Source organism: Sarcophilus harrisii, chromosome 5, assembly GCF_902635505.1.
Source record: "Sarcophilus harrisii chromosome 5, mSarHar1.11, whole genome shotgun sequence".
Taxonomy (NCBI): Eukaryota; Metazoa; Chordata; class Mammalia; order Dasyuromorphia; family Dasyuridae; genus Sarcophilus; species Sarcophilus harrisii.
This window is the reverse complement of record NC_045430.1, coordinates 97,991,014-99,141,340: the sequence shown is the minus strand read 5'-3', so window position 1 is coordinate 99,141,340 and position 1,150,327 is coordinate 97,991,014. Positions and strand designations below refer to the sequence as shown.

At 34.3% G+C, this 1,150,327-nt stretch overlaps 7 protein-coding genes, 2 long non-coding RNA genes and 1 other non-coding gene across 33 annotated transcripts; 7 read left to right on the top strand and 3 right to left on the bottom strand.

Annotated features, from left to right (window-relative positions):
* The first annotated feature begins 27,753 nt into the window (after nucleotides 1-27,753).
* Nucleotides 27,754-27,956, top strand: LOC111721219. The gene has a single exon (XR_002770530.1). It is a non-coding gene; the product is annotated as a small nucleolar RNA SNORA73 family (small nucleolar RNA).
* Nucleotides 27,957-55,506: 27,550 nt separating this feature from the next.
* DENND5B (DENN domain containing 5B) lies at nucleotides 55,507-273,006 on the top strand. Of its 3 annotated transcripts, none has more exons than XM_031938131.1 (21): nucleotides 55,507-56,056; nucleotides 104,044-104,153; nucleotides 131,074-131,740; nucleotides 136,123-136,310; nucleotides 166,251-166,781; nucleotides 171,463-171,694; nucleotides 182,608-182,749; nucleotides 206,457-206,550; nucleotides 209,064-209,195; nucleotides 210,275-210,427; nucleotides 211,251-211,329; nucleotides 218,490-218,571; nucleotides 245,472-245,600; nucleotides 247,221-247,342; nucleotides 252,060-252,205; nucleotides 253,523-253,641; nucleotides 255,160-255,350; nucleotides 258,232-258,314; nucleotides 259,291-259,417; nucleotides 265,603-265,777; nucleotides 271,137-273,006. In XM_031938131.1, exons 1-21 carry the CDS (start codon nucleotides 55,942-55,944, stop codon nucleotides 271,318-271,320), a joined length of 3,801 nt encoding a protein of 1,266 aa, XP_031793991.1. In that variant the 5' UTR covers nucleotides 55,507-55,941; the 3' UTR covers nucleotides 271,321-273,006. The 3 variants fall into 3 exon arrangements, with proteins under 3 accessions (XP_031793991.1, XP_031793993.1, XP_031793992.1); XM_031938132.1 differs by lacking the exon at nucleotides 55,507-56,056 and adding an exon at nucleotides 113,524-113,663 and having other exon boundaries at nucleotides 104,079-104,153; XM_031938133.1 differs by lacking the exon at nucleotides 104,044-104,153 and having other exon boundaries at nucleotides 56,035-56,056.
* Nucleotides 273,007-298,939: 25,933 nt separating this feature from the next.
* On the bottom strand, nucleotides 298,940-323,141 carry LOC105750781. Its single transcript, XR_001121236.2, has 3 exons — nucleotides 322,836-323,141; nucleotides 322,149-322,242; nucleotides 298,940-299,833 (listed from the first exon to the last, which is right to left on the bottom strand). It is a non-coding gene; the product is annotated as an uncharacterized LOC105750781 (long non-coding RNA).
* Nucleotides 323,142-323,205: 64 nt separating this feature from the next.
* Nucleotides 323,206-354,029, top strand: SINHCAF (SIN3-HDAC complex associated factor). Of its 4 annotated transcripts, none has more exons than XM_031938127.1 (6): nucleotides 323,206-323,532; nucleotides 344,926-345,073; nucleotides 348,403-348,502; nucleotides 349,311-349,437; nucleotides 351,325-351,475; nucleotides 351,844-354,029. In XM_031938127.1, exons 2-6 carry the CDS (start codon nucleotides 344,946-344,948, stop codon nucleotides 352,004-352,006), a joined length of 669 nt encoding a protein of 222 aa, XP_031793987.1. In that variant the 5' UTR covers nucleotides 323,206-323,532; nucleotides 344,926-344,945; the 3' UTR covers nucleotides 352,007-354,029. The 4 variants fall into 4 exon arrangements, with proteins under 4 accessions (XP_031793987.1, XP_031793990.1, XP_031793988.1 ...); XM_031938130.1 differs by having other exon boundaries at nucleotides 351,848-351,935; XM_031938128.1 differs by lacking the exon at nucleotides 323,206-323,532 and adding an exon at nucleotides 324,678-325,554.
* A 39,166-nt stretch (nucleotides 354,030-393,195) lies between these two features.
* On the top strand, nucleotides 393,196-502,391 carry CAPRIN2 (caprin family member 2). 7 transcript variants are annotated; one of them, XM_031938119.1, is made up of 19 exons: nucleotides 393,196-393,405; nucleotides 394,478-394,743; nucleotides 399,726-399,788; nucleotides 403,900-403,986; nucleotides 407,238-407,476; nucleotides 408,983-409,065; nucleotides 414,562-414,726; nucleotides 424,048-424,091; nucleotides 431,566-432,207; nucleotides 434,201-434,323; nucleotides 435,350-435,431; nucleotides 439,044-439,099; nucleotides 439,571-439,663; nucleotides 452,664-452,774; nucleotides 453,918-454,089; nucleotides 455,309-455,491; nucleotides 457,044-457,144; nucleotides 463,718-463,784; nucleotides 464,813-465,755. In XM_031938119.1, the coding sequence occupies exons 2-19, from the start codon at nucleotides 394,492-394,494 to the stop codon at nucleotides 465,379-465,381; spliced, it is 3,132 nt and encodes a 1,043-aa protein (XP_031793979.1). In that variant the 5' UTR covers nucleotides 393,196-393,405; nucleotides 394,478-394,491; the 3' UTR covers nucleotides 465,382-465,755. The 7 variants fall into 7 exon arrangements, with proteins under 7 accessions (XP_031793979.1, XP_031793980.1, XP_031793982.1 ...); XM_031938120.1 differs by having other exon boundaries at nucleotides 393,212-393,405; nucleotides 394,524-394,743; XM_031938122.1 differs by lacking the exon at nucleotides 464,813-465,755 and adding an exon at nucleotides 502,305-502,391 and having other exon boundaries at nucleotides 393,326-393,405.
* Nucleotides 502,392-503,877: 1,486 nt separating this feature from the next.
* On the bottom strand, nucleotides 503,878-505,310 carry LOC116419577. Its single transcript, XR_004229826.1, has 3 exons — nucleotides 504,861-505,310; nucleotides 504,413-504,528; nucleotides 503,878-503,957 (listed from the first exon to the last, which is right to left on the bottom strand). It is a non-coding gene; the product is annotated as an uncharacterized LOC116419577 (long non-coding RNA).
* Nucleotides 505,311-505,905: 595 nt separating this feature from the next.
* Nucleotides 505,906-640,335, top strand: IPO8 (importin 8). 5 transcript variants are annotated; one of them, XM_031938112.1, is made up of 25 exons: nucleotides 505,911-506,445; nucleotides 526,983-527,064; nucleotides 539,728-539,884; nucleotides 543,224-543,382; nucleotides 545,686-545,842; nucleotides 556,971-557,060; nucleotides 567,897-567,991; nucleotides 571,073-571,157; nucleotides 583,035-583,169; nucleotides 584,577-584,676; nucleotides 588,345-588,421; nucleotides 588,772-588,888; nucleotides 590,280-590,369; nucleotides 593,761-593,926; nucleotides 596,154-596,314; nucleotides 597,279-597,404; nucleotides 599,414-599,480; nucleotides 604,827-604,952; nucleotides 605,435-605,532; nucleotides 609,293-609,388; nucleotides 614,322-614,542; nucleotides 632,166-632,371; nucleotides 636,219-636,422; nucleotides 638,083-638,199; nucleotides 639,271-640,335. In XM_031938112.1, the coding sequence occupies exons 1-25, from the start codon at nucleotides 506,362-506,364 to the stop codon at nucleotides 639,360-639,362; spliced, it is 3,108 nt and encodes a 1,035-aa protein (XP_031793972.1). In that variant the 5' UTR covers nucleotides 505,911-506,361; the 3' UTR covers nucleotides 639,363-640,335. The 5 variants fall into 5 exon arrangements, 4 of the variants coding, with proteins under 4 accessions (XP_031793975.1, XP_031793972.1, XP_031793974.1 ...); XR_004229479.1 differs by lacking the exons at nucleotides 638,083-638,199; nucleotides 639,271-640,335 and adding an exon at nucleotides 635,456-635,557 and having other exon boundaries at nucleotides 505,906-506,445; nucleotides 636,219-636,306; XM_031938113.1 differs by lacking the exon at nucleotides 505,911-506,445 and having other exon boundaries at nucleotides 539,709-539,884.
* Nucleotides 640,336-663,457: 23,122 nt separating this feature from the next.
* TMTC1 (transmembrane O-mannosyltransferase targeting cadherins 1) lies at nucleotides 663,458-891,945 on the top strand. Of its 2 annotated transcripts, none has more exons than XM_031938103.1 (20): nucleotides 663,458-663,952; nucleotides 704,189-704,366; nucleotides 711,650-711,723; nucleotides 714,489-714,665; nucleotides 732,436-732,630; nucleotides 741,455-741,536; nucleotides 744,718-744,821; nucleotides 763,926-764,079; nucleotides 791,451-791,572; nucleotides 800,466-800,633; nucleotides 806,942-807,055; nucleotides 828,018-828,161; nucleotides 841,388-841,496; nucleotides 861,055-861,157; nucleotides 872,252-872,387; nucleotides 873,923-874,067; nucleotides 875,575-875,712; nucleotides 876,706-876,828; nucleotides 886,589-886,666; nucleotides 890,140-891,945. In XM_031938103.1, the coding sequence occupies exons 1-20, from the start codon at nucleotides 663,630-663,632 to the stop codon at nucleotides 890,290-890,292; spliced, it is 2,820 nt and encodes a 939-aa protein (XP_031793963.1). In that variant the 5' UTR covers nucleotides 663,458-663,629; the 3' UTR covers nucleotides 890,293-891,945. The 2 variants fall into 2 exon arrangements, with proteins under 2 accessions (XP_031793963.1, XP_031793962.1); XM_031938102.1 differs by having other exon boundaries at nucleotides 663,459-663,952; nucleotides 763,890-764,079.
* A 17,806-nt stretch (nucleotides 891,946-909,751) lies between these two features.
* Nucleotides 909,752-963,975, top strand: ERGIC2 (ERGIC and golgi 2). Of its 6 annotated transcripts, none has more exons than XM_031938110.1 (18): nucleotides 909,790-909,837; nucleotides 913,162-913,249; nucleotides 918,630-918,680; nucleotides 920,161-920,306; nucleotides 923,152-923,260; nucleotides 938,004-938,050; nucleotides 939,510-939,580; nucleotides 941,424-941,463; nucleotides 942,081-942,322; nucleotides 947,340-947,380; nucleotides 949,987-950,088; nucleotides 952,085-952,180; nucleotides 954,816-954,871; nucleotides 956,040-956,138; nucleotides 956,991-957,088; nucleotides 960,709-960,871; nucleotides 962,145-962,227; nucleotides 962,629-962,917. In XM_031938110.1, the coding sequence occupies exons 4-18, from the start codon at nucleotides 920,201-920,203 to the stop codon at nucleotides 962,692-962,694; spliced, it is 1,419 nt and encodes a 472-aa protein (XP_031793970.1). In that variant the 5' UTR covers nucleotides 909,790-909,837; nucleotides 913,162-913,249; nucleotides 918,630-918,680; nucleotides 920,161-920,200; the 3' UTR covers nucleotides 962,695-962,917. The 6 variants fall into 6 exon arrangements, with proteins under 6 accessions (XP_031793967.1, XP_012405874.1, XP_031793968.1 ...); XM_031938109.1 differs by lacking the exon at nucleotides 909,790-909,837 and adding an exon at nucleotides 910,169-910,543; XM_031938108.1 differs by lacking the exon at nucleotides 913,162-913,249 and having other exon boundaries at nucleotides 909,771-909,837.
* Nucleotides 963,976-965,103: 1,128 nt separating this feature from the next.
* FAR2 (fatty acyl-CoA reductase 2) lies at nucleotides 965,104-1,139,912 on the bottom strand. Of its 3 annotated transcripts, none has more exons than XM_031938106.1 (12): nucleotides 1,139,626-1,139,912; nucleotides 1,032,518-1,032,750; nucleotides 1,025,315-1,025,490; nucleotides 1,023,674-1,023,853; nucleotides 1,009,121-1,009,298; nucleotides 1,006,819-1,006,863; nucleotides 1,003,338-1,003,456; nucleotides 1,001,677-1,001,744; nucleotides 988,499-988,670; nucleotides 984,655-984,784; nucleotides 982,288-982,415; nucleotides 965,104-965,161 (listed from the first exon to the last, which is right to left on the bottom strand). In XM_031938106.1, exons 2-12 carry the CDS (start codon nucleotides 1,032,704-1,032,706, stop codon nucleotides 965,131-965,133), a joined length of 1,416 nt encoding a protein of 471 aa, XP_031793966.1. In that variant the 5' UTR covers nucleotides 1,032,707-1,032,750; nucleotides 1,139,626-1,139,912; the 3' UTR covers nucleotides 965,104-965,130. The 3 variants fall into 3 exon arrangements, with proteins under 3 accessions (XP_031793966.1, XP_031793964.1, XP_031793965.1); XM_031938104.1 differs by lacking the exon at nucleotides 965,104-965,161 and adding an exon at nucleotides 979,759-980,016 and having other exon boundaries at nucleotides 1,139,626-1,139,909; XM_031938105.1 differs by lacking the exons at nucleotides 965,104-965,161; nucleotides 1,139,626-1,139,912 and adding exons at nucleotides 979,759-980,016; nucleotides 1,080,969-1,081,179.
* Between the last annotated feature and the right edge of the window lie 10,415 nt (nucleotides 1,139,913-1,150,327).

Sequence of the window (1,150,327 nt, the reverse complement as noted above, 5' to 3'; positions counted from 1 at the left end):
TATAATGAGAGATTCAGCTGAAGGGGACTGTGGGTGGAGTCCCAAGTTGGCTCACATCTAGGTGGCGCTGGGACAGTCCCTGGTCTAATATTGGAATTTAAAGGGAATAGGATTTGTGAGTCAAAGGTCCTAGCTTCCTGGATTCAGCTTCCATCAGCTAGGAGGGATTGGGAATCAAAAAGAAAGGAATAAATCACTTCTTAAAGAGACCACGCCTGTTGGAATCTTTACAAAGTGTTAAATCAGAGTTGATAGAGACAATAATTATCTAATTTAGCATGGCTTAGTATGATTGATCTGATCTTAGAAGAAGAGGTTATGGGCCAGAAGAAATAAGGTACTAAGTGGAACTAATAGAAACAATGCTTGTGTTCACATCTTTAGAGAACTCATATAAGCAAGAAGTATTTAAGTACTCTGGAGTTCACATGTTTGAGAGATTTCAGGGTTTAGTATGAGATTTCAAGGTTTAGTATGAGATATCCGAATTCACACCTCCCTTAATCCCTGCCTCCAGAAGGAGGAGTCAACCTTTGGGAGATCATATATAAAGAGGCTCTTAGCTTCGGGCTAGTTAGTTACTTCGGAACATTGTCAGGGGTCGAAAAGGAGCACTCTGGGAGATTGAGAACCAGGAGCGCTCTGGGAGATACAGAAGCCCACAAGCCCTCTCTCCGAGGCAAGAGAGATTCATTCCATTTTCTACCTGGCTGGCTGGAGGCTGAAGAAAATAGAGGCAAAAGCTGCAAGAGCTCTTAGAACCAAGCAGAGAGATAGGACTCTGAGCTAACTGGACTCAAGGAAAGAGATAAGAAATAAAGATCTGAACGTTTATCACCTGTCTGCGTTTGAGGTGATTATTACTTTTAACTGAAACTAAGGCTGCCTCCAGAAAACCTCCCCAAGAAACTTGCTCCCAGAGAGAACCTTCATATTATATTTTAAAGAAGAAAAACACCACACACATCATTATAACCGGATTATCTTTAATGGAGACCCATGTGCAAAGTTTGAAGCTGTGGCCAATATATTTTTCCATTCTGGCATGGTTTCATAACACCCATCAATTTGTGCATTGGTACAAAAGGTGTATATTTTGTCAGGTCTTATCCCAGATAATTGTACTACTCTCTTAATGGTCTTTAATGAAATTCTAGCCACAAGCACTGGGTAAGGAGTAAGGCTTTGTTCTGGTTGTGCCGGGAGGTTCACCTACTCATCACACTATCTCTTTGATGAAGGATTGCTGTGGGTGCCTCTTTTGTAGCAAAAACTAATATTTCCAAGGCTTTTTGAGTGACTCTCAACAACATTGGATAAAGTCAGTTCAACTTCTTTCAAAGCCTCTCGAGCTTCTTTTGTAAGCTGGCGTGGTGAGTCTAAAGCACTGTCTCCCCTTAAAATGTCATATAATGGATGTCATATAATGGTTGTAACAACATAATTTTTGGAAATGCTTTTCTTATAGGACTAAGAGCAGCAGCCACATATATTTGACACATAGTAGGATTATTCTTCATTCCCTGTGGCAAAACTGTCCTTTCAAATCCAAAGGCAAATCTTTTCATATCCTCCTTATCTAGGGAGATTGAATAGAAATAATCCTTAATCTTAAAAGGCCATTCCCTTAGCAATTGAGTAGGAGATGGAAGCCTAAATTGAAGCGCTCCCACTGTCTCCATCTGTTCTTTTACTTTTCTCAAATCAGTCAACATCCTCCATTTTCCAAATTTCTTTTTTATAGTAAATACAGAAGGATCCCAAGGACTTAGAAAAGCTTATAAATGTCCTTGGTCAAGTTGCTCCTGTACTATATCTAATAAGGCCTGAATTTTTTCCTTTGTAAGATGTTTCTTCCCCACAGATTGATGGGGAATTTTTCAACTACAAAAGAAATAAAAACTCCTGTCTTATCTTAAAATGTCCATCTCAAAAGAGTAACACTAATTCCAGCTGCTATTGTTTAGGACAAAAAGACCTACCCAAATTGACTATTACAGAGATCACTCATAGAAAGCAGAATTATTTATTAGAATCTTGAGAAGCAGATCCCATTTTGATCTGTGAGCCGAATTCACAGCAGAGCCACTCCTTTGAAAATGTTCACAACATTTATACATTTTAGACAAAGAACCTCCAAAATGTCACCCTCTATATGGTGCGATTGGTCATACAAGTCTATTCCCCTATTTGATCAGTGTAATGCAGTAGATGTATAGCTTTCTCACCAGTGTCCTTCTTTGAACAATAGAATATAGTCCAGACCTTATCTAAAATGGCATGCTTCCTCACCACGGATGCTCTTTTGGACAGTGGAATGTAGTGCAGGCCTTATCTAAAATCACATGCTTCCTAAACTGAGGCCTTTAAAGCCTTACATAGCAGTCCCTGATCAATATGTGCTTAATCTGTAAGTTCTTCACCTTTTCCCCACACTCTATTGACCCTTTTATGCCAGATATATAGGTTTTTGGTATAATCTTTGGCCACTGACTAGCCAACTGGCATCTCTAATAGCTGTACGATCTACACCTGTGTCTACCATCCTTTTCAATGGCATGCCATTCACATATATAATAAGCATAGGATGTTCAGTTGTAACAGCTGCAGTTCATATTATTCCTGGACTCTGTTGCCAGGAGTCGGAATCTGAATAAATATCACCAAATTGCATTTCAGGAGTGTGAATCAATAAACCTGATGCTACTCTTCCTCCTGCATCATAAATTACACATTGTCTACCTATATTAGTGACTGGAACAATAGCTATACATTCCTCAGTTTCCCAAATCATACTGTCTTGTAAGCACTCTCAGGGAGGGGTGAAGCTAAACTGAACAAAGACAAGTTTCAGCTCTCCAGGGGACCTCTTAGTAGTCCCAGCGGCATACAGCTTTACTCTCCCTAACAGCAATCCCCTTCCCCCACAGGTTTGCTTAAAGACTGAGCAGGTTGTTTTTCAGCACACTGTTGTTGGAGTAATGAGCTCTTAAAGACACTCTGCACAATAACAATTGCTGCCATCAAGCCACCATAAGTGTTTCTCACCTAAGGCTCTAAAACCCAACCCTGCCTCTTGTAAAGAAGATATAGGGGGTTGGCAGAACTGTTTTGTGGGCGGTGCTAATGATATCAACATCCTTCCCTCTCCTCTGCCTCTTCCTGCCCATGAAGGTGGAGTTGAGAGAGGAAGGTGAGAAAATAGTAAATACCCTAAAGGCACATGCTCTGTGGTAAGCAGAATTGGAAGGGAAACCAAGTGTTGCATGTGAAAAGAACCAAACCCCTTTTCTTCAGTGAAGTACTTAACCCTTTTGTCACCCAAATGGCTAAGCTCCGTAGATCCCCTAGAAGCTGTAGCACAGGAGGAGATAAATTAATAAATTAGTAAAAACCCTAAAAAGGATTTCTTTAGCTATGTCCCAGGTGCTATGCTCTCTGGGGTTATGGTAACCAACTCCCTGCTTGCTTTTTTCCTGATTATTTCCTTGTTTGGCTGTTCAAGTTCAAGTTAAATTCAAGTTAAAATCTTCCCTAGTTTTAAAACTTGTGGGATTCTTTAACCCATTGTATTCACTTGGTGCTTCCATTTTTAACTGCTGTATAGTAGCTTTTTTTTTCCTTCTCTGCCTCAGCTAGTAGGCTGAGCTCCTGTTCTTTCTGTTCTAGCTGCTGTAACTTAACTTTTCGTCTTTTCTCTAATTCAACCTGTAATTTTTGCATTTCTTGTTCTAGTTTCTGTAATGTGATTTTTTTGTTTTTTCTCAAACTCAACCTGTAATTCTAGTATTTTTTGCTCTATTCGCTCAATCACCTTGATCATCTCTTGATTTTTTTTGTTGCTAAACTGTACTTAATGGGAGTGGGAGTAGATGCCTCGGAACTTGGAAATAAGCTCCCTGTCCCCTACTCTTTCTTCTCTGCTAGAGATCATCCATCTAGGTCTTTAACTTTTTACTTGAGCAGCGTGCACAACTGTGTCCTCAGGCATGATCATGGATGGGTAAACCAAGATCCATAACACCTTTGGCTTTTCATCTCTTAGACTAGGCTGCTGGACCTTCCCATTTATCGGGTGTAATAACCTTAAAAGTGCTGCCCCACATTGAGCTGCCACTTGTAACCTCCCACCCAGAGATTACTAGTTATTAGTCTTGCCTAGTTCCTAGGCTTTCAAAGAATCTCTGGCCACTGTCTCGTACAGTGGTTCTTTACCAATCTTACCCCAATCAGAGGTCTTTAGAGATGTCTGGTCACCACTTTCTCTGAGTGGTCGTTCTCATATCCAACAGAGCACCCAAAGACAGCGGCTCACAAGCCCAAGATCTTTAATCCACATGTTCACATCCTGCCCTTCCTGCACTCTTACTGACCTCCCACTGACTCCTGTTGAACTCCCATTGAACTCCACCTATTTCCTAATCCCCACTGCTTATATGGGGTCTATGAAATCACACGCACAACCCATAAGAGGAGACGTCTCCCGTTGATGATGGGATCTCAATGCAGCCAGAGCTTCTCACGAGGTGGTCCACATTGTTCACCGAAACCACATAGGAGTGTCTCAGACATTAAGTTCTCTTTACGTCCTGATTGTGCTGTGCGAGTTTCTTCTCCGGATCCTTACAGGAATGGTTAAATAAATTATGGTATATGAATGCAATGGAATATTATTGTTCTATAAGAAATGATGAGCAGACTGATTTCAGTCTGCAAACATTTACATGAACTAGTGCTGAATGAAGTGAATAGAACCAGAACAAAAGGGAAAAACATTATTTTCAACTTTTATTGTTTGCTCTTTCTCATGGTTTTCCCCTTTTGTTCTGATTTTTCCTTCACAATATGAATAAAAGGAAATATGTTTAAAATGATTATATATGTATAATCTCTTATCAGATTGCTTGCTAAATGAGGAAAAGGGAGGTAAGGAAAAAAGAGAGAAAAAGTTTGGAACTCAAAATCTTATAAAAATGAATATTGAAAACTATCTCTACAAGTAATTAAAAAAATAAAATACAATTGAATAATAATTTTTTAAAAAGAAATCTGTTGAAAGTGGGACTTTAACTGAGACTTGAACAAAGCCAGGAACCAAAGATGAGGAGGGAGAGCATGAAAGGCATGAAAGACAGACAGAGAAAATGACCATAATTAAAAGATGGAGTGTTAAGAATGGGAAGAGTATAGTATAATAATAAGAGCTTCAAAAACTAAACAGAGGATTTTATATTTTATCCTAGAAGGGATAGGGTGCCAGTGGAGTTTGGAGGGAAGGAAAATTGATTATAATCAAATTTGCCCTTCAGGAAGATCAGTTTTATAACTAAGTGGAGAATGAACTGGAGTGAAGACAGACTTAAGAAAGAAGGACTGATGAAAAGGTTACGTATTAAATTATGAGGGTCTCACACTTAACACCATACATCAAGATAAGATCAAAATGGGTTCATGATTTAGGCATAAAGAATGAGATTATAAATAAATTAGAAGAACATAGGATAGGTTACCTCTCAGACGAATGTTGGAGAGGATATGGGAAAAACTGGGACACTAAAACAAAAACTCTATTGTTGGCATAGTTGTGAATAAATCCAATCATTCTGGAGAGTAATTTGGAACTATGCTCAAAAAATTATCAAAATGTGCATACCCTTTGATCCAGCAGTGTTACTACTATCCCCAAAGAGATACTAAAGAAGGGAAAGGGACCTGTATGTACAAGAATGTTTGTGGCAGCCCTTTTTGCAATGCCTAGAAACTAGAAATTGAATGGATGCCCATCAATTGAAGATTAGCTGAGTAAATTGTGGTATATGAATGTTATGGAATATTATTATTCTGTAAGAAATGACCAGCACAATGAATATAGAGAGGCCTGGAGAGACTTACATGAACTGATGCTGAGTGAAATGAGCAGATCCAGAAGATCCAGAAGATACACTTCAACAACAATACTATAAGAAGATCAGTTCTGATGGGAGTGGCTATCTTTGGCAATGAGAGGATCCAATTCAATTCCAATTGATCAGTGATGAAGTAGCTATTAAAAAATGGATGAGTATCTGGGGGAGGGGAGAGGGGAAAGAGGGGAAAAATTGGAACAAGAGATTTGGCAATTGTCAATGCTGTAAAATTACCCATACATATAACCTGTAAATAAAAGGCTATAAAATAAAATAAAAATAAAAAATAAAAAAAACAAAAACAAAAAACAAAAGAGAGGAAAGAATCAAAAAAAAAAAAAAAGAAAGAGAAAATAATAATAAAAAGAAGAAATAATAAGAAATAAGGCAAGGTAAAAAAAAAAAATTGGATGAGTAGCTATTAAAAGAGCTTGGCAAGCCCTCACACCAAAGTTACTAGTCCTCTCATGTTGCAGTGAGAGAGGTGAAATGACTTGCCTAAGGTGAAGTGGTGGTTAAAAAAAAAGTGAAGTTAAGTTTATTGAGAATCCCTCCTGTATAACAAAAACCATATGATCATCTCAATAGATGCAGAAAAAGCATTTGATAAAATCCAACATCCATTCCTAGTAAAAACACTTGAGATTATAGGAATAAATGGACTTTTCCTTAAAATAATCAGCAGCATCTATTTAAAACCATCATAAGCATCATATTAATGGAACAAACCTAACATTCCCAATAAGATCTGGAAGTGAAACAAGGTGCCCACTATCACCATTACTATTTAATATTTTAAAACCTAGCTATAGCAATAAACTGAGAAAGAGATTAAAGGAATAAGAATAAAATAGGAAGCAAATTATCACTCTTTGCCGATGACATGATGGTATATTAGAGAACCCCAGAATTCTCTAAAAAGTTATTAAAATAATCCACAACTTTAGCAAAGTTGCTTTATAAAATAAACCCCAAAGTCATCAACATTCTTATATATCACTCAAAATCAAATCAGATTACAAGAGAAATTCCATTTAAAGTAACTACGATAATATAAAATATTTAGGAATCTATCTGCCAAAAAAAATCAGAAACTTTATGAGCAAAATTACAGACCACTTTTCACACAAATTAAGTCTGATCTTACCAATTGGAAAAATACTAAATGCTCTTGATAGGGCACAAATATAATAAAGATGACAATATTACCTAAACTAATCTATTTATTTAGCGCTATACCAATCAGACTCCCAAAAAACTATTTTAATGACCTAGAAAAATAAAACAAAGTTCATATGGAAAACAAAAGGTCCAAGAATTTCAAGGAATAATGAAAAAAATCAAATGATGGTGCTTAAGCTGTACCAGATCTAAAATTATATTATAGAGCAGCAATTACCAAAACTATTTGGTATTGGCTAGAAAGATTAAGTTGATCAGTGGAATAGATTAAGGTTCAAGGATAAAACAGTCACAAATATAGCAACCTAGTCTTTATAACCCAAAATCCACTTTTGGATAAGAACTTACTTTTGATAAAATATGGGAAAATTGGAAAACTAATATGGCAGAAACTAGGCATTGATCCATACTTAACGCCATACACCAAGATAAGGTCAAAATGGTTCATGACCTAGGCATAAAGAATGAAATATTAATAAATTAGAAGGAACATAGGATAGTTTACCTCTCAGACCTGAGAAGGAAGGTCTTTATGACCAAAAGCAGAACTAGAATCATTACTGATCACAAAATAGAAAAATTTCATTATACCAAACTGAAAGTTTTGTACAAAACAAAACTAATCAGACAAGATTAGAAGGAAAAGAAACTGGGAAAATATTTTTACAGTCAAAGGTTTCTGATAGGCCTCATTTCCAAAATATATGAGAAATTAACTCTAATTTATAAAAATCAAGCCATTCTCAATTGAAAAAATGGTCAAAGGATATGAACAGACAATTCTCAGATGAAGAAATGAAACTATTTCTAGTCATATGAAAAGATGCTCCAAGTCATTATTAATCAGAAAATGCAAATTAAGACAACTCTAGATACCACTACACACCTTCAGATTGGCTAAGATGACAGGAAAAAATAATATGATTGTTGAGGGATGGAAAACCGACATTGATGCATTGTTGGTGGAGTTGTGAACAATCCAACCATTTTGGAGATTATTTGGAACTATTCTCAAAAAGTTATCAAACTGTGCATACCCTTTATCCAGCAGTATACAGGATTATATCAAAGAGATTATAAAGAAGGAAAGGGACCTGTATGTGCACGAATGTTTGTGGCAGCCCTTTTTGTAGTGGCTAGAAACTGGAAACTGAATGGATGTCCATCAGTTGGAGAATGGCTGAATAAATTGTGGTATATGAAAATTATGGAATATTACTGTTCTGTGAAATGACCAACAGGATAATTTCAGAAAGGCCTGGAGACTTAACGAACTGATGCTGAGGAAATGAGCAGGACCAGGAGATCATTATATACTTCAACAACAATACTAGATGATGACCAGTTCTGATGGATCAGGCCATCCTCAGCAACGAGATCAACCAAATCATTTCTAATGGAGCAGTAATGAACTGAACTAGTTATCCAGAAAAAGAACTCTGAGATGACTAAAAACCATTACATTGAATTTCCAATCCCTATATTTATGCACACATGCATTTTGATTTCCTTCACAAGCTAATTGTACAATAATTCAGAGTCTGATTTTTTGTACAGCAAAATAATATTTGGTCATTATACTTATTTGTATCTAAATTATATTTTAATATATCTAACATCTACTGGTCATCCTGCCATTTAGGGAGGGGTGGGGGTAAGAGGTGAAAAATTGGAACAAGAGGTTTGGCAATTGTTAATGCTGTAAAGTTACCCATGTATATATCCTGTAAATAAAAGGCTATTAAATTAAAAAAAATAATAATGTTTTGGTCATGTATACTTATTGTGTATCTAAGTCATATTTTAATTTATTTAACATCTACTGGTCATCCTGCCATTTTAGGGAGGTTGGGGTAAGAGGTGAAAAAACTGGAACAAGAGGTTTGGCAATTGTTAATGCTGTAAAGTTACCCATGTATATATCCTGTAAATAAAAGGCTATTAAATAAAAAAAAAAAAAAAAAAAAAAGAATCCCTTCTGTAGCAGATTTATAGGATTTGTTGTGACCTTGTTTTATGTAGTTCTATAAAGTTAAGTACCTAGTTAGAGCCTGACCTCCTGGCCAGTATATTGCCTAGTAAAGATCACTGTAGGGCCATGAGTCAGCTCTTTCCCACCAGAATCTGCATTGAGTTATCAAAAGTCAAAGTTGGATTTCAGGGTTGAGATTTCTACTGTTAGTCACTTCAGTACCCTCCTTCAAGAAGACCTGTACTTCTGGGCCCAAGATGTTTCTGGAAGTTCTGTAGAGAAAGTGTCTCCAAGGAAAAGAGGCATAATTGCTACTTTTCAAAGCCTTCATAAAAATGCCAGGAAAGCTGCAGAAAGACAATGGAAACAATGCCCATTCTCTACACAATGACATCAATTCTTTCTCCTAAAAGATATTTCAAATGTTAATTAAAGTGTTACTGATTTATAACACAGCATGATAGCATAACAATATTTGCCCCCATGTTTAATCCATAACTTACAACAATTATCTCTAAAAATAGAATTTACAAAGTAGTAATTTCAAGGAGTATGAGGTAATATTATTTAAAGTACATGTTATTACTTATCTATGAAAAGTGAATTCGCAAGCCCTCTGTCCATTTTTATATGTGTTTTATTATGAAAGTACTCCAGGTTTCCCCACACTCCCTCAAAAAGCCAATTTAAATAAAGTGCATAGGTGTTCCTTAACTTAAGGAAGTTAAATATTCTAAAAAATAAATTTTTTAATGAATTATGAAAGATTAAAGAAGAAAAATGATATATTGAAAAGAGCACTGAATTTAATCCCAAAAGATAGTTTTGAATTCCAGCCCTGCCATTTCCTAGCAAATGAACCTTATCCAAAGGTTTTTTGACCTTGGACAAGCCACTTAATGTCCTGAGCCTCAGTGTCTCCAAATATAATATTAGAAAAATAATCTAGAAAAATAATTAGAAAAAAAATCTACAAGGGCCCTTGTAAGGATTAAGTAACATAAAATATATAAAGAGAAGTAAGGTGACAAGCAAGCTAAGTAAAGAGAGATTGTGTCTAAACTCAACTCCCTGTGAACGAATCCAACCATTTTGGAGAGTAGTTTGGAACTATGCTCAAAAAGTTATCAAACTGTGCATACCCTTTGATCCAGCAGTGTTACTACTGGGATTATATCCCAAAGAGATTATAAAGAAGGAAAGGGACCTGTATGCTATCGAATGTTTGTGGCAGCCCTTTTGTAGTGGCTAGAAACTGGAAACTGAATGGATGTCCATCAGTTGGAGAATGGCTGAATAAATTGTGGTATATGAAAATTATGGAATATTACTGTTCTGTAAGAAATGACCAACAGGATGATTTCAGAAAGGCCTGGAGAGACTTACACGAACTGATGCTGAGTGAAATGAGCAGGACCAGGAGATCATTATATACTTCAACAACAATACTAGATAATGACCAGTTCTGATGGATCAGGCCATCCTCAGCAACGAGATCAACCAAATCATTTCTAATGGAGCAGTAATGAACTGAACTAGCTATACCCAGAAAAAGAACTCTGGGAGATGACTAAAAACCATTACATTGAATTCCAATCCCTATATTTATGCACACATGCATTTTTGATTTCCTTCACAAGCTAATTGTACAATAATTCAGAGTCTGATTCTTTTTGTACAGCAAAATAATGTTTTGGTCATGTATACTTATTGTGTATCTAAGTTATATTTTAATATATTTAACATCTACTGGTCATCCTGCCATTTAGGGGAGGGGGTGGGGGGGGTAAGAGGTGAAAAATTGGAACAAGAGGTTTGGCAATTGTTAATGCTGTAAAGTTACCCATGTATATATCTTGTAAATAAAAGGCTATTAAATTAAAAACAAAAAATAAAAAAAAAATAAACTCAACTCCCCACCCCTATGTTTTCTTTCACAACATGATTATTATGGAAATGTTTTACATGACTACACATGTATAACCTATATCAAATTATTTGTCTTTTCAACAAAGGGGATTGGAGAGGAAGGAAGGAAGATAACTTGGAACTCAAAAGTTTTAAGAGCAGCTAGGTTGCACAGTGGATAGAGCACCAGCCCTGAAGTCAGGAGGACCTGAGTTCAAATATGACCTCAGACACTTAACACTTCCTAGCTATGTGACCCTGGGCAAGTTACTTAATCCCAATTGCCTTAAGGAAAAAAAAATTAATGTTAAATATGTTGGACTACTTTATTTAGGGGAGAGGGTGGGGGAAGGGGGGTAATTGGAACACAAGGTTTTGCAAAGGTTAATGTTGAAGAATTAATTATCCATGCATATGTTTTGAAAAATAAGTTTTAATAAAGAAAAAAAGAATATTTTTACATGTAACTAGAAAAAAATACTAAATAAAAATAGAACAGAATAAATCTAGTGAAAAACTATAGTAAATGATTTTACCTACCTCAGAATTTCCCCAAAATTAGCCAAAAGCCCATGGCAACAGAAAAGGTAAACATCAGCAAAGCCTTCATCTGCAATTAGGTAGCAGGAGAAAGGCATCACAGCTGATCAACTATGATAAAGCTTAGCTATTCTCAGCAACGTGGTGATCCAAGACAATTCCAATAGACTTGGGATATGTATCCAGAGTATCTACTATCTAAAGAAAGAATTGATGGAGTCTGAATGCAGATCAAAACACATTATTTTTAAGGTTTTGCGGGGTTTGTTTGCTTTTCCTTTCTCTTTTGTTTTGTTTGCTTTTCCCTTTTGATTTTTCTTTCACAAAATGATAAATATGGAAATATTTAAAATCATTGTACAGATATATCCTATATGAAATTGCTTGTTTTGTTCACCTCTTAAGGAGAGGCAAAATAAGGGAGGGAGAAAGAAAAAATTTGGAACTCAAAATTTTATAAAAATGAACCCTTAAAACCCTAACCCTTAAAGCCATCTTTATATGTAACTGGAAAAATAAAATACTATTGGAAAAAATAAAGAAAAGAAAGGAATCACAGCACAGAGACCTCTGAGACAAGGATCCTTATCAGAGTTATTAGTAAGAGCAGAGGGCTCCCTTAAGAATTTCCTAGAGTGGTCGGAAACCTATATTAAAGACTTTGGAAGCCACTGGGAATGGCAGTTCTCAGAATAAGGCAGACCAGACTCACATCTTTAGCATTCTATTCTTTTTTTCCCCAATTACATGTAAAATCAAATTTTAACAATCGTGCTTTTTAAATTTTGAAATCCAAATTCTTTATCTTTCCCCCAACTGAGAAGGCAAGCAACCTGTTATAGATTATATATGCAATCATGCAAAACATTAAAGTTACAGAAGAAAATACAGACTACCTCCCAAAAAAACCTGAGGGAAAAAAAAAGAAAATAGGAAAAAGTATGCTTCAATCTTCATTCAGACTCCACCAGTTCTTTCTCTAGAAGTGGATAGCATTTTTTTTTTTTCCATCATAAGCCCTTTAGAACTGTCTTGCATCATTGCTTTACTAACAATAGCTAAGTTATCCACAATTGGTCATCATACAATATTACTGTTCTTCTGATTTGGCTCATTTTATTTTGCAAGTTCACACAAGTTTTTCCAGATTTTTCTGAAAGCATTCCACTATAGTAGTCCATTTCCATTAGACACTACAATCTGTTTAGCTATTCCCCAACTGATACGTATACCTTCAATTTCCAATTTTCTGCTACCACAAAAAAAGGACTACTATAAATATATTTATACAAATATAATCTTTCCCATTTATAGAAAAAAACATGTTCTGGTATATAGGAGCGATATAATCTTTTGGACCTAGTTCCAAATTGTTCTTCAGAATAGTTAGATCACTTCACAACTCCACACCAGTTTAGCAGTCTTTTCTCAAATGCCATAGAGGGCCCCAGAGATTCACTGCTGTAAATCTCAAAGACAAAGGAATCATGATGAAGAACATCCTAGCCGAAATTCAAAATTTCAAAGAAAAAAAGGTATAAATAGTAGAACTGCAGGGAATAATATCATTCTGTGCAGTTCTGTTGCATTTATATTATACAGTTTGTTCAGTCATTCCCTAATCATTGAGCACATTGATTTTGTTCCCTGCACCCCAAAAATGCAGTTATGAATATTTGTGCTTGTATGGGTCTTCTTGCTTTTTTTGTTAGAAGCAATCCTAAATTATAGTCTCAATTCAATTCACCTTAGTGAATATCTATGGAGTAATTATTGGGTTACAGGTGCTAATGCATGGAATGATGCATATAAAGAATTCAGAGAAATATAGGTAGATTTTTTCTTTGTTCTTTTTTTTGGTGATATGTATATATATTAATTATAGTTTTTTATTTACAAGTTATATGCATGGATAATTTTACAGCATTGACAATTGCCAAACCTTTTGTTCCAATTTTTCCCCTCCTTTTCCTCACCCCCTCCCCCAGATGGCAGGTTGACCAATACATGTTAAATATGTTAAAGTATAAATTAAATACAATATAAGTATACATGTCCAAATAGTTATTTTTCTGTACAAAAAGAATCGGACTTTGAAATAGTGTACTATTAGCCTGTGAAGGAAATAAAAAATGCAGGCAGACAAAAATATAGGGATTGGGAATTCTATATAATGGTTCATAGTCATCTCCTAGAGTTATTTTGCTGGGTGTAGCTGGTTCAATTCATTACTGCTTTATTGGAACTGATTTGGCTCATCTTATTGCTGGAGATGGCCAGGTCCATCAGAATTGATCATCATATAGTATTGTTGTTGAAGTATATAATGATCTCCTGGTCCTGCTCATTTCATTCAGCATCAGTTCATGTAAGTCTCTCCAGGCCTTTCTGAAATCATCCTGCTGGTCATTTCTTACGAAACAATAAGAAATATAGGTAGAAATTTATATTTTAATATATTTAACATCTACTGGTCATCCTGCCATCTGGGGGAGGGGGTAGGGGGTAAGAGATGAAAAATTGGAACAAGAGGTTTGGCAATTGTTAATGCTGTAAAGGTACCCATGCATACAACCTGTAAATAAAAGGCTATTAAATTAAAAAAAAAAAAAAAAGAAATATAGGTAGATTTTTAGGAACTTATTTGTGATAAAGAAAGATGCAAAAGAATAAAAATAATAACGTATTTCTTATTTTTTAAAATCATTCACAATGTGCAATATACATCAGTGTAAATGAAATCACCAAAGTCAAAAAAGGATTTCCGGCCAAGATGGCAGAGAGGACACTCTCGTCTATCTATGCTCTTTCTTGCCCTCAGAATACTTTTTTTCATGATACAGCCTTGGAATTAGTGCTTGACTGAAAAAACCCACAAATACATTACCAACAGAAGATATCATTGAAATTCACCAGAACAGGTTTGTTTTTGCTTGCATGTGGGGACAGTTAGACCAGTTGCAGACTGAAGGCAGGCAGCAAGAGCATGGAAGGCAGCTCACACTAAGAAGATTAGAGGGAGTGGGGTGTAGTCACAGCTGCTGAAAAATTTGCTGGAAGAACTTTACCAAGTGTGAACTACTTTGCCCTGGCAGCAAGCCATTAGATCAACAGGGAAGCTATAAACACAGGGGGTAAAGATCTCAATTCAAGAACACTGGGTTCTCTTGGGATCTGACCACACCCACCCAACACACAGAGTGACTCAGAGTGCTCTCAGAGTCTCAGAGAGTGGCTGCTGTGCAGGCAGCCCAGCCATTGTTGTTCTGCTGCTGCTTTATTGCTACCTCCAGTAGTCTGTAGAGGAAGCTTGGTAATACCATACTGCCCAAAAATTCGCCCACATTTGCTTTCGTTTGTTTGTTTGATTATTTTCTTTGATTCTTTTTTGTTAAAATGAGTGAAAAATTAAAATGAATTCTAATATAAATAGCTTCTATATGAATAGAGAGAAGACTTCAAACTCTGAAGAGACTAAAAACAGTGTCTCCAGATGAATCCCCAAAGGGGGATATGACCTGGTCCCCACCACACAAGACTCTCATAGAAGAAATTTAAAAGGGTCTTACAAGAGAGCTAGAAGAAAAATCGGGAAAGGAAAGGGAAGCTTGGCAAGAGGGTCTGGATAAATCATCCTTCTCATTTAAAGATAGAGTGGATAACGAAATCAAATCCCTGAAAAACATAATTAGTGAATTGGAAAAAGAAAATAGCTCTCTTAAAAATAAAATTGGCTAAATGGGAAAAAATTGCATAGAATAAACAACTCACTTAAAAACTCTATTGGACAATTACAAAAAGAAATTTAAAAAGTAAATAAAGAAAATAACTCATTAAAAATCAGAATTGAACAAATGGAAATGAATGACTTGAGGAGACACCAAGAATCAGTCAAGCAAAACCAAAAAAAAAAAAAAAAAAGAAAGAAAGAAACAATGAAAAAAAAGTTAAATACGTACTTGGGAAAACAACAGACCTGGAAAATAGATCTAGGAGAGATAATCTGAGAATTATTGGACTTCTGAAAATGATGATGAAAAAAAGAGCCTAGACACTGTTTTTCAGGAAATCATCGAGAACTGCCCAGATGTTATAGAAACAAAGGGTAAAATGGACATTGAAAGAATTCATTGATCACCTACTGAAAGAGACCCCAAAATCAAAGCTCCAAGAAATATTGTGGTCACGAAAAAACTACTACAAGCAGGTAGAAAAAAAAGCAATTCAAATATAAAGGAGTCACAATAAAGATCACTCAGGATCTAGCAGAGTCCACATTAAAGACTCAAAGGGACTGGAATTTGATATACCAAAAGGCTAAGGAACTTGGTATGCAGCCAAGAATAACTTACCCAGCCAAAATGAGCATTTTTTTTTTGAGAGAAGAAGATGGACATTCAATGAAATAGGTGAGTTTTATCTATTTCTGATGAAAAACACAGAACAAACAAAAAGGTCGATCTCCAAATATAGGACTCAAGAGAAACATAAAAAGGCAAAAAAAAAATCTTGGGAACTATATTTCTATTATGAGTATAAATAAAGAATACACGTATAATTTGTTTTACTGTTATAATATAAAAAAGAAGCTAGAGGTGGAAAGGAAACTGTACCAAAAAAAGGGTAAAGTGGGAGTACTATATCTCATGAAGAGGCAAAGGAAACCTATTATATCTAAGGGAAAGAAGGGAGGGAGATAAAAATAGTGTGTATTTTACTCTCATCAGAATTGCCTTAAAGAGAAAAATATTAGACATATTCGATTTACAGAGAAACTTCTCCCACCTCACTGAAAAGTGGGAGGGGAAAAATGAAAAGGGAAGGAGTAAGCTAACTGGAAGGGAAAACAAAAATTGTGATGAAAAGGGATAAGAAAAGGGGAAGAACTCTAAGCTGGGAGAGGTATCCTAAAAAGGGAGGGCTGTGAGAGGCAAGTGGTGCTTACAAGTTTAATCCTGGAGAGGGGGAAAGGGGGAAGAAAAGGAGAAAAGCATAAGCATAATTTAATAAGATGGCAAGAAATACAGAATTAGTAATTTTAACCACAAATGTAAGTGGGGTAAATTCCCCCATAAAGCGAAGGTGATTAGTAGATTGGATTAAAAACCAGAATCCTACAATATGTTGTTTACAGGAAAACACATTTGAGGCAAGGCCATACATACAAAGTAAAGGTAAAAGGCTGGAACAGAATCTACTATGCTTCAGGTGAAATAAAAAAAGCAGGGGTAGCCATCCTGATCTCAGATCAAGCAAAAGCAAAAATTGATCTAATTAAAGGAGATAAGGAAGGACATTATATCTTGCTAAAGGATAGTATAGATAATGAAGCAATATTAATATTAAACATATATGCACCAAGTGGTGTAGCATCTAAATTCTTAAAAGAGAAATTAAGAGAGCTGCAAGAAGAAATAGATAGCAAAACTATAATAGTGGGAGATCTCAACCTTGCACTCTCAGAATTAGATAAATCAAACCACAAAATAAATAAGAAAGAAGTCAAAGAGGTAAATAGAATGCTAGAAAAGTTAGGTCTGATAGGTCTTTGGAAAAAACTAAATGAAGACAGAAAGGAGTACACTTTCTGCTCAAAAGTTCATGGAACCTCTAGAAAAACTGACCATATATTAGGACATAAAAACCTCAAATTCAAATGCAGAAAGGCAGAAATAGAAAATGCATCCTTTTCAAACCACGATGCAATGAAAATTTCATTTAATAAAAAGCCAGGGGAAAATAGACCAAAAAATAATTGGAAACTAAGTAATCTCATCCTGAATAATGATTGGGTGAAACAGCAAATCATAGACACAATTAATAATTTCACCCAAGAGAATGACAATAATGAGACGTCATACCAAAATGTGTGGGATGCAGCCAAAGTGGTAATAAGGGGAAATTTTATATCTCTAGAGGCGTACTTGAATAAAATAGAGAAAGAGAAGGTCAATGAATTGGGCTTGCAACTAAAAAAGCCAGAAAAGGAGCAAATTAAAACCCCCCAATCAAACACTAAACTTGAAATTCTCGAAATAAAAGGAGAGATTAATAAAATTGAAAGTAAAAAAACTATTGAATTAATAAAAACTGAGTTGGTTTTATGAAAAAACCAACAAAATAGATAAACCCTTTAAATCTGATTTAAAAAAAGGAAAGGAAAAACAAATTATTAGTTTTAAAAATGAAAAAGGAGAACTTCCATAGTGAAGAGGAAATTATAAATAATTAGGAGTTACCCCCAAATTTATGCCAATAAATTTGATAACAATTGAAATGGAAAATACTTTCAAAAATATAGCTTCCCAGATTAACAGAGGAAAAGTAAATTGAACAGTCCCATTTTAGAAAAAGAAATAGAACAAAGCTATTAATCAACTCCCTAAGAAAAAATCCCCAGGACCAGATGGATTTACATGTGAATTCTACCAAACATTTAAAGAACAATTAATTCCAATGCTATATAAATTATTTGAAAAAATAGGGATTGAAGAAGTCCTACCAAATTCCTTTTATGCACAGACATGGTACTGATACCTAAACCAGGTAGGTAGAAAACAGAGAAAGAAAATTATAGACCAATCTCCCTAAGGAATATTGATGCAGAAATCTTAAATAAAATATTAGCAAAAAGATTACAGAAAATCATCCCCAGGATAATACACCATGACCAGGTAGGATTTATACCAGGAATGCAGGGCTGGTTCAATATAAGGAAAACGATTAGCATAATTGACTATCTCAGTAGCCAAGTAACAAAAACCATATGATCATCTCAATAGATGCAGAAAAAACATTTGATAAAATCCACCATCTATTCCTATTAAAAACACTTGAGAGTGTAGAAATAAATTGACTTTTCCTTAAAATAGTCAGGAGCATCTATTTAAAACCATCAGTAAACATCATATGTAAATGGAGTATGTGCCAAAATGTTTGTGGCAGCCTTCCTTGTAGTGGCTAGAAATTAGAAACTGAGTGGATGCCCATCAACTGGAGAATGGCTGAATAAATTGTGGTATATGAATGTTATGGAATATTATTGTTCTGTAAGAAATGACAAGCAGGATGATTTCAGAGAGGCCTGGACAGACTTACATGAACTGATGCTGAGTGAAATGAGCAGAACAAAGAGATCATTATATTCTTCAACAACAATACTATATGACAATCAATTCTGATGGACGTGACTCTCTTCAAACAATGAGATGAACCAAATCAGTTCCATTTGTTCAGCTATACCCAGCAAAAGAACTTGTGAATTGAGTGTGAACCACTGGATAGCATTTCCAATCCCTCTATTTATGTCCTCTTGAATTTTTGATTTCCTTCACAGGTTAATTGTACATTATTTCAAAGTCCAATTCTTCATGTGCAGCAAAATAACTGTATGGATATGTATCATATATTGTATTTAACATATACATTAACATATTTAACATGTATTGGTCTACCTGCCATCTGGGGGACAGGGTGGGGAGAAGGAGGAGAAAAATTGGAACAAGAGGTTTTGCAATTAGTAATGCATTACCCATGCATATATCTTGTAAATAAAAATCTACAATAAAAAATAAAAATTAAAAAATAAAATAAATTCAAATAAATTCTCAGCATTTTTATACATCACTAACAAAATCTAACAGCAAGAGATACAAAGAGAAATCCCATTTAAAATAACTGCTGATAACATAAAATATTTGGGAATCTATCTGCCAAAGGAAAGTCAGGCACTATATGAGCAAAACTACAAAACACTTTCCACACAAATAAAATCAGATTTAAACAATTGGAAAAATATTAAGTGCTCTTGGATAGGCCGAGCGAATATAATAAAGATGACAATCCTATGTAAACTAATCGATTTATTTTGTGCTATACCAATCAGACTCCCAAGAAACTATTTTAATGACCTAGAAAAAAATAACAAGGAAATTCAAATAAAAGAACAGAAGGTCAAGAATTTCAAGAGAACTAATGAAAAAAAAAAATCAAATGACGGCCGACTTGTTGTACCTGATCTAAAATTATATTATAAAGCTGTAGTCACCAAAACCATTTGGTATTGGCTAAGAAATAGACTAGTTGATCAGTGGAATAGGTTAGGTTCACAGAACAAAATAGGCAATAACTATAGCAATCTAGTGATTGACAAACCAGAGATCCCAACTTTTGGAATAAGAATTCATTATTTGACAAGAACTGCTGGGAAAACTGGAAATTAGTATGGCAGAAACTAGACATGGACTTATACTTTTTTTTTTTTTAACTTTTTATTGACAGAACCCATGCCAGGGTAATTTTTTACATTATCCCTTGCACTCACTTCTGTTCTGATTTTTCCCCTCTCTCTCTCCACCCCTTCCCCCAGTTGGCAAGCAGTCCTATACATGTTAAATAGGTTGCAATATAGCCTAGATATAGTATATGTGTGCAGAACCGAACAGTTCTCTTGTTGCACAGGGAGAATTGGATTCAGAAGGTAGAAATAACCCAGGAAGAAAAACAAAAATGCAAACAGTTTACATTCATTTCCCAGTGTTCTTTCTTTGGGTGTAGCTGCTTCTGTCCATCATTGATCAATTGAAACTGAGTTAGATCTTCTCTTTGTCAAAGAAATCCACTCATGGACTTATACTTAATACCACACACCAAGATAAAATCAAAATGCGTTCATGATTTAGGCATAAAGAATGAGATTATAGATAAATTAAAGGAACATAGGATAGTTTACCTCTTAGACTTGTGGAGGAGGAAGGAATTTGTGACCAAAGAAAAACTAGAGATCATTATTAATCACAAAATAGAACATTTTCATTGTATCAAGTTAAAAAGCTTTTGTACAAACAAAACTAACGCAAACAAGATTAGAAAAGAAGCAATAAACCGGAAAAACATTTTTACATTTAAAGATTCTGATAAAGGCCTCATTTCTAAAACATATAAAGAATTGACTCTAATTTATAAGAAATCAAGCCATTCTCCAATTAATAAATGGTGAAAGGATATGAACAGACAATTTGCAGATGATGAAATTGAAACTATTTCTACTCACGTGAAAGGGTCCTCCAAATCACTATTGATCAGAGAAATGCAAATTAAGACAACTCTGAGATACTACTACTTACTTGTCAAGATTGGCTAAAATGATAGGAAAAGATAATGACAAATGTTGGAGGGGATGCGGGAAAACTGAGACACTGATGCATTGTTGGTGGAGTTGTGAATGGATCTAACCATTCTGGAGAGCAATCTGGAATTATGCCCCAAAAGTTATCAAACTGTGCATACCCTTTGATCCAGCAGTGTTATTACTGGGCTTATACCCCAAAGAGATACTAAAGAAGGGAAAGGGACCTGTATGTGCCAAAATGTTTGTGGCAGCCCTGTTTGTAGTGACTAGAAACTGGAAAATGAGTGGATGCCCTTCAAACTGGAGAATGATTGGGTAAATGTGGTATATGAATGTTATGGAATATTATTCTTCTGTAAGAAATGACCAGCAGGATGAATACAAAGAGGCTTACATGAACTGTTGCTAAGTGAAATGAGCAGAACCAGGAGATCATTATACACTTCAACAACAATACTATATGAGGATCCATTCTGATGGAACTGGCTATCTTCCAATTCAGTTCCAAATGATCAATGATGGACAGAATCAACTACACCCAGAGAAAGAACACTGGGAAATGAGTGTGACCTTTTTTGTTTTTCTTCCCAAGTTATTTTTACCTTTCTGAATCCAATTTTTCTTGTGCAACAAGAGAACTATAGGGATCTGTGCACATATATTGTATTTAAGATATACTTTAACATGTTTAACATATATGAGACTGCCTGCCATCTAGGGGAAGGAATGGAGGGAGGGAAGGGAATAGTTGGGACAGAAGTGAGTGCAAGGGACAATGTTGAAAAATTACCCATGCATATATTCTGTCAATAAAAATTATAATTAAAAAAAAACCAGATTAGCCAATACTTCAGTAATCAGCCCCTTTCCTGTACTGTTTATCATCCCCCTTTCTTCTCATATTTTTCCAAACACACGTGCCACTCCCCAAGCATATTTCGAGTCTGTGTATATAGACTCTTTTTATCAGCTAGTAGCTTTAGTACCTAGTTGAGAACATATAGTTCACAAGTTTGAGCAAACTATCCTCTGGGTAGGGAACTGGCTTGAACCAGAGAATTGTTGTAACCATCTATTATAGCTTTCCCATTCAGCCTCTTTCTTTCCATTACTCTGGAGGAGCCATCTATAAACCAATTTACTCCTTCTGGTAAAGGGATTTCCTACAAATCCTCCCTCGTCTTGGTCTGATAATCTATAATGTCTAAACAACAATGTTCTAGATTCTCAGTCTCCTCCAGGGAGGTAGACAGGAAATTGGCTGGGTTAAGATTATGATCTTGAGTTAAGACCAAATCATCTTTATCCAACAGTATGGCCTCATATTTTAAGATCCTCAAATCAGTTAGCCATCTCCCTGCTTTCTGGTTCAAGATTGCACAGATCTGATGGGGCACACTCACAAATAAGCAGCCGCTGAAGGTGATTTTTCTGCTTTCCTCTACCAGGAGGGTGGTAGCTGCCATAGCCTGTATACAAATCGGCCCCACCTTGACCACCAGATCCAAGATTTTTGAAAGGAAGGCCATTGGGTGTCTCTGCCCCCCTCTCATTTGTGCCAGAACCCCAGTGCTATTCCCTTTTCTGTATTTACAAATAAATGGAAAGGTTTTTCCAGTGAGGGCAACATGAGCATAAGAGATGAAATCAAAACCTTTTTAACTATTCAAAACTTTGTTCACTCTCTGAGTTCCACTGAACTCTTTCTGGCTTGTCCTCCAGTAAATGATTATATAATAGTTTGGTCAGGACAGTGTATGTCTCAATCCAATTTTTATAGTATCCTTCCAGACCTAAGAATTTCCAGACTTCCCTCTTCATCTCAGGCCTGGCCATTTGAGTTATCCCCTCTACTTGTGAGGATCCAACCTCTTTTTCTCTTCACTTATCAGATGTCCCAAGTATTTCACTTCTCTTTCTGCAAATTGTAATTTATGCTATGAAACTCTCAGCCCCTCTCTTCCAAAGTAATTCAGGATTGATATTGATAGTCACTTGACTTTCTCCCATTTTTAATGTGTGATGGGTGGGGAATTCCTGACCACCCGCCTTTAAGAAAGCTAACCTGGGCCCAAGGAAAGAGACAAGACTTGTCTCTTCCAAGTCTCTTCCGAAACTTGGAAGGAGAAAATAAACATTTGGATTTTATCAGCTGGCTGCATTTGAAGTGATTATTACTCTGAACCTAAACTAAGGCTGCCTCCAGAGAACCTCCCCAAGAAACCTGCTCACAGAGAAACGATCATATATTATAAAAAAGAAGAGAACACCATAGCTGGGGGCATGTTGCCTCCAGGGCTGATGTCTCAAAGCATCCAGCAGCCAATGGGAGGTTTCTATGAAATATTTATACACTGATTCTTAAGCTATTAGGGTAGAGTCCAAGGCAGTGGTTCCACCAAGGGGCGGAATCCAAACTCTGGTGAGTGGGAATCTCCAAGAAGGGACCATCAATCTGATTCTGACAGGTTGGGAGGTAGGACCATAAATTCTTGATAATTTAGGATTAAGAAAAATAATGGCAGAATGGGGGAAGGCACCAGACATTCTGATAAGTTGGGAAGGTCTGGAGTAATGATGTCTAAGAAAAAGGTCTTTCTCCTTATCTGGATTAAATTTTTATAATTTATAATCTTAGAGTAGCCAGCCCTAAATTATATCAGTCCTAATGATCAGGAGAGGGTGTGATGACCGTGTATTTTAAAATCAGCCTGAGTCAGGAATTTAGATAAGGGAAAATCTTCAATCTTTATTCTCAGTAGAGGTGAAGAAGGGTCGGAAGTAACGAGAGATTAGCAATGTCAGCAGCTGCGTCAAGAAGCCAGCCAGACCAGAATCCAGCCAGCAGTCTTTCTCCGCCTCTCTTCCTGCCCCTCTGCCTCCACCCACCAAAATCGTCATTTCCTATACAACACATCAGGACTTGCACAGAGAGTGGGCGGGGCCATTCTTTCTCCAAGCATGTATATTAATAGAGTATGGTCCAATTACCATTTAGCCTCACTGTACTTGGGACCTCAGTGCATCAACTCAATACTCAGCCCATTACAAGAGGGTGGGTTGCAACCAAGGAGATTGAGGCAGAACAGTTCAGGGAAACAGAGACAGGACAATTAGAGAAACAGGAAGGGCAATTAGGGAAACTGAGGCAGGACAATAAAAGGGAACTGTGGTACAACATTCTATCTTGCTGTTAAAAAAATAATCATTAGAAACCTCTTCTAAGTAACAAGATTATAGATTCTCAGGAAGCCCATTCCCTATTTGGGAATTATATAACCCAAAATAAGGTCTTTTCCCAAGACTGATAGGCTTACTAAACAAAAAGAATTCAAGAAACCTGGCAAGTTCATAAATTAAGATGAATCAACAGAGACGGCTGAGTCTGATTTAAAGTATCTGGGACTATTTGGAGTCCCCTCTGTCCCTCAGAGGGACTGAGGTATTGTTTTAAACACACTATTTCCCTGTTTTTCCCAAGTGTTGCATTGGAAGGGGGTGGAGTGAATTTCAATTCACCCCTATTGTCTACAACCCTGATCATTGGATCTATTTGCTTCTCACTTTCTTCCTCAAAGATAGCTATAATGATTGTAATTTGTTGGTAACTGCAAAATTAAAATTCTTGAGAGACCAAGAGATTGTCTTGCTTTTTTAACCACCTTGTGAGCACTTGATCTAAGTTCTTCATAAATTAGTCTTTTTGGCAAGCATATATGACATTAGAACAATGTGATTAGTTGAATGGAGTCGTACTCTCTCTGAAGTAGAGTTGGAATGCTTGGCAGTTTAGTTTGAGAAAGTATCTTATCTTTCCACATGACCTTCAGAATCTTCCTAAAACAATTCAAATGGAAGCAATTCAGTTTCCTGGCATGGTGCTTATAGATCTCTATTTGTAAAGGAATTGAGAACCCACAGCACTTCCAGAATCTAGTGGTGACAGTGATATTACAAAAGAGAGAAAAAAGCTCAGGTTGCAAAGTAGATTATTTGAGGTATTTGAGGAATCTTGTCAGCACATCAAAGTCAAAATGAAAAATTTTAGTCACTGCCCACCTACAGCAGTTACCACAACTTGGATGAGATACGGACCTTTGAAGACTCTGTTGATCTTTTTAAGATGGCAAGGAAATAGATTAGTTCCATCTATAATTCTATTTATAGGAAGAACTAATTCTGTCTCTAAAACTCTACCTAACATCAAGAAAAATGATTAAGACCAACAGCAGCAAGGCTGGTCACTTTTCTCCTCAGAGGCTTATAACATTTTTTCCTCAGGTACCCCTAGGGAGGAGAGAGTGACTGAGTTCCTCCACTGAGCCTTAATTCTGACTCAGCAGTCAATTAAAATGCTTTTCTTTACCACATAGTAAAGAAGCACAATACCTGCAGATACTTTGAATCATGGATAGGACCCTTCCATTACAAATCATCATAAGTTTCCCGAAACAGGTTCCTTAAACATCCATGTGGTAAAGAAGACAGCATAAAATCATAAGACTAGGCCCTCTTGGCCAATTGCCCTTTACCCTTACCTTACAGGGCTATTTGGTAGTAAATGTAAACTCCTTGGGAGAAGGGACTGTTTAATTTTATAGTTTTATGTTTCCCCCCTTCCCCCCCCCCCCCCCGAGGCAATTGGGGTTAAGTGACTTACCCAGGATCACACAGCTAGGAAGTGTTAAGTGTCTGAGGTCAGACTTGAACTCTGGTCCTCCTGACTTCAGGGCTGGTGTATTGCACCATCTAGTTGTCTTGTTTTTATGTTTTTAATATGTACAGCAATGACCACAGTGTTTGGGACATGGTAGATGGTTTTAAAATTATAACTATTTGATTGTAAGGATCAAATAAACTAATAAATTTTCTATTTTGTGTCCTCAATTTTAATTCAAATCTAATCATTCTTGTCTCCATATTATTAGCTTATTAAAGAGTCAATCTCAGAGTCAGAAAGACCTGGGTTAGTGTCCAAGTTTCTTTTCAGGATCCTAGTTAATTAAGACTGTAGATGAAAGAATAATTATTGGTATGAATTGATGAAGGGAATTACCTCACATGGAGCTCCCTATACAGATGAGTGATATATTAATAATGCTAGCTATTAGAATTATTCTGAATTTTCTCCTTTCCACTTTTTGCAACTGTAGTGGCCATATCTAGCAAAGGGTGAACTTTAGAATACAGAGATCATTGCCTTAATCACTCCCAACATGTTCTAGGCCTGCATAAAAAAACTTGCCTATTAAAAAAGGCAGCATTGTTAAGGTTCTCTATCCTACAAATGCTAAAATCTCATTTCACTGAGGCTATGCTGCCACCTGGTGTTAGGTTAGATAATTTCTCATATCAAATGCATGTATGAGAGAAATTGCTGGAATTTAAGACATTTATTTATAGAAAATTTAAAGGTTTACAAAGCAGAGCACTCACAATAAACTTGTGTGGAACTTATGGAATGTATTTGCTTATGTGTAAGTTGCATGTAGTTTTAATTCAACTCAGTTGAATTCAATTCAATTGAAACCAATTCAATTAGGTTTGAGTTTGTTGTAGTTTTGAAAGCCTGTAGTGATAAACTAATAGAAACAAAAACAAACAAAAATAAATGTCTCAGAAATATATATAAATATTGAGCTGCACAGATCACAAGAGAGATGGTCCCTAGATCCAAAAGACAGTTTATCAGCATCTTGGAGACAATCATGGAGCTGTAAAATCAAAGAAAGATGAATAATGAGGAAGTATATAGATATGTGGAGTCAGGGACCAAGATCATGACCTCTCTGGCCATTAGGGACCAGAAAATTAAGAATGATTTGTATTGATTTGGACCTTGGGCTACCCTAAAGTTGTGACATATAAAAAGTTTGGGAGACATAGTTTCTGGGTAATCATTTTATTAATTATACTAGAGGATAACTAATAAAAGGAGGCTCATTTGGCTATCTCTCCTACAGCAAAGATCCCTCATGGAACTCACATGATGCTTATAAACCCTTGGAAGAATGGGTAGTCCTGAAGGAAAAAATCAACTTTAATTGAGTAACAAGTAATGAAAGATAAATATTTTAATGAGAGGTGGGCTTATTCTAATGAGGGTCTAGGGAATGTGACTAATCACTCAGTCTGGGATAAAGAGACTTATTTCTTCTCAGACCACCCCAGTGATGGGCAATCTAGACAAAAGGGAGAATCCACTTCAACTAAAACCTGACTTACCCAAAGCTTATAAGAAATCAATGGAGTCATTGAACTTTAACATTGAAGGAAGAATGAATGTCACAATGAAGAATAAAAAATGTAGACTCTTGTGGCATCCCAAATTCATAGAATAGGTCCCAAGAAGGGCAACTTCAAATTCAAGATTATCTCATAAACCATAGCTCATAAGTCCCTCTCATTATCTTATGTTTCTTTAATAGTCAATACAGAACACAATCTAAAGGAAAGCTTATATAAAATGTTTTAGTTTAAAAAAAAATAACAAATCATGTCTCCCACAAAACAGGTGTCCCTTTTAAATCAGAGGGAAGAATAGATACTCATGGGGAGGGACACATATAAAGGGAATACTTGATTCTATAGAGAAGATACTTATTTTATAGTCAGTCAGTAAAAGTTTATTAGACATTGTGCTAAGGGCTGAAAATTTAAAAAAAATTTTTTTTTAAAAAGACAGTCCCTATTTTCAAAGAACTCACAGTCTAAGAGGATAGATGGCATGTAAACAACACATAAACAGCAGAAAAACATTACAATTAAGAGGGATTAGAGAAAGGCTCCCTGTAGAAGATGGAATTTTAGCTGGGACTAATTGAAGGAAGCAAAGGAAGTCAAGAGGAAGAGGATTTCATGCATTAGGCAGAGCCAGTGAAAATGCCCAGAATCAGAAGATAGAAATAGTGCTCATGACACAGCAAAAAGGCCAGTATCACTGGATCAAACATTATATGGTGGTGAAGAATGAGAGGTTTAAAAAGTCTGGAAGGTGGGGATAGATTAGAAAATGTTTTGAACAACAGAAGGTTTTATATTTGCTCCTATAGGTAATAGTAAGCCAGCACAGTTTAATGAGTAGGGAGGCGAAATGATCATAAGTGAATGGAAATCCAGCATAGATGCTCTGTAGAGATGAATCTCTTTAGGCTGTATCTTTGTGGCGGAAGGGAGTGTAGGGCTCTGCCCTGTGACATAGAGTCCCATTCCACAACGTTGGAGATCAAGCTGGGCCTTGTGTCTGCACCTGCATATTCCTAAACCTTCTCAGAGTCCTGCACTGTGACTGAGGAGACAAACCATGCAGGAAATAGTACTATTTTGCCCAGAATAGTGTTTTACATGCACTTTTTTAGTGTTTTGCATGTTTTACGTAAGGCGGGAATAAATTATTGCTTCTTGTTTTTAGGACCTTCTTCATCTGCAGTTTCTTTTCCTAGAATAGAGGTAAGATTTTAAAGCACTCGGCTAGTGAAGTTACTTAGTCATGCATGTGATTTTGTTGCCCCACAGTTGACATCTTTTTTAATAATGGTTTTTAAATTGTTGGGTATTGTAGCTCTTAATATGGGTAAGTCAAGGATCATTCAAGTGCGCAAGGGGATCAGTCTATCTCTCCAAAGCACAAAGGTAAATTGTAGAAAAAGGAAAACAAGTCTTGGCAGCTGGAGGAGCTGTAGTTGCTTCCTCCATAGTGAGCGATAGGCTAGAAATTGGCAGTATGTCCAGACCAGTAAGAAGGCAGAAGCTGATCACAACTGAAGAGAAATGGCTAATTATGAGCAAGACAATACAAGCCTGAATGCTGAAGATTACAAAAATAATTTTTACTGATAGAATCAAACCAAAGGTCACATGGAAATGTTTTGGGGGGTTTTACACTTCTGTGAGCTTGGAAGTCTTGTCTCCATTGAAGAAAGGTTAAATTATGAGAAAGTTATGAGAGTGCTAGACTGAAAGGGACAATTCCAGAATTGCAGAAAATCCTGATTGGAGAGTAAGTGTTGCAATATTGTATTGCATCATTCTCTTCCTAAAAAAATTTATCCAAGAAATGGAGATATACGTGCTTAAGTGGTTTGGGAACTCTCCTGATTTAAATCCTATGCAGATCTGTGGGATGGGAATTTGGTCCAGAAATGGACTGCTCTTCACCTTGGCTGTATGCCTTTGAAGATGGTTTCATTATTATAAAACTTTGCTATGCTGAATCGTGTAAAGCAGGCAATTGAAGCAAAAAAAAAAAAAATGTTGCATGTTAAAGATGTAAAAAATTGTAATCTTTATTTTGTATACATTCAATAAATTTTACTTGTCCCTGTTGAAAAAAAAAAAAAATAAGTGAATGGAAGATGGATTGTAGTGGAGTGCAATTTGAGACAGACAGATCACCCAGAAAGTTATTGCAATAGTTCAGGTATGAAGAGTTCAGGTATGAGACTATTGAGAGGTCCTGGGTGTAGAATGAATCTTTGCAGAATAAGGGAATAGGAGAGTGAGCTGTTAAGGATTAGACCTTGCTTAGGAGCCTGGGGAACAGAGATCATGGAGTAGTAGAAAACAATAATAAGAAAGTTTAGAAGGGGGAGGAAGTTTGTTTTAGAAAAAAAGATAAGTAAATTTTAGATATGTTGAATTTATTTTTTTGTGTCTATGCAAAATCTTTTTTCTTTCATTTTATTTTTTCTCAATTACACATAAAAAACTTTTTAAAAAACATTCTTTTTCTAAATTTTGGGTTTCAAATTCTTCTTCCCTCCTTCTTTCTCCTCTTTTTGAGAAGATAAGCAATTTGATATAGATTATATATACACCACCATGTAAAATATTATTTCCATATTAGCCGTGTTACAAAAGATGTGAGAGAGAAGAAGGAGGAGGACGAGGACGAGGACGAGGACGAGGAGAAGGAGAAAGGGAGGGAAGGAAGGAAGGAAAGAAGGAAGAAAAGAAGGAAGGAAAGAAGGAAAGAAGGGAGGAAGGAAAAGAGGAAGGAAAGGAGGAAGCAAGGGAAGGAGGAAGAAAGAAAGAAAAAAGGGGGAAAATGTGCTTCAATTTGCATTCAGATTCCATCAGTTCTTTTTTTTGGATAACATTTTTCATCATAAGTCCTTCAGAATTGTCTTGGTCATGGTTTTGCTGAAAATAGTTGATCATTCTTACACTATTGCTGTTACTTTGTAAATAAATAAAAATATTATTTGTTATATTCATGGCTTTCTGAAAGAGAGAGGAGGATACTAAGGAAAATGATGATGGTGTAAAAGACAAAAGATCCCTAAAATTTTATTTTAAAAAATGAACTCATAATAGTAAATGAAGATAATAAACTAGTGTTTGATAAATCCAAAGATCCAAGTTTTGAGAACAAGAACTCACTATTTGACAAAGGTTGCTGGGAAAATTAGAAAGCAATTTGGCAGAAACTTGATATAAACCAAAATCTCACAATGTATATACTAAGTTAAGGTCAAACTGGGTACATAATTTAGACATAAAGAATGATATCATAAAGAAATTAGAGAGCATGGAAACTTTACCTGCCTCATTTATAAAGAAGGAAAGAATTAATGACCAAAGAAAAGACAGAAAGCATTATGGGATATAAAATGGATAATGTTGAGTACACTAAATGCAAAAGGATTTGCAAGAACCAAATCAGTGCTGCCAAGAATAGAAGAAAAGCAGAAAACTGAAGGAACACATTTTTACAGCACATTTCTCTGATGAAAGTCTTATTTCTCAAATGCATAGAGAACTGTATCAAATGTATAAGAATATATGAGGCATTCCTCAGTTGATAAATAATCAAAAAATATAAACAGGCAGTTTTCAAAGAAATCAAAGCTATCTATAGTCAGATTAAAATGCTCTAAATCACTTTTGATTAGAAAAATGTTCATCAAAACAATTCTGAGGTACCACTTCACACCTATCAGATTGACCAATATCAGAGGAAAAGAAAATGACACATGGTGGAGGAGATTAGAATTAGAATATTAATGCATTGTTAGTGAAGTTATGTATGAACTGATCCAATCATTCGGGAGAGCAATTTGGGACTATACCTAATAATACTACTACTAGATCTACACCCCCAAAGACATCAAAGAAAAAAGAAAAGAGCACATATGTACAAAAATATTTATAGCAACTCTTTTTATGGTAATAAAATTTGGAAATTGAAGGGGATATCCATCCACTAGAGAATGGCTAAATAAGTTGTGGTATGTTGGAATCCTTACAAAGTGTTAACTCATTAGAGTTGATAGAGACAATAATTATCTAATTTAGCATGGTTCAGTATGATTGATCTGATCCTACAAGGAGATCCTATGAGGAGGCCAGAACTTGAAACAAGGTACTAAAAGGAATTGAGGAAACAATGTTTAAATCTAGTTTAGCATTGATTTAATCCTACAACAAATAATGGTTTCCCAGTGATATAATGATTGGTGTGTACTCAGTGAACATCATATAAGCAAGAAACTCTCAGGGCCAAAGGGCACCCTGCGAGATACAGAAGCCCACAAGCCTACTCTCGGAGGTGGAGTCAGATTCATTCCATCTTCACCTTTGTGCTGGCTGGAGGCTGAAGAAAGCAGAGGCAGAAGCAAAGGACAAGCTGCAAGAGCTCTTGGAATCAAGGAAGGAGAAAATAAATGTTTGGATTTTATCAGCTGGCTATATTTGTAGTGATTATTACTCTGAACCGAAACTAACGCTGCCTCCAGAAAACCTCCCCAAGAAACCTGCTCATTTTAAAGAAGAGAACACCACAGTGGTATATGATTGTGATGGAATACTATTGTGTTCTAATAAATGATGAGCAGAATGCTTTCAGTAAAATCTGGAAGACTTGCATAAAACTTGCATAAAAGACTTGCAAACTGAAGTGAGCAGAACCTGGAGAAGATTGTACACAGTAATAGCATTAGTATAAGAATATGTATGTATAAATAGATCTGTGTTAAACTGAACCCTGTCTAAGGGGAAGGGGTGGAATGAAAGGGAACAAAAGAATAACCTACAAGGAAGCAAAGAAAAGATGAAATTTCTATTTCAAGAAAGCATATATAATAATAGAATATAATAATAGAATAAATCCCTTTGAAGATATTCTTAATAACTGATCATATTTTCTGCTTGAAGAGCTATATTGACAGGAGACTCATTACCTTATGGGGGAGTTTATTTCACTCTTGGATAGTATTAATTGTTAATTAGTTAGTTTCTTGAGATGAAATCTTTAAAATCTGCAAGTTTGTTGAATGTCCTTTTTTTTCCCCATTTAATATCATGGATAATGTTGCTGGATATATTTTTGGCCACAAGCCAAAAATTAGTTCTTTTGATTGCTGGTACATATGATTTCAGAACTTGCAGTCTTATTGTAGCTGCTGATAAGTCTGGCACAATTCTAATTGTAGCTCCAGCATTGATTTTTCCTTTTTTTGTTTCTTGAAAATTTTTTTCCTTTGATCTGGGGATTTCAAAATTTGTCAATAAAAAATTTCTCTTTGAGGTGGTGATCAGTAGATTTTTTTTTCTATTTCTATTTTCCCCTTGTGTTTTATCACTCCAGGACAATTTTCTTGAATTATTTCTTGCATTGTTGTGTCAAGGTTCTTTTGTTGATCACAGCTTTTAGGTAGTCCAATTATTCTCATATATTCTCTTCTTGATTGTTCTCCAGATCTGTTTCACAGTCTGTTCAATTTTTTCATTTTTTATATTTTGTTTTATTTCTTGTTGTTGTTGTTTTTTTTTTTTTAACTCTACTGGCTTCCTTTTATCCAATTCTAATTTTCAAAGAATTATTTTCTTCTTTAAGACTGTATCTCCTTTTCTAGTTAATTAACTTCTTTTCATAATCTTGTTTTTATTGGATGGTTTTTATTTTTTTAGTTTTTCCTCAATCTCTCTTACTTGATTTTTAAATTCTATAAATATATATATAATTCTATAAATTCTAGGTAGATAGCCATTTAATATTACTCTTTGGTAGAAGGAACTTTTTTTTTTTACGTCAGTGTCCTCTGAAGACAAACCCTAGTCTTTCCTATTCCCATTGTAAATTTCTATGGTTGGGTTTGTTCTTCTTTGCTGGTTCATTTTTTTTTATAAGAAGTATTAGTGTTAGCACCACTAAGTGTGGGGTGAGGGCATGGTGCCTCTAGCTTCATTTCAGCTCTGACCTGGAACCCCAAACCAAAAATTCCACCCTCGTGCTAGGACTTGCATCTAGCAGCATCTCTGCCTCACTGCTTCTACACTCACAGAGTGTTCTGGTTTCTTCTAACCCAGTGTCTTAGCAGCACAACTAGGTAGTATACCTAATAAGGAGAGGTTACTTTAGTCTTCCTGTACTTAGATCCTTGGGTGTTTCTCCCAGGTCTGGGTCATCAGAGAAGGTGTTGTACCCTTTGAGCAAAACAAAATGAATTAGCTCCGAAGAAACTCCAGATGAACAGTTAGAAAAGCCACCACAAATGTTCATAGGGACTATTTGTATGTGACCTGGGGCAGAGCATTCTGGACTTGTATTGGCCTGATCAGCCACAGTTGAACACACTGTGACTTAACTCTAACGTAGTGATGAAATTTTAGTCTTCTTCGAAAATGACCAACCATGTAACCAACCAACCATGTAAGTACATGTATATGTATTTCTACAGACACATACATGCATGCCCAAATAAATTTATACTGTGTACTTATATATGTTTATATAGTTGGGTATACAGTATTAATGCACAAAAGATATCCTATTTTAGAAATATTAAGAAAAAACTATCATTTCTCTAGTCTGAAGAAATTTTCTAGATATAAAGTAAGAAAATCTTGTCACTACTTTATCAAACTTGTAGGAAAAATTTCCTACACTAAATGCCCTTTTTCCCCATCAAAAGACCAGACCTCTTTTTCTGAGCAAATTAAGTAGAAGTCAGGAGGAATAGATAGAATTAGTGACTGAGCAAGGGCAAGAGGTCCTTAATGAATCCGCTTAAAAGAAGCGCCCTTTTCTCCATTTTTAACTGGGTTAGAGTAATGATCAGAATAAGTAAAAGTTTTTATTTCTTTTGTTAATGGTAACTAGATCAACCAAGCCTGCCTAATTAGGCTCTTTTTTTTTTTATTTATTTAATAGCCTTCAATTTACAGGATATATATACATGGGTAACTTTACAGCATTAACAATTGCCAAACCTCTTGTTCCAATTTTTCACCTCTTACCCCACCCCCCCCCACCCCCTCCCCTAAATGGCAGGATGACCAGTAGATGTTAAATATATTAAAATATAACTTAGATACACAATAAGTATACATGACCACAACATTATTTTGCTGTACAAAAAGAATCAGACTCTGAATTATTGTACAATTAGCTTGTGAAGGAAATCAAAGATGCAGGTGTGCATAAATATAGGGACTGGGAATTCAATGTAGTGGTTTTTAGTCATCTCCCAGAGTTCTTTTTCTGGGTATAGCTAGTTCAGTTCATTACTGCTCCATTAGAAATGATTTGGTTGATCTCGTTGCTGAGGATGGCCTGATCCATCAGGACTGGTCATCATCTAGTATTGTTGTTGAAGTATATAATGATCTCCTGGTCCTGCTCATTTCACTTAGCATCAGTTCGTGTAAGTCTCTCCAGGCCTTTCTGAAATCATCCTGTTGGTCATTTCTTACAGAACAGTAATATTCCATAATTTTCATATACCACAATTTATTCAGCCATTCTCCAACTGATGGACATCCATTCAGTTTCCAGTTTCTAGCCACTACAAAAAGGGCTGATTAGGCTCTTTTTTTGTCCTTAATATTTATAACTATATATGTCTAGGACCAGTGTCATTGAGACTGAAAAACCATCAAACATCAGACCCAAACATAACAAGCATTACATATCAATATGGCTTTATTATATAATTGAGGAAATAATTCTTTTTTATATTCTTTGAAAATCTTATTATTATAGTTTAAATATAACTAGAGACTGCTTGTACTCAGACTATATTATCCTGACCACCGTAACTTTATAGGAATGCTGAACATAGCTATAAGGAATTTTGTGTTCCCCCAGGTCCTGGATTCACCCAAAGTCTTGTTTTGGATCCACCTAAGTTTGTGTTTTGGGTTCCCTTTAGTTGACTCATGTGTGATATTTTTATCATGTGATTCACATGTGACTCATATACAGAATCTTTATCAAAATCCTATGTAATATAAACCTTCTAGAACCTGGAGGAGGGAGTTTATACCTCTTTTCTGGCTCTCTCTCTCTCTCTCTCTTTCTCTCTCTCTCTCTCTCTCTCTCTCTCTCTCCTCCTCCTCCTCCTCCTCCTCCTCCTCCTCCTCCTCTTTTTCTCCTCTCCCCTTCCCCTCTCTCTGTCACTGTATGTGTGTCTCTCTCTCAAATTTCTTCCTAAAGCCATTTCAGATTTCAGGGTTTGTTCTTGTGAGCAACAATTTTAAAATCCAGGATCAATTTTATACTAAAAGCTGACATTCTTTATTGTCTCATTATTTTTAAAAATGTTTTCATCTTGTTAATAACAACATATATTGTATTTTAGCCAAGATTAATGGCTAATTCCCTCATACTCATTCTGTCAAAACCCTGAAATTTGCACCAACCCAAATAATGGTCAAGAAATCCAATAATAAATTATAGAAAGTAGCTTAATCTCGAAAATGTAAAAGGTCATGCAGAAGCCCCTGGCTAATAAGAGAGGGGTCATAAGGAAAGCCAACTCTGAAGCAAGAAAACAAGCTCCTCAATGTGAACAGAGACAGATCAAAAACAATTATAGCTCACAAAATTCTTTGTCTGATAACAGTAAAAGTAGAGGCTTCTTTTACCTTAAAGTTATCAGAAAGCTCAAGGGTAGTCAAAAACATGTAAGGAAGGACCTAGGAAGGCCTGGAAGGGAATTTAGGAGAAAAGTAACCTATCCTACCCAAAAAGTAACCTATCCTACCCAAAGATGCAACAGAGGATAAAGTCTGACTAATTTTTTAAAAGAAGTCTGGATTCTATTACAACTAGAGAGAAAGTCAATAGCCATTATCTTGAATTACACAAAGATACAATTCAGAAACTAGAATAGGAGGATTAGTATGTAGCAAAGATGGTGGAGTCAAAACAGCAGCTCAGCCAATCTCTTCTAAGACCCTCCTCCAAATAACTTTAAAATAGCACCTCAAATCAAATTCTGGAATGGCAGAGGCAAACAAATAGAGTGAGACATTTTTTCAGATTAAAACAATTCAAGAGGTCAGCAAGAGAGATTTGTGACATTAGAGTAGGACATCTAGTAGTCAGCTCCAGAAGTGAGTTTTGGAGGCAGATATAGTAGCATTGATAGTAGAAAGGACAGTAGTGGTGATTACAACTTCATCCAAAGGCCTAAGTCCAAAGATAATAATGGGACTAGAGAACTGGTCAGATAGGGATTACAGTGGACCCTCTGGGGCTTAAAAGTAGTTTGGGGTCACAGTTCCAGGGAGGAGAGGAGTGTTTGTGATCAGTCATGTGGAAGCAGGGGTCTCAATTGCAGTACCATGGCAAAGAAACCATAATAGAATTATCCATGATATAGCAAAAAATATTAAAAGAAAATCAAAAGTTTGAAAAAAAGAAGAAAAAGTGTAATATCTGATATAAAAATCAACTGACCTAGAAAACAGGCCAAAAAGAAATCATTTTAGAAAGAAAGAAAGAAAGAAAGAAAGAAAGAAAGAAAGAAAGAAAGAGGGAGCAAGAAAGGGAAGAAGATGAAATCATAGACTAAAATGCACATTTTCTATTAGAATCAAAGAGAACATCAGAATATAAAGAATCCAGAGATCACCTCCTAAAAGAAACCCCAAAGGATATGTCCCAAAATTGTCAGTCAAAAAAAAATCCAGAGCTCCCAGCTCAAAGAAAAAACCAAAAACCCTGTTAAATATACACAAAGAAGCAATTTAAATAACAAGAAACCAGAATCAGGATTATACAAGACCTGGGAACATCTATATCAATAGAGATCTTGGAAACCATATTCCAAAAGGTAAAAAAATATACAATTACAATCAAGAATAAGTGATAAAACTGAAAATCATCTGACAGTCAAAAATTGATCTTTAATAGAAAAGAGATCTTTCAGAGATATTTCTGATCAAAAGACCAGATCAAAATTCATTTGGAAGAATAAAATATCCAGAATATTAAAGAAAATAATGAAAAAAAGTAGAAAGAAAGGAGACATCATATATTATTATAGTATTATTTTAGTCTTATATTATTATATTTTAAAGCAAAAATAATGAAAACCAGTTGGTGCTAAAAAAAAAAATAGAAAAATAAATCAATGAAATGGTCTGTATGAGGAAGAGTAGTAAGTACATAATTAAACTTTATAACCTAGTGTTCAATAAATTTAAAAATATGTTACCCAGGAAAGAATTCCTTATTTGGTAAGAATCACTGGGAAAATTTGAAAACAGCCCAGCAGAAACTAAGCGGAGACTAACATTTTACATCATATTCCACAATAAATTCAAAATGTATATGACCTGAGTATTAGAGATCATACCATTAAAAAAATCCAGAATCAATTAATCAAATATTTATTTACCACATGCTCAGACATTAAGCAAGGCACTAAAGAACCAAATATAAATAATGAAGTAATCCCTTCTTACAAAAAGTTTACCTTCTAATGAGGGAGATCAGAAGTATGTATAAAAGTATATATAGCATAATTATAAAATTGATAATTACAAATATGTTATATTATATTCAAAATATAAAATATTTCCATATTAGATTTTGATGTACAAATAGATTTTGAAATACAAGAGAAGTTTAACAAAACATAGGGAACAATATGAACTGGACTGTTTCAAAAAAATTTTTAAATTTTTTTAATTAAGCAAAATCTGCTTTCTCTCCCACCTCTATTCTACCAGTCCAAAAAGAAAGCAAAACAAAGTTCTTGTATCAAATATGTGTAGTCAGACAAAACAAATTTCCAAAATAGCCATGTTAAAAAAAAGTTTCAGTTGTTTATAAACAGCCAGTCATTGTTCTAAGCATCAGAATACAAAGAGAGATACATGGCTATTCCTGCTTTCAAGAAGCTCAAAATCTGATGGGGAAAGACAATAAACAAATCAATATATACAAATAAGTCATATAAAGGATAAATTGGAAATAAATGAGAGAGGAAAGTCATTAGGATAATAATTAGAAGAGGCATTGGGAAAGACTTCTTGTAGAAAATAGAATTTTAGTTGGAACTAAAATGAAGCCAGCGAAGGTGGTAAATGGAGATGAGGAAGGAGAGTATTTCAGGCATGAGAGACAGTCAAAGAAAATTCCAGGAGTCAATCTTTGGAGTATTTTATCCATGGAAATGTGAGAAATTATGTGGTTTCTTATTAAGTCATTAACTAAGATAGATTGAACCTACTGTTTAGATTTTAATGTATGAAATAAATTGATGGGTTTGGGAAAATGAAATGCTTTGTATAAATATCATGGTAAAGAACTTAAAATAGTTTAAGTATTGTGATCAGCTAAGCAAACATTTGTAATAAATCAATCATATCGGTTTGAGTAAAGCATTGTAACAGACTAGAATGTAGCAAACATTGTAACACTGGGTGAACTGGGAAAACAGAGGATTCTCAGAATAATAAGACTCAGTACATAAGATCTGGGAAGAAGAACAAAGACTTGCTCTTCCAGCAGAAAACATTTAAGAGATAACTGATTATTTAATGGCCTGGAGATATTCGAAAACTGGCTAATCTCTATTTGTTGACTGAGAAAGGTCCAAGGTAAACCAAGTCTCCTTAGTTATTTTAGAAACCATTAACTCCTCTGGCTTAATTGATTATTAACCTTTGAAGCAGAACAGATTCCTTCTAAAACAGTTATTACCTTAGTACCACAAAAGACCACCTGTACAAAAGTATAAAGGTCGAGTTTGCCAAGTATTTTAGGAGGATAAACAGGAGAGGGGTGGACAAATAGTTTCTGTAATCTTTTTTTTCTCTTGACCATTTAAACAGCCTCATAGGCTCTGTAAAATTGGCTTCCTCTCTCTGAAGAACTCAGTGAGTGGACTGCCCACTTCTCGTGGGATTCTAATAAAGCTCCTAATCTTCACTTTGAAAAATCTCTGAGTAGTCATTTTGAGTTAGGGGTTGTGTTGCTGTCACACACAGAAATGCCAGGAGTTTAGTATCAGTGGATCAAAAAGTGCATGGTATAAGGTTTAAGAACAGTAGAAAGGTAGAAGGGCACTAAGTTAGGAAGGATTTTGTATTTGATTCTGGAGGCAATAAAGAGTCACTGGTGTTTTATAACCAGGAAGAGAGATGGCATGACCAGACTTGTTCTTTAGGAAAATCACTTTGGTGGCTGAATTCAGGATGGACTGGAGTGAGGAAAGACTTGAGGTAATTCCACAAGCAGAGTATTTCAATAGTCCAGGTATGAGATGATAGGGTTTTGCACCAGAGTGGTGGCAGTATTAGAGAAGAGAAGGGGAAGACTGGTTAAAAAAATCAACAGGTTTTGGCAATAGATGAGAAAAGAGAGTTAGACATAATGAGGAGTTGAGGATAACATTCAGGTTGTGTGCCTGAGAGGCTAGGAGAATGGTATTGCCCTCCACAGTAATGGGAAAGTATGGAAGGAGAAAAAGTTATTGCAGGAAAAAAAAAGTCTGGTTTTGGACCTATTGAGTTTAAGATGTTTCAGATATCTGAAAGACAGCTCCAACTGTGACATTGGAGGCCCGTAGAGAGGCTGAGGTAGGAGAGATAGATTTGAAAATCATCAGCATAAAGATCATAATTAAATTTATGAGAGTTGATGAGATCACCAAGTAATGTAATATAGAGGTAGAAGAGAGGAGGGTCCAGGACAGAATCCTTGTGAGATGCTTATGATTATAGGCTTGATCTGGATAAAGATCCAGACAAAGAGACTAAAAAGAAGCAGCTGAATAGGAGGAAAAATAGAAAGGAGTAGTATCTTGAGAATCTAGAGGAAAGTAAATATCAAGGAGAAAAGGGTGATCAGCAGCTTCTAAGACTGCAAATGGTTCAAAGAGAATGAAGACTAAGAAAAGGCCCCATGATCAGACAATTAAGACATCACTGGTTACTTGAAAAAGTAATGCTGGTGGAATAATACAATCAGAAGCAGGACTGTAAGAAAGTAGTTGTAGATGACCTTTTCAAAGAGTTTAGCTACAAAAAACTGAAAAGATATAGGAAGATAGCAATTGAGAACAGAAGGATCAGGTGAGAATTTTTTCAGGAGATAAGAGAATATTTGTAGAAAGAATGAGCCCTAATACTTCTTCCCAAGAATGAGCCAGTACACAGGGAAAGATTAAAAATAAATGATAAGAGAGGGTGATCTGCACCCATTCTTAGTAGCTCCCTTTCAGAAGGAGTTAGCATGTTTCATCTTGAGTCCTCTGAAATTTCAGTTGTTATTATGTTGATCAGAATTCTTAAATTCTAAATAAACTTATTAAAAGAAGAATTACAACTACTAAAAACCATAAGAAAGAATGTTCCAAATAATTAGTAAGAGAAATGCACATCAAAACCTGATGTTTTAATTCGCAATAAGCAAATCATTCTGATCAAAATAATCATTGTTGGAGTGGTCATAGAAAAACAGGGATACTAAAGCATTGATTGTGTATCCCTATTATTTATTATACTATTATTATATTAATTATTATATTATATAATATAACTATTACTAGTTATAACCATATATAGCTAATAACAATAAAATTATGTAATAACGTGCTTTTATTATACTATTATACTAGCTTTCTAATACTGAAATTGGGTTTCTACAGTTAGTTTTCCCATAGTCTAGTGATTTGCGTTAGGACAACTTTTTTTTTTTTTTTTTTTTTTTTTTAGTGCTTTGGAACATATTTCCTTTTTTTTTTTAATTTTTTTTAATTTTTATTTTATTTAATAGCCTTTTATTTACAGGATATATACATGGGTAACTTTACAGCATTAACAATTGCCAAACCTCTTGTTCCAATTTTTCACCTCTTACCCCCCCCCCCCTCCCCTAGATGGCAGGATGACCAGTAGATGTTAAATATATTAAAATATAAATTAGATACACAATAAGTATACATGACCAAACTGTTATTTTGCTGTACAAAAAGAATCAGACTCTGAAATATTGTACAATTAGCTTGTGAAGGAAATCAAAAATGCAGGTGTGCATAAATATAGGGATTGGGAATTCAATGTAATGGTTTTTAGTCATCTCCCAGAGTTCTTTTTCTGGGTATAGCTAGTTCAGTTCATTACTGCTCCATTAGAAATGATTTGGTTGATCTCGTTGCTGAGGATGGCCTGGTCCATCAGAACTGGTCATCATATAGTATTGTTGTTGAAGTATATAATGATCTCCTGGTCCTGCTCATTTCACTCAGCATCAGTTCGTGTAAGTCTCTCCAGGCCTTTCTGAAATCATCCTGTTGGTCATTTCTTACAGAACAGTAATATTCCATAATTTTCATATACCACAATTTATTCAGCCATTCTCCAACTGATGGACATCCATTCAGTTTCCAGTTTCTAGCCACTACAAAAAGGGCTGCCACAAACATTCGTGCACATACAGGTCCCTTTCCCTTCTTTATAATCTCTTTGGGATATAATCCCAGTAGTAACACTGCTGGATCAAAGGGTATGCACAGTTTGATAACTTTTTGAGCATAGTTCCAAACTACTCTCCAAAATGGTTGGATTCGTTCACAACTCCACCAACAATGCATCAATGTCCCAGTTTTCCCACATCCCCTCCAACAATCATCATTATTTTTTCCTGTCATCTTAGCCAATCTGACAGGTGTGTAGTGGTATCTTAGAGTTGTCTTAATTTGCATTTCTCTGATTAATAATGACTTGGAGCATCTTTTCATATGACTAGAAATAGTTTCAATTTCTTCATCTGAGAATTGTCTGCTCATATGCGTTAGGACAACTTCTGTTGGAACTCCCTAGTAGTATTTGTTTATGATAATTAGGAATATATTGTTTCCATGTAGTAATGCTTTACTCTATTACTTTCAAACAGAACCATCTAGCTATTTACATCAGCATAAAAAATTAGAGCAATTTAATTGAACTCTTGACAATGTATTCTATGTAAATTTTGTACATGACTTATGGGAAAGTATCTAGCCTTGTAATAGTCAGGTAATTGGTTCCCATTTTTCTAGCTTTATGATTTCCATCATAAACAGAAATTCTCTATCGAAAAGAGATACAGAACAATATACTGATATTAATTTTATTCTACAAAATTATTTTATTGTTATAGTATGACTTCCCATCATGTGCTAATAAATCCATTTTAGTCATTTAGAGCAACACAAAAAATTTGAATCAATCTCATTGGATTTCGACAATGAGTTTCATTTTTCATTATGTACATGGTTTCTAGTTAGCTATATAATTTTTCAAGAATAATAGTGATTTTCTCTAGCTTGTTTTCTAGTAGTCTAAGTTACTCAGTCCAGTGGAGCAACTAATAGGGAGTCTCTGATGGGATCTAATATAAAGTATTGTTTTGCTGTAATTTACTAAATCAGTGGTTCCCATATTTACTTATTTGGTGAAACCCTTTCAATAACAGCAAAAAGAAATGTTTTGTGAACTCCGAGCGTAATTTAACATAATACTTACAATGCTTTTTTAGATTAAGTGCTTATAATGCAACAATGACTTTTACCCTAAAAGTTCCAAATTAAAATTACTTTATAAAGTTATAATTATAAAATATAATATTTATTCTATTCATAATTATGAAAACTAATTATAAAATCATAAAATGCTAATTTTAATATAATTGCAAATATTTTATATATGATATTCTAGAAGAATTTAAAAAATAAACAAGACCTGCTTGCTATTATCTGCAAGACTTTATATATAAATTTATCTTTTTAAGGAAAAGAATCTTCAAATGTTACTTTCTTCTGTTCTCTCTAGGACTATGGTTACAATCTCACAGAAACTACTGAATGACTGACTAATGTGGTCAACCAGTTCATTTGAAAATCTGCCAGAGAAAAGAAAAGCAAGAGAAGAAAAGAATAGGTTTAAATGGGAAAATAGCCTTAACACTTCAATGAGAGACAATATACAGTTTGTTTCTACAGAAATTTGTGATGGACTGTGATGGTTTCAAGATAACTTTTTTCCCTCCTGAGGCCCATGTATGGTTTCTTGAAAATCAGTTCATATTTGAATATTAATGACTTTTTGTAGGAAATGCAAAAAGTTTTGCTTAACCAAAATTTGATGTAATTGCTGCATGAACACCAAAATCACGTGTATATAATTATGATGGTATCAAATCACTACAGAAACAAATTATAAGTATATATGCAAATGTGTATATGCATGTTGTCACAGAGAAAAAAAATATTTGTAATATAATTGGGCTACTCTAAAAGTACCATTAAAAAACTTGTAATGTGAACCCATTTGATCATCACCATGAACTTTCAGAGTCCATAATGATTTCACTAAGTCATCCTGAATCTAGTTTGTATAATCTAGTTTGTATTATTTGACTTGTTCACACATACACATAAAATGCATTCATCTACCTTTTAGAACAATAGGAAACAAAATGGAACAATGCATTTATTCTTTTGATGCTGTTTTCCATAAGTTATGTACTTGATTTATACTTAGTTAAGCAGTTTCCTAAGAATAAAATTATGTTTTTCCAGCTAGATTTGACTTATTCTAGCTATAAACAATATTCCAACCATAGTGTAAAAACATTAATGTCAAGTGGTGCAATGTCAGTTTATATGCATGTATGTGTATAAATAGTTAGCTATCTAGATACATAGATAGATGGATAGATAGATAGACTGATTAATTCTTTAATAATGTCAAGAGGTAGATTGATTGATTTTTTTAATATTTATTTCATTGCCTGGAAAATGGATCTATTAAAACACACAACCAGTCAACAAACATTAATTAAATAGTTACTCTGTTCCAGACAATGTTTCAACTGGGGTTACACATCAAAGCAAGCAAGCAAACAAACCAGTTCCTGTTCTAAAGGATCTTACATTCTAACAGAGAAGATAACATATTTATCATTGGTATATAAAATATATATATACAGAGTGTTGACCTTAAAGGGAAAAACACTGGTCCCTTAAATGGCAGGGAGACTTAAAGGCAGCCAGGGATTCTGCCCACTAGAGTTTAGGAGGGAGATCATGCCAGGCATGGAAAAGAGTTACAGCAAGGGCAAAAATATTAAATATGGAGTTCTATGAGTGAGGAATCTCAAGTTGGCCAATATGGCTAGATCATAGAGTACAAGGAGGAGAGTAAAATAGGAAAATTGGTAAAGTTGTGAATAGCTAGCTTCAAATGCCAAGCAGAAGAGTTTTTATTTGATATGAGGTAATAAGGGGTCACTGGAATTAATTAAGGAATGGGATGACCCTTTGGAACTCTATAATTGGGAATGGGGAGAACACTATTACAATAACCAGGGGAAAGGTGATAAGGGCTTGAACTAAGCTGATGTGACTTGTGTGAGTAGAGGGAAGGGGGAACATTCAAAAGTCGTGGATAAAGAAAACAAGATTTGGCAATATGGGTGTTGAGGAAGAGTAAGCAATTAAAGATGACAATGAGGTTATAAATCTGGATGACTGGAAGGATTGTGTTGCCCTTGATAATAATAGATAACTTTGGAAGAGGAGTGAATTTGGGTGAGGAAAAGGGCAGGTTATTGAACTATGTTTTGAACCTGTTGAGCTTAATCCCTGAAGCAGGTCTGAATTCCCTCTTTTATGCAAGAGGACTGCTGCTGGCCTATGTTGTTACTGTTCTTTTGCACTAGATAGGAGAACTGTGCTGTTTCTGAGAAGTGACTCTGCCCTTCTTTGGTAGGATTGAGTACTACAGCCCCTGCTTGTCTTACTACAGATGAGGTCAGTAATTCACAAATGAGATCAATAATTACCACATGGGATGGATCAAATAGTTTCAGAGGATTCTGGATGATCATGCCAGAGCCTCTCCTTCTGGTTAGTGGTGATTTTCAAATACAGGAAATTCCTCCGGTTGCCAGCTGGCCCCATTGAGAGGGACCTAGAAGCTCTTGACAACCCAAACTCACAATTCTGCTACCAAGATGAGGAATGGCTAGCTCAGGATCATTCACCTATGCTCAGGGAAAAACACAAAACAAAACAAATAGCAATAAAGACTCAGTTAAATCAGGACATATCTTCCATTTGTCATGTGCAAGCAATAATCATTTCTGCTGGAGTAGGGGAAATATTCCTGGGGCCTGAGCTTTTTACTATGCAAGAGTCCATTCTTGAAATTTCCAGAGATCCAGTTATATGTTATAGTTCATAGTTTGGGATAAGAGTGGAAATTTTTTAAACAGAAGTTGTACTCCTGCCTATCCTTAGCCAATGAAATGGGTGACAACAAGCACGTTTGTCCACATCTCCAATTCCAGAAATATCTTAGGGTTCTGAGGTGAATTTAGCATTGTCCTTTCAAATTTTTTCCCCAAAAGCTTGTACACAACCACAACAAATCTCTGTGACAAAATTGTGGTTGGTATCCCAAATTCCAAATTAAAAAACAAACAAACCTCAAGCAGTTTCTTCAACATAATTGTTAAAATGTCCTAAAATTCCAGGAATCTACTTTATTTTGCCTTATTTCACTTTTAGGTTCCCTTTATGAAACTAATCACGTCCATATTTATAGTCCATAGTTATAGAATTGAGGCTTGTTGGAAATTGTTTGGGAAATTTCATTTACAAAAAACCAGACAGTTTTCACAAATATGATTCCCTTAAAACTGGGAGGTTTCTTTTTCTAAGGGTGTCCTGCCTCAGGCAATTGGGTGATACTATGAGTGTCCATTAAGGGCTGAATGCAACTAGTACTTCTGAATTTGTCCTTTTCTAATAAGGGGAAATCTTTTTCTCCATCTTAAAAAAATCATTTTCTCCAGGATGCTTTGAAGGCAAATGAGCTTTGAAGAGATGCCTTAGTAGAATATAGAAGCTTAAATCAGTAGGCTAGGACAGCCCAACATAGCTGAAGGGCCTAAAACAGCTTACCACTAATCTTCAATATACACTTCTTCAGAACACACAAACCTTCTCATACTGTTCTCTCCTTGCTAATGGTCATAGGCAGTTTATTCTATCATCTACCAGGAGTGGGAGTAAACTTCACAGTAAGCAATTTTCTAGAGGTACCACCACTGCAAGAAACATCTAGGCCAAATGGGGTTCACTTTCCTCTGTCTTCCACCCCCTAAGTAGGGGTGACTCCATTATGTTCTAACTCTGCACCACCATGTCAACTGATCTGGGCTGGGTTTGATACAAAGGGATGTGCTGGAGCTAGCTCCATTCATCTCAAGACAGCTGATTGTTAAATTTTCTATGTGAACCTTATATCTCAGAAATTAGCAAATGTTACAAATTAGGGCTTGATTTATTGTTTCACTGATTTTCTAGACTTAAGACTAAAGAAAATGTATCTAGTTAAATGTGTATTGACATTATTATTGCCAATCGTTAAACTTTTACATGCATACTTTTATTTGTAGGTCATTCATCAGTTAACAAAGGAAATTTACTTGGCCCTAGAAAGAGGATGATATTCAATAAGAATAAACATTGAACACTTGTGAATTGATTCAATTTAGCAAAGCTCCCTTCACAATCCACTTGCCAAGAATCTGAGAGTCTCTTTAGCTCCCTGTGCCCATTTTATATTCAGAGGATGAAAAAGTGATGTCAGCAGTCTGAGCATTTAGTCCCCTGAGTCAAACAAGTCTCAGAGAACGTCTCCATATATTTTACGAAAAAACTAGCCTAATCTCGAGCTTTACGTTTACAATTTGGGATAACAAAAGAGGAAGCTAGGACCATAGTAAAAAGCCGTACAGCTTGCCTTCCTTTCCATCGTCCTACACTTCCTCCAGGGAAGAACCCTCGTGGTTTGAGACCCAGTGAATCTGGCAAATGGATGTGACCCATTATAAATCTTGTGGTCGTCTATCTTTTATCCACATTATGGTAGACACCTTTTCAGGATTCACTTACGCAATATCAGCAGCAAAAGAGACAGCCCGAGTGGTCACTGAATTTCTCATACAAGCATTCGCAATTATGGGTGTGCCACAAGCAATAAAAACAGATAATGGTCCTGCATATACTTCCAAACATTTTGAACACTTTTGTGCACAGTATAAGATTTTACACACCACTGGCATACCCTTTAATCCTCAAGGTCAGGCAATCGTAGAAAGAAGAAACAGAGACATTAAGACACTCCTCCAAAAACAAAAGAAGGGGGGAGCCACGGGTAACCCCAGAGAACTTCTAAATTTAGTTCTCTATACCATTAATTTTTAAATTTTTGATAAAGATGCACTGGCTCCAGCAGACAGGTTTTATAACCCACCAGAAGAGCAATGTCCAGTGAGAGCAGCTCCACTATCTTTAGATAATCGCCAGGTGATGTGGAGAGATCCAGAAAGTGGTAAATGGAAGGGACCAGATAGATTAACTGCTTGGGGAAGAGGGTTTGCTTGTATCTCCACAGGTGGAGAAGGAATCAGATGGGTGCCAACGAGCCTTATTCGCCTTGTCTATCAGAGAGAAACAGAAAAAGAGAAAAATCTGGAAACAAAGGAGAAGATTTAAGAAACATCTGACACTGAAAGAGCATGGCTGACAATGAGACTGTTAAAATAACTTTAAAATCTTCAGGAATCATTGGATTTCTAACATAAGATGAGACTGTTCAAGTTCTTCAAAACAAAGGAAAAGATTTAAGAAACACCTGACACTGAAAGAGCATGGCTGACAATGAGACTGTTAAAAGAACTTTTAAAATCTTCAGGAATCATTGGATTCCCTAACACAAGATGAGACTGTTTCAGCAGGAATCATTGAATTCTCTGAGATGAAAAACTGTTGATGAGACTATTGCAGTCTTTCAGAGTTTACAGGAATTATTGGATTCTTGGCACATGAACTAATGGACAATGGATTTCTTTTGGACTATTTTTAGGACTTATGGATATGTATAATTCTGTATGTTGATTCATGTTATGAAAAATTGTTTACTTCAAAGCTTACAGGAATTATTGAATTCCTGGCACATGAACTAATGGACAATGGGTTCCTTTTGGACTATTTCTAGGACTTATGGACATGTATAAATTCTCATGTTGATTCATGTTATTTGTTACATTACTAATAGCCTGTTTTATATTGCTATGTGCTTATGTAATTATGTGTAATGCCTCCCATATTGATGGATTTATGTACACCTTGTTTCATACTTGAGCCCCTTTAGAAACCCGCTAATCTGATTTGATTTTCGATTTCTTTTGGTGTTTTCATCTCCCTTCCTGAGATGTCAGGGAGGGCATGACCACCTTCTTTTTATGGTGTTTTCACTCCTTTTTTGAGCAATCAGGGAAGGTGTGATCACCTTTTTGGGGTTCTCACCTCCTTGAGAAGTCAGGGAAGTCATGACCACCTATGTTCTAAATCAAAAGAAAAAGGGAGATGTTGGAATCTTTACAAACTGTTAAGTCATTAGAGTTGATAGAGACAATAATTATCTAATTTAGCATGCTTCAGTATGATTAATCTGATCCTACTAGATGTTATGGGCCAGAACTTGAAACAAGGTACTAAGTACAACTGATAGACAATAATGCTTGTGTTCACACCTTTAGAGAGCTCATAAGTATTTAAGTACTCAATGGAGTTCACCTGTTTGGGAGATTTCAGGATTAGTATGAGATATCCGAATTCACACCTCCCTTGAAGCTCTTACGGCCAGCTGGGAGATATCCCACAATCCCACTCTCGGAGAAGCAGCATAAATACAGCTTCAGTGAGCCACTCGAGTTAGTTTTTACTTGGGACCATTCCCAGGGGTCGGAGATTCAGCACTCTGGGAGAATGAGAGCCAGAAGCCCACTGTCGGAGACAAGAGAGATTCATTCCATCTAGAGGCTGAAGAAAGCAGACACAAAGGACAAAGCTGCAAGAGCTCTTAGAACCAAGGAGAGAAAGCAGAGGTAGAAGCAGAGAAGAAGAGAGGACAATCTGCAGAGAGATAGGCCTCTGAGCTAACCAGGCCCAAGGAAAGAGACAAGACTTGGAAGGAGAAAATTAACGTTTGCATTTTATCAGCTGGCTGCATTTTGGGTGATTATTAACTTGTAACTGAAACTAAGGCTGCCTCTAGAAAACCTCTCTCCCAGAGAGAACCATTATTATTTTATTTTAAAGAAGGAAAACACCACAAATATCATGCTGCACAAAAAAAAATCAGATCAAAAAAGAAAAAAATGAGAAAGGAAATAAAATGCAAGCAAACAACAACAAAAAGAGTGAAAATACTATGTCGTGATTCACAGTACTCTCTCTGGGTACAAATGGCTCTCTTCAACACAAGACCACTGGAACTGGCCTGAATCCCTGGATATGCTTCTTAAAGTAAATTAACAAAGTAGTTTGATAGTTGAAGGCTATCTAGCCTTCCCATTTTCAGATAAAATTAAATAGGGTATTAAATTAAGAAACAATGGAATTCATTTCTGAATAAATTAAAAATTCTTAGTGATTGACAGCTATCATATCATATAACAATAACAACCTGCTTCTGCACCCATGAGGTTGGGGTGCTGGGCCCTTTCCTCCTCCAATAAGGTGCCCCCGCTCTAGATCAACATATGTAATAACCTAGTTCAGTTGTGAGGAAAACTTATCACCTAAAAGAACAGTCAAAATCTTTTTCTTTCTCTGCCTTTTTGTACCCCCTACCCTTAGAAAAATTACTTAAAACTTAGGTTTTTGTCTATGTCTAGGGTATCCTAAAAAGGGTGAATAGAATGGTACTAAGGGTACAATGTAGTTCAGGCATAGGAAAGCTATTTATTCTTCCACACAAATAAATGTTTTAAATATGCAAGTTCTACAAGCTCAAATGAACATGAATAGAAGCAATGAATAGAATGAACAGAAGCAATGATATAATTACTGTCCTGTTCTTTTGGTGTAGGGGATGGAGTTGATACTTAAGACATTAAGTTATGATAGCTAAGAATACAGTTTACAAGCCTGCTAATATGACATTTTATATTTCACTATGAAATATAAACAATTCTTCAAACAATTATCTGGCAAGCCTGTCAGGAGTTGAGCCCCCTTTCCAGTCAGTGGTCATCTGCTCTAATGTAGAACTTCGCTTCTCTGCCAGTCAACTCCAATCAACAGTTATAGGATTTTTGTTCTTTTAAACCTATAGAGTTGTCTCTTCAAGACTTGAAATGTTTACCTCTGGATCACTACTTGCACACCTATGCTTAAGAAAGAAATAAAATAGGAGAGGCAGGCAGGAGCTCCAAACCCAATTTCAGGCTCACAATATATTTTAGACGCCATTTCTTCTAGGTGGAGGGAAGAGCATTTGTCTCTCCATCAGTCCTACTAGGAAATAGACTCAAATGGTTCTTATACTATCTACAGATATTAAGAGAAAAAAGAGATCAAGGGCAAGCACTTTCTTTTATTGTAAATTTCAACTTTTTTAAATTTTATGAGTTTAACAAACATTTCCTTATATAAAAGAACCACAAAAAATTAATTTTATATAACATAATAAAACATATTATGGATATCTTGGATTTTTTAAAGCACACAATTAAATTCAATGTGGCAATTCCAACTCTACTGTCCTGCTTATCTACAAATCCTTCAGAACTTTCTTATGGTCTCTTATGTGCATTTTCTCAAAAAAAAATGTTTTATTGATGGTCTTTTATTTTATCACTATCACTTCTGCACCCAATCCTCCTGACAAATCTATCCCCACCAAAATAAATAAATAGTCAAACAAAACAAATCCACACATTGGCTAAGTTTGAGAATGTATTTATTCTGCACCTCTATCATTGATCATGCTAAGATTTAAGATTCATCATCAGTCTTCTGGAATTATGGCTAGTCATTGTTAGAGTTCTTAAGTCTTTCACAGTTGCAGAATTCTTTTCTTTTACAATGGAGTAGTCATTGCATAAATTTTCCTATTTCACTCTGTGTTAATTTATAGAAGTACTCTCAAGTTTCTCTGATGCTTCCCTTTCAGTAATTTCTTATTGGGGAACAATACTGATTATTCATTATAATTTGCTCAGCCATTTCCCAATTGATGGAAAATCATTTTTGCCTCATTTGTTATTTATATTATAACAAGACTTACTATAATACTTTTATATACATGGATCATTCCTTGTTTAATGCATCTTTTTGGAGTATATCTAATAATGGAACTGTTTATTTAAAGTTACAAATTCAAAGTTCACAGATATTTTGGAGTGTAGTCTCAAACTGATATACAGAATGATTCAAAGAATTCATAGTTCTATAAGTTAGTAAGCTCTCCAACAATTTTCCTTTTTTTTTTTTTTGTTTTTTGGTCATGTTTGCCAATCTGATGAGTGTGAGTTGTTTTAATGTGTTTTTCTTATTATTAATAATTTTAAACATTTCAGAACTTCTTATTCAAATCTTTTGACCATATTCATTGAATAATGGATCTCATTTTTATATATTTGTATTAATTCTTTATAAAATGTGGATACTGCATTTTTATCTAAGAAATTTGTTAAAAAGATTTCTTCCCAATTAATCATTTCTGTTCTGATTCTAATTTCACTTTTTGTTTGTTTGTTTTTCCCTTGAGGCAGTTGGGGTTAAGTGATTTGCCATTGATCAAACATCTAGGAAATGTTAAATGTCTGAGATAAGATTTGAACTCAGGTCCTCCTGACTTCAGAACTGGTGCTCTATCCACTGCACCACCTCGCTGCCTTCATTGATTTTCTTTGGACAAAACTTTGTCAATTCTATATAATCAAAACTATGCATTTGGATCTCCTATAGTTTTCTCTAACCCTTTTTTGGTAAAGAATTCTTTTCCTATCCATAGCTGTGAAAGATATCTTCTGTTTTCATATAAATTTCTATATAACTTTTGAATCTATGTCACATATCTATTTGCAGTCTTATTGCAGTCTTATTGCAGTCTGCTGCTACAGTGTAAAATACTGGCTATTCTAAATTTCTTCCTACTTTCTAAATTTCTTAGTTGTTCTGTTGAAGAGTCTTTATCCCAATACTTAAGTAGGGCTTGAAATTATTAAATACTGTGATGCTATGTTTGAATGATTCTGGGTCTTATATAGCTAGTTTCTTCCACTGATTAACTTTTGTAATTTTTAATCAGTACCAGATATTTTTTAGGATTATTGCTTTGTTTTATAATATGAGATAGTATTGCTAGGACCCCTTTCCCAATATTGTTCAGGATTTTCCTTGCAATTTTTGACCTTTTTCTTCTTGTTCCTTTAGATGAATTATGTTTGTTTTTCAATTCTGTAAAGTGACTCCTTGCTAATTTTATTGGTATAACACTGGATCTGTAAAATGAATTAAGGTAGAATTGTTATTTTTATCATATTGACATGATCCAAAAAGTAATCAATATTTTCTCTCCAATTATTTGACAGTCTATATTTCAATAAGGACCATTTTGTAGGAGGACTAATTAATGAAAAAGCATTTTATTAAGCTCTTACTATAAGCAAAGCAGAGTGCTAAAAGCCAGAGACAGGAACAGAAAATTATGATAGTTCATACATTTCAGTAGCTAGAGCTACTATTTATCAATCAATAAATTAATCTAATTAATTTTAATGGTGGAGACCATATATATAAAAGGCTTCACCTATGTCACCCAGATGGAACTGGCCTCTAACCTATGAGTGGCTGGAGCCAAACAAACTGGGCTAGAGACAGGAAAGTCAGAAATCAAATAGAAGTTTTTGCAAGTGGAAGTCTTGAGAAGGAGGATTTAAGGCTTAAGACAGGGGAAGGGATTTTAAGCATGAAAACCACCAAAAGGTGGGATCTAACAGTTACTCTTAGTTCTTGAATAAATTGTTCCCATGATATGCAGGCATTTGGGGGACAATACAGAAGATTGTGAGTCCTGTGGAATAGGCTCCAAGTTATTAGAATCATCAAGGCTTGTGATTGTCTCAAGCCTTAAGGATTGTTTAACTTTGTGATTATTCATTCAGATATAGAACCATTGTCAGCATGGTGGGAACAGGAATGCTGTACCTGGTTCAGTTCAGTTAGCAGTTACAAGTATAGGAATTGTTAGAATGTCAGGAAATGATTAGTCACTTTTTGCTACAGTATGTTGGCTGTAACTGCACCTCTTAGATTATGATCCCCTGGGAAATAGGGAAATCATAAATCCTAATTCTGGAGTTTTTCTGTGGCTGAGAATCATCCAGAGGCTGAGCACAAAGTATTGTTGTTATCCCAAGCTCAGGGCACAGCATACTTGTTAGGCGTTAGCTCTGGAAAACAGAGTATCTCCTAATATCTTGATACCTGAAAGTTCCTAAGTAATTTAGTCTTTAGGATACTGTAATAAAGCAGATGGTCATGTTATCATAATTTAATGTCATTTCCACTGAAAAAGTCATTATCAGTTTCTAAAGTTGAACCATTTGACAATGCCAAGGAATTTGGTGGCAAAATCTTGTTCAGTCTTCTGTATATGTGGAAATGATATCTAAAGAAGCAGGTGCCAGAGCACATTTTCATAGGGATTATTTCCCAGGATGATTATTTTGATGGCTTGGCTAAAAGCAGGGATGTTGGTAAGGGGGCCCCTTTCACTTCCAGGACTTTAGGGCTTATCTTCCTGTTAGTGCCAGTTGGTCAGTAGTTAATATTAGTGGTAGCAAGAAAAATCGACTCCTTTTCCATACTGATTTTTTATGTCAATGATGGCTGTGAGACCCAGGCTGGAAACTGGAACAGTGGTCTTGGAGCTATTTTTCCCCAGGCTTATTCTGGACTATCTCCTCCAGGGTTCTGAAGAGACTGGGTTGGTTTGTCTAGTCTGGCACATGTTGTTTTGTTCTTTCAGCTAGGCTGGCTTGCCTGCTTTAGAAGAGGATTATAGTTGTAATCAGTTTTTGTTGCTAGCTAGAGTCACAATCCCTTAAAACATTCTATAGCTGTTGTGAGTTAAATTTCTTTTTCTATCTCTTTCTGCTGGATTTTGTCAGTAATATATAGAAGAGCTGATGATTTTTGTGGACTTTTTTATAATCTATTATCTCACTAAAGCAATTTCAGTTAATTATAGTTCAATCTTTAGGATTTCCTAACTAAACCATCATAACATTTTCAAATAACTTTCTTTTCTCATTGCACATGCTTATTCTCTTAGTTCTTGATACAGTGTCTTCCATGTCTGACCAAGCTCTAAGCCCTTATGCACCTTTTTCAACCCCATTTTTTGCCATTAAAACAAATTGTTCTCATCTGTCCATTCTGCAAAGACAAGTCTTTAGGCTTAGGGTAGACACCCCCCTAACCCACTAAAATTTGCCTGCCCAGTGGTTACCCTCAATCTGGATTAGGCTATCTGTCCAGAAATTCTACATACTACACTTTCTTGGAACCATAAATGAGAGTTGTGTGACAGGGGGACACCAAAGCTGAATGAACAGAGATGCTACACCAGAGAGGCTAGTCCTAACACTCCATTCACCCCCAGTTTGTAGTATATGGTTCTTTTCAACAATAATCTTTGTGTAAATCTCTGCTCTTCCATGTAATAGGAATGTTATCTTTGGCAGATTACTACCTCTTTGAGCCTCAATTTTCTCATCTAAAAAGTATGGGAGTTCAAAGAAATCATAAAGAAAGGAAAGGGATCCACATATGCAAAAATGTTTGTGGCAATCCTTTTTGTAGTGGCAAGAAATTGGGAAGTGAGTGGATGCCCATTAATTGGAGAATGACTGAAGAAGTTATGGTATATGAATGTTATGGAATATTATTACTCTGTAAGAAATGATCAGCAGAATAGTATCAGAGAGGCCTGAAGAGACTTACATGAACTGATGCTAAGTGAAATGAGCAGAACCAGAAGAGCAATTATACAAGGCAACAGTAAAAATCAAACACTGATCCATTCTGATGGATCTTCAACAATGAGATGATTCAGGCCAGTTCCAATGGTCTTGTGATGAAGAGAGCCATCTGCAACCAGACAGAGAACTGTGGGAACTGAGTGTGGATCACAACATAGTATATTCACTCTTTTTGTTATTGCTTGCTCGCATTTTGTTTTCTTTCTCATTTTTCCCCTTTTTAATCTTATTTTTCTTGTGCAAGCATGATATTTGTGGAAATATGTGTAGAAGAATTGCACATGTTTAACATCCATTGTATTACTTGCTATCTAGGGAAGGGGTGGGGGAAAGGAGGGGAAAAAATTGGAATACAAGGTTTTGCAAAGGTGAATGTTGAAAATTATCTTTGCATGTATTTGGAAAAATAAAATACTATTTAAAAAAAAAACACTTGCATGGATAATTTTCAACATCCATCCTTGCAAAACCTTGTGTTTCCAAAATTTTCTCCTTCTTTCCCTCCATCCCTCTTCCCCAAGGCAGCAATCTGATATAAGTTAAACATGCATGCATATGTTTGAAAATAAAAAAAAAATTAATTAAAAAAAAAGATGGGAATTGTACTAATGGTCCCCCCCAAGCAAAGTCCCTTCTAGGTTTAAGATCCATGAGTCCGTATTTTTCCAGTCCGGAATCAGAGCACCTTCCTCTAGGGGGTGCTATAAGCTCCTCCTCGAATGCCGCCCCAACTAACACCGAAGTGGCTCGGTAAATAAGAGTGGAGCCCTCTCACCACCGCAACCTCACTGGTGGGGATTCACCGTATTAACCGCAGCGTCACACACGCACTCCGACCCAGTGACACAAGTGCGCGCGCGTGCACGCTCCCCGCCCCCTCCGACGAGCAGAGCGGCCCGGAGGCCTGCACTCATTGAGCTGCCCGCGGCGCCAGACGCTCAGGCTCGGCCGATGCATCCTTTCTCTCCCAGCGGGTCTGCGCCTGCCCTGACCTGCTTCTCCATCTCCATCGGGCGGAAAGGGGTCTCTAGTGCCGCCGCATCCTCGGCTTCTGCGGCCGCCTCTAGCAAGGGCGTCTATGGAAGCCCCGCGCTTGCCCTAGGACCGAGCGGGGCGCCCGGCCTGGAGAGCTGCGGGGCTGGCAGAGCTGCAGCGGCAAGCCCCGGGGGCCACTATGAGCGGGACCAGTGCGGCCCCCGGCTCGGCTTCCGCCCCCAGCCGCTTCGCCCATTACTTCGTGCTGTGTGGCATTGACGCGGACAGCGGGCTAGAGCCCGACGAGCTAGCGGGTGAGTGAGAGGGTTCGGCCCGGGCTTGTGGGAAGGAGGGGGGTGGGGAAGGCCCGGTGTGGGCAGGGACCAGGAGACGCTGGGGAATCCCTTCTGCCCGGGCGGATCGCCGCCTCTGGCGAACCGGAGCAAGAGCGCCCGCTGCCTTGGCTCCCGCTAAGATGACGTTATTTCTGCTACTTAAAGGGCGCACTGCGCTGCCTTCCTGGCCCCTCCAGGGCCCGACCGCTTTAGTAGCTCCTGACTATTCATAGAGGGAAAGGAGGGCGGTTGAAAAACAGATGCGGGGGATCCCTACAAGCCTTTGGGTGGGCTTCCGCAGGCCCCTTGCATAGCCTGCCTTGTTTCCACAGGCCTATGCGGCGGCTTGCTGTGGATAAGACTCAAATAACGACTCCTGGGAGCCCCTCGCCTCCGGAGCTTCGCTTTGTTTCCTGGCCGTCACATTTTACTGACAGCCCCCACCCGCCACCATGATGGGAACCTCCTCACTCTTCCCTTTCGAAGTTACTCTCCTTGAATGCAGGGCCGCGGGCAGAGGACAGAAAAGAGGTCCCCTTAGAGTCGGGGAGGATGACATCTTGGCTGTTTACTTAGGGCTTTCCTGCTCGGGTTTTCTTCCTGGGAGGTGACAGAAATGGCCGAGGGGATTGATTATATCACAAAGGGATGTGCGGCTCTTTTCAAGTTGGAGTGTTCTGGGGGGGGGAAGGGGGAGGTTGTGTGTTTTGTGATGACGAAAGGATGAACTTTGGGAATTTTGTGGATTTGGCAAAGATTTGGGGTCAGAAAGCTACGAAAGCCACCTTTGGATCCTGCGTATCATGCGGTATCAGATCCCGGCTGCATTTCTTGAAGCGTATGCTAATTAAGTGGTCGAATATTTCCTAATGAGAAGCGCTCTTGTTCATTTTATGGTGCAGTGCAGGGCTGAGCAGGGCAGCCCAGTGCTGGGGGATGGAGAAAGGTACACATGAGTTGGTCGGGATGGGAGGTTGGCAGAGTGGAGAAGAAGGTGAAGTCTATTCGTAGAAATAAAAGAGATTCCAATTAAAACTAACGTAACAAATTTCTTTCAGCATACTTCTATGGTGTTTAAACCCAGCCTTCTCCCTACCCCCTCACCCACATGAAGCAATTATGCAAGTGCCATTTACCCCTTGAACTTTATTTGTGTATCTATTAAACACTGTTAGGTCATAACTGTCTAGATGAGCTTCCAGATGTACCTTTGGACATAATAGCCCAGAGTTATGTAGGCGGTTCCAGTTTACACTTTCTCCCAGCTTGATCTTGGTAACACATGATTTGTTTTTTCTTTTACAGGGAACTTTGGAACAATTTTAGAAATTTTGAACGCAATTATTTACACTTACATTTTATTCAGAATACATTTTCAAGTAAAACATTTTTTAGAAAAAATGCACTATGTGCTCAGGCACTCTGCTAAACTCTAGGAATATAAAGACAAAGGACAGACAGTTCCTATTCTCAAGGAGTTCACAGTCTAATGAAGGGAATAATATACAAACAACTATGTGAAAACAAGATTTAGACAAGTTAAATTGGAGATAAAACACAGAGGAGAGCATTAAGTAGGATTGGGAAAGACTTCTTGTAGAGTGAAGAATTTTGGCTAGTCTTGAAAGTTAAGGAAACCAGAAGGTAGTGATGAGGAAGAAGAGAATTCTAGTAGAGATCATCTACTTGATTTATTGATTTAGGTGTAGTGTTTTGTGTAAGGAATATCAAGAAGGCCAAATGTCACTGTTTCAGAGAATACCGGAAGACAAAGGTAATAAAACAGCCTGGAAAGTTAAGAAGAGACTGGGTTATGAAAGACTTCAATATCCAAATAGTAATTTATGTCAGATCTTGGGGATAACAGAGCCATTGGAGTTCATTGTATAGGAAGTTAACATGATCAGATCAGTATTTCAGGAAGATCAATTTGACATCATTGTAGAGGATGGACTGGAATGAAGAGAGCTTTAAGGAGAAAGACCAACTAAGATTATTGAAACAATTCAGGTGTAAAGCAAAGGCAATGTCAGAGGGACATATAGGAAAAATGTCCAAAAGTTGGAATTGACAGCACAAAACTTGGCAAAAGATTGGATTTGAGAGATTAAAGACAGTAAAGAAGGATAATACCTAGGTTAGGCATCTTCGTGACTGGGAGGATAGTGGTGCTCTTGATAGTAAGAAAATTTAGATAAGGAAGGTTTAGAGGGTAATTGATTATTATGAGTTCAGTTTGGGCCATGTTGAATTAAATATCTGCAAGCCAGGTCCATTAGGCAGTTGGAGATGTGAGACTGCATGGCAGGAAAGAAGTTAGGGCTAGATAGATTTGGTAATCAATGGCATAGAGCTGATCATTGAATCCTTTTAATGGATGATATCATCATAAAAAAAGATATGAGGATCCAGGAAGCAAATATACTGGAGATTGATAGATATTAGTTAATAAATATGAATTTGCCTTTCTGAAAATTTTTCTTTTACTATAATGTTCCTTACCAAATTGTCTTCTTGCCTGCAGAAAAACTTAGTTGGCCATGAAAAACATAAAAATCTTCATTTTATTTGTAATATATGTATGTTCATGAAGTTATACTCTTTAGTTTTGAAACATAAATATGTTAAACATACAAGATTAAATTAACTAAGATCTATTTTTGTGACTTCAAACCTCAAGATTTTATTCTTTTTTTAAAATCTAAAATGTTTATACTTTATTGTTTTGTTTTCACATTGCAAGCATTTGCAAATTACTTCATGTCTTTTGTGTTAAAAATAAAAGGTATAATTAGTAACACCATAAGCTCATCTGAAAGTGCATGCAACATTTCATTGTTGAAGCACCCATCTTTTTAATTAAAATGTATTCTTTTCCTCCTAATCCCACTTTGTTGAAAACAAAAAAAAAGGAAAGAAAGTAATAAATATGCAGTCAAGCAAAACATTACCTCAGTGGTTGTGTAAAGGTCTCTTTCTCTATAAATAGATATAAATGCATATTAATTTACAGAGAAATGATTGATGTAGTTGAGACATGAAACATTGAAACATGTATGTGTATTTATCTATATGTCTACTATGTAGATCAGTCTCATTTTGCTGCTCATAATAATATGAATCATCAGTCTTCTGGTACATTGTATTGATCATAGTTCTTATAGCTTTAAACATTTGTTTTTTTGCAATGTTGTGTTTGTATAAATTGTTCTTGATGGTTCATTTCATTCTTCATCCGTTTCCAAAAGTCCTTTAGATAATTCATTTTAATAATATTCATGTTAGTCTAAATTAATCTTCTTAATATATATCATACACATAGTATAAATTATACTTCACTTTTTAATCAGTTCATGTAAATTTCCATGTTTTTGAAATTATTTATTTCCTTATTTGGTACTTAATATTCCATTACTAAAATTCCATTACTACTGCTAATTTCCAATTTTGCCACCATAAAAAAAGAATTGTTATGAATATTTTTATACATAAAGGAGTTTTTTTCTTTCTTTGATTTCTTTTGGGTGTAAGAATAACAATAACTGCACCGAAGTTACTGTATGTATAATTTCAGATTGCTTTCCAGAATAGTTGTACCTCTTTATAGGTTCATCAGTATTGTGTGATTGTACCCCTTTTCACACAGTCACACAATAAATAAAAAATTATTTTCTACTTTTGATATTTTTGTTATTTCATACAGGAATGAGATGGAATCTCAGAATTGATTTAATTTGCATTTCTCTAATTAGTACTGATTTGGAGCATTTAAAAAATATCTGGCTATGAATAACCTGGATTTCTTCCTTGGAGAACTGACTTCTGAATCTTTAAACGATTCATTCTTTGAGGAAAGACTCCTCTTCTTTTCAATTTGAATCACGTATAGATTATTGGAAATTAGATCTTTATCTAACTTTATTCATAGAAACTGTAAAGATTTTTTCTCTCAGTTGTTTCCTTTGGTTCTTTGCTTCATTGGGTTTGTGCAAATACTTTAAAATTAATCTATTTTATCTTCTGTGACTTTTCCCTTATTCATAAATCTGATATTTTTTCATGTTTCTCTATTTTGTTATGGATAATTTCCTTGTGCTTCATCTCCTAGACCTGTGAGATAAGATTGATCATTTTCTTATTTATCCTATTGCAAGTCATTGTAATTGCTTTTGTCCTGTAATTGCTTAGGTCATAGTTCCTTGTCTCTGAACTTAGTTCAGAGTTCAGGGACCTGACAAGTTAAGTTAAAAAAATATAGCTCTCTTGCTTCAAAGAATTTAACTGAACTTGGCAAATGTGTGAGAATGCAAGGGAGTTTAGGCCTGATATTTTTATTCCACCAAACTATCTTTATGGAATGTTTGATTTGTTAATGCAAATCAGGATGGCTATCTTCCACCTGCTCTCAATGAGCACTTGGTCTCTTGAGAGAAGTAGAGTTTTAGCTAGGTTTCCTTACCAAACTTTCAACTAACCATGTTGTTCCCTAACTTCAGCTATGTAGCCAGTCAGGTTATCCTTAATTCCATTATGTCCATTTATCCTATTCTATTCTTTGTACACTTCTCAAAATATATATAAAGGGAACTGTCCTTTGTTTTGAGGTCTTTGGTTTGGATAGATAGCAAGCCATAGACATATTTATTGACAAGTAACATGATCCTGCCAATAAATGTTATCTTGTATGAAGATCTACCTCAGTTTACCCCATTATTAAAATTCAGTTGAATTTTAGACAGCACTGTAGGTAAATGAAGACAGAAAATTTATAGAACTAGACTTTTTTTTTTTTTCACCAGGATGCTAAGACTATTACTTTCTCAATTGTCCTCAGGGAAGTTAGATGACTTAATAGATAGAGCATTGGGCTTGGAGTCAGGAAGACTCTTGAGCTCTTTATGAGCTCAAATTTGGCCTCAGATACTAGCCATGTAACCCTGGACAAATAATTTAATGTCTCTTTGTTTCAATTCCCTTTACTCTAAAGTGAGGATCATAATAACACCTACTACACAGAGTTGTTGTAGAAATAAAATGAGAAAATATCTGTAAAGTCTTTAGCACAAATCTCTATCTGTATATGTAATATTAATCCTCTTACTACTTTTGAGTCTTGTATATCTTGTTGTAGAAATATATTTGCATCTAAATATATAATTTAGATATATGTATAATATATATATATATATATAATTTGTGGTATAATAAAGGCACTTTGATATAGCATACAATAGAGAAAATTTGGTTTCAAATCCTCTCTCACATAATACTTGGAAATTATATGTTCTGGAGCTAGTAATTTAAGTATACTGTTTCAAGGACTTGTTTAGCAAAACTGCTAAATCATAAAATAGTAAACTTTAAACTCAGATACTGATGGAGGAAGTTTTCATGCCAGAAGTTCCCTGTGGTAATGAAATCACAAGTCCTATGTATATTCCTGTAAACATATACATATGTGTATATATGCATATGTTTATGTATATGAGTATGTATATATATATATATATACACACACACACATTATATATATATACATGCACATTTACATACACACACACACAGATACATACACATATATCTCCTTATAGGTGTGGAAGAGACCAACTTGGGTAAATAAATATCAAATGAGTATCTGTAAATATGTTTAATTGGGTTCTTCTCTCAAGATTCTAGTGTCAATATTTGGCGATATGAAGTGATTTAAAGAACATCTGTTAGATTTATCATGGCTAAGTGACTTTCCTATAATGGTAAAAATTAGAACTAGGATTGAGAGTTGTTCTGGATCTTCAAATCTCGCATTGTTTTTGCTATACTATTGTAATAAAAAACACTACATGTAGTTCACTATATACAGCTAGATAGCCAAGTAGTTCAGTGAATGGAGTGCTAGGCCTGAAGTCAGGAAGCTCTAAGTTCAAATCCGGTCTCAGATCCCGGATCCTGGGCAAATTCATTAGTTCTATTTGCCTTAGAAATCACCCAGTATTTTTGCCAAGAATCATAAAGAATCAGACATGGCTGAAAACAACAGAACTGCCCCTCAGTTTTTTTGTCTTTGAATTTGGGTAATTGATCTAGATTTTTAAGGTCCTTATTAGATTGGGAGACATAGGTTCAAGTGATTCCTTTGATATCTTTATTGTGTGATTGGGCAAATCAGTTAATCCTTGAGAAATCCAGGCAGTTCTCGGAGACTGTAAGTTATAGGAGACTTGTCAGAACTGCCATACAGATATCAATAAAATCACAGATTTAAATGGAGGAAGGAAATGCCAAATGGACTTCATTTGATCTAAAGGTGGTTCGGTTATCAAATTATAATCTTAAATTCCTTGATCCAAAGGAGGCCTGAGAGTGTAGTTACTACCACAAATTCTGCTCTGAGCTCTTTTGAGGTTCATGTGGGTTTTTTTTTTATTAAAACTTTTTGCTTACAAAGCTTTTTTATTACAAAACTTTTTTATTAAAACTTTTTACTTACTGCATGGGTAATTTTTTAACATTGACTCTTACAAAACTTTCTGTTCCAAACAATTTTCAGATGAAGAAATGTAGAGGGCCGGAACTCTGAAAAGGTGTACTTGAATGTAGGTCAGGATGGTGCTTATAGTTAAGCACCTAATTAATGTGAGATAATAGTTCTCTATGATGATGTAATGGCTACGCATGCTCAGTGTGGTGTAGTGATGTGATGTAATATAATCGTGCTGAAGTACTTAAGGGTATCTCAGAGACTCTCTCAGCCAGACACAAGAGAAGATGCCAGACTCCAGATTCCAGACTCTGGATTCCATCTTTGACCAGCCACGTAGTAGCTCTCTTGCTTCCTTCACTTTTCCACCTAAAGACCAAGGACTCAGGCTGATCCTGAGGTCCTCCAGAGAGCTAGCCTGGACATTACAAAGAAATTGAAACTATTTCTAGTCATATGAAAAGATGCTCTAAATCATTATTGATCAGAGAAATGCAAATTAAGACAACTCTGAGATACCACTACACACCTGTTATATTGGCTAAGATGACAGGAAAAGATAATGATGAATGTTGTAGGGGATGTGGGAAAACTGGGACACTGATATATTGTTGGTGATACTGTGAACAGATCTAACCATTCTGGAGAGCAATTTGGAACTATGCTCAAAAAGTTATCAAACTGTACATACTCTTTGATCCAGCAGTATTTCTACTGATTTTATATCTTAGGAAGTTGATTAATAGCTATTTCTTTTTCTAAAATGGGATTGTTTAACCAATTTACTTCTTCCTCTGTTAATCTGGGCAACTTATATATTTTCAATTAACTAGAAATGGTTTTAATTTCTTCATCAGAAATTCATATCCTTTGACTATCAATTGGAGAATGGCTTGATTTCTTATAAATTAGAGTCAATTCTCTATATATTTTGGAAATGAGGCCTTTATCAGAACCTTTGAATATAAAAATGTTTTCCCAGTTTATTGCTTTCCTTCTAATCTTGTTTGCATTAGTTTTATTTGTACAAAAACTTTTTAACTTAATATAATCAAAATTATCTATTTTGTGTTCAGTAATGATCTCTAGGTCTTCTTTGGTCACACATTCCTTCCTCTTCCACAGATTTGAGAGGTAAACTATCCTGAGTTTTTCTGATTTGTTTAAAATATCATTCTTTATGTCTAGATCATGAACCTATTTCAACCTTATCTTGGTTTGTGGTGTTAGGTGTGGGTCAATGCTTAGTTTCTACCATACTAGTTTCCAATTTTCCCAGCAGTTTTTGTCAAATAATGAATTCTTATCCCAAAAGCTAGGGGGTCATTGGATTTGTCAAACTCTAGATCAGACCTAGACCAAGATTAGACTAGACTATAGTCATTGACTATTTTGTCCTGTCAACCTAACCTATTCCACTGATTAGCTATATTTCTTAGCTATTAACAAATGGTTTTGATGACCGCCGCTTTATAATATAGTTTTAGATCTATTACAGCGAGGCCACCTTCATTAGCTTTTTTTTTTTCATTAGTTCTCTTAAAATTCTTGACCTTTTGTTCTTCCAGATGAATGTTGTTATTTTTTCTAGGTCATTACAATAGTTTCTTGGGAGTCTGATTGGTATAGCACTAAATAAATAGATTACTTTAGAGAGTATTGTCATCTTTATCATATTCGCTCAACTATCCAAGAGCACTTAATGTTTTTCAAATTGTTTAGATTTGACTTTATTTGTGTGGAAAGCGTTTTGTAATTTTGCTCATATGGTTCCTGACTTTTCTTTGGCAGATAGATTCCCAAATATTTTATACTATTGACAGTTATTTTAAATGGAATTTCTCTTTGTATCTCTTGCTGTTGGATTTTGTTGGCGATGTATAAAAATGCTGAGGATTTATTTGCATTTATTTTGTATCCTGCAACTTTGCTAAAGCTGTGGATTATTTCTAATAGCTTTTTAGTAGAATCTCTGGAGTACTCTAAGTATACAATCATATCATCTGCAAAGATGATAATCTGGGTTCCTCATTACCTACAATAATTCCTTTAATCTCCTTTTCATCTCTTATTGCCAAAGCTAGTATTTTTTTTTTATTAATAGCTTTTTATTTACAAGTTATAAGCATGGGTAATTTTACAGCATTGACAGTTGTCAAGCCTTTTGTTCCAATTTTTCCCCTCCAAGCCCCCACCCCCTCCCCTAGATGGCAGGATGACCAATACATGTTAAATATGTTAAGTATAAATTAAATACAAAATAAGTATACATGTCCAAACTGTTATTTTACTGTACAAGAATAATCGAACTCTGAAATAGCATACAATTAGCCTGTGAAGGAAATCAGAAATGCAGGCAGACAAAAATAGAGGGATTGGGAATTCTATGTAATGGTTCATAGTCATCTCCCAGAGTTCTTTCGCTGCATGTCGCTGGTTCAGGTCATTACTGCTCCATTGGAACTGATTTGGTTCCTCTCATTGCTAAAGATAGCTAGGTCCATCAGAATTGATCATCATATAGTATTGTTGTTGAAGTATATAATGATCTCCTGGTCCTGTGAAGCTAGCATTTCTAAAATAATATTGAATATTAATGGTAATAGTGGGCAACCTTGTTTCACCCCGATCTTATTGGAAATGATTCCAGTGTATCACCATTACATATGATGCTTGCTGATGGCTTTAAATAGATGCTACTGACTATTTTAAGGAAAAATCCATTTATTCCTATATTCTCTAATATTTTTAATAGGAATGCATGTTGGATTCTATCAGATGCTTTTTCTGCATTTGTTGAGATAATCATATGATTTTTGTTAATTTGGTTATTGTCAATTATGCTAATAGTTTTCCTAATATTGAACCAGCCCTGCATTCCTGGTATAAATCCTACTTGGTTATAATATATTATCCTGGGGATTTTCTGTAATATCTCTGCTAATATTTTATTTGAGATTTTTGCATCAATATTCATTAGGAAGATTGGTCTATATTTTCTTTTTCTGTTTTTGTCCTATCTAGTTTAGGTATCAGTATCATGTCTGTGTCATAAAAGGAATTTGGCAGAAGTCCTTTATTCCCTATTTTTTCAAATAGTTTATGTAGTATTGGACTTAATTTTTTTTTTTTTTTTTTTCCATGTTTGGTAGAATTTACACGTAAATCCATCTGGTCCTGGGGATTTTTTCTTAAGGAGTTGATTGATAGCTTGTTCTACTTCTTTTTCTGAAATGGGACTATTTGTCTATATTTTCTTTTTCTGTTTTTGTCCTATCTAGTTTAGGTATCGGTATCATGTCTGTGTCATAAAAGGAATTTGGTAGAAGTCCTTTATTCCCTATTTTTTCAAATAGTTTATGTAGTATTGGACTTAATTTTTTTTTTCCATGTTTGGTAGAATTTACATGTAAATCCATCTGGTCCTGGGGATTTTTTCTTAAGGAGTTGATTGATAGCTTGTTCTACTTCTTTTTCTGAAATGGGACTATTTGAGTAATTTATTTATTTATTTCCTCTCCTGTTAATATATATTTTTGTAGGTATTCCTCCATTTCACTTAGGTTATCAAATTTATTGTCATAAATTTAGGCAAAATAATTCCTAATTATTGCTCTAATTTCCTCTTCATTGGTAGGAAGTTCTCCCTTTTCATTTTTGAGACTTAATTTGATTTTCCTCTTTCCTTTTTCTAATCAAATTAAAGGTTTATCTTTTTTGTTGGTTTTTCATAAAACCAACTTTTAGTTTTATTCATTAATTCAATCTTTTTTTACTTTCAGTTTTATTAATCTTTCCTTTTATTTGTAGAATTTCAAGTTTGGTATTTGGGGTTTTTTTAATTTGTTCTTTTCTATCTTTTTTATTTGCAAGACCAATTCATTGATTTTTCTCTTCCTCTATTGTATGCAAGTGAGCATCTAGAGATATAAAATTTCCCCTTATTACCGCTTTGGCTGCATCCCACAAATTTTGGTATGTCGTCTCATTATTGTCATTCTCTTGAGTGAAATTATTAATTGTATCTGTGATTTGCTGTTTCACTCATTCATTCTTTAGGATGAGATTATTTAATTTCCAATTACTTTTTGGTCTATTTTCTCCGGGTCTTATATTGCATGTGATCTTTATTGCATCATGAGCTGAAAAAAATGCATTTACTATTTCTGCCTTTCTGCATTTGATTTTGAAGTTTTTATGCCCTAACACATGGTCAATTTTTTTATAAGTTCCATGAATTGCTGAGAAAAAAATAAACTCCTTTCTGTCTCCATTCAATTTTCTTCAAAGATCTGTTATACCTAACTTTTCTATTATTTTGTTTACCTCCTTAACTTCTTTCTTATTTATGTTGTCATTGAATTTATCTAGTTCTGAGAAAGCAAGGTTGAGATTCCTCACGACTATAGTTTTACTATCTACTTCTTGCATCTCTCTTAATTTCTTCTTTAGGAATTTCCATGCTCTACCACTTTTTCCATATATGTTTAGTATTGATATTGCTTCATTATCTATGGTACCTTTTAGTAAAATACAGTTTCTTTTAATTAGATCTATCTTTGCTTTTTTCCTGATCTCAGATTAGGATGGCTACCCCTGCTTTTTTTTCTTCATCTGAAGCATAATATATTCTGCTCCAACCCTTTACCTTCACTCTGCATGTATTACTATGCTTTAAATGTTTCTTGTAAACAACATATTGTAGGATTCTGGCTTTTAATTCAGTCTGCTATCCACTTCCATTTTATGGGAAAGTTCATCCTATTCACATTCACAGTTAAAATAACTAATTCTGTATTTCCTGCCATCATATTTACCTTAAGTTATGCTTTTTTCTTTCCTTTTCCTCTCTCTTCCCTCCTCCCCAGTATTTTGCTTTTGACTACCACCTCCCTCAAACAGTCCTCCCCTTTTAGAGCCCCTCCCCCCTAATTTGTATGTTTTCCTTTCTATTAGTGTTTCCCTTTCTTTTCCCCCTTTCCCTCCTATTTCCCTATAAGATGAAACAAGTTTCTCTGTGAAACCAAATATGTCTCATATTATATTCTCTCTTTAAGCCAAATCTGATGAGAGTAAAATTCACACAATGCTCATCCCCCCTTATTTCTTTCAATTATAATAGATTTTATTTGCCTCTTCATGAAATGTAATTTCCCTTATTTTACCTCTTTTTTCATCCTTTTACAGTATGATCCCCTTTCTACTATTAGTTTCTTTTTCATATTATCATGATAAAATCAAATTATACCTTCATTCTCTAAGTATACGCATAACAGAAATGTAGTTCTCTAGAGTTCTTTTCTTTTTACCTTTTTATGCTTCTCTTGAGTCATGTAGTTATTTTTATCTTTGGTGTCTTGGGTATAATGAGTTCAGTAAAAACTTTTGAAGAAGTAAGAGGCAAAAAAAGAGTCCAAATTCAAACAAAATAGATTGTAGTTTCCTGACAGAATTAAAGAATTTTAGGAATAGGGAGTGACCTTCAGTGGAATAGATTTAAGTATATATTACATAAATAATAAATAAATGTAAAAAGTAAATGACCAATTACTATAATTTTTTATAAACCCTCAAACCCTAGTTTGGGGAATAAGAATTTACTCAGACAAAAACTGCTGGGAAAACTGGAAAACAACATGGCAAAACTTAGAGCTTGACCAACTTACACCATATACCAAGATAAGATCAAAATGAGTACATTATTTAGGCATAAAGAGTGATATCATAAGCAAATAAATTTATAAGGAGAGTAAGAATTAGTTTATCTATAGAGAAGAAATGAATTTATGACCAATCAAGAGATAGACAACATTATGAAATGTAAAGTGGATAGTCCTGATTATATTAGAATTTTATCTTATTATATTAAATTCAAAAGGATTTTCACAAACAAAACCAGTGTGGCCAAGATAAGGAAGAAAGCAGAAAGCTAGGAACAATTTTCATAGCAAATACCTTTAATAAAAGTCATTTTTCAAATATTTAGAACTGAATCAAATTTATAAGAATACAGGTGATTCCCCAATCGATTATTGTGCAAAGGTTAGGAACACGCAATTTTCAGAGTTAAAAAACCAAAGCTCTCTATAATTATCTGAAAAACTACTCTAAATCATGTTTGATTAGAGAAATCCTAATTAAAACAAATCTGAACCACCACTTCACACCTATCAGGTTGGCTAACATGACAGAAAAGGAAAATGATAAATCTTAGAGAGAATGGGAAAATTGTGGCCTTGATGCATTGTTGGCAGAGTTATGAACCAGGTCCAAGAGATCCATGGAGATCCATATGAACAGATACATGGAGAAGAATTTGGAATTATGCCCAAAGGGCAATCAAACTATACATATCCTCTGATCCAATGATACAACTACTAGGTCTATATGCCAGAGGGATCATAAAAAAGGGAAAAGACCCTACATATATAACAATATTTATAGCAACTCTTTTTGTTGTGGCAGAGAATTGGAAATTAAGGGGATAGTCACCATTTTTTTTTTTTTTTGTTTGTTTCTTTTTTCCTTTTGGTCTGTTTCTTTTATAACCTGACTAATATAGAAATATCTTTTATATGTATGTATATCTATAACATCAAATTGCTCACAATTTTAGAGGAAGGGGAGGGAAGTGAAGAAGGTGAAAAAAAATTAGAACTCAATTTTTAAAAGAATGTTAGAAATTGCTTTTACATTGTTATCAGAAAAAAATAAATTTCTGCCTGCTCATCATTTTTTTAAAGCACAGTAATATTCCATTACAATAATATACTACAACTTGTTCAGCCATTTCCCAAATGATGGACATCTCCTCAGTTTACCACCAAAAAAAGATATGCTCTGGATATGGATAGCATTTTTTTCCCACCATGAATCCTTTGGAATTGTCTTGGATCATTGTATTGCTGAGAATAGTCAAGTAATTCACAGTTGTTCATTGTATAGTATTGCAATGTGTACAAAATTCTCCTGATTCTGCTCACTTCACTTAGCATCAATTCATATTTTTTTTCCTGAAATCTGCCTGTTCATCATTTCTTATAGCACAGTAATATTCCATTACAATAATATGCTACAACTTATTTAGTCATTTCCCAAATGATGGACATCCCCTCAAATTCCAATTTTTTGCCATCACAAAAAGAGCTTCATAAATATATTTGTAGAGGTAAGTGTTTTTTCTCTTTTTTATGATCTCTATGGGATACAGATGTAGTTATGGGTCAATGGATATGCACAGTTTGATTGTACCCTTTGAGTATAATTTCAAATTGCTTTCCACAATGGTTAGTTCAGTTAATAGTTCCACCAACAATGCATTAATGTCCCATTTTTTCCACTTCCTCTCCAACATTTATCCTTTTTTCTTTTTTTGTCATTTTAGTCAGTTTGATAGGTGTTCAGAGTTGTTCTAATTAGCATTTTTCTTATTAAACATGATTAGACCAGTTTTTCATATAACTATAGGGAGCTTTGATTTCTTGGAAGGAAAACTGCCTGTTCATATACTTTGCCATTTAGCAGTTGGAAAATATCTTGTATTTATATAAATTTGGCTCAGTTTTCTATATATTTGAGGAATGCGACCTTTATTAAAAACACTGTGAAAATTATTTCTTAGTTTTCTGCTTTCCTCCTTATATCTTGGCGGCATTAGTTTTATTTATACAACCTCTTTTAAATTTAATATAATCAAAATTTTCTGTTTTATATCATAATCTTCTCGATCTCATTTGGGCATAAATTCTTCCTTAGTATTTTATATTATCTACAGTTATTTTAAATGGGATTTTTCTTTCTGTTTCTTGCTCCTGAGTTTTGTTGGTAGCATGGCTTATTTCATATCTTGCAACATTCTAAAAGTTATCATTTCAACTAGTTTTTAGTTGATTCTTTAAGATTTTCTAAGTATAGCATCCTATCATATGCAAAAAGTGATAGTTTTGTTTTACTAGATGTTCTAATTCCTTTGATTTTTTTTTCTTCTCTCATTGCTAATGCTAACATTTCTAGTATCATATTGAATAATGATTATGAGCTTCCTTGCTTTAACTCTTATCTTATTGGGAAGACTTCTTGCTTATCCCTATTTTTTTAATTGAAGTTTTTTTTTATTTTCAAAATATGTGAAAGGATAATTTTTCAGCATTGACCCCTGAAAAACTTTGTTTTGTTTTGTTTTGTTTATTTTTTATTTAATAGCCTTTTATTTACAGGATATATACATGGGTAACTTTACAGCATTAACAATTGCCAAACCTCTTGTTCCAATTTTTCACCTCTTACCCCCCCACCCCCTCCCCTAAATGGCAGGATGACCAGTAGATGTTAAATATATTAAAATATAACTTAGATACACAATAAGTATACATGACCAAAACATTATTTTGCTGTACAAAAAGAATCAGACTCTGAATTATTGTACAATTAGCTTGTGAAGGAAATCAAAAATGCAGGTGTGCATAAATATAGGGATTGGGAATTCAATGTAATGGTTTTTAGTCATCTCCCAGAGTTCTTTTTCTGGGTATAGCTAGTTCAGTTCATTACTGCTCCATTAGAAATGATTTGGTTGATCTTCGTTGCTGAGGATGGCCTAATCTATCAGCACTGGTCATCATCTAGTATTGTTGTTGAAGTATATAATGATCTCCTGGTCCTGCTCATTTCACTCAGCATCAGTTCGTGTAAGTCTCTCCAGGCCTTTCTGAAATCATCCTGTTGGTCATTTCTTACAGAACAGTAATATTCCATAATTTTCATATACCACAATTTATTCAGCCATTCTCCAACTGATGGACATCCATTCAGTTTCCAGTTTCTAGCCACTACAAAAAGGGCTGCCACAAACATTCGTGCACATACAGGTCCCTTTCCCTTCTTTATAATCTCTTTGGGATATAATCCCAGTAGTAACACTGCTGGATCAAAGGGTATGCACAGTTTGATAACTTTTTGAGCATAGTTCCAAACTACTCTCCAAAATGGTTGGATTCGTTCACAACTCCACCAACAATGCATCAATGTCCCAGTTTTCCCGCATCCCCTCCAACAATCATCATTATTTTTTCCTGTCATCTTAGCCAATCTGACAGGTGTGTAGTGGTATCTTAGAGTTGTCTTAATTTGCATTTCTCTGATTAATAATGACTTGGAGCATCTTTTCATATGACTAGAAATAGTTTCAATTTCTTTATCTGAGAATTGTCTGTTCATATCCTTTGACCATTTTTCAATTGGAGAATGGCTTGATTTTTTATAAATTAGAGTTAATTCTCTATATATTTTGGAAATGAGGCCTTTATCAGAACCTTTGACTGTAAAAATATTTTCCCAGTTTATTGCTTCCCTTCTAATCTTGTCTGCATTAGTTTTGTTTGTACAAAAACTTTCCCTGAAAAACTTTGTATTCCAATTTTTCCTCCCCATCTCTCTCCCTTCCCCTAGATGAACAAGTAATCCAATATATGTTAAACATGATAAAAAATATGTTAAATCCAGTGTAGACATATGTATTTATACAATTATCTTACTTCACAAGAAAAATCAGATCAAAAAGAAGAAAATGAGACAAAATTAAAATTCAAGCAAACCACAACAAGAAGAGTGAAAATACTATGTTGTGATCCATCCTCAGTTCTCACAGTCTTCTCTCTGGCTATAGATGGCTCTTGTGATGTCTGGGCTAGCTCTCTGGAGGACCTTGGGATCAGTCAAAGTCCTTGGTCTTAGGGTGGAAAAGTGAAACAGGCAGGAAAGCTGCCGTGTGGCTGGCCAAAGATGGAGTCTGGACTCTGGAGTCTGGAGCCTGAAGTCTTCTCTGGCTGAGAGCTGTGAGTGAGAGCACTGCATCCAGTAGAGCTCTGTGTCCCTCCCTCAGCCCTTTAATCCTTCAGTACAATTACCTCACTACACCACATTAAGCATGCACAGCCATAAACTCCATGCTGTGATGCAAGTGTACCTTTTCAGAGTTCCAGCCGGCTACAACTCTCATCCTTACGAAATCATTAGAACTGGCCTGAATCCATTTCATTGTTGAATAGAGCCACGACCATTAAAATTGATGTTGTATAATCTTACTGTTGCCATATACAATGATCTCCTGGTTGTTGGAATCTTTACAAACTGTTAAGCCATTAGAGTTGATAGAGACAATAATTATCTAATTTGGCATGGTTCAATGACTGATTTGATCTTGGAAGGAAATGTTTTGGGCCGGAACTTGAAACAAGGTACTAAGTACAACTGATAGACAATAATGCTTGTGTCCACACCTCCCTTGAAGTTCTTAGGGCCAGAGAGCACTCTGGGAGATAACCCAGAATCCCATTACCTCCAAAAGGAGGAGTTAACCTTTGGGAGATCATATATATACAGGAAGCTCTTAGAGCTTAAAAGAATTTCTCCAGAACATTGACTGGGGTCGGAGAGGAGCACTCTGGGAAGAAGCCCACAAGCCCTATCTTCGAGGCAAGAGAGATTCGTTGCATCTTCCAACTTGGTGCTGGCTGGAGGCTGAAGAAAGCTGAGGCAAAAGCCAAGGACAAAGCTGCAAGAGCTCTTGGAACCAAGCAGAGAGAGAGGCCTCTGAGCTAACCAGGCTATATTGAAGGACACAATAAAAGATCTGAACTTTTATGCTGGCTGCAGTTTTGGAGTAACTATTTTACTTGTAACTGAAACTAAGGCTGCCTCCAGAAAACCTCCCCGAGAAACCTGCTTTCTCCCAGAGAGAACTATTATTATTATTTTAAAGAAGAGAAACGAGAAACCCTCTTTCCCAGAGAGAACTCTTATATTATAAAGAAAAAGAACACCTAGCACCTGGTTCTGCTCATTTTACTCTGAAATCATCCTGCTGATCGTTTCTTATATAACAATAATATTCCATAACATTTATATGCCATGACTTATTCAGACATTCTCCAACTGATGGGCATCCACTTAATTTCTAGTTTCTTGCCACTACAAAAAAGGCTACCACAAACATTTTTGCACATGTGGATCCCTTTCCCTCCTTTAAGATCTCTTTCGGATATAAGCCCAAAGTTGAGTCAAATGTTATGCACAGTTTGATAGTCCTTTGGACATAGTTTTAAATTGCTTTCCAGAATGGTTGGATCCATTCACAATTCCACCAATAATATCTTAGAGTGCCAGTTTTCCACATCCCCTTCAACATTTGTCATTAACTTTTCCTGTCATCTTAGCCAATCTGACAAGTGTGTAGTGTGTACCTCAGAGTTGTCTTAATTTGCATTTATCTGATCAGTAATGATTTAGAGCACCTTTTCATATGACTAGAAATGGTTTTAATTTCTTTATCTGAAAATTGTTCATATTCTTTGACCATCTATCAATTGGAGAATGGCTTGAATTCTTATAAATTTGAGTCAATTCTGTATATATTTTAGGAATGAGGCTTTTATCAGAACCCTTGAACGTAAACATTTTTCCCAATTTATTGCTTCCCTTTTAATCTTGAGTGTATTAGTTTTGTTTGTATAAAAACTTTTTAATTTATTATATATATGTTGTTCAATTATGAACATAGTGTGCTTTCTAGAGCCCCACATTGGAGTGTCAAAATGTATTATGTTTTCTAGAGCCTCAACAAACAACCTTTGTTGAGGTACCAAAATGTACTGTCTGTCCGGCCTAGCTCTCTTGAGGATCTCAGGACCAACCTGAATCCTTGGTCTTAGAGAAGGAGTGAGGAGGAAGGGATCTATGTGGTTGGTCAAATGTGGAGTCCCTTTATTTCAAGTTCTCTCAGCCTTAAATACCTTAGTACAATCACATCACCACAGCACACTGAACATGTGCTAACCATAAGCACCATGCTATTATTATGTAAATGCCTTTTTACTGCAAGTATATCTATTTCAAAAAGAACACAGGTTGTCACGCCACCCTGACTCCTCAGGAAGGCTGAGATGCCCCCAAAGGGAGATGAGAGTTGAATGAGAGGCATAGTTAGCAGGTTCCCTCTGGGTTGAAAGGTCTTATACCTCATCAACAGTTCCCTCACTGTTTGTGGCCCTCTACATCTCTTGCTTTTGTTTTAATTGAAAAAGGTATACATAAATTCATCAGCATGAGAAGTGTCACACAAGCAAATAGTAATATAACACAGGCTAGTAGTAATGTAACAAACAATATGGATTAGCATGGGATTATAAAAGATTTCCATGAGTCCTAGAAAGAGGGTTTGTAAATAACAATCGCACATACGCCTATTTCAGCAGCCAAAAGATAATTCAAAACCAATCTATTTTTCATGTGTCAGGGAATCCAATGATTTCTGCAGGTTTTGAAGTCCTGCATCACTTTCATCATGTGTCGGGGAATCCAGTGATTCTTGCAGGTTTTGATGTCCTGCATCAGTCTCATTAACAATTATTTTTCATGTTCATGAGTCAATTGCTATACATGTAGGGCTAACTGCCTTGCTTTTTCAGTGGCAGATGTAATCAAAGATGTAACTATCCAGTGTTTCTTGGGTCTTCTCCTTCATTTTGAGGGTCTTTTCTTATCCCATCTCTCTCCGATAGACAAGGAGGAACAGGGCTTGTTGACACCTATCTAATTGCTTCTCCATCTGTAGAGATACAAGCAAATCCTCTGCCCCACGTGGTTAGTCTGTCTGGTCACATTCATTCACCACTTTTGGGATCTCTTCACATCACCTGGCAATTATCTAAAGATATTGGAGCTACTTGCACTGAACACTGCCCTTCTGCCAGAGCCAGTGCATATTCATCAAAAATCAAAAAATTAATAGTATATAGAGTTAAGTTTAAAAGTTTTCTAGCTCCCCTTTTCTTTTGTTTTTGGAGGAGCATTTTGATGTCTGTGTTTCTCCTCTCTACTATTGCCTGGCCTTGAGGATTAAAGGGTATGTCAGTAGTGTGTGAAATCTGATATTGTGCACAAAAGTGTGCAAAATGTTTGGAAGTACATGCAGGTCCATTATCTGTTTTTATTGCTTGTGGCACTCCAATAATTGCAGAAGCCTGTATAAGGAATTCAGTGACATTTGGGCTGTCTTTTGCTGCTGGTAAAAAAAAAAAATGGTAAAAGCAAATGCTGAAAAGGTGTCCACTATGACATGGATCAACTTTTTTGTTCTCAAAGTTTTTGTGCTATAAGTACCTTAGGATATACTTCATGTCCTAAATATTGAAAAGGACCTTGCTTTGAATTTTTTCTGGGGCTATATACAATTTGTAGTTCTTTAGTGTTTCTATGGTCTTTTGTAGACATGCTTCTAAGATTTGTTCCAATAGATACGCACCCCAAGATATCATCCATATAATGTAATAACAACTTTAGGAAATGTTTTTCTTACTGGAGTCAGAGCAGCAGCCACGTACATTTGACACATGGTGGGACTATTTTTCATTCCCTGTGGCAAAATTGTCCATTCAAATCTTTTATATGGCTCAGCTAAATTAATGCTGGGCATTTTAAAGGCAAATCTTTTCATATCCTCTTTAACCAGAGGGATAGCATAGAAACAATCCTTAATGTCTATAACCGGAAGAGGCCATTCTCTAGGCAATTGAGTAGGAGATGGAAACTCAGGCTGAAGAGCTCCCATAGTTTCCATCTGTTTATTCACTTTTCTCAAATGAGGGAACATCCTCCATTTTCCAGATTTCTTTTTTTACAGCAAATACAGGGGAATTCCAAGGACTTAGTGAAGTTTGTAAGTGTCTTTGGTCAAGTTGCTCCTGTTTCTAATAAGGTCTGAATTTTTTCACTGGTTAAGGGCCACTGTTCCACCCACACTGGTGTATTAGTTTTCCATTGAATGGGAACAGGTGAGAGTGCTAGAAAGCCTTTGACAGCAGCCCTGCTTGAAAAGCCAAAGTACTCAATTGTAATCCTAACTATTGTAAGATGTCTCTTCCCCACAGATTGATGGGGATTTTTTTTTTACTTCAAAAGGAGTAAAAACTCCTGTTTTATCTTCAAATTTCCATCTCAGAAGGGTAGCACTAAGTTCAGCTACTATTGATTCTCCCATGCCAGACATATGGGTGTCTGCTTTAATCTTTGGCCAATGACTGAGTCAGCTGACACCTCTAATGACTGTGTGATCGATCTGGACAGGTGTCTACCAAACCTTCCAATGGTATGCCATTTAATTTACATAGATCTATTGAGATAATCATAAGATTTTTGTTAGTTTAGTTATTGATATAGTCAATTATACTAATAGTTTTCCGAACCAGCCCTGAATTCCTGGTATAAATCCTACTTGATCATGATATATTATCCTGGGGGTGACTTTCTGCAATCTTTTTGTTAATATTTTATTTAAGATTTTTAGCTTATCTCAATTATAGTTAATGCTTCCATTTTAGATAAGAGACTATTTATCATCTTAAGGAAAATTCCAATTCATTCCTGTGTTCTTTAATGTAGGTTTTTTTTTTTTTTTTTTTTTTTTTTTTTTTTTTTTGAGGGAGTTAGGGTTAAGTGACTTTCCCAGGGCCATATAGCCATTAAGTATCTGAGTCTGGATTTGAACTTAGATCTTCCAGGACTAATACTTTATTGACTGAGGCCACCTAGCTGCTTCCTCTGGTGTTTTTAATAAAGAATGGGTGTTATATTTTGTCAAAAGCTTGTTCTGTACCTATTGAGATAATCATTATTTTTTTTTGTTTTGTTATTGATATGATCGATATTAGTATAAATCTCATCTGATCATGATTCTGGTATGATTCTGGTGTTGTATTGCTGTAATCTCCTTGCTAGTATTTTATTTTAAATATTTTAGGTCAATATTGTTCATTAGGGAATTTGATCTATAGTTTCCTCTCTCCATTTTGGTTCTTCCTGATTAGTATTAGCACTATGTTTGTATCATAAAAAAAATTGGCAGGATTCCTTCATATCTTTTTCTAAATAGTTTATGTGGTGTTGGAGTTAATTGTTCTTTAAATTTTAGTTCACTTGTGAATCTGTTGGTCCTGGAGAATTTTTCTTAAGGAGTTCATTGGTGACCTGTTCATTTTTTCTTTTCTAAAATGGGATTATATAAATGTTCTTTTTCTTTTAATCTGGGCAATTTATATTTTTGTACATATTCTTCCATTTCACTTAGATTATTAGATTTATTGGCATGTAAATAAGCAAAATAGCTCCTAATTATTGCTTCAATTTCTGATTTGTTGGTGGGCACACTTCATTTGTCATTTTTAAAGCTGGTATTATGATTATCTTTTTTTTTTCTTAATCAAATTAACCAATGGTTTATCTTTTATATTAAGTTTTTTCATAAAGCCAAATCTTAGTTTTATTATTAGTTCAATAGTTTTCTTTTCTTTATTTTTATTACTATCTCCTTTGATTTTTAATTTGTTATCTTTAAATTTTTTTTTTCTAACTTTTTTTACTGGCTCTTCTAGTTCAGAGATTGGCTCTTTTTTCTATTTTATTGATGTAGTCATTTACTGATATAAAATTCCCCTAAGTACTGCTTTGAATGCATCTCATAAATTTTGGTATATTGTTTCATTATTGCATTCTCTTTGATGAAAATATTGATTTGTGGTTTGAACCATTCATTCTTTAGGATTAGATTATTTAATTTCCAATTAATTTTTGATCTGTGTTTCCATGGCCCTTTATTAAATATAATTTTTGTTACATCATGATCTGAAAAGGTTGCATTTAATGTTTTTGTATTTGTAAGAGTTTTATGCCTTAATAAATGGTTAATTGTTGTATAGCTGTAATGTATCACTAAAAAAGAAGTATATTTTTTTCTGTTCTATTCAGTTTCCTGCAGAGGTCAATTAAATCTAACTTTTCTAAAATTCTATTCCCCTCAACTTTTTTCTTGTTTATTTTCAAATTTATTTTGTTCTGAGAAGGGAAAGTTGAGGTCCTCCACTAGTATAGTTTTACTTTTATCTCCTGTAATTCATTTAATTTCTCCTTTAGAAATTTAACTTACATTTTTTTTTCCTTTCCTGTTTACCTTTTTATGCTTCTCTTGAGTCTTCTGAAAATCTTTTAACTCTCTTTTGAAGCTTTGAAAAACAAATGCCATCTGTATCTAGAGAAAGAACTAAGTAGACCAGATATAGATTGAAGGATAGTATTTTCACCTTTTTTTTTGGTCTGTTTTTTTTTCCTTTCTTGTGGTCTTTCCCCCCTTTTGATCTGATTTTTTCTCGTACAATATGACAAATGTAGGAAAATATTTAAAAGGATTGTATGTCTAACCTTTATCAGATTGCTTGCTCACTCTTGGGGAAGAGTGAGAGGAGGGAAAGAGTGAGATACAAAGTCTTCACACAAAATCTTATAAAAATGAATGTTGAAAATTATCTTTACATATATTTGCAAAAAATAATTTTGAGAAAAAAGTAAAAAGTAAAAAAAAAAAAAGAATTTTCTGTTTAGTTTTGGTCTTTTCATCAGGAATATTTAAGAGTCCCCAATTTTATTTAATACCTACTTCCTCCCCCTAAAAAAATTATACCCATTTTTCTTAAAGTGGTTGATTCTTCTGGAATATTGTATTCTAAGCCTGTTATTCTTTAATATTATAAGTTCCTAAATCCTGTGTAATCATGACTGTTATTTCCTGGTGTATTTTCTCCTTGATCTGAGAGTTTGGGAATTTATATTTAATATTCCTTAGAATTTTCATTTTGGGATATCTTTCAGAAGGTGATCTGTAGATTCTTTTAGTTACTATTTTACCTTCTGCTTATACACTACCAAGGCACTTTTCTTTGATAATTTCTTTTTTTTTTTTTTTTTTTTTTTTTTTTTTTTTGATCATGCCTTTCTGTTAGGCCAATATTTCTTAAATTATTTAGCCAGGATCTATTTTCCAGGTTAGTTGTTTTTCCAATGAAGTATTTCACATTGTCTTCAATTTTTCATTCTTTTGATTTTTGATTTGTTTGTTTCTTGATGTCTCATAAAGTCATAAGCTTCCATTTGCCCAGTTTTGATTTAAGGTATTATTTTTTTTTTCAGTGAACTTTTCAACCTCTTTTTCTATTTGGCTAATTCTAGTTTTTAACGAATTGTTTTCTTTTTTCAAACTCTTTTTTTCATAATTCTCTTAAATAGCTCTTATTTCTTTTCCTCACACATATGGATGATGCTGGCTGATGGAGGACCTGTGTTTTCTTGGTATTAATTGTTAGGCCAAAATTAACAAAAGCAGCAGAAAACTGATCCATACTTCATTCCCTCTCAGCTTCAGAGGCTCCAGTGAATGCATATTCATCTGTAGACAAAAATCATACATCAACACTCCCTCCATTTTAGTTTTGTTTTGTAGTCTTTTCAAGTTAAAGAATTTGCCATCAGTGGTGGTAGCTGACTTTGATATGGCTGAAAACACCGTGTAAAAAACGAGAGCAAACACACAGCCTTGTTTCACTCTATTGATGACTAGGAAAGCCTGAGAGCATTGCTCAATGTCCAGAACCTGGGCAAGAACTCCATCATGAAATTGACTGGTCAATTTCTCTGGGCAACCAAATTTTGACATAATTTTTCATAAGCCCTTATGACTGACAGTATTAAAGACTTACAGATCCACAAATGTTGCATACTCTGTTCTACTCCTGGAATACTTCCTGGAGTTGTTGGGCAGTAAATACCATATTCAATATTCCTCAGCCCCTCCTGAAGCTACACTGGCTGTCAGGTAGATGATCTTTTTCTAGGTATAGAGTCATCCTATTAAGGAGGACTCTGGCAAGTATCTTGCTAGCAATGACTGAGAGAATCCTATGATTGTCACAGGACAATCTATTTCCTTTACCTTTATAAAGATGGACAATGGAGGCATCCTTAAACTCCTGGGACATAACTTTTTCTTTTCACAGAATCTAGAAGATTTCACTCAGCTTTTGTATGAGCAGTGGACATCCCCCTACCCTTTCCCCTTTTCCTCCTTTTCCCCCCGCTACTTTGTAAATCTCAGCTGGAATAGAATCAGCACTAGATGTTTTCTCCCACAAAAGTAGCCTCATGGCATTCAAAACCTCTTCTTCAATTGGAATTTTATCTAGGGAATGATTGATTTCAACTTGAGGTAAATGGTTAATAGCTTCAGCATTGATTGATGCTGGTCTGTTGAGAACACTATTCAAGTGTTTAGCCCATCTCTCCATATGTGGAACCATCAGTTACAGTAAATGTGAAGTTTTGAATGCTGTGAATAAGTTCTCTTATCTTGGCAGTGTACTTTCCAGGGATGTCCACATTGATAATGAGATTGATACACATTATTGCCAGCTTAGTGTTTGGGAGGCTCTGAAGGAAAGTGTGGGAGAGGAGAAGTTTTAGACTGACTACCAAATGAAGTCAGACTAGAGAGCCGTTGTGCTGACCTCATTGTTGTATAACATTGAAACTAATATACCAGTGCCATGTCAAGAAACTGAATCACTTCCATTTGAACTGTCTTAGGAAGATTCTGAAGATCACCCCAGCAGGACACTGAAGTCCTTTCTTGAACTGAAATACCAAACATTTCAGCTCTACTGCATAACTTCATTGGACTGGCCACATTCAAATGCCAAATGTATGCTTGCTAAAAAATTATTTTATGATTTTTGATTTGATTGATTTATGTTATGAGAACTCATATAGGGTAAGCACTCACAAGATGGTCAGAAAAAGCAATACAAGGACAGTCTCAAGTATCTCTTAAGAACTTGAGAATCCATTATGACATGGGTGACTCTGGTACAGATACCCTTATCAGAGAAGGTGCTGTGTTCTATGAGCAAAGCAGAATTTAATTAGCCCAGAAGAAATATGAGATGAACAAAATTAGAGAAGATAGCCCAAATGTTCATAGGGACTATTTGTGTCCAACCTGTGGCAGAGCATTCCAAACTCGTATTGGTCTTGGATCACTGAATTGCTGAATTGCTAAATCTGTCACAATTTATCATCACACAAACTTGCCATTGCTATGTACAGTGCTTTCCTAGTTCTGCTCATTTCACTCAACATTAGTTTATGTAAGTCTTTCCAAGCTTTTCTAAAATTAGTCTGTTCATTTCTTATAGAACAATATAGCATTACATTACATTCACATACCACAACTTATTTAGTTATTCCCCAGTTAATGGGGAATCTTCCAAATTTTTTGCCACCACAGAGAGCTACTACATTTTTGCACATGTTGATCTTTTTTTTCCCAGCTAATAGTGGCACTGCTGGGTCAAAGGATACGCAGTTTTATGGCTCTTTGAGCATAATTCCAAATTGCTCTCCAGAATGGTTAGATCATTTCACCACTCCACCAACAATGCATTAGTGTCCCAGTTTTGCCACAGCCCCTCCAACATTTATCATTGTCTTTTCCTGTCATCTTAGCCAATTTAATAAGTATGTTTTAATTTGCAGAGTTGTTTTAATTTGCATTTCTCTAATCAATAATGATTGAGCATTTTTTCCTATAGATGGCTTTAATTTTTTCATTTGAAAGTTGTCTGCTCATATCCCTTGACCATTTATCAATTGGGAAGCATCACATTTGTTTTCAATAATTTCCTCAATATTCTTCCAAATTAATTTTGTCATGAGTTTTTTTCTACCTCCATAAAATCATTTTTTGGCAATTTGATTGGTATGGCACTGAATAAGTAAATTAATTTATGTAGAATTGTCATTTTAATTATATTGGCCTCAGTCTGCTCATGAGCAATTAATATTTTTCCATTTATTGAGATTTGAAAAATGTGTTTGAAAAATATTTTGCAATTTTGATTTCATGTAGTTCCTTGGTTTATCTCATCAGGTAAACTTCTAAGTATTTTATATTGTCTGGAATTATTTTAATTGGAATTTCTCTTTTAGTCTCCTGCTGCTTGACTTTGTTGGTAATATATAATTCTAATTGGTAATATAGAATGCTTGGTGGTTGGTAATATAGAAATGCTGATGATTTATGTGGGTTTATTTTGTATTCTGGAGCTTTGCTAAATTTGTTAATTCTTTCAGCGAATTTGCCTGCTCCTTTTTTGCTCCATTTTTACCAACCATGAAAGAGTCTCAGTTTAACCTCTAATTTAGCAGCATATTCCTCACATGTGAAGAAGCACTTTTATCTGTTGACATTAAGTCTTCATGTTATTATCTTGCCTCGAGGTCTCTCTTTTATTTGAATGCAAATGTTTAGCTTGAATCAGTCCAACTCTGAATCATACATCACTTTCATTTCTCATACTTCACAAGATCCTTCCCATGGTACTCTTTAATAGCTCATTTTTCCTCTGAAAGCTGGTCATCTACCTTAGAATCAGTGTGTTTTCAGAAAGGCTAAAGAGTAGTTGATAATGGTGTTTACTGCTTCTTGCCCAGCAACTCCAGGAGAAATGCCAGAAACAGAATAGAGGTTTGTACACAACATTCATCCTTCTGACCAGGGCCTTTAATAGTCAGTTATGAAGGCTTATTAAAAATCATGTCAAACATGTCAAAATTTAGTTGCCCAAAGAAGTTCATCAGTATTATATGCCAATTTACAATGGCATGCTTGCACAGATTCTGGATAATAGAGGATATTTTCATGTTTTTCTAGTTACCTATGGAGTGAAACTGGATGATTAACTTGTTCTTGTATTTTTTAGCATGATGTTTACAGTGATGTCACCAGATGCCTTCAAAGCAAACTATTGTATTGGTAGTAAAATATTTAATTTGAAAAGGCTATAAGCCAAGATCATATATTTAGTACAGCCTCTAAGATGCAGTGGAGTATGGATCAGTTCTCTGTCGTTGTTAATAATTTGGCCTGACAGTTAATCCCAAGAAAATAGAGGTTCTCCACTAACCAGGGTCACATTATTCATACATGGAATTATTTACATCAAAGGGAAAAAAAATTTTGAATGCTATGTATAGGTCCACTTACCATGGCAGTATACTTTCCAGGGATATATACATAAATGAGGTTGACACACACATTGCCAAAGTTAGCTCAGTGTTTGATATGCTCCAAAGGAAAATGGGACAAAGAAGAGATTTTAGGCTGTGTATCAAACTGAAGATCTACAGAGCTGTTGGGCTGACCTCATTGTTGTATGCCTGTGAAACTTGGACTGTGTACCAGCACCATACTAGGAAACAGAATCACTTCTATTTGATTGAGAAAGATTCTGAAGATCAACTAGCAAGCTGAACTTCCAGTATTCAAACTCTACTTCAGACAGCACAACTCCAGTGGTCTGACCACATTTTTTGAATGCCAAAATGGTGCTTAAAAGACTATTTTATAGAGAACTCACAGAAGGCAAGCACTCATAAGGAGGCCAGAAGAAACAATATAAGGACATAAGCTCTTAAGAATCTGTTATGAGACATGAGAAACAGTAGCACTGGACTGCCCAGCATCGTGTGTCACATCAAAGAAAATGCTGTGCTCTATGAGCAAAGTAGAATTGCAGTAACTCAAAAGAAATGTGAGATGCCCTGATTTAGAGACATCTCCACTGTAAATGTTCATGTGGATTATTTGTGCTCGAGCTGTGGTAGTGCCGTCTGAGCTCATGTTGATCTGATAAACCAGTCATATACACTGGATTTTGACATCAACATTGAAATTTTGGTCTTTTTTGAACATGAAGGACAACAATTAGTATTTTTTCTCCTCTTTATATTACCATGCATATACTTTTCTGTTGTATTCTCCACTAGACCATAAGCTTTTTGAAAGCCAGGGCTGTATTTTTCTTTTAGGGTTGTTGTTTGTATCCTCAATGCTTATATGCTTCTTGGATTGGAATAGGAAAAAGATATCCCAGATTAATGATCAGTGTGGGAAATGTTGAGTGGCCTTGGTGCCTCTATAGCATAGAGTGTTTTGGAACTTAGAAAAAAAATATTTTATTATATTATTTGTTGGTTTAGGATCTAACTTCCTCTCAAAAGAATACAAACTTACATTACTAGCCTAGTAATTACTACCCTAGAACAGGGGTTCCCTGACCTCTCCTCTTTCCAAATCTGCTGATTTGAAATGTGATTTTTTAAAAAAATTGTATGCATGTTATCTTGTGGAGTAAGGTTTCCCACCTACCTGTGGAAAAGTAGAAAAGAACAGAAGGTGTCCTGAAGGAGAAGATCTTGTGTCCTGGTTCTTTTTCTTTTTATTTCTTTTCTTCCATACCTTTATCAGTATTTAACTTAATTTTTTTTTTCCCCTGGGTTTCTTTGTTTTCATATTCCTTTCTTGTTTTTCTTTTTCTTTTTTTATTATAGCTTTTTATTTACAAGTTATATGCATGGATAATTTTACAGCATTGACAATTGCCAAACCTTTTGTTCCAATTTTTCCCCTCCTTTCTTCCACTCCCTCCTCCAGATGGCAGGTTGACCAATGCATTTAACTTAATTTCTAAAAGGAATTTTAAGGTTGAGTTAAAAAAATAAAAGAATAATGTCTTTTTTCTTCTTTTCAAACAAAATATCATATTTGAAGGGGCAAAGAAAAGAAACTGGATGGTGAAAATATTTGAAAAATTTATGTCACTAAGATAACATTTTAAAAGGTAGACTATTGGCAGAAAAGTGTGATTTGGTACTTCAGAGGGTAGTGGAGTAATGTACCTTCAGATTTAATAAGAATTAAAAAGGAAAACAAAATAAGGATTTCATTTGTTTGCTAGAGAAGCCAAATTTTCCTAGACTTTATTCTGTAGAGATCTAGTATTCTTCTAGCAAAAATAAAGGTTCTGCTCTCCAGATGTTTCAAAGCTTTGTGACCTTAGTGTGAGTACCAAAACTTAATAACAATTCCTTCTATACTTTAGGTTTTTGTGTGTTCCTGTAATTGAAGGTAATAATTGATCTTCTCGTGACCAGCCTTCTGGTGATGAATTTCTCTTAAACTAGCAAGGATGGGCAGCCAGTCAATTATTGTTTTATAAAAATAAGCTTAAAATTGCACCACTTTTCCTTTGGTATTTAGAGGTATTCAGCATTAAGAAATTCTTCAGATTAGGTATCTATGAATTCTGTTAATATATTTTAGAACCAATGTTTAACCAAAATTGTTGGGAAATGAATCTGCTGAATTTCATTCAGTGGTTAAGTTAGAAGTCATCACCTGCAGCCTCAATTAATTAATTAGTTGATAAATTAAAATATGAACTTCTCTACCTGAAAGAACATTTAGGAATTGAAAAAGACAAATTCAAGTCTATTTTATTTCTTGTAAAACAACTGGTAATTGAGTTAGTTCTCCATCTTCACTTAATTTTTCAAAACTTTTGTAATGGTAAATTCATTAGTTGTTATTCTAGTGTCTCTTATTCTAGTGTCTCTTACTGAATACTTTACTAGAAAGGAGGACAATTAAGGGATATAAAGAATCTGAAATATAATGATTGATCATAGAGTGAATAATAGAATTTGAAATAGAAACTGGAGTTTATAATTGTTGCAGAAATGTAAGCTTTAATAAGCTTCTCATAGCACAATGCCTTCTTCTTGTCCTTTATTCTCTTGTTTGACTATCTCATTAGCTTATCTTCTCTACTTAGAGTTATCTATGCTGCCTAATTTCTTCTGAGTTCTCCTTTCACATTTCCAGTTGATTTTTGGATATCTTAAATTGGATGTTCCCAAGACATCTCAAACTCAACATTTCCAAAACAAAATTTATCACCCCCCCCCACCCTCTCCACTTCTTCCACCTCCCCCCCCTCCACCTCAAGACTCTTTTCCCAATGTTCCTATTACTGCTGTTATGTACCACCATCTTCCCAGTCACACAGCAGTGTTGGCTTTTATTTCTTAATGGAACTCACTTCACATATTGTCTTATAACAATGTCTTGTAAAATGTTGTTTCTCCTCAAAATCTCTCATATATTTCCCTTCCCTCTACTAGCTATTCTCTAGTATAGATTCTCATTGACTCTCACAGATAAAACAATTAATAGTTTGGGGTTTTGGGTTTTTGTTTTTTTTTTTTAAGCATTTACTTTTACCTGTAATGGACTTCTAATAGGTTTCCCTGCTTTTGTGTCTCTTGCCATTTCTTCTCTGTTCAGCTGCCAAAGTGATTTTTTTTTTTGATGAAATTAACCAGAGCTTTATCTGTGTTACTGATTTTTTTTCATAAAACTAAATCTTGAGTTTTACTTATTAGTTCAATAGTTTAAGTATGTTGTCTTATTACTGTCATTTTCTTGGATTAAGTAATTGATTTCTGTTCTATGATTTGTTCTTTAGGATTAGATTGTTTAATTTCCAATTAGTTTTAGTCTATCTGTCCATAGCTTTTTATTGCATATTATTTTTATTGCATATTATTTTTATTGCATCATGATCTGAAAAGGTTGCATTTATTATTTCTGCCTTTCTGCATTTGATTATGAGGTTTTTATGCCCTAATACATGGTCAGTTTTTATGTAGGTGCCATGCATATTCCTTTTTATCCTCATTCAGTTTTCTCCAGAAATATCTTATGTTTTCTAAGAATTGAATAAAATCTAAAGTGAATAACTTTAACTTTTATCCTTGTTTATTTTGTGGTAAGACTTATTAAATTCTGCGACATGGAGGTTGAGATCCTCCACTAGTATGGTTTGACTGTTTCTTCCTGTAATTGACTTCTCTTAGAATTTGGATTTTGTACCACTTAATCCTATTCTTTACCTCTCATCCCGTTTATATTTTTCTTTCTTCTCGCACTGTCCCTCCTCACTAGTGTTTTGCTTTTGATCACCCCCTCCATCAATCTCCCCTTTAACACCCCTTTCCCTTCTTTTCCCCTTTTCCCCATTGCTTCTGCCCTCCTTTCTATCCAGCTCCTCCTTTTTCTTCCCCCTTTCTCCTCCTGCTTCCTAAAACAGTAAGATAAATTTCTATACTCAACTGAATGCCTATATTGTTCCCTTTTTGGGCCAAATGTGATGAGATTAAGCTTCAGACAGTACTCATCTTCCCCACTTCTTTCCCTCTACTGTAAAAAGTCTTTTGTGCTTCTTCATGTGATGTAATTTACGCCATATTACCTCCCTTGTCTCTTCTTCTCCCAGTATAATACTCTTTTTTTCCACTCCTTAATGTCTTTTTTTTTTTTTTTAATATCATCAGATCAAAGACCAACTTATGGCCATATCCTGTCTATATATACAGTCCTTCTAACTGCCTTAATAAAAATACAGTTTTCAAGAATCATCTTCCCATATAGGGATGTAAACAATTTAATTTTCAAATAACAGTTTTTTTCTTTCCTGTTTATCTTTTTATGCTTCTCTTGAGTCTTGTATTTGAAGATTGAATTTTCTGTTTAGTTCTGGTCTTTTTATCAGAAATTATTGAAGTTGTCTTATTTCACTGAGGGTCCATCTCTTTTCCTGAAAAATTATACTCAGTTTTGCAGGATAGTTGATTCTTGATTGCAATACAAGTTCCTTTGCCTTTTGGAATACTGTATTCCAGGCCCCCAATTCTTTAATATAGAACCTGCTAAATCCTGCTTGTTTTTTGTTTGGCCTTTGGGTTTTTTAAATGCATACTTAATTCATTTATACTCTGTTAAGGACCAGGCCTAAGTGAAGGGGCAGGTCAATTCTCTGAGAGTCTCCACTGCTATGAATCATAAACACTTGAAGGAGTTGCAAAGCAGCCTTGGACTCAGATGTTCCTTGTGAATTGGGAACGAAATAAATTGGAAGTGAGAGGGAAAAGGAGAGAGGTCAGAGAATGCAACTGCCTCTCAGTCTCCTTGTATCATCATCATCATCCTCTCACATGAAGAGATCCATTCTACAGGTCTGAGTTAGACCTGCAGCAGCCACTGGCAGATGACTCCCATATTACTACAAACCTCTTTTCCTCTGTTTTGTTAATACATGTTTATGGGGATATGATTTTTTTCCACAAGGACTGTTTTAGCTGCATCCGACAAATTTTGGCATACTTTATCTTTATCATTTTCTTTTACATAATTATTTTTTCTGTTTTCTTTTTTTATTGTTAAGTCATTTCCATTGTGTCTGACTCATTGTGATCCCATTTGGCGTTTTCTTGGCAATGATATTGGAGTGGATTGGAGTGGTTTACTGTATCTTCTCTAGCTCATTACAGATTACAAAACTGAGACAAATAGGGGTAAGTGACCTGCCCAACTTCACACAGCTAGTAAGAGTCTTGAGGCTAGATATGAACTCTGGAAAGAAAAGCCTTCATGACTTACAGGCCCAACATTTTATCCACTGAGCCACTTTGCGGCCTTGAATTTTTTTCTTTGACTCGATCTTATTTCATATTTCATTGTTAAGTCTCCATTTGGGTCTGCCTTTAGTTAATGGTCTGTGAACTGAGCACTGTTTTCATTGTTTTACAGTCTAGAAAAGAGTGTGTTAAATATTCCTGCTTTTTTACATTTGTTTTTCAGCATATCTGAATCCCAATACTTGGTCAGTTATCATTACAGATCCCCATGTAGTACCAAAAAATATATGTATTCTTTCCATTTAGAAGATGTCATGATTCTTTTTAACTCTGGTTTTTTCCAATTTGTTTAGAAACCCCATTTTTCCTTTTATTCATTTTTTCTGTCAGTTTTTTCTAAAACTGAAAGAGGGATGTTGAAGTCTCCTGTCACTATTGTATTACTGTGTATGTCTTCTTGTAACTCATATTTTGTCCTTTATGAATTTGGATGTTAGAGCATTTGGAGAATATAAGCTTATGCTGTTACTGGTTTTTTGTCTATTGTTCCTTGAATAATGTTTATTGTTTATTCCTTTTATTATTATTATTATTTTGTATTCTAAATTGGCTTATTTTTTGGCTTTTTGTTGGTTTTTTGCTTTAGTAGATAACATGACTACAACCTTTGCTTTTTTGGATTCACTTGATTCATAGCATTTTTTCTTCAGTTTTGGTATACAGAATTTTAAAATCTATTTCTTATGAGCAACAAGTTTTATTATGTCGTGTTCTAGCCCTCTTAGGATTTTCATGTAAAGAAACTCTGCCTTTCCCCTTGGCAAGATAAAACTCTCTCCCTCAAGAGGTTTCCACTTTCAGTATCATTTTTTTCACTCTGAAATTAATTAAACTTCTAATTGTCTTAACTCTCCTGTCTTTAGCCTGCTTTGTGCAGCTTTGTTCATCCACAGGTTAAAGGTCTGTTTTAATCCAGTTGACATTAATTGGTATCAGAAGTGAGATTTCTTAGAAATTATGAGTGTGCAAATTCAAATGCATGTGGAATTTCTGGTATGGGGGAGTCTTTGGGAATTTCTCCAGACTCTGACTTCCCCTCTCGGGTGATGGACTCACCGGAGTCCATCTGCTCTAATCCTTTGGGCTTACCCTGTGATTGAGCTTGCCTTTCTTTGTGAGGAAAACTCTAGGACCCCCTCCTTTGAACCAATTCTGGTAAGGATCCTATGAAGGCTTCAGTTCTTGGCATGTTTATAAATTTTATGCTTTTGTGACTGATTTTTTTTTCCCTGCATAGTTCATCATCTTGTATCCCATTGTCTTGTACCTCCTCAACCAATTGTTTTGCTCTGGTGTCCTACATGAGGAAGTTCTTAACTGCTTCTATTCTGACTTTGTACATCCCTTCTCCTCCCTCCCAGTTAAGAAAATGTTCAGTTAGTGAAACTCCTGCCTCTGTAATTTGGAATAATAGAAATCAAAGACAAAAACCCAATATCAGCATAAACTTATAATTCTCCAAATGCCTTAATATTCGAATTCATAAAGGACAAAGAATTTGAGGTACAAGACCTTTCTCTGTAATTTGGACTCTCTGCTTTGCCTCTGTGTGTCTGTGTTTTGTTTTGTTTTGTTTTGTTTTGTTTTTTGTTTTTTGTTTTGTTTTATTTTGTTTTGTTTTGTGCATATCTCAGAATCTGTGTGCTGCAGGTCAACCAAATAAAAACAGATTTTCATGCTTGGCTGTCATTTTGTCTTTGTAAGATGCAGAATGTCTGTGTTGTTTTGTTTTGTGTTGTGAGCTACATTGTTACCTTGAATGATTTAAAACGCAGTCACAGCCAGAAAAACTTAGAGCTGCAGCCATTGTGAAAGATTGATAAACTTTATTAGCTGAAACAGTGTCCCATTAAACTCTACTTTAGGCTTTTGGCAGGAGACTAGATTATAAGAAAAGAATAAAACTTTTTAAGACATTCTTTTTCTAGTGTATCAACACTGGCCTTCTTAGTAGTAATTTCAGAATGGAGAGATGAAAGAAAAAATTAGGTAAATATTAGGCAAATAGGCAAAAAAAAAAAAAAAGAGTTTTAAAATCCTCTCCTTCCCCTTCCACTCCCCCTGGTGCCATGAGTATATCACATGGTCTTGCTAACATTATAGCTCATGTCTCTCTGTTAACCCTTTATCTCAGCATATTAAAAAAAAGAGAGTGCTAAAGAAGTGGGGTGAAACTTGAAACTTGAATTATGTTCTGCCCGACCTGGTTGAGAAAGGTCAGTATCCACAATGGGGCCCTACACTGGCAGTGGTCGCAGTGGTCATGTGCCTTTTGGCATCCGAAAAACACCTCTCTGGGCAGCTTTGGTGGCATCACCCAGGTGCAGTACATTCTGCCCACCCTGCTCCAGCAGCTAACAGGTGGCCCCAACCCCACGAGCTCCTACAGCTGTCAAGGGTGGGAGGGTCAGATCTGGTACTATTCAATTTTCCTTGCCACCAAAAACTACCACCAATGGAAAGGTCCTGGCACTAGCCACCTTAGTTCCTAGGCAGTGCTCTCTGAACACCCTCCCCCCAAAGTTTAGTCAGTATCTCTTAAGTAGGACCAGCCTTTGCCAGGTCTTACCCAGCTGCTATGTCCAGGTGCCCCTGGCAGCACCTAGCATGGCACAATAAGGTGGTTGGAGCCAGCCAGTCTCTGCCCTTGGTGAGCCTACCCTTCTTTGTTCCAGTTGCAGAAATATATTAATTGTGCGATCTTAGGCAAGTTTGCCCAGTTTTCTGATTTACATAAAGAAAAGTAACAATAACATCTACTTCCCAGGGCAATGAGATCAAAATAATATAATGATTGTAAAGTGCTTAACAGTAACTAGTGATGCTAAGCACTACATTATTATTTTAATTGAATGTAATTGTTCCTTACCTTACTTTAAAGTGGCTTTAAAATGCCAAGGATAAAAAAATCAATGATTTTATGATATATAATATGTAAAAGTTTCATAAGTACAAAACCAAATCTGTTAAATAATAAATTGACACTGGAACATCTTTGAGTTATCATAATAGGATACAAGTATAAACCTCTTGCAGTTTTACCTACATTTGTCATCAAATTATGGGAATTATATCCTCCTAAAGGGAAAATGATTAGACAAAAATGTGAAAATTTTCTAATTAAATGGAATAGAAAGTTTTGAGAAAAGCAACAGGATTAGACTGTTTTCTCTAAGATCTATATATAGATACATATGATTGACTTCCAAAATTTATCTATCATGGAAATTCAGGCTTTAAGTATGTTTTGGTAATAATATCTACGGTTATATTAATTAAGGATTAATTGGATCTTATTCATAAATTGTATTAATAATGGTACAGAAAATGAAATTATTTTCCCATTTTTAAAATCAGAGTTCATTTTGTATAGATGAAATCTGAAACATTTTTATTTAGTTAGTTCTTGAAATTTTATTTAAAAAACAGTAAGAAAAAAGAAAAACATAAAAGGAATACAAAACAAAAGAAAACATTGTCATGTGCCTGGCAGAACATCAGGGAGGATTCAAAATATATTATCAGATCAAGAAAGTATATTTATTAGTAGGAGAAATTATATTTATGAATGTACATCTTTTCTTTATTTCCTTATAAATTGTTCTTTTGTTCTTTGCTGCTCACCTCTCTTTCTTCCCCCCATTTCATCCACCCCAAGCAGACTATATAATTAAAAAAGGATATATTTATATATACATATGTAGATACACACATACACACACACACACTCACACACACACACCTTTCCTATCCCTGCTGACTCTTTGCTTTAATAATGCTCCTAACTTGCCTTTCTATTATTTAACCTCCCCCACCCATGTCTTCTTCCCACAGCCTTTGCTTTCTGGTCCACCCATCCTCCCCTTTAATTTCTTTATAGATTTTGGAGATATATATGTATGTATGTATGTAGTGTTGTCTATTTAATCCATTTCCAATGTGAGTAGGTTTTCAGAACTACTAGCACTCCTATCACCTCTAATGCCTCTATATGTAGTCTTTCTCTGCACTTCATTTGTGTAACATTTTTGTACAACTATTTTTATCTTAACTCTGACCCAATCTTTCTTTTGAGCTGTCCTGTTGTGGATGTCAATCTTAAACAAATGATATTAATTTCCCATTGAAAAAACATAAACAATTTGTCCATGTTGAATTCCTTGAAAATGATCTTTGATTGTAGAGGGCTGAAACTATTGAGTCAATGCATTGAGGTCAGGACTGCCGAACACTTGAGGCTAACTACTGATTGAACAATACTCTATAGGCATATGCTCAGAAAATGGACCTTCCCACTATCCTCAATGATTGGTGTATACAGAGATTTGTAGGAGGGATTAGGGGGTGGAATAAAATAAGCCAGGGTCACTCTTTTGCAATAGAAGAGGAAGAAGGCAGTTGCAGAGATTCTGCTTCCATCCTGTTCTATCCTGCGTCTAAAGACCAAGAATAAAGATTAAGGACTTTTGCTTATCTTGACTCTGGCTGATTCTGGGGTGTCCTGGATGCTAGCGTGGTTGTCACATTTGATATTGACTCTTACATGTTAAATTTTCTATTAAATTCTGGTTTGATTCATAGAAAAGTCCTGAAAATCTGCAAGTACACTGAATGTCTGTATTTTTCTCATTCAATTTATAAATGACTTTGCTGGATATATTTTTGGCCAGATGCCTAGTTCTTTTGATTGCCAGTAGACATGATTGCAGAACCTGCAGTCTTTTATTGTGGCTGCTAATAAGTCCTGTACAATTCTAATTGTAGTTCTAATGTATTTGATTTTTTTTCCTTATTTTTTGCAAAATTTTCTTTTTTATCTGGGGGTTATGAAACTTGGCAATATTCAGAGTCTCATGAAATGTGACATCATTTCCAGTAACAGCTCTATTGACAAATGACAATTAAAAATAAAGACTAATCTAATGGTCACCAGTCTTTTCAATGCCTTATAGTATTTCAACAATCTAAGTTTTCTTCTTAATAAGAATAAATCAGAGCATAGAAGAGCAACATAAGAAGCAGCTAGTTGGTGCAGTGGAGAGAGCACCAGCCCTGAAGTCAGGAGGACCTGCGTTCAAATTTGGCCTTAGACACTTACCACTTAATAGCTGTGTGACCCTGGGCAAGTTACTTAACCCCAATTGCCTCAGCAAAAGAAAGGAAGGAAAGAAGGGAGGGAGAAAAGGAAAGGAAAGGAAAGGAAAGGGGAAGGGGAAGGGGAAGGGGAAGGAGAAGGGGAAAGAAAAAAGGAAAGAAAGAAATTTGTCAATAAAAATGTTTCTATGCCGTTTCCCTAAAGGATCTCATTGAGATGGTGATCTGGGTTTTTTTTGGGGGGGGAGTTTTGTTTTTGTTTTTTTTTCTATTTCCCTTCACGTTCTATTACTCCAGGGCAATTTTCTTGGATTATTTCTTGCATTATTGTGTCAAGTCTTTTTATTGGTCATGTGTGGGATAGCAAGATCCTCACTCAAATTGACTACTCAGAGGCTTCTCCTGGTACAGACAGAGAGTTCCTTTATTTAGAATCTCATGAGAAGCAGCGGTCTCAGCATCACAGAAAAACCTCAGTGCAGGAGGCCGCTTGATACTGTCAGCAAGCTTTTATCATCAAAAACCACAAAAACCACAGTACTTCCCTAACTCACCCTGTTACTATTGGCTTTTAATTTCATTGGCTAGGTCCTTGCCCGGAGGGAATAAGGAAGCTTGTGGTCTTCCTGCAAGCTATTTTTGCAAGGACTTTACAAAACAATGTGGTTGTCACATAAGCATTATTATAAATGGGTTAGTAATTTTTGTTTCTGAAAAATGGAAACTGGGGCTCTCAGACTTCAATAATTTTAATAAACTGTCTCTGGGAGGCTTTCAGTATGTCTCACTCAATCCCTCCTCATTTATCTGTTAATGGAAGTCTCCCAAAATTGTTCAAGTTCCTTAGTAATTCTTCACACTTTCTATATACCCTTCTCCCATCCAGATTCAGGAGCAACATCAGCTTAATGCCACCCTTTTTTTGTATTAACTTAGATAATGAACTCTGAACAATATTAATGATTAGCTTAATCATACAAGGTAGACAAATTGGAAGCAGTGTCACTCTGCTAAGGCTGATGAGTCCAAACTATAAGAGTTATTTCTACCAGCTGCCCTTATACCATGACCATAAAAAGGTATCCAATGGGGACTTCCAAGTTGTACTGGCATATGAGCCAGTTTCATGGTACTTTCAGTTATTTCTTCCACTACTTAGCCATTGTCATTAATCTTCATACAACAATTAGATAAAGTTTTCCACAAACACCTCCTTCTTTTGCTAACAGATAATCTAAAACCATTCTGTGTTGTAGAACAGCTTCCCTGGTTTGGGTGGCCTGATCAGCCAAGAAATCTAGGACCCTGGCAGTTTAATTGGTTATAATTTCTACCACAGCTTGAAGCCAAATTAACCTATTCAAAATATACACTGGGGTTCTGTAGCCCCAACTCCCATCCTGAACTCAGGTAGTGGGATCATACTCTTGGATTATCCTCCCAGGGGCCAAGTGTCCCCCCCCTCCATTGGCATTGCAGGCAGAAGTGAGAGAGGTGTCTATACTTCTCTTTTCCCTTTTCAAATTATCAAACAATGAGACCCCTAATTGTCCTCCTTCCTGTCCTGGTAGGAAAAAGAATTTAGGCCTGACTAGTCCAATGTAACAGCTAACAAAATAGTCCAACACTTTTCAACAAGAAAAATCCCTAACAATGCTCCCCAGATAAAAGAATTCCCAAAAGTAGTCTAAACACAAGAAGTCCGATTTTTGTCATTAATTTCAATTTCATCTGATCACCAGAATCTTCTTCGACAATAGTCCATTCCCTTGGGGCCTCCACAGGGCCTTTTACTCTGGTATGATGAGTTCATCCTCTTTTTTGGTACGGACTGCAGTATCAGATGTCAGGAGGATGTGGAAAGGGCCTTCCTAGCTTGTCTTCCTTCCAGGACTGAATCAGGATCCAGTCTCCTGGTTTATATTGGCATACTGCAAACCTTAGAGGAGGGGGTCCAAACAATAAGGCCTGTTAATTGTAATTCCTTCAAATGAGTCACCAGCACTAAAATATGTTTCCTTGAGAATAAATCTTTGGTTTCAAAAATTGGATCTACTTGTTCTTTGACAAGCATCCCAGGGTGTGGATGACCGAACAACAATTCATAAGGTGACAGCCCTATGTCCCTATGAGGCTTAGTTCTTATTCTTAAGAGAGCAAGGGGAAGGCACTTTGTCCAAGGTAGCTGAGTCTCCAGAGTCAATTTGGTTAGCTGCCTCTTGATTTCTTGATTCATCCTTAGGTTTCAAGGCCTTTGTACTTATTGCACTGTATGAACTTCCTCTCCAGACCCTTACAATTCCCTTCACTTGTATAGCTGGGACCGCTCATCACATCAAGCTAACTTTAACATCAATAATAGCTCACTTGATCAATGAGATTACAGAGTATATATAACAGAACAAAGGCAAACAAAAGTAAAACAGTAAGAACTAGGCCCAAAACCAAGCAAGGATAATGTAGTGTTCAACCCACCACTCAGTCGTGTTCAAGGAGATAGAATGTCACAAGTCTGTGGTTTCAATTGTATACACATTTTGGTAAAGAAAGGCACAGAGGAAAGTATATACAAGAAAAGTCATGTCCTGTAGTACTGCCTCACTAATTCTGGCAGGTGGGCGTGTTGGTTTTTCACCCACTAATTTAGAGGCTGCCTCTAAGTGGAAAACAGGGCAAACCTTCTCTCCAGGCCACCATATGAATAACATGTAGCCATGGGAGAAGCTCACAAGCCCATTTTCCAGTTTTGTCAGTCTCTCTAGGTGTTGCATATCAACCAGGACAGTGTAATTCAGCTGCTACACTGGTGCTCTCTGCCATCTTTGGTGTCATGGTCAGGAGGGACATGGCTGTCATCAGCATCTGAAGGGCTGCTGCCATCTGGCTGATCATTCTGGGCCGTTGTTGTCAGCAATACCTTTGTTGTCTGGTCCTTTTCTTTTTGATTCTCCAGGTCATGGATGTTTCTGGTTGGGATCCACCCCTCTCCTGTTGGGTCTGCATCTGGAATGACAAGAGCATGTTTAGGACCCCAAACCTTGACCCAAACTGGGCCCTTCCAGATGCTGTCTAAGCCCTTCCACATCACTGTGAAAAGAGGGCTCTTGTCCTTGTTGCCCAGTCTGTTAGTTAGCCACACTTTCTGCATGTGCCAGAAGCGCATTGCTGGGATAAAATTCAAAGAATATGAAAATTGCAGGTAATTACATGTATATATTGCCACATCTCGTGTAAATCCCAAAATTCCCTTCTCTTGCATAGACAGAGGTATAAATAGTCTGTCCAATAACGGCTTGGCCAGTAGGATTATATGGGATACCAATGGAATGGGCAATGCCAAATTCAATGCAAAAGGACCTAAAGGCAGAAGATGTATAAGCCAGGCCATTATCTGTCTTAAGTGCACGTGGGACTCCCACAATGGAAAAACAATGAAAAAGATGGCTGATCACATACCTAACTGCTTCTCTAGGTTGGAGTGAAGCCGTAAGGAATTGAGAATGTATATCCATGGTTACATAGATGCTCTGCTTCTTAGCATAGGTGATATCCATTTGCCATACAACATTAGATCTCAAACCACAAGGTTTTTTTCCTGGAGGGAGCATAAGAGTGTGGAAAGGAAGGCAAGCTGTACAGCCTTTTACTATGCTCCTAGCTTCCTCTTTTATTATCTCAAATTGCAAATCTAAAGCTCTAGTAGCCTGATGATAAAAGGTAGGATTTGAAAGTCCACTATGAAAATGGACATGCAAAATATAATACTTACCTGAATGCCTTCTCACTTGCTCTCGAAGTTCTTTAAAGAGCTGATAGATAGATAGATAGATAGATAGATAGATAGATAGACAGACAGATAGATTAGAAACTACAATTTTTATTTGGGTTGTGGCAATTCTTTGTACCACACCTACTGAATGAGCCGAATCAAATATTATATTTACATACCCATGTGCAAGGTTTGGAGCTGTGGCCAATAAATTTTTCCAATCTGGGATGGTTTCACAACACACATCAATTTGTGCATTGGTACAAAAGGTGTATATCTTGTCAGGTCTTATCCCAAATAATTGTACTATTATCTTACTGACCTTTAATGAAATTTTAACCACCAGCACGGGGTAAGGAATAAGACTTTGATCTGGTTGTGCTGGGAGTTCACCCACTCCATCATACTGTCTTCTTGCTGAAGGACTGCTGTGGGTGCCTCTTTTGTAGCAAAAACTGTTATTTCCAATACTTTTTGAGTGACTCAACCATATTGGATAAAGCCAATTCAATCTCTCTTGGAACCTCTTGAGCATCTTTTGTAAGCTGGTATGGTGAGTCTAAAGCACGATCTTCCCTTAAAATGTCATATAATGGTGGTAACAATATAATTTTTGGAAATGCTTTTCTAACAGGAGTAAGATTAGCACCCTGTGGCAAAACTGTCCATTCAAATCTTTTATAAGGCTCATCTAAATTAATGATTTAAGAAAAGACAAATCCTTTCATATCCTCCTTTTCCAAAGGGACAGAATAGAAATAATCCTTAATCCAAAAAGATCATTCCCTAGGCAATTGAGAAGATGGAAGCCCAAGCTGAAGAGCTCCCATCTATCCATTTACTTTTTTCAAATCAATCAACATTCTCCATTCTCCAAATTTATTTTTTATAGCAAATACAGGGGAATTCCAAGAACTTAGAGAAGTCCTTGGTTAAGTTGCTCCTGCCGTGTATCTAATAAGGCCTGAATTTTTTCACTTTGTAAGATGTTCTTTCCCCACAGATTGATAAGGATCCTTTCAATTATAAAAGAAATAAAAACTCCTGTCTTATCTTAAAATTCCCATCTCAAAGGGGTAGCACCAATTCCAGCTACTATTGCTCCTTTTATGCCAGACATATTATAGGTGTTGCTGTAATCTTTAGCCAATGACTAGGTCAAATGGCACTTCTAATAATCTGCACCTGTGTCTATCAACCTTTTCAATGGTTTACGATTCACACAGATAATGAGCAAAGGATGTTCAGTTGTAGTAGCTGCAGTCCATAATATTCCTGAATTCTGTTGCCGGGAGTCAAAGTTGGAATAAATCACCAAATTGCATTTCAGGAGTGTGAATCAATAAACCTGATGTTACTCCTCCTGGGTCATAGATTGTCTACCAATATTAGTGATTGGAACAATAGCTACACATTCCTCAGTTCCCTAAATTAGTATATGGATAGACATTGTCTTATAAGCACTCTCAGGGGGTGAAATGGTAAAGCTAATTGTGTGTGGAGGCAAAAGATCTGTGAAGATTGATGTACAATAGAAAAGGAGAGCCTCATTAGTAGATGTAGTACCAGCACATATTTAGTCTGCACACCTCTGTGTTTTGAAATGGAAAAAGCAGAGAAATACTTTTAGAAATATTTGAATTGGGGTTGAATGATTGAAACCTCCAGAGGAAGATCTTTGATAGCTTTAAGTAATAAGAATGGAAGTAAGCAGTTACAGCAGTAACTAGCATTGTATTGAAGTACTTAAACAAAGACATTCTCTTCTGAAACACCAGCGAAAACTATGAATATCTAACATTCTAAATCTCAAGGATCCAGGAGGTCTCTAAATCCAGGAGATGAATATCAGCTCAGGAACCCAAGGAAACTAGGGTAAAAACAAGTAGAGTTGACTTCCTCATGTAAAAGCATAGGAGGGGATAAAGCCCCAATTCAAGAACTAATGCTAGATTGATGAATAAATCAAAGAAAAGTATCAATCCTTTGTATATTTAGATTCCATGAAAAAAATAATTCCATAATTATGCTCAAAAAGGTATCAAGCTGTGCATACCCTTTGATCTAGCAGTGTTTCTACTGGGATTATATCCCAAGGGACCTGTATGTGCAAGAATATTTGTGGCAGCCCTCTTTGTAGTGACCAGAAACTGGAAACTGAGTGAATACCCATCAATTGGAGTATGGCTGAAGAAATTATGGTATATGGATGCTATGGAATACTATTGTTCTGTAAGAAACGACCAGAAGGATGATTTCAGAGAGAATTGGAGACACCTACATGAACTGATGCTGAGTGAAATGAGCAGAACCAGAAGATCATTATACATGACAACAACAAGACTGTATGATGATCAATTCTGATGGACATGGCACTCTTCAACATTGACCATCCATACCCAGAAAGAGAACCATGGGAACAGAGTATGGAACACAACATAGCATTCTCACTGTCTCTCTTGTTATTTGCTTGCATTGTGTTTTCTTTCTCAGTTTTTCTTTTTCTTCCTTCTTGATCTGATTTTTCTTGTGCAACAAGATAACTGTATAAATATGTGTACACATATTGGATCTAACATGTATTTCAATATATTTAACATGTATTGGACTACCTGCCAGCTAAAGGAGGGGGTGGGAGGAAGGAGGGGAAATTTTGGAACAAAAGGTTATTCAAGGGTCAATATTGGAAAAATTATTCATGCATATGCTTTGTAAATAAAAAGCTTTAATAATAAAAAAATTTAAGAAATTAAAAAAGAAAGAAAAAATTTCATACATCTGCAATGTGAGACTTAAAGTAAAAACCTTTCTCCTTAAGGATTATATTTCATTATGAAATGGTCCAACCTTTCTGGAGAGGAATTTACAACTATGTCCAAAGCGCTATAAAACTGTGCCTACCTTTTGATTCAGTAATATGTCTATTGGGTCTGTATCCCAAAAAGATCATAAAAGAAGGAAAAGGACCCACATGTGCAAAAATGTATGTACAGTCCTAGAAATTGAATGAATCAGGACAAAATAGTCAATGACTATAGTAATCTAGTGTTTGACAAACCCAAAGACTTCATTTGGGATAAGAATTCACTATTTGACGAAACTGCTGAGAAAATTGGAAACTAGTATGGTAGAAACTAGGCATTGACTTATCCCTAATACCATATGCCAAGATAAAGTCTTATATATATAATATATTAATATATATAATACATGTTAGATCCAATATGTGTATACATATTTATAGTTATCTTGCTGAACAAGAAAAATCAGATCAAGAAGGAAGAAAAAGAAAAACTAAGAAAATAAAATGCAAACAAATAACAAGAGAGAGAGTGACAATGCTATGTTGTGTTCCATACTCTGTTCCATGGTTCTCTTTCTGGGTGTGGATAGCTCTCTTTATCCACTACACAAATGAAACTGATTTAAATCATCTCAATGGGTTCATGGTCTAGACATGAAGAATTATATTATAAACAAAGTAGAAGAACATAGGATAGTTTACCTCTCACATCTGTGGTGGAGGAAGGAATTTGTGACCAAAGAAGAACTGGAGATAATTATTGATCACAAAATAGATAATTTTGATTATATAAATTAAAACGGTTTTGTACAAACAAAACTAAAGCAGACAAGATTAGAAGGGAAGCAATAAACTGGGAAAACATTTTTACATTCAAGGGTTGTGATAAAGGCCTAATTCCTAATATATAGAGAATTGACTCTAATTTATAAGAAATCAAGCCATTCTCCAACTGATAAATGGTCAAAGGATATGAACAGACAATTTTCAGATGAAGAAATTGAAACTATTTCTAGTCATATGAAAAGGTGCTCCAAATCACTATTGATCAGAGAAATGCAAATTAAGATAACTCTGAGATACCACTACACACCTCTCATATTGGCTAAGATGACAGGAAAAGATAATAACGAATGTTGGAGGGGATGTGGGAAGGCTAAGACACTAATACATTGTTAGTGTGAACTGTGAACAGATCAACCATTCTGGAGAGTAATTTGGAACTATGCTCAAAAAGGTCTCCTCCCTCATCCCCATTGAGAAGGCAAATAATTTTATATAGGTCATACTTATCTAGTCAAGCAATGTATTTTCATAATTCAGGATTATTTTGAAGCTCAAATGATAGAATATTTGTAAAGTACTTAGCACAGGGACTGGCACATAAATTGGTATTTAAAAATCCTTCCCACTTTCTTTCTCTGTGACATTTTTTGCTACTTTATATATTTTTATATGTTTGTGTATTTGTGTTTATCCCATTTGTACATAGGTGTTTATTTGTTGTCTTCCCCATTAAACTGTGATCTCTTTGGAAGCAGAGCTTAATTTTTGCCTTTTTTTTTTGTATCTCCAACATGTGCTTGGTACATAGTAGGTGCTTAATTTGATTTGATAGAACTAGGTTTGGTCTGGAATTCCTGTTCTTTGCAAGCCATCATGCTTCAGCTTCCTTCCCTCTCTGTTCCCAAATCCTCCTTCTCCCATTAGTGTGTTATTCCTAGAGCTTTTGTTTTCAGGAAGGATCCAAGAATGGAAGATTCTTGCCAGCAAGTCCTAGTGCTTTACCCTTTTCCTTCCCTTTTCAGCTCCCTTTTATTTATTGTCATACCTCATTAGAAGGAGTCTTGAGAATAGTGAGTTTGGCTTGTATTTTGTATTCCCAGTGCTCAGCAAAGTGCCTGGCACATAGATACTTGTGACTTGACTTTTCAACTGTCTTTTTTCTGCTGCTGGGTTCAGACGATATTCAGACAATACTGGAGGTTGAAACTGAGGACTACTCCACCTCACCTCATCTATCCTCCTCCTCCTCTATCCATCCCAACCTCCTGATGCATGTTGTTCCCAGAGACAGAGCCACACAGTTGCACTTGCTTCTATATTCTTAGTACATAGCGTGAGGCCCATGACTGTTCTTAATCCAGGAATACCATCCTTAGATACAAGATGCCTCCTCAATCTATCCAGATATGGGACTCAACAATAGATAGGGAATGACAGAGCTACTGGTTGACACTTGTTCCTGCTTTTTGCACCAGGTCAACTTCTCCTAGTGGTCTCCATCCCACTCTTAGGCCTGGGACTGGGACCTTTTCTTGTCCTGTTCCATAGATGTAGGCAGGTCCTGCTTTGTTTTGTCTTTATATTGGAAGATTCCATACGCCCACACTTCTGTTCATACTTATACCCAATGTCAGTAGATCTGTCTCTGATCTTCACTTGAAAAAAAAATGACACATTATTTTCCTTGATTTCCCAAATAGGACTCATTATGGTGCATTTTTTAGAAGGAGCTTTATGGAGTAATTGTGGAGGTAAATTCATCTTGATTGGTCTTTTTGTTACTCTGTTCTTCTGGACTTGCCCCTTGGATGTTTCCAGAGTCATAATATTTATTCATAGTACTTTGTAGCTCATTCTGTTTACTTTTATCGCTAGCTTCAGTTTCTGATCTGGGACATTTTGCCCAGTCCAAGTGCTTTCTCTTTCTGTATTTTAGGTTCGTGTCCTTTTAGTTCTGATCTTAATTTTCTGGAATCTCCTTCTGTTTTATCTGTGCTCACTATATCAATGGTTTTCAGGTGCCTCTTCCTCCTTCTGCAGGTCTAAGTGCTTTGAAAGCATGGGCTGTTCTGGTCTGAGTGCTCCTGACTTCTAGACTGGATGTTATTGGTGAAAATGATCAGAGTGCTTCAGGTTTCAAATTACCAATTTTTCTATCTCTAGGTAAAGCATACTACAGGTTTTGGTGCCTTTGATATGTTATTGGTCCATTATGGCAGGTTTTTAAAGTTTATTTACCTGCACCTTTGCTGATTTTTATGATTCGTCCACTTTTCTGATGCCCACAGGCTTCTGAATTTATTTTTGTTTAGTCTTGGGCTTGAATGGAGTACATGTATGACTCCTCCCTCAATATTCACATAGCCTCCTTTGCATGATTTTTTTAACAGCAGTATTTTTCAAGAATGATAATAATAAGTAACTCAAAGAAAACTCCTTTTATTGTGTATAATGTTACAGGTCTGTAATCTAGTTGTAGTACTATTAGTCTATAACCTAATAAGAGTTAAGAACAATGAGAAAATATACCAAGTTTATAATTAATTCAGAGCATCTGTTTAATTATTTATAAAATTCAATACAAATTTGTCTTGAAAAAAGAACTTTGAACAGTCTTAGTGTATTTGAATTTTTCAAGGTTTTATTTAAAGTTGTTATTTTTTCACTTAAATATAGACCTCTAATGTCAGTATACCTATTACAACTCTGTCTAAATAGAGCTAATGTCAAAAGTTTTTTTAAACCCTCTAGTTGTTTACAAAAACTTAATTGTTTCTTCCTAGGAGAAAACTTTGATCAAAGTCCCCTGAGAAGAACTTTCAAGTCCAAAGTTTTGGCTCACTATCCTCAGAATATAGAATGGAACCCCTTTGATCAAGATGCAGTCAATATGGTATGTATGTTTCTTCTGTCAGTAAGTTAACCCGTCAATAAACAGTAAGTGATTACTGTGTGTCAAACACTATGCTAAGTGTTTGGAATAGAAAAGAAGTAAAAGATAGTCTCTATCTTCAAGGAGCAAGCAGCAAGTAAACAAATATATACAAACAAGCTATAGACAAAATAAGTAGGAAATATTTAACAGAAGGAAAGGCACTAGATTTAAGAGGAATTGGGTGGGAAAAGGGTTTCCTGTAAAAGATGAAGTTTTAGTTGGAATATAAAGAAAACCAGGGAAGTAAGTAATAAGTGAAGATGAAGAAGAAGAGTATTCTAGGCATGAAAGACAGAGAAAATGCCTCTTGCCAAGAGATGAAATATCTTATTCATGGTACAGCTCAGAAGAGGCCAGTATCACTGGATCAAAAAGTTTATGTAGGGAGTAAGGTGTTAGAAGACTGGGAAAGTAGAAGGAGGTCAAGTTATGAAGAATATTGAATGCCAAGCAAAAGATTTTGTATTGATCCTGTAGACGAAAAGGAACTATTAGAGCTTATTGAGTAGAGAGATTGAATCTGTGCTTTAAGAAAATCACTTTGGATGGAGAATGAATTAGAATGGGGAGAGACTTGTGACAGAAAGACCAAACAGTAAGCTATTGCTATAATCCAGGTGTGAGATGATGAGGGCTTGTACTAGAATAGTGGCAGAGTGTCAGAAAAGGAGTTTTATTTGAGAGAGATTGAAGCAAATTAGATATGATGGGAGTGAGGGAGTGGGAAGAGTGGTAAGAGATAGAGAGGAGTTAAGAATGACACCTAGGTTGTGAACAAAGATTTGGGAGTATGGTGTTGCCCTTTACAATAATGAAGATAGAAGATGTGTGGAGGATGTAGAGAAAGGATCATGAATTTAACATGGGACCTTGAGTCCTAGTAAACATGATACTAAGAAGCTTGGGTTCTGCTACATATTTCTATTCCTTGTTTTTCTCAAAATGTGGCCAATGGTTAAGAAGTAAACATCTCCTTTGAGAGGGTCTAACTAGTAAATAAAGAATAATAAACATCTTCCCCCTTAGCCTTATGTAACCTCCCACCAAGATTACTGATTGCCAGTTTTACCTAATCCCAGGCCTTTAGATGCCTCTGGCTGCTGCCTCATCAAGCAGCAGTTCTTTGTTCAACAGAGCACGCAGACACAGTGGCTTGCCAACACAAGTCTTTATGCTATGTAATCACATCCTGCACTCCCCTACTTCCTGGTCCCCACTATTTATATTGGGTCTATGAGGTCACTCGCATAGCCAGTAAGAGAAGGAGACATCTCCCATTGATGATGTGTTCTCAATGTCATTAGAGTTCTCGCTCATGAGGTAGTCCCAGCTAGCTGTGGAGGTGACATCCGGGTGCCTCAGGCATCAAAGTCCTTTTTTACTTCTTTCTTTTATTGTGCGAGGTTCCTCTTCAGACCCTTACAACTCCCTTTTCTTGTTTAGCAGGGACTGTTCATTGCATCAAACTAACTTTGACATCAACAATAGCTCACTTAATTAATGAGATTACAAGGTATATAAAAATAGGACAAAGGCAAACAAAAAGGAAAATAGAGCTAGGCCCAACAGGGACCAAAACCAAGAAATGGTAACATGGTGTTCAACCCACTAATTTAAAGGCATTACCTACAAGTGGAAAATGGGGCAAAGCCTCTCCCCACCCCACCATATGAATAGCGGGAGGCCATGAGAGAAGCGCCCAAGTGCATTGTCCAGTTTTGTCAGTGTTTTGGCATTGCGCATCAACCAGGGAAGTCCAATTCAGCTGTGGCCCTGGTGCTGCAATCTTTGCTGTCTTTGGTGTCAGGGTCAGGAGGGACATGGTTATCATCAGCATCTGAAGGGCTGCTGACATCTGACCGATCCTTCTGGGTCATCATCAGGGACAAAGTCGTCGTCTGGTCCTTCTCTTCTCAGTTCTCCAGGTCACGGATGTTCCTGGTTGGGATCCATTCCTCTGCTGTTGGGTCTGCATCTAGAATGACAAGAGCATAGCTGGGTTCCCAAACCCTGACCCAACCCAGGCCCTTCCAGATGCTGTCTACACCCTTTCACATCACTGTGGACAGAGGGCTCTTGTTGTTGGCCAGTTTATTGTTCCACTGTGTCTTTTGCATGTGCCAAAAACACCTTGCTGGGGGGTAAGATTCCCAGAATATGAAAATTGCAGGTAATTGTATGTATATATTGCTGCATCTAAGCGAGCTTTTGTGAGTTGAGTGAAGGGTTGTATGAATTGGTTGTATGAAATGGTTGTACTCCCTTTTCTTGTCTAGACAGGACCATCTTGAGGGTACAAATAGCCCATTCAGCAATAGTTTGGCCAGTAGCGTTATATGGAATGCCAGGAGAATGGGCAATGTCCAATTCAATGCAGAAGGACTGAAAGTCAGAAGATATATAAGCTGGTCCATTATTTGTCTTAAGTACACATGGGAATGGAATGGAAAAACAATGATAAAGATGGCTGATCACATGCCTAACTGCTTCCCCAGATTGGAGTGAAGCCATAAGGAATTTAGAATGTATATCCATGGTCTTAACATGGGTCACGTCCATTTGCCAAGTTTCATTGGGTTTCAAACCATGAGGTTCTTTCCTGGAGGGAGCATAGGAGCGGAGAAAGGAAGGCAAGATGTATAGGCTTTTACTATGCTCTTAGCTTCCTCTTTTGTTATCCCAAACTGCAAACGTAAAACTCGAGCAGCCTGATGATATTCAGAATGAGATTCTTGGGCTGCCTGAAATAAAGGAGTATTGGCTAACATGGGTAAAAGGCAATCTGCCTTAATCTGCCTTTGAATTTCCATGGACATGCAAGATATAATACTTACCTGGACACTTTCTCACTTACTCTTAAAGTTTCTTAAAGAGCTGATATATACTAAAAGCTACAAATTTTGTTTTGGCTGTGGCAGTTCTTTGTACCACACTTACTGAATGGGTCGAATTCGATATTATACTTACATCTTCTGGATAATAATTAAGAGCTAGCATTCTTGCATACAATTCATTCTGCTGAGTGGACTGAAAGGAAGTTCTGACTGCTCTCTTTATAGTTAAGTCATGAGAGTACAAATGTTATGTTTGGATGCATCTGTAAAGATAGTTGATTCTTTAAAAAGAACCTTAGAAACCTTTTCTTCAAAAATCCATTGCCAATTATGTAATAGCCAGGATATCTTTAATGGAGACCCATGTATAAAGTTTGGAGCTGTGGCCAATAAAATTTGTCACTCTAGGATGGTTTCACAGCATACATTAATTTGTGCATTGGTATAAAAGTTGTATATTTTGTGAGGTCTTATCCCAGATAATTGTAATGCTCGCTTAATGGCCTTTAATAAAATTCTAACCCCAACCACTGGGTAAGGAATAAGGCTTTGTTGTGGTTGTGCTGTTCACTCACTCTATCACACTGTCTCCTTGATGAAGGACTGCTCTGGGTGCCTCTTTTGTAGCAAAAACTGATATTTCCAAGGGTTTTTGAGTTACTGTTTCAACCACATTGGATAAAGCCAGTTCAATCTCTCTCAAAGCCTCTTGAGCTTCTTTTGCAAGCTGGCATGGTGAGTCTAAAGCAGTGTCTCCCCTTAAAATGTCATATAATGGTTGTAATTGATAGGTAGTTAAGCCTAACACTGTTCGCATACATTGGATATCTCCTATCAATTTCTGAAAGTCATTTAACATGTTCAGCTTCTCTGTTCTTAAAGAAAATATACTGTAAGTACTTTATGATATACTTCATATTCTAATTATTGAAAAGGATCATGCCTTTGAATTATTTTCTGGAGCTATATACAATTGCTAATTCCTTAATGTTTCTATGGTCTTTTGTAGACATGGTTCTAACATTTGCTCCTCAGGTGCACACCCCAAGATATCATCCATGTAATGTAACAACAAAACTTTTGGAAATGCTTTTCTTACAGGAGTAAAAACAGTAGCCACATATATTTGACACATAACAGGATTATTTTTCATTCCCTGTGGCAAAACTGTCCATTCAAAGCTTTTCATATCTTCTTTATCCAGAGGGATAGAATAGAAACAATTTCTTCCCCACAGATTGATGGGGATTTTTTTTAGCTACAAAAGCAGTAAAAACTCCTGTCTTATCTTCAAATTTTCATCTCAAAGGGGTAGCACTAATTTCAGCTACTATTGATCCTTCTATACCAGACATATGGGTGTTTGATGTAATCTTTGGCCAGTGACTGGAGCAACTGACACATTTAATGACCGTACGATCTGCACCTGTCTACCAACCCTTTCAGTGTTATGGCATTCACATAGATATTGAGCATAGAATGGTCAGCTGTAATAGCTGCAGTCTAGAATGTTCCTGGATTCTGTTGCTGGGAATCAAAATTTGGATAAATCAGATGCTACTACTTCTTCTGGGTGATAGATCAGATATTGTCTACCCATATTAGTGACTGGGATATTAGCTACACATAACCCTAGTTTCCTAAATCAGTGTATGGATGGACACTGTTTTGTAAGCACTCTCAGGGTGAAATGGTCAAGCCGACTGTGTGTGGAGGAAAGGGATCTATAGGCCGAATAGGAACAGGTTTCAGCTCTCTAGGGAATATCTCATTTGTCCCAGCGGCATACAGTTCTATTCTCCCTAATTGCAATGTCCTTCCCCCATCAGCTTGCTTAAAAATTCTCTGGTTATAATAGTTACCATCAAGTCCCAAGTGTTTTTTGCCTGGGGCCTAGAGCCAAGCCCCATCTCTTGTAATGAGGATCTATCTGGTGGACAAAACTGCTTCATGGATGATGTTAATGGTGTCATTGCCCCTCTCACTCCTCCTCCCACCCATGAAGGCGGAGTTGAGGGAGGAGGGTCAGGAGATGGGAACTACCCTAAGAGTGCATGCTCTGCAATAGGCATAATTGAAACAGAAAACCCCAGCTTTGAATGTGAAAAGCACCCCTTCTCCTCAGCAAGGTACTTAATATACTTAATTTCTTTTCTGTCTAACTCACCATGGCACTTAAGATACTTAATTCTTTTCTCACCCAGCTGCCCTGCAGATCTCCTAGAGCAGTAGCAAGCTATACAAATCAGTAAAATCCTAAAAAGGACTTTTTTAGCTCTGCCCCAGGTGCTACACTCTCCAGGGCTTTAGGCACCAACTCTCTGCTTGCTTTTCTCCTTATATTTCCTTGTCTGACTGCCCAAATTAAAATCTTTCCTAGTTTTAAAATTTGTGCGATTCCTTAAAACCAATTTTATCCCATTGTATTCAGGTAGTTCTGCCCCTAACTTGCATTTTTCTGGCTCTAATCTCGCTTTCTTTTGTTCTAACTGCTGTAAAGTAACTTTTTGCTTCTTCTCTGACTCAACCTGTAGGTAGAACTTTTGTAATTTTTGTTCTAACTGCTTTAAAGTAACTTTTCATTTCTTCTCTGAGTTCTTGTACTTTTTGTTCTAACTGTTTAAGCAACTTACATCTTCCTGATTTTTTCCTTGCTGAGCTGTACTCAATGGGTGTGGGAGTAAGATGCCTGGAAGCCCAGGAGCAAGCCCTTTACTCCTTATCAGACATATTTTCTGCTAAAGAATCACTCGGCTCTCTAATTTACATACTTGAACCACATGCACAGCTGTGTCATTGGGCATGATCATGGGTAAATTTATACCCAGATTTGTTACACTTCCCTGCCTTCCGTTTTTTCCAGGAGGCTGTTGAACCTTCCCATGTGGGGCCTGGCAATCCTGAAAATGCTGTGCCATGTTGGGCACTACTTGTAACCTTCCACCAAGATTACTGATTGCCAGTTTTACCTTATCCCAGACCTTCAGATGGTTCCAGCTGCTGCCTCATTGAGCAGCAATTCTTTCTTCAACAGAGCACCCAGACACAGCGGCTTGCCAGTACAAGTCTTTATTCTACACAATCACATCCTGTACTCTTCCACTTCCTGGTCCCCATTATTTATATTGGTTTTATGAGGTCACATGCACAGCCAATAAGAGAAGGAGACTTCTGTTGATGTTGTATTCTCAATACGACTAGAGTTCCACTCACTAGGCAGTCCCTGCTGGTTGTAGAGATCATATTCAGGTGCCTTAGGTACCAAAGCCTTCCTCATTGTACTGTGCGAGGTTCTCCTTTGGACCCTTACAGCCTTACCTTTCCCTATAAAATACTCATCCTGAAGTATTCTCTTAGATTAACCAGTCCCCTAATGATGCTTGATATCCCTCCTTTATACAACAATAAAGCCTTCTCCTTTGAGAAAGATGTTGAGGTTATTTTTGCCTACTGAACCTGCTTTCCCACTGTACTCTGAGGTAAAGAGGATGATAAGGTCAAACTTAAATTTTTAAAAATCACTTTGGTAGTTGAATAGAAGACAGACTAAGGGGGGGAGGAACTTGAAAAATAAAGATTCATACAGAAAAAAACCTAAAAAGTTAGAATAGTAACAATGATTTCAGACAAGACAGCATTAAAAATAAAAGCAGTAAAAAGATAAGCGAAGGAACCATATTATGCTTAAGAGCATCAAAGATAATAAATTTCAAATCTATTAGATTAGTAGGTTATTATTCAAATAATATTTATTATTTAAATAGCTCAGTATTAGTTAAATGAAATAGAACAGATCATTATTGGCCTATTTAAATTTAAAACTATCCAAGGACCAGATGAATTTACAAGAAAATTCTATCACAGCATTGAAAAAAGAATGAATTCCAATGAATAGGACAAAAAGGAATTCTTCCTAACTCCTTATATGATACAAATATGTTTCTGATATTTAAATAAAGTTAAATAATGAAAATATGCATCAGTATCTTTAATCATTATTGATGCAGAAATATAAAAGAAAATAATAGTATAGGGGCTATAATTCTTATATGACCAAATGCATTTATATCAACAATGTTGGGCTGATTCAATATAAGGAAAATTATAACTACTCTTCTCTGCCCTAGATTGGTAACCTGGAATTGAATGGTGAGTGATAAACTTCCAGTTGGCACCTTCTCTATAATATGTGCTAATTTAAGAATCTTCTAGATTGCTTTCTGCCCTAATCCTTCCTGTCTTGGTGCTTAGTTGTGGCTCTACTTTAGTTCATGAGCACTGGGGTGCTTTAGGCTATTTGTCAGACCCCTTTTTCCTTGGTCATTTTGGGTAGAAAAATGACTTGGTTTGATTTTTCCTCCCCTGGGATTTCCCTATGAAATTTCAACAAGGAGGAGGTTTGTTGGGCAAATTTTGTAGGTGTAATAATACATCTTCTTACTCCACTGTCTTGACTATTTCCGTTTTCTTATTTTAATATTATTATTATTATTATTTTTGTCTCTTCTATATTGTACTTAATTTATATGTATTTGCATTCCTGATTATTGGTTGTGTTTTTTGTTTGTTTTTTTGGTGAGACTTCATACCATAGATTCAAGTTTTTCTATATTGCCAATTATTTTTGTTATATAGGCCACAAATTCTTATACAAATCTTTTTTTCTCTTTTCTTCCTCCAAAGGTCTTGATTCGATTTCCTTCATTTTACACTATTTATTTACATATATCTGGATTTTTTTAGCTGATCTGGAGGCCATATTCCCTGTTCTTAATCTCTTCTTCTTAAATTTATCTCTTTATGTAGCAGGTTTTTAATTAATTTTTTTCCTTCTTGGGATCTTTGGTAATTTGTTTGTTTGTTTGTTTGTTTTTCCCTTTGTTAAAAATAACACTCGACAGTGAAAATTCAGATATTAAGGAAAACTTATTAAAGATGAATCTTAAAGAATCATTTCTGGCCAGAAGCAGGCACCTTACCTCTTCGGGAAGAGGGGGCGCTGAGTATAGAAATGGGGGAACCTTTAATACTTGCTCAAGTGATGCAGCTCCTCCCTTCAGAAAATGGATTGGTCCATTTTACCTGGGTTATAGTCTTTCTAATACACCTACTATATGTTTCCCCTTAATATGTATAAAACAAGTGCCCTTCCCCCCCCCCCCCAATCATACATCCCATATTCAAAAATGGTGGAAAACCCCTTTTCTTAGGTTTGTTGTTTAATGTTCAGTTAGCTTATTAAGCAGGCAGAGTAGTAATTTAGTTAAGTCAGGTCATTGACCCCAACTAGTTTGGGCTGAATAAGCTATTATCTTCAGATTGTGGTTTTTGAAAATCACCAGACTCTGTTTGATTGGCTGAATCCACCTGTGCCTTCCTAGCCCCCAATTTGTTTGCTCAAGGCTTCTATTGATCACTTAATTGTAGAGGGCTGAAATTCTGAATCAGACAAGAGAGCACTTAAGGCTACCTATTCAATTTGAGACAATGACTCTATTAGCATATATTTGATTATGGCTCTCCTCACCATTGGTGCTTGCTGAATGTTTGGTAGTAAGATAATTGTAGGCAAGGATTGGAGGGTGGAGGGAGAAAAGTGAGAGAGGCTTGGTGGTAGGATGAGAAGGAGAAAGGCTGGAGACTCCGAACTTCAGAATCCAGGATACATCTTTGACAAGCCGAGTGGCAGCTTGCCTGCCTCCTTCACTTCTTCCCCCTAAAGACCAAGTACTTTGATTTATCCTGACTCTGGCTGACCTTGAGGCCCTCCAGACAGCTAGCCGGTACTATACACTTAATTATTCTGTGATCCTAATCTTCCTTAACCTCTCACATTCTGAAAACCTCTTGGTCAGTGGTACCCATTATCCCAATCCCACACTACCTCAAAGCGTGGAAACCCAACTTTGCAGCATTTCTCACACCTCTCTTCCTATAGCTCAATTTCTGTGACCTTCTCTTTCTCAGCCTCCTCCCACATTGAACAATTCATAGTTAACTGTAATGGGCCAGAACTTTGTACTTGAAACAAGGATTCTTACAAGGTGTTAACTCAGTGAAAGTGATAAGACAAGGGTTATCTAGATTAGCATGATGATTAATAGTTCTCTAGTTCAGTATGATTAAATTAAACTTACAACAAATAATGGTTCCCTAGTGATATAATGATTGGCTTATGTACTAGGGATACTGGAATGATTTAATTGTAATAGAGTATTTAATAGGCCAGAGTCAGACCTAAGGGTTTGGAGCCAGAGCCAGAGAAGACAGAGGACTGGAAGCTGGAGCACAAGCTTTCCGACTGAGACAGTCTTCAAGACAGAGACCATCATGGTGGTCCTCCTACCTCCCCTACAGAAACCAAGACACATTCTGGAGGACCTCCAGAAAGTTAGCCAAGCCCCAGGCAAGGAGATAGACTGTGAAGGAAACAATAAAGATTTATGGACTTTATCTCTGTTTATTCTTGTGGTGATTACTCTGCTGAAACGAAGGCTGATCCCAAGACCTCCAGAAAACCAACCAGAACATTACATTTTGGTGTCTGAACCTGGGACTAAGGATTTACATTCAGAAGTCCAGACTGACATGATCCTATGTTCAGTGAAAAAGTCTCCATTACCCAGAAATTAGGGTGAGTACAAAAATAGACAAGAATGAAACTTTGTTAAGGGCTAAACTAGTGTTTCAGCTGAAATGGGACAAATGTTTAGAAAGAAGCCTTCTCCACAAGTAAAATGTGTAGAGTGCATAGTTAGATTGATAAAAAAGAAAAACAAGGTTTGATTGTAACTTGGAAACAGATCATTGAACTCTTCGAAATATTTAAATACCTATCTTCTTGGTTCTCTAAGGAAGAAAAATTAAAGCCAGATAAGTGGAAATTAGTAGGAGAGCAATTAATTGAATATTACAATGATAATGGTCCTGATTCAATTCCTAAAGAAACATTCTATACATATAATTTAATACAATTGGCTTTAAGGAATTACATAAGTTATAGGATAAGGAAAAAGAAGAAAGTGCAGGAGGGAGAGGTACTAATATAACAGTTAAAAAGCATGAAGAATTAGATAAGAAAGAAGTTAAGTACAAGGTTGATGAAATTAAAGAATGTGATGCTTCACAGCAGAAGCCATTAGGGCATTCCCCATCCCCTGACCTACCCCCCTCAATTAACCCTTAATGGATGGAGGGAGAACGAGGAGGGGAAGGAGCAGTAACAATCACCTATGAAGCAGCTTTGTCCACTCACTATGACAAGATTATAAAAGGCACTAGTTAAAGCTAAAAAAGGACAGGATATGTCTGATTTAAAAATAAAAGCATACATTATTATTCAAGAGTTTGACTCTTATGTTAAGATGGTATTAGAGAATTTGTCTTATGAACCCCTATTGATTGGAAATCTATAGCAAGGACATGTTTAGAACTTAGATAAAACTTGTTGTGGCTTTCTGTTAGGGGTCTCGGCCCTAACCCCTGAGTGAAACAGGCCTTATGTGACCAGCACTGCCTGTCCACCTGAAATGGCGAAAACTGTGAGCAATGAGGGGCGAGATCCAGGGTGGTGTAAGACTCTTTATTACAAAGACTGCAGGTCTTTTTATCATCTTGGTGCTTGTTTCTAGTTACTATTTCATATGTAATCACATCCTACTCTATAGTAGATACATGATTCTCTACAGGAAGCTACACATAGATATGTTGTGTGCATTCCTTTCCTAATAAGGATATTCAAGGTATTCTCCTTTAAGGTCTGGCACACCTCTCCTGGTAATTGCCACGTTACTCCTTAGGGTGGGACCCCCTTCCTCCCAGCGCCATCTTGTTCACTCTTACAAGGCTACCCTTAGATTACCTGAGTTCTGTCCCCTGTGCAATATCCAAGGCCGATAGGGAGTTGGCAGGCCCTCTTATAATTCCCCCTTTTTGTTTTTATGTGACAGTTCTGCTAGCTGGGATTTTTGAACATTGATAGCATACTGGATGGAGGTTAATACAGATCTAAAGATCATAGATAATAAGCATAGGATTACTAAAATTACTAATATAATTGCTCCTGCAGTGATTCCAAGTTGTTTCAAGTGACCCCATGGGTTAGCTTACTGAAAGAATGAGATGATTTTGTTGGCGTGTACTAATGAACAAGGTACTTGCTTTTGCTCTTATAGATGTGTCCCCTTGATACATGACCCCGTCCCTTAGTGGAGTGCACCAATCCACCGAGTCTGTATTAATTCCATAGTACTCCCACTTATCCCCTGTCCAAACTCCCCCTATTACTTTTGGGATGCATAATGGTAGCCCCTTAGTAAGTCCTGTGAAATTAAATGTCTTGTTGAACATCATTGTGTGTGTGTCATCAGAATCCCTTTCAAAACCTCCCTCTTTATACATGTGTGACAGGTTACCATACAGAATAAAATCCAGCATAGTCTCTGTCTATGTGAGTGCTTTCAACCAGGGTGGGGATGGGATGAGCCCATCTGTGTGTCTGTCAAGATCAGTTCCGACAGGTGCTTTTTTCTCTTCTTCACACACTGTCTCCTTGCCTATGATGTTTTGCAGCACACGAATTCTCCTCACTGGAACCCACTTTTCTCCAGACCCATTCTAAAATTCCTTCCTCTTGGTGAATAATCCCTGTGGGTAAATTCCTGGTAGCAAGAATTATTCCTAGAACTGGCTTTCCCTTCACTATCCTAGTAGTATATTGTCCTATCAGTTCCTTTTCTATAATGGAGATACATTCCACTGCTTCAAGGGTCCACATCCTCTTTGAATTCAATTCACTGGGCCCTTTCAATAAGTCATATAGGGGTTGTAACTGATCAGTAGGAATCCCTATTTTATTCTTTATCCACTGTATCTCACCTATGAATTTTTGGAATTCATTTAATGTGTTAATTTTGCTCATGCCTATTTTAGGAGATTTCAGTTGTATGGTTTTTATAAGAAATAATATGGCCTAAATACTCTATAGGTAATTATCATTGTATTTTTTCAGAAGCTATTTTTAAACCATGGCATTCAAGTTCTTTCTGTACTTCACTTAATACTCTTTCTAGAGTATTTATGTGATCATAACCAGCAAGGATATCTTCCATGTAATGGATGATCTGCACTTTGGGGTATTTTTTCCTAATGGGTTTTAAAATTTCGTCTACATACTATTGACAAATGGTTAGCCTATTTTTCATACCATGTGGTGACACTTTCCAGTGATATCTTTTGGTGGGTTCCTGCAGATTAATGCTAGGAACCGAGAATGCAAACCTATGCCTACCCTTTTTATGAAGGAGGATGCTTAAAAAACAATCTTTAATGTCTATCACCCACAAATGGCAATTTTGGGATGGATATCATGTTTGGAGAAGGTAAATCTGGTTGTAAAGTTCCCATAGTAACTAGACTTGCATTAACCTTTCTAAGATCTGTCAACATTCTCCATTTTCCTGATTGCTTTTTTTTATCACAAAAACTGGAGAATCCATGCACTGAAAGATTTTTCTATGTGTCCCTGATCAAATTGTTCTTGCACTAAGACTTTTAAAGCTGACAGTTTTTCATTGTTTAGGACCCCCTGGTCCACCCAAATGGGTTCATCTGATATCCATGTTAATTTTGGTGGTGAAATGTCGGCCCGTCCAGAGGGCTCCACGTAAGATCCATGGTTAGCATAAGCTCTCTTTGTTGCAAAATATCTCTTCCCCATAAATTTATAGGAAGTCCAGGCAATAAATAAAGCCAAATTGTTCCCCTTTTTTCCTTCAAATTCCCACTTTAGGGGATGCTGTGATTGATTCAAGTGCTTGCTGAACTCCTCCAACTCCATAAATGTTTTTGGATCCCCCTGCTGGCCATTAAGGGTCCCAGTCCTTTTCAGTAATAGCTGTAGTATTAGTGCCTGAATCAACTAGTCCTTCTAACCATCTGTTTTCTATCCTCACTCATATCATTGGTTTTTCCCTTCTTATTGCTGAGTCCAGTATGATATTTCTCTGGGATCTTCCTGATTTAGGTATAATATCGTAGCTATTGGTTGTCCCTGTCTTATGTTACTTTCCTCATTAGTGGTATTAATCATTGGGATTCTAGTAATGAGTTCATGGGGGTGATAAAGATTTCTAATTGGGTTCATTCCTGTATATTGATTGTAAGGGGCAGATAAAAGTGTCCCTATTCTTCCCTCTGGTATTGTAATAAGTTCCAATATTGGTACCATAATTGTGGCTAATGGACCAGCGTAGTAATATCCTGCACATTTCAATAATTGGGTTTGTTGTTCCTCTGATCCACTAGTCTCTGATAATGCTCTCTCATAGTCCTGGTCTCTGCATTAGGATTGTCCTTCCACTCTCTCTAAGTTAGTTTGAATCCCCCATTCCTTTGAGCTGGGGCTGGAGTGTCACCCATAGTCATAATAACCTTCTCTCTTCTGATTTCTGCATTCGGAAATCCAATGACCCATTCTATTACACTTTGGGCAGGGGGTATGTGGTTTCACCACCACCACCTCCACCCACCTCCTGAAACCGTCCTCTCCACTCTTTCTAAACCTGCACTTCTTATTGAAATGTCCTGATTTTCTACAGTTATAGCAGTTTCCCTTTGGCTTGGTTTTCTGATTATGGTTTTTGATTTGAGAATAAGCTTCTACCTTCACATTAGCCACAAATACTGTACTTCCTAAATCTTCACACCTTTGCATCATTTCGTCTATGCTTGCATCTTTTCTAAGCCCTAGCATTGCTCTCTTACAATCCCCATTGCAGCTATTTCTGAGTGTCTCTCATGACTATATGTGTTCCTTCTACATCCCCCATGATACGGGATATAGCTTCCTGCACTCTAACACAGAAGTCCACAAATGGTTCATCATCTCTCTGTTTTAATGTGGTTAAAAGAAGCCTTTCCAGTTACCTTTACCGGGATTTTTCCATAAACTGCTTCTACGCAGATGGTTAATCTTTCATAAGTTTCTATAGGACAATGTATTTGCTGTCCCACCTGTGGCATAATCCCCCAATCCAAATAATTGGTCATAATATTGGGTTGCATTCTGGGCATTGTTAGGGTTTTTCTTGATTGCCATCTTTCTACATTCCTCAGATAACAGGCTTAGGAATGTAATGTATTCTCCAGATGTCAGGATAGCTTGAAAAACTAACTTCCAATTGTTTGAGTATAAAAGTCGCCAGATCTTTTAGGCGTAGTTTAACAGGGTGAACAGGTTTAACAGGACATATTCTGCAATTGCCTTTTTCAATTCTTTAATAGCATTAGATGAACCTGAAGTATGACTGCGCTGTGGAGGTCCCCCATTAACAGCAGTCTCCAGAACTGGGAAATAATTTCATCCAGTTTCTGCTAGTGTATCATGATCCTTATTGAGTTGTAGATCCTTTATCATTCTTTGTAGTGTAGAAAACATTTCACCACTAAGTGTCACCCTCTCCCTACTTTTAGATTCTTGGTCTGTTCTGCCCTTCTGTGCAGTCCTTTGTTCATCTTCCGAGCTTATATTACCACTAGGTGGCGCTTGCTTCTCACTTTGAAGTCCTCTGTTCCTGACTTGGTAGGCAATCTGGGTTTTGTCTCCTATCAACCTTAGCAGCTTCCTTAGCTTCTCTGTGCTTGTCTGTTGGAATTCCTTCTCTCCCTTTATTTTTGTAATTGTCCTTGAGTTCCTGCACAGCTGCTTTTCTCTCCTTAAACTCCTCACATCTTTTGTCTGCAGACTCACCAGCCAATAGTGAGAATTTTCTTTTGATTTTAACTCTCTCTGATTCAACCTTCATTTGTTTTTTTTTTGGCTCTCTGTTTCTCTAATTCCTTTTTTAAGTTTGAGCAAAGCATGTCTGTCTCTAACTCCACTATATTTTCCTGAAGTTCCTTTGTAATTTGAGCATTTTCTGACCACCCTCTAGGCTGATTAATTGCCTTCCCTTCTTCAGCATGGAGTACACTCATAACGATACTGCACAGAAAGTGCTATCTTCTTGTTGATATTCAGTTAATTGCTTTCCCACTAAAATCCAGGATCGTAGTGAGACTGGAGGTCTCTCTTTGGTCCATGGGCATACTTTCTGAATTATGTCTATAAATTCCTTGATATTCTTAGCATGCATTATTACTCCTAGATCCTTTCCTTTTGTATAGATCATTCTGGTGTAATCTTTTTATTCTGACTTACCTGATGAGATTTTTTTTGCCCCATGATAGAAAGATACCTATCTCACCTGCTATAATTAATTTATGCAGGGTCATTCACTGGCACATTGACCTCTTTATCTCTCAGGAGTTGAGCCCACTATCTTCCTTGACATCAATCATTCAAGGGCACTTCCTGAGGAGACCACAGCCAAGCCTCTTGCATCTGTAGTAAGCTTCGGGTGTGCCCGCTGGGGCTGCTGTTCACACGGTTGGATTGTGGCTGTCTGCTTGGGGGGTCCCAGCCATATTTGGGCATCAGACTGTTAGGGATCTCGGTCCTCAATCCCAAGTGGAACAGGCCTTATGTGACCAGCACTGCCTGTCCTCCTGAAATGTTGAAGACTGTGAGCAAGGCGGGGTAAGAGCCAGGATGGTGTAAGACTCTGTTTATTACAAAGACTGCAGGTCCTTTTATCATCTTGGCGCTTGTTTCTAGTTACTACTTCATACATAATCACATCCTAACCTATAGTAGATACATGATTCTCTACAGGAAGCTACACGTAGATATGTTGTGTGTATTCCTTTCCTATAAGGATATTCAAGGTATTCCCTCTAAAGTCCAGCATGCCTCTCCTGGTAACTGCCATGTTACTCCTTAGGGTGGGACTCCCTTCCTCCCAGCACCATCTTGTTCACTCTTATAAGACTACCCTCAGATTACCTGAGTCATCCCTTATACAATGTCCAAGGCTGGCGGGGGGGTTAGCAGGCCTTCTTACAGCTTTTGGAGTATAGTGAACTACAAGCCCAATGTAGAATACAAGCCCAATGAAATAGGCAAACTGGAGTTAATATACAAATCATATTTGACCAACTAGCAGGTAAAGGCCAGTATGCAGTTGCTTTAGCACAGACAATTACCCTTTCATAGCATATGAGCAAATTGCTGACCCTGCTATCAAAACATGGGGCACCCTCCCAGGAAAACAGTATAGAGGGGAAGCCTCTGCTTTAAAGCAGACCCACTGTTTTAAACTCCCCACACCTGCTTACAAAATTAAGCTCAAGAGGCTATGAGAGAAGTTGAACTGGCTTTTTCCAATGTAGTTGAAAGAGTCACTCAAAAACCCTTGGAAATAATCAGTTTTTGCTACACAAGAGGCACCCACAGCAGTGCTTCATCAAGGAGACTGTGTGATGGAGTGGGTGAACCTCCGGCACAACCAGACCAAAGTCTTACTCCTTACCCAGTGCTTGTGGCTAGAATTTTCGTTAAAAGCCATTAAGTGAGCAGTACAATTATCTAGGATAACACCTGACGAGATATACAACTTTTATACCAATGCACTAATTAATGTATGCTGTGAAACCATCTCAGAGTGGCAAATTTTGTTGCTACAGCTCCAAATTTTACACACAGGCCTCCATTAAAGATAACCTGGCTATTATATAATTAATTGGCAATGGATTTTTGAAGAAAAGGATGCATATAAACATAACCTTTGTGTTATATACTCTCATGATTTAAATATAAAGAGAGTAGTCAGAACTCCTTTTCATTCCACTCAGCAGAATGAATTGTATGCAATCATGCTAGCTCTTATTTGTTATCCAGGAGATATAAATATAGTATCTGATTCAGCCTATTCAGTAGGTATGGTACAAAGAATTTCCACAATCCAAATAAAATTTGTAGCTTCTAATATATATCAGCTCTTTAAGGAACTTCAAGAGCAAGTGAGAAATCATCCAGGTAAGATTTATATCTTGTATGTCCACTCTCATAGTGGATTTCCAAGTCCTATTTTTGATGCAAATTCAAAGGCAGATAACCTTCTAATTATGTTAGCCAATACTCCTTTATTTCAGGCAGCCCAAAGATCTCATTCTAAATATCATCAGGCTGCTCGAGCTTTATGTTTGCAATTTGGGTTAACAAAAGAGGAAGCTAGGGGCATAGTAAAAAGCCTTCCTTTCTACGCTCCTACACTCCTTCCAGGGAAGAACTCTCATGGTTTGAAACCCAATGAAGTTTTACAAATGGATGTGATCCATTATAAATCTTGTGGTCGTCTCTCTTTTATCCACGTTGTGCTAGACACCTTTTCAGGATTTACTTTTGCAATACGAGCAGCAAAAGAGACAGCCCGAGAGGTCATTGAATTCCTTATCCAAGCATTTGCAATTATGGGTGTGCCACAAGCAATAAAAACAGATAATGGGACCTGCATATACTTCTAAACATTTTGCACACTTTTATGCACAGTATCAGATTTTATACACCACTGGCATTCCTTTTAATCCTCAAGGTCAAGCAATAGTAGAGAGGACTAACAGAGACATTAAGACACTCCTCCAGAAACAAAAGCATGGGGGAGCCACAGGTAACCCTAGCAAACTTGTAAATTTAATTCTCTATCCATTAATTTTTAAATTTTCGACAAAGATGCATTAGCTCCAGCAGACAGGTTTTATAACCCACTGGATGGGCAGTGTCCACTTTGAGCAGCTCCACTTTCTTTAGATAATCACCAGATGTGGAGAGATCCAGAAAGTGGTGAATGGAAGAGACCAGATAGGTTAACTGCTTTGGGGAGAGGGTTTGCTTGTATCTCTAAAAATGGAGGAGGAATCAGATGGGTTCCAATTAGCTGTATTTGCCTTGTCCATTGGAGAGAGACAGAAAAAGAAAAAATTTCAAAACAAAGAAGAAGACTTAAGAAACATCTGACACTGAAAGAGCATGGCTGATAATGAGACTGTTACAGAATTTCAAAACCTGCAGGAATCATTGGATTCCCTGAAATAAAAAATTGTTGATAAGAATGTTGCAGGACTTGAAAACCAACAGGAATTATTGGATTCCCTAACACATAATAAGACTATTGCAGGACTTCAAAACTTGCAGGAATCATTGGATTCATGACACATGAAGTAATGGACAATAGATTGGTTTTGAACTATTTCTAGGATGGACATGTAAATTCCTTATGCTGATTCATGTTGTTTGTTATATCACTACTAGCCTGTGCTACATTGCTATGTGCTTATGTAATACCTCCCATATTGATGGATTTATATATACCTGACTCAAGTGAGACTATTCAAAAACCCGCTAATCTGGTTTGATTCTCCATTTCCCTTTAGTGTTTTCATCTCCCTTTCTGAGACATCAGGGAGGCATGATCACCTCTCTTTTGGGGGTTCTCACCTCTCTGAGAAGTCAGGGACCTGACTATGTTCTAAACATAGTCTAAACATAGACCACCTATGTTCTAAAACAAAAGAAAGTGAGCGATGTAATGGGCCAGAACTCTGTACTTGAAACAAGGATTCTTACAAGGTGTTAACTCGGTGAAATTTGTAAGACAAAGGTTATCTAGATTAGTGTGGTAATTTAATAGTTCTCTAGTTCAGTATGATTAAATTAACCTTATAACAAATAATGGTTCCCTAGTGATTGGCTTATAACTCAGTATACTGAAATAATTTAATTGTCATAGAGTATTTAAGAGGCCAGAGTCAGACCTAAGGGTTCGGAACCAGAGCCAGAGGACTGGAGGCTGGAGCATAAGCTTTTGGTCTGAGACAGACTTCAAGACAGAGACCATTGTGGTAGTCCTCCTGTCTCCCCCACAGAAACCAAGACACATTCTTGGAGGACCTCCAGAAAACTAGCTGAGCCCCAGGCAAGGAGATAGACTGTGAAGGAGACAATAAAGACTTATGTACTTTATCTGTGGCTGTTCTCGGGGTGATTACTCTGCAGAAACAAAGACTGGTCCCAAGACCTCCAGAAAACCAACCAGAACATTACAGTTAACTAACCTTGTTCTCTGCCCTAAAGGACTTTTGGAGGGTACAGAAGTAGCCCTAGCTGAATGCTAGAGCTCGCTCTTTTCAGGTTTAGTAAAATGATAAATATTCCACTATATAGACACGTGTCCTGCCCCAGTTTCTCAGTTCTTTGGCTGAGCTCTGCTGTAGCAAAGGGCTTGACCACTACTGTCTGTAGCCTAAGCTGGATGTGACTTTTGGATTTTTGAGGCATTAGGAGGAAGCAATATAGCATTGAGTCCTATTGTGAATCTATAGGTTGTGAATAGGTTTTTTGTGAAGCCTTTTGTGTGAAATGTAGAAGACCCTTACCCAAAATGATTACTCAGAGATCACCCAAACAGAAAAGTTGTTTATTAAAACCTCCAGAGGATCTGCCATTCTATCATGAGATAAGGGAAAGAGAAAACTCGTGATAGGAGGGCTAAAGAAGTAGTAGAAATACACAGCTTTTATACAAGAGATTACATCACAAGTAAAAGAGCATTGAGAAGGGAAGGGGGTACATCTAATTGGTTGTTGCTATCTGGAAAGATTGGAATGGAAGGCGCTTCTGTTTCCCCAAAATCACCTGATTTCTAGGAAACAGAAAATTAGGCTTCCAGGCTTCAGATATAGCTGGCCAAGGCTCAAGTAAATATGGACCTGCACATATTATACAGGTCATAGAGGAAATACAGAAATAATGAAAATAAAATACAAGAAAAGAATTCATACATTCCTGTAAGTTCTTCACCTTATCTCTCTATTCCACACAATTCCCCCCTTTTTATATATAACTTATTTTTTATCATATTTCTATGAAGAACTTACACACTGTTCAAAATCAGTTAACATATCTGTACATTGTTTTTCAAGTTCACCAATCAAGATCATCCCTCTCTAGTATATTCCAGCCTTTTCTTTGAAGAATCATCATTTTAATAGCATCTGTGTGCAATATTTCAATAGGGATCATTGAACTATTCTGGTTACTAATGTAATTCTACAGACACTAGACATAGTGGTAACAGGATAATACCACTGATTGCAATAAGTTTATACCATAAAAATTACTTCCACCAACTATCTTAGTAACAGTTATCACAGAACAGATTAGCATTTGGCAGACATAAAAATACAAAGATAAATAAACAAAGATGACAATCTAGGGAAACTGAGGCCCAACATTACCCACTCTGCTTCTGAATATTTGAATTATTGAATCCCCTAGATACCTGGGAGGTCTCCGCACCATAATTTTGACCAACCCAATGTAAGAACTTATGGCAAAGGCAAGTCTCTTCCTGACAATCCCAGAGTTATCATCAGTACAAAGGCCCTCATCTCAGCCAGAGAATCCAGTTTGAGATGGACAGTTCACTGTAGTTAAGTGGAATTCAGTCATTTGTGCACTTAACTCAGCTTCTGCTTATATAAGGAGTAGCAGTACTCGAAACAGTCATGCTGCCCATGCTAGGAGGGACAACTCATTCCAGGGGAGAAGGGTGAGACTTAAATTTTTGAGCAGAGCTATCAGAGTTTGCACAGTTAAACCATCAAATCAGGCAAACCCCGAACGTTAGAGGCTTGATCTCAAAACTGCAGTGTCCTTTGAAAATGCTGAGATACCAATTAAGAAACTGAGGTTACAGGGCTGGAGACTGCCAATCCCAAGACAGTGTCTCTATCTTGGAGATTTCCTAAAAACAGACATCAGAGAATACTCTGCCAGAGCAATTCCAACAGAATAAGGGATTTCAAAGCTAAAGCATCAAATAACCATTTCACATACAAAGTTCCTATACATCCATAATAGCAATAGTTACAATTTAACAGTTTCCATTCCAAATTTTAAATACACAGTAATACAGTTGTAATTTTAACAATAATTCGTCAACCACTTTCCCACTTCCCCCATATCAGTCCAAATTACAAGAGGAGCAGGGGCGATGGTCTCGATCTAAGCTGCTTCAGGCTGAGAAATGAGTGAAGTCTCTCAATTCATGCAGGGGTGTAGGTGTGGCATCAATCTAAGCTTGAAATGGGCTGATCCATGTCTCAGAAGAAGTTCAATAATCTGTAATTTGACTAAAATCTAGAACAACAACAAAAACAAATCTAACAATATTAGAACAGTCTGAGATAGAAAGACTTGATTCACCAGACTGCTGCCAAATGTGAAGAGCCAGCAGTTGAGTTTGCTTCACAAGGCAAGCAAACAGCTGTCAGCTATATTCCCAATAAATAAAACAGTAGTTAGATTTCACAGACCATTGCTAATTGTCCTCTTATCATTTAGAAACCTTTTAAAAACAAAACACAAATATCCAGTAACAGACAGATGACCAAGCTAAATACTTATTTGCCTAAGCATTTAGGATATAATGATTACATATAATCAGATTGGAAACAACAAGGTATGATATAATTGAATTGCATTAACAGTTTCTATTGACTATTGCTCTGATTATAGAAATCAGTCACAGGAAGAAAAAAATACAAGAACATAACTATAACATAACATAAGCAGTTAAAACTCAACCTTCAGCACATCAGAGTGGAGCTTTAAAACTCCCAAATAGTATTAACTTAAGCCCAAGAGATTTTATCTCCAAAGTTTCAGATAAATCCCAATTATTTACCATGACCTTATATTGATAACAGTAAGAAATTTATCCCAGAAAATTCACACAATTCTTACATATCCAAGTAGATGTTGAGTCTTGAATAAGTTGAATATTATACCAATCATTTTGCTTTTAAAATATCCAATACACAGAAAAATCCCAAACTACATATTGAAAAAACATTTTCAAAAAGACGAAGGCAAAAACTACTATTCTTGGAGTCCTTTTCAGATAATTGGCATCAGTACAGTTGATTAAAACTTCCTACTTTCACATAAAAGAATCTGAAAAGTTCTTGAAAACATCAATTAAACCTTTTTGAAATAACCCTTTCAAACTATATATCACATTTCTGATAATATTCTTTAAATGAGGAAACCATTATGTATCTAAAGAAACAAATGTTCAATCAGTTAACATCTTATAAGAGCAGCCTTTCCCTTTAAATCACAGTTTGCTTTCTTCAGTCAAAAGTGGCTGCAGCTTTCCACTCACAGCCGTCTTTCGGCCATCTAGCTCTGTGACTACCCTTTCCAACCAGTTCCTTCTTTTTCCCACTGATTTCTTCTTGAAATCATTTGCTCCTACTAATTAATGCTTCTTAAATCACCTTCATTCTCCTGTCCCATCTCTCTCTTTCTCCTTCCAATGCCCACTTGCTCAAACCTTCTCCAACATATTTTAAACACTCCTAAACCAATAACTCTTCTGACTAGATGCTCCAATTAAACTATTAATTGCTTTTGTAAATTAATCTCTCTTTTCCCTTGTCTTTAAATCACCTTTTTTTTTTAAACTTTAAATTTCAAGATTCACAATTAAATAGCTTTAAACCAAATCTCATAAAACTTATAATATAGTTTACCAGTTACCCATACTTTTAAAAAGCAATATGCCATTTAAGTAGGGAGATACAAACATGACCCCCTCTAAGGTAAGCTACTGGCATTTTGTTTAATAACCTATATTTTTAATTTGAAGTCCAACCAAATAATAAAAAAAAAGTTTTTGATCTTCAATTGTAAAGGCTATAATATTCAAACAATTCTTAAGATTTTATACTCAGAATAAATCTAACATGTGTAAGGCAACAGTAAAATTATTTCCCCTGATTTCAAAATTATAGTACCTCTTTAAAATATAGTAACTCGTTGTAGGAGAGCTAAAGAAGTAGTAAAGATACACAGCTTTTGTACAAGAGATTACATCACAAGTAAGAGAGCATTGAGAAGGGGAGGCATCTAATTGGTTGTTGCTATCCGGAGAGATTGGAATGGAAGGTTTCTTTTTCCCCAAAATCACCTGATTTCTAGGAAACAGAAAATCAGGCTTTCAGGCTTCAGATATAGCTGGCCACAAGGCTCAAGTAAATATGGGCCTGCACATATTATAGAGGTCATAGGGGAAATACAGAAATAATGAAAATAAAATACAGAAAAAGAATTCACACATTCCTCTAAGTTCTTCACCTTATCTCTCTATTCCACACACTCATCCAGAATGTGGTATGTAATGGGTACTTAATAAGGAATATAATAAGGAATTATATTTCTCTGCTCTGTTTATTGAATTGTTACCTCATTCATGTTCTTGGTTTTCTAGACTTTAGAGGTAGTTGCAATTGTATCTTTTTCACTTAATTCCAAATTTGGAGAGGTTTGATAGGACTAGAGGATCAGAAAAAATGTTTACTCCTCCATCTTGCTGATGACTATGCTGTGACCCAAATTTTAACTTGTTTTTTAAAAACTATAATAGTGATAACTATAGCAATTGTGGGCATTCTTGGAACTACTGTTATGTAGGCAAATATGTAGAAATTGTTGAAATCATATTTTTCCTAGGCAACTGTCAAGATTTCTTGAAGAAACCTCATTTAGTGGGTGTTATGAAAGAGAGTAAGCTAATAAATACAACTGATTTTCTGAAAATGCAGGACTTATTTTTAAATTTAATAATTTTTTCAAACGCTTTCTTAAGTCTAATCAACAAAAATAATTCCTAGTTTGTAGCATTTGCATTAAATTTTTACATTTGTTTTTTGACAGTGGTAAAACTACTAAGTAGTTGCAAAGTGTTGCAAAATTTCTGATACAAAGGCTGTCCTGATCAACAGAAATATGCTATCGACTTTTATTGTCTCCCTTGATAATTTGGGATGACTTGAGCCTTTTTTCCTAACTTCCTCTCTTCCTCTAATTTGTAGCTAATTTATTTATTTACAAAATCCCTTAATTTTTACCTACTAGTAATTCAAATGGGTTTTGTTTTTGTTTTTTTTCTTCTCCAGTGGTGTAGGGATTTGAAAAAGGATGAATGAGTTATTTATCTTTTCTCTGTGATAGAGAACTGCTGTTAAAGAAATCAGAGCAAATGAAGTAGATTTGGGGTCTAGTACCATTAGATTCAAGTTTATGATTCAAAGCATGAAAATTTGGAGCAAAGGCTTAAAGCAGTCTACGTTGTGAATAGTTTGTTCTGAACAGTCTTTCAGGAAAGAATTTCAAGGTTGAGTTGATTTTTCTTCCCAGATAGCAAGTCAAACCTGATTTCAGCAAGTAGTCAATAGAGCATTGAGCTAGCTCAGTCTCATTCAGAACAGAAATTATTTTCTACCAGTCTTTTATAGAGTTAAATACTTTATTAAATATAAAGACAACGATAGTAATATAGATATTCAGGGAAAGCAATGTCCTCAAACACAAGGGAAATGCTTATGTTTTACGTATAGCAAATAAATGCATTCAGCTTTTAAAGAAAGAATAATATAATAAGCATCAGTTTATATCTTATTGTTTCCTACCTGTTTGGAAGGGGAAAACCATGTTGCTGTTTTCCTCTTCCCAACATTCCTTCCCCCCAGTTCCTTTCAGAACATATCTTGGAAAAGGGGCCCTCAATGAGCCATTGGTTTTTAAAATATTGTACCTTTTATCACTTAAAAACTTATTTGCTCCTTATAATCATCAAATGTAGACCTGATCTTGAAATAAAGGTGCAAATCTGTCTTTAACTGTCATGAAGAGCAGAAAAACAGGCTGTAGATATTAGCAAGAAAAATAAACTAGACCAGAAATAATAGAAGAATATTGGGAAGAAACACAAGAAACTTCTTGGTTCTCTCCCTATCTAAAATTCTTATCTTCTCTTTAATCTTTTTCTACAGCTGTTGGAGTAACCAAATTTTCATTCTTTTTTTCTCTTACTACTTTTTTATACTAATGTTTCAGAAAATTCCTTTAGGGATGATTCTTCAATATGAAATATAGGATGATTACCATTCTTGGAGGGATGGCATCTTTATTTGTTAATACAGACATTTACATTTAAACATGCACTAGTCCTGAGGGCTGTAGTGATTTCTTTTACTGAAAAATCCCAGCCTTGGGCCCAAAGCTTAATAATCTTCATGTTCTAAGTCATAAAGGCATTAATTAGGCCCTTTCTAAAAAGATATTCATTGTTCCTCCTTACTTGATAACAGATCTTTCTTGTAGGATAAGAGATTTCTATGCTCAACTGAGGGTGTATGTTAATCCCTCTTTGAGCCAGTTCCAATAAGAGTAAAGGTTCAAACATTCCTCCCTACATTCTCAATTTCCTTCCCCTAAGGTTCTGAATAGTGAGTGTGGTTGGCAGGTACCAGAGCATTAATGGAATTGTTCCCTGGCCCAGACGGGGAGAAGGCTCTGATGAAGATCAGTTTAGTTCCATGGTCCTACCCTTTGTGAAGGTCAGTCCACATCAACCCCCTGAGGCTCACCCTCTGTGGGGTCATGAGTACCCTCGGACCTTGCTGTGCCCCTTCAGAAATTCCAGTCATGTCCCTGAGGTTAAATTTTCCCTATAAATCTACTTATGGCACATGCCATCTTTGTTGTACTCCTTTGGATTAGCCTGTCACAACTTATGGTATCTCTTGTAACTCCACTATGCTTTATGGTATCTCTCCTCTTGGACCTACTTTTCCTCCTGATAACTAACTCTTTTTTGGGTGCTAAATTCCTTTTAGGATTTAGTCTGCCAGCTAAGGATATATCCCAACCTTATAAGGTGTTCCCTTTCTCCTAGGTAATTGTGAATTCCACTAAGGAACTTGTTTTTCCAGCATTAATTATTAAAATCCCTTTCCTTGCTATGTGCCTTCCCACTCTATTTCATATTTGCCTTTCCTGATGTCTATTTTATCTCTTCATTTTGTCTGTAACCTCTTCTTTTAAATAAACCTACCTTTTGCCAAAGAGAATGGCCATTGTGAATTTTTCACATGATAGAACCCCGACATTTAGTAGTGCTTCTAAAGCACATCACCTGGTGCCACATCATTTGCTACACCAGTCACATCACCCTCCACTGTAAAAATTCCTTTGTATGATATAATTTATCTTATTATAATTCTCCTTTCCCCTTTCTCTTTCTTACTATTTAATTTTGTATTGCTTTGTGGTTTTCTGGATATCGTCTTGTTATAGTCAATTCACACCCATTGCCTTTGTCTAGGTAATTATCCCTTCCATATCAAGAGGTTTAGGTGTATAGTGCTCCCTGCAATCTGGAAAATCCACATAAAATTTTTTGCCTTCAAATGTAGAAGAGATTGCCTTCTGGTACACCAGAAAATTCTGAATTTTTATTTTTTTCTTTTTTGGGGTACTTTATTGTAAAGTTTGGGTTAAAAGTTTGGTCACAAACTTCCTTTGTATGTCATCTGTCGTTTCCTCAAAACTCCCCCCAAATTCTCATTTAGTTTCTTATGTTGACCCAAAATATATCAAAACTGCAGTGGAGAAAATCACAGCATGGAAAAGATAACTATACTCTTTCTAAATGCCTAAAAATAATAAGATTCTGTAACTCTTAGGAGTTACACATACCATATTCTCTTATAGGAATATAAACAGTTTAACCTTATTGAATCCTTTATGATTTCTCTTACCTATTTACCTTTTTATGTTTCTTGAGTCTTATATTTGAAAATAAGATTTGCTCTGGTCTTTTGATCAGGAATGCTTGAGAAGAAATCCTTTCATTAAATATTCATCATGTTACTGTTTACAAATGGAAATTATTATATGTTCTTAAGTGTAATCTTCACAATCATCAACCTTTATTAGGTCCATGGTTAGATAATTGAGACTTAGAAATATTATTATTATAGATAACATGACTAGTAAATGATGAGTTAAGAGCAGAACCTTGATCTTTTAATCCCTAGTTTAGTGTTTTTTCTGCTTTCTCATTCCATGATTTTTCATGTTGCCTACATTCCTTTAAAAATAATTCAATTTATGAATAAAATGAAGATTGCTTTTAACTGCATTAGGGTTGTAGATAAAATGTTTTTCACTCTTAGCTCTTTAAGAACAACTGATCCACAGAACTTGTTTTGGAATGACAATATTTGTAAATTCTTATTATGTCTTCTTTTTTCCACAGCTTTGTATGCCTAAGGGACTATCCTTCAGAACGCAAATGGATAACAAAGAGCCTCAATTCCACTCATTTATAATTACCAGGGAAGATGGTTCCCGCACCTATGGTTTTGTTCTTACTTTTTATGAAGAAGTTACCAGTAAGCAGATCTGCACAGCAATGCACACACTGTACCAAATGCATAATGCAGAACATTACAGTAGTATCTATGCCTCATCCTCTTGCAGCATGGATTCCCTCATAAGCAATATTGATGAGGGAGATGCAACTTCACTTGCTAAGCTCCAGCGATACAATTCTTATGACATCAGCAGAGATACACTGTTTGTTTCAAAAAGTATATGTCTGATCACTCCACTACCATTCATGCAAGCTTGCAAGAAATTTCTCCTTCAGCTTTATAAGGCAGTTAGCTCCCAGCAGCCCCCACCCTTACCTCTTGAGAGCTATATTCATAACATTCTTTATGAAGTTCCCCTTCCACCTCCAGGGAGATCATTAAAATTTTATGGTGTTTATGAGCCTGTCATTTGCCAGAGACCTGGACCCAATGAGCTTCCACTTTCAGATTATCCTCTTTGGGAAATCTTTGAACTTCTAGGATTGGAGAATCTTGTTCAAGTTTTTACATGCGTTCTTCTAGAAATGCAGATTCTCTTATATTCACAAGGTGAGTCCTTATTTATTTTTACTTATTTTACATCAAAATAATATACATCAAAAAAAAATGACTTCAATATTAGCCTCTCTCACAAAGAAAAATTATTAAAAAAAACTGACTACCACAGTGATTGGATCTCAAAATATTTTACAACATTCTGCATACAAAGATTTACCCCCTCTCTGCCAAGAAAAAAATATGGTCCATCATATCCCCTGGAATTGAAATTAATGATTACAATTAGTCTCAGATCAGCTACTTTTTAGAGTTGTCTTCATCAGTATTAGTGTAATGATTTGTGTATATACAGTCCTAATCTACTGTCACCCTGTATCAGTTCATATAAAACTTCTCATATTTCTTTTTTTTCATATTTGAATATTTTAGCATGATTATATTCCTTTACATCCATATACCATATTTTGTCCATTTTTCTAAAGATGAGCTTATTTTTGTTTGTTTGCAGTTTCCAGATCTTTATTTTATTTTATTTTGGTCTTCCTTGGGATACAAGCCCATTAAAAGTTAAAGTTTGGTAACTTTTTCTATGTAATCCTAAATTGTTTTCCAAAGCAACGGAATCATTTTCATCTCCTATTAAGATACATTAGTATACAAGACAACTGAATTAAGCACAAAAATGTATACTTGTTCCAGAGAACAAATAATGAAACAAATCTCTTCCCGATGAAGAGAAGAAAGGGGAATACTACATTGCCTCGTGTCATACTAAGTCTTTGAGTCTAACAAGGGAAGATTTGGTGGTTTGGGGCAGAGAGCAGAATGCTGAGTAAATGTAATTAGCAGGAGGTATTTTGGAAAATGGATGGTGTAAAAAATAAAAAGCATCAATTTTTGTTTTTTAAACTCATTCTTTTCTTCTACTATAATCTCTTAATTTGAGGAATAGAAGACAACCCACTGAAAACCTATAGAGGCTGAAGAAAGAGAAGATCTATGCAAACAGTAACAAAGCAGCCAGAATACTTAGCTCACAGAATATATAGAGAATGATAAAGTGCCACTGGACTAGAAAAATAGGAAAAAGCCAAATTAATTTCTTTTGCTAATAATTCTATGATAATTGATAACTTCAAATTTATTGGCTTTTTGTATTATACTTTTATAATCTACAAATGTTTGCTTTTATATTTAAATGAAACAAAATACTGTGAAACTTGATAAAAAGTTTTAAAATATCCAAATGCCTCTAGCATTTTATAAAATATTTGTCTATTTTCATATGAATGGTATATGGTAGAGGCAGTTTTATGTTATTAAAAAAATGAAAGCCAAGTTTTGGCAGTTTGCTTTATTTCTCTTTATAAGGTAACTTTGGAGAGATAAGTATTCCGAGGAAAAAAATTTCCTAGCCATTCATGGTAACTGAGTGAACAGGTAACCATTTCTTTCATAATATAAGTTTTACTGCTTCATAATACATATTTCAAAATGCTTTTGGCATGAGGTTTGTATTGCAGAGAGTTGAATGAAATTGTTGGCTATATAGCTTCCTAAGCAAAAGACTTTGCATATCTTTCTAATAGACTTAAGATATTAAAGATTTAAAATACATTTATATATATGTGTATATAAATTTATTTTCAATATTCTTTTTTTTTTTTTTAATTTTGCATCCTATATTCTCTGCCTCTCTCCAATTTCTCCTCAAACCATTGAGAAGACAAAACAATATAGTATCATTTATAAATGTGAAATCATGAAAAATATGTTGGTCATCTTGCCAAAAAAAAAAAAAAGGCAAGAAAAACAAAGTGACAAAATTACAATTCAATTGCACTCAGATTTCATCAGTTCTCTCCGGAGGTGGATAGAATTTTTTATCATGAGGCAGGCCTTTAGAACTGTCTTAGATCATTGTATTGATCAGAGTAGCTAAGACTTTCATAATTGTGATCTTCTGGTTCTGTCCACTTCATTTTGTAACAGTTCATAGCAATTTCCCCAGGTATTTCTGAAACTAACCTGCTCATCTTATGGCACAGTAATCCACAATAGTAGTATACCCCAACTTGAACAGCCATTCCACAAGTTATGATCTTAATTCTTTGCTTATTATAAAAAGTTGTTATAAATATTTTTGTATAATTAGAATCTTTTCCTTTTGCGGGGGGGATTGTTTTTGGAAGATTTAATTAGAGGAGGGAAAGAAGAATACAAGTGAAATAGTTGTTAAAGTCTTACATCTCAAACATTTGATTACTGAGGGGATTAGTTTTGTAGTGGTTTTCATTTAAAACCCTGCATGTACTTACATCAAGAAACTATGCAAGTAATAATTATGGTCTCCCAAAACTTAGCATCCCAAGTAAAGAGTTGGTTTTTCTAATAAGATTATCAAAGAACATAGATATTTGATGTTGTCCCAGAAGTAGCATTTCTAAATATTGGGCATTTATGTAAAGAGAATTATGAGTATTGGCTTCCTTACCTTGCTGGACTCAAGAAAAAATTAAAAACTCAAAGTCTTGTAAAAATGTTAATATTAATATCCATAATGGCAGATTTTTTGAACAATGTTTCATGCTTTATGCATATTTTGTTATTTACAATGATGATTCATAAGGTTTGTGGGTATTGGTATGAAGCCTATTTTTTACCATTTTGTTTTTCTCCTTTTTTAAAAAAACTATAAGTCAGTAGAATGAGTCAAGTAGAATATGTTTATAATGACCCAACTTTTTTGTATTGATAATGTTTTTGCTTATGAACAGACTTGCTATGTAAGATAATAGTACTTTCTTAAGTTGACTATTTTTTAAAAATTTCTAAAGGAAAATTATGACATTCCCTGATGATAAATTATAATGCATAAATTTCTTATGGGAAGAAAGTTGTTACTAATGACTAAATTTTTCATTTTTCCCTTTTCATATATATAGAAATACATGCTATTATCCACAGCATTTCAATTCCTGTCTTATGGTATATTTCTTCACACATTCTTTTTTTTTTCTGAGATAGTCACAATTCCTTTAACTGTTGTGAAAAACATTTCTCAAGTGATTAATTATTTTTGGTATTTTCCTCTAGGCTTTTTCTAAGTGATACATATTTTTCTTAATTTATAAAGGGAAAAGCTTGAGATTACATGTTTTTAGATAGGTTCTTGTCTATTGCAAAGTCTAGTTTTTACTGCCAAAAGTATGGCAAAGATACTACCATTGTGATACTGAAATTGGTGGGATAGTTTTTCACAAAAGGCAGCTAACTACTATTCTCCCCTAAATTCTAAGCGGTAAAAGTTTCTAGTGCTTTTGGACGTGAGCTCCTTTCTGTCATTTTTAATCAACCAGTAGAACTTAGATAATTTTTAAAAAATAAATTTACTGAAAAGGTACCTGAAAAAAGGTAATTTGCTGAAAAGATAATTATTCCCATCATTTGCTTCCTTTATATTCTTATTCACATGCTGCTGAACAAAGCTGTAGGAAATTGTAATATTGTACTTAACTGGCTAAAGTATAAATTTGTTATGCAATTTCAAATGTGTCTTCACTTCAGCAGCTCAACCTTTTTGTACCTCATAAGAAATTTACTATCCCACTCATCACGGGGCTGTTTGAAATATTCTTGTTTCTTCTTCAACTTTCTCCTCAGCACTTGCCCCATTTGAACCCATCTTTCACTTAGCTGCCCAAGTGATTTTTTTTTTTTAAATGTAGGAATGATTGTCATCTTATTACTAAATAAACTTTAATGGCTCCCTTTTATACACAGGATCAAATATGAAATTATATACTTAGCATTTAAATAGCTCTTCACAATTTGGCTTTTTCCTATTTTTCTACTCCAGTGGCACTTTATCATTCTCTATATATTCTGTGAGCTAAGTATTCTGGCTGCTTTGTTACTGTTTGCATAGATCTTCTCTTTCTTCAGCCTCTATAGGTTTTCAGTGTGTTGTCTTCCATTCCTCGAGCGATGAGTATAGACACTTTCTGTTGAAAGAAAAAACAAAACAAAACAAAAAAAACAAAACTGCCAGCCCTAATACAAAAACTAAAACAAAAAATCCCTACCAGAAAAATTCACAAAGGAAATTTCTGTGAACATTGTATATTTTAGATAATAATAGCATTACAAAGAATGATTTTAATAATACTTAATATCATATTTTAAAAAGAGAGGTTCATATATAAAAGGCATTGTTTGTTTTAAACTAGTTAGTGGTATTTTGAATGTGTGAATAATGATCTCTCTATGCTTTTTGAAATCAAGGAGAATTAAACTGAAATTGTTTAGCTCATTATGTAATTATAAAGAATCATTTTATAAGTACAAACATTCTCCCTTAATATGTATTATCAAGTCATACAATGAAGATTACTTGTTTTTGCTCCATGTATATTTTTTCTCTCTTTTTGAAGATTATCAGCGTCTAATGATGGTAGCAGAAGGGATCACCACACTTTTATTCCCATTTCAATGGCAGCATGTGTATGTACCCATTCTTCCTGCCTCCCTCCTTCATTTTCTTGATGCTCCTGTACCTTATCTGATGGGACTTCAGTCAAAAGAAGGAACTGATCGCTCTAAATTAGAACTTCCACAGGAGGTAAATTTTATTGTGATTTATTATACTTTTACTTTTGCTTGATAGTTTATGTAAGGTTTTTTAAAAATGCTTTTGCATGGGTATTTTTTCCCTTTATATTCTTACTTAAAAAAACAACTTCTGATATTAATTTGAAGAACTTCCTTTGAAGAATACATCTGTGAATATAAAGGAGTACCTTCTCTGCAACTTAGAGTTGCCTAGACCAATAATTTGCCTTAGTTATATGACTAATATGTTTCAGAGATGAGACTTGAGCCCACATGGAGATGAATTTGCTCTCCATTTTGCCAAGCTGTCTCCCTTTCCCTCTCTCTTTTGTTGAGTGATTCAACCAAATTCAGCTTTTAGTTTTAGTATTAAAGACTAGACATTGTCCACTGATGGATGCTCCATGTGTGTGCTCAGTCACTTTTTAGTCATGTCCGATTCTTTTTTTTTACTCCATTTGGAGTTTTCTTTGCTAAAATACCGGAATGCTTTGCCATTTCCTTTTCCAGCTCGTTTTAAAGATGAGGAAACTGAGGCAAAGTGACTTGGTCTCAGGGTCACACAGCTAGTCTGAGGCTAAATTTGAACTCAGTGAGATTAGTCTTCCTGACTCCAATACTGCCATTCTATCACTGTTCCAACTTGCTGCCCTACTAATGGATGCTACCACGTTGTAATCATTTCCATAAGCACTTTATTACATATGAGACAGAACGGATGCAAGTCAATGATAAATAACTTTAAGAAGTAGTGAAAATGGAGCTCAGATAAGATATATATGCTCTTTATGTTGTCTGGTTTAAAGTAGTTTTAATCTCTTCTCTACCCAAGCTTCCCACCTCCATTTTAAAAGTGATTTTCAAGTTTTATAACAATTTTTAAAACAATAAAATTGATTAATTTTTTACCTCTGGAACATGAAATACATTATCACTTTGTAGCTGATGAAATAACAAACATTTTAACATTTTTTATTTTAAGGCCTAGAGACAATATTTCTATCACTTGGTCTATAAATATAAGTGAGATAAAATTCCAATGGTTGGCTGTAGTGTGATCTTAGGGTTATTAATGGAAACTCCTTGAGAGTTTTAATTAAATTAAATAAGAGACTTGAGAGCAGAGACTTCCATTTTTGTCTTTGTAGTCTCAGCCTAGAATAGTATTTGGCATATAGTCTAGACTTCATAAATAAATTATTTTTAGTTTATTGGTTCTTGATTTGGCCCCTCAAAAGGTTTTAAAAGAGGGAAGGAAAAGAGATATTTGCTTTTCTTAATAATATGTAAAATTAAAATGAGAAGCATAAAATAATTAAACTTTATATTATTACTAAACTTATTTATTACCATTTTCAAGGAAATTCTTCACATATAGCCCAAGTGAGTTTTAATATACAAAGCTATTGTCCACTTGCAAATACAGCCATCCATTGCTTATTTTTGGCTCAGTGAATATTTCCCTATTAACAGGACACACTTTGGTCGTAGAAAATAGCTTGGTATAAGCCACATTTAAGCTTTCCCACTTTTCTCTGAAGTTTTTTCTCATTTCTTTTTTTCTCTCTTCCTATAAATTAATCTAATTTGTTATTTTTTTAGTTGAGAGAATATACCCATTCTTAAATCTGACTTACCAAATTTTTTTAGTCGAGAGAATCTACCCATTCTTTTATCCTGGATAAAAAATGGATTAGCCAAATCCACTGAAATTCCTTATTGATTTTCTTTACTTTTTGTATCCAATTTTTATTTTAGAACATGATTTTCTTAGAAGATATAATTTACTTCACTTCTTATTTGCTTAGCACAGTCAATGAATTTGTAGATATTGATTTTCCATGATGGTTTAGAGATTGATTTTTGAGATTTTGAGACATATATGTATATGTGGAATTGGAAGGGCCAGATAGAGAAAGAGAGACAGAAGAAAAGAGAACATATTGGAATTTCATGTGTGAAGTCTTTCAGTATTTGCCTTTTCAGATCCTATGTATTTTCTGACTCTAGCATACACTTGACAAACACACATGTATTCACAAACCCTATTTAAATATTCCTTCTATATTTTTAGGCTTTTCTAATTCTTTACTCAAGAAATCAACATCAGCTTTATCATTTTTTTCAGATTTAAAAAGCTCACTGAATACAAGAATACCATGCCTTGGGATAAATTGCATGAGTTTCTTTTATCAACTATATTAGCTGCTTCAATGAGTAAACTGCAGCTCAATAACATTGTTTTGGAAGCAGAACCTGATACTTTGTCACTCTTCTAGGGTATGAAAAATAAGCCTCTTGGACTTAGGAATGGTGAAGTGAAAAGCTCAATTTATTATGCAGTTGCAAAAACAGATGTCTTTGAATAGGTACATACTTAACAAAAGCAAGCATTAAGTCCCTATTCCCCACCACAAAGTCCCTTCCCTATTTTACCATTTGCTGGAACTACAGAGTATACATCTTCCAGTATGCTTACTACACATTTACTCTTACATATGTTCCCCCTCCTACCACATACACTGCATGACCATTAAAATGAGACTTTGCCCCTCCAGAGGAGAAATTAATACTTATGAACTTAGTGGGCAAGAACTCTCCAAGAAAAACTTAACCTTTACCCAGCTAACTATCTTCTAACCTTGAGCAGAACAGAACCAGTTACATCCCATTTTATCTGGTCCTTCTGCTAACTATTAATCTGAATTTATGAAGATAAACTCTTCCATTATATCTCACATGGGCAAAACCTGTGATATGATAAATTAGGATTTTCTAGTATCCATGTTCATATATATATTTTCTATACATTTCTATTATTTTCTATAAATTTTCTATTTTGACTGAAACCTCAGAAGTGAAATATCTGCTTTCTAGGTAAATGATGATGAGAACTGTTTAAATTAATAGTAAAAGTAATGGCTTTATATAGAAGTGATTTTAATTGAGCTGGACTTCACTAAGATCTATGTAACAATTTAATTCCAAATCAAAATATACTCTTATAATTGATTTTATATTCATTTAACTTAAAATGATAATTTGGTATTTTTAAAGATTAAATATCTTTTTAGGTGGCATCTCTCTCTTTTCCCATTTCTTATTCATTTGCCATTTTTTTCCCATGCCTCCTGTCTTTAAAATCAAGAGGTATTTTGATTTTTTTTTCTGGCCAACATAATTTCACAGTATGAACTTTTTTCTTATCTTTTATTAAAGTTTTTATTTTCAAAGCATATGCACAGATAATTTTTCAACATTGTGCCTTGCATAGCCTTGTGTTCCAAATTTTCCCCTCTTCCTCACCCCCTCCCCTAGATGGCAAGCAATCCAATATATATTTACATGTTAAAATATATGTTAAATCCAATATATGTAAATATATTTATGCAATTATCTTGCTGCACAAGAAAAATCAAATAAAAAAGGAAAGAAAATTAATAAGAAAACAAGATGCAAGTGAACAACAACAAAAAGAGTAAGAATTTATGTTGTGATCCACACTCAGGTAATCATATAATATTGTTGTTGCTGTGTACAATGATTTCCTGGTTCTGTTCATTTCACTTAGCATCAGTTCATGTAAGTCTCCCCAGGCTTCTCTAAAATCATTCTGCTGATCCCTTCATCACTTCTTCCTCATTTCCATATTCCCCTTGTGTGTCCCACTTATTTTTTTTTTTTTTACATTTTATTTAGTTTTCCTTGATAATTTTTTGAAAGATGATATCTAGGTACATTTTTTGATCGTATCTTTCAGGTAGTCCAATAATTTTAAAATTATTTCTCCTGATTCTGTTTTCTAGATCATTTGTTTTTCCATTGAGATATTTCACCTTGTCTTCCATTTTTTCATTTTTTTAGTTATATGACTAATATGTTTCAGAGATGAGACTTGAGCCCACATGGAGATGAATTTGCTCTCCATTTTGCCAAGCTGTCTCCCTTTCCCTCTCTCTTTTGTTGAGTGATTCAACCAAATTCAGCTTTTAGTTTTAGTAATTGTTTGTTGAAGTAAGACTCTGCTTCCTGGGTGGAAGATTCATTGTCCCAAGCTTTAGGGATTTTGTGTAGCTGTTTTCAGACATATTTCTAGGGTTTTCATTTCTCCTAGGGTGGTATGCTCTAAGGACGAAGATGTTTACTACTCTCCTGGTCTATGTTGTAGAATGCGAGGAACCATTCTTTTCTTCCTTGGAACTGTGTGGAGGGTCCTTGCTCCACTATGGTTACAAGTTTTGGTGTACTAGTGCTCCTTTTCACTATGGTACTGTCACCCAGAACTGTGACTGGGAACTATCTATGCATGATCAAAGCAACAGGGTCCTGGCTCAGGGCTGGGAAAGATCCCTTCTCCTGACTTAAGTTTTCCATTCCTCACCATCTATGGGCTGAAAGGTCCAGAAACAACTACTGATTCATTGGCTCCAAAGGTTTGTTGGGACTGGAGCTGTGTTGCCACAGCCTGCACTGGAGTGTGCTCAACTCTTATCCAGGTGTGACAGATCTTTCTTGGTGACCTTCTGGATTGTCTTTGGCATCTATGGGCTGAAAAGTCTGGAAACTGCCACTGCTGCCACTGATTCATTTTCCCTGAGGCCTGGTCTGTACTGGGGTATATTCCACTCTTATCTTGATTCAACAGACCTTTCCTGACAACCTTTTAGAAGCCAGTTGTCTGTTAGGTGGAAAATTGTTTCACTCTGTCTTTTTGTGGGTGCTGTTGTTCTAGAATTTATTCAAAGGCATTTGGAGAGATCTTGGAATGAGTATAGGGTAATCCCTGCCTTTACTCTGCCATCTTGGATCTGCCACTTGTGTATAGCCCACTTGTGAGAAATAGCCAATTTTATATCTTCCTTTCTGTACTAATGTACTATTTCTTTTACTTTCCCATGTCTTTTCCCTCTTCAGCCTTTCAGAATAAGTCCAATTTGCTCCCTAAGAACTTTTTATTTAACTCTCAATACCATTGAATACATTGAACTTCTGAAAGGACTTGTTTCTCTCCCCTGTTAGAATATTAGCACTACTTCATCATTCAGCCCTTTCTATTTGCTCCATACAAATTTATCTTTCTTTGAACGTTTATTTTTGTACTTCAAGTTAATAATCACTTAAAGTCTTTTTTTATGAAATATTTTTAAATCTGTTTCATTAAAAGATTTCTATTTTTCCCTCTATATAAAGCTTTGTGTATCGTAAGTAATTCTTGGTTTTAGATCCTTATTTTTTTCTGTCCGGAATATCATTTTCTGAACTCTCTACCCTTTGTCTGCTAAATCTCATGTGATTATTTGGTACTTTATTGAACTTGATTGGTATTTGGTTAATACTTGGTTCTTGATTGACACTTAATTGAGCTACAGCTAGATGGTGCAATAGAATATAAGGTCTGGAAGTCAGTAAAACTTGAATTCAAAAGTGGCCTCAGACACTTCCTAGTTGTGTGAACCTGGGCAAGTCATTTGACTTTTGTTAAGCACAGCTCTTCATCTGTAAAATGGGGATAATTGTTATGAGGATCTAATAAAATAATAATTGTTAAGCAATTAATGTATAATGTAGCTACACTATATAAACATCAGCTATTTATTGTTATTTTTCTGGCTACTTACAATATTTTTACTTTGTGAGAATTCTGGGTTTTAATTGTGACATTTCTGTGGCTTTTTACTTTGGTTAATTTTTTTCAGATGGTACTTAGTGCCTTTGCATTATGATTCTAATAGAACTGGGCAGTTTTACGTGTATGATTTCTTGAATTGTAGTGTCCAGGCTTTTTTATTTATTATGGTTTTTAAAAAACCCACAGATTCTTAATTTTCTTTTCTCAACCTGTTTTTCAGTTCTTTTCGTTGCGATATCAGTTTATTTAGCTGTTTTTTCAGTCTTTTGATATAGTTCTAATATATTTGCTGTCTAATAAACTCATTGAATTTTTAGTCTACTTCCCTGTCTTTTATATTTTTAAAAAAATTATTTAATTTAAAAAACAATAAAAAAAAGAAAAACAGAAAATGAATACAAAACAAAATTAAAAAAACAAAAGAGAACATTTTCATGTGCTATTAGGTGAGGTTTATGATTTGCTCCCATAGAATGGCTCATTCTTACAAGACCTAAGATACCAAGTTGTATGAAAATGTTGAATAACAATGAATAATAATGAGTTACAAAAAAGGAAAACAAGAATTGACAATGCAATTCTTACAGCAAAAGTACTTAATGAATCCTGTGATTAATATAACTAATACAATATAAAGAGATACATAGACCAAGGGAGGAGAAAGGAAAAAATGCATCTCTAAATCTGGGAAGCACCAACTTTGCATACCTTTGGCTGGGCAAGTCCCAACTGGGAAAGTCCCAGGCAGAGCTTCCTCTCCATGGGTGAGATTCCAATTTGGATACTGATTTATCGTGACTTAAGTAGCCCAGGGAACAAAGCCAGCAATACTGGCTTCACTTTCTTGAGCGAACCTAGAAGAGGGCCCATCCTGCCAGATACTGTCAAGAGTGAAGTAATTCCTGGAGTGGCTAGTTCCAGTACATAGATAACACATCCTTAGTAGATTTGGCCAGAAATCACCCAGGATGTTGTCCTTTATGTTATATTTGTTTCCAAGACCATCTGGTAACAGTCACATAGAGAAGTGAATAATTAGTCATTACACTATAGGGGTGAACGATAGTTCATTGAACTATAATTACCTTATAGATGCAAAGAAAACATAGTTTCCTTACAGGCTGAGGCCTACAGAATTTTACTATATGCCTGTACCTTTCATGTGCCCAGCAGAACATCAGGGAGGATTCAAAATATATAACAAATAACCAGTTCAAGATAGTATATATTTTAGTAGAAGAAATTATATTGATTAGGGTCCATCTTTTCTTTAATTCCTTCTAAATTGTTCTTTTATTCTCTGCCGTACATTTTTTTATTTTATTCTTTTATTCCTTTTTCATCACCCCCCCCCATATCTCCCCCAAGCAGGTTATATTTAAGAAAGGATATATTTTTGTAGCCATATGTAGATATATACACACCCCCCACCCCCTCATATACACTGCCTACCTACTCCATACATACACATATATCTTTCCTATTCCTGCTGACTCTTTGCTTTAATTCTGCTTCTTAACTTGCCTTGCTATTACTTAACTTCTCCCCAACCATGGATCCCTCCCTTGTCTTCTTCCCATACTCTTTGGTTCTCTGCCCTCCCATCTCTTCCCCCCTTATTTCTTTATATAGATTTCAGAGGGTGCTATACCCTTCATAGTATATAAGTAGTGTTGCCTATTTACTCCATTCCCAATTGTGAGTAGGTTTCAGAACTACTAGCCCTGTCCAATGCCTTTGTATCTATTCTTCTTCTGTACTTCATTTGTATAGCATTATTACTATTTTTATGTAAAACACTGCCCTAATCTTTCTTTTGAACTATCTTATTGCTGTTGTTAATCTTAAAATATATGGTATACATTTCCCTTGTAAAAAAAACAAACATAAACAACTTGTACATGTTAAGTCTTAAATGTTAAATTTCCTATTGGGTTCATATTTGGTTGATAGGAAGTCCTGAAAATCTTCAAGTTCATTGAATGTCTTTTTTTTTTTTTTTTTTTTCATTCAATCTTATGGATAATTTTGCTGAATATGATATTTTGGGTCTTTATGCCTAGTTCTTTTGATTGTCAGTGGATATAATTCCAGGATCTGCAATCTTTTATTGTGGCTGTTGATAAGTCCTGTCTAATTCTAATTGGAGGTTCAGCGTATTTGAATTGTTTTTTTCTTGTTTCTTGCAAATTTTTCTCTTTTATGTGGGGGTTTTGAAATTTAGCAATATTCCTACATGTTTTTCACAAAGGATCTTGTTGGTGTGGTGATCAGTGAATTTTTTTTTATTTTTCTATTTCTATTTTTCTATTTTCTATTTCTACTTTCCTCTCATGTTCTATCATTCCAGGACAGTTTTCCTGGATTATTTCTTGCTTTATTGTATCAAAGTTCTTTTCTTGGTCACAACTTTCAGATAGTCCAATTATTCTTATATTTTCTCTTTTTGATTTGTTCTTCAGATCTTCAGGTTTTTCTTAAAAGATGTTTCACATTCTGTTCTATTTTTTCATTCTTTGTAATATATTTTGTTATTTCTTGGTCTCTCATAGTTTTATTTGCTTCCCCTTGCCAAATTCTAATTTTCAAAGAATTATTTTTGTCTTTAAAACTCTATATCTCTTTTTCTACTTGGTTAACTTTTTTCAGTAATCTTGTTTTTCTTGGATGGTTTTTATTCTCAATTTTTAGTTTTTCCTCAGTGTTTCTCATTTGACTTTTAAATTCTTTTTTAATTTCTTCTATAAATTCTCTCTTGAGGTAGAAGTCTTCTTCTGAAGATGATCCCTGCTCTTCCCTTTTCCTATAGTAAGTTTCTATGATTGGTCTTTCTTCTTTGTAGATTCGTTTTTTTTTGGTTTTTTTTGTTTTGTTTTTTTTTTTAAATAAAAGGTATTAATGTAAATTTCTCTAAACCTGGGGTGGGGCAATTCCAGCTTTACTTCAGCTTTCCCCTCTGACCTGGAACCTCAAACCAAGAACTCTTCCCTCCTTCAAGTGCCTACAGCCAGCAGCACCCTTGCCCCACTGCCTCTGCACTCACTGAGTGTACTAGTTACCTCTTGGCCAAGGCCACATCTCTTAACATATCTGGGTTTGACATTTTAATCAGTTGAGGTTCACTCAGTCTTCCCAGACTCAGACCCCTAACTCTTCACACTGTCCAGGAGATGAAAGTTTCTGTGGCTCCTGCTGAAGCTACAACCAAACCCAGCAAGCTCCAGAGCTCCCCATTTAGTGTTTGTATAGAGCTAGCCCAGAGGTATCTGCACTTCACACTGGTTAACCCCTAGCCTCCATTCTTTCTTCTGATCTTGGGCTGTATTTGGAGGATCCCTGTTCTGCCCCAAATCTTCGTTTTTCAGGAGTCTATATTCACACTGAAGTACAAATTTGTCTTCTTAGTGGGGGAAATCTGGAGAGCTTGAAATTTACCAACCTACTCTGCCATCCTCCCAGAATCCTCTCAGATGCAGAGTTTATTGCATGGATAGTCCATTTCCAATTTTGGGGTTTAATCTTGACTAGATCTTTAAAGAAATGAAAGAAGTAATCAGAAAAAGAAGTGGTGATTACCAAGAACCAATATGACTTCATCAAAAAGAGGACCCACCACACTAACCTTATTTCCTTTTTTAACAACATTGTTAAAAGAATGAATCATAAGAAAGCTATAAGCAGGGTTAACTGGATTTCTACTAAAACTTTTGATAGCATATCATACCATTCTTTTGGAGAAGACAGAGTAGTATGGCTTTGACAATAATATAATTAGATGCAATTAGGTGGTAAGTGTCATAATGGTTAATCATTTATGTCACAATAACAGAAGGTCTTCAGTGGAGCATCCAGGGATTGTGCTTATTTAACATTTTTTTCAACTACTTGAATAAAGGCATAGATGGTATACTTATCAAATTTGTAAATGGCTCAAAATTGGAAGGAACAGCTACCATATTGGATGACAGAGCCAAGATCCAACCACATCTTGATGGCATAGTGCTTTGGATTTAACCTAATAAAATAAAATTCATTAAAGGTAAATGGGAAACCCTTTTACTTAAGTGCAAAAAATCAACTTTACAAGTACAGGATGAGGGAAGCATGGTTAGGTAGAAATTCTGAAAAAGCTAGTATATAAGGGATGGGGCTAAAAGTTAGTAAACTGCAAATTCAATGTGAATCACCAGTATGATGTGGCAGCATTAAAAAAAAAAAAAGCTATTGTTTCATGGTCACATCTTTAGAGGCTAAATCCAGAGATAACATATAAGTGCCCACAATCTAGAAGTGAAATATAGTGTTGATTACCAAAGCACAAAGATATCTGTACATGATAATGTCAGAACAAAATAATTCTCCTGGGTCAGCTTGCTCCTCACTAAGGCTCACTCAAACACTGCTTAGTATTTTGCCTGGGTTTATTCACCCACCAATAACTTCTCCCCTCAAACAAATGGGGCCTAAAATTTTGGGGGTATGAGGGGGATGATCTTATCTTCTAAAGTGCTTCTTGCTGGGAGTGGGCATAGTGCTGAGCCTACTGTACAGGGTCCCATTTGAAGGGTGGTGAGCTTGAAGAACCAGGAGCTGGTCAAAGCAACATCTAGTAGGTTCTGAAGCTCATCTAATGTGATTATCATTTGAAGGTGAATTGATCAAAGCCCAGAAGAAACTCTATGGAACAGTATCAACCACAAAAACAATCAGAGATTCTCAGAGTAAGAAAAAGTTAAAGGGGCTTACTGCGATCTTACGAGAATGGGCATCTTCCATCTCACAAGGTATTTGTCAGCAAAGAAGTGCAAAGCATAAACTGCAAAATACTAGTTTAAATAGTTTTAACTGCAGAAGCACCTGAAGTCCCCAACTTCCCAGTTGACTGGTTGGGAGGAGTGTCTCCACTCCACCTCCATTGGAGGAAATGCAATATTTATGTGTGTGTGTGTGTGTGTGTGTGTGTGTATCTGCATGGAGATATATGTCCCTGTAAACTAGAGAATCATTATCTTAATTTCACTGAGTTAACATCTCAATCATACTGAACTAGAGAACTCATATGATAAACTAGATAACCGTATTATCAATTCCACTGAGTTAACACCTTATAAGAATCCTTGTTTCAAGATTTCAGAATTCTGGCCCATTACATCCCTATTTTAATGTATTCTGAATTTGATAAACAACACTTCCACTTATAAAAAACAGAAGATTATCTATGAAATCACAAATCAGATCATATTCTTAAATATACTTAACTTAGTTTGGAAGTTATCTTGTTTACATTTCTCTCTGAACTTTTCTGTTTGATGCATTAAAAAATGCTTCAGTGACATTTTTTGGGGGGAAGGGCAGGAGCATTACTGGCACTAACTTCCTCTCTGTAGTCATGGTTGGGAATTGAATTGATTAAAGAGTCCTTAAACCTTTCAAAGTTTTTTTATTTTCTTTACAATATTTTAATAGATGGGTGGTAAATAATTGTTGATTATGTTGAGTACATGTTGAGGCAGCTATGTGGCTAGAGTGCTGAGCCTGGAATCAGAGAAATCTAAGTTCAAATATGGCCTCAGACAATTACTAGACTCTGAACAAATCTCTTAAATTCCCTTTGCCTTAATCCACTGGAGAAGAAAATGGTAGACTACTACAATATGTTTGGCAAGAAAATGCCATGGACTGTATGATCCACAGGGTCAAGAAGAAATGAACACAACTGAACAGCTGGACAACTACTATATGCTAAGCATTGTACTAAACACTTGAGATATAAACTCGAGCAAAAGAAAGATAATTCCTGCCATCAGGGAGTTTAAATTCTAATAGAGGAAGACAACACATAAAAAACCCTAAAAATCTGGGGGTAAGGTTGGCCGGGAGAGATATGATGAAAGATGGACAGCTTGAATTCCTTCCCAAAATGGAGGCCCTAAAAGGAGATAATAGGAGAAGGGAGCAGGATGAAAAAGGAGGAATATTTGAGGGATGGTGGGGGGAGGATGGGAGTCCCAGGCACTGAGAGAAGTTCCAGGGTGAGAAGGCAGAAGCATGATGTCAAGGTCTAGAGACTCAGAAACTATCTTGGAAGAAGGTGAATGTTGTAATTATTTTATAATTTGTGCTTCTAATTCTACAGACTTTACTTTTCAGGTCTTATTAAATGTTTCTCAGAATTGATCTCTTTTGTTACTTCTCATTGTGTAATAGTAATCTATTAATTCTATTCTATAAATTTGTCCAGTCATAATTTGCTTAGTTCTTTGGTACCTTTTTTTATCTCTTTGGGGGACATCACAATTGAGTTTAGGAATGCCAGGCTAGTAACAACCTCTCCTTCCAACATAATATCATATTGTCCTCTTTTATGCAACAGTGATTAGCAGGAAAATTGAACTTCTAAACCTGACTCAGAAACAAATGAAACATGACTTAGGAGATTATTATAAAATGGTGTTGATACAAAATGAAAACAATTACAGAAAAGAATCAGTTTGATTTTCTCAATTTTTAGGTATATTCCTCATGGCAGTATTACTGGGTCAAAGGATATATGCATAGTTAGTGTTATATATATAGTGTACTTACAAATTGCTTTTCAGAATACCTGGACCATTTCATAGTTCTGCGAATCCTAGTGCTTAGTGTGCCTTTTCCCCCTTATCCTCTCCAATAATTGTCATTTTTTTTTATTATTATATTGAAGCTTAGAGTTCTTTTAATTTGCATTTTTGTTCTTCCATCTAAATCTTAATCATTTGGAACATTTTTTTTATTATAGCTTTTTATTTAGAAGTTATATGCATGGGTAATTTTATAGCATTGACAGTTGCCAAACCTTTTGTTCCAATTTTTCCCCTCCTTCCCCCTACCCCCTCCTCCAGATGGCAGGTTGACCAATACATGTTAAATATGTTAAAGTATAAATTAAATACAAAATAAGTATACATGTCCAAACAGTTATTTTGCTGTAAAAAAAAGAATCGAACTCTAAAATAGTATACAATTAGCCTGTGAAGGAAATCAAAAATTTAGGTGGACAAAAATAGAGGGATGGGGAATTCTATGTAATGGTTCTTGGTCATTCCCAGAGTTCTTTCGCTGGGTGTAGCTGGTTCAATTCATTCTTGCTCCATTGGAACTGATTTAGTTCATCTCATTGCTGAAGATGGCCAGGTCCATCAGAATTAATCAACATGTAGTATTGTTGTTGAAGTATATAATGATCCTCCTGGTCCTGCTCATTTCACTCAGCATCAGTGGAACATTTTTTCACATAGTTGTGGATACTTTATATTTCTTCCCTTCAGAAGTGCTTGTTTATTTATGTGATTTTTTAGCTGTCTCAACAGAGGCAAAACTTCCTGGAAGAACGGGAGATGGAATTGAAGGGGAAGGTACTTTTTCTACATCAGATTAATGTGAATTATTTTGTTCAGTTCTAGATGCCACAATTTTAAAATGACAAATAATTCTGAGGAGTGAACTAGGAAATGCCTTCATAACCTACTTCTGGAGAAATAATAGCAGTTTTCAAGTTCTAAAAGTTCAGTCATGTTAAAGAAGGCATTAATTTTTTTTTTCTCCTTTGTCTCCCAAGGACAAACTGAGAGCTATGGAAAGAGGTTGCAGAGACAAATTTAGGCTTTGATGTTAAGAAAAACTCAATAGTTACAGCTGACCAGAACAGAATAAGTGCTTTGAGAATGGTGGGTGGGTATGCTTCCTTAATTTTAAGCAAAAACAGGTGACTAATCTTTGGATATATTATCATGGTGATTTTTTCCTGGCATAGGTGGATTAGATGCTTCCTAAGGTCTCAAATTTTATGAATCTCTTATTCTTTTCCAAAGTAAATTATCTAGTTTGAATATGTTCTGATTCCTCTTCCTTTATTTTGTTATTTACCTTTTCAGCATTTCACTGCTTAGTCATCTCTTCTTGACAAAGTCTTTCTTAATGAAAGAAGAACTTGTAGAATGAAAGTAAAACATAAAATTACCACTTTTTAGTAATTTATGAAATAGCTTGATGGTACATAAAGTTTAAACTGTTTTATGGACTACCTGCAGATTTCACTTATTGTTGTTGCTTCTCTCTCATGGACAGTGGGCTAAGGCTTATCTGTTAAGTCACATAAAGAAATGCATATGTGGTAATAATAATTAAGAATATCACAAATAAATCTCTATATACCCCAAAAATCAATTTAGGCTCCCTTTTATAGAGTCAACCATTTTATTGCAAATTTTAGGAAATGATAAAATTACTAATTAGAGTTTTTTTTTTTATTTAAAGCTTTTTATTTTCAAAACATATGCTGAGATAGTTTTAAAGATTCACCCTTGCAAAACCTTGGGTTTCATTTTTTTCTCTCTCCTTTCCCCTCACTGCCTCCCCAAATGTCAAATGTTAAACATGTGCAGTTCTTCTATACATATTTCCACAATTATTATGCTGAAAATCATAGATTAAGAAAATCAGATTAAAAAGAAAAAAAAAATGAGAAAGAAAACAATGCAAACAAGTAACAAAAAAAAAAAAAATGAAAATACTATGTCATGGTCCACACTCAGTCCCCACAGCCCTCTCTGTGGATGCAAATTATTGGAGTTTTTTCTAATAATTTTATTCCATTTATTCATTATCTTATGGGCAGTCACTCTCATCATATGAAGGGGTGAAAGTGAGGGCCCTGAGCACAAACCGAAGGGGCAATAAATAGGTTCCCTGATACAATGTTAACCAGAATGTTCAAAAACTACAGCAAATGAGGAAATAACACATAGTTTCAAATTTAAACAAAGACATTTTGTTGAGGTGTGAGAAATGAGGGTTAACAAGATCCCCTGACAGCAATGGGATCCCCTGACCAGTCCACAGACTTTGCGAAAGAATTCTCAAATCCCAGTGAATATAGGCTCAAGGTTTGTGGCAAAAATGGGTTTATTATACTAAGAAAACAGCTTTCTTAGCAGGCAAACTACTATTAGGACTTTTGCAAAAGTCTGGGCACAGAACATTTGATTTTATTGAGTTTCTCTGCTATCTCGAGCTAGGGACCTTTCAATAGAGGGTGGTGATTATGCCCCTGGCCAAGATCTCCAATTGAATTGAATGAGATTACTTATCTGGGAGTTTCCCCTATGAACAGGAGGGTGGGGCCCCTCCCAGAGGCTGGGAGGGTTTGAGATCCATAACCACCCTTCCCCCAAAGATTAAAGGGGACACAGTTTACATCATTCTTCCCTCAAGCAGTCATCCCAACATTTGGGGCAAAGGGAGAGAAGGTCTCATCTTCTGTAGCTGCTTCAAGCTGACAAGTTGACAAGTCGTAGAGCTATTGCTATGTTTAATGGGGGTTCAGGCCAGGAGGGGACGTGTGAGATCTGAAGATAGCAGCAACATCTAGGAGATGTTGGGTGTCTAAATCAGTTGTCCCATGATCTTCAGACTGAACAAGCAGCTGGAAGTTCATAGCTTGAAGCCTGGAGGAAACAAATCTCACAAGCAGGTTAAAAGTGGGGTGGCATCCAGGATGGAGATGGTGACATTTAAGAATGGGGCCTTTGCAAATAAAGCATCAGATCCCATCTGTGGACAGCCTTGAGGATGCTGATGGCTGACAACAATCCTGAATGCCCCCACGGCCCAAGGAGCTCCCTAGCTGAAAAGCTAAGAGGGCGTTAACTACTGGCAGAGGCCATAGAAGGACATCAAGAAAAATAGGAGAGAAAATGCTAGGAGCAAAATGTTCTCATCCTTGGAGTGAGAAAAAATTAGGAAAAGTGAGAGTGAGAGAAAGAAGTACAAAGACAATTTCATCCTTCTTTCTCCAGTGTTCTGAGGAGTAAAAGCTGGACTATTGTTGCTCTGCAAGGAGCTAGGCAGGTTTAGGCAAGGTTTGATCTCTTTTAGCAAGCACCATGATACCTCCTGAACCTTCTCAGTCATGCAGGGAAAAGCTTAGTAAAGGTGTCAACAAAAAACAAAAACAACTTGAGACCAATCTCTCGTGGGTATGTGTCCCTTCTCTGAACGGACTTCAGGAGAGGGGGAGGTTTAACAGCTTCTAAAGGATTTACTTGGGCACAAACTGGCTGACCTATCTGATTGTTTCTCCCTGCTTGTGATCAGTAAAAATGCGTTTCACAAGGGATTGAAGAGCATTTATTCCCAAGTGTGTAGCCTGATGAAGACCAAAAATAAATTTCCACTGACTTCCCTCTGGGATTAAAAATTGGCTTGAGGGTTTTTGAAACCAGCCAGAAGGAGAAGGGGTATATCCCCTTTCTTTCCATATAACCCAATAAACATCCAAAATATGAAAAGCATATTTGGAGTCAGTGTAGATGTTCACTCTCATTCCCTTCCCCAGTTCCAAAGCTCTGGCTTACCCTCCAGGATACTATTGAGAGTCATTGCAGAATAACTTGCCTTTCTTTTCCCCACTTTCAAGAAAACTCAACCCCTCTGTAAACCATTCACCATCTGGGTTGTCAAGGGAAATGTCCTTTAAGTCAGGTCGGCTGGAGTAGACAGAATTTAAAGCTTCCTCACAATTATGAATAATTTCTCCTGACTGCGTGTTGTCAGGGAGCAAAGTGGCAGGATTGAGAGTATGGCACACCCAGAGAGTTAGGTCAGGGTTATCTAGCAGGAGAGCCTGATATCTAGTAAGCCTCCCACCCGTAAGCCACTCATGCCCTTTGGCTTCTAAAATGCTCTGATGCCCTAGGGTAAGTTTTGAGGCGTGTTCAGTTAAAAGGGCTGTAATATCCACTGTTCTAAAGCATGAGAACCATTCTAGGGAAACTGAGTCCAGTTCCTTTGAGAAGCAGGCAACTGTGCTAGGATCACATCCCAGAGTTAAGACCCCCAGGGCCTGACCCTGTCTTTCATCTACATACAGAGTGAAAGGCTTTTCTAAATCAGATAGAGCCAAGTCAGGGGCAGAAGTCAGTTTGGCTTTTAGAGTGGCTGCACCCTAAAAAAGAAAAGCCTCTCAGGTGATCAAGATAAGATTGCAATTAAGCAGCTCCAAATCTCTTAACTCTTTAGCTAAAAATTTGTGCTTAAGAAATTTCTCAGTCCTGACAGAGGAATCTATTTTCTCCCAGATTTCAGAGGGACTATGGGACACAAAAAGACCATCTGGAGATCTGAAAAGAACAAAACTGGGTTCCCAATTTCACCATTAAATCATGCTCCAATAAGGGAGCAGGATAGGAGGGAATAATAAGAAATAACCTGTTTAAATAACAGGTTACCAATCTGGCAAGTCAGAAGAAAAGTCTCAAAACAATTCTATGGGGCAAGTGAGACCAGAGTACCAGAGCAAGAGGGAAGGAGAAGTTCCCAAAGCAAAAGGAAATTCAGTGGTCTTAACGGCCACATCTGGGTATTGGTTTGTTGTGGTAGAGTGAGGGGGAGCTTGACCAAGCCCCAAACTCCTGCCAGAGGGCAGAGCATTGTGGGGGCAGCTTATCCCCTGTAGACAGTCTCTCCTCCAGTGCTCCTCCTGGTTGCAAGAACTAGAGTTTCCTCAGTGGACAGTTTCAGATAGATGGCCCTGTCCATAACACCTGAAGCATGAACCCCTATGTTTCCCAAAAATGTCAGTAGCCAAAATTTTGGACTGTTCTCCATTTCTTGCTTTAACTCTGCAGTCATTTTCCTCTGCTGAAGTTTGATCCAACAGCTGTTTCTAAGAGCTGAGTGGGAGAAGTTTGAGGGCCCAAAGCTGGCTTCTGCAGCTTCCTCCGGATATCTGGGGCAATATTAACATCTCCCCAGGAAAGATCAAATTGGGGGGGGGGGGCATTGGCCTTGGATGCCTCAAAAAACTGGATGGGGTCTTCAGAGTAATGGCCAGTTTTTCCTTTTGTCTTGGAGAGATTTGGCATTGAAAGAGGCATCTCTACCCTGAGAATCTGCTGCTTCTCTCAGGGGACAGAGGTTAGGATCAATATCTGAGGAGGAGAAAAGTGTATTTCACTCCTTTTATCAGAGGGATTGAGGAATGGGGGCTGGGAAGTCTCAGGATCTAGTTCAGGAGGTGAGGGGGATAGAGTTAAAGAAATATTGTTGGATATAAGGTCCTGTATTTGGTAAGGAAGTGGTTCTGGAAGGGATTCAGAAGCCTTCTGATAAGGGCTTCATAGGGGTGCAGAGGAGGGATCCTGTGTCCCTAGAGGAGCAGGAAGGAAGGAGTTATTTATAAGGTTAGTATCTAATTTTGATTTCCCTCCAGCAAATTTACAGCTTCCTGCAGTGCTGTTTTAATTTAAGCTTTTTAGTTTTGAGATTTTTTAAACTGAATTTCTTTGTTTAAGAAACAGCCTAAGATTGTCCCATTTTGCCACATGTCTTAGATTTCCCTCATTCTATAGCGCCTTCTCCTAGGCATCCCTAAAGAGGGACAGAGAGATGACAAAAGTCTCCTGATTAAGGGGGCTGTTGTCAAATATGCAGGAATTCCCAGTCTGGGCATTCCCAAGCCAAAAAATTCTGCTGGAGTGTGGAGCTCCCGACACCCCAAATCTTCCCAGGTATTTGGGTATTCCAGCTATAGAATAGACAACAGCAAGAGAAGGCTTCCTTCAGCCAGAATTTTGGGGATCCCTGTTACAGGCTACCAAATATTGAGGTGTGAGAAATGAAGGTTGAGAGATCCCTTGACAGCAATGTGATCTCCTGGCCAGTCTACAAGTTGTGCAAAAGAATTTGCAAACCCCAATGAATACAGGCTTGAGGTTTGTGGCAAGAATGGGTTTATTATGCTAGGAAAACAGCTTTCTTTCTTTCTTTTTTTTTTTTAATTATAGCTTTTTATTGACGGAACATGTGCATGGGTAATTTTTACAACTTGCACTCACTTCTCTTCCAATTTTTCCCTTCCCTCCCTCCACCCTCTCCCTTAGATAACAGGCAGTCTTATACATGTTAAACATGTTAAAGTATATCCTAGATACAATATATGTATGCAGATCTGTACAGTTCTCTTATTGCACAAGAAAAATTTGAATCAGAAGGTAAAAATAACCTGGGAAGAAAAACAAAAATGCAAGTAGTCCATATTCATTTCCCAGTGTTCCTTCTCTGGGTGTATCTGATTCTGTCCATCATTGATCAATTGGAACTGAATTAGATCTCCTCTTTGTTGAAGATATCCACTTCCATCAGAATACATTCTCATACAGTATTGTTGTTGAAGTGTATAATAATCTGGTTCTGCTCGTTTCATTCAGCATCAGTTCATGTAAGTCTCTCCAAACCTCTCTCTATTTACCCTGCTGGTCATTTCTTACAGAACAATAATATTCCATAACATTCGTATACCACAATTTACCCAACCATTCTCCAATTGATGGGCATCCATTCAATTTCCAGTTTCTAGCCACTACAAAAAGGGCTGCCACAAACATTTTGGTACATACAGGTCCCCTTTCCCTTCTTTAATATTTCTTTGGGGTAAAAGGCCAATAGTGACACTGCTGGATCAAAGGGTATGCACAGTTTGATAACTTTTTGAGCATAATTTCAAATTGTTCTCCAGAATGGCTGGATCCACCAACTCCACCAACAGTGCATCAGTGTCCCAGTTTACCCACATCCCCTCCAACATTTGTCACTATCTTTTCCTGTCATCTTAGCCAATCTGACAGGTGTGTAGTGGTATCTCAGAGTTGTCTTAATTTACATTTCTCTGATCAGTAGTGATTTGGAACACTCATATGAGTAGAAATAGTTTCAATTTCATCATCTGAAAATTGTCTGTTCATATCCTTGTCCATTTATCAATTGGAGAATGGCTTGATTTCTTATAAATTAGAGTCAATTCTCTATGTATTTTGGAAATGAGGCCTTTATCAGAACCTTTGACTGTAAAAATGTTTTCTCAGTTTATTGCTTCCCTTCTAATCTTGTCTACATTAGTTTTGTTTGTACAAAAGCTTTTTAATTTGAAATAGTCAACATTTTATATTTTGTGATCAATAGTGATCTCTAGTTCTTTGGTCACAAATTCCATCCTTCTCCACAAGTCTGAGAGGTAAACTATGTTCCTCTAATTTACTTATAATCTCATTCTTTGTGCCTAAATCATGAACCCATTTTGATCTTATCTTGGTGTATGGTGTTACGTGTGGATCCATGCCTAGTTTTTGCCAAACTAATTTCCAGTTTTCCCAGCAGTTTTTGTCAAATAGTGAATTCTTATCCCAAAAGTTGGGATCTTTGGGTTTATCATAACACTAGATTGTTATAGTTATTGACTAGTTTATCCTGTGAACCTAACCTATTCCACTTATCAACTAGTCTATTTCTTAGCTAATACCAAATGGTTTTGGTGACCATTGCTTTATAATATAGTTTTAGATGAGGTACAGCTAGGCCACCTTCATTTGATTTTTTTCATTAGTTCCCTTGAAATTCTTGACCTTTTGTTCTTCCATATGAATTTTGTTGTTATTTTTTCTAGGTCATTAAAATAGTTTCTTGGGAGTCTGACTGGTATAGCACTAAATAAATAGATTAGGTAGTATTGTCATCTTTATTATATTCACTCAGCCTATCCAAGAACACTTAATATTTTTTCAGTTATTTAAATGACTTTGTGTGGAAAGTGTTTTGTAGTTTTGCTCATATGGTTCCTGACTTTTCTTTGGCAGATAGATTCCCAAATATTTTATACTATTGACAGTTATTTTAAATGGAATTTCTCTTTGCATCTCTTGCTATTGGATTTTGTTGGTGATGTATAAAAATGCTGAGGATTTATGTGGGTTTATTTTGTATCCTGCAACTTTGCTAAAGTTGTGGATTATTTCTAATAGCTTTTTTGTAGAATCTCTGGAGTTCTCTAAGTATACAATCATATCATCTGCAAAGAGTGATAATCTGTTTTCCTCATTACCTACTCTAATTCCCTTAATCTTCTTTTCATCTCTTATTGCCAAAGCTAGTATTTCTAATACAATATTGAATAGTAATGGTGATAGTGGACAACCTTGTTTCACTCCTGATCTTATTGGGAATGGTTCTAGTTTTATTACCATTACATATGATGCTTACTCATGGTTTCAGATAGATGCTACTATTTTAAGGAAACGTCCATTTATTCCTGTACTCTCTAGTGTTTTTAATAGGAATAGATGTTGGATTTTATCAAATGCTTTTTCTGTATCTATTGAGATGATCATATGGTTTTTGTTAATTTGGTGATTGATATAGTCATTTATGTTAATAGTTTTCCTAATATTGAACCAGCCCTGCATTCCTGGTTTAAATCCTACTTGGTCATGGTATATTATCCTGGAGATGATTTTCTGCAATCTTTTTGCTAGTATTTTATTTAAGATTTTTGCCTCAATGTTCATTAGGTAGATTGGTCTATAATTTTCTTTCTGTTTTCAACCTACCTGGTTTAGGTATCAGTACCATGTCTGTGTCATAAAAGGAATTTGGTAGGACTCCTTCAATCCCTATTTTTTCAAATAGTATACATAGCATTGGAGCTAATTGTTCTTTAAATGTTTGGTAGAATTCACATGTAAATCCATCTGGTCCTGGGGATTTTTTTTTTTTAGGGAGTTGATTAATAGCTTGTTCTATTTCTTTTTCTGAAATGGGACTATTTAAGCAATTTACTTCTTCCTCTGTTAATCTAGGCAAGCTATGTTTTTGAAGGCATTCTTCTATTTGATTTATGTTATCGAATTTATTGGCATAAAGTTGGGCGAAGTAACTCCTCTGATCTGGTTTCCTCTTCATTAGTGGCGAGTTCTCCCTTTTCATTTTTAAGACTAACAATTTGATTTTCCTCTTTCCTTTTTTAAATCAGATTTACTAAGGGTTTATCTATTTTGTTGCTTTTTTTCATACAACCAACTCTTAGTTTCATTAATTCAATAGTTTTTTTTTTTTTTTACTTTCAATTTTATAAATCTCTCCTTTTATTTTTAGAATTCAAGTTTAGTGTTTGACTAGGGTTTTTAAATTTGTTACATTTCTAGCTTTTTTAGTTGCAAGTCCAATTCATTGACCTTTTCTTTCTCTATTTTATGCAAGTAGGCCTCTAGAGATATAAAATTTCCCCTTATTACCGCTTTGGCTGCATCCCACACATTCTGGTATGATGTGTCATAATTGTCATTTTCTTGGGTGAAGTTATTAATTATGTCTATGATTTGCTGTTTCACCCAATCATTCTTTAGGATGAGATTATTTAGTTTCCAAATATTTGTTGGTCTATTTTCCCCTGGTTTTTTTTTTTTTATCAAATGTAATTTTCATTGCATTGTAATCTGAAAAGGATGCATTTACTATTTCTGCCTTTCTGCATTTGAATTTGAGGTTTTTATGTCCTAATATATGGTCACTTTTTTGTATAGGTTCCATGAAATGCTGAGAAGAAAGCGTACTCCTTTCTGTCTCTATTTAGTTTTCTCCAAAGATCTATCATACCTAACTTTTCTAGTATTCTATTTACCTCTTTAACTTCTTTCTTATTTGTTTTGTGCTTTGATTTATCTAATTCTGAGAGTGCAAGATTGAGATCTCTCACTATTATAGTTTTGCTGTCTATTTCTTCTTCCAGCTCTCTTAATAAGAAAACATCTTTCTTAGTGGGCAAATTCCTTTTAGGACTTTTGCAAAAGTCTGGGCACAGAACATTCAATTTTATTGAATTTCTCTGCTGCCCCGAACTAGGGACCTTTCAATGGAGGATGGTGATTACGCCCCTGGCCAAGATCTCCAATTGAATTGAATGAGATTATTTCTCTGGGAGTTTTCCCTATGGACAGGAGAGTGAGGCCCCTCCCAGAGGCTGGGAGGATTTGAGATCCATAACCACCCTTCCCCCAAAGATTAAAAGGGGACACAGTTTACATCAGGGCCTTTCCAATCCTTCCCTCCCAACCCCCCCAGATCAGGATGACAGTTTACATCAATTCCTTTTACTGACCCTGAGAGGGGCTTTCAGGGTATGAAAGATAAGGGCTGCTCTACACTCTTCTGACTTGCTCCCCCTCCCCATATTCTGGGAATGATTTGCCAATGAGGAAAGGCAAGGGAAAATAGGAACTTGATCCCATAGCTTAGTAAATTTATAATTTGAAGAAGTATCATTTTTTGAAGAAATATCAAATTTCTCATTCATTTTGAAGAACCTTTCTAAGATGGGAGAATAGTTCTCTAATCTTCCACCCCAAATCTAGTAATTTAGAAACTCTCAAAAACTTTGAGTATCCAGACATCCTTATTAATAAAGTCTAAAAATATGTAGCACTGAAAAGCATGTATAATTTAGTTCCTAAATTAGAGTCTTAATTCTGTAAATCAGTGCTCTTGGGTAACCAAGGATTTTTTGATTGCCAAATCCATTAGCTTTCTCCCCCCACACCCACTCCTTTGTATCTTTTCATACTCTTAGCTAACTGCCTTACATATGTTCTCTTAGCTTCAGAGCATAATAATTCTCTTGGTGTTCCTCCTATCCTTTTAACTGTACCTACTCAGTCTTTATAACTAGCTCCTTATTTATTTCTTTGGGTCTAACCTTGACTTTTTTCTCTTTTGTCTCCCTTAGCCACCAATTGTATAACTCCCAACTCTAACTGTAGTCTGAATTTCTAGGTAATAACAATAGTTTGCATTTATATAATGCTTTAAAGTTTGCAAAATATTTTATGAATCACTATCTCATTTTATCTTCACAACTTATTTTATATGTGAGGAAACTAAGGAAAATAGAAGTTAATTGAATTGTCCAGGGTTGCATTTAGAAAATAATCTGAGAAAGATCCCTAGATATTATAGTAGAGCCATAGCTCCATCTAACTATGTTATATGTCCACCTAGATGTTTCCTAGCATCTACATCCTGTCCTTTGTATGACCTGGGCCTTTATAGGCACATGCTTCCTTCCACTAACCTCCTTCTAACTCTTCCACCTTTCACTTTTTCCCTTTCTCTAATCCACACTATTCACAGAATATCTTTTCTTAAAGATGGTTCTGCTTAAATTAGTCCTGTTGGAGTCTAGCTTCAGTGAAAACCGAGAGTGTGGGTACCCAAGATGAGGTGGAAGATGTGCTTTGTAGTCTTCATTTTATTAATCTGAGTGCCAGCTTAAAATATCTTTTAGGCTAGTGTAACATTACTAGCTAGCTCCAGTTGACATCATTATCCCTCCAGGGTTAATGTACATTCCAAACTTTGACTTTTCAGTATTCTTCCCAACCATCAATACTAAGATGCTTATCTACAGAATTGTAGATAGCCTAATTGTGATGCTCTTCCACATCAGCAGAATTGTATAAATACCTGATGTTTTATCAACACTTGTCAAACAGACTAAATAGCAGAAATTATCATACTATTTACCTCAAGTATGTCCTCAGTTCATTTTTAAGGGGTAAATAATATACTTAAAATACCTTGTTTCTATTGCATGAATTTTCCATCAAGATTATCCTGATTTTTACCCAGTATGTCTTTACAATTATTAGAGAGATAGTAAGCCAACATGGGCATGGACCCACTGGCCTACACAATCCTTTGTTCAACAATCTTTAGTGGTTTTCTGTTTTTACCATTTCTTATATTATTTTCCTCTAAATGCTTTATGCTTCAAGCAAGCTGGATTGCTCTCTGCTCCTTTCTCTTTTCTCCAATAAAACATGGGCAATGTTGTGGCAAGTACCCTGGATTTTAAACCAGAGACTGGAGTTCAAATTCTAGCTCTTTCCACATTCTACGTGGACAAGTTGTTAAATTGCTAGAATCCTCAGTTTTCTCATCTATAAAATGAGGGTGTTTGGCCTCTAAACCCAGCTCTAAATCTATGATTCTGGAATTAAACTGTCTAGTTGTTCCCTGTTTGGAATAGACTGCTTTATCGTTTTTTGTCTTTTAAACTAATCTCCTTTTTTTTTTTTAAAAAAAGTCCAATTTAAAGGCTACCTATTTCAGAAAATCTCTGACCACCCTCAAATGTAATATTTTATATCTTAGCTATTAGTATCAGTGCCTTATCTTTTTATCAGATTGATAATTCCATTGATAAGTGAGTAAACGTTTAATAATTGTCTCCAAAAATATGCATATATATATGATTACATAGATATGTGTGTTTGTATATATTCACAATATATTTTTTAAGTTTAATCTATTATTAACATTTTTTCTTTTCAAGTCTAGATATGTGGGACAGGTGCTAGGCCTCCTTTACAGAAATATCTTCAGGAACAAAAGAAAGCATGTATTTAGTCCCTGCAGGGAGAGACCCAAAACACCCTTGGGAGCCATCCCAACTCCTGCCATGTGCTCCTGGAACCTGACAGCTGGAAGTAGAACACCAGGTTAAATAGGAAAAGACCCAAGATTTTTCACTGCATAGTCTAAAAGGACATAACATTTTGTTGTCTGCTTCCCACAGGTCACGTCACTTCCTGTTGTAATGCCGGAGAAACTGAGGCAAGATAGAGATTAGAGAGTTTTTAATATTTTATTAATTGGAGAGTATAATTGACTGGATAGGACTCTCATCTCAATGTATCCAGTGGTTAATATGAGTTCTCAATGACATATATAGTCACATGGCTCAGCTATAGGGGTAGACCAAGGCAGGGGCAGAGTCAGAACATTGAGAGTGGGAAGTTTCAGGACCATAAATTTGATTCTAGCAGGATGGGGGAAACTGGAAGCCAGAGTCAGGATGTTTGAATAAACAGAAGTAAAGATGTCAGTGTGGTATCCGGGATAGTCTTATCTTTTGGAATATTTTAGAGGAGGTAGCGTAATAAATTTTTGAGGGCAGAAGGAGTTAGGAGCCAAGAAGTCTGATCTCCCCCTCATTTTGAATCTCACATTGACAATTTATAACCTTAGAGCAAATGGTCCTCAATCTTAATGGATTGGGGTGGGGCTGGGGGGTGGGGTAGAGTGTTACAACTAAGAGGATTGAGGCAGAACAGTTAAGGAAACTGCGGTAGAACAATTTAGGGAAATGGAGCCCAAACCAATTAGGGAAACTGAGTCAGGACAATTAAAGAGAACTGTGGCACAACAATGTAACTTCACTAATTTCATGTGACTTCCTTCATCCCAGGGTTCAAGGCTTGCGAATAGGTTTCATGTGACTTAGTTTCAAACTGAGAAAACTTCATCCAATCAGTCTCATTCATAGACAATTGACAAAACAATAAAAATCAAACCCTGGTTTGTAGTATTTGCCTATTTCTTATGAAAATTTAACAATCAATTTGGTTCTCATAAGCCTATTTGTGATTACCCCATTGCCTACGACAGTGCTCTTCACAAAGTAAAGTCTGAATAGATTTTAAATTATTAATATATAAGTTCCTTGATCCCTCTAGCTCCAATTTCTTCATTGATCAAATGAATTAACATATGTGAAACATTTCACAATTTTCGCAATTGGAAAAGATATATAAATGTGAACTATTTTTTTTACAATTATCTTTGCCAATTCTGGTAATACATTTGCATTTCTGTTATAGTCTAGCACAAAAGTTCTTAAACTGGGCTCGATAGACAAATTTCAGGATTTCTATCAATTTGGATAAGAAAATAAAATTTTTATCTTTGTCATTCACTAATCTTTAATGGAAACATAGCATTTCCTTCAATTTTGAATATAGGCAACAAATTACAGTAGTATTACTAGTATTTGTTACTTTATCACCAATCAAAATCATAGACATTTTCATATCACATTGCAGTTAGTTGTATATTTCTTGAAATAGCTTTTACACTCTTTACTTAGAAATTACTGTAGTTATTAGACTTACCACTAGATATGATGAGGTCTAGCTTGGGGTACCTAAATGAAATTAGGGTTTAATTGAGGTCTAGTGGCAGGTTTGGGGTACAGGGAGTCAAACAGAGCTCCCCTGCAACCTCCCTCCTCCTCCCCTCCCCCCCCCCCATTCAGGGCAAGGATATGGCGGTAAATGAGGTCTAGTAGCAGCATGAGTCCCCAATAAAAGCATCTATTAGCCCAAAAAGCTAGATTGATAAAAGAGGTTTATTATTAGGTTTGGAAGCAAGGTTAAAGCATAGTTCAGGAAATAGGCAAAGGTAGAGATAAGGAGGGCACTGGACAGAGGGTCCAGTAGACCGAAAGTCCTGACATGGCTAGCAGGTTTGGGACCTCTGCAAAGAGGGGGGTCCCAGTGTGGCCCTTTTATAATGGGAGATTTAGCTAGAGGGGCTTGTGGGTGTAGTCCCAAACTGGCTCAGATCTGGATGGGGGCTGGGACAGGCTTGGATCTTCTATTGGAATACAAAGGGACCAGGATTTGTGAGTTAAAGGGTAATTACATTAACTAGGGGGGGTTGGGAATCACAAAGAAAGGAATCTTTCCCATCAGATACTTCTTCAAATCAGTTTATTTCCTTTATGACCCATGCATTTCACTTTTGTATTTAAAAATATTACTCTATTATTATTCTGTAAGAAACAATCAGCAATATGATTTCAGAGAGGCCTGGAGAGACTTACATGATTGATTGTATTGTAAATCAATTACATAATTGATGCTAAATGAAATTGATGAGATTTTAATCCCCTCAATTCCCAGTGGTGATGAGGTTAGTGGCAATAAGAGAGTTGTTAAAAAATCTCTTTTTAATTGGCTGCAGGTTTAAAAGTGAAAGAACTAACTTATTTCTGAATTATTAATTGCAAAATGAAAGTTTATTGTTGAATAGAAATCAGTTTGCTAAGAGATTGACTTCTATACTGGCAGAGTCCTTTGGGAAATGGAATTTTGGCGCTGAAAGAATGTTCAGCGGGCAGGGTCCTAGCAAATTGCTTGGGCCATCTGCAAGGAGCTTAGCTGAGGGAAGCTGTTATATGTGCATCTTGGTGGAGGCTGGGACAGCCTGAGCTGCTCAAACCAGGATTTCTCAATTGAATAAGAATTTAGATTTTTCTATGGGAGTTGATTTGCCTCTGAATAGTGTTACTTCTCTCATCCGGGAAGGAGGAGCCCTGTCTCTAGACTCCTAGGAGTGGGAGAAGCTTGAGGCCTCAAGCTTGGCTTCTCTAGGTTTCTCCATTTATCTTCCCAGGACATATCAAAGAGGGTGCTGGCCTTGGACTCCCGAGAAAGTTGGGTGGGGTCCCCAGAGTAATGGCCAGGTTTCTCCTTGGTGTGGGGGATTTTTGGCTTTGTGTGTATCTCGGCCATTTCTGCCCGAGGGCAGAGCTTAAAATCAGAATCCTGGAAAAGCTGGAAGATCCAGGATTCAGGTTAGGTGAGAGAAAAAGAAATTTAGGGAGTGCCTTGAGATGCACTTAACTGCCAGGAAGGCTGGATGGAGGGAATCTGATTCCCTTCCAGCAAAATCTAAGCATCTTAATCTTTCCAATTAGGGGATTTTTCTCAAGCCAAATTGGTCTCTGCTTCATTTTGGACAGGAAAAAGCTTTAATTTTCCCCAAATTCTATAGCATCTCATCTCTAGACATAGTATCTCATCCCTAGACACCTCTGAAGACAAGAGTGTGACAAAAGGAGGCCTTTTGTCAGAGAACACAGGTATTTTCCCTGGGAGATTACTGCTTGAGCCAGGGGCTCCAACAACCCAAACCCACGTGTCTAGATATCCACTACAGAATAAGGAAAGAAAAAAAAAAAGCCTTTTTACCTTGTGCAGATGTCGGGGATTTCCCGGTCAGAAAACCAAAAATGATGAGGTTTTAATCCCCTCAATTCCCGTGGCAATAAGAGAGTTGTTAAAAATCCCCTTTTAATTGGCCGCAGGTTTAAAAGTGAAAGAATTCACTTATTCCTGAATTATTAATTGCAAAATGAAAGTTTGTTGTTGGATAAAAATCAGTTTGCTAAGAGACTTATTTCTATAGTGGCAGAGTCCTATTGGGAAATCGAGTTTTGGCACTGAGACTGTAATGTCAAAAGAAACTGAGCAAGACAGAGATTAGAGACCAATTCAATAATTTATTAAATGGAGAGAAATACTGGGACCAATGGATCCCAGGGCTAGAAGAGACTATCATCTCAAAGAGTCTAGTATGGGGACAGCAAGCCTTTTATGGAATTACAAGAACATTGACATAATGCAGAGACCTAGGTGGGGATAGCCTTGTAGATGCAGGTTACTGATATTCTAATGACATTAAGGAATGTCTATAACACCTTTATCTCAACCATTAAGAGGAGAGGGTCATAACCTTAAGGCAGAATAGGAAATAGGACAAATGGAGGAACTGGTCCACCCCATTAAAAGCGACCTTTGGCATTACAAGACAATGCTTAGCGGACAGGGTCCTAGCAAATTGCTTGGGCCATCTGCAAGGAGCTTAGCTGAGGGAAGCAGCCTGAGTTGATCAGACCAGGATTTCTCAATTGAAGGATGGGCCCTGTCTCTAGATTCCTTGGAGTTTAGGAAATCCTGATCTCTTAGATCAGAAAAGGGGACACAATCAGACTGATAATATTAAAGGGAACACAGCTTCAGAGTGATAATCTTAAAGGGAACAATAGCTTCAGTAAAGGGAACAGTTTCCTTCCTGCTTCATCATGAGCAGAACCAAGAGATCATTGTACATGGCAACAAGATTATACAATGATCAGTTCTGATGAACGTGACTCACTGCAACAATGAGATGATTCAGAGAAGTTCCAGTGATCTTGTGATGAAGAGGAGCCATCTCCACTCAGAGAGAGGACTGTAGGAACTGAGTGTGGATCACAACATAGTATTTTCACTCTTTTTGTTGTTGTTGCTTGCTTGCTTTCTCATTTTTCCTGTTTGATTTGATTTTTTTCTTGTGAAGTAAGATAATTGTATAAATATATATGCATATATTGGATTTAACATATTTCTACATGTTTAACATTAATTGGACTATTTGCCATCTTGCAAAGGGGATGGGAAAAGGGGGGAGAATTGGAACACAAAGTTTTGCCCAAGAGTTAATGTTGAAAAATTATTCATGCATATGTTTAGAAAATAAAAAGCTTTTAAAAAAAAACATTATTCTGATAAGAGGTTGGTAGAATTCACCAGTGTATCCAAAGGGTATATAACCATAAAAATGGTTAAGAATCATTGATTTAGTGCTAGAATTATACAAATGGCATATAGAAAAGGCAATAGAGACTCAGGACACTGACATCTGGAGTGTTGAAATGAAAGACATGGGGTTTTTCCTTTTGTTTCATGTTATTATTAGATAAGACTTGATCACATAATCTTTCACAGTTTTCACAGTTCTTACATTTAAAAAGAAGTGAATTTTGATGTTGACATTTTTTTCCCCTTTTAGGCAAACTTGTGCTTTGTGGACATTGATAATCACTTTATTGAGCTTCCAGAAGAATTTCCACAGTTCCCAAATAAACTAGATTTTATCCAGGAAATCTCTGAAGTTCTCCTTCAGTTTGGAATTCCTCCTGAGAGTAGCCTACACTGCAATGAGAGCAACATTAAATTTAAGAATATGGTTCTGAAGGACCTGGTCAGTGATAAAAAGAATGGAAATGTCTCTACAAATACAATCCATATGTATGAATTACTGAAAGGCAATGAAACTATAGCCCGTCTTCAAGCTCTAACCAAGAGGACAGGTGTAACTGTAGAAAAAGTGGCCCTTTCTGCCTCTCTGGCTGAAAAGAACTTAAAACTACAATGTGAAGAAGAAGAAATGAGAGACTATAAACTCAATGTACAGCTTCGGGAAGTCTTTGCCAATCGCTTCACACAGATGTTTGCTGATTACGAGGCTTTTGTGATTCAGACGGCACAGGACATGGAATCATGGCTGACCAATAGGGAGCAGATGCAGAACTTTGACAAAGTAAAAATATTAGCCTTTTAATGTTGTCCTCAAGAGATGAAATTAATAGCTTAGTATAGGGGGAGGGAATCAGACTTTTCTCTTGCCCTGTCCATTTAGAAAATTCATTTGAATATAGACTCTAGATTGCAGTATCGATACAATGTAGAATTTTTTCAAGAAATAAAATTGATTGTCCTTTTAGACGATTAAGAGTTGCTTGTGTAGGCCATCCCCACCTTTCCAACTGGTCATATTCCACAATTTTCAAGTCTGCTGAATATAGTTTATTTTCCTGTAGGTCCTCAAACCAAACCATGAAAGCCTGCCTATTCAACCCCATAATGTGTGTATAGTTGATGAATATCATACTACTATACTACCTAATCACCATATCTAACAGTATTTCTATACAAAAAAATGCAGTCAGAGATTCAGTTTAGGATGACACAAGTAGATCCTGCTGTATGGCAGTATTAATAGTTTCCATGGACACTGAGACAAGACAGTTTAATCAGGGAATGTGTTAAATGTATAGGTCAATGATGATAATTCTACAGTATGAAAATAGGAATGAAGTACTTAGATAGCCAAAGCCTTTCCTATCTTTTATTTCTTAGAGAAAAAAATAAGATATAAGTATCTTATTGACTCAAAAATGTAAAAAAAAAAACCAAACAAACAAACAAAAAACCACAGTAAAGTTATCTTAGTACTCACAGAAGCTCAGGGAAGATATAATAGGCTGATTAATATGTAATAAACAATATTTATTTACTAACTGATGAAAGGAGATGGTACTATGGTCACTGCCAGAGATTAATGCTTGAACCAAAATAGTATTTTTCTTCACCACTGAACTAGCCCAGTATAAAGGTAAACAGTAGGAAACAACATAATGTTTGAAGTATAGGTGAGTTGCCATCAAAAATAGTAGCATCAGGAAAGTCAATCGGGAGAATCAATATGGTTGCCAAATTTTTACCTAGTAGCTATAGCTATATATATATATATGTATGTATATTATATATATATATATATATATATAATATACAAGTATTAGAATTGCATTTGTAAAAATTTTACTTTTTTACTTTTGAATTTAACATATTTTCCTCCAAGAACAATTCTGTGCATTGTAAATTCTGAATTTTTCTTAATTGTGTGACTTTTCTATCATCTGTACTTACTGTGAGAGTTAAATTTTCTTAAATGAACTCTTGTTTTTTTTCCAGTTTGATAGTAAAGAAAGTTTCTCTTTGTGAGAAATGAGTGGAACATTCAGCTAATATGTTTCTAATGATAATTTATATAAAGAAAGATGATAGAAAAACTAAGTTGATTTGTTTATTAGGCTCCTACTGTATGCCAGGCACTGTGCATTAACTGTTTCTCTCCATTAAAGAGTAATTGAAGACCTTTGGATAGGGTACCCAACCAACTTGCTGTTTCACTTTCTAATATATAACAGTCACTTTCATTAACTGTTGATTAAGAAGTTATTATTGGTTGCCAGATTTCACCTGTCCATAAATCCCAGAAAAAGTTGCCAACTTCAGAATTTCTTAATCTTGTATTTTTATCATTGAACTTAATTATTTTGAGGCATCTTGTCAATTCTATAAAAAGAGTTAGGTAATGCAGTGAATAGAGCATTGGGCCTGAAGTCAGGAAGACCTGAGTTCTAATATGGCCCAGTTTCCTTATCTGTAAAAGAATGATAATAATAGCACCTACCTCACATTATTATAAGGACCAAATTAGATAATGTAAGTCCATTAACCCAATCACAAGTGAGATAAAATTTATGAAGTGTTTAGCACAGAGCCTGGTACATAGTAGACTCTTAATATTTATTTCCTTTATTCTGATAAAAAGAAGAGAGAAAGAATTTATATGACCTTAGAGATTTATCCCTAGGAAAAATTTACAAATTCCTATCAAATTGAGTGTTGATTCTTTTTAATCTTTATAAAATCTTAAGCTGAAAATTCTTTTTGCTGGAATTCTTTTTGTATAATCTCTGTAGATACAAATATTTAATATTATCTATCAGTCATTAAACACTTAGGATTTATTCTGTACCAGACACTTTCCAAGTTCTGGAAATACAATCAATCAATCAATAGAAACAATCCTTACTTTCAAGGAAGTTACAGGATGCATAATAATAATAAAAATAGCTAACATTTTTGTAGCACTTTTAGGTTTGAATTTTACATATTACATTATCTTATTAGAATAGATACTTGCCTTATTCAAGGTAATCTCAAAGGGAGAAGCCCCTGCAGAAGATGGCATTTCAGCTGACTCTTTAAGGAAGGCAGGAATTCTAACAGACTAGAAATATAGAGGGAGAGCTTTCCAGGAATGGAGATAGATAGCCAGTGCAAAGATAGGTAGAGAGATGATGAAGAGTCTTTTGTGCCAAACAGCAAGTACTCTGGTATGATTACACTCCAGATGCATCAATGGGAGTAATGTGTAAAATGATAAAGAAATAAGAAGAGGATAGATGTTAAAGAGTTTTATAAGTTAAAAGAATTTATATTTGATCTTAAAAATATACAGGAGCCATTGGAGTTTATTGAGTAGAGGATAAAACAATCAAATCTGAATTTTATGAAATTTTCTTTGGGAGTGTGGGAGATTGATTAGAGTGTGTAGAACGACATTTGAGGCAGAGAGACCAAACCAAAGGCTATTGTTGTTGTATTAGTCTAATCAAGAAGCAATGATGACCGAAACTAAGGTAGCAGCCATGTGAATGGAGAAAAGGTGATGCATGTGAGAAATGTTAGGAAGGTGGAAACAAGATTTAGTATTTGATTGAATTCAGTTAAGAGTAGAGAGTCAAAAATGATTGAAGTAGTAACGATAACTGAGAGGATGGTGATGTTCTCAATCAGAAATTAAGTAGCCTGAAAAGGATATTTCAAAATGCCTTACTCCCAGGAAGGGGTAGCATATAAGACATATGGCAGAAAAAAATTTGTAGGTTTCTGATAATTTAGAAAAATGACAGTTGATAAACACTTTGTGATAGTAGCTAATGAAATCAAAGAGACAAAGAATATTGGATAGAGAAGGCCCTAATATGGATAAAAAAAGAACAGTAACAAAAGGCAGGATAAAAACTAAAAGAGAAGGATCATAGAAACCCAGAGAAAAGTATCCAGGAAGAGATGGTATGGTAGTCATTAGTTTCAAATGTTACAGAAGAAGGTTGAAGACTTAGAAAAAGATTTTAATGGCAATTGTATTGCCAGTAGCATAAATAGAGCAGATTGAGATGAATTATGAAGTCAGAAGCTCGATTGTAGAGTGAAGAAGAGAAAAATTGTAGCTACCAAATATATGACTTTTTCAAGGAATTTAACCAAAAAAGGGAAGAAAACTATAGGACTATAATAACTAGTGTGGATGGTAGTTAAAAAAAAGTTTTAGGGGAAGCTAGGTGGCGCAGTAGATAGAACACCAGCTCTGAAGTCAGGAAGACTTGAGTTCAAATGTGATCTCAAAATACTTAACACTTCCTAGCTGTGTGACCCTGGGCGAGTCACTTAACCCCAACTGCCTCAGCAAAAAAATAATAATAATAATCCTAGGAAGAATTTGGAGTGTTTGTATAAATTTTAGGGAAAGAATTAATAATTAGAGGTCAGAGATTAGAGAAGGAATGATAGTAGGGACTGGAAAACAAAAATCTGTAGGAATGAGAAGGCTCAAGGATACATTTAAAATACTTGTTCTTGGCAAGAATAAGGGCCACTTCATCAAAACTGGAGTGATGGAGGAAAAGTGGGGGATGGTGTCAGATGAATGTGAGATGAGAAGAGGAAACTGTTGAAAAATATTTTAAAATTTTTTTTCAGTGATATGTGAGTAAGATCCTCAGCTGGGAGAATAGAGAGAGGTATGCTATGAGAGGCTTATGAGGAGAAAAGATTTCAAATATCTAAGAGTGAGATAGAGAATCAATTCAAGAACAATTAGAATTGACTTGTTAACCACTTGAGATTTAATAACATAAATTTATAGTGAGCCCGTTTGACTTGATCAAACTTTTCAGCAGACATAAGTGAAAACAAAGAGATGATGGGAATAGTTGAGTTGTAGTTTAGCCAGGTATGACTGGCTTTAGGGAAAAGGAACAAGGAATTTGAGTGAAGATAGTTGGGAATTGAATTGGTTCAATAAGCAAGGGGGGATGCTCTGGGAAAATACTGAGATAAAGAAAGTAGACATAGAGAAACTGAAGAAGAGGTTTAGTAGTACTAGGCAGAAAGAAAAGATGAAGATTATGGCCATATAAAGGAATTTTTGAGTTGCTGAAATGGAAGTGAAATATTTATGGGTGATGACAAAATCAGTGCTTGACCATCCCTGTCATACCTTAGATGGGATGGAAGCCAAGTATGGTAACTGAATTGATGGAACACCTGAGAATTTAGTTTTTGAAGTTCCTCCCATGAGATGAGGTATTGAAATGTGGTATTAGTGGACAAAGTTGTAAATGATTATAAATTGAAAACAAAGGATAGAAAGATATGCTGAGAGTGCTTTTGAAATTTCAGAGGGAATTTTTGTGTTAAGAGATTAGAAGGTGTAATTGAAAAAGGACCTCAATAATAGGGGTATTTTTAGGATGCAAAAGATAATAAATGCCATTTTCACTGATTGCCTAATTATCTCATTACAGGCTTCTTTTCTGTCTGATCAGCCTGAGCCTTATCTGCCATTTCTTTCACACTTCATTGAAACACAGATGTTTGCCACCTTTGTTGATAATAAAATTATGTCCCAGTGGGAAGAAAAAGATCCTCTACTTCGGGTCTTTGACTCAAGGATTGAGAAGATAAGACTATATAATGTAAGAGCACCTGTTTTGCGGACCTCTATATATCAGAAATGCAACACCTTAAAAGAAGCAGGTATATACAGTTTGTAATTTAAAATAAAATTGTTCTTTCCCCTTTTTATATGGTATTCCCATTGTGTTTTGCGGACCCCTATGTATCAGAAATACATCACTTTAAAAAAAGCAAGTACATCTAGTTTGTAAGTTAAAATAAAATTGCTTATTCATTCTCCTTTTTACATGTTATTCCCACTGTGTGTAATTTTTTTCTTCTATTACTATATACCAGTTTTCTTCTAGTGGCCTATGTTTAATGAAATTTGGGGGAGTAAGGGAGGAGGAGATGAAAGAAATTATGCCTACCTTTCATTCTTACTTTCTTTTGTATTTTCCAGGGAAAGGTTTTATGCCTCCTTTTGCTTTTTTAGTTTCTCAGTTTCTGGAAGAAAAACAATAAGTATAATGAAGCAATGTTAGAATGAATTAAATGCTTAAGTCACATGATTGATATATGATCATTGTTATCCACTTTTGTATATTAATAGCAAAAATGTTGCCTTCTAGCCTTTTATGCCACACAAGAAAGTATTTCTCAACCAGTTTTCCCTGTCTCATTCAGAAAAATCTTAATTTTTAAATAATAAATCTGAAATGTCTTCTGATTATGTAACTACAAAAGGATTTGATTAAAATAAATATTATTTGTTTATTGTGGTACACATAAATAATAAATTTATAACATTTTCATTAATAAGAGATACATTTAAGTTATTGAAATGAATATTTTTTGCAATCAATAAATGCATAAAAATTTTTAGTATTAATTTTTCTTTTTGAGTATGATACAACCCTTTAGATAATTTTAAATGGATATGTAGAATCTTGGATATTTTATTCATTAATGAGATATTTTATGTTGGCAAATGACTTGAATTTAAATTCTTGGCCATGAGAAGGAACAAAAAGTATACCTAGCTCCTCCTAATCCTTAGTCAATTGTGAAATGAATTGTTCTATAGAAAAGAATAAATGAAAAAGCATTTTTAATAGTGATTTATTTTTCTAGATACATGTAAAGATAGTTTTCAACATTCATTTTTTTAAATCTTTATGTTTCAAATTTTTCTCCTCCTCCCTTACTGCCCACCTTCCCAAGAAAGCAAGCAGTCTGATATAGTTTAAATGATCTGCCATTCTTTTAAACATATGAAAAAGGATTTTTAAGCTTTTGTACTTTCCTAAGTGCTAAGATTATAAATAGGAAACCAAGACAGTCTATATTTAAAGTTTTGGGAGCTAATCAGATGAAAAGGCTTCATGGTACTTAAAATGCAGCAAAATAATTTACTTGATAATTTACTTGTTTTCTTTAATTTTTTTTCTTAATTCTATTGATAAAACCATATCCATTTCTGCTATGCAATCAATTTGTAGGACCTTGGTGGTTAAAAACAAAACAAAGCAAAAAAAAAAAAACAAAAACCTTTTCCAAATTTTCACTAGCTATGTGGTCCCAGGAAGATGGCTTTCAGGTCTGGACTGGAAACAGAGCTAATATTCTTGAGTGTGGGCAGAGATGTAGGGGGTCCAGGTAGTAAAGGAGCTCTTTGGCTCAGTGTCTTGAGCATTGTAGTCTAAGGAGTGATAGTGGCAGTTGTTTGTTTCACCAAGTGGAAGCTGGCCCCTGTCTCTCAGATTGCCTTTGTGATCCAGCTAGACTGGCTAGCTTGCCTGCCTTCACAGCTCATAGAAGTTGCTGTTCTGGATGGTGGCTGTGGGAGTTGGACTGAAAGCAAGGTGAGTGATTTGAGAGGCATTGCTTTTTTGAGGTTCTTAACTGGTGGTCTGTGGCAGTTTGGCCAGAGCTTGGTGGTGGTAAGATGGCAGATCCTTTCTCCTCTCAATTGTTATTGGAGAATATGGGATGCTGGGCTAGGAGGATACAGATATTCCCAGAGATTTGGAGCTTAAGGTCCTGGACTAATACCGTTTTGGTCTGAAAGGAGGTGGTGGCCAAGGTAATAATGGTCTGACTTGCCCAAAACATGCCACCTCTTGTCTCAGATTTAGGGTACTGTGCTGCTTCACTTCAGTTCCATCCAGTGCCTTGTGGGTAGTTCTTTCTTTTGGAGTTATTTATCCTCACAGTCTGTTTTCTCACCTGTAAAAAAGGGATTAATAAGATTTAAAATAATTGTGTCACAGCAGTCAGGGCCTCAGCTGGCAGTTCTTTGTACCAGTCAAATTATATGTCTAGTCCCACCTAATCCCTCTCCTTATCTGTAATAATTATACGGGCAGAGACAACTTGAATAAATTGATTCTTTTTTTTTTTTTTTTTTTTTTTACTTTTTTTTATTATAATTTTTTATTTCCAAGACATATGCATGGGTAACCCTTCAGCACCAACCTCCTGCAAACCCCCTGTTGCAACTTTTCCCCTCCTTCCTCCCAAAGCAGACCAATAAATGTTAAATATGCCAAAGTATATGTTAAATACAATAAATGTATACATATGCATACAGTTATTTTGCTGCACAAGAAAAATCAGACTTAGAAATAAGGTAAAAATAACCTGAGAGGGAAATCAAAAATGCAAGCAGACAAAAATGGAGGGATTGGGAATGCTATGTAATAGTTCATACGCATTTCCCATAGTTCTTTAGCTGGGTATAGCTGGTTCTATTCATTGAACAAATGGCACTGATTTGGTTCATCTCCATCAGAATTGGTCATCATATAATATTGTTGTTGAAATATATAATGATCTCCTGGTCCTGCTCATTTCACTCAGCATCAGTTCATATAAGTCTCTCCAGGCCTTTCTGAAATCATCCTGTTGGTCATTTCTTACAGAACAGTAATATTCCATAACATTCATATACCACAACTTATTCAGCCATTCTCCAATTGATGGGCATCTACTCAGTTTCCAGTTTCTGGCCATTACAAAGAGGGCTGGCACAAACATTCTTGCACATACAGGTCCCTTTCCCTTCTTCAAGATCTCTTTGGGATATAAGCCCAGTAGTAACACTGCTGGATCAAAGGGTATGCACAGTTTGATAACTTTTTGAGTTAGTTCCAAATTGCTCTCCAGAATGGTTGGATGCATTCACAATTCCACCAATAATGCATCAGTGTCCCAGTTTTCCCACATCCTCTCGAACATTCAGCATTATCTTTTCCTGTCATCCTAGTCAATCTGACAGGTGTGTTAGTAGTATCTCACAGTTGTCTTAATTTGCATTTGTCTGATTAATAATGATTTGGAACATCTTTGCATGTGGCTAGAAATAGTTTCTATTTGTTCATCCAAAAATTGTCTATTCATGCCCTTTGACCATTTATCAATTGGAGAATGGCTTGATTTCTTATAAATTAGAATCAATTCCCTATATATTTTGTAAATGAGGCCTTTATCAGAACCTTTGACTGTAAAAATATTTTCCCAGTTTATTGCTTCCCTTCTAGTCTTGTCTGCATTAGTTTTGTGTGTACATAAGCTTTTTAATTTGAAATAATCAACATTTTCTATTTTGTGATCAATAATGATCTCTAGTTCTTCTTTGGTCACAAATTCCTTCCTTCTCCACAGGTCTGAGAGGTAAACTATCCTATATTCTTCTAATTTATTTATGATCTCATTCTTTATGCCTAGATCATGAACCCATTTTGACCTTAATCTTGGTGTACGGTGTTAAGTGTGGGTCCATGCCTAGTTTCTGCCATCCTAATTTCCAATTTCCCCAGCAGTTTTTGTCAAACAGTGAATTCTTATTCCCAAAGCTGGAGTCTTTGGGTTTGTCAAACATTAGATTATTAAAGTTATTGACTATTTTTTCCTGTGAACCTAACCTATTCCACTGATCGACTAGTCTGTTTCTTAGCTAATATCAAATGGTTTTGATAACTGCTGCTTTATAATATAGTTTTAGATCTGGTACAACTAGGCCACCTTCATTTGATTTTTTTTTTTTCATCAGTTGTCTTGAAAGTCTTGACTTTTTGTTCTTCCAGGTGAATTTAGTTGTTATTTTTTTCCAAGTCATTAAAATATTTTGGGGGGAGTCTGATTGGTATGGCACTAAATAAATAGATTAGTTTAGGTAGTATTGTCATCTTTATTATATTCCCTCGACCTATCCAAGAGCACTTAATATTTTTCAAATTGATTAGATCTGAATATTTGTGTGGAAAGTGCTTTGTAGTTTTGCTCATATAGTTCCTGACTTTCCCTTGGCAGATAGATTCCCAAATATTTTATACTGTCAGCAGTTACTTTAAATAGAATTTCTCTTTGTATCTCTGTTGGATTTTGTTAGTGATATATAAGAATGCTGATGATTTATGTGGGTTTATTTTGAATCCTGTAACTTTGCTAAAATTGTAGATTATTTCTAATAGCTTTTTAGTAGAATCTCTTTTTAGTAGAATTTTCTAAGTATACTATCATAGCATCTGCAAAAAGTGATAATTTGGTTTCCTCATTACCTGTTCTAATTCCTTTCATCTCTTTCTCAACTCTTGTTGCCGAAACTAGCATTTCTAATACAATATTAAATAATAATGGTGATAGTGGGAAACCTTGTTTCACTCCTGATCTTATTGGGAATGGTTCCAGTTTTATTGCCATTACATAGGATGCTTACTGATGATTTCAGATAGATGATACTGACTATTTTAAGGAAAAGTCCATTTATTCCTATACTTTCAAGTGTTTTTAATAAGAATGGATGTTGGATTTTATCAGATGCTTTTTCTGCATCTATTGAGATGATCTTATGATTTTTGTTAATTTGGTTATTGATATAGTCAATTGTGCTAATAGTTTTCCTAATATTGAATCAGCCCTGCATTCCTGGTATAAATCCTACTTGGTTGTGGTGTATTATCCTGGGATGATTTTTTGTAATCTCTTTGCTAATATTTTATTTGAGATTTTTGCATCAATATTCATTAGGAAGATTGGTCTATAATTTTCTTTCTCTGTTTTCAACCTACCTGGTTTAGATACCAATACAATGTCTGTGTCATAAAAGGAATTTGGTTGGACTCCTTTATTCCCTATTTTTTCAAATAGTTTACATAACATTGGAGTTAATTGTTCTTTAAATGTTTGGTAGACTCCACATATAAATCCATCTGGTCCTGGGGATTTTTTCTTAGGGGGTTGATTAATAGCTTGTTCTATTTCTTTTTCTGAAATGAGACTATTTGAGTAATTTTCTCCTCTGTTAATCTGGGCAGCCTGTGTTTTTGAAGGTTGTCATCCATTTCACTTAGGTTATTAAATTCATTGGCATAAAGTTGGCCAAAGTAACTCCTAATTATTGCTCTAATTTCCTCTTCATTGGTGGAAAGTTCTCCCTTTTCATTTTTAAGACTAACAATTTGATTTTCCTCTTTCCTTTTTCTAATAAAATTTACCAAAGGTTTATATATTTTGTTGGTTTTTTCATAAAACCAACTCTTAGTTTTATTTATTAATTCGATAGTTTTTTTTAACTTTCAATTTTATTAATTTCTCCTTTTAATTTTAGAATTTCAAGTTTAATATTTGATTGGGGAGGGGTTAATTTGCTCTTTTTCTAGCTTTTTAAGTTGCAAGCCCAATTATTGATCTTCTCTTTCCCTATTTTATTCGAGTAAGCCTCTAGAAATATAAAATTTCCCCTTATTACTGTTTTGGCTGTATCCCACAAATTTTGGTATGTTGTCTCATTGTTGTCATTCTCTTGGGGAAATTATTAATTGTGTCTATGATTTCCTCTTTCATTCTTTCACCCTTTTCATTCTTTAGGATGAGATTATTTAGTTTCCAATTACTGTTTGGTCTATTTATCCCTAGCTTTTTGTTGAATGTAGTTTTTATTGAATTGTGATCTGAAAAGAGTACATTTACTATTTCTGCCATTCTGCATTTAATTTTGAGGTTTTTATGTACTAATATATGGTCAATTTTTATATAGGTTCCATGAATTGCTGAGAATAAAGTATACTCCTTTCTGTCTCCAGTTTTCTCCAAAGATCTATCATACCTAACGTTTCTGATATTCTATTTACCTCTTTAACTTCTTTTTTTATTTGTTTTATGGTTTGATTTATCTAATTCTGAGAGTGCAAGGTTGAGATCTCCCACTATTATAGTTTTGCTGTCTATTTCTTCTTGCAACTCTCTTAACTTCTCCTTTAGGAATTTAGATGCTATACCACTTGGTGCATATATGTTTATTATTGATATTGCTTCATTGTCTATGCTACCCTTTAGCAAGATATAGTTTCCTTCCTTATCTCTTTTAATTAGATCAATTTTTGTTTTTACTTGATCTGAGATCAGGATAGCTACCCTTGCTTTTTTACTTCACCTGAAGCATAATAGATTCTGCTCCAGCCTTATACCTTTACTCTGTTTGTATCACCCTGCTTTAAATGTGTTTCCTGCAGACAACATATTGTGGGATTCTGGCTTTTGATCCAGTCTGCTATCTGCCTCCACTTTATGGGAGAGTTCATCCCATTCACATTTACTGTTAAAACTACTAATTCTGTATTTCCTGCCATCTTATTTTCCCCAGATTATACTTTTCTTTTCCTTTCCTCCCTTAGAATCAGAATTTCTATTTGTTCATCCAAAAATTGTCTATTCATGTCCTTTGACCATTTATCAATTGGAGTATTAAACTTGTGGGTACCACTTATGGGTGATCTCACGCCATTCTCCCTCTTTAGAATCCTTCCCACTCCCATTGAGTCCCTCCCCCTTTCTTATACCTTTCCCTTATTTTTTCTGTATTCTTTTCTATTTAGACTACTCTTTTCCTTTTCCTTTTTCCTCTTCCACTTTTTAATGAGGTGAGAAAGGTTTCTCTGGAAACCAAATATGTCTATTATTTTCTCTTTGAGACAAATCTGATGAGAGTAAGATTTGCACAATGTTCCTCCCCCTCCCTTAATTCCCTCAGATATGATAGGTTTCCTTTGCCTCTTTGTAGGATGTAATTTCCCTCTTTTTATCTCCTCTTTTCCCTTTTTCTGATGCAATCCCCTTACCACTTTTACTTCCCTTTTTTTTTATGTTATAACAGTAAAATCAAATTATACATGCGCTCTTTATATATGCCCATAACATAAATATAGTTCTCAAGAGTTCTTTTTATCTTTTATGCTTCTCTTGAGTCCTGTATTTGGAGGTCAAATTTTTTGCTCAGTTGTTTTTTTATTAGGAATAAATGGAATTTGTAATGGGCTTAGGTTTGAGTTGATGCACTGAGGTCCCAAGTACATGAGGCTAAATAGTAATTGGGCTATACTCTATTAAAATACATGATTGGATAAAGAAAGGTCCCTGCCCACTCTCTGTGCAAGTCCTGATGTGTTGTATAGGAAATGACGATTTTGGTGGGTGGAGACAGGGAGACAGGAAGAGAAGCTGAGAGAGATTGACCTTGGTTCCATACTCCCAGCTGCTGGTCATGTGGCTTCTGGTCTAACTAGCTTCTTGACTCAGCTACACACATTGCTATTGCCCATTCTCTTCCACCTCCAATCTTTCTTCACTGAGAATAAAGGCTGACGATTTTCCCCTAACCTGAATTCCTGACTCCGACTGATTTTAAAATACGTGGTCTTCACAGAATTCACCTGTTTCATTGAATGTCTATTTTCTTCCCTGGAAGAAAATGCTCAGCTTAGCTGGATAGTTTATTCTTGGCTGTATTCCAAGTTCTTTTGCCTTATGGAATATCATATCCCAGGCCCTTCTATCCTTTAATGTGGAAGCTGCTAGATTCTGAGTGATCCTTATTGTGACTCCTCAGTATTTGAAAGTTTGTTTTCTGGCTATTTGTAATATTTTTTCCTTAGTCTGATAGTTATGAAATTTAGCCAAAATATTCCTTGGAGTTTTTATTTTGGCGTCTCTTTCAGAAGGTGTTTGATGAATTCTTTCAATGCCTATTTTACCTTCTGATTGATTCTATTACATTTGGGCAATTCTCTTTGATGATTTCCTATATAATTCTCAGATTATCTCTCCTAGATCTATTTTCCAGGTTTGTTGTTTTTACAAGTAGATATTTAACTTTTTTTTCTATTTTTTCACTTTTTTGGTTTTGCTTGACTGATTCTTGATGTCTTAACGAATCATTCATTTCTCTTTGTTCAGTTCTGATTCTTAATGAGTTATTTTCTTCATTAACTTTTTTTTTTACTTCTTTTTGTATATGTCCAATTAAATTTTTAAATGGGGTGTTTTGGTCTATGGAATTTTTTTCCATTTCACTAATTTTTTTTTAATTATTTTTTTTTTCCCAATTCACAAATCCTACTTTCCTGGGAGTTCTTTATCTTTTCCAGTTCACAAATTCTGTTTCCCTGGAAGTTCTTTACCTTTTCCATTTCACCTTTCACGATATTGTTTTCTTTGTCCACTTTATCAAATATTTCTTTTAATGAGTTATATGCCTTTTATATATGTCTCTTGCAGAGCTTCTCTTTCCTTTCCCCATTTTTCTTCTAGCTCTCTTTTAATATCTTTTCTAATTTCTTCTAGGAGAGCCTTGTGTGATGAGGTTTTCTCTGGAGATTGTCTGCTATTAGTCTTCACAGAGTTAGGCCACTTTCCTTTGCATTTTTTTTTTTTTTTCATTTATTCCCTTGGTATTGACTTTTTGTTTTTCCAAATAAATTTTGTTATTATTTTTTCTAACTCCATAAAATAACTTTTTGGTACTTTTGTATAGACCGAATAAGTAAATTAATTTAGGTAGAATTCTTATTGTTATTTTTCTTTTATTAAATCATTGTACCCATGAGCAATTGATATTTTTTGAATTGTTTAGATCTGTCTTTATTCATGTGAAAAGTGTTTGGTAATTGTGTTCTTATTCTTTCTGCGTTTGTTTTGGCAGGTAGACTCCTAAATATTTTATTTTGTCTATAATTATTTTAAATGGAATTTCTTTTCATATCTCACTGATGGAGTTTATTTTGTATACTGCAATTTTGCTGAAGTTGTTGTTTCAAATAATTTTTTGGCTGATTCTAAAAGTATGCCATCATATTATCTTCAAAGAGTGATAATTTTGTTTCTTTATGATATATTCTAATAGTTTCTTTTTTTTCTTACGTGAAGAATAAAGCTACCTTTTCTAGTATAATATTAAATAATAGTGGTTACATTGACTATGCTTATTTCACCCCTGATCTAATTGGGAAAGTTTCTATCTTATCCCCATTGTATGTAATGGTTGCTGGTGGTTTTAGATAGATACTGCTTATTATTAGAAAAAAAAAGTCCGTTTATTCCTACTCTCTGTAGTATTTTTAATTAAGAATAGGTACTGTATAAGACTTTTTCTGTATCTATTGAGATAATTGTATGGTTTTTATTGGTTTTGTTATTGATACGGTTCACTATACTGGTAGTTCTCCTAATATTGAACCAACCCCTCTGCATTACTGGCATAAATCCTACCTTGTCATAGTATTTTATTTTTATGATAAAATTGTTGTAATCTTTTTGCTAATAATATTTTATTCAAAAGTTGTACATTAATGTTCATTAGGGAAATTGTTCTGTAATTTTCTTTCTCTGTTTTGGCTCTTGCTCATTTAGGTATCAGCAACATATTTGTCATAAAAAGAATTTACTAGAACTGCTTTTTCACCTATTCAAATAATTTGTATGGTACTGTAATTAATTGTTCCTTAAATGTTTGGTACAGTTCACTTGTAGATAAATCCATCTGGTCCTAGATTTTTTTTTTTTAGGGAATTCGGGAATTCAATTTCTTTTTCTAAAATAGGATTAAGTTTTTTATTTCTTCTCTGTTAATATGGGCAATTTATATTTTTGTCAATATTCATCCATTTCACTTAGACTGTCAGATTTATTGGCATATGTAGTTTTATATATATATATATATATATATATATATATATATATCCTTTTTGTTGCTTGAGCTTTATCTTCATTTGATGGTGAATTTACCCTTTTCATAATAGTAATTTGATAGTAGTAGGTTTTCTTTTTTTTAAAACCAAATTAACTAAAGGCTTATCTCTTTTATTGTTTTTTTAATATAAAAACTGGTCTTAATTTTATTTATTAGTTTTCTTACTTTTAATTTTATTAATTTCTCCTTAGATTTTCAGAGCTTCTAATTTGGTATTTAATTGAGTTTCTAAAAATTTGTTCTTTTTCTAACTTTTTTAGTTGCATGTCCAGTTCATTGATTTCTTCTTTCGTTGCTTTATTTATGTAAGCATTTAGATATAAAATTTCTCCTAAGTACTGCTTTGGCCATAATTAGATGTATTTTTGCTTTTCCTTTGTCTGAGATAGGATTGTTACCTCTGCTTTTTTTTTTTTTTTTTTTTTTTTTTTTTTAACTTCTATTGAAGCATAATATATTCTGCTCCAGCCTTTACTTTGGTACAATCCTTTTTTTTTTTTGCTTCTAAATTTTTTTATATCATCACTTCAAAGCTATCTCATCCCACATCCACTGTCTACATATCTCCTCCCCTCCCCCTACTCCGCTTCTAACTTCCCCAATAAATATATAGTTCTTTAGACTTATAAATATCATTTTCCTCTTTAGGGATATAACAGTTTAATCTTATGGAATAACATGATTTTTCTTTTCTGTTTACCTTTTTATGCAGCTTGTATTTGTATTTATCTTGTGCAGCTTGTATTTATATTTGTCTTGTGCTTGAAGATCAAATTTTCTACTTAGCTCCAGTCTTTTCATCAGGAAAGTTTTAAAGTACCTTATTTCACTTAGTGTCCATCTTTTCCACCTGAAAGATTATACTCAGTTTTGCTGGTAGTTGATTCTTGATTGTAATTCAAGCTCTTTTGCCTTCCAAAATATCTTTGAATCCAAACAGAGGATTTTATATCTGATCTTGAGTGGTATGTGACTTGATTGGACCTGCAATAGTGCAATAAAAATAGCTTACATATTTCATTTGCAGCCCAATCCATTGAGCAGCGACTAATGAAGATAGATCATTCTGCCATCCACCCCCATTTACTCGACATGAAGATTGGGCAAGGCAAATATGAACAAGGGTTCTTTCCAAAATTGCAAGCTGATGTCCTGACAACCAACAATAAGTAAGTACTTACTGGACTGAAAAGTTGCATTAAGTAATAAGTGAAGAGTTTGAGGCTATGAATTTCAGGCAAGGCACTTAACCTATGTTGGTTACACCTGTGAAAGTGATATCTTTTTACATTATCTTTTACATTAAGATAATATAAAATTAGGTTAATAATTTTAAGATTATTAAATATTTTAATTTAAGACATTAAATTAAATCTTTATCTTTTACATTAAATGTAAATTTGGAAGATAATTATTGGATTTAATCTGTGCATCACTTCATTTCTTTTTCTGTTGTAGAAAAAAAATCATCATTACAATGTTCCTCTTCTTAAAAATTACATTATTGGGGCAGCTAGATGGCTCAGTGCCAGCCTTGAAGTCAGGAGGACCTGAGTTCAAATCTCAGTCTCAAAATACTCAAGATAATTCAAGTCTCAGATACTTAATACTTGTTAGCTGTGTGACCCTGGGCAATCACTTTATCCCAATTGCCTCAGCAGCAGCAACAGCAACAACAAAAATTTACATTATTTGGAATAATGGTCATTCATTGCTTTGATTGACTGTTAAGTATTGCTTTTTAGTTAAATACATCAGTAAATTTATCAGTTTACAGAATCAAAGATAGAATATGATAAAGGAACTCTTGAAGCATCCTTATTTTTTATGATAAGATGATAACATTCAGACAAACATAGAAGTGGTTAGAATTCAAGGATATTGTCTTTTCATATATAGATTTGTTTGTTTTTTAGATAACTACAAATGTGTGAACGATTGGTGTTTTTAATAAGCTGGTTACCATGAAAAAACCAAAGGACACTATTAGTCCCAAAAAGGACATTTTCAGAGTGTGGTAAACCGAATGTACAGAGTGTGGTGGACTGAGAGTCAAGAATAACTGAGTTGTATTTTTGCTCCACTAGTAATTTATGCAAGTCAGTGTCACCTCCATGACCTGATTCCCCCATCTGCACAATAATTTAGCATTTTATTAAAACTAAGTTAAGTGACTTAAGACAGACATGAGTGAGATTCATGAGAGAACTTAGACCTGTTCTCTGACTGAGAGGCTGTTGTATTGTCTGACCTCTCTTCTCTTCTCTTTGCCTCCAATTTATCTCATTCCCAGTCCGCAATACCTGTAACAACAAAGGCTGCCTTGCAGCTCCTTCAGATGCTATGATCCACTGTTGGAATCCTTACAAACTGTTAAGTCATTAGAGTTGATAGAGACAGTAATTATCTAATTTAGCAGGGTTCAGTATGATTGATCTGATCCTACAAGGAGATGTTATGGGCCAGAACTTGAAATAAAGTACTTAAGTGGAACTGATAGAAACAGTGCTTGTGTTCACACCTTTAGAGAGCTCATATAAGCAAGAAGCTCTTAGGGCCAGAGAGCACTCTGGGAAGAAACCCATAATCCCATTCTCAGAGGAGTCAACCTTTGAGATAGCATAAAAACAGCTGAGCTCAGTCAGCAGAGTTCAGTTGAAAAGATTGAGAGGGGACCATAGGTCAGTTCAGCAGAAGCCCTCTCTCTGAGGTAAGACAGATTCATTCCAACTTTAACCTTGGTGCTGGCTGGAGACATTTGGAGTTGAGCTAGAGGAGTCAGATCCATTCCATTTTCCACCTTTGTGCTGGCTGGAGGCTGAAGAAAGCAGAGGCAGAAGCAAGGGACAATCTGCAAGAGCTCTTGGAACCAAGCAGAGAGATAGGCCTCTAAGCTAACCGGGCCCAAGGAAAGAGATAAGAAATAAACGTTTGAACTTTTATCAGCTGGCTGCATTTAGAGTGATTATTATTTTTAACTGAAACTAAGGCTGCCTCCAGAAAACCTCCCCAAGAAACCTGCCCCCAGAGAGAACCATTTTATTATATTAAAGAAGAAGAACACCACAATCCACAGCTGTGGAGGCTCTCAGAGAAATGACCTGTCCCTTAACATCTTACTTCTCACAATACTTAGGAAGAACACTAGTAGTTGAGGATATTGAGAAAGGCTTCATATAATGGGGTGGTATCTGAACTGCCCTTGAAAGAGGGGAGATTCTGTGAAGGGGAATTGAGAGGGAGTATATTCAAGGGTGGGGGACTGACCACCAACACAAAAAAAGATTGAATACCTTCTTGGTAATACAGTAGAGATCAAGGAGAGTATTGAGTAATGAGGCTGGAAATATACATTGGGCCCAGGTTGTGAGAAGAGTTTTAAAAGTTTGGAGAGAAGGAGTTCTGTGAAGATAGGACTTGGGGTTTTAGAGGGGTGCCTGGGGTTTAAAGTCTGTTTTCCTCCCTTCCTGCCCCAGTGACCCCATCTATTCATGGGCTCACACTGTAGGAGACTGGTTGCAGGTTCCCAGAAGTGGCTCAGGCTGCAGAGATCTCATCCTCCCTTTCCTTCCTTATTCCACAACTCCATAGTGGTATGTGGGATGGGATGGCTAGACCCCCTCACCCAAAATGACTACTCAGAGGTATCTTCAGATACACACAGGAACCATTTATTCAGTCCTTTCAAGATGTCCAAAAATACCAGCTGAGCAGCTTCTCAGCTCCAATCTTCCAGCATGATGTGTGCTCCCAAGCCAGAAATGGTGAATTGATTAAATCGTAGAAGACTTGTGTTCATTGGATGGACTGAAAAGGAAGTAACCATTGACCAGTGGTCAGAAATGCTGCCTACTTCCTGTGGGTCACATAATTTCCTGAAACTTAGGCCTAGGGTCTAATCCACTCCATCTCATAGGCTTCTTGAGAAATCTTTACTTGGTCCCATTCAGTCCCTCCTCTTTATTTCATACTTTGAAGATTTCTCACACCAATGCTGATATTTTGCTTCCACTAGGACATCCTTGTTTTTTGGGCCTTCAGACTCTTCCCACTCTTCGGTATTAACTGTGACACATTCTCCTCCATTTAGAACCAACACCTGTTCATCAGTGGAAGCTTTCAGGAACCATTTTAGCTTAGAAATCATGAACTACTTTAGTGATTAAGTGCATTAGCAAGTGGATGATAGGATAATGTTGTTTAAAGCAATGAGCAGGAATCTGACGCTCCACTTCTACCACCTCCCACTATCTGTCTTGGAACAACCCTGTCATCACAGACCAATAGATTGGCATCTGTCATCCAGTTATCCACAGAACTATAACACTGTTGAGGCCTGATGGCTTCAGGGCCATTATCCCATCCTTCTACCTCAAGCAATACAGACCCAGATTTATTTGGGACAAAGTGACAAGAGAACTCATCTTCTAGAGTTGCTTCAGTCTGATAAGTGACATAGAGCTGGCCTTGCCTAGTGGGGTCCAGACTAAGGAGTAGAGACAAGTACTTTGTAGGTGGCAGTCAGCAGCATCTGGCAAGGAGATATCAGGTATCAGGATTTTAGGTTGACCAAGTAGTTAGAATTTCATGGCTCGGAGTCTGGAAGAAATAACTCTCACAAGTAGATTAAAAATGCAAGGACTAAATATGAGCAAAAGAAAAGGAATAAACAAAAGTGGAGTTAGTATGGAGGCTACTAGAGACAGTAACCAGGAACCCCATCCAAAGGAAGATCTGGGAGTGGGGGGTGGAGAAGATGAAACTATCATGAATTTCTCTCATTCAGACAACTTTTCCTAGAATAAATATCAAAGAGCATATTCCCCCAAATTCCTGCTTTTGTTTCCTCAAAGGAGATGGAGCAATGAATAGAACATTTGGACTTAAATGAGTATGATCTCCTTTAGCAAAAACTCTAATGCCTTTTCAGTTTACAAGGAAAGGCTTTTACCCAATTAGTACAGGTGTTAACAAAAACCAAAAGCAGTTTCAAGGCCCTACCAGAGAGTATATGTGTAAAATCCTCCAGATAGGCCTTTTTTAACGGTCCTTTCAGAATTTACTTGCCTGGGAGGTATGAAGGAATGCAGGAGTCAGGAGTTCGGGAATTAAAGATGCTGTGGTCAGGGGCAAATAGACAGCATGGGCAGCTGAATCTACAAGGCTGTTTTCCCTTGGCCTGAATTAAATCCCCTTTCCTTTACAAAACATAGCAGAAACCTCTCTAGGTCCACAGATAGCTTGCAGTAATTGTTTCCCTGCATACTTAATGGGGTTTTGTTGTCAAAAATCCCTTTTCTTTCCATATAGCCCCCATCAGCATGCAAAACATGAAAGGCATATTTAAAGTTAGTATAGATATTCACTCTCATTTCTTTCTCCAATTCTAAAGCTCTGATGAAGACAAAAATGCTTCGAACCTAGTGGGGAGTTAGAATTTCCAATGATTGTCCCGGGATGAGCTTAGGAGCTTCCTCAATTAGAAGGACTGTGGAAGCCATTGCTCGCCAAGTTTCTTTGAAAAGTAAGCAAGGAATCCAGGATCAAGGACCTGACCTCCCCTTTCATCCTCATACAGAGTAAAAAGCTTTAGGTAGGGCTAGGGTCGGGGAGAAGTCACTTTAGTTTTCAAGTCTTGCTGTGGCCTGATCAGGTAATGATAAGATTGCCTACTTCCTCTCCATAGTGAGCAAAAGGGAGATGGAGGTCTGGCCCAAATACTTAACAGACTGATAGCAAAGTGAGCCTTTTCCAGGGGTCCTCAAACTTTTTAAATAGGGGGCCAGTTCACTGTCCCTCAGACTATTGGGGAGCCAGACTATAGTAAAAACAAAAACTTTGTTTTGTGGGCCTTTAAATAAAGAAACTTCATAGCCCTGGGTGAGGGGGATAATCATCCTTAGTTGCTGCATCTGGCCCCGCCAGTTTGAGAGGACCCCTGCAGAGTTTAGACAAAGAAACTCTTGCCCAGGAAGCAAGAAAGTTAAGGGTTTTTATAGCAGTAGCCAGAGAAGCCTCCAGGGCTGGACTGCAGATTAAGATGTCATTTACATACTTGTATTGTGTCTCCTGTCTTCTACTGACCACTTACTCTGATTACAGAAATTTGCCATAAGAGGAAAAAGCAGGGACATGATTATAATAGCGTCAAAACTGATCCTTCAAAGGTCTCAGCCTGAGAGCACATCCATGACAGGATAAAGTATACTTAGTAGCTCTTTTGACAAACCCTCTGACAAGACACTTCATAGCCAGACTCAGTAATAATCAGGTGGGAAACAAAGAAACAGAACTGGGAAACTGAATCAGAAGGATCCCATCTTAAGCAAAGGCCAAGGATTTCCTCCCAGCTCTTGCCTAGATAAGACAATCACCTGTTAATAGCTCAGGAAAGTATCTCTCCGAGTAACTTATGACATGCCTCCCAAATGGTGGATTATTATTTAATGATCTATTTGACAATCATATCCAAATTCAAAACAATATTAGTTACAGTCCCAAGAGATTTCATCTCAGTAGCAAGTTTCACCAATCAGATGCTTCAGAAGGTCTACATAAAAATAATAAAAAATATCTTACAAACCAATTTTTTAAATGTGGCCAAAGTATTTATTTTTTATTATTATCATTATAGCTTTTTGTTTACAAGATATATGCACAGGTAATTTTTTAACATTGACAATTGCAAAACCTTTTGTTCCAATTTTTCCCCTCTTTCCTCCCACCCCTCCCCCAAATGACAGGTAGACCAATACATGTTAAATATGTTAAAGTATATATTAAATACAACATATGGGTACATATCCATACAGTTATTTTGCTGCACAAGAAGAAGCGGACTTTGAAGTAATGTACAATTAACCTTTGAAGGAAATCAATAAGGCAGGTGGACAAAAATAGAGGGATTGGGAATGCTAAGTAGTGGTTCACACTCATTTCCCAGAGTTCTTTTGCGGGGTATAGCTGGTTCTATTCATTATTGAACAAATGGAACTGATTGGTTCATCTCATTGTTGAAGAGAGCCGTGCCTATCAAAATTGATCATCATATAGTATTGTTCTTGAAATATATAATGATCTCCTGGTCCTGCTCATTTTACTCAGCATCTGTTCAAGTAAGTCTCTCCAGGTCTTTCTGTATTCATCCTGCTGGTCATTTCTTACAGAACAATCATATTCCATAACATTCATATATCACAATTTACCCAACCATTCTCCAGTTGATGGACATCCACTCAGTTTCCAGTTTCTGGCCACTACAAACAGGGCTGCCACAAACATTTCGGCACATACAGGTCCCTTTCCCTTCTTTAGTATCTCTTTGGGATATAAGCCCAGTAGAAACACTGCTGGGTCAAAGGATATGCACAGTTTGATGACTTTTGGGCATAATTCCAAATTGCTCTCCAGAATGGCTGGATATATTCACAATTCCACTCTTACAATTTACTTGCATAATCTATCAAATGTGCCTATAAGACAGTCAAAACTAGTGTAGGAATATAAGGGTAAAATTATTCTTGGGTACTTCAAGAAAGCTGTAGATCATATTTGTTTTCATATTCATGAACGAGATGAGGTGAGATCTCTCAAGACAGTTGTGAAAATCGAATAAGGCTTTACTTACTTCAGAGTTTGAGTAGGCCTGAAGGCCTGTGAACATTGACTCAAGGGGATACCTAAGTACTCTTCTTATTATACTCCCATGACATCATTTTCACCCTACTTCAATCAAATATGGGCAACTATGTACTTATTGGCCAAGTTCAATTTCTTGGCCCCCTCTTTTAGAACATAAGACCCTCAGCCAATGAGAATGATGGTCAGTGGTGGGAGGGGTGTTTAGGGACTATTTAAAGTGTAAAAACCTTTCCCAAAAGGTGCTTCCTCCCTTTGATTGCATGCTTGATGGGAAAGGACACCCGATTCTCCAAAGAACATACAATAAAGTTTTGCTTTGCTCCTTGAGATCTCTCCACCTTTTTATTAAATGGTGACCCCTCACTATTTTGAGCCACAAAGTTTTGGGGGCAAGTCCGGATCATTTGACTTGGTGAGTAGGCCAACTCTTAGGTGCTAGTGGGATGGGGCCCTGCCCTAGGCAGCCCACCAGCATCCAGGGACTTCTCTTGCTCTCCAAGATAAAGTGGCTCCGAATTTGGAGAAACTCAGAGCAAAGCAAAAAGGAGAAACTCAGTGGTAAAAATTCCGACCCTCACATAGGTAAAGCCACCTGTGAGCCCCTTCAGTCAAGTTACAGACTCTAGAGGGCTGCTCTGCACAGGATAGGATAGGCCTTCTTGGGTGACTGAGGTCAATTGTCGACAATTAACATTTGGCATTTTGGAATTTAGATTCCATTCAAATTCATTGAGTGTGGCCCAATCCCAGCCATCCCTCAAGGAGAGAAATGAGAAGAAAAAAATGATTAGAAAATACCAGTAGACCTTGGGAAATAAATTAAATAATTGGAACAAACTGCCAAAATATAAAGGAAAAAGCAAGAAAAAGATGATAAGGTATTGTTGTTTTGTCTGGGATAACAATGATAATTGGTGGAAGTACCATTTGGCCTAAATATGACGCCCTTGAAGACTGGGTGTGCCAAAAACTAAATATGTATGTTAATAGTAAAGAATCTGTTAATCCAGAGGAGGCAGTATATGCTGGATTATAGTTTTCCAGGGTCCCAATAATGTTGGGTAAGAAAATGAAAAGGGCATAAAGGAGGAGACTTTAAAGACACCGCAATAGGCCCCATTGTTATCTCTCCCTCCTCCATATTTAGCCCCACCTCAGGACTTAATTTAATCAGCCCCTCCAGGGGCCCTGAGGGCACAGGAGGACTTAATTCAATTAACCCCCTCCAACTTCCCCCTCCCCCCCAAGGGCCATTTGCTTCACTAAGGAAGGAATTAGAGCAAATTCAAAGGGATATCCAAAATTACCCTCTTCCAGAGCCCCAAACTCCAAGCCCTAAATTGTATTCCTTAAGAGAAGTTCCCTTGGTTTAGGGAGGTATAGTATATGTGAATGCTCCCCTGAGTGCCACAGAAGTCAGGACCTTTTCTTTTCTTTTCTTTTCTTTTCTTTTCTTTTCTTTTCTTTTCTTTTCTTTTCTTTTCTTTTCTTTTCTTTTCTTTTCTTTTCCTTTCTTTTCCTTTCTTTTCCTTTCTTTTCCTTTCTTTTCTTTTCTTTTCTTTCGTTTTTAATAGCTTTTTATTTACTAGTTAAATGAATGGGTAATTTTACAGCATTGACAATTGCCAAACCTTTTGTTCCAATTTTTCCCCTCCTTTCCCCACCCCCTCCCCTAGATGGCAGGATGACCAGTAGATGTTAAATATATTAAAGTATAAATTAAATAAACAATAAGTATACATGACCAAACCGTTATTTTGCTGTACAAAAAGAATCGGACTCTGAAATAGTGTACAATTAGCCTGTGAAGAAAATCAAAAATGCAGGCATCACATTGCTGAAGGTGGCCAGGTCCATCAGAATTGATGATCATATAGTATTGTTATTAAAGTATATAATGAAAATAGGCGTTTTTTTCTTTGAATTCCTAATGCTTAACATACAATTACTGATTAACTATTTTCGTTCATTCAGCACCATGCAAACTATACTGGATGAATATCTGGAGCTTACTAGAAAAATGTGTAATAAGAATTATCCTATGTATTACTCTTGAGGACTCCATTTAAGAATCTTTGTAGATTTCATGAGATCATTTCACTCAGCATCAGTTCATGTAAGTCTCTCCAGGCCTTTCCGAAATCATCCTGTTGGTCATTTCTTACCGAACAATAATATTCCATAATATTCATATAACACAATTTATTCAGTTGTTCTCCAATTGATGGGCATCCACTCAGTTTTCAGTTTCTGGCCACTACAAACAGGGCTGCCACAAACAATCTTGCACATTCAGGTCTCTTTCCCTTCTTTAAGATCTATTTGGGATATAAGCCCAGTAGTAGTAGTTTGATAACTTTTTCAGCATAGTTCCAAATCACTCTCCAGAATGGCTGTATTCACAGTTCCACCAACAATGTATTAATGTCCCTGTTTTCCCACATCCCCTCCAACATTCCACATTATCTTTCTCTGTCATTCTAGCCAGTCTGACAGGTGTGTAGTGGTATCTCAGAGTTGTCTTAATTTGCATTTCTCTGATTAATAATGACTTGGAGCATCTTTTCATATGGCTAGAAATAGTTTCAATTTCTTTGTCTGAGAATTGTCTGTTCATATCCTTTGATCATTTATCAATTGGAGAATGGCTTCATTTCTTATAAATTAGAGTCAATTCTCTAATTGGAAATGAGTCGTTTATCAGAACCTTTGACTGTAAAAATATTTTCCCAGTTTATTGCTTCCCTTCTAATCTTGTCTGCATTAGTTTTGTTTGTACAAAAACTTTTCTCACAAGAGGAGAGGGGACTAATTAGAGGAGCAGCTATGAAGGAGTGGGACAGCTCCCCCTCCCTCCAGCACCAGGAATAGTCCCAGACCAGAAATAGCCTTTAGTAGCTCCGAATTGGGATCACAATAACCCCATACATTGGGGAAGTATGAGGGATCTTGGAGAACTAATAATTATGGGAATTTGCAATGCAGTTTGAAAGGCACAGAATATGAAAAAGCCATGTCCTGAATCTTTATACTATCAATAGTTATTTTAAATGGGATTCCTCTTTGTATCTCTTGCTGTTGAATTTTGTTAGTGATGTATAAAAGTGCTGAGGATTTATGTGGATTTAACTTTGCTAAACTTGTGGATTATTTCTAATAGTCTTTTAGTACAATCTCTGGGGTTCTGCAAGTATACCATCATATTGTTGAGGTCTAAATGAAATTAGGGTTTAGTTGAGGTCTAGTGGCAGGTTCGGGAGGGAGTCAAATGGAGCTCCCCTGCAACCCCCCTTGGATTTGGCACAAGGATAGCGGCATGAGTCCCCAATAAAGGCATTTATTGGCCCGAAAGCTAGATTGATAAAAGAGGTTTATTATGGGGTTTGGAAGCAAGGTTAAAGCATAGTTAAGGAAATAGGCGAAGGTAGAGATAAGGAGGGCACCAGACAGGGGGTCCAGTGGACAGAGGGTCCTGACATGGCTAGCATGTTTGGGACCTCTGCAAAGAGGGGGTCCCAGGTGTCCCTTTATAGTGGGAGATTTAGCTCAAGGGGCTTTTGGGTGTAGCCCTAGAGTTGGCTCAGATCTGTTGGGGCTGGGACAGGCCTGGAACTTCTATTGGAATACAAAGGGACCAGGATTTGTGAGTTTAAAGGGTAATTACATTAACTAGGGGGGGTTGGGAATCACAAAGAAAAGAATCTTTCCCACATCAATATCATCTGCAAAGAGTGATAATTTGATTTCCTCATTATCTATTCTAATTCCTTTAATCTCTTTTTCATCTCTTATTGCTGAAGCTAGCATTTCTAACACAATAAAAAATTTTTTTTTAAAGAAAAATACTTCAAAAAAAGAAAAAGAAAATGAGGGTGAAGATGAAGCTATGTTGTATAATCTAGAAAGGAAGTAAAATTATTGTTAAATCGGCTTGCTCAAGTCTCTTCAGAGTTGTTGCTGGCTTTTTTTTTTTTTTTTTTTTTTTTTTAGCACTATACTACAGAATTGGCAAGCTACTAGGTTTGAGGAAATTAAAGTGTAATAAGGTTGCTGTATATGTTGGCAGAAGTTCTTTCAGTGTCTCATAGTGCCCCTATCTCAGGTGGAGTTTCCAAAGCAACTGCTTTACAGGATTTGATAGGAAGTTTGATAAAATATAGTATAAGTGCCTATCAGCATACATCAGTGACATTAAAGCTCTTTGAAACTAGAGTTCAATATGAAAAGTTTGTTGCCATCGAATCTACATACATTCCTTGTGTTCTAAAAGCATTTGTAGATGAAAGAGGCCTATTACCATTTAGTCCAAAAGTATGGAGCACAACAACTTATCTGTTACCCAAATTTATCAAGTCCTTCAAAACATAAATGAATATTTTCATTGAGGACATTTAAAAAATTTTATTAGTTTTTAACAATTGCTTTTGTAAGATTTTGATTTCCATTTCTCCCCTCCTTTCCTCTTTCCTTTCCCCCCTTCCCCCTTCCCCAAGATGGCAAGTAAATTGATATAGATTTTACATGTACAATTATATTAAACATTTCCACATTAGTTATGTTGTGAAAGAAGAATCAGAACAAAAGGGGAAAACCACAAGAAAGAAAAAACAAAAAAATGAAAATAGTATGTTTCAATCTGCATTCAGACTCTCTAGTTCTTTTTCTGGGTATGAATAGCATTTTCCATCATGAATCTTTTAGAATTGTCTTAGATCATTATATTGTCAAGAATACTAAAGTCTTATCAAAATTGATCATCCATGCAATATTGCTGTTTCTGTGTACAATGTTTTCTTGTTTCTGCTCACTTCACTCAGCATCAGTTCATGTAAGTCTTTCTGAAATCAACTTGCTCATCATTCCCCATGGAATAATAGCATTCTGTTACATTCATATACCACAACTTGGCCATTTTTCTAATTGATTAGCATCCCCTAGATTTTCAATTCTTTGCCACCACAAAAAGAGCAAACCATTTGTACATGTGGCTCTTTTTCCATTTTTAAACTTCTCCTTGGACTACAGACCCCAGAATGGCACTGCTGGATCAAAGGATATTCACAGTTTTATAGCCCTTTGGGCATAGTTCCAAATTGCTACGGTGAGGACATTTTGAACAGAATACAAAATCAACTGAACAGTGGTTACCAGTCTTTCTTGTTCAGTGATGATCAGCTTTTTGTTTATGAGAACTAAGATTACTAATTGTTATCAGTTTCTATTTAGCAGAAAGGAAATAGGTTTTAATGAGTAATTTGTTGACTGTGTTCATGGAAATATGTTTTTAAAAATTGATGAAGAAAGTCAGGCAATCCTAACAGACTGTCTCAATCATGTGGTTGGGTTGTCTGGCCAAAAACAGTTGGCTGTTTTGAGGTTTATGTGGGACTGTTTACAGACATTTCTGCCAGCCTCAGCTGTCCTTTACAGAAGAAGATTCTTAGAAGCAGTATCCATACTTTCCTTCATCAAAATCAAATAATCATTTGTTTTGTCCGACTTCTGTTCACTCCTTCTGCCCCAGAACTTGTGCTCAAAGACTGTTGTACCTTCAATAATTCATTCCTCTCTTCAATCACCTCATAGTCAAGTTTAAGACTCAAGTTTTACCATTTTTACAGTAAATGTTCATGATTTACTTTATGCCATTTTTGAAGTGTTATTTTGCCCTACAGAAGAAAATGATCATTCTGCCACTTTGGAAAACGAGCTACTTCACTTTTCTGCAAACAATCACAGGAAGTGAAATGAGTGAAATCATAGCCAACCAGAGTGTAGAGAATGTTGAAGGAGTATGGATAGCTATTATTGAGCAGATCTTGTCCCAAAAATATGCTTTATCATCCTTTCAAAGCTTGAGAGCAAAGATGGGCCAATAAGATTTGCTGATGTTTGTCTACAAATACATTCTGCATGTTTCTTAGTACTTTTAAAACAAACTCTTAACCTGGCAGGTGCACAGTTTTACCTTTATCTGAGTATGTAGTAACTTTCATCTCAAAAGGGGTCCAGAATGTATAGATATAGCAAGAATATTTCCCCTTTCTATAGGTAACTTCTGAAATTATATGGGAATTCTATCAAGCTCTTCAGCAGCCTGTTGTTGAAATGTTTAAAAATTACTTTTTAAGATATTTTGAGGAACTTACTAGAAATCCTTGTGCTGATTTCTATGATCAGAAACCCCAGATAATTATACAGTTGATATTTTTTGTTCCATTCATACTAGTGGTCTTTTTAAAGTTTTAAAGTTGATTTATTAGCAATACAGATTTTAACATTTTTCTATAAAAATGAAGTATGACTGAGTTGGCTTAAGTATAGAATAACATGAAAAGTCAACCTGAATACAGAGATTGTTGTATTGAAAATTTTTTTTTGTTGTTGTTAAAAAAATACAATAAAACTGTCATGGTATCCTTAATTTTTTTTCTCTGAAACTTAATTGAAGTCTTTAAATACCATAATAGTAATTAAGTCAATGTACGTGCTAAATGAAAATTATCATCTACTAAACATTTGAGACGAATTAGTTTTCCCTTATCTATGCCAATATTAAAATATGGAGTAGAAAAAAAGAATCTAAAGGGATTTTTTTGTCCATAGCAATGGCATTTCTTAAGCTGTTTTTAATGCTTTCCTACAAAACAATGATTTAATAAACTAAATGATTTTTTAAAGTAGGTGCTGGATTACACATCTTTATAAAAAATAAATATTATATAGTGGGGAAAAATCATTTTAGTAGTTGTGGGGAAAACTGATTGGAATGGGGACAGGACAGTCTGGAGACAGGAGATCAATTAGGCTTTGCAAATGTTCCAAAGAGAGAGATGAAGAAGGCCTGAAATAGGATGGTGCCTGCAAAACTTTAAGAAGGGATTAGATTTCCAATATAATCTCTTAATTTTTCCTCCCCTTCCACACCAAACCATCCCTTGTTTAAAAAAAAAAATACCAAAAAAAACTAAAAGAAATCAATTTGTCATCATTATGTGACAAAATATCCAACATTTCACACTCATATTTCTTCACCTCTGTAATGGAGGATGGAAAAATATATTTTCTCAACTCTTTTCAAGGTTCAAGGTTTTTGCTTAGAATTAAACAGCATCTTTTTTCATTTTGGGTTTTTTTTTTTTTTTTGGTATTTATATTATTCTTTATTGTTATCTTGGTTATATCTTGTTACTTGTATCTGAATCAAGTTATATAAGTCTCCCCATGTTTCAGATTGATAGTATACATTGTTTTCTATGGTCCAGTAAATATTACATAAATATTAGGGAGAGTCAATCAAATTTCCTTTTTTAAAAATAGTATTTTATTTTTCTGAATACAGTGTAGAGGACTGCAGATATTGGGGAACTATGAGAAAGATATACTTGAAGATACAACAAGGTGTTTACTCAGTGTGATTGATGGATGGAGAAATGCACTTTGAACCATAATTGTCCCTTTTTTCTCCCTTTTGAAACAAAATTAAGGAAAAGATTTTAACCCAATAAGTCCAAATACTTTTAAATATAAGATCCTGCTATTAGTGGAAAATATAAGTGAAGTTGGAGGATGTGATTTAGGCCACCATATTTAGCTCTTACCCTAGAAATAAAAGTCAAGTTTTACACTTTATATCCTTGACATTTGAAAGTTAATTGTATTTAATAATTTGTGAGGCCTACCATAAAGGATCTTGGATATTTGTCTTAAAGACAGAAGCATTCTTAAGGTATTGAGATTTAAGAAACTGAAGGTAGCTCATGGTACTCCTGCCAAAATTTAATAGATTATGTTGTACCATAGTCTATAGTCACTGGAAATTGAGTGAATGTCCCTCAGTGGAGGAATGGCTAAATAAGTATGGCTAAATAAGTTATGGTATACAAATGTAATGGAATGTTATTGTTCTATAAGAAATGATGAACAGTCTGACTTTTAAAAAGCCTGGAAAGATTTACATGAACTGATGCAAACTAAAGTGAACAGAACCAAGTGAACATCATACACAGTAACAACAAGATTATATAATGATTAACTGTGATGGACTTAGCTTTTTTCAACAATGAGGTGATTCCAAGTAATCCCAGGAGACGTGTGATGGAAAGTGCCATCCATATCTAGAGAGAGAACATGAAGACTGAATGTGGATCAAACATAGTATTTCCACCTTGTTGTTGTTGTCATTTACTTGTTTTTCTTTCTTTTTTTTAAATGTGTTTTTTCACCTTTTTGATTGGATTTTTTTTTTTTTTGCTCAGCATGACAAATAAATATGTTTAGAAAAATTGCATATTTAACCTGTATCAGATTGCTTGCTGTCTTGGGGATGAGGGAAGAGGGAGAAAAATTTGGAACACAAGGTTTGATAAAGGTGAATGTTGAAAACTGCCTTAGCCAGATATTTGGAAAAATAAAATACTATCAAAATAATAAAAATAAAATTTAATAGACCTTAGATGACTTTCTGTCTTGTGCTACGCTATTTTAATAATAATTTAATACATATTATTTTTCTACTGAGAAAATGGTGTACTCAAGAACCTTAGGAATTATCAGTTAATTAAGAGCTATAGAAATCTTATATGTAAGGTTAGTGATAGTCTCAAAAAAAAGAAAAAGTACTTGTTATAGTGAAGCCACAATCAGGGTAATATATAATTTAACAGCTTCCAAATTAAAGGATCAGTAAGCTTGGAATAGGATGTTCTGGAAAGCCAAAGGGGCTAGGATTACAATCAAGAATCACCTACTCAGCAAAACTGAGTAGAATCTTTTAGGGGCAAAAATGAACATTTCATGAAATAGGAGATTTTAAAGCATTTGTGATTAAAAAAAAAATCTAAAAACAAAATTTGACTTTCAGATATAGGACTCAGGAACAGCATAAGGGAATAAGATTAAACTGTTTACATTCCTATATGGGTAGATGATACTTGTAACTCATAAGAACTTTCACTTTATTAGGACAGTTAGAAGGAATATATATAGACAGAGGTCATAGGTTTTAGTTGAATGTGAATGGATAATCTCTAAAAAAATAAAATTAGGGGTGAGGGAGAAATGTATTAGGATAAAGGGAGAGGTAGAATGTGGTAAACTACCTCATATAAAAGAGATAAGATAAAGCTTTTACAATGGAAGGGAAAAGAATGATTCTTATCACTATTGACTCAAAAGAGGGAATAACATATACACATCAATTGGTTATAGAAATCTGCCTTACCCTATAGAATAGTAGGAGGGGAAGGGAATGGATGGAGAGTGATAGAAAGAAGTCAGACTAGGGAGCAGATAGTCAGAAGCCAAACTCTTGAGGGAGGGACAGGGTGAAAGGAGAGAAATAATGAAATAAATGAGAGAAATATAGTCATCAAGAGTAATTGTAAAAAAAAAAAAAAAAAAAAAAAAAAAAAAAAAAAAACTGAAGCAAGTTTCTCTGATCAAAGTCTCATTTTTCAAACAGAGAACTGAGTCACCACACTATCCATATATGGAATCATTATTTGCTTGCTTGCAAAGCTTGCACAGGCACTTAATAAATATTCATTGACAAATGACTCCTATAGATACTGATTTAACAAGAAGAATGAGAAAGAATGATCAGATAGGCAAGAAGAACACCAAGAAGTTCAAAAAAGAGAAGAAATTGAGGAGAGGGTTGAGTGTAACAGGGAAACTGAGGACCTCTCACTTGATAATTCCAGACCCAATTTCAAGGCTCTGTTAATCAATTTGGCTCTGGGAAGGAGAACAAAAGACTTGCTCTTCTAGCAGAAATATCTGATCTCCTAGACCTTAACTTCTTAGAGAATAATCTAACAATTTAATAACCTGGTGATATTCTAAGAGATCTGTTTGTTGAGGAAGCCTGAGGTAAACTAAATCTCCTTGGTTTTTCTAGTTTAATGAACTACTTATCTCTAAACAAACCTTCTCTTTGTGGGGGATTATATGGTTTCCTATAAAATCATTAACTTATTACTTAGATTTAGTTTATCTGGGGAAATGAAATAGGATAAACAGTTGTAAGCAGTTGTAAAACTTACCATCATAAAATTCAGGTCAAAATTTAACAAGTTCATGTTACTTCCAAGCATTATTCTTGTGGTCATGACTATATATAACTCATTTCAATCTCTGTGAAAATTAACCTCTCTGGACTGGTTCGGAGTCCAGTTTGGAGAAGTTCACTTCTTGCAAGATTCTAAGAATAAATACTTTCATTTTTCACTTGAGATATCTCTGAGTATTTGTAAATTGGATTTGCCCAAACACAGTTTGGGGGCTCGTTTTCTGGGATAAATGTCTAGTAAGGGAATGATCATTGCTTGACTTTGGAGAACAAGGCGGGGACCTTTTGTCCCCAAGTCTCCAGGGTTTGGCAGTGTTCTCCTCTCTGCTAGGCAGAAACCCGAGGCAGAGACACTCAATGAAGAAAGAAGAAGCAGAGTAGAACCTGTTATTTTGTATGAGATGTATATGAGCTCGTAGTCTGGAAGGAATTGTACGTACAAGTTTAGGAAGGTCTTCTGGAGTCTAGGGATCAATTGGCTGGGTCAGGGGAGACCCGAGAGATTAGATCTCACTAAATTAAGGTATGTATGTTGTCAGGCTGCAGGGATATCAAGGGAAGGACTCACCAAAGCATCTCTTGGTTGACCACTGGCAAAGAGTGATTTTTGCCAAGAGATTGGAGCAAGAGTGTGATCCTCTCCAATCATGGGGAAAGTGCAGTCGAAGTCTCCAAGTCAGGAATCAAGTAAGGAAGTACCAGCCAATAGTCCATTAGGGAATTGGTTGCAGAATTGGAATAAATTGCCAAGGTATGGAAAGAAAAGAAAATGATAAAGTATTGTTTTATTTGGGATGGACAAGATTTGGGTGGAGGAATAATTTGGCCAAAATATGGTTCCTCCGATAATTGGACATGTCAACAACTAAATTTATATTTAATGAGAAAAATCCCTTCAATTCAGAGGAATCAATGTATGCAAGCCTCTGGCTTTCAGGGATAAAAAAAAAAACTGGCTGTTTCTAAGTAAGCCAGGCAAAAAAGGTGGAAGAAGGGCCAGAGACAGAGAAGATCCCATCTCACTCCTGGGATCCTTTAGTTGCAGTCTCTCCACCGAATATGCCCCCTCCTCAGTCAGTGGTCCGCCTTCACAAGCAACCCCAGCTGCGGAGGCAGAACCAGAAAGGCAGCCTTCCTTGATTAAACTGGAGAACCAAGGGGCAGCAGGAGCCTACAGGGAACTAGTATATAGATTTTTGGAAAGAGAATTAGAACAGCTGAGGAGAGGATTGTATATCTTAGCCTTCACTCCAGAAGAAAAATCATCTATTAGAAAGGCAGCTATGGAAGAATGGGAGGTACATCATCCCCTTTCAGAAGAGTGATGGCTGCAGAACAAAAATATCCATTAGTAAATCCAGAACAGGATGATAATAATAATCAAGCATACAAACAGAATATGCAAGATTTAAGGGACCCAATTATTACTGGGACCAGGAATTCCTTTCCTGAAAGACAAAATCTTAACAAGGCCTTAGAGGTTAGGCAGGAAAAGGATGAACCACCGTAGAACATCTCAAAGAGGAGATTCAAAAATATTCGCGATAAAAGTTAGATCAGCAATAGAAAGTGTGTTGAAGCTATATTGTATCTTCAATTCATGGCCAGACATAAATAAGAAATTGCAGAAATTGGAAGGATGGAATAATAAGTCAATTGAGGAATTACTGAAAAAAACAATGAAGGTATTTGTGAGGAGAGATCGGGAAAGAGAAAAGTCAAGGAATCATATTGCTAATTCAGACTTTACCAGCTGCCCAAGTACAGGGAAAAGGGTGGAGTAAAAACAGAGCAAGAGGGGTAAATAGCCAAATACAGGGAGCTCTGATCTGTTGGACCTGTGGGAAAACTAGGCATGTTTTTAAAAATTGTCCCAGGAGAAGAAAGAAAAATTATTAGCAAATTTGCTGTCATGGAATTAGAGAACAGAAAGTTTAAAAGGGCTAAACTTGGGTGGGAGAATTGATCATTGTTTGTCTGCAACAAGATTAAGAATTTGGGGAACTTAATTTCTTTTAAGGAGGTACTATAATTTTGAAAGTGGGGGAAATAATTTTACTGTTGCCTCACATATGCTAGACTTATTCTAAGTATAAAATCTTAAAATTATTTGAATATTGAGGCCTTTTACAACTGAAGAGAAAAACTTTTTTTATTTGATTGGACTTGAAATTAAAATATAGATTATTAAACAAAATGCTGATAATTTACCTTAGGGTAATTTGTGTATTTTAGATGGTATGTTACTTTCTAGAATTATTGGGTAATTTGTAAAAATTCTGTCAGCTCTGCTGACAGAGCATGTATATGGGTTTTATGGAGTTATTTAGCTATTCATTGTGCTGTGAATCTTAAAAGTTTTGAAGGAAAAAAAAAAAGAATAAAGGTGATTTAAGAAGGATTGATTAGTAGGAGTAAATTGAAAGCTTGAATGATTTCAAGAAGGAATCGGTTGGAAAAAGAAAGAACAAACTGGTTGGGAAAAGCAGTCACAGAGAGACTGCTGTAAGATGGGATGTGTTTTGGGGGAAGAGAAACAGAAGGAAAAGTATGTAGCAAGAGAGAAAGAGAAAGTTGGGAAGCGTGGTGGACTTGGGAAGAAACTTGATATTGGGAGAAAGTAAATAAATTGATTGACTAAATCCTGAGAAGGATTCCTGTGTAGGAAAACTGAGTAGGAAACAGGAAAAAAATTTTTTTTTTTCCTCAAGGATAAAGATTTAGCTCACTTCCCCCTTCACTCCTTGAGCCCGCTCCTTTGGAAGTGAGATGAGGAGGAAGGGCGGCTGCTGCAGCATGCTGGGTTCCTTCTGCTGAAGAAAGCAATCTAGTCTTTTAAAGGACAGGTTGAGATTACAAGGTATTAATTGATTGAATATTTGTTTCTTTTGATACATAATGGTTTCCTTGTTTAAGGAATATGATCATAAATGCAATCTATAGTTTGAAAGGTTTAATTGATGTTTTTAAGAATTTTTCAGATTCTTTTATGTGAAAATAGGAAGTTTTAATTAACTGTATTGATGTCAATTATTTAAAGGGACTCCAAGAATAATAGTTTTTGCCTTTGTCCTTTTGAAAATGTTTTTGTTATGGACAATATGTAGTTTGGGATTTTTCTGTGTATTGGGTATTCTAAAAGCAAAATGATTTGTATGTCAGCTTATATCTTTTTGGGTATGAAAAATGTGAACTTTCTGAGATAAATTTCTTACTGTTATTAATATAAGGTCATGGTAAATAACTGTTTGGGATTTATCTGAAACTTTGGTTAATGGGGTTTGTTATTGGAGGTAAATTTCTTGGGCTTAGAATTAATACTATTTGGGAGTTTTAAAGCTCCACCCTCTGATGTGCTGAAGGTTGAGTTTTAACTGCTTATGTTATAGTTATGTCCTTGCATTTTTTTTTCCTATCACTGATTTCTATAATCAGAGCAATAGTCAATAGAAACTGTTAGTACAATTCAATTATACCATACCTTGCTGTTTCCAATCTGGTTATATGTAATCATTATATCCTAAATACTTGGGCAAATAAGTATTTGGCCTGATCATCTATCTATTACTGGATATTGTGTCTATGATATTCAAGTGTTGTTTTTGTTTGTTTGTTTGTTTTTAAGTTTCTATAATGAGAGGACAAAGCTGCTAACCAATCTATTTTGGCCTCCCCACATCTTGTGGACCAGTCTTTCAATCTCAGACTGTTCTAACCTTTATTTGTTAGATTTGGGGTTTTTTGGTTTTGTTTTGTTTTGTTTTTTGTTCTAGACTTTGGTCAAATTGTAGATTATTGAATCACTTCTGGGACATGGATAAATCCATCTGAAGCTTTGGTAGCTGTCAGCACGCCACACCCACCCCCTGCATGGACTGAGAGCCTCTGCCTGAAGCAACCTAGATTGAGATCATCTCCCCTGCTCTTGTACTTTGGACTGACATGGGGGGAGTGGGAAAGGGGTTGATGGTTGATGAATTATTGCTAATATTTTAACTGTATTTAAGATTTGGGATGGAATTGTTAGAATTGTGTAACTATTGCTGTTATGCTTGAGGGATTTTTAGGAAATTTCAGGAAAAAAAAAGACAAACCTAAGACTTATGTGAACTGATGCAAAATAAAGTGAGAAGAATCAGGAGTTCATTGTGCAAAATAACAGCAATGTTGTAATAATGATCAACTGAAAGACTTGGGTACTCTGATCAAAACCATTATGATCCAAGACAATTCCAAAGGACTCAGGATGAAAAAATGCTGTCCATCTCCAGAGAGAAGAGAACCAATGAACTCTGAATATTAAAGTATAATTTTCTTGCTTCATTTTTCTTGCCTTTTAAAAATATCATTGATGTGGAAATGTTTTGCATGATTTTTATATCATTTATATTAGTTGGTATATTACTTACCTCCTTGGGGAGAAGGGTATAGGAGGAAGGGAAAAAATTTGGAAATAAAAATCTAAAAATAAAAGAAAAAGAAATCATTTGAATAGTCAAAGTAAAAAAATTCCTAACCCTTTTCCTTCACCATAATAAAGCTGTTATTGAAAAAACAAACAAACAAAAAAAACCCAAATAACTAGCATTGTCTATAATGAAGGAATACTAGAGGTTTTTCTAATAAGTAGTCTGAGAATTTATCTACCTAAGAGCTTCTTACCTCGTGATCTACAAACCTACAAGGAGTCTGTGAATAGATTTCAGGGTCTCCCAAATCTTAATTTCCACCAAAATTTTTATGATCTTTTTGTTATAGCAAAGAACTGGAAACTTAAAGGGATATACATCATTTGGGAAAAAGAGCAAATTTTGTAATATAAATTTAATACAATATTATTGTGTTGTAAAAAAGAAGAAAGACATTTTCAGAAAAACCCAGAAAGATTTTAAAGAACTGATACAGAGTGAAATGAGCAGAACCAAAAGAACAATTCATACTATAGTTTAATAACAAAATTGTAAAAATGAATTCAGTGAGTATTCAACCATAATTTCAGAGTACTGATAATCAGGAATGTTATCCACCTTCTGACAAAGCTTGATCTTGCTTTTTTTGTTATAAAGGTTTTGTTTTCCCTTTTTCCAGTTTTGGGGGTAGGAGATGAGGGAAAAATAATGCTTGATAATTGGGGGGCTTGAATTTGAATGAGAAAAAAATATTAATTCTGATTTCACAAAATTGAAAGGTTTCTGCACAAGTTAAATAAATGCAGTCAAAATCATAAGGGAAACAGTCTGGAAAAGATTTTCCTAGCATATTTCTCTGAAAAATGTCTTAATATTAAAGATACATATGTGATGTGTGTGTATATATAAATAGAAGCACAAAGGAAGATGTCATACTTCAGTAGATAAGTATTTAAAGGATGTAAATAGGCAGTTCTCAAATGAAAATATATTAGGTATCAATAACTCTTTAACATATTCTTAATCTATAAAAGGGATATAGACAATTACAAAAGATAAAATAGATTATTTTGGTTACATGAAATTGAAAGACTTACACAAAATTAATTCATTCATCATAAGGAGAAAAATAGTTGCCTGGGGAAAAAATGAAAATCATATACAAAATCTTTATTTAAGGTTTGATATCTTAAATAATAAAGATAAAGGTTTGATATCTTAAATAATAAATAATGTGACATACAAAACCAGCAATCATTTTTCAAAAGATAAGTAGTCAAAGGATATGAATTAATAGTTCTTTAAAAAAGAATTTATAAACTTCTAACATGTAAAATGATGTTCTCAAGTCACTACTACCAAAAAAAATGCAAATCAAAATACACTTAGGTTTTTCCTTTTTAACATCAAAAAATCATCAATTTAGCAAAGATGATAAAAGAAAATAACAGCAAATATTGAGGGATTGTGGGAGGGCAGGCATACTGGGACATTATTGTTGAAGCTAAAAATTGATTCAACCATTCTCTAAAAGAATATGAAACTCTCCAAGTCACTAAAGATACCATATGTACAAAAATATAACAATACTTGTTATCTAAGCCAAGAAATGGAAACAAAATAAGGGTTCATTGGTGGATATCTAAAAAGATGTGACATATGAATGTAATAGAATTTGTGTTATAAGAAATAGGGAATAGGGTGGTTTTAGAGATATAGAAAAACTTATATGAAGTGATGCACAGTGAAGTTAACAAAATCAAGGGAACATTTCAGGTGATAACCATAGCAACAACATGAAAGGAAACAATTCTGAAAAACCTTTTTGGAACTCTTACCAAAGCAGTGCCAAATGATATATTTTTTTTGCAAGGCAATTAGAGTTGTGACTTGCCCAGAGTCACACAAATAGTAGTAAGTGTTTAAATGTCCGAGGCTGGATTTGAACTCAGATCTTCCTGACTTCTATCCACTATGCTATTTAGCTGCCCCTTCTTTCAATAATAATTTCAAAAAACTGAGAATTAATTGTATCCAGTATTTCTTGGCCAAGATGTTTTGGGCTAGAGGTACGGAATGAGGTGTGCATTTTTAGGTATGGTGAATGTTTTTTTTTTTTTTGTTTTGTTTTGTTTTGTTTTTGCTTTACCCGATTATGCATATTTCCTCTAAGGGAGGTGTTCACTAGGTTGTAAATTGTCTTGGACAGAAAAGAAAAAGAAAAATATTATTCATTTAAATTTACTGCAAATTGTTACTAAAATTTAGATGGCTGTGTTGATGTTTCATCTTATTTTAATAAAATAATACCTTTTTAAAAAAAAAAAAGAGTTGAAAAAGGAATAATGAAACAGGGTCACAACAAACATCAGAAGGAACTAATATTTTGTTCAAAATGAACCTGAGTGGATTGGTGGGAAACAATTTTGATATAAAGATAAAAAGCTTCAAACAGAACACAATTCCTTCTTTGTGTTGTTTTTATACCAAATACCACAACAAATGCCAAATGGATTCCTCACCTAAATATAAAAGATCATGTCATTAAAGGTTACAAATATGTATATATTGTGTATACATAAAATATTGTAGAGCATTATAATAATGTGTAACTAACTACATAGGCACTTAAATTAGTGAATGCATCCAACAGTCATGGAATATTGTATTTTCAATGTTAGATTTCTTTTTCTTACTGAAAATGCCAACACTGTTTTGTTTTAATTTGAAAATTCTTGGATGTGATTATTTCAGTCGCTGGGTTAGCCGGAGTGCCACAGCACAGCGTAGGAAAGATCCGCTACGACAGCATTCAGAACATGTTGGATTAGATAATGACTTAAAGGAGGTATGTAATTTACTTCCATATTTTGCCTCAATCTCAGAGTTAAAAGTATTCAGCCATTCAGCTTCTCTTGTTTTTCTGTATATACGTGTAACATAGTTTTTAAAAATTTATGACTGATATAGTTTATTCAAGTATTTATTACATAATCATGCATATCTTAACCCAAATATATATATATCTTCTTTTTTGTTGGAAGAAAAGCAATTAAAATTTTTTAAAAATATTTTATACCCATGTTTGACATGGAGAAAAAAAAAACTTTTCTTTCTTATATTTAATTTTTCATTTTAAGTGAAAAAAATCTAGAGACAGAGATACTTGCCAAATTTGGCAGAACTTAGGCATTATTGGTATACTCAGCATTTAGCATTAGTAGATACTAAGTGGCATTAGATATAAAGAAATAGGCCTTAATAAGGAAGACTCATATACCTGAGATCAAAACTAGTCTCAGACACCTACTAACTGTATGATCTTGGGCAAATCACTGAATCCTGTTTGCCTCAAGGAAATGGCAAACCACTCCTGTGTGCTAAGAAAATCTCAAATGAGTTCACAAAGGGTCAAACATAGCTAAAAATTACTAAATTCAGTAAATTCATGTTGATTAATTAATTTATAGGAATGGTGTCTATGTATCCATCTCTTATGCTTTATGCTACTTGAAAATAAAACTGTCATTTACCATAAATGATTGATATCTAAATAATTGCATTTTAAGTATGATTTGTGGTTAAAATTTTTAAAAAATATTTTCAATAGATTTTATTGCTAAATTCAGATACGTGGAAATAAAGCAAAATACTATCATTGCTAAATATGACTACTTTTATTCATGTGACCATGCAGATATTATTTTCAAACCCTGCTTGTCAATTTCAACATAGTCTCTTTAGTTGTTCTTTGTCCATGACCCTATATGCAATCTCCCTTTCCCATTTCTTTATGCTGTAAATAGATCATGTGCATGGTTCTTTTGCTTGTGTGTTTTCTTTTTTTCTTTCTTGCTTTTTTGGTCTTTTGGCATATCTATCTCCTGTAAGCCTTGCCAGGAACTTTGAACTCAGAATTGTAATTCATTTTGGAAGTGGGATAAGAGGCCACCTCCTCCTGCACAACTTCCTAAAAATATCCTCCTTTGAATGCTGCCTGCATGTTTTTTGGCTAAAAGCTTTTTTTCCAGATGTTTGACTCTTGCATTTACCTGAGTACATATTATCCTAGTATCTTTAGACCCTTTGCCCGTTTGTTTCATTTAAAATTTGCCATCCTTCCTTTTGCTGCCAACTTTTTTTTTTTTTTTGCTGAGTTGTTTTTGTTTGTATTTAGTACTTTCTCATTCTGTTTTCTTTTATCAAGGATGAAAGCACATGACTTTTTGTATCAGAGATTCTTTTAAGAGACACTTGTTTTTATTATGCTGTCTTCTCTCCAAAGCCTTAAGATTTTAAGTTACCTTCTCTAATTTTTGTATTTTCTCTTTCTTAAAAAGTAAATTCCCTGGTAGCAATTTCTTCATCCTTAAGACCAGTTTCATTCCTTTTGTAGAATCATAAAACATTATTCAACTGAGTGAGTATTATTTTCTATGTATGAAAACTTTTTTCATTTTAATTTCTTAGCCTCAAATAAGTATGCGGGGTGGTGAGTGATTCAAAGATGGAAAAGCAAATCAATCCTTACTTTTTCCTCCATAAATACTAAAAGAAATCATACCTTTGTTTTCACTTTATTACTTTTTAGGCTCCTGATCCTCTCTTTTGTATGTTCACCACAACATAATTTAATGCAATAATAAAACTATTAACCATTGGATTAAGAAACACCTGCCATGTGGGGACTACAAGGGAAGAATGTTTTAGTGTCTAGATGAAATTTACTAGCTAACATAGGAGAAAAAAAAACTCAGCCTAGCTTAATCATATTGATTGATCTTCTTTTTAGAAACTCATAGGACTTAAAGGCATTGGTCCTATGAGTTTCTAAAAAGAAAATCAGTCCGTAAAAGTATTGGGTAGAATTATTGTGCCACTACTGTAGCTTTCCCATTGTACCTTGGCTCTGGACTAAGATTCTAGGAATTAATATACCCATTTTATCAATTATAAGAAAAAGGTGAAAAATTATTAGGTCACAATTTGTAAGTAAATAAGTTCTCCCAATTTCTAATCCATAGTACTTATATTATTTTTTCCTAAAATAACTCTAGTGTGATATGGAAGATATAATGAAACAGATGTAAAATGACTTAATGCTACTTATTTCACAGGATTATTGTGAGATTGCGTTCTAATCTATAAAACACTATAGAAATGTGAATTATTGTTATTATTAATCATGTCAATGAAGAAATAATGAAATGTCATTGTTTTTGTGCTCTAAATCTTAGCTAATTTACTGCTGCATGTACACATACAACCATATTTGAACTTTCTTTGTCCCCACACTTATTTATCTGTAAGTAAGATCAACAGACTAATGCTCATGTATTCATAATGCTGTTTAATTTTTAGAAATATATGCAAGAGGCAAGGAATTTAGGGAAAAATTTGAGACAGCCCAAATTGTCAGATCTTTCTCCAGCAGTGATAGCTCAGACCAACTGGAAATTTGTAGAAGGCCTGCTAAAAGAATGTCGAATGAAGGTATGTATTATGCACACTCTCACTCTGATTTGTTTTTTATTGTTAATATGAAGTCAAAGTTGCAATCCTCTTATGAGCCATTTAATTTCATTTAAAAATATTTATGTGGCCAGCTATTTTTCTAACTCTTGCTAATGTTCTGAAATATCTCTGGACTCCCTATGGCCTGTAACATGTATGATCAAGTTGAAATTAGTCTGGCTTTCAAGAATTTCCATAGTTTGACCTGTCATCCAGGAGTAAAGCTTTTCTCCACTACTCTCTAAAATGAATCCTTTACTCCAAACAAGCTCATTAGTGGTGGGTGTTGCCTTTGTTTGTGAAAACCAATTATTTTGTAGTTGCATATATCTATCTTTACCTTTTAGTACACATCAGCTATCAATTATCCATCCCTATTGAAGAGCATAGATAACTTCAAAGAAATTAAATATATACATAATCCCCTAACTTTATTCATCTAATAATTTTAATGTCACCTTTCACCATGTATTTTCTAAGAGCTACTAAAGGAGATCTAAGTTGTCTTCTTTTTACTTTCTGTTTTGTTGTTGAGGTTTGTTTTTTTTTAAGCTGTTCCTAGGAACAAAAATACGATGAAATGGGTAACAAAAATAGGGGAAGAAAATCAAAAGACCTGGCTAATTTGAAAGCTAATCTACTCATGAAAAACAGGTTTTATATGATAATTTTTTGTTTAAATTTAACCAAAGCTAACCCCAAATATCATCATTTCACTGAGGTCCTTGACATGCTAATAATTACATGTATGTATTCCAAAATTCTGGTGACTGAGATTTTTTTTTCTCTTTGATGTCATATCCCAATGTTAGGAAAAGAACAGTGCCATTCATATCATTAGAATTGTATATGAAACCCTTCAGCAAAAAGCTGCTTAATAGAGGTTATCTAATATCCAATCACATCATCTTTCTTACTTCTAATATGATAGTACTCTAATTGTCAGATACACAAAGATTAACATGCCCAAAGTTGATATCATTTGTGGAAAAATAAAGAAAAAAGTTTCAGCTTTCTCAGTCTCTTTTTGATTGATTTTGGTTTTGTGGTGTCTGCAGACAAAACGCATGTTGGTGGAAAAGATGGGACATGAAGCAGTGGAACTTGGCCATGGTGAAGCAAACATAACAGGCTTGGAGGAAAATACTTTAATTGCCAGCCTATGTGACTTGCTGGAAAGAATATGGAGCCATGGTCTTCAGATCAAGCAGGTAGGGAATATTAAGAAGAGCCATTTAAAATTGTAGGATATAAAAACCTATTGAAAAGTATGTAATGGCAACAAGGAATTAAAGCATTATTGCTGAAGTGGGGCTTTTTAGTTTTAAAAAGTTAACTGGATGTACATTTTATTGTTTGCTATTTATATTTCATTTATTGAATAACAAGTGTACCTTTTAACCAAAGGAAGTTTCAGAAATCTTGCTTCCTGGGAAGCTTACCTACAATTATTAGGGTTTTTGTGAACCCTGGTTTCTTCTCTGCCATAGTAAGGTGTCAGGGTTGAATGTTAATAGAGAAAGATAAATATAATTACAAATTAAAATATGACAAGTGCATAAAGATATCAATTAATGGTATAAGATGAGATGAAGATGGGAATAATTTCCAATGTGAGAATTTGAGATGGCTTCTTGGAGGAAGCAGAATTTGAATTGGACCTTGTCAATAGGAAGAGATATAGAAAAAAGGCAAGAAAAACAAAAGATAAGTCTCTGTATTATACTGAAAATTCATGATTGACTCAAGATCAGAAGTGACCACTTCCTAATTTTCTGATAAATTGCTTGGCATCCAATATTTTTCCTTTCTTTTTCCTAGGTTGTAGCCTTTTTTTCCCCTGTAAAAATCTGTCATTTCAAATGGAATATTAGTAATTTTTTTTCAATCTCGACTTTTCCATGAGTAAATTTAAAAAACAGTGTACCACATATTAGTCCTTACCTCTCTTAGGATCTCTAGTCTCCATCATTCAAAATGCTATGGAAATATGAATTATTTTGATGAATTAATTTCATAAACTCTTAATTTTAGGGAAAGTCTGCTTTGTGGTCACATTTAGTTCAATATCAAGACAGAGAAGAGTGTCAAGAGCACCTTCCAGAATCCCCAGGTGAGTGCTAATTTGTCTTATCTCTTCTATAGAAAAGCTAGCAGTAAACCCTGTTGGAAAAAAATAAAACTTGTCTCTTGCAAGGGAAATTAACTTTCCCCTTTATTTTATACCAACTAATATAAGATTTAGTAAATTAAAATCAGATGATAGTAGGTATTTGGATAGACTATTTACCAATTATTCAGTCCTATGTTCCTGCTTATTATTTTCAACATAAAATATATGTCTCTGTTGTTATCCAGTGAATAATAAAAAAGCATTCAAGCATTTACTGTGTATCAAGCCAGCCCTTAAGATACTTATTCTGTAAAGGGAAAACACCACCTATTTGTGACTAGTGATCGGGGAGATATGTTTTAGCAGGGAAAATTATAAAGATGTAAAAGGAATGTAAAAGGAGAGAGTAGATTGAAACACACTATCTAAGAACAATGGCAGATTTAATTTGGTCATGGTGTCAGAATTTAAAGGTAGGGAGGAAGGAATACATAAAGTGAGGCAATTTCAGAAAGGAAGGAGTGAAGTCAGGCCTGGACAGTTTTCCCTGAAATAGTGAAATTCTGCCTAATATCTAGGAATTCTCCAGAGTCTGGATAGGTTTTTTACAATTTTTCTGTTGTTAGAATAAATAAAAAAGATAGAAGCCAAGTTTAGAGAGTTGTGAATTAGGATGACTTTTTTTTTTTTAACCTTGAATCATTGTCACTTAAGAATTATTTTTCTTTTATATGTCCTTAAAATATATCAAAGTCTATGCATGAGGGATTTCTGCTTAGCTTTCTGAATCTACTTTAATCAGTCCTTAAAAGCTTTTAAAGTCAACATAAGTTTATAGCTTAGAGGAAATAGTCTTTATGTTCCTTTGTGTCAATGTGTTATGGAAGTGACATTGGCTTCTCAAAAGTTGTGACAGTAAAATTTAAATTCTGCCAAGTTCTCCCATATTATAAAGGTTATAAATATAATCCTAGTAATAGAATGAGTCATTTTCCAAGCAACAAAGTATCTAACTACAAACAGGCATGTTCCCCAATTGGCTGGCCACATGGTAATAGTTTTATTTTTCTCTGACAATCTATTACAGAAAAATAGAAAATAGTACTCAGTCTTGTGTGGCCCCATCTGACTTCAGCAGCACCAATGGCAGAGTAATGGGGAAAAGGGAAGAGTGTTCTTAGAATCATGTACTTTTGAAGCCATCAATAAACTTTAAATTTGCTATTTGTACCCTTAATGTGAGATCATTATCCAGGGCCATAACAGGGTCATAACTGCTGGAAGAGTTGAATCATATCACTGTTAACATTCTTGCTGTAAATGAAACCTGAAGAATAAAAGGAATTGGCTTAAAATTTTTTTTTAAAGCATTAAAAAAGAATAGCTTGCACAAAGTTCTTGAATATGCATAAAGAGGAAGCTAATGGAGTAGGTTTTATAACATGGCCAAAGGCAACAAGAAATGTATCTTATAAAATATTTGGTCATCATATATTTCAGTACTAGGGATAAATATTTACAAAAAGTCAACCAAGGAAATTGTTATGTAGTGACATCATTTGTATGAATGAAATGCTACAGATGCTATAGAAATTCTACAAATGACATGATAAAAACCTCCAGATTAAATTAATATACACTGACACTTGGTGACTTCACTACAAAAGTAGAAAAAGATGAGAATAGGAAAAATATGTAGGGAAAGTGTGGTTTATGAAGAAAGAATGCAAATGATCCAAGATTTCTAGATTATATGGAAGCTCCATGCCTCTATATCACAAGCATTTTGAGAAAAAGAATTGGCAACTGGGTCCAGAGTCGAATGTGAGTACAAAAGCAGGTTGACCACGCATGTCAAACTTATGGGAAGACATGGACAAGTCAATGAGATCACAAATTCATTTTCATATTGAATTAGATTAAATAACCTCTAAGATCCTTTCAAAAAATTTGGTTCTTATTCATAATTTCTCAAGGATGGTACACCAGGACCTATAACTAGTGTTCATAGGCAAACAGATAGCTTGTTTTCAAATTAAAGAATCACTTCAGTTGAATTTGTTTCACCATTCCTGAAGCACATTAATGTTCTATGCATTGTACATTAGTATGGTTCAAATTTATCTACCCCATTAGAAGGAAAATGATTCAAGCAAGAAAGTAAAATAATTTATATAGCTCTTTTAAAATAACTGTTTGAAACAATGATCCAAGACAATTCCAAAAGAACAGTGAAGGAAAATGCTGTCCACATCCAGAGAAAGAACTATGGAGCCTGAATATAGATCAAAGCATACTATTTTCATTTTTTTTCTTTTTCCCTTTTTTTCTGATTTTTCTTTTGCAGCATGACTAATGTGGAATTGTTAATATAATTAACATGATTGTGCATGTATAATATGTATTTTAAGAGAATTGTTAAGGTAGTGCATTGACCAGACTGAATATTTGTAAGAAAATGATTCTGCAATTCTCTTTACATTTTATCTCAATACATTTAACAATTTATGTTCTATTTATAATATTTAGATATCTTGATGGGGTTGGTTGAATCAGAGGAAGGTTTTTAAAGTTGCCTTTTAGTCTTTAATGAAACACCTTAAACTTTACCTTAAACTTTAAAATTTTAAATTATTGATCAGGAGAAGGAAATTGATAAATGAAGAAAGAATGGAAAATTTCTCCTTCTGATTTGGCAACATGATCACTTAGTTTCAAATAAGCCCGTAGCACTAAGTTTCTCCCTTTTTCTCTTTAAATGGGGATAAATGCATACTGCTTATTTTACAAGGTTGTTATATAAGAAAAATGATTAGTCCATCTTAAAGTGTTGCCTGTGAATTACTGACTTGCAATCAATTTTTTTTTGTAATATAAATGATGAATTATAAGAGGTAGCTTTTTTTAAATTGCATTAGTTAAGTAAGAAAAATAATCAAAAGACAGCTTCTTTCTCTTTAATGAAATTTTGATATAGGCCATTTCCTGTAAAAATTCATAGTCTTCAAGTATCAAAGGCAAAATTTAACCAAAAAAGTAAAACCAAAGCACAAAATTTAGTTTAGCATTCATGACTGAGTTGAACAGACGAATAATAAATTAAAATATTGGAGTACCTGAAGAATTATTTTCTTAAAAACATTCAATTTGGTCAAAAATATCCAGAAATGCAAGGTTGATTCAACATTAAGAAAACTACAACTTTAATAAATGATATTAATTTCAAAAACAATATAGTAGCAATAAACCTTAGGACACCAACAATTGGACTAAGAAATCTCTATGATCAAAACTAAAAAGCCTTCTGGCTAAAATTAGATTTAAACTAGTATCCTAGTACATACTACAATAAAGATCCAAATATAAACAAGAACTAGAAATAAAAGGTCAGACCCATTAAAAAAAAGTTAGACAATTAGAGAAAGAAATACTTTCCATAGCTATGGTTAGAGGGGATAATTCTTAACTAAGGCATGTAGTCATAGAGAAAATGAATCATTTTTACATAAAATTTTGAAACCATTTTCCTAAGAAAAATCAGCGTGCTTAAAATTACAAGAGAATCAGTTAACTATGAAAAACCTTTGCAGCAAAAAATCCTTGTTGTCTGATATCCAAGATAATGTAGGGAAATCAATTTAAATACATAAAAACCAAAGCTCAGAGAATATAATGGGTAGTTTTAAAATAATGAAATACAGACTGTCAGCAACTGTATGAAAGAATGCTCCAAAACATTTAAAGGAGAAATGCAAATTAAAACTAATCTGAAGTTCTACCTCATATCAAATTGGCAAAAATGGCAATTATTGGAGGACAGACACTAATGAATTATTAGGGGGGCGATGGCCCCAAAAGTATATATCCTTTAACTCATAAATACAATTAATAATAATAATGATATACAGAATTTTAGGGTTTGTAAAACAATTCACATTTTATCTCACTTGATCATCAGAGCAACCGTGTCAATTTTGCAGATAAAACTAAGGCTGAAAAAAATTAGCTGACTTGCTGAAGGTTGCACATATAGTTGTAAAACTAAGGCAGGATTTGAATTCAGATCTTCCTGATTCCAAATTCAGCATATTAATCAATATACCACCTATGTATTTCATATTGCTATACTGCTAGATATATCAGAAAGCTTAAAAGTTAGAGGGAAAAAATCTATTATGTCCAAAAAGGTTTATATTCACTATTTTTGTTGTAACTAAAAACTGGAAACAAGGTGGGAGCTTATTAGGGAATGGTTGAATTGTGGTACATGAAGAAAACAGATGTTTTGACAACATAATATTGAATATGAAGGATTCAGAGAAACTTCAAAAATTTTTATGACTTGATGCAGGGTGAAATGAACAATTTATACAATAAATACAATAATAAAAAAGAAAACAATTGAAAAGACTTAAAACTCTGTTCAGCATAATAACTAGTCATGTATCCAAAAAAGATGATCAATGGATTGCTAAGTTTTGTTTGATTATTCTTATTTGTTTAAGAAGGAAGGCCTTCTATTTTGTAGCAGGATCTAATAATAGAGATATAAAAAAGATCAATAAAATATTTCAGAACACACAAAAGAAAACAAATTTAGCAGGGGACAACAAACAGGAAATTTTGTTAAATTTTCAAATTTAGTATCAACTTAAAAAAAAAGTTTACAACTTTAGATACTTCCTTTCTGTTCTTTTTTTAAAAATAATTTGTGTTTTAAGTTCATAATGAGGAAGAAAAATAAAGTTTAGTAATTAAATCTCCAGAATTATGAGCTTTAGTAAGCCTGTCAATGTAATTTTTTTTTTTTTTGCTGAGGCAATTGGGGTTAAATGACTTGCCCAGGGTCATACAGCTAGAAAGTATAAAGTATCGGAGGCCAGATTTAAACTCAAGTCCTCTTGACTTCAGGGCTGATACTCTATCCACTGCACCAACTAGCTGCCTTCTGTCAGTGTATTTTGCATGTTCTTTTCTTGACAAAGGAATAAGGCAATTTGTGATCATCCATTCTCTTTTTGTAGATGTTCATTAAGCATCACTTTAAGAATGTTCCAAAATTTTTCAAGGAATGGAATTCACTAGATTCTATATTTGGTAGAAACTAATTCTCTTCCCTTTTTTTTGAAACTTGGGACATTTGCCCTTCTCTAGCCCTACTGTACTTTTCTTTTACTTCTGCCAGCCATTTGACTGTTTAATTAATAAGTTATTTCAAAGTTCAGTTTTGATTTTATGGATGTAGAAACTGAAACACAGAAAGTACAAATAATTTACTTGGAGTCACATAACAATTTATGCCAGAATTGGAATTTATAATTGTTAAGATTCCTGACTGTTAAGCTTAGCCTATGTGTAAAGTTAGATAGAGAAGGTTCTCTTTGTCTTATAAAAATATTAAACAATTCATTCACTGTATAAGGTGAATTCAAAGTAGCAACCTACTTTGGGTTATTTCTTTTCATCAGAAAAGTATTGTTTTTAAGTTGCCCATTTTGTATGCTGTTTATAGTGTGCTTGCTGATGTTAATCAAATAATATTAGTTAGAGTTTCAACAGTTTGGATGGTTTTTTCCTATTTAAAAAAAATCTTAAAGTGTGGTGTGATAGAATATGATTACATTACATAAGAATAGAAATTATGTATATTTTCAGTGGTTTACTTGGTGCAAGATATTCAGAACTTATGGCAAAGTTTTACTACTATTTGCTAAGGTATTTTATTACTTATTTTTAGATTCTAGTTGTAGGCCCACAATAACCAGAAAGGAAAATTCTAGCTAACTGTAATCAATCAATAAAGATTTACTAAGGACATTTTATGGGCCCGGCACCATTAGATATTAGAGATACAAAAACAGAAATGGAGCAATTTCCTATCCTGAAGGAGGTTAAATTTTATCAAGGGAGAAATTTTATCCCCTTGGATAAAGTGACCCCTTAGTCACTTTACCTCTCTGAGCTGCAATTTCCTCATATCTATACCCTTCCAGCATTAAATATATGACTTCTTCAATAAATACCTGAAGAAGCATTCCAAATCAGCAATAATCAGAAAAGTTAAAACATAAGAAATATCATCATTAAAGGAGCTAGTTGTAAAACAGACATACTGATTTGTTGGAGGTGAGATTATAAAACAATTTTGAGAAACAGAATTTTTTTCACATTATTCCCCCTCACACAGTCTACTTTCCACCCAAGCTGCACTACTAGCTCTTTCTTGGAGCTTTTCCTCTCTCCATGATTTCACAGAGGCCATCTTCCATGCCAACCATGCATCCTCCATATCTTTTCCTCTCAGAATATTTATTTAATTCAACACTTAACTCAGAGGCCACTTTCTCCATGAAATCTTCCCTGAATTGCTAGTTGCCACTTCATATTACCTGCTATTACCCATGCATATATTATATTCCCTAATACAAACTCTTTGAATTCACAGACTATTTTTTGTTTTGTTGTCATATTTTTTTTGATTTTTGTTTTGTTTTATTATCCCCAGTGCCTAACACAATATAATGCATCATATTGATATTGGAATGGTTTGTCATTTCCTTCTTCAGTGGATTAAGGCAAACAGGTTAAATGACTTGCCCAGAGTCACATAATTAGTATCTGAGGTCCGATTTAAACTCAGGTCTTCCTGACTCCAGTCCAGCCTTCTTATCCTATCTAATCTATCTTTTCTTCCTTTATCTTCCTCCTGCAAAGACCAGATCTCTGTTCAAAAAATCTTTAGTAACTCCCCAATGACAGCTGAAGAAGAAAGCTTATGTTCCTCTGCTTTGCATTCAGGTGACACCAACCTAGTTTTCTTCCCTTATCCCATATAACTTTTCCATATGTTCTCCTTTCTCCTATACCCCAGACTACTCGCTTTTCCCAAAATTTAGCTTTTACTTCCAATCCCTTTGTTCAAATTGTTCCCTGTTTTTGGAACATTTCTTTTCTACCCTCTCTCTTTTGCCTATTGAATAAAGAGTGAACACTACTGTCCTTTAGAGCCAACTCTAATACTATGGTATATGTATTAAAGTGGTCTCATCTCTTATCTAAGCTGTGTTTTTTTAAGAACTTAGTATATAGCAGATGCTTAACAATTGTCTATGTTAATTTGAGTCTAATTTTTTTCTAAGTGGTGATATTTTTCTAAACAGTTTCCCTCGGACCAGAAAGAAGAAAGTCTGACTCAGGAGCCACATTACCAACACTTAGAGTCTCTCTTATTCAAGACATGAGGTATTTAATTATTTTAACCTGTGACGATGACTTCATAATTTCATGGATTTCACACTTAAATTACCTAAATGACTGAAGAATATATGCATCTTCTGTGCTGATGAAGAATGTATTTATTCTTTTTTCTTTTAAAAAAAATTTTTTAATTTACAAAACATATGCATTGGTAATTTTTCCAGCATTGACCCTTGCAAATCCTTTTGTTCCAAATTTTCCCCACCATCTCCCCATCCCCTCCCCTAGCAGGCAGGTAGTCCAATATATGTTAAATCTAATATATATGTATAGATATTTATACAGTTACCTTGCTGAACAAGAAAAATAAGATCAAGAAGGAAAGAAAAGAAAAACTAAGAAAGAAAACAAAATGCAAGCAAATAACAACAGAGAGAGTGAGAATGCTATGTTGTGTTCTACACTTAGTTCCCACAGTCCTCTCTCTGGGTGTAGATGGCTCTCTTCATCATTGAACAAGTGGAACTGGTTTGAATCCTCTCATTGTTGAAGAAAGCCACATCCATCAGAATTGATTGTCATATAATCTTGTTGCCATGTATAACTATCCCCTGGTTCTGCTCATTTCACTTAGCATCAGTTCATGTGGGCCTCTCTAAGCCTCTCTGAAATCATCCTGCTGGTCATTTCTTACAGAACAATAATATTCCATAGCATTCATATACCATAATTTATTAAACCATTCTCTAATTGATGGGCATCCACTCATTTTCCAGTTTCTTGCCACTACAAAAAGGACTGCCACAAGCATTTTTGCACATGTGGGTCTCTTTCCCTCCTTTAAGATCTCCTTGAGATATAATCCCAGTAGAAACACTGCTGTGATAACTTTTTGAGCATAATTCCAAACTGTTCTCTAGAATGGTTGGATTTGTTCACAGTTCCACTAACAATGTATCAATGTCCCAGTTTTCTCACATCCCCTCCAACATTTGTTGTTATCTTTTCCTGTCATTTTAGCCAATCTGACGGTTATGTAGTGGTATCTCAAGAGTTGTCTTAATTTGCATTTCTCTGATAAATAGTGATTTGGAGCACCTTTTCATGTGATTACAAATAGATTCAATTTCTTCATCTGAAAATTATCTGTTCATATCCTTTGACCGTTTATCAATTGGAGAATGGCTTGAACTATTATAAATTTGAGTCAAGAATATATTTATTCTTTAATGAATAAACTTGTTGCAACTTGTTTTTTTACTTAGCACAAAATCCAACCAAAAAAACTGTTACTGTGCAGTTTGTATATAAATTTCATCTGTATATAAATTCATCTGTACATAAATTTATTTTATTCTCAAGAATTTGGGGACCAAAGAGTTGCTAAGGGAAAAGGATGATATTCTTCAAGTAATTATAGTTATTTGCAAGTAAAAGAAATTATCAAATTTGTTTTCAGATGAATTTACTTTGAATAAAGTACAAGTCTTAGAATTCTTGCTATTAGAAATTCGTTTGACTCTATGAGATGTACTGCATTTCCCCTCATTAAAGGTCTTCATGTAGAGGCTAGATCATTATGTGCTGACTATGTTATGGTGCAAATGCCTTTTGAGCATAGCGTCTTTTCTAACTGTCAAATTCTATAATTCTATGGTCTTATTTTAAATAGATTTACAGAATATGAGTTTTTCTCCAGATATTATTATATACATCTTGGTGAAGTGAACTCTTATAAAGTGAAAATCTTAAAGTTTAAGATATACAGCCACTGTGTTCTCATGGTGTACTTTATTAACATTAGTTATACATGTTTAACATGGCTTGTCAAATATCTGAAACTATTTGTGATAGTATGTTTTATTAAAGGATTTGTTATTTCATATTTTGTTTTGACCATCAATTCAGATTTTAACCATTCTCAATCTTAGTATGTGGTTTTTATTAGTTGCTTTTATTTAAATTAAATTAATGTCTTATAGCTATCATTCTGGCAATGGGGTTCTTCAAACTTAAGCAGTCTTTGGAGAACCACTTGAGTATAACAAACCTATACTTGAAATCTCTCCTGCTTGGTAGGACCTGCCATTATTTTCATTCTGCCTTTAACAAAAATTTGATTGGCCTATAATGCATGCAGTGTGAGAAATTGAAAGGACTTAAGTGAAAGTTCCATTTGTATCCTTTAGTTTTTCCCTGATTTTAAGTGTATCATTTCAAGATGGATGCAGTATAAGTTATAATATGATATATTAATAGTAACTAATAATAGCAATAATCTAATACCTTATTTATGTTATTCATTAGATCTTGTCAAATAGATGGAGAAATATACAGTTAATTATTAGAATTCTTACAAGATGCTAAGTCACGGAATTGATTGAGACAATAATTATCTAATTTAGCATGGTATTTAACAGTTCTCTAGTTCAGAGTTCATACCTTTCACACCTTTAGAGTTCAAACCTTTAAGAGAGCATATAATTTCAGAGTCTGATTTTTTTTTGTACAGCAAAATAACGGTTTGGTCATGTATACTTATTGTGTATCTAATTTATATTTTAATATATTTAACATCTACTGGTCATCCTGCCATCTGGAGGAGGGGGTGGGGGGTAAGAGGTGAAAAATTGGAACAAGAGGTTTGGCAATTGTTAATGCTGTAAAGTTACCCATGCATATAACCTGTAAATAAAAGGCTATTAAATAAAATAAATAAATAAATAAAAAAGAGAGCATATATATAAGGAGAAGCCCACTAAAGGACAAGTCCACTAGAGACTTTGGGAGATTCACAAGTCAGAAACCCACAAGCCCACTCTCTGGGAGGCAGAGTCAGTTCATTCCATTTTTGTGCTGGAGGCTTTGGATTCAGAGAGAGTAGAGGCTGAAGCTGGAAGAGACAAAGGACTAGTGGCAAGAGCTCTTGAAACCAAGGGGATAGAGAGGTCTCTAAAAAAGCTAATTGGGCTATTTTGGAAGAGACAATAAAGGACTGGACTTTAACTCCTGGCTGCATTTGAGATGATTATTACTCTGAACTGAAACTAAGACTACCTCCAGAAGCCCCACAAGAAATCTGCTCCCAGAGAACAATTATATTTTAGAGAAGAGAACATTACAGTTAATAGTCATAATTGTGTACATGAATGTGGTGAACTTTGTCTTTAAATTTAAGAAGATGCTGGATGGATTAGGAAATCGAATTTAGTAAAAAAAAAAAAAATTTAAGAAACGTGCTTGAAAAACAAAATTCACATAGAATTAAAAAAGGACTGGGGCAAAATCCATTATGCTTCAGCTGAGATTGGAAAAAGAGGTAACAGTCATGATTTCAGTGAACCCTATAATACAGACAAAAAAAAATAAACAAGAAAGTTATATTATGTCACATAGTACCATACCATATCAATATTAATATTTGTACCTAATTATAATTAAAGTTATTTTAATTAGAAGGAGAAAAATAGTAAAACTATAAAAGTGGGGCCCTCAATATATCATTTTAAAACTAAGACAAATCTAAACAAAAAGTAACATTAAAGAAATTAAGAACCTGAAGGGAGCTTTAAAAAATTTTTAAATAATAGATTTCTTGGAATTATTGAATATTAGAAAGGAATTTGCATAAACTTAAACTATACAAGTAACCTTTATAAAAATTGACTTAATTGGTGCATTAAAAACCTCGTTAAAAATATACAATGTAAACAAAAATATATTCAATAAGATGAAATTCAAAATTATATTCAACAAAATGAAAATTCAGTAAAAAAAAAAAAGATTAAAAAATAACTAAGTGTTTGTGTTTTTCTGTTCTTTCAAATAATAAAGGTTCTTTCTGGGAGAGAGGTTTCTCGGGGAGGTTTTCTGGAGGCAGCTTTAGTTTCAGTTATAATCACCCAAAATTGCAGCCAGCTGATAAAAGTTCAGATCTTTTATTGTGTCCTTCAATATAACCTGGTTAGCTCAGGACTATCTCTCTGCTTGGTTCCAAGAGCTCTCTCCAAATGTCTCCAAATCCAAAGGTTTATCCTTCAGACTCCAGCCAGCACCAACATGGAAGATGCAATGAATCTCTCTTGCCTTCAAGAGAGGGCTTGTAGGCTTCCTCCCAGAGTGCTCCTCTCCAACCCCTGGGAATATTCCCAAGTAACTCTCTTGAAGCTCTAAGAGCTTCCTTTATATATATGATCTCCCAGAGGTTAACTCCTCTGAGAGAATGGGATTCTGGGTTATCTCCCAGAGTGCTCTCTGGCCCTAAGAACTTTAAGGGAGGTGTGAACACAAGCATTATTTCTATCAGTTGTACTTAGTACCTTGTTTCAGGTTCAGGCCCAAAATATCTCCTTCTAAGATGAAATCAATCATATTGAACCATGCTAAACTAAATAATTATTGTCTCTATCAACTCTAATGCTTAACACTTTGTAAAGATTCCAACAACTAAGGAATTAAATAGAATAATTCTAAATTAGATTAGTGGATCAAAGAACTTTTTTTTTTTTTTTTTTTTTTTTTTTTTGCTGAGGCAATTAGGGTTAAGTGACTTTCTCAAGGTCACACAGCTCGAAAGTGTTAAGTTGTCTGAAGCTAGATTTGAACTTGGCTCCTCCTGACTTCAAGGCTGGTGTTCTATCCATTGTGCCATAGAATAGAATATTTCATCAAAGAAAATGACAATAATGTATTGGGCAATAAATCAAAACTAATGGATATATCTAAAATAGTTCCTAAGAGAAATTTTTACATACATAAAATATATGAAGATTAAAGAAATTAATAAAATTGAAAGTAAAAGGACAATTAATAAGTTATGAGCTAGTTTTTAAAAAATATATATATTTATTTCATGAAAAGCTTCCCATTACATGTAAAAAAATTTAACATTCATCTTTTTAAATTTTTAGTTCTAAATTCTCTCCCTACTGCCTCTCACCATTGTAAAAGGGAAGCAATAAATCAGTTTTACATAAAAAGTAATACAAAATATATTTCCATGTTAGCCATGTTACAAAAGAAAAAAAAAAAACAACAACAATAAAGTTTTAAAGATATGGTTCAGTGTGTACTTAGAGTTCATTAGTTCTTTCTGGAGGTAGATAATATTTTTAATCACAGGTCCTTTAGAATTAACTTGGATCATTATCTTAATCAGAGTGGCTAAGTCTTTCATGGGGCATTTTCCTTCACATATTGCTATTGTTATACAATATTCTGGTTCTGTTCACTTAACTTTGTATCAATTCACATAAATTTTCACAAGTTGTTCTCACACCATCCCCCTCGTTATCTGTTATAGCACAATAGTATACCATCAAAATCGTATATCATAACTTATTCAGCTGTTCCTCAGTTGATGGATATCTCTTCGATTTCTAACTCTTTGCCCAAAAAGAGCTGCTATAAATATTCTTGTACAAATAGATCTTTTCTCCTTTTCTTTGACTTTTTTGGGATAAAAAACCTAGCAGTGGTATTTGGTCAAGTGCATGCACAGTTTTAATCCTTTAGAGGTAGTTCCACATTGTTTTTCACAATGGTCAGACTAGTTCACTATGTCACCAGTAGTTCATTCGTGACCTAATTTTTCAACATAGCCTCATCATTTGTCACTTTCCTTTTTTTTTAATGTTAACTAATCTAATGGGTATGAGAGATATTTCAGAATTGTGTTAATTTGTTTTATTGAATATTTATATTCAATATATATTTATTGAATACTAGAAAGTAATTTGCATAAACTTAAACTATACAAGTTCCAATCAGTAATGATTTAGAGAATTTTTTCAGATGACTATTGATAACTTGGTATGGCTCATATTTTTTATAAATTTGACTCAGAGAAACTTGCTGTAAAACTTACCCCCCCCCCTTTCTTATTTGCCTTCCAATGTTGGCTACATAAGTTATGTTTGTGTGAAAATTTTCTTAATTTCATGTAATCAAAATTATTCATTTTACATCCTGTGATCTCCTTTATCTCATATTTGATCATATTTTTCTTTTCTGCATCTCTGAACAGGTACATTTTTCCATGCTTTCTTAACTTACATAGGATATCACCCTTTATGACTAAATTGTTTAGCCACTTTGACCTAATCTTGGTATGGGGTATGAGGTGTTGATATATGCCTTGGTTCTTCCAAACTACTTAATGATTTTCCCAGAAATTTTTGCCAAATGATGAATTCTTACCCCTAAAGCTTGAATTTTTAGGTTTAATGAAACACTAGATCTTTATGGGCATTTGCTACTATATTGTGTATGTAATCTATTCCACTGAATCACCACTCTGTTTCTTAGCCAATACAAGATTGTTTTTGATGATTAACATTTTTTAAATATAATTTTAAATCTAACACTCATGGGCTACTTTTCTTCATTTTTTTCATCTATTCCCTATTTTTGTTGTGCTTCCAGATGAATTTTTGTTATTTTTTATAATTCTGTAAAATAATTCTTTGGTAGTTTGATGGATATGACGCTGAATAAGCACATTAACTTTAGGAAGAATTGTCATTTTGGCTTAGCCTACCCAAGAATAATCAATATTTTCCCAGTGTTTAGATCTGTAATGATTTTTGTAAAGAGAGTTTTGCAATTATGTTCATATAGTCTTGTATGTCTTGGCAAATAGACTTCCAAGTATTTTATATTGTCTAAAGTTATTTTTAAGTGGGATTTCTCTATCTCTTGTTGCTAGATTTTGTTGGTAATATATAGAGATTCTAATTATGTGTCTTTATTTTATATCCCACAACTTTGCTAAAGTTGTTAATTGTTTCAATTCTTTAAATATATCTCTAGAGTTTTTTAAATATATCATCCTTTCATCTCATTGCCTATATTTATTCCTTTACTTTCTTTTTTTATCTTATTGCTACATATATAGCTAGCATTTTTAATATAATAACAGATTATGGTGGAATTAATGGAAATCCTTATTTCACCCTGATTTTATTGGGAAAACTTTTTTTCCCTGTGATCATTAAAGTTTGTTCTTAGTTTTAGATAAATATTATTTATGATTTTAAGAAAGCGTCCATTGATGCTATCTGGTGTTTTAATAGGAATGAGTTGTATTTTTGTAAAAAGCTTTTTCTGCATCTATTAATATAATTATATGATAATCATTGTTGTTGATATGTTCAGTTATGCTGATACTTTTCCTAATATTGAACTGCCCTGCATTCTTTCTCATGGTTTTTTTTTCCCCTTTTGATCTGATTTTTCTTGCACAGCATGCCAATATAGAAATATGTTTAGAAGAACTGTATGTTTAACCTATATTGAATTGCAGCAGTCTTGAGAAAGGTTGGGGGAGGGAGAAAAGGAGAAAATTTTAAAGAGCACAAAGTTTTGCAAAAGTGAATGTTGAAAACTATCTGCATATATTTGGATAAATAAAATACTATTAACGAAAAAAGCTATAAGCACAAGGAAAAAAAAACAAAATTATAATTTTTAAAAATAATTTGATGAACTAGAGAATCCTAAATCATTAACTAATTATTAATTTAGTAAAGTTACAGAATATAAAAGAAATCCATACAAGTCATTAGCATTCTTGTGTGTTGTCAACAAAAGCCAAGAAGAACAAAAAAAAAAGACATTACATTCAGAATAACTAGAAAAGATATAAAATATTTGAGAGTATCTCTACCAAGGTAAACCTAGGAACTATATAAATATTGCTTGTGGGTAGGTTGAGTCAATATAATAATGATTCATAACTATGTAAATTAGTTTGCTTATTCTGCTGTATGAAGAGACATTTTATAGAACTAAAAAATTAATAGTAATTGAATTTATATGACTAATAATAAAAAATAAAAAAGAAAAGGCCTATATCTATAAAAATATTTATAGCAGCTATTTTCATACTAGCCAAAAATTGGGAACTAAGGAGCTGTCCTCCTATTGGGGCATTACTAAACACATTCTAGCATATAAATGTAATAGATATGTTATTATATCTTAAGACGCATGGAGAACCACTTTAAACAAAGTTCAGTGAACAGAACTGGAAGAACAATTTATGCAATAACAATGACATAAAAAATGTTTTTTGAAAGACTTTAAAAATCTGTTCAATCCAGTGGTAAACCACAAGTCCAGCAAATTTTAAATGAAACATTTTACTCCCATCAGAGAGGTGATGAATTTAAAATGCAGAGAACAATATTTTAGGCATGGCCAGTGTAGAAATTTGTCTTACTAAACTGTGCAGATTTATTACTGTGAGCATTATTTGGCAGAGCCAGGGGGTGGGAAGAGTAGCCAGAATTACTGTTCAATTTAGATAGGGGTGAGGGTACACTGGGAAGGACAAATGTGAAAATGTGTATATGTATACATATGCATGCACACACAAACACATATATACACAAGTATGTACATGTGCATTTATGTATGTTTGTATATATTTCTAGAGAGATTTGTATATATATGTATATATAAATACACACATACATTTATATTTTTTTATTTTTAAAGAAATCCTAAGTCTAGCCCCTATCCCTATCCTATGTACATATAAATAACATTGTTTATGTGAATTATGTATTTATATAGAGAGAAGCAAGGGGACAGAATGTGTGTTTATATTTAGGTAAGATAAATGACATAGTTTAGGAAATTCAATTGTTACCATTGTTACAATTAGGAAATTAAATTGTTACCAATGCAATTTAATACCTTTTCTACTACTTATGGTCTTAGAAAGTTGTCTAGAGTATAGATAGGTTAAGTTCCAGGTCACATGGCCAGTAGATGTTAGAGACAAGACTTATACCCAGATCTTCTTGCCTTGGAAACTGGCTTTTTAGCTGCCACATTGTGTGTGTGTGTGTGTGTGTGTGTCCCTAAAAACTATACCCACTTTTGTTCTAGGATTGAGATTTATGCACTGTGTTAGAAGTCTTAAAAACTAAGAGTGTGGATACCCTATGTATACACTACGCGTACAGAACATTTATACCTCAAGAGATCATGTAGTGTATACACACATATATGTGTGTTTTATGTGGGCATAAATGTGTCTATATGGAGCTATGTCTGTATATATCATGTTGGTGTTCACTGTATCTTATTTTGAAAATTAAGGGGGAAATTGTGGCCAAATTGATGACTTTTTGTGAGCCTAGGTTAAACTGAGAGGTTGTTAGCCTAGGTGATTGAGAGAGTGATGATGGTACTCTCAACAATAATAGGAAAGTTGGGAAGAAGGGTTTTGAGGGGAAAGAATGAGTTCTGTTTTGGATATATTGGGTTTAAGATACCTATGAGACATCTAGTTTGAGATGTCTAAAAGGCAGTTGCAGTTAGTAATACATGACTGGGATGCAGAAGAGTTTAAAACTGAATGTATAGATTTATCAATCATGTGCACATAAAAATGGTCATTTAGCTCATAGGAGTGGAATATCATCAAGTGAGATAGTGAAGTTCAGAGGAAAAAGAAAAGAGGACCCAGGACAGAGCCTAGATACTTGGTTATTAGCAAGTGGGTTGGTTGGTAAGAGTGACATGAATGAAGAGCTATTCAAAGGAGACCAAAAAAGAATAATCATCCAAATAGAATAAAAACTAGAAGAGTGTCACAAAAATCTAGAGAGAAGAGAGTTTCTAGAAGGAGAAAGTGATCAACAGTGCTAAAGACTTCAGAGAGACTGAAAGGGAAAGCTAAATGAAAAGACCATTTAAGCAACAATTGATCATTTTGGATAGGGCACTTTTAGTTGAATGTTGGGCTGCAAAATAGATGGAAGAGGATTTAGTAGTGAGTGAGAGAAAGTATAGAGGCAACTAAAGTACATGGCTTTTGCAAATTTGATTGAGAAGTGATAGAAAGATTATAAAACAATAGCTAATGTAACAGTTAGATCATGGGAAGGTTTTTTTAGGATTGGGAGGAGGGCTAGGAGAGAGATATGGACGTGTTTCCCTAGACAATCTTGAAAAGAAAAAAGAAATACCTTTTCATTTTGTAGAGAAGCATGAATTTTTACTAAATCTTGAAGTGACAGAAGGCAAAATTACGTAGCTCAAAATGGATGTTTTCTCTATCACTATTTTGTAAACCAGTAGTGCAAGTAGATTAGACAGTGGGTATAACATGGGATTGGAAATTGGAGTTATCTTTCCACCTTTTTGTGGTTAAACTACTTAAGAAGGCTGTCTACAATAAATGTCTCCCATTTCCTTTCCTTTCTCTACTTACTATAAGCTAAATTCCAACATCAACTAAAACTACTCTCTACAGTGATCTCTTAATTTTCAAATCCAATATTCTTTTCTCTATAATCATCTTTCTTAATCTCCCTAAAGCCTGAGACATTGGATTACATTCTTTTCTTTAACATTGTCTCCTCTCTAGATTGCTGCGATACTACTCTCTCCTGGTATTCTTCCTACATATCACATATCTGAAAGCTCCTGCTAAAACCCTAGTTGAGTCTCACAGGGCTTTATCCAACATCCTCTCCCTTTTATATCATCATTTGGTAATCTCATCATTTACCATGAATTCAATTTTTATCAAATTGGATATATCATAGACATCTTAAATTTACTATGTCTAAGATTGAAATCATTATCTTTCTTCCCATCCCTAAATACTCTTCTCCCCCAACTTTTCTATTACAGTAGAGGATACCATCATCCACTCATCCATTTATTCGGTCAGGTTCTCAGCCTGGTCATCTTTGATGATTCACTCTGACCCTCCATATCCAGTTTTTTACCAAGCTCTATCATTTCGCATGCTGTCTCTTCTCTCTTTTGCTATCACACTAGTGCAGACCCTCATCACCTCATGCTGGATTGTTGCAGTCCAGCTTCCTAGATGACTTCCCTGTCCTAAATCTCTATTTCAGACCATTCTCCACTCAGCTGCCAAAGTAATCCTCCTAAAGTATAGACATCTGACCATGTCACTCTATACTTAAATTTCAGTAGCTCCTTATTACCTTAAGAATCAAATTTTTAAAAATCTTCTGTTTAATATAAAAAGCATTTCATAGCCTGCCTCACACACATTTCCATTCTTTTTATATCTTCTTCCAGCATTATAGACTTAGTGATCTAGTCATACTGTCCTTCTTGCATAAGACACAGTCATCTCCAGACTCCAAACCATCTTCTATACCTGGAATTCTTTCCTTCCCCTTCTCTGCCAGATATTGTGTATATAGTTTTCAACATTCTCTGTTTACTTTATTTTACATCACTTGATAGGTCTTTTCATTCTTCCACAAACTAATGTTGTTTGTCACTTCTTGCATTATGTTCATGTACCATAATTTGTTTATTCCTTTTTTGCTACCACAAAATATTTTGTTACAAACATTGTTGTGCATGTGGAACCTCTCTTTCTCTCTCTTTCTTTCTCATTAAACCTTCTTGGAATACATATCTAGAAATGGTATCTCTGGGTAAAAGAGTCTGAACATTTTAGCCCCTTTATTTACATAATTCCAAAATAGTTGTACTAATTCACAACAATATATTCGTCTGCTTATCTCTCCATATTCTTTCCAACATTAATAATTCTCATGTTTTGTCATGTTTAATACTTTGCTAGATACAAGGTAAAGAAGCCATAAGTTATTTAGATTAGCATTTCCCTTATTTTTGATAATTTCAAGTGTTGTTTCATGTGGTGATTAATTGTTTTAAAAAAGAAAGAAATTAACCATTTCTGAGATAATACCTCACATGTATTAATTTGGCTAATAGGACGGAAAAGGAAAATAACCAGTGTTGGAGGGGATATGAAAAAAATGACATTGATGTACTGTTGATAGAGTTGTAAATTAATTCAGTTGTTCTATAGAGGAATTTGGAGCTATGCCAAAGGACTATAAAACCATTCATATCCCTTGGCCTAGCAATTCCACTACTAGATCTGTATCCCAAAAGAGATTAAAAAAACAAAAACAAAAAGGAAAAAGGTCTATATTTACAAAAATATTTATAGCAGCTCTTTTCTGGTGGTAAAGAATTGGAAATTGTGGTTCTGCTCATCAACTAAGGAATGGCTATGTTGTTGTTTGCTTATATTTTGTTTTCTTTCGCAGTTTTTCTTTTTCTTCCTTCTTGATCTGATTTTTCTTGTGCAGCAAGATAACTGTATAAATATGTATACATATATTGTATTTAACTTAAATTTTGGACTACCTGCCATCTAGGGGAGAGGGTGGGGGGAAGAAGGGGAAAATTTGGACAAGGTTTTACAAGGGTCAATGTTGAAAAATTACCCATGCATATGTTTTGTAAATAAAAAGCTTTAATTAAAAAAAAAAAAAAAAAAAAAAAGATGATCAGCTGTAAATGATTTAGCTATTCTCAGCAATATAGTGATCTAAAACAACTCTGAAGGGCATATAATGAAAAATGCTATTCATCCCCAGAGAAAGAACTGATGGTGTCTGAATACAAACCAAAGCATACTTTTTTTTTTTTTTTTTACTTTATTTTTCTTGAACATTTTTTTGGGGGAAGTTTCTATATTTTCTTTTAACAACATGACTAATATGGAAATATGTTTTGTATGACTATTCATGTATAACTTATATAGAATTGCTTGCCTTCTCAACAAGGGGGTGGAAAGGGAAAGAAGGAAGAAGATGGTTTGGAGTCTGGAGATGACTGTGTCTTATGCAAGAAGGACAGTATGACTAGATCACTAAGTCTATAATGCTGGAAGAAGATATAAAAAGAATGGAAATGTGTGTGAGGCAGGCTATGAAATGCTTTTTATATTAAACAGAAGATTTTTAAAAATTTGATTCTTAAGGTAATAAGGAGCTACTGAAATTTAAGTATAGAGTGACATGGTCAGATGTCCATACTTTAGGAGGATTACTTTGGCAGCTGAGTGGAGAATGGTCTGAAATAGAGATTTAGGACAGGGAAGTCATCTAGGAAGCTGGATTGTAACAATCTAGCATGAGGTGATGAGGGTCTGCACTAGTGTGATAGCAAAAGAGAGAAGAGACAGCATGCGAAATGATAGAGCTTGGTAAAAAACTGGATATGGAGGGTCAGAGTGAATCATCAAAGATGACCAGGCTGAGAACCTGACCGAATAAGTGGATGAGTGGATGATGGTATCCTCTACTGTAAGGAAGAAAATGTGGAACACAAGGTTTTAAAAATGAATGTTAAAAATTTATTTTTACATGTAATTGGGGAAAAATAAAACACTAATTTTTTTAGAAATTAAAATGATAAAGTAGGAAAAAATTGTTTATAGGACTTTAAAAAATATTCTATTTGGTCATATCTTTTGACCACATTTCCACTGGGGGGGGGTAGATTTTGGCTTTACCTATTTCTTGCTATCTATCCTGTATACCAAACCTTTACCAGAGATATTCAGTAAAAAAGATTTTTGTCCTGGTACACTAATTTTGTTTTTATATGGTGTGACTTATTCTTAATTAACCCTCTCTATCTCTTAGTGATTACTTTTTTTTGAATAAAATTTTTATCATCTGTTTTAAAATTATACTAGGAATTGACATTAAACTTATTGTCTTATAAATTTGATGTAACTGCTTTCTTTTCCTTTAGGGAGATTTTGACAATTCCCTATCTCTAGTTTTTGGACAACTCTTCTGTTCAAAAACTACAAATAGGACTACAATGGTAAATGGTTGAAGTGGGATGGTAATGAAATCCTTGGTGTAAAAAATCTCCATGTCAGCATTAGAATTTAGAGTAAAAATATTGTACTTGTACAGTAAAATCTTACTATGTTGCAAGGCTATTTTCAGTGCATATTTATTCCTCATGTGAACAGAGCCTAATTTCTTAATACTCGTGTAATTGTTGTTCAGTTGTTTCAGTCATGTCTGACTCTTTGAAATCACATTTGGGCTTTTCATGGCAAAAATACTGGAGTGGTTTGCCATTTTCTTCTCTGGCTCATTTCACAGATTAGGAACAAGATTAAGTGACTTGCCTATGGTCAAACAGCTAATAAATGTTTGAGGCCAGATTTAAACTCGGGAAGATGTCTTCCTGATTTCAGACCCAGCAGTCTATCCATTGCATTATCTAGCAGTCCTGGTACCCATATAATATGTGATTTCAGTTCTTAAGAAAATATTCCACAATCATGTGTCAAACTCTTAAAGAATTGTTTTAATCATTTAGCCTGAGTTTTCCTTCATTTATCCTTTTTCCACTATGCAATATATAAATAGCTCCTTCTTTTTCCAGAGTATTGTTCAGTGCTTTCAAATATTTGTGAACTATTATTCTTTCTTAATTTTTAATTTAGTAATCTTTATACTTATCACTTAATTTGTCATACATTACTAATTTCTTCTCATTATTTAGTTACTGTTTTCTCTACTCATTTCTGTTTTTTTCTCCATTGAATTTTCCACGATAAAGGTACTCAGAACTAAATATAGTGTATCTGGTTCTTTCTTACTAGAGAAAGATTGGGATTTTTGAAGGGTTGGATCATTTGATCATGTTGTTGCTGTTAGCTTTCTAGTCTTAGGTCCTCTCTGATTGTCCTCCTTTCTAGATGGCAATCACATTTATTCCCTTGTCTGAAACAAAATGCTGTGAATTTCTTACCTGCTTTTAGGTAAAAATATCCTTTTAGAAAAGACAAAATCAAGAGACAGAGTAAAGGTAAGGTTTTGCCCAAATTTCTTTAAATACTGACTCTAAACAAATTCTAGGATAGCAAAATCCACCAAAAGATGCCGTAAAACAATTTTCCAGGCCAGGAAAACTTGGAAGGTCAGCAGGAAAGATTTGTTGCACCAGGGTGAAAGTAGAGCACAGGGGGATTAGAAGGGAAGGCAAATTAGAGGAGAGTGAAATAAGAATCAGAAGTCTTTTGGAGAAGGAAAGGAGAGAGAGAATAGAATAAATGAGGAGGGGAAAAATAAAATGGAGAGAAAAACAGCAAAGTATCTGTGAAAAAAAATTCTGAGACATGTCTTTGATAAAGGCGTCATTTCTTTTTTGTTTTTTTTGTTTTTTTTTTAATAGCTTTTTATTTACAAGTTATATGCATGGGTAATTTTAAAGCACTGACAATTGCCAAACCTTTTGTTCCAATTTTTCCCCTTCTTCCCTCCACCCCCTCCCCCAGATGGCAGGTTGACCAATACAAGTTAAATATGTTAAAGTATAAATTAAATACAATATAAGTATACATGTCCAAACAGTTATTTGCTGTACAAAAAGAATCGGACTTTGAAATAGTGTACAATTAGCCTGTGAAGGAAGTCAAAAATGTAGGTGGACAAAAATAGAGGGATTGGGAATTCTATATAGTGGTTCATAGTCATCTCCTAGAGTTCTTTTGCTTGGTGTAGCTGGTTCAATTCATTACTGCTCTATTGGAACTGATTTGGTTCCTCTCATTGCTGAAGGGGGCCACGTTCATCAGAATTGATTATCATAAAGTATTGTTGTTGAAGTATATATGATCTCCTGGTCCTGATCATTTCCCTCAGTATAAGTTCATGTAAGTCTCTCCAGGCCTTTCTGAAATCATTCTGTTGGTCATTTCTTACAGAACAATAATATTCCATAATATTCACATACCACAATTGTGAAGACCTTGTTAGCATCCTGGATACTTTAGAATCAGCCAGAGTCAGGATAAGCAATCTTTATTCTTTTTCAAAGCCAGAGGGGAGAGAGTGGACACAGGAATCTCCTTTCTTCTCCCACCTGGAGCCACCTCGCTTGTCCTACTCCACCCTCTAATTCCTCCACCCAGTCTCTCTATACACCAACAGATCAAGCCTGCACAGAGTAGTGGGCAAGGCCATTCTTTCTCCAAGGATATGCTAATAGAGTATTGTCCAATTAGTAATTAGCCTTAAGTGCTTGGACCTCAGTGCATCAACTTAGTTTCAGCCCATTACAATCTCCCGCTTTCTTTTGTTTTAGAACACAGGTGGTCATGCCATCCCTGACCTCTCAGAGAGGTAAGAACCCCAAGGGGAGGTGATCACGCCCTCCCTGACTTCTCAGGAAGAGAGGTGAAAGCACTAAAAAGGAGATGATCACGCCCTCCCTGACATCTCAGAAAGGAAGATGAAAAACACTAAAGGGAAGTGGGGATTGCTAGCGGGTTTCTGGACTGAAAGGTCTTATTAGAAACAGGTATGCACAAACCCATCAGCATGGGAGATATTAAACAAGCACATAGCAATAACGCACAGGCTATTAGTGATGACTCTCCACAGTGAGTGCAGGCTCAATATGCTGTAACAAACATGAATTGTACATGCAAGTAGTGCTATAACAAACAATATAAATCAACATGGTATTGTAAAAGATTTCCAGAAGTCCTAGAAGGAAGAGTATGTAAACAACAGTCACACATACGCCTTCTTCAGCAGCCAAGAGATACTCCAAAACCAATCTATTGTCCATTGCTTCATGTGTGAGGGAATACAATGATCCCTGCAAGTTTTTAAAGTCCTGCAACAGTCTTATCATTTCTCAGAAAATCCAGTGATTCCTGAGGGTTTTGAAATCCAACAATTTTTGATGTCCATGATTCAAATGCCATAACTGCCATGGTCTTTCAGTGGTGGGCACAGTCAGCTATGGAACCACCCGGTGTTTCTTGGGTCTTCTCCTTTGTTTCAGGGGTCTGCTCAGTCTCTCTCCGATGGACAAGGTGAACACAGCTCGTTGGCACCCATCTGATTCCTTCTCCACCTGTAGAGATACAAGCAAATCCTCTCCCCCAAGCAGTTACCTATCTGGTTCCTTCCAATCACTGCTTTCTGGGTCTCTCCACATCACCTGGTGATTATCTAAAGATAGTGGAGCTGCTTGCACTGGACATTGCCCTTCCGGTGGGTTATAAAACCTATCTGCCAGAGCCAGTGCATCTTTGTCAAAAATCAAGAAATTAATAGTACAAAGAGCTAGATTTAAAAGTTCTCTAGGGTTACTTGTGGCCCCCCCTTTCTTTTGGTTTTTTTTTGGAGGAGCATCTTAATGTCTCTGTTTCTTCTCTCTTTTTGCCTGTCCTTGAGGATTAAAGGGTATGCCAGTAATGTGTAAAATCTTATACTATACACAAAAGTGTGCAAAATGTTTAGAAGTATATGCATGTCCATTGTCTGTTTTTATTGCTTGTGGCACACCCATAATTGCAAATGTTTGTATAAGGAATTCAGTGACCACTCGGGCTGTCTCTTTTGTTGCTGGTATTGCAAAAGTGAATCCTGAAAAAAATATCTACCACAACATGGATAAAAGACAGGCGACCAAAAGATTTATAATGAGTCACATCCATTTGCCAAATTTCATTGGGTCTCAAACCATGAAGGTTCTTTCCTGGAGGGTAGTATAGGAGTGTGGAAAGGAATGCAAGCTGTACAGGCTTTTACAATGCTGCTAGCTTCCTCTCTTGTTATGCCAAATTGTAAACATAAAGCTCGAGCAGCCTGATGATATTTAAAATGAGATTCTTGGGCTTCCTCAAATAAAGGAGTATTGGCCAACATGGTTAGAAGGCTATCTGCCTTTGAATTACCATAAAAAATAGGACCTGGAAGTCCACTATGAGAGTGAACATGCAAGATATAAATCTTACCTGGATGCTTTCTCACTTGCTCTTGAAGTTCCTTAAAGAGCTGATATATATTAGAGGCTACAAATTTTATTTGGGCTATGGCAATTCGTTGTACCACACCTACTGAATAGGCCAAATCAGATATTATATTTATGTCTCCTGGATAATAAGTAAGAGCTAGAATGATTGCATTCTGCTGAGTGGACTGAAAAGGAGTTCTGACTACTCTCTTTATAGTTAATTCACGAGAGTATACAGGGCAAATATTATGTTTGGATGCATCTGTAAAGATAGTCAGTCCTTTAAGAGGAACTTAGAGACCCTTTCTTCAAGAATCCATCGCCAATTATGTAATAGTCTAGTTATCTTTAATGGAGACCCGTGTGTAAAATTTGGAGCCATGGCTAATAAAATTTGCCACTCTGGGACGGTCTCACAGCACACTTTAATTTGTGTATTAGTATAGAAGGTGTATATTTTGTCAGGTCTTGTCCCAGATAATTGTCTCTTTTGCTGCTGGTATTGCAAAAGTGAATCCTGAAAAGGTGTCTACCACAACATGGATAAAAGACAGGCGACCAAAAGATTCATAATGGGTCACATCCATTTGCCAAATTTCATTGATTCTCAAACGAAGAGAGTTCTTCCCTGGAGGCAGTGTAGGAGCGTGGAAAGGAAGGCAAGATGTACAGGCTTTTACAATGCTGCTAGCTTCCTCTCTTGTTATGCCAAATTGTAAACATAAAGCTCGAGCAGCCTGATGATATTTAAAATGAGATTCTTGGGCTTCCTCAAATAAAGGAGTATTGGCCAACATGGTTAGAAGGCTATCTGCCTTTGAATTACCATAAAAAATAGGACCTGGAAGTCCACTATGAGAGTGAACATGCAAGATATAAATCTTACCTGGATGCTTTCTCACTTGCTCTTGAAGTTCCTTAAAGAGCTGATATATATTAGAGGCTACAAATTTTATTTGGGCTATGGCAATTCGTTGTACCACACCTACTGAATAGGCCAAATCAGACATTATATTTATATTTCCTGGATAATAAGTAAGAGCTAGAATGATTGCATACAATTCATTCTGGTGAGTGGACTGAAAAGGAGTTCTGACTATTATTCTCTTTATAGTTAAGTCACAAGAGTATACACCACAAATATTATATTTGGATGCATCTGTAAAGATGGTTGATCCTTTAAGGGGAACTTTAGAAACCTTTTCTTCAAGAATCCATTGCCAATTATGTAATCTGGTTATCTTTAATGGAGACCTGTATGTAAAATTTGGAGCCATGGCTAATAAAATTTGCCATTTTGGCATGGTTTCACAGCACACATTAATTTGTGTATTAGTATAAAAGGTGTATATCTTGTCAGGTATTATCCCAAATAATTGTACTGCTTGCTTAATAGCCTTTAATAAAATTCTAGCCACAAGCACTGGGTAAGGAGTAAGGCTTTGTTCTGGTTGTGGTGGGAGGTTCACCCACTCTACCACACTGTCTCCTTGATGAAGGACTGCTGTGGGTGCTTCTTGTGTAGCAAAAACTGATATTTTCAAGGGTTTTTGAGTGACTCTTTCAACCACATTGCATAAGCCAGTTCAACTTCTCTCATAGCCTCTTGAGCTTCTTTGGTAAGCTGGTGTGGTGAGTTTAAAGCACTATCTCCCCTTAAAATGTCATATAACGGTTGCAATTGATAGGCAGTCAAGCCTAACACTGGACACATCCATTGGATATCTCCTATTAATTTCTGAAAGTCATGTAAGGTGTTCAACTTCTCTGTTCTTAAAGAAAGCTTTTGTACTGTAAGCACCTTAGGATATACTTCATATCCTAAATATTGAAAAGGAGCATGTCTTTGAATTTTTTTTTGGAGCTATGTGCAATTTGTAGTTCCTCCGTGTTTTTATAGTCTTTTGTAGACATGCTTGTAGCATTTCTTCCTCAGGTGCACATCCCAATATGTCATCCATGTAATGTAATAACATTACTTTTGGAAATGCTTTTCTTACTGGAGTAAGAGCAGCAGCAACATACATTTGACACATAGTAGGGCTGTTTTTCATTCCCTGTGGCAAAACTGTCCTTTCATATCTTTTATAAGGCTCAGCTAAGTTAATGCTGGGTACTGAAAAGGCAAATCTTTTCGTATCCTCCTTATCTAGAGGGATAGAATAGAAAGAATCTTTAATGTCTATAACCCAAAGAGGCCATTGTCTAGGCAATTGAATAGGAGGTGGAAGTCCAGGCTGAAGGGTTCCCATAGTTTCCATCTGTTCATTTACCTTTCTTAAATCAGTCAACATCCTCCATTTTCCAGATTTCTTTCTTACAACAAATATTGGAGAATTCCAAGGACTTAGAGAAGGTTGTAAGTGTCCTTGGTCAAGTTGCTCCTGTACTATATCTAATAAGGCCTGAATTTTATCGTTACCTAAGGGCCACTGTTCTATCCACATTGGTGTATCAGTTTTCCATTGGATAAGAACAGGTGAAAGTGTTGGCAGGCCTTCAACAGCAGCCCTTTCTAAAAAACCGAAGTACTCATTTTTAATCCTAATTGTTGTAAAATGTCTCTCCTCATTGATGGGGATTTTTTCAACTATAAAAGGAGCAAAAACTCCTGTTTCGCCTTCAAAAGTCCATCTCAAAGGGACAGCACTAACTTCAGCTGCTATTAATCCTCCTATGCCAGACATATAGGTGTCTGCCTTAATCTTTGGCCAGTGACTAGGCCAGTTGGCACCTCTAATGATTGTATGATCTGCACCAGTGTCTACCAATCCTTCTAATGGAAGGCCATTTATATAGATCATGAGCATAGGTCGGTCAGTTGTTACAGCTGCTGTCCGTTTATTCCTGGATTTTGTTGGTTGGAGTCAGAATCTGGGCGACTATCACCATATTGCTTATTAGGAGTCTGTATCAGTAACCCTGATGCTACTATTTCTCCTGATTGATGTCACACATTGTCTACCTGTATTAGTGACTGGGATATTATCTACACATTCCCCAGTTTCCCACATCAGTGTGCGGATGGACACTGTTTTGTACGTATTCTCAGGAAGTGAAATGGTCACATCTACTGTGCCTGGAGGAAAGGGATCCATAACCTGGAAAGGAACAGATTTCACTTCTCCAGGGGGTATCTCAATTGTCCCAGGTTCATACAACTCTCTTCTCCCCAATTGTAATCCTTTTCTTCCATCAGATTGCTTCCTGGCTGATTGATTGTGTAATCCCTTTCTCATATCAGATGGCTTCCTGGCTGATTGGTCATGTCTGGATACTGGACTTCTAGGCACTCCCTGGGTGCACCATCGACTGCCATCATGCCCTAAGTGTTTTTTGCCTGGGGCCCTGGGACTGGGCCCCTCATCCCGTTTCCCTGAATCAGTCTACATTCTGAGGCCCAATGGCCTCTGTTGCATTTTGGACATGGGATATTGGGTCTTGTTCTCCCATCTTTTTTTTTCATTCTGTCTCTATGCCAACATTGAGCTTTCAGATGCTCTACTTTACCACACTGAAAGCATTGACGAGTCTCTCTGGAAGTCCCTTGCCAAAAGGGACCCCGGCTTCCCATGTTGGGATCTTGGGAAGTCTGCATCATAGCCTGGCTATAAAAGGCATTTGTGCCCACTGTGGCACAGCTCTAAAGGAGCATCCTTGCGTGGTCCTAGTATAATTCTTCTACAAACCTCATTAGCATTTTCTTTAGCAAGTTGCCTTATCAAAATGTCTGTTACTGTATTTTCACCATTAGTTCATATGACAGCTATCTGCAGACATCCCACAAAATCAGCAAGAGTTCATTTGGCCCTTGTGTTATTTTTGTGAAGGCTTCACCCTTGTTGTTTTAATTGTGGAGAGAAGCCCATGCTTTGATAGCAACAGCAGCAATTTGCTCATATACTTCTATGGAATAATTAATCTGTACAGAGATGTCTGTATAAAAACCTACACCTGTTAGTTGGTCACAATACTTGAATTGAAGTATTAACTCCACTTTGACTATTTTGTTGGGCTTGTTTCCTACAGAGCTCATTATATTCAGAAAGCCACAACAAGTTTTGTCCAAGTTCTAAGCATGTCCTTGCTAGAGATTTCCAGTCCCTAGGGGTTAAGACTACATAAGCCAAATTCTGTAATAACATCTTAACATAAGCTGATGTAGCCCCATAAAGAGTGCAAGCCTTTTTCAGGTCTTTGAGGATTTCTATATCAAAAGGAGCATATCTTCTACTTTCTTGACCTGAAGAGTTAAACTGTTGAATCACAGGATAAATTTGTAGTTGTAACTCACCTATATTCTTCCCTTCCTCTGTAGCTTTAAGTACTGCCTTTTTCAATCTACTCATAGGAGGGGGTGGTTGCTGGGGGGGATGTGCTGGTGGTGTCACTGCCCTTCCTGCTACTCCTCCTCTCTCCATCCTGGAAAGTGGAGTTGATGGGGGAGGGACAATTATCTGCTTCATAGGCAGGGTTGAAGCTGCCTGGTGAGATGGAAAGACACCACACCCTTGAATCTCACTTAAATCTCCATGCCCTGTGGGGATATGGTCATTAATCTTTTCATTGTCTTCCTCTTTTTCCTTACACTTCCTCATCTGGCTGTTCCTAAAACTTTTCTTTTTTCTTTAACTTGCAGGATTCTTTAAGGCCAACTGTATTATGTTGTTTACATAGAATGCTTCCAATGAAATTGAACGAGGACCTTTATCATTGTAGTATTCACATAGTTGTTGTCCCACCAGTTTCCAATTATCTGGCCTAATTTGTTCTTCCTCTAAGAACCAAGAGGCAGTAAATTCTAATGTACCCAAGAGTCTAGCGATCTTTTTGAGTTATAAATAAGCCTTGCTCCTTGATAAACTTAATTATGCTTTCTGTAGTGCCCCTTCGGGGCGGGGCTGGAGGTAGGGCTGGGGATGGACGAGAATCTTTTCTTAACATCTGCCCCATTTCAGCCAGAAAAGGTTAGCCCTTTAAAAGCCCTTTAAAGTTTAGCCCTTAACAAAGTAAGTTCCCTGTTTGTTTATTATCTATTTTACATTGCACGGTGCTCTTTATCTCTTATTTATTTATAATCTTCTCTAATTACAAGTCCGATAATGTGTTCCCATGTTTTTAAAATTTTCCTATAATATATCCTTTTATTTCTAGGCCATGTATCCACCCTAACCCCATCTTGGTAAATGTTGTAAGATATTGATCTATATCCACTCTCTACCACATTGTCCTTGAGCCCTCCCAACAATCTCCATCAAATAGTGTATTCCAATCCCCAAAACCTAAATCCTATACTTGTATGTTGTATGTCTACAGTGCTCCACCATTCCACTCCTCCATCTCCTAACGGTCCAGGGGTCCTCAAACTTTTTAAATAGGGGGCCAGTTCACTGGCCCTCGGACTGTTGGAGGGCAGGACTATAGTAAAAACAAAAACTTTGTTTTGTGGGCCTTTAAATAAAGAAACTTCATAACCTTGGGTGAGGGGATAATGGTCCTCAGTTGCTGCAATTGGCCCGTGGGCCGTAGTTTGAAGACCCCTGTAACCAGTACCAAGTAGTGTCAATCATCACTTTCTTCCAAGACAGTGCAAGCTCTGCCTCAGCAAAGCCTTTTTCCTTCCAGTCTTTTTTACCATGCCTCTTGATATATTCCCAACCCTTCATTTTTTCAAATGAATTCCATTATTATTCTCTTTAGCTCAATAAAATAATCTCTTGGTAGTTTAATTGGTATAGCATTGAATAAATAGATTAGTTTAAGTAAAATTATCTTTTTTATAATACTGAATCTGCCTGCCCATGAGCAATTAATATTTTTCCAGTGATTTAAATCTGACTTTATTTGCACAAAAAGTGTTTTATAATTAAATTCATGTAGTTCCTGAATTTGTTTTGGCAAGTATTTTAATCTGTCTATGATATATTTTAATTGGGATATGTTACTGTCTCTTATTGCAGGATTTTGTTGGTGGCATAGAAATGCTGATGACTTGTGTGGGTTTATTTTATATTCTGCTATTTTGCTAAAATTATTAATTGTTTCAACTAAGTTTTAGTCTTTAAGATTTTTCAAATGTATCATTTTATAATCTGCCTCATTGCCTATTCTAATTCCTTAAATTTCTCATTCTTCTCTTGTTGCTACTGTTAGCATTTTTAATACAGTATTAAATAATATTGATAATTTTATTTCACTCCTACTCTTATTGAGAAAGCTTTTAGCCTATCCCTGTTATAAGTAATACTTTCTGATTGTTTTAGGTAGATGCTTCTTATTTTTTTAAGGAAAAGTCCACTCGTACTTATGATTTCAAATGTTTTAATAGGAATGAGTTGTATTTTGTCAAAATAATCTGTCAAAAGATTGTTCTGAATCTATTAATAGAATCATATGACTTATCACTTTTGATAATCAATTATGTTAATAGTTTTCCTAATGTTAAACCACCCCTGCATTCTTGGTATAAAGACCATATTGTCACCATGTATAATCTTTGTGATATATGTTGTAGTCTCCTGGCTACTATTTTATTTAGAGGTCCAATTTAAATTATCTTTCCTCTTTCTTTTTTTTGTAGTTCATTTGTTTTGTTTTTGTTTTTGATGAGATATTTACATTTTCCTCTACTTTTTTCATTCTTTTGATTTTTATTGTTTTTTATTTTTGAGGACTTTGAAGTCCTTAGTTTCCCACTGCCCCATTCTAATTTTTAAGGAGTTTTTCTTCACTGAACTTTTCTCATTGAGCTGTTTTGGGGTTTTAAGGAGTTGTTCAGTGAATTTTTGGGCCCCTTTTATAATTTTGCCAAATCTGTTTTTTGGGGGTTTTGTTTTTGTTTTTGTTTTTTGCTGAGGCAATTGGGATTAAGTGACTTGCCCAGGGTCATACAGCTAGGAAGTGTCAAGTGGCTGAGACTAGATTTGAACTCAGATTCTCCTGCCTGTAGGGCTGGGTACTCTGTCCACTGCACCACCTAGCTGCCTCCCAAATGTGTTTTTTAAGTTGTTTTCTTCAGTATTCTTATGCCTTTTTTGTCTAGGTGTTAATTCTCTCTTTTATTATTTTCTTTTATTATCCTCTTTTCCAATTTTTTTCCTTACTATTATCGTGGTCTTTCACTCTTCTAAGAATTCTTGTCCAATTGACATTTTTCTCTGAGCCTTTGTTTGTAGTTGATTTCTTCTTGCTATCTTCTGCATTTATTTATTGGTCTTCCTTGCCACTATTATAGCTCTTTATGGTCAAAGTTCTTTTTTGTTGTTTTTTGTTCATTTTCCCAGCCTGTTTCTTGACTTAGAACTTTATATAAAGTTGGCCTCTGCTTACCTGTCCCAAGCTTCAGGCTTTTTCATGTTGCTGTTTTCAGAGATAGTACTGGGGGTTTACAGATTTTCAGTGTTTTATTCAGGGAAAGATGTCATCACTGTTTTCCTAGTCTATGCTCTTGTCTCACAATAAGAACCATCTCTGTTACCTTGCAACCACAACAAGTAATACTCCTCTTGATCTTAAAACTATAACTACATTCTCTTCTCCCTTATAGTCATGAGCACTAGTCCTACTCTCTACCTTGGGACCTCAACCATCACAAGTTTTCCTCTCCATTCAGGAACTACAACCCAGAATTGAGAGTTGCCAGATAATATAAAACCCTGCACCCAGTGTCTGAAAATGTTCCCTATACTTGTTTCTGACCAGTTAATTGTCTGACATTTTTATTATATCTGACTTAGGAGGTTCCAATACTGTGGAATAATATTTTAAAATGTATAAAATGTGTAAGATTATGAAGGAAACCAATTATATTAAAATGCATTTATGAAAAAATATTTTTTAATGTTCATTGACCCTCTCCCAGTTAAGAACCTATTCTATAAAGTAATTAGGGGGTTTGAGTACATTTGGATATGGATTAAATACTTTGGTGTTACATGAATACCTATGCCTTTTGCCTTGATTGGTTACAGTCAACAGCATTGATATTTCTATATGGAGCTAGAAAAATGCCTCTGCTATTTCAAAGGTTTACCAGAGCTTTGGCTGCTTGAGTTTTCTACTGCCCTTCATGAGGATGTGTTTCTCAAATGTCTTGATACTATTTTGTTTTATTTCATATGCAGTTATCTGTAATAGTTTTTACTTCAAAAAAGATATAGCCTCACAAAAATGATATTAGACTTTGTATACTATTCCTAGGAGTTTGTAGTAGGGACTGAGATACAAAGCTTAATTCTCATTTCTTCAGATTATTTGATTATAGCAGCTTTGGAGGTTAACAGTAGTCTTGCACAACCTCTACAAAAGTCTCAAGACTATAAATTAGGGAATACTGTATAGGAATGTCTAGGATGTGTAGGGTTATGAGTATTGGGAGTATAAATCTAAAGACTGCATACTCCATATTCTTGCTAATTTCACAGCTAGCAGGAGTCATTCTGAAATGTAAAGAAAAGTAAAGAGGTAGGTAGGTAAGGAAAAACCAAGTTAGCAAGGTAATTCCCCCTTTTTATTAGGGTTACAGTTTCCTCAATATCCTTTCAGCCTCTAATTTTTTTTCTTGTAGGGGAAAATATTATCTGGAAAGTCATTTCAAGCTTAGTGGATACAGCAATAGACCTGTGTTTAACAGTCAGGTTGGGTGGGTGATAATTTAAATGACAATATAATTTTCTTAATTAAAAGCCTTTCAAAATTTTACAGAACTTTTAATTGCTATCTTTAGTACTATTCCATGTTATGTGGTTTATAATTTTAGGCATTCTCAAAGACAGTATGGAAAATTATCTCTAAGAAATTTTTTAATGAATTGAATTTACAAATAATATTTAGTCAAGATGGTAAAGCTGTGAATGTATAGATTAGCTTGTCTTTTTGGGGGGAGGGTTGAGTGGGAAAAATAACTAAATAGCAATAGTAATATCATTTCCAATCTACTATTTGGAAATCTAATTTCCAAAATTGATAGGTGTTTTGTTCAGGTTCATAGCATAAGCTTGCACAGGCTAAACCTAAAACAAGGAAGTATGCTATTTCAAAAAATAAAATTGGGGCAGTTAATTAGTGCAGTGGATAGAGCACCACCCCTGAAGTCAGGAGGACCTGAGTTCAAAACTGGTCTCAGATACTTAACACTTCCTAGCTGGGTGACCCTCGATAAGTCACTTAACCCCAATTTCCTCAGAAAAAAAAAATCAACTTAAATGTTAAATTTTCTGGTGTTACAGAGTACTTCCCTTGTGAAACATGACTGTACTATCAAGTGTCATATCACTTTGTTTCTTTATCTGTCTAAAGTGATACTTATAAATTTACATCATTTTGTTTTTGCCATTCTTCTTCAGACACATTCAGAATATGAGTGAAATCAAGACTGATGTGGGTCGAGCTCGGGCATGGATAAGATTATCTCTTGAAAAGAAGCTCTTATCTCAACATCTCAAGCAGCTGGTTTCTAATCAACTACTAACTAAGTAAGAACAGCTTATTATTCTCAAGATTTTTTTTAGTGACTAGTATGCTTAAAAAAACAAATTAGTGAGATTACAAAAGTTAGCTCTTTCAGTGTACCATTTCCACAAATGTGTATGCACACATGAACACATGTGAATGCACACACACATGCACGCACACACATTTGGGCAATTAGCTCTCTTGTATATATTGGAACAAGTAACAGTTGTTAAGGTCATACCTATTCTGCGTACAACAAACCTCCTCACCATTAACCCAGAAGGTATAGTATGCAAATCAGGAGCAAGTAAATTCTATAGTAAAAGTCATCTTGTTGGAAAATGGTCCTGGGAAAGGCTATCACATTCATTCTATTTATTAACCTTTGATGTTCGGACTTTTACTTTGTCAAAAAACTAAACTGAATTTATCCTCCGGAAATGATGTTCAGTGGTTAGGAGTAGGTGTGAGGATACAGACTTGTAGTTCCCTAGAATAAGATCTGCACATACTTGGCCTTTGGAATCATATTGTATCCACACACTCCTTTGTTTAACATGATATTTCAGCAAACAGCTATGGGATTATTTAACTGATATTAATTATTTAACTGAATTTAATGATATATCATAGTACCAACAAAGTTGATCCCATTTGGAAGACTAAAAATATGAACTAGCCCATGTTGCACATTCCTGTGGTTCCAGGTTGAAAATGAATCTGCTCATGTTACTACTGGGCCTATATCCCAAAGAGATTTTAAAGAAGGGAAAAAGACTTGTGTGTGCAAGAATGTTTGTGGCAGCCCTCTTTGTAGTGGCCAGAAACTGGAAACCGAGTGGATGCCCATCAATTGGAGAATGGATGAATAAATTGTGGTATATGAATATCATGGAATATTCCATATTCCATATAATGGAATGACTACGAGGATGATTTCAGAAAGGCCTGGAGAGACTTACATGAACTGATGCTGAGTGAAATGAGCAGGACCAGGAGATCATTATATACTTCAACAACAATACTATATGATGATCAATTCTGATGGACCTGGCCATCCTCAGCAACGAGATCAACCAAATCAGTTCCAATAGAACAGTAATGAACTGAACCAGCAACACCCAGTGAAAGAACTCTGGGAGATGACTATGAACCACTACATAGAATTCCCAATCCCTCTATTTTTGTCCGCCTGCATTTCCTGCATTTCCTGCACAGGCTAATTGTACACTATTTCGAAGTCCAATTCTTTTTGTACAGCAAAATAACCGTTTGGACATGTATACTTATATTGTATTTAATTTATAGTTTAACATATTTAACATGTCAACCTGACATCTCGGGGAGGGGATGCGGGGAAGAAGGGGGAAAATTGGAACAAAAGGTTTGGCAATTGTCAATCCTGTAAAATTACCCATGTATATAACTTGTAAATAAAAAAGTATAATAAATAATAATAATAATAGTTTAATCTAAAAAAAAAAAAAGAAAATTAATCTGCTCTCTCACCATCAGTCCTTATGTTTATTTTGTATATTGCTATCTAAAATCTGAAGCAAGGGTGTATTTAACATAAGAAATTTTTTGTAGGTTTAAAATTATGGTAGTCAGTCTTCTGAAGTAGTATTCTTGTCTTACAGGAAACTTTATAAACGGTATGCTTTTCTGCGCTGTGAAGAGGAAAGAGAACAATTCCTATACCACCTCCTTTCCCTCAATGCTGTGGATTACTTCTGTTTTACTAGTGTATTCACCACAATCAGTGAGTTTAGAAAACTGAATGAATATATCAATGACTCCAAAAATTGATTACATTTGTTATAAAAACTGGGACTAAGATTTAGTGTGGTAAACATGAGTTAGAGTGTAGTAGAAATGGAATTCAGGCTCATCACTTATTTTGTTACAATATGTACATTGTATATATTTTGGATTGACAGCTTTCAGAAAATAAGAATTATTTCACTCAATAGTAAGTGCCTCAGGATTTTATATCAAGATTCTTTTTGTGCCATTAATACTAAAGGGCCTATTTAAAGAGAATTATAATTATTGGAATATCTGATCAGAGTTTACTGTACTACATAATGAGTGTCACCAATAATATCTTCATTTTTAGATTGTATTTGTTTGTTAATAAATGATTATTGAAAGAAAGAAGGAAGAAAGGAAAGAAGGAAGGAAGGAAGGAAGGAAGGAAGGAAGGAAGGAAGGAAGGAAGGAAGGAAGGAAGAAAAGTGGCTAATTATTAGCTTTCAGAAGTATCAAAAAGTACTTATTGTGAAATACTAAACCTTACTCTTGGTCCCACTATCCAGCATCCCAAATTAGTGTCACTAGAGAAAGTCACATAACTACCTAATAGTTATCATATGTTTCTATGATGTGTCTTTGTACAAATAGATTGAAAGGAGGCCATTAGGATTTTTAAAGGCATCCTTTTGGAATATAAATTTAAATAACTAAAGCTGATAATGAAGGCTCTTTCTATAAAGTGAAAAAATATTAGTAAGTTGAATTAAATGAACTCTCAATCTATTGTATGAAAACATCCTATAGTTACCTGTGGATTGCTGACAGTCTTTAGAGAGTCTTATTACTTTTCACAACTCATCATTGGCTTTGATCTCCTTTGGAGGAAGAGGGAGTAAGATATAAAATGTCTCCTGTATCTGGAATGCAATTCTTCCTCATAAAATCCCTTGTTTTCTTCAGAATTTTGCTCAGATAACACCTTCTCTTGAACTTATGCCATTAATGTCCTCCCTGTGCTATAAAAATTTACTTGTATTTCCTTTGTATACATCTACTATTTATGCATCTTCCCTCGTGGAATATAAACTTGAAGGTAGGGACTCTTTTCTTTTCTTTTCTTTTCTCTCTTTCTCTCTCTCTCCCCTCTCTCTCTCCTTTCTCTTCTTTCTCCTCTCCTCTCTCTTTCTGTGTGTGTGTGTGTGTGTGTGTGTGTGTGTGTGTGTCCGTTCGGCATAATACAGTGCTTGGCACATAGAAAGGACTTAATAAATGATTGATTGCAGCCTTATGGAACTTTTTTCCAGTTAATTCAGGGAATGAAAAAAGAAACAAGCACTCAATTCAGCCATCTTCAGTTTTCAGGGAAATTTCTATCTCATCATCACTTGAGCTGTCAAAACCTGACCTATCTACTAGTACCTTCTTTTTCCCCCCAAGTCTTTTTTTTTTTTTAATTTCAGAGAACATCAGTAATTCAGTGTAGAAATAATTGTTTACATAAAATAAAGAGTAAAGATTAAAAGTTTTTATATGAGTACTTTCAGAAAAAGCCTAACAAGACTTGAACTAATGTTGAGTGAAGTGAGCAGGACCAGGAAAACATTGAACACAGTAACAAGATTATGTAATGATCAATTGTAATGGACTTCGCTTTTCTCAACAATGCAACGATTCAAGGCAATTCCAGTAGACTTGGGATGGAAAATGCCAATCACTTCCAGAGAGAGAACTATGGATTGAAACATAGTATTTTCATCTTTTGGTTTGTTTGTATGTTTGTTTTTCTTTCTCATTTATTTCTCTTTTTGGACTGATTTTTCTTATATAACATGAAAAATATAGAAATATATTTAAAAGGATTGCATAGTTTTAGATTGCTTGCTCTCTTGAGTAGGAAGGAGGTAAGGAAGAGATGGAGAAAAATTTAGAACACAAAGTTTTACAAAAATGAATGATGAAAACTATCTTTACATATATTTAGAAAAATAAAATAGTATTGGAAAATAAAATAGCCATACAAATATAAAATATTTGGGAGTCTATGTGTCAGGACAAACCCAGGAACTATGTGAACAAACTTACAAAACAATTTTCATACAGATAAAATCAAATCTAAACAACTGAAAAAAGTATCATTTGTTCATAGGCAGGACAAGCTAATATAATAAAAACGACAATTCTACTTAAATTAATCTACTTATTCAGTTCCATAATAATCAAACTGCCAAAAAGTTATTTTATAGAGCCAGAAAAATAACAGAATTCACCTGGAAGAACAAAGGGTCAAGAATATCAAGGGAATTAATTTTTTTTAAAAAGTGAAAAAGCAAGGTAGTAGCTAGTCATATGATACCTGTATTATAAAAAGGCAAAACCATTTAGTACTGACTAAGAAATAGAGTGGTAGATCAGTGGAATAGATTAGGTACTTAAGACACAATAGTCAATGAATAATATTTGATAAACTATTTACTTAGTGCAAAGACACTAGCTTCTGGTATAAGAACTCACTATTCAACAAAAATTTATGGGAAAACTTGAAAATAGTATGGTAGGAATTAGGCATATACTCATATATCTAACCCTCTTCCAAAATAAGGTCAGAATGGATTCAAAATTCAGACATAAAGGTGATAATATCATAAATTAGGGGAACAGGTTTGCCTGTCAGATCTTTGGAGAAGGGAGGAATTTATGAATAAACAAGAAATAGAGAGCATTATGAAATGCAAAATGGATAGTTTGATTACATTAAATTTTAAAAAATTTGCATGAATAAAACCAATGAAGCCAAGACTAGAAGAGAAGCAGAAAGCTGGGAAATTATTTTTACAGTTAGTGTTTCTGCTAAAAGCCTCATTTTTAAAATATATAAAGAACTGAGTTAAATTAATAAGAATGCAAGTCATTCCCCAATTGATAGTCAAAGGAAATGAACAGTTTTCAGATAAAGAAATTAAAGCCATTTAATAGTCAAATGATAAATGCTCTAAATCACTATTATTAATTAGAGAAGTGCAAATTTAAAAAATCTATCAGATTGGCCAAGATTATAAGAAAAGATAGTGATAATGTTGAAGAGGATGTAGGAAAACTGGGACATGAATGCATTTTTGGTGGAGTTGTTAATCTATCTAACCATACTGGAGAGAAATTTGGAACTATACCCAAAGGGTATAATCCAGCAGTATCACTTCTGATGTAATAAAAGAGGGAAAAGGGACCCACATGTGCAAAAATGTATGTAGCAGCCCTTTTTGTGGTGGTAAGTAATTGGAAACTGAGTGGATGCCCATCAATTGGGGAATGGCTGAATAAGTTATGATATATGAATGTAATGGAATATTGTTCTATAAGAAATGATAAGCAGGCTAATTTCAGAAAAGCTGGAAAGATTTGCATGAATTGATGCTGAGTTTCTGAGTGAAATGAACAGAATTAGGAGAACATTGTATATAGTAACAGCAAAATTGTGTGATGATCAACTATAACAGACTTAGTTCTTGTCAGCAATACAATGATCCAAGACAACTCCAATAGATTTGGGGTGGAAAATGACATCCACATCCAAAGAAAGAACTATAGAGACTGAATGCGGATCACAGCATACTATTTTCACCTTTTTTTCTTCTGTTTTTTCTTTTTTTTGTTCTGATTTTTCTTTCACAACATGATTAATATGAAAATAGGTTTAGAATTATTGTATATGTGTAACCTATATTAGATTGTTTGCTCTCTTGAGAAGGAAGAGGAAGTAAAGGAAGGAGAGAAAAAAATTTGGAACTCAAAATCTTACAAAAATGAATATTGAAAACTATCTCTACATTGTAATGGAAAAAATAAATTATAAAATGGAAAAAAAAAGTATATCACTGAGTGGTCCTGAGTTTTGATGTTTGTGAATGTTCCCATTAATTATAACTACCTTTTCCATGCACGTTTAAATAAGGAATCACCTCTAAATTGATGGGTTTTGTGTTGCCCTAGGGCTTATAAATTTAATTTAAAGGGTTTTTTTTTTTTTTTCAAATATTCTGTTATGGGAGGAAGTTGATTCCTTGTGCCATATTCTTTGAATAGATCTCAAATATGTTTGAAGGTAGGCATTTTCAGTATAACTAGTTTAATTAACTCTTAGATTTAGAATCAAATGGAATCTTATAGTTTTAACCTATTCCTTCTTTTACATATGTCATCTTAGATAACATTCAAATCTAGAAGCAAGATGTCACTGTTTTGTTGATCACTGTAACATGAAACTGAGTTGTATAAGTAATCCAAGCCCTATTACTTTAAGTTATTACCAGAGAAAATCAGGGAGAAAGGATCAATATTCAAGAAGCATTCTACCATTCTTTACATAAGGTTTTGTCTATTTACAAGGAAATCTATAACAGCTTTTTGAACAAAGTTAATTAATAAAGTGATATAAATGTGGTTATCAGTATTACCATCTAAAGGAACTCCTGGTGCCTAAGATTGGTTTAAGTTAGATATGTTTTGTGGAACATTAGATTTTTTTGTATCCATGGGGTGGGGGAGGGGGTTGTCCTTGAAGTATTTACCCTTTCACCTTTTCATATAGGCAGTCTTGACCATGACCATTAAAAAGGAAATCCTGTGTTCAAGACATCTGATATTTTTCATATGTGAAAATCTCATAGATATTGTAGCGTGAAATTTCATGTCTATAATATCTATTAACTTTATTGTTTTCTCTTCAGTGATTCCTTATAGATCAGTGATCATCCCAATTAAGAAGTTAAGCAATGCAATCATCACTTCAAACCCGTGGATTTGTGTGTCAGGTGAACTAGGAGATACAGGAGTGATGCAGATTCCTAAAAACCTCCTTGAAATGACCTTTGAGGTGAGTTCAACTAATCCCACTGTTTGGAAACAAACTAATGCTTAGGATTTACTTATTTTCCTGAAAGAAAGATAAAGGAACACTCAAGAATTCAGGATCCTTTTTTGAAATTGAATCTAAATTCAGGTCCATTATTATAGACAACCATTATAACAATGTCTTTGCCAAGAAAAACAATTAAAATTCTCCTTTTCAGAAACTTTTGATTTGATTCTATGAAGTTTTTGCTTCTAGCAGGTGGGCAGGGTAGAAGAAACCTACACATCATCTTCTAGGAAGATTTTGTAGAAAACATGTATAGATTTGTACTACACATATTTTGGTAGGAATTTTAGTATTATACAAATTTGTAGGAATATGTATAATACTATTTATGGACTTCTAGCTTAAATTATTTTGTTATTTATGGAACTCTTTTTGTTCTCTTTTATAAAATACTTTCCAGCCAATTACAATTAATCCTTAGATCATTCCTTGTGAAGTTGATCAATGCCGTTGAATCCAATGTTTTGACTCATGGATTTTTGCATAAATACAACAGAGCTTATGGAAAGTAGTCTTCCATCTTTTTAATGGATGGAAAGATAGCTCTATCTTTTCCTATGAGTGTAATGATCTTGAGCTTGGCCATTCTATCTCAGTAATCCAGTAGATCTTGAGAAAATAAATTTCTACTCCAGGAAAACAGTTATTCTTAAGAATTTCAATATTTTATTTCTAGTAACTGAGATAAGCATAGTAATCCATATTCAGAGGCTGACACAGGAAATTATAAGATATACTAAAAAAGAATGCAGAGGTAGTATAAAAGAGCTCAGGTAATAGGTCTTTAATATAAGGGGAAAATTTAGAAAATTATTGTCACTTTACAGATGACAGTTCTCAGATGTAGAAATATTAGACTGTCTTCTGCCTTGAAAACTCAGCTCTGAATACCTTAATCAGTAGTAGTCCATGACCTTCTAAATGAAGAATTTTAAAGGTCTTAATCTTATTGGCACTGGTTTTTATTATTTTATTACCATTCCTTTTCTTTTATGCTATTTCTTAAAATATTGATAAGATATGATATTTCTTAAAACATTGATAACTATGAAATCTATTTTTTAAAATGATGATACAATAGGATTAAAGTCAATCTTGTTCTTTTTTCATCTGTTTAAGCAAAAAAAAATTTTTTTTAGTATCCTGTGGGATTTTTTTGTCTACTGTTGTTTGATCCAACATCTTTGTATTTAAAATGAATATAAATTGATAAATCGTAGTACCAACAAAGACCATCCATTTTTGAATAACCTCTTATATTTTCCTCCACAGTGCCAAAATCTGGGAAAACTGACTACTGTTCAAATTGGTCACGATAACTCAGGGCTTTTGGCCAAGTGGCTTGTGGATTGTGTCATGGTCAGGAATGAAATCACAGGACATACATACAAGTAAGTGACTAATCTGAGAAATGAGAACCCGTGAGATGCTTCAAACAAGATGGATTTGAGATTTTTTGTCTTTATGAACTTTACCAAGTTATGTTAATTAGTTTGTTTCTTTTCTATATATGTTTCTTTTACTCACATACTGTAAAAATGCTAAACCAGTGATCATAAAAGCATATTGAATTTTGGATCATAGAAAACATAAATTTTTAGAATTTAGTGACCTTGATAATGTAGTCTAATTCTTTTATTTGACATTTGAGGCAGCTGAAACCCAGATAAATTCAGTAGCTTATAACAACAAGGTGGTGACAAAGCTGAGATTAGAACTAAGATTTTGTAAACTTGTGTATAATTAGCAGTTATCACCATCGAGCAAAGCTGGGCAGAAACTTATCATTTTACCTCTTCCCTTCCCACTAGGTCAGCTCAAGAGCAAAACCTCTCTTTCTTAGATTACTGTCTCTCTCCCATCCTTTTTTTTCTCACTGAAGGTGACACTTTCATGATCTGAACAGCCATGGATCTGACCACAACAATATATTCATTTTAGTCCAAGACCAAAATGACCCCAAATCCATCTGGAAATTTTTTTAACTAGGTTAAGATGTTCATATAAGGCAAAAAGTTGTTAATAAAATCATAAAATCTCAGTGTCCCCAATTTGGAGAATCCTAATATTTAATTTTTGTATATTCTTTTTCCTGCTAGCCAATGACTTCTACTATTACCCCTTTCCCATTATGGAATAAAAATAACAGATGACCATGTATTTTTTTTAATGTAAGGGGAAATGCTTTTTAAAATACATATTAAATCAAAAGATGTACAGCAGAGAGAGACTAATGCATATTACTTACTAGTCCCAGCTTCCTGGTGCAAAAACAATTTCACCATGTTCTCCATAAGCTCATTTAGTCCAGTAGATAGAGCAGTAAACAAGGGAATTTCTAGCTATATCAACATTTGTTTTTTATATTCAATCCAAATATCCCCTAGCTCCTCTTTCATAGCTCCAGTGCAGACTGCCTTTCCCAGACGTTCTCCAACTCATTGAATATCATCTTTTGCTCTTGTACAGTGATTCAAAAGGCTCTTGCCTTTGCAAGAATACTTGGCACTGGCTCAAGAATCTCAATAGCCTAGTTTAGGGATTCAGTATTTATGTACTGCTCAGAGGGAAGATTGAATACCTGGTTACACTAATCCTGTTGTTCTATTCTACTGCCACAGATCTCCTTTTGAATGTTTAATATAGAAATGAATTAAATATTTTAGTCTAATTTTGTTCTATATGTTTAACTTTTTGGTAAGAATTAATGAAAAGCAGAAATATCTCATGAAATAAAACAGTTCTAGTAAATTCTAGTTGTTACTTTTTATTCTAATTGAAAACTCACTTACTTTTTCTTCATAGTTTTAATCCCATTCATTTTCATTTGGAAATATCCTCATGTAGGATGATGCTTTTTTATGTGAAATGTCACTTGGTATTTAGGATATTTTCTTAATTCTTAATAGGTTCCCATGTAGGAGGTGGCTAGGAAAGGGAATAGATGATGGAAGCTTGGAGAGAATTCTTATTGGAGAATTGATCCCATCAACATCAGAGGAAGATCTGGGAAAACAGTGTCGGACCCCACCCCAGCAGAAATCACCTACCATACCCCGAAGGTTGAGCATTACTTCCCTCACTGGAAAAATTAATAGTAGTAAGTTCATTGATCTCGATATTTTATGCTGATAATTAGATGCTTCACAGGAACAAACAAAAAAAAAAGGAAGAAGGCATCAAAGAGAGAGAGAGAGAGAGAGCACGCACAAAAATACTGATAACTTCCAGCTACTTAGTGAATTTTTTTAAGGGATTTGCAACATTTCTATCACTCTTTATTGCTACTTTCACCTCAGGCAAAACAGAATCCTCTTTTATCATGCTGACTGAAAAAAGATAAGTTGATAATTGTCATAATCAGAAAACTTAATGTGTAGAATATCATGTTTAAATATAATCTGTTGTAGTACAGTAATTCTCACTCACTGAAATTAATACAATTTTAATTTACTGTATTTAGACAAAGATAATATTTACAACTAAGGAAGTCCTTAGAAAAACTTTTGTTTTTCATTCCACAGCTAATTAATAACCATTTTTGTTATTTATCAGTTAATTATTGTTAAAAATTATTCAAAAAAATGTGAAGACAGTTTTATTCTCCCAGTTTTGTTTCAAATGCTTATATAATACAAACTCTTATACCAAAGATAAAAAAATATCCAAATTATCAAAAATTCTTAATTTTAACAGTATCAAAATTTTTGAAGTTTTACTGCATTGTGAAGCACATTATTCTACCTTAATTTTTTTCCTTCAGGTGGGTCAGTATTTTGTTACTACATTTGTTAAATGTCTATTAGAGACACTGAGGCTCATCCATAGGCACTTTGATGATTCTCCCACAAGGGAAGCCAAAGTTCTGAGTTATCATCACTCTGTTTATTTGGAGTTAATGGAGGAATAAATTTCTTTTAATGGACCTCATATGTTTCACCTGAAAAGGAAAGGTCTTTATTCCAAAGAACAGTATTCTGTGATCTTTAAAGAAGATATAAAGTTGTTGGAAACTAAAACATCATATAAAACATGGTAGAAGAATCACAAAATTCATTTCAGCCAAGGGAGAAAAGTAAAAAGAATATTGTGTTTAAAGTCACAGTTCTGCTATTTGCTAGGTAGACAAATCATTTAACCACTTTGAACGAATGTCTGCATTTAAAAAATGGGGATAGTACTATCACCTTTTCCTCTCTCCAGAATAAAGACTTTTGCTTTGATCCATTTGTGTTCTCTGACTGAGGTAATTCTGCACCTGGTAAAATTTTTCTCACTTTAGTTTTAGTATTTCAAATTTACAAAGTGCTCTGAAACTTGAGTAGTCACATTCTAGGGAACCTCACCTGTACATACAAGTTGGAAAGTTGGACTGTTTCTCTCTCTCTCTCTTTTTTTTTTGTCAGACAATTGAGGTTAAGTATCTTTCCCAAGGTCACACAGATACTGTGTTAAGTATCTGAGGCTGGATTTGAACTCAACTCCTCCTGACTTCAGTGCTCTATCCACTGCACCATCTAGCTGGTCCTGTAATGTTTCTCAAAAGGAGACTCTACAGCTTATTTTAAATAAAATACCATTTTGTTTTTGTTTTCTTTTGGCTTGGGTAATTGGAGTTAAGTGACTTGCCCAGGGTTATATAGCTAGGAAGTGTTAAATGTCTGAGGTCAAATTTGAACTGAGGTCTTCCTGACTTCAGGGCTATTCCACTGCACCATATAGCTGCCCCCAAAAATGTAATATGTGTCAGAAATTCATAATGTAAAGGGACAAGGTATATATTTTAAGGTTTTCTGACTTTAGTCTTATAACTTCTACCCAGAAAACCTTGCCATATCTAGATTATATAAGCTATATTTTCTGCTTGTAGGCATACAGTCCACATACTATTGCATAACCCCAAAGATCCATTCAAAATTCTAATTTTGGCAAAGACTTTGCTCTCTAAAACTTCTGTGCAGAGGGAATGGTAGCAATGATATCTGTCTGTTGTCTCTTCCATACATTTTTTCCCCTACTCCTTCTCTTCTCCCTCTCTGCATAGGACACAGTTTATTAGGTATTTTCTCAGTCTTTTAATCTTGTTATGCTATTTTCCTGGGATAAAAATGAGAGAGAGCAAGATTATTCTGCTCTTTTTATGCTTTCCTGGTTTTCTACTTTAATCCCACACCCAACGGTAGGTGGGAAGAAGCTGCAGATGCAGTTTTCCAGGTATATCTCTCCTTGCTGGATGGGTTTGGTGGGAAGGAACAGTTTCCATACCAATTATAATAAAAGCATCAGAAACATATTTATATTTTTGCATAATTTAAAATATTACTCCTTAATTTCATATTTTAATTACATCTAATATATTCTTACCACAAATAAATGCCAAAATATGTAATGTTTCCCATGTCATCAATTTCTGATAAAACTGAAACTCATCTTATTGAACTAATTGTTGGCCAACTTCAAGGTTTGCAGAATTTTGGGGTAGATTCATTGCATTTAATTTGTATTCCATTAAAATTACCCAGAATGATTCCTAGAATACAAAAAAAGAATAGAAGCTAATATCTTAGGAGAATAATAGGTGATAGAAAAAAGATTAGACTAGTAGGAGAAGCCCCAAGGTTCGGTAAATGTTTCCCATGAAATATCTCTTATCCTCAACTCTTTAATTGCTGGGGTTATTGCCATTTTAACTGAAAAATAATTCATACAGCAATTTAAATATATGCAAAGCCTCAGGAGGAATAGTTTTGTCTCTGACAATTCATACCATGCTTATGGGCAAAGGATTGATTAGAGGTATCTGTTCTATCTATCTACTTCCTCTCATTTCTTAGAATTAGACTGGCCAAGGCAACTTAAGATAAAGGTAAATTGTGCTCCACATCCATGAGACATTTGGAGCCCGTTACTGTAAAGTATTTTGCGTCCCAGAAGTTCTTAGACTATATGTTATTCTGCATGAGAATTTCATTCTTTTCCAGAACCCAGTGCTGGGCAGATTCAAGAAGGAATTGGGGAAGCTGTGAACAACATTGTGAAACACTTTCACAAACCTGAAAAAGAGGTATTATAAGCTGTTAGATAATTTTTTTTTCTTATTAAAGCTTCTTTTATCCTGATCTTACTTAAAAATCTTATCTATTTCACTTATCACATCTAGAGTAGATCTATATATCTATCCTCAGTTTCTCCCTGAGTTTTAGTCCCATATTCCAACTGCCTATTTAATTTATCCATCTGAATTTTCCACCAACACTTAAAACCCCGACTGCACTCATCAGTCCCCTGACCTCCCCTCTCCATTTGATAAATTTGTCTCAACCCAGCTTCCCTTTTTTTTATTGATGATTCCTTCAGCTTTCAGAAAACTAACTTTTATTCATCTTTTCCCCTGCTCCCACTTTTTCCATTTGCCTCCAGTCATTTGCCAAGTCATTTCTGCCTCTACAATATTTTTTATAGCTCTCTCTCTTCTTCTCCACTCATACTGCCACAAGTATATCATTGTCCTGTTATACAAGATATAATGATTATAATCTCATCCTCAAAAAATTCATCTGTTGCTTGGAGGATGCAATATTAATTTCTTTGCTTGACATTTAAAGTTCTCTACAATCTGGCTCCCTCCTATCTTCACAATTTTATTTCACACATTTTACATTCTAAGCAAACTGGACTACTAACTGTTCCCTGATCTTATCCTGCCCCATCTCACCTTCATGCTTTCAGGCAAGCCATTCCCCATACCTGGAACACAATCCTTCTCTAACCCTTCCTGTTGAAATCTTTGTTTTCCTTCAAGGCTCAATTTAGGTGCTACCTCCTTTAAGAAACATCCGATTCCCTCCAACAGCTTAGGGTTCTACACATAGTATCCAGTTAGTAAATGTTTTAATTAGTTTGAATAAGTAAAAATGCAACCCTAATTTTTACATGTAGACTTTTTACTAACTAAGCAACTATTCTTAGCACTTGGCTCCTTTGGTATCTTAAAACATAAATGATTATCTTTATTATTAATAATATTGTTTGTTCCACAGAGGGGAAGCCTTACCATATTGCTCTGTGGAGAAAATGGTCTGGTTGCAGCATTAGAACAAGTTTTCCATCATGGATTCAAATCTGCTCGAATCTTTCACAAGAATGTCTTCATCTGGGATTTCATAGGTAGATGAACTACTGTGTATATGTATGTAAGCTCATAAGAGTCCTTAATAGAAAAACCCTAAGGTTAAGGAAGTAAGGGCTAAGGAACAATGAAATTTGGTGATAGGATAAAGTTGTTTTAATTTGTGGAGGGGTTTTTTGTTGTTGTTGTTGTTGCTGTTTTTTCTTTAAAAAAAAAAAAAAAGAAATACAAAAAGAAAATATTTTTCCACAGCTAGACTGTCACTGCCACTTATATCCCTTTATCCATCTCCTGTTGACTATAACATTGTCAGCAATAAATGTTCCAAATCTCTTCTACTTTTCTCAAACCCTAACCCAACCCCTTCATCCATTATACTCAGCAAATGATCTCACTTTTTACTAAAAATATTAAGTCTGTCCATTGTCTCACTTCCCCTTCTCTACTTCAAAATTCCTATGTTTCCTAATGGAAGAGATCATTCTCTTTGTCAAGGATAACCATTATACCAATTCCATCCCTTACACCATCTCTGAGATCTTTCTCCATTAATCATCCTTGGCATTATATCTTGAAAGGCAGAATGGTATAGTAGGAAAAGCTTTAGACTTGGAATCAGGAAACCTGAATTGGATTCCTACTTCAAATATTAGCTATTTGGCCAAGGCCAAATAACTTAACCTTTCAGAACCTTAGTTTCCTCATCTGAAAAATAAGAAAAAAAATCTTACTTTCATAGGATTGGAGTGATACTTTGCAGGTTCTTTACAAACCTTCAGGTGCTATAGAAATTTGAGTTGTCATTACCTTCTGCCCACAAACATGCTCAGTCTTTCTATCCTAAAAAAAAAAAGGGAAGTATTTTACCAAACTTATAAACTTGGGAGTCTGTAAGCATAGTGATATTTTAGTCAGAAATAGAGAGATATAAAAGAGGGATAAGTTTTGGAGAAAAGATAAATGAATTTCTGTTTTGGACATACTCAGTTTGAATTGGCTCTGGGACATCCAGCTGAAAATGTCCACTATGTAATTTGTTATGTGAGATCTGTGAGTCAGTGCATAGAAATACTTCTTAAAATTGTGAAAGTTGATGAACTCACCAAAAAAATGAAGAATAATAGAGATTTTAGGACAGAACCTTGGGGAACACAGAGCGCATAATCTAGATGTTAACTAAAGAAGACTGGGAAGGAGCAATTATGTAGGAAGAAAACCAAAAGAGAATACTGTCATGAAAGCCTTGAGAGAGGAAAACATCCACGTGCAATAAAGGTGCAGTACATAGTTTGAGAGGGATGAGAACTAAGGGGAGAAAAATATCATCAGATCCATCAACTAAGAGATCATTGGTAACTTTAGAGAAAAGCATTTCTTTTAAGTGATAAAGTCAGAAGCTAGATTCCAAAAGCTAAAGAGTTAGAGGAGGGGATGTGGAAGCAGTGAATGGAAACTACTTATTCTAGGAGGACATAAAGGGAGGAGAAACATAAGATGATGAGTTGAGTGGGAGGGGAAATGACTAGGGATAGAGTGAATATCATTATGCATATATCATGCAGTAGTCATAATTTTTATTTGGATTGGTTGGAAAATTTGAAACTGTGAATTTCAAAGGAAGAATTATTACTTAGTAGTGGTGGTAAAGGAAAAATGTTCATTCTTTATTCTCAAAAGAGAACCAATGACATCAGGATCATGATATCTTACATGTGAATTGGATTTGAGTACAGAGCTGTACAGTCATCAATCTCCCTCTCTCCTCCAGAATGATTAGAGTCCCATAGCAAGACAAAAGTCAAGATGACTGGCAATGGCCCAGGGTGCAATGGGTGATGCAGTGGGAGACTTTCTAAATTTCTTTTAAGAGCGCCTTTCTAAATTCAATATTATTCAATGACTATGGGCTAGGTAGGAATTGAGGCCCAATTTACCATCTCAAAGACATCAGAGGCTGGGAGAGAAAGACCCTCAGAGTTTCTGGCCAGAATGGAAAATATTGCTCACTACATTCATTCTAATCCATCATAACCTAAACAATGAGCCAAAAAAACTTGGACTGGGCCTATTGTTGCCATTCAATGAAAGCCAATATGATTTGGGTTTAAATCATAGTCAGGTAGCCCTATTTGAATTTTTTAAAAAGCCTATGTAGCAGAGCTATATTACAAGAAATCAAAAATGAAAATTTCACAGTTCAAAAGTAAATTGTTGCAGCTTTTTGGAAAAATAAATGGAGAAGGAAGTAAGGAAGAAAGAGAGAGTGAAAAAGAGAAAGGAAAGAAGGAAGAGAGAAAAAGAGAAAGAAAAGAAAGAGAAAAAAGAGAAAAGAAAGAAAAGAAGGAAGGAAAAAAGAAAGAAATAGTGAGGAACACATGTAAAAAATGTTGGCCCGAGGTTTAATTCATTTATCTGGAAGTACTTTACTCTGTGAGAAAGTGGTAATGAAGATGAAAAAGTATTCCAATTCTCCCACCAAGACTTCTTGACTATTACTGGGTTTCAGTCATTCCTTTCACTGCCATATTACATAGAAGAGTAGTTTTTATCTGATTTCACTTCTTTCTCCTTAGCCTCTTGTACTCTGACTTTAATTCTCACTACTCAACTGAAATTCCTCAAAGATTATTAATGACTTAATTGTAAAATTTAATAGCCTTTCAGCCTTCATTCTCATGGACCTATCTCTTAAATATTTTATTCTGTTGACCCACAATAGTAGACTCATTCCCTTGGTTTTTAGAACATTGTCCTCTCTTGATTCTCTTCTTTCCCCTGTGCATAGATATTTCTTATCTGTTCTTTGTTTTCTTCTCTTTTCCTTGATAATCTTTTGTTTTTCTTTTTATTTCTATTTTGGTTGAGAAATATAGGCTTTAAACCACTGTATTCTGAATTCTCTACGAACATCTCAAACGCAAAATGTTCAAAACAGTCATGCTCTTATTCCAAATACCTTGCTTTTTCTTTCCCACTTCCCAATTTCTTTTAATATTCCTAACATTCTCCCAGTCACATTATGTCACATGTTTAAAAACCTTACTAAAATGTTTTACTTTTCCCTTTCCAACTTAGGCTTTTAGTCAATCACCAAGTCCTATATATTTTATCTCCATATCTCTTGTGTCCACCTCCTTAAACTATTTTAACTGATCCCTATGTTACAATATGTTACTATATGTAACTGGTCCCTATGTCACCACCATCTTCTATAATCTACATTCTATACTATATGTTCCTTTCCAATTTAATTTTAATTGCATACATCTAATCCCATCATTTTATATTATTGGCTCCTCACTGCTACTCAAATAAAGTTCAAACTCTTGACAGTCTGCCATTTCTCCTGCTGATCTGTCTCTAGCCTTATTTCCCCTTAATTCTCTTACCATTTATTTTCCCCCTACTATTTAGATTCCAAACACATTCAATGTTTTCACATCTTTTTGCCTAAACCACATCTATTCACATGCCTTCTCCTATATTTCTGTTGAAATACTTTGACTTCATTATTTAAGACCCATCTCAGATGCTGTCTCTTCAAGAAAACTTTCCTTCTACCAGAAATGATCTCTTAATCCCCCAAATTTATACTTTTTGCTTATAAATAGTATATTTTCTTGTTTTTCAGTAAAATTCACATATCTCATCTCTACTACTAGATTATATTTTTAAAAATTCTCAGAGATAAGATTTATTTAAGTAAAATAATAAAATTGTTTATCTCCCATTCCCAACAGGGTATACTTATTAGTAAGCATATCATATATATTTGTTGAATTAATTAAAAAATTTCAAATAGTAATAATATTTGACATTATAATCTCTATTTGGATTTCCACTGCCTAAAGCAGGTATTAAATTGAGTTCTATTAGAAAAGGAACAAGGTGAAAACATCTTTGGATCTAACTTGTTAGGTTAAAAAAAAAATAGAAAAAAAATTTAGGTGAAACCATCTCACCAGTCCACTCCACTCTGAAACCAGTTCCCACTGCCATATTTTTAAGTCATCATTCTCTTTTTATACAAGCCAATTCCTCCTTCAAGTTTTGCTGATTTGGCTTCACTTATCTTTTGACAGGATATGAAGGGTTGTAGAACTGCAGGTGGAATTTTTTTATTTAGATTTTCCTCTTTGCATTGCCAGTGTTTAGCACCATGCTTGGCACATAGTAGGTGCTTAATAAATGTTTATTAACTTGACTTAATCAAGTTTATAGCCCTGGAAAGAACTTTCCTAGTAGCCACACTTTCTGATTTACTATACTCATTCCTTTATCTTATTGATCATTGAGTAAATTTTCAAGGCTCACCAAAGAAAAAAGCTGTATATTTGAGAGAGGAGGGGGGTGGGTAGGGAGGGAGGATGAGAGAGGGGAGAGAGAAAAAAAGGAAAGGAGAGGAGAGAGAGAGAAAAAAAAAAGGGTTGCTAGTAAGAGTTGGGATCCTAATCTGTGAGAGTCAGTTGTTTTGGTTAAGGCATGGTCCTTAAGAAAGAAATCTAGCCAGCAAACCCTAAGATATCTTGGGGGAAGGTTCAACCATCCAAAAAGAAAAAAAAAAGTTTTGAGTCTATAGGTAAGGGTATGATACCCTATGTGAATAGAAGGAGGAAGTGGAGAGAGAAAAGGACTGAAGAAAGGGAAGATAGAAAGAAGGAAGGAAGAAGAGAGGGAGGCAGGGAAGGATGGAAGGCAAGAATGAAGGAAGTAAGAAATAGAGGGAGAAAGGAAAGGAGGGTAGTTTACTGACCAGCTCCAGTTGGGATCCCAGTGGAACAACTCTACTCACAGAAGTTGCTGTTTCTTTTGTTCTCGAGGAGGACCATGACATCAGGGAGGTAAGGATTTAAGTAAGGGAGTAATGTGCAAGGTCACCTCCCTCCTTTTCCCCTCCAGAACCATCTGGGTCTAGATAAAGAGACAGCCTTGGATGGAAGATCAAGTATCCTTACACCCCACCAAAGAACTCTTTGATTCAATAATTTTCTTGCATTTCTTTATACAAAAATTCATCTCTCAACTTCTGTATTTTCACTAGCTACCCCACATGCCTCACTCTTCATCTCTTCCTCTTGATTTCCCACTCTTCCTTCAAGTCCTAGCTAAAATCTTACCTTATATAGGAAGCCTTTCCCTATTCTTCTTAATTCTAGTGATATCCCTTCTACTGATGATTTCCAGCTATAGTTCATTTGCACTTTGTCTCTCCTATTTAGACTGTGAGCTCCTTGAGATCATGAACTATCTTTTTATCATTCTTTGTATCACCAACATTTGACTCAGTGTCTGGAACATAGTAGATGGCTAATAAATGATATGATATATCATACCTCCCCCTCTACTTACCCTCTCAGCTAGGATCTTTTCTCACTCTTTACCAGTAGTAATACTTTTTATTCAATACTCAATATTTTTTACTTCCACTGCTTCACTCTTTAACCAATAGACATAATTAGCCCTAAACCTTGTAAAAATAGTTGTATCACATGCTCCCAAACCTGGGGCACACTCTACCAATAAATATACGGAGGTTAGGACAAACTTACAATGCACTGGTATGAGACCTGTCTATATGTAGGAAACATATGAACAATGCGAGTGATATTTCTGCTACTACAGGCCCTAATGCCCTTTCTATTCTTGTGTTGACTTTGTTGCCATCCACCCCATTCCTAGGCATAATATCTCAACTCCTCTTTTCAATTTGAGTTTTGGCTTTCCAGGACTAAACTCTCTTGAATTCACAGATAGCTCTTTTCTTTTGTCAAAGTCTACACTCCTTGAAACTAGAGAATATAACCTTTTTTTTTTAAGTCCATCAAAGGAAGTACCCAATCTTTTGCCAACCAATAGTCAGCTATTCTCAAGTTCTGTCATAGAATTCATAAAGGAATAACAGAAAAAGATGGTTTTTTAACAATTTGTTTAATAAATTTATACTTCCTTTCCTCTCATATGCCTATTACTTTCAGGCAAGATAGAGTAGGGAAATCCAAGTGTCCCTTCCCCACCGTATTTTGTATTATTTTATACTTATTTATTTATTTTCATACAAGGTGATATTTTCCCAATAAAATGTAAGCTTCATAAACTCAAGGAAATTTTGGTTTTTGTCTGTGCCCCTAGAGTCAGGCATACTGGCTGATATATAGTAAAAGCTTAAATCTTTATTGAAATGAATTGATATTCCTGATATGGTGACTGTGACCTCTTTTTCCAGAGAAAGCTGTTGCTTGTTTTGAAACAACTGATCAAATTGAGGACACTGAAGATGAAGTCCTTATTCAGAAATCATCCTGCAAAACCTTCTGCCACTATGTTAATGCTATCAATACTGCACCCAGGCACATTGGAAAGGATGGTAAATTCCAGATACTGGTTTGTCTTGGAACAAGGTATATATCCAGGTTTTTTGTTTGTTTGTTTGTTTTTAAGCTGATCTATTTTTCATTTCAACACTAAACCCCTGGAGCTGTATTGAATATACATTCTGTCTTGACAAAATTTTCTATTTATCTCTTTCCATTTCCATTTTTGAGATAGTTTGTTATTTTTAAGAAAATATTTAGGGGAAGGGATGATTATAAGATTAAGATACTAGTTTTACAATATCTATAAGATATTCTTAATAAAGGACTGTGCAGTATATTGTGTTATTATTTTAAACTTGCTAACATGAAGGGATTTTCCTGTGCTAAGAATGTTCTCTTCTTTTTGAAAATATAGCTCTTTCTAATTTCTTTTATCCAAAATTGATATATAGGAACTACTCTATCCATTAGCTAATATCTCTAGAATACTAGGAAATGAGACATATTTTTTAAGTTTTTAATTTTGTTCTGTTTTTAGGTTACCTAAGTAGTTTTGATTTTTAAAGTTATGTTAGAGGTACATGGTTAAATTAACCTAAAGCATTTCATAGAAGGTTAGTTACATCTGCCTTGGACATAAATGTCATTTACCGGTTTCTCATTTTGAATTTATTATTTATTAATAAGTAGCTTTGGTGTCAGGAATTAATTTAGGAACCATTGAAAATTAGGAGGATTTTTTTCTCCTAAAGTAGTAAGACTGAAGTTTTGAGATCTGCATATCTCTCATATGCAATAAATGCCCTCATTCATTTAGTGTTTTTCAAAGCTCCTTGCCATAATTTTTCTATGTCTTGCTATTTCCGTAGATCTCTTCATCAATCTGATTATTAGACAATATTTCAGCTCAGAACTTGGAACATTTTACTTTGCCTAATTTCCTTCTTCTGAATACCATCTCCCTAAAAAATGAAGAATACCATCCCTATAAGAGCACTTTTTTGTCCTTATTTGAAACAGTTGTTTCACAGTATCTACTTTTCAGCCCCATTTAAGAAATTTCATAGTAATGAAAAGTAATGAAAGCTTAGCTATACAGGCACCATAAACCTATATATAATTGAGGGAAGAAAAGCAAGAAAGGGAAGAAGACATGCAACTGGGAACTTAGCTCTCATATGATACCATTCCCTAAATTCCACTATTGGTTGTTGTCCTACTATTCTTCCTTAGTAATGTCTTGTTGGCTAGCTTTAGTTCCCTTTCCCACTTTCTTCAAAGCTCCTTTAAATTTTATAAAAGTCAGCCCTATATCCTGCATTATTCTGAGTTAGAGGCAATTGTAAACTACCCAGCAATAAACTTAACCATTTTTTGTTGTGTTACATTTCAAGTTTATGTACCGTCTCCCTGCCTTCCTTCCCAACTCACACTAGAGAAGGATACCATTTGACATAGATAGATAGATCATATGAATGGATGGATAGAAAGGTGTAGATGTAAATATGTAAAAACATATTACATGCATATTTTTTATCAGTTCTTTCTTTGGAGATGTATAGCATCTTTGTAGCTATTTTGTAATTGATTTGAGTATTTATAATGGCCAAAATAACTTATTCATTCACTAGTCATTCTTCGAATAATATTATTCTTATTGTATACAATGTTCTGCTCATGATATTATTCATTATTTTATGCAAGTCTTTCCAGGTTTTTCTAAAATTATCTTTTCTTGCAGTAACATATTATTCCATTACAATTATATGCCACATAGATGAATTAATGAGTTACTGTTGTTTTGTAAGAAATGATGAGCAAGCTGATTTCAGGAAAAACTGGAAAAGACTTACATGAACTGATACTGAGCAAAGGGAGCAGAACTAAGAGATTATTGTACACAGTAACAGCTACACTGTGCGAATGTTTAACTTTGATAGACAGTAACAGCAACACTGTACAAATGATCAACTTTGATACACTTTGGTCATCTCAGCAGTATATGTAAGGCAGTTCTAAAAGACTCATGATGGAAAATGCTGTCCACATCCAGAAAAAGAACTATGGAATTTGATTGCAGATTGCAGAAAATAACATACTATTTTCACTTCTTTTGTTGTTTCCCCTTTTGTTCTGATTCTTCTTTCACAACATGACTAATAGTGAAATATATTTAATTAATATGATCATACATTATAATCTATATCAGATTGGTGTCTTGGGGGGGGAGGTGAGAAAGGAGAAAAATGGAAATCAAACTCATAAAAGTAAATGTCAAAAATTCATAAATGAAATTTTAAAAATTATATGCCATAATTTGTTTAGTTGTTTCTCATTTGATGAACATTTTGCCTCCATAAAGAGAGCTGCTATAACTTATTTTAAAGCATTTAGGTTCATTTCCTTTTTCCCTGATCACCTTAGAAAACAAACTTAATTGTACTATTATTGGGTCAAAGGCTATATACCATTTTATAACTCTTTGGGATTAATTATGTATTGCTCTCTAACATGGTTGTGTCAGTTCATAGTTTCACCAATCACCAAAAATAACCGGATTTTTCCACATTTCCAACATTTGTCATTTATTATATTAACCAATCTGATATCTCAAATTTGTTTTAATTTACATTTTGCTAATCAATAGTGATTTAGAGCATTTTTCATCTCATTACAGATAGCTTTAATTTCTTTCTCTAAGTACTGCCTGTACTTCCTTCAACCATTTATCAATTGAAGAATGATTTAAGATCTTATAAATTTGAGAGTTCCTTATATGTTTGACGTACATATTAATATCAATACATATATATGTATCTATATGTGTATGTCTATTTATACATGTATATTAATATCAATAGTATGCATACATTATATATTGATATAAAGATATGCCTCTCTCAAATTTATAAGACCTTGACATATATACATATATAATATGTATGTATATATGTTTCCCAAGAAACTGTCTATAAATTTCCTCCTCAGTTTTCTGTTTTCCTTCTAATCTTGGCTACATTGGTTTTATTTGTACAAAACCTTTTTAAGTTAATATAATCAAAATTATTCATTTTATTCCAAACAGTGCTATCTCTTGTTTCATATATTCTCCTATCTTTAAATGTTTCATGTTGAGATATCATCTTTTATATTTAGACCAAATATCTGTTTTGACTTATTTTGGTAAGTGGTCTATACCAATATTTGCCTTTCCAGTTTTCCCAACAATTTTTTAGCAAAGGATAAATTCATAATTCAAAAGCTTAAATCTTTATATTTGTCAAACATAAAGTAACTATAATAATTTACCACTGTGTATGCCTGCACTGTTTCACTGATATATCTTTGTATTTCTTAACCAGTACCAGATGGTTTTGATAATTACTGCCTTATAGCAACATTTAAGGCAGCTAGAGAGAGTGCTAGAGCTAGAGTAAGGAAGACCTATGTTCAGATTCAGCTCTGGGACCCTGGCCAAGTCACTTAACCCTGTTTGCCTCAGTTTCATCATCTAAAAATGAGCTAAAGAAGGAAATGGCAAACCACTCCAGTATCTTTACCAAGAAAACCTCAAAAGAAGACAGCCGGACACAACTGAAAAATGACCAAACAACAGTAATATAGGTTAAGATATGTCTCTAAGCCTCTCTCTTTACAATTTTTTCATTAATTCCTTTGATATTCTTGACCAATTGTTTTTCCAAATGAAATAAATTATCATTTTTCTGGATCAATAAAATAATTATTTTGTAATTGAGATGACATTGAATAAATATATTAGCTTAGGTAAAATTATTGTTTTTATTATATTGGATCTGCCTGTCCATGAATAGTTAATATTTCTCCAATTATTTAAATCTGACTTTATTTTGCATAAAAAATGTTTTATAATAATGTTCGTGTGATTTTTGGATTTGTCTTGGAAAGTATTTTAGACTGTCTATGGTTATTTTAAATGAGATATCTACTACTATTTTTTATTGCAGGGATTTGTTGGTGATATATAGAAATACTGATTATGTGCATTTATTTTCTGTCTTGATACTTTGCCAAAATTATTTAATTTTTTCAACTAACTTTTTACTTAAATGTCTAGAATTTTCAAGTATATCATTATATTGTCTAAAAAAAGAGTTTTATTACCTCATTACCCATTCTGATCCTTTCAATATTTTTTCTTCTCATTGCTTTTGCTAGCATTTCTAATATAATAGTCAATAATATTGGTGACAATGATTGTCCTTATTTTACTCTTGATCTTATTGGGGAAGATTTCTAGCATATCCCCATTACAAATAATAGTTGCTAGTGGTTTTAGGTAGTTACTACTTATCGTTTTAAGGAAAAATCCACTTATATCTTTGCTTTCAAATATTTTTAATAAGAGTAAGTGTGATATTTTATCAAGAGCTTTTTCTGTATCTGTTGATATAAATCATATGATTTTTGTTACTTTTGATATTGACATAATGAATTCCATTAACAGTTTTTGTAATGGGCTGAGGTTTGAGTTGATGCACTGAGGTCCCAAGTACATGAGGCTAAATAGTAATTGGGCTATACTCTATTAATATACATGATTGGATAAAGAATGGTCCCTGCCCACTCTCCTTGCAAGTCCTGATGTGTTGTAGAGGAAATGATGATTTTGGTGGGTGGAGGCAGAGAGAGAGACAGGAAGAGAAGCTGGGAGAGATTGGGCTGGGTTCCAGATACTCCTAGCTGCTGGTCATGTGGCTGCTGGTCTAGTTAGCTTCTTGACTCAGCTGCACACATTGCTATCGCCGATTCTCTTCCACCTCTGATCCTTCTTCACTGAGAATAAAGACTGACGATTTTCCCCTAACCTGAACTCCGGACTCCTGCTGATTTAAAAATACATGGTCTTCACAAGTTTTCCATATATTAAACCGTCCTTCCATTCCTGGTATAAATCCTACTTGGTTACAATGTATGATTTTTATGATATATTGTTGTGGTCTCCTGGCTAGCATTTTATTTAGGATTTTTGCATCTATATTCATTAGTAAAATTAGTCTATAATTTTCTTTCTCTGTTTTTGCTATTCCTGGTTTGGGTGTCAGCACCATATTGGGTGTCAGCACTCCTTTGCCTAGTATTACAGAAAATTTATTGGAATGAGTTAATCCTTAAATATTTGGTAGAATTCACTTGTAAATCTATCTAGTCTTGATGTTTTGTTTTGTTTTATTAGGAAACTCATTTATGGTGTCTTTTTCTAGAATAGGCTTATTTAGTTATTCTATTTCCTTTTCTGTTAATCTGGACAGTTTATATTTTTATAAGTATTCTTACATTTCATTTAAATTGTTGAATTTATTGGCATATGATTGGGCAAAATAACTTAATTGCTTTGATTTCCTCTTCATTAATGGTATAGTTGCCCTTTTTATTTTAACCTATTCTTATTTTGGCCTTTTAGGGATCACCTGCTCCCCCAGTGGATTCCGTTATTGGCTGAATGTCCTACCATCACTAGAATGTATGAGGAAAATGCTCTCCTTCGAGACCACATGACTGTCAACTCTCTCATTCGCATCCTGCAGACAATACAGGACTTCAGTATTGTCTTAGAAGGATCACTTGTTAAAGGAGTGGATGTTTAATTTGGCTTTGCTGAAAGCTATGGATTCAATCATTCTTTACCTTTCCCAGTTTCTGTGCCATGTTGTTGGCCCTTCCCAAGCAAAAGAAGTATTGTGAAGGGAAAGAAGAAATGTGTGTATATACTTATACATATATGTTCATAAACACAGGAACAATTCTTTTGTCAGGGAGAATCAATAACAAAAGAAAGCTATACATATGTATATATGGACTTGATAGGCCCTTTATGCTGTGGTAGTAAGTAGTAACTGAAAGGACAAAGCATCCACTGAACTAGGAGGTAGATATTATTCCTTTTCTGAACTGTTGTAAAGCTGTAATCAAGGTTAAATATTGTATTATAGTTCATTTGAACCTGAAATTTAATATAAAATAGAATATTTTCATGTGTTAGGTTGTATAAATAAGTTACCTTCAAGAAATTATTAGTCAGAACTTTCTTAGAATATGTCTGAAAATAAGTAGCTTAACAAAATCAGGAGGAAGGGAGAAGCAAATGAAAGTGGGAATGTCGAGAAAGCCATCAATATGTAAATATAGTGCAAGCCCAGTAGAACTTTTTAAAGATATTGGAAAGGAACACAGCAAGTATCAACATGTAGCCATTACCATTCTTGTGGCTTATTCTTGTTAATGTGGATGTAAACTGCTTTACCTAATGATGTAAGTGCTTTTTCTCATGTATATCTTTTAAGTTACAAACTTTTATGCATTTCAGCAGTGAATTCACATATCAAATCTTTGGAGGTAATTTTCAGGTCAGCACAAAAATGGAGATGTATTTAAAATATTTTAAACACTGGTCCCTAGAAGCTCTGCTGAACTGGAGAAATTTCTTTTACAGTATAGAAAGATAATCTTGCTATACTTTGGAAAGCTTAGCCAGGAAACTGGCTAACTTCATTCTTGGCATTTTTCTTGTCATTTGGGGCACTTTGAAAAGATAGAAGTTTCACAGTGTCCCTTATATATTCATTCTTTGCAAGGAGCAAGTACATTGTACCTAAACAGGGCTATCTAAACTCAGCAGTGGTACTTTTAACTTTCCTGAGATAACCACAGGCACTAGCTTGTTGAAATTAAGAATTTTGTCACTTCTTCCCCATTTCCAGCCACTTTTCCTGCTCCCCAAGAAAATGAAGGGAAAGCTTATTAAAACACAAACCAGTTACTATCTTAGAATACTGTGAGGGCATTTTTGATGATGGCATAGAAGGAAATGAAAGGGTACAATTAAGTATGTTTCTTTTTTTTTTCTCAATTAAGAATGTTTCAAGAAAGGCATTACATCAGAAGATATAGATGAAGGCAAACTATAAAAAATTAAGTGGTAAACTGTGCATTGTTTAGATAGAGCACTGAACATTGAGTCAAAAAAATTGGAATACAAATCTTGCCTCAGTCATTTAGTAGCTGTGTGACTTAGTTGCTTAACTTCTCTCAACCTCAATTTCCTCATCTGTAAAATAGGCATAATAATAGCACCTACCTCTTAGGGTTATGAGAATAAAATGAGGTATTTGCAAAGTGCTTTACAAATATTAAAGCATTGTATAAATGCTAGTTATTATTAAAAGTAAGATATGGTGGATGAGAATGACTATAGTCTAGCAATTGTTTTCTAGTTTGATGTTTTTGTTTATAGTAATGGTTATTAAATGCTTTCACTAGTTAACTTGGATTAACAACTGCTTTGGTTATTTTCATCTCAGTAAGCCTTAGTGTATCTGAATGATCTCTTTTCTCATATCACATCTAATTTGGGATCCTAATTTTTTGCCATTTGGGGGGAGCAGCATTGTCCAATACGCTTAAGTATGTTATAATAGAAAAAGAATACTGAATTTATAGTTCAAAGACCTATATTAAGGTGATGGCTCATCCACGTGCCACCTGTGTGAGTGACTTTGGACAAGTCACTTTATTTCTCTGGGCTTCAGTTTCCACATCTGCAAAATGAAGAAAGTGAACAAATGACTTCTAGGGCTTTCCCTTCCAACTCTAAAATCCTTCGAATGAGGCTCAGACCATATGAGTTATCCTAAGATGTAAATGAGAAACAAAGATATAGTTAGTCCTTCTAGTTCTCTTATCTATCTTAGACTTCAGCAAATAAGCATATTGCTTCTCACCTAGAACCTTTGTTGCATACTACATTAATTTAGGGTGGTCCATTTCGGAAATATCCCATCTAAAAGCAGAGAACAATTCAGCACTTCAAAGTTGCAAAAGGTCTCATTTGATGCTCTCAAAAACTTAGTGACACAGGTCTTATTATCTCCATTTTACAAATGAGAAACCTGAGGATGAGAAGAGATTAAATGATTTGCTCAGGTCACATATTTATTTCTGAATGTCTGAGGTAGAATTTAAACTTAGGTCCTCCTGACTTCCAGGTCTGACCCTCTGTTCTATATTTCCTAAAGGCTTTATCAAAAATACTATAAATAAGTTTAAAAGCACATTACAAAGTTAAATACAGGAAAATAGTGAATCAGCATTGTGGTTCTAACATAAAATTGATTATCCATGGTTTTCATAGTATTATCTACATTTCTACTGCTGATGTATAAAATCACGTCATAGTTGTCCTTGTTCACTGAAATCTGTTACAACAGTAATATTCTGTGCCTGACCATTAACTTGCAAGTGTCAGATAAGTCAGTCTTGTAACTTATTGGTGATTCTATAGGATCTAGAGCTAGAAGTCATCTACTATTACCCTCTCATTTTATAGCTTAATTAGGGACCTGTTAAATGACTTGCCAAGGTCACTGGCAGAAGGGGAATTGAAACCCAGAGTTTCAATTTTGAATTTAAAATCTGTATTTTTTCCATTATACTCTTTTATTTCAGTGTTCATATGACCATCTTCTTAAATATCTCTTGTGTAGCTTGAGGGATAGAATGTTAAAGAACATTCTGGAACTGAAAAGAACCCAAGGCTTCTTTATTTTTAAAGAGAAAGCGAACTGAGGCCTAGAGAGATGAAGGTCACGTGGATATTTAGTAATAGAACATGGTCTCTGATTTTAAGTCTCCTGATCCCCACAGTAGGACACAAGCCCTTTAATGTGATAGTAGTAGTCATTGTTGTCATTGTCTTTTTTCCCCAAAAAAAATCCCCTTTCTCATTCCTCTACCTCCTCAGAATCTATGCAGTTATATTCACCCTGAAAATTGCACTCATAGAATCAGTTACAATTACACCAGAAGCAAGAACTAGATGATCTTGATCTTGAGTTTGTAGATAAAATCTAGGATTCCTGGGTTATATCCTCCTGAGATTTTACCTCTGCATTGAAAAGCAATACCTAGAAATTTCATGGTAGTAAAGTTCCAGCTAAATGATTTGCTAATCCTCATGCATGTGGGACTAGGAAGTAATGCAATCTTTAAAACATAATCAAGAATATAGGAATCCAGCAGAGTAAAATATAAAAGAATTTTTTAATGATTTTTGGGTATCATTGAAATTGGCAAACAACTCTTACTTGGATATCTAGATATTGGTATATTTGTTAAAGTGAATCTGTTGCATTACTTTATTTTATTCTTTTATTTGAAAATTCATCCTCATTTATATATCTTAGATTGAATAAAAGTGGCTGAGACCATCCTTTAATATTTTCACATAATGGCAACTCAAGAAGAAAATGTTTTAAAATTATTCTTTAAGAAATGTTCATTCTTTTTTTAATTAGAAAAAATTCACATTGTTATTCTTTAAAAGTATAAACAAAATCTTTAGTCCCAGCATTTAGATGCTGCATTTTTAATGCAAAATCTGGTTATTACCCAATTACCATTAGCTTACAGATGATTTCTCTCTAATTTTAATCTATACCTTCGTGGATATGCTTATAGTTTCTTTAAAATACAAAACAAAAAAATAGAAGGTGTAAGCCTCAACATCTGCCTAGTAAGCAAGGTATATAGAAAGGTGGGATGTAAAAAAAGGCAGACTTCCCTTCTCTTTCTCACACTGGGAAGGGAGATAGGTTAAAAAAAAAAAAAAGCCCATTAGTAAAAGTAATAGTTGGTTGTCTCTCCACTTCTAAATCTAAAGACCCACATGTTTACTGACTCAATGCTAACTCTTATACACAATTTTTAACCTATGGCTTATAGTATTAACATTTTATTATTTCTTGAAGCAATTTTTTAAAAGTGACTTCTTTTTCATACCATGTAAATAATATGGGGAAAGTATTATATATCTAATATTCCCTGTTAGGTAATAAAGCATTGAGAGAGAGAGAGAGAGAGAGAGAGAGAGAGAGAGAGAGAAAGAAAGAAAGGAGGAGGAGGTGGGGAGGGAGGGAGAGAGAGATCATGATATGCCTTTAGATATATTGAAGCACACTTCCTGGTAGAATATTTATTTAACAGCACTGGAAATACTTCATTTTGTGATGAAATCTCTCCTTTTTGGAACAAATTATAGATCTTTTTACAGGTTGTTTTAATTTTGAGGTTTACAGAATTCCTTTCGCATGCTGAAAACCTGGATTTCTAAGCTGTTTATATTACAATATTAGTACACTTTCAGTGATTAAGAATGGAGTATCAGGGAAGGCCATAGTCCTTCTCTGGTATAGATTCCTTATCTAAGTAATTTGTGTGATTTCAAGATCTGTCATACATAGTATTATATTATTCTTTATTGTTGAAGAAAAATGAGAAAATTATTTCATGTTCTTCATCTTTATCAATTATGTATTTGCAATTCCCTTAAATCCAGCCAAGTTTTGTAGTATTTAGTGACTAATATATTGGGGCCACCCAGCCTAAAGTGTCAAATAGAGTAAGTAGTTGCCTATTCAGTATGATTTGAAAAGTCTAGAACATAAATACCTTTCCCAAAATATCTGACCTTGATGCCCCACTACCTGAAATTCTACCATTAAAATGTGGCATATTCCTAGTAAAGGTAATACACAAAGCCATTAATAACATTATTTATGTTGATTTATCATATTAAATTCCTTTCTGACACAAGTAACTTGCAGAGCAATATGTGAATTTTTGGTATCTGGGTTAGTGACGGGAATTGTTGTTTGTGGAGGTTGATGTTTTGACATGTGAGTGAATTGGATTTAAGTAGGGGGTGGGCTGTGTAAAGTCACCAGCCTCACTGTCTCCTCCAGAACTATTTGGGTTAAGTGGCAAGACATGAGATAGAAAGAAGAGATTGGAATGGGCAGAATCAAATGTCTTGGCTGGATCTGGATTCACTCTAATTTCTCGTAAATAAGGTCTTGTTTTCTTTTTTTCATTTATTTTTTCTTTTCCTAACGTTATTGGGGTTAAGAGACTTGCTGAGGGTCATATAACTAAGAAGTGTTAAGTGCCTAAGGCCAAATTTGAACTCAGGTCCTCCTGACTTGAGGGCTGGTGCTCTATCCACCACATCATCTAGCTGCCCCTTTTTTTATTTTTTTAAATTTATTTATTTATTTTTGCTGAGGCTTTTGGGGGTAAATGATTTGCCCAGGGTCACACAGCTAAGAAGTGTTAAGTGTCTGAGGCCAGATTTGAACTTAGGTCCTCCTGACTTCATGGCTGGTGCTCTAATCATTGCACCACCTACCCTCCCCTAAGGTATTGTTTTCTATCACATGAGATTATGAAAATTATAAAAAAAAAAAAAAAGTCCTGTTACCAACTTGAAATGTATATAACTGTTCCCCATATAACTAAAGCAAAACCCTGAACTGAGTATCTCTACATTTAACTCATTCTATTTACATACCATTAACAAAATAGAATATAAACTAGGTTTTTTAAAATGAGAAAGCTTGTTAATTTTTTAAAAAATTGTTATTACAAGCACTTTAACATACACATCACAAAAACAGTCTTGGGTTTTTCAGATTTTAAGTACATTTAAATATGGCTTTTCATGCTACTTTCTTTACAAATAAAACTGTGAGATTAAAACTCTGTCTCATTTTATTACTCTAGATTCCTGATTAACCCTGAACATCGATAAGCTATGAAAAGGCAATGAAATTAAAACAACATGTATAGTAGCCATTGTATTTCAGAAATTTGTATTATACCCCTATGATCACCACAGGTCTTTTGTAACCAAGTAATATAATCAAAACTATTGGCCACAGTCCAGAATAAGCATGCATACATACATATTACATCCATGTATTTGTGTGCTTACATAAGAACATATGTAGCATATACCCATGTTGTGCATTGTGTATCTGTATCAGCATAATTATACAGAGCAATGATGTGAAGTTTGTCTTTTAAAACGGGAGGCTACCCCAAATCCTCAAGTTACTCCACTATGTTGATATAAGAGGTGTCTGTCACATGATCTAATTTAGAAGAGCTCAGTTTCATGCCATAGCTGTAAAAACAGTTACTGTCCTAATTCACAGATAAAGATCATATAAAGTGAGCCCATGAACTACTTGAAACTGAGTTCTTTCAAGAATTTTGAGTGGGAAATATTTTTTAAGTTCACTATATTTTTAAATTTTACTTTTCCAACTTTTCTCATTCAGATATGTAAACAAATAATAGATGTGGCAATATGGAAAGAGCAGCGGAAAAGAGTGATTTGGTTCAATATTATGTTTTCATGGTTTTGTTGGATTTCTTAGAATGATTTGATTCAATTTACATTATTCAATTATATTCAGTAACCAGGTAAGTTCATAATATATGCATGACACTATTAAATGCTATAAGTACAAAGACAAAGGCAGCAGCAATCCTTTCAGGAGTTTAATGAGGGGGGAATGTGGAAATCAAAAAACACTTAAATATAGATTGAAGCATACTTTTTAGACTTTATTTTTCTTGGTTTTGGGGAAGGGATCTGTTTTTTTTTTTTTCACAACATGACTTATGTAAAATGTTTTGAATGTAAATAGTTCACATGTACCTTCTCAATGAGGGATAATAGGAGAAAAGGGAGAGAATTTGGAACTCAAAATAATGAAAAAAAAAAAGTTTAATCAAAGGCAAAAAAGAAAAAAAACTTCAAATAGGAGGCACCTGAGTTTTCACAAAGTAAGAGGCAAAGAGGAGGAGGGAGTGCATTTTAGAAATGAGAGACCTTTGGCATGGAATTAGAAGATAAAGTATAAAATTTGGGCAGCAGCTAGTTTGAAAGATACAATACTTGAAGAAAATTTAGTGTTTTCCTTTGTGCTCAAAATGAATCAAAGTGACATTAATATGTCAGGGGTAAGGGACAGTGTGTCTGAATATGGCTTATATAAGCTCAGAAGAGTCTCATTCAAGTCAAGCACACATTATCTGTATGAACATTTGGAATGGAGATGTCTCTAAATTGTGCACATCTCGCTTTTCTTCCAAGCTACTCCAATTTGCCTTGCTTATAGAGAATAGTGTCTTCTCTGATGCAGGCACACCATGCTGGGCAGTGCTTTGCTGGTGTTGCCTATGTCTCTCAGTTCCAAAGTTCTTAAGAGACTTTGAAAGTATCCTTGTATCCTTTCCTCTGATTTTCATGTAAGTGCTTTGCCTTCATAAAATCATGGTCAGCCTATCAGAGTTATGCTTTGTGCAGTAAAGTTTGAATGCTTAGCAGTTCATTTTGAGAAAGTACCTCAGTGTTTAGTATCTTTTCTTGCCATTTGAGATCTTCAGAAACTTCCTAGGATGACTCAAATGGAAATGACTCCATTTTCTGGAATGACACTAGAATACTGTTCAGGTTTCACAGATCAGCACTATGGCTCTTTAGACCTTTAGTTTGGTACACAATCTTTTTTTCTCCCACACTTGTATTTGGAACCTTCCAAATACTGGGCTAGCACTGGCAATGCATGCATCAAACTTATCATTTTTGTGTACTTTTCTGGAAAGTATATTGCCAAGGTAAGTGAACTTGCCCACAGCATTCAGAATTACTCCATTTGTCATAAGTGATGGTTCCAAGTATAAATGTTGTGGTGCTGGCCAGTAGAGAATCTTTCTTTTCTTGATGTTAATTGTCAGGTGAAAATTAGCACAAGCTGTGGTGTAGTTTAGCTTCAAAGGCTGCATTGAAGGCACAATCTTCTGCAAAGAAAACATCACACACCAATTCTTCACATCAATAACATGAGCCAATCGAGTTTCATGGAGTTGAAGAAAATAAACTAATCTGTGTGGATTAGGGATTTAGGTATAACTAATCTGACCTAAGTAGCAGAGCCTTAGTAAATAATTGTTCTTATTTTTATCTTCATACCTGTTTGGCCAAGATGACGAAAGAGGAAATGGCAGATGGTGATAGAGTACTGGGAAAAATAGGCAAACTAATATACTATCAGAGCTATAAATTCATCCTACTGTTCTGGAAATTTGAAATTTTGAAATTATATCTCAATAATCACCAAACTACATATATCTTTTAAGCCAGCAACACCCATTTCTAGAGAGGTATTCAGAGCAAGGGGGAGATTTATATATGTGTGCATACCTGCATATGAATATATATATAGTTGTTCAATTGTAACTGAATCTTTGTGACCCCATTTTGAGTTTTCTTGGCAAAGATGCTCAAGAGATTTGCCATTTCCTTCTGCTCTTCTATAGATGAGGAAACTAAGGCAAACAGGGTTCAATGACTTGTTCAGAATCACACAACTAGTGTGTGAGGCCAGATTTGAACTCGGGAAGATGAGTCTTCCTGACCTCCAGGCCCAGCACATTATCCACTGCATCACATTGTTGCCTCTATGCATTTATATAGTATGTATATGTGTCTGTGTGTATATAGAGCATCTGTGGTTATATAATACAGATATACATACCTATGTCTATATGTGTGTATAGTGAATACATTCACAAGTGTAATATAAAATATACAAATACATATATGTATCTATGTAACTGATTATTTTTGTATGTGGGGAGAAAGAGAAAGTGTGTGTGTGTGTGTGTGTATGTGTGTGTGTGTTCATCAGTTAGAAATAAAATGAACACATAATTGGGGAATATTATTCAATTGTTTTTCAGTTTTGTCTGACTCTTCATGACCCCATTCAGAGTTTTCCTGGCAAAAATAATGAAGTGGTTTGCCATTCCCTTTTCAGTTTATTTTACAAATAAAGAAACTGAAGCACACAGACTTAAGTGACTTGCTCTCAGGGTCACACACTGTCTAATTGTAGTTTTGAATTCAGGTCTTCCTGACTCTAGGACAAATTATGACATATGAATGTAATGGAATTTTGCATTTCAGAAAATTATATTATGGACTTCTGCTTAATATAATCATGTGAAAAATTTCAGATAGACTGAATTCTTATATTTATATCCTACCTAAAAATATCAGACAATAAAATGACGAAAATATTCAAAAATAAAATTCAATAAAGTATTTCATTCACCTGAACAAAAAAAGTAACTTCAACCTGATGATACTGGAAGAGGTCTTACCAAAGAAGCCAACATGAATATAAATAAACTGGCTGAAAGACACTAGCAAAGCACAGGAAACTAACCAAGAAGAACCCAGGGGTAAAAAGAAATTGCCCTGATAGAGAACATTCTAAAAGGGAATTAGAATCAAAAGTTCATGGCAATTCCTTTGTGCTTTAACTGTGGAACGCTAATGGTGATACTGAAGTTTGCCATGACTGAGCCCAGACACATCAGCAGAAATGAAAGCAACAGAATCCAGGAAAAAGAAACTGACCACATCATTCAAAAATATGATAGTGTGGGAATTGCCCTGATACAAATCCCAAATCAATAATTGATATTAGAAATATGAATAATTAGAAGACCCCAAACACTGAGGAGCTATTATGAGTTCAAAGTTGTCCAGGATGAAGTTCTCAAAGAAGATTAACTCCATAACAAGTCCAAAAAAAAAAAAAAAAAAAAGCCTAAAAATAAAAAGACTTGGCCCCAAAGATTTTATAATAGTATCTAAAAGAAATTTAAATTAAATAAAAACATGGAAAGAAAAAATAGATAATAAATAGTCTAGAACAAGAAGTGGGGGAAAACATCATCCAAGTAATGGGCTTCCTGAAAATGAGGATGAGCCATGAAACAATGAGAAAAATTAGAAGAAAATCAAAATTTTAAAGAGGAAAATAAGTACCTACTATTAAAAACAAGTGACTTTACAAACAGATTGAGAACAGCCAATTTAATAATCATCACATCCTGAAAATCATTTCCAAATAAAAAAACTTGGTCATAATTTCAAAAAGCACAAATGAAAACTAAGCAGATTTATCAGAAGAATAATGCAAAATGGTAAAAGGATCTCTAATCAACTCCAGAATAAAACATTACAACAAAAAAATCCGAGAAATAGCCACAAGACAGCTTCCAAGTCAAAAATGTTCAAGTATGAAAAAATAGTAGAATCACATAAAACCTTGGATATTACTAAAAATAGAGAAAATATAGGAGATTCTTGGTTAAAGAGAATCACTTAGGGATGAACTTTAAGCAAGTTAATAGGCTCACTGGAAATATACCAAATAGAATATGCCAAATAGAAATCAAATAGAGAAGGAGAGGCTTCATACATACATTTTAGAAAAGACTTTTATTAAAGAAACTTGCTGGCAGAGCTGAAAGAAAAAGCTCAGTTCTAGCTCACCACTTCGCAATCTGATTATTAAATAATTCACCCCTTCCACAAGCAAATATTATTATATACTTGTGATGAAAGTGAAGATCTTCAAACTTCATATAAGAAATTTCCTAGGAACGTTAAAGTGAACTAATAAGATCTCAATTGACAAGTTGAACTGATGTGAAATTGAATTCAAAGCTATGGTTTAAAAAAAAAAATTTACACAACAGAGAAAAGGCAATACTGTGAAGAAACCTCCATTCAAGTTTACATAATTTTTTTTTATCCTCACTAAGGAAAAGTCATCAATTAAATCTTTAATATCAGAAAACATTCTTGGATTTAAATTGAAGATTAAAGAAATGGCTTCTTCCACTTTTCTCCTCATCTAAAAAAGAAGGTTCAACCAGTGTTGATCACAGAATTTTAGTGACTGACTAGAGAAAGTAAAGTAAAGGAGACCTAGGAATGTGCTCCTTGGGACTTAGCAAAAAATTAACAAATCTGAATAAATGAAGGAAGAAAGGACTTCCGTAATGCCAGAGATAACTCGGGCACAAATCCAGAAGAAAGAATAACTCAAAACATCTATAATCAAAACCTCAAAGAAAAAACAGCTTTTTCACAAAAAATTAGAATTCTTTAAAGAAATTATGCAAAGTGTTTTAAGTTATTATAAAGGAATTAAAAGAAAAAGATTGAATAAAAGATCAAAATCTTAACCAAAAAGGTACAAAATTTTACCCTAGTAATACATACCCTAAAAATCAGAATGGACCAAGTAAAAATTAATGACTCCAGGTGACAAGAATTTTTCAAAAAACAAAAATTTTCAAAGGATGAGAAAATGGAAGAAAATGTAAAATATCTCATATCAAATCGTATCTCATTTCATATCATATCAAAAATAAATGAGCTGGAAAACAGATCAAATAGAGGTAACATAAGAATTGTGTGATTAGCTAAATTCATGATAGAACATGGATATCCTATTTCTACAAATCATACATTAAAATTGCCTAGGCACATTAGAACAAGAGGCAATGTGAAAATAGAAAGAATCCACCAACTACTTCCTGAAAGAAAACCTAGAATGAAAACTTTCAGGAATATTGTCAAAATTCAGAATTCTAGAAAAAAAAATCCTCTAAGGAAAGAATTTAAATACAAAATATCCACTATCAGGATCATATGAGATTTAGCAGCTATCACTTTAGAAAAATAGAGAAAATGAAATGAGATATTCCAAAAGGGAAAAGACAATTATCTACAACCAATATAACAAATTTGAGTACTACAAAATTGAGTACTTATAGGATACCACAAGAAAAAAAAAAATGGATCTTCCAAGAAACAGAGGATTTTCAAATATTCTTGTTGAAAAAAACAAAACTGAAATAGAAATTTTAAAAGACATCCAGAAGTTGAGAAAATTCAAAGGATAACTACAAGTAAACAAACAGAAGAGACTTTATAGGGGTAATTATGTTCTATTAGAAAGAGGGAACAATAAAAGGGATAAAAAATTCTTTTAGAATCTTATTGTTGAAAGGTGTTGTAATGGTAATCATCTGAGACAAAAGACGTATAATCTACATATGATTTTAAAATGTTATAAGGAGGGAAATGAGACAGAGGAAATATTAAGTGGAAATTGGATAAAAGGTGGGGGAACATGCTAAGATACATAATTGGATTGTATAAGGAGAACCATATACAAACATGAAATGAGAGAAGTATTACTTGAACTTGAATGACAGGAAGCAAATGATGATCTATCATAACTGTGAATGTGAATGGAATAAACTCATCCAAAAAACAAAAAGTCTTAGCCCAGTGGATTACAAAGTAAAATCTAAAAATAGGTTATTTACAAAAAAAGGTACTTAAAATAGGAAGACTTAGACAGGATTAAAATAATTACTTGAAGCAAAATCTAACAAGCTTGAGCTAAATATAAAAAAGCAGAAATAGCAATGATAATTTTAGATAACAGCAAAAATATATTAAAAGTGATAAAAAGGAAACTTTTGCTAAAAAGTAATAATGAATTTAATGCAATACTTACAATATTCTAATGGTACATATATGGTATATATAAAGGGAAAGTTAAAAGAATTAAAAGGAGAAATAGATTTCCTAGAAATAAATAAATCTAATAAAACAGAAAACAAAAAACAAATATCCAATAGAATTTTAGTAAAATTACATGTGGTAAACTAACAGTTACTAAATGGAAGTAAAAAGGAGTGTACATATTTCAACTGTGTATGGCACCTTACAAAAGTTAATAGTATTTTAGGATATTAAAACTTCATACATAAATACAGAAAAGTAGAACTATTAACATCCCTTGCTGTAAAAGGACTATTGGAAAGCAGTATTAAAAATCAACTAAAAGCTAAATAACTTAATCCAAAAGAATTGTTAGATTGATGGCAACAATGAGACAATATTCTGAAATTTGGGAGATATAGCCAAATCAGATCTCAAGGGAAAATGTCTTAACACTTAAAAAAAAAAAAAAAAAGGAGAAAAAAGGAAGGAAGGAAAAGCTCACCCTCCCCCCCAAAAAAAAACTCAGAAAAGCAAAACTATTAAATGCACCCTTTTCAGACCCATAATATAATAAAAGTAACATTGAACAAGGGGCCAGGAAAGCAGAGATTAAAAATTCTTTGGAAATTAATGATATAATTCTAAAAGAAAGAGTTTTAAATCATGGAAACAACCAACAATTTCATTAAAGATAATGACAATTAACACAACACCAAATTTGTGGTATTCAATCAAAGAAAAATTTATGTTTCTAAATATGTTATCTCAATAAAAAAGAGAAAAAGTATACTGATGAATTTTGCATGCTACTAAAAATGCTAGAAAAAGAAAAATTAAAAATTCCCAATTCAAAACCAAAATGAAAATCCTGAAAATAAAAGGTGAGTTTAATAAAACTGAAAGTTTAAAAAAAAAAACTTGAAAGTTAAAAAATTGAAAAAATAAATTAGGGATTGATTTTATTTTTTAAAAAGTAAACAAACAGGCATCTAGGTGTTGCAGTGGATAGAACAACAGCCCTGAAGTCAAGAGGAACTGAGTTCAAATCTGGCCTCAGACACTTAATGCTTCCTAACTGTGTGACCTTGAGCAAGTCACTTAACCCCAATGGCCTCAGAAGAAAAAAAGAAAGAAAAACAACAAAATATATAATCATTAATTAAAAGAAACATAGTTTTTTTTTCCCTTTTTGGTCTGATTTTCCTTGCACAACATGACAAAATTTCCCTAATGAATACTGATGCAAAAGTTCTAAAAAAATACTAGCAACTTGGATAGATCGAACAAATATAATAAAGATGACAATACTACCTAAACTAATCTATTTATTTAGCGCTATATCAATCAGACTCCCCCCCAAAATATTTTAATGACCTAAAAAAAAATAACAAAATTCATCTAGAAGAATAAAAGATCAAGACTTTCAAGGGAACTAATGAAAAAAAAAATCAAATGAAGGTGGCCTAGCTATATCAGATCTAAAACTATATTATAAAGCAACAGTCACCAAAACCATTTGGTATTGACTAAGAAATAGACTAGTCAAGCAGTGGAATAGGTTAGGTTCACAGGACAAAATAGTCAATATTGTCAAACATTTGTTTGACAAATCCAAAGACACCAGCTTTTGGGATAAGAATTCACTGTTTAATAAAAACTGCTAGGAAAATTGAAAATTAGTATGACAGAAACTAAGCACTGACCCACACTTAACACCATACATCAAGATAAAGTCAAAATGGGTTCATGATCTAGGCATAAAGAATGAGATTATAAATAAATTAGAAGAACATAGGATAGTTTACCTCTCAGACCTGTGGAGGAAGAAGGAATTTGTGACTAAAAAAGAACTAGAGATCATTATTGACACAAAATAGAAAATTTTGATTATATCAAATTGAAAAGCTTTTGTACAAACAAAACTAATGCAGAAAAGATTAGAAGGGAAATGATAAACTGGGAAAACATTTTCACAGTCAAAGGTTCTGATAAAGGCCTCATTTCCAAAATATATAGAGAACTGACTGTAATTTATAAGAAATCAAGCTATTCTCCAATTTATAAATGGTCAAAGGATATGAACAGACAATTTTCAGATGAAGAAATTGAAACTTTCTAGCCATATGAAAAGATGCTCCAAATCATTATTAATCAAAGAAATGCAAATTAAGACAACTCTGAGATACCATTACACACCTGTCAGATTGGGTAGGATGACAGGAAAAGATAATGCTGAATACTGAGGGGATGTGGGAAACTGGGACACTGATACATTGTTAATGGAATTGTGAATACATCCAACCATTCTGGAGAGCAATTTGGAACTATGCTCAAAAAGTTATCAAACTGTGCATATCCTTTGATCCAGCAGTGTTACTACTGGGCTTATATCCCAAGAGATCTTAAAGAAGGGAAAGGGACCTGTATGGGCAAAAATGTTTGTGGCAGCCCTTTTTGTAGTGACTAGAAACTGGAAACTGAGTGGATGCCCATCAATTGGAGAATGGCTGAATAAATTGTGGTATATGAATATTATGGAATATTATTGTTCTTTAAGAAATGACCATCAGGATGATTTCAGAAAGGCCTGGAGAGACTTACATGAACTGATGCTGAATGAAATGAACAGGACCAGGAGATCATTATATACTTCAACAACAATACCATATGATATTCAATTCTTATGGACATAGCACTCTTCAACAATGAGATGAACCAAATTAGTTCCATTTGTTCAATAATGAATAGAACCAGCTACATCCTGTGAAAGAACTCTGGGAAATGAGTGTGAGCCACTATATAGCATTTTCAATCCCCCTATTTTTGTCCGCTTGCATTTTTTATTTCCTTCACAGGTTAATTGTACATTATTTCAAAGTCCGATTCTTCTTGTGCAGCAAAATAAATGTATGGGCATGTATGTGTAAATATATATCTAGATATAGATATAGATATAGATTTACACATACATGTTAAAGCAAATGTTAAATTATATATATATGTATATATATATATATAGTATTTAACATTTGCTTTAACATGTATTTAACATTTTACCATGTACTTTAACATAATTTAACATGTATTAGTCTACCTGCCATTTGGGGAAATAGGTAGGGGGAAGGAGGGGAAAAATTGAAACAAAAGGTTTTGCAAAGGTCAATGCTGAAAAATTACCCATGCATATATCTTGTAAATAAAAAGCTATAATAATAAAAAAAGAAAATACTGGCAAAGAGATTTCAGCAATATATCACAATGATTATATATTATGAACAAGTGGGATTTATTGATCATATCAACAACACAACCAACAAAAACCAAATTATTTCTTTGATAGATGCAGAAAAAAGTTTTGACAAAATGCAGCACATTTATATTAAAAATATTAGAAAGAATGAATGGAGCCTCTCTGAAAATGATATCTGAAAATAAGAACTAACATTATTTATAATTGGATAAACAAGCCTTCCCATTAATATCAAGAATGAAATAATATGCCCATTATCATCACTATTATTCAATACTGTCCTAGAAATGCTAGCTATAGCAGTAAGATAAAAAAAAAAATAAATTAAAGGAAAAAAATAGGCAACCAAGCCATCACTTTTGAGAGATGATATAATGGTATATTTACATCATCCCTAGAGAATAACTTAAAATCAATTGAAACAATTAACTTTAGCATAGTTGCAGGATATAAATTGAACCAACCCAATCATTAACATATATATGTGTATATATTTATATATATATATATATTTGCTAAATCAATTGGGGTTAAGTGACTTGCCCAGGTTCACACAGCTAGGAAAAGTGTAAGGGGTCAGAATTCTGGAGAAAGGTGTTAACTCAGTAAAATTGATAAGACAATGGTTATCTAGTTTAGCATGGTGATTAATAGTTCTCTAGTTCAGTACATGTACTTAATACTTAATATAGTTCTACAAGATTGACATCTATTCCACAAGATTCACACCTATGATGATGTAATTATAATAGAGTCTATAAGCTGGGACAAACTCAGTCAGAGACATTCAATGAATTGACCTCTCCCACCTTTGTGGTGACTGGAGGCTAGAGCCAAGCCCTCAGACTCAGACATTCATTCCATCTCCCACCACTGTGGGGAACTAGAACAGACTCAGGGAAGACAGAGGACTCGAGGCTGGAGCATAAGCTCCGGGACTCAGGGAGACTTAAGTATTAAAAGTCTGAGACCAGATTTGAACTCAGGTCCTCCAAACTTCAGGGCTGGTATTTTATCCACTGTGTCATCTAGCTGCTCCAATATTTCTATATATTAAGAAACAAAGCACAGCAGGAAGAAAAAGAAAGAGAAAATTCATTTAAAATAACTGCAGCGGTTGATGGAATTGTGAATTAATTCAATCACGCTGAAGAACAATTTTGAACTAGACTCAGATGGTTATAAAACTCTGCATAGCCTTTGACTCCACAATATCACTATTAAGTCTATAGCCCAAAGAGATTTTTAAAAAAGGAAAAAAAATCTATATGTACAAAGATATTTGTAATAGCTCTTTTTGTGTTGATAAAGAATTGTAATTGAGGGGAATGCCCATCAACTGGAGAATGGCTGAACAAGTATATGATTGTTATAGAATACTATTGTGCTATAAGAAATGATGAGGGAATGATTCTGAGAAGATAGAAAAGTAAATCAGAAAATTCCAAGAACTCCAGATTTCTCCCACATCCAAACTAATTGCACCTCAGGAAGAAAGTAGACCAAAAACTTGGGGCAGAACAGGTTTAACCTATGTGAAATATAAACACAGATTAGCTTCCCTGAAACAACAATCAGGGAACCCTGGGGCTAGATGGGTTCAGAGGTAGTACAGCCCCAGTCACAGGAACCTTCTCCTCCTGGACGACAAGAGAAGTCAGAGATCTGAGTCCAGGAAGATTGAGGGACCCTATGCTTATAAGGATCATCAGGCCCAGCTATGGGCTGAGACATGCCCTGAGTAAGAAGGAATCTGCATACACTGGTGAGTGCAGAAGCAGTAGGCTAGGGAAGTTGCTGGCTGCAGGTACTTACAAGAGGGTAGAGTTCTTCGTTTCAGGCTCCAGGCCAGAGTGGAAAATTAAAGTGAAGCCAGAAGTACTATCCCACTTCCCCAAAACTAAAGGTGATTTATACTAATAAGTTCTTATTTAAAAAAAAAAAAAAAAATGAGTAGGCAAAGGAGAAAAAACAACCACAAAAAAGTTACTATGGGAATAGGAATGACCAAGGCTCATCTTCAGAGATTATAAAAGTAAAAAAAAAATCAAAAAAAAAAAAACCCCAAACCTTTTCTATCCCAAAGAGTAACATTAAACCTGCTCAAAAAAGAATTTATAGAACTCAAAAAAAGATTTTAAGTCAAATGAAAGAAATTAAGGAAAAAAAACTAAAAAGGAAAAGGAAAAACAAGAAAATCATTTTTTCTCAATAGTATTTTATTTTTTCCAAATACATGTAAAGATAGTTTTAAACATGCATTTTTAAATATTCCTTAATTCTATTTTATTTTTTTTTATTTTCAAAATATATGCATGGATAATTTTTCAACATTGACCTTTGCATAGCCTTGTGTTCCAAATTTTCCCCTCCTTCTCCCCCAACCCCTCCCTCAAATGGCAAGTAATCTCATATATGTTACACATGTTAAAATATGTTATATCCAATATATATAAACATTTATAGAATTATCTTGCTGCATAAGAAAAATCAGTTCAAAAAGGAAAAAAATGAATAAGAAAACAAGATGCAAGCGAACAATAACAAAAAGAATAAAAATGCTATGTTGGCTCTCTTCATCACAAGATTGTTGGAACTCGCCTCAATCATCTCATTGTTGGGAAAGAGTCAATGTCCATCAGAATTGATCATCGTATAATATTGCTGTTATCATATATATAATGATCTTCTGGTTCTGCTCATTTCACTTAGCATTGGTTCATGTAAGCCTCTTCAGGCCTCTGTGAAATCATCCTGCTGATCATTTCTTTTTTTTTTTTTTTTTTTTTTAAATTTAATAGCCTTTTATTTACAGGATATATACATGGGTAACTTTACAGCATTAACAATTGCCAAACCTCTTGTTCCAATTTTTCACCTCTTACCCCCCCACCCCCTCCCCTAAATGGCAGGATGACCAGTAGATGTTAAATATATTAAAATATAACTTAGATACATAATAAGTATACATGACCAAAACATTATTTTGCTGTACAAAAAGAATCAGACTCTGAATTATTGTACAATTAGCTAGTGAAGGAAATAAAAAATGCAGGTGTGCATAAATATAGGGATTGGGAATTCAATGTAATGGTTTTTAGTCATCCCCCAGAGTTCTTTTTCTGGGTATAGCTGGTTCAGTTCATTACTGCTCCATTAGAAATGATTTGGTTGATCTTGTTGCTGAGGATGGCCTGATCCATCAGAACTGGTCATCATCTAGTATTGTTGTTGAAGTATATAATGATCTCCTGGTCCTGCTCATTTCACTCAGCATCAGTTCGTGTAAGTCTCTCCAGGCCTTTCTGAAATCATCCTGTTGGTCATTTCTTACAGAACAGTAATATTCCATAATTTTCATATACCACAATTTATTCAGCCATTCTCCAACTGATGGACATCCATTCAGTTTCCAGTTTCTAGCCACTACAAAAAGGGCTGCCACAAACATTCGTGCACATACCTGCTGATCATTTCTTATAGAACAATAATATTCCATAACATTTACAAACTATAACTTATTCAGCCATTCTCCAATTGATGGGCATCCACTCAGTTTCCAGTTTCTTGATGCTACAAAAAGGCTTCCACAAACAGTTTTGCACATGTGGATCCTTTTCCCTTTTTTTTAATATCTCTTTGGGATCTAAGCAAAGGATATACACAGTTTGATAGACCTTGGATATAGTTCCAAATTGCTCTTCAGAATGGCTGGATCCATTCACAATTCCACCAACAATGTATCAGTAATCCTTTTTTCCTGTTATCTTAGCCAATCTGAGAAGTGCGTAATGATATCTCAGAGCTGTCTTAATTTGAATTTCTCTGATTAGAAATAGTTTTAATTTCTTCATCTGAAAATTGTTTCTTCATATCTTTTGACCATTTATCAATTGAAAAAGGGCTTGAATTCTTAAAATTTGAATCAATTCTCTATCAAAACTCTCTCTTATTTTAAAAATGAGGCCTTTATCAGAACCTTTAAATGTAAAAATGTTTTCTCAATTTATTGCTTCCCTTCTAATCTTGTCTGCATTAGTTTTATTCGTGCAAAAATTTTTTAACTTAATATAATCAAAATTATCTATTTGGTGTTCAATAATGAGTTCTAATTCTTCTTTGGTCACAAATTCCTTCCTTTTTCACAGATATGAGAGGAGAATTATTCTATATTCTTCTAATTTGTTTATAATATCACTCTATATCTAAATCATGAACCCATTTCGACCTTATCTTGGCATATGGTGTTAGATATGGGTCAATGCCTAGTTTTTGCCCAACTAGTTTTCAATTTTCCCAGCACTTTTTGTCAAATAGTGAGTTCTTATCCCAAAAGCTGGGGTCTTTGGGTTTGTCAAACACTAAGTTGCTAATAGTTATCGACTATTTTCTCCTATGAACTTAACCTATTCCACTGATCTACTACTCTGTTTCTTAGCCAGTACCAAATGGTTTTAATAATCACTGCTTTATAATATAGTTTTAGGTCTGGTACAGCTAGGCCACCTTCATTGGCATTTTTCATTAATTCCCTTGAAATTCTTGACCTTTTTCAGCATGCATTTTTCTAAAATTTTGTGATCCAAAATTTTTGTCCCTCCCTCTCTTACCTCCTCTATCTGTTACCTAGGCCCTCCCCAAGACAGCAAGCAATCTGATATAGGTTTTATATGCACAATCCTTTTAAATATATTTCCATATTTTTCTTGTGCAAGAAAAATCACTCCAAAAAGGGAAAAAACATGAAAAAGAAAAGACAAAATAACATAAAAGTGAAAATATTATGATTCAATCCACATTCAGTCTCCATAGTTCTCTCTCTGGATGTGGATAGCATTTTCCATCCCACGTTTACTGAAATTGTCTAAAACAAGATGTTCATTAAAAGACAACCATCTAGAAAAAGAAATCAGAGTCTTAAAGCAGAAAATGACTCCTTGAAAATTAGAATTGGGCAAAGGAAGCCAGTAAAGCTATAAAAGACCAAGAAATAATACAACAAAATATAAAAAATGAAAAAGTAGAAAAGAACTTGATATATTTTATAAGAAAAACAACAGCTTTAGAGAACAAATCAAGACGAGACAACACAAGAATTGGATTATCTGAAAGCTATGACCAAAAAAAAAAAAAAGAATCTTGACACAATAATATAAGAAATAATGAAAGAAAATTGTCCTGAAGTAATAGAACTATATAAAAATCCCCTATCACTCACTCAAAGAGATAACACAAAGAAATATATAGAAGTATCACTGCTAAATTTAGAAACTCCCAGATCAAAGAGAAAAATTTTTAAAGCAATAACAAGAAAAAAATTGAATATACTGGAGCTGCAATTAGACTTGTATAGGATTTATCAACAACTAAAATAAAAGACCTAGAAGCAGGTCCTAGAATACTATATATCAACAATCTAAAGAACTAGGATTGTGATCAAAAATATTATATTCAGCAAAATTAAGTATAATATTGAATGAAAAAAGAATATACAACAAATTGTCAGAATTTCATGATTTTGTAAACCTGAACTCAATAGAAAATTTAACATACTCTTGTATATACTCTTGTTAACATCAAAGACTAATTTCTAGGGATTCAATAAGTATAAACTGTTTATATTCTATATGTGGAAATATAAACCACATGTCTAAAACTGACATTAGTAATTGGGTAGTCCAAAAGAAAGACTGGGGACAAGCTGAATATGATATGATTCTAAAAAGCAAAACTAGGAAGAAATTTTTTAAAAAGTGATTATTCTATACAAGTGAGGTGCAAGGGCAAGAATTGATACAAAGGAATTAGACGGGAGTGGAGGACTAGGAGAAGGACTAGTAGTTCTGAAAACCTACTTTCAGATTAAAGAGGAAACAATACACACATACATATAACAAATAGAGATAAGGAATAGGACATGATGGGATTATAGAAGAGTGTGTAGATTAATAGGAGTAGAATAATGGGAATAGGATAAAGAGAGAGTGAAAGGTTGTAGAAAGAAGAAAAAGGAGGGATTTGTGTCAAGGGCAATGGGGAGTTAATTAATAGCAAGGCAAGAAGTAAAACAAAAGAGTTAGCAGGGACAGGAAATAAGAGATATACAAACACAATCACAATGATTAGGAGTAGAATTTATTTTTAAAAAGGGGGGCAGTAATCATTGATCTCAAATTCAAACTTGAAAAAATTCAATCAAGAGGAATCTACATTGTATTACAGCCATATTAACATTGATATATGTATGTATATATGTGTGTATGTATGTGTATGTATATTATATTAAATATATGCATATGTGTATATGTGTTTAAGCAGGTGTGAATATATACATATATACATAAATATATTCAAATGTTTAACTAAAACCTGCTGGGGGTGGGGGGGAGAGGAAAAGGGGAAAAAGAAAAAAAGTAAAGGCTAGGAAATAAGAGATGTACACAAACATAATAACAATGATTAGAAATAGCATTTAGTAGAAAAAAATTAGGGATAGTAATCATTGATCTCAAAGTCAAACTTTAAAAAGATTCAATCAAGAGAGAAATCTACATTGTAGCTCAGCCATGTATATGTGCATATGCATATATGTAAGTGTGTATATGTATATGCACACACATGTATGTGCAAGGGTGTGTGTGTGTGTGTTCACACATACTAACTACAGCCTGCTTGGGGGATGTGGGGAGAAAAGGGGGGAAAAGAATAAAGTAAAAAGTGCACAATAGAGAAAAAAGAAAGCATACAAGGAAGCAAAGAAAAGATGAACAGTTATGAATACAATGTTTTCTACTATTATGCACCCTTTCTTGAAATGAAAATTTATTGTTAACATATTCTGAATACTCGCCAGTGTTCTGCTGGGCACATGACACTGTTTTTTGTTTTTGTTTTTCTATGTTGTTTTTTCCCCCTTATTTTGCATTTAAGTTTTAAAGAAATAAATACATTTTTGTTTTTTTGTTCTCAGGGTCACACAGCTAGGATGTATCAAGTGTCTGAGGCCATATTTGAACTCAGGTCATCCTGACTTCAGGGTTGGTGCTCTATCCACTGTACCACCTAACTGCCCCAAAAAACACATGTGAAAAAATGATGAGTAGGATGTAAGAAGACTTACATGAACAAAGTGAAATGAGCAGAACCAGGATAATATTATACACAGTAACAGCAATAGTGTACAATGATCAACTATTAATGACTTACCTATTTTGATCAATACAATGATCCAAGACAAATCTGAAGGACTTATGATGAAAAATGCTACTTCCAGAGAAAGAACTGATAAAGTCTGAATGCAGATTGAAGCATACTTTTAAAACTTTACTTATTATTCTTGTTTTTTTAAATTTTTTGGTCTACATTTTCTTTGCTATAGCTAATATAGAAATGTTCTGCATGGCTGCACATGTATAATCTATATAAAATTGCTTGCCTTTTCAAGGAGGACGAAGGGGAAAGAGGAAGGAAAACTTTAAAATTAAAATATCTTTAAATGAATGTTTAAAAAAATTTACATGTAATTAAGAAGAAATAAAATAAAAGTAAAAAATAAAATAATTAGCCAGGAAAAAATTCATCCAGAAGAAAAAAAAAGTCAAGAATATCAAGGGAATCAATGAAAAAAAGTTGTGAAGACAGTCTTTCAGTACCAGATTTTGAAACATATTACAAAGTGGAAACAATCAAAACAACATGGTACTTGCTAAGAAATAGATTTGTGGATTTGTGGAATAATGAGGTATACAATATCTAGTAGCAAATTACCATAATAATCTAGTATTTGAAAAGAGCAAAAATCTAAGCTTTTAAGGGGAAGAAAACTTTATTTGACAAAAATTGCTGAGAAAATTAGAAAGTAATTTGGCAGTAACTAGATACAGACCAACATCTCATATGCTATACCAAGATAAGTACATATTTAAATATAACGGGTAATATCAGAAGCAAATTATGCAAGCATGAACAAGATCTATGGTTAAGGGAAGAGATTGTGACCAAATAAGAGATAGAAATTGTTATGTGCTTTCTAAAGCCTCCCCTCCTACCCCCCACTGGGATGCCAAAATGTACTATCTGGACTAGCTCTCTGGAGGATCTTAGGACCAGCCCAAGTCCTTGGTCTTAGAGGAGGAGTGATGAAGCAGGGACACATAAGGATGGTCAAACATGGAATCTGTTTATTCCAAATTCTCTCAGTCTTATATACTCTAATACCCTTATATAATCAAACTATGCATGCGCTAACTATATACTGTGCATGGGAGACCAACATAAACAATTTGCTATTGTATGTAGATGATTCTTTGATACTTCATATCACTTTGGTTCAACTACAACATACTTTGTCACAGTTTCCTGACTTCTCAGGAAAGCCGGGAGCCCTTAAGGAAGATGAGGAGCTGAACCAGACATTGTTACCAGGTTTCCTCTGGGTTGAAGGGTCTTATATCTCACTCAGAATTCTCCGACAATCTGTGGCCCCCTACAAGAAATCATCAGGGGAAATCAAATGGATCATTTTGATAACATAACATTTTAAAAGTTTTGCACAAAAAATTAATCCAGTCAAAGTTAGCAGGAAAGCAAGAAATTGGAGGGAAAATTTTACAGAAAGTTTCTCTAACAGATTCATTTCTCAAACTTATAGAGAATTGAGACAAATTTATAAAAAAAAAAAAAAAAAAAAAAAAAAAAGCTATTCCCCAATTGATAAATGGTCAATGGATATGAAAAGACAATTTTCAGAAGAAGAAATCAAAGCTATCTACAAAGCATGAAAAAATGCTCTAAATCACTATTAATTGGAGAAATGCAGATTAATACAACTCTGAAGTACCATATCATGTCTATTGTATTGTTGATGACCCTCTTCTTGATATTTCTTCTCTCTAAGTTTTCATGAAATTGCTCTCTCCTGATCTTCTTTCTATCTGTCAGACTATCCCTTCTAAGCTTAGCTTAGCCAGGTAGATATACCCGCAGGTTTAGTCCTGTGTCTTCTTCTCATCTCACATTATTTTGCTTGATAATCCCATAAGCTTCCATGGATTCAATTTCCACCTCCATGCCAGCCCTAACCTCCAGACAGCTATCTCCAACTACTCATTTGACATTTTGAATATCTTAACATCTTGAATATCTTAAACTCAACATGTCCAATACTGAAGTCATTATCTTCTTCCCAATCCCTTCCCTTTCCTATCTTTCCTGATACTATGAATCTCACCATCTTCCTTGTAACTCAGGCTCATATTCTAGTTGTCATTGTAGGCTCTTCACTCACTCCCATGCCCAATTTCTTGCCAATCCTGTTTTACCTTAATAATATCTCTAATATAGTCCCCTTTCTTCTGAATACCCTGCCACCACCTTGATTAAGGTCCTCATTACCTCACACCTAGACTTGCATTAGCCTAATGGTTGATCTCCTTGCCAGAAAACTCTCCCCATTCCAATCTATTCTCACTCAACTATCAAAGTTATTTTCCTAAAGTATAGGTAAGTCCATGTCATCTTCCTATTCAATAAATCCATTATCTTTCTATCACCTCCAGGATCAAAACCAAAATCTTCCTTTTGACATTCAAAGTCATATTTAACTAAACTTCCACACAAACATATCATCTTATTCCTCACACAATAGAGCTCATTTTCTGGCTCTGTAGATTTTAATTGGCTGTCCATCATGTCTAGAATTCTTTCCTATCTCATCTCAACCTTCTTCCTTCTCAGATAAAAATCCATTCTTCTACAAGAAAACTTTCCCAATCTTCCTAAATACTAAGGCCTTCCCTCTGTTGGTTATCTCTATTTCATCCTTTATAATTCTTTCTACAGAATTGTTTACATATTGTTTCATCCATTAGACTGTGAACTCCTTGAGAGCAAAGATTGTCTTTTGCAATGAAATACACATAGACCATAAAATTTAATAAAATTAATTAATTGTGATGTAAGGCTAAAAGGATTCAATTATTAATTAAATGTTAAAACATATTAGAATAAAATTACTAATAAAATAAATGTTGTTTCCCTTTGCATACCTACTCACCATGGCAGCAAAGCTAGGTCATCAGAACAGAAGGAATTCCACTAAACCTCCAGAACACCAGCTTTCTTTAGCTGCAAGGCTTTTCGTGCCTCATCAAATGTAGTCATTGGTATAGTTAAATGGATCCATACGTATATAGCATAGCTGCTACTTTAGCCAATCTACAACTACAAGGTCAATCCTAGATAGGCCTTTAGAAGATAATTTTTGTCCCTGATCCTTCTTTGTTATTTTGCTTCTCTTGTTATGGGATTCTATGTCTGCTCCAATCTCCAAATCATCTTTCCCATTCTTCTTTTTCCCATCGAAGTTCATTCTCCTCAGGCCCTGAAATTGTTTCCAGAAATGATAGCTAGTTAGCGTAATAAGCCAAACTATGTTAATGTTAGTTTTATCAGTTAATGAATAGGTTTTTATTAAGCACTTAGTATCAAGAACTGTTCTAGGTCCTGGAGATACAAATACAAAGAATAAAACAATTTCTTCTTGCTAGAGATTAAAGTTAAACAAGAGAGACAAGTATCTATCTATGTATAGAATAACATTAAGAGAATAAATATAAATAAGTACAAAGTAATTAAATATAAAGTAATTCAGAGTAGCAGCAGTTGGTAGGATCATCAAAGGCTTCTTTAGAAGGTGGAATTTGAGTTGCATCTTTGAAGCAAGAGACAGTTTTATACCACCATTCACCTCTAGTCAATAGTGGGATAGGTAGAGGACAAAAGTGTCCTATTGGCCTTATTTGATTAGCTTTAGCTTCTCTGATATAGCATCCTGTTGATTAAAGATTCTAGCCAAGCTGAATGTAAGTAACTTATACTTATGAATGTCTGAAGTCCAAAGGAGTATGGTAGCATTATCTTATATTTCCATATGAAAATTGAGGAGAAAGTTAAGTGCCAGTGTATATTTATTGTATATCCCTGTTTGGATTTCGGAGTATTCAATGACTTTTAAGCACTTATTTCATCCAAATATCAGAACTTGAACTCAGAGAGTGCTGACTAATGCCAATACTCCTTTGCTAGAGGGAAGGAGAGTGAAAAGTTAAGGATAACTCCAAGTTACAATCCTGGGAGATTGGAAGAGGTAGAAAAAAAAAAAGACTAACACGACTAACAAGAAAATATACGATCTGTCTTCTGATCGGAATAGAAGACTCAATGCAAGACAAATTTTGTTTTCTGGACATGGTTAATGTGAACAATTTGTTTGATTAACTATATATTTCTAATAGTTTTTGTTTCCAGTGTTCTCAAGGGTAGGAATGGGTGAGATGAAAGAGTGAGAGGACAATACTGACTAAAACAATTTTTTTTAAAACAAAGGAAGTAGTTTGTCAAAGAACAAATCATAGACACAATACATAATATTAAAGTAAATGAGGAAAATGAGGAACATACAAAAACTTTTAGTATATAGCCAAAGGGATCCTGGAGGCAAAATTTATAACACTAAATACTTTAATTATCAAAAGAGAAGAAAAAAGATCAATGAATTTGGAAGGTAACTTTAAAAAAACTACATAATAACACATTTTTAAAAAACTAAGTAAACATAAAAATAGAATTATGAAACTCAAAAAAGGGATTAACAAAATTGAAAGCAGAAAATTAGGAACTTTTTTTTTTTAAAGAAAATAATGTAACATGGTAGAGCTCTTACAAAAGGAATATTTACTTCCAGAGATATAAATATATACAAACATAGTTGCCCCAACACATAGAAGGCATAATTCTCAATTCCTTTTCTATCTCCTCAGTCAATGGGGAAGGTAAGAGAATTTGATTCATAGCTTAAGTTCAGTTCCTAAAAATCACAGTCCAAAATCCAAGTGCAAAACCCTCCTTGGACTTAAGTCTCAGTCTAACTTCTTAGGGTTTGATAATGACATGGCTGGCTGCTGCACCTCCACCTGCAATACTAGCTCCAAGGTCTCTCAGGTTCAAACTCTTCTTCACTTCCAGCACCTGAAACTGAGGACAAATAACCCTTAACAGAAACAAATATCTCCAGGCCCATTACTAGGAGCCAGGGTAAAAGAGGGAGAACAGGAAAAGGGAATTCTTTCCGTCTCCCTAGTTCAGTTCATGGTATATACTCTTGTGTGGGACGGGTCAGGTGTAAGACCCCCCCTTCCCAATCCAATTAACTAATAGGAGACATCAACAGGTACAAAGAGAAAACATTTATTTAATCCCTGCAGGGAGAGGCACAGACACACACCTGGGACCCATCCCACCCCCCACCATGTGCCCCTGGAACCTGACCTGCTTCCAGCATGTCCAGGGTTTAAAAGCAAAACACTCGAGTCTTCTCATTGAATAAGAGTAACAGGATGTAACCATCCTTGATCAATGATCACTAATGCTGGCCGCCGCCTACAAGTCATGTCACTTCCTGCAACTTCCTATATCTCAGGTTCAAAGTCCATTCCTCCAGAGAGTAAATGACCTCCCCAAGGTCTCAGTTCTGGAAACAGGGAACATGTGGCTCAATACTGAGAAATACTTCATCCAATCAGGTCCATTCAGTCTGGATTCAGGAAAAAGGAGTCGTTGAAAAGAACTGTCAAAGAGATGGTGAAAAGAGAATGACCAGCTCAATCTTCCCTGTTTTAAAGATGCAAGTACCAACCAACCAAAGGAGGTTATTACTATTATATAGCGAAAGAGAATGCTGTGGACTTCACATTAGGCAAACTGAGTATGGTTTAAGCCAAATTTCATTAAATGGAAAAATCTTTAGCTAATTTGATTTAAATAAAGAAAAGGAACAAATTACCAACATGAAAAATAAAAATAATTTTTAAAAAAAGGAAGAGGAAATAATTATTATAAAGTACTTTGCCCAAATACATGCCAACAAAAGTTATAGCTTAAAGTATATGGGTGAATATTATACCAAGATTAAAAGGACAAGAAATAGAGAAATTAAAAAATCCAATTTCAGGGAAATAAGTTGAGAGAAGTTTAAAGGAACTCCAAAAAGAACCAAAGATAAGATAGATTTACAAGTGCATTCTAATAAACATTTAAAGAATAATTAATTACAATATTACATAAATTCTTAGCAAAAATGGTAAAAGAAGTAATCATACCATATCCCTTTAATGAGAAAAATATATTTTAATACCCAAAGCAGAGAAAGACTAAGCATGGAAGGAAAACTATAAAACAATATCCCTATGATTATTGATGCAATAATATTGAACAAAATATAGACAAAAAAGGTTACAGCAACATGTTAAACCATTTTATGTCAAGAGCAGGTTGGATTTATATAAAGGATATTGAATTAGTTTAACATTAGAAAAACTATAATACTAGATCAGGCTAATAATTAAAACATATATGATATCACTAGACGCAGAAATAGATTTTGGAAATACAAAAATCATTGCCATAAAATGTTAACAGGTATAGAAAATATATGAATAAATAGACCTTTTCCTAATATAAGAAATAGTATCCATCTGAAATAGATCAGGGCAAATAGAGATTGAGGCAAAGCAGCAATGTTTGTTTTCTTGACCATTATTTTATATTTTTCTAGAAATGTTGCTTATAAGTAATTAAGAGAGCAACTATGAGCAAAAGGAAAGCAAAATGATTATATTTTTCAGAGAGCACAATTGTCTGTTTAGAGAATTCTAAAAACTAAGAATTAATTGAAACAATTTCAGCAAAATAACAAGAAATAAACTAAGCTCCCATAAATCATTAGCCTTTCAACTAAAATAAAACAAACAAAAAACAATCCAGAAGTAAAAGATATAAAATAGAGTTCCATTCAAAATACCTAAAGAATGTATATTAATTCATTTGTATATGAACTCAGTTCTGGCTCCCTGCAAATTCCTCATCATCACACAGCAATTCCTTATCATCACACAGCACTAGACTGCCAGTCTTTCTGGACTGAAAATAAACTCACTAAGCTTTTGTGTATGGAATTGTGTATGAGATGTTATACATTCTCTATATAATCCAGCAGGAAGAGAAAATGTAAACCCTCATTAAGCCTGTTCTAATGTTACAATAGGAAAGATGTAATACACTATTGGTTATTGCTTATAACATCTTATGAATAGAGGTTCTCATCAGATTTGCCTTTAATTCTTGCATAGATAACTCAAAAATTTCATATTGGTAGGAAAATAAGCTTGAGGATCACTAATTATTAGCTAGTTTTGTTTGGCCATGGAACCTCATGAAACAAACAAAAATTAAAATATCCCTCAGTCCTGTGTATCCCCCTTCCAATTTTGCAGTAATGGTGACAGAGAGACAGGAAAGAGAACAGAGAATGCTAAAAATTAAATAGTTTTGGTTGAGAGCTTTGTCAAATGGCTAAGTGGGCACATTGCCGAAGGAACCAAATTATCTCTATCTTGACATTTTTGCCAAGACCAGAAGAAAGAAGGAAATTAGAGATAAATGGTAGAATCATTCACAAATACTTCTCTGAGAAGCAAAGAAAGAAGATGAATCTTTTTAATTGCATGTCATTTTTCTCTTTTAAAAATAAATTCTGGCAATAAACTGGGAAAACATTTTACAGTCAAAGGTTCTGATAAAGGCCTCATTTCCAAAATATATAGAGAATTGACTCTAATTTATAACAAATCAAGCCATTCTCCAATTGACAAATGGTCAAAGGATATGAACAGACAATTTTCAGATGAAGAAACTGAAACTATTTCGAGACATATGAAAAGATGCTCCAAGTCATTATTAATCAGAGAAATGAAAATTAAGACAACTCTGAGATACTACTATATACCTCTTAAACTGGCTCAGATGATAGGAAAAGATAATGCTAAATGATGGCAGAGATGTGGGAAACTGAGACACTGATGCATTGTTGGTGGAATTGTGAATGCATCCAACCATTCTGAAGAGTAATTTTGTGTTATGGGCCAGAACTTGAAACAAGGTGCTAAGTTACTGGAATTGATAGAAACAATGCTTATGTACTTGGTTCACACCTTTGGAGTTCACACCTTTGGAAGAATTCACACCTCTCACACCTTTAAGAGATCATATATAAGAAGCTCCCACAAGCCAACTAGGGACTTCAGGGGACTCACAAGTCAGGATTCAGTGGAGAAGATTCACAAGTCTAAGAGAAGGCCACAACCCCACTCTCTTGGAGGAGGAGTCAGATCCATTCCATATTCAACCTTTGTGCTAGCTGGAGACATTTGGAAGAAGAGAGGCTAAAGCTGGAAGAGACAAAGGACTTGCAACAAGAGCTCTCAGAACCAAGGAGAGAGATAGGCCTCTAAGAAAGTTAACCGGGCTATTTTGGAAGAGACAATAAAGGCCTGGACTTTAACAGCTGGCTGCATTTGAGGTGATTATTACATAGAACTGAAACTAAGGCCGCCTCCAGAAGCCCCCCAAGAAACCTGCTCCCAGAGAACATTATATTTAGAGAAGAACATTACAATTTGGAACTATGCTCAAAAAGTTATCAAACTGTGCATACCTTTTGATCCAGCAGTGTTACTACTGGGCTTTATATCCCAAAGAGATCTTAAAAAAGGGAAAGGGACCTGCATGAGCAAAAATGTTTGTGGCAGCCCTCTATAGTGGCTAGAAACTGGAAACTGAATGGATGCCCATCAATTGAAGAATGGCTGAATAAATTGTGGTATATGAATGAAATATTATGGGATATTATTGTCCTGTAAGAAATGACCAACAGGATGATTTCAGAAAGACCTGGAGAGACTTACATGAATTGATGCTAAGTGAAATGAACAGGATTAGGAGGTTATTATATACTTCAACAACAATACTATATGAAGATCAATTCTGATGGACATGGCTCTCTTCAACAATGAGATGAACCAAATCAGTTCCATTTGCTCAATAATGAAGAGAACCAGCTACACCCAGCGAAAGAACTCTGGGAAATGAATGTGAACCACAACATAGCATTCTACTCCTTCTATTTTTGTCCATTTGCTTTTTGATTTCCTTCTCAGGTCAATTTTACCTTATTTTTAAGTCCGATTTTTCTTGTGCAGCAAAATAACTGTATGGATATGTATACATATATTGTATTTAACATATACTTTAACATATTTAACATATATTGGTCTACTTGCCATCTAAGGGAGGGGGTGAGGGAAAGGAGGGGAAAAATTGGAACAGAAGGTTTTGCAAGGGTCAATGCTGAAAAATTACCCATGCATATATCTTGTAAATAAAAAGCTATAATAAAAAAATAAAAATATAATTTGTATTCTTATAAATTTGCACAGAAAAAAATAAATTCTTATTTTAGTGTTGTTGAATGTTATGATTACATACAGATAGCCAACTTGGGAATAATTTTCATCCCACATCTATTAAAACATAGATAGTTGCATTTTTTCAATATTACTTGATATTTACCATGTCCAACCCCATTAACTCTTTTTTGTTTTTTGTTTTGTTTTGTTTTTATTTAATAGCCTTTTATTTACAGGATATATGCATGGGTAACTTTACAGCATTAACAATTGCCAAACCTCTTGTTCCAATTTTTCACCTCTTACCCCCCCACCCCCTCCCCTAGATGGCAGGATGACCAGTAGATCATTAACTCTTTTTTGAATGAATGAAGAATTTTTCATAATATGGAGACATTTGTATAATCTACAAATCTTTGTTCTCACTTATTTCTTTCTCTTGAAACATATTTTCTCAATATATTTTTCCCTATCCTCACATTATCAGACCTTGACATCAAAGAATGTATATTAATTGATGTGGAGGGACATATAAAGTGATTCATAAAATTTTTTTATCTCTTTTTCTTAGCAATTAATGATACATCCAAAGGCTACAAGAAATATTATTTCATGGCATATTTAAACATTACTGCAATTATTTCCAAGATTAGTACTGGAAAAGTACAGAGGTTGAACTTAGAACAAAGCTTAAAAAAATAAGAGTCAGAAGGACCTGAGGCCAGAGGCACCATCCCCACACCAGGACTAGAGATAATTATAATAACAAACTGCTTTATTTTTTTTTTAATTATAACTTTTTATTGACAGAACCCATGCCTGGGTAATTTTTTACAACATTATCCCTTGCACTCACTTCTGTTCCGACTTTTCCCCTCCCTCCTTCACCCCCTCCCCCAGATGGCAAGCAGTCCTATACAAGTTAAATATGTCACAGTGTACCTAGATATAAAGTATGTGTGCAGAACCGAACAGTTCTCTTGTTGCACAGAAAGTACTGGATTCAGCTATGCTCAAAAAGTTATCAAACTGTGCATACCCTTTGATCCAGCAGTGTTAATACTGGGCATATATCCCAAAGAGATCTTAAAGAAGGGAAAGGGACCTGTATGTGCAAGAATGTTTGTGGCAGCCCTCTTTGTAGTGGCCAGAAACTGGAAACTGAGTAGATGCCCATCAATTGGAGAATGGCTGAATAAATTATGGTATATGAATATGATGGAATATTATTCTTTGGTAAGAAACGACCAACAGGATGATTTCAGAAAGGCCTGGAGAAACTTACACGAACTGATGCCGAGTGAAATAAGCAGGACCAGGAGATCACCAGGAGATCATTATATACTTCAACAACAATACTATATGATGACCAATTCAGATGGACCTGGCCATCTTCAGCAATGAGATGAACCAAATCAGTTCCAATGGAGCAGTAGTGAACTGAACCAGCTACACCCAGTGAAAGAACTCTGGGAGATGACTAAGAACCATTACATTGAATTCCCAATCCCTATATTTTTTCCCACCTGTATTTTTTGATTTCCTTCACGGGCTAATTGTACAATATTTCAGAGTCCGATTCTTTTTGTACAGCAAAATAATGGTTTGGACATGTATACTTATTTTGTATTTAATTTATACTTTAATATATTTAACATGTATTGGCCATCCTACCATCTAGGGGATGGGGTGGGGGGAAAGAGGGGAAAAATTGGAACAAAAGGTTGGCAGTTGTCAATGCTGTAAAATTACCCATGCATATAACTTGTAAATAAAAAGCTATTAAAAATTAAAAAAAAAAAAAAGAATTGGATTCAGAAGGTAAAAAATAACCCAGGAAGAAAAACAAAAATGCCAACAGTTTACATTCATTTCCCAGTGTTATTTCTTTGGGTGTAGCTGTTTCTGTCCATCATTGATCAATTGAAACTGAGTTAGATCTTCTCTTTGTCAAAGAAATCCACTTCCATCAGAATACATCCTCATACAGTATCGTATATAATGATCACCTGGTTCTGCTCATTTTACTTAGCATCAGTTCATGTAAGTCTCTCCAAGCCTCTCTGTATTCATCCTGCTGGTCATTTCTTATGGAACAATAATATTCCATAACATTCATATACCAAAATTTACCCAACCATTCTCCAATTGATGGGCATCCATTCATTTTCCAGTTTCTAGCCACTACAAACAGGGCTTCCACAAACATTTGGCACATACAGGTCCCTTTCCCTTCTTTATGATCTCTTTGGGGTATAAGCCCAATAGTAGCACTGCTGGATCAAAGGGTATGCACAGTTTGATAACTTTTTGGGCATAATTCCATATTGCTCTCCAGAATGGTTGGATGCATTCACAACTCTATCAACAATGCATCAATGTCCCAGTTTTTCCACATCCCCTCCAACATTCATTATTATTTTTTCCTGTCATCTTAGCCAATCTGACAGGTGTGTAGTGGTATCTCAGAGTTGTCTTAATTTGCATTTCTCTGATCAATAGTGATTTGGAACACTTCCATATGAGTGGAAATAGTTTCAATTTCATTATCTGAAAATTGTCTGTTCATATCCTTTGACCATTTATCAATTGGAGAATGGCTTGATTTCTTACAAATTAGAGTCAATTCTCTATATATTTTGGAAATGAGGCCTTTATCAGAACCTTTAACTGTGAAAATGCTTTCCCAGAACAAACTGCTTTAAATAAAACAAAACAAAAATGAGTAGGCAAAGAGGAAAGATTCCAACCATAGAAAGTTACTATGGAAATAGAGAAGAATGGGATTCATTTTCAGAGAAGAAAAACACTAAAACAGAAATCCTAAAAATCAAAGGAGAGCTCAATAAATTTGAAAGTTAAAAAAATCCTTGTTAAACCTAACACTTGGTTTTATGGGGGAAAAAAAAAAACAAAAAAACAGGCAGATAAATAAATAAATAAAAGGTAGAAAAATGTTTTTGTACTGAATTCTTTTGATTAAAAAAGGAAGAAGAAAACAAATTACTAAAAAATTAAAGCCATTATTAAGAGCTGTTTTGCTCAGTTATATGCCAATAAAACTGACAATCTAAGTAAAATAAATGAATGCTTATAATAATACAAATTGTCCATATTAAATAAATAAATAAAAATAAAACATTTAAATGACTCTCCTTAGAAAAAGAAATCAATGGCTACAATGACAGGAGAAGATAATGCTGACTGTTAGAGGGAATGTGGGAAAATTGGGACACTAACACATTGTTGCTGGAATTGTGAACTGATCCAACCATTCTGGAGCACCATATGCCTAAAGGGCTATCAAATTGTGCATACCAGCACAATTCTAGCAATTTCCCCATAAAATGGGGAATGGATTCACATGTGAAAAAATGTTTATAGCAGCCCTTTTTATAATGACAAGGAACTGAAAATTAAATGGGTGCCCATCAGTTGGAGAATGGCTGAATAAATTATATATGAATGTTATGGCATATTATTGTTCTATAAGAAACAATCAGCAGGATGATTTCAGAAAAGCCTGGAGAGACTTATATGAACTGATGCTAAGTGAAGTGAGTAGAACCAAGAGAACAATATTCACAGCAACAATAAGATTATACAATAATCAGTTCTGAGGGATGTGGCTCTTTTCAACAATGAGGTAATTCAGGCCAATTCCAATAGACTTGTGATGGAAAAAGCCATCTGCATTCAGAAAGAGAACTATAGGGATTGAATGTTTTTATCACAGCATAGTATTTTCATTTTTGTTGTTGTTTGCTTGCTTTTTGTTTTCTTTCTCAATTTTTTATTCCTTTTTGATCTGATTTTTTTCTTGTGCAGCGAGATAATTGTGGAAATATGTATAGAAGAACTGCACATGTTTAACATATTGGATTGCTTGCCATCTAAGGAAAGGGGTAGGGGGAAGAGAGGGAAAAAAAAATTGGAACACAAGGTTTTGCAAGGGTGAATGTTGAAAACTATTCATGAATATATTTTGAAAATAAAAAGGTTTAAAAAAAAAAAAAAAAAAGGAAAGAAAAAGAAATCGAACAAGCCATAAATGAACTTGCTAAGAAAAAATCTGTGGGACCAGAGAGATTTACAAGTGAATTTTACCAGACCTTTAAAGAACTATTAATTCTAATATTATATAAACTACTTGAAAAATAGGTAAAGAAGATCAACCAAATGACACAAATATGGTTATATATACCACGAAGAGCCAGAATAGAGAAAGCAAACAATAGACCAATTTCCCTAATCAACACTGATGCCAACATTACCAAAAGAGGGAGGAAGGGAAAGAATTGGGAATATTTTTTTAAAAAAAGAATGTTATAAATAAATAAATGATGACAATGAAGTGTTCCTGGAACAGCTGATATCACTGTCTTCCTGAGAAAGTAAGGACAAATTAAATACAGAGTCAAGGCCCTATAGAGGCTAGTTGAGGAGGAAAATAACTACAGCATACCTAGAGGAAATATCTTAAGGACTTTGACAAAGGGACTTCCAGGACTTGTGAGTTATCCCTCTGCCACATATGCTCTTTAAGCATTAGCCCATATTTCCCTGTACTCTGTATTCAGTTTGGGGAAACTGTGTCACAAACTCTGGAGGAGGGAGGAAGAGGTGTTTTGTACCAATTGCTATTACAATAATAGCTTTGTAAATACTTTTTTTTTTCTAAAAGCAGGAAGAAAGGAAAGAAGAAATAATATTAAATTATAAATTGAGAAACCTGGGAAGGATTATTTTATAACTGTTGTAGAGTGATTTCAGCAGAATTAGAAGATACAATGATTAGATATACAATGATTATAATATAGTTAAAAAAACAAACAAACAACAATTTTGACGACTGAAAATAAAACATGCTTCTTACTTCTTGACATAAAGGTTAACTAACTATATTTGCAAAATTAGATGCAGGTTTTCAGCATGCCCAATAACTAGATTTATTGTATTTGACTGTTTATTGATAACAAGGAAGGGTTTTTGTTTTGTTTTGATTTTTACTTTCAGTGAGGAAGGAATGGAGAGAGGGTAGATAATGACAATGATGAAAAAACCACTTCAACTGAAAATTTAAAAAATTTGCAGAAGAGAACTTAAGTAATTAGAAGGAAGTAGACAACTGAGACTTTAGAACTAACAAACTGAATTTATTGCATATTTTAAAGAAAACTAGGAGCAACATGTATATTTGTTATTTGGATATCTGTTGTTTAATGTGCAATCTACTTTTTCTGTTCTTTATATTTTCCAATATTTGTCAAGTTCAGAATGTCAAAAATGAAGAAATGCAGTACCAATGAGAGATGTTCCTAGGATGATTGCAAATCAACTCCAATGACTCCTCATCACTTCTAGGATCAAATATAAAATCTTCTGTTCAGATTTTAAAGTCCTTCATAACCTGGCTTTCTCCTGCCTTTTTAATACTTTTTTACCTTTCTTCCCATCTCCTATGTATTCTATGATCCAGTGACAATGGCTTCCTTGCTGCTCTTCAAATAAGAAACCCTATTTTCCATCTTTGTGCATTTTCTTCACTGACTGTCTATCATGTCTTCTTCTCTTGCATTCTCTTGCTCTTTATTTTTTATGCTTCCTCTTCTTGATTTTCTTCAAGTCTCAGATAAAATCTAACTTCTACAAGGCTTTCTTAATCCCCTTTTGATGCTAGTATCTTCTCTCAGTTGATTATTTCAAATTTATTCTGTATATAGTTTGATTATACATAGTTGTTTATATGTTGTCTTTTTGATTAGACTAAGATGTGGGATTGTCTCTTACCCATCTTCATATTGTTGAGGTCTAGATTTGGGGTACCTAAATGAGATAAGGGTTTAGTTGAGGTCTAGTGGCAGGTTTGGGGTACAGGGAGTCAAACAGCTCTCCTGCAACCCCCTTGGATTCGGCGCAAGGATATGGCAGTAAATGAGGTCTAGTAGCGGTGCAAGTTCCCAATAAAGGAATTTATTGGCCCAGAGAGCTAGATTGATAAAAGAGATTTATTATTGGGTTTAGAAGTAAGGAGATAGGTAAAGGTAGAGATAAGGAGGGCACTGGACAGAGGGTCCAGTGGACAGAGTGTCCCCACATGGCTGGCATGTTTGGAATCTCTGCAAAGATGGGGTCCCAGTGTCTCCATTTTACAATGGGAGATTTAGCTCGAGGGGCTTTTCGGTATAGCCCCAAAGTTGGCTCAGATCCGGATGGGGCTGGGACAGGTCCAGATCTTCTACTGGAATTCAAAGGGACCAGGATTTGTGAGTCAAAGGGTAATTACATTAACTAGAGGGGTTTGGGAATCAAAAATAGGAATCTTTCCCACATCAATAGCACTAGGTTTTAGCATAGTGCTTGGCACATAGTAGGCACTTAATAAATCCTAGTTAACCAATTTACTTCTCTCAGACTCAGTTTCCTCATCTGAAAAAAATGGGAATACTAACACCTGCCTCCCAGGATTGTTGAGATGATTAAATAAGATAATATTTGTTTAAATGTTTCGCAATCTTTAAAGCGCTATATAAAAGTTAGCTATCGTTATATCTTTTTACACAGCTAGATATGGCTTAGGGGACAGAGCCCCTTATTGGAATTCAAATCCAGACTCAGATACTTACAAATCATTTAAATTCTGTTTGCCTTAATCCTCTGGAAAAGGAAATGGCAGCCCATTCCACAATCTTTGCCAAGAAAACCCAAGAGATAGTTCATGAAGAGCCAGACGCAACAATAGCTAGAAGGTTAAGATGTTAAGGGAGTGTCAAAATGTGTACTGAATTCCTCTAGTTTGAGGGTAGAGTTGGGGAAGAAAAAAGCCACTGATGTCAATAAGGAAAGGATGCCTGGAGGTTAGTAGATAAGAGCTACCAAAATGTCAGCAGGGTGGTAGATATACATTACATGAATCATTAGAGGTGGCGTGTGGAATAAGTAGTATTCCAGTTCTTCTACCTCAGCCAGATAATATTTGAAAATGTAACCAGAGTTAGAAAGAATGGCCAGAGAGGCTGTTTTTGCTAGGTCTCAGTAAGAATCAGAAGCTGGAAAGTGTGGGAAAAGAAAAGTCTTAAGAAGAAATAAAGTTTATTACTTATGGAGCTGGAGGGAGGGCAGAGTTTGTATTGAGGGGATGAAAATAAGGCAGGGGGCCTTAGGGTTTGAAGATCATGTTTGAAGACTAATAGCCTAGGGTTCACAATCTTTTAATAAGGGAGGGGATGGCAGAGTTTATTGATCACTAAGGAATGAGTTCAGGTAAATTTATCCACCAGGGCTTAGCCTTATAGTCCAGTCCTCACTGGACTCCCACAGAGTTTTCTCTCACAGAACCCCACACAGTTCAGATAAGGGGACTGGTGGTAGGAAGTCAACGAAGTGGCATTTTTTTTCATCTTTCCCCAGAAGCAGATAAACCCAAAAGACTGGCTGAGCTTGTAATGCCAAAGAAACTGAGCAAGACAGAGATTAGAGACCAATTCAATAGTTTATTAAATGGAGAGAAATACTGGGACCAATGCATCCATGTTGATCCCAGGGCTAGACGAGACTATCATCTCAAAGAGTCTAGCCCCGAGTCTCTGGGCAGGGAGCCTTTTATGGAATAACAACAATGGAAGGACCTAGGTGGGGATAACCTAATAGAAGGAGGTTACTGATATTCTAATGACATTAAGGAATGTCTATGACAGCTTTATCTCAACCATTAAGTGGGGACGGTCATAACCTTAAGGCAGAATTATGAAATAGGACAATTGGAGGAAGTGGTCAACCCATTAAAAGTGAACTTTGGCAGTACAGTCCCTCCTTTTTCTCTTGGAACTATTCTAATCTTTGAATTACCTTCCTCTAAGGTCTTAGCACTATCAAAATAAAGCTAGACCAATGCAAGGACTTATGGCAAGGTCAAGTCTCTCCCTGATAACCCCAGAATTAATCAGCAATACACAAAGTTCCTTATTTCAATTATTTCTGACAATCAATTGTCAGATCCTCTGCAGTTGGGGAGCATATGGACAGCTGTGGTCATTTGTGCATGACTCGGCCTCTGCTTATGGAGAGCAGCAGGCTCAAGGCAGTTGTGTTGCCCATTCAGAGGGGCAGCCGGCTCCAGGAGAGAAGGGTGAGGCTTGGAGTAGCCCCACCTGTCCCACCCAGAGGAACAAACAGGGCTGCCACTAGAATGCAGATTATGCACAGTTAGACCAAGGCAGGCAAACCCCAAGCTTTTAGAGGCCTCAATATCAACAAAGTCCTTTTAAGTACGCTGAAATACTAATTAAGGATCTGAGGTAACAGGAGTGGACAGCTCAGAGAGACTGCCAGTTCCAAGACAGGTATCCAATTTCTGGTTGTTTCTAAAAAATAATCCCCTAAAACTGAGTCTGCCAGGGCAATTCCAACAGAATAAGGGATTTCCAAGTTAAAGCACAACCAGCAAATCGTAGTCTAGTAAATTTAAGCAAGGAGTAAAGGACTTCCAATTAAATCTGAACTAGCAAGATACCAGTTTTCCCAATTTCCTATTTCTTCTCCTCCCTTTTTTTTCTTTTGGAAAGGAATTATCAAATGACCATCCCACATATAAATCATACACATATGCATATACATAACAGACTAAAAGTCCCTCAAACATAACAGCAATAGTTACACAAGTTTAACAATTTCCATTCCAAGTCTTAAACACAGCACAGTAATACAGTGAAAATTTTAACAAGTCAACCACTTTCCCACTCCCCCCATCAGTCCGAATTACATCAGGAAAAGTGGGCGATGGCTGTCATTTGCTTCTTTAAGCTGAACAGGGACGATGCTCAGTCTGTGAGGGGGATGGGTCTGTAGTGTAGCGAGCTGACAAACAAAGGTTTGATCTAGGTCCCAGAAGCAAATCAATATATCTGCAATTTGACCAAATCTAGAAATAAAAACAAATCTAACAAAGAAAAGTTAGAACAGTCTGAGATAGGACTGCTATAAGATGTGGCCTCTCATTAATTAAAAACCTTAAAAAAATACTTGGATATCCAGGCACAATATCTAGTAACCAATAGATGACAAGACCGAATACTTATTTGCTCAAGTATTTAGGATATAGTGATTACCGATGACCAGATTGGAAGGGTGGGGAGCAAAGTCGAATTTAACTTCACTCCAGGCTAACTAAATGGCTCCTATAGCAGGGCGGGGAGGAGGCGAGTTTAAATCTTTACAAAAGATCCCTACCCCACCCAACATTTAAAGTAGCAGAAATCAGTGGGTGGGTGGTGGAATCCCATAAAACCTACATGTCCAGCACAGCTGGATTTAAAGCGTATAATCCATTTCTAAATCATTTCAAATAATAAAACAACATAGTTTCTTTCTCTCCTTCTGGCCCCATGTGGCCATTATTCCCAATGGACTTCTCCTAAGCCCAGCTTGGCCAGGGATGAAGTTTTCAGAAAAGTCCTTGTTACATACTTTAGGTAAAATTAGAGGCACATGACCTCTTTCTGGCAAGTTAACAGAACTTCTTTAACAAGCTATTGTTCCTTTAAGATCTTATACTTAAGGATAACCAATTCATTTCCCAAATTTAGAATCATCTTTAAATTCCTAATCAAATGTTTTCACCAGCTGGAGTTCAGTATTGAAATAACCAATTCCCAAATTTGATCATTGTTCTTAAATTTAACAGAGCTCTTAAGTTACCGAAACAGACAAATTACAAACAATTTCACAAAAATCACTTACAACACAGAGCACAACTAGACTGTCTAATAACATACAAGACATACAGAACACTGGTCACATTTAGACTGCACAATTACAACATTCAGTAGGACATTAACATTAAAGCCAAACCAAATGGCATTTTTTAAAACCCCCAGTCTTTGTAGATAGCCCCCTGACCATGCAAACGTGGGAGGGGCTAGCATTACTCTAACACAGGATGACCCAAGCAGTGAAACTGAGTCCCATTTTCAAATGTATATACTTCCCACTTGATGGAAGAAGTGGGAGGACCTCTCTTAGAAATGCAAAGGACCGGCCTTTGTCTCTGGAAAAGAGTTGGACAGAGTTTCCTCAAGCAAAGCATCTGCTCCAGAAAAAGTCTTGAGGCGGCAGAGTGCCTAGATCACACTTCAGTAGCGACCCCTGCGTCCAGTAGGCCACTCATTAACCAAGCAAATGGCACCCCTAAAAAGGGCACCCCAAGTGACAACCTTGTCCGGTTATTCACCAATCAATCAAACCAAACAAACAAAACAAGTCTTAAGACATAACCAGATGGTACCCCAAAAGGTACCCAGACAAACTTACTCTCCTGTGGCCGAAATGGGGTTGTCTACCATCAGGCTATTGTGGCTGGAAATTGCTCTCTTTCCTGGAGGCTCTGGAAAAAATCCAGTGGGGCCCGACCTCTCCAGGCCAAGAATTCAGATTCGCAGCCACCCTGCCCACGGAAGAGACCCGAGAGTCTCATCTCTAATCCTGCTCATTTTCTAATTATCTCACTGGGGCCTCCAAATGTAATGCCAAAGAAACTGAGCAAGACAGAGATTAGAGACCAGTTCAATAGTTTATTAAATGGAGAGAAATACTGGGACCAATGCATCCATGTTGATCCCAGGGCTAGACTGGACTATCATTTCAAAGAGTCTAGCCCCGAGTCTCTGGGTAGGGAGCCTTTTATGGAATAACAACAATGGAGGGACCTAGGGGGGGATAACCTAATAGAAGGAGGTTACTGATATTCTAATGACATTAAGGAATGTCTATAATACCTTTATCTCAACCATTAAGTGGGGATGGTCATAACCTTAAGGCAGAATACGAAATAGGACAATTGGAGGAGCTGGTCACCCCATTAAAAGTGAATTTTGGCATTACAAGATCAAATAGCATTTTTCTCTGTCCCTTGGAGTCAGAAAGAGACCAGGTAAGGAGACCAGCAAGATAGAAGAATCTTTCTGTTCCCTACAAACAGGAAGAGCTCTGGGAAGATATACTAGTGACAGGGGGGCAGAAGAGTATATTAAAGTCATGTATACAAGCTGTACAAAAGCACAGAGAAAGGAGATAGAATGTTATGAAAGAACCACAGGGAGAGTAGTTTGAGATCTACAGGACAAGCTCCTAGAAGAAATAGGCTTGTGTGCTGGCAAAGAGAAGGGTCTTATAATAAAGCTGCTTTAAGATCAAATGCTTTCTGAAAAAACTTACATGAACTAATTTTGAGTGAAGTGATCAGAACCAGGAGAACACTGTACCCAGTAACAGCAAGATTATGTGATGATCAACTGTGATGGACGTGGCTCTTCTCAACAATACAATTCAAGGCAATGCCAGTACACTTGGGATGGAAAATACCATGAGCATCCAGAGAGAGAACTATGGAAACTGAAAGTGGATGGAAGCACGTTTTTTGGTTTGTTAAATGTAATATTCTCCTCTAAAATTTAATCTTCTCTGGGAGCAGATTTCTTAGGGGGCTTCTGGGAGCAGACTTTGTTCAGTTCAGTGTAATCACCCTGAATGCAGCCAGGTATTAAAGTCCAAATCTTTTATTGTCTCCGTCAAGGTTTTGTCTCCTTCCTTGAGCCTGGTTAGCTTTCTTAGAGGCCTATCTCTCTTCTTGGTTCTGAGAGCTCCTGACGCTAGTCCTTGGCCTCTCTCAGCTTCAGCCTCCAGCCAACACAATCTGTCTCCTCCTCCAGGAGCTTCTAGTGTGCTTCTGTTTCTGACCCTGAGAGCTTCTTGCTTATATGCTGTTCACTGAGTACATACCAATCATTATGTCACTAGGAAACCATTATTTGTTGTAGGATTAAATCAATGCTAAATTAGATTTAACCCCTGTCTCCTCAATTCCACTTACTTAGCATCTTGTAAGAATCCTAACATCTCCCACTTTCTTTTGTTTTTTGAACATAGATGGTCATGACTTCCCTGATCTCAAGAAGGTGAGAACCCCCAAAAAGAAGGTGATCACACCTTCCCTGACTGCTCAAAAAAGGGATGAAAACACCACAAAAAGAAGTGATCATGCCCTCCCTGATATCTCAGGAAGGGAGATGAAAACACCAAAGGAAATGGAAATCAAATCAGATTAGCAGGTCTCTGAAAGGGCTCACTCTTAAAACAGGTATACATAAATCCATCAATATGGGAGATATTACACATAATTACATAAGTTACATAAACACATAGTAATATAACACAGGCTAGTAGTGATATAACAAATAACATGAATCAACATGAGGAATTATACACGTCCATAAATCCTAGAAATAGTCCAAAAGAAATCTATTGTGCATTAGTTCATGTGCCAGGAATCCAATAATTCCTGCAAGTTTTGAAGTCCTGCAATAGTCTCATCAACAATTTTTCATTTCAAGGAATCCAATGATTCCTACTGGTTTTCAAGCCCTGCAACAGTCTCATCTCGTGTTAGGGAATCCAATGATTCCTGCAGATTTTGTTCTTAGGTCTTCTCCTTTGTTTCAAGGTTTTTCTCTTTTTCTGTCTCTCTCCAGGTACTTGTTGCCACCCATCTGTTTCCTTCTCCATCTGTTTCTTTCTCCATTTGTAGGAATACAAGCAAACCTTTTCTCCCAAGCAGTTAACCTCTCTAATTCCCTTCTATTTACTACTTTCTAAATCTCTCATCATCATCTGGCAATTACATTGGAGCTGTGTGCACTGGACACTGCCCTGTAGGTTTAAAAAGCCTGTATTCTCCCCAATTGTAATCCCTTTCTGCTATCTGATTGCTTTTCAGCGAATTAATCACATCAGAGTCCTGATCTTCTAAAAACTCTCTGGGAGGATTGGCGAGACTCACTGATGCTGAGTGAAATGAGCAGAACCAGGAGATCATTATATACCTCAACAACGATATTGTATGAAGGTTTATTTTGATGGAAGTGGATTTCTTTGACAAAGAGAAGATCTAACTTAGTTTCAATTGATCAAGGATGGACAGAAGCAGCTACACCCAAAGAAAGAACACTAGGAAATGAATGTAAACGGCTTCCATTTTTGTTCTTCTTCATGGGTTATTTATACCTTCTAAATCCAATTCTCCGTGAGCAACAAGAGAACTGTTCGGTTCTGCACACATATATTGTATCTAAGATCTACTGTAACCTATTTAACATGTAAAGAACTGCTTGCCATCTGGGGGAGGAGGTGGAGAGAGGGAGGGGAAAAAATCAGAAGTGAGTGCAAGGGATAATGCTGTAAAAAATTGCCCTGGCATGGGTTCTGTCAATAAAAAGTTATTTAAAAATAAATAAAGACTCCCTGGGTATAAACTCAGCTGTCATCATGTCCCACCTGTCTTTTGTATGATATCTTGAAGTTGGGCCCTGCCTCTCATTTCCCTGGGTCAATCTACATTCTGAGACCCAGTGGAAGCCCTTGTGGCATTTTGGACATGGGGTTTTGGGTTTTATTCTCTCCCTTTCCTCTCACTCTATCTCTTTACCTACACTGAGCTCTTAGATGTCCTATTTTTCCACACTGAAAACATCAGCAAATTTCTCTAGAAGTCCCTTGCCAAGAGGGACCCTGTCTTCCCATGTTCATCATAGTCTGAGTATAATAAGCATTTGTGCCCACTGTGGCACAGCGTCTTATGATGGCCTCTAAAGGAGCATCTTTGTGTAGTCCCCATATAATTCTTTTGCAAACCTCACTGGCATTTTCCTTAGCCAGTTGTCTTATCATAATTTCTGTAGCTACATTTTCTCCAATGGTTCTTGTAACAGCTGTTTGCAAATGTCCCACAAAATCCGCAAAGGGTTCACTTTGCTCTATTTTTGTGAAGGCTTCCTCCCCCCCCAACCCCCCCCCCCCCCCCCCCCCCATCTTTCTGGGAGGAAACCTCAAGCATTTGTTGCAGCAGTAGCAATTTGTTCATAAGCTGTTATAGGGTAATTAATCTGTTCTGAATTCTCTGCATACTGACCATCATCTGCTAGTTGGTCAAAGGTGATTTGTATATTGACTCCAGTTTGCTTAGACTTGAATCCTACATGTTTCATGATACTCTGAAAGCCACAACAAGTTTTGTCCAGGTTCTAAACATGTCCTTGCTATGGATTTCCAGTCATTAGGGGTTAGGATTTCATAAGCCAAACATCTTAACATAAGGCAATGTAGCCCCATAAAGAGTGCAACCTTTTTTCAAATCCTTAATTTTTTCCAAATCAAAAGAAGTTTATCTTCTCCTTTTTTGACCTGAAGAATCAAGCTCTTCAATCACAGGGTATGCATTTATTAAATCAGATATATCCTTTCCTTCATTTTTTGCCTTAACCAGTGCTTTTTGTAATCTTTTCATAGGCTGCTTCATAGGTAGCACTGATTGTGTCACTGCCTCTCCCCCTCCTCCTTCTCCCTCCATCCATGAAGGGTTAATTGAGGGAAGTAGGTCAGGGGATGGGAAATGACCTAATTTCTCCTGCTGTGAAGCACCACACTTAAAATTATACTTAACTCCATTCTTATTTGATTCTTCATCCTTTTCACTTAGTTTATTTAGATCCTTCCCCCTCCTGCTCTTTCTTCTTTTTCCTTATTCTAACACTTATATAATTTATTAAAGCCAGTTGTATTAAATTATATGTATTAAGTGTGTCTTTGGAAATTGAGTCAGGTCCATTTTCATTGTAGAATTGGTATAATTACTCTCCTACTAATTTCTACTCATTTGGATTCAATTCTTTTTCCTTAGAGAACCAAAGAGTGTACAGTTTTTAAAAGATCAATGATCTGCTACCAAGTTTTTAAAAGATCAATGAAAATAAACCTTGATTTTTTAATCAGTTTGACCAAGCTTTCGACACATTTTCCTTGAAGAGGAAAAGAAGGCTGTTTTCTAAACATCTGTCCCATTTTAGCTGAAATACTATTTTAGCCCTTTTACAAAGTTTCCTTGATGTACTCACCCTAATTTCTGAGTTACAGATGAAGGTTCTTGGCCTCACATTAGGCGCCAAAATGTAATATTCTCCTCTAAAATTTAATCTTCTCTGGGAGCAGATTTCTTAGGGGGCTTCTGGGAGCAGACTTTATTCAGTTCAGTGTAATCACCCTGAATGAAGCCAGGTATTAAAGTCCAAATCCTTTATTTTCTCCTTCAAAGTTTTGTCTCCTTCCTTGGGCCCCGTTAGCTTTCTTAGAGGCCTATCTCTCTTCTTGGTTCTGAGAGCTCCTGCCACTAGTCCTTTGCCTCTCCCAGCTTCAGCCTCCAGCCAGCACAAAGGTAGAAGATGGAATGAATCTGTCTCCTCCTCCAAGAGCTTCTAGTGGGCTTCTGTTTCTGACCCTGAGAGCTTCTTGCTTATATGCTGTACACTGAATACACATCAATCATTATATCACTAGGAAACCATTATTTGTTTGTAGGATTAAATCAATGCTAAACTAGATTTAACCACTGTCTCCTCAATTCTACTTACTTAGCACTTTGTAAGAATTCTAACATGTGTTTGTTTGCTTTTTCTTTCTCCTGGTTGTTTTCCCTTTTGGTCTGATTTTTCTTGCACATATTTAACCAATATCAATTTGCTTGGTGACTTGGGGAGGGAGGAGGTATGATAAGGAGAGAGAAAAATTTGAGGTAAAAAGTCTTACAAAAATGAATGTTAAAAACTATCTTTATGTGTATTTGGAAAAATGAAATAAAATACTATTAAGAAAAAAATATGCTTTGTCAGCTTCATTTTTCACAAGATAAAAATGAAAAATTTCTAAGGAAAAGCTAAAATGGATCAAAACCATATGTTCTAGGGAAAATCTTGTTTGGGACCATAAACCACAGAGTGTGATTACTGAGAATCTTCCATGTTATAAAATCAGATTATTTAAATTCAGAGTTGGTTTGAGTGATGCACAGGTTGCAAGAAAGCTCACTCTGGATAGGAAAAACCCTTTCCAACAACATGACAAATTAGCATAATTTGGAAGTATGATATAGATGCCTTGTTCCTGTATTTCTGTCAGTTACAGTGGCTACTCAAAAGTCCAACAACTATGAGCACATTTCTAGAGTAAAAAAAATTTCTTTAATGCACTGATACCGGCCATCAATAAAATAAAAAATGATTGCTTAGAGACAGAAGTATTTACAAAAACCTATTGATTTACTCACTCTTTTGCTAAAAAAAAAAAAAAAAAAAAAAAAAAAAAAATCATACTCTCAATTCTTTATATTCAAGCTCCTACAAATCAAAATTAACAGTCAGAAATCATAGATATTAGTTAAAATTTCTGATAAGAAGTCAGTAAATTCAAGAGAATGGGAATGTACCAATAGAATAGAATTATGTTAGATACACATTTTAAAGATTTCATTAGTGTGAGGTTCAAACTTCAGGAATTATGTTTAGGAAATATATATTACAGTATAAGCCAGTGATCCTCAAAGTGTAGTTTAAAGAATTATTGGGATCTCTGAAACCCTTTCAGAGGGTGTACAAATTCAAAATTATTTTTTATTTCTAATATAGTAAATAGCTATAAATATAACCCATGCGAACAAAAACTCTTTGAACAAATCCTTGATAGTTTTTTAACAACATGAAGATACTGAGAACAAAAGTTTGAGAACCACTGTAAGCCATATGACAATGGTGAGACAGGTGATCATTTTCCCCAAGTTTCTTATATTTTAACTTTCAATTACAGGGGGACTAATCTTTAAGAATTCTTCCAGTTTTAAATTCTATGATATGGCAAAGGATAATTTAATTTTCGTATCGATCAATTTACATACATAAACAATGTATGTAAACTTAACTAATAGCAATAATTTAATTTTCACAAAAAATCAGCAGAGCTGATTTATCACAGGAAGGAGTAGGAAAGAGTGTTAAAATAAAACTTTTTTAAAGTGCCTAACTAAAAGAACAAAAAGTAGGAATATAACATTGTTCTCCTCATTTAAAAAAATTTCCAATAAATCTGGAGCATACTTTCCCAGAAATACCCATACCAACAGGGGGAAAAGTGAATAAATTAAGGGACACAAATGTAGGGAGTATGTGTGGCCAGAGCACATACATGAATGACACATAGGTAAGAAATATAGAATCACAAAACTTTAGAGCTAGAAAGAATCGCAGGGGATGTTTAGCACAACCTATACTTGAACAAGAATATTAAGGGTATGATTCAAATATCTTTTCAATTTTTTATTGCCTTTATCTGCAGATGAAAAAAACTAGGAATGTTACTGAGCTGGTAGAGGAAAGTAATTATAAACTTGTCCTCTAGGCTTGGCATTATCTGTATGTACCTTTTTAGGGGTTGGGGAATCTATATGGAAGAATGAAAGAGGTTTGTTCTTTGAATTCAAGAACTAGAGGTATTTGTGGGAAAGTATTGGATTTTTTTTTTTTTTTTTTTTTTTTTTTTTGCTATGTTCCTTTAGTATTTTATTTTATTAGCTGACTGCTTAAAATTGTATCCTTGGATTACTCAAAAAGAAAATAAATTGTCAGGTTTGAGAGTTATGGTTTTGAGTGTAACATTATCATTCTCATTTTACAAATTAGAAAATGAAGTTTAGCAAAGTTCAGTGATTTTTTCCAATGTCACATAATTAGTAAATGTGGAGTCAGGATTGGATTCAGGGTTATCTTGATTCAGGACTTCTTTTTCTGCATCTCTAACTTTTTTTTTTTTTTTTTTTTAAGTAACACTGTTGAATAAGACAGTGGCTTTATTTTCTAATAATATTGATTCTTCTTTTTTTTAATAATAGCTTTTTATTTTTCAAAATACTTGCAGAGTTTTCAACATTGACCCTTGCAAAATCTTGGTTCCAAATTTTTCTCCCTCCCCCTTCTGCCTTCCCCTATACAACAAGTAATCCGATATAGGTTACAAATGTGCAATTATTCTAAACACATTCCCACATATGCTTTGTAAGAAAAATCAGCTCAAAAGAGTGAGAAAGAGAGAAAGAAAAAAACAAAAACAAGCAAACAAAAACAACAACAACAAAGGTGAAAATACTATATTGTGATCCGCATTCAGTCCCCATAGTCCTCTCTCTAGACACAGAAGGCTTTTTCCATCATAAGTCTATTAGAATTGCCTTTAATTATCTCAATCTTGAAATAAGCCAAGTCCATCACAGTCAAACATCATTTTAAGTTGCATTTTCAAACTAAGAGGATATTCTATTATTTTTAGATGCAGCCTGGGCTAGATTTGAAGCTAGATTTGATGTCAAAAGACATGGTTTCAAATGCTTCCTCTGCTACTTAGCACTTTAGGCTCCATTTTTAACCTCTATAGGCCTCTCATTCTTCATCTGTAAAATAAGAGGGTTTGGCTAGATCAAAGTATCATGAACCCCTTTGGGGATCTGTTAAAGACTATGGATCCATTATCAGAATGTTTTAAAATGCATAAAATAAAAAATACAGGATTAAAAATGAAATAAATTATATTGAAACTGCTACTAAAAGATTAAAAAAAAAAAGGTATCAGTCACAGAACCCCTCTGTTGAATGACATATCCTCCTATGGAATAATAACTAATTATATTCCATTATTTTCCCTTTTAAAAAAATACATATGTCCATTTATCCAAACCAATTGCATCCTTCCTCCTTTTTAAAAAAAGTTTTATACCTTTAGCAAGAATTATACTCCAGATAGTTTTCCATGATGATGATGATGATGCTGACACCTCAGGTGGGAATTTCCACTTTAGCTTGTGTTCACACTGCAGTGGTAAACAATGAAATTTGTCAATAAGTGATTCAATTATAATGTTGACATTCACACTGATTCTTTTAGGAACTAACATACACTTTATCTCCTTTTCCATCCTTATTTATCAAACTGAAATAAGATTGTTGGAATGTCTCCAGAATGAGATATATATATATATATTCGTTATTTTTTTTTCATTTTGAAGTCGTCAAATGGAAATGAAATAAATTGCTTCGATTTTTGCTAATAATTAGGATAATTAGTTTATTACCTATACTGAAAATTAATACTACTAGCCTCTTCCTGTTGTATTCCCTGTCTTCCATCAAAACAAACACTTTTCAATACCCGAGACTGGTATTATTTTTAAATACATAAAACATGGGTCAACATTCAGTTGAAGGACATATCTGCAGGTTTCCAGATTGCTGGCTTTCAAGTCCTGCGGGAATTTGCCTTCTCGCCACAGAAATTGAAAGCTCCTTCTCCTAAGTAGGAGAAATCGGCATGAAAATGAAACGAACAGAACAAAACAGTGGGAGTGTGGGGAGGTGAATATTATTATTATAAAGGTTCTAAAGTTTTTTCCCATTAAATACGAACCAGAAGAGCAAAAATCTATGCCCCGAAGCGATCAAGTCTTGCGAGAACAGCAGAGGGGGAAAAGAGCACATTGAAGCGAGAGCCTCCTGCGCGGCACCTCGGACCTCAAGTTTACAGCAGGTGTGGGAGCCCGGCAACATGCAGCTGTGGGAAGCGTAAAGGAGCCGTTCAGTTGCACGTTAAAAAAAATCTTTTTAACCCTCAATAAATTTCACGATGAAGAACTTGACGAACGCGCCTGGGCTCCGCGTACGGCGCTAGCACAGTCCCTGCCTGCTCCTCCTCTTCCCCCGCGGGGGCGTTTGTTTACGTGACGTCTCTGCTGTAGTAAGCAGCCCCCGCCCTCTTCTCGGTTTAGTCCTGCCCGCCATGTTTCCCGCGCGGCGCGTCTCCCCTTAAAAGGACAATAGAGACTACGGGGGCGCGCGGGATCGCTCGGGCTTCCACCCTCGATCACTCTGGTGTGCGCAAGAGCTCGCATGCAAATGAGTTCGATTCAAGAGAATTTTGTCCCGGGAACAGCGCGTGCGCAAAGGGAAATCGAAATCTACACCTTCCCGGCTCGAGGTAACAACTGCTGAATTGCAGGAGACAATTTTCCAGACCAGGAGGAGCGAGCGAAGGAAGACGTGGGCCCGGTTGGCTTAAAGGGCACACCTTGCACTCGTTGCTGAGCGTGAAGAGTTGCTGTAGGGAGGTGAGTGACTCTTACCCTTATGAAAAAACGGTTTGTTTCTCTAGGAACTTGAAATTGTTCTTTTCCACTTAAACCGCCAGCTCCAGGCACTCTCTCCCATGCGGGAAGTTTTGTCTTAGAGTTGGGTCTGCCGGGAGCGCTGCGTTAATTTAATAATAAATCTTCCAGTGCTTTGACATACACGTGTCTTATGGGTCTGGATTTCTTGCTTTTGTTGTAAGGCGAACTAAAAAGACTGGAGGAGAAAAGTAAAGCGTGCACGTAAGTAAGTAGTAATTGGAGTTAACAGACTCACTTGGAGGGTGACAATGACTTTTTCCAGCCGCAGTGTTTGGTTGGATAAAACAAGCCAGTCGACTAAAAGGCCTGTTTTCTTCAATTTAATTAACGCGTGATCTGAGAAAGGTCTAAATATCCCAGGGTTTTGACTTGTTACTGGAGTTGTTGATTCGCCTTGGGGTCGTTTAGCTTAAAGATTTAGGCTCCCCCCACCCTGATTTTGAGCACGTGTCTTAGTTTGTATGCATGGAAATTATATGCATTTCAGGCAGAAAACCTAGTTAGCTTTTGAGAATTGGTGTTCGGTGGTTTTAAAATTAGTCTTTTTTTTTTTTCTTAATTGCTTAGATTAGTAGTTAGCACGCGGCGTGGCGTTATTTGCTAAACTCTGAAGAGCTGCGGATTCGACAATGAGACAGAACACGCGGCGGTTTAAAAATAGCTCCAAATCCAAAACCGAATTCTCCTTGGAATATCCCCCAACGTTCCATGTTCCAGTATTTACTTTCAGTATTTGTTTGGTTACAAATTGTTCACTTGTAGCTTTGACCTGGACTCTTTAGGCTCCATTACTTGAGGTTTTTCTAGGATGTTATTTTTCTGCAGTTTAAAATGGCAACTTAAACCCAAGTTGACTTTGACACGAAGGGAGTTTAGTTGTCCTAAAGATTCAAGTGAACCCAAAAAAGGACTCATTTTCCACCAAAAACCTAGCATGACATGTGCCCCAAGCGACACTTGTATTTTTTAGTTTTTAATGTTAGTTGCAGTAGCCAAAAACCTTTTAGTAATTAAGTGTTTGGTACATGATTCCTTCTTCGCGGGACATTGTGATTTTTTTTTTTTTAATTTCAATTTTTCTTGGGGATGGCTTCTTGCCAGTTTACAAAAAGCAGAGTGAAAGTCTTAACTATCAGCTTCTTTGCCCGAGAATTTCTATCAATTTGCCTGCTATTTCAATCAAGGACGTTACAAAACTTTGATTAAATTTCTTCCTTTCTGAGGGAGGGTGAGGAACAACTAGGAACGAGGTGCATGTATCCTTTCTTAGGCGTCCCCGTTCTTCCTCCCACCCCCCACACTCCCCATCGAAAACAATCCGACATCTCTGATGCTGCACGTAGGCAGAGCCTGGCTGGACAGAAAACAAAGAGGGCTGCATGTGCTCATGCTCCTGGGTGCAAGATCCAGATCTGGGAGGTCGAAGGGACCGGGTTCTGGTTCTGGCTCTGGCTGTTCTGCAAGAGTTGAAGAATAGTTTCTGGAAGGTTTTTTGTTCCCCCACCCTCTCGTGGGGAAACTTTGGCTGTTCAAACTACTTACTCTAAGGTGCCATACTGGGTGCATGGAGGAGTAGGCGTGTGGCTTTACTTTCAGGCAGAGAGGAAGGAAGCTTCCCAGTCCTCCGTTTAAATATAACTCCAGGAGCTCTAGCAGTGACTAAGATTATGTTTGAGTTTCCGTACTTGCCTTTTAAAAAGGTTCTTTTAGATGGCTACCATTGCTTCCTTGGATCTATGTGTATGGGAGGTCTGTTGATTTGCTTTTGAAGTCGAACTGTTGCCATGTTTGAATTACGTCAGGGTAAAGCCATGAGGAGGAACAAGTCTTAGCAGCGCGGCACAGCACAGCCAGTACAGTATGGAAGATGAAGGAACGGCCTGTTGGACTCCATGAGCACAGATGCTGGAGTGGCTTTTGGAATGACTGGGGCACCAGACTAGAATCGACTTTTGGGAAAAGGTGACCATGAAGTTAACTCGCGAGGAGAGGAGAGACCTAGAGAGAGGACTTTTACTTTGTCCTCTTTTTTGATTCTTAGAGAAAGGGCTGAAGAGTAACTTTAAAGTTCCTAGGATTATTTTTTAAACTCCAATACAGGGACATTATACATTATCACTTTTATATAATATGGGCTATTTTTCCTACTAAACTGAACCCCTTTCCACCAAATACAATCGAAATTTATTATCTAATTAACAAGTTAGATTGAAAGGAGAATTCAGCGTATAATGAAGGAAATGGAGAAATATATTTAGTTACTGTTACTGACTTTTCCAGACCTAGGTGTCTTTATATACTTATATCCCTCTGTTTGCCACTACTACCTCATCAGATAACCATGAGGAAGTTTAATGGTCCCCACTGTTGCTTTTCTAGGGAAGTAAGTACTGGAACTGAATTCTACGGGTGTGTACACATAATTGGAAGGTTAACATTTTTATTTTGGTTGGATTTGAGGAGAACTAAAAGTTTAATTTCTTCCTCTACCTTCTAGCCACTTACAGTTTCTTGAGTACACGGGAAATTAGAAAAGTGTTAAATATTATGTGCCCATACAAAGACAACGCTGCACAACAAGTGATTTCCCCCACAACTTCCCAAAAGTACTTTCCTTGTGAGGTTAGTGATTTATTTTTTTTTTGTTCCCCTTATCTTATTTGCTCCAGCCCCAAGAGAGAATGAAAAATACCTGTTTTTATTGATTACTAGAAATTATCAGAAATTGGTTGTAATTAGATTGGTTTATCTAACAAGATAGAAGGTACTTAGAACTGGCTGCTTCTTTATCTAACTTTAAGCCTAGGTGTTTTCTACAGTGTTTTTATGTAGCGCTTCAGCATAGGGACGTATAGAGGGCTTTCTTTGGTTTTTGTGGGTAAAGGAGTCTAGACATCTTAGGGCAGCAACAAGTCAGCTTGCTTTTTTCTAAACGTTCCTTGATTTTTTCATTTCTCAATACAAGTTTGACCAATATGGTTTCATAAGTAGTTCTGAATGTTGCTTGGTTAATAGGACTATAAATTGGCTTAAAATACATTGTATGCTCTTAATAGGTTATTTTCATTTGTCTTTATATGTTACTTGGTCAACTAAAACAGAGATTTTAAACAATTAGCATTTTAAAAGCATTCCTCAGTACAGTCCAAACTAAAATGTAAAATTTAAAATGTAATTGGGAAATATTTAACAAAATAAAAATGCAATAAAATATAAATAAGGTTAACATGTATTGTTCACAACATGTATGGTTTAATGGCTCCTATTTTTGTGTTGACATCTCCAAGATCAAAATTGACTTATTTAATAATAGATTTCTGCAGTGCGGTGCAATAGAAGCAGGAAATGAGTTCAAATTTTGACTTTGCCTTCAACTTAGTTGACTTTGAAAAGGTCAGCTTTACATTTCCAGGCCTTATTGTCCTTATGCAAAATGAGAGGGTAGTACTACTCTTACTGCAGTAAAAGTCTAAAATTTACTTGGAAAATCATTTAATAAAATTTTATGGAACACTTTTTATCTTTAATAAGATAACTTCTTTCATATTTATTTGGACACAGGAGCAGAAGCCTCTTTTTAGCACACTTTACCATTTTATTAATTGGGGAGATTTCTGAATTTTGTTTTAATGAGATATTTGGTAAGTTATGTAAACTAGAACTAAATTTTAGAACTTGGCAATTGGTTTTTGGGGAAAAATAAGGGGCAGCTAAGATAAAGCAGTGAATAAGTCACAGGCTCTGAAGTTAGGAGGACCTGAGTTCAAATCCATCCTTGGGGACACTTAATGTTTACTAGCTTTATGATCCTGGACAGGTCACTTAACCCTATTTGCATTCACACACACACACACTCTCACTCTCTCTCTCTCTCTCTCTCTCTCTCTCTCTCTCTCTCTCTCTCTCTCAAAGAAGAAAAATAATTAGACTTTTATATTGAACTAGTTTCTTCTCCTGTTCAGATTGAATGGAGAGTTTGACTTTATGCTCTTCAAGGATATTCTAGGTTTTTAAGGTATATGATTTTTAGTTTATCCTTGGAGTGGTTAAAAAAAAATGAACTAAAAGAAACTTTTACAAGACAGATTTGTACCAAAAAGCCATTTAGTAACTCATAATGGGCAATATGGAGTTAAGGTAGAAAAGCCTACTTGATAAGCACATTAGAATTGAAAGACTGGTTAGTGAATTATATTTAATCACAGCTTTGGAAATGACTTTAATATGACAATTAGTTGCCACTCTTAGCACTTTCATTCTATCATGACATACTTTTAAAAATTCCTAATGTGCTATGAACTGTTCTAGGTAAATTCTATGAATACAAAGACAAAAAAAAATTAGTTTCTGTCCCCCATAGAGCTTACATTCTATCTATCTTTATAACATGTATCTATATAATGTCACACATATGAATGTATCATAAAATACATGATATTGGACATAAAATTTAATTTATGGATTCATTTGATGGGTTTCCTATTAAAAGTTTTGATTTGGCTTACAGCTCTTAATGAACTTTATTTACTTAGAAAAATAAGTACAAACTTAGAAAAGGGGGGAAATTATTTTTTTCACTAGTTGACACGAAAACATTTAGCTGGATTCCTATAATAGGGTAATATTTTGGTTCAGTTTAATATATTGATGGAACCATTGATAGAACTTTCCTTGGAGAAATAAGAACAGATTCAAATGAAGTAGAAAAAAACATATATTTCAAAATAAGAGGAAAAAAACTTTACTCCACATCCTAGTTAGGAACACTTTTTTTTCTCCATTCAAATTTCTTCAAGTAATTAACAAGTTCCACAATGAGGATAACATTTTTCTGAAAATGTTCTTACCAGACATTCACCAACTACAAAGCAGTATTCATTAATGGGAATGAGACATTTGTGTAGTCTACAAACCTTTGGACTCTAATATCTTTCTTTTTTTTAAATCATTTTTCAATTTATTCTTTATCCTTGTACCTTTTTACAAATATGTGCCTTGCTTTTTTTTTTTTTTTTTTCACTTTCCCCCTATCTTTGCAATGAAGTCACCAAGAATCAGAGAATATGTCAATGAATTTGAAGGGTTTTATTGATTTCATAGAATTTTTCTACCTCATTTTCAGCAACTGATATTAGAGTATTGGCAACATTTATTTTCATGCTAGTGTCCTTGACAATACTTCTCATCAATACCACAGTATAAAATGACCCCAGGAAATCTGTTTCTTGCTCAGCCTTTGTATGTGTTTAAAAAATCAATTTGCAAAGTCCTTACCAATAGCTTCCTACAAAAGCCCAATACTGAAAGTAATACTATTGATAAGATCTAACTAGGATAGAATAATAAGATTGTCAACTCCTAGGTGCCTATTATGCCTCTCTTAATGTAGTCTAATTTTGTATAAGCTTTTTCTGGGGATGTTGATTTGTATTCAGTTAATAGTTTTAAAACCTCCAGATCTTTTTTCAGATAAACTGGTATGTGGTCTTGTGGAAATAATTGGCTTAGTTGTTGGGTTTTTAAGCTAAATGTATTTTGGGTTTGTTTTTTCCCCATTTATTCCATTTTAGCTTTTTTTTAGATTTAAAAGCATCATCACAATATTCTGTCCTGTCGTGGCCTTTTTGGTTGCTTATTCTGCCATACAGATTTAACTTTTCTTCCCTAACTTTGTGTTATCTGCATATATGGTAAGTGTGCTTTTTTTTTTTTTTTCCAAGTCATTGATAAAAATGTTAAGTGACCATTGGTGGGGCCTTAAGCTCCCAGGGACACTCCAGGGGGTATCCTCCAAAATGATATCAAACCATCAATTGCCACTCTTTGGGTCCAGTAATTGCACCTATTATAATTCTTATTGATCTTTACTGTTGTCTCACATCTCTCCACCTCTCCAACTGATTCTTTGCTAAAATCTAGGTAATTTTGCTAATCTCTACCAGATTTGGAGATAGGAAGATGAGGTAACTGGTATAAAGCTATGCAGGCTTGTTGTAGTCCCTTTATCTATTTCTAGATATTTGTGGCTTGGCCATTCCTTACCTTAAGAAAAAAATTCTAAAATTTTGTAAGGAATTAATTGGCTTTTGTTTTGCAGACTCCCTTCTCTTTCAGCTTTTGAAAGTGGGAAATTTCATTTTTCTTCCATTCTTCACAGTCATTTAAAAAAATATATATTGGTCTTGGTGTGGTACCTACCTGTCTTTGTTGTTTGTTTTTTTAATAGATTTTTATTATTATCTTTTATTTCTGGGTGAGAACCTAAATTTTTTTTTTTCCTTATATCTTCATTCTTACAGAAAAAGAACAACAAAAAACCTCCATAGATGGAATTCCTCCCCTATTTACTTCTGTAAAATGGAGGGGAGTGTCTTTTTATCCCTCTGGGGCCTTCTCCTTATACCAACATTCAGTTTTGATGGGGTTTTTTGATGTTGTTTTTACCATTAACATTGTTGCTGTCCTTTTTCTGTTCCTTTGCATCAGTTCAGGTCTATTCATGCTTCTTTCTCTGTATTCATTAATTTATTGTTTCTGACAGCATATTAATATTCCATTACACTCGTGTGTACTACAAGTTTTGTTAACCATTTCTCAGTTGATTAGAATCTACCTTGTTGCCAATCTTCATTCACAAAAAAGCTACTTATAAATATGATTATTATGGAACCTTTTGATCATTAACCTCTTTGAGATATATTTCTAGCAGTAGAACCTCAGGGTCAAAGAATGTGAACATTTTAGTCACTTTATTTGTGCTATTCTAATTGCTTCCCTAATAGGTAGAACCACTTAGGTTCTACCTATCCACAACTCCACCAACCTTAATGCATTAGTGGGCTTGTCTTCTCAAACTCCCTCCAGTTTGACTATTATTTGTCTTCCTTACCAATTAGCTGAGTAAAGTGTAAAACTTCTTCTGCATGGTTTTGATTTTCAGTTCTCTTCATGATTAAGAATATTTAAAAATTTTTAAATAGTATACAATTCTTGGAAGAATTGTTTCCATAGTCTTTAAAGATCAGTAACTGGGGCTCATTCATCTACTACTGCTTTGTGGGTCATATTATAGTTCCTTGGACCTTACATTTATCAAAAGCTGCTAGGTACTTCGTTATCTCCTTACTGATCTTAGGTTTCAAGCTTCCTATTAGCCTTTTTGTTTCAGTCATTCCAATCCAAAGATGATTTTCCTTGAAGGAGTAAAAAGCAAAATAAGATTACTGATCTTGCCATTTTTTCCCCCTGTTATCATTATTCCCTCTACTTATGCCTTTCTTTAATTTCTTCCTTTCAACACTCTGACTAAAATAAAACAAACCACTTTCTCTGCAGTATGAGGCTTAGCTCTTGATACTTTTCTTGCTTTTTTATATTTAATCTTCATTATGGATTCTTTTTATTTTCTGTTTGTTTTAAACTAGGTCTGTTATTTCATAACATAGCACCTGCCCTGCAAACTAGAGACAACTTTAGAAGAAGTTAAGTCATTTGTCATTATATATAAAACTATTTGTCTGTAGGACTTAGCAAATTAAGTAGAATTTATTATTTATTTATTCCAATTACTTGCTAAGTGATGAGGATACAAAGAAAGGCCCATGCTCTCAAGATCACAGTCTAATCAGAGGGATAATATATGTATAATAGTGTACAAATCATCTTTAACATATATTAGGGTTGCTTGCTGTCTAGAGGAAGAGGTAAGGGAAGGAGAAAAGTGTGGAACACAAGGTTTTGCAAGGATGAATGTTGAAAACTATCTTTGCATATCTTTTGATAATAGTATTTTAAAAATAAAAACATGAATTAAAAAATAATAATAGTGTCCAAACAAAATATATCCAGATTAAATTAGATAGGATCTAAGAAGAAAGGTACTACTTTTAAGAGGGACCAGGAAACACTTCTTGCAGAAGGTGGGACTTTAGCTGACACTTGCAAGAGGCCAGGAATTCAGATGGCAGAGATGAGGAAGAGAATTCCTGGCAATTGGGGTCAGTGAAAATACTTGTAATTTATGGGGGAACTGTCTTTTGTGAGGAACAGTAAGAATATTGGTATCATTGGATCACAAGAAAATGGAAGAAAATAAAGTGAGAAGATTGGAAGGGGAGAAAGCAGCTAGGTTTTTATAAATGGCTTTAGTAACCAAACAGGATATTATATTTGGTTCTGAAGAAGGCCACTGCAGTTGGTTAAATAGATTAAATTGATGTAGTCAACTTTTATTGATGTAATCAAATTTTAGGAAGATCAGTTTGATGGCTGAATGGAGGGTGGACTGGAAGAGACTTTGAGAAAAAAATCAGTAGGACCTCTATCAGAGTGGTGTAATATCAGAGGATAGAAGCTGCCTCTGGAACTACTGTTTTTTTGTTTTTGTTTTTTTTTTTAAACTTGTTTGTATCCACAAAACTCTAGAAAATGGGTTGGGTTTTTTTTTTTTTCCCATTATAATTGAAATGTATTTCTTTGTGTTTTAAGCATTTCATTTTTGAGTGCTTACTCTGTGTCCCGATGCTGAAGTCATAGGAACCTATCTATCATTAAAATCTTCACTCAAAATTAAAATCACATAGACAATACATATATAGCCTTCCCCTTTCCTATCATAAATTCAGACATGGAAGGGTCATTCACCTCTAGTTCCTCCATGTGGATGAAAATCAGATGCAGAGTAGAGATTTTTCATTTCATTTCAGGAGATTGAAATAGCAAGTCAATTTAGGGATACATAGAGAGATTTAATAGATGCTATAGATAATTTCATGCATACAGATAATATCTAGGTATTTTGAAATATTCTGATGACCCATTATTTCTGATTGTACTTACTTCCCCTAAAACCTTTTCTTTCAGCAAGCACCACCTAGTTTTTCATCTAAGGATAATCTTTTTTTCTTCCTTCATATCCAGCTAGTTACTGGTCCTGAGAACCATAACATTTCTATTCTCTCCTTTTAATTTCCTCTATGACCTCCTTAACAAAACTCTTATTATCACCAAATTGCACTTCTTATACTGCATCCTATACTCCCTTTTCCTTCCCTTTCCACCTGTTACCCTTCCTTAGGGAGAGGTGGGGGAGGAAATATCTTACAGAGATCTGATTGTTACTCATTAAAAATCTCAAGTAGTTATTTTTTTTCTGAAGAGCAAAGTTTACAATTATTTTAAAATACACGTTTTAGTCTATTTTTTTTATTTTGTTCAAAATTCCCCTGAATTTTGTAATCCTTCTTACAGAACAATCCTGTTTAACTTTTTTTTTAAAAAAAGAGAAAGGGATGTGGAAGAAATCTAGCAAAACCAATTGATATAACAAGAAAAAAGTCCAAAAATATGTGCAATGTTCCATACATCTGGACATCTCAACATTATGTACCTACAGGGTGGGGGGTGGGGAGGGATTCTTCTCGTGTCTTGGGAGCCTGCTATGCTTTGTAATTTTGCAACTAATTTTACTTGTTCATATAAGTCTTTGCAGGCTGCTTTGTATTCATCACATTAATTATTTTCTTTATAGCACAATAACAGTTCATCACATTTGTTTACAATAGTTTGTTTAGTCATTTCTATATCTGTGGAAAATCTACTTTGTTTTCAATTCTTTCCCCCAAAACAAATTCCTTTATTTCCATTCAAGGATCTCTGCAGCCTAGTGTCACTCTCCCCTTTTAGTTTTATATCAAGTTTCAGTCCCTCCACATTGTACCCACTCTAAAATGGTTTGCTAGCATTAGAGACATCTACATTCACTATGTGCTTGCCATTCACCATGCCTGGAATACTATAACTGTTCCCTTTGTCTAGAATTCTTCCCCTCTTTTGCCTGTTGATCTATCCTTTAAATTCATTAAATTCAATTCAGTAAACATTTAACCAGCACTTACTGTGTGCTATATTGCCTGGGTATATATGATTACAAATGGAAAGCATTATAATGAAATATGATTATCAAAATATTTTCAAAAATTTGCAGACCCTATGTTAAAAATCTCTGCTCTTTCACGGTATCCACTGAAATAATTGTTAGGATTTTCATCATGAAACACTTTTCTTAAATTAATGTTACCTTTCCCCCCCAGGAAACTGAATGCTTTTCTTGTATTTAAGTTATTTTTTTAATTGAGTTAAAAATTTTTATAACAAAAATGTATTTTCTTTTCCTTCAAACTTAAACCTTGATTTAGTAATCCTTTTAAACAAATATACATAATCCAGCAAAAATGTATTTCATTTGGCACCTTGAGTCTGATTGGACTTTTGGAATATTGCTTATTTGTGTTTTCAGTATTGTTATAAAATTGTTTTCCTGCTTACTTGACTCTTCATTGCATCATCATTTCATACAAATCTTCCTAGGTTTCTCTGAAACCACCTCTTATATCATTTCATTGTCACCTTTACTACTGGGAAAAGAGCTGCTAAAATGGTTCTTCTTTGATCTCTTTGAGTTATAGACCTATTGCTGTATCATAGTGTATGACTGTTGAGTAACTTTTAGGACATACTGTGGTTCAAAATTGTTTTCTAGAAATAATGGCTAGACCAATTCATAGATCCACCATCAATACAATTGATGATGATGACTTTTTTCATTAGTACTTTATTTTTCCAAATACATGTAAAGATAGTTTTCAGCATTCATTTTTTTAAGAATTTGTATTCCAAATTCCCCCCCACACACACACACACACACACACCTTTCCTTACATTCCTTCTTACTATCCCTCCCCAAACAGTAAGCAATCTGATATAGGTTAAACATCTGCAATCCTTTTAAATGGATTTAAACACTGATTGTAGTGCTGCAATTGGAAACAGAAGAATAGAATTTAAGTCCCTTCTTGCCTGATATATACATATATGTATATACACATATATAGTTATATACATATGTAGATATATTTTTTAAACTTAATTAGGAAAAACAAAACAAACAAAAAACAACTCATGCAAACAGGTGAACAAATAAGTGAAATCTAGCCTAGCAGAAAGAATGTAATAGCAGGCAAAAGCCTTTTCCAGACTATTAACTTTCCACAAAGAAAGTTCACAGGATATGAAGAGAATAGAGTAGGAAATATGATTTATTTTGTTTAGAAGTCTCCAAGCAAACATTTCTTAAACTATTTAATGGACACCCTTCACTTTTCTGCACTGTTGTTCAAGGGGTTCTTAATAAGACACATGCAACATTAAACTTTCTGGTTTTGCTAGCTCCCAGTCTCCATTTGCCAAGTATTGATGCAGTTCAAGGGGGCTTGTTGTAATATCTGATGTAAAATAGATAAGCTGTTTAAGATCAGGGCTTTTAGCACCTAGGAATGAGCCAATGTTGCTGGCTCCTCCATGTCTCAACTTCCTCTTCTTGCCAATTTGCCGCCCAGCTTATAGGAAACTGGATTATTTAATGGATCTGTTTGCAGAGCATAACTGGACACTATGGTTGTTATACAAGGTTCTTTTTTTTTTTTTTTTTTTTTTTTGAGCTCCTGCTTAATGTAAGAGGTACATTGAGTATCACATTGAAGCATCTATAACTGTCACACAGGGTATGTGGACAAACATCTACTCTTACTCTCTGGGCTGGCTTGCTTATCCCATACTTTTCTAAGGTCCAGGTTCTAGAGCAGAATCATAATCATGCTGTTACACTCAGTCTTAGTCCTAGAGGTAACCCTGATATTGGAGAAACATTCCCCTTTTCATCACTTTAGCTCTAGAGCCCAGACTAATATTCTTCCATTTTTACAAAATCAGCTACTCATAATTTTGATGCTTTAAGGTCTTAAATAAAACTATTTACTTAATCATTAGTCAAAAGAAATAATATAGATATTTATATGTTAAACAAATGCAGTAATAATAGATACATCATACTCTACAACCTGGGTCACACTTTCTTACTAGTGTATTTCAAAATTTTTGTAAAGAGAGTTGTATTTAGGTTCAGGCTCTGAGGACTCTACAAATATCCTCATCTTAGTTTATATTGAGTAACCAAATTTGGCAAAAAAGTACTTCCTGTGGAAGGTATAAAAGCTTAAATAAGCACTCAACTCTGTAAGAACTCCTGTTAGTTCACCTGTGTTTCTGCTGCCGCCTTTTTTTTTTTTTTTTTTTTTTTCCTTTTTGGCTGTTCCCCTCCCATTTTAAATCAACCAGCTGTCATCTAATACCTTTATGGTATGCTAAGCACTGCTCTCTGCTTTCCTTCACCCACTTCTGTTTACTTCTCTTCTCTTCTCCCTACCTGTTTCTTCTTGTTGAATATACTATGGTTATTATAATTTGGATACTTGGATAGAACATTTCTCTTTCTTTTTTTTATTATAGCTTTTTATTTACAAATTATACACATGGGTAATTTTACAGCATTGATAGTTGCCAAACCTTTTGTTCCAATTTTTCCTCTCCTTCCCCCCATCCCTTCTCCCAGATGGCAGGTTGACCGATACAGAACATTTCTCACAGAACATTTCTCTTTACCAGTGCTTCCTATACTTGCCTATCCTGTCCTGTCCTTGTCCATAGAAGATCTGTGGCAACATATTGGAGGCCTTCTGCTGGTTCATTTAATATCTCTAGATTACTACTACATAGTAATAGTAATCTCTAGATTACTATTACACAGTGCTATCACTGTGATCTCTCATTTTCACCACTTCCTGGTCATGTGTCTTTATATTTTATTCCAGTTCTTTCACTCAAATCTTTTTTGGTAAATAGATGCTATATATCCTAGGTTTTCTGAAGAAGATCAATTTCAAATATTGTATGTTCCTTTGTCAATTTAGAGACAATCTTTTATTAGATAATCTGATTACCCTAGGAGAGAGAATTTAGAGTGAATCTTGTATTCAGACTTGAAGACTTGTAGATGATGTGAGATTCTGCCAGTTCCTAGAAGAAATGAGTTTTCATTGTATAAAGTTTGAATAAATAACAGGGGTTGTGGGAGCAGAATATGTAAGTAAAATCTGGAGTTCAAAATCTGTCCTTTTCAAATACTTTTTCTCCTTAGTCTCTACCTACTTGTCTTTATACTCCCCCTTCCTAGATCCTCAACCTAATCACATTTAGGTATCCCAGAGGTCCACCTCTGTCCCAGGCCTTTAGCACAGTGCCTGGTTGATTGCCTAGATATCTGCAGTTAATCAAGAATTTAGTTTTCAATGAAGACAAATGCAGCCACCTTTTCTTCTTTGAAGAAGTAGAGGACTGAATATATAATTTTATGTATTATTAAATGTGGTCTATTGGTTGTCCTTGTTAAATTGCTTTTTTCTCCTCGCTTTTAAATCTTTGTTACAAAGGCAGTCTTGCTAGAAGTGATTTTGTAAAGTGATTTTATAAATAAAAGTAATATTAAAACAAAAAGTTAAAATTTTAAACTTAAACTAAAATAAATGAAGGACTAGAGCTCGGGGGGGAGGGGGGGAGGAATACTTTCAAAAAGATGCCTAGAAAAGGGATTCAGTCAGTCACCAGTAAGGAAGAAATTCATCCATCTTCAGGTTCATGGTCTCTTGGTCTTCTCATTCCCTTGAACATTAAAGATTATTCTGTATTTTCTGAGTTTGTGATATCCAAGACCTTTGGCATCTAGAGCTGGAAAGGATTTTCTAATCCAATTTTACAAAAGAGGATACTTGAGAGCCAGAGAAGTAGAGGCAGGTTTTGATTTCTTGACCCCAAATAGCCATGCTGGGGCATGTGTTGGACAGAGATTGAAAAGTCAAGAGGAACAGACATTTATCTTCTCTTTTCTGCCACTATTGTTACTCTCTTAACATTACCCTTCATTACCCTTAACTGAGCTTTTTTGTTCCTTTTCCATATATTTCACCACTTAGATAGTAATTAAATTCTTATTCCTTGGCTTTCAAAGACTTGATCATCTGACCTCTGATTGCTTTTCTAACCTTATTTCAGTACCCTTTGCACATATTCTATTCTTCAGACACACTGGACTTCTAGACATTCCCTAGTTTAAGAACTCTGCTTTGCATATGCCAGGAAGAGACTCCTCCTTCCTCTTCCCTAGCTTTGCCTTTTGATAGAACTAGTTTGGATGCTACATTCTCTGGGATATAATTCCTAATTTTTTCAATTTTCCAATTTTCCTAATTTTTCAATTCATTTCCATGCCAGTACTAACTGACTAACCTTGTCTCCCTCCTCTATTTGTAAGTTCCATAAGGACTAAGATTTACTGCTTTTTTCCTTTTTTTCTCCTCCTCCCCCATCCATGTCCTGGGGTATTATTTGTTATCTTTAGTTTATAGATAGGAAACTTGAAGTTCTCAAAGATTCTAGGGATTTAACTTTTCAAGTTGTTAAGTGGATACTGCTGGGTTTGAAGTCAGCAAGACCGAAGTTCAAACTCTGCCTCAGATATTTATTTATTGGCTGTATGACTTTGAGCAAGTTTCAGTTTTCTCCTTGGTAAAAATCATAATGAATTGAGAGAATCAATAAGATGACATGAAAGACACTTTGCAAAACCTTAAAAATGCCATAAAATGCTAGTTATTATATCGAATGTAATGAATGATTGTTGATTGATTATATATTACTAGCAAGTACTACTGCTCAGTATTGTAAAAGCAGGATTCAAATCTAATCTTGGCTCTGAATCCATTTGTTCAATTATCTATGCCATGCTGCCTCTGATGAGAGAGGAAATAACTCAGATGCTTCAAAATTTATTTGGGTACTGTGAAAGTACTGCCCACTAAGTTATTCACAATTATACCCATTATCTTTTTGGTGCTTTAAAATTTTCCGACTTTGGGGGTTGGAATAGACATGCCTTGTAACACTAGGAGACTAGAATACAATTCATCTGTTTCTGAAGTGCTGTTAAGGAGGCCTTATTAGTTTGTGATGTTTTAATATTGTATAACTAAAAGTAATGTATCTCTGACTAAAACCATCAAAGGTTCATAACCAGTTTGAAGAAAGTAAAAGATTTTGAATTTTATAAAAGCTTTTATCCCAATAAAATAAAGTTAGAATTAGAATAAAACAATAAAGGAAAAATATTTGCCTCTTAACTTTTGTAAAAGTGGGTATACAAAGGACCTCATGTGCTGAAAGGAAAATTGAACTACTTTCTGTAGAATAGATGGATTGTTGGTTGGTTGGTTGGTGTGCTTCATTCTTAAAAATGACCAAAATGACATCAATTTGTTAGAGTCAAGGTTCAGTTATTTCCCAACTGTGCCTGATCAGACCACTAAGAGCTCAGCAGATCTCAGGTCAAATATGGACGTTTGGAATGGCGATGGTTTCTAAATTTTGCACATCTCATATTGTTTGAGCTACTGCAATTTTACTTTAATTTTAGAGCACAGTGCCTTCTTTGTTGCTGCAGACCATGCAGAGTGGTGGATCCTTTGTCAGTATCTCCCATGTCACACTATTGATTCCAAAGTTATATAGAAAGACCTTGAAAGTGTCCTTGTATAATTTCTTCTGACCACCATGTGAACACTTGCCTTGAGTAAGTCATCTGTAAAATATAAGTCTTTTGGGCCAACATATATTTATGTTCGATTTTTGAACAGTGTGGCCAACCCATCAAAGTTGCTCTTTGAATTTGAATGTTTGGCAGTTCAGTCTGAGAAAAAACCTCGGTGTTCAATTTCCTGTCATGGTGCCAGTGTCTACCTCTTGCAGCCATACAACAACGCAGCACAACAACTCTAAACCTTCATTTTGGTAGGAAGTCCACTATTCTCTCTCACACGTTGCTTTGGTGTCTACCAAACACTGAGCTAGGTTTCAGTGCATCAACCTCATTATCATCATGTTCATCCCTGGAAAGTATACTACATTTGCTATAATTGATGGTTCCACATATGGACAGAATGGTGCTGGCTGGTGGAGAATCTATGTTCTCTTGCTGGTAATTATTAGGCCATAATTGGCACAAGCAGCTTAGAATGGATTCATACTTTGTGGAATCTCAGCTTCAGAGGCTTCACTGAGTGCATAATCATCTATAAATCACAGATCACATATTAACTCTCTCTACTTTTAACTTTAGTCTCCAAGTTAAATCATTTACTGTCAGTGTGATAGCTGACCTTGATGCCCATTTTCATCCTTATTGAAGGTATCTGTCACCACTGAAAACATCATGCTAAAAGGCATGGGAACAAGCACTCAGTCCACTTTCACTCTTGGAGGAAACCTGGAGTCTGAGGTGATGGTGGACCTTCCTGTTCAGAACATTTTGTATGTATGTTAGCATTGTATCATTTATGAACTTTTTCTCCAACAGAGGAATTCATTCTGGAGTGGTGGGTGCTTCCAAGAAAACTTCTGAGTGTGTGTTTCCCAAAAAAAAAAAAAAAAAAGCATCTGTATAGATATACATACATACATGTACGTATGTATGTATATAGATGCTTTTAAAATATATATATATATAGTAACTCTCCATCTTGATCATTTTAAATCTCACTTGAGAATAGTTAATCACACTGTTACTTCCTCATAGGCTTTAGGCACTATTTAGTAAGCCCTCATGGAGGAAATGCCATTTTAGTTGATCTTTGAAGGAAAGTAGAAATTCCCAAGAGGTAAAATGTAGAATCTTACCAGTGATGGTATACAGTCTTAAGAAGTGACATATTTGTGTGAGAAAAACTATGTAACAATGAGAACTTAAAGAAACTCTTTTGAAACTTTTTTAAAATCTTTGCTTTCAGAAATGGTTCATACTTTAAGGCATGGGTAACAAATGGAAATCTGGGAATTTGGATTTTCTGGTGTCTTATAGGATTCTACCTTAGAGATTCAGAGGATTTTAATAATGAAAGTTTTTTGGTTTTGTTTTTGGTTTTTTTTGTTGCAAATTTAATACAACATAAAAATATTATTTCCAACTTCTGCATCCAAGACCACCATGACTGAGTGGATTTCAATGAAATTGCAAGAATAACAGTTTCTGATGCCTTAGCTTTATCTCCTTTTCAGTTCTTAATCCTCTTTCTTCCTCCCCACTATCTATCTCTTGAGATTTGATACCAATTTCGGAAGTATTTGCTTTTTAATGAAAACTCTGCAATGCCTAAATACCTTGTGTAACTGAAGGAATAGATTTAATAGTGAAATTTCAGGCCTGGGAAAAGTTGGGTTGGAGGGAAAGGAGAATTTAGAGATAATTTGAAAGAGTAGTTTTCTCTGCTTTCCTCCTCCAATTGCCACAGGCTATAGAAACTGTTTTCCTTAATGTTAAACTGAAGTGGGAAAAGTATTCCAATATAGGTGAAGGAATAATGAAGTCTTTCAAGCCTCTTAATAAAGTAATATTTAAGTTTTGGGAGGAGAATGAAGGGAAAAGGAAGAAGCATTTATTAAGCACTTAATATGTGCCAGGTGCTAAGATAAGTACTTTACAAATATTATCTCATTTAATCAGCACAACAGTTCCAGGTGCTATTATTGTTCTCATTTTATAGTTAAAGAAACTGAGGCAGGTATTGATTTAACTGACATATCTAGGGTTACATAGCTAGTATTTGTCTGAGGCTACTGGTCAATCCACTGTACAAACTAGCCACTACATCTCTGCATTTCATTATTGATGATGCTATGTTTTAATTTACAGAAAACATTTTTTAAAAATTTCTTTGGACCTATATGTAGCAGCTTTTTTTGTAATGTCAAGGAACTAGAAACTGAGTGGATGCCCATCAATAAAGGAATGGCTGAATAAGTTATGGTGTATGAATGTTATTATTCTATAAGAAATGATTGGCAGTATGACTTCAGAGAGACTTACATGGACTTGATGCTAAATGAAATGAGTAGAACCAAGAGAATATATCACATAGCAACAACAAGATTATGTGATAATCAATTCTGATAGACTTGGCTCTTTTCAACAATGAGGTGATTCAGGCTAGTTCCAAAAGACTTGTGTTGGAGAGAGCCATCTACACCCAGAGAGGACCATGGGGACTGAGTGTAAATCACAATTATAGTATATAGCCTTTTTTGTTCTTTGCTTGCTTTTTTTCCCTCATTTTTTCCCTTTTTGATCCGATTTTTCTTGTGCATCTTTATAATTATGGAACTATATATAGAAAAAAATGCATGTTTAACATTAGATTGCATGCATAAGGATGGGGGTGGGAAGAGAGGGAGAAAAAATATGGAGCATAAGGTTTTGTATGTATTTTGAAAATAAAAAGCTTTTTTTTTTTTTTTTTTTAAAGGAAAAAAAATCCTTTGTAATGTCCTATACTAAGTTTGCTGCTTAAGGAAAATGCATACTTTAAACTACTGGTCTTAAGTGGATTAAAAAAATCCAAAGGTTGCACAAAATTAGACCCCTGCTTTTTGGTTTACTCTTCCTGAATTCAGATTTTGCTTAACTATTAAAAGTATTTCATAACTTTTCTAGTCTTATATCGTATTGACCTTTTCTGTGATCCAGGCTGTCTGTCCTCTATGCCTGTAATTCTCCACCTTCTGGCATTCCTGGCTTTTCTGTCAAGTCTTAGCTAAAGTCCCATCTATTACAAGAAAAAATTTCCAATCCCTTTTAGGCTTATGCTTTCTCTCTGAGACTACTCCCACTTTATCCCATTTGTTCAATAATTGCATACATGTTGTTTATCCCCTTTGACTGTGCTCTTTTAGAAAACGAAAACTGTTTTTGCATTATCTCCAGCACTTACGTAGAGAAGGCACGACTTTTTATGATGGGGGGGTTAACTTTTCTGTTGTTTCTCTCACACACTGATGGGATTGTATAAGAGCATCATCTGTTACTATTCATCATTTAGAAAGCAGATGGCACTAGCATCTTTCTTTTCTAACTTCCAACTAGACGGGAAGGTAATACCCATGAGAACTGAATCAAAAACTACAAGAAAAGATATTTAAAATGATAGTCTCCAGGTTCACTGATGATCAGATAAATAAAAAGACCTGATTTCATTAACCATTTTTGTGTCCTGGACTTTTATACAGAAATCATGTGATATAGATATATATAAATGGTAGTAGTAGTTTATCTGTGGTGGATAGAATTTTTGAGGTGGGAAAGAGATTAAAGTAATCTCTATTAAAAGTATCCTATTTATGCCTGAAAGCTATTGCCTTAGTTTAGGAAAGAAAAACAACCTCAGTTAAGGGATGCCCTAAAATAAGATAATTGTATACAAATTCTTTTGCATACCCAAATTTCTCCTGCTTCCTTTTGGAATTTTTGGGCTTGCAAAACATTTTTGTCCCTCTCTAGAGTGCCTCAAACAGTGATGCTCATTGAAATAAATTAGCTGTCATAACCATATTTGAACCATACTTTATATGAATGAGACAAAATTTCCTCCTTATTTTTTCTTTTCTCCTGCTTTAAATTCATTTGAAGCATAATAAATTTTACCCTAATCCTTCATTTTAGGAGTATTTCCTGTATGTGTGTGTATATATATATATACTTGTGTTTCCATGTCTTCTCCAATGACTATTCCTTTCTTTTGTCATCTTTTTCAGTTTGCTGGTGAAATAAAAATCTCAGGGTTTCAATCTGTATATTTCTCTTAGTAATTCAGAGCATTATTTTATACCTTATACTTTATATGAATGAGACAAAATTTCCTCCTTATTTTTTCTTTTCTCCTGCTTTAAATTCATTTGAAGCATAATAAATTTTACCCTAGTCCTTCATTTTAGGAGTATTTCCTGTATATATATATATATATATATATATATGCTTGTGTTTCCATGTCTTCTCCAATGACTATTCCTTTCTTTTGTCATCTTTTTCAGTTTGCTGGTGAAATAAAAATCTCAGGGTTTCAATCTGTATATTTCTCTTAGTAATTCGGAGCATTATTTTATACCTTATTTCTTGATATCCATGGGTTGTCTGTAGATTCAGCTCGAATGTTAATGTTGTCACAGGCTGCCTTCATCCCTCTAGCCCCTTACTCTCATTAGGTTACTTCTCTTTTTTGGATGGATACTTTTTAGTATGTATGCTCCTTCACGGACCAGCATCTAACATCCTATACCAAGATAAAATCAAAATGAGTTCATGATTTAGACATTGATACAATAAGCCAATTAAGAGAACAAGGAATAGTCTACCTTTCAGATCTGTGGAGAAGGGAGGAATTTATGGCCAGAGAAGAACTAGAGAATATCATGAAATGCAAAACGGATAACTTTAATTACATTAACTATAAAAGGTTTTGCACAGACAAAACCAATGCATCCAAGATTAGAAGGAAACAGAGTTTGGGGGAGGGATTTTACAGTCAGTGTTTCTGATAAAGACTTTATTTCTAAAATATATAATTGATTCAAATTTATAAGAATATAAGCCGTTCCCCAATTAATAAATGGTCAAATGATATGAATAAATAATTTTCAGATGAAGAAATTAAAGCTATTTCCAGTTATATAAATGCTTTGAAATACTATTGATTAGAGAAATGCACATTAAGCCATTCTGAAATACCATTTTACATTTCTCAGATTGGCTAAGATGACAGGAGTAGATAATGGTTAATGTTGGAGGGCATGGGGAAAAACTGGGATACTAATACAGTGTTGGTAGAATTACAATTACAAGAACTGATGCTAAGTGAAGTGAACAGAACTAAGAGAACATTGTACACAGCTGATGATTATCTGATGATATGGACTTGGCTCTTTTCAATAATGAGATGATTCAAGGCAGTTCTAACAGACTTGTGGTGGAAAGTGCCATTTATCCTGAGAACTTTGGAAACTTGAATATAAATCAAAGCATAGTATTTTGATCGTTTTGTTGTTTTCCCTTTTGATCTGAAGAGAATTTTTTTTTTTTTTTTTTTTTCCTGAGGCAAATTGGGGTTAAGTAACTTGCCCGGGGTCACACAGCTAGGACACTTTAGTGTCTGAATCCAGATTTGAACTCAGGCCCTCAAACTGCCCCATGAAGGGAATTTTTTTTGTGCGACATAACGAATGTGGAAATGTGTTTAGAAAATTATACATTGGATTCTTGCTATGTAAAGGAGGAAGAAAAATTTGGAACACAAGGTTTTGCAAAAATGAATGTTGAAAGCTCTCTTTGCATGTATTTGGAAAAATAAAATACTATTTAAAAAATAAAAACAAAACAAAAATATGTATGTCCCTTAAGGGCAGGAATTATTTTTGCAAGTTTTCCTTTTTATCCACATCCCTCAGCACATAATAAGCACTCGAAATGCCTTTTTGATATTTGAGAATGTCAATTCATCTATCTGAGCAACTGATGCCTTTTTACATACTTTGATAAAGCTTTATCAATTCCTGTTTGCTTTACAGGCTACTGCCAAGAAGACAAAATGTTTGGTTTCCACAAACCAAAGATGTACAGAAGTATAGAGGGTTGCTGTATTTGCAGAGCCAAGTCCTCCAGTTCTCGTTTCACTGATAGTAAACGCTACGAGAAGGATTTCCAGAGTTGCTTTGGGTAAGATCATCTGAAAGTGAATGAATTTGTTTGTAAATGTCTTTATTAATGAAAGTTCCCCTATTATGAAATGAATATAGCAATAAAACCCTAGCAGTAAGCGTTTGAGTGATGAGCTACTAATTTAGGTACTGCATAATTGTTTTTGTAGTGTTACTAGAAATTCATATGAAAGGTTATATAAGTATTTAGATATGTTAAATAATCAATCTTTTGAAAAGGTGTAAGAAGGGTTTTTTAAGCGCTTAACTCTGAAGAGTCAGGAGTCTTTACTTTTTCAAATGTTCTATTTATTCTATGTTCTCCCCTTTCATTGTCACTATCAGTGTTTGAAGGAGATATTCAAGAAAAAGGAAGATCAATGTGGTTACGTAATTTGCCCTTCTTTGTTCATGTAACTAATGTGAAAGTCAGAATATGAAGTTCAAATCCCTATCACTTCTGAATGTATTCAACCACATTTTTCCTTTTTTGTATTATTTGGTCCTCTGATGTTTGTCCTCTTATTGTTTGGGGGCATGTTTGTTTTTTTTAATGTAACAGGTTGGTTTTAAGAATAGCCTGACCTAGGATGACAGGAAAAGATAATGATGAATGTTGAGGGGATGTGGAAAAACTGGGACACTGATACATTGTTGGTGGAACTGTGAATGCATTCAACCATTCTGGAGAGCGATTTGAAACTATGCTCAAAAGGTTATCAAACTGTGCATACCCTGTGATCCAGCAGTGTTTCTACTGGGCATATACCCCCAAGAGATCTTAAAGAAGGGAAAGGGACTTGTATGTGCTAAAATACTTGTGGTAGGTTTCTTTATAGTGGCTAGAAACTGGAAATTGAATGGATGCCCGTCAATTGGAGAATGGTTGGGTAAATTGTGATATATGAGTATTATGGAATATTATTGTTCTGTAAGAAATGACCAGAAGGATGATTTCAGAAAGGCTGGGAGAGATCTACATGAACTGATGCTGAGTGGAATGAGCAGAACGTTATACACTTCAGCAACAATACCATATGATGATCAATTCTGATGGACATGGCTCTCTTCAACAATGAGATAAACCAAATCAGTTCCAATTGTTTAATAATGAAGAGAACCAGCTACACCCAGTGAAAGAACTCTGGGAAATGAGGGTGGATCACAACATAGCATTTCCAGTCCCTCTGTTTTTGTCCACTTGCATTTTTGTTTTCCTTCTCAGGTTATTTTTACCTTATTTCTAAATCCAATTTTTCTTGTGCAGCAAGGTGTGTGTGTGTGTGTATGTGTGTGTACACATATATATACATACATATATTGCATTTTAACATATACTTTAATATTTTTTTTAAATAAAAGAATAGCCTCTTCCCCTCCCCCCCTTTTTTTCCTATGTATTTAAGTCATGTTCAACCTCTTCATGATCCCAATTGGCATTTTTTGGCAAAAATATCAGAGGGTCTCACCATTTCCTTCTCCAGCTCATTTTACAGATGTGGAAAATTAAGGCAAATAGGATTAAGTGATTTGCTCAAGGTCATAGAACTAGTGAGTATCTGAGGCCAGACTTGAACTCACAAGAGTCTTCCTGACTCTAGGCCTAGAATTCTATCCATTTCCCATATAATTCTGTATGAGGTTACTCATTATTTCACCATCATGTCACAAGTGAATTTTAACTAAAACAAACAAAAACAAATTCACTGAGATGTTACTGGGTTCCTGGAGGTGTAAATGCTCTGATTGGTGAGTGTAAGATGGTGGTTGGTAGGAAACCTAAGGTCATAAATTACTAACCCTCTCACTATACTATTGGGATCACTAGCAAAGGGCATAAATGTGGTGATGGAGAGACATTTCTTCACATACTGGTGAGCAACTTCTAGATAAGTTTTTGGGAGTAGGAATAAAAGGGTAGGGGATGTCATTTATTATTGTTTCAGAAAGATCTGAATCAAATAAGGCTATCGCAAAGTGCCTGGCACATATATATCACTAATACATAATTTTAGCTATTATTATTAAGTTTCAGTGAACTATTTAATAATGTCTCTTAGGTTGTACTGTCATAGGGGAAAAGGTGGTGGTGGAATAATCTGGCTACAGAGTGTGAAACCTCTGACATGGAGTACAAGCCCAGGGAATAGTCATTTAGCCCTAAGGTTAATATTTTTGGCTATCATAGCTCATGAAAATTATGGTTTTGATTAGCATCAGTGAACGAAATACTGAAATCAAAAATCTTCAAAGTTTTAAGTGTTTAACAATATGGTTGTAGATCTCGTGTCAATCATCTTAATTACATGTGTTTGTTCCTTAACATAAGATTTGACATTTAGTGTTAAGCTGTAATTGGAAATTAGACTTGGGAATTGCTGAAACAGCATTTCTTAAATTGATATAGAGCCCTGGTATTCTATATTCCATGCATTCTGAAAGAGTTCCACGAATAGATTTTTATTTTGGTAATTATTGTCCTTTTCATATTAAATTTGAAGTCAGATTAGGTATAGTAATTCTTCTCTATTTTAAAAAAAGAAACTCTTTCTTTGTCCTGTTTATCTCTCTCTCATACCCAATTGCTCTCTTCATCCCAGAAGTATTCTATACTTCCTAGACTAGCACTTATGGATTGTGTCTCCAACTCCTAAAGTGTTCAGAGGCCAAATGAGTTTAGGAAACACTGAGCTTGTGGATTTTTTGTTTATCCTGACCAGAGCCAGGATTTAGTGGCTTTTCTCTCTCTTTTGTTTCATTGTGTAAGCTTTTCCCTGCCTTTTCATTGCTCTCTCAACCAACATATATTAAAAAAGAGACAGAATTAAGTTTCTCAAAAAGGTTGAGATAAATTAATTACTGTTATGTTTCTGTGTTTTCTATTCATAGCCCCTCTCTATATTTTTATATTGTTTTAATTGGCTTGTTTATGTGAAATTGTAACATTTATTCTTATTCTGAATTATTCCCTTCATAATTCCTAAATTCCTTAATATATTATAGACTAGTGGTGTCAAACTGAAATAGAAATGTATCCCTGCAGGCCACATTACATTAGAAAGCCACAAGTTAGTATTATTTATGTTGTTTTTATTTATTATGTTAAACATTTCCCAATCACATTGAATCTGTTTTGGCTTCACTTGGTGGTTGGCCACAGGTTGACATCTGTTATAGGTTTTCCAAACTGTTTATTAAATGTGAATTCTAGAAATATAAAGTTTACAGGCAAAGAAAGTGGAAATTTTTTTTGGAAAGGGGATATATTTAAACTAGCCATTTTAATAAATGTGTTTTTGCATTCTTAAAGAAGTAAGATCATTGTATTATTTATTTCCCTATTGTCAGGTTGCATGAAACTCGTTCAGGAGACATCTGTAATGCCTGTGTGCTTCTGGTGAAAAGATGGAAAAAGCTACCAGCAGGATCAAAAAAAAACTGGAATCATGTTAGTTCCTTTACTTCTTCTGGTTGTTCTTTTTTGTTATCTTTCAAAGTGATGCTATTGGGATTTGTTTTATTATATAGTTTTTTCGAGTTGTAGAGCATTTTTAAAATGTTTAAAAACTTTTAAAGTAAGGAGAAGCTTTTTTTACTGCCTCTATTATTCACCCAACACTCAATTTGTCTGGAGAGACAATTATTGAATTCACAGATTTTTTTTAATAAGCTTTGGATTTTAAATATTTGGAAGCAATACTTATTTTTCCATAAGTCATTGTTTAGGGAATACTAAATAAAAGAAATGAATAATCTGGCTCAGAACAATATCAGTTCCCATATTTGTACCAAACATTTTTGGAAGAACATAACAATTGACTCTCAACATACATTCATTCCAAAGGTTAATGGGATGGTAAGATCAAAGATGAAATCATTTACCCCATGCATCTCTGACTTACTTCAATAGCATATTATTAATCATCCATATTTGTCCAAATTAGATTTTAGATGTTCAGAAACCTTTATTAACCACTATATGAAGAAATAAAGTCCTTTGTAGAAATACCATGTGACTGCTAACATTTTGTTTGCCATTTATTGTTAAGCCATAGTTGGGAATTGCTGAAACAGCATTTCCTAATTTAGTGTAGAGCCCTGGTACCTCAAAAACAAAAGACTTACTTTGTACTCAGAATTGGGAGTCATGTTTTATATTCTTCAACACACTTTTCTGAGTACATAGGACAGAACTCTAGGAAAACAAGGAGCTTCCTTTTAAAGATGGTAGTAAAAATAACACCATTTTCTTTCAGGTGGTAGATGCAAGGGCTGGACCCAGTCTAAAGACTACATTAAAGCCAAAGAAAGTAAAAACTCTTTCTGGAAATAGAATAAAGAGCAACCAGATCAACAAATTGCAAAAGGAATTCAAACGACACAGTAAGTTTGAAATGAAGAAGTTTTTAACATAATCCATTAAAGTCATTGGTATCCAATGATAGTAAAGAAAATATTATACATATATGAAGTTTGACGTCTGTTGCATATATTCTTGATTTATATATGATGTGTCTTATTGCCTTTGTAGTAATTCTTTTCATTCACCAGTAGCAGTCCTCACTGTGTGGTGAATGTGGTAAGAGATGAATAAAACATTTACATAAATAACTAATATAAGGGAGAAGATGCTCTAAAAAGAGAAAGGAAAGATGACTATTCTTCAGATTTTGAAATATGGGTAGGAATTTTGCATGTGATTAAGAATCCTCTTAGCAGAAGTAACAGGTAGGTGGGACAGTGCAAGATGCCTATGACTGGAATGGATACACAAATAACACACACACACACACACGATACATGATACATGAAGTAATGTGGAGTTGAGGAAGGTAGGGTCATTGGATTTAGAGTTAGAAAGTTACTTGGAAAGTCCAATTCCTGCACATCCCTGATCTCTACTCTCTTCCCTCACCTCACACTTAATTTTGCTGGTGAAGAATCTTGAGACCTAGAGCATTTATGTGATTTGTTCAAGGTAATTTACAAACTAAGATTTCAGTCCAGGTCATCTGATTGAAAATCCACCATATTACACTATAGGTGGAGATTATGTCATGGAGGGCTTTGAACACCAAGCCAAGGGTTTAGACTTTACTTCTTATAGGCAATGGAACCCATCTTAAGTTTTTTGAGCAGTTGTTTTAGAAATTATTCTGGCCACATTGTAAAGGCAAGCTGAGACAGATGTCTTTATTTCCATTTGAAATTCCAGCTCAGATCTTGCTTTTTGACATTTCTATTTGGAAATAAGTTCTTCTCTTACATTAAGTTAGCATTCATCATTTACTGTTTTTTATTAATAATTAATATAATAATAACATCTCATTTGTATTAATATATTTTATCTCAGATGATCTTCATAATAACCCTATCAGAAGTAGCAAAGTCAGGTATTAATTTTATAATATAGGTAAGAGAGAATAGATTTAATGTAGCTGTATGGCAGGCTGGGACTTAGTGAGCTAGGTACTCTGGTAGTGGCAGTAGACCCTAAAGTCCTGTATAGGATAGATGAACCAGGGAAAATGGCTTTACCTGTACTGTACCTCTTTGCCTTACACAAGCAACTTGCACAAGTTCCCTTATTAGTAAGGAAATGGTGTACTCTAAGCTAATCTTGGTCATTAAGGATTTATTTTTAAAGGGGGGGGGGAGATTTCAGGGTTTAGTATGAGATATTATAAATACATATAATTTAATTTATTAATACATATAATATTATTTAATAATATATTTGATATATTTAGATATAGATATCATATTACTCTAAGCTAATCCTGGTCACTAAGGATTTATTTCAGGGTTTAGTATGAGATATTTGAATTCACACCTCCCTTGATGAATTCTCCCTGGAGAATCACAAATGTGAAAAATCATAGGACAATGTGACCCAAGCCATTCCTAGTAGAGGTAGAGGACTGAGTTGCACAAATGAATGCACAAATGCTCCATGGATAAAAGGTATAAGGAAAGACTGCAACATCCTGAATTGCTGAGAAAAAATGTAATGGGAAATCCTTGACTTTTTTTGGAAAATTAAATGTTTATTACTGTCAGTGGTTTCTTTATTGTATTAGCAATGAATGAGGGTGTGTGGGGCCTTAGTTAGGATAATTTCTTGGTTACGAGCAGCTTGTGAAATTTTTTTTTCTGCTTGTTTTTTAAAATTTAATTGTTACTTTGCCAACTTTTTTATAGAGTTTATACCATTGTTCTTTGAGAAGGTTAGCACTGTTCTTTATTGTAACTTTTTATTCTCCTTTATAGATTCTGATGCTCATAGCACCACTTCAAGTGCCTCCCCAGCTCAATCCCCATGTTACAGTAATCAGTCTGATGATGGCTCAGATATGGAGATCAGCTCTGGGTCTAGCAGAACACCAGTCTTTTCCTTTTTAGATCTCACCTACTGGAAAAGGTAAAGAACCATTTGAAACATCTATCTCAATTTGCACACTATCTAAATCATAAGCCAGTTTCCTGCTTTCCTAGCAACAAAGTGGGTTTTGGCTAACTAGGTGGGATTTACTTAGAAATCATGAATAAAATAAAAATTTGGAATTTTGTGTGATATTCCACTTGAAAAAAGTTAAGACAAAAATTTATGACCTGTTTTAACCCTATACTTAGCTAATTGATATTGCTAAAGGATTTTCATGAATTGTGATGGGATTGAAGAAGCAGGACTTTGTGGGCTTATAGTTGCTGGTTGTTGACATTGGCTTGTGTGCATATGTTCCCAGATTAATTATGTTTTTGGGGTGTTTTTTTTTTTTTTTTCCTCAGACAGAAAGTATGCTGTGGGATTATCTACAAAGGGCGTTTTGGGGAAGTTCTAATAGACACACATCTATTCAAGCCCTGTTGTGGAAATAAAAAGGCAGCTGCAGAACAACCAGAGGAGCAGAGACCAGAATCTCTGCCTGTCTCTAATCAGGAGGAATGGTGACTTTAATGTTTCTCAAGAAGGGGGACTGAGAATTAGTATAGGAAAGGCAACAAAATGACCCTCTTTATTTCACTTGGACACTTACTATCCTGCCAAAAGACAATTTCTAGAATGGTTTTAAAGTGGGTTTTTTTTTTAATTTGTTTTCATTTTTTTCTCCACTTAAACTCTGAAGCCAGTGTCTATCTTACTAAAAAAAAGATTGTACATAATATTTAAGATGCTACGTATTTGATAGGAAAGCTGAATGCTGCTGTAAAATGCTCTTTGGGTTGTTAACTGTTTTTTAATCCCTTCTTAATAAATGAACATTGAGGGGGATATAGAGAGCAGAAATGGGATTTTTGTATAAACAATATGTAGTTTAGTCTTTCTCTATTGAAAAACAGTGATTAGGCATTTTAAGTGAGTGATAAACTTTGTTTTCCTTTGTGAAAACAAATCTGACAGATTAGTAAAAAGACTTAAATACCAGAGAGGCATTTGAAAACAATTCTGAAACACGAAAGTCTTGCAAAGGTTGTGATGATTTAAACCTATACTACTGAGTAATTAAGCAGGACAAACTGTACCTTCTAGTGCAGATAACTTGGAGGAGTTAGCATTCCTTAAATTTAAGACAAAGAGAAACCTGTTTATTTGTATTGCTTCCTCCCTCTTGTAGTAGTATAAGAAAATAGTAATTTATAGGAATTGGGGAACAAAAAACCACAGGTCCTCCTGGAGATGTATCAAGTCTTGGGAAGAATGACTAGGGCTTAATCTTCCTGTATCTAAGTATGGAAGCATCACTGCATGGGTAGAGAATACACTGTATATACTGATTGTTAAAAGTAATAGTCCATCTTAATGAAACAATTATGCATATCTGCAGGATTGTGCAAAACATAAGGGTTAATGCTTCTGGGCACATTTCCTAGGGAATTTCACATCTGTAAATAATTGACCTTTTTCTTCTATATTATATATAACTCTTGTCTATAGGTTGCTTAGTGACTACATCAAAGACCTGCATGATTCAGTTTTAGCTCTGGATTATTTCAGTTGACCTTTGTGAAGGTTTCACCTCCATAGGTGGGCATTTAACTTGTTTTAACCTCTTGGGATATATTGCAGTGCACTGCTACAAATTTTGTCTTTTTTTTTTTTTTTAATGTTTAATATTGACTTCCACTAGGAAGGAAAAGGTGTTGGGAAATAGAATGGGTTTGTATTTTATTTCTAATTCAAGCTTTCCAAACATTGCAATGTTAAGGATAAAATAAATGCTGCAACATGATATTCTTCAGTTCTAAAATGGTTTCAAGAAAAACATTTCCTGTTTGAATCCACTGCATGTTCATCACACTGACAAAAACCTCTTTATGAGAATGTTCTAAATTTTGAGAGTAAATTCAACATGTTCTACCAAATCTGTGCAGAAAGTGAAAATAAGAGGAGTGTTTTGTTTATCTTGTACCATGATGTGGTGCTTCCTTAAAGACTGGATTTTGTACGTTTGATAGTATAAACAATATAAGAATGAGGAGTGAGCCATTTTTATGGGCCCCCTATAGTTTTTTAGATTTCCACCATTAGTTAATACACTCCTCCTTTTGGAGAAAAGTATACCTATTTCATACTCTCCATGCACATTACTGTATGATAAAATGGCTAGATTATCTGTATGGAGCTACAGTATTTGAAGTGCATGCATGAGTCCTAGCCATTGACATTTTCTTCCTGAGTTCTTTTGAAATGGTTTTTTTTTGTACATTTTTAATGACTGCAGTATGGTAGAATATACTATAATATAGATCATCTCTACTTCTGTATTTATTTATTTATTGCTGAACCTCATCCACAGTCATCTTCACCCTCCTCCATCTGTTCCTTTGCCTGTAGGATATAATGTATGTAGTCATGCACTTTGTATTAATGTATTAGAAACCTTCCAATCTGTTTTGTACTTTTTATACTGTTCATATACTTATAATCAAAACTTTTCCTAGGATGTTGAATAAATTTAGTCTTATTTAGAAAACACAACAACCAATGTTCTTGGTCTTTATGTATATATATCAAACCGTGGGAGAAATACAAGCTTTGAAATAGACTTTATGAAGAATAATTCTTTTGTTTCCTGTAGTCCCTCTCAACTGTTACATGCAATTGATGGAGTGATGGCTCTGTTTTAAATCACCTTATCTGGCATTTTTTGTAGCATTATGCTACTTTTGTCCTTTCCATCTATCTGCAGGAAGCTGGTATATGTCATTGTTTTTTTTTAAGTGTTGTCATGTTTTACAGATAAGGGAAGTGAAGGACAGAAAAAGTAAATGATTTGATCAGTTCACATATCTACTATGTGATAATAAGCCAGGATCCAGACTCATTCCTGAGTCAAAGACTCAGTTCATTGAAAGTTCCTTCTGCTATACAGAGTTGGAAAAGAACTTAGCAGTTCAGCTATTCCAGGGCATACTGGTGGACCAACTGATCCAGCCTCTCTATAGCACAATTGACAAATGTCCATCTTGCTTGAAGAACTTCAGTGAGAAGGGCTCTATTACTTAGCCTACAATATTGTAAACAAATCACTTAAATGCTCTCAGGCAGCTTTCTCATCTGTAAAATGAAAGTAGTAGATGGATTAATTTATTTCTAAGGCAGGCTTTCCAGACTGAGATTCTATTGGTAATTTTGTAAAGTACTGCTTTTGATTTAGAAGATATTCAAGTGTTGTGAAACAGACTTCTGGCAGAAGCAAGGATTTGCTGCTAAGTCTTCAGTGAAACCAACCTCTTTTATGCCCTTCAAACAGTTTCCTAATATTCCAGAACTGTATAAGTATCCTGACCATCATCAGTGTATATTTAGTGGAAAGAATGGAAAAGAGCTTTTTTGAGATTAAAGTTAGATATATCATTAAGGATTATTTTTTGCCTTTTCTCCAAGAAGATAATAGATTTTTTTTTCTAGAACACTCTATTTTCATATATAAAGCTGTATTACTTTTTGCAAGCAGAAAATACTTTACGTATCAAATATCTCACATTCTTGAGTAGCAACCCTATTATATTTCACACAAGACTTTGCATTAGCCATACCTCTGGGTCACTAGTAAAGAGTTTTAATTTCTGCTTAATAGGATGGAGAGCGTTTATTTTTAAAGTTTCTATTTGTCTCTATTCTCAGAAGAAGGAATATTTATTTAGTTCACAACTGCCTTTCATTTTCTTCACTTAAACTATTTTAAAGTTCTCTTTGTTCAAAAGCAGGAAACCTTTTAAGAAAGAATAATTAGCATATTTTAAATGTAGTAAATAGTACTACATTTAATCCTCCCCTGTAAAGTGGGCGCTGTTATTGTCACCATTTTAGAGTTGCATTCACTGAGGCAAATACTGAAATAACATCACACTACTAAGTGTCAAAAGCCAGTTTTAAACTCAGGTTTTCTGATTCTTAAGCCCCAATGCTCTTATCCTGTCTACTTCAACACTATGACTAGTGTGAGTAAGCAGTGACTTAAATACATTTCAAGCCCTTTGAAAAGTCATTGAGAGATTGAAGACTGGAAACTTGAGGGGTTTAAGTTATTATATATAAAAAAATTATGGAAGACAAGTCTGGGTGATGAAGTAGTATAATTCAGGGGGAAAAGCCCAATTTGGGCTTTATGAGGTTGGACAGGTCATTTAACCTCCTCTGGTTTCTGTAGCTAGGATTTCTGAATATGTAAAATAATGGAGTTGGATTATGACTCTCTTCCTGTGCTACAGCAGTTTGTAAAGAAAGTTGAACTAGAAATTTTTAGTCTTATAAAATTTTCAAGATTCAGTGTGACTATGATTGTCCACAAGATGGTACTGTTTTCACACATTACTGAACTTTGCTTTGGAAGATATTTTTTTTCCTTCTTGATTTAGATAAAATTTCAATCTTCCTTATTTTTCACATACATGTTAGAAATATATATACACTTGAATTTTTTAACAATGTGCTACTCATCCCTTTTCTCCCATAGTCACTTCCATTTCAGACTTAATAAAAATGGAATTAACCATTGAATTCATGAAGTTATGTATATTGATAGATAGGATAATGATAGGTAAATGCAACATTTTTCATTGTTTGGACCACTTTGTTAAGAAATCATTCTCTTGTTATGTGGTCTTAAATTTTATCCCTTTACATGACACTTTAAATATTTGAAGATTTCTCTCAATAAACTTTGTAGTGCTTTAGTTTTCTCATCTGTCAAACAGGAATTGATTATCCTAAGTGATCTCTAAGGTTCCTTCTGGCTGCAGAAAAAAATGCAAGTTACTTCAACCATTTCTCATTTAAATTTCAAGATATTTTACACCTTCCTCTGGACTCACTTGAATTTGTTGGTGTGTCCTTCTTAAAGTGTGGCACCCAGACCAAAAATGATGTTCTATATGTGGTGTGACCAAAGTACACTAGGGCTGTGTTATATCTTTATTGACACATCTTACATATTAAAAAATTATTTATTAATGCAGCCTAGGGTTGTTTTAGCTTATTGGCAGTCTCATTCTATTAATTTGAATTTGCAGGGGTTTTTTTTAATCTTGTCTTTGATTTTTTTTTTTTTGAGAACTATCATCATGATAATTTTCCTTTATATATATTTTTGCTGTTGACTTGTCAAAAATTTGAGCTCAAAATTTTGTTTTCATATCATTAATTTTAGTATAATTTTTGGATTTTGGATTCTGATTCTGTTATACAATACATTAATTATCCTTTCCTGTCCTGCTACCCACAGAAAACCGTCTTCAACTAAGTCATTTAGTTATTTCTTGGGTTTATGAAATTGTATAAAGGGAAAGGGATTAGGATAGAACCATTTATTTTATCTTGCTTTGTTTTAAAGAAAACAATTACTTACCCAATAACCACCGCTACAAAATAGTATGCTAGGAACTGTATGGTCTGTGACTACAGGAATATATACATACATACATATATACATACATACATATATATATATATATATATATATATATATATATATATATATATATATATATATAAAATCTAATTGGGGGAATAATACATATCCACACTAAAAAGATAACAATATAAAGTAGTTCAGTTGGGGATGACTGAACAAATTATGCTGTTCAGATGCTATGGAATACTATTGTGTTGTAAGAAATTATAAAAAGAATAAGTTTCAGGGAAACAGAAAAATTTGCATGAATTCTGGAGTTCCACATTTTCTTGCTTATTCTCTCTCCTCTTCTTTACTTAAAATGGAAATCAATTTGATAAAGGTTATTTATGTGTTACTTTTTCTTCTTTTACGACATGACTCACATGGAAATGTTTTTCATTTCATTTCATTCACATTTCCATGTGAGTCATGTCGTAAAAGAAGAAAAAGAAGCAAAAGGAGAAAAAAAGACTAAAAAATGAAGAAAGTGAAAATAGTATGCCTCGTTCTGCATTCAGAATCCATCAGCATTTTTCAATATTAGTCCTTTGCAGTTGTATTGCTGAAAAGGTAAGTCAATCATAGTTGTTCATCTTACAATTTGCTGTTACTATGCACAATGTTCTCCTGCAGTACCATTTCTTTGGTTTTGTCCCCTGCCTGACAATTCATTAAACCAGTATTTGAGAGAGCTCACTTGTCTAATTAAGAAGTCACCTAATATAAATTTATATTTGGGGTATAGGTGAGTGGTGTTTCTGTATACAAACTCCTAAATAGGGGAGATATGGATACCCTAAATAGGGTATCCATATCTCCATAAATAGTCTTGTCTTCCATGAAGGATGTCCCTCATGAAAATAAATGTGGTAGAGAAATGTCATTAATGCAGTATCATATTCTGTATGAATGGAAAGATTTAGAGGGGTATGTTATGGAAGATCATATATTCTGCTCCCTTACACCCCCACTGCTCCTGATGCCTCCATCATAATGGTATGCATGATTCCAGTCCTCTTGAAATGGTTCTAGGACCTAGATACAATTTCCTCATCAGTCTTTCTGGGTCCCTTTCCTACTGTTTCCATTGCCAATTGTTGCCCACAAAGAAATTCAGAGTGGTAGAGATTTCCGTTGAGGTGTTAAAGATCACAAAATTTCTTTCTGTTTTTAATCTTGGAATCTTCTCTGAAGTGAAAGAGGTTGCTGTACCAAGGACTTGTACCAGCAAAGTTGTGCTCTAGGCTTAATTATTACCTGAGATGAAGACGACAAAACAAGAAGCTTAAGAGAAAAAAGTTGGTTCATTAGTTGGGGTTGAGATGTTAGTTAAGATTTTTAATATAGAAAAAATTTTGATGCTTTTCTTAATGTGTTCTTTAACAATTTTGATGAAATGATTCAACTTATTACAGTTCCTTTCTCATTTACACATCTTAAGAAGGTTATTTTCTTCTACACCTTTCAAACTCTCAGGGCTTTGTTCCTGAAACTGATATAAACAGCTTAAATCCATTATCATAAGTAGAAAAACAAGCCTGAATTTTGTTACTTCAGACTTATGCAAAGTATTGCTTGGATCACTTAGTAGGCAGGGCCCACTGAAATAGTGGTAAAAACTAGCCGAGGCTTAACGTTATCTAACTCATCCATTTCAATCATAAGGATATAATGAAAATTTTTTTAAAGTATCTTACTCAGAAATGTTTCCTATTTAGTTTAGTCATGTTATGAAAAAAAAGTAATTTCTTTAGTTGGTCTTTTTTAAAACTGTTATCTCAAAGTACCACCATTTCCATTTCCAAGCCCCAAGAAACCATATGGTTAACATTCTAGAAATTTTTTTCTATTTTTTTTTTAATTAAAGCTTTTTATTTTAACATTCTGGAATTTCAACAGAGATATGAACATCAAGGTTATTGAATCCGTTCCTCTGCATTTTTTGAAAATCAGGATATCTTGTAATACCCAGTTTATATTTTTTCTATTTTTAAATTCTTTTTCAATATTCACCTTTGCAAAATCTTGTGTTCCAAATTTTTCTTTCCCCCACCCTGTCTATTGAAATTACCTTGAATCATCTCATTGTTGAAAAGGCCCAAGTCCCACAGTTGATTATCATATAATCTTGTTGCTGTGTACAGCATTCTCTTTAGTTTTACTCATTTCACTTAGCAATTAGTTCACTTAAGTCTTTTCTCAAATAAGTCTACTGATTTCTTTGGAGTACTGACTTAGTAGAGAAACTGCTAGATCAAAGGACATACACAGTTGATAGCCCTTTGGACATAATTCCAAATTGCTCTTAAAAGTCGTTGGATCAGTTCATAATTCCACCAACAATGCATTAGTGTTCCAGTTTTCCCACATCCCCTCCAGCAGTTTTCATTATCATTTCCTTTCATCTTAACCAATTAATTAGAATTGATTTTCATTAATCAGTGGTGATTTAGAGCACTTTTTTTTTTCATATGGCTTTAATTTCTCATGAAAATTGTCTTCATATTCTTTGACTATCATTTGGGGTCTTGGGCTTGCAACACCCTTCTATTGTCCATTATTTCCTAAAGAATAGTAAAAGTATTTGAACAGTATCATCTATAAACTCATCCTGGAATATAATTTATTAATTCAGATTTTTAAAAGTCATTGTGAACTTAATTATTAAGTACTTTTAGAGAAAAATTATAAGTTATATATTTTAAGAATATTTAATACATGTTAAAATTAAAATATTTAATAAATATTAAGTTTATGAATTAGTAACAATACAATTTTTCCCTATTTACAATTTTTTTCTTCTATGCTATCTGCTACAAATCTACTTTATTTAGTAGAAACCCTTATTTTTTTTTCTTAATTCTTTTTAGCATTTTACAAGTTAATGTGTTTCTTTCACCTCCTCCCACCCCCCACTAAACAAATTTTAAAAGTCCTCTGTACATAGGTGCATATTCTAACAAAACAAATTTCCACATTAGCAATGTCTAATTTAATTCTATCAGGTGTTTTTTATTTCTCATTTCTTTGGACTCTTGTTGCATTCATCAGAGTTTTAAAGAACTTTAAAAGTTGTTGTCCTCTATAACATTGATAATTTAAGATAGTTGGACTACCTGAAAATCATGAACCAAAAAAAAAACCTCAATATCATATTTCAAAAATTGAAAGAAAACTATCCAAACATTGGAACAAGAGATCTAACAAAAATAGATTCAGTGGTCACCTTCTGGGGGTAAAAAATATTTGAGACAGTTAGAAAAAAGTTCAAAGTCCCAAGATCACACAAAATATAGCAGATAACATGGAAAGTAGGGAATGTAATCTTCCAAAGAGTAGAAGATACAATGCCTAAAACCTAGAATAATTTACCCCCAAAAAACTGGATATAATAGGAGAAAAGTGGATTGTCAGTGAAATAATGGAATCTCAAGCATTTATAATGACAATATTACTACATTACAGCTATAAATGGAGTCAGACAATATTAAAAGGTAAATACAGATTAATCACTCAGAACCCTTACTAGGATGAACTGTTTACATTTAATGAAATTGGGTGGAGATCCTAACTGTCAATAGAGGTGATATTAAAAGATGGAAAAAATAGGGGAATTTAACATACTGTGATGTCCGGGTAGAAGTCTAGAAAAGCGATAAGGAGAGAAAGGGTCACTTGAGTTTTGCTGTCATTTGAATTAATTTTTTTTTTTTAAATCGGGATACAAACATATAGTTGTAGAAATACATTCAACAACTAAGAAATGTGGAATAGGAAGATGGGAAGGAAGGAAGGAATCTAGATTCAGAGGAATTAACAACATTCTAAATTCAGGGATAGTGAAAGGGGATTGTTAAGAGGGGCTTAAAAGGAAAAGGGGGTGAGGCTTGGGAGAAAGAGAAAGTTGGGAGAAGATGGAGAAATAGAGAGTGATGCTAACTATGAGATGAACTCAGCCATAAAGTGAAACAAGATGGCAGAATTAGAGAACAGTATCCAAAACTTGTTTACAAGAAACAAACTTGAAATATTAAGAAATTGGAGATAAAAATTATTTTGCCACAATTGAAAGGATGGGAGAAAGTAGCAATCAGGATCTCAGAGAAGGCAACATGGAAAGCAGATATAAAAGATAAAACGGTGAAATTAAATTTGGCTGAAAGGTATATTGCAAAACAAATGAATTCAACATATACATGTAAATGCACTGAAATGGAACATTAGGCTGAAATATTTTGCATTACTCAACTGTGTACCAGATACTGCAAAGTATTAATTTAATACAAATCTTTTTTAAAATCCTTTACCTCAAGGAATTCTTTCCTTTATAAAGCTATATGAAAGTGGGGGCATAATGATGCAGTTGAAACCAAGCCACACTGTTGGTGGAAAATAAGATGACTAGGAATTTGTCAGTGAAGTAGTTTTTGCCCCTTGCTGTAGTTGGGAGCAGAAGCAAATGAAGGTACTGATGATTTGTGCGTACTAAAGCTACAGCAATTTATGGGGGTTTTCTGGTGATCTTGTTGGGGTAAAGGGGGAAGGATTGATTTAGCTGGAGGAGAGCTAATCTGATTATATAGAGGAATCAGTAAAGCTATAAACTGGGGTATTCTTTGGAACTAGACAAATCTAAGCAAAAATAAATTGAGTCTCTGAATAGGATTTTCGAAGCATTAGATAGGGGAAATAGCTAGTAATGAATGAGTGGAAATGGAAAAGAATATATGCATATGGACACACATATGTTCACATGTATATTGTATATAATTTTTATTTTCCCAGTTGCATATAAAACTTTTTTACATTTGTTTTAGAACTTTGACGTCCAGATTCTTTTCATTTTAAGTCCTTCATCAATTTAAGTCCTTGAATCAATATATTACTGAGAATAACAAAGTCATTCATACATGTGTAGATGCATATAAACATTTTTCATTTTCCTTCAATAAGCTATATATATGTGTGTGCTGTGTGTGTACACATAACATAATACTTTAGGGAATAAAAACTTCACAAGCAAATTCAGAAGAGCTGTAACATTAAACCCATCTTAGGAAAAAAGGACACCAAAGGAAGGACTTTTATCCTAAAGAATTGGTTGCCCGAAGAATAAATCATAGAACCAAAAGTTCAATGTTTGTAGAGAGCCACTGACAGTGGGGGAACTCTGGGTGAGCCTTCAGCCTAGAGCACTGGTTGGTTCCCCATCTCCCCTAAGGGCTCTCAGCCTTCCTGAGAAGTTAGGGGAGGGTGACAACTTGTATTGTGATTGAAGCAGAGTGATAGCAGGTGGCAATCTACATACAATATTAAGTTGTTTATGTGGTTCCACTTGTGCAGTATATACTTAGCCCATGCCCAGTGTTGTTTGTTTACATAAGGGTAATAGGGTATAAAAAGGGGAAAGAACTGGGAATAAATGGACTCCCCTTTTTCTGTCATCCACAGGAGTCTTGTCTCTTCACTTCTCCACTAAGCCAGTATATTTTAATCATCCCAGTATGGGGGCTCTAGAAAGCATGGTGTGTTTTGTCACCCCAACTTGGGGGCTCTAGAAAACAGGACACAAAAATGTAAAAACATACAATTTTGAAAGACTTATGACCTATGAATAGCGCAAATGACAAATTATGAAAATTGATACCTTCCTGCTGACAAAGATATGATTGACTAATATGCAAAATAAGACATTTTTGGACCTGGTCAGTATGGAATGTGTTTTGCTTGATTCCGCTTTAGTTTGACTTTTTAAATTTTTTTTTTTTTAAGATTGTGATGAGTTGTGACAGGGAGAAAAAAAGAGCTTTAAAAATCCAAATTAGGTAATGTTTTTTGTATCCATCCACAGTATTTTGGGGGGCAATTTTACCTTTTTTTCTCCCCTACCTTCTCCTTTGACTTGTTCCAAATGTCAATTGCCATGGGTCATAGTGTCTTTTATCATAATATATGCTTCATTCAGTACCCACATTTCACAAGTTTTTCCTAAAAATTGAAAAAGAAAGCATCCTATAAGAATCCTTCTCTCAGACAACCATAAATCTAATACCAAGGAAAGATAAAAATGAAAAAAAAAAAGTTGTTAATATCATTAATGAATATTGACTCAAAAAATTTAGGGAATCCTGTCCATCCTGACTGTACCAATTTGTTCAAGAAATCACTCATTACAACCAAGTGGGATTCATACCAGAAATGCAAGTATGACTCAGTATTAGGAAAACAGAACATTCTGGGAGAATAACAAAGTATGTTTGAAAATTCCAAGCTTTCTTCCACAAACAAAATAAAATTAAGCCCCAGAGTGAATATAAAATAGTTAAAAATAAAAATAATAGTTGGAACAAAACAATGATTCTCTTGGGATAATCCTAGAAAATCAGAAGAAAGATACCAGATAGGAGGTTTAGCTGGTGTAAAATGTAAACACCTCCAGGCTAGTTCAGCTGAACCAGTTAGTAGTGAGTCCAAGTTGGAAGGTAAACCTCCATTTCAGCCACAGGAGTTTTCACATCCCAGTCAGTGCCAGAGTCTGGCGTCTCAGTTGGGGAAGACTTGGGAAACCTCTGCCGTTAAGGAATGTGAGGCCCAACTGTGCTGCCCAGAGGCAGTTCTGGTAGAAGAAGGAACCAGCACTTTCTCAAATGAGTGCGGAAATAGTGGGTAAGGAATGCTGCTGGCTGCAGGCACTTAGCAGGAGAATGGAGTTCCAGACTAGAGGAGAGAACCAAAGGAAGCACCCCAGATGTCCAGGATTAGAGGTGATTATCCCAACAATATCCTATAAAATGATTAAGCAAAAGAACACAACCACAGAAAGTTACTATGGGAATAGGGAAGATAAAGGGCTCATTTTCAGACAAGGATACTAAAGTTAAAAAAGCCTCCCTCACCCCAGAGAGTAAGTATCAAATAATCATCTATTAAAAAAAGAATTCATATGAAAAGATTAAAAAGACTTTTAAAATCAAATGGGACCAGCTAAAGAGTGCTGAAAGTCAGCAGAAAAGGTCAGGGTGGGAATTCAGTGAGCAGTCCTGGTACAGGCAGCACAGCCCCAGCCCCTGCCTGAACTCTGGTCCCCTGATCCTGGTGTCGGCAATACAAGACATCTGAATCAGCAGTAGTAGTGGTGGCTTCCAGATCTCAGCCCAGAGACAACAAGGTAAACTTGGAAGATCATCAGAAGCGGTCTGTGGAACAAGAGTGGAAATGCAGGATGTGCCAGTGCAGCCCTAGCCCCAGTGCTAGCAAAGTGGGACTCTGTTGCTTTAGCACACTATTATAGCTATAATGGATTTGGGACACTTCTAACAGTTCCAGGGCAGAAAAAAAAGTGCTTATGGTCAGGTCCCTAGAAGGATCTCTGAAAACAACTGCACAAAACTAAAGTTTTGTGACAATGCACACTCCACCCTGAAAACAGAGCCCTGTTTTATTTTATTTTTTTAATAATAGCTCTTTATTTTCAAAATATGTAAAGTTATTTTTAACATTCACCCTTGTAAAAGCAAATTTTTCCAAAAATTTTCCAAATTTTTCTCCCTCCCTTCTCTGACACTCTCTCCTACACAGCAAGCTACAGGATATAAGATAAGCCAATATATGTTAAATATGTGCAATTCTATATATATTTCCACATTTATCATGCTGCACAAGAAAAATCTGATCAAAAAGGAAAGAAAGCAAGAAAACAATAATAAAAAAAGGTGAAAATACAATGTTGTGATCCACATTCATTCCCCATTGCCCTATTTTAATAAGGAGTTAAAGGCCAAGTAATAGGTTAGAAAAATGATCAGATAACAGAAAAAGTTTCTGACCATAGAAAGGCACTATGGGGAGATTGAAAGATCAAAACACACACTCAGAAGAAAATAACAAAGTCAAACCACCTACATCCAAAGCCTCCAGGAAAATTAAAAATTGGTCTCAGGCTATGGAAGAGCTCAAATAGGATTTTGAAAATCAAGAGGATTAAGAGAGAAAAGAATTGAAGAAATATAAAAAGCTAATGAGAATACTTTAAAGAGCAAAATTGGCCAAATAGGAAAGGAGGTACAAAAGCTCACTGAGGAAAATAATTCCTTAAAAATTAGAAATGAAAAGGCCATTCTCTGGTTGATAAATGGCTAAAGGTTATGAACAGATAATTATCAGATGAAGAAATTAAAACCATTTCTAGTCATATGAAAAATGCTCTAAATCACTATTGATCAAAAAAATGAAAATGTTGGAGGGGATGTGGGAACATTGGGACATTAATACATTGTTGGTAGAGTTGTGAACTGATCCAACCATTCTGGAGAGCAATTTGGAACTAAGCCCAAAGGGCTATCAAACTGCATACCCTTTGATCTAGCAGTGTTTCTATAGGTTCTATAGTTCTATAGGTTCTATAGTTCTTCTCTCTTTGATTTGATTTTTCTTGTGCAGCATAATAATTGTGGAAATATAAAAGAATTATACATGGTTAACCTGTATTGGATTACTTGCTGTCCTAGAGGAGAAAGTAAAAGGAAGAGAAGGAGAAAAAATTTGAAATATAGGATTTTGAAAGCTTGAATGTTGAAAACTTTGTATACATTTTGAAAATAAAAGGCTATTGCTTAAAAAAAAAAAAAGGAATTAAGCACGTGGAAACTAATGACTTCATGAGAAATCAAGATACAATAAAGCAAAACTAAAATAGAAAAAATGTGAAACATCTCTTTGGAAAAATAACTGATCTGGAAAATAGATCCAAGAGGGATAAGTTAAAAATTATTGGTCTACCTGAAAGTCATGATCAAAATAAAAGAGCTGAATATCATCTTTCAGGAAATTATCAAGAAAAACGGTCCTGATATTTTAGAACCAGAAAGTAAAATAGAAATTGAAGGAATCATCAATCACATCCTGGAAGAGACCCCAAAATGTCAACTCCCAGGAATATTATAGCCAAATTCCAGAACTCCCAGGTCAAGGAGAAAATATTGCTACAATCCAGAAAGAAACAATTCAAATATAGTGGAATCACAATAAGGATAGCATAAGATTTAGCAACTTCTATATTAAAGTACCAGAGAACTTGAAATATGGTGTTCCTGAGAGTAATGGAATTAGGCTCACAATCAAGAACCACCTACCCAGCAAACTGAGTATAATCTTCAGGCATTCATGATGAAAAAGATCAAAACTGAATGAAAAATTTGATTTTCAAATACAGAACTCTGGAGAAACATAAGGAAACAATTGGGAAAAGTGATATCATAAGGTACTTAATAAGGTTTATCTGTTTACATTCCTACATGAGGGGGATGTAACTTGTACTTCTTTAGAACTTTCTCATTATTATGGCAGTTAGGAATACATGTAGACAGAGGGCACAAATGTCATTTGAATAGGAAGGGATAATCTTAAAAATGTTGAAATTAAGGAGTAAGAGAGGAATGTACTGGTAGAAAGAGAAAGGGAGAAATGGAGTGGTTCAAATTATTTGACATAAAAAATGAAGCAAGAAAAAACTTTTATAGTGGCAGAGGAGAAAGGGGAAATGAGTGAATTTTACGCTCATCAGATTTGACTAAAAGGAAATAACATACATATTCAATATAAGTATAGAAATCTATCTTAACTCTGCAGAAAAATAGGAGGATAATGGAATATGGAAAGGGAAAGAGGGCATATTGGGGAAGGGAGTAGTCAGTATCCAAACTTTTGAGGAAGGACAGGGTGAAAGGAGAAAAAAAAGATGGAGGGAAAATACAATTAGCAATAGTAATTGTAAAAAGAATTTTGAAGCAAGCTTCTCTGATAAGGCTTCATTTTTCAAACATAGAGGGAACTAAAACAAATTTATATAAAATAAGAGCCCTGCCCTAAATGAAGAATGATCAAAAAATATGGTCTGTGCCCAAAGGGCTATAAATTCATGCATATCCTAACAACATTACTACTAGGCATGAATACCAAAAGAAAAAAAAAAAAGGAAAATGATCTATACAAAAAATATTCATAGCAGCTCTCTTCTCAGGGCAAAAAAAAATGGAAATTGAGGGGATGCACATGAATTGGGGAATGACACAATAAACTGTGGTATGTATTTGTGATGGAATATTATTCTATGGAAAATGATGAGCTGAATTCTCTCAGAAAAAAAAAAAACAACACCTAGAAAATCCTTAAGCAAAGTGAAATGTACTGTATACAAACCAATAGCAATGTTCTGGACGACCAACTATAAAATGACTTTTCTATCCTGAGAAGTACAAATCATCCATGACTACCCTGAAGGACTTAAGAAAAAATCCTCTCCATACCATTTCATGAGTGTTTTTATTTTCATTAGGGTGGGAGATCTATGTTTTCTTTTACAACTTGATTTTTATGAAAATGTTTTGCATAACTTCACATGTGGTTGCTTAATTGTGGGTGGGGATAAGGAGAGAACCTAGAACTCAAAAATTTTGAAAACAAATGTAAAAAAAATTTGTTTTGAATGTAATGGGGAAAAATATTAAACAAAATAAAAGGTATTTGGTTATATTTTTTAAATAAACAAATAAATAATGGGTAAATCCAATGAGAGAGTTTAAGAAAAAAATACAAGAAAAAAATGATTATATAAAGAAAGTCCACTAAAAACAGAGATCCAGAATCTTATGGAAGAAAATAATTCTTTGAAGACTAGAATTGGGAAAGGGGAGGCCAGCAAAGTTGTGAGGTCAAGAAATAATAAAATATAAAGAATGAAAAAAATATAAAAGATTGTGAGACATCTCATAAGGAAAACAACACATTTGGAGAACAGATCAAGCAGAGAAAACTATAGCTACCCTAATAGCTACCCCCCAAAAAATTGATATGATAATACAAGAAATAATTAAAGAAAATTGTCCTGAAGAATTATAAGTGAAGTATTACAAAAAGGGAAGGTAGAAAGGAAAATTACACTGATCACTGCCTACAAGAGATCCTATGAGGAAATCCTACAGGAGCATCATACCTAAATTCTGAAACCCCCAAATCAAGGGAAAAAATATGAGCAACAAGAAAAAATTTTAAATACAATGTAACAACAATTAGAATCATACAACACCTAACAGCAGCTTTATTAAAAGACTGCAGGTCTTGGAACACTATCATAGAGCAAAAGAACTGGAATTTGCAACTAAAGATGTCATTTTTACCAAAATTAAGCTTAATGCCGAGTGAAAAAAAATTTTCAATGAATTGTCAGACTTTCAGCATTTTGTTGCAAAAAGACCTGACCTTAAATAGAAACTTTGACATAAGATCAAAGAGAAATATCAGGGAAACATAAAGATTAATTTCAAGGATCTTTATAAGGATAAACTGCTTCATATGTGGATGTGGAAATGTAAGCCAGTATCTAAAATTATCCTTAGTAACTAAGTAGTGTGAAACAAAGACTGATGTAGAAATGAGTATAATGTGATCCTATTTTTGTTTATTTTGTTAAATATTTCTCAATTACATTTTAATCTGGTTTCTGAGGCACTCAGAAGTGTTGCCTCATGTTTGATACTTCTGTTTCACATCACACACAAAAATTAGATTCATCAGTATTTTTAGAGGAGAGTCACTGAGTTTAAACTTGATGGTACTCCAAGTTAAACATATATAGAACAATGCTAAACTAAGAGGCAAACTCGTTTCCTCCCAAATTAATGAGTTTTAATGAATCAATAAACATTTATCATTTATCTACTATTTGCCAAGTACTAACCATACAAAGGGTCATAAAACAATTCTTGTACTCCAAGAGTCCACAATGCAATAGGAAAGATAACATGAAAACATACCCACAAGGCAAGCCACACACACAGGATAAACAGGAAAACCCCAGAAAAAAGGCCCTGGGATTAATAGGGGATACAGATAAATATCCTCCCTTTGAAAGAGAAATGTCAGTTGTGACTTCATTAAAAAATAATATAATTATATGATATGATTCTAGAGAGCAAAATCTGTTAGGAAAAGGTAAAAAGCAATGTTATATTAATGAAATGCAAAAGAACTAACAGAGGAATTAGATGAGGAAGGAGGGCTGATAAAATCTTAGCCCACAATAGGGATGGGTTAAAGAAGGAACAATACACACACACACACACACACACACACACATCTATATGTATATAGTACCAATATGAAAGTCCTCTAAATTTATTAAGAAAGAGAAGGGAATAGGATGGGGAGGGGGGTATTATAGAAGAGTATGTAGGTTAATGGAAGTGGGAAAAGGTGTATAGATTAATATATGTAACAAGAATAAAATAAAAAGTGCATAGCAGAGAATGAAAGACAACCTACAAGAAAACAAAAAATGGATAGTTCTAAATACAATCTGTAATATTATGTATGCTTTCTTTAAATGAAAACTTATGGTTTCATTTTTTTAATCTTCTCATGTTATGCTGTGCATATGACAATTTTTATTCTTTTTTTCTATTTTGTGCTTGTTTTAAATAAATATATACATTAAAAATAAAATTTTAAAAATTGGAAAAACAACACAATTATGTGAAAAACCAAAATATCTCAAACTACATATCTTAACTGTTGCAGAAAAAGCCTTTCATAAAGTATGATACTCATTTATGCTAAAGCCAAAAACAAAAGCTTTACAAACATAAACATAGAGTCACCTTTTAAAATAGATACATACATATATATATACATGGGACATAAAAGATTCCTACCCAAAATGATTACTTAGAGATCACTCAAAGTAGAAAGCAGAAAGATTATTTATTAAATTCTCATGAGAATGGGCAGTCCCACCACAAGATAAGAGAAAGTGAAAGTTCTTGCAGTAGGAGGGCTGAAGAATTAGTGAATATACATAGCTTTTATAGATTTTGTTACAAGAGATTACATCACAAATTGGGGAGCATTAAGAAACATGGTGCCTCCTAGTTGAATATTAGACAATAGTGCCAAAATAGATTAGAATGGAATGTTTCAGTTTCCCATTCTGAGGGAACCATCAATCAGACCTTCAGCCTTCAGATTGACAGCAGACAGTGTTTAAACTAATAGACTAAATATCGATAAATGTCACCAACTTAGGTTAAGTAAATATAGGCCTGTACATATTGTATTTATGCAGGTCATAGGGAGACACAGAAATAATGAAAATTTCTGTAACTTCTTAATTTCTCTGTTCCATACATATATAAAATCATCCTCTCTGAAGCCAAAAGCTAAGAACATATTAGAACCCTCCCCAGTAAATGTAGTAGTGATATAAGATCTCTCCATTATTATTGTATATAGTTCTATCTGTTAACAGCAATAAAATAAGAGAAAGAAATTTAAAGCATCTAGGTAAAGAAAAGATAAAACTCCCTATTTGCTGATAATATGATGGTTTACTTGGAAAATCCTGCAGAATCGGCAAAGGCACTAGTTGAAACATCTTTAGCAAAATTGCAAGCAACAAAATAAATCCCCCCAAAATCAACATTCCCATATAAGAATGACAAAATACAAGAATTAACACTAGAAAGGGAAATCCCATTACAAAAATTAGAAACTATAAAAATATTTTTAATATATTTTTATATATGTTTTATATTATTATATAGGTAATCCTACTCATTTTTGGTAGATATTCAATGACAGAGTGCTCCTTAAGAAAATAAAGAACAACTTAAATAGCTAGACCATGCCAATATAATTAAAATGTCACTATTACCAAAACTCTTCCTTACTTACCCTTTTAATGCTATGCCAATCAGATTATCAAGGGAAGAATAGAACTTAATAAAATTGAAGCAATTCATTTGGAAAAACCAAAAGATCTGGAATATCAAAGGAAATGATGAAAAGAAATAGGAATGAAGGAAGAATAGCACTTCCAGACCTAAAACTATTATAAAGCAATAATAATCAAAACCATCTGTTGTTGGTTAAAAATTAAAGATAGGTCAATGAAACAGACTAGATAAAGAAAAATCAAAAACAATAGAATTCATTGAATTCAATGTTGTTAAAAATGAAAGCACAATTTGCCTACAAGGAAAAAAAACTTTTTTGATTTTTTTAAAATTGCTGCAAAAATAAAAATATTTTGGTAGAAATTAGGCATGGATCAATAGGTTACATCATATCACATAATATATTTTAAATAGATACACAATCTTATCATTATAGATCATGCTATTAAAAAAGAATTTAAAGAGAAGCAGATCATATATCTCTTATGGATAGGAGCTTAACATGTGAAATCCTTTTAAACATAACTTCCATATTTGCCATGTTATGCAAGAAAAATAAAACCAAAAGGGGGAAAAAATGAGAAAGAAAAAGGCAAACAAAAAGGGCGAAAATACTATGCTTCAATCAACATTCACTTTCCATTGTTGTCTCTGAGTGTAGATGGCATTTTCCATTCCAAGCCTATATATTCATTCTTGGATCATTGAATTGTTGAGAACAACCAAGTTCATCATAGTTGATTATCACATAATCTTGCTGTTACTGTGTACAATGTTCTCTTGGTTCTGTTCACTTCACTCAGCATCAGTTTATGTAAGTCTTTCCAGGCTTTTCTGAAATCATTTCTTATCAAACAACAGTATTCCATTACATTCATATACCATAACTTATTCAGCCATTCCCCAGTTGTTGGACATCCACTCAATTTTCCAATTTCTTGCCACTACAAAAAGGGCAGCTACAAATATTTTTGTACATGTGGGTCCTTTTCCCTCCTTTATGATCTCTTTGGGATACAGACCCAGTAGTGGTACTGCTAGATCAAAGAGTTTTATAGCTCTTCGGGAATAATTCCAAATTGCTCTCCAGAATGGTTGGATTAGTTCATGATTCCACCAACAATGCATTAATGTCTCTGTTTTCCCACATCCCCTCCAACATTTATCATTATCTTTTCCTATTATTTTAGCCAATCTGAGAGATGTGAAACGATACCTCAGAATTGTCTTAATTTGCATTTCTCTAATCAAAAGTGATTTAGAGAATTTTTTCATATGACTATAGATAGGTTAAGTTTCTTCATCTGAAAATTGTTCACATCCTTTGACCATTTATCAATTAGGGAATGACTTATATTCTCTTATAAATTTCACTCAGTTCTCCATATATTTTAGAAATTAGGCCTTTATTAGATATACTGGCTATAAAATTTGTTTCCCAATTTTCTGCTTCTGTAGAGGGCTGCAGATAGTGGGGTAAGGTATAAGTCCCTTCAGCCCAGAGGGAACCTGCTGACAATGTCTGGTTTGGCTCCCTATCTCCCTTTGGTGCCTCCTAGCAGGTCCCTAGTCCCAAGGAGCTCATATTCTAGAAAGGGAAGCTAACAGAGGAGGGCTAAGGGCAAAAAACAAAGAATTATTTTCAAATATCAGATCACCACTCCTGATTACAAAAATCAGTCCCTGCCCCCAAGAAGCTTACATTCTTTTGGGAGAAGATATTTGATTATTCCTTATATCCTTGTGGGTTTCAGTTTTCTAATTTGTTTCATTCTCCAATTTGATTTTTATAACTATGGAAACCAAAATGCTCATCCATTTTTCACATGTAAGATCTTAATTATTAAATTTATCTTAAATATTACTGTTAAAATTGAAGTTATTTAATTTACTCCCTCTGTGAAAGCTCTCAAATGTTTTCTGCTTAGAAAAACTGACCATATCTAGACAGTAAAATCCCTTGAGAAAAGAAATCATTCATCTAGAAACTTAAGAGTAAGAAATTCTAAAAGCAATAATTTGTAATCCTTAGTTCACCATACTTTAAGTTAACTTAATGATAACAGATATGAATTAAACTGTGTAAAACTTTGTCTTTTTAAGAATATATCTATATTGGCTGAATACTTAGACCAGTTTTTATCTAAAAAGTCCTAAAGGTAGGTAAAGGAGGCAGGGGATTGAGAACTGATCCAAATCTAAGAAAGTAGAGGAAAAGATTATATGGAGTTGGGAATTATCACTATATGTCTTTTTAAAAAATAGAAATATAGATAATTGGTGTTTTTGTTTGAAGTATGAAGGGTACAGAAATCCAAGTTATGCCAAGTCCCTGAGGCCTACACTCTGTGGGGGCCTTGGTTGGCCTGACCTTGCTGTGTTCTATCAGAAATTCCAGTTCCTAAGGTTACATTTCCCCTATAAATTTACTTATGGCACATGCCATCTTTGCTGTACTCCTCTGGGTCAGTCCAACATGGCATTCTGCCACCTGATGTCTTTTCCCTCCCCCCTTCCCCATGTCATGTGGTGTCTCTCCTAAATCCATATACTTTCCAACTCCACTTCTCTTCTTTATAACTAACTCTTTTAAGGTGCTAAATCCCTTTCAGGATTTAGCCTGCCAGCTAAGAGCATGATCCAACTTTCTACCGAGTAATTGTGAGTTCCACTGGGGAACTTGTCTTTTATATGCTCTCCCAACCCTATTTCATATTTTCCATTCCTGGTGTTTAATGTACCTCTTCATTTTGTTTGTAACCTCTTCTAAATAAATCTACCTTTTGCCAAAGAGAATGGCCATTGTGGATTCTTCACATGACCGTACCCCAACATTTGGTGCCTACTATCATCTGGTGTGTACATCAGTCACATCAACCTGAAACAAGTTATTTTATGGCTGTTAGTTTACTATTCTGAAAGGGGATAATGGTAGCACCTGTGAAAAATAATGTCATTGGACTTTGGAGAAATGAAGTTTAACATCTTTAATTACACAACTGCAAAAGTAGGTATCCTATAGAATAGGAATACTTGGAATCAATAGTTGTCTTTTTTTAATATCCAAAATGTAAGTCCCTCCCTTGATGCCCCACAGAGATCACAACCTTTCAGGAGTAAGTAATCCACCTATATGGCTGTCAATCCCCACCTATATGGCTGTGAATCTCCATCCCTGATTACATCATTACCTCTGCTTGGAAGTCATCTTATTTGGAAGTAGTTCAGTCCTTCCCCTGATTCCCTATTGACTGAGTACTATACTATCTGAAGAGTCTGATCCCTCCACTTGAGTCTGTCTTCTCCTCTGATCACAACATTACATCTTCCTTCATATCCCCATCTCTAATTATATTTTATAATGTGTTTTTTTTATTATTCCAAATCCCTACTTCTAATTACATTTTACAATCTTTGCAAGTCTGAGTCTTGCACCCCTGATTACATTTTCCTTTTATTATTTTTGCTTCTTTACTCCATATCCTAGCTAGATTTCAATTTTATTTTTTTATTTTAAGTTTCATTTCTCTGTATTTCTCTACTTTAATTGCATAACTCTGTAGAAACTAAACCCCATCCAATCTCACTCACTTTCCAGAGACCACATAATTGGTATTTAACAAAGTACCTGATATTGAGCAAATAATTGTTTTTATTATTTCTGTAATTAGACATAATTGCTTTGTACTTGATAACTTTATATGGAATTTTAGAAACAATCAGTCTACAATACCAATGATGATGAGATGAATGATATTCCTAAGATAGGAAATGCATTTAGTTGAATTGAGGTCTTCTGATTGGAAGTAGGATTGCTTCAAGTTTCAAATGCATAATTATTATAGTAATGTTTCTAAATGTTTTTATATTGTGAAATTTTGGGGGGAATTTGTTTATGATACTTAAAGATATCAACTTAGTTTTGATAAATTCCAATTTTAAAGACTTATTTTTTGCTTTTATTTTTGCTTGATTAAGAGAAAGCTATCTGTCAGATTAGAGATTTCCAACCAAATTATTTTATAAAAGTTTAGTGATTATCTTTTTAACATTAGGATAAATTTTAAGCTGTTTTTAAGAAAGGAAAATACTTTTAGGAAAAAATGGAAAAAATGCTTAAGTAAAAAAATCTTTTGTATACCAAAAATAAAAGTATTTTCATATACAATGAAAGCTCCTTGTTCTCTCTTCAAACTCATCACTAAAACAAGAAATAAAAACTATCTAATAAGTATAGTAAAACAACAAATCCATATGTTTTCCATGTCCAAAAATGTATGTCTTATATGTACCTTGACTCTATGACCTCTCAGTCAGGAGATAGGTAACATGTTTCAGTATTAAACTTTTATAGTTGTTTGATCATTGAATGTGTGGTGTTTAAAAAGGTATTGTTTTTATTTTTGGTATATAATAAATTTAGAATTTTTAAAATCAACTAAAAAAAATACAATATCACTTTCCAAAGATAATGTATAGTACTCTTTCCCCAAATTATTGAATTCTGGACCCCTCTTATTGTACATATACAGTGTCTATCCAAGTTATATGTACTGATGGACCAACTGTATGGATTATTCATCAAATTCCAAAAAGATTGTGTGTGTATGTGTGTGTGTGAGAGAGAGAGAGAGAGAGGGAGAGAGAGAAAAAGAAAGAGAGAGAGAGAGAAAGAGAGATTGAGAATACCTTTTGGTTTTTTATTTTTATTTTATGATGATGTATTCTCTACACTCTTTAGTCAATTATATGATTCCCTATCATAAAATATAACTTATAAAAAGCCTGTCTGTTGGCTTCTCATATCATTATCAATGATCCCCTTGATTTATATGTAAGTTAGCTCATGCATATTTTATTGAGATTGAAAGCAGGCATAGGGATCAACACTTACTAACATTTTCTGGTTCACTTTTTTTTTTTTCCATTTATAATAAGGTCCATTCTTTCCCTCAAGAGTTTGGTATGCTCACCTCTTTCAGATATCTCAAAAATCAATCCCTTAACACTCTCAAAAAATTGTGTTTTTTCTTTTATGGAACCTCTTCTGTATAGTTGTTTTCATTTTGGTCTGCATTCCTTATGAATAATGTTAGGTCTGAAAGCAACGGTTTGACTATCGTTGATAGAAAAGTTATAGAAGTCTTTACAAATTATTTTTTTCTTTTTTTTGGAGGGGTGGGTCCTATTCATTGACCTCCTTCTAAGTTTCAACTTTAAATGTCTTTGGGGAGAAATTAGATCTCTCATCAAGATTTCTGTAAATATGTTTTGTTTTTTTTCTCTCTATCTGTTCTTGCTATTTTATGAGGTAATACTTTTCATAATTTCTATCATCTTTGCTTTAGATCTTGAAAATGAGTTCTGCCTTTTACTTCTATCTACTTGTTTAAGATATGAAGTGTTAGCTAGCTTAAGATGGTTTCTATGTGGTTTTATCTTCCTTGTGGTATTAATCAGATTTATATTGGTTATATTTTCTTAGGAAATGGTAATAATCTGTATCCAAGTCTGTCTTTTTATTTATTTTCCAATACAATAGAATATGCTCACCATAAATCTAAGTATGGAAATTAATTTCTCTGTCCCTAAATCATCAATCTATCAGGATTTGTAATAGTTGACAATCTAGGGTACCTTCTGCTTTCTTCTTTTTTCTATTCCTTACTCTGCTGAGCATGTGTAAATTTGAACTCATTATTAAGTCTAAATTCTCCATTCTCCTAAATTTTCCTATTTCTGTCAAAGACATCACCATCTTTCCAGGGCCTCAGGTTCATAAGACAGCATTATTTTGTACTTTTCACTCTCCTTTACTCTATGTGCCCAATCAGTCACTGTTTCTATCCACAATATTTCTCATATACTACCCCTTCTCTCTTGCTTACTTGACTTATTTTCATTCAACTAAAGACCAGTAAAAAATTGTCTTCCAAATAAAAACAGTTAAATTAGTTAATGCTTATAAAAACAGACAATCTAAATAAAAGTGTATAGCTAAATTTTTCTTTTAGATAGCTAAATGTTTTTTTTGTTGCTCTAGAGGCATCTTGCCTCTAGATGGTCAAGTAGGTTGGTTTAAAATGAGCAAGGAAAGGATAATAGTTTTCTATTGCCTTGTATGCAAAGAAAAAAAAAAGGTGTGAAGATTTTAATATGATTTTAAATATCTTCATTATTTGTCCAGGAATCTATAGACTATGCTGACTTGAAGCAGTTACATTAAAAGAATCATGGATAAGCAGCATGTCTTTATTATCAAGTTAGTAATTTGCAAAGCAAATGCTTTAATTTCATGAATGAGGTTGAAAATCAGTTTCTAATGTTGAGTCAAATTCATAAGTTTTGCATTTCTTTTAGGGTTTTTATCATAATATGCAAAATAACTCTTACTTTTAAAATAATGAATATGGAATGTATTTTTCCTTTAGCATCACAAATAACTTATTCTTTGCCAATTCCCAAAATAATGAGTTCAAGACATCTTCTCCACCCCTCATATGTAATCTAGTAGCTCTACATCCAAGATTGTACCATTGACTAGAGTATAGCTCACAAAATAGTCATATTATTTAAGAATGACATGTTAAAGTCACAATAGCTCCAAAGCCATAATTATAAGGTAACTACTTTCACTTATATAGTAACAGATCACTACATTTTATATATTGCTTCTTTACAACAGCTTTTTAAAAGAGGTAGTGATATTATTAACTTTATTTTTATTGAAGAGAAAGCAGAGATTCCAAGAAATTAAGTGGTCACAGACTCAAAATGAGAAGTATCATTGGAGAGGCATATATGACATAATGAAAAGAATGCTAGTTTTGAAGTCAGGAAGAAAGACCTGGATTTAAATCTTGTCTCAGATACTTATTAGTTGGGTGACACATGTATCAGAATAGGAGTACTCCAAATGTGCTTTCTGGTCTTATTGAAAACATAAAAGTAAAGTCAAGATGGCTATTTTTCAGGAATTTTATAAGGAGTATTAATATTTTATGTAGAAGTTAGATTAAATGCCTTGGAGGTTCTTCCCAATTTGAGATGATATTATTTTATAATTGGAATATTTCAAAATTGATCTTTATCTTGAACTAAAATAGAAAGACGCTAAAGCAAGAATGTAAGAAAAACTAAATACCCTAGATCTTTACAATTTGATCCTTGAATATAATTTAGGGAATATCACTAAGGATACTTTGAAGACATATCCCTGATTTATTTATTATAACTTTTAATTTTTTGTCATCTTGGCTTACAGCATAAAGCATACCAAATAAAAGTCATCCCACTGAGGATATTAAGAACATTAATAGAAAAAAAAAAGCATAGTACCATTGAATCATATGATCATAGAATTTTAAAGCTGGAAGAGACAAAACTTATCTAGTTCAACCCTAATTTTATATTTGAGAAAAATTTTATATTTGAGAAATTTTATATTTTGAGAAGTTATGTAACTTTTTTGTTTGTGTGTTCTTCATTTCACTTGCATGAATATTGATATTGAGATAATAGACAAGCAATTCCCTGGCATAAATCAGCTAGAATTTTACGTTTAATGTCCTGTTGATGTTCTAGTAATAGATTTTCAATTAACAAGACTAACAACCTGCCCATTTGATTTTATCCATTAAAATTTTTGATCATTGTCCTTCCAAATGAGTCCATTTATCTCGAGAATTTTGAGATACAATTAAGTACCATGAACAACAAATCTCCTAAAGAGATTTCATTATTTGAATTAGCATTATAGATTGAAGATTGAAGCCAATTATCATATTTTACATGATTATAATTTTGAATAGTTCAAATTTGAATTCATGAGACTACCTCAAGGGATTAACACTAATTGAGACCTGGCTGTAAGTAAAATTTTTTATATTATCTCTACACCTTCCCTTCACTGTAACAACGCAATCTTTCTATGCTTCCCCTATTGATTGACTGTACCCTCACCTAGATATCTATTCCAAGCTTTTCTTCCCTCTTAAAGTTCCCATGGATGGTATCCTCTTGCCCCATCCAAAGAACTTTGTCTCACACTTCTCTGAAAAACTGAGGCCAAAAATGTTTGTGGCAGCCCTTCTTGTAGTGGCTAGAAACGGGAAAATGAATGGATGCCCATCAACTGGAGAATGGGTTGGGTAAACTGTGGTATATGAATATTATGGAATAAGAAATGACCAGCAGAATGAATACAGAGAGGCTTGGAGAGACTTACATGAATTGATGCTAAGTGAAATGAGCAGAACCAGGAGATCATTATACACTTCAACAACAATACTATATGAGGATGTATTCTGATGGAAGTGGATATCTTCGACAAAGATAAGATCTAATTCAGTTCCAATTGATCAATGATGAACAGAATCAGCTACACACAGAGAAGGAACACTGGGAAATGAATGTGGACTACTTGCATTTTTGTTTTTCTTCTCAGGTTATTTTTACCTTCTGAATCCAATTCTTCTTGTGCAACAAGAGAACTGTATGGATCTACACACATATATTGTATCTAGGATATACTTTAACATGTTTAACATGTATAAGACTGCCTGCCATCTAGGGGAGGGGATGGAGGGAGGGAAGGAAAAAGTTGGAACAAAGTGAGTGCAAGGGACAATGTTGTAAAAATTACCCATGCATATGTTCTGTCAATAAAAAGCTATAATTAAAAAAAAACAAACTGAGGCCAGATGCCAGCCCTCAAGTCTTCTGTGTTATGTTCATGCTATAGTAATGTCTGCTAGACATTTTTGGGGGGTATACCCCAGTGCTCTATCCTTTGTATCACCTAGCACACAGTTCACAAAGCTGTTTCTCAGGAAAGCTGCTTAATTTGAATGAGCACAGGTGCTTCAGTCTTCTCTTAGGCTAAAACTTTTTTTTGTCATTTTATTTTTTTAATAATAGCTTTTTATTTTTAAAATACATGCAGATAGTTTCCAACATTCACCAGTGCAAAACCTTGTATTCCAAATTTTTCTACCTCCCTTCTCTCTAGCTCTTCCCCAGATAGCAAGTAATCCAATATATGTTAAACATATGCAATTCTTCTGTACATATTTCCACAATTATCATGTTGCACAAGAAAAATCAGATCAAAAAAGAAAAAAAGTGAGAAAAAATAAAAAGCAAGCAAACATAAAAAGATGAAAATACTATGTTGTGATCCACACTCAATCCTGACAATCTTCTTTCTGAATGTAGATAGCTCTCTCCATCACAAAGCTTTGGAATTTTAGACAAAACATTTTGCAATCTTTTGGGGGGGGAAAAACAACAAGCTGGAATAATCTTAAAATCTGTAACTCTATAGCCCAAACACAGATATCTGTACTTTAAAACAAGTGCAGTTTTGCTAGCATCCTAGATAAGCAATCTACAATACCAGGAAAAACAAGGGAAATAAATGCAAAATAAAAGTCCATGAAATAGACATGGCACTATACAAAGCAAAAATTAATAATTATTTACCAGCTATATGATTTTGGGGCAAGTCTCTTAACTCTGTTTGCCTCAATTCCTCATCTGAGCCAGAGAAGAAAATGGCTAACCACTACAGTGTCTTTGCCAAGAAAACCTGAAAATGGGATCACAAAGAATTGGACATCACTCAAACAACTCAACAATAACAACAAAATGCTTTGTACAGTACCATGTTGATTTCATATACTTTTATTGTACATTTGTTTTCCTTATCTTCATTGATATTGTAGGTTGCTTACCTAGGATGCTAGGGCAATTGTCCTTGTTTTAAAAGTGTAGATATTTGTGTTTATGCTGTTGAGTTATGGTTTTAAACTTATTTCAGCTAACTCTATTTTGTTTTGTTTTTGCAAGAAACTGCAAAAAGTTTTGACCTAGGAAAAAAATGAAATTCGTATGCCCATTCAGATTAGGAATATTCCTGAGTAACAGCCCTGTGACCTATGTACCAGGTACGTGGAGGGAGACATGCCTAGATGACAGAATGCTGAACTGTAATACTTTGTACCTGCATAAATGGAAAAGAGACTCCTTGAGGTGTAGAAGGATCTTGACAGTGGTAAATGCAAATTAAAAAACTCTTACTGGCATGTTTTGAAGCCACAAGAATGTAAAAGAAGCCAACCTCCTAAAATGATTTTAAATATCTAGCGCTTACAATCCTAGAGACTGCTAAAAGCAAAGCCATTCTTCCTTCTTTTCCATTGTTCTTTTCTTGGTAGAGCTGAAATCACATCTTATTCCTATAGTGAGAGCTCCATTGCTCTTGTGTATTATTTGTTTTGTGCTAATCTGTATATCTTTTCTTATTTCTATTTACTTTTTATTCTTATGAAGAAGTTTAACAGTTATTTGTAATGATCATTTGCATAAACTCAGAAAAGTGAGCTAAGTATTATCCTCTTTTTGAGAGCAATCAATTTTGCCACCTTGGGCAAGGCACTTAACCTACATCTGCCTCAGTTTCTTCAACCATAAAACGGGGATAACAATAACAGCATCTACCTCCCAGAGTTGTTGTGAGATTCAAATGAGACAAAATAAAGTGCTTAGCACAATGCCTGCCATATAGTAGGCATGTAATAAATGCTTATTTCTTTTCTTCTTCTTTTCCCCTTGAGAACAATTGGGGAAAGTGGTATTTATTCTGGAATCAATACCTGTAGACTATTAATATTTGAGTTGTATTATCAAGATATTAAGTAACAAACACCCTGTTTTCCAGAGTTAAAGCCCAGCAAAAAGGCTGTGTCCTGAGTTTGGCATAATAACACTCCTTTGAGCTCATCCTCTAAATAAACTCAGTGAGGGCAAAATTTAAGAATTGTTTCATACCAGCAGCAGGTGGTTTCTGAGCTTGGAAAGTACTCATGTTCTGGTTATTAAGCCTTGCTATAAATCAAACTGGTTTTATGATTGCTATTATTCCATATTGTCAGGGCCACAGCTCAGTAAGTTGTCATGGATATAAATATTAAAATCTCCCCACATTGCCTCAGGCCTCCAGGGCTCCAGCATATATTTCTTTGCTTGCAAGCCATTTTCCTTATTCTGAAATTAATTAAACTGCTGTTTGATCCCCAACTCTTGTGTCTCTAGCCTGCCCTGTTTGGCTCCACTATTCACTGATTCTGTGACCACTTCTGGTCTGGTTGATAATAATTGGTGTCAGAAGTGGGATTGTATAAAGCACCAGATCATTGGATTCTCTGGTACCAATGGAAGTGGGCTACCCACCACAGGAGATTTATTTATCAAGAATCCGTCCAGGCTTCTAGGCTCCCACTACAGTTAACATTGTCATTCTTTATGAGAAAAACTCCAAAGCCTGTGATCCATTTGTCCCAAGTTTCTCTGGTAAGGATATTCTTTCGGCATGCCTCTGTTAATTGGCCTCTCTACATACCTCTGTAAATTTGGAGCCTCTCTCCATACCCCAGTAAAATTGCAATCGCATGTCTATATACCTCAGTAACTTGTGTGCCTCTGCCAGAAAGGTACTGTTTGTATCTATCTTGTCATTTTGTTTGTATCTGTGTCTGTTTGTAAAATGTCTGTCATGTTTGTGCTTTGAATTAGATTTTGTAACCCTGAAAGATTTAAAATGAAGCTAGCTAGAAAAACTTCTAAGGACTGTAGCCACAGAACACTGGGAAAGATTAATGAACATTTATAGCTGAGCAATAAGAACTATCTCTCACTTTAGGTTTTCTGCAAGACATTAGGAAGAAATTTTAAAAAGAAAAAAACTTGTGAGATAGTTCTCCCCACCCATGTCATTTCAATTTTGGTCAAGTTGGAATTAATTATCAAAGAAGTTTGTAGAACTGCTAAAAACATCTTATCACACTCTGGAGGTTTGGAGATTAATCATTAAAGGAGTATGGAAATTAATCAATTTTAGATTGCAAGAAAGAACTCCTGAAACTTAGAGTAATTCCAGGAATTCACTCTCTTCTGAAATATCTTGATAAATTTTGGGGTACTACTCTGTAGAATTTGTTTTAAGGAAAAATAAGGATTAAATCTTATGAGAGTTTTTAAAAGTAATTGGAAAGATTAATAGCTTTATTGCTCTAGGGCAATGAAGGAAAGCTAGTTTAGCAGTTATCGAGAGTGAAGAGAATGAAAAGAAAAAAAAGGTAAATGATTTGTACTTTATACCAATCTCTTATTAACCCTTCCTTGACTTTTCAGTTTTTCTCCTATTTTGTTAATAATCTTCACCTGCCTGGGTCTAAACAAATTAAGCTAAGTTTCTGAGTAACAACATTCTGACATTGGGTTCTTTCTTGAGGAGCTTGAGGAGCTATGGAAGAGGATGAAAACTAGTCCCCAAGTCCCTTTTGCATCATTTGGAAAGAAAAGTATGGTCCCTTTCATCAACAAGAGATGCAAGTAAGAAGTATGTTTTTACTGTAAGAAACTTGGTCACTGGAACCAGAATGTAAAATGAAAGCTAGGGTAGATTCTGAAAAAGGGAAAGCACCCCAGGACATTTTGAGGGATCTTTCCCAACCTCAATCATTCAGCATCATGTAATTCATATAGGAACTACAAGAGGAGGCATGAGTATATCTCAGTTGTGGGTATTGCTAACAAGACTATTATAGTCCATGTCTTTCTGTAAACCCCTCTCATTTCAGATCAAATTAAGAAAAGAGAATTCTGGAGAACTGTAGGCAAACTTGAATTATATTTTGCTCCAGTGAATGGGGGCAAGAGTCACAGTGGACCCCCCCTCCCCGCAATGGTACAAACAACCCTGTGCCCTTGGACATCCACTTCTTTAGGCAAACCTTGGGGGTATCACTCAGGTACCCATCTTGTCCACTTTGCCCCAGTAACTGCAAGTGACAGCACCTATATTGTTGGGGAGGGGGACGTCAGGCCTATGGCCAGCATCTTCCTTGTCCTGCCTCCAAGAACTACCACCAATGGAAGATCCTGGCATGAACCACTCCAGTCCCTAGGCAGTGCCCTCTGATGCCCCTCCAAAGCCCAATCAGTCAGTGGCCAAGGCAGGCCTAGACCTGGGCAGGTCCTGCCCAACTACTGCCTAGGAAGATCTAGGTGTCCTTGGCAGGGCCTCGCATGTTAGTGTGAGGCAGGGGAGCCAGCCAATCTCTGCCCTTGGTGAGTGCATTCTTCTCTTCTGATTGAAGAAATTTATTAGTTGTATAATCTTAGTCAAGTTATCTTATTTTTGTTTATAACTCTAGAGTGGTTTTAAAATGCCAAAGGTAATAAAATCAATGATTTTTATATGTGATAATTTAGAAATGCAATTGATGTCATCTGAAGCTTTTTGTTTGTTATTATTGTATTTCTAAATTGTGTTATATTTCTAAATCCATTTTGTAAAATTTGAGGGACTATTGTAAACCAGAAATGCAATTAGACAAAAATTGCCCATTTGATTTGGTTGCTATTATATATGAATAAGTTTTTTTAAAGTATATGATAAAAATGGATATTTGGCTAATAAATTTACTATAATAGCAAATTTTCATTTGAAAATCTTGGCTATTCTGGAAAGATTTACATAAACTGATGCTAAGTGAAGTGAGCAGAAATAAGAGAACATTGTATACAGTAACAAGATTATATGATGATCAACTGTGGTGGACTCGGCTTTTTTCAACAATTAGGTGATTCAAGGCAATTCTAAGACTTATGACATAAAGTGCCATCTGCATCCAGTGAGAGAACTATGAAGACTGAATGTGGATCAAAGTATAGTATTTTTACCTTTTATTGTTGTTGTTTGTTTGCTTTTTTTTTCCTTTCTCACTTTTTTTTTTTTACCTTTGAATTGATTTTTCTTGCACAGCATGATGAAAATGCAAATATGTTTAGAATAATTGCATATATTTATCCTATATCAGATTGCTTGCCATCTTGGGGTGGGGAAAGGAAGGATAAAAAGAGAAAAATTTGGAACATGAGGTCTTGCAAAGGTGAAAGATGAAAATCGTTTTTGCATATATTTGGGGAAATACTAATTAAATTAAAAAAAAAAAAGAAAATCTTGGCTATTATTAAAGTGTATAATGTGGTTTAAAGATGTAGCTCCAACATGATAATGAGTCAATCATGAGGTATTTGTTATATGTATAAAGCACCAGAATATAGTTAGTTTTAATTTATAAATAAAAAATTAATGAAATGTTAACTGTTAGGTAAACATCAGGAAAGATCTTCAAGCCTTATGTTGTGAACTAATTGCAACATTTTTTAGTAAACATTTTAGTAGAATCACAATTTTACTAAAAGCTATTTCAGGTAAAAATTCCTGGGACTGTAATCTGCTATTATTTTCAGCTTTTATTGCAGGGATATTTTTCTGAAATGTCATGGGGCTAATGGTCCCATGCCTGGAAAATTTCAGGTTTAGGGATGACATCAAACATGATATAGGTAGGATCCTTAAGACTTTATTTCCTCATTTTGTTATTTCTTTTCTGAAGAAGAAAATTCCCCACCTGGGTAATCCTAAGCCTTGCCTTGAATACCCTGTGATCCACTAGGCATGAGGCTCCAGCATATGTGTCTTTGTAAATTGTTTTCTGTATTCTGAAATGAATTAAACTTTTGTTTGATTCCCTGACTCTCCTATCTCTAGTTTTGTCTGTTCGGCTCAGATCATTCAAAGGTTAAAGTCTGGTTCTGGTCTAGTAGACAGGTGGATAGATATTGCCAGGATCCTCATGCCAGGGTCACTTCTCTCTTTTTGCTCCTTTTTTTTTTTTTTTTTTTACACTATTAGGAGACACTCAGTTTTCCAGAGCTAAGGCCCAGAAAGCAAGCTATGTTCTGAGATTGACATAACAATTCTTTACCCTCTGAATGAACTAGGCTGCAGCAAAATGCCAGAATTGTTTCATACCAACACCAGGTAGTCCCTGAGTTCTAACAAGCACCTTACAGGACCCATGTTATAGTCATGAAGCCTTGCTATGAATCAACCTTGTCTCATTGTTCCTATTACCCCTCAGTGTTATAACTTACTGTATTACCAATATGTATTAAAATCTGACCACATTAAAGTGTGTGTAGTCTCACTCCCCCCAACAGAATAAAAAAAGGTTTTTGCTTATGACCACTGTTAAGAGACCACAAAGTCTTTGGCATTATTTATTTATTTGTTTGTTTGTGTGTTTAATTGTTTATTTATTTATTTTGCAGAGTTAACTGTGGTTGTGATAATCTGTGTGAGATCTTTGATAGTTTTAAAGTTAACAGCAATTGCAAAACTTCTGTGACTTGTCAATCATGTATTTTCAAATTTGACAATATTTGAGTCTAATACCCTTTTTAGAGACAGGCCGCAGTAAGTAACAAAATTATCAACTTCTCCCTACAAAAGTTAGTTATGCCTTATAAATACAGAAATCATAGCTTCCTTTGGAAGACTTTAGGTCCTATCCTAGAAATGATTTCTGTTCATAATTCATATAAGCCAAACTGTTTTTATAGTTAAGAGCAATCACATATATATCCTATGCTTGCATTTATTGCTCTTTGACTTGTCTTGTGTTTAATTAATGAAGAGAACATATGAAATTTGGGAAAATTTATAGGTGATGGTTCAGTCTGTAGAGACATGATCATTATTAAGTATACCTCAATATTTTCTTGTTCCATTATATCATTATTAGCATGTGTTTACTTATAGCTTACACAGACACATTAAAATCTTTATCCTAATATGATCTACTCACCCAATAGAAAGTATTAAACAAATTCTACCTACTTTAGTTCAGCTTTCACATCATTATGATTCAAAAGTTATGGTAGATATCTCTTGTTCCATTTTCTACCTTGATTGTTCTAATGGCTCCATTGAAGTGATTGTGAAAATAGATAGTGAAACTTGCAAGATCTGGTGAATTGTCAATAGTTACTGAATGGAACTGATTGGATGAAGTTTTCTCAAATTTATGAGACTAGGCCTAAGTCACATGATCCCCATATCCAGTTGATCCTTGGGTTTCAGGAAGTCACATTTTCCCTATTCTCAGACCTTGAACCCTAAAATGGTTCAAATGAATCTGAAGAACTTTGGATGCAGGAAGTTAGTGAAGTTACAGGAATTGACTGACCCATAGGAAGCAGACAAGATTGATGACTATTGGTCAAGGATGGTTACATCCTTTTAGTCTATCTAATGAAAAGGTTCAGATCTTTTGCTTTTTAAACCTTGGACAAACTGGAAGCTGGCCAGGTTCGGGAGCATATGGCAGGAGTTGGGATGGCTCCCAGGTGTGTCTGGGGCTCTCCCTACAGGGCTTAAATTTGTACCTGATGATGTCTCTGATTAGTTAATTTGGGAAAAGTGGTCTAGCACCCATCCCACACAGTTACTCTTTCCTTAATGGCTACTGGAAAAATTATTTCTGGGACATATGAATAAATTTAGACTCTTAACGGACTCACTCCCAAAATCAACATCCAGAAGAAGGCTGCATGGACAATATAAAATATAATGGCTAACCATTAGAACCAACTTTGGTTGTTTACTATAGATAATTTCCTTATCTAGTTGGAATTTGATCAAAGTCAATTTCAAAATCACAGAAAGGAGCTTTATGGGTGGTTACAAAATATTCAAGTGGGAAACCATTGAATATATTTTGTCTTTTGTCCAAAATGATATCCTGAAACCTATAATCAATCTTTTAACTTCAAAAGACAAAAAAAAAATTGTTCTAATTATTTTGGATACAATTTCAAACATTTCTGGCTGCTGAAAAACTTAATGAATCTGAAAAACTATGTATCCTAATTGAATAATAAAGAAAACTTGACAGAATTAAAGATTGTTCCATGAGAATGAATTATTATGTGAGGCTGCCTCAAATTTATTTGAAAACTATTTCTTTGCAGAGAAAGATCAAATTTTTGTATTGGAATTTCCTTCTGTGATAAGTTCACTATCAGAATTCCCTCCTCTGTGTAAATCAGGCTGTTGGGTTTTGGGGTTTTTTTTTTTCCCCACCTAAAAGGCAGTTGCCAAGATTTCCCCAGATTTAGTTGGCTCAGAGAGCTAAGGCTCAATCCACATTTTTTTAAAATAGCCTTTTATTTACAGGTTATATGTATGGGTAACTTTACAGCATTGACAATTGCCAAACCTCTTGTTCCAATTTTTTCCCTCCTTCCTCCTCACCCTCTCCCCCAGATGGCAGGATGACCAGAAGATGTTAAATAAAATTAAATATAAATTAGATACACAATAAGTATACATGACCAAACCGTTATTTTGCTGTACAAAAAGAATTGGACTCTGAAATATTGTACAATTAGCCTGTGAAGGAAATAAAAAATGCAGGTGTGCATAAATATAGGGATTGGGAATTCAATGTAATGGTTTTTAGTCATCTCCCAGAGTTCTTTTTCTGGGTATAGCTGGTTCAGTTCATTACTGCTCCATTGGAACTGATTTGGTTCATCTCATTGCTGAGGATGGCCAGGTCCATCAGAATTGGTCATCATATATATAGTATTGTTGTTGAAGTATATATATCTCTTTGTCCTGCTCGTTTTACTAAGCATCAGTTCGTGTAAGTCTCTCCAGGCCTTTCTGAAATCATCCTGTTGGTCATTTCTTACAGAACAATAATATTCCATAATATTCATATACCACAATTTATTTAGCCATTCTCCAATTGATGGTCATCCACTCAGTTTCCAGTTTCTGGCCACTACAAAGAGGGCTGCCACAAACATTCTTGCACATATAGGTCCCTTTCCCTCCTTTAGTATCTCTTTGGGATATAAGCTCAGTAGTAGCACTGCTGAATCAAAGGGTATGCACAGTTTGATAACTTTTTGAGCATAGTTCCAAATCGCTCTCAAGAATGGCTGGATATGTTCACAATTCCACCAACAATGTATCAGTGTCCCAGTTTTCCCACATCCCCTCCAACAATCATCATTATTTTTTCCTGTCATTTTAGCCAATCTGACAGGGGTGTAGTGGTATCTTAGAGTTGTCTTAATTTGCATTTCTCTGATTAATAATGACTTGGAGCATCTTTTCATATGACTAGAAATAGTTTCAATTTCTTCATCTGAGAATTGTCTGTTTATATCCTTTGACCATTTATCAATTAGAGAATGGCTTGATTTCTTATAAATTAGAGTCAATTCTCTATATATTTTGGAAATGAGGCCTTTATCAGAACCTTTGACTGTAAAAATATTTTCCCAGTTTATTGCTTACCTTTTAATCTTATCTGCATTAGTTTTGTTTGTACAAAAACTTTTCAGTTTGTTATAATCAAAATTTTCTATTTTGTGATCAGTAATGATCTCTAGTTCTTCTTTGGTCATAAATTCCTTCCTCTTCCACAGGTCTGAGAGGTAAACTATCCCGTGTTCCCTAAATTTATTTATAATCTCATTCTTTATGCCTAGGTCATGAACCCATTTTGACCTTATCTTGGTATATGCTGTTAAGTGTGGATCAATGCCTAGTTTCTGCCATATTAGTTTCCAATTTTCCCAGCAATTTTTGTCAAACAGTAAGTTCTTATCCCAAAAGCTGGGGTCTTTGGGTTTATCAAACACTAGGTTGCTATAGTTGTTGACTGTTTTGTCCTTTGAACCTAACCTATTCCACTGATCAACTAATCTATTCCTTAGCCAATATCAAATGGTTTTGGTAACTGCTGCTCTATAATATAATTTTAGATCTGGTACAGCTAAGCCACCTTCATTTGTCAATCCACATTTTTAATGATACTACTTTCCTGGTGGCCTGTGGCTACATTGCCATGGCTTTCTTGTCACCTAAAGGCATAAAAAGTCAAGAATCAGGGATCTTCAGACTTGGAAGATGTTCCAAAATGCTTCATGTCACCAATGAACAACAAGTTCCCTTTTATGCATTGACAATATTTATCCTACTTCAAATTCTTGTCATTTGGTGTCTTCCTGATTATTTTTCATGCTTCTAGTCTCCTTTCATTTATCCTCCAAACCAAAGGTGTCAAACACAGAAAACTTTGGAACCAGATTAAAATTTAAGTGAAAAATATTTAACAAAATAAATAAAAGCACAGTTACATACAAATACTTGTTAATTGTGAGGTTTTCTAAGTCAATATGTGGCCAGTGAGAGCCATTCCTATTGTTTGACATCACAGTTCCATACAAAAGCTAAGATAATCTTTCAAGACCCAGGTCTGACTATCTCATTACACTATTTAAAATCCTTTGGTGACAGTTTGTTATTTAAGATTCTTCACAATTTTGGACCTATCTACTTTTTCATGCTTATTTCCTGTTAACCTCCTTTACATATTCCATACTGACATCAAATAGGCTACTGTCTATTCTGCCTGAACAGTCAGAACATGCTGAGTTCCTGCCTTTGCCAAGCCTTGGCACACTCCTCAAATCAAATATTAACCCCTTAGGGCAGGAACTCATATATACACATTTGCTATCATACAAATCATATTTCCATTTTAGTTATGTTGCAAAAGAAAACACAGAATACAGACCAAAAACCCAAGAACACGAAAAATAAAGAAAAAAAGCATGCTTTATTTTTCATTCACACTCATAGAGTTTTCTCTGGAGGTGGATAATATTTTCCACTATATATCTTTCAGAATTGTCTTGCATCATTGTGATGCTATTTGAATGCTCTCAATTCCTGGTGGTCAAGAGGTTAGTGGCAATAAGAGAGTTGTTAAATATCCCTTTTAGATCGGCCGCAGGTTTAGAGTGAAAGAATCCACTCATTCCCGAATTATTAGTTACAAAATGAAAGTTTATTGTTGGATAGAAGGGACTGACTTCTATAGTGGCAGAATTCTATTTGGAAATGGAGTTTTGGCACTGAGAATGCTCAGCGAGCAGGGTTCTAACAAAGTGCATGGGCCATCTGCAAAGACCTTAGTTGAGGGAAGCTGTTATATTGGGTATCTTGGTGGGGCCTGGGACAGCCCAGCTGATCAGACCAGAATTGCTCAATTGAATGAGAATTTAGAATTTCTATGGGAGTTGATTTGCCCCGGAATAGTATTGCTTCTCCTGTCTGGGGAGGGTGGGGCTTTGTCTCAACTCCTTAGAGCCTGGGAGATCCTGATCTCTGAGATCAGAAAAGGGGACACAATCTCAGAGTGATAATCTTAAAGGGAACAGTTCCCCTCCCCCTTCAATTGCATTGCTGAGATTAGTTAAGTCATTCGTGATTGTTCTCAAACAGCATTGGGTTACTGTTTTCCTGGTGCTGCTCACTTCCCTTTTGTATAAGTTCATGTCTTCTCAGGTTTTTCTGGAAGCATCCTGCTCATCATTCTTATAGAAAATACTAGTCCATCACAATCATGTAACACTGTTCAACTATTTTATATGCCATAATGCTAGCTCTTATTTTTCATAAATGATCCCTTATTCATAAATCTATCAGTTAAAATATTCCGTACCTTTTAAGTTTGCTTATATTATCTTTTATATCTAAATCATGCATCAGTTTTGACCATATTTTGGTAGATAGTGTGAGATGTTGGCCTATTCCTAGTTTCTGCCAAAATGCTTTCCAATTTTCTCAGCAATTTTTGTCAAATAATGAGTTCTGATTGCAAAAACTTGAATTTGAAGGGGGAGCTCATTTTTTTTTTGTCCCCAATGACTGAGACTGTTGAATTAAATTGTTGGGTTAAAATATTGTATTTATACAAGTAGAATATGATACTTGAGAATTGGGCTGCTCTCATTTTTGTGTTTGTTATCAGCAGCATTTCACAGTGCCTTGTACATGCTAGACACTTAATGAATGTTTGTTGAATTGAACTGAATATAGTTCAAGAAAAAACTATGGGCCTCTATTTATAGAAATCCGAGCAAATCCAGGCCAGCCTACTGAACAAAAGGAGTCATGTTCATTGTTTCTCTTTTTATGGCCCCTATTTATTGTGCAGTCATGGAAAACAGCACAATGTTCTTTTCTCACATTCTGCAGCATCTGTTTATCTTGCTCTGACTGTAAGTGATGATGAAAATGAATAATCCAGGGTTTGACCCTCCATTAAGTCACATATGTACTCAGGAACTTGCTACTAAAATTAAACATAAGTGTAACTTATTAAGGCTTCAAAACACACACACACATATAAACCTTACAAAAAGGAAGTTTATCAATGACAAAATATGATATAAAGAATGTTGAATTAAATAACATTCTCTATATTTTTTGGAAAAGATTTGAAAACTGATCATTATTCCACTGATTATAGTCTTGAATTTTCCTTTTTTGTCTTTTATCTAAAATATTTCTGCTTAGTTCAGAACTCATAATTAAACTTATTTGTAAAACATCCAGAAGTTTTGAGAGTAACTGCCGACCACAATAACTAAAATTTGGCAACTGGAATTATTAAATGTAGTTAACATTTTACTTATAATCCGTTAGAAAAGTTTAACGCATCAGATTTGAGATTTCTTAAAAATGGTACATACTAAATGAAGAACCTAATTTCGCTTTTTATTTTGTTTTAGCAGGCTGATACTGCTTCCACCCTCCTCCAGACTCTTGCATATTTGTTTGATTACAGTAACTATCTGTAAATTAATTCACAATAGTCTGAATAAGGACTTTAATGTGGTGGGCCATTAAGTTTTAATTATCATTTTCTTTTGGGAAGTTCATGGATCTGAGGACCCATGACTATGTTAATTTCCAAACTTTAAAGTATATACACTCATGGAAATATATAGTGTTCAAGTGGTTCATACATGGCAGTACAGAGGAAGGAAAAGAGGAATAATGATCATGCAGGTTCTAGCACCCACAAAACGGAGTAGGGGAACGTCAGGGATCTCTGACGAAGTGTAAGGGAGAGTGTCTGTAAGCAAATTCCCTTCTCTCTCCAGTGCAGATGAACCGCTATGCTGCGGGCCTAGATAACTACGTCATAAGCCCTGGGTAACTTGAAGGTCCAAGTTTTGCTTAATCCAGCGTGGCTTGTTTAGCACTGGATACAGCACTTGGCAAACGTTGGCTGATGGATGCCAGGGATGGATGTTAAAGCCTGGAGCAGTAGAAGAGTTCCTCACGTTATCCAGACCACACCAAATCCCTGCCCTGAAGGACAGAGTTTGAAGGCCCAGGCTGTCGGTGTAAATGTCTTTACTGTGATGCATCACTCCTGGGACGAGCCCTTTCCCGCAGGATTAACTCCAGATTTTTTTCTCTGCCCTTTCCCTCTCTTTGCCAGTTTTATTTCTGGGAATAGACAATTTTGTCTCTGGGTATAACCCGTTGCCAGTGGAAGGTCTTCTACAGGAGACAGGTTCGACCCCCCCGAGCCTCCGCAGAGAAACCTGGCCAGGGAAAGGTGGCAAAGCGCGCAGGGGTGGCTATCGGGCCGCAGGAGAAAGGCGGGGCTTCGGCGATTGGCTCGGGGGGAGGAGCGGCCCGCTGGGGGGGGGGGGGAGATGAAGGGGGGAGGGGACGCTATAAAAGCTGCACAGCTGGGGAGGGCGGGCCTGAGCCTTCGCTGGGGCTGGAGCTGACCGGGAGGCGCAGCGGCCCTGCCGTCGCTGCCGCGCCCCCGCCCCCCGCCGCCCGGAGAAGAGAGGGCCGAGAAGGGCAGCGCTAGCGCGTGTGGCGTCTGCCGAGCGGCCCGAGCGCGTCGCTGTCCATCGCGGGGAAGCCTGGGGCCAGCGCTTGGGCCTCTGGGGCTGCCGCCGGCTCGGGCACGGGCGTGGAGGTGAGCGCATCCCTCGGTTGCGGCGGAACGGACGCCGCGGGGCGGCGGCTGCGGCTTTCCCTCCTTCTCACCCCTGGGGCGGGGAGGGGGTCTGGAGAGCAGCGCCGCCGGAGCGCGGGGGGCCTCGTGGCGAGCGCGGGGGGCCTGGTTCTTTATTTGCCCCTCTCTCCTTTAATGGAAAACCCCGCGCCGCCGGGCGAGGGCCCGCTGGGGAGGAACATCGGAAGGTGGGAGGTGCTGGGCGTTGCCGCCTCATCCCCCATCCGCGTACCCAAAGCCCGTAGATTCGGGGACCGAGTTGCCTGCTGAGGTCCCCGCCCGGCACTTGCGGAGTCGGGGAGAAGGAGGAAAGACCCCTCCTCTTCGGCACGGCCGTAGCAACGGGAGGAAGGGAGGGCGGCTGTTATCCAAAGCGGGGTGGTCTCTGTTAGCCCGGAGAGTTAGGAAACCCTAACCGGCGCCGCTCCCGGGAGCCCGGTCCCGAGCCCGCCCCGGCAGGCGAGGGCGTAGCATCCCCAGAGCCGCCCGCATTCTGCCTGGAAGGGTGCTTTTGCCTCCGTTAATCACGGGGAAATTGAGCCCAGCGTGCAAAGCGGTGGTCTAGCCTTGGTCCTTTTCATTTTTAAGCTCGGTTCTTAACTTCTTGAAAGTCGCGTGGAAGCTTTCTCTTTAGAGAATTAAAATGGGCCGACCCCAAGGTTCTGAAAGGGACGAGTCCTGCGCATCTTGGCATGCGAGATGTTTGTCTGAGACATATCTCGAGTTTGGCCATTTCAATGGCTGTATTTGCAGTTCTGCCCGCCTCATTAAAGGGAAAAGCTCAATTTTCTGAAATAATCGCCAGAGTGGATATTTGGCACCAAATACTATGATAGACTGACGGGAGGAGACTCAGCAGGGGGCAATTCACTTAATTTGAATTTAGGAGAGGGGACCTAGGCGATAATAGAGAATTTTGAGAGGGTGGAATTAAATATTTATTTTGTGGTATGATTTTTTTTTTTTTAATTCTAATTTGTGCTTATCTGTTTATGCTAATGCTTGTCTCTCTTCCCTCACTCCCTTATTTTAGCTACATCTGTTTCAATGGTGCTGCTTTCTTCGTTCTCTTTATGTAGCCACTTACCTTCAGGCCATTCAGAGGAGAGCAAAGTGGGGAATATGAAATCAGCCAAGCAGCAAATAAATCACAGCCAATGTGGGGAGAGCCTGACTCCCCTAAGTCCCCTGCGGTCTGCTCTGAATTCAGTGGTAACTTCTTCCCAGGCCTATGAGACCTACATTGATAATGGACTCATATGTCTCAAACACAAGATTAGGAATATTGAAAAAAAGAAGGTAACTTTTTCAAGTTTGCTAAGTGGGATGTTTCACAACAAAAAAATTCATGTTTAACTTGGGTATCTTCCCTTCTAAGAATAGAAACAAGATCTAGTGTGCATGCAAAACAAAGTTGAGATTTATTTATTACCAGTTTAGCTAAAATGTTTATGCTTTATGCTATTAATTACTTTTCATGCTGTTGTCTAAATGCTTAAATATTAGAGCATTCATCTTTTTTATTTTTTAATGAGAAGGGCATTGCTTAGGAGAGAGTACTAATGACTTGAAAACCCCATCCATCCTTTTTTTGCTTGTCTTCTTTCTGCAGTAGTTATTGCAGTATAGCTGCAGCAATGATGGGAAGAATGATACTCTGGAACATTGTTCTAAGCAGTACTAGTCTGTACTCAGATATGACACAGATAATGAATCTTTTTTTAGAGATGCTTATTCAAAGTGAAAAAATTAATAATGTCCTGGTATGACTGACTGCAAAGGCTGATGCAAAAATTTCAAATTCATGCCATGACTAATTTCTTTGAATCATAGGGCTACTATTCAAGTATTATTTCATATATTAAATTTTATTTCTTTAATATAATTTTATTTATTAAATAATTGCTAAATTAAATTATAGAATACCCTTTTGGTATTCCAAAAGGGGGTACTTACTATGTGGATTTTATGACCTTGAGTTTCAAATATTGAAATATAAAGGTGAAATCAAGTCCTACTGAAAACTTTAGAAGTTGTTTTATGGTAGAAGTGTGTGTATGTACATGTATGTGTGTTCGTGTTATTTGAATGGTACTTCTTTGTTGGGTTACTATGGAACTAGTTTCTGTGGTCATAGATTTTAGTACTTAGAAAGGTCGGTTACATGTAGCTTCCTTTTTGCCATAGACTAAACCTGATCTGACTAGTAGTCTTTCTAGAGTATGAATGTAAATGGGTCAGCACAGATTCATCAGTTTTACTGATAAAGTTTATAGGTCATTATGGTGGCAGGTGAGTAGTATGGTTTATGCAAATAATGGACAATGTCTGCTGTGTTTTGGAAATTGAGGATTGAAGGCCTTTGATCATGTACTACATAATTTCAACTGTATTTAACTAGATTTGTATTTAATACCATGTTATAGGAATACAATCAAGTGCTTGATAGTGAGTACATAAGCTTATCAATGAATACAGTAACACTAAAGATTTACCATTTCTTTTTGATTCAGTCTGAGTGTTTTCATGTGTTGCTTTTCTTGAATTTATCATCAAAGTAAATATTACTCTTGGACTTGGCACATTAGGAAAAGGTACAATTGAAGCAAACAACAAAACTCAATAAAGAACTGAGCTATGTCCTCCATGCTGAAAAGTGGGTTCTTCCAAATCTTGCTTCTAAGTACCTGACTATAAATTACTCTCAAAAAAAGATTTTTCACTTTTGAGGTAATGTGTGTGTATGTGTGTGTGTGTGTGTGTGTGTGTGTGTGTAAAACACAAGTGTCCTCATTTCCCATATTTCTAGGTAACACTTTTCTCACTGTCATCCATTTCTTTTTTTCTTCCTTTTGATATTAGAGCATGAAATGAACCTTCTTGCCAAGGTCTCTATACTTATATTCCTAACATCCTTTTTTCTTTATGACCTTGTTTCATCAATTATCCATTTTTTTTCTTTTAAAGATTTTTATTTAAGAAAAAAGATTTTTATTTTTAAAACATATGCATAGTTTTCAACATTCACCCTTGCAAAATCTTGTGTTCCAAATTTTTTACTCCCTTCCTTCCCTGTACCTCTCTCCCTTAGAGAGCAAGTAATCCAATATAAATCATTCATTTTCTCTAATGGTTATTCAATCTCTCCATTTTCTTTGGTCCACAAACATGCTCAGACATGGCCGGTACCCCTCCCCTGCTTCCCCCTTGCCCTTCATTATCACAAAAGATAACTCACCAAAAAAACCTTCTATGGTAAATAGATTATAATTATTTCTTCATCTTTAATCCCATTTCAATTTTGTACATGCCTGTCATTTTATTGAAACTATTTTCTTTAAGTTTCTTGCCTCACCTTTATTCATCCTCTTTGACCTCAACAGAACATCAGGTGGTGTGGATTCCCCTTCTTTCATAACCATTCTTTCTTTTTCTTCTATGGTGGTTTCATTTTCTTTTCTGCCCCATATATGGGTATCCCCCACACTTTTGCTGTAGGATCTTTTTTCCGGCTTATTTCTTATTGTAGCTTCAGTTCTATCTCTAGATTCTTAAATGCCCAAATTTTTTATCTCCAGCTATGATTTCTCTCCAAGATTATAGTTTCATATTTCTAAAAATCTGCTAGATTTCTGTAACTGGATGTCCTGCTGACATTGCAAATTCAGTATTTCCAAAAATGAAATCCTTATTTCTGCCTTCTGCCCCCAAAACCAGATATCTTTAACTCCTCTTTCTATGTTATCTCTCATTCAGTCATTTGCTAGGTCTTGCTGATTTGATTCTGCCTCCCAAAATATAGAATTTTTTCTTTATTTCCATTTTGATGGCAGTTATCCTACTTTAGGACCTCATCACTTTTTGCTTGAATGATTATAATAGTCTCTTAACTGGTCTTGCTTCATCCAGTTGCTTTTCCTCCCTAATTCAGCCTTCACTTAGCTGCCAAAGTAATCTTACTAATGCAGTGTTTTGATCACATCACTTCCCTCTAATTAAAAAAGATAAATAAAATTTTAGTGACTTCCCCTTACCTTGCAAGTGTATAACAAGCTCCCTATGTTGCTTAAAGCACTTTGGCGTTTCAATATTTTTGCCAAGTAATGAGAGAGCATAATGGATTGACCACTGTATTCAGGATCAGGAAGTTTGAATACTGCCCCAGATTCTTAATTAGCTGTGTGACTCTGGACAAGTGCGAGTTAACTTCTCTTGAAATAATTCCACCTGCCTCTGAGGGTTAATATGGGAACCAAATTAGATCACATATGGAAAGGGCTTTGCAAGCCTTAAAACATAATTAGCCATTATTTGGTTCAAACCAAGCTGACTACTGTTCTGCATAACCTCTTTCTGTTGTTCTCTATGCTTGGCATGAACTCTAACTCTCCTCTTTTCACCCAACCCAAACTTTGACCTTTTTTAGATACTTTTTTTTTTCTGTCAAGTGCCCACCCTCCTTCTATGAAACTTTCCCTGATATTTCTCTGCTGACTCTACCTAATTGAAGATGATCTCCATTTTCTGATTGCCAATATGCTTATAATTGGACCTCTTTCTACTTCAGCTTCACATTGTTGGTCAGAATATAACATTATATTTCCTCTTCCTTGTCTTTACCTCCAGCTCCAACACATAAATCCTTTGTAATCAGTTTTTTTTCAGCATATATTTACTTTCCTCCCTTCTTTCAAAAATCTTATTTTAGTAATATAGTCTTAAATGTGTGCCAATAATGGAAACAGTTTATACCACTAAATCATAAAGTCTTTAAGAGTAGATGTTCTATAAGGTTTGGTAGGGGTGAGTATTAAAAGCTATCTTTGCATGTCTTTTGAAAATAAAAAGCTACTAAAAATTTTTAAGAAGAGATGTTCTTTTTCACTTTATAATAGGTATCTAATTTACCTAATTTCATTAAACAATTGTGTGTTTTCTTCTCCCCTTCCCTACTTCTTGCTGTAATTGTAAAGGCTTTGAAGAAGCATTTAAAATAGTAGCAATAAGTTGTTGGTTTTTTAAAAGAAATTCTTCAGGGGCAGCTAGGCGGTTCCGTGAATAGAGCACCAGCCCTGAAGTCAGGAGGACCCAAGTTCAAATGTGGTCTCAGACACTTAACATTTCCTGGCTGTGTGACTCTAGGCAAGTCACTTAATCCCAATTGCCTCAGTAAATATAAAATAATAATAATAAAATAAATTCAACTAGCAAACTTCTTAGTTTGCTTACCTTAATCAAATGTTAATTTTATAGATAGGCAAATTAATTTTAACTTGTTTCATGGGGAATTTTCAGAAATATTTCCATGGCTAGATGTGTCTAGTTGATGTTCAAATCTATATAAACAACTAAAATCTTTTCCTCCTAAGATCAGTTCTGTTATTTTGAACTACTTTTAGACATTGCTGGGTGTTCTGTCAAGTCTGTCAAGTCATCAAAAGCAACATACCCAAAAACTGTACCTGGCTTTGACCACCACTCAATCTTAATGATCTTTGACTTTTCCCTCTCCTCTATTGCCCATATTTATTTCCTTTCCAAGTCCCCTCAATTCTGCCTCCACAGTATTTCTCACTTTTATCCCTTCCTTTCAACTGCTTTTGTTTAGATCTTTATTTCCTCTTGCTCAGGCTATTGTGATAATCTATCAATATGTTTTCTCTTATTCCCTTCTACAATTCATCTAAACAACTGCTAAAATGCTTCTAATGCTGGGTTGGGTCAAGTCACTTCCATACCAAAAACCTTACTTAGATCTTTGTTGCTTCCAGATAAGATAGCAATTCTTCATTCTGTTATTTAAGACCAGTCATAATCTGACTCCAGCATATCTTTCCAGCCTTATTTCACACTTTTCTGTGTTTTAACAAACTAGAATACTAGCCACTCAACCAACCTCATTCTCTTTTCATTTTTCTCCCTTCCCAAACCTAGTATATACTACGGTTTATATTTGTTTTTTACTCTTTCCTTTAAGGAATGTATTGGGTATTATTGCTTCTATGATGCTTTACTTGATTTGATCCTCTTCCTCACAGCTGAAAATGATCTTTCCCTCAAATCTTTCTTCCACTCCTATTACATTTTTACCCTATACTCTAGTTATCATATTGCTTGGCTCTCATTTCAGTCAGATGTTTGAGCACAGGGTTGTTGTCTTTCACTTGTTTTCTGAACATTTATCAAAATGTCTTATACACAGTAGTCAGGTCAACTTTATTTAGAAAAACTTAATCTTTAGACTTTACTTTTTGTCAAACTAAAAGTTTTTCTATTTGTAGCTCAAATTAGAAGATTATAAGGATCGCTTGAAAAATGGAGAGCCACTCAATTCAGATCAGTTGGTAAGTAAATAGTCATTTTCCAGAAAAATTGCTGCTTTAGTTTTTAGGGGGTAAAACGCTTTCTGGATTTGATAGAACTCAAGATTTTGTAGAAAGAGGAAGAGAAATGAAGATATACTGAGTAGAGTAAAAGTCTCATTGAATCTTCCTATCTCTAAGATTTCTTAAGTATACTTGCTATTGGTTTCTGTCGGTAACTGTCTGTTTGGGGTGTTGAATATGAGAGGTAAGTGCTTCAAGGTAATTCTTTTTCTTCCTCTCAGTTTTGGAGAATAGCCAAGTTTCCCCTGCATGTTCTTAATGTGTTGAATGAATTTTGTCTTTTAATTTGAAGCTCTACCACACAGTATCAGTTGAAATAAAGTTTGTTCTTTTCTTCAACTCTTATCAAAAAGGTAAGATCATGAGAAAACAAATTCAGCAAGCCCCAAAGAGGATTTCTTGGCAGTTTTTGCTGAGTCATTTTTTTCTTTTCTCTTGACATCATCACCAGAGCAAGTGAGGGAGGAACAATGACTTAGCTCAAATGACTTTAGTTACCCTTGCAGTGTTCTTATAGTGTTATTACCTAATGACATTGTTTTATGCATGCTCTGCCATAGGAAGAATTTTGGAATATGTATGATATTTTGTCTTTTAACTTTGTCTTGATAAATTCACAAAGATGCATTAGGTAAAGATAAGGCATTGCTCTCTTTATTAGGTCACTAGCATATCTAAGTAGGTTTTTATTTGCTCTTCTTTCTGCCAAAGTAATTTCTCTCTGCTTTTTTTGTTTAAACTCCAGGGTATTTCCAAACCGTTTATATTCTGAATTTAAACTCTAGTTTTACTATTAGAAAACACTCATTATTAAGATTTTTTTCCTTTATATTGAGCCCAAAATTGCTACCTTATAACATTGTTGGATTTGTGCTTTTTAGGGATGGGGGGGGGGGGTCACACTTGGATTTTGAGGAAACTATATCACATTCATTCATGCTGAGATTTGTAGTCGATTCTTTTAGGGTATCTTGCAAGGTCCCCAACTGTGGGGAGCCAGCACTAATTTACAGGTGATAAGGCCACATTCCTAAGACTGCTTTAACCTTGAGTAGGTAGACATCTAGGCACATTCTAATCACATCCTGGAGCTTCCTATGTGAGCAAAGATACCTGGTCAACTCATCCTTTGGCAGGAAACCAATCCATTGTCTAGGACCCCCACCCTGTACTGAGTTTTCGTGACCCTGCTTCCTTTCCTATTGCTATAAATACCTGTACTATTGCACTCATTAAAACGAGGTTTGATCAGGTGTCTTGTCTTGCCTCCATTCTTTGCCGTCCCCTGTCTCTTACCCTTATCTCTTTTCTTCCAGGGTCCACTCACTCTGCCTCAAAGGCCAAGGCACCCAACCTTTCTATAATTAGAACTTTTGTAGAATTAGAGTTAAGAAATAAACTCTTGGCTGTGCTTTTGCTTTTCTTTTTCTTTCTTTTTTTTTTCTGGGCCTTAGTTTTTCTAACTGCAGAATTGGTGAGTTGGTTCAACTTTAAAGCTTTTAAAACTCTAACCCTTTTGTCTCTAGTTTATGTGACCTAAAATTTTAAATTTGAACCAAATGGCCCCTCTGTAATATGAAATATATTCCTTGGGGGGGGGGGAAAGGTTGATAATAATAACTAATTTTTATAGTACCTACTTTGTGTCAGGCACTGCTCAATGCTTTCCAATGTTTCTTGTTGGATTTATCTTGTTGGCTTTAACTTAATGTGAATTCATTGTATTTAAAATTTTTTTCATTTTAATTTTCCCCAGTTACATGTAAAACAACATTTTTTTAGTTATCCATGCAACAAACTAAAAAATATATATATATAAATATATATATATATAAAACTAAATTTTTACATATTTTCATATGAATCATGTTGAGAGAGAAAAATCAGAACAAAAGATAAAAACCATGAGGAAAAAAAAAAGAAGAAAAAAGGCAAGGAAAAAAATGAACATAGCATGTGTTGATTTACATTCAGTCTCCATAGTTCTCTATCTGGATGCAGATTGTATTATCCATCCAAAGTTTGTGTGTGCCGTGGATTACTGAACTGCTAAGAAGAATTAAGTCTATCATAGTTGATCTTTGCACAATCGATGTTATTGTGTACAATGTTTTTCTTGTTCTACTTGTTTTACTCGGCATATATAGTCATGTAAATCTTTCCAGGCTTTTCTGAAATCAGCTTATTCATCATTTTTTATAGAACAGTAGTATTCCATTACATTCATATACCATAACATATTCAGCCATTCCCTAATTGATGGGCAACTACTCTATTTCCAATTCTTTGCCACCACAAAAAGGGCTGTTACAAACATTTTTGCAGATGTGGGTCCTTTTTCCTTTTTTATGATTTCTTTGGGATGCAGATCCAGTAGTAGCACTGCTGGGTCAAAGGGTATGCACAGTTTAATAGCCCTTTGGGAAGAGTTCCAAATTGCTTTTCAGAATGGTTGGATCATTTCACAATTTTACCAACAATGTATTAGTATGTCAGTTTTCCCATATTTTAGAAAATCAGATATTCAAATCTTTTTGAATGGAATATTCTAACTAGTAAATATCACCGAAGTATCTTGTACTTGGTCATTTTCTTTCCTTTGCAGAAATACTTTGAATAATTTAAAATATTTAAAGGAGTTACTATGATCATGTACCATGTTGAAACAGCATTAAAGTCAGAAAACTTGGATTTTTTCTAGTGTTGACAATTGTAACATTAAACTATGGACCTTGGAGAAATTATTTAACATCCAAATTTGCCCCAAGTTCTGCTGCATGACTGGTCTAATGGAAATTTTTTTGTTGTGGGAAAGATACTTTATGACTTAACAGAATTGATCTCTTAAAATGAAAATAATGGCTAAATTAGATCTCACTTGCATTTTGAACCTATTTAAGTAATGTAAATTGCCTATCACTTCAGACTCCTTTTGTCCACCAATAATCTCGATTATTTCAACAACCTTGTGATGGATCTCCATGCTTCAGGTTTCTTCCCACTCTGTTCCATCCTGCAGACTGTTGCCAAAGTAATTTTTCTAAAGCGCATGACTCTTCCATTCAACTAGTAACCATGACTTCCTATTGCTTCTTAATATCAAATATCAAGTTGTCTGTTTAGCTTTTAAAAACCTATTGCCAAATTATTATTTCCTTCCCCCACTCTTTGATTTCTGCCAAACTGACCTCTTTGTTCTTCATACAGGATACCATTTCCTTTCTCTTTGCCTTTTCACTAGACATCCCCTATCATTAGAATATAGTTCCTTTTCATTTCTACCTCTTACTTTTAAGATACAGTTCCCCATCTTATGCATGAAGTATATAATTAGCCTATTCAGATTCCCTTCCCCTGTCAACTACTAATGTCCTCTCTACCTGCCTTCTCTTTAACTACTTTGTAAATAATCACTTTATGTTTACACTGTATTTGTATATGTACTTGTCATCTCCTTCATTAGAATCTCTTTCCAGTAGGAATTGTTGCATCTTTGTACTTGTATCCTCTCTGCCCTAATACAGTGGCTTAATAAATACTTGTTGGCATTTAAATTCATTAATGAACCTCATGTTTTCTCTTTGGGATTTTTTTTTACATATTTTGTTTACAAAATAGTTGGAATATTGAATATATATTGTCCTGGTTCAGATCTAGATTATTAAGAAGAGAATATTCTGTGTTTTAAGTATTAGGTATTAGAACAGTAGATAAATGGTTCCTAATGAACTTTTTTAAAAATGCTACTGTATTTTGGAATGAGACAGTTATTGAATTAATGTCATAATTTTAAAAATGTACATGTAGAAGAGAGTATGTTATGAGTCAGTTTGATCTCACACTTAGTAGGAGTGTCAAAAACTCAGATTTCAAGATATTAGCCCATGTAGAATAATAATGAATAGCTCTTTGAATTTTGAATTGCTGCCCTTTGTTACAAGTACGCGCGCACGCCCCACCCTCCACCCCCCACGCAATTTTTCCCTCTTTCCCTTCTCTAATTGTAGAGCACTCTTACCTTAACATAGATGCGTGCATGTTAAGTGTTTGCTTTTAAATTGTTTTACAGGAAGCAGTAGAAAAGTATGAAGAAGTATTACATAACTTGGAATTTGCCAAGGAGCTTCAAAAAACTTTTTCTGGACTCAGCCATGATGTAAGTAGTTTGAAGAAAAGCAATATAATTTGAGCAGGATAACTTAAGATCAGTAGTATATGCAATATTCCATAGACTTTAATCCTTACATCTACAAAGATGGTGCTTTTTCTGAACTCTTCTCTGAGAGAAAGCCTGATATAATTGAATAGTGTTGGGTTTAACTCTTGATTTTCTATTTTTTTTATTATTATAATAATTGCATAAAATTTTCTGATTCTTTTTACTTTACTCAACCTCATTTCATATAAATCTTCTCTAAATTCTTCATATTCATCTTATGAAATCATTTTCTATTACCTCCATGGAATGCAGCCATCATTTGTTGAGATATTCCTCAGTTAGTAGCATCTATTTAGTTTTCAATTCTTACAGTAAAATTTTAATTTGTTTCCTGTTAAAAGTTTTGTTTCTGTTTTGACTAATGGTGAATGGTATAACTTACTTGTAAGTTAATTTCACAATAATTTTCACTTGTTATATCATACACATTTGATTAGGTGCAAACTAGAAATCGTTATACTTGTTTCTTTCTGCAAGATGTTTGAGTTTTTCACCCTGAACAAGTAACATCACTTGTTTCATTGTCAGATTATTCTGAACATTTTTTATTTGTTTCTTTAAACTTGATTTTTTTTTTCTCTCCGGTCCTGTAATGATATGTTGGCCTGATTATTGTAAATAAAGTGCATAATGGATAGTATGGTGAATAGAAAGTTGGCCTCAAAGTCAGAAAGACTTGGATTCTAATTTCTGACTTATACAGCAGCATGAGCCCCCCAGCAAGACATTTAACTTCTCAGAGCTCTAGGCAATATTTTAAGGTTAAATTGGATTGGTAGAGGGTGTTGATATGCTTGGAAGTTTCCTAGATGAATGAAATCACCAGTGTAGTTTTCTATCCTTGTATATTGAGGCATATTGACTATGTCTGTTATTATCATGCACATCCAGTGACCAAAAAGTTAGTTGATTTAAATATATCTGGCCAATATGCCTTTTGGTCTTCTCTATTAGATGATCATGTATCGTGAAATAACCAATCGAAAAGTAAAGTAAAACTACTATTTAGTGTGATTTGCTTATATAATATGACAGTTTGAGGTGTATGTGCAGAATTCTAGGGAATGCTGCCTTGGGGTACAAGTTCATGTAGGTCTTGGTGCAAAATAAGTCATCTGGTTATTTGGAATTAACTATTTTTGTGGCCCACCTTGATCCTTTTTCTCCTTGTACTTGTCTGTTATTCTTTTTATTCCATGGGCTGTAGAAAGCAAAATATATATTGAGAATTATAATGTATACATACATTCACACACATATAAAATTTTTCTTTTAAATTATTCTGATAAAAATTGGTCACCTTTTTGATTCTTCTTTTTCTTTTTTTTTTTTGCTGAGGCAGTTGGGGTTAAGTGACTTGTTCAGTGTCACACAACTAGGAAATGTTAAGAATATTGGTCATCTTTTTAAGGTTAAACTTTATATTTCATTGATTTTCCTCATGGTAGATGATAGACTAGTGTGTCTAGGAAAGAGGAAACTCAGTTCCGATTCTAAAACTAACTAGGTAACCTTGTGTAATTTGACTTAGTTTTGTCTCAATTTTTTTCTGCATTTTAATATTTACATTTCCTATTTCCTTTCTCATTCATCTCCTAGAGTCTTTGGCTTCCTTTAGGATTTGGCTCAATTACTACTTCCTTCAGACCACCCTCCCCTAACCCACTAATACCTTCCTTCCTTCCATTTATTCTATATTTATCTTATATTTTCCAATTTTATCTTCTCCTCTATTAGAATATGAGCCTTTTAAAGACAAGGACTGTTTCTCCTTTTTACTTTTATCTCTTCAAAAAAAAAGAGCACTTTACAAAGTACCTGGTTTATAATAATTTAGTTCTTTGTCAAACTTAAAAGCACTTAGTTATAATTGATCAGAGAAATACAAATTAAGACAACTCTGAGGTCCACTACTCATTTCTCAGATTGACTAACATAACTGGGACATTTAATACATTGTTGGTGGAATTGTGAACTGAATTAACCATTCTGAGAGCAATATGGAACTATACCCAGAGAGCTATTAAACTGCGCATACCATTAGATCCAGCAGTGTCTCTACTGGGCCTGTATTCCAAAGAGATCATAAAAAAGAAAAAAGGACCTACACGTGCAAAAATGTTTGTGGCAGCCCTTTTTGTAGTGGCAGGGAACTGGAAATTGAGTGGATGTCCATCCATGGGAAATAGCTGAATAAGTCATAGTATATGAATGTTATAGAATATTATTGTTCTATAAGAAAAATCAGCAGAATGATTTCGGAAAAGCCTGGAGAGACTTACATGAACTGATGCTGAATAAATTGAATAGAACCAAAAGAGAACATTGTACACAGCAACAAGACTGTGATGATCAACTCTGATGGATGGGGTCTTTTCAACAGTGAGGTTCTTCAGGCCAATTTCAATGGACTTGTGATGTGGAAAGCCATCTGCATCCAAAGAGAGGACTGTGGGGACTGAATGTAGATCACACATTCAGTGTATGTCACTTTTGGTTGTTGTTTGCTTGCTTTTTTCCTTTCCTTTTGTGATCTGATTTTTCTTATGCAGCATGATAAATGTGGAAATATGTATACAAAAAGTGCAAATGTTTAACATATATTGGATTACTGCTCTCTAAGGGACAGGGGTGGGGAAAAGGGAGGTAAAAAAATTGGAACCCTAGTTTTTGCAAGGGGAAATGTTGAAAACTATGCATATGTTTTGAAAATAAAAGGCTAAAAATAAGCATTTAGTTATATATTGGTATAATTAGAATTGCCTAAATATTCTATCTTATTAACTTTCTTAGTTGTCCTATGATATTTGAGATCTTTAGGTGTTCTGAGTTAGATGTTTTGATCGTACAATTTCAGTAGCTTATAGGATAAAGGTAGCAATATGTAGGGAAAGCACTGGATTTGGAGTCAAGATATGATATGAAATCCTCTCAGCTATTACATTTTATTTCCTGTAAAATGAAGGGAGTGGACTAGCTCTCTGAAGTCTTATTTTCCTTTTTCTTTATTAATAATATTTTGTTTTTTCCAAATACACGCAAAGATAGTTTTCAACGTTTCCAAAACTGTGTAATTTTTCTGATGTCCTTCTTAGCTCTAAACCTTACAAGCCTAGTTGTCTGTGTCTAAAATTGCTGGTGGGAAGTAGTAATGGCAGATTATTTTAATAAGAATTTGTTTTTAATAGCTCCTGAAAGCCCAGAAGAAGGCTCAGAGAAGAGAGCACATGATAAAACTTGAGGCTGAGAAAAAGAAGCTCCGGACTATATTTCAAGTTCAGTATGTCTTGCAGAACTTTACACAAGAACATGTACTAGAGGACTTCAAAGGTGGCTTGAATGGTGCAATGTATTTGCCTTCAAGAGAACTAGACTACCTCATTAAGTTTTCAAAGCTCACATGCCCTGAGAGAAACGAGAGTCTGAGGTACAATAATGGAAAGGTTCTTCTGACACCCATTTCGTTTTAATTTGTTGATATTTGGGAATTAATTAGGAACAGCTTTGAAGAACAGCAGATCCTGTAATTAAGAGCCATATTATTTGGAAGAAGTAAATTTGGATTGAGAACTAGTTCTTTTCTCACCTTCTAGTATTGTAGCCCTGATTCTTTAAAAAATTGTCCGAGGATCTAACATTAATGTGAATCTTAATGTAAGTCTAACCTTAATGTGAGACTGCTATATCCTCAAACATGCATTATAAAAACTTTTTGTTAAGGTAAAAATGAGGTCTTTTTATTATTCAGGAGTTTTTATGTCCTTATTTCTCAGTTCTTGAATAAAAGTAAGCAAAATTAAGCTTGTTCCAATATAATGGAAACTTCAGAAAGGAGAAATATTTGGTATTCAGGCATCATCCCATAGGTAAAAACTGAATAAGTTTATCTAGTAGCAAAGCTCAAAAAAATAACATTTCTGTAAATTCGAGTTTTTGGTGAATTTTTTTGTTCCTTTTCCCCCCATTATACCATTCCTTCCAATTTTCTATATTTGCCATCTTGTTTTGAACAAATAATCTTTATTTACTTTTTTTTTAAAGTAAACTTTGGTAATATTTTTGTTTCATTCTTTTAAAATGTGTATAAAATTCATTGTGTTGGAGCTGATTTCTAAGAAATCCAAATTTCTTTATGAAAGCTATAAATTTCTTTTTTTCCCTAGTAAATTTATTTTTAATACGCATTGCTTTTTGAATCATGTTGGGAGAGAAAAATTAGAACAAAGGGGGAAAACCATGAGAAGGATAAAGAAAACAGAAAAAAGAAGTGAACATAGTATGTGTTGATTTACATTCAGTTTCCTTAGTTCCTTTTCTGGATGCAGATGGCATTTTCTGTCCAAAGTCTATTGGGATTGCTTTGGATCACTGAACCACTGATAAAAATAAATTTCAATTAATTCTTAACTTCTTGCAATTGGACATATTGGCTCCTCATGCCATTACCAGTATAAGTTTATTCACTTTTCTTCCTACTAAGTATGGGTTCAGGCAATGTGTAAATGTATTATCTTAGGCTAAACAAAGCTTTTTGTCTGCCAAAATATCAACTGTTATCTAATCAATGATGGAATTCATTTAATTCCCCTTATTTGAATCAGTAGTCTTGAGTTAGCTATACTAAATCAGTAAATTGTCATTTTAAGCTTGTCTGTTCCCTAATAGTTCCTTTTTGTAAGTATATGTAATGAATATTGGCAACCAAAAGTCCCTAGCCTAAAGAGTGCTACTGCTGCTGCTTCTTTATTTTTAAATTAGGTTCTTCCAGAGATTAGGAATCTAAGTGGCTAATCTACTTTAGCAGTTCAAATTTAATTTTCCCTTTCAGTCGGAAACAAAATTACCTTGACTATATATGGACAGAAATTCATCATGTGTTGATGCCACAACATACTTCTAACATTGCTTTATTTTTGCTGCTTTTCATTGTCAGTGTTGAAGACCAAATGGAACAGTCATCACTCTACTTCTGGGACCTCTTAGAAGGTAGTGAGAAAGCAGTAGTAGGAACAACATGTGAGTCTTTTCTACTTAATGGATATCTACAGATTTTATCCTGTATAGTTTAGTATTGAGCTTAAATGTTAAAAATGTGGGGAGGATCAGAACTTCCATCACAGTACAGTATGTATATGCCTTGTCTAGTACAAATATACTTACTTGTAATCAGTTGGGATAGCATTTTATAAAGCTTTGAAATCGTAAAACAGTATAATCTGAAAATTTTTCTAGTCTAGTTGCAGTTCTGAGACCTTAGGTTTGACTTGTGCATTTCAGTTTACTGTCCTGTGAACTGGAGATGTTTGCCTTAATGAGTTAAAGTGTTTTGACCAAAAATGACCAATGGAAGAAAAGTCCTTTGATATCTCAAAAGTCTTTTTGCTCCAAAAATCAAATAGCTGCTCTGTGCTAGGTACTAGTGAGGGAGGTGGATATCTTTTTTCATTATATGTCCTTCCAAATTGTTTTCACAATTGATCATTGTATAATATTGCCTTTACTATGGACAATATTTTGGTTCTTCTTATTTTGTATCAGTTCGTCAATTTTTCCAGGTTTTTCTGAAGCCTTCCTGCTCATCATTTCTTATAACATAATAGTATTCCATCACAATCATACACACACATACACACACACACACACACACACACACACACACACACACACATTCTTCAATTGATGGGCATCTCCTCAATTTCCAATTCTTTGCCATCACAAAAAGAGCTGCTATAACTGTTTTTGTATATGGATATCCTTTTCCTTTTGTCTGTGATTTCTTTCAGTTCCACATAGAAGTATTGCTAAGTTGATTGATATGTACTAATTTGTAGCCTTTTAGGCATAGTTCCAAATTGTTATCTAAAATCAGTTGATAATTCTACCAACAGTGTATTAGTGTCCAAGTTTGTCCACATCTTCTCCAACATTTGTCATTTCCAGATCTGATAGGTATGTGGTGATACCTCACAATTGTTTTAATTTGCATTTTTTTTTATTTAATAGCCTTTTATTTACAGGTTATATGCATGGGTAACTTTACAGCATTAACAATTGCCAAACCTCTTGTTCCAATTTTTCACCTCTTACCCCCCCCATCCCCTCCCCCAGATGGCAGGATGACCAGTAGATTTTAAATATATTAAAATATAAATTAGATACACAATAAGTATACATGACCAAACCGTTATTTTGCTGTACAAAAAGAATCAGACTCTGAAATATTGTGCAATTAGCTTGTGAAGGAAATTAAAAATGCAGGTGGGCATAAATATAGGGATTGGGAATTCAATGTAATGGTTTTTAGTCATCACCCAGAGTTCTTTCTCTGGGCGTAGCTGGTTCAGTTCATTACTGCTCCATTGGAAATGATTTGGTTGATCTTATTGCTGAGGGTGGCCAGGTCCATCAGAACTGGTCATCATATAGTATTGTTGTTGAAGTATATAATGATCTCCTGGTTCTGCTCATTTCACTCAGCATCAGTTCGTGTAAGTCTCTCCAGGCCTTTCTGAAATCATCCTGTTGGTCATTTCTTACAGAACAACAATATTCCATAATATTCATATACCACAATTTATTCAGCCATTCTCCCAACTGATGGGCATCCACTCAAGTTTCCAGTTTCTAGCCACTACAAAGAGGGCTGCCACAAACATTCGTGCACATACAGGTCCCTTTCCCTTCTTTATGATCTCTTTGGGATATAAGCCCAGTAGTAGCACAATTTGCATTTTTCTAATCAAAAGTGATAGATTTTTCATCTGACTAAATCTATATGACTAGTTTATTATTTTAAAATAATAATAACTTTTTATTTTTTAAAATACATGCAAAAAAAGTTTTGAACATTCACCCTTGCAAAACCTTGTGTTCCAGATTTTTTCTCAATCCTCCCCCAATAGCAAGTAATCAAATATATGTTAAATATGTGCAATATGACTAATTTCTTGAATGATTTGTGTTCTTATAGATTTGACTCCGTTTTCTGTTTATTCGAAAAATGAGATCTTTATCAGAGAAACTTGTAAAAAAAAAAATTTTCCAATTTTCTACTTTCTTTCTAACATTAGTTGCATTGGTTTTATCTCTGTAAATCTTTTTAATTTGGAGTTATCAAAATTCTCCATTTTACATTTCATAATATTCTCTTTTGTTTTGTCCTAAGTTTTTATCCATAGATTTTACAGGAAAGATATCCCATGTTTTCTTAATTTAATTATATCTCCCTTTATGTATCTGTTTTAAGTTTATCTTGGTATGTGTTATGAGATGTTGCACTATATATAGTTTCTACCAAACTGCTTTCTAGTTTTCCCAGAGATTTTTCTCAGTAATTTCTTGTTTTAAATGTTAAGATCTTTGTATTTATCAAAGACTAGATTACTGTGGTTGCTTATTAATGTATTTATTATGTGCCTAATCTATTCTACTAGTCCACAACGCTATTTCTTAGTACCAAATTGTTTTGATGATTTTTAAAAATGTATTTTATTTTCAATATTTTTTCCCCAAATACTTGTAAAGATAGTTTTCAACATTCATTTTTGTAAGACTTTGTATTCCAGATTTTTCTCCCTCCTTCCTAACCTAACCTTTGATAACATATCAATAGGTTAAATAATTCTTTAAGCATATTTTCATATTTGTCATATTGTGCAAGAAAAATCAGACAAAAAGGGGGGAAAAAATCACAAAAAGCAAGCAAACCAATAAATAAAAAGGTGAAAATACTATTCTTTGGGTGATTATTGCTTTGTAATATAGTTTGAAAACTTGTGCTGCTAGGCCCTTTTCCTTCATTTTTTTAAAAAAATTGATTCCCATGGCATTCTTGACTTTTTATTCTATCAGATGGATTTTGTTATTGTTTTCTTATATAAAAAATTTTTGATAATTTCATTGGTAAGGCATTAAATAAGTAAATTAATATAGATAGAATTATCATTTTTATCATATTGGTTCTGCCTATCATATGAGCAATCAATATTTCTCCAATTGTTTAGGTCTGATTTTATTTGTGTAAGAATTGTTTTGTACTTGTGTTTATATAGTTTCTGAGTTTATCTTAGATACTTAGTTACAGTATCTCTTTAAGAATGATAGAAACAGCTGTGATATGTGGTTAGAACACTGGAATTGGATTCAGATAAAAATTTTAGGGTCAAGTCCTGCTTTGGGACACATTAACTTTGTGAAGGTAAATCATTTAGCTTTTTTTTTTTGCTTCAGGTGACTCCTTAGGACTTGACATTTTTAGAATTGTAGTTTCATAAACAGATAACATTTTTTGCATATTGAGAGAGGACTTCTGGAAGGGGTCAGGAGCAATAGTCAGGAAATATAACAAAATGAGATATTGCTTATTAGCTATAAATCACTATTTTAAAATGCATTTTGTTTATTTAAAAGATAGTCTTTCTCAGGTAGCAAAATTATAGATTTAGCTATACTTCAGGGTTTTGGTCCTTAAGTAACATAATAAGAAGTTGTTGCTTGATTTTGCTATCGGTCAACAGTATTGTTTACTGTGTGTAAGGCACTATGCTGAACATTAGGAACACAAAGAAAGGGGAAAAAAAGTTCACCAAAAAAATACTACTTGACCTGAAGCTTACGTTCCAATGGAGAGAAAATATGCAGATGCATGTACAAAGAGATATATAGGATAAATTATAGATAATCTCAGTGAGAGGATGCTAACATTAAGAGGAGTTGATTTATAGTATAGAAGGGGAATTCTTATAGGGGATGTGGTTTTAGCTGGGGCTTGAAGGAAACCAAGAGGTAAAGTTGAGGAAGAAGATAATTGTAGGCTTAATGTACAGTCAGTACTGATTAAGGTGATGACTCAAGGGTTCTCTGTGAGGAACAGCAAAGAAGCTAATATCACTAAATTACACCTTTAGGAATGGAAAGATATGGAAAAACCACTGTGTTGAGTGGGATTATGAGTGGTTTGGGGAGGCATGAAAGGATTGTCTTGCATAGTGAGGGCCCAGTTGAATTTATGTATCATATATTTGTAATGGTGCAAGTATGCTTTGGGAGTTTTTCTCTAGCTTTGTTGAGTAGCATGTGAACAGGAGTGAAGGCAACAGGTGACATGACATTCGACTTAGTTCAGGGGCCCTGTCTTCTTCCAGAACTTTTTTCTCCTAAATTTTCTTAGAGAACTAGATCTATATTTCCATTGCCACTATTGGTATATCTGGCATTTGGCCTCATTATTCAATTGAAAAATGCTTTCTTTCTTCAGAATTAGCAATGATGTTTTAATTGCCATCTTTACTAATGTTTTCTGAATCCTTGTGCTTTGACATCTTTTTAGCATTCATCATTGACCACTCTGTTCTCTCTTCATTCTCCTTCCTTAGTCTCTTTTGCCAAATCATCATTTTATCATGCCTACAAACTAAACATTCTCCCAATTGTCTGTCTTGGATCCTTTTCTTTTTTCTCTATATGCTGTTTAACATAATGACTTTCTTTTTTCTCACGGGTTCATTTATTGTGAATAAATGACTCCCACATCGACATATCTATCTACTCCCTGATCTGTCACTTGACCTTCAGTCCACCATCATCAATTACCTATTGGATGTTTCCAATTGAAATCCTGTAGTTATTTCAAACTCAAAGTATTCTGAAACAAAGACAAGTTCAGAAGCTGCTAGAATTAAGGGAGAACTTCCTTTCCACCCACAAGGTCATCCTCATTCTCCGTCATCTAATCATTTGCTAAAACTTGTAGTTTTTTGGTCTCCAGCATCATTTGAACGTCTTCTTCCACTCACATGGCTATCACTCTAGTTTAGATGCTATTCGTCATTTTACTAAATTACTGCAGTAGCTTTCTAATTGATTCCTATTTCTTCAAATTTTTTCCTACTCCATCCCAATCTTTTACTAGCTACTATCATCTTCTGCATGAGGCCTTTCTGGATTTTCTATTTCCCTCCCCTATTAGTTTACCCATATGTGAAAGCATATACATGTATATATTTGTATTTAGAGACAACATGCCAATATATAGTTAAATACAAATATAAGTTCTTTGAGAGTAGAGCCTGTTGTGTTTTTGTTTTCGTATTTTGATTGCCTGGCCCATTATAGATGGTTGATTGATGACTTTGGGTAAGAGTTTAGAGGGAAAAAATTGTCATGGCTTTGCTTAGATTCCAGTTTAATAATGAACTCAGTAGAAACCCTTAAGTTGGTCCATGCTTTTATAGGATTTGCCAGACCAGTTTGCATGGCATAAAAATATTTGTGCATAAAACTTTGCATGACATAAAAACTAATTCTTAGGTAAGCTAGTTGTTTTCTAATGTCTATCTTATTCTTATAGAAGAAAAAAGGGTTTCTGTGGTGCCTGGGGTTAATGTAAAATTTTTTTTGTTTTTTAAATTTTGTTGTGCATGCATATATTACGTGTGTGGGTGTGTGTGAGTGGGTGTTTGCAAACTATTAAAGGTTTTAAGGGTCCTAATTCTTAATGTCTCTTTTTCTTAGACAAACATATGAAGGATCTGTTGTCTAAACTGCTGACCTCTGGCTATTTTGAAAGTATTCCAGTTCCCCGAAATATTATAAAACAAAAAAAAGAATTGAATGAAGAAATCCGAGGAAAATCAGAGAAGAAACAGTTATCACAGACAGAATCTGCTAAAGAATCAGGTTTGATATGAATAGTAGAATTTTTGATTCTCTGTTAGTCGTCATCTTCTTAAACCACTTGTATGTATTTGTTAAAATGGGATAATTCTATCTCCTGCAAAGTAGGAGTACATCTAAAAAGTTTACACCTCCCTCCTCCCCTCTCTTTAAATAGCTTTTTATTTACAAGATATATGCATGGGTAATTTTTTCTGCATTTACAGTTGCAAAATCTTTTGTTACAGTTTTTCCCCTCCTTCCCCCCACCCCCTCCCTGAGATGGCAGGTTGACCAATACATGTTATATATATATTAAAATATATGTTAAATACAATATATGTATACATGTCCATACAGTTTATTTTGCTGAACAAAAAGAATCGGATTTTGAAATAGTATACAATTAATGTGTGAAGGAAATCAAAAATGCAAGTGGACAAAAATGGGGATTGGGAATTCTATATAGTGGTTCATACTCATTTCCCAGAGTTCCTTCTCTGATGTAGCTGGTTCAATTCATTACTGCTGTATTGGAACTGATTTGGTTCATCTCATTGTTGAAGAGGACCACGTCCATCAGAATTGATCATCATATAGTATTGTTGTTGAAGTATAGGTATACATCTCTTAATTAAAAAAATAAACCACCAAGCAAATCTTTATTAAAAATATAACAAAATTTGCACACTTAAATTTAGTGTGATGTGTTTTGTTTATTATAAATTTTTTTATTTATAAATTTATAAAAAATGTATTATAAAAATTTTTATTTGGAAGGTCTCAATTTGTATTCAGATTTATTTTTTCATAAATACATTCTTAATTTTCAGATTATATGTATGTAAATGACTACTCTGTTTAAAACAATCTGGCAAAATTATACAGTATAATTTCTGTTAATCATTATCCACTTCATTCCTACTCATGAGTTACAATTCATCCTATGACTTCTTTTTGACTATTCATATTTCTCATAGGAGTAGTGTAATATTCTTGAGTTCTGGATAACAAAAAGCATTTTAAATAATACTCTAAATGCTTAAAATGTAGCATTTCATTACTTTACTACTAAGAAAATAGATTTGGAAAACATAAATTTAGTAATCTTTAAATTATCACTATTTAAATAATTTTTCTTATTATATTTTTGCTTTGTTCACTTTTTGCTTTTTATTTCTTTGGAACTATATAGTTTGGACCTATATAAATTATTTTGGTACTTTAAAAAAATTTCATTGTTATTTCTGTCTTTATGTCAGTTATTTCCCAACACCTGTTTCAAGTTGAACCTTCTCTTGTGACAAAGAAAAATAAGCAAAAACATCCAATATAGAAATCTTGTCTACCCCTCTCTCTCTCTCTCTCTCTCTCTCTCTCTCTCTCTCTCTCTCTCTCTATATATATATATATATATATATATATATATATATATATATATATATATATTATTCCCACAAGGAAGCTATTTAAAGAATGTTTTCCAGGCTTTTTTTTTTTTGGAGGGGGGGAAGGTTTCCATTACTGAGTTCAACTTGTTTTCATTTTTAAATCTTTATGTCTTTCCTCTTGGATTTGCCTATTTCCCTCTGTATCAACTAATAAAAATCTTTTCTTATATATTTTTTTCCTTTCTTTTTTTTCTGTGGTGCAATTGAGGTTAAGTGACTTGCCCAGGACACACAGTAAATGTGATGTGTCTGAAACTGGATTTGAACTCTGACTCCAGGGCTGTTGCTCTATCTATTATGCAATGATGTTACCCCTTTCTTTTTGTATATTGATCACTTATTGTCAGACAAGAATATTCTATACATTTACATAGTTTTTTTCATCCTTTCTCCTGGGGTTCATAGACACTTATTTGTTTCCAGTATTTGGCTACCACAAAAATATGTTGCTGTGAATATTTTGTTGTACATGTATATATTCTATTACTTCTGTCCTATCTGACTTTTCATGACCACATTTGGAGTTTTCTTGGTAAAGATAGTTTCCTTCTCCAGCTCATTTTAAAGATAAGGAACTGAAGCAAACAGAGTTAAATTATTTTCTCAGGGTCACACGACCAGTTTGGTATCTGAGCTGTATTTGAACTCAGATGAGTTTTCCTTGATTCTAATCCAGTTCTCTCTTACTGTGCCATTTAGCTGCTATATACATATGTGTGTTCTATTTTAATTCTTTGGACTATATGGGATTACTGAGACAAAGAGGATAGATAATTTAGTCACATTTATTGTGTAGTTTCTAACTGAAATCCAAGAAGAGCTGTATTATTTCACTGCACTACTGATACATCTCCATCTGTATATCTGCTTCCACATATCTATTTCAGTAAAAGCTTTAAGTTCTTACTCGACTATGTAAGAATAAAGAAATTCAGTGAAAGATTGTAGCAAATGCCTTATTCTACCCAAGAACTTCTAAAAAGCCAGTCAGAAGATCCTAGGCAATAGGAAAAGGGGGACCCTTCCAGCAAAGTGAGTGCAAAAATGACCAGACACAGAATACTTTTGTAGCCTTTAAGATTCTTGTGTTCAGTGGCAAAGTATAAAATGTAGTCCGAAAAGCAGCTCCTGGGTGAAAATGTAGCAGAAAAGCATGTAGAAATGCTTTGTTGTTTTAATATTTAAGTTCAGAATTAATTAATTTTAAAAATATGTTCCATGTTAATTACTACTGAATCTGTATTATAGTTAGTATCGGCAATTATTGTGTTGATATAGCTTAACCATGAGCAGTGAAATCTCTCCAGTTGTTTATCTCCTTTATTTCTGTGAAGCATGTTATAATTATTTTCATATAGATGTTATATATCTTAATTTTGTTAACTCCCAGATATCCATGGTATTTTGTAGTTGTTTCTGTGGAAGTTTTCTTAATTTCTCCCTGATTTTTATTAGTACTATATAGAAGTGCTAATGATTCTTGTAGATTTATACTGTATCTTAAAATCTTACACTCTTAATCATCTCAGTTTTCTTGATGATTCCCTGATCCAACCTTCTTTCCTTTTTTTCTCTCCTTTATTTCTTCCTTCCTCATTCCTTTTTCTTTCTTTTAAATTTTAAGTTCTAAATTCTCTCTTTCCCATTCAATACTCATTACACATATGAAGTCATGCAAAACATATTTCCATTTTATTCAATGTTTCCAAAAAAAAATTAGAAAAAAAAGTGCTTCATTTTGTATTCTGAGCCTATCAGTTTTCTATTTGGAGGTAGATAAATTTTTTTGTAATTAATTATTGTATTGCAGTTACTCTTTCACAGATTATTTACAATATTGCTGTTACTGTATAAATTATTCTGCTTCTGTTCACTTTGTATAAGTTCATATGAGTCTTCCAGGTTTTTCTAAAAACCATCCCCTTTATAATTTTTAATAGCATAAATAATATTCCATCAATTTATGTAGTCTTAAGTTGTTCAGCCATTCCCCAGCTGATGTTATTCCCTTCAGTTTTCAGTGTTTTGTCATCACAAAATATTTTTCTGGTCCATTTCTTTTTTCCTTCATCTTTTTGGAAGTGCAGACCTAAGTATTGATATTGCTGGGTCAGAGGGTCTGCATAGTTTTATAGTCCTAATTCCAAATTTCTCTCTACAATAATTAACTTGTTCACAGCTCTACCAACCATGCACTAGTATATCAATTTTTTTTTGCATATCCCTTTCAGCATTTATCATTTTTCTTTTCTGTTATCTTAGCCAATCTGAGGATTTGTAAGGTGGTACCTCAGAGTTTTTTAAAATTTCATTTATTTAATCAATAGTGATTTTTTTCATGAGTATTGTTAACTTTGCTTTCTTCCTCAGAAAACTGTTCTTTCCCAATGGAGAATGGCTTTTATTAGAAATTTGGCTCCATTCCCTGTACATTTATGGAATGAGATCTTTATCTGAGAAATTGGGTTTTTGTAAGGGCTCACTCTGTGACAATTGCTTGCAACGTATCTCTGTCCTTCACTATTTTCCAAACTCTACCCAAATTCATGGTTGTTGCTTCCATGATACTATTTGTCCATCTCATCCTCTGCTGTCTTCATCTTCTTTTGCTTCAATCTTTCCCAACATCAGGGTCTTTGAGTTGATTCTCTGACACTCAGCTTTCCTTATAATCCCATTCTCACAAACATATATATATTACTACTGGAAAACTATGACTTATATAGATCTTTGTTAGTTCTTCTGCTTTTTAGTATGTCCATATTTGTCATGATTTTTTTAAGGAGCAAGGATCTTTTAATTTTATGACTGTAGTAACCATTTATGGTAATCTTTAAGCCTAAGAATATAAAATCTGACACTTCTTCCATTTCTTCTTCCTCTGTTTCACAGGAATTAATGGCCAGTTGCCATGATATTATTTTTTTTCTTTAATATTAAGCTTCAAGACAATTTTTATACTTTACTCTTTCACCCTCATCCTTTCTGTTATCAGAATGGTATTATCTTCATATCTGAAATTATTGATATGTTTCCCAGCAACCTTAATTTCAGCTTTTGTTTCATCCAGTTTGGGATTTCCCCTGATGTATTCTGCATACGGGCTAAATAAAGTAACAATTCACAGCGTTGTCACACTCCTTCTGCAATCTCCTTCACCAGTTACTTGGTCCATGTTCAGTTCTAACTGTTGCTTCTTGACCTGTGCACAGATTTCTCAGGAGACAAGGAGACAACCTAACACCTTTTGTGAATATGGTTCTGTATCAATAAAACAGTTCTTCCATCATTCATTCATATTCTCAGTCATAGAGCAAATTAAACATCTGAATAGGGGATTTTGAGGGATTGAGTAAGAAGGGAGGAACAACTTTTATTAGCTTTTATTTAGGGATGATTTTGAGAAGATGGGGTATAATTTTTGTTTTGTTTCAAATAGTATGTGGTCTTACTATTACTTAATCTCCCCCCATTCAGGGATTCCCTCCCTTGTCTTCTTCCTTCACCCTTTGCTTCCCCATCCACCTATCTTCCTCCCCTTATTTCTTTATAGATTTTGAAGGATGCTATACCCTTCATGTTATATATGTAGTAATTTGCTTATTGAACTCATTGCCAATATGAGTAGGTTTTCAGAATTATCAGCCCTCCTCTCCCCTCTAATGCCTCTGTGTCTATTCTTCCTTCTTCACCCCTCATTTGTATAACATGATTACTATTTTTTACCTTTACTCTGCTAATCTTTCTTTTGAGCTTTTCCTATTGTTGATGTAAATCTTAAACATAAAGTATACATTTCCCATGTAGAAAAAAAAAAACCATAAACAACTTGTTCAAGTTTGAACAGTTGGTCCTTATTGAGTTCCTTAAAATTGCTCTTTGATATTGGCTCTTATATGTTAAATTTTCTTTCACATTCTGTTCTCTTTTCTCATTCTTTACAAACTCTTGGTCTCTCATACCTTCACTGGCTTTTCTTTGCTTGATTCTAATTTTCAAAAAGTTATTTTCATCTTTGAGACAATGTACCTCTTTTTCTAATTGATTAACTTTTTTTTTATAAGCTTATTTTTCTTGGATGGTTTTAATTTTTTTTCTTTAGTTTTTCTTCAATGCCTTTCATTTGATTTTTGAATTCTTTTTTGAGTTCTATAAATTCTCTCTGGGCAGGGAACCATTTTACATTACTGTTTAGAGTAAAAACTTTTTTTAAAAAAAATACTAAAATATCCTCCTCTGAAGATGAATCCTACTCTTCCCTGTTCCCAAAGTACATTTTAAGGGTGGGGTGTTTTCTTCTTTGCCAGTTCATGTTTTTTTTACATAGTATTAAAGTAATAGTAATCTCAGTTGTGGAGCAGAATTTAATGAGACGCAGGGATAGGAAGACGTATGTATGTGGTGTATGTGAGTCTGGGTATGTATGTGTGTATGTATATCTACATATGTATATATTAATATATCCTTACTTAACTGTAGTCTAATTGGGAGTGGAGAGAATAAAAAGGAGGAAAAGAATAAAGTAAATAAGTTGCGCATCAGAAAACAAAAGAACAATTTACAAGGAAGTAAAGAAAAGATGGATACTTGTGAATATAATTTCTTCTACTAAATATATATACTTCTTAAATTGGTATTAGTTGTTATGTATTTTGATTCTTCCTTGATGTTCTGCTGGGCACATGATAATGTTCTCTTTTATTTCATTTTGTTTTGTGCTTTTCTGTTTTCATTTTGCTTATTCTGTTTCTTCAAATAAAATAAAATTGGGGAAAAAAAACATAGTAGCTAGTCCACAGTTTTATGTAAAATTATCACCAGTACTTGTAGATTTATTCTTCAGTCTGCATAGTTTGTATTGCAATGTTGGTATTCCAAATCCATTTCCCGTAACAGACACTCTCTTCATTCATATATTTCATTTTTTCTTGAGTCTAGGCACCACATTTGGGTGCCTTATTCAGGCCGATGGAATTTGTACCATCATAGCCAATAGGAATTATATCTGTTTTAAAAAATGGAGCCTTCAAAAAGTCCCATCTCTTTGAGGACTTGCCACATTTTGTTGTCATCCACACAATCAAAGGCTTTAGTGTAGCCAATGAAGCAAAGGTAGATTTTTATTTTTTTACTTCTGCCACTCTTATTACTTTCTCCATAATCCAGTGAATATTGACAGTTTAGCCTCTTCAAAAACCAAAATCTCTAGTAATTCTTTGTTCATGTGTTGCTGAATCCTTAATTGTAGAATCTTTTGCTGATATGTGAAGTGAGCACAATTGTTCAGTAATTTGAAAATTCTTTGGCCTTGCCCTTCTTTTTTATTATTGTTATTTTTAAATTAAATTAAAAACATTTATCTTTAATACATATTATTCTATGAATCATGTTGGGAGAAAAAAAATAGACCAAAAGGGAAAAAACCATGGGAGAGAAAAAAAAAAACCCAACACAGAAAAAAGAGGTGAACATACCATTTTGATTTATATTCAATCTCTAATGTGGCTACTATTGGCAGAATCTTTGTCAAATAATTTCAAGTGGAGGGGTGCCAAATGCTTTATCTCACATTAAGAAAATTTCTAATGTTTCTCTGCTATGAATAGCACTAGCTCTTGGTTTTAAATATATGCTTTTTGATCATATTGATATGGAGTCCTTGCATGCCTGTGCTTTTTCAGATTTTTAATACAAATGAATATTATATTTTATGAAAGTTTTTTAATGCATCTGTGGAAATCATTTTCCTCTAACTTAATGTATTGATCAAATTAAAAGTACAATTCTTATTTGACGTAGATAATGAGCTTTTTTATTGAAAAGGTGAATTCTCTGTTAATTCAGGCAGTGTTGTGTTCTTTTCCTTTTTTATCATTAACATCCAAACTCAGTGCCATACTTTTTTATTTAATTTTCCCCCAGTTACATGTAAAGACAACTTTTTTTGTTTTATACATGTACATTCGTGTTTTTTTTTCCCACATATTTCCTTATGAATTATGTTGGGAGAGAAAAAAGAACAAAAGGGAAAAAAATCAGAAAGAAAAGGAAAAAAAAAAGTGAGCATAGCATATGTTGATTTACATACATTCAGTCTCCATAGAGAACTCTCTGGATGCGGATGGGTTTTTTATCCATCCAAAGTTTATTGGGATTCCCTTGGATCACTGAACTGTTGAGTCTGTCAGATTCAGAGTTTGTCAGAGTTGATCATCACAGAATCTTGTTTTTACTGTGTATAGTGTATTCCTGGTTCTGCTTCTTTCACTCAATATCTGTTCATGTAAATCTTTCCAGATTTTTCTAAAATCAGATTGTTCATTATTTTTTACAGAACAATATTTCTTTACATTCATATACTAAAACCTTTTCAGCTATTCTCCAACTGATGGGCGTTCACTCAATTTCTAGTTTCTTTCCACTACAAAAAAAGACTGCTGTAAACATTTTTGCATATGTGGGTCCTTTTCCATCTTTTATGATCTCTTTGGGATAAAGACCCAGTAGAGACACTGTTAGATCAGAGTATGCACAATTTGATAGACATTTGGGCATACTTCCAAATTGCTCTCCAGAGTGATTGGCTCAGTTCACAACTCTATCAACAATGCATTAGTTTCTTAGTTTTCCTACGTCTCCTCCAATATTTATCATTATCTTTTTCCTGTCATTTTAGCCAATCTGATAGCTGTAAGGTGGTATTTCAGAGTTGTTTTAATTACATTTCTCTAATCAATAGTGATTTAGAGTATTTTTTTCCTCTGACTATAGATGGCTTTTACTTTCTTCATCTGAAAATTGTCTGTTCATGTCCTTTGATCAATTGGGTAATGATTTGTATTCTTACAAATTTGACACAGTTCTTTTTTTAAAAATTATTATAGCTTTTTATTTACAAAACATATACATGGGTAATTTTTCAACATTGACCCTTGCAAGACCATCTGTTCCAAATTTTCCCCTCATTTCCCCTTATCCCTCCCTTCCCTTAGATGGCAGGTAGTCCAATACATGTTATATATGTTAAATCCAGTATATTTATACAGTTATTTTGCTGCACAAGAAAAATGGGCTCTAGAAAGAAAGAAAAAAAAAACCTGAGAAGGAAAGCAAAAAATGCAAGCAAACAATAACAGAGTGAAAATGCTATGTTGGTCCACACTCATTTTCCATAGTTCTCTCTCTGGGTGTAGATGACTCACTTCATTACTGAACAATTGGAACTGGCTTGAATCATCTCATTGTTGAAGAGAGCCATGACACAGTTCTTCATATAGTTTAGAAATCAAACCTTTATCAGAGATACTGGCTTAAAATATTTTTTCCCAGCTTTGCACTTTCCTTCTAATCTTGAGTGCCATACTTTTTTTAGGCTCCAGTTGGGTTTGGAAGATGCTACTGGTACTTATATCTATGCTTAAATCTTAAGTTTTATTAATTTGGATTAACCCAGGAATATGCTGGTAAATGTTTAATAACTGACTTCCTACAGCACAATTTTAAGTTTAATCTGCATTACTAATATTTTCTTTACCACTTTATTAAGTGTAGAGTAGCCACTAAATGAAGTCCTGACTTGCAGTGTTTGCTCATTTCCAAGGTAAAAAGGATTGTGCTGAAAATTTAACACTTAGTTCTTGCAAACCAATATGAGCTGATTCCAGAATACCCTTGCAAGTAACCTTTCTTGTGGGATCTGTTCTGTGATTGTCCATAGTAGGTATTTGAAGGTATGAGGGTTTAATGAGAAGACTTAACTTTTAATTAGAGAATATAACTCAACTCATGTTTTAAACTTTGTTATATTTAGGTATACTTTTGATGCAAGAAATGTTTGTTAGTAATCCATTTTAGAAAGAAAAATCTCACCTAATTTAGTCTCCTTTCTCCCTAGAACCTCTTATGGAACATACACAGCCCGAGATACAGCCACAAGAGGTAAGAGATACTGAAAAGAACTTTGGCGATTTGGTAGTTAATAGATAATCTTTCTCACTACAATGTTAATGATTAGCATTTAAAGGTTGGGAGAGAGTTCTAAAAAATTAGATCTTTATTTTTATTTTTTTAATTCATGTGTTTTCAGATTCTAGTTGCCTTTCTGTAAAAGCTTTTTAGTTAATGTCTTTCCAGAGAACCAAATGATAAAGCATGCTACCCATCTCTTGACAGAGTGATAGATTCATATTCTAGAATGAGACCTATATTTTTTTGGACATGACTAGTGTATCAATTTGTTTGCTTAAATTGTACATTTTTGTACAATAGGTTTCCCCCCCACTCTCACTCCCACTCCCCCCCCCCTTATTTTGGGTGGGAGGGAAAGGATATTATATATTTTTATTATTTGGGAAAAAATAAAATTTTTAATATTTATATAGTTGAGATTGTCTTGTGTAATCCCTTCTTAACCATGTCTGATTATAATATTTCCTATCATTTAGCTCTTTGAGAAGATAGTTTAGTGGCACAGTAGATAAAGCTCCTGGCCTGAAGTCAGACTCATTTTCCTGAGTTCAATTTCAGACTCATACACATACTACTATGTGGACCTGGGCAAGTTACTTAACCTGGTTTGCCTCATTTTCTTCATACATAAAATGAACTGGAAAGAAAATGGTAAATCACTCCAGTATCTCTACCAAGGAAATGTCAATAGGATCACAGAAAGTAAGACACAAGTGAAAAATGATAGAATAACTAAAAGCACTTCAAGGTTTGCAAAGTGTTTTTTCCATATATTATCTCAGTTGAGCCTCACTACAGTCTTGTGAACTTACGTAAGTGCTGTTATCATCCTCATTTTATGGATGAGTAAGTTTGTTGATAACAACAGCCCAGCGCAGAATATGAATCTTTAGGTCTTTTTGACACTAACATTTTATCCACTATGCTTTATAATTTTCTTTTATTTTCTTACTGTTTAAAAATTGTGGGACAGCTAGGTGGCACCTACCTCTGAAGTCAGGAGGACCTGAGTTCAAATGTGATCTCAGACACTTAATATTCCTAGCTATGTGACTCCAGGCAAGTCATTTAACATCCCAGTTGCCTCAGCAATAAATAAATAAAAATAAAAAGTGTGTGCTTTTTCTTGTGTAGATTGTTTATTCCCAATCATTTAGGATTTGTTGTCACATATGTTATAAAATGCTTGCTTAAAATTTTCAATCAGACTGCTTTCCATCTTTTCTAACAGCTCTTATCCAATAAAAACTTTTTCCGGAATAATTTGTGTTCTTAAGTTTGTTAAAAAAAAAACAACAAAACAAACAAACAAAAAAAAAAACTAAACTCTGAGTGTACTTTTCTTTTTAGGTCTTCCTTTTTTATTTTATTTAGTACTAGTTTTTTTTTTTATAGTTTGTGATATAGTAGCATTAAACTTGGTATGGCACTAAATCTTTTTTTCCCTCTTGTATTCTTTAATTTTTATAAAAAATAATAACTTTTTATTTTTCAAAATACATGTAAAGATAGTTTTAAACATTTACCCTTGCAAAACCTTGTGTTTCAAAATTTTTTCCTTTGCTGCTTCCCCTCTCCCTTATATAGCAAGTAATCCAATATAGGTTAAATATGTGCAGTTCTTCTAAACATATTTCCACATTTATGCTGTGCAAGAAAAATCAGATCAAAGGGATAAAAGATAAGGAGAAAAAACAAGCAAGCAAGCAACAACCACAAAAAGGTGAAAATACTATCCTTCGATCCACTTCTAGTCTCCCTAGTCCTCTCTCTGGATATGGATAGCGCTGTCATCACAAGTCTATTGGAATTGTATGACACTAAGTTTTGAATAATTTCGTATAATCATTTTTATTGTATTTGTGAATAAAAATAGAATTTCCATCTTAAGTCCATCATATTTTTGTAAGTTGTTCTGCAGTTGTATTTTTGTACATTTTGGTTAATTGCTAGGTATTTTCATCCATTTTTTTTCTTTAATGGAAACTTCCCCGCACAGTTTTTGTTGGTTCTCTAAGTAAATATTCTATCTCCAAATCAAGATAATTTTGCTTCCTTTTAGCTCTGTGCTTATTACCTCATGTCTCATCTTCTTGTTACTGTTAACTTTTTTCCATATAACCATAAGTCATTTAGCATTCCTGGATCAAATTCACTGTTCATAGTAAATGGTTTTTAGGACAAATTTCTTTAGTTTCTTTGTTTTACATCAGTCAATATTCATTACTCAATTAGTTTTCTTTCTCTGATTTTTTTCTCCCAGTTTAGCTTTCAGAACCATGTTTGTTTTAGAGAAGTTTGGTAAGGTTTCATTAATATCCCTTTTTCCTCCCATTTCAACCAGTTTACATAGTAGTTGAAATTTTTGCCTTTTAAGTGTTTTCTAAAATCTACTTTTTCTATTGTCCTATCCTCTAGAGTCGATTTTTGGCCATCTTATTTTCTTTTCTTTTACCTAGTGACTTCTTTTATTAACTTTTTCAAAACCAATTTTATTTTTATCCATAGTCTTTTGTTTTTAATTATTATTTTTTTTTACTTTCTTCAAATTTCAACTTGTGTTCTGGTTCTAGGATTTTTTTGTTATTGTAGTCTCAAATCAGTAATTTTTTGTCAGTTTTTTCCTTAGTTCTCTTTTCTTTTTTTTTTTTTTTCTTAAGTGGAAAATAATGACATCTATAACTTCATCCCACAGATTTTCATGTGTTTCATCATTATTTTCTTTAATTTTTATGACTTCTTGTTGGATGTAGTATTTAGGATTCCATTAGTAGTTTTAGTATCTCTGCCATGTTTTATTTATGAAATATTTGTTCTAGCCCACAGACTATTATTATTCTTACCTTTTAAAAAATGGATGGCTTTTTATTTTTAAATTGTATTTTATTTCTGAATTATACATGTAACAAAAAGGCCAAAATGGGGGAGAGAGGGGAGAGAATCAGCACATCACAATCTACAGCTAATCCTCTTCCTACCTCCTCAGTGAAGCACATAAATTGTTTCAATTCTTCTGTTTAGGGCTGAATTCTGTCATATGAAATTTCATTAATTTCTTTGCATTTATGTTGTAAATCTATATATATTTTCTAAGTTCTGCTTGCTGTATCAGTTTTCATGAATCTTTGCATGTCTCCCTAAATTTTTCGTTTATTTTTTTCTTGTGGCAGAACTCAAAAGGACTTAACGGCTATTTAGTTCAAATCCCTCATTTTATTTTTAATAGTATTTTATTTTTCTAAATATATGCAAAGATAGTTTTCAACATTCATCCCTGCAAAACCCTGTGCTCCAACATAACTTTTTTTGAAAATGTTTTGTATAATTTCATATGTGGTTTCTTACTAGGAGCTGAGGGTGGAGATAAGAGAGAGAATCTGGAACTCAGAAATTTTAAAAACAAATGTAAAAAAAATTGTGTTAAATATAACTGGGGGAAATAATAAATTTATTAATTTAAAAAACAACCCCTCACAAAACCACAATTAATTTTTTAAAATTCTGTGTTCCAAATTTTCTCTCTCTTCCTCTTTTCCTCTTTCCCAAGATTGTAAGCAGTCTGATATAGGTTTAAACATGTACACTTATTCTAAACAAATTTCCAGATGCTACATAAGAAATATAATCAGAAGGGAAAAAATAAACATGAGAAGACCAAAAACGAGCAGCAAACAAACAACATTCAACAAAAAGGTGAAAATACTATGCTTTGATTCACATTGTCTCCAAAGCTCTCTCTCTGGAATTGCCTTGAATCATCTTCTTGTTACTGTGTACACTGTTCTTTTGGTTCTGCTCACTCAGCATCAGTTTATATGATATTTTCCAGGCTTGGGGCAGCTAGGTGGTGCAGTGCTCTATCTAGCCCTGAGTTCAAATTTATTCTCAGACACTTAACACTTCCTAGGTGTGTGACCCTGAGCAAGTCACTTAATCCCAATTGCCTCAGCAAAAAATAAAAAAATATATATGTCTAGGTGAACCTGTTTTACATGAAATGGCTCCTTCTCCAAATCTACCTTAAGATTAAAATTTCTATGACCTAACCTAGTCTCAAAATGAGTCACTTTTTGGTAATTTTGCTACTAACTTTTGCTAACAACCTTTAGTTGTTTGCTGATTTAAGAACTATTTTAGTATTCTTCTATAGTACTGTTTTATGATCAGCCACGTCTATAGGTGACTCTGATATGTTCCCTTAATGATTTTATTGACTAAACAGGACTTCCTTCTCCTAGACCTTGGAGCCAATCAATAAAAAAGATATTTCAGCACGTTTGCTTTGTTTTCTTTGCATATTCTGAATTTCAGAGATTCTTTTATAGTCATTGTTAATAAAAGGAATACTTAGACATGCCTAACTGCTTTTCTTTAAAAATCCCATTTTTCCACAGAAGGAATATTCTTTACAAGCATTTCCCTTTGCTTTTTCTTTTGGTGTCATGTGCTATTCTTTTCTTTATTTTTCATTGAGTGCTTTTGGGAGAGTAAGGATAGACATGACATTGTGCATGAGTTGTCTCTTTCTGGCCACTTGTAATTTCCAAGTGCCAAAGGCACTTGAAAATCTTACAACTGCATGATTCAAACTCAGGTTTTCCCTGTCATGTTCTGTATACTACCATCTGTACTTTGCCCTCTCTTAACAATAACTAGCCAAGTTTTTGTAAGACTTGTATTCAGAGTTTTACTTAAATGTCTTTTTTTGAAAGATCAATGATTGGCTTTCTAAGTTCTGCTTTTCAGGTTACTTGTCCTTGGCTTGTAAAGATTTCTTGTTATGTCAGTTTTATGGTCACTGCTGTGTTATTTTCTATTTTTGGTTGCAAGTCTTTGTATTACTGTAACAACCTTTTATATATATATATATATATATTTAAATAAAGGCCTTTGCTTTATTTTTTGACATTCCCTTCCCCCGGATCATTTTTTCTTTTTTGAATTTTCCTTTTAAGAGCCTAATTCTTAGTTCCTTTTTTCCTTTTGGGGTTTTTAAAATAAAACTGTTGCCTTCTAATTCTTCTCTTTACCTTATATTATTTCTTCAGTTGTTATTATTTTACTTGTCAATTCACTTGTTTCCCCTGTAGATTTTTTTATTTAATGATTTTTGTCCTCTTATTTTATTTGTTGCATTTCTTGCCTTTTTAAGGTAATAAAAGGAAAAAAGGATCTACAAGATCTAATTTGCTATTCAAATGAACTGCTATAATAAAAAAAAACTAAAAATTTATCTTTATACTTTATAGAAAATGTAATAAATGAATCCAGTAAAAACATGTAGGTATCATACAATTTTTTTGTAGTATAGATAGATGTCTTAAGATTGATTTATTTTAATTTTCCTCCACTATGTGTATAAAGAATATTAGGAAAGAATCGGATCCCTCTTCCAAAGTGAAAAAAGAAAGGTTGTTTATTTATGGTATGAATTCTGATACTTAAACTTATTTTGAAGGAAAACGATGTCAAGATTTCTTTGTTCACTACCTTTGTGGTTGGCTGTCTTGTAAGGCTTGAGGGGAGCTTGACCAAGGCTTATCATAAAAATGCAGCTCTTTAAGAATGTTACACACCCCCCCCCCCCCCCCCCCCCCCCCCCCCCCCCCCCCCCCCCCCCCCCCCCCCCCCCCCACACACACACACGTACCCTGGATACCACTGATTTAGTACTGGTAAATGCTCTGGTAACGAATAGAGTACTAATTTTGAAAGGCCAGGATCTAAGGGTGATAGATTTTTTCATATGGACATTTATGGATAAAAAATGAGAGAACTGCAGAATATTTAGACCCATTTTGAGTTTTACTGCATCATTTCCATTTGTAAAAGTAAACACTTTATTGTCATAGTATATATTTTGTCACCTTATATAAGTTTTGTTGCTATTTAAACGCTACTTAAATGTTGTGTATGTCTTTGTTTGCTTTGGTTCATGAATGCATTGGTTACCATCAATTCATTTAAGTCTTCCTTATATTTTGAATTCTTCATATTTGCTTCTTAAGAAATAAAGTATTACATAACTCAACTTATTCATAGCCTTAGACTATAGACTATGGGAGATTGACTCATGTTAAACTTGTGTTGATTCCCTGTATATGGTATATGTCATATTTTTCAGATGCTTTGTGCAAAGATATGGGTTGGAGAAGATATTTTTCCTAGATATATTTTACTTTAAAAGTTGTATAATTTTTATACAGTCAAAGTAATTTTTTTCCATGGATGGTTACAAATCCATTTTTTTGAGTAAATAGGTTGGTGCCTTATATTTAGTTTGTTTACTCATTTGGAATTTTTTGTGGAATATGGTATTTAAAATTCTGGTCTAGACCTATTTTTTAACCATAAATATCTAGTTTTCCCGTACTTAGTCCTGAGCAAAGAATTCTTGCTTACATTTTGGGGGGCTTGTCAAAGATTAGACTGATATAGTCAGTCTTTTTTTTTTAATCTAGGAAATAATTCCAGTAATTACTGCTATATGATACAACTTAAGAACTAATAATAACAAATTCCTTTCATTCCTATATTTCCCCCTGCTATTTGCAGAGATTGTGATTGCTTTTTTAAAAATCTGCTTAATTATTTTTAACTCTTTTCCCTACACTGACTCTCTGAATTTATTTCTTTTGATCACATTTTTAGTTTTTTATAAAAAAGTATTGGTGACAGTGGACAGCATTAATTAACTTCCTGCTAGAAAAGCTTTCACTATTTTTCCAATATAAATCATGTTGGTACTCGGTTTTTAGATAAACTCTTTGGATAATATTAATTTGGTATATATCATATAATATCAATATAATTTGATAATATTAAAGAAAAGATTCTTAATAATTAAAGATCCTTTTGTTTGTATGCTTTTTTAAAAAACTCAAATAATTGTTTTTCAAAAGCCTTTTCTGCATCTTTTTTTGGTATTTTTTGGTTTTTGTTCTTGTTGATAAGCATTTTTTAAATGCCAGGCCATTGTTTAATTTTGGGCATCAGATTTGGTCATAATATACAAAATTCTAATCTAGTAAGTCATAAATTACAATGTTCTCCCATTGTAATATATTGAGTCTCCTATGTTCTAATCTAGGAAGCTCATAGAGTTCATCAAAGAGGTATAGAATTTGTTTTGGTCTTTTGCTTTTTCCTTAAGCAATTAAAAGTAACAAGATACTAAATAAGACCCATGATCCTCGAATAGATAATAGTTTTGTCGTTGTGGATGATAGAATTCTCTGAAGCCTTACTTCACTTTCTCTATCAGTATCTTCTACCTCAAATGTTCTATTATGTTTCTTTTTATTTGTCTAATCTGCTTTGTTTTTGTTTCTGGCATAGTGGAAGATCTTGGCAAAAACAAGCACATTTTTTCAGCCAAATAAATAACTTTCCCCATTTTATAACTTCAGCATAAATAAGTTATAAATCAACTTCTCTGGTTTAGTTTCTCAACAGACACTATCTGTCTGAAGTTGAGTATTCAAGCAAGAAACCAGAAGGTCAGCTGTCTTGGGAAGAAGATTATACTAGGAAACCAAATCTTACAAAATGTTGGGAAGGCCAGAAGAAGCTAGAGTCTCTGGTGTCTTGGGATTCTGTTAAGCAACAGGAGACTGTAAAACCTATTTTAACTCCAGAAGAAGATAATCAAGAGAGCCCAAAATCCACTACTGTTGATCTTGAACAGAAGAAGCAAGAAATTTCTAAATCCAACATAGTTCGTGGGACATGGGAGCAAGACATACCCAAATCTAATTTAGTCTGTGGTCAGGAGGAACAGAAGAAACAAGAGTCCCTAAAGCCTTGGGTTGCTCCTCCGCAAAAAGAATTGGAGCCAAAGAAACAGACTACCAAATCTTGGACTCCTCCTGCCCAGGAGATTGGGTCTTGGCCAACTTCGATTAATGAAGAACAAGATAAAAAGTCATCTGAAATTCCAGAGCCCTGGGAAGACAATGTTGAGAGTCAGAAACAGACTTTGCTGCAAAAGTTACAATCTCCTTCTAAGTCCTGGGGACCTCCAGCAACAAATACTGCAGCAAATGGGCAGTTGATGACCAGGAAGTATGATTCAGAATCCAAAGATGTGAGTTGGGCATTATTCTGCTATTAGCAATATAAAGAACTTGTTAACTAATTAGATTGAGATCACTTTTTATGTAGCCCTTTGCAAAATAGTTTAAAAGAGATTTAATTTTGTTCTTTATTTACTAGATCTAGTTATCTTTGAGATACTCATATCATTTGTCTTTAGCTATTTAAGTTTGAGGTAAAATTTGCTCATCTGAAAACTAGCTAGTTAACTTGGTGCTGAGATCATAGGCCCTGAAAGTAGGTACTGAAAGGCTGACTCTTATTTTTTAGAACTGAGAGCACAGATAGCAACCCAATCATGAAGTGAAAAAAGTAAGTAATATACAAAAACATCATGGAATAAAAAGAAAAAAAAACTTTTTATAATAGAAATAGTATCCTATGACAATATCAAAAAATATTGGTCTTTTGGTGGGGTTGATTTTCCTGCTTCACTTTCATGATAAGTTTGCTTTTGTGGCTTCCTACCACCAATTTGTACCTAGTTGTTAAGATAAGACATTTTGGTAGCCAAATCCAAAGTTGGATTTTTCCCTAGGATATTGTGGGATTAGAAATGTTTCCTTTAAGGTAAAACAATGAATATAAAGATAATTCATTGAATAACTAGCTTTGTTGAATAAGAAAACATTGTATAGACTGGGGGGAAAAAGAGAAGCTATCACCAAGGAAACATTTGTGAGCCAACAGTTTCGATTATTTGTTGTTATATATTGAGAATCTTCACCTTTCTTCAAGTTTGGCTTTAGAGTAATTTTTAAAAGGTTTTAGTGAATCTTTTGTAATCTCCATGAGTTCCTGTGTCTGTAATCCTTTTGTTTTAAATTATTTGAGTTGCCCCCAATGCAAAATTTATTTATCTTAAGGAATATAAAATTGTTTTGTATTGGCCAGTGTTTCGCACCTCCAGAGAGATTTGCTGGGAGTTGAACACAAACCAAGATTTTTCTCTACAACCTTGAATATTATGATTCTTGGGTACATTCAAGCACAGAACAAAATGAACGAATGATCCCTATGTCAACATCTGTTGGATGGAGGGAGTATCTTAATGGCATAATTATTGTCACAGCTCTAATTTATTTGTCTTACATTTCCTTTTAAAAAATGTTCTTGTCATTAACCTTAGTTTTTCTAAGCCTGCCTCTGCAGAAGATTGCTATTTTGTGGATGAAATCTGGCTGATGAGTAAAATTACAATATGATTTTATTACAGTTTTTATAAAACTAGAACTTAATGACAGTCCTCAAATATATCTTTTGTCCAAACTTTCCCCCACTCCCCTTTTTTCTTTATAAAATCAGAATCTTTATATGGCTCTTTTCTACCACTGTTTATTCTTGAATGGAATTAAATAGAAGAATGACTTTTTGTATTGGGACCTATTTCTGTTTGGTAAGCTTATTTCACAGACAGCCTGCGATCCAAAACACTTGAAAGTAACAGCTCAAACTATAATTAATGATAGAACTTGAAGATGAAGTGAAGCAAGGTTTTGATGAACTGGAGAGGTTACTTTATACAGCAGCCTTAACTTCCTAGAACATGAAAGGAACCAAAAAGACTATTAAGAAAATAATAAATCTATATACTTCCTTAAAGTAAGGAAGTACTATTGTACATGATAGCTACATGAAGTCATATCTTATTATAGTTAATTGATTAGTCACTTCTACATGATGGATGGCATATAAGTGACCTTGAGTTACATTGCAATATGGCAATGATGACACTGAATCATTATGAATAAGATTAAATTATGGTGCTTATGTTTAAGATTATAGAAAATAGTATAATTTGAGTTCATCCAAAGGGACTGAAAAAATTTAAAGTAGGGGAAAACTTGCTTGTGAAGCCCCTTTTCCCTAGTGATTCGAATATGAAATGCTCCTATAAATGATTTCTTAGTAACTAAAGAGGAAAGATTTTCTTTAGTAGAAAATTTTAATTTCATTTTCTTGTGTGATATGGACTTCTCTCTTAGGTGCCTAAGCTTTTGAATCCCTCCAAAGATACCCCTTTTGCCCCTCCAAATGATTCAATTCTAAGGAAAGAAAAGCTTCAGGATCTGATGACTCAGATTCAGGGAACTTATAATTTTATGCAGGTAAGAGTCTGAGTGGCTTTTCAGGAGGCTCTTTAATATATAGGGCCATTAAAACAATTGTTTGTCAGCATTTTATTTCAAATGAACAAATGCCGGGTATTCATATGTTCAGTAATATTTAGGATTTTAAAATATAAGACTGTTTCTATTCTCAAATATCTTGCAGCTCACATGAGGAAATAATAATAGTAATATCTAGCATTTATGTAGTGCTTTAAGGTTGCAGAGTACTTTACAAATAATATTTATTTTTATTCTTCCAATAACCTTGAAATCTGAATGCTATTTTTTATGGGGCAGGCAGAAGTTAGATGACCCATCCAGGGTTAGTCAGTGAGTAAGTATCTGAGGAAGTATTTGCACTCATGTTCTCCTAACTGTAGATCCAGCACTCTATTCACTGTACCACCTATCTGCCTTGCCCAAGACAAATTTTGTTTTGGATCAACAATATAAAAGTCCAGAAAAGCTAATTTAGCTAGTGCACTAAGTTCAAAGGTTAAGGTCACTGAATATAAAACTAGAAAGAAGGCTTCATGGCATCACTGGAAATGACTGATATAGGAAGGAAAAAGAGAATTCAAATTTAAGGGTTATCATTAACTCAACATGAATCATTATGTGTCTACAACAAAATAAACTTGGTTTTCTCTTAGTTTATTTGAATGAAGGCTTACCACTCAAAAATGAAGGCTAAGTTATTTTCATGTAAAGATAATGCTTTGGAAATTGGTTCTCCATGTAAGAATTATTCCATATACTTGTAAAAAGTGGTTCATTTATTTTGGCAGCTGCTTTAGGCTAGAATTTTTTTAAAACCTGCTTAAGGTATTTTACAGAAAGTGGGAAAATCTAAGTTAATATGCTATTTATTACAGCTTCCAAATAAAAATACTATAGATTTTATGAGCAAGTTTGAGCTTATACTTTGCTTTATTGGTAACAGAACTTTTAAATGAATTAATGATATTTGCTTCTACTACATAATCTTTAATTTTGTTGGTTTTTTTAAATGGTAAACTTAAGGAATCAGTTTTGGATTTTGACAAGCCTTCAAGTGCACTTCCTTCACCACAACTGCCTTCAGTTATTCCAGATAGTCCTGAAGGTATGTGATCATTCTCAAATCTTTAGTTACAATCACCTTTTTTCTCTAAAGAATGGTTCTGTTAGAAAATACTGCTACCAAGTTGGAAGGAGCTCCAAAACTAAGTGGTCATCTATGCCTGCCTAGTGTTTAAGGGTTTATGTGATTGTTGAAATCTGATAGGAACAGACATTTAGATAATAGATTAAAATAACTTTTTACTTGAAATATAGTAACCTGTTATATAATTTGAAGGTACAGCAAAGGTACTCACAAAAAGATATTTGAAGCTTTGCTTTATTGCTTCTCTTGGAATACTTAATTCCATATTCTGTCAAATTGGCTTTCTATTAGCAGTAATTTTAATCTTAAGATATCTGTGAAACTTTTCTTATTAGAATGTAGGCTTCTTGAAAGCAGAAATTGTTTCATTTTGTGTTTGCATCCCTACAATCTTAAGAAATGATTGTGGATGAATTGAAACTAAACTTAGTAGGGAGATCAAATTGCTTAGCCCAAAATTGGATGTATTGAATATTATAGTTTGTAAAATTGAATCCATTGAATTTTGGTTTTCAATGTGAGTCACTCTACTTTTTATGACAATGAAACAAATACATTACTGTCTGTTATGTATAAGGAACTGTGTTAAGTTCACTGGTATTACAAAGATGGTTATAACCAAGAGTGTGCTGGTTGTTCATTCTTTGTTCTTGAAGAGGACCAGTGACATCATGAAGGTGATGGCTTCACTTGTGAATGAATTGGATTATGAGCGGGGCTGAACTGTGCAGTGTTGTCAGTCTCATTCTCCAGAATCATCTGAGTCTTGTGGCATTGCTGGTAAAAAACTTGCTAAAGGTAGCAGGGCAGAATACACGCAACACACTTTTAAGTCAGTCAGTAAATATTATTAAGCAACTACTTTGTATCAGGCACTGCGCTAAATGCTGGGAATACAAAGAAAGGTAAAAGACAGTCCCTGTCCTTGAGGAACTCAAAATCTAATGGAAGAGATAACAAACAAACAAATATACCCAAATAAGCTATGTCCAGATTAAATAGGCAGTAATGAATGTGTATGGAAGGCACTCCATAATGAATGGAAGGAGATTGAGAAAGGCTTCCTGTAGAAGGGGGATTTTAGCTGGGACCTGAAGAAAGCCAGGGAAGTCAGGAAAGAGATGAGAAAGGAGAATATTCCAAGTATAGGAGAAAGCCAGAGAAAATGGCCAGAGATGAGAGATGAAGTGTCTTGCCAATCAGCACAGAGCCCAGTGTTATTGGATCAAGTACATGGGAGACATAAGGTGTTAAATTGTAATGGACTGAAGCTCGAGGTGATGCACTGAGGTCCCAAGCACGTGAGACTAAATAGTAATTGGACCATACTCTGTTAATATATGCTTGGAGAAAGAATGGACCCCCCCACTCTTTGTGCAAGTTCTGATGTATAGGAAATGATGAAGGGACGATTTTGGTGGGTGGAGAGAGAGGCAGAGAGACTGCTGGTCAAGTTAATGTCGCCATCTCCCTTCACCTCCACAAAGAATAAAGATCGAAGATTTTCCCTTAATCTGAATTCCTGATTCCGGCTGATTTTAAAATATGCGGTCATCACATTAAATGATTTGAAAGGTAGATTTTACCTAGGTTATAAAAGGTCTGAATGTCCAACAGAATTTTGTGTTTGATCATGGAGGTATATGGGGATGACACAGCCAGAATGGTTCTTTAAGTCATTTTGTTTGATTGAATGAAGGAGTGCACTGGATAGAGGAGGGACTTATGGCAGGCAAACTAAATGAACAGAGTATTGTAATAATCCAGCAGTGAGGAGATGAAGTCCTGCATTAGAAGAGAGAAGGGGATATATTTGAGAGATGTTAACAAAAGAAATAGGTCTTGACAAGTGAAACCTAAGACTTAGGGATTTCACTAAGGTTGTGGGGACTGGGAGGGTGGTAGTATCTTTGGCAATAAAGAGTAAATTTGCAGAGGTGGGTTTCAGTGGAAAAGATAAGGAGCTCAGTTTTTGACTTGTTTATTTTAAAATCAACTGAACTATTCAACAACTGTACTGGACATCCAATTGGAAATGTATGAAAGGCTGATGAAAATTGAGATTGGAAATCTGAAGAGAGGTTAAGTAGGGCTGGTTAGGTAGATTTGTATGTAAAACTGCATTATTAACATTTTCTCCATCACTTTTAGGTCTGGACTATCAATGAAACAGTAAATTAAGGCCTGATTTATAGTGTGCTGTTGACTCCCACAAGCTGGTTTGAGTTGGCTTCTGCATGCTCCTGGGTATAACATTTGCTTTTGAAGGAATTAAAATATAATGAGAATGGTGAAAGGGAAAGACAAATTCTCTGTAACAAGAGAAAGGGTCAGGCAAAGTGATCTGAGAAATTGAAACAGCACTTTCCTCTGGGAATAGAGGAAAAAGAGGTCAGAGAACAGTCAAGGAAGGTTTCATGGAGGAGGTGACATTTGAGTGAATGTGATTTCCATCCTAAGAGTGTGAAGAGATGAGACCACCAAAGGAGAGACTATGTAGGAAAATGGGAAAAGGATGTAGGACATAATTTTGGAGTATGTCTACCTTTAAAGGTCAAGAAGATATGTCATCAACACAAAAGCAGAAGGGATGGTCAAAGGTAAATTATGAAAAGTGTAATATCTTTGAAGCTAGAGACAGTACCAAGAAGTTCATGGAAGAAATGGAGGAAGGGGATGAGATTTGAAAATGGCTAGAGAAGGAAATCCATTTTTTTTTTTAAATGATAGAGGTCAAGGAACCATGGAGTAGTATTTCAGAGTAGTAGATTATTAAGGGTCTGAAGAATGAATGAATAAAAAAAATTAGGTATTTGCTATGAATAAAGAACTATGCTACATTGAGTCACATACAAATATTAAGACAGTTTCTTGCCCTCAAGGAATAGTTTACATTCTTTATTTTTCCATTTTTTTGTTATTATGAGCCTCAGAAGCATAAACCTTGCTGTATTTAGAGGAACTAGAAAAAGGATTATATTTGAGACAGCTTTTAAATGCTTTTAAATTAAAAGAAATGGAGCTTTTAATGTGCAGATTGGAATTTTTGCTTTGTTTTTTGAGGCTAGAATAAACATAATTTTATTGATATAACCTTTCCACTAGCAGTGATAATATTGATTTGATTATAGTTTCAGAATTGTTTTCCCCCTCTTTTTCCCTATGCACATTTGGTAGTAGAAAGAAAATAAGACAATAGTTTGAGAGGGTTAATAACAGGCTTAAGGAAAAGTTTTTGGAATAGGGGATTTGGGGTTTATATACTACTTAGCTCTTTTTATGAAAGTTCAAAATACTACTTCCAGTTTTTTTTTTTAACTCCTTGTAATATCAATGTATAACATAGTGGAAGCAGGTATCTTCCCCCCCCCCTTTTGTTAAAGCTTTCTCCAACCTCCTTGTTTTAAAGATAAATTATCAGACCCTTAATGAGCTGAACATTAGATGCTATATCTCACCTGCAGCTAGGACTTTCTGCAATATCCCCTCTTGACTTGCTACTTAATTTATAGAGATAGAAGAAATTAGACTTTATTTCTTCCAACAGTAGCTTGCTTACATGTTTTGCAGCTTCTATAGAACAGAAACTATCCAATCAAAATGACTTTCTTCAAGAGCCATTACAAGTAAGTCTCTAGAGTTATTTATCCTCTTAACCTTGACCTCCTAAAAACAGAATTTAATTCTTAAACTTAAATACCACCTAATTGAGTGATGTCCTACACAGCACTCAAAAGTATGGCAATGTAAAATTTGATTACTACTGGAACTGATAATAAATAATCTTGGAATAAGTGATTCTGGGATACAGTAGAATAAATATTAAGAGTGAAAGGAATAAGTATGAGCTGCGCTCTAAACAATTGGCTCTTGAACTCTTTAGTATTCCATGCATAACTTGCCTGGTACTATAACATTTTAGAACTGGGAGATATTTTAAAATATAGTTGGTGAATTATTTGTGCTTTACAGATTTTCTTGGGTACCATAATTTTACTGCTTTATTTTACATGACAAAAAAAATTCTATTATGTGATAAAAATGTGTCTTTTGGTAAATTGCATTTAAATTTGACCATTTTATGCTTCTCTATCTAGGCTGCTACTTCTTTTGTTAAGAATAATACCAATTCTTTAGTGATTGCTGATCAAGCTTCTTCTGGATCTGAAATGGAGCTAGAGACTCATCAGGTAAAAGATATGTTGACTCTGATCATAAAGGAAAATTATCTTTACTTTTGTTACTATATGAGGAGGTATAATTAGTTGTATGGTGGCATGTCCTTTGAGTGAATACTAAGATATCAAAGAAAGAGGAGCTTATATCTCCTTGGTTATTAATAAATTTTATTAGGTTAACTGAGGAAGTATACTCACAAGAAGTTAGTTGTCCTGGGTGGACAAAGTAATGTAGATCCTTGTACTAACCCCAGAGCAGGCCAAATATTACCTAGAAACAGAACCAAGAAGGAATGAAGGCAGGGATGGGCCGGGGTCATGTGCAAGTTTCCCAATTGCATGGATCTTCTTGGGCTATTTAGATTTACTTAAAATTGTTTTTATTCTCTAGGAGACTTGAGGCTCTGGCTACCATTGTAAGTCCAGGAACTACAGATTTACAAGGTTATTAGCTAATTTTAACCTCGCTTTACAGATATGCTAAATCTAGTCAAGGACAGTAAGGACTGTAGTACTGTTGAGATGTGGGAATAGGGGGAGCGATCCTCTCTGCTCAGAGATGCAGGTCTAAAGCAAAAGAATTTGCGAACCTCGAAATCTGTGGCAAAAAAAGGATTTTTATTGTTCACTAAGAAAGGAGGCTTTCTTAGTGGGCAAAATTCCCCGTTAGAAGTTTGTCAAAGATGTGTTTAGCAGATCTCTGGTTATATGGGCAAGTGTTGACCTGGGGCTGGGAGCTGTCTTTATTGTCTTTGTTGATTGCCAATCTTTGCTAATCAATAAAGGATCATCAGACAGAGATCTCCAATTGAATCGAAGGCTTTTCCCAGAGAATGGGAACTCACTGAAGGGGATCTGGGCCACCCCTAAAAGATCAATAGAGGGTGATTTGACCAAAATCTCCAATTGAATGAAGCCACTTCACTTGTTTGGGAAAGTATGCTTTCCCGGGGGAAAGCCTGAGACCCCAAATCTCCCTTTTTTTACAGATTAAAGGGGACATAGTTTCAGGGTTCACCCCTATCATTTTCCTCTCTCAAGCAGTCCCCTCAAATTCATTTGGGTACTTGGATGGAGGTCTCATCTTCGGTAACTGCTTCAAGCTGACAAGGACTTAGAAATGTCCCTAAGTTCACTGGGGGCCAAGCTAGGAGGGGAAGTGTGAGATCTGAAAACAGTGGCACCCCAGCATCTAAGGGGAGTTGTGTGTCCCAGTCAGTCATCCCATGATCTCCAGGCTGAAGGAACAGTTGAAAATTCGTAGCTTGAAGCCTAGGGGAAATAAATCTCACGAGTAGTTTGAAAATGCAGGAGTCAAATATGAGTAAAAAAATAATTAGAAGTGGAGTTAGTATAAGGCTTAGTAGAGACCATAGACAGGAAGCCCACCCAGAAGAAGACTGGTGGGGGGTGGGGGTGGGGAGTAAGGAGTTTCTCATGAACGTCTTGCATCCAGCCACCTTTCTCTAAGATTCTCTCAGTATAAAGCTCAACCTCCCTTGAGTTATTAGTATACATATAGCAAGAGGTATTGACCAGGGCACAGATACCTCTGCTCCAGGCAAGGAGATAATCCAAAGCCATTCAGTTATCTAAAACAATGTTAGCAAGAGAGTCCAAAGATTCTTGGATCTCCCAGAGAGAGTGTGAAGTTTTGTGGGCCAGCTGGTTGATTGTGGTAGTAAGGTTGGAAAGATGTTCTCATGTTCTAAGTATCCCACCCAGGGGACTAGGATTGCAGTGCCTTTCTTTAAGTGCCAAAGAACATTTTCCCCAAATGCCCGCTTTTGTCTCCTTGAAGAGGTGGGGGCTGTGTCTGAGGTGCTAACATTGTATACAGTGAAAAGAGCACTTAAGTAGTCTAGAGTGCAAGACCCCATAATGCTTGAAAGGAGTTAAGCATCAGTTGGAGAGAATTACGGGTGGGGGAAGGTCCCAATCAGAGGCATCCTTAGAAATGGAATGGAGTAGAATGGAGAACTTTATAGAGAAAAGCATATCCCTTATGCACACAGATTCTGTAGCAGTCTCCTGGTTGCTTGTCTCCAAGGATGATTGTAGTTACATAACATTCTATCAGTCAGAACATGAGTTTGCAGGAGGTTATGAAGAAGCTTCAAAGAAGGTGCTGTAGAAGCACTGTGAGTGAGTTTGCCAGGATAATCTTGGAATAGATACCCTACAGTTATTCTTTGGGGAGGTCCATAATCATAGGTTCATTTAGCTTGTGGCCCACCTCTTCAGCTAGTGCAAGTTGCCGAGGTGAAATTGTGGCAGGCTTGAGAGAGGTCACATTTACCTGCACAACAGTATTGGTGGTACAGGTCCCAACGTCAGGGATGTAAACATGGCCATTATGGGCCACAGTGACAACCACTGTCTCCGTGGTAAGGTGATGTGTAAATATGAGATCTTTCCCAGCTAGAAAACAGGGGATAGTTGGGTCAGAGTAGTTCCCTTGTGGTTGGCTAGTACAAATGGGGCAGCATCCAGGGAGGAGATGGTGATATATGGGAATGGGACCTTTGTTTTTTTTTTTTTTTTTTAAATAGCCTTTTATTTACAGGATATATACATGGGTAACTTTACAGCATTAACAATTGCCAAACCTCTTGTTCCAATTTTTCACCTCTTACCCCCCCACCCCCTCCCCTAGATGGCAGGATGACCAGTAGATGTTAAATATATTAAAATATAAATTAGATACACAATAAGTATACATGACCAAAACATTATTTTGCTGTACAAAAAGAATCAGACTCTGAATTATTGTACAATTAGCTTGTGAAGGAAATCAAAAATGCAGGTGTGCATAAATATAGGGATTGGGAATTCAATGTAATGGTTTTTAGTCATCTCCCAGAGTTCTTTTTCTGGGTATAGCTAGTTCAGTTCATTACTGCTCCATTAGAAATGATTTGGTTGATCTCGTTGCTGAGGATGGCCTGATCCATCAGAACTGGTCATCATCTAGTATTGTTGTTGAAGTATATAATGATCTCCTGGTCCTGCTCATTTCACTCAGCATCAGTTCGTGTAAGTCTCTCCAGGCCTTTCTGAAATCATCCTGTTGGTCATTTCTTACAGAACAGTAATATTCCATAATTTTCATATACCACAATTTATTCAGCCATTCTCCAACTGATGGACATCCGGAATGGGACCTTTGTAAAAAGTGCATTAGGCCTCATCTGTGGGCCACCTTGGGGGTGATGATGGCACATCCAACAATCCTGGACACCCCCATTATCCGCAGAGTTTCTTAGTATGACCAGAAAGTTGTCTCCCCACTGGCAAGGGCTCAGAATAAGACCAGGAAAGCTGGAGAGAGAGAGTATCAGGAGTAGAGTCCTCATGATGAGGAAGGAAGGAGATTAGAGTGAGGGCCTTCTTTCTCCAGAGTTTTTTCAGGTTTCTTGTGGAAGAGAAACTTCAGGCCCTCTATGAGCTCACAGGAAAATTCTGATGTATCTGAAGGAGAGGTAAGAGAAGCAGCATTTTTAATCCTAGAAATATGAGTCCAGCTGGGGGACCCTTCCAGTTTGACTGATGTTAGAGTTGTCAGAATGACCTTGTATGGGCCTTTCCACTTTCCATCTAGAGGGTCAGACCCTTGAGGCTTCCAGGATTATAAGTATACCATGTCCCTGGGTTTTACAGGAGAGGCAACCTGAGCATGAGCGTCTATCTGTAGGTTTAGGGAGATGCCATTCCAGGAATTTGAGTCTAGTTTCTTTGAAAAATAAGCAATAGGTCTCGGGTCAGGTCCCAGAGTCTGAGTTAAGACCTCCAAAGCCTGAGTGAAAGGCTTTTCTAAGTTAAGCAGGGGTAGAGCAAGGGCAGAGGTCAATTTTGGACTTCAGGTCGGTTAAAAGCTTTGACCTGATCAGGTCCCCATTCAAAAGGAAGATTATCAAGGTCTTGAATAGAATCATAGAGAGGCCTTGGCAATAATCCCAAAATTGGGAATCCAGATCCTGCCCAAACCAGCCATGCTCAGGGAAGTGTACAGCTGCTTCTTTGAGGCAGTGTCTGGAAGGCCTAAAATGGTCTGTTTCCTCTCCTCAGAAAGAGCGAGAAGTGGGGGTAAGATTGTGGCCCAAATATTTGACAGACTGGCAGGCAATGTGGGCTTTGGGTAAGGAGACCTTGTAGCCCCTTGAGGCTAGAAAATTTAGGGTTTTCATGGCTGCATTTAGGGACTCCTTTCTGATGGGACCGCAAAGTAAAATGTCATCAATATACTGGATAACACTGCTGCCAAGCAACTCCAATTCCTTAAATTTTTAGCCAGTGCCTGTCCAAATATGTGGGGGCTATCTCGGAAGCACTGGGGCAGAACCATTCAAATTAGTCGGTAGGGAGGTTCCCCTGGCCCATTCAAAAGCAAAGAGAAACTGTGAGTCTTTATGCAAAGGTATACAAAAAAGAAAGCATCTTTAAGATCTAGGGTAGTGAAGCACTTTGACTCTCCTGAGATCTGAGTAAAGCTTGTATAAGGGTTAGGTAAGATGGGATGGATCGGAATGAGGCTTCATTAATTGCCCTGAGATCCTGCACCATGCAAAACTCTCCATTAGCTTTTCTAACAAAAAGAATTGGAGTATTGCAAGGAGACTCACAGGGAACTAAAAGCTTAAAATTAAGAAATTTCTCAATCAGAAGTTGCAGCCCTTCCCTAGCCTCAGGCTTTACTGGGTATTAATGTCTATGAAGAAATATAGTAGGGTCTTACAGCTTGATTAAGGCTGGGGTGATTTGCTTCAGCCTCCCAGGAATCCCCTGATCCCAGATAGAAGAATACATTTCTTCCCAGATTTCATAGGGAATATGTGAAGGATTTGAAAGGAGTACAAAAAGATCACTTGGAGGTCTGAGAAGAGAGAATTGGGTCCCCAATCTCGCCATTAAATCATGCCCCAATAAGGGAGCAGAACAGGAGGGAATTATAAGAAAGGAGTGTGTAAACAATAGCTCACCAAGCTAGCAAGGCAGAGGGAAAGTCTCAAAGCAGTTCTTAAGTTTCCCTTCAATTCCCATTACCTTTGGGGGGGAGGGGGAGGTCGAGTGGGACCAGAGTGCCAGAACAAAACTAAAAGAGAAGCCCCCGTATCAAAAGGAAATTCAGTGGCCTTATGTGTCACATCCAAAGTAATCCTGGGTTCAGCAGTGATAATGGAGTAAGGGGGGGGGGGTGGTCTGGCCGAACCCTGGGCCCCATCATTCCTGGTCCTGAGGAGAACGGAAGGGCAAGGCTTGAGGCAGCAGCTCTACACTTCTCCGGGGAGTCCTTCATCCAGTGCTCTTCCTTGTTGCATTCAGGGCAAGGGCCGGGATGGGGGGCGGGGCCGGGGGGGGGTCCAAGAGCCTACCCAGTGTCCCTGCCCATTATACCTATAACACACACTCCTGTCTTTCTGGAAATAATGGCAATCAAGAGATGGGTCTACTCTTTGTTTCTTGCAATGGCCCTGCGGTCTTCCTCCTCTGCTGCAGCTCAGCCCTTGTTAAAAACTCCAAAAACTGCTTCTAATAACTGGGTCATGAGAGTTTAGGACCCCAAGACTAACTTCTACAGTTTCCTCTGTGTATCTGGGGCAGATTGATTAATAAAATGCATCCCGAGGACTGTGGTCTCCTCTGGAGAAGTGGGGTCAGATTAGTGTATTTCTTTTGATCCTCTACAAGGCGGCCCTGAAAGAGGGTAGGATTTTCCTCAGCTGCTTGGGTGATCTCCCTAAGTTTGTCATAATTAACCTGCTTCTTAATTCCCCTCTTCATGCCCATGTCATCCCAAACTTTTGGGCCAGATCCCAGATTCTCTTTTTTTCCTCTATGGTACAACAGGAGGAGATAATGATATTAACATCTCCCCAGGAAAGATCAAATTGGAGGGCAATGGCTTTAAGCCCTTCAATATACTTGGTGGGGTCCTTGGAGTACGGGCCCAGTTTCTCCTTAATTTGGGAAAGATTTGATATTGAAAAAAGCACCTGTATTCTAAGTGTCCCTCCCCAAGAGTCTGCTACTCCCTCAGGAGACAGAGTTTAGAAGGGGTAACTAAATCGGGGTCCTGAGTAGAAGATGTGGCTGAATCGGCTCTTAGGGAAGAGAAAGAGAAGTTCCACTCCCAGTATGAGGACTGTGGCGTGGGGGCTGGGTGGCCTTAGAATCTAGTTCAGAAGGTGGGGGGTTTTGGATATTGTGGGGCCCAAGGGTCCTGTTTTTGATAAGGGAGTAGTTTTAGAAGGGATTTGCAAGCCTCCTGATAAGCACTGCAATGGGGAGCAGGAGCATCTTGTGCACCTAAAGGAATGAAAAGGAGGGGGTCATTTAAAATGTCAGTTTCTACCTCAAGTTCCCTTGCAATAAATTTTACCAGCAGCATTCTGCAGTGTTGTCTTCATTTAGGATATTGAGATAAAGTCATAAAAGCTTGGACATAAGGAACTTCAATCCATCTGCCTTGCCTCTGGCAAAACAAATCAAGCTGCTGGATGTTTCCGTAATTAATTGAGTCATTAATAGGCCATTTTTCCTGGTTCTCCAAAATATATTGAGGCCAGGCAGCATTGCAAAAGTAGAGATTTTTGGTCTTGAGATCTTTCAAGCCAAATTTGTCCATGTTTTTTTTTTTGTTTTTTTTTTTAAGAGACAGCCTAAAGGAGAATCTTTAGGAATAGAGGAAGTGAGCTGTCCCATTTTGCCACAAGCTCCAGATTTTTCAGTTCTATAGCTCTTTATTCTCTTTAGGTGTCCCTAGAGAGAAAGAAAGATATGACAAAAACTTTACCTGATTAAGGGAACTTTTTGTCAAGTCAAGTCAAGTCATGCCACAGTCTGGGCATCCCTGGACAGAGTGTTCTGCTGGGTTTGGAGCTCCCAGACAACTCAAAATTTTCCTGGGAGTTTGGGCTATCCTTGCTATAGAATGGAGCATCAGAAAAGAGGGGCTTACCTCAGCCAGGCTCTTGGGAATCCCCATATGGGCCACCAAATGTTAATAGGGAATAGGGAGAGAGATCCCCTCTGCTTGGAGGTGTAGGTACAATGCAAAAGAATTTGCAAACCCCAGATCTGTGGCAAAAAGGATTTTTATTGTTCACTAAGAAAGAAGCTTAGAAGTTTGGCAAAGATGTGTTTAACAGACCCCTGGTTATATGGGCAAATATTGACCTGGGGCTGGGAGCAGTCTGGACTAATCAATAAAGGACCATCAGACTGAGATCTCCACTTGAATCAAAGGCTTTTCCCAGAGTCTGGGGACCCCCTGAAGGGGATCTGAGCCACCCTCAAAAGATCAATGGAGGGTGATTTGACCAAGATCTCCAGTTGAATGAAGCCACTTAACTTGTCTGGGAAGATATGCTTTCCCAAGGAAAGCCTGAGAGACCCCAAATCTCCTTTCTTTTACAGATTAAAGGGGAACACAGTTTCAGGGTTCACCTCTATCAGTACTGTAGCCCTTTTTATATCTGTTTATAAGAACTAATACTTTATAGTGTTAATAAGTTCATTTTTTTATTTTATTTTATTTTTTTTATTTAATAGCCCTTTATTTATAGGTTATATGCATGGGCAACTTTACAGCATTAACAATTGCCAAACCTCTTGTTCCAATTTTTCACCTCTTACCCCCCACCCCCTGCCCTAGATGGCAGGATGACCAGTAGATGTTAAATACATTAAAATATAAATTAGATACACAATAAGTATACATGACCAAACCGTTATTTTGCTGTACAAAAAGAATCAGACTCTGAAATATTGTACAATTAGCTTGTGAAGGAAATAAAAAATGCAGGTGAGCATAAATATAGGGATTGGGAATTCAATGTAATGGTTTTTAGTCATCTCCCAGAGTTCTTTTGCTGGATGTAGCTGGTTCAGTTCATTACTGCTCCATTGGAACTGATTTGGTTCATCTCATTGCTGAAGATGGCCAGGTCCATCAGAATTGATCATCATATAATATTGTTGTTAAAGTATAGAATGATCTCCTGGTCCTGCTCATGTTAATAAGTTCATAATGGAAAAACTTATGCCATACTCCTTAGGTATCACCTAACTGGTGTATTAGAATAGAGTTCTGTCAGTTACCTTAACTTGATGGGGCTACCCAAAGTAATAGTTAATAATTTATTAAGTATCTACTATGTACTGGGATCTATTTTAACTGCTGGCAATAAAAGAAAGGCAAAATATAGTTCCTGCTCTCAAGGAGTTCACAGTCTGAGGGAAACAACATGTAAATAATTATGCACAAACAAAATATATACAAGATAGATTAGTTATGGTCAATAGAGGAAAGACATAACGTCAGCACATAGGTTTTTTTTTTTTTTTTTTTTTTTTTTTGGTCAGAAATGAGTTGTGTGTAGGATAGTGCTAGACCCCCTTTCCCAAGTTAACTAATCAGAGACATCTTCAGGTACAAAAAGAAAGCATTTATTTAATCCCTGCAGGGAAAAGCCCAGATGCACCTGGGAGCCATCATAACTCCTGCCATATGCTCCTGAAACTGACCAATAGGAAGTAGAACACCTGGTTAAATAGGAAAAGACTCAAGCCTTTTCCATGGATAGACTAAAAGGAAGTAACCATCCTTGACCAATGTTGTCTGTTTCCTGTGAGTCACGTAGCTTCCTGCGGGTGTGACTTCTTGAGGGTTTGACCTTTAGAGACCATGTGATTCCCTGCAACCCAGGGTTCAAGACTGGGAATAGGAGTCGTGTGATTTCCTGAAACCTGAGCCCCAAGACCTCATCTTCCTGCTCTGGGGTATAAGAATCATGTGACTTAGGTCTTGTCTCAGTACTGAGAAAACTGCATCCAATCAGTCCCATTCAGTTGTTTCAATAGAAATTTGTGTCCAATGCATTTTGTAGGAGGAGGATCTGAATTAGAGAGAAAATTGATTGGAACATTTAGGGGTCTACAGTTTTATGCTTAGTATCACTTTAGAATTGTACTTCAACATTTTAAGGATAGAAAGACCTGGAAGGGGATACAAGTAAAAGCCCGAGCCTGAGGCCCTTGATGAGATTGATTACTTAAAATCCCTAGGACTTTAGAACTTGTTTTGCTTAATCTCACATAAGATTTCTAAAAATTCCACCAGAGTTGTGATGAATGAGTATACTTCATCTACTTTTTATCCTTTATAATTCTTGAGTACTGGGATAGACTTAAGTGATTTCTAAGAGATGGAATCTTTCTTTGATTGGACAGAACGGAGCTATTTAAGTATTCTTAGCCTAATCCTTTTGTTCTTAGCACTTATATTGGTGAATGTCTGAAAATTTAATTGGTAAACATGTATGAAGCACTTATTGTATGCCAGGCATTGTACTAAACTGAGGATAGAAAAATAGACAAAAGACTATTCTTGCCCTCAAATAGCTTACAGTCTAATGGGAAGACAACAAATATATACAAAACAAGCTAAGTACAGGATAAATAAGTAATTAATGGGAGACATTGGAATTAGGAGAGTTTTGGAAAGGCTTCCTGTAGGAGGTGGAATTTTAGTTAGAACCTAAAAGAAGTCAAGGAGATCAGTAGTCAGCAAAGGAGGGAGAACTTTCTAGGTCAGAGAAAAAGTCAAGAGCTGAGAGACAGAATGTCTTGTTCCGGACACAACCAGTTGGCCATTGTCAATGGATTAGAGAATATTTGTTGAGACTAAAATATAAGAAGACTAGTGGGGGTGAAATTGGGGTCAGGGAGGTATGGTAGGGGATGAGCAGGCATGGCTAGGTTATGAAGTGTTTTGAATACCAAACAGAGAACTTAGTGTTTGCTCCTAGAGGTAAATAGGAAGGCACTGAAATTTATTGATTAAGGAAACTTGTGTTTTAGAAAAATCAGTTTAAACAGAGGATTTGCAAAAGAGGTGTCTTGGAAACAAATTGTATGTGGAGGTTTGGAGAGAGTGAGAAATCCAAGATGATTCCTAGATTGAGAGAGTAAAGGACTGGGTGGCAAAGCCCTGAATATATTGAATAATATATATTAGGGATCTGGAACTATTGCTTCTTCCCTCAAAGATTTTCTTCTGTATTACTTGAATATTATCTTTAGGCATTTAGGTGGAATGAGTAAAAGCAGTGACTTAAATGCTTATTTTAAAAAATAAATTGTGAAGAGTAGCATTTAAAAACTTACATGCTTTTTGCATTGCTCTTCAATTAATTTTAATTTGTATATAAGAGTGAAAGACTTTTTGTCTTTACTAGGTTTAAGCTTCTAAATAGTACCCAAAAGAATCAAAAGATCATAAGAAATTGACATTTCCTTAATACATGAATTACTTAGAGAAAATATTTATTTTGTTACTTTGAATTAAAATGGAGGGTTTATTGTAGCTGTTTTTCTCTTTGTGACTGAATTATTAATACTGTAATAATACTGTAATGCTGGAGAAACTGAGCAAGATAGAGATTAGAGAACAATTTAATAATTTATTAAATGGAGAGATATACTAGGACCAAATGGATCCATGGTTTGGTCCCAGGGCTGAATGAGACTATCGTCTCAAAGAATCCAGCAGTGAATGTCAGATACAAGATTCTTTTATAAGGTAACAAGAACAATGACATAATGGGAGGTATTGGAGAGGCTCCTGATACTCTAATGATGTCTAAAATGGATAAAGACCTTTATCCCACCAAACATTAAGAGGGAATGATTATAGCCTAAGTTCTAAGATATAAGACTTTTATCCTAACATTAAGAGGGAATGGTTAATTCTCCAATTGGTAAATGGTCAAAGGATATGAACAGATAATTCTCAGACGAAAAAATTGAAACTATTTATAGCCATATGAAAAGATGCTCCAAGTCATTATTAATCAGAGAAATGCAAATTAAGACAACTCTGAGATACCACTACACACCTGTCAGACTGACTAGTATGACAGAGAAAGATAATGCGGAATGTTGGAGGGGATGTGGGAAAACAGGTACACTAATACATTGTTGGTGGAATTGTGAATACATCCAGCCATTCTGGAGAGCAATTTGGAACTATGCTCAAAAAGCTATCAAACTGTGCATACCCTTTGATCCAGAAATGTCACTACTGGGCTTATATCCCAAAAAGATTTTAAAGAAGGGAAAGGGACCTGTATGTGCACAAATGTTTGTGGCAGCCCTTTTTGTAGTGGCCAGAAACTGGAAACTGAGTGGATGCCCATCAATTGGAGAATAGCCGAATAAAATTGTGGTATATGAATGTTATGGAATATTATTGTTCCGTAAGAAATGACCAGCAGGAAGATTTCAGAAAGGCCTGGAGAGACTTACATGAACTTATGCCGAGTGAAATGAGCAGAACCAGGAGATCATTATATACTTCAACAACAATACTATATGATGATCAATTCTGATGGATGTGGCTCTCTTCAACAATGAGATGAACCAAATCAGTTCCAATAGAGCAGTAATGAACCACCTACACCCAGGGAAAGAACTCTGGGAGATGACTATGAACCATTACATAGAATTCCCAATCCCTCTATTTTTGTCCACCTGCATTTGTGATTTCTTTCACAGGCTAATTGTACACTATTTCAAAGTCTGACTCTTTTTATACAGCAAAATAATTGTTTGGACATATATATATATATATATATATATATATATAGTATTTAACTTATACTTTAACATATTCAACATGTATTGGTCAACCTGCCATCTGAGGGAAGGAGTAGGGGAAAGGAGAGAAAAAGTTTGAACAAAAGGATTTGCAACTGTCAATGCTGAAAAATTACCTGTGCATATATCTTGTAAATAAAAAGCTATAATTTAAAAAAAAAAAAAAAGGAGGGAATGGTTATAACCTGAGGCAGAGTAAGTGAATAGGACGATTAGGGAAACTGGGTCAGGACATTAAGAGAACTGTGGCACAACAATACAGTAATAAACATTGATACTAAATGATTTGCAAAACCCTTTATATAAAATTCACTTTAATTTTCCCTGAAGCACTCTAAATACCTATAGCTATTATATTTTTTTAACAGATGAGGAAATTGATAAAAAGAGAAGTTAAGTATCAGAGACAGGATTTAAATCCAGATCTTTACCATGTTAGCTGCTACCTTGTTTATCTTTGTCAGAGTGCTAACAAAATTTTAGATAAAAGTTTTTTTTTAACAAAATTGTAGAAATGGTTTTAGTTTGACTGCTTTTTTGCATAGTACAAGTACCTATTGATTACAGTTTGTGTTAGAACGAGTCTATGGAAAACACACAAAGTGATATTCAAAACAAATTTAGAATAATATTTGTTTTTGATGACAAATTGAAACTTGTCCTTCATTCAAGGTTCTCAGCCACCTCTTAGTATGATGTCCTAGTAGGCAGCGGATGGTCTGTTAAATATGGCTGTGAAGCTTGTTACCATATTTAGTTAAGAGATAATTAAACTTACTTGCAGCTGACTGTGATTTCCTTTTAGCCTTTTCTTCACTTAAATAGACTGATAAATGTTTTGGCTTATTAAGAATTGATGATTAAAATATACTTACTTGACTTTATTTAACTTTCTGTTCTTCTGGTGTTGACTAGCAATGCATCCCTTCCTACAATGCTCCTCCCCCCAGTTTTGTAACATAAATTGTTGAATACAAACATTTGAAGGTTACATTTTGACCCAAATCTTTAGTATTTTCTAAAACTACAGTTTTATCAAAGTTTTACAGATTTTGAATTAGTTTTAATTGGAAAATTGTAAACTTTAAACTGCTAATCTTTTAAATTAATGGAAGGCTTGCACTCAGTAAGACACTTTCACTTTGTCAGCATGCTGCTGCGAGTCAAACACTGGTGTGCATGCTCAGCATTCAAGATTTGAATTGTAAGCACAAGCTATTCTTTTGTTTGGCTATGTCCAAATATCATCCTGTCCAATCTGCTGACTTGTGACAATCCAGGGTTTAGTAAAAGCTAACTACTTGTGATATATAATGAATCACAGGCTGAAATCTATAACATTTTTCTTCCTTAGGCAGCAATTCCTCTAAGTAAACCGCAAACTTCAATAACTTCTACAGATCCTCCTGTGTCACAAGCTTCCCAGGATCAGGTCTTCCAGTCACCTCCAGCAAGCAGCAGTACGGTAACCATGAATATAGCACCCTTTCAAGTCATACAGACAAGAAAGAGGATGGAATTTGTTCATACTTCAGGGTTCATGTTACTATGATGTTTATTTTCTTCATACTTAAAGCAATATGTTATACCTAGCAGGATGAAAAAAACATCTCTTTTTTCTGGAGTTGTAGTATTTATGAAAACAGTTAAAAATCTTCATGTTAAATATATATTAAAAGAGTATACATCAGAGTTCAAATCTCGTATCAGTAGAGCACTATTGTTTTTCTTGCTGATTTTTTAAAAATCAAGGCGCACAGGCAGCAAATATGAGAAGTTTACCACGAGATTTCTTGTTCAGTAGTTTTAATTGAGTCCAACTCTTTGTGACCCCGTTTGGAGTTTTTTTGCTCCTGCAATGCCATTTCCTTCTCTAGCACATTCCATTCTCTAGCTCTAGCTCATAGCATTTTTCATTCTAGATGAGGAAACTGAGGCAAAGGAGGATTAAGTGACCTCCCACACAACTAATACATGTCTGAGGCTGGATTTGAATTCAGAAAGATAAGTCTACCTGAATTCAGGCCTAGCATTCTATCTAGGGTGCTATGTAACTGTCCACCACCAGCTCCAACCTTTTGTCATATCACTAGCAGAACTCTTCACAATTTTTTACCTTTTTTTATTACTTAAAAATCAAAAGCCCCTAATCCATATGAGTATAGATTGTCTGTTTTCTATTTCTTGCCATGTCTTAAGCATAGTAGACATCTAAAAGATCTTAATTATTTCTATATATATATTAATTACTTGAAGAAAAAGAATAAGAAAATAAATGCAGATAAATACAGATTATTTAGAATATAAACATTGATGGGAATGAGAATGAGTAAATCGGTAAAGGATTGCTCAGTGCGAGAAATATATGTGCCATTCTCCATACATGGAATAAATCACTAAAGTAAGTGGAAATCTTATTTTGTTTACATTTCTTTTGTGTTCATTACTTGGGTTATTTTATCTTTGCTATAGGTTTTATAGATCCTGTAAGGTATCTTAAACTAACCTCAAGCTTTGAACATTATGGAATTTTGTTAGATAGCTCTCAGTGAAATGCTCTCTCAAGAAAAATTGGAAACTACTCAAAATATGTGATTGCCTCCCTAAGGTATTCGATGTGAATGCACCTTTGCCTCCACGGAAAGAACAAGAGATAAAAGACTCTCCTTATTCAAGTAGATATAATCAGAGTTATACTACAGCAAGTACACAGACAGCACCCCAGTGCCAATTGCCATCTACACATGTGGAACAAACTACTCTCTCTCAAGATCAGACTGGTAAGAAAGACTTGGAATGTGAATGGATGATAATAGCAATTGTTAAGGACCTTTATATATTCCAGGTACTTTACTAAGCTCTGGAAACACAAATAACAAGTAAGATAGTGTCTTCCTTGAAGGATGTTATAGTACGTTGAAAATGCCACTATTTTTTCTCATTTAGTTAGGCACAGTGCTGTTTTAGATTTTTTTATTTTATTTTGTTTTATCCACACCAAAACAGACCTGAATTTTTATCAGGATGGGGAATTTCTGGCATGGAAACTCCTTTCTATTGATAGAGTTTGGCAATGTATTTATAACTTAAAATTTAAGAATTGCTTTAAGCAGGAAAGAGGTTAAGGAATTTGCCTGTAGTCACATTCTATGAAAAGGTTAATCCAGGTTTTCCTGATTAAGACTGGCTCTCTATTTACTGTTATGTAGTCTGTTGTTTATGACATATAACATTGCTCTTGCTAATCTCATTGGAGCAGTTGGAGATTGCAAATTTTTGCTTGTGCATAGGAACTAGTCATTTTGCTTACAATGGGCAATTTGATTTCAAGTATGGCTGAAAGTTTTATCCTGGATGAAGTCATTTAGCTTCTGTCTGTGTTAATTTCCTCATCTGTGAAAAGAGGTTATAATAAAAATAGTTCCTACTTCCTAGGGTGATTGTAGGAATCAAACATTTGTTAAGTTCTTTATGAATGAATGAAAGCAGTCATTGAAAATCTACTATCATGTAACTAGCCTGTTTTCATATGATGCTTCATGATTTTCTTAAATCGGATACCCACAGACACAAGAGGGAGGAAAGCTATTTTGAAATGTTGTCCTGTCTTGTTCTATTAGAAAAGTTAAGAAAAATTTAAACTTAAAATATATTTATAAAAGGCATCACATTTATTAGCATTGGCCTTTTGCTACTTTAGAAAGCTTTTTTTTTTTTTTTTTTAAATAAATCTAAAATAGCTATAGTGAATAGAGTATTGGACTTGAAGGCAGATCCAAAGTCCATTGGATTGTGATGGTGTTACGGCATGTTATATACCATAATTTTGTCAGATACATACCCACACACATACAGAGTTAACAGTTTTTGTTTTGTTTTTTTCCCTCTTGGTAATTTTAGTAACAATAGTTCCTGAACAATAGTTGAGCAATTCACAACAATATTCATATTTTTGGATTCTTAACTCTTGGTATTCTCATGATCCCTCTCCTTATATAGCAAACAATCAACCTGATGGATCAATTCAAGTAAGCAGTGGTAGCCTTGCCTTTTATCCTGCACAGACTAATGTGTTCCCCAGATCCACCCAACCATATCTTAGTAACCGAAGTTCCATTAGAGGATGTGCTCGTAGTGGGAGATCACTGACAAATTCCTTTCGCTCCCCTGGTGGGTATAAAGGTATGGTTTTTAAATAATGTTTCTGTTATGCTTCATTTTTTTTGTCTTTGGGTTTTTTATGTTTTAAAAAATTGTTGTCATTGCTTTTCTTTAAATCTTATAGATATATATAATAATATAGATACATATGAATATATACATATAAATAATATACATATATTATAATTTTTAAATTATATATAAATATAAAATACTTTTGAACAGAATAAACTCAGACTTTTACTGGCTCCTTCATCTGTTGAGAGGCAAAATATTTGTTTCTTCATCAATCCTCTGGAATCAAGAAGAATGCATTGATCTGAGTCCTGATGTTCCATATTGTTTTCTTTTGCATTATTTTAATGATTGTATGTTCTCATGATTCTGTTTCCTTCACTCATAAAACTTGTCCCAAAAGTTTCTCTGAATTCTTTATGATTAAGTATTATGGTGTTAATTAAAGCATTCATATACTCTTGATTTTTTTTTTAGTCATTCCTAATGATCATGTACTTGGTTGCCTAGCTTTTCTTTTGCTTTCCTGCCTTAAAGAGTCCCGCATAGATTTTATCAGATTCATATTGTCTTGAATTTTTTTATTTGCCTTTATCATATATGATAAATTATAAATTATTTAAATATCTTAATTTTTTAAAAATTTATAATGTTTCTAAAGATATGTGACAAGTCTTAAATTTTTTTTAGAATAAAAAAAAGTTGATTATATTATTTGATACAGGAAAGATTGCCCATATTTTTCCAGGACAGGTATTTGTCTCTCTTCTATGAGAATTTAAATACTTTGCTGATTCTTGCTTCTTGAAAACCCTTTGTTTTATATAATAAATAAATTTAGTGACTTTAGTGATGAAAATATTAACAATGTAAAGCAATCTGAGGATTTTCTAGACATTTTTGGTGACTTTTTCAGGAGTGGGCAAACTGGTAGCTATATGGGTCAAATAATAATTGACCAGGAGCTAAGAATGATTTTTGTGTTTTTAAATAAAGTTATATTGTATTTTAAACTGTAAAAGCCATTCTCAGCTCACAGAGTGTAGCAAAGTAGCCTGGTTTTGATCCTCAGGCCATAGTTCAATGACCCATAATTTAGATTAGTGAACCTATTCCTTAATAAACCCATTCATTCACCTATTAATCAACCGATTTTATTTTATTCCTAGATAATAATAGTAAAACATAAAACTTGTTTTCTTTTGTCGATTTATGAAGATGGATCCAAATTTTTTTTTAATAATAATAGCTTTTTTTTGTTCCAGATATATGCAAAGATAGTTTTCAACATTCACCCTTGCAAAATCTTGTGTTCCAAATTTTTCTCTAATACTTTCTTTATTACCTCTCTCTCCCCTATATAGTTAGCAATACAAAATAGATTAAACATGTGCAGTTCTTCTAAACATATTTTCATATTTATCATGCTGCATGAGAAAAACAGCAGATCCAAATTTGTAATAACAACAAAAAAATATTTAAAAGCTAAGGTAAATCTTTTCAGCAAAGGAAAGAATAATTTAAAAATTGTTAACAATGCTAATTTTTAACTTTTTAGGTTTTGATACTTACAGAGGATCCCCTATCATTGCCAATGGCAGTTATAGTCAGCTGCAGTTCCAAGCTAGAGAATATCCTGGAACACCATATTCCCAAAAGGTAAGGCAAGATACATAGTGGCTCACAGTGCCACACTAGAATATTTTTTATCTTATTTCTTTTTTTCCTTTTTCTTTCTTTCTTTCTTTTTTTTTGGGGGGGGCAATAAATTTGGGGTTAATTGATTTGACCAAGGTCAAATGGTTTCATAGTCAATATCTACTCTATCCACTGTGGCATCTAGCTGTCCTCCACACTAGAATATTTTTTTAAAAGCCATTTCTCAAGAATGGAATGCTTCTAAAACATTGTGTGATATTTGGGTGACTGCTTGACAAAAAGTTCTTCAGATATGTCAGACTATAAATCCTAAGCAACAAAATATTATTTTTAGCTTATGCCAAAGTACATTTATCAAGAGTCTGCTATATGCTATATCAAACTACATGCTGAAGAAGACAAAATACTTATGTAATATTTTATTAAAACTTAGTATTTTCTTACAACATTTCTAGAATCATTTCTGCACAAATATAAATCGTATTTTTTATGTAAAGAGTTTGCAACCAGAAGTTAATTTTCTAAGCCTTATTGTCATGGAGTTTAGTAAACATTTTAAACAGCTAAATATAGCAGTGTTGTAAAATGTTGGAATAACATTTAGGAAATCTTGGGTTCAAATTCTGCTTTTGACTCTTTACATGACTAGCAAGTCAATTGCATGTACTTTAGGAAACTCCCTAGAATCTCTCATGAGTCATAGGTTATGATGTGCATTAGTGTGAAGGAGAAAAAGGGAAGCATTTTCTGCTCTGATCATATTTCCTTCTGTGTTATATAGCTAAGTTCGTAAGAATAGTATACAAGACATTTATAGAGATAGAGATGTATTATCTCTCTACACTCTCCCTTCCCCCTACCCCCCCCCCCACCCCATACCTGCCATATATATACATATAGGAGGTGAAACTACTGAGTTTTGTGGTGGTAAGGTCATTAATGGACTTTGGGAGTCAGGCCAAAGGGGTTAACATTAGAATTGGGTTTTGAAGGATAGGTAAGAATTCAACAGGCCTTCTAGATTTTGTGAATGTAGTAAACAAAGGCACTGAAGCAGACGGAGTATGTATGGGAGATGGCAAGTGATCCAATTTGATAAAGAGTGTGGGGAAATGAGAGATAAAGGTGTTTGGAAAGGCAAAATGGTGCCTGATTATGGAGGACTTTTTTTTTTTTTTTTAACAATAGCTTTTTATTTTCAAAATACATTTAGAGAGAATTTTCAACTTTCACCCTTGCAAAACCTTGTGTTCCAAATTTTTCTCCCTCTGTTCCCCCCATTCCCTTCCCCTAGATGGCAAGCAATCAAATATAGGTCAAATATATGCAATTCTTCTAAACATTTCCACATTAATCATGCTGCACAAGAAAAATAAGATCAAAAAGGAAAAAAATGAGAAAGAAAAAAAGAAGCAAACAACAACAAAAAAGGTGAAAATACTGTTATGATCCATATTTGTTCCCTTATAGAGGATTTTGAATGCCATATAAGGAGTTTGAACTTGGTAGTGAACAATTTAAGTAAGAACCATTGAAAAGTTTTGTGCAGATTAATATCAAGTTACTTGTATAAAGGAAGTGAGATTGCAGTATTAAGAAATTTAAAAATGATTTTATGTGGGAAGCCATATCAGTAATCCTGGTAGATGGTCACAAGAGCTTTGTATAGTCAGCAGAATTGTTTCTTTCCTCTCATTCTTCCTTCTTTCACCTTCCACATCCAAAGATAACACTCTGGTTTTTTAATATGGAAGATTATATGATTAGTGATGCCAGGAAATAGAAATGATGTAGGCAGACATGAACTGGATTTAGGGAATAATATAAGTTTAGCTTTAGGAATATTGATTTTGAGGTACTGGTGGGATATAAGTTGTTACTCATTTTTTTCTGTCATGTCCAAGTCTCCATGACCTTATTTTGGGAATTTTCTTGGCAGAGATAGAGAAGCGATTTGTTTTTTCCTTCTCCAGCTCATTTTACAGATGAGGAAATTGAGACAGACGTTGTTAAGTGACCTTTTTGTGGATCACACAGCTAGTAAATGTCTGAGACTGGATTTCAACTCAGAACAATAAGTCTTTCTGACTCCAGACTTGGCACTCTCTACCTGTCCTCTGAGACTTAGGTAGAACTGGTCTAGAGACATTTGGAGATCTGTGGGTCTGAAGTTTGAAAGAGATATATTAAAACTGGTGACAAATTTAGAATCATCTGGGCAGTGATGATCATTTGAGGCCATAGTAGTTAATGAGTTCAGAGTTCACAGTTGTTATTTTACCCTAATTCTTAAACCCCCCCCTCTCCTTTTAGAAAAGACAGAGCTTTGTGAAACAATTAATTGGAATGAAAATAATTTGCAGTGAATTTTTCTCTCTCTCTTTTTTTCCTGAGGCAATTGGGGTTATATAGCTAGGAAGTGTTAAGTGCTTGAGAGCAGATTTGAACTCAGGTCCTTCTGACTCCAGGCCAGTGCTCTATCTACTGTGCCACCTAGCTACCCCATAGGTTTTGTATCCAAGTTTTATAAGGAACTAATACAGATTTACTAACATAAGAACCTTTTTCAAATTGACATACTCAAAGGATATGAACAGGCAATTTTCATAGGAAAAAATGCAAGCTTTCAGCTGCCATATTAAAGAAAATGTTCCAAATCACAAATTGCATTGATAATTTTAAATTAAATTAAAATTGCATTTTAATTTGCATTGATAAAATGCAAAATAAAACAACTCTGAAGTTCTATTTCATACCCATCATATTAGCGAACATGAGAAAAATGAAAAATGATGTATTGGACTAGAAAGGAAATGGATAAATTATTTACTGCTGGTAGAATTGTGAAGCAGATCAGCCATTTTGGAAAACAATTTAAAATTATATCCAAGTGATTCTTAAGTTTGTATACTTTCCAACCAAGAAATACTATTACTAGATCTATATCCCAAAGAGATTACAGAAGAGAAGTGATGAGGTTTGATGCAGTGCAGATAGTTGTGGGAGCCCCTTCTGGTTGGTGCAAGTCCAACGTGAAAGAATTCACAAACCCGAAAAATTAGTCTGGCAAAAAGAAGTTTATTGGCACTGAGAAGTCAGCCTTTGCTAGGAAGACTAACTTCCAAGGGACAAAGACCTGGCAGAGAGATAAATAGGGGTGTAGAGAAATCCTGGCAGAGAGATAAAGAGAGATGTTAACATTATGTGGTTCAGAAATGGTGAGGGGGTCACCATTTAATAAAAAAAGCTGGAGAGATCTCTAGAAGCAAAGCAAAAGTATACATTCTCGAGAGAAGGGCGTGCCACCCATCGAGCAGACAATCCAAGGGAGGAAGCACCTTTGGGGACAGGGTCAACACTTTTAAAGTCTAACGCAAATACCCCCTCCCACCACTGACTCTCATCCTCATTGGCTGAGGATCTTACATTCTAAACAGGGCAAGAAATTGAACTTGACCAATAAGTATATAGTTGCCCACGTTTGACTGAAATAGGGAGAAAATGATGTCATGGGAGGATAGCAGGAAGGGGAACTTAAGTATGCCCTTGACTCAGTCTTCAAAATAGTTCAGGCCTACTCAAACTCTGAAGTAGATGAAGCCTTACTCGATTTTCACAACTGTCTTGAAAGATCTCACCTCATCTTGTTCAACACTGAGAAGAAGGAGTCTCTTCACAGCAGACAGGGTCCTTGCAGGCAGCTATGCCAAGGGGAGAGAAGTTCCTTGACAAGGCATGGTCCTGCTTTTGGACCTCTGCAAAGAAATGAGCCCCAGATTGCATGTTTTTATAAGGAAATCTGAGACTGAAGTTTCAACCAAATAAGATTTCCTCAATGCCATCACTGCCCCCAGGCCTAGATTTCCGTTTGAATGGGACCACTTACTGGCAGTGGTCCTGAGCCAGTTTTCAGCTTAATGGAGGTCAATAGAAATATCAAATCTAGATCTCCAACTAAATGAGTTTGGGCTAAGTAGGAGTGGTCCTGGACTCAAATCAATAGAGGGTATAACTAGTCGCACCAAGATAGCAGAATGAAACCACTTTTTCCTGTTTCCCTGAAGTAGGGCCTGTCCCAGAGGAAAGTTTCTCAGAGTTCAATGAGAGTTTCTCAAAAGTTTCTCCCAAAGTCAGAGGACAGCTTTAGGCTTCCCTCATCACAGCTACTAAGCATGATTTGAGATACCTGATGATAAAACATGTTACCCATTGCCTGTCAGGTTGTAATGCCGGAGAAACTGAGCAAGACACAGAGATTAAGAGACCAATTCAATAATTTATTAAATGGAGAGATATACTGGGACCAATGAATCCATGTTTGGTCCCAGGGCTGGACGAGACTATCATCTCAAAGAGTCCAGCACTTAAGTTTCAGAGGGCAAGCTTTTTTATAGGATAACAAGAACAATGACATAATGGGGGAGGTACCTAAATGGGGATAACCTAATGGGGGGAGGCCCCTAGGATGACACAATGGAGGGAGGTTACTGATATTCTAATGACATCTAAAATGGATAAACCTTTACCCTGTCAGACATTAAGAAGGAATGTTTAACCTAAAGACATAAAACCTTTATCTCATCAACCATTATAGTGAAAATGAGAAAAATGAAAAATGAAACCATAATTATAATCTGGGGTTTTGGGGCAGAGCAACTGAGGGAGACCTTTATGCCATCAAATATTAAGAGGGAAAGGTTATAACCTGAGGCAGAATAACTAAATAGGACAATGGGGAAACTAGGTCAGGACATTAAAAGGGAACTGTGGCACAACAAGGTGTTGGACTCCATGTCAAATGAAACAAAGTTTTGAATAAAGCTCCCTGTGGAATTTTTCAACTCATGTTTGTCTCGGTGATTTTGCTTTTTTTTTTTTTTTTTCTCCTTTTTTCTATTTTCTAATGATGGGGGTGAGAAGGAAGAGAGAAAATAAATGCTTCTTAATTGAAAGATAAAAATTTTCTAGTGTTCTGGTTTTGTTTTAAGTAACTTAAGTTCTTAAGGGATTAGAACAAAAGCCTGAGAAGAAGAACAGTAAAGAGGAGAAATGAGATTTGCATTTCTGAAATCAAGGAGATAAGAGCTTTCAGAAGGACCAGGTAGCCTGTAATTAGCCAAGGAAAGGGAAAGGAGGCAATTGAATGATGTCTTTTATTTACTTATAAGGTCAGTAGTGAGCTCTTCAGTGTATAACCTTAGTGAAAGAAAAAGAAGCTCTATTGTAAGAAGTCAGAGGAATAATGAAAAAGTGGAGCATACAGTTTTAATAGTGAAGGATGAAAGTTGGGTTTTGTAATTAAATGGTGTTGGAGGTTGAAGGGACAGATTTTTAAGGTAGAATAACAAAGCATATTTTTGGATGAAGATAGGAGTTAGCTGCCCGTTAAAGTTATCTTAATTCCCTCAACTAGGTGGCACAGTGGATAGAGCACCAACCCTGAAGTCAGGAGTACCTGAGTTCAAATCTGGCCTTAGACACTTAACACTTAGTAGCTGTGTGACCTTGGGCAAGTCACTTAACTACAATTGTCTCAGGAGAAAAGATAACTTTAGCATCTTCCTCTCATTCATGTAAAAACCTAGAGAATCAGTTCATAGAACTAGTTAGCTGCAGAAATGGGATCCCATTTCTCTCATTCTAAAATCTAGCAATCTACCAACATTATTTCTCTTGACCATTGATCATTTTACTGTAGCATGACCCTTAGTTTTCATCTATATATATCACTAGATTACTCTCTTCCTGATTTGTCTGGGGCCTGTTACCTGTGTGATTTTGAACAAACCTTTAAATCTATTTAGGCCTCCAATCCCTCATTTATAAAATTAAATGATCTGTAAGGTTGCTGCAACTTAGATCCTAGTTCTAGATCTATTACTTTTAATAGATAACATTTTGTATATTAAAAAAAATACCTCTCATAAATAGAAGACATAATTATGTCTTTGGATTCTTTTAAAACTTCCTTAAAGGATCCACATTTTCATCACTTTGGCTTTTATTTGAAATGCCATCTTATCACTAGGTTTGTGAATAAGCTGAGGCTTATTCAGTTTTTGCTTTGCCTTCAAGAACTTTTAACCCTTCTTCTGCCCTCACATGGTGAATGTGACATGTAATTAAATTGTTAAGAGTATTATGTTGTTTTTATTTTTAATAGAATAAGAGTACCTAACTACTCAGTGTATAACTACAAATACCTAACTACTCAGTTGAAAGAGATAGTAGACTGCTTCTGAAATACCTGCTTTAAATATGTACATATTCTTTGTATATTGGTTTAGATATCCATATGTTGGGGCATGTGTAAGTGTATGTATGTGATATATACAGATAGAAAATCTTGACTTCTTGAGAGACTAGTTTTCCCCAAGCTATAGATAGAAAAGTAAAAATTATGATTTAGGGTAATCTATAAGGGACTGTTGTAACCATTTCGATGGATATGGTAGGATGACAAAAACTTGAGCTAGTTACTAGACTTGTGAAACAAATTTCTTTATTATATCATGTTTAGGGGGACAGCTAATACAAGCATTGAAATAATATTGTGATGTGTTCCTTTTTTAGGATACTAATTTTCAGTCATGTTATAAACGAGGAGGACTCTCTGGTGGTTCTTGTACAAGTTCGAGAGGTGAGTTGTCATGGCATTAAGATATTAAAAAGTCTGAGAGTTTCTGGGTAATTAATAATCATTTTATTAATTAGGCTAGCAAATAATAAATTTAAGTCAATAGTTTCTCCCAGTAAACAAAAACCCCATGTGAAGGTTGCCAAATGTTTAAATACTTTTGGAAAATGGGGTGTCACATGAGTGAAAAGTCAACTCTTGATTAAGAATTTATGAGAATGAATATTATGATGAAAGTGGGCTTTTTCTAATGATGGACTGGGGGATATGACTTATCTTGTCACCTTTATAGAGTATTCTGCCCCTGGCAATCTGTACAAAAGAATTTGTTCTCCACCTCTTCCTATTGAAGTTGAACTATGATGGGGTGAATTTTGGGGCTAGGTCAGAAAAATCCTTGAAAGACTGGGCTTTGAATGAGAAAGCAAAAAGTAGTTACACTGGGTCTCATATATCAAACTGGTTATTAATATAATAAGAAAATAGTCATTTTGCTCAGCACTAGGTACTGAATAGTTATTTCCAAATTTGTAGGTCTTGTTTTTCTTTCAATTAACAATTTTAGGATCATGAAGTTAGAAGGGGAAGGGAACATAGTCACTGTTAGCTAGCTATATGACTATGATTAAAGAACTCTCTTTAATCTTCATTTTTTTTTTAATCAGTAAATTGAAAAGTTAAAGCTTTCTTCTAGCTCTTGTTCTAAAATTGCATATTGGTAGATAAAATCTTCATATCAAAGAATGCTTAAATAATGAGTTAAATAATTGTGGCACACTAGAATATATATAAATGTAACAGTATAAAAATATTGCCAACTAGAATAATGTTTGGTATAAGGAAATAATTGTCCTTCAAAGTCTAGCCATATATACCATAAGTGCATTTGCATGTTTCATTTATAGAACTGCACAATTCAGCTTAAAATGTATATGCAACGGTAGCCAACTGAGATATAAACAAACAAATAAATAAAAGGTTAAAGCTAATTGCCACATTACAAAACATTAAATATTCCTAATACTATATAGCAGGGTGGAGTGATTCTTCTCAGGTGAACAGTCCAGAACGAGAAAATGAAACCTTCAACAGTGTTGACTCTGGACAAGGAGACTCTCGGAGTATGACCCCTGTGGATGTGCCAGTGACAAGTCCAGCAGCCACCATATTGCCAGTACACGTATATCCTCTCCCCCAGCAGATGAGAGTTGCCTTTTCAGCAGCCAGAACCTCTAATTTGGCTCCTGGAACTTTGGACCAGCCTATTGTGTTTGATCTTCTTCTGAACAACTTGGGAGAAACTTTTGACCTTCAGCTTGGTAGATTTAATTGTCCAGTGAATGGTACTTACGTTTTTATCTTTCACATGTTAAAGCTGGCAGTGAATGTTCCACTATATGTCAATCTGATGAAGAATGAAGAAGTTTTAGTATCAGCTTATGCTAACGATGGTGCTCCAGATCACGAAACTGCTAGTAATCATGCAATTCTTCAACTATTTCAGGGAGACCAGATATGGTTACGTTTGCATAGGGGAGCAATTTATGGAAGCAGTTGGAAGTATTCTACTTTTTCAGGATATCTCCTTTATCAGGACTGAAAACCTACTATAAATTTTTATTATATAAAGCTTCTTATGGTTGGGGATCAAAGGAGAAACTGATCATTCACTTATGATTGATTTAATAGGAAAAATATTATTTCTGGAGGAATTAGGTATACTATTTCTTTTTTCTTTTCATCTTCCACTTCTTCCCTGCCTTCCCAGAAAAATCCTAAAGTTGAATTACTAACTCAGCATTGTTCTAGCACTTCATAAATTTGATGCAGCCTTGCTAGTAAAACTGTAAATGTATGTTATTTGCCTTGAATCTTTAAAACTGTATCAATGTCCGAGCTTACTACATTAATTGCCTCAATTTCAGTAGTTACAATGCCTTGTTGTGCCTCAATAAAACAGTAATCTGCACTGTAGTTTTGCTGCTTAATTGAAAATAGATTCTTAGTTTTGATTTGATAAGCTATTTGCAACTATTAAATAACCACAGGGAACATGTATTGGAGTAAAATGTGATATTGTGATTGACTTCTCATTTTCTAAGTGAGTCTGTATTGAGCTAATATCACTTCCAACTTTTATATTAACCACATGGATGGATCCACTAACCTAGGCTTAAGACAATACTAGCTGTGTGACCAAGGCTAAGTCACTTAACCTCTCAGAACTTGTTTTCTCATTTTGTAGTATTCGTACTACCTACCTCATAATATTGTTGATTTTGCAAACCTTAAAGATATATATATATATATATATATATATATATATATATATATATATATATTAGTGGTCAAATATTACTAATTCTCCCAGCAGTGATTCTATGGTTGGTTATAGTCTTTGTGTAAAAAAATTTCTTAAAGCACAGGTCTGACAAAATCACCCCCTTATTCACTAAAGTGATTCCCTACTTATGTTGGGCTTTTAAAATCCTTTATAACTTGGCTTCCCACCTACCTTCGGTTTTTTTTCTTTTTTTTTTTTTAAATATACCTTAATCCCTTCCACATGCTCTGCTATTCAGTAACATTTATTTCTTTGTTGTTTCTCAGATAAGGTAGTCCAACTCTAGACTGCATTTTTATAGGCTGTTTTCCATGCCTTGAAATCTCTCTTCTTCCTCATTTCTCTATAATAGAGAATATGATCACATGCTAAAGCACTGGCTCATTTTTATAGGAAATACTTTTACAATTTTCTATAAGCCCCAAATCAGTACCTCTGATAACTCTATTTGGGAATGGACCAAAAATGTATAAATGCAACTTGTACCTATCAATTCCAATATAGTCTTACTTTTTTTTAAAGCACTCTTAAGGTTGATTTGTATTGTAGAGCCCCTCTAACTTTTAAAGATTTTGAGTGAGCTGTATAATTAATTGGAATAATTAAAGGAATGGGAATTGGGTAACTTTTTCCAGTTGATAGCTACCTTGGCACATAGCTAACTTTCCAGGAGTTTAGGTGACTAAATTTATGATACTCAATTTTTTTGTTTGTTTGTTTCTTGTATTTGAAAATGAGATTTTCTTTTCAATTATGATATTCTCATCAGGAACACTTTGAAAGTCCTCTCTTTCATCGAGTATCTGGTTTTCCCCTTGAAGTATTTTTTGTTTTGTTTTGCTGGGCAGATGATTCTTGTTTGTAATTTTAGCTCTTTATGCCTCCAGAGTATCATATTTCAAGCCCTCTGATTCTTTATATAGAAGCTACTAAACCTTGTGTTATTTTGAATGGGATTCCATAATATTTAAATTGTTTTTGGATGCTTGAAGTATTTTTTTTTTTTTTTGACCTGTGTGTCTGAAATTTGGCTGTGGTGTTCTTTTATATAATATAAGATGGTTCTCTGGGGGGAGCAGGTTTCTTGGGGAGGTTTTCTGGAAGCAGCCTTGGTTTCGGTTCCGAGTAATAATCACTCCAAATGCAGCCAGCTGATAAAATCCAAACGTTTATTTTCTCCTTCCAAGTCCTCCGAATCCTTTGTTCTGCCCAACTACAGTCTTTAGCTTGTTAATCTTCCAAACTAACTGAATTCACTGACTCAGCTCCTTTTTATGCTCTCTCAAAGGTTGACTCCTCCTCCGAGAGTGAGATTGTGGGTTTCTGACTTGTGAATCTCATACTGAATACTGACTTGTGAATCTCCCAAAAGTGTGAACTCCAATGAGTCCTTAAATACATCAGTGAGCTAGAGGATTTGCTAAGTACCATGCTAAATTAGGCAACTGACTTAACACTTTGTAAGGATTCTAACATTTGGCTATAATATTCTTGTAAGTTTTCATCTGGGGAGCTCTTTCATGAGGAGATTTTACTCTCTAGTTCTAGGATACCAGGGAAGTTTTCCTTGATAATTTCTTGAAAAGTGAGGTCTAGGCTCTTTTTTTTTGTTTTTTGATAATGCCTTTCAGCTTTTTTCAATAATTTAAAATTTTCCCCTCCTCAGCCTGTTTTCCAGGTTAGTTGTTTTTTTCGGTGAGATATTTCCCATTTTCTTCTATTTTTCCTTCTTTTGATTTTCTTGTATTATTTCTTAATGTCTCATGGGATCAATACCTTCCACTTGCCCAATTCTAATTTTTTCTAATTATAACTTTTTATTTGCAGAAAAAATGCATAGGTAATTTTCCCCTTGCACTCACTTCTGTTCTGACTTTTCCCTTCCCTACCCTCCACCCCCTCCCCTAAATGACAGGCAGTCTAAAAATGTTAAATATGTTATAGTATATCCTAGATACAATATATGTGTGGAGAAGTGTACAGTTCTCTTGTTGCACAAGAAGAATTGGATTCAGAAGGTAAAAAATAACCTGGGAAGAAAAACAAAAATGCAAATAATCCACATTCATTTCCTTCTCTGGGTGTAGCTGAGTCTGTTCATCATTGATCAACGATTCTAATTTTTAAGGAAATATTTTCTTCCATGAACTTTTCTACTTGCTTTTCCATTTGACCAATTCTATGTCTTAAGCATTTTTTTTTTTTTTTTTTTTTAGTTCTTTTCTTCAGTGAATATTTAAATATATAGTTTTTTCTATTTGGTCACTTCTGCTTTTAGTTCTCTTCAGTAGATTTTTGTGTCCTTTAAAAAATATTATATTTGGCCTATTTTGTTTTTTAAGGTGTTATTTTCTTCATTATTTTTTGTGCCTTTTCCCAGTTGTTGACTGTTTTTTCCTCATGATTTCTTGCATCACTAATTTTTTCACCCAATTTTTTTTCTACCCCTCTTGTTTAATTTTTTAAATCCTTTTTGAGTTCTTCCAGGAATTCTTTTTTGGACCTGAAAACAATTCCCATATTTCTTTGAGACTTTGAAGGTAGTAGTTTTGATTGTCTTCTTCGGAGTTTGTATTTTGATCTTTCCTGTCACAAAGAAACTTTCTATGTTCGTGTCATTTTTTTGTTGCTTGCTCACTTCTTAGCCTTTTTTTTTTTTTTTTTTTTTTTTTTTACTTTGAACTTTATGTTAAAGTGAGGCTCTGCTTCCCAGAGTAGAGGAGGCACTGCCCCAAGCTTCTGGCCTTTCCTATTGTTGTTCTTAGAGTTAGTTCTGAGGTATCTGTAAATTTTTAATTCTTCCAAAGTAAGGTAGTCTAAAGCAAATATAACTAAAAAGTGGGGGTTGTGAAAAATTTGGCAATAGTAAAAGATTTCTGAATGCAACAACTAAAAATTCAAAATCAAACACAATGAATTTGCATTGTTTCTGCCGGTGCTTGTCTGTGTCATAGCTCTTCTGGCCTTTGCTGTAACCAGGGTTCTTGCTCCCCTGCTGCAGCAAGCTCTGCTGTATTCTTTTTTGCCTTGGAATTGTGATTTACCGAATACTGCAATTCAGATTCAAATATGGGCAACATAACCAAATTCTGCACCCAGTACCTTGTAATTTTCTAACTAATTGTCTGACTCCCTTTATGAACTGTGGCCTGAGAGTTCTGGAAGCAATCACTGCCACCACCATTTCTGTTGTTCTCAGGGTCTGCTGATAGTTTGCTGAGACAAGGCTTTTCTGGCACAGACTGTACTCTACTCTCACTCTGGTCCAACAGACCTTCCTTAGACATCTGTTTTGGGCTACAAAGTTGTTTTTATGCTGTCATTTTGTTGGTTCTGCCATTCGAGAATTCATCTTGAGGTATCATTTAGAGTTGTTTGGAAAGGAGTTTTGGAGAGCTCAGCCTAGTCCTTGACTTTTCTGTAATTTTGGTTCTGCTTATTTCTGCCTCTTTCTTATTCAGATGGAGAAAATGGCATGACTAAGTAATTCATATCATGTGCCCATGCTGAATGACAGATTATGTCTTTGTAGATTTGAAATATGCTGATTCATTTAACGATGCATAACCAAACTATAAAGTATGTGCTAACTCCGTGGAGGGCCTCAGGGTCAGCCAGAATCAGGATAATTTAAAATCCTTGGTCTTTAGGGGGAGGAGTGAAGGAGGCAGGCAAGCAAAATCCTGGATTCTGGAGTCCAGAGTCATCAGCCTCTCTTCTCCTCATCCTACTGCCAAGTGCCTCTGGCCTCTCTCCTGCCCTCCAATCCTTGCCTATGATTATCTTAACATTCAGCAAGCACCAGTGGTGAGAAGAGCCATTTTTCCAAACATATACTAATAGTCATTGTCTCATATCAAATAAGTAATTAGCCTTAAGAGCTTGGTTGTCTGATTCAAGCATGTTTTTGGAGTTTCAGCCTTTTACATCTCCTGCTTTATTTTGTTTTAGAACACAAATGTCACACCCTCCCTGACTTCCCAGGGAGGTGAGAACCCCAAAAAAAGGTGCTCACACCCTCCCTGACTTCTCAGGAAGGGAGGTGAAAGCACTAAAAAGGAGATGATCATACACTCCTGACTTCTCAGGGAGAGAGAAGAAAAACACCAAAGGGAAGTGGGGAGTTAAGCCAGATATTGTTAGGGGGTTTCTGGACTGGAGGATCTTACTAGAAACAGGTATACACAAATCCATCAGCTCAGGAGGTATTACATAAGCACATAGCAATAAAGCACAGGTTAGCAGTGATTACTCTCCCCACAGCCAATACAGGCTCAAAGTGGTGTAACAAACATGAATTGCACATGCAAGTAGTGATATAACAAACAATATGAATCAACATGCTATTGTAAAAGATTTCCAGAAGTCCTAGAAGGAGGGTATGTAAATAACAATCATACATATGCCTCCTCTTGCAACGAAGAGATAGTCCAAAATCAATCTATTGTCCATTGCTTCACATGTCAGGGAATCCAATGATCCCTGCAAGTTTTTGAAATCCTGCAACAATCTTATCATGTCTCAGGGAATCCAATGATTCCAGAGGGTTTTCAAGTTCTACAACAATCTTATCATGTCTCAGGGAATCCAATGATTCCTTAGGGTTTTCAAGTCCTACAAAAAACTTAGGTTTCAGGGATTCCAATGATTCCTGAGAATTTTCAAGTCCTGCATCAGTCTCATTAACAATTTTTGATGTCCATGAGGTAATTACCATAACTGCCATGCTCTTTCAGTGGTGGGTACAGTCAGTGATAGAACCCGATGTTTCTTGGGTCTTATTCATTTCAAGAGTCTACTCTGTCCCTCTCCGATGGACAAGGCGAATATGGCTAGTTGGCACCCATTTGATTCCTTCTCCATCTGTAGAAATACAAGCAAACCTTCTTCCCCAAGCAGCTAATCTATCTGGTTCCTTAAATTCACCACTTTCTGGATCTCTCCACGTCACCTGGCAATTATCTAAAGATAGTGGAGCTGCTTGCACTGGATACTGCCCTTCTGGTGGGTTATAAAACCTGTCTGCTGGAGCCAGTGCATCTTTGTCAAAAATCAAGAAGTTAATTGTATAAAGAGTTAAATTTAGAAGTTCTCTAGGGTTACCTGTAGCTCCCCCTTTCTTTTGTTTTTGAAGAAGCGTCTTGATGTCTCTGTTTCTCCTCTCTACTATTGTCTGTCCTTGAGGATTAAAGGGTATGCCAGTAGTGTGTAAATTCTTATACTGTGCACAAAAGTATACAAAATGGTTAGAAGTATATTCAGGACCATTATCTGTTTTTATTGCTCATGGAACACCCATAATTGCAAATGCTTATATAAGAAATTCAGTGACCACTCAGGCTGCTCTTTTGCTGCTAGTATTGTAAAAGTGAATCCTGAAAACGTGTCTACTACAACGTGGATGGCCAAAAGATTTATAATAGGTCACATCCATTTGCCAAATTTCATTGGGTCTCAGACCATGAGGGTTCTTCCCTGGAGGGAGCATAGGAGTGTGGAAAGGAAGGCAAACTGTACAGGCTTTTATTATGCTCCTTGCTTCCTCTCTTGTTATCTCAAATTGCAAACGTAAAGCTTGAGCAGCCTGATGATATTTAGAATGAGATGCCTGGGCTTCTCTGTCCTGGACTCTTCACATTTCTTGTATGTCTGATAATTACCTCAAAACCACTATGTCTCCAGATAGACCTTATTTTTCTTTTACAAACTCTCTCCTCCTCCCAACTTACCTTCTATCTCTGAGAATAAAATTTCCAAGGCTTAGTATTTAGGTGTCATTCTAAGACTCCTCACTCTCACCCTAAAATCTCATCACCAAATCTTACTAATTTTGCCTCCTATTTCTTCACTCACCTTTTCTTTACTTACCCTTTCCTCTTGTTTAGGCTCTCATCACCTTTCATTTGGAATATTGCTGGAGACTTCTGGTTGGTGTCTCTGTCCCAGGTCTTTTCCCACTGTAATTCATCCTCCACTCAGCTGCAGTTTGATTTTCCTTAAGTGCAAGTCTGATCTTATCAAACTCTCCTCAGCAAACTTCAGTGATTCCTTATACCTTCATGATATTTTTTGATATTTAAGTCCACTATTTGATATTTAAAATACTTCATAGCCTTGCCTCTTTCTGTATTTAAAGTCTTAAGACTACTCACCTCTGTATACTTTATAATCAAGCAACATCTGCCTTATAGTAGTGTCTTGAACACAACACTGCTGTTTCACTGGCTGTCTTCCCATGCCCAAATGTTTTCCTCTTCTCACCTGATTTCCTTCAAAACTCCATTTATTTTTATTTTATTTATTTATCTATTTTTTTTATTATGATAACTTTTTGTTGACATAACCCATGCCAGGGTAATTTTTTTACAACATTATCCCTTGCACTCACTTCTGTTCCGATTTTTCCCTCCCACCCTCCACCCCCTCCCCTAGATGGCAAGTAGTCCTATACATGTTGAATATGTCATAGTATATCCTAGGTACAATATATGTGTGCAGAACCGAACAGTTCTCTTGTTGCACAGGAAGAATTGGATTTAGAAGGTAGAAATAACCCAGAAAGAAAAACAAAAATGCAAACAGTTTACATTCACTTTGGGTGTAGCTGCTTCTGAAACTGAATTGATCAATTGAAACTGAATTAGGTCTCTTTATCGAAGAAATTCACTTCCATCAGAATACATCTTCATACAGTATCGTTGTTGATGTGTATAATGATCTCTTGGTTCTGCTCATTTCACTTAGCATCAGTTCATGAAAGTCTCTCTAAGCCTCTCTGTGTTCATCCTGCTGGTCATTTCTTACAGAACAATAATATTCCATAACATTCATATACCACATCTTATTCAGCCATTCTCCAATTCATGGGCATCCATTCATTTTCCAGTTTCTAGCCACTACAAACAGGGCTGCTACAAACATTTTGGCACATACAGCTCCCTTTCCCTTCTTTAGTATCTTGTTGGGGTATAAGCCCAGTAGTAGCACTGCTGTGTCACAGTTTGATAACTTTTTGAGCATAATTCCAGATTGCTCTCCAGAATGGTTGGATTCGTTCACAGCTCCACCAACAATGCATCAATGTCCCAGTTTTCCCGCATCCCCTCCAACAATCATCATTATTTTTTCCTGTCATCTTAGCCAATCTGACAGGTGTGTAGTGGTATCTCAGAATTGTCTTAATTTGCATTTCTCTGATCAATAGTGATTTGGAAAACTCTTTCATATGAGTGGTAATAGTTTCAATTTCATCATCTGAAAATTGTCTTTTCATTTCCTTTGACCATTTGTCAATTGGAGACTGGCTTGGTCAAAACTCCATTTAAATGACAACTTTTGTAGGAGGCTTTTCTAGGTCCACACACCCATTCCCCAGCTATTAGTACCTCCCCTGTGAGATTACCTGTTATCTATCTACTATGCATGTATCTTTTTTCCCATTAAAATGTGAAGTCCCTGAGGGCAGAGACTCCTTTAACCTTCATATGCTAGCTCTGGAACACAATATCTTGACCAGAGAGATTTTTGATCAGCATATTTGAATGGTGCTCAAAATTATCTAATAATTTTGACTATTTTTATGGAGGCCTAGGCCTCTTGTTTAGAAATTTCTTCCAATTTAGAGGAAACTTTATGTTCGCTGGGGATGAAGTAGCAGAGCGGTAATGAAGGATGCAAAGTAATTTACTGAAAAGGTACCAGAGTTGTTGGCCCTCATGGTGGCAATGCATGCATTGGCAAAATCCACCTTTATCACATTGCTATTTAAGGTTGTATGTCATTGAAAAATCATGAAGAAATTAAGATACTCACTGTACAGTGTTGAGTATTTAAAAATACAGTTAAGAAGAAGGCAAAACAAAAATGATTGGAACTGCCTAAGAGGTTAGAATTATTTCACCTGGGGAAAATGAAGTTGAGAGGGTGAAGATCATGTATACTTTGATTCCCTTTGTGGCCTTTAGATATTACCAAATTATTGATATTTTAAATCTTCTTATCATACTGTATCTCTTCAAAATTTGAGATGTTTTAGATACTTTTTTGTGGTGTGAAATAGGGGCTTTATGACTAAGTTTCATGAAATGAATTATCAACATCACTTTTCTCTGAAAGAAGCAAATTATCATGGATAAGAAAATATTACTTAAAGGCAGTTATCTGATTTGGCCTTTATCATTATACCCACTCCTCAAACTTGTATCATGGGAATGTATAGAATTGGTTTTATGAAGTTCTTATAAATCTTGGAATCTAATTTACAGTGCAAGTCCATGTGTAAAAATTATTGTGCTTGTAATTTTTATTTAGTTGTAATGAAACATTTTGATGACATTGAATTATTAAGTGCTTCCAGATTGACTATAATTTATCTCCTTGAAGTACCTACTTTATATATAAGGCTTCAGTGAATAAACAAAGCTGGTAAAATTTCTGACATTGGCTCAGAATGGTGAGGGGTCACCATTTAATAAAAAGCTGGAAAGACCCGAGGAGCAGGCAATCAAAGGGACATGTTTTACACTTTAAAGAGTTCCTAATACAAACACCCCTCCCACCACTGACCATTATCCTCATTGGCTGAGGGTCTTACATTCTAAACTCAGGAACTACCCAAGAAATTGAATTTGGCCAATAAGTCCATAGTTGCCCATATTTGATTGGAGTAGGGAGAAAATGATGTCATGGGAGGATAACAGGAAGGGGACTTAAGTGTGCCCTTGAGTCATTGCTCAAGGGCCTTCAGGCCTACTCCAACTCTGAAGTAGATGAAACCTTACTCAGTTTTCACAACTGTCCTGAGAGATCTCACCTCATCTCATTCAATCTTTTATTTATACAATTGATTTATTTATTTATACAATCTCTTATTTATACACTGAGAGCTCTTCAAATTTTTGTAACATAATTTTATATTCCCTAATTCCTCATCCTCTTCTGGCTACTGTTGGTCTTCTTGGGGCACTGGCTCCCGCCCTTTTACCACCATCAATTTAACAGACCTCAAGCTTTCCCTTCCAACCTAATCATTCTGGATAATGAGTTTTGGACTATTCTAGTTATCAATTTGATCTAGTGCTTTGGCTGTCTGGTGATAATCTCCACAACTGCTTGAAGTCAAATTATCCTATTCAACATATATATTGGGATTCTATATCCGCAACTTCCATCTTGAGCCCAGGTGCTTGGCCCATACTCTTTATTCTTTCTGGGGGCCAGGCGTGTCACCCCAACCATTTGCATCTCCAGTCTGGGTAATGGAGATATCTAAACTCTGTATCCCTCTTCCCAAATCATCATACAATGAATCCCTAAAGATTTGTCTGTCTGTTCAGGAAGAAAGAAAAAAAATTGGCCTTATTAATCCAATATAATAGATTCCTGTCCAATTAAGAGGTAGGTGAGTACATTGTGAGGTCCAGGTGAAATTCATAGGGGAAAATATGTCAGCTTCTAAACAGGTGAAGAGGTCCAAAGAAGAGTGATACACAGATAATTACAATGCACTGGGTTCAGAGATTGTGTTACTATTCAGTGGAAGCCTCCTCTTCAAATGTAATTTGAGGTCTCCCTTATCTTCAATTGTCCACTCCGATAAAGGTGGTGCCACAGGTCCTTTTGTTCTGGTATGGTATGTCCAACCTTGTTCCTGGGTCCAAATTGCAGTATCTGAGATCAGTATCACAGTAGGGTCCATCTCAGCATGGTCATTTTGAAGTGTTGAATTCGTGGGTCATTGAAGGGAATATACTGAACTGAACTGTTACAAACTTCCACGTGCTGGGGGTGTCCAGAAAGCCCATGACAGGGACACCCACTTGTACCATATTGATTCCCAGACCTGTAGGAGCTGGATGAAGAGTAATGGCCAGCAATGGGCTTCTCCATCATCAGCCGCTGTTGCTGCTGCTATATGTGACCACCATACTGGAAATGAGGCACTTCGTTTAGGAAATGCTGGGGTGGTGACCTGTAAGATGATGGTGGGACATACATGGGAGGCTCCAAATTTGGATCTGGGTTACAAGGGTCCTGCCTGGGATCATTAGTTGGGGCAGAAAAGAAACACAGAAAACTTCTCATCCTTCCAGGATCGGATCAAAACCCAATCTCCAGCCTGAATTCTATGAACAGGAAAACCTAGAAGAGGAGTTTGAGCTATTAATTCTTTTGTTGTAGTTCTTGTAAATGTTGTACCTATGATTTAACATATCTCTTAAGAAATACATCCTTTGTCCCTAAAATAGGGTCCCAGTTTCCTATATAAGCCTGGAAAAAATGACTGTACAATAATTCACAAGGTGAAAGCCCAATATCTCTACATGGCTTGGTTTTGAAGGTAATTGGTTCTCCAAAGATAATTTAATCAGTTGCCATTTTTATTTCTTGATTCATCCTTTTTTACTTTCCCAGAAGAGGGAGGATCCCAAGAGGTGTGGAGATCCCAAGTGATTTCTAAGGCCCTAATCAGATCTGCAGTACTTGGGCAGAAAATTGTGTTCCCTGATCTGAGTCTATTCCATATCTGGGAATAATTTGTTCTAATAAGACCTTACTTACTGTTGAGGCAGTTGCTCGGGCTGAGGGGAATGCCTCCACCCATGAGGTCCCAAGGTCCACTATAAACAGCAAATATTTGAGGCAACCCCCTGGTGGCAGCTCAGTGAAGTCCACCTGGATGCTTTGGAATGGTCTGATTCCTGGAAGTTGTCCCCCTTTTGGGACCTGGCGTTGAACAGCCTTGTTAATCCTTAAACAAACGAGGCAGCCATCCACTAATTGTTGGGCCATAATATATAGGCTGGAGAAAACATACCTTGTCAGTACAGCATCACACAGGTTTTGGACATCCCAATAACTGCTCTGGTGCAGTTGCTGAAGGACCTGCCTCATACTTGCTTTGGTCAGTATCTCTCTGCCATCGGGTAAGAGCAATTATCCTTACAACTTCTCAACTGCTCCAATAGTTGAGGCCTTCTTTTGCCTTATGTGTAAAACTGGGAGAGGGCAGACTAGGGGGAAGTACAGATATCAAGGCCATTATATGAGAAATCTCCTGATCTCTAGCTCCCTTGGCCTCCTCATCTGCTAATCTACTTCCCTTTGTCTCAAAAGAATTTCCCATCTGATGTCCCTTTACATGTATTACTGCTACATTCCTAGGAGCCAGAATGTTTTCCAGTACCTCTCTGACTAGTGTATGGTGGACCAGTTCTTTACCCTTACTATTTACAAACCCTCCTTCTTCCTAAATTTTCCAAGTATATGCACCACACCTTGTAATGTTCTTCTCTAAAATATAATGTTCTCTGGGAGCAGATTTCTTGGGAGGCTTCTGGGAGCAGCCTTAGTTTCAGCTCAGTAATAATCACCTCAAATGCAGCCAGGAGTTAAAGTCCAAATCCTTTATTTTCTCCATGAAAATCTTAACTCCTTTACTTGGGACTCAGCTAGTTTTCTGGAGGCCTTCCGGATCGTGCCGCTAGTCCTTTGCCTCTGCCAGCTTCTGCCTCTGGTGGCTCCCTCTGAATGTCTCCAGCCAGCACAAAGGTGGAAGAAGAAATGACTTCTGAATGTCCTGGACTGAATCTGGTTGAGGCTCTTAGCTTATATATGCTCTCTTAAAAGTATGAATCTTGTAGAACTCTAATAAGTACTAAATACATTAGTGAACTAGAGCACTGTTAAGTACCATGCTAAATCAGATAACTGACTTAGCACCTTGTAAGAATCCTAACATCTCCCGCTTTCTTTTGATTTTACAATATAAGTGGTCATGACCTCCCTGACTTGTCAAGGAAGTGAAAACCCCCAAAAAGGAGGTGATCACACCTTCCCTGGCTGCTCAAAAAAGGAGTGAAAACACCATAAAAAGAGGGGATCATGCCCTCCCTGACATCTCAGGAAGGGAGATGAAAACACCAAAAGAAATGGAAAGTCAAATCAGATTAGCGGGTTTCTAAAGGGGCTCACTTTTAAAACCGGTATATATAAATCCATCAATAAGGGAGGTATTACCCATAATTACATAAATTATATAATCACATAGTAACATAACATGGGCTAGTAGTGATATAACAAATAAAATGAATCAACATGAGAAATTATACATGTCCATAAGTCCTAGAAATAGTCCCAAAAGAATCTATTGTCCATTAGTTCATGTGTCAGGAATCCAATAATTCCTGCAAATTTTGAAGTCCTGTAATAGTCTCATTAACAATTTTTCATCTCAAGGAATGCAATGATTCCTGCTGGTTTTCAAGTCCTGAAACAGTCTCATCTTGTGTTAGGGAATCCAATGATTCCTGCAGATTTTGTTCTTGGGTCTTCTCCTTTGTTTCCATATTTTTCTCTTTTTCTGGACCTGGACAAGGTGAATACGGTTCGTTGGCACCCATCTGATTCCTTCTCCATCTGTAGAGATACAAGCAAACCCCCTCCTCCAAGTAGTTAACCTATCTGATCCCTTCCATTCACCACTTTCTGGATCTCTCCACATCACCTGACCATTATCTAAAGATAGTGTGGAGCTGCTCGCACTGGACCTTCTGTTGGGTTATAAAACCTGTCTACTGGAGCCAGTGCATCTTTATCAAAAATGTAATAAATTAATGGTATAGAAAACTAAATTTAGAAGTTCTCTAGGGTTACCCATGGCTCCCCCTTTCTTTTGTTTTTGGAGGAACATCTTAATGTCTCTGTTTCTTCTCTCTATTATTGCCTGACCTTGAGGATTAAAAGGTATGCCAGTAGTGTGTTAAATCTTATACTGTGAACAAAAGTGTGCAAAATGTTTGGAAGTATATGCAGGGTCCATTATCTGTTTTTATTGCTTGTGGCACACCCATAACTGCAAATGCTTGGATGAGAAATTCAGTGACCACTCGGGCTGTCTCTTTTGCTGTTGGTATTGCAAAAATGAATCCTGAAAAAGTGTCTACTACAATGTGGATAAAGGACAGATGACCAAAAAACGACCAAATGCTTATTATATCCAGATTATGATGAACATGGGAAGGGTCCCTCTTGGCAAGGGACTTCTAGAGAGAGTTGTCGAGTTTTCAGTGTGGAAAAGTAGGGCATGTGAGAGCCCATTGTAGATATGAAAATAGAGTGAGAGGACAGGCCGAGAGAAGACTTAAAACCTTATGTCCAAAATGCCACAAGGGCTTCCAACTGGGCCTTAGAATGTAGATTGACCCAGGGAAATGAGAGGCAGGGCCCAGCTCCAAGATAGCATACAAAAGACAGGTAGGATATAATGGCAGCTGAGTTTACACCGAGAGAATCTTTAGAAGGTCAGGACTCTGATGTGATCTGTCAGCCAAAAAGCAATCACGTGGCAGAAAGGGATTACATGATCAGCCATCCAAAAAACAATCAGATAGCAGAAAGGGATTACAATTGAGGAGAACACAGGCTTTTTAAACCAACAGAGCAGTGTCCAGTGCAAACAGCTCCATTGTAATTGCCAGATGATGAGGAGAGATTTAGAAAGTGGAAAATAGAAGAGACTAAATAAGTTAACTGCCTGGGAGAGAGGGTTTGCTTATATTCCTACAGATGGAGAAGGAAATAGATGGGTGGCAATGAGCATTTGTGCCCACTGTACAGCGTCTTATGATCTCCTCTAAAGGAGCATCTTTGTATAGTCCCTATATAATTCTTCTGCAAACCTCTAGCATTTTCCTTAGCCAGTTGTCTTATCATAATTTCTGTAGCTACATTTTCTCCAATGGTTCTTATGACAGCTGTCTGCAAACGTCCCACAAAATCCACAAAGGGTTCATTGGGACCTTGCTCTATTTTTGTGAAGTCTTTACCTTCATCTTTCCCTGGGAGGGAATCCCAAGCTTTTATAGCAACAGCAGCAATCTGTTCATAAGCTGTTGTGGGGGTAATTAATCTGTGCTGAATTCTCTCCATACTGACCTTCACTGGCTACTTGATCAAAAGTGATTTGAACATTCACTCCAGTTTGCTTATTGCATTGAGCTTGAATCCCACACAATTCATGATATTCCAAATGCCACAATAAGTTTTGTCCAGGTTCTAAACATGTTCTTGCTATGAATTTCCAATCACTGGGAGTTAAGATTTCATAAGCCAAATTATATAATAACATATTAACATAAGACGATGTAGCTCCATAAAGAGTACAATCCCTTTTTTCAAATCCTTGATTTTTTCCAGATTAAAAGGAGTGTATCTTCTCTTTTTTTGACCTGAAGAGTCAAGCTCTTCAATCACAGGGTATGCATTTATAAAATCAGATACATCCTGTCTGTCTTTCTTAGCCTTAACCAATGCCTTTTGTAATCTTGTCATAGGCTGCTTCATAGGAGATGCTGATTGTGTTTCTGCCTCCCCCCCCCCTCTTTTTCCCTCCAATAATTGAGGGAGGTAGGTCAGGGGATGGGGAATGACCTAATTTCTCCTGCTGTGAAGTATCACATTCAAAATTGTACTTAACTCCATTCTTATCTGATTCTTCATCCTTTTCACCTAGTTTATTTAGATCCTTCTCCCTCCTGCTCTTTTGTCTTTTTCCTTATTCTATAACTTATATAATTTCCTAAAGCCAGTTGTATTAAATTATATGTATTAAGCGTGTCTTTGGAAATTGAGTCAGGTCTATAGTTGCTCTCCTACTAATTTCCATTCCTCTAGATCCAATTCTTTTCCCTTAGAAAACCAAGGAGATGTGTACTGTACAGTTTCTAAAAATTCGGTGATCTGCTTCCAAATATAATCAAATCTTGGCAAATAAGTCTGACAGTGCTCTCTACACATTTTCCTTGAACTGGAAAAGAAGGCTGTTTTCTAAACATCTGTCCCATTTTAGCTGAAGCACTAGTTTAGCCCTTTAACAAAGTTTCTTTGTCTGTTTTTGTACTCACCCTAATTTCTGGGTTCAGGAGACTTTTCCACTGAAATCAGAATTGGAGGCTTTTCAACTGAAATCAGGATCATGTCTGTTCCTGTTCAGGTGCCAAAATGTAATATTCTTTTCTAAAATATAATGTTCTCTAGAAGCAGGTTTCTTGGGGGGCTTCTGGAGGCAGCCTTTGTTTTCAGTTAAGTTCAATAATCACCTCAAATGCAGACAGGAGCTAAAGTCCAAATCCTTTATTTTCTCTTTCAAGTATTGTCTCCTTCCTTGGGCCCAGTTAACTTTCTTAAAGGCCAACTCTCACCTTGGTTCCGAGAGCTCTTGCTGCTAGTCCTTTGCCTCTGCCAGCTTCAACCTCTAGCTCCCTCCGAATGTCTCCACCCAGCACAAAGGGAGGAAGAAGGAATGACTTCTGAATGTCCCGGACTGAATCCTGGTTGAGGCTCCTAGCTTATATATGCTCTCTTAAAGGTGTGAATCTTGTAGAATTATAGTAAGTACTAAGTACATTAGTAAACTAGAGAACTATAAAGTACCATGCTAAATTAGATAACTGACTTAGCACTTTGTAAGAATCCTAACAACACTGCAGGCATATTTCAAATCAATATATATGTTCCCATCTTGTTCCCTCAATAAATTCAATGCTTGATTTAAGACATACAATTCACAAGTTTGAGCAGACCAATGGGCAGGTAGACTGCCCTTGGTAACAGTGGAAGTTATCCATAACAGCAAATCCATTTTTCCTTTTCCCATCTACCATCCTAGAAGAGCCATCTATAAACCAATTTACTCCCCCAAGTATTGGCGATTCTCTTAAATCCTCTCTTATTTTTATTTGAAAATCAATTCTAAGCAACAATGTTCCTCTCCAGGGAATGGTTCTGTTCCAGGGGACAAAAAGGAGACAGGATTAAGATTAAAGGAAAGCCATGGGTCTTCTTTGCCCCACTCTTATTTGAGCAAGAACTCCCAGAGCCAACCTTCCACCCCTCCCTCAACATTGACAAACAGGTGAAAAGGTTTTTCCAAGGTGAGGAGAGCCAATATAGGTGGTGAAATGAACAAACTTCTTAAGTCCTCAAACTTCTGATCACTCTCTTGATCCCACATGATAGAATCTGGACTTTCCTTTGGCAGGTACTTATACAAGGCTTTAGTGATAGCAGCATAAGAATCTATCCATGCCTGACAATATTCTACTAACCCCAGAAATTTGCATGGCTCTTTCTTTGTCTTAGGCTTGGGTATGTGTAATATTCCCTCAATTCTGGCAGGGTCCAATCTCTTGCTGCCTTCACTAATCAATGCCCTAAATATTTCACCTCCCTCTCCACAAACTGCAATTTCTCTTTTGATACTCTTAAATCCCAATTCTCCCAGGAAATTTAATAGATCAATGGTACAACTATTGTTGTGTTTCCTTGTATCCCCCACTACTAGTAGATGATCTACATAATGTAAAACCCAAGTTCCCATAACTGGTTGGAAATTTCTCATGCAATTTTCAAGGATTCGACCAAACAAATTTGGGGACTCAGTATAGCCTTGGGGCAAGAGACACCACTTCATTTGCTGCTTCCTACCAGTCTCTGGATCTTCCCATTGGAAAGCAAAGAGGTTTCTACTACTCTCCTCTAAAGGGCAGCTCCACAATGCATCCTTCAGATCCAGTACATTGAACCACTCTGCAGAACTAGGAATCTGGCCCAGAATGGTATATGGGTCTGGAACCACAGGGTAGGAACCTAATATGATTTTGTTTATCTCCTTTAAATCCTGAACTAACCTGTATCTCCCAATTTCCCCATCCTTCTTGAATGGAAGTATAGGTGTTTTGAAGGATGAAATGCAGGGTTCTATTAGTCCATTTTTCAATAAGCCTTGTATCACAGACTGCAAACCTCTCCTTCCTTCTAGTGAAACTGGGTATTGTTTGACTCTTACCACCTTCCTAGAGTCTTTCAATGTGATTTTTATCTGGACTATGTCTACTCTGTCTGGATTGTCAGGTCCTACTCAAACCTCAGAGTTTATCCTGGTCTGCTCTTCTTCATTCATTAGTGCCATTCTACTGGGGCATATGCTGGGTCTATGGAATCCACACAATTTTTAGTTTAGTTATTAAATCTCTCCCCAGAAAGTTTAGTCCTGCTTCTGAGATGAGCAGAAACCTGCCCAATGTTTCCCTTTTCCCCATATATAAGAAAAGTTTCTCCTTTAACCCCAGAAATCACCAGGGTATCCTTAGATAATTTAACCCCCTCATTCTGAGCTGCTTAAAACTACATAGAAGTTAAAGACCTTGCTCCTGGTCACACAATGAGTATCCAGATCCTGCAAATATAAGCTCAAAACAAATTTTAAGTGAAGCATATACTGAAATTATAACACGGCTGGAATGGTAGGTAGTAAATATCTTTTTTTTTAAATTAAAGCTTTTTATTTACAAAACATATGCACAGATAATTTTTCAACATTGACCCTTGCAAAGCCTTCTGTTTCAAATTCCTCCCATCCTCTCACCTAGATGGCAAGTAGTCCAATATATGTTAAATATATTAAAAATAAATGTTAAATCCAATATATGAATACATATCTATACAGTTATTTTGCTGCACAAGAAAAATCAGATCAAGAAGGGAAAAAAAAGTGAGAAAGAAAACAAAATGCAAACAACAACAGAAAGAGTGAGAATGCTATGTTGTAGTCCACACTCAATTCCCACAGTCCTCTCTTTGGTTGTAGATGGCTCTCTTTATCACTGAACAATTGGAATTGGTTTGAATCATCTCCTTGTTGAAGAGAGCCACATCTACCAGAATTGATCATCGTATAGTCTTTTTATTGCCGTGTATAATGATCTGGTTCTGCTCATTTAACTTAGCATCATCAGATCATTTAAGTCTCTGCAAGCCTCTCTGAAATCATCCTGCTGGTTGTTTCTGATAGTAAATATCTTTCAAAGCATGCTTTGTTGACATTTTAAAATCTAGTTTTCCTGAACCAATGAAACCATGAATCTTATAAATTCCTGCCCCACCAAAGCAGATATGAACTTCTCTGAATTGGGCATGTTTTCTGATGAATACATGTATTATTACTAGGCTGTACCTGAAGACATTCCAGCCAGGTATAGTCTTGCCAAAGTTTGTACTTTCTCATATGCCTCAAGAATTGAAGGTTATTACCTTGTTGTCAAACTAAGGCATCTTTATAAGGACATGCTAATCTTAATAAGAGCAAAATTTTTATATCCAAAATAAAGAATAGTTTTAGTAAAAGTCAAGCCACAGAAGTCTAGGTTCCCAGAAGGAACCCAAGGGCAGGACACTATATAATAGATCCTGTCAAGCTAAAGAAGCTGCTAATGATATTACCATATTCCACCATTCCTCCCCATCTATTGTTTTTCAGTTGTATTAATCAGTTGATTCTTTGTGATTACATTTGGAGTTTTCTTGGCAAAGATAACTTATTTTACTTATTTTACAGAAGAAAAAAAAAAACTAAGGCAAATAGGGCTAAGTGACAAGTCGAGAGTCAACAACCAGATTTAATGCAAGTCTTCCTGATTTTAGGGCTGGCACTCTATATGTTACTCTACTCAGTTGCCACTAGCTGTTTCCCACCATGTTTCAAACGAATTTACAATGAGTAAAAGGCTACAACTAACTCCACTTCAATCTTTTCCTCTCAACAAATTTACCCAGCATCTACAGATCAGGTTTTATAACAGGTTTCCGAAGATAGCTGTCAGACCCTTGGGAGTGGGGAGGACTCTTCAGAGTTAAAGTGAAAGAATAGTGTCAGTTGAGTAGTAGGCTTTCTTCAGGGTAACAGACATTTCCCAATGCTACCTCAGGTACATCCCCAGTCAGCTCATACATACTAGGTACAGCTTTTCCATGTGTCCCTTTCTACTATCAATATAGACTAGACCCTCTTAACATATATATGTACTAAAATGGTGTCTCAATTTGTCCTCCCACCTCGAATCTTTTCCTTTTCCAATCTATCTTCTAATTATCTCTTTTAGAATCATCCTCTGCTAAGAAAATAAAAAAGTCATGATGATTGGGTTCACTACAAATTCATATTACAAAATCTCACTGGGTCCGCAAGACGACCCTTTTTATATCTTCCTAAACAACTCACCATTTCTACTCACAAGAGTGAATATTCCACATCTTTCCATTCCTCTTCAGGCCTCTTGTTCGATCTTCACCCCAGTCCATCTTAGCTGAAGACCTTGCTTCATGGTTTACTGAAAAAGCTTGAGGCCATTTACCAATAGTTCCTTCTTCTTTCCTCCTCATCTCACATCACTCATACCTCTTACCCATTATATTGTCCTTTAGTCCTAACAAATGGCTCTTTCCCTTACCAAATCAAAACCCTTTATGTGTATAGTTAATCCTGTTCCAGTCTGTCTTCTCCATCAGATTGCTCTCACATTCTCTCACCTATCTCATATTTCTCCCTATCTGTCAACACTTTTCCTGTACTTATAAATTCTCATGTCTGTCTTTAAAAATTGTTATTTGATCCTACAGTCTGCTAGTTATATCTCTTCCTTTTCTGTCCAATTATGAAATAACCAACTTCTTAGGAACCTAAGCAGTGACACTTCACTCAGAAAGTTCCTATTTCATCACCTATTGGATAGATCTCAGATTTCTTCTTTGCTACCAGTGGTAAAAGTGAAGTACTTCCATAAACATCTTTCCTCTACATTTCTCATTCACTATCTTTGTAGAAAGTAAGCCTTTCTTTTTACCTTCTTGGTTAGGGCTATTTCACAATCACAGCTTAGCTGAGTTTTAGCTGTCCTTTTGTTTCCCCAGGCCTACATAAATATGGGATAGTTGGGGGAAAAGAAGAGAAAATATTTTCCAAAAACATTGCTTGAGAATTTTCATCGTTGGTTCTGGTTTTAGGCCTACTCTTATGACCTCTAGTGGTATATTTGAATTTCATACTTCAGGTGATTCCTGATTGTAATACATACTTGACCTAAGGAGACAGTGTCTTAATTTCAGATATAAACTCCTTGAAGGAAGATACATAATAAATGTATGTTAAGCTAAAGATTCCATATTAGAGTCCTAGTGATAACTCAATGGAATTGGCAGAAACAATGTTTATTGGTTCACACATTAGAGCAAATCCTTACAAGGTGTTAAGTCACTAGTATTGATAGAAACAATGCTTAAGTTAACACCTTTGAGAATTCACACATTAGCTCACACATTAGTTCACACGTTTGGGAGATTTCAGGGTTCAGTATGAGATATCCAAATTCACATCAATCCCACTCTCAGAGGAGGAGTAAATCTTTGAGTTTACACCTATAAAAGAGCATAAAAAGAGCTTCAGTCAGTCAGTCAGTCAGTTCAGAAGATTGCCAGGAGTTGGAGTTGAGGTAGAGGCAGAAGCTGGAAGAGCTAAAAGACAAGCTGCAAGAGCTCTTGGAACCAAGGAGGGAGAGAAGCCTCTAAGAAAGCTAACCAGGCCCAAGGAAAGAGATAAGACTTGGAAGGAGAAAATAAACATTTGAATTTTATCAGCTGGCTGCATTTGAGGTGATTATTATGTTGAACTGAAATTAAGGCTGCCTCCAGAAACCTCCCCAAGAAACTTGCTCACAGAGAATGATCATACATTATACAAAAGAAGAGAACACCACAATTCCAGTGATAAAATGAGAAGAGAGTGTTCCAGCTGAAAAAACACATTGAGGAACTGCTTTCTTCCTTCTCCATCTCTCCAAAATAATTGGCCAGAGGAAAATCTCATGAACTTAAGATGTGTTGCTGCTGTCATTTCAGTCATATTTGTCTCTTTGTGATCTCATTTGGGGTTTCTTGACAAAAATACTGGAGTGATTTGTCATGTCCTTCTCCAGCCCATTTTCCAGATAAGGAAACTGAGGCAGGGCTGGACCTGGGTCACACAGCTAATATCTGAGGTTAGATTTGAACTCAGGAAGATGTCTTTTTGATTCCAGGCTTATTACTCTATCCACTGCACCACCTACTTGCCCCTAAAACTCCCTATCTTCCTACTGAGGTCTTAGATTGTCCCCAAAATATCTAATAGCCACTATGTCTGTAAGTCACATGTTTCCAAAGAACCCTGCAATTACAACATATGTAAGGCCAATTTCCTTGAGTACTTCATGAAAAGTCTAAAAGTACTTCTAATAAATAGGAGCTGTGAGATGCTCCTTTTCCACACTAACTTTCTAAGTTTGAACTTATTTTCACCTGAACTCTGTATGTACTTGTGGAAGAGTATGTCAGACTTTGGGAACTTTAGCAACTGCTTTTACTGTATCATTTCAGTAAATGCTTCTTTTATAAAAGCTACAAACAAATAAATGAACAAATAAATATACACATGTTAAATTGAGTCACATCAAGTCAACTCACCGTCTTAAACCAGTCCATTTTAGTTTTAGTCAATTTCAGTTGTTAGATTTTTCCAGTAAATAGAAATCTGCCTTTTACCATTGATTCTAACTTTATCCTATCCAGCAAAATAGACCAAATATGTTTTCCACATGAAATTTCATCTTTGTACTACGAATTTTCCCTGCAAAACTCATCAGGCAGGTTATATTTACACATCATAGATCAAACAATCCACCTATTCACTCACAGGGATGTAGTGCTGCAACAGAGTTTAGATTCCCTCACACACAAGCCTAAGCAGCTCATCATTCAACAGAACTTTTTGTCTGTTGACAAATTAAATTTCACCATTTTTTTCTATAAAATAGTAGTTGAAAAACCTCTTTCTTTTTTTCTTTTCCTACTGAAATCTGAGCAAGGCAGTAAATAGCAACAGGTACTTTTGAGAAGTTTCACCTCTCTGAAACGTTTTGTTACTATTTTCAGTCACATTTAACCTTTGTGACTCCATTTGGGGTTTTCTTGGCAAAAATGCTGGAGTGGTTTGCCATTTCCTTCTCCAGCTCATTTTACAGATGAGGAACTCTGAGGCAAACTAAGATAAATGACTTGACAGCTAGGTAAATGTCTGAGACCTGTTTTAAACTCAGCAAGATGAGTCTTCCTGATTCTTAGTCCAGTGCTTTACCTTGTGTCATTTAGTTGCCCTGTACTTCTCTTAAACCCTAAGGGGTGCTGAAGTGCAGTATTATATATGAAAACCTAAGGCAATCAAAAATTAACAGCTGAAATCTTGTCCAACAGCTCTCACAAAATTGATTTTTGAGTCTAACCCCCACCACCCTTTCTGTTTTCCCTGTTCTTGACCACTCCTTTAACAGCCATAGTCTTGCCTTCCTAGCCTGTTTCTGTTACTTAAATCAGGTGACTCTCCTTGCATTTATGAGACAAGTCACTGAATTTCCTGCATGCAATATTTCTCAACCTCAACATTTTTATAGTATTTTTCATTTTGTGAGTTTTATCCTCTTAAGTCTTAAAAGTTATATGCCGGTAAACTGAGGGACCATACCCTTTATAATCATCAGTTCTCAAAGTGGCTTCCTCTCTGTCATTGCAACTGGTTTTTACATATATACATATAGTACCAATTTTTAAATAAAAGTTAATTCTCTTCCCCTTTAAACAAGAAATCTATTCTCTTGTAAATGAGGCTTCACCTTAAAATTTTTACAAAGTAATTAAATTTATATATTTATAACTAAATTTATTTTTTATCTCAAACTGTACACCTCTCATCTGAAAATTATTTCTTTACACTCATATTTTAGTAGTAAAAGACAAAAAAACTTTACCCAAAGAATGGATTTCCTGAAAATTAGCTTAAGCTGAAGAGAAATCAATGAACCCATGAGACAACAAAAAATATTAGAACCAAATTTAAAGATTAAAAAAAATAGAAAAAAACACAAGATATCTGATACCAAAAATAATTGACCTGGAAAACAGGCCAAGGAAGGATAATTTAAGAATCATGGAACTCTCTTAAAACTATAATTTTAAAAAAAGACAATACTATAATTCAACAAATTATAAATAGAAAGTGCTCAGATCTGTTGGAAAGAAAAGACAAAATGAAAATTAAAAAATACACAAAATACTTCTGACAAAATACCAAAAAAAAAAAATTAGTAATTTTAGGAATTAGGAAATTAGGAAACCCAAATCTAGAGCTCCCATATCAAAGCAAAAATCCACATGTCTAAAAAGAAGCAATTCAAGTACCAAGGAATCATGGATCATGTAAGAACTAGAAGCTTCTCCTATAAATAAGAACTCTTGTAATATTTCTTATTTATTTGTTTGTTTTTGTTATAGCTTTTTTATTTACAAGACATATGTATGAGTGATTTTTCAGCATTGACCCTTACAAAATCTTCTGTTCCAACTTTTCCCCTTCTTCCTCCCCACCCCCTCCCCTAGATGGCAGGTAGAGCAATATATGTTAAATATGTTAAAGTATATTAAATACAATATATGTATACATATTTATACAGTTTTCTTGCTGCACAAGAAAAATTGGATTTAGAAAGAAGGTAAAAATAACCTGGGAAGAAAAATAAAAATGTAAGCGGACAAAAACAAAACGAGTGGAAATGCTATGTTGTGGTCTACACTAATTTACCATAGTTCTTTCAGTGGGTGTAGCTGGTTCTCTTCATTATTGAATAATTGGAACTGGTTTAGATCATCCCATTGTTGAAGAGAGCAACATCCGTCAGAATTAACTATCATATAGTATAGTTGTTGAAATGTATAATGATCTCCTGGTTCTGCTTATTTCACCCAGTGTCAGTTTATGTAAGTATTTACTTACAGGCTTTTCTGAAATCATCCTGCTGGTCATTTCTGACAGAACAATAATATTCCATAACATTCATATACCACAACTTTTTCAGTCATTCTCCAGTTGATGGGCATCCATTCAATTTCCAGTTTCTAGCCACTACGAAAAGTGCTGCTCCAAACATTTTTGCACATATGGGTCCCTTTCTCTTCTTTAAGATCTTTTTGGGATATAAGCCCAGTAGAAACACTGCTGGATTAAAGGATATGCACAGTTTGATAACTTTTGGGGCATAGTTCCAAATTGCTCTCCAGAATGACTGGATCCGTTCACAATTCCACCAATAATGTATCAGTGTTCCAGTTTTCCTGCATCCCCTCCAACATTCATCATTATCTTTTCCTGCCATCTCAGCCAATCTGAGAGGTGTGTAGTGGTATCTCAGAGTTGTCTTAATTTGCATTTCTCTGATCAATAATGATTTGGAACATCTTTTCATATGCCTAGAAATGGAAGAACCCTTGTAATATTTCGAAAGGCACATAGGCTTATATCAATACTAACTTTTTTTTTATTCTTATAATTTTTTTAATTTAATAGCCTTTTATTTACAGGTTATATGTATGGGTAACTTTACAGCATTAACAATTGCCAAACTTCTTGTTCCAATTTTTCACCTCTTACCTCCCACCCCCTTCCCCAGATGGCAGGATGACCAGTAGATGTTAAATATATTAAAATATAAATTAGATGCACAATAAGTATACATGACCAAACCGTTATTTTGCTGTACAAAAAGAATCAGACTCTGAAATATTGTACAATTAGCTTGTGAAGGAAATCAAAAATGCAGGTGGACAAAAATATAGGGATTGGGAATTCAATGTAATGGTTTTTGGTCATCTCCCAGAGTTCTTTCTCTGGGCGTAGCTGGTTCAGTTCATTACTTCTCCATTGGAAATGATTTGGTTGATCTCATATCAATGATAACTTAACCTGCAAAAATGAATATAATCCTACAGGGGGAAATGGATCTTTAATGTAATAGAGGATTTTCATATTATTTTTGATAAAAAGATCTGAGCTGAGTAGGAACTTCAAAATGCAAATTTAAGAGTTGAGAGTAACCTCAAAAGGTAAATTATATATCTGAGCAATTGAAAGGGGCTTTGCAATACTATACAGTGCAAACATTTTAATAAGGGATAAGAAAAAATATTCCTTCAGTGATTGAGTGGATTGGTTCTGTTCTGAGGGTTTCAAGTGGGGAAAAAAGAAGAGAGTGTAAAAGAATACTCTCATGTTGTAAAGAAGGGGAAAGATTTGTTATTTCTCCTTATTGTAGTACATGAGAAAAAGAGTATATAAGTATGGAGCATAAGTCATTATTAGATGAACCTCACTGTTATCTGAAAAGAAAAAAAGGAAGTTCAACACATTCACAACATTTTTTTTAATATAAAGCTTTTTATTTTCAAATATATGCTCAGATACTTTGACAGCATTGACCCTTGCATAACCTTGTGTTTCAGATTTTCTCCTTCTTCCCACCCCCTCTCCTAGATGGTAAGCAATTCAATATATGTTAAATATGTTAAAATATATGTTAAATCCAATATGTATAAATATATTTATACAGTTCTCTTACTGCACCAGAGAAATCAAATCAAAAAAAGAAAGTAAATGAGTAAGAAAACAAAATACATGCACAACTTTTGATATAGAAATATACCACACTCAATATAGAAACAAATGGGGATGAGGTAAGGAGTATCATATGGGAGAAGGAATAGTCACAAGCAAAACAAACTGATCTTAAATGGGGGATTAAAAAGGAAAAAGAAAAGGATTTAGCATATGATGAGGTAACATTAGCAACTCCTAGTTAGAAATACATGTGGCTAATTCACAATGCTTATTCTCTTTGCCAAAAGAGACATTTATTTGGGAGAAGAGGTTATAGGCAAAATGAAAAAGTAAAACAGACAGTAGGAACCGTAAATATGAAATAGATTTGGAAGAGCAATAGGGTTACCAAAGAAAGGACTTTGGAAGAATTCATTAAAGGAATATGTCATGAGGTCTGAGTATGCCATTGGCTGGCAGGTTAAATCCATAGAGGAGTTTCGCAGACTAAGTAACTATAGTAAGGAGAAAGATGCCATTAAAGGGAAAGACACTGGAGAGGGAGAGAGACTTACTTCATAGCAGGCTTACTCCTGAAAAGGTCATAGCAAAATTCTTCATCATACTCACATCTTTTAAAGGGGAAATATGACATTAGGGTTTTCTCAAAGGCAGAGGGGAAATAAAGCTGGGAACAAAGATGTATGTTGAGATGTTGGGACCATTAACAAGATATTAAAAAAGGCAGTCTATTAACTTTGAAAAACGTGAGAACTCAGATTAATGCTGACATTAACTGTGTCTCCTCATGAACTATGATAAAGAAATGTATTCAAAGTGCAGAAAGAAGCATATAATATGGATATTTAGCTTGACTATGCATATAATGCTTTTTAAAAATTTTTTCTCTTGTTTTGTTAATTGGAAGGTGAATTTGAATGAAAGAGTAGCAAAAGTGAGGCCAGATAATAGAGCCATTAAAACACTGTAATGCCAGAGAAACTGAGGCAAGATAGAGCTTAGAGAGCTTTTAATATTTTATTTGAATTTATGAGAGGAAGAGATTTTCTGGGGTGCAGATCAGAATCAATTTCTCTCCCAGTGCTGAATTGGATTTTCATCTCAAAGAATTCAGCATCGAATGTGAGATTCCAAGAATTTTTATAGGGCACAAAGGCAGAAGGGGCGGGAGTAGAGTGAGCACCAGCAAGTGGGGATTTCCAGGAACATCAATCTGGTTCTGACAGGGTAGGGGGGTGAGAACCATAAAGTCTTTTTTTTAAATGCATATTTTTTATTATAGCTTTTTATTTACAAGATATATGCATGAATAATTTTTTAGCATTGACCCTTGCAAAGCCTTCTGTTTCAAATTATCCCCTTTTTCCCCCCACCCCCTCCCCTAGATGGCAGATAGACCAATACATGTTAAATATGTTAAAGTATATGTAAAACACAATATATGTATACATATTAATATTTTGCTGCAGAGGAAAAATCAGACTTAGAAGTAAGGTAAAAATAACCTGAGAAGGAAAACAAAAATGCAAGTGGACAAAAACAGAAGGAATGGAAATGCTATGTTGTGGTCCATGTGGTCCACACTCATTTCCCATAGTTCTTTCACTGGGTGTAGCTGGTTCTCTTCACTATTGAACAATTGGAACTGATTTCGCTCATCTCACTGTTGAAGAGAGCCACAAGGACCATAAATTCTTGACAACTTAGGAGGACTTAGGATGTCTGAAATAGATCTCTCCCTTATCTGAGATTAAACATTTACATTTTATGACTGTAAATAGCCAGTCTAAATTATATCAGTCCTAATAGTCAGGGAGGTTGCAACTAGGGGGATTGAGGCAGAACAATTCAAGGAACTGAGACAAAACAATTTAGGGAAACTGAGGCAGGACAATAAAAGGAAACTAAGACAGTACAATACTTTTTAAAAATGCATAGAAGAGAACAGAAGAAGGACATTGTACAGGTAAGCATGACCAAGGGTTTAATATCAGAATTCAATCTTCCATATGAATTTGGTCCTTCAAAATGGTAAATTTGGACAATTTCACTTAGTTTAACAATGTTGCCAGGTTCCAATAAAAAAAAAACCACAACAACTTTTGATGTGGAATTGTCTCCAAAAGAATTTTATGAGTTGTAGAAGTTATTCATTTCTCTTTAGTATAGTTAATATTTTACTAAAAATAGTGTTTTTCAACTATTGTCTCAGTATTAATTTCAAATATATTTTGACTATTTCCCTAAATCAAATCTATTCTCATGACCACTAAGGTTGTAAAAAATATGTGCTAAAGTGTTGTTGTTATTATTATTATTTTGGGGTAGGGGAGAAGAAGAATATAGAAGTATATATGTAATTTCATCCAGATCACTGTATCTTTTAATCTTAGAGTTGCCTGGGAGTAATAGATGACTTGTTTGTGGTTAGTCACACAGTAAGACAGGCAAAACTTGAAACTAGGTCTTTCTCACTCACTGTACATTAGGAGATATATTATCTCCTAATGTTAAGGCTAGACATATCAAATTCACTATATTACAGAGAAAGGAATTGAATTTGATAATTCAGGGAGCCGTGATGTCTCATTTCAGAAGTCTTTTGTGTTTCTTAAATTTCTATTCCATGATGATTATCTATCTGTTTGAGAAGTGGAAGCAGGAGAACACCTTGTCCAACTTTATTCAGTACTTGCAAGAGGTGGCCTTGCCTAGTTATGAACCTTCCCTTTTTACACATAACTCCCATTGCCTAACTCTTACCAAGCTTCCCTTCTTATTAACTCAGTGTTTGATAGATTGCTTAATGAATGCTTTTCTAATTAATAAATAATATCAATCACACATGCTATTCCATGCCATCTTTAGAGCTATTTTTTTTAGGAAGTATTATGAAAGCATTTGATTTTTTAAGCATCTGGTTTCACCCTTGGAAATTTTCATTAACCAATGAGTTTCAAAATATGTTGACTAAGTGACAGTAGCAGAATTAATCAGTGCCAAGTTAATTGGGCTCTAAATCTTAAATTTCTCCTTTCAGCAATTCATTGAATTCAAGTGAACCTGGTCTTTTCTTATCTAGTAAAACAGGGTCTCAAGGGGCATAACTTACCAGTGTTTATATTTAGGATTTTTTTTTGAGGGATCTTATAGGATTAATCTTTATTAATTGTAGAAGTAGAAAAGCAGAAAAAGTAGAAAAGCCACTCCAGCTTTTAAGAAGCATACTGGAGCATTGTTGAGGTATTTATGAATACTATGGCCCTTCAGTTTTCATATTACATAAATGAATCATTTGAAAGACCCTTTTTACTATTTTTGGGGGGGGCTTACTTAGTTCATAAGATGAGTACAAGGGATGAGAATGGTCATAGAAATGCTTAGAACTTCAGAAAATGTCCTAATAACTCAATTCAATAAACATTTATTAAGTGATCGCTATGTCTTAGGTGGGGTAGCTAGGTGGTTCAGTGGCTACAGCACTGGTCTGATGCCAGGAAGACCTGAATGCAAATGTGACTTCAGCCACTTAACCTCTTTTTGCCTTAATCTACTAGAGAAAACAATGACAAATCACTCTAATATCTTTGCCAAGAAAAGCCCTTGAACACTATGGGGGTCACAAAGAATCATATTTGACTGAACTACAACAGCTTCTTAGGTATTATTCTGGGTGGAATAAGGTTGGCACATGATTCCTTGTCCTTGATATATTACATATACATCAGTCCTTTCAAAAACCCTTTACCCTCAGAAAACAGAAAATAATAATAAAAAAAAAACAAAAAACCTCAAACTAATAATAAACTCCCTTTTCTGATTTAGGAGTTCTGTTTTAGGACCCACTTGCTGCCATAACATGAAATAAAGCACTGTGCAGCTTTAAAAGTGCTACTGATTTTAATGATTAAATAAGAAATTTAATTGATATAAATTAATTGGCATAACAAGGAGACTTAAGATAAACCTACTTGCCTCAAATCCTGTCCATTTTCTACTGTTATCAAATTAATCTTCCTAAAGAACAAGTCTAACAATGTCACACCTCTTGTTCTTCCAATAAACTCCAGAAGCTCACTTTCACCTCCTGGATCAAATACAAAATCTTGTTTGGCTTTTAAAATCATTCATAACCTGTTCTCCACAACCCCACCCCTTCCAGTCTTTTTACATACTTTGTGTTTTGTGTGTCTAGCCTCCAGGCTGTTCCTTGAATCTGGGCATTCTTACTGGCTGGCTCTCTCCTCTACACAATATGTTCTCCCTCCTCACTGTATCTCCTAGCTTCCTTCAAGTCTCTAGCAAAAACTCACTTGTTAGAAGAAACCTTTTCTAGTCCATTTTGTTGTTCATCCTTTGTTTTTGAAGAGGACCATGACATCAGGGAAGTGATGTCATCACACACAAGTGAATTGGATTTAAGTGAGGGAAGACTGTGCAAGGTCACTTTCCCCTCCAGGGCTTCTGAGTCCAATAGCCAGATATAGATCAGAATTTCTGGAAATGTCCCTGGATACAATGGCAGACCTTGGTCTTTTAAAGCTAAATCTCCAACAGGTTTCAGTTTAATGAGGCAGCACTCATTCAATAATTAAGGCTAGGTAGCAATTGAGGCAAAGATTCTCCTCTTTCATTTAGTCCAAAAATAAATAAATAAATAAATAAATAAATCTGTAAGGGGAAGACTTCATCTTGGAAGAAACAGCACCTTCTCAACCACTTTTCTCTCCTAAGAAAATCCAATTTTTTCAAGAAACATTTATTTACCATCTGTTATATGCTAGAGATACCTCCTGCCCCCACAAAAGACATATTCTTCACCTAAAGAAGTTCACCATATACAGACTCAATTTTTGTCCCATGCCTTAAACCAAAATCAATCTGATTCTCATTGCTTGGCCACCAATAAGTCCCAGGCCAAACTCCATGTGGTCATTGTTTGACTCAGATTGATGGAAAGAGCACACATTTCTACTTTCTGCTTTGGTCCATTTTAATGTACCACTGACTACCCTGGCCTCTTTTTCCTGGTAGGTTATATCTCACCCCTCCTGTAGGGTTGGATGTACAACCCTCTCTACAAATGCTGCAAACCTATGCATCCCAGTAGTCCTATGCATCCCAATTCTAGTTCTATTTAACCACCAACAGAGGATTTAGTTTTTCAAAGGAAGATTTTCTTCAAAATCACAACTGTATACCTCTGCAGTCTCTGGAAAAGGGGAAAGGATTAGCCCCATAGCTTAGCTTTATTAGCCTTTAGAGCAGAAGTATCAAACATGGGCCACAACACTCCCAGAGGAAATCCGCTAATATCTGGTTTGACTCCCCATTTTCTTTTGATGTTTTCATCTCCCTTTCCTTTTGGTGGTTTCCCCTCCCTTCCTGAGAAGTCAGGGAGAATGTGATCCCCTCCTTTTTAGGGTTCTCATCTCCCTTCCTGAGAAGTCAGGGAGGGTATGATCACCAATGTACCAAAACAAAAAAAAAAAGCAGGAGATACAGCAGTCCTGAATTCTGAAAGAATGTACTTGAATCTAGGACAACGGGGTCCTTGTAGTTAAGTATCTACTTGTTGTGAGATACATACTTGATGTAAGATAATGATGTCAATCTAGTTGACCTATACTTAAGGTAATATGGTGATGTGATGTTCTAAAGCTGCACATGCCCAGTGTGTTGTGGTGATGTAGTCGTGCTGGGATATTTAAGGGAGTCCCAGACATAGAGGGCTCTCTCAGCCACAGCTCTTAGCAGTAGCTCTCAGCTACAGAAGATTTCAGACTCCAGACTCCATCTTGGACCAGCTGTGTGGCGACTCTCCTGCTTCCTTCACTTCTCCATCTAAAGACCAAGGACTTGGGCTGGTCCCAAGGCCCTCCAGAAAGTTAGCGAGGACTTTATATTTTGGCACCCAATGTGGGGTTGGGAATTATTTAACAAAATAAAGTAAAACAATAGAATTTAAATCATGTTAATATGTAGTTTTCACATTAAATAAGTAAATAATGAGGAGGGATCCTTATATAAGGTTTAATGGTACCATTTCTATTTGATAACACTACTATAGAACATACAATCCCATTTCCGGGATTAACTCATCCTGGGTTAAAGTCTCAAGTATCATGGCTTTTCTGGGCTTCCTCTTAGATTTGGCTAGCTTGATGTAGGTTTCTCCTGCAATCCTGGCTCCAGAGTTGCCATGACTAAAACTTCTAGGTACAGTGAAAATCATAACTGGCACCTAAAACTGAGGACAAACAAAACAGAACAGGAAATTGTAGAGGGCTGAAACTCCAAAAAGGTATGCTTGAATCAGACAACCCAGCACTTAAGGCTAATTACCTATTTGATTGAGATAATGACTCTATTAGCATATATTTGGATAATGGCTCTCCTCACCATTGGTGCTTACTGAATGTTTGGTGTTAAGATAAACATAGGCAAGGATTGGAGGGTAGTGGGGAGAGAGGCCAGAGTCACTTGGTGGCAGGACGAGGAGGAGAGAGCCTGGAGACTCCAGACTCCAGAATCCAGGATACATCTTTGGCAAAGCCATGTGGCAGTTTGCCTGCCTCCTTCACTTCTCCCCCTAAAGACCATGGACTTTTATTTATTCCAACTCAGGCTGACCCCGAGGCCTTCCAGAGAGACAGCCCATACTTTATATTTGGCACCTAGCATGTGGACCAAAGCCCCTAATTTCACTGGAGAAGTCCCTGTGACCAGGAAATAGGGTGAATATTAAAATAAATAAACAGGGAACTTACTTTGTTGAGGGCTAAACTAGCAACTTTCCTTTTCTAGTTGAAATGGGACAGATATTGGGAAAAGATTCTCCTCCACCCCTACTCCCAGCCCTACCCCCACCCCGAGGTAGTTCTGTAGAAAGCATACTTAGACTAATAAAGAGGCAAGGTTTGCTTGTAACTTGGGAACACATTAGTGGACTCTTGGATACATTAGAATGCACATCCCCTTGGTTCTTCAAGGAAGAAGAAATAGAGGCAGATAATTGGAAACTAGTAGGAGATCAACTATGTGAATACTACAATGATAAAGATCCTGATTCAATTTCTAAGGAAACACTTTATATAAACAACATAATACAATTGGCCTTAAAGAATCCCGCAAGTTCTAGAAAAAAGAAAAGTTTTAAGAACAGACAGATAAGGAAGTATGAGGAGAAAGAGGAAGAGAAGGGAGAAGTTCATGAAAATATTGCCTAAAGGCATGGGGAGTTAAGTGAACTTAAAGGGCCTGGTGATTCTCACTCTCACAGCCCAGCTTCAACTCTGCCTACACCCCAGCAGGCTGTTGACCCTCTCCCCTGAACTTACCCCTTCCTAGGTGGAGGGAGAAGGAAGAGTGGGAGGGGCAGTGATATCACCAGCACCTCTCCCTCAGCAATCACTCCCCCATCCCCCTATGACTCTATTGTAAAAGCATTACTTAAAGCCAAAGAAGAAAGGCAGAATACAGCTGACTTGAGAACAGAAATGTATCTTGTGACTGAACAGCTTAACTCTTCAGGTCAAGAAAGGAGAAGATACACTCCTTTTTAATCTAGAAATGGTCAAAGACCTGAAAAAAGCTTGCACTCTTTATGGGGCTACATCATGTTATGTTAAGATGTTATTACCGAATTTGGCTTATGAAATTTTAACCCCTAAGTGACTGGAAATCTATATAGCAAGGACATGCTTAAAACCTGGACAAAACTTGTTGTGGCTTTCTGAATATAGTGAACTCTGTAGGATACAAGCCCAATGAAATGGGCAAATGAGAGTTAATATACCAATCACCTGTGACCAACTAACAGATGTAGGTCCTTATGCAGACACTTCAGCACAGATTACTTACCCCATAGCAGCATATGAGCAAATTGCTTCTGCTGCTATCAAAGCCTGACACTTTATTCCAGGTAAACAGGACAGAGGAGAATCCTTCACAAAAATAGCACAAGGTCCAAATGAACCCTTTGCTGATTTTGTAAGACCTCTGGAGACAGCTGTCATAGAAACTATTGTGAAAATGCAGCAACAGAAATTATGATAAGGCAACTTGCTAAAGAAAATGCTAATGATGTTTGTAAAAGAATTATACTAGGGCTTCACAAGGATGCTCCTTTAAAGGATATCATAAGATGCTGTGTCACGGTAGGCACAAATACCTTTTCTACCCAGGCTATGATGCAGGCTTTCCAAGATCCGAACATGGGAAGAAAGGGTCCCTTTTGGCAAGGGACTTCCAGAGAGACTCATCAATGCTTTCAGTATGGTAAAATAGGGTTTTGAAAGCTCAATATTGGCATATAGACAGAGTGAGAAAACAGGGTGGGAGAACAAGACCCAAAACCCCGTGTTTAAAATGCAACAGAGGCTTCCACTGGGCATCAGAATGTAGATTGATTCAGGGGAAGGGGATGGGAGGGAGGTGGCCAGGCCCAAGGCCTAAAGCAAAAAATACTTGGGGCATGATGGCAGCCAATGCTACACCCAGAGAGTCTTTACAAGTTCAATACTCAGACATGACCAATCAGCCAAGAAGCAATCTGATGGGAGAAAGGGATTATAATTGGGGAGAACAGAGTTGTATGCAGCTGGAACTCCTGAGATACCCCCAGGAGAGGCTAATCTGTTCCTCTCCAGCCTATGTATCTCTTGTCTCCAGGGACAGTACTCTTGACCATTTCATCTCCTGAGAGTGCTTACAAAACAATGTCCATCTATACACTTTTGTGGGAAACTGGGGAATGTGTAGATAATATCCCAGTCACTAATACAGGTAGACAACGTATGATTTATCAACGAGGAGACATAATAACATCAGGTTTACTGATACAGACTCCTAATAGGCAATCTGGTGATAGTTGCACATATTCTGACTCCAAGCAGCAGAATCCAGGAATACACAGCTGACCTACCTATGCTCACTATTTATATAAATGGTACACCATTAGAAGAATTGGTAGACACTGGTGCAGATCGTACAGTCATTAGAGGTGCCAACTGGCCCAGTCACTGGCCAAAGAGTAAGGTAGACACCTACATGTCTGGTGTAGGAGGATCAATAGCAACTAAAGTTAGTGCTATCCCTTTGAAATGGACATTTGAGGGTAAAACAGGAGTTTTTACTCCTTTTATAGTTGAAAAAATCCCCATCAATCTGTGGGCAAGAGAAATCTTACAACAGTTAGGATTACAAATGAGTACTTCGGGTTTTTTAGGCAGGGCTGCTGTTGAAGGCCTGCTAACACTCTCAACTATTCCTATTCAATGGAAAACTGATACACCAGTGTGGGTAGAACAGTGGCCTTTAGCTAGCGATAAAATTCAAGCCTTATTAGAAATATCTAATACATGAGCAACTTGACCAAGGACACTTACAACAAAAACAGGGGAATTCCAAGGATTTAAAGAAGGTTGTAAGAAAGAGATCTGAAAAATGAAGGATCGTAACTTATTTAAGAAAAATAACAGATGGAAACTATGGGAACTCTTCAGCCTGGACTTCCATCTCCTACTCAATTGCCTAAAGAATGGCCTCTCTGGGTTATAGACACTAAGGATTGTTTCTATTCTATCCCTCTAGATAAGGAGTATATGAAAAGATTTGCCTTTTCAGTACCCAGCATTAACTTAGTTGAGTCTTATGAGATATGGATGGACAGTTTTGCCACAGGGAATGAAAAACAGCCTACTATGTGTCAAATGTATGTTGCTGCTGCTCTTACTTCAGTAAGAAAAGCATTCTCCCCCTAAAAACCAAGGACTTTGATTTATCCTGACTCTGGCTGATCCTGAAGACCTCCAGGGAACTAGCCTGTACTTTACAGGAAACAAACACTCCTAGGCCCATTTCTTGAAGTTGGGTAAAAGAGCAGAAAAGAAAAAAAATTCTTCTCCTTTTGTTGGTTCAATTATGGAACCCACATTATGGATGAAGTATAATCTTCGCCCTATGGAGTCAGGAGGAAGGAATTCAAAGGAAAGGAACTGTTCCAGTCTAGCCACTTTTAAAGATGTAGCCTTTTTGGTTATGTAACGAATTAAAGGATGCTACATCAACACACATGGTAAGGGACATAGATAGGAGATCTGGTCATGGATAGGTAGACCTGTTTACATTAGTTAGATTTCCCTTTGAGTTTATTTCCTATTTGTCTTGGAAATATCTTGTTTGTACTTGTTAATTTGTATGTGGTATTCCCATTAGATTTTTAACTATTTGAGGACTGAGATTTTTTTTTTTTTTTTTTTTTTTTTTGCCTTTCTCTGAATTCCCAGCACTCAGCACAGTTTCTGGTACATAGAAGGCACTTAATAAATGTTAGTTTGGCAAGAGGTCCAAATAAGAAAAGTCATTCCAAGGGCATTTAAATATGAAAATGAAATAATAAAAAGAAGAGAAATGGAAAAGATCTGAAAAAATTTTATAATGAACTTTTCACAGTGAAGGACAGGGGAGTCAGCAACTTGAAGCCTTACATAGTAATCCTTAATTCTAGTTCCTTCTCTCTGTTGATTATTTCCAATTTATTCTGTATATATTACTTGTGTGTACATATTTATATGTGTGCTGTCTCCTCAATTCAATTGAGTTTCTTGAGAGCAAGGACTATATTTTAATCTTTGTATCCCTAGGGCTTAGTATAGCAGCCTGATACATAGTACTTGGCACTTAGTAAATATTTATTGACAGGATGTCATGAATAAAATTCCAAGAGACAAAGCTCTGGGTATTAAAAATCAAGTTATTAATTAGGTCAGCCAATAATTAAAAAAATTGTCAGTGATCTCTCTTGGTGACCAAAGACAAATAGGCAACCTTGTGTCACATTAAATCTCTACATTTCCCCTTCTGACAGGAACTTTCCTTGGCAAGTGACAATCTTGACTGGTGGATATTCAAGGAGGAGGAACCTGCCATCCTGGAGAGCAACTTGAAACTATGCCTAAGAAGCTATCAAGTGTGTAGATCTTTTGATTCAGCAATGCAACAGCTGGATCTGTACCCCAAACAGATCATGAGAAAGATTTATATGTACAAAAATATTTGTAGCAAAGGGGTTGTAAAGCAACTCCTTTAGGGGGAGAAGAGAAAGTAAATTGGAAATTGAGTGGATGCCAATCAGTTGGGGAATGGCTGAATAACTTGTGATATTTAAATGTAACGGAATGCTATTGCTCTATAAGAAATGATGAACAAGCTGATTTCAGAAAAGCCTGAAAAGACTTACATAAACTGATGCTGAATGAAGTGACCAGAAACCAGAACATTGTACACAGTAATAGCAAGATTGTATGATGATTAACTATGAGAAACTTGACTCTTCTCTGATCTACAGTGATCCAGTCCAAGACTGAAATGGAAAATGTCTTCTGCATCCAGAGAAAGAACTATTGGAGATTTAATGTGGATTGAAGCATACTATTTTCATCTTTTTGTTTGTTTTTTCTTTTTAGTGATTTTTCTCTTTTGTTTTGATTTTTCTTTCACAAAATGGCTAACATGGAAATATGTTAAAATGATTCTATATATATAACCTATATTGGTTGGATTGCTGTCTTGGGGAGAGGAGAAGAAAGGAAGAGAGAAAAACAACAACTGGAATTAAAAATATTACAAAAGTGAATGTTGAAAACTATCTTTACATGTAATTGGAAAAAATAAAATACTATTAAGTGACATTTTATGAGGAGGCAGATTGACTTCTCAGTTCTTATCGATTATGGGTGAATTTGGTCAGCTGAGGAACAGACCTGATCATGAGATTTAGCAGCTTCCAGTAATCTGGTCAAGGAGAGCCATTCTGATCTGAACCACTCTGCCTGTTCCCCTTCCTCTCCCCTGCCTTTATGAGCTAGGACACCCCAAATTCTAATGTAGAGAACAAAGTCATATGAGTAGCTCTTGATAGTTTTTGGTAGCCTTGACTAACTCGGTTTAATTGCTGTTTTACAGGACAAATAGAAAGGGCAACAGCCTCTTCCTGGGAGAGACAGGAATGACATTTCCTCCACAAGTGGGTTTTCTCTGTAAACTAGTCTTTTTTTTTTTTTTTAATTTAATAGCCTTTTACTTACAGGATATATACATGGGTAACTTTACAGCATTAACAATTGCCAAACCTCTTGTTCCAATTTTTCACCTCTTATCCCCCCCCAGCCCCTCCCCTAGATGGCAGGATGACCAGTAGATGTTAAATATATTAAAATATAACTTAGATACACAATAAGTATACATGACCAAAACATTATTTTGCTGTACAAAAAGAATCAGACTCTGAAATATTGTACAATTAGCTTGTGAAGGAAATCAAAAATGCATGTGTGCATAAATATAGGGATTGGGAATTCAATGTAATGGTTTTTAGTCATCTTCCAGAGTTCTTTCTCTGGGTGTAGCTGGTTCAGTTCATTACTGCTCCATTGGAAATGATTTGGTTGATCTCGTTGCTGAGGATGGTCATCATATAGTATTGTTGTTGAAGTCTCTGTAAACTAGTCTAAGAGTTTGCCTTTTGAAGAGAGAAGAAAATATTACAAATTAACATTAGTAATGAAATAATATATCATTGAAATTAATTTTCCTCACTGGCAGGTAGAGTGTATTAAAGTGAAGAAAGACTTTTGCCAGTTTTATTAGTCAAAATTCAGGATCTCCTAGTGGAGGTGACTTTTAAGGATATTTAGTAAATATTTTAAACCACACACTTTTAATCAATCAATCATTAAGAAGCACAGAAAAGAACCAAATAATTCATCAAGCACTTTAGTTTTTCTATAAACTTCTCTCATCCAGTTAGGATTGCACTCAAATCTGATTAACCAGATCTTAATAACTCACTTTTCATTAAATGGTCTAGAAACTCTTTTTGTGCTAATTACTTCACTTGGACAAAGTTCATTTTGCCTTTATTTTTGATTCTGATTTGGTTTCCACAAAGCGAATAATTTTGAAAATGGCTCCTACTCTTTGCATTTTAATCCGAGAGGATGCAGATTTTTCACCAGTGCCATCTGGATTGTGCTGGGGGAGAGGAGGACCCGCGCTGGAGACAACTCGGTCTGTTTTGTTGGTTGTTTTAACTTGAGAAAGAGATGGAGGAAATATTATTAATTAAGTTAAACTTCGGTGTTTCGTGAGTACATTCATTATCTTCCTCGCTCCCTCCCAGGTGGTTATTAAATATTTGCCGTAATACACTTTGGGGTCTTTAAATAAGAGGAGTCGAACAGTCTCGGATCCCCCGAGCTGCCAACTATAATGTCAGAAAAAATAATCATTCCCCCTCTTAAAACTCAAAGGGATGCGGTGCCGTTTTCTCCTTTCCAATTTTCTAACTCCTAGGGGTCAGACACTGGAGCAGCTGCGCCTCTCCCATCAGAAGAGCCAAGATCTGCCCTGTTTGGGATTTAACCTGCGGGCAATGAAGGAGGCAGTGGCTGAATGGTTGAAGAGGACCACTTCTCTTCTCTCTAAGCTCCAGCTCCCTCCGAAAGCGGGAAGTTCTTTTCCGTACAACAACATGGCCGCCTCCTGACTAGGGTTCCCACCCCCCGGGAGGAGGAGCTGAATGGTTGAAGAGGACCACTTCTCTTCTCTCTAAGCTCCAGCTCCCTCCGAAAGCGGGAAGTTCTTTTCCGTACAACAACATGGCCGCCTCCTGACTAGGGTTCCCACCCCCCGGGAGGAGGAGCTGAATGGTTGAAGAGGACCACTTCTCTTCTCTCTAAGCTCCAGCTCCCTCCGAAAGCGGGAAGTTCTTTTCCGTACAACAACATGGCCGCCTCCTGACTAGGGTTCCCACCCCCGGGAGGAGGAGCTGAATGGTTGAAGAGGACCGCTTCTCTTCTCTCTAAGCTCCAGCTCCCTCCGAAAGCGGAAGTTCTTTCCGTACAACAACATGGCCGCCTCCTGACTAGGGTTCCCACCCCGGGAAGGGCTGAATGGTTGAAGAGGCCCGCTTCTCTTCTCTCTAAGCTCCAGCTCCCTCCGAAAGCGGGAAGTTCTTTTCCGTACAACAACATGGCCGCCTCCTGACTAGGGTTCCCACCCCCCGGGAGGAGGAGCTGAATGGTTGAAGAGGACCACTTCTCTTCTCTCTAAGCTCCAGCTCCCTCCGAAAGCGGGAAGTTCTTTTCCGTACAACAACATGGCCGCCTCCTGACTAGGGTCCCCACCCCCGGGAGGAGGAGCTGAATGGTTGAAGAGGACCACTTCTCTTCTCTCTAAGCTCCAGCTCCCTCCGAAAGCGGGAAGTTCTTTTCCGTACAACAACATGGCCGCCTCCTGACTAGGGTTCCCACCCCCCGGGAGGAGGAGCTGAATGGTTGAAGAGGACCGCTTCTCTTCTCTCTAAGCTCCAGCTCCCTCCGAAAGCGGGAAGTTCTTTTCCGTACAACAACATGGCCGCCTCCTGACTAGGGTTCCCCCCCCCCGGGAGGAGGAGCTGAATGGTTGAAGAGGACCACTTCTCTTCTCTCTAAGCTCCAGCTCCCTCCGAAAGCGGGAAGTTCTTTTCCGTACAACAACATGGCCGCCTCCTGACTAGGGTCCCCACCCCCGGGAGGAGGAGTAAGAAAGAAGAGAAAGCGGTTGCCGTAAAGGAAGGAGTTCTTCCTTTCCTTCCACTTCCACCCCTCCCCCGCCCGTCACAGGTGTCGCAAACCGGTGAATGGAGAGGGAGTTGGGGGAGTGGGAGGAGGAAGGAAAGAAAGGTATCAGCGAGTCCGGACGGCGCTGCCCGGAGTTTCTGGTGGCGGCGGCCGCCGGAGCCAGTAGCCGGAGCTGGGCCTCGGGTAGACGGCACAAAGGAGAGAGAAGGCGGGGGAGATTAAATCCAAGCTGCCGGTACTTCTGTTGCCCGGGCCTGTGGAGAAGGTGGCGGTAGAGTCCTCTCTTCCTGAGCGAGGGAGAAGATGGATCCCAACCGGATCATCCAGGCGCTGAAAGGCACCATAGATCCCAAACTGCGGATAGCGGCCGAAAATGAGCTCAACCAGGTAAGAGCGGCCCCTCCCCCGGCCTCGGGGCCTGCCTGAGCCGCAGCCTCTCCTCTGAGCTGGCTGCCCTGCGCGCCTGGGCTGGGTCTTGGGGATGCCTCCTCCCAGTGTTTGGGGGCGCTGAGGCACCTGTCCCGAGTCCTGGGCTCTGACTTGTCCGCTCCTCCTCCCGACCCCTCCCGCCGCCTGGCTTGCCTTGTCCTAGCAGCTTTTTCGAAATCCCAAAGTGCTGGGTACCTGCAGTTTCTGTCCGTCCCGCTTCTGCAACCCGGGGTGGGGGGCGGGGGTGAGGGCGAGGAAGTGTGAAAAAATACTAAAAACACAATTTGGTGTCTAGGCCCTGCCCTTTTTAGGTGTTTTTATGGAAAACCTTGCCCACTCCTCATTGCCGCTTTGGGATAATGTGTCTTCTCTTAGCTGAGTTTTGCTTGAGCCCTGAGAAATGTTGCAGGGATAGAAAAGGATTTTTTTTTTTTTTTAAACAGTGTGGCTTATAAAGGGAGTGTTAGTGTTGATCAAGTAACTTGATAGGTTTGATAGAGTTTCTTGTAGATTTTGCAGTAGTCAATATTCTGTACTCCAGAAGAGTAGTTTTTTTTCTTTTGTTTATTGTATATCCTAAATAGCCTTGTTCATTTCCCAGAGTAGGATTTAAATTCTGAGCTACCTTTCCTCAAAATTTCTCAGATTACCAAATTATCTTTTTCTTATCTTTTAGATACCTCTTAAAGATTACGGTATCAAACCTTTTTAGTCTCCTTTGCTTAGTCGTTATTAATGCTATTCTCTGGTTGTCCCTCCAATTCTCTATTCTCTTTTTCCTTCCTGAACTCCAGTGGATTCATTTATCTCTATGCATGAATCTCAAATCTATTTTTCTTGCCTTAGCCTTTCTCCTGATCTCCACTTTTGATCATCAACTACCTTATGGAACTGGATGTCTTTGTAGACATATTAAAGTCAACACATCCATTTTCTTTTCCTTGAAAAACTTCCCTTTCACTTGAGGGGATCTTCATCTTCCTGTTTACCAAAGACTCGCAACCCCAGTGGCATCCTCAAATCCTCATTTTGTCTCACTACCTTACCCCTCAAACCAATCTGTGGCCAAGTTCTGCCATTTCTACCTTCCTAACATTTATAATTAATATCCTCTCTTATTTGTTATTAACACCATCTTGATAGAGACTCTTTTCACTTTGCTTCTGGTGATTTGCCTCTCCACTTTGTCTTCCCATTCCAATGCATTTTCTAATCAGGTATTAAATTGATCTTCCTAAAGGTCTGACTATGTCATTTCCTATTCAGTGAACATTGGTTGCTACCTTTAATATCCAGGATTACATGTAAAATACTGTTTGGCTTTTAAAGCTCTACATAACTTGGCCCTCCTACCTTTCCAGTCTTATATTTTAGTTCCTCATTTTCTTCCTAACCTTACTACTTTCTTATATCTACTTCTGTGAATCAGTTACACTGATGGCCTCGTTTTCCTTGCACAAGATGCTCTGCTTCTTGATTTTGGGTATTCTCATTGGCTGTTGTTCCCCTTTGCTTGTATTTCTTGCCCTAATCATTTTTGTATTCTGGTTGCTCTCAAAACCCGGCTAAAATGTGACTTTCTGCAAGACCTTCAACACCTTTTTAATATCCGTGCCTTCCTTCAGATTATCTCCAGTTTATTTTGTATATTATCTTGTTTGTCATAGTTTAACCTTCATTCTTATGAGGACTAATAATATCATGCGGGTTATTTCTTGAATGTGCTCTTCGGTTGGATTTAAGTGAGACAGCTTTGCAAAGTCTACCTCTTTAATCCCTTCTCCAGTCAGTGGCAAAACAAAAATCAAGGTTCTGGGATGCAGTGGATGCCCTTGATGTTTCTTAATTAAGGTCTTTCCCAGGCCTCAGTTTGTCTGAGGCAACTCATTCCATGAGTAAGGTTTAGATAAGAATTGAGACAAAAGGTGGCCTAATTTATGGTCGCAAAAATATCTATCTGAGAGGGAAGACTGGAAAAGTTTCTGGCTTTCTATTCTGGAATAGAAAACAAATGTTATTCACTATTATTCTGAGCCACCAAAACCTAAACAATGAACCATTGGGGTTTCAGTTTAGGGCTAAGATTGAACCAGTTGACTAAAGTAGGTGCTATGGACCACTTAGAGAAAGATACCAAAGTCATCCACTGTATTCTGACTTTTGTCTTGCTGCTGGACTTCAAGGACTTTGGAAGAATAAGGCTGACCACATTATATCAACTCTGCCTCACCTAAATGTCATTCACAGGCAAGTTTAGACATCTCTGGTGATATCATTGATTCTCTTCTAAAGAAAGGACAAAACAATTTTTAACCATTCTGTGAAAGCCAGAGTAATTTGGACTTACAGGCTTAGTCAGGAAGCTCCTTTTGAAACACAATGGGCTTTAGACTCCTTTAAAAACAATTTTAAAAAAAGCCTGTTTTTAGGAGATATGTTCAAGAAATCATAAATGAAAACTTCACGAGACAAAACGTAAATTGTTCTAGCTTTTAGGACAAAATCTAGCTCCTGAATACCAAAATATGTTAAAAAATAGAAGCAACCAAAAATTATATACCTATGGACTGAACAACTGTATATAAGAATATGGTGCCCCGAGTGGAGGCAGGGACCACATGTTGCAAGGAGCTGTAATTGTGCCTGGCTGCAAGGGAGGCATAATAGATATCGCTAGCCTCATCTTCCCCAACCCTTCTTTGAGAGAGACTTTGTTTCATTCCTGCCAGGAATTTCTTTTTCCAAGCTAGTTCTAGAGGTTTGCAAGTTCTCAGTTCTTGGAAAGTAAGTGGACACCTGTCTCTGGCCTGTGTCACAAGTAGGTGTAGCTGTGGATTGAACTGGGAACTTGAGTCAGGAAGATTTGATTTAGAATCTAATTTCAGATACATACTTGGCAAGTTACTTAAACTCTCTGTTTCTTATCTGTAAAAGGGGGCAAAATAATAGCACCTACCTCACAACAAGGTTGTGAGGATGTTAAACATGCCCAACATCTTCCAAGCTTTAAAGTACTACATATTAGCTATTATTTTATTATTGTTAGTAGTAGTAGTAGGTGGCTATGGTGGTGGCATTTTGTAAATGCTTGTTGACTGACTTTTATGTGACAAAATATTTTATTCTGTAAAAAGTATTGTGAATTGTAGCACTGTATCTTCAGAGTATGAATTTCAGTATTTGCAAGGATCTATGCTTTTTGACACCAGATTGCAGCTTACCCATGCCTTTCATCTTGCGCTAATATTTTTCATATTCATAAAAAAGTGTTGAATTTTAAACATTGGATTGAATCCTTGCTCTTTTTTAATATTACAGAGGTTACCACTTTGGTAAGTTACTTAATGTCTTTAAACTTCTTTCTGTTAGGGTAAGGACTGTATTTTTGCTTATATTTATATATCTACTGCTCATAGTGATTGGATTTAGTAAGCACTTAATAAATGCTAGATGTCTGCTTTCTCATCATCTTCCTAAGCATTGGTGATACAAATAGAAAAGTAAGCTAGTTCACTGCTCTCAAGTACCTCAGATTTTAACAGGGAAATATAGCTTGAGTAGGAAGTTTCATCTACAAGTGTAAAGAAGTAGGAGTCTTGAGGCTGCTGAGACTAAGTAGGTAGTAATGGCTCTTCTTTGAAATCATTTCCACTTATAAATTCATATCAGTATTTTATTTTAAACCACTTAACAGTGCTGAGGACTTTGGGAGTGAGATCTATTTTTTTTTTTTTTTTTTTTTTAAGCAAAGTAATTGTGGTACTGCAGTATATTCAGAGAAAGTCACCAGATTGAATCTGCCAAGGATTATTTTCCTGGACCATGGCTGCAAGGGCTAGTCTCTTAATAAAGCCAGGAGTATTGGGGCAGCATAGTACTGCTCTTCCTGGGGTTGGTGGGCTTACCTGACAATTGGTGCCCTTTGGTAGTTTAACTGGTTAGTGGAGGCAGGGATGCCAGGTCCCTTCTCTGCAAGGATTGTTGCCCTCATTGATGGGGCTAAGAGAACCAAGCTGAAAACAGGGCTGGTAGCTGAGGGGCACAATTATTTCTGGGACTTGTGGATTCAGATTTCTGGGCTTATTTCACTGGGGTCTGAAGCCAAAGATCAGGGTTGGAAGATGAGAATGAACATTTCGGGCATACAAATAGCCAATGCAAAGTCAGAGAGAGATTTTCTGATGTTTATAAAAATTTGAATGCTGTGTGAATCATTTCCTACTCATCACATATGTAGAATTTTTCTCTTAAACCGATTCCCTTTTGAATGTTTGGAGCTATTCTCTGAACAAACTTTTTACCATCCTAATTAAATTCATAGGATTTCTCTCCTCTGTGTATCCTCTAATGCTTAAAACAAAACAAAACAAAACAAATTTGATGGATATTTGATTTCTTTTCTACAACTGATCCCATTAATACTACTCCCATTGTGCATGATGATGATTAGAAATATGTGTTTTTTTGTCAAACAATCATACTGATCTCTTGGAGAATGAAGTGTTATGTATGGAAATAATCAGTGGTATACCAGCATACCAGGCTTATGGAGTACATAGAGGAGAGTAAGAATGTGAGGAAACTGGGTATGTAGGAAGGAATCAGGTTAATGAAGTTTTAAATACAAATAAATGACTTATATTTGATCTTGGAGGTAATACTGATAATCTGGAGATTTTTGAATAGGAGGATGACATAGTCAGACCTACCTTTAAAACATCATTTTGTTATCTTTAGCCTGCTTGGAGGAAGAAGAGGCGAGAAGGAAAGAAAAAAAAATACAAGAAAAAAACATTGTATATTAGGATTAACATTGCATATTAAGAAAATATGCTTATATGAAGTGAAATCAGGAGCCCAGAGTGGAGAAACATGAAAGTGAGTATTGAATTAAAGGTCAAAGGAGACAAAAATATAAGTGACTTTGTCATTGTTAATAGGTTTTAGATAGTCTGGATAGAAAGAGGACATAGATGAGGAGTTTAGGAAACATAAATCTGACATGAGTTACAATAAGTAGTAATGGGAATTTCACTTATCTAAGTATTTGCTGGATCAAGTCAAATGCTAAAAATTTTATTTGTGTATTCTAAAAGTAATTTGTAACCGTCTTTCGCATATTAATAGTTTAGAATTCTTTTGGGAACAATTTATTCATATTCTTTGATTACTTTGCTATGAGGAATAGGTTTTGGTTCAATATACTTACTTTAATTCTCTCTATATTTGAAATAATAGAGTTATTTGATACCAGGATTTTTTTTCCAACTGTCAGTTTCTGTTATTTGCATTGATTTTGTATGTGCAAAATTTTTAAATTAATTAATCATTTAATAGAAACTGTTTTTATCATTTGTGATTGTCTTTATCTCTTGATTTGTTAATAATTCTTCCTTCAGAAAGGTCCTGCTTGTGAATTTGTTTTGGAGTGATCTTTTATAAATCTCATAGTCATTCCATGTTTGTGTGGTATACAATTAATTGCATTTTTTGGTCTTATTATATATGTATATGTGTGTGTGTGTGTGTGTGTGTGTGTGTGTATACCATAATAGACCAATATAATATACAATATTGGTCTAAGCTTAATTTTTTCCTGTTGCTTTCGTGTTTTCTCAGAAGTTGTCAGTTAGGGACTTAAAAGTTTTCTGTTATTAATTTTTATTATATCATTTAACTCCTCCAAGCTAAGGCCAGAATTTATAATAAACAAGAACAAAGATTGAAAATGAGAAAAGTATATAACTACTGTTCATAAGAAATTTAACTGGATTATTTCAAAAGTTATTGAAAAATTTTAAAATGGAAAGTTGGCCACAGAAGTGATCAAGATACCAACTATAATAATTTAATTAAGAACTTAAACCACTGTGACTAATGATTTTTAGAAACTTGTGAATTGACTTGTCAAGAGAGAGGTGGCTATTAAAGGTTACACCAGGTTAGAACATAAACTTGGTCATGTAAGATTTTTTGTTTTATTTTATTTTTTATGTTAAACATGTGCAGTTCTTCTATCCATATTTCCACAAATATGCTGCACAAGAAAAATCAAATCAAAAAAGAACAAAAAAGAGAAAGAAAACAAAATGCAAGCAAACAACAAAAAGAATGAAAATACTATGTTGTGGTCCACATTCAATTCCCACTGTCCTCTCTCTGGTTGCAGATGACTTTCTTCATCACAAGACCATTGGAACTGATTTCGCCAAGTCATATGAAAAGGTTCTCTAAATCTCCATTGATGAGATTTAAAACACTTTTTCATATGGTTAGATGCTTTTACTTTCTTCATCTGAAAATTATCTGTTCATATCCTTTGACCATTTATCAGGAGAATGACTTGATTTCTTATAAATTTGAGTTAATTTTCTACATAATTATTAGAAACTAGGCCTTTCTCGAAACCTTTGAATATAAAAATATTTTCCCAATTTATTGTGTCCCTTCTAATCTTGTCTGCATTAGTTTTGTTTGTATAAAAACTTGTTAATATAATCAAATTTATCTATTTGGTGTTCAATAATGAACTCCAGTTTTTTGGCCACAAATTCCTTCCTTCTCCATAGATCTGAGAGGTAAACTATCCTTTGTTCTTCTAATTTCAAGCAAAGGCATTTTAATGAGATTTATATACTCAGTGTGAAGGCCACGCTCCCTGAAGTAGTTAGCAGCCCAGCAAAGCAAGACAAGGATTTTTATAAAGTTAATGGTCCTGATTACATTACAAGATATATAAATTTTGGAGTTATAGGAGGAATTCCATTATTGATTGATTGGCTGCTCTAACCCTCCATCCATCTTCAAATTGGAAAAGAAAAATAACTGCATCTTTCGTCTGCCATCTCTGTCGGGAAGGAAGTAGGTAGAATGCTACTATTCTTTGGAATAGTGGTTGGTCATTTGTGTTAAAGAGTTTCAAAATTGATTTTCTTTTCAGTGTTATTATTGTACAAAGAATTCACTTGGTTCTCTAAAGAACCAAGTTTCCTCCTGTAGTTCGTGTATATCTTCCTAGGTTTCTTTGAAACTATCCTTTTCATCATTTTTTGTTGTACAAAAATATTGTGTGATTTCCTCAGCCATTCTTCAATTGATGGGTTTTCTCCTCCCCGTAAATTTTTACTTCCCTGCTGCTGCAAAAAGAGCTGCCATAAATATATATATATATATTTTTTTTTGCATAAGTTAGCCCTTTTCTTCTTTCTTTGATGTTTTTGGGGTATTCGCCACTAGCTGCATCTAACTGGCTTGAGTATGCACAATTTAGTGAGTTTGGGAATCTGATCTTTGTTTCTCTGGCACTTAGTCCAGTTCCTGGGTGCTTAATAAATGCTTGTTAATTGAGTTATTAATTAATAGTGTCACTAACAATGCATCAGTGTGCCTGTTCCCCTAAAATCTCACCACACTTAGCAATTTTTTAGTCATGTTGCCAATCTTAGAAATTTGGAACTCCAGATTTGTTTGCTAAATAAAATTATTAAAATGTCATCAGCATTTAATAAAATGGATTTTTACAAAAATATGAAATACTGATATTAACAAAACAGTAAAAGGAGACTCCTAATCACTTAGTTCCTGAAAGAGAAACAGAAAATCAGTGAATGTTCCTGATGACCTGTGATAAATAATGTGATATATTTTGCAAGGGACTTCTATAAAATATTTAAAGAACAAATGACAAATTGTGCAGAAAAAAAAAATGAAGCCAACTTAGCAGCCTATTTCTCTGAAATGATTAGCATAGAAAGAAAGCAAAGAAAAGGAAACAATTGAGAAATCGTGTTATGTATAGTGAGTATAGAATTAGCAAAGAGACAGCAACAACATATTTGAAAAGTTATTTGCTATGTTCTCAAAGGATTTATACTCAGAATCCAACGATGATTCTACATTAGGAAAACTATTAGAAAAATTAATCACATTAGTAACAAAAGTTTCCTTTCTGTGTTAAAATATAAAATAAAAATAAAAGGGCCTTGTTTAATATAATGAATCCTAATCTAAGTACTAATTGGTACTCTAAAATTACAATGTAAAATATAGATTCAGCTTTGTATTTGTAATAGTTTTCATTGTTATTTGATTAGTCCTAAAAATACTACCTGTAACAATAAGACAAGAAAAAAAATCGAGGGAATAAATGTAGATAGAAAATAAGAAAATTATCTCTATTTTCATACCTTGAGGTTTGCTTAAAAAACTCGAGAGAATCAATGAAAAACATTGAAACAGTAGTTTCAGGATATATGATTAATCTTCAAAAATACATTACTGAAAAACCAAGATAAAGGACAAGGTAAATAAATAAATTCTATTTAAGATAATAAAATGTATTGAATATCTGGAAATTAACCTCTCCAGACAGTTTTTGTACTTGTACAAATACGGCTACAAAATAATGTGGAAATAAATAATTGGAGAGAAATTATTTGTTTATAGCTAGATTGAACCAATATAGTGAACATAACTTTACTATCCTAATTTTCTTTGCAGATTTATGCTTATATCAGTCATATTACCAAAAGAATAGTTTATAAATTTAGACTTAACAATCACACCATTTCTTAGAATAGTAAAGCATCATATGAAATGGTATTATGAAAAGTAAGAAGGAAGTGGGCAAGGCAGTAACAAATCACAATCCATATTATAAAACTAATTATAAACAAACTATTTGTGAGCATAAAAAAATATATTTTGGAATTGATAGGTAAGACTTGTGTTTGATAAACCCAGAAACACAAACTACTAGGAGCAATATTCTTTATTCAGTAAGAAGTACTAGGAGAACTAGAAAGCACTTTGGCTAAAAAGAAATATAAGTTTAGAGTTATACTTATGTTACCATAAATTCCAAAAAGACAAAATAAAAAGTCGAACTAAAAAACATTTAAAAATTTTGTGTTTTATTTTAGGCCACCCTAAATTCCAGATAGATTAAATACCTAAAGATAAAGTCATACTGCTAAAAAGTAGAGGCGAAATTTCCCAGTTATGGTTAAAGGAAAAATTTTTAAATGGACTTGGTATAGATAAGATCTTTAAAGACAAAAGTAAATGAGAATCCTAATTATCTTAAGCTTTGACATAAGTCAGATAAGCACAAGCAGAATAAAAAGCAAACTTGTGAATTCACAAAATATATTTCCCATATCTAAAGGAATTTGATAGACATTAAAAAGAAAGAACCATTCCTTAATTGTCAGATTGTCAATTTACAGGAAAGAAGAAATACACATTATTAATAATTTTTATAAACACAAATTTATATACCTATGAGGTACTGATGAGTTATAAGAAGTCATGAAGGTGGGAATTGTTGAGAATGGACTAATATACTCAAACCTTCTCCAGTCAAGGGGCAGTTTTACTCTGACTCTTAGCAAGTGAGTAAAGTTCCCTTGTGGAACTCACAGTTATCAAGGGGAGAAATGGAATCTTTTATGGGAAAGGACCTAGAACAAAGTGTGCTAACTATACTAATTGTGTGTGTCAATAAATCAGTTGGTGGTCGTAATTAGACTATTTATATAAGATAGTCTTGGGAGCTTAACCTCTAGATGTATATAGATTAACCTCTAGATTGTATCAGATAACTGCTGGTGTCAGTACAGGATAGCTCTGTCAATACAAGGTAACTATAGGGTCAGCTTGTTCCTTACTGGGGTTCATTCAGATTGGATTGTTGTGTAGGGACATGATCTTTTGCTGGAGTTCATTCATCCCATCAGTACTACCTCATACTTATCAAATTGGCAGAGGTAGAAAAGATGTGATGTTTAAAAGGTATTAGAGACATAGTTTCTGGGTAATTTAATCATTTTATTAATAAGGTCAGTAGGTTATTAATAAAAGAATGGTCATTTGGCCATCTTTCTTAAACCAAAGGTGGCCCTGGCAGTGGACTCACAATTTATATGTCCTTCAAAAGCAGGTGGTCCATCAAACAACAATCAAATCCAACTGGTTAAAGTGATTGGAGGTGGGACTATATGTTAAAATGAAATAAATAAAATCTCTTAGATAGAGAAAATTTATACTGCATCACTCATTTCTTTAGTCTGTCATTTTAAAGAATGTATACCCCACCAAGCTTGATTCAGTTCTTTGCTAGGTTGTGTGGGATATGACCAAGATCAAGGAGAGTCAAAGTTATCATTATCAGTAATGTCCTAAAGAACTTTAGAAGAAAAACTTTGGAAGAACTCTGAATTCTCCCCTCTAAATTATTGGTTATTAATAATCATTTCTCCCAGGGATAGGTGTTATTATCAGTGGAAGAGTAAATTGGTTCAATTGTTTGGAAATAACTTTGGAGTTAACCAAGCTAAGTTATTAAATTATTCATGCTCTTTGTTCTAGAGATCAAACTATTGGAATCATATCCCAAGGTTATTGACAGAAGGAAATGATTCTTATGTTCATAGCAACATTATTTGTGAGAGCAAAAAGCTAAAAACAAATATTATTTAGTGATTGGAAGAAATAATTGATCAAATTATTGTTTGTGAATATAATGGCATTTAAAAAAGCATAATTAAACTTTTTATATCATTTTTTGTTTTTACATCATTTAAAATTCCATCTATAGCCACTCTCTTGTCCTCTCCTCCTTATAAACTATTATAGTTGAATAATTAAGAAAAGGAAAAAAAAACCTGTTGAACAAAACTTAACATAAAAAAATCTGATATATGTAGTTGTATACTCAAAGTTCCCCATCCCAGCAAAGAGGTCTGATTTGGGGTCCCTAGAGTTTTGCACTGACATATACTTCTTGGGTCTTTGAGGTTCAGGAAAGTGGATATTCAATATTCTGTACATCTTAGGATAGAATTTTGGGAGACCTCCTGTGGGATATATGCTTTTTTGTCTGAGTGATGCTGTGCCATTTTGGGATCTTACTAGGTACCCACGTTGGGGCTTTATGACCAGATTTGTACTTTTCTGAGAAGAGCACCTCCAAACAAGGTCATCTCTTTGGAATGCAGAATAGTGGTATTGCTGGGTCAAGTCTTTTGGAAGGTCATCTCTTTGGAATGCAGAATAGTGGTATTGCTGGGTCAAGTCTTTTGGATTTGTAAATTGCTCTACAAAATGGTCGAATCAGTGTATCATTTCACCAATAAAGTGTCTCAATTTTCCACATATCCAGCATTTGTCATTTCCCCTTTTGGTCATATTAGTCAATTTGATAGGTGTGAAGTGGTAGCTCAGAGTTGTTTAATTTTGCATTTCTCTAATCAGTGGTTACTTGGAATACTTTTTCACTTAACTACAGATAGCTTTGATCACTTCATCTGAAAACTGCCTGTTGATATCCATTGACTATTGATTGATTGAGGAATGGCTCTTATTTTTTATAGATTTGATTCAGCTCTCTCTATATTTAGACTTCCAGTCTTATTGCATCTGGGCATTGAGCCAACGCTATACACCTATCTCTGATCTGATTGCTTATTTGTTTGCCTGTTTTGCCCTGGTTTGCTAGCAAGTAGCACTCAATTACCTATTTCTTTCTTTCTTTTTTTTTTTTTTTTTTCCTTTTTAAAAAAATATTTTATTTGAAAAACATTATGAAAAAAAGAAAAACAGAAATGGAATACTGTGAAGGCCGCATTAGCACCCTGCATACTTTAGAATCAACCAGAGTCGGGATCAGCAAAAGTCTTTGATCTTTATTCTTTATGGATGTGAACGGAATGGCCATATGAAGTGAGAGTAATCATAACACGAATCCACCAGTAGTGACTCTGACTCTCTTACTCCACCACTTAAATCCTCCACCCAATCTCCAATACAACAGATCAAGCTTGCACAGAGTAGTGGGCAGGGTCATTCTTTCTCTAAGCATATACTAATATTGTCCAATTAGTAATTAGCCTTAAGTGCTCAGACCTCAGTGCATCTGCTCAGTTTCAGCCCATTACAGAATACAAAACAAAATAAAACAAAACAAAAGAGAACATTGTCATGTGCCCAGCAGAACATCAGGGAGGATTCAAAATAGATAACAAATTACCAGATCAAGAAAGTATATACTTATATATTAGTAGAAGAAATTATATTCATGAATGTCCCATTTTTTCCCTTTACTTCCTTGTAAATTGTTCTTTTTTTTCCTGCTGTGTACCTTATTTACTTTATTCATTTTCCCTCCTTTTGCCCCCACCCCCACCCCATTCCAAGGCCAGCTATTTTTTAAAAAAATTAATTATAGGTTTTTATTGACAGAACACATGCATGGGAAATTTTTCGACATTGTCTCTTGCACTCACTTCTGTTCCAACTTTTCCCTTCCCTCCTTCCATCTCCCCCCCTAGATGGCAGCCAGTCTCATACATGTTAAACATGTTAAAGTATATCTTAGACACAATATATATGTGCAGATTTGAATTCAAAACGTAAAAATAACCTGGGAAGTAAAACAAAGATACAAGTAGTCCACATTCATTTCTCAGTGTTCCTTCTCTGGGTGAGACAGTGATTCTGTCCATCATTCATCAATTGGAACTGAATTAGATCTTCTCTTTGTCGCAGATAACCTTTTCCATCAGAATACATCCTCATAGAGTATTAAAGTGTATAATGATCTGGTTCTGCTCATTTCACTTAGCATCAATTCACGTAACTCTCTCCAAGCCTCTCTGTATTCATCCTGCTGGTCATTTCTTATAGAACAATACTATTCCATAACATTTATATACCACAGTTTATTCAACCATTCTCCAATTGTTGGGCATCCATTCAATTTCCAGTTTCTAGTCACTACAAAAAGGGCTGCCACAAACATTTTGGCACATACAGGTCCCTTTCCTTTCTTTAAGATCTCTTTGGGGATGTAAGCCCAGTAGTAACACTGCTGGATCAAAGGATATGCACAATTTGATAACTTTTTGAGCATAGTTCCAAATTGTTCTCCAGAATGGTTGGATCCATTCACAACTCCACCAATAATGCATCAGTGTCCTAGTTTTCCCACATCCCTTCCAACATTCGCCATTGTCTTTTCCTGTCATCTTAGCCAATCTGACAGGTGTGTAGTGGTATCTCAGAGTTGTCTTAATGTGCATTTCTCTTATCAATAGTGATTTAGAACACCCTTTCATATTAATAGAAATAGTTTCAATTTCTTAATCTGGGAATTCCTTTGTTCTCCAAATCTGTCATTTTTCTGATGTTTCACATTTGGTTCTATATTCTCATTCTTTATAATCTGTTTTGTTATTTCTTGATCTCTTATAGCTTCTCCACTGGCCTTGCCCAATTCTAATTTTTAAAGAATTATTTTCTGTAGTGTTCTGGTTGGTTTTCTGGAGGTCTCTGGACCAGCCTTTGTTTCAGCATAATAATCAGCCCAAGAATAGCCAGGTGTTAAAGTCCAAATTCTTTATTTTCTCCTTCAAAGTCCTATTTCCTTGCCTGGTGCCTGGGCTAGCTTTCTTGAGGTCCCCCAGAATATATCTTGGTTTCTTTAGAGGAAGCAGAAGGACCACTACAACAGTCTGTGTCTTGAAGTTTGTCTCAGTCCGAGAGCATGTGCTCTAGCCTCCAGTTTTCTGTCTTTTCCGAGTCTGTCTTCAAGCCCCTCTGAGTCTGTCTGGCCCAGATGGACCTTGGTCTCAGTGGAGAAATGAAGGAGGAGACCCTGCTACCATGGTGGTGTTAGATTGAATGAATACTGAGTTTGTCCCAGCTTATATACTCTATTATAATTATATTATCAGAAGTGTGAATCTTTTGTTTTTTTTTAAATTATAACTTTTTATTGACAAGAACCCATGCGTGGATAATTTTTTTTACAACATTATCCCTTGCACTCACTTCTGTTCCAGCTTGTCCCCTCCCTCCCTTTACCCCCTCCCCCAGATGGCAAGCAGTCTTACACATGTTAAATATGTCACAGTATATCCTAGATACAATATATGTGTGCAGAACCGAACAGTTCTCTTGTTGCACAGGAAGAATTGGATTCAGAAGGTAAAAATAACCTGGGAAGAAAAACAAAAATGCAAACAGTTTACATTCATTTCCCAGTGTTCTTTCCTTGGGTGTAGCTGCTTCTGTCCATTCTTGATCAGTTGAAAGTAAGTTAGATCTCTTTGTTGAAGAAATCCACTTCCATCAGAATACATCCTCATACAGTATCGTTGTTGAGGTATATAATGATCTCCTGGTTCTGCTCATTTCACTTAGCATCAGTTCACGTAATTCTCTCCAAGCCTCTCTGTATTCATCCTGCTGGTCATTTTTTTTTTTTTGTTTGTTTTACTATTTTTATTTTATTTTATTTTTTTAAATAACTTTTTATTGACAGAACCCATGCCAGGGTAATTTTTTTACAGCATTATCCCTTGCACTCACTTCTGTTCCGATTTTTCCCCTCCCTCCCTCCACCCTCTCCTCCAGATGGCAAGCAGTCCTATACATGTTAAATAGGTTACAGTAGATCTTGGATACAATATATGTGTGCTGAACTGAACAGTTCTATTGTTGCTCAGGGAGAATAGGTTTTAGAAGGTATAAATAACCCGTGAAGAAGAACAAAAATGCACTTCTGGTCATTTCTTACAGAACAATAATATTCCATAAAATTCATATACCACAATTTATCCAACCATTCTCCAATTGATGGGCATCCATTCATTTTCCAGTTTCTAGCCACTACAAACAGGGATGCCACAAATATTTTGGCACATACAGGTCCCTTTCCTTTCTTTAGTATCTCTTTGGGGTATAAGCCCAGTAGAAACACTGCTGCATCAAAGGGTATGCACAGTTTGATAACTTTTTGAGTATAGTTCCAAATTGCTCTCCAGAATGGCTGGATGTATTCACAATTCCACCAACAATGTATTAGTGTCCCTGTTTTCCCACATCCCCTCCAACATTCCCCATTATCTTTCCCTGTCATTCTAGCCAATCTGACAGGTGTATAATGGTATCTCAGAGTTGTCTTAATTTGCATTTCTCTGATTAATGATGACTTGGAGCATATTTTCATATGGCTAGAAATAGTTTCAATTTCTTCATCTGAGAATTGTCTGTTCATGTCCTTTTACCATTTATCAATTGGAGAATGGCTTGATTTCTTATAAATTAAAGTCAGTTCAGAGGTGTGAATCTTGTAGAATAGATGTCAGTCTTGTAGAACTATTTTAAGTACTAACTACATGTACTGAACTAGGGAGCTATTAATCACCATGCTAAACTAGATAACCATTGTATTATCAATTCCACTGAGTTAGCACCTTGTAAGAATCCTTGTTTCAAGTACAGAGTTCTGGCCCATAACATCTTCTGCTTTGTTTTGTTTTAGAACATAGGTGGTCATGCCCTCCCTGACTTTTCAGGGAGGTGAGAACCCCAAAAAGGAAGTCATCACACCCTTCCTGACTTCTCAGAAAAAGGGAGTGAAAACATCAAAAAAGGAGGTGATCACGCCCTCCCTGATGTCTCAGGAATGGAGGTGAAAACACCAAAGGAAATGGGGAATCAAACCAGATTAGCGATTTCTGAAGGGTCTTACTTGAAACAGGTATACATAAATCTATCAACATAACAAACAACATGAATCAACATGAAGAATTATACATGTCCATAAATCCTAGAAATAGTCCAAAACCAATCTATTGTCCATTAATTCATGTGACAGGGAATCCAATAATTCCTGCAAGTTTTGAAGTCCTGCAGTAGTCTCATCATGTGTCAGGGAATTCAATGATTCCTGCAGATTTTGACGTCCTCTGTCAGTCATATCATGTCTCAGAGAATCCAATGATTCCTGCATGTTTTGAAGTTCTGTAACAGTCTCATTACCAGCCATACTCTTTCAATGTCAGATGTTTCTTAGGTCTTCTCCTTTGTTTTAAGTTTTTCTCTTTTTTCTTCCTCTCAAGATGCTCATTGGCACCCATTTGATTCCTCTCTATCTGTAAAGAGACAAGCAGTTAACCTATCTGGTCCCTTCCATTCTCCACATCACCTAACAATTATATTGGAGCTGCTCACACTGGACACTCTCCTTTTGTTGAGTTAAAAAGCCTGTATTCTCTCCAATTATAATCCCTTTCTTCTATCAGATTGCTTTTTAGCTGATTGATCATATCAGAGTACTTCTAAAGACTCTCTGGTTTTGCTGCCATCATGCCCCACCTGGTTTTTGTTTGTGGTCTTGGAACTGAGCCCTGCCTCTCATTTCCCTGGGTCAATCTACATTCTGAGGCCCAGTGGAAGCTCTTTTTGCATTTTGGACATGGGGTTTTGGATCTTGTTCTCTCATACTGTCTTCTCACTCTATCTCTATGCCTTCATTGATATTTCAGATGCCTTATTTAACCAATTGAAAGCATTGACGAGTCTCTCTGGTAATCCCTTGCCAAGAGGGACCCTGTCTCCCTATGTTCTGCATCATAGCCTGAGTATACAAGACATTTGTACCCACTGTGGCATAGCGTCTTATGATCTCCTCTAAAGGAGCATCTTTGTGTAATCCCAGAATAATTCTTCTACGAACTTCATTAGCATTTTCTTTAACAAGTTGTTTGATCATTACTCCTGTTGCAACATTTTCACCTATAGTTCGTATGACAGCTGTTTGCAGACGTCCCACAAATTCAGTAAAGAGTTCATATGGACCTTGCTTTATTTTCGTGAAGGCTTCCCTCTATCCTGTTTTCCTGGGAGGGTGTCCCATGCTTTTATAGCAGCAGTAGCAGCAATTTGCTCATATGCTGTCAAAAGGTAATTAATCTGGGCTAAAGTGTCTGAATATTGACCTTTACCTGCAAGTTTATCAAAGATGACTGGTATTTTAACAACAGTTTGCCTATTTTATTGGTCTTGTATTCTGCAGAGTTCACTATACTCCAAAAGCCACAAGAAGTTTTGTCCAGGTTCTAAACATGTCCTTGCTATAGATTTCCAATCACTAGGGGTAAAAATTTCATAAGCCAAATTCTCTAATACCATCTTAACATAACATGATGTAGCCCCATAAAGAGTGCAACCCTTTTTCGAATCTTTGATTTTTTCCAGATCAAAAGAAATGTATCTTCTCCTTTGTTGATCTGAAGAGTCAAACTCTTGAATAACAGGGTATGCTTCTATTCTTAAATCAGATATATCATGTCCTTTTTTAGCTTTAACTAGTGCCTTTTGTAATCTTGTCATAGGGGGTGGACAAAGCTCCTGCATGGGTAGTGCTGATGGTGTCACTGCCCCTCCCCCTCCTCCTTCTCTCTCCACCCATGAAGAGTTAATTGAGAGGGGGTAGGTCAGGGGAAGGGGAATGCCCTAATGGCTCCTGCTGTGAAGCACCACACTCCTTAATTTCCTTAGCTTTGTACTTAATTTCTTTCTTGTCTAATTCTTTATGCTGCTATATTAGTACCCTCTCCTTCCTGCACTTTCTTTTTTCCCCTTATTCTATTACTTATGTAATTCCCTAGAGCCAATTGTATTGTTATATATATAGAAAGTTTCTTTAGGAATTGAATCATGACCATTATTATCATTGTAATATTCTATTAGTTGCTCTCCCACTAATTTCCACTTGTCTGGCTCTAATTCTTCTTCCTTTGAGAACCAAGGAGACAAGTACTGTAATGTTTCTAAAAGTCCTGTGATCTGCTCCTAAGTTATAATCAAACCTTGGTTTTTTATCAATCTAACCATGCTTTCTACACACTTTCCTTGCAGTGGAGAAGGCTCATTTCTAAACATTTGTCTCATTTCAGCTGAAACACTAGTTTAGCTTTTAACAAAGTTTCCTTCTTGTCTATTTTTGTACTCGCCCTAATTTCTGGGTCACAGATTTAGGTCCTTAGCCCCACATTTGGATGCCAAAATATAGTGTTCTGGTTGGTTTTCTGGAGGTCTCTGGACCAGCCTTTGTTTCAGTAGAGTACTCACCACAAGAATAGTCATGTCTTAAAGTCCAAATTCTTTATTATCTCCTTCAAAGTCTTATCTCCTTGCTGAGCTAGCTTTCTTGAGATCTTCCAGAATGTGTCTTGGTTTTTGTGGGGGAGACAGGAAGACCACCACTCTGGTCTCTGTCTTGAAGTCTGTCTCAGTTTGAGGGCTTGTGTTCCAGCCTTCAGCCCTCTGTCTTCTCCCAGTCTGTCTCTGAGCCCCCTCTGAGTCTGACCCTGGGCCTTCTGAGTCTGTTTCCAGGGCCTTCTGAGTCTGTCTCCGGGGCCTTCTGATTCTGAACTAATCTCTCAGGAGAGCCACTAGGAGCCTGACCAAAGATGGAATGTCTCTCTGTCCTTGTTGGTTTCTTATATACTCCATTATAATTACATCATTATAGTTGTGAATCTTGTAGAATAGGTGCTAATCTTGTAATTATTAAGTATTAATAATTAATAATATTAAGTATTAAGTTCTTATATTAAGTACTAAGTTCATGTCTTGAACTAGAGAACTATTAATCACCATGCTGAACTAGATAACCATTGTCTTACCTATTCCACTAACTTAACATCTTGTAAGAATCCTTGTTTCAGGTACAGAGTTCTGATCCATAACAATTTTCATTTTTGAGAAACTCTGTCTCTTCTTTTCTAGTTGATTAACTTTTTTTCCCCCCATAATCTTTTTTTTTTCTTGGATGGTTTTTTTTTTTTTTTTTTTTTTTTAGTTTTTTTTCAGTGTGTGTCATTTGATTTTTTTTGAGTTCTTCTATAAATTTTCTCTAGGCTGAGAACTATTTCATGTTACTTTTGGGGTAGAAGCTTTTTTATTTCAGTGCTTTCCTCTGAAGATGAACCCCAGTCTTCCTTGTTCCCATAGTGAGTTTCTACGGTGAGATTTTTCTTTGCTGGTTAATTTTTTTTTTTTTTTTTTTTTAATAAGAGGTATTAGTGTAAGCACCTCTAATCTTGAAGTGAGGAGATGGTACCTCAGGCTTTCCTTTAGTTCTCCACTCTGATCAGGAACCCTAAACCAAGAACTTCACCCTCCTGCAAGTGTTCACAGCCAGCAGCATCCCTCATCAGCTGCTTCTGCACTCACAGGGTTCTGGTTCCTTCTTGCCCAGGGCTGCTTCTTAGAAGCACAGTTGTGTTTGGTGTTCCTAATAAGCTAAGGTTCACACAATCTTTCTGGACTCAAATCCAGATACCAAGAATAGTCTGAGAGGTGAAAGTCTCTGTGGCTTCTGCTGAAGCTCCAGCCACACCTAGCTAACCCAAAGGCTCCCCATTTGATGTTTTTGTGGAGCTAATCTAGAGGTGTTTGACCTTCTTCTGGATTAATCCAGTCCTGGGGTCTTTCCTCAGATCTTGTAGGATGTATCTGGAGGATACTTTTCTGTTCTATCCTAAATCTAATTGATTTTTCACCCGTCTATGTTGGTTCCGAGGTGCAAATTTGTGGAGGAAATATGGAGAGCTTGAAATTTACCAACCTAAACTGTCATCTTCCCAGAATCCTCCCTTATTACCTATTTGTTATGGATTTCTGGCTACCTTTTTGTACATATGAATTGGAATAAATCACATGTGTAGTTTCTCATTAGATTTTTTTGATCATCTTTGGTGCTATTTTCAAGTTTTTGATGATGCATTTAGGAACTGGGCAGTCTATTTCTGTTCAGGCAGGTCAATGCAGCATATACTATTGATCTGTAAAGAGTGACATGACTAATTTATAGAAACATTGGAAGGAGTATATGAAATGATGCAGAATAAACAGAATACAGTTAAAAGAACAATATACAACAACTAAAGTAAAGTCATTATGTAGCGGCACAAAAGTGTTTGGTAGTGGTTAGTAAATATTATCATAATGTCACATTTCAGGTATAGTTATTCTTTTCTTTGAGAAATTGATAATTTAATTACCCTCCCACTTCTCACCCCCTCGAGAAAGAAAGGAGTTTAGTGATCTGTTGGGAGATATCTTGGGTCAAAATAAAATGTGTCATTATATTAAAAAAAAAACCCCAACAAAAACTTAAATTTTTTCTTATTAAGACCCTTTGTAATCTTTCTATTTGTATTTCTCTTGCTTATTTTGACTAATTTTTGAAATTTTTCTTTTCTGAAATATTGTTTCTTTTCTTTTCTTGTTTTGATCATTTTCTTATTTCAGTCAGTCTGTAAATATTTTAAGTTCTTTCTATGTGCATTGGGGATACAAAGAAAAGTAAAAATCACCATTCCCTTTAATCACAACTTTTTTATGCCTTCTGATTTCACTTAGGGTACCATTATTGCATATTGAATTTTATCAGCTATTATATATCAAGTTTTTGATTATTGGACAGAGATCACACATTGAGAGTTTTAGGAGTTAAGCTTGCTCTGTAATGATCTTAAAACGCTGTGATTCTTATTTCCCTCTGCCCACATTAAAAAAAAAAAATTCTTTTATACTGTTTAAAAATAATCAGAAAATATGATAATAATTATAGGCCATTTAAGCTTATTGCTAAATATTTATAGTGTTTTTATGTAATTTTTTTTTTTTTGTAATTTCAGTCTTACAAGATTATCAATTTTGCTCCGAGTCTGCTTCAGATTATAGTCTCAGACCAAGTTGAATTCCCAGTACGTCAAGCAGGTAAGTTTTATATATATATATATATATATATTTTTTTTTTTTAGAAATCATTAAAATGCATTTGTACAAGTGAAAAGAAGTAAAAATAGCATTTTAACTTCTTAATATCTTTAGTAGCTTAGTGTAACTAATTTCTTAAGTAACTTTTTTTTCTAGGAAAATAAGCAGCTCTGAAATAGTCCTGTTAGTTAAACAGTTTACTTTTCTTTTCAGTGGAACATAAGGAAAGGTACCAGTCATTACTCAAAATTTTGGGCAAGAAGAGGATTTTGGTAGTGTCAGAAACATGCCATTAATGATTAAATTTCCCCCTAATAATCCTGTCTCCCCATTTGTATTTCCTGTAACTCTATCTCCACCACTCTCTTCTCTAACTGTTTCCTCTTTTATTCTCTTTTCCCATTCTCTGTTTCTCTTGGCAAATTAAATTGAATCTATGGAATAGAATGAAATGATTATATATATGTGTGCAGGGTATCCTATATACATATCCTATATATGTATATGTGTGTGTGTGTGTGTGTGTGTGTGTACAACAATTCCCATTATATGTGTATATATGAATATACATAGTGTGTGGGATATAGAAGACCCTTACCCAAAATGACTACTCAGAGATCACTCAGAATAGAAAGCAGAAAGGTTGTTTATTAAAACCTCCAGAGGATGAGCCATTCTATCACAAGATAAGGAAAAGAGAAAGCTCGTGGTAGGAGTGCTAAAGAATTAGTAAAGATATATTAAAAAAAAAAGATATATAGCTTTTATAGGTTCTGTTACAAAGGATTACATCATAAGTTGGGGAGCATTGAGAAAAAGGTGCCCTCTCCCCTAATTGAGTGTTAACTATTGGTGCCAAAAGCAGATTAGAACAGAATGTTTTCAGTTTCCCTGGTTCCAAGAGGAATCATCCATCAGATTTTCAAACTTCAGATTACTGAGTTACGGCATTTAATAATCTAAATATTGATAAAATTAACAAGGATAAACATCATCATCTCTGGTTAAGTAAATATTGGCTAGCACACACTGTACTTATGTAGGTTGCAGAGACATAGAAATAATAAAAAAAGATAAAATTCAGAAAAAGAATAAATTCTTATATTCCTGTAAGTTCTTCACTTTATCTCTCCATTCCACACAATAGTATACTCAGTATATGTGGCTTCTGGCTTTGAGTAAACTTGTAACAAATGTGTCATAACAGTATTAAAAGATCAGGAACCTAATGCTGTTCTGGCTATATAAAAGGCCTCTAAGATTGCTGAGACCTTATAATTTTTTTAAATAAAGCTTTTTAATTTTCAAAATATATAAATGGATAATTTTTCAGCATTAACCCTTCCAAAACCTTGTGTTCCAATTTCTCTCTCCTTCCCTCTACCCCTTCCCTAGATAGCAAGTAATCTAATATATGTTATATATGTTAAACATGGTAAAAAATATGTTAAATCTAAATATATGCATTCATATTTATACAAGAAAAATTAAATCAAAAAGAAAATAAAATGCAAACAAACAACAACAAAACATGAAAATGTTATGTTGTGATCTACATTCACTTCCCACAGTTCTCTCTCTGGGTTAGATGTAAGTAAACTTAAAAAAAAATGTATTATATTCAGTAGTAACCTATTTGGCATTGTATAAATAGAGTTCTCAAAGTTCTTGTTTATTTTAAATTTTAAGCTTTTATAAAATTAAGTTGAAGGGATGACAAATAATTTTGCTTTCTTTTTTTTTTTAGTTGTATTAATTTTTTGCCAGCTTTAGGATGTCATCTTTGTAGTTTTTTTTTTTTTTTTTTTTTTTTTTTTTTGTAGCTTGTAGCTTGTAGCTTTTGTAGCTTGATTACAACTTTCTAACAAGAATGAGGTTTTTTTTAACCTTTATCATATTCTATGATAAAGTATAACAAATAAATTAAAATAAAATAAATTTAAAAAGTATAAATTAGTATAGTGCTTGAATATTTTAAAATATTTTAAAAAAGCATTTCCTCACAATTGTGAGGAAACACTATTATTTTTATTTTATATAGATGATCAAATTGAGGCCTAGGGAAGTTAATTGGCATATATGGGGTAATGGTACTAATCAGAGTTTAAGACTAAACCTAGTGCTCTTTCTACTATATCATTTATCTTTGTAACTGTTGTGAACTTTTATATATTTGCTTTTAATTGCCACATGTAAATAAGCTTGTAAATATGATGGCAACAAAGTACCAAAAAGTACACAAATGTACATTTCTCTCTTTTGGTAAATACATTATTTGTACTTTTAACATAACTTTTATATTTTAACATAACTTTTTATTAACACAACATAACTTTTAATACTTTTTAAACATAGTTTGAAAATTATGGGGAATAATTTTGTATGAAGCAGTACTGTGAAAATGTGCCTGTTGTTTAGTTATATCTAAAGCTTTGTGACCCATGGACCATAGCATGTCAGTATTCTCTGTGGGATTTTCTTGGCAAAGATACTGAAGTGATTTTCCATTTCCTTTTTCAGTGGATTAAGGTAAATAAGTAGAAATTAAGTGACTTGTCCAGGGTTACACAGCTAGTCTGAGCCTGGACTTTGAACTCAGGTCTTCCCACTGAGCCTCCAAAGCAAACAGAGGTTAAGTGGCTTGTAGGATCACACAGCTGATAAGTGAGATGCAATATAAACTGAGGTCCTCCTGGTTTCAGGCCATATGTTCTGTTGACTGAATCATCTAGATGCCTTACTTTTCTGAAAGCTACTCCAGCAAAATTTATCATATTTAACTTTTTACTATGGAATAGCTAAACGGATTACTCTTTTCCTCATCCATTTCTCTCCCATCATTCAGCTAGTGAATGATTAGGGAATACAATTTTAATATTGGATTAAATTAGGTTAAAATAATCTAATTTTAATATTAGAAAGTTATGTAGGCCTTAGAAATAGTTATCTTGTTTTATATATATATATATATATATATATATATATATATATATATATATAATTTAAAAAAATTTTTTTTTGACCCAAGTAGAATTTTTTAGGATTGTCTATTTTTTGACTTCTTGTAATATGGATAAGCAGGATTTGACTGTTTCTATTAATATGAAGAGAATAGGATGACAGATTGAAATAACAGATAAGTGATTTTGAACTCTCATTTAAGTTAGTTTACTGTTCTTCCCATCATGATATGAGAAGCTTTTATGAGAATGTATAGAAGATTGAGGTTGGGTGCATTAGTTGAAGGGGGATAGTTGGGTAGACAATTATACTTTTTTGTTGGAATATGTTTAAATGAAAAGGAATAATTCTTATTATCAGCCATAGATTCTGTTAACTTGGGACCAGAATGAGTACTTTAATTTTCTCTGTCTTCCTTTTGCTTATTTGACTGCTTATTATTTCTACCAGAAATTGACGAGAGGGAAAGAGAGGGAGTAAACTGAAAGAAAGGGAGTAAACCAAAAGTCAATCTGCAGTAGAGATGTTAAACTCATAGCTACAAGCAACCTGTAAAATTTCCAAGTACAATACTCCCAAACTTGATTAAAATGTAATTGGGAAATGATTAACAAAATAAATATATAGTAAAACTTAGATAATATTTATCTGTGGTTTTCCAAATCAGCATGCGGTTAGCAAGGATTTACTTCTGTTTGATTTTAACATAACTTGTTTACAATAAGAATTTGTTTATTTGGTTATTTTCTTCTTAGGAATGCTGGAAGTAAGAATGATAGAATCCTATTGCAGTCCTCTGCAATAGAATTCTGCAGTCCTTTGCAGAAAATGATATAAATTTCATTTTATTTACTCTAAAACAGTCTTTTAGGTCTTATTCATTTAGATTATAATTATAACCAGGTTTGGTAAGTGATTTCTGAAAATTCTTAAGAAGGACATAATAGAAAATTGCATCCTGAAAAAAGCACTTGAAAACCTAGAAATAAGGTCTTACTAAGTATCAGGGACAATCCTATATATCTACACAATCCACCACATTAGGATACAGTAATTTGGCATAATAGTTATGTTGAATTATCAAGAAAAACAAGGATATGTGTTAAATTCTGTTTAATATGTTTTATTTAAGAAGCCAGAGCAATATGCAGTGCATTTAAAAGATTTCCATCCCAACTTCTATAAAGTTCAAATTCTCATCATGGCATCAAGGGACCCTATGTTTTTGAAAACTATGGAAGATGATGGTAATATAAATTCTGACAAGTTCTATAATGATGAAGACTTTGAGCTTAATCCTGACAATAGTCAATTAAGTATGAAGAAACTCTTCACTAGCATACTGACTAGTAGTGAATTTTTTGGCTATTATACTCCAATTAAACTAACAAAAAAAAAATACTAAGTGGCCTTTATTCCTTTGACATCTTTCATTTTATAGGGACAGTGACAGAGTTGTAGAAGAGGAAGTAAAATGATGCTAAAAATGTGTTTTGTGGCCATTTATAAACTTTAAAATGACTTGTGGTACTCTAAATGTGAGATCCTTGTCCAATGACTAAATGGATAATCATAATGTCTAACCAGCTGAATTATATTGGTCTCGATAATCTCAGTATAAATGAAACAAGAAGGGAGAAAGAAGGTGCAATTAAATAGGTGTTGCAGTTCAGTAGAATAATGGCCGATAACACAGCTAATATTGTCCTTTGGCGAGCTAAAGAAAGGTATTGAAGCAGGTTTTATTATATACATTAAAGCAATAAGAGACATTAATTTCAGGGGATCTCTTGTCATTTTGATTTGCAGAAACCTCCTCCCTGGAATTCCTCTCCTCTTCTTACTGGTTGCTTTTTCCCTGTCACTGCCATTTTAGGAAAGACCCCAGCCAAGTTTTACCTCATTGTCCTTTTGATTCTCTGGAATCTCCCTTTTTATTGCCCCTATCTGGATAGGGCCTTCCTCAGAGCTTTCTAAGAACCTCTGTGTTTCTTGTGTTCTCCAATGACCATATTGTTTTTTGAACATAATCTTGAGAAAGGATCGTCTTGCTTGTTTTTTTTTATTTTTTTTTATTTTGCTTTTTCTTACCTTTAGCAAAGTACTTGGAACATTAAGAGGACCTAATAAATCTTCTTTTTTTCTTTCCCTCTTTCCTTCTCTCCCTCCCTCACTCCACCATCTGTTTCTGTCTGTCTGTCTAGCAATGATTTGCTCTTTCCTTCTCCAACTTATTTTGTAGATGAGGCAAACAGCGTTAAATGACTTTCCTGGTTCACAGGACCAGTAAACGTCTGAGGCTATATTTCAGCTCAGGAAGATTGTTGTGTCTTGCTTTCTAGAGCCCCTACGCTGGGGTGATTAAAACATTGAGTCCTGCATTCTAGAGCCTCCAAGTTGGGGTGACAAAACATACCATATTTTTTAGAGCTCCCATACTGGGATGATTAAAATATACTGTCCTAGTGGAGAAGTGATGAGGCAGGATTCGTGAAGATGATGGAAAAATGGAGTCTGTTTATTTCAAGGACTTTCCCCTTTTTATACCCTCATACTCTTATGTAACCAAAACAACATTGGACATGTGCCTATGCACATGGAACCACATAAACAACTTGCTATTGTATGTAGTTTGCCACCTGGTATCATTCTTCTACCTGGGATCACTCTGCTTCAATCACAACCCAGGTTGTCACCGCCCCCTGACTTTTCAGGAAGGCCGAGAGCCCTTAGGGGAGATGGGGAGCCAAACCAGACATTGTTAGCAGGTTCCCTCTGGGCTGAAAGGTTTTATACCTCACTCAGAGTTCCCCACTGTCTGTGATCCTCTATAAAAGATGAGTTTTTCCCACTTCAGGCTCATTGCTCTAACCTCTGTGCCATTTTGTCGCTCCATATAATGACAAGTCTGATTATAAAGAAAAATACTAGTTAGCATGTGTTGCCTGGATAACGATTTAGTAAAGGAGACTGAGGAGAAAAATTCAGGAAGGAGGAGAAAGTAGTATTATGAGAACCTAGAGAAAGGATATATGGAGGTAAAGATAATTGACAATGTAAAAGACTGTAGCGATTGAGAAAAGACCATTAGATTTGTCAGTTTAAAAGATCATTGGTGACTTTGGGAAGAACAGTTTTAGTCAACTGATAACATGGTGATGACAGAGGGGGCCATCTAATAAAGACGATATATTAGAATATATCTGCTTGTACATGAAAGGGTCACATATTTGTGAGATTTCAGTGAAGTTATGAATAGTTAGAAAACTCATCTGATTTTTGTTAGACAAAGAAGTTGAAGTAGAAGCTCTTGGTGAATGACTTACATTTTTTTCCCCATGAAATTTGAGGCAAAGTTCTCAGCAAATAGGATGAAGGAAGGGAACTATAGAAGGTTCAAAGAGAGATGTAAAGGTTTGGAAAAGCTGCTATGGGCAGTGAGATAGTTTAGGGAGGGTGTAAAGAATTTCCTTGCTGTACAGAGGGCCTATGTTAAATTTCAATAATAAAAAAGCAAAGCCAAAAATAACAAATAATTAGCAGTGGGAAATAGATATAAGAAATGATATCAATATTGATTAAAGTAATTTTATAATGTTTAATTGCTAGAAATCTAGAAATCTGTTACTACAAGAAGATCAAAAGAACCCAGAAATTGCTTTACTTATTAATCAAATGACTTTTCCAGGTGGAAAGAGATGGCTGCTAGAGGCACTTTAATTTTAGAATATAAACTTATATATAGAATGTTAAGTTTGATAGGTAATTATAAATATTATCATTTTGAGGCAGAGAGAAGCAAATGAAGAGTTAAAGCTAATTTAATGGAAATTTGACAAGAGATCCAGTTACTTAAACATTCCCAAAAGCATTTAAAGTTGAAAATGAAAGGAAGCTAATAGAAAAAAAGATAGGAAAGATATGTAAAATGTAGCTGAATTAACTTTTTTTTTTTTTAAAGTATAGCTTTTTATTGACAGAACATATGTGTGGGTAATTTTTACAACATTGTCCCTTGCACTCACTTGTGTTCCAGTTTTTCCCTTCCCTCCCTCCACTCCTTCCCCTAGATAGCAGGCAGTCTTATACATGTTAAGTATGTTAAAGTATATCCTAGATACAATATATGTGTGCAGATCTGTACAGTTCTCTTGTTGCACAAGGAAAATTGGATTCGGAAGGTAAAAATAACCTGGGAAGAAAAACAAAATGCAAGTAGTCCCACATTCATTTCCCAGTGTTCCTTCTCTGAGTATAGTTGATTCTGTCCATCATTAATCAATTGGAACTGAATTAGGTCTTCTCTTTGTCAAAAATACCCACTTCCATCAGAATACGTCCTCATACAGTATTGTTGAAGTATATAATGATCTCCTGGTTCTGCTCATTTCACTCAGCATCAGTTCATATAAGTCTCTTTTCAAGCCTTCTTATCCTTCTGGTCATTTCTTACAGAACAATAATATTCCATAACATTCATATATCACAATTTATCCAACCATTCTCTAGTTGATGGGCATCCATTCAATTTCCAGTTTCTAGCCACTACAAAAAGGGCTGCTACAAACATTTTTGCACATACAGGTCCCTTTCTCTTCTTTAATATCTATTTGGTATATAAGCCCAGTAGTAGCACTGATGGGTCAAAGAGTATGCACAGTTTGATAACTTTTTGAGCGTAATTCCAAATTGCTCCCCAGAATGGCTGGATCCATTCACAACTCCACCAACAATGCATCAGTGCCCCAGTTTCCTGTATCCCCTCCAACACTGAATAAACTTTTTACCATGAAAGATAGTATGCCTACTATTTCTATTCAATTATGAGGGTATTGATGCACCTGCAAGTTATCTATAAGAGGTTAAAAATACCAAAATTATGGGGGGGGGTGGGAATCTGATCTTAGATATAAAAATAAAAAATTACTGAACTATTTACTTTCATACTAGCACAGAGTTATTCAGTTTTTCATTTACATTTGCATTAAGTTCATATTATATGAATGGATCAGGAGGGAGCTAGTGGAACTTTTTCAAAATGATATTCAGTAGTGAACTACATAGTTAGCTTTTTATAGGCAATTGAAAAATGTAAATAATATAAAATTCCATAGTATTTATTGTTCATATGTTATGAAAAAGACATTTGCACCATCTTTTTCAGCAAACTTTTCCAAAGACTCTTTTTCAACATTTGTCTTCTGTCTTTAGGCAAATTGGAAGAATTCATGATTTTTAAAAAGATGTAACAAAAATAATCTTGCTGAATAATCTCCCTATGTTCATAAACTTCAGATGAGATAGAAAATAGGAAGATACATGATTGTTCAAGTGTTTGTTGTGGTAGGAAAACTAGTGCAGAGTCCAAATTGATGAATGGTTTCTTTGTGGATGGACATTGTCTTGGCATTCCTGTTTGTAGGTGACATTGTGCTGTTTTTTTAAATCAAGCTTTGGAACATTGGAGTGCCTCCTAGAAAACAACTACAATGACCTCAAAATTTGAGTTGACTAGTCACACAGAAAAGACTAAACAGATGGGGTTGTCTGTTACCTAAATTAAGACCTGAATTGGATAGACAACCTATAAATTTTGTCCATCAATGTGTGTTTGGGAATTGAACTGAGAAAGGAGAGTTAGGCTAATTACCTCCAGCAAATTGCAAAGTTCATTTAGTCATCCCAAACTTTATATGAAAGCAAGGTTTATCTTAAGAAAACTTTTAATTTTTAATAGTATTTTAATTTTCTTCCAATTATATGTAAAATTCTAGCATTCATCTTTACAACATTTTGAGTCCCAAATTTTTCTCCCTCCCCTCTTCCCAAAATGATAAGTAATTTGATATAGGTTATATCCATATGCAATAATATGATATATTTCAATATTAATAAAAGTTATTTTAACAAATTTGGCTAATATGGAAATATAATAGACCAAGAAGAAAAAAACACTAAAAAAATAAAGTGAAAATAGTATGCTTCAGTCTATATTCTGAGTCCATCAGTTCTTTATCTGGATGTGGATTGCATTTTCCACTGTGAGTCCTTTGTAATTATCTTGGATCATTCTTTTGCTAAGAAAAGTTAAATTATTTATAATCTTTCATTATATAATGTTGTAGTTTCTAGTGTATTTTGTTTTCTGGTTTTACTCATTTCACTTTGCATTAGTTCATACAAATCTTTCCAGATTTTTCCGAAGTTTGCCTAGTTGTCATATCAAAACTTGTTCAACCTCTCCCACTTGATGGGCATCACCTCAATTTCCAATATGTGTTTTGCCAACCACAAAAAAGGCTGCTAAAAATATTTTTGCCTATGTGGTCCTTTTTCCTTTTTCATTATATCTTTGGGATATGGACCAAATAGCGATATTGCTGGATCAAAGGATATTCACACATTTGGTTGCCCTTTGGGCATAGTTCCAAATTCCACAGTGTCCCAATTTTCCCACATCCTCTTCAACATTTATCATTTTCCTTTTTTATCATAATGGTCAATCAGATAGGTATGAATTGCTGTCTCAGAGTTCTTTTGATTTTCATTTATCAAATCAGATATAATTTTAAGCACTTCTCCATATGACAGTAGGTAACTATAATTTCTTCATCTGAAAACTACCTATTTATTTTCCTTGACCATTTCTCAGTTAAGGAATGACTTTTTTTCTTATAAATTTGATTCAATTCTCTATATATTTGAAAACTGATATTTATATCAGAGACATTTGCTGCCCCAGACTGTGTCCCAGCTTTCTGCTTTGCTTCTAATCTTGGTTACACAACTTTTGTTTGTACAAAAACTTTTTAATTTAATATCAGAATTATCTGTTTTATACTTCTGTCTCTTGTTTGGTTATGAATTTTTCCCTTTTCCATAGATCTGATAAGTAGAATATTCCTTGTTCTCCAAATTTGTTTATATTACTCTTTATGTCTAAACCTATTTTGACCTTACCTTAATGATGTAAAAGTTTAATCTATACTTGGTTTGTAACCTGTTCTTTTTCAATTTACCCTGAAGACTTGTTCTTATTCCAGATACTGGGGTTTTAGAGTTTATCAAACACTAGGTTATATTGGTCATATACTATTGTGTCTTGTATAAAAACTTGTCTTTTTAACATTAACATTGCTTGTGTTGCTTTGTGTCAATGAGACCTGGAATAAATATAGTAGCCATTGAAAATATTTTGCTTAAGTAACACCTATGTCATATCTTTCCAGATCCCTGCTTCACCTCAGTTGTTAATGCCCTTTCCTTCAAAATTTGCTTTATATTTATTATTTTATTTACTTACTTATGTACATGTTGTATCCTCCGATAGAATTGTAAGCTCCTAAGAAGGGCTAAGACAGTTTAAATTTTTGTCTTTTTTATTCTCAGTGCTTAGCATCTAATAAATCCTTATTACTTAAGTGATTAAAATTAAAATGACTATTACATAGAGAGCAGTGAAGAGATTCATGATGGGTGTGAACATGATGTAACATATAACTAAGTAAAGGATGACATTACAAGGATGACAGCCTAGTCAGATAGTGAGGAATGACAGGTCAATAGCTACAGTGCTCTCATAGTATTCTCAGGATATCAGAAATGAGCCAACAAGGCCAGTATATTGGAGGACACCCACATGGCGAATTTACATGAAGATATGGATAAGAATTACATAGAGTGGCTATAAATTGATTTTTCTTTACATTATTTGAGGGAACTCTGAAATTTATTGATTTGTTTGGGTTATCATGAAAATTCACTGACGTGGAATAGTTCCACCTCATTCCTGAATGGTTCCTAATAAGTGACTATTAATTTATTTTGAAACTCATTAGTGTATCTTTGTAAAAGTTTAAAAAAAATATGGACATTTGGACAGAATGAAATTATTAGATTTATTTAATTAGAATTATTAAATGGTGTATTTCAATTATTTATGATGGTAATTTTGATTATTTTTTGTTATTTAGAATTAGCACTAGCTATAATAATCATTGTCTCTCATAGTATTAAATTGAGTTCATTTATAGATATAGGAAACTCTTTTTAAGCATATTCCTCACAGTGCTGATTAGTAGTTTGAGAAAGCGCTAACTTTAACTTTTTAGAAAGTTGCCTGGACTAATGAATCATTGTGTATATAGGATCATTTTGTATAAGAGATGAGATCTGAAGTGATTTATTAAAGATTTGCTGATTGTAACTGTATATATAGCACAGTAGTTCTCAAGCTTTTTTTGCTCAAGTGTCATGCTAGGGGAGAATCAGGAGACTCATATATTTGCACTAGAGTGCTGTGACAGCCTTTATACCAGTATTATAAACCATATAAAAGTATTTGTTCATAGGTTTTATTATGTGAATCTCAATTGTTACAAGGGCAAGATGATTAATTATAAAAAATAAGCCTATGATAAAATTTTTGTTTTTTTATCTGGATTTACTTCAGAAAGCTAATTAACTCATCATTTTAAATAAACTAACATCTCTTGTTTGCTATATTAGTTCATATGATATATAATATGACTTTGAATAACATAGTCAGAATCATCCTAGGTAAAAGATGATACTTTATTCACTTCCCATTTTAATAAATTTCTTTTATTAATAAACTGTTCTATCAAAACAAATTGAATTCATAAATGGAATAGACTTTCAAAGTGGGGAGGTCAAAAGGAATGGAAGAGCTATGTCAAATATATATAAATCAGCAGTATGTTATAAAAATTTGATATTAGTAAGAAAGATAAAAATAAATGTAGACAATGGCATCATTAACACATTTTGTAAGATTTAATTTCATGGTTAAACTATAGGTTAGGGAATAGTGATGTTCCTACTCGTCATATTGTATTTCCATAATGCACATGAATTATCTTGTAAGATAGTGTCTTTATAAGATAATAAACTAAATGTTTTTATCTGATAAACTGAATCACTTCTAATTTTTACTTATTAAACTCTTTAAATACAAAGAAGCTTTCATAGTCTACAGAAAGAATACTGGACTTCTGATGTGACTATTTATTATTAAGCATGTTTTTTTTTTTTTAAGGTGCTTTAAGACTTTCCATTAAACATTGAACTGAATGACTATTGAAGATTCAAGAAGTATATAAAATCCTTTAATTTTTGCAAGGCATTTCTACTGGAATGTTTCTTTTTCTGCTATTTTCTTCAGTTATTGGTCTTTGAGGGATTTGTTAAATGGGAATTATAATAATTAAAAAAATTTACTTGTAAATACTTCAAAGAGTTATTTAAATAATATAAAGAGAAATGACCTACACAATTATCTTAGGAAAATTAAAATTTAGTTTGGTTGATTGCCATTTTATTGTCTGTTATGAACAGTTTGACTCTTATGATAGATTTACTTAGCCAGTTTTGATTTAGACTACCTTATGTTTTCAGTCTAAGGCACACATTTAATACTAATAGTTTTTTTTTTATCATTGAAAAATCTTAATGTTGATTGACAAAGTGCTTTTAATTAAAACGTACCTTAATTGTTAAAAGAAAAATCTTCAATTTTTATGCATTTTCCTATTGGTTGGTTCATTGTTTAGAATTATATTCCCTGCCATCATCTCTGTGCTTTATGTTCAGCACATAATGGCATAGCCTTTTGTACTTTGTAAAGGTGAATTAAATCCATCCTTTCCATGGTGCTATGTTAGGATTTTTTCTGTAACTCAGCTGCCATTTACCTGAAGAACATGGTGACGCAGTACTGGCCAGATCGAGAACCCCCACCTGGAGAAGCAATATTTCCATTCAACATTCATGAAAATGATCGCCAGCAGATTCGAGATAACATTGTGGAAGGAATAATTCAGTCTCCAGATTTAGTGAGGTACATTATACTCTATATATACACATTAATAAGAGGCATAAAATATTTGGCTTTTAGAGAGGGGAAAATCTAGTTATAAAGATTATTATTTTTTGTTTTCAAAACGAGAGGTCATTCTTTTTCATTAATTGCTTTCTTATATCTCAGGTAATCCTATTTGTGTTTGTCATAAATAGAATTTTACCTCTTATTTATCTTTTTTTTCTCATTAAGAGAATTAAGGCAAAAAGCCTTCTTGATTAAATAATGTAATGGAAATTCCAAATATGTAAATAATTTATTTTGCTTTAGTTGATCTCACTTAACTTTTTGCCATTCTATTTTTAATCTTGTTTTTTCTTTTATCTTCTCCCTTATAGGGAAATTTACTCCTAGAACACTCAACATGTTATTTAACCCCTACGTGTGTGTTTATGTGTCTGTATGCATTTTTATATATGTATATTTATTTGTCATTTTTTATATATAAACTCAATTTCCATTCCTTTGTATGGACAGTTCAGTAATATGTAAGACTAAGTTTGTCTTGGAGAAGTGAAAATATATCAAGGGTGTTAGAGTTAGTAAATAATAGCCAATAAACATTTATTAAGGGCCTACTATGTGCCCTTTACTGTGCTAATTGTTGGCGATACAAATTACTAAACACAAATAAAACCTATTTGCAATCTACTGGAGGAAGAGAAAAGAAAGCTGAAAAGAGAGGGAGAAGAGGGAACAGATTTGTGGACTTGATGAAGAAGGCCAAAAGGAGTGCAGCTGGGTAGGAAATGATATATTTGGGGGGGGATGTCTATCCTGTCCTCTTTCCTTAAATGGAAGAGTTTATAACTCTATCCTTCAATCAGAGTGCAGAGGGTAAAGGGTATTGATGAATTTTATTGGATTGTACAAAATGAGATTTCCAGATTTTTTATAAGGAATACAGTGAAGAAGTCAAAGAAATTAGTAATAGCATAGCATTATAAAAAAACTGTTGTGAACAGTCTAGTAGTAAAGGGTTTACCTTTATTCTGATTGGTACTTTTAGGTACATAGCATTGCCTTCTATTGTAAATGAAATATAATTAGAGAAAAGGAACAAAGGAAAAAATAAGAATAAGAGAAAAGAAGGGAGACTAGGAAGGAGAGAAAGACTATAAATTAGATAGTGGTATACTACTACCTTAAGTGTCATGAACTGTTTTACTCTTATTGTAGTGTAAGGTTTAACTTTGGTATTTTGACATTTCTCTGCAAGTTTCATACATGGTCTCATATATCATACACTAGCCTTCAACATGGTGGGAAAAAGAAGAGGAAAGTGATGTGATTCTTGTGTGTGTATAGAAATTTAGTTCTTTCAGCAGAGAATTTTGCTTAGCTCAAGAGTGACAGCGTGGAGGAGGGAGGTTAATAGTAGTTAATACAAATAGTAGTTAAACAAATCTGAATATAAATCAGTAAATATAATTGATTGATGAAAGATAGGATGAGAATAGGTGAGTAGTAGACACTAAAATGTTTAGATAACCTTTGTACCCCTGATGTGTTTCCCTCCTTAAACTTTTCTGTTTTTGTTGTTTAGTCATTTCAGTCATGTCAAAGTCTTCATGACCCCATTTAGGGGTTTTCTTGGCAAATATACTGGACTGGTTTGCCATTTTCTTCCCCAGCTCATTTTATAGATAAGGAAACTTTAGGCAAACAGGATGAAGTGACTTGCTTAGGATCACATAGCTTATAAGTGTCTAAGACCGGATTTAAACTCAAGAAGATGAATCTTCTTGACTCTAGGTCTGGTACTCTTTCCAGTGTGCCACTTAGCTGTCCCTTAGGAAAATATGTTCTAACCCATTTCCACAATAGCATTATGTTTTCAGATGGAAAGCAACTTAGCATATATCTACCCTCAGCCTTCTAATTTTACACATAAAGAAACTGGGACCCACAAGATTAGGTTACCTTCACAAGGTCACAGCAAAATGTGCTAGATTTGGAATTCAAACCCAGGTCCCAACTCCAAATCCACGGTGTGATGTAGATAGTATAATAAGAGTTGGAGTTAGAGAGACCTGAACTTGAATTGTATATTCAATCCTAGTTTTGTGACCCTAGACAAGGCACTAAACTTGAATAATAACGCAGAGATAATAACAGCACAGATAAATGAAGTCTATCAAGTCCTTTGCAAACCTTAAAAGTGCAGCATAAAATATTATTTAGTATTAATTAGAAAAATATTTTAAAAGAATTTCCAGATTTGTTGAAACTATGGAATATTGAATAGATCCAAATCAAGCTATTCTTTGGCACTATTTTTATATAAGTATTCCTTCCTTTCAAAGACAAGTATATATTTGAGCAATACTGATTACTTATAGAAGACAAATCTTTTTTTCCATTTCTCCTTTTGTATTATCCCTCACATTTTTTGTCTTAAGAAAATTATTATTGATCTATCCATTTTGACTTTAGAGAATTATAAAGCTCTTGACTTATTTGTAGTTATTAAGAATGGGATTCCCTATCAATTTCCTTATTCTCAGACCTTGTAAAACTTGCCTGAAAAGCCTTTTCTTCATATCCTCCTCATCTTTAAGAATTGCTGAAGAGCAACTAGATGGCACAAGTACTGGTTCTGGAGTCAGAAAGTCCTGAGTTCAAATGCAGCCTCAGACACTTAATACTTACCAGCTGAATGACCTTGGACAAGTCATTTAACCCAAATTGTCTTGTTTTAAAGAAAAAAGAATTGCTGAAACACTTATTCTACATGTTTAAGACAGATTTTTTTTGGGGGGGAGGGGTAATAGTAGCTTTCTTGATAACAGCTTTGCAAGGTGCAATGCAGAAGGTCATTTCTGTGTTCATTACCTAAGTTGGAGAGGTCTATAGTGTCTAAGTGATAAGAAGGCAAATTACTCTATTCATTGTTAGATTTTCCTTAGATCTTAATCATATTGTTATTTATACTCTGGTATACAAATAGGGGAAACAAAACTTGCCATTGCTTAGGAGGTATTTTTCTATTGCTAGATATAGTACCTAATGTTATTTGTTAGAATTTTATATATTAATCCATTGTCAAATGCTTAAAAGCAGAAGGCTAGTATAAAATAGATTTTTTTTTTTAGAATTGCTTCCTATATATATAATGTTCATTTTCAGAAAGTCATGTTGTTGAGATTGTCATAAAATATTTGTTTTCATTCCAGATTTACATCTATATAAAATGAGTGTGTGGAAAATTGATTGCTATCTTTTTCTAAAACAATAGATAGCTCTGAAATATAACAAACATAACTAAATTAATGGTGGTTGATTTTTTATGGTTGTTTTTGTTGTTTTATCTCCTAGGGTCCAGTTAACAATGTGTCTCCGTGCCATCATTAAGCATGATTTTCCTGGTCATTGGACTGCTGTGGTAGACAAGATAGGCTATTACTTACAATCTCAAAGCAGTGGAAGCTGGCTTGGAAGCTTATTATGTCTATATCAGCTTGTGAAGACATATGAGTAAGTGGAGATTTCTCAGTAGAAGATTACAGAGATATGGTCAATTGATGTTTAAAGATTATTGAATAAAAATAGTTAGAAAGTAGCTAGTTGAGTTTTATCATTTGTCTATATATTTCAGTTTTCTGGGTAATGAACCATTCTAATTTTTTTTTTTTTTGATGTAAAAATAAAATAAAAGGAATACATTTTCTGTCTAGTCAAGATGGATAACCTTTTCTATAAAGGCTTTTTATAAAAATAGAGTGGGAATAGAGATAGAAATTAGATTTTGATTTCAGTAGTTTAGGGAACTCCAGTTGAGGAAATTCTGAGAGAATGTTTAGACTCTAAAGCACTAAATTTAAATGGCTTGCCCAGGGTCACACTGCCTGTATGTTTCACAATTAGTGCTTGAACCTAGGCCTTTGAGGCTGATTTTCTAACCACCATGCCACTGTGCCTCTCAAACATTTTTATAGGGTATTTGAAATCATGACAACAGAACAAGATACACACATTGCAAAAGGGAGTAGATAAGTGCAGAAAATAACAGAGGTTTCTCAGCCTTATGTTCTTTAAAAAATTAAAGCCTTGCTTTGAGAATTGAAAATATTTTTCAGATTTCAAATTTATAAATTTGTAAAGAAAAGATGCAAGGTAATATAATATAGTGAAAAGAGGATGGGACTTGAAATTGGAGAACAGGCTTCAAATTTTAGCTCCACCATCTACTGACTTTATGACCTTGGACAAATCACTTAACCTCTGTGAGCTTCAGTTACCTTATTTGTAAATGAGGAGATGGAAATTCGTAGCTTCTAGTTCCTTTCTGCTTTAAATCTATGAGCCTGTGAAATGTTGATAATGATGGTTATCTTCCCTTCTATATTTCGGTTAAAGCAAGATAGGTTAGATTTATAGCATTATTGCAAAGTAGATTATTCTTCAGACTCCTGAAATATAGGATATTTATACAATTTAAATATTTTTATTTTATAAAAACAGCATTTTTGGGGTTTTTTATTATAAAGAATTCTAGGTAAGATGAAAGAATACATTTCTCTTATTAAGGGAACTTAATGGTACTTTAAAGACTGCAAAAGCAGAGGTACTTAAAGCCAGGAAGCTTCACTTCTTCTACATTCTAGTTTTGTGACTCTGGGCAAGTAAATTATCTTCAAGATACTCTAGGCATCCCATTCAGGTCTTTCAGAAGGGATTGACTTTCATTAATCGTTTCCTTACCAGGCAATTTCCTATACCATAGAAATTACAGATCCAATCAATCTCTATTCCTACCCTTATCTGTTTAAAGGAGACTAGAGTTAAATTATGAAATAACCTCTCCTGTATATGATTTTTTAAATTAAAATTTTTCTTTTTATATTTTGAAGTTAACAAACCTCAAAAAACATGAACAGTTCTTTGTATTAAGAGATAAATAGCTGTCTAAAAGATATAGTTATTTCTAGGGATAGGGAGAACACATTTCAAAGTTCTTTCACAATCTTTTTAGAGCATGTAAGTCAAGATTTTGGATAATAATATAATAGCTGAATAGCTAATATTTATGTAGAGCTTGCTATGTGCCAGGCTGTATAATTTTGTATTACAGGTATCTCATTTAATCTTCACAACTACCTGAGTGAGATGTTATTGTATATCATCCATTTTACAGACAAGGAAACTTGAGATAAACTGATTAAATGTGACTGAGGGTCACACGGCTCCTAAGTGTCTGATGCTAGATTTGAATTCAGGACTTCCCAATTCCAATTCTAGCATTCTGTCCTTTGAATGCTTTCAAGAGTTTTACTTAAAACATTTTTACTTTCAATAACAATAACAAATGGAACTATAACAATTAACTAACATTTATATGGTGCTTTAAAATTTGCAGAGCACTTCTTCACGATAATGCTGTGACTAGAGTTATTATTATTATCTCTTTTTATAAATGAAGAAATTGAGGCAGACAAAGGATAAGGGAGTTAAATAGCTAATAAGAGTCTAAGACAGGATTTGAATTGAGGTTATTCTTGATTCTAGGTCTAGTTATCTATTTGGTGTATAAACTAACACCTCAAGAGTCAAGGAGAGAAAAGAATAAGACTTTTGAATATTAGCTGAATTATTTATCTTTACAAAAAAGGAAAGGTTCTTCTGAAAAATAACTTGAAATTCTTAGAAAACATTTAGAAATGTTGGGGAATTATTTTTCTCTTTTCTTCCTTTTATTTAAAAAAATCATTATACTTTAAATTCTGTTTAAAATTTCTGGTTTTTTTTTTTTTATTCTTTCCCTTTTTGTGTTCATATAGATACAAGAAATCAGAGGAAAGAGAACCTCTTATAGCAGCAATGCAAGTATTTTTGCCTCGAATTCAGCAGCAAATTATACAGCTTCTTCCTGATCCATCCCATTACTCTGTACTTCTTCAGAAGCAGATTCTGAAAATTTTCTATGCACTTGTTCAGGTAGGGCTCTAATTCAGAGGATATATAAATTTACGTGTTTATCAAGTACTTTGACTTTAAACTAATTATTAAGCTATAATGTTTACAGAGCACTCTGATAGAATTTGGGGAAATAGGAAATTTAGATATTACAGCCTCACCTTATGAAACCTATAGTCTAGTAGAGAATACAGTACGTTGATAAATCTAAGTAATCATTAGAGTATTTCTACTCAAGATAAAGAGATAATAAAAGGTCACTTAGTTGAATTCAAGTCAGTTGGCCCAGGCATGCTATAAAATCATGGATATATATATATATATATATATATATATATATATATGTAGTGTTTTTTTTTTCCAATTACACATAAAGAATTTTCAACATTCATTTTTTAAATAAGATTTTGAGTTCCAAAATTTTCTCTCTCCTTCTTCCCCAAGACAATAAGCAATCTGATATTTGTACAATCATGTTAAATGTTATTTCCACAGTAATGTTGTGAAAAAAGAAAGAGAACAAAAAGTAACAACCATGAAAATATAAAAACCAGTGAAAATAGTATGCTTTGATTTACATTGTTCTTTCTCTGGTTGTGAATACATGAATCCTTTGGAATCGTCTTGAATCATTGTATTGCTTAGAAGAGCTAAGTTTATTAAAGTTGATCATTACACAATGCTCCTATTACTATGTAGAGTATTCTGGTTGTTCTCACTTCATTGAACGTCAATTCATGTAAGTCTTGTCAGGATTTTCTGAAACTTGCCTTCTCATTATTTCTTATTGCACAGTTCCATTACCTTCATATGCCACAACTTGTTTAGCCATATCCTACTTAATGGGCATCCCTTCAATTTTAGACTCTTTGCTTCGACAAAAAGAGTTGCTACAAATATTTTTATACATGTAGGTGTTCCTTTTTTCTGATCTCTTTGGGAGATAGACCTAATAGTGGTATTGCTGGTCAAAGGGTATGCACAGTTTTACAGCCTTTGGGTATAATTCCAAATTTTTCTCCAATATGATTGGATCAGTTAATAACCTCCACCAACAATGCGTTAATTGGGACATTAATGCATTCCTACATCTTATCCAGTATTTATCATTTCCCTTTTCTATCAGATTAGCCAACGTGATAGATGTGAGGAAAATCTCAAGAGTTGTTTTTTTAAATTTGTATTTCTTTAATCACTAATGATTTGGAGCATTTTTTCATGTTATAGATAATTTTAATTTCTTCTTCAGAAAACTGCCTGTTTATATACTTTGATCATTTGTCAGTTTGACTTAGTCCTCTATATATTTGAGAAATGAGGCCTTTATCAGACACACTAACTGTAAAAATTGTTTCCCAGGTTTTTGATTTCCTTCTAATCTTAGTTGTATTGGCTTTGTGCAAAAACTTTTAAATTTAATGTAATCAGTATCCATTTAACATTTTATAATGTTCTCTATCTCTTGTTTGGTCATAAATTCTTCCCTTCTCCATGGATCTGATAAGTAAACTGTTCCTTGTAATCTTCTTCTTTTGGTTCGGTTTTCCTGGGATCTCTGGGAGCAGCCTTCGTTTCATTTCAGGTAATCACCACAAGTATAGCCAGGGGTTAAAGTCCAAATCTTTTATTGTCTCCTTGCCTGGGGCCTAGGCCAGCTTTTTTTGAGGTCCTCCTGAATGTGTCTTGGTTTCTGTAGGGGAGGCAGGAGGACCACCACCACTTTTCTGTCTTCCTTAGTTCCGATTCTGGATGAGTTTGTCCGAGCATATAAATGCTCTCTTATTATAGGTGTGAATCTTGTAGAACTATATTAAGTACTAAATACATATACTGAACTGAACTCTTTATCAATTTCACTGACTTAACACCTTGTTTCAAATTCAGAGTTCTGGCCCATAACAGTTCCCTACTCTCCTATTTTACATGGTATTACCTTTTATGTTCAAATCATGTACCCATTTTGACCTTATCTTGCTATATGACGTGAGATCTTGGTCTTTACCTGGCTTGTCCCATATTATTTTTCAGTTTTTCTAATAGTTTTTGTCAAATAGTGAGTTCTTATCCCAGAAGTTAGAGTGTTGTGTTCATTTAATGATAGGTTATTATAGTATTTTTTGTACCTAATTCATTCTACTGATCCATTACTCTTAGTACCAAATAGTTTTTTGTTTTTTTTTAATAACTTTTTATTGACAGATCCCATGCCAGGGTAATTTTTTACAACATTATCCCTCGCACTCACTTCTGTTCCAATTTTTCCCCTTCCTCCCTCCAGCCCCTTCCCCAGATGGCAAGCAGTCCTATACATGTTAAATAGGTTACAGTATATCCTAGATAAAATATATGTGTGCAGAACTGAACAGTTCTCTTGTTGTACAGGGAGAATTGGATTCAGAAGGTATGAATAACCTGGGAAGAAAAACAAAAATGCAAGCAGTTTACATTCATTTCCCAGTGTTCTTTCTTTGGGTGTAGCTGCTTCTGTCCATACTTGATCAATTGAAGCTGAGATCAATTGAAACTGAGTTAGATCTTCTCTTTGTCGAAGAAATCCACTTCCATCAGAATACATCCTCATACAGTATCGTTGTTGAGATATATAATGATCTCCTGGTTCTGCTCATTTCACTTAGCATCAATTCATGTAAGTCTCTCCAAGCCTCTCTGTATTCATCCTGCTGGTCATTTCTTACAGAACAATAATATTCCATAACATTCATATACCACAATTTACTCAACTATTCTCCAGTTGATGGACATCTATTCATTTTCCAGTTTCTAGCCACTACATACAGGGCTGCCACAAACATTTTGGCACATATAGGTCCTTTTCCGTTCTTTAGTATCTCTTTGGGGTATAGTAGCCCAATAGTAACACTGCTGGATCAAAGGATATGCACAGTTTGATAACTTTTTGAGCATAGTTCCAAATTGCTCTCCAGAATGGCAGATGTGTTCACAATTCCACCAACAATGTATCAGTGTCCTTGTTTTCCCACATCCTCTCCAACATTCTGCATTATCTTTCCCTGTCATTCATTCTAGCCAATCTGACAGGTGTGTAGTGAATACCAAATAGTTTTGATGATTGTTGCTTTACAATATCCTTTTAGATTTGCTTACAACTAGACCATCTTCCTTTGCATTTTTGTTTCACTAATTACTTTGATATTCTTGATCCTTTTCTTCCAAATAAATTTTATTATTATTTTTTGTAGCTCTGTAAAATAATTTTTTTTGGTAGTTTGTTGTAGCATTGAATAAGTAAATTAGTTTAGGCAGAATTGTCATTTTTATCATATTATCTTGACCTACCCATGAGCATTTGATATTTTTCTAGTTGTTTAGATCTGACTTTATTTGTGTGAAAATTATTTTGTAATTGTGTTCTTATAGTTTGTATAGTTTCTGGGTTTGTCTTAGTAGGTAGACTCCCAAGTATTTTATATTGTCTACTATTTTTTGTAATGGAATTTCTCTTTCTATCTCCTACACCTGAGCTTTGTTAGTCATATGTAGAAATACAGATTTTTTTGTGGGTTTATTTTACAGCTTTCAGCTTTGGTAAAATTGTTAATTATTTCAAGTAGTTTTTTAGTTGATTCTCTAGGACTGTCTAAGCATAGCATATCATCTGCAAAGAGTGATAATTTTGTTTCCTCATGGCCTATTCTAATTCCTTCAATTTCTTTTTCTTTTTTTATTGCTAAAGCTGAAATTTCTAGTATCGTATTGAATGATAATAGTGATCCTTGTTATAATAATGAGCATCCTTGTTTCACCCCGGATTTACTGAAGGCTTCTAGCTTATCCCCATTACAGTTATTGTTTGATGATGGTTTTAGATATGACTTATCATTTTAAGGAAAAGTATTTATTCCTGTGCTTTCTAGTGTTTTTAATAGGAATGGTGCAATATTTTTGTCAAAGGCTTTTTCTGCATCTGTTGAGATAAATTTCTATTGATTTTGTTACTGATGTGGTCAATTATAATAATGGTTTTCCTAATATTGACCCAGCCTTGCATTCCTACTATCAATCCTACCTGGTTATAATAGATAATCCTGGTGATAAATTCCTGTAATCTCTTTACTAGTATTTTACTTAAAGTTTTTGCCATCAATGTTTATTAGGGAGATTAGTCTCTAATTTTCTTTCTCTTTTGACTCTTCCTTTTTTATTTATATAAGTACTACATTTGTAAAAGAAATTCACCTATTTTTTCGATTAATTATTCTTTGAAATTAATTGTTCTTTGAATGTTTGGTAGTATTCACTTGTAAATCTGTCTAGCCCTATTGATTTTTTCCTTAGGGAGTTTTCATTGATGGTTTGTTCAATTTCTTTTTCTAAATGGGGTTATGTATTTTATTTCCTTTTCTGTTAATCTTGGCAATTTATATTTTTTTCATTTCATTTCACTTGGAGTGTCAGATTTATTGGCTTGCAGTTGAGCAAAATAGCTCCTAATTATTATGTTAATTTCTTCATTGGTGATGAATTCATCCTTTTCATTTTTGATACTGGTAATTTGATTGTTTTTTTTTTAAATTAAATTAGCCAGAGGTTTATCTATTTTATTTGTTTTTTTCCCCCAAAACTAATCTATTTGGCTTTTTAGTTTTATTTATTAGTTTAGTAGTTTTCTTATTTTCACTGAATCTCTTTGATTTTCAGAATTTCCGATTTGGTATTTAATTGGGAATTTTTAATTGGTCCTTTTTTTAGCCGTTATAGTTGCATGCCCAATTCATTGATCTGCTCTTTCTGTTTTATTGATGTAAACATTTAAATTATAATATATTGCTTTGAAATACTTTATTGAAATAGTAATATTTGAAACAATTGATTAGAAATCTAAGTATTGTTTTGTCTGCGTTTCATAAAGTTTGGTATGTTGTCTTGTTATTGTCATTCTCGTTAATGAAATTTGATTTTTTCTCTGATTTGTTGTTCAACTCACTTTTTTTTAGGATTAGTTATTTGATTTCAGTTAATTTTTAATCTATTTTCCCATGGCCCTTAATTACATGTAATTTCTGTAGCATCATGATTTGAAAAGGATGCTTTTATTTGCCTTTTATATTTGATTGTAAAGTTTTTGTGTCCTAATACATAGTCAATTTTTGTGTAGGTGCCATGTATCACTAGAAATTTTCTCATCTTTTATATCTAACTTTTCTAAAATTCTGTTCATCTCCTAATTTTTTTTCTTGTTTATTTTTTGGTTACATTTATCAAGTTCTGCAAGGAGGAGGTTGAGGTTCCCCACTAGTATGGTTTTAAATTCTATTTCTCCTGTAACTTATTTAATTTTTTTCTTTAGAAATTCAGATACTGTACCATTTGATGCTTATATGTTTATTATTGGTAATTTTTCATTGTCTATGACAGTGATTCTCAAAATATGGTGAAGAGAATCCTGGGGATTTCTGAAACACTTTCAGAAGGTCTTTAAATTCAAAATTAGTTTTTATTTCTAATATGGTAAATATCTTTAAGTATAATCCACATAAGCAAAAACTTTTTGGACAGATCCAATAATTTTTAGTAGTATAAACATATTGTGAATAGAAGTTTGAGAACTACTGTTCTACGATAACAAGATAAAATTTCCTTCCTTGTCTATTTTAATTAGATCAATAGATCTATATCTTTGTCTTTGCTTTGTCATGATTTCTAGTCCTATTTTATTTATTTATTTATTTATTATTTCAGCCGAAACCATAATATATTCTCTTCCAGCTTTTTACCTTTACTCTCTGTGTAGCTATCTGCTTGCTTCAGATGTGTTTATGGGAGAGTTTATCTCATTCATACTCACAGTTATGATTACTGTGTACTTTCCTCCATCCTTTTTTTTCTCCATTTATACTTTTCTTTCTCTCCTTTCACCCCATCCTTCCTTACCGGTGTTTTGATTCTTGCCACCTCTCATTTTTAACTTCTTCCAGTTGAATTTTTATTTTTCATCCCTTAATTTTTTTTATATATTAGCACATCAAAGTCAACTTATATGCATACTTTCTTGTCTCTGTATACTTTTTCTAAGTGCCCTAATAGATATAGTTCTAAGAGTTACAAGTATCGTCATTCCATCTAGGGATTTAAACAGTTTAACCTTATTGAAATTTTTTTCTTTCCTGTTTACTTATATGCTTTTTGTATTTGTATTTGTCTTGTCAAGATCAAATTTTCTGTTCAACTTTGATCTTTTCCTTAGGAAAGTTTGATGATCCCCTTGTTATATTGATCTTTTCTCTTAAAAGTTTGCTTAATTTTTCTGGGTAATTGATTCTTGTTTATAATTCAAACTCCTTGGCTTTTGGTGATTGATGGATTCTTTACATTTCTGTTTTACCCTCTGGTTAGGATTTTGGGGAAGTTTTCCTTAATAATTTTTTGAAAAATGCTGTCGAGGGTCCTTTTTTGATCTTGGCTTTTCTAGGTAGTCTGATAATTCTTAAATTACCTCTCTTGGATCTATTTTCCAGGTTAATTATTTTTCCAATGAGGGTGTTTTACATTTCCTTCAATTTTTTCATTCTTTTTATTTGTTTTTGATTGATTCTTGATGTCTCATTGAGTCATTAGCTTCCACTTGCCCAATTCTAATTTTTAAAGAATTGTTAGCTTTTGTACCTCCTTTTCCAATTGGCCAGTTCTATTTTTTAAGGAGTTGTTTCTTCAGTTAATTTTTGTTTTCCAAGCTATTGACTTTTTTTTTTTCATGATTCTCTTGAATAATCCTCATTTCTTTTCCCAGCTTTTCTTCTACCTTTCTTCTCTGATATTTCAAATCCTTATTAGAGCTCTTTCAAGAGGACTGGCATAATTGCTTTCTTTAGTCAGGGCTCTTTTTTGTTTTTGTTTTTGTTCATTTCCTAGCCTTTTTTGTTACTTTTGTTACAGAGCTAACCTCTGCTTCTGTGCTTCTGCCTAAAAAAATAAAAATTCAACTGGAAGAAGGATCATCTATCCCAAGCTTCTTACTCTGGGGGCCAAGGGTCTGGTAACTGGCTTTCTATGCCAGGTCCTTTGGAACTGGTACTTTGCACACTGAAATAGGGTGGCTCAGTTTAGTCACTCGTATTATACCTGCATTACTGAGACTTGAAATTTTCCTGCTGTGCTGGAGTTGGAGACCTCACAGTTGGTCTATTGTGCCATTGGTCTTCTGAGTCTGGATTGTGAGACTTCAGTGGCTGATATATGCTATGGCTAAACCCACTGACTTGCCTAGGCATCGTGCCTCTGTACTTTGCTATTCTCTTTTATCCAAGTGAGACAGGCCTCTAATGAACTACTGCAAAACTGTTTCATTCTGTTCTTTTGTGGGTTCTGTCATTTTAGAATTCTTTTAGAGCCTTGATTTAATGTTGTTTCCAAGGGAAATTGGGGAGAGTTCAGGCAATTTCCTGGCTTTGCTTTGCCATTCTTGCGTCATATCCAAATTTTCAATGTTTAGTAATTGAAAGAAGTGGCAGATGTGATTGTTAAGACATTGTGAGTGAACTTTGTAACATCTTTGGGAAAGGAGAAGTATTGCATAATTAAAAAAGAAGTTGGAAAAAAGTCTGTTGCAAAGAATTGAGCTGTGTACTTAACTTACATTGCTATCAAAATTCTAGTGGGTAATAAAGAGATGGGTAAATGAAAATTTAGAAAAGGGTTGAAATGACTTCCTCAAAAATAGGTCTTACTAGACTAGCATTCTATCTTTCTTTTTTTCTTCTTTTTTGGGTGGGGTGGGGAAGGGTTTGCATTTTATACCAGGGTTGAGTGAGAGGCTTACAGTTTATCTAGATTTTAGTAGATAGTTTAATAAATTATCTCTTGTTATTGTGGAAATGATATAAAGATGTGTTTAATTAGTGGTACAATTCATTGGATTTAGAAATTGGCTAATTGACAGACTCCATTAGTAGTAATCATTAAGTGTTTGAGGTTAGTTTGGCAGGAAATATTTAGGGTATTGCTTCAGAGTGCTGTGTTTGACCCTATATTGTTTAATATATTTATTATAATTTGGATAATGTTTATTATAACTTGCTGTAAATGGTAATCAAATGTGTATTAGCACAAAGCTGGGTGGGATAGCTGACCCTCTGAATGATAATCAAAATCCGCACAAAATTTTCATGGCTAAAATAACCTTGTGACAAATTCAGTAAGATGAAATTTAGGGTATAAGAAATGATCTCAGTTTTCATTGTAACAAGCCTTCTGCCAGTCCATATCATCTTCTTTTCTTCTACTTATAATGTTAGAGAGTGACTAGATCACTGAGAGATTAAGTAATATGGCCAGGTATTTATGCCGGAAATGTGTTAAAGGCTTGACTTGAATACAGGTAATTCTGGATATCATGATAGTTCTGTATCCATTATGGTTGAAATTTTGTATTCAGTATTCACTAAGATAAAAATTTAGAAATGATAAATACAGTGATAAATTTAAATCTTACAGTTGGTTTAAAAATTGATTTTGCAGTTACAAGCTAAAAAAAATGAACAGATGAATTAGTGAATAAATAAAAAAATGGTTTACTTTGTGCCAAATATTCTATCTATAATAGATATTAATAGAAAGTGAGACAGTCCCTGATCTCAAAGAGCTGATGTTTATATAGAGAAATCAATTTGGTGATACAGTGGATGGTACTCCAGGTCTTTAATCAGGAAAGCTTCTCTTCTTGAGTTCAAATCTGACCACAGATACTTACTAGCCGTGTGATACTGGGCAAGTTACTTAACCCTATTTGCTTTAGTTTACTTATCTGTAAAATGAGCTGGAGAAGGAAATGGCAGTGTCAGGCCTAACTGAAAAGTGACTAAAACAATAACAAAAACAAAATATAGGAGGGTTTAGCTCCAGGACAACTGGAAAAAGTTAATGTTTTTAAAGATGTAGCTGCAAAGCATCGTCATAAGAATTATTAATATTGATGAAATCATTCTTGTTTCTAATGCTGAACCTTAAGGTTTATTCTTTATATTTCTGTCCTCAGCATTTAGTACGCTGCCTGGAACTTGATAGACATTTAACAAAGGCTTATTGTTGAATGATTGATTTCGTGGTGCTAATGACTTTAGTGCTAAGAATTTTCTTTCATGGATGTTCAGTAGCTGTGGCTTCTGTAGATTGCAAGACTGGCAAAGGTATTTGCCAGAAAGAAACTAGACACTGATCAACATCTAATACCCTATACCAAGATAAGGTTGAAATGGGTTCATGATTTAGACATGCAGGGTTATAGTATAAGCAAATTAGGAGAGCAAGAGGTAGTCTACCTATCAAATCTGTGGAGGAGGGAAGAATTTATGGCCAGAGAAGAACTAGAGAACATTATGAAATGCGGAATGTGTAATTTTGATTACATTAAATTAAAAAAGTTTTATACAAACAAAACTAATACAGCCAAGATTAGAAGGGAATCAGAAAGCTGGGAAAAAATTTTTGTAGCCAGTGGTTTTGATAAAGGCCTCATTTCTAAAATATACTTCCTTATATTTAAAAGAATGTAAGCCATTCCCCAATTGCAAAATGGTCAAAGGATATGAACAATTTTCAGATGAAAAAATTAAAGCTATTTCTAGTCATGTGAAAAATGCTCAAAATCACATAATCGCAGATTAGTTTATTGTCATGGATCCTGATGAACTATACTCACTACTTTCCTTTTCCCTACCTCCATGTTTCCCAACCTATCTTGGCTGTCCTGATTAGAAAAAAAGATGGGAAGAAAATGAATGATTAAAAATGAATAGATGAACAGAAAAAATTATTTGGTTCAAAATTAAATTTACCAGAGTAAATATCCAGTGTCATTATTCTAATTTTATCTTAAAACACTGCCCTTTCTTTTAGTCTGTTATAGGAGAGTTCTATCTAGAACAAGATGATATTTCTATCTCATTGCCATTATGATAGTTTGAGAAAGAAAGCCATAGTTGTGTTTCTAATTTGTTATTTTTTGGATGAAAGACACAATTGCTGAGGAAAGTGGGACACATACACACACACATACACGTTTATGTGTTTATAACATATATTTACAAATACACATATAAACACATAAATATACACATACACATATTTAATACATGTAGAAACATCTATAAACAAATTGTTAATATAAATATAAACACATTTCAAATACATATAAATATAAGCTTACATATGAATACACAGTACATAAAACCACATATGTATATGTGTCACATAACATAACCTAGCATATTTAAGTCATTTGCTCTTTTTTTCTTCTTATCTTTTCAGGGATCTATCTTAACTCTGGACAAAAATACATTTTTCTTAAAATATGTTTCATTTCCTAATGCACTACAATGCCATTTCTCAGGAATTTAGACTTAGGAATTTAGATTTCCAGCAACTGTGAGTAGCCTAGTAGAGAAGCAGGAAATAAGTTTTTTTTAAAAGGCTTTTTTTAGCAAGCAAAATTGCCATTGCTGTATTTTCTAGAATTTTGACTCTTAATTTGCTCACAGTTATTTTTATTTTATTTTTTTATTTAATAGCCTTTTATTTACAGGTTATATGTATGGGTAACTTTACAGCACTGACAATTGCCAAACCTCTTGTTCCAATTTTTCCCCTCTTACCCCCACCCCCTCCCCCAGATGGCAGGATGACCAGTAGATGTTAAATATATTAAAATATAACTTAGATACACAATAAGTATATATGACCCAAACATTATTTTGCTGTACAAAAAGAATCAGACTCTGAAATATTGTACAATTTTGTTCACAGTTCTAATAATCTTCATTGTGTAAATTTTTATACTGCTACAAATTAAGATGGAAAAGTTTGCAAGAAACAGATATAGAGACAGTAAAACATCAGCACTATATATTATTTGATGGTGATGATGGCAAATACAGAGCATCATCATTCTATTTTAAAAAGAAGGCATGGTAAAATAACATTTAGTAATATTTACAATAAACAACAGAATGAAAAAGTGTTGGCACTTACTAAACTTTTACTGCATTATCTGAAAAATTTGCTTTTATGGAATACATTGATGTGAAATAAAGAGCTTTTACTGTGTGTAAGTTAAATGTAGTGTTTTATAACAAAAATTAGTTTATGTATTTTTTTCATTCTCTTTCTCTTCTAGTATGCATTACCACTTCAATTGGTGAACAATCAAACTATGATGCATTGGATGGAGATATTTCGCACTATTATTGATAGAATAGTTCCCCCTGTAAGTAAATTCTTATTTTTCCTTGAGGAAAATTATAGTTGGGTATTGGGATGCTTGCTGAGTACAGATTTTGATTGAGTGAAAAATCTTTGTATTGATTTTAAATTTGGAATTGTTCAAAGATGATTGTACCCTTGTCAATATTTTGTGTTATAAATTTAGTCTGGTATTTCATTTTTGTTTTTGTTATCCATTTTATTATAATTTTATTCTGATCTTAACAAATATCAAGCAAAATTAACATTTCCACATACATTATAAAACATAAGGAGAGGATTGCATGTGAAAATTTGAATCTTGTTATATTAGAACTTATTTTTCTTTTTTAAATAATAACTTTTTATTCTCAGAATATATGCAAAGAAAGTTTTTGACATTCACCCTTGCAAAATCTTGTGTTCCAATTTTTTTCTCCCTCCTTTCCTCTACTATTCCCCTAGACAAGTAATCCAGTATAAGTTAAACATGGGCAATTCTTCTGTACATATTATCACAATCATCATGCTGCACAATAAAAATCAGATCAAAAAGGAAAAAAAAAGGAGGAAAAAAGCGTTGCTTTTCTTTTTTAACTGTATAAATTCATCATAGCTGGTCTTGATTCCTTCTAGTTTTCCTTTTGTTCTGTTCTATTTTTTGGAGTGGGGGATCCCTATTCTTAGTTCCACTTTTCCTCCTATCACCTCTTAACAGTTTAAAAAGAAAAAAGAAAAACAAAGCCTTTGTACCAAATACAAGGAAACATGCATGCCAAGCAAAATAAAATTCCAATATTTGTCATATCCAGAAATTTATTTAGTCTAGTGCTTTTCTCTAGTTTCTGTCACTAGGTGAATAACGTATGGTTATTTCTTTGATCAGAGTTCTTAAGTTTTTCAAAGCTATTTTCTTTTACAGTGTTAGTATTGTTCTAGTTCTGCTAATTTCAGAATATATTGGTGATTGCCTGAGAATACTTATGCTGGATAAATTAATACAGTGATTATATGGTTTTGTCAGAGGGTGAGCACAAAGGATTGTTATTATGCCAGACTTATGGGAACAGCTTAGTTGCTGGGCACTCATATCTCTTTTAGGAGACCATTAAGGTGTCTCCTAATATCTTGATATTTCCTCCTTTTGGCCAAAGAAAGAGTCACAAGAATGCCTGCCTTTCTGACTAATAAAAGAAAGGCATTTATTAAATCAAGATGCCATTTCCTTGAAGGGACCTAGGGAAGTGTTAACCACTGTTTGTTTATAAGCAGAAAAGAGAGGAGAACTAAAAACATAGAGGGAGAAAATGACAACCTTGATGTCCCTGGAGGATTTTGCCATCTACTAACCCTAACCCTAAATGAAATTATCCAAAAGTCCACACTCACAAGTTTGGCAGCTGTGGGAATAGTCAGAAGGACCTGGTAGAGGTCTTTAGAAGCAATGCTTGCTCAGACATATAGCTTGAGATGTACAGTTGTGAGAAAATTCCTTGTATCAGTTTTTGGATTGTAGTTTCTGGTTTCCAAACAGCACATAGCAGGAATGATCTAGTTTCCCAGACACTCGGGGAATGCACAATGCAGTAAAGCTTTTCTCACATTTCCCATAATTGCATAATTATGTTATGTCATGTACTTAGATCTCACAGAAGTTCCCCTCCTGAGAAGGGAGATATAAGTTCTGAGAAGGGAGATATATGTATGTATATATGGATGTATGTCCCCAAGGTAAGCAAGAAAAGTAAGAAAACTTACACATCACTAAAATCAAATCTTCTATTCTAGTAATCCATTCTTTTTTTTTTTTTTTTTTTTTTAATAACTTTTTATTGACAGAACCCATGCCAGGGTAATTTTTTACAACATTATCCCTTGCACTCACTTCTGTTCCGACTTTTCCCTCCCACCCTCCATCTCCTCCCTTAGATGGCAAGCAATCCTATATATGTTGAATATGTCATAGTATATCGTATGTGTGCAGAACCGAACAGTTTTCTTGTTGCACAGGGAGAATTGAATTCAGAAGGTAAAAAATAACCTGGGAAGAAAAACAAAAATTCAAACAGTTTACAGTGTTTTTTCTTTGGGTGTAGCTGCTTCTGTTCATCATTGATCAATTGAAACTGAATTAGGTCTCTTTGTCAAAGAAATCCACTTCCATCAGATTACATCTTCATACAGTATCGTTGTTGACGTATATAATGATTTCCTGGTTCTGCTCATTTCACTTAGCATCAGTTCATGTAAGTCTCTCCAAGCCTCTCTGTATTCATCCTGCTGGTCATTTCTTACAGAACAATAATATTCCATAACATTCTCCAATTGATGGGCATCCATTCATTTTCCAGTTTCTAGCCACTACAAAAAGGGCTGCCACAAACATTTTGGCCCACACAGGTCCCTTTCCCTTCTTTAGTATATCTTTGGGATATAAGCCCAGTAGTAGCACTGCTGGGTCAAAGGGTATGCACAGTTTGATAACTTTTTGGGCATAATTCCAGATTGCTCTCCAGAATGATTGGAATCGTTCACAACTCCACCAACAATGTATCATTGTCCCAGTTTTCCTGCATCCCCTCCAACAATCATCATTATTTTTTCCTGTCATCTTAGCCAATCTGACAGGTGTGTAGTGGTATCTCAGAGGTGTCTTAATTTGCATTTCTCTGGTAATCCATTCTTAATATCTATTTAACCACCACATTTTGAGTCCTGTCTGTCTCATCTGGTCCTTAGATATCTTGCAATTTGCTTATTCTCAGGACAGCTCTTAAAGGGACTCTGATATTCTGATTCCAAATCTAGAATCTAGATAATTCTGCCAGTAATACCGTTTAAATTTGGTTTCCCAATTTTGAAACTTCAGAGAATTTCAGTTCATATACCATTTGATATTTCTATTATCTAAATCCTATACGTTATATAAGCATTTTAAAAAAATTTATCAGGATCCAACTGTAAAATGAATTCTTCTGACTATTAAAATTATTAGATACTTTAAAATAATTTCACTTTCTTTGCTATTGTCAATACAATTTATATGTAAAGTCATTGGTCCATTTTTGAGAACTTAGTTGGAAGCCAATTATATACATCTGTATAATTCTTGGAGAAAACAGTGCAGTCCTGTTGCTTTCTAAAAGTTTATTATTTATTTAAAAAACTTTCACATTATATCTTTGTCTAATAATTTCCCCCTTATGAGTATATGTCATATCTATATTACAATTTGACCACAAATACAGGTTAAAGTTATAAGATTTTCTTACTTGTATCCTATTATAGTAACTCAGAGATGGTCTGTTATTTAAATGTTATTTAATAGAGTTAGTATTATATTTGCATAACTTCTTAATTATAGAAATTTGCTATAAAAGGAAAAAAGGTGTCATATATCATAATGAGGGAAAATTTACTTAGCTCTCTTTTATTCCAGACAAGAGTCATCTAACAGCTGTTCATGTAGTTAAGGGATTAACCTCAGGGATTAACTCAGGATTAACCAGGTGGGGAAAATTCATTTTCAATCATGAAATAGGGAAGGGACCTCAGATAGGTCATGCATAGATTGTCCCTAAAATTTTTCTCAGGCACAGACTGCAGCATGTGCATTTTCTACTGTTGGCTTCATGACAGTTCAGTCAGTTAGCCCTGTAATCAAAATGCAAAATAGTTAATTACATTCCCAAGGATATTTGTCTTAAAAAGCAAAATTACACTCACTATAAGTTAGAGTTTGAGTATGCTTTCCCTACAGTTAACATTTCATTTATCCTTTTCTTATGAATTAAAACTTGCCATATTCTGGAGTTTCAGACGTACTGCAAGTACCAGATATTGATTCATCATTAATATATTGAAGCTACTTTTAAAACTACTGTGTACACTTCCATAATAGCCAAAATTTTCAAATGAAAATTTGCTATTATATATTATCTTCTTTTTAGCAAAGTCTTATTAAATATTTAACACATTCTTTTAAAAGTCCAATTCATGTATAACTGCATCTGTATTAAAAAGCTGTTTTGTCTAACAGCATTTCTATTACTGGTCTCTCAAATATCACAATATAAGAGAATTTAGAAATAGAAAAATAACATGTCATATATTTAAAGCATGAAACAAAACTTCATATGACATCAATTGCTTTTCTAAATTATCCCACATAAAAAAGTCATTGATCTTATTATCTTTGACATTTTAAATCCATTTTATAGTTATCAGGCATGGAACAATTACATTCAAGTTAAAGAAATAATGTAGCGCTTAGCATATACCTGTTGGGAATCTTTACAAAGTGTTTAGCCATTGGAGTTGATTTAATCTTAGAAAGAGTTATTTTGGGCCAGAACTTGAAACAAGGTACTAAGTGGAACTGATTGAACAATGCTTGTGTTCACACCTTTAGAGAGCTCATAAGTATCTAAGTACTCAATGGAGTTCACACATTTGGGAGAGTTCAGGGTTTGGGTTTTGCACTTTGGGAGATAACCCAGAATCCCTCTCCCTCCAGAAAGCGGAGTTAACCTTTGGGAGATCACATATATAGGGAACTTTTGAAGTTTGGGATTAGTTCTTCTTGTGGGACTGAGGAGAGAGAGAGACTCTGGAAGAAAGCCTACAAGCCCTATCTTCGAGGCGAGAGAGATCCATTGCATCTTCCAACTTCGTGCTGGCTGGAGGCTGAAGAAAGCAAAGGCAGAAGCCAAGGACAAAGCTGCAAGGTCTCTTGGAGCCAAGCAAGACATAGGTCTCAACTAACTGGGCTAATTTGGAAGGAGAAATAAACGTTTGCATTTTTATCAGCTGGCTGCGATTTTGGAGTAATTATTTATTTCAACTGAGACTAAGGCTGCCTCCAGAAAACCTTCCCATATACCAATCATTGTTAAGCACTTTACAATTATTATATTATTTTGATCTATATTAACTCTGGGAGATTGGTATCATTTTTATTTTTTTCTTTACAGATCAGAAAACGGGCAAAGGAATAAGATAAGTTGCTTAATACACAGCTAATAAATTTCTGCAACTGGAATGTAACTCGTTTCCCTGCATTTTTCCAGAATTTTCCCCCCAACACCTGTATTTGGAAATCTGGTCTGATATGGCAAAAGGTTAAAAGGGAGAAGGAAAGGGTGTTTGACTTGGGGGAGTCACAGGGACCTCTGGTTTAAACAGAATTTTAAAGAAGAGGTTGTTATAAGATGCAAATCATTTATTTATTTTTTTCCTCCATTCAGGGATTACTTCTAAACTAACTGCCTTCCTTCATTGCTCTAGTATAATGAATCTATTAATTTTGTCATTTACTTTTACCTTTTTAAAAGTGAAATAGTATACTTTGATCTGCATTCAGATTCCATATCTGAATGTGGATGGTATTTTCCATCAAAAGTCTTTTGGAATTGTTTGAGATCATTGTATTGTTGAGAAAAGCAATTACTGACTAATAGGACAGAAAAGAAAAATGACTAATTTTAGAAGTATGTGGAAAAAATGAGGTATTAATGCACCAATGGTGGAATTGTGAACTGTTTAAACCACTCTGTAAAGTAGTTTGAAACTATGTCCAAATAGCCCTAAAACCACACATATCGTTTGACCTAGTAATAATCCCTTCTAGGTCTGTATTCCAAAAGAATTAAAAAAAGTGAGCAGAACCAGGAGCACATTGTACATAGTAACAGCTACATTAATTAAGTCTTCTAAGCAATACAGTGATCTAAGACAATTCCAAAAAACTTTTATAGAAAATGCCATCCACATCTAGAGAAAGAATTATGGAATTTGAATGCAAATCAAAGTATGTACTATTTTCACTTAAAATTTTTTTTTTTCCCTTTCTCATTTTTTCCCCCATTTGTTCTTCTTTTACAAGATGACTTTATATGGAAATGTTTACCATGTTTTATATGTATATCGTATTACTTGCTGTCCTGAAGAAGAGATAGGAAAAGAAGGGAGGGAGAAAAACTTGGAATTCAAAATCTTATAAAACAAGAATGTTGAAAATTATCTTTACATGTAATTGGAGGGAAAAAATGATGAGCAGAATGCTCTCAGAAAAGCCTGGAAAAACTTTTATGGGCTGATGTTAAGTGAAATGTACTATGTACAAAGTAACAGCAATACTATAAGTAGATCGACTGTGAATACTTAGCTTTTCTTAGCAATGCAATGATCCAAGAGAACTTTGAAGGATTTATGATGAAAAATGCTGTCCATCCCTTGAAAAAGGAGAAATGGTGTTTGAATACAGATTGAAGCATATCTTTTTTGAGGTTTTTTTTTTTTTTTCTGTTTTCTTTTACAACATTGTTTACATGACTACACATATATAACCTATTTTGAATTACTTTTCTCAATGAGGGTAAGGTAGGAGGGATAGAATTTAAAAATCAAACTTTTATAAATGAATATTAAAAAAATTGTTTTTACATGTAACTGTCAAAAATAAAATAATAAACAAAGAAGACACAAACAAAATGACAAGCCATATACAAATAATCACAGATAGGTTTTTTTTTTAATAATATTTGATATGCTTTAAAGAGGCTGCTGCAGTCTGATTGAGGCACTTAATCCATGATCCTTCTTAACTTTTATCAAAAGCTTTTTTATTTATATCATCTTTCTGAGAGGATCTGAAAGGAAAGAAAAGTTTTATTTACACACTGTGGTATTTCACATCCAGTACTCATGCAACAATGAATTTTCCCTAGATTTTAATTTACTAAATGTATTTGATATTCCAAATCAGTTTTTTCCCGTTGAATTGATTTTACCAAAATTTTAAGTACCCCATTTCTTAAGACTCTTTGTCTTGCTGATGACATCTTTTGTGCAGATCAAATATAATTGGTAATAACTTCCCACCTATTTTAAGGTAAGAAAACAAAAGCAATATAGTTTGATTTTTTTTTTTTAACAGCATTAGATCAATCTGGATAACCTGGATTAAATTACTATTACTTGAAACTATTGCTACTCAAAGATTTTGATTTTTATATTCTACCAAACCTCATCCAATGGTTTATTGTATAACAAAATCTTAAGATACTGTGTATCAATTTTATGTAAATCACATGTTTATGTAAAAAAACTAGTATTTTCTTTTCCAAATACATGCAAAGATAGTTTTTAACATTCGCCTTTGCAAAACCTTAAATCATATATAGTTTTAACCAAGCACTCATTCACAGCCCATACTGGTTATAGGCAGAGTTAACTGAACATTTTCTTAACCTGGGTTGGGGAAGGTGGGGGAGGTAAGAGGAAGAGTTGGGAAATCAGAAGTTGGAAGTGGTACAAAGCTGCAACAAAGCAGGGAAGAGCCTCCTGGTCTGCAGAGACCAGAGCCAAAGAGAGCAGAGTGAAACATTTGGTTAGGAAAAAGATTACAGATGGCATATCCTTCTGTGGTCTAAGTGGTCCGAGATGTATTGGGTCATGTATTGGAAAGCTCAGGAATTTTCCTTACAAAGAATGGAATGCACAACCAAGGAAAGACTAGAGATTGGAGTGGGAACAAGGTTAGGGGACTTAATAGATGAGGGGAAGTTGGACTCTGGGGAAATAAATCTCTGGTGGTACCCATTCTATTCACATTGGTACTGGTAATGCCCTGGTTCCATGTCCAGTCCCACTTCTCATACCAAATAATGTCAACTGAATGGAACTAGCTTCTAACCTGTGAGTTGCTAGAGCTGAATCGAGCAGGCTAGAGATAGGAGAGTTAGAAATTGGGAAACAGAAATTTAATTTCAAATATTTTGACAGTACTTTTCTTGGATGTAGTTTTAAATTAATTTCCAGATTGGTTTTTACAAATTCATAATTCCATTGGCAGTGCATTAAAGTGCCTGTTTTCAGTCAGCCCTTTCAACAGTTGTCATTTTCTTTTGCCAATTTCAAAAGTATGAAGTACAGCATAAGAGTTGCTTTAATGATTTAGATCTTTTTTTAATATGGTTATTAATAACTTGGATTTCTTTCTTTGAAAACTGCCTGTTCACATCCTTTGATGAAATCTATTAGGCAATGATTGTTGTTCTTATAAACTTGAATAATTTCCTTATGTATCTTATCTTTACTGTAGAAACTTGATATAGAGATTCTCTCCCTCCATCCTCTTATTATTTCCCCTGTAATATTAACTGCATTAGGTTTGTTTGTGCAAACTTTTTAATTTTATGTAATCAAAATTATATTTTTTATCTATGTATCTCTCTGATTCCTTGTTTGATCCTGAATTCTTCTCTTGTCAATAGTTTGGAAAGGCAAACATTTCTTCCCACGATCCCTAATTTGTTTATGATATGACCTTTCATTTTCAATCAAATAAACATTTATCAAGTACCTACTAAGTGGCAGGGAACAAAAATAAGAAAAAAGATAGTCCTTGCTTTCAAGGAATTTATAATCTTGTAAGGAAAGATTATATCTTCCCTTATATAACACAAAAGAAGCTTGAAAATGGTGGGTTGGATTTGTTTGGAAAACACTAAGTGGTTCTCAACTAGTAGCATGTTTTTCAATGGAGTCAAAGCCTACCAGAGTTGCTTTTGGAAAATGGAGTTACAAAAAAGGTTTTTAAGCCTCCTAGTAAAGGAAGTCTTTGGGAGAAGTTACTGCTTTGCATTCCAGTTCTGCAGAGAAAAAAGAGCTGAGGGTTAGTTGAGGTGTTGAGTATCAGAAATATAGTCTAATGCCTGAGATTGATATTTCAATTGATTAGCACTTGTTGGTAGGTAGGTGGCCATGTTTTCCTATGAAGCTAAGCAGAACTGGTAATGGAATATAAAGTCTAAGTCCTGTATCCAGTTAGAACTCTTCTTGGTATATGTTGTGAGATAATTGGTCTTTACTTGACTTAAGTTTATCCAAACACTTTCTAGTTTTCCAAACAGGTTTTTGTTTAATAATGAGTCTCTATCTCCATATTTGGAGTCTTTGTGTTTATTTATTTCTATTTGCTTCTGTAGGTTGTATATCTAATTTGTTCTGCTGTTCAGTTTATGCTTTAATTGGCAGTAAGAAGTTTTTTTTTTTCCCCCTTCCAACTCTGCTTTTCCTCTCCTATTCCTTTTCATCAGCATGAGAATTTTAATGATAACTGTTTTGTATTAATTGCTTTCTTTTTTGAGATCTGGTTCAGCTTGGTCTCCTTCATTTCATTTTTTTTTTCATTATTTCCTTTGAGATTTTTGACTTTTAATGTATTTCAACATTATTTCTTCTAACTCTATGATGTAATCCTTTAGTAGCTTGACTGTTTGATATTCAATGAACAAATTAATTTAAGCAGTATTATTATTTTTATTATATTGATTCAGGATTTCCATGAATAATTAATATTTATTTAAGTCTGTATTTCTTTAGAGTGTTGTATCCATATAGTGTGTGCCTTGGTAAGTCAACTTTCAAATATTTTATATATTTTATAGTTATTTTGAATGGAATTTATTTCTTCCTGCTGGATTTTGTGGGTGATATGTAGAAATTCTGATGATTTATGTAGATTTATTTTATATCCTGTAACTTTGATAAAGTTGACTTTCCAGGTCCTCTAAGTAAACATTCATTTTTTCTGTGATAATTGATAATTTTGTTTCTCCTTTGCTTAAGCTTATTTTTTCAATGTATATTTATTTTATTATTGCTATTGCTAGCATTTCTATACTATATAATATGCATAGCTGAGTGGCTCAGTTTGAGAGTTCTTGGTTCAGAGTCTAGAAGACCTAAATTTAAATCTGGCCCCTGACACTTACTAGATATGTGACCCGGGCAAGTCATTTAATCCTCTCTTCCCCTTAATCCATTGGTGAAGGAAATAGCAAACTGCTATTGCTTTGCTAAGAAAACTTTGCTAAGAAAACACTATGGACAATATTGGTGTGCTAGGGTCTGTGGGGTCTAGAAGAGTTGGACATGACTGAATAACAACTGTGTGTCTATATAAATACATATGTGAATGTGTAATATACATATATAATTGCTATGTATATTATATCAAATAATTGTGGTGATAATGGATATCTGCTTTATCTCTGTTATTGTGAAGGCTTCTAATTCTCATTGTGGATGTGCGCGCGTGTGTGTGTAATGCTGTTTCTTGGTTCTGATAATTGTATTTTGTGCATTATATCATTGTAACCAAAAGATTGGAAAATGACTTTTGAATATGGGAGGAAATTAGAAGTTTTTTTTTTGTTTTTTATGTTAGATGAAGTATTTGCATGTAAGATGTTTATATCCTATTGATGGGAAACAACATGTATGACAAGTAAATATACATGTAAGGATAATTTAGGGAGGGAGTCACTAGTCTTGGATGGGCATCAGGAAAGACCTTATATAGAAGGTGCTACTTGAACTAAAGTTTGAAGAGTGCTGGAGATTTTTTAGTTGAGGAGGAAGCTCATTCTAGATATGGGAAGGCACAACCAGTTCAAAGGCATAGAGATAAGAAAAGTAATGTTGTATATGAATAGTAGCAAGTAGACTAGCTGGATCATAAAGTATGTGGAAAAAATATTAATAAGTCTGGAAAAATAGGCTGGAGCAAGATTATAAAGAATCGTAAACAAGGAAAAACTGATAATGTTGTTTATCACTATTCAAAATCCATTCAAATTCGTTAAACTATTGGGGTCTGCAAAACAAAAACAAATTATTGTTCACTGTGACTCAGTTTAACCTGTAATAGAAGTTTATATGCTATTATCTATGCTTATGATTTTTACACTTTGTCAACAAAATTTTTGATTCTCAACTCTTGTCAGAGCATCTGGCACATAGGTCCCCAACAATTAATTCATTGATTATAATCAATTTACATATTTTCTTTTAGGAGACTTTACAGATTGATGAAGATGATAGACCAGAATTGGTATGGTGGAAATGTAAGAAGTGGGCACTACACATTGTAGCTCGTCTTTTTGAACGGTAACATTCTCATGTTTATTAATATTTACATCTTGTAGTACTTTCATTATGGGATCCTTAGCTTTCAGGGCTATAGAGCATAAGGTCATATGTCATTTAGAATCTCAGTGAAGTGCCTTCTAATTTTTTCTCCCTAAACAGGCTTCTGTTTATGAAAGTAATTAGATTTTAACTTGATTACCTTTAGCAGGTTATTTCAGACACTTCTATATGTTTCTCATTTTACAGAAACAATATTGCTATGCCTTTTGGCATATAGCCAAAGAGTTTTCAAGAAAGAAGAGGCAGAATTCCTTTATTCCATGTTAGAGTTTGTAAATGATTGTTTAAGACAGGAAAGCAAAATTATTATTACAATATTATAATAGCAACTGTTTAAAATTTTTTTAAAAATGTTTTTAGAACATATCTTAGTTCCAGAAATGTGCTAGGAAAAGATTGGGCAAATACTGTGTAAGAAATATTTTGGGAGAAAAGTGATTTTTTAAAGAAGGAAATATAGAACCTTTAGAAAGGGAGACCTCATTGCAATTTAAAATATTATACATCCAAAGTTGCTTCAAAGAAAAAAAAATTTTTTTGAGGTCACGAGATATTTAGCATGAAAAAAACCCATTTGAACTTCAAATATGAATTTAGGAGTTATCTTATCTTTATCAATATTAATAATATATTAATTATTAACATTAATAGAACTTAAAATTTTTATTTGAAATATAATTTGACAGAACATTGTTTACAATGCATAAAACACTGTGCTAGGTCCTGGAGGAGATGTGATAATTCACTAAGAGAACCTTCCCTTCATGGAGCTCATAATTTAATAGGTAGGGGGATTAAAAAAATATGAATAATGCAAAAAGGTATGTTATAAAAAAGATGCAAACTTGGTGTCATAAAATATTCAAGATGATAATGATCATTTTTGAGTGACAGAATCAGAGAAAGTTATTGCATGAGATGACTTAAAGAATTGATAGACATATAATAGGGAGAAATGGTAAGGAACAGTCCAGGCATAGGAAGCATGAAATGAGGCACAGAAATAGAATAGTACTAAGAATCTGAAAGTACATGCAAAGCAGTGGTGAGAAAAAGCTGGAAAGGTCAAATAGTACAGCTTATGGAAAGCTTTGTATATTAAACTACAGAATTTGAATTTTATTTGGCATATAGCAAGATTGCATTCAAAAAATTTAATCTTAAAAGGATTTTAAACCAAAAAGTAATCAATGTAAATTTAATGTGGCACCAGTATGAAGAATGAATTGGAAGAATGAGTACTTGGAATTTTATAAAATCATGCAGGCAGTTAATAATTATGGTCCTAACTGATGTTGTGACAGTGGGAATAGGCAGGAAATAATGGATATATGAGAAATTGCTGAGCTAAAATGTTAAAACTTCACAAATGATTGAAAATGGGGAGGAAGAGGAAAAATTATAAGATAATTGTTAAGTTTCAAACAAGAGTTATGGGGTAAATACTTGCCATTGATAGGAAGAAAGAAGGAAGCTTCAGGTTTGGGGGGGGGGGAATATGATAGATGTGGATACTTTTAAAGTGCTAGTAGGAGGTTCTGAAGAAAGGTCATTATTGGAGATTTAGATTTCTGTAGGGGAGATAGAATGATTCTAACTTCATAATTATTAAGGAAGTGATGGAGAAGAGAAAAGAACCAACAACAGAAGCTTGAGGAACACTATATTAGGTAATCACCTAAAAGGAAAAAAGAAAGCAGACCTGAGAGGAGTTCGAGAAGTAGGAAGAATGTGGTGTTTTGGAAGAAAATATGTCTACATGATAGAATTAAATAAGTATCAGTGTGACTTGCCCAGGGTCACACCGCTAGGAAGTGTTAAGTATCTGAGGTCAGATTTGAACTCTGGTCCTCCTGACTTCAGGGCTGGTACTCTATCCCCTATGCCAGCTAGCTGCCCTCCTAAATTATTTTTTCAAGATGTAGGTATATATATAGAAAGAAAGAAATTGGTTAAGAGCTGCATGGCAGAGAAAGAAAGGGTGAGTAAAGATGCTTTTATGATTGGGCATAGCTGAGTGTATTTGTAGGCAGACGGGAAGGAGATGGTATAAAGAGAAATGGAAAATTCTGGAGAAATTTGGGGATGAGTTATGAAAAGAAAAAGTGTTGGAGGAGGTTTTGAGGTGAAGGGATCTATTAGAAGAGAGATTCCTTTTTGAGGTTATTGGCACTTCTCAGATAGGAAAGTAAAATACAGAAAGATTTTGAAGTGTGGAGGAGGAAGCTTATATTGAATTCTACCATTGTCTCAGTAGAATAGGAAGCTAGGGCAGGGCATCTGTAAAAGGGTGTAAGAAGGCCTTGAGAATAAAAGTTTTGAAATTATGTGGAACAAGACAGAAAATCATTGAAAAATGTCTTGCAAAGCAGTGATAAGAAACTTAAGCATTAGAAATTTGGAGTGTATGAAGTACATACAATTACAGTACTTTCTTTTGCATCCCTGGAAGAGAAGTGGATAAAATCTGAATGTTTGAGTTACTCAGAGTTCAAGATTAAGTCTTGAAGGTCTAATAGAAAATAAGGGAAGGAAAAGTAAGAGATAAAACATTCTAGAGTGGGCAAATCATCATAGTTGTTGACCACTGAAAATGAAGCCATAATGGAGGAGAGGCATATATCATGGGACTAGAGATCCCACTAGTGAAATTGAAGATGTAATTTTAGTGACATTTAAGATTAGAGTGAATTTCAGAAGTCTTCAGAATTTCAGATTGTGGAAAATAGTCAGATTTATTTAGTGTGCCACTGCAAGTATGTGGTGAAGTAGAATGCAAATAGGAGTTACTATGAAAATTGAAGAAAGAATTAAAAGTATCTGAGTTATCAGCATATATATTGAATTCTCTAGAGGTATAGAGGTATATATATATATATATATATATATTACCTATACTTAGCTTCAACCTTAAGTTTTTGTTTAGAAACTGTTTATTTATTTATTGATGTCCTTTTATCTGTAGTTCATTGTAGTTTTCATTAAATTCTTTACTTTTAAAAATGCAAGTATTGAAACTCTTTCTCTATATGTTTTAAGATATGGAAGCCCAGGAAATGTGACCAAGGAATATTTTGAATTTTCAGAATTCTTTCTGAAAACTTATGCAGTAGGAATCCAGCAGGTAAATGTAAACATTCTACTTTTTAAATTGAAGGGTATTTGTGTTTTGGACTTTTTAGTTTGTTATCAATTTTACAAATAGATAATGACTTACATTTATATTGTGCTTTAAAGTTTAAAATATCCTTGCCTTAAGACAAATTTAAGTAGTATTAAGTCTGTAAATATTTGTTAAATATTTATGAAAATTAAAGTAAAAAATTTTTTTAAACAAATAAGAGTTTTATCCTGAATACAGGACTGTCATTTTATAACTAGGCTACTCTTGGAACTTTTGCCTTCCAGGAGTTTTGGATTTTGAACTGAAATGGAAAGGAATTGTTTATAATCTGACTAATTTTAAGAAGAGAGTGAGCCACACTGGTCACTAGTTCTAACTTAGGCTTTATCATTAACTCCTTTGCATCTTGTTCAAGTTGGTTTCTTTGTCATTGAGCTATAAATATTTATTTGTAGTTTAGCATGAATTGAAGTTTGTTGAAGAAGGAGCCTTGCAAAATGATGAAAAAATTAGGAGTCCCAATTTGAGGAAGAATATATGCATATGTTGGATATAGTTTTGTAGTTTTTTGTATAAAAGAAGCATTATTTTTATTATTTTTTTTCAGGATAATATCAGTGTTTGAATTTTAATACATTTGCTTATTCTTAATTGGTTCTTGTCCTTTTTTCCTTTTGTATATTATAAAGAATACAGGAGAGAGGTGAATTCACATCCTACCTCTGATACTTAGCAGTTGAATGTAGACAAATTACATTATCTTTTTCTGTTTCAGTTTCCTCTTTTCTAGAAGAGGATAGGAATACCTGTACTCTTATTTTACAGGGCTGTCATGAGGATTATCTAAGATGTATGTCAGAAGTTGTCTAGTTCAATCCTCTTATTTCATATATCAGAAAACAGGCCTGGAAGGGTTAAATGATTTATCCAATGTCACATGTTTGACAGAGACAACATTTTAATCCAGGTCCTCAGACTTTAATAATACTAATACTAATATTACCTCTTTGTTACATAACAATGTAAAAAAATGCTTATTAAACTTGGCAAAAAGCTTTGTGGATCTAAAGTATAGAATTAGCTGCTATTATTGTTAATAATAATTGTTGATAATGTGAAGAAAATTTCTAGCCTTGAGTAAAAGAACTGAAAATATGTATATAAAAGACTTGAGAGATAATGACAGATGGTGATCTAATCTTAATTTGACAATCATCAATAAAAGAGGAGGCAACCTATTCCTTTTGGAATAGCAATTTTTGGATAGCTTTAATTGTTTGGAAGGTTTTTTTTTAATGTCAAACTTAGATATGTTTTTTTGTAACTCTACCTCCTTGTTCAGCCCTCCAGAGATAAATAAAGCATTTTCAAGAATCCCTTTTCCTTTTATCAGCTCTTTGCTATCTTCAGAATTTTTGGGTTAGACTTGTAAGGGTACCAGGACAAGAAAAACCACCATATGGTAGCAAAAAGTACTTTGTTCAAGATGATAGGAAAAAAGATTAGATAAGGAGTTTCTAGAAATAAATAGAAGGTTCAACACAATCCTTGAAGTCTATAAAATGAAGAGGTTAAATTAAATGGTTTCTAAAGTCCTTTCTAACTTTGTATCTGTGATCTTATCCTATTAGTATTGTTTCATTGTCCATAATATCTTTAAGCATAATTTAATTTATTCTCCCTGTTTTATCTCTTTTGTCATTGTGAATTTTTATTTGCTTTATGTGATAGGATAATTAAAAAAAAAATTTTTTTTTTTGGCTGAGGCAATTGGGATTAAGTTATTTGCCTAGGGTCATATTAGATTTGAATTCAGGTTCTCCTGACTTCAGGGCTGGTGCTTTATCCACTATGCCATCTAGCTGCCCCATAGGATAATTCTTAACATTCAAATGAAAAAGGAAATATCATTTAAATTCAAGTAGACAAATATAATAATATAATAGTGACCGGAGACTTCAGTATTCTCTCAGTTTTGGATGAATTTAACATAAAGACAAATAAAGATGAAAATACGTACTGAACAAATTACTGAAGAAAATAGAGTTAAAAGACTTATAGTAGTATCCTCTAGATACAACAACAAAATATTATTTGTGTTTCTTGGCACCACCTGGAACTTTTATAAAAAACGACTATATCAATTTTTTTTACATAGATATTGTATGCATATGTAAAAAAGCCAGAAGTGGTTATTATGTTCTTTGTAGACAACAATGCAACAAAAATAATAATGGTAACCAAAATTTATTTACTATGTGCCATGCATTATTCTATGTACTTTACAATTAATGAACTAAAAGTTCATTTAGAAAAATTAGAAGGCCAAAAGTATTAGGAAAAAAGCCCTAAAATAAATGCAGAAAAAATATGAAATATTAGAGGAAATTTAAATTGATAACAAAATATCATGCAAACAAAGTAAAATCTGGTTCCTTGAAGAGACCCTTAAAATTGATAAATCCTTAGCTAATCTGATTAAAAAGAAGAGAGCAGAAAAATCAAATCAATAAAATAGCAAATGAGCAAGGTGAAATCAGGACAAAGAAAAAGAGTAACCAGAACATATTTTGCATATATTTGCTAATAAAATTAAAAAATTAATTTTTAAATTAAAAAATAATTAGCTGCAAAGCAACTATGAAAGGGGGGAGAAAGTCATGGCTTGATGGATTCACAGGGGAATAGTATCAAACTTTTAGAGAATAGTGTATATATATATACATACACACACACACACAAACACATACACACACACACACGTGTAATAAGATTATTCTCAAAAATTAAGAAAATGCTCTATCGGTATCATTTTATGATTCAAATGTAGTACCGAAAATAAAATAAAACATAGAAGGAAAATTACAAACCAGTGTTATTAATGAACATTGACTCACAAATTTTAAACAGATTTTAAATCAAACAGATTACAGCAATTTATCCAAGAAATCATATGGTATTTATACTAGTACTTTAAGGATGATTCAATATGGGGTGAAGGGGTGTGTGTGTGTGTGTGTGTGTGTGTACGTGTGTGTGTATCAACATGATCATATTCAAAACCAAAAAATTCACTTTAGTGTTCACTTCCTTGCTGCAGAAAAAAACTTTGACAAAATGCAACACATTTATTCTAAAAAACACTACAAAGTATATACATAGAATGACCTTTTTAAAATATAAAAGGCATTCATTTAAAGCCAAAAGCAATCACCATATGTAATGGTAATACACTGAAACCTTTTCTGGTAAATTCAGAAGTAAAACAAGTATGCTCGCTTTCCTCACTATTATTTGATATTGTTTTAGAAATATTAGTAACAAAGTAAGACTAGAGAAAGAAAAGTACAGAGATAAATAAAGAGGAGATAAGACTATCCCAGCTTGCTAATGATATGATGGTTTACTTGGAAAATCTTAGAGAATAAACAAAGATACTAATTGTAACTATTTTCAATAAAGTTGTAGACACTCAAAAAAGTCTACAAAAATGAATCGTTATAAATCAACATTTTTATGTAATAATAACAAAACAAAAGGAGCAGTAATAAAAAGGGAAATCCTGATCCAAATAACTTTAAAATTTAAGATGATTACCCTTCAAAGCATACAAATAGCATATTTAAATTCAGTTACAATGTGCTCCTTAAGGAAATTAGGGATTAGGGTGGACTAGCAGTTCCAGACATCAAACTAAACAATATATCTATTAGAGAATGGGTATTTGTGAGTGGGTAAGGTGTGTGTGTGTGTGTGTGTGTGTGTCTACACACATTTGATAAAATAGAAAACAAGTTGCTGTCAGTCTGGCAGAAATTAGGTTTACACCAACATTTTATACCATATTCCACAACATATTTTAATTGAATATAAAACATTGTTAAAATCATAAACCTTTCAAATCATATACCTTTCATAGCTATGGAAGGGAAATGTTTTCTTAGCCAAACCAAAAATAGAGACAGTAATAAAAAATAAAATAGATAACTGATTACTAGAAACAGAAAAGCTTTTTGCATAGACAAAATTAACACATCTAGGATAAGAAGGGAAAATATGGGATTAAATTGGGAAAAAAATCTTTGTATCAAATTTCTCTAATTAGCTTTTGTATCCAAGATAAACAATGACTCTGTGGGTGTATGTCTCTCTCTCTCTCTGTGTCTCTCTCTCTCACACACACACATGCCATTGATAAATGTTTTTAAATTTATTTTTATTTTTAAAATTTATTTGAAAAAAAAGTTAAAAAAAAAAAGGAAAAACAGAAAGGAATATAAAACAAAATAAAGCAGAACAAAAGAGAATATTGTCATGTACCTAGGAGAATATCAGGAAGGATTCAAAATCTATAAACAAATTACCAGATCAAGAAAGTATATATATTGGTAGAAGAAATTATATTCATGAATATCCATTTTTTCTTTACTTATTTGTAAATTTTTCTTTGGTTCTCTGCTGTGCACAATATTTCCTTTATTTTTTTCCTCCTTTCATCCTCCTTTCTACCCCAATCAAGCTACAATTAAGAAAAGATATATTTGTGAATACATATGTAGATATGTACATACAAACACACACTCTCTCCCCCCTCCACATATACATCTTTTTCTTTTTTTTTTTTTTTATCACTGCTGACTAAAATTAAATTACTTGCTTTGCTGTTACTTAGCCTCTCCCCACCTAAGGATCTGTCCCTTGTTTTCTTCCCACATCCTTAGCTTTTCCCCCTCCCTCATCCCTTCCCCCAGATTACTTTTTAGATTTTGGAGTGTGCTATATACCTTTCATGCTACTTATGTAGTATTGCCTATTGAACCCATTCCTGATGTGAGTAGGTTTTCAGAATTATAAGCCCTCCTCCCCCCTCTAACGCTTCTGTGTCTGTTCTTCCTCTGCTTCTCTCTTGTTTAAGATGATGACTATTTTTATCTTAACTGTACCAGTCTTTGGAGTTACCGTATAGTTGATGTGAATCTTAAACATATAGTATACATTTCCCTTGTAAAAAAAAAATCCTGAACAATTTGTCAATGTTTAAATAGTTTGTCCATGTTGAGCTCCTTAAAATTGATCTTTGATGTTGGCTCTTACATATTAAATTTTCTGTTAAATTTGGGTTTGGGTGATTGAGAATCCTGAAAATCTGCAGGTTCATTGAATGCCCATTTTTTTTTCATTCAAAATTATAGATAATTTTGCTGGAAATGGTATTTTTGGCTATAGTCCTCATACTTTTGATTGTCAGTATCTGTCAGGATCTGCGGTCTTTTATTGTAGATGCTGATAAGTCTTGTGCAATTCTAATAGTAGCTCAAGCTATTTGAATTGTTTTTTTCTTATTTCTTGCAAAATTTTCTCGATGATCTAGAAGTTTCAAAATTTGGCAATAATATTTTTGTGTGTTTTCATTGAGGTGTAGTGATTGGTGAATTTTTTTTTTTTCTATTTCTACTTTTCACTCATGTTCTATCACTCCAGGACAGATTTTTTGAATTATTTCCTGCAATATTGTGTCATGGCTCTCTTTTTGGCTAGAACTTTTTGGAAGTCCAATTATTCTTATATTTTCTCTTCTTGATCTATTCTCCAAATCTGTCCTTTTTCTTATATTTCACATTCTGTTCTATTTTCTCATTTTTTGTAATCTGTTTTGTTATTTCTTGGTCTCTCATAGATTCATTGGCTTCCCCTTGCCCAATTCTAATTTTCAAAGAGTTATTTTTGGCTTCCAGACTCTGTACCTCCTTTTCTTATTGGTCAACTTTTTTTTTTTTCATAATCTTGTTTTTCTTGGATGGTTTTCATTCATTCATCTATTTATTTATTTATTTTTAGTTTTCCTCAATGTCTCTATTTTGATTTTAAAAAATTTTTTTGAATTCTATAAATTCTCTCTAGGCCGGGAACCATTTCACATTATTCTTTGCGGTAGAAGCTTTTTTTTTTTTTTTTTTTTTTTTTTTTTTAACTTAAGTGTCTTTCTCTGAATACAAATCTGGGTCTTCTTCCATTCCCATATATTTCAATGGTGAGGTTCTTTTTCTTTGCCAATTCATTTTTTTTTTTTTCAATGAGAGAGAGATACTAATGTAAGCACCTCATTAATCATGGGGTGCAGGGAGTGTCTCAAGCTTCCCTTCAGCTCTCCCTTCTGACCAGGAACCCCAAATCAAGAGCTCCACCCTCCTGCAAGTGCCTGCAGCCATTAGTACCCCTGCCCAGCTGCTTCTATACTCACTGGGTACTGGAGGACCTCCTCCCTCTCCCCCTACACACACTCTTGACAAAGTCTGGAAGGTGAAAGTGTGGTTCTTGCTGAGGTTCTAGCCACATCTAACTAGGCAGAAAGATCACCTTGGTGAGTTGTTTGTACTTTACTGGGATTAATCCCTAGCCCAGGGTCTTTTCTTTTCTGGTTTTAGCCTGCCCCAACTTTTGATTTTTTACCAGTTTATGTTCGCCCTGAGGCGCAAATTTGTTTTGTGTGGGGAAATATGGAGAGCTTGAAATTTACCAACTTACTCCTCCATCTTACCAGAATCCTCCTCAGCCATTGATAAATTGTTAAAGGATGTGAACAATTTTCAAAATAGGAATTGTTCTGTAGCTACAAATTCATGAATCTCCAAATCACTAATAAAAAGAGAAATGTAAATCACATGGACCCTGAAATTTCACTTGTAAATTTGCAAAAATAACAGTAAATTATAATAGCCCCCATTGCAGGGAATGTAGGATAATTGGCACTATTAGCTTAGAACAAGACTTCTTAAAGAAGTTTGTCATTCAGCAGAGGGGAGAGCTGAAAAAAGATTATCCATTTACCTTGAGTGTCTATAATTATACATTGTGTCATGTGGGATTGAAACAAAGTAACAAACAGTAACTGATTGATTAATTTTCAGAGCCCACTTGGTTTCTGGTCAGTATAATCTGGGTCCTCAGTTAAGAATTAAATGAATTTGTTCTCTAAGCAACAAACAGGCCTAGTTTCCCAGCCTTGATGGACTAAGTTCAAACAATACAGTAAGATTTCCCCAGTTTTTTTTCAGTTTCCAGTAAACAGTTATCTATTTTATCTTTCATTATTGTCTCTTATCTTTTGTTTGGTTAAGAAAATATTTCCTATCCATGACTATGAAAGGTATATGATCTGCTTGTCTTCTGGTTCTGGTATAAAATGTTGGTTTAAACCTAACTTCTGCCAGACTAATGGCAACTTGTTTTATGTTTTATCAAATTTGTGTGTGTGTGTGTGTGTGTGTGTGTGTGTGTGTGTGTGTGTATCTGACACACTTACAAATAGCTACTCTCTAACAAATTATTTACTTTGATGTCTGGAACTGCTTGTCCACCCTAATCTTTAACTCCTTTTCATTATTTCCTATTCATTATTCCAAATGGATTTTGTTATTTTATCAAGTTTTATGAGGTATCCTTTTAGCATCTGATTGTCACAGCATTAAAAGTATAAATTAATTCTAGTATTACTCTCATTTTGTTACCTTGATAGACCCTAACCAGAAGCTTCAAGAAGGGTAATCATGAGGCCTTACAACAAATATTTAGTAGTCCCAGCTTCAGAATCTGTCCTTCCAGTGAGTAATCTGAATTCATTCCATTAAGTATTGACTAACTTAATCTCCTTATTGTACAAGAGATTCTCAGAAATTTTCTCTAGCACTGCAGTTAAAAAGCATTGATTCTGTAGTGATCTACTTTCCTTATAGTCCCATCCTCACAGCCATACATTACTATTTATTTATTTATACTAAGCCATTGCTTTGACTGTACAGAATTTTGTTGGCAAGCTGGTGTCTCTGTTTTTTAGTATATTTTCCATATTTGCCATAACTTTCCTTCTAAAGAGAAGACATCTTTTAAAATTTTTTTCTATAATAGCTTTTTATTTTCCAAAATACTAGCAGAGACAATTTCCACATTCATTCTTGCAAAACCTTGTGTTCCATATTTTTCATCCTCCCTTTCTTCCCCCTTCCTTTCCTAGACACAAATAATCCAATATAGGCTAAACATGTGCAATTCTGGAAAAAAACATCTTTTAATTTTATGGCTATAATTGCCATCTGTAGTGACCTTTGTGTCCAAGAATACAATCTGGCACTGCTTGTATTTCTTCTATTTGCAAAGAAGTGATCAGACCTGTTGACAAGATCTTCATTTGTTTGGATGGTAAATCCAATCTGCTAAACCTATTTCTTTTCCAGAATTTAACCTTCTCCCTTGTTGACCTCTACTGGAGAAATGACTTTAGGGGAAATTCATTTCAAGAAGCCAGTTTTTCAGAACTTCTGGTTTTATCCACCTAAAAACAGATAAAGGGTAGGCTTCCTCAGAACCTACTTTGTAAGAGTACATGATCTGTAAGATCTCTTATTTTGATGGACCTTGTAGTTGACAAATACTTTGAATTGCTACTATTACAGCATAACCTTTGCTATTATTCTCATGATTCATTGTCTGGCTTTTTAAGTTTCTCCTTCAGCTGCCCAAATTCCTATTCTAGATGAAATTTAATGTATATAATGCTGCTAAATGCCAAAAGATTAAGCCTAGATTACCAAAGGTACTCCACTAGAAGCCTTCTGCCATACTGACATTGATAATTTAATGAATACTCTTGAGTTTAGTCATTGAACCAATTCTGAATCCATCTAATTTTATTGTTGATTGATCCATAATTCTCATCTTTTTCTTTAAGAAGAGTATGATGCACCCAGAGAGATAACTGGGAACTGAATGTGGACCACAACATAGTATTTTCACTCTTTTTGGTGCTTGCATTTTGTTTACTTTTTCACTTTTTTCCTTTTTGATCTGATTTTAAAATCTGATTGTGCAGCATGATAATTGTAGAAATATGTGTAGAGGAATTGCACATGTTTAACATATATTGGATCACTTGCTGACTGGGAGAGAAAGTCAGGGGAAGGAAGGGGACAAAAATTAGAATACAGGATTTTGTATGAGTAAATGTTGAAAATTATCCATGTATATATTTTGAAAATAAAAAGCTATTAAAAAAAAAGAGTATGAAACACTTTGTTAAATGCTCTGTTAAAATTTGAGCAAATGAAATCTACAACATTTATCTCAGTTTAATAATGCTATCAAAAGAGAAAATGAAATTAGTGTGGCATGACCTGTTCTCTTTAAAAATATGTTTTCATTTTTTTCTTCTCAACTTAATAAAGACCAAATGAAAAGCACATTTCCAAAGACAAAGTAGAAAGGAATAAAAATATCTATGAAATAGAGAATCTCTATTATATGTAGTTTGCTTTTTTTTTCTAGGAAAGGAAATCTTTTTTACTAATTCATTTTGGCATCTTGCCTTTAGTGAGTTAAGTGAGTTAAATGAGTTAAGTAGAGTTACATGGTACATATATGTCAGAGATGGAGCTTGACTCTGGTTCTTCCTGGCTTCAAAGCAAACTATATAGTATGTCTGCTGACTCTCTTTTTTTCTTTTTCTTTTATTTCTTTTCTTTTTCTCTTTTCTTTCTTTCTTGGTTTTTTTTTTTTTTTTTTTTTTTTTTTTTTTTTTTTTTTTTTTTTTTTTTTTTTTTTTTTTTTTTTTTTTTTTTTTTTTTTTTTTGCTGAGGCATTTGGGGTTAAGTGACTTGCCTAGGGTCATACAGCTAGGAAGTATTAAGTGTCTGAGGCCAGATTTGAACTCAAGTCCTCTTGATTTCAGGGCCGGCACTCTATCCACTGCACCATCTAGCTACCCCTGTCTCTCTTGTAAAATATATAATAAATTCAACCTGTAAATTTCAAAGCAATCCTATTTATTTTTTCTTTCAGCCTATGTTTTCTCTGCTACAGTAATTTTTTTTTTAAATCTCAGCCTTACCCTTTCTTCTTTCTCCTTTCCAATTGAAAAACAGGAAAAAAATAAATTGGAAAAACAGAAAGAAAAAAAGAAAGAACTTATTGTAATAAATATAAACACACACACACATACACCCACCCACCCCCAAACTCATTAGATTCCCAAAATGAACAGCTTAGAAAATGTTTGCAAAAATCAGTGTTGGCTTTTTATAAACAATGCTTCCTTTTAAAGATTTTCACGATCTCTTTAATGATTAACTTTAGTATTTGCTAGAACTATAAATTATCCTTACTGTTGTATAGTTTGTATTTTTTACTTTTTTCTATTCTCATTTCAAACATATTCTTGTTTTTGCAGAAAAAAATCAACCAGAAGGAAAATAAAATTAAGTAGCTCTGTCATTTCTCTATTTTTAGTAATCATTCTCTTCTTTCTAAGTACTATGATTCCTTTTTTATCCATATGTAACCTTAAAAATTGATCTACATTTTTGTCACCATTTCATTTCATTTTGTATGTAGCCATTGAACAATTTGGAACTTTTTTATCTTATGACAGAAACATTTTCTTTCATGAAAAGAGAATCCATCCAAAGAGAATGTTTTTTAAACATTCTAGTATTAGGAAAATAGATCATTTTCCTATGATGTTAATTTATAATACAATATGGGATTTCATTATAAGCAAATACCATTAGTGAAATTCTTCTTACAGAAAGTCAGCATGGAATTTGGAGATTCATGAATTGTATTCCCTGCTGTTTCAATTGTAGTAGACTATTACATTGACAAAATAGATGCTAGTTTGAAGTGTATTATAATGGAATTTTACCGGTCTCAGTTTTATATGTGTTTTTCTAGTAGCTCTGAATATTTTAATGTCAGCGTATCTGACAGCATAAATTTTTCTTAACTTGGTACTTAGTATAATTACAAAATTTTAAATAAATGCCAATTGAAACATCATAATCCTCTCATCTACATGAACTCAGTAGTTTGGAAAGAACTATATTTCATTTTGAAAAATTGAAATACACTTTTATTATTATACTTATTTTTAACTCAGTCCTGCAGTGGAATAGGCCTGGGTCTTGGAAATTGACTGGCTCACTGACAGATTTTGTAAATTTATAATTTAAGATAATTTTTGAACAAAGTTCTTTCTTTTTAAAATTTATTTAAGAAACTTATATTTTATTTTTAATACACTTTTCTTTATGAATCATGTTGGGAGAGAAAAATCAGAACAAAAGGGAAAAACCCACGGGAGAGAAATAAGACAGAAAAAAAGAAGTGAACATAGCATGTATTGATTTACATTTGACCTCCATAGTTCTTTTTCTGGATGAAGATGGCGTTTTCTATCCAAAGTTTATTGGGATTGCCTTGTAACCAAATTCATTCTTGATGTATAAATCACATGCTTTGATTATAAATCATGCTGTCTTCCATCAGCCTCTTATTTGGATTTATCAGTCAGGTCCTTAGAAACTTCATTTTAAGGAAAATGTCCAAACCAACTACTTTTATATCTTAATTCTTCTCTGGATTCTCCCTTCTCCATTACTTTTTCCCCTCCATCTTGCTTTTAGTTTTATTTTAGGTATTTTCCCTCTTATACTTCCTTCAGTTTAGAGATTCTTTTTCTTTCTTTTTTTTTGGGGGTGGGGGTGGGATATTATATTTGTATCTGATTTCTTAGCACAGTGCCTGGCACATAGAAATAATTTTTGACTTGACCTGACACCTATTTGCATACTACATTTATGTTAAGGGTTATAATTTTATGTATGTAATAGGAGCATTATACTTCTAGGAGTTACAAACCTGAATACCTTCTGTGTTCTCTAAACTTGGGCTGCTGCTCACTGAAACTTATTGGACATCAATTTTGTTATCTATAAATTCAAGAAGTTGATATAACTTGTTTTTGAAGTTGCTTACGATTCTAAAATACTGTGAGTTATAGTCTCTGTTTATAATACTTTTTTTTTCTCTCCTGAAAACTTTTCTTAGGTGCTTTTAAAAATTTTAAACCAGTATAGACAGAAAGAATATGTAGCTCCACGTGTTCTTCAGCAAACATTAAACTATCTTAATCAAGGGATAATTCATTCTATTACTTGGAAACAGATGAAGCCACATATACAGGTCAGTATAAACCTAAAATTCTTCACAATTTGTTTTTTGTTAAATTAGAACTTATAAACAATATGATGTTAAATACAATATAAAATATTTTCAGTTCTCTTAAATGCATAATAATGTCAAAATTAAATCGGATAGTTTGATGTGGTTGGCAGGAAAATTGAGACCTTAGTGGTGGTATAGTGAAGATTAGAACAAAAGTCAGAAGATCTTTGTTTTATTTTCAGATTTTATCATCTGAATAACTTTGAACATGTTACTTTCAACTTTTCTGAATTTTGGTTTATAAACTGCCATAAATTTAAACTTATAGTTTAAAGACAGTATCTTTCCAGTCATACTTTACTGGATTGTTAGTGAGGATCAAATGTGATAAATTGTGAAAACATTTTGAAAAAACTGCTATGCAAATGTTCCTGCTATTTAGTGTAATAGTGAAATTTCTTAGAGAATACAGTAATATTTCATTTTTTCTTTGCTCATTCTTTTAGAACCATGTAATAGTCACAAGTGTCTGTTAGGCATTCATCTTAATGCTAGTATTTAAAGTTGTGACTTCATGAGATTTTTATACAAATAACTTGGATTTTAGGAACTTAGTTTAATAAATGAATTTTTTAAAGATTGCATTGAAGAAATAGATAAAATTTTCTTCAATATGATAGCAATAAAAATGGTTTCCTAAATGTTAAAATTAGTTGTTATTAACTATATTTTTGTGATAAAAATCATCTCTTTATAGCTACAGTTATTCTGTCTTACTATAAATTTACCCACTTATTCTGCTAAAGGAATGGTATTTTCTTGCAAGAGAAAAAATAGTTTACTTTGTGTAACACGCTTTTTACATTGAAAATTTTAATTTTTAAGTACTTAATTGCAAAATTAAGGTGATATGTTACTTCAAGATTGACTCAAGTTATATATAAAAAAAATTCTTCTTTGATGCTTGGGAAGTGTGTTTTGTGAGACTCTGGTACAGGACTTAGGGCTTTTTAGCTTTGGAATTATAGATCTGGAGCTAGCAGGGATTTTGGAAACCATCTTGTTTTAAATATAGAAATTGAGGCAACAAAAATTAAGTAATTTGCTCAAGGTATCACAGGGAATAAATGTCAGAAGTTTAGGTTCCCTCTCTTAAACCAGTGTTCTCTGGGTTTAATTTAATATATTTCTTTTTGGAAAACTTTTTTTACTTTTGTGCCACTTTTTTTGAACCTTTTTTTTTCTTTCTTCAGTGAATCAATAGGCTTTACAAATCCCTATTCTTTTAGTGACTACATGTGACTGTTTTTTAAAAAAATAGAATTCATTGTGGCCTGAGGACATTAAATAAATGTTAAAATGATAATGATACTGCTGAAATGTAGACAAACCGACATTATTTGTTTTGGGTTTCCTTGCTCATAGAATATATGTGAAGATGTGATTTTCACTGTGATGTGTTATAAAGATGAGGATGAAGAACTATGGCAAGAGGATCCATATGAATATATACGAATGAAGTTTGGTAATTGAGATGGTTTTATTTCTCACCTGTTGTTCCTTTTTAGAAGTTATTTAGATTAGTTATTAAAATTATTTAAGGTAAGAGATATATTTAGCTATACACATAAAATTGTATTATATAGATTTCATGTTATTTGTTAGATTCCTAAAGTTATATTAATGTAGCAGTGGGCACTGATTTAGTTCAGACTTGAAAACTTTACAGTGGGAAAACTTTGTGATGAGAACTTTTTTGTACTGCCTTGCTTATGACTTTTGCATCTCTACCTAGGGTAGTCTCTTCTGAATCTTCTTTGTTTGGAAGATCCCTATTGGGATCTTCAACTGTTTTAGAGAGGTGTCAGGGATTTCTTTTGGTTTGCCCCACCCTGAGTAGCTTAGAATCTTAAAAAAATTTTTAAAAATATTTTATTCCCCCTGTTACCTACAAAAACAATTTTTAACATTCATTAAAGAAAATCTAAGTTCCTTTCCTTTCTCCTTTCTTTCCCTCTGTCATTGAAAAGTCAAGTAATTTGATATAGATTATACATGTGCAGTCATACAAAACATCTCTGTGTTAATCATGTAATGTAAGAAATTACTGGCAAAAACCCCAAGAAAAAAAAGAAAAAGTATGCTTCAACCTTCATTCAACTTAATCAGTTTTTTCTTTGGAGATGGATAGCATTTTTCATTATAAATCCTTCAGAACTGTCTTGGATAATTGTATTGCTGAGAATAGCTAAGTCATTTACGTTGATCATTATATAATATTGCTATTACTGTATGCAGTGTTCTTCTGTTCATTTCACTTTGTATCAGTTCATGTATTTCCATGTTTTTTTCTGAAACCATTTTTTTTCTTTTTTTTGGCTGAGGCAAATGAGGTCAACTGACTTGCTTAGAGTCGTATATCTAGGAAGTGTTAAGTATCTGAGACCAGATTTGAACTCAGGTCCTTCTGACTTCAGGGCTGATACTCTATCCATTATGCCACATAGCTGCCCTGAAACCATTACTTATAGCACAATAATATTTCACCACAATGCTATACCCCATCTTGTTTAGCCATTCTCCAGTTGATGATGAGCATTAGCTCAATTTCTAGTTTTTTTCCCCCTCTGAAAGAATAGCTTAGAATCTTAAATAGACTTTTTTTTTTTTTTTTTTTTTTTTTTTTAAATAATGAATTGTCTAGAAATAGATCTTTGAGGTCTGGTTGGCCCAAAAGCAGACCTCTGTGATAACTACTAATTATTTTAGATCTCAAGTATGGATTCATTGCATTCCTCAGGGTATGGTGAGAATATTCTTTGGCAGACTTTACTTTAAGGTAGCTTCCTTACCAATTGACATTTATGTTAAATTGTTAAGGTTTTGTTTAGGATTTTTTTTTAAGTTTTTGTAAGCAAGTGAAGAATACATCCTTTTAAAGACAAGAGTATACAATTCTGAAGGATTTATGTTGAAAAATGGTTTCCACCTACAGATTAAAGTGTACTTCAAAAATTTTCTTTACCATTCATTTTTTTAAAATCTGTTTTCTTTTGTTATATGGCTAATATGAAAATTTTTGCTTGAATGCCCATGTATAATCTATATCATATTGCTTGCATTCTCAAGGAAGGATGTGGGAAAGGAGGAAACGAATGTAGAACTCAAAATTTGGTAAAACAAATGTTAACAATATTTTTTTACATGTTATTGAGAAAAATTAGAAATAAACAACATTAACAAAAGAAAACTCTTGTTAAAAATACGTATAGTCAAGCAAAACAGATTTCTATGTTGGCCATATCAAAAAATATATTTCTTATTCTTGTCTTGAGACCATGGATAGGGCATGAGTGGCGTTCGCCATTATTTATCCTCTGGAATATGTCTTGTTATTGTCTTGATCAGAGTTCCCAAGACTTTCAGAGTTGTATGAAGCAAATTAAGTTGTATGATATCTTTCTCATTTTAGTTTCATGCCTTGAATGTAAAAGCTTTAGCAATTATTGTGGTTTCGGATTATAAGATTTATTAAGTAACATATTGATTATTATGGGGAGTATAGCCAGAGTCATTTCTGTGAAAGGTGAAAATAGCTGGTCATTGGATTTCTCTGAACTGCTAATTCAGTCTTCTCTCTATTCTAGTCATTTCTGTCTTGCAGTTACTTGTTCAAGTGCTTGTGTGTTTATGTCTAGATAAAAGTCTCCCTCCAAAACATTTTCTCAGTCATCCTTAGAAATCTACTCAAATTGTAGTTCATTTGGTTCTATTGAAGTACATCACAACCTCTTTTTTCCTATGGCACTTAATTGTCAGTTTTAAAATGTTTTTCTTTCCTAGAGCAAAACTTTCGTAATTTATTGTGGTTCTTTCAAAGAAAGACCACCAATATCCAAAATCTCTTTAGAATTGGCTGTTTGAGCTGGGTTCAGATAACGTGTCTTATGTTTGTATTTAGTTTGTATTTGTTTAGTTTCCCATATGTCCTTACCATATTAATTTATCCTTCATGTTAAGCAATGATATCATTAAATCATTTTTTTTCAAATTATGTATTTAGGAACTACATGTGAATTTTCTATTAATTGGTTAACATTTTGTTAGTCATATTTTGGAAGTATGTAGATACTTATTTTGCATGAATTTTTGATTTCATCATTATGGGACATTCCTGGTAGAACCTCTTCTTCATTAGTCTAGATTAGCAACTTGGTTTTTAGTCTTTGAGAGTGGTTTAGAGCACTTGAGAGGTTAAGTGTCTTAATCATGTTCATAGAACTGGTATGAATCAGACAGAGGCAGGACTTGAAAGTGTATCTTTCTGATTCCAAGTGTGGACCTTTCCAGTATACCATGAATATATTACTTAGGATTAAAATATTTCTTCTTTCTTTATTTCCATTCTTTGTGACTAATTTATAATCATCAAAATTTTGTATAGCTTTTTAGTTTTAACCGAGCTAATTGTAGTAAAGAATAATTGGCATATTCATCAATTAGAGAGGGTAGTGTTTATATTTTTACTATAAATTATAATAATTTGTTTGAACAAAGGTCTCTAGTATTCAATAGTAGCTTGTAGGAAATGATTGTTTTTGAGTTCTGCAGATACTTAAACTGAGAATTAGTATCTTTTCATATAAAAATGGATATTTTAAAATACTTTGAAATATACTAGATAATTTTCTCTATAAAGAGTCCTTACTTAATGTCTTGAAAATGGACATATTCAAATAATTTGAAATATGCTAGATAATTTTTCTTATATAAATAGTCCTTACTTAATGTCTCAAAAATAGATATTTTGAAATATGCTAGGTAATTTTTATTATATAAGCAGACCTTACTTAAAGTCATAATTCTTTTTACCAAAAATTTCATTACTTGTATTACTTTATTAAATTGCCAGTAAATCATCATGACTACAGTTCTTCCCAGGTTGTGCTAATTTTAAGAAATCACTGCAGATAAGCTTTATAAATTAATAAACATCCATTGTCTTATAGATGATTTTTTCATTGGTCACAGCTGGAGTGAAGGACCTTTCTGTGCTTTCTTATTTCCATGAGAAACAAATATATAGTAGACTTAATTTTCCTTTTATTATTATGTGTACAGTGAGAAGTAATTGCAAAAGCTTTAAATGTATAATGAAAAAAAATTATCCTAATAGTCTATCTGAAATCTTAGATGTTTTTGAAGATTATGCATCCCCAACAACAGCAGCTCAGAATCTGTTATATACTGCAGCAAAGAAAAGAAAAGAGGTATGCAGTTTGTCCATTTTAAAATATTTTCCTAACTATGAGTTTTTATCCCCCCCCCCCAAAAAAAAAAAACCAACAGAAAAAAACAATGTTGTTTGATGTAAATTAGTAGGGAATGTTTTTGTGTTGTGGGGAATGGGAAAGTTTTATATTGAGTATTATTTTATTACATTTTTAAACACATTATATCATCTACGTTATTAGTCTGATAAACTTTTAGTAATACATAGTAATATGATTGTTTTATTTTTGAAAATTGCTTTTAAACTTTGATTTTCAAAAGTGATGTTAAAATGAGGAGGCATTTTAGAATTCATGTACACTAAAACTGATGTAATTCTTTTCTTCAGGTGTTACCCAAAATGATGTCATTCTGTTATCAAATCCTTACAGAACCAAACTTTGACCCCAGGAAGAAAGATGGAGCATTGCATGTAATAGGTTCCCTAGCTGATATTTTATTGAAGGTTAAGATCTTAAATTTCATACTCTTAATATAACATTTAACAGGATTTTTTTTTACTATGATTGGAGGGTGAAAAAGGTGGCTTGATAGACTAAAACTTTTTATAGGGGAAAAGATTGTTATTTTTTTAAAATTATAAATAATGATGACTGTGTTCTTGTTAACTTAGTATTTATTTTTCAGTCAAATGTGGTCTATGGAATACTTTAAAACACGACTTTAAAAAAAGAGCCAACCTTTGTCTGACAACTTCCTAAGCTTAAATGCTTAAATTGCTTATCTGTGGTGATGGAGTAAATTTGTCCATGAATGTTTATTTTAAACAATTTTGTCTTTTCTTATATTAGCTTTTTTTTTTAAAACCAGAATTTATAAGAAGCAAAAAAATTAATTGGGTTGAGTTTTTAAAAATTTCTTTTGTTACTTGTGTCAGGAAGCTGTAAAAATACAACTTAAGAAATCTAGAAAAGAAGGAAAAAGGAGTCTTATAGATTGAAAATTAGAAGGAACCTCAGAGTTCATTTACTCTAAGTTCCTCTTATGAATTTTTAATAAATTTTTATGGCCACTAGTCTTTCTTTTTTTTTTTCCTGCTAATTTTAATAAATCACAGAAGGTAAACTTTATCAGTTGATGAACGTTTATTGTGTTACAGATAATTTTACAGTTGGTAGTTACTAGGTAATTCAGTAAATAGTTTCAGTAAGATTATTTTGATGCCTTTGAAGCCCTCTTGGTTTTTTAATTTTTCTCCAAAGTAATCTAATATCTAGTAGAATAAATACTATTTCTCCATGAAAAAAATCTCAACTGATGTGTATTTGTCTTTTTGTATGTAAGAAGTACTTGGGTTTAAGTGACTTGCCCAGAGTCACATAACTTAAGTGTTAAGTGGCTGGTGCCTTGTTTGAATTCAAGTCCTCCTGATTCCAGAGTTGCTGCTGTTATCCACTCTAGTTTCCCCATGTGAAATTGTTTTTCATTGAGAAATTATTTTCAAAAGAAGACTATGAAAAGAGATTTTTAATCATGAAATCTAGAATTTTCTTAAAAAAAAAATAACTAGGGGGCAGGTAGGTGGTGCAGTGGATAGACCACCTGCCCTGAAGTCATGAGGACCTGAGTTCAAATGTAGTCTAAGACACTTCACGCTTCCTAGCTGTGTGGCCCTGGGCAGGCCACTTAACCCTGATGGCCTCAGCAAAAAAAAACAAAACAAAAACAAAAAACTAAAGTTTATTTGACATACTTTATTTTTAAATTTAAAAATTATAAATCTTGTTTTGATTTCATCTAATTGTAACATAGTATTAATTCACCTAATTGAATCCATTGGTTCGTATAAATAAATATGAAATGAGATGACTGACGTTACATTTTTATTTTCTACAGAAGAGTATGTTCAAGGACCAAATGGAATTAATGCTGCAGAATCATGTATTTCCATTGTTTTTGTCTAACCTGGGATACCTCAGAGCAAGAGTATGTTTACTAATTAATTAATTTAATTTACTTGTTTAAGATTCCTTTCTAAGCACAGAATGCTGAACACAGAAAACAATTTAAAAAATTAACAAATGATTTTTAAGTCTTTGTGCAAATGGAAATAATCATTATTAGAAACCAGGATGGGGTTTGCTTAAGGATATGTCATACCAAGTAAACCTCATTTCTTTTTTTTTTTTTTTTTTTTTGGGTAGGGTTGCTAGACTATTATGTTACTTATAGACATAGCATATTTGGTATTCTTGTTGATAAGAAGAGAAGTTTGAGCTGGATGATGTGTAGTTAAGTAGATCAATTGTTCATTGGTTGGTTCTTTTATCCTGAAGGGATGTGATGACTTTGTCTTTGGCATTCTCTTCCTTAACTTTTTTAAAAGATAGCTTCAGTTAAGTTCAAGAACATTTTTCAAATTTCCAATGGACATGAAGCATTAAGGTATATTAAGATAAATAAAATATAGTTTCTGTCCTAAGGAGATTTTTTTAGGAATTTAGAATGGAATCATAGTCGTCATTAGATCTCAAAAGTGGCTCCGTATCTAAACTGTGAGTGTTCTCTAAAACATTTCTTCACTCTTCCTCTTGCTGGCTGTATTCAAACAGAATCTAGAACTTAGTACCATATTAGATAGCTCAGTCTAGTCTTGAGTCATTCTAATTATTAAGAGTATTTTCAATACATTGCTTAAATCTTTCTTTAACTCACATCCAAGAGTCCAAGTTCTTCACTCTGAAAGTAAGCAATGTATTTCTAATCCTGTTACTTGTAATCATTTCTTAGCTCCATTATATAATTTGCTCTAACTACTCTGCACTTATTTTCTATTTTTTATGTAGTGCTTTTGTGGTCAGTCAACAAATATTTATTAAGCATTTATGTATCAGTAACTGTGATAAGTGCTGGGGATAAAAAGAAAGACGATAGTACAATTCCTTCCTTTAAAGATCTTACATTATAATTGCTATAACTCTTATGTATAAGACAAATGCAGTATAAATTGAAGATAATCTCACAGGGAAGCACTAGTAGATTTAAGATTAGGGGGAGACTTGGAAGAATCTCCTGAAGAAATTAGAATTTAATCTGATCTTTAAAGCAAGTCAGGAAATTCAGGAGACAGATCAGGAAGAAGAATATTCCAGTCATGGGAGAAAGACCATAAAAAAGTGCAGTTAGGCTATGTGTGTGGGAATAGCTAGAAGATTATGTTGTTGGAATATAGCTTATGTGGAGTCAAATAAAATGTGAGTATATTGGAAAGGTAGAAAGAGGCCAAGTTGTAGAGCATTTTGTATTTGACTCAGGCAGTACTAGAAAGTACCTGGACTTTATTGAGTAAGGGGTGGTGGTGATGATGACATGGTCAGACCCACATTTTAGAAAGATTATTTTGGAAGGAGAGTAGAAATTGGTTTGGAGAGACTTGAAATATATTACAGGATGATAAAGGGGACTGTCTACTAGAAAAGAAAGGAATAGAATGGGATCAAGGGTACATGTAGAGAGATTAGCTTTGGCAAAGAGAAGGACCACTTTTTGATAATAAGTATGGGGGAAGCAAGAAAATTGGAGAAAAGCATCTGAATGATGATGAGGGGAAGGGAAGTAGAAGGAGCTCTTAGTGAATGATTTCAATTATTTTTTGATGAAGTATGAAGCAAGGTCTTCAGCTTAGAGGGTTGGGGGTTGGGATGCCATGGAAGGCTTGAGTAGGGATGAAAAAATTTGGAATAGATTCTGTGGTGAGTGATATAGTAAGATGATTAGGAAGGTGTAAATTGCCTTGTTGCTTTGAGGGCTCAGTTGAGATTGTGCAACATTAATTTGTAGTGGACCTACTCAGCACAGCTTTGTGATGTTTTTCTGTGTGCCTTCTGCAGCATGGAATAGGAGCAAAATTAGTAGATGGTTGGAGTTGAGGCCTGATAAAGCATTATGAGAGAATTGAAAGAGAATGGATATCAATGCAAAAATAAAGGACAGGCTTAGGTGTCTTAAGACAGAAGAAAATATGGAATTTAAAAAATTATGATCACATGTTTATTCAGCTGTAAAGTGTGGATAATGACATTTACATATTGCCTGCCTCACAGGACAAATGTGCAGAATGTATTTTATATACCGTGTTAGACAAAATTATCTGTAATTACTGTTATTATTTTGGAATCTGCAGAGTTACTCCTCTGGGAGGGCACTCTCGTGATTACTCAACAAATTTGGGGAAATAGACGAACCTGGTAATTTGAACTAGAAAAAGCATGACTTGATTTAGTTTGTGAAATATTAATTCATTTTTTTCATCTGTCATATCAGAAACAGGAACTTAATGAGAGGTTCAAAAAGTTACATGAACTTTAAATAAGAAGTAAATAATCTGTTTTTATGGTATTTATAAGTAAGTGGCAGGAGGAAGACAAACTCTAATATTAATAACCTCTACTTGTTCACACCACATGGCAACTAGTGAATTTGAGTTAGATAAGGGTAGGGATAGAACTTCTGAATGGGAATTCTCCTGGGAGAATGAAGATTGGAATTTATCTAGGTCAAAATCAGGTTGAAAATTATCTTCTTCAATCATGATCCTTACACCTAGAAATAAAATTACAAAGCAGATTTTTCATTGCTAATTGGTCATACCAGCCTGCTTTAGTGTGGAATCCTTAGAGTTTGATATGGCTTCAATCCTCTGTAAACATGGTTTGAGATATAATATTCAGATATAAGTATTAGTAGAGGAGAAGAATTGCTAAGAATTTTCAGATATAATTCCATTTTATAGTTTGCTGAAGACAAGCATTAACTTTTGAGACTTTTTATGATGTTATAACTTGCTTCCTATTATTTAGGCAATCAGACAGGAGTTTAAAACTACATCATTACCAGCAAAAAAATATTATTCAAAACCTGAAATAGATGGTGTACCTATTTCACAGATAGCAGCATAAGGCAGTGGTGCTTGAAAATTGAATTCCTTTCTGCAAAGGGAAGAAACAGAGTAGTAGATCAGGATGCTGGCAAGGATAACAAGGTAGCAAGAGGACAAAGCTTGAAAGGGCATGAGGGAATTAACCTGGTATTGAAAAGCATTTGGAGTTTATCATCATGAGTCTTTGTGTTGCACAATATTGATAATTAATTTTCCATAGCATAAAAAACTTGTCTCTCCTGTCCTGTTTAAAATGCATTTAAATGCATCAAACATTTTGAAAGCACTAAGATGACATTTTTTAAAATGTAAATTTAACAGTTTACCAAATATCACTCCAATTCCCTACCCTAACTTAGGGTTATTTTATTGCATAGGTAATTTTTACATACATAATGATAAATATAATTGCTTCCCATTTATTTTCTTATACTACAGTCCTGTTGGGTTCTTCATTCATTTAGTACTTTGATATTTCATAATGAGCTCAACCTAAGAAATGCAGTTGAACTAACAAAAAAGAGCCTCATTGAAGATAAGGAGATGCCTGTCAAGGTAGAAGCTGCAGTTGCTCTTCAGTCATTAATTTGTAACCAGGAACAAGGTAAGGTCAAAATCTGTTAATTGGTACTTGTTTATTTCTTTCCCTCTTCTTAAATTGTTTTCTTGCTATCCTTCTTTCTATCTCCCAGAAGGGGTTCCTTGGCGCTTAGTATCTAGCTTCAAGATTGGGAAATGAGACCTGAAGATCTCTGAGGAAAAGTTAGGAAAACTTTGAAACTGTAGGTTGTTAAGAATGGATTTTGTGTTACTTGTAGTAGAACATGCTATTTAATGCTTCCATGAAGTTTATTGTAGTAGAAAGAGTCCTTTTGGTTATAGGGCAGGAGATTCACAGGCATCCTAGGCTCAGCTATGCCATTGTATTACCTAGGATAAGTAACTTCATCTCTCTGGATCACAGTTTTCTTATTTGTAAAATTAAGAAACTGAAGTACATAATTTATAAGGAATCCTTCACTTCTAAAATTCACTTATTACATAATTACAAAATTTAAGAGCTAGAAGACTGTTTAATCTAATTCATACTTGAATAAACATCCTTTACAACATACCCAACAAATAATTATATGATTTTGTTTGAAGAGCTTCAAACCTGCACTGGCAGGGTAACTGATTTCTTGAGACAGCTCCTTCCACTTTTGGTTACTTTTAATTAAAATTTTCCTTATATCAAGTCCATTTCTTCTTTTTTTAAAAAAAGTAATCTGCTTTTTGCTTCAAATTTTTCTATCTGGATACAAGCAGAACAAGTCAACTCCTTCTATGTAGAAGACTCCCAAATATGTAAAAGCAACTATCATGCCCCTTGATTCTCTGTATTAAACATCCCTTCAGCCAATTGTCTTATACTATGATCCCATGATTTCCATTCTGGTTACTCTCTTTTGGATACTTTTTAGTCTCATTGATTTTTTCCTTAAAATTTGGTGCTCAAAACTAAATTTATTTCTCCAAATGAGCTCTTACAAGGGCAGAGTACAAAGGGAATATCATTTCTCAAGTTTCGAACAAGTCAAGATGAATAAAATAACAACAAAAATAAAATCACATTTTTGACTTCTGTTCCAAATTGTTTATTTATTTTGAGTTGCTAGTCTACTAATACCTCAAGATATTTGTCAGATGAGCTAAGAGATACATATCAGTTTGTTACTGTACTTGAAGATGATTTTTTAATCCTAAGCATAAATTGTTAATGCTGTAAAGTTACTCATACATATAACCTGTAAATAAAAGGCTATTAAATAAAATAAATACAAATGAAAAATCTGAAGGAACTAAAAAAAAAAAATCCTAAGCATAGTTTATATTTATTGAATTTCATACTACATTTTGTTCTTGTTCTATTTTGTTATCTTTTTGGATCTTGATTCTGCCATTCCTTCTATGTTAGCTATCTTAGTATGATTTTTTGATATGTCTAGATAGTGAATATAGTATATTCAAAGAAAGAGAATTCCTTTTTTTTTTTTTTTTTTTTTTTGCCTTGGGGAGCGGAAATTTATTTATAATAATAGGTTTTTTAGTTTTCAAAGTACATGTAAAGAGTTTTCAGCATTCATCCTTGCAAAACTTTGTATTCCAAATTTTTCTCCCTCTCTTCCTATCTCCTTCTCCCCTAGATAGCAAGTAATCCAATATAGATTAAACATATTCATTTCTTCTAAACATATTTATTATGCTGCACAAAAAAAAATCACATCAAAAAGGGGGGTTGAAATGAGAAAGAAAAAACAAGCAAGTAAACAACAATAACAATAAAAAAGATGAACATACTGTGTTGTGATCCACATTCAATCTTCATAGTCCTTTCTCTGGAGGCAGATGACTGAAAAGAGAACTCCTTAAGAAAATAGATGACTGCTTATTGTTACATTTTTAAGAAATCTTTGAAGTCAACTTCAAACTTCATATATTCTCTGCCCTACCTATTTAAAGGCACTTGAATATAGCTTTGATCCCTTGACTAGTGTTAGCTATGGGACACTGACTTCCATATTTTTCCTCTTTCAATCTCCATAGTTCTCCCCAATTGATTACTGAAGTGTGTTAGGAAATATAATTTGGAAAGCATAATGAAAATCTTATCTATTTACTTTGTTTTTCTTTTGAATCTAGAAGTATAATATTCTTACAGCATACTTAGAAATACATTAGTGTTTGTATTTGCTTCCCTTACTAATACCACAATCATATTGTTTGTATGAATAACTTCATTTTGAATTTTTAAAATTTTCTTAATTTTGTTTATTATCTGATTGAATTAGCCAAAGAATATGTGAAGCCACATGTGAGGCCTGTCATGCAAGAACTATTACACATTGTTAGAGAGACAGAAAATGATGATGTTACCAATGTCATCCAGAAGATGATATGTGAGTACAGTCAAGAGGTGGCTACTTTCGCTGTGGACATGACCCAGCATTTGGTAAGATAACAGAACTTCATTCAAGACTAAAAACAAGAACCCAATTTTATATTGTTTTATAATAAGTCCTGCCAATTATGAGTAAATTAAGTTCCAATTTGGAGTTTAATTATGACTGTGGAAGTCACTATAGAAATGACTGTTTGATAATAGTGTTAATTTCTCATGTCAGAATCTTTTTCTTCAGCTTACAAGGTTTCCAGTTTCAGATTATCAGTTTATAGATTCTAGTTTATAAATAGAAATAGAATTGGAATGCTCAAAAAGAGGGATTGAAATAAGAAAGAATTTATATTTATATTTTTACTATTCTTGTAACAAAATTTTGAATCTATGTTCATTAAGCTTATAGACTTTTCTAATGGCTACATATGATTTTAAAAGTTTTTATGTAACACTAAAATAAGTTGTTTGTTTTTTAAAAGAAATAAAGATTGCCATAAATTCTAGCAGTATTTAAAATGTTTAAAAACAATATAAATTACTGTTTAACCATATTATTTGGTGCTTATTACTAAATGTGTGGATAACTAGAAATTTGTTTATTTCTCCTCCTTTTTTTCTTCTGTTATTTCCTTTTTCTTTCTGTCTTCCCCCATTCTGAGTAGAAGATATAAAAAGAGTTTAAAATAAATCTTTTATTTCCAGTAAATGGTTTAAATGAAGGAAATTTTGTTATTGTTTGTAGAATTTGTTTTTTTTAGAGAATATTTAGAGAATTTTAGAGAAATTTGTTTTTTAAAGAATATTCTGATATTTATTGACACAGATAATAAAATTTGGCCACATTTAAAATATGATAGATTGTTGTAGCTATAGGGAGCAGTGTGGTTCAGTGGACAAGATTTAGACTTAGGATTTCAAAGAGTGCTGTTTGATGTTCCCCATCTGACAAATATCCTTTATTTGCTAGTTTTTTTTACAAGAAAGAATGTTAAAATAGTAACTAAATTTTAATTTACAGGCTGAGATATTTGTCAAAGTTCTTCATAGTGATGAATATGAAGAAGTAGAGGACAAAACTGTTATGGCTATGGGAATTTTACATACTATCGACACTATTTTGACAGTTGTGGAAGATCATAAAGAGGTACATTTTCATAAGTCTGATATTTAAATTTAAATTATTCTATTTTATTACTATGTTAAAATTTTACATCAATCTAAAGAGATAAAAGTGTACATTAAAACCTTATTTCAGTATCTCCCCAAGTTTTACTTTCAAATAAAATTTGTATTTATAGAAAGGATAATAGTATATTCTAAAAAAGTAAAAGGAAGAGTAATAAAGATTAGTTACACATTATTTTTATCTATTTTCAATTTTGAAATGTTAATTTGGCCTGTACCATTTAATATTTATTAAAACAAATTGTAAGCAAAAAGGTCTTCTCTTTGTGATGCTAGTCAAGCCGTGAATGTTTATTAAGTGCCTACTTTGTGTCGTACTCTACTATATTCTAATGATGCAAAGAAATGTAAAAGATAATGAGGAAGGCGACCTGTTAACAACTATGTACAAATAAGCTATGTACATGATAATTTGGAAATAATCAGCAGAGGATTATAGTTAAGTTTATAGTTAAAAGGGATAGGGAAAGGCTTTCTGTAGAAAGTAGGATTTTTGGTGGAGCTTGAAGGAACCTAGGGAAGCCCACAGAGGGTGATGAAGAGGGAGAATATTCCAACTATAGGGACTGTCAGTGAAATAGTCAAAAAGTAGAGGCTAGTGTAACCAAATTTCAGAATACATGGAGTTGAAGCATGATGTGTATGAAAACTGGAAAGATTGGGGTAGACTAGGTTATATTTGTTCTTAAAGGTGAGGGACCACTGAAATTTATTGAGTATGGTAGATTACATGATCAGACCTGTGTTGGTGTTGAACATGGTTTGGAGTATAAAGAAATTTGAGGCCAGCAGACCAACTAGCAGGCTGTTGATGTAGCTCAGGTGTGAAATGGTGCTCATTTTTTCCAGAGAAAAATGGAGAAATGGAGAGAGGGTAATATGGGAAAAATATTATGAAAATAAAATTGACAATTCCTGGGGGATAAGAAAGAATAAGGAGTCAAGGATTAGTCAGAACATGATGGTGTCCTCTACAGTAAACTAGAAATTTAGAGATTCATCATTTTATTTCTTTCCTTACTGAAAATATGTATACTGTATAAAGGATATTATATTTTTTATCTTTCCAATTAGTAGATGGAGAGAGGGAGAACTTGGAAAGGAAAATAAAAATGTTTACAAATTCAAATTTTAAAAATCTTGAAAAAAAATTATAAGCCTTTTAAAAAGATACTGAATTGTTCCAAAATTTATTGCCCTGAACAACATATGGAGATAATCTAGTCCAGGCCATCTCATTTAAAATTTTTTTATATGTTTTGATTTTACATTACCTTCATGTTTAGAATCATATCTTTCTTCCTCTCCTGAAAAAGCCATCCCTTGTTTCAAAGAATCAAAAAAGAAAGAGGAAAAGAATGTAATTGAATAAAACTAGCCTAGACATCAGTTTTGTTTGACAGTAAATTCAGTCTTATACCCATAATTTCTTACTACTCTGCCACCAAACAAATAAATAAATAAAAAGGATGCATTTATCTTTTTTTTTTTTTTCAGGCCCAAATTGGGTTATACAGGGTTTAATGCCACTTTTTGTTTTGTTCTTTTCATTTACATTGTTGTCATTGCATATATTATTTTCCTATTTCTAATTTTTTCATATTCATATTTCTTCTTATCCTTTGTATTTTCATATTTATCATTTCTTACTGCACAATAATATTCATATGCACCATAAATTATTTAATCATTCTCTTATGCCTTACAAATTGCCTCATTTTATAGGTAAGCAGTAATAGAATCCAGTTCTATGTTTTTCTAGTTCAGAGTTATTGAACTTTTCACTATTAAAAGAAATATTAACGAATTATTTTTTGGAGGGAATAGTGGGGAATAAAGGACAATGTATATATTAGGTATAAATCAGTTACGTGTGTATCTTTCCATCCTGTGTATAAACATGTTCATGAGAAATTTTAGACTATATTATACAAATTTTATCATATATTATTTTATGTTTCCTTTTAGATAACTCAGCAGTTGGAGTGCATTTGTCTTCGGATCATTGGTCTTGTTTTGCAAAAGCATGTGATAGGTATGTTCAATGATTTCATAAAATTGTTAGATTCTTTATATACTTGAAAGAAAAACTATTTGGAATTCTGTTTTTGAATTTAATGTAATACATTTTGTATGACTTTTTTATTAGTATCATTATTTTCAACAAAAGGAAATTTGTCCTCTCTTCAGTTTCCTAATCACTTTTATGATTGAATTTCTGATATTAAAATATATTTTATCACTTAGAGGTAATAGGATAATAAATCAATTAAAGTAATTTTGAAATTTGAATGAATTTATTAAAAAGACACATTTTAATAAACTTACATGTTTAGATGCAAAGTAATTGTCATCAAGATTCAAAAATCAGAAGAAAGACTAGATGTCAGATAAATTTGTTCAGCTATATGAAAATGAACCATTTGCTTGATTGCTTTAATGGCAGACAAGAATTTTTAACCTACCTTTGTGTATGTTTGAATAAAATTAGGAATTCTTCCTGGGGTTTATGGATTGGAATTTTGTAAGTTAGACTATTTTCCATAGAATCAAGAATATAGATGAGACATTCTAAGGAAATTAGTCTTAGTTAATGAAATATAAGAGTAGTGCAAAGGCTTTGGAAAATATGACCACCAATTGGTCATATTTTTTGTTAATAATGGTATAGCTTAAGTTCTAAGCCTTGTCTTTTAGACTTTTGCCTTGTTTTCTCAATCATATTTTAGGCTTTTATAAACTGATTTCTAATTTTGCCACTCTACTGCTATAATTCTTTCCAAAATTACCAATGATCTTTTAATTAACAGTCTGATTACGTTTTCTCAGTCCTAGTCCTTTTAGATCTCTTTAAGTAGGTAGCTAGGTAGGTAGCTAGCTAGAGAATTTATTAAATACTTTGTGTCAGGCAAAGTGGTAAGAGTCTGGGAAAATAAATAAAAAAAGACAATGCATAAAAGGGAAAATGGATTGGTTCTGTCTTGAACTGGTCTGGATCCAAAGAGAACAACAATATGGCTGATTTCCTCAAATAAAGATTTGGGAAGAAACTCTTGGAGGAAGAGGCTGTAGGAGTGGAAGCATTGCCAGTGTAAGAAGGTTACTAACATAGAGGTGAAAAGCCTATCTGATATGATATTAAATACAGCATGATGTCTGGGGTTGATAACTCAAATGAAAATCTGAAGAAGAACTCTTTTCTCTCTGTTTCTAAATATTTCTTAGATCTCACTCTTCCTGTCTAATTTTTCCTTTAATCTTTCTTTGCTAGTTCATTACCTATATCACTTGTTCCAGCTAAAATCTTCTATTATGTATGTTTCCGCCATTAGAATGTAATCTTCTTGAGAGCAAGGATTTTTAACTTTTCTTTTTTTAATTTCCTGTGCTTAATCCTTTATTTTGTACATAGTAAGGACTTAACAAATGGATTATTCTTTTATCACCTATTCATTCATTCATGTATCTATGCCCAGACTCTCCTAAGTTCCAGTCATATATTTTCAGCTTCTTATTAGAAATTTCAAACTGATTGTTATGCATCTGGAACTTGAAATGTCCAAATCAGAATTCATTTTTTCCTTAATCCTAGTGCTCTTATAGACTTGCAGATTTGGCATTATCCTTTTTTTTTTTTTTAAAACATGTACAATTTTTTTTTACAGGTAGGACTATTGTTTTTATTGTATTAGCTTGATCTATGCATTAGTAATTGATATTTTCCCAATTTTTAAGATTTAACTGTCTATTTTTTTAATTAAAGCTTTTAATTTTTAAAACATATGCATGGATAATTTTTCAACATCGACCCTTGCAAAACCTTGTGTTCCAAATTTTCCCTCCATTCCCCCTACCTGCTCCCCTAGATGTCAAATAATCCAATATATGTTAAACATGGTAAAAATATATATGTTAAATCCAATATTTGTATACATGTTTATACAGTTATCTTGCTGCACAAGAAAAATAGATTAAAAAGGAAAAAAAATGAGAAAGAAAACAATGCAAGCAAACAACAAAAAGAGTGAAAATGCTATGTTGTGATCTACACTCAGTTCCCACAGTCTTCTCTCTGGGTTTAGATGGCTCTCATCATCACAAGATCATTGGAACTGGCTTGAATTGTCTCATTGTTGAGAAGAGATCAGAATTGACCATTATATAATCTTACTGTTGTCATGTACAATGAAATCCAGGTTCTGTTCATTTCACTTAACATCAGTTCATATCACTCTGTCCAGGCCTCTCTAAAATCATCCTGCTGATCGTTTCTTATAGAACCATAATATTCCATAACATTCATATACCATAACTTATTCAGCCATTCTCCAATTGATGGGCATCTACTCAGTTTCCAGTTTCTTGCCACTACAAAAAGGGCTGCCACAAACATTTTTGCAAATGTGAGTCCTTTTTCCTCCTTTAAGATCTCTTCGGGATATAAACCCAGTAGAAATACTGTTGAATCAAAAGATATACACAGTTTGATAACCTTTTGAGCATAGTTCTAAATTGTTCCCCAGAATGGTTTCACCAACAATGTATCAGTCTCCCAGTTTTCCCACATCCTCTCCAACATTCATCATTATCTTTTCCTGTCATCTTAGCCAATCTGAGAGGTGTGTAATGGTATCTCAGAGTTGCATTTCTCTGATCAATAGTGATTTAGAATGTGCAGTTCTATATGTTTTCACAGTTATCATGCTGTACAAGAAATGTCAAATCAAAAAGGAAAAGAATGAGAAAAAAAAAAACAAAATGCTAGCAAACAACAACAAAAAAGTGAAAATACTATGTTATGGTCCACACTCAGTACTCACAGTCCTCTCTTTGAGTGCAAATGACTCTCATTATTTCTTTTCCTGTGCTTTGTGGTCCAACCAAATTGACTTTTTTTTTTTTTTTTTTAAATTTAATAGCCTTTTTTACAGGTTATATGCATAGGTAACTTTACAGCATTAACAACTGCCAAATCTCTTGTTCCAGTTTTTCACCTCTTACCCCCCACCCCCTCCCCTAGATGGCAGGATGACCAGTAGATGTTAAATACATTAAAATATAAATTAGATACACAATAAGTATACATGACCAAAACGTTATTTTGCTGTACAGAAAGAATCAGACTCTGAAATATTGTACAATTAGCTTGTGAAGGAAATCAAAAATGCAGGTGGGCATAAATATAGGGATTGGGAATTCAATGTAATGGTTTTTAGTCATCTCCCAGAGTTCTTTCTCTGGGCGTAGCTGGTACAGTTCATTACTGCTCCACTGGAAATGATTTGGTTGATCTCGTTGCTGAGGATGGCCAGGTCCATCAGAACTGGTCATCATATAGTATTGTTGTTGAAGTATATAATGATCTCCTGGTCCTGCTCATTTCACTCAGCATCAGTTCATGTAAGTCTCTCCAGGCCTTTCTGAAATCATCCTGTTGGTCATTTCTTACAGAACAATAATATTCCATAATATTCATATACCACAATTTATTCAGCCATTCTCCAACTGATGGACATCCATTCAGTTTCCAGTTTCTAGCCACTACAAAAAGGGCTGCCACAAACATTCGTGCACATACCAGGTCCCTTTTCCCTTCTTTATAATCTCTTTGGGATATAAGCCCAGTAGTAACACTGCTGGATCAAAGGGTATGCACAGTTTGATCACTTTTTGAGCATAGTTCCAAACTACTCTCCAAAATCAACCAAATTGACTTTGCTGAATCTCACGAATGACATGATATTCCTCATCTCCATTCCTTTACACTGTTGCCCATGTCTGGAATGTACTTTCTCACTACCTTTAGTGCTTTTCTTTTACCAAGTAGACTATTTGTTAATTTTTAATAGTCTTCTAAGTAATTTTGAACTGGGCACATGTTACCTAATTAATTAACTAATGTGGTTGAGTCTTTCCCACTGACTACCTAGTTATTGGGTCATTTAAAAATATTTTCTATTCCAATATTAACACCAAAAAAATGAGCATTTCTGATTACAGCAACAATAAATAATAGCTAGCATTTATCAAACTGCTACTGTATGCAGAATACTGTACTTAATGCTTCAAAAATATTATCTTATTTGATCCTCATAACAAACCTGGGAGAAAAGTGCTATTATTATCTCATTTTGCAGTTGAGGAGACTGTGTCAAATAGGGAGGGTAAGTAATATGCCCTAGTATCACAGGTAACATAGCTAGTAAATGTTGAGCCTGGATTTGAATTCAGGTTTTCCTGATTTTACATCCAGTGCTTTATTCTCTCTCTCTCTCTCTCTCTCTCTCTGTTTTAAATGGATGAAAAGTTTGATTTATTTTCTTATAATTCCAGTAGATATCAACAAAATCCAAGTAAATTACATATACATTTTACAACAGAACAGAATGCGTTTAGCAAAGAAAATACAAAGGAAAAAGTGAATCAAGTAACTTTTTACATATTCGTGTCAACTTTCTGGATGTTATATTTATTTTCAAAATCTTGAAAATTTGTACAAAGGTAGAATATTATGCTGTGTCCAGTTTTTAAAACTAGAAATGTTGCTACTTTATTTTTACATAAAACAAAATATTTATTTATGTGTATCTTTATAAATAGAACAGAAAATGAATGTTGTATATGAAATTTCAGATCTCTTAATATACAGCTTGCTTTTAGAGTATATAAGAAATTGGACTTTTTGCTTTCTGAATTGTCTTGTTTGTGTTTCTGGTATTCTCTTCATTAAAAAATTGCATCAATTATTCTTTTCTCTTTCTTTTTAAATTTTAGCAACTCTATATTCCTTATTTTCTATCTTTATTTTCTTTTCTCTGGGGATAAGAATACAAGGCAATTTTAAAAATGGAGTTAAATTTCTCCATTGGCTGTGACTGCAAATGTACACCTTATACTGTATTTTGGATCTGTCATTTCTTTAAAGAGCTGGGAATATACTTAATCATTAGTTCTTTGGAATCATGGTTAATCTTTTCACTGATTAAAATTCTTAAGTCTTTCAAAGTATTATAACATTGTTACTGTATAACTTGTTCTGCTGGTTGTGCTCAGTTCACTCTGAATAAGTTCATATGGGTCTTTCCAACTTTTCTGAAATTATCTGTTTTGTCATTTTAAATCTTTTTAGTCTTGCTGATAAAAGTAAAAACAAAAACTTATCTATTGTGACATACCCTTTTGAAATAAAGGGCATTGTAGAAATTGTTGATAATAGAAGTAAGGGAGTAAACAAGAGAATTACAAGATGAGATACAAATATTGCTTGTGAAAAGACATGGGTGGTTGGATTGATGTTATATTTCCAAAATTTTCTGGTGTTACTTTAATAACTTGGGTTTTGCTGTCCTTAAATTTTATAATCATATCTTGTTCCTTCCAGAATTTTATGAAGAAATTCTCTCATTGGCATATAGTTTGACTTGTCAGATGATTTCACCTCAAATGTGGCAGCTGTTAGGTATATTGTTTGAAGTTTTTCAGCAGGATTGCTTTGAATATTTTGCAGGTAAAGCTATTTTCTCCTGCTATTAGTTTGTAATGTAATGTTTGTATATATGTCAAATCCAAATAACAATTTGAAAGAAACAAACAAAAAAAAAAAAGGACAAAAGATAACATTCCTTCTAGTAACTTTGGTCACAGACCCCTCATCATTTTTTCTATTGGCAAATGGTTTGGTGAACTTTAGAAGTAAAGTGTATAGTCCTAGGCATGTGAGCATTAGAGGGAATATATTGTTTCTTTAAATTCTCACTAGTGACTCTCTTTAGATATTTCTGGTGCTTAAATTTGTGGTATTAATAACTTCTTTTGACCTCAGTTAACTCAAGTGTAAGATTATTTCTAAGCCCTCTTCCAGGTTTAAAATTATATTATTCTAAGAAAAGGTAATAATTAGCAAGAAAAATAAACATGTGTTATTTGTGGAAATATTTTGTATTGATAGTCTATTCTAATGCAGACTTTGACATAATCCTTTTTTTTCAGACATGATGCCTCTCCTGCACAATTATGTTACTATAGATACGATTACTTTATTATCCAATCCCAAGTATCTAGAGATAATTTACACAATGTGTAGGAAGGTAAGAATGTACTTTCTTATCTTTTGTATTGTAGTATCCACTGTATATTGATTATACTATATGTGCTCCTTTAGTGTTGCGTATCGTTCCAAACTTTTTTCCCCAAATATATTTAGTTACTTAAAAAAATCCTTAGCTTTGGAAGTTTATTCAATTCATTCATACACTCATCAACTTATACTTTTAAATCATAAAACTTTATTTGTTTTTATAATTTGGAAAATTCATATTGATAGTATTTTTGAGTATTTAATTTTTTTTTAAATGACCAGTAGGTAATATTTTAAAGTTAGATATTTTCCAATTCTTAGGAATAGTACCAGGTAAAAATCAACTGTAACTTTAATTATAGTTTCAAAATCATGGGTGAATAAATTTTTTTTTTAAATCAAGTACATTTAAATTGAAAGCAAATATGACATAAAAATGTTTACAAGGTGAAGCAGAAATTATTACACAGCTAAAGAACTCTACATTGTGGTAATGAATGGGTCTGAGGGTGTAGCCAGACCCTGTGTAGTCTATTAAGTGTTGAGGTATGGGGATAGTGAGATGTTAAACCCCCAAAATATTGGGGATTTCAGAATTCTCCTTTATGTTCCATTAAATGTCATGGAGAGAGATTTGGACCCCTCAAATATATTGGGGTCTCAGGCCAGTGTCATGAGGCATCTCTTAAGAATTTGTAGGCTTAGGCCTTCTCCTGATCAAGTAGGCTCTTTCTAGAACCATTATAGTGACTTTTGCTTCTCTTATTTACATTCTGTTTAAATGATTTCTGTATATGCATGTGTATGCCTATGTATATATGTATAAATTATAGTACAAAATATGCATACACACATATATAACACAATGCATGTGCAGATTAGAGACCAATTTAAATTTATATATATAGAGAGAGTTTTAGATGCGCAGGGGATATATCTCTATGTATCACATGTATCTCTCTATCTTTGTTTCTTTCTTTCTATCTGTCTATATCCCCTGGGCATCTAATGCTAAACATTGTAAATAGAATTTATCTTTCCCTTTAAATCATAGTTGGGGAACATCTAACCTGCAGGCCATATAAGGCTCTTGAAATCATTTGTCAAGGCAGGTGTTGATGAGCTGAAAGTTGAGTACAACAACCTCCCAGTGCTTGAGTTCCATAAATTGATAATTTTGTATGTCTTGTGAATAATATAAATATTCAGATAGCCCTTGGCTATCTGAAAAAGTTCCTTACCCTTGCTTTAAACTACCTTTTTTCTGAACTTACGCTATTTCTATAGATTCCTTTTTAGTGACTCAGATTGCAACCTTTATTTTTTTTTATTGAAACTTTTTATTGTCAAAACACATGCAAGGATAATTTTTATCATTGACCCTTGCAAAACCTTGTGTTACAATTTCTTCTCTTTCCCCCCACCCCCTCTCCTAATTGGCAAGTAATCCAATATATGTTAAACATGGTAAAAATATATGTAAATCTAATATGGCATATGTATTTATAGAATTATCTTGCTGCACAAGAAGAATCAAATCAAAAAGGGGAAAAAAATGAGAGAGAAAATAAAATTCAATCAAACAACAACAAAAGAAGTGAAAATGCTATGTTGTAATCCACACTCAGTTCCCACAGTCCTCACTCTCATCATCACAAGATCAGTGGAACTGGCCTGAATCATTTGTCGAGAAGAACCATATCCATTGCCTAGTACAATGGATCTACTCATTGGGCCTCTCTGCTGATCATTTCCATATAATATATATATATATATATATAATATTCTATTATATATATAATATTCTATTTTATATATATATGTGTGTGTCTGTGTGTGTATGTGTAATGTACATACATAATATAGAATATGTAATATATATGACAGTAATATTATAATATTATATAGATATAGTATTCCATAACATTCATATCCCACCGTTTATTCAGCCATTCTCCAACTGATGGGCATCCACTGAGTTTCCAGTTTCTTGCCACTACAAAAAGGGCTGTCACAAACATTTTTGCACCATTGGATACATTTCCCTCCTTTAAGATTGCTTTGGGATATAACCCAGTAGAAACACTAGATTGCAATCTTTATGTCATCTTTGACTTCTCCCTCTCTCTTATCCCACTCAAATAATTAGTAGATTCTATCTTTATAATGGCTCTTCTTGCTATTGACAGTCACAATGCTATTTGAACTAGTAAAATAATCTCCAAATTGACCTCACTGCTTCAATCTACATTCCAATATTAACTTCCATGAAATAATATTTTTTAAGTGTAGTTCTAAGCCACGTGACTCCTTTCCTCATAAACCCTAGTCCATCATTATGTTTAGGATATAATATAAACTCTTTATCTGGCATTTAAATATCTTCACAATTGGTTCCTGTCTTCTTTTCCAGCTTATTATATATTATTTTCCGTCACTTGATTTTTGTTCTAGCCAAACCCAATTATGATTTTTTTACACTCAGCATTCCTTTGCATAGACTGTTCTTCATTACTGGAATGTACTCTTTCCCCACATGTTCTTTTTAGTATTCATTTCCTCCAAAACTCTGTCTGCCAACTTCTGTCTTCTATATGCCAGTCTTTTTAGATCTCTGGTACTAGTACCACTATTTCTTCCTGATCCCTTTTCTTTATACATGTTGTCTACTCTGATATAATATAACCATTTTGAGGAGAGAAAATGTTATACTTTTATCTTTGAATTCTCAGCGTTTAGTGCAGTGTCAGATATCTGTTAGATGCTGAATAAGTGTTTGGTTAGTAATTAGTAAATCAGTAATTGAACTGGAAATCAGGATCCAGTTCTAGTTGTAATTCTAAGTTTGAAGCTAACTAGTTGTGTGAGTTGAACAAGTTCCTCATGATCTTCCATTATTTATGAGATATATGACTATATGTACTCCATATTAGTCTATTTGTACTATTAGACTATATGTACTCTTATCCATATGATTCTGTGATATTAGCCTGAATATTGTGATCTCTTGGTTATCCTTAATAACTTTGGCTGCCTTCGATTCTTCTTAGGTTATAGATCTAGCAAACAAAGGAGGTTTGACTAGAAAGATTTACTAGAAAGCAAAATTACTTGGGAAAATAAAGCAAACTAAATTGCTATTTTTGGTAACTATATCACTGCCTTGTACAAAAATTTATAACTCAGAAGATATGTATTGATAAGACAAATATATACTACATATTAGAAATGATTTCACCAAAATGATTGAAATAGAAGTTTTGGTGCTAAAGGGAGTAAACTCTAATCATTTGGACAAGTCATTTATATTTCATTTCCTGATTTGTGTGAATAGGGGATTAGTTTATTTTTTTCTGGGTTAAGCAACTTTGGATAGAATATTAGAATTTGAAGACTTAGATTTGAATCCCAGCCTTTTTATTTTCTATTTTACTATCTATGTCATCATGGGTAAGTCATTTAAATTTTCTAAAACCTAAATTTCCTTATCTAAATGATAGAATTAAAATAATTTGCCCTGCCTACCTCACAGTATAGTTGTGAAGATCAGATCTGATTAGATAATATATGTAATTTGGTATGTAAAATGTCAGCTTATATTTTGTGTGATTCTTTAGAATAGAAAAACAAGTGTTTATTGTTTTTTCTCCTTCCTTTGGTTGGAAGGTAACTTTAAATAGCAACAAAGTAATGGTTTTAGTTTCAAAGCAAGTTTTAATTGAAATGTCACATTACCTCTTGATGTGCTAATTTGTTGCAAATAATTATAGGTCTTGACTGGAGATGCAGGAGAAGATGCAGAATGTCATGCAGCCAAACTTTTGGAAGTAATTATTCTTCAGTGCAGAGGAAGAGGAATTGATCAGGTAATGAAAATTATGAAATTAGCATTTTTATTGTTTTAATATAAAATCACAGGCTTAACAAATATTTATTTTTAAAGTAAAATAAAATAATTTCTATGCTTTGGATTAATTGGTAGCAAATTCTTTTCAAAATAGGGTTGAAAACACTTAAGGTAATTTTTCAATATTTTCTTGTATGTTAATTAGGAAAAGATAGATGAAGAATTTTGTATTGCTTTTCAGTAGTTATTAATGAAAAACTATAGAGAAGGTTAAAGTATTTTTTTTTTTTTTTTTTTTGGTTAGGAGTCTTATAAAAATTATACTACCTTCACATTCCTAATTTTTTTACATTCTTCATTTTTATCTTAGTATCTCATTTTTTAGGTTGAATTGAAAATAATTCCTTTGAAATTTGTTTCAAAATTGTTTCAATTTCAAATTCCAATCCAATTTCAAAAATGTTTTTGATTTCTTAACTTCTTATTTTATTATTGATTGCTCCCTTCTCTCCACCACCACTTTTTTTTTTTTTTTTTTGTAAAGGTATTCAGGTTAAGTGACTTGTTCAGAGTCACATAGCTATTAAATAGCTTGGGCTGGATTTGAGCTGAGGTCTTCCTTACTCCAGTACTTGTTCCTCTATCCACTGAACCACTTAGCTGCCCCATATTGCTCACTTTTTAAAAGATCTTACACTTTCAAGTTTCAACAGAAGAATTTTTATCTGCTATATTTTTGTTGTGTGGAATTACCATGTAGTCTTCCACTTTAATTCTGTTAGTTCCTCTGTTCGAAATTCTCATAATAAATGCCATTTTTGATTCTTTTTTTTTTTTGTAATTGTTTAACTTGTGAGTCAGTATTGAAAACTTTCACTAGATCTCATCAAGTAAATATTTATTGAAGTTCTTCTGTATATAAAGTATTTTTCTAGGCTCTGCAGGAATTAAAAACTTTTAAGGGATTTGTTATTTACTTTGAGGGACAAAGGATTTTTGTTAAAAAATGATACTGTGAAAGATTATACCCTTAGAAATTCTTTAGCAAAGATGAAAAAAGAAGATATCAGAAGAAATAGTGATTTATATAAGGGATAATGTTGTAAAAAATTACCCAGGCATGGGTTCTGTCAATAAAAAGTTATAATTATGGAAAAAAATAAAAATAAAAAAAGAATTTAGATGCTAAAAAAAAGAACAAATAGTGATTTATAAAATCAAAAGAAAGCAGTTAGTATTTTCACATAATGTACGATTATTTTTGAAGAAGCTGTTTCAACAGAAGAATTTTGATCTAGATTCCTATATCATGAAATAAACAATAATAAAAATTATTGTTTAGGAAGAATTTCCTAAAATTACAAAACAAGCAATAACTGCTCTGTTAGAAAATGTAGGGGAAGTTGGAAACTATCCGCATTGAATTTGAGATCACTTTTTACAAAACTATTCTTAAACAGTGAATTTGGGGTTCTTAAGGACAAAGCTAGCCAAGAATTTTTTTTCTGTACTTAATCTAGTGAATCTATAAATTGATCTAATTAAAACATTTAAACTTTGCACTTCTATATTAAGCACTTAGCTTTCATTGCACAGTATAAAACAGTTTTTTAAAAGTTTGTGAAGTTGTTTATCTTAAAACATTTACATTTCCTTCTGCTAAAATGGATTTTTTCAGCATATAGAAAATTTTCTAGGTTGTGAAAAAATCTGAATTTAATCTGCAGATAGTTGTCTTTTTTTTTCCCCTCTTTTTTTTTTTTTTCCTCATTCAGAGTAAATAAATTCATTGATAATATTTCAAAGCTTTTGGCATCATTAAATGTCTTGTTTGGATGAGGCATTTAGAGAGGTAGGTAAAAGACAATAACTAATAAAATTACTTAATAATTGTGTTGCAATAGTTGTTCTATACTCAATTTCCATACATCTGAACCTCTTCTCTCCTAAAGTCCTGTCCCACATCACCCTATGTCTGTTAGACTTTCCCTGTCTTGGAGGCATCTCAAACTCATTATCTCCAAAAGAGTGTTTTTATTTTTTTCACCAAATCTACTTTTCAGCTTTCACATTTCAGTTGCTAGTGCCACAGTTTTCTCTGTTACCCAGGTTTGCATCCTCAGAGCCATTTTCAACTCTTTATTTTACTTTCTCACAGGTATTTGGTTGGTTACAACTTTAAAAAAAAAAATTATCAAATACCTCCATAGCATTTCTCCTATCTATATCTCTTTTTACTTAAATAAACAAACATTTATTAAGCACTTATTTATAGTGGTAGGTACTGTGCTAAGTTCTAAGGGTAAAGTAACTTATTTACTTACAGAATAAATAAAATAAAACAAAAAGAAAATAGTCATTTCCCTGAAAGATATGGATTGAATGAGAGTGGAGAGTCAAAGATGACATTGTGATTTTGAACTTGGGTAAAACTGGGAGGGTGGCAGTGCCCTTGATAATATTAGGGAAATTAAGAAGTGGTGGTAAAAGTTTGCAGGGAAAGATGAAATTTGTTTTGGATATGTTGGGATGCCTATGGAATATTTAGTTTGAGATTTTCAAAAAGCTATTGGAGATGTATGACTATAGCTCAGGAAAAAAGACTAGGGCTGAATATGTGATGATCTGGGAGTCCTTTACAAAGAGATGATAATTGAATCCATAAGAGCTGATGAGCTTACCAAGGGAAATGGGTATAGAAAGAAAAGAAAAATTAGGACACAATGTTTGGGAATTTTACATTCTCTTATGAGAAACAACATGTTTCTTATGTTGTACCTAGTTACAGCTAGGTTCTTATTAGTGGTATTAATGAATTTGTTGAAATGATCTCAGGTATTTGAATTCACATTACTAAAAATTATAATGATGTATGATATTGCTCTTGGTTCCATCCCAATGGAAATATAAAACATGAATTTGAATAATGAAATTTATTAGTCACTTCAGGGGATTCAGTTATATCTATAAGAAAAAGAAATTTACACATAATACAAAAGTAATGAAAAGTAATCTGTAAGAAAAACGAACCTTTGTAGCTTAATAGAAGATGGATTGGTGAAGAGAGAAACTTGAGGCAGTAACAGTGAAACCTAAGTGGTGTCACTTTATTTTTTTATTTTTATTTTTTTTATTTAATAGCCTTTTATTTACAGGATATATGCATGGGTAACTTTACAGCATTAACAACTGCCAAACCTCTTGTTCCAATTTTTCACCTCTTACCCCCCACCCCCTCCCCCAGATGGCAGGATGACCAGTAGATGTTAAATACATTAAAATATAAATTAGATACACAATAAGTATACATGACCAAAACGTTATTTTGCTGTACAAAAAGAATCAGACTTTGAAATATTGTACAATTAGCTTGTGAAGGAAATCAAAAATGCATGTGGGCATAAATATAGGGATTGGGAATTCAATGTAATGGTTTTTAGTCATCTCCTAGAGTTCTTTCTCTGGGCGTAGCTGGTTCGGTTCATTACTGCTCCATTGGAAATGATTTGGTTGATCTCTTTGCTGAGGATGGCCGGGTCCATCAGAACTGGTCATCATATATTATTGTTGTTGAAGTATATAATGATCTCCTGGTCCTGCTCATTTCACTCAGCATCAGTTCGTGTAAGTCTCTCCAGGCCTTTCTGAAATCATCCTGTTGGTCCTTTCTTACAGAACAGTAATATTCCATAATATTCATATAAGTGGTGTCACTTAAAACTATTGCATTAGTCTAGACAAGAAGTGATAGGGGCCTAAATTAGAACTGTTGTTATATGAGTAAAAAGAAGACAATTTTTATATATGAGATTTTTCTACCTTGGCAAGATTAGATGACAGATTATTTATTTGACTTGAATGAAGTGAGAAATGAAATGTTTCACTGGTTTTGAGCCTGAATAACTGGGAGAGTAGCAGTTCCCTTGATAGTAACAAGAGAGTTCAAAGGAAAAATGAGATGCTTTAGACATGTTTAGATTGGGCTATCTAAGGATATCCTTTTGAGATATTAAAAAAGCTAATGGAGTTATATGACTAACTCAGCACTGGATACGCAGTGATTTGGAAATCTTTTGCATAGGGATGATAACTGAATCCCATTGTTTGATCACAGCTCATTTTGGAACATTTTAGTTGATTTCAGTTGCCTGTTTTGTTAACTCTACTTTTTATCTCTCCCAACCATTAGTGTATTGTTTAGTTCTCATCAACTGGATAAGATTATCTATTTTAGCTTTCTTTCTTTGAATATCCAAACTTCTGAATATAAATATTGAGTGGCTATATAAATATATTGTATATTTTTGTTAACTGTCTTTACATATGCTTTTTTTGTCCTAGCTTTTCTATTGGGTTTTAGCTAACTTTTTTGTTACTCATTGTGATCTGGAATCTAACAATCATTGGTCTGTTGATAATTGGTTAGGTGCAAGGTTTGAAGGGGGGGTAGGGAGGAGATAATTAGATGGGTCATCCAAAGCAAACCACTTCTTTGCTTCTCATCTTTCTCATTTGTTAAATGAATATTGTGAAATAAATCCTAACTATTTTACAGTGAGACAAAAAGATATGCAAATTAAAAAATGTTATATGATAGATGATTAGATTAAAAATGCTTTGTAATAGATATTCTTTGTATGACAGTATTTATTCTTGAGTCATTATGTTGTAATGGATAGAATATAGGACTAGTTGTTAGAAGGACTTGGCTTGAAACCTATCTCTGCTACTTACTGGCTTTGGGGTAACGGGCATCTGTAAAATGGGCAAAGTATTGCTTACCTCACAATGTTATTGTGAGGTTCAAATGAGGTGATAGACATTGATGAACACATTCAAATCTTATGTAAATTCTAAAGCCATTATCATCAATTATTATTAATTTCTTTATAGGCAGTAGGGATAGTTATAATAAGTTCTCTGTTAACTTTTATTTTCTGCTTTGTATTTAGTGCATTCCACTGTTTGTAGAAGTTGTGTTGGAAAGATTAACCAGAGGGGTTAAAACAAGTGAACTCCGTACCATGTGTCTTCAAGTTGCTATTGCTGCCTTGTACTACAATCCTGATCTGCTTTTGCATACCTTAGAAAGCCTTCATTTTCCACATAATCCTGGACCTATAACTGCACAGTTTATAAATCAGTGGATGAATGATACTGATTGTTTTCTTGGGTAAGTTTTTTTCTTATTTATATTTTTTTGCATCTTATTGCATGTTGTTGACTATTAAGTATAACAACCAAGTAAATAATTTGCATTTCTGATAAATATACCATCAGTGCTTATTTTTTTGCAGGGTGTAGTATTTATTGTAGTTTCTTGTAGTCTAGTGGAGAGAGCTAAGGATGGAGCAAAATTTATCTCTTTGCTTGATATTAAATTTAATAAACTTAAAAATTTTCTGTTATGAAAAGTCCTTCACAAACATTTAAGTCTTTTCTTAGTTTATTGAGTTTATAAATTTGGCATTGCAGATCGAGTTGGTACCTAATGGAGATATTAACCAACTTTACAGGAGTATAAAATACAGATCTGGGAAATTAATTGCTTATATCCCTGTATCCATGCCTTACCAACTTCAGAAATATGAGAAAAGATGGTTTCTGATAGAGTCTCAGATGCTGAATCACTATTGTATGACTACAAGACATGGAATATAAAAGTCTATGAAGAATTGAAATTGTCATAGTGGTACCATGGAGAGATACATAATAATTGTGTGCATTTTGCAACATAACCAAATGAGAACAGATAGCAACAAAGAATTGCATGGTAGAAAAAAGAATCTAGAAAAAGAAGAAAGGCTGGTCATCTGGCAAGGGTGAATGTAACTAGTTTATAGACCAACTGCTTCATTGGAATCTTTATAATATCGAAGAAAGTAAGAAAGCTTTCTGGAATCACAGGAATGGATTTCTGTGGTGAGCTTAACAGCAGGAAATGACAAAGGAATGGTATATAATAAATTGTCAGGGATCGGTATTATTAGCAGTAACGTCCAAATTGATGAGAATCCAGACCTAGTTGAGAGAAAACATCTCATTCTCAGTACTTTGCTAAGAAGAGAATTTTACTTGATGGCTCTATCAAAATTGTTCTTGCAGCTTGGGGAAATGAAATTCCAAAAGGCCATATTAAATCATTCACTTATGTTATGTAGAACATTGCTGGCAAAGCTGAACCATTAGTTTTGTTATTAAGGCTTGGTTAGGGATCTGTAACAGGTGAAATATTAAGTAATTGAGGTAACAAATATTGGAGCTTCTGAGCATATCAGCTTACTAAGGAATACATGCTAGTTGTTTAACAGATAGAGCCCAGCCTTCTTCAGCTTGATATTAAACCATGCATGATATTTTTATGCACTTAAATAATATTAAAAGGATATAAGCCAAGATTTAAAAATTAGTTAATGTGATTTCTAACTGGAGGAAATATTAGGGGCTTTTTGAGTTGGGAGCAAGGGAGCAAACAGGTATCATTCCCTGAAATCAGAATAAAAGGTCTCCACTATATGTATTCAATTAGAGAAACAAGTAAAGAGTAACTGATTAACTAGTACAAGGCCAGTTTTTAGATAAGCCATATGGATTGTTTTAGATATATAATAGTGAGAAAACTCCTTGCATCAGTCTTTAGAACTAATTGGGTTTCTGGTCAGCATAATCTAGGTCCTTTGTTAAGGGTCTCTAAGCAACAGATAGAAGTGATCCAGTTTCCCAACCATGCAGGGCTTGGTTTCAAAAACAATACAAAAAGTTTTCTTATAATTCCCATGACTGAATAAACTTTTCTTATAGGCTAAAATTGGACTAGACCTACAATTGAATGGAAAAGGAACTGAACTAAATCCAAAATTAATTCACAATATGGACGTTATATGGTTATATGGTTCAGTTTCTACAGGCCCTTCAAATTTGCTTTAACAATTCTCAGAATTTTTAAAAAATTCCTTCATTTACACATTTATTCAACAGATAGTCAATAATTCCTTTTATATATAAAGCCTTTAAATTCCTACATTTTGTTCTGGTTTTTGGTTGTAATCAGAATTAAGCATTGCTTACTGTTTTGTTTTAAAAGAATTATAAAAGGAACTTTTTAATCAAAATAGTGGAGTGAAAAGTAGTAATGGAATCTGGCTTCTCACATAACAATGTTTGATAACAGTGAAGAGAAACAAAATAGCAAAGAATACCCTATCAAAATAAGCCCCCCAGTTTTTTCCAAATGAAAAGTATCAGAAATTTCAAAAAATACTGGATAGCAACTAAAACAATAAACCAGAAAAAAACAGCTAAAACAGGAAAGTATTTCAAATAAATATAAGATATCCTCAAAAAAATTAATTAAGAATTAATATTGATAAGAAATTCACAAGAGGAAAAAAGGAATTTGGAGAAAAGGAATAAGTTCTAGAAAGAGTTGAATATTGTAGAGCATATTAAAAAAAAGACTGGAAAAACTAATCACAGGATATTATAATAAAAACTTAAGTTGTATATGTTTATTACTTTTCAGCAACTTGATTAATCTGTTTTTGATGTAATTGTTACACTCACTGTGGAGCCATGATTGATTTATATGAAATAGATAGGTAAACTGTTTATTAAATATTTAGTGTTAAGTAGTAGTAAGCACTAAGTATATAAAAAAATACAAACAAGAAAAAGAGTTTCTACCTTCTCAGAGCTTACTTTATAATGGTCTAAGATATAACAAAGGGGAACTGGGAAGGGGGTAGTTGGATGGTACCTATGGGATCAAGTGGTTTGGAGTTGGTGGTGAAGAAGTAAAGGGAAGGACAGTAAAGGGAAATCATCTGCTAAAGCCCTGTATGTTCTGAGGGTGGAGTTCAAGGTTTCTGTGGGCATAATAATATGAGCAGAGATGGCATAATTTGAAGTTTATGAAACTTAGTTTTTCTACACTGTTGTAAACTTGAAGGCAAATACCTTTCTTGATCATCTTCATTCCCTTTTCCTCTAAACATCTAGTACAGTACCTTCTGCAGAGTCATTCATTATCAAACAGATTTGTTAAAATTCTCCAATAATACAGTTTCTACTCTCAGGAAGCTTACAGTCTAGTAGAGGTAACTACACTATTTCAATGGACTTATTCTGTATTAGGAATGTTTACTAACAATTTTTTTGATTATTAATGAGGTAGAAGTGATTATGGCTTCACTCCAGATAGCAGAAGAATATAAACCCTAGCATTTAGAGTTTATTAAAAGACTTTGGTGATAAAGTGTATGTCTGTCATCTGAGACCTATCCTAGCTAAGCTCTAATAAGTCTCTCATCAGAACATAGATTATTTTTGTTTTTTAGCCACAGCAACTTATAGAGACCATCTACTAAGGAATAAAAGAGTGCTCATCTATATTAGTTGACACTAAAACTGATAAATTTAAAAGATCTTTTGAGATAATAAAGTAATAGTTCTAAAAATGGCTTTTCTATAAAATTATACATAGCTTTCTAATATATATTTGTTAATGTAACAATTATATCAAAATTTTCATTGTGAATCATTTTCTAGCTAAAAAGCTATGAGCATGTTAGTGTTTAAATGAACATAAGATTCAGAGATATTAACATTTTTAGTTCTGGGATTTATAACATACTATGTAGAAACACCAAAAAGTTCAAAAAATTAATTGGCCAATCAGTAAGCATTTGTTCTGCACCTATTCTGCTAGGCACTGGTTATACAAAGACAAAAGTAAAACCTTCTATACTCTCTAGGATCTTACATTCTATAGTGGGGAAGGGGATAAAGTTGAGATGAGAGAGAAAGAATGCAAGCAAGATAATTAAGGTAATTTTTGTGGGAATACCTAGCAGCTAGGTAGGTAAGAAAAAGCTCCATATTATAGAGTGCTTTAGCTTTCTCTGGAAGGAAGCTAGTGAGACAGAAGTAAGGTACAATCTAGAAATGCAGGACAACTAGTGAAAAAACACATACATGAGAAGTAGAGGGCATAAGAAGGCTACTTTTGCGCTTTCTATAGAGAATGTAAAAGGAAATGACATGTATTAAATTTGCAAATGTAAGTTGAGACCATATTTTGAAGTGCTTAAATGCTAATTGAAGAATTTTTATTTGATATTAAAGGCAAAAGGGAGTCACTATATATAGTTTATTGAAAAGAGGAATGACGTGGCCAGACTAAGAATTGGTCAAAAAAGTAGGGAGGGAACAAAAAGAGAGCATTGTCATAAAATCCTAGACAGGTGAGAGAATGAAGGAGTAGAGACAAGAATATTCATTGGTGCCATAATACTTCAGAGAGGTAAAAGAATTTAATAAGAATCGAGGAAAGATTAATAAAGCATATTCTTTGCATTCAATGAATTTATTATTAAATGGGAGAAATAAGATAGTTATACAAACACATAATTCAAAATAGGATATAAATAAGAGTGTACTATGAGAGTTTTAAAACTTAGGTTTAGAATGAAAGATTATGTCTTTTCCACAATATCCATGTGATATATGCAGTGCAAATATTATTATCTCTATTTTACAGATGGGGGAACTGAGACTCAAAGAGATTTAGTAGCAGCTTGATTAAGTCACATTGCTAGTAAGTATTAAAGCTTGGACTTAAACCCAGGTCTCTTGTCTCAAAGCCAGTTCTTATTCTACTACATAATTTTTTCAGTACTTGGCATAAAGATGCTTTGGGTTGATATAATGAAGTGGTACAGAGGAAAGTGTTCAGTAGTAGAGAATGGAGCAAGACGCGGAAACAGGAAGATAGTGGTTTTATACTGGGAACACTAATTCATTTTGACTGGCATGTAAAATAAAGGAAGGGAAATATTATAAGGCTGAGAAGAGTAGGTGATATCAAATTGTGGTAACTGAATGCCAGACTAATGGATTACAGATTTCATTTGATAGGTAATAATGAAATAATAAAGTATTTTGAGGAGTGACATGATAAAATCTGTACCTGATTACATATACATCTGTACATGATTAATTCAACACAATATAAAGGATGAATTAGAAAGGAATGAATGAAAACAGAAAAATGTGTTAGGATATTGTTTTCAGAATTTAGGCAGAAATTGTGAAGATTTGTCTTGGCTAGGGTGGTGGCATTAAAAATGAAAAGGACTGATGTGAAATATATTGCATCTATAGTATCAATAGATATAACAAGTAATTGAATAGGAAAGGTGAAAGAGAAAAAGTCAAATCTGATTTTGAGCATGGATTACTGACGGTATTATTTACAGACTGTTCTTCCTTCATCTCATTCACTCTTTGCTTCAACAATTTTTTCTATATAGATTATTCTCAAATCATCATCTCCATCTCAACTTCTCTCCTGAGCTCAAGGAACAAATTTATAAATGCCTGTGGAATATCTCCACCTAAATACTACTATCAACACTTTAAATTCATTACTAAAAATGAACTTTTTTTTAATTGATATTTTTATTTTAGTGTAATGGAAGAACTTAAATGTAGCATGCTTCCTAAAAATGTAAAATAATGAGGTTTTATGCTTAATAATATTCCATATGCAACTTTATAACCTTGTAACTTATCTTTTCAAAACTACATCCTTCTGATTTTCTTACCTTTTTTTTTTTTTTTCAAAGACATTTGAGGTGAGGTTCTTTTGAGTTAAAGGGACTGAAAATTTTTAAGGAGGCATTATCTTCGAAAGCTGCCAAAAATGATGTCAAGAAGATGATTAAAGCTATGAGTTTACTGTGCCTTCCTCCCTTGAAACACTTAACCATTTTAGTCATGCTTAATTCCACATCTTGCTTCCTATTGGCCAAATACTGTTAGAAATGAAACTGGTGACTAGGATAATAAAATATTATTATCCAGTCTCAACTGACACTTCATCGCTAAGGCTGTTGGATTAGCCAATTCCTAAAACTTCTTCTGATTCTTATAATCTTATAATCTCTAAACCTCTAGAATCTCTTCTAGCTCTAATCTATGACTTTGTGACTGACCTTTAGCTTTTGAGATTGGATGACTAGATGAATTATGATGCTTTTGACAAAAATTTGAAAATTGTGAATGCCTATAGACAAAAGTATAATCCAATTGAGCAAGTGCCTGTGTTCAAATCCTGCTTCTGAATACTTTTTCCTGTTTATTTGATGTCATTTTGGGCAAGACACTTAATTTCCCTGACCTTTAGTTTCCTTATCTGTAAAATAAAGCCTTTGAAGTACCTCTAAATTTATGTATCATATTATATGGTCCTATGAATCTTTTTGCTATAGTGTAATTTGCTTAAATGAATCTTAATAGAAATGAAATTCCCAGAATGGAAATGGAGCTGAAGATGAAATAGAGCCAATGTTCAGCTTTGGGTCTTTTTTATGTATTTAAATACATGTTTTGAAACATTCAAAATATGATATTTTGCTGACTAAACAAAAGATCGACCCATAGATAGTTCTGTCCTTTCTGTTTACAATGCAGAAAATATACATCCACTCAGAATAGTTATTTGGAAATCCTTATAAATAATTCTTAGAATTATACTGAAACCTGATAACCCAATTTGTTACTGAGCAGTAATCAAAGTACTAATTTAAGGTAAAAATCTTACAGGGAATATCTTATAAGGAATGGTTTTATGAAGCAAAGGATAGTCTAAAAGCACATATACACACAAAGCCATACATATCTTTCTTTGAAATCATAATGGAATTTAGAAACTGTCCTCAATCTAGTTCAATTGAGAGTGAACAGTGGAGGAGCTAAAATATACTAATGTTTGGCAGCTCTTTTTAGTGGATAAAGTACTTTATTTGGAGTCAGGAAGACCTGAACTTCATTTACTCTTTATGTCAATCCACTCATCTGTAAAATGGGACAATAATAACCTACCTCATAAGATATTGTGAGGCTTAAATAAGAGTGTGTTTGTGTGTGTGTGATTTGCAAATCTTAAACCATTGTATAAAATATTAGCTACTTAAAAAAACCATTTCCCTCCCTAGTGGAATAGAGATCAAGACAGATGAGAGAGGGAGGTGGTAGTTATTACCTTGAAGCTAGATGATATGAGTTTCTATCTTTCAAACTGAGAGTAAGAGGTGGAGCCATAACCAAGACAGATTCATTGAATCCTAAGATATTTTTTCCTCTACCACTTAGCAGCAAATACGTCTTTTGTCAAAATCAGTAACAGGCTGGAGAAATGAAGAACAATAAATGCATAAAATTTATCTGAAACCATATTTATTAGGTTGAAATTTTGGATATACAGCTGTCTTTTTTTTAATCTTTCAATATTTATGAACTTAGTTGCTTAAGGGGCCCTAGTGAACTGAATTTGAGGCCTCTTCTTTCAAACCCACAGGAGTATCTGACATCAAGCTTCAATCATAATAGCTGGGATAAAGGTCTTTGAAGTTCAAAGAAGCTCTAAGAAGTTTTGTTATTATCTTCATTATAGGAAAGTCTCACTTCATATCAGATATGAGTTTTCTGTCACTTTATTGCACTTCAAACTACATTTTTTTCCTAATTTGAGAAATGCATGGTAAACAGATTTCTATTTACAGATCTAGTCTTTAATTAGTCTTCAATGCTATAAATTTCTGCAAAGGGAAAGTTCTTCTTACTTATTTCTCTTTTTTTTGCATTTCTAATATTGCCAAAATTAGGAAAACAAAGATGAAATATATAGTTTTTTAAAAGCTTTGAAACAAGTATAGAAAAAGTTATATTTTCTTGACAGATTTTAAAATTTATCTCCCATTTAATCAAAAGGTCAGAATTGGTCTATATTTATTGGTAAGGCAAATTAGCACAGAATTACAGTAATTTTAGAGGGCTGATTTAGCTATGAATCTTCAACAGTTAACTTAAGGGTATGCAGTATTTCAAAATCAAAAGATCATCAAGAATGATGTTTTTTGACCTTCACTAGTCCATACTCCACCTTCCCTATGACTCTTAACAGAGTTTACCCAGACTAAATTTCTCATATTTGAAATAGATTCAGATAGGAGTAATATAACTTCCAAATCTACAGACTAGAATTACCATAACCAGGCTAGTTACCAGAACCCGAAGGATCCTATAATGATAATTGACCCTTCAAAGCATTATTGAGACTTATTTCAAATATATAGGGACTCTACTGACCACTCAAAATGTAAGATCAGACCAGGATTACCAAGGATTTAGACAGGAGAATAGTCAAGACAGGTGACAGATAAGTCTCTTATTTACCTGTAGGAAATACACTGAAAAAGTATCACATTGGTCACTTCAGAGTCCAATAGTTTTTCTGTTAAATTATTTAGATGCAATAAACAAAGTACACAGCACACTAACTTACCCCTGCAGTTTTTTACATAGGATTATAACTTTACCAGTCAGCATGTTTTTTTTCTGCCTATAAATCTCTTGGTAAACTCTACTTTGTAATGAAAATTACTGAATTGGAAAACTCAATCTTTTTTTTTTTTTTTTAGATATTTAATAGCCTTTTATTTACAGGATATATACATGGGTAACTTTACAGCATTAACAATTGCCAAACCTCTTGTTCCAATTTTTCACCTCTTACCCCCCCCCCCACCCCCTCCCCTAAATGGCAGGATGACCAGTAGATGTTAAATATATTAAAATATAACTTAGATACACAATAAGTATACATGACCAAAACATTATTTTGCTGTACAAAAAGAATCAGATTCTGAATTATTGTACAATTAGCTTGTGAAGGAAATCAAAAATGCAGGTGTGCATAAATATAGGGATTGGGAATTCAATGTAATGGTTTTTAGTCATCTCCCAGAGTTCTTTTTCTGGGTATAGCTAGTTCAGTTCATTACTGCTCCATTAGAAATGATTTGGTTGATCTCGTTGCTGAGGATGGCCTGATCCATCAGAACTGGTCATCATCTAGTATTGTTGATGAAGTATATAATGATCTCCTGGTCCTGCTCATTTCACTCAGCATCAGTTCGTGTAAGTCTCTCCAGGCCTTTCTGAAATCATCCTGTTGGTCATTTCTTACAGAACAGTAATATTCCATAATTTTCATATACCACAATTTATTCAGCCATTCTCCAACTGATGGACATCCATTCAGTTTCCAGTTTCTAGCCACTACAAAAGGGCTGCCACAAACATTCTGTGCACATACAGGTCCCTTTCCCTTCTTTATAATCTCTTTGGGATATAATCCCAGTAGTAACACTGCTGGATCAAAGGGTATGCACAGTTTGATAACTTTTGAGCATAGTTCCAAACTACTCTCCAAAATGGTTGGATTCGTTCACAACTCCACCAACAATGAATCAATGTCCCAGTTTTCCCACATCCCTCCAACAATCATCATTATTTTTTCCTGTCATCTTAGCCAATCTGACAGGTGTGTAGTGGTATCTTAGAGTTGTCTTAATTTGCATTTCTCTGATTAATAATGACTTGGAGCATCTTTTCATATGACTAGAAATAGTTTCAATTTCTTCATCTGAGAATTGTCTGTTCATATCCTTTGACCATTTTTCAATTGGAGAATGGCTTGATTTTTATAAATTAGAGTTAATTCTCTATATATTTTGGAAATGAGGCCTTTATCAGAACCTTTGACTGTAAAAATATTTTCCCAGTTTATTGCTTCCTTCTAATCTTGTCTGCATTAGTTTTGTTTGTACAAAACTTTTCAGTTTGGTATAATCGAAATTTTCTATTTTGTGATCAGTAATGATCTCTAGTTCTGCTTTGGTCATAAAGACCTTCCCTTCCACAGGTCTGAGAGGTAAACTATCCTATGTTCCTCTAATTTATTAATAATTTCATTCTTTATGCCTAGGTCATGAACCCATTTTGACCTTATCTTGGTGTACGGCGTTAAGTATGGATCAGTGCCTAGTTTCTGCCATATTAGTTTCCAATTTTCCCAGCAATTTTTATCAAACAGTAAGTTCTTATCCCAAAAGCTGGGATCTTTGGGTTTGTCAAAGACTAGGTTGCTATATTTGTTGACTGTTTTATCCCTTGAACCTAATCTATTCCACTGATCAACTAATCTATTCCTTAGCCAATACCAAATAGTTTTGGTAACTGCTGCTCTATAATATAATTTTAGATCTGGTACAGCTAAGCCACCATCATTTGATTTTTTTTTCATTAATTCCCTTGAAATTCTTGACCTTTTGTTTTTCCATATGAACTTTGTTGTTATTTTTTCTAGGTCATTGGAAAACTCAATCTTGAGCCAATTCAGTCTTTCTCATTTGGGGCCACTAATAATTGAGATAAAATTATCTGAGGATTGATTGATTAGATACTATTGTCACTCACTAAATCAATAATGTAGAGATAGTTGCTGCAGTTTTATCATGCTCAGAGCAGTCTTCAGTGACCATAAAGTCACTGAGCCAAGAGCAGTAGTTTTTGGAGAAATTCAGAATGTGAATACATTTCACAAGTGAAATTTGACCAAAAGCAGGAGAAGAAGCAAATAATAGAAGGGGAAAAAATATCTTTATCAGAAATGTCAGGGAATTATCAGATCAAAACTGAAGCTGTAGTCTATATACCAAACTTGATTTTTGCAGACTTTAACAGGTAGTGTGACTTTCTGGCTTTTGGCTATAATGTCTGGAAGTTCAAGATAAAGATTGGGAAATTTTTTTTAACATATGAGCTGGAACCAGAAATTCTCTTTTATAGAGTTCTTAAATTTTTCCAAGTTTTTCTTCATAGTATTGTTACTTAAATTGTTCTCCTGGTTCTTTTTACTTCCCTTTTTCTTAGATCATGCAAGTCTTACCAGGTTCCTATGAAACCAAACCTTTCATCATTTCTAACTGTGGTAATATTATCTTTATATGACATAATTTCTGCAATAATACCAGTATTGATGGATGCCATATGTTTCTAGTTCTATGCTACAATAAAAAGAGGTGCTATATAAATACTTTTATATACAAATAGATTCCTTTCCTCTTTGGTCTCTTTGTGGCATATACTTATTACTGATATTGCAGAGCAAGGGTTATGTACAGATTAGTGTTTGGAGGGATGTTCAATTTAATTCTAAATTTTTATTTTGAATTTCAGTGCCATATAAAAAGCATTTCCAAATTCATTGTGGACTAGGAGATGCTAGATATAAAGCTGAAATTTTACTATATAAAGCTTGATTTATCTTTATAAGTAAATGGTATATTCAGAATATAACTTTCAAAGCTTTTTTACTTATATCATTTTTTCTATCATTTCTTCTTTTCTTTTTGGGTAGAGTGATGGTGGATAATATACCTATTATCTAGTCCCCTTTAATTATTTCCTCATCACACTGAAAAGAGAAATGAAAAACAAAACCCTTTTTAAAATTTTATTATAACTTTTTATTTACAAAACATATGCATGGATAATTTTTCAATGCTGAAAATGTTTGGAAAACCTTCTGTTCCAAATTTTCTCCTCCTTCCCCCCACCCCCTCCCCTAGATGGCATGAAGTCCAATACGTGTTAAATATGTTAAAGTATATGTTAAATCCTATATCTATAATTATATATCTATACACACACATATTTATGCAGTTGTCTTGCTGCACAAGAAAAAAAATGGGTCTAGAAAGAAGAAAAAATCTGAGAAGGAAAACAAAAATGTCAGCAAACAATAACAGAAAGAGTGAAAATGCTATGTTGTGATCCACACTCAGTTCCCATAGTCCTCTCTTTGGGTATAGATGGCTCTCTACAGTACTGAACTATTGGAACCAGTTTGAATCATCTCATTGTTGAAGAGAGCCATGTCCATCAGAATTGATCATTGTATAGTCTTATTGTTGCCATATATAATGATCTCTTGGTTCTGCTTATTTCATTTAGCATCAATTCATGTAATTTTCTCCAGGACTCTCTGAAATCATCCTTTTGGTCATTTCTTACAGAACAATAATATATTCCATAACATTCATATACCATAATTTATTCAGCCATTCTCCAATTGATGGGTATTTAATCAGTTTCTAGTTTCTAGCTACTACAAAAAGGGCTGCCACAAACATTTTTTGCACATGTGGGTCCCTTTCCCTCCTTAAGATCTCTTTGGGATATAAGCTCAGTAGAAACACTGCTGGATCAAACTTTTTGAGCATAGTTCCAAATTGCTCTCCAGAATGATTGAATTAGTTCACAGTTCCACCAACAATGTATCAGTGTCCCAGTTTTCCCACATCCCCTCCAACATTCATCATTATTTTTTCCTGTCATTTTAGCCAATCTGACAGGTATATAGTGGTATCTCAAAGTTGTCTTAATTTTTATTTCCCTGATTTGGCGCTCCAAATAGTGGATTTGGAGTACCTTTTCATATGACTAGAAATAGTTTCAATTTCTTCATCTGAAAATATCCTTTGACCATTTATCAGTTGGCATTTTTGTTCCACTCGTGATTTTATTGGGAATGGTTCCAGTTTATCACCATTACATATGATGCTTACTGATGGTTTTAAGTAGATGCTAATGACTGTTTTAAGGAAAAAGTCCATTTATTCCTATACTCTCTAGTGTTTTTAATAGGAATGGATGTTGGATTTTATCAAATGCTTTTTCTGCATCTATTGAGATAACCATATGGTTCTTGTTAATTTGGTTATTGATATGGTTAATTATGCTAATTGTTTTTCTAATATTGAACCAACCCTGCATTCCAGGTATAAATCCTATTTGGTCATGGTGTATTATCCTGGGATTAATTTTATGTAATCACTTTGCTAATATTTTATTTTAAGATTTTTGTATCAATATTCTTTTGGGAGATTGGTGTATAATTTTCTTTCTCTGTTTCCAACCTACCTGGTTTAGGTATCAGTACCATGTCTGTGTCATAAAAGGAATTTGGTAGGACTCCTTCATTCCCTATTTTTTCAAATAATTTATATAACAATGGAGTTAATTGTTCTTTAAATGTTTGATAGAATTCACATGTAAATCCATCTGGTCCTGGGGATTTTTTCTTAGGGAGTTGATTAATAGCTTATTCTATTTCTTTTTCTAAAATGGAACTATTTAAGTAACTTATTTCCTCTCCTGTTAATCTGGGTAATCTATATTTTTGTTGATATTCCTCTATTTCACTTATGTTGTCAAATATATTGGCATAACATTGGGTAAAGTAACTCCTAATTATTGCTCTAATTTCCTCTTCATTGGTAGAAAGTTATCCTTTTTCATTTTTGAGACTAACAATTTGATTTTCTTCTTTCCTTTTTCTAATCAAATTAACTAAAGGTTTACCTATTTTGTTGGTTTTTTCATAAAACCAATTCTTAGTTTTATTTATTAATTCAATAGTTTTTTACTTTCAATTTTAATAATCTCTCCTTTTTGTTGTAATCCTTATGAAGTGCTAATTTAGCATGGTACTTAGCAAATCCTCTAGCTCACTAATGTATTTAAGTACTCATTGGAGTTCACAAGTTTTGGAGATTTCAGGGTTTAGTATGAGATATCCAAATTCACATTAAGGGAGCTTAATCCTTCCCTCGGAAGGAGTTAACCTTTGGGAGATCATATATATAGAAGCTCTTAGAGCTTCAAGTGAGTTAGTTTGGAACATTGCCAAGAGTCAGAGAGGAGCACTCTGGGAGATTGAGAGCCAGGAGCACTCTGGGAGGAAGCCTACAAGCCCACTCTTGGAAGTGGAGTTAGATTCATTCCAACTTTCACCTTGGTGCTGGTTGGAGGCTGAAGAAAGCAGAGGCAAAGGACAACTGCAAGAGCTCTTGGAACCAAGCAGAAAGATAGGCCTCTAAGAAAAACTAACTGGGCTACTTTGGAAGGAGAAAATAAACGTTTGAACTTTTATCACCTGGCTGCATTTGGGGTGATTATTGATCTGAACTGATACTAGGATTACTTCCCCAAGAAACCTGCTCCCATAAAGAACCTTCATATTATATTTTAAAGAAGAAAAACACCACACCTTTTATTTTCAGAATTTCAAATTTGTTATTTGAGGGTTCTTAATTTGTTCTTTTTTTTAGCTTTTTTAGTTGTAAGCCCAGTTCATTGATCTTCTCAGCATAGCCCCACAGAGTCCACATCCCGCCCTAGGTCTGCACAGCATGTGCTGGTGTTGGTGTTTGGCCTGCTTCCACTTAGCCACCTCCCTCCTTCTGTCCAACCCAAACAGACCTTTTCTGGCGATCTTTGAAATTATCTTTTGCTGGTAATTTGTTGCACTCCCAAAATTCGTGGATTCTGTCACTGCAGAACTAATTCAGAGGCTAGATTTGTTAATTAACTGAAGGTCTTGGGAGAAGCATGTGTCCTCTCTGCCCTATTGGCTCTGCCCCCAACAAAATCTCCTTAATGTGTATAGGGGAGCAAATTAAATTCCCATGTTAACCATATTAATTTTAGGAACTGAGAATGTTTACTTGAAGAAGTGAATATTAAAGAAGGACATGATCAGGCTTTCTATCTTTAATTAAAAAAAAAAAACTATCTTGTGGAATAAGGATTAGATTTGTTCTGCTTTGCCTAAAAACTGCAAGCAAGAATTTGTGGGTGAAAGTTGGAGAGAGGCAGATTTAAATACCTTATAAGGAAAAATAAAATTGGGAGCCTTTCCTCAGGGCTCTTGATCCAAACCAATTGAGCATGCAGCTGCTTCAATAATTTTCTTTTACTCTTGCTTCATGATTAGACTCTAGGAACAAATAAAATAATGTATATATGTGAAAAGTGTATTCAAAGGAATAAATAGCACAAAAATGTGAAGAAGCCTTGGAACATGAAAATTAGGGGACATCCTGTTTGATTTTTTTTTCTTAAAAATTTTTTGAACTAATAAATATTAAAAATTAATCTATTCCTACCGTTAACCTTTTTTTCCATTAATCATATATTTAAAAAATAATTCCTCTATATCTGCATAGTTTGGAAACACAATTTCTTATATTCACCATGTCCAAAAGTTGTATGTCTCTTTCTAAATTCAAGTTTATCACCCTTATTAGGAGTTGAGTAAGGCAAATGATGAGTGGCTTGTTTTGTTTTTGAATTTTAAATTTGTGGCTTATTATTACACTGATAATAGATCTAAAGTCTTTAAAAAGAAAACTTTTTTCTTGAATGTTTTTTGCAGTTTATTAATTTTTCTGCTAGTTCTACACTCTTGGCTCTACAATAGTTTATAAAGATCTTCCCAGTTATCTCTGGAATTGGATATTTCATCATTTCTTATGGCACAGGAATATTCATTAGATTCATATACCATAGTTTGTTTAATCATCCCTCCATACGATCCTCCCTTTCTTTCTAACCTGCCATAAACCTTCTATAAACATTTTTAGATATGTATTTATTTAAATAACTAATAAATTAATTAAATAAATATTTAAACACATAGATCCTTTTTCTCTTTTTTAAAATTTTCTTTGGGGGATAGGCTTAGTAGCAATAGAGCTGGGTGAAACAGAAAGTTTGGAACTTTCTGGACATAGTTCCATTTTGCTTTCCAGAATGGCTTGACCAGTTACCAGCTTTATCACCAGTACACTATTTTGTAGCTGCTTTTCTGCAGCCTCTTTAACATGTCATTTTTCTCTATTGTCTTATTTTGCCAGTCAGATAGATATGAGGTGAAATTTCATATTTGCTTTAATTTTCATTTCCCAAATTACTTAAAACTTTTTTATATGATTGTTGATGGCTTAAATTTCTTTTGAAAACTGTTCATATTATTTAATTATTTTTCTATTTTTTTTTTTTTAATCAGAGAAATTTACTGCAAAGATCTCTCCTGACCCCATACTCACCCAGTTTCTTATTTCCTTTCTAATTTTACCTGTTTTGGTTTTATTTGTGGGAAAAAAAATTTCAATTTTATGTAATTAAAGTTGTTCATTTTGTGATTCTATCACTTGTTTAATCATGAATTCTCCTATCCATAATTGTGAAATTTAATTTCTTCCTTCTTCCTTACTTATGTACTTTTGTATGTTTGTCATATGTCTATTTGGTGTTTGTAACTACTCTCCAATTTCCCAGAAATTTTCTTTATTTAGTGAATTCCTCTCTTCCAACTTAGGATCTTTGGATTTATTAAGCATTATGCTATTGATTTTCTTTGTGTCTATATATCATATACTTGAACTGTTTATTGATGTCTTTTTTTTTTTAGTCTGCCAAATCTCTGTCTCTCTGTCTCAGTCATATGCTTGGGTCTCTGTTTTGCTTAAGTTGAAGGTTCAGTGGCCATTCAAAAGAATGATCTCAGTACCTGTTGGCATGGAAGCTTTAACTTGAGTTAGTGAGGCCTGCATAGATTCCTTCCTTTGACAACCTAATGACTACTGCAGCCTCATGATATTTGAGTTAGATTTATTGCAGACATTTATTTGACTTTTTTTATTTTTATTTTTTATTTACTCACACCTCAGAATTCTGAAACTCGAAATGATCTGTCAATTTTACCTTCCTCAAACAGGGATTATAGGAATAGGCTATTATCACATTATTACCAAATGATATTAATTATCACAACTTTGGGGAAGAATTTGAAATCTGCTATTGACAGACCCCTCTCCTTCCTCTTTTTTCTTTATTACTCTTAAGATTCTTTATCTTTTGTCCTTTATTCTTTTTCTTTTCCTTATACTTTTTTCTAATTCTATAAAATATTCTTTTGAAGGTTTGGTCCAACATTGAATAAGTAAATTAATTTAGATAGTGCTATTATTTTTTATTATTGGCTTCTTCTACTCATGAGTAATTGATAGTTTAGGTCTGTCTTTATATCTGCAAAAAGTGTTTTATAGTTTAATTCATACTTTCCCTGGAAAGTGGAGGTTAAGCATGTAAATATTTTGTAGCTTCTGTATTCTGAAAACAAGTTCTCTTTCTAGCCCTTTCTTGCTGAGTTTTGTTGTTTGACATAGAATTACTATATGCAAAAAGGACTACTATGAAAGGTAAGCAAGGAATTATAATTATATTTAGTCACCATAGATAATAAATTAATACCAATATGTAATATGTATGCAACCCAGTAACATAGCATCTAAATTTAAAGAAAATCAAATTAGAAAGAGAAGTAAATTATAAGATAGCAGTAGTAAGGGATGTTAACATATCTTTTTTTTAGATATAGACATATCTAACTAAAGGATTAACAAGAAAGAAATTGAGGGAATAATTATAGGTAAGGAAACAACAAAATTATCTTCTTGCACATGATATAAGGTTGTCTGTATTGTCAGGCTATTTTACTATAGTTAAACTTTTTGTGTTTAGAATGGCAAATAAGTCATATTTGCTGTAGAGTGTTTAGCAGTGCTTAGTATCCTATTTTAGCAGTGCTCAGTATCCTATTTTAGCAGTGCTCAGTATCCTATTACCTCCGGGAGACTGCGTTCAGTATTTAGAGTAAATGCAGAACATTTATGTAGATTAGTCATTATAAAAAATTCCAATAGACTAAATCCTTTTCTGGCATACTGTATTATATCAAATATAGGCAAATATGCTTTAAGGGAATCTGTTTTGCCAAAGTACAAACATAATATTAATACAAGTTTCTTTTAAATAGTAAGCTCCTTTAGTTCATTAAAGATGTGAATCAGTTTTCAAAACCTTGAATTACACACAACATTTCAAAGAACAACAAAACATCAGTTTTATGATGAAACATTTTATTTTTGTAAGTGAATTGTGCTTTGACATTTTTTGGTCATTTACTAATTTTTTCCTAATAACATTTATAATGATTTTGTTTTCCAAATCATTGCTAATGCCATTATTTTGTTTATTTTTAGGCATCATGACAGGAAGATGTGTATTATAGGTCTGAGCATCTTGCTGGAATTACAAAATCGACCTCCTGCAGTAGATGCTGTGGCTGGACAAATTGTTCCTTCAATTCTTTTTCTTTTCTTGGGCCTCAAACAAGTCTGTACTACTAGACAGCTTACAGACCAAAGACATCATTCTAAAGAGGAAAAGGCAGATGTAGAAGATAATGGTAAAGTCACTTTTGTTTTCTAGTCTGGACTTTTGGATTCAGTTATATAGAGAACTACTAGTGATGAACCCCACTCTATGTATGTTGACTACGTTTTTGGTGTAATTTAGAGTCTTCTCAATGCTCTGCAGTGAGAAACTAAGCAATTTGTCCAGGTTCACAGAACCAGTATGGGTCAGAAGTGGGATTTAAATCTAGTTCTTCCCAAGTTCAAAGCTGGGTCTCTAGCCATCATCCCATATTTCTTCCCCTGTTAGTACAATTAAATTTTGACTGAACATAAATTTCCTTCCAAGTTTAATTCTAATCTATTTGGCACCTTAAACATAGAGTAAATTTCCTTTAATCTCATGAATCTTTGTGATTAGTCAAATGGCTTACTTGCCATTAATTGTATCTCAATGAGTGTTGTAATATTTATTTTTAATCTAGTCCATTAGTTATTGGATAGTGTTAAATTTTCAAAATTTTTTAGACTTAATAAAATAGTATCTTTTATAACAGAAAAATTAAAATATTCTGGAATTATGTCAATTAGATTGTTTTAACGTACTATAATACTTAGAGATGACAGCTTTTTAGAGATGACAGCTTTCACTGAAGAAGCAAATACTTATATTGAAAACAAAAGCCTAAACTTGGGAGTTAGTAGAGATACTTGTTTTTCTTAAATGGACATTAGCTAGCTAATTTTCATGTGTGATAATTGTGACTCATTTAAAGTTAGTAGCTTAGTATATTTTGAATTGGGTTCAAATTATAATGGATTTAGACTAAGTATTTAGGAGATGATAGGAAGTTTAAAAAAGAGAGTTAAAATAGTACCATGAACCTATAGAATCATATTATTATAGTTATAAAAAACAAAGTATAAGTCTGATTATACTGAATCAGTTTTTTAAGACTTATTTCTAGGAAAACATTTAAAAGCACATTATAAATTCGGAATTTGAATAATAATAATTCCTTCACTAAGCTAATAATTTGAATCTCCCATAGAATTTAATTCCCCAGAATTCCCAAATTGGAAGAAACTTTAGGGACCAATCTTACCTCTTCATTTTACAAATTAAGGATTTTTTGCTCATTGTCATAAAATGACACATTTTTTTCTAAAATGAGTTGACTTATCATTTTTATTATGTCCTCTTTTGTGGGAGATAAAAATTATCCATACTAGGTACAACTTTAAATTGGGTAGAGGTTAGAGAAATAATGGCAGCATTATACTCAGTGGGGATGGGGATGCCTTTTTTGTCACAGAGGTGAAGCATTCCTTTGCTACTTGCTCTTTGGGGTAAGAACAAGAAGTAGCTCTGCTTTCTTTTCTTTTCTGGTTGTGAATAATTAGTATGATTCTAGAAAACATATCATAATTGTTTTAAAACAAGTTTTAAATTCTAATCACATGGTCTCCACTCTGGGATAGGTTCTTATCATATATCCAGACCTGTAACCTTTTTATTACACTCTTTGCCTAAAGACTTCCCTTTTCTTTAATTTATCTTCTACACAGGTGCCAGAGTAATAGCTCTCAAAAGCAGGTCTGACTATGTTACTCAGCTAGCTCCTGTAGCTTACTATTATTTCTAAGATCTAAAATAGACTTTTTCATTTGGGTCAAACCTTCACAGTCTGGTTTCAACCTGTCTTTTGTGCCTGATTTTGTCTTCCCTTCATACTCTATATTCCATTCTAGTCTACTAACTATTCTTCATAGGACAGTTCTCACATTATGTAAATTCACATTAGGTAAATTTGACTTTTATATGAAGAATTCTGAAAGAAAACTACATTCCAAAAAAGCACATTATGTTAACTTTACTGTACAGTTCTTACAGTTCTATGCTTTTTCTCTAAGCTCCTGTCCTTTGTCTCAGTGCTCTGTGTCCACCCCCACATGTCTTTGATCTCCGTGCTGACAATCCCAAAACAAAAACCTTCCAAGTAAAAGCCAGAGAATATATTCCCTTCCACTTGGCTCTAAACAGACCCCCAGGTGACTGGTTCTGTTCAGCATATTCCTCCTTCTGTTCTTGTTTTCAGTCCCTAAACCCCCACATGTATTTGATCTATGTGCTGACTTCCTCCCTCTGCAGGTCCTCAGCCCTCTTCTTACCTCCCCTACGCTATCTTCCCCACCAAGTTCATATTCCACAAAAATCATTTTTCATAGAGATCTAAGAAATGGTTCCCTTCAGAAATTGAGAACTGTCTGAATCTGTTTCAGTTATTATCTCTGTGCCTTGACACAGGTTCATTTCTCATGCTTGGAATGTTCTCCTTTAATAGTTCCCTTCAAAGCTCAGTTCAAATACCACAATGAAAGGAGGCTTTTTTGATTATCTTCCATATGCAAAAAAAAGCCTCTGTATCTTCATATATGTTTCCCCTCAAAAGTTTTATTCCTTCTGATAGAATGCAAGTTTCTTGAGGATAAGAAAATATTCCATTTTTGTTGTTGTTTCCCAATTATCTACCACAGTGCCTGACATGGAGCAGGTGTTTAACAAATACTTATTAACTCATTAGTTTCCCTAAATTTGCTTAAATAATGATTTTATAGTTAATGTGATTTTACATTAGTGTATATTTTGAGTTTAGTAAAATTGCAAACCATTATAAGCAAGAGAATGCTATTTTTAGTTTACAGTATACAGTTCTCTGGGTCTGACTTTTTTAGCCACTATCAACAGCCACTGTAACATAGGTAGAAGTAGGAAATTATTTTTTAAGTTTCGTTTTCTTAATTTTTAATTCTGAGATGGTAGAAAGTTGAAGGTTTGACTATAAATTATTTTATATCATATTTTAAAATTATTTAGCTCAGACTTATTTTGGTTGCTTTCTTCATACCAAAATTACCCTTAAGTTTATGAAATATCATGGGTACTTCCCTGTGGTACTTTTAGAGATAGATTCAAAATTTGTACTTTGAAGCTTGCATTATCTCCATGTTTTTTCTCATTTGGGGGCTTTTTTCCTCCCCAGTAGTCCATGTTGTTTATTTACTGCGTATGTGTATTTTATATATTTCAGTCTCAACCTATGAAAGGTTGAGACTGAAGTCTGCTTTCCTATCAGTTACAGTACTGGTCTAACTGCTATGAACAGACTGGTACTGAAAACAGAAACCAATCCATGGTAACATGCAATTCAGCTTTTATCTTTTCAACCCACACAAAGGTAACTACTTTATGTTTTCTTTGCATTTTTGTATTTTCACCATTTTAGTAGCAGTAATGACCTCCTAATTTGAAAATTTTCATCAGTTCATGAACAACTTAGCTAAGTAGTTAAATAGCATGTACTTGGTGGTTATTATTACTTAATTTTTAAAAGTGAACAACAGAAATTATTTCATGTTTCTTTTAAGAAAAATGAAGTTCAATAAAGAATCTTTTGTTAAAAACAAATCCCTTAGTAATCATAATCAGTATAAGGAAGCAGTATAGAATTACAATAGAAACATTATAGAAACAATATTTAGGAATTGTTGGTTACAATTTTGGGAGGGAAGGGAAAAATTAAAAATTAGCTAAAGACATTAATTATATAGTTTCATGTGTGTAATTTAAACAAGCTATATGGTATTCTCATTCCTATTTCTTGAAAATTGTTTTTGTTATTTTTACTATAAGCCTTCATAGAACAGTGACTACCTGGGTTTGATTTATTGAAATTGTTATTTGACTCAAATGAGATAATATAGAGAATGATTTGCTAATTGTAAAGTACTGCATAAATGATTATTGTTGTTATTACAATCATAATTATTCAAATTCTTCAGTATATTAAATATTTATTTTTGGGCAATCTTTATTTTAAATACTAAATGGGTTTACAGAGGAAATTCCAAGTGATGAGGAAGATACAAATGAAACTAGTCAAACAATGCATGAGAATAATGGAGGAGGAGATGAAGATGAAGAAGAAGATGATGATTGGGATGAAGATGTTTTAGAAGAAACTGCTCTTGAAGGATTCAGCACTCCACTTGATCTTGAAGATAGTGTCGATGAATATCAGTTTTTTACACAGGCTCTGTTAAGTATGTCTTCATGTCTTGAATCATTAGTAAAATAATATATATTAATTTTTAAGTTGATTTTCTCAAAAAATTTTTAGGAATAGTTTATAATTAATAGTAAACCTTGTATACAGCAATTATACTAAGCAGTTCTTAAGGAGCATTTGATTATGACATTTCAAAACTTTTCATTTCTGTAGTAAAGTAGTATATTTTTAAAGGCATATAGTGAAAATGCGATTCTTTTTTAATTACTGGGCATTTAAATTTGTATCTATGTTCATACAGTCTTGACTCAGTTGGCATTATGATTTTCCTAAAGCTCTGATTTGACTATATCATCCCTTACTTAGAAGTCTGTCCAGTGGTTCACTATTGTCTCCAAGATCAAATATGAAATGCTATATTTGACATTTAAAGATCTTTATTACCTGATCTTCTCCTGACTTTTCAATCTTTTTATACCTTTTCTCCCTTCTATATACTATAAATTCAATGATACTAGTTACTTACTCCTCAAATATGACCCTCCACCTCTCAACTTTTTCTGTGGCCATCCCTTGTGCCTAGTCTTGTTCTCTTTCTTCATCTCTTCAATTTCCTGGCCCCATCCAAACTTAGCTTAATTTCCACTTGATTCAAAAGGCCTTTCTTAGTCCTTCTTATTGCAAACACTCTCTCTCTAAAGTTACTTTCCAAGTACACTGTATATATCTTCTGTTTGCATAGTTATTTATATATTGTTTCATGTTAAATGTTTCCTTCATTATAAGGTGAGTTCCTTCAGGCTAGAGACTATATTTTTGCTTTTCTTTGTACACTCAGCACTTAATACAGTACCTGACCCATAACATATTTGTTGAGTGATTAATCAAGTACTAAACTGTGGAATATGATTCACTAAGAGAAAAAACAGTAGTTATATGTGTGGAATCCAAAGGAAAAGGCAAAAATGACGCAAGCTATTTAAGAGTAGTTTGAGAGGGAATTATATCATTAACAAGAATAAAGAATTCATTGGCTACAACTCATATTGGGAAAGTGATGAATTTCAATGTAGACAAATTGAGTTTGAGGTAATATAAAAACATCTAAGTGGATAAAGCATTTGGAGATAGTAAGATTAGAAGTTTGGGATGGAAATTTAGATTTACAAGTTATTTTATTTAGAAATTATGGTTGAAGTCTTGAGTATAGGATCTTTGAGGGTGAGAGTATACACATATAGAGAGAAGAACAGAAGACTTAAGTACTAAACCTCTGGGAAACATTGCTATTTAAGAGGCAAGAAATACAGCCAGCAAAGGGAGACATAAAGATGAAAGTTAGCAAAGTCTTACCTGTGTCCCCTTCTGTATTTGGATATGATTAGCCACAGTCGGACACACTAACTTGACTCTAATATAATGATATCATTTTGGTCTTCTCCAAGAATGAAGGACAACAATCAACAATTTGTATATATGTATTAGATACATAAAAAGTACTTAAATGGTTTATTGTTTTCCTGAATGCCACCAACATATAGTTTTGCAACTTCTAACTACTTTTAAAAACATTTCCTATCATCATTTTTTCATGGTATTATAGCCATAAAATGATATTTGTCAGTTACATAACTTATCATTTTGTTTTGGGGGCTGGTTTCTTTTTTCTACCCCTCCCACACCCCCTTTCATAGATGTGCAACAACGGGATGCTTCCTGGTACCATTTGTTGACAGCACCACTAAGTGAAGAACAGAAGAAAGCATTACAGGAAATTTACACATTGGCCGAACACCGGAGAAATGCTGCAGGTCAGTTGTTTAATTGTTTTTAAGTGTATACATTAGGATAGGTGGTTAGACTGGTTGCTTCTGATTTGGAAAAAGAATTTATCTTCTCTTTTATAAATAAAACTGATAGAATCTGAGCTAGATGTTCTGAAGGTTAATTCTGGGTAACAAGTTATTTCTGGAAGTATATATGAATATAGTACTTTTATTACTCTTGAGTGCAGGATCTTATTATACAAGAATATGGCCTAGTTTTTAGGGTTGAATTTTTGCTGTTGTTTTCTTGAAAAGTAGATATTTGAGCTGGAGAAATATATATGTATGGAGACTATAAAAGTATAATTCAGAAATGTTAGTAATAGGCAATGGTATCTTACTGAAACGTTTTGTAACTAAAAAGCACAATTGTAAAGCTTACAAGCATGCTTATTTAACATTTAGAATATAAACGAAAATAGGAACTTAGGCTTTAGAGTTAGGAAAGTAATTTTTTTAGTCTTAAAAAAAGTACCTCTTTTACTAAATTATTTGCTAAGACTAGAGGCCTATAAATCTCAAAAAAAATTTGTATATTCATTTAAATTAATATTTTTTTGATATCTAGTGTGTATTAGCAGTTATATATGGTAGTAGTAATGAATTTGAAAAGAATATGCAATCCCTGCTTTTATAAGAACTTAGAATCTAGTATACGTTAATGATAGTTGTGCCTTTTTGATCATATGAGGAAAGTGCTTTGTAAGTCACATATCCCTAAAATATTTAAGCAATAGTTATTATTAGTATTATTTTTCATAGTCGTAGAATAATAAATCTAATGTAATAGCTTTGAAACTTGCTTTTTTCCTCATCATTTAGTAAATTTTTTTTTTACCAGATTAGGCAGTAGATAGATAATTTTTGGCATAGAACTTTTTTTTTTTAAAAGAGGTCAAATTCACAAGGACATTTGAAGTCCTCACAAGTCCCACTTAGAGTTCTTAAATTTTAAAAGAGAGGAGGGGATATTTGGAGATTATTTTCAATTTTTTACAACTTTGTTTTTTTTCTTTGTTTTTTTACTTTCTTTTTTTTTTTTTTGGTCAACTCTAGAGACAAAGAAGATTGAACAAGGAGCCTTCACCTTTGATAATAAAGGCATCCTTTCAGCATTTAACTTTGGGACTATACCTAGCAACAATTGAAGAAAAAATTCAAAGACTGAATTTCATCATTAGATTTTATTTCAAGTGGTTATTGACTTTTGAGGGTTAAGGGGAAGAATTTAGAGTTTTCCTAAGTGTCTTGCTCTACCAGTTTCCTTAAGCAGCACTTTTATCTCCTTTTCCTGATCCTGGTATTTTAAACAGCCACAGTAATGTATGAAATTAAAAAAGAAAAATGTTGGACTTAAAAAACCAACGATATACTCCAAAGGGTGATTGACTGAGGTAGATTTGAATCAAATTGCACTTCTCAGGTTTTTGCCATGCAGAATTGTTTGATTTATACCTGGATAACAGTGCCTTCTGTTGTACATGGATTGCCTGGAAAAAAAAAAAAAAAGCAAAAACAAAACATGGAGTGCATTGCAGTTTTTTAATCATATATTGTATGACTTGGTTATGTGTTTTCCTGTTCTGCATTTTACTACATGAATTTATTATTTGATGTTTAGTTATAATTCACTTTGGTTTTAAAAACATAATTGCTACCCCTCTCAAGAGATGTCTCTGGGAAATTTCTTCAGGATTTGTAAAATATGCATGGCACTGATAAAAGTTTCATTTGTGAAAATGTTCATATGTTTCTTTTTGAAGACTATTACACAATTTCCTCTACACTTGCCTCTTCTCAAACCCTTTTCTGTTCCAAAAGATTTAAGATTTTTCTTTCAGGGACGGTCAATCTGAGAATTATCCTAGTACCTTCAGGACCCTCTTACTGGCAGAAAGTAATAACACTTATGAGCAGGTGTTGTGAACAGTAAAGGAGCTATGTATATAGTCGTGTGATTTTAATTATATTAATTCGTTGCTATATTTAAAGCACATTGAAATCCCAGAAGAAATATATGCTATTTGGGCATGCCATCTTTCTGGGTATGAGGCATTTCTTTAAAAAAAAAAAATCCATTATCATTCCAGCTGTATTTTGAGAGCAGTAGGGTCTAAAACATTTTGGATCAACTTTTTAACTAAGAAACAAAAAAAGCCAGAAAATTATCTCAGCTTTCTTTCCTATTTCTCCTTTTCTCACATCTCTTTTCTTTAGTCTTTTTAATTCCAATCTTCTAACTCCATATGTTCCCAAATATCAGCTAGTTTTTTGTAACCTACTTTATGTGTGTTAATTTTTTTCTGGAGTTCACTGTATTGGTCAGCTGAACTCTTATGTTCTAACATATGTATATTCCATAGAGAAAAGTACAAGTGGGTCTTATATCCATAGTAGTTTTTTTATATGTGTTAAAGACACCAGAACATTTTTATTTCCATCACAATTTAGTTCTGGTTAGTACTGTGAAGATTTTTCATTCATTGAAATGGAAATTCTTGTTTGACTACTATTTTCAGAACTTAAAATCTCAATCTGAATTCTAGTTGTATTATCCTCTATGTGAAAAAAGTTTTTTTCTCTGAGTGGGAAACATTTATTTTCCCCTCAGTTATTGAGGGTATTTTTTCCCTGGATTACTATCATTTTTGAATACAACCTTTTTGGCATTTTAGATTTTTAAAAATCTATTATTCTAGAGTCATGGACAGAAATGTCTTGAAAATAGTATACCGAGATTTAAATGACCCTCATATCCTCAGCCCTTCTCTATTCAAGGGATTAAAGAAAATGTTTCTACTCACAAGAAGTAAACATAAGTTATTTCATATCATTTATAAGGGGTCTCCACTAGTGATGTTTTTAAGGATTTCTTATGTGCTTTCATTCCTTTCCCCATTCCACTTATTTCCAATAATACAGTTCTCTTTTAATATATAATTTCATGAATTATCAAAACAAGCAAGAGATTTCAGAATTTCCTTGTGCTGCATTTTCTCTATACTATGATAAAAGGAGATGTATATAAATGTGTATCACCTTATCTTGTTTTTGAAGCCAGGGTAGTTGTGGAATTTAAATACCAGTAGTGCTAAATTCGTTGTCATCCAGTTACCCTTGGAAATACATAAACCTATGAATGTACTGTAAAATAAAATGAAGGCTGATAACCAGAAATCTTTTTCTACATGAAGCATTTTCTTAAATGTGGAGGTAATCTAGCTAGATTCTCAAAAGTCCACTACTTAAAAAATTTTAGCTTGTTTTTCTATAGGCATAGTTTTGGAAATAGAATGTTGTACTTGGGATTAGGAAGAGTTCAAATTCAGATTGTGCTTTTAACTCTCACTAGTTTAGAGCATATCACTTATTCTTTTTTTATTTTTATTTTAGCTTTTTATTTACAAGACATAAGCATGGATAATTTTTCACCATTGACCCTTGCAAAATCTTCTGTTGCAATTTTCACTCTCCTTCCCCTCACCCCCTCACGTAGATGGCAGATAGACCAGCATATGTTAAATGTGTTAAAGTTTATGTTGAATACAATCTATCTATCTATCTATACATATTTATATAGTTATCTTGCTGCACAAGAAAAATCAGATTTAGAAATAAGATAAAAATGACCTGAGAAGGAAAACAAAAATGCACATGGGCAATAACAGAAGGAGTGGAAATGCTATGTTGTGGTCCACACTCATTTCCCATAGTTCTTTCGCTGGGTGTAGTTGGTTCTCTTCATTACTAACAGTTGGAACTGATTTGGTTCATCTCATTGTTGAAGAGAGCCACGTCCATCAGAATTGCACATCACTTAATCTTTTAGAACCTCAGTTTACTTATCTAAAAAGTGAACAATAGCTATAATAACTATATGAAAGGAATACTGTGAGCCTCAAATGAAAAAAATATGTAAAGTATTTTGCAAACTTTAAAGTACTGTAAAAAGTCATTTAGTATTAGCTCATTTCTAAATTTTATTTTTTTTTGAGTATTTTTTCCAACTATATGTAAAAACAATTTTTAACATTTTTTTTAAGTTAACCCCCAGTTCTTTCCCTTCCCTCCTTTTCCTGACCCTTTCCTAAGATGGCAATTTGATATAAGTTATACATGTAGAATCATGTAAAACTTATTTCCATATTGGTCATATTGTGAAAAATAAATCACAAAATGAACAAAAACGCAATCCATAAAAAAATAAGAGAATAAAAAAAAATTGGGAGCCTACTTGCTCCCATAACAAAAATAAAGAGAAAAATATTATGCATTCAGGCCCCACCAATTCTTTCTCTGTAGTTGTAGATAGCATTTTTCATCATGAATCCTTTGGAATTGTTTTGGATCTTATTACTTGAGAATAGCGAAGTCATTCACAGTTGATCATCATACAGTATTATTATTATTGTCTATGATGTTCTGCTTCTGTTCATTAGAACTGCATCAGTTCATGCAATTGCAAGTTTCCTGAAAGCATGCAACTTATCATTTCTTATAAAATAATGGTATTGTATTACAATCACAAATCATAACTTGTTCAACTGTTTTCAAATTTATGACCATTCCCTCAATTTCCAATTCTTTTCCATCACAAAAAAGAGCTATTACATAATTTTTTTGGTACAGATCCTTTTTCTTTTTCTTTTTTAATCTCTTTGCGATATCGAATATTGCTGGGTCAAAGGATTTTATACAGTTTTGCAATCTTTTGAGCATAGTTACAAATTGCCCTCCAGAGTGATTCAGTTCTACCAACAATAAATTAGTGTCCAATTTCCCCACTTTCCAATATTTATCATTTTCCTTTTCTGTCATATTAGCCAATCTGATAGTTGTAAAGTGGTACCTTAAGAGTTGTTTTAATTTGCATTTTTCTAATTAATATTGATTTAGAGCATTTTTTTCAGCTACAACAGATAGCTATAACATTCTTCTGAAAACTATCTGTTCATATGCTTTGACCATTTATGAAATTGTATTCTTATAAATTGGACTCAATTCTTTTAATTATTTGAGAATATGGCCTTTATTAGAGATGATGTAAAATTTTCTCTCCCTCTCTCCGTTTACCACTTTCTTTCTAATCCTGGTTGTATTAGTTTTGTTTGTGCAAAACCTTTATTTAATGTATTCAAAATCATCCATTTTACATCTTGTAATGCTCTATATCTTTTGTTTTGTCCCAAATTCTTTTCTAATCAACAGATTCCACAAGTAAACTATTCCATGTTTGCTTTGTTTGCTTATGGTGTCACCTTAATGTCTAAAACATGCATCCATTTTCATCTTATCTTGATGTGTTGTGTGAGATGTTAGTCTATCCTTAACTAATGCTAGTTTTCCCAATAATTTTCGTCTATTTTGTCCCAAAAGATTGGATCTTTGAATGAATCAAACACTTTGTTCATTTACTACTGTGTATTGTGTACCTAATCTAGTACACTGTTTTAATACACTATTTCTTAGCTAGTATCAGATTGTTTTTCATGATTATTACTTTATAATACAGTTTGAAATCTGGTCGGTCTAGTATACAGTCCTGTGCATTTTTTTTCTCATTTATTCCTGTGATATTCTTTATTCTTCCAGATGAATTTTTGCTGTTTTTTCTGATTCCATGAAATAGTTTGATCAATATGTTACTGAATAAATAAATTAATTTAGATAGAATTATCATTTTTATTGTATTAAGCTCAGTCTTCTCATGAAAAATTTATATTTTTCTGTTTAGATCTAGCTTTGTGGAAAAACTGTTTTGTAATTGTGTTCATAGAGTTCTAGGGTTTGTCTTGGCAGGTAAGCTCCCAAGTATTTTACATTGTTTGCAGTTACATGAAATGAAATTTCACCTTCAATATCTTGCTTCTGGACCTTGATAGTAGTATATAGAAATGCTCTGCTTTATGTGGGCTTATCTTAAGTTTGCAGCTCTGTGAAGGTTGTTAATTATTTCAAGTAATTTTATTGTTGATTGGCTAGAATTGTCATAGCATCTGCAAGATGTGATAGTTTTGTTTTCTTATTGCCTATTTAAATTCCTTCAATTTCTTTTGTTGCTATAATTAACATTTCTTTTTTTTCCCTGTTCTTTTATTTGGCATTTTATTTTTCCCATTATATGGAAAAATGATTCTTAACATTCATTTTTAAAACATTGAATTCCAGATTTTCTCTCTCCCTCCCTCCCATCTCTCATTGAAAAGGCAGTTTGATATGGATTATATATGTGCAGTCAAAACTTTTCTGGACTAGTCATGTTGTGAAAGAAAACAGCTAAAAAAATTAATTTGAAATCTGAAGAAAAATAAAATAAAAAAAATATGTTTCAGTCTCTGTTTAGGAATCATCAGTTCTTTCTCTCGGGATGGATAGCATTTTTCATCATAAATCCTTCAGAATTGCCTTGAATTATTGTATTGCTAAGAATAGCTAAGTCTGATCATCTTATAATGTTGCTGTTACTTTATACACAGTACATTTCATGTTGCATTAGCTAATGGAACTCTTTTCAGGTTTTTCTGAGAATAACCTCCTCATTAGCTCTTATAGCACAAAAGTATTCCATTATAATCACATACCACAATTTGTAGAGTCAATCTCCAATCCATGGGCATTCCCTCAATTCTTTGCCTCTAGAAAAGAGGTGTGTAGCCAGTATTTCTAGGCCAATATTAAATAATAGTGGTAGTAATGGGTCACTTTACTTTTCATCTCTGATCATATAGAGAAAGATTCTAGTTTATCCCTATTTCATTTTAAGAAAAACTCCATTTATTCCTATGCCTCCTACTGTTTTTAATTGGAATGGATGTTTGTTTGTTTTTAATTTAAAAAAAAATTTTTTTGTGTGTGTGTATGTGTGAGGCAGTTAGAATTAATTTACTTTTGCAGGATCACACAACTAGTAAATGTTAAATGTCTGAGGTCTGCCTGACTTCAGGGCCAATGATCTATCCACTTGTTTTTTGAAAGCTTTTTTTTTTTTTTCATCTATTGAGATTATCATGTGATTTCTATTTGTTTTGTTATGATATAGTCAATTATGTTTAATTTTCCTAATATTGTAATAGGCCTGTAATTCCTGGTATAAATCCTATGTGGTCATAGTGTATGATCTTTGAAATATATTAATGTGCTCTCCTTTCTAGCATTTAATTTAAAATTTTTGCTTCAGTGTTCATTAGGGAACTTGGTCTCTAGTTTTCTTTCTCTGTTTTAGCTTTTCCTGATTTAGTTAGCAGCATCATATTTCTGTCATAAAATAAATTTGATGAGACTACTTTGCCTATTTTTTGCAAATGGTTTATATAATATTGGAAATGATTGTTCTTCAAATATTTGGCATGATTCACTTATGAATCTATTGGGTCCTGTGGATTTTTCCTGAGGGAGTTCATTGTTGGCTTGTTCAGTTTCTTTTTCTAAGATGAGGTTATTTAAGTGTTCTGTTTCTTCTTTTAATATGAACAATTAATATTTTCGTATTTATCCATTTAACTTAGATGTTCAGATTTATTAGCATTTACTTGGGCAAAATAGTTCCTAATACTTTAATTTTTTTCTTCATTGATGGTAAATTCATCTTTCCATTTAAAAATGTTTTTTAAATTTTTTCCTCAGTTACATGTGAAAACAATTTAATGTTTTTAATAGTAGCTTTATTTTCAAAATACAGGCAAAGATAGTTTTCAACATTTATCCTCCCCTAGACAGCAAACAATCCAATATATGTTAAACATATCAATTCTTCTATGCATATTTCCACATTTATCATGCTGGACACAAGAAAAATCAGATCAAAAAGTGTAAAAAATGAGAAAGGAAGAAAAATTAAAAGCAAGCAAACAACAAGAAAGATGCAAATACTAATTGTGATCTACTTTCAGTCTTCACAGTCCTCTTTCTGGATTTAGATGGCTTTCTCTATCACAAGTCCATTAAAAATTGGCCTGAATTACCTCATTGTTGAGAAGAGCCAAGTCCATTTGAGTTTATCATTACATAATCTTCTTGTCATTGCGTACAGTGTTCTCTTGGTTCTACTCACTTCATTTAGCAGCAGCTCATGTAAATCTCTCCAGGCCTTTTTGAAATCATCCTGTTCTTATAGAGCAATAATATTCTATAACATACATATACCATAACTTATTTAGCCACTTCTGAACTGATGGGCATTCATCAGTTTCCAGTTCCTTGCCACTACAAAAAGGGCATTTTTGCACATGTGGATCTTGTGAAAACAATTTTTAACATTTCTTTTTGAAAACTTTTGAGGTCCAGATTCCTTTTCTCTTTCCACCTTCCCTGCCTCTTTATTAAGAAATAAGCAGTTTGATAAAAGTTTTATACATGTGCATCATACAAAACATATTTCAGTTTTAGCTGTGTTGTGAAAGAAAATACAAAAATACCCAAGAAAAATAATATGCAATTCCACCAGAAGTGATTAGTGTTTCAGTTTTCTCATGTCTCTTACAACATTTTGAGATTTTCCCTTTCTATCATAATAGCCAATCTGATAGGTGTGAAGTGGTACCTCAGAGTTGTTTAATTTGTATTTTTCTTATCAGTTGTGATTTAAAGTATTTTTCTTTGTTTGAAAACTGCCTGTTCATATCCTTTGACTATTTATCAATTACGAAATAGTTTTTATTCCATAAATTTGACTCAGTTTTTCATATATGAGCAATGAGGTCTTTATCAAAAATGTTTTTTACTTTAATTTTTTTTTAACAATTAGATTATTATGTATTTGTCTCTGTCCTGTTTCCCCATTTATGCTGCTGTCTTTCTTCTTCTATGCTGTTAGTTCTCAAGTGTTTTGTTTCCTTTACTTCCCCATTCTATCCTCTCTTTTATTAGCTTTTCTCCCTTCTCTTATGCCCTTCCTCTCCTACTTTCTTGTATAGTTAGATAGATTTCTTTACTCAACAGACATGTATATTATTTCCTCTTTGAGCCAATTTCTATGACAATAAGGTTTGCATGTCACTCTTCCTCCCTCTAATGCCAGCTACTTTTCTCCTTCCAAAGTAAAAGCTCTTTCACACTTCTTTTATGTGATGTATTACATATTATTTTATGATTCTCTTCATCTTTTTCCTAATCCATTCCTCTTTCTCATCCTTTCATTATTGTTTTTAGATAATCATTCCATGATATTCAAATCAATGACAAAGTTTTTAGGAGTTAGAAATATCATTTTCCTATGTAGGAATATAGATAATTTAATCTTATTGAATCTCTTAAGATTTCCCATTCCTGTTTACCTTTTTATTGCTTCTCTTGAGTCTTGTATATTTGATAATCAAATTTTCTGTTCAGCTCTGTTTTTGTTATTATTGTTACTGTTCTTTTATCAGGATTTTTTGAAAGCCCATTATTTCTCCCTTTAAGGATTATACTCAGTTTTGCTGATAGGTGGTTTTTGTTTACACTCCTAGCTGCTTTGCCTTTTGGAATATCGTATTCTAAGCTCTCAAATCCTTTAATGTAGAAACTGCTAATTCTTTTGTTATTTTGAATGTGGCTCCATGATATTTGAATTGTTTCCTTTTGGCAGCTCGCATTATTTTTTCCTTGAATGTAGTTGTAATTTTCCATTTAGTTTTCATTTTGGAATCTCAGAAAATGATTGGTGGATTCTTTTAATTTTTATTTTACCACCTGGTCTTATTACACCAGGGTGGTTTTCCTTGATAATATTTTGAAAGATGATGTCTATGACTAGCTTCCTTTTGTGATCATAACTGAATAGTCTGGTAATTCTCCTCAATCTAATTTCGAGGTCAGTTGTTTTTCAGTGGAATATTTCACATTTAATTCCTTTTTTAATCATTTTTTTTTATTTTATTAAAGTTTTTAATATCTCATGGAGTCATTAGTTTCCACTTGCCTAATTCTGATTTTTTTTCTTGTTTATTTTTATTTTTTTTCATTCTTTTTTATTAAAGGTTTTTATTTACAAAGCACATGCATGGGTAATTTTTCCAATATTGACCCCTTGCATAACCTTTTGTTCCAAATTTCCCCTCCTTCCCTCTATCCCCTCCAGTACATGTTAAATCAGTTGAAATACACATTAAATCCAATATATGTATACATACATATTTATACAATTATACAGATCAAGAAGGAAGAAAAAGAAAAACTGAGAAATTAAAATGCAAGCAAATAACAACAGAGGGTGAGAATGCTATGTTGTGTGCCTCTCTCTGGGTGTATATGGCTCTCTTCATCACAGCACAAGTGGAACTGGATTGAGTCAGCTCAATGTTAAAGAGAGCCACATCTATCAGAATTGTATGTTGTATAGTCTTATTGTTGCCATGTATAATGATCTCCTGGTTCTATTCATTTCATTTAGCATCAGTTCATGTAGGCCTCTCCAAGCCTCTCTGAAATCATCCTGCTGGTCGTTTCTTACAGAACAATAATATTCCATCGCATTCATATACCACAATTTATTCAGCCATTCTCCAATTGCTGGGCATCCACTCTTCCAGTTTCTTGACACTACAAAGAGAGCCCTTTTTGCACACAAACATTTTTGCAGTGTGAGTCCCTTTCCCTCCTTTAGGATCTCTTTGGAATATACTCCCAGTAGAAACATTGCTAGAGCAAAGGGTATATGCACAGTTTGATAACTTTTTGAGCATAGTTCCAAATTGCTCTACAGAATGGTTGGATCCATTCACAATTCCACCAACAATGTATCAGTGTCCCAGTTTTCCCACATCCCCGCCAACATGTGTTATTATCTTTTCCTGTCATTTTAGCCACTCTGAGAGGTGTATAGTCTTGATTTGCATTTCTCTGATCAATAGTGATTTGGAGCACCTTTTCATGTGTCTACAAATAGTTTCAATTTCTTCATCTGAAAATTGTCTGTTCATATCCTTTGACTGTTTATCAATTGGAGAATGGCTTGAACTATTATAAATTTGAGTCAATTCTCTATATATTTTAGAAATGAGGTCTTTATCAGATCCTTTGGATGTAAAAATGTTTTCCCAGTTTATTGCTTCCCTTCTAATCTTGTCTGCATTAGTTTTGTACAAAAACTTTTTAACTTAATATAATCAAAATTATCTATTTTAGGATCAATAATAATCTCTAGTTCTTCTTTGGTCACAAATTCCTTCTTCCACAGGTCCGAGAGGTAAATTATCCTATGTTCTTCTAGTTTGTTTATATTATCATTCTTTATGTCTAGATTCTGAACCCATTTCGACCATATCTTGGTATATGGTATTAGGTGTGGGTCTATGCCTTCTTTCTGCCATGTTAGTTTCCAGTTTTCCCAGCAGTTTTTGTCTAATAGTGAATTCTTATCTCAAAAGGTGGGGCCTTGGATTTGTCAAATACTAGATTGTTAATAGTCATTGGCTATCTTGTTCTGTGCTAATTCTGATTCTTACAGAATTATTTTCTTTAGTGAATTTTTGTACTTCCTTTTTTATTTGGCCAGTTTTAGTTTTTAAGAAGTTATTTTCTTCATTGAAATTTTTTCCTATTCTTTTTCTGTTTGACCAGTTTTGCTTTTCAGGGCATTCTTCTCTTCACTGAATTTTTGTGCTTCTTTTACCATTTGTTTTATTCAGTTTTTGAGGTGTTATTTCTTTCAGTATTTTTTGTGCCTACTTTATCAAGCCGTTGGCTCCTTTAAATGATTTTCTTGCATCAATCTCATTTCTCTTCCCAGTTTTTCCTCTGTTTCTTACATGATTTTTAAAATCTTTTTTGAATTCTTCCGTCTGAGACCAATTGATAACTTTCTTTTGATTGTAATTGTCAGTCCAGTAATTCTTAAATTAAATACTTTTTAAGAAGTTCTTTTCTCCAGTAAATTTTTTCTTTTTGGCTTTTCTCCCATTTGGCTCATTGCTCTGTGTTTCATTGAATGGCCACTAATATTCCATAACCCAAGTATCTGTAACTCATTGTTTTTATTATAGTATAACTAGCAATACGGTGCTATTTCTGACTACAACTCATGAATGTAATGTGTTGTCTTGCATGTTAACTTGTTTTCCCAGAGGTAACCTGATGTAGATTGAGTTTCATTCTCACTCTAGTGAGAAAAACTTTCCTTGCAGATATTCTCAATTGTCTTTTGCTGGAAAATTTCCCCTCTGTCCTTTTGTTGGTTTTGATGCTCCATAATTTGTTTTTAGGTGTTATTTTCACTAATACTACTCTGCTTTCTTGGCTTTGAATCCCAGTTATTAAAGAATTCTGAAAAGCTGCCCATTTCTGATGGATATCATAATTTTAAAAAAAGTGTTTTTGAAATCAGTCCTCTTTGATTTTCCCTAATTGTTTTATACCATTCATTTGTGAAACTTAATTTACATAAGTTCTGAATATCTCTGTGACACTGTGAATGTGTATTATAATCATTAGGATGGGATAATCAAAATTTTGTACTGTGTGGGCCTATCTATATATGTAATAATAATGATTAATAATTACGTGCCAGATACTTTATTTACATAATGCTTTCTGTGTGCTATGTGCTTTACAATTATCTTATTTGATCCTCACAAGAACCTAAGGAGATAGATGCTATTGTTATTTCCATTTTATAATTGAGGAATCTGAGGGAAATAAAGGTTAACTGACTTCTCCAGGATCATACATCCAAAAAGATCTGAAGGCAGATTTGAACTCAAGTTTTCCCAACTCCAGGACCAGTGCTCTTTCTACTCTGCCACCTAGTTGCCAATAGATTTTTATCTCAAACAGATAAACAAAACTCAATAAACATATAATCCAAGTAATAATGAAGGATTTCATTCTTACTACCTATAACTAATAGCATTCAATAGACCCTGAGTAATATGTATTTGCTGTTCTCTAAATAGCTTCAGTAGAATTTGAGTTTTTTGACCTTAAGCAAATCTTTTTAACTACCACAGATTTGATTTATTCCTCTATGAAATAGAGGGATTGAACTAAATCATCTCTGAAGCCCCTTTTATTTCTAAATCTTCTGATTCTAAATATAACCTAACTAAGAAATGTATCTTTTTGTTAAAATGAAGTTTGATAGCTACAAACCTAGAGTCCTTTTGTACAGGTAAATAGGTAAGTGCTGTAGGTTAGTGAACATAACATCTTATATCCATGATCTTCTTTTCCTTCTATCAGAGTTAATTCTTCAGCTTGTCGGCAGCATGATATGACAACCAAAAGTTAGTGAATCCTATTTCTGAGGTACTGAATGTTAGCATTTGCTTTTAGACATGTTTAATATATTGGTTGGCTTTGTTTACCTTTCTCATTGTTACAAGGAGGATTTAATGAGTGAATGAAGATGTATGACATAAAAATAACAGGCTTCAAGAAAAAGGATTTTAGAGGGAAAATGATCTAGGGATTTTTCTAGACTACAAACTCAAGTTTCAGATATGATTTGGGAATCATGAAGGCTAATGCTAAATGGAAGAAGAAAAGTAAAGATGTAGAATTCCCAATTCAGGAACCTTGACTTATCTAACGATAATATATAGGGGATTAGTCTCACAAGACTAAATTCTCATTGTCACTTTATGTCACTGGTAAAAGTTAATGATCTTAGAATTGGAAAGCAAAATATCACTGACATTTTGTGCTTATAAGATAATCTCTATAAAGATCCTGAAATTTGGGTTAGGTATAATATGGCATGGCTCTACTTTCTGAAAGCTCATTTTGAGTTATTTTGATGACACAAACACAGAAGAAGAGAATGAATTCAAAAGACCTATAAGTAAAACCACAAGGCAGAATGCAAATGTATCACAAATTCAACTAGAATGACCAGAAGAGATGAAGCAAGAGTTTTTTTTTTTAAAGTTAATAAGTGTTTTTGTCAGTGATGCAAAGAATGTTGGAGTAAGAAATTGAAGAAATGAGAACTAAGGACTAAAGGACTGGAAAGATACTTAAAAACTTGGAATATGTGGTACAAAACCTTGCCCAAGCAACAAATTCCCTGAAACTTTTGTTCATTTTCAACTATGTTCAAGACTTCATTACCCTATTTTGTCTTTTATTGGCAAAGATACTAGAGTGGTTTGCCATTCATGTCCTTTTACAACTCATTTTACAGATCAGGAAATAGGCAAAGAGGATTGCGGATTTGAACTCAGGAAGATAAGACTTTCTGGCACTTTTATTTCCTCACTCCACTGCGCCACCTAGGTACCAGCTTCGTGAAAATTAGAATGGACTAAATAGAAGTCAATAACTATGAATAACAAAAAAATGGTAAAAATAAAGTCAAAAGACTAGGGAAAAAATAGAGGAAAATGAAAATTATATTAAAAACAATTGACCTCGAAAACAGATCAAGATGACACTTTTCCCTCTCTGCCACCCCACCCCTCACCCCCAAAGTCCTAGATAACATATTTCAAGAAATCTTAAAAAGAAAATTTTCCTGATCTCTTGGAATCAAAGGTTGAAGTTCTTTAGTCAACTTTTGAAAATGGAAACTCCTAAGGGCATTATAATTCAAACCTAGAGCTTCCAGGTTAAAGAAAAGATAGTACAAATAGCCCAAAAGAAAAGAATTCAAGTACTTAGGAGCCAGTCAACATCATGCACAATTTATCTGTCACCATTATAAAAAATAGAAGGTTGCAATGCCACATTCTAGAAGGCAAGGGATATGGGCTAACAATAAAAAATTATTCCTCCCCCCAAAAAACCCAACAACTGGTTATAATGCTACAGGGAAAAAATAGACCTTTAATGAAATAGAGTATTTCAAAGTGTTCCTGATTAAAGGATCAAAGCTTCAGAAAAACTTTGGAGTTCAAACACTGGAGTTAAGAGAAAAATAAAAAGGTAAACATGAAGGAACAAAGTAGCAAAGTCACCTTAGTAACAGAATTGGTTTTTGGAAACCAGATACATCATTTCCTAAGTATTTGGTCATCTGACCAGGCAGACCTCATAATAGATCATTATGAAGATAATTGCAGTTGTAGCTAATCTTGGTCTCTAAGAATCAATGTTAAAATACATTTTTCTCTTAATAGTGACTATAGATTCAGGTTTTTGCAGTAGCAATATATAGGTTTTCACATAAACATTTTATTACAAAGAGAGAATTCTGCTGTGAGTGGAAATTGAGTTTATTGTGGTAATTTTGATACTGTGTTTTTTAAAAGGGGAAACAATAAAGAAGGAAAAAAAATGAGTTTTCATCAACATCTATTGTAGAGGGTAAAGAATTAAAATGGATTTTGTGTAGAACTGGATAAGATCTTCCCAGCCACCTCATCATAATATAGTGGTATATCTATGCAAAAACAGATAAAGGAAAGGAACAAAAGTTTTGTTAGAAAATGTGGTTCAAAAATCAAGAAGTATAAGACCCTAAAATAAATTTAGTAAAAGGTTTGGGTATATATATATATTTTAAAATAAGGAAACAAAACTTTTTTTTTTTCATATCTAAGAAAGCTTTTTATTATTTATTTATTTTTTAAAATAGCTTTTTATTTACAAGTTATATATATGGGTAATTTTACAGCATTGACAACTGCCTCCTTATATCTAATTTATATTTTAATATATTTAACATCTACTGGTCATCCTGCCATCTGGGGGAGAGGGTGGGGGGTAAGAGGTGAAAAATTGGAACAAGAGGTTTGGCAATTGTCAATGTTGTAAAGTTACCCATACATATAACCTGTAAATAAAAGGCTATTAAAAAAAAGTATAAATTAGATACACAATAAGTATACATGACCAAACTGTTATTTTGCTGTACAAAAAGAATCAGACTCTGAAATATTGTACAATTAGCCTGTGAAGGAAATCCAAAATGCAGGCAGGCAAAAATATAGGGATTGGGAATTCAATGTAATGGTCCCAGAGTTCTTTCACTAGGTGAGGAATTAAAACTGTTACATGATAAATGAGAAATCATTTAAACCCTCTAATTTTCAGAAAACAAGCATAGAGATTAAATGATTTATTTAAAGTCATACTGGTAGAAAGTGGAAGAAATAGAATTTCATATACCACTAAGACAGTGAGTGCACAGAGTCTCCTTAGCCAACTATTCCTTTTCATATTTTGCATTGTCAAAATCAGACTTTTTTGTATTCACTTTTGAGTTCAAGGACTCGGGGCTTCCATGGTATTTACAGTTGGTACATTGTTCCATCTTCCTGCAAAGGAGGCATGGATTTTCAGGATATCTGTAGTGCTTTTCACTATTTTGAGCCCTAATTTGATATATTAGTGTTTTGCAATACTTTGAAAAGACATGAGTTGGTCTTATTTAAAGCTGACATTTCAGAGTCAACTCCCAAATCTTGAGGTTTTTCCCTATGTATGTACTTTGTCTTTCTTAAATGTAGGGGAAATTTTCAGAGAGTAGGAATATGTATTCTTTTGTTTCCCTTTCCTTCCAGGGATAGACATTGGCAAGTTTATACTTGGTAACTTCTAGGAAATGAGAGAGATAAATCCATCAATTCTCATTTTATTTAATTTATCTTTTCCCATATTTATCTTCAAATTTTTGTATAAAAGGTGTTTTTGAACCAAGTAAATTAGTAAGGTGATAAAAAGTGGACTCTCAGTGCTGAAAGGGCTGTGGTAAGATGGTAGAACTATCTACTGTACCATTTTTACTGTACTATCATACTATTGTTTGACAGTATAAGAAAAGCAAGTTATCCATGTGACTTACAAGTTCCATTACTTGGCATACAGTGCAAGAAAAATAGGTATACTGTATAATAGATAACCAATATTCATAATCACATGTTTTGTGATAGCAAACAACTGAAAAAAAGGGTTACTATCAAAGTATGATTGAACAAACGTATGTGAATGTAATTGAATATTATCATGTAGTCAGATTTGTTAAATGTGAAGAATTCAGGAAAAAAAAATTATGAACTGATAAAAGGAGTGCCTGGAACATAATAGTAAGTGCTTAGTAAAAATTTTTTTGATTGATTGAGGCAGAACTGAAAGGCCAATATGCTCAATCATAATTATGTAAATAAAATACCTAAAGAAAATATAATTATGATAACCAGTATTTGTTTCCAATAACAGATAATAGCCATTCCCTTCTAGCTGAGACTTGGGACTAGATTATATTGTAAATTCTTTGGGGGCAGGGACTCCTTTTGCCTCTTTTGGTATATCCAGCACTTATTTTAGTACAGTGCCTGTAGGCACTTAATAAATGTTTATTGATTACTTAAGGGAGGTTGCTATATCAGAATGTTAAATACTTGGTCAGGTTTTTTTGTCTCATTTTTCTTTGTTACAATGTAGGATTCAATTCTAGGGGAGAGAACTGGAGAGTGGAACATGCTTATCCAGAAATAAATCATACACCAAGAAATTTAAGTAAAAGTAATTAATCTTTAAAGAGGTACTAAAGAGGTTGTTATAGTAGCCAAGAGAGTAAACTTGCTGGTCTAAGTGACATTGACCTGTGTAAAAACTAGCTCTCTAACCAAATTTATAAAATATGGTACCAAATTTAGTCTAAGGAAAGCTATTAAGAACTATTATGTGTTAATATTTATAATAACATTTTGGTGATTGATTATTGGTTATCTAGGACTAGAGGTGACCTACATATAAAAGCAGGCAAAAAAAAGAAGCCTTGGAAAGTGGAGTGAATCTCTTAGTATGGGAATTGGCCTTGTGTGTTTCACTCTGCTAACCTTTCCATCTTTTGCTAAGAGAACAATCATAAAATTAATTGGAAAGAGCTCTGACAATCTATTGCATTATGGCTCCATTCTTTTTTTAAATGAAATTTTGTTGATATTTTTGTTTTTTTTTATATCACTCATATTTCTCATTGCAGTCTACCACGACCCCTCATCCCTTGATTCACCCTTTATAACATGTAAAGAAAAAAGTCATGCAAAATAAAATAGCATATAAAAATTTTTGATATACTGTATATAAGAGGCATCGAGCTTGGTCATAAATTTGGAGGCTTGTTTCAATTGTTCTTTTCATTTACATTGTAATCATTGTATATATTGTTTTCCTGGTTCTACCTATTTCAATTTTATCAGTTTTTTCTAGGCTTTTCTGAACTTATGTTCGTCATTTCTTAAAGCACAATAACATTCCATTATATTTATTTATCACAATTTGTTTAGTTCTAATTTTGCTACCATGAAAAGTGCTATTATAATTATTTTTATGTATATGATTTTGAAGGGTCTGTCTCTTCCACTGGAATCTCTGGATAAATGGGTTGGTACAACAGAGATTTTGTTTTCATTTCTCTCTTAGTGAGTTTAGAGTAATTTCTTACTTTCTTGTTATAATATTGCTTTCTTTTCAATTAAAAAATAATTCTAATGACTAGAAACTTATATGCACACAACGGAAATGAATCCATTAAATTTCATAACCTTTATTTGACATCAGTGAGCTCTATGATTTATACTTCTCTATATCTAGCATGATGTACATGTGCTTTCTTTGTAGATATTTCTTTGAGGAGCATTTCTCAATAGAAAGTAAGGTACATTCTATTAGTTTCAAAGAGATAGCAGAGATCAATTATAGTAACAAAGTATAGAACAGGATAAGGAATATTTAGAATATATTTATTTCAAGGAATAGACCAGAATGTTTTTATGTACATTGATGACAAGGAATTATAATTTTTCTGATAAGATTGTTAAAAAATGAAAATAAAACAGATGGGCTCTAGGATAGTTGCTTGATTTCAGCTATTTAGCTGAATAGTTTTGCTTGCTGGAGAAAGAACTTAATATGATTATCTGAAATATCTTGAATTTACATATAGCCAGATTTCATGTTTTTCCATGGAAAGAGAACAACTTTTAAAAAATTGAGTAGAATATCAGTGAAATTGAGGTAAGCTATAAGGAATATATTTAAAAATCTGTCAGGGAATGAATGTAACAAATCACTGATTTCAACAGATAATAATTGATCTTTTCCTTCAGAGTTTCCAAGATTACTCCTATTATAGGCTGCAATAAGACATGAAGTGGAAGGCTGGAAAGTTTGATTGATGAATGTCCTCAAGAAACTGAAGAAGAGTTAAGAATATCTTGTTTTTTTCCTTTAGGAGTGTATCTTTTCTTTACATGTGTATATTAGGGAGCTATTTGGAGTAAAATAAATCACCTGGCACTCACCTTATCATAAAATAAGTATATGTTCTTAATTTGTAGAGCATAATGTGTTGTGTTGCCCATCTGAACAGTTTTCTTAATGGAAGGAAACTTTTCATTTGGGTAGATTGAGAGAAAGTTGACATTCAATAACAACCAACCAAACTGTCCAATGTTTTTCATTCAAGAAATGGAGTAGATTACTAGTTAGGCGCTTAATTTGTCAATTTGAGAAAAATCTCCAGATATTGTCTGTTATTTGCAATTTATCTGTTCTCCATTTTTTAGAAGAATACAATGGATGCCCTTGCCAATTACATATTATTTTAGTCCACATTCTTAAACTCTGGGAAAAATGTTAGAAAGATGGGAAATAAATCCATAAATACTTTCCCCTATAAGCATGTTTGCATGTGCAAATACATGAACATATATGTATGTGTGTGTACATATATATATATTTAATTTTCTTTGCCCTTTAAATGCTTATAATTTACTTCAGAAATAAAAGATATATATGGAAATAACTATCATCTAAAACAATATTAACTATAATAAGTCAGTGTAACAATGAGCAAAAAGCTAACCCTGGTAGTAGAGAAGTTAAAGTCTTATCTTTGATACTTGAACAAATCAGTCATTAACCTCTCAGGGTATCCAGGAAATTTGCCATGACTATATTTTATGTGACTTGCCTGATATATATTAGTAGAAGAAGATACCACATTGATGGTTCTCTATTCAAATTTACGAAGCATGTTCCTCGCAACTGTCAAAGACCAAGCATGAGCATGTAAGTATTATTATTATAGGTGGAAAAAATTAAAGCAGAGAGAGATTAAATGACTCATTCATGGTCACATAGATAGTAATTATAAGATCTAGATTTTTACCCGAGGTCTCCTGATCCAAAGTATCTTTCTAATATATACACTGCATTGTGGGTTGTGTATTTGTTATTCTGTACCTGCTCTTTTGGAGTCTTCTTAGCTTATATTTGCATACATTGGACAGATAATAATAAATAGATTCAGAAATGATTGAATAAGCATACCAAGTATATTGTTTAAAGGATAAAAGTCAACCTAGAAGAAAGTACCATAGAGATCTGTCTTCAACCTTTTTCTATTCAGTGTTTTTTATCAGTGAAGTGGTTGAAGGCAAATGATAAAGCCTTTTAAATTTGCAAATGACACAAAACTAGACAGAATGGCTAATATATTGATGACAGAATCTCAAGCTACACAACTTTCAATATGTTTGAACAAGAGGTTGAATCAGATAAAATTTAATAGAAATTAATGCAAAAACCTGCATTTAGATTAAAAAAGAAAAGACATTGTATAAACACTGGATAGGGGAAATTGTATGACTGGACTATATAGTTCCTGTGAAAAAGGAGCTAAGACTTTTAGTGGCCTGAAAGAGCAATATAGCAATATAAATGAACAAAACTACTTGACAACAACAGCAGCAACCAAAATCTAATGCCATTTAGGCTGCAAAAATATAAGTATAGGGTTCAAACTAATGGAGGTCGGACCCTCATTATGGTCTTGACAGGCTGTTTTAGGGAAAATTCAGTATTTATAGACTGTTGTATTCTGCTTTCTAGAGCCCCCAAGTTGGGGTAACAAAACATGCCATGCTTTCTAGAACCCCCATGCTGGAGTGATTCAAATATTCCGGCTTAGTGGAGAAGTGATGAGGTAGGACTCCTGAGGATGGTGGAAATATGGAGTCCATTTATTCCATTATTCTAAACTTCTTTTCCACTTTTATATCTTCATACCCTTATGTAATCAAAACAACATTGGGCATGCGTCTACACACATGGAACCACATAATCAACTTGCTATTGTATGTAGTTTGCCACCTGGTATCACTCTTCCACCACCATGGTATCACTTTGCTTCAATCACAATACAGATTGTCACCAATCCCTGACTTCTCAGGAAGGGTGAGAGCCCTTAGGGAAGATGGGAAGCCAAACCAGACATTGTTAGCAGGTTCCCTCTGGGCTGAAGGGTCTTATACCTCACCCAGAGTTTCCCCACTGTCTGGGACCCTCCACAATAGACTACTAGGTTGTAAAGAGCCAGAATTCATGTTATTTGAAGACTGGTCTTAGAGAAGGGAAGATGGGTAAAATAATCTTACTCTTCAAATTTTTGAAGGAAAGACTGACATATGGAAGAAGCATTAAATACATTCTGCTCAATCTCTCTTGGGGAAGAACTAGGAACAATGGGTGGAAGTTACAGAGAACCAGATTTCAGTCCAATATAAAGAGGAACCTCCTGACAATAAGATTTGTCCTCAAATGAAATTGACTGCCTCATTGTACTCATATAGAGAGGCTACATAAACATTTGTAGAGTATGTCAAAGTATTAATGTTTCAAGTGGAGTTTGTACTAGATAATGTATAAAATAATTTGTAACTGATTCTTAAAATGTGCTTGGAAAAATGAGATGCTTTAGTACAGCAGCTGTTTGTTTTTCTATAGGATCTGGGGCTGATAAAGAAATGAGTTGTTTTGGGTATACATGTGTTGTTAGATTTTTTTTTTTTTTTAATTGTCACTATCCTTATAAACAAATGACAAACTACTTGTTTGCGAAGCTTTTCTAACTGAAGAGGCAGTTCACTTCCTTTTCAGATTTGCAGTCATTCCATGAATAAAACTTGACATGATACTTTTTTTACTTCAGACTACAAAAACAGAAACGTCTATCTATAGCAAGGCTTTTTTGCGATTACAGGTTGCAAGAATGTCACAAATTGCTGGTTGCTAGTTTTTTTTTTTTCCTAAATGTATTTCAATGTTGCTAATTTTTGTTTTCCTCACAACATTCTTTCCTAAAGAGCTTCAGGTAGGATTTTAAAAATAAATGCCAGTACAACTACAGAGGACATTTAATACACTGAAAATTATTTAAGTTAGATGATTTTCTAGTTGGCAAGAATATAGCATATAGATTATTACAGCAATAGTATAGACACAGAACAAAAATGCTGGATTTTATCTTGTACTTTTCCCCAAATCCCTATGTAACTCTATGTCTGTTTATTTTCTCCTCTCATAAGATGGCATTGCCTAGCACAAAGATTCTTATATAATGAAAAGATGGTAGTGAATCAGTCAGAGAACTGGAGTTAACCTAAATTCAAATACTACCACAGATGCTAGTTGTGTGATACTGTCTAAATCACTTGGTCTCAGTTTTCTCATCAGCAAAAATATAGGGATAATAATAGTATCTTACTCCTAGGATTGTGTGAGGATCAAATGAAATAATATTCATCATGATCAAGTTACATTTATACAAGGATGATAAATGGATGGTTGAACATTAGGAAAAACAGTTAACAAACTTGATTGTATTACAAAGAAAAATATTCAAAATTATTTGAGTATCTCAACATGCAGAAAAAAGACTTGGATGAAGAACATCTATTTTGCTTATAGCAAAATTCTTTTATAAAGAATAACCACCACCTGCAAAGTATAGACATAGAGGAGTCTTTTTTAAAAAGCACAAATTGTTTATCTAAATCTAAAACAAGCATATTCAATGGGGATATACTAGATACAGATTTACTTGTAAATATGAGAATAAAGCAAGAATACCCAATTCTTTCACTGTTATTCTGTATAGTTTCAGAAATGCTAGTAATAGCAATAAATCAAGAGAAAGAAATGAAAATAATAAAAATAGTAAAAAGATGAAATCTTTCTGTATTTAAGGAATATATATGTATATAGTTAGAAATTCTTAGGGAATCAGCAAAGATAACTATTGAGACAATAGTTTCAGCAGTTATAGACTACAAAATAAAGAATCTACTTCATTTCTATATCATAATAAAATCCATTGTAAATAACTACAAAGTAGATAAATTATCTGGGCATCAGTCTATCAAAGGACATAAAAGATGAATCAATTCAATATCCAGAGTGTTCCTTAAAGAAATGAAGAGAAATTTAAATAGCTGGAGAAATGTTTAATGCTCTTGGCTGCCCTGGGCCAATAAGATAAAAATGTCAATATTATCAAAGCTAATTTACACTAACAATGTTAGTCCAAATGATCAAAGGATTACTTTATATGACTTAATAAAATCAATTTGGAGAGGTGTTTAAAATACTATGTCAGTTGTGCTAAGCACTTGTATACAAAAAGAGCAAAAGAGTCTCTGCAATCAAGGAAAGTCTAATGAAAGAAGCAACATGAAAACTATATATAGAGGGCTGAAACTCCAAAAAGTATCCTTGAATCAGACAACCAAGCACTTAAGGCTAATTATCTGTTCAATGTGAGACAACAGCTCTATGGATAAATGGCTCTTCTCACCATTGGTGCTTGCTGAATGTTTGGTGTTAAGATAATGATAGGCAAGGATTGGAGGGCAAAAGGAGAGGGGCCAGAGAGGCACTTGGCAGAACAAAGAGGAGAGAAGTTGGTGACTCTGGACTCCTGAATCCAAGATTCTGCTTGCCTGCCTCTTTCACTTTTCCTTCTAAAGACCAAGGACTTTAATTTATCCTGACTCTGGCTGACCCTGAGGCCTTCTAGGGAGATAGCCCATATCCTACAACTATGTACCAACAAAATATATTCAGGATGAAATGCTATTAATCAACATTAATGCGCAAGCCTTAATATAATGCTTTAAAAATATTTCATTTTGTCTTCCCAACTCTTTTGTGCTATTATTTCCAATTTTAAATATGAGGAAACCAAATCAGTTTTGTTAAATGACTTGTTCAGGATCACAGAGCTAATACCTAAACATATTTGAACATAGGAGAACTTGAATTTACATATTCCTGATTCAATTCCAGTGAGTCACCTGGGGGCCTCAAATATTGATGGATTAAGATCTGTATTCTGAGATTAAGTATCAACATCGAGTTTATTTTGTAGTCTGCTACTTTGCTGAAGCTACTTTGTCATTTGGTATTTTTGCTGATTTCCTAAGAATTTCCAAGTATACCATCATATTATTAGCAAATAAAGGAAGTTTTCATCTATTTTATCTATATTCCTTCCGTTTCTTTCTCTTGTCTTACTGCTATTGCTAGCATTTCCAAAACTATATAGAATTATAGTGTAGGAACTGAGCATCTTGCTTTACTCATATTTACTATAAAATCATGGATCAACTGAAGTTTATCTTTTTTGGGGGGTGATTGATGGGGAGCTTAAGAATCAAAGCCAGGGAACCTTAGAGAGTTTTTGCATATTGACTTAGTAGGAATAATTCAAATGTCTAGAGTCCTGGGAATAATAGGCTGGTTCTGAGATTTAACTGATACCCATTGTATCCACAAGTTTCACAAATACCCAAATGAGAAGACTTCCTCAACCAATAATCTCTTCTGCAATTTGTAATATATAGTTTAGTTATGTAACTTATAGTTATAAGTGTTGCTTAGAGCAAGAAAAAGATTGTCACACTGTCCTTACATATCAGATCTTTGTCTTTGAAGCTGGATTCTCTACTTATGTAAGGTTACTTATCAGATATGGCAAATAAGGTGATTTTTCTCTTTTCCTCTCCTCTCCCCTTTCCCTCTATTTGACTTTATCAAGAATTTGGCTCAAAACCAAAATAAAGAGAAGTAAATTCAATGCCCATTCCAAAATAGTCCTTTTCTTCCTCTACCTTTGGGGTGGTGGTGGTGGAAGGGGGACTTCTCCAGGTATTCGATGGTGTTAAAAATGACCAACACCAGGAAGTTGATGTCTAGATACGTTCTTTATAAATAGCACATCAAGATCCTGAAGACTAGGGTCAGTGGGATGGAAGACCACAGTCAAGAAAACCAGAGCTGCGTTAGTCAGTCTTTCATTTATACAGGGCTAGGAGGCGGGATGGCTACACAGGTGAGTAGATATCTCCGTCGGCATGCCGGCCAACTCTTCAGGCCATCGGGCCCACCGGATCGCAACATCTGTGATCCTGGGAGAAAACGCAGCGTCTCGATTTTGGAAAGGTGGAAGGGCTGTGCAGGCAAGCGGTGCATGCGCAGTGGGGCGGAGGAGGTGGAGACAACTAGAGGAGGAGGGGGGGCTGCTGTTTATTTGCAGCTGGACTAACTTGCCCAGGCGGCGGCCCAGCGCGGTCCCGGGGAGTGGGTGAGTGAGGCAGCTTGCCGCCGCACCATGCTGGTTCTGGGCTCGCTGGTGCTGCCATCTGTCCGAGCCGGGCAGGGGAGAATGCCAGGAGCTCCGGAGCGACCGCGGCAGTAGCAGCAGCAGCAGCAGGATGGCGGTGACAGCCCCTGCCGCTGGTGGCGGCGGCTGCGGCAGCAGAAGGGACCGGACTGCCTCGGGCCAGCGCCAGGGGGGCTTCTGCCTGGCGCCGGCGGAGGCTGCGGTGCTCCTGACCGCGGTCTGCTGTCTGTGTTACGGAAACTCTCTGCGGGGCGAGTTCGTGCACGACGACGTGTGGGCAATTGTGAACAACCCAGATGTTCGGGCGGCTGCCCCTCTGGGCTGGGGCATGTTCGCCAACGATTTCTGGGGCAAGCGCATGGCCGAAAATACGAGTCACAAGTCCTACCGCCCTCTCTGCATCCTCACCTTCAAGTGAGTTCCGTCGCTAGTCGCTGCTGCCTCTCTGGGGGAGATGAGGAGTTAGGCTCTATGAGCTGCCCCTCATAGCCAGCTCTCCTGTCCACTCACGTTCCAGCTTTCCAGTTTCCGGATAGCGTGAGAGGTCAGCTGAGGGAGCCGGAGGAGAGCTGTTTCCAACTGTCTGTTCTTTTAAATCCACTTTCCTCTGGGGAGCATTGACGGGAGAAGACTAGGGGGGCTGCACAGTACTTTCAAGGGAGACTCTCCTGGGGGTGGGGTAAGATTTGGAGGGGGTTGCTGAAAGAAGTTGGTTGTGTTACTGAGGCTCGTGGGCAGTTCTACGGCCGGGAAAATGTGTGAGCTTCTTGGAGATTCACATTTGGATTTCAGGAGGAGGAAAGCAAAACCCTTGCGTTTTGCCTGGGTATCAAATGAGTTGTGCATTTGCAGGAAAAGAATTCTTTTCCTCTTGGCCACACACCAAAACCTCTCCAGCCATTGCGATCAAGCTATTAAAAATTCAATGCAAAAGTATGCAGGAAAGTGGAAATTGTCTGGGATTTATTGTATCTCAGTCGCATTTTGATTTTATAACCTGGGATATTTGGTGTAAATTATAAGCTTACACCAGTTTTCCTGAAGGTGGAGTTTTACCTCCTGATGAAATGAGAAGTGTGTCTTAAGAGATGCATGCTACTACCTTTTGTTTATTTTATCATACTTACTTTTCTTCTCCTGGGTTTGATTTCTCCTCGGTCCTGAAAAAGACTGCAGAATAATGTTGTTTTGATATTGGTATATTTAAACCTGTTGTGAAAGGGTATAATTGTAAAGGGTATAATGAATAATCTTGCGTGGCAGTTTCAAAAAAACTTGCAGCAGCAAGAACTGAAGATTTAGAAAAGTATTGACTTTTGGTTCCATTCTTTCATTTAAACTAAATTTAAAGTTTATTGTTTTTGAAGAGGAGAAACATATTGTCCTTAGTTTTGGAAAGAGCAATTCATTAATGTATTTTTTTTTTAATCTGTGCCTCCTTCCAAAGTTATTTGCTTATCTAGATGTTGTATTCTTTAAAAACAAAAACCATTTTTTTTAATCCTGCATGAAAATATCAGTTGGTTTATTCTGATTTCCTGTTTATTAGTACTACTTTAGTTGTAAGTAAATCAATGCTAGGAATACTTTGATTCCTGCTTCCAGGAGCAAAAAAGGCAGGCTTTTTCCTTTCAAAATATTTCTTGTATAGGAAAGGATAAAGGCAGAAGACGGCATGAGGCATAATGAGAGGAAGTTAAGGAGGATAGGTAATAAAAAAAAAAAAAAGACTATAGTAAATAAGATAGCAAAAGTCAGGTAAATAGGAAAGAGTAGGAAGAGTTGGGAGAAAAGGAAGCGATCATTTAGGAAAAACAGATCCAAATCTTCTATAGATTTGTTTCACTTGGCAAACTGCATCAGACTGGTTTGGAATAAGGAGAGGATTCAAGTGCAAAACCTGAAAGTAGAGCTAGGAGGAACAGTGTAGGCACCTATTTCAAAGAAGCAAGGATACCATAATTGTTTTCAGTATGCTTTGTCTTAATTTTAAATAGCATTGATTCATTTTCTTTTAAATTACCTATAGTACAACCCTGACTTCTATTTTTAAGAAAAATAAGCAATCCCAAATATAAGGAAGAAAGTTTTCTAAGACTTGCGTTTAAATAATTAATCAAATTAATCTTTTCAACACTGATATAAAAGTTTATTTGTGCAAAAACCTTTAAGTGTTTTAAACTTATTTTCCTTACAGTAAAAAAGAAAGATTGACTCTTTGACCCACTGAACATATATTCTACAATCACAGAAATTTAGAACCAGAAGACACTCTATTTATAATTCCTTCATTTTGTGAATGAAGAAAAGTGAGAGTCAGTGAAGTAAAATAATTTGTTCTAGGTATATACTGCTGTTAAAAAGTGGATGTTGATGGATATCCTCAAGGCACATGATTAACAGGTTAACATTTACAGAAAAAATTTTGGAATCTGCTTTGGAATTAGGTGGATTCTTGACATTTTTTGCTGTGATGAAACTTATTTAAATATGTCAATTTTTAAAAAATTGGCATTGAATTAAAGATAAATTTTCAGTCTGTGCTAATTTGATTTTTGGGGAGAGAATAGGTACAGATAATTACTTAACTGTAGTTCTTCTTAAAAAAGAATTCCTAGATATGAATTAAAATTCCTTTGAATTTTCATGTCTTATAAAAACTTTCACTAAAAATATTGATGGAGTAATGTTTAAGGGTATACATAATTGGTTTTGGATCATAATAGAGGAGAAAAAAGATCTTTATAAGTAATTTATAGTAACCTTCATTCTAAATCCAGGAATTTCCTGTGCTTCATCTTTTACTGTCCATATCCTTTTTATATCTGTGAAAGATTCAAGATCTTTTGTAGAAACTTAGTAAGGAACCAGCGCTCATGATAAATGTTAGTATCTTGTCAAATAGTCCTAAACTGGTTAAAAATGTCTCTACTGACTTATTTTTTTATTAGGAGAAACTGAAGGAAATTTCTTATTTTCAGTGTTGTTTGCTAACAGTAAACAAATGAAAACCCACCTTAGAAAATAATAAAACTATAGCTTTTATATATTCTATCAAACCTGAGAAATATTACAGATATCTAAAAATCTTTCCACTAATGCTGTGGTGTCATTATCATCATGTGATATCACTATGTTAGGTAAATTAAGATAAAAGGATTAAATTTTGTTAATAATAGCTTGGGCCAAGGACCAATATAGCTCCTTGTTCTGATTATTAGACCACAGAGTAGTGTACTATTTTCCTGTAAATTTTTGTTTTACTGAGAGATTCTAATTGCAATATAAATCATAATAAGGAAGGCAGGTGACCTGTAAAAATGTAATTGATTTAAAATTGAACTTTTGATAGAAATGGATGCAGTTTTTGTTCAGTATTTTGATATTTGGGTATCAAGATTGCACAGTAGTTTGTAATACTTGATTATGAGAGAAGACAATAGAAAAGTCCATGGCACATGATAAGGCATTTTGACTAAGTTCACTGTCTAATTTTAATTTTGTTCTTTAAGATCCTGAGCAGGTAGAACAGTTTTTGTTTCTGTGACTAATTCGTAATTCTTCAAAATCATAAAAGAATGTTTAAATTATACATGGCTGCAATTGCTTAACTCACCTATTACCTAAGAATTCTTTAGCTATTAATCAGTATTCATTTCATCCATCATCAACTGCTAACCCCTGCAAAACACTGGACCTACAGGCCAACAAATAAATACTCTTTAGATTGTAGTAAACTCAGTTTCACTCAGAGTAGAATTTGTTCAATCATTCTCCACAGACTATATTCATGAAGGACAGTTAATTATCAATCCTCTAACAGACTTTCTCTAAGTGCAGGCAACTGTCATTGTCCTCAGACATGAACTTCTATCAGTCTTCTCTAAGTGCTTTACATTGATTCTTTCTGCCATTGCAGTTAAATTGTCATTCTCCCAGATTTTCTACCTTTTCCCAAAGGTATAGTAATTAGCCAAAATTGTTTATTTCATTTTGTTTTTATTTTTTCGATGGGGTTCAGATAGAAATGGACGAGTCACCATTCTGCTATTCATTTTATCAATGCCTTATAGACTATTGTGTAGAACAAATTAAAACATTACCTTTTAAAAGTGAATTAAAGACTCATTGAAAACATGTTGGTACAACTTAGTAGCAGCCAGATGGTGGATACATTATAGATTTGTTTTTTTCTTATGTAATTTTAATTTCTTCTGATAGGTTTTTATATTTTGAAGTTTTTTAAAAATTCCAAATATTTTGGAGATTATGAGTATTGAATATGCTAATATTTATTAAAATGATTCTTCTTAATTTTTTATGCATCTACACAATTGTAAGAAATTGTGGGAAGAGAATAGCTCTGTCTGTTATGATATTTCACTTCCAGCAGAGTTTGTTGAATTTTGAAGAATATTTAGGGTTTATATTGACAGACTTCTGTTATATAATTCTAGTTACATCATGTCTTTAATGGATATTATTTGTAATCTACAATAAGTTGCACGGTTTGTCACTTTATTAGAAAATCTAAATTGATCACTAAATGTGGTCTCCTTAAGGAAAACCTTTTTGTAGACCTGATCTGAAATCACTAGCAAAAATCTTTTCATATCCATAAACAAATCTGCATGACTCAGCATTTGTTTGATACCTCTTTTTTGACATATTGTTTGAATTGATGGGGACCTTATATATGGAAGGCCTTTTATTTACATCATGCATTTTAGCCACTTTTGGTTGCATTTGACAAATCTAGAGATTTACTCTCATTGTTAGCCTTTAATATTGCTTTTAAAGTGAGGTCTGTTTCGAAAAGTTTTCTTTTACTTTTTAACCTTTTTTTTAAATCACACATGTTGAGAACATCTTTCAATCCATTTCCTCCATTTGGAGGAAGTGCTCATTGCTCTAATATTGTATACGTTTTTTTTTTAATACTTTCTAAATTAATTTTCCTATTTTCCTATTCAAAAACGCTCTTAACATAACCAATAACTATGATGTGATTGCGATTTAGAGTCAATCATCCTGGAGAATGAAGTCAAGTAGCTTTTGGCCATTGCTAACAATAAAGCTAATGGAAGTGATGGAACTCCACTGAGTTATTTAAAAACCTAAAAGAAGATGTTGTTAAAGTATGCTGCACTCAATATGCCAGCAAATTTGGAAAGCTCAACCTGAGAACAATAACAGATCCATTTCATACATTTTAACATGCCTAAAGTATATGTTAATGCTGCTATTATTTGTGTTAATTGCTCTAAATGTGTCCTTCCTGTTAATGTGTCCTTCAGGAAAATGGTCAGTTTCTTAAATAGCCTAATTTTTTAAAAAAATGTTCTTGTGATGTGCCTGAAAAAGACCAAAGTCTTTGTAATTATCACCTTCATTTCCTGGTTTATTTCAACTACTGAATTCAAGCTCAAAGCCTTCAGTCTCAATTCTTCCTTGAAGCAGCTCTAGAATTTTATACATATTGAGTCCAAATGACATTTTGATGTTGTTGGAAAATATTTCCATAAGATGAAGTAGCTGTTTAATGTTTGTTTGTTTGTTTTTTTCAGTAGAACTACATAACTTGAGGTCATCCCTATACTTGAAGTAATTAATATGATGTTTTGGCATGATTCCTTCTTTAAATTGAAAGCCTGACTGGATTTTATTCAAGAGTGATGATAATGTGTTTGATGCTAAATAGCACAAGAGCAGGCTTAAATTGTCTTCCTGAAAGATGGTTTCTTTTAGTATAAATTGTTGTTGGCATTATTGTATTGGTGTCATATGTTAAATAGGGAACAGTTTTCCATGTAGCTTTGAAAGACTGTAGTGTTATTATTATGCTTGGATGGAGTATATATGTTGTTTGTGGTACATTTCTAAATGAAGAATACAAAAGGAGTCAAAGACTTTGCAGTCATAGTAAAGATGGTGTTTCTTCAAGATTCTATTGGGTAGTTTATTTTCTTCTTTATCTGCTTGGATTTATTGTATTTAACTTTTTTTGACTTTTTCTTTCAATTATTAATTGTATATATTAGGAATTTCTAATATACTTTTTTAAATGGATTCCATTCCATATTTCTTTTTGGTTGTCTTTAGTTGGATGATATGGTGTTGAATTTTTTACTGTTTATACTGGTTAGATTTGGATGGCATTTTTCAAGGTCTTAACTCGGGTTTCCAAGGTGCTTATGCCATAATGATATTTGGTGCTTGTCCTTAGTAATATTCTTGAATAATTCTCTTTTATTTTATGGTCTTTACCCTATCAATAGTTGTAACATATACTATTGTGTGCAGACTCTGAATTTTTTAATACTCTTTGTCAAATATTGTAGAAAATTATTTTTCCCCCTGATAAGTATTTATTTTCTCTCCTTTCTTCTTCCCCTTTCTTACTTGAACAATTAAAAATAAAAGGATAAGTTACTCTTAATAAATAGGCATAGCCAACAAATCCACTTTTCATATTCTCTATGTTTAAAAATATATCTTATTCTGCAGCTTCAGTTCTTCACCTCTTTGTAGGAGGTGGATGTGCTTTATCATAGGTTTTTAGAAAATAGTTACTCATTGCATTGATCAGATTTCTAAAATCTTTCAAAGTTGCTTTTCTTTATATTATAGTTACTCTGTAAATTCTCCTAATTCTGTTTGTTGCACTCTGCATAAGAATGCATTAGCTCATGGTAGTTAAGAAATACTGGCTCAAAAAAAAAATCATCTAGCATTGCTATACTTGGCCTCTTTGTTATTTAATATTATCTTGGGGTTCACTCATTTAATTCACAGTTGAAACCCAAAGGAGTGGGTTGCAACTGCTTCCAGAGATCTAGAGCCCCTATCAGTGTATTTCTCTTCAACAATTAGCCAGTAGATTATGTATAGCAAAGGCATTCAGTCAAATGGCATAGCAAGAACAGTAATTACAAATAATTTCTCCCTAAACCAGGGAATACATTCCCATAAACACACTCAGAATGTAAAAAAAAGAAAAAGGGATAGGACCCCATAATATAATGGTAGTAAGGCATATGTGTGATTAAGAAAACTCACAATTCTAGAACAATAAGGCCTTGTTGCCTTTTCTGTGGGTCCTCACAAAGTTTGCTTTTCAGCTGGGCTTACTCTTCTTAGGCTGGACCAATCTGCTGCTAAGTTGAGGTATGCATATCACTTCATAACTATACTCATTCTTCAGAAGACCAGGAAATCTTTATCTCTAAGTACTTGCTTCTAGAGAATGTGACCCAGGCCCTAGACAGTGGCTATTGAATCAGATTTAGCAGGACTGTGGCTGCCATTCAATACAATTCAGGTTCTTTTGTTGGATTAGCATTTTACTGATTTGCTAGGCTCGTTCTTTGATGGGAAGTTGCAGTATTTCTCCTACTTTAGCTACTACTTGAATTGATTGTCCCCAATGCTCTTTTTAATTGCAGTCAGGAATGTACTGGATGGAGCCAGCTTGAAATAATTTTTTGCTTTAAAATCAGGATTTGATTTATTGTTTAAAGAAATGTCATTAATACAGTATAAAATTAAAAATATATCTAGCTTACATCTATTTAAAGTATTTTAGTAGTGCTGCAAAAGCTCTTTCCATGAGGGAAATGAACTTTAGATTACAGTAAGAAAAACTTGTCAATGAGTCCTTCAGAGTCTCAGCTCTGGTAACATCTCATGGAGAAGACTCACCTCTTCTTTTGAGCACATTCTTTTTGTTCAAAAGCCCTTTCCTTTATGTTCAAAAGCCCTTTCCTTTTTTAAACAATCTCATTATAAACAGTTCTTCACCTCTGTAAAAAATGGGGAAGAGGTGCCTTATTCCTTTTTTAGGTACAAATTTGGTCATTATAATTTTATAGCATTCAGGTTTGATTGTTTTGTTATTGTCATTTTTTCCTCTTTATTGTAATCATAAATATTTTTCTTGATTCTGCTTATTTTATTTTGTTCATATAAGTCTTATTATGCTTTTCTATATTTATAATATTCCTCATTTCTTATAGCATAATGATATTCCATTGTATTAACTAGCTGTATCCCAGTTGATGGTAGTCTCCTGTGTATCCACTTCTTTGTTGCTACAAAAAGTATTTCTGTAAATTTTTTTGTTGTATATGGACCCTTTGTTTTTATCACTGACTACTTTGAGTTTAAGGCTAGCCACAGAATCTCATATTCGTAGGCTTTGGATATTTTAGTCCTTTATGTCCAGGTATAATTCCTAACTGCTTTATAGAATGGATAAGAATAATTCATAACTCCACTAACATTACATTAGTGTATCCATTCTTCCATAACCCCTCCGATAGTGAATATTGCATTTTTTTGTTTTCTTGCTCAATTTTCTACATGTTCACATCCTTTGGTCATTTATGTATTGGAGAATGACTTTTGGTTTTCTATATTTCAATTAAGTTGACTATATATTTTGTATGTTAGAGCCTTCTCAAAGATATTTGATACAAAGATTTTTCTCCTAGTCAACCTAAAACCTTTATCCTAATTCATGCAAAAACTTTCCATGGCAAAAATCATTATATGTAATCAGAATTATGTGTTTTAATTTTTTGTAATTGCTTCTATTTGTTTAAGAGTTCACTCTTTAGTCACTTTCCTATGTTTATGGAAGATTATAATGCTCTTCTTTTCTTATGATCTTTAATATTTGATTCATGTATTCATTTTGAGTTTATTGTGGCTCATGGAATTAAGTGTTCAGAACAGTTTCCTTGCTTTTAAGAGGAAAAAAATAGATCATCTTGGGTAGATGCTGCTTCTACCATAATAGCTAATTAGAATGATGATTTGTGTTCCCAATAGAAATAGAGAAATTTAGGGGACGGGCAACCTGCAGAGAAGATAATGAATTCTGTTTTGGACTTGCTGGGTTTGAAATACTAATTGAACGTCCAGAGGAGATTTCCAGCTGGTAATATGGGACTGAATGGAAGTAAAGAGTAAAATTAAGACTTTTAACATTTTGTGGGTACCAGTGGGTACTTACCTCTTTTTTCTGGATGATATTCCTTATATACATCTCTTTATTTACCCTTTGTATCATTTATGATTTTGATGCTTTAGAAGTTGTAGCATTTTGTGTAAAACTGGGAGAAGAATATTTCATTTCTTTATTGTTATATTAAATAACTCTTTAAAAGTATTATATAACACCTTTCTCTTCTCCCAAAAAACCTTTAATACTTAAGCAAAATTTTTTTCTGATTCATTTATGATTTTGCCTTCACTAGATTTAATATCCTGTAAGATTTGAAGAAATAAGATTTGAAGAAACAGTTTCTGGAATCCTAACCTGGAAAGCCTTTTTGAGGTTTTAACTTTATTTTAGGTACTTGAGGAAAGGCTTTTTATAAATTTTCTATAAATGCCAAATATTAAGACATCCCAAGGGATTATAGTTATTTTGACCATACACTTCCCTTTTATGCTCTTTCCAACCTGATCATGATATAAAGTATTCAGTTTTAGCCAAACTTTGACTAACCATCCATCTGATTACTCATTGTCCCTTCTGTGAGATTCTTAGATCATTTTGAATATACTTATACAGTGGGTACTCAAAGGAAATTAAAATAATGATGAACTGTTGATTTTTTTCCTGGTACTAGAATGAATGCAAAAAAGAAGAGCAGCATAAATGGATAAGCAGCCCAAGGGATTTGCTTAAGAGGAAAGATGAAAAGAGCCAGATGTCATTTATTTATTTATTTATTTGTTTGTTTTGGCAGAATGATCACTAAGAACCATATACAAGTTTTCGAAGATGGCAAGATTGTTAAGATTAGCATAAAGCGCGGGTGTAACACATGAATGTAAGAAAGCTTGCTGAACATCAAATACTGGGATTTTGAAGCCTACCAGAAAGTTGTTGGAAATTTCAGCATTTGAAAAATCAGAAATAGATATTCTGAAGTATTAGGTAGCAAGAATGAATTGGTATTACAACCTTATCCATGAGCTATTACCATTATTTTAAAAGTTTATTTTCCTTTGGTTTATATTCAAAATCATTTCCTGTTGAACTGCCATGTTGAAAATTGTGGTTGACTGGGTTCAATAGCAGATCTCAAAATCACTTTGAGTTCCTAGATTAAATAATTAGAGAGCTATGATTTTCTTTTCCCTTTTTTAAAAATTGAAGCTTATTATTTTTCTTTTTTTTATTAAAGCTTTTTTTTACTTTTTAAAACATATGCTCTGGGTGATTTTTCAACATTGAGCCCTGCAAAATCTTGTGTTCCAATTCTCCCTCCCTTTCCCCCCTCCCCTCCCCTAAATAGCATACAATTCAATATATATTAAACATGGTAAAATATATGTTAAATCCAATATTTGCATACATATTTATACAATTATTTTGCTGCACAAGAAAGATCAGATCAAAAAGGACAAAAATGAGAGTGAAAATAAAATGCAAAAGCTTATTATTTTTCAAAACATATGTGTGGATAATTCTTCAACATGAGCTTTTGCAAAACCTTGTGTTCCAGTTCTCTTCCCCTTCCCCCATGCTCTCCCCTAGATGGCAAGTAGTCCAATATATGTTAAACATGGTAGAAATATATATTAAATTCAATATATGCATACATGTTTATATAATTATCATGCTGCACAAGAAAAATTAACTCAAACTAGTAAAAAAAAAAAAAAGAGAAGTAAAATAAAATGCAAGCAAACAACAACAAAAAGAGTGAAAATGCTATGTTGTGAACCACATTCAGTTTCCACAGTCTTCTCTTTGGATATAGATGGCTTTCTTCATCACTGAACAACTGGAACTGGTTTGAATCATCTCATTGTTGAAGAGCTATGTCCATCAGAATTGACCATTATATAATCTTGTTGTTATCATGTATAATGATCTCCTGGTTCTACTCGTTTCACTTGGCATCAGTTCATGTAAGTTTCTCCAAGTCTCTCTGAAATCATCCTGTTGGTCATTTCTTATAGAACAATAATATTCCACAACATTCATATACTATAATTTATTCAGCCATTCTCCAATTGATGGGCATCCATTCAGTTTCCAGTTTCTTGTCACTACAAAAAGAGCTGCCACAAACATTTTTGCACTTGTGGGTCCCTTTCTCTCCTTTAAGATCTCTTTGAGATATAAGCCCAGTAGAAACATTGCTGGATCAAAGGGTATGGAGAACTATGATTTTCAGTCTTTAAAAAAACAACAGCATATATTTTATTTTAGAGAACATTGAATTATATATGTATATATGAATATTCAGAGAAATACAGTTGAAAGAGTGAAATTTATCATATGACCATTCATATGGCTTAGTTAAAAATACTTTTTTGACACTAAAAAGGTTGAGAGATTAAACTTTAATGTCTGTTTTCTCCAACCATACTAACTGTTTTTCATACATATTTTTACTGCTTAGCAAAAGTTTAGAATATCTATCTGAATTCAAACTTCAACTCAAAGCTATAATGTTTTCAGAAATTAAATAAACATTCCAGCTTTCTAATTTGATTCTCCACTTAATTGTAAGTGACTGATACTATAAATTCTCTGTTAACTAGAACATTTTTTATTACTTAGTAATCTAGCTTATCTACTGAACATATGTAAAGATGTTCATGATGGTAACATCTAAAGTAGCTCTCAAGCCCAGTAGGAAGAATGGGCACACATATGGAGTATACAAAGTAGAGAGGCACACATGACCAAAACCAGTCCTATGTTGAGTATTCTAGAGCCTTGGTATCTTTTTTTCTTCTTATGTACAGGGCAGGACATATTGTCCAAATGGACAATGCCCAATATGGACTCTCTTGGTATATGCCTCTCACAGCTCATTTTATCTTTGCAGCTTGATCTTCTGGGTGTACTTTCTGTTGGGTCTGTCATGCTACTGCTAATGGAAGGAAGAGAAGGAGACAGAAATCTCTTGTTCCCTTATCTATCCCTGTAATATTCTGGAAGAGGGAAGAAGGAAAAAGATGATTCCCTTTAATGAACTATGTTCTTCTTCCAACACTTGCCTTATTCTTGACTGCTGCTCTTTGAAGCTATCAGCTTTTTTTTTTTTTAATATAGTCCCAGAGCATGTGACTGAGTCTCTTAGCCAATTACTAAATATTTTCTGTATAATGTCTTCATCCAGTGAATGATCAAGACACTTTTTCATACTTCTGTGAATTGGTATCTTTTTCATCTCCCTTTTGTAGAGCATTATATGCTTTTTCCATTCCTTGCAATGATCTCATTTCATTTCCCCATTTTTCTTCTAACTCTTTTAAGATTCATTATGAAATTTTTCAAGAAAGCCTTGTGAAATGGAGACCAGCTCATGTCTCCTTTTGGGGCTTCATCTGGAGTTGCTTTGCCTTTAGGAACTTCAGGATTTGAGGATCTGTTCTTCTGTCTCCATAAAAGCTGTCTATGGTAAAAGGGTTTTTTTTTTTTGTTTTTGTTTTTTTGTTTTTTTTTAAGGATTAAGGCCAGTTCAGTGCAATGGAGTGAGAGCTGCTTTAATTTGCCCTGGGGCAGTTCTGCTGATTGATTTCTGATGCTGGGCAATCTCAGCTAGGTCCAGCATTCTTCCTGAACTCAGTGGTTTATAATTTGTCTTTTACAAAAGGCAAATCTGCCAGACCACCTGCTTGCAACCAGAACAGAGTGGTCTAAGAGGCTCACAGAAGATTCCCTGGTGCATGGAAGCTACAGCTCTGACTCCCTGTCCCAGCTAATTGGCCCCGTCTCCCTGTGCTGCTGTTTGGCCTCAGCAGACTGTCCCCCTGCCCATTTGAAACACCTGTTCTGAAGTTCTTCCAAAGTATCTTCTTCTAGGAATATGTTATACTCCAAATTTTGGGGGATTCTTTGATTCCAAAACCAGTTTAGAGGCTTAATCTACAGTTGGTTTTAGAGAAGGTCAGAGGAGGTCACAAAGTTGTGTCCATACTTCTTAAAGAAGTAAGAGTACTTCTTTATTTTAATTTCTTACTTGTCAATAAAAAAAAGCCCAGGAAATGTGATTTTCATTTGAGAATACCTTGTACCCTGTTTTGTTATCTTTCTTTTAGTTGGCAGTTTCAAAATATTTACACTTTCTCAGGCATAAATCCAACTTGACTTTAATTCCCAATCCTGAGACATTTGTTTCAAAAAGTCTTAAACTGCCTTGTCAGGCAGTGCTTCCTTGAACTGTAATGTTCTGACTAGCTTTCTGGAGGTCCTTTGAATGGGCTTTGGTTTCAGCAGAATAATTACCAAAAGAATAGTCAGGAATAAAGTTCAAAGTCTTTATTATCTCCTTCACATTCTGTCTCCTTTGCCTGGGGCTGGGCTACTTTCTGGGGGACCTTCAGATGAACCTTGGTCTTAGTGAGAAGTGAAAGAGACAGGACAGCCACCACAAGGATCTTTGTCTTCAAGTCTGGGCTCTGGTCTCCGGGTTTCTGGGCTCTGGCTTCCAGCCTCCAGCCTCCAGCCTCCAGCCCTCTTTCTTTTCTATCTCCCAGTCTGGCTTCCTTCCCACATCTATCTTAGCTCTTATATACTCTATTATAAGTACATCATCATAAGTTAACACCTTGTCTTAGGAGTAAATCAATCGTACTGAACTAGAAAACTATTAATTGTCTTGTCAATTCCACTGAGTTAACACCTTGTTTCAAGTATAGTTTTCCAGAGTTCTGGCTCTCTACAAGTCTTGACAATATATTGGGTTTAGGAGATGAAAAATAATAAGGAATTCAGGATGCCATTTAGATTGTAAACCTGAGGTTAGGTGGATTGCCTTTGACTGTAATTGGGAAGTTTGGAGGAAAGAAGGCTTAAACTGGTTTGGATATGCTTTTTAAAAATAGTATTTTATTTTTTCCCTAAGTAATATGTCAAAAAGTTTTTGATCACTTATTTTTATAAGATTTTGAATTCTAATTTTTTTCCCGTCTTCTTCCCTTCTTTCCATTCTTCTGAAGATGGTTGGCATTTTGATATATTTTATACATATGCTATCATGTAAAACATTTCTATATTAATCATAATCATGAAAGAAGAAATTGATCAAAAGAAAAAACCTAGGAAGAATAAAGTAAGTAAAAAAATGCTTTGATCTGCATTCAGATTCCATCAGTTTATCTGGTTAGGAATTTTGGATCATTGTGTTGCTGAGAAGAGCTGAGTCAGTTGTAGTTGTTCTTCACACAGAGTTGCTGGTATTGTGTATAATGCTTTCTTGGTTATGCTTATTTCACTTTGCCTCAGTTTATAAAACCTTTCTAGGTTTTTCTGAAATCTGCTTACTCATTATTTCTTATTGCACAGTAGTATTCCATTACATTATTCATAGCTTGTTCACCCATTCCCCAATTGATGGGCATCCCTTCTATATCCAATATTTTGCCACCACAAAATGGTCTACTTTTTGCACATATAGGTCCTTTTCCCTTTTTTATGATCTCTTTGGGATATAGAGCTAGTACTGGTATTTCTGGGTCAAAGGATATACACAGTATGGTTGCCCTTTTGGGCAGATTTCCAGATGGCTCTTCAGAATGTTAGTTCACAATCCACCAACAGAGTACCAATTTTCCCGCATCCTCTCTGATATTTATCACTTTCCATTTTTGTCATATTGGCCAATCTGACAAGTATGAAATAGTACCTTACAATTGTTTTAATTTGCATTTCTCTAATAAAAGTGATTTGGACCACTTTTTCATATGCTTTGATTTTTTTCATATCATTTGACCATAATTATGTAAATTTGATTCTATTTTCTATGTTTGAGAAATGAGGTCTTTATCAGTGATACTTACTATAAAGATTGTTTCTCTGTTTTCTTCTTTCCTAATAATCTTCGTTGCATTGGTTTTGTTTATACAAAAGTTTTTAAATTTAATATAATCAAAATTATCTATTTCGCATTTCATAATGCTATCTCTTGTTTGGTCATGAATTTTTTCCCTTCCAATAGTTTTGACAGGTAGACTATTCTTCACTCTTCCAATTTGCTTATGTTGTCTAATATTTTATTTAGTTTCTTTCTTGTTTATTTTTTTTTGGTTGAATTTATCAAGTTTTGAGAGGGGACAATTGAGGTCCCCCACTAGTATAGTTTTACTCTCTGTTTCTTCCTATAACTCACTTAATTTCTCCTTTAAGAATTTGGTTACTATCCACTTAGGACATATGTTTAAAAACATAAGAAAGAATAAAGTAATGTTTTGCTCTGCATTAGTAAGATGTAGTTTCTTTTCTTATCTCTTTTAATTAAACTCATTTTTGGTCTTTGAGGTCAGGATTGTTACCCCTGCTTTTTTAACTTCTGCCACATGATAGATTCTGCTCTACCCCCTTACCTTTGCCCTGTGTGTGTCTCTTTGTTTCAAATTTTTCCCCCATAAACAATATATTGTAGGAATCTGGTTTTTAATTCACTCTGCTATTCACTTCTATTTCATGGAAGAGTTTATCCCATTCACATTCACAGTTATGATTGCTACCTATGTTTTTCCTTCATCCTAGTCTTCCTCCTGTTTGTCCTCTCTCTCCTTTTACTCCTTCCTTCATCTGTTTTGCTTTTGTCTACAATATCCTCTGATCTGTCCTTCTTTCTGTCCCCATCCTCCTCTCTTTACTTATCTTCTTCCCTCCTACTTCCCTGTTGAGCAAGATCGATTTCTCTATTCAGCTGATTATGTATACTATTCACAATTTGAATAAGGACCTATGAGAGTAAGGTTCAAGTGTTGCTTATTGCCCACCCTCCTATTTTCCCTTCCACTGTGATAGGTTTTTCACGGATCCATGTAAAATAATTTACACCATTTTACCTCTTCTTCCTTCTGTACCCAATGTACTTCTCATTCTCATCCCTTAAATTTGTTTGTTATTTCCTCAAACTAATCTTAGATACATGCCCTCTGTCTATGTATATTCCTTCTAGTTGTACTATTAGTAACTTTTTCATAAAAATTTTATAAAAATTTATAATTTTTAAGAATTATAAATATCATCTTTCCTTGTACAGATGTAAACATTTTAGTTCTCCTGAATCCCTTATGTATTCTTTACCCTTTTATGCTTCTCTTTAGTCTTGATATTGGAGGTTAAATGTTTGATTTAGTTCTGCTCTTCTTATGAAAGCTTAAAATCCCTCTATTTTGCTTAATGAGAATTTTTTTCCCTTGATATATTGCGCTTAGTTTTTCTGGGGGATTTTTGCTAAAATATCATGTTTTATGCCCTCCAGTCCTTTAATGTTGCAGCTACCAAGTCCTGTGTAATCCTAATTGTGACTCCCTGATATTTGAATTGTTTCTTTCTGTCTAGTAGTACTTTTTCCTTGACCTGATAATTCTGAAATTTCTCTGTGATACTCTTGGAGTTTTTATTTTGATATCTCTTTCCTGAGGTGATCAGTGGATTCTTTCAATGTCTATTTTTCCCTCTAGTTCCAAGACATCAGGAAAGTTTTCCTTGACAGTTTCTTAGAACTTGCTGTCCAGGTTTTCTTTTTGATTATTGTTTTTATGTAGTTTGGTAATTTAAATATTGTCTTTCCTGGATCCATTTTCTAGGTGAGTTGTTTTTCCCATGAGATATTTTATATTTTCTTTCATTTTTTAAATTCTTTTGAATTTGATTGATTCTTGATGTCTCAGAGTCATTACTTCCACTTGCCCAATTCTAACTTTTAAGGTGTTGTTTTCCTCAATTAACTTTTGTACTCTTTAACTTTTGGCCAATTGTTTTCTTCAGTGTATATACTTTTCCATTTGGCCAATTTTATGTTTTAAGCAGTTTTCCAAGTTGTTGATTCTTTCTTCATTATTCTCTTTTATCACTCTCATTTCTTTCTTCATTTTTTCTTCTACCTTTCTTACATGATTTTTAAACTTCTTTTTGAGCTCTTCCATGAATTCTTTTTGAGCTTGAGACCACTTCCTGTTTTTCTTTTAGGTTTAGCCCTGAGGTTTTTTGACACTGTTGTCTCCTTCTGAATTTGTGTTTTGATTTTCCCTGTTATGACAATAACTTTCAATGGTCAGATTTCTTTTTCCTTGTTTTTTGCTCTTTTTGGGGAGCCTTTTTCCTTTTTTTGAAGTTTGACCTCTGCTACCAGTGTGGAAGCCTGCTATCTCAGGCTTCTTGTCCCTGTGGCTGAAGGCCCTGTTTGTTTACCTCGTGCTAATGTTTCCTTTGTGTCTGTTTCTGTGTTGAGAGGGTTGTTTGAGGATTGCTGATGCTGATAGAGGCTGTAGAGCTCTGGCAGTTTACCTAGTGCTGACCTGGGCTTCTCAAGTCATGGTGACAGATGTGCATTGGGTCCCATTGGAGTGCCCCCATACTTCCTCAGGTCTACTCGGAAGCATGTTGAGATCTGGCCACTGGAGATGGCTGTTTGTCTTAGGACATGACAAAACAGTTCTGCAGCTAAAGGAGGCTTATGTAACTCAGGGGTTCACTCAAGTATATGGTGGTTCCTGGAGTCTTCTGGATTCTCTAGCTATACCAAGACTTTCAGGGGTGAATTCACATTCACCCATACTACGACATTGAGCTTAGGATCTCCTGCAGTATAACTGAGATGGATATTTCCGGAAAGTTTCTTGACTGTATTGCACTTGTTCTTACCTGAGTGAGATTCCCCCAAATTTCTTAGGGTAACAAGCTTTTTACCCTGTCCCTGCTGGTTCCACCACTCCCAGAACTGTCTTCTTGTACTATTTTGTGATTACATATAAATATATATGTGTGTATATGTATATGTATGTATATATGTGAGTAATAGATAACACTCCACTCTACAGTGCATTCTAATTGTATATGTGACCTTTATATAAAAGATCATATTATTTAAAAAATTGGAAGAGAAACAGATCATTTACCTCTCACAGCTATGGGTAAGAAATGTATTTTTAACCAAACAAGAGATAGAGGCAATTATAAAAAATAAAATAGATAATCTTGATTACTGAAACTGAAAATTTTCTGCAAAAACAATAATAATGCATCTAGGATAATAAGGGTAGTAGTTGAATGGGAAAATCTTTGCAGTAAATTCCTCCTGTAAGGGTTTGGTATTTAAGATATATGAACAATGTGTGTGTATGTGTGTGTGTATATATATATATATATATATATATATATATATTAAGTATGTCTAGTTTTGCATATATGTATAAACACATACATGTGCATATAGTTAATTCTCAATATTTGCATGTTTTACTTTCATAATTTCAAGCATTTGTGTGATTTTATTAGTAAACTTATTTTCACTTTTGTGGCACTATGCATGCATGTTTGTGGAGTGACTGGTTTCCTATCAGATACTTCACTTGGCTAGTTCACCTTGTAACAATAAGAGTTTCTCATGCATTTGGAGTGTTGGAGGTGATGTCAGTACCTTGCCATTCTCAGAGTCTTCCAACATGAGGGATACAGTGCCAGCAACCACTCCCTTAGTTTTCAGAGAATGGCTAAAGTAGAGAGGTTTATTGCAATATAGTATTGTCTGAAATCAATATTTTATGTATATATATTGGTAATTGAGATGTTAGTAGGACCACACAATTCCAGGGAATTAACTAACAGGAAAAATATTTTACATATTATCAATTTTGTGTATGCCTTTTGTGGGATATTTCATGGTTACTGTGTTAAGAAAAGTGCATATTAATAGAATTAATGTTTTGTTCTAAAGAATTGTATGCAGAAAAGTGTATTTTCAGCAATCTTTAGTGATAGATTACAGTTTTTGGTGGTGGCAGAATTTTTTTTTCTATTTTAATTTATTAATTTATTAAATTTAATAAATTTATTTAAATTTTCTATTTAACCTATTTTCTACAGGTTCAATGTATTAACATTTCCATTTTTTTACTTTCATTCTGTTTTCTAGGAATATTATTATACTCATGAAAATTGAGGTTTGATTGTATATGTGTGTATATGTATACACACACATATATGACTAATAGCTGTTCCTCAATAGATAAATGGTCAAAGGATATGAACAAACTTCTCAAAAGAAGAATTACAAGGTATTCATAATTGCATGGAAAAATTCTCTGAATCATGAAAAATAAGAGAAATACTATCAAAACAACCCTGAAATTTCATCTCATAGACTACAAATTGGTAAAAAAAAACAAAACAAAAAAACGACAAAAATGACAAAAATGGCAATAGTCAATTTTGAAGGGGGTGGGGAAGATAGTCATATTAATACATTGTTGGTAAAACTATGAAATGACACAACCCTTTTGGAAAGCAATTTGGAATTGTGGAAATAAAGTGACTTTTATATATATATCATATTGATAAGGGTAATATTTGTGATAGCAAAAAATTAGATCATCCTTGATGAGGTAGACTGATGGATAGGTCATAGGAGTTGAATAATCAGCAGAAATGGGAAGTTAGTATATTTTGAAGTCCCTTATTTTCAAGGCAAGAGATAGGGAGAAGAGAGAGATGATAAGTCTAAACAATACTGAAAAGAGTTGCAAGAGAATCTGTTCCATCATGTAGAAGTGATATCTTAATGAAGTTCAAAAGATAGAAGGAGTAAGAAAGGAAGAGGTTTAAGGTGAAAGGAACTTTGTTAATTATGATGCAGGCATTCTGCAGGGTACCCTGAAAAGGATGCATAGACCTGAAGAAGACTGGCTTGATGTGGATAAGCAGGAGGAAGTATCAAACTGAAAATGGGGAATGGCTTGTACATTGGCAATCAACTGTTCATAATCTTTAGGTGGGGGTGAGTATAAGGTGATTGAGGAGCATGCTGTTAAGAAGTGAATTCAGGCAACTTACCAGTGATTGGAGAAAACTACTTTGAGGAAGCAATGTGATGAGAAGAGGCCCCAGGAATCCTACTTCACAGTAGGAAGGAAGAAGCAGAATTTTGGGAACCTGGTCAGAAATGCTTTGCCTGCCCTATAGAAAGAAGGTTTTGGGGGCAGGAGATGGAAGTAATCCTGTACCCAGAAGCTGGAAGGGTTTTTGGAGGTAATCTTGAGAAGGGCCCTAATTTTTTTTAACTGTTTTATTTTTTTCTGGTGTTTTTTATATATATATATATAAACTTTTTAAGTCCACATTTCTAGGTGAATCATGTTGGAGAAAAAAATCAGAACAAAAGGGAAAAACCACAAGACAAGAAAAAACATGGAAAAAAATGAACATAGCATGTGTTGATTTACATTCAGTCTATCTTTCTGGATGCAGATGGTGTTTTCTATCATAAAGTTTATTGGAATTGTCTTGGATTATTGAATTGTTTGGAAGAACCAAGTCTTTCATAGTTGATCATCACACAATTTTGCTATTACTATTTTCCTGGTTCTGCTTGTTTCACTCAGCATCAGTTCATGTAAATCTTTCCAGGCTTTTCTAAAATCACCTTGTTCATCATTTTTATAAACAATAACATTTGGTTACTTGTATATATTATAACTTATTCAGCCATTTTCCAATTGATCGGTATCTATTCATTTTCCAGTTCATTGTCACCATAAAAAGAGCTGTACCAAACATTTTTGTACATTGTGGGTCCTTTTCCCTCCTTTGTGATTTCTTTACACTACAGACCCAGTAGTGTCACTGCTGGATCAAAGGATATGCACAATTTTATATCCCTTTGAGTATAGTTTCAAATTGCTCTCCAGAATGGTGATCATGCGAAGGATCCTATGGAAGTGGGAGACAGGAAGTAAACCCTTGCTTTTGGTGCTGGATATGGCTTTGGAAAGGAGCAAGTAGAAGTCTTCTAGATAAACAATGCTGGGGACTGGTGGGATCTTGTCCCAGGTGTCCTGTCACTATATTTAACCCCTAGAAGGTTTTTGGGAAAATCAAATAAAGAGATGTTAAAATGCATGTTGTAGGCCTTAAAGAACTATGTAAATATTAGCCATCTACAATTAGGGGATATGATTACAGATTTTTATTATTGGAAAATTTGGTTAAAGACTTGCCACCTATCTCTTTATTCAAATTATTGATAAAAATCTTGAAAAGGACAACTTTGCAGCATACCATGGTGTGTTATAGTGGGTGAAAAAGCATTAGATTTGGAATCTGAGGGACCTGGTTACAAATACCAGCTTGGCTTTTTGCTTTTTACTATCAGGCTATAGTCAGTTAACCTGGGAGCTCAAGTTAACTATTAAAATTGTTTTGGTTAAGTCTAGTATCTTTTCCTCTCCCCCACCCCTTAGCTCCTCTTGGTATTTTAGATATCTTCTTGTTGGAACTATTAAAATAATAGAGGGTAATGGACTTGGCTCCAAAACACTGAAGTGGTACAGGCCAATTCCAATAGAATTGTGATGGAAAGAGCCATCTATACCCAGAAAGGGAACTGTGGGGACTAAATGTAGACCCCAAGATAATATTTTCACCTTTTTGTTGTTTGCTTTTTTCTCATTTTCTTCCCCTTTTTTATCTGATTTTCATGATAATTTTGGAAATATGTATAGAAGAATTGCACGTTTAATATATATTGGATTACTTGCTTGGAGGGAGAAAATTTGTTTTGCTTATATTTTAACTATTATTAAAAATAATAAAGGGTGACAGTTGTCCCATTTTAGTATAGTTTCTTATCATATACTAAGAGGAAGAAGCATTCAATTTCCTAGACACAAATTAATTAAATAGGTATTTGGCACTGACAGGCCTTTTTAAAGACTATAATAGTTTTGGCTACATAAACAATCAAACAAAGGCTCCTCTTAACCTTGTGGTTTATTGTTGTTTAGTTGTGTGGTCTTTGTAACCCTATTTTGGGGTTTTCTTGTTAAAGATATTGAAGTGGTTTGCCATTTCCTTCTCCAGATCATTTTACAAATGAGAAAACTGAAAAACACGAAATTAAGTGACTTGCCCAGGATCACATAGCTAATAAGTGTCTGTGACTAATAAGTACTGATCAGGTCCTATAACTCTGCCCACTCCTTCCTATTATGATGCTTCTGGGGGCTTCTTATCATCACATTCTTTCCTCCTGTTACTGTTGTTGTTGCTGGTCCTTTGATTTTTTTTTTTGTTATGCCTCAGTTTCCTGAATTGTAATACCTCAGTTTTTTTGCCTCCGTTTCCCTGAATTGTTCTGCCTCAGTTTCCCTGGTGGCAACCTCCCCCCCTTCCTGGTCATTAGGACTGAGATAATTAGAGCTGTGGAACTCTGGGCACTCTTACATTCCAAAGAGCCATAAAACTTCAGATGGCTTATCTCAAACCCCTGGTAATCTTCTGCCTCAGACTTTCTGTCTCCTGCTCAACCATTTTCTTCACCCCCAACCTGTCAGAATTAAAAAGGTCCTTCCTGGAATTTTCACTCACCCAATGCTTTGCTCTCCCCTCCCCCACCCCCCTCCCCGCCTTTGTTTCCCTGATCACTGGAGCCCTATAAAATTTTCTGGAATTACTTGCTTGTTGCTGGATGCTTTAAGACAAGAGTCCCATCCAAGCTGGTTAGTATGGCTAGCCCAACTTCTCCACTATTAAAATATTAAAAACCTCTAATCTCTGTCTTGCCTCAGTTTCTCTGGAATTACACTTTCTTTTTTTAAAATTGATAGTATTTTATTTTTTTCCAATTCAATATAAAGACAATTTTAAACACATATTTATTTATTATTATTTTTACAATTAATCTTTTTTAATTTTCCTTTTTTAAAATAGCTTTTTATGGGCAGCTAGGTGGTGTACCAGCCCTGAAGTCAGGAGGACCTGAGTTCAAATCTGATCTCAGACACTTAATACTTTCTAGCTCCGTGATCCTGGGCAAGTCACTTAATCCAATTGCCTCAGTCCCCCTCCCAAAATAGCTTTTATTTTCAAAATGTATGCAAAAATAGTTTTCAATATTCACCTTTGCAAAACCTTGTATTCTAAATTTTTTCTCTTTCCCTTCCTTGCATCCTTTCTCCTAGACAGGAAGTAATCCAATATATTGGATTAAGCAATTTTTTCCCAGCCAAACCATATTAAAATCTAATTGGGAAATATTTGACAAATACATAAAAACATAATACAACATAGATTTTTATTTTTTACTATTCTGTTCTCTTTATTTTTTAAATGAAAACTTTTTTATTTTCAAAATATAAACATGGATAATTTTTGACATTCACCTTAAAAAATGCTATGTTCTAATTTTTTCTCCTTCCTTCCTCCATTCTCTTCCCCAGTCAGTAAGTGATCCAATATATGTTAAGCATGTGCAATTCTTTTATACATATTTTCACAAATAGCATACTGCACAAGAAAAATCAGATCAAAAAGGAAAAAAAAGGAGAAAGAAAACAAAATTCAAGCAAACAACAATAAAAAAAGTGAAAATACTAGGTTTGGTCTATATTCAGTCCTCACTGTCCTCTCTCTGGGTGACATGACTTTCTTCATCACAAGACCATTGGAACTGAGCCATGTCTATCAGAATTGAACATTATATAATCTTACTGTTGCTGTGTATAATGATTTCCTGATTCTGCTCATTTCACCCAGCATCAGTCATGAGCTAATCTTTTATACATATTTCCACAACTATCATGCTGCACAAGAAAACTCAGATCAAAAAGGGAAAAAAAAGAAAAAAAAAAAAAAGAAAAAGCAATCAAACAACAACAAAAAAAGATGAAAATATTTTGTCATCCACATTCAATCCCTATAGTTCTCTTTCTGGATGCAGATGGCTCTCTCCATCACAAGTCTATTGGAAATGGCCTGAATCACCTTATTGTGGAAAAGATGTTTGATAATTACATAATCTTGTTGCAGTATGCAGTGTTTTCTTGGTTCTTCTCACTTTACTTAGCATCAGTAAATCTTTCCAAGTGTTTCTGAAATCTTGCTGATCGTTTCTGACAGAACAATAATATTCCATAGCATTCATGTATCATAACTTATTCAGCCATTCTCCAACTGATGGGCATCCACTCAGTTTCCAGTTGCTTGCCACTGTAAAAAGGGCTGCTATATCTATTTTTGCACATGTGGGTCCTTTTGTCTCTTTATAATCTTTTTGGAATAGAGGCCCTGGATCTGGTACAGCTAGACCACCTTCATTTAAATTTTTTTTCATTAATTCCCTTGAAATTCTTGATCTTTTGTTTTTATATGAACTTTGTTGTTATTTTTTCTAGGTCATTAAAATAGTTTTTTGGGAGTCTGATTGGTATAGGCTAAATAAATGGATTAGTTTAGGTAGCATTGTCATCTTTATTATATTTGGTTGCCTAATCCAAGAGCATTTGATATTTTTCCAGTTGGTTAGATCTGACTTTATTTGTATGGAAAGTGTTTTGTAGTTTTGCTCATATAGTTCTGATTTTCCCTTGGCAGATAGATTCCTAAATATTTTGTACTATTGGTAGTTACTTTAAATGGAATTTCTCTTTGTGACTCTATCAAGGGTCCTCAAACTATGGCCAGTGGGCTAGATGCAGCAGCTGAGGACGTTTATCCCCCTCACCCAGGGCTATGAAGTTTCTTTATTTAAAGGCCCACAAAACAAAGTTGTTGTTTTTACTATAGTCTGGCCCTCCAACAGTCTGAGGGACAGTGAACTGGCCCCCTATTTAAAAAGTTTGAGGACCACTGCCTAAGTGTTGGATTTTGTTAGTGATATATAAGAATGTTGATGACTTATGTGTGTTTATTTTGTATCCTGCAACTTTGCTAAAGGTGTGGATTATTTCTAATAGCTTTTTAGTAGAATCTCTGGGGTTCTCTAAGTATACCATCATATCATCAGCAAAGAGTAATAATTTGGTTTCCTCATTACCTAAAGAGGGATCATCTTAAAGGGAACAAAACTTAACAGTTTCCCTCCCACTTCACCCCCTCCCCAAGCAGTCAGCACATATTCATTTGAGGGAAAAAGGATGAAGATCTCAACTTCATTTAGCTATTTCAAGCTAACAAAGGCCGTAGAGACATGGGGGGGGGGGGAAGGGGGGAGACAAGCTAGGAGGGGGAGTGTGAGAACTGAAGACAGCAGCAGAGCATCTGATTGTGTGTTGTATGTCCCAATCAGTCCCAGTCTGAAGGCTGGAGAAGAGTTGAAAATTCACAGCTTGAAGCCTAGAGAAAACAGATCTCAGGAGCAGATTAAAAGTGGGGTGTCATCTAGGGTTGAAATGATTACGTTTAGGAATGGGGCCTTTTTTGCAGAAAATGCATCAGATCCTGTCTGTGGGCTGCCTTAAGAATGCTGATAGCCCACCCAACAATACTGAATACCCATAGAGCTTCCTAGCTGAAAGTAGTTAAGGAGTTTTCAAATAGTTTCTGTCTCTCCCTCTGACCCCACGTGGCCTTGCTGCAGTCAGGGAATGAGGAAGGAAAAGAAACCATGGTCACTCTCTCTTAACTCTTTGCACGAATTGCTTTAGAATTTTGAAATGACCAATTGCCAAATTTCCCAATGGACTTTTCCTAAAGCTGCAACTTTGGCCAGAGTTGGAGCCTACAGGAAAGTCAGACCTTTAATTGCTGGCAGGGGTATAGAATGCCAATCAAGAAAAATAGGAGAGAATATGGTAGGAGCAAAAAGTTTCCATCTTTGGAGTGAGAAAGTTAGGTAGGAGAGTGAGAGAAAGAAGGACATAGTCTGCTTTCCCCAGAATGCCCACAAGAGTATTTTGAAAAGCTAGGCTGTGATTCTCTCAGCTGAGGCAGGTTTATGGGACAAGCATGCTTCCTGAGAGGACTGGAAGCTGCGGCTCCTTTAAGAGACAGACAAAGGGGTCTGGGATGGGTATGGCCCTGATTGTCCAGACTGTTGGTAAACTTCTGTTAAATTTAAAGTTGGTGGGTGAAAATTTTTTTTCTGGAAGTTTGAGAAGTTAAGATTGAGTCCCCAATCTCCCCATTAAATAGTCACCCAATAAGGGAACAGGATAGAAGCATTTAAATGACTGTTCACCAAGCTGGCAAGGTAGAGGAGAAGTCTGAAACAGGTCTTGGGTTCCTCTGCAATCCCCACTTTATGGAGGGATAGGGGGAGGAGGAGGGAGGAGAGACCAGAGTTGCAGAGCGAGAGTGAAGGAGAAAGAAGTGCAATGTTCTTACCCGGCCACTTCCTGAATATTGTTCTGATGCTGTGTTGGAACTGGAGCAAGGGGGAGGTCTACCAAGCCCCAAACTCCTGCCGGGGGACAGGGCAGTAGGGAGACAGCTTAATCCCTGTAGTTCCCAGGAGTTGCAGCCAAGAATAGAGAGTTGTCTCCAACTCTCGCTTTAATTCTGTGACCTCTTTCTTTGGCTACAGCCTGATTCCTGTCATTAAAGACTCCAGTAACTGTATGTAACAGCGGAGTGGGAGAAGCTTGAGGGCTCAAGCTTGGCTTCTCTAGATTTCTCCATTTATCTCCCCAGGATAGATCAAAGAGAGTGCTGACCTTGGACCCCTGAGAAAGTTTGGTGGGGTTCCCAGAGTAATAGCCAGGTTTCTCCTTGGTCTGTGGGGTTCGGCTTTCAGAGTTTTTCAGCTGCTTCTGCCCGAGGGCAGAGCTTAAAATAAGAATCCTGGAAAAGCTGGAAGGCCCAGGATTCAGATCAGGTGAGAGAAAAAGGAATTTAAGAAGTGTAAGTGTCTGAGGCTGGGTCCTGCACTTAAACAGCAAAAGAAAAAAAAAAAAATTTCCATATATACAATAGAAGAGAAAAAGTTGATTATATATGATGCTTTAAAAAATGTATAATTGAACAAGATAAATAATTTCCAGGATAAGCTGAGCACCACTAATTCATCTTTGTAACACCTTCTCAATTCCCTGGGCTTCCTCTCCCACTTGATTGGAAGGCTTGAGCACAAAAGTCTTCCCAAAGCTTTCCTTTATAGAGGGCAGAGATCAAGACTTTCCAGTTCATTCTCCACTTTCCATCTATATCTCTGATTGGCTTGAACCATATGGAACAAGATTAGTTCAGTGTTCTTGCAACAGCAAGACGTTTCTAACTTCCTTTTCTGCATCTTCCTCAATCGAATTTAAACTTTTAAGGGCCGAAAGTGTATTCTGTATTTGAATCCTCATATGCCTTGCACATAGTAGTCACTTAATACATGATTATTGCATTGATATTGAACTTAATACATGATTATTGCATTGATTACCTTCAAAGTTGCCTATTTTCTCTGTTTGCCTTTTGGAATTGCTTTTGTTCACTTCTGTGCATTTTCTTTTAAATATTCCAATAACTCTCCTTTATTTTTTGGGGGGGCAGTATTATTTTTAGATTCATTTTCTTCCAAACTTTTCCCTCCCAAATAATAATTCCCTCCCAAAAAAGAGAACAACTCTTATCACAAAATAAACAGTCATGCAAAATCAATCTACACATTGGTCATATATGAAACCATATGGTCTCTTTCACCTTGAATCTGTTTTATGTAACAAAAGAGGTTTTATTAGGGGGTTGGTGGGGAATTATCTAGAAATTCATTGCAAGATTTATTGCTATTTTCCCATACTATTTGGGGAGTCATACAATTTCATTTTTAATCAAGAAGTATTTTTCTTTTCTTTCATAGACTGCACCTTGAGCTGAGGTTTGAGGGAAACTAAAGATTCTAAAAGATGGAAAGGAAGAGGAAGTTTATTTCAGGCACAAGTGTGCAAAAAGACTCAAAGACATTGAGTCAGGTGTGAGGAATTACAAAAAGGCCAGTCTTGCTGGATTATAGAGATGTTGAAGACAAATAGTATAAAACTGTATAGATAGATTTGAGCTAGGTTGTGAATGGCTTTAAATGCCCAATGGATTTGTCTTTGATCATAGAGGTAACAAGATACCACTGAAATTTGGACTATTAAAGTATTTGGATTAAGTTCACTTATTCTTTGAATTATTTTCTTGGGAAGGTATAGGTGTGGATTTGAAAATGGAAGAGACAGCATAATGGATAGAATGATTTCAAGTTGAGTCTCTAATACATTCTGATTTTTTGATCTCAGGCAATCTCTTTAGTACCTCAGTGTTTCAAGATAACCTAAGATTATAAACTTCAGAAAAATTGTTAATCTTTGTTATTGTGCTCAAACAGGGAACTTTTTTCTTATTATAACTTTTTATTTACAAAACATATTGCATGGGTAATTTTTCAACACTGATCCTTGTAAAACCTTCTGTTCCAACTTTTCCCCTCCTTCCCTCCACCTCCCCCTAGATGGCAGGAAGTCCAATACATCTTAAATATGTTAAAGTATATGTTAAATACTGTGTGTGTGTGTGTGTACGTATTCATACAGTTATCATGTTGCACAAGAAAAATCAGATTTAGAAAGGAGGTATTATTTTTTCCTGTCATTCTAGCCAATCTGACAGGTGTGTAGTGGTATCTCAGAGTTGTCTTAATTTGCATTTCTCTGATTAATAATGATTTGGAGCACCTTTTCATACGACTAGAAGTAGTTTTAATTTCTTCATTTGAAAATAGTCTGTTTATATCCTTTCACCATTTATCTGTTGGAGAATGGTTTGATTTCTTATAAATTAGAGTCAATTCTCTATATATTTTGGAAATAAGACCTTTATCAGAGGCTTTGGCTGTAAAAATGTTTTCCCAGTTTATTGCTTCCCTTCTAATCTTGTCTGCATTAATTTTGTTTGTACAAAAACTTTTTAACGTGATATAATCAAAATTTTCTATGTTGTGATCAGTAATGATCTCTAGTTCTTCTTTGGTCACAAATTTCTTTTTCTTCCACAGGTCTGAGAAGTAAATATCCTATGTTCTTTTAATTTATTTATAATCTCATTCTTTATGCCTAAATCATGAACCCATTTTGACCTTATCTTCAACTAGGGAACTTTTAAGAGTACCAGCTGGAGTGCCATTCCCATATAAAGGTAATCTAGAATCTCGACTACACTCCAGCTCTAAACCTATTCCTACTTGAAAATGTAGTTCCTTCTAATGTTGCTATTCTGTGGAGCAGACATCTTGATGCACTCTTTAAAGACTCCTGAGTCTTGCCATCTATTCTGCTACTGAAACCTTAGGATCTCTAGTTCTTTCTCTCCTATTGGTAGACAAACCCTCCTAAAAGTTTTCTTTTCAACTAGAATGTGAGCTCCTTGAAAGCTGCTTTTTCTGTTAGTACAGTACTTGACCAAATGAAGCACATAATAAATATTTTTTCATTCACTTGGATTGGCAAGTTTGGTCTTGGAGTACAAAGTGAATCAGGGCAAAAACTAAGAGTCTTGTCGATCACTCACTGGTTGTAGCAAACACCCTTTTTCAGCAACTCAAAAGGTTACTCTACACATGGATGTCACCATATGATTAGTATCAAAATTAGATTTGATTATGTATTTTCCAACCAAAGGTTTGAAAAACACAGTCAAGTTAAAACAAGATCTAAAGCTGACTATACCTTAGATCATAAGCTGCTTCTTGTAAAATTCAGATTTAAATAGAAGATTTAGGGTGAAACTTCTCCCATCTCATTGAAAACTGGGAGAGGAAAAGTAAAAAGGGAAGGGGTAAGCTAAGCTGAAGGGAATACAGAAATTGTGAGGAAAAGGGGTAACTTAGAGGGAGAACTCTAAAGTGGGGGGAGGGATCCTAAAAAGGGAGGACTGTGAGAAGCAAGCAGTGCACACAAGTTTAATATTGGGGAAGGGAGTAAGGGAGAAAGAAAGGAGAAAAGCATAAGCAGGGGTTAACAAGATGGTAATACAGAATTAGTTATTTTAACCATAAATGTGAATAGGATAAACTCCCCCATAAAAAGAAAGCGGTTAGCAGACTGGATTAAAAGCCAGAATCCTACAATATGTTGTTTAAGAGAAACACACTTGAAGCAGGGCGAAACATACAGAGTAAAGATAAAAGGTTGGAGCAGAATCTACTATGCTTCAGGTGAAGTAAAAAAAAGCAGGGGTAGCCATCCTGATCTCAGATTAAGCAAAAGCAAAAATTGATCTAATTAAAAGAGATAAGGAAGGGCACTATATCTTGCTAAAGGGTAGCATAGATAATGAAGCAATAGCAATATTATACACGAAGTGGTGTAGCATCTAAGTTCTTAAAAGAGAAATTAAGAGAGCTGCAAGAAGAAATAGATAGCAAAACTATAATAGTGGGGAATCTCAACCTTGCACTCTCAGAATTAGATAAATCAAACCACAAAATAAATAAGAAAGAAGTCAAAGAGGTAAATAGAATACTAGAAAAGTTAGATATGATATCTCTTTGGAGAAAACTAAATGGAGACAGAAAGGAGTACACTTTCTTCTCAGCAGTTCATGGAACCTATACAAAAACTGATCATATATTAGGACATAAAAACTTTAAGTTCAAATGCAGTAAGGCAGAAATAGTAAATGCATCCTTTTCAGATCATGATGCAATGAAAATTACATTCAATAAAAAGCCAGGGGGAAATAGACCAAAAAATAATTGAAAACTAAATAATTTCAAACTAAAGAATGATTGGGTGAAACAGCAAATCATAGACATAATTAATAACTTCACCCAAGAAAATGACAATAATGAGACATCATATCATAATGTGTGGGATGCAGCCAAAGTGGTAATAAGGGGAAATTGCATATCTCTAGAGGCTTACTTGCATAAAATAGAGAGAGAGAAGGTCAATGAATTGGGCTTGCAACCAAAAATGCTAGAAAAAAGGACAAATTAAAAATCCCCAGTCAAACACTAAACTTGAAATTCTAAAAATAAAAGAAGAGATTAATAAAAGTGAAAATAGAAAAAACTATTGAATTAATTAATACAGCTAAGAGTTGGTTCTATGCAAAAAAACAATGAAATAGATAAACCCTTAGCAAATCTGATTAAAAGAAGGAAAGAGGAAAATCATATAGTTAGTTTTAAAAATGAAAAGGGAGAACTTGCCACTAATGAAGAGGAAATTAGAGCAATAATTAGGAGTTACTTTGCCCAACTTTATGCCAATAAATTCGATAACTTAAATGGAAGAATACCTTCAAAAATATAGCTTGCTCAAATTAACAGAGGAAGAAGTAAATTGGTTAAACAGTCCAATCTTAGAAAAAGAAATAGAACAAGCTATTAATCAACTCCCTAAGAAAAAATCCCCAGGACCAAATGGATTTACATGTGAATTCTACCAAACATTTAAAGAACAATGAACTCCAATGCTATATAAACTATTCGAAAAAATAGGGATCAAAGGAGTCCTACTAAATTCTTTTTATGACACAGACATGGTACTGATATCTAAACCAGGTAGGTTGACAACAGAGAAAGAAAATTATAGACCAAGCTCCCTAATGAATATTGATGCTAAAATCTTAAATAAAATATTAGCAAAAAGATTATAGAAAATCATCCCCGGGACAATACACTATGACCAACTAGATTTATACCAGGAATGCAGGGCTGGTTCAACATTAGGAAAACTATTAGCATAATTGACTATATCAATAACCAAATTAACAAAAATCATGTGATCATCTCAATAGATGCAGAAAAAGCATTTGATAAAATCCAACATCCATTCCTAATAAAGACATTTATAGGAATAAATGGACTTTTCCTTAAAATAGTCAGGAGCATATATTTATAACTATCAGCACACATTATATGTAATAGGGATAAACTGGAACCATTCCCACTAAGATCAGGAGTAGAACAAGGTTGCCCATTATCACCATTATTATTCAATATCATATTAGAAACGCTAGCCTCGGCAATAAGAGTTGAGAAAGAGATTCAAGAAATTAGTGTAGGTAATGAGGAAACCAAATTATCACTCTTTGCAGATGATATGATGGTATACTTAGAGAACCCCAGAGATTCTACTAAAAAGCTATTAGAAATAATTCACAACTTTAGCAAAGTTGCAGGATACAAAATAAATCCACATAAATCCTCAGCATTTTTATGCATCACCAACAAAATCCAACAGCAAGAGATAGAGAAATTCCATTCAAAATAATTGTTGATAGCATAAAATATTTGAGAATCTAAATACTAAAGGAAAGTCAGGAATTATATGAGCAAAATTCCAAAACACTTTCCACACAAATAAAGTCAGATTTAAATGATTGGAAAAATATTAAGTGCTCTTGGCTAGACTGAGTGACTATAATAAAGATGACACTACTCCCTAAACTATTTATTTAGTGCTATGCCAATCAGTCTCCCAAGAAACTATTTTAATGACCCAGAAAAAATAACAACAAAATTCATATGGAAGAACAAAAGGTCAAGAATTTCAAGGGAATTAATGAAAAAAAAAATCATGTGAAGGTAGCCTAGCTGTACCTGATCTAAAACTATATTGTAAAGCAGCGGTCACCAAAACCATTTGGTATTGGCTAAGAAATAAAACTAGTTGATCAGTGGAATAGATTAGGTTCACAGGACAAAGTAGTCAATAACTATAGCAATCTATTGTTTGACAAACCTAAGATCCCAACTTTTGGGATAAGAATTCACTATTTGACAAAAACTTCTGGGAAAACTGGAAATTAGTATGGCAGAAATTAGGAATGGATCCACACTTAACACTGTACATCAAGATAAGATCAAAATAGGTCCATGATTTAGGCATAAAAACAAGATTATAAATAATTAGAGGAACATAGGGTAGTTTACCTCTCAGACTTGTGAAGGAGGAAGGAATTTGTGATCAAAGAACTAGAGATCATTATTGATTACAAAATAGAAAATTTTTGATTATGTCAAATTAAAAAGCATTTGTACAAACAAAACTAATGCAAACAAGATTAGAAGGGAAGCAACAAACTGAGAAAACATTTTCACAGTTAAAGGTTCTGATAAAGGCCTCATTTCCAAAATATATAGAGAATTGACTCTAATTTATAAGAAATCAAGTCATTCTCCAATTGATAAATGGTCAAAGGATATGAACAGACAATTTTCAGATGAAATTGAAACTATTTCTACTTATATGAAAGGGTGTTCCAAATCAGTATTGATCAGAGAAATGCAAATTAAGACAACTCTGAGATACCACTACACACCTGTCAGATTGGCTAAGATGACAGGAAAAAATAATGATGAATGTTGGAGGGGATGCAGGAAAACTGGGACACTGATGCATTGTTGGTGGAGTTGTGAACGAATTGAACCATTCTGGAGAGCAATCTGGAATTATGCCCAAAAAGTTATCAAACTGTGCATACCCTTTAATCCAGCAGTGTTACTACTGGGCTTATATCCCAAAGAGATACTAAAGAAAGGAAAGGGACCTGTATGTGCCAAAATGTTTGTGGCAATCCTTTTGTAGTGGCTAGAAACTGGAAAATGAATGCATGTCCATCGATTGGAGAATGGTTGGGTAAATTGTGGTATATTGAATGTTATGGAATATTATTGTTCTGTAAGAAATGACCAGCAGGATGAATACAGAGAGACTTGGAAAGACTTACATGAACTGATGCTGAGTGAAATGAGCAGAACCAGTAGATAATTATACACTTCAGCAACAATACTGTATGAAGATATATTCTGATGAAAGTGGATATCTTCAACAAAGAGAAGATCCAATTCAGTTCCAATTGATCAATGATGGACAGAATCAGCTACACCCAGAGAAGGAACACTGGGAAATGACTGTGAACAGTCTGCATTTTTGTTTTACTTCCCAGCTTATTTTTTACCTTCTGAATCCAATTCTTCTTGTGCAACAAGAGAACTGTACGGTTCTGCACACATATATTGTATCTAGGATATACTGTAACATATTTAACATGTATAAGACTGCCTGCCATCTAGGAGAGGGGATGGAGGGAGGGAAGGGGAAAGTCGGAACAGAAGTGAGTGCAAGGGATAATGTTGTAAAAAATTACCCATGCATATGTTCTGTCAATAAAAAGTTACAATAAAAAATGAAAAAAAATACAAAGCCCTATTCAGAAAAAAAATAATAAATAGAAGAAAAGAGGGAAAACCATGAGACCCTAAAGGTATGATCTAAATAACATCTCTTATAAATATGAAGCAGGAGTAGTGAATTGATTTCAGGGATTAGATCTAGTAAATAATGCTATAAGAACTATGAACAGAGGTTTTAATATTGCACAGAAGGCAGTATCAAAAAACATTTCAAAGAAAAGAAGAGCACGAAAATAAAATGGCTGTTCGATGAAACTTTGCAAATAGCTGAGGAAAGCAGTAAAAGGAAAGGGAAAGGAGAAAGGGAAAGATATACCAAACTGAATGAAGAATAGCAAAAAGAGAGAAGAAGGTTTTATTAAATTAACAATGGAAAGAAATAGAACTCTAGAATTGGAAAGACAAGATCTCTGCAAGAAAATTAGTACAAATCAGGGAACATTTAATGCAAAAAAATTGATATGACAAAAGTAAAAATTCATAGGGACTTAATAGAACTAGAAGGGAGTAGGCAGTGGCAAGAATACACAAAAGAACTATACAAGAATGATCTTAACATCACCAATGGTGTGGTTACTAAAGTACCACTAATAATAAGGCTAGTAGAGGTGATAGAATTCTAGCTGAGCTATTTAAAATCCTAAAAGATGATGTGATTAAAGTGTTACACTCAGTATATCAGCAAATTAGAAAAACTCAACAGTGGCTACTGAATTGGAAAAGGTCAGTTTTCATCCCAATTCTAAAGAAGGGCAGTACTAAAGAATGTTTACATTACCAAACAATTGTGCTGATTTCACACACCAGCAAGATTAGGCTTAATATTCAACAAGATTCAAAAAATATTTGAACTGAGAATTACCAGAAGAACAGGCAGATTTTCAAAGAGTCAGAAAAATTAGAGACCAAATTGCAATTATTTGCTGGATCGTGGAGAAAACAAGAGAATTCCATAAAAATATCTACTTCTGCTTTATTAATTAAATTAAAACTTTTGACTGTGTGGTTCACAACAAAATGTGGCAAGTTCTCAAAGAGATGGGAGTACCAGATCATCTTACTTAACTCCTGAGGAAGCCTTATATAAGCCAAGAAGCCACAGTTAGAACTGAGCATGGAACAACTAATTGGTTTAAGATTAGAAAAGAAATATATTATTCTTTGCTAATTTAACTTATATGCAGAGTTCATTTAGCATAATGCTAGACTGGATGAATCAAAAGCCAGAATTAAAGTTGCTGGGAGAAATCTCAACAATCTCAGATATGTTGCTGATACCTGTCTTGTGGCAGAAAGTGAAGAGTAAGGCCTTTGATGAGAGTGAAAGAGGAAAGAATAAAAGCTGGCTTGGAGCCTAACATTAAAAACAAACAAAAAACAAATGCTAAGATTATAGTAACTACTCTTATTACTTTCTGAAAAATAGAAGAAGAAATGGAAGCAGTGTCAGATTTTATATTCTTAGACTCAAAGATCACTGTAGATAATGACAGTAGCTATGAAATTTAAAAATGCTTGTCCTTGGGAGGAAAACTATGGCCAATTAATAGCGCATACTAAAAAACAGACATCTTGCTGACAAACATCTTCATAGTGAAAGGTATGGTTTTTCCAGTAGTAATGTTTGGTTGTAAGAGTTGCACTATAAGAAAAGGAGTACTACAAAAGTTACACTTTTGAATTGTCTTTCTCATTATATGTAGTTCTTCATACATATATTGCAATCTGAAAGGCCTTAGGATCCCCCAAAAGAAATTTGATACTTGAAGATTGATAGGAAGGCAACCTCTTTCTCATTGAAGCAACATTATCTGAATAATTCTTAGTAATAATGTAGGGCCCAATTTGTTACTCTACATGGTCACTCAGTCTTGTACTGCTCCTTCAGCTTTGGAGATACATATTTGTTCCTCATTTAAAAGTCATATAAGGATTGAAAATTTAATTTTTAAATTTTTTTTCATAAAATAGCCTTTTATTTTTCAAAATACATGTAAAGATAGTTTTCAACATTCACCCTTGCAAAACCTTGTGTTTCAAATTTTTCTCCTCCCTCCCCACCTTACCTCCTCTCTAGACAGCAAATAATCCATGTTAACCATGTGCAATTCTTCTAAATATGTTTAGAAGAAACATCATGCTGCATAGGAAAAATCAAATCAAAAAGGGAAAAAATAAGTAAGCAAACAGCAACAAAAAGATGAAAATACCATGTTATGATCCACATTCAGTCCTCATATACTTCTCTCTGGATACAGATGACTTTCTGTCACTGGTTTATTGGAACTGACCTGATTCACCTTCATGTTGAAAAGACCTAAGTCTATCACAGTTGATCCTCACATAATCGTGCTGTTGTTATCTACGATATTTTCTTGGTTCTACTCACTTCACTTAGAATCAGTTCATGTAAGTCTCTTCAGACCTTTCTGAAATCAGCCTGTTCATCATTTCTTATAGAACAGTAATATTCCATATCATTCATATACCATAACTTATTCAGCCATTCTCTAACTCATGAGCATCCACTCAATTTCCATTTTCTCCATTACAAAAAGTTGAGGAAGCGGTGTCAGATTTTATATTCTTAGACTCAAAGATCACTGCAGATGATGTGGTAGCTATGAAATTAAAAGATGTTTGTCCTTAGAAGGAAAACTATGGCAAATTTGTAGAGTATACTAAAAAATAGAGACATCTTTCTGACAAAGATCTTCATAGTGAAAGCTATGGTTTTTCCAGTAGTAATGTTTGGCTGTAAGAGTTGGACTATAAGGAAATAATGTGCACTACGTTTTTGCACATTTTCCTTTTTTATAATCTCTCTGGGATACAGACTCAGTAGTGACACTGCTGGTTCAAAGCCCATGGATCACAGTTTGATAGGCCTTTGGGTAGAGTTCCAAATTGCTTTCCAGAATGGTTGGATCAGACAACACCACTAATAATGTATTAGGATTCCAGTTTTTCCACATCCCCTCTAACATTTATCATTATCTTTTTCCTGTCATCTCAGTCAATCTGAGAGATGTAAAGTGTCATCTCAAAGCTGTCAATAAAAAACATTTGTCCAATCAATAGGGATTTTGAGCATTTTTAAAATTAAAAAAAATTTTGGCTTTAATTTCTCCATTTGAAAATTGTCTATTCATATCCTTTGGCCATTTATCAGTTGGATAATAGCTTGTATTCTTATAAATTTGAGTCAATATATTTTAGAAATGGGGTCTTCATCAGAAATATTGGATGTAAAATTTCCTCCCCTCCCCAGTTTTCTGCTTCTCTTATAATCTTGGTTGCATTAGTTTTGTTTGTACAAAATATTTTTAATTTAATATAATCAAAATTACTCATTTTACATTTCATAATGTTTTCTAGTTCTTCTTTGACCATACATTCCTTCCTTCTCCACAAATCTGAGAGACAGACTATGTCCTGTTCTCCTAATTTGTTTATAGTATCACCCTTTATGTTTAAATCATGAACCCATTTCATCTTTATCTTGGTACAGAGTGTTAGATGTTGGTCAAGTGCCTAGTTATTGTCATGCTATTTTCTAATTTTCCTAGGATGAATTCTTATCCTAGAAGCTGGAGTTTTGGGTTTTATCAAACACTAGTTTGCTATAGTTATTGACTTTTGTGTCTTATGAACCTAATTCTACTGATTCACTACTCTATTGCTTAGCCAGTACCAAATGGTTTTGATGACCACTGCTTTATAATATAGTTGTAAGTCTGGTACAGTTAGGCCCCCTTCATTTGCATTTTTTTCATTAATTCCCTTGAAATTCTTGATCTTTTGTTCTTCCTGATGAATTTTTAAATTTTCTTCTAGCTCTATAAGTTCTTGACAGTTTGATTGCTATGCACTGCATAAGTAGATTAATTTAAATGGTATTGTCATTTTTACTACATTAGCTTGGCATGAACACTTGCTATTCTTCCAATTGTTTAGCTCTGACTTTATTTGTGTGAAAAGTGTTTTGTAATTGTGTTCATATAGTTCACTTTGTCTTAGCAGGTGGACTCCCAAATATTTTATATTATTTACAGTTATTTTTAAATAGAATTTATCTTTCTATTTCTTGTTGCTGGATTTTATTGATAACATTTAGAAATGCTGATGACTTATGTGGAATTATTTACCTACTGCAACCTGGCTAAAGATGTGGTTTCTAGTAATTTTTTAGTTAATTCTTTAGGATTCTCTAAGTATATCATTCTATTATTTGCAAAGAGTGATAATTTTGTTTCCTCATTACCTACTCTAATTCCTTCGATCTCTTTTTTTTCTCTTATTGCTAAAACTAACATTTTTTATATAGTATTGAATAGTAATGGTGATAGTGAGCAACTTTATTTCACCCTTGATCTTATTAGTTTATCCCCATTACATATGATGTTTGCTGATGGTTTTAAATAGATGCTACTGATCATTTTAAGAAAAACTCCATTTATTCCTATGCGCTCTACTGTTTTTAATAGAAATGGGTGTTGGATTTTAGAGGACTTAAATTTTTTTTTTAAATTTGAACTTCAAAAACATACAGAAAAATTTCATATAAATATTAGAACAGGAAAAATGAACATATACAAAATCCTAATTATTATTTGGATCTAGCTTTAAAAAATAAGGTATGTATTAATTCGACAGTTATTTCCAAAGCTGTACTGCTTGTCTGTGTTTCATTCTGACCTTCCTTCTGTTCTCTTCCATGAACATTTGCTCCTTAACATCTAAAAGTGATTGGGAATTTATAAAAAGTATATGTAATCTATAAATGTAGATACCACTCTATATTCCATCCCTACCTGTATCTCATTATGTATATTATAAAATCAATTTGTACTACCTGCTTCAAAGCAGTATTATGAGGAATGTGCTTTCTAAAGATTCAGGTTATTATTATCTTCTACAAAATGAGTTACATTACAATTATATCTTTATGTGCTTTTATTTTTCAAAACAAAATAACTGCATATGATATTTTGATCTCTTTTCAAAAAGAGCTTGTTGTGATAAAGATCAATTGATATTGTGTCTGTGAAGAAACCAATAAAAAAGCACAGAAGATATATCCTAATTCCTACCTATAAAATATATTGTTCTTATCTGCATTGTTTTCTCTGCCTTTATAATATGTAGTCTTGGTTTCAAAACTTTTTCCCCAATTTAAAAATCTAATCTTTAGGAAGGGGTGTTATAGTTTATTTTCTAGAGTGGAGAGGATGTTGCCTCAGTCAAACTGAGATGTGTTAAAGACCTTAGGTTGAAAACGGCCAAGGTCTTTTGTTGCATCCAGATCTATCTTCAGTTGTCCTGATCTGTATCTTGCCACTGGACCCAGGTAGCTGTAGATTCCCCCTTACTTTAATCCAGTTCACTTGCACCAGTATCACCTTCCTGATGTCATGGTCCTCTTCAAGAATGAAAGACAAACAACAGCAACAAGAATGGAGACTATACTATTCATTCATTATGATTCAATATTCGCAAAATAGGAAATGTGTGTGAATTTTAAATATGAGTTGGATTGTTGCTTAAATCTATGCTGAAAATATGGCAAGTGAAAAGATGATTCCAGTGGTTTGAGGGGAATTCTAGTATGGGCTTGTCCTGTCCTTATTTGTGGAATACAAAATCTGTCACTCAAAATGTTCTTTTCTTGATAGCAACTGCCAGAGTTTATGTTAAACCAGCAGCATTTGAATTTTAAATCAAAGTACCCAAAGGACTTTTGAATGTTATCATAAGTTCATTATAAGACATTATTTGTAGAAATATGGATTTATATTCAGTATTGATAGCTTTCTCTCTTAAACCCTGTTTTTTTGATTTATAATCATAAGATTTCTGACAATTTCCCAAATCACTAGGAATTTATTAGCCATTTAATAAAAAACCAGCTTCCTTATTTGCCTATACTTTGGTCATTTTGGTATTTTGGTTTCAAGACACTGTGGTGTCACTGTGGTGAAAACTTCATTATGAGATAGTAACTAAATTTGTTTCCATATGCATAATCTGTAAAGTTTATTACCAGTGACTTCATGGGAACACATAACTGTTTTGATATCTGTCCTAAATGTGTATGTCTTAAATGTAAATGTGTAAGCATTTATATAGTGCTTACTATATACAAGGTACTATATTAAAATCTTTTTAAAATAAATATTATTCTATTTGATCCTCACAACAACCCTGTGAGGTAGGTATTATTATCATCCCAATTTTACTGTGGAGGAAGTTGAGGCAAACCAAATTTAAGTGACTTGCTAGGTCATATAGTAAATGTCTAAAGCTGGATTTACTTTCAGGTTTTTCTGATTCCAGACAAAGTATTTCACTCACTGTATTTTTTGCCTTCTCTCTCTGAATTTGCACCTCAAAAGTAGTGCAACAGTAGCTTCTTGTTCCTTAGGAGAATTACATTTTTGAGAAGTATACATGTAGGAAATGGCTTAGCATCTATTCACCTACTCCTTCATTTATACTACACCAATAATTGCTCCAGTATTACAAGCAATAATACTGTTTTCCACACATACTACAATTGAAATACAGGGGGAAAATAGTACCTTTTTATCCAGAATAACCAAATATTAACCAGATGTTATTTTTACCCTAATTAATTGAATTCTGTTTAGTCTTCAGTGACAGTCTCCTTTGAAAGTTTTTCTGGTATTGTTTAGTGATAAGGATTCTATATTGTGTTTGTTTCTAATACAGTTTCTACATGTGTAAGTATGCATATGTTTTTATTTTCCAGGATAAATGTATATTTGGCTGGAATGAACCCATTTTATTTCCATGCAGTAAATATAATTTTACACTGCTTGGTGACTCTGGTATTGATGTACACATGTGATAAAGTTGTCTTCAAGGACCATCAACTTGGTTTTGTTACTGCATTGATTTTTGCTGTGCATCCCATTCACACAGAGGCGGTAAGTAATAGCAACATTAAAATAATGGGCAGAAAAAGTGAAAGCTAGATGGATATTTCCTCCTCTAGTACAGAATTGATTGAACTTAAAGTGATGTTTGGAGAAAAAAATTGTGATGCATTAAGGTATTTTCTTTATAAAATATAACATTTATTTGACAACTTTGTGTAGGCTTAAAACCATCCTAGTATTTCCATTGTTAATTGCTTTTCCAATTAAGGTACTTGTCATTAGAAATAGGAATAAAGTAGCACTTTTGAAGAAAACATGAATCTGTGGTCTGTGTAGAAGACAGCTACATTAGAAATGCTTGCTGTGCTGAGTGATTGTTCCAGTTCTAAATTTTTAATTTAGATTTTTTTCTTTCTTCCTTCATGTTTACCATGTATACTATTTGAGTGGCCTATTATAGTGATCTTTACACATTTTTGAGCAGGGCAGTCAATTTAAAATTTAATTTATTTGTCAGATTTACAGATTATGTGACCTACAAATTATGTTCTTAGATCTTAATTCTACAGTAATGAAATTTTTTTCTCCTGAGGCAATTGGGGTTAAGTGACTTGCCTAGGGTCACAAGCTAAGAAGTGTTAAATATTTGAGGCCAAATTTGAACTCAAGTTTTCCTGACTTCAGGGCTAGTAATGTAATTTAAGAGCAGTATTGTACTAGTTATAAAACTGTCTTGAGATAGCAATATCTGTCACTCCTGACTTTCTGTTTTGGTCATCTTATAGTAATAACTGTCTTCATGGAAAGTACTTACTGGTTTTTCATTCACTGTTTAAAATTTTTTTTTTTTAATTTTAAGGTTATACTGTGGAGGAGTATACAGTTTTGAGAAAAATAACTTCCCAAGTCAAGTTCAAAAGTTAATCTTTTTTTGGATTTCTTATCATTAATAATAATATTGAAATATTGATATCTGACAAATTATATATAATATTTTAAGGTTTACAAAGTATTTTCTTTACAGTTACTATGAAATATGTAGTTCAATTACTGGTTTCTGATTTACAAATGAGAGAATTGAGTTATACAGTTGTATGACTTACTCAGGGTCCCAAAGCTATTAAGATGAAAAGCTGAAATTCAAAGTAGGCTTTCATACTGTTAAGAGCACATTTCCTTCTTTCTATTTTATTCTTCTTATATCATATTATGTGCAGAAATGCTCATTAATGAGGCTATGCTAAGGCATAAAAAAGAGATTATCTTTATGTCTTATAAATAATAAGAGACAGATTGTAATACCCAGGTCTCTTGAATTACCACTGGTAAGCAATACAACCCTTTTAAAGTTAATAAATGCATAATTAAGATGCTTGATTTAATTTATTTTCTTCAAATTCATCACATATATACATATATGTATACATACATAAATCTATCAGAGTCAGGATTCAAACTGACCTTTTTCAGAACTAAGAGGATGCAGGACATAGTTAGCAAATTAGAATTGGAGTGAGAAGGACCTGGGTTCAAATCTCCCCTCAGACTTTTCCTAGTTCTGTAACTCTAGTCAAATCACTTAAATTCTCAATTCTTAGTTTCTTCATTTGCAAAATTAGGGGCAAGAGACTTCAACTTCTAAGATCCCTTCCAGTTTTAAATTTAAGAATCTACCAAAAAATTTAATTTTTCTTTCAACTTCTTTTTCAGTTGAGTAATGTGGAAGCATGGAAGCTGACCATGGCATTTAATATCTTAATCTTTAATATTATTATTTATAGTGCTGACAAGTTCATTTATTTTTCCCCTGTTTTCATATACTTCCTTATCCAAATAATAATAATAATAATAAAAATGAGGGGGATTGTGTTTTATGCTTTAAAAAAAACTTACAATATTCAACATAGTACTAGGTGCATAACTGGTATTCAATACATGTTGTTGGTTGGTGATAAGGTTTAACTAAAACTGCATGTATATTGATATGCTAATCTGAGCAGTGTGGTATCACTGAAATCAATTTGAATTTGAAATGAGAATTGAGTTTGAGTCCTGTCTCCATAATTTATTGAAACCCACTTCTCTGACCCTCAATTTTCTTATAATAGTTGAAGTATTGAAATGGAGTAATCTAGAGGAAAGAGCATTGGATTTAGTATCAGGTTACATGAGTTATCTGTCTCATGCTCAAGCAGATTACTTAATATTTGTGTTGTTCAGTTATGCCCAATTCTGACTTTTTTAAAACATTGTTTTGGCAAAAATACTGGAGTGGTTTGCCATTTACTTCTCCAGCTCACAAAGGTAGTAAATGTGTAAGGCTGGATTTGAACTAGGAAGATGAATCTTTCTTACTCCAGGTCCAGTTTTATCTACTGTACCTTATACTGCTCCATATTTTGTAATGTTGGAGAAAGTGAGCAAGACAGAGATTAGAGAACAATTTAATAGTTTATTAAATGGAGATTTACTGGGACCAAATGGATCCATAGTTGGTCCCAGGGCTGAACGAGACTATTGTCTCAAAGAATCCATCACTGAGTATTAGACAGCAAGATTTTTTATAGAATAACAAGGACAATGACATAATGGGGGAGGTACCTGGATGGGGATAACCTAGTGGGGGGAAGCACCTAGGATGACACAATGGAGGGAGGTACTGGAGAGGTTACTGATATTCTAATGATGTCTAAAATGGATAGACCTTTATCCTGTCAGACATTAAGAAGGAATGATTATAACCTAAAGATATAAAACCTTTATCTCATCAAACATTAAGAAGGAAAAGTAAGAAAACCTGAGGCAGAGTAACTAAATAGGACAATGGAGAAACTGGGTCAGGACATTAAAAGGGAACTGTGGTATAACAATTTCTGTGCATATTTCTTTATACTAGGACAGTTAGGGGCTTGTACTAGAATCTAGTGATTGTATGATTGCTATGATCTTTCACTTCTAAATCATGCTGTAAAACCTTATATCCTAATAGTACTTATCTACTTTCCACATTTAATCTTTGATCTTTTAGCAGAATTTTTACTGTTGACAGCTTAGTTTATTCACTCCCAACCAAGAACAAACTGGAGTTGGTTCATACTAGAAAGATCAGATTGTTAAATTTTCACTATGAACATTTACACTGAAGAAATCTTGGAAACCTTATAAATCAGGGATTAATTTATTGTTTTGTTGATTATTTAGACTTATGAAAGTTATTGATAGAATATGAATAATGCAGATTAAATTTAAAAATGTTTTGAGAGTACATTTTTCTCCACTGGAGTACTGATTGTTAAACATTCACCCTAATACCCCTATTCTAAGTTCATAATTTTTGCTCATAAAGAGATTTCCTATTGGTCAGAACTATATCCCCAAACAGTTTGTTTTGTAGCTACTATTTCCCAGTAGAATATCACTATGCACGCTATGTAAAGCTGTATTTCAGGGTGCCACTAAAGCCTTGTTTTACTTTCAGTTTGAGAATCTTTTTGATAACTCTTGCTATACATGTCCAATTGTATTGAGCTGCACATTACTTTAATTTCAATAAACTGGTTTTATTTCCAGAGTTCATTGTGAGTTATCCTATTTGGCTTTTCCTTTCATGATTGAAAGGGTTTAGAGAGTTATGTATCTGATAAGAATACTAAAGGAGCCAAACTGTGCTGCTTTCAACAGACATAGGACAAAGCCAATGGTTTCATAGTCCTCTGATTTGACTAAATTTTAATAGTATGTGTACCCCTGTACTCAGTATGCCATTCTTCCAGAGAGCATGCTGTTCTTTTAGATTTATGTAAAATTATTCCCTTATGGTGCCATTTTGTACTTTCATTAGGTGATAGTTAGCAAGTAGTATATAGAAATACTTCAGGAGGACAACTTCAAACTGATGTAGCCATCAGTTCAAGATTCCATTATACAGTGTCAGTTAAGATTGTCTAGAGTGGCCAATGCTTTAGTAAGCATAGAATGAAAGTTAAATTTTCATCTTTTCTTATCTCTTAGAAGACTCATAGTTAAGAATGTGGTTTTTGAAGAGTTTTTTTAATATAGATTTAGCATAATGGGATCAGAGATTGGCCCTGAGATTTCATTATTATAGAGTAGTCTTCCTGATTTCCAAGTTCAGGTCTTTATCCACTATGACATTGAATGGGACTGATTGAATGAAATATTTCTAAGTATTGTCACATGATCCCTGTTTCCAGAAATGGGACCTTGGGGAAATAATTTGATCTCTGGAGGAATGAAATTTGAACTTGGAGATACAGGAAGTTGCAGGAAATGACGGGACCTGTGGGAGGCAGCCAGCATTGGTGACCATTGGTCAAGGATGATTACCTCCTTTTAGTCTATCCAATAAGAAGTCTTGAGTCCTTTGCCTTTTAAACCCTGGACAAGCTGGAAGATGGTCAGGTTTCAGGTGCACATTGGGGATGGGGGTGGTAGGGAGGCTGCGATGGCTCCCAGGTGTGTCTAGGCCTCTCCCTTCAGGGATTAAATAAATGCTTTCTCTTTGTACCTGATCATGTCTCTGATTAATTAATTGGATTGGGAAGGGAGTCTTGCACCTGACCTGTCCCACACAGTTTATGGGGGCTCAGCCGGAATCTGGCTTCCCAAAGAGATGACTGGTGGGCCCCTGATTCAAGGTAGGCGCCAGGTTGGGTTCTCCACCTGACCTTGAGATCAGACTTTCAGCCTCCCTCTTCAAAGATGAAACCCGGGTGAGAGAAAGCCAGGTAACTTATGCATGTGTGATCCTAGAAACATTATCTGTTAATGTGCCTTTGAACTATCCTTGTGGGACCTGGGATCATCAAGCCTTGGGTGATCCCAATTAAGGGGTGAGGGCTAGATTAAGGAGCTCTGTTTATGGCACAGGATAGAGTCTTCTATGGAATTCAAAGGAACCAGGATTTGTGAGTCAAAGGGTAATTTACATTAACTGGGGTGGGGGGTGGGGGTTGGGAATCAAAGATTGGAATCTTTCCCGCATCAATCTGTGTAATGTTGAACCTAGAATCATCTACTTAGATATGAAGGATAAGCTGTGAACTTTCTAGGATGAATCTCTTACTGTGATCCTTGAGAGCTAGATTCATCTGAAGTTTTGATTAATGATAATTGCTGTAAGAGATAAAATCTTTTTGGGACTGTAGGTAATATTTATTTGGAGTTTTAAATTCAGGAATGACTGTCTGAATAGATCCAAACTAGTGAAAGGAATATGCTACAAGCTACTCAGAAGAAGCTGTTACAGGTGGAAGGTAACATTTGGGAATGAATTATAAGAACTATCTTGGTCTCAGCATCCTTCTGACTCAATTTCCCAGTAGGCTTCTTTTGAATGAGAACCCACTTAATTATTCCCGAGTCTGGTTTAAGATGGAATGGTTAAAAATTAGGACTGTTATCTGAAGTAAAACTGCCTTAAATAAATCATATCCTGATTTTTCCTCTTATAGCAAATGTCTTATAGCAAAATAATCAGAGCAAGTGAGATATAAAACACAAGTATGTAGTTATTTTAATTTGTAGCCCAGCCCTTGGAGGACTTTCTGGTTGCTTCTATTATATCTTTTAACTCTTTTACTTCCTGGGGCTAGAGTTTCTTTATCTAAAGGCTTACTTTGCCCAAGTACTTGGGGCCACTCCCATTTTGCCTTTTGTTCTTTGAGAGAAAGCAGGCAATCTCATTTTACCCTGATTAGGCTAAGGTTTTTTAGGACCCTAAAAGTTAAATTAATCTGCCTAGAGTCTCTTAAAAACTGTATGTTGATGGAAGATGGGGCTAGGTCCTTGGGGGTCTCTGGAACCCCAATCTTAGACCCCTGCCTTATTTATCAAAGATCTATACTGTCTTCAAATGTGTTTTTCATGTTCATGGGAGGCTATATGGAAAGATAATTTTTGACACCCAAACAATTCCCCACTAAGTAAGTAGAAAAAGTGATTACTGAGAGGTTTCTGTTGTTAAATGAAGGAGAATTCACTGCAATTTAAGGGTAACAAGCTTACATATCAGCTGCCCATACTGCTGATTGTTTGCCCCTGACTATTCGCAACTTTAATTCCCTGACTCCTACATTCCCTCATATAGCTCCCAGGCAAGTAAATTCTGAAAAGGGCCTGCATTTGTGCTCCTTGAAGGGACTTCAAACTGCTTCCCTTAAGTAAAGCTCTAGGGTATTTTGCTGGGAGAGATCACACTCACTGAAGGGCACATATTCTATGCATAGCACCTACTCCTTTGAGGAAACAAGAATTTTGGAAAAAAACATTCTTTGTTATCTACTCTAGAAAGCTGTTTGGATGAAAGGCATTTTTAATAGCCTCATCTCCCCTCCAGCCTTCTGGATGGGTTTCCTGGTTACTGTCCTTAGTAACCTCTTTATTAACTCTACTTTTGTTTATTCTTTCTCTTTTACTCATATTTAGTCCTTGCATTTTAATATACTTGTGAGAGTTGCTTCTTCCAGACTCTGAGCCACAAAATTTCAACTACTTGGTCATCCTGAAAATCACTGAGACCTGATTCTGACATTCAGGACCAGATGGTGCTTCTGCTGCTGTGCAGGCTCCTGCCTACAACTCACTCATCTCCCCTTTTCAGTCCGGATTCCACAGGGTAGAGTCAGCTATACGCCCCTGGTCAGCCTGAAGCAGCTTCAGAAGATGAGACCTTCGTCCCTTTGTCACAAAATGAGTCTGGGTCTGGACTGCTTGAGGTGGGATGTGAGAAATCTTCAAACTGATGAAAAAGAGGGGGGACTGAATGGGACTGATTGGATGAAGTATTTCTCAGTATTGTCACATGAGTCCTGTTTCCAGAACTCTGAGACCTTGGGGAGGTAATTTGCTTTTTGGAGGAATGAACTTTGAACCTGGAGATGCAGGAAGTTGCAGGAAGTGGCATGACCTGTGGGAGGCAGCCAGCATTGGTGACCACTGGTCAAGGATGATTACATCCTTTTAGTCTTAATCCAGTGAGAAGGCTCGAACCTTTTGCCTTTTAAACCCTGGACAAGACAGAAAGTGCCCAGTTTCCAGGCGAACATGGTGGGGGTTGGGATGGCTCCCAGGTGTGCCTGAGCCTCTTGTAGGGATTAAAATAAATTTGTACTTGCTGATGTCTCTGATTAGTTAATTGGATTGGGATGGGGGTCTTGTACCTAACCTGTCCCACACAGCATGCAACTTCTTAACATTGGAGGTTAAATTTCATTGTTAGAAAGATTTGTTGTCTGTTCAAATGTACTCTCCCCTCCAAAAGTAATCAGTCTCTGTCTGTCTGTTTCATTCATGTCTGTCTCTTTCTCTAGGTGACTGGCATCGTGGGCAGAGCAGATGTATTAGCTTGTTTGCTATTTCTATTGGCCTTTCTCTCCTATAATAGGTGAGTATCTTTTTATTTGTTCTTCCTTTTGATCCATTTTCTCCCCTTTTGAGATCCTTCAGTCTTTGTAGTTAACTTGAATTAATTGACCTTATAGAGCAAAATATTTTCCTGAAAGAAAAAACCATGCCATCAGAAGTGCTTTTTGTATACTAGAAAGAATAAAACTTAAGTTTTTCTCTTTAACCCAATGTCTTACCACTTAAAACTATATCTTTTCTTTTGAGGGAGCAGAGAAGTAAAAAATTAATCCTTTCCATAATTTTAGGAAACTAAACTCTTTCTTCATAGCTTTATTCTGTGATTTTTGACCAAGAAAAAAACTTAGAAGTCCAACTCCTCCAGAACACCCTCAAACAAACAAAACACTAATACTATGTATAGTTCTTTGACCTCTTTATTGATCTTTGCTGTGTTTAACATTTTCTATGTCAGTTTTCATTTATTTTACCTTCTTGGTCTTTTAATCATTCTTTGCAAGTTAGCTCAAAATTTAGGAGAAATTAGGATGAATTTGAAACAGATTCTCAATTTTAAAAAATTTCCTTGATCTTATGTATTTTGAATATTTTCAGCAAGGGGAAAGAAAGGAATTTGGGATGGATGGGTAGGATTTCTTTGTTGTAGTGAAATAGAGAGTGGTAATAATAACCTTAGATTTTTATCCATTCTGAAAGGAATTTCGTTTTCATCTTGCCATTTATTTGTCTATTGATGTAGCTAGAACCCTTCAAACTTTACCTAATCAGAAGGCAAATTATATCAGTCCCTGAGGTTATTTCTCTTCTATAAAAACACTTACCTGAACCTCACTTTCTTGTTAATCCTATTAGACCTTAAGTCATTTTAGGTTTATCCTACTAATCAATGGCATAATTCTTGCTAACTTCTTTAGGGAATTTAGCCCACCTTATGGCATAGCAGATTCATGGGGAACTACTTACGTTATGGCTGCAAATTCTTTAGGATTTAGTTTGCCCAATGGACTTTCTCCTTGGGTAATTGTAAATTCTGCTAGGGAATTTAGGACTTAAGTGTTTCCCCTTGCTAATGGCTAAGACTCCCCTTTAAAACTTAAGCCATCCAGTCAATGGCATAATAATAATATCTTTGCTTCTTGATCTGGAATAGGTTTAAGCCTACAAATTTTTTTGACACACCTTGCAACACCACCCTGAAACCCCAATATAGTTTTAGGGACCAAATGCTCTCTCTAACATTTGATGGACTCTATATGGAAGAGTTTGAAAACCTTAGTATACTTTTGAGGTTCAGTGCCTCTGACTACTTTTGCTCCATCATTTCCCCCTTAATCAGCTCTTATCAGCAACTTAAAGAAAAAATTTAAAAGGAAAAATCTGATGAAGGAATGGTCACCTCTTTTGCAAATTCACTCAGTTCTGGCTCTGCAGCCCCTGAATAATCAGTTTATATGGCTCTGAAGACAACAGAACAGTTTTCATTAGTACTTTGTAGCAGTATTTCAGTTGTGTATATACAGATACTGGTTCTCATTCAAGTTTTCACATGGTCACTTATGCTGAAATTGGCATGATTCAAGAACTACCCTTTATAGGTTAACCCAAATGATACATTTGAATCTCTTATAAACTTGTATCTTTGGTGATTGTTATGTTTCTTTTTCATAGTCATATGGCATCACCAATAGAAACAGTATGATATAGTATACAGATCATTGGATTTAAAGTTAGAAAAACCTGGGTTCAAATAACACATTTAGCTTTTACTAGTTGTAAGATGCTGACCAAGTCATTTAAACTTTTTTTTTTTTTTTTTGAGAGGCCATTGAGGTTAAGGGTCACACAGTTAGGAAGTGTTAAGTAACTGAGCCTGATTTGAACTTACCACTTCAGGGCCAATGCTCCATCTAGCTCCCCCAGTCACTTAATCTTTTGAGCCTCCAATTGTTATCTGGTAAAAAAAAAAAAAAAAAAAAAGAATAAATAAATAAAACTTGGATAATAATAGTGCATACCTCACAGGATTATTATGAAGGTCCAATGACACAATATATTAAAACACATTATAAACTTTAAAGTGCCATAAAAGTATAAGTTAATCTTATTATTTTTAATGTTAGTTTCAAAAAAATAGTTTTTTGAGATAGGAACATTGAAGAAATTTGCAATTTCCCAAATGTAGTCCAGTTTGCTCTATTCTTTTTGTGCAGTTCTAAGCCATTTACCATCTGCCTTGTCTGTTCAAAATATGAATTGAAGTTCTAAAGTAATTTGCTGTACTTCCAACTACATTTTTTGGGCAGTAAGATTTTTCATTTCCTTAGTTTTTATTATGTGAATTGCTAATTTGATTTCTTGAGTGGCCATTGATCTCAGTAAGGAGCGTCACCTCTGCATTTTTCCATGGCTTAAAGCTTTAGCACAATGTCATCTGCAAGCAGAAGCATCTGGTACATCTCATCATCTATAAGAAAGCCTTCTATCATTTATGCTTGAATGACCTACTAAAACTTCAGAGAATTTGGGGTCAGAGGATCTTATTTTGAATCCTAGTTCTGCTTCTTAGTACATATCCTTATCTGTAAAATGAGGGAGTTGAACTTGATGACCTTTAGTGGCCGAGATGGGTGTAGCTCATCAACTCAGCAACATCAACTGGGGTTAGTTCACTTTTTGTAGGCTGAAAAACGTTTATTCTGCTGTAGATATCATCAAAAAGAGATTTGTTAGGGATACTTAGTAATGTTTCTCTTCCAGAGAACTGACTTTCAAACTTATTTGCAGGAGCATGGATCTGCTTTACATTGGGGAATGTATTTCTCCTACAACTTCTCCATTCTTTCTGCTGCTCAGTTTGTTTCTGGGGACCTGTGCAATGTTGGTTAAAGAGACGGGAATCACTGTGTTTGGAGTATGTCTAGTATATGATCTTTTTTCCCTCCCTCATAACAGAGGTAAATGGTAAGTTGTTTTGAAGGTTTTCTTCTTTAAAAGACAAGTCAAAAGCAGAATTGTCTGGAACTTTATTAGCATTGAATGCTCAAAATTTAAAAAAATACTTTGGAATAGTAAAAACAAAAAGACCTATAAAAATAATTATAACACAATATTTCTATCCTTGTTTCTATTAATATTTCTATCTGGGATCAACTCTGCTGTACTAGATTAAAATTTCTGAAAGGTATTGGGTAATGGAAACTGGATTATTTTTCTCCACAGGTTTTCTCATCTTGATCTTATGTTCTTTTAATGAGGCTGATTAAAGATGATGATGACTAGAATTTACCATAATCAATGGAAATAGTTTTGTGGGCCTGCTTTTCCTTTGTTAGAAATGGATAAGAGTGTCCAAATCTGTCTTTTCCTTTTGTAGCAAGAGTCTTCGTAATGACTAGGTTTTTGGCAGAAGTATGGTTTGAGTGTGAAAAGATGGAAGGCATCTTAACTGAACTGGAAAAGCACCAAGATAATTAAGGGAAGGGAAAGCAAGTAGGAAGGCACAATAAAAATGCAGAAAAGTACATGTGTACTTAAACTGTACCAAATCTTACTGTTTTATGTTAAGAACCATGCCTAGATAAAGAGGAATTCTCCTAGAGCCTCTATAGCTGTGAATCATAACATCTGAAGGAGTTGCAAGGCAGCCTTTGCTGATGCAGATGTTCCTTGTGGATGGGGAATGAAATAAATTGGAGGCAAGAGGGAAGAGGAGAGGTCAGACAATGCAGCTGCCTCTCAGTAGGGAAGTCAGAGAATGCAACTACCTCTCAATCTCCTCATATTATCATCATCCTCCTCTCATCTAAAGAGATCCATTCTACAGGTCTGAGTTAGACCTTTAGCAGTCCCTGGCAGGTGGTTCCTGTCGGGTGCCATAACTCAGACTTGTAAATGATGATGATACCCCAACTAAAACCTGATTTCTTCCCACTTTCCTTTCCTCTGGATTACTGAAGGAACTCTGGGAGAATCCTATTCATGAAAAGCTCTCAGGCACTGTTGCTTATACCCCACATTGGGTGCCTTATATTGTGATTCGGAAGCCACCTGCCAATGGCTGTTGGAAGTCTAATTCAGACCTACAGAATGGATCTCTTCATGTTTGATGATGATGATAATACAAGGAGACTTTTTTGGGTGTTATTTCTAATACCCTTTTTTAAAAAACTTGAAATCCAAATTCTCTCCTTCCTTCCAGCCTGTCTTACACTCGTTGAGAAGGTAAGCAATATGTTAATTATACATGTGATGCACATCCCATAGAGAATTTATTTCCATATTAGCTATATTGAAAAAAAAAACAAGAAAGATAAATTAGAAAAGCTATTAAAAATTGGACACAGAGTTCATCAGTTCTCTTTATAGAGATGAACAGCATTTTTCATCACAAGTCTTTTGGAACCATCTTGGATCATTCATTATGTTTGTTACGGTAATTAACTCTTTCACAATTTCACAACATTACTATCTTGCTATTACTGTTAAATTACTGTTAAAATGATATAGTTCTGGTTCACTTCAATTAGAAAAGTATAGAAAACTTTGATTTCTTCTTCTGAACACTATATGTTCACATCTTTTGACCATTTGTTAATTTAGGAATAGATCTTATTTTTATAACTTTCATTTCATTCCCAATTTACTTGAGAAATGAGGCCCTATCAGGGAAATATACTGTAAAGTAAATGAAAAATTTTTAATATTATATTCATTTGCTTGAAAATACTTATAGCAGCTCTTTTCATAGTAGCCCCAAACTGGAAACCAGGAGGATACTTAATTATTGAAGAATGATTGAGGTATATAAATATAATGGAATATCATTATGCCATTAGAAATTATGAAATAGCCATTTTCAGAGGAAACTGGGAAGGCCTACATGAAATGATATAAGGTGAAGTAAGCAAAACTAGGATAATTTATGTGACAAAAATAATGTTTAAAAAAATTGTCTTTAGAATGCTGATCTATGGTAAATCATGATACCAGGGGACTGAAGATGAAGTACACTATCCACTTTCTGCCCCAAAGATGATACATTTAAAATGCAGAATGAGGCATATATTTTGAAGTTTAGTTTTAATATTCTTCTCTAAAATGTAATCTTCTCTTGTTGGGGTTTTCTTGGGGTCTCTGGAGGCAGCCTTAGTTTCAGTTCATTAATTACAAGTGCAGCCAGGGATTAAATGCCAAATCCTTTATTGTCTCTTTCCAAGTCTTGTCTACTTTCCTGCGGCCTAGTTAGCTGCTTCTTTTCATTATTGAACAAAGGGAAGTGATATGGTTCATCTTATTGTTGAAGAGAGCCTTGTCCATCAGAATTGAGTATCAACTAATATTGTTGAAATATATAATGATCTCCTGGTCCTGCTCATTTCACTCAGCATCAGTTCATTTAAGTCTCTCCAGGCCTGTCTGACATCATCCTGCTGGTCATTTCTTATAGAACAATAATATTCTATAACATTCATATATCACACTTATTCAACCATTCTCCAATTGATGGGCATCCATTCAATTTCCACTTTCTAGCGACTACAAAAAGGGCTGCCACAAACAGTTTTGCAGGTGGGTCCTTTTCCCTTCTTTAAGATCTCCTTGGGAAGTAAGCCCACTGCTGGATCAAAGGGTATGCCCAGTTTGATAACTTTTTAAGCATAGTTCCAAATTGCTCTCCAGAATGGCTGGATGCATTCACAATTCTACCAACAATGTATCTTTTATCTTTCTCTTGAGTCCTATATTTGGAGGTTAAGCTTATTGTTTAGTTCTGGTTTTTTCATTAAAAATAAATGGAATTCACCTGTTTCTTTGAATGTCCATCTTCTTCACTGGAAGAAAATGCTCAATTTAGTTGGGTAGTTTATTCTTGGCTGCATTCCAAGTTCTTTTGCCTTTCGGAATATCAGATTCCAGGCCCTGTGATCCTTTAATGTGGAAGCTGCTAGATCCTGAGTGATATTTGACTCGATATTTGACTTGTTTTTTTTTTTGTTTGTTTGTTTGTTTGCTTGTAATATTTTTTCCTTAGTCTGATAGTTCTGAAATTTCGCCACAATATTTCTTGGAGTTTTTATTTGGGGGTTTTATTTTGGAGTTTTTATTCTGAAGGTGTTCGATGAATTCTTTCAATGCCTATTTTACCTTCTGATTCTATTACATCTGGGCAGTTCTCTTTGATGATTTCCTGTAAAATAATGTCTAGGCTCTTTTTTTCATTATAATATTGGGAATATTGGGAATCCAATAATCCTCTAATTATCTCTTCTAGATCTATTTTTAGGTCTCTTGTTTTTCCAAGTAGGTATTTAATATTTTTTCATTTTTTTGTTTTTTCTTGACTGATGCTTGATGTCTCAATGAATTATTCATTTCTATTTGTTCAGTTCTGATTTTTTTTATTATAGCATTTTGTTGACAGAACATATGAATGGGTAATTTTTCAATATTGTCTCTTGCACTCACTCCTGTTCCAATTTTTCCCTTCCCTCCCTCCATCCCCTCCCCTAGGCAGGCAGTCTAATACATGTTAAATATGTTAAAGCACATCTTAAATACAATATATGTGCACAAGAAAAATCCGAAAGGTAAAAATAACCTGGGAAGACAAATTCAAGTAGTCCGCATTCATTTCCCAGTGTTTTTTTCTCTTGGTGTAGCTGGTTCTGTCCATAATTGATCAATTGGAAGTGAATTGGATCTTCTCATTGTTGAAGATATCCACTTCCATCAGAATATATCCTCATATAATATTATTGTTGAAGTGTGTAATGATCTCCTGGTTCTGCTCATTTCACTTAGCATCAATTCATGTAAATCTCTCCAAGCCTCTCTGTATTCATCCTACTGGTCATTTCTTACAGAACTATTATTCTTACAGAACTAATATTCAATAACATTCATATACCACAATTTACTCAACCATTCTCCAATTGATGGGCATCCATTCAGTTTCCATTTTCTAGCCACTACAAAAAGGGCTGCCACAAACATTTTGATACATACAGGTCCCTTTCTTTTCTTTAATATCTCTTTGGGATATAAGCCCAGTAGTAACACTGCTGGATCAAAGGGTATGCATAGTTTGATATCAGTTCTGATTTTTAATGAGTTATTTTCTTCATTAATTTTTTTTTTTTTTTTTTTTTTGTACTATGTCCAATTGAGTTTTTAAACGACTTGTTTTGCTCTATGGAATTTTTTTCCATTTCACTAATTTTTTTAATGAGTTACTTTCTTTTTCTAATTTACAAATCCTACTCTCCTTGGAGTTCTTTATCTTGTCCCATTCACAAATTCTGTTTCCCTAGGACTTCACATATCAGCAAGTTGTTTTCTTTTTCCACTTTATCAATTCTTTCTTTTAATGAGTTATAAGCCTTTTCCATACTTTCTTGCAGAGCTTCTTTTTTCCATTTTTCTTTTAGCTCACTTTTAAGATCTTTTCTAATTTCTTCTAGGAGAGCCTTCTGTGATGGGGATCAGCTTATATCACCCTTTGGGGTTTTGTCTGGAGATTGTCTGCTATTAGTCTCCTCAGGGTTGGAAATCTACTCTCTTTCTGTATAGAAGCTATCTATAGTTAAAGCTCACTTTGCTTTTTTTACTTTTTTTTTTTTTTTTAAGCTCTTGGGTTCTGCCTTCAGGGTAAGGAGATTACCAGCTTCTGCTACACAACAGGGACAGATGGAAAGTAGCTATCTGGTGAACAGGCTGGGAACAGGAAAGAGCAGCTGGGCTTCAGATGTGTGACTGCTCTGGGCAGAACCCTTTCTCCCCCCATGCAGAAGTGTGACTGCCCTGGCAAAGTCCTGTGCTACATATGCGAGTCGCAGCTGGGTGGGTGTGGCCAGGTCCTGTTAAACACTCGTGTTTTGGGGTCACTCTACCTTTGGCATTTGTATAACTTCTTTGCTGATGTACTGCTTTTCAACCAAAGCAGAGCAGCCAACCTGTGGAAGTCCTTCCTGCAAAATCTCCACCCTCATAGATCGTACTCCCCCTTCTCCCCCCAGGTCTGCTCAGCATGTGGTAGCCTCTGTGTTCTGCCTCCCTGCCTGCACTGGCCTCCTCTTGCCTGATCAAGACAGACCTTTCTGGCAATCTTCTAGATTATCTTCTGCTGGTAATTTGTTGTACTCCCAATATTCATCTATTTAAAATCATCAGTAAGCATCATATGTAATGGGGATAAACTAGAACCATTCCCAGTAAGATTAGGGGTGAAACAAGGTTGCCCACTCTCACCATTGTTATTCACTTTTGTATTAGAAATGCTGGCCTTGGCAATAAGAGAAGAAAGAGAGATTAAAAGAATTGGAGTAGGTAATGAGGAAACCAAAATATCACTCTTTGCAGATGATATGTTGGTATACTTAGAGAACCCCAGAGAATCAACTAAAAAGCTATTAGAAATAATCCACAACTTTAGCAAAGTTTCAGGACACAAATTAAATCCATATAAATCATCAGCATTGTTATACGTCAATAACAAATACAACACTAAGAGATAGAAACAGAAATTCCATTTGAAATAACTGTTGATAATATAAAATATTTGGGAATGTCAGGAACTATATAAGCAAAACTACAAAACACTTTACACACAAATAAAGTCAGATCTGAGTAACTGGAAAAATATCAAATACTTGTGGATAAGTTGAGCAAATATAATAAAGCTAACAATACTCCCTAAACTAATGTATTTCTTTAGTGCTATACCAATCAAACTCCCAAGAAACTATTTTACTGACTTAGAAAAAATAACAAAATTCATACAGAAGAATAAATGGTCAAGAATTTCAAAGGAATTAATGAAAAGAAAAGTAAATGAAGGTGGTGGCCTAGCTGTACCAGATCTAAAACTATATTATAAAGCAGAAGTCAACAAAAACCATTTGGGACTGGCTAAGGATTAGGCTAGTTGGTCAGTGGAATAGGTTAGGTTCAGAGGACAAAATAGTCAATAACTAACAATCTAGTATTTGACCAACTGAAAAACCCCAACATTTGGGATAAGAATTCACTTTTTGACAATAACATTTACTGGGAAAATTGGAAACTACTATAGCAGAAAGTAGGCCTAGACCCACACCTAACACCATATACCAAGATAACGTTGAAATGGTTGATGATCTGGACTTCCAGCCAAGATGGTGGAGAGGAGGCACATATCTGTGTAAGCTCCGTGTTTTTTTTCAGAATTCATTTCATGACAAGCCTCTAAATTAATGCTTGACTGAAAAAAACTCCACGAATAATTATGAAGAGAAGATATCCTTGAGATTCGCCAGGAAAAGTCTGTCTTTGCTCGAGGGCGAGCATGGTTTTAGATCTGGCTTGCAGGCAGTGGCATGGCAGGCAGCTCACAGCCGAGCAGACCAGAGTAGGGTGGGGTGTGATCTCAGCCATTTCTGCGGGAAGAGCTTTGCTACAGTATTGGATACTTTGCCCTGACAACAAGCCAGTAGCCCAGCAGAGAAGCTAAAAACACAGGGGATGAAGAATACAACCCCAAACGCTAGAATCTCTTGGGACCTGGCCACCCCTCCCCCACAGTTACTCAGTATGCTCTCAAAGTCTCAGAGTGCAAGTGCAGCACAGCCATCATTGTCCTGCTAGTGCCTCGCTGCTGCCCCCTGCAGTCTGCAGAGGAAGCTTGCTAACATCACCCCTCCCCCCCCAAAAAAAGCAGATTCCATTTGTGGTTTTTTTTTCTTTTTTTCTTTGCTAGTTTGTTTGTAGTGTTTTTCTTTTCTAAAATATGATGGTTCTCTCTGGAGCAGGTTTCTTGGGGAGGTTTTCTGGAGGCAGCCTTACTTTCAGTTCAGAGTAATAATCACCTCAAATGCAGCCAGGAGTTAAAATCCAATCTTTTATTGTCTCTTCCAAAATAGCCCAGTTAACTCTCTTTGGTTTCGAGAGCTCTCGTTGCTAGTCTTTTGCTTCTGCCAGCTTCTGCCTCTAGCTCAACTCCGACTCCTGACAATCTTCCAAACTGACCGACTCCACTGACTTAGCTCCTTTTTAATGCTCTTCTAGAGGTGTAAACTCAAAGGTTGACTCTTCCTCCGAGAGTGGGATTATGGGAGGTGTGAATTCACAAAGTTACAAAGTTAACTTTGTGAATCTCCAGTACTTATGAATTCCAATGTGTGAGCTCTAATGTGTGACCTCTAATGTATAAACTCTTAAAGGTGTAAACATTGTTTCTATCAACTCTAATGACTTAACACTTTGTAAAAAATTCTTTGAGACTGACAAAATGAGCAAAAAATTTAAATGGATCTTAACCATTGATAGCTTCTATACAGATAGAACTCTAAACCCTGAGGGGACTAAAAACAGACTGTCTCCAGGTCAATCCGCAAAGGAGGATATCATCTGTTCCTCAGCATAGATGAATCTCATAGAAGAAATTAAAAAGGCTCTCACAAGAGAGCTAGAAGAAAAATGGGACAAGGAAAGGGAGGCTTGGCAAGATAGTCTAGAGAAGTCATCCCACTCATTTAAAGACAGAGTGGATAAAGAAATTAAATCCTTGAAAAAAATAGGATTAGTGAACTGGAAACAAAAATAGCTCTCTAAAAGATAAAATTTGCGAAATGGAAAAAAATTCCATAGAACAAAACCACTCACTTAAAAATTCAATTGGACAATTAGAAAAAGATATAAAAAAAGTGAGTGAAGAAAAATACTTCATTGAAAATCAGAATCGAACAAATGGAATTGAATGACTCGAGGAGACAACAAGAATCAGTCAAGCAAAACCAAAAAAAATGAAACAATGGAAAAAAAATGTCAACTACCTTCTTGGGAAAACAACAGACCTGGAAAATAGATCTAGGAGAGACAATCTGAGAATTATTGGGACTCCTGGAAAAATATGATGAAAAAAAGAGCCTGGACACTATTTTCCAGGAAATTATCAAAGAGAACTGCTGAGAAGTCATAGAAACAGAGGGTAAAATAGACATTGAAAGAATTCATCGATCACCTACCAAAAGGGATCCTAAAATCAAAACACCAAGAACCAAGTGGCCAAATGCCAGAACTATCAGACGAAGGAAAAAATACTGCAAGTGGCTAGAAAAAACCAATTCAAATATAGAGGAGCCACAATAAAGATTACCCAGGATCCAGCAACGTCCGCATTTAAGGATTGAAGGGCCTGGAATATAATATTCCGAAAGATTAAGGAACTCGGTATGTAACCAAAAATAACTTACCCAGCCAGAATGAGCATCTTTTTCCAGGGAAGAAGATGGACATTCAATGAAATTAGTGAATTTCACCTATTTTTGATGAAAAAACCAGAACTTAACAAGAAGTTTGATCTACAAATATAGAACTCAAGAGAAACCTAAAAAGGTAAAAAGAAATCTTGGGAACTATATTTCTGCTATAAAGACATATAAAGTATACATGTATACCTTGTTCTAGAAACTAGAGGTGGAAAGGAAATTGTACCAGAAAAAGGGTAACGTGGGGGTCCTACATCTCACAATTAGGCAAAGGTAACCTATTATATCTGAGAGAAAGAATGGAGGGGGATGAATATAGTGGGTATCTTACTGCCATCAGAATTGGCTTAAAGAGAAAATTTTAGAAATGGTTCATGATCTAGACATAAAGAATGATACTTTAAACAAATAATTAGAATATAGGACAGTTTACCTCTCAGATTTGTGGAGGCGGGAGGAATTTGTGACCATAGAAGAACTAGAGATCATGATAGATAATTTTGATTATATCAAGTTAAAAAGTTTTTGTACAAACAAAATTAATGCAGACAAGATTAGAAGGGGAACAATAAAGTGGGAAAACATTTTTATATCCAAAGCATCTGATAAAGCCTCATTTCCAAAATATGTAGAGAATTGACAAAATTTTATAATAGTTCAACCATTCTCCATTTGATAAAAGATCAAAGAACATGAACAATTTTCCAATGAAAAAATTGAAATTATTTGTAGCCTCTTGAAAAATTGCTCCAAATCACTATTGATCAGAGAAAGGCAAATTAAGACAGCTCTGAGATATTTACATACCTGTCAGATTGGCTTAAATGATAAGAAAAATAATGATAAATATTGGGGGGGATATGGGAAAACTGGGACACTGATATATTGTTGGTGGAACTGTGAACGAATCCAACTATTCTGGAGAGCAGTTTGCAATTATGCTCAAAAAGTTTTCAAATTGTGCATACCCTTTGATCCAGCAGTGTTTTTAGTGGGGTTATATCCCAAAGAGATCATAAAAGAGAGAAAGGGACCCATATATGCGAAAATGTTTGTGGCAGCCCTCTTTGTAGTGGCAAGAAACTGAAAACTGAGTGGATGCCCATCAATTGGCGAATGGCTGAATAATTTATGACATATGCATGCTTTGAATACTATTGTTCTGTACGAAACGACCAGCAGGATGCTTTCAGAGAGTCTTGGAGAGATCTACATGAAGTGATTTGAAGTGATTCAAAGTGAAATGAGAAGAATCAGGAGGTCATTATACCCTGCAACAAGAAGACTACATGATGATCAATTCTGAAGGATGTGGCTCTCTTCAACATCGAGATTATTCAAACCAGTTCCACTTGCGCAGTGACGAAGAGAATCATCTACACCCAGAGAGACAACCATGGAAACAGCAGGTGGAACACAACATAGCATTCTCATTCTCTTTGTTGTTTTTTGCTTGCATTTTTTTCCTTAATTTTTCTTTTTCTTCCTTGTTGATCTGATTTTGCTTGTGCAAACAGATAACTGTATAAGTATGTATATACATATTGGATCTAACATGTATTTCAACACATTTAACATGTATTGGAGTACCTGTCAGATGGGGGGGGAGGGAAGAAGGGGAAAATTTGCAGCAATTTGCAGTTATACAAGGGTCAATGTTGGAAAAATTACCTATGCATATTCTTTGTAAATAAAAAGCTTAAAAAAAAATACTTACGTGAAACATAAGAAAAAAGTCTTAGTGTTTTCTTCCCAAATTGTTGAGAATAATTTTGTGGTATAAGAAATTAATCTTTAGAATTCACCTTTAAATTTATTTCAACTAGGGTTTTTACCTTGGGCAGTTTTCCTATAGCTGTTTTAATTCCCAAAATTGGATTCTTACAATCTATATTTATCATATTAATGTGAATATTTTATGCTTTTGTAGATATTCCTCCAGTTAAAAAATTCACAACCTTGTTGGCATGTAATTATGCATAGTATGTTCTGGTAGCTATTTTAATTTTTCTTTTGTTGACTTGTTGGAATCCTAGTGTCAACTCAACTTGAAAGGAGGTGAAAACTCAAGGGTGATGTCAAGGTCCTGGTATTAACTCAATAGAATTGATAAAGTGCTTGTTGGTTCACACCTTAGAGTGAATCCTAGCAGTATGATGGGTTGCTAATACTGATAGACAATAATGCTTGTGTTCACACCTCCCTTGAAGTTCTTAGGACCAGAGAGCACTCTGGGAGATAACCCATAATCCCTGCCTCTAGAAGGAGGAGTTAACCTTTGGGAGATCATATATATGGAGGAAGCTCTTATAGCTTAGAAGAATTTCTTCGGAACATTGACTGGGGTTGGAGAGGAGCACTCTGGGAGGAAGCCCACAAGCCCTATCTTTGAGGCAAGAGATTCATTGCATCAGCCCTATCTTTGAGGCAAGAGAGATTCATTGCATCTTCTACCTTGGTGCTGGCTGGAGGCTGAAGAAACCAGAGGCAGAAGCCAAGGACAAAGCTGCAAGAGCTCTTGGAACCAAGTAGAGAGATAGGCCTGAGCTAATGGGGCTATATTGAAGGACACAATAAAAGATCTGAACTTTTATCAGCTGGCTGCGATTTTGGAGTAATTATTTACTTATAACTGAAACTAAGGCTGCCTCCAGAAAACCTCCTCCAGAAACCTGCTTTCTCCCAGAGAGAACTATTATTATTATTTTAAAGAAGAGAAAAACACCAACATTTACTCATTTAAATGTTGGAAATTTGAGTTTCTTCCCTCCTTTGAATCAATCCATCCAAAGACAGATCAGTTTTGTTCATCTTTACAAAAGCTTTTAATTTTGTTCATTAATTGTTTTTTCTCTTTTTAAAAATAAGTTAAAACTTTTGAAGAATAAAATTTTGAGTTCTTTATTCTATCCATTTTTTGTTATTGCTTTTGCTGATCTTGCTTTGTCCTCTTTATTTCTACTGTGATTCATTCTTTGAAATATCAATTCATTGGAGAATTAATGTTATAGAAGCTGTACTGTTCTCCTAATTGTGTGGCCTGCCCAGGCTTCCCAAATACTTTGATGGTTCAACTTTATCTCAAAATACTTTTAAAATTATTTTTGTGAAACTGCCTTTTCAGTCAGTTTACAAGTCACATTACATTATAGTTACAACTTATTTTCAAATTAATTTTATTTAAATATTTTAGCTGATTTTCATAAAAACATACTGCTGTAGTGATGTAAATTGTGTCCCCTTTAATCTTTGGGTGGGCCCTGATGTTAACTGTGTCACCTTTGAAGGGAAGGGTCCTTCTGATTCTCAAACCCTCCTGGCCTCTCGGAGGGGCACACCCTTCCCTGACAACTCCAAAGAGAAGTAATCTCATTCAATTTTGAATTGAATTGAATTAAAAATCAATCAGATTCCTCTGGAGATTAGCCCCGGCTAGGGGCTAAAGATCAAAGAAGCCCCAGACCTCAGAAGGCTAATAAAAGAAGCCTCTGAACCCTGAAGCTTTGCTAAATGCCTTTCTGGACTTAGTCCACTGATGAAGATATTTTCTTCTCAGTGTAAACTCATCTTTGCTAAATTCCTAATCAGGAGTTTGCCTGCTAAGAAAGCTGTTTTCTTTTATAAATTTCCTTTTGCCACAAACTTCAGCTTTGTGAATTCTTTTGCAAACAATCTGTGGCATCCACCAGAGGGGATTTCAACTCTCACTTCTTGTACCTCATCATTTGGTGCCTGGTATGGGGATCCCCAAAAGTCTTGCTGAAGAGATGAGGCTTTTCTTGCTGATTGTCTATTCTATAGCTAGGACACTCAAATTCCTCAGAACATTTGGGTCTGGGAGCTCCACACTCAAGCAGAATTCCCTCATGGATACTTGGACTGGGAATTCCTGCATTTTCTGACAAAAATCCCCTTAATTAGGGAACATTTTGTCATCTCTCCCTCTCTGGGGAGGCCTAAGCTAAGGATGAGGCTCTATAGAATTGGGGCAATCTAAGGCTTATGGCAAAATGGGACAATTTACCTCTATTCCTAAGGATTCTTCCTTAGGCAGTCTCTTAAAAAACAGACAAATTCAGCTTAAAAGATCTCAAAACTAAAAAAGCTTTAAAACAGTAGTGCAGGATGCTGCTTAAATTTGCTGGAGGGAAACTCCTCCGTACCCCTTTGCAGCCGTTATCAGAAGGCTTCTGAATCTCTTCCAGAAAAGGACCTTATGTCCAATAATATTTCTTTAACTCTATCCCCTTCACCTGAACCAGATCCTGAGACTTTCCAGCCCCCACTTTTTATCCTTCTGATACAAGGAGTGGGACCCCTTTTTCTCTTTCTCAGGATACTGATTTTAACCTCTGTCCCCTGAAAGAAACAGCAGATTCTCAGGGAGAGACACTCAGAGCAGAAGTGTCTTTTTCAGTGTCAAATCTCTCCCAGAATTTGATCTCTCCTGGGGAGATGTTAATATTAAACAATCTGCCCCAGATATGCAGAGGAAGCTGCAGAAGTCAGTTTTGGGCTCTCAGATTTTTCCCATTCAGCTGTTAGAAAGAAACAGCTATTGGAGGCTTTAATAATAGGAATCAAACTGCAGCTGAGCAAAAAGACTGCAGAGTTAAAGAGAGATATGGAGAACAGTCCCTACTTTTGACTGCTGACATTTCCAGGAATCATAGAGGTTTGTGCTTCAAATGTCATGGATGGGCCGGGGACAAGCTGCCCCCTCAATACCAGGCCCTGCAACAGGAGTTTGAGGCTTGGTGAAGCTCCCCCTCACTCCACCACAACAGCCCAACACCCAGATATGACCGGTAAGACCATTGAATTTATTTTTGCTATGGGGACTTCTCCTTCATTCTTACTCTGACACTCCAGTATCACTTGCCCCTCCTTCCATAGAATGGGGATTGCAAGGGAACATAAGAATTGTTTGGAGATTTTCCCTCTGCCTTGCCAGTTTGGTGACCTGTTGTTTAAACACTCCTTTCTTATTATTCTCTCCTATCCTGCTCCCTTATTAGGGTGTGATTTAATAATGAAATTGGGGACCCAATTTTTTTTTCTCAGACCTACAGATGGTCTTTTTGTGCTGCTCTCAAAGCCCTCCCATATTTCCTCTGAAATTTGGGAGAAAATAGATTCCTCTGTTTGGGCCACTCCAGATTGAGAAATTTCTTAAGCACAAACTTTTAGCTAAAGATTTAAGAGATTTGGAAGCACTTAACTGCATTCTTATCTTGATCTGCAATCCCAAAAGGCCCGTGCCTTGGGAGATCTCAGACTGGATGCCTATTTTTCAAAGGAACTGGACTCAGTTTCCCTAGAATGGCTTTTGTGCCTTAGAGAAACCTCAAAATTTACCCTAGATACCAGAGCATTTTAGAAGCCAAAGGACATCAGTGGCTTTCTAGTAGAAGGCTTACCCTCAGTAGCATCGTGGAGGCTAAACCATTGCCCCCTGGGATTTCTGCCCAGAAAGCTGAACTTGGAGTTTTGGAACTGGGAAAGGAATGAGAATGAACATCTATACTGACTGCAAATATGCTTTCCATCTTTTTGCATGCTTATGGGGCTATATGGAAAGAAATGGGATTTTTGGCAGCAAAGAATTCTCCTATGCAGGAGAAATTCTACACTTACTACAGGCTGTCCATAAACCCAGAGAGGTTTCAGTCATATTTTGTAAAGGACACCAGAAGGGAAATTCACTTCAAGCCAAGGGGAATGGGTTTGCAGCTAAAGCTGCTGCTCATTTATCCCTGACTATGGCACCTTTAATCTCCCAGCTCCCTGATTCTTATATCCCTTCTTATAGCCCACAGGAATAAACCTTTTCTCCTTCTGGCTGATTTAAACATCCCCCTCTCCTGAAACCTGTTCTGAGAAGGGGCATATACCCAGGGTAGATGGGTTTCAATTTGCTTTTTGTCTTTGTTGATGCTTTTACTAATTGGGAAGAAACTTTTCCCTGCAGGACTGAGAAGGCTCAGGAGATTATCAAGGCGCTTGCTAAAAGAGATCATATCTCACCTAAAACTGCCTACCTCCTTGTAGAGTGACAAATACTCCAGCTTTTACTTTTCAGGTGTTTGAGTAGTCCTGTGAGCACTCTGGAAAAAGAAATGCGAAATTGTCTGTGTCCTTCTTTCTCTCACTATCATCTCTTTCCTAACTTTTTCTCACTCCAAGGATGAGAACTTTGCTCCTAGCATCCTCTTTCTGGATTTTCTTGATGTCATTCTATGGCTCCTACCAGTAGTTAACTCCTTCTTAGCCTTTGAAGTTCCATGGGCAGTGGGGAATTTAGGATTGTTGGGTGGACCATCAGCATCCTCAAGGCAGACCACAAGATGGGACCTGATACATACTTTGCAAAGGCCCCATTTCCAAACGTCACCGTTTCTACTTTGGATGCCACCCTATTTTTAATCTGCTAGTGAGATTTGTTTCCTCCAGGCTCCAAGCTACTTGGACTCACAACATCCCTTAGATGCAGCTGCTGCTATCTTTAGATCTTGCACTTCCCCTACTGTCCTGAACCCCTATCGAACATAGAGACAACTCTACAAACCTTGTCAGCTTGAAGTAGCTACAGAAAATGAGATCTTCATCCATTTGCCCCAAATGTGTTTGGAGCTTGAGGAGGGGGGGGAATGATGTAAATTGTTTCCCCTTTAATCTTTGGGGGACCCTGATATAAACTGTGTCCCCTTTGGGAGAAAGGGTATTCCTGACTCTCAAACCCTCCTGGCCTTTAGGAGGGGCACACCCTTCCCAGATAACTCCCAAGATAAGTAATCTCATTCAATTTTGAATTGAATTGAAAATCAGTCTCTCAGATTCATCAGAAAATTGGCCCTGGCTAGGGCCAAAGATTAAAGAAGCCCCAGACCTCAGAAGGCTAATAAAAGATGACTCTGAACCCTGAAGCTTCGCTAAATGCCTTTCTGGACTTAGCCTACTGATGAAGATACATTTTCTTCTTAGTGTAAACCCACCTTTGCTAAATTCCTAATCAGGAGTTTGCCTGCTAAGAAAGGTGTCTTCTTAGTGTACTGTCTTCTTAGTGTAAATAAATTCCCTTTTGCCATAAACTTCAGGTTTGAAAATTCTTTGGCAAAGAATCTGGGACGTTGACCAGAGGGCATCTCAACCTTCAATTCTTGCACCTCATCAATAACAGTGTATATACTTTTGGCCTGCTAACTGTTGGATCATATAAAAAGAATGACCTAAGGAGTTAATTAAAAGTTAATGAAACTTTTCCCTGTTCATGTGAAAATTTGAGTGGACTTAATGGTTTCCTATTGATGCATAAGAAATTTCAACCATAGAGTAATGTCAAATATCATTTCCCTTCTAGCTTTTCTTTCTTATACCATGCAGTGATCTGCAAGTTACCTGCTTGAATGAATTCTTCCCCTAGAGTCATATTGGATGTCTATCTTCTGTTCTTAACTTTTCAGTATTTATCTTTAAATTTCAGCTGATGATTTCTTTTTTTTTTTTTTTTTAAATTTTTAATTTTTTTTTATTTTTAATTTTTTTTTTATTTAATAGCCTTTTATTTACAGGATATATACATGGGTAACTTTACAGCATTAACAATTGCCAAACCTCTTGTTCCAATTTTTCACCTCTTACCCCCCCACCCCCTCCCCTAGATGGCAGGATGACCAGTAGATGTTAAATATATTAAAATATAAATTAGATACACAATAAGTATACATGACCAAAACGTTATTTTGCTGTACAAAAAGAATCAGACTCTGAAATATTGTACAATTAGCTTGTGAAGGAAATCAAAAATGCAGGTGTGCATAAATATAGGGATTGGGAATTCAATGTAATGGTTTTTAGTCATCTCCCAGAGTTCTTTTTCTGGGCATAGCTAGTTCAGTTCATTACTGCTCCATTAGAAATGATTTGGTTGATCTCGTTGCTGAGGATGGCCTGGTCCATCAGAACTGGTCATCATATAGTATTGTTGTTGAAGTATATAATGATCTCCTGGTCCTGCTCATTTCACTCAGCATCAGTTCGTGTAAGTCTCTCCAGGCCTTTCTGAAATCATCCTGTTGGTCATTTCTTACAGAACAGTAATATTCCATAATTTTCATATACCACAATTTATTCAGCCATTCTCCAACTGATGGGCATCCACTCAGTTTCCAGTTTCTAGCCACTACAAAAAGGGCTGCCACAAACATTCGTGCACATACAGGTCCCTTTCCCTTCTTTATAATCTCTTTGGGATATAATCCCAGTAGTAACACTGCTGGATCAAAGGGTATGCACAGTTTTGATAACTTTTTGAGCATAGTTCCAAACTACTCTCCAAAATGGTTGGATTCGTTCACAACTCCACCAACAATGAATCAATGTCCCAGTTTTCCCACATCCCCTCCAACAATCTGATGATTTCTTTTCAAATGGCTGATAGCAGCTGTGATATAGAAACAGGTTGACTCACAATATAGTCTCTTATTTTAGAGGGCAAGGCATAAAAATATTTTGTTCCATTTCCTGGCTTTATCTCTCATCTGTATCCTAATGTAATTTTACTTTTTCTTTACCAAGAATAAATAGATATGATAACTCAATGTGGAGACTCTGTGGCTTGATTCTGCATGGAACTGGTGCTAGACCCCTTTTCCCAAATTAACTAATCAGAGACATCTTCAGGCATAAAGAGAAAAAATTTATTTAAGCCTTGCAGAGAGAGGCCCAGAACACCCAAGAGGCATCCCAACTCCCACCATGCTGGTTAAATAGGAAAAGACCAAAGCTTTTTCATTGGATAGATCATCCTTGACCAATGGTCACCAATACTATCTGCTTCCCATAGGTCATGTTACTTCTTGCAACTTCCTGTCACCTCTTGCAACCCATGTTTCAAGACTAGGAATAGGGATCATGTAACTTACTGAAACCTGAGTCCCAAGGTCTCATCTTACCCCCCTGGGTATAGGAATCTTATGACAGTCTCAATATTTAGAAGTACTTCATCCCATCAGTTCCATTAAGTCCTGACACAGTTATTTTAAATTAAAATTGGACATTGTTTTATAGGGTTCAGAATCCTTTCACTTTGTTTCATGACTTGAGAACACTACCTGTTCTGCCTTCCTAGATTTGTAGAAGCCATTTCCTTATATTTTATGCTCTTCATGATTTTGCTTGACTTATTTTCCTTTTTGTTATTTTAACAGAATACTATGTAACAAGGAATAATCATTTCTCTGTGTGAAATAATTTGAAGGTTCAAGAAGCATGAATAAAAACAATTACACATACGTTTGAAATAGTCTAACAAGTGAGGGAAAAACTCATTCTTGAATAAGGTCACATTTTATGTATGGATTTGAGATCACTTTTCCATGTATCATCTTTTGTAAAGACATATAAGAACTAACTTTAACAAATAGTTTAAAGAATTTTCTGGTTTTTAAAAATTTCTGATCTCTTGTTTATTTTCAATTTGTAATTAGGAGTAATTACGAAGGGCAACAATGGATTTCTCAGCAGCCTGTAATCTCTCAACTTGCCTTGCTATCCTCCTCTCAAAAGGAAAATGCAAAGCCATATTCCAAAGGGACATGGAACTCATGCTCTTCCCTATTGCCTACTGAGCAGAAGAATGTAAGACTCTCTATGTCCAGACCAGCAGTATGGACCATTCTGAGGTATAATTTTATGAGCTTACTCTTAATTGCATTTTCAGTATTAAATAACATAAAGAATTCTAGTTAAGTTGTCCTTGGTTATTCTATGATGATTAGCAATGAGTGACAAAATTTTTGATTGTTTTGGGCCATTTATTTGTGATTATGTTGAATTTGATTTAACACACCCTCCCTGTGGCAGTCAGGGTTAAATGACTTTTCTGAGGTCACACTGCTAGATAGTGTTAGATTTCTGAGGCCAGATTTGGAAAAGGTCCTCCTCCTGACTCTATCCATGATTCCACCTAACAGCCCATATGTTTGATTTTAAATGGGAGTATGCTATAGTGTAAAGGGAACTGAGTCAGAGAATCTGGGTTCAGATTTTGATTTAGCCAAATATTAGCTATGTGATGTTGGACAAATTATTTTTCCTTTTGATGTCAACTCTCAGTTGTAAAAAAAAAAAAAAAAAAAAAAAAAAAAGAGTTTGGATTAGATGATCTTTAGATGATCTTTTAGTTGTAAATCTATGATTTTCACAGCAGGGTAGAAGCTATTGACCCTTCATGAATCAGGACAAGATCTGAATGGGAAGAGGAAGGCATTGGCTTGTAACTCCCAATTTAAGAAAAATAGTTTATATTTCTGTGTATACTCATGAAGATTACTTATTTCTATGTGGACCTGTTTAAATGTACCTTACTATAATCTCCTCTGCTCATCCTTCTATACTTAAAGAATAATCACTATAACATAGAATAGAAAAATAAAAACTGAACAGTTTTTTAAAACTTACCAATACATGTCTCTCTATTTGATATACTCTATCTGAATATTCATACTCGGTTTCCATTCCTCCATGGAAGAGAGGTACGTTTTCTCAGTTTATTATAATGACATAGTATTAATTTTTTTTTTCCTTCCTCAAATTTTTACCCTTATATATATTGTTTTCCTGGTTCTGTTCTTCATTTTATATTACATCATATAAATCCTCATATGGATTTATTTTGCTTTAACAATGCAATACTTTTCTGTTACTTCTTTTTTTTGAGGCAATTGAGGTTAAGTGACCTGCCCAGAGTCACATGGCTAGGAAATGTTAAGTGACTGAGGCAAGATTTGAACTGAGGTCCTCCGGACTTAAGGGCCAATGTTCTATCCACTGCACCACCCAACTGCCCCTCAATATTTCTTTGAACCATAATGTGCTTGGCCATTATCCCATTGGTGGTAATTTGCTTTGTTTTCAGTTCTTTGCTACAACAAAAAATGCTCTGGTATTTATGGAGCCTTTCTTTTTGACAATGATTTTCTTGGAATCATAGCAGTTTTTCCAGAAATTTTTGTCAAATAATTCTTACTTCAAAATCTTAGATCTTTGGGTTTATCACACTTTAGATTTAGATGTTTATTTTCTGCTGTGTATTGTGTACTTAATCTAATCTAGGGATGCACCACTCAGTTTATTAGCCAGCACTAGATTGTTTTTATGATTACTGCTTTATAATAAAGTTTAAGATCTGGTACTGTTAGGCTACCTTCTTTCAAATTTTTTTTTCATTGATTCCCTATATATTTTTGATCACAATATGAATTTTGTCGCAATTTTTTTCTACCTTTACAAAATAATTCTTTGGCTAGTTTAATTGATAATGCACTGAATAAGTAATTAATGAAGGAATAATTATCATTCTTATATTGACTTATGCTACTCATGAGTAATAAATATTTCTCTGTTGTTTAAATTTCAAATGTGAAGAATGTTTTGTAATTGAATTCATATAGTCCCTGGATTTGTCTTAGCTGATCTCTTCCTGCTGGTTTTATTGGTAATTTTTAGAAATGTTGATGAATTATATGGATTTATTTTATATCCTACAACTTTGCTAAAGTTGTTAATTATTTGAACTAGCTTTTTGTTGGGTGTTCCTTTTTCCAAAACACAGCCAGGTGATAAGAGTTCAGATCTTTTTTGTGTCCTTCAATATAGCCCGGTTAGCTCAGGCCTATCTCTCTGCTTGGTTCTAAGAGCCTCCGCCTGAATGTCTCCAAATCCAAAGGTTTGTGCTTCCGACTCCAGCCAGCACCAAGGTAGAAGATATGATGAATCTCTCTTTCCTCGAAGATAGGGCTTGTAAGCTTCCTCCCAGAGTGCTCCTCTCCGACCCCAGTCAACATTCACAAGAAACTCCTTTGAGTGGCTTACTGGAGCTGTATTTATGCTACTTCTTCAAGAGTGGGATTGTGGGATATCTCCTGGCATGCTCTCTGACCCTAAGGGAGGTGTGAATTCAGATATCTCTTTCTAAACCCTGAATTCTCCCAAACGTGTGAACTCCATTGAGTACTTAGATTACTTATGAGCTCTCTAAAGGTGTGAACACAAGCATCATTTCTATCAGTTGTATTTAGTACCTTGTTTCAAGTTCTGGCCCAAAATATCTCCTTCTAAAATCAAATCAATCATTGATCCATGCCAAATTATCTCTATCAACTCCAATGGCTTAACAGTTTGTAAAGATTCCAACAGCTTTTCATTCGTTTTTTTCGTGACCTATTTTTATTTAGTGAATTTCTTTCTCTTACTGCTATAGCTAGCATTCTAATACAGTGTCGAATAATAGTAGTGATAAAGGACCTTACTTTACCTCTGATATTAATGAAGCTTCAACTTTATCCCCATTACAGATAATCCTTCCTCTTGTTTTAGATATATACTAATTATTATTTTTAAAAGGCTATATTGATCCCTATGTTTTCTAATGTTTTTGTTAAGAATGGTTGTATTTTGTCAAAGACTTTCTGGATCTATTGCTATAATAAGTTTTTTTTTTTTTTTTTTGGTTTTTCTTCTTGATGAATGATCAGTTATGTTGGTAGTTTTTCTAATATTGAATAATCCCCACATTTCTGATTTGACTCTCATCTGATCAAAATCTATGATCTTAATGATGTGTTCCTGTAACCTCCTTCCTAATATTTTATTTAAAATTTTTGCATCATTTAGGGAAATTGTTCTATCATTTTTCCTCTCTGATTTTGTTCTCTTGCTTTCAGTATCAAAACCATATTTCGTAGAAATCTTTATTTACTTATTTCTTCAAATAGTTTAGATAGCTTTGGGATTAATTGTTTCTTACATATTTGGTAGAATTCACCTGTGAATCCATCTGGTCCTGGGATTTTTTCCTTAGGGGGCTCATTTATGGCTTGTCCAATATTTTTCCTAAAATAAGATTATTTAAGTATTCTATTTCTTCTACTGTTAATTTTGTTTTTTTTATATTTTATATTTTCCATTCATTTGATTTAAATGTCAGTTTTACTTTCATATAAGTGGAAAAAATAGTTCTTTATAATTGCTTTAATTTGATCTTTAATGGTGATACATTCAGCTGCTTAATTTTTGATTCTGGTCAGTTTTCTTTCTTTTCATCAAATTAACCATTGGTTTATTTTATTCATTTTTTTTTCATAAATCTAACTCTAGTTCTATTTATTAGTTCACTTTTTAAAACTTTCAGTTTTATTTATCTTTTTATATGATTTCTGTTTTCATGTTTAATAGGGAATTTTTAATTCATTCTTTTTTAGATTTTTTTAAGTTGCTTGCCCAATTTGTTGATCTACTCTATGTATACATTAAAATAAATAAAATTTCCCCCATGTACTGCTTTGACTGCATTCTACAAACTTTGGAATGTTTTCTTTTTGATGTCATTATTATTTATTAGAATTTTTGATTGTTTCTATGATTTATTCTTTGACCTAATCCTTCTAGCATTAGATTATTTAATTTCCTATTAATTTTTCCTTCATGCTTCCAAAATCCTTAATTTAATGTAATTTTTATTGTATTATCTGAAACTCAAGAATTTTAATATTTCTTTTTTTTTTGCATTTAGCTGTGAGGTTTTTATGGTCAGTTTTTGTGAAGGTATCATATTGTTGTTGTTTGTTCTTCATTCTCAAAAATGATCATGATATCAAGGAGATGATGCTATGACATGCAAGTGAATTGGACTTTTTTTAATTATAGTCTTTTATTGACAAACATATGCATGGGTAATTTTTCAACATTGACCCTTGCAAAAACTTCTGTTGCAAATTTTCCTCTCTTTCCCTCCACCCTCTCCCCTGGATGGCAGGTAGTCCCATACATGTTAAACATGTTAAAGTATATATTTAAATACAATATATGTATACATATTTATACAGTTGTCTTGCTTCACAAGAAAAATCGGATTTAGAAAGAAGGGAAAAATAACCTGGGAAGAAAAACAAAAATGCAAGCAAACAATAAATGAAAGAGTATAAATGTTATGTTGTGGTCCACACTGATTTCCCAGTGTTCTTTTGCTGGGAGTAGCTGGGTTTTTTTTTTATCACTGATTAATTGGAACTGAATTGAATCCTCTCATTGCTGAAGATAGCCATTTCCATCAGAATTGATCCTCATATAGTATTGTTGTTGAAGTGTATGATGATCTCCTGGTTCTGCTCATTTCACTAAGCATCAATTCATGTAAGTTTCTCCAAGTCTTGCTGTATTCATCCTGCTGGTTATTTCTTACAAAACAATAATATTCCATAACTTTCATATACCATAATTTACTCAGCCATTCTCCAACTGATGGGCATCCATTCAATTTCCAGTTTGTAGGCACTACGAAAAGGACTGCCACAAAATTTTTGCACCTACAGGTCCCTTTCTGTTCTTTAATATCTCTTTGGATATAAGCCCAGTAGTGACACTGCTGGATCAAAGGGTATGCACAGTTTGATAACTTTTTGAGCATAGTTCCAAATCGTTCTCCAGAATGGTTGGATCCATTCACAACTCCACCAACAATGCATCAGTGTCCCAGTTTTCCCACATCCCCTCCAACATTCGTCATTATCTTTTCCTATCATCTTAGCCAATCTGAGAGGTGTGTAGTGGTATCTCAGAGTTGTTTTAATTTGCATTTCTCTGATTAATAATGACTTGGAACATCTTTTCATATGGCTAGAAATAGTTTCAATTTCTTCATCTGAAAATTGCCTGTTCGTATCCTTTGACTATTTATCAATTGAACAATGGCTTAGTTTCTTATAAATTAGAGTCAATTCTCTATATATTTTGGAAATGAGGCCTTTATCAGAACCTTTAACTGTGAAGATGTTTTCCCAGTTTGTTGCTTCCCTCCTAATCTTGTTTGCATTAGTTTTGCTTGTACAAAAGCTTTTTAATTTGATGCAATCAAAATTTTCTATTTTGTGTTTAATAATGGTCTCTATTTCATCTTTGGTCACAAATTTCTTCCTCTTCCACAGGTCTGAGAGATAAACTATCCTATGTTCCTCTAATTTATTTATAATCTCATTCTTTATGCCTAAATCATGCACCCATTTTGATCTTATTTTGGTATGCGGTGTTAAGTGTGGGTCCATGCCTAATTTCTCCCATACTAATTTCCAGTTATCCCAGAAGTTTTTGTCAAATAATGCAATTCTAATTTTTAAGGAATTATTTTCTTCAGAGAGCTTTTCTACTTCTTTTTCCATTTTCCAATTATTTAAAAGGAGTTTTTTATTCTTATAGTGCATTTTCGTACTTCTTTTACCATTTGGCCTATTCTGGTTTTTAAGGTGTTAATTTTCTTCAGTATTTTTTTACCAGGCTATTAATTCTCTTTTCATTTATTTTCTTAATTTTTCCTCTATCAGTCTTAATTCATAATTTAACTTGTCCTGTTGGGCTTTTGTCCATTGCACACATGCACACTCACAGTTTTGTTTTTTCTTTGAGGACTTGTTTTTATGGTACAGATTTTTTTTTGGCTCATTTTCCAGTTTTATTTCTTGATTTTGAACTTTATACTGCTGTTGTGAGTCTTTTTACTGAAAGCTCCCAAAGCTGTTGCTATCTATGACTTTCACATTCACCTCTAAGACTCACTTCCACTGTTACCATTGCCTGATCTCTGTGATTATCCCCTCTACTTTTCTATTCCTAACTTCTCTTGAACTGGAAAAATATTTCAACTTGATCTTTTTTCTTCCAGTATTTAGTTAAATTATAATAAATTTGTTCAGAGAGGAATATTGAGAGATTTTTGGTTGGGTTGCAGTCTCTACCATTTTGACTCTGCCTCCTTCTCTGATCTTTTATTTTTTCAAATGAATTATTTTATTTTATGAAATTGATAATTTGATTTTGTATAGCTTTAAAAGTGTAAGTCAATTTTAGGAGTAGTGCTTTTTTTTTTTTTATTGGCATAGTTGAGCCATGAGTGTTTCAATTTATTTAATTTTTTTTTTACTTTATATAAGAAATATAGAAATATATTTCCCATAAATCAATTAAATGTATTTATTTTATATAATTAATTTGTAATTTTATCCATTCAGGTCCTTAGTGTGCTTCGATCAATCATTTTGAAGTTATTTAGAATGGGATTTTTTTCTCTATTGTTACTTCTTAGATTTTATTATTATTAGATAGAATTGCATTTGATTTTTATCTGATAAAAGTTCTGATACGGCATTTTCTTTCTGTTTTTGAAACTAATTCGTGAAGTATGGATACTAATAGATTTTATTATTGGTTGACTATATTTTTTCATTTATGTGTAAGCTCAGATTTATAGAACAGGTCATTCTGGGCTTTATCATAGGCTCCATTACTCTTAGGAACATATCATTTAAGAACATTTTGTGTTTTTTGGTGAGTAAGGTAGTTTTATATTACTATTTTTTGTTGTTGTTTCTTTTTTTTGGTACTTGAAGGTCTTTCTCTTGCTCATGTAGAATTTGTTGTTTATGAAGTGAATGGCTCATAATTCTCATTTCTCCTTTGAATCATTCAGGAATGGCATATTGTGATTCCATGTTCTTCTCAAATGAAGTGGGGAATGATGCTGAGTGAAACTAAGCTAAGTTTTGCTTAATAGAGGTGTTTTTTCCTTTACTTTTTTTTTTTTTTTTTTGATAACCTGGTATTCTAGGACATGATTGAAGCTATTTTATTTTTCTTTAGTAATTTCTGAAGTGGAAAAATTTGAGAGATTGTAAGCTTTGGAGAAAATGTCTTATTGGTCATGTGATCTAGTTTATTGCACTTTTGGGGGCAGGCGTTTATAGCTTGTGACAAATAATTTGTGCTTTAAAACTCAACACTTTAAGAACACAATAGGACAAATAGTAAAAGAGGCACAAAAGTTCACTAAAGAGAACTTCTAGAAAAGCAGAATTGGTCAAATGAAAAAAGAGATAAAAATTCACAGAAGAAAAGAATTCCTTAAAAAGCAGAATTGGCCAGTGGAAAAAGAGGTAGAAAATTTTATCAAACAAAATAATTACTTAAAAATCAGAATGCAAGAAGTGGAAGTAATAACTCAATGAGCTATCAAGAAATAATTTATTTATTGTACTTTTGGGGGCATGCGTTTATATCCATAGCTTGTGACAAATACTTTGTGCTTTAAAAATGCTTATTGAATTGAATTGTAGGTCTCAGCAATAAAAAGTAATACATAATAAGCAATAAATTCATAGTTCAAACTACAATTTAGGGAAATGAAAAAAGTTTCTCAGTTGAGGTGGTCAGAGTAAATTTTATCAAAGAAGTAAGATTTGTGCTGATATGAAATAATGATAAAATATTCTAGATAGGAAAATATGAACAAATTATAGTGATATGAAATATGTTTAGGATTGACTAATATGTGAGATATAAGAGGTGTGGATCCTGGGAGAGGCAGTATTGGCCAGGTTGGGGCTATGAGGACAAGGGAAGAATCAGTTGGCATCTCCAGCCTAGTTTCCCTCCATGGTGCTAAGGAATAGGCTGAGAAATCCCAGTTCTAATACTCCAGTTCCTCAGCAAAATATAGGGAAGAGAATAAGAAAAAGGGTGGAGAGGAAAAATAGGTACCTGGTATCGTAGTGAACTGGTTCCACCATTCTGGAAAACAATTTGAAACTGTCTTCTATAAAACCATTTGCCCAAGCAATATGACTAATATGTTTGTATATCAAAAGAAATAAAAGGAAAAGAAAGAGGATCTATATGTACAGAAATATTTATAGCCATTCTTTTTGTTGTGGCAAAGAATAGGAAATTGAGAAGATGCTCTTCAGTTGGGGAATGGCTGAGCAAGCATATGATTATGATGGAATAGTATTGTGCTATAAGAAATCACAAGGAGGGGTGATTTCAGGGAAAATAAACATGTAAGATGTGTAGGAACTGATGCAAAGTGAATCAAAAAGAATTGGGAGATCATTGTGCATAGTAACATTAATGTTATATAATAATCAATTATGAAAGACTTGACTGCTTTGATCAATACAGTGATCCAATACAATTTCAAAGGACTCATGCTGAAAATATTTCTCCTGAGAGAGAACTAATGAACTCTGAGTGAAAATAAAGTGTATTATTGTTATGTTTTTATTTTTCTTGCTTTCCTTGAAATATGGCTAGTATAGAAATGTTTTGAATTGTTTTGTATGTATAATTGATATATTGCTTGCCTTCTCTGTGAGTAAGGGAGGAGATGAGAGATATGCATGAAGATTAAGTTCCATCAGATGTATTAGGGTAGGAGCTGGCAGTGGTTGGTGAGATCAGGCATTTCCTAACAGGGCACTTCTGGGGCCATCCAGAAGAGTAGGGCACTGTTGAAATAGGCAAACCATAAACTGAGTAAAAGGAAAAAGGAAACTCCGGGCATCCCGTAGTACATAATAAGCTAGTGTCAAAAGATCACATGAGCATTGTTTACAACATAGGGATATTCGTGATGAAGAGCATTTATCCCAGAAAATATCCTTTTTTTCCCTCCTGTTTTAGGTACCTGACTACAAACAGCAAGCAGAATTTCCTATATGCTACAAAGCCATTTTTAAAAAGAGCTACTTTGGTCATAAGCTATGTAAGTAAAGACATATTTTTGAGTTCTCTAACCAAAAATATCTTCTATACAATTTTGTTCAGAGATTGTATCAATGTTATTCAACAAAATTAATCATAGAAATTAAAAAATAAAAGTGGTTACAAACAAAACACCTTAAAAATTCTATATAAGAATATGTCTTCAATTAGTATACAAGGATGACTCTTTTACTCAAAAATAGAGAATATGTTCTGCAAGCAAAGGATCATTTAATTATCCAGAAAAGAATACTATAAAAATTGAATGGAATACATCTGTAGGCAGATTTGAAGAATAGTCTGTGCAAAACTGGAGATTAAAAAAAAAATTCAGCATAGACTATATTAGTTACAAGATACCATATACCATAAGATTTAGGAAACATTTTTTTTTCTGGGAGTTCCTAGATTGAACAATGTATCTTATATTAATTCATTGATAACAGCAGTTTGAAAATAGTAATTAGTCCCTTCTTAATGTATACACTTTTTTCATAGTCTTTTAAATTTTATTGCTGTTCCTTTTTATTTCATATATTAAAATCCTTCCCTTTCCCATTTTTTCAGTAAAAAGAACATTTTAAAAGTTTTCCCCTGAGGAGCAGGTAGTTGGCATAGGGAGTAGAATAGAGCAGTAGTCCTAGAATTAGGAGTTCAAATCTAGTCTCAGATACTAACAGTGTTGACTCTGGGCAAGTCATTTAATCCTGATTGCCTCAAAAAAAATGTTCCCCTTGCTAATTATGCGGTTTATATATACTATTAAATGAGATTTAAATCTTTAAAGACAATCTAAAAATTTGCTAAACACCCGACATTTGCCAATTCACCCTAAAGTTTAGAATCTTCATGGTTTTATACTGTATAGAAAATTTGATATACCCACTCTGCAATTTCTGAAATGCTTTTTAATTTTGCTGTAAATTCCTCATTTTATTTTAAAATTTAGATTTGCTTTTATAAAATACATCTATGTTTGCCTTAAAAATCAAAGTACTGCCATTGACTTTTGTTTCACAAACATAGGAAAATAGAAACTAGAAGATATAATTGCATGGACTTTCATAAAACAAAACTCATTAGAATGAAATGTTTCTCTGACCTGTGTAAAATTCATACTAACAACCTTAGTTTAATTCTAGAACATAAGCTAAAAATCTAAATCTAAAAAAAAAGATCATCTAAAATCTAAAAAGATAAAAAGGAATACTTTCTTACCTTTTATCGTAAGAAAAAAATCACTGTTATTTGCTTTAGAACAAATAAATATTGAAAACGTTGAGATTCAGGAGCTAACAGGTTTGATATAGATATTTTAAAATGTTTGTTATATTTATGCAGTTCAATAAGGAAAAATTTATTAAGTGTCTACTGACTTCTAGGTCCCAGAGAGCTTATAATGTGATAGTGACATAGAGTCAGGTACATTTCGTACTTGGAAGAACTTTCTTACACAAATCACAGGGCAGTTCTTTATAGTAGGCAGTTCTTCCAGAGATGACTACCCCAAAGTCAATTGACTTTGTTGACCTGATCCATTAGAAGTATAGCTGATGAGCTCCCATCAATATATTTAGAGACTATATTACATGATTAATTCAAAGCAAAGACATTAGTGAAATGACATAAGAAAGGTCACAATAAAGCACATTCCTTATAAATCTGGGGTATATAATAATCTTGCACAAATAATTCATCATTGGGAGGGGTTGTATGCATCATGGGGAAATTCATGCCTCTGATAATATCTGGTCACTAAAGTCTTGTAATATTATTATTGTATTGTTGCCACTGTTCACTTTTTATAGTCTTCATTGGACAATATCCAATATTCCAAAAATATTGTTTTTGCCAAATGTTGCTTTTCGAGTCACAGACAGTTTCCACCAAAACCTGCTGTGCCAGACATATAGGCTCTACTGACTGGTATTCCCTTGAATGTATATCCACTAATTTGGGTTGTACTCTTTTGGCTCTCTGCTATGTGCTGCCAACTTCCCATTAGACCTATGTCTGTGGAGCTTCTCTGCTCTCATGTCTGGTTTCAGCTGAAATCTTTGGCTACAATTTTTTCTTTTCATGGAGAATGGACTTTGCCAATCTTTTAGTTAATAAAATGAAGGCTTTTAAAAATAACTGTTACTCTATCTTTAGTCCTAAGAATATTAACAACCCTTCCCTGGGGGTGAGGGACCCTTCTTGCTCTTTTTCTTCACATAGGGGTCCGGCCCATCTGTTCCTTTCCAGAGTCTTGGTTAACAGGCTTTTCATTTTTAGCAGGACTCGGCCTATTATACCAAGATGATAAGGACACAGTTAATATCTTGATATTAATATTAATATCTTTTCTTTGGATTGAACTTTTAAGTTATAATCTTGAACTTTATGTGTTTCTTAATTCAACTTTCTGATAAACATTTCACATATTAAAAAAAATTAATCCCTAAAGATTGGACTGTCATATAATTAAGGACAATTTACTGTCAAATAACTCTAGGGTTATTTGTCTTTTCAACTCCATATCCCTTATGCTTCCCCATCTAGAGGAATGGACCAAGAAAGGCATAATGACAAAGAAAAACTCAGAGGACAAAATCATTGCCTCTTCTCTCTGCCCAATTGCTTGCATTTATTTTTAAATGCACAAATAATTATGATATGACAGAATATGACAAATGTCATGAAGAGAACCAAATTAACTGTTATGAACAAAGAGGATGGGAGAAGGAAGTAATATTTATACTGGGCCTTAAATGGAGACACACTTTATAGTAGGCAGATATGAGGAAGGAGTGTGTTCTAAGCATGACAGTTAGTCTGTGAAAATGTACCAAAACAAGAGAAAGCAGAATGAGATTAGGTGGTGAATAGTAATCCAAATTAGTCACAATTTTGAATAGCATATTGTGGGGAAAGTTATCTGAAATCACTTTGAAAAAGATAAATTGGATACAGATAGTGGAAGACACTGAGTACTGTTTTTCTTTGGTTCTTGTGGCTACATTCTATACTGCTTTTCTTCCCTTCCCTTTGCGCTTTTAAACTCATTTTCAACAATTGGACTTTTAAAGTGCTTTTTTCTAAGAGTAAAACTTAAAAATGTGTATTTGTACAGCATTTGAAGTACTTTGAAGAAAGATGGTTAAGGGGCCTAATGCAATCAAATTTCTTTCTTCCCAAAGGTGATTGTGACTTTATGTTTTCGTATGTGGATAATGGGAGGATCCATGCCATTGTTCTCGGAGCAAGATAATCCGGCTTCTTTTTCACCTTACATTCTTACAAGGTACAGTGGAATTAACTAAAGAATCCAAACTCATATATTCCACTTTCCTAAGTTTTACTTTCAGAATTGTGGGATGATCACTTGCTGTCTTGAACTTAAATAAACTATTGATTTTCTCTCTAAATAATGACTCCATTAGCCAATGAAGAAAAGAACATGCATTAGAATGGAAATTTATTTTAGTAAATGATGAAAGAAAAGCAGCATTGTCATCATATAATAAAACAAATCTGAAACATTAAATTTTTAAAATCTGGCTCTGATTTCCTCATCACTGAGTTTACAAGCATTTATTAATTGCTTACTATGAGTCAGAACTATACTAAGGTTTCTGAATTAAAAAAAAAAGAGAAATAGTCATAGAGGGCAGCCAATAAAAATGTCAGTCAGAATGTAGGCTTTCTAATGCAAATAATAGTAGGAGGCCAGGGTAAGTGGATCATATACTACATAGAAGGAAGTAAAATATAAGAAACCTGGAAATAGAGAAATGGGTCAGGTTATCAAGGACTTTAAAATTCAAATATAGGATTTTTTGTTTGATCCTAAAAGTAATAGGTTACTGGTATTTATTGAATTAGGGAAGTGACAGCTTTAGGAAGATCACTTTGATAGCTAAATGTAGGATAGATTGAAATGACAGTAATAGCAAAGTTGGGAAGAAGAGGGGAGAGCTGGGAAAAGATAGTGAATTTATTTTGGATATGTTGACTTTAGTTTGTATTTATGATATATAAGATCTTATATATTCTAGATATCCAAAAGGTAGTTGGAGGTTCAAGACTAGAGGTTAGAAAGGAGGTTAGGGCTAGATAAATAGGATGTGAGAGTTATGTGCTTAGAGGTATTATTTGAATCTGTGCGAGCTAATAGAGTGAGAAGAGAAAGAGAACCCAGGACAGAAACTCGAGGATACCCATGTTAATAGATATGACCTGAATGAAAATCTAGTAAAGGAAATATTATTCAGATATGTAGGAGGAAAACCAGGAAAGAACAGTGTTGCCACATCTTAGAAAAATGAATTATCAAGGAGAAGAGAGTAACTGACAGTTCCAAAGCTGTTGAGAGACCAAAAAAGATAAGACTTTGAGATAAGGTAATTAGATTTGGCAATTGGATTATTGGTAACTTTGGAAACAACAGTTTCATTTGAATGATGAGGTTAGAAGTTAGACTGTCCAGTTAAAATAATAAGACTGAAAGTTGAGTCCCTGATGGTAGATGGCCCTCTCAAGGAGTTTAGTTATAAAAGAGAGGAGTCGGGTGTTATTTTTTTATTTCCCTATCTATTTTGTGATATTCTTATTATAACAATTAGATTTTGACTACTCAATCCACAGATAATTATTAAATTTCTACAATATTCCAATTACACTAATTGGAATATTGTAGAAATTTAATAATAGTATAGTATACTATACTCTATGTAGTATAGTGACAAAAGCTCTCAAAGAAACTTTCTTAAGGATTCTAGTCAGAAGAAGAGGAATTTACAAAGATAAATAAGGTAAATAGGGAAAATAAAATTAGGTGAGAGCTTTTTTTTTTCCTGAGTCAATTGCGGTTAAGTGACTTGCCTAGGGTCACACAGGTAGGAAGTGTTACATGTCTGAGGTCAAATTTGAACTCAGGTCCTCCTGACTTCAGCGTTGGTGCTCTATCCACTGCACCACCTAGCTGCCCCTGAGAGCTTTTTAAATATGGGAAAGAAGAAGGGGGTAGACTGAATTAAAAAAAAAAAAAACACTACTAAGAGAAGGGGGGAAGATAGGAGATAAGGTAGAAAGTGGGGTGGGGGTAAAAAGCACAGGACTAAGAACAGGGTAGAAAGAGAACAAAAGTATATACAGGGCAGAAAATGGAATGGAGGGAAATACAGAGCTGGTAATCATAACTGAATTTGAATGGAATGAACTTTCCTATAAAATGGAAGCAAATAGCAGAGTGGATTAAAAAAACAGAACTGTACAACATGTTTACAAGAAACACATTTGACACATACAGAATAAAGGTAAAAAGCTGGAACAGAATTTATTATGCTTTAGCTGAAGTAAAAAAAGCAGGAGTAGCAATTCTGATCTTAGATAAAGCAAAAGTAAAAATAGATCTTATTAAAGAGATAAGGAGCGAAAGTACATGTTGATAAAGGATATCATAAATAATAAAGTATTAATGATACTAAATGTGTATATACCAAATGGTAGAGCAGGCAGATTCCTAGAGAAGATTTTTAAACCAGTTACAGAAGAAATAGCAGAATTATTCTAGTGGGGGACCTCAACTTTTCCCTCTCAGAATCAGACAAATTAAGCATAAAAAAAAATAACAAAGAAACTAGGGAGGTTAATAGGTTCCTAAAAAACCTATATATGATAGCTCTCTGCAGAAAATTGAATAAGGACAGAAAGGAGTATGCCATTTTCTCAGCAGTATATGGCACCTACATAAAAATTGACCATATATTAGGGCATAAAAATCCCACAATCAGATGTAGAAAAGCAGAAATAGTAAATGCTTTCTTTTCAGACCACAATTCAACAAAAATTATATTCAATGAAGAGCCAAGGAAACATAGAGTAAAAACCAATTGGAAATTAAATAATCTAATTCTAAAGAATGAGTGGGTCAAACAACAAATCACAGAAACAATCCATAATTTCATTCAAGAGAATGACAATAATGAGACAACATACCAAAGTTTATGGGGTGCAGCCAAAGCATTTCTTAGAGGAAATTTTATGTCTCTAAATAGTTACATGAATAAAATAGAGAAACAGGAGATCAATAAATTAGTCATGCAACTAAAAAAGCTAGGAAAATATCAAATTAAAAACTCCAATTAAATACCAAATTAGAAATTCTGAAACTCAAAGGATAGATTAACAAAATAGAAACTAAGAAAACTGTTGAACTAATAAACAAAATTAAGAATTGGTTTTATGTCAATTTGATCAAAAAAAGGAAAGGAAAAAACCAAATCGCTAGAATCAAAAATGAAAAGGATAAACTTATCACCAATGAAAAAGAAATTAAAGCAATAATTAGGAGCTAATTTGCCCAATATATGGTAGCAAGTCTGACAATCTAACTGAAGTGGATGAATATTTACAAATTTATAAATTGCCTAGATTAATAGAAGAGGAAATAAATTACTTAAATAATCCCATTTTAGAAGAAGAAATTGACCAAATCATTAATGAACTTCCTAAGAAAAAATCTCCAGGAACAGATGGATTCACAAGTGAATTCTACCAAACATTTAAAGAACAATTAATTCCAGTATTATGTAAACTATTTGGAAAAATAGGTAAAGAAGGAGTACTGCCAAATTTCTACTATAACACAAAATTGGCATTGATACCTAAACCAGGAAGAGCCAAAACAGAGAAAGAAAATTACAGACCAATCTCCTTAATGAATATTGATGCAAAAAAAAATTTAAATAAAATATTAGCAAAGAGAATATAGCAACTTATCAGCAAGATAATATACTATGACCAAGTAGGATTTTTTCCAGGAATGCAGGGCTGGCTCAGTAGCAGGAAAACTATTAGCATAATCAACCATATCAGTAACAACCAACAGAAATCATATGATAATCTCAATAGATGCAGAAAAAGCTTTTGACAAAATATAAAACTCATTGGATAAAGGGAGCATTCCTTAAAATATTAAACAGTATCTACCTAAAATCTACAGCAAATATTAATTGTAATGAAGCGAAGCTGGATGCATACCATAAAATCAGGGGTTGAAACAAGAATGCACATTATTACCACTATTATCCAATATTGTACTAGAAATATTGGCTTTAGAATAAGAAAAGAAAAAAAATTAAAGGAATTAGAATAGGCAATGAGGAAATAAAATTATCACTCATTGCAGATGATATGATGATATATTTAAGAATCCTAGAAAATCATCCAAGAACATATTGGAAACAATTATCAGCTTTAGCAAAGTTGCAGGATATAAAATAAACCCACACAAATCATTAAATCATCAGTATTCCCATATATTACTCACAAATTCCATCAGGAAGAGATAGAGAAATTCTATTTAAAATTATTGTAGACAAAATAAAATATTTGGGAGTCTATCTACCAAGACAAACTCAAGAACAAAATTACAAAACATTTCCCGCACAAATAACTTCAACTCTAAACAATTGGAAAAATATCAATTGCATATGGGTAGACCGAACTAATATAATAAAAATGATAGTTCTGCCTAAATTGGTCTTCTTTTCCAGGGCCATACCAATCGAACTACCAAAACATTATTTTATAGAAGTAGAAAAAATAATAACAAAATTCATCTGAAAGAACAAAAGGTAATATCAAGAGAATTAATTAAAGAAATACAAAGGATTTTGGCTTAGCAGTACCAAACTTGAAATTTTTTTATAAAACAGCAGTCATCAAAACCATTTGGTACTAGCTAAGAAATAGAGTGGTGGATCAGTGGAATAGATTAAATACACATGACACAATAATCAAGGTCTATAGCAATCTAGTATTTGATATACCCCCGAACTCCAGCTTCTGGAATAAGAACTCAGTAGGAAAACTGGAAAATAATGTCAGAAACTTGGCATAGACTTATAAAGTATGGGCTAGCTCCTTGGAGGGCCTCAGGATAAGGCAGAGTCAGGATAAATCAAAGTCCTTGGTCTTTAGGGGGAGAAGTGAAGGAGGCAGGCAAGCTGCCATGCGGCTTGCCAAAGATATATCTTGGATTCTGGAGTTCGGAGTCTTCAGCCTCTCTCATCCTCGTCCTGCTGCCAAGTGACCCTGATTTCTTTCCCTCAGCCCTCCAATTCTTGTCTACAATTAACTTACCACCACACATACAGGAAGCACCAGTGGTGAGGAGAGCCATCATCTAAATATATGCTTATAGAGCCATTATCTTACATCGAATAGCTAATTATCCTTAAGTGCTCTATTGTGTGATTCAAGCACACCTTTTTCAGAGTTTCAGCCCTCTACATCTCCCACTTTCTTTTGTTTTAGAACACAGCTGCTCATGCCCTGCTTGACTTCTCAGGGAGGTGAGAATCCCAAAAAGATGATCATGCCCTCCCTGATTCTCAGGAAAGGGGGTGAAAACACCAAAAAGGAGGTGATCACCCCCAACTTTTCAGGAAGGGATGTGAAAACACTAAATAGGAGATGATCACGCCCTTCCTGACTTCTCAGGAAAAGAGATGAAAAACATCAAAGGGAAGTGGGGAGTCAAGCCAGATATTAGTTAGCGGGTTTCTGGACTGAAGGGTCTTACTAGAAACAGGTATACACAAATCCATCAGCATGGGAGGTATTACACAAGCACATAGCAATAAATATGGTGCAGGCTCAATGTGGTGTAACAAACATGAATTGTACAGGCAAGTAGTGATATAACAAACAATATGAATCAACATGGTATTGTAAAAGATTTCCAGAAGTCCTAGAAGGAGGGTATGTAATTAACAATCACACATACACCTCCTTCAGCAGCCAAGAGATAGCCCAAAAACAATAATATTGTCCATTACTTTATGTGTCAGGGAATCCAATGATCCCTGCAAGTTTTTGAAGTCCGGTAACAGTCTCATTATATATTAGGGAATCTAATGATTGCTGCAGGTTTTGAAATCCTGAAACAGTCTCATCATGTGTCAGGGAATTCAATGATTCCTGCAGATTTTAAAGTCCTGCAAGTGTCTCATCATATGTCAGGGTGTGATGACCGCGTTAGCACCCTGGATACTTTAGAATCAGCCGGAGTCAGGATCAGCAAAAGTTCTTGATCTTTATTCTTTGTGGACGTGAACGGAATAGAACCAATAGAACATTAGGGTTACAGTGTTCCCACATCCCTGCCAACCTTTATCATTTATCTTTTCTATCATATTACTAAACTGGTAAATGTGAAATGGCACCTTAGAGTTATTTTAATTTGCATTTCTCTAATCAGTAGTGATTTAGAACATTTTGTTTCTATGACTAAAGATATTTTTGATTTCTTTGTCTGAAAATCCTTTGACCAGGGGAATGACTTGTATTGTTATAAATTTGACTTCCTTCTCTATCTAGTTAGGAGATAAAGCATTTATCAGAAAGTTACTCTAAAATTTTCCTCTTTGCCAAGTTTTTTACTTTCCTTCCAATCTTGGATGCATTTGAGTTAGTTTGTGCACAAACTTTTAAATTTAATGTATTCAATATTATACATTTTACATTCTGCAGTACTCTTATCTCTTGTTTGGTAATAAATTCTTCCTTTACCCATATATTTTACAGGTAAACTATTCCGCACTCCCTTAATTTGCTTATGGTCTTACCCTTTATGTTGAAATATCATATACTTACTTTGATCTTAGCTTAGTATATGGTGTGAGATGTTTTTCTACACCTAGTTTCTGTCAAAGTGCCTTTTGGGTTTTCTAGCAGTTTTCTTCAAATAGTAAGTTGTCATCCCCAAAATCTGGTTAGTTTTTTCACTCTAGAATTTGTTTTCAGGCATTATTTTACATTTATTTGGAGGAGAATTTGGTAGAAAGTGGTTCAGTTTTTCTTTACTCTGTTAACTTGGCTTCAAAGCCCAACACAATTGAAAATAGATTCTGCATGTCTTTGTGGGAGATTGTTCCTCAAACTTTGAGAGGATTTTTTTTTTTTACATTCACTGTTTTTACTATAATACCATAGTAAGTACTCTTTTTAGAATTTATTTTTTTATTTTTTCCCTCATTTTATTTGAAGAAACAGAATAAGCAAAAAGAAAAACAAAAAAACCCCACAAAAGAGAACATTATCATGTGCCCCCAAGAGAACATCAGGGAGTATTCTAAATATATGACAATACCAATACACACACGCATATATAAGTAGAAGAAATTATATTCATGAGTATCAATCTTTACTTCCTTGTAAATTGTTCTTTTGTTCTCTACTGTGCACCTTATTTACTGTATTCTTTTTTCTCCCTTTCATTTCTTACACTACCCCCAAGCAGGCTATAGTTAAGAAAAAATATATTTATGTATACATATGTAGATATATGTATACACATCTATATACACACATATAGATACACATATCTCCTTTTCATCCCCCCCTCCTTCAAGCAAGCTACAATTAAGAAAAGATATATTTATGTATATATACGTAGATACATATTTACATACATACACTCACAGACATAAATATCCCAGATGCACACTTGTCTTTCCTATCCCTGCTGACTCTTTCATTAAATTCTGCTCTATAATTTGGTTTACTATTACTTGACTTTCCCTTACCTAGGGATCCCTCCTTCTTTTCTTCCCTCATCCTTTACTTCCCCATCCACTTATCCCTACCCCCTGATTTCTAGATTTTGGAGGATATTAAACCATTTATGGTTTATATGTAGTGTTATCTATTGAACCCATTACAATGTGAGTTGGTTTTCAGAACTACGAGCCCTCCTTCCTTCTCTTATGCCTCTGTGTCTATTCTTCCTTTACACCTCATTTGTATAACCTCATTGCTAATTTTACCTTTACTTAGACAAATTTTCTTTTGAGTTTACCCCTTTTTATATAAATCTTAAACATAAAGTATGCATTTCCCATGTAAAAAACATGAACAATTTGTCCATATTTAAAGAGTTTGTCCATGTCCATTCAATTCTTTAAAATGCTCTTTGATATTGGCTCTTACATGTTAAATTTTCTGTTAAATTTGGGTTTGGTTAATAGCAAGTCCTGAAAACTGCAAGTACATTGAATGTCTGTTTTTCTTCATTGAAAATTATAGGTAATTTTGCTGGATATTATATTTTTGGCCACAGACCTACTTCTTTTGCTTGAATATAGATATGATTTTAAGGCCAGCCGTCTTTTATTTTAGCTGCTGATAAGTCTTATACAATTCTAATTGTAACTCCATCATATTTGAATTATTTTTTTCCTGTTTCTTGCAAAATTTTCTCTTTGATCTGAAGGTTTTGAAATTTGGCAGTGATATTCTCACATGTTTTCCACAAAGGATCTCTTTTAAATTGGTGATCAGTGGTTTTTTTTTTTTTTTTTCTACTTTCTCCTGATGTTATATCACTCTAGGACAATTTTCTAGGATTATTTCCTGCATTATTGTGTCTTTTTGGTCACAACTTTCTAGTAGTTCAATTATTCTTATATTTTCTCTCTTTGATCTGTTCTCTAGACCTGTTTTTTTTTTCTTATGAGATGTTTCATATTCTGTTCTATTTTCTCATTCTATATAATCTTTTTTTTTTAATCTTATAGCTTCATTGGCTTCCCTTTGCCTGATTCTAATTTTTAAAGAGTTATTTCATCTTTGAGACTCTCTACCTCTTTTTCTAATTGGTTAACCTTTTTTCATAATCTTCTTTTTCTTGAATGGTTTTAATTTTTTTTCTTCAGTTTTCCCTCAATATCTCTCATTTGATTTTTGAATTCTTTTTTGAGTTCTATAAATTCTTTCTAGGCAAGAGCCATTTCACATTACTCTTTGAGGTAGAAGTTTTTTGTTTTTTTTTAAACTTAATAAAGTATTCTTTTCTGAAGATGAATCCTAGTCTTCCCTGTTTCCATAATATGTTTCAATGGTGGGGAGGGTTTCCTTCTTTTTTGCTGGTTTACTTCTTTTTTTTTTTTTTTTTAATAAGAGGTATTAGTGTAAACACCTCTAATTGTGAGATATGGGTATGTGTGGGGGATTGATACCTCAAGCTTCCCTTCAGCTCTCCCCTCTGACCAGGAAGCCCAAACCAAGAGCTCCACCCCCTTGCAAGTGCTTATCGCCTGCAGTGCTCCTGCCTCACTGCTTCTGCATTCACTAGGTGCTGGTTTCTTCTCACTCAGGGTAGTGTCTCAGCAGCACAGCTGGTCCCAGAGTTCTCACTCAGCTCCCAAGTCAAATAATCTAAGAAGTGAAAATGTTTGTGCTTTCTTCTGGGGCTCCAGCCAAACCTAGCTAGCCTGAGGAGTTCCCACTTGATGTTTCTGGGGAGCTAACTCAGAGGTGTTGGCATTTCAGAAAGGTTAAATCTGGCCCAGAGTCTTTCTTCAATTCTTGCCCAGCTGTGTCAGGAGGTCCCCTGTTCTGCCCCAAATCTTTTTAGTTTTTCACCAGTCTTGAGGCACAAATTTATTCTCTTTGTGGGGGAAAACAGGAGAGCTTGAAATTTTCTAACTTACTCCACCATCTTCCCAGAATCCTCCCCGTAAAACTTCTAATTAAATTTTTTTTATAGTTGCAAAGAATTGGAAACAAAATACTTGCCCTTTGATTGGAGAATAGCTGGAAGCCTTTCATAATATGTGATTTGAGCATCTCCAAACTTATTGCTGTTTCACAACTTTACCTATCATTTGTGGATATAGTGGATAAAGAGGTAGATGTGATTTCAATTGAGTCTTCAATAACTTACTAGCTGTGTGGTCTTTGTCAAGTCACTTAACCTCTGCTTAAGTTTTCTTACTGGTAATAAGTAATAAAAGGTAATAAGAGTACTGACCTTTTAGGGTTACTGTGAGGAAAAAATTAATAATATTTGTGTACATTGTCTTGACCATAATGTGTACTATCTAAATGTTATTGTCACGATCATAATTGTTGTTGTTATTTATAAGGCAGCCAGGTGATAAGTATAGTGGTTAAAGTGCTGGTCCTGAAGCCAGGAAAAAGCATCTTTGTGAATTCAGATCTGGCCTCAGGCACTGTGTGACCTTGGGCAATCTCTTAATCTTATTTGCCTCAGTTTCCTCACTTATAAAATGATTTGGGCAAGGAATTGGCAAACCATTCCAGATCTTTGCTATAAAAACCCCAAATAAAGTCACAAAGAGTCAAGTACTCCTGAAAAATGGCTGAACAACATACTTTTCTACTTTAACTGAGCAGTCCAAGCTCAATACAGGATGTCATGATATTATAATGAAAAGAATTTGGGACTTTGTGTTTCATACCCACAGTCCTTCATCCCTGCACAGAAAGAATCCTCTGAGATCTCTTCTAATCAAGGCCAAACTTGGTCATTATTATTTCAGAAGAGCTTAATTTCAATTGTTTTGTTGTTATTTCCAATTGTGCTAATAGATTGTATGTATGTATGTATGTGTATGTATTTTCTGGCTCTGCTTATATACTTTATGTCAGTTTATATAACTTAATGTGTATTTATCATGTTAATTATTCAATTATCAAACACGTATCAACTATTTACTTTGTGCTAGGCAGTTTGCTAAGCTTTAACGATACAAAGGGGAAAAAGTCCATCATTTCTTGCAGCACAGTAATAGTCTTTTACATTCGCATATTCAAAGTTGGCTTAGCCATGCCTCAGTGGATGGGCATCTACTTTATTTCCAGTTCTTTGCTACTACAAAGGTTACTGTTTTTAGATATTTTTGAAGGATATAGATGTCTTTTATTTTTATCATTCATCTCCTTCAATTTTATGCCTACCAGTGGACTCTGAGTCACAAGATATGTCCACTTCAGTCACTTTTTTTTTTTTTAAACATAATTCCAAATTCTTTCCCAGAATGATAAAATCAGTTCATGGCCTCATCAAAAATACCTTAATGTATCTATATTTCTATAATCCTTCCAATGTTGATCATCCAAACTCAAGTCACTTTTGTTGATTTACTGGATATGAGGTAAAACCTCAGAGTTGTTTTGTTTTTCATTTTTCTTTTTACTAGTGATTCAGAGAATTCCCTCGTGTGATTGTGTGTGTGTGTGTGGGAGTTATTTTGAAGATTAAATGATGTAATGTTTTCTGAAAACCTTAATGCACTACCCAAATGCCAGTCATTGCTATTGTTGTTATTATTGTACTGAACACCATCTTTGGGGTCAAAGAACATTATAACTGGTTCTGCTGCTTTCTGTCTGTGTGACTATGGCTAAGTCTTAAGAGTTACAATTTTCTCTTCTATGTGTAACAGCCTTAGCAATTGATGGCATAGATCTTGGGTATAATCTGATTGAATAAGTACAGTTCTGGAGATAGATGTACTAGTTCCAAAACGCTCTTTAGAAACAAAGTAGAAAGGTTGCCCATTATCACCATTGCTACTCAATATCGTATTAGAAATATTGATTTCAGCAATAAGAGAAGAAAAAAAATGAGTAGATAATGAGGAAACAAAAAACTATCATTCTTTGCAAATGATATCATGGTATACTTAGAGGATCTTAGTGAGTCAACTAAAAAATTACTAGAAACAATTAACAACTTTAGCTAAGTCACAGGATATAAAAGAAATTCATTAACATATTAATATAATTAATATAATAAAATAAAATTAATCATTGGAATTTCTATATGTTATCAGCAAAGACAAGCAGCAAGAGTTAGAAAGAAAAATCTCATTTACAATAATTGTAGGTAATATAAAATAATTTGGGAGTCTAACTGCCAAGACAAATCTCCGAACTATATGAACACAATTAGAAAATGCTTTTCACAGAAATTAAGTCTGAGCTATACAATTGGAACAATATCAAGTGATCATGGGTTATAATGTCTGAGCTAGCTTTCTGGAGGACCTCTGGATGAGCCTTGGTCTTTAGGTAGCATAGTGATGAAGGCAGGAGAGCCACCATCAGGCTGATCAAAAATGGAGTCTGGAGTCTTCTCTTGTGTTTGTGTCTGAGACTCTCCGTTCCCAGTCCTCTTATCCCTTAAATACCTCAGTATGATTACATCACTACAGCAACTGAGCATGTGCCAACTGTACCAAGTATATGCAAATTAAGTGATTACATCATTATATCACATTAAGTATATGTTTAACTAGAGAATCATTATCCCATCAATCACACTGAGTAAGCGCTTAACTATAAGCATCCTGCTGTGCTTGATTCAAGTATACCTTTCCAGAGTTCTGGCCCTCAGCAATGGGTAGGCCAAATTAATATAATAAAAACAAGAGTTCTGCCAAAGTTATTTTTACTTATTTAATGCTATACCAATCAAACTGCCAAGAAAAATTTCATCTGGAACAACAAAAGGCCAATAATTTCAAGGGAATTAATAAAAAAAAAAAATGCAAAGAAAGGTGGTCTAGCTGTACCAGATCTAAAATTATGTCCTAAAGCAGTGTTCAATAAAACCATTTGGACTTTGGACAGAAAATGCCATCTGCATGCAGAAAAAGAACTAAGGAGACTTGAATGTAAATCACTACATGATATGTGTGCTTCTTTTTCTCTGTATTTTTATCTCTCTCCTGGTTTTTTTCCCATTTGCTCTGATTTTTCTCTCTCAATATGATTCATAAAGCAATGTGTATTAAAGCTAAATAAAAACAAAGTTCAAAAAATAAAATATAAGAAAAAATAAAACCATTTGGTACTGCCTAAGAAGCAGACTAGTGGGTCAGTGGATCAGACACAATAGTTAATGACTGTAGTAACGTAGTATTCAATAAACCCAGAGTCTTCAGCTTCTGCAATAAGAACTCAGTATTTGATAAAAATTGCTGGGGAAACTGGAAAATAGCATTGCAGAAACTAGGCACTGACTAACAGCTAACAGGCTATACCAATATAAGGTCAAAATGGGTTCATGATCTAGAGATAAAGCATAAAACTATAAGAAAATAGGAGAATAAGGGATAGTCTACCTTTCAGATTGGTGGAAAAAAGAGGAATTTATGGCCAAAGAACTACAGAACATTATGAAGTGCAAAATGGATGATTTTGATTATTTTAAAAAAAAGTTTTTGTACAAACAAAACCAATGAAGCCAAGATTAGAAGGGAAGCAGAAAGCAGGGGAAAAAATTATAGCCAATGTTTCTGATAAAGGCCTCATTTCTGAATTATATAGAGAATTGACTCAAATTTATAATAGTGCAAGCGATTCCTCAGTTGATAAATGGTCAAAAGATATGAATAGACCATTTTCAAATGAAGAAATTAAAACCATTTCTAGTGTTCCACTAGAACACTAAAAAGTGTTCCAAATCACTTCACACCTTTCAGATTAGCTAAGATGAAAGGAAAAGATACTGATAAATGTTGGAGAGGATGTGAGAAAACTGGGCTACTAATGCATTGTTGGTGGAATTGTAAAATGATCCAGCCATTCCTCAAGAGCAATTTGGAACTGTGCTCAAAGGCTAAGAAATTGTGCATATTCTTTGATTCAGCAGTTGTCTCTACTAGGTTTATTTTCTAAAGAGACCATAAAAGAGGGAAAAGGACTTACATGTGCAAAATTGTTTGTAGCAGTCCTTTTTGTAGTTGCAGGGAATTGAGGGGATGCCCATCAGTTGGGAAATGGGTTAGTATATAAATGTAATACAATAATATTTTTTAAAAATTAATTTATTTACAAAGCATATACGTGGGTAATTTTTCCAACATTGACCCTTGCAAAACCTTTTGTTTGAATTTTTCCCCTCCTTGCCCCCACTCCCTCCTGTAGCTGACAGGTAGTCCAATGCATGTTAAATATGTTGAAATACATATTAAATTCAATATATGTATACATATTTATATAGTTATCTTGCTGTACAAAAAAAATCAGATGAAGAAGGAAGGAAAAGAAAAACTGAGAAAGAAAACAAAATGCAAGCAAATAACAACAGAGAGAGTGAGAATGTTACGTTGTGTTCCACACTTTGTTCTCACAGTTCTCTCTCTGGGTGTATATGGCTCTCTTCATCACTGAATTAGTGGAACTGGTTTGAATCCTCTCATTGTTGAAGAGAGCTACATCCATCAGAATTGATTGTCTTGTTGTTGTCGTGTATAATGTTCTCCTGGTTCTGCTCATTTCACTTAGCATCAGTTCGTGTAGGCCTCTCCAAGACTCTCTGAAATCATCCTGCTGGTTGTTTCTTATAGAATGGAATATTATTGTTGTATAAGAAACAATCAGCCAGATGATTTTAGAAAAGGCTTGAAAGACTTACATGAACTGATGCTGAGTGAAATGAGTAGAACCAAGAAAACATTGTATACAGTAACAGTAAGATTATGTAATGATAAATTATGATGGACTTGGTTTTATTCAACAATGCTGTCATTTAAGGCAATTCCAATAGACTTGGGATAGAAAATGCTATCTACATGAATGTAGAATGAAGCATAATAAACTTTTTTTTTGTATTTTTCTTTCCAGTGTTTTTTCCCCTTTGATCTTATTTTAACTTGCACAATATGACAAATATAAAAATACGCTTTAAAAAATTGCACATATTTAACCTATATCTGATTTCTTTCTGTCTTGGGGGGAGGGAAGGAAGGGAAGGAGAAAAATTTGGAATATACAGTTTTATGAAAATAAATGTTGAAAAATATCTTTGCGTGTATTTCAAAAAATAAAAATACCATTCAAAAAAGAAGGTAGAGAATGTAGAAACTACAGAAATGCTAACCTAGTATGGTGTACAACATCCTCCTGGGGATTATTTTTCCTTTCCTTGATGCTAGGGTACTTTTATAATAGTACTTAATATATTGCCAGGAGTTTTCAGCACACTTACTAAGAGCTGGCTTGGCCAGCTTTTATGTCAAGAAATCCTTTGAAATGTCATTCATTTGTTGTTCTTGCTATTTTCTAGATTCTTAGCAATACATATTTATCTCTATTTTCCAAACAGATTGATCTTCCTAAAACAGTAATCTAGTTCCTTTTATACTTTGTTAAATGAGGACCCAGAAGTGGGCCAATATAATTATTCTGTAGAGTAGATGCAACATTCATCCAGATGTCCATAGCCTCTTGCTGTTTTTTGGCCTGGAAGTTTAAGAACCAACTCATGGGCTTGTTTTTGACTAAATGTGGAACAGTTATTAAGAGAACTGAATTTGAATATGTTTGGAATAGAAATAGATTACTAAATGTGAAGGAATAGCATGCAAGTATAGTTCTTCAGAGCCATTTTTACATTGAGTATGTGAGGAGAGGAGATTCTAGGGTCAGTCAAAAGATGGTCAACTTGTGGCTTGCAAGGCTGGTAACCTTGCAAAGATTAGTTTTAGTTAATCCTGCAAAAGTTTAAAGGCAGGTGATAATATTGTTAATGGAAAGATAATTATTACAAAAGACTAGACTTGAAAGGGACTCATAAAATTTCAGATGTCACTATAAGGCTTCCTTCATTATTGATAAGGAAAGATGTGCAATCTCTGAAACGGGACTAATATGCTAGAGATATAGCAACAATTCAATTCAGTTTAATTTAGTGTCTTTGGGGTAAGGCAGAATTTGTATTCCCTATGCATATACAAAACCCTGCACATAATAGGTACTTAATAAATGTTTGGTGAATGCTGAATAAATTCAACATTTATTAAATACTTAGTTATAAAATCTTTGTCCTTGACAGCATCATAATAGAAATATATGAAATGGCCAAAGGTAAGAATCATAGCTCCCCTCATCCTACTTTTTTTTGAGATAAAGCCTGATGTAAAACAAGTAAATTCTATATTTTTGCTCAGCATAATCTGTTTTACTACTAGTCTCTTTATGTTTTTAGGACAAGAAATACCTTCAACTGTTTTTATTTCTTAGCTTAGAGAATGTTTATCTTCAAAGAAAAAAATTAAATCTGGAGAGCTTTGATTTTTAAGTATTCTTATTTTTAAAAGGTGTTTTAAAGAAGAATATAATTATTATTTAATTGAAAGAGGTCATTCTATCATAATCTTACTTTCCATTTTGAATTTACATATTCCTGTAATTTTTCATTATTACTTTCCAGTTGGAAATGAAACAACTATATATTCTTTTTAAAAAAAATTTGAAAAACTTTGAATTCCAAATTCTTTTCCTGTTGAGAAGGCAAACTATAAGATATCCAATATGCTTGTGAAGTCATGCAAAACATATTTCTATAATTAGCCATATTGAAAAAGAAAAAGAAGGGAAGAAGTAAGGAAAAGAAGAAAATGAGTTCTTCAGTCTGCACTCAGAGTTGATCAGCTCTTTTTCTAGAAGAAGTTGGAGTTCTTTGTAATTTTCTTGGATTATTGTATTGATTAGAGTAGATAAGTCTTTTACAGTTGCAATTAATATATATACTAATATAGTATATTACATTTTGCTGAAAAAGCATTTTTGTGATTCTCTTTTTAGCAAAATTTTTGGGAGAAATTTTGTAAATTAATTTTTTGCTTTAAAAAGTCAAAACAAAACAATTAGGACCTGGGGGAGTAGGGATTTTAAACCAAAGGAATAAATTGATCCAAAAGATCTTGGATCAATCTTGGAGTGGTTCCCCATCACTTCTGTGGCATTGTGGGTTGTCATGGCCTTGATTAGTCAAAGTTTTTTGTTTTTATGGTATTGTTATTGTATAAATTGTTCTTCTGGATCTGCTCAATTCCCTCTTCATCAGTTCAGTTGATTCAATTCTCAATTCTGGGAAACTTTTCAATTTCCCTTTCATCATATCTTATGGAATAATAGTATTCCATTATATCCTTATACCATAATTTGTCCAACCACTTCTTGATTAATGAGCCCAGTCCTTTTTCACTACAAAAATAATAGACCCTGGGCATTTTTCTTTAACTGTCCCTCTATAGTTAGACTGCTTTGCCTCCTCTTCTCTACTGGGTTTCCTGGCTTCCTTTTTTTTTTTTATTAAAGCTTTTTTAATTTTCAAAACATATGCGTTGATAATTTTTCAATATTAACCCTTGCAAAATTTTGTGTTCCAATTTTTTCCCACTTTCCCCCCACTCCCTCCCCTAGATGTAAGTAATCTAATATATGTTAAACATGGTAAAATATATATATTAAATCTAATATATGCATGCATATTTGTGTAATTATCTTGCTGCACAAGAAAAATCAAATCTGACTTCCAGGGGGCAAAGCCAAGATGGCGGAGACAACACACCTTTATTTCTGACCTCCTAAAACTCTCAGACAAATTACAAATCCAGTCTCTGAATTAGCTCTGAACTGGCAGAACCCACAAATATTGGGAGTGGAACAAATTACCAGCAGAAGATAATTTCAAAGATCGCCAGAAAAGGTCTGTTTCAATTGGAAACAGGACAGAGGCAACCAGCACAAGCAGCTGAGCACAAATGCCAGTGCAGACAGCACAGAGTCCTGGGGCAATGCAGATTCCTCTAGTGGTGCAAACTCTATGAGGAGGTGCAACATCATGTCGGGGAGAATCTATGGAGAGGAATCTACAGCAGCAGTGTTGACTACTCTGCCCTTGCTGCAAGCCAGTAGATCAGCAGAGAAGTCAGAAAACATGCAATACAAACTCAGAAGTTAATAATGAACCCCGAAATGCCAGAGTCTCGCTGGACCTGGCTATACCCAGCCAGCACTGAGACTGAGTCAGCACTGATCCAGCGCAACCAGGCCGCTTATAGAGGAAGCTGCTGCTTGTAGAGGAAGCTTGGAAAACCTCCCGCTCCCTAATAGCAGACCTTATGTTTTAAAAAAAATGAATAAAAAAATAAAGAGAACTGTGACAATAGACTGCTTCTTTGGTGAAAGAGAAGAACAGATATCATACCCTGAGGAGACTAAAGGCAGATTGTCTCCAGATGAAGCCCCATAAGGTGATATAACCTCATACCCATCACACAAAGCTCTCTTAGAAGAAATTAAAAACGATCTTAAAAGAGAGCTAGAAGAAAAATGGGGAAAGGAAATGAAAACTTTGAAAGAGGTTTTGGAAAAGGTATATAATTAATTAAAAGATACATTTGACAAAATGGAAAAAGAAAACAACTCCCAGAAAAACAGAATTTGTGAAACAGAGAAAGAAAATAACTCCTTTTAAAAACACAGTTTGTGAAATGGCAAAAAAAAAAAAAAAAAAAAAAAAAAAATCCATAGAACTAAACCATTTAAAAATTCATTGGACAAATACAAAAAAAAAAAGTAAATGAAAATAATTCACTAAAATTCAGAACTGAACAAATGGAAATGAATAACTCAATGAGACAATCAGTTGAGCAAAACCAAAAAAAAAAAAAGAAAAGAAAAGAAAAATAGAAAAAACTGTAAAATACTTAATTGAGGAAACAACTGACCTGGAAAATAGATCTAGGAAAGACAATCTAAGGATTAGACTCCCTAAAATCCATGATGGAAAAAAAGAGCCTAAACACTATTTTTCAGGAAATCATCAAAGAGAACTGCTCGGATATCATAGAAACAGAAGATAAAATAACCATTGAAAAAATTCACTGAACACATCCTGAAAGAGACCCCCTAAATTAAAACCCCAAGGACTATTGTGGCTAAATTTGAGATTTATCAGACTAAGGAAAAAATATTACAAGCAGCCAGAAAGAAACAATTCAAATAACAGAGGAACAACAATAAGCATTACTCAGGACCTAGCAGCTGCCTCCCTCCCGTTTCAGATTGCAACATACCTTTTCTGATCTGTTACTTCTTGTAAATTCTCTGCCAGGCAGAGTCTGCACTGCCCCCGGGACTCTGCACTTTCTATGCTGGCATTTGTACTCTGCAGGTTGTGCTGGCTACCTCCCTTCCTTTTCCAATTGAAACAGATCTTTTCTGGCGATCTTGAAATTATCTTCTGCTGATAATTTGTTGCACTCTTAATATTTGTGGGTTCTGCTGGTCCAGAGCTAATTCAAGGGGCTGGATTTCATAATTATTGTTAGGACTGTAAAGACGTTCAGAGAGAACTATGTGTCATCTCAGCCATCTTGGCTCCATCCTGGAAATCCTCTGCATTGTTTTGATTAATTCAAATTTATCCTGTATATTATTTGCATATAGCTGCTTGCATCTTTTCTCCCCCATTAGACTGTGAACTCTTTGAGAGCTGAGTCTGTTTTTTAATTTTTCTTTGTATCCCAAGTCTTTAGTGCAGTGCCTGACACAGATTAGGCCTCAGCTTCAAGGATTTGACTTCTCCTTTGGCTCTATGGATCCTCCCTGGAAGTTAAGGAATGCTATTTTGACTGACTTCTTGATAATTTCTAAGAGGAAAATAATTTTTCTACAAAAGTATATAGCATGAAATTTGAGAAAATTTGAGTTAGACTTACAATGTTAAAGTGATCCAATTCAATTCCCCTTTACCTTTTAGGTTCCTTACATATTCCTACCTTCTGGCTTTCAACAGTTGGTTACTTCTGGCACCAATTACTTTATGCTATGACTGGCAAGTTGGAAGTATTCCTCTGATAGAGACCATATGGGATATACGAAATTTAGCCACCCTTCTCCTGGTTGTGGTGATGCTGTTTCTGATTCTACATTGCTTAACGGCATTTAAGGTAAATTTTTTTTTAAGATTTAAGCATATTTTTTATGATGAATTTCAAGGTTGATGTGAAATAAAATGTTTCAAGTAAGGGTAGGGGAATATTTTTCTGAAGTTAGATTGTTCTTTATTCTGTCATGCTTTTTCTTCTTCATAGTAACACACATTTGTAAAAGCCCCCTTTCCAGGAATTAGAACTTACTATTTAAATAATTTAGATAAATTTTAGTTGCATTAGCTATATCATTGGCATATCTTTAAAAATTATTGTTGTTAAAAAAAACCCCCACTTCATTCTCATTTTGCAATAATATATGATAAAATGTTGCTTTGTTACCTTGAAAAACAGTTACATGAAGCAAATTATCACATCTCTAGGATATATGGTGTTGTATGACTGTAGTCTACCAACTTTATGGAGAAGGAGCATATGTTTTATTAGCCTTCTATAATTAAGATTAATTATTACATTATTTGGAATCCTGATATCTAATAGCATTTTAAGTCAGTGATATTTTAAATTTATAGAGGCATAAAAAAAGAGAATTGACTAATTTTTCCTGATTCTTCTTTGCTATCAATAAATAGCACATGCTCTATAAATGAGTTATTTTGTGTTGAGCTTTCTTTTAAGAGGAATAACAGTCTGTGCACACAGACATCTTAATGACATTTACTATAGCAAAGGATATTCTGTGCAGGCAAAGTCTCAAGAAGGTTCAAGATGAAGGTGATATGCAATTTAATTTGGGAGTTATTGGGGGAGTATAGAAACCTGCAGTCTCAAATCAACTCATGGTTAGGTGGCTCCTTCTCTCATGAGTAATGCAATTCTACCAATGAGTCATTAATCTTCCCTTTTTATATAGAAAAGGTCCTATCTCTGATGTGTTAGTGATATTTCATTTCTTGGGTTTCTAGGGTAGTGATAGGTGAAAAGATAAGGTAAATATAGAATTAGAATGCCACTCTTTTTGATTTTAGCCAAAAACTCTTAACAAGTGGGTATAAAAATATATTATCTATAGTCCTTGGAACTATGGAACAACAAAAGATTCCTTTGTTTTGGTTGAGATGAGTATTATTTAGGAAACAAGTTTTTTTTGTTTGTTTGTTTTTTTTTTTAAACACTGGCACAGTTTATTTTTGTTGTTGTTGTTTTATTATAGCTTTTTATTTACAAAACATATTCATGGGTAATTTTTCAACACTGACCCTTGCAAAACCTTCTGTTCAAAATTTTCCACTCTCCCCCCCCCCCCAAACTAGTTTATACTCAGTGTAGATCATATAAGCTAGGAGCCTCAACCAGGTCATTTAGATTCAGAGATAGAGAGAGGCAGAGAACACAAGAGATTTAGAGGAAAGAGCTTAAGCTCTCAGAGGGAATGAGAGAGAAATTCATTTTTCACCTTCGGTCAGGTTCCTGGTGGCAAGGTCTCTTCCTACATTTCTCCATTGAGACCCAAGGCTCATCAGAAAGGCTCTCCAGAAAGCTGCCCAGCCCCAGGAAGGAGATAATAAAGGATTTGGACTTAAACTCTTATCTGTTCTTATGGTGATTACTGAATGAAAGCTGCTTCCAGAGACCCCAAGAAAACCAAACCAGAGAATATTACAGTATAGCATTAAATAAATAGATTAGTTTAGGGAGTATTGTCATCTTTATTGTATTTGCTCAACCTATCCAAGAGCATTTGATATTTTTCCAATCATTTAGATCTGACTTTATTTGTGTGGAAAGTGTTTTGTAGTTTTGCTGACTTTCCCTTGGCAGATAGATTCCTAAATATTTTATACTATGAATGGTTATTTTAAATGGAATTTTCTCTTTGTATCTCTTGCTGTTGGATTTTGTTAGTGATATATAAAAATGCTGATGATTTATGTGGATTTATTTTGTATCCTGCAACTTTTAGCAAGTTTGCTAAAGGTGTGGATTATTCCTAATAGCTTTTTAGTAGAGTCTCTGGGGTTCTCTAAGTATAGCATCATATCATCTGCAAAGAGTGATAATTTGGTTTCCTCATTATCTACTCGGTTCGGTTATCTCATTCTAAACCCTGAATTCTCCCAAACCTATGAACTCCATTGAGTACTTAGATACTTATGAGCTCTCTAATGGTGTGAACATAAGCATTGTTTCTATCAGTTCCACTTAGTGCCTTGTTTCAAGTTCTGGCCCAAAATATCTCTTTCTAAGATCAAATCAACTCCAATGGCTTAACATTTTGTAAAGATTCCAACAAAACCAACTCTTAGTTTTCTTTATTAATTCAATAGGTTTTTTTTAATTTTCAATTTTATTAATCTCTTTTATTTTTAGAATTTCAAGTCTGGTATTTGATTAGGGGTTTTTAATTTGCTCTTTTCTAGCTTTTTCAGTTGCAAGCTCAATTCATTGATCTTCTCTTTCTCTATTTTATGCAAGTAAGCATCTAGAGATATAAAATTTCCCCTTATTACTGCTTTGGCTGCATCCCACAAATTTTGGTATGTTGTCTCATTATTATTGTTCTCTTGGATGAAATTATTCATTGTCTCTGATTTGCTTTTTTACCCATTCATTCTTTAGGATGAGATTATTTAGTTTCTAATTAGTTTTTTGTCTATTTCCCCTTGGCTTTTTATTGAATGTAATTTTTATTGCGTTGTGTTCTGAAAAAAATTTCATTTACTATTTCTGTCTTTCTGCAATATTTTTTTTGAGGTTTGAGCTTCTAATATATGGTCAATTTTTGTATAGGTTCCATGAACTGCCGAGAAGAAAGTGCAATCCTTTCTACCTTCATTCAATTTTCTCCGAAGAGCTATCATATTTAGTTTTTCTAGTGTTCTATTTATTTCTTTAACTTCTTTCTCATTTATTTTGTGGTTTAATTTATCTAGTTCTGAGAAAGCATGGTTGAGATCTCCCACTAATATAGTTTTGCTGTCTGTTCCTTCTTGCAACTATCTCAACTTCTCCTTTAGGAATTTCCATGCTATACAATTTGGTGCATATATATTTAGTATTGATATTGCTTCATTATCTGTGGTACTTTTTAGCAAGATATAATTTCCTTATCTCTTTAATTAGATAAATTTTTGCTTTTGCTTTGATCTAAGATGAGGATGGCTACCCCTGCTTTTTTTTTTTTTTTTTTTTTTTTTTTTTTTTACTTCACCAGCATAATAGTTTCTGCTCCAGGCTTTTACCTTTACTCTGTATATATCACTCTGCTTTAAATATATTTCTTCTAATCAACATATTGTATTCCAGTCTGATTTTCACTTATGCTTTATGGGAGAGTTAACTCCATTCACATTTACAGGTTTTTGTTTTTTTTTACCTCAACTTTTACCTTTTTTCTGGTACTATCTTCTTTCCACCTTTAATTCCTTTTTTATATTATAACAGTAAAATCAAATTATATATGCACTCTTTGTGTAGTCCCATAACAGAAATTCAGTTCTCAAGAGTTCTTTTTGCCTTTTTATGCTTCTCTTGAGTTCTATATTTGGAGGTCTTTTTTTTTTTTGTTGTTTTTGTTTTGTTTTGTTTTGTTTTGTTTTGCTCTGGTCTTTTCATCAGAAATACATGGAATTCACCTGTTTCATTGAATGCCTGTCTTCTTCCCTGGAAGAAAATGCTCAGTTTAGTAGGGTAGTTTATTCTTGGCTGCATTTAAAGTTCCTTTCCCTTTCAAAATATAAGGTTCCAGACCTTTGATCCTTTAAGGTCGAACCTGCTAGATTCTGGGTGATCCTTATTGTGGCTCCTCGGGCTTTCAATTGTTTTTTTTTTTTTTTTTTCTGGCTGCTTGTAATATTTTTCCCTTGGTCTGATAGTTCTGGAATTTAGCCACAATATTTCTTGGAGTTTTAATTTTGAGGTCTCTTTCAGGAGGTGTTTTTGGTGAATTCTTTCAATGGCTATTTTATCTTCTGATTCTATGACATCAGGGCAGTTCTCTGATGATTTCCTGAAAAATAGTGTCTAGGCTCTTTTTTTTTCATCATGGTTTTCAGGGAGTCCAATAAATATTAGATTGTCTCTACTAGATCTATTTTCAGGTCAGTTGTTTTCCTAAGTAGGCATTTTACATTTTTTTCTCCCCCTCTCCCCACTTTTTTGGTTTTGCTTGACTGATTATTGATGTCTTATCAAAGCATTAATTTCCATTTGTTCAGTTCTGATTTTTAGTGAATTATTTTCTTCATTTACTTTTTTTTGTATTTGTCCAATTGAGTTTTTAAATGAGTTGTTTTGTTCCATTTCAGCAATTCTGTTTTTTAAGGAGTTATTTACCTTTTCCAATTCACCAATTCTGTTTTCCTGGGAGTGGTTTTTGTTTTTTTTTGTTTTTTTTTTTTTTTTTACCTTTTTCATTTCACAAATTTTGTTTTTTGGGGATTTGTTTTCTTTTCCCTCTTTATAAAATCTATCTTTCTCTCTCTCTCTCTCTTTTAATTATAGCTCTTTATTTACAAGATATATGCATGGGTAATTTTTCAGCACTGACAATTGCAAAACTTTTTGTTCCAACTTTTCCCCTCCTTTCCCCTCCCCTTCCCCCAAATGGCAGGTTGACCGATACATGTTAAATATGTTAAAGTATAAATTAAATACAATATAAGTATATTTGTTCAAACAGTTGTTTTGCTGTACAAAAAGAATCAGACTTTGAAATACTGTACAATTAGCCTGTGAAGGAAATAAAAAATGCAGGCGGACAAAAATGGAGGGGTTGGAAATACTATGTAGTGGTTCACGCTCATTTCCCAGAGTTCTTTCGCTGGGTATGGTTGGTTCTATTCATAATTGAACAAATGGAACTGATTTGATTCATCTCATTGTTGAAGAGAGTCACGTCCATCAGAATTGATCATCATATAGTATTGTTACTGAAGTATATAATGATCTCCTCATCCTGCTCATTTCATTCAGCATCAGTTCATGTAAGTCTCTCCAGCCTTTCTGAAACCATCCTGTTGGTCATTTCTTACAGAACAATAATATTACATATATTCATACACCATAATTTATTCAGCCATTTTCTATTTGATGGGCATCCACTCAGTTTCCAGTTTCTGTTTTGCACATACAGGTCTTTTCCCCTTCTTTAAAATTTCTTTGGGAGATAAGCCCCATAGTAACACTGCTGGATCAAAGGGTATGCACAGTTTGTAAAATGTTTCTTTTAATGAGTTATATGCTTTTTCCAAGTCCTCTTGCAGAGTTTTCCTTTCCTTTCCCCATATTTCTTCTAGCTCTCTTTTGAGTTCCTTTTTAATTTCTTCTTGGAGAGCCTTGTGTGACTGGGACTAAGTTATATCACCCCTCAGGGCTTTATCTGGAGACAATCTGCTTTTCATCTCCTCAGGGTTTGAAATCTGTTCTTCTCTTTTACCATAGAGATGATCTGTAGTTAAGAGTTCACTTTGCCTTTTTAGTCATTTTTTAAAAAAATGTTGGCATCTGCTTTTAGGGCAAGAAAGGTTTTCCAAGCTTCCTTTACTGGCAGCAATAAAGCCTAGGGGCTGGGCTGAGATGGCGCTGCTTTACTTCTGGTGCCGGGTGGGTATGGCCAAGTCCCATGAGACTCTGCTGCTTTGGGGTTTACTCTTTACCTTTTTTGTTTGTGTTGGATGGTTTATAATTTCCCTGCTGATCTACTGGCTTTCAACAAGGGCAGAGTAGCCAACATTGTGATAGAATCCTTCCTATAGATTCTCCACTGCATGGAGTCTGCACTACCCCATGGAGACCCCACTCCACCCTGCATCTGCATAGCATGCGCTGGCATCCTGCCTGATTTCCCTCCATTCCCAAGCAAAACAGACCTTTTCTGGTAATCTTTGAAATTATCTTCTGCTGTTAATTTGCTGTACTCCCAATATTTGCAAATTCTGCTGGTTTAGACCTAATTGAGAGAGTGATTTTGGTAATTATTTGAAGGTCCAGGGACAAGTTTAGAAAGAAGCGTGTGTCCTCTCCGCCATTTTGGCCCCATCCCCACTCCCTCAACTATAAATTTTGAACTACAAAAAGGTATTCTTAATAGTTTAAATATGAAAATAAACTACAGATAAACAGGAAAATAAATAATTGGTTTAAAAAATTATTCTAATTAAATTCTTTCTGTTCTTATATCTTGATTGCTGCCAAGGGAAATGGCCTTAAATTTTCCTTTTGGACAAAACGATTATAAGTTCTTTGATCACGGAATTTATAACTTTCCTTAGATACATTTTAAATAAAGTATTACTTTTTTCTTTTTTAATGTTTTTAAATTTTTAGAAAATATAAAATAAAACATAAAGCAGTAGGAAAAAAGGAAAAAATAAAATTAAAATACAAAAGAAAACAAAACACACAATTGTCCTTTGCCTAGCAGAACATCAGGGAGGATTCAAAATATGTAACATTAAATTTCTATTTCAAGAAAGCATATATACTAGTAGAAGAACTTATTTTCATGAGTGTTGATCTTTTCTTTGCTTCTTTATAAGTTGTTTTTATTTTATTCTTTTTTTCACTTTTCATCCCTTCACCTCCCCCAAGCACACTATAGTTAAGCACAAATATATTTATATACACATGCGTAGATATATACATGTATATACCTGTATACACATGTATACATATATTCATATCTATCCACAGATGCACATACATATACATCTGTCAGTACACATACACATACATAGAATTATATGCATATATGTGTACATATACTCAGTCACATATATACACATTTATCTCTATGTAAACATGCATCTGAAATATTAATATGGCTGACATATAATGTAGATTGATTGAATCTTTACGTTTGACTTTGTCTAAGATCAATGATAACTAGCCTTATTTTTGTTTCCTAATAAATTCTACTCCTGATCTTTGTTGTAGTGTTATTATATCTCTTCTTTCCCATTCCTGCCAGCTCTTCTGTTTTAATTCTGCTCCTTAACTTACCTTGCTTTTACTTAACCTCTCCAACTCATGGATCTTTCCCTTGTCTTCTTTTCCCATTTTTTGTTTCCCCTTCTCACCATCTATCCCCCCTTCTTTCTTTATAAATTTTGGAGGGTGCTATACCTTTCATGGTAAATATGTAGTATTGCCTATTTAACCCATTACCAATTTGAGCAAGTTTTCAGAACTATGAACTTTCCTCTTTTTCTAATACTTTTATGTCTACTCTCCCCTTGCACTTCATTTGTATAACATTAGTATTTTTACCTTTTTCCTAGACAGTTTTGCTTTTTAGTGTCAGATTATATTCAACACTGCCCCAATCTTTCTTTTGAACTACATAATTACTGATGTCAATTGTAAACATATGGAATACATTTTTGTGTAAAAACCATAAATAATTTTTCCATGTTAAGTTCCTTGAAATTAATCTTTGATATTGGCTCTTATAAGTTAAATTTTCTATTGAGTTTGGGTTAGTTGAAAGAAAGTGTCCAAAATCTACAAGTTCATTGATTGTCCATTTTTTTCATTCAATATTATGGATAATTTTGCTGGATATTGTAAAGGGTAGAACTCTGGAGAAGTATACTTGAAACAAGATGTTAACTCAGTTGAATTGATAAGACAATGGTTATCTAGTTTAGCAAAGTTCTCTAGTCAGTACATGTACTTAGTACTTAATATTGTTCTATAAGATTGACACCTATGATGACATACTTATAATAGAGTATATAAGAGCCAACAAATACTTGGAGAGAGACATTCCATCTCCCACCATTGTGGTGGCTATGCTGTCCTTCATTTCTCCACTGAGACCAAGGCCTGTCTAAAGGCCCTCCAGAAAACTAGCTCAGTCCCAGGTGAAGGAGATAATAAGACTTTGGACTTTATCCCTGACTATTCTTGAGGTGATTACTCTGCTAAAATGAACCTGGTCCCAAGACCTCCAGAAGCTAACCAGGACATTACAGGACATTTAGTCCAACTTACCCATTTTATAGATGAGAAAATTGAAGTGGGCATGGGAGTAGAGGTGTGACATCAAGATTTCAGGGGAAAGGCAAGGACTTAGCTCTTCCAAATTCCACTCCAAAGAACTTTAAGTAATCCCTCAAAACAGATTCTGGAGCAGAAGAATTCATAGAAGGATGGAATGAAAACTGTTTTCCAGCTCAAGATAACTTAAAAGGCCATCAAGAAAGTTTCATTACTCCAAGGTGGGATTGGAGTTCAGTCCAGTGCAGGCAATTACCTAGCAAGATAGCAAAATGCTGTGTCTCAACAAGCTAGCAGCAGGTCTTTGGGGCAATTGAATCGATGATAGTGACTTCTGAGAGCTCCAGAAGTCATAATGGGTCAGACAACTGGTCAAAAGGAGATTACAGGAGTCCTTTAGTTGGCAGAAGGTTCAGGACCCTGTTGTGTTGCCTATGCATGGATCCAGATTGTAGTCTCAGAGTAAGAAGGAGGACTAGTACACCAGAGTTTATAGTCACAGGAGAGCCACAAGTAGAAAAGAGTTCTTGCAGTCATTTACAGACCAGAGCACAAACTAGTAAATATACTTTTCCTTAGTTCATACCACTTTGGCCAAACTGAAAACTTATATACTCCACAGAACTAGCTATGAAAATAGAGCCTAACCTTAAAGATAAACAAATGACAGTAACAATAGAAAGTTATTATGGTTATAGAGGAGATCAAAGTACTAACTCAGAGGAAGAAAACAAAATCAAAACTGCTTCATCCAAAGCCTCAAAGAAAAATATAAATTGATCCCAATTCCCAAAAGAACACCTGAGAGAGTACCAAAAGTATTTTAAAAATCAAATAAGTGAGCTAGAGGAAAATCTTGCAAAATAAATAAGAGTGATGCAAGATTATCATGAAAAAAAAAAAGGGTTGTTACTTGGTAAAGGAGGCACAAAAAAATAACAAAGAAATTAGTACCTTAAGAAGCAGAAAAGGTCAAATGGTAAAAGAAGTACACAAATACATTGAAGAAAAGGACTAGCCAAAGGAAAAACAGGTATAGTAATTCACTGAAGAAAATGATTCCTTAAAAACTTAAGAATTGGGCAAGTTGAAGATAATGGCTCCAAGAGATATCAAAAAAGAACAAAACAAATTCCAAAGAATGGAAAAATAGAAGCCAATATGAAATATCTTATTTAAAAATATTTGACCTGGAAAATATATCTAGGAGAGATAATTTAAGAATTATTGGATTACTTGAAAGCCACCATAACAAGGAGCCTAGACATTTTATTTGAAGAAATTATGAAGGAAAGTTGTCTGGTTAATCTAGAACCAGAGGACAGAATAGAAATCGAAAAAATCTGTTTGTCATTTCCTGAAAGCAATCCCAAAATAAAAACTCATAGGAATATTATAGCCAAATTCCAGAGCTTCCAGGTCAAGGAAGTAATATTGCAAGCAGTCAGAAAAACTATTCAGATATGGAATTCACACATTCGCAGCATCACCTTAAAGAATTAGAGGAGTTGGAGTATCATATTTTAGAAGACAAAGGAGCTAGGATTACAACTAAGAATCCATTAAAACTAAGGGAATCTCTATCCACTAAAATACTTAAGGGGAAAAAATGGATATTAAGCACCCCTGATGAAAAGACCAGAGCAGAAAAGAAAACTTGACTTTCAAATACAAGACTCAAGAGAAGCATAAGAAGGTGAGTTGGAAAGAGAAATCATAAGGTATTCAGTTAGGTGAAACTATTTATAGTCCTACATGGAAAACTATTTAGGACTTCTAAGAACTTTATCAATTTTTTTTTTTTTTTTGCTTTTTGGCTAATTATTTTTTTTTAGTATGATTAATATGGAAATGTGTTTTTCATGACTGCACATAAATAACTTCTGTCAAATTTCCTGCCTTCTCAGTAAGGGGGTAGTGGAGGGGTTGAAGAAGAAAATTTGGAATTCAGAATACCTAATCTATTCCATTGATCTACGTTTCCATTTCTTAGCTAGTACCATATGACTTTTATGTCTGCCAATTTATAGTACAGTTCTAGGTTTGGAATGGCTGAGCTGCTTTCTTATGCATTTTTTTCATCAATTCCTTGATAATCTTGAACTTTTGTTCTTCTATATGAATTTTATTATTTTTTTTCTAGCTCTATGAAATAACTTTTTGGTAGTGTATGGTACTGAATAAATAAATTAATTTAGGTAGAATTATCATTTTTATTTTATTCACTCAACCTACTCATGAGAAATTAATATTTTCCCAACTCTTTAGGTACGGCTTTATGTAAAAACTACTTTATAATTGTGTTCATATAGTTTCTGGGTTTTTGTTGGCAGGTAGACTCCCAGACATTTTATATTGTCTACAATTATTTTAAATGAAGTTTTTCTTTCTATTTCTTGCTGCTGGCCTTTATTGATGACATATAGAAATGCTGATGATTTGTGTGGGTTTATTTTATGTTCTACAACTTTGCTAAAGTTATTGTTTCAAGTTTTCAAGTTTTTAGTTGCTTCTAGGTTTCTCTAAATGTACATCATATAATCTGCATGGCTGTTTTGTTTCTTCATTCCCTAGTCTAATTCCTTCTATTTCTTTTTCTTCTCTTATGGCTAAAGCTAATAATCTGAGTACAATATTGTATAATAGTGGTGATAATAGGCATTCTTGATTTCATCCCTAATGTTACTGGGAATGTTCTAGCTTATCCCCATTACATACAATGCTTGATGAAGGTTTTGGATAGTTGCTGCTTATCATTTTAAGGAAAACTCCACTTATGTTCTCTAGTGGTTTTTTTTTTAATAGGAATAGTTGCTGTTATTTTGTCAAAAGCCTTTTTTGTATCTTTTGAGATAATCTTATGATTTTTGTTAGTTTCTAATTTTCCTAATATTTAACTTGCCCTGCATTCCTGATATAAATCCCACTTGGTCATAATATATTATCCTGGTGATAAATTTTTGTAATATCTTTGCTAATACTTTATTAAAAATTTTGCATCAAAATGTTTGCGGCAGCCTTTTTTGCAGTGGCAAGAAACTGGAAACTGAGTGGAATACCCATTAGTTGGACAGTGGCTGAATAAGTTATGATATATAAATGTTATGAAATGTTAATGTTTTATAAAAAACAATCAATAGGATGATTTTAGAGAAGACTGGGGAGACTTGCATGAATTAATGCTAATGAAATGTGCAGGACCAAGAAATCATTGTACACAGCAACAAGAAGATATTACGATGATCAATTTTGATGGACGTGGATCTTTCCAACAATGAGGCAATTCCGATCAATTCCAATAATCTTTTGATGAAAAGAGCCATCTCTTCCCAGAGAGAGGACTATGGAAACTGAATGTGAATCACAACATAGCATTTTCACTCTTTCTGTTGATATTTGCTTGCATTTTGTTTTCTTTCTCAGTTTTTTTTCCCCTTTTTAATCCTGTTTTTCTTATGCAGCAAAATAACTATAAAAATTGTTTACATATATTGTATTTAACATATATCTTAACATATTTAACATGTGTTGTATTACCTGCCAATGGGAATGGAGGGAAGAAAAGGAAAATTTGGAACGTAAAGGTTTTGCAAGGGTCAGTGTAGAAAAATTATCCATGCATGTGTTTTGTACATAAAAAGCTTTAATAAAAAAATAAATAAAAATTGCATTAGGGAATTATTAATTAGGGAAATTAGTCTATAATTTTCTTTATCTGTTTTGGCTCTTACTGGTTTAGATATCAGCACTATCTCTGTGTTATAAAAGGAATTTGTCAGGCCTCCTTTTCCATCTATTTCCCCACATAATTTATGTAGTATTGGAACTACTTGTTTAAATGTTTGGTAGATTCACTTGTTTTTCTTAGGGAATTTATTGAAACTTTGTCCAATTTCTTTTTCTCAAATAGGAATATTTTAAGTATTTTATTTCCTCCTCTGTTAATCTGGGCAATCTATATTTTTGTAAATATTCATCCATTTCAATTAGCTTTATTGGTATTCGGTTGGGCAAAATAGCTTCCATTTTATTGCTTTAATTTCTTCTTCATTGGTGCTGAGCCAGTACTGAGGGGCCTCAGCTGCTGATCTGTGTTATAGCTAAAAGCCTCCATCTAGATTTTCTGTGCTGGGCTGTATTTCCCTTTAACTCAAGTGAGACAAACCTTTCCTGAACTCCCTCCAAGCTATCTTAAGCCAGAAAATTGTTTTACTCTGTCTTTTTATGGGTTCTTTTATTCTAGCATCCATTTAGAGCATCATTTCCAAGGGAAACTGGGGAGAGTGCAGGCAACTTCCTGGTTTCTCTTTGCTATATTGGCTCCTTCTCCCTTGCATATGTGTTTTACTCCCTAAGATTTGGCCACTATAAAACTTTTGGTGTAGTAGTAGCTTGCTTACACAACTCAAAAAGTAGCTCCCCATGAAAGAGAGAAGCTGCTGGGTACATAAGGGATTTACAAATAAATTTTAAAGGGTCTTTTAATATACATTGGAAAATAATTACATCCTATATTCTAATAAAAGTTCCTTCAGCTATTTAAAAATGTTTTGAGAATTGGTCCCTAGATTGACTAACATGTCTTTGACACAAAAGAGGTTAACTGCTATTGAGGAAGTTAAATATATTTGGAATTAACTAATTCTTTCAAGTTCTATAGTTATTAATTAAAGAGAGAGTATATAGTTAGTATATCCATTGAGAAGCTTATTCACTTAGCTGATGTGATCTGGTGCATACATTTCAAATGATTTTGCTTTTTTCTTCTAATAGTTGATATATGAATTTAGATGATGCACTCTTTCTTTTTATCCTAGATCAATAAAAGTCTTAGAACTTTCAAGCTGAAATACTATATTTTAGTTCCATAAAGATGCATCATCTATTAAGGATTATTTGTATACCTTCCTATATGAAAAAATAAGTCAAAACCTTTGTTTACAATTGTATGTGTTGGAATGCTTTGTATAAATTTTGTTGATATTTGAAGATAAAAGCTGTCATATTTTGTCCATCACTTTCCTCTCCTACTTTTTCCTTAAGTACAATAAGTATATGTTACATGATACAGACAGCAATTTAAAGACTGGACTATGTCCTTTGTTCTTGGTGAATTTTCAAATGAACTAATTTGCTCTAGACATTTGTGATTATTATAATTACCTCATTGGATTATATATATGGTAGTAATAAAAGGCATATAACCAGGGAAAGCTAATTATCCTTTTTTTCTCTTCTGAATATTTAATGTGTATGCTACCAGAGCACTGTAATGGTTCATCTTTATTAGTTTCACAGGGGTAGTTCTGGTCTTGGCATGTTAGTTTACCAAAAAATTTTTAAAATGACATAGAAAAAATGTAAAGAATGGTTGAGCAAAAGGATTTTACCTTCATGCCTATAGAATCCCTGAAAAGATTTAGTTGTTCTGCTTGCACATTAATGCTGCCACCTAATGTGATGGTGACTTTAAAAGTCAATACATATAAGATTTTAACCTTGTTTCCTTGAACAATTCCTTTAAAACCAGTAACCTATACTCCTTACAGTAAATAAAAGTTATTTTATGTCAAAAAATAAATAAATGACATAAATCAGGAAAATAGCCAATATGAATTTATATGTGAGGTGAGTTTATATTATTGCTTCTGTTTGTTATTGTTTTTCACTGACTGTGTATTCCAGTATACATCAATAATCTTCATTTATGAATATTGCATGTGTCTGGAGAGCAATTTGGAATTATGCCCAAAGGTCTATCAGACTGGGTATTCTTTTTGATCTAGCAGTGTCTCTACTAGGTCTGTATCCCTAAGAGATTGTAAAAAAGGGTAAAGAACCCATATATGCAAAAATGTTTGCAACAGCCTTTTTTGTAGTGTCAAGAAACTGGAAACTAAGTGGATGTCCATCAGTTGGGAAATGATTGAATAAGTATATGAATGTTATGGAATATTACTCTTTTATAAGAAATGATCAGCAGCATTATTTCAGAAAGGTTTGGAGCGGCTTACATGAACTTATGCTAAATGAAATGAGTAGAACCAGGAGAACATCATATATATAGTTGCAACAAAATTACATTTTGATCAATTGTAATGAACTTGGCGCTTTTCAACAATGAGGTAATTTAGGCCAATTCCAATAGAATTGTGATGGAGAGAGCCATCTGCATCTAGAAAGAGGGCTGTGGGGATTGAATGTAGATCATAATCTAATATCTTTGCCTTTTTGTTGTTGTTTGCTTGCTTTTTTTCTTCTTTTCCCCCTCACTTTTTGATCTGGTTATTCTTGTGTAACATAATAATTGTGGAAATAAGAATTGTACATGTTTAACATATATTGGATTGCTTGCTGTCTAGGGGAAGGGGTAGGGAGAAAGGAAGAAGAAAAACTTGGAATACAGAGTTTTGCAAGGATGAATGTTGAAAACTATCTTTGCATGTATTTTGAAAATTAAAAGCTATTATAAAAATTAAAAAATGCATATTTCATGTGGGAATGCATTTCATTATTCTCCCAATTAGTGGAAATAATCTTCTAAAGTGGTCTCATGTATTAAGATTCACATTATTTAATGTTAAAATAAGAATTATCATTAGTTTTAGCTCAATTTGAAATATGTAATGTAATTTGAATAATGTAACCACTTAATAGGTTTCACTGTTTGAATTGAGACCTAATTATATATTCTTATGGTTTCTCCTGATATTTTACTGCTTTACAAATATATTATTTATCCTAGTGGCATTCACATGACTCATTTTAAAGTGAAGACATTGAGGTGCAGATTTACTTAATGATAATTATGAGAATGTACATTGTAGTTGAATTTTACCCTATGTTACATGATAGTGACAACAATTTAAAAACCAAACTGGACTGAGTCCTTTGTTCTTGGTGGATTGTATATTTAAGGATGATGCAGTAGATTCCTTAATATTTTTTCTAGTAGTGAGGGATTTATGTTGATCTCTTTGTATTGTTTCTTGTGATAAATATTAATAACATTCATGTCTGTTAGTTGTGTAGAAGTGGGAAAATATTTTACCAAAGAAACAATGTTATATATGGTGAGCAAGTTTTTACTTAAATTAATAGAAGAACTTGAGTTTGAAGGCACTCTAGGAGCCATCTAGTCCAACCCCCCCATGATAGATAGGGCCCTCCCCACCCATATCATATATAACAAGTTGTCACCCAGCATCTTCTTGAAGATCTTCGTAGCAGGGAAACTTACCACTTTTCTTGGCAACCTATTCCACTTTTGGACAGCTCAAAATTGCTAGAATTTTTTCCAGACATCAAGCTTAAATTTGTTTCTTAAATTTGTAACTTCTGCTCATTGTTTTTGGGTCTACTTTCTGGAACAAAAAAAGAACAAACAAATCTTGATCTTGACCTCATGTGTCAACCCTTCAAATTCTTGAGAACAGCTTTTTGAGAACAGAACTTATATATCCCCTGAGTTTTCTTTTCTAGTCTAAATATTAATTCATTTTTGTGTGTTTTGTTCTGTTACTTTCATCATGAAGATCATTATCTCTTTCGATGGAAGGAGAAGCATAGTAAAAAATGAGTAGCTCTGCCTTTTCTCTTATGTCAGTTATTATCATCCATGTATTCCAAGCAAATGTACAATGACTTTTTGGATCTTCCTTGTTCTTCCCTTTTTAAATCTATATGCTGAAAACTGTTTTTATTATCTTTATTTTCCCATCTCAGCTTATTCTGAATTTTTCATGAAGGAATATGCCACATGATTTATTCATGTTTTGTTACTTAGCTGTGCTTCTATCTTAGATCTGAGGTGGTATGCATATCCTTTGATCCAGCAGTGTCATTACTGAGTCTGTATTCTGGGGGGAAAGGACCCACATGTGCAAAAATATTTGTAGCAGCCATTTTTGTAGTGGCAAGGAACTGGACACTGAGTGGACACTGAGATGCCTGTGAGTTGAGGAATGCTGGCTGAGTAAGTTATGGTATGTGAATGTAATGAAATATTGTTCTGTAAGAAATGACCAGCAGAATGATTTCAGAAAGGTCTGGAGAGACTTGAAGGAACTGATAGTAAGTGAAGTGAGTGCTACTAAGAGACCATTGTACACAGCAACTGTGAGGTTATGTGATGATCAACCATGATAGACTTGGCTCCTTTCAACAATGAAGTGATTCAGGCCAATTCCTTTAAAGGGTTGAAACTCTTAAAAGGTGTACTTGAATCAGACAACCGAGCACTTAAGGCTAATTACCTATTGGTAATGATTCTATTACATATGTTTGGAAAATTGGCCTCTTTGGGTTATAGACATTAAGGATTGTTTCGATTCTATCGCTTTAGATAAGGAGGATATGAAAAGATTTGCCTTTTCATTGCCCAGTGTTAACTTAGCTGAGCCTTATAAAATATATGAACAGTTTTGCCACAGGGAATGAAAAATAGCTCTACTGTGTGCCAAATGTATGTTGTTTCTGTTCTTTCTCCAGTAAGAAAAGCATTTCCAAAACGAATGTTATTACATTACATGGATGATATATTGGGATATGCATCTGAGGAATAAATGTTAGAAGCATGTCTATAAAAGACCATAGAAACACTTAGGAACTACAAATTGCACATAGCTCCAGAAAAAATTCAAAGACATGCTCCTTTTCCATATTTAGGATGTGAAGTATACCCTAAGGTGCCTACAGTACAAAAATTTTCCTTAAGAACAGAGAAGCTAAACACCTTACATGACTTTCAGAATTGATAGGAGATATCCAATGGATGCGTCCAGTGTTAGACTTGACTACCTATTAATTGCAACCATTATATGACATTTTAAGGGGAGACAGCGCTTTACACTCACCACTCCAGCTTACAAAAGAAGCTGAAGAAGCTTTGATAGAAGTTGAACTGGCTTTATCCAATGTGGTTGAAAGAGTCACTCTAATATTCTTGGAAATATCAGTTTTTGCTACAAAAGAGGCACCCACAGCAGTTTTTCATCAATGAGACAGTGTGATAGAGTAGGTGAACCTCCCAGCACAACAAACAAAGAAACAAACAAACAAAGCAAGCCTTACTCCTTACCCAGTGCTTGTGGCTAGAATTTTATTAAAGGCCATTAAGTGAGCAGTACAATTATCTGGGATAAGACCTGACAAGGTATACACTTTTTATATTAATGCACAAATTAATGTAGGCTGTGAAACCATCCCAGAGTGGCAGATTTTATTAGCCATGGCTGCAAATTTTACACACGGGTCTCCATTAAAGATAACCAGACTATTACATAATTGGTGATGGATTCTTGAAGAAAAGATTTCTAAAGTTCCTTTTAAAGGACTATTTTTACAGATGCATCCAAACATGATATTTGTGCTGTATACTCTTGTGACTTAACTATAAAGAGAGTAGTCAGAACTCCTTTTCAGTCCACTCAGCAGAATGAATTGTATGCAATCCTTCTAGCTCTTATTATCCAGGAGATATAAAAATAATATCTGATTCGGCCTATTCAGTAGGTGTGGTAAAAAGAATTGACGTAGCCCAAATAATATTTGTAGCCTCTAATATATATCAGCTCTTTAAGGAACTTCAAGAGCAAATGAGAAAACATCCAGGAAAGATTTATATCTTGCATATACTCTCATAGTGGACTCCCAGGTCCTATTTTCAATGGTAATTCAAAGGCAGATAGCCTTCTAATCATGTGGGCCAATACTCCTTTATTTCAAGAAGCCCAAGAATCTCATTCTGAATATCATCAAGCTACTCAAGTTTTATGTTTACAATTTGGAATAACAAGAGAGGAAGCTAGAAGCGCATAGTAAAAGCCTGTACAGCTTGCCTTCCTTTCCATGCTCCTACACTGCCTCTAGGGAAGAACCCTAGTGGTATGAGACCCAGTGAAATTTGGCAAATGAATGTGACCCATTATAAATCTTTTGGTCATCTATCTTTTATCCATCTTGTGGTAGACACCTTTTCAGGATTCACTTTTGCAATACCAGCAGCAAAAGAGACAGCCCAAGTGGTCACTGAATTCCTTATATAAGCATTTGCAATTATGGGTGTGTTTTGGAATCTTTACAAAGTGTTAAGACATTTCTTTTCAAAGTGTTAAGACATTGGAGTTGATTTGATCTTAGAAGAAGATATTTTGGGCCAGAACTTGAACTAGGTACTAAGTACAACTGATGGAAACAATGCTTGTGTTCACACCTTTAGAGAGCTCTAAGAACTCAATGGAGTTCACAGTTTGGGAGATTCAGGGTCTAGAAAGAGATATCTGAATTCCCACCTTTCTTAGGACCAGAGAGTACTCTGGGAGATAACCCAGAATCCCTCTCCCTCCAGAAGGTGGAGTTAACCTTTGGGAGATCACATAAATATAGGGAGCTTTTGAAGCTTGAGGTTACTTCTGCTGGTGGAACTGACTGGAGGTACGGAGAGATTCATTGCATCTTCCAAATTCATTCATCTTCGAGGCAAGAGATTCATTGTATCTTCCAACTTGGTGCTGGCTGGAGGCTGAAGAAAGCAAAGGCAGAAACCAAGGACAAAGCTGCAAGATCTCTTGGAGTCAGGCAGAGAGATAGGCCTCAACTAACCGGGCTAATGTGGAAGGAGAAATAAACATTTGCATTTTTACCAGCTGGCTGTGATTTTGGAGTAATTATTTATTTCAACTGAGACTAAGACTGCTCCAGGAAAACCCTCACAGGTGTGCCACCAGCAATAAAAACAGATAATGGACCTGTATATACTTCTAAACATTTTGCACACTTTTGTGCACAGTATAAGATTTTATACACCACTGGCACACCCTTTAATCCTCAAGGACAAGCAATAGTAGAAAGGAGAAACAGAGACGTCAAGATGCTCCTCTAAAAACAAAAGAAAGTGGGAGCCACAGGTAACCCTAGAGAACTTCTAAATCGAGCTCTTTATACTATTAAATTCTTGATTTTTGACAAAGATGCCCTGGCCCCGCAGACAGGTTTTATAACCCACCAGAAGGGCAGTGGTCCAGTGTGAGCAGCTCCACTATGTGTAGATAATTGCCAGATGATGTGGAGAGATCCAGAAAGTGGTGAATGGAAGGGACCAGATAGGTTAACTGCTTGGGGGAGAGGATTTGCTTGCATCTCAACAAATGGAAAAGGAATCAGATGAGTGCCAATGAGTGGTATTCGTCTTGTCCATCAGAGAGAGAAGGAGAAGATCCTTAAAACAAAGGAAAAGTACCAAGAAACATTGGGTGGTTCCATCACTGACTGTGCCCACCACTGAAAAAGCATGGCAGTTATGGTAATTGACTCATGGACATCAAAAATTAATAAGACTGTAATAGGACTTGAAAACTCTCAAGAATCATTGGATTCTCTGAGACATGATAAGACTGTTGCAAGACTTCAAAATCTGCAGGAATCATTGGATAAAAAGACTGTTGCAGGATTTCAAAAACTTGCAGGGATCATTGGATTCCCTGACTTGTGAAGCAATGGACAATAGATTGATTTTGGACTATCTCTTGGCTGCTGAAGGAGGCATGTGTGTGATTGTTATTTATATACCCTCCTTCTAGGACTTCTGGAAATCTTTTACAGTACCTTGTTGATTTATATTGTTTGTTATATCACTACTTGCATGTACAATTCATGTTTGTTACACCACATTGAGCCTGCTCTGGCTGTGGGAAGAGTCATCACTAATAGCCTGTGCTTTATAACTATGTGCTTGTGTAATATTTCCCATGCTGCTGGGTTTGTGCATACCTGTTTCTTGTAAGACCTTTTAGCCCAGAAACCCACTGATTATATGTGGTTTCACTCCCCACTTCCCTTTGGTGTTTTTCATCTCTCTTTCTGTGACGTCAGGGAGGATGTGATCATCTTTTTAGTGCTTTCACCTCCCTTCCTGAGAAGTCAGGGATAGCATAACCACCTGTGTTCTAAAACAAAAGGAAGTGGGAGATGTAAAGGGCTGAAACTCTTAAAAGGTGTGCTTAAATCAGATACCCGGCACTTAAGGCTAATTCCATATTGGACAATGATTCTATTAGCATATGTTTGGAAAAATGGTCCTTCTCACTGTTCTGTGCTGGCTTGATGGTCTTGGTGTATACATACAGATAATCGTAGATTAGAGGGTGGTGTGAGACAAGCCAGACTCACTTTTTGGCAGGACAAGGAGAAGAAAGGTTGCTGGCGAGCCTGTGGCTGTTTGTCTCTTTCACTTCTCCCCTAAAGACCCAGGACTTTTACTTAACCTGACTCCAGCTGTTTTTGAGGCCTCCAAGGAGCTAGCCCAAACTGTACAAATTCCAATAGACTTGTAATGGAGAAAGCCATTTGCATCCAGAAAGAGGTCTTTGGGAACTAAATGTGAATCAAAACAGAGTATTTTTACCTTGTTGTTTGCTTGCTTTTTTCCCCTCATTTTTTCCTTTTTCATCTGATTTTTCTTGTGTAGTATGATAAATGTGGAAATATGTTTAGAAGAATTGCACATGTTTAGTCTATATTGGATCACTTGCTGTCTATGGGAGGAGAGTGGGAGAAAGGAAAAAGAAAAATTTGGAATACAAGATTTTTGCAAGGGTGAATATTAGAAACTTTCTTTGTATATATTTTGAAAATAAAAAGTTATTAAAAATGGAACATAAAATCTTATAAAAATGAATGTTGAAAACTATCTTTATATGTATTGAAAAATAAAATACTGTCAAGAAAAAAAATCTTTAGTTGAGTTTTGAGTTCTCTGTGCATCTATATAGTTCTCCTCAGGTAAATCCCATTTTCCCTCTTATTGAATCATTTCTTTACAATTTGTTCCTTTTAGAATTACTTGGGCATCTCCCATCTGTTCTGAGTTAATTTCTAAAGTTCTGTATTCATCTTTCCCCATGGATTCTTTGAATTCTGCTTTCTTAAAGTCTAGTATATATGTCTGAATTTCTTTTTTTTTTAAATCCTAATCTTTTTTAGGAGTGAGTTATTTCCTGTCCCTCATTGCCACCAAGTTCTCATCATTTCCATCTCAGCAACTTCTGTTAGTGTTTAATCAGATGCAGTACTGAATTTCTCAATTTTCCCTCACTTTTTGAAGACTTACTAGTTACTTTGCTTTTGACAAAAATAAAAGCTTTAGCTGATGTCTGAATAAGTAAAATCTTCTATCCACTACTGTATCAAGTCCTTCTGCCAGATTTGTGATTTATTCCCCAAACTTCTCATCTACTTACTCTCTTTGTCCTGGTGGTCTGTCATATACTTAGTAACAAAATTCCTTATTTCCCCTATCACTTCCTTTAAACTCCATCTTTTTTTCTTTAAGACTGTAACCACTGTGCTAAGACCCTCATCACCTCACTTTTGGATATTTTAATAATCAGCTGTTGGTTTCCATGCCACAGATTTCTCCCCACTTCAATCCATCTTTCACTTCACTATCAAAATGAACTTACTGAAGCACAGATCTGATCATGTCATCCCACTATCTCCCACTTAGAAAACTCCAGTGACTCCCTATTACTTCTAGAATCAAATATAAATTCTCTACCTTTCCAATCCTCTTACACTTAACAATCCTTTAACTTCATATACTTTGTGATTCAGTGACACTAACTTTCATTCTGTCTTTTGAACAAGACCTTCCATTGTCTATCTCTAGGCATTTTCTTTTGCTATGTCTTGTCTGAAATGTTCCTACTTCCTGGTTTCCTTAAAGTCCCCTGTAAAATTCCATCTTCTAGAAAGCCTTTCCTAATCCCCTTCTCCAGCTCATTTTGAAGATAAGGAAAATGAAGTACACTGGGTTTAAGTCACTTGCCCCAAGTCCTGCAGCTAATAAATATCCAAGGCCAGATTTGAACTCAGGAAAATGAGTGTTCTTGATTTCAGATATAGCACTCCTTAAAAACTTTTTGTTTCCAAACATATGCATAGTTTTCAACATTAAAACCCTGTGTCCCAAGTTTTTTTCTCCCTCCCTTTTTCCTACCCTCTCACCTAAATGGCAAGCAATCCAATATATGTTAAATATGTTAACACTCATCTTAGGAACCTAGTTGAGTTCCTTATATCTCTAACATCTAGCTCCCAGTCCCAACTCTTTTAAAATATATTCTATTTCTTTTGAATAAAATATATTCAAAATTATGATCCAAATCTAAGTTTCATCCTTACAAGTCTCAAGGTCAAATTTGTCTAGTTGAATTAGGGCCTCTTGCTTCTCTTTGCATTTGAGAATAGGAATTTGAAGCTATGAGTTTTATTTCTGGCTTCTCTTTTTGGATTTCTCGCCAAATTCTTTCATGAATAAAATACCATTCTTCCTTCTTAGTAGCTAATAATAGTAACCATAGAGAGCTATGGTTTATAACTTGGAGAATATACATATAACCATATGCACACACACACACACACACACACGCACAACGTTTTCCTTTCCTCATTCAAAAGCACTTTTGATTAGATTTGAGAAATATCCATGTTAAGGACCATGCCTAGGTGAAGGGGCAGGTCAATTCTCCAAAAGCCTCCATAGCTGTGAATCATAACATCTAAAGGAGTTGCAAAACAGCCTTTACTGACACAGGTATTGCTTGTGGCTTGGGAATGAAATAAATTAGAAGCAGAGGGAAGAAGAGAGAGATTAGACAACACCTCGGTTGAGGGCCTCTCAGTGGAGAGGTCAGAGAATTCAACTGCCTCTCAGTCTCCTTGTATCATCGTCATCATTCTCTCACATGCAGAGATCCATTCTACAGGTCTGAGTTGGACCTCCATCAGCCACTGGCAGGTGGCTCCTATATCACAACACATTCAGAAAATATATTTCCACTAACTTTTGTTATGCTTACTCCATTTCCTGCCAAAATTTTGTCATACCTACATCTTAAACCCTGATATAGAAAATCCATTTTCACATACCACCTTCTTAGCTAGCTGTTCATTTTCCAAATTAATTTTTTCCTTTTCTATATTTCTTACCTTCCATGGACACCAATGAGGAAAGCACAACCTGTACAATATATAATTTTTATTTTCTTGCCCAAGACATCATTATTGATGGAATATTTTTTAGTTTTTGTTTTGGTAGTATGGTTTGTGGCTATTTGTATTACTAGAACTGGGCAGTTGCCTTCTGATGGCAAAGATGGTACAGTGAATAGAGGGTTGGCCCTCGGGTCAGAATTACCTTAGTTCAAATTAGGCCTCAGATACTTAATAACTGTGTGACCCTGGGTAAATCACTTATCCTTTTTATTTCTTTATCTGTAAAATGAGCTGGATTAGGAAATGATAAACCATTACAGTATCTTTGCCAAGAAAAAGGGAAATAAAATCACAAAGAGTCAGACAGTGATAATCAATATGACCACCACTACAACTTTTGTTTTGATAAGTCTTAGGAGGTTCTGTGGTATGGTTTTTTCTGTTTGTTTATTTTTGTTTTTGTTTTGCTGAGGCAATTGGGGTTAAATGACTTGCCCAGGGTCACACATCTAGGAAGTATTAAGTGTTTAAGGCATGATATGCTCTTGCATATCCATCTGCCTTCTAGACTTTTCTAAGGCTGTCCAGTAGTCATCTTAAATTTAACATGTCCAAAACTGAACTAATTTTCCCCACATCTCTGCCAATCCCTTTTGCTTCCAAATTCTTCTATTACTGTTGAAGACACCACCATCTTACTAGTTCTCCAGGCTATCAATCTAATTTTACCTTTGATTCTCTACTATCTCTGATTTTCTTTATCCAATATTTTGCCAAAGATTATCATTTTTTTTTGCAGTATCTCTTGAATATTTCCCCTTCTCTCCTCTGATAGGATCACTATCCAGGTACAGGCCCTCATCACCTCATGCATGGAATATTGTAATAGCCTACTCATGGGTCAACTTGCCTCAAGCCTCTCCCCATTTCAGTGCTCCTCCATTCAGCTACCAAAATGATTTTCCTAAAGCACTGGTCAGACTTTGTCATCCCTACTTAATGAACTTCAATGACTCTTTATAACCTCCAGGATTAAAGATAAACCCATCTCTTTGACATTCAACGTCTTTTTAAAAACAAATCCCTCCTCCAACTTTTCCAGTTTCTTTATTCCATGCTACACACTCCAAAGTGATCCAAAGACTGTCTGTCATTCAGCATGCAAGCATTTTCTCTGACTTTTTCCCATACCCAGATTGCTTTCCTTCTTCATCTCTACTTTCTGGTTTCCTTCAGTTTCTAGCTGAAATCTTATTTTCTACAGGAAACCTTTCCTAATTCCTCTTTAATTCTAGTGCCATTTCTGTAAATAAGTTTTTTTTTTTTTAAATCTGGTATATAGTTTGCTTAGACATTTATTTGTTTTTCCACTTAGATTATGAGGTCCTTGATGGCAGGGACTGCCTTTGCCCTGTACATATTTAATAAATACTTTTTGACTGAGTGACTCTTTTAAAATGAGAAAAACATCACAAAACTACCCTCCCCAGATCCTAATTATATTACTTCAGTGATCCCCATATGTAATGTTCTCTTCTCTAAAATACAATGTTCTCTTGGAATAGGTTTCTTGGGGAGCTTCTGGGAGCAGTCTTTGTTTCTGTTCAGTGCAATAATCAAATCACCTTGAATGCAGCCACCTGTTAAAGTCCAAATTCTTTATTGTCTCTTCCAAAATAGTTCAGTTAGCTTTCTTTGAGGCCTCTCTCCTTGGTTCCAAGAGCTCTTGCCACTAGTCTCTTCCAGCTTCAGCCTCTAGCTCCCTCTGAATCCAAAGCCTCCAGCCAGCACAAAGGTAGAAGTTGGAATGAATTTGTCTTTCCTCCTCTAGTGGACTTGTCCTTCTGACTTGTGAATCTCCTGAATTTGTGAATCTCCCAACTGAATCCTGACTTGTGAATCTCCCAGAGTGCCTAGTGGGTTTGTCCTTTTATATGCTCTTTTAGAGGTGTGAACTCTTAAAGGTGTGAACTCTAATGTGTGAACTAAGTACATAAGCATTATCTCTATCAATCTTGTTTCTGGCCTATAACATCTGCTTTCTTTTGATTTAGAACATAAGGTGGTCATGACCTCCCTGACTTCTCAAGGAGGTGAAAACCCCCCAAAAGAAGGTGATCATGCCTTCCCTGACTGCTCAAAAAAAGGAGTGAAAACATAAAAAGAGGGTGATCACGCCCTCCTTGACATCTCAGGAAGGGAGATGAAAACACCAAAGGAAATGCGAAGTCAATTCAGATTAGCAGGTTTCTGAAGGGGCTCATTTGAAACAGGTATACATAAATCCATCATTATGGGAGGTATTACACAAAATTACATAAATTACATATGCACACAGTAACATAACAGAGGCTATTAGTAATGTAACAAATAACATGAATCAACATGAGGAATTATACATGTCCATAAGTCCTAGAAATAGTCCAAAAGGAATCCATTGCCCATTAGTTCATGTGCCAGGAATCCAATAATTCCTGAAAGTTTTGAAGTCTTGCAATAGTTTCATCAACAAATTTTCATCTCAAGGAATCCAATAATTCCTGCTGGTTTTCAAGTCCTGCTGCAGTCTTTATTAACAATTTTTTATCTCAGGGAATCCAGTGATTCCTGCTGGGTTTAAAGTTCTGCAACAGTCTTATCTTGTGTTAGGGAATCCAGTAATTCCTGTAGATTTTGTTCTTAAGTCTTCTCCTTTGTTTCCAGATTTTTCTCTTTTTCTGTCTCTCTCTGATGGACAAAGCAAATACAGCTCGTTGGCACTCATCTGATTCCTTCTCTATCTGTTTCCCTCTCTGTCTGTTACAATACAAGCAAACTCTTTCTCCCAAGCAGTTAACCTATCTAATTCCTTTCCATTTACCACTTTGGGGATTTCTCCTCATTACCTGGCTATTATATTGAAGCTGTTTGCACTGGACACTGCCCTGTTGGTTTAAAAGGCCTGTATTCCCCCCAATTGTAATCTCTTTCTGCTATTTGATTGCTTTTCTGTTGGTTGATCATGTAATCCCTTTCTATTGTGTGATTGCTTTTTGACTGATGGATCACATCAGAGTCCTGACTTTCTAAAGAATCTTTGGGTGTAAACTCAGCTGCCATCATGTCTCACCTGTTTTTTATATCATATCTTGGAGCTTGGCCCTGCCTCTCATTTCCCTGGGTCAATCTTTTAGATCATTTCTTTAAATATGGAACTTAGGTTTTCTCTGTCTCTTTTTATCTCTCTCAATCTTTGTATCTGTCCCTGTCTTTTGGTTAGATTCAGCAACTAATAATTGTTTGAAGAGATCTGATAATCCAGAGTAAGAGAACTGTAGGCTCACCTATGATCTGGGATTTCTGCCCTGCTTATTGCTCTGCAGGCTTCAAATAGGGTTATAAGTTGAAACTGTGATTCTTCTACACCACCTTTCTTCTCCTAGTGTCAGATCACACAATTAGTGTTCACTTTTGGAATTGTTCCTCTTAGGTCAGACCTGAATCCTTTCCTCAGATCATTTGGATCTGTGACCCCAAAAGAGTTAGTGATCAATAGAGTTGCTATTTGACACTTATTCCTGAAGCTGTACAAGGTCAACGTTCCTTAATATGTGTATGGAACCCTAGTGAAAAGAAGAGCTACTGTGTGGACGTATCCTGAATTGAGTGAGAAAAAAATTTAAAAGCATACAATAATTTTGTGAGCTTCCATCTAAATCAAGAAAAAAAAAATGTTATATAAACCCTGACCCAGATCAGGAATTGGTAGAATTTATACTAGGGGAATGGTGATTACACTTTGTCCTATAACATGTGTCTTTTGGGACTACTGAAAACTTGTAAGGTTTGAGCTTCAGATGTCCCTGAGAATTACATAAGAGTTATACCTTCAGTTTTGATCCTCCATATGATTTTTTTTCTTGAATTTCCCTGACCAGGACTCAGTCTAGTATATTCTCTAGATCTCTGGGAGAAAATGTAAGAAAGAATAAAACTGTTCTTTTTCCTGCTATTGTCTTATCTTGCATGTGTTTATAATAATATTTTTAAGTATAATATCATTAAATGCTTCATAAGAAGTACTGAAATGGGCAACACTAACTATAAATGAAGGCTGGAAAGTAGAATCAAGAAGAACCAAACTCATGCTTTGCCTTCTTAATTTTACCTAGGGAAGCCTTCAAGGAAGTAGTTTAAATTATGTTTATACAATATAAATATTATACAATTTTATTTGATAAATAAAATTCAGAAATAATTTTTGAATGTTATAATGTTCAGTAGGATTTTCTGCTAACGTGCCTTTTCTTTCATTTTTCTCACATAGATAAAAAAAATTTCTGTTAATCAAATTTGTTCATTCTGTTAGCAAGAATTTTAAAATGAGATGATGGCTTAGTGCTGAGTGAAATTGGATTTCTAATAAAATGATTTTTTGTTCTTATGTGTTGCAGAATCTGGAGCAGAATGAAGTTTTAGTTGGTTTGCTTTTCCTGATTTTCCCATTCCTCCCAGCCAGCAACCTCTTCTTCAGTGTGGGTTTTGTGGTGGCAGAAAGAATTCTGTATATGCCTAGGTAATTATTGCTTTCCTTTTTCTTATACCCTGTCTTCCATAACATCCATAATTTTTATTTCCAGAAAGATAGCCCTTTGAATGACAGTTATATCCAAGATTTTGTGTTATATTGGCCTTTCTCGCATAACCCTATAGGCTAATTTTCAGGATCATTTTAAATACAAATTGTGTCAATTTTACACTGTATTTAAAGATGTGCTTAAAACCTTAACATCAAAATCTAAACCAGATTAGGAAGCTACATGGTCCAGTGGATAAAATGCTAGACCCAAAATGAGGAAGAGCTGAGTTCAAATCCAGCCTCAATCACATGTTAGTTGTGTGACCCTGGACAAGTCATAATTTCTATTTACCTCAGTTTCCTCAACTGTAAAATAAAAAAACCAATAGTAATATTCCATGATTATTATGAGATAAATATTGGCTAAACGCTTTGCATAATGTCAGTATATAGTAGATATTAGTAAATGCTTGTTTCCTTTCTTCCATAAGCATTGTGTGAAGTATATCCAAGGTTCTGAGCCAGAATGATATTTAGGTACCACAATACTCTTGTCTGGATCTCATTGAACAAAATGGGGAAAAAATTTCCCAGTTTATTGCTTCTTTTGGGAACAATATTGAATGGTAATTGTGATAATTAATATCTATGTTTCAACCTCGATTTTATTGGAAAGGCGTCTAGTTTATCTTGCACATAACATCCCTTCAAAATCACCTTATACCCTCCATCTAACTGCAATATTAGCGATACAGATTATAAGAGTTATAAATATTGTCTTCCCTTTAAGGAGAGATGCAAACAATTTAGCTGTAATAAATCCCTTAATGTTTTCTTTTTCCTTTTTACCTTTTAATGCTTCTCTTGAGACTTGAAGATGGAAATGAGATTTTTTGTTTAGTTCTGGACTTTTCATCAGGAAAACTTGAAAACCTTATATTTCATTGAATGACCATTTTCCCCTCTGAAGGGATTTAAACTTGGTTTCACTGGGTTAGTGATTCTCAATTGTAGTCCTTACCTTCTGGAATTTCATATTCTCTGTCTTCTGGTCCTTTAATGTTGAAGATGCTAAATTGTGCAGACTATTACTACCCAATATTTGAATTGTTCCCTTCTGGCTGCTTGAAGTATTTTTTCCTTTACTTGGGAGTTGTGGAATTTGGCTATCATGTTCCTGTGAGTTTTCCTTTTAGAATCTTTTTTAGTAGGTGACTGATAGATTCTTTCAGTTTCTATTTTGCCCTCTGGTTCTAGAATAAATATCAAGTCATTTTACTTGATAGTTCCTTCAAAAATGCTGGGTAGACTTTTTTTTTTTTTTTTTTTTTTTTTTGGATCATGGCTTTCAAGTAGTTCAATAATATTTAAATTATCTCTCCTGGTTCTGTTGTCCAAATCATTTTTTCCGCATGAAATATTTTACATTTTCTTCTTTTCTTTAATTACTTTGATTTTATTTGATTGATTTTTGATATTTCATGGAGTCATTAATTTTTGCTTATACAATTCTGATTTTTAAGGAATTATTTTCTTTAGATAGCTTTTAAAATCTTTTCCATTTGGCCAATTCTATTTTTTTTTTTTTTTTGGAGTTGTTTTTTCTGTAAATTTTTGTACATATTTTTCCATTTTTTGTACTTCTTTTATCAAGACATTTTTCATTATTCTCTTGCATCTCTGTCATGTTTTCCCCATACTTTTTCGTCTTCCTGTCTGATTTTAAGCTCTTTTTAAAGCTCTTTTAGGAGCTCTTTTTGGGGGCTTTTTTTTTCTTTTGAGGTTTTGCCTTTTGATAAAAGGACATTTGGTCCTTTTCTAAATTTGTGTCTTGATCTTCCCTATTACCCTAATAACTTTTTATGATCAGGTTCTTTTTTCTTTGTTTTTGTTTTTTCCCTCATGTTTTTTCAGCCTATTTTATTACTTTTTAAGTTAAGATCTGCTCCTGAGGTAGAAGAGGCACTGTCTGAAGCTTCTTGTACTGGTGGTTGCAAGCCCTCGATCTTTGCCTATTACTGTGCTAGTGCTCTTCTGAGGCCCATAAATGGCTGGGATAGTTCCAAATTGCTCTCTAGAATAGTTGGATTCATCCACAATTCTACCCAAAATGCATCAGTGTCCCAGTTTTTCCATATCCTCTCCAACATTCAGTTATCTTTTCTTGTCATCCTAGTCAATCTGACAGGTATGTCATATTTCAGAGTTGTCTTAATTTGCATTTCTCTGATCAATAGTGATTTGGAACACTCTTTCATATGAGTGGAAGTAGTTTCAGTTTCATCATCTGAAAATTGTCTGTTCATACCCTTTGACCATTTATCAGTTGGAGAATGGCTTGATTTTTTTATAAATTAGTGTCAGTTCTCTATATGTTTTGGAAATGAGGCCTTTATCAGAATTTTTGAATGTAAAAATGTTTTCCCTATTTATTGCTTCCCTTCTAATCTTGTCTCCATTAGTTTTGTTTGTATGAAAACTTTTTAGTTTGATATAATCAAAATTTTCTGTTTTATGATCAATAATGATCTCTAGTTCTTCTTTGGTCACAAATTCCTCCCTCCTCCACAGGTCTGAGAGGTAAACTATCCTATGTTCTTCTAATTTATTTATGATCTCGTTCTTTATGCCTAGATCATGAACCCATTTTGACCTTATCTTGATATATGGTGTTAAGTGTGGATCCATGCCTACTTTCTGCCATACTAATTTCCAATTTTCCCAGCAGTTTTTGTCAAATAATGAATATCCCAAAAGCTGGGGTCTCTGGGTTTGTCAAATACGAGATTATTATAGTTATTGACTATTTTTTCCTATGAACCTAACCTATTCTACTGATCAACTGGTCTATTTCTTAGCCAATACCAAATGGTTTTGGTGACTGCTGCTTTATCATATAGTTTTAGATCTGGTACAGCTAGGCCACCTTCATTTCATTTTTTTTTTCATTAATTCCCTTGATATTCTCGAACTTTTGTTCTTCCATATGAATTTTATTATTTTTTCTAGGTCATTAAAATAGTTTTTTGGGAGTCTGATTGGTATAGCACTAAATAAATAGATTAGTTTAGGGAGTATGGTCATCTTAATGGAAATGTTGCTGCCCTCAAAAGTGTCCCAGTTGTGCCAGAAGTACCACTGCACTGGAAAGAGCCCCGTTGTGTGGATCAGCAGCTGCCCTGGGGCAAGGCAGAAGTGTCTCTGTCCTGAGCAGAGGCCCGCCTGTGGACTGCAATTGTGCCGAGTTACTTCTGTTGCTGGGTGGGTGTGGCCAGGTCCTGTTTAACTCTGGGGTTTTGGGGTACACTCTACCTTTGGTGTTTTTGTGTCTTCTCTGCTGATCTACTGCTTTGCAACTAAAGCAGAGCAGCCCAACCTGTGTTAGAGTCCTCCCTACAAATTCTCCACTCGCAGAGACTGCCTCTGCCTCCAGTCCGCTCAGTGTGCTAGCCTCTGTATTCTGCCTCCCTGCTTGTACTGGCCTCCTCTCACCCATCAGGACGACCCTTTTTTGGCGATCTTCCAGATTACCTTCAGCTGGTAATTTGTTGTACTGCCAATATTCATGGATTATTCACAGTCGAGCACTATTTCGGAGGCTGAATTAGATAATTAGTAAATGAGGGTAAAAGGAGCTCAGAATGAAGCGTGTGTGCTCTCTGCCATCTTGGCGCCACCCCGAAAGTTATTTTCGTATATAGTACTTTATACTCCCTTCAAGATTTTAATTTTCCTTTCATATCTTTCTGAGCACTTGCCTCTTTTCCTATCCTTTTCTTTATGGCTATCATTTAATTTTTTAAAAAAATATTCTTCTTAGCTCATTTTAAAACTCTTGCTCTTTTTTTTCCTCTGTTTCCCAGAAGAAGGTGCCATACAGTATTGTCCTTGGTTTCCATGATAGCTTTAAATGGAAACTTTCACAATGTATGGAGCCCTAGATTTCTTGCAGGTGAAGGAGGAGAATGTCCTCAAATTCCTTGCTACAGAAATCAAATTGGGTGTCATCGATTTGGATTTCCAAATGGAACATTATATTTATTAAAGAAAGAATGGTGGCATCTGCATCATTTACTTGAAGAGAATTTGGTGAAAGCATCTACTGGAAGCTTGTGCCATTGTAAATATAGCTGATGTTACTGTCATCTTATCCAGAAACATTGGCCAGTGAGCTGTTTTGAAATTTGCTGCTGCCACCAACACCATACTTAGGCTGGACTTTTTGCATTGTTCACATTCACTAACCAGATCCAGGCATCTTTCAGGAACCCTCACCTCTTGCTATTTACTGATATTTGGAAATATCAACAGCGCCTGACTGAAGTGTTATGTATTAACTTCCAAAACATTGTATTCTGCAACAGAGACTGTTGATATAGACTATATAGATATATAGACTGTTGAGACTGCCGGATATCTACTTTTACAGGGATCCAAAGGAGATTAGAAAGGAAGAGCAGGCTGCAGTTGAAGAGACAATGACAAAGGAGAAGTTTGTGCAAATTTTTTCTTCCACCCAGCTAATAAATCACTTCTACTCAGTTGGAGGTGGCTGATTGGTCTGAAGGAGTATGGGTGCCACCTGTGTTCATTCATTAGTGTCCTTGTGAAGATTGAAGTGCTCAGTCAGTTACTGAGGACTGTTCAACAGCTCTTATTGCTTAGACTAGAGTGCATAGGAACTACCACAGAATGGTCTTAATTTTTACCCCACCTGATCTAGTAGTGTTTTAAAAATGCTGGTAAATAGTAAATACTGGTTTCTTTGAAAAGAAAAAAGAAAAAAAGCCTTTTGTTCCAACTCTTCTTGGAAGTCTTACTGTGCATGTATGCAACTTAAATTTTTCTTTGAGGCTTTGTTTGTAAACTTCCCCTGCCCAATGTTATTCTTTTCTCCGCAGTTTTTATTTTGAACTTCCCTGTTTCCATAACAGCCCTTTATGGTCAGCTTCTTCTTTTGTTTGCTCACTTTCCCAACCTACTTCGTGATTTTGGACTTTATGTTAATCCTGAGTTCTAAATATTTCTAAGGAAATACCTAGTCTGAACTTCTGTCTTCTTACATCTTTTTTGCCATTTTCACAGCTCTACCTTGGAGCTTTCAAGGTTTCAGTTCAGCCAAAATGATGTTATTTGGAGGTAGATCTGTTCACTGTCCTACTGCAAAGTTCTTGGTCCACATTCCCACATTTTTGCCTTTTGGCTTCTTTCTGGTTGGAATTTTTAATAGACTTCTTGACAAATTCACTGAGAATCTTTTCACTGAACTGCTGAGTATCCTTTGCTCTAGGGCACTATATTCTGTTACTAGGATTAGGCATTACAGTTTGCTTCCTGGAATTTCTTCCATGATCAACAAACAATTAGGGTTCACACTCACAACCACTCTTCTCTACTATGGATCTGTGACGTGAAGTGATATAGAATACACAGTTGCCAACTGACACTCATTTCTGTACCCAGCAACTTGTTTGTGCATCCCCTGGAATCTCTTCATGCCCTAGTGCTTCTTGTCCTGTTGGCTCTGCCTTGACCTTCTTTCTTTCTTTGTTTTTTTTATTAAAGCTTTTTATTTTCAAAACATATGCATGGATAATTTTTCAACTTTAACCCTTGAAAAACCAAGTACTCCAATTTCCCTTTTTCTCCCACTCCCTCCCCTAGATGGCAAGTGATTCATTATATGCATACATATTTATACAACTATCTTGCTGCACAAGAAAAATCAAATCAAAAAGGAAAAAAAAAGAGGAAGAAAATAAAATGCAAGCAAACAACAACAAAAAGAGTGAAATTGCTATGTTGTTAACCATACTCAGTTCCCACAGTCCTCTCTTTGGGTGCAGATGGCTCTCTTCATCACAAGATCATTGGAACTGGCCCTGAATCATTTTATTGTTGAAGAGAGCCACATCCATCAGAACTGATCGTTGTATAATCTTCTTGTTGCCGTGTACAATGATCTCCTAGTTCTGCTCATTTCATTTAGCATTAGTTCATGTAAGTCTCTCCAGGCCTCTCTGAAATCATCCTGTTGCTTGTTTCTTACATACAATAATATTCCATAACATTCATATAACCATAACTTATTTGGCCATTCTCCAACTGATGGGCATCTACTTAGTTTATAGTTTCTTGCCACTACAAAAAGGGCTCCCACAAACATTTTTGCACATGTGGGTCCTTTTCCCTCCTCTGATTTCTTTGGGAATATAAGCCCAGTAGAAACACTGCTGGATCAAAGGGTATGTAGAATTTGATAACCCTTTGGGCATAGTTCCAAGTTGCTCTCCAGAATGGTTGGATCTGTTCCCAATTCCACCAACAATGAATGTATTAGTGTCCCAGTTTTCCCACATCCTCTCCAACATCCGTCATAATCTTTTCCTGTCATCTTAGCCAATCTGGAAGGTGTGTAGTGGTATCTCAGAGTTGCCTTAATTTGCATTTCTCTGATCAATCATGATTTAGAACACCTTTTCATATGGCTAGAAATAGTTTCTTCATCCGTAAATTGTTCATATTCTTTGACCATTTATCAATTAGAAAATTGGTTGAATTCTTAATTTGAGTCAGTTCTCTATATATTTTAGAAACGAGGCTTGACGCTCTTTTTATCCCTGGGCAATGCACTGCTCCCCACTTCTGCTGCCATGGTATTTTCCTGATCAGGTTCTTTTCCTAATGTTTGCCAACCTCTGTGCCTCTTTAAGTCACACTACACTGGAAAAATGATTCACTGGGACTTCTTTTTGTTTTTTTTCTTATCAGAATTGCATGTCCTGCATTCTTTAGATCCTAATTGAGGAAGTGTGGGGGATAAGATAAAAAGTTTTTCACCACCATCTTTCCTCTACCACCCTTCCAATTCTTTAAGACTCTAAGGAAAAGAATAGGTGCTAATCTGCATGAATGCAGGTAATTTTTTATCTAGAGTTCATTACACTAGTGAAATCATGGGTCTATACTTATAGTAAGTATAGAAATGGATAATTTCCACCAATTAATCAAATACTCAGAAGTAAGAAATAAATTATCTTTTTTTGTGAAATAGCCAAGATGCCAGTGTCACTGGATCAAAGGCTAGGCATTAAAGAATAAAGTGTAAGAAAACTGGAAAGATAGGAAGGGGCTATCTTTTGTAGGTCTTTGAATGCCACACAAGTTTTTTTATTTGCTCCTGGAGATAAAAGAAAACCATTTGAATGTATTGCAAAGAACCAACACAAATGAACCTGCATTTTAGGAAAACCATTTTAATGAGTGAATAAAGGATACCTTGAAGTGGAGAGAAACTTGAAGTAGGCAGCCTCACCAGGAGGCTAGCGTAATAATCCAAGTGTAAGATGATGAGGGCCTGCACTAGAGTGGTGGCTTTGTCATAGGAGAGACAGGAATGTGTTTGGGAGATGTTGCATAAGTGAAATAGATAGGTCTTGGCAATGTCTTGGAAATATTTGGAGGTGGAGGGGATAAGAAATAGTGAGACTCTAGAGATGACTACTAGTTTGCATAAGCCTGAAGGATTGGAAGAATAATGTTGTATCTGAAAATTTATTCAGTAAACATTTTAAATTACATATGAAATGGTTCAATGAATATTTTAAATATCCTTTAAAATTTTTTTTCCAATAACAAGTTTTCTTTCTTCCTCCCAGTTCTTCATGAAAATTAATAGATACTCTTGTAACAAATATGCATAGCCACACCTAAAAATTCCACTTCAGCCTTGTCCAAAAAATATATTTTATTCTGAATTTTGAACCTAATACCATTTTGTCTGATAATAGACAATCTTCTTCATCTCTAGTGCTCTGGAATCAGGGTCAGTCATTGCCCTGATAAGAGATCTTAAGTTTTTCAAAACTTTTATACAGTCCTTTAAGTCTTTCATATCCTTTTTTTAAAAACAGTGTTGTTATTAAAAATCAATTATTTTCATGGTTTTACTTGATTCATTGCTTCAGTTCCTATGTTTCTTCTCAGGTTTCATTCATATCATTATTTTCATCATTTCTTTTAGCAGTAGTCTATTATATTCATGCATCATAATTTGTTGAGTCATTCTCAATTGATAGGCATTCTTTTAGTTTCCAATTCTTTGTCACCATGAAGAAGAGTAAAGATTCAAGGAAGCCACGGTGGAAGCTTCCTAGTCACTTAATGTAATAAAAAATTCCAGCCTATGAAGAGTCAGTACCCTTCAGATTTTGGGAATATCTTGGCTCTGCAGAAATCATTACACCTTATCCTGCTGACTAGACCAAGGTGGGGAGAAGTATATCTATTGTACTTTGATTGGCCCTACTTTCTCTGTTATTACTAAGTAAAGCTTCTTTTGTTAAGTATTAATCATTCTACCAGTGTCTCATTTCATTTGCATCTTGAATATTAAGCTTAGAGATTGTATGATAGTGTTTTATCATGTACCGGACACTAGGAATATAAAGAAAGGCAAAGTAATGCCATAAAAAATGAAGAGGGGGTGGTTTCAGAAAAAAATGAGAAAATTTGTTTGAATCGACAGAGTGAAAAAAGCAGAATTCAGAGAGCAATTAATACTCATATTAATATTTATAATGTTAGAAGAAAGATGTTGAAAGATTTAAGAATTCAGATCAATAATTAACTGAGATTTCAGAGGATCAGTAAAGAAGAATGCTACCTACCTTCTTCTGACAGCAGGGTGATGGACTGATATGCAGAATGAGACACATACATTGTTGGACATGTCCAATCTGGGAGTTTACTTTGCTTTACTGAGCTTTCTTGTTATAAGGTTTTATTTTGTCTTATAAAAGGGTAGTCAGGAGAAAAAATTAATGTTTGATAATTTAAAAAAATAAACATGATTTATGGAATTCAGTATTTCTTTTTCCTCTATTTTCAGTATGGGCTATTGCATCCTTTTTGTCCATGGGTTAAACAAGCTCTATTCATGGTTAAATCGATGTGGCACTACCACCTTGATGATGTCAACATTGTTGCTACTGCTGCTTTTCTCCTGCAAAACTGTGAAACAGAATGAAATTTGGTTGTCAAGAGAATCTCTCTTCAGGTATGATTAGTTATGAAAAATGTGTTAGTTGTCTTCTTGTTTATACACACTTACACACACACACACACACATACACACATATATATAGAGAGATATAGAAGTAAATCTACTGATAATATATAAATGGCATAATAATCTGAGTCTGGTAATATTTAATTAATAAGAAAGATCATTCTTGAATCCTGAATGAATTAACAAAATCATATATGAAAAGAATTGTCAGCATAATTCTAAAAAGGAATTAAAGAAAATTAAAGAAAAATAAGACTTGGAAGTGCTTTAAATTTTATGATTTTGGAAAAGTATTTGGAAATGCACTTTAATCCTCTGTTGATAAACCTAATTTCATTGCTCATTTCAGCACTATATTAAAGTGGTCATAAAGGAAGAAAAAAATGAAGTAAATTTTCTGTTGAATATTAAAGGCTATTAAAATGTTCTGTAGACTAGTTCATTTTGAAGATAAAATTTGAACGAGTCCTCAGAACTAGGACAGAAGAGATATCTTGGTGCTGAAGGAGTTGCTGTGGGGTAAAAGGCAGGGTATCAGATACTCAGTGATAATCTCAAAGGATTAAAGAAAACAACTTTCCAAAAGGAATCATCCTGAGGTTCAAAAGAACTAAGGGAAGAGCTCAGACTCTGGATCTGAAAATGTCCAACTGATACATGGGAGATCTACTTTTCTGGTTTTTTTGTTTTTTTGTTTAAATATATGAAAAGAAGACAAATGATTTAAATTTGAATTTAATATTCTAACATTGTACTTTACATATGCTAGTTTTTAGTTACTTAAGTAAAGTACTTAAAGTACTTAATGAAGAACTTACTGACCCACTACAACAGGCTACAACAGGCATATATCACAAAGTTTTGATACTGATTAAAATGTTTTTTTCTTACATTATATCAAATTGAAGTAGATTCCAGATCTATTAAAAAGTACAGGAAAGAAATGGTTCAGGAGCTTTGGATGCACAGTTTATTTTTCCAGTTACTATCAGGTGCTAATTTAAATAAATTTTGAAAAAATAACTCTAATAACCTTTGAAAAAGAGCTAACTTTTCTTTTGTGCTCAGTGAAGCGATTTAGGCTATTGATGTGATTTTAAAAAATTAATTAACCAAAAGTCAGCTTGAAAATGAGAAATATAGTTAAAGTGAGTCCCAGTGGACATGCAGTTCTACATTAATCTTATCCAATGTCAAGGTTCTTTCAGCTTCACAGTAAACACCAACCAGAACTTGCCCTCTGTTTGTAGAACCTAGAGTCATCTCCATGGCACAAAGGCATTTGAAGAAGATTTTTGTGGAACAGAGCTAAGGTAGTAATCAAAGAGAAATCTTTAAGTCTGACATTTTAATGTATGTTTTTTCAGCTTGTGGTAGAGAGAGAATATGTAAAATTGAGTATATTTTCCTTTCAGTTTCAAGCAAGTCATCAAGGAAAGCTTGCTGGTGGGAAAATTATCCTAAAAAATTATAGATGAATGAACTTTGGCAAGATTTTCCACAAAATGATTATTCTGAAATTGGAGGAAGGAATTGGGAAAATATAATGGAAAAATAAAAAGGAAATGATTTAAAAACAACAACAGTGGGAAAAGCAATGTATCTGGGGGGAATCAGTTATCACTTGACCTGATGGAATTTTTTTTTTTTTTTTTTTTTACTATTTCCAGTTTTGATTATTGAAACTTATATTGATCTTATCAAGATCTAGGAGTCACCTATTTCTCGTTTGAAGATAAATTACAATAAGTGTCACTCATATCTTCATCCTAAACCAGAAGCTTCAAATAGAATTTAAAAACTAACAGGCTTCTATGCAAAATTGCATTTGAAAACTAAACATAATCAATAATAAGATTTTGTTTGATAAGAAAACTTAGCTGCATAAAAATAAGGAGTAAGCTGTTAAATAATGTGAGATTTGTTGTTGTTCACCGTGGACCATAGTATGCCAGATCCTTTGATCTTCTACCACGTCTCAAAGTCTGTCCAAGTGTTAATTGTTTCCATGATACTATTTATCCATCTCATCCTCTGATGTTTCCTTTTCCTTTTGCCTTCAATCTTTTCCAATGAGTCACATCTTCTCATTATATAGCCAAAGTATTTAAACTTCAACTTCAGTATTTTATCTTCCAGTGAAAAATCTGAATTAATTAATTTAAGTATTGACTGTATTTGATCTTGCTGTCCTGCTGAGAGATCAAGACTCTCAAAAGTCTTCTCCAGTATCATAATTTGAAAACATTGATTCTGTGATGTATTCCTTTTAACCATTAAGATACCATTTATCAATATCAACCTAAAGCAGCCATTGAGAAGGTGACATATATAGCTTTTTAGAGATCTATCTCTTTAGTTTTTCTTCTTGACCACCTCTTCTTGCTCAGTATTCATAATCTGTAACCCATAAAGCCTATCTACCCCTGAATTTTCATGCAGAAGGGAAGCCTTCTACTCTTATTGTTCTGATTTAATCTTAAGATTGCTTTTCAGAGAACTAGTTTTATAAATTATTAGGGATATTATAAGATCATAAAATTTACAAGTGAAAAGGACTTTAGATTCTAATCCAATACATTTGTATTCATATGAAGAAACTGAAATGCAGAAAAATTAGATGACATATAGGATCACACAGACTAATGAATATTAGCACCTATTTCTATACTACTCAAAGGAGATAAGACCATTTGATGAGTTCATATTGAAGGATCACAAACTCACATTCAGAAAATGAAGGAATATGTCAACCTGGACCCCTATTTTACAGAGAAGAAAAAAGAGGCTTAGAAAAGGAAAATTATTTGTCTGGGTTCACACAACTAGTTAACACAAGAGCCTTCATTGGAACCTACTTTCTCATGTTCCAGTTCTGAGCCCTTATATAAGGTAGTGGAATTTGGAACCAGACTCACATTTTTGATCCTTAATTCAAAAACCCTTTTTAATACATGTTGGCTTTTTAAAAAGAAAATCTTACTCATTAAAGCTAGATTTAGCTCTCATCAGATGGTAGAAGCTAAAGAAGTACCTTGTGTATCATGTAATACACAGTTATTGTTCATTCTTCATTTTGAAGAGGGCATTATATGGTGACAGCTTGACTTGCTTATGAATTGTACTTAAATGAGTCAGGTGTAGCCTCTCTCTTCTTGAATCATCAAAGTTCAGTGATAATACAAAGTCAGGATGACTGGCAATGGCCTGAAATGCAGTGGATGACCTTGGCATCTTCAATATCTGACCAAATTTTAAGCTCTCTACAGCACTTGCTTCAACCTTCTTCATGTCCTTTGGAATAAATTGTTCTTGTCTTCCCATTTCACTAGGTGAATCCTTGGGGTAGATATAGTCTTGTCTTATTGAGTTTGAGGCCATGACTTGGTTTATCCCATATGATGAGAGGATTTACTGGAATGCAGCCACTGTATATGTTCCAGCTTCTCATAGTCACAGGAAACGGCACATTTAATAGAGATTACCATGATTTATAGTCTTTGATGAGGATAAATATTATTCTTATTATGCATGGAAAAAGCAATACAGAATCTTATTGAAGACTGCTATGTAGACTTGGCTTTTTAGAAAATCAAACCTACACTGATTTGCTAAGACCAAATTTTATTTCTCCCTATTAAACATAGAAATTGCTGATATAGATCAATTAGAAAACACAATGGCGAACTGTTTTCAACTGAGACTTCAACTAGTGACTAGGACACTGATTTCTATTCTGATTCAGCTAATTCAGATCTCTACTCCAGAGAAGTTATGTTCAAGTAGTGTTTGGATGAATTGTGCTTGCTTCTAACTTTGAAGTACGTGTTAGCAATTCCTTTACAAGGCAAGAACCCTGGTACTGAGAAAGAATTTATATATTTAATTCACATACTTAATGTAGGAAGGAAGGATTTATTAATTTTTACCCATGTACTATGTTAAGTGCTTTATAAATATTATCTCATTTGATCCTCATAATACCTATGATATAGATGCTAATATTATTCCCATTTTACTGAGGAACTGAGGCCAATTAAAAACTGTGACTTGCTTTAGGTCACACAGCGAGAAAGTGTATTATGCCACATTAGGCTTTAGGTTTTCTTGAATCCATATCCAGTGGTATATCCATTAAGATATCTAGTTGCCTAAATTATCTTGAATAGATTTTATTCCATGAATTGTATTTTCTATTTTTACCTTATAAGTATTTATTAAATAAATATATTTTCTAGTTTTAGTTGTGATAAGCTTTTTTCTTCTTGAAACTCTCATTGCAGAAAAAAGCACAAATACTGCTCTTTCTACTTTTAAAGTATTTATTTGTTGATATCAGACAGATGTGATTTTAAAGTTGTTGTCTTCATATTCAAGAAGGACCAAAGTAACATTACTATGTCTAGGTCAATGTAATGTCTAATTGTGGCTGATTAGATCAATACAAGCTCAGAAGATTCTACCACAGGTTGAGCACAAATAATCCATATGAACATTTGGAGTGGAGATATCTCTAAATTTACCCATCTCATATTTATTTTGGAGCTACTACAGTTCTGCTTTGCAGAATAAAACACAGCATATTCTTTGATGTGAGCATATCATGCTGGGTGGTCCTGTGCCAGTGTCTCACATGTCTAACAATCAGTTCCAAAATTTTTCGGAGAGATCTTAAGAGTGTTCTTGTATCGCTTCTTCTGACTTCTCTGTGAGTGCTTGCATTTTGAGTTCTCCAGAAAATAATCTTTTACATAAATGTACATTTGGCATTTGAACAATGTGGCCAAGCCATTGGAGTTGTGTTCTCTGAAATAGAATTTGAATGCCAGGCAGTTCAGTTCAAGAAAGCTTCTCAGTGTCTGGTACCTTATCTTGCCAGTTGATATTCAGAATATTCCTAATACATTTCAAATTGAAGACATTCAACGATACTGTATGAGGATGTATTCATGGAAGTGGATTTCTTTGACAAAGAGAAGATCTAACTCAGTTTCAATTGATCAATGATGGACAGAAGCAGCTACACCCAAAGAAAGAACACTGGGAAATGAATGTAAATTGCTTGCATTTTTGTTTTTCTTCTTGGGTTATTTCATTTATATGTTAAAAGTATTTATTTACACATATATGAAGTATATACATATATGTACAGTATGGGTTAGCTCCCTAGAGGGCCTTGGAGTCAGTCAGAGTTAGGATAAATTAAAGTCCTTGGTCTTTAGAGGGAGAAGTGAAGGAAGCAGGCAAGCAAAATCCTGGAGTCTGGCGTCACCAACCTCTCTCCTCATCCTCCTACCAAGTGATTCTGGACTCTCTTATCCTGCCCTCTAATCCTTGCCTACAATTATGTTAACACCAAACATTCAGCAAGCACCAATGGTGAGAAGAATCGTTATCCAAATATATGCTAATAGAATCATTATCTCACATCGAATAGGTAATTAGTTTTAAGTGCTTGGTTGTCTGATTCAAGCATACCTTTTTGGAGTTTCAGTCCTCTAAACATATGTACAAAATATTTATATACATATTATAAAAACATAATAGATTCCTTATTTATAATAAAGAACTAGAAGCAGAAGGGTATGTTTCAAATGGAAGCTAGATGAAGAAATTATAGTGTGTGAATGTGTTGTATCAGAAAAAAAAACAAAAAGGGATAGTAGCAAAGAAACCTGGGATAACTTATATGAATTAGTACAGAATTAAGTACAGAATGGTTGGATCATTTTACAACTCCACCAACAGTCTATGAGTGTCCCAATTTTCTCCCATCCTCTCCAATATTTTTCATTTTCCTTTTCTGTCATGTTAGCCAACCTGATAGGTGTGAAGTGGTAGCTCAGAGTTATTTTAATTTGTACTTTTCTAAACAATAGTGACTTGGAGTATTGTGATAGTTTTGATTTATCTGAAATCTGAAAATTGACTATTCATTTTCTTTAACCATTTATTGACAAGGTGATGTGAATTCATTATGTTTCTAAAGTAAATTCCATACTGAAGGGCTTTTTGGCTCTTCTCCATATTCATTTCTAGTATGTAAAAAAGTTTTTCAATCTACTTGCAGAAAGATGTTACTTTATAAATATTTCTATTAGTATGTATACCTGAAAGCATATGACTGTTTTCATAGGCATATGAACAGTTTTTTAATAACCTTAATTAGATCAAAGTAGCAACATTCTGAATATAAGTGCATTAAATTTCAGAATAAAAACAGACTTAGCAAACTGTTCTTAAACAGTTATTCACCTATTTTCCCCTTTCCTTCTTTCTCCCCCTTCCTCCTACAGATCTGGAGTTGAAACTTTGCCCCATAATGCTAAGGTGCATTACAATTATGCTAATTTCTTGAAAGATCAAGGTCGTAATGAAGAAGCTATCTACCACTACAAAACTGCCCTCAAGTAAGTTTCCTGCTATGTACAATCTGGATTACTATTTATTACTGAATTCTGTCCTGATACACATGTGTTTTGTTGGGTATTGTTAATGTTACTGTTTTTATCCTGATAGTACATAAGTTCTGTTATATTCTGTTATAACATATAGGTCAAGTTAATATCTTAACTTGAAAGCCTTTTGACTTTGTATTAAATTTGGGATTTTAATCAACTTTTTGTGCTTTCTTATAAAAGTTTCTAGAGCCAGGAAGACCTGGTTTCAGGTCACACCTCTGATACATACTAGCTGTCTCATCCTAGGCAATTTATTTAATGTCTCTGCTCTGAGCAATATTCTAAGACTGTAAGTTGCAGAAATGTGCTGACCTGCATTGGTGGAGAGTTTTCTTATATGTGGTCCATAGACCTGTCCTTATCCCTAAATATTTAAACTATGAATTTGAATGTATGTTGGTAATAATAATAGTAATAATAATAGTGGCTTGTTAACATTTATATCATGTTATGTGCCATTGCTTTATAAGTATTATCTCATTTGATCTTCACAATAATCCTCGAAGTTGGGTGCTATTTTATTCCCATTTGTAGGTGAAGAAACTGAGGTAAACAGAGATTAAGTGACTTGCCCAGAGCCATAGGGATAGTTTGTATCTGAGACCAGATTTGAATTCAGATATTCCTGACTCTAGGCTCAGTAATCTATCTACTAAACCATGTAGTTTATAAGCAGGAAGTGGTTGTCAAAATGTTAGCAAATTCCTAGGACATTAATGGTGATATTTAATTAATAATATGTATGTAATATGAAAACACTAAATCTCACAACTTGGGAGAAATTTCTATATAAGTAAGTATATTTGTGTAGTAAAAAAATATTTATTATCTGTTGGCAACATTGAAATAAAAATTCAGTTGTAAGAAATTTAATTTCCTTGTTGGAAATATAATGAGAAAAAACCCCAAAACTTTCAAACACACACACATGTATATCAATGTTCAAAATAAATAATACTTCCCTTCAGGAGGGTCTGTTGTTAAATATCTAACAACCATTCTCCCTCCTCCAAAAGAACACATATACTGTTGAGTTTAAATTGCATTATTAACATTTTCCCTATCACTTTCTTAAGGTCAGTTAAGCAATAAAATAAATCAAATCCTGATCTGTAGCATTTCTGAGATGTAAATAAATGCTCATACTAAAAAAATTAATAATAAACTCTCATAATCTGGTATGAGGTGGCTCCAATACATTTCTGCCAAATTTCCTTTTTATCCAAAATCTTGCCAACTAAAGATATATTTATTTCTCCAATATAAGGAAAGCAAAAAAGTGAAGTTAATAATGCTTCCATATTCAGGATCTGTCACAGGTAGCTTTTGAGGCATTAAGTGAATTAGTGGATAAGAATACTGGACTCAAGAGTCAGGAAAATCTGAGTTCAAATTTGAACTCAGCTATTTGACTCTGGAAAAGACATTGTCCTTTAGTTTGCCTCTTTAATTCTAAAATAAGAATAATAGCAGGACCTATCTTAGGAGGTTATGAGAATAAAATGAGATAATATTTATAAAGTACATTGCAAACCTTAAAGTACTATAAAGATGCCAGGTGTTATTATTTTAAATATTCTAATTCTAATTAATAATTATTGATATATACTTATAATGTTTAGAAAACACCAGCTACACAATCTGATTTGATCACAGCAATTCCTAAAAAGTTCCAAATATGAAGGAATCCAGAAATTAATCCCCCCAAAATTCATTTTGAAACCCTGTGCTCATAAATTGATCTAGCTTTTGCTTCCGACAATTACAAGCATTATAAGGTAAAATAAATCTTCTCTTCAGGTGTATTCTCTCCTGCTTAAGCAATGGCTTTTAGTGTCTATTCTCATTGCTCTTTCTATAGAATTCCTGATTCTTGTGTTTACAGAATGCTGTTTCTCACAAAGATTGTCCTGTATTAGATCTCATATACTGTACTGTGAAAACTGAGTTAGCACCCTGGATACCTTAGAATCAGCTGGAGTCAGGATAAGCAAAAGTCCTTGGTCTTTATTCTTGGTCTTTAGGGGTTGAAATGAAGGGAATGGACACAAAATCTCTACGACCTTCCTTTTCCTCATCTATAGTCCAAGTGACTCTGGTTCTCTTACTCTACCCCCTAATCCCTCGCACAATTCTCTGTATACACCAAAAGATCGAACCAGAACAGAATAGTGGGAAGAGCCGTTTTCCAAGTATATGCTAATAGAGTATTGTACAATCGGTAATTAGCTTAAATGCTTGGTTGTCCAGTGCATCAACTCAGAGTTTCAGCCCTTTATATCTCCTGCTTTCTTTTGTTTTAGAACACAGGTAGTCACACCATCCCTGACTTCTCAGGGAGGTAAGAACCCCAAAAAGGAGGTAATCACACCCTCCCTGACTTCTCAGGAAAGGAGGTGAAAACACCGAAAAGGAGGTGATCATTCCCCGCCCTCCACCTCGACTTCTCAGGAAGGGAGGCAAAAGCACTAAAAATAAAAAGGAGATGATCACACCCTCCTTAACTTCTCAGGAAGGGAGATGAAAAGCACCAAAGCGAAGTGGGGAGTCAAGCCAGATATTGCTAGCGGATTTCTGGGCTGAAGGGTCTTATTAGAAACAGGTATGCATAAACCTCTCAGCATGGGAGGTATTACACAAGCACATAGCAATAACACACAGGCTGTTAGTGATGACTCTCCCCACAGTCAGTGCAGGCTTAGTGTGGTGTAACAAACATGAATTGTACATACAATTAGTGATATGACAAACAATATAAATCAACATGGGACTTTATTCCACTATATAAGATCTCACACTACTAATTTATGATGATTTTAATTTTAATCTTTGAATGCTAGACTATAAATTATTATATAATAATATATATAATATAATAATTTATTATTATAAATAGGCAGTGGGTATTTGCCTATTAACTTGTAGACTAATAGATATCCCTGAGATAAGACTCTTCTTTTACATATGTTTATCCAGGTGGATCTATGGGAAAAAGGAAAAAAAGAGTACAGAGCCAAGCGCATTGGACAAGGTTATTTTTTCTGCTAGTCTACTCAAATTCCTAGCTTGTTTATGGGTAATTGTCTTGTATTCTAGTAAAGGTCTAGAAGGGGTTTTACAGAAAAACCTTTACAAAAATATGCACAAAAGTGGTCCGAATGCATTCACAAAAAGATTTTATAGAATTTTCAAAAGACAATTTCATCAATTGCACTTGATATTTATTGAGCATCTATTATACTTATCTGTTATATTTGTTTCTTAACATTTGTGTGATTATATTACCTAATTCTTCCTAATATATTGCTTAGCAATCCCACCAAATAACATCAATCAATTTATTTTTCTAGTTTTCTCTTGACTCTTGGGCATATATTTAAGAGTTACTACTTAGTTCTGACCTTTGCTTACAAATACTTTTATTTTATTAAAGTTCCATTTTCCCCCTGTAGTCTTATTTTTATTGTTGCAGAGTAAGTTATTTTGGGTTAAAAGTTCATATCATTTGCTTTTTTTGGAATATTGTATTCCAAGATTTCTTGTTTATAATGGAAACTACCAGTTTTATGTGCTCCTGATTGTGGTTCCTTGGTACCTGAACTCTTTTCTGGATTCTTTCAGTCTTTCTTTTTCTTTGGTGTGGGAGCTCTGAATTTAATTTATGACATTCCTTGGACTTTTCCCTTGAATTTTCTTTTAGGGAGTGATTGATGCATTCTTTCTTTCTGTCTTTGCTTATTTTCCTAACAGCTTTCATTTGGTAAAGATGTTGAAATAGGAATCAAGTTATTTTTTTTCCAATTACAATTTTCAGAGACTTCAGTGACCTGCTTTACAGATCAATTGTTTTTGATATCTGATGTCTTTCATTTTCTTCTTTTTTAAAAGTCATTTTAATTTTGTTTCAGTAGTTCTTGGTCTCTTGAAGTAATTGATTTTTTTTTTGGGGGGGGTTTACTTTAATTTTCAAGGAGTCTTTACTTGGATAAGGTTTACTAGTTTCTTCTCTAAACTATTGTTCTTCCAATTCCTTCCTCCAGAGCTTTTATTTTGTTGGGTTTTTTTGTTTGTTTGTTTGTTTCATTTCTTCTAATTTTTAATTTGTTCTTGTGGAAAATCTATTGTTTTCCTATGAGTCTTTTGGAATTGTTTTGGCATTACAATCTCCCTCTACACTGAATTTTGAGAGCATCTCTTAGATCTCCAATAATTTTTCTATAGTGATAGATGTCTTCTTGCTTTACTCTATTTCCTTTCAAAGACATAGTAATAATACAGATTACAATTATAACCAAGATACCTTTCCAATAGTTCAATTTGCATTCAGAGGTTTAAAATAACATTAGAATTTTTTAGAATAACAAATAAGCATTGTTGGTTTCCCCCTCTGTTTAGATTTATTTGAATATTTTCTAGTACTATATAGTTCAGATTTTAGTTTTAATATTATAGCTATTTGTTTGATTTTATGTTTTTCTACTTGATTGTTACTAAAACAGGAAATAGAGAATAAAATATTTGACCTTTGTCATTGTTGATCAGAAATAAAATAATAAAGATGATAATTAGGCAAATAAACTAGGTTGAATACACTGGGTTTTTTTTATAGCTTTTTATTTACAAGATATATGCATAAGTAATTTTTTAGCATTGACAGTTGCAAATCCTTTTGTTCTGACTTTTTCCCTCTTTCCCCCTACCCCTTTCCCCAGACGGTAGGTTGACCAATACATGTTAAATATGTTAAACTATAAGTTAAATACAGTATATGTATACATGTCCAAACAGTTATTTTGCTGTATGAAAAGAGTCGGACTTTGAAATGATATACAATTAGCCTGTGAAGGAAATCAAAAATGCAGGTGGACAAAAATAGAGGGATTGGGAATTCTATGTAGTGATTCATAGTCATCTCCCAGAGTTCTTTCCTTGCATATAGCTGGTTCAGTTCATTACTGCCCTATTGGAACAGATTTGGTTCTTCTCATTGTTGAAGAGGGCCACGTCCATCAGAATTGATCATCATATAATATTGTTGTTGAAGTATATAATGATCTTCTGGTCCTACTCATTTCACTCAGCATCAGTTCATGTAAGTCTCTCCAGGCCTTTCTGAAATCATCCTGCTGGTCATTTCTTACAGAACAATAATATTGCATAATATTTATATACCATAATTCATTCAGCCATTCTCCAACTGATGGGCATACACTCAGTTTCCAGTTTCTGGCCACTACAAAGAAGGTTGCCACAAACATTCTTGCCCATACTGGTTCCTTTCCCTTCTTTAAAATCTCTTTGGGATATAGGCCCAGTAGTAATACTGCTGTGTCAAAGTGTATGCACAATTTGATAGCTTTTTGAGCATAGTTCCAAATTGCTCTCCAGAATGGCTGGATGCATTGAATACACTGTTAAAGGAAGTTACAAAATAGTGCATATAATCTGATAAGAAAATTTCTTAGCTGCTGAAAAGTTGGAAGTACCCTGAAAGAAAGCATAAAACTAAACTTTGGCTTTATTAACTGCATGATTACTTAAGTAAGTCCTTGTATTATGACCAGTTCTTAGATCTTAGCTCAATTTATGAAGTTTTAAGAATACTGAACTAGAAACCAGGCTGAAGTTTTATTTAAATTTTCTGTAGCATTTTGATAAGTTCATACCAAGAAATGACTTTATGAAAGTTTTTGTTATTTTTTTAATTCTGAAGTCTTTTCAGGTCTATAGTCGTGACTATAGTACTAATTCATCCAATGGGAGGAGCAATCTTTTTTAATGAGATTTTTTTTAGTAATCAGTTCATTTCATGGTCTAAAATTTTCCTACAGGAAACCACACATTAATTTCAAATCATTGAGTTTATCAAGTATTTGAGTTGTTTTTCAACTTCTGATATAAGACAATTAAAAACACAATAACTATTTTGTTCTTTCACCCCCTTTTTTGTTCACCACATAGAATATCTTCACATCTGTATCTTATTTGCTTTAAAAAGAAGGGAAAAAATGCTTTCTTCTACTTAATGCAATTTTTAAACCGTACTAATCTGCATGTAGTAAGCATGTTAATTAAGTTATCTTCAGCTCTTTAAAAGTCTAGAAAGCTCTGATATTTTACATTGGGCCTTCAAAATAGAGTAAGAAATTGTCAATTTATGCTTTTTTTCTAGTTGTACAGAGGAGCTCTTTATTGAGTTTTAAAAAGAGATAGAGAATAATAAAAATTTAATAAAATATAAATGTAGATGCTAAAGGCAAGATAGGTATTGATTTATTTTGATAATCATAGCAGCCCCAGAGAACTCTCCTGAATTATTTATTTTACCAATGGAAAATCCCCTATTTGACTTTTCTTGAGAAAACAACAGTCTAATTTTAAGCATATGTTTAATTTAAATGGAGACCCTGAGAGTACATTACATTTCCCTGTTTCTATGGGAAATACAAGGAAAGCAGCTAGGTGATGTAGTTGATAGAGTGCTGAGCACTTTTCCTAAGTTCAAATCTGTCTCAGAAACTTATTAGCTGGGCAAATCACTTAACTCTATTTTGCTTCAGTTACTTATTTATAAAATAAACTGAAGAAGGAAATGGAAAATCACTCCAGTATCTTTGCCAGAAAATCCCCAAAAGGGTTCATGAAGAATTGGTGTGACTGAAACAACTGAATGACAATAAGAATATATTTCAGGATTATCATAGTGACTAGCCAGATACCATTTCTCTGAGTCTATGGGGTTGGCATCTTTCAGCAGTCCTTATCCTTTACATGTCTGTGATGTTTCTCCTGGGTTTATTGTTCTGGGGTTCCCAGAACACATTTATCCCATACCCTAGTACGTCAGTTCTATTCATCACTCAGATTGCTGAAAAACAATTCTATTTTTGGCTCTTGTCTAAGAGATTCTCCCTATCCAGGGGCCAATAGGTTGGGATACGGTAAAAAGAACTAAAAAAAAAAACAAAAAACAAACAAAAAAAAAAAAACCCCACAAATGAGATATGATAGGAAATAGGTATTTCCACACAGAAAAGGGAATGTTAAGCAATAGCAAAACATAGAGTAATTAGTGGAAAACCTAATACAGTCAAGTCTCATTGACATATTTACAAAGTAAGGGTTGCTAGTTATCCATTTTACATGTTACCATTGGTTCCTCACTTCTAATGTTTTTTTCTCTCTTTGAGCAAACCTTTCCATTTTGGACAGTTTGTCTCTATTTTTCTTGCCATAATAATTTTCTGGGGTAGCCACTACTATCCTATTCCTGTACTTGGCAGTTGCTTTTGAAATTCACATAAAGAGCTACAAATAGGTGATGGTCCCTTCTCAGGCACAAGCTTGCCTAAGAGGCTGTCAACTATCTTGCAACCAGGTAGAAGTATTCTCTCACATCTGAATCTTTAGGAAGTTCAGAGAATAGTCCTTTAAAAGAAGTACGTTCCTTTAGTATGTCCATGAAGATCTGCATTCAGCAGCCAATTAAAAGACTACATCAACACACTATCTGTACTTCTGAGCTATTATTACTTAGAAGCAATCAGAGGATACCCATATTTGCTCGAAATGAAAGGAGGTAAGATTTCATTCCATCTTGGAGGAAGGAAAGTAGTGGAATTCCATGTACTTAACTAGAATAGAGTTAAGAATAAGAGTTAACTAGAATAGAACTGAGTAGACACAAGAAAATATTTAAAATTTGTAAAAAGACTCCTTTCACTTAATTTTGAAAAATCCATTTATTTGAAATACAATTTTTTCATAATTATTTCAGCATTTGTCTTTAAGTGGGGCACTGAGTAATTTTTATTTAATCAGATACACAGAGAATATTGTTTTATAAGCCATTATTACTAACTCCACACTAGCCACCCAAAAAAAAACCGTATACCTTATATCACCAATATTCATCCTCATAGGGCCCAAATTTTCTTGCCTTTTTTCCATACACTATTGCTTATTTCAATGTATGAGATCAGTGATAGTGTTTTTTCCACCCAGTTTATATTAAAAATAAATAAATAAATAAAAGAGCACAATTCTGCAGTTAGCTTCAGAAGTGCCTGACTGTTTCAAAGGCAGTAGAATTATAGGAAGATATAAAATGGTATAATTATGCTATGAAATAGATGTGGAGACTATATACTGCATGATATTCTGAAATTTTATTATAGAAATTTTAATAACAAGTTGACCCCATTGTGAAAGTTTTTACTGAATTTTGTCTGACTTTTCTTTAGAATTAGTTTCATTTCAGATCTTTATTTCAAGTGCTCCATAATCTTAGAAAATAAAGAAAATTTCAGTTTTTATTTTTAAAAATATTTTTTCAGGACATCCTAACTATTATGTTATATCATCAAAGGAATAAGTATCATGGAGGAGTTCCCTTTATGCCTTCACATAAAGCACTGTTTCAGATTTTTTTTTAATACTGTTGACTGATTTTATTTCACAAAAAAGACTTTTGGATTAGGCTTAAGCCTACTAAGTAAGAAACTCTAACCATTGTTAAAGAAATAAATCATTTATGGACTGCTTCTTATAGAAAATATTCTTTGGCAAGGAGAAGTCCATTTAGAATGTGCTTTAAGGAGTAATTATGGTTACAGAAAGACGGACATGCTGTACTTGTTAGAGAAGTCAACCGTATTGACATATCTAGTCCAGCTAGATTTCTTTTTCCTGATAGCCTAACATAAACCTCCTCTTTAAACAGATAAATAAACTTTCTTATGGATCTGGCAAATTTATGGTTTTAGTACAATCCTATTAGTTTCTCTTGACCCAAATTATATTTAATTTGTTGCATGGTAGGGGACAGGTATCAAACACATACACACAAACACAGTTTTAGGGGAATTTAAGAAACATAAATCCTTCTTTTAATAGACTTATACAGTTAAAAGAAGAGTTTAATCCCCCTCTATCCACAGATCAGACAATATAATTAATGATGTAGTCATAAATAAAAAATTATTTATGTGGTACCATGCTGATAATACCCAGCAATCCCTCATGAAATATAAACACCTCTGTCTGAATCAAAATGGGGAATGTGGTTGACTGAGATTAAAACAGTGCTCTTAGAGGTTTTAAGTAGCTAAGCCCTGGACATAATCAGCAGTTTTTGAGTTCAGCTATTTGATAGTTTGAAAAGAGAGCTATCAGATAAGGAAGAACCTAGCTCTTTACCTCTTGAGAAGAAGTAAATTTTCCTTCTACTTGTCTAGGAATAAATAGCCCATTTAGCCATTAAAGAGTTATTTCAAGAGAAAAGGGTAAAATTTGGCTTTACCATTTTGTGTAATTAAAACATTGTATAATTATATAGTATTATATGTAAAATTTCTAAAATTAAGCAAGCATTAAAAAACCAAATAAAGTCTTCTTTATATTTCTTGGTGAATTATGACTTCAACTGATTATCCATTTCTAATGTCTATTCAAAATATGTACATTGATGGATGATATTCCTGCAGCTTCTTGTGATAATCTAGATAAAAGGCATTTTCCCCCAACCACTTCGTTTCTCTATTGTGAAGTGAGGCAGACCTCTTTTAACTGATTATGTATCTCATCTGGGAGACACTGAGATATTTTAGGGTTTAATGTAATAAATAGAATTTTATCTATATGTGGAAGCACATGGAATTCCTTATTATCTTTTCAATTTAGACTCTGACCTATATGTTGTCTAAGATGGTGACCTCTTTAGTGTACATATCAATCTGTTTTTTGCCTTGTTTGATATTAATAATCAGTGTCATTGATCTAAAGTATATTTTGTTGCATGTTTCTAGAAATCTTAAATGACTAATACATTCATGTGTTAATCCATTCCTTGTGGAATTCAGAATAAGTTAAATGAATGGACTCAAAGACTATTTCTTTATAATTCAATGACAATGTAACAGAAGAGCTCTAATACAGGATCCTGGGAATCCATGTTTAGCCAAGTACAGTTTAACATTTTTATCAAGGATTTGAATTAAATCCTTGATGGTTTTCTCATTGAATTTGCAGATGATAACAATAACTGGAAGGAATAGGTGATTTTATAAAGGATTTAATTGAAATTTTAAACATTCTGATAAAACACATGCTATTTACATCTTAAATAGAAATATAGTCTTGATATCCAAAGCTGAATATTAAAAAAAAGATAAAATCTACACTAGATTAATATCCCTAGTGATTATCAGCACAGAATTTTAAAGTAAAATATTAGTGAAAACCTACATGTCAAAAATATCATACGCCATGACTGGATAGATTTATATCAAATATGGAGAGCTGATTCAATATTCAGAAAATTATAAACATAATAAACTATATTAGAGCTGAAAAAGTTTTTTCACAAAATACAATTCCTATTTTTGTTAAAAATAAAATGAAAACCCTATAAGAATAAATAGATCTTAAAATAATATATTATATCGTTAAATTTGGTGCTTGTGTTATGGGTAATGGAGATGAACTAGAAGTCTTTATAATAAACTTAAGGGTAATGGCAAGGATGTGCATTGTCATTATTTGGTATTCTATTAGAAATACTATAACAGATGAGAAAAAGAATCCAAGGGAATAAACATAGTTAAAGAGAAAACAAAATTGTTTCTTTCTCTGCAGATAATATGATGGTTTGCCTCGAGAACTCTTGAATGTCTGCTAAAAATTTGATTAAAAAGATTATAAACAACTTAAGCAAAGTGGTAGATTATAAAATGAATCCTCTGGGTATTTTTATTTGCCTTATGCTTGGCATTCTCTGGCTTCTCATTCTGACTGAGCTTCCCTTGCTTCCTTCACATCTCAGCTAAAGTCTGATCTCCAAGAAACCTTTCTCAACCACCTTTAATGATAGTGTCTTCTGTTGTAAATCTCCAACTTATCCTGTAAATGCCTTTTTTGTTCACAGTTGGTTGCATGCTGTCTTTTATCTCCACACCCTTTCACATCTGCTAGAATGAAAGTTCCTAGAGGGCAGGGGCTGTTTTTTGCCTCTCTTTGTATCTCCAATTTTTAACATGATGCCTGGAACATAGTATATACTTGATAAGTGTTATCTAACTGATACTACCAGCAAAACCCAGCAGGAAGATTTAAAAAGAGCGATTCCATTTAAAATAACTACAGAAGATAAAAATATTTGGAAATCTGTCTACCAGGGACTCACACAGTTACACAGTTATGTTCACAGAAATTTAGACAGACCCAAATAATTGGAGAAATAGTAATTGCTTTCGTTTATTAGCTGAGGCAATAAAATGAACATGACAACACTAAATTAATTTTCATATCTTGTTCCATAACAATTAAACTACAAAAGTGTTATTTTATGGAGTCAGAAAAAAAAATGATCTTATTTATCTAGAGAAACAAAAGGTCAAGAATCTCAAGGAGAAAAATTAAAAAGTAGAAAATCAGGATAGGCATTATTATATTATACAAACTATACTAAAAAAATTGCTTGGCAGTGGTTTAAAAATTAATGAAACAGATTATGTTACAAATGAATGAGAGGTATATTGAGCAAATAAATCAGGTAGGCTAATTTTTTATATATTCAAAACTCAAAATTATTGGTGTAAGAATTCACAATTTGACAAAAACTGCTAGAATGTAGTTTTACAGAAATTAAATCTAGACCAAAATTTTTAAACATATACTAATACCAAGACAAGTTCCTAAAGGCTACACAATGCAAACACAAAAAGAATGACATCTTAAAAGAGATTAGAGGAACAAGTCAAAAAATACATATCAGATTTTTTGGATAGGGGAAGAGCTTGATGTCAAACAAAGTTTAGTGAGGATTAAAGGGAAAAAATAATAACAAAAGGAAAATTTTGATAATATGATGGAAGTTTTTGCACAAATGAAATCAATGCTGTTGAAATTTAAAAGAAAAACCACCTAAATGGGAAAAACATATTTACAGCAAATTTCTCCTGTAAGAGTTTCATTACTAAGATATATAGGAAGTTGAATCAAATTTACAATAAGAGCCAGTCCCCAGCTGATAAATGGTTAAAGGATATGAAAAGACAGTTTTATGAAAAGATATGAGGAGACACATAGAAAAAAATGTTACTTCTCTGTGGTTCTAAATCATACTCATCAAATTCTGAATATTGATACAAAAACTGGAAAATGATAATACTGAAGGGACTTTAGGAAAATAGATACATTGATGCATTGTTGATGGAATTTTGAAGTGGTCCAAATATTCTGGGAAAAAATTGGCATTTGTTCTCTTCTGTACGATGTGTATCTCATATTTCACTGACCAAACTTTTTTTAACCACCACAAAATAATTTTTAGTATAGTTTGAGATGTAGTGCACCCTGCTTTTTAATTTTTTTAATTAACAAAAATTTGTTCTTCCCCTCTCCCCCAAAATATGACAATATTCATAATAAGAATAAAAACATATTCCCATATTGTTTTCATCTAATACTATATCAAACTGCATATTTCTCTGTCAAAAGGTAGATACCTTTTTTTTATCATCATTTCTATGCAGTCATGATTGGTCATTGCATTGATCACTATTCTTAAAATTCTGATCAGGATTCTTTCAAAAATATTTATCTTCACAATGCTTTGTTGTTACAGAATAGTTTGTTCTACTGGTCCTCTTATTGATACCTTTCCTCTTATCTACTCAATAGTTATCTTATATGTTTTGATTTATTTTTCTGTATTATTGCCAATATAAGATCCTTGAGGACCAGAACTAGTTTTCATGTGTTGTTTTATTTTATTTTTTTTATTGTAGAGAAGGGATTGTTGTTGTTATAACAACACTTAGCATAACTTGGCACATAAAAAATGCTTAACAAATCTTTATTAATTAAATGGTTGTTTGGAGAGTTTCTTACACTCTAGTGATATAGTCATGTGTAAGGTAATAGCAAGGTATAAAACAAAAACCTCTTGGGAAAGAAATTATGTCTTTCAGTGCAGATTAATAGATGTTTTCTAATTTGTAGTCTTAAAATGATTGGCTGATGCACTGAGAAGTTAAGTGGTCTCTGCCTAGTCTTGCATGGGCAACATATCAGAGAAGGGAATTGAATTCAAGTCTTCTTAATCCTCATTGTACATCTCTATTCTTTACATCATCATATAAAAATCTATTCTCTCATACAAAATGTGTCCGTTTTAGCATCAAAATTTTAAGTCAGTTTTGTATTGTACTTACACTTGAGTCCTATTCTAAAGTTTTATCATATTATAATGCAACCCCTCTGCCACCCCACATTTTCCTTCTTTTTCTGAAGACAATGTAGACTGAAGGCAAGACCTGAAGAGGGCATGTATTCTTGTTATCCAAGAACAACCTTAAATATACGTTCATTAAGATTCATCAGCTTAAGGTTAGGCAAAGGGAGATAGATATTTTTTATTCATAGTAACTTAACAGAATCCAACTAATAATAAAATAAAGGGGTTATCATCTCCACTGATGGAAGGGCTAGTTAAATATATATAAGATGTGTTGCCCAAGTATAATATACTTTCCACATATTTAAATGTAGATTCCAGGGAATTGTGAGTAAGTATTTCTGGGATGTTATCCTGCCCTCCTCAAGGGAGACTTTGATTCCTCCCCTGAGTAGAGTGGGACAAGGGCTATGAGACTGGAGTATTGGATAAGAATTATATCTATTTGTTTCCTAAATATTGCTAGGTTAAATTTTTTGTAGTGATTCAAGCTGCTTCTTTGATAAGTTGCATAATGGGGTGTAACATGTATCTGAAAGTGTTACTCTTTCCGATTAAATGGTAACTATACAAAAGATCATCATAAAGAATGAGTACATTTATTTATTTAAGCAGCCAGCTAAATGAAATGTATATAGGCATATAGGTTTGGGTATAAGTTGACTTTTTTAGGATGAAATTTTAAAAAACCCAAAATTTAGGGGTGAGAGAGGGAAGTACTAGAAGAAGGGTGGAGGGAAAAGTAGAGTGGGGTAAATTATTTCACATCAAAGATGCATGAAGGAACTATTGCAGAAATGGGGATCATGAAAGGGGGAGGCAGGCTATGCTTGAACTTTATTCATCTCAGTTGGGTGTAGAAATCTATCTTACTTTATTGGATAATGGGAGAAAAGGGAGATATAAGGTAAGGGAAGTGGACTTATAGAAGGGAACAGAAATTGGGGGAGGTGGTGGTTAGATATAAAATATTTTTGAAGAGACAGAAGAAGAGAGAAGCAGACAGACAGAGGCAGATGAGGACAAATCTATCTTATTCTGTTGGCAAGGAGGGGAAGAGGGAGATAAGGTAAGGTGAATAGACTTATGGAAGGGAGCAGGAAATGGGTGGGATTGTGGTCAGAAACTACACCTTGCTAAAATATATCACAGATAAGTAATATTAATACAAAATATATGCACCAAATGGTATAACATGCAGATTTTTAAAGGAGAATTTAAATAGTTTATGGAGGGAATAAACAATAATTCTCTCTCAGAACTAGAGGAATCTAACTAAAAAAAAAAACAAAGGAAGAAAGAATTTAAGGAGATGAGTAGAATTTTAGAAAAGTTAGATCTCTAGAGAAAGGAGAATGAGAATAGAAAAGAATATACTTTTTTTAAATGATATATTGGCACCTGCTGAAAATTGGCCATATTTTAGGGCATTGAAAACCTCACAATTAAATGTAGAAAAGCAGAAATATTAAAAAACATCATTTTCAAGTGATAATGCCATGAAAATTATACTCCATAAAGGATGGTAGAAAGATACATTAAAAATTAATTGGAAAATAGGTAATCTAATCCTAAAGAATGAGTGGATCAAAAAACAAATATAAACCTAATTGTTATGGGCCAGAACTTTACTTGAAACAAGGATTCTTACAAGGTGCTAACTCAATGGAATTGATAAGACCATGGTTATCTAGTTTGGCATGATTACTAATAGTTCTGTAGTTCAGTACATGTACTTAGTACTTAATATAGTTCTACAAGAGTTACACCTATTTTCTAAGATTCACATCTATGATAATGTAATTATAATAGAGCATATAAGTTCAGACAAATTTAGCCAGATTCACTCCATCTCACACCACTGTGGTGGCTGTCCTGTCCTCTTGCATGTCCTCTGCTGAGAGCAAGCTAGCACGGGGCCCTAGGCAAGGAGACAATAAAGAATTTAGACTTTAACACCTGGCTATTCTCATGGTGATTACTCTGCTGAAACAAAGGCTGGTCCATAGACCTCTAGAAAACCAACCGCCTACATTTTGGGGTCTGAACGTGGGATTAAGGATTTAAGTCCAGACTGACACAACCCTGAGTTCAGTGAAAAAGTCTCTGTGACCCAGAAATTAGGGTAATTACAAAAATAGACAAGAAGGAAACTTAGTTAAGGGCCAAACTAGTATTTCAGCTGAAATGGGACAAATGTTTAGAAAGGAGCCTTTTCCACCTCAAGGAAAATGTGTAGAAAGTCTGGTTAGATTAATAAAAAATTAAGGTTTAATTGTAACTTGGGAGCAGATCATTGAACTTTTAGAAACATTACAATACTTGTCTCCTTAGTTCTCTAAGGAAGAAGAATTAGATCCAGACAAGTGGAAATTAGTAGGAGAGCAACTAAGTAAATATTATAATGATAATGGTCCTGATTCAATTCCTAAAGAAACATTCTGTACATATAACTTAATACAAGTGGCTTTAGGAAATTATATAAGTCATAGAATAAAGAAAAAGAAGAAAGTGCAGGAGGGGGAGAATACTGAAAACTAGGTGAAAAGCATGAAGAATTAAACAAGAATGGAGTGAAGTACAGTTCTGATGAAATTAAGGAGTGTGGTGCTTCACAGCAGGAGCCGTTAGGGCACTTCCCATTCCCTAACCTACCCCCTCAATTAACCCTTCATGGGTAGAGGAAGAAGGAGGAGGGGGAGGGGCAGTGACACAATCAGCATCACCTATGAAGCTGCCTATGACACGATTACAAAAGGCACTAGTTAAGCTAAAAAAGGATAGGATATATCGGATTTAATGAATGCATACCCTGTGATTGAAGAATTTGATTCTTCAGGTCAACAAATGAGAAGATACACTCCTTTTAATCTGGAAAAAATCAAGGATTTGAAAAAGGTTTGCACTCTTTATGATTCTACATCATTTTATGTTAAGATGGTACTAGAGAATTTGGCTTATGAAATTTTAACCCCTAGTGATTGGAAATCTATAGCAAGGACATGTTTAGAACCTAGACAAAACTTGTTGTGGCTTTCTGAGTATAGTGAAGTAGAATACAAGCCCAATGAAGACTGGAGTTAATATACAAATCACCTTTGACCAACTAGCAGGTAAAAGTCATTATGCAGATGCTTTAGCACAGATTAATTACCCTTTGATAGCATATGAGCAAATTGCGGCGGCTGCTATCAAAACATGGGGCACCTTCCCAGGAAAACTAGAGAGAGGGAAAGCCTTCACGAAAATAGAGCAAGGTCCCAATGAACCCTTTCCTGATTTCATGGGACATCTGCAGACAGCTGTCATATGAATTATTGGTGAAAATTCAGCAACAGGAATGATTATCAAACAACTTGCTAGAGAAAATGCTAATGAAGTTTGTAGACGAATTATACTGGAAATACACAAGGATACTCCTTGAGAGGAGATCATAAGAAGACACTGTGCCACAATGGGCACAAATGCCTTTTATATCCAGGCTATGATGCAAAACATAGGAAGACAGGGTCCTTCCTGGCAAAAGACTTCCAGAGAGACTCATCAATGCTTTCAATGTGGTAAAGTGGGGCATTTGAAAGCTCAATTGGAGACATAGAGAAAGAGTGAGAAAATAGGATGGGAGAGACCCAAAACCCCATGTCCAAAATGCAATAAGGGCTTCCACTGGGCCTCAGAATGTAGATTGACTCAGTGAAATGAGAGGTGGAGCCCAGCTCCAAGACCTCAAACACAAAACAGGTGGGGCATGATAGCAGCCAAGGTTACACCCAGAGAGTCTTTAGAAGTTCAATAATGTGATATGATCAGTCAGCAGAGAAGCAATCAGATGGTAGAAAGGGATTACAATTGGGGAGAATACAGGTTTTTTTTAACCCAACAGAAGGGCAGTGTCCAATGCAAACAGCTCCAATATAATTGCCAAGTGATGAGAGATCCAGAAAGTGGTAGATAGAAGGGACTGGATAGATTGTATCTCTATAGATGGAGAAAGAATCAGGTAGGTGCCAATGAGCCATATTCACCTTGTCCATCAGAGACAGAAAAAAAGAAAAACCTCGAAACGAAGGAGAATATCTAAGAAACAGCTGGCACTGAAAGTGCATGGTTGATAATGAGACTGTTATAGAACTTCAAAACCATCAGGAATTATTGGATTCCCTAAGATGAAAAATTGTTGATAAGACTGTTGCAGAACTTCAAAACCAACATTGAATTCCTTGAGACATGATAAGAGTATTGCAGGACTTCAAAACTTTCAGGAATCATTGGATTTCCTGACACATGAAGTAATGGACAATAGATTGGTTTTGGACTATTTTTAGGGCTTTTGGACATGTATAATTCCTCATGTTGATTCATGTTATTTGTTACATCACTACTAGCCTGAGTTATGTTACTATGTGCTTGTGTAATATCTCCCATGTTGATGGATTTATATATACCTGTTTCATGTGAGACTCTTTAGAAACCCGCTTAATCTGGTTTGATTCCCCATTTCTTTTGGTTTTCATTTCCCTTCCTGAGAAGTCAGGAAGGGCATGATCAACTCCTTTTTGTGGTTCTCATCTCTCTGAGAAGTCAGGTAACATACCAAAATTTATGGGATATGGCTAACACGGTACTTAGAGAAAATTTTATGTCTTTAAATGCTTTTAGCCAATAAAATAAAGATCAGATCAATGAATTGGACATGCAATTAAAAAAAAAATGAAAGAATAAATAAAAAATCCCTAATTAAAAACCAAAATCGGAAACCTTGAAAATCAAATGAGATGAATAAAAGTGAAAACAAGAAATCATTGGACTAGTAAATAAAAATAGTACATTTTGGGGGGAAATAAAAGATAGATAAATCATTGGTTAATTTCATAAAAAGTGAAAAAGATGACTGTGACCAATGAAGATGAAATTATAGCAGTTATTTGGAACTATTTTGCCAAATTACATGCCAATAAAACTAATAATCTAAGTGAAATGAATAGATATTTACAAAAATACAAATTGCTAACTCCATAGAAAAAAAAATTCTCAAGGGCCAGAAAGATTAACAAGTCAATTCTACAAAACATTTAAAGAAAAATTAATTACAATACTATATAAACTATTTGAAAATGTTGGTGAAAGAATCTTACATCAAATTCTTTTTACAACACATATATGGTGCTTATATCAAAATCAGGCAGAGAAAAAACAGAGAAAGAAACTATAGACTAATTAAAAAAAAAAAAACCCAACCCTAATCCTAACCCTAACCCTAACCCTAGGGTTAGAGTTGGGTTAGACCAATTTCTTGATGCAAGAAATTTTTAAAAATTTATTAAAGCTTTTTATTTTCAAAACATATGCATGGACAAATTTTGAATATCAATTGATATTAATATACTTTATATCAGAAGTTCAGGATTGGTTCAGTATTAGGAAAACTATCAGCATAATTGACCATATCAATAATAAAACTGATAAAAATCATATAATTTCTGTAGATACAGAAAAAACTTTTGGTTTTTGCAAAAAAAGAATCTATTTATGTTAAAAGAAAAAACACACTAGAGAACATAGGAACAAATGGAGTTTACCTTAAAAATTATAAGTAGCATTTATCTAAAATTATCAGCAAGTTTTATTTGTAATGCACATAAGCTAGAAGTCTTCCCAGTAAAATCAGGGTTGAAGCAAAGATGATCATTATCAACACTATTATTCAATATTGTATTAGTTATAATAGCTATAGCAATAAGAGAAGAAAAAGAAATAAATCAATTGAGACTAGGCAATGAGGAAACAAAACTACCACTCATAGCAGAATATATGATGTTGTATTTTAGAGAATCCTAAAGAATTTATTTAAAAAGTAGTTTTAAAAAAACATTTGATATGGTGTTTACTACTCAACAACTTTAGGAGAAAATCCAGAAGCAGAATAGAGATCTGTATACAACATTTATTGATCTTACCAAGGCCTTTGATACTTTCAGTCAAGAGTACTTGTGGAAAATTATGCCAGAACTTTGGTTACCCAGAGAAATTCATCAGTATTGTTCTTAAGTTTAATGACAGCATGCTTGCCTGGGTTCTGAATCATGGACAATGCTCTTGAACTTTCCTAGTCACCAGTGGAGCAAGGCTGTGTACTTGCTTTCATCCTTATTAGCATGATGTTTTAGCAATTCTGTCAGAAGTCTTTAATGAGAATGAAAATAGCATCAAGTTCAGCTACCACACTGATAATAAACTATTTCACTTGAAAAGGCTACTGTTCACAGATGATTTATTGTACATTCAATGCAGACTCTGAAGCTGAAATGCAAGAATCAGTTCTCTATATCTTGTGCTAATTTTGTTTATATTTAAACTCAAGAAAACACAGGTTCTCTGCCAATCAGTACTGCATTATCCATACATGGAATGATCAGTTACAGAGAAATGTAATGGAGAAATTTTGAATCCTGTTGATAAGTTTACTTATCAGTATGCTTTCCAAAGATATGTGTACACATGATAAAATTGACACACATATTGTCAGAGCTAGCCCAGTATTGGGAGAGGCTAAACAAAAGTATGGGAGAAAAGAGTAATAGATTGCCTACCAAACTGAAGTGCCTCAGAGCCTTTGTGTTGATCTCATTATGCATGTCCATGAAACCTGGATAGTATGCTAGTGTCATACTAGAAAACTGAATTGCTTCCATTTAAATTGTCTTAGGAAGATTTTGAAGATCACCTTGCAAGATAAGGTACTAGGCATTGAGGTTGTTTCTTAAGCTCAACCAGCAAGCATTCAAATTCTGTGGCATAGAATGCAACTCTGATAGGCTTATGTTTTCAAATGCCAAATACATGCTTGAAAAAAAGTCTGTTTTACTGAGAACATATAGTTGTTCACATGGTAGTCATAAGAAGTGATATAAGAACACTCTTAAAGTCTCTCAGAAGAACTTTGGAATTGATTGTGTAACATGTAAGATACTGGCAAAGGATCATACAGCATGACTTGCTCGTATCAAAGAAGGCACTATGCTTTATGAGGGAAGCCGAATTTCAGTAACTCAAAAGAAACATGAGATGTGCAGATTAAAAACATCTCCAATCCAAATATTCATGTGACCTATTTTTGCCCAACTTATGGAAAAACCTTCCAAGCTCATATAGCTCTGATCTGTCTTAGTCAGCAGGTACACTGTATTTTGACTCCAACAAAATGATGTCGTTTTGGTCCTCTTCAGGAATGAAAAACAACCAACAATCAACATATATCAAATTATGTACTTTGTCAGGAAGGGAGAGAATCTGGAATTCAGAATTTTAAAAAATGAATTTAGAAATTGTTTTCACACTCACATTTCACAATTTCAATTGGGTAAATTGAAAAAAATAATGCAGATTAAATCTTAAAAAAATAGTCTGGAGAAATGGGTTCTTAACTTATTACTAATTAGCCATATGGCATTTAGCAAATCATTTATCACCCCAGACTTCAGTTTCTTCACCCTTGAAATTAAGGAATATAATTAAACAATCTCAAAGATTTTAGCCCAATCTTTATAGGAAATTTATGAAACAGCTTTACTGAAAGGAAGAAGATAATTTTCATGTATGATTTTAGGAGGGGAATATGGGAAGGGAAGAAGTATACTTTTCTGACTAAAAAGCATTTTGAACATACTTTCTCAGGTTGTATCCCCATCATGCAAGTGCCCTGAACAACCTTGGAACATTGACCAAAGACAGGACAGAAGCAAAGGAATATTATAAAAAGGCTCTACAACTAAATCCACAGCATAACCGGGCTCTTTTCAATCTCGGAAACCTATTAAAGTAAGTTAAATATTCTACCAGAAATTAAGTGACAATATAAGTATAATCATTCTTTTTATTTTGGAACTGTAATATTTTATATATATGTATACATGCATATACACATATATGTGTATGTGTATAAAATTATATACATATATGTATTTTATTCATGATTTTCTCTCTCCATCCCCCAAAGAACCCAAATAAAACTATATCTTATAACAAAGAAAAAAGTAAGCATAATAAATGATGCATTTATTGTGGTATCATATCCCCATCTGATTGTGGCTGGGATATTTTGTCTATACTAATCCTTTACATTTTTCTGGGAGATGTGAGGTATGTTATCTTGCTTGTTTTCTGGGATGGAATTTGGTACTAACATTACATAGACTTTGATTTCATTTTAATATTCATTTCATTGTTCTCTTAGTTCTGCCCTCTATTCTCAGTTCATATAACTTTTTAATGTCTCTTTAAATTATTAAAGAATAATATCCATGTGTTTTCTTATCGTACAGTTTGTTTAGCCACTCTCCAGTAGATTGGCACCCATTGTTTGTAGTGGCTAGAAACTGGAAAATAAATGGATGCCCATCAATTGGAGAATGGTTGGGTAAATTGTGGTATATGAATGTTATGGAATATTATTGTTCTGTAAGAAATGACCAGCAGGATGAATACAGAGAGGCTTGGAGAGCCTGAACTTATGCTAAGTGAAATGAGCACAACTAGGAGATCATTATATACGTCAACAACGATACTGTATGAAGATGTATTCTGATGGAAGTGATTTCTTTGACAAAGAGATTTAACTCAGTTTCAATTGATCAATGATGGACAGAAGCAGCTACACCTAAAGAAAGAACACTAGGAAATGAATGTAAACTGCTTGCATTTCTGTTTTTCTTTCCATGTTATTTATACCTTCTGAATCCAATTCTCCCTGTGCAACAAGAAAACTATTTGGTTCTGCACACATATATTATATCTAGGATATACTATGACATATTCAACATACATAGGACTGCTTGCCATCTAGGGGAGGTGTTGGAATCCTAGTGTCAACTCAACTTGAAACAAGGTGAAAACTCAAGAGTGATGTCAGAATCCTGGTGTTAACTCAATAGAATTGATACAGTGCTTATTGGTTCACACCTTAGAACGAATCCTTACAAGATGATAAGTTGCTAATACTGATGGAAACAATGCTTGTGTTCATACCTTTAGAGAGCTCATAAGTATCTAAGTACTCATTGGAGTTCACATGTTTGGGAGAGGTCAGGGTTTAGAAAGAAACACCGAATTCATACTTCCCTTAGGGCCAGAGAGCACTCTGGGAGATAACCCAGAATCCCTCCCTCTCTAGAAGGCGGAGTTAACCTTTGGGAGATCATATATAACAGGAAGCTCTTAGAGCTGGGTAGAGTTTTCTTGGTGAGTTACTTGAGAGAGATTTCTTGGGGGAGTTTTTCTTGGGAGCTCGAGAGAGAGTTACTTGAGTTAGTTTCTTGAGAGAGTTTTCTTGTGAACGTGGACTGGGGTTAGAGAGGAGCACTCTGCAAGAAAGCCTTACAAGCCCTATCTTCGAGGCAAGAGAGATTGCATTGCATCTTCCAACTTGGTGCTGGCTGGAGGCTGAAGAAAGCAGAGGCAGAAGCCAAGGACAAATCTGCAAGAGCCTTGCAGAGAGATAGGCCTCTGAGCTAACCCGGCTATATTGAGGACACAATAAAAGATCTGAACTTTTATCACCTGGCTGTGTTTTGGAAAAAAGAACACTCACAGGGAGGGGGTAGAGGGAAGGAGGGAGGAAGGGAAAAATCAGAACAGAAGTTATTGCAAGGGGTAATGTTGTAAAAAATTACCCTGGCATGGGTTCTGTCAATAAAAAGTTATTATAATAAAAAAAAAAGTCTAATTCTTTGTTTAACACTATTTTAGTTAAAGCATATAGATATCATTAGAGCTAAATGGTTAAGGTGTTCAATAGAAAACTTCATACCTTTTCTAATACACATCATGGAAACACTTCCAAAAAACAGGGAAGTAGTCAAGTCTTAATATTCACCCATCTTTCTGATTAACAACTGATGATGGAGCTGTTTATATCACTATATTAATGAAAAGGGGGATTAAATCAAGGAAGTAAGGGGGGAGTGGCCTCTTAGAAGGAAATAGAAAGGATGTCATTAAAGAACATACCTATTTTGGGAGAAGGAGAACTATAGGTAAGAAACAAAGACCTTATATTGACTTTGTTTTTTCATTCCTCATTTTTCCAGCCTATTTCTTGGCTTTGAACTTTATATTAAAGTTGAGCTCTGTTCACATAGGTATGTGGAGGCACTGTCCCAAACTTTTCTAGATTGTCTGCAAATTTTTGTTACTTCCAAGATGGTGTGAGCTGAGAAGAGATATGGCCATTATTCTGGTGTACACTCTGGTCTTTACCCAGGAAGGGTCTTTGCTTTTTAAAGTCACCAGTACTTATGCTCTCCTTGACCCTTTAACTGACCAAATTTGCTGGAAGCTCTCCTACAGCTGCAAGTAATTTTCTTCTTTAGAACTGTGACCAAGTGTCCCTATTCCTTTTCGACTGATCACAAGTATTCCTCTATACTCTGGAATTGTGACCTGGAATTACATGTTGGCAGTAAGGTTTTCAGTTGATACCAGCTGCACCCAGTGCCAAGTCCCCTGTAATCGCTTTCAGAACAGTTTTCTGACACTCCCCTCACCTCTGTAGTTTCAGTCTGTGCTGAAACTTTCTGAAACTCTTACTGTTGCTGTCATGGTTACCACCCAGACTCACCACTATAGCTGCTGCACATGTGTCAGGTGTTATAGACCCCTTCCACCATCCTCCTATGCTGTCTTAATTTAAAATATTTCTCACTCTGACCTTTTGTTGGCCTTGCTACTCCAGAATTTGATTTGTGGCATTGTTTAAATATTATTTGGAGAGAAATGTTGAGTTTGGCTGGGTTGTTGCTTCTACTTTACCATCTTGTCTTTATCTCCAAATATTGGTTTCAAATTTATATATATGCTTCACATTCTGAAATTAGCTATACTATGCAAAGCAAGGCATATTTTATGAAAATAAAATGAAATATGAAATAGTGAAATAGTGAATGAGATTATTGAAATAGTGTTGACATTGTTTCTTATCTTTCTGACTCTTAAGAGTTCATTAGAAAGAGAAATTTTTTTAAAGCATTAAGTATGTTACTGACATTTTTTGTTAAAATCATCTCAGCTCCTCATCTGAACTTGAGCTAGTTGTTTTGAAATAAAATATATTGTGGAATCTTTTGGTGTGTAAGGGAAATGACCTTTCACAAGCCTTGTACTTTTCCATTCTGGATGCAATAAATATTATCAAGGCCAGAAAACAGATTTGTACAGGAAGCACTGTGGGTGACAGTTATGCTTTCATGAACTTCTGCCTTTGTTTACATTCTCTTTGAGAAAAAAAAAGTCATCATGTTTTTTCTTCTATAAACATTTCCAAGAGAGAATGGTTAATGGTCCAGGCTATGTTTTCAGTTGAAAGAATTGCCAATGGTCTCCCTTGTGATGCAAATAAACCCACACTCTTAGTCTTCATATTATTTTCCTACTGTAGGTAAACTCTGACCCCTTTAAACTTTTTCAGTCTTTCAAAGTTATGTATCTTTTAGGTAATATGAAATTGGAGTTGGAAATAATTCAGGAACATATTGAATGATAAAACTTTTTTTTAATTATGACTTTTTATTGACAGTACATATGCATGGGTAATTTTTTACAACATTATCCCTTGCACTCACTTCTGTTCCGATTTTTTCCCTTCCCTCCCTCCACCTTCTCCCCTAGATGGCAGACAATCTTATACATGTTAAATATGTTATAGTATATCCTAGATACAATATATGTGTGCAGAACTGAACTGTTCTCGTTGCACAGGAAGAATTGGATTCAGAAGGTAAAAATAACCTGGGAAGAAAAACAAAAATTCAAACAGTTTACATTCATTTCCCAGTGTTCCTTCTCTGGGTTAAGCTGATTCTGTCCATCATTGATTAATTGGAACTGAATTAGATCTCCTCTTTGTTGAAGACATCCACTTCCTTCAGAATACTCCTCATACAGTATTGTTGTTGAAGTGTATCTCCCGTTTCTGCTCATTTCACTCAGCATCAGTTCATGTAAGTCTTTCCAAGCCTCTCTGTATTCATCCTGCTGGTCATTTCTTACAGAACAATAATATTCCATAACATTCATATACTACAATTTACCCAACCATTCTCCAATTGATGGGCATTCATTCATTTTCAAGTTTCTAGCCACTACAAAAAGGGCTGTCACAAACATTTTGGTACATGCAGGTCCCGTTGCCTTCTTTATTATCTCTTTGGGATAAGAGCCCAGTAGTAACAATGCTGGGTTCAAAGGGTATGCACAGTTTGATAACTTTTGGGGCATAATTCCAAATTGCTCTCCAGAATGGTTGGCTTAGGTCACAACTCCATCAACAATGCATCAATGTCCCACTTTTCCTGCATCCCCTTCAAAATTCATCATTATTTTTTCCTGTCATCTTAGCCAATCTGACAGATTGTAGTGGTATCTCAAGAGTTGTCTTAATTTGCATTTCTCTGATCAGTAGTGATTTGGAACACTCTTTCATATGAGTGGAAATAGTTTCAATTTCATCATCTGAAAATTGTCTGTTCATATCCTTTGACCATTTATCAATTGGAGAATGACTTGATTTCTTATAAATTAGAGTCAATTCTCTATATATTTTGGAAATGAGGCCTTTATAAGAACCTTTAATTGTAAAAATGTTGGAATCCTTACAAAGTATTAACTCATTAGAGTTGATAGAGACAATAATTATCTAATTTAGCATGGTTCAGTATGATTGATCTGATCCTACAAGGAGATGTTATGGACCAGAACTTGAAACAAAGTACTAAGTGGAATTGAGGAGACTATGTTTAAATCTAGTTTAGCATTGATTTAATCATACAACAAATAATGGTTTCCCAGTGATATAATGATTGGTATAATCAGTGAACAGGATATAAGCAAGAAGCTCTCAGGGCCAAAGAGCACTCTGGGAGATACAGAAGCCCACAACCCCACTCTCAGAGGTGAAGTCAGATTCATTCCATCTTCCACCCTTGTGCTGGCTGCAGGCTGAAGAAAGCAGAGGCAAAGCACAAGCTGCAAGAGTTCTTGGAATCAAGCACAGAGATAGGCCTCTAAGAAAGCTAACTGGGCCCAAGGAAAAAGATAAGAAATAAACTTTTGGATTTTATCAGCTGGCTGTATTTGGAGTGATTATTATTCTGAACTGAAACTAAGGCTGCCTCCAGAAAACCTCCCCAAGAAACGTGCTCCCAGAGAGAACCATTATATTTTAAAGACGAGAACACCACATTTTGGCATCCAAACATGGGATAAAATCCTGATTCTAGTGGAAAGGTTCCTATCCTGATTCCAGTGGAAAAGCCTCTGATCCTGATCCAGCGGAAAAGTCTTCTTGACCCAGGAATTAGGGTAAGTACAAAAGAAATTTTGTTAAAAGAGTTAAAGTAGAATTTTAGCTAAGATGGGAAAGATATTTAGAAAACAGCCTTCTGTTTCTCTTCAAGGAAAATGTTTAGAGAGCATTGTCAAGGTTATGGAAAGCCAAGGTTTGATTATAATTTTAGAGCAGATCACTGAACTTTTAGAAATTGTAAAGCACATATGTCCTAGGTTCTCCATGGAAAAAGAATTGGATCCAGATGAGTGGAAATTAATAGGAGAGCAACTGGGTGAATATTACAATTCTAATCCAAACTCAATGGAGTAGAAATTAGTAGGAGAGGATCTTTGTCAATTCTGAAATAAAAATGCAATTTTCAAAGACATACTTAATACATAAAATTTAATACAACTGGTTTTAGGAAATTATGTAACTGTTAGAATAAGGAAAAAGAAGAAAGAGCAGGAGGGGGAAGTGCTAACTAAACTCAGTGAAAAGGAAGAATCAGATAAGAATGGAATTAAGTACAATTTTGAGTGTAATACTTCACAGCAAGAGAAATGAGATCATTCTACATCGCATGACCCTCCTCCCTCAATTAACCCTTCATGGGTGGAGGAAGAAGGAGGGGGAGGGGCAGTAATGCAATCAGAAGCACCTATTAAGGAGAATATGACAAGATTAGAAAAGACATTGATTAAGGGCAAAATGAAGGAGAAAATATATCTGATTTTATAAATGCATATCCTGTGATTGAGGAGCTCGACTCTTCAGGTCAAAAAGGGAGAAGATATACTCCTTTTAATTTGGAAAAAATTAAGGATTTGAAAAAGGGGTGCACTCTTTATGGGGCTACATCATTTTATATTAAGATGTTACTAGATAATTTGTCTTATGAAATATTAACCTCAAATGATTGGAAATCCATAGCAAGAACATCTTTGGAACCTGGACAAAATTTATTGTGGCTTTCAGAGTATCATGAATTATATAGGAGTCAAGCCCAACACAATAGGCAAAGAGGGAGCTATTGTACAAATTGCTTTTGACCAAGTAGCTGGTGAAGGTCAGTATGGAGAGAATTCAGAACAGATTGATTATCCCATACCATGTATGAGCAAATTTCTGAGGCTGCAATAAAAGCTTGGAGTTCTCTCCCCAAACAGAAAGCTCAAGGGGAAGCCTTCACAAAAATAGAGCAAAGTCCCAATGAACCTTTTGTGGATTTTGTGGGACATTTGCAAACAGCTATAATAAGAACCAATGATCAGACATCTGGCTAAGGAAAATGCCAATGAGGTTTGCAAAAGAATTATATGGGGACTAGACAAAGATGCTCCTTTAGAGAAGATCATAAGGCGCTGTGCCACAATGGGCACAAATGCTTATTATACCCAAACTATGATGAACATGGAAAGATAGGGTCCCTCTTGTCAAGGGACTTCTAGAAAACTCGTCGATATTTTCAGTGTGGAAAAGTTGAGAGCCCAATGCAGATAAAGAAATAGAGTGAGAGGACAGGGTGAGAAAATAAAACCCAAAACCCCAAGTCCAAAATGCAAGGGAGGCTTTCACTGGACCTCTGAATGTAGATTGACCCAGGGAAATGAGAGTCAGAGCCTAGCTCCAAGATATCAATCAAAAGATAGGTGGGGCATGATCGCAGCTGAGGTTACACCCAGAGAGTCTTTAGAAGTTCAGGGCTTTGATGTGATCAACCAACAGAAAAGCAATCAAGATTACAGTTGGGGAGAATACAGGCCTTTTAACCCAAACAGGGCAGTGTCTAGTGCAAACAGCTCCAATGTAATTGCTAGATGATGAGGAGAAATCCCAGAAGGGAATTAGATAGGTTAACTGCTTGGAAGAGACGGTTTGCTTGTATTTTTACAGAGAGAAAAGGATACGGACTGAGAAGAAATCAGATGGGTGCCAAGGAGCTGTATTTGCCTTGTCCATCAGAGAGAGACAGAAAAGGAGAAAAACCTCAAAACAAAGAAGATTTAAGAAACATCTGACACTGAAAAAGCATGGCTGACAATGAGACTGTTAAAAGAACTTGAAAATCTTCAGGAATCATTGGATTCCCTAACACAAGATGAGACTGAGGACTTATGGCTTGTATAAATTCTCATGTTGATTCCTGTTATTTGTTAAATCACTACTATTTTGTGTTATATTGCTATGTGCTTATGTAAATTATGTGTAATGCCTCCCATATTAATGGATTTATGTATCCTGTTTTGAGTGAGCCCCTTCAGAAACCCACTAATCTGATGTGATTTCCCATTTCCTTTGGTGTTTTCATCTCCCTTCCTGAGGTGTCAGGGAGGGTGTGATCACCTTCTTTTTATGGTGTTTTCACTTCTTTTTTGAGCAGTCAGGGAAGGCGTGGTCACCTGCTTTTTGGGGTTCTTACCTCCTTGAGAAGTCAGGGAGGTCATGACCACCTATGTTCTAAATCAAAAGAAAGGGGGAGATCCTGACTTCTCAGTTTGTTGCTTCCCTTCTAATCTTGTTTGCGTTAGTTTTGTTTGTACAAAGGCTTTTTAATTTGATGTAATCAAAATTTTCTATTTTGTGATCAATTATGATCTCTAGTTCTTCTTTGGTCACAAATTCCTGTCTCTTCCACAAGTCTGAGAGGTAAACTATCCTATGTTCCTCTAATTTATTTATGATTTCTTCTTTATGCCTAAATCATGGACCCATTTTGATCTTATCTTGGTTTATAATGTTAAATGTGAGTCCATTTCTAATTTCTGCCATACTAATTTCCAATTTTCCCAGCAGTTTTTGTCAAATAATGAATACTTATCCCAAAAGTTGGGATCTTTGGATTTGTCAAACACTAGATTCCTATAGTTATTCACTATTTTGTTCTGTGAACCTAACCTATTCCACTGATCAACTAATCTGTTTCTTAGCCAATACCAAATGGTTTTGATGACTGCTGCTTTACAATATATGTTTAGATCAGGTACAGCTAGGCCACCTTCATTTGATTTTTTTTTTCATTAATTCCCTTGATATTCTCGACCTTTTGTTCTTTCATATGAATTTTGTTATTTTTTCTAGGTCATTAAAATAATTTCCTGGGAGTCTGATTGGCATAGCACTAAATAAATAGATTAGTGTAGGGAGTATTGTCATCTTTATTATATTTGCTTGACCTATCCAAGAGCACTTAATATTTTTCCAATTGATTAGATCTGACTTTATTTTTGTGGAAAGTATTTTGCTCATATAATTTTTGAAAAAAAGTTTTGCTCATATAATTCCTGACTTTTCTTGGCAGATAGATTCCTAAATATTTTATACTATCAGCAGTTACTTTAAGTGGAATTTCTTTTTGTATTTCTAAGTGTTCGATTTTGTTAGTGATATATAAGAATACTGATGATTTATGTGGGTTTATTTTGTATCCTGCAACTTTGCTAAAGATGTGGATTATTTCTAATAGCTTTTTAGTAGAATCTCTGGGGTTCTTTAAGTATACTATCATATCATTTGCAAAGAGTGATAATTTGGTTTCCTCATTACCTACTCTAATTCCTTTAATCTCTTTCTTGACTCTTATTGCTGAGGCTAGTGTTTCTAATACAATATTGAATAATAATGGTGATAGTGGGCACCTTGTTTCACTCTTGATCTTACTGGGAAAGGTTCCAGTTTATCCCCATTACATATGATGCTTACTGACAGTTTTAAATATATGCTCCTGACTATTTTAAGGAAAAGTTCATTTATTCCTATACTCTCAAGTGTTTTTATTAGGAATGGATGTTGGATTTTATCAAATGCTTTTTCTACATCTATTGAGATGATCATATGATTTTTGTTAATTTGGGTAGTGATATAACCAATTATGCTAATAGTTTTCCTAATATTGAACCAGCCCTGCATTCCTGATATAAATCTACTTGGTCATAGTGTATTGTCCTGGGGATGATTTTCTATAATCTTTTTGCTACTATTTTATTTAAGATTTTAGCATCAATATTTATTAGGGAGATTGATCTATAATTTTCTTTCTCTGTTGTCAACCTACCTGGTTTAGGTATCAGTACCATGTCTGTGTTATAAAAGGAATTTGGTCAGACTCCGTCAATCCCTATTTTTTTCAAATAGTTTATATAGTATTGGAGTTAATTGTTCTTTAAATGTTTGGTAGAATTCACATGTAAATCCATCTGGTCCTGGGGATTTTTTCTTAGGGAGTTGGTTAATAGCTTGTTCTATTTCCTTTTCTAAAATGGGACTGTTTAGACTATTTACCTCTTCCTCTGTTAATCTGGGCAAACTATATTTTTGAAGGTATTCTTACATTTCATTTAAGTTATCGAATTTATTGGCATAAAGTTGTATAAAGTAACTCCTAATTATTCCTCTAATTTCCTCTTTATTAGTGGCAAGTTCTCCCTTTTCATTTTTAAGACTAACAATTTGATTTTCATCTTTCCTTTTTAAAATCAGGTTTACTAAGGGTTTGTCTATTTTGTTGTTTTTTTCATAGAATCAACTCTTAGTTTGATTAATTAATTCAATAGTTTATTTTTTTTTTACTTTCAATTTTATTAATCTCTCCTTTTTTTTTTTTTTTTTTTTTTTAGAATTTCAAGTTTAGTGTTTGACTGGGGGTTTTTAATTTGTTCTTTTTCTAGATTTTTAAATTGTAAGTCCAATTCATTTATTTTCTCTTTATTGTATGCAAGTAGACCTCTAGAGACATAAAAATGAACAAACTGGGAAAACATCTTTACAGTTAAAGGTTATGATAAACGCTTCATTTCCAAAATATATAGAGAACTGACTCTAATTCATAAGAAACCAAGCCATTCTCCAGTTGATAAAATGGTCAAAGGATATGAACAGACAATTTTCAGATGATGAAATTGAAACTATTACCACTCATATGAAAGAGTGTCCCAAATCATTATTGATCAGAGAAATGCAAATTAAGACAACTCTGAGATACCACTACACACCTGTCAGATTGGCTAAGATGACGAATGTTGGAGGGGATGCGGGAAAACTGGGACACTGATGCATTGTTGGTGCAGTTGTGAACGAATCCAACCATTCTGGAGAGCAATCTGGAATTATGCTCAAAAAGTTATCAAACTGTGCATACCCTTTGATCCAGCAGTGCTACTACTGGGCTTATATCCCAAGGAGATACTAAAGAAGGGAAAGGGATATGTACTTGCAAAAATGTTTGTGGCAGCCCTGCTTGTAGTGGCTAGAAACTGGAAAATGAATGGATGCCCATCAGTTGGAGAATGGTTGGGTAAATTGTGGTACATGAATGTTATGGAATATTATTGTTCTGTAAGAAATGACCAGCAGGATGAATACAGAGAGGCTTGGAGAGACCTACATGAACTGATGCTAAGTGAAATGAGCAGAACCAAGAGATCATTATTTACCTCAACAACGATACTGTATGAAGATGTAATCTGATGGAAGTAGATTTCTTTGACAAAGAGACCTAACTCAGTTTCAACTGATCAATGATGGACAGAAGCAGCTACACCCAAAGAAAGAACACTGGGAAATGAATGTAAACTGTTTGCATTTTTGTTTTTCTTTCCGTGTTATTTTTACCTTCTGAATCCAATTCTTCCTGTGCAACAAGAGAACTGTTTGGTTTTGCACACATATATTGTATCTAGGATATGCTGCGACATATTCAACATATATAGGACTGCTTGCCATCTAGGGGAGGGGGTGGAGGGAGAGAGGGGAAAAATTGGAACAGAAGTGACTGCAAGGGATAATGTTGTAAAAAGTTACCCTGGAATGGATTCTGTCAATAAAAAGTTATTTTAATAATAAACAAACAAACAAACAAAACCAGTGATCTCTTGGTTCTGCTCATTTCACTTAGCATCAATTCATGTAAGTCTCTCCAGACCCTCTGAAATCATCCTTCTGATCATTTCTTATAGAGGAATAATATTCTATAATATTCTTAGACCATAGCTTATTCAGCCATTCTCTAACTGAGGGACATCCAGTCAATTTCCAGTTCCTTGCCACTACAAAAAAGGTCACTCCAAACATTTTTACATATGTGGGTCCCTTTCCCTTTTTTAAGATCTCTTTGGGATATAAGTCCAGTAGAAATACTGCTGGATTAAAAGGTATGCACAATTAGATAGCCCTTTGGGCGCGAATTTGGAAGTTCCAAATTGCTTTCTAGAAAAGATGGATCATTTCACAACTTCACCAACAATGCATTAGTGTCCCTGTTTTTCCACATCTCCTCCAATACTCATCTCTTCCTTTTGTCTTAGTCAGTCTGAGAGTTGTGTAGTGGTACCTTAGAGTTGTCTTAATTTGCATTTCTCTAATCAATACTTTTGTTTTTTAAAAGCTAAAATTTGGCCACTTTCTATTTTTCCAGTCTTCTTAAATCTTTCTTCCTTTCACATGCACTGCAACAAATGACACCAGTCTCCTCACTCTTTCACACAAAATACTCCATCTCCTGACTGCTTCAATTTTCCCTGGCTGTCTCTCAAGATCAAAATGTATTCCCTCATCTCCACCTCCTGGATTCCCTTGTTTCCTTCAAGTTTCAGCTACAATTCTATCTTCTCTAGGAATTTTTTTTTTCCTATTCCCCTTGTCTTCCTTTATCCTTCTGTTCACCTCTGCAAATCTTTGATAATGGCAATCACTCTCTTATACTTGACATACTCTCTCTAGGTTGGTGTCCCTACTTCTTTTTGGTTCACCTACCTGTTGGTCATTTCTTAAATTTTTAAAATATTTAAAATTAAAATTAAAATTTTAAATTTCTTTTATTCTAAATATTCTTTTAAATTCATATATTTAAATCTTTTAAATTTAAATTTAAATACCAGCACCTACTTCCCAGAATTGTGATAAGAATAAAATTATAATATTTGTAAAGCATTTTGTTAAGTCTCAGGATATTATGTTAATGCTAATTATTACCATAATTAATTATAGGGAGAAATAGTTAAGCAAAAATTATTATTATTTATTTATTTATTTATTTATTTGCAAAAAGTCACTTTACCACTAAAGGCAACAGTTTCCACAAGTATAAAATTAAGGGAATAAACTATTTAATAAAATCCCTTCCACTTCTGACATTCTGCGCACAAGCACAGTGCTTAGCTTACAATAGACACTGGACTTCTTCTATACCAACTAGATGATGACACAACCTTTATTTTTAAAGTCAAGACTTGTACAATAAAAATAATATTTATATAAATTTTAGAAATTTGCAAAGTATGTTGTGTATATTATTTCATTTGATCTTCTCTATAACCATGTGAGATGGGTATAGGAGTTATTAATCTCATTTATAGATACGTAAATTGAGGCTCAAGTCATTTGCCAGTAGTCACAGGCAGGGAATGTCAAAGACAGAATCTGAAACTAAGTCTTCCTACTCTGGAACTTGTTAAGAGTCCAAAAAGTCACAGTGGAAATTGAATCATCACCACCTCCACCCATATTTTAATGTTTCTTGGAAGAACGTAGTGCTAAAGAACTTTTGGGAATGCATAATAATTTATTTATTATCATTAATATTTTATATAATAATTATAATTATTAAATAATGTGGAGAAAAAATTTGTATTCTTAATTTTTGCTGAAAAAATTTAAATTTATTAAAATACATAAACAATATGCAATTAAAAAGTTGTTTTCTTTCCCTCCATATCATGATTAATAGGTCTCAAGGGAAAAAAGACGAAGCTATCATCTTTTTAAGAGACTCTATCAAATTTGGTCCAGAGTTTGCAGATGCCTACTCAAGCCTAGCTTCATTGTTGGCTGAACAGGTAAATAGTTAATTTTTCTTCAATACTTTATTAGTGGTTTCATCCATGTTAAATACTAGAAAATCTTTTGTTTTCTATTCTTATCATATCTTCCCTGATCTCCTTGCCTTTCTTCTATAAGAAGACAATTTTTCTGCTTTGACTCTATAGATGCCATTTGCTTGAGACAGCAAGGCATATCACTAGCTAGATAATGCAGAATTAAGATGATGTGAAGCATTAGCTATATGATAAACTGATTAGTGATAACAGAATTTATGAATCAGTTTTTTATATCTATTTCCTCAAGATGAGTAAGTATAGCTTAATTTTTAGTTTGTATGTTTGTAGTTAATAGCTAGTTTGTGGTTAATATGCAAATTTTAGCTATATCCCTAGTATTTGCTAATTTCATTTTATTTTTTATTTACTTATTTATTTTTATTTAATAACTTTTTATTGACAGAACCCATACCACGGTATTTTTTACAACATTATCCCTTGCAGTCACTTCTGATTTTTCCCCTCTCTCCCTCCACCCCCTCCCCTAGATGGCAAGCAGTCCTATATATGTTGAATATGTCGCAGCATATCCTAGATACAATATATGTGTGCAAAACCAAACAGTTCTCTTGTTGCACAGGAAGAATTGGATTCAGAAGGTAAAAATAACACGGAAAGAAAAACAAAAATGCAAACAGTTTACATTCATTTCCCAGTGTTCTTTGTTTGGGTGTAGCTGCTTCTGTCCATCATTGATCAGTTGAAACTGAGTTAGGTCTCTTTGTCAAAGAAATCTACTTCCATCAGATTACATCTTCATACAGTATCGTTGTTGAGGTATATAATGATCTCTTGGTTCTGCTCATTTCACTTAGCATCAGTTCATGTAGGTCTCTCCAAGCCTCTCTGTATTCATCCTGCTGGTCATTTCTTACAGAACAATAATATTCCATAACATTCATGTACCACAATTTACCCAACCATTCTCCAACTGATGGGCATCCATTCATTTTCCAGTTTCTAGCCACTACAAGCAGGGCTGCCACAAACATTTTTGCAAGTACATATCCCTTTCCCTTCTTTAGTATCTCCTTGGGATATAAGCCCAGTAGTAGCACTGCTGGATCAAAGGGTATGCACAGTTTGATAACTTTTTGAGCATAATTCCAGATTGCTCTCCAGAATGGTTGGATTCGTTCACAACTGCACCAACAATGCATCAGTGTCCCAGTTTTCCCACATCCCCCCCAACATTCGTCATCTTAGCCAATCTGACAGGTGTGTAGTGGTATCTCAGAGTTGTCTTAATTTGCATTTCTCTGATCAATAATGATTTGGAACACTCTTTCATATGAGTGGTAATAGTTTCAATTTCATCATCTGAAAATTGTCTGTTCATATCCTTTGACTATTTATCAATTGGAGAATGGCTTGATTTCTTATAAATCAGAGTCAATTCTTTATATATTTTGGAAATGAGGCCTTTATCAGAACCTTTAACTGTGAAGATGTTTTCAGCAGGGTAATTTTTTACATTATCCCTTGCACTCACTTCTTTTCTGACTTTTTCCCCCTCCCCCAGATGGCAAGCAGTCGTATACATGGTAAATAGATTACAGTATATCCTAGATACAATATATATCTGCAGAACCAGTTCTCTTGTTGCACAGGGAGAATTGGATTCAGAAGGTATAAATAACCTGGGAAGAAAAACAAAAATGCAAGCAGTTTACATTCATTTCTCAGTGTTCTTTCTTAGGGTATAGCTGCTTCTGTCCATCCTTGATCAATTGAAACTTAATTAGATCTTCTCTTTGTCAAAGAAATCCACTTCCATCAGAATACATCCTCATACAGTATCGTTGTTGAGGTATATAATGATCTCCTGGTTCTGCTTATTTTACTCAGCATCAGTTCATGTAAGTCTCTCCAAGCCTCTCTGTATTCATCCTGCTGGTCATTTCTTAGAGAACAATAATATTCCTTAACATTCATATACCACAATTTACTCAACCATTCTCCAATTGATGGCATCCATTCATTTTCCAGTTTCTAGCCACTACAAACAGGGCTGCCACAAACATTTTGGCACATACAGGTCCCTTTCCCTTCTTTAGTATCTCTTTGGGGTATAAGCCCAGTAGTAACACTGCTGGATCAAAGGGTATGCACAGTTGGATAACTTTTTGAGCATAGCTCCAAATTGCTCTCCAGAATGGCTGGATGTATTCACAGTTCCACCAACAATGTATCAGTGTCCCTGTTTTACCACATCCCCTTCAACATTCCACATTATCTTGCCCTGTCATTCTAGTTTGCTAATTTTATAATTTTATCTTATGTAAATCTTTTCATTTTGCCCTGTTCTTTAATGTATAAATTTTTATCTTCCTCTTCTGTTCTCCCTCAAATTCTATTTTTTCTTTATCCCTAATATAACTAAGACCAGTCTATGCTGAATGTACAATAAACCTCTTATTAAAATTTCTGTATATGTTGATAAAGCATAATGGTAGGAAGTATCAACAAATCCTTGGACAACTTTCATGTCACAATAATTTTATATCACTGAATTTGCCTCTTCTTAGAACGGACTATCCCTCTTACTCTAAGTCCCTACTTTCCTTCAAGCCTAAGCTCACATATCACATCTTTCATGAAACTTTTCCTGACCGCATCCCCATCCTTATCTGAAAGAATTACTTAGAAGTCTACCAGTCCTACCTTAGTAATGTCTCAAATTTCCCACATCTTCTCTTAATATTTATCATTTTCCTTTTCTGTCATATTAGCCATTCTCATAGGTGTGAAGTGGTATCTGAAAGTTGTTTTAATTTGTGTCAACTCAGAATAACTGTTATAATAATGTGGTAACTTCCAGACTTAATTTGTATTTCTCTTATAGTGATCTAGAGCACTTTGTTAAATGACTACTGAAAGCCTTAATTTCTTTGCATGAAAACAACTTCTTCATATCCTTTGAACATTTATAAATTGGTAAATGACTTTCATTTTTATAAATTTGACTGAGTTCCCTATATATTTGAGAAATGAGGTCTTTATCAGACACACATGCTATAAAAACTGTTTCCCAGCTTTCTGCTTTCCTTCTGATCTTAGTTGCATTGGTTTTGTTTGTGTAAAAAAAAGTTTTAATTTGATTATTAAATCAAATGCATCATTATGCAGTTTTATAAATTTTTATGCATTTTTTAAAATTTTGCATAAAATGCAAAAATGCATAATTATGCATTTTAAATCTCTATGTCTTGTTTGGTCATAAATTCTTCCTTTCTCCATAGATCTACTTTCTTTGCTCTCCTAATTTGTTTATGGTATCATCCTTTATATCTAATGATTTACTCATTTTTACTTTATTTTAGTATATGGTTTAAGATGTTGGTCTATACCTAGTTTTCGTCAAATAGTGAGTTCTTATTCCAGAAACTGGAAGCTTTGGGTTTATTAAAAACTAGGTTACTAAGGTCATTTACTATTATATCTTATAGACCTAATTTATTTCACTGATCCAACACTCTACTTCTTAGCCAATACCAGAACTTTTGATGATTGACATTTTATAATATTTTGCTTTGCTTTTTTTTCATTAATTCCCTTAATATTCTTGACCATCCATTCTTCCAGATGAAATGTGTCATTTCTAGCTATATAAAATAATTTGATTGATATGACACTGGATAAATTAATTTAGGTAGAATTGTTGTTTTTATTAATATTGGCTTAGCCTGCCCATGAGCAATTGAAATTTTTTCCAATTCTTTAGATCTGACTATTTGTGTAAAAAGTGTTTTGTACTTATGTTCCTCAAGTTATCTTGGTACATAGATTCCCAGATACTTTGTATTGTTTATAGTTATTTTAAATGGAATTTCTCTTTCTATCTCTAATTGCTGGCCTCTGTTGGTAAAATAGAGATGCTGATAACATATGTGGGTTTATTTTATATCCTGCAACTTTGATAAATTTGTTAATTATTTCCAGTAGTTTTTTTAGTTGATTCTCTAAGTATACCATCAGATCATATACAAAGAATGATAGTTTTGCTTCCTCATTGCCTCTTCTATTTTAATGTCTTCTCTTTTTGCTAAAGGTAACATTTCTAGCATAATACTGAATAATAATGTTGATATTGGCATCCTTATTTCATCCTTGAGCTTATTAGAAAGTCATTTAGTTTATTCTCATTACAGATAATGTTTGCTGATGGTTTTAGATAGATACTATTTATCATTTTAAGGAAACTCCATTTATTCCTATGATTTTTAGTGTTTCAATAAGAATAAGTCCTATATTTAACATGTATAGGACTGCTTGCCATCTGGGGAAGGGGGTAGAGGGAGGGAGGGGAAAAGTTGGAACAGAAGTGAGTACAAGGGATAATGTTGTAAAAAATTACCCGGGCATGGGTTCTGTCAATAAAAAGTTATAATTATGAAAAAAAAAAGAAAAAAATAAGAATGGGTCCTTTGCATGGATCCACACTTAACACCGTACACCAAGATAAGATCAAAATGGATCCATGATTTAGGCATAAAGAACGAGATTATAAATAAATTAGAGGAACATAGGATAGTTTACCTCTCAGACTTGTGAAGGAAGAAGGAATTTGTGACCAAAGATGAACTAGAGATTATTATTGATCACAAAATAGAAAAATTTGATTATATCAAATTAAAATGCCTTTAAAAAACAAAACTAATCAAACAAAATTAGAAGGAAACAACAAAAGGGGAAAACTTTTTCCAATTAAAGGTTCTATAAAGGCCTCATTTCCAAAATATGAAATTGACTCTAATTTATAAGAAATCAAGCCATTCTCAATTATAAATGGTCAAAAGGATATGAACAAATTTTCAGATAGAAATTGAAACTATTTCCAATCATATGGAAAGTGTTTCAAATCATTTAAAATCAAATAAAATTAAGACAACTCTGGATACCACACCCCTTCAGATTGGCTAAGATGGCGATTTGGAGGGATGTGGGAAAACTAGGATACTGATGCATTGTTGGTGCAGTTTAAAAATCCAACCATTCTGAAAACAATCTAAATTATCTAAAAGTTTCAAACTGTGCATATCCTTTGATCCAGTATCTACTACGGGCTTATATCAGAGAGATACTAAAAGAAGGTAAAGGGACCTGTTATGCCATTTTATGGCAGCCCTTTTTATGGCTAGAAACTGGAAAATGAATGGGCCCATCAATTGGAGAATGGTTGGGTAAATTTGAATATAGATAATGAAATTTATTTTCTGTAAGAAATAGGCAGGATAATACAGAAGGCTTGGGGAGACTTAAGAACGTGCTAAGTGAAATGGCAGAACCAGAATCTTTATATAAGTCAACAATGATACATGAGGATGTATTCTTGGAAGTGGAATCTTAAAAAGAAGATCTAACTCAGTTTCAATTCTCAATGATGGACAGAAGCAGTTACACCCAAAGAAAGAACACTGAAATGAATGTGAACTTTTGCATTTTGTTTTTCTTTCGGATTTCCCTTCTGAATCAGTTCTTCCTGTGCAACAAAGAGAACTGTTTGGTTCTGCACATATATATTGTATCTAGGATATACTGTGGCATATTTACCATGTATAGGACTGCTTGCCATCTGGGGAAGGGGATGGAGGAAGGGAGGGAAAAAGTCGGAAAAGAAGTGAGTGCAAGGATAATGTTGTAAAAAATAACCCAGGCATTGGTTCTGTCAATAAAAGTTATAATTATTTTTTAAAAAAATGGATCCTTTGTCAACAGTTTTTTCTGTACCCGTTGAGATAATTGTCTGACTTCTGTTGATTTTATTATTGAAATAGTCTATTATACTGATAGTTTTCCTGATATTGAACCAGCTCTGCATTCCTAGTATGTAGAATTGTTCTTTAAATGTTTGGTAGAATTCACTTGTGAATCCATCTGGCCCTGGTGATTTTTTTCTTAGAAAATTCATTGGTAACTTGTTCAATTTCTTTTTCTAAAATAAGGTTATTTCAATATTCCATTTTATCATCTGTTAATCTGGACAATTTATAATTTTGTAAATGGTCATTGATTTCACCAAGATAGTCAGATTTATTGGCATACAATTAGGATAAATAGCCCCTACTTATTGCTTTAATTTCCTCTTCATTGGTGGTGAATTCACCTTTTTGATATTTTTAATACTGGTAATTTGGGTCTGTTCTTTCCTTTTAAAAAAAAAAAAGTAACCAAAGTTTTTTTTCTTATTTTATTGGTTCCCCATCCCTTTATAAACCAGCTTTTAGTTTTGTTAATAATTTTATTGGCTTTCTTACTTTTGATTTTATTAATCTTTCCTTTGATTTTCAGGATTTCTAATTTAGTGTTTAATTGGGGATTTTTCATTTGCTTTTTTCCCCTTAGCTTTTTGAATTGCTTGCCCAATTCATAGATTTTTTTATATCCATTCTATCAAAGTCAGTTTATACCCACATGTTCTATATATACTCTTTCTAATTACTCTAATAGAAATATAGTTTTTTTGTCTTATTTATTTAATATTTTCTCCAGTTACATTCAAAACAAAATATTTTTACATTTGTTTTTAATTTTTTGAGTTCTAGATTTTCTCCCCTTTTCCCCCACCCACAATTAAAGCTATGCAAAACATTTTCATAAATGTCAAAGTGTGAAAAAAAAAATTCCACCCTAATTAAAATAAAAGTCTCAAAAAAAATTAAGTTGAGAGAGAAAGACAGAGGGAGAAAGAGAGGGAGGGAAGAAGGGAAGGAATGAGATTATTCTTCATACTGTATTCAGACAAAATCAGTTCCTTTTCTGGATATGCATATAATTTTTCTTCATAAGATCTTCAGAGTACAATGATTGTTCTAACATTAGCAAAGTTAGTCATAGCTGGTCATCCCAGAATATTGTTATTAGTTTGTATACAGTATATTTCACTTTGCTTGAGTTCATGCAGGACTTTCCAGGTTTGTTTGTTTGTTTTTTTTCCTGAGAGCATCCTGCTTATCATTTCCCACAGAACAATAATATTCCATCAAAAATATCAATGATTGAGCCATTCTCCAATCGATGGGCATCCCTTTGATTTCCAGTTCTTTTGCCCTGAGAAGAAAGTTGTCATGAATATTTTTTTGTATATATAGGTTACTTTTTTCCTCTGCTCCTCCCCTCACCCCCGCCAGCATCTCTTCCTATTCAGATCAAGAAGTGGTCTGAAGTAAGTGCATAGTCCTTATTTTTTTATAAATTTGACTCACTTCCTTATTTGTTTGAGAAATGAGACCTTATCAGAGAAACTTGCTTCAAAATTCTTTTTTTTAAAACAATTACTATTGCTAATTGTATTTCTCTCCATTTATTCTTTTTCTTTTCACCCTGTCCCTCCTCAGTGTTTTGATACTGACCACGCCCTCCCCCAATTACCCTCTGTCTTGTCACCCTCCCCCTCTTCCCATATCCAAATCCCCTCCTATTTTTCTGCAGAGTAAGATAGTTTTCTGTATCCCTATTGAGCATGTATGTTATTTTCTCTTTGAGCCAATTCTGATGAGAGTAAGATTTATACTCTCTCACCTTCTTCTCTTTCTCCCTCCAGTGTAACAGCTTTTTCTTGCCTCTTTTATGGCAAATAATTTGCACTATTTCACCTCTCCCCTTCCCTTTCTCTCAGTATATTCCTCTCATACCCCTTAATTTCATCATTTAAAAAAAGATACTATCCCTTCATATTCAACTCATATATATGCCCTGTCTTTATATATACTACTTCTAACTGCCATAATAATAAGAAAGTTAATCCTTCCATGTAGAAATGTAAACAGATAAACCTAGTCCTGTATTTGAAAACCAAATTTTCCATTCAGCTCTGGTCTTTGCATCACAGACGTTTGTAAATCTTCTATTTCACTGAATGACCACCTTTTCCTCTGAAGGATTATACTTAGTTTTGATGGATAGGTGATTCTTGGTTGGATTCCTAACTCTATTGCTCTCTGGATTATCACTTCAAGCCCTCTGGCCCTTTAATTTAGAAGCTGCCACATCTTGTGGCTCCACTATACTTGAATTGTTTCTTTCTGAATGGCTGCAATATTTTCTCTTTGATCTTGAAGTTCTGTAATTTGACCATAGTATTCCTGGGAGTTTTCATTTTGGGATCTCTTTCTGGAGGTGATTGGTGAATCCTTTCAATTTCTATTTTAACTTCTGGTTCTAAAATATCAGGACAGTTTTCCTTGATAATTTCTTGAGGGATGATATCCAAGCTCTTTTTTTTTTAAATCATGACTTTCAAGTATACCAATAATTTTGAAATTATCTCTCTTGGATCTGTTTTCTAGGTCAGTTGTTTTTCCAGTGAGATATTTCACACTGTTTTCTGATTTTTCTTTTCTTTTTTTTGTTTTGATTTATTGTATCTTGATTTCTCATAAGGTGATTAGCTTCCATTTGCTCAGTTCTATTTTGTAAGCAATTATTTCTCTCAGTGAGCTTTTGTACCTCCTTTCCCAACTGACCAATTTTGCTTTTTAAGGCATTCTTTTCTTTATTAACGCACTCATTTCCTTTTGCATCACTTTCAATTCTTTTCCTAGTGTTTCTTTCTTTTTCTTTTTCTATTTCTCTTGATTTTCAAAATCCGTTTTGATTCTTTGGTGATCTGAGCTTAATTCTTATTTTTCTTAGAGACTTTTGATATAGAGACTTTTGACTTTCTTATCATCTATTGAGTGTGTGTTTTGATCTTCCTTCTCACCATAATAACTTTAAATGATCAGAAACTTTTTTGTTATGTTCATTTTCTTAGCTTATTACTCGGCTTTTAACTCTTTGTTAAAGTAGAGCTCTATTTCCAGAGTGGAGGGTGTGCACCCAAACTATAGAGATTTTGTATATTTGTTTTCAGAGATCCTTCTAGGAACCTGAGCACAAGCACTCTTTTCTATCCTGCAGCTGTTTGGAGCATCCCAGTAACTATAACTGTTCAACCTGATGTGCTGAATCGACAGAGTTCTGCTTTGCTGATGCTCAGGACCTGGGGCTAAGACCTGGGCTATGCACCAGATTCCCAACCCATTGCCACGATCCTTTCCACTGATTTTTCGAGTCCTCCCTCATGAAAAGCCTCTAGTATTGTTGTTGATTCAGAGGTCCCCCTTCGCTGATGCTGGAGACTGAGCCTGGGTTGGGACTTGGCTGGGTCTGAGGTCAGGGTTGGGGCTGTGCTGGTGCAGTCTGCACTGCGACTATGCACTAGACTCGCACCCTGGCTCCACTTTTTCTGTTGACTTTTCAAGTCCTCTGTGGTGTCTCTGAGCTGAGGAGTCTGGAAGCCACCAGTACTGCTGCTGATTCAGAAGTCTGGCTGAGGGCTGGATCCAGGACTGAGGCTGGGGCTGTACTATTGTGGTCTGCAATGGGTCTGCACATTGGACTGCGGTCTGTGACATCACAGGCCATTTTGGTTGACTTTCTAAGTTTGCTTTCATGTGGAAAATGTCCTGCTCTGTTTTTTTGGGTGTTCTGATGCTCTAAGATTTGTTTAGTCGTTATTTAAAGAAATTTGGAGCAATTTGGGGACAGGTTGGGTGAGTTTCTGCCTTTACTCAATCATCTTGGCTCTACCTCCTAGAGATAAGAGTTCTTAAGAATATTAAGTATTATCTCCCATGTAGGGATGTAAATAGTTTAACCTTATTCAATAGCATGGATTTTTTCCTTTTCTATTTATCTTTTTATGTTTTTCTTGAGTCTTATATATGAAAATCAAATTTTCTGTTCAGTTCTGGTCTTTTCATCAAGAAAGTTTAAAAGTCCATCTTTCCCTCCAAAAATTATGCCTAATTCTGCTGTAATATAAGCTCCTTTTCCTTCAAAAATATTGTATGCCAAACCTTTATCTAAAAGCTGCTAAATTTTGTGTAATTCTGCTTATGACTCTGTGATACTTGAATTGTTTCTTTATGGATGTTTGTGATACTTGAATTGTTTCTTTATGGCTGTTTGCAGTATTTTCTCCTTGACATGATAATTATTGTATTAGTCCATAATATTGCATGGAGTTTTCATTTTGAGATTGATTGGTGGTTTTTTAAATTATTATTTTACTCTCTGGTTCTAGAATATCAAGGCAGTTTTCCTTGATAATTTCTTGAAAGGTACTGCCCAAGCTCTTTATTTGATCATGGTTTTCAAATAGTCTAATAATTTTTAAATTATCTCTCCTAGATCTCTTTTCCTGGTCAGTTATTTTTCCAATGAAATATTTTACATCTTCTATTTTTTCACTCTTTGATTTCATTTGATTGATTTTTGATGTCTTATAGAATCATTAGTTTCCACTTGCCCAATTCTAATTTTTAAGGCATTATTTTCTTCCCAGAGCTTTAATACCTCCTTTTCCATTTAGCCAATTTTACATTTTTAAGGAGTTATTTTCTTCAGTGGATTTTATACCTCTTTTTTCATTTGTCCAATTCTGTTTAAAAAGATGTTTTCTTTTTCTAAGTTGCCATGTCTCCTCCCCCCAATCCCCATGATTTTCTTACTTCACTCTCATTTCTTTTCCCAATTTTTCTTCTACCTCTTATTTAAGTTTAAAAATTCTTTTTTGCGCTCTTCCAGCAAGAAGGTATCTTGATTGGGAAACTGTTTTATCCCATCCTTTTTCCAGGTTTTGTTGCTCCATCATTCATTTTGAGTCTTGATTTAAAGTTGTTTCATGAAGTACTATGGAGAGGTCAGACAGCTTCCTGACTTTTCTGCGCTAATTTGGATCTGCCTCCCTCCACTGATGATTGATGATTAATTGATTTACTTTTTTAAAAATGTGCTGAAAAACAGAAATTAAGATGTGACATTCTAGAGGGAAATCTATTATGAGTACATTATAATGCACAGATAAAGTGAGAAAAAGGGCTGTAATGAGAGATTCAGATTTTTAAGACAGTTATTGAATTTTGTAGTAAGCCAGTTAAGGCTTAGCTTTAAGACTGAAATGAAATATGGAACTTTTAGCTATTAAAGAAAAGATGTTTAGTCATAAAATGGAAAGTTAGGCACAATATGGAACCAAAATGGAAGAGTAGAGACAGTAACACAGCCTATCTCTCCCAACATTCACCTCCAAACAACTTTAATATAATGTATCAAATTTAATTCTGGAGTGGCAGAACCAACAAAAGATCAGAGAGACGTTTTTTAACCCAAGAAAACTTAGGAAATCAGAAAGAGAGGTCTATGATACCAGATTGGGGCTAACTTGGAATGTAGAAGTTCATAACATCAAGGATGGGCCTTGGAGGAATCAATAGTAGCAGAGCTTTGGGAACAGAGCGCACAGATATTGTAGGACTAAAGGAGGACTAGTGCTTGTCACTTCAGGGGAGCAGGAAACTTGGTTACAGTTCAGATGCTAAAGGAAGCACTAGCCCTTGTGTTGGCAGGGAGTAGAGACCTTTCCTAGGACTACACCACATTGGAAGCACTGAAAACTTGCAGACTGCCAGAATTAGCTCTGAAAACAGAAGAACAAAAAAAGATAGAAACTTGAGATGGTGTTTTCCCAACCCCCAGAAGAACAGAAATTAACATTAACATAAAGCAAAGGTTAAGAAATAAGTTAGACGAGATCAACCAAATTATTTCTAATGGAGCAGTAATGAACTGAACTAGCTATGCCCAGAGAAAGAACTCTGGGAGATGACTAAAAACCATTACATTGAATTCCCAATCCCTATATTTATGCACACCTGCATTTTTGATTTCCTTCACAAGCTAATTGTACAATATTTCAGAGTCTGATTCTTTTGTACAGCAAAATAACTTTAGTCATGTATACTTATTGTGTATCTAATTTATATTTTAATATATTTAACATCTACTGGTCATCCTGCCATCTAGGGGAGGGGGTGGGGGGGTAAGAGGTGAAAAATTGGAACAAGAGGTTTGGCAATTGTTAATGCTGTAAAGTTACCCATGTATATATCCTGTAAATAAAAGGCTATTAAAAAAAATTCTATAAAAAAAAAAAGAAATAAGTTAGAACAATGAATCAATAAACAAAAGAACTTGACCAAAAAAAGCTACTATGGTAACAAGAAATACCAAAACACAAATTCAGAAGACAACATGAAAATGGTTATAAATACACCCTCAAAAAACAAGGCAAATTGGTCATAGGTTCAACATAAATTCCTGAAAGAGCTAAAGAAAGAGATAAGAATGGTAAAAGATAAAATGAAAAAAGAAATGAAAGTGATGCAAAAAAATTATGAAAAGATATTTAACAACTTGGTAAAAGAGACAAAGTACTGAAGATGATAACTTAAAAAACCAAACCTTGGTAAATGGTAAAAAAGGAACAAAAATTCACTGAAAAAAGGAATTCCTTAAAAATTACAATTGGAGAAGAGAAGCTAATGACTCTATAAGGCCTTAAGTTTGAAATATTAAGAAACAATAAAACAAAGTCAAAAGAATGACAAATTAGAAGAAAATAAGAAATATTTCATCTGGAAAACAACTGACTTATAAAGTGGATCGAGGAGAGATAATTTAAGAATTACTTGGCTACCTAAAAGCCATGTATTTTTTTTTTTTGTTTTGTTTTGTTTTTGTTTTTTTTTTAAGAGCCTAGACATATTTCAAGAAACTACAAAGGAACTTCTCTGATTTCTTGGAGGATAAAATAGAAATTGAAAAAATCCATCAATCACCTCCTGAGATCCCCAAATTTTCCTTTGATGGACTATTTCTAGGAAAATTATAGCCCATTTCCAGAACCTGCAAGTCAAGGAGAAAAGCCAGAAAAAAAGAATTTAAATATCATGCCACACTCGGAATTCCATGGTATTTAGCAATTTCCATGTTAAAGCAAAGGAAGGTTTTGGAACATGATATTCCAATTTTTTCAGCCATACCCTAACTGATGGGCATCCCCTCAATTTCAACTTCTTTGCCTTGAGAAGAGACTTGCTATAAATATTTTTGTACCTATAGGTCCTTTTTTTAAAAAAAAAAATCTCTTTTTAGTTTCATGCCTAGTAGTAGTACTGTTAGATCAAAGGATATACATGTTTTTAATATCCCTTTGGGCATAGTTCATATCTTTTGATAATTTATCAATTGGAGAATGGCTCCTTTTTCAAAATATAAATTTGACTTAGTTTCCTATACATTTGAGAAATGAGACCCTCATTAGAGAAATTTGCTTCAAAATTCTTTTCCCAATTACTATTGCTAATTGTATTTCCCCCATTTATTTTATTCTCTCTCTTCTTTCACTCAAATCCACATCAAAAATGTTTTGCTACTGACCACCCCTTTCTCCAATATGTCCTTTCTTCTATCATCTTCCCCCAGTTCCTGTATCTTTTTCCCTCTTACTTTCCTGAAAGCTAAGGTAGATTTCCAAACCACATTGAGTCTGTATATTATTTCCTCTTTGAGACAATTCTGATAAGAACAAGGTTCACTCATTCCTTCTTCCCTCCTCTTCTTCCTCACCAATATAAAAGCTTTTTCTTGCCCCTTTTATGACAGATCATTTATGCCTTTCTACCGGTACCTTTCCCTTTCTCCCAGTACATTCCTCTCCCATTCTTTAATTTTATTTTTATTTTTTCAAGATACCATCCCTTCATATTCAACTCATACTTATGCCCGCTTTCTTTCTCTCTCTCTCTCTCTCTCTCTCTCTCTCTCTCTCTCTCTCTCCCTATATATATATATATGTAATCTAGATAAATAGATAGCTACATATATACATATGTATTTATACATATGTATATATATATATATATATACACACACACATATATAAATATATTCCTTCTAACTGCCATAATAATGAGAAAGTTCTTATGTTAGAAATATATGTTCCCATATAGGAATGTAAAGAGATAACCTTTATTAAGTCACTTAGGATCCTTTTCTTGATTAGCTCCTTGTGCTTTTCCTGAGTTTTGTATTTGAAAACCAGATTTCCTACTTGCCTTTTATTTCATTGAATTTCTAACTTTGCCCTTGAAAGATTATACTCAAGTTTTGCTAGGTAGGTGATTCTTGAGTAATCTTGCTTTTTGGAATATCATATTCTAAGTAGCTTTGATCCTTTAATGTAAAAGCTGTCAAATCTTGTGTTATCCTGACTGATATTTGAATTTTTTGGGCTGTTTATAATATTTTCTCTTTGATCTGGGATTTCTGGAATTTGACTATAATATTTCTGGAACTTTTCATCTTGGTATTTTCTTTCAGGAGATGATTGGTGGATTCTTTCAATTTCTGTTTTACCCTCTGGTTCTAGATTATTAGGAGTTTTTCTTAATAATTTCTTGAAATATGATGTCTAGTAAACCCAAAGACCCCAACTTTGGGGATAAGAATTCACTATTTGACAAAAACTGCTGGGAAAATTGAAAGTTAGTAAGGCAGAAACTAGTCATGGATCCACACTTAATACCATATACCAAGATAAGATCAAAATGGGTTCATGATTTAGGCATAAAGAACGAGATTATAAATACATTAGAAAAACATAGGATAGTTTTACCTCTCAGACTTATGGAGGAGAAAGGAATTGGTGACCAAAGAAGAACTAGAGCTTATTATTGATCACAAAATAGAAAATTGTGATTATATCAAGTTAAAAAGTTTTTGTACAAACAAAACTAATGCAGACAAAATTAGAAGGGAAGCAATAAACTGGAAAACATTTTTACAGTCAAAGGTTCTGATAAAGGCCTAATTTCCAAAATATATAGATAATTGACTCTAATTTATAAGAAATCAAGCCATGAAGTGGCTGTCTTCAGCAATGAGAGGATCCAGTTCAATTCCAATTGATCAGTGATGAACAAGAACTAGCTACCCCTTGCGAAAGAACACTGGGAAACGAGTGTGGACTGCTTGCATTTTTGTTTTTCTTCCCAGGTTATTGTTACCTTTCTAAATCAGATTTTTCTTGTGCAACAAAAGAACTGTATAAATAAGTACACATATATTATATTTAAGATATACTTTAACATGTTTAACATGTATGAGACTGCCTGCCATCTAGGGGAAGGGGTGGAAGGAAGGAAGGGAAAAGTTGGAACAGAAGTGTTTGCAAGGGTCAGTGTTGAAAAATTACCCATGCATATATGTTCTGTCAAGAAAAAGCTATAATAAAGAAATTTGTTGTCTAGGCTCTTTTTTTTGATCATGGTTTTTACCTAGACCAATAATTTTAATATTATCCTAGATTCATTTTCAAGGTCAGTTGTTTTTCCAATAAGATGTTTCACATTGTTTTCAATTTTTTTCCATTCTTTTGGTTTTGTTTATTTCTTGATTTCTCATAAATTCATTAGCTTCTATTTGCTCAATTCTAACTTTCAAGGAATTATTTTTCTCTGTGAAGTTTTTTTCCAGTTTCTCCAATTTTGCTTTGCTTTGTCTCATTAGATTTTTGTATGTCCTTTTATACCACTCTCAATTTTTTCCCCAACTTTCCTCTATCTTACTTGATTTCCAGAATCTCTTTTAAGCTCTTCCATAACTCAGGTTGTGGAAGACCAATTCTTATTTTTCTTGGAGGCTTTTGATGTAGGAGCGTTGACTTGGTTATCATCTTCTAAGTGTATGTTTTGATCTTCCTTGTCATTATAGTAACTTTCTATGGTCAGAATCTTTCTCTTCTGTCTGCTTATTTTCCCAACCTATTAATTGGCTTTTAACTCTTTGTTAAAGTACAGGTCCTTTTCCAGGGTAAAAGATATAAGGGCCCAAGCTTCTGGGGTTTTCTGCAGCTGTTTTCAGAAATCCTTCTAAGGATCTGTATGTTTTCTTCCTAGGAGAAATGTTTTTGAGTGACTACAAGCACTCTTTTCTACCTGGAACTGTGAGGAGTAACCGTACTCCACTGTGACTGTTAAGCTCTAGTGTACTAAAGCAACAGAGTCCTTCCTCAGTGCTAGTAAAGAGACTGACTTCCTGGGAACTGAGGCCTCTGAAAGCTGCCATGACCACTACTGCCCATGCTCATTCCTGGTTTCCTTGTTTCCCAAGAGCCTCTCACCCTACAGACAAACCTTTCCTGCTGACCTTTTAAGTCACCTCTGGTGTCTCTGGGTTGAGAGGTACAGAAACTGTCAGTACTGTCTCTGATTCAGAGGCCTAACATCTGTTTCTGCTTTGCTGATGTGTTGGACTATGTGCTGGACTTTTATCCTAGTACCATAGACTTTTCCTGCTCATCTTCTAAGTTTTCTTCAGCTGCAAAATATTCCACTCCATCTTTTTGTTGTGTCCTGATGCTCTAAAATTTGTTTGGAGTCATTATATAAAGGAATTTGGAGTAGTTTTGAGAGAGCTTGGCAAGTCCCTGCCTTTACTCTGTCACCTTGGATCTACCCTTGCCAAAATATGATATTCCAGAAGGCAAAGGAACTAGGAATATAATAAAGAATCATTTCCCAAGCAAAACTGAATATAATCCTCCTTAGGGGAAAAATGGATATTTAATAAAATAGAGAATTTCCTATCCTTCCTGATGAAAATACTAGAACTAAATAGAAAATCTGACATTCAAACACAAGACTCAAGAAAAATATTAAAAAGTAAATATGAAAGAGTAACTGCTAAGAACTTTACTACTATTAGGGCAGTTACAAAGAGGGTATGGGTGTGTGTAAATTATTTTGAGGATTAATTTTATAATGGAAGGGTAAGAAAGAGGAATACCATGATAGAAAGAGGAAGGAAGAAGAATGGGGGAAATTATCTCATATAAAAGAGGAGCACAAGCAAGAACTTTTACAGTGGAACTGAAAAGAAGGTTGGGTTTAACACTTTCATTGGAATTGGTTCAAAGAAAGACTACATACTTAGATGCATGCACGTTTACATACATACACACTAAGTTAGATACTTAAATCTATTTTATTCAGAACTGAAGAGGGGAAGACAATAATAGAAAGGAAGAGGGTGATAAAAGGAAGGGCAGATTAAGGGAGGTACTGGTCAGAAGCAAATTAGATTTTGCAGGAAGGACAGGGTAAAAAGAGGAAGAAATAGATAAAAGAAGAAAATGGGGTGGAGATTAATACACAGTAATCATAACTGGGATTGTGATGAAATCACACATAAAATGTAAGTAGGTCAAAAAATAGTTTGGAAATTTAAAAGCAATTGGAAAAGACCTTAAAGGTTATTGAATTCAGATGCCTTGTTTTATAAATCAGAAAGATGTTAAGTTAAGTGACTCAGGAAGAGCAGCATTCAAACTTGAGTTCTTGATTAAAAATCTGGTACCCTTTCTACCCTGTTATACTGTGCTTTTTTTTACTTTTGTGAAATAGATGGGGGTTTAATTTGTATTTTGTATCTAAAAACAAGGCAGGTCAAAATGGGTAAATGATTTAGACATAAGGTGGGGGGAGACATCATAACCAAATTAGGGGAGTTTAGAATATTTTATCTGTCAGATTTATGGGTAGGGAAAAAATTATGACCAAATAAGAGATGATGAAGTATTATGACATATAAAATAGCTAATCTTGATAACATTAAATTAAAAAGAGTCTGCACAAACAAACAAATGCAGCCAAGATAAGAAAGTAGAAAACAGAGGAAATCTTCATAGCAAGTTTTTCTGATAAAGTTATCATTTTTCAAATTTATGGAGAAGTGAGTCAAATTTATAAGAATATAAATCATTACCTAATTGACAAATAGTCAAGGGATATGATCAGGCAGTTTTCAAAAGAAGAAATCAAAGCTATCTATAGTCACATGAAAAAAATACTCTAAATCACTATTGATTAGAGAAATACAAATAAAACAGTTCTGAAATACCCCATGACAGAATAGGAAAATTTTATATGTTGGATGGACTGTGAGAAAACTGAGACACTAAAAGTATTGTTGGTGAAGTTGTAAACTGATTCAGCTTTTCTAGAGGGCAATTTGGAATGACAGCCAAAGTATGTCCAAACTATACTGAAAATAAAACTGTGAATATGCTTTGATCCAGTAGTACACCACTATATCCCAAAGAGATTATAGCAGCTCTTTTTTTGTGGTAGCAAAGTATTGGAAATTGAGGAGATGCTTATTAATTGAGGAATGGCTGAACAAGTTGTGGTATGTTATTGTGATACATTATTATGCTATAGGAAATGATAAGCAAGATGCTTTCAGAAAAACTGGTCTTACATCAACTGTTACAAAGTGAAGTCAGCAGAATCAGGAAAATACATTACACAGAAACAGTAATAATAGTGTAAGGATAATCAATTGTGAATGACTTAACTATTCTCAGCAAATAAAAGTAATCTAAGATAATTCCAAAGGACTTAAACTGAAAAATGTCTACTTACAGAGAAAGAACTGATAAAAGTCAGAATGTAGATCAAAGCATACTTTTTAAAACTTTCTCTCTTTTTTGAGGGGGGGGTCTATGTTTTTTTAGCTAATATGGAAATATGTTTTGTACACCTGCACACGTATAATATATCAAACTGTTTGGCTTTTCAAAGAAAGGGAAGGAAGGGGGAAGGGAAGATTTAGACTTAAAGTTAAAAAATGTTAAAAATTTATTTTACATGTAATTAGGAAAAAATTAAAATTATAAGTAATATTTGCCAAACTAAAATAACACAAGAATTTTATAGTTAAATTTTTTAATGAACAAAAATCAATTTTTCCTCATCCATTAAAAAACCAAGACTTTAAAGATATACACAGGCAAAAAAGACAAATTCTAAATTAAGTTCATATTAGCTATGTAAAAAAAAATCGCCTTATGCACTCTGTCATGATGTAGGTAGTATGCTTTTTCATGAGTGCTTTGGAAACATGCTTAGTCTTTGCATTGAGTAAGAGTTTTTACAACTTTCAGAATTCTATTTTTTGTTTGTTTTAATACCGTTACAGTTATACAAATTGTGCTGTTCCTGCTCACTTTGCTCTGTATTCATTGATATGTCTTCCTAGTTTCTCTAAAACTATTCCTTTCATAATTTCTTAGTATTTCATTATTTTTATGTGGTGTAATTTATTTGGCCATTCTCCAATTCATAGGTACTTGCTTAGTGTTTCCCTCTACAAAAAGAACTTAATATAAATATTTTTAAATATATAGGACTTTTTCCTCTTTCTTTTATGATTTTGAAACATAAGCCTCAATTTCTTTAGCACATCATAGATAGCTCTAGAAAGAAGTAAAGAGATCTCCTAACCCAACCTCCTACTTTATTTATAATGAAACTGAGATTTAAAGAGTTAAAGTGATTTTCCCAATGGCTGTGGGCAAAAAATCATTTTTGATGATGACAAATTTTTTCGTGGTAAGCCTCTCCAAACTTCCTCCAGAGAAAATACACTTTCTCTTACTAGAACCATATTTGAAAATTTTCCAGTTTAGTAGTAATTTCCAGACTTTGCCCTGATGACATAGCTTTTGAGAACTAAAGATCATTTCCTCAACTCAGTGTGTCATCAGTGTAAGATTGTTATCATAGTGTTTTGACAATGTTAAATTTAATATTGATGTTTTAAATTTTTCTATTTTTGTTCTTTAAAGGAATTATTTCAGAAAGCTGAGGAAGTTTATCAGGCCGGAATTAAGAACTGTCCAGAGAGTTCTGACTTACATAACAATTATGGAGTTTTTTTAGTGGATACTGGTGAGTAAGATCAAATGTGACAATGGCATTTCTGTAAGCAGAGCAAGTAGACTCATTTATTTCTCTACCTTTTTAGGGTAGACTATTCATCCTGATGGGAGTAACTTTTTTTCTATCCCCTTCTTTGACTGTATTCTCAGGAATGGCTTTCCTTTCACACCAAATGTAGGAAAATGTTGGGTAGCCTTAGTGCTAGTCCAACTAGTTGCAGCTCCATGAACTGTTTAAAAATTCATTTTTCCTTAAGAAACTCTGGCATAGATATGTTGATGTGGAGATACATATAGATATAGATATATTCTCTGTCCAGGGAAATTATAAAAATTAAACAATTCTCTTTGATTTTGTCATTTAAAAGCCATCTCTTTCCTCTTTCCTCCTCAGTGCTGCATTCTAGCAATAATCCATACAATTTTAATGTCAGTAGTTTTTATCATATTTGCCAGTTTAAGATAAAAGGTAAATATTTAAACACTGAAAAGGCAAACAAACTTTTTATTATTATCATAGCTTTTTATTGACAAAACATATGCATGGGTAATTTTTCAACATTGACCCTTGCAAAAACCTCTGTTCCAACTTTTCCCCTCCTTCCCTCCACCCCCTCCTTTAGATGGCAGGCAGTCCCATACATGTTAAACATGTTAAAATATATGTTAAATAAAATATATGTATATTTATACTGTTGTCTTACTGCATAAGAAAAATCAGATTTAGAAAGAATGTAAAAATAACCTAGGAAGAAAAACAAAAATGCAAGGAAGCAACCGCAGAGAGTGGAAATGCTATGTTGTGATCCACTCTCATTTCCCATTTTTTCGCTGGGTGTAGTTGATTCTGTTCTGATCAGTTGGAACTGATTGGATCCTTTCATTGCCGAAGATATCCACTTCCATCAGAATTGATCCTCATATAGTATTGTTGTTGAAGTGTATAATGATCTTCTGGTTCTGCTTATTTCCCTTAGCATCAGTTCATGTAAATCTCTCCAAACCTCTCTGTATTCATCATCCTGCTGGTCATTTCTTACAGGACAATAATATTCCATAACATTCATATACAATAATTTACCAGCCATTCTCCAATTGATGGCCATCCATTCAATTTCCAGTTTCTAGCCACTATGAAAAAAGGCTGCCACAAACATTTGGCAAACACACTTTTAAGAAATAAACATAAGCTTCTCTATGCTCCAAAAGAACATTCCTGAGACTCTTTTCAGAAAAAAGAAAAACAAAAGGAAAAAGAGAAATGAAGGATTGTTATCCAAAGCCCAGACTTTTTCAACACCACAGTATCTATCCCATCATAGTTTATGAATGATCTACTTACTCCATCTTAAATCTGTAGTCCAGCATGAGCTACTTCATGGCCAGCTCCTTTGTTATTTCCCTGGCAACAGTTCTCCCACTTGAATCATTTTCTTTCATAAGTCCAAAAGGAACAAATGAGCTGGCTTCTGAATCCAACTCAGCCTCTTTGTCAGTCATGAGGTCAAGGTAAAATTCTCTGGCTGTTAAACCGGGTAGGAGATTTCTATCTGCACCCAGCAAGCATTTATCCATTTGTGGCATGCTGATTCTCTTGTTGATGCATAAAAAATACCTCAAAAAGAAAATTCACTGAAATGGATTTGTAATGTAGTAGTAGTAGTAGTAATTTGAAATGTAGATAGCCACACTATACCGTGATGCTATGATTTCTCTAATTGTTACAAGCGTATATAAATTTATCTTCAGGGAAATCCCCTGAGGCTGTATATATAGGAGTTAGTCTTGTTAACTTGGTGAGTAGTAGCCTTCACATATATTCATAATGGTTAGTTTATACTCATGAAATACCCTTCAGTTCTACTATAGAAACAATACCTCAAAAGCAAATCATGGTTACATTATTTTTATATGATGTAGATTATAGAAATGGCATATTCATAATTAATGACGTATTTTAAGATGTCATATGTTAGATAGAATCCACTTGCTACTTTTCTTGTTTAGAGTAAGACTATTTTCAGAATAGTCTTTGTTTCCTTTATGTTTCATGTAGTATGATATGTTAGCATGTAGTGAGTGCTAATAATAAAAAAAAAACTTTATGAGAGTATACTATTGGTTTTCTATTATCAGTTATCAGGCTAGGTACTTCTTATAGTGGCAGTAAATTTTAGTTTTCTTTTTTTTGGAATTATGAAATAAAAATATTTTTATTTTCAAGATTACATACTCCTATTTTCTAACAAATCTTCACTAAAATGGAGTATTACACTACACATTAGTTCCCCAAATATAACAGTAATGTGTGCCAGAGATTCTTTGGATTTGGTCTTCCCTACAGTGGTACATATGTACATTTCACCTCTTACATTCAACATGTCCATCAATACCCAGATACCCTCTATGCTAGCTTTCTTACTCTGGCTTCTTCTTATGGTCTAACTAGACCACCTATAAAGAGATCAGTGATTCATCATGAATGTAGTTTCTTCATTTTTGGTAACTATTAGAATAGTAGATCACAAAAATGCTATATACATATTTTTCTTTTTAAAAACTTTTGTTCATTTTATTTTTAATTTATAGAATAAAATAAGCATTTCCATAACATAGCATATGAAAAAAGATGAATGCTTGTGAAACTGCTAATCTGTCATATAAAATTTGCTATCTTTTAAAATATATAATAAAGTTATCATGGTAAATTTTTTTCTTTTTTTTTTCTTCTCATTTCACCTTATAGATGGCTACCATTGAACAGCAATACACATACACGCATGTATAGGAAAAATAATTCTATACATACTTCTATTTATTAGTTCCTTCTCTGGACACAGATAGTATCTTCCTTCATATGCCTTTTATACTTAATTTGGGTCTTTATTATAGTCAAAGTGATTCATATTTGTCCTTAAAACAATATTGCTATTACTGTATACAGTGTTCTCTTGGTTCTGCTCGATTTGCTCTTCGTGAATTCATGCAAGTCTATTCATGTTTTTCCAAGATTATCTAGCTCATCACTTCTTATAGCATAGTAGTATTCCATCACAATCATATACAACAGCTGGTTCAGTTATTCCCCTATTGATGGGCACCTCCGCAATTTCTAGTTCTTTGCTACCTACCACAAAGAAAGCTGCTAAAAATATTTTGGAACATATAGGTTCTTTTCCCTTTTTCCTAATCATTTTTGGAAATAGACCTGGGAGTGGTATTGCTGAGTCAAAGAGTATCAACAGTTTTATAACTTTTTGGGTATAATTTCAGATTACGCTCCAAAATAGTTTGATCAATTTACAATTCTACCAAAATTTTATACATCCTTTCTAATATTTTTGTGGCTTTCCCCTTTAATCATTTTAGCCTGATGAGTGTAAAATTTTATCTCAAGATTGTTTTAATTTGCATTTCTCTAATTGATAATGACTTTACAGGATTATATATGTTTTTCATATTTGTTTTAATCAGCCAAGATTAATCATTAATCAGCCTTTTCATCCTCATACCCCATTATATATATGTACAGTCAGTTAAAACAAATGTCTGTGTCGACAATGTCAAAAGAAATGTTTCTTTATTTCTCATTCTGAGTTTCTTACCTTTCATCAGGAAATGGATGTCATATTTTCTCATTACTTCTCTGGAATCACAATTGGTCTTTATGGTGATATGAGTTTATTCTGCACAATAGTATTCCATCACATTTATATTTAATTTGTGGATATTCTTTAGATGGTATAGTGGTTAGAGTGCTGGACCTGGAGTCAGGAAGACTTATTTTCATGAGTGCAAATCTGACCTCAGACAGTTGCGGTCTGTGTGACCCCTAAGACTATTTGCCTCAGTTTCTTCATTTATAAAATGAACTGGAGAAGGAAATGGCAGTATCTTTGCCAAGAAAACTCCCAGTGGTGTCCCAAAAAGTCAGATATGATGAACAGCCATAGCAACAACTTCAGAATTCCATTCTTTGCCCTCCCTTTAATTTCTTCTCCCTTCTTCCTTTCCTTCTTGTTTCCTGTTGAGTGAAATATATTTCTATACCCAAAAGTGTATTCCTTTTTTAACCAGTTCATATAAAAGTGTTATTCATTTGTTAGTCCTCTACCCTCTTTTTATTGGTTATTTACATATCTTTTTGTACATCCTTGATTAGGTAAGATAATCTTCCCTTATATTTCTTTTTCCACCCTCCAAGAGTATTCCTCTTCCTCTCTTTTTCCATTCTTTTTAAAAAAATCAATCTTTTCTTAAAATATAATTACTCCCAGGCCTTGTCTAATTGGACTCCTTTTATGGACCCTGATGATGGTAGAGTTAGGAGGGAATACATGTATGTCTACTCATAGTTGAATATACAGAATACAGAATTGTTCATATAGATTTACCTTTTCATGTTATTCATCATTCCTGTATTTAAATATCACAGTTTCTCCCCAGCTTTATTATTTTCATTAGGAAAATGTGGAAGTTTTCTATTTTATTATAGATTTATTTTCCACCTTTAGCATTATTTACAATTTAGCTGGGTAAGTTATTCTTGGTAGGAAACTCATAACCTTTGTTTTCTTGAATACTGTATTCCAAGTGGTTGCTAATTTAAGATCCTGACTATAGTTCCTTAGTTGTTGAAATATTTTTTTTAGATACTTCCAGATTTTTTTCATTGACCGAGAAGTCCTGGGAGTTTTCTTTTTCTTGTTTCTTTGGGGAGGTGACCAATAAGTGCTTTCTGTTTTTTACTTTGCCCTCTGGGTTCAAGAGATTTGGGCAATTTTACTTTTAAGATTTCTTGAAATTTGATATCTAGGCTCCTTTTTTGGTCATGGTGTTTAGATAGTCTAATAATTCTTAAGTTTTTTTCTTCATTTTTTCTAGGTCAGTTCTTTCTGCTATAAAACACCACACATCTTCCTCTTTTTTTTTTTTTTAATGTTTTGTGACTTTGTTTCAATATTTCTTATTGCCAAAAAGAGTCATTGACTTCCCTTTGGTCTGTACTGATTTTAAAAGAATTTCTTTTTTTGGACAAGGTTTTGTACCAGGCTGTTTGTTAATTTCTCTTTCAATTGTGTCTTCCATAGTTCTCATTTCAATTTTTTTCCTTAAACATTCTTTTTTCATTTATTTAAAAAATACTTTTTTTTTGTTTTGTTTAAACTCTTGCCTTCACATTCAGGAATTGTAGTTTGTGCTCAAACTGTGTTTTTCTCTGAGGTACCCCTTATATATGATTTGAAGTCCTCTTGTGTTTTTGTTTTAAGTTATGTGCCTCATAGTGTCACAGCTAGGTGGCACTATGGATAGAGCACTGAGCTTGGAATCTTCCAGCCTATTTCCTAATTTCAGACTTAATGTTAGAACTTTGCCAGTTCTGAAGAGAAGATCTAGAATAGTTGTGCTGATACTTTCTTAGGATACTGGATGTTATCTTATTGCAGAATCTCAGGGACAGTGCTCCCCAAAAGGCCTGATGAAGGACAAACTCTTGTTTTCTGTCTTTCTAGTTTGATTTCTGTTATTTTTTGACCTGAGTTTGGATCTGTGCAAGAGTTGGATGTTGCTGGATTCTATCTCTATTAACCAGCTAAATACCTTTGTTGGTTCACTAGCAGAATTGTAGACTTATTTTTACTCTAGGATTCCTACCTTGTTTATTCCTTTGTAGGCTGGTCTAAATGCTAGAAATGAAAGCCTGTTCTGAGTCTGGAGTCAAAAAACTCTGTTCTAAACTTCCTCCTTTTCCAATATTCTGTCCAAAACCTCCCTGTACTACCTTGCTAAGTTCCTTCTTTCACTCCACCCTAGATCTCTGACTCAGAACTATATAGCGGTGACTTAGCTTCCAGTTCATAGCCGTATTGCAACACCCCAATAAAAGTCTAGAGGTAAGCAATTTGGATGTAGGATCTCTCCTTCCTTTGGGACACAGACACTTCCTGGATACTCTGTGTTCCATGGATGGAATGTTTCTGGTTGAAACTATTCTCTTTCTTCTGTAAACCTCCTTGGCCCCATTCTGTTGACTGGGCTGGATAAATGGCTCACTGTGACTTTTGGGACACTTTCACCAGCAGGATTCAGTCTGGAGCATTTTCTGCATCTGTTTGTAGACATTTGTAGATAAAAGTTCACCACATTGCTTCCTTCCTATAACTTTGCCCTCTTAGCTTCATCTATATTAGATCAACTGCTTCATAAAATATTGGTGAGAGTCTCTCATGAGAAATGTTATAGTGTAATACATAGAATATCAACTATAGCATCAGATGACCTGGATTTGAATAGTAGCAAGCTGCTTATAAACTCAATAATCAGGATAGATTATGTAATTATGAATAAGTTACTTAAACTCTCTGGGTTTGAGTTTCCTCATTTGTGGGACTGAGAAATCTTTATGGCCCCTGCCAGCTCTAAAGCTCTGATCCTTTTCCATATGAATAAAATGGTGAATTATAGACCAGATGACCATATAAACTCATATCTGGTTTAACTAAATCAGTGTTTGCTAATAATGGATCCTTGTATCTTCTTTCTGAGTTTCAGAGTCAATTCTTTGTCCTATGCCATTTTATATTTATATCAGTTATATTAATGAAGGCATAAATACCATTATTATCTAATTTGGAGATGATACAAAGTTAGGAAGGATAAAAAATAAGTTGAATATGTTGGCCCTCATTTAATTGAACCTAGACTTTTGTTACTTCCTGTTTCTCATCACTCAAATTATGAAAGTCTTAATGTATCCATATTATTATCTCACTCTCCTCATCAAAAATCTTCAGTGGTTCCTCATTGCGTATTGAATAAACACCTTATCTTCTTACTCTTCTTAGTTCTTCTTACTCCTTACTTCTTACTACTTACTTCTTTTTATTAATACTCTTAATTGTTACTCAGGGTGGCCCTCTACAGGACTATATCACATTCTGGTTCCAATCTGCCCTTCAAGAATCATCTCATGGAGGTAGAACTTTGATGGTAATAAAAAGACAGAGACTCTCTCTCTGGGGGGAATAGGCTTTTCCTCAAATGCCTCAAAACAAATTCTACAATACCTGAATCCCTAAAGAGAGGGAGTGAAACATTTTTTGAGCCCAAGACAATTTAGAAAGTTGGCAGGAAAGACAACTAAATTAGTGGTGGTAGGGATGGTTTTCACACTTCTCAGTTCACAAATGGTAAGGGGATCAGAGACCTGGTCAGAAGGATCTGTAACAATAGGGGTCCCTTTTCTGGCACCAGGAGCAGGACTCTGTTATATTGCCTTTATGTGGATCTGGAGCACAGCCCTGGGTCTTAGTCCTAAGGCAAGGAAGATCACCAGCACATTAGATCTTGCAGCCTCAGAGAACAGAGATCCTGGACACAGTTCCAGGAGTGAAAAGACTGCTAGTGGTCACTTTCAGACCAATGTATAGTACAAGGGAGTAGTAAACACACTTCTCCCCTAAGTCTTGCCACTCTGGAAAAATTAAAAATTTAAGATCCACAGAATTGACTCTGAAAATAGCTGCACAAAAAACTTGATGCTTGGAATGGTATCCCTTCTATTCCAGAAAGAAAATTCTACTTAGAGTTATAAGTCAAGCAATAGGCCAGGAAAATGAACTAATAGCAAACAAAGATCCTATCCATAGAAAGTTAATATGGTGACAGGAAAGATCAAAGCACAAATTCTTTTTTTTTAAATTGTTATAGCTTTTTATTTACAAGATATGTACATAGGTAATTTTTCAGCATTGACAGTTGCAAATCCTTTTGTTTCAACTTTTTCCCTCCTTCCCCCCACCCTTTCCCCCAGATGGCAGGTTGACCAATACATGTTAAATATGTTAAAGTATAAGTTAAATACAATATATGTATACATGTCCATACAGTTAATTTGCTTTACAAAAAGAGTCAGACTTTAAAATAGTGTATAATTAGCCTGTGAAGGAAATCAAAAATGCAGGTGGACAAAAATAGAGGGATTGGGAATTCTATGTAGTGGTTCTTAGTCATCTCCCAGAGTTCTTTCACTGGGTGTAGCTGGTTCAGTTCATTACTGCTCTGTTGGAACTGATTTGGTTCATCTCATTGTTGAAGAGGGCCATGTTCATCAGAATTGGTTATCATATGGTATTGATGTTGAAGTATATATTGATCTTCTGGTCCTGCTCATTTCACTCAGCATCAGTTCATATAAATCTCTCCAGGCCTCAAAGCACAAATTCAGAAGAAGGCAGTTAAGACATAAGAAGAAGTCAGAATATCCACATCCAAAGCCTCAAAATAAGATATGAATTGGCCATGGAAGAACAGTTTGGTAAAGGAGGCACAAAAATCCAGTGAAGAGACTATTTCAAAAAGCAGAATTGGTCAAATGGAAAATGAGGTTCAGAAGCTACTGAAGAAAATAGTTCCTTAAAAATTAGAATTGGGGAAGTGGAAGCTTCTGATTTTATGAGACATCAAAAAAATAATGAAACAAAATCAAAAGAATGAAAAAAATAATCATGCATCTCATTTGAAAAAAAAAAACTAATCTGGAAAATAGATCCAGGACAGATAATTTAAGAATTGTTGGACTATGATATGGACCTAAAAGCTATGATTTTTTAAAAAAGAGCCTAAATATCATCTTTTAAGAAATTATTAAGGAAAACTGCACTGATAGTCTATAACCAGAGGGAAAAATAGAAATTGAAAGAATCCATAGATTACCTGCTAGAAGAAAGCTCTAAATGAAAAGTCCATGTAATATAACGGCAAATTCCAGAGCTTCCAGGTAATGGAGAAAATATTTCAAGCAGGCAAAAAAAAATAATTCAAATGTCACTGAGCCAGTCAGGATAACAAAAGATATATCAGTTTCTACATTAAAGGATATAGGTAAGGATTTGAAATATGATATTTTAGAGGGCAAAAGAATTAGGATTAAAATTAAGAATCACCTACCCAGCCAACAGAGTATAATCATTCTGGGGAAAAAATAGACATTCAATGAAATAAAGCTGAATAGAAAATTTGACTTTTATTTATTTAATTCAGAAACAAAACACTTTTGAGAATGAACAGGTAGAAGGAAACAAAGTAGGAATAAGGAATGATTGATAGGGAGATTAGGAATAATAGGGAAAAACAATCATTATTGTGAAAAGAATTATAGCAAGTTTCTCTGATAAATATCTTATTTCTCAAATATGAGTCAAAACTGAGTCAAATTTATAAAAATAAGAGCCATTCCTCAACTGATATCCTCAAACTGATAGCCATTGCTCAATAAGAGCAATTCTGCACATCCTCAAAGGATGTGAATAGGCAGTTTTCAGATAAAGTAAAGCTATCTTATACAGTCATGTAAAAAAATACTCTAAATCACTATGGATTAGAGAACTGCAGCTCCTCTGAGCTACTACTGCTAATGCAGCTACCAGATTGGCTAATAGGAAAAAAAGAAAATTGACAAGTGTTGATGGGGCTGTGGGAAAAATTAAAACACAAATACATGGTTTTTAAATATGTATACTGATCCAGTGATTCTGGAGAGCAATTTGGAACTATGCCCAAAGGCATACTCTTTAACCAAGCAATACAACTACTAGGTCTGTTTCCCCCCAAAAAAATTTTTTTTAAAGGAAAAAGGACCTATATGTATAAAAATATTTATGGCAGCTCTTTTTGTGCTGGCAGAGAATTGAAAATTGAAGGGATGTTCAGTAATTGGGGAATGACTGAACAAGTTGTTATATGTGATTGTGATGGAATACCATTGTGTTATAAGAAATGATGAGCAGGATGCTGTAGAAAATCCTGGGAAGACTTACATGAACTGATGCAAAGTGAAATGAGCAGAACCAGAAAAATATTGCATACAATATAGCAATATTGTATGATAATCTATTATGAATAAGTTAGCTATTCTCAGCTACATAATGATTCAAGACAGTTCTGAAAGACTTAAAATGAAAAGTGTTTTCCATTTCCAGAGAAGGAACTGGTGGAATCTGAACGCAGATCAAAGATAGTTTTTTCTTTGCTTTCTTTCTTTATTTTTCTCAGTTTTTATTCTTTTCTTTCACAGCAGGACTTACATGGAAATGTATTTTGCATGACCACATATGTACAATCTACTTCATATTGCTTGCCTTCTCAGTGGAGGAAGGGAAAAAGAAATTGGAACTAAACATTTTTTAAAAAGTTAAAAACTGTTTTTACATATAATTGGGAAAAGATAAAATATTAAATTTTTAAAATGATCTCATAATATTCCCTTTACACAAACTGGCCTACTCACCATTTTCTTTTCTTCCTAGCCTCTTAAGTTTTCTATGCCTTTACAGAAGCCATCTCCTTTGCTTGTAATATATATATATTCCGCCATCTCGCTGTGGCATTTCCTCCTTTTAAGAGCCATTTCAAATGCTACCTTCCTCAGAAATACTTCTCTGATCATTACCACCAATTTTTCCTTCCTGCTTTAAGTGATGTCTTTCTTAAAATTTCTCATAGCATTTTTTGGGGGGGCTTTCTACATCACATTCTACTTTCTGTCATAATTATTTGGGTATTTGTTACCTCTTTTTCCACAACAATAAGTAACTTCAGAAGCTAGAATTAGGACCAAAGGATGAAACTGAAAGGAAGGAAAATTCAAAATTGAGAGAAAGTTCCTATTAATCAGAACAGTCCGAAAGTAAAGTGGACTGCCTTATGATATATTGAAATGCTTTCCACTGGAGAATTCAAACAGAGATTAGACAGCCACTTGTTATGGATACTGTAAAGATTAATTCATCAGAATAGAGGTTATACCAGTTATTTCCAAGATCTCTTTCAGCTCTTATGATTTAATGATATATGATTTCTTTTTATGTATCCTGCTCAACCCTTACTTGAGGATGCTAATGATTACTTTAAATTTAGATATTTGGCAACTTTGTTAAATAGTCCCCAAACCAAACATCAGGAAGTAGAAGAAGCAAATTAATTCATAGTTTGATGAGTTAATATTAATCAATTTAATTATAATATTAGAAGAGAAATTAAAATATTCAATTATTTGACAACTTCAGGGACATCCAAATCTCATAAATCTCTTCCCTGATTTCAGGGACTCCAGAAAGTGCAATATATCACTACCAACAAGCCATTCAACTTAGCCCACATCATCATGTGGCTATGGTTAACCTTGGTAGACTCTACAGGTCTTTGGGAGAGAACAAAGAAGCTGAAGAATGGTACAAACGGTAAGCATGAAAGGTGAAAAACAAAGCTTCTTCTTCCAGCTTGTCCTAAAAGAAAACATTCACAATTCTTTTGAAGCTCCTCATAAATTTAACTTTCCTTTTTCTAGCCATTTGTTTGATACTTTTCTTTTGGTAATACTGGGAAAGAGGATGTGACAGCTGACTTCAAATGTTTCAGCAGCTGTCACCTGGAAAAGACATTACATTTAATATGTGTGTCATTCCAGAGGATGGAAAGTAGGATATAGATATCATATCAATGTGTATTTTACTAGTTGAGTAATCTAATGAAATTGGTTGTGTTAATTATTTCTTTTCTGACTTTTCTTTTAGTTTGTAGAAGGGCTACACTAAAACTTTTATACAGTTTTTCTCTTAGCCCCAGAACTGCTAGTAGTTTTCTCATTTTTGATTTTAAAGGAGACTGAGTAGGGAGGTGGAGTCTTTGCAAAGATATGCAAATCCTTTTAGCAAAGGAGTGCTAAAATAAGAACAAGTATAGTATAAGTAAAAAGTATAAGTTAAATCTTTTCATGAGAGTGGTGTTCTCCCATTTAGTGAATCTGAGATTTCCTAGACTCAGCTCCTGAAGGGCATTTTTTTTTTTGCGAGGCAATTGGGGTTAAGTGACTTGTCCAGGGTCACACAGCTAAGAAGTGTTAAGTGTCTGAGGCCAAATTTGACCTCAAGTCCTCCTGACTTCAGGGCTGGTCCTTTATCCACTGCACCATCTAACTGCCTGAGGGAATTTTTCCCCTTTATTTTCCATACTGTTCAAAAGCTTGAGAAAGCCTAGGTTTTTTCCTAAAACTTCCTATGTCACCTATTATCTTTGTGTTTGTTGAGGATCTTAAATGCTAGCCATGATCTGTTAATTCCTTTTATCAGCTCAAATAGTCCTGAATGCTGGGTAGTATTATAGCATTTCAGTGAAAACACTCAAGCATATTATTATCCTCATCTATATTTAATTTCATGGTTCCCTCAGATGGTGAAATGTTCCAGTAGAAGTCCCCATATTTTTGAAATCACAGACTAGATAGCCCAAATCAGTTATATATTTTTAAAAAATGTCCAGGTATAAGAATGCAGATGGATCAACATAAATCCATTGCCTCCCCAAGAAAAAACCCTTCAAACGTGTATTTTTTGAATAAATATAATGACTTAGTTATCTCTTTGTTAAAAGGAAAACATCATTATATGCCTTCTTGAGGACAGTCTCATTTTTGACTCTATTGCTAGCCCCTAACTAGTACCTGACACATAGTAGATTTTTATCAAATTCTGATCAATAAATTATCTGTATTTTCTTTGATATAATAAAATTTGAGCAAAGGTTCTTAGGACAGATAGTCCTCTCCAAGTATGAATATTCCTGAAACATACCTCTTAAAGAAAATTGTTATAGAATGATATGGACAAAAATAATTCAAAATGAATTTTGAAGAGCTAACAATTAGTACAGATCACAAATTCAGGAAAGGATAAAAGTTAAAGGGGAAAAAAAAGACGTGCTTTTTCTTAATGTTTAGGGCCTTGGATATAACACAAACAGCTGAAATACTGTCCCCTCTGGGAGCACTATATTACAATACTGGCAGGTATGAAGAAGCATTACAGATTTACCGTGAAGCTGCAGCACTCCAGCCTTCAGCTAAGGAAATCCAGCTGGCTCTGGTAAGAACAATTGAATTCAAAGGTAAAGAGGGCTAAGAACTGACATCCGCGAATTGGTAATACTGAGTTCTGAGAACAATTTGGGGAAATGGAGACATTTGAGCCAGAAGGCAAACTTCAGTCATACTTGGTAGCTCTTAAAGGGAAAATTCCTCTCTGCAAGAAAATTGAAAGTAGCAGAGGTTACAAGAGTTAAGCAGTAGCAGACCTTGTGTTGAGACTTTGGAGCCCTGCTCAAGATTAAGCTTTTTGACCTAGACAGAATATGATAGCTTTTGGGTATACTTGGTGCTTTTCTCTATTTTATGGAGTTTATATCAGAGAAAAAGTAAATAACATGATCAAAATAGCTTGAAGTCCCCAGTTAAAATTTCTAGTAGTAAAATAGCGTTGGCTCACTGGCCAATCAAAATTTTTGTTTATCCCTAGTTAATTTCTGACCTCTTTTATGTTTGAGGTAAAAATGAGGATACAAAAAACTATTTTGGTAAAAGAAGTGAGCACAGTATATGGCTGTATCTATTATGAGACAGGTGTGATGGGAGGAAGTTGGGGAAAAAGTATACTATTTGGATGACTTTCGTTGAAAGTCTTTCTTTGAAAAGGTAAGTAAAACCAGTAGCTTCAGTCTTTGTTTTTGATAGGCCTATCGATAGGCCTAATGGCCTATCTCAAGCTCTCTGACACTTCTTTGTCCTCCTCCATTTGTATTTTTTGCCTGTTGCCTCTGTGGCTTCCTTTGATTCTTTCCATCTTGGCTTCTTATGTCCTGAGTAGAACTTGGAAGACCCCCCACAGCTTCTACTGCCATTTAGAAAGCTGTAGTCTCCACTTTTTCTCCTTCTTCTCTTACAGACTGGATGTATTGCATCCCGAACTTCCAGGCATTACTCAACTCTGTCCTCCAGCTCAAGGATTTTCATAGCTCCAAATTACTCTCATGACTGAGAGGGAATACTTCTTCCTGTAAATTACAAATCCTAGGATGCCAGTCAATTATCAAATTCCAATAAGACAAAAATATGAACAATGTATATTTGAACCAATCAGTGGCATTCTTTCAGTCAAGAAATCCTGGCATCTATAGTACAATAGTTATTTTCTCTTCATATAGTAACATGCTACTAAGTATTGAATTCATTCACTCAAGATACAGATGCAGGTCAGCAGTCTTTGCTCTTCTTACTCATTAAGCGAGCAACAAATGAAACTTATCTATTAGCACAATAAAACTAAAATATATATTCAGAACTGGAGTCTAGGCAAAATCTTTCATTCTCAAAGGGCTCCCTTATTATCTATCATATGTTCCTTGCCAATGACCTAAGCAACTAGAGATTATCAAATAGTTAATGCAGCAATATCAGCAAGTTACTAGACAAGTTCTGAATATCCTTAAACCCAAATATTATTAATATATACAGAATGGCTAAGGCAAGCAAAACAATTTATTTGGATGGAAATACTATTGTATATTTAAAAAACAAAGCACTGAATTGTTTTTTAGGCTCAGGTTTTGGCCATGATGGGGCAGACAGAAGAAGCTGAAAAAATGACCAACCATATTGTGTCGGAAGAGGCTGGATGCCTGGAATGTTATCGTCTGTTGTCAGCAATCTACAGCAAGCAAGAACATTATCCCAAAGTACTGTGGTGCTTGAGTGAAGTCTGCTTTTGCTTTTAAATGTTCTCTGGGTTCACTAGCTGGAGGAAATAAGTGGATAAAGAGTTTTAAACATACATGAATAAGATAAAAAATGGGTTATCATGGAATTATTTATATATTCAAATATATATATATATATATATATATATATCTGTTCATATCTTTCAATAAATTCAATAAGGTTCATCCAACATGCTGGAGATTTTTTTCTTAATCTCTCCTGATATTTACAAGGATACTTATGGAGCATTTGAGCTTTCACCTTTGAAATATGACAAGCAGGAGAAAGTAGATGGCATAGTGGATAAATCATCAACTCTGAAGTCTGACATTTACTTCCTATAGGCAGCTAGGTGGTACAGTGGAAAGAACACTGACCCTGGAATCAAGAAGACTTGATTTCAAATTTGATCTCCGATACTTAATAGCTAAATGGAAATCATTTAATTTCTATCTGCTTTGTGTTCCCCGTCTAAAAAGTATACATAACATTCCTCTTTAGGATAATAGCACATATTTCTTAGGATTATTGTAAGAATCAAAAAAGATACAATTTTAAAGTGTTTAGCATAATGCCTGATATATAAGAATTACTATACAGAAGTTAGCTGTGTGGTAAAAAAAATTTTCTCACATATTTTAAATAGTATCAATTTATAAATGGGGAAACTGAGTTACAGGGAAGTGAAGTTACTTCCTGAAGATCAGACCATTTGTCAGAGGCAAAGTTAGGATTTAGTGTCTGGGTCTTTTGACATTCATTGTCCTATATAGCAGGGCTTTTAAAATTTTTTTCCATTTCATAACCCCCATATTCAGTTACAAGGCTCTATATGGGGTCACAACCCACAATTTAAGAAGTTTAAGAAGTTAGGCTCAATAGTATCAAACAAATATCACATAAATAATAAGCTATATTAAATGGATTTTTGCAATTCAGATTCTTACATTATTATTTTTTATTTTTTTTAGGCACTAGAAGCTATAGATAAAGCTCTCCAGCTAAAGCCAAAGGATCCTAAAGTCATTTCTGAGCTTTTCTTCACAAAAGGAAACCAACTAAGGGAACAGAATTTTCTTGATAAAGCATTTGAGGTATGTTGAATATATTCAAATGCTCCATTTTTTGAGTTCAGTGATTATAATGAATTAAAATTCCATTTTAATGCATCATGGCAGGGTGGGGATGTTGTTGGCAAGGAGGCAGAGCCCAGTTTTAGCTCTGGCAAATTCACCTATGCTAGAGAGATTTTGCAATTCTTTTGATATATTATGTTTATTTTTAAGGAATTATAATAGATGAGTTTGTGGAGGCTTTTCATTAAATTTTTGTAGATATTTCAATCATATATAGCAACTATTAGAAAACATCCTTTCAATCATAGAGGAGTTGTGATCTGAATTGGTGAAAGAGTACCTACACTAATAAGATTTCAAATGCTTGAAATTAAACAGAATAAAGCTTCTTAAATACATTTTTCCCATTTATGGCCTAATAAATATAATTAGTATGATTATATAGTATGTGAATATAATATATAATGTATAATAAGTAAAATAAGCATAACAGTGTATTTTTTTTAAGTCATAATTGAAGATCCAGTAGTGCGTTAGAATCAAATGATTCTGATCATCTCTAGCTTGACCTTCAAGGCCCTCCATAACTTGGTCCCAATTTTTTCTCCAATTACTTACTTGTATGAGTGCTTACAATACAATTGGATTAGTTAATTTAATCCCATGCACATGTCTTAAATATTCAGATTATGTCTTTTTGGCTCATCTCTTTCCATTATCCCTCCCCCAAACACTTTATCCACCGTCTTTTCTGCCTATATGAATTATATCCATCCTTAAGGCTCATTTCAAGTTCAACCTCCACCATAAATAGCCTTTTCTGTCTACCTAAGCCCAAACTGATTTCTCTCTTAAGTGAAAAATTAAGCATCCATTGCCTATTCCACTTAATTTAAACAATGGAAATCTATTGTAATAACCTATCATAATTTTAAATATAAACAAAAAATACAATTTTATATGAAGAATCTGGGATTATCAGTAGAATAAACTCTTATTATAGCAAGTTCCTCCAGGAAGACAGATTGTAAACTATACATAATTTAGATAAATTCTAGAATATTCCTTGAGGTATGTTGAGCTTCAGTATTACTATAATCATACATCTACTTTTTCAAGAATAGGATCTGAATTTAGGAATCTGTTTCCAAACCTAAAAATTTGTCCCCTATGACATGCCCCCTCTTAAAAATAAATATATTTACGTTTGTATATAGGGGTGTATGTGTGTGTGTGTATGTGTGTGCATGTACAAACACATACAAATACACACACAGATAAATATACCTGAATATAAGAAGAATTAGGTAATTTTTTTATGGTAGTGAACTCCTTGACCAAGGTAGAATATGACCCATATATAATTTATATAAGTTTTCAAGTTTCCTCTCTCCCTCTCCCTCCTTCTCTTTTTTTCTCTTTCTCTTTGTCTTTTTCTTTATCATAAACACATAAAGAGAGCTATATAGCTTGTATCTTTAAAAATATATATGTTGTTTATTTAGACTGAAAAATCTCATTGGTCATCATATGGCTCAGCAGACATAGTAAATGTACTATTTCAGACTGCATCTGAACTGCTCTCAGAATTTACTTTTTTTTATAGTTTTGTATTTACAAGATATATGCATGGGTAATTTTTCAGCATTGACCCTTGCAAAACCTTCTGTTCCAACTTTTCCCCTGCTTCCCCCCCTCCTCTAGATGGCAGGTAGACCAATACATGTTAAATATGTTAAAGTTCCTGTTAAATACAATATATGTACACATATCCATACAATTATTTTGCTGCACAAAAGAAATCAGACTTAAAAATAAGGTAAAAATAACCTGAGAAGAAAATCAAAAATGCAAGCGGACAAAAACAGAGGGACTGGAAATGCTATGTTGTGGTTGATACTTATTTCCCATAGTTCTTCCTCTGGGTGTAGCTGGTTCTCTTCATTATTGAACAAATGGAACAGATTTGTTTCATCTCATTGTTGAAGAGAGCCATGTCCATCAGATTTGATCATCATATAGTATTGTTGTTGAAGTATATAATGATTTCCTGGTCCCGCTCATTTCACTCAGCATCAGTTTATGTAAGTCTCTCCAGGCCTTTCTGAAATCATCCTGCTGGTCATTTCTTACAGAACAATAATATTACATAACAAATGTAAACTACAACTTATTCAGCCATTCTCCAATTAATGGGCGTCCATGCAATTTCCACTTTTTAGTCACTTCAAAAAGGGCTGCCACAAACATTTTTGCACATACAGGTCTCTTTCTCTTTAAGATCTCGTTGGGATATAAGCCCAGTAGTAACATTGCTGGATCAAAGAGTATGTACAATTTGATAACTTTTTGAGTATAGTTCCAAATTGCTCTCCAGAATGGTTGGAAGCATTCACAATTTCATCAACAATGCATCAGTGTCCCAGTTTTCCCACATCCCGTGCAACATTCAGCATTATCTTTTCCTGTCATCCTAGCCAGTCTGACAGTTGTGTAGTGGTATCTCAGAGTTGTCTTAATTTGCATTTCTCTGATTAATGATGATTTGGAGCATCTTTTCATATGACTAGAAATAGTTTCTATTTCTTCATCCGAAAATTGTCTGTTCATATCCTTTGAATATTTATCAATTGGAGAATGGCTTGATTTCTTAGAGAGTCAATTCTTTATATATTTTGGAAATGAGGCCTTTATCAGAACCTTTGACTGTAAAAATGTTTTCCCAGTTTATTGCTTCTCTTCTAATCTTGTTTGTATTAGTTTTGTTTGTACAAAAGCTTTTCAATTTGATATAATCAAAATTTTCTATTTTGTGATCAATAATGATCTCTAGTTCTTCTTTGGACATAAATTCCTTCCTCTTCCACAAGTCTGAGAGGTAAACTATCCTATGTTCCTCTAATTTATTTATAATCTCATTCTTTATGCCCAGATCATGACCCCATTTTGACCTTATCTTGGTGTACAGTGTTAAGTGTGGGTCAATGCTTAGTTTCTGCCATACTAATTTCCAATTTTCCCAGCAGCTTTTGTCAAACAGTGAATTCTTATCCCAAAATCTGGAGTCCTTGGGTTTGTCAAACACTAGATTATTAAAGTTATTGACTATTTTGTCCTGTGAACCTAACCTATTCCACTGATCAACTAATCTATTTCTTAGCCAATACCAAATGGTTTTGATGAAAGCTGCTTTATAATATAGTTTTAGATCTGGTACTGCTAGGCCACCTTCATTTGATTTTTTTTTTCATTAGTTCCCTTTAAAGTCTTGACCTTTTGTTCTTTCAAATGAATTTTGTTATTTTTTCTAGGTCATTAAAATAGTTTTTTGGGAGTCTGATTGATATAGCACTAAATAAATATATTCATATAGGAAGTATTGTCATCTTTATTATATTTGCTCGACCTATCCAAGAGCACTTAATATTTTTCCAATTGATTGGATCTGACTTTATTTTTGTGGAAAGTGTTTTATAGTTTTGCTCATATAGTTTCTGACTTTCCCTTGGCACATAGATTCCCAAATATTTTATACTATCAGCAGTTACTTTAAATGACATTTCTCTTTTTATCTCTAACTGTTGGATTTTGTTAGTGATATATAAGAATGCTGATGATTCATGTGGGTTTATTTTGTATCCTGCTACTTTGCTAAAGTTGTGGATTATTTCTAATAGCTTTTTAGTAAAATCTCTGGGGTTCTCATATCATCTGCAAAGAGTGATAATTTGGTTTCCTCATTATTTACTGTAATTCCTCTAATCTCTTTTTCAACTCATTGCCAAAGCTAGCATTTCTAATACAATAGTGAATAGTAATGGAGATAGTGGGCAACCTTATTTCACTCCTGATCTTAATGGGAATGGTTCCAGTTTATCCCTGTTACATATGATGCTTATTGACAGTTTTAAATAGATACTAATGATTATTTTAAGGAAAAGTCCATTTATTCCTTTATTCTCAAGTGTTTTTTAATAGGAATGGATGTTGGATTTTATCAATACTTTTTCTGTATCTATTGAGATGATCATATGGTTTTGTTAATTTGGTTATTGATATAGTCAATTATGCTAATAGTTTTCCTAATATTCAACCAGCCCTGCATTCCTGGTATATATCCTGCTTAGTTGTAGTGTATTATCCTGGGGACGATTTTCTGTAATCTTTTTGCTAATATTTTATTTAAGATTTTTGCATCAATATTCATTATGGAGATTGATCTATAATTTTATTTCTCTGTTTTCAACCTACCTGGTTTAGGTATCAGTACCATGTCTGTGTCATAAAAGGAATTTGATAGGAGTTCTTCATTCCCTATTTTTTTCAAATAGTTTATATAGCATTAGAGTTAATTGTTCTTTAAATGTTTGGTAGAATTCACATGTAAATCCATCTGGTCCTAGGGATTTTTTCTTAGGGAGTAGATTAATAGCTTGTTCTATTTCTTTTTTTGAAATGGGACTATTTAACCAATTTACTTCTTCCTCTGTTAATCTGGGCAGCCTGTATTTTTGAAGGTAGTCATCCATTTACTTAGATTATCAAATTTATTGGCATAAAGTTGGTCAAAGTAACTCCTAATTATTGCTCTAATTTCCTCTTCATTGATGGAAAGTTCTCCCTTTTCATTTTTAAGACTAACAATTTGATTTTCCTCTTTTTCTAACCAAATTTACCAAAGGTTTATCTATTTTGTTGGTTTTTTCATAAAACCAACTCTTAGTTTTATTTATTAATTCAATAGTTTCTTTTTTTACTTTGTTTTATTATCCTTTTAATTTTAGAATTTCAAATTTAGTATTTGATTGGGGTTTTTTAATTTGCCCAATGATCTTCTCTTTCTCTATTTTATTCAAGCCAGCCTCTAGAGATATAAATTTCCCCCTGCTTTTGCTGAATACCATAAATTTTGGTACGTTGTCTCACTGTTGTCATTCTCTTGGGTGAAATTATTGTGTACTATGATTTGCTGTTTCCCCTTTTCATTCTTTAGGATGAAATTATTTAGTTTCCAATTACTTTTTGGTCTATTTACCCCTAGCTTTTTGTTGAATGTAGTTTTTATTGCATTGTGATCTGAAAATAATGCATTTACTATTTCTGCCTTTCTGCATTTAATTTTGAGGTCTTTATGTCCTAATATATGGTGAATTTTTGTACAGGTTCCATGAACTGCTGAGAAGAAAGTATACTCCTTTCTGTCTCCATTCAGTTTTCTCCAAAGATCTATCATACCTAACTTTTCTAATATTCTATTTACTTCTTTAACTTCAAGTGCAAGGTTGAGATCTCCCACTAATATAGTTTTGGTGTCTATTTCTTCTTGCAACTCTTTTAACTTCTCCTTTAGGAATTTAGATGCTATACCACTTAGTGCATATATGTTTAGTATTGATATTGCTTCATTGTCTGCACTACCCTTTAGGAAGATAATAGTTTCCTTCCCTCTTTTAATTAGATCAATTTTTGCTTTTGCTTGATCTGAGATCAGGATGGCTACCCCTGCTTTTTTTTAACTTCACCTGAAGCATAATAGATTCTGCTCCAGCCTTTTACCTTTACTCTGTATGTATCACCCTGCTTTAAATGTGTTTCCTGTAAACAACATATTGTAAGAATCTGGTTTTTAATCCATCCAGTCTGCTATCCTCCTCTGCTTTATGGGAGAGTTCATCCCATTCACATTTATGGTTAAAACTATTAATTCTGTATTTTCTGCCATCTTATTATCCCCAGATTCTACTTTTCTTTTCATTTCTCCCCCTTACCCACTTTCCCAGTATTAAACTTATGGGCACCACTTGCCTCACGTAGGTCTCCCTCTTTAGAATCCCTCCCACCCACCCCCTTTGAGTCCCTTCCCCTTTCTTATACCTTTCCCTTATTTTTTCTGTATTCCCTTCTATTTAGCCTACTCTTTTCCTTTTCCTTTTTCCTCTCCCACTTTTTAGTGAGGGTGAGAGAAGTTTCTGTGTAAACCAAATATATCTAATATTTTCTCTTTGAGCCAAATCTGGTGAGAGTAAGATTCATACAATGTTCCTCCCCCTCTCTTAATTCCCTCACATATGATAGGTTTCCTTTGCCTCTTCATGGAATACAATTTCCCTTTTTTATCTCCCCTTTTCCCTTTTTCTGATACTATCCCCTTTCCACTTTTATTATATATTTATTATATATAATTATGTATTATATAATCAACATATAAATATATGTTGATATATAATCAAATTATACCATGCGCTCTTTATGTATGCCCATAACAGAAATACAGTTCTCAAGAGTTCTTTTTATCTTTTATTCTTCTCTTGGGTCCTATATTTGGAGTCAAATTTTTTGTTAATTTAGGTGAATTAGGAAAAAAAAGTTTTTTCATTAGGAATAAATGGAATTCACCTGTTTCTTTGGTCCATCTTCTTCCCTGGAGGAAAATGCTCAGCTTAGCCGGGTAGTTTATTTTTGGCTGTATTCCAAGTTCTTTTACCTTATGAAATATCATATTCCAGGGCCTTCAATCCTTTAATGTGGAAGCTGCTAAAATCCTGAGTGATTTTTATTGTGATTCCTTGGTATTGAAAATTTGGGAGTTGAAAATTTGAATCGAAAAAATTCTGGCTGCTTTTTCCTTAGTCTGATAGTTCTGAAATTTAGCCACAAATATTCCTTGGAGTTTTTTGGGGAGGGTTTCTTTCAGAAGATGTTCGATGAATTCTTTCAATGCCTATTTTACCTTCTGATTTTATTACAACTGGGCAGTTCTCTTTGATGATTTCCTGTAAAATCTAGTTCTAGGTCTAGGTTCTCTTTTTCATCATAATTTTCAGCAAGTCCAATAATCCTCAGATTCTCTCCTACATATATTTTCTAGGTTTGTTGTTTTTCCAAGTAGACATTTAACATTTTTTCTATTTTTTCATTTTTTGGTTTTGTTTGACTGATTCTTGATGTCTCAACGAATCATTCATTTCTATTTGTTCAGTTCTAATTTTTAATGAGTCATTTTTTTTTACTTCTTTTTGTATATGTCCAATTGAGTTGATAAATGAAGTTGTTTTGCTCTATGAAATTTTTTTCCATTACACTAATTTTTTTTTAATGAGTTATTTTCTTTTTCCAATTCACAAATCCTGCTTTCCTGAGAGTTCTTTTATCTTTTCCAATTCACAAATCCTACTTTTCTAAGAGTTCTTTATGTTTTCCAATTCACAAATTCTGTTTTCCTGGGAGTTCTTTACCTTTTCCATTTCGGATTTCAGGAATTTATTTTCCTTTTCTACTTTATCAAATCTTTCTTTTACTGAGCTATATGCCTTTTCCATACTCTCTTGTAGAGCTTCTCTTTCCTTTCCCCATTTTTCTTCCAACTTTCTTTTAAGATCTTTTCTAATTTCTTCTTGGAGAGCCTTGTGTGATGAGGACTAGATTATATTCTCCTTTGGGGTTTTGTCTGGAGAGTGTCTGCTATTAGTCTCCTCAGGGTTGGAAATGTGCTCTCTTTCTGTATAGAAGCTATCTATAGTTAGAGCTGGCTTGGCTTTTTTACTCATTTTTTAAAAAGTCCTTAGGGCCTGCCTTCACGGCAAGGAGGTTCTCAGCTTCCTCTACAGAACAGGGACAGAGACAGTAGTTGTACTAGGAACAGGCTGGGAGGAGTGGCCACACTGCTGTGGAAGTGTGACGGCCCTGGGCAGAGCTCTGTTGTGCAGAATTGTGACTGCCCTGGGCAGAACCCTGCTGTGCAGGAAGTGTGATTGTCCTGAGCAGAACCCCACTGTGCAGGAAGTGTGACTGCTCTGTTCAGAGCCCCACGTGGACTATGACTGTGCAGCTGCATTGTGGTTGTGCTGAGTCACCCCCGGTGCTGGGTGGGTGTGGCCAGGTCCTGTTAAACTTTGACATTTTGGGGTATATTCTACCTTTGCCATTTGTGTAACTTCTCTGCTGATCTACTGCTTTGCAACCAAAGCAGAGCAGCCAACCTGTAGTAGAGTTCTCCCTGCAAATTCTCTGCCCACAAAGATCGCATCCTGCCCCCAGTCTTCTCAGCGTGGGCTAGCCTCCGTGTTCTGCCTCCCTGCCTGCACTGGCCTTCTCCTACCCTAATCAGGACCAACCTTTTCTGGCGATCTTCCAAGTTATCTTCAGCTGGCAATTTCTTGTATTCCCAATATTCATGGATTCTACCAGTCAAGCACTATTTCTGAGGCTGAATAAGGTAATTAGTAAGTGAGGGTGGAAAGAAGTTCAGAATGAAGTGTGTGTCCTCTCAGCCATTTTAGCTCCGCCCCCTCAGAATTTACTCTTTATAAGTTAGTGGGCTCTTTCTTACCTGCCTGCCTGCCTGCCTTCCCTCCTCTCTTCTTTCCTCTCTCTCTCTCTTTCTCTCTCTCAGATACATCCCTGATTTGAATTTGTTTTCTTAACATTCCATTTCAACAAGGATTTATCAAATACTTACCAATATAGCATATATAGAACACTGGCCTAAGTACTGTGACAAATAAGGATGACGACAACAACATTAACTAACATTTATATAATGCTTTAAAGTTTGGAAATTGCTTTTTGCAAATATAATATCATTTGAGTTATTCAGTTTGTTATGGAATATATATACATATGTATGAATGAAAATCAAAGTCACTTATCTCGTAAAGAATTAAATGTATTAGTTACAATATTGTTTTGTTTGTATTGCCTTATTAATAATTTTAGTAAATATCGATAGACTAAGACATAAGGTAAACTATCTTAGGTAAAGTCAAAATAAATGAAGTTTATCCCTCCTAAACCTAAAGCATTTCATTAAACTTCAAAATAATCAGTTGTATAAGAACAAAGTAAATTAAGTCAGATTGACAATAAGACATTTGAAAAAGATTGGAAGGGCTGAGTTGATGATAAATATGACAAAACAGTGTTACATAATTGCTTTTTAAAAAAAGCTAATGTAATCTTGGGCCATGCAGAACAAGGAAAATTATAGTCTCATTAGAAATCTGCTATGATAACACTAACTATATCTACTTAGCAAACTAAAGTACATCCAGAGGATGATCAGAATGGTAAGGAATCGATAACGATAATTAATAGCTGCCTTCTTATATTTGAAGAATTACTATTTGGAAGAAGGAATTGGACATTCTAAATAATAGGCAGGTAGGTAGACAGCAAATATTTATTAAGCTAAAACTCTGTGCTAGTGAATCAAAATTCCAGCAAGATAAATTTGAATGAATTCCTTTGTTACTAGACATATTTAAGCAAAGGTTAGATAAGTACCTATTAGGGATGTTGTAAGTATTTGAGTAAGACTGAAGCACACAATATTCTAGGTCCCTTTCCACTTCTATGATTCTTTAATGTTCCTTCTGCTAGTACTAATTAGTACTAGTAGTGCTACACTACTACTATTACAAGTTACAATGAAAATAACTGAAAAACAAAGTATTTTTATACATTAAGACAAATGGAAATTAATATCCCATAATAAAAATCACTTATATTTTCTAAAGTGTCCAGTTTCTGTGAGTCTAAAAGATAACTCTATTGGGAAATTACACTTTTTAATTACTCACACTTTATACTCAGCAAAACTATAGGTGATCTAGTGAGTGTAAGAAAATCATAAAGATATAATAGGTCATTTGTGGAAATAATAGCTCTTAATTTGTGATAATTATGTTAATAATTTACATTTTCTATAAATAAAGAAGTTTATAATGTGTTTTTATTGTGTGTTTACTTTCTGATCTGAAGCTGTTTCTTATTTATTTAGAGCTATCAAGTAGCTGTACAACTGAACCCAGAACAAGCACAGGCCTGGATGAACATGGGTGGAATTGAACATATCAAGGTGGCAAAAAGTATTTCTTTTACATAGATCAGTTCTCTATTTGTCTTTTCTGTATTTAATTTCATGTATTTAAAAAACATTGTTCTTAGATTTAACTATTCTTAAAAACCATTATTATTGATAGGCTTCATAATATTGTAAAAGGGATCCATGACACACATACACGAATATTAAAAACCCCTGATCTACATGATGAATATAGTCTGAAAATCTAAATGTTGAAAGATATAATTGACTTTGCTATTTACAGGTTATATATGTGCGTGTATCTCAACTTATATTCTATTTGTGTATATCTGTGTGGTCCTTAGTTGATAAATTTGAATTATATAATCTCTAAGATTCCTTCTATAACATTCTTTCATAAATCTCATTGGCCAAACTATTTTGGAGTTTTATTGGGCTTTTAACATTTTGTTAGTTTTCTAACATTTTTAGTTATATTCTTATCAATCCACTCTTATTTTCTTTTTGTTAACAACAGCAACAATAAAAAGAGTATAATTTTTTCCTTAAAAATCTCTTTGGCTCCATTCCTTAACTTTTGTAATGATGTATTATTATCATTATTTTCAATAAAATTTTCATTGTTTTCAATAAAAATTATATCTATGATTTGCTCTTTTATCCAGAAAGTCTTTAGGATTTAATTATTTAGTCTCTAGATGATTTTTAACAGTTTTCCAGTAGCTCTTTAATATAGTTTATTGTTTTTCCAGTTTTTTTTAAGGTGCCATACCAAGTATAGAATATGTATACTCCTTTCTATTTTCATTTAGTAATTACCAGACATCTTTCATATCTAATTTTTCTAATATTCTGTTCAGGTCCTTTGGTTAATCCTTTTTTGCTTTTAATTTATTTTATCAAGGGCTGGTAGGGATAAACTGAGGTCCCTCAATTTAAATTGTTTTATTGTCTCTTCTTCTTGTAATTCACTTAGTGACTTTAAGTATTTAGAAGCTATTGGGAGCATATTCTAAGCATTAAAATTAATTATTTATGTTACCAACATAACAACATATAGTTTCTCTTTTTTAAAAAAAAAATTAAATTCAATTTATTTGATCTGTTTACTTATCCCAAATCATAATTGCTGTCTCATTTTTTCTTCTCTAAAATAGGTCTTTTACCTTTATAGCTTCTCTTGAATACACTCCCTTTCTCTTACCTGACACTGCCATTACCCTGGTACAAGACCTTATCACTTCACACCTGAATATTGCAATAGCTTGCTAATGGGTCTGTCTACCCTACTCTAATCCATCCTCCATTTAGTCACTAAAATTATTTTCCTAAAATAAAGATCTGATCATGTCACCCTCACCTCCTCCCCTACTCAATAAACTTCAGTGGCTTCATATTACCTTCAGAAGCAAATAGCTTCTTTTTAGCATTCAAAGCCTTAATAAGCTAGTCCCCTCTTTCTTTTCTAGTCTTCTTGTATCTTCCTCCTCCACAAGTGGATATGGGTCTTTCTGATTCTTAGTCCAATGTTCTACCTACCTGTACTCCCTAGTTGCACACTCCTTTAAAACTACACAAGGAAAATAATTGATCACCCTTACATATGACAGCTTTATAAACACCTGAAGACAATTGTCATTTCTCTTCCTTTCCCCAATCTTCTCTTCTCCATATTAAATATCCTTAGTTCGTTCCTTCAGCCATTTCTTCAGTTCTTTAAAAATATAATTTCCTAAATGTGACATCCCAAACAGGATATAGTTTTCCACATTTCTGGGAAATAAGCAGGGTGTTTGATCAGGGCAGAGTGCAATGGGACCTTTTCTTCCAGTAATCCAGACATTGTGAATGTTGTCTAAAATCATTTATTCTGTTTAGCAGCTATATCACAGTAAACTTAAAATCAACTCAAATACCCTGACCTTTTCCCACAAAGGCTGCCATTATACTGACATCTTTTCTTCATGAACTTATGATTTTGTTGTTCATGTTGTTGATGTTGTTGTTGCCTAAACCTGGGGCTTTTCCTACATCCTTGTCAAGATTCATCTTTTTAAAAAAAATTACATCCCAGCATTCTATTTTGCTTTTTAAAGAAATACATTATTTTTTATTATGTCCCAGCACTTACTCCTAAAATATCCATATCCCAAGTGTTAGTAGGCTATTAAAAGAGTCCAGGATAGAGGTAACAAAATAACTATGCATTTTATAGTGGAAAAGAAGAGATCAAAAATTGATACGTTATAGAATCTATAAAATTTAAATACTTCGGTGGACCAGGGGATAAAGTTCTTTGTATGAATTCAAGAAAATCTGAATTTAAATGTGACTTTATTAACTGTGTAATCTAGAGCAAATCACTTAACATTTGTCTGCTTTTAATAATAGCACCTATCTCCCAGGGTTACAAGGCCAAATGAAAGAATATTTGTAAAAAGCACTTAACATATTGTTTAGCACATAGTAGGCATTATATAAATGATTATATTTCTCATTTAGAGACTGACTGAATGTTAAAGGTGAAGGAGGAACTATCTGCAAATCCAAGGTTTTGAATCTTGGTAAATGGAACAATGTCATAATGCCATTAACAGAAACAAGAAAATCTGGAATTAAGAGTTAGGACCAGAGGGCAAGTATTGATGAATGAACTGAGACCTCTTAAACAAAGGGGCGTACAAAAGAGTAGTAGGGGAAAATCTAGCCATTAGAATTGAGAATGGAGAAGACACAAAGAAGGCAGTTCAGACCGCAAGCCAAGAATAAAAACCATGAAGACAATAGGGTTGACAGTGAGGTAATGGATAGATCATACGAGGATAGTTAAGTTTGATTTAGCAGTAAGAGCAGCAGCTAAGGTAAAGAGACATTTCTTCTTTTTCACACACTGCTCCCAAGAGCTAGGTCCATTATCTGGACACAGAACATTTTTAAAATTATCTTTATTTTCAATTTATAAAATTGGCATTTCAATAAGCTAGTATGTCACAAATACATGCATATATGTTTATTTTTACTTTAAGATTTAAAATAGAGGTACATACAGCAGTGGTATAGTTTGGGAATCAAGACAGATGAGTTCAAATACTATTTGATGCACTAATTTTGTGACTATGATACAACACAGCTGTTGCCTTTGTTTTGGCTTTATGCTATAAGAAGAAAACATTTTGAAATAATGATAATGACAGTAGCAGAAATCGTGCTGATTAAAAAAACCTTTCAAATTTCCAAATAATTTACTCCAAATCCTCACTTCTTGCTTTAATAGAATTAAAAATCTGTTCTTCCATTGTCCCACTTATGTTTTTACTCTTCTTTCTTCACATTCTCCATCACATTTTCCACATGGAAAGTGTCCATCAACAAATATGAAATTGCCAGTAATATGTAATATTTTCTTTTTTAAACATTAATATTAAGTTGAGTATAGATAATGTTGATTTCTAACATTGGCTTTCTCAAATGGAACAGAATGTAACCCTTCTTTTTTCCCCCCACAGGGAGACTATGTTTCTGCAAGAGGCTATTATGAGAAAGCCTTACAACTGGTTCCAAATAGCAAGTTGCTGAAGGAAAATCTGGCCAAATTGGATCGATTAGAAAAACGATTACAGGAAGTTTCAAGAAAAAGATCAGATACAGTAGCACTTTGACTACTTGGGATAATTTGAGCTCCCTGGGAGAGGGGAAATTATGGGAGGCTTCATTTTCACACCAGTGGAGACCAAATTTGTGTCAAGCTCAGCATACAGAAAAATGCTTATGGGTACATCCACTGCTAACACAATGAATGCAATGACATTTATATTTTCATAGATCATAAAGATTGATCAAGGTCAAAGAGAAATAATAAGGAAATAGCCTCATTATAATCAATTTTATGTTTGGGTTAGCTCTAGAGATCCTTCCAAATATTGTTCTATGAATTTTGAAATCCCAAATCTTTTCTTAAATTACCATAGGGTAATTTACTTAATCCTGAGGGCCAGTGTGAGATTATCTGCAACCTTGGAAAAGAGAGTGGTAATAAATATTTGGAACCTTAGAGCATAGGTATAAAAGGATAATATGAGAGAGAGAGAGAGAGAGAGAGAGAGAGAGAGTGAGAATGACCTTCTCTTATATATAATTTTTTTCATCCTCATATAATTTATAAGGAAAGTCACTAGAATTATCCTTGACAAGTGTTACTTGTATATTTTAATATCATTAAACATATGATAACTTTTATAATACTTCCCCTCTAATAATTTAACAGAGGTATTAAAATTACAAATGTTATTCTCATTGAGAGGTTATCATATCTAGTTATCCCCAGGTCTACCTGATTACATTCTGTCCATTTTCTTACCACTCCACTGTGAGTACCTTCTTCCCTTTCTACCTCTTTAGCCTGGACACAGTAATGAAATCAACACTACCATTTTTGGAAAGGGTATGTCAAATCAATTGCCCCATGTTTCCATTCACTGTTCTTATGATTTTCCAAATGAAAAAAACCTCATATGTGGCCCCTACTTCCATATATATCATGTATATGTGTATATATAAATATGATATATGATATATATTTAAAATATGATAGAAATGATATATCTATTTCACATATAGCCACATTATAAAGATATATTGTATGATATAGATATGTTATCTATCATGTGTATCAGTATAAATTATCTTTCTCTATTTGAATGTAATCATGGTCCTTAAGGATAGAGATCATCTTGCTTTCTGTATTTTTATCCCCAGAACTTAATACAAGTGGCTTGCACTTACTAAACACTTAATAAAAGGTTTTATATTCATAATTAATTAATTCTCCCAAATATTGATATTTTGATGGAAAAAGCAGTGTAATTTCTCAAGACAGTTAACAATATAAATGAATAGTAGTTTATTAGCTTAACATTGGATATTCTAAGTCTCATTATTTTTGAGGGGAAAAGTAAAGTACTGAGAAAAAAATTTTTATAGTCAAGCACAAAAATATTTTTTAAAAATCTTTAGAGAACTCAATTCATTTATTAATGTTAGTGAAGCCCTATGCCTAGGACATGAAGTAAATTGGACCCAAGGGCCTTGGTTTATTTATTTTAGAAATGTATTTTTGGTTGTTGAACTTTCTTGAAAAATACAAAGTATGTTTTGTTTCAGTGACTATGAGAGACAGTCTAAATTGCTGATTCAATTCAACACATCTTTTTTCTAAGTGAAAGTGGAAGTAAAATGAAACTCACAATTTGGACTTTTAGTTTTGAGTGTAATTTATTTTAAATTTATAATAAAATATTTAATACATGTATGTACACAGCAGAGTTTTTTGTAGTGGTTTAATACCATCTTTTCAAATTGGTAATGAAAACAATAGAAGACAAACTGAATTGGAGCAAAGTTCTAACAGTACAAACAAATTAGAGAGGATTTAGAGCAGATATGTCAAATATGTGGTCCATAATACTCCCAAATGTGGCCAACCCAATTATAATGTTAATATGTGGTTCCTAAATCAATATGTGGCCTCAAGAGTTCCTTGTGTACACTTTAGTGGCCCCCATTTCTATTTGAGTTTGACACCACTGATTTAGAATCATTCTTGGGCATTCTAAGGCAATTGGGTGGGCAAGGGTCATAAATAATAGATATTGCTATAAAAGATTGAGAATGGAAAATATCAATCTACTAAATCTAGGAACTTGATTTAGATAATTATTTTTCTTAAACAGTTATTACCAAATGCCATGCTGTGTGTGTGTGTGTGTGTATATGCGCACGTGCGCGTGCAAGCAAGTATTATGTAAATAAGAGAATCAAAGTCATTCATATCTAAATAGGAAGGAACATGGCATCCATGCTCTAGGTCAGTAAATCAGTCCAAAAAAATGAATCAGGAAGAACCTTTTAGTCTCAGAAAGAGCTTAGGAAGGTAATGGAAAGGGTAAAATGTTTTCTGTCTTACCTAGATGTGAAGTTCCGGGCTAGTTCCCTGGAGGCCTCAGAATCAGCCAGAGTCAGGATAAGCAAAAGTCCTTGGTCTTTAGAGTGAGAAGTGAAGGGGATGGACAAAACTGCCACAAGCTCTGCACCAACCTCACTTCTCATCATCCTCCTCCAAAGTGACTCTGGCTTGTCTCACTCCACTCCCAATCCCCCCTACAATTCTCCTAACCCCAAGCATTGAGCGAGCATTAACTGTGAGAAGAGAAATTCCAAATATGCTAATAGAGTTATTGTCCAATAGGTAATTAGCCTTAAGTGCTCAGATGTCTGATTCAAGTGCACCTGTTCAGAGTTTCAGCCCTTTACACCTAGATGTATGACATAGTTCAATAATTAATCTTAAGAAATTTACATTATAAAAACAAATTCCAAAATTTAAGGAATGAAAATGTTTTACCAGATTTTCAAAATGTAAAATTATCTTGGAGAGGAGACTCATACCAATAATAACATTATCAGCTGTAGTGTTCTTTTCTTTTATATAATATAGGATGGTTCTCTCTGGGAACAGGTTTCTTGGGGAGGTTTTCTGGTGGCAGCCTTAGTTTCAGTTCCAAGTAATAATCACTTCAAATAAAGCCAGCTGATAAAATCCAAACGTTTATTTTCTCCAAGAGCTCTTGCAGCTTGTCCTTTGCCTCTGCTTTCTTCAGCCTCCACCAGCACAAAGGTGAAAAGATGGAATGAATCTGACTCCACCTCCGAGAGAAGGGTTGTGGGCTTCCTCCCAGAGTGCTCCTCTCCAACTCCTGGCAATGTTCCAAGCTGACTCTGACTGACTCACCGAAGCTCTTTTTATGCTTGTAAAAGGTTGATTCCTCCTCCGAGAGTGGGATTATGGGTTTCTGATTTGTTAATCTCATACTGAATACTGACTTGTGAATCTCCCAAAAGTGTGAACTCCAATGAGTACTTAAATACATTAGTGAGCTAGAGGATTTGCTAAGTACCATGCTAAATTAGGCAACTGACTTATCACTTTGTAAGGATTCTAACAATCAGCAATATATCGGGTTAATGTTTTAATGGAATAAATCCTATATCTAGTTAAAAGTTTAAAAACATTTAAATTTTACTCCTCTTTTTCATGGATTCTCAAGAAAATAAGTTTTTAACAGTTTCAATATCACCACCCCAAACTGTATATATGGTGTGGAGCTTAAGCTTATATGTAACAAGCATTTTCAAATAGAACAAACACTAATGGTAAAACAAAAGGAAAGGCACCCTAATGTTAGGGATGGAAAATCATTACTGGAGTCAGGAAGACATGAGTTCAAGAATTGTCTGACATCTGTTGGCCATATAACCCTTGATAAATCACTTAGCCTTTTAGTGCCCATGCAGCTCTTCTTAAGACTAAAAATTTCAGAAAAAGTGCAAATCTGCAGCAGCAGAGTTTCCTTGTAGGAATTAACTATTCCAGTGGTCCAGTCCAAAAAAGAAGAAAAGCATGAGTTAAAAAAACCAACAACAATTCGATTTGAAAAATTATGTTTTGAAAGCTATAAGACAGCTGGCATAATTAAACTTGCAGTTAAATCCTAAATCCTAAATCCCAAAGAGAAATAGGGAAAGGACAAAAAAAATAAATAAATAAAGATATCACCTTTAATGCAATTTGCTTTTGCTCTAGTTAAGAAATTTATACTTTAAAAAATATAAGGTAATAATTTAGATATTATTTTAAAAGATATTTAGGGCACTCATCAGTTTTTATTTGTATTTTTTTTTTTAAAAAAGAAACCTGGATCTGCAGGAACCTCAGTGTGAAGAAACTTCCTTTTCAATTAATGCAGATTTGAAATTTTTGAAATGTATAGTCTTAATTGCCTTGGGCACTTGAAAGGTTGAGGTAATTGGGATTTTAGTAATGATGCTGTCTTTAATGAGAGCATCATTCTCTGTTGGTAAAATGGGGGAAAGAAACCAGAGAATGAGATAGAAATGGGTTAGCAGGGTAGCTAGGTGGCACAATGGATGGAGCACCAACCCTTAAGTCAGGAGGACCTGAGTTCAAATCTGGCCTCAGACACTTAATTAACACTTCCTAGCTGTGTGACTCTGGGTAAGTCACTTTAACTCCAATTGCCTTAGCAAAAAAAAAAAAAAAAAAAAAAAAAAAAAAGGCAAGCACTGAATTTGACAGTGCCACCCCTACACTCTTCTATTCTAGGCTTAGCATATTTATTTCTCTTTCTCCCCACAAATTATATATGCAAACCTGTAGGTGCCTAAGGAAAGATTGCCTTTGGGAGTTGACTATTCTAAACGCTGGAAATAGTGGAATTTCTCCTGGAAATTTTTCTTGACTTTGCTAATAATTAAGAGTATTATAAATTCAGTTTTTTTAAAAGGTCAGTTGGATAAAGGAGAAAAAATTAACACTTCATCTTCTACAAATTACTACAAATCTTATTTTAGAAGATGGACACTATTCTTAATGGGCAAGTCCCCCACCTACTCCATTAATGTTCTAAATACCAGGGGCAAAAAGGAGAGTACTTCGTATATGCCTTCTGTTCTTTGTGTATATAAAGTTATTCAGACATTGTCCTAAGAACATTGTCCAAAGTCTACTATAAATATTAAAGAGCGATAATACAATTAGTAAAACAAGCCAACAATTATCAATCTGTCACTTGGTATGAAAATAAATTTTAGTCATGTAGCCCCAGAATGTGTTCTTTCCTTTGACTCTGAAGCCTTTCACGGAATATTTCTATTCCTGTCCAGTGTAACATGTGAAATAAATGATATTTGCTGAAATTCTTAAAAGGAAATACCTCATACAATCCATTTTAAAATTATATTGTGTAAATGCATTTTAGGTCAGAATCCAAATGAAGACATCAAAACAGTCCCAGATAAATTAAACTACATAAAGACTAGTTATAATTTGAAAGGAGAACCAAACTAAAAAATACTTTGTGCACATTTTAATTGAAGGGAAAAATTCAACCTATAGGTGAGTATCTTTATCTGGAAGCTTTCATAGGAATTTTATCTACTTTCTTCTTAGGAAGACACCACTATGCTTGGCTTCAGGAAGAACTGGATTCAGATTTCTTTTCCTAGCTATACAAACAAGCATGTAAACCTGGCCACTTTACTAACCTCTGTGTGCCTTAGGAAATTCTCCAGTACTTTTGTACTAAAGTTACAGAGGGATGACTAATTTCTGCCTAGTTTCCAAAGACAGAAGTGAAAATTAAAAATTGACCAAAGATTGCTGAAGAATTAAAGATGGGACACACATGATTGTTCACAAAGTTAACAAGCAAGTAGTTTTATGAAGTGCTTATCCACCTGGACAATTTTAGCTTTAATTCTTCAGAAACTGTAGTACTAGCAAAATGGGCTTATGTGATACAAGACAAAAAATTGTATACAAATTTAAAAGGTGTCACATTCTTTAAAATACACAAAATGCATTATCTAATTCATAGTTTATGCTTGTAATCATTCATCCTTTGCAGTTAGATATATATTCTTTGTGTTTTTCCTAAGTTTTGTTTGTATTTTCTATTTTTCTTAGGTAAATAAATGTATAGGAAATTAATAGATTTTAAAACCAAGTGTCACTACATTTTGCTTATTTTTAAATAAAATTATTCCTAGTTTTCAGCTACATTTTTAATGTTTTAAAATATTCCCTGTCATAAAGGGATATGAATAGCTTTGTAAAGAGCATATTTTAATACTTTTTTGAAGAATAACTATATATTCATATCTTGATTCTGTGACAGTTCAGTAACTAATTAGTGTTTGCCCAAACTGAAAAATAATTATAATCTAAAATAGTGAATATTTCTATTTGCTCTTTGTATTTTGGTACAAGAAAAGTATATTTAATAGTTATTCCTAAAATAGCAGTTCTTTGTTATTTCTGTTTTTTAATAGGTGTGTGGCTTAATGGTTAAGAGACTATATATTAGAGATATTGTTTTATACATAAATATACATATACATATGACTTGTCAAAAATTTTTCAAAGTGAATGGTCCTATTTAAGATAAGCAAAGGAATGGTGGATCCTGTTCAGTATTTCTTTTTTGACCTCTAAAGGATCCTTCTATTAAAATGCTTAGGAATATTAATACACATGTAAAAATGAAAAACTATAAGTTTTTATTATAAGGAGCTGTCTTCATTCTTGCCTATTTGAAAAAGTCTCTGTCAGTTTTTGAATAGATAGAAAATTATGATAGAAAAGGGCTTGGCTTTTCCCATCCTGAATAGCATAGACAATGGGTAATGTTTTAAACTCAATACCAATAAATATATATTAAGTGCCTCATATGCAGAAGGTAGGGAGACAGCCAGGTCTTGGAATGGATTCAAGTCCTCCTTTTGACACATAAAACCTTTGTTACCTTTACAATCAAAGTCAAGTCACTTAATCTCTCCATGTCCCAGGTAATTCTCAGGGAAGATTTTAATTTGCTTACAACTTGTTGATCTGTGTTTCCACAAAGATCCTTTACTATCCCAATATAATCACAGGTTCAGAGCAAAAAGAAAAAGAAAAAAATGAAAGGCATTGTACCTTAGGGAGCTACATGGATAAATTACATGGTTCTTCGATGAAGTCATGGTCTAGTAGGGCAGAAAATTCAGAGATACAAGTAAATACAATATAATTTAGTATATGATGAATAGTCAACAATGGAAAGGAAAGGATCATTTCTGATGAGAAGTTTGAGGGCAGGTAGAACAGTTATTCTATCAGGAAAGGCTTCATAGAAAAGGTGGCAACTCAAGCTGAGCCTTAGAAGGTTGGAAGGATTTCAGCAAGGAAGATAGGTGGTAAAATAGTAGATATTGTGTTGGCAGAAAGATGCAAATTCAAAACTAGCTTAAGTTAATTAAACAAGGTGCTCATATGCAAGTCATTTAATCTGTCAGTCTCAGTTTCCTCATCTCTTTCTCCTCATCCTCATCCTTTGTTCCATTTAACCACTTGATAGTTGAGTTAGTGCTTACAAAGATATATTTGCTTCAAAGGTATAATTATAGACCTACAGAATCAACTCTCCCAACACACAAAAGGCATAATCCCCAAAGGAAGCTCTTTGTACCACCCTTGTCTTTGGGGACTGGATTCATAGCTCAGCTCAGATTCTGTTGAGCCCATTTTCTTAAACTGTGATTTGAACCCTACGTGGAGTTTCATATCTGAATGTAGGCATCATGAAATTATGATTTGTTATCAGTCAATGTTTGATTTCTAAGCCTATTTTATATACTTATATATTTGATGTCACATAAAAAATTATTAGGGGAAAAGCAGCTGTGATTGGCAAAAGGTTAAATCTTGCATAGTTCACAATTCCAGTTCCAAGTCAAAAATTGTCTTTGGGCTTGAGTCCCAAGGACCCCAGTTTTTCTCAGCCCCATTTCCCTGGCTTCAAAGTCATCATGGCTCAGCTCCCAGCCTTGTGGGGATTACACCTATACCTGAAATTGAAGACATACAACACAGAACAGAAACAAACACTCCAGGTCCATTTCTCTTGGAACAGAGGTAAAACAGAGGAGGGCAGAGGAAAGAAATCCTTCCTCTTTTACCTGTTCAATTCATGATTGTACTGTGAGTAAAACCCTCTGTAGCAGGAAACGGCATGAAGCACAATATCAGAAAGAGAATGACCATCTCAGAGAATCAGTTTTAAAGATGCATTTGTTCCAGTTATGCCATAAGCAATCCAAAGCTACAATTTCTACTCTCACACTAATTTGGAAGTTTCTGACACTTTCAGGGATGTCATAAGACACAGCAATATCTCTTCAAATTTTTCTCAGTTGTATGTATTATACATCTGTTTTACATCGAGTGATCCAGTTAGGTATGTAACTTGTAGAGATAAAATATCTAGCTCGGACATAGACTTACGAAAATTCATTTATAGATTTTTTTTCCCTTTGTTAGATTTTTGTATATTCTGCCTAAGAAGTTCTGAACAGAACTTCTTATAAAATAATATTTATGTAATCATCCATTTTATATAAAACTTCTAATGAAAATAATTCTATGTGTAACTATGGATGTGTATTTTACTCCAAACTTTGAAGTACAGATAATTGGGCTTTGGAAGTCTAATTAACCAATTATAAAAAAGAATAAAGAGGGCATCTGCCCTGCCAATGTTTCCAGGGAACCTGAGCAAATGTCACATTTTCTTACCAGATGAGTATCAAGGCATGCATAGAAATTGCCTCACTTACTGCCAGGGGCTGATGACTATTAACAGACATAATGACCACAAGCATAAAACTATTCAAATTGATGTCTTCAGAATACTTTAAATTAAGCTTAAACGATAAAGGGAAAAAAAAAAAAAAGATGTCCTATTCCTTGATTTGGGAGGTACTATGATATAGCAGAAAGCTCACTGGCCCTGGAGTCTAAGGACCTAAGTTTAAATCATCTCTGATAAGTGACTTTAGGCATGCCTCTTGCTCTCCTAGGCCTCAATTTTGTCATTGGTATTGCTGTAAGGTTGAACTAGATAGTCTTTGTAGTCTAAATCTTCTGACTGTAGGCTTATTTTAAGTTCATAAAGTACTTAAGTCTTTCTGACACTCTTTTACTTTGGTCCCATAAGAAGTATAATCTAGTGCACAGAATTCCAGCATCATGAACAATAATGAGGAAATTGGAAGAAGATCCACTCACTACAGAAAATGATGGTTTACAAAATGTTGAGTTTCAGGTAATAGTGAAACATTCAAGTGATAATATCCCTTAAAAATATAGACAAAATGTAGATAGGGCTGCACACTTGTTTATGATTTGTGGAATAACCTGCAATTTTTTTTGCCCTTTTACAGGAGGATGTTATAGTATTTCCTAACTTACATGATTCTCTATATTTGCTTATTTGATCCTCCCACAAGGTTCTGGAAATCTGGGTTACAGTCTTTCTCTCAGCCCTAAATTTTGAACACCGAAAAATCAGGACTTATTTGGCATCTGCAAAAATGCACTATAAATATAATAAACGTAACATTTCACATGTTAAAGATAATAAAACTCTTAGCACAATGTCTGGCATATGATAAATACATGGTAAGTGCTTATTATAATTATAAGTTATAATTATAAATGATTATTCCAAATTCACAGTTATATTGATGCTACATACAGCAGTCATTTTCAAATAAATGGTGTCATTTTCAAAGTGGCTTTAATAGTTATATATTTAAATTATAAGCAGAATACAAGATGTGCATCATGATTATATATGCATACCTATTGTACATAAATAATCTTCAAAAGTAAAAAAAAAAAAAACCTAGCAGCAACAAATTATAGTTAATAGAAATGTTAATTGCTCCATAAAGCAAATAACACATGAAAAATCATTAGTGTGTACTCAAATAGCAAAACATAACTAATAGATCTGTATATGCATGCATACATGCAACTAATATAGAAACACAAACAGTAAAATATATTCAGAAATATACAATTGACATACATCAAATAATTTCTTTTGCCTCTCCTCCAACATTGTAAGTTGGCCCGATCACAGATTGGATGATTCTAGCTCTTTCATGGTGTACTGCTCTTTTATGCATCTAATACTTTAGCTGGTAAACATGATTTAGGCTTATTGTTATTGGCATCAAATACATGGGCCTGTATTCCCAAATATGAATTTGCTGAAGAGTCAGACTGATGAACAATATTTTCAAGTATAATAATAATTGTAATAAGAATTGCATTTCTATAACACTTATGTGTCAGGCACTGTGCTTTACAATTATCTCATTTGATCCTCACAACCACCTTGGGAGATAGGTGCTATTATCACCCCGATTTTACAGAAGAGAGAACTCAGACAAATATACAAACATAGTTTAAGTCATTTGCCCAGGGCCATCCAGCCAGTAAGAGTCAGAGGCTTGATTTGAATTCAAGTCTTCCTACTTCCAGGCCCAATACTTTATCCACTGGACCACCTAACTGCTCCTGCTTATATAGATTGTCTGTTTAAACTAGGGGTTTGCATGGATAAAATGCTAGGCAGAAAAGGAACTGCCTCTTGGTTTAGTCCTTCTCCCCAATCTTCCACAATGCTTAGTTCTTCCTTAGTTTGAAAGAAATACATTGAGTTATATTAATCTTTTCCATTTGAAATGTCTTCTATTATTTGATGATCCTTCTATCATGAGTAGGTATCTCCTTCCTTTCATAGTTCACTTGCTTAATTATAAATCACTCCTTTCTTCTACTCATCAGAGTGTCTGACTAATTCTCTATCTTTCTGGCAGCATCTCTTTATGGTGCCCCCACCATTCTCCAGGGCTTATTCTGTAAAAAAGGCAAATGGCCTTGTCTCTCAACTGTTTAGTATTGATTAGATATCCATTGAGCCACAAATTGTGTGTTCATTGAACACTAAAATTTTTCAGCAAGTGTTCTTAGGTTGGATTTGTTTCCTTTATCTTTGGTGGGACTTACATTGTTCAAAGATTTGAAAAAATTAAATTGTATATAAAACTTGACTTCTATTACATAATGATATATTAACATGGTGGTAACAAAAACCTCCTGCTTTTGTCTCCCTGATTTCTGTGTTTTTAAAAAACATTTTTCAATACTTCCCCCCCCTTTTTTTTTTTTAATCTCAGTCTCTTCTTTACCTACTCTGTTTACTCTCTTCCAAATAGAAGCCCTTCCTTGCAACAAATATGGTCATATAAAAGAGGTCCACACATTGGCCAGGTCTAACAATATATATCTTGTTCACTGCCTCTAGTATATACCTCTCTGCCAAGAAGTAAGAGGCATGCTTTATTATAAACTCATATGTTGAAAGCTAGAAGTGACCTTATAAGCTATTGAATCCAATTTTTTTCCCTCTCAATTTACAGATGAGGAAAATGAAGTACAGAAATCTTAAGGTTTTTTTTCTAGTGAGTTTTCGGTATGAAATTTGAATCTGCCTTACTGACTACTGATCTAGCCATTTTGAAACACTGCCTTTTATCAGTCTTCTGAAGTCATAATTAGTCATTGTATCAAAGTCTGTTCTACATAAATCTTCTTCATTATGTTCTGCAAAAATTGTCCTGCTTCTACTTATTTAATTCTGCAAGAGTTTGCATTTCTCTTTCTTGTAAATTCTTAACAGCATAGTAATATTTTACTGCACTCATAAACCATTATTTGTACAGTAATTCCCCAATTGATGGAATACCCACTTGGTTCTAAATTCTTTGCTACCACATACAGACAAAAACACTATGCTAGAAATATGTTGTCATTCTCATTTTATGCAGCTAATATTGCTTTTGCTAGGTCAAAAATCAGATAATGATTAGTATCTTTTTGGGCATAGTTTGAAATAGTTTTCCATAATAATTGGATCAATTCATAGCTTCACCAATAGTATATCAGTGTGACTATCATCCAATAACTGCCATTTTCTTATTTTGTTATTTTTTTTAAATCTTGCAGATATAAAGTAGAACCTCAAGTTCATTTAATTTACCTTTCTCATATTATCATTTGGAGATTTTTTTTTCCTAAGACTATATAGCTTGGATTTTTCCACATGAAAACTAGTACTAGTAGCTTTTGACTACATAACTACTGAGGAACGGCTTTTATGTATTTGTGTCAATTCACTATATACCCTAGATATATGATTATCATTTGTTACAAAGATATATTCTTATTTGTTTCCCTTCTAATTCTAACAGTTTTTATTTTGCTTGGGGAAAAGTTTTTCAATTTTGTGTTGATGGAAAATGTCCATTTTAACTATGTTGACTACCTCTAACCCTTACTTTAAGAATTCTTTATCATTGACAATTATGTTAGGTACTATCAGAAATTTCCAGATGAAAGCAAGGTGCCTGCTACTGAATATGTCTACTGCCCATGGATTGGAAATAGAGGAAGGAGACATTGAAGGTTATTTGCCCTATAAGCAAAATTTAGTGAATGCCTAAAACTGAGATGTCTTTGTGAAGCCATTTATGGCCTCGTAGCAGCAGAAAATACCTTGTTGAGGGAAGCCAAGGTGGAGAGTAGCAGAGCCCAGATGTGTGATATGAAAATGAGCTGAGCCAAACTAGCTCAAAACCCCACTTCATTATAGTTGCCCTTCCCTGTTTTCTTACGACTTTGAACAAATCTTCACTAGGATTCCCAATTTACCCAAGTGTTTTTCTTTCTGTTCTCCAATACCCATCCTTCTGAGCCAGCCGAGAGAAAGCTGGAAAAGGCAATGTAATATTGAAACTTGTTATTTGAAAGCTTTGACATCACTATGTCTTTGAGTTTTTAGGGCACTATAGTGCCAGCTAGTGGTGAAATAACAAACTACAATCCTTCCTTTAGTTAAGTAATTAAATTCATTATTAAGGTCACTTCTATCACTTCTCAGACTACTAAACATGTCATGACCCCGGGAAGTCAACCAGACTTTTCCTTTATATTCCACAGTCCTATCACCAAATTATGCTGATTCTCCCTTTCACTTGTAATCTACATACAAAGATGTAGAGAACTTGGGTTCAAATTCAATCTCTTCTACATACTACTTGTATAACCTTAGAAAAGTCACTCTGAAGTCATATAAAAGGTAATCGTAAGTGATACTATTTAATACATTTGGGAGAGCAAAATTGTAAAAGAATATTATATAAAAATAATATAAGACTCAGTTACAGTTCAGTCACCATGAAGAAATAAAGTCAGACATCCATCACAGGTAACAGAGAATTTGTTATTATGGGTGCAAGTAAATTCAATGTAGAGTCAAAAATGAATGAGTGCTTTAATTATGGAGATCATAACTTTTAAAGATTCAGAGTAGAGACAGGATGTAAGAAATAAGGGAAAGAACCAAAATGGAATGGGGGAAATAAAGGTGGGATATAGGGAATGAAAAGACTGTGTATTGAGATGTTGAGACTATCTTAAAGACCTTTCCCATTAAGGTTGTCTTAAAGGTTGCTGTGACTGTCTTTTATTTATTTTTTGATTATTTGTTTATTTTTGTTGTTTTGGTTTTGTTTCTTTCTTTCTTTTTAACAATATATGTATACATATTTATATAGTTATCTTGCTACACAAGAAAAACCGGATTTAGAAAGAAAGTTTAAAAAAAAGAAGGTAAAAAAAAAAGAAAAGGTAAAAAAAAAGGAAGAAAAACAAAAATGCAAGCAAAAAATAACAGAAAGAATGTAAATGCTATGTTGTGGTCCACACTCATTTCCCAGTGTTCTTTCACTGGCTGGTTCTGTTCAAATACTGATCATTTGGAACTGATTTGGATCCTCACATTGTTGAAGATAGCCACTTCCATCAGAATTGATCCTCATACACTATTGTTGTTGACGTGTATAATTATCTCCTGGTTCTGCTAATTTCACTCAGCAGTTCATGTAAGTAATTTCTCCAGGGCTCTCTGTATTCATCCGACTGGTCATTTCTTATAGAACAATAATATTCCATAACATTCATATACTACAATTTACCCAGCCATTCTCCAATCGATGGCCATCCATTCAATTTCCAGTTTCTGGCCGCTACAAAAAGGGCTGCCACAAACATTTCTGCACATACAGGTCCCTTTCCCTTCTTTAATATCTCTTTGGGATATAAGCCCAGTAGTAACACTGCTGGATCAAAGGGTATGCAGAGTTTGACAACTTTTTGAGTACAGTTCCAAAATGCCATCCAGCATGGATGCATCCATTCACAATTCCATCAACAATGTTATCAGTGTCTGTTTCCCTACCTCCCCTCCAATATTCATCATTATCTTTTCCTGCCATTTTAGCCAATCTGAGAGGTGTGTAGCGGTATCTCAGAGTTGTCTTAATCTGCATTTCTCTGATCAACAATAATTTGGAATACCTTTTCATATGAGTAGAAATAGTTTCAATTTCTTCATCTGAAAATCTTATCCTTTGACCATTTATCAATTGGAGAATGCCTTGATTTCTTGTATATTAGATTTTAAATATAGTATATTATATCCCTATATATAATATATATATATATAATATATATTAATATAATATATTATATTGTAAATTAGATTTTAAATATTGTATATTATATCCCTTTCCCTTCTTTATGATCTCTTTGGGATATAAGCTCAGTAGTAACACTGCTGGATCAAAGGGTATGCACAGTTTGATAACTTTTTGAGCATAGTTCCAAACTACTCTCCAGAATGGTTGGATTCGTTCACAACTCCACCAACAATGCATCACTGTCCCAGTTTTCCCTCATTCCCTCCAACAATCATCATTATTTTTTCCTGTCATCTTAGCCAATCTGACAGGTGTGTAGTGGTATCTTAGAGTTGTCTTAATTTGCATTTCTCTGATTAATAATGACTTGGAGCATCTTTTCATATCTAGAAATAGTTTCAATTTCTTCATCTGAGAATTGTCTGTTCATATCCTTTGACCATTTTTCAATTGGAGAATGGCTTGATTTTTTATAAATTAGAGTTAATTCTCTATATATTTTGGAAATGAGGCCTTTATAAGAACCTTTAACTGTAAAGATGTTTTCCTAGTTTATTGCTTCCCTTCTAATTTTGTCTGTGTTAATTTTGTTTGTACAAAAGCTTTTTAATTTGATATAATCAAAATTTTCTATTTTGTGATCAGTAATGACCTCTAGTTCTTCTTTGGTCACAAATTTCTTCCTCTAGGGAAAGGGACCTGTATGTGCAAGAATGTTTGTGGTAGCCCTCTTTGTAGTGGCCAGAAACTGGAAACTGAGTGGATGCCCATCAATTGGAGAATGGCTGAATAAGTTGTGGTTTATGAATGTTATGGCATATTATTGTTCTGTAAGAAATGACCAACAGGATGATTTCAGAAAGGCCTGGAGAGACTTACATGAACTGATGCTGAGTGAAATGAGCAGGACCAGGAGATCATTTTATACTTCAACAACAATACTATATGATGATCAATTCTGATGGACGTGGCCCTCTTCAACAATGAGATGAACCAAATCAGTTCCAATAGAACAGAAATGAATTAAACCAGGTACACCAAGCAAAGAACTCTAGGAAATGAGTATGAACCACTACATAGAGTTCCCAATCCCTCTATTTTTGTCTGCCTGCATTTTTTATTTCCTTCACAAGTTAATTGTACACTATTTCAAAGTCTGATTCTTTTTGTACAACAAAATAACTGTATGGACATATATACATATATTGTATTTAACATATACTTTAACATATTTAACATGTATTGGTCAACCTGCCATCTGGGGGAGGGGGTGGGGCAAAGGAGGGGAAAAATTGTAACAAAAGGTTTTGCAATTGTCAATGCTGAAAAATTACCCATGCATATATCTTGTAAATAAAAAGCTATGATAAAAACAATGAGGTTGTTGGACCAACTTAAAAAAACCAAATTCCTTCCTCCTCCACAGGTCTGAGAGGTAAACTATCCTGTGTTCTTATTTATAATCTCATTCTTTATGCCTAGATCATGAACCCATTTTCATTTTTATCTTGGTGTATGGTGTTAAGTGTGGATCAATGCCTAGTTTCTGCCATACTTATTTCCAATTTTCCCAGCAGTTTTTGTCAAATAGTGCATTCTTATCCTAAAAGTTTGGGTCTTTGGGTTTGTCAAACAGTAGATTGCTATAGTTATTGACTTTTTTCCTGTGAACCTAACTTATTCCACTGATCGATTAGTCTATTTCTTAGTCAATACCAAATGGTTTTGATGACCACTGCTTTATAATATAGTTTTAGATAAGGTACAGCTAGGCCACCTTCATTTGACTTTTTTTTTTAATAAGTTCCCTTGAAATTCTTGACCTTTTGTTCTTCCAGATGAATTTTGTTATTTTTTCTAGGTCATTAAAATAGTTTCTAGGGAGTTTGATTGGTATAGCACTAAATAAATAGATTAGTTTAGGGAGTATTGTCATCTTTGTTATATTTGCTCAACCTATCCAAGAGTACTTAATATTTTTCCAATTGTTTAGATCTGACTTTGTGTGAAAAGTGTTTGTAGTTTTGATCATATAGTTCCTGATTTTCCCTTGGCATATAAGATTCCCAAATATTTTAGACTATCAACAGTTATTTTAAATGGAATTTTTCTTTGTATCTTTTGCTGTTGGATTTTGTTATTGATGTATAGAAATGCTGATGATTTATGTTGATTTATTTTGTATCCTGCAACCTTGCTAAACTTGCGGATTATTTCTAATAGCTTTTTAGTAGAATCTCTGGGGTTTTCTAAGTATACCATCATATCATCTGCAAAAGAGTGATAATTTGGTTTCCTCATTACCTAATTCCTTTAATCTCTTTTTCATCACTTATTGCCAAACCTAATATTTCTAACACAATATTGAATAGTAATGGTGATAGTGGGCAACCTTGTTTCACTCCTGATTTTATTGGGAATGGTTCCCTTTTATCACCATTACATATGATGCTTACTGATGATTTTAAATAGATGCTACTATTTAAAGGAAAAGTCCATTTATTCCTATACCCTCTAAAGTGTTTTTTTAATAGGAATGGGTGTTGGATTTTTATCAAATTCTTTTTCTGCATCTATTGAGATGATCATATGGTTTTTTGTTAGTTTGGTTATTGATGTAATCAATTATGCTAATAGTTTTCCTAATATTGAACTAGCCCTGCATTCCTGGTATAAATCCTACTTGGTCATGGTGTATTATCCTGGAGATGATTTTCTATAATCTTTTTGCTACTATTTTATTTAAGATTTTTGCATCAATATTCATTAGGGAAATTGGTCTATAATTTTCTTTTTCTGTTTTCATTCTACCTGGTTTAGGTATCAGTACCATATCTGTGTCATAAAAGGAATTTGGTCAGACTCCTTCATTCCCCATTTTTTCAAATAGTTTATATAGCATTGGAGTTAATTGTTCTTTAAATTTTTGGTAGAATTCACATATAAATTCATCTGGTCCTCGGGAGTTTTTCTTAGGGAATTAATAGCTTGTTCTATTTTTTTTTCTAAAAAATGGAACTATTTAGCCAATTTACTTCTTCCTCTGTTATTCTGGGCAACCTATATTTTTAAGGTATTCATCCATTTCATTTAAGTTATAAATTTATTGGCATAAAATTGAGCCAAGTAACTCCTAATTATTACTCTAATTTCCTCTTAGTGAAAAATTCTCCCTTTTCATTTTTAAGACTAACAATTGGATTTTCCTCCTTCCTTTTACTAATCAAATTTACTCAGGTTTTATCTATTTTGTTAGTTTTTTCATGGAACCAACTCTTTTAATTCAATCTTTTTTTACTTTCAATTTTATTAATCTCTCCTTTTATTTTTAGAACTTCAAGTTTAGCTTTTGATTCAAGTTTAGTTTTCAATTTGTTCTTTTTCTAGTTTTTTTTCATTGCAAGCCTAATTCATTGATTCTTCTCTTTCTCTATTTTATGCAAGTAGGTCTCTAGAGATATAAAAATTTCCCTTATTCTTTGGCTGCATCCCACACGTTTCGGTATGTCATCTCATTATTATCATTCTCTTGGGTGAAATTATTGTGTCTTATGATTTGCTGTTTCACCCATTCATTCTTTAGGATAAGATTATTTAGTTTCCAATTACTTTTTAGTCTATTTCCTTGGCTTTTTATTGAAATTTTTATTGCATCACGATCTGAAAAGGATGCATTTACTATTTCTGTTTTTCTGCATTTGAATTTGAAGTCTTTATGTCCTAATATCCGGTTAATTTTTGTATAGGTTCCATGAACTATCGGGAAGAAAGCATATTCCTTTCTGTCTCTAGTCTCCAAGATCTATCATACCTAACTTTTCTAGTGTTCTATTTACCTCTTTAACTTCTTTCTTATTTTGTGGTTTGATTTATCTAGTTCTGAGAGTACAAGGTTGAGATCTCTCACTATTATAGTTTTGCTGTCTGTTTTCTTCTTGTAATTCTCTTAACTTCTCCTTTAGGAATTTAGATGCTATACCACTTGGTGCATGTATGTTTAGTATTGATATTGCTGTACTACCCTTAAGCAAGATATATTTTATATACATATATATATGTTCCTTATCTCTTTTAATTAGATCAATTTTTGCTTTTGCTTGATCTGAGATCAGAATCGTTATCCCTGCTTTTTTTTATTTCATCTGAAGCATAGTAGATTCTGCTCCAACCTTTTACCTTTACTCTGTATGTATCTCCCTGCTTCAAGTGTGTTTCCTATAAACAACATATTGTAGGATTCTGGCTTTTAATCCAGTTTTTTATCTGCCTCTGCTTTATGGGGGAGTTTCCCCATTCACATTTATGGCTAAAATTACTAATTCTATATTTCCTGCCATCTTGTTAACTTCAGATTATGCTTTTTGGATAATGCAGATCATATCTAAATAGTAAAACTGTTCTTGACTCCAGCTCAGTCTTTTGGCTATCTCTGATTTTCCTTTTCTCTTCTATCCCCACTCCCTTTTAAAAAGAAGTCATCTTTGGTTTCAGGGAAACAGGAGAAGGTAATGATGTTTGGATGGACTTTAGGAAAGTGTTTAAATGTTTAATAAAGTGCTCTTCAGGGAAAAAGTACATTTAAAAATTTCATCTGCCTTAATAACATTTTCTCCATTTCCTTCCCTAAGTCTAGACAATGAAGAATAAATCAAGCTGTTTTGTAGCATTTGCAAATTTCCAAAGGTTTAAATGCTCAAACTGAATATTTAAGTATCAACTAGGCTGGGTATGAGCTACCTGGCTCTAGCACACCAGGGGCAATCAATGTTATCAACATGCTTGGAAAAATCATGGAGTTGCCAGGCTGGTGTTGTGCTGGAAAAAACTGGGAATAACATACCCAGGGTCTCAATAATGAAGCTGTCGGCGGCGTAGCTCTGTGAAACTTGAACGCTGCGCTCCTGCCAAGTATAAATGGCTTGTGCATTTACACTGGAAATCACGCCCTTCCTCCTGGCCCAAGCCTCAATCCCAGAGTTCTCACTAGGAACGCCCCCTTCCTTCTGGTCTCCACCTCTTCTGACTCTTCCGACTCAATCTTGGGGACCACGGTCGATATCGCGAGAACTTTATCCGCAGCCAAAAAGACATTTCCGGTGGTTTCGGTTACACCTCCCGCGATATTTCCGGACGCTTCGGCCCCTGAGTGGCTGAGGGTTTCCAAGTATCATGGCGGCCGGAGTGTTCTGGACCATAAGGTAAGAAGCGGTTATGAGCTAACGGACGCTGCGCGGAGGTCTGCGTTCCTGCCCGAGCTAGTGGCTCGGATCCTTCTCGGGAGGTTGGGGTTCGTAGAAGTGGCTCCTTTGCAGCGTGCACGAGAGCGGAGGGAGACCTGGCTCCCGAGCACCCTCTTCTTTGGGGGGCGTTACTGGTCCCGAGTTCCGGGCAGCCCCCGGCCCGGGGTCGCTCCTCTGGTACTTGGGCGGGCGGCTCTCGCACCCTGGGGCTCAGGAGTTAAGATCGGCTCCCCTTGTCGCCTCTTCGCCCCCTGTTGCATGAGAATCCTCGTAGTGCCGGGTGGTTTTTCGCACGAACTCCTCCTCTTCCCCCCCACCCCTCCCCCCGGGTTTTCGCGTGTCCTCTGAGACTTGCTCCTCGCCAGCTTGCTGTAGTGGGCAGGGTTCCCTATGGGTTTTCGGGGCAGGCTCCCGCTGCGAGCGCTGTCAGATTCCGGGTTGGGTGTTGTGGTTCTAAATTATATGTTCATTAGTATTATTGTAAGGAGGCATCGGGGCGGGGGTGAGGCTTGGGTTGGAGAAAATAAAGCCAACTCTGGACTGTGGGAGGTCTGTCAGTCCGTTGATATTTATTTGGCGACTGATCTTTGGGATTACAGAGACAAAAGACTGCCCCTGCCTTCCAGGATTTTACCATCCAATGGGGGAAGACAACCTACGAAAGGTAGCAAAAAGGGTGGGGGATGGAGAAATTGAAGAAAAAAAGTAGAAGGGAGGTGTTAAATTTGGCACGTTCCCAGAGGAGAGCTAAAGTATAGTTACTGCTACTGCAGTGTCCCAGGTGGTAACCTACAATACTAACCACACACACAAAACAAACAAACAAACCCAACCCGCTTATGTTCTAACTTAAGTTTTCAGTGCTATTTAAAAGCTAATTTACTTAGTGCTTTTTGTAGGGCCATTTTATGTATATGTGAAAACACACACAAAATATCTTGGTAGCTGTTTTCTGTTCTCAAAATTAAGTGAAATGTGCTCTGTTTTTGCTTTTTGTAATTTACTTAAAAATTAACACATTGATTTTACTTCTGTAATTTACTCTTAATTTAAAATTGAATAGTTATTTACATAGCAAAAGTCCTAATTGGCATTCAGTCAGGTTTCTTGTGCATTTAGAAGTAGATTATATTTGTGAGTTGTTTTGAAGTGATCACAATTACTTGGGAAATTTCTGGGTGCATTTCTGGCTCAGTTTTGATTGCACTGAAGGCTTATTTGTCTTGTTTGGCTACCAGGACAAAGCAATGTAAAGATCAGTGTAACTATTTTCCTGTTACAAGTAATTCCATCATTAAAAGCTTTTTCCTGTTTTGCTTTCAAAAATGTTAAAAAGGTAAACCATTTAACTGAATTTCATTGAATCAAATTTAAGAAATATTTATGAAAAATTTATATACAGAGCACTGTGGTAGGCAAAGAACGAGTGAAAAATTTTAAAAGTACGTTTTATTAAGCGTTACTATGTGCCAGGTAATGGGGATATAAAAACCTTACATTCTAATATGGAGGACTACACACACAGAGGAGTGATGGCTAGGGAGTGGCATTCTGATCCTGGGCAATTACTGGGCTAGAATGGAAATGAATTGACACATCTCTTCCAGGAACAACTCAATTAATTTGATATTGGTTTCAGAGCTAAAGGTGAAATGAGAGATATGGGCTAAGATATATATTTAAAGCAGCTATATTGAAGTAGGGTCAGGAAATAGCGAATGAAGTGAACTGGAACCAAACTGAGATTATGAACCTCATGAAAGAAATATTTCAGACTACACAAAATTGAAAACTACAAAGAAATAAGGCTCTCATTCCTTGTGTTCTTTTTTGAGTATAAAAAGTGTTTGACTTGGTGAAGTGCTTAATAAAGTGCTTGGCACATAATGCTTATTAATTCTTGTTCCTTTTTTTCTCTTCTGTAAGGTACTTCTTGTGTCAAAATAATACAAAATTTTTTTAATCCACTCTTAATATTAATAACAGTTGAGACATAAGGAAGAAAAAATAAAAGGTCGCAACAAGCATTTGTTAAAAGTTTATGTGCTAAACATTGTGCTAATTCAATTCAGTAAATATTAAATGCCTTACAAAAAGAGGCAAAAGGAAAGACGACACTTGCTCTTAAGGAACTTAGAATTGGGGAGACAGCACGTGGAAGAACTGCAAAATTGGGGCTGAGAGAGGAGGGAAATAAAGGAAGCAGCCTGAGAAAGTCAGGAACAGATCTAGGGAAGGGAATGCAGCAAGAACTCCCTTGTACCCCTTCAGGAGCAGTGGTTCTCAAAGTTTGGTCTAGAGAATCCTGGAGATCTCTGAAACCCTTTTAGAGTGTCTACAAATTCAAAAATAGTTTTTATTTCCAATATGGTAAATGTCTATAAATATAATCCAGATAAACAAAAACTCTTTGGAAAGATCCTCAATAATTTTTAATAGGATAAAGATACTGAAAACAAAAGTTTGTGAACCATTGAAATAGAAAGTCATGGGGAAATTACAATTGAGAAAAGAGGGTAGGGGATGAAGGTCCACAGACATTGGGTTTTTAGAGGGATATTCTAAGGTGAGCATATTGCTGTCCTGATAGTTCCAGGACAAGGAGGCACTGAGGAAATCTTCAGAATGTGGCACTTAAAAAGGCTTGATTTTGAAGTCTATAGAGAAAGTCAGAAGTTGGACCAGGAAGGGAGTGTAAGTTCAATGTAAGGTACATAGTAGGAGTTTAATAAATTCTTCACAACTTCATAAATGTATGCTTACCAAAGAGGTTTATAGCTATTAAGCCTAGACTTCAAATCTAGGATTCTCAGTAGATCTTCTAAATTAATGCATCTGCTGTAAATTTAAAATCTAAATTTGATTGCATACTTTTTGAACACGCTTTCACATACATATATATGCTAATTTATATTTTTGTACAACTTCATCAGTTATGCAGAGGTTTTTGTTGAAATTCTGTAAACTTGTCTCTTCCTGATGTCAGTCACTTATTTTTTACAAACTAATTAGAAGCTGTTTTAATTTTATATTTTTAACAAAGAGGTTCAAAAACTATTGAAACTTTTCCTTGGAAGAACATTTCAGATTGATTTAAGAGGGGATTTCCTTTGCTTGAGAAACCTGGCCAGATCTACCAGTCAAGTTATCAGAGAGAACCTGAAACTCCTATTGACAGTTTTATATTCAGATCACCAGAAAGAGATGCTAACCCCATGCTTCAGATTTCAATGCTCATAGTTGTTTAATACTCCCTAATCATTTAACATTTCCAATCAACAGTCAATCAAAGTGGCAAGGAGAAAACCTTTTTAAGATCAAGAATCAATCAAAGTGGCAAGGAAAAAAAACCCTTTACTTTGTTGTTACTGTAAGTTGTTTGCTTATTTTTTCTCTCTCGTGTTTTTTTCTCTCTTGATCTGAACTTTCTTGCGCAGCAAGACAAATAGGGAAATATGTTTAAAAGAATTGCTCATACTTAACCTATATCATATTATTTGCTGTCTTGGGGAGAGGAGGTAAGAAAACAAAGGAGAAAAATTTATAACAGTTTTACAAAAATGAATGTTGAAAACTATCTTTACATATATTTAGAAAAATCAAATACTATTGAAATACAAAACAAAGAAAGAAAAGGAAAAAAGAAAATTCTTTGAAAGCAAAAAAAAAGTTTTTGAGAGACCTTGAGTGTTCTTGTTTGTATCACTTTTTCTGACCATCATATGAGTGCCTGCCCTGAGTTAAGTTCTCCATAAAATAGTCTTTTGGGCAAACATTTGGCTTTCAAATTATGTACCTAACCCAACAGAGTTACAAGATTCTGAAGATCATTTGGAAGAGTAAGGAATTTTTTTCAAACTAAACTGCCAAGCCCACATGTTAGAATGAAGTTTTCTTTCTTGTTAACTTTCTAATCTTGTTAACAATAACAGTTTGTTCTTAAAGAGACCGTGGGTACCATCACTTAACTTCCCTGGCCTCTGTTTTCTCATTTTTAATATGAAAAGGTTGGACTCTTGATTTGCAGCTCTGCGACACAAAAAAATCCTGAAATCTTTTTCAAATTTAATTTTTGCTAGATTTTCATTTATGCTGTTTTTCTGACATCAATCACAATGCAGTTGAACATTTACTAAAAAATGTGTAGAGAAATAGATTTTTTAAAATTACATACAACATAGTCCATATTCATTATTATTGGAAGTATTTCAATAAAAAAGGAATACGAAATGACATTATGCTAAATTTAAGATGAAGGCAGAATAAATTGCAATTCCTTGCTTTATGAAACAGTGGATCCCACTCAAAATTCTACAAAGTACTACCTATGGCAGAGAATGAGATGGCTAGAATCAAACAAACAAGAGCTTGGGCAGACTTTGGGAAATAGGGAAAGACAGAAGAATCTGAAATGTGCAGGGGGTCATGAAGAGTTAGAAAAAGATAACAAAGCACTAACTTATAGTAAAAGTTGAAAGGAATCTTAGAATTCTTAGCAATGGCTGCAACTTCAGAAGCCATAAAATTCAATTTCTACTTTAATAAAAATCTCTGCAATATACCAAACAAGCAGCTACCTAGCCATTAGTTGAAAATCTCCAGTGAAAGGCTTTAAATAAGTTCACTGTGGGAATAGCAATGTTGTCTCTATAAAATAGTCTTTTTGGCAAAATACTGGGCTTTTGAACTATGTAGCCAGCCCAAAAGTAATTAAGATTTCGGAAGATCATCTGGCAGGATAAGATTTTTTTCCAACTAAAATGCCAAACTCACATGTTAGAGTGAAGTTTTCTTCCTTGTTAACTTTCATACACTGATAACAGTTTGTTCTTCTGGAAGCAGCACAGAATAGTACAAAGAAAATTGGTTTGAGAGTCATTCAGACAAGCAAAGTTTAAAGCCTCTGTCTTAACTGTATTACCCTGTTGACCGTGGGTATACTATATCATATTACTAAGTTCAGCATCACTATTGTCATTCATATAGTTTATCAGTGTCCTTCCTAAAAATGTGGTCAGAACTGAATAAAATATTCCAGTTGCTGACCAAGGAAGAGTTCTACACATCTAATGCAGAATATTAAAACTCTCAATACAGCTTAGAAGGAAGGAAACAAGCATTTATTAAATGATTACTATAGCATGTACTTTTCCTTTAAGAATTTTGCATGCTGTGATTGCCCAAGCCCATTAGGTAGCCACATTAAGTCTAGCATCCAAAAAAGTGAGCCCAGAGAAGGATCAAGAGGCCTTTTAAGGTACCTAAGGGATCTTTTAAGGTATCCTAAGGGATGATTGTACCAATCCAGGTTAAGAAAACAGATCAGACTTTTGCTGCCATATTGATCAGTACTGGAACTGGACTAGTTAGTGGCTACTGAACTTCCAGCCACATGAGATAGAAAGTCCCAGTCTCCAAATTAAAAAAAAAAAATTTAGTCTGAATGATAAAAACAAAAAAAAAGGATCTGGATGCTATACTAATTGGTACATATATTTTTAGTATTTTGCATTAAATGTATTCATTGTCTGTGGTACGTTTTAGCAAGATGTAGTTTCCTATCTTGCCTCTTTTAGTTCTGTTTTTGCTTTGTCTGAGGTCATGATTTTTTTTTAACTTTTTTTATTTCAACTGAAGCTTAATAGAATTTGCTCTAGCCACTTAACATTAATTTTTGTGTATCTGCTTTTAAGTGTGTTTCTTATAAACAACATTTACAAGGGTTCTGGTTTTTAATGCATTCTGCTATCTGCTTTCATTTTTTCATCCTATTCATATTCACAGTTATCATTGCTATTTCCTTTCATCTTGATTTTGCAGTTGTTTATTTTTTCTTTTCATCCTCTCTCAAAAGTGTTTTGGTTCTGACCATTCCTCATTTTATCAGTCCACTCTCTTACTTCCCTTCTCTACCTTTTTTTTTTTGGGGGGGGGGGAGCAGAGCTGAGGCAATTGGAGTTAAGTGGCTTGCCTGGGGTCACACAGCTAGAAAGTATAAATTGTCTGAGGTCAAATTTGAACTCAGGGTTGGTACTCTATCTACTGAGGGTTGGTACTCTATCTACTGTGCCATGTAGCTGCTTCTCCTCTACTTTTTTAAGGAGTTGTTTATTTCAGTGAATTTTTTTATCTTTTCCTTTTTTAGAAATTCCTTTTCCAAGCTGTGGACTCTTCATGAATCTTTTGAATTACTTTCATTTCTTTTCTCATTTTTCCTTTGCCTCTTTTAAGATCCCTTCCAGCAATTCTTTTTGAGCCTAACACCAATTCACATTTTTTCCTTCAGGCTTTGCATGTTATATTTTGAAATTGTTGTCCTCTTTTAAGTTTATGTTTTGATCTTCCTTTTCACTTTATTAAACTTTTTATGATTTGTGTGTGTGTGTGTGTGTGCTCATTTTCATAATTTTTTGACTTTTTAGTTTTTTGTGTAAATTGGGTTCTGTTCCAAGGGTGGAAAGGATATTATTCCAAGTTTCAGTTTTCCATATGTTTTCAGTTTTTTCAAGGTGACATGATCTAAGGAGAGTTGTGGTGTCACTGCTTGCTTAGCCTGAGAAGTCAGGGGGTGGTGACAACCTGTGTTATGATCGAAGCAGAGTGATACCAGGTGGCAAACGATATAGAAGAGCAAGTTGTTTATGTGGTCCCACGTGAGCAGTATATACTTAGCACATGCCTAGTGTTTTGTTACATAAGAGTTGAGGGTATAAAAGGGGGAAAGACCCCCTTTTTCCACCATCCTCAGGAGTCTCACCTCATCACTTTTCCTCTAGCAAGGTATATTTTAATCACCCCCACGTGAGGGCTCTAGAAAGCAATGGTATATTTTGTCACCCCAACTTGAGGGATCTAGAAAGCACAGTATTTTAATCACCCTGGCATGGAGGCCTTAGAAAGCAATAGTATGTTTTGTCACCCCAACTTGGGGGCTCTAGAAAGCAGGACACAACACTACCCTATTGTTGATATTAATCTTATAAGCACATAGTATACATTTCCCATGCAAACAAACAAACAAACATAAACATGTTTGTTCTTTGAAACTGATCTTTGATATTGGCTCTTATATGTTAAATTTTATCTTAAATTAGGGTTTGGTTGATAGAAAGTTCTGAAAATCTGCAGGATTGTTGAATGTACATTTTTTTCTCTTTCATTTTGCTGAATATGATATTTTTGGCTGCAGCTTTAGTTCTTTTGATTATTAATGAAATATGATTCCAGGACCTATGGTCTTTTATTGTTACTGTTGCCAGGTTCTGTAGTAATTGTAGCTCTGCACTAACTTTTTTCTATTTTTACATTACTCTCATGTTCTGCCACTCCAGGACACTCTTGATTTATTTCCCGCATTATTGTGTCAAGGTTCTCTTTTTGGTCCCAACTTTAAGGTAGTCCAATTCCTGATCTGTTGTCTTTCTTAAAAGATGTTTCATATTCTGTAGTATTTTCTCATTCTTTATAATCTGTTTTTTTATTTTTTGATCTTTAATAGCTTCACTGGCTTCCCTTTGCCTGATTCTAATTTTTAATGAATTATTTTCATCTTTGAGATTCTGTATCTTCTCTAGATGCTTAACTTTTTCCCGTAATTTTCTTGTTTTTTTTTTAAATATATTTAATTTAATTTTTTTTATTTTAAATTTAATTTTAAAAATTTTTTCTCAATATCTCATTTGATTAAAAAAAAATTTTTTTTTTGAGTTCTATAAAATCTCTCCTGGTAGAGAGTCATTTCGTGGTACTCTTTGGGGTAGAAACTTTTTTTACTTCAATGTCCTCCTCTGAAGATCTTATGGTTTTCCCTCTTTCCATAATATGTTTCTATGGTGGGATTCTTTCTTCTTTGCCAGTTCCTTTTTTTTATTATTATTTTTTTTTTATTAAGAAGTATTCATGTAAATATCTCTAATCATGGAGTGGGAAGATGGGTGCATCTAGCTTCACTTCAGCTTCCACTCTGATTGGAACACCAAACCAAGAGCTCCCTACCTCACTGCTTTTGCACTCCTCAAACTAAAGATGCAGCAGCTGAGGATGTTTATCCCCCTCACCCAGGGCTATGAAGTTTCTTTATTTAAAGGCCCACAAAACAAAGTTTTTGTTTTTACTGTAGTCTGGCCCTTCAACAGTCTGAGGGACAGTGAACCGGCTCCCTATTTAAAAAGTTTGAAGGACCCCTGCTCTAGGTGCTGGTTCTTTCTCAGGGCCACATCTCAGCAGCACTGCTGGGCCTGGTGTTCCTAATGATCTGAGGTTCACTCTTTATTCAGTCTTTCCATATCTCACTCCACAAACAGTGGGGGAGATGTCTCTGTAGTTCTTACTGAGGTTCCTGCCTCACCTAGCTAGCCTGAGGAGTCCCCACTTGGTGTTTGTGAGGAGCTAGTTGGGGGAGGTGTTTGTACTTCACACTGGTTAATCCCTGCCCAGGGTCTTTTCATCTGATGTGTATCTTGAGTACTTTGTACTGGAGAGCTTGAAATATACCACTTTGCCATCTTCCCAGGAATCTCCCTCCTTTTTCTTTTTAAAATATGTTAACATTTTAAAGATATTTAAGGTTCCAGCCAATTCCAATTTTAATCTTTTGGGAAATTTGTTTTGCATTTTCTTTTCCTTGTTCTTTTTAATGTTTTCTGTTATGATTACTTTGTATGTTTTTTTATTTGTTGGGTTTTTTTTTTTTGCAATTGCATGCTCAATTCATTAATTCTCCTTTTTCTTTTTTAAAAAACATTTTTTAGAGATAAAATTTTTCTACTGAGGACTGCTTTAGCTGTACCCCCCAAACATTGGTATGTTTTATTATTTTCTACAGAATCAATTTCTATAATTTTGTCTTTTGATTCTTATTGGTTTCCATTTAGGTCTGCGTCTTTTTATTTGCATTTTCTTTTTTTGTTATTTTTATTTCATTTTGATTTGTAATGTATTTAATATAGCTCCTTTTTTACATTAAAAAGATTTTTTAGCCTTAGCATGTAATGTGTTCATTATGGTACCATGTGTTTATGACATGTATATTTGTTAGCAACGCATCACAAAATACTGTCTGACTCATTGTTTTTGTTAGATTTATCTATTTCATAAAATAATAATTATTATTTATGTAACATTTGCTGTGTGCCAGGTAGTGTGCTGAACATTTTGCAATTTAATTCTCATACAACCCTGAGAGGTAGTTGATATTATTATCCCCATTTTCAGATGAGAAAGGTGAAGCAAGCAGGCAAAATGACTTGCCCAGGGTTACTCAGCTAATATGTGTCTGAGGCCAGGTTTTTTGACTGCTGATCTAGCCTTTCTACAGAACCACTTAGCTACCTATAAGAACAAAAAACCCCAACATACACGATTATTTAAGTATTGTTTTATTGTACTTTGGTTAACTTTTTCAAGTAAATTTAGATGTTATTGTATTTGTGTATTTTTAGTTTATAATGGGCTAATTCCTACTCAACTACCAGTTTTTTCTGGGAGCATTCTTTTATTTTTATTCATCTTTTCTTCCTTCTTACCATCCTCATAGCAGTTTACTTATGCTTTCCTCTCTTACTTTATTGTCAGAAGTATATTTTTAAATGCTCTCATGACTCCCAACTAATTTGTATTGTGTAATTTCTAAATCTTTCTCCTGCTAGATAGACATCTAATAAATCTTGTATTCAATTGAATTGTTGATTTTTGCAAACTACAGGTCATGGTTCTAGCATATCTTAAATGATAGTTTATACATTAATCAATTGTTGGTTGTTGTGTGTGTATATCAGCTCTATTATTTTATATGGTATGCAGTGTTAAGAATATTAGCAAGAAAATGGATTAATGTTATCTTTTAATAAAATTGGATTGAAATATTTTATGTAATACTATGTAATTAGAAAATGTAACTCCATAATTATGATTATCTTGTATATGTATTAAAGCTGTCCTTTTTTGTAGAAAAGATCTCTTGTACATTATCAGTTTGAATTTTGTCCCTCTGTTTTCTGTTGTAACCCTTAATTAAGAAGTAATAGTCCACAGTTTTTGTTTATTTCTAATGGAGTTATAGAATCCTGAAGAAATGTAGTGGGAAGAGTACATTTTTGGTTTAAATCTGTTGCTAAGCTTTCTTCATAATTCTGTATGAGTAGAGGCTATCTTGTTTTTGTATCTTCTGTGCCTAGCCCAGTGTTTTTATATTGGAATTTAATGTTGGGATTTTAAAAATATTTAGAGCACTCACTAATTTAGTGTATGTATATATATATATATGTTTATTTTTGTGTGTAGAGTGGCTCTATGAAGGAAGAAGTGGAAGATTCTGCTGAAGATGAGGCGATTGAATCGAAAGAAAACCTTAAATCTAGTGAAAGAATTGGATGCCTTTCCAAAGGTTCCTGTAAGCTATGTAGAGACTTCGGCAATTGGGGGTACAGGTGGGTTGCGTTGAAAATTTAAACTCTTGATGTTGTTTAAACATGTATTTAATTAATAGAAACCTTGTAACTCTTTTCTAGCTTCCTATCAGTGGTATAGATTATTTTGTATGTTTTTTGAACATACATTTTGAAAAGATAGCCTCATTACATGTGTTTTGTTTGACTGGAGTATCTTTGACAATAATCTGACACTAAAGTAAGAGAACAGATTTTTATAATAATGATTTTAATATCTAACATTATATAAAAGTTATGCTCTTTTTTTTTTTTTTTAAATTCAGGTGTTTGATATTTAGGTTGGATCTACTCACTGCTATTCAAAAATTAAATGTCCTAAGCTTCAAATATAAAATATATTGTCGGGAACAATGCCTAGACACTTCTCTTTTGAGTATATGATATGACAATAGAGTATTTTTTAATCATTTCCAAGATCAAGGGAATGTGGAAATATTACAGATTCAATAATGCCTCAGTAATTTGAAAATCAAAGAAATAAGAAAAAAAGACTTTTTAAGTTAATTAACTAGATTATCCAGAGTTTTAATTAAAAGCCATTAGCATATTATTAGCTGGCAAATGACAATTCCTTTTAAATGCTATAATACATATTGAAAATAAAGTTGACATCAGTCAGACTGGATTATCTAAGTAACCTTCTCACTGTTTACTTGCTTTTAGGTTGTTCCCCTCTTCCTAATTTGTTGTTTTCATGTTATTCATCTACTTAGATATTTTCAGTGAATTCGGACTTATGTACTACAGAATGTATTTATGACCCTTTAGTACTTTAGTGGTGTTAAAAGCTATCCAGTTTTGCTTCAGTCACTGACCTTAGTTTTATTACTTCCCAATGTAAAATTGCCATTCTGGCCAGTCTGAAAATTTATTTACAAATAGATGCCCTTGTTAAGATTTGCCCAAATCTCCATTGTCTGATATTCTTTCAGTAATTCTTTTTAGCTTTCTTTTGTTAGTTATCTCAAATCTCAATAAACCAACTTTGATCATTTCATCTTTGTGAACACAGTATTTATTTGCCATTCTATTTCTTTGGTATTTGGTCACATACTACCTGTGATATCGCTTGTGCCATCTTTTATTGCTATTTAATTCTTATATTATTTAGGTTTTTTATGTGTTTGTGCTTTATTTCTCTCTGTGAAGGAGAGTATTTAAATACTACCATTCCCAATTTACAAATGAGAAAACTGAGGCTCAGAGTGGTTACATTTAAGATTCATACTTAAATGATATAGTAAGAGTTAAATAGCAACCATACATGGTACAAGTGATGTCAAGGGCAGTGTATCTTAAGTTTGTAGATATATGAGATGAAGTAGTTAGAGGAAGTTTAGTGGGACTTGAGCTCATTACTAAAAGACATTGAACATTACTAAAATAATTGAATAGCTGAAAAAGATTGTAAAGGGCATATCAGGCAGTAGGAATTAGGAGAAAAGTGTATTTAGTATGTTTTGTTGTGTTAATCAAATGGTTTACTTCTTGAGGACGGGGACTTTGTGTTTTACTTAATGTATCCTACTAATGTCTGTAATAGTGGACACATGTAATGTGATAAATAATTATTAATGGAGTGAATCAAATTTGAACTTTTCATTCTTTTCAATTATAGATATAGATAACTATAAATTGAAGATGAAATACCTTATTTATAGCAGTAAAATTTCCCATATCTAGCCTTTGATTCACTGCATTATGTTAAGGACCCTGGTTTTAGAGTCAGACTCTCCATAAGTTTGAATTTGGTTCCGAACTTTTTAGCTCTTTGACCCTTAAAGTACCCAAAGTGTAAATGTACATCTTTAACCTCAGTTTTCTCATTTGTAAAATAGGAATGGTGGTATTTGAACTTTCTTCTTCATAGGGTTGGGAAAAGATATGTCACAAAGGTTTATAGATAACAAGCATAAAACTGATGGTGATACTAATTAAAGTTTCATATTGTCATATTGAATTACCATGAAATGAACACTGCATATACCAGTTATACAGTCTTAATCTTTGTTGTTAACATGCTAAAATAGAGTTATTACACACACACACACACACACACACACACACACACACACATCCAAGTTTTACATTGTTCCTTTGCATATGAAGTAACATTTTTACGTGATTGCCAAATACAGAGCAGAAGAAAAAGTTTTCTGGTTGTTCTTTAGACTTATTTTGTGTCTTTCAGCCATGTAAGTTTTCTAAGAGGCCTTGGGAGAAATCATGACAAATTACATAAAACAACGACAAAATCTGACTATTCTGTACCTGTAAAATTAAAAGAAAAAAATTAGCAAACTATAGACATAGATGTCAACTTTGAAAATATTGAATTGCATATAAGTTTTAACTTAATGATGTTAGTATTGTCAATAGTTTTTATGCAGAAAGAAAAGTGAAAATTTTGTGATCTAGTAAAAAACATTTTGGTTGTTGTATTTGGTTTATATGAAGATTAGGAAGTAGTTTATGAACAAGGTCGCATATTAAAATCATTAATATTGATCATTTGATAGTTTTTAGATTTTTGTTTGGAAAAGCTATATATTTTACTTTTTAAGGAAAGCATATTAAAAATCAGAAATGTTCATGTTAAAAATTTTTTCCCCCACGGCAATTGGGGTTAAATAACTTGTCCAGAGCCACACGCTAGGAAGTGTTAAGTATCTGAGGTCAGATTTAGATAGACTCGGATCCTCCTGACTTCAGAGCTGGTGCTCTATCCACTGCACCAATTAGCTGCCCTTCATGTTAAACTTACTATAAATTAGCTAAGTCTGTTTTATATTTGAACTCATTTTCTTTTTTCTTTCTTTCTTAGTTTCTCTAATAGCATTTACTACAATGGCTTTGTTAACCATAATGGAGTTTTCAGTATATCAAGATACTTGGATGAAGTACGAATATGAAGTAGACAAGGATTTTTCTAGGTAACTTTTTTTTTTTGTTGAAAATTTTAGAGTGTATTAATATTCATTTAGTTCTTGTAAGGGAAATGATATAAAAAACATAACAAGTGTTTGTATAAAAAGTTTGAATTTAATTATGTTTGATGTTCACTGCTATTTTGCTAAGGAAATGACATCATCTCTTATCATTAATATTATAATTATTAATATTAAGATTAATATCAGAATTAAATTTTTATATAGTTGATCCATAGTTAGTCTGCTAAAAAGTAAATGTTCCTTATTCTCTAATGTGCATCAGTTTAAAGAGACTTTTTTCTCATGTAATGAGACTCTTTTCTCATTTAATCAACTTTATTATTCACATATCCAAATAATGCATTTATTATATGTCAAATATAAATAGGTATTTCAAAAGTCATTTACAGCTCAGTTCTAATGGAAATCTTATTTTTACAAATTAATTTGTTTCCATATATGAATACTTTGATAGAGAAAATAGGCCTTTGCAAGTTTTATAACACATTTTAATAGATTCCTGTTATTTGGCTTATTTCAGATTTTCTAATCCCAGTGAATATTACTTGTCAGTCGTTTTCAAATAAGTGCTATTTATTATTTAACTTCCTTTTCAAATACTTTTGAGACTGTCTTCAGAGGATTCCAGGCTTTCTTTCTGAGGCTGAAAAAATTTAAACTGAGTAGAAGAGTACAGGTATACCTGGTATTATTGCACTTTACCATTATTGAGTTGTTTTTTTTTTCCTTTGGTTTTGTTTTTTACAAATTGAAGGTTTATGGCAACCCTCAAAGTCTGTCTGTGCCGTTTTTCCAACAGCATGTGCTCACATTGTGTTGGTGTCACAGTTGAGTAATTTTGAAATATTTCAAACTTTTTCATTATTTTCATATTTTATGTATTTTATGATGACTTGTGTTTGGTTGTATTTGATGTTACTATTGTAATTTTTTGGGGGTATTAGGAAGTGTGCCCATTTAAGACAGTGAACTTAACTGATAAATGTGTATGTTCTGACTGTTCTCTTGGGCTTCCCTATTCCCTGAGACATAAAAATACTGAAGATTTCTTGTAAACTTAGTTGATAAAGCAGTAACAGGATTTGAGAGAATTGACTCCAATTTTGAAAGAAGTTATTTTGTGGGTAAAAAGCTCTCACACAGCATCACATGTGACAGAAAACTATTTTGTGGAAATCACATTGTAAAGGATTACAGTAACACCTTAATATGTGTGTGTATTATTTTTCAAAAGAAAAACTGTTTAATATATGAACATGTCTCAGAAATAATGGGAGTTAAGTTTCAGATATCACAATAAAAAGAATAATATATACAGTATCAGCAGCATTATGCAGTGATCAACTATGATTGAATTAAGTCTTCTAATTAGTGCACTGATCCAACATAATTATAAAAGACTTATGATGGAAAATACACCTCCAAAGAAAACAATGAAGTCTGAATGCAGACCGAAACATACTGTTTTCACATTCTTTATTTTTGTGTGCTTTTTTCTTTTGTTTTTCTCTCACAACATGATAAAAATGTTTTACATGATTGGGAAAAAAAAATGGCACAGCCACCGCAATCTTCAGCAACCACCATCCAAATCAGCCATTAACATTGAAGCAAGTACTTCCATCAACAAAAAGATTTCAAATCATTGAAGGCTCAGATGATAGTTAGAATTTTTTTTTTTTTTAGCAATAAAGTATTCATTAAGGCAAGTATATTTTTAAGCTATAATACTACTGTACACTTACTAGATGATGGTGTAGTATAAACAAAAGTTATATAAACTGAGAAAGCAAAGATCCTTGTGACTTGCTTTATTACATTATTTTCTTTATTGTGGTGATCTGAAACCAAACTTCCAGGATCTCTGAGGTTTGTCCAAATATTAAACAATTCTCCTCTTGAAATATAGGTGTCCTTTTTTTTTCTTATTCAACTTAGATTCTCATTCAACTTTTTTTCAGCTTGGATACTTCATTGTGGCATTAGATGTGATTTGCCTCTGTGAGGAAGCTAGAAAGACCAGCTTAGTTAAATGTGGAGAGGCTTGTTGCCAGACCAAGAAGAACAAATATTAACGTAATAAATGAAATGGACAAAAATTCGAAATGTTCTTTAGATCTAAATATTCTTTCCTGCAATTATAGAAGTTGTGTGGCTTTAAAAAGAAATATAGAGCACTAAAATTTACATAGTTCTTAGACCATCTGCAAAAACTGCTGGCACTCTTAATCTTTTTTTTGTCCAGTAACAATTTATATAGTTGAGGAATTGAATCACATCTATATCAATAGTCTAATGGTAACTGAAATCAGAAAATAAGTTGAGTGGAAGGATATGCCATTAATCCTTGATGAGGCAAAGAAAAGAAATATTTGCTTCATTTTGCTCCCAAAGGCAACAGGAAACTCTGGCACCTTTAGTTAATCTTCCCTTGTAATGCTACAAGGAGATAATTGTAGCTTTATGTTCTAGATTGTCAAGAAGATGTGTAGCTTATGTTCCAGATTTATTGTTTACTATGAAAGAACAGAGAAATTCCACTCAGAATTAAATGAGGTGGCAAAGTGGATAAAGCATTGGGTTTAGGATCAGAAATATTCATCTTCAAATACTGCCTCACATACTTGCTAGTTGTGTGACACTGGGCATTAGTTCCTCATCTTTAAAAATGAGCTGGAGAAGAAAATGGCAGACCACTACTTTCAACAGTTACTTTCAACAAAATTTACATGGGGTCATGGACAGTTGGACATGATTGAAAAAGTGACTTAACAGCAACATTATGGAACTTAGTGATGATTAAAACAATGATCTATCAGGGACAGGTAGTACAGTAGGCCAGTGCTGGCCCTGAAATTTTTTCATTTTTTCTAATTCATTTAAAAAATTTTTTTTCTTAGTCATCTTTCATTTTTCTCCTTTATATTCTACTTCTGTCTAAACTTGACTACTGTTTCTTGAGTTCTATGTCATCTTTACCTTTATGCATTTTCTCAAGTCTCCATGCTTAGAATGCATTGATTTGTCACTTCTTTTTAGCATCCTTAAGTTCCTTCAATTTTTAGTTTACAAAATCATGAAATATAAGTTAGAAAGGACCTTGAAAGTTCTCTGGTTCAATCTGTACTTGAATAAGAATCCTTCTCTGCAATAATCCTGACAACTGTTTATAGTTTCTATCTAATGACTTCTAGGGAGATTACAAAATCTAGACTCCATTACAAAATGAGACGATTTATTTCACTTTTTAGTGATTCATAAATATTAATTTTTTTTCTTTGTAGCAAACCCACCCCATGTTAGTATCGTGAGGATCAAAACAATTGTGTTTTAAAGAGCTTTGTATATCATGAAGTGTTAAATACCTACTGTTAATAAGCCAAAATCTGCTTCTTTTGAATTTCTTTACATCCTTTCCTGATTTCTTCAGTTTTTATCACTCTTTCCCTTTTCAAATTGCTTTGTTTACATGTTTACATTATTTCTGTATATGTGTTTTGTAATCAGAATAGAAAATTATTTCGTTTTCATTTTTGTGCTTGGAAAAAATGTCCTTGTATACATACCTAGGTACATAATAAATGATGTTTTAATTTAATTGAACTGAAATAGTGAATACCGAGCTAATTTTTTAAAATGCCAAATTAATTATGCTTGAGAGTAGTTGTTAAATCTTGATAAGCCATGTCTCCAAGAACAAATGGTTCCAGGAGGAGAATAATGAACAGATATGAAATGAAATAGATCATTTGATATTTACATAATTTAATTAGTCAGAGATGACAATACCAGCTTTTGAATACACTACTTCACTATAAGGGGGTATGGCATTATCCCTTAAAATAAAGGTAGAAAGAATGGCTGATCCTAATCAAATATATACAGAAGAAATCCATGCTGCGAGGTGTCACAAATTTGAAGCCATTCTAGGATCAGTTTTCAAGATTCCTCAAAAAAGGGAGTATTTTAAAGAATGGAAAAGATTGAAGATAGTCCTTTGGTGGAGTTAGGAGTAACCAGGAAAATGTCAGCAACAAATAAACTATATGATTACTTTTGTATCAGTGTAAAATCTTTTTTTTTTTTTTTTTTTTTTTTTTTTTAAATTTTAATAGCCTTTTATTTACAAGTTATATGTATGGGTAACTTTACAGCATTGACAATTGCCAAACCTCTTGTTCCAATTTTTCCCCTCCTTCCTCCCACCTCCTCCCCCAGATGGCAGGATGGCCAGTAGATATTAAATATATTAAAATATAAATTAGATACACAATAAGTATACATGACCAAACCGTTATTTTGCTGTACAAAAAGAATTGGACTCTGAAATATTGTACAATTAGCCTGTGAAGGAAATCAAAAATGCAGGTAGGCAAAAATATAGGGATTGGGAATTCAATGTAATGGTTTTTAGTCATCTCCCAGAGTTCTTTCGCTGAGTATAGCTAGTTCAGTTCATTTCAATGTAAAATGTTAATGTGAATATTTTTTGCAGTGTATCCTTGAAAATTGAGAAGTGACCGAGGTAGGCTTTTAAATGTGATATTCTATAGCAGAATGCATCTTAAAATTATAAAGCTGAAAAACATAATAAAATATGGCTTTTACAGAAATAAGTGTTGTGTAATATAAGATCTTATGATAAATGTTTCTTAAGTTCTTAGAGCTTGACAGATAATTTAAGCTCATAAATATATACACACATACATATGAGTCAGAAGAAGCTTAGGTTCAAATACTGCAATTTGATATTTAAGTAGTTGAATGACTACTTACTACTAAGTATAAACTGAAGGATTTCCTTTCTAAGGGCCCTTCCAATTCTAAAACTTTTGATCTTGTGAGATTACTTTGTTCATATCTTAAGTATTATTTTGTGATTTGTAAAACAGAGACTTAAAAGTGTTATCTTAAAAGTTTTATACATTTACAACTGAAAGGGACATCAATAATCATTTAATTCGAACTCCTTATTTTATAGGTGAAATGACTTGGATCAGTGTCATACAGGTAGTCATTTGAATGTACATCCTCTGAAAGTGTTTTTCCTTAGCTTGTTCCAGTCTGAGAAAGAAAAAATAGAACAAGCATTTGATGAGTATATACTATGTTCTAAGCATAATTGTTAATTCTTTAGCAAATGTTTTCTCACTTGATCTTCACATCCACTTTGGGAGGTGGTAGGTGCTGTTACTAAATTCTTATTTAGGAAACTCGGGCAAATCGAGATTAAGTGATATATGAATGAGTGTTTGAGGATATATTTTGAACTTTAGTCTCCCTGTCTCTAGATTATTGTATCTAGTTGCCATGGACACAAAGAAAAAAATGAATTGCCATTGATAATGAGGTTCTCCGGATTAATCAGAAAAGACATAAAAATTTTATCCGTTCCAGAAACAAAGCCTCTCCAATAAAATACATAATTATTCTGACATGGTATCAGTTTAGCCATCTACACTGGCAGAATAGAGTTGTTGAAAAGTACATATTACCCAGATTTTCATTCAGTGATTTGAGATGCTTACCACTTCAAAATATTTCTTATATTAAAAGTGTTCTTTTAGTGATAACATGGTCATGAATGATACTGACATCAAAACAATAAAGATGGAAATGATTTCAATGAGGAGACACATGATGAGATATAACCAGATTAGAATATATTAACAGAGAAAACTTATGAATGAAAAGTAATATTTTTAAAAAAGACATGAGGGAGTTGGGAGCCCAGATGGTGAAGAGCAGACCTCTTCTGACCTCTCAAACCAACAGCACATTAAACCTCTAAACTGTCTTGGAGTCAAAGAACTATAAATATTTGGAATACAACACATTCCCAGAAGAAACCTTGGAAGAATTTCAGAACAGGTCAGTTTCAAACGGGCAGGGGAACAATCTGCTGAGCCCAGACTGCAGCAAAGGGAGACTAGGGTAACGAGCTGGGGTGAGGAATGGCAGCTTCCACGCACCTGGGAATCTTCTGAGAGCCTCTTAGGCTGCTCTGTCCTTGTTGCAAGCAGGTGGTTTGGCAGATTTGATACAAAAGGCAAATTGTAAATCACTGAGTCCCGATCTGAGATTACCCAGCACTGGAAATTAATCAGCAGAACTGCCCCAGGACAAATTAAAGCAGCTATCTCTCCTTTGCATTGAGCAGACCTTAAGCCTTAAAAAAAATCAGTTAAAACCCAAAAAGAACTCTCACTTATAGATAGCTTTTATGGAGAGAGAGGAACAGACCTCAAATCCTGAGGTTCCTAATGGCAGAGCAATTCCAGATGAAGCCCCAAAGGGAGACATGAGCTGGTCCCCATTTCACAAGGCTTTCTTGCAAGATTGCATAAAGGATCTTAAAAGAGAATTAGAAAAAAAAAAGGGGGGGGAAATGAAATGAGATCATTGCAAGAAGGAATGGAAAAAGCATATAATGCCCTACAAAAGAGATATGAAAAAGACCAATTCAGTGAAAACAAAATTTGTGAAATGGAAAAAGAATGTAATGAATAAGAAAATTCAATTGGCCAATTACAAAAGGAGTTAAGAAGGTAACTGAAGAAAATAATATACTAAAAATTATAATTGAACAAGTGGAAATCAGTGACACAATTAGACTTAGAGAATCAGTCATACAAAAACAAAAAAAAAAAAAAGAAAAAATAGAATAAAATATGAACTATATCTTAAGAAAAATTGACCTAGAAAATATATCCAGGAGAGGCAATCTAAGGATTATTGGACTTCCTGAAACCATGATTAAAAAAAAAAAGAACTTAGACGTTATCTTACAGGAAATCATTAAAGAAAACTACCCTGATATTTTAGAATCAGAAGGTAAAATGGCCATTGAAAGAATTCACCGATCACCTCCTAAAAGAGACCCCCAAAATTAAATCCCCAAGGAATATCATGGCTAAATTTCAAAATTATTACATCAAGGAAAAGATAGTGTAAGCAGCCAGAAAGAAACAATTTGAATACTTAGGATCCATAATTAGGATTACCCAGAACCTAGGCAGCTTCTACCTTAAAGGAACAAAGGTTCTGGAATCTGATATTCAGAAAGGCAAAGGAACTTGGATTACAACCAAGAATAAGCTATCCAGATAAAGTGAGCATTATCTTTCAGGGAAAAAGATGGACATTCAATGATATAGGTGAGTTTGATCTATTTCTAATAAAAAGACCAGAACGGAACAAAAGTTTTGATCTCCAAATATAGAACTCAAGAGAAGCATAAAAAGGTAAAAGGGAAGGAATTCTTTTTTTTTTTTTCTTTAATAGCCTTTTATTTACAGGATATATGCATGGGTAACTTTACATCATTAACAATTGCCAAACCTCTTGTTCCAATTTTTCACCTCTTCTCCCCACCCCTTCCCCCAGATGGCAGGATGACCAGTAGATGTTAAGTACATTAAAATATAAATTAGATACACAATAAGTATACATGACCAAAACGTTATTTTGCGGTACAAAAAGAATCAGACTCTGAAATATTGTACAATTAGCTTGTAAAGGAAATCAAAATGCAGGTGGGCATAAATATAGGGATTGGGAATTCAATGTAATGGTTTTAGTCATCTCCCAGAGTTCTTTCTCTGGGCATAGCTGGTTCAGTTCATTACTGCTCCTTTGGAAATGATTTGGTTGATCTCGTTGCTGAGGATGGCCAGGTCCAATCAGAACTGGCCATCATATAGTATTGTTGTTGAAGTATATAATGATCTCCTGGTCCTGCTCATTTCACTCAGCATCGGTTCGTGTAAGTCTCTCCAGGCCTTTCTGAAATCATCCTGTTGGTCATTTCTTACAGAACAGTAATATTCCATAATATTCATATACCACAATTTATTCAGCCATTCTCCAACTGATGGACATCCATTCAGTTTCCAGTTTCTAGCCACTACAAAAAGGGCTGCCACAAACATTCGTGCACATACAGGTCCCTTTCCCTAATTTATAATCTCTTTGGGATATAATCCCAGTAGTAACACTGCTGGATCAAAGGGTATGCACAGTTTGATAACTTGTTGAGCATAGTTCCAAACTACTCTCCAGAATGGTTGGAATCGTTCACAACTCTACCAACAATGCATCAATGTCCCAGTTTTCCCGCATCCCCTCCAACAATCATCATTATTTTTTCCTGTCATCTTAGCCAATCTGACAGGTGTGTAGTGGTATCTTAGAGTTGTCTTAATTTGCATTTCTCTGATTAATAATGACTTGGAGCATCTTTTCATATGACTAGAAATAGTTTCAATTTCTTCATCTGAGAATTGTCTGTTCATATCCTTTGACCATTTTTCAATTGGAGAATGGCTTGATTTTTTATAAATTAGAGTTAATTCTTTATATATTTTGGAAATGAGGCCTTTATCAGAACCTTTGACTGTAAAAATATTTTCCCAGTTTATTGCTTCCCTTCTAATCTTGTCTGCATTAGTTTTGTTTGTACAAAAACTTTTCAGTTTGGTATAATCGAAATTTTCTATTTTGTGATCAGTAATGATCTCTAGTTCTTCTTTGGTCATAAAGACCGGGAAGGAACTCTTGAACTATGTTTCTGTTATGGGTATACTGAGAGAATGCAGGTATAATTTGATTTTATTATAATAATATGAAAAAGAAACTAGAGATGGAAAGAGGATCATACTGGAAAAATAGGGAAAAGGAAGTAAAAAAAGGCAAAATATGTCTCGCGAAGAGACAACCTATTTTAATTGAGGGAAGGAAGGAAGGGGTTAGCATTGTGTGAATCTTATTCTTACCAGATTTGGTTCTAAGAGAGAATATCAGACATATTTGGTTTCGCAGAGAAACTTGTCTCATCTTAAAGGGAAGTAGGAGGGAAAGGGGGAAAAGAAAAGGAAAGGGAAAACAGAAGAATTAGGAGAAAGGCATAAAAAAGGGGGAGGATTGTTTGAAGGAGGTGAAGCCAAATACTGGGAATGAGGGAAGGGGGAAGAAAAGAGAAAAGCATAATACAGGGTAAATAAGATGGCAGGAAATACAGAATGGAAAATAGAAGAAAAGGTAATTGGAAATTAAATAATCAAATCTTCAAGAATGGATGAAACATCAAATCATAGACACAATAATTTTGTCCAAGAGAATGGCAGTAATGAGACAACATACCAAAATTTGTGGGATACAGCCAAAGCAGTTATAAGGGGAATTTTATATATCTAGATGTTTACTTACATAAAAGGGAGAGAGAGAACATCAATGAATTGGACTTCTAAGTAAAAAAAGTAGGGGAAAAAAAAAACCTCAATTAAGTACCAAATTTGAAATTCTGAAAATAAAAGAGGAGATTAACAACAACTAATGAATTAATAAAGGAAATTAAGAGGTGATTTTATGAAAAAATCAATAAAATAGATAAACCTTTAGTTAATTTGATTAAAAAAAGGAAAGAGGAAAATCAAATTATTAGTCCCAAAAATGAAAAGGGAGAACTTCCCACCAATGAAGAGGAAATTAGAACAATAATTAGAAGTTATTTTGCCCAACTATATGCCAATAAATTTGATAATCTAAATGAAATGGAAGAATATCTACAAAAATATAGATAGCCCAGGTTAACAGAAGAGGAACTAAATTATTTAATAGTCCCATTTTGGAAAAAGAAACAGAATAAGCTAGTAACTCCCTAAGAAAAAATCTCCATGGCCAGATGGATTTACATGTGAATTCTACCATTCAAAGAACAATTCCAATACTATATAAGTTATTTGAAAAAATAGGGGAAAGGAGTCCTACCAAATTCCTTTTATGACACAGACATGATACTGATACCTAAATCAGGTAAGTTGAAAAAAAAGAAAGAAAATTATAAAACTCTCTAATGAATATTGATATAAAAATCTTAAATAAAATATTAGTGAAGAGATTATAAAAAAATCATCCCCAGGATAATATACTGTGACCAAGTAGGATTTATATCAGGAATTCAGGGCTGGTTCAATATTAGGAAAACTATGAGCATAATCAACTATATCAATAACCAAAGTAACAAAAGTCATAGGAATATCTCAGATGCAGAAAAAGCATTTGATAAAATCCAACATTCATTCCTATTAAAAACACTAGAGAGTATAGGAATAAATGAACTTTTCCTTAAAATGATCAGCATTTATTTAAAACCATCAGCAAGCATCATATGTAATGGGGACAAACTAGAATCATTCCCAATAAGATCAGGAATTAAACAAGGCTGCCCACTGTCACCATTACTGTTGAATATTGTATTAGAAATGTTAGCTTTGGCAATAAGAGAAGAAAAAGAGATTAAAAGAATTAGAATAGGTAATGAGGAAACCAAATTAACACTCTTTGCAGATGATATGATGGTATACTTAGAGACCCCAGGGATTCTACTAAAAAGCTATTAAAAATAACTCACACCTTTAGCAAAGTTGTAGGATACAAAATAAACCCACATAAGTCATCTGCATTCTTATATATCACCAACAAAATCCAACAGTTACAAAGAGAAATTCCATTTAAAGTAACTGCTGGTAGTATAAAATATTTGGGAATCTATCTGACTAGGAAGTATATGAACACAACTATATAAATATAAGTAGGAAGTATATGAACACAACTACAGAACATTTTATAAACTGAAGTCAGACCTAATCAGTTGGAAAAATATCAAGTGCTCATGAGTAAGCCAAGTGAATATAATAAAAATGACAATACTGCCTAAATCTACTTATTTAGTTCCATACCAAACTCTCAAGAAATTATTTTACAGATCTAGAAAAAACGTTAACAAAGTTCATCTAGAAGAACAAATAATCAAGAGTTTAAAGGGAATTAATGAAAAAAATGCTAATGAAGGTGCCCTAGCTGTGTCAGACCTAGAATAAAACAGGAGTCATCAAAACCATTGATCAGTGGAATAGGTTAGGATCACAGGACAAGGTAGGCAATAATTAGCCATCTAGTGTTTGACGATTTCAAAGACCCCAGCTTTTGGAATAAGAGCTTGCTATTTGACAAAAACTGCTAGGAAAATGAAACTAGTATGGCAGAAACTAGATTCAACCTACATCTAATACCAAATACCAAGATGTCTAAATCATGATAAAGAGTGGTATTGTAAGTAAATTAGAGGAACATTGGATAGTTTACCTCTCAGATCTGTGGAGAAGGAAGGAATTTGTGTTGAAAGAAGAACTGAAATTCCTAATTAAACACCAGATAGAGAATTTTGATTATATAAAAAAAAATCTATGTTTAAGAACCAATAGATTGTCTAGATCTTATGAGGCAAATAACAAAAGGAGATTAATGGGAGAGAGACATCATTAGGTTACAGATTGAGTAGGTTTATAGTAATTGTGATTTGTACAAGTGGAGGTGATGTCCACATTGACATAAGTAAAAAGTATCAAATTTGAGGCATTCTCGTGTATTGTAAGATAGTGATTGTCACAAACTAAAATAGAAGCTTCAGATTGATTTAGACAACCACAAATTATTATAATCTGTGTTCTATATTTTTATTTCTTTTGTCAAAATATTTCCTAATTACATTTTAATCTGATTCTGGCCGAATTTGCTGTCCTCTTGTCCAGCAGGCGAGAGCACGTCTTTTTTGAGGCTTTTGACTTAGTGTTAGGCCTTATTTTGTACAATGTACCTTCAAAACTCATTAGAAACAAGTTTTTTTTTCTTCTTTCCTTTCTTTCCATTTACTTATTTTATACTTAAATATAAAAGAATAAACAAACATTGCCATGTGCACAGTGTAACATGAGGATTTAAAATATAAAGCAACAAATTTCCATTTCAAGAAAGACTATATAGCAAATGCTGTATGTTGTTCAGAGCTGGCCATCTTTTCTTTGCTTTTCTGTAGGTTTTCTTTTGTTCTCTGCTGTATACTTTCTACATACTTCACACACACAAATGTACATACATCCACAGTTATCTATAGTCATATACATACCCACACATCTGCATAAGCATCTATATAAAACCATATTATGTTTATTTATTTGGTTTCTCTGAAAGTGGATAACATCATCCTTCATAAATTCAAATCTGTATATTTTTCTAACGCTACCAACACATTGTTTACTACTCTGCTTCAATATTCTAACATTATAATGTCTAGTATTTCAAATAATCTCAAAGACTGTTGATCAATATGACTGAGAGTGTACTTTTTCTACTTTTTCCTTTTAATAAAAATCTATTTTAGCTTTAACTTTGCCCTGCATTTTTGCAGTGTTTGTGTGTACCTTATTTCCAGTGTCTGATGATTCCCCTGTTTTACTTCTACTACCTTGCCTTCTTGTTACTTAAACAGTCCCCTTTGCATCCCTCCTTTATCTTCTACCTCCTTCCTTTCTCCTTGCTCTCTTGTTTCTATATGAAGTTAGACGACAAGATGAACCTTGGTGATCTCTATTCCCATAGTAACTGTCTGTTGTTGAGTTCTTTCTCCTTTGTCTGTTTTTAAAAAAATTTATAGCAGTTTGTTATTGTAATTACCTTTGTTGTTAGGTGTGGGGTATGGTTCTTCTAGCTCAGGTCTTCCTTTAAAGTTCTCTGGCTTATGGAAGTTAAAACCAAGGATTCCACTTTCCTGTAAATGTCCTCAGGCAGTGTTGTCCCTGTTCCACTGCTTCTGCACTCACCAGGGCATGGGCTGTTACCTTTTTGCCCAAGATTGCAGCTCTGTGCACAACTAGACATGGTATCCCTTTTCAGCAGAGGTTCCCCCTCAATTTTCCCTGTATAGAAGCCCAGTGCTTCACATTATCTAGGACTTGAAAATTCCTGTGATTTGGGCTGAGGCCACTTTCCAACCCAGCTAACTTTAGGGCTCACCACTTGCTATTTTCGGGGAGCTAGCCTGTACTGTTTATGCTTTACTCAGCCAAAACTTATTTCTTGGAATCTTCTCATCTTTTCTAATTGTCTGTTGAGGGACCAGTGTTTTGTTCCTATTCTGCCCCTTTATTTTTACTGCTCTATGTTTGCCTTGAGACATTATTTTGTCTTGTTTGTAGGGAAGATGTGGAGAGCTTGGAGTTTTTCAACATCACCATCTTCCCAGAATCCTCTCCTAAGTTGTTATTTTAAAAGCCATGCAAAAATAATGTTTTCTAGGGATTTAGTGAGTCACTAACAATTGAAATATTTCAATTAAATTTGTATAGAACGCTAAAGAACTTTATTTTAGAAGGTTATTATTACTGAAAAGAACATGCAACAGAAACTTAAAATAAAGACATAATTTGTTTGCTTTTTTAATAGTTACTTACCGTCTTTGCTCTTATACTTCCCATTATGATTGTCCTTTCAAAGAAGACTGTGACATGAAGGGGCTGATAGTGGCGATACTGTGACATGCAAGTGAATTGGATTTAAGTGAGGGAGAGCTGTGCAAAGTCACCGTTGTGAGAAGCCATTTGGGTGGCACCTTTCCTCTTCTTTCCTTTTTCGTTCCATTCCTTCTGTTTACATAGACTGTCATAGCCATTCCTGGGGGTGCTCTTTCTAAAAAGAATGTAAATTTTAATAATGCAATCTTGCATTATATTATCTTGGGTTTTGTACTTAGATTTCTTTTTGAAGACCATACCTTGAGGCATCTAGGTGGCACAATGGACAGAGCACCAGCCCTGAAGTCAGGAGGACCTGAGTTCAAATTGAACTCAAGACACTTACCATTTCCCAGCTGTGTGACCCTGGGCAAGTCACTTAACCCTGATTGCCAGCATGGGGCGGGGGAGGGAAGAGGGAAAGGGGGAGAGATACCACCATGCCTTAAACCCAAATCATTCTGACTCAAATTGATTGATTGGTTACTGACCAAGTTCCATTTAGTCTTAGGATCCTGATTGCGCAGAGTGAATGTGGATAGCTTTTGTTAGTATTTGGTAAAAGAGGTCATTCTCTGCCTCATTTCTTAGTACTAAGCAGCATGGACCAAGGAGTCTAACAAGAAAGCCACCTGTTGTACAATAAAGGTGAAGGCCAGCATTCGCCAGCCAAGGTGGGATCTCAAGGCCTCAGTCCTTCCTGTCCTGCCGAAGGTGCACCACTGGCTTGTCTCATTTGCCTCACCTAGTACATGGAGTGAGCGAGAGAGAGAGAAAGAGAGAGAGAGCGTGCGAGCGCGCCTGAGCAGGGTGAAGCCACAGAAAACTGTTGGAGGTCCATACTAGTCCTGAATGCAAATTGGTTGTTTGACCTAGGCATGGGGGTGAAATACCAATCAAACCATCTAGTTCTACAAAAAGTTTTTCTCAGGATAGTTGGCACTCTCACAGCAGTCTGAAAAAAAAAATTCTTTGAAATGACTTTAAAATATATCTGACTTTAAATTGTCCTGTTCTCAATACTAGAGATATTACTAACTAGCCATATTAAATTCTTTTTGAGATCTAAAGTTTTCCACATAATTCTGAATCAAACCATACTTATGACCATGGATTATTGATTTAGTGTTGGGAAAAACTTTAGAAGCCATGTAAGTGCTACTCATTTTAAGTGAGTTGGAATTTCCTCATCAAAAGATGAAATAAGTGATAAATAAAAGATTAATAAATAAATGATAAAGGTAAGCTTTGAAGGCTTGTCTTCTTATTATGAAATTAGTATTTTTCTACTTTATATAACGCGACTTTAATGTACTTTTATCATTGCTAAATGGACCTTTGTCAGTAAAATAATTTTTTTTTTGTTTGTCTTCTAGCAAACTAAGAATCAATATAGATATTACCGTGGCTATGAAATGTCATTGTAAGTATGTCTTCTGTTAAATGACTCAAAGACTTTTTAAAAATTCAAATAATTGCAAATTTTTTTTTTTACAAGAAATTGTTTTTCCTGGGGTTTTTTTTTTTTTTTCCTGTTAGGTTTTTTAATTTTTACTGTCTATTTCCTATAATAATTTTTTTTTTAATTTGGCTCTTTATTCATAGAATCTCCTTTAAAGAAAGAAATTTATTAATTTCTAACAGTATAGTTTTGTGTCATTGGGATATGAGGAACCTCATAACAAGGAGTTGGGAATGAAATAATTAAGTTCTGTGTACCCGTTTACTCTTCAATGTACTCTTCACCTTTAAAATGGTAAATTAATGATTCTGTTAGCCTCTGTTTTCTGTAGTTATTTTCTTAATGACACGTGTACAAAGTTGTAAAAATGTATATGTTACAGAGTAGGCAATTTTTTTCATGTTAAGGTTGTTTCATAAATTGGGGAAGCCTTTACACAGAAAACATACTTGAATTTCATCTTGCTTAAAAAAGGTAGATAATAAAAACTCTCTTATTGCAGGAATTAAAAAAAAAAGTCTCATAGAACTTTATGGAACCAGGGAAGTTCTTTAAAAATTTCATTTTAGAGAAGTTCAGTACCAATTCTTTTTTTTTTTTCTTTTTTTTTTTTTTTTTTTTTTTTACAGTGAACCCATCTTTTGATTGAGAAGAAATTATGTCAGATATAAACTAGCATTTGATGAAGGGAGCCGAGTACATAAATTCATCTATATACTAAGAGATGATAGTTTTTGTACTAGTGCTTAGTTCTGAATGGGTGATATTATATTCATTTGGTTGCACATATTGCCTTATGTGGTGGGTGTTATTCCACTTACTATTTCGAAAGTAATTTTAAAAGGGGAAGCCATGTGTTACCTGGAATCAGCAAGAGTCATCTTCCTGAGTTCAAAGCTGGCTTTGGACACTTACTAATTCTATGAATGTAGGCAGATCATTTAACTTTGTGTGTCTCAATTTCCTCTTCTGTAAAATAAGCTGGAGAAGAAAACGACAAATAACTCCCTATTATCTTTGCCAAGTAAACTCCAAATGGAACCATGACATGACTGAAAAATCAATAAAAAATTTAAGACATTTTAGTTTTTAATGTGATTCTTATATTTGGTGTCATGTAAAAATTAGTTAATTCGATAATTGTATTACATACTTACAGTCTTTACATCATTTTTTGGTTTAATAACAATTTATATTATGTTGGAGAGCTGTCATTTAGTATACCACAGAAGAGCTGAAAAAGTTATTGCATATCTTTGAGTCTTGTAATCTTGCAATTTGTAACTTTTGAGTGAAATAGCAGTATAGGAGGTGATTCTACAAACCATGTTTTTTATTCTTTTTTACTTTCTGATATTTCATATATTTTGTTTTTGATTGAATACAGAATACAGATATCTTAATACTTCCTTTTATACAGATGTTGGGGCTGATGTATTGGATTTAGCAGAAACAATGGTTGCACCTGCAGATGGTCTAGTTTATGAACCAGTAAGTTTTCTTGAAGAGTTTTTTTCAAAATGTGTTTCAAATTTTTTTATTTTTTATTTTTTTTTTTTACTGTTTACAAACTCCTGTGGAATATATTATGTTTGGTGCTTATATGGCTTGGTATTGTGAATTACCTATTCATATATCTGTCTTATTTTCCCAGGCAGATTCCAAACTCTTTGAAGACTTATAACATTTAAATCCCCTAAATTGCCTAGCACAGTACTTCTTATGTAGATGCTCAAAACATATTTTTTCAGTTATACTAGAAAAATCTTAATGTGGCATTTTTTTCATTGAAAACTTTCAAGTACTTTTTGTACTCTCTCAGTATTTAGAAAAATAGCTTGCAACTTTGTGCTCTCCTTGAATCATCTGTAATTTTGATGGCATTTATTTTTGCAGCATTCTTGAGAAAAACAATGCTTTTGACATAGATGCGTTTTTTTTTTTTATCCCCCCAGTGACTAGCTTGATTAAAAGCACTGCAGTTTCCCAATTGTAATCAAGTCCCTCAGTTCAGTTGGTTCATGTTTGTCCATCTTCGATACCTGTCCAAGATAGATTGCATGTATTAATCTGGGCAGTATTTCTTAACCACTTGTTTTTTTCTTTCTGAATCATTAGGGTGAACTCCCTTGAAAAGACTTTTATCTCTGTATACTTCCTTGATCTCACCCCATCTTGACTTCTGTAGCAGATAGTCATTACTACCTTTATTTCTCCTTTTCTGCCTATATATTTTTTTTGTTTCTAAAAATATACCTATGAGTTCCATACCCTTAAAAAAAAATAAACCCTTACTTGATCCTACTATCCCTACCAATTGTCGTCTTACATTTTCCTTTTCTTGGCTTAAGAAAATCTTAAACTTAAACTTAAGAAATCTTATATCACTTCTCCTCTTTTTACCAAAACAGCAATTTGATTTCTGATCTCATCATTCAAATAAAACTCTGCAAAATCACTATTTATCTCTTAATTGTAAAACCTAATGGCCTCCCCTCCCCCACAAATTTTATCCTTTTTGACTTCTTTGCAGCATGTGACACTGTTGGTCACTTTATCCTATTTCTTCTCCCTCTTGTTTCTTTATAGATTTCCTTCCTGTGCGTGTGTGTGTGTGTGTGTGTTTGTGTTTCTCAAAATTACCAATCCTCCTCCTCCTCCTCCAATGCCTCTGTGTCAATTCTTCCTTTGTACCTCATTCATATAGCATAATTTCCATTTTACCTATTTTACTAGGAAACCAGACAATTTGCTTTTTAGAGTCAGACATACTAATCTCTACCCTAATTTTTCTTTTGAACTACCCAATTACTAATACCAATATTAAACATATGATATACATTTCCATGTTAAAAACATAAACAATTTATCCTTGAGTCCCTTGAAATTAATCTTTGATGTTATGTTAAATTTTTTATTGAGTTCACTCTGAGTTGAGCCAAAGTCCTGAAAATCTTTTGAGTTCATTGAATGTTCCTCTCCCCCTTCCTCCCCCCCCCCCCCCCATTTAGTATTATGGTTAGTTTTGATGGATATGATGTTTTTGGCCACAAGCCTAGATCTTTATTATTCCAGGGCCTGTGGTCTTTTATTGTAGCTTCTGATAAATCCTCTACAATTCTAATTGTAGCTTCTGCCTATTTGAACTGTTTTTTGTTTGTTTATTGCTTGTAGAATTAACTCTTTCACCCAGGTTTTTTGAAATTTAGCAATGATATTCTTATGTATTTTCCATGTACAATTTCTTGGAGATAATGATCAGTGGATTTTTTTCTATTTTTATTTTCTCCTGGTGTTCTGTCACTCTAAGACATTTTTCTTTGATTATTTTTAGCATTATTGTGTCAAGGTTCTTTTTTGGTCACAGCTTTCAGGTAATCCAATTATTCTTTCTCTTTTTAATCTGTTGTCTAGATCTGTTTTTTTTTTTTAATAAGATGTTTCATATTCTGTTCTATTTTTTTCATTCTTTATATTTTGTTTTGACATTTCTAAGACTAGTTATCTCCTTTTCTAATTGTTTAACTTTTTTTTTTTTTCATAATCTTGTTTTTCTTGGATGGTTCTATTTCATTTTTAGTTTTTCCTTAGTCTCATTTAATTTTTAAAATCTTTTTTAGACTACGTCTGTAAATATTTTCTGGGCAGGTAGCCACTTAACATTGTTCTTTGGGGTAGGAGAGGCTTTTTTTTTTCTTTTAACTTCATTGTTCTCTGAAAATGAACTCCAGTCTTCCCTATTCCCATAGTAAGTTTCTATGATTGGGTCCTTTTCTTCTTTTCCTGCTATTTAAAATTTTTTTTATTTTTATTTTTTTGCAAACTATTAATATAAGCAGCTGTAATCCTGGGGGAATGGTGGAGGGTAATAGTGTCCTTGGCTTCACTGTAGCTCTTCTCTCTAACCTGGAACTTGAACCAAAAAATGCCACCCTCCTGAAAATGCCCAAAGCTAGCAGCTTTTTCTACACCACTGCTTTTGTCTCACTAGGTGCTGGTTCTCTCTCACCCAAGGCTGTCACTGCAGCACAGATAGGGCTAGAGTCCTTATCAGGAAAAGTTCCTTCAGCCTTTTTGGACGCCGGCCCCTGGCTACCCATGCTGTCCAGGAGAAGATTTCCTGTAATTCGAACTGAGGATACCTTCAAACCCAGCTATCCCCAGGGCTCCCCACTTGCTGTTTTTCATAAAGAGATGGTCCTTCTTCCAAGGCAAATCCCTCCAGATGTACAAGTACTCCTATTCTTTATTATCTTTTGCAGGGCATTTCCACTGTTTCTTCCTTAGCTCTCTCACTAATCTTCATTATTTTATTATATTACTGCCTATGTCCATGTCTTCCCAGCCTCAAAAAAACCCTGCTTGACCTTCTATCCCTGCTATTTTCTTATATATCTTTCCTCTTTGAAAACTAAACTCTTCCCCAAAGCCTTATTTTTTTGTAGTGGTATGTCTTCTATCCTTCTCATTCAAATGGAATTACTTTTTCCAAAGTTACTAGCGATCTCTTTGTCAAATCCTTTCTCAGTCCTAATCCTTATTAACATCTCTCCAGAATTTGACACTGTCAGTCACATACTTTTTTTTTATATTCTATATGAAATTTTCATTACACTATTTCATTAATCATTCTTCTCATTCTCATTTTCTGAATCTTCATCTAGATTGTACCCAATATCTGTAGGTGTTCCTAAAGTTTCTAAAGTTCCTAAAGTAAAGTTTCTCTTTACTTTCTGTATTATTTTTTGGTGGTCTTTTAAGTTCCAGTGAAATCAAGTGTCATTTTACTTTGTATTTAACTAGCCCTAAACCCTCTCTTGATCTCCTATCTGATAGCTCCCTATACCAACATTTAATGAACAACTAAACTTAACCTGTGTAGAGCTGAACTCATCTTTTCTCCCATCAACCCTCCATTCTTCCTAATTTTCCTATAATTATTGAGGATTTTCACCATCATTCTCAACTCCTCAACCTCTTTCTCACTGTCTATCCTCCCATTACTTACCAAAACTTTTCCATTTAATCTTCATAATGTTTTTCCTATACATTCTCCTCTTCTGACACTGCTGCTATCCTACTTATATGCCTTTTTCACCTCAAATCTGCACTATTTATTTTGGTAATTTAATAATTGGTTTTACTACCTCGGTAGTAAAACCAACTATTAAATTACCAAAATAAATGAAACATTCTCTAAGAATTACCAAATTTTACCAAAATAAATGAAACATTATTCTCTAAGAATAATGCTTATTCTCTCATATAATTGCTTATTCTCTTAAATTCCAAATCATCTTTCATTTATCTTCCTAAAGGATCTTGCCACACCTTTATTTAATTAACTGTAGTTTAATCAAACCTATTACCTCTAGGTATATAATCTGTTAACTCCAGAATCAAATGTAAAACCCTCTGTTTGTTTTTTTTTTAATTCTTTGCAACTGATCTGCTTCCTACTTTTGCAATCTTTTTACATCTTACTTCCCTGTCTATGCTGTGTGGTCCTTTAACTGACCTCATATAAGATAATTATTTTCCATTTGTATATTTTCAAGGAACTGTTCTTTGTGCTTAGGATTCTCTTCTCATTCTTGCTCCCTGGCTTCACTTATTTTTATCATATTCCATCTTTTGCAAAAAAAAAAGTCTTTCTCAGTGCCTTCCCTCTGAGATTAACTTCAGTTTATTCTGTATACATAGATCTCTCTTTAGTATTGTGATTTTTGTTCTTTTTCTAATTAATTTTGTGTCCTATATCCCACAGGTGCTAGTCCAACATTTCTCATCTTTATTCATACTTCCCAGCACTTCACAATTGTTTATCTTCTCTTTTGAACTTAGAGAATATTTATATATTTATAGTGGACCCAGTCATCTATGAGTGACTTCTTCCATATTTGTACTATAATCTGTAAATATGACTTCTTCAACTTTGTCTCTTAAAATGTAAGTAGGAACAGAGAATGTTGATGGTGGAAGTAACGTAGTTTAGCAAATTGTGTACAAGAGAATAAGGAATTTGAAAGTAGAAAGAACAGTGTGCTTTGAATTATTTAGCTGTGAGGTTGAGTTTGGGAATAGTTTCCTTTGTTGGAAACAGTGGAATTAAAGCAGAGGTAATGACTGACAATGTACTTATTGATCGAGGTGTTATGATTGAAGGACAATAAGATTAGGAAGTGATAAGTCAAGGAGAAACTGAAATATAGATGTCTATAATCAGATAAAGGAATTTCAGGGTTTCACCCTCTTTTGAACTTACCCATTATTGTTATGAGTACCACCATCCTTACTTTTATCTCAGTCATAACCTTGACTTCTCTCCCACTCTACATGTCCAGATTAGTTGCCAAATTTTATAGATAGAGTGTGTATGTGTGTGTGTGTGTGTGTATGAAAAAGGCTGTAGAGATCTATCTATAGCCACCAGTGGAGTTCAGTTCCAGGTCATTTTTCTCCTAGATTTTTGCAATAGCCTTTTAATTTGTCTCCCTGTTTCAAGTCTTTTTTTGCTCCATTCTATCTTTTACTTAGGATAGGTCTGTGTGTTATGATCTCAGAGTGGAGGTGATCTTTGTAGGTTTTTGATCTTTTAGGATTGAGGATTTGGCTCTGAAAGGCTCTGGCTTTGCAAAAGGTCAGCTTTTAGCAAATGGTGTAGTGTTTAGTGTCAGTCCTGAAGTCAGGAGAATCTGAGTCAAAATGTAGCCTTGGACACTTATCACCCTATTAAGTCACTTAACCTTGTTTGTCTCAGTTTCCTCATTTGTAAAATGAGCTGGAGAAGGAAATAACAAATCACTTAAGTGTCTTTGCTAAGAAAACCCTGAATGGAGTCACCAAGAGTCAGAAATGACTGAAAAATGACTGAACAATAGCAAAGCTTTTAGCAGCTTATGTTTGCTGGGATTATAGCAACATCAATGGTGAGTTCAGAGAATCATCAGGATAGAAATAGTAGTTGAAGTTATGTTAGGAAATGGGATAGAGTAAAAACAGAAAAAAGGGTCAAGACAAAGCTCTGAAAAACACCAGAACCATAAGTGTGTGATGTTTTTGAAACCAGATGAGAAAGTAATATCTATCTAGATAGAGCACTGGACTTGGAGTCCGGAGGAGCTGAGTTTAAACACAACACTGCACATTTACTAGCTGTGTGACCCTGGGCATGTCACTTAATTAACCTCTTTTTCCCTTGGTTTCCTCAACTATAAAATGGGGATAATAGTAGCATCTACCTTACATTGTTTATGGAAGAATTCAGTGATATATTTGCAAATTGTTAGCACAGTGCCAGGTACATAGTAGGCACTATATAATTGCTTATTCTTTCATTCCTCAATGTGATAGAAAGTATGGTCATCAGTCTCAGAAGCTTCAGAAAGATTGAGGATGAAAACTGGAAAAAAGTCATTGGATGTACTATTTGAGAAGCTGTTGATCTTTAGAAGAGAAGTTTCAGTAAACATATGTAGAAGATTAGGGAGAGAAACAGTGAACATAGAGGCATTGGGCATGGGTAGCTTTTTAAAATTTAGCATTGAAGGACAAATGAGAGCTGAGGCTGTAACTGAATGGGGGTAAAAAAGTCAATGCAAGCATTTTTAAAAGTAGGGAAATCTGAGGATATTTATATAGACAAAGGGGAAGGGAGATAATAATTTGTTAAATAAGGTTTAGAAGAAAGAGGAAGGAGTTGGATCAAGGATAGAGCTAGAAGGATTAGTTTTAGTAAATAGGGAATAACTTTTGAGAGAGAAGTTGAGGTGAAGCCTCAGAAGTTTTGGAAGTTAGCTTGAAGGCTGTGGGATGCCATGGAAGTAGGAGGGAAGTCATCTGTGGAAAGTAGTCATGAGAATAGATGTTTTAGAGCAAGCAGTGTTTCGAGTTGATATTATGACTACGAGATAGGTGATAGGCCCTTGATCTTGTCAAAGAAAAAATATTAAAAGTTGTCTGTGCCAGAAAAATTTGTTAACTTACCATTGCATTTAAAGCATTTTTCTAACTTACAGAAATATCTTAACTGGCTGATATCTTTTTTGCCCTTGGACATCTTTGTGCATAAATCATCTTAAAGTTCCAATTTATAAGATTTTAATGAGGAAGTATCCCAATATGACAAAACATAGACCTCTTTTTTCCCAACCTTGGACATCTTACTAACTGTGTGACCTTGGACAAGTCACTTGACCTCATTTTGCCTCAGTTTCCTTATCTATAAAATAGGTATAATAAAAGCACCCACCTTACAGTGTTGTTGGACCAGACCAAACTCTTTTCTTCTCCTCTTCCCATTAAAACTTTAACCTCATTTTAATATTTCTGCTTTTGAAGATTAACAGTATTTTATATGATTTTAATCCATATAATTAATTAATCCCTTTTGATTAATTTTGCAGTTTCATCTAATTTTGTCTATTTCTTAAAAGCCATATGATATTTACTTTGTTAATGTATTTTTTACTCAAGACAATGAAAAGCAGATTTTGACTAGTGTAATCGAGAGCCTGATTTAAAGATAGACTTGGAAATGGCACATAGATCTCTGTGATCATTGATTGGCAAGTCATTGCCAATCATAGTACCCCAGCTAAGTCATAGTTCCTTCTTCATTATCTCTGCTACTTTCCTCTTCCCCCCAAAAAACCTCACAAGCCTAAAGCTGACATTTAGGATCATATGATCATAGAGCTAGATATGGAAGGAACCTCAGAAGTCATTTAATTCAGTTCCCTCATTTTCCAAGTGAAGTTTTATAAATGAGGAAAGGGAGATCCAGGAAGGTTAAGTGCCTTGATCACATAAGTAGTAAACCAAAGAAAGGGTATGAAGTGTCTGTTAAATTCTGATCTTTTGAATCCAGAATCAGTATATTCTAGTATATACTACTATTTTCTTATGTCACCCTTTAAAATATATTTTATTATATTATATTTTCTTAAATCACTCTTTAAAGGTTTAAAAAAAACACATCATATGCATTATCTCATTTGACCTTTACAGCAACCTCCAGTGGAATGTCCATTCATTTTTCTAATTCATTCATTCATTTACTCACCCATTTATTTTTTCATTTGTTTAAAAGAGCAATGAATGGGGGTAGAATTTTATCTGAAAATGACTAATATAAAAATAAAAGGCATCAATAAAACCTTTTAAAAAGTTTCATATGTCCATAATATTTTTTTCTCTTGTGAAAACCAGAGATTTTGACTTTGCTGTTGATTATTTTCCTTTATTACAGGTAATATTTGATCTCTCACCCCAACAAAGAGAGTGGCAGAGGTAATAAGTAACTAAAGTGTCATGTCTCTTGATTGACTTGTAAGGGTTTATATTTTTTTCCTTATTACTACCTACAACCAGTCCTTTGTGTGCAGTTATATTTATGTTACGGAATATCACTTCTGATTTCAAGGTTCCTTTTTCTTAACTTTTTTAAAGTCTGTAAAAATTTTATACCCTAACATTTTGATGCAATTAAAACTCATTGGGTGTTGATAGCTTTTTTATAACTGGGAATAGAAGGCCATCACAATATCAAATGTATTCTAAATTAGCTTGAAGTATATGGAAATTGTTCAAGTATTTGGAAGTTGGTATTTCTAGTTCTACTGAAATTGATAAAATTAATAAGAGAATGTGGTAATTTCTTCCCACTTTCCCTTGTTTTGAGAAAGACAGATCTTTCACATCATATTTTATATACTCTGTCCAAACATTTACATACAATATCATAGGCACTTAGGTTTAGAGTTGGAAAGAGAGCAAGCCCTGTTGTTTTTACACATGAGGAAACTTAAGTGATTTCTCCAGTGTCCCAAAGTTCCAGGTAGTAAAGCTTCAATTCATGCTTATGTCCTCTGATTATAAGTCTTATCATGTTAGTGACATACCTTTGAGTGTTTTTGAGAGTGATTTGGCATCAGGTTGATGTCATCAAACAAGATAACAAGATAGCTTTTACTTGACTTCTGCTAAATGCCAAGAATAGGACTCTGGAAGTGGGGAGCTTTATGTAAGAAGTTTTTAGCTAGATAGCCCTCAAGCTAGGTTGGAAAATCTGTAAGTTAGATTCCAAATTTGAGCCAGTTTCTTGGGAAATTCTGGGAAGTAAAGTGACCATATACTTGGAGCAAAAATCCCAAAATAGTTTTGGAATGAAAAGCAACATCTCAATGCATATTTTTGATTAATAAGAACATTTGAACATATTCATGTCTACTTAGGAGATGCCAAAATGTGAAGCATGTTGATTTTTTTAGTACTGATATTTCATTTTTCCATAATTGGCTTAAGATGTTAAGGCTTGATGTATATCCAAAGGTACAAAAGAATATGAGATAGAGATGCAATAAACATAAAGACATATAATTATTCCTAACAATAATAGGAAATAAACTTTCCTCTTGAGAAGTGCAGGGATATTTCATTCTTTGTTACTGTATGAAAATGGCTAAAATGCACATGTCTGATTAAGAAATAGGAATATTAATTTTGACATGCATATTAAGTTATTATGAGGTAGTTTCATATTATTATGTTATCTAAGATATAGGAGCTACTTTGTGCTTCACAGTCTTGTAAAAGTAGCTTTTTTTTTTTTTTTGATGTGGCTTCTTTGCTTTGTACAAGCTTTTGTATGTTTTTAAAATAGGCAGGTAGGGGTTTAGTGAGTAGAGTACAGGGCCTGGTGTCAGAAAAACGAATCTTCCTGAGTTTAAATCTGGCTTCAAATATTTAGTAGCTTTGTGTACTGGAGAAGTCACTTAACTCTGTTTGCCTCTGTTTCCTCATCTGTAAAATGAGCTGGAGAAGAAAATGGCAAACTACTCCAATTCTGCCAAGAAAGCCCCAAATATGATGAAGAGTTGGACATGACTGAAACAGTTGAACCAAAAAATTACCACTTGTTCTCTAGAATTCTGGATCCTTGATTTAGCCATAGATATGCTGTAGCATTTGTTTCGATTTAGCCATAGATAATGCATTTGTTTCTTTAAAATACATATTTTTAAATAAATAAAATAGTTGTTGTCAACTTTTTGCATGCAAGCTATTTTTTGCATCCAGGACTGGGCTGGGAACTAACTCCACCATCTTACTTTTCTTTTATGGCTATCTCTGTCCTATATAAGTAAGGATTACAAAATTTGGGGAATATTCTTCTTTATAGCATAGTGAGCTTTAGCATTCTCACATTTGTGTTTTCAAGTGGCTATTATCATTACTCACATCTTTTTTTCAAGAAAATAAGTGAAGACATGTTGACGTTTTCAAAATAGTTAATTTCATGGATCAGTGGATAGTTTTGCTATGGATGTTGACTGTTTATGAGTAAATTTAATTGAGAATATATTTTTGGTTCCTCTTATAAATCCCTCCTTTGTTGCTACAAAGTATCCTGTTTAAATGACAGTAATAATAATAATTTGTAGCACCTTAAGATTCGTAAAACTTATGTTTTTTAATTTGATTTTCATAAAAATCCAATGAGGTAGATGCTGTTACTATCCCTATTTTACAGAAAAGGAAACAGAGGCTAGAGAGAGCATAAAATGACTTGCTTAGAGTCACACACTTAGCAAAATGCCTGAGGCAGGATTCAAACTAGGATCTTCATGACTAGCGCTATAACATAGAGGGCAATATCCAGTAGATCCTGATAAGCTGAAAAGGTTTAAAGAATGGGCATGATTATATATCATAGGTATATGTTTTATTCTAAGATGAACCTGGAAATATGAGTGTGTACTGAAATTTTTTAGAGGGATTTCAGTTTATACATGTTGGTGAAGTCACGAATGATCTCTGAAGTATTCACATTTATTTTATTTATGGTTTTATACTTTATTAACTTTCCCAATCATTTTTTTCATTGTTATTTTTAGAATGTTGCAGACAATTCAGAGTAGACTACAAGAAGAACATTCACTACAGGACGTGATTTTCAAAAGTGCTTTTAAAAGTGCTTCAACAGCACTACCCCCAAGGTGAGACAGCTATTCATTATGTTTTATTTTCTGTTTTTTCATGAATTTATTGTAAAGGAGTGAATATTTTTTTCATTTTTGTTTAATATCTAAAGCTATAGAAACTAGAATAATTTTGTATTGTGATGGCATTCTTTACTTTTTAACTGGTAGGAATGTTTTCTCTTGACCAAGAATTTTACAAACCCATTTTCTCGTTATAATTTAAAGAATATGATATAGCTTTCTTTACTTTTTTTCCCCCCATTTTTTGATGGAGGGATGCAATTTCTCCTAATTTCTTCATAAATTTTGGTGTTTATAGGATTGGAAAACATAATAGAAACATTGTTATAAGTTGTTTCAAGAATTTTTTGTTTGGGTTAAATAATTACTTCAGAATATTTTGGAGTTCATAGGACTATAGGTATAGAGTTGGAAGGGACTTTGAAAATCCTAATGCTGAAGCATGTAGAGGAAGAACCTGAGCCCCAAAAGGGTAAACGATTTACATATCAATGGCACTTTGGAGTACTGAGTGTCAGAGCTGGAAATTGTGTTTAGATTCTCTGATTCCAAATGCTTATGCACCTCTGGCCTTTGAGGGCTTTGCTGTAAAAGCATAGTATGTTCAAGTACATAAATGGAGTTGTGATCTATCAAGTGTTTATTTGACTCACCAGAGACCTTCCTATAGTTAGATTTACTAACATATGAATACATGTACAGAGATGCAGTATAGACAAAGTGGTCCAGGGGCAGAGGATTGGGTTTGGAGTCAGTGATACCTGATTCTCATCTCACCTGCCCTTTGGGTGCCCCCAGACCAATTGCTCAGTGTCTCCTTTTCTTAGGCAGTCCCAAAGGATTTATTAAAAGAGGTGAGTTGAAATGTTGATGTTTCTCTCAACTCATTTGGATAAAAGATGTTCTCTCAGTATGAATTTGCTCATTACTGAGTTAGTTTTTACTTCTCTGTAGTTAGTTTTTACTTCTCTTAAGTATCAATAACATAATCATGCAAATTTTCATTTGTTTCAGATGTGTCCAAATCTTTGTGCTCCATTTGTACTTTTCTTTGCAAAGATACTAGAATGGTTTTCCATTTTCTTCTCCAACTCATTTTACAGATGAGGAAACTGAGCAAATGGGGTTAAATGACATGTCCAGAGTAATGCAGTTCATGTCACTGGCTAATATGAAATTAGGTCTTCCTGACTCCAGGCCTGGCATTCTGTGTACTAAATACTTTGCTAAATTATTTGTTGTAGTGATAACTATGTCTTATGCAAAATCTGTATTTTCTCCCAATTTCAATTTGAAAAGTAGATTTTTAAGTAATGGATTGATTTCTGTCTCTGCTATGTCTATATTTATGTGTACATACATATATTCCCTCTTCTCTTTTTCTGCAAAGTACTGGAGGTAAAGAGGAAGAATGCATGCCATCTTTTATTGGCCCAATTATACATAGTTTCTAAATAGCAGTTTAGTTTTTTTGCTTAGTTATAAAAAGCTGTAAAACTTCAGGATTGACTTTGATTATTATAGTAATGTCCTCTGTCTTATATAGAAGGTATTTGCAATATAGTAGTAAGAGTGCTGGATGGAATCAGAAAGTCTTTGGCTCAAATCCCATCCTTGATAGCCAGTAGCTTTGTGAGCAGGGACGTATGTCAACCTCTGTCAACCTCAGTTTCCTCATCCATAAAATGGAAATAGTAATATTTGTAGCACTTTCCTTATGTTGTGTGGCTCAAATTAAGTAATAAATTTAATCACTTTTCAAATTTTAAAGTGTTGAATAAATATTAATTTAAATGATCTTTTTCCTTTTAAGATTCTGATTATAAATGCCAACAGTTCAAGGCTTTTACTGGGTGATTTTTTTTAATTGGATCTTCCTAAAATTTTTGACTATTCTCCCTTCCTTTCTTCCAAATACCTCACCCATTTATGTAGTCATTTCTTGTTACGGATATGCTTTAAGTAGTTTTACCTTATCTTGTTCTAACAGGGAAGATAATTCTTTACAACCTCCAGATGCATGCAGAATTCATGGTCATCTATATGTCAATAAAGTGGCAGGGAATTTTCACATAACTGTGGGCAAGTATGTTCTTTTGCTTATTGAAAATACTTTACATAAAAATGGTACTTGGGTAGAAGTTAATGTGTTAAGTTGACCATGCATTTGTGTGCTTAATTAATAGAGATTTTCCTTCCTTTTAATAGGTCAGCTTAAAGCTTATTAAGTATCTCAGTCTGTTATTTCAAAATTGAATTAAGCTTGTCATTAAGTGATTCATATACCCCGAATTAGGAAGGTAGGGATACCACTGTACCTTTTCCCTAGTTAGATCAAACTGGGAGTCACATTTTAGTGAGTATGCCATATATGGATTGGTGTAATGGGTTGAAGCTCGAGCTGATGCACTGAGATCCCAAGCACTTGAGGCTAAATAGTAACTGGACCATCCTCTATTAATGTATATGGTTGGAGAAAGAATGGCCCTGCCCACTCTTTGTGCAAGTCCTGATGTGTTGTGTAGGAAATGATGATTTTGGTGGGTGGAGGCGGAGAGAGCCAGCCAGCGCTGGCTTCCTGTCACAGCTGCTCACATTGCTATCGCGATCCTCCTTCACCTCCAAAAAGAATAAAGATTGAAGATTTTCCCTTAACCTGAATTCCTGACTCTGGCTGATTTTAAAATACACGGTCATCACAGATTGGTTGAAGTAAACAATGATGTTATCTTAGAGAAGACTTAGGGGGGAAAGTGTGATGATTATTTTCAGTTATGAGGACAGAATCAGGACCAGTAGGTGAAAGCTGCAGAGAAACACATGTAGGCTTATGGTTGGGGGGGAAAAACAAAACAAAAAACTTTGTAATTAGAATTATCATAAATGGAATGGGTTACCTAATGCGGTAGACAGTTCTCACTTACAAGAGGTCTTTAGGTTATAGATTGGACTTGGTAAATGGTCTTTGAAAGGAGGAGGGAGGGAAGAATAATGGTGTTGAATAGGTGTGATCCCTGCCAGATTCTATAATGGTGTTTCATTATAATTATTGAATTTAATATTTTCTGGGATTTTAGATACATTAGGCCAGAGTTTTTAAATTTTTAAAGTCATGACGGACCTAAAAGACATTTTATTGACATTTAAACATTTTATTTGCATAACTAGTGTTGAAATTGTCAAATCACACAGACTTTGTAATTGTTTTCCTTGCTTTCTTATAGACTATTTAAAGTTCTTATAAACTTGCATTCATTCCCCACCAGTTTCATGAAATTTTTAGGTAATTCTTGCAATATATGTTGGCCTTAACTTTATATTTGTAAAATCAATAAGTAAAGAACTAACCATTTTCTATGGGTTTTTAACCTTATTAAGATGTGTACACATCATAGAAACATAAATACATGACATTTTATTTTCTTCATATTTAATGCTTCAACGGCTCCCATGAACACTATTTTCCATTTCCTAAGATATGAGCAACTGTTAACTGAAATTAAAGACTTTTAAATATGATTAGAAATAAAATAGTGAAATCACATACGTTGGTTCAAGGTGTAGAATTAATTTATTTTTGGTAATTAACATTTGTTTTTCACAAACATATTATTGTAAGATAATAGTTAAGTTTAATGTTTTTGGGAAAGTTAGAAATTTTGTTTTAACTTTTAAAAAAGAAAACATATTGCTGGCAACTTGAGGAAGATAAATTCTCTGCAGACCTTGTAGGAAAGTGCTTTGAGAATAGAGAAAATGATTCTGATCATAAACTCCCAATTGGGGGTGGTTTCTACATATCTATATTTTAAAAATTATAACTTACTCCACTGCTTTTGGTGGAACATGTGGAATAATAAGGTTCTTTTTAATGAAGAAAAATGTAATTTATAATCTTCACTGAGAATATTACTGCAACTTTTTCTTCCAAAACTGTATAGTGTTTTTTCGGAAGGGGTTTCAGTTTATAAAAACTCATTTTTGACCTTAATGATAGTTCTTTTACAGACCAACAAAAATGACTAACATTTTCACAAAATAAACAAATCTCTATTTCCGACATCTTATTTTGTCATTTGGAGATTTGGTTTTTTTACTTGATTAACTTTAAAGCACCATACAAACATGTGATGGAAATTCAACGTTTGTTTAAAAAAAAAATTAAAAAAAAAATTATTCTAACAATTTGCCATATGAATTTGCCAAAAAGAGGTTTTGGTTGGTTTTTAATCTTTTTTTTAAGCCTCTCTTCATCTTAGCTCAGAACTCTGGATAGTAAAACAAGTAGCTTGAAGTAATAATTATAGGTTTCAGAGAAAAAAGTTTTTTTTTTTTTTTAAACTGGATTTTTATCATTTCATCACAGTAATTTTGACACTCTGATTTGTCATTATTTCATTGTAAATCAATTTTTCTTATAGGAACACACCTATGTTCATTTAAAGAAATAATTTCAAGTATAGCAAAATATTAACGTCTATGGCTTAAGCAAAGAAAGAACAATATGCTTTGAAGAAATTCAAAATAGCATCATGAATAAAGTTATAATAGATTAGGCTTGTTAGATGAAGGCTATGTTTGAGAGGAGTGGATTTATCTGCTCAGGGAGTTGTCAAATCCTAGTTCTGTTGTCCTTTTAATGTACAATAAGAAGTAAAATAGTTTATGAGAAAATCCAATTTTTGATTTTCATTAAAATCATTGTTTTTTCATCCTCATAGGGCAATCCCACATCCCCGAGGTCATGCACACTTGGCAGCACTCGTTAGCCATGACTGTAAGCTATTTATATTTTCTCTCCTATTTGTTAAAAGAAATTGTGATTTTGTTTTTGGTACTAATGCAAGATAATGAATTGAAAGTACTTTAGGCTAGTCAAATCCTCTCATTAGATTTGACATTAGAGGAGAAGAAAACAGAAGAAAAAATCAGTATTTTGTGAATTTACAATTTATACTTTATTCTATATATACACATATACATTATGTATATATATACTATATATACTCTAAATATATACTTTGGATACATTCTCCTAGTCTGGATTTTTCCCAAGGACTGACTTATCTGTCTTTTTTTTTTTTTTTTTTTTTTCTTATTTCCTGTTTTGTTGACTGAATTCATAATGTTTTAGCCAACTGTAAATATACTGTTGTATTATATGCTCTGATCTTTTCATTCTTTAGGTTATTCAAGAAATAATTATATTTTAAGTTCATTAATAGATCTTTATGTCTAAAACATTTATATACATATGTACATGCATCTATAATATGCACACTATTTTAAATATATATTTCAATGAAAATTTATGTAATATTTTAACATAAAGCTAAACCACTCTATTGAAAACAAATATAACAAAATTCCTTAAGACTTCCATTTGAAATTTAGTTTGATTTTTTGATTTTTGTGGGGGAAATAGATTTGAGAAGTTTTGTTTTTTGACTGCATAAAGGACCTCTCATGATTACAACAGAATAGTTCTATGTTATGGGACTTGGAGATGTGTTGAGTTTTTAAATTGAATTCAAAGGATAGATAGACGTTTACATAGAAGAATTAAGTGCCATATCCTCTTGGAAGGTAATTTTAGTAGAATAATGAAATCTTGGCTTATAACAGTTTGTAGGAAATTTTTATGTTTGTTGAGATTTCCTGAAATGCTTAATCATTTATATTAAATAAAACCATCTTTGAACCTATAGATTTTGAAAGTTTACATTTAGTGCAAAATAATTGGAGGCAGGTAGGTGGCAGTGAATAGAACAGAGGAGCTGAGACTTCTAGAGAGCTACTAGCTTTGTTTTCTGGGGCAAATCATTTAACCCTGATTGCCCACCTCCCACAACAGAACAAAACAAAGAATTATAAAAATTGTTCCTAGAAAGTTATCTTTTGAAATACTCTGATTTATTTGTTATTGGGGCTTTTTTGTCTTTTAGCCTACAACTTTTCCCATAGAATAGATCATTTGTCTTTTGGTGAACTTGTTCCAGGAATTATTAATCCATTAGATGGAACTGAAAAAATTGCTATAGATCGTAAGTATTTTGTTACAGATATAGAGGTTTGTATTCATTAAACTATTATCATGTAAATAAATAATATCCTTTCAGATCTCTTCCTCATTTGAATGAAAATGTCTTTTAAAAAGTAGAAGATAGTGAACATTTTTGAAAGGTTAGAACATAGGATTTAGAAGGAAATGCTAAAGAAATTGTAGTTACTCAATTTAGAAAAGTGACAACAAAAGAAGAGTTTTCAAGTATGTGGAAATTATATTTCATTGGTGCTGCTATTTTCTGTTCATTAAAGGCAAAATAAAAACTTGGGAAGAAATACTTTAGTTACGATTTAAGGTTCAAAAGTGCATTGCTAGTTTTAAAAGCATCTATGGAATTTTTACAAACCTTAAAGATATCTTTTTATGGATTATTTTAGTTGTAGTCACAGAATTATTTCTGATATAGATATCCTACATACACTTAAAAAAAATCTCTTATACAAAAACAAAGGAAGTCAGATGAACACATTCATTGTGGATCTCTGAATCATTATAGCCTCTTAAATTTAAAATTGTATAAAAATATTAAAGATCTATTATAGCATGTATGTCATTGGAGAACTTAATATTGGTTACTATCTCAAAATGTCAGATTAAACCACAAATTGCATATATCTTCATGTCCACAGAATATTTCTTTTCAGTAATGTGTCGAACAGTTAGTTATCTAATGCCTGTAAAATTAACGTTAAACAGACAAACTTGTTTTACTCTTTGGTAGTCTATGGGAGGTATTTGCTTTCATGAAAAAAGAATGTAATGAATGCTGTTTTTTAAATTGTAATTTTTTTGATTGACTCTTTGGAAAGTTTTTCTCATTTTATTCTAGACAACCAGATGTTCCAATACTTTATCACAGTTGTGCCAACAAAACTGAATACATACAAAATCTCAGCAGACACTCACCAGTTTTCAGTGACAGAAAGGGTAAGTTAACTTCAGCCTACCAAAATGATCTGGTGATAATTTTCTAATGGAAGAAAAATTTAAACTTCAGTTGAGGTTTTTCTTAAATCCTGAACTTTAAAAGAATTAGAACTAATAATGTTCATATTTGGCAAATAATTTAACACTAAATGTAAATGTTTTCCCTGTATTTGTTACATTGTTAAATTTCAGTGCATGGAAAAATAGATTGATTTTGGTTTTTATCTTCTAAAATGTTGATCCAGAAGTTCAGTTTTTTTTTCTATTAAGTAATTTATTTTAAGACAACTAGGTGGTACAGTGGATTGAGCTCTGGGCTTGGGATCAGGAAAACTCATCTTCATGAGTTCAAATTTGGCTTCAGACACTTAATATCTGTGTAATCCTGGCCAAATCACTTAGCCGTATTTACCTTGGTTCTTCATCTATAAAATGGGGTAGAGAAGGAAATGGCAAAATAGCGAATGAATTAGATCTTGAAAAATTTTGACAGAAATAGGTTGAATCTGGGGAAAGTATTGGACATTATGTTTAAGGAGTTTGTATTTTATAACAGGAATTTTAAGAATCAGTGATGTGATCAAACCTCTGTAAAATGAAAACTAATTTGACAGAATATGACAAGAGAAATTGGTGAAATTGTGAGTTAATTAACAGTAGTTTCTCTGCCAAGAAGAGATTGATTTAACAGAAAAGTATCTACTGTGCAACACGAAATCTCTATACTTTCTTAAGATTATTCTTCTCTTGGTTATTTTGGTCCAGTGAGGAGTGGGAAGGATCTTGGAGCTACAAAGGGATGAACTAGACCTGAGTCAGCTTCCAGAGAATTAATTTTTTTCTTTTCCTTAGACTTCAGGACTCTCATCATCTTGTTTGATTCCTGGAGTTGAGAAATTTGTAGAACTTAATCCATAATTAACTTTACCACTTTTACTCAGTATTAGATTCTGGTATCTGTTCCCTTTCCTCCTCCTCCCTTGAGATTATTCAAGAATATCTTTTCTAGGGTTTTTCCTTTTTTTAAAAAAATATTTTTATCACTGTTCTTTGATTTTGTGTTATTTTTATCTATTAATATATACCTGACTTCCTCACCAACCTATCCTTCCCTTATTAGAAACATTTTTAAAAATTCAGTGCAACCAACTAATTTGTGGCTTTTGATAGCATATGCAATATTTGAATTCCTTTTACCCGCCTGCCTTTGCACCAAGAAGATGAAGATTTTTTTTCTTAGCTCTTCCATAGGGCAATCTTGGTCATTGTAATTACTGTGTACAGATTGCTTTATACATTGCATACATTATTATTTTGCTGTACTCTTCTCTGCATCAGTTTTTATAAGTATCTTTTTTAGTTCTTAGGAATTCTTCATATTCACTCTTATAGTACAATGACTTTTTTTTACATTAATGTATCAGTTGTGAACTTCCTTTTTTCCATTTTGCATTTCATAATTCTTTGATATCATCTCTCATTCTTTTATTCTTTACTCCAATTTCACATGAAGAGGTGGGAAGTACCATCTCTTCCTTGATGGTTCTTCCTACCAATACTAATCTTTTTACAAACACTTTTGATCCCATTCTTTCCTGTTTTCTCTGGAAGATTGCCTCCACAATCATAATATCTTTTTCCCTCTCTCATATCTTCTTTCCCCCCGCCCCCCTCCTGTCCCTTCTTCCCTTTCAAAATTGTGTGCTTAATCTACATTTTTAAAGATACTTCAATGGCTTGTGTTCTTTTGCATTATAATTGCTATTCCCCTTCCAATTAAAAATCTGCAAAGGGGAAAAATCTTTAGCAAACATTCACACAAAACGCATTGATTAAGTGGTGGTGTCCATGAGTCTTTTGTCTCTTTCTTCACTCTTGGACTATCACCTGTTGGGAGGAGGTAATATGTGGTTAATCATACTATGTCCTTTGAAAACATGGTGGGTCATTGCAATGACCAGAATTCTTAAAACCTTCATAAGTTACTTTTCTTGAAAATTTTATTCTTATATAAATTGTTCTGATTTTGTTCACTTTATATCAGTTTCCATGTCTTAGAATTCTATGAAATTGTCTCTTTTTTTATTTCTTATGAAACAACAATATTCTGTTATATTCACATGCCATAATTTATTCAGCAACTCCTTGATGTTTTCTTTAATGCCAAATGTCATGGCCTTTTTTCAGTTCTTAACTTTCTTCACCTCTACATTATTCCAAACTGTTGAGCATCTCTCCCCTAGGTGTACTTATTTGGTTTCATGCCTGTGTTCTCTTTATTTTCTTTGTTTTGTTTAAGCTTTCTGGATAATATATATTATATCCCACCTAAATTTGTTCATTCCTCAAGGCTTTGTTCTGATTCTTGTTTTCTTTGTTTATACTCTAATGGTGACCTCTTTAACTTTTGAAGGTTTACCAACTTTACACAGATCTAGTTTTTCTCCTTGAGCTTTGACCTTATATCAGCCTGATTTGGGGACATTTTGAATTGGATATTGTGTAGTCCAAAATGTCAAGAAGAGTTGGGTGGCACAGTGATAGAGTCAAAAAAATCTGAGTTCAAATCCAACTGTAGACACTAGCTATGTAATCAACCTTTATTTGTCTCAATTTTTTCATCAGGGGTAATAATAGCATTCACCTCCCAGGATCAAATGAAATAATAATTGTAAAGCACTTTGTGTAGTGCCTGACTCTGGCAAATAGTAAGCACTCTATAAATGTTTATAATACTAATAAATAATTATGTAATTACACATAATACACATACCTACTGCCTTTTCAGACTTTATTTTTGTCCTCTCCTCCATAAATTCATTTGACTTCTTGCTACTTCTATGATCAAGTATAAATTCCTATTGGGAATTTAAAAACTCTAGTTTCCTAACTACCTTTTCCAGTGTTTTTTTAAATTATACTTCACTCACTTTGTGGTGTGGCCAATTGCTCTTTGCACAACCAATATTTCCTCTCCCATATACATAACTTTATATTGGCTGCCCCTCATATATAGAATTATATTTACTATTTTTGAAATCAGTAATTCATTTCAGAGTTTAACTGAAGAATTTTGTTCTACTTAAAACCTCTTCAATTGAGAATGACTTTTCCTCCAAAACAATTGCTTTTTGTTTATTTTGCATATACTTTTGTACTTACTTGTTGTCTCTTATTTTATATTTACATGGTAACTTACGGGTAGGGACCAGGACTTCGTTTTTTTTCCTTTGTATACTATCACAATATTTGGTGCATAGCCAGTTGTTTCTTAATTAGTTGATCTGCATTTGTGAAGGGAGTTTCATCTATCTAATGAAATCATCTGCTCTTGAACTAAAGTAGAACAATTTAGTAACTATAATGAGCTTTAAAAAGTATTTGGGGCAGGGAAGAAGAAATAGAATAGAAGCAATGGAGATTTAGACCTGAGGTATTGATGTGAAGTAAACTTCTTTTCTCATTTATTACCCACTTTTAATTCACAGGAACTGTTCTCTGCCTGAATTCCTTAGTACCAGCTTATTAGTCAAAAAATTAAAAAGCAAAAGAAGTTGACTACATAATGTTGACATAGATTATTGTTCTCTCTGCCTTTTCCTCCAATTTCGTTGCTTTAGGAACGTGCCATTAATCATGCAGCAGGAAGCCATGGAGTATCTGGAATATTTATGAAATATGATCTTAGTTCCCTTATGGTAACAGTGACTGAAGAACATATGCCATTCTGGCAATTTTTAGTGAGACTATGTGGTATTATTGGAGGAATTTTCTCAACGACAGGTAATATAACATTTTTGTATTTTGTTTCTGGAAATGGTGTTTATTATGGGAAAGAGTATTGATTGAGAATCATAAAGACAGCATAGTGAAATAGAATAATGGATTTAGTGTCAGAAGTCTTGGGTTTAAATCTCTGCTTTATCATTTAACTTCTCTGCCTCAGTTTCTTCATATAAGCAAAAACCCCAAAGTTTGGAATATATATTTTTGTGGTCCCTTCAAGTTCGAAATCTATAATACTATGATCTGTGTTTGAATACTGGTTCAACAAATGTGTGACCTTTGGTTAAGACTTTCTGATTTTCTGTTTTCCATAAAATGGGGATATTAATACAAATATAATCTATCTTACCTGGTTTGAGGAAGTTTTGTAAATCATTAAAACACTATATAAATTTGAGCTAATAACAACTTGTAATAGTATTTTAACAATAATTTTTAATACTAATTTTAACTTTAATTATTAATAATATTTTAATAGTAATTTTATAATTTTAATATTTGTATAAAATTTTACTTAGGAAATTTTAACTTAATGCCATATTAAGTTAATCATTTTATAAATTTTTTAGAAGAGTCATACAAATTAATCTCAGAGTTAATTAGGGAAACCATCTTGTAATGAAACTAGATAGTATATCATGAATTCAGTGTTTACTTAAGTTACTATTACAAAGGTTAAAAAGATTTTAATTTTGATAAATTTGTGTAAATTTTCATAAGAAAGGCTATTAAACAGGAAGAGTACACTTTTGTCTGGAATATTAATTATATGCTTCCTAAAATTGCACAAGAAGAATAGCATGTGGTTAAATAATTTGTAGTTACTGCCCATCATTTTTTTAAAGTCGTGGTAATGGGCGTACCATCTTTTTTCTTATATAAAATCATACTGCCACTTGGGTAAAATGTAAAGTTGCAGTGTCATTAATTTCTCAAAAGATATGAAAACAGCTCTCAATTTATTTAATTTAACTTTGGCAGTTTTTCATAAGTATAACTGAAGAAGTTGGATTTTGAGGGCTTAGGAACTTTGTGACTTTATTTGTTCATTAAAATTTTTAAAAATCCATTCTTTGAAAGTAATAATTCTGAATTCTTAATAGCTGGCAAATAAAAGGTGTCATCTATAAAATTATTTGCTTTTTTCCACCCCTTAATTTATACTTGTCCAATTAGTTGTTTATTCTTTAGATGGTAATTCAGGAAATAGTTTTTAAAAACTTCTTATTTTTTGATGGTGTAATTTTTGTGTACTTATTCTTAATTTCAGGTATGCTACATGGAATTGGAAAATTCATAGTTGAAATAATTTGTTGTCGTTTCAGACTTGGAGCCTACAAACCTGTTACTTCTGTAAGTTAGAATATTAGAACAACCATCTGAGTACCATTATTATGTTTCATATATTGTGATATTTCAAATAGAAGTTCAGAGGTAGTGTCACAGTTTGGAAGATCTGGGTTCAAATCTAGCCTCTCATACTTGCTGGTTGTATTAAAATTTAAGGATGATAATTAACCTTCCTTTGTCTCCGGCATATGTTGAGGACAAAGCAGTTGTTCAATGATCTGCATTGCTTTTAAAGAGTTTTGCTTATTTGAGTACTTCTCTAACTTGTGAAATCACAGATGTGGCCATAAAAAAAGACAAACTTTTTGTGAGCCACTGTTATACCCAAATTTAAAAGAAAGTAAAGACTACATTTTACAAGAATTAAAACTAATGATTTGATCTTTTCCTTTTATATTTTCTAGGTCCAGGATGGCCACACAAACAACCACTTACCTCTTACAAAAAATAGTATACATAGCACCTCCTGAGAAGAGGAGAAAACTTTTTGCCTGACAGAAAATCTTTTTTTAAATAATAAAGTATTGTGCAGTATATTCAAAGAAAAAAAAAGTATGAATGGGAAGGAGAAATCAAACCATAAAAAAACAACCTTCTATGTGTTGGTCTTTTACAAATTTGTTAGAAGAGGTTATGAGGTTCATCTCTTAATTGAACCTAACAGGAGAAATTCTGTGAAGAAATCACAACTATTACTTTCACAGCAAATGGGCAGTCAACATTAAAACCAGATCATTCTTATTGGTGAGGTAAATTCTTAAAAGAAAAAGGTCAAACTGCTTTTGAATAAAAAAGTAGTAGGCATGGAGAATTCCTACATGTTGGAATGAAAATGTGTTTAAGATTAATTCAGATGCTGAAAATCAGTGATTGTTCCCAACACTAACAAAGGAAAAGAACAAAAATAGCTCCTATGTATAGTCTTATTAATATCAAGCCATACTAATACAAAGATTCCATTGCATTAAGAGTGATAAAAAATAAGAAATGTGACCTAATAATGAGAAATGTCACTGTAATTGGATCTTTTAATTATCTAACATTGCTCAAGTCAGGATGACATTGATGCTTAAGAAATGTAACTAAGTACAAATTCTTACTGAAAAAAATCTGAGAACTCTTTTGGATGGTAATTGGGAAAACTATGACTTTATAAAAAAAAAAGTGCTATTTTTATTTTATTTGATCAGTTTCTCTTTGCAAAAAGTTTATACCTAAACATAGAATTTAAGGAGTTTAAATCGAAAACAATGCATCTATAATGAGAATTAATCTTATGAAGGAATTAAGATGTGGACTTGTCATATTTATGTTTGTGTTGTGTTGATTTAAGTTAATTTATCCAAGCAATATAAAGTTAAAAAGCAAGTCAAAAGGAGTCAGCATTATGCTTATAGAAAAGATGCAGGAGTTGTTAGATACAAAATGAAAGAATGTGATTTGTAACATACCATTTCCTCTTTTGTAAAATGATGGGATGTGACTAAAGTCACTTTCAACCCTAAAATTCTATGGGACAAAGAAATAAATTGCTTTATTAATATTAAGAATGTCAGCCCTTAGGATTACAGTTTTGCAAAGTGTGCAGTATGGAGCTGTAACCTTAGGCTAATTTAAAAAAACCGTAATACAATAAAATTGAAGGTAAAAAGAGGATTGTAATTTGAACTGCCATTCAGGACTATATTTTCCTTTTCAATAAACATGCCAAACTTTAGTTTTCCTTTTGTAATAAATACTTAAGGACTTTGGAGGAAGCATTTATTCATTCCCAAAGTTACAACCATTAAGGGGAAAAGGAATGTGGAAGTCTTCCAGGTAAGTAATAGCTCACATTAGACATATGCTACTATAATAAACTGGAAATTAAGTGGTGGTTTTGTAGAGAATGGTCTATTAGAAGATGCTAAACTAAAAAAGTAAAAGTACTAACCTGAAAAAGAATACATTTCTTTGAAAAAGTAAAAGCTTCTTAATTAGCTCATTTTATTTCTTCTTTAAAAGAGTTTGACCTTAGGATTTTGGAATTATGAATGACCCTTAATTGGATTCTGCATAACAAAGTGCTAGAATTTTACTTTAAAAACAATTTGTGGCATGTACTTGATTAAATTTTTTTAAAATCAGAACTTATCATGCTATAAAGTTTTAATGAATTTCATTTAATGCAATTTAGTTATTTGTTTCCCTCATTTGTCTTTATCCCTGAGGGAAAAATTCCAAACACACTACTATAGATCCATCAGTTTGGTTTCAAAAGCATAAGAAACCTGATGTGTAGTTTTTTAAAAGTCATTTTGCAATTGCTTAAATTCTTTTTTCTTCCTTTTATCATAATTCTTAAGGTTTTGCATCTGTACTAATAAGAAAGCTGAATTGTTTGTTAGTTTCTCCAAATCAAATCTAGTTTTTTTTCTCACATTCCCCAAGCAGTTGAGTAATCCTTTTGAAAAGGGATTATTATAAGGCTTTGAAAAGAATTACAAGTCTGGGATACCTGCTTGGTAGTTGTTACTGTTTGAGAAGTACATCTGTGAGAAGTTATCCTCAATAAGTGTTTTTTTTTTTTCCGTTGCACTCTGTGGTTCTATTTATAGGAACTTTCCCTTTGACCTTGATCTTTCTTTGAGTTCTTACAGCTATACTAATTCCTCCTCCTCTCCCCCCCAGATTTTTAAAGTATCTAAAAGAGAAGTTTTAACTTTTATTATCCAATGCTTAAAATATTGCTAAGATAATGTATTATAGTTTGAAAAATTTTTAGTTTAAAACTTCAGTTTATATAAAATCAATTTGTTTTTTGTTTCATTACTTTTTCATGTTGATTCAAAACAAAGAATAGCTCTACAAATTATTCTGGATAAAAATGAACTACTTACATTTATGTAGTTTTCTGCCACATCTTTTTAATCTCCAGATCTTCCTCTTATAATCTTACTTCACAGCATAAACAATATAAAGACAAGATAAAAAAAAAAATTCTTTAAAACACATCAATGTGAATATATTTTTAATCCCTAATAATTAACTTTTAAAAATTAACATATTTCCTATAATATTGCATGTTTTCTATATTATCTGTATTTCCTTCCCTAATATCAATAATTCAGGAATTGTACTTAAAAAGGTTTCTACTGCTCTATTACAGGCTCTTGATTTAAGTCTAAAACTTAGGTTCACATTCAAGGTGTGTACATTATGTGCAAGAAGAAATTTTAAACAACTTTATAACCTTAGAAAATTTCAACAACCTTTTAAAGTAAAGCTTTATGCTCTTGTTATTTTGGTTTCATTCCCATATAGCTTTCTTCTTCAATTTTTGGAATGATGACAGTGGTCTTTCAGTCTATTTTAGTGCTTCCATAAAATGGACAATGTACATACATCATTTCTTCTGAAGTTTTGTGTGTGATTTTCAAAAGTGTGCCAAACACTGTTCTCACTTTAGGGTCAGTAATTTGTTTTTTAACCTCTGGTGTTTTAAAAAAAAAAAAAACTGGCATTTTTCCTTGAAGCATTTATGCACAATGACAAGGTAATTTTGTGTTAGTCTACAAATATAGATCAAAATGCCTTGTTTTAAGTTGTTTGCTTTTGGGTTTTGTATTGTTTTTTTAGGAATAAGTGGGAAGAATTGAAAAATTAAAAAGAATTCTTCCTCATGACCTGGGACATATGGAATAAATAAAATGGTTAACTATCAAAACAACTAGTTTGTCCTTTTAATTTTAGCATAAAAGAAAATAGTAAATCCTCAGAGATATCTTAACTTCTCTCTCATGACAACTGCCTAAGTAAAAGCTTAGTAAACATTTTAATTAACATTTAAGCCACGTTTTTTCTGTATGTGAAAAGAATAAAGACTTAAGTTTTTTTTTCCCTTTCTTTATAGCAAGGATTGGCATCAAAAAATCATGTGGGAAAATTGGGGTTTGAAATTAGTAAGGTGTTGTCCAGTGAACAAGGTTGAGTAAAATAGAAATAGAAAGTACTGTTCAAGAAAACCTTCAAGTACTTGTGTGTCAGTAACATTTTTATTCATTTTTTAAAGAGGGAACTGGGATATTTAACTTCCACAAAGCTATATGTCTTTTAAAATTTTCAGGGTAAATTATTTTTTTCATACAGGTAACAGGAAAAATAATGCCAGTCCTAAATGAATGAAAATAATCTCAGTATCTGCAGTACACTTTTGATAAACAACTAAAAGCTTGTCAACTTTGTGGTTGTAATATTGTAAGAAAAAACTCCAATAACCTCACATCCCCTTATTCATAAGCAGTTAAATAAGCATTTATATGTAATGAGTACTACAGGGTACCTTTGCAAATGAAAGCAAGTGCTTGCTTTTCTGTTTTGAACAAGTCACAAATCCAATAAATATTTCATTTTAGTTTTCAAAACTATAATACTTAGGACTGGCCTGATTCTGTCTTTCTCCCACCCCATCTATGTGTAATTCTAGATTGGAATTGGAATTCCAATGGATCAGATAAATTGGAAACACTTGCTCAAAGTGCTCCTCTGGATATTAGAAAAGTTGCATCCCCTGCAACTTTTGAGTAAGCAGCTGCAAAAGGCACTACTTCCTACTATGAAGCACTATCAGGATGTGGCCAAATGCTGGTTTTCTTTATTAATGATACCAGACTCATAAGTTATGAATGAGAATCTTTCTAGGCCCTTTTTGGGGGTGGAACCCTAGGACAATTCTTGTTTACATTTTACGACTATGAGTGTTATGTATGACAAAACACTAGATTAGGAGGTGACAAATGTGAGAGACTTTTAAGTTTTGGGACATAAATTTTGAGATGGGCAATGCCATGTATAGGTCGACAATTACCTTAGAATCAGGAAGGTCTGTCTTGAAACTTATTAGCTGTATTACCTTATGAAAATCCCTTAATCTCTTCATTACCTCCAGGCAATTATCAAGGGCTAAATTACTAAATAATTGATTTTTGGTAGATGGAACTTTCTCCCTTGGAAATACACTACAATTTGAGCACAGATAAGTTTGGACCAAAAAAAATTTTAGAAAAGTTTGAGACTAAGTTTAAACTGTTTACTGTCATATAACACATATGTAAGGGCTTAGGCAGATAGATTGTGAAGTTTATTAGACTATAGGCTAAATAAAATTTAACCTGACAGTGCTAGTGAACTGATGAATTAGAGTAGCTAGAAATTATATTAGCTGTAGGATTATTTTATTTGGATTATTTATCCTGTTAACTTATTTCAAGGCAAGTTTACCAGTTTACATGGCCTTTCGTGTGACCATTATACCATTGTATATAGAAGAGCTTTGTCTTTGGTGTTAGGATTTGCATTTGGATTTTTTTGTTTCTTACTATATGTGATCATGGAACCTTTGCCTGTTCCTTTGGTTTCCTCATTTGTAAAATGTAAATGTAAAAACACCTTTGTATTAGATTGGCTAGGTCCCATCTAACACCAGCTCTGAACCTACATTTTTTGCCATATACAGAATATTGGATACCGACCAAACCAGGCAGGACTAAATTTAAAAAAAAAAAAAAATCCTTACCACTGATAGGCACTTTTCTCCCTCACATAATTTACATTTATAGTCCTTTAAGGTTTGGAAGTTGTGTGAGTGTGTATATGTGTGTGTGTTGGTTTGAGCTTAATTGTAACATTTTTGGGGATTGGGAGGGGAGCAAAGTGAGGTATAAAAGTAAAAGTGCATAGTGAACAAAAAACCTACAAGGAAGTGAAGAAGATGGATATCTGAACACAATGTATAGTATTACTTAAGCTTTCTTGAAATGGAAATTTTATTGCTTTATATTTTTAATCCTCTCATCTGCTGTGCACATGGTAATGTTTTCTTGTTTTATATTTGTTTTAAAAATTAAAAAAAAGAGGCTTAGATGAAGGTAACTTACATTTAAGTGTCTGAATTGGGACAAGTGTCTCAGCGCTTAAGTTCACTGCCTTGTCATTGTATTATGCCATAGCTTAGCAACACAAAAATGAAAGCATATAGGCAACTGTGCTGTTAACGATTGCTGTTTGTATAAATGTGAACTGGAAAATGTGAGTTGTTTACTCAGCATAGCAGGAGATGCAACTGCTCTGATATCCAGAGGAGCACTTTGAGCAAGTGTTTCCAAAGCAAAAGGTAAAATGACCAAAAAAAGTGATCTGTTTTAGAAGAAATTATTTTCATCTGGAAACGTGAGAAAAGAGAGAGGCTCAAAGTGTATAAAAGAATAAACAGGTTTGTGCACTGAATTCTGATTTAAGTGAGAGGGAGCTTAACCTTCTAGATATTGAACTAACAATCTCATTTTATAATTGAAACAAGCTAGAAAGGCAGTATTTAGAGTTGAGCCCTCTGCTTTTAAGAATGGTTTTTGGGGGGGGGGCGGGGGAGGTGTGGGGGCCGCAACTAGGTGATGCAGTGGATAACGTACCAGCCCTGAAGTCAGAAGTTCAAAACTGGTCTCAAGACACACTTCCTAGCTGTATGACCCTGGGCAAATCATTTAACCCTAATTGCCTCAGCAAATAAAAATTCTACCTTACCTCTAATTTAAATTGAAAATCAAGAGAGAAATGTTAAGTTACAAAGAACCGTATTCTTATACAGCAAAGCATAATTTGAACTATAAGACATTGTGCTAGTTAGACTTATAGAAGGTTTATATATGAGGAAACTTTTAGGGATTATTTAGGATAATAATAAAAACACTTTAAGGTTTTTTTTGAAATTGGTAATGGCACTAAGTGGAGATTTGTTAAGACATCAGAAGCTAATTGGTGGATGGGAACATCACAATGATATAACTTGATTATTATTGGAGGGATGTGATTATGAGAGTGACAGTTCAGATAAATTCACCGATAGGTACCAAGTCTATTCAGTGTTTGTTCTATCTTCTTGTCTTGAGAGTTGGACAAACAAATCAATTAACCTCTCAGACTTTGTTATCATTTCAGTTACATTTGATTTTTCTTGACCTTTTTGGTATTTTCTCCATCAAATGGAGTGGTTTGCCATTCCTTCTCAAGCTTATTTTACGTATGAAGAAAGTGAGGTAAGCAGAGTTAAATGACTTTCCAGGGTCATTTAACCCTGGAAGTAGCTGGGGCTAAATTTGAATGCAGGTTGTCCTCACTTTAGGTCTAGTGCAGTAGTTCAGGAAATTCTCATTCATAAAGTTGACTTAGGCAAGAGAGTTAGCTAGGTGGTAAAGTGATTGGAGTACTGGGCCTCCAGGCAGGAGGACCTGAGTTCAAATAAAGCCTCAGACATTTCCTAACTGACCCTGAACATGTCACTAAACCCTGTTTGTCTCAATTCTTTATTTGTAGAAATGATCTGGGAGAAAAAAAGGCAAATCATTATTACATTGTCCTTGTCAAGGACATCCCAAATTCTTGAAGAATCAAAATATGATTGAAACTACAAAAAACATCCAAAATTCATGAACATGTGCTCAGCATAATTGGCTTAGCATTCTGTCTACATGCTGTATAATATTAAATACATTTCAGAAACACCATCATAAATTGTAATTTTCCAAATAACGTTATATGAATATGCACTGAAAATTGTTTTAAAAGATGAAGTTTTGATTCTCCCTCAAATACATATCCTTATAGAGGATAGAGGTCATTTGCCAGGTAAAAGGACTGTAGAATTTCTTCATATTCTTTAGAGCAGAATTTAAATTTTTTCTACTCATGACCCCATTTTACTGAAAATTTTTACCTGACTCTTGAGTATTCAGCTTCTCCAACTTCCTCACCTCAACATCCATATTTCCAATTCCCAGATCTTAGTGATGGTCTCTCCATCTCATTTCTGTTCTCTTCTCAGCTAGTTCCAACCTTTGTCATCATATGCCTATACTAGAATGCTGTTAGCTTCCCAGTTAATGTATCCTTGTCTTTCTCCATATGATTTTTCAGTAAATTACAGTGGCTTTTGATTAACTCCAGGGCCAAATATTTCATCTTAAAATTTTAATTTAGTATCCCATGTAATTTATAACTCAATTACCTATGTACTTTGGAGGGATATGTCCTCAAAAGTTTTTGCTGATATATATAATGTAAAAAGTTTGGAAGCCACTGTTTTATACACTCATCTTTTTAAGTTCTTTGAAAATTTTAAATTCTGGATTCCCTGCCTGTCAACCATTCCCCACCCATCAAGAGGATAAATAATATGTCAAATATACAAGTGAAATTAAAAACATTTCCATGGTAGCCATATTGCAAAAAAATAAAATAAAAACTACATTTTTCTGGGATAGCATTTTTCCATCATGAGTCCTTTGGAATTATCTTGGATAACTATATTGATCAGAGTAGCCAAATCTTTCAGTTTGATCATAACGTTTACTGTGTACAATGAACTGGTTCCACTTCATTTTGCATCAATCGATTAGCCATGTTTTTCTGAGACCTCCCCTTATCCCATCACCATCATATGCCATAATTTTTTCAGCTGTTCCTAATTGATGAGCATCCCCTCAATTTCCAATTATCTGCCACCACAAAAAGTTGCTATATTTTTGTACTTATGTTTTTTTTTTTTTTTTTTTATTTCTTTGAAATGTAACCCTAAGAATTGGTACTAGATCAAAGGCAATACAAAGTTTTTTGGCCCTTTGGGCATTGTTTCAGATTATTCCTAAAAATAGTTGAATCAGTTTATTAATACGCCTAAACTCCCTTTTTGTATCTTATCAACTAGTGCTTATTTTTATAAATTTGACTCAGTTCTTTAAATGTTTGAGAAATGAGAACTTTATCAAAGAAATGTGCCTTTTTTTTGGGGGGGGTAATAATTGGCTATTGTACTTTTTAGCAAAATGTTTCCCTGCTTATCTCTTTAATTTTTTTTTTAACATTTTTACTTTTGCTTTTTTACATTTTTACTTTTGCCTTCTTTGAAGTCATGATTACTACTTCTGCCTTTTTTACTTTAGCTAAAGTTGTTCTAGCCCTTTATTTTAACTCTATATGTGATTCCTATATACAACATATTGTTAGATTCTAGTTTCTAATCCATTCTATCTGTTTTCATTTTATGTTTTAGCTCATCCTATCCACATTCGTAATTATGATTACAATTTCCCTCCATTTTCCTCTCTTTTGATCCTGGTGCTTCTGACCACGGATTCCTTTAATCCCCCACACCTTCACCCATTTCTTAAAACCTCACCCTTTCCAGTTTCCCTATTGGGAAAGGTAGATTTCTATATTCAACAGAGTATGTATACATATTGCTTCTTTGAACCAGTTCTGATGAAAGTGAAGTTCAAATATTGCCCTCCACTTCAACATTTTCCTCCCCCACTACTACAAAAACACCTTTTTTAAGGGATTAAAATTTGTTCCATTCTCCCTCTCTCTTTCCTCTTCAAGTTCATCTCTCTCTTTTTTTTGAGGTGAAAATCATTCCAATATTGACCTGTTTTTCATACTTTATGTTTATAAATTTTTTAACTCCTAGTAATGGAAAAGGCTTAGCAATTATATATATCATCTTATAGGAATGTAAATGATTTTAACCAAATTGAGTTCCTTTTGATTATTCTTTAATGTTTACCTTTTTATACTTCTCTTGAGTCTTGTGTTTGAATGTCAGCTTTTCTATTCAGCTCTGGTTCATCAGGAATGCTTGGAGGTTTTTTATTTCATTAAATACTCATTTTATCTTCTGAAGGATTATTTTCCATTTTATCAAATAGGTGATTCTTGATTCTAATCCTAGCTGCTTTGCCTTCTAAAATATATTCCAATCACTCTATTCCTTTAATATGTTAGCTGCTAAATCTTATGTGGTACTATTATAGCTCCACATGACTTAAATAGTTTCTTTCTGGCTGTTTAGTGTTTTTTCATTGACCTGGGATCCTTGGAATATGACTGTGATATTCCTGGGAGTTTTCATTTTGGTGTCCCTTTTAGAAGGTGATCAGTGAAATCATTCAGATTCCTATTTTACCTTCTAGACCTAAGACATCAGGTCAAGTTTAATATTTTTTGCAGTATGATGTCTCAGCTTTTTAAAAGAAATCATTGCTTTCACTTTGGGCAAGTCACTTATCTCCAATTGCTTCAGTCCCACCCAAAAAAATCATTACTTTTAGGTAAAAATGTGTGTGTGTGTGTGTGTGTGTGTGTGTGTGTGTGTGTGTGTATGTATATACAATCTCCCCCCATTACATGTAAAGTATAATTTACATTCCTTTAAAAAAATTGAATTGCAAATTTCTGTTTCCCTTCACCTCCCCCCTTCCTGAATTAGTATGTAATGGTTGCATCAGGTCACAAATCTGCGATTAGTGCATTTTCCCCCACTCTCCATCATTTAACTTTTTCCTTTTCTGTCTGTCATCTTAGCCAATCTGATAGGTGTCAGGTGGTACCTTAAAGTTGTCTTCATTTGTTTTTCTTTAATCAACAGTGATTTGGAGTACTTTTTCATATGACTATAAATATCTTTGATTTCAACTGAAAACTGCCTGTTTACATCCCCATTTATCAATTTGGGAATGACTTATATTTTTATAAATTTAAATCATCTTTATTTTTTTCTTTTGAGAAATGAGACCTTTCTCAGTGACACTTGCTGTAAAAATTGTTTCCCAGCTTTTTGTTTTCTTTCTAATCTTGGTTGTATTAGGGTTTTTTGTGCAAAAATTTTGAATTTTATATAATCAAAATTATCCACATTCTCTGTTGCTCATTTGGTCATAAATTCTTCTTTTCTCCATAGATCTGACAGGGAAACTATTCCTTGCTCTTTTAATTTGCTTATAGGATCATCCTTTGGGTTTTAATCATGTACACATTTTGTCTTTATCTTGATATATGGTGTAAAATGTTGGTCCATACCTAGTTTCTGCCATATTGTTTTCCCAGTAGTTTTTGTTAAATAGTGAGTTCTTATCCCCAAAGCTTAGATCTTTGGGCTTATTAAATACTAAATAACTATGGTCATTTACTGTTGTATCTTGTATAACTAATCTGTCCCAATGCTTCACCATTCTATTTCTTAGCTAGTGCCAGATAGTTTTGACAATTTTCAGTTTATTATACAATCTGAGATCTTGTACTGGTAAGCCACTTTCTTCCCTAATTCCTTTGATATTCATGACCTTGTGTTCTTTCAGATAAATTTTGTTAGGATTTTTTCTTGCTGCATGAAATAACTTTTTGATAATTTATTCACAGTGCCATACCAATTAGACTAATTTAGATAGAATTATCACATATTGGTTAGCTATTAATTTTTCTAATTGTTTAGATCTGGCTTTACGGGAGTGAAAAGTGTTTTGTAATTATGTTCATATATTTCCTGGTTTTGCCTTGACAGACTCCCAAGTACTTTATGCTTTCCAGTTATTTTAAAAGGAATTTCTCTTACTATCTCTTCCTGCTAGATTTTATTGGTAATATACAGATAATTTATGTATGTGGGCTTATTTTATATCTTACAACTTTTGGTTAATTATTTCAACTTTTTTTTTGGTTAATTCTTTAGAATTCTTTAAGTATACCATCCTGTTGCAAAGAGTGATATTATTTCTTTCTTGACTATTCAAATTCCTTCTTTTGCTATAGCTAACATTCCTAGTACGATATTGATTAATAGTGCTGGTACTGGGCATACTTGCTTCACCCCTAATTTTTTAGGAAGGTTTTTTGCTTATTTCCATTACAGGTTACTCTTGCTGATAGTTTTAGATATTGTCATTTTAGAATCTGTTTTGGGGGTGATCAATGGATTCTTTAAATTTGTTTTGCCCTTTGGGTCTAGGATATCAGGGACAATTTTCTTGATAATATCTCGAGATATGATATCCAGACACTTGTTTTCATTGTGACTTCCAGGTAGTTCAATAATTCTTAAATTATCTCTACAATCTTATTTTTCAGATCCATTTTTCCAATGTGATTTTTTACATTTTCTGTTATTTTTTTATATTTAACATTTTAATTCAAAGATTCTTGATGTCTTAGGCAGTCATTAGTTTTCATTTGTCTAATTCTGATTTTTAAGGGATTATTTTTTAATTTAGCTTTTGTACATTCTTTTTTCCCATTTGGCCAATTCTACTTTTAGAGTGGTAGTTTTTGTACCTCTGTTTACATTTTGCTAATTTTTCTTTTAAGCATGTTTTCATTAGCAAATTTTTGTGCATGTTTTTCCATTTTTTTGTGCTTCCTTAACCCAGCTATTGACTTTTTTCCCCATGATTCTCTTGCATAATTCATATTTCTTTTTCCAATTTTTTCCTACATTTCTTATTTAATTTTTAAAATCACTTTTGAGCTTTTCTAAGAGTTCTTTTTGGGCAAGAGACAGATTGACAATTTTCTTTGAGGCTTTGCATATGGGCATTTTGATATTGTTATCCTCTTTTGAGTTTATTTTGCTCTTCCTTGTTACCATAGTAACTTTTTGTGGTCAAGTTTTTTTTCACTCCCCTTGGTTTACTTTTTCCAACTTATTTCATGATTTTAAAGTTAAGCTCTGCTCCTGGAGACCTCTGGGTCTGGAGGTTTATTTGGTGTGCTTGCTTGCTGCTGGCTTTCTGCACAGGGACTTGGAGGCCTCACAAATGACCCATTGTGCCACTGAGCTGCCATACTAGGGCAAGGTTCTTCCTCTCTAACTTGTGGCAAAGGTAGGGGCCCATACTACCTTGCCTGGACACTGTCAGCACTGAGCTGTGCTCCTCTTTTACCTGACTGAGTTAGAGGCTTTTCTGTAGTCCTATAGTTTGGGGATGGAAAATTATTTCTCTTTGTCCTTTTATGGTTCTGTTAACTCAATGTATTTTTAATTGTTTGATTTGGAATTTGAGTGAGCTTGGACAAGTTTCTGCCTTTTCTGGTGCCATCTTGGCCAACTTAAATAATTCTCAGTCGATTTTTTAGGTTGGTTATTTTTCTGATTTTTTATATTTTCTTTTCTTTCATTCTTTTGACTTTGTTTTATTGTTTCTTGAAGTGTCATAAAGTAATTAGCTTGTACTTGCCCAATTATAATTTTTAAGGAATTATTTTCTTTGGTGAGCTTTTGTACCTTTTTTCTCCATTTGACTAATTCTGCTTTATAAGTTTGTTCTAAGGTGAATTTTTGTGCCTCTTTTATTGTTAAATCAGTTCTATTTTTTAAAGTGTAAATTTTCTTCAGGTTCTGTATGGGTGTGTTTGTGGGTGTGTGTGCATGCCTCTTTTACCAAGCTATTAATTCTCTTCATAATTTTCTTGTATCACTCTCATTTCTTTTCCTAATTTTTCCTTTATCACTTATCTTTTTAACTCTCCTAGGTATATTGAATAGCTTTGGGTCCAATTAGCATTTTTCTTTGAGGTTTTGCTTATAGCTGTTTTCACATTATCTTTTTCTGGTTTTATGTCCTGTTTTTCTCCCATTATAGTAGATTTTTATGAAGTTTTTTGTTTGTTTTGTTTTGTTCATTTTCTTTGCCTGTTTCTTGACTTTAAACTTTGAAATTGATCTCTGCTTACCTGAGGGGTAGGGGGAGAGGTACTGTTCCCAACTTTTGGATTTTTTGTTTTGATGTTTTTAGAGCTTCTGATGATCTACAAATTTTTGGTGCTTCTTAAGGTGGTGTGCTCCCAGGAGAGGTATGGTCACTGCTCTCTTGTTTCCCTGCAACTGTTGGTACTAATGTATCTCTTGGCCTCCGACCAATTAATTACATGTTCTTAATTTTACCCTGGAACTGGGGCCTGAAACTACTTATGGACAATAGAATTGCCAATCAGTGCTAGTTGCACCTGGTACCAACAACGGATCCTATGTAATTTTTTTCTATTTGTCCAATCCCTTTATCTCTGAACTGAGAGCTTCTGAAACTGCTGTTGTTCTGTTAATAATGCATCTTAATAGTTACTTTTTGTGACTTAAAACAATGATAAGTTCATTGAGGGGCAGGATTCATGTCTTGTCCAAACACTATTTCTAACTCCATTATCTATTTAAGTTCTCTCTTCAGTGAGTTGAACACTTACTTTGAGTTAGTTACTGAATATAGTTGTGAATGTTGATAAGTCTACTCTCAAAAGGTACTCATAAATCTAATAAAAGTGTTGTACAAATTTTGGTACAGCAACACTAGAATAGATTTCAGATAGTTTAGATACATAACTAAGCTTAATATTTTAGGATAACAGTAATTCAGTCAACAATAAAATGCATGCAGCCTCCCTTGTGCTCAATTCCATGAGGCAATATACAAGATGGAAATCCAGATATGTACCTCTGGTACCTCTGGTCAAAGGTTCCAAACTGCTGGGAACTCAAGTTTATATAGATTATATAGAAGTTCTCTAAAGTTTACATTTAGGAACCAGAGAGGCCAGTTGTAGTGGAAAATCCTCAGAATGAGAAAGTTTAAATTATAGTTTACCATATTAGATAAATAGAGGTGGTTGCAATTAAGCTTTAAGTTATCCAGTCTTGTGTGACAAATTAGGTCAGGGAGAATGATAATATTAGGTTCACCTGACTTATCAGAAAGAGATCTAGGAATAATCGAGATAAATTAGAATTCAATTAAGGATGTAAAAAAAAAAAAAACCAATTGGATAGAAGGATCAGTTTTTAATGGAACAAAGGAAGGAAAACTTGATGGAAGTGGACTAAAGGAGAAGACGGGGAACTAGAGCAAAGCTTAAAACTGTATCATGACCCCATATGCAGTTGCATTAACTGACTGTGGGATTGCAAAATTGATTTATTATCAGTAAATGTTTGATTTATGTATCCATTTTATATACCTTTATAGCCAGGGTCACATATCTTAAGTAAAAAGGGATTGTGAGTGGAATAAGTTTAGGGTAAAATAAGGGTGAAAAGGCAAGTTGAAACCAGATATTTGAGTACCTTGAATTCCAGAATAAGGTATTCATACAAGGCTAGGAAGTTTGTATTAAATAGGAAACTAAAGTTTTGTGACCATGGAGAGAATTGTTAGCACAATTATTCTGAACACTAAAGGAAGGATGGATTGTAAAGGAGAGAAATAAAAGATGGGAGATATGCCTAGAAGGTTGTTGCAGTAATTCAGGTGAGAGCCAGAACAAAGATAAAAGAGTTTTGTCTAGGTGTTTGTGCCTTGAAGGAATTTGTAATTTAGTAGATTAGAAATGAAAGCCCGTATTAGTGGAAATTAATGATAAATGAAATTTTCAAAACTATCATGGAGAGATTTATTTTCAAAGCCAAAAATGTTTGGTGGGTTTTTTTTTTTCTTTGAGTGGGTTTTGAAGTTTTTTCCCCCTGTAAAATCTGTATAAATATAAAAACACAAATAAAGACACATCATTGAAATAAGGAAGGAAATACTCATTTTTATTCAATTTTTTCTTAATCAAAAAAGTAAAAATGTGATTGTTGAGGTTATTGAAATTGCAGAACATAGTAATCAAAAGGCAGAGCCAGTAATTTCTTAAAATTTTTGTCCCCATCACAGTAAAACATTTTGATTTTTAAAAATCTTTCATGTCTCTAGTTTGTATTTTTGTAGCTCAAAAAGTACCCAAAAAGCTCAAGCAGGGTCATGGTTAAGAGGTGAGAGTTGAACCTAGCTAGGTCTTAACTCTGACATAGGCTATTTATTATGTCATGCTACTTCTTGGGGCCTGCATTTTTTCCATTATTGGAATATAAACAAGAAGCTGTTTTTATTACTATATTTTGCGCATTACTGTTGTCCTTATTTAGCTATTGGCATTGTTACTCTTGCTTTTCTAGTTGTTGAAAAGAAAGTTCTTGCCACCAAAGTCCTTAGCTCTACCAAATGAATTCAACATCTAGAAACTGGAATAATTTTTTTCAGTGGAATAATTTTTCTTCATTAAAGAAATCTGCTTTGCTATTGTATCCTCAGGTCAATGAGGCATTTCTATCTGATTTGCATTAGAAATCTCTACGTGTATTGTCTCCCCTAGCAGAATGTAAGCTCCTTGAGAACAAGGAATGGTCTTTTCTGTATGTATCCCCAGTGCTTAGAACAGGACTTTGTATATAGTAAGCCCTTAATAAATTATTTTATTCATTTATCCTTACCCCATAGAGCGTTCAGAGTCAGAGGACTTTGGCATGAATTTCAAATTTGACATTTAATAGGCAAGTCACTTATTCTATCTGGACCTCAATTTTCTCATCTTTAAATGGGAAGATAGGACAAGATAACTCTTAAGATTCCTTCCTGTTCAACTATGATCTATGATTAGTCAATATTTTTGGAGTGAGTGGCAATCTAGCAAGTACTGTTTATTAGGACAGAAAAGCAAATACTCTCAAAGCAGCATTTTGAAAAATGATTTTAATTGTTTTGATATCATTAACCTGATCAAATTAGCTTGTTCCCATTGTACTCTAAAAACACGATAAACTTAAAAAAATCCTCAGTATACCCAAAAGGTGGCTTAATGACCTTTATTACTGAAGATTTAACTTTTTCCTCTCTAGACATAGCACACCTAACACTGAGTCAGCTAGACTTATCAGGTTACTCATAAATAGAACAATATTTTGAAACAACAGATGTGGAAAAAGTGCCTGCTCCTTCTACTCTTTTCCCTTGCTTAGGAATTATGACTAAATACCTGGTTTCAAATCCTGCTTTACTTAATACTTTTATAATATTTCATAATTTTCAGTTGGGAAATGTTTTTAGATATATTTTTGAAAACTACCTCCACCATTTACCCTCATTGAAGTAACAGCTGAACAGGGCTTAAATATAGAGAATTTATAAAGAAAGTAGTTATAGGTAGCATAATAATAGGAGAGAATAGGGAAAATGAGCTTTGAAGAAAGTAATAAAACTGCTAGAGGAATAGTGATTAAAAGAAATTTGAACACTAGTTTATAATTCCAAATTATATAAAGTCAAAGTCTTGGTTAAAATCCCTATTCTAATTGCAAAGATGTATTGTGAACAGTTTGTATTTTTTCTTAGTAATGTTAATTTCTTAATTTGAAAACTCTTCTATAGGGATTTGAAAATATTGGTTACATTGAGAGGAAATGGTAAAAAGTTAACAGGTTAGCAGTTTCTCCTATAGCACTTATTAGTTAGTTGAAAATATACTTTCTTCTGCCAATTTTAATTTTTAATTTTAAAATTTAATCCCCAGAAGAGTGCTACAATCACAGTATAATCTTGTTCTTAAAAATTCACATTTTAAACTCTTATTTCTTAATATATTTTGTGCTTTTAAAATTGACATCAAAATATTGTACAGAAAAAAATTAAAGTTAGAAGGGAGAAAGAAGTTATATTATTCCACAAATATAAATATTGAAATACAGTATTGGGAAATTATTCTAGGATCATTTTTTTTCCAGCAAAATTTATGATTATGGCTTAAGGGATTGCAGTGAGGTTTTATTTCACTAGGCATCCTCTGGAAGCTAAAAACACAATGTATGAATCCAGAAAATATAGTTAGGAATTAAGATGAATATAAGACTACACATATGCTCTGTAATAGCTAAAAGGACAAGTTCCTTCATGGTTTCTAATGCTTGATAGCCATAGTTTGTTATGTTCAACGAGCTCAACAGAAGATGGATAAATTTTGATTGTTCTCAGTGCCTGAAGGTGCTGGATGCCCTGAAGTAGGAAAGGAATTTATAGCAGAGGCTCACCACGAAGTACCAGACATTCCGAGCCATCTGAGATCTTGCAATGAAAAAGCGCCAGATGATGAGGAAAAGGACTGTGTTAAAGAGGTAGTGAATGTTTCTGAGCCTAAGGAACAGAAAGACACATGTGTGATTTTAAAAAGAAAAGAAACTAAACCTAATAGCATCCACAGAATACATAGGATTATATTTCAAAGAATGTGTCCCAGAGACACAAGATTAGGAAATTTTTAAGTAAAAGTTGTAATAAAAGCAAATTAGTCTCTCTAAAATATACAGCATGCTGGAATTAGTTTATTTACACATGATAAGATCAATGTGTCTGGTTTCTGAAAATGAAATTAACATGCTCTATCAAGTGATTATAAATTTGATACCACTGGCACCTCTAACAGTTATGAATGAGATTTTTTTGTGTAGGCTGGTGGAGCTCAGCCTACACAAATTTAGTCTTAGCTAATTATCAGAGGATTAGCACTGAACCTTTGTCTTTGGTTTTAGGAATATCTTCTTATATAATGTACTCTAAATGGTAATAATTAGCTGTCTAGTCTAGTACAGCAGAACTAAGTTAAGTCTTGGTATTCTGTTCACTCTATGACAATGTTATGAACTTTTGAAAAAACCAGAAAGATGACTTGTGACTATATTAAACAGAATAAAAGTGTGCTTTTCCTAGAGTATTTCCAAGGGGAAAGAATACTAATAGTAATATCAATACTAAAGTACAAGTAATTAGAAAATTCTGTCTTATAGCGGTTTCTAAATTTTCTAAGCTATCCTACATTGTTAACATTATTAGAGACTACATTGATCCTATACGATTTTCTTTACTACCCAAAGTACTAGAGACTAAACATTCTCTTCTCTTCCCTTTCCTTCCTCCCTTTTTTTCCCTCAACAATTTGGATTTGGCCTAGCTAGTGACTATAATAAAGTTCTTTGGTATGGATTGTAATTCCAGCCTCACTTTCAGCCATTTAGTAAGTCACTTGATATTTGGCAGGTCTTTGGAGCTCTGATTACATCATTTCACTTAACTTACTTTGTGCTTACTTTCATATAAGCACTGGCCAATTAAAGACCAGGTTCCACCCCTCCCTGAACCATCCCTCTCTCAGAATATCTTATGACTCAGTACATTATAGGAACATATAGTAAATAATGTGTGAGGAAGAGAGACTTATTTTTTTTAATCACATTTTGGAGGAGACCACTCCTTTTCACCAGTATTGACTTAGTCTTTAACAGTTGCCTATTTGACTTTGGTTGTTAAACATGTGCTGTCTGTCCTGACACTCAGACAATCAGTAACAGGAATGTTCAAAGAAGCTTTCTCTTTTGCTCTTACTCTACTACTTGAAAAGAAATACTATGTTCCCAATCAGAAAATGTGAAGTTGCTTTGTAAACACTTTTTTTCTGTGGATATATTTACATTGCCTGACATTTAGCAAGCTCTCAACACTATGTATCTGCCACTTACTGTCTTCCTCATTATTTAGAAAACAATGAAGGAAAAGACATTTTAAGCTGGAGCTTAGTTGTTCCTAAATAGTTGTCCCTTAGTTGACCCAAATGCTATAGTCCTGTAGACTTTTATCCTTAACACAGAGCTAGAGCAATACTCTCAATGTCCTCTCTGCAGTCCACTTTAACAGAATTTGGAATAAGCTGTCAATTCCATTGGTAAAATTGTTAGAAACTCATTGTTCTGGAAATGCAAAGGCAAAAACAAAACCACCCCCTGCCCTCATACTCTACTAAAATTTCTATTAGAAACAACTTTCCTTTTATAACAGTCTATTTATTGCTCCTTTTCAAAAAGCAAAAACTTTGCATAACTGCCAGATATACTCTTGGAAGCTTCTTAATATTTAAGCGATAAAATCCAAACTAGGTCCCAGCATTCAAGACCCTTCACAATTTGACTGCAACCTACTTTTCCTTATAATTATATTTTCCATTTTTTCTCATTCTACTCCTTGCTCCTGCCAGCCTAATTTGATTACAAAAGCAAGCTTTGCATAGCATTATGACTATGCCTTTGCTCATTTTGCTTTCTCAGCCACAAATATACAGACACTTGGAAAGGCCTTCTCCCTGAATATACATGCTGTTATACATTTTTTTCTTATATGATTTTCATTATATTTGTTGCATTGTATACATATTTCTTATATGATTATTTTCTTCCTATTTTGAAGTCTTTAATACTGACTAAATCTCTCATTTTTAATTTTTCAATTACTTTTTTATTGTTTAACTAATTGTTCATGTGTCTGTTTTGTTTCTTTGTCTCTAAGTTTTGTGGGCAATAAGTTTTCAGTCCATTATAAGAATTCAGCAACTATTGTTAATTGACTGTTAACACTTACATTCGTAAATGTCTCTTTGCTGCAGGAATCCCAGCCATATCTTCTTTCAGTAGGTATTTCTTAATTCCCAAGCAATAGTTTTCAGTGTACTCCAACCAATTCAAGTGGCGCACATCAAAGTCAAATAACTGAAAGGAAATAACAGTGGTTTAATTGCTTAGATTGAACAGTTGGGGGCAGTAATGTAACAATGCAGAGCTGAAAAATTTATGCATAATGAGATTGCCAAATTTTGTGGAGTGAAAAGTTTTTGGTTTTTTTTTCCTTGCCTGAGGAAAGAGTAAAGGTTGGTAGAAGGCTGTAATTCAAAAGGAGATGAGGAAATGGATGGCTTTACATTAAAGATTTGTTATATAAACACTTCCTAAAACCTGTCTGAGAAAATGTTAAAGGCTAAAGAGGTAAACAGGGAAAGTTATAAAGTTAAATGAAATAGTTTTTGTTAGGAAGAAAATTCCTAACAATTAAGAGCTATTTTTTTTTTTTTTTAAAGTGGAGCTGATTTCCTGGCAAGGAAGAATATATCTCTTTTGAGATATATTGGGGAGAGGCTGGATGATTATCTGTCAGGTATGTTAGAGTGAGATTTCCTTTTGGGTATAAATTGAACTAGATGGCTTCCAATTTTTAATTATGCAATTTTGTTACAGCCATCTTTAAGAATTTGAAGGGCTTCCAAGACAATGGAATCCTTTGGAATGCCAAAGGACTCATAATGAAAATGCTGTCCTAATCCAGAGAAGGAACTAATAAGAATCTGAATGCAATTGAAGCATATAATTTTCACTTTATATTTATCATGGCTTTTTTGCTTTGTTCTGTTTCTTCTTTCACAATTTAATATGGAAATATGTTTTACATGATTGCACGTATATTTATCAAATTGGGAGTGGGTGGCAAGGGTGAGGGGAGAAGATTTGAAACTCTTACATTTTTAAAAAATGAATGTTAAGGTTTCTGGCAGCCAAAATGGTGGAATCAGCAGTGAATCTTTGTAACTCTCCCATGTTTACCTCTAGACAACCATAAAATAGTCCAAGCCAAGTCCCAGAATAGAAGCCAGTTAGGGTGAAACTATTTTCACCCCAGGAAACTTGAAGGATTTGCCGAGGGGGTCCTTTTCACTTGGTTAAAGGCTACAATCCAAGACAGGAAACTCCCCAATGAGCCAGCAGCAAGCCCCATCTCAGCAAATTAGCAGGAAATCCTGAGCCCCAGGATGGTGGAACTTCAATATCAGGACACCTCACTTACTTTGGTAAAACTATTGATTCCAGCTCCAGAGGATCACCATGTGCTCCAGCATAGCACAGGCAATGGGGGCCAATAGCTATACCTCCAAGTATCTCAGTGTAGCCCCAGGGAAACAGAAACACCCCATGTGACCTCAGCACATGCTCAGCATACTACTAAGAGCCCAGCTCAGCACCAGGTAAGCTGCCAGGTCTCTCTACAACCTTCAACAGCATTTCTCATCCTACTCCCACAGCCAGCACCCGACTGAGGGGGGAAAAGGAAGGTACCCATGAACCTCAGGACAACATCAGAGCATCACTACATAAACAGCCAGAACTTGAGCCACTGGCACAAGAAACTTGAGACAGTTCTCCTTCCATCTGGGGAGCAGAGCTCAAAAGAGGAATAGGGCAAAAATGGAATCTGACCGTAGAAAACTATTATAGTGACAAGGAAGACTGAGACACAAACTAAGAAGAGTATAACAATGTCAAAATCCCAAAGAAAAAATGACAAGTAGTCTTAGCCCAGAAAAAACTTATTAAAAATCATATTAAAAGAGGTAGAAGAAAGATTGGGGGAAAATGAGTGATGCAAGAGAACTATAAGAAAAGAAAGCACCTTAAAAAGTCAAACTCGGCCCAAAGTCTTTTTTTTTTTTTTTTCAGTTTTAGATATGACATAGTTTCATGTTATGCTACTCTTCTTATTTCTGTATAAGTTTCAATTTATCAATATACCACTTTCAATATCCTTAAAAATGATACCCAGAGTTGTTTATACAACAGAGGGTTCAGTAAAACTATTACTTTTCTTGCCTGTATTCTATATAGTATTAATGGAGCCTAAGAACACAATAGCTTTGGGGGCTATCATATCACATTATTGACTCATCAAACTTACTGTCAGCTAAAACTCTGATTATTTTTCCATTAATGATTCCTTAACCATATCTCTTCCACATAGTTATTTGTCTGCTTCATTTTTCAAGTAGCCTGTAACTTTTTTTATACTGTATTTGCTTTGTAAAACCTTTCTATCCTCTTTAGCCTTTTCTGGTCAACATCATGATTTCTAAATTACCAATGTCCTAATTAGTGAAGTATTAAGTAAGTTCAACACAGTACTTACTTTCTGGTCCTCATTACTTAGTTGAGACATTAACATTTCTGTATTACGTGAGCTCCATTCCCAACTGCGATTAATGAAATAGTCCAACATGGAAATGGTTTTCAACATGCGATTCATCAGTTTTGCCATTCTGAAGCAGAGAACAGACAGAAATAAATTTAAAGTCTATATAGTTGTTTGTCAGCATTTCTGTTTGGTAACCCATACTGTGAAAAACAAGTTATTTTTAAGAAAACACTAAAAGTATCAATTGTTATTCTCAATATCTAGGAATTTATGTGAAAACATGTTTATTTCTCCAGTTATTCTGTTAGTTGAAGGAATTGGAATGAATCTTTAAATGCTAGTTGTTATCTCAATTTTTCACATAGCCCCATTGTTTTTTTGCTTTTTCATTCCTTTCACTAGAAGACCCATCATAAAAATAGAACCTCTTTACCTTTACTAAATACACACACACACACACACCCCTATACCTCTGATTTACCAGGGAAAAATCTCATCTCTTCTTATAACATTGTATAATGCTATACATTAAAAAAGGGATAGGACTATTGGGCTATATAGACCAATATGGTCATAATTACTCATATCATAAGAGTCACAACTTCATTTAGTGTTCATGGAGCCTAAGTAAACCAGCTTTTGTAATATGACCTTAAAATAGGTCTTTTTCTATCCCTTTACCAATCAGACCATCTTCGATGCATTAATTACATGTGTAGTAATAAGCATATAAGGCACAGGTATTTTCATTTGGCTGTTATGAGAATTCAAAATAACATTTTCAGGGCAATTTTAATTAGAGTGAAATTTATTTACAGATAAATCCCATTATCAGTCAGTCAATGAGAATTTTTAAAGCACTTAATAATGTATGCCAGTACTGTTAAGCACTGAAACTATGAAGAAAGGCAAAAATATAGTTTCTTCTTGCAGGAAATTCACATTCTTAATTGGGGAGATGGCATACAAGAAACTGTGTGGACATATATAGTATATATATGGAAGATAATTTTGGAGGGAAAGCACTTGCAACTCACACTGAATCAGATCTTCAACTCTTCAGTTCTTTTCCAGCCCTTCCCTCTGCACTGGCCAGTCTCACCCTTTTACCCTATCTTGCCTCCTTGATAAACTGGTCCAATCCTGTACTATTCTCTAGTCCCTGATCCTTTTATCAGATCACTGATTGTTCCTTGCCAAACCTAAACCTTGAATGATAACTTTTAGTATCTACTACTTTCACTTCAATAAAATTGCTGCTGAATAGAGGTGGGAAAAAAAAATCACATAACTTCTAACTGGATCCACTGTGAACTTGTTATGCAAGCTCAATTAAGATTCTTACTGCTACCCTTATCAACTCTATATCCTACTGTTTGCAGTGCATCTCCTCAAAATCTCCCATGAAATCCCCTCATTTCTTCAGTTGAGAGTTGTTCTTATTTTATAGGAAAAAAATTAGGCTATCTGCTGAGAGCTCCTTCTTCTTCCCTCTTCTTCATCTCATCACTTGTCTACTGTCATTATCTCTTCTACACACAAAGTGGATGCTGTACTATAAAATCCACCCCTCCACAAATGGTTCCATTTCTTCCTGTCTCTTCTGACAGATTGTCCCTTTCGGTCACCCTACTCTCACTATCACTTATCTGCAATCACTTCTGATCTCCTGGCTCATTTCCTACTGCCTACAAACATATCCAAGACACCTCCATTCTCAAAAAACTCTCACTTAATTTTTTCATCTGTGCTAATTATTATCTTTTATCTCTTCTGTTTTTGTAGCCAAACTCCTTGAAAAGGTAATCTACTATAAGTATCTTCACTTTCTTTCCTCTTATTCTTAATCCCTTACAATTTGGCTTATAACTTTATCATCCCTCTAAAAATTTTCCTCCTAAATTCCTAGAGATTTCTCTTGATTATGAAATCCAGTGACCTTTTCTCAGTCCTCATTTTTCTTGAACTTTCTGCAGCTTCTGGAAGTAATGATTACTCTTTTCTTCTTGAGTCTTCTCTAGGTTTTTCGATAGCACTCTCTCTTGGTTCTCTTTCTACCTGTCAAAACACTCAGCTGATTTTGCTATATTCTCATCTAGATCATGCCCACTGTAGGTGTACCACAGGGCTGTGTCCTGGGTCCAAGTGATTTCATTGGGTTTAATTACAATCTTTATTTTGATAATTCTCAAATCTCCCTATCCTGCTTTAAGTTTTGTACTGATCTTCAATCTTGCATTTCAAACTGCCTTTCAGATATCTTGACCTGGATATCCAGTTGGCATCCTAAACTCAATATGTGTAAAATTCAATTCATTATCTTTCCCCCTAAACCTTCCCTCCAATTTCTCTGTGGCTGAAGGCAACACCATTCTCCTAGTCTCTCAGGCTCACAAACTGGTATTATTCTTGATTCCTTGCTGTTTTTACTTGCCACTCCCTATCTACTAAGACCTGTCAATTTCGGCTTTGCAATATCTCTTTCCTTCTTTGATATTGCCACCATTTGGGTACAGCCACTTACCATATCCAACTTGTACTGCTGGTGGGTCAACCTGCCTAAAAGTCTCTCCCACTCCAGTCCATCCTCTACTCAGATATGAAAGTGATTTTCCTAAAGCACAGATCTGATCTGGTCATACTCCTATTCAATAAATTCTAGTCGCTCCCTATTGACTCTAAAATCAAATACAAAGTGCTTTGGCATTCAATGCCTTTCATAATCTAGCTCCTTCCCCTTTACCATTTTCCAGTCCTCTTACACCTTATTTTGTGACATACTTTTTTAATCTAGCAAAAGGGAAACGCCAGGAAAGACTTCTTATGGAATATAGACTTTGGCCTGATTTTAAAAGGAAGACAGGAAGGAGAGATCGGGCAGAATAACTTTCTGCCCATGAAAAGGCCTGGAGATGGGAAATTGAATGTTGTATATCTGGAAGTAAACTATATAGTAACTGGATTATTGTTCAACCTTTGTTCAGAGAACCAATAACATCAGGAATGAGATATCTTGATTTGAACTTGGAGTCTGAATGGAGATTTATTTTTTATTACATCTATTTTACTATTTTCACTTTTTTTGTTTTTTCTCTTTCATGATTTTCCCCTTTTGCTCTGATTCTTTTTTTCACAACATAACTACTATGGAAATATGTTTAATATGATTATACATATTATAACCCATATCAGATCACTTGCTGTCTTGAGCAGGGGAAGGAGAGGAAGAGAAGTAGAATAAAAATGGAAATCAAAATGTTATAAAAGTAAATGTTGAAAACTTAAAAAAAAACCAAATCTAAATGACAAATTTTGTACTTTTCTAAACCAGTTGCATACATATATTACAAAGGATCTTCACAGCCTATGACACAGGTAGGGCAGATGGCATAATCCCCATTAGAAATAAGAAGACTCGGGAGAGCTAGGTGGTACAGTAGTTAGAGTACCAACTGACTAAAGTCAGGAGGATCTGAGTTCAAATTTGAATTCAGACACTTAACACTTCCTAGTTGTGTGACCTTGGGTAAGTCACTTAACCCAATTGTCTCAGCATTTAAAAAAAAGAAAGAAAGAAAGAAAAAGAAATGAGAAAACTGAAACTAAAAAAGTTAGAATGACTTGCTTAAGTCATTCCAAAATAATTTTGTGTTTCACAGTCAGTAGTTAAGCCTACTAAGCTCCAAATTTAGTACTCTTTTCATCATATCATATTATCTGACTTCTTCATATCTGAAGGGTGCTTACCCTTTGAATGTGTTCTAAATTCATTCAGCATGAGTGTTAGTTTCCAATTCCACCAGTCAATGACAATTTTTAGATTAGTTTATCTTCTCACCTGGGCTTTCTTCCTGTGAGGCGAAGATAAAAGTCATACATCACTGCTGGAGCCATGTGACTAATAGTATTCCAAAGATAAGTTGAGAAGTTGTTGGTTGTGAAGTCAGCATTTGGCCTTCTAAATGCTTTCTCTAGGGGAGCTTTTTCAAAAGTGGCTAAGACTTGAAATCCTGGAAAATAGTAGACAGAGAGGTATAAAATAAGTTCTATTATGGTAGTATAATTTAAATTTGCTGGAATACATGAAGCATCACACAAGTGAAAGGAAATATTTATTGCACTTTTAAATAATGAGGTTCCCCTTTCAGAAAACAGAATTTTTTCCTAGTAAATAGCAAAAAATTCATATCAAAATGTGCTGATCTCAACCTCCCAATCCTTTTTAAAGACAAAATTGGGTCATTCTCACCAGAGAAAGAAATTTAATTTGTATGCTATTCCTAGTTCAACTTGTCACTATTACTAAGCACAAAGTCAAGGGCCACCTACAAATACATAAGTATTTTTTTAAATGCTTAGAATATAGTCCCTTCTGATAAATTTTAACTCTAAAACACATTTGGGGGGAAAGCGTTAAGTTGTCCAAATCAACACAATTTGAGCTGTTTTATCAATTCCTTATAGACCAATAATTCTAATCTATTACTAGAGTCCCAATGACAGAATTTTAGGTTACTAATCAGTTAGATACTAATCATTAAGGACTTACTGCATGTCATTTATGTTAATCACTTGGGATACAAAAAAGAGCAAAAGACAAATCACTATCCCTAAATGATTTCACAATCTAATGAAACGAACTACATGCAAACAATATGTAGAAATAAACTGAATGAATGAATAGAAAACAATTGACAGAAGGAAGATGCTAGAATTAAGGGAGAGGGTTCCTGTTGAAAGTGGGATACTAGATGAGATTTGAAGGAATGCACAAGAAATAAGGAAGGAAGCATCAAAGCCATGGGGGACAGGAGATAAAATATTCAGAGCTGGGAAATGGAGTGTCTTGTTTGGACAGCAACCAGGAGGCCAATATCACTGTTTCAAAGAATTGGACCATTCTTCCATTAAAGGGTACCCATTTGGTTTCCAGTTCTTGCTGCCACAAAAAGAGCTGCTTTAAAAAGTTTGTACATATGGTGCCATTTTTTCTTTCTTTGTTCTCTTTGGAATATAGACTTAGTAATATTGTTGGGGCAAAGTTGTTTTAAATTTGCATTTATCTCATTATTACTGATTTAGAGCATTTTCATATTATTTTAGATAACAGATTTTTTTTTTATCTGAAAAATGCCTATGTTTATTTCATATTTATCAATTGGGGAATGGCTCTTGTTCTTGAACTTTTGAATCAGCTCCTTAGAAATGAGACCATTACTAGAGAATCTCACTGCACAGAATCCCCCAGTATTTTGCTTTTCTAATTTTAGCTTAAGTGGTTTTGTTTATTTACATTTTTAGAATACGTTAGAAATATGTGATCCAAATTGTCTGTTTTACTTCCGGTGAAGTTCTTTAAATTCTTTTGGTCATGAACTTTTCTTTCTAGCCATAGATCTGACAGGTAATTTCTTTCATGCTCATATATGGCACTTTTTATGTCCAAATAACCTATCTACTTGTAGCTGGTCTTGGTGGGTGGTATAAGATGTTGGTCTATACTTAGTTTCTGCCTTACTCCTTTCCAGTTTTTCCAACAAGTTTTGTTGCATAGTGAATTTTTGCCCCAATAGCTGAGATCTTTGAGTTTAAAAAATACTAGGTTACTCTGTTTTCTGTTTCTTCATACTGAATACGTGATCAATCAACCTCAGTTCTTCTTAATCAGTGCCACATTCCTCCAATGATTACAATTTTGTAGTATGATTTGAGATCTGGTGCTGCTATGCTCCCTTCCATCCCATTTTTTATTTCCCTTGATATTTTTGAATTTTTCTTACTCTAGATAAATTTTGCAATTTTTTTAGCTCTATAAAATAATCCTAGTTCAATTAGTTTGGCAGTGAATATGTAGGTAGTTTTGTCATTTTTATTATATTGGCTTGGCTTATGCATGAACAATTTTTTTCTCCAATTATTTAGATCCATAGTTGTTATATGATGCTTATATGAAGTTCTGGTATGTTTCTTGTCAGGTTCCAAACTATTTTAAATGCAATTACTTTTTCTCTCTCTGTTGGATTTTGTTGGTAATATAGAAATGGTAATGATTTGTGAGTATTTTAAATATCCTAAGAAATTGGTAAAGTCATTGTTTCAATTAATTTTTGACTCTGTGATTTTCTAAGTATCTTCATATATCTTTGCAGATATAATCATATCTGCATATTGAATATTAATAATAATAATAGACATCCTTGCTTTATTCTTATCCTATTAGAAAAGCCTCTAGTTTATCCCTATTACAGATAATGCTAGGTTTTAGTTTTACATAGATACTGTTTATATTAAGAAAAGTTCCATTTAATTTTATGCTTTCCATGTTTTCCTTATTTCTATTCATATAAAGCTACCATAATAATATTACTAACATGTAGATCCATGCATGTCACATATCCACTCAAAAATCTTTAGTGATCCCTACTTGTCTACAGGATAAACATGAAAACAACTTGCCTATCAATGAAGGTTGTCTTAAGTGATAATAATAAAATAGATAAAATAATTAAAATAATAAAAATTTTACTCATACTCATTAATTAGCTTTAATCTATCTTTCTCAGTTTTCCTTCACAAACTGGTTTATTACTTGGCAAACTTGACATTACATCTTCCATCCTTGTTCATGAGCTTAGAGTATTTCTGAAGCCTAGAATGCATCTTTTTTTTTTTTTTTATTGTCACTCCCTCATTTAAGTCATTTAACCTTTCTGTGCTTCAGGTAATTTTCAAAGACTGCCAAGTTATGAACAGATTACCAAATGAATTGAAGTTATCTCCGCACTGGACATAAACTACACCAATGAAATTTAGGGTCTAGATTTCTTCCCCAACCATCCATTCCCACCTCCAATCATCTTCTAACACGTTAAAGTATATTGTATCATTTGCAGATTTGATAAGCAAAGTCATCTGCTTCACTGATTAAAAAATGTTAAATAGTATAGGGCTAAACATAAAACCTCTGGATATTCTATCAGAAACTTTCCAATTTGACTAACCTAAATCAAGGCAGACTAACAAGCGTTTATTAAACACTATAGGCCATGTATCCATGCTAAGCAACATTCAAACATGTATGTACATGAATATGTACAAAATAAAATGGAGATGATCTCAGAAGGCATTAAGGTATTGGGAAAGGTTTTCTTGTAGAAATTGTGATTTTGAGGCTTGAAAGAAGCCAAAGAAGTTAGGAGACAGGATAAAAAGGAAAGAATGAAAATGCACTGGAGTCAGTACAAGAAAGAGAACCATATCACTGAGTCACAGAATAAGTGAAAAAGATAATAAGGTATAAGAAGGCTGCAAAGATAGGAAGGAGCTAACTTATAAAGGATTTAAAAACCAAACACAGTAAAGGAAGACCACTTTGATAGCTGAGTAGTAGAGTGAACTCAAATGGAGAGACAAGGCAGAGAGGCCAATCAGAATACACTGCAGTAGTTCAGGCGTGATAAGCAAAGTGATGGAGTGTCAGAAAAGAGAAGGAGGTATACATGAGAGACAATAGGAAGATATAATCAACAGAATTTGGCAACTTATTAGATATGAAAATATGGAAGGGTGAGAAAGTAAGGGTTCTGAGTGACTGGGACAATAAGTGGGAAGTTATAGAGTAAAATTTCTAAAAGAAAAACATTAAGGTGTTTTGGTTTTATTGAGTATAACATCTATTAAACATTGAGTTTAAGATGTTTAATAGGCAAATGGAGGTGTGAGACTAGAATTAAGGAGAATTTAGAGTTAGATTGATCTGCTAATGTGACAACTTTTCAGTCCGGTTTATTCAGTCAGTTCTAAATGCATTTGACTGTTATTGCCTAATTCATAATGTTATCTAAAATTTCTGTGCCTTATTTTGTTAAATTAGATATTTTAATATATTTATATTATTTTAGGTATTTTAGGTATTATATATGTATATTTATATTATTTTAGGTATTTTTAGGTATTTTAATATATTTATATTATTTTATTATTTATTGTATTTAATATATTTTCCATTCATCAGTTTCATTTAAATTTCCAGTTTTGTTGACATATAATTGATAAAATAGTTTGCAATAATTGTCTGTTTTCTCTTTATTTTTCCCCCTGAGGCTCTGTTTTCCTGAAGGATTCTGTTTCCTAGATTATCATTTAAAAGGAGCTCCAGCAATGCTCAGCCACTTTATTCCAGATTCAACTCACTCAAAGAATTTTTCTACTTCCTTGTCGCCCCCTTGACTAAACTTGAATACTTTTCCAGATACAACTCTCTCTACTTCCCATCTTCCCTTCGTTTGTGATATTCCCCCATTAGAATGTAAGTTCAAGTGCAAGAATTGTCTGCATTCTCAGAATAGTAATTGCTTAATAAATGATCCATCTTTGGTTGTGAATTCTCTTTTTTCATTTTTTAAAAATTTGGTTGCCTTTTCTTTTAAATCAAATAAACTAATGATTTGTCTATTTTGTCTTCAAAAAACAACTCCTAGCTTTATTTAATTCAATAGGTTTTGTTTTCTCCCTCAATTTTATTTAGAGCCTCAATGACAGAATCTTAGGTTAATGTTAAGTTAGTCACTAAGCATTTATTGAGTGCTTACAATGTGCCAGGCACTATGCTAAGTGATAGGGATACAAAGAAAGGCAAAAACAATCTCTATTATCAAGGAACTCACCAGTTAATGGAGGGAACATCATACAAACATATATATATATATATATATATAATATATATAGGATATAAGATATACAGAATAAAATAAGATAATCTTGTATAAGGGATTTTGACTGAGACTTTAAAGATTCTAAGAGGCAGAAATGAGGGGAGAAAAATTTGAAACTTAAAATCTTACAAAAATGAATGTTAAAAACTATTTTTATATGTAATTGGAAAAATAAAATACTATTGAATTTTTTGGGGAAAAGAAAAGCATACAAGCATAGAGGCAAAGAAAGAATCTCATGAACCTGTTATCTGAATTAGGAAAAAGAAGGTTGAACACAAAATCAATACTCAAATAGACTTGATCAAAAATGCTTTTTTATAAATGTCATAAATACAAAGGAATTGTATATCCTCTATATCTTTTAACCAATTGTAAACCAATTGTAAAATGATAAAGATGATATTTGTTATAGATTATTTCTTGAAAGCTCATTTTTCCCCCATACTAACATTTTTTGGAGAATGAATGGAATTAGATGATTGTTTGAATAAAATTTTTATGTAGATAGAAAAATAAGCATATCGGTCAGTAGTTGTTCATATATATTTGATCTTACATTGTTAATAAAGTCTGAACTTTAAAAAATATCTAAAATATTTTATATATTTAATTAAATAAATAAAATATAATATTTACATAAATAAATAATAAAATATTTACATATTTACATATATATGTACTATTTATATGTAATTGATCTGAAAGTTATAGATTTAGTTTTTTGACATTTCTATTGAATTTGAGATTTCTTTCAAGCCTGTGGAGTTACAGGTGGCTTCAGTTTTCAAATATTGGCTGCAGTTTCAGATGAAGTGACATACTCATTATGTGTATATACTGTGAGTAGGAATACTGATCATGTATTACTGTCCTTACGCATTCACAAAGTTGGTCACTATATGTACTTATAAACACACACACACACACACACACACACTCATAAATGATCAGAAGACTTATGCTGAAGCATGTTACCTATCTCTTGATAGAGTTAATAAACAAAACTTTTTTGGACATGGTAACGATAGGTATTTGTTTTGCTCGACTATGCTTATTTGTTAGAAAGGGGGGGCATTTTGTCTTTCAGTTATTAATGGGTGAAAAGTTTGGAGGGAAAAAGAGAAAGTATAGCTATAGCAATGTCAAAAAAGAGCTATTCTATCATTTAAAAAAGCATGAAAGGAACAAAAGCCATTTGTTTCAAAAGTAATTTGAGAATGTGTTACATTTTTTTAAAAAGCAAGTAGTATAAATAGAGATTTGTGGTTTCATATGCAATCTTTTTGCGTTTTATTGTATATATGGAAATGTTGATTTGGTGTGTATTTTTGTTCAGCACATAAAAAAAATTAAAAATGATTAAATAAACTTTCTAGGAGTATTTTGGATTTCAGTATTACAAGTGTATATTCTACAGGAGAATACAAAGTATATGCAATATGTTAGATGGTATGTACATATGCAGTACATATACTGCATGTATGAATTTATAAATTATGGATAAAAAGTGTTGACATCAAAGCATAAATCTACTTTTCTGCCATTTTATTAAACTGGAATGTTTTAAATGTTAAGGAATCACAGAAAGTCCAAAACAAACTAAGAATTCCTTGGGGATTCCTCACAAATCAATCAAAAACATATGAAGGGAAGTGAGTCAACGAATCAAACTTTTTACATTGAGATAGTAGGATAGGTAGATTCTCAATTGGGCCTTCGTGGCCACATTACTTCTCTCAAATTCATTTTCTTTTCTTTTTTTCTTTTTCTTTTCTTTTTCTTTTTCTTTTTTGCTGAGGCAACTGCGACTTGCCCAGGGTCACATAGCTAGGAAGTGTGAAGTGTCTGAGGTCAAATTTGAACTCAGGTCCTCTTGACTTCAGGGCTGGTGCTCTATTCACTGTACCACCTACCTGTCCCTCTAATTCATTTTCTATCTTATTCCCCAAAGGAAATGTTCCAAATATTTTCTCTTCAAACTTCCCACACTATCCTTTTCTCTACCTTCTCAGAAAAGGACCTCACTCCATCCTTTACTTAGAAAAGGGACTATTTGCTATGTGCTTTCTCTCTCATTCATTCATTCAGCCATCTATCCATCCATTTTAAAATTTATTTGGTTTATTTAGTTAAGACTATTGGCTGCATCTAAGCCCTTGAGGCCACTTTTTATTGTTTCCTCATTTACTCACAGTTCTAGTGAATAGATAAATAGGGGAAGCTAGGTGATACAATAGATAAAATACTGGACCTGGTATCAGGAAGATCTGAGTTCAAATGTAACCTCAGACAAATCTGGCAAGTTACTATTTGCCTCATTTCCTCATATATAAAATAGGGACACACTGGAGAAGAAAATGGCAAACTTCTTCCATATCTTTGCCAAAAAATATTTAGAATTGGTGGTGTAGCCAGGATGGTAGAGAAAAGGCATCAATTTGCCTGTTCTCTCCCCCAAATCCCTCCAAACACTTTTAAATAATGCCAGAAGACAATTCCTAGAGCAGCAGAATCCACAAAAGGATGGCATGAAATAACTTTCCAGCCAAAGACAACTTAGAAGTTCAGAAGGAAAGCTCTGTAGCACCCAGGTGAGAGTGGAGCAGGGTCCAGTGCAGGCTGTGCCAGCATAGCCTCAGCAAACCAGATATAGCTTTTGGCAGTCACTGAATTATCAGGAGCAGTTGCTTCCAGAGCTCCCAGTCCACAGATGGTAGGAGATTCAATCAAATAGTCAGAAGGATATTATAAGGATCTCCTTGCTATCACTGAAGCAGGATTTTGTTGCTTTTCCCATACTCAGATCCAGGTCACAGTCCTGGATGACTGACCCAGAGCAGAGAAGCCCTGTACACCAGAACTTACAGATGCAATGGAGTGTGAATTCTCATCACAATTCCGGTTCAGAAAAGAGTGTTTGTAGTCACTCACAGACCAGAGTACAAGTTAGATTATACCACCTTGGAAAAACAGAAAACTTAGAGGTCCCTAGAAGTATCTCTGAAAACAGCGACAGAAAACTCCTAAGTCTTGCAACACAGCACCCTCCATCTTGGAAACAGAGTCTTACTTTAACAAAGAGTTAAAAGTCAAAAAATTCATGGATAAAGCACTGGTCCTGAAGTCTGGAGGATCTGAGACTTGACACTAGCTGTGTGCAAGTCACTTAATCCTGATTGTATGCGCACATATACAAAGTCAAGAAATAGACTGGAAAAACAAGGAAACAATAAAAAAATATTCTGACCACAGAAAGTTACTATGGTCACAAGGAAAAATCAAAACATGTACTCAGAAGAATGCAACAGAACCAAACTCTTACATTCAAAGACTCCAAGAAAAATGTGAATTGATCCCAGGCCATGGAAGAGCTCAAAAAGGATTTTTAAAATCAAGGAAGGGAAGTAAAAAATTGGGAAGAGAAATGAGAGTGATGCAAAAAAAAAAAAAAATTAAAAATGAATCAACAACTTGGTAATGGAGACACAAAAAATACTGAAGAAAGCACCTTAAAAAAGAGTTAAACCAAATGGTAAAAGTATTTTTTTAAAAAAGACAATTAAAGTTAATGCCTTAAAAAGTAGAATTGACCAAATGGAAAAAGATACAAAAACTCACTGAAAAAATAGTCCTTTACAAATTAGAACTGAGCAAATAGAATCTAATGACTTGATGAGAAATCAAGAAACAATTAAAAAAAAAAAAGAATGGGAAAAGAATGGAAGACAATGTGAAATAGCTCTTTAGAAAAATAACTGACTTGGAAAATAGATCCAAGAAAGATAATTCAAAAATTACTGGATTACCTGAAAGCCATGTGTTAAGAAAAAGAGAATACACATCATCTTTCAAGAACTTATCAAGGAAAACTGTTCTGATATTCTAGAACCAAAAGGTTCTAGAGATTAAACAAATTCACCAATCACTGTGTGAAAGAAATCCCAAAATGAAAACTCTCAGGGATATTATAGCCAAATTCCAGAGCTCCCAGGTCTAGGAGCAAATATTGCAAGCAGCTAGAAAAAAAGCAATTCAAGTATCCTGGAGCCACAGTCAGAATCACACAAAGTTTAGCCGCTTCTACCTTAAAGTATTGGAAGGCTTGGAATATTCTGTATTTGATTCTGAATATTCTTGGATATTCTGGATGACAAAAGAGCTCTTGTAGGATTACAATCAAGAATCACTTATCCAGCAATACTTCAGGGGAAAATGAATATTCAATGAAATAGAAGAGAGTTTCAAACATTCTTAATGAAAAGATCAGAACTGAATAGAAAATTTGACTTGGACATGGATGTGGACAAAAATATAATTTAAAAATATATTTAATAAAGCAGCCCTCTTCTGGTGGTAAAGAATTGTAAATTGAGGGGATGTTCATCAACTGCAGAATGATTGAACAAATTCTGGTATGTGATTATGATAGAATACTATTGTACTTTATAAGAGATAATGAGCAAGGAAAAGGATTCTGGGATGATGGCAGAGTAGATCAGAAAATTCCAAACTCTCTAGATTTCCTCCACAGACAAAATGAAATTGCCAAAGTGGACCAATGAAAAATAAATTAGGTTTTGGGTAGAACAGGGGTCCTTCTGGGACAATTGGAGGCTCTAGGACAAAGCTTTGACCAAAATGAAAAGGAAATATTTCCAGATTAGTTCCACTGAAACAGCAAACAGGGAGCCCTGTGGCTAATTAGGTTCAGAGGTAGCCTCAGCCTGAACCACAGGAGAACTGGCACAGGCTTGGTGAGTGCAGAAGCAGGAGGGTTGCTGACTGCTAGCACTCACAGGAGTTCTTGTTTTTGATTTCCCAACCAGAGAAGAGAACTGAAGTCAGAGACACCACACCTCTTACCAAAGGACTAGAGGTGATTATACTAAAAAGTCATTATTTTTAAAAAAATTGATCCGGCAAAGGAGAAAGAGCCCAAACATAGAAATTTACCATGGGAATAGGGAAGACTGGAGTTCATTTTCAGGCAAGGATACTTAAATAAAAAGGCCTCTTCTACCACAAAGAGTAATATTTAATGGTTACCTGCTCAAAAATAATTTATAAAAGAAATAAAAAAAAACTTTAAAAATCAAATTTAAGAGATTGAGGAAAAACAAGAATAATCCAAGAAAAGCAACAAGATTATGAAAAGAAAGTCAACCAACTAGGAAAGGAGATCCAGAGTCTTAAAGAATAAAATGATGCTTGGAAAATTAGAATTGGGCAAGAATTAGAAGTTAGAAGAGCCCAAGGGAAAAAAAAACAAAACATAAAGAATGAATAAAATAGAAGAGAACATAAGTCATCTCATAAGGAAAACAACAGAACAGATCACAAGATCAGATCAAGAAAACATAAGAATAATTGGTCTGCCTGAAAGCTGAACAGAAAAAGAATTTTGACACAATAATAGAAGAAATAATTTTTAAAAATTGTCCTGAAGTGATAGAATAAGAGAGAAAAATAGAAATAGAAAAATCCACTGACTAGCACCTCAAAGAAAACCTACAAGGAAAACATACACTTCAAAGAGATCCTACAAGGGAAACCTACAAGGAAACTCACAAATCAAAGAGAAGGTTTTGTAAACAGCAGTAGCAATAGCAACAAGAACAATTCAAATATGCTGGAGCTGCAATTTGAATTGCACAAGATCTATTAGCAGCTACAATAAAAGACCATAGATCCTAGAATACTATATATTAACAATCAAAAGAAATAGGGTTGTGGCCAAAAAAATTATATCCAGCAAAATCAAGTATAATATTGAATGAAAAACAATGGACATTCAATGAACTGTCTGATTTTCAGGATTTTATCTCAAACAAATCTGAATTCAATAGAAAATTTAACATATAAGAAAGAGGAACTCAATAAAGACAAACGGTTTTTGTTTTATACATGGAAGTATAACCATATTTCTAAGATTGCTGTTAGTAACTGGGTAGTCCAAAAGAAAGATTAGGGTAGCTCTGAGAATGGTATGATTCTAAAAAAAACACAACCACAGTTATTATGTTATATGAATGAGGTGTGAGAACAAGAACTATACAGAAGAATTAAATGGGGGAAGAGGGTTGATAGTTCTGAAATCTTACATCAGGAATAGGTTAAAGAAGAAACTATATAAATAGAGTACCCTTCTAAATCTATATAAAGAAATAAGAAGGGAGAGAATAGGATATAGAAGGGTGTGTAAATTAATAGAAATGGGATAAAGGGGGAGGGTAAGAGCTGAGAGAGAAGATAAGAGAGGGATTTATGTTGGGGATGCAGTGCTGGAGGAAAAGGTCGATTGGGAGATTAAGTAATAGCAAGGCAAATTAACAGGTTATTGAGTAGAAGTAAAGTAAAGAATTAGTAGGGATAGGAAATAAGAGATGTACACAAACACAATAACAATGATTAGGAGTAGAATTTATTAGGGAAAAAAAGAGGGTAATAATCATTGACCTCAAACAAAGTAAAACTTAAAAAAGATTCAGTCAAGAAAGAAATCTATATGTTTATATCAGCCACATTAATATTGTTTAAATATATGTGTTTGTGTATATGTGTATGTGTATATATATATATATATATATATATATATATATACATATGTATGTAGGCATGTATATACAGATGTATATGTATACATACAGACATATGTATACCTAAATATACACATGTTTAGCTGTAGAAAGTTAACTTGAGGAAAATGGAGGGAAGAAGAAGGTAAAAGAATAAAGTAAAAAGTGCACAGCAGAGAACAAAAGAAACCTACAAGAAAGGAAAAGATGGACAGCTATAAATGCCAATATCTCCTATTATTATATATACTTTCTTGAAATGGAAATTTACTGTTGCATATTTTTGAATCCTACCTTATGTTCACCTTGTTCACCTACCTTATGCACACATGACAATTCTTCTTTCATTTTCTCTTTGTTTTTTCTTATTTTGCATTTAAGTTTTAAATAAATAAATGCAGTTCAAAAAGAAAGAACCTGGAAAGTCTTCCATGAGCTGATGCAAAATGAAATGTATTATGTACAAAAGTAACAGCAATATTGTAAGACGATTAGCTGTGAATGATTGAGTTATGATGAAAAATGCTAGACATACCTAGAGAAAGAACTGATAGTGTCTGAATACAGATTGAAGCTTACTTTTTTTTTACTTTATTTTTCTTGATGGTTTTTTGTCACATATATATATAATTTTTCACAATATGATTAATATGAAAATACTTTGCCTTTCCAATGGAGGTGTGGTGGAGAGGAAGAAAAAAATTGTTTTAAAAATAAATGTTCAAAAGTGTTGTTCTCTTGATTACCAGATAGAAATGATGAGTAGGATATTCTCAAAAAACTCTGGAAAGTTTTCCATGAGCTAATGCAAAGTGAAATGTATTACATACAAAGTAACGGCAATATTGTAAGATAATCATCTGTGAACAAGTGAGTCATTCTTAGCAAAATAATGATCCAAAACAACTCTGATGTATATGTGATGAAAAATGCTAGACATAATCAGAGAAAAAAAACTGATTGAAGCATACTTTTTTTTTAAACTTTTTTTTTCTAAATTTTTATCCTTTTTGACGTCCACAGCATTTGATACTATTCATCTCCCTCTCTTCTTGAATATTCTTTCTTTTGGGAGTTTTTATGACAATACTCTCTGTTCTCATCGGAACATGAGTCTTGTCTGACTGTCTGACTGATCTTCAGTTTCCTTTTATGGATCATTATTCTTACCATGTCCTTTATTTGTTGTACCCTAAAGATTCTGCCCTTGAGTCTCTTTTCTCCTCTCTTGTTGACTTCATAAGCTCCCAAGAGTCTAATTAGTATGTCTATGTAGATAATTTCATATAATATGTAATATATATATATGGATATCTATGTATGTGTATATATATATATATATATATATATATATATATATATATATGTATATATCTCCAGCCATGGTCACTCCTGAGCTCTGATCTTGCAATACCAACTCCTTACCTGTCATTAAATTGTGCTCTTTAAATCTACACTTTTTGTACATTTTTTTGGAATTAATATCAATTCTTAAATGACCTCAAAGTTTCCCCTCAAAAAAGAGTAATGAAACATGTGCATTTAATGCAAAATATCTCACTCAAGTAATTGAGAAAACAGGGAAAACCAGCTCATCTGGTTAGTCAAGAGTTTTAATTTAGTCTAGTGTCAATAGAAGTACAGACATCACTACTTTGACAGAAATGGAATTACTGCTTGTCCTAAGCAATTCACATACCTACTTGCTATTCTAGAAAACTTACCTAGGTCTGTCCACAAACAAGGATTGAGACTTCCACTTGTGCAGTGATAGATTAAAATGGATTTTGGTCTGAAAAAAAAAGGGAAATTAGATAAGTACAGCATTGTAAAAGAGAAAATAAAATTGTGTTTAGAGGAAAATGATTGTTTAATGGTAGACAATGATTTTCAGTGTCTTAAGGTTTCATATACAAGCTAGAATCATTCTCATTTTCTCCTACTTTGGGATTTATTTTGCTAAATGATTTAGCAAAATGAAGCTGAGGTAGGAGAGGACGTGGTGTTTGTAGGTCAAACAAATGGGCAATATTTATTCATGTTAGGTTTATGATAATGCAAGATATACCATAGAGATGCAAACTCTGGCTACAGGTAACCCTTGGAGGACATATTTGCATATTAGGCAGTATTTTTCCTGAATGTAATTAAGCATGCTGAATTAGAAAACTTCTAAACATTTGACTTTTCATATGGTAAATGACATTTTACTTACTACTATAAAATTACCAAAAGAAAAAAAAAATAATGTTATTTGCCATGAACTCCCTTTACCTATTTTTCTCATATCCTATCACTCAGATATTTTATGCCATTTTCTTTTTCTTCACCTTTGTCTCACATGATGAAGTGGCCTTACTCATTAATGAGGCTAAGACTTTGTTCAAGTGATCCCATACCATCCTCTCTCCTCCAAAAGATTGCCCTCACTCTTATATCTACTCTTTGACTTATTTTCAATCTCCCCTTCTCTACTGGCTCGTTTTCTACTGAGTACAAACATTTACATATCTCCTTTATCCTGAAAAACAAAACAACAAAACAAAAACAACTCACTTGATTCTATCATCCCAGTATCACCCTAACTATCTCTTCTGCTCTTTGTAACTAAACTTGAAAAGGCTTCTATAATAGGTGCTTCCAGTTTCTTTCCTCTTACTCTCTTTTTTACAATTCTGTTTCTTACATCATTCCACTGAAATTGCTTTCTCTCAAGTTACTAATAATCTTTGAGTTGCTAAATTAAATAAAGTTTTTTTTCAATCCTCCTTCTCTCCAGTCTTTGGCAGTTGATCTTTTTGATGCTCTCTTCTTTACTTTACTTCTTTACCAAAAATAGTCTTCTTACTATTTTTGGTAAATCACTCTTCCTGGTTTTTCCCCTCTCCTATCTGACTGTTCCTTCTCTTTTTCCTTTGCTGGATTTCTTTTTTAGACATCTTTCAGGATGTCTAAAACAGAACTTACTATCTCTCCCTCTAAATTCCAGTCTGCTCCCTCTATATTCCATATGGCTATAGTGGCAACACCTTCCTTCCAGTCCCTCAAGCTTATAGTCTAGGAGTCATCTGGATTCCTTGCCATCTTCCACAATCCCTATATCCAAGCTACTGCTAATCAGTTTCACCTGTTTTATATTTTTAAAATATTTCCCCTTCTGTCCTCTGACTCTGACACCACTTTAATGTAGGCTTTCATCACCTCACATTTGGATTATTGTAAAAGTCTACTGGTGGGTCTCCTTTTCTTGGGTCTCTCCCCATTCTGATTCTTTAAAAAAGATAGACTTAATAAATACCTTTTCTCAGACTTGAAATTTCCTTTGTTTTAAAATGCACCCAATACATTAATCTTCCTTGTCACCAGTATTATCAGAAATCCATACCTGTGAACTGCAGTGTGCCACCCTACAGCCAGAGTGAGGTTAATGACTAGATCCACTGGGACTACATCTGCCACAGCTTTTGGAGTGGCCTTTAGTGAATGTAGAAACCCTTTCCCAGCCTGCACAATGGAAAAGAACATAATTAAAATCAGACTTTTAGTCAGTGCTGTAACTTAAGTAGCTTATACATTCAACTTTTGAAATCTCACTTGAATATTCTTTTTTTTTTATTTTACTCCTGTTTGTTTACTATAACGGCTTCCCTTTGCCCATCAGACCAGATCTAAACTCCCCATTGAGTATGGAATGGGTTTGAGTGAGAAAAACTTGGTTTCAAATACTGCTCTTGACACTTATTAGCTGTACTATGACAATATCAATGAAGCTATTTCCCCATCTATAAAATGGGGGAAATAATATCCATGGTTAAGAGGCAATGTGGTGTCTAGAATATCAGGATTCAAATCCTACTTCTGACACACACTGGCTCATTGCCTTAGGTTAACTCCCTAAGCCTTTAATTTGTAAAATAGGTACAACTCTGTTGTCTTGATAGAGTATTCTCTCAGGAAATTCCATATGCCAGTAAAATCAGAGGTCTAGTTGAAAAACAAACAAAGAAGAACATCAAAAACCCAATAATATACACAAAGTATTGACTGTGTTTTTGTGAAGCTGAAATAAAATATGTGTAGTATTTCTCAAAATTTAAAAGTACAAAGTATTATTATTTTAGATTTCAAGACTTTCTCTAATCTAGCACCTATCCAACCCTGTCTTCTATTGCTATCTAATATAAATTCTCTTCTAAGGGTTTTAAACATTCATGTATTTCTCCTTTCCTGAAATCCCCTTCCTCACCTCCAAAGTTCTCTAAATTCTATCCATCTTTTAATCTATCTTAAGGCTCACCTTGTCCCTTGGTCTCTCTTCTTCCCACAGATTTTATTGTCAAATTTCTGCATGCTAGGGATGTCTCATATTCAACATATCCAAAACTTAACTCCCCTCCCCCAAATTTCCCCCTCTTCCATTCTTGTCTATTTCTTCCAGAGGTACCATAATTCTTCCAGTCTCCAAAGTCTATAATCTTAATACTATCCTCGACTCCTCCTTCTCTCTCAACCCAATCAGTTGCTAAATCTTGCTGTTTCTACCTTCATTACATCCGGTCCATTTTTTTAATGTATACAGTTACTACCTCATTACTTTTTGCTTTCTCTTTGGTCTCTCTCTGCCTCTTGTCTCACCATCCTGGTCCATTTTACACAGTACTGCCAAACTGACCACGTTACTTCTGTACTTAATTAACTTTAGTGGTTTTCTGTTGTATTCAGGAGAAAATATAAGCTCCTAAATTTATCATTTAAAGCTCTTTATAACCCGACTCCAAACTCTCTTTTTCAGGTTCATTCTCTCACACTCTGTGGTACCAGCCAAACTGGTATTCTCTCCATTCCTCAGACATAATATTCTTCCTTTCTCTGTGCCTTTGCACTGCCTGTCCCATGTGCCTGGGAGACATCTCCCCCCCTCTGCCTTAGAATCCTTTTTTTCCTTCAAGTTAAAACACTCCAAAAACAAGTTACAAAACAAAAAAAAAAAGTCTTTCCTGGTCTCTTCAGCTGCTAGTTTCCTCCTCTCCAAAATGCTTTGTACTTATCCTGAACTTATTTGTATTTATTTTTTATATTTATTTTGGATATGCTTATATATGTCTTTGCTATCTTCTCTTTTATTGCAAAAAAAAAAAAAAAATTCAATCGTTCCTAATGCATTGCCCTAATGCATGGTGTTTAATAAATGCTTGTTGCTTAATTTTATCTTATGTTATTCTATAACCTGTGTTTTTTTCTCAAAAAAATTTTTAGTTCTATTAAGACAGGGACCATGTAATGTACTTGTTTTACATTTCTGCAGCGTTCATCACATTGCATGAAAAGCAATATGGTGTACTAGAGAAGAGTTGGATTGAGAGTTGGAACACCTGGGTTCAACTTTGGCTCATATACTTATTCACTTGTTAGTCATTTTTCAGTTCTTTGTGATTCTATTTGGGGTTTTCTTGGCAAAGATATTGGAGTAATCAACTATTTTTTTCTCTGCCTCATTTTATAGATAAGGAACTGAGGCAGCCTGGGTTAAGTGACTTCCCTACGTTCACACAACTGTCTGAGGCTAAAAATGAATTCCAGGCCCAGTGATCCCTGCAATGCCACCTAACTGCTCACATATTCACTAATTACATGATTACTCACAAGAAACAACTACTATAAGCTTCAGTTTTCTATAAAATGGAGTTAATAATAATTATATTATTTCATAAGGTTGTTGAGGAAAGCTCCTATAAAACTTATGAGTGTTAGACAGATAGAAGTTATTTTAATTATTGTAGTAAGTACTTGTAAATGTTTGTTAAATTTGAACTGAATTTAAATTGAAATAAATTGGAATCTAAATGATAGATATTGCTACTTATACCTAATGGGTAAGGAAGGAAAAGAAAGGGACAAAAAAGAAATTTACATGATAACTTTTGTACATATATAAAAGAAATAGCAACTGAGCAAGAACACTACTGAATATGTTCTTAGAAATGATGAGAATGAAAAATATTCATTTTCAGACTCCTGGAGATATAACTATCCAATTTGTTCAGGGGTTTGTTCAGAAGGGAGCATGGGAGATGATAAAACTACATTTTCTCATTTTTACTTTTGCTTTTAGGTTTTTGGAGTATAAAGTTATACTCAGCTGAATTTATTTAGTGAAAACTTGTTAAAGTATATAAAACTTTAGAAAAACATCTTCTTTGACTAGACAGAATCAATATCCAATATTATCTCTTCCTAAAATAAATTGTTTTCAAATAAGGAATAGTAAAAATAGGTCATATTGCCTCTTTATTTCAAACAATTTTTTTTTAAAGAATGGTAAAAAATAAATAGAAATGCAAAATAATAGGAATCACATAGTATTTTTAGCAATCCCATATCCTTCTGGATAAAATAGTTGCTCTCTGAAAAGTTAAAAATCAAAAATGAAAACAAAAATATGAAGATCTGAATCTGGAAAAATACCACTTCAGAGGCTACTAGGTTTGGTTATAGTATCTTTTTTGGTGACAATCTTGGGGGCAAAGTACATTAAATAAAAGCACGTGAAAGCTTCAAGATCATCAAGTCTCATAGACCTTTCTTTTATAATATATATCTCTCCTAGATTTATATATAGTCTTTCTATATAAACATATACTAAACATAGTATATGTGTGTATATATATATATATAGACATTTATACTACTTAGTATTTTATTTATATGTGTATTGTATATGTGTATACACATACTATATATAGTGTGCATAAATACATATATAGATATAGTGTGTGTATATGTATATATATGTATATATGTATAAACTATTGTTACTGCTGCTTAAATCCTAGAGAAACAAATTATTGTTTCACCATTATACATACCGCAATAATGAGTCCATTTGGTCCATTTAAATTATCAACCCAACCCTGGAAAAGAAAATTCTACATTTTACACAGAGCATAATCTATGAGATTTTTCTTTTTCTGAAAATGTAAGCACTTTCAAGAAATGCACTAGCTTTGTTCAATTCCTGCCAAGCCAGGGAATATAAAAATTCTATAGAACTGAATAGCAAAAGTTGAATTTTAATTTGGGAACAGTGGAGAAAAAAATTTGTATAGAGGCATTTTTAGGGGTTTAGTATTAAAGGCTTTTAAAGTCAAAATTACCCTTCATAATCCATTAAATTGCCCATAAAATTCCATATATTATTTTTATATAACTATAACTAGAAAAGGGTATAAGGTAGATTTAGATGCAGAGTTCCCTCTGCATCATAGTCAGATTCAGGATGATTATTATAAAAACAAATGATTACAAATTTTATCTACATCCAGCTAAATGACTGATCAGGGGAAAGGGCTAAACTAGGATTTCAAATCAAACAGAAGAAAACAAAAATAGGTTGGCAGGTAAGCTTATGATTGGGAGAAAATACTATCAAAGAATATTTACACATAAGTGTTATCATATTAAGGACTGAATAATTCATGACATAAAAGTTTCTTCTTTCTGTTTCATTCTAGTCAAGCAAGAAAAGACACAAGAAAGTCAAAGGGAAACACCTTGGACAATTTTTAGTTGATCTTGGAAAGCTTGAAAGACCATTTAAGAATTTATTTCTTGTTACCTTTATCAATCTAAGCTAAACCAAATCAAAATAAACAACAAAACCCCACAGATACTATGAATAGGAGAATCTAGAGTCACACTTGGTCCTGCAAGATGCTTTGCACTGTGGAAATTGTGAAAGAACCAAGACCAACTCAAGGAGCAGGAAACAATTCTCTTTCCTCCTGCTCACTTTAGAGCCTACACTCATTGAAGAGGATGGCCAAGAGAAATTTTCTCTCTTTTTTTTCTTCAGCCCACATATTTAAATTCACCTTTTAAGTGCCATATGATGTAACTCGATTATTTTTAGTCTTTAGATCAATAGAATTCTTCAAGTTATTCAATTCACTTGCTCTTTTATGTACACACACACACACACACACACACACACACACATTATATAAAGCTTACCTACCCTGTAGATCATGGGAACTTTCTTTTGAAACACAAGGCAAGGAGTAGCTAGATGGTGCAGTAGATAGAATATAAGCCTCCTGAATTCAGGAGGACCTGAGTTCAAATTTGACCTCACCTTGGGCAAATCAGTTAACCCTAATTGCCAAAGAAAGAAAGAAACTCAAGGAAAGTAAATATACCATACTTCTTTCACTTAAAACTATTTCTAGGAGTAAGACCAGATAGAGCACCAGCCTGAAGTCAGGAGGACCTAAGACACTTCACACTCTCTAGCTGTGTGACTCTGGGCAAGTTACTTAAACCCAAATGCCTCACCAAATAAGAATAATAATAACTATTGCTTCTATATTGAGATGCCCCAAACACTAATGAATGAAGCTAAAAGTCATAAACTGATTATTAAAATTCCTATATTCTTGAAACTGGTCCAGTTCTAGCTAGTCATCTTGGAGTGATTCAGGATGGCTTCAACTTAGCATTTCATTCCCATGAGCAGTGGTTCTATAGGCTGAAACAGACAATGTAGCTAGTGGAAAGAATAGTAAATCAGGACATGGATAGAAGCTTGGATTCTTAACTTAGCTTTCCCACCAACAAGCTGTGTTGGCTTTGGAAAAATCAAGTAATTCTTTTATTTGTGTTAGTTTCTTGAGACACGAAACCTCATAGGTTGTAGTGACCATAGAATGAGAACCTAGGAGTGTAGCTTAATAGGTATAAATCACTATACCAGGTATCACTATTTCCAGGCATGAGCACAAGCTAGTGCCAAGTCTTTTTTTCCCCCGCTCATATTACTTCCTTATTTCCTAGAATCTGAGGCTGGTGACACAAGAAATCCCCAGTTCTATCCTAGACAACTAAAATCCAAGAGCTTTTTTGAGACTGGGGAAGGAATAATATGGGGAGTTCATTTAAACTCACCCCAACTAAGGCCGTTGTCAGTATTGGGAGTGCCTGGATCCCCAGGCAAGAATTCCTAAATTCATTCATTGAAATTTTGCTTGAATTGGATCAGTGTTCAGAACATCACAAGCTCATCTCATTAAGTTCCTTGGGATATTTCTTAAACCCTGAGCAGGAAAGAAGGCTGTCAAAGTCTGAAAGAAGCAGGAAGCAAAACCAGAAAATTTTTAGATTAGCTAGACTTACTGGAAAAGGTTCCTGCCAGCTAGCTCCAACAATGGATGGTCTTATGATAGCAATATTTAGGTTCCCACGTTCTTGATACACCACCATCTCTCCCAAGGCCTTAGTATATGTATAAGTGTTGGGTCGATTTTCGATCAATTTAGGTGTGATTTCTTCAATGATTGAATCATCTAACCACCTGGAGGGCAGGGAAAGTAAAAAAAAAACAAAAAACAAAATAAAAAACCAAAAACTTCTATTGGTATCTATTAAACAGATCAAGAAAAAAAAAGGTTTATACAGAAAATCAGAAGCTAGCATTTACATAATGCTTTAAGGTTAGTGAAACACTTTACAGATATTATCTCATTTTATTCTCATGATAGCCTTAGGAAGTGCATGCTATTATTATCTCCATTTTACAGATGAGAAAACAAATTAAGTGACTTGTCTAGGTTCACATTGTTGTTCATTGTTCATTATCTTTTTTCTCCATTTTATCAATAGTATTTGATTTTTCCATTTACATGTAAAGATAGTCTTCAATATTCATTATTGTAAGATTTTGAGTTCCAAAAATTTTCCCTCCTTCTCTCATCTCTCCCCACCCCAAGACAACAGCAATCTGATAAAAGTTATACATATACAATCATTTAAAACATATTTCCATATTTGTCATCAGAACAAAAGGAAAAAAAAGGAAAAAAAAACATAAGAAAAACCAAACAAAAAAAAAAGGTAAAAATTATATGCTTCTATCCACATTCAGTTTCCGTAGTTCTCCCTCTGAATATGGATGGCATTTTCCATCCCAAGTCTATTGAAATTGACTCATTGCTAAGAATTGCTAAGTCCATCATGGTTAGTCATCACATAAATTTGCCATTATTGTGTATGATATCCACTTGCTTCTGCTCATTTCACTTAGTTTCAGTTCATATGTCTTTCCAAGCTTTTCTAAAATCAGCCTGTTCATTTCTTATAGAAAAATAATATTGTATTACATCCATACACCATAAGTTATTGAGCCATTCCTCAACTGATGAGTATTCACTCAATTTTTGGTTCCTTGTCACTACAAAAAAGCTGCTACAAATATTTTTGCACACATGGGTCTCACTGTTCATTTTCAAAGAGGACTATATGCAGGGGTGATGTCTTGAGTTTTGTGTGAATTAGATCTATGTGAGGCAGAGCTACACAAAACTGCCAGCTTCAATTTCTCTTCCAGAATCATCAAAATTCAGTGTTAAGACAAACGTCAAGACAACTAGTAATGACTTGGGATGTGGTGAATGACTTTGGCATCTTTGATGTATGACCAAGATAAAGCACTCCAGAACACGTGCTTCAGTTACCTACATGGTTGTTGGAATATATTGTTTCCAACCACCTGTTCCACCAGGGGGAAGTCTGCACATGCTTGGAACATACATTGCAGGCTTTTCATTACTCTCAACCTTAGCCCATCTGTTGAGATAGTTTTACTGGGGTGTGACTACTGTGCATGCTATACTTTCTTGGAGCCACAAGTGAAAGCTGAGTGCCAGGTGAATACCAAAAGTGAATAAATAGCCCCAAGAGGGTTCAGCAAGTCTGGATTTGAATTTAGTTCCTCCTGACTTCTGGTCCTGTGATATCCTTTGTACCATCTCAGTGAGTTGTGAGATTCAGAATTTTGGTATGCCAGCTTTGTATAATAGAGAGTAGAGTTATTAAAATTTTTTGTGATGCCTTTCTTTATACTGTTGCTCCCATCTAGTAAGCTCTCCTAGTTCTTGCTCCTTCTGGAAGCTGGCTGAGATAAATCCAGCTGATTCTATCTCTCTTCCCTTTCTTCATAGTTTTATTACCCATAACATAACAATAACAACACTAATAATAATAGTTAGCACTTATATAACACTTTCAAAAGTTCTTTCTGTATATTAATCCACTTGAGCCTCATAATAACTGTATAGTAGGTACTTTTATTTTCCTCATTTAACAGATGAGGCAACTGAGGCATATGGAAATCAAATGATTTGCCCAGGGTCACACAACTAGTAAGTAACTGAGGTCTAGATTTGAACTCAATTTCTGACTTCCAAGTTGTCCATTCAGCTTCTTACATATAACATGCTTCATAATATATATTTTTATTGAGAGAATTCAGTTAAATACACATTGTACATTTTCTTAGGCTAACAAAAAACAGATTTAGGACTGGAAGGTCTCAGAAGTCTAACGTGGCCTAATCTCTTCATTTTACAAATGAGGGTACTGAACTCCAGAAGGAACAAACATAGTGCAATAAAAAAGACTTCTGCATTAAAAAAAAAGATCTATGTCATTTAAAAGTTGGCAAGGTGTTTTATATATATAAAATCTTATTTTAGCTTCATAATAAATTGTAGATACAATACTGTAGGTATTGTATATCAACTTTGATAGATGAAGAAGTTAAGTAACTTGCCCATGCATCCAAAACTAATTAACATCAGAAGTTGGATTTGAATTTAGGTCTCAGTGATTCCAAGGTGAACATTCTTCTGCTCACTTTATCATGTTGCTCTTCCAGAGGACCTCAGTTTGAGATGTGTGATATTGAGAAAGTAATTCTCTCTGGGCCACCAAATTCCCAAAACAGATTGAACCACGACACTACCCTGCTCCAGGAGCTTTAAATTGCCTTCAGGATCTGGTTCCAACAAATCTAGTTTCTAGACTAATTTCACATTACCCCCCTGACCCCATGCAGTCTATACTCTAGTGAATTGCCATAGAATACTATGAAGCACCATTTACCATCTCAGATGGCATTTATGGCTCAACATTCTTTGTAGCAACAGGCTTCCATGGCCTTCACACAACCATCAGATCACTATTCCTAGTCCTATATCTACTCCGACAACTCTTTTATCACTTCACATCCACTCACCACTTTGGCTTTGAAGCCTGATACTGACACTTTGTAGATGTTGTATGACTATTCCTATATGTGTCTATTTACTGATGAGGCTTGTATTTTTCTAGTATAATTAGTACTACTGATTTCCAATCATTAAGTTCTGGATAAAACCAGAGAAAAATAATTAACCTAATCCTAACTCTCCTGATCAACTCTGCCCTAGCAACAATCAAATCGTATTTGATATTCTACAGAAATGAGATTCTATATCTTATCTCCATGCCCTATACTGATTGTCTCTTTTGCTTGGAATAACCTTGCTCCTCAGCCCCCTCTCTTACAATTAATAGTTCCCTTTATGACAGTTTATATCAACTCGTGAATGAGGCCTTTCCTGATCCCTCTGGTTTTTAGGCTTTTCAAAGAGCTTTGATTCAAAGTGGCATGGCTGATACAAGGGCCAGGGAAGGCCAGAGAGGGTCAGGGACAGGAAAAATAAGTTCTCTGCTTCTCTCTTATAGTTTCCTAGACTATACTTGAACTGTTGGATGTTGTTAGTATGTCCCACTCTGCTACTATTTGTCATTACCAATGTGGGAAGATAGAAGAGGAAAAAGAAATTTCTTTTACTCTCTTACCAATACCACTAAAGAATCTCACTCCATAAATGTTCCGAGCCTTGACTCTTTTGAATTCTTCAAGGCTTAGCTAGCTAAAGCATCATGGTTATAGCCAATCTGCTTTCTCACATTGTTGCCCTCTTGACTCAGAAAAGTGTTTATATCTCATAAAAGGATCAAGGTATGGGTATATAATTCAGCTCCTTCCCACCTTTCCAGTATTCTTATAACTCATCTCTACATAATCTTGTTATTCAGTAACATTGGGATTTTTTTTGCCATTTAAGACACTGCATCTCTTGACTCTGCATTTTCATTTCAGAATATAAAGATAGAAAAAATAGAGGAGAATAACATACAAAAAACAACATATCTGGAGAATGGATCAAAAGAGAAAATATAAGAATAAATGAACTACCTGAAAGCTTGAAACAATAGTACAAGAAATAATCCAAGAAAATTGACCTGGATCGTGAAGAAAATGTAGAGATAGAAAAAAAATACTCCATGATCATCACCTCAAAGAGATCCTTTGTGGAAAGCACATAGGAATATTTTTGCCAAATTTCAAAACCCCAAGATCACAAAGAAAAATTTTCAAGAAACAAGAAACAATTCAAATATCCTGGAGCTACAATTAGAATTGTATAGGACTTAACAGCAGCTACAATAAAAGATTGCAGGTCCTGGAATCATATATATCAACAATCAAAATAACTAGGCTTGTAGTCAAAAATATATCCAGCATAACATTCAATGAAATATTCAATACTCAATATTCAATGAAAAAAATGGTCATTCAATGAATTTACAGATTTTCAGGACTTTCTATCAACCAAACCAGAAATCAGTAGAAAATTTAACATATAAGAACCATTATTCAAGATTAATTCAAGGTGCTAGATGGTGCCACTGCTAGGTGGTGCAGTGGATAGAGCATCAGTCCTGAATTCAGGAGGACCTTAGTTCAAATCTGACTTCAGACACTTAACACTTCCTAGCTGTGCGACCCTAGGCAAGTCATTTAACCCCAATTGCCTTAGCAAAAAAAAAGATTAATTCAAAGAATATAATGTGGACAAATTGTTTATGTACACATATGTCTACAATTGAAATTAGGAACTATGGTTAGCTCAAAAGAAAGATTTATACAAAAATGAGAGGCAGAGGAAAAATTGAAAGAGAGGCATTAGGGAGGGGAGGAGAGCTTGTAGTTCTGAAAACCCAATCACATTAGGAATGGGTTAAATAGGCAACATTACATATACACCATGAAGAGTATAGCACTCTCCAAAATTTATAAAGAAATTAAGGGGAGGGAAAAGTGGAGGGAGATGCCAAGGGAAGGAGGAAGAAGAAAAGGGAGGAATTCATTGATGGGTGGAAGTTAAATAATAGCAAGACAGGTTAAAGAGCAGAATTAAAGTAGAACACTGGGCAGAGATAGGAAAGAAGAGATGTGCATAAAGAACACAACATAGGTCAGGAGTTGAATTTATTAGAGAAAAAAAGTATGGCTAATAGTCATTGATCTTAGAGAAAGTCAAGTTTGAAAATTCAATTAGGAGAGAATTTTCCATTATATGTCAGCCATACTAATTTTGTTTTAGATGCATGTTTACATATGAATAAATGCATGTGTGTGTGTGTGTGTGTGTGTGTGTATGTGTGTGTTTGGGTATATATAGATATGTATGAATGTTGCTCTATGTAGGTGTTTATAGATATATGTATATGTGTGGGTCTGTGGATGGGTGTGAATATATATGTATAACACATATAAGTCTATATGTGTATGGGGTATGTATGTGTATGTGTGTGTGTATGTGTGCCTGTGTATGCATCTATTAAATATAGCTGTGTGTAAAGGACTGAAACTTTGAATAGGTGCACTTGAATCAGACAACTGAGCACTTAAGGCTAATTATCTATTTGACAGTGACTATTTGCATATGTTTAGAATTGCTCTTTTCAGTTAATGCTGGCTCAATGTTTGGGGTTAAGAGAATTGTAGGTAAGTATTAAGGGGTGGGGTTAGAGAGGCGAGAGAACTGCATTTGGCTGCAGGATGAGGAAGAGAAAAGTGTGGAGATTCTGGACTCTAGAATCAAGGAGGGATCCTTGGCAAAACTCCTGGCAGTTTTGTCCATCTCCTTCACTTCTCCCCCTAAAGACTAAGGGCTTTGTTTATCCTGACTCTGGATGATCCTGAGGCCTCCAGGGAGCTAGCTTGGACTTTACAGCCATGCTTAACTATAACTTGCTTGGGGAGGTGAGGGGATGAAAGGAGAAAAAAAGAACAAAATAAAAAAAGTGCACAGCAGGGAATAAAAAAGAACAACTTACAAGGAAGTAAAGAAAATATGGACACTCATGAATATAATTTCTTTTACTATTATATTTCCTTTCTCGAACTAGAAATTCATTGTTATATTTTGAATGCTCCCTGACATTCTGCTGGGCATGTGACAATGTTCTGCTTTGTTTTATTTTTATTTTTTGTATTTCTATTTTCGATTAAATTAAAAGTAACTTAAAAAGATAAAACAAAAAAAAATCTCAACTAAAGCACCATCTATGTAAGAAAATCCCTTTTCAGTTCCCTTTAATTTTCATGCCATATATATATATATATATATAATCTCTCTATATATGTATATATATGTAAATATGTATACATATATTTTTATCCTGTATATATCCTGTTTGTACATAATTATTTGCATATCATTTCCTTCATTAGAATGAAAGTTTCGTGAGAGCAGGAACTCTTTTGCTTTAGCATATTCAACACTTGGCACAGCACCTGGCCAATAAATAAACACAATAAATTTTTATAATTGATTCAGGTGATATAGTTACAGAAGGTACAGGATACAATCACATGAAGTTAAATCAAATATATATATATATATATATATATATATATATTATATATATTTACATATGCCATTGTCACTTTGACCAACAGAGAGACATTAGAACCATTAGGGAATAAGACACATTCCAGGCAGACACTGATAAAGAAAATCACCAAAAGGAAGAAACAACTGCAAGGTGGTAGCTGTCAATATTTGGGTTGGGGGAAGGACCAGATAGCTTAGAATCTAGCTGAGTAAACTAATAAATGTTGGCATACTAAATGATCAATTCAAGCTACATAGAACCAAAAGATTTAAAAAGATAAAGGGGAGATAACAGTCCTATGAAAATAGGATGAGGTACATAGTAGCTTTATTGCCTGGGGTAACTGTAAATGTACTAAAGTAATTTTTGGTGAATCTACAGAGGATATTTACATTCTAAGATTTATTCAAGCATAAAAAACCACTAGGTTACAATTTGGAGCTTTGCTCAAAGGGTTATCAAACTGCATATTTTTTCATCCAGTAGTGTTTCTATTGGGCTTATATCTCAAAGAGATCTTAAAGGAGAGAAAGGGATTCACATATGCCAAAATGTTTGTGGCAGCCCATTTTGTAGTGACAAGAAACTGGAAACGGAGTGGATGTGCATCAGTTGGAGAATGGCTGAATAAGTTATGGTTTATGAATGTTATGAAATATTATTGTTCTATAAGAAACAACTAGCAATATGATTTCAGAGAGGCCTGGAGAGACTTACATGAACTGATGCTAAGTGAAGTGATCAGAACCAGGAGATCATTATACACTGCAACAACAAGATTATATGAAGATAAATTCTGATGGATGTAGTTCTTTTCAACAATGACATGATTTAAGCGAGTTCCCATGGATCTGTGAGGCGGAGAGCCATCTGTACCCACAGAGAGAACTGTGGTAGCTGAGGGTGGATCATAACATAGCATTTTCACTCTTTTTTGTTGTGGTTTGCTTGAATTTTATTTTCTTTCTCTTTTTTTTTAACTTTTTGATCTGATTTATTTTTTTTAATTTTTGCATTATTTTATTTTATTTTATTTTTTTTATTTTATTATAGTAACTTTTTATTGACAGAATCCATGCCAGGGTAATTTTTTTTTTACAACATTATCCCTTGCACTCACTTCTGTTCCGATTTTTCCCTCCCACCCTCCACCCCTTCCCCTAGATAGCAAGCAGTCCTATATATGTTGAATATGTCCTAGTATATCCTAGATACAATGTATGTGTGCAGATCCAAACAGTTTTCTTGTTGCACAGGGAGAATTGGATTCGGAAGGTAGAAATAACCTGGGAAGAAAAACAAAAATGCAAACAGTATACATTCATTTCCCAGTGTTTTTTCTTTGGGTGTAGCTGCTTCTGTCCATCATTGATCAATTGAAACTGAATTAGGTCTCTTTGTCAAAGAATCCACTTCCATCAGATTACATCTTCATACAGTATCGTTGTTGGACGATATAATGATCTCTTTGGTTCTGCTTCATTTCACTTAGCATCAGTTCATGTAATTCTCCAAGCTTCTGTATTCATCTTGTTGGTCATTTCTTACAGAACAATAATATTCCATAACATTCTATATACCACAATTTACCCAACCATTCTTAATTGATGGCATCCACTCAGTTTCCAGCTTCTAGCTACTACAAACAGGGCTACAAACATTTTGGCACATACTGGTCCCTTTCCCTTCTTTAGTATCTCCTTGGGGTATAAGCCCAGTAGAAACAGTGCTGGATTAAAGGGTATGCACAGTTTGATAACTTTTTGGGCACAATTCCAGATTGCTCTCCAGAATGGTTGGATTCGCTCACAGCCCACCAACAATGTATCAGTGTCCCAGTTTTCCCACATCCCCTCCAACACTCATCATTATTTTTTCCTGTCATCTTAGCCACGACAGGTGTGTAGTGGTATCTCAGAGTTGTCTTAATTTGCATTTCTCTGATTAATAATGATTTGGAACACTTTCATATGAGTGGTAATGATTTCAATTTCATCATCTGAAAATTGTCTGTTCATATCCTTTGACCATTTATCAATTGGAGAATGGCTTGGTTTCTTATAAATTAGAGTCAGCTCTCTATATATTTTGGAAATGAGGCCTTTATCAGAACCTTTAACTGTGAAGATGTTTTCCCAGTTTGTTGCTTCCCTTCTAATCTTGTTTACATTAGTTTTGTTTGTACAGAAGCTTTTAATTTGATGTAATCAAAATTTTCTATTTTGTGTTCAATAATGGTCTCTAGTTCGTCTTTAGTCACAAATTTCTTCCTCTTCCACAAGTCTGAGAGATAAACTATCCTATGTTCCTCCAATTTGTTTATAATCTCGTTCTTTATGTCCAAATCATGGACCCATTTTGATCTTATCTTGGTATACGGTGTTAAGTGTGGGTCCATGCCTAATTTCTGCCATACTAATTTCCAGTTATCCCAACAGTTTTTGTCAAATAATGAGTTCTTATCCCAAAAGTGAGGATCTTTGGGTTTGTCAAACACTAAATTGCTATAGTTGACTATTCTTGCTATAGTTGACTATTCTGTCTTGTGAACCTAACCTGTTCCACTCATCAACTAATCTATTTCTTAGCCAATACCAAATGGTTTTGGTGACTGCTGCTTTATAATATAGTTTTAGGTCAGGTACAGCTAGGCCACCTTCATTTGATTTTTTTTTCATTAATTCTTTTGAGATTCTTGACTTTTTTATTTCCATTATGAATTTGTTTTATTTTTTTAGACATTAAAATATTTTCTTGAAGTCTGATTGGTATAGCACCAAATAAATAGATTAGTTTAGGAGTATTGTCATCTTTATTATATTCCTGACCTATCAGGAGCATTGATATTTTTCCAATTATTTAAGTCTGATTTATTTGTGAAAGCTTTTTGTAATTTAGCTCATATAATTCTGACTTTCCTTTGGTAGATAGATTCCCAAATATTTTATGCTGTCGAAGTTATTCTTGAATGGAATTTCTTTTGTATCTCTTGTGTTGGATTGTTGGTGATGAAAAATGCTAGGATTTATGGGATTTATTTTATAACCCAACTTAGCTAAAGTTATGATTATTTCTAATAGCTTTTTGTAGAATCTCAGGTTCTTCTAAGATACTCATATCATTCAAGAGGATAGTTTGGTTTTCACTGCCTATTCTGATTCCTTTAACTTTCGACTCTTATTGCGAGCTATGTTTCTAATACAATATTGAATAATAATGGTGACAGTGGCAACCTTGCTTCACTAGATCTTACTGGGAAGATTCCATTTTTCCCATTGCATATGATGCTTACTGATGTTTTAAATATATGCCTGACTATTTTAAGAAAAAGTCCATTTGTTCCTCTACCTCAAAGTGTTTTTATTAGAATGGATGTTGGATTTATCAATGCTTTTTCTGCATCTATTGAGATGATCATATGGTTTTTATTAGTTTGCTTATTGATATAGTCAATTATGCTAATAGTTTTCCTAATATTGAACCAGCCCTGCATTCCTGGTATAAATCCTACTTGATCATAGTGTATTATCCTGGGGATGATTTTCTGTAATCTTTTTGCTAATATTTTATTTAAGATTTTAGCATTGATATTCATTAGAGAGATTGGTCTATAATTTTCTTTCTCTGTTTTCAGCCTACCTGGTTTAGGTATCAGTACCATGTCTGTGTCATAAAAGGAGTTTGGTAGGACTCCTTCAGTCCCTATTTTTTCAAATAGTTTATATAGCATTGGGTTAATTGTTCTTTAAATGTTTGGTAGAATTCACATGTAAATCCATCTGGTCCTGGGGATTTTTTCTTAGGGAGTTGGTTAATAGCTTGTTCTATTTCTTTTTCTAAGATGGGACTGTTTAGGATATTTACTTCTTCCTCTGTTAATCTGGGCAAGCTATATTTTTGAAGGTATTCTTCCATTTCATTTAAGTTGTCGAATTTATTGCCATAAAGTTGGGCAAAATAATTCCTAATTATTGCTCTAATTTCCTCTTCATTAGTGGCGAGTTCTCCCTTGATCTGATTTTTCTTATGCAGCAAGGTAATGGTATAAATATATATGCCTATATTGGATTTAGCATGTATTTTTACCATATTTAACATATATTGGATTACATGCCATCTAGGGAAGGGGATGGGGGTAAGGGGAAAAATGAGAACACAAGATTTTTCAAGGGTCAGTATTGAAAAATTATCCTTGCATATATTTTGAAAATAAAAACTTCAATTAAAAATACTAGTTTATCCATTTTTAAAATAAGTTATAAAATGTTAAATATAAAAAAATAGGAAATTAATTCCTTCCAGAATGCTTTTACTCTGGACTACATTACAAAAGATAGAATGAAATAGATAATAATATTGCTTTAATAATAATAATTTGTTACTTTATAAAGGACAGCAAGTTTCTACTACATATTTGCAGTCATTTGATATGTCTTTCTAGAGATGCTTCTAGTACTTTATTGAATAATCTTATAGTAATAAAACTTTTACAGGAATAGGATGAATTATTTATTACTCATCACCCTGCCTATAGCTATTGTCATACTGAGGATTTGATAGTCAACCTATAGAAGTTAAATTTGTCTTTAATATTTTCATTCACCTATAAAAATTATTTTTATCCTATGTAATGACTTATAAACATAAAATAAATAACTGAATAGTAACTTGTTCCAGGGATGTTTTTCTCTAAACCCCATTGAATAAAATAAGAATGAAAAGATGATATTCATGATGATAATGATTATAACTGATATTTTTGACCACATGAGTATGCCGAGGTAAAGGTCTTTTATATATATATATATTTTGTTGTTGTTGTTGTTGAGGCAGTTGGGGTTAAGTGACTTGCTCAGGGTCACACAGCCAGGAAGTGTTAAGTGTCTGAGAACAGATTTGAACTCAGGTTCTCCTAACTTCACGGCTGGTGCTCTATCCACTGAGCCACCTAGCTGCCCCAAAGGTCTTATATTTTGAAATTACAGAATTCTCTTTAGGGCTAGAACAGCTGATGACTTGGAGAATGTATAAAAAGGAATCATTGTCAGGATTTGAGCTGCTTCCTGAGAAGAGGGTGGGAGAAAGGGGGCTTATTATTTTCACATAGAAAACATACATACTGCCTAGGCTAGCCTAAGCCTAGGTTTAGGCTGCTTCTTTTCTTTTCTTTTCTTTTCTTTTCTTTTCTTTTCTTTTTTAAATTTCTTGATCTTAGGCAAACAAACATCCCAAGACAGACGTGTCCAGGCTTGGAGACAAATTTGTGAGTTTGAGATGCAAAAAACCTTTTGTATTGGGGCTGAATGGTGGCAGAGGAAAGAAACACTTGACTTAGAGATAGGAAGACTTCCTGTCAGATTGGCTAAGATGACAGGAAAAAATAATGATGATTGTTGGAGGGGATGCGTGAAAACTGGGACATTGATGCATTGTTGGTGGAGTTGTGAACGAATCCAACCATTTTGGAGAGTAGTTTGGAACTATGCTCAAAAAGTTATCAAACTGTGCATACCCTTTGATCCAGCAGTGTTACTACTGGGATTATATCCCAAAGAGATTATAAAGAAGGGAAAGGGACCTGTATGTGCACGAATGTTTGTGGCAGCCCTTTTTGTAGTGGCTAGAAACTGGAAACTGAATGGATGTCCATCAGTTGGAGAATGGCTGAATAAATTGTGGTATATGAAAATTATGGAATATTACTGTTCTGTAAGAAATGACCAACAGGATGATTTCAGAAAGGCCTGGAGAGACTTACACGAACTGATGCTGAGTGAAATGAGCAGGACCAGGAGATCATTATATACTTCAACAACAATACTAGATGATGACCAGTTCTGATGGATCAGGCCATCCTCAGCAACGAGATCAACCAAATCATTTCTAATGGAGCAGTAATGAACTGAACTAGCTATGCCCAGAAAAAGAACTCTGGGAGATGACTAAAAACCATTACATTGAATTCCCAATCCCTATATTTATGCACACCTGCATTTTTGATTTCCTTCACAAGCTAATTGTACAATATTTCAGAGTCTGATTCTTTTTGTACAGCAAAATAAACGTTTTGGTTGGGTATACTTATTGTGTATCTAATTTATATTTTAATATATTTAACATCTACTGGTCATCCTGCCATCTAGGGGAGGGGGTGGGGGGGGGGGTAAGAGGTGAAAAATTGGAACAAGAGGTTTGGCAATTGTTAATGCTGTAAAATTATCCATGTATATATCATGTAAATAAAAGGCTATTAAATAAAAAAAAAAAAGAGAGATAGGAAGACTTTAGTTCAAATCTGGAGGTGATTATGGGCAAGTTACTTGACCCATTTGCCTCAGTTTCCTCTTTTGTAACATGAGAATAATAGCAACTACCTCTTAGGGATGTAAGTATAAAATTCAATAACATTTATATTATATTAACTTTGAAAACCTTAAAATGCCACATGAGTACTCTCTACCATTATTATTATTGTTATCCCTAAGTTTCTTCAAGTTCTAAAAATTCTATAATTTAATAAACCTCATATTCTATTATAAAAATGTGTTAAGATCTTTCTTTGCAATCTGGACATAGGGACTCAGATACCAGCTTTTTCCTTTCTAAGTCATCCTGACAAATAGTGGATTCTAGGGAGTATTGTCCCCAACCCCAAAATATACATATGGACTCCCAGTTAAGCACATTATTTACATTTTTTGGTGTGTTCTCTAGAATAATTAGATAACTTTGATTCTACAATGTCCTAGATATTTTTGGATTAAAAATGAAAACTTTATCTTTATATGTGTAGACTATGATTACATAGTCTATATGATTGAACTGAATCATTTCACCTGAATTCAGTTTGCATTTTTGGGAACTGAAATTCATTTTGGGAATGAATGAAACTGCTATTTAAAACAATCTCATATTGAAGTGGCCAATTATTCATGCTTATGACTTCTTTTAATATTCTTTAGAAACAGTTAAAAATAAAATAACCTTATTATAGAAGCATAGATTGTGTAGAAGGAAAGAAGTAGAATGTGGAAACACTAAGTGTTTCTAAGAGCAGGTCAATGTCTTTAAAAGAAAGTGATTCCTGGAGAAGATAACAGAAATAGAGAATTATTTTTGCTGAATGGTTAAAGAGAAAGCATGGATTACTCCACCTGGATAGTTCAAGGAGCTTGATAGTTTTTGCTCACTATCTTAAAATAGAAAAATAGCTTATAACAAAAAAATAAAAGGAAATTCCTGTTCTTTTTAGGAGAAATTATCCTGATTCTAGCTAGTACTATTTTTCTTATCAATTTTTTTTCACCAATCTTATCTTACCTTTTGGGGGATATGCTTTCATTAGAAAATGTAGAATTTTGCCTTTTCTGATATTTTCAAAGTGGAGATCTGTGGAAGCTTGGGCCTTTCTTTGGGGATTTTGCTAACTTTTTTCCATCTCCCTTTCCTTATGTCCACATGTTTATGGGCCAGAACTCTGCATTTAAAACAAGGATTCTTACAAGGTGCTAATTCAGTGGAATTGATAAAGACAATGATATCTAGTTTAACATGGTGATTAACAGTTCTCTAATTCAGTACTTAGTACTAAATATAGTTCTACAAGATTCACACCTACGATGATGTAATTAAAACATATCATATAAGCAGGGACAAACTCAACCAGAGTCAATTCCATCTTCAGTAAGGATCCTGGTGGCTGTCCTTCTGCACTTCCCCCACTGAAACTAAGGCTGGTCTGAAACACTTTCCAGAAATCTGGCCCCTTGAAAGGCTCTCCAGAAAGCTGGTCCAGGGCCCAGACAAAAAAAAAAAAAAAAAAAAAAAAAAAGATTGTGAAGGAGATAATAAAGGATTTGGACTTTAACACCTGGCTGTTCTTGTGGTGATTACTGAACTGAAAAGAAGGCTGTTCCCAAGACCTCCAGAAAAACCAAACAAGAACACTATATCCACAAATCCAAAATTATCTTTCCTGCACTGAAATAGTAGCAGCTAGGGGCAATGGCAAGGTATATGTTCTCCAGCATAATTAAAGGGAATCTTACATGAATAACTAACTTTATACCCTTGGAGAGTGGTAAGCAGGGGATGATTTCTATAGAAAACTCAAACAAGTGGAGGTGGAATAGGGAAAATCATATTGTTACAACTTACTCTACTGAATCAATCAATTTCTTGGGTTCCACGGAACATGGGTAAATAACTTCATCAATGTGCTTCAAGTTACAGTTGGAATAGGCAGTGGAGAAATGGATGAAGACTTCAAGCTTTAACATCTGGCTGGCCATGAACAGAAGCTGCTGGGTGGCAATGACGTTGAGTTGCAAAGCATGTCTATAGGAGACAGAAAGAAAATCATAGGGGTTCATTTTGTGATTTTGTAGTCCTGTAATGGTGGTTACTGCAATAATCAAATTTTATAAAAGCTTATATTGGCTGTACCAACTAAATACTAAAATCAATCATAACGATACTGATAAGGTCTAAACCTTTGATTGATTCGGTAGAGGGAACTTCTAGATGAAAAAACTTCTTCTACAAATAAACTTAGTGCCTTCTCTGCTACTTGTACTAAAGACTCACCTAGAGGGATGAGAGTTTAAGTGATTTGCTGTCAAGAAATTGTTAAAGGGAGGACTTGAACCCAAGTTTTTCTAGGCTCCTTCAAAGGCAGATTTCTGTCCATTATGCCACATTGCCTTTCATAATGTAGATTATACTTGAAAAAATATAGTATTCAATACTTGTATAATGATGACTATATAGGTATATGTACTATATATATATATATATATATATATATATATATATATATATATAAAATATTGAGCAAATCAGCAAAGTTCCATGCAATTCAGACATCATGGAAATGGAATACAGGCATAGGAAATATAGCAGGTTTGTGTAAATGGTACTATAGATTGAATATGTTTAGGGGAAGCTTAGAATCTAGAATTAAAGACCCTTAAATTTGGGAAGGATCTTACAGGTTACCTAGTCCAATGTAGTGGTCACTTGTCCACAAGGTTTCCATCATTTAGTGAAACTAGTATTTTCCTTGCTATTCATGCACATAATTTTTATTATTATATAATATTCTATTTCCTCCAAATAATTTGTTATCCCATTCACTAGAATAGCTGTTCCAAACTTTTTTTTTAATCTTTTCTCAAGCCCTTGTGTAGTATTCCAAATCCTACCTTCTCATTCTCAGTCTTGCTTCATACTTCATTTAAAATATTGAAACCATTCACCAAAAGGCCCCACCCCTCATATATTTCCTTCACATAGATTTGGATGAAAAGATGCTCTTTTTCCTTCTGAAAACTAACTACTTTAAATAAATCCTTGATTCTATCCCTTCCTATTTCAACAGCATATTACTTCCATTATCACCTTCTCCCCCACTTTCAATCTTTCTTTAATTTCTGATCTCGAGGGAAAAGAAACATTCTTTGTGACCTCGATTTGCAATTAAATAATGATGGTTTTAACTACAAGTAAAAACTTATGGAAGCCTAAGAAAGCCACTATACTACAGGACTGGTATTTTGGTTAAGTCGGTTGTGAAACAAAATAAAAAGTGATGTTTCACTGATACTGACTAAACTAATGTTTTTTTTTTTTGTTGGTTTGTTTGTTTTGATTTTAATTTTAAAAAAGCATGGTTCCCAAGGCTTGATTGTCACATCGTATCAGATTGCTTTGAATTAGATGGATTTTCTCCTTAGTTTATTGGCCATGATCTTCTATTCTGAATTGCTAGTTGCTAAAAAGAAAAAAATGGGAACATACCTTAGTGGATCATCAAAGCGAACTGTTGCTGCACAGTGGAAGATGATATTGGTATGGGTCAGGAGCTCCTCTAAATCTTCTTTGCTGATGCCCAAATCTGGCTTTGTGAGATCTGAATAAATAGGTCTGATCTTCTCAAAGATATTTGGGCAAATTTCTTTGGCCTTTTCAAAAAGCTGCAACATAGATGTAGGTCAATACATACCTTGTCTTTACCTAATTCTTCCTTTTGCCATTTACTAAATTTATTCTTGAAAATTGGCTAGTTTTCCTGATAAAAATAATAAAGAAAACTAGGATTATCATTTAAAAAACCCTGTTTATTCTATAACCATTTTGCATGCAGTGTATGTTCTAAACTAGAAAATAATTTTTAAAAATTATAGATTTTATAGTTATATAAATATGATATATTGTTATTAAAATTATAGTTTTGCTAATTTCACTTAGTATCAGTTCATGTAAGTCTCTCCAGGCCTCTGTGAAATCATCCTGCTAAGTAATTTCTTACAGAACAATAATATTCCATAACATTCATATATCATAATTTATTTAGCCATTCTCCAATTGATGGGCATCCGCTCAATTTCCAGTTCCAGCCACTACAAAAAGAGCTGCCACAAACATTTTTGCATATGTAGGTCCGGAAAGGGAAATAATATAACTATAACATAATAAAATAATATAACTAAAACTCCAGTGAAGTAAATTATATTGAACATTGTGTAAATTCTACAGGAAACACTTCAAACAAATATCTGGATTCAAAACTAAGCGACAGATGATTTCTGTCCCAAAGATGAATATTCTCAATTTGATTTAGGGTTTCTGCTAGTGAGCTAGAACTCCGCAAAAGATACCCTGCAGACATAAAGAACAACTATTGGTAATGTAATAAAAATCTTCCATGAGAAATTTTATGTTAGCAAAAAGATTTATCTAGAGGGAAAAGGACAGGTCAAAAAAAAAGTATAATTTCTAATTTGTAGCTATATTTTGTGTGAAAAAATATATCTCCTTAGAGTGACAAAACCCAGAATTTGCATCTGAAATGTTTTAGGAAACTTCAGTTTTGACATGGCAACATTTTCAAAAAGCTCTTTTAGAGAAAGTAAGTAAACTATACCATAGGGACAATTTTTTTCTTTAAATTTGTTTTTGAACATGATGAACTATTCTATTTATAACAATATTATTGCAGTCCATAGGCAAGGCAGAAAATTTTCTAAGCCAACAATTAAATTAATCCAGAAGAATAAGAAAACTGGTTTCTCATTTCAGGGTATCTGTATCTACTGTATCAACTGCATCTGCTTCTTCTGCTAGATACTTAATATGTTACTCATGTAAAAGCTAGCAATTCTGATGACAGGAAGCATTTAAAAAATTAATATAATATTCTTGGTAAAGTTCTCAGTAGATTACCATATCCTAAGGGCTGACGAAAATGCTGACCAATTTCCTGTCTCCTATGTAGATTTTTTCTACACAGTGGTGCTTGTATGATGTAGCTAATCTCTTCTTCCAGTCAAAGTTTCATTGCCATCCAAATGTACTTACTTTATATTATAATCATTTTCAACTCCCTCCCCACAGTGAATATTCCTCTGGGACTAAAAGAAATGATTAAGCAAAGATAACCGATATAGAGATCATATCTGAAAACATGTACAGTATTTATTTTTTTATCTATTCTCCATGACCTTCATTGGCTTTCAGTTACTTGAGTTTAAATTTCTTTCATGGATCTTTTAATTTATTTTGGTAAAGTTACTGTGAATATTGTTCTCTTAGTACTTCTTATTTTGAACTTTATCAATTCATAAAACACTTCCCATGTTTTTTCTGAATTTGTTACTTTGTGATAATCAGAGTCGTTTGTATAGCAATGCTTTTAATGGCTTTTCCATAGCTTTTTGTGAAATAATCCCTTTGGACATATAGTCCGGTAACGGCAACTGTAGGTACTATAGTCATTTCTGTGAAGACCCAGAAAAGAAAACTTTCATCATCAAAGTCCTTAGACTTGTCAAATGGTTCAACATCAGTTATTGTGAATATTTTGGCATATATTGGATTTTTGCTTCTATTTTTGACTTTTTTGTAGCATATGCTCAAGAAGCTGAATCACTGGATCAATGGTAATTCTCAGAAATGTCAGTTATTTGGTTTTTTTCTAAAGAATAAAATTTAATTCAGTTAAATTTTATCAGGAATGAAAGATGATTAAACTAATTTAGTTCCCCTCATGAAGGTTTTGCAAAATAATTTCTCCACTAAATTCCAGTTATAATCTCTTCTAAAAGACAGCTGACTATATTAGACTGTCACAGATTCTTGTTCAAAGGCAGTTAATTGTCATTCTGTTCAGGAAGGAGAGTTCTGTTTATACTCTATCTCACAAGTACCCTAGAAATGACAATTTCAACTCCCTCCCAGACTTGTCCTACAATGGTCTTTAACTCTTAGTTGCTCACAAATGCTTTCTACAATAATGATGAAGTTTTCTGTTTTCAAGATTCTGTTAACTTTCCTCTTAACAGTACAATATAGTAACAAAAGTCTGTGTACAGGTATTTTTCAATAGTATTTCCCACATAAAACAGGGCAGGGTTTTGGAGAGCAAGGCTGAAGGAGGCAGACAATGTTTTTATATTTAACTTTTTTCTTTTTTAAAAAATAAGTTTTTATTGATGCCTTCTGTTACTTACCTCTAGCAGCCTCCATACAGAAAGACATTCCATATAACAAATAGTATTTTTTAAAGAGGGAAAAAAAATCAGTGCAACTGACCAATATGTTGAAAAATAATGTACAATGTGGCAGCCCTCTTTGTAGTGGCCAGAAACTGGAAACTGAGTAGATACCCATCAATTGGAGAATGGCTGAATGAATTGTGGTATATGAATATTATAGAATATTATTTTTCGGTAAGAAATGACCAACAGCATGATTTCAGAAAGGCCTGGAGAGACTTACCTGAACTGGTGCTGAGTGAAACAAGCAGGGCCAGGAGATCATAATATATTCAACAACAATACTATATATGATCATCAATTCTGATGGACCTTGCCATTCTTCAGCAATGAGATGAACCAAATCAGTTCCAATAGAGCAGTAATGAACTGAACCAGCTATACCCAGCGAAAGAACTCTGGGAGATGACTAAGAACCATTACATTGAATTCCCAATCCCTATATTTTTGCCTGCCTGCATTTTGGATTTCCTTCACAGGTTAATTGTACAATATTTCAGAGTCTGATTCTTTTTGTACAGCAAAATAATGGTTTGGTCATGTATACTTATTGTGTATTTAATTTATACTTTAATATATTTAACATCTACTGGTCACCATGTAGGGGAAGGGGTCGGGGGAAGGAGGGGAAAAATTGGAACAAAAGGTTTGGCAATTGTCAATGCTGTAAAATTTCCCATGCTTATAACTTGTAAATAAAAAGCTATTTAATAATAAAAAAAAAGAAAAAGAATGTACAATGTGTAATACTTATAGACCTCCCACCTCTATGAAAGGATTGGTTGGGAATGCCTCTTTTTTATCTCATCATTCAAATAATGCTTGATCTTTATAGTTTTGTTACATTAACTTTTGATTTTTTTGGAGTGTGGCTGTTCTTTCATTTATATTACTGTTGCTACTATGTATATTGTTTTCTGGGTTCTGCTAAATTCACTCTGCATCAGTATATGTAGATCTTTCCATACTTCTTTGTATTCATCACATATATCATTTCTTATATCAACAGTAAGATGTACCATTCATGAACCATGACTCATTTGTCCATTCTTTGATCAATGGGCATCTATTTTATTTCTAATTCTTTGCTACCACAAAAAGTGCTGCTACAAATATTTTGGGGGTATTTGGGGACTTTCTTCTTATCCATAGTTTCTTTGGGGTATAAATAATATATATTATTATAATGTAATAATATAAATAAATAATAAAGGAGTTTCTACTTCAAGAAGCATGGATATTTTAGTCACTTTGTTTTCATGATTCCAAATTGTTTTCCAAAATGGTTAAACTTAGTTCTCCTCATGAAGGCAAAATGACTTCTCCACTAAACGCCAGTTATAATCTCTCATAGAAGACAGGTAATTGTCCTAGACTGTCACAGATTCTTGTTCAAAGGCAAATTAATTGTCAGTCTTTTCAGAAATAAAAGTCACTGTAGACATTTTTTTCTTTTTGTTTTTGGTGATCTTTGTCAATTTGCAAGGTATGAGGCAAAGTCTCAGGGTTGTTTTGATTTGTATTTCTTTAATTATTAGTGATTTCATTAGTGATTTCACAACTTTTTCCTATAGTTGTAAAAACTTTGTAATTCTTTTGCAAACTAATTGTGTCCTTTTGAAGAGGGGACCCCGAAATTCTGAAAATCCTTAAAGGATTCTTCAACTCTGTCTCAGTGAGGGACTCTGCCCCAAAGGACAAACAATTTCATCCTTGTTATCTGGGTGGGGTCAGCTCAGTCCTGAAACTCCTTGAATTCAATTCAAATTCTAGCTCAAGTTGAAACCCAGCTAAGAGCCAACTTGGAACTCCACTCACAAGCCCCCTTCAGCTTGTAGCCAAAGCCCCCTAATATAAATAAGCCAAACTAAAATTCTCTCTTTGCAGAGGTTCTAAACATGCCAGCCCTATGCTTCCACTGGAATACTCTTTCTAGTGTCATCTTCTCTTTACCCTCACCTATTTCCCTAACCAGACTTTATGACTCTCTGTCAGGATTTCTAACTTTACTTTCAATTCCCATAATAAACCCTTTTATCAATCTAGGTTTTTGGGTCTGTAAATTCTTTTATAGAAAACCTCTGTGCTGCCAGAAGGGAGTCCCCCAAACTCCCTATCCTTGTGCCAAATCCTGAGGGGTTGCAGGGAAGCCTAATGTCTCCATTTGGTTCCTTGAACCCCGAACCTGCTACTAGACCTTATCATTTAACTCCTTGACCCCCAGAAACCCTAATTTCATTTTAGTTCCCTAAATCTAAACCTCAGTACCACTTATCAATTGGGGAATGACTATTAGTTATACACATATATGTGCATATATATGTAATATTGTGCATCTAAAAAGACAAATATTAACACACTCATACATATATATATATATGTGTGTGTGTGTGTGTGTGTGTGTGTATGTATACACATATTATTTACATCTCTTGGATACCAGACATTCACCAGAGAAATATGATACAAAGATTCCCTCCTCGATTTGAATACATCCTTTCTTATCCTAGATGCATTTTGTAAAGAAGTGTTTCAATTTCATGTAATCAAAGTTATACATTTTATCTTTTACCTTGTTTCTCTTACTTAGTTAATAATATATTTCCTATCTATAGTGCTGAGAAATATAAGATCTGATTCTCTACTCATTTTTTTAAAAAATCTGATCATTCATGTTAAAGTTATGTATCCATTTAAAAAGTATTGTGGAATATTGCATAAGGTATTGCGTAAGATCTGTCTATTTTTTTGTCATACTCCTTTCAAGTTTTCCTAGCAGTTCATTTTAAATCACATAAAAAGATTTTTTCCTAAGTAATTTATATTTTCCTATTATGACATTGAATTCCACTGTTTCTGATTCTTTCTGGATTTTTCCATTTTTAAAAACCAATACTAGATGATTTTGATGACTTCCCATTTAAGATACAATCTGAGGTCTGGAAGTGCTATTCCTCCCTATAAGCATTTTTTTTATAGATGGTAAAATAGGCATATAAAATTCTAATTGTAGATGATCCATTGACTACTATTTAAAAAAAGTTATTATAAGATCTAACATATTCCCCCCACTAGTTTCATTCTTCCAGATATTTTGTGAGCTCATATGCTAATGTCCAAAGATTTTTGACAACTCCAACATAGTATATTCTACTAGGAAACACAGTTATTTATTACTTTTTATTAAGGTAGAAACTTTTTTCATTAGTATATTGTTGCCTATTCATAACTCAGAGGAGTTGTGACTTGCACATGGTCCTACTGTTACATATGTATAAGTATATGGTAGTTTTTTTTTTTTTTTGAGCTTAGGTTTTCCTATCCAAATTAAATAAAGATCTTTATGCTAGGCTTCCTCTCTGCATGATAATACAGATTTGGTAAAGTAGAATCTGCACCATTAACAATTGCCAAAAAAGATAGATAATCATGATGACATTTTACTTCCAACCAAATTTTTAATGCTTTCATCTTAGAAGTGCTTACAAGATAATATAGCATTATCACAGTTCAAACTCACTTGTGTGATTTTCTTAACCTTGACAGTGATATATACATGCCATTGTACATGTAACAATGGAATATAATCTTCGGGATTATATTCTTATAGGACAGTGGAAGGAAAAAGCAAGGCAATCAGTCTTATACACAAGCATTCATATTTCTGGTATCCTTCATTCTCCTATATACTTTCAGCCCATCACAAGGATGCTTTGGGCAGTACACTTTCCTGGTGTCTTAAAAATTCTGCTTCCCTTATTTTGAATTACTGGGACTCTTAGATCTTTACAGAAATGAATGACACTTTAGAAGCATCTCTTTGAAAAGTCAGTATTGTATTCACTCAGTGATTATTTCCTTTCTACAATTCAATCTGATTGTGACTTTGTTTATACATTGTGTTTATTTATTTGTTTCACCTCTGAGAGCTGGGACTCTTATTTGTCCTTGCATTATTAGTAGTAGATGCTTAATAAATGTGTATAGAATTGAGTATTAATTAGTGAAGAATAAATGCATTTCCAGGCTTAAAAAATTCTTAAAACCTGTTTGAAGAAGCTCTAACCTAGTTTATCTAAACTTAAGATTAATTCTTTGTGAACAATATAAGTTAATGATTTCCACAGATCAAATCATGGCAGTTTCTATAGCATAAATTGTATTTTTTTTTAATGATTTGCTTTTCTTTTTAGCTTTTTTTGAGCTAGTCACATAGATTTCCTCAGTTATAATTGTTAAATTGCCTTTTTGTCTTCCCCATTAGTCCCATTCAGAAATCAGTGATTTCTATTTCAGTTCAAAGATACAACATAGCCAGTCATGAAATATGGATTCTAGAGAAGGAAATTTTAGAGATGATCTAGTCTAATCCTTTTATGTTCCATTTTATGTTTAGAGAAAATGAAATTCAGAAAGGTGAAATGATCCAAATAATTTGGATACTTACCTTACAGTTCATCATCTGGGAAACCCTTTGCTGCAGAGACTGTCCAGCTTTGGGCCTCACAAGGATATAAATGACTTTCAAGTCTGGGCTGGTACGAAGTAGTTTTTCCATTAGAACTTTGCCCATGAAGCCTGTGGCTCCAGTAATGAGTATTGACTTGCCACCATAGAAAGCTGCAATTACAGACATGGTGATCTCTTACTTTCTTCTTGTCGGCTTCACAATTGAAGTAGCTGGAAGGACAAAAAAAAAGATCCAAAGATGACACTCTGGAATTTCCAGGATATGGGATTCCTGAAAAAGTTTCTGGTAGAACAGAGAAATTCAGAAAATGTTTCTTTGACAAGAACAAATTTTAAAAACCAGATTTCAGTTCCAAGATTTAATGGAATATTCAGGTTTTTGGCCTAACATAGTAAAGGGATCAGGGAACATATCAGAGACACCACAAAGGTCAAGGTATCATTTGCTTAGTTCCCTCATTTTATTTTCAAGTTTATGACACAAGTAAAAATTTTCTATAGACTATAACCAAACTTACTTATATTTTCTCCTTCTTAACAAAAGAAAAACCACTCTATTAAATAATCAGCTTTAATATTATGTTAAACAATGATCCTAGGATCATGGAATTATCACACTAAAAGGTCCCTTCATTTTATAGGTTCAATTAGACAAATTCACAGTTATCTAATAGGAGTCAACTATGTGCAAAAGATAGAGGACTATAGTCAAAACAGGCATTTTAGTCTCTTATCAGTCTCCTGGCTGGGCCCTTTGATGTATTGGCCCATTTAATTAACCTGACTAAAAAAGTCTTACATTCTCTTCTCCCTTTCCTTCCCTGCGGGTTACTGAAGGAACTCTGAGAGGATCCTACTCACAAACAGCTGCTGCTGTTTCTTTGTTTCTTGTGATTCTTGTGCCCCACATTGGGCACTATATGTTGCGGTATGGGAACCACCTGCCAGTGGCTGCTAGAGGCCTAACTCAGACCTGCAGAATGGATCTTTTCATGTGAGAGGATGATGATGATATAAGGAGACTGAGTGACAGTTGCTGCTCTCTAACCTCCTTACTGAGAGGCAGTTGCATTGTCTGACCTCTCTCCTCTTCCCTCTGCCTCCAGTTTATTTCATTCCCAGTCCACAAATAACACCTGTGTCAGTAAAGGCTGCCCCTCAATTCCTTCAAGTGTCATGATCCACAGCTGTGAATGCTCTCAGAAAATTGACCTGCCTCTTCACCTAGGCATGGTTCTTAACAGTTGAGTGGTTTAGCAATAGTAGCAGAATTCTTGCTATTGTGTAATATATATATATATATATATATATATATATATATATGTATATGTGTGTGTGTGTGTGTGTGTGTGTGTGTGTGTATAATGATAATGTATGATGTGGTTATTTGTGATTTGATAATAATCACTGATTTCCTAGAAAATTCTGGGAGGTGTTTTGGATGTTGCCGATTGAGGTATATGTCTTATTTGCTCTTAAGCAGAGCTTTCACCCTTTGCTAACAAAAAATATAACCAACATACTTTATGAATAGAGGGTCTGCAAAACTGGCACTTGACTACAGACAGCTCCAGTCAGTCAGTCACTAAGCATTTATTAAATACTAACTGTTTAAAAGGCATTGTATTATATGCTACTTCAGATCAGCTTTTTTCTGGCTGATCCAACACTTTTATGAGTGACTTTTCACATTTTTTTCTAAAGTCAATGAAGTCCTTAAAGTATACCAATACTAGTTCATGTCTTCAACTACCTTTTCTATGGGTTACTGAAAAGTAGAAGGTCCATGGTTACATCCTGAATGGATAAAAGTTGGCTATTCTTTGACTTTCTCTCCTATAAAAATCTTGTAGTGTCTACTGCAAAAACCTGGTACTAAAATGATTGATTACCTAGCAAATAATCCAGAATATCAGCATGGTGTACTGGTTTATTGAATTTATCTTGTTCAAAATCTGGAAGTCGACACACATCATTTGATAGATGAATTTCTCTTTTGGAAAGGATTAAAGTTTTCCTTATTGAGTTCTAGTCCCTTGGGCTAGTAGTAAATTAATCATCTATATTGCATTCTTAAATAGCACTGCCTCTAATATCTGACTAAACTAAAATTTTTGGCTTGGGCACTGTTAGATTCTCAAAAAGAATCAAAATCATTGACTCTGCAAGCACCAAAAGAAAGCCCCCATAGTTCTACTTTGGAAATATAGCACTTCCTACAGGCACGATTCTAGCTCCTGGGCTCAAATTTTCTCTTTTCAAATCTTTTCCCCAGAGTTGGTTCCCTCAACTGTCTTTCTGTAGTCTATATAAATGAGTATTCAAAAAAAGGGCACAAGACTCCTTATGAGTAAGTCTCATAACACTAGGGAGTTGCTCCAAGGAGGCAAATTCATTGTTCCTACCAATCTTCAGTTAAATACCTGATAGATTATGAGTTTTATTAAATGATATTTTTGAAAACATGCCCAATATGGTGAACCTTTAAGTGGCAAAAAAGTTTATTAAACTACAGAAAGTCTACCATCTTTCATTACTTATGGGCACATTCACTAAATAGAAGAAAAATCTAATATAAGAGAAAGATACTTTATGCTCAAGAAACAATGAACTAGTTAGCTGTCTGGTGCAGTAGATAGCACCTGCCTGAAAATCAGAAGGACCTGAATTCAAATTTGACCTCAGACACTAATACTTCCTAGCTGCTTGTCTAGGGCAGGTCACTTAATCCCAATTGCCTTTAAAAACAAAAGAAACAATGAGAAAATTAGATACTATGTTGATTTTTTAGTATTTATACTCTATCACTTCAAAATGAATCTTAGAAGGCAATTAACTAAAGCATTTAAATTGGAAGTGAGGAAAATCACCACTTTGCTCCTATATCTTTCTATTTATAGTCATTTGCCATGGACCAAAGGGTACTGTGGTAAGAACAATAGTTCTGGAGTCTGACTTGAGTTCAAATTGTGCTTCTGATGCTTACTACCTTGCATCAGAAGTGTAATCACGGGTATTACTTCATCTTCCTGGGTCACAATTTCCAAATTTTGGGATTGGATTCAATCTCTCTAATTCCAGTCTTGCTCTAGATCTATGAGTTTAAGAGAAAAAAAAAAAAAAAAAAACTTAATCCTTGGGGAATTATAGGTTCACTTTAATATAATTTTAAAAGGTAATCCTGTGTTTTGGAGATTAATTGATAGATCCAGTTTGCAACAAACCAATTTAGTTTTAGATATGCTGGGGCAGCTAGATGGCACTAGTCCTGACATTTAACACTTATTGGGTGTATGACCCATGACGTCACTTAACCTCAATTGCCTTACAAAAAAAGCTTAAGAACCTCCCAAAATATCAAACATACGCCTATTATATCAAAAAGATTAAAACATAAAATGGAATGGCATTCATAAAATGAGAGAGAAATGCCAATCATGATTAAATGTCATTCTAATACTACTTAAAACTGTCTTCACATTTTTGGGCTAGAAATATTAGAATGAAAAGTGTGAAGCTATTTTAGGTGCTGCAGAAACACTAATAATGAAGAAAAGGACTCTTGGCTAATTTCTTTACTTTTGGAACAAGCCACATCTATTTCACAAATGCAGGCATGCTCTTGATTTTCAAATAAGTTGTACAAATATGTAAATGTGTAGGTATAAGTAAATAATATATGAAAAATATAACCATCTCATTAAAACATAAAACTCCAAACTTGAAATTAAGCATTTATTCATTCTTTTATTAAGTTTTCTTTTCTTGTTATCAACAAATTTACAATTTTAAAATACTCTCTATATGAACTTTTATTGTTCAAAATTTTCTTAGGAAATTGTTTCAGCTTCTCAGTTTAGTACTTCAAGTACTTTGCAGGTTACCATTGACTCATCAAGGTATTATATTTGATGTTCAAGGTTGAAATCAATTCCAAATTGGGAAAGAAAACATCTTTGCAGTTTCAATATGCTTTAAACAAGTATACTATAGCAAAAACTAGTGAGCCTGAATACTTCATATATACTGGGTCCTTTAACAATTCTCCAGGAATAGAAATCCCAGGGGGGAAAAACAAGACACGGTTCAAATTCATTATGTCACAGCTATGAAACATTAAAAAAAGGCAATATACTCTAAATGTTATATGGAGACTATAAATTCTGGTCATTGCAGTTATAATGAGAATATTAAAAAATTTTTTAAAGTGCACATCTTTTTTTTTAAAGGTACACATCTTTGTAGATAGTTTCTATGAGTTACTCTGCTCAAAATAATTTGTCATCCTCTTGATGATGCTGTGGATGAGCCTTTATGAACTTAGCTAGGTTGGCTTTTGCATGGCTAAGTCATTCTGGTCCTTTACCAGGTTTGCAATTGAAACCTTTCCATTTAAATGCGATCTCTAGTAAGTCTGGCACTTCATTGGCACTTTTAAGAGCACTGGGTCACATCCATGTTATGATGATGAATTAAAGGTGGGCTTTTATGGAAGAATGGAGAATGTAGTTTTATTGCATGCTCATGACAAACTTATTTTTAAAAATATCTTTTAAAGGATATTTTTAAGGGTATGCCTTTTTAAAAAGTTTTTTAAAAATTTAAACCTTTTAAAAGATTTTAAAAGGTATATCTTTTTAAAGAAAATAAAAGTAATCATTCAATTTAAATATTTCAATTAATGTTAAATTTAATAATTCAGAAATACATAAACTTGTGAAAATTCAACTTGATGACATATTAGACCACAAAATCCTGCATGTTCTTGTAGAGATACCTACAAGGGCTTGGTAGGTCAAGTGATGGGTCCTAGAGTAAGACATCTTCCTGAGTTAAAATCTGGTCTTAGACATATATGTACTAGCTAGTTTAAGGGCAAGCCTTAACCCTGTTTATCTTAGTTTCCTCAAGAGTAAAATGAGTTGGAGAAGGAAATGGCAAATCAATTTGACATCTTTTCCAAGAAAACCTCAAATGGGGTCACAAAGGGTCTGATTGTACAATTCTAAATGAAAGAGTTAAAATGGATCCAAAAGAACAGCAGTATTAATAATTCCTAGCACATACTATTGCTTCTCTTAAGACTGATTGGAAGATAATCGAAATTTTCTATTTTGTGATCAGTAATGATCTCTAGTTCTGCTTTGGTCATAAAGACCTTCCCCTTCCACAGGTCTGAGAGGTAAACTATCCTATGTTCCTCTAATTTATTAATAATTTCATTCTTTATGCCTAGGTCATGAACCCATTTTGACCTTATCTTGGTGTACGGCGTTAAGTATGGATCAATGCCTAGTTTCTGCCATATTAGTTTCCAATTTTCCCAGCAATTTTTATCACACAGTAAGTTCTTATCCCAAAAGCTGGGATCTTTGGGTTTGTCAAAGACTAGGTTGCTATATTTGTTGACTGTTTTATCCCTTGAACCTAATCTATTCCACTGATCAACTAATCTATTCCTTAGCCAATACCAAATAATTTTGGTAACTGCTGCTCTATAATATAATTTTAGATCTGGTACAGCTAAGCCACCTTCATTTGATTTTTTTTTTCATTAATTCCCTTGAAATTCTTGACCTTTTGTTTTTCCATATGAACTTTGTTGTTATTTTTTCTACGTCATTAAAATAGTTTTTTGGGACTCTGATTGGTATAGCTAAATAAATAGATTAGTTTAGGTAATATTGTCATCTTTATTATATTTGCTCGCCCTATCCAAGAGCATTTAATATTTTTCCAATTGGTTAGATCAGACTTAATTTGTGTGAAAAGTGGTCTGTAATTTTGCTCATAAAGTTTCTGATTTTCCCTTGGCAGATAGATTCCTAAATATTTTATATTATCAGTAGTTACTTTAAATGGAATTTCTCTTTGTAACTCTGACTGTTGGATTTTGTTAGTGATATATAAGAATGCTGATGACTTATGTGGGTTTATTTTATAACCAGCAACTTTGCTAAAGTTGTGGATTATTTCTAATAACTTTTTAGCAGAATCTCTGGGGTTCTCTAAGTATACCATCATGTCATCGGCAAAGAGTGATAATTTGTCTTTCTCATTGCCTATTCTTATTCCTTTAATCTCTTTCTCAGCTCTTATTGCTATAGCTAGCGTTTCTAATACAATATTAAATAGTAATGGTGATAGTGGGCAACCTTGTTTCACTCCAGATCTTATTGGGAATGGTTGCAGTTTGTCTCCATTACATATGATGCTTACTGATGGTTTTAAATAGATGCTGCTGATTATTTTAAGGAAAAGTCCATTTATTCCTATACTCTCAAGTGTTTTTAATAGGAATGGATGTTGGATTTTATCAAATGCTTTTTCTGCATCTATTGAGATGATCATATGGTTTTTGTTAATTTGGTTATTAACATGGCCAATTATATTGATAAAAACTTTTATTTCTTAAGGGAAGTAACTTGATGCTAATCTGGAGCAAGAAACTGATAGATACTCTTAGAAGAGAAGGAATAGTTGTGAATTAATGCAGGTAAAGATAATATTTTTGTGTCTTTGTAAAAAATGAAATTCTTAAATTAGCCAATGCCTTTCATTTTCATATTCCCTATCATGATAAATTACAGGAACATACTCCTTCACAAATTAATTTAGTGTCTTGGTAAATTCTTTTTTAAAATTAATATATTTTTGTCTTCTACCTTCAGTTTACAGTTCTACAAATAACTTTTCTTATCTATCTACAAATATAAATATGTATGTATATTTATATTGATGTAATATGATTTTGTGGGCCCCCGATTTTAGGGGGACTTCTGTTAAACCAGTCATTTAAAATCTTTTTTTTAATCTGGTTTTAGAGTCTGCCTCAAGAAACTCCCACACCCAATCTGTCTGATTCTGAATAGACCATTCTTCAGTCAGATAACTTCTCGCCTCAGGATAGTTCCACAGATCAAACTCTTGAGATAATAGTGAATAGACCACTCTTCAGTTCATTGCTGACTGTCAGATAGATAATCTGTTGGTCAGTGATAACCAAATTCCAGAGACCACTCCTCTGGGCCATAGAACTAGCATGTGAATGATAGACAGCTGGATAAAGATGTCTTCTCTCTCTTAGCACTTTGCTAGATTCTTTTGGAACTTAGCCCACTTGTAATGGCATTACAATTACAATAAAACTTTGCTCCTTGACGTGGAATGGGTTCAAGCCTGCAAATTCTTTTGAGACACCTTGTGCCACCAGTCTGTGATCCCAAACTTTTGGGGTCTCCTCCCCAACCTCAACAATATGTGTATAAATGCATGTATAGATACATATATAGTCTATTTCATATGATATAGGAGGGCAAAGAGTATGGTGAAATGTTTTCCATCATTACACTGTAAGAATTGATTAAAGAGAATAAAGGAAATCCGATTTGAAAAAGAGACTTGAAAAGGCATGATAACTGTATGAAAGAGGATTAGACTTCTACATGGGACCAGAAGACTGAACTAGGAGTAATGGAAAAAAGGCACAAAAAATTTGTTTGTCTTTCATTCTCAAATTTGACCATGACATACAAGTGAACTGGATTTAAGTAAGGGAGGGCTGTGCAAAATTACAAGCCAGCATCACTTTCTCCTCCAGTATCATTTAGTTCTATCTTAGATTAGGATGATTGGAAATAGTCCTAGATGCATTGGTCGATTCATAGCCTTTAAAAGCTAGTCTTTAACAGGAATCAGTTTGACTGAAGCAATGTCCAATCAGTGATTAAGGCTGGGTAAAAATTGAGGCAAAGAATAATCATTTTTTACCTAGTCTTAATAAAATCAATCTGGAAGGGAAAGACCCTCAGAGTTTCTGGTGAAAACAGATAAAGCTGCTATTTACATTTACAGTAAATCAGGGCTCAAACAATGACCAACTGGGGCTTGGCCTGGAACCTATTATTGGACAATCAATGAGGGTAGTTAATTTAGGCTCAATACAAAGAAAAACTTAACAATTAAATCTGTCCCAAGATCTTTTAGTAAGTGCTCTATTATAGAATGTAATTCTGTTCAGATATAAGGTAGGTTTAGATAGCCTTTGAGCTCCCTCCTAATTCTGATCTAAGAATCTATAATTCTAGCCCAAGACTCATGGGTGAGGACACAGGGCCAGAGAAGCTTTTTTTCCCCATCATTCTCTAGTTGGGAGTCATATCTAGATTTTCTAATTCCAAGTCTACTGTTCTGTATACTGCACCACACTTGCTACTGATGGGAACTCTAAAACTAGCTTATTCTTTTCCCTTATCAGGAAAGGCTAAAAGAGCCCATCCTGCTATCATCAATCATAATCAAGTATACTAAAGGGTACAAAAAAAGCTAGTTCTCCCAGAACTCTTCATGGGTCCATTGGTTTTCTGTGGTCTAGAACTCCAACCGCTGAGACTGTCTAGTTAGCACCTTTAAAGACAATTCACATCGATCTTTGACATTTTGATTGGCATATCTTTAGACAGGTTTGGGAACTGTTCAGCTAAGTGGATTTCATCTGGCTCTTCCTTGATCCTGACTTTATCTCCACAAATTCCTCTGTGGTTCCTCCCTAGATCCTAATTCTGAACCCCTGAGACTGCTTTGCCTAATCTTATTTGTTTAAGCTCATATGCTATACACATAAAGTACAATAGCAAACCCTTGTAATTTGTCATGGATGCCTGTGACAAAAGTTTATTATGCCATGAATTGAAACCCCATTATACTTTTTTAATATAATGTTCTTGTGCAATTATGCTCTCCCAAACCTATTTACCACTCCTGGTGCAGTTTATTACTACTTTCCTATCATGTCAAATGATATATTATATTATGCATATAATGACACATAGATGGGATGATTCTAGAGTGAAAGTGGTTCTAAAATTCTCTATACCATTAATTAGGCTGATAATTTTCAAGCCTCTAAACAGCTTCACAATCACTTTTATGATTCTCCTCATAGTTTTACAGAACAAAATTAGTTTTTAAAATAATAGATACCCTAACCTACTCTAGTTCTGAATCAAAACTCTAACATTGCTGGCTGGCAAAAATATGTACATAAAATAATAGGTCCTGAAATTCTGGCACTGAAAAATGAAAAAAAAAATTCATAGAAGTATTTGCTTTTTGATCACTCCACTTTCTTTACTCTTACTCCACCAGCATCTGTACTTTCAAGCACTTTCCTCTTTTTTGCAGTGAAGATGAAGTATGATGACATTAGGCTCTAGAGGCCATCTAAATAAGCAAAAAGTTTCAATTACTCTGAAAATTATAAATACTAATTCTTTATTATTTAGTGAAAAATTCTTTTGCAAACACAGGACACTTTTGGAAAAAAGCAGAATATGTGCAATTTGGCCATGATCTTAAGAAAACAGATTTATAGACTATCAGTTTAAAGTCTCAAGGGTTGACTTGTATTTCATCTTAAACACTCCATTTTTGTGCTTAGTTTAAGTTGATATTTTACCCAAACTGTCTGGAAATAAAAAGTAATTATGAAATGCATAGTATCTGCATCAGTATAATCATTATAATAATACAATATGTACTACCCACAAAACCTATAAGTATGGAAGCAGCTTGGTATATAGGAAGGAAATGGACTGAGTGAAAATTGGTTTTGAATTATATTATGGTACTATGTGTAGTTATTCAAAATATTTCCTACTTTTTATTTTACTTTATTTTTCTTGAGAGATTTTTTTGGGGGGTGGGGAAATCTTATGTTTTCTTTCACAATATTACTTTTATAGAAATGTTTTGCATAACTTCACATGTGCCTTTTTTTGTTGCCTTTACTTAGGTAATATATGTGGTCAAATTTTCAAATGGGGACCTAGATGTTGATGTCATCTTTCTATATATCTTCAAAAGTTTTATTGCGAGGTACATGGGAATACTCCTAAAAACACATGTCAGAGATTGTTTCTGACCTTTCTCTTTAGGAGTATTCCTCTGTATGTCTGGCTTTTTCATCTATGATCCCTACCTTAGTAATGCTTATGCTTTTAAAAAAATAACCAAATTATAAGAAAATACCTTTTAAAAATTATTACAAAATTTTATTTTTATTCTGAAATTAATACTAAAAAATTGTCATTCGCATATACACAGTAGAACACAATAAAGGGTCATAGGTGAAACTATGGATATCTATTATATATAACTTGCTTTTTAAAAACTAATAAATTCAGTCCTTAATCTTCAAAGCTCTCTTGCTTATCTGCATTTCTTTTTGACCTTTCTTCTGTTTTTTCTTTTCATTAAAAAGGATGAACCAATGACCTTTTTTTTTACTTTTCCTTTTCTCTCCCTTTTTTCTTCTTATTTTGTTTCTTCCTCCTTTTTTTTCATATATATGTATCCTTATACATAATACATATATGTATTCATGAAATACATATACATGGAATACATATATATATTCATGAAAATGAATACATTTATTTATCTCATCCATTTCTACTTTATTATGATGAAAAATGCTATCTTTCTCCAAAGAAAGAAGTGATGGTGTCTGAATACAGATTGAAACATCTTTTTAAACTTTATTTTTTTGAGGGGTTTGTTTTTCTAGCCTAGGGTTTCTTTTACAACATGACTATTATGGAAATGTTTTGTTTGTTTAATATTTTATTTTCCCCCAGTTAAATGTAAAACAATTTTCACATTTCATTTTGAAAATTTGACTTCCAGATTCTCTCTATCCCTTCTTTTCTCTGTACTATGCCACAGTTCTCTTTTATTGTTCTGACTCAATTTCCCTAATTATTCTGACCCAGTCCTGCCTCAGTTTCCTTAATTGTTCTGATTCAGTTTATAATTGTCCACTCAATCCTGTGAAACCTCTCCTCCCTCTTAATCAGAACATTTGATAAGGATAAAAGAACTTATGTTTTGGAATATCAGAATGCCTCTCCCCATCCCAAGCTATCAGAATATCAGATACTGTCTTATCAAGATGCCTCTCCCCATGTCCAGGGCACCATCCCCCTATTATGTCATCCCATCTCCAGTGGTTCACACCACCCTGTCAGAGTCCCATTCCTGCTCTCAGCACCCTGACTCTGCCCCTGCCTCAGTCTACCCCCTGAGTCTGAGCCATGTGTGTATAGGTCGTTGAGAACTCACATTGTTTGCTGGATTCTTGGAGACTATATAGTCTCATTCAGCCCTGGGAACAAACCATGGATCCATTTGATCCCAGTAAATCTCTCCCTTTCAAATAAATTATTAAATACTCTCTAATCTCTCTCTTGCCTCAGTTTCTTTGGCATTACATTTTGAAGGCTTCACCCTGAGATGTTAGAAAATGAGCAGGATTAGAGAATAGAGACATTTGGGTCGCTGCCTTGAGTCTCAGGGCGACTGGGGCTATGGGTTCTTTGCTTGGAGAAGCTGGCCCTCTGGATTTTTTTCCAAAGCCTCCAGGAAAGAGCAGTTTTCAGCCACAACTGTGCCTGAAGTCCAAATGGTGGACACTCCATTTTGGATGTCTTAAAACCTGTTCTGTTCTGTCTGTCTATGCTAGCATCTGGATTCTCAAAATAATGAAATGCTGACAGGCATAAATTCTGGAAGTAGGGTCCTCTGGATGCAGGGGCACTACCTGGTATCTAAAACACATCTGGTTCTGTGTGCCAGTTGGCACAACTCTGGGCATTCCAGAGTATAAATCTGGGTGTCTTTTTAAAGACACCATCTGGCAAAAAAAGCTCCATTTAGATTCTAGGAGGGAAGACTCTGTAGCTGACAACTTCCCTCAGGGCTATTCTAAGATTTCCATATAGCTCCTGGTCTGTGTGTTAAATGTTTAATTGGACTGACTATGTCTGTGTGTTCTGTGTGACTTGTTTGTCTTTCCTGTTGGTTTGGAGCTCTGCTAAATTAAGAAATTTGAGAACTGATTATTTCAATGTTGCAACTGTACTTAGTATAAAATTTGCTTGTGATTTTAAACTTTTAAAACTGGCACTCAGGTTTTTCTTTAGAGTAGTTTAAATTCAGGCATGGCTTGGGTTGAGATAACCTAGATAAGGCCTCTGGAGAACAAAAGGAGCTTATGTTAATTGCTTTGAACTCTGGCTGGAGAAAACATTTGATTATGAATTTTAGGATGATTCTGAAATTGTGGGAAATAATTTTACTATTGCCTTTGCATGCCAGATTTGTTCTGAGTATTCTTTTGGCCAGTTTTAAATTGTGGGAAATAATTTTACTGTTGCCTATGCAGGATAGATTTGGTTATCTTTGAAGATAAGATCTTAAGAAGTTCTGTTAACTTACCTGAAAGGAGTCATGTGCCTCTAATTAGGTAAAGAAAGTTCTGACTTTTCTAAAGGTTCCAACTCTGGCCAAAGTTTGAGCTTAGGAAAAGTCCATTGGGAATAATGGCCACATGGAATCCCCCCACTGCTTTTGCTACTTTAATGGTTGGGTGGGGTAAGGATGTTATTGCTTTCTGCTACTTCAGCTATGGAGTGCCCAGTTAGCCTGGATTAAGTTTAGCTCGCCTTCCCTCCCCTCTGCCTCTTTGGAAGTGGAGTGGGGAGAAGGGCGGCCATTAAGTGTGTTCCAACCTCTTTCTGCAGAGGCTTGGCTTTGGCAAAAGATTTCAAGAGATAGACCCACTTTTAAGTTAAATGACTGATCTATAATTTGGTAGGGCTATTTCTAAAAAGTTTAAAGGATATTTTAAAGAATCTTTCACATTCTCTTATGTGAAATTGGGTATTATGTATAAGTTTAATTGATTGTATCCTGAAGTTATGCCTATCTTTTAAAGGGCTTCTGAAAATAATAGTTTTTTTCTTTGTCTTTTTGAAAATGTTTCTGTTAAATATGAAAAATAACTTGTGAACTTACTGAAACAAATTTATTACTGTTATCAATATGAGGTTATGGTATTTCTAAAAGTTTAACAGTTTTAAGAACCTCTTGGATTCTTTTATGTGGTATTAGGATATTCTATATAGGATATTCTAAATTTTAATTGATTGTATTGGGTCATCCTGGGGTCATTTAAAAATAATTTTTTTTTTGTCCTTTTGAAAATGTTTCTGTTATGGACAATATGTAATTTGGGATATTTATCTATGTACTGGATATTTTAAAAAGCAAAATGATTTGTATCTATAATGTTCATTTATGGAAACATCTACTTAGATATGAAAGAAGTGAATTTACTGAGAAATTCTTACTATTATAAATATAAGACTATGGCAAATATCTGTTTAGGATTTATCTGAAACTTCAGCTAATGGGATTTATTATTGGAAGTAGAATTCCTTGGGCTTATAGTTAATGCTATTTGGGAGTTTTAAAGCTCCACCCTCAATTAGTGGAACAATTAACTGGAGTAAAAATGAATTAAAGCTATTTTATCTTGTTTTGCTGAAAGTTAAGTTTTAATTGCTTATGTTATGGTTGTGTCCCTGCATTTTTTCCTCTGGTAACTGATTTTTATGATCAGGGAAATGGTCAATAAGAAACTGTTAATGCAATTCAATTATGTCATACCTTGCTATTTCCAATCTGGTGATATGTAATCATTATATCCTAAATACTTGGCAAATCTATTTGTTACTGTGTTTTTTGTTCTAGATTTTGGTCAACTTACAGGTATTGACTTGCTTCTGAGACATGGATCAGCCCATCTGAAGCTTTGGTAGCAGGCAACATGGCCACGCTCATCCCCTCCCTGGACTGAGCATCTCAACCACCCTCAACATGAGCAGTTTTTGAGAGACCACTGCTCCTGATATAATTTGGACTGATGTGGGGGACTGGGAAAGTGGTTGAATTATTGTTAGAATTTTAACTGTATTACTGTATTTAAGATTTGTTAAAACTGGGATTTGTCAAAACTAACTATTGCTGTATGTTTGAGGGATTTTTAGGAAACTTACTGTATAGTCTGTTATGTGTAGGAATTTTGATTCACTCTTGGAATTTATATGTGGAATGGTTAATTGTTAATTCCTTTCCGTGAGAAAAAAAGAGAGGAAGAAACTGTTTAGGAAATTGGGAAAACTGATGTATTTTTCTTAGGCACTTCTGCCCTGCCTCCTATCTCATTAGTTCAGATTGAGTTGGAAATTATTTAAACAGTCCTTTTCGTTTTTATTCCTTGCTTAAAATTTACTGGACTATGATTTGCTGGTTATGTTTTAACTTTGAAATCCTGAATTGCCCTGGCAGACTCAGTTTTTGGGATTGTTTTTCAGAAACAATCAGAAATCAGATACCTGTCCTGGGATTGACAGTCTCTCTGATCTGTTTCTCCACTCCTGTTATCCTAGTTCCTTAATTAGTATTTCAGCATTTTGATATCAGACCTCTAAGAGTTCGGGGTTGCCTGCCTTGGTCTAACTGCATAATCTGCTCAGAAATCTGTTTCCTAGTAGCAGCTCCTGTTCTATCAGAGGGGATAGGTGGAGCTACTCGAGACCCCAATTTTCCCCCCTTTAGAGTCCCTGACAGACTTGAGGTGCCCCTCTTAGGATGGGCAGCAGAATTGTCTTAAGGACTGCTATTCAGTAGAGGCTGAGTTAAATGCACAAATGACCACAGATCTAACTCACAGTGAACTGTCCATCTCAAACTGGATTCTCTGACTGAGATGCTCCCCAACTGCAGACGATCTGCTATTTCTGCAACAGGGAGGCCTGTGTGCTTCCTGAAATGAGGAAGGCTGTTTTTATACTAATAACTCTGGGGTTATCAGGGAAAGACTTGTCCTTGACATAAATCCTTGCCGTTTTCTAGTTTTATTTTGGTTTATTGACTTTACATAAGATTGGTCAAAATTATGGTGCTAAGACCTTCTAGAGGAAGGTAATTCAATGATTTGAATATTCAGAAGAGAGAGTGTGTGGAATGATATGCCACAGTTCTCTTTTACTGTCCTGACTCAGTTTCCCTAATTATCCTGACTCAGTCCTGCTTCAGTTTCCCTAATTGTTCTGCTTCAGTTTATAATTGTCTGCTCAGTCCTGTGAAACCACCCCTCCCTCTTAATAAGAATATTTGATAAGGATAAAAGATCTTAGCTTTTAGAATATCAGAATGCCTCTCCCCATCCCAAGCATCAAAATATCAGATACTGTCTTATCAAGATGCCTCTCCCCATCTCCGAGGTACCTCCCCCTTTTATGTCATCCCATCTCTGGTGGTTCACTTCACCCTGTCAGAGTCCCATTCCTGCTCTCAGCACCCTGACTCTGCCCCTGCCTCAGTCTACCCCCTGAGTCTGAGCCATGTGTATATAGGTCATTGAGAACTCACATTGTTTGCTGGATTCTTGGAGACTATATAGTCTCATTCAGCCCTGGGAACAAACCATGGATCCATTTGATCCTAGTAAATCTCTCCCTTTCAAATAAATTATTAAATACTTTCTAATCTCTCTCTTGCCTCAGTTTCTCTGGCATTACATCTGTACCCCCCATTGAAAAGGCACATGTAAATTATGCAAAACATTTCCATAAAAGTAACATTATGAAAGAAAACATAAGATTTCCCCACTCCCCCCAAAAAAAACTCTCAAGAAAAATAAAGTAAAATAAAAAGTTGGGAAATGTTTTGAATAACTACACACATGTAATCTGTATTGAATTGTTTATCTTCTCAATGAGAGGGAGTAGGAAAGATGAAATTCAAAGTTTGAAAAGCTATTGTTAAAAACTGTTTTTACAAATAACTGGGGGAAAATAAATTATGAAATAAAAAAGTCAAATAGAAAAAAAAAGAAATGACAAGCAAGAAGATTTCAGAAAAACCTAGAAAGAATGACATGAACTGATGCAAAGTGAAGTGAGCAGACTCAAGAGAACAATGTAAATAGTAACAGTAATATTGTATTATGAAGAATTGTGGATGATTTAACTCTTCTCAGCAATACAATGATGTAAGATAAGCACATAGAACTCAAGATGAAAAATGCTCTCTCTCTCCATAGAAAGAGTCTGAATATAGAATGAAGCATTTATCACTCTATGTGTGTGTGTGTGTGTGTGTGTGTGTGTGTGTGTGTATGTGTGCCCCCGCGTGTGTGAGGTAAAAAAGGCAGGGATAGCAGTTGTGATCTCAGACAAAATGAAAGCAAAAGCAAAAGCAAAAGCAAAATGAGACCCAATTAAATGAGACAATCAGGGAGACTTTCTTTTGCTAAAAAGTACCATAGCAAATGAAGCAATATCAAAAAAATTTATCACAAATTGAGGCCTTGTTTCTCAACTCTATAGGGAACTGAGTTAAATTTATAAAAATAAAAGCTATTTCACAATTGATAAATGATCGTAGGATACAAATAGTTTTCAGAAAAAGTCACATAAAAATGCTGTAAATTGCTGTTGATTGAAGAAATGCAAATTCAAACAACTTTGAGGAATCACCTTACACCTGTCAGAAATGACAAATGCTAGACATGATGAGGGAAAAGAAACTGTTGGAGTTGTAAACTAGTTCAACTATTCTGGAGAACTATTTAAAATTATACTCAAAGGACTATGAAACTACATATCTCTTGATCCAGCATTATCACTACTAGGTCCTACCCCAAAGAGATCAAGGAAAAAGGAAAAGGACCACTATGTATAAAAATATTTATAGCAAATCTTTTATGGCAGCAAAGAATTGGAAATTGAGAGAATGCTCATAAATTGGGGAATGGCTGAACAAGTTGTGATAGATGATTCTGACAGAGTATCTAATAATATACAATAGTATATTAGATAGATATGGGAGATAGATATGCTACAAAATGATAAGGGAGGTAATTTCAGAAAAATATATTTTTGCTTTATTTATTTTTTGCATTTTTGGATATGACTAGTATAGAAATGTGTTTTTCATGATATCACTTGTACAATTAAAATTTTTTACTGTTTCAGTGAGCGATAAAATGGTAAAAGGTAGGGAGAGAATTTGGAACTCAAAATTTAAAAAGAACAGAATAAATTTATTTAAATAACAAATAATATTATTAAAATAAATAATAAATTTATTATAAGAATTTTATAGGAAGGACAGATGACTTGGAGTAAAAAATATATGGATATAGTAGAGATTGAATTAGATCTTGAAATATGGATAAAATTTGGATTTTATTTGAGGGTTATAACCAGGGGAATCTAGGATGGATTTGTTTGTTTCATATTTAAAGTTATTTAAGGAGGGGGTGGGGTAGATTTATGGAGAAAAAGGGACTTTCTAAGCTTTCTTACCCCTTTACAATAATTTCGAGCCCAAAAATAGTCTTGACTCTAATTATAAAGATAAGAAGATAAAACTCACCAGCAAGAAAATCTTCAGTCTGCCAAAAGGTTTGTCCCAGGTGGGGGGGGAGGAGGAGGAAGATAGCAGACTGGAGAGAGGGAAAGCAAATGAGTAGAATTCCAAACGGAAGTGAGGCAGATCCGACAGGTAGCCCCAACCTGCACGGGCTTTTTCCTTGAGGCAGTTTAAAATGCAGGGGAGGGCAAAGCCCAGGTTAGCCTCTAATTTGAAGGGGTGGCTTGGGGCCATAGAGTTTACAAGGGCCGGGCCAGCAGAGATTCTGACAGACCCGGGTAAGAATCGCACGGGTCAGCTTACCCACCCACAAAGGCCGGGGCAATGAATTTCACCCTTACTCTAGCCTTGGCACCAAACCCACAAGCCCAACTGGGCACTTGATAGGGCTGCTGAATCCCCTCCAGTTGGGGGAAGGGAAAACTATTACCGAAATTTAATCTGAGCTGGAAGGGGTTTATATCTCCCCCTTTAGAGGAAGTCAACCCCCTTTTGTAGAAGGACCCAAAACTTTAAAAAAATGAAAAAAAGGAAAAAAGAAGATTGACAGCTTTATGCAGAAAGAAGGCCAAACCGAAGAGACTAAAGCAAAACAGGCACCAGAGAATCCCCAAAGGAGAATGTCACTGTCCCTTTTAAGATGCCCCTGAAGAGAATTAAAATCCCCAAAAGAGGAAAGAAAAGGGAAAAAAAGAAGCTATAAGAAAAATTCCCGAAATACAAATTAAAAGATAAAAACCAGAAGGAAAACAAATTTGTGAATTGAAAAAGAAAAAATCCCTAAGAAAGTAAGATTTTGAATTGAAAAAAAAGAATTACAGAAAGTAGCATTTGTGAATTGAAAAAAAAAATAACTCAAGAAAAGGATCTGTAAGAAAAAAAAAAAAAATAGTGAAAATGGAAAATATAGAGAAAACAATATTTAAAACCAATTGAATATAAGAAAAAATAAAAAAGCCAAAAGAAAAAACCAATAAAAACTAGAACTGAAAAAATAGAAACAATGATCTTTTAACAGAAGAACAGTCAACAAACCAAAAAATGACAAACTGAAAACCAGAATTATCTATTGAAAAAGAAGACTTGGAAAAAGATTGGGAGAGAAATCAGGATTTTGGATTTTCCTAAAATTATGGATGAAAAAAAAGAGCCTGATACTATTTTAAAGAAATCATCAAAAGAACGCCAGATGATTAGAACGAAGGTAAAATAGGCATTGAAAGAATTCACAACCTGAAAGAGACCCAAAATAAAAACCGGAAGTGGAACAGAACTACAAATTAAAAAAAATTTTACAACGCCAGAAAAAATTTAAAAAATCGGGCCAAAAGGATCACCCAAGATCGGTCCCCACATTGAAGGATTGAAGGCCTGGAACTATATTCCCAAAGGAAAAGAACTTGGATTGGCCAAGAATAAACTACCCCAGCGTTGAGCATTTTCTTCCAGGGAAGAAGATGGAATTTAATGAAACAAAAAGAATTATTTGTTTTAAAAAATCCAGAACAAACAAAAAATTTGATTCCTAACCACAGGACCGAAAAGGGGAAAAAGAACCTTGGGAATTGTATTTGTTGTGGATATACAAAAAAGATTAATGTATATTTGATTTTAATAAAATAAAAAGGGGGTGATATGGAAAAGGGTGATGGTAGAATAAGGTGGGAAGGGGGAAAAAGAGGGCACATCCCACGAAGAAAAGGAAATTATCATATCTGAGGGAATTTTGAGAGGGGAGAAATTGTGTGAATCTTACCCTCATGAGTTTCTAAAAGAGAAAATAATTAATATCTGTTTTAGAGAAATTCTCGCCTCATTAAAAAAGGGGGAGAGGAAAAGGAAAAAAAAGAGCAATAAGGGGAAAGGGAAAAGATTCAAAGGGGGAGGAGGGATTCAAAGAGAGGAGTTGTGAACCAAGTGGGGTCATAAACTTAAAAAGCAAAGGGTTAAGAAAAGAAAGAAACTGGGGGATATTAGGGTGGCAGGAAATACAAATTAGTAATTTAACAAATGTGAATGGGATGAACCTCCATAAAGGGAGGCAGAAGCAGACTGGATCAAAATCAGAACTTTAAATGTTGTCTAAAGGAAAACCATTTAAAAGCAGGGAGGAAATACAGAGGGTAAAAGCTGAGCAGAACTATTATGTTGGTGAAGCGCAGGGGAGCATCCTTGTCCGACGCAAAAAGCAAAACTGATCTAATGAGATAAAAGGAAACACATCTTCAAAGGGTAATAGACAAGAACAATATTTACTTCATATGCACCAAACAGCATCCAACTTCGGAGAAGTTAAGAGGTTAAAAGAAAATTAGACAAAAAACTTTAGGGGGAGATCCCCAACCTTTAATTTCAGAATTAGACAAACAAACCACAAAACAAATAAGAAAGAAATTAAAGAGGAAAAAAAAAAGAAAAATTAGGAGTTAGACTTTTGGAGAAAATTGAATGGAGACAGAAAGGAATATACTTCTTCCAGCAGTTCTGGAACCCTTTTCAAAAATTAATATTTAGGGATAAAGACCTTTAAAAAAATGCAAGAAGGCAGAAATTAAATGCTTTTTTTCAGATCACTGCAATAAAAACTACATTCAAAAAAAAGGGGTAAAAGACCAAAAAAGTAATTGGAAACAAACAATCTCATCTTAAAAAAGATTTGAAAAGCAAGTTATGTAAATTAAACCAAAATTAAAATAATTTCCAAAATTTAAGAAAAGCCAAATAAGAGGAAATTTTATACCAATTTTGAATAAAAGAAAAGAAAATTTAATTTGGGCTTAAACTAAAAAAAAAAAAAGAAAAAAAAAATAAATCAAATTTTAAAAAATTAAAAGGAAAAATAATATTGAAAAAAACCTAACTATTGAACAATTAATAAAACAAGAGTTGGTTCTATGAAAAGCCAAAAAAAGATAAGCCTTTAAACTGATTAGAAAAAGGAGGGGAGGAAAAAAATTAGTAATCTTAAAATGAAAAGGAGAAACCACCAAAAGAAAAAGAGAAATAAAAAGGAGTTATTTTGCCCAACTTTGCCAAAAATTTGAAACCATGAAATGATCCCCCAAAAATAGACTTCCTAGACTAGAGGGAGGAAGTAAATTTTTGAAACCATTTAAAAAGAAAAGAAAGGCTATTAATCAACCCCTAAGAAAAACCCCAGGGACCAGATGGATTTAATGGAACCCTACCAAACATTTAAAAATTTCCCAATGTTATATAAATTATTTAAAAATGGGAAAAGGAGTCCACCAAATTCTTTTAAGAGAATGGATTGATACCAAACCAGGTAGGGGAAAACAGAGAAAGAAAATTATAGAAATCTCCCCAATGAATATTAAAAATCTTTAAGGTATTAAAAAGATCAGAAAAATCATCCCCGGAAATACACTTGATCGAGGATTTATACTAGAATGGGGGTTAATATTAGAAAATTACAATATAATTGGCCAATTTAAAAACCAAATTAACCAAACTAAGATACCCTAATAATGCAGAAAATTTGAAAAAACCAACATCCATTCCATTAAAAAACATTGGAGTATAGGAATAAATGGATTTTTTAAATTAATAAACATCTATTTAAACCCAAAAGCTTAATGAAGGGGACAAACCAACCATTCCCAATAAATCGGAGGAAAAAGGTTGCCAATCACCGCAATTTTATTGTATTAGAAATTAGTTTGGAAATAAGAAATGAAAAGAATTAAAGGAAACAAAGGAAAGAGGAAAACCAATTATCACCTTTGTGATGAATTATTATTTAGAGAACCCCGGGATTTATAAAAAGTTTTAAAAAATCCAAACTTTAGCAAAGTTGTGGTTAAAAATAAACCCCCAATTAAGTCATCAGACTTATATATCACTAACAAAACCAACACCAGAGTTAAAAGAGAAATTATTTAAAGTAAATTTTAAAGTAACTACTGATATAAAAGATTTAGGGAACCATCCGGAAAAAATGGAAACTTTAGGGAGCAAAATTACAAACCATTTCAAAAATTAAACGACAACTTTGAAAAATTAAATGCCTTTGAAGGGAAAATATAATAAAGATGGAATACCAAACTAATCTATTTGTTTAGCCATACCAATCAGACTCAAAAAACTATTTTAATGACCTAGAAAAAATAACAACAAAATCTATAGGAAAACAAAAGGTAAGAATTTCAAGGGAATTAATGAAAAAAAAATCAAAGGTGGTCATTACCAGATCAAAATTTATTATAGAGGTTACCAAAACCATTTGGGTTTAAAATAGATTGGTTGATCAGGGAATAGGAGTTCAAGGCAAAAGTCAACAATATATAAACCTAGTCTTTGAAAACCCAAAGACCCCATTTTGGGATAAGAACTTACGTTTGAAAAATTGTGGAAAATTGGAAAACAAATGGCAGAAACAGGATTGATCCACACTTAACACCGAACCAAGATAAGGTCAAAAATGGGTTCAGACCTAGGGAAAAAAGAAAAAATAAATTGAGAAACAGGATAGTTTACCTCTGCCTGGGAAGGGAAGGAATTTTATGACCAAAGGAACTAGAGATAATTTGATCAAAAATAGAAAATTATATAAACTGAAAAGTTTTTAAACAAAATTAACGACAAGATTTAAGGGGAATAAATGGGAAATATTTTACAGTCGGTTCTGATAAAGGCCCATTTCCAAAAAAATTGAGAATTGACTTAATTTATTTTATTTTTTTTATTTAATAGCCTTTTATTTAAGGTTATATATGGGTAACTTTAACATTAAAATTTCCAAACCCAGTTCCAATTTTCACCTTTTACCCCATCCCTCCCAGATGGAGGATGACCAATAGATGTTAAATATATTAAAATAAAATTAAATAATTAAGATACATGACCAAACCATTATTTTGTGTACAAAAAGAATCAGATTGAATATTGTACAATTAGGAAGGAAATCAAGAATGGGTGAGCATAAATGGGATTGGGAGTTCAATTAATGGTTTTAGTCACACCCAGAGTTCTTCTTCCATATTGGTTCAGTGAGAATTGATTTAATTTATAAAAAAATCAAGTCATTCTCCAATGATAAATGGTCAAAGGATATGAAAGGAATTTAGATGAAGAAATTAAACTATTTCAACCATAGAAAAAGATGCCCAAGTCATTATTAAGTGAGAAATGCAAATTAAGACAACTCTGATATTCCCACACCTGTCGATTGGAAATGACAGGGAAAATATAATGGGAATGTTGAGGGGATAAAAAGGAATAAATACATTGTTGGTGGAACTGTGGAATAACCAACCATTCTGAGAAATTTGAACTATGCTCAAAGTTATAAACGAACCTTTATCCAGCAGTGTTACTACTGGGCTTATATCCCAAAGAGACGGAGAAAGGGACCTGTATGTGCACGAATGTTTTGGGTAGCCCTTTCTGTAGTGGCTAAAAATAAACTATGGATGCCCACAGGAGAATGGCGAATAAATTGTGGTATATGAATAAGGAATATTATTGTTTTAGAAATGACCAACAGGTGATTTTAGAAAGGCCTTGAGAGATTAAGAACTGATGCTGGGTGAAACGAACAGGGCCAAGAGATCATTATATACTTCAAAATAATAAGAAACCAGCTGATGGACCTGCCACCCTCAGCAATGAGATCAACCAATCATTTCCAGGGAGGAATGAACTGAACCAGACCAAAAATTTGGGAGATGACTAAAACCATTACATTGAATTCAACCTATATTTTGTCCTCCGCATTTTTTATTTCCTTATTTAATTATTTTTTTTTTAAATTTAAGTTTTTTTAAATAAGGGGTAACTTTACAGCATTAAAATTGCCAAACCCTTGTTCCAATTTTTTCACCCTTACCCCCACCCTTCCCCAGATGGAGAATGACCAAGATGTTAAATATATTAATAAAATTAGATAACAAAAGTACATGACCAAACTGTTATTTTGCTGTACAAAAAGAATCAACTCTGAAATATTGAAATTAGCTTTTGTATCTCCTGGTCCTGCTCGTTTCACCAGAGGGGTGTTTTGGTTCTTTTGCTTCTTTTGAAACTTTTTTTTCATATTTTATTCGCCTTTTTAGGGCAAAATTTCCAGTTTAAAAGGGGGGTAAAAATTTGCCCAAAGGTTTTTTTATGATTTTTGGGAATTAAGGTGTCATGTGGGATGGGTATGGTTTGATAATTTTGAGATGTTAAATTTGAATGGTTGATTTTTCCAACCCCAAAATTATGCCCGTTTTTTTTTCCCTAAAATTTTATTTTTTGTTTGAATTGAAGGTGTGTGTATTTTGAGTTGTTTTACTTTTAATAATGATGGTTTTTTTATATGATTAGAAATGTTTTTTCATTGAGAATTGTTGTTCATTTTTAAATTTTTCTTGGAATGGGATTTTTAAAATTGGAATTTTATTTTTGGAAATGAGGTTTATGAATTTTGATGTAAAAATATTTTGTTTTTCTTTTTTGTTTGTTTAGTTTTGTTTGTAAAAAATTTTGTTTGGTATAGTTTTTTTTTTTGATGTAAGATTTAGTTCTTTTTTAAAACCTTTTTCCAAGGTTGGGAGGTAAAATCCTTGTTTTAATTTTTTAATTTATTTTTTGCCTAGGTATGAACCCTTTTTGATTTTTTTGTGTCAGTGTTTGTGGATTGTAGTTTTCCAATTTAGTTTTCCAATTTTCCCGGAATTTTTGTCAAAAGTGTTTTTTATCCCAAAAGTTGGGGTTTTTGGGTTTGCAAAGACTAGGGTTGTATGTTTGATGTTTTGTCCCTTGAATAATTTTATGATAATTTTTCCCTTGCCAAATAAAGTTGGTAATTGTTTATAATATAATTTTAGATTGGTAAGTTGATTTCTTTGATTTAGAATTGTCTATTTCAGAGTTGATTTTTTTAAGCAAAATAATGGTTTCCAGTATATAAGTATTTTTTTTTTAATATATTTCATTAGTGGTATCCCCATCTGGGGAGGGAGGGGGTGGAAAAATTGAACAAGAGGTTTGAATTGTTGTGTAAATTAATAATAATTAAATAAAAAGGATTAAATTAAAAAAAATAGTTTAATTAAAATAATTTTGAAATTTAAATGGTAAAGTTTAATTTTAAATTAAGAAGTTGAGGGACAAGGAATTTTTTAAATGAATAAAGGGACCCAAACCAGTATTTCTTTCCTAATAGGCTTCCGATTTAAGTACCCCGGGGGAAAATTTTTTTCAGTTTTATGTATGATTTCTTTAAAAAATTTTGAGGGTTGTTTTTTGTTTTTTTTGTAATTTTTTAGTTTAAGTGAGAGTATAGAAAGTGTAAAAATATTGTTACTTGCTTAAAATCCTAGCAAAGAGCAAGAATTGGGAAATGCATTACAGTGGGTACCCCACAGCCACCTATATGCAAATTATTAATTATTTATTTAAAAGGGGTTTTTTTTTTGCATTTGAATTTGGAAAATTTAAAGATTGATATAAAGAAGAACAGTAATATTTGAGAGGAGAGAGGAGATTATTCTGTAACAAATGTGTACCGGTATGGCATATATCTGGGAGACATGTAAGTATATTTCATTAACCTTGATTTTAAATAAATGATGCCAAATTTTCATTAGTTATTAAAAATTGTAAATTATTTTGAAGTGAGTCCTACTTCTCCATTGTTGTTTGTCCTTCATTTTCAAAGACCAGTGAAATCATGAGTAATGGCTTGACTTCCTTGTGAATTGGTTTTAAGTGGGTCAGAGTTGCACAAAGTTGTCAGCCTCACTCTGTCTTCCAGAATCATTGAAGTTCAGAGGCAAGAAAAAAATCAGGACGACTTGTGATGGCCTGGGATGCAGTGGATGACCTTAACATCTTTGAAGTCTGATCAAATTTTATGTACTTTATGGGTCTTGTTATCATCTACCCATTCTTATGGGGAAGGCTTCACATGTTTGGGATACATATCCTCCTAATTCCTAACTATGGATTTTCTGAGGGCAACTCCTTACTATCTTCCCTGTCCCATATTTAATCTCTTGCCAAAGCTTGTCTATTTAACTTTTGAAGCATATCTCAAATATGTTGTTTTCTTTCATTTGACACTGCCACCATATTAGTGAAGGTCCTTATCATTATTATTATTGCAATAATAGCCTGCTGTTGGGTTTCTCTACCTCAAGTCTCTCCTCACTCTAAATCCATCTTCCATTCAGCCTCTAAAATGAGTTTTCTAATATGAAGGTCCTTCTATATCACCCTATCACTACTACGCCCATTCCCTATTCAAGAAATTCCAATGGCTCTTTATTGCTTCCCTGATCAAATGCAAAATCCTTGGCTTGGCATTCAAAGTTCTTCATAATCTAGTTTCTTCCTATACTTCCAGTCTTATTACACCTTATTTCTTGCTATGGGTTCTTTTTAAAAAATTCAATTGTATTTTGTTTTTCCAAACAGTTTTCAATATTTATTTTTGTAAGACTTAGAATTCCCATTTTTTTTCTCTCTCCCTTAACTTCCCCCTCCCCAAGATAGCAAGCAATGTGATATAGGTTATATATGTATAATAATTTTAAACATATTTCCATATTAGTCATTTTGTGAAAGAAAAATCATAACAAAAGAGAAAAATCACAAGAAAGAAAAAGCAAACAAAAAAGTTATCATGTGCTCTTTAATCCAGTGATAATTTTTTGGCTTCTTTGATATTCTCCTGACAAGACACTCCTTTTTCTCAAGGAAAATAAGCATGGTCTTAATTCTTGTTCACAGATGACTTGATACCAAGATACCATTATCAAAATATAATCAGAAAAGGAAAATAATTTTCTCTTATAATTGGACATAAATATGTTGAAAAAAGACTTATTAGAAAAAAATGGTTAAAGAAAAATAAATATCAGTATTGAGGAAATGTTTATTTTTACAAATTGAAGAAAAATGACAAAGTTTTGAAAATAATATTTTATATTCAAAGATTATTTGGAGAATGTAATAAGAAAAAATAAATAATGTGTTTCAATGTAAGCTATTTCAAGTAAAAAGAAATATGAAGGGGAAAAACCTAAAAAACCTAAAACCCTACTGTGTTCTAGTCACTGCATTAAGTACTTCATAATATTTTTTGTTATTATTTAATCCTCCCATAGGAGGTAGATGTTGTTATTATCCTTATTTTACAGTTGAGCAGTCAATCAATGGTTAAAGGACTTGTTCAGGGTCACACAGTTAATAAGCATTTGAGGCCAAATTTGTACTCGGGTATTCTTGACTCCAGGCCCAGCAGTCTATACTCTGTGATAGCTAGCTATCTAGAATGATGTAAAACAAAAGTACATCTTTAAAAGAAATATAATATGGGACTTGTTTAAAATGAAATATATTTAAAAGTTGTTCCAAGAAAACAAGTCTGTTATAAAACCCTCTTCTTCCCTCCCCACCCCCACTCCCACAGTACTCAAAGGAGTTTGAAGATCAGTTTGTTTTTCAGTACATAACAACAGCTATTTTGAAATTTGTCCCAGAGGAAAGAGAGGGGGGGACCCCTGGTTGTGAGTGGGAGTGCTGAAAGGACCTAAAACTAGATTTTCAGTTCTAAATATATTCCTAAGATACTAAATTTTCAGCTGTTGGGGACAAAAAGTGAGAAGAGATGATGAATTCTGGTCCCTTCCTGTTCTACACTCTATTATTCCAACTTCAATATTGTTCTTTAATGAATATATCAGAGTGAAGTAAATGTCATCATTATAAATTCTCTTTCTGATACTTAGTCTTTCCTTTAGCCTTTCAAAGTAGTTTTCCTTTACAAATTTTTTATTCTTTTTCAACTTTCTTTGGGGTGGATTGCTAGATAGTGTTTAGTCCAAAAGAGATGAAGAGTGGGACATGGCTTTGATCTTGACTATTTTTTTTTAATTCTCTTTATCTCAGGAATGCTTTGTGGATTCTAAAGTATAGAACTTTGAAACTTTGAATAGGTATACTTGAATCAGACAACTGAGCACTTAAGGCTAATTACTTATTCCATATGAGACAATGACTATACATCATTGGCAAGCCTTGTGGCAATTTGCCTGCTTCTTTCACTTCTCCCCCTAAAGACCGAGGACTTTTACTTTTCCTGACTCTGGCTGACCCTGAGGCCCTCCAGGGAACTAGCCCATACTTTACACTAAGGTATTTGTTGGAATATAGTGAAAGAATATCACCATACCAGGCAGATAAAACTACTTGCCCATTTTTTCAAACTTCTATAGTCAATATCCAATAACAATGTTAATTTAGCAGATAACATATTTTTTGCTTTTGTGGCCAACTCCTTAATGTTTTATCATCAACCATTTGAGTATTAGGGATGATTTAATCAGTATGAGGAAGTTCCTCTAACACTGAAAAAATATAATTCATCAATAACATAAAATAGTAGAGAGTTGACTTGCCTATGGTCTAGGTATGTTAGAGGTGGAATTTAAAGCCAAATCTTCCAGATTTCAAGACCAGTACTCTATCCCATACAATAGACTTTTTTTTCATTATTAATTATGGTAGACTCATAATTAAAAGTTGTATTCAAGAGTCATAGTCAATAAATTACTATGTGTGAGGCACTATGCAAAGTACTGGAGAGACTAAGAAAGACAAAAGACAATCCCTGCCTTCAAGGAGATCATAATCTAATGGAGAGGTGGGGAGAGACACATTAAAAAGAGGCTGAAAGGAAGAGAAGAAAGAGATGACCCTGCTTAGGGAAGCGATAAAGTCCCAGAGCTTTTATTACCTTGACCAACAACTTCAAAAGAACTTTTATTATCTTGAGCTATTATTTTTAATTACCTTTATTACCTTTTATTAGTTTTACTTTTATTAGTTTTTATTACTTTGAACCATACAATTTAATGTTTTGCCATATGGTTTCTCCTAAAATAAAGTAACACTCTAATCACTTCTGATTTTGCAGGGAGAATTACAATTGTTGGCTATTACAAAATCCTATATTGAGCATTTCATAGCCCCATCAAAGGTAAACAATTTTAAATCCTTGCCAATTTCTAAAAGAATTTGCCATCAAATGCCTGCCTTTCCAAAGAATAATAAGAACTAACATTTATATATATGATCTCATTTGCTCACAAAAATCACTATGAGGTAAATCCTGCAGGAATGATTATCTCCATTTTACAAATTTAAAAAGGACAGATTAAGTGGTTAGAATTATGTAGCTAATGAGCTAATGAGGATCGGAGGTGATATATCTTCTCCTGATTTCAAATGTCAAAGTATAGTAATACTATAGGCAAAGTCTTACTACTATATTATATTATACTGTTGTTATTGTTTAATTGTTTCAGAATCTTTCTGATTCCATTTGGAATTTTCTTGGCAAAGATACTAGAGCATTTTGCCATTTTCTTCTCCAGTTTATTTTACAGATGAGGAAACTGAGATAAACAGAGTTAAGTGACTTGATCAGAATCATATATCCAGTAAGTACCCAAGGACTTACTTGAACTCAGGAAGATTAATCTTCTTGATTCCAGGCCTAGCACTTTATCCATTGTGCCCACCTAGCTATTCTATTCTATCCTGTCCTGTCCTGTCCTAGACTATCCTATTCTAAATTATATAACACTATACCACTAATAGGACCTAAAGATAAAGAAACTGAGGAAATGTTATAGGGGTTTAAAGAGCATAGAAACTAAAAAAAAAAATTTAGTGTTTTACAGTTTCTATGATTCCACTTAATCTCCTTTCCCAAATCAGATTGTGTTCTCTCAAATGATCATTCCCTGAGGAAATCACTGGATACATATGTTTCTGTCAAAATGTGCTTTTAATATGTTCAGATAGTAAAGCAACAATAACAACAAAAACAAAACTTTAAGAAGCAGGTTAGAATAGTTTTGAAGCTATTGGGTTTAAACACTTTAAACCAAAGCTATCTTTAAAGGGCAGAAAGGGAAAAAGGAATCAAGCAGAACTGCCAGAGAATCTATTTCCAGATGGGAAAGAGATTATCATGGACCAGAGAGAGTCATATAGTTTCTTGATTTTGGGTATGCAGGTGGGTGGCAATTGCTCTCTGGCCAGCTGAAACTCAAAAGGCACATAAATGGCTAAGAAAAGACAAGTTTCCTCTTAGAGTGAATAGAGGAAGTCTTCAGAGAGAGTAAAAGGGTTGTTAAACAAATATTTAACATCTTTTCTCTAGTAAGAAGAAAATTATCACTTAAAGATTTTTGATGATAAATCAATCTTAAACCCCCAAAAGAAGAAAACTCAGCAAACCATGGAAAAAACACACAATATCATCTTCCAAGAAATTATCAAGGAAAACTGTTCTCATATTCTAGAACCAGAATGTAAAAGACAAATTGAAAGGATCCACCAATCAACTTGTGAAAGAGATCCCAAAATTAAAATTCACAAATATAGCTAAATTCCAGAGCTCCCAGATTAAAGAGAAAATATTAAAGCAGCCAGAAAGAAACAATTCAAGTATTGTTGAGCTCCACAAGATTCAGGAGCTTCTATATAAAAAATTTGGAAAGCTTGGAGGACAAAAGAGCTAGGATTACAACCAAGAATCACCAAAATTCTTTTAGGGATTATAATCCTTTTGGGGAAAAACTAGATATTCAATGAAATATAGGACTTTTAAGCATTCTTTATGAAAAGACCAGAGCTGGATAAAAAATTTGATTTTTAAATACAAAGTTCAAGAGAAGCACAAAAAAGTAAATAGGAAAGAAAACTCTTAAGAGATTTAATAAGGTTAAAATGTTTACATTCCTACATGAGGAGATGATACTTGTAAATAATAACTTTTTCATTATTAGAGCAGTTAAAAGTATTTATAAAAGAGCACAGATGTGGGTTGGATATGAAGGAATGATATCTTTTAAAAAAAAGTTAAGGGGTAAGAGGGAAATGTAGTGGGAGAAATTGAAAAGGAGAGATAGGATGGAGTAAATTAGCTCACATAAAAGAAACAAGCTTGTACAGTAGAGAGAAAGAGGGGGAGATAAGAGGAGTGAGTGAATCTTATTCTCATCAGAAAGGGCTCAAAGAGGGAATAATATGCACACAGATGATAAACTGTGAATAACTTAGTTATTCTCAGTAATACAATGATCTAAGACAGCTCTGAAGGACATGATAAGATAAAAATCTATCTCACCTTATAGGAAAGTAGAAGGGGAAAGGGATAAGAGGAGTGAAGTATACAATAGAAGGGAAGGCAGATTGGGGGAAGGATTAGTCAGAAGCAAAATACTTTTGAGAAGGGGAGATGAGAGGAGAGAGAAAATAGAATAAACTGAGGGGGAAATAGGACACAGTAAAATACAATTAGCAAATGTAACTGAAAAAAATTTTCGAAGCAAGTTTCTCTGATAAAGGCCTCAGTTCTTCAACATAGACAACTGAGTCAAATATGTGTGTGTGCATGTATTAAATTTATGTATATTCCCTTATTGATAAGTGATCAAAAGATATGAGTAGTTTTCAGATGAAGTAATCATTGCTATGTATTACTATATGAAAAAAAAATGCTCTTACTAATGATTGAAAAAATGCAAATTAAAACAGTTCTGAAGTATTACCTCATACCTATTAAACTGACTCATGGGACAGAAAAGGAAAATGACAAATAGTAGAGGGAATTTGAGAAAACAATTCATTAATACACTGTTGGTAGAATTATGACCTGATTCAACCCTTTTGTGGAACAATTTGGAACTATGTAGGTTTGTATACCAAAATGGAGAAAGAATATTAAAAAAAAGCACCTATACATACCAAAATATTTTTAACAGCTCTTTTTTGGGGGATAAAGAATTGGAAATAGGGATGTCCAGCCATTGGGGAATAGTTGAACAAATTGTGATATGTAATTGTGATGGAATATTATAATAAGATATTATATATCATTATATTATAAGATATGATGAAAAAGATATTCTCAGAAAAATCTGGAAAGATTTATAGAAGCTGACACAAAGTGACATGTAAATGTGTATAAAGTAATAGTGATGAGGGGAGCCCTGAAACTCACTCTCTCTCTCTCTTTCTTTCTTTCTCTCTCAGACTTTGGGGGGGAAAGCTTGGGAAACTCTCAGAGAAGCTCTCCCCTGAGAGACTCATCTCAGGGAATCAAAATAAAATGATTTCATTCTGTTATCTGGATGGGACTAGTTGAGTGGAGGACCACTCCTACTTAGCCCCAGCTGGAGATCAAGATTTCTGTTCAACTCTATTGAGTTGGAAATTAGTCCAGGGATACATTCAATTAGAAGATTCTCTAATTCTGATTCCAACTCAAACTGCTCCCAGACCCCACCAAGAACTACCCATATAACAAGATTCCCTCAGCTTAGTCCCTTGCAGAAGACCCAAAAGCAGGAATTATGCCAAGGAAACTCTCTCTCTTCTTGGCATAGCTGCAACCCTTCTCTAACAGGACTCTATTTACCTCTCCATCGGGATTTCTCTGCTAGATCTTTACTTCTCTATCAGGACCCTGCCACTAAGGAAGTCGGCCTGCAAAAGTTGACTTCTCAGTTCTAACAATAAACTTCTTTTGCCAGTTTAGCTTTTCGGGTTAATAAATTCATTTATGAAGGACCTGCACCAACCAGAAGGGGGTTTCCACAACTCCCTCCCTGCCCTGTGCCAAACCTCCTCATTTTTGGCTCCCTGACTAGGAATCAAGGGGAACCGAATTTCATCAACAGCAATATTGTAAAGTGATAAACTGTATATAACTTAGTTATTCTCAGCAATACAATGATCTAAGACAGCTCTGAAGAACATGATAAAAAATTCTATTCACTCCCAGAGAAAGAACTGATGATATCTGAATACAGAACAAAGCACACTTTTTAAACGTTTTTTTTTTTTTTAGTTCTTTTTGTCTATATTTTCTTTCACAATATGACTATTATGGAAATGTTTTGCATGACTACATGTGTGTAATGCATACCTAATTGCTTGTCTTTTCATTGAGGGGTGTTGGGAAGGAATTTGGAACTCAAAGTTTAAAAATTAATATTTAAAATGTTTTTAACTTGTTAAAGGGGGAAAATAAAACACTAAAAAAAATAAAGAAACTAAGGTCTAATTAATTATTTAGCAATGGCTAGTAGCAGTTAAAGTTTAATCTGGAAAATGTATAAATTATGTTTATATTTCTTCAAATAATACTCAATATTATATCTTAAAAAATTACATCTAATGCTAAAATTAGTGATTTCATTCTATTCAGCAAGTATTAAATATCCATATGCAAAGTGCTGTGATGAAAATACAAAATAAACAGATGAAAGAGTTCCTGTCTTTAAAGAGATCATTTTTAATGAGAAACATTTTAAAGAAAATATAAAACATAATTAATAAAATAACACTTTCAGTGACTGCAGCTTTCTTCTGCAAAAGGCCATCTTTAACCTCCAGATTTTCTTGTGAGATTATATAGGTATGAACCATGGAGTGAAATGTTCCCTGAGGAGTTAAAAGTATGACCTGAGCTGAAAAAAATCAGCAACACAATGTAACGCAGGGTTACACAACTAATAAATGTTAAAGAATGAATTTGAACCCAGGTCTTTCTGACTTCAGGCCTGATGCTCTATTGAATACATTACCTTGCTGTTCCTAATTTAACTAACTTGTATTTATTTTCTTTATGTTTACTCTGGACACACTTATATATGTACATCTCCTCAGATTGTAAGCTTTCTAAAAGCAAGTATTATTTTTTTCTATGTATTTGTATCACTAATGCCCAGTTCAATGACTGCTCCTAGAGTATATACATTGATGGGTTATATAGAGTATATACACTATAGGGTTGAAATTGCCAATTCAGGAAGAAGCTCAATTCAATTCTGTACAACAAAGAATTTTCAAAGAACTACATTTTTCCCCAAGCAGAATATCTTGCCAAAGAGATTCTTACCTTACTGGAGGTCTTAAGTTGGAGGCAGGATGTGGGAATTGAGCAAAGGGGCTGGATATGAGAAAACAGGAAGTTCCAAGGAACTACCCAGACCCATAAGTGAATCTACCTTGGAACTGAAACGTTGTCCTGCAGACAAGGGAATGATCCTTTCTGTAGTAATACTGCTCTCTGGAGCAAATCTGGTGGTGGATAAACCATTTGTAATTACCACTTTAAGTTTGAATCTACTTTCCTTAAGAATTGAGGTATAGAGGAAAGAGGGTTTCCTAATTTGGTTCTTCAAACACACAATATACATTATGCATATTAGTAAATTTTTTTTTTTTTGTAAAAGCTAATTGAAGTTAAAAAAAAAAAAGCTAATTGAAAAGACATCAACTGGTTAAGCAATATTAGAGAGATGCCAACTAACACTAGCAAATTAAATGAAGGCAATAAGCATTGAGAATTGAAATTCAAATCCATCCTTAGCTACTTCCTAGATGTGTGACCCTGGGCAAGTCACTTAAATTTTGACTGAATTTTCTCAAATGTAAAATGGGAAAAGTAAAAGCTCAAGTGCTCAGCACAGTTACTAGCACACAGTAGATGATATATCAAAAATGATGACTGTTTCCCTGCTTTCCTCCTGGAGGGAACTGATATCATTAGAAGGAACCTAATATTCAATTGTGAGTAAGTTTAGAACCTGGAGGCAGACTTACTCTGCCTTGATCTATCCTTTGGAACAAAAAGTTTATTTTAAGGGGCAGTTTCTAGAAGAGTAGTTCTTTGAATTTGGGACTATAATTCCTAATTCTACAAAACACCTGGCAGTGCTTGATAGAGGTCTTGCCAAAGATCCAAATGCTGCCAGCAAAAGACTTAACTGGGAAACTAAGTTTTTTGATGACAATATCTTTGTGTTTCCAGAGTGAGACTTTTTGTGTTTGGGAAAAGGGTGTGTGTGTGTGTTTCTGGGATTTTGTTTTTTGGGGGCAATGAGGGAAAGGAAACTGTTTTAGTGTTCTCCATACACCTTTTTATTATGGCACCACTATCTCTAATTCTCTCTGGCAAAACAAAATAAAACAACAAAACAAAATCTAAAAACAAAAACAAAACAAAACCAAACCCCACACTCTTACCACCAGATGACCACCTCTATTCAGACAGCCACATGACATTTTCCCTTCTTGGTGAACAAGCTCCACTGACTAGATTAAATTCTCCGATAGGATAAAGAAGGGAGTTGAAACCCCTTTCCAAATATAAATATAATTGGATAAACATTAACCAGGAACCCACCTTGAAAATGTCATATTCTCTCCCCTCTTTCCCTCACCCCTGTTGTCTCCACTTCTTTCAATGCCTTCTATTTTTGGATACAATTCATTTTCTAATCCCGTGTTTAGTTTTCACTGTTTCATACATCTTCATACACTTTAAAATAGACTTTGATATTATGAGTGATGTAATTAAAATAAATTTATGGATTATAACAAAACAGGAATAAAAGCACACAATTCTCATGCTTTTTATATGGGAACCCACAATATGTGTTCATACTTTTTATTCTGGAGCTCCCAAACAAAGAATTATTTTGATACTAATATTCTAGAAATGATAACTGTCCATGGTTTAACACATATTCTATTTCAGCTTTATGATCTCTTACATGTTTAAAAAAAAATATTCTCTTCCTAAACTTCGGTTGTTTCTGTCCGGATTTCTTTCTTTGCAGAATTCAGTCCTTTGAAAAATTCACACAATATTCTGTTCCGTAAGAAAAAATCCACCAGCACAGATAGTCACACTTTACTTTCTCACCTTTGTCCCACTTTTCCACTTTTGGTAACCTTTTTGTCTTGTGCTGTCATAACAAACATTGGTCACCAGGGGGTAGAATTTTATTTTAAAACCAATTCATGGTCCTATTCAGAATAAGCAACATTAAAACATAAGGGAATTTGTCTCATGAAAATGTGTTGCTAAATATGGGACATAGTTTCATTATAACAGAAATCTAGTCTGAATGAAGATTAGCGGTACTTCCATTGAATGGCCTTTGGGATTCTAAAATGAGTCCGTTAGATTTATTGAAACCTTTTAAACTTTCAACACTGCTAGTCATTGAGTAGCCTTTCTAGATTTTGAAAACTGGATCCAAGTTAAACATTACATTATGGATTTCTCCCCATCCACGAAACTCAAAATAGTGACCAGTGCTTTGGTCTTTGCCTTTTACATTTAGAAAATATGAACTTTGCTTTCTATTTTATTTAGGGAGCAGACCTAGGAAAAGTCAGAGGTGCATCTCTAAGGACATTATATCTCAAAAGTGTTAGACCAAATATCTTTTTGATGAAGGATGTTTGATGTTTGATGAAGTAGAGAGTCTGTACAGAAATACTAGTAATTCAAAGTCCAGGGAGAATTCTTTTGGAACTTATAACCCTAGAATTAGTAATCAATCAATGCACATATAGTTAGCATTTAACTGTGTATAAAGGAATGTGTTTTAAGTACTAGGGGGAAATACAAAAATTAGAAACAGTAGCAACAAAACTAATGTAAGTTTTCATATAATTACATATGGCTGTTCATTTTATGGAGAGATCCTGCCTATTAGCCAAGAGTCCAAGTCCTACCTCTATTACACATTGCTTATTTGGCCTTGCTACAAGCTACTTAAGTAACAATCTGGGAGGGTATGAAGGTGGGGAGGGTGGGGATAGGGAGTAGGGGGTGGGTGTCAAATTTACAGATATATAAGAATCAGATTAAAATGTAATTGAGAAATGTTTAACAAAATAAATAAAACCACAATATAATAGTTTATTATATTGTATTATATTATTTATTAATATTATATTTATATATAATTATATTATATATTATATAAAAACACAAATATAATTTGTGAGTTTCTAAGTCAATATGTAGTCATTTTTCAATATTTTCTGAAACTGACTTTTCTTCTAGTTTCTGATTTGGTTTCTAATACCTTCTAATACCAAAGTCTCCTTATCAATCACCTATATCTTAGGTTGAAAAATTCCAATTTCACATTTTTGATAATTATATAAATAATCATAGACAACTCTTTCATAGTCCCCAAGAAAACTTTGATTTATAGTTCCCCAGAAATTAGTTCCAAAGTCCAAAAAATAGTCATTTCCAAAAGAGCTGTGAGAAACAATGTACTAAAACTCTCTCAATTTCAGTTAATATAACTGCTTCTGTTTTCCTGATTTTTAGTGTTTCTTTGGCAAATAGCACCTAACTTGACATTGGATAAAATCTATCAACCCATATACATAGTTATTGAATTTCTTACTGATAGCCTACTTCAGAGCCAAGAATTTTAATTGTATATAGGATATTGAATCCATTAGTAAGTCTTCTGTTGCTGAATGTAATAAGTTTTTGATGAAGACTACTCCCTTGGTATGAAATTCCTCCCAAACCTTTGAAGATAGTCATGGTATTTAGAATAAAGGGTTTACTGGCCAACACTAATGCATACATAAAGTATTTAACCAAATCTTGAAAGCTTTTTCACAGTATTCATCCCAACATTCTCTAAATGACTACCATGGAGTTAAGTCAAGTTGATCTTGTCCTTTTACTACCTGGTCCATTCTACTGAAAAGGTCAGAAAAAAAGTATTTGGTATAACAATTTTATTCAAGTTCTAATAATCTATTGATAATTACCAAGTACTATCCACAAAGCACATAGGATTATTACAAGGGAAAGTTGTATAAGGAAACAGGATTCTGCTTCTTTTTTGAATAAATAATTGTAGTCAAGGAAGCAAACCTAGAAAACTTAAGGCTTTTTTTTTTTTTTTTTTTTTTTTTAAGAAAATGAAAAACATGCTTCAATCTGCATTCAGATTTCATCAGTTCTTTCTCTGAAGATGGATAGCATTTTTTTCATCATAAGTACTTTGGAATTTTCTTGGATCATTATATTGATCAGAATAGCTGTCATTCATAACTGATCACCACATGATATTGATATTACTATGTACAATATTTTTCCTGTTTTTTTTTCAGTTCAAATAAGTCTTCCTAAGTTTTTCTGAAACCTTCTGCTTGTAATTTTTAATACCAGAATAGTATTCCATCGTATAGCACAATTTGTTCATCCAACTGATGAGTATCCCTTCAATTTCTAATTTTTAGGCACAAGGTAAGAGTTTAGGGAAGTAAGAGCTTAGGGAAAACTATCCCTCTGGAGAAAACGAAATGGAGACAGAAAGGAGTACACTTTCTTTTCAGCAGTTCATGGAACCTATACAAAAATAGACCATATATTAGGACATAAAAACCTCAAACTCAAATGCAGTAAGGCAGAAATAGTGAATGCATCCTTTTCAGACCACGATGCAATAAAAACAAAAAGCCAGGGGAAAGTAGACCAAAAAATAATTGGAAACTAAATAATCTCATACTAAAGAATGATTGGGTGAAACAGCAAATCATAGACATAATTAATAACTTTACCCAAGAAAATGACAATAATGAGACATCATATCAAAATGTGAGGGATGCAGCCAAAGCGGTAATAAGGGAAATTTCATATCTCTAGAGGCTTACTTGCATAAAGCAGAGAAAGAGAAGGTGAACGAATTGGGCTTACAACTAAAAATGCTAGAAAAGGAACAAATTAAAAACCCCCAGTCAAACACTAAACTTGAAATTCTAAAAATAAAAGGAGAGATCAATAAAATTGAAAGTAAAAAACTATTGAATTAATTAATAAAACTAAGAGTTGGTTCTATGAAAAAACCAACAAAATAGACAAACCCTTAGTAAATCTGATTAAAAAAAGGAAAGAGGAAAATCAAATTGTTAGTCTTAAAAATGAAAAGGAGAACTAGCCACTAATGAAGAGGAAATTAGAGCAATAATTAGGAATTACTTTGCCCAACTTTATGGCAACAAATTCGACAACTTAAATGAAATGGAAGAATACCTTCAAAAATATAGCTTGCCCAGATTAACAGAGGAAGAAGTAAATATCCTAAACAGTCCCATCTTAGAAAAAGAAATAGAACAAGCTATTAACCAACTCCCTAAGAAAAAATCCCCAGGACCAGATGGATTTACATGTGAATTCTACCAAACATTTAAAGAATAATTGGTCCCAATGTTATACAAACTATTTGAAAAAATAGGGACTGAAGGAGTCCTACCAAACTCCTTTTACGACACAGACATGGTACTGATACCTAAACCAGGTAGGCTGAAAACAGAGAAAGAAAATTATAGACCAATCTCTCTAATGAACATTGATGCTAAAATCTTAAATAAAATATTAGCAAAAAGATTACAGAAAATCATCCCCAGGATAATACACTATGATCAAGTAGGATTTATACCAGGAATGCAGGGCTGGTTCAATATTAGGAAAACTATTAGCATAATTGACTATATCAATAAGCAAACTAACAAAAACCATATGATCATCTCAATAGATGCAGAAAAAGCATTTGATAAAATCCAACATCCATTCCTAATAAAAACACTTGAGAGTATAGGAATAAATGGACTTTTCTTAAAATAGTCAGGAGCATATATTTAAAACCATCAGTAAGCATCATATGCAATGGGGAAAAACTGGAATCTTTCCCAGTAAGATCTGGAGTGAAGCAAGGTTGCCCACTGTCACCATTATTATTCAATATTGTATTAGAAATACTAGCCTCGGCAATAAGAGTCGAGAAAGAGATTAAAGGAATCAGAATAGGTAGTAAGGAAACCAAACTATCACTCTTTGCAGATGATATGATGGTATACTTAGAGAACCCCAGAGATTCTACTAAAAAGCTATTAGAAATAATCCATAACTTTAGCTAAGTTGCAGGTTATAAAATAAATCCCCATAAATCCTCAGCATTTTATACATCACCAACAAAATCCAACAGCAAGAGATACAAAGAGAAATTCCATTCAGAATAACTGTCGACAGCATAAAATATTTGGGAATCTATCTACCAAAGGAAAGCCAGGAACTATATGAGCTAAATTACAAAAAACTTTCCACACAAATAAAGTCAGACTTAAACAATTGGAAAAATATCAAGTGCTCCTGGATAGGTCGAGCAAATATAATAAAGATGACAATACTCCCTAAACTAATCTATTTATTTGCTATACCAATCAGACTTCCAAGAAAATAATTTAATGATCTAGAAAAAATAACAACAAAATTCACATGGAATAATAAAAGGTCAAGAATCTCAAAAGAATTAATGAAAAAAAAAATCAAATGAAGGTGGCCTAGCTGTACCTGACCTAAAACTATATTATAAAGCAGCAGTCATCAAAACCATTTGGTATTGGCTAAGAAATAGATTAGTTGATCAGTGGAACAGGTTAGGTTCACAAGACAGAATAGTCAACTATAGCAATTTAGTGTTTGACAAACCCAAAGATCCTTACTTTTGGGATAAGAATTCATTATTTGACAAAAACTGCTGGAAAAACTGGAAATTAGTATGGCAGAAATTAGGCATGGACCCACACTTAACACCGTATACCAAGATAAGATCAAAATGGGTCTATGATTTAGACATAAAGAACGAGATTATAAACAAATTGGAGGAACATAGGATAGTTTATCTCTCAGACTTGTGGAAGAGGAAGAAATTTGTGAGTAAAGATGAACTAGAGACCATTATTGAACACAAAATAGAAAATTTTGATTACATCAAATTAAAAAGCTTCTGTACAAACAAAACTAATGTAAACAAGATTAGAAGGGAAGCAACAAACTGGGAAAACATCTTCACAGTTAAAGGTTCTGATAAAGGCCTCATTTCCAAAATATATAGAGAGCTGACTCTAATTTATAAGAAACCAAGCCATTCTCCAGTTGATAAATGGTCAAAGGATATGAACAGACAATTTTCAGATGATGAAATTAAAATCATTACCACTCATATGAAAGAGTGTTCCAAATCATTATTAATCAGAGAAATGCAAATTAAGACAACTCTGAGATACCACTACACACCTGTCAGATTGGCTAAGATGACAGGAAAAAATAATGATGAGTGTTGGAGGGGATGTGGGAAAACTGGGACACTGATACATTGTTGGTGGAGCTGTGAACGAATCCAACCATTTTGGAGAGCAATATGGAATTATGCCCAAAAAGTTATTCTATTATTATTAATTAATATTATTATTTAATTAATAATCTAATATTATTATTAAGTGTTTCTACTGGGCTTATACCCCAAGGAGATACTAAAGAAGGGAAAGGGACCTGTATGTGCCAAAATGTTTGTGGCAGTCCTGTTTGTAGTGGCTAGAAGCTGGAAACTGAGTGGCTGCCCATCAATTGGAGAATGGTTGGGTAAATTGTGGTATATGAATGTTATGGAATATTATTGTTCTGTAAGAAATGACCAGCAAGATGAATACAGAGAAGCTTGGAGAGAATTACATGAACTGATGCTAAGTGAAATGAGCAGAACCAAGAGATCATTATATACGTCAACAACGATACTGTATGAAGATGCAATTTGATGGAAGTGGATTTCTTTGACAAAGAGACCTAATTCAGTTTCAATTGATCAATGATGGACAGAAGCAGCTACATCCAAAGAAAAAAAAAACACTGGGAAATGAATGTAAACTGTTTGCATTTTTGTTTTTCTTCCCAGGTTACTTCTACCTTCTGAATCCAATTCTCCCTGTGCAACAAGAAAACTGTTTGGATCTGCACACATACATTGTATCTAGGATATACTAGGACATATTCAACATATATAGGACTGCTTGCCATCTAGGGGAGGGGGTGGAGGGTGGGAGGGAAAAATTGGAACAGAAGTGAGTGCAAGGGATAATGTTGTAAAAAAAAAATTACCCAGGCATGGATTCTGTCAATAAAAAGTTACTATAATAATAATAAAAAAAAGAAAAAAAAAAAAAAGAAAACTAGCCAAGATGGTAGAGTAGGAACAAAGATCTGCTCCATCCCTCCCTTTCCCCTTCAAAAACTCTATAAGGACCTAGAAAAATGCTGGATTGAGTTCTGATTGGGAAACATGAGATAAAATCTCAATATTTTCCCAACAGAGATCAAACTAGGGAGACAAAGCTCTGCAGACATAGGAAAAAGGTTGTAACCACAAAGATGATGGATAAAGCCTTCTACTGCAACAGACTGAACTAGGACCTCTAATTGTGCTCTACAGGCAAAAAGATATTCCATATCTAGAACAAAGAGTCCTGCTATTATAAAAAGAATGTGAACAGGTGCCAGTTGGTAGTTCTACTGTTGGTACCTCAGTACAGACTGAGGAAGGTATTTGTACTTAGGAGTGATTGTACAGGACAGCACTTACCATGTGCCAGGATGTTCAGTGTTTTAAAAATACTATAAATCATTTGATTCATACAATAACCTGGAAGGATGGCATCATTATTATTCACATTTTATAGATGAGGAAACTATTATAGTTGAGGCAATTAGAGGTTAAGTTACTTGCCAAGGGGCTGAGATAGGATTTGAACTTAGGCTTCCCGAATTGAGGCTGAGCACTTAATTTCATACTGCATTATGCAGCTGCTGAGACATTCTCCATAGAAACTTCTGGGTCAGAGAGTATGGTTTCACCATGTAGCCTTTTTCCTGCTTTCCTTAATACTGATCTCTTCACTTGGGCAGTCAACAAATCCATTAAACAATCCTATGACTTGAAAGCCTGATTTTTTTTTTAAATCAAAAGCTCATTCACCTCTTCTGTTAATTATCTAACACAGCAATGACCATTTGTTTGTATTCTTTATGTTAGTGATACTACTTTTCTATTTATTAATAATAGCTAATTGATATTTAAAATTCAGGAAGTGAACTACAGAATCCAGCTAAAAGTCCCTTCTAGCTTAATTCTATCTCCTGGTTGTTTTACCTGTACCCACCAGCTTGCCTATATCTTGATGGTTCTGACTTGGTTTACTCTTCTGATGGGTGAGTCTCTGATGGGGATTACTATCTGGGGTCCCCCAGCCATCCTTCTCTCTTTACTCTCTTTGACTGATTGTGCCCCCATCTCCTTACCCCTTTACTGCCCTTGCCCCTTTATTTTGATTTCCCCATTAGAAAGTAAAAGTTCACTGGGATTATATCCCAAAGAGATTATAAAGAAGGGAAAGGGACCTGTATGTGCACGAATGTTTGTGGCAGCCCTTTTTGTAGTGGCTAGAAACTGGAAACTGAATGGATGTCCATCAGTTGGAGAATGGCTGAATAAATTGTGGTATATGAAAATTATGGAATATTACTGTTCTGTAAGAAATGACCAACAGGATGATTTCAGAAAGGCCTGGAGAGACTTGCACGAACTGATGCTGAGTGAAATGAGCAGGACCAGGAGATCATTATATACTTCAACAACAATACTAGATGATGACCAGTTCTGATGGATCAGGCCATCCTCAGCAACGAGATCAACCAAATCATTTCTAATGGAGCAGTAATGAACTGAACTAGCTATACCCAGAAAAAGAACTCTGGGAGATGACTAAAAACCATTACATTGAATTCCCAATCCCTATATTTATGCACACCTGCATTTTTGATTTCCTTCACAAGCTAATTGTACAATAATTCAGAGTCTGATTCTTTTTGTACAGCAAAATAATGTTTTGGTCATGTATACTTATTGTGTATCTAAGTTATATTTTAATATATTTAACATCTACTGGTCATCCTGCCATTTAGGGGAGGGGGTTGGGGGGGGTAAGAGGTGAAAAATTGGAACAAGAGGTTTGGCAATTGTTAATGCTGTAAAGTTACCCATGTATATATCCTGTAAATAAAAGGCTATTAAAAAAAAAAAAAAAAAAAAGAAAGTAAAAGTTCCTTGAAGTTCTGTTTATCTCTCTGTCTTTCTGTCTGTCAGTTACTCTTGTCAATCCCTTTAGAGATAGGAATAGAGATAAGAACTGGATCTGTGATTTAATTGTTATAAATAACTCCCAACTGTGAAAATTCCCTCTACCAATGCAGGTTGGTACCTTCTCAACATCTCACAGTTTTACAAAGTTGTTTGCAGCATAGAGAGATAAAGAGACTTGCCAGGAAGTGTCAAGAATTGAACCCAACTCTTTTTTGGTTTTGAGGCCAGTTCTCTTTCTATTATGCTGAGCTGCTTCTAGTACTTGAGAATTAAAAGAACACAGTTTAAAAGGATACAAAAAGTATAAAAGTTAGCCTCTTCCCCCCATTTTGATTATGATCCTAAAACCTAAGAGACTGATTGTAAATCCAGCAAAAGCATAGCAGACATAAGATATCCAATCAGCTTGATATTGCTGAGGAGAAGAGAAATTCAGCAGTATTTTATGGAGGACTTTTCCCTTTCTACTTAAAGTTAATGGATGTGTATAATTTTGGGTGGGATCCCTATCCAATCTTGGCCAAACTTCTACTACAAGAAAGTTGGGAAGAGAAATCATCTTATTAATTAGTTATCATTTCCCCTTCTCTCCTTTTCAACCAACTCTCTTCTGTAGCCCAAATACCTCCAACTTTTGTGTGGTTCGAATTTAACCTGGAGTATTAGAATAACAACACCAAAAAAAAAAAAAAAAAAGCAAAAAAAAAAAAAAAAAGAAAGAGAAAGAGAAAGATCTAATTTTTTACACTAAACCTCACAAGTACAAAAAGAAAATATTCTAAAGGAAATTAGAAAGTCTAGTTGAATAGCATGACTAACCTGCACTTTCACCTCAATCTGATACCTCTTTTATTTGGAAATAAAAAAAGCTGGAATCAGTTTTACACGAGGGAGCCAGGTGTGGCCTCTGGGTGCCTGGAGGCATATACCAAAGGGACTTACTGTTTCGTAAAACTTTGTCAACTCTGCCTTATGGGAAAAAAAAATACTCTTCTTGACCTCCCACTCAGGGTTCTTTTAAAAGCTTCCATAGGTGTAACAAGAGGGTTGGCAATTGTTAATGCTATAAAGTTACCCATGCATATATCCTGTAAATAAAAGGCTATTAAATAAAAAAAAAAAAAAAAAAAAAAAAAGGAAAAAAAAAATAAAAGCTTCCATAGGTGCTCGGTGTCCTACTGAAATGAAAATGAAATCATGACTGAAATTGGTATCAGTCATTCAATAAACATTTATTAAATGTTCGTGTTTGTCACTCTTCTGGGTGCTGGGAATATACAAAGAAGCAGTCCTTTGTTTTAAAGAAGGGAAAAACATATAGTCAAATTAAGATAGGAAAATAAGAGAATAATGAGAGGGTGAGTCAGTCAAAGTAAAAAATTCCTTTACAAAACAGGGAAACTTTTTCTTTGGCAGATTGCCCTTATCATTATGTAGTATTTTATATATATGTATACACACACACATACATACATATACATAAATAATACAATAAAATATATTGTTGTTTATTTGCTTTACTTGTGTCCAACTCTTCCTGATCCCATTTGGGGATTTCTTGACAAATATTGTAGAGTAGTTTGTCATTTCCTTTTCTAGCTTATTTTATAGATGTGGAACTGAAGCAAATAGAGTTAAGTGACTGGCCCATAGTTATACAGCTATTAAGTGTCAGGCCATATTTGAACTCAGGAAGATGACTCTACTTCACTGCATCACTAGCTGTCCCTTAAAATACATTTATAGAGGAATATGTATATACATGTATATTACAGAAAGACTTTGTTTTTGTAGGGTGAGGGAGTCTAATAACTTGGGTGGGGCATTAGGAGAGGCCTCTTGTAGGTTTTAAGCTGAATTGACTCTGAATACAGCTAGGGAGCTAGAGTCAAGAAAGCAACATATTCCTCCTGATTCCAAGGCCAGTGGCTCTATCCACTGTGCCACCTAGTTTCCCCAAGCAATATATTTCTGACAAAGAACTCCTGTTCCAAAGGGCAGTAATGCTATATATGAAACATGAAAAGTAGGTCAATGTGGTTGGAATAAAAAATGTGAATAAGAGTGATGTGCATCCAGCCTCAATAAGTTGGCTGAAGCCACATTGTTTTTGTTGTTATTCAGTTGTAGGCAACTCTTTGTGTCTTCATTTGGGCTTTCTTAACAAAGATAGTGGAGTAGTTTGCCATTTTCTTACAGATAAGGCAAATAGAGTTAAATGATTTGCCCAGGGTTACACAGTCCGATTTCAAATCTTATATTTATTCAAATTATTCAAATCTTATATTTATATTTCAAAAGACTTATATAAATGAGTCTTTCTGATTCCCAACCCTCTGCTCTATCCATTGTACTATCTGCTCATATTATTTAGAAGTCATATTGTAGAGGGCTTTCAGTGCCAAACAGAGGAATATATATCTTATCCTTGTGATAATGGGAAATCATTGGAGCTTTTGGAATGGGGAAATAACATGATTACATTTGTGCTTCAGGAATAACACATTTGAAGGATAAAATGGAAAAGGGAGAGGTTTGCATTGGAGAAAATCAAGGGGCTAAATAATAGTTCAAGAGGGAAGTGACAAGGGGTTGTAGCCATGTGATTGGAGAGAAGGAAAATAAGACATGTTACCGAGGTAGAATTGACAAGATAAAAAATTGATTAGATGTAGAAGTGAGGGAAGAATGTAGAAGCTGTAAACCTGGGTAACTGATATCATTCTTGACAGAAATAGAAGTGAGATTGGGGAGAAAGGCAATACAAATTTGTTTTGTATCTATTGAGTTTGAGATAACTACAGGACAAGAAGATAGCTAAAAATGTTCAAATGTAGGACTGATGTAGGACTTGAGTTCAGAATAGACATTAGGTTTGGATGTAGAGATCTAGAAGTCTTCAATGTAGAGCTGAAAATTGCAACTACGGGAATTGATGGACTAACAAACAAATGGGATATAAAGAGAAAAAACATATATCCTATGATAAAACACAGGAAAACTATAATCAGAAATTGTGGTGGGGGAAGGAGTCTGATGATATTGATGACATTTGGATGATCATCTGGCAAAGGAGACTGAGAGAAGGAATAGTCAGACAGATAGGAGGAAAACCAAGATAGAAGAGTGTCATAAAAATCCAAAGAATATAATAAGTATAGAAGATAATAAAGTATAAAATGCTGCAGAGAAGTCATGAAGTATGAAGATGGAGAAAAGGACTTTGAATTTGGCAGTTAAAAGATCATGGTAAATTTGGAAAGAGCAATTTTTGCTGAGTGCTGAGGTTGGAAATTATATTGGTGGAGAAATGAGAGAGAAGTATATGCAAGGATTATAAAGTTTTCTCACGGAATTTGTAAAAGGATAAAGCTATATGGAATAAAAGGGTTGGTTTTAAGGACTCAGTGGCTAAGCATATTTGTGAGCATTAAGGAAGGAGCTAGTGGATAGAGGAGAGAGGAGAGGACTGTGATAGGGGAAATTTGCCAAAGAACAAAGGATTATGAGGGGATTAATATTAATATTAAGATCTTTGCAAGGAGAAAGGGCCACATTTTCATCAGAGACTAGAGTGGCATGATCAATGTTCCATTCATATATCCCTACAGAACATGAAATCAAATGTACTGTCTAAAACCTCTTTACTCTGGCATCCCATTATAAAAACACTGGCATCTTACTATGGTACTTTGTTATTTTCTAATCTACTATATAACTATCCTAAATTGGCTCCTTTATTGTAAAATAAACATTCTTCATTTATATCCAATATCTTCAGTTATGTTGTTTAATAATAAAAGTCTTACTTACACGAACTGATGCTGAGTGAAATGAGCAGGACCAGGAGATCATTATATACTTCAACAACAATACTAGATGATGACCAGTTCTGATGGATCAGGCCATCCTCAGCAAAGATCAACCAAATCATTTCTAATGGAGCAGTAATGAACTGAACTAGCTATGCCCAGAAAAAGAACTCTGGGAGATGACTAAAAACCATTACATTGAATTCCCAATCCCTATATTTATGCACACCTGCATTTTTGATTTCCTTCACAAGCTAATTGTACAATATTTCAGAGTCTGATTCTTTTTGTACAGCAAAATAACGGTTTGGTCATGTATACTTATTTGTGTATCTAAGTTATATTTTAATATATTTAACATCTACTGGTCATCCTGCCATCTAGGGGAGGGGGTGGGGGGGGTAAAGAGGTGAAAAATTGGAACAAGAGGTTTGGCAATTGTTAATGCTGTAAAGTTACCCATGTATAAATCCTGTAAATAAAAGGCTATTAAATTAAAAAAAAAATAATAAAAGTCTTAGTGTTATTTTTTTAATACTGATCTGAATTGTAAAGAGCAAAATGAAGAATCATAAGATACTTTTAAACACCATTGTAAGGTACTTGTATAGGCCTGGACGAGTCAATAAAACTTTCTGAAGTTCAGTTTCTTCATCTATATGAGGGTTAGGTTAGTCTTCTTCAAGTCTATGATCTAAGCAATATGTCACTTTGGTAGGCTAATATTATATATTTAATGCAGGTAAGAAGTTGAGGCACAAAGGGAAGAAATGCTTAGTTAGAATATCCAGTGCTCAATTTCCCTCCTGAAGTGACAGAATTAATTTCTTTTTCCTTTTGGGCTGTTAACTTTGATGAAGAAATATATTCCTGTTAAAAGTGAATATACTATACATCTTTTGAACTGGATGTAGAAAAAAAAACAAACAAACCCTTCCTTCTAATAAATCTTATCAAACTAAACTATCAAACTTAATAGATATATTTGAAATACGTTCTGTCCTAGAATATGGTCTTTCATAAGTTTGGTTTTAACGACAAATTTGCCTCATATGTAAACTTCTGATGATATACCTGCAATAGCAACTTTTGATTACAATACATACTCAAGACAGAAATAAATTTCTAAGGTGAGTCATAATAAACATTCCCCAAGAAAATGATTTAGCATTCTATATATGCATATGTGATACCAAAATCCTCTTTAATCAAGCACTAAGCCAAAACCATTTATTTGGCTTGTATTTTTCAATGGAAAGTGAGTCAAGAATCTCTTGTCATCCCATTGGGAAACTGCCAAATTTCTTTATTTGACAATAAAGAAATACAGCCACCAATATAATTTGCATTTCTATAGAGATTTAGGACCTTGCTGAATAGAAATTCTTGAACAAGGAAAGACATTTTTTGGTTTGCTTTAAGATTGTTTCAAATTGGCAGTCTCTTTTTCCTCGGATTTTCAAAGAAATATAATCTTAATTTGTTGTTGTTTTCTCCTTACCTTCCTGCCTTGCTTCTTTGACTTCAGTTTTCTTTGGGACTAAAATGTATAACAGAGAGCTACATATGGCATATAGCAGAAGAACCTAAATGTAGTCCCAAGAATTCTTCTTGTTCACAGGATATGAACAAGGTTCACAGATGGTCCTTATTCACAGGTTGCTCACAGGAACTTGTCTGCCATTGGTGGAGTTGGACCACCAAGAGAAGAGAAGCTTCAACATAGAATGCTCTTATATCTCAACATTTGTAGTTTGTGGGCTGGACTTCCCACAGCTAATTGCAACTTTGTATTGTGCAACATAGATAAAGCCCTTTGGTTCTTTAAAAAAAAAAAAAAAAAAAAAAAAAAAAAAGGGCAGTGGAGCCCTTAATAGGCCAAAGTTTGTGTGAGATACTATGTTTTTTTAAAATCACTTTAGCAAATAAACACCAAACAGGTTTTGTAATGAAATACTATGAAAAAGATTATATTCTAAAAAGTAACTAAACATTTTATTTAATGTTGAATTTATAATATTTCTTAATAATAAAGAGTGTATTGTGGGGAAGGGCAAGGGAAAATAAATTTTATAGGAGTTGAAGTACGCCTCAATATCTGTTAAGAGAATATCCTGCCAAGACTGCTACATTAGGAGTCAGAAAACCTAGTTCTATTTCTTACTCTGTTTCTTGATCCTCATGCTTCCTGTTTACCTCACACAGAGTGACTTTAGAAAAGTAATTTCATATGGACTTCAGTTACTTTATTTGTAAAATGAGATAGTTGGACTAGGTGATTTCTAAGGTCTCCTACATCTGGGATTCTACACAGGAATGTACTTTAGGACTTTTCTCGCCATCCTCTTACTTAGCGATCAAATTAGTTTCCATGGATTCAACTATAATTTCTTTGACTCTCAAATCTATATATCTAGCCCTTGTATCTTTTAATTCTTCTTTTTTTTTTTTTTTTGGTGCCACAAATGCAGCACGAACTATCTACCTAACAATTCAAGCTAAAATATCCATTATCATCTCAAACTCAACATGTCTAAAATAAAATACATTATATTTTCTCCTGAATCCCTTCTTTTTCCTAACTTCCCTATTTTGGTCAAGAATTCCACTGTTCTTGTCTTCACAATCTAGAAATCACTCTTGACTCTTCATTCTCATTTCTTCCTACATGCAACCAGTTGTCAATTGTTGATTCCTCAACATCTTTCACAAATATTCTCTCTTCTCTTTTTACAGCACAACCAACCAGCCCTAGACCTCATCACTTCTTGCAATAGTCTCCAAATTGATCTCTCCTTTTCTAGTATGTCTTTTGCACAGCTGCCAAAATGGTTTTTCTAAGGCACAGACATGAATATATCATGTTTCTTCTAAAGAAACTTCAGTGATTCCCTGTTGCTTTTTGGCATTTAAATCTCTTTACAATGTAGTACTTATCTTTACAGGTTGATGACACATTATTCCCCCTATCCCACTGACCTTACACACGCTACACTCTGGTCAAACTAACCTGCATTCCTTGCACGTAGCTTTCCATTTCCTACTTCTGAGAAGAGTCCCCGGTGATAGAATTCTCTTTATTCACTTCCTCTTCTTGGAACCCCTAATTCTTCAATGGTAAGCTTTAGTTTTACCTACTTCAAGATGTCTTTTCTGATTCTTCTGCTTATTTTCTCTTTTCCCCTTGCCATGTATTTATTTTGTATACTCTGTATTTGTCTCTATTAACATGCTGTATGCCACTTATAGAATGTAAGCTTTGCAAGGGCAACATCTATCTTGTTTTGTATTTGTATTTACAGCAACTAGAACAGTGCCTAGAATATAGTAAGTATTTAATACTTGCTTTTAATTGATTGGTGCTTAATTGAATAGGAAATAGGAAGGTCATCAATGGCAAGCTTTATAAATAAAATCTGAGACATTAAAATAATATTTTAAACCTACTAATAGGTCCTTAACACATTGTTGGATCCAAATGTAGTCTTGATAATAACAAAACAGCAAATTTTATTGTTTCAGAATTAGAATTTTAGTCATTTGAAATTTTATTTTTTTGTAATTTCTTTATAATAAGGATGAAGGACAAATTTTTACAGACTGAAATGGTTTATGAAAAGGCAATTCATCTAGATTGTGCTTGTTCAATGAAATCCTAGGAGGAAAGTGAAACTATCAGATCATGAAAGCAAACATCAAAATGTGTGAATATTCTTTTGCAGCAATCTTCATTATTTCCATTTTAGAGGAAAGATTTTCAAAGAACTTTTTTCTTTAGAAATTCTCTTTTGATTGACATGGGAGCAAACTCATCTACAATCAATCACAGGAACCACTAGAGTATCAAATCAGATTTATATCATTATTATTTCAACTTAGCCATAGAACTTATCAGGAAAACTAGATTCTAAGGAAGGACTAGAAAACAGTAGTATCTTTGTATAGTAAGACTAGTTTAACCAACTCCATTTTGTTTAAAGCTTCCATTTAATTGAGTAAATAGCCATTAAATGATAAAGAATCAGCATAAATTATATTATTGAATTTTTTTCTAGTGGCTTTGATGACAACCAACCCACATCACCCTCAGTTCAATATATTGGTCTCAATTTCTGTCTTATTCTTTAACCATTTATAGCCCAATGTTTGGGCTGAAGGCAGCTGCTTACCGTTTAACCAATGCTGGAGAATAATATTTCCATTAATGAACCATGCATTGCTTTTGTCTTTCAATTTTCGATAGGTCAGAGAGCCCTCAGGAAGGGGTTTGCTTACTCTTGTGACATCCCTTTATGGGAGCTTAGTTGGTATTTCAACAATATGGGCAATTATTTCCTCATGAAGATGACTTGTTTTTGTTTCTTCTGCACTGGGTCTGTTGGTTTCAAGCCATTCTCACCTAAGCACTTATTGTGTGTTGAAGGTTGTTCTAACATGTTTATCAGAGGTGATTTTAGTTCATTCTTATATAGGGATTGCATCAAAGGCACACCTTGGGTCAAATCTTTGGTTTCTATAATATACTCACAGGAATATCTTTTAATAGGGTCTGCAGTCTGAGGACCAATTATTTTGGACTTAAAGTCTAAAGAATAACTGGTATATAAACCTTCTCATTCTCCTCCTCAATCCATAATTAGGACCAAATGATAATGTCTAAGTTCAAATTCAGACTTAGATCCTTATCAGCTAGGCCAGTCATTTAACTCCTGTCTGTCTCCTCAAGTTATAAAATGAGAGAAATAATAACATTTACTTTCACAACAGGATTGTGAAGTTCAAATAATGTGAATTTGTGAATTGCTTAGCACATATAGGTCCATAATAAATGCTTGTTCCCTTTGCCTTCCCCTGGTAAAATAAAGATCTTTACTACTGATTGAGAAATAAAAATTCCTTCTGAAGTTCAAATCATCTTCAGGAAATTTAACTCATGGCTCTCTCTGTACCTTTTGCATGATAACTGCCTATGTTTATTATCCAGATTTTCAATAAGCCTGTCAATGATTTTTCTACTTTTTTTTTGTACTTCCTAAGTAAGAAGTCTTCCATTTAATTCTGGACAGGTTTGCCTGATTTAATGTTATCTAAGTCATAGTTTGCATAAATTATGGCATAACACTGGGCTATTAACATATCCTTTAGTAATCTACTCTTGCCTATAAAGGCCAATTTCCCTTGACTTTCTTTAATCCCTGGGACTACAAAGTACATATTATTTAGATCAATAAATAAAAACCAAGGTCCATCATGTTCTTTAATCTTATCAACCATTTCTAAAATGTTAGGGAGGGCTCACTTGATTGGGTTTGTTTTTAACATCTAGTTTTCTCTAATTCACTATGAATCTCCACTGCCCACTAGTCTTCTTCATTGTCCAGACTGGAAATTTGTAAGGGCTAATTGTTTTTAAAATTACACTTTTCTGTTCCAAATCCTTTAGGAAAGTACAAATCTCCTCTTTTATTTTTTTAATCTCCTCTTTTAATTTTACTTTGAGAAATGTTTTTATTACTTAACTTAAGGCAGAGATTTAGGTTCTATAAGGCATTTCCTTTTAGTAACTTGATAATAACTTTTTTTTTTTTTTGGCCATAGTGCAAAATTTTTACTTAACACATCCATTCCAGTCATTGTTTTATTTATCTTATACCAATTACTTTTTAAATTTCTTTGAGCTACCCTGTAATTCTTAATTTTCTATATATTTCCCAACCTAGGGTTTCAGTATCTCGAAAACTATTTATTCAAGTCTAATTCTTGAGTTTTTTCTAATTTTTTTCTTACTGTGTCTGGTTTTTATAGTTCCTTAAGAACCAGAGTGTTTAATGGAGCTAAGATGAAATAACATCAATCATTACTGTGTAGAATGACTAGTTCCAGAAAGGGGTGATTGTCCTCTCTTTGGATCTTAATAATTAAGTATTATTTTGTTAATTTTATTGCTATTGGAACTTGCTTTAGTTAATATTATTTTCACATACTCAGTATAATTTATCAATGCTAGCTTACATTTTTATTGAAATTTGGATATGCCTATTCTGTGATGGCCTTTTTAAGTAATGGGTAAATTGCCTCAGACATTGCCTCTAAGGTTTAACTATGCTTTTATTGGTATGACCAATCTTTTCCTTTAAGCACACAAAATCCAATGTAGGTGGGTATCTTTCATCAACCCTCTAATTTTTGCTGCTAGAAATTTAATAGTTTAGGCTGGTCTTTCATCTTTTCTAATTGTGTCTAAACTTTTAACCAGTCTAACTTAATGAACTTACTACCTAACTCTTAGTAACTAGATGACATCTGTTTCTTTTGGATTTTGAATAAACTTTATAAACTTGATCCAGTTCTTTTCTAGTTTCTGTGCTGATAACATTTACTCTTCTTTATTTTATGATTTGTTAAAGGATATGAAACCCACCAGTACTCAGTCATGTCCTCATATTTTCCTGGCAATGGATCACTTGACTCACTATCAAAAGATGAGTCAAGTCACTATTTCTTCTTAGCTGGCTCTCATGTCCCTATATTTGAAGGCATTTTGGATAAAATACCTCCAAAACAATTCCAGATCATCTGCTTGTTATTTCTATAGATTCTTAGTTTATTTTCTATTTCTAATAGGAGGGATACACATTCTCATGTAAAACTGAAGTCTATTCCTTTCTCTTATTTTTAAAAATAAAAATTCATCTTTTTTAAAAGGGTATATTTTTTAATTTTAGCATTGGCAATTCTGGCTTTAACCAAATCATATGGCCTCTGACCACTGTCTTAGTATCCTTATCTTGGCTATCTATGGGTCTTGGAATACATCCCAGATCTCTAAATAGATCTGTAATACTGCTACAGGGCTTAAGAGATTCCATCTTATCTCTAAGGGAGTAGGAAAAAAAAACCAGGACTTGTAAAGTACTTTCTTTAAAAAACATCTTCTCTTAATATTTGACAGTATTAATCTGACCTCAGTATGTATTGGGGAGGAGAGAAAGAGGGATGGAAAGAGGCAGAAAGTGAGGGCTGAGGGAGGGAAAGGAGAGAGAGGAATAAAGAAGGTGAAGAAAAAGGAGAAGAAGGAGGAGGAGGAGAAAAAGGAGAAGAAGAAGGAAGAGAAGAAGGAGGAGAAGAAGGAGAAGAAGGAGGAGAAGGAGGAGGAGGAGGAGAAGGAGAAGGAGGAGGAGGAGGAGGAGGAAGAGGAGGAGGAGGAGGAGGAGGAGGAGGAGGAAGAGGAGGAGGAGGGAGGAGGAGGAGGAGGAGGAGGAGGAGGAGGAGGAGAAGGAGGAGGAGAAGAAGAAGAAGAAGAAGAAGAAGAAGAAGAAGAAGAAGAAGAAGAAGAAGAAGAAGAAGAAGAAGAAGAAGAAGAAGAAGAAGAAGAAGAAGAACGAAGACAATGCAACAACGCAACAACATAAGAGTAAGCATTAAAGAAGATAGGAAATGCCAGGAGAGTTACAGATCTATGTATGAAGGTACAACTGCTCCCAGCTTTGGTTAGAAGTTTATGGATCCAGAAGTGAAGAATCTTTGCTTTCTTTAGGGACAGGAGCTATTTACAGTACTAAGTTTGCACCATTTGCAGAAGGAATAACTTCCAAAAGACCTGGTCCTAGCCCTGGTTAATAGCTTAGAAACTTAAAGAGGAGGTATGGAAATCAACTTCTGGCTGGTCTCTGTTTCTCTTAAAACTTTTTATTCTAATCTTTAGCCCATCCTTATCATCAAACATAACATATAGCACACATACCCAACTATGTCATTTTGTATGTTGAGTAGTGCAATGGAAACCACTAAATCAAACTTATACCCTTTAAAAATGAATAAAAATGTAATTGATTATCTACAGAGAACAATTACTTAGTTAACAAAAGAAATATCAATCCCTCTAGGAACAAAATACCAACTTGATTCCTAGAAGTCCTAAGATGCACAATTAATAATGTGCATATTTCATGGAAAGGCTCCCTCACTGCTCAAGGGTTTTATGACTATCTCTGTCTGATGTGGTCATCTGGCAAGTCCAATAATTAGCACTGTCCTCAGTGAACAGGGTGTGTTTAGGTCATATGTTTAGAAATACAGGAATATATTCTAGTCACAGGAGAACCAGAAGCAGGTTAATAACAAGTACCTCCTATTGGCATTTATAAATGCCATTATAATGGGGGCATTAGCTGATTACCATCAAATTCTTATTGTTGGTCTGTTGCTTATTTCATTTACTATATATATTTGTTTGATGGGTAAATATACAACAATTGATTAAATTATTTACAATACTTTTTTAAACTGATTATCTGTCCTTCTTTGGTTTACATAAGTTTATCAGTTGTATAGAAAGACACACATGTTATTTACCAAACTATACCACATAAATGTTTGTCTAATTATTGGAAATTTATAGAAAAATAACTGAGTAGGAAAACAACTCAAAACATCTCCATTTCAAAAAGGAGGCTTAAAACAACATGGAATTGGTTATGCTGCTAATGTACTTATTCCCAAGAAAATAAGTTAAATAGACTGAAATTTCAAAATGGAGGAATTTTTTGGTTAGGTATACTTGAAGACTAGAAAAGGCTTAAGGTCTATTTTCTCAGATCTAAAAATATACATATGCTTTAAAATTGGTTTTTGTTTTTAGTTTGTTTTTTGCTAAGGCAATTGGGGTTAAGTGACTTGCCTAGGGTCACACAACTAGTAAGTCTTAAGTATCTGAGGCCAGATTTGAACTCATGTTCTCCTGACTTTCAGGGCTGGTGCTCTATCTACTGCACCACCTAGCTGCCCCTAACATTGTTTTAAAATATGTTTAGAATCTGTTTTTGGAAAATCCAATATTGGGATGGTGATGGTGCAGAAAAAACAGCTATTGGTAAATAGGTTAAAAGTATGATCCTATATTTATATTATATATATTATATTTGTAATAATACATGACTTTCTATTACATCATTTGGGAACATTCTATTGTGCTGTTTCTTTTCTGCAATTATAGGAATTACCACAATAAAGTAAAATTTTATCACATTAAACTGATATAGAAGCTCAACTAATGATTTTAGAGAGTCATTATCTGCCTTTGGGATTATTGCAATTTAAAAATATGTATTCTATACTAAAAAGATTTGACTTATAGGATTCCTATAGCATCCAATTCGTGAGAAGGAACTAGTTCCAATCATCAACAGTATTCCCATAAAAGGAATTGTACTCTTAAACCAGATTTATACCAACTATCTATAGGCTAATCTGATACACAGAGAAAAGGCATAGTAAGAAAAACTTTCAAGGCTGGCCTGTATTAAAAAGTAACTGTGGGAACATAGAACACAGAGTCCTCTGGGGAACACAAAGTCCCCAACCTCTGCTGGGGTATGATGATAGGATATGTCAAAAGTTTAAGCTTGAATAATTTAAAACTGCATTAAGACTTTTGGGAGACCCCCATATATTATTCCCCTTTATAGTCTGGAGAAATGGCCTTCCCTCTGGTCATTACTAGTGGAACTTCATTTCTCATTTTCTGACCTTTGCATAGTTGTTTTTCATGCCTAGAATTCACAACTTCTTCTACATCTCTGAGATTCCTATTTTCTCTCAAATATCAGCATGTATCACTTTCTATATGAAATCTTTTCTAATCCTTTCCACCAAATTATCTTGCATTTATGTATTTATATAAATATTTCAGCTTCAATAAAATAATCTCCTTGTTTCTTAATTAGTGAAATGAAAACAACTCATCTTTCTTGGTTACTTCATCAGGTAGGTATTGTCTTCTCTATTTGTTGCTATAAGTTTGAACTGAGTATGATTCTCAAATATCCTTGAATACATCTTGGAGAAACTTTTGTTATGACTGAGGTCATAAATCAAATATAACACAGAGAACAAATAGAAACTTCAAAAAAACCATAGGTTATACTGTGAAATTTCTACTTGATTCAATTTACGATTATTTTAATGCATACATAATAAGAGTTCAATAGATAACATTACTGGATTTTGTCATACCATTTATGAATATGATCGAGATGAACAAAGATTAAAAGATTAAAATATTCGAAATCGTTTAGGTATAATACACAGATCCATCTCTAGGTCATTTTTTTTAGAATATTGATCACATACCAATAGAGTATGAAAGTTTCCAAGAAAGATTTGAATTATCAAAATTAAATAATATTGCTAAACTATTCTTTGGCTGTAAAGTATGGAACCTGACAAGGGTGGCCATCTCTAGGGTCATTTTATTGTCTAGAATTAAATAGATATTATCAGCACCAATTAACTGTCCAAATAAAGTTTAATTATTCATATGAACAGGTGATTCAAGGAATAGTGTCTTCAGAATGGACATCAAATTAATACCATTGCTTAAACTAATTACTCTAGTTAGTAAGTCTAGTGAGCCTGACGTGTCTCTTCCATTAAGTCTTAAAGGCTATGATGATGACTAAAGTGATTAGAGCATTAGCAATTACTTGTCAAATGATTGAAGTTAATTCACTACATCAGACAGGATACTAATAATGGCTTAGTCTCAAATGACACAGATTTCTTCTTGCTCTATAAAAGTACATCTAGTTGCAATGTAGTCCTATGAACAGTAGATTTATACCATCTAAGTCTTAAGCCCATTGATCTAAGGTGATTGATCAAGCTATTGCCTGAAAGATCTAGAAGTTGACATCATCCAACATACAAGCTGAATATTAGTCCATCTGTCTCAATCATCTAGGACCTTTGTTACCTTGGATTTGGTAAATAATGATCCTATAGACCTTTGGCAATGTTAGGCAGCAGAAAGGTAAAGGATTTTAAAAAATCTGAGTTCTAGCCCAAACTCTGATAAGTTATACAGCTTTGTGCAAGTCTAGGCCTGATGTACATCATCCATAAAATAACAAGGCTAGAATATTATTGTTCAATTGTTTCAATTATTTCTGACTCTTTGTTACCCTATTTGAGGTTTTCTTGGCAGAGATAATGGAGTGGTTTACCATTGCCTGTAGTCCATTTTGAAAATGAGGAAACTGAGGCAAGTAGGGTTAAGTGACTTACTGAGAATCACACAGCTAGTAAGTATCCAAGGCCTGATTTGAACTCATGTTTTTCTGACTCCACTTTATTTGCTGTTACCCTATTACATGTGTTTACCCTAATGTACTTGTTTAAAATTTCTACATAATAGCCATGAATTTTATCTTCTTTCTCTAATGACCCTCAGAAAACAAATTAGAGATCCTCTGAGGAAGGATCAATCACAACTGCAACTTGAATTAGATGACCTCAGAGGTCTCTTAACTCTCAGTTATATGATTCTGTGAAGAAATATATTTGTTTTATAACCTCAGCCATAACAAAATTTTCTCCAAGATGTATTCAAGGATATTTGAGAATCATACTCAGTTCAAACTTATGGCAACAAACAAACCTTCCTTGTCTTTCCCCCATTGCTTAATCTACCCTATTCAAATCGAAAAGAAAATCAGTTGGCAAAGGTTCTTACCACTTTTGGCATGAATGGTCATTTCCATCCCAGCCAACTCAAATATATATTTATTTCACGTAGGCTAAAAATATTTCTCTTCCCTCTTGTTCAAAAGCATAGTGTTCTTAGCTAACTTAGGGAAAGCTGAATAATGTCCCTTTCTTACTCCACCCTTTAAACTAAGAGCTCTTCAGTAATATAGGCCTCAGTGCCTCGGAATTTTTAGTAGCTTGATGGTCCTCCTTTCACCATAATGAGAAACTAGTTTGGAAAAGGTATCCCTTAGAAACTTTTTTTTTTTGACATGAAATAAGAGAACTCGACATATCTTCTTTCCTTTGTTAATCCTCCCATTAAAAAGAAAAACTAAAGGGAAGTTGCCTAATAGGATAAATTACCTAATACAATAAGATTTTCTTATCTTATTCCTGCCAATCCCAAAGAAAGAACCTTATGCTTACAGTTGCTAGCAGTAAGATTTATCAATCTTGTCAACCAGCGTGCAATATCAAAAATCAAGAAAGTCTTTATTACATCCCACACATGGAATTATCTTATATATATCAGCTAATAAGAGAGGGTTATGTAGTATATCATGATGCCTGGAGACAAACAATTGCCCCAACAGGCTATCTTAAAGGTGGGTAAAGAAGCATTTACCTATTCTACATGTCTTCAGGCCCCCCATAAGATAGAGTTAAAAGCATGGAAATGACAGTGCTTAGTAGACCAGACCTCTTTGGACAATCAAAATATACATAACTCCTCAATGATTAACAAACTCTTCCCTGGTCAGACCCTCTCCAAATCATTGATTCTGTGCCCTTGGTTGTCATTATTCAAACCCAATTCTCCATTTCTCAATGCCCAATCCATTACCCCCATTTTCCTCAACCTAACCATCCCAATCTTACACTTTAAAGTTATCAATTTTTTACTCTAGTTTTTCTAGAATGCTTCCTCCATTGACTGAAAAACAAAACAACAAAACCAAAAAACAACCCCCCCCACACACAAATTCCCCTCCCCATACAAAACCAAAAAAAGTAATTTCCTTTATTACTTCTTCTTTCTTCTGGTTCTCACAGACACCTGGATCTTTTCTTATGATACAGCTTCCCTGTCCTCCCTTATCAACACTGATTGCATTTTCACTTATTCCCTTTACTAGCTGTTTTAGATGAGTGAACTGGAATATTCCTTGCTCCCCATTGTCATTTTTAAGTTTTCTCTCCACCATTACACAATAACTTCTCTCTTGTGATACACTTAATGCATATGAAATGCCCAATCTCAATTCTCTTAGCTGTTGTTTACCAGCCTTCAGAACATGCTACTTCTTTCATTAGTGCCTGGTTCACATCTTTCTTTTTCTCATCTTCCTTCCCTAATGCAAGGGATCTCAAACATACATATTACTACATAATACATATTACCCTCTTACATATCCTTAGCTTACTCATTTTATAGAACTTACCCTCCTTGACCACACAAAATGGGGGTTTGCCATAATATCCAGTGAGTCCTCTACTAATGCACACCTAGTATTTGTGAACTTTGAAATTCTCTTATTTGATCACAATCTATTGTAATTCCATCTTTCCCTCTGTCTTGTGACCCTGAACTCTGTTCTTCAACCATAAACGACCTTCAATTTCTCCACCCCTCAGTTCTTTCCTAGGCCATCACCCTTGAACTGGTTATACTCTCTTCTCTTCCCTATTTTGACTTCTTCAGCTCTATTCTGTTTTCTTCAAGGAGTCCTTAAGTCCTTATCCTATTGCCAAACTTGCCCTGCCAGCTCTTAGCCATGGATCACTTCTACCATCTACTATCTTCATTCCCCCATGGACTACTGAATGAAGATAGAGAAAATAATGAAACCATGCTTACTGGGTCAACTATAAATTCATGTTACATAATCTGAAATAGGCCCTAATTGCTTCTGAGCAATCTTTTTACACCTTCCCTAATTAGTTCACAGTTCCCTTCCCCTTTACAAATCTTTTTTATCTCTCCTCTTAACTCTCATGTCTGTTTTGCCTTATATTTTAACTGAAAAATTTTAGAACACTCACTGAGACTTCCCTCTTCTCCAACCCTCGTCATCACTCAGTATGAGTTCTTGTTATTATTGTTCTTCACAATTGGGTTTAAGTGACTTGCCCAGAATCATACAGCTAGTGAGGTTAAGTGTTTGAGGCCAGATTTGAATTCAGGTTCTTCTGACTTCAGGGCCAGTGCTTCACTGTATCATCTAGCTGCCACAATGAATGTTGCTTCTCACACTAATTTTCTTCACTCCCATCTCACAAAGTAGGCCTATTGCTTATCAAGGCAAACTACTCTACACGCAGAAATGGATGGTCCTCTCCATCATACTCACTCTTTCATTTATTGTCAACCTCTGTTTAATCACTCCTTCCCTAGAGACTAAAGCATGCTCATATTTTCCTATTCTCAAAAAATCCACCACTTGATCAATCCATCCTTGCTAGCTACATCATTCTATTGAAAAGGCTGTCTCTAAAAGAGGCCTCAAACTTCTTTTCTCTCATGCTCCTCTTCCTTAACCTTTTCAGTCTAGTGACCTTTTAATTATCAAATCAAATATTTTTTTAAAAATCTTCATTCTTTTTGATTTCTCTGCAGATTTTGACCCTGTAGATCGCCTTCTTTTTCCTGAATATTCATATCCCTGTAGATTGTCATAATACTGCTCTGTATTAATTTTCCTCCTATCTGACAACTCTTCAAGGCTCCTTCATGAGATTTTTATCCAGGTCATGTCTGTTAATTATGGGTATCCCCTAAGATTCTGTGCTGGGCTTCCTTCCCTCTATACTATACCACTTTCTTATCTCATCCCCTCCTATCCATTGAATAATCTTTGTGCTGATGATTTTCCAATCATTTGTCTAGTCTGAAACTTCTTCAAAAATTCCAGTCTCATATCTCTAAATGCCTTTTGTAATGTGAAACTGGATAACTTATAGACAGCTTCAACTCAATATGTCCAGAATTTTTTTATCTTTCCTTGCCCCCCTCTTTGTAACTTCCCTATTTCCATTGAGATCCGAGTCACCCAGGCTTGCCACTTAGGTGTCACAACAACAATGACAATCCTCTACTCCTTATATGTTCTTAGTACCTACCCTATATCTAATAGAACTGTTGCCAAATGCAATTGATTTTTTTTTTCTTTATAACATCTCTTGAATAAGCTCCTGCTATTATCATTACCCTGGTGCACAGTCTCATCACTTCATACCTGGATTAGGCTTGCTGATTGGTCTCCTGACCACAAGTTTCTCTCCATTACAGAATATCCTCAACTCAGTTGTCAAAGTATTCTTCTTAAATATCAGTCTGACCATGCCATACCACTATTTTATTAATTCTAATGGTTCCTTATCACCCACAGAATCAGATGTAAAATTCTCTGTTTGACATTCAAAGTCCTCCATAACTTCTTTGAACCTTTTCAAACTTTCTATATTTCTATACTTTACACCCCACAATATATTCTGCAGTTCACTAACCAAAGCCTTTTTGGAATTCCTCAAACAAAACACTTTACATCCAGATTCTGGGCATTTTTTTTTCCTGGCTATCCCTTATATCTGGGATAATCTTCATTTTATCTTTATTTCTTGGTTTCCCTGAGTCCCTTCAAGTCCCAAACAAACATCCTATCTTCTATAAGAACCCTTTCCTGATCTCCCTTTATGCTAGTGCCTTCCCTCTATTGATTGCATCTGATTTGTCCTATATATTGCTTGTATGTATGTTGCCTTCTTCCTTAGACTGTGAGCTCAACTGTGAGTAGATATTGTTTCACTTTTTTATGGTCCCAATGTTTAGTAAAGTGCCTGACATGTAGTGTATGTTTAATAAATGGTTACTGAGCGAGGTTCAGTCACAAAGAAAAATAGAGAAATGCACCTAAATTTTTCCACATTTGAAAGAAAACATTCATTTGATGAGGAAGTTGAAGAAAACTGTAGACAAAGACAAAGAGTTATGCTGGATAGCATATTTAGTGTTGAGAAAAGTAATTCTTAGACATATTACCAAAATAGAATCTCACAGCAGATGAGAGAACTTTCTCTTCTCAAACATCCAACCCTATCTTTTTATCTCTTGTTCTCAGTAGATGACTTCACTTCTTACTTTACTGGGCAGATAGAAGCTCCTCCTCCTCAATAACTTTAAAGTCCTTTATAGCCTCATTCACCTACTTCCCCTTTCTCTTGTCTCAGAGGAAAAGATATTCCTTTTCATTACTTCTATCCATGCTCTCAATATCCTTTGATACCTTCCTGTGTTCTCCAGGATCATGCATCTATTTTCTTCAATTTCTCCATTTCTACTCTTCCCTTTATTTTGCCTAAAAGAGATTTAATTCTACCCAGTGCTAAAACAAAACAAAAAGAAAACGATTTTCCCTCTATGCCTTTTCTTTTATTGCAAAGTTATGGAAATACCATCTTTGTCATCACTTCTTCACCATTCACTCACTTCTCATTCCTTTGCAATTTGTTGTCCATTTCCACTGCTCTTCTAAGATTGTTTTCTCAAAGATCACCAATGTATCCCCTGATTACTACATGACTCTGAAAGCTCTGACTCTTTTCTATTTATATAATCCTACCTATTTATACAGGTCCATGTTAAGTCCAATTTTCTCCATAAAATCTTGAAATCCTCAGCAATCATTTCCTTCTTTGAACTTGTGAGACTTAGGGTCTATAGTACGTATTTAAAAATCCATTCTAATGTATTATTCTGTCTAGCAATGGACAAAGAACTACATATAGAGTTAGAAGACCTGGGCTCAAATGCTGAGTCTGTCATTTGTTACTTATATGACTTCAAATGAGTAGTAATAATTTCTCCAAGATATACTTTAATTTTTGGCCTTGATTTTTTTTCATTCATTATTTATTTTTAATATTCTTTAAAAAAAATTGAATCCTGAATTCTCTTCTGTCACACCTTCTCCCCTACCAATTGAGAAAGTAAGCAATATGATATCAATTATGCCAATGATGAGACTCAGTTTCTCCATATATAAAATGAGGGTGTTGGATTAGATGACTTCATAGGGCCATTTAAATCCCAAATTATGCTCTTGTGTTAGTTTTATGCTATTTATCAATTTGACACTTATTTATATGTCCTTCCTAAACTCATTAAGGGCAGAACAGTTAGATTTTTTTTTTTTTTTGCATTCCCTTCTCCTCCAGTGAGAAGGTACTCAGTCAATATCTAACGATTAACTGGCAGTGTCAGAGAAATCAGCCTGTTCCAAATAATGAAATGAAGGCTTTACTTAAAGCACCCCAAAAGGAACTTTATGTCAAGTCACAAGGCTGAGCACGGCAAGCAAACTAGGACTTGGGAAATGTTGAGAAAAGTTTCTCAATCTCATGTAGAACTGAAGAACCAAGGATATAGGTCAGATAAACTATAATCAATTTTTGAATATGTTAACTGGATTGCTCAAGTTACACATTACCTTATTAATGCTGTTGCAACAATTGAAAAATATTGAAGTCAAGATGCAAAAAGTCATGGCAAAAAATTAGAGGACTTGGGGGATGAAGAAATTCAATCTGGCTCAGTTGAATATCATAGTTACTACTATTAAATGCCCTGGTGATATTTCCTATATAGCCTTGGGAAACTCTCCCAAGAATTCTTGGCATTTTTGGTAGTGCAATCTCATTCTCACTTGCTACTACAAAATACTATATTTTATGTGAAGGATAGTATCCACAAACCATGCTTTACATTGTGGACTCTGACATGCTCTACAGCACAGTAAATGTGTAGGGATATAATTTCTAAAACTATGAGCAATATATTTCTGCTCTTTAGATATTGAAATTACTAAGATAAATTCATGAGACTCTGAATCTCAAGAAATTAATTTTTTGAAATGTACTTTCCATAATGGGTATAGGTCTGCCATATGGGATTAAAATTAAGTATAGCTATAGTCATTAGAACTTCCTACTTACTTTATATGGTTAGGCTCATGTGAATATAGTTTTAGAGCAGGAAAGAACCTCAGAAGTCAAATCCAAACCCCTCATTTAACAAATGAGGAAACTGAAATTGTGTCACATAGCTAGAAAAAGTATTTAAGGGAAGATTTGACCTTGGACTACCTGACTCCAAAATCAATACTTTATCTGCCAACATATCACACTGTCTCTATGTTTTTCCCTCCTTTAAATTTCTGATGACTCAAGAATCACAGAATCATAGAATTTAAGAGTTGGAAGAGACCTCAGAACACAGCTAGCTCAAGCTACCAAAAGGAATTCCTATTATAAAAAAATATTTGAAGGATGTAACTTCCTGATGGAGAGATGATAAACTCAAGGTGCAAAGTCATATTTCTGAATATGTTCAATATATGTGCATACATTTTGCTTAACTATTTTTACTTGTTACAAAGTTTTTTTTAATGAAATAGGAGAGTGTTTTTGAGCAGTAAAGGAAGTTTAGGAATAATTTTGCCCAGATCACTGAAACATTTTTAAATAAACAGAAGAAAACACGAGGGAGTTCTGATGCAAGCAAACAAGCAGGACAAGTTTTGAAAGTAGCATGTAGAATTTATTAGTATACCTTTTAAAAAGAAGGCAATATGAAATAGAGACTCAGTTTCATAGAAAATCCTTTTTTTTAAAAAAAAGTTTTCTATTATATGGAAATGTCCTTTTTTTCCCCTAAGACAAATGACGTTAAGTGATTTACCTAGGGTCACACAGCTGGAAAGTATTAAGTGTCTGAGGTCAAATTTGAACTCAGGTCCTCTCGACTTCAGGACTGGTGTTGTAACCACTGTGCCACCTAGCTGCTCCAGAAATGTTCATTTTTGATGTTTAACTTCAGAATACACAAATAAAATTTTTAAAAATGCCATTAGTTACTCAGTATTTTGCTTGATCCAGCAAACACTTAGATAAGTGAAATTCCCATTACTACTTATTGTACCTCATGCCAGATTTATGATGTTTCCTAGATTCTTCATCTATGTCCTCTTTCTATCCAGACTATCTAAAACCTATTACAATGACAAAGTCACTTCTATTTTTGTCTCCTTTGACCTTTAATTTAATACTCACTTTTATGCTTCTCCACTTTGGGCTACTGATTTCACCTCATATAAGAATATTTTCTTAATATGCAATGTTAATCCTAATACACAATGTTTTTTTTTTCTTGTTTTTTTCTTTCCTTCTTGCCTCTTCTTCCTCCAAGCAAGCTAGAATTAAACATGGATATACGCACACACGCACACATATATATGTACATATGTATATGCATATACATATATATATAGATAGATATCTATAATCACACACATATACATTCATACGTATCTGTGTGAGATTGTACTATGCTTGTTTGTCCTCTGTTTCTCTGAGGGTGGATAACATCATCTTTCTTAAGTCCAAGTCTTTCCATGTTTTTCTAAAATTCATCAACTCATCATTTCCTATGCCATAGCAATATCCCAACCTTATACTATCTAGTTTTTTAATAGTCTAAAACAGTATTATTATAGCTGACATGTAATGTAGCTTCCATATTTTTCTTTTTTGATTGAACCTATTTTAACTTTAAGATCAATGATTACAACTGTTTTTCTTATAAATTCTACTCCTGATCATTATTATTGTTTGTGTGTATCTCTTTTTTCCTATCCCTGCTGACTTTCTTTTTAAACATTATTCTACTTGCTAGTTTGTCTTAGTGTACTTAATCTCCTCTCTCCCCCTACCCTTGCCCAATGAGCTCTTCCTTACCTTCTCATTTTACCCTTTCCTTCCCTCTTTATGCTACTCCCATTGAATCTACACACTTTATCCCATCCTTGCTAATCTACATAACCTATATTCAACATCTGATTCCCTCTTATTTCTTTAAAAATTTTGAAGAATTTTATTTATACTCTTCTAGATATATTATGTATTGTTCCTTTTTAACCCCTTCCCAATGTGAGTAGGATTCCAGAACTACTAGCTTCTTTCCCCCATCTAATTACTGTGTCAATTCTTGTTCTTGTATCTTATTTATATGACATAATTAATGTTTTTAACTTTTCCTACATAGTTTTACTATTTAGAGTCACATCATACTCAGCTCTACTCTGATCTATGAACTGCCTAATTATTAATGACAGTCTTAGAGATATGGTTTACTTTTCTGTGTATAAAATAGTTTGTTTTTATTGAGCCCTTGAAATTGTTCTTTGATGTTTATTTTATATTTCTTGTATGTCAGATTTTCTATTAAGTTCAGGGTTGGGGTTTTTTTTTTTTTTTTTTTTTTTTTTTTTTTTTTTTTGGTAACAAAATCCTGAAAGTCTAGAAATTTATTGAATATTTATTTTTCCATTTAAGATTTAAGTTAATTTCACTGGATATGATATTTTCAGCTACAACTCTAGCTCTTTTAATCTTGGTCATATAGTATTTCAAGACCTTTTACTGTAGTTGCTGAAAAGTCTTGGGTGATTCTAATTGTGGTTCCAGCATAATATATAATAGTAATCTAGGTAGCACGATACACAGAGCACTGGACTTGGAGTCAAGAAGACATAAGTTGAATCCTGCTTAGATAATTACTAGTTGTATGACTCCAGATAAATTAACTCAACATTTTTTAGCCTTAGTTTTCCCATTTGTAAATTAGGAATAATAACACCTACCTCCCAGAGTTACTAGAATCTTCAGATCAAATGAAAAAAATCCCTCAACTTTGGAACCTTAAGATACTATATAAAGTGATCGCCCCCATTACTACTACTACCACCACCACCACCACTACTTATCTATCCATCTGTCTGTCTGTCTACCTATCTATTTATTTCTTTTGAATAAAGTATACCCATTCAGAGTCATCAAGTCTCAGTGGTTATGTGTTAAGGTAGAATTTTTATTCTTATTTTTAGACATTCTACTCCTAGTTACTCTTAATTGCTGTCCAACCTTTAGACATTACTTGAACCCATGGACCATACTTCATTCTTTTCTTGGATTTTGTTTCCTGTAAATTTGTGGGTTTCCCAGTTTCTATTCTTCCTTTGGGCACACAAACACATACTGTCTCTATCCTTTTTAGTTTAAAACTTTTAATTAGGTTTATAAGGCATGTGACAAATGAATTCTTTTCAGTATTGATGTTACTTTTTTTTTTTAAAGTGAATTTTCTATCTCTGGCCAGAAGTTTCAACTATTATAAGCAATGGTCTAGAAATCAAAATTTCATTTTTAGCTTTTTAGCTATCCATTTCTCAAATTATTTTTGGTACCTCTTTCTAGTAATGAGTGAAAGTGAGGAATATGTAGCCTTTTTCTGATGGTCTTCTTGCTCAAGATTTCATAATCTTTGACCAATACTTTTTAGATTCATCTTCAAAGTATCACTTGTACTTAAATCAATCATCATAAGTAGATAGTTGTCACCCATGTTTTCCTTTTTTTTTTTCCATTGCCAACTTTCATTAAGCAATTTAAAAAGCAAAGAAATAAACAAAGCCTTTACTACCTAGCTATCTACTCTAGGAAAATAAATTCTGATTTATATAAAAAATACACATTCACATTTTGAGTTCATCACTTCTTTATCAGAAGGTGAATGGCATATTTCATCTTCATTCTTTTTGACTCATGGTTTATCAATGATAGATCAAAGTTCTAAAGCTTTTAAAAGTAATTTTTCCTTACTTTTATTACTGCATCATTTTTCTCCAACTCCTGAAACTTTCCATCTGTTCATAGCAGTCATCCCAGTTTCCTCTTGAATTGTCCATTTCATCATTTCTTATGATACAATAATATTCCATTATATCCATTTACCATTATTTACATAGCCAAATAGAATAACAATCCTTTTATTTCCAATTTTTGATTACAATGAAAATATGTGCTATAAATGTTTTTAAACATATACTTATTTTGGGGTATTGTCATTCATTTTTATATGTCTTGTGAGATTGTCTATTATGTCTTGGATATATATCCTAGGAAAACATTAGACCTCTCTTTTGTCATTATCATGTGACAAATAGCTATCTTCATAACCCTGGGATGAGTACCAGCAACTACTTTGATTCTTCTCTTTTGCCTCTGCCTCTTCCTGGGTTTCACCTGTTAGCTTCTGGAATTCTGTTTGTTCTGTGGTTCTTCTACATCATTCATAAGAAGACAAATAGCTTCTTCCTTTTCAGAATCTCCAGCTACTTCCTCAAGTTTAGGAAAAATATTAAATTTGTTTTAAAATTCTAATTATATTGGTATTCTTTTTTAAAAAAAGTGAAAACTTTTATAAATAAATTGTCCTATTTACATCAACTCAAGTTGGAAGTGGGTGAGGGGAGAAGGCTAGACAGAGGGTCCATTGCCAGGAGGGTTAAGAGGATTCAAATTCTATTCTAATAACTATATAAATATATATATACACATATTGGATTTAACATATATTTTAACATATTTAACTTGTATTGGATTATCTGCCATCTGGGGAATGGGTTAGGGGGAAGGAGGGAAAAATTTGGAACAGGGGTCAATGTTGAGAAATTGCAAGGGTCAATGTTGAAAAATTATCCATGCATATGTTTTGTAAATAAAAAACTTTAATAAAAAAATTCTATACTAAGTTGAACATAATATCTAGTTCTCATCTTCTGGTGGACATATGTTTTTTAATGCCTCATCTGACTGAACCTGGCCCTCCCTTTCAACTTTCCCCATCATTGTTATCAGTATGGCAATGAAGAGAGATGGAAGTCTTTAAGTGATAGTGGGGAGCAAAGAGCTTCCTCTTTAGGCCCACATGTAACATGCATTAAAGGATGCTAATACAATTAGACTTTAAAAAAAAATTTGCTTAATCCAATATTTGTTCCACTTGGTTTGTATCACTTGCCAAATTATGTTCTTATTCTCCTTGAATTTAACTCTTCAGATTCTAGTTTTTAGTCTTTCTTTCAAAGTGCATCTTTTAAATGGTGTAGTGAATGCTAGATGAGGAGACAGCAGGATTGAAGGGGGAGGGAAACTGTTCCCATTAAAATTAAATTGTGTCCCCTTTTTGATCCAAGAGATCAGGATCTCCCAGGCTTCAAGGAGTCTAAAGAGAGGGCCCATCCTCCCAGGATGAGAGAAGCAACACTATTCAAGGGCAAATCAACTCCCATTGATCTCATTCAAAATTCTCATTCAATTGAGAAATCATGGTTTGATCAGTTCAGGCTGTCTCCTCCCCCTCCCCAAGAGCTAACCCATATAACAGGTTTCCTTAAACTCACTCATTACAGAGGCCCAAGCAACTTGCTAGGACCCTGCCCACTGAGAAGGCATTCTCTTCTCAGTGCCAGATTCCATTTCCCTAATGGGACTTTGCCACTTTAGAAGTCAGTTTCTTAGCAAACTGGTTTCTATCCAACAATACTTTCATTTTTGCCAATTAATAATTTGGGGTTTCATGAATTCTTTCATGAAGAACCTTTGTGCTGATCATAAGGGGATTTTAACAACTCTCTGATTACCACTAACCTCATCAATATCTGAGTTCAAATTCTACCTTATATATAATTTATACAATTGTAGGTAAGTCGGGACTTCTCAGCAATAGTTGGCCCATTTATAAAAGGGAATTATTATATCATATACATTGTAGAGTTGCTGGAAGCACAAATGACAAAATGCCAAGATGCCAAAATGCCACAAATGACAAGATCCCAGAAGATCTGTCTTGATCAGGCATGGGAGGAGGCCAGTGCAGGCAGAGAGACAGAACACAGAGGCCAGCACAGACTGAGCAGACTGGGGCTGCAGTGTAGTCTCTGTAGGGCAGAAAATTTGTGGGGAGAACTCTACCACAGTGTTGGCTACTCTGTTTTGGTTGCAAAACAGTAGATCATCAGAGAAGTTATATAAATGCAAAAGGTAGAGTGTACCCCCAAACAGCAGTCACACTGTACTTGGCCACAGCCACCTAGCACTGGGTATGACTCAGTACAATCACAGCGCAGCTGCTCTTTGCAGTACAACTGCTCTTCATAGCCTGTTCACAGTGCAGCCACTGTCCATCCCTTGTCTGTAGAGGAAGTTTGGAACCACCTTGCCCCAAAGGCAGATCCCAACTTAAAAAAAAATTAGTAAAAAAGCAAAGCAGGCTGTAACTATAGACAGCTTCTATAGTGAAAGAGAACAGATTCCAAACCAGAGAAGACTAATAGCAGACAGTCTCCAGATGAAGACCCAAAGGGGGAATATAACCTAGTCCCCACTACACAAGGCTCTCCTAGAAGAAATTAAAAAGGATCTTAAAAGAGAGCTACAAGAAGAATGGGGAAAGAAAAGGACAGCTTTGCAAGAGAGTATGGAAAAGGCATATAACTCTTTAAAAGAATCATTTGAAAAGGAAAGCAACTCCCTGAAATGTGAAGTGGAGAAGGTAAAGAACTCCCAGGGAAACAGAATTTTTGAATTGGAAAAGATAAAGAACTCCCAGGAAAGCAGAATTTGTGAACTGGAAATAGAAAATAACTCCTTAAAAAACTTGTGAAATGGAAAAAAATTCCATAGAACAAAAAAAACTCATTTAAAAACTCAATTGGACATATACAAAAAGAAGTAAAAAAGTGAATGAAGAAAATAACTCATTAAAAATCAGAAATGAACAAATGAAAATGAATAATTTGATGAGACACAAAGAACTAGTCAAGCAAAACAAAAAAAAAATGAAAAAATAGAAAAAAAATGTTAAATATCTACTAGGAAAAACAACAAACTTCTGGAAAATAGCTCTAAGAGAGAGAATCTAAAGATTATTGGACTCCCTGAAAATCATGATGAAAAAAAAGAGCCTAGACACCATTTTTCAGGAAATCATCAAAGAAAACTGCCCAGATGTCATAGAATCAGAAGGTAAAATAGTCATTGAAAGAATTCATCAAACACCTCCTGAAAGAGACCCTAAAATTAAAACTCCAAGGAATATTGTGGCTAAATTTCAGAACTATCAGACTAAGGAAAAAATATTATAAGCAGCCAAAAAAAAAATTCAAATACTGAGGAGCCACAATAAGGATCACTCAGGATCTAGTAGCTTTCACATTAAAGGACTGAAGGGCCTGCCTGGAATGTGATATTCTGAAAGGCAAAGGAACTTGGAATGCAGCCAACAATAAACTACCCAGTTAAGCTGAACATTTTTTTCCAGGGAAGAAGATGGACATTCAATAAAAACAGGTGAATTCCATTTATTTCTGATGAAAAAAATCAAAGCTAAACAAAAAATTTAACCGCCAAATATAGGACTCAAGAGAAGCATGAAAAGGTAAAAAGAACTGTTGAAAACTGTATTTCTGTTATGGGCATACATGTATAATTGGATTTTACTGTTATAATATAAAAAAGGAAATAGAAGGGGAAAGGGGTTTGTATCAGAAAAAGGGAAAAGTGGAGGTAAAACGAAGGAAATTACATCTCACAAAGAGGCAAAGGGAACCTATCATATCTGAGGGAATGGAGGGTGGGTGAGGAACATTGTGTGAATTTTACTTCATCTTGGCTCAAAGAGAAAATATTAGACATATTTGATCTCTATAGAGAAACTTCTCTTACCTCATTGAAAAGTGGGAGGGGGAAAAGTGAAAAAGGGAAAGGGTAGACTAAATAGAAGAGAATACAGAACTAGTAGGGCAAAGGTATAAGGAAGGTGGAGGGACTATAAAAGAGGGGGGATTCAAAAGAGGGAAAGTTACATTAGGCAAGTGGTGCTCATAAGTTTAATACTGGGGAGGGAGATAAAGTATAATCTAGGGATAAAAAGATTGCAGGAAATACAGAATCAGTAGTTTTAACTGTAATTGTGAATGGGATGAACTCTCCTATGAAGCAGAGGTATCAAAAGCCAGAATCCTACTATACGTTGTTTACAGGAAACAAATTTAAAGCAGGAAGATAAATACAAAGTAAAGGTAAAAGGCTGGAGCAGAATCTGTTATGCTTCAGGTGAAGTAAAAAAAAAAAAAAAAACAAAAAAAAAAACAAACAGGGTAGCCATCCCTTATCTCAGATCAAGCAAAAGCAAAAATTGATCTAATTAAAAGAGGGAAAAAAACTATATCTTGCTAAAGGGTAGTGCAAACAATGAAGCAATATCAATACTAAACATATATGCACAAAGTGGTGTAGCATCCAAATTCCTAAAGGAGAAGTTAAGAGAGCTGCAAGAAGACACAGACAGCAAAACTATAATAGTGGGAGAGCTCAACCTTGAACTCTCAAAAGTAGATAAATCAAACCCAAAACCAATAAGAAAGAAGTTAAAGAGGTAAATAGAATATTAGATAAGTTAGGTATGATAGAGCTTTGGAGAAAATTGAATGGAAACAGTTTCTTCTCTTTCTTTCTTCTCGGCAGTTCATGGAACCTATACAAAAATTGCCCATATGTTCGGACATATAAGGACCTCAAAATCAAATGCAGAAAGGCAGAAATAGTAAATGCATTCTTTTCAGATAACGATACAATAAAAACTACATTCAATAAAAAGCCAGGAGAAAATAGTCCAAAAAGCAATTGGAAACTAAATAACCCCATCCTAAAGAACGAATAGATGAAACAGCAAATCATAGACACAATTGATAACCATAATGAGACAAGATACCAAAATTTGCAGGATGCAACCAAAGCAGTAACAAGGGGAAATTTATATCTCCAGAGGATTACTTGCATAAAACAGACAAAGAGAAGATCAATGATTTGGGCTTGCAACATAAAAAGATAAAACAAAGGGCAAATTAAAAACCTCCAATCAAATACTAAATTTGAAATTCTAAAAATAAAAGGAGAAATTAATAAAATTGAAAGTAAAAAACTATTGAGTTAATAAATAAAACTAAGTTAGTTTTATGAAAAAAACCAATAAAATAGATAAATCTTTGGTAAATTTGATTAGAAAAAGGAAAGAGGAAAATCAAATTGTTAGACTTAAAAATGAATAGAGAGAACTCTCCACTATCGAAGAGGAAATTAGAGCAATAAATAGGAGTTACTTTGCCCAACTTTATGACAATAAATTTGATAACTTAAATGAAATGGATGAATACGTTCAAAAATATAGATTGCCCAGATTAACAGAGGAGAAAGTAAGTTGCTTAAATAGTCCCATTTTAGAAAAAGAAATAGAACAAGTTATGAATCAGCTCCCTAAGAAAAAATCCCTAGGACCAGATGGATTTACATGTGAATTCTGCCAAACATTTAAAGAACAATTAACTCCAATGCTATATAAACTATTTGAAAAAATAGGAATTGAAAGAATCCTACCAAATTCCTTTGATGACACAGACATGGTACTGATACTTAAACCAGGTAGAATGAAAGCAGAGAAAGAAAATTATAGGCCAATCTCCCTAATGAATATTGATGCAAAAATCTTAAATAAAATATTAGCAAAAAGACTACAGAAAATAATTCCCAGGATAATACATCATGACCAGGAATACAGAGCTGGTTCAATATTAGGAAAACCATTAGCATAATTGACTATATCAATGACCAAATTAACAAAAAACATGTGATTACCTCGAGATGCAGAAAAAAACATTTGATAAAATCCAACACCCATTTCTATTAAAAACACTTAGAAAATATAGGAATACATGGACTTTTCCTTAAAATAATCATTAGTATCTATTTAAAACTACAAGTAAGCGTCATATGTAATGGGAATAAACTGGAACCATTCCCAATAAGATCAGGAGTGAACCAAGGTGGCCCACTATCACCATTACTATTCAATATTGTATTAGAAATGCTAGCTTTGGCAATAACAGATGAAAAAGAGATTAAAGGAATTAGAGTAGGAAATAAGGAAACCAAATCATCAGTCTTTGCAGATGATATAATAGTATACTTAAAGAACCCCAGAGAATTTACTAAAAAGCTATTAGAAATAATACACAACTTTAGCAAAGTTGCAGGATAAAAAATAAATTCACATAAATCATCAGCATTTTTCTATATTACTAACAAAATCCAAAAACAAGAGATATAGAGACATTCCATTTAAACTATTCCATTTACTATTGATAGTATAAAATATTTGGGAATCTATCTACCAAGGGAAAGTCAGAAACAATATAAAAAAAACTACAAAATACAAAAAACAAAAAATACAAAATACAAATAAAGTCAGATCTAAACAATTGGAAAAATATCAAGTCCTCTTGGACAGGTCGAGCGAATATAATAAAGACAACACTTCCTAAACTAATATTTATTTAGTGCTATACCAATCAGACTCCCACAAAATTACTTTAATGACCTAGAAAAAATAACAACAAAATTCATCTGCAAAAACAAAAAGTCAAGACTTTTCAAGGGAACTAATGAAAAAAAAAATCAAATGAAGGTGACCTAGCTGTTCCAGATCTAAAACTATATTATAAAGTAATGGTCATCAAAACCATTTGGTATTGGCTAAAAGATAGACTAATTGATCAGTGGAATAGGTTCTGTTCACGGGACAAAGTGGTCAATAACTACAGAGATCTAGTGTTTGACAAACCCAAAGACCTCAACTTTTGGGATAAGAATTTACTATTTGGCAAAAGCCATTGGGAAAATTGGAAATTAGTATGGCAGAAACTAGGCACTGACCCACACTTAACACCATACACCAAGATAAGATCAAAATGGGTTCATGATTTAGGCATAAAGAATGAGATTATAAAGAAATTAAAAAAAATGATAGTTTACCTCTCAGACTTGTGGAAGAGGAAAGAATTTGTGAATAAAGAAGAACTAGAGGTCATTATTGATCATAAAATAAAAAATTTGGATTATATTAAGTTAAAAACCTTTTTTTTTTTTTAACAAACAAAACTAATGCAAAGAAGATTAGAAGGGAAGCAATAAACTGGGGAAATATTTTTACAGCTACAGGCTCTGATAAAGGCTTCATGTTCAAAATATATAGAGAATTGATTCTAATTTGTTCAAGAAATCAAGCCATTCTCCAGTTGATAAATGGTCAAAGGATAACAATTTTCAGTGAAGAAATTGAAACTATTACCACTCATATGAAAGAGTGTTCCAAATCATTATTGATTTAGAGAAATTCAAATTAAGACAACTCTGAGATATCACTACACACCTGTCAGATTGGCTAAGATGACAGGAAAAGATAATGACGAAGGTTGGAGGGCATGTAGGACACTGATGTGAATGGAACCAACCGACCATTCTGGAGAGTAATTTGACCTATACTCAAAAAGATATCAAACTGTGCATACCCTTTGAGCTAGCAGTGTTACTACTGGACTTATATCCCAAAGAGATATTGAAGAAGGGAAAGGGACCCATATGTGCAAAAATATTTGTGGCAGCCCACAAACCCCAGTTAGAAACTGGAAATTGAAGTGATGCCCACCAACTGGAGAATGGCTGAATAAGTTGTGGTATATGAATGTCATGGAATATTATTGTTTTATAAGAAATGACTACTAGGATGAATACAGAGAGCTTGGAGAGACTTACATGAACTGGTGCTAAGTGAAATAATTATACACTTCAACAATACTATATGATGACCAATTCTGATGGACGTGGCTCTCTCTAGCAATGAGAGGATCCAAATCAGGTCTAAATGATCTATAACGAACAGAACCAGCTACACCCAGAGAAAGAACACTGGGAAATGAGTATGGACCACAACAAAGCATTTACACTCTTTCTGTTATTGTTTGCTTGAATTTTTGTTTTTTCTTCTCGGGTTATTTTTACCTTTTTTTCTAAATCCAATCTTTCTTGTGCAGCAAGATAACTCTCTCTGTGTATGTATATATATGTATATTTAACATATACTTTATCTTAAATATACTTTATATTTATTATTTATATATATATATATAAATATACTTTAGCATTTAACATATGCTTTAATGTATTTAACATGTATGGCACTATCTGCCATCTAGGGGAGGGGATGGAGGGAAGGAGGGGAAAAGTTGAAACAGAAGTTTTTGCAAGGGTCAGTGTTGAAAAATTACCCATGTATATGTTTTGTATATAAAAAGCTATAAAAAAATGTAAAAAAAAATGAGATTATAAATAAATTAGAAGAACATAGGAGAGTTTACCTCTCAGATCTGTGGAGGAGGAAGGAATTTGTGACCAAAGAAGTTTTTTGTACAAACAAAACTAATGCAGACAAGATTAGAAGGGAAGCAATAAACTGGGAAAACATTTTTACAGTCAAGGATTCTGATAAAGGCCTTATTTCCAAAATATATAGAGAATTGATTTAAATTTATAAAAAAATCAAGCCATTCTCCAATTGATAAATGGTCAAAGGATATGAACAGACAATTTTTGGATGAAGAAATTCAAACTATTTCTAGTCATGTGAAAAGGTTCCTCAAATCATTATTGATTAGAGAAATGCAAATTAAGACAACTCTGAGATACCACTACACACCTCTCAGATTGGCTATGATAACAGGAAAAGATAATGAAGAATGTTCAAGGGGATGTAGGAAAACTGGGACACTGATACATTGTTGGTGGAGTTGTGAATGGAACCAACCATTCCAGAGAGCAATTTGGAACTATGCTCAAAAAATTATCAAACTTTGATCAAGCAGTGTTACTACTGGGCTTATGCCCCAAAGAGATGTTAAAAAAGGGAAAGGGATCCATATATGCAAAAATATTTGTGGCAGCCCTTTCTGTAGTGATTATAAACTGGAAATCAGATGGATGCCCATTGATTGGGGAATGGCTAAATAAATTGTGATATATGAATGTAGGGAATACTATCATTTGGTAAGAAATGACTGGCAGGATGATTTCAGAGAGGCCTGGAGAGACTTACACGAATTGATGCTAAATGAAATGAGCAGAACCAGGAGTTCATTAAACACTTCAAGAACAACAATAATATATGCTGATCAATTCTGATGGATGTGGCTCTCTTCAACCATGAGATGATTCAAACCAGTTCCAGATCTGCAGTAATGAAGAAAATCTGCTACACCCAGAGACAAAACTATGGGAAATGAGTGTGGGCCACAACATAGCATTTCCAGTTTTTCTGTTGTTGTTTGCTTGCATTTTTGTTTTCCTTCTCAAATTTTATTTTACTTTCTTTCTAGATACAATTTTTCTTGTACAGCAAGATACCTGTATAAATATATATACATATATTGTATTTAACATATACTTTCACATATTTAAAAAATATTGGACTACCTGCTATCTAGGGGAGAGGGTGGAGGGAAGGAAGGGAAAAGTTGGAACAGAAGGTTTTGCAAGGGTCAGTGTTGAAAAATTACCCATGGAAGCAATAAACTGGGAAAATATTTTTACAGTCAAAGGTTCTGATAAAGGCCTCATTTCCAAAATATATAGAGAATTAACTCTAATTTATAAAAAATCAAGCCATTCTCCAATTGAAAAATGGTCAAAGGATATGAACAGACAATTCTCAGATGAAGAAATTGAAATTATTTCTAGTCATATGAAAAGATGCTCCAAGTCATTATTAATCAGAGAAATGCAAATTAAGACAACTCTAAGATACCACTACACACCTGTCAGATTGGCTAAGATGACAGGAAAAAATAATGATGATTGTTGGAGGGAATGAGGGAAAACTGGGACAGTGATGCATTGTTGGTGGAGTTGTGAACGAATCCAACCATTTTGGAGAGTAGTTTGGAACTATGCTCAAAAAGTTATCAAACTGTGCATACCCTTTGATCCAGCACTGTTACTACTGAGCTTATATCCCAAAGAGATCATAAAGAAGGGAAAGGGACCTGTATGTGCACGAATGTTTGTGGCAGCCCTTTTTGTAGTGGCTAGAAACTGGAAACTGAATGGATGTCCATCAGTTGGAGAATGGCTGAATAAATTGTGGTATATGAATATTATGGAATATTACTGTTCTGTAAGAAATGACCAACAGGATGATTTCAGAAAGGCCTGGAGAGACTTACACGAACTGATGCTGAGTGAAATGAGCAGGACCAGGAGATCATTATATACTTCAACAACAATACTAGATGATGACCAGTTCTGATGGATCAGGCCATCCTCAGCAACGAGATCAACCAAATCATTTCTAATGGAGCAGTAATGAACTGAACTAGCTATGCCCAGAAAAAGAACTCTGGGAGATGACTAAAAACCATTACATTGAATTCCCAATCCCTATATTTATGCACACCTGCATTTTTGATTTCCTTCACAAGCTAATTGTACAATAATTCAGAGTCTGATTCTTTTTGTACAGCAAAATAATGTTTTGGTCATGTATACTTATTGTGTATCTAAGTTATATTTTAATATATTTAACATCTACTGGTCATCCTGCCATCTAGGGGAGGGGGTGGGGGGGTAAGAGGTGAAAAATTGGAACAAGAGGTTTGGCAATTGTTAATGCTGTAAAGTTACCCATGTATATATCCTGTAAATAAAAGGCTATTAAATAAAAAAAAAAAAAGAAAAAAAAAGAAAAAAAAAAAAAGAAAAATTACCCATGCATATGTTTGGTAAATAAAAATCTATTAAAATAGATACCCTGAAAAATGAAAAAAAATTTTTTTACCAAAGTTTTCTTCCCTAAATTTAATCTCTCCTTCCCCTCCAAGTCACGTAGAAAATTTCTTTCTCTTTATTTGGTTTAAATCTTTTCAATTCTTTTGGATCTTCTATCATCTTATTCCATGTAGGCTGCAAAAGGGAAAAATACTTCAACTTTTCTGTTCCCTAGTTTCTTGATTCCCTGAGACTTTTTATGATAGCTAAGGATATTTTCTATTCTTCCTTAGAAGTCAGTACTCTAGTTTTGAAAGTAAGACTTTCATTCTTGAACAGCTCAATTCTCCCATATTTGACTTCAGATATTTCTTCTGTTACTTTCTTTTATCTAAGTACTTTCATCCTAAGTCTATTTCAAGAACAAATCAGAGACTATAGAATTGAATTTAATTTCTGTCATGACAGAATCAAACAAACCATCATGAAACTACAAATGTTTCTTTTGTTCTCAATAAATTATTAACAATCCCATCAGTCATTTGTAAGCTTTTCTAAGGATAAAAAAATTCAAAGAATCATAGCTTGAGAATTCAGAGACATTTATTAAGTAAATTAAGATAAAGAAAAGTTAAATGGTCACAAGGTAATGCTGACAGTTAAGACAAGAAGACATGAGTTAAATTCCTAACTTGAATGTATTCCATTGTGAAACTGGGAAAGTCCTTGACTTCATTTTTCCCATCTCTAAAATGGAAATAATAATTCATGGTGTTATGGTTTGGTTTGGTTTTTTGAGAATTAAGTATACAAAAAGCACTTTGCAAAACCTAAAGTACTAAACATCAGCTAATATCATTAGTTTGTTAACAATAATCTTAACATCACCAGAAGCATGATGGTAAGAGAAACATATTTTTATAATGCATTATGAACACTGGAAGCACCAGGATCCATTTCTTGATGAGGCCAGAAAAAATGCCATTTAATTTTCATATCCATAAAAAAGGTCTTATTAAACATAATGCTTTACTCTTGGTTGCTATCCAACAATAATATATTATTATTATAGCTTTTTATTTACAAGATATATGCATGGGCAATTTTTCAGCATTGACCCTTGCAAAACCTTTTGTTGCAACTTTTCCCTAACCCCTCCCCTAGATGGCAGGTAGACTAATACATGTTAATTATGTTAACGTATACAACAATAATATTTCTTTGGTAAAAAGAGGATTTTAATTTTGGTAATTAAAAAGTATTACTATTTAAGCATAGTAGATTTTGTAAAGGCTATTTATACTTGGGTCCAAAGAGGAAGCTGCTTGTCGCTTATAGATTGGAAGGCAGGACCAGCTTTGGTTATCTGAGGCATTAAAAAGACACTCACCCACCAGAAGGTGAGAACATATTGTGTTGAACTCAGAAAAGAATATGAACTCTCCTAATTCTCCTGGCAGTGGACCCTCTAACCTTCCTTGTCCTCCACCTCCAACTTCCTTGTGCCTTTTGTTACCAAACTAATGCATATATATTCTATAACTAACTTTTACATCTTCATATATCTTGAGTACTTAGCCAGCTCATACCTCTCCTAAAAAATGCCCTGTTTTTGGTTTCTATCAATTTTGTAATCATTTACATTTATATATGGTATTGCCCTTGAAAGAATATAAACTTCATTAGAACTCAGACTATTTTGTTTTTGACTTTTTATTTCTTAGAGCCCTAAAATAGTGTCTGGTCCTGAGCAAGTCAGTGTCCTGGGCAACCTTTTAAGACTATAAGTGTCTGTACACAGTAGGTACAAAATAATGTTAGCTGACTAATTTGGAACTTGTGGAAATGGTTTCTGAAAAAGTTATCAATCCAATTAAACCAAACAAGAATTTATTAAGGATTTACCACTTCTGACTTTGCACAACTCTCCCTCACTTAAAACCAATTAATTTTCATGTCATGGCATCATCAACCTGAAGTCTGATTCTCTTCAAGAATGAAGGACAAACAATATTGTTGATCACCCTCTTCTCCTTGATATTCACTTTCTTTTTCATTTTGTTTGCAAAGCAATTGGAGTTAAGTAACTTGCCCAAGGTCCCCCAGCGTGGAAGTGTTAAATGTTTGAGGGTAGATTTGTACTCAGGTTCTCCTGACTCCAAAGCCAGTGTTCTATCCATTGTGCCACCTAGTTGCCAAAATGAATTATGCTTCTGCCACTAATTTCCTTTATCCCTATCTCACAAAATGAAGTGGGCCTACTCCTTACCAAGGCAAATTATTTTACATACACAAGTAATTCCATTCCATCCCATCTTCTCTAATAGGTTGTCCTCTCCATCCTCCTCACTCTTTTGCTTATTGTCAATATGGAATGTGTGGATGAGAATAATGTGTTCCAACAGCCATGAAAGCAACTGAAACAGATGCTGTGGAACACAGAGCCTGATTAGACATCGAAGATACCCAGATTACCCACTTCTTCTTGAGCCATTACCAGTCATCTTAATACTTAATCATGATGACTCTAGAAGAGTGAGGTCGACTTGTGCAACTCTGCCTCACTTAAATTTATGCATTCATCAAAAGATATCACCTCTATCAAAAGATATTATCATTTCTATGTATCCCAAAGTTTTGTGCTAACAGACAAGTGACAAAGCAGTAAATGCAGATATACTGGGAGCTGTACTCACAAACTTGCACATACCTGGCTGCATGAGATACCAAACATTGAGGTTCTTTATTGAACTAAACTATCAAGCATTCAAGTTCTATTAGAAAGAATGCTGGTCATTGGACTGGCTACATTGTCTGAATGATAAATGTATTCATTTAATACAAAAAGACTATTTTATGGAGAACTCACACAAGGCATGTGCTGATTAAAAAGGCAATAAAAGATACTCGATCTCTCAAGAATGCTAGAATTGCAATGACATGGGAGACACTGGCACAAGATTGTCTAGCATCGCTGCTCTTATCAGAGAAGATACTGTGCTTTTATGGGCAAAGCAGAATTATAATAGCTCAAAAAGAAATAAAAAGTGAACAAGATCCATTTCAAATATTCATGTGGACTATTTGTGTCCAACCTATGGTAAAGCATTTTGAGCTTGCATTGGTCTGATTAGCCACGGCAAACCACCTGTGTATCTTTGCCAAGAAAATCCCATGAACAATATAAAAATGATGGTAGATATAACAGTGGAAGGTGAGTCCCTCAGATCACAAGATGTTTGACATGTTATTGGGGAAGATCAGAAAAAAAAAATACAAGTGGTTTCCAAAAAGATGTAGTGATTGGATCAAAGCTGAAAGGAAGACTAGATGTATCTGGTGATGAAGAAAAGTCCAATGATGTAAAGATCAATATTGTACAGGAAGTTGGAAGTAAGGTCTATGAAGTAAGGTAAGTTGGATGTGGTCAAATAGAAGGAAAGTTTACAGGGATCCTCAAACTATGGCCCATGAGCCAGATGCAGTAGCTGAGGACATTTATCCTCCTCACCCAGGGTTATGAAGTTTCTTTATTTAAAGGCCCACAAAACAAAGTTTTTGTTTTTACTATCGTATGGCCCTTCAACAGTCTGAAGGACAGTGAACTAACTGGCCCCCTCATTTAAAAAGTTTGAGGACCCCTGGTAAACACTGATATCTTTCAGTAAAATCTTTCTACTTGTACTTTTAATCCAATTCCCTTTCACCTTCTCCAGAAAATTGCTCACAATTTCACCTCCACTTCCAAAGTAAACAGTGATCTCTTATCTGCTAAATCAAATGGCCCTTTCTCAATCAAGATCCTTCTTGACTTCTCTGTAGTACTCGATTGATTGACTGTGAGGATCTTCTTGGATACACTCTCCTCTCTGGGATACTGCTCCCTTCTGGTTCTATTCCTATTTCTCCCACTTCACAGCCTTTAGTAATCTTCTGAGCTACAGTCAAACATCACTAACTGTCTTTTAAACATCTCAAACTGAAAGTCCTTTAGGCATCTCAAATTCAATACATCTAAAACAGAACTAAATATCCATCACTCACCAACCTTTCTTACTTCCATACTTCCTTCTATCCATTGAGGGTACCACTATCCTTCTAGTTACTCAGACTTGGAAGTTCAGTATCATCTTCAACTCATCAGTCTTTATTCCACATATCCAGTCTGTTGCCAAATCTTGTGATTTCTTCCTCTGCAGCATCACTTGATTTTGAGTTATATATCCCATTTCCTTGAATCATAGGGTTACAAACCTAGGTCAGACCTTCACAACCTTCTTTTGTACTTTCAGTCTTCTATAATTTGTCTTCCAGCTTTAAGTCTTTCTCCACTCCAATCTATACACTCAACCAACAAGATGATATTTCTGAAGCCCAGGCCTGATCAAAATACTCCCCTGCTCAATGAGTTTTGGTGGATACCCCTTCTAGGATCAGAAAAACTCCTCTGCTTTGGTATTTAAAGCTCCTAAGCCCTTGCTCCCTTTTCACTTTTACACTCACTTTCCTTCAAGTACAATATGATTCCAGAATCTATTCCTGAAATTCTCTCTCCTTTGAATTCCTTCAAAATTTAGTTCATATCACATCTACCTTCTGCAAGAGGTTTTTTTTCCCAACTAGGGAGTTGCCTTTGCCTTCTCTTTTCAGATTAATAGTATAACTGATTAATAAATACTTCTTGATTCACTAAAGACATTATTTAATGTCTACTGTTTAAAAATCATTTAAGTAATTGAAAGTTTATTCATTGCTCACATAATAAAAATGTTATGACCTAAATTAATTTATAAATTTAGTGCTATACTAATCAAGCCTCCAAGGGAGTTTATTTTCTAGAACTTGAGAAAATAATTTAAAAATTAAGTTAGAAGGATGTGGAAAAAATCAGGAAACATAAGACTAAAGATAGAAAAGACTTAGAGACCTCAGATATTAGAAAACAGTAGTCCTCAAAATTACCTTATTTTGTACAGACTGGATTGAAGATGATTGAATCATATTCAATGTCCCAGTATTCAACAAATTTAAGAGCATAAATTATTCAAATAAAGCTTTTCTATCAGACAAGAATTGCTGGGAAAATTAGAAAGCAATTTAGCAAAAAAAAATTACACCAACATATTGTAACATGTATCACAATTAGGTCAAAATATGCAAATGAATGATTTGATTAGGTACTTTTCATATTTTTAGCTAGGATCAGAATCCTTAACCAGCCATGGATAGGTACTTTCAAAAATGCTTTTACGTTAAGAAAATCAAAGCACAAATCTGGACTCAGACACTTAATACTTCCTAGCTGGGCAAGTCACAACCCCAACTGCTTCAGAGAAAAAAAACTCAAAGCAACTTGAATATACAAGGAAACCATAAATTAAGAGGAAGAAATCTTTGCATCAAAAATCTTTAATAAGGGTCTGTTATCCAAGAGGAATGTCAGAAGTATATGATACATGCAGAGCCATTCTCTAAATGACAAGTAATCAAAAGATATAAACAAATAGTACTTGAAGGAAAAATTGCAAGCCTTCAATAACGGTATGATACTCCAAATGACAAATGAAATACCTCTGAACATTCATCTTACTATCAGAAATTTGGTGTGTGTATGCATACATACAAAAACATACACATATATAAAGCATATGTATATATAAAAAACACTTACATGTGTGAGTATATATATGGGAGCAGCTGTAGAAAGATAATACAAAGCATGTACTCCAAGGTGATTAAAGTCATATATATTTATACATAAACATAGATGTATAATATATATATATTCATAGCAGAACTTTGCGTACTTTATCTCCCTATAAGGTGATTTCTGATCTCATTCACCTTAAACTGCTATCTCCAAAGTTACTAATTATTTAAAGATTTTTATTTTAAATATTTTATTTTAAAATAAAATTTATTTATATTATATATTATATAATATGTAATTATATAATATATATTATATTTATATAATTTATATTTTATCTTAAAATATTTTTTGTTTCTTACATTACCACATTATTCCTCCTCTCCCTCAGTCATGATATATAACAAATAGCATTTTTAGTGAGGAAAAATCAGTACAACTGATTAGTATACTGAAAGTTTTAAAACTTGTAAATTATGTATACCCATGGACTTTCCATTTCTATGAAGTGTATGTTGGGGAGTATCTTCTCATATCTTTTATTTTAAATCTCACTTTTATAAATATCAGATATATGCATCATCTCATGTTGGATCTTTTAATGCTTCTCTATATTCATCACACAAACCCTTTCTTAAAGCACAGTAGTATTTCATTGCATGTATAAACTACATTTTGTTTATCCATTCTTCAATCAATGGGCATCTGTGTTTTTTTTTTTTCTAATTCTTAGTTATCACAAAAAAAAGTGCTGTTACAAAATTTTTGGAGTACTTTGGGACTTTTTTCTTATTGATGGTTTCCTTGAGAAGCCCAGAAATATAGTGTCTGGTTCAAAAGATATGGACATTTTATTCACTTTATTTTCATAATTCCAAATTGCTTTTCAAAATGGTCATACAATTTCATAGTTCAATGTGCCTAGTTTACCAGAATTCCTCCAACATTGTTACCATCTTGTCATTTTTGCTAATTTTCAAGGTGTGAAGTGAAACTTCTGAATTGTTTTGATCTGCATTTCTCTTATTATTAATGATTTATGTACTTTTTCATAGTGTGAATATTTTGCAATTCTTATTTTGACAAGCACTGTTCTTATTAAATAATGTATGTATAGATCCAGCCCTAATCTCTCTTTTGGTTTCCAGTTGTACACCACATTGAACATTTTGAAATAGTGATTCTGTGAGCATCTCAAACTCAACATGTTCAAAATACTATATTTTATCTCCAATCTGTCCCCTTCTGAGCTTCTTATCACTGGCAAAGGCACTATTCTTACATTTATTCAATTGCTCCACTCACTCATGGTATTTATATGAATAGTTGCTAGATCTTGTCATTTCTACTTCAACAATGTCTTTCACCTTTGTCCCTTTATTCACATTCATAATTTAAATACAGCCCCTTATTGTCTCTCACTGGGAATAAAACTTCCTAATTAGTTTCCTGTCTTAAGTCACTCTCCTTTTCTATTGATTCCCCAATAGTCTTCAAAATGACATCTCTTACCTATACTTGTGAACAGGCCATTCCCCATCTCTGGAATGCAGCAAGAACTATGTGAATAATTAACTTTCAATGACTCAGGCACCTATAAATTTAGAGGACTTAGATGAAGCTGGTATTATTTGAGTGCAGAGTTTATGGAGTTTTTGATAACATATTTTATTATCTAGTTCTTTGTTAAACCATCAAAGAGCCAGAAAGATACCATAGCTTCTTACATGATGAAGGATTGTTAAAGTAGTAATATTAATGAAGAATAAGAATGATAGCTACTCTGATGGCTCTTGGAATGGAAGTAATTCTGGATTCTCAAAAGCTGTGGCAACTAAACATAAACTCCATCAAGTCTTACCAACCTAGAAAGGCTGTGAGGGTAGGTTTATTGATGGATTATACATTTACTCACCAATATAGCTAAATTTAGGGATATCACTTAGAGAAGAAAAAGGAGGAATGCCATATATAAAACTTGTCCATAAAACATGTCCAAAACAGATTAAAGAAAAATTTGTATAGTCAATTAAGGCCTTCAGCAAGCTAGTGGGATTCTATGATTCTTGAAATTTTCATCCAGATTGGAATGCTGATATGAAAGCTCTAAGAAATGTCCATCTTTGATGCATACTTTGGATGTTTCCTCTTTTGGCAGATTTCCAGGATGATTGATGGGGAACAAGATGTCATCTATTACTTCACATCTGAAATTTAGGATCTTTGTGTTTAAAAGAGTAAGAAGATGAGACTGATATATTTCTCAATTTACTCAAAGTTAGCTAACAAGAAGGATCTTGTTATCTATGGTCCCAGACACTATGGGGTTTTTAGGCTCAGAGAGATATTTATCTTTAAGGTAAGCAGGAAGACTGGAAGAGACCTTGGTTGATTTGAAGAATGAAGGCAAAAGAAAGGAATAAGTAATTAAACTATATGTATCATAAGGTAGTAGCTAATATATCTGGGCCTGAGTCTTCTTAGTCCCTTATTATTCCAAGACTTTATTCCTTCTTAACTATAGAATCTTAGTTAAAGTCTTAATACACAAGGAACTAAAGAAGAAAAGTTTAAATTATCAATATAGTAATTATTATGAATAAATTGGTTAATAAGTACATATGTATATTTTTTGGCTAGCATCACTAATCCTTTTTCCTTTCACAAAGGATGATGCTTATAATTACAAAATTCTAATAATGAGTGAATGAATTAATCATTTATTAAGAGCTACATTGAGCTAACAGCTAGATACAAATATAAAAATGAAAAAAGTAAGATAGAGCCTTTCTAAAGTAATTCACATTCTAATAGAGGAAATAACACCTATGGAAAGTTTTAGGAGGATGTCAAGTGGAAAAGTTCCAGGGCACAACAGCAAAGAAAATGTAAATGCTTCTTCTTTAATGTTATTTCCACTAATAATCTAATCACAATTTCTGATATTGAACTATTTTAAAGTTCCAAGGACTTTGGTGGTAAGAACTTTCTTGAAGAAGCCAAAGTGTCATCCATGTCAAAAAAAAAGGTCAGAGAAATGACAAAAGAGGAACTGTGAAATGAATCATGGAAACCATAGTTTAAAGGGCCCTATAGCAAGTAGCCATTCTGTTAATGCAATTTATAGAATTTTGAAATTCTGATATATGAATGTCTGTGGTAGCAATTAATCTGCCAATTTCTCTATTGATTTATTCAATTTGGCCTTCTAGGTTATGTGACCAAAAAATAAAGTACCAGATACTTTCCCTCCTCCTCACAAACTCTAAAATTTCCCCAAATAAGAATTGTGTACAAGCTTTAAAGAAATTTTAGATGTTTCTATGAAGTAGGATAAAAAAATCCACACAGAAGAGAAAGCTAAACCTAATCCCAAATTCACACACTCAATACCCTCTCTCTAACATCCATCATGGTCCCAGAAGCAGAGCTAAGTTGATATAGGAGCTTGCAACAAAATTCACCTCTATGAACTATCCCTTTTTCCCAGATCTGAATGGCAGAAATTTTCTCATCTCCAACATATTATTTCTTTTCCATCTGTTTTCTGGGTAAGTTATTTTTGTCAAAAGATATATTTAATTTTCTTCTTTAGTCTTTTGATTTTTTTTAATATTTCTTGTTATCTTATGAAGTTTTTGGTTTTCAATTTTTTTCCACTTGAACTTTCAAGGAGTTTGTTACTTGGGCAAAGATTTTATACCTGTTGTGACAATTAGTTAATTCTCTTTTCATTTCTTTCATCCATAGCTTTCATTACTTTTCATTTCCCCCCTCAAGCACTTTCATTCCACTTCTTAATTTTTTTAAGCTCTTAAAAATTTATTGGGGGGAGGGGGGTGTTGGGTAGAACCAAGATTGCGGGGTGGAAGCCAAGATGGTGGATAGTAGACATGTGTTTATTTGAGCTCCTCCTAGTGTCCCCTTAGATCAACCAGATCTGAGCCACTTAGGGTGGCTCTTAGGCTACTCTGTCCTGATTACAAGCCAGTAGATCAACCAATTAGCTGTGAGATATCCAAAGCAAATACTAAAGGCAAATAGTGAGCTTCTGAACCCCAGAAAAGGCAGGATCTGGCTACATCTACCCAGCACCAGAAGTCAGTCAGCAGCACCAAATCTAGACCACAGCATAGGGATACAGGGGCAAGAAGCTGGATTGGAGAGTCAGAGCACTATAACTTCCACACACCTGGGACTCTTCTGTGAGCCTCTTAGGCCATGCTGTTCTGGTTGCAAGCAGGTGGTTTGTTAGATTTGCCAAATTTGGCAAATTGTAAGCCACTGAGCCCTGGAAGAACAGCCTAGCTGCCATTGCCCAGTACTGGAAATCAATCAACAGAACTGTCCCAGCACAAATTAAAGCAGCTGTTGCTCCTTTGCATTGAACAGATACAAAGCCTTACAAAAATGAATAAAAAACAAAAAAGAACTCTCACCATAGATAGTTTTTATGGAGAGAGAGAACAGACCTCAAATCCTGAGGTTCCTAAAGGCAAAGCAACGCCAGAAGAAGCCTCAAAAAGAGACATGAACTGATTCCCATTTCACAAGGCTTTTTAAAAAGAGAGTTAGAAGAAAAATGGAGAAATAAAATGAGATCATTGCAGGAAGGAATGAAAAAATGGAAAAAGAATGCTATAAACAAAAAAAAAATTTAATTGGCCAATTGCAAAAGAAGCTAAAAAAGGTAACTGAAGAAAATAATCTGCTGTAAAATTAGCCATGTATATAACTTGTAAATAAAAACCTATAAAAATAAAAAAAAATCGATGTTGAAAGCTATATTTATATGTATTTGGAAAAATAACATACTATTGAAAAAAATCATAAAGAGGGATTAGAAAAATTTCCTGTAAAGGTGAGGATTTCAGTTGGGATTAGACTCCAGGAGGTAAAGATAAGAAAGGAGATCATTTTGGACATAGGCCATAGCCCGTGAAAATGCCCAGAGTCAGTAAAATAGAGAATCTCATTTGAAGAATAGCAAAGAGGCCAGTATTATTAGCTCACACAATATGTGACTGGTGGTGGTAGTAGCATATAATATCTATCTATTATAGTAGCATATAATGTCTATAAAGTACTTAGCACAGTGTCTGTCACAAAGCAAGTACTATAAAAATGTTAACTATTATTAGTGTCTGGCACATAGTAGTTGCTTAATAAATGTTTATTGATTGATTCTATATCTATTGTCCATTTTATAATTAAACTCTTTAAGAAACCATTTCCTTTTTTCTCATTCTCTTCAAATTTTTTGAAGTCTGGTTTCCAACCTCATCATTCAACTGTAACTACTCAGTCCAAAGTTATTGATGATTTCTTAAATGACATGTATAAGGGCCCTTACTCTGCAATGGGCTGAAACTGAGTTGATGCACCGAGGTTCAAGCACTTAAGGCAATTACAATTGGACAATACTTTAATTAGCATATGCTTGGAGAAAGAATGGCCCTGTCCACTACTCTATGCAGGCTTGATCTATTGGAGTAGAATGATCGAGGTGGCTCTGGGCAGGAGAAGAAAGAGGAGGTTCCTGTGTCTGCTTTCTCTCCTCTGGCTTCGAAAAAGAATAAAGATTGCTTTTCCTGACTCTGGCTGATTCTAAAGTATCTAGGGTGCTAACACGGTCTTGTATGGTTCAGACAGCATTTAATAAAAAGCTGGAGAGATATCTAGAAGCATCCCACCTGTTGAAGGGAGGAAGCGCCCTGGGGGCAGGGTCAACACTTTTTATCCCTAAAGCAAATACCTCCTCCCACCACTGACCTTCATCCTTATTGGCTGAGGATCTTACATTCTAAACTCGGGAACTACCCAAGAAATTGAACTTGACCAATAAGTACATAGTTGCCCATATCTGACCTAAACAGAAAGACACTGATATCATAGGAGGGTAACAAGGGGACTTAAGTATGCCCTTAGGGGATAGCAGGGAGGAGACTTAAGTATGCCCTTGACTTGATGCCTAAAGTCCTTCAGGCCTACTCCAACTCTGAAATAGATTGAAGCCTTACTCAATTTTCACAACTGTCTTGAAAGATCTCACCTCATCTCGTTCAGTCCCCCCTCTTATTTGTTCACTGAGATCTCTTCAAATTCTGGTAGCCTAACTCCACATTCCCTATCGAATTCCTCATTCTCTTCTGGCTCCTGTTTGGTGCCAGAATTGGTTTCCATCCTTTTAATACCATCAATCTAACACAGACCCTTCTGCTTTCTCTTCCAACCTAATCATTCTAGATAATGGTTATCAATAGGATCAAACAAGGTATGCAGATAGGGAGTAATAACACTACTAAGAGCTATAAGGCCAAACCAAAGGAGCTGCTCCCACCAAGCCAGGACCACCAGGAAGGTGAGGTCCAGGTCTGTACAGGAACATGAGCAAGTTTCCTAATGTTCTTAATGATTTCTTTTGCTAGATTTCCATTGTCATCAATCTTTATACAACAAATATACTAATTTAGTTTTGCACAAACTCCCCCTTACTCAGCCAACAAATAATCCAGCACAAGGCTGTGTTGTAAAACAGCCTCTCTGGTTTGAGGAGCTTGGTCAGCCAAAAGATCTGGTACCTCAGCCATAATCTCTACAACTGCTTGAAACTTAATTATTCTGTTCAACATATATATTGGGGTTCTATATCCCCAACTTCCATCTTGAGCCCAAGTGACTGGCTCATACTCTAACAATTCTCTTTGGAGGCCAGGCACCACCCCAACATTTGCATCTCCAGTCTGAGTAATAGAGGTATCTAAACCCCATTTTTCTCTTCCCAAATCATTATACAACTGAATCCCTAAATATTAGTTTGCCTATTCAGGAAGAAAGAAAAATTTTGTCCTTATTAGTCCAATATAGCAAATCCCTGTCCAATTAAGAGGTAGGTGAGTATCAGCAGTTAGTCCACAGATCTAATAATGACCCATTAGAACAGGTTGTTCCCTCAAAAATATGTCTGAACTATTCCTTGTAAAAGGGTAATATTGCTGGTCTCTCGTCCCTAGGGGACCTTTCCCAACAAAGGTGACATACTGACCTTTCCATAAACCCAGCTACTTCCTCCAACTACAATTGGCAACTGGCCATTGACCTATTAGGTCGCAGGTTCTCCAAAATGTGGGAAACAGAGTCCCATGTTTCCCAGGTGTCCCTGGGGTGACATGGTAACAACCCCATGGATGTCTAGATAGGTAAAAACTTAGTTTTCCAAATCCTTGTAGCCTCCTTCGTATCTCCTAGAGATAGAGCAGACAAAAAGAAAGCCTTTTGTTAATCCACAGCAGTTCCTAAGGAACTGTGCCAGAGCTCCCAAGAGCTCCAAACGATGACTGCAGTGCCCACTTGACAACTGCAGTGTCCACTACAAGATTAAGGAAAATCTTTTACCTTGTCCAGAGTTAAGTCCACTCACATACAGCTTCAAACTTTGACCTGTTCAACAAAACCTATCTTCTATCAATGGCCACTGATGTTTCTCTTCTAAGTTCCAGAAATCAGTCCCATTATGAATTTGGGGTCAGTTACCAAGGATCCAGGCTGGGCTTAAGGGGATAGGTACCCACAGCCATTGGCTCAACTGTTGGGATCCACCACAGATCCAACAATTTGGTAAGTTAAAAGTTCTCTCTATATTCTGCATGAGCAGGAGGAATTGGTTCTATTCTCTGGAAGATAAAGGTCTGGTTTCTATGGCTATCATGAGGAAATAGGCAAACCCAAGGCTCAGGGAAAGCCCCATGAGCATCTCCCAAAGTAATTAATGTAAGAAAAGTCATACAGTTACAATGCACTGGATTCAGAATTTGTGTTCTCATTCAGTGGAGGTTGCCTCCTCAAATGTAATTTGAGGTCTCCCCATCTTCAACTGTCCACTTGGATAAAGATGACTCCACAGGTCCTTTTGTTCTGGTGTGGTGTATCCAGCCTCGTTCCTGGGTGCGAATTGCAGTGTCCGAGGTCAGTATCACCTGGTAGGGTCCATCCCAGCACGGAGTCAGCTTCTCATCCTTCCAGGAATAGATCAACACCCAATCTCCAACCTGAATTCTATGAACAGGGAGACCTAGGAGTCTGACCTATTAACCCTTTTGTTGAAGTCCTAGCAATGACTTAACATATCTCTTAAGAAATAAATCCTTTGTCTCTAAGATAGGGTCCCAGTGTCCCATAGGACAAGCCTGGAGAGAATGACCATTCAATAATTCATAAGGTGAAAGCCCTCTACCTCTATGTGGCTTGGTTCTGATTCTGACCACAGCAAGTGGAACACATTTAGTCCAAGGTAGTTGGGTCTCTAAAGATAATTTAGCCAGTTGTCTTTTTATTTCTTGATTCATCCTTTCTACTTTCCTAGAAGAGGGAGGATGCCAAGGGGTGTGGCGATCCCAAGTGATTTCTAAGGCCCCGATCAGATTCTGCAATACTTGGACAGAAAAATGTGTTTCCTGATCCGAGTCTATCCTCTCCACTACTCCATGTCTAGGAATAATTTATTCTACTAAGACCTTACTGTCGAGGCAGTTGCTCGGGCTGAGGGGGGAATGCCTCCACCCATGATGTCAGATGGTCCACTATGACCAGCAAGTATTTGGCAGCTCAGTGAAGTCCACCTGGATGCTTTAGAATGGTCCGATTCCCAGAGCTCGTCCCCCTTTTGGGATCTGGTGTTGAGCAGCCTTGTTAGTCCTTCAACAAATGAGACAGCTGTCCACCAGTTGTCAGGCCATAGTATATAGGCCAGGGGAAACATACCTTGTCAGCACAGCATCACACAGGTTTTGGACATCCCAGTGACTGCCCTGGTGCAGTTGCTGAAGGACCTGCCTCATACTTGCTTTGGTCAGTACCTCTCTGCCATTAGGTAAGAGCCATCGTCTTTCTGAGTTCCCAACTGCTCCGAGAGTGGAGGCCTTCTTTTTCCTTCTGGTTAAAACTGTGAGAGGGTAGACTAGGGGAAGTACAGGTATCAAGGCCATTATATGAGAAATCTCCTGGTCTCCAGCTCTTTTGCCTTCTCATATGCTAATCTATTTCCCCTTGCCTCAAAAGAATTTCCCATCTACCACTCTAGGAGATCCATCTATAAACCAATTTACTCCCCCAGGCCAGGCAGAGCGGATTCTTGTGAATCCTCTTACTTTTGACTGAAAATCAATCAGCAATGCAACATGGACAGCTGATCCTATAAGCCTCCTTCCCTTCACCTGGAGTGAATTACCCTTCATTTTCTCTGCGAATTTAATGGGGAATTGTTTGGGTGTCAAAAATTCTCTTTCAATAATAGTCCCCACACACAAGTAATACATACACAAGCCCTGGACGCTGGCGGGCTGCCTAAATCAGGGCAGGGCGCCACCCCACCAACACCCCAGGGGTTCACCTACTCACCACAAGTAGTGTGATCTGGACTAGCCCCCAAAACTGTGTGGTTCAGACAGCATTAATAAAAAGCTGGAGAGATATCTAGAAGCAAAGCAAAGTTTATTATACTATCTCGTGAGAATCGGACGTCCCACCCATCGAGCAAACAATCGAAGGGAGGAAGCGCATAGGGGGCAGGGTCAACACTTTTTATCCCTAACGCAAATACCTCCTCCTACCACTGACCCTCAACCTTATTGGCTGAGGATCTTACATTCTAAACTCGGGAACTACCCAAGAAATTGAACTTGACCAATAAGTACATAGTTGCCCATATTTGACCTAAACAGAAAGACACTGATATCATAGAAGGGTAACAAGGGGACTTTATGCCCTTAGGGGATAGCAGGGAAGGGACTTAAGTATGCCCTTGACTTGATGCCTAAAGTCCTTCAGGCCTACTCCAACTCTGAAATAGATGAAGCCTTATTCAATTTTCACAACTGTCTTGAAAGATCTCACCTCATCTCGTTCAGTCTTCACATTACTCAATATTTACTCTTGAACTTTTTGACATTATTGAACATCCTCTTCTCCTTGGTTATTTTTTCTTTCTAGATTTTCATGATACTTCTCTCTCCTTGTTTTTCTGTATGACCTTCTTATCCTCCTTTGCTGGATATTAATCCAGCCTATCAATTGTGAATGTCCCTAAAGGTTGTGTCCTGTATTTTCATCTCTTCTTCCTCTAATTTTCACGGGTGAGAGCATCACTCTCTATGGATTCAATCCTCTCTTTGATTGATTGATTATTGACAGATGATTATTCATCTAAGATGATTGATCAATCTAAAGATCCATTTCTCTTACCTTAAACTTTTTTGTGAGTTTCTTCTCTACCTCACAAAATAGAGAATTTATCTCTAATTATCTTTTGTAAAATTTGAGCTAGATATCATATAGAAATTTTAAACTCAACACATCTAAAACTGAACTCAATATCTTCTCACACTTCTCTCTTTCAAACTTCCTTATTACTGTCAAGAGTAGCACATCTTCCATGTATCCTAGATTTCCAGCTTAGGATATCAAACCTGATCCTTATTGCCAAGTTCTGTCAACTCTATCCTCATAATATACTTTTTGCCTTTGCCACTATCACTTTCATGTGGTGATTCAGGCTTCCATCAGCTCATTCTTGGCCTATTACAATAAACTTCTAATTGGTCTCTCTGCATCAAACTAGTCTCCTTACCCTAGTCTATCCTACATTCAGCTGACAAACTGATTCTTCCAGGGACAGATATGATCAGTCACTTTTTCACACAATAAATCACATTAGTTCCTTATTATCACCTGTATCAAATATAAATTCCTGTTTGACTTTTAAAGACCTTCACAACTAGTCTTTTGCATATTTTTCTACCTTACATTTTATTCTCCTCCATATACTTTATCATTCAGCAACATTGACCTTACTGTTCCTTGGGTGTTACATTTCATCTTCTAAGAAAGTAGCATATAACTTCATCAAAAATAAGGTTCAAGTCGATATTTAAAGAGATACAGTATTCTTGGCTCAGTAAGAAGGCTAATAAAATGCAGTTGTACACAATAGTAAAAATCCAAAGTGCTTTTATGATGCCCAAAAGCTATATGGGTTAAAGACTTTTGCAATCTCAACTAGTCAATGCTGATGGAGCCAATATTAATTAGTGATAGGGACATGTTTGTGCAGAGATGGGTTGAACATTGCCATTTTATTCTCAACAGATCATCATCAATCAATGCCAACAACATTGACTCTATACTTCAGGTTGAAGTCAACTTCTCTCTAGCTGAATTTCCAACTGAAGAGGTTCCGTCAGGCTTCTCTTATGTAGCAAAATTCCTGGTGCCAATTATCTTCCAGATAAGATATACAAGACAATGGGTCACTGCTCATACAAAAACTAACTAAAATCTTATAGATTATAAGATAAGAGGAAGTTATCCCCTAGTACTTCAAAAATCCCTCCATTATCTATCTCTATAAAAGGAAAGGAAATAGATTGTCCTGTAACAATCATAGGGGATGGGTAGTGTTTCTTTCTCTTAGTCATTGCTGACAAGATTCTTTTCAGAGTTCTCCCCTAAGAGTACGATCCTTCATCTGGAAGATGGTCATCTCCCTAAAAGCCACTGAAGAATTGTCAATAGAGTGTGTACTGTCCATCAACTCCAGCAAAAATGCCAGGAGCAGAACAAAGATCTGTTTACAATCTTCATGGATTTTAACTAAAGCCTTTGATAAACTTGTAGAAAATTATGTCAAAATTTGGTTGTCTAATGGGGTGAAGCCAAGATAGTGAATAGTAGACAAGTCTTTGTCTGGGTTCTTTCTGACTTCCCTTAGGTCAACACCAGATCAAGCCTCTGAAATGGTTTTGGAGTGACAATACCCTCACATATTTCAAGTCTATCAAATTTCCAGCAGAAGATATTTTGGAAGAACTTCAGAAATGGGAGATGGCTAAGAACAGCACAGGGATTCAGGGTGGAGTGGCATCCATATAAGGGAATCTATCAAGAGGCATTTAGCCAAAATACAGCAGTGCTGGCTACTCTGTCTTCATTCAAAAACCAGTGGATCAGCAGACTAGCTGTGAGACATTCAATACAAATACAAATAGCAAATAGTGAGCCTCTGAACCCCAGAATAATGTGGGACTTGGCCACACCCACCTAACATGGGAAGGAAGCCAGAAGCACTGACTCCAGGGTAGAGTGAAGCTGCTGTTGCTAGTAGAGGAAGCCTGGGGCAATCTCCCCTTTGCCCAAAGAGCAGTCCTCAACCTTTAAAAATGAGCAAACAGCAAAATGAACTATGATGATAGATAGATTTTATGAAAACAGGGAAGAACAGACTTCAAACCCTGAGGACACTAAGGCAAAAATCTATAGGTGAAGCCCTAAAGGGTGATATGAGCCAGTCTCCATCCTACAAGGCTCTCTTGGAAGAATTCAAAAAGAATGTTAAAAGAGAGAAGAAAAATAGGAAAAGGAAATAAAAACTTTGGAAAAGAGTTTAGAAAAGGAAAAAGAAATTATCTGAAGAAAATTTCTTAAAAAATAGATTTAGAAAAATGGACAAAGCATATAACTTCTTACAAATGGATTTGACCAAATGGAAAAAGAAAACAACTCCTTGAAAAATAGAATTTGTGAAATGGAAAAAAAAAATCCAAAGAACAAAACAACTCATTTAAAAGTTCAATTAGCACTTGCAAAAGGTGATAAAAATGCCAATTGAAGAAAATAATTCATTAAAAATTAGAATTGAAGAACAAGTCAATGAGCTATCAAAAATCAATAAAACAACACCCCCCCCAAAAAAAATTGAAGAAAATATATAATATTTCACTGGAAAAACAACTGAACTGGAAAATAGATCCCGGAGAGACAATCTAAAAAATATTGAACTACCTGAAAACCACGATGAAAAAAAGAGACTAAACAACATCTTTCATGAAATTATCAAGGAAAATTTCCTAATGCCCTACAACCAGAGAGTAAAATAATCATTCAGTGATCATCTCCTGAAAGATGCCCCAAACTGAAAACTGCAAGGAATATTGTAGTTAAATTTTAGAATTATCATATTAAGAAGAAAATATTGCAAGCAGCCAGAAAGAAACAATTCAAATATTAAAGAGCCACAATAAGGATTACTCAGGACCTAGCAGCTTCCATTTTAAAGGATTGAAGGGCCTAGAATATGATATTCTGAAGGGCAAAGGAACTTGGATTGGAGGCAAAAACAACTATCCAGTAAAATTTGTTATCCATTATCTTTCAGGGGAAATGATGCACATTCAATGAAATAGGTGAATTTCATTTATTTCTGATGAAAAACCAGAGCTGAACAGAAAAATTGATCTTCAAATACAGAACTCAAGCGCAGCATAAAAAGGTTAAAAGGGAAAAAACCGTTTCTTTTAAAAAGTTTACATCTCTATATGGGAAGATGATGTGTTTAACTCTTGAGGACTGTATCCCCTGTTAGAGGACTGTATCCCTGTATCCCAGTCACCAATGAAGAGAAGCAAGGCTATCTGTTTTTTCCCATGCTTTTTAAACTTTTTTTCATCATATTGTCAAAAGCCTTTAATTAGGACAAAAATGGTGTCAAGGTCATATACTGGTGATAAATTATTTTACTTGAAAAGGCTACAACCTAAAGTAAAGAGAGAGTTGGTATATTGTTTTGCTTCGTTTGCAGATGACTGTGCATCGCGTGAAACGTAGAGATGTAACAAAGTATATATTGATTGCTGCTTGTGCTAATTTTGTCCTGACAATTAACATTAAGAAAACATGGGCTCTCTACCTCTGGCACCATAACATCCATATGGGGAACCATCATCAGAGCAAATGGAAAAATTTTGAAAACTGTAGGTAAGTTTACTTTGCAGGGATGTACATATAGATGATGGGTTTTACAATGCATTGAGAGAGCTAGCTCAATATGTGAGAGATTCCAAAGGAAAGTGTGGGAGAGAAGAGGTATAAAGCTACCCATTAAACTCAAGGACTATAAGTGTTGTGCTGAACATATTATGGTATGCCTATGAAACCTGGACAATCTAACCAGCAACATGCCAAGGAAACTGAATCAATTTCATTTGAATTGTCTTAGGAAGAGTCTTAAGATCCTTTGGTTAAGATAATGTAGCAGACCCTAAGATCATTTCTGAAGCCAAATGTTCAAATGTCTCAGCTGTCAAGGAATTCACAATCTAAAGGAAGAGATGCAAACAACTTAAACAAAGTAATGGAAGTTAGGAGGAAAGATGAAGAGGAAGAAAAGTCTGGCACAAGAGACAGCCAGTGAAATTTCCTAGCCTCAAGATAAATTGTTTTATGTATGAAATAGCAAGATCAGCGATTGAAGATTAGTATGTGGAGCTGTTAGAAGGGATGAGGTATAAGCTGTTAAGAATGCTGGAAAGCATTTGATGCAGCAGTGCCATCACTGGACCTGTATTCCAAGGAAATCACAAAGGAGGGAAAATGATCCACATGTGCAAAAATGTTTGTAGAACAGGAATAAATTATACACAATAACAGCAAGTATGTGTCATGATCAACTATGAAAGACTTGGTTCTTCTCAGTGGTTCAAGGATTCAAAGCAATCCCAACAGACTTTGGAAAGAAAATGCCATCTATATCCAGAAAAGAAATTAAGGAGACTGGATATAAATCAACACATGCTATATTTATTTCTTTTTTCTATTTTTTTAAATCTCTCCCATAGTTTTTCCCTTTTTGCTCTGATTTTTAATCTCCCAACATAATTCATAAAGCAATGTGTGTTAGAAAGAAACAAAGGAAAGAAAAAAGAAAGGAAGGAAGGAAGAAGGAAGGAAAGAAAGAAAAGAAAAGGGACAAAAAAGAATTTTTTTCTTTTCAAAGGTGTAATGGCAGTGGTGGGGGAACAGGCTATAAAGGGCTTTAAATGCTAAATAGAAAAGTCTATATTTAATCCTAGAGGTAATAGAAAGCCACTGGAATTCACTTTGATGGTTGAGCAGAAGAACAGGGAGAAATTTGTACCAGGCAGAGCTACCAGCAGTCTATTGCAATAGTCTGGGTATGTGGTAATAAAAGTCTGCATTAGGGTGGTAGTACAAAGGAGAGAAGGGAATATATATGAGAGATGTTTTGAAGATAAAATTAACAGCTCTTGTTTGCAGATTAGATATAGACGTTGAGAATGGATTTTTACTGATTAAATTCACTCTTTCATCCAAAGCTGTGCCAAAAGCCTTTGTTAGAACAAGCCCAGGTGAACTTATAAGATCTAGACATCTTCACTAGACTATAAAACACCCACTAAAAATAACATTTTACAGATTTTTTTTACTCCCATAACATTTTGAATAACATTCCCCATTCAGAGAAGGATGAACTCTGAAAAATATATTAATAATATGGCTTTATATGATATCACATATCACAAAACATTAAGCAATTCATACAAGATAAATATTTTTTCTATAGTTTGAGAATCACCTGATTTAAATTCCATTGAAAATGATGGGCTAAAAAATGATAACAATGAGACATCATACCAAAATTTGTGGAATGCAGCTAAAGCTGTAATAAGAGGAAATTTTATATTTTTAGAAGCTTACTTGAATAAAATAGAGAAAGAGAAGATCAATGAATTGGGCATGCAACATAAAAAGTTAGAAAAAGACCAAATTAACCCCCCCAGTCAAATATTAAACTTGAAATTCTAAAATTAAAAGGAGAAATTAATAAAATTGAAAGTAAAAAACCTATTGAATTAATAAGTAAAACTAAGAGTTGGTTTTATGAAAAAAAAAACCCAATAAAATAGATAACTCTTTGATAAATCTGATTAGAAAAAGCAAAGGGGAAAATCAAATTGTTAGTCTTAAAAATGAATAGGTAAAACTTTCCACCAATGAAGAGGAAATTCAAGCAATAATAAGGAGTTACTTTGCCCAACTTCATGCCAATAAATTTGATAACCTAAGTGAAATGGATGACTGTCTTCAAAAATATAGCCTTCCCAGATTAACAGAGGAAGAAGTAAATTGCTTAAATAGTCCCATTTTAGAAAAAAGAAATAGAACAAGCTATTAATCAACTCCATAAGAAAAAATCCCCAGAACCAGATGAATTTACATGTGAATTCTACCAAACATTTAAAGAACAATTAACTCCAATGCTATATAAACTATTTGAAAAAAAAAAAAACGGGGATTGAAGGAATCCTACCAAATTCCTTTTATAACACAGACATGGTACTGATACCTAAACCAGGTAGATTGAAAACAGAGAAAGAAAATTATAGACCAATCTCCCTAATGAATATTGCTGCAAAAATCTTAAAATAAAACATCAGCAAAAAGATGACAGAAAATCATCCCCAGGATAATACACCAAAACAAACAATGGACTTTTCCTTAAAATAGAAGCATATATTTAAAACCATCAGTAAACATCATATGTAATGGGGATAAAATGGAACCATTCCCAGTAAGATCAGGAGTGAAACAAGGTTGCCTACTATCACCAATTCTATTCAATTTTGTATTAGAAATGCTAGCTTTGGCAATAAGAGTTGAGAAAGAGATTAAAGGAATTAGAGTAGGTAATGAGGAAACCAAATTATTGCTCTTTGCTGATGATATGATGGTATACTTAGAGAACCCCAGAGATTCTGCTAAAAACCTATTAGAAATAATCCACACCTTTAGCAAAGTTGCAGGATACAAAATAAACCCACATAAGTCATCAGCACTGATGTGCCACTAACAAAATCCAAAAGTTACAAAGAGTTACAAAATGAAATTGCATTTAAAAGTAACTACCGACAGCATAAAATATTTGGGAATCTATCTGCCAAGGGAAAGTCAGGAACTATATGAGCAAAACTACAAAACACTTTTCACACAAATAAAGTCAGATCTAACTAATCAGAAAAATTTTAAGTGCTCTTGGATAAGGTAGACAAATATAATAAAGATGACAATACTACCCAAACTAATCTATTTATTTAGTGCTATGCCAATCAGACTACCAAAAAACTATTTTAGTGACCTAGAAAAAATAACAACAAAATTCATCTGGAAGAACAAAAGGTTAAGAATTTCAAGGGAATCAATGAAAAAAAAAATCAAATGAAGGTGGCCTAGCTGTACCAGATCTAAAATTATATTATAAAGCAGCGGTTACCAAAACCATTTGGTATTGGCTAAGAAATAGACTAGTTGATCAGTGGAATAGGTTAGGTTCAAAGGACAAAACAATCAATAACTTTAATAATCTAGTGTTTGACAAACCCAAAGACCCCAGCTTTTGGGATAAAAACTCACTGTTTGACAAAAATTGCTGGGAAAATTGGAAATTACTATGGCAGAAAGTAGGCATTGACCCACACTTAACACCATACACCAAGATAAGATCAAAATGGGTTTATGACCTAGGCATAAAGAATGAGATTATAAATAAATTGAAATAGCATAGGATAGTTTACCTGTCAGATCTGTGGAAGAGGAAGGAATTTATGACCAAAGAAGAACTAGAGATCATTATTGATCACAAAATAGAAAATTTTGATTATATCAAATGAAAAAGTTTTTGTACAAACAAAACTAATGCAGACAAAATTAGAAGGGAAGTTTATTAATGGAAAACATTTTTACAGTCAAAGGTTCTGATAAAGACCTCATTTCCAAAATATATAGAGAATTGACTTTAATTTATAAGAAATCAAGCCCTTCTCCAATTGATAAATGGTCAAAGGATATGAACAGACAATTTTCAGATGAAGAAATTGAAACTATTTCTCATATGAAAGGGTGTTCCAAGTCATTATTAATCAGAGAAATGCAAATTAAGACATCTCTGAGATACACACCTATCAGATTGGCTAGAATGACAGGAAAAGATAGTGCTGAATGTGGGAGGTAAAGATCCCTTTTCATCTCTGAAACTGTGATCTTTTCACATCTCCTCTTCAATCCATATTGAACACTGATGTCTGATTAATCTTCCTTCAAGTCACTCTTCCACCCTAAAATCTTTTATAAAGATTAAGTATCAGTATGTGGTAGGCACTGTGTATCACAACTTTTATAAGATTAAGTATCACTACTTTTATAAGATTAAGTATTATTACTATGTAGTAGTCACTGTGCTTATGTTCCAAATTATATTCAGGATAAAGTCCAAGAAAAAAAAAGTCCAAAAAAAAGTCTAGCTTAGAAAATAGGCTACTTATTTCTTCTTATTGGATGCCATACCTTCATTTCAGATTATCTAGAAATTTGTGATACCTGAAACTCTGGAGGATGGTAGTGATGTAAAAGAAAAACGGTAAGGCCTTTGTCCCACTTTTCATATCATTTAGGGTAAGCAGGCAGTTTTTCTTTCACTTTTAGACTCAGATACTAATTGGTTCTTAGGTAGATGGATTATTTTCATACTCTTAGTAGTTATGTATACATATCTGTAATTACACACATATCAGATAAATCAAATTTGATGAAGGCAACTGATAAAATTGAGAATTGAGACAGAACAGAGCCTTCTTTTTCAAAATGTAAGAAAACGCTTTTTTATGATTCCTCGGAAATGCTATACATCAGTTTTTAGAGGCTCTTTCTTGATTTGGAACAAATGTGACAACTCTGCCTACACAGGGAAAGTTATTATCTGATTGGTCTTACTCTCTTACAGAGAATCATCTTTATAGGAAATTTGGGATTTGAAGAATAGGAAGAATATAATTTGTTTCTATTTGAAAGTCTAGAAACTAAGAGATCAGAAACTTAGCTAGGTAAGAACTTCATAAAAAATAAGGAGTCCTTAACAATTGGGCTAAATAGGATGTTGGATACACTGACAGATATCCCACTGTATAGTTTTGTTTTGAATTTGTTTTGATTGTTTTTCTTTGTTAGGAAAGAGAGAAATCTGGATGAGAGGATTGCTTTTACCCTTTATCCTTTATTAAGAAATGACTTTTTTAGAAGGATGGAATCATTGCATAGTTTTTATCACCTAGAAGTTAAGGGGAACTGGTAATGCAGTGGAGAGAGACCTGGGAATGGAGTCAGGAGTGACTGTGTTTAAATCAAGCCTCCAAAACAGTCACTAGCTGCATGTTCCTTTGTCTTGAATTCAGGTATAAGTGTCTTGACCCAGCATGAGGTTGCTGGTTCATCATTCAAAGGAAATGCCATATGCCCTTATAGTCTGAGGACTATATCCTCAGTTATTTATTCACCTGTGGATAAATCATCTCTGGGAAAGTTGAGAGAATGACCTTATGTGAAAGTGAAGATAAGATTCTCTTGACCTATCTCCATCTTGGTGGATAAGAAATTTTTTATCTGACTAATTCCAAGTCTGACTGCTTATGACAAACTTGAAATCAAACAGAACTAATGCTGCTATGTCCCTGCCTTTCTCCTCACATAGCAAATCTCATTGGAAAGGGAAAAAAAAAAAAGAGAGTGATAAACCCTATTGATGATTAGTTATACTTGCTAGTATAGTTGAGGAATCATTTTTAATTGTCATTTGAATCACAAATAATAGAGATCATGAAGTCTTACAATTGATGGATTATTTAGTTTATAAGAAACCATCCTATATCATTCTTTCTCTATGATAATATAATTGAGGGGGCTATCACAGTAAAAAAAAAAAAAAAAAGGTCACAATTGCTAAAATTAGATTAAGAATTTTGCATATAAAATATTGTTTGAACCATCTATCTAATGATATTGAGATAAAGATTAATTTTCCAATTCAGGCATTTGCCACATAATAATTAAAATTCTCCAAGTTTAGATGAATTTTGTATTTTCAATATACTAATTGTTCTTAAGGCTCTATTTTGTATTGTATTCTGTATTACAAGTGTATTTTGTATTTGAGTTTGGCACCTGAGACAAATCCTAGAGAGAATATGCCTCTTTAGAGTTTATCTAAAAACATGGCTTATTTTAGAAATATAAAGTTAAATTCTTTGCAATTTTTATCTACATCAAGTATGCGATCCTTAGTCACTGAATCCACCTAAGGCTATGAAACTATGATTATTGGTATGTGTTGTAAGAACTCATGTGACTGTAACTTATGTTATTCTGAGTCTGATGCCAGAATTGATCATCAAAGAATACTATTAGGCCATTGATATGTTCATATTAATGCAATTAAAGTTTGAACTGTCTCTCAATACTTGACCTAGTTATTATAATAGAAAACTAGAACTGTATTTAGATAATATTTTGTCAGAAATTTTTAATAGAAAAGGAGACCTCTGCAAAGTGATCCGAACAGAAAAAGCAAATGCACTAGAAGATGCTCTTAAGCCTCACTCATTCCAGTATTCCAAAGAGAGATCTTCAGAGACTGGGTCAGAGTCCTCACCTCACAATCACCATTGACTATTTGTCAAAATTGCTTGAATCTTTTTCATAAACTCAGGTTTCCAGAACTCACATGCAGGGCAGGCAATGCTCACATGGCTGTGCTTGATCAAAAGTCCTATGGACTCCCAATTTTCATATATTGTAGGGCATGTTTTACCAGGAGGTACCTCTCCCTCAGGATTCTTATTAGTGAAAGAGTCACCTCAGATAATCATTGTATGTTTAAGATATTTTGAATTAATGTATAATCAAGTGGAACATAATTAGTATGTTATAAATCATGTCCATTAAAAAAGGACTGACTTTTCTGAATAAGCTATAGGCATCAGTAAAACTATATATAAGTATGCATTTTAAAAATTTATAAAACAAAATGGAAGAGGACAGAAACCGCCATGAAAACCGGGTCTTCAAAATCTTTATTCCACTTTTTTAGAAACTTCAACTTATAGAACTCTGTGTTCCCTAGAAAACACATATGCCTAAATTTACTCATTTGCAAGTACTGTCTGGTGTGCAGGATTTATTTTAAAATAAGTTTCACCCCTAACATATTTGAATTCATGGGGTACCCCACATCAAAGTCAACTGAGAGGCAAAAAGTGTGGATGACTAAAACCTACCAAATAAACTAAAAATTTCCACAGATGCACGATTATTTTAGTCACCTTCCCTGTTAAACCTCTTACCACAATTTCTAAATTTCAAGAAATAGCCATATTAATTTTAAAAAATCATTTGAATTTTCCTATTTAGATCCAGCTCCTGTAGAAGGTTTTAAAGAGAGTAGATTCCTGAAGAGGCAAAGCTAGTATCCTGAATAGATCAACTCTTGAACTATACAGAACTAGCAGTTTATGGATGACTCAATCAGCTCTCAAAGTAAACAAAAACCTACCACCAGTAGCTCAAAAATATCTACAAAATAGCCATCAGAGGGAACCTTGGAAAGGAAAACCTTATCTTAATCACCTCACAAAGCTTTTTTTTTTTTTTTTTTTTTTTTTTTTTAGCAAAGCAATAGTTTTATCCCAACATCATGAACTGTCTACAAGCCATCAGTGACCAGCAAAGTTAATAGAGAACTTGGAAAAGAATTTGGCATTATTCCTGCAGTTTAAGGCTAAGACTTTAGCAGGAATTGTGCGATTTATAGCACTTCATGACAATCATTCAAAACCTAACTGTCCCAAAGTGCAGCAGATTAACCCAGAAGTCTCTGAAAAAACCTATACCTAACAAATTAATTTTCTGAGGCTCCGGGATTTCCTAAAATTTAGGAGCAAGCGGGCAGAATACTACTAGCATATATCTGAAGAGTTAACTGGATTCTTGCCAGCCCCGCTCCAAGATGCCGAGGCAGAAGGTGGGGAGGGAGGTAGGTTTGAAACTTCCGACTGGGGCAGGTCACATTTTAACGAATTCCAGCTCCCAGCTCCTTTTTTACTGCTTAGCTGCTTCATCTGTTCTATGGAACTGCCTGAACCATGAGGGAGTAAGAGCAGGTGGGACTCGAATTTTAAAAGATGGGATTTAGGTAAAGATGACTTAGAATATATCCAAAGGTACACCATCCATGCTCAACTGAGCCTAATAGTTGAAAAGCACAATCAGAGAGTGCGTGAGCAAACCTCTTCCCTAGCTCACCTCAAGGCCTGCATCCTCTCCGCCAATCTATCTAGGAATACCCCGAGGGAACCACTGCAGTTCTAGCAAGACCGCACCCTGGGCGAGCTTCATCTTCTCTTCCTAGTCAGGGTGAACCCCAGTCCTTTCCCTAGCTCCCGTCCCCCAAAAGACAACCGAATACCAATGAACCTTCCCGAGCCAGTGCTTCTAAAATACTCTCTTTTCTCCAAGCTTGACACAAGCTTCACTTTTCAATTTCCCAAATTTTGCCTTGTGGCTGACAGATTCGTGTATATGCTAGTTTTGGAGCCCCCAAATGCCTCCTTTCTCTCCCGACTCCTCCGATCCATTCCCTTCTGAGTTCCCCCAGAGGCGGGGCCCTCCAAAAGCTGTCTCCTCTGCACTTCCATGATTGTCTTGTCTTTGCCTACAAAAAAGGGAGCTGGTTAGGGGGGAAAGCTGCAGCTAGCGTTACCTTTATTTCTGTCCTTTCCCGAGTAGGATAGGGAAAGACACCAAATTAACCCAACTCCGGCCGCCAGGACACAGCTCTCTGGTCTTCCTCTTACAACCAATGACTATAATATCCGGCTCGGAGCCTGGGTGTGGAGCGGGAGGAAGTTACTCCTACCTTCCCCTTTGCTGCTGCTGCAGCCTGCCTCCCTTTTAGCTCAAAGGCGGCTGCAACCTTAGTGTATGGAGCTAGAGGACGCAGAGAGAAAGGGCTAGCAGACCACGCTGCTCTCCTCCGGGCTTGAAGCCCCCTCGTTCTGCCTTGTGAGGACATTTTGGGTAGGCAAGCGCGACTGTAGCACTCAGTTTCTATTGTCAAGGACTGGATTCTGGGCAACAGTTTCCCATTCATTCCGTATTATGCTTTCAGATCTGCTATCTTTCTCACCCCCCCCTTTTTTTGGGGGGGGGGGAGAAGGAAGAGAAGAAGAGGAGGAAGCAGTAACTGTGGTGAAAGTCTACCAAGAAAAGGTCTTTAGCCCGGCTGAGGGGAGGACAATTGTGCTTTTTTAGTGGAACTGGGGGTGAGGAGGAGGGAACTCGGTTTCTGGTGGATGGGTGGGGTGAAGAAAAGGCAGCTGTCAAAAGCTTTTAAATCTGAACGACCTTGTGAGACTGCCCGAAATCAGAGTTTACGGTTTCTCCAACACTCTAGCATCTTTGGCGTGGATGGTGGAGCTCGCGGTAGTGGTGGGTAGGGGGGTGGAAAGAGATTTCTTTTCAGAGGGCCAAGTTCGTTGTACTGCAATTTTTTCTTTAAGAATTCAGAGCGACCAGCAAGGCGGTGTATGGTTCTTATCCTAGTGCATGTGGCTCCTAAATCCGGGGCTGGACTGGGTGGGGCAAAGAAATGACGCCTAGAGATGACTTGATGTGGAGCTAGAGGCTGGTGGGATGCCCACCTAGCATTTTCTCTCCTAGATTAAAAAAAATTTTTTTTCATAATATTTAATTTCTTTCTTGAGATCTGCCAATTCTTTCATTTGAAAAGAGGATAACTATAGCTAAAAAAAAAGCTAAAGAAAGCGTTTTGTGGGGTGGGCAGGCTTTCATCATCTGGGAGATAACAAGCTGAAAAAAGGAACACCTGTTTTTTACTAGGCAGAAAATAAACTGAAATAAACCTACTATGACAAACAAGGAGGAGAGGAGTTCCTTTTAACTAATTTAAACTTTTTTCATAGTAGTTGACTAAGTTTGGCATTCAGGGAAATAGGAACAATATAAAAATAACTAATTTCCTTACAACAATATGTTTGTTGTATTCCCTATTGTACAGAAAGTCTCAGAGAGATCTTGTGTCTTGTCTAGATCAATCATTAAGTGGGATTCAGACTTAAAACTCAGTTCTCTCCTGTAGCCAAATCTCATTTGACTATAAGCTCCAGCCATTCTACCCAGTTGTAGTTTTTAAACCCATCTTTATTTATAATCCAGGATTGAATAGGCTAAACTTGATCAATTGAGTTCCCTCAACTTGCCTGACTAAATTACAAAATATAAGGACAGATAACAAGTGTTTAGAATTTTCCCTTCTAAGTGTTTATCCCTTTCAGATACCAGTAGCTAAATTTGCAAATTATAAACTGGCAATGGCCTATTCTTAACTTGCTAAGAAAATATAGAGATGTTTAAATTTCATTAGTCCTTTATTGCAGTGGAGGGGTTCTTTTAAAAAGAATTTAATAGCTTTTTATTTACAAGTTATATGCATGGGTAATTTTACAGCATTGACAGTTGCCAACCTTTTGTTCCAATTTTTCCCCTCCTTCCCACCTCCTCCCCTAGATGGCAGGATGACCAATACATGTTAAATATATTAAAGTATAAATTAAATACAAAATAAGTATACATGTCCAAACCATTATTTTACTGTACAAAAAGAATTAGACTCTGAAATATTGTACAATTAGCCTGTGAAGGAAATAAAAAAATGCAGGCGCGTAAAAATATAGGGATTGGGAATTTAATGTAATGGTTCTTATTCTTCTCCCAGAGTTCTTTCGCTGGATGTAGCTGGTTCAGTTCATTACTGCTCCATTAGAACTGATTTGGTTCATCTCATTGCTGAGGATGGCTGAGGATGATCAGAATTGATTATCGTATAGTATTGTTGTTGAAGTATATAATGATCTCTTGTCATCTGGGGGAGAGGGTGGGGGGAAAGAGGGGAAAAATTGGAACAAGAAGTTTGGCAATTGTCAATGCTGTAAAGTTACCCATACATATAACCTGTAAATAAAAGGCTATTAAATAAAAAAAAATAATAAAAAATCTTCCACTTCCAAAAAAAAAAAAAAAAAAGTATATAATGATCTCCTGGTCCTGCTCATTTCACTCAGCATCAGTTTGTGTAAGTCTCTCCAGGCCTTTTTGAAATCATCCTGTTGGTCATTTCTTACTGAAAAATAATATTCCATAATATTCATATACCACAATTTATTCAGCCATTCTACTGGAGAGATTCTTTAATCAATTGTTCTATGAAATTAGGGTAGTTCAGTGTGGCTAGCTCTGTAGGGAATCAGTCAATCAATAGATTCATCGTGGTTAAGAAAACTATGTATAACCAAATCCTCCCAAACAAATCCCAGTTTCAAACCTCTCTAAAGAACTAGTCTTGAGTGGGAGTTGCTCTTTGATTTTTCATTTGAACTTTAGTCAGATTGTAGTATGGAGAGAGAATTTTTCTCCCTCCCTTCTATCAACAATAGCAGTGGAACAACTCATTCTGTAGGAAATGTCAGACCTGCCAGTGAGGAGGCTGAAAGAGTTAAGGTATTCAGTGAAGCTTTAGAAAGAATCAGGCCTTAGGGAATCCACAGAAAAATGACATGACCAGCACTGGTGCTGCTTCAAGTGGAATAGCATGAAGACCATATAAAAAGATAGTAGTTACTTGCAGTGCCAAAAGTGACTTTGGCCATGTATGTTTCCTAAATTTGTCCCTTGATTTGTGAATACTTTGGGGGTCTTCTCACTAATATCATATATATTTGTGGGAGCATGTGCCATAGGTTTATGGGAAGAATATTTTGTTACTACTGTTCATGAAGCAGTTTGACAAATGCTTTTATTTTCAGTTAATTATGTCAACTTGCTGACAAAAGAAAGTGCATTGGTGGGGGCTTGTGAGCTACAGCTTTATAAGAATGTGGACTCTTAAGATACCTTTAATCCAAAATAGTTATCTTTTGGGAATTTGAACTATGGATGCAAGTTGGCAATTGGGTACCCCAGAAAGGGATGTTACACTTACATTCTTTTATATGAAAATATTTCGATCATTTTAATTCAATAAAAACTTCTTAGAGACGTAATTTTGTGAAATTGATTCTTACTGTCCAAGATGCTGCTTTTTGAGAACTAAAAATATCATCAAAGCAGAAAATGGATAAACCAGTATTTTCAAAATTATTTGGCAAACAAAACTCTTTGGAATGTGAAATTTACTTGAAGATTTACCTTCAGAGCATCCCAGGTAAGACTGGATACATCAGAATTTTAAAGCAAAACAGAGAAAAAATTCATACTAAAAATAATCACATATTATAAGTATTTTATAGCAATTTCCATATTTGATATAATAAAAACATGGACATTTTATCAATGATCTCTTTGTCATATAGTTGAAATACCATAGATAAAATCTGGAAAGTGAATGTCTATATGCAGGATAAAATAACCCAAATCCCTCTAGCATTTGGGAATGCCACCTCAAAATGAAGTGAGAAGTAAAAAATTAATTAAGTTAATTCTTGACTTCTGTAAGGTTGCAGGATATTACCAACAAAACCCAAAAGGAAGAGATAGAAGAGAGATTTCATTTAAAAAGTATAAATATGCAGTATAAAAGTATAAAAGATATGAGAATCTACCTGCCAACATCCACATGAATTATGTGAATACAGGTGCAAAACATTCATTATACAAATGAAGTTATCTTAATAATTGAAGAAATATTAATTGCTGATTGGTAGACTAAGCCAGTATAATAAAAATAATCATATTACCTAAATTAATTTACTTATTCAGTGTCATATATATTAAATTACCAAAGAATTTCTTTATGGTTAGGAAAGTTACTAAAATTCATCCAAAAATCAAGAATCTTAAAGAATATAGGGAGGAAAAAGGAAAGAAAAGAAAGGGATGTTAGCAGGCCAGATCCTAGAGTATAGCATAAAGTAGAATTTATAAAAACAATTTTACTGGTTAAGAAATAGATAGATTAGATATAGATATATTATATTAGATGTAGAAGCTAACAAGCATATTAGCCTAGTTTTTAATAAATTCAAAGATCCCAGCTACTTGGGTAAGAATTCACTATTTAACAAAAACAGGAAATCTGACAAAAATTGTGTATAAATCCAATAGATACAAGACTTACTTTTGAAGGGTATAAATAGAGGAAATTGGGGGGGAAAACTGATTTTTTTCTTAAAACTTCCCTAAGTCCTTGAGTAAGTAAATATTGTCAATGACTGCAGTCCATGTTTTCTGCTCTGAGATTCATGTAGTGGGTGATGGAACTATTTAAATGCTCTTTTCTCTGCCACAGCTCAGTCTTTTCAGTTTCTTCTTTCACCCATTGATTGCCCCTTCAGGCTCCGGTAATTTTTTGGATAGGATTAGGGAGACTGATCACGTTGCTGATATTGCTCAATATTATAGGTCCCTACCACTTCTTTTAATGCTGTCTCTTACAGAGTGTGTCTCTAATGATTCTGAGGAGTTACTCAATTCTTCCTACTAGTTCAAATATTAGTGTTCTTAAATTGCTTCTCAAGGCTTGTTTACACATTCATAAATGTGTGAAACGTGAACCACACATTTCAAGAATATAATCAAATCTCTAATATACCTCTAACTTAAATCTTAGTTACCTAGAATACTGAGAAGTAAACTGATTTTTCCAGAATCATAAAGTCAGTAGAAATAAGAGTCTAAATTGGACCCCTGGTCTTCCAGTTTTCAAGATTCACTTACTGCCCAGTATAACAGATTGTTTCAACAAAACGTATTAGAAAAACAAAAGGTTGACAAACTGGTGGGGGGAAGAGGGGAGAGATTAAGTATCTAATATAAAAAACCACTGGCTGGCCCATAAAACTATTCAAGGGGAACAATTTAAAAATCATTAAATTTCCTGAGGTGCAACTAGAGTACTGGACCTGAGAGTCAAAAATACTCATCTTGAGTTCAAATCTAGCTGTATGACCCTTAGCAAGTCACTTCTTCTGTTTGCCTCAGTTTCCTCATCCATAAAATGAGCTGCAAAAAGAAATGGCAAATCCCTCTAATATCTTTGCCAAAAAAAAAACCCTAAATGGGGCCACAAAGACTCTTATGTGCTGGGAAAATAAAACAACAACAACAAAGACTTCCTGAAAACAATCACCAAAAATAAAATTTGGTCATGTCATATTTCAAGAAATAATAAATGAAAACTTCCCAGAGCTATAGAAACAAGATGGTCAAGTAAAAAGAGAAAGACTCCATTATCACTTGCTTAAAGAGACTTTAAAAAAAAATCCCATGAAAAACCAATAGTCAATATCCAGACCTTTCAGATCAAAGAAAAAAACAACAAAATTGTAAGTACGATCACACAAGACAGCTACTAGGGAAAATGGAATATCATATTCCAAAAGCAAAACATATAGACTTGAAGACATTAATAACATACTGAAAGAGTGAATATAAAAATGGATCTTTTTTATTAAAGCATTTTATTTTCAAAACAATACTGACTCTTGCAAAACCTTTTGTTCCAATTTCCCCCCTTTTCCCCTCACTTCCACCTCTAGATGGTAAGTAATACAACATATGTTAAATATAATAATAATATTTATATTATTAAAACATTATTTTATTATATATTATAAATTATAAAAACATATTATAATATAAATTATGATATATGTTATATATTATAAAATTGCATTATACATATATAAATATATACGATATATTAAACATACATTATATTTCTATATTTCATATATAATAGGTAACTATTATAACATGTATAAATATATCTTAAAATATAATAATAATTTAAAAATAATGAAAATATTTGCATACATATTTATACAATTATTTTGCTGCACAAGAAAAAATCAAATCAAAAAAGAAAAAAATGAGAAGTAAAATAAAATACAAGCAAACAACAAGAAAAGAAGTGAAAATGCTATGTTGTGATCCACATTCAGTTTCCACAGACCTCTCTCTGGGTGCAGATGGCTCTCTTCATCATGAGATCATTGGAACTGTCCTGAATCATCTCATTGTTTTGTACAATGATCTCCTGGTTCTGCTCATTTCACTTAGCATCAGTTCATGTAAGTTTCTCCAGACCTCTTTGAAATCATCATATTGATCGTTTCTTATAGAACAATAATATTCCATAGCATTCATATACCATAACTTATTCAGCCATTCTCCAATTAATGGGCATCCAGTCAGTTTCCAGTTTCCTGCCACTACAAAATGTGCTGCCCCAGACATATTTGCACATGTGGGTCTTTTTTCCTCCTTTAATATTTCTTTGGAATATAAGCCCAGAAGAAACACTTCTGGATTAAAGGGATTTTGATATTTTGATATCACTTTGGGCATGGTTCCAAATTGATCTCCAAAATGGTTGGATCAGTTCACAACTCCACCAACAATGTATTAGTGTCCCAGTTTTTTCACATTTCCTCCAACATTCATCATTATCTTTTCCTGTTATCTTAGTCAATTTGAGAGGGATGTAGTGGTATCTCAGAGTTGTCTTAATTTGCATTTCTCTGATCAATAGTGATTTAGCGCGCCTTTTCATATGACTAGAAATGGTTTCAATATCTTCATCTGAAAATTGTCTGTTCATATCCTTTGATCATTTATCAATTGGAGAATGGCTTGAATTCTTATAAATTTGATTCAATTCTCTGTATATTTTAGAAGTGAGGCCTTTATCAGAACCTTTGAATGTAAAAATGTTTTCCCAGTTTATTGTTTCCCTTCTAATCTTGTCTGCATTAGTTTTATTTATTTATTTATTTACTTATTTTTTGCTGAGGTAATTGGGATTACGTGATTTGCCCAGGGTCACACAGCTAGGAAATGTTAAGTGTCAGTGTTAAGTTGTGTGAGGTCAAATTTGAACTCAGGTCTTCCTGACTTCAAGGCTGGTGCCACCTAGCTGCCTCATTGTCTGCATTAGTTTTGTTTGTACAAAAACTTTTTAACTTAATAGAATAAAAAATATCTATTTTGTGTTCAATAATGAACCCCAATTCTTCTTTGGCCACAAATTCCTTTCTTCTTAACAGATCTGAGAGGAAACTATCATTTGTTCTTCTAATTTGCTTATAACATCCCTCTTTATATCCAGATCATGAATCCATTTTGACCTTATCTTGGCAAACTGTGTTAGGTGTATGTCAATGTCTAATTTTTGCCATACTATTTTCCCATTTTCCCAGTTTTTGTCAAATAGTGAGTTCTTATCCCCAAAACTGGGGTCTTTGGGTTTATCAAACACTAGATTACTATAGTCATTGAGTATTTTGTCCTGTGAACCTAACTTATTCCACAGATTGACTATTCTAGTTCTTAGCCAGTACCAAATGGTTTTGATGACTGATGTTTAAAATATAATTTCAGGTCTGGCACAATTAGGCTACTTTCATTTCCATTTTTTCATTACTTCGCTTGAAATTCTTGAATTTGAAATTTTTATTCTTCCAGATGAACTTCGTTATTATTTTTTCTAAATCTGTAAAATAATTTCTTGAGAGTTTGGTTGGTATGGCACCGAATAAATAGATTAATTTAGGTAGTATTATCATTTTTATTATATTTGCTCTGCCTACCCATGAGCACTAGATATTTTTCCAATTGATTAGATCTGACTTTACAAAAATGGATCTTTTAATAGAAGAAAGGACTTTTGATGAAAAGACCAGAGCAAAGTAGAAATTTCAAAATGATAGGATTGCCTTGCCAAAAGGGGGTGGAGGAAAAAGATAGTCACTGAAGTATTTTTGGAAATTCATGAAAGAGAAAATAAAGGAGGTGAGAAAGAAATAGGTCAGCAAATCAGCTTTGAAAGTTTCATGCTGATATACTAAAAATAAAGGCCACTACAGGAGTAAAGAAAACCATAGAGAGATAAATACATAGAAAGAAAAAATAAAAACAATTGCAAAGGACTAAAAGATCATGAAGTACTTCTATTTTAATAGGCATAAAAGAGACACATGTTCCTTTAGGATTCTAACAACTTGAAGTCTTCATAGTGAGTTAAATAAAAATAATATAAGGATTGGGAAAGAATTTGTTATGATCAGAAAAGAAAGAAAATAAAAAAAAGGAAAACAGGGAAGAAATGAGGAAGAAATGGTAGAATTTACTATTTATCATAATTGGGGTATGAGAGGAAGAATTAAGTAAAATTAACAAAGGGTGGGAGGAACAAATGCATAATCCTAATTCATCTGAATTGGACAAAGGAAGGCTGAACATATATACACAGAGTTTGGTGGAATAATATTAAATATTAATTAATCTTAAAATTAAATATTTATCAAGGAAGCACACAATGATATGGTAAGAGGGAATGAGTTTAGGAGGAAATGAAGAATTGGGGAGGGAACAATCACAAATGAAATAAAATTCAACTTTTTTAAGATGAAGGATAAAGGAAAGAATTACAATCAACAACTGGGGTCTGAATAAGAAGAAATTAAAAACAGTGGAGATAGCTTTAATTATAGATTATATGTTGTTCATATTCTTTCTTTTTTACCATCTCTTTCTTACCTCTAAGAGTGAGGAGCAGGGAAAAATGAAAATAGGATGTAAGAAAATACACAGTTAATGGTCATAACCATGAATATGAATGGGATGAATTTATCCATAATGGAAAATTATAGTATGGAGTAATATGTTGTTTATAGGAACTGTGCTTGAAATGTATAGGCCAACATAAATTAAAAAGCAGAGGTGGAGTAGAATTTTTTAATGATTTAGACAAACTCAAGATAGTCCTTCTCTCACCTATACATCTCTAATTTTTTCATCTTTCCTTAACATTGTCAAATGAGTGTTTGCCAGAGTTATCAGTGGCATTTACATAAAAAAAGACAAATGTGTGTTTATTCCTATGATCCTTCCATAGAGATGTCTAGAACAAGCCAATAACAATTAAAAAAGACAAAAGATTATTTATCCAAAGCTTTCATAAATGATTTATTGATATATGTGAAACGTATTGGAGTTGGACAAGACCTAGAATTCTTTTTGGGGGATTGGATTAAAAAAATGTATTTCACCTTTAATTATCTGCCTTTGAAGATTTCAAGTCAAGAGAGGTTTAATCCTCCACATTAACTTTTACATTTTCTTTACCTTCTTTAGCACTTCAACAAGCCCCCAAAAGGATATTATACTTCAGTTGTTTTCTTGACTTTAATCCTTTATAAATAGAACATCTAATACTCCCAAACAGAAATACCTTTAAAAGCAATATACTTTGATTATTTTAAATGTTTGAAAAGTTGAAACAATTATATCATCCACAAATGATTGTCAACCTCCTTCCATAATAAGACCTTCAGTCAGTCAAATAGCAAATATTTGTTATGTATAGAATAGACATGCTTAATACTTAATACGTGTAATACAAGTGCTACATGAACATTTTAACAGTTTTCCCCAATGGCCATTTATAAATCAAATAACTTAAAAAAAAGTTTGAAAAGTTTATCTTACAAAGAATGTGATTATTGTCACTGTAATTTCAAGATCTGGCTTCTCATCTTCCTACTCCCCCTCCCCAGTTGAAAATACAAGACAAACAAAATTTACATTACATTACATTTATATTACAAATTATATTTCCACATTGGCCATATTTTAAACAAATTTTCTTTATTCTGTATCCTCCACTTTTCTATCAGGAGGCGAAGAGCATGTTTCATCATTGGTCCTTTGGAATTTTGGTTACACTAATAAGAGTTCAGTACAATAGTATTCGATTGCATTCACATACTAAATTTGTTCATCTATTCCTGAATTATGGACATTCTCTCAGATTTTCTTCCTTTGTTTCTTCAAAAAGGGTTATAAATATTTTTTGCATATCCTTAGAGTTTGTCTAATTCCATTTCCCCTTTCCCTCTTTTCCCTCCTATTTCAGATCAGTTCAGATCAGAGTGAGGTAAAAGTGTCAGGTGCTTCCTTCCATCATCTCCTCCTTGTTTGTGTAGATATCTATGGGGACACATTGGTTATATTGAGATAGTATTCTCTATTTTTTCTTTCTCTTCCTCCTCCCCACAATCCCATCTCCTGCCAAAAGCCTGTGTGTTCCTCTTATCTTCTTTTTCCATTTTTTATTGAAGGCATCAAGAACTACAAGAATCAATCTTAGAATTTATCTAATTGGACTCTCTCTCAGTGGGGTTCTTTGTTTGGTTGCATGTTTTTCTTGCCTACTTTCTGATTTCAAACTTGATTTTAGGGTTGGACACGACCACATTTCTGGAGAGGTCTTGGCTGGTCCTATGCTCTTTTCTTGGGAGTGTTATGTTATTCTAAAATGTAAGGAACAGGCTAGGGACCAGAAAGCTTTCACTGTTCCCAAATGGTGTGAGGCAGGGCAAAATCTA

Bases quoted from the DNA above. Each gene is read 5' to 3' on its own strand.
- DENND5B (XM_031938131.1), top strand. From the start codon at position 55,942: ATGAGCGGGACCAGTGCGGCCCCCGGCTCGGCTTCCGCCCCCAGCCGC. The intron at 182,750-206,456 runs GTAAGTACTTAC...TGATTATTTCAG, and splicing joins GTCCTGACAACCAACAATAA to TCGCTGGGTTAGCCGGAGTG. The intron at 253,642-255,159 runs GTAAGTGACTAA...AATTCTTAATAG, and splicing joins ATCACAGGACATACATACAA to GTTCCCATGTAGGAGGTGGC.
- SINHCAF (XM_031938127.1), top strand. From the start codon at position 344,946: ATGTTTGGTTTCCACAAACCAAAGATGTACAGAAGTATAGAGGGTTGC. The intron at 348,503-349,310 runs GTTAGTTCCTTT...ATTTTCTTTCAG, and splicing joins CAAAAAAAAACTGGAATCAT to GTGGTAGATGCAAGGGCTGG. The intron at 349,438-351,324 runs GTAAGTTTGAAA...TCTCCTTTATAG, and splicing joins AAAGGAATTCAAACGACACA to ATTCTGATGCTCATAGCACC.
- CAPRIN2 (XM_031938119.1), top strand. From the start codon at position 394,492: ATGGTGCTGCTTTCTTCGTTCTCTTTATGTAGCCACTTACCTTCAGGC. The intron at 432,208-434,200 runs GTGAGTTGGGCA...CTTCTCTCTTAG, and splicing joins ATGATTCAGAATCCAAAGAT to GTGCCTAAGCTTTTGAATCC. The intron at 435,432-439,043 runs GTATGTGATCAT...CATGTTTTGCAG, and splicing joins TATTCCAGATAGTCCTGAAG to CTTCTATAGAACAGAAACTA.
- IPO8 (XM_031938112.1), top strand. From the start codon at position 506,362: ATGGATCCCAACCGGATCATCCAGGCGCTGAAAGGCACCATAGATCCC. The intron at 571,158-583,034 runs GTAAATGTAAAC...AACTTTTCTTAG, and splicing joins ATGCAGTAGGAATCCAGCAG to GTGCTTTTAAAAATTTTAAA. The intron at 584,677-588,344 runs GTAATTGAGATG...CTGAAATCTTAG, and splicing joins ATATATACGAATGAAGTTTG to ATGTTTTTGAAGATTATGCA.
- TMTC1 (XM_031938102.1), top strand. From the start codon at position 663,630: ATGGCGGTGACAGCCCCTGCCGCTGGTGGCGGCGGCTGCGGCAGCAGA. The intron at 663,953-704,188 runs GTGAGTTCCGTC...TTTATTTTCCAG, and splicing joins CTCTGCATCCTCACCTTCAA to GATAAATGTATATTTGGCTG. The intron at 886,667-890,139 runs GTGGCAAAAAGT...TTCCCCCCACAG, and splicing joins GTGGAATTGAACATATCAAG to GGAGACTATGTTTCTGCAAG.
- ERGIC2 (XM_031938107.1), top strand. From the start codon at position 920,201: ATGAGGCGATTGAATCGAAAGAAAACCTTAAATCTAGTGAAAGAATTG. The intron at 923,261-938,003 runs GTAACTTTTTTT...TTTGTCTTCTAG, and splicing joins GTAGACAAGGATTTTTCTAG to CAAACTAAGAATCAATATAG. The intron at 957,089-960,708 runs GTAAGTTAACTT...TCGTTGCTTTAG, and splicing joins AGTTTTCAGTGACAGAAAGG to GAACGTGCCATTAATCATGC.
- FAR2 (XM_031938104.1), bottom strand. From the start codon at position 1,032,706: ATGTCTGTAATTGCAGCTTTCTATGGTGGCAAGTCAATACTCATTACT. The intron at 1,009,299-1,023,673 runs GTAAGTTGTAAC...CCTGCCCTCCAG, and splicing joins AAATTGATTGATTCAGTAGA to GTGGTTAGATGATTCAATCA. The intron at 982,416-984,654 runs GTAAGTACTGTG...ATTTCCTTTCAG, and splicing joins TAAGTAATGAGGACCAGAAA to TTATTTGACTTTGATGTGCG.